Here is a 1,104,618-nt window from a genome sequence, read left to right as displayed (position 1 = left end):
TGAAAGCTGGAATCTAATTAGTTGCTATGGGCGACTGCTCCAGTGTTCCTCCAGCATGCCCGGACAGCCCTTCAGCTGTTGCAAAACTACAACTCTCAGCATGCCCAAGCAGCCATTGGCTGTCTGGTCTTGCTGGGAGTTGTAGTTTTGCAACATCTGGATATCTGGTGTACTAGTTTGCCTCAGTATTAGAGGAAGGCATTTTGTATAGTAAAAGCCCCCCACACACTCCATCCTCAGTCTCCTCATTATCACCGGTCCCCCCCCCTCATCATTACACACACACACACACACACCCTGTCCTCGGTCTCCTACTCCTAATCAACATTATTACACATCCCAACCCCCCCACCCCGTCCTTCTCATCAACATTACACCCCCCACCAATCCCGGCTCGGCTCTACTCACCTTCCTGAAGCTGAGCGTTGCGAGGCTGGAGAGTCTGCTTCTCCTGTTACTGCCGGCTGCCTGGGATAGATCTCGCGGGGTCAGAGGCTGTGACAGGTCATGTGCATGCCTGTGCTGCTCTCCCACCAGCCCTCTGCCTGTCTGTTGACCCTGCTGCAGCAACAGGGCCCGGGCAGTTTTAAAAAAGTGCCAGCGGACCCGGGACCTGTTGCTGCAATATATAGTTTAGTAAAGTGGGCGGGCCCCCCAGGCTATTGGGCCTGGTCGCGATTGTGGCCCTTGCGACTTCCATAGCTACGCCACTGCTATTGGTGTTAAAATAGCAAAAAAAAAAAAAATTTTTAAATTTCATGATTTTTTTCATTGTAAAAAAAAACTACAAATGATATCGGCTTACTTTTACTATGTACATGAAGGACAACTTGTGACAAAAAAACTATGTTTTTTGATAAGTGTCATGTAAAAAAAAGAAACGTATGCCCTATCCAAAGGATAGGGGATCAGTTTTAGATCATGGGGCGTTCAAGTATATGATACTTCTCCTTTAACCCCTTAAGGACACATGACGTTCTCATACGTCTCCATGTCCGAGTCCTTAAGGACACATGACGTATGAGAACGTCATGTGTTTTGCCGGCCCCCCGCAACCATCTGGAGCGGAGCCGGCGCCCGATGCCTGCTGAAATCGATCAGCAGGCATCGGGGCATATCGCCCAGGGGGGTCATGATGACCCCCCATGTCGGCGATCGCGGCGCATCGCTCGTCAATTCAGACGAGCGATGCGCTGCGATTCCGTTCCCCGCCGCTCGCCGGGCGGGGATCGGAGCCGGATGTCTGCTGATTTCTATCAGCAGACATCCCGGCAGTGTGCCGGAGGAGGTCCGGAGGACCTCCTTTACCGGCGATCGCTGCAGGACGCCGGTAACTACTAACCGGCGTTCTGCAGCGGTTCCAGGTCATCAGGGTCACGTGTGACCCTGTGACCTGGATATAGATGGTGACTGGTGGTGTAGTATACACCACCAATCACCATCCATGCTGTACTGGGGGCTGGCATTGTGGCCACCCCCTCAGTACAGTTGTGATTGGGTGGCCAAAGTGGCCACACCAATCACAATGTAATGGGAGGGGATCTGGTGGGCTAGGAGCACGTTGCTCCGTTCTGCCCACCATTCCACAGAGATCTGGTGTGCAGGACGGAGCCCCGTGCTGCCCACCATCCCCTCAGTAAAAAAAAAGTGCCCCTTGCCCCCTTTCTGTGGCCCCTTGGCACAGAAATCCCCAGGGATAGCTTTAGATTAGGTAGGGACAGGTTAGGGTTAAAAAAAAAAAATAGTTTTTAATTTTATTTTTTTCGGCGTACCTCAGTGGGTGTCCGTGGGTCCGTAGCACCTTTAGCTGCGTGACCCCGGCCCTGCTGGGTCGCTGCGGTCTGCCGTCAGCCTTTTTTTTTGGCGCAGATCTTTTTTTTTTTTTTTTTTTCACTAAGCGTGTGTGCGGACCCTCTTAGTTATAAAAGAGCGGTCCGCCACCGTTTGTTAAAGCCCACCCGCCGCTGATCAGTCCCGTAGTACTGATCAGCGTTTTTTTTTTTGTGGTGCCGGCGCTTTTTTTCGGGTTTTCTAGCGTGTTTTTGCCCCCATAGGCGGTCCGTGCCACCAGTAGCAGGCGTGTACTGTGTGGCCGGACCGTACCTGTGTGTGCGGCGTGCCTCACCGCTGTCAGTGATTTATCACTGATCAGCTTTTTTTTTGTGGTAAAGGCACCTTTTTCGGTTAACGCGGATTTTTTTTTGCACCCATAGGCGGTCCGTGCCACCAGTAGCAGGCGTGTACTGTGTGGACGGACCGTACCTGTGTGTGCAGCCTGTCCCACCGCTGTCGGTGATTTATCACTGATCAGCGTTTTTTTTTTTGGTTCAGGCGGGTGCATTTTTTTCGGGGTAAAGCGTTTTTTTATTTATTTTTTCGGGTTTTTTGTGTGGGGGTCTGTGAACAAGCCACCAGCCACTGTCCTGGGCTGAGTGGCTGGACCCCCCACTGACTTCTGCGCCCCCTGCCGCCACAAGCGCTAATCAGTGCGCACACCACTGATTAGATAAACGCTTATTTTTTTGGTGCAGGGTTTTTTTTTGCGCTAGAAGTCCCCCTTTTTTTTAAAAGTCCCCTTTTTATTTTATATTTTTTTCTGTTAGGGCGGGTTAGTTTAGTTAGGTTAGGCTAGGGCGGGTTAGGGCGGGTTAGGGAGGTAGTATCGCACCACACCACACGCAGCACACACACCAATAAAGTTTTCCCCCCCACACACACACATACCCGTATCCCCATTAGAGTAGGGAAATGGCCCGCAGAGTGTTTTCGGCGGAGGAGGCATATGACCTAATTGCCTCCGACTCTGAAAGCATCTCAGAGGACGATGAAGACCCCACCTTCCTTATTTCATCGTCCTCCTCATCATCTAGTTCAGATGATGAGCCACCAAGGCGGCGAACTCGCCGCCATGCGGTGCCGCAAACCTCCTCTGTCCTTGAGCCTGTGCCCCATGCTAGTATGAGTCCCCCTGGCGCTCATACTAGTGAAGCCCCCCTGCCAAGGTCACTGGTACCTCGTACCAGAGAACTTGACTGGGCTGAGCCAGCGGACCACGAGCCCGTGATTCCTGAGTTTGTTGGCGACTCAGGAATCAAAATTAACATCGCCGGGTTCACTGAAAAGGACTTTTTCGGTCATTTTTTCAGTGACGACTTTGTTAATTTGATGGTTACACAGACGAATCTGTACACCCAACAGTTCGTCGCCGCTAACCCGGGCTCACTTTTAGCTAGACCCGGCGGCTGGACTCCAGTCGATGCAGCCGAAATGAGGACCTTTTGGGGCCTTGCGCTGCATATGGGTATAGTTAAAAAACCCTGTGTCAGGCAATATTGGAGTGGGGACGTCTTTTACCAGACACCCCTCTACAGTATGGCCATGACACGTTCCCGGTTCGAGGCCATTCGGAGATGTTTGCATTATGCTGATAATGCGGCATGTCCCCCCCGAACTGATCCCGCGTATGACCGCCTGTATAAAATCAGGCCGGTCATCAATCACTTCGGGGCCAGATTTTGGGAGGCCTATGTCCCGGGGCGGGAGGTCTCTATTGATGAGTCGCTCATCAGCTTCAAGGGGAGACTCAGCTTCCGGCAATACATCCCGACCAAGCGAGCGCGGTATGGCGTGAAGATGTATAAACTTTGCGAGAGTACCTCCGGGTACACTTGCAAGTTTATGGTGTATGAGGGACGAGATTCCCGCATTGAACCCCCAGATTGTTCCCCCACTCTGGGTGTTAGCGGGAAAATCGTTTGGGGCCTTTTGCACCCATTGCTAGATAAAGGTTACGTGGATAACTTTTATACTAGTATCCCTCTCTTTTCATCGCTCGCCGCCAGATCCACGGTCGCTTGTGGGACAGTCCGGAAGAATCAAAGAGGCCTTCCGCCCCATCATTCCCTACATGCTCCTATCCCCCGGGGTGAGTCCCGTGCCTTTTCCCATGAGAACCTGTTGTTGGTCCGGTATAAGGACAAGAGGGATGTCCTTATGCTCACCACAATTCATGGGAATGGCAGCACCCCTGTCCCTGTGCGAGGTACCGCGGGACCGGTCCTCAAGCCCGATTGTATTCTGGACTACAATCGGTATATGGGGGGAGTTGATCTTTCTGATCAAGTCCTCAAGCCATATAATGCCATGCGGAAAACACGCGTATGGTATAAAAAGGTTGCGGTCTACATGGTACAGGTTGCCATGTACAACTCTTTTATACTGTACCAGAACGCTGGCAACACAGGGACATACCTGGAGTACCAAGAGGTAGTTCTAAAGGCCCTCATCTATGGTGATCGCCAAAGAGCGGGTCAGAGCACCTCTGGAACTTTAGGTCCCCGGATCGTCCCCGGCCAACACTTTCCATGTGTGATCCCCAACACTGGAAGGTCGGGACGAACCCAGAAAAGATGCAGAGTGTGTCACAGGAAGGGGAGACGGAGGGACACCACCATTCAGTGTGACACTTGCCCCGATCATCCGGGCCTCTGCATAGGCTGCTTCAGGGAGTATCACACTTCCATGGAGTACTAAATTTTCCATCCTTTGCCCTAAATTTCATTCCCCAGAATTCGGCTCCAATGTACCAGTCCAGGGTACATTATCTTCCAAATTTTATACCAAAATACCCTACCCCCAAAAAATCAAACCCAAAACCTCTTTCCCAATGCCCCTCATAATATCTTTGTCCCCCAAAAATGGGTCATGGGACACAGAGTCAACAGCATTGGAGGTTTGCAGTTGCCTCAAATGCGCAACGCTCTCTCTCTCCACCTGAGCGGGTTGCGCATTTGAGGTAACAGAATAGGGACGGCCCCACATATCCCCTTCCCAGAATGATGATTCAGAGTATAGGGTTTGGGGCGGGCATCATTTTTACTTTTGGCTGTACTCTGGGTCATCATTCTGGGAAAATAATTGGCATATCAGTTCTAAAATTGCAATTTTTTTCCCCCCCATAGTACACTTCATCCATTCCTGGAAAATAAATGAAGGGAACACCCGTCTGTTCCAAATCTCCACTTCACCCTATACACCTTCCTTAGGGGGTGTACTGTTTGTCATAGGCTCACATGTGGGTGTTCCTTTCTTGTATTTTCCTCTGAATGTATGTAACTGTTAGGTCCGTAACAAACATCCGCCTCAAATGCGAAGAGTTCTCGCTGAGCTCTGTCGTATTTCCAGGCGACAATTCGGAGTCACATGTTAGTTGTTCCCAGAAAAATGAAGCAGAGTATAGGTTGAAAATTGCAATATTCAAAAGCTACCCTTCATCCATTCCTGGAAAATAAATTTAGGAAACACCTATGCATTAAAAATGTCCTCTTTACCCCTATACCCATTCCTCAGGGTGGGTACTTTCTGTAATGGTGTCACATGTGGGTGTTTCATTTTTGTATTTTCCTCGGAATGTATGTAACCGTCAGCTACTGATATGCCAAAGGTCACAAATACAAAGTGACCTCTATGACTTCTGAGCCTTGTTGTGCGCCCGTCCAGCACGTTACCCCATATGTGGATGTATTTTTATAGTCAGGGGGAAAAGCCCTCCAAAATGTGTAACCCAATTCCTCATATTACCCCTTGTGAAAATGTTAATAATTGGGTAACCCCAGCATTTTACTGTAAAAAAATCAAATTTTTCAATTTATGGCCCACTTTTCAAAAAACCTGTGAGGTGTAAGTACTCACTGTAACACTGTTACGTTCCCCAAGGGGTCTAGTTTCCAAAATGTATGCCATGTTTTTTTTTTTTTTTTACTGTCCTGGCACCATAGGGGCTTCCGAAATGCGGCATGTCCCCAGAGCAAAATTTGTAACTCCTCTTCTGAGACCTGTAGTGCGCCAGCAGAGCACTTTTCACCCCCATATGGGGCGTTTTCTGAATCAGGAGAAATTGGGCTTCAAATTTTGGGGGGTATTTTCTGCTTTAACCCTTTGTAAAAATGTTAAATTTTTGGGAAACCAAGCATTTTTGGTTAAATTTATTCTTTTTTTTTGCATATGCCAAAGTCGTGAAACCCTTGTGGGGTATTAAGGTTCACTTTACCCCTTGTTACGTTCCCCAAGGGGTCTAGTTTCCAAAATGGTATGCCATGTGTTTTTTTTTTGCTGTCCTGGCACCATAGGGGCTTCCTAAAAGAGGCATGCCCCCAGAGCAAAATTTGCTTCAAAAAAGCCAAATGTGACTCCTTCTCTTCTGGGACCTGTAGTGCGCCAACAGAGCACTTTTCACCCCCATATGGGGTGTTTTCTGAATCGGGAGAAATTGGGCTTCAAATTTTGGGGGGTATTTTCTGCTTTAACCCTTTGTAAAAATGTTAAATTTTTGGGAAACCAAGCATTTTTGGTAAAATTTATTCTTTTTTTTTTGCATATGCCAAAGTCGTGAAACCCTTGTGAGGTATTAAGGTTCACTTTACCCCTTGTTACGTTCCCCAAGGGGTCTAGTTTCCAAAATGGTATGCCATGTGTTTTTTTTTTGCTGTTCTGGCACCATAGGGGCTTCCTAAATGAGGCATGCCCCCAGAGCAAAATTTGCTTCAAAAAAGCCAAATGTGACTCCTTCTCTTCTGGGACCTGTAGTGCGCCAGCAGAGCACTTTTCACCCCCATATGGGGTGTTTTCTGAATCGGGAGAAATTGGGCTTCAAATTTTGGGGGGTATTTTCTGCTTTAACCCTTTGTAAAAATGTAAAATTTTTGGGAAATCAAGCATTTTTGGTAAAATTTATTCTTTTTTTTTTTGCATATGCCAAAGTCGTGAAACCCCTGTGGGGTATTAAGGTTCACTTTACCCCTTGTTACGTTCCCCAAGGGGTCTAGTTTCCAAAATGGTATGCCATGTGTTTTTTTTTTTGCTGTCCTGGCACCATAGGGGCTTCCTAAATGAGGCATGCCCCCAGAGCAAAATTTGCTTCAAAAAAGCCAAATGTGACTCCTTCTCTTCTGGGACCTGTAGTGCGCCAGCAGAGCACTTTTCACCCCCATATGGGGTGTTTTCTGAATCGGGAGAAATTGGGCTTCAAATTTTGGTGGGTATTTTCTGCTTTAACCCTTTGTAAAAATGTAAAATTTTTGGGAAATCAAGCATTTTTGGTAAAATTTATTCTTTTTTTTTTGCATATGCCAAAGTCGTGAAACCCCTGTGGGGTATTAAGGTTCACTTTACCCCTTGTTACGTTCCCCAAGGGGTCTAGTTTCCAAAATGGTATGCCATGTGTTTTTTTTTGCTGTCCTGGCACCATAGGGGCTTCCTAAAAGAGGCATGCCCCCAGAGCAAAATTTGCTTCAAAAAAGTGAAATGTGACTCCTTCTCTTCTGGGACCTGTAGTGCGCCAACAGAGCACTTTTCACCCCCATATGGGGTATTTTCTGAATCGGGAGAAATTGGGCTTCAAATTTTGGGGGGTATTTTCTGCTTTAACCCTTTGTAAAAATGTCCAATTTTTGGGAAATCAAGCATTTTTGGTAAAATTTATTCTTTTTTTTTTGCATATGCCAAAGTCGTGAAACCCCTGTGGGGTATTAAGGTTCACTTTACCCCTTGTTACGTTCCCCAAGGGGTCTAGTTTCCAAAATGGTTTTGCCATGTGGTTTTTTTTTTTGCTGTCCTGGCACCATAGGGGCTTCCTAAATGAGGCATGCCCCCAGAGCAAAATTTGCTTCAAAAAAGCCAAATGTGACTCCTTCTCTTCTGGGACCTGTAGTGCGCCAGCAGAGCACTTTTCACCCCCATATGGGGTGTTTTCTGAATCGGGAGAAATTGGGCTTCAAATTTTGGGGGGTATTTTCGGATTTAACCCTTTGTAAAAAATGTCAAATTTTTGGGAAACCAAGCATTTTAGATATTTTTTTTTTTTTTTTTTTACATTTGCAAAAGTTGTGAAACCCCTGTGGGGTATTAAGGCTCACTTAATTCCTTGTTACGTTCCTCAAGGGGTCTAGTTTCCAAAATGGTATGGCATGTGGGCGGTTTTAGCTGTTCTGGCACCATAGGGGCTTCCTAAATGCAACATGCCCCCCAAAAACCATTTCAGAAAAATATACTCTCCAAAATCCCCTTGTCGCTCCTTCGCTTCTGAGCCTTCTACTGCGCCCGCCGAACAATTAACATAGACATATGAGGTATGTGCTTACTCGAGAGGAATTGGGCTACAAACACAAGTAAAAATTTTCTCCTTTTACCCCTTGCAAACATAAAAAAATTGGGTCTACAAGAACATGCGAGTGTAAAAAATGAAGATTTTGAATTTTCTCCTTCACTTTGCTGCTATTCCTGTGAAACACCTAAAGGGTTAACACACTTACTGAATGTCATTTTGAATACTTTGGGGGGTGCAGTTTTTATAATGGGGTCATTTATGGTGTATTTCTAATATGAAGACCCTTCAAATCCACTTCAAACCTGAACTGGTCCCTGAAAAATATTGAGTTTGAAAATTTTGTGAAAATTTGGAAAATTGCTGCTGAACTTTGAAGCCCTCTGGTGTCTTCCAAAAGTAAAAACTCGTCAATTTTATGATGCAATCATAAAGTAGACATATTGTATATGTGAATAAAAAATAAATTTATTTTGAATATCCATTTTCCTTACAAGCAGAGAGCTTCAAAGTTAGAAAAATGCAAAATTTTCAATTTTTTCGTCAAATTTTGGGATTTTTCACCAAGAAATGATGCAAGTTACCATAAAATTTTACCACTATGTTAAAGTAGAATATGTCACGAAAAAACAATCTCGGAATCAGAATGATAACTAAAAGCATTCCAGAGTTATTAATGTTTAAAGTGACAGTGGTCAGAATTGCAAAAAACGCTCCGGTCCTTAAGGTATAAAATGGCCTAGTCCTTAAGGGGTTAAGACTGTAGGATTCTGGGAACTGAAAATTGTGTATTTAAGGGAACCTGGGTATGGGTGGGATAGCTTTAGTTCAGAGTGCATGAACAGACCATTGAGGTGCCACTTACCACTATTACCACTAGGTTAGCTGCAACTTAACTCCTAATTTCCCAGAATATTGTTTTTGCACAAAATAAATATGACCATGGTTTGCCAAAAGCTCTAATGGTGAATAACCATGCCACAAAAGCTCAGATGCTTTCTCTAGTGGAACCTGTATGTCAGTAGTCTTCTGCACACCTTTATTCTTGGAGTGATGATAACATGCTGTACTGGCACATGGCTGCTGCCGTCAATCAGTTGCCTCAGTGTTCACATGCCGTACTTACTGGTTTCACTGCTTAGTCATACATTAACATACAGAGGTAACACAATTATATGGGACATGAGATATGTTGTTTTTATTAGTATTTCGGCTACTTTATAGTACTATTTCGTTTTTTTTTTATTAATGAATTATTTGCCCATCAGAATTATGTGGCAGCACACTTGCATGCACAGTGCTGCTCCTTTCATTGTACATGGTGGCTGATGAAGAAAGCTGAGCACTATGGGGGAGATTTATCAAAACCTGTGCAAAGGAAAAGTTGCCCAGTTGCCCATAGCAACCAATCAGATTGCTTCTTTCATTTTGCAGAGGCCTTGTTAAAAATTAAAGAAGCGAGCTGATTGGTTGCTATGGGCAACTGCTCAACTTTTCCTCTGGACAGGTTTTGATAAATATCCCCCTATATTCAGCTGTCTTTGTCCAACTCATAGAGTTGAATGAAGTAGCAGTGTGTATGTGTGCCAGCACTCTGTTGCTATGAAAGCTTCCAGCGGTCCAGTAAATCAAGAATACAAAGGTCAGGATAAACATCTTCAAAAGAAAATACATATAGTAATGAAAGGGAGGCGGCTTCTGAATGAACAAATATACTCAGGGTGTTGATAAATGACAATAAAAAATAGACCACCGCTTCCCCATTATGAGAGATCTAACTGCAAGACAATTCCCATAGCAAAAACTGGTAGCATCCAGTCAGTCCAAATTATAAAATGTTTTGATTATTAAATTGACTTATAACTATTATTCATATATGAATCCAGTGAACTTTACTATTAAGCCAAAATGGTTAATTGTAGCCTGACAAAAATGTCTAATTATTTTTTAGCTGCCATGATGTATATTAGGGATGAGCAAATTGAATCTGACAAACCCAAATTCGTAACGAATTTCAGGAAAAATTTGCTTTGCAACGAATGCGAAAATCGCCACAATTCGATCGCACGAATTGCTTCATTAAACTCCATTTAAAGCGGTCCAGGCTCCAGGGCATCTAAGATGGCGGCTCCACATGTCAGGACATGGAGCAAGGAATGCTGGGGAGGCGGGAACAAGGGTAGGCGGGATGACCATGAATCACATGCAGCATGCAGCCTATCAGCAGCCAGTCACCCCTCTGATGTAACAGCCCTATATAATCAGAAGCCATGTTGCGGCCACTCACATCAGCGTTCTATTACAGAGAGAGAGAGAGGGACATAGAGCAGTGTGTGTTGCACAGAAAAGCTTTTTTTACAGCAGCGATTCACCTCAAGCCCAAATCCAGCCTGGAAGCACTGATAGGGAAGGGAAAGAGATTGAGAGAGAGAGTGCAATTTTGGGTGTATTACAGCAGCGTCTGGTGTACAACAACTGAAAAGCTAATAGTAGCCAGCCAGTTAGGGTGAGCAGAACACTAAAAGCCACAATCACCTGTTATTAGTGCCTAATACTGGTTGAGTAGTGGAGCGTATTGTCTGTAACCTCTGCGTACATAGGTGGTGTACAATTTTGTTCCTGTTAAAGTCTTAAGGTCCTAGTTACTATGAAAGGCCAGGCAAAAGTACACACCTTCTGGTGTTGTAGACAAATACTATTTTAAGCGTACTGGAGCACATTGTACTCCCCTCATAAGGGCATACCACGTACGTACATCTAAGTGGTGTACCATTTTGTTCCTGTTAAAGTCTTAAGGTCCTTGTTACTATGAAAGGCGAGGCAAAAGTACACACCTGCTGGTGTTGTAGACAAATACTATTTTAAGCGTAGTGTAGCGCATTGTACTCCCCTCATAAGTGCATACCATGTACGTACATGTAAGTGGTGTACCATTTTGTTCCTGTTAAAGTCCTAAGGGCCTAGTTACTGTGAAAGGCCAAGCAAAAGTACACACCTGGTGTTGTAAACAAATACTTTTTTAAGCGTAGTGGAGCGTATTGTCCTCACCTCATATACGCACTAAGTATGTCAGGCAGAGAAGTGCTAGGACGTGCACAGAGGAGTGGCAGAGGCCTAAATTAATCAAGTGCAGGCAGAGGTCGCAGCAGATTAGGGGCGAGTGGAAGCAGGAGTTGCAGCGAAAGGCTCCCAGTATCAGCTAGCGGTCGTGTCTTGACCAGCAACCCATCTGCCATCATCGATTGGTTAACACGGTCATCCACTTCATCACAAGTGACATCTGACACCTCCAGTCAACAGTCGGTGGGTTCCTCAGACACAACCCTCAGTTGGCATGGCCAGGGAGCAGTCCCTGTCCTCCCATTGCCTCTGTCCTATGCTGTTCCCTCCCCCACAGAAGTATCTTATGCTTTGGGTTCAGCTCCACTATTTAGTGAGGACGATATACTAGAGGACAGTCAGCAGCCACTGCCCAGCCAAGAAATGGAGAAGACATCTGCCACTTCCTCCGCTAGGCGGGCAAGTAGTGATGATGAGAGTGGCGTGGGAGGTGGTGTTGCAAGCTTTGAAGCAGACACTGTTGAGGAACCTGAGGAGGACATGAGTGACGTGCAGACACAACTCGATGATGATGAAGCCGATCGCACTTGAAAGCCGGGTGCAGAAGGGGTTTCATCATCATCAGGAGAAGAGGGTTGCAGGTTGCCCATGAGGAAGCAGCTAAACCAGCAAGGTGGTAGCATGGTTAGCAGTCAGCATGGTTGCAGAAGTGGAAAGTCTGGAGCCAAACATGCCCGGGGTAGACCACCTGCTTCTTGGCAGTCTACCTTCCCCGGAAGGTTGTGAATCAGGGGTTCCTGGAGTCGGTGGCAGTAGCAGTCAATCAGTGCAGACTGTTGGTAGGAAAATCAGCTACTCGGTGGTGTGGCATTTTTTCATCAAGCATCCAGAAGAGGTTAACATGGCCACATGCAAGATGTGCCAGCAGAAGGTGAAGCATGGCCAGGGTCCCAATGTTGGCACCATGGCCCTGTGTCAACATATGCAGTGTCACCATAAAGTGGCCTGGGAGAACCGTGGCTCCGATGTGGTGGTCCAGCCTGCTGCATCACCCAGTGGCACACTGCTCCCTGTTTCAGCCAGCCAAGGCTCCACCACCTCAGCCAAAGGGAGCTGTGTGTCATACCCATCTTATGCCGCTACAGATTAACTCACAACACTTAGGCCAGGTTCAAACTATGGAAATTCAGCCTGCAATTCCACTTTGAAATTTCATACAGAAATTCTGCTTACTAAAAAATACATGCGAGTCAATGGGTTTTCCGTCCACCAATTCACACATAATTTTTGAAGTTGAATTTGTGAGCAGAAAATTTGCTTTCAAGTTTCCACCTGATGAATGGTGGTGCTCAGTCTACTGGGGACGGCAATATCCGTGCGGTCCTAGTGCAAACTGATTCAATCGGTGCTGGCCACACTCGGAATCTCTAGACAGATTTTTTCTGTCTGGAGATTCTGTAGCCTTAAGGTATATTCACACAGCAGAATTTCCAGAAATTCAGAAGTGTAAATGGGAGTGTGGGAGGCTTTAATTTGAGGTGGAATCCCACAAGTAGAGTTTTGCAAGCGGAAATTCTGCTGTGTAAATAGACCCCTAATAGAAGTTTAATCGGTTCCTTGGTACATTCATGGCTGCTCCCGCATCATGAAGTAGCCATGGATGTATTGATTCCTGTTAGCACACACAATAGTGTGTATTATCCAAGAAGGATGCGATTAAGATTATGTAAGAAGTGGAAAATAAAAATGAAAAGGATCCAATGAAATGTCCGCCAAGTATCGTGAGTTAAGCCCAGAAGGGTACTTTTCTTATTTGTTGCTTTAGGCTTTGGACTTCAGCTCATTGTGAACACCATACCTGTGTATTAGCAAAGTGCCTGAGTGTGATAGAGCTCTGAGCTGAGTGTGGAATTGTGAACAGTATTTTATATTTGGAGAGTGGTGATACACTCTATATTAGAAAGGTTTAGACCAGTCAGGGTCTTAATCGTAGAAGGTCTCAGCACTATTCGATATGGCTGGATAAAGCACGCAGCTGTGCACCTCACTTTCTGGCTCACTGCTCAGTCCGACTGATTTTACAATACAGGCTCCATTATAAGTCTTTCAAAAGCACATGTCTCAGCACTGACACCCTGACTGAACTAAACTTTTTACATGCCTGTGCAACATGTTTATTTGAACAACAGTTACACTTTAAAACCCATTTCTAACTTTATTTATTCACTTGACAAGTAATGGACAGTACAATGCAGATGTAACTGAAAATGTGCTCCTGCATTGTGATTGCAAGTTGTTTATAAAAACAGATATGTCTATAAAGCTGAAAGTTTATCTTTTATCCTTCTTTTATCTTTATCTTCCTTGTGATGTACAAAGTAAACACAATGAGGGAGATTTATCAAACTGTTTAGACCGGTTTAGATGGTCTATATTTGTCTCTCAGAGAGTCTCAGTCTATTTAGTTGAGACTTTTATGAGACTTTTGCTTTAGAGCCCTTCTGCGCAGAAATAGTATAGTGGTCTACAATAAAGGATAAAATGCAGTGGTCAGGAATTTATCAACTGAGACTTTTATTGGAAAGTATTCAAAAAGGTCTCATCAACGGAAAATACACCGAAATGACAGACCATGTCAGACCTAATGGAAATCCAGTCTAAATAGTTAGTAGGAAGCCTTTTATCAATTTTTTGGGACGTATAGTGCAGTTTACATTTCAAATGACATTTTAGCTTGAATCTGAAGGGTAATCTAATAATATATAAAATTCTAAAATAATACAGTCTAATCCCAATGATCCCAAATGTTTAGATTTTTTGGTCATTTTTGTTATCCTTGTAGATGTCTAACGCAAAATATTTTTTTTTGTTTTTGTTTTCTATATTTTAGTGCTCCAATTTCCCTTTTGCAACTGATTCAAAGAAAGCATGTGAATTTATGCCATGCGCATGGTGCAATTTAGTCTCTAGAGAATTCTGAAAACGTGTAGTGGAAACGTGGTACAGTTTCCCATGGCAACCAATCCGATTCCTTCTTTAATTTTATTAAATTTTGTTGAGGCCTGCGAAAAATTGGAAAAGCAATCTGATTGGTTGCTCTGTTCACTACACTACACCACTCTTCCTCTACACATGTTTTCATCAATCTCCCCCTTTTGAATTCCAGGACACTATGCTGCTGAATAATGACTGTGCCTAAGGCTATGATCTCATGACAGAATGTCTACATGGAGAATTTCTAAGCACACGTTCCGTACAGTGCGTGCCCTGGCAGAATATTCCAGCACTTGGACTGCACAGGAATGCGCTGTCTCATAGACAGTTATGGAATGGAATCTCTGTCCCAATTTCCTAACCGGAATTTGGAATTGAACCGAGCCTACGATTCTGGCTGATTACCACATGGATGATCTTCCTTTTGAACTTAGAGTAGAAGGCTAACTGAGAATGCTTTAAAAATTATAAACATTAAGGATTAGATAGATAAATACTTTAAGAAAAACATGGTTTGTAGATGTAAAATGTATTGTACAAATATCAGAACCTAAGAATGAAAGCAAGTGTAACCAGCCGGTACCTCACTGAAGACATATAAGATGTTCGCTTTACTGTATACTTTCTGTGTGGTGGGAAGTCTGTGATAATACATAACTGTACTATGTGTCTCAGGCTCTGCGACTTTTATGAGACTTTTCTCGTCTATTTGTCTCAGGCTCTGAGACTTTTATGCAACTTTTCTCATCTAAAATGCTGTGTAGAATAGACAATAATGTCAATAGACAATAGACCTACGCTTAGAGACTTTTCTCGTCGAAAGTACTGCAGAGAATAGACAATGATAGTAAATGTCCCCAAATTAGTCATTAATTAAAAAGTCATTCAGGAACAACCACAAAAAGAACCCCTAGGTTGGTTAGGGATCCCACTAATATATATCACACAAACCCGGGGCCTAAGCCCAGGGCAAAAATCCCTTTAAGGTGAACCCCCCAATGAAATAAAATATAACTTTTATTGTATTATCATATAAAACGATGACAAGTGATTAAAACCACAAATTTCACAGTTCCAGATAAGTAATGAATTCTGGGATCAACCCAGTGGTTTCCTGTCTTATGGGTCTGCAGTACCCAAACAAATGGAATCTGTGAAATTGATTAAAATCTGAAATTTGCCTCCTCTACTAGTTTCGGCGCATCTGCGCCGTCCTCAGAAGGAATATGCGGCAAACACCCGTCCACGTGTCTCACTCTGTCTTTTATATCCTAGGTTTGTTACCTCATCACTTGGGTCTAAATGAAGGGTTTTCCTTTGCCGCTTTTCTAGATCCGCAATAAGTTATTATGGTTTAAGGCATATTTGAGATGACATTTAAACACCCTTTATGTATATTATGTCCACTCTGATAATATGATGGAAGGTCCCATAGGAACAGAGACTTTTAATGAAGTAGGAGTTAGAACTCCTTTCTACAATTGTCTGCCACTGGTCATTTATCTCCCCAGGACTAAAATTTGATTGAACAATATAGATATTACCTTTATGTTTGTATATGGTCATTCCATCATCTCTAGGATTGCATGTTATTGTCAATTAACAGTATTTTATTATGTATTCTCCAGAGCATTTGTTTCAGTCAATGTTAGTATATTTAAATAATACGCTTCTGAAACCGGAAGTGACATGGAGCCACTACCGATGTGTACCCCTACGCCAAAAGGGGCGAACACATCAGTCAGGAATCTAGAACAAGGCTTACATGAATACCATAGAAGGGGAGAAAATGCTGCAGACATGTCCCAGCCAACAGAAGGTGGCACTTCTTGAGATAGGAGCAATGAATCAAACCTGCAAAGTGAAGCCAGTGTCAGCTTCCTGGTGACAGGGTGAATAGTCATGGTGTTGTGTAACTTAATAAGTCGAAGATAAATATATTATGGTTAGTACAAAAATCTATTCTTAGCACAGAATATTGCCATGTTAGAAGGTTTGTCATAAAAGTATACTTTCACTACAATAATATAACTTACAATAATATAACTTTCAATCATACATATGTAAAAGAAATTCCCACACTACAAAAAGGCAAAGATAAATAAATTCACACTTGGGTCAGAGTAGCCAGTTACAAAAAAAAATTATGAAATCGCTGGCAATGTGTGCATGTACTGAAAATGTACATTTAAGGCTCTTAGTGCAATTTGTGATCAAAACGTGTCCACCATCCACCATACGGAGGGGACCTCATTTGGGACCATAACATTCTATTCACTAACCTTTCCTGGGCTTAAGGCCTACAAACTGGGTGCATCTAGGATCCAGCTAATTGATAAAAAATACTATGATGGATGGGGCAGAGCGCTTTTTGGAATGAAGTGGATTTTTTCATTTTAAGATTCATCAAACAACATTTAACAATGTTTTGCATTAAAAATCTTCGCTGATGCGCTAAAGTTATGTGAGCAGGGATTTGCATAAAAAATGTAGTTAAAATAGTTGAATAGAGAGGTTTTTTTTCCCCCATGTGAAATAACAAAATTTATATAGTAGGGCACGTTAAATTATTTTTCCTCCATATGTTGACAACTTTTTGAGAAGGTTACAGACCACCACTCCACTACTAAAGAGGTCTTGGGGCTGCTGTTTGTGTGTACATATATATATATATATATATATATATATATATACCATATAAGTGATACAAGTGAATACATACAGGACCTTATGTATGTATGTAAATATCAGCTGTACACAGGATCTATATACCATATAAGTGATTATACACAGGACCATATAGAGGTAGATACCATCTGGACATAGGATATATGCACCATATAAGTGATTATATACAGGACCATATAGTGGTAGATATCTGTACATAGCATATTTTCACCATATAAGTGATTATACACAGGACCATATAGAGGTATATACCAGCTGTACACATAATCTGTACACATATAAGTGATTATATACAGGACCATATGGCAGTAGATATTAGCTGTACACAGGATCTGTACACTATATAAGTGGTTATATACAGGACCATAGAGAGGCAGATACCATCTTTACACAGGATATGTGTAGTGGCCTAGTACGGGAGGTGTTACCTTGTGCTCCTGCTGTCCTGTCAGGCAGCCTTCTTCAGTGTCCCCAAGGCCCCCTGTTTCCCCATTGTAAATATGCTTTACCATGTAAAGTGTTATAAAATGTAATGCTGCTTTAAGAGCTATACCATGTGATATGTCATGTGGTTGTTACCCAGGAGGTACCAGAGACCAGGTGATACCAAAAGGGACCTATCAAAACCTATCCGAGCATGCTGCAAGTTGTAGTTTTGCAAAAGCTTGCAACAAGATGTTTGGAAAACACTGATACATATATATACAACTCACAGTATACTCGTACAGGCTTTGGCTGTCTGGGTAAACTGGAAGTTGTAGTTTTTCAAAATCTACCTACAAATTGTTTTGTAAACACTTATACAGTACAATATGCAGTACAGTGCGGAGAGGCGAAGACAAACATCCATTCAGACGCCCGCACTGCCACAGATGCCATGATCTGTATTGGTCACAGCATCTGAGAGGTTAATGGTGGACATCAGCGCAATCTCTGATGTCCTCCATTACCGGCGGGTCCCTGGCTCTGATTCTTGCATCATGTACATGTTGTATATGTACGTACCAGAACACCAGGATGTACATTTACGTCTTGTGTTATTAAGGGGTAAAAGTCAATCGTACGTTTGCAAATTGCATAACTTCCCTGCTTCGGCTGTTTTCTCCTTTCCCGATCACCCCTGGCTGCTGCAAACAAGTTCAAAGGAGACGGAAAAAGCCAATAAACGATATGGGAATACCTGGTTAAGTAAGAGTCTGAATACATACTAATTGTTAAAGGGGGTGCAGTGTTAGGCAGCACTAATGTGGGTGTTCCAAATATGCCCCCGTGGTTGTGTTAATATTTAGCCTACAACCTGTGCTAAATTTTAGGTTGTAGACTAGAGATAAGCGAGGCGAATGGGGGCCCACTCTCCACTCCCTGCACCACTTCCTCTAAGCATATCTAAAATTCCCTTTCTCTGATAGACACTACGGGGCAGATTTATCATTGCCTTCCTGACATTTTATTGGCTGAAATTTGGCACAAAATTTTTGTGCAGTTAGTTTTTGCACAAAAAAAATTTGCACAATTTAAAAATAAACAACTTTGGCAATAGTGACTGTAAGATGCAGTGCTTCATTCTTGACTAGGCAGTGGATGAGGTTTATTAACTGTGTCTTTTTTTAAATGGCGCAAAAATAATGCGCAAACATAAAAAAAAACACAAATTCATACCACCTCTGCCTTGTCTTAGAAAAATGACATCCTACAGCAATTTCTGAGGTGATTTTTATTATTTATGCTAAATTTATCAAAGTCTGTGTGCCGTTTTGATAAATTTGGCACTCACAAGCCAAAAACACAGCAAAAAAAAAAAAAAATGAAATGCTGTGAATTGGCTGAACACAGACACATAGGGGGAGATTTATCAAAACCTGTCCAAAGGAAAAGTTGCTGAGTTGCCCATAGAAACCAATCAGATTGCTTCTTTCATTTTTAACAAGGCCACTGAAAAATGAAAGAAGTGATCTGATTGGTTGCTACCGGCAACTGGGCAATTTTTCCTCTGGACAAGTTTTGATAAATCTCCCCCAGATTGATAAATCTTCCCCTATAAACCCAGACTCTATAGACTTCTGGGTCATCAGATTAGACCATTGGCCACAGCTTGCCTCCTTTGCCATGGGTGTTCTATCTTGTCTATTTTCCAGTGTAGCAACAGAAAGAGTGTTCAGCACAGAAGGCAGCGAATCAGGAATGGCTCTGTGAGGAATTTAAACCTCCTGTGCCAGGTGCCACTGATTAGACAGTACTACCACTAGTTACTACTAGTAACACCAGTCTTCCACCTACTGCTGTATGCTGGCTACTACAAGTAACAGACGATGCTCTTTAGCAAAACGGCATTGTGGTAGCAGGGATCACTGAATGTAAGTTGCTGTGTGGGCTTATGTGCAATGGTACTCCGCTGGGAAATTTTTTTTTTAAATGAACTGGTGCCAGAAGGTTAAACAGATTTGTAATTTACTTCTATTTAAAATTTTTAACCCTTCCAGTACTTATCATCTGCTGTATGTTTTCCAGCACCCCTTTATGCCCCCTCCCGTAGGCTTGCATTGAGGGGCGGAGGCGTGACGTCACACGCCGCTGGCCCGGTTGTCACATGTAATCTGACCCGGAGCGAACACGCTTCGGGGACTGATTACAAACGGGGTGCCGTGTGCATGATCCCGGGGGTCCCCAGCGGCGGGACTCCCGCGATCAGGCATCTTATCCCCTATCCTTTGGATAGGGGAAAAGATGTGTAAGCACGGGAGAACCCCTTTAAGTGTAGGTGCAGGGTTTGCTTTGCTTCTGCTTTGATTGTAATCTATGCTGCTATGCACATTGCACTTTTAATGTTGTGACCAACTTAGAATGGTAGTTATTTTTATTCACATTTGCCTTCAGTGCAACCTGCTCTGTTTTGTAGTTCTGCCATATTTTTATGTTTTTTGATGGATTTTATCAATTTTGTATTCTCAATAAAGATTTATATGTAGATAAATATAGATATATTTTCATAACACATGGTGTGCTCATATTTGGTGTTTTATGTATCATAATAAGCACTCTATACTTTAGGTTTATTAGGACCTATGTAGGAAGTTACAGAATCTATGATATTAATTAAGTGGCGAAATTTGTTTTTGCACTCTGTGGGGCCATGGTTTCTCAGTAGCATGTGTTTTTGAGTGATTTAATACATCTCCCTCTTAACCCCTTAACCACACAGAACATAAACTTACGCCCTGGTATCCTGGTACTTAACGCACAAGGACATACTTTTACATCCTGTACATGAAGCGAGCACCGGAGCAGTGCTGACATCATGCACAGCAGGTTCTGGCTGCTATCAGTAGCCAGGGACCCGCCAGTAATGGAGGACACCAGCAATCGCACTGATATCTGCCATTAACCCCTTTAGATGTTGTGATCAATACAGATGACGACAACCTCGGAAATGCAGGCGTTTAAATGGATTATCAGATCAGCCGCGGCGCTGCCCTTGGTCCCCTTACCTGCACTGGCCGTCATCCTGGGGTCTTCTCCTCTGGTCTGACATCGACTCTTCAGTATCTGCAATCTAATGATTGCTATAAACAGTCCCCTATGGGGATATAAAAAGGTGTAAAAATAAATTTAAAAAAGTTTTTAAAACATGTGAAAAAGCCCCTTGCTGCTTTTTCACATTAATAAAACATTTTTTATAAAAAGTTAGCAAATAGTCATATACACAAAAGTAGTACAAAAGATCAAGGTGCAAAAAAAATGAGCCATCATACAGCCCCGTATAAGTAAAAATTTGAAAGTTATAGGTCGTCAAAATAGAGTAATTTTAAACATGCTAATTTTGTTAAAAAAGTTAGAAATTTTTTAAAAGGCGCACAATAATAGAAAAGCATGTAACCATAGTATAATTTTAATCGTATTGACCCACACAGTAAAGAAAACATGTCATTTTTACGGTAAAGTGTATAACATAAAAACAAAACCTTCCAAAATTTGCTAAATTGCGGGGGATTTTTCAGTGTCCCCACACAAATAATATTTTTTGGGTTGTGCAATTCATTTTATGGTAAAATGAGTGATGTAATTACGAAAGACAATTGGTCGCGCTAAAAAACAAGCCCTTATATGGGTCTGTGGAAGGAATTATAAAAGAGTTATGATTATTAGAAGGAAAGGAGAAAAAAACGAAAATGCAAAAAAAATTTGGCAGTGTCCTTAAATAGTACCTGTAAGTAAATAGAATTTTCTAAACTAACTCAGGCTAGGTTCCCTAACTACACCTAACACCCCCTGCCCATAAAAATGTTTTAAAAGCTTTAAAGGGGTCCTCCGGTGCTTAGACATCTTATCCCCTATCCAAAGGATAGGGGATAAGATGCCTGATCGCGGGAGTCCCGCCGCTGGGGACCCCCGTGATCTTGCACGCGGCACCCCGTTCTGATTACCGGACCCCTGTGATCTCGCACACTCCGGGTCTGATTACCGGCGACCACAGGGCAGGCGGCGTGTGACGTCAGCTATCACGCCCCCTCCCGTAGGCTTGCATTGAGGGGCGGAGAGTGACGTCACACTGGGGCGGAGGCGTGACGTCACACGCCGCCGGCCCCGTGATCGACAGTAATCAGACCCCGAGCGAACACGCTCCGGGGACTGATTACAAACGGAGTGCCGCGTGCAAGATCACGGGGGTCCCCAGCGGCGGGACTCCCGCGATCAGGCATCTTATCCCCTATCCTTTGGATAGGGGATAAGATGTCTAAGCACCGGAGAACCCCTTTAAAAAGCTCTATTTCTTACCTATCTTCTTGCTCACCTAGTGTGAGCTGCCAGCAGGAGTATGTGGGCGTGCCCCAGCAGGCGCTACGTCACTGAAGCCTGCTGGGGGGACCGCTTCAGCCCTCACTTCATGCTGGCAAAGTCTTGTAAATGGAGGGGGACTGAGGAGGAGAAGCAGAATTAGAAGCTGCAGGCCGGCCGGGAGAAGGTGAGAACTTCTTCCACAGCTCTGTCACCTGTCTCCAGCTGGCCGGCCATGTCTGTAGCTGCTGCAGGCACAGCGCTTGCTCCCACCTGTCTTATTGACAGGCAGGGAGCAGCGTTTTGCTTGTCACGTGTCCCAGCTGAGTCCAAAATCTATGAGAGACTAGTGGCCGATTCATGTAGGGAGACCCCTAGTGGTTGTATTTTTTTATTTTTATTAAATTACACAAGGGAAATAAACATTTTTTTTTATGACATAAATTTAGAAAGTTGTTAAAAATACCTTACTGTACAATATATAAAAACTTGTTTTCATGACAGGTACTCTTTAAGGGGTTAAAGTGTGCCCCAATGAAAATCATCAGCTATTACACAACTTCCAGCCCGCCTTCACTATACCAGCCTAAGAAGCACAGGGTCATCCTGTAAAGCCCTTGTGTGTGATAGATGCTACAATCACCATGACCGACTGTTGAACCAATGGTCCCAGCCATACCACTGGAGTAGTGCTTCTCCTGGGCCTCCACACAGTCATCTTTTATTGTCACAGAGCTTAGACTTAAGACAGGATGTATATATTGACTTATTATATTGTTTGCCTGATACACCAGCCAGCTATGTTAATAAGGTCTCCTCTGGCAATTTGCATTAATATAAAAGTAAGAAATTCCTCTGTGTCTGTTTTATTAACTTCGTTGAATTTCTTCTGCACCTAGAAATAACTCTGCGTAAGTATTTGATATCAGTTTATTGATCAGTTTTTTTTTCACCTGTGAGTTTAATATTGTAAAATATTTCTTTATATATTCCATTTTCCTGAAACATTCAAATATGTGAAGCTATACATGTATATATAGTGAGCTGTGACAACTATTGATTCATGTAGAAGAACATGAAGCCATCATTCCTTGTGAGACAGACGCAATGAAATGTGACCAGAACTTCGGAAAATGTTCATTTTTTTGCATAGTAAGGCCATGGTAACTTTGCATTTCAGTCATATTTTTAGCTGTAAAAAATATGATTGTTTTTCTAAACAAGCAAAGTTATAGAAATTGCTGCAGGTTTTTTTTCAGTCAGATTTTGTTAATCCAGCAGTTATTTCTTACTTACGGATGCACATAATGCTCATTATATTAACGGCTGTTAGAAATGACAGTTTATTTAAATTTTTTGGGCTGCATTTTTCATGTAATTTTACGATGTATGACGTACCCAGCCTAAGACAGATTTAGAAGTAATGTAAGTTTGTCACCAGTGGCGTAGCTATAGAGGTCGCAAGGGTCGCAATCGCGACCGGGCCCAATAGCCCGGGGGGCCCGCAGGGCCCCCCTGCCACTTTACTAAACTATATATTGCAGCAACAGGTCCCAGGTCCGCCGCTGCTAGCACTTTTTTAAAACTGCCCGGGCCCTGTTGCTGCAGCAGGGTCAACAGACAGGCAGAGGGCTGGTGGGAGAGCAGCGCAGGCATGCACGTGACCTGTCACAGCCTCTGACCCCGCGAGATCTATCCCAGGCAGCCGGCAGTGACAGGAGAAGCAGACTCTCCAGCCTCGCACCGCTCAGCTTCAGGAAGGTGGTGGTGATAGGGATGTTATTTACATGGGACTGTATGTTTGTGGTAGGGGAGTGATGTTATTTACATGGGACTGTATGGGACTACATGGGACAGTATTATATTCAGGGGTACAGTGTGTGGCAGTATTATATTCAGGGATACAGTATATGACAGTATTATATTCAGGGGGTACAGTGGGTGGTAGTATTATATTCAGGTGGTATGGTGTTTGGCAATAATATATTTAGAGAGTACAACGTGTGGCAGGGTTATATTTAGGGGGTACAGTGGCTGGCAGTATTATATTCAGGGGGTACAGTGGTTGGCAGTATTATATTCAGGGGGTACAGTGTGTGGCAGAATTATATTCAGGGGATACGGTGTGTGACAATAATATATTTAGAGGGTGCAGTGCGTGGCAGGGTTATTTTCAGGAGGTAGTGGTTTGTAGTATTATATTCAGGGGGTGCAGTATTTGGCAGTATTATATTCAGGGGTACAGTATTTGGCAGAAATCTAACGATTATTGTCTTCATACAGAGGATAATTTTTAGCATCGGGGCCCTGTGGTTCTAGCTACGCCCCTGTTTGTCACTATGTAAAAATTGCCATTATTCTTAGAGATTGCAGAGAAATATAAATTAAAAAAGGTCTTCCCCTCTGATAAGGTGATGATATATAACTAGGATGTGCCACCAGTCCACTTTATAACTGGTGGTGTTCCATGTGAGCCCCACAAATAGTCAGAATAAAGGACACAAGAAATTTGTGTAGTGTTGCCTCACATTCACTATTTCGCCAGTTCCCCACCAATGATAAAGCGATCGCTTATCCTGGCAATATGCCATTATTACTTTATAAGATGGGGCAGTTGCTAGACTCCCAAAATGCCTAGGGTACCCAGAACACTATGAGATGGGCCATAAAGGGTATTTAGGGTAGAAACAAATATGAATATAACAATAATTCATACATTTGCATGACCTTACTGTAAACATGTTATTGCTATGCTTTACAACTTTTAACAAGGAAGCAGCAATAGGCAGCTATACACTTGATAAAGATTAAAGGGGTTACCCACCATAAAGTGATTTTAGTACGTATCTGGCAGACAGTAATGGACATGCTTAAGAAGGATCTGCGCTTGTCTAGGGGCTAAATGGCTATGTTGTGAGATTACCATAACACTGTGGCTAGCTTTTTGTGAACTGGTATTTCCTGTTTGAGTTAATTCCATTTTCCTCCCTTTCACACATCAGCCACCCCACCCATTGAAACATAAATGAGCTGCATCCATTCAAAAGACCTGTGGTTTTCAATCAGGGTGCCTACAGCTGTTGCATTAGTTTATTTCTCTACCAACAAGTGATCCCTCCACCCATTGAAGCAGACAGGCTCCCTGTTATCAGCTGACTAGTGAGTCAGGTCTCGGCCGCATTGCAACCTGGGAAAAAATCTGAGACAACAGTAATTTTGTATGCTGGTAAAAATAAATATTGGGGTGAAAATCACAGAAGAATTGTGAGAAAACCGTCATACACAGGTACAGACACTATATTATGAACTACACTAACTTTACAGCTCCTGTAGCATAGCCAAAAAAAAAAATCCTGGAATACCCCTATAAAATAATGTAATGTTTAAACATAAAGGCATATATTTTGCACTTCAGCTTTTCTCAAGTCATAGATGCTATAGAGCCTTTGAGAGTTATATTAGTTAAAATATTTTAAAACAAAGTACACTTAACTGGTATTGCCACAACTGTATTGACACAAAATGGTTTAAAGGGTACCTCTCATCAAAAAAACTTTTGAAATATTATAGATTAATGTATGCAGAATAACTTCACAATTGCATGTTATTAAAAAAATATGCTTCTTTCTATTTAATTTTCCACTTTGAAGAAATGACCACTAGGGGTCTCCCTACCAGTCCTGGCAGCAAGCATTTCAGACTCATGCTGGAGTCCTAAACACTACGAGCTGCCAGTCTGCTTTGTTCACAAAGGAGAACACTCAGCGCTGCCAGCCTGCTTTGTTCACAGCGTGTTTGGCTGTGAACAAAGCAGGCTGGCAGCTCTGAGTGTTTAGGACTCCAGCATGAGTCAGAAATGCTTGCTGACAGGACTGATCGGGAAAAATACAATAGAAAGAAGCCTATTTTTCATTAACATGCTATTGGAAAGTTATTCAACATTCATTAATCTAAAATATATCAAAAGTTTCTTTGATGAGAGGTACCCTTTAAAGGGGTCTTCCAGGACTTTGTGACTGATGCCCTATTCTCAGAATTGGCCATCAATAAGATCAGTGAGGATTGATGATTTCCACTAATCACAAAATTAAGGGGGAAAAAAAAACTTTTAAAAAGGGGTTTTCTGATCAATTACTTTTATTGTAATAATTGTTATACAGTTAAAAAATTACATTCATTTCCAGATTTCCATTAGTGGTGCATAGTCTATTGTGCGTTCAGAGATGGTATTCTGCATAACTTGGCTGTTCCGAGTAATTATTAGAGTTACTGATGAATTTCTGTCGTTCTCCTCTGACCTCTGACATCAAAAAGGCATTTTAGTCCACACAAATGCCACTCACTAGATATTTTCTCTTTTTTGGACCATTCTCTGTAAACCTTGTAGATGGCTGAGGATAAAAATCCCAGTAGATCAGCCGTTTCTGAAATACTCAGAACAGTCCATCAGGTACCAACAACCATGCCACGTTCATGTCCCTTAAATACTCCCATCCTGATGTTTGGATTGAACTTCAGCACCTTGCCTTGACCACATCTACATGCCTAAATGCCCTTGGTTGTTACCATGTGATTGACTAATTAGCTACTTGTGTTAAGCAATTGAACAGGTGGCCAGTAAGTGAATGTCATGTAGTAATGTAGTAATTGTGGGTGCAATCTGTTGCTATGGGTTTGGATATTGTGGTATGGTATCTGGTGCTGTGGAGTTATGTCTACTGTGGATCATTATCTGGTGCTGTGGGGTTATATCTGGTGTTTCAGATTAGGGCTGGGCGGTATACCAGTTCATACCGAATACCGAAATTTTTGTGCTGCACGATATGAATTTTAACCCATACCGCAATACCGGTTTGGCCCCTTCCCCCTCGGGAATGAATGACTTATCAGTGCTGTGCTGTCCCCACATCGGGAAACCAATCATATGTGACCCGCAAGCACTGTTTCCCCAATTAATTATAAGCCCCACGCTACTACTCACATATGTCACCCGCAAGCGCTTCCCTCCTGGTCCTCCTGTTTGTTGCGTCCGCCGGCGCTGACACTCTATACCAGTGTTCTTCAACCTCCAGATGTTGCAAAACTACAACTCCCAGCATGCCCGGACAGCCATTGGCTGTCCGGGCATGCTGGGACTTGTAGTTTTGCAACATCTGGAGGTCTGCAGATTGCAAACCACTGCTCTATACTGTATCCCTATGCCCGGGCTGCAAAAGGTAAACAAAATAAACTTTAACCTCATAAGGACCCAGGGCGTATGGATACGCCCTCACACCCTGGGCCTTAAGGACCCAGGGCGTATGGCGTTTTCCGGTCTCTGCCGCGCGCCGGGCAGAGATCGGAACCGGATGCCTGCTGAAATCCTTCAGCAGGCATCCAGGGCAAACGCCGAGGGGGGCCATGTAGGCCCCCCATGTCGGCGATCGCCGCAAATCGCAAGGGAAATCGCCCTTGCGATCTGCGGCGATACCGGTTTGATCGGGTCTCTGGGACCCGACCGCCCGGTAATTTTGCATGATCCCGGCTGTCACAGACAGCCAGGACCATGCTGGAGCCTAGGTGCGAGGTGGCAAGCCGGCCACCTCCTCCTATACCCTGCGATCCGTCGGTTAGTTAACCGACCAATCGCAGGGGGGGGCGGTTACTTCCTCCCGCCCTGCCCGGCCCCTTGAAGTCCGGAGAGGATGGGAGGAAGACCGGAGGACGCGACGGGGGAGTGCTGGGGTCAGGCCCCGGTACTTACCTCGTCCCTGAAGACCCGGATCCAGACGATGAAAATGGCGGCGGCGGCGACAGGTGAGTAGATCTTCAGCCGCGGTCGGGCCCTTTACAGCAATGCACGTCGCCGTAAAGCGACATGCATTGCTGTAATGGGACCCTGTATACTACAACTCCCAGCATGCCCAGACAGCCCTTGGCGTCTGGGCATGCTGGGAGTTGCAGTTTTGCAACATCTGGAGGTCCACAGTTTGGAGACCACTGTGCCCTTCCAGATGTTGCAAAACTACACATCCTCAGCATGCCCTTACTGTCCAGGCATGCTGGGAGTTGTAGTTCTGTAACATCTGGCCCTTCAGATGTTGCAGAACTACAACTCCCAGCATGCCTGGACAGTTTTGGCATACTGGGAGTTGTAGTTTTGCAACATCAGGAAGGGCACAGATTGGGAACCACTGTATTAGTGGTCTGCAAACTGTAGTCCTCCAGGTGTTGCAAAACTACAACTCCAAGCATGCTGGGAGTTGTAGTTCAGCAACATCTGGCTCTAAAGATGTTGCCGAACTACTACTTCCAGCATGCCTGAGAATGTTTGGGAGTAGTGGTTTTGCAACAACTGGAGGCACACTGGTTGGGAAACATTGTCTGTTTCCTAACTCAGTGTTTCCCAACCCGTGTGCCTCCAGCTGTTGCCAAACTATAACTACCAGCATGCACTGATAGACTGTGTACATTCACATGAGCAGAGGCTTACAGTGAGTATCAGGGTGCAAGTTTGCGATGCAGCAAATTTTGCGCGGCAGCTCAAACTCGCAGCGGGAAACTCGCTGTAACCCCCCGCCCATGTGACTGTACCCTAAAAACACTACACTACACTACACTAACACAAAATAAAATAAAAAGTAAAAAACACTACATATACACATACCCCTACACAGCCCCCCTCCCCTCCCCAATAAAAATGAAAAACATCTGGTACGCCACTGTTTCCAAAATGGAGCCTCCAGCTGTTGCAAAACAACAACTCCCAGTATTGCTGGACAGCCATTGACTGTCCAAGCATGCTGGGAGTTTTGCAACAGCTGGAGGCACCCTGTTTGGGAATCACTGGCGTAGAATACCCCTATGTCCACCCCTATGCAAATCCCTAATTCAGGCCTCAAATGCACATGGCGCTCTCACTTTGGAGCCCTGTCGTATTTCAAGGCAACAGTTTAGGGCCACATATGGGGTATCGCCGTACTCGGGAGAAATTGCCTAACAAATTTTGGTGGACTTTTTCTCCTTTCACCCCTTATGAAAAGGTGAAGTTGGGGTCTACACCAGCATGTTAGTGTAAAAAAAAAAAATTGTTTACACTAACATGCTGGTGTTGCCCTATACTTTTCATTTTGAAAAGAGGTAAAAGGATAAAAGACCCCCAAAATTGTAATGCAATTTCTCCCGACTATGGAGATACCCCATATGTTGGCGCAAAGTGCTCTGGGGGCGCACAACAAGGCCCAGAAAGGAGAGTGCACCATGTACATTTGAGGTGATTTGCACAGGGGTGGCTGATTGTTACAGCGGTTTTGACAAACGCAAAAAAAACAAAACCCCACATGTGACCCCATTTCGGAAACTACACCCCTCACTGAATGTAATGAGAGGTGCAGTGAGAATTTACACCCCATTGGTGTCTGACAGATCTTTGGAACAGTGGGCTATGCAAATTAAAAATTTCGTACTTCCCACTGTTCCAAAGATCTGACAGACACCAGTGGGGGTAAATGCTCACTGTACCCCTTGTTATGTTCCTCAAGGGGTCTAGTTTCCAAAATGGTATGCCATGTGGTTTTTTTTGCTGTTCTGGCCCCATAGGGGCTTCCTAAATGCGACATGCCCCCCGAGCAAAATTTGCTCTCAAAAAGCCAAATATGACTCCTTCTCTTCTGAGCATTGTAGTTTGCCCATAGTGCACTTCAGGTCAACTTATGGGGTACCTCCATACTCAGAAGAGATGGGGTTTCAAATTTTGGGGGGTATTTTTTGCTATTAACCCTTGCAAAAATGTGAAATTTGGGGGGAAACACACATTTTAGTGAATTTCTTTTTTTTTTTTGACGTATGCAAAAGTCGTGAAACCACTGTGGGGTATTAAGGCTCACTTTATTCCTTGTTACGTTCCTCAAGGGGTCTAGTTTCCAAAATGGTATGCCATGTAGGGTTTTTTTTGCTCTCCTGGCACCATAGGGGCTTCCTAAATGCGACATGCCCCCGAGCAAAATTTGCTCTCAAAAAGCCAAATATGACTCCTTCTCTTCTGAGCATTGTAGTTCGCCCATAGTGCACTTCTGGTCAACTTATGGGGTACCGCCATACTCAAAAGAGATGGGGTTACACATTTTGGGGGTATTTTCTGCTATTAACCCTTGCAAAAATGTGAAATTTGGGGGGAAACACACATTTTAGTGAAATTTTATTTTATTTTTTTACATATGCAAAACTCGTGAAACACACGTGGGGTATTAAGGCTCCCTTAAATCCTTGTTACGTTCCTCAAGGGGTCTTGTTTCCAAAATGGTATGGCATGTGTTTTTTTTCTGTTCTGGCATCATAGGGGCTTCCTAAATGCAACATGCCCCCCAAAAACCATTTCAGAAAAACGTACTCTCCAAAATCCCCTTGTCGCTCCTTCGGTTCTGAGCCCTCTACTGCGCCCGCCGAACACTTTACATAGACATATGAGGTATCTGCTTATTCGAGAGAAATGGAGCTACAAATACCAGTATAAATTTTCTCCTTTTACCCCTTGTAAAAATTCAAAAATTGGGTCTACAAGAACATGCGAGTGTAAAATATGAAGATTGTGAATTTTCTCCTTCACTTTTCTGCTATTCCTGTGAAACACCTAAAGGGTTAAAAGGCTGACCGAATATCATTTTGAATACTTTGGGGGGGTGCAGTTTTTATAATGGGGTCATTTGTGGGGTATTTCTAAGATGAAATCCACTTCAAATCCACTTCAAACCTGAACTGGTTCCTGAAAAATAGTGAGTTTGGAAATTTTGTGAAAAATTGGAAAATTGCTGCTGAACTTTGAAGCTCTCTGGTGTCTTCCAAAAGTAAAAACATGTCAATTTTATGATGCAAACATAAAGTAGACATATTTTATATGTGAATAAAAAAAAAATATTTTGAATATCCATTTTCCTTACAAGCAGAGAGCTTCAAAGTTAGAAAAATGCAAAATTTTCAAATTTTTCATAACATTTTGGGATTTTTCACCAAGAAAGGATGCAAGTTACCAAAAAATGTTACCACTATGTTAAAGTAGAATATGTCACAAAAAAACTATCTCGGAATCAGAATGATAACTAAAAGCATTCCAGAGTTATTAATGTTTAAAGTGACAGTGGTCAGATGTTCAAAAAATGGCCGGGTCCTAAGGTGTAAAATGGCTGGGTCCTTAAGAGGTTAACTCGCCTTTCCCGTCAGTCTAGACCTGCTTCCCAGGGAATGGAACGTCGGACAGCCGTCAGCCCATCACCGGGCGCAGCGATGTTCCGCCTGAGCTGGTGATAGGTTGAGAGCACTGTCATGTAAGAAGCCGGCTTCTTACATGACAGTGGGCTCAGCCTATCACCGGCCGAGGCGGGACATCGCTGCGGCCGGTGATAGGCTGACGGCTTTCCGCCGTTCCCGTCCCCAGCATAAGGCCGACATCGGAACATGCGTTAGTTTATTTTGTTTACCTTTTGCAGCCCGGGCATAGGGATACTGCACAGTATAGAGAGTATCAGCGCCGGCGGCCGCAACAAACAGGACGAGGAGGCAGCACTTGCGGGTGAAGTGAGTAGTACCCCGATGGGGACAGCGCTGGGCTGATAATTAATATGGGGGAGGGGGGGAAGACCGTTATATACCGTGGAACCGCCATAAGTTACAAAAGTACTGCGATACACATATTTGGACATACTGCCCAGCCCTATTTCAGATTATATCTAGTAATGTGGTACTATGTCTAGTGACATGGATGCCATCAAGTGCTACAGCAAGTGCTGTGGGTTTATACCTACTGCTGTGGCTTTTGAGGGTGCAATCTGGTGCTTTGTGTGATAATAACTATGCCCCTTCTCCTCATGACATTACCCCTGAAAAAAAATGCTTATGGTGATACTTCTGTTCTTGCCTTGGGTGCCATAGGGGCTATCTACGGCTCTGGTCCTTGGTGAACCTAGTCTAAACCTACTCTATAGAAAGCCTCAGTCTTTTTTTAACAAACCTATACAAATGTTTCTCTTTTTAGGTTTCCGAAGGCAGAAATGGACCAAGATGCACTTGATGTGAATAATATAAGCTTTGAACATAAAGGCGCATACTTTGCATCTTGGCTTACATCCAAACAAGTCATAGATGCTATAGAGGATATGGAAGTTAGGGAGGATGATGTATTTCTTGTCACATACCCAAAATCAGGTTAGTTTTACTGATTAATCTAACAGCTATGAATAGAGTGCATTTTTTGAAGCAAAATAATTGTAACTTTTTAACAATGGGAAAATGGATAAATGTTGTTGTTGTAGTCTAGGGCTCTTCGGTGACTTTTGGACATAAAGCAGTCACAATAAAGTCACAGGTAACTAATCAAAAGTCTCCACAGAGCCCTTTCCTTAAAATGAATATAAAGACTAACCATCAATATGCCTCCAGAATAAAGAATTAAAGAAAAATATGTACTCAGTAAACATGAACTTTGTACTTTGTATTTTGGTTTGGATGTTTACTTGTAATATCAATATGGATGACTGTTTAACTCCTTGCATTCATCGTATTATGCCTAAAGCAATAGTGCTATGTAGCTAGAGCAAGCTGTTCCCTTTCCAACTGTAGTGGATATCCAATTCTGGACATTTAACCCCAGATGCTGAGGTCAATAGTGCCTGGGAATCTAAGGGGGTAAACAGAGGAAAGAGGCTCCCTCTGTCACCCCATCCATGCCCTTGCAGTGAGAATGTTGGGTGCTGAAAGGATGCCATGGCAGTCAGGGGCCTTAAATGGGCACTGTCATTAAAACTAGTTTTTGCTATTGCACTCCTTATGGTAAATAAAAAAATCTATCTAATGTACTTTGTTAAAAAAAAAAAAAAATTCTATGTTTTTATTTGTGTTTAAAAAAGCTGCCACTAAGTGTGTCCCTACTTGTTTAGAGCACATTTTCCCCTCTCTCTCTTGCACAGACTTTGGACTCCTGCTGGCCTGGCAGAAGTCCAAAATCAGGAAATGCAGTCTGGAGTGCTGAAGTAGGGGGGGTGCAGCCTTAGCCAATCATAGATCGTTTAACACTGAACTGCTCTGGGCTGGCTGTGTGTATCAAAGTGAGGGAGGAAGTTCTCCCCTGTATGGCCTCAGATGATGTCACACCTGCTGGGTAACGCCCCTTCCCAGTCTGTGAATCTGACTGAGACTGAACAGAAAATACAGAGCAATATCAAGGTAGAAAACTAAAATTATAATAAAAAATAAAGGCAAGGGGTGGTTTATCATGATGGGGCAGTGAAATGGGAGGATTATAAAATTTAACAAGATCATGACAGGTACTCTTTAAGAAGTTCCCAGGTGTGTGAGCCTATTAGGAGCCAGGGTCTGAATGGCTGTCAGTTTTATGCTAACAGTCATAATAGACTTGAATACGGAAGTACTGCAATGTATTGTAAAAGCAATTAAATGATCACAAAGGCTAGAGTTGAAGGCTATTAAAATATTTTCTCTGATCTTTTTAAAAACTGATGGAACTTTTTGATCGCTTTTTATACATGCTAATTAACGTTATATTTTTTATAGTTCGCACATTTACGCACGCGGTGATACCCCATGTTTATTTTTGTTCACATATATTTTTTTTATGGGAAAAGGGGGGTGATTCTAACTTTTTTTTAGGGAAGGGGTTAATTCACGTTTATGAACACTTTTTTTTACACCATTTTATAGTCCCCAAAGGGGACTATTACATGCAATCCTTGGATTGCATACACGGTTCAATACTATGCCATAGCATGGGATTGATCAGTGTTATCGGTGCTTGATTGCTCTAGGCTGCTGAGGCCTCCTGGAGCAACAGAGCACCAATCAGACGGCAAGGAGACAAGGGCCTCCCAACGCCCTTTCAGCTGATTTTACCGTGGTGGTCCCGATCAGCTCCACTGAGCTGCCGGGAATGATTTTTTATATTTTTAGATGCCAAAATCAACTTTGATCATGGCGTCTAGGTGTTTAAAGCCGGGCACCACCGTGATCCTGAGCCCACATCATAGAAGGGGAGTGGGTGCAGGGCGTACAGGTACGCCCTGAATGCTTAAGAGGTTAAAGCCCCCAAAGTTAGCTGTATACGTTCTGCTTTCTCTCCACACTTATTTATGATTCTTCTATGCAGACTGCCTTGAACATATTCTCATCTTTTGCTACCCTCCAAGGTTTCTTTCTCCCCCTGTCCCAATCTGAGAATGTAACCTCTTCCCTGCTGCTTCCTCTAAAACTGAGATAACAGAAAATCTGAAAGGTTCTTAATGTTGCTGCAGATTTTGCTACTTATTGAAGTCAATGGGAAGCAAAATCTGCTGCAGCAAATCTGCAGAAAAAAGGGACATGTTAGCCGACCCTTGAAGGATGAATAAATTCATTCCACAAGAAAAAAAAGTTATGTAAAAAGATAAAGCTTCTGTGTTGGTGGTTTGCAAGATGGTTCTAAAATATTGTATGATGCAAAAGGGAGCTTTATTTGCCAGATGAGTATTGCCTATTGGTTGCCTCATGCAGCACCTTGTGTAAATGTTGTTACTTTTTTGTCATTTTTTATTTTATTTGCACCTAGCCAGAGACTTGTGCTCAGTAACCTTAAAAGGGTGTGTGACTTTGGTATTCTCTACATTTCCAATCTATGATAGGTTTCCCCACAGTTGTGTGTACACTTTCCTGACCAACTTTAAAATTGGTCTTTCATAGAGTTGCATGAAAAACACCACCAACCCCATTTACTTGAGGAGTCAAGCTGTGTCTCAACAACACCAAATACATCTGTGTGTTTTTCCAGCACCAAAGCCTCAACTTTCCCGAATATGAAGCAGCTAAGGGGCTGAGCCTGTTCCATATGCAACACTTGCTGGTTGTATATTACAGCTGACACTTGGCAGCGGTGGATTCTGATGCTGGCAGCTGGACCCCTTAGATGCCGAGGTCAATAACAACCATGGCTTCTAGGTGGTTATTTGACAGGTGCTGGTCCTGTTATGTCTATAAATTATGGAATGCTGATCAGTTGTCATAGGGGCCAGAGGCTCATTTTACCCTACTGTTGCATAAAGTATAATAGGAGATCAGAAATATGTTGGTTCTCTGCAATAAACATGCATTTCAGTGTACTACAGCCTAGGGGGACTGAAAATGTAAGAAAACAAGATTTTCAAAATATTAGGAAATCCTCTATATTAAAATGCAGCCCCACCTTCTATTTTCCAAATAAAAAAGCTAACTTCAAAAATATAGACACAATTGGTATCATTAAATTTTAAAAACTCTAGACTATTAAAATGTATTGTAAATGATGCTTCACAATAAACTGACTGCTGCACTGGAATTCCCTTGTGGAATTTCTAAGTAGAATTGGAAGCTCCGGTAGTGCCATTCTAGCCTTATAGACACTGGACACTTGGAACTAGGCAGGAAAAAGGAGTCAATTCCATTATATAAATATTTTCTTTTACCTATTATCTATTCTATGTAGTGTTTGTTTTAACCATAACAAAAAAACTTGTTGTATACCTTCTCAACAACTATAAATACTATAAATAATGAACCCTATAAACTTTTTTGCAGGCACAGTTTGGACACAGCAAATTCTAAGCCTAATATTTAATGAAGGCCATCGAAATGGAACAGAACAAACTGAGAATATAGATAGAATGCCATGGATTGAATATAACATTAAGAATGTTGACTTTACAAGCCGTCCATCTCCTCGTCTCTTTACCTCTCACCTGCCTCATTACCTGATGCCAAGTGGTCTGAGGTCCGGGATGGGAAAAGTAAATAACATAAATATTGTCTTACACAGTTTCTCATATTAAAGGGGTACTCCGGCGCTAAGACATCTTATCCCCTATCCAAAGGCTAGGGGATAAGATGCCTGATCGCGGGGGTCCCGCCACTAGATCTTCCACGCCGCACCCCGTTAGAATCATCCCCCGGAGTGTGCTCGCTCCGGGTCTGATTACTGGTGATCACGGGGACGGAGCATAGTGACGTCACACTCCGCTCCCTCAATGCAAGCCTATGGAGGGGGCGTGACAGCTGTCACGCCCCCTCCATTGGCTTGCATTGAGGGGGCGGAGCCGTGACATCACTATGCTCCATCCCCGTGATCGCCAGTAATCAGACCTGAAGCGAGCACGCTCCGGGGGCTGATTCTAATGGGGTTTGGCGTGGAAGATCACGGGGGTCCCCAGCGGCAGGTCCTTTGGATAGCGGATAATATGTCTTAGCACCGGAGTACCCCTTTAATGGATGATTTTATAATATATGTATGGCTTTTTATTTCAGTGCATACTGTAGATTTTTGGATAGTTTTTGCAAAAAAGAAAATTAAATATACTTCTATTTTGTAACATTAAATTCCAATAATTTTAACAAGAAAAGTCAGAAAAAATAATCCATCTGTCCTAAAGCAAACCGGAAAATGATAAACCTAGGAGGTATCACAATACTGGATTTTTTTTTTCTAGAGTAGCGTTTATCTTACAAAAAGAGGCACATACAAAATACTTGTACATGGTTGTTCCCACAACCTTTCATGCAGCTACAGTGACACTATGAGAGGCAGCGTGTGTTGCATGCATACTCCTATATCTTGGCATATGAGTCCCTCCTGAAAAAAAATCCACCACTAAAAGTACGCACTTAAAATATTTAAATAGATTTAGCGGCCAATGTTCCAACCTAGATCGGGGATGCACGTGTCCTCAGGTTACTTAATAGTTCTCAGGTTCAGCATGTAAACAATGAAGCACAACAGATAAAAACTTCTAAGAGCTTCTATTGTGCACAGCTTGTTTTGTTTTTCTCTCATATTTCTATTTGCTATTATAAGTGGAGATCACATGTACATGTCCATTCACATGAATATCGTATATTACTGCACTAAACAGAAGTTAGGTAAAAAAAAAAAGACATAAAAGGTGAAACACCTTTATTTCTGAAATTATTAAGAAATGATCACTTATCATTGAATAATTATTATCCAACTGGCAACATTATAATTGCATTAATCAATTTTAATATTAATCAATATTTTAATAAAGACACAATTTCCCACCTTTTTTTCAGATTGTTTATGTGTGTCGAAACCCAAAAGATGTGTTGGTGTCCTGTTACTACTTTGTCAACACTCTTGCACCCCTGAAACATCCAGTAAATTGGGAAACAACTATAGAGCTCTTCATGGCAGGGACAGGTATTCTTGTAATAAATATATTTTCATCTGAATATAAGCAATAAGAATAGTATAAGCATAATAGTTTTTTGAGGTTTTATTTTTTTCAGTCTTCCTTTACTTTAAATGTGTCCTAGAGACATGTTAACATTTTAAGGACACAGCCCATTTTGGCCTAAAGGAGACCGACAATTTCATTTTTGCATTTTCATTTTTTCCTCCCTGCCTTCTAAGAGGCATAACTTTTTTATTTTTCCATCTGTTTTAAAAAAATAAAAAAAAATCTAACTTTTGTAGCAAAATTAGTCTGTTTAAAATTGCCCTAATCTGACCCCCTAAAACGTTCTAATTTTTCTGTACACGGGGCTGTATCAGGCAATATTTTTGCGCCGTGATCTGTAGTTTTTATTGGTACCTTGTTTGTGTATATATGACTTTGTGATCACTGATTATTACATTTTTTTCTGGGATGTGATGTGACAAAACGCAGCAATTTTAGACTTTTTTTTTACATTTACGCCGTTCACCGTACGGGAACATTAATATTTTATTTTAATAGTTCGGACATTTATGTATGCGGTGATACCAAATATGTTGTTGGGATTTTTTTTACATTTTGTTTTGGAAAATGAAAAAAGAGGGGAATTTTATTTTTATTCAATTTTTTTTATTTTTTTTTTACACTTTTTTGTCTGACTATTAATTGCAATCTTTGGATTGCAAATACTGAGCAGTGCTCTGCATAGCACTGATCAGTGTTTTCAGCTATATACTTCTCTTGTCTGTTAGAAAGCAGAACAGAGAAGAAGAATGCAACAGACGGCTGGAGCAGGTGAATAAATCTCCGCTGACCATCTTAACACTTCGGACCGCCACAATTTCACCGATTGCTATTGATTATGGCATCTGAAGGGTTAATGGTGGACATCAGCGGGATCACTGATATCCGCCATTATCCATGAGGCCCCACTGCTGTTAACAGGAGCTGGCTGGTTTCGACTACCGTGTTGGGCGACACGGTGATCGCGGAACCGCGCAGCATACAATGTAATACAATTAGTCAATGTGTGCTAGGTCCCACGGCACAGCAACGTACATGTCTGTTACATGTCCTCTAGGGGTTAAATGTTTTCATCTGTCAGGGTCTGAGTTTTCAGACCCTGACCAAATGTTAGAACGAGCTGGGAGAAAAGCATGGCTGACAGAAGCAATCCCATAGTCTGTCACGCTTAGCACGCTCTTCTCCCAGCCAGTTCTAGCTATCGGTCGTGGTCTGAACACTCAAACCCTAATGGATCGAAACTTTGACATGTCGCTACAACATGTTAAAAGTTTTTTTTACCCGTTTAAAGTTTTTGTAGAGCCCATGGCCATCGTATTTGCAAAAAGAACACACAAACCAAGGTTTTTTTTACTACTGTATTTTTATTTTTTTTATGACCTGACCCTCAAAGGTCAATAACCAACATGCAAAAACAACAAAAGTAAACCTTTACTTTAAAAAAAAATGTCAAACCCTTAAAGGGGTACTCTGCTGCTCAGCATTTGGAACAAACTGTTCCAAACACTGGAGCCGCGAGCTCGTGACATCACAACCCCGCCCCCTCATGACGTCACAACCTGCCACCTCAATGCAAGTCTGTGGGAGGGGGCTTGACGGCCTTCACGACCCCTCCCATAGACATGCATCGAAGGGGCGGGGCTAAGATGTCATGAGCTCCCGGCGCTGGCTCCAGCATTCAGAACAGTTTGTTTCAAATGCTGAGCAGCAGAGTACCCCCCCTTTTAACGCATAGAAACAATAGTGTTTCCCAAAGTTTGAAAGTTTTTAGTAAATTTAATTTTCATCTTATTTTAAAGTTATAGGTGGTTCCTGGTTTGATCATATCAGAGGCTGGTACACGCATAAAAAAGATTTCAACATACTTTTTGTGACCTTTGAAGAAATGAAAAAGGTAATTAAGGTTTTCATTGATAATTAAAAAAAAAGATGTGCATGATATAGTAGTATTTAGAAATGATTTTGCAATTTACGGCTATGTAATGATTTTGTGGCCAAAGGCATAAATCTGTCGACAATTGTGATATCGGATTTACGTTTGTTGACATGTTTAGTCCTACATTGTAGCTCGGCTCCTCTAGTCTATCTCAAAAGCCGTCAGCTGGTTGTTCATTCAGTTATCAGCTATTTCTCCCGTTCAACCTATACACATGAATATTCAGTTTCGACGAATGTTCATGTGTTGTAAATAAGGAAAGGGGAGAAAATCTGCTGCCAGACTCCTCTGGCAGCATCTTATAACCTGGAAAACAAAAGTGTGGGGACTTAAATTCCCAGAATGCCACTCACAAGCACTGTTTGGACACAAAGCATTGTAGGGATACAGACAATTCAGGTGTAGAGGCAGAAGAATTGTTAATGTGGTTCCTGTTTGTTTTATGTTATTCTTTTCAGGTATTTTTATGGTATTTTTGAAGTTATTAAATTATTTATCCATATTGGCCTAGAGGTATCCATTTGCATTGGACAAATAAGATACTATATGAAACCATGGATGCTTTATGGGGCCGATACCGATATTCTGTGGAGGTTAGGGTCGATAGCCGATAACTTATACCGATATTCCGGTATAAGTTAACGGCTATTTATCCCCCCCCTTGCCGTGTCACTATTCCCTTACCTGTGTGTATTGCAGTTATTATAAGCAAGATGTATGTCCAGGTCAATGTCCTAACTCGCTCAGAAGCACGGATGGTGCTGGCCAGGCACCCAAAGCATAAGCAAACAGTTATTGCAGTTATTGTTTTATGCCTATTTAAGGACCTTCGATCTGCTGTGAAGAAAATCTGTACATTTGTGGGCGTAAACCTCGATGAGAAAGAAATAGACACCGTGGTGGAAAAAGCAACCTTTAAGAACATGAAACATGATCCTGTTTCGAATTATAAATTTCTTTCAGAAGATGTTGTAGACAAAAGTAGAGGGGATTTTCTCCGTAAAGGTAAAGTAAAATTAAGAGTTGCCAAAGGGTTAAAAAATATAAAACAGAAAATGTACTAAAGTTTTGAAACAAACAGTACCACACCTTTTGAACCTCTTGCCGATTCAGTGCATATACTCTGATGGTTCCTTATCAGTCATTGCTTTTTAGGCTGCAGTCACTGCTAAGCCTACTAGCTTTGCCTCTGGTTGGGCATACTTGTTAATAAAAGTGCCTATATACCTTATACTAAAGTTGGCTGAACCCACTGCCGCTGGTAGGTTCAGCCAAGTATTTAAAAGAGAAACTGAGAAGGTTAGGTCCACCTTTTTTTCCCCATGAGAAAAGGGAGGACTGGGGACTGTATGTATCTGTACCCAATGTAATGAGTATGGACCATGCAAGGACAGAGGAGGAAGTATACATCTTTGCCTTACCATGGAATATGTGAAGCAGTTTCTCATGAGCAGGGAGTGTTTTTAATGGTGTATGAGTAACACATAAGACACCAGGAGTGTGACACAGTATCTGTCTGAGGTGAAATGAAAATATAGATAGAAAATGTCTTTTAACCTGCTATTCACATCAGTGACTAAGGGCAACCAAGCTGAACATATAGGCTTATTGTGTGGGTGACCTTCTTTCAAACGAGGTATCACTCACCAGAATCTGTGGCCCTATTACAGATTTATGATCATAAGTACAGATATGCTAATTTAGAGGAACTAACTCTGGGGGGCGTTCCCATTGCCCTTTTAATGACAATCATGCTGCTTCATAATGATGTTCCGCCTGTCCATCCCGCCCTTTCATTACTATTCACTCCTTCTTGAATGAGGTCGTTCCATGCAGCCGAGCTGTTCAGCTATGCAGCTGGCTACGTCGGGCAGATAGCGGCACCATTAACACTTAAAGAGCAATGGGAATACCCCCCCTTGCTAGTTTTCTAAATTAGCATATTTCACTCCAAATATTAGTCATACCGTGTTTGAAAGAGGACCTGCCACACTGTGAGTCTATATGGTGGCCTCCTGACTCACAATTTTCGCTGCTAACCCTTTTAGAGGGGTAAGCCGCACTGGAGCTGTCTGCTGCGGCCTACCCTCCTCATAGACAACGCAAACATTCAGCTGGGACAAACATTCTTGTGTATGGGAAGGTCAGAAGTAGAGATGAGCGAACTTACAGTAAATTCAATTCGTCACGAACTTCTCGGCTCGGCAGTTGAAGACTTATCCCATAAATTAGTTCAGCCTTCAGGTGCTCCCGTGGGCTGGAAAAGGTGGATACAGTCCTAGGAGACTCTTTCCTAGGACTGTATCCATCTTTTCCAGCCCTCCAGAGCACCTGAAAGCTGAACTAATTCAAGCAGGATAAGTCATCAACTGCCGAGCCGAGAAGTTCGTGACGAATCAAATTTACTGTAAGTTCGCTCGTTTGGGTGACAGTTATTAAAAATGTATGGGCACCTTCATATACCTTTTGCCCGAACACTCAGAGTGTTTTGCATGTTGGATGATCAATGGAAAGCAGAATATTTTCCAGATTTACATAAAATTCAAATCAGTCGCTTCCTCTTAAAACAAGGAACCATGCTTGCTAGTTTTCATGTAAAAGTGTCCAAATGCTGCATTATGCACTGATTACAAATACATATTTAAAAGGAATATTATTTTTCTCACATTTTTAAGAGAGACCAAGCTAGGCTTGAAAAAAAAAAAAAAAAAACAAGAAAGAAAATCAGTACTCATATGCTGTATACTTCATCCACTGCCATTCCGAGGTTGTCCAATTCCTGCTGCTCACAACTTCCTGGTGACATCCACAAGGCAAGATGAGACCAAGAAGTAATGGGCAGTGGGGTCCAGATATTGTCACAGTTACAGCAGCATGGTATTGTGGTAGATGAGTACTGCTTGTTTTACATTTTTAGCCCAGGTTGGGAACTATTAAAATTAACATTTTTTTTTAATCACTGGACAACTCATTTAACAATTGTCTCTTGGTATTTGTGTTAGGATTCTAGAACTAGAAGCATAAGCTTAAATAATAGAATTTTTGAAAAAACAGATTGGATGTAAATGCACATGTGCCATTGGAAAATATTTCATAAAATATCATCCATCTCTCTCTCCCTCTCCCTCTCTCCCTCCCTCCCTAAACCCTTTTCTAAAAAAGGAAAGCCAGCACTTTTGGGCACAAAGTGTTGCATTTTTGGCATACAATTTTACTTCACAACTGCTAAAAAGAGAATTTTTAAGGGAGAAGTTTACAATAACTGAACAAGAGGGAAAAAAATCTATTCCGCTCACCACTCGATATAGAAAAGTCCACGATCCAAGCCAGCTAGGTGCATAGGGCGTTGATGACATTTGTAGGGATTCAAGGAGCGAACCTCATAAAAAGATACAATATCCCAGCAGTCCGGACACAGGCAATCTATACAACATCCAGCTTTATTTTCTCATATTACAGAGAGAGGTGTATAAAAATATAAACAGTTACCTTTTCTCAGGCTGGAAGTTTTATAGATTGCCTGCATCCGCAGTGCTGGGATATTGTATCTCTTTATGAGGTTCTCTCCTAGCAGTCAGGCTGCTGAGAACTGAAAACACAAGCAGACTTTACAAGACTTAACTTATTTCCCTCCCACTGACTCAACTTTTCTTTATACACGTTACCAGGGATTGTTGGGGACTGGAAAAATATGATGACGGTGTCTCAATGTGAGAGGTTTGATAAGGTGTACAGAGAGAAGATGGAAGATCTGCCAATCAAGTTTGTGTGGGAACTCAATGAAAAACCTGCACCCTAGAGTTCTGTTGTCTACAAAACCTTAAAGAGTAACTGTCATTTCCCCCCAAAAATGTTACTGTATGTTACTCAGTACCTGACCATGCATATTATAATATTTATGTGTCTAGCACCTATATTTCTCTCACAAATACCATCTGTTGCTCACTTGCTTTGTCGTTCTGTGGTTTGGCGGAGCGGTTTATTTTGAAAAGGATGGTTGTAGGCATGGAAAATGTCTGGTAAGGTTTCTTCCATTCTCTCTCTACCAGCTTCATAATGTTCTAATCAATAGGAAAGACCTTCCTTTTCCTAGGAGTAAGTCCCTAAACCATTCTATCCTGAGTGGTCTGTGGCTCTATATCCTCCACCCACCTTTACTAGAGGTTCCACTTCTGATCCCTGACTTTCCAACACAATCTGATAACTTCTCCACTAACCACTCTCTTTCTTGTAAAAAAGTTAACAGTCCCTCTCTATTCAGAGAGGACAGGGACAACTTAAACCTCACTGTAAAACAATCTTATATATTCATAAAAAAAGATGGGGATTCGTCCTCTGAAACCTTTTTCAAGCAGGTATTACACTACAGGTATTACTGGTATTAAAGACTTATGGTAAGAGCTGCAAAACTTTCCTGCTAAGACCACACTCCTTGCTTTTACATTTAGCTTTCTTGGGACCCTTTTTGACCTTAAATTTAACATATCATAAACCTCCATATAAAAACTTCCCACCAACCTTAAGAGTCCAAACCATCCATCCTGGACACACCACCAAATAAATTTCCACCTGACCCTGCAGGGGAAGCAACCAGCAGGCAGCCTATGAGAAACTGGCTGAAACCATCAAAAAAATTGTGCCTTTTTAAGTACCTTCCAGGTCCTCAGGCCGCAGCCTGCCTTTGCCCGGCTTAAAGGGTTACTCCTGTGGAAAACTTTACTTTTTAAATCAACTGGTGCCAGAAAATTAAACAGATTTGTAAGTTACTTGTATTAAAAAATCTTAATCCTTACAATACATTTTATGGGCTGTATACTACAGAGAAAATGCTTTCCTTTTTGGATTTCTCTGATGTCATGACCACAGGGCTCTCTGCTGACCTCTGCTGTCCATTTTAGGAACTGTCCACAGCAGCATATGTTTGCTATGGGGATTTTTGCCTTCTCTGGACAGTTCCAAAAAATGGACAGCAGAGAGCACTGTGGTCGTGACATCAGAGAAATCCAAAAAGAAAAGCATTTCTTCTGTAGTATACAGCCCCTAAAAAGTACTGGAAGGATTAAGATTTTTTTAATAGAAGTAATTTACAAATCGGAATAACTTTCTGACACCAGTTGATTTAAAAAAAAAAAAAAGTTTTCCATGGGAGTACCCCTTTAAACATTGTCTCCAGCTGAATTCCTTCCAGGCCACACCTCCAAGTTGTCTAACCTTTCATGCAAATCTGGTTTTCTGGCCGGTGGTGTAGTAGGCAGTCTCTTCAAGGGTGCTACTAACATGTCACGAAATATATGCGTATTAGTCCGCATAGCTAATTTTGCATTTTGATTTATATTCTCTAACAATACACTCAGTCTATATATGCCATTTATATTTAATACATTAAATACGTATGTATCAATGCTGAACATGTACCATATCCTACCATCCACTAATATGTTAAGAAAGCTCTGTATATTAGTCAGCATAGTCCTTTTGCATCCCCAGGTTTCATATATCGTTTTCATATATCTTTAATATAATCCTACCTTTCAGTGACATCCACATGGCATTATTTACAATGCCGGCAGTCATGCGCGGTGCAGGGTGATGCAGTCATGATCGCAACAACATCACAAGATACTTATCACAGTATATGATTGGTGGAGTAACGGAACAGGGGGCAATTCTGACTGACGTCAGATGCCAGTCTATTTAAGGAGACGCTGAATGCCCACTGGTCATTAGCCACCAGTCCTTCTGATAAAGCTGGGGGACCAATGAAACAGCAAAGAACTGGCTAATTGGAACTTTTAATTAGCAGCTCCTATCGTTGGCTCCATCACTACTATCTCAAACTGCTTGTGAACGGCCTCTCTACCTCACCACATTCCATATACACCAATCAACAGCAATATTCATTAGTTATAACAGGAGCTACACTGCACTGGAGTTGTGTTTTTAAACTAGTGGTGTGGTACTGACACCTAGTGGACAAAGTTTATATTACACAAGTGTGCTTTTTCAATTTTGATTTTTCACAATCCCCGTTTTTAATAAAAGTTATATTTTAGTGGGAGGTGTCCTAGTATAGGGTACCCCTTTAGGGGTTTCCCCTAAAGTTGTTGTTAATATATTACCCTGGCACCTCCTGGGGTTTGATGTTTAATTCAAGGGTCCTGTCACAGTGCAAAGGTTAAAAAATAAAACACAGTTTTTTTCTTTGTTCAACACAGTATCAGTACATTCATAACTTCTTTTTCTTTTATTACTTTGGTACTACAAAAAAAAACCATTTTATTAAATCACAAATTGTGTACCAATTTGTCTTATCTTCATCACTGTGTTAGAACAAATGTATGCCGGGTACTACTTGCTTGAGGCTTTGAAGGGGTACTCGGGTAGAAAACTTTTTATTTATTTTTTAAATCAACTGGTGCCAGAAAGTTAAACAGATTTGTAAATGACTTCTATAAAAAAAATCTTAATCTTTCCAGTACTTATTAGCTGCTGAATACTACAGCGGAAATTCTTTTCTTTTTGGAACACAGTGCTCTCTGCTGACATCACGAGCACAGTGCTCTCTGATGACACCTCTGTCCATTTTACGGACTGTCCAGAACAGCATATGTTTGCTATGGGGATTTTCTCCTACTCTGGACAGTTCTTAAAATGGACAGAGGTGTCAGCAGAGAGCACTGTGCTCATGATGTCACCAGAGAGCTCTGTGTTCCAAAAACTGGAACTGTTACTGGAAGGATTAAGATTTTTTAATAGAAGCAATTTACAAATCTGTTTAACTTTCTGGCAACAGTTGATTTAAAAAAAAAAAAAGTACCCCTTTAACCCCTTCATGACCCAGCCCATTTTCACCTTCATGACCTGGGCATTTTTTTGAAAATCTGACCACTGTCACTTTAAACATTAATAACTCTGGAATGCTTTTAGTTATCATTCTGATTCCGAGATAGTTTTTTCGTGACATATTCTACTTTATGTTATTGGTAAAATTTCACTGATATTTGTATCCTTTCTTGGTAAAAAATCTAAAAATGTCATGAAAATTTTGAAAGTTTAGCATTTTTCTAACTTTGAAAGTCTCTGCTTGAAAGGAAAATGGATATTCCAAATAAATTACATATTGATTCACATATACAATATATCTACTTTGTGTTTGCATAAAAATTTTTACAAGTTTTTACTTTTGGAGGGCACCAGAGGGCTTCAAAGTTCCGCAGCAATTTTCCAATTTTTCTCAAAATTTTCAAAATCGTAATTTTTCAGGGCCCAGTTCAGGTTGGAAGTGGATTTTAAGGGTCTTCATATTAGAAATACCCCATAAATGACCCCATTATAAAAACTGCACCCCCCAAAGTATTCAAAATGACATTCAGTAAGTGTTTTAACCCTTTAGGTGTTTCACAGGAATAGCAGCAAAGTGAAGGAGAAAATTCTAAATTTTCATTTTTTACACTCGCATTTTCTTGTAGACCCAATTTTTGAATTTTTACAAGGGGTAAAAGGAGAGAAATCACCCTAAAATTTGTAACCCAATTTCTCTCGAGTAAGGAAATACCTCATATATGTATGTCAAGTGTTAGGCGGGCACAGTAGAGGGCTCAGAAGGGAAGGAGCGACAATGGGATTTTGGAGAGAGAGTTTTTCTGAAAGGGTTTTTGGGGGGCATGTCCCATTTAGGAAGCCCCTATGGTGCCAGAACAGTGGACCACCCCCACATGTGACCCCATTTTGGAAACTATACCCCTCATGGAATTTAATAAGGGGTGCAGTGAGCATTTACACCCCACTGGCGTTTGACAGATATTTGAAACAGTGGACTGTGCAAATCAAAATTTTATTTTTCATTTTCACAGACCACTGTTCCAAAAATCTGTCATACACCAGTGGGGTGTAAATGCTCACTGCACCCCTTATTACATTCCGTGAGGGGTATAGTTTCCAAAATGGGGTCACATATGGATATTTATTGTTTTGCGTTTGTCAGAACCGCTGTAACAATCAGCCACCCCTGTGCAAATCGCCTCAAATGTACATGGTGCACTCTCCCTTCTGGGCCTTGTTGTGCGCCCCCAGAGCACTTTGCGCCCACATATGGGGTATCTCCGTAGTCGGGAGAAATTGCGTTACAAATTTTGTGGGTCTTTTTTCCCTTTTACCTCTTGTGAAAATGAAAAGTATAGGGCAACACCAGCATGTCAGTGTAAAAAATTTATTTTTTTACACTAACATGCTGGTATAGACCCCAACTTCACCTTTTCATAAGGGGTTAAAGAAGAAAAAGCCCCCCAAAATTTGTAAGGCAATTTCTCCCGAGTACGGCGATACCCCATATGTGACCCAAAACTGTTGCCCTGAAATACGACAGGGCTCCAAAGTGAGAGAGCGCCATGCGCATTTGAGGCCTAAATTAGGGATTTGCATAGGGGTGGACATAGGGGTATTCTATGCCAATGATTCCCAAACAGGGTGCCTCCAGCTGTTGCAAAACTCCCAGCATGCCTGGACAGTCAATGGCTGTCCGGCAATACTGGGAGTTATTATTTTGCAACAGCTGGAGGCTCCGTTTTGGAAACAGTAGCTTACCAGACGTTTTTCATTTTTTGGGGGGAGGGGGGCTGTGTAGGGGAATGTGTATATGTAGTGTTTTTTACTTTTTATTTTAGGTTAGTGTTAGTGTAGTGTTTTTAGGGCACAGTCACATGGGCAGAGGTTCACAGCAAGCGCAAAATTTGCGCCATCTCAAACTTGCAGCACTCACTGTAAACCTCCGCCCATGTGAGTGTACCCTGTACATTCACATTGGGGGGAGGGGGCAAACATCCAGCTGTTGCAAACTCCGAGCATGCCCTTTGGCCGTCCGTGCATGCTGGGAGTTGTAGTTTTGCAACAGCTGGAGGAACGCTGGTTTGGAAACACTAAGTTAAGTAATAAACTTTCAAGTGTTTTGCAACCAAACTTAGTGTTTCCAAACCAGTGTGCCTCCAGCTGTTGCAAAACTACAACTCCCAGCATGCATGGTCTGTCAGTGCATGCTGGGAGTTATAGTTTTGCAACAATTGGACCAGCTAGAGGCACTGAGGTAGGAAACGGACAATGTTTCCCAACTAGTGTGCCTCCAGTTGTTGCAAAACTACAACTCCCAGCATGCCCAGACTGCCCAGGCATGCTGGAAGTTGTAGTTCGGCAATATCTGAAGGATCAGATGTTGCCGAACTACAACTTCCAGCATGCTTGGGCAGTCTGGGCATGCTGGGAGTTGTAGTTTTGCAACATCTGGAGGTCCACAGTTTGGAGACCACTGTATAATGGTCTCCAATCTGTGCTCTTCCAGATGTTAGAGAACTACAACTCCCAGCATGCCTGGACAGACTGAGCATGCTGAGATTTGTAGTTTTGCAACATCTGGAAGAGCACAGATTGGAGACCATTATACAGTGGTCTCCAAACTGTGGGCCTCCAGATGTTGCAAAACTACAACTCCCAGCATGCCCAGAAAGCCAAAGGCTGTCTGGGCATGCTGGGAGTTGCAGTTTTGAAACTCTCAGAGGCAGCAGTGAGATCGCTTTACGGCGATCTCACTGCTGCCAATGAAGATGCCGCACTGCTGCTGCAAACTCACCTCCGGGACGCAGCGCCGCCGGGACCGCATGGAGGACGCCGGGACCGCCGGGACCGCTCGGGACACCGCTCCGATGGGTAAGTGACGCCGGGGGACGGGTCAGGGACACTTAGCAGAGCGGTGTGTGTCCCGATCCCCGTGATCGGAACTCACACACCGCGCTGCTAAGTATTTTCATAGCGAAACGCTGCTATCAGCTAGTCAGATTTGACCAGCTGATAGCAGCGATCGCTGGGGGGGGGTGGGGGATGAAACCCCCCGTGGTCGCACGGTAAGATGGCTGGCTATCAGTGATAGCCACCATCTTTCCGGGCGCTGCGGGATGCCGCGAGTAGCGGTAGTAATGTTCATGACGTACCTGTATGTCATGGGTCGGGAACACCTTGCCACCCATGACGTACAGGTATGTCATAGGTCGGGAAGGGGTTAAAAGTGGTTTATTGGGGACAACAGAATCACAGATAGCTTTATCTGTATTCCTACGTTTATGTTTTAAGCTGTATCTGTGTACCTATGTCTTAAAGAGCCAGGGACTTACTTTTCGTGACAACCATCCATGATCAAGTTCATAAGTTATTGATTATGTGTATTAAAAGGAGATCTCCACTGGATAGGTGATAAGTAGCTGATTGAGGGGGTCCGACTGCTGGGGCCACCTGAGATCACCGGGACGGGACTCTGAGCTCAGTGAGGAGCACTTGCTGCAGCTGGCACATGCTCCATTAATCCTATGGGTACGACGAAAAATCCCAAGTACAGCTCTTGGGCATCATCGGCGCTCCTATAGAAATAAATGGAGTACGGTGCCGTCAACGGTAGACGTCCATCACCGGGATAGGACCACAATGCTCTCAGTGAGAAGTGCGTCTCGCACTTCTCACTGAGAGCGTTGTGGTCCCATCCCGGCGATCGCGAGAGGCCCCAGCGGTCAGACCCCCCGCGATCAGCTACTTATCCCCTATACCAGTGTTTCTCAAGCACGGCCCTCAAGACCCCCCAACAGGTGATGTTTTCAGGATTTCCTTAGTCTTTCACAGGTGACATAACTGTAGTGATGCCTGATTTACTGACCATAATCACAGTATATCACCTGTGAAAGACTAAGGAAATCCTGAAAACATGACCTGTTGGGGGTTCTTGAGAAACACTGCCCTATACTATGGATAGGGGATAAGTTGACTTTCGCTGGAGTACTCCTTTAATAGTCAATGCCTATTTATTATTTACTACCACTAAACTAACTTCATGTATCACTAAGGGTACTAACCCAGGTTACATTACTGATGCTATATGATTGCAATATTGTGCAGGCACACTTTAGTTATTTCACTTGCACATGTTGTTTGTATTACAACACAGACTTATTGAAAAAGGTCTTAAATCCAGGAATAGCAAAATAAAGCTGATTTTTTCTCTAAAAACAGCATGGTATTCCAACTTGGCTCCATTCACTTCAACAAAACTGAGCTGCAATACCATCTACAAAACTGGGGACAAGTGGGGTACTATTTTTGGAAGAAATCCTGGATAACACCTTTAAGGCCGAAACGTCGGACCCATACTGTCAATGATTCTGTTTTCCCCAATAAACCGCTCACAATTTTTGCAAGCCCTCCTGATGTACTTTAGTTCTTAGAACTAAAGAGTGGATGATCTGAAGACAATATTTAAACTTTCCACTAGACCCTACTATATTATATATGGCATTTATCTAAAATATTAAGTTAGGCCAAGTACACATAACCGCTGAGCTCTGTCCCGTTCGGTGCCAAACAAAGGGGCGGAACCTTTGCAAAACTGACATCACCAGGTCCAGACGGATTTCACTGACATTTAATAGGATCCATTAATTTAGGGGAGTTGAGAGAGAAAAAAATACTGCATGTCCAGTATTTTTCTCTACTCCACTCTTGTCTTTTCGCGACAGATATCCCTTAAGTGGAGCTCATTGGTGACGTGAACAAGCCCTTATATGTCAACTATTACAAATTATGTCTCTAAATCACAATGTGCTCTGTCCTCAGTATATAGCAATATATTTTAATTTTCTTTAAGGAAACACAAAAAACAAAACTTTTTGGTCATTTGATTTTAAGTCACTTTATTCAGTGTGATCTTTGAAGTGCTCAGAAGAAGAATCTCCTGATAATTAAAATAATGACTTAAAAAAAATAACAGCAGTGGATGTGTACTTAGTAGTCACAGATACTGTGACTTTTCAGACTCCTATAGAGCGATGACTCCAAGGTGATCAGTCACTTTCTAGATCTATAGGGTTGTAATCTAAATCATCTTCATCATCCAATTCTAAATCATCCAATTCTTGGAATAGAGATTCATCCACTTCAACGCTGTTACCAGCTGCAAAGCAAAGACAGAACAAATAGTTTAACACACACAACTGTTACCGCTACATAGATACACTTGTTCTAATCTAAGCATGCTCCAGGACTGAAAAAGACATTTCTTCACAAATGTATGCCACCTAGTAGGGCTGGGCGGTATGACCTATGTGTATCAAGGTATTTTTGTAACTTATGGCGGTTCCAAGGTATATAACGGTATTTCTTTCACCCCCCCCTCCCCCCAAATCACGTGGCCCGCAAGTGCTGTTCTGCTCCCCCCCCCCCCCCCAATTAATTATCAACCCAGCGGGGTACTACTCACATGTGTCACCTGCAAGCACTGCCCTCCTCCTCTTTGTTGGGGGCCACCGGCGATGGAACTCTATACAGTACGCCAGTGGTCTCCAACAGGCGGACCTCCAGCTGTTGCAAAACTACAACTCCCAGCATGCCCGGACAGCATACAGCTGTTCGGGCATGCTGGGAGTTGTAGTTTTGCAACAGCTGGAGGTCCGCAGGTTGGAGACCACTGCTGTACGCTGTATCCCTATGCCCGGGCTGCAAAAGATAAAGAAAATAAACTAACTTACCTACGTCGGCCACACGCTGTTCCTGGGGACTGGAACGTCGGACAGCAGTCAGCCTATCACCAGCCAGAGCGATGTCCCGCCCCGGCCAGTGATAGGCTGAGCGCACTGGCATGTAAGAAGCCAGCAAGAGCTCCTTACATGACAGTGCGCTCAGCCTATCACTGGCCAGGGCGGGACATCGCTGCGGCCAGCGATAGGCTGACTGCTCTCAGACGTTCCTGTCCCCAGCATAAGGCCGACGTAGGTAAGTTAAAGTTTATTTTCTTTATCTTTTGCAGCCCGGGCATAGGGATACCGCATACAGCAGTGGACTCAAACATGCGGACCTCCAGCCGTTGGCTGTCCGGGCATGCTGGGAGTTGTAGTTTTGCAACAGCTGAAGGTCCGCAGGTTGGAGACCACTGGCGTACAGTATAGAGTTCCATCGCCGGCAGCCCCCAACAAAGAGGAGAAGGGCAGTGCTTGTGGGTGACATATGTGAGTAGTACCCCGCTGGGTCGATAATTATTTAGGGGGGGGGGAGCAGAACAGCGCTGGCGGGTAACATGATTAGTTCCTCGATGTGGGGACAGCGCTGCGCTGGGCTGATAATTCATTCCCAAGGGGGAGGGGCCCAATCGGTATTGCGGTATGGGGAAAAATTCATATCGTGCAGCCCAAAAATTTCGGTATTCGGTATGAACCGGTATACCGCCCAGCCCTACCACCCAGTGGCTCCTTTCACACTATAAGCATTCATCCGTTATTAAATGTCCGTTTTCTGTGTAAAAACGGATGTATAATAACGGATGAAATAAAGGGTGCTAAAGGCTGAATAAATATTTATCCATTAAGACCTGTTGTAACATCCCTCATGTATGGCCGTAACACCTCTGCCTACAGACTCCCACAGCCGTGACTACTACTACTCCCATCATGGAACAGACTTCTATCCATGATGGGAGTAGTAGTTCCTCGGCTGCAGGAGTCATGCGGGTGGCTGGGGAGGCTACATTAGTGTTTGTACTACTACTACTACCCCCATCATGGAACAGACTCTGTAAAATGATGGCGGTTGTAGTACAGGGGCTGAGGGATTGATCACACCGGGTCTCACTTCTGAGACCCTATGCGATTAGAAGTTATTATACAGGGGAGTGGGCGGCATGCTCCACTCCCCTGCGAAGTACGATGTCTTTACTTTCATTTTTAAATTCCCTGCCGGGTGCCCTGAATGGCCGGTACTGAGGAGCCAGGCGGGGTTTTCAAATAGAAGCACTGTGGTGGAAAAAGATATGTAGAATCGCTGGGGGGTATATATTTTGCCCCCACAGCGCTTCTATATATCTTACCCCCCGCAGCGCATTTATATATGCTCCCCCCGCAGCGCTATCATAAGCCCCGGGGCATCGCTATGAATTAAAAGTATTCTACAGCAGAGCATTTGGCTGGCGCGATATGCTGCTGAAAGAATGCACTGCAGCGGCATCTATATATAGATCCGCTGCAGGGGTCAGACATATATCCATATGTCTGGCCCCCACAGTGCTTCTATAATGAAATGCCGCTGCAGCGCTAATATGAATGAAAATATTCTTTCAGCAGCACATCGCGACGGCCCGTTGTCTGCTGTGGAATACTCAGAAGTGAGATCCGATGCGATCAATCCCTCAGCCCCTGTACTACAACCCCCATCATGGAACAGAGTCTGTTCCATGATGGGAGTAGTAGTAGTAGTACAAACAATAATGTAGCCTCTCCAGCCTCCAAAGCCGGGGAACTACTACTCCCATCACGGAAACAAGTCTTTTCCATGACGGGAGTAGTAGTAGTCCCTCAGCACTGCAGGAGTCTGCTGATGTCACATATTCTGAGCATGCTCAGAAGTAATAACGGATAATATAAACCAGGTGCAAACGGATTACATAAAGGATCATCCGTTTGCCATAGACTTCACTGTTAAAAATAACGGCCGTTAATTTACCCGTTTCTTGTGACAGAAGAAAAATTAGTGCATGTGCCTTTAATTCTTCCTTCACACCTAACGTCCGTTATTCATGACGGGCTATAACGGTTCCTAACGGATAATTTAAAAAAATCCCATAGACTTGAATGGGATTGTGTAACGGCCGTTTAAAGGGGTACTACCGTGCTGACAACTTATCCCCTATCTAAAGTATAGGGGATAAGTTGCCTGATCGCGCGGGGTCCCACCGCTGGGGACCCCGTTATCTCATTTCATCAGGCCCCAGAGCAAACATCCGCTCCGGGTCTGATGACAGGGCCGGTGATAGTGACGTCACAGCTCCGCCCCGTGTGACATCATGCTCTGCCCCTCAATGCAAGTCTATGGCAGGGGGTGAGACAGCCGTCTCGCCCCCTGCCATAGACTTACATTGAGGGGCGGAGCGTGACGTCACATGGGGGCGGAGCGTGACGTCACAATACTCCAGCCCCGTGATCGGCAGTCATCAGACCCGGATCAATGTTCGCTCCGGGGCCTGATGAGAGCGGGGTGCTGCGTGTGAGATAGCGGGGGTCCCCAGCAGCGGGACCCCACGCGATCAGGCAACTTATCTTCTATCCTTTACATAGGGGATAAGTTGTCAGCACAGTAGTACCACTTTAACATGGCTTTTCTAACGGACGTTTGTAACAGATCTTTTAACGGAACAACTTTATAGTGTAAAAGGGGCCTAAGTTTGCAGTTCTAGCACTGCCATATAATATTTAAAGCAAATTTGTCAGCTCTAGAAAACACTCAGAGCTCAAGTGTCAAAGAGGCTGTGCTAAGCCACAGGATTCCCCTCCTCCCACCCTGCCATTCAGGATTAATGTACAGGTCTTGTCTTTCAGCACTGAGCTGTGCATAAAAATCAGTATTATTGGCCCCTTAACCCCATAGTGACTTTATTTAATGGACTGCAGGTCCTGGGCCTCAGAGTACTAACTAATAAGCTGTAAGTACACTTGTATGCAGAGTTGTCACTGAGGCCCAGAGGCATGCAGAGAAGATACGTATTGATCCTCCTCTCCACGTGACTGTACAGATCACTGCTACAATTAGATCACTGTTAGGCTGGGTTCACACCACGTTTTGTTAAATACGGTTCCCGTATACGGCTGGGAGGAGAGGGGCCGGGGCTTAATCGCGGCGCCCGCACTCAGCCGTATTCGGGAACCGTATTTAATGTAGGTCTATGAGCCGACCGGAGTGAACCGCAGCCTCCGGTCGGCTTCGTTTTCGGCCGTATGCGGTTTCCCGACCATAGGCAAAAAAGCGGTCGACCACGTTTTTGCCTGCGGTCGGGAAACCGCATACGGCCGAAAACGAAGCCGACCGGAGGCTGCGGTTCACTCCGGTCGGCTCAAAGACATACATTAAATATGGTTCCCGAATACGGATGAGTGCGGGCGCCGCGATTAAGCCCCGACCCCCATCCTCCCAGCCGTATACGGGAACCGTATTTAACAAAACGTGGTGTGAACCCAGCCTTATCAGTGATCCAATCTGTAAATAGGGACAGCAGAGAACACATGTTTCCTGCTAACCTGTGCCCCCATTAGAAGTTGCTGAATGCCTATAGACTAAAACATGAAATGTGCCTGGTAAGGAAGGAGTTAAAGTGCATTGGTCATGTCATATCTACATGTTAAACTGACAATTCGTTGCAGTCAGGGTTAAAAAGCATATATTTGGAAGTTTGTTGGCTTTGCATATATATATATATGGGAATATGCAAAGCAGCTCATTACACAACCTTTTCAGGTAGTGTTCCCTGGTATCAGCTTAGCTCCTGTTACCCAGAATGCCTGCGGAGTGCTAAATGGCCTAACCTGAATCTCCGTTACACCTGAAGAGGTGTCCTCTCCCTGAGGAAAGTACTGACCCATTATATATATATATATATATATATATATATATATATATATATATATATATACATACATACATACATACATACATACATATATACACATATATATATATATATATATACACACATATACATACACACACACAACGCCTCTCTCTGCTGACATCACAGCCCCTCCTCAGGGTGACTGACACACAAGGCTCTTCTGCCTGTGATGGCCCTGTGTTTTACACTACGCACTCACTGTCCCTGTCTATTATAGAGTGTGCAAGTGAGTGTGTTGTAATACACACTGATGGTGCATGCACAGGATAACACAGGGCCACTACTGACAAGCAAGCCCTGTGTGTCAATCACCAGGAGGAGTGCACATTACATTGACATCAGCAGAGAGGAGTGTTACTGCGCCAGGGCATAGTGGATGCCAGGCTACACTTCTCTGACACTCAGGCGCGGTATATATGTAAGGTATGCCTGCTTGTTATCCCCTATTGAAATGTGTTGCTAGTTTACAAGTATAGCTGACGAGACAGATCCGCTTCCAATTAAAAACAAAAAATAGTACAAAAGAAATAAAATTAAATTTAAAGACATCCTGCATGATACCAACTTGCTTTGAATGGGCATAAGGTGCTCAGGTATTAACACATTCCTATCATGCAGGATGTACATTGCGCCAAAATAAAATAATTATCCCAGGCTGCTAGTTTTGGTTTTATTTTTCTCTAGCCCTATCTGCTTTAAAGGGGTACTCCGCCCCTAGACATCTTATCCCCTATCCAAAGGATAGGGATAAGATATCAGATCGCCGCGGTGCCGCTGCTGGGGAGTCCCGGGTTCACCGCTGCGCTATCATTACAGCACAGAGTGAGTTCGCTCTGTATGTAATGACGCGCAATACAGGGGCCGGAGCATCGTTACGTCACGGCTCCGCCCCTCGTGACGTCACGGACCGCCCCTTTCAATACAAGTCTATGGGAGGGGGCGCGGCGGTCATCACACCCCCTGCCATATACTTGCATTAAGGGGACGGGCCGTGAAGTCACGAGGGAGCGGAGCCATGACGTCACGCGGCTCCGTCCCCTGTATCGCCCGTCATTACGCACAGAGTGAACTCGCTCTGTGCTGTAATGATAGCGCAGTGCTGCAGCGGGGATCCAGGGGCTCCCCAGCAGCGGCACCGCGGCAATCTGACATCTTATCCCCTATCCTTTGGATAGGGGATATGATGTCTAGGGGCGTAGTACCCCTTTAAGGGGTTATCCACCATAAGGTGATTTTAGTACGTACCTGCCAGACAGTAATGGACATGCTTAGGAAGGATCTGCGCTTGTCTTGGGGCTAAATGGCTATGTGGTGAGATTACCATAACACTGTGGCTACCTTTTTGTGGACTGGTTATTTCATGTTTGTTCTCTACAAATTCAATAGTTCCTTGTTTGTAAGTGTGAGGTCACTTTCCGATCACAAATCAGCCACCCCACCCATTGAAACACAAATAAGCTGCATTCCATTCAAAAGACCAGTGTTTTCTAATCAAGGTGCCTACAGCTGTAGCAAAAATACAATTATTTGCAGAATTAACTCTCTCCCACCCAACGGTCACGCCACCCATTGAAGCAGGATAGGCTCCCTTTGCACGGCTGTCTATGGAGGTCATGTCTTGGCTGCACTGCAACCTGGAAAAACCTGACACCTGAGTAATTTTGTATGCTGTTAAAAATAAATATTGGGGCGGAAATCCCAGAAGAGACCACAGTCACACACAGGTACAGACACTATATCATGAACTACACTAACTTTACAGCCCATGTAGCATATTTAAATAAATAAAAATTCCTTCACTTTTCTTCACTTGGTGATTATATTTAAAGCTGTGGCATGGTCTTTGTTATTGGTGCTATATGTATACAATGTGCACAGATCTTTAACCTTTTAAGGAAGCAGGGCGTACCCGAGTTGATTGCCACGTCTAAATTTTAAAAAAAGCATTCCAGCAGCTCAGTCGGGCTGACCGGGACCACCGCGGTTTCCTCATCAGCTGTAAGGTCACAAGGAGGGTCCCTTCCTGCCTCCTCGTTGTCCGATAGCTGATTCACTGCCCCGTGCCTGAGATACAGGGAGGAGCAGTGGAGTGCTGATAACACTGATCAATGCTATGCTATTGCATAGAATTGGTCAGTGTATGCAATCAAGGTATTGCATGTTATAGTCCCCTATGTGGGCTATAACGATGAAAAAAAATTAAAAAAAATAAAAAAAGTTAGTAAATGTGATTTAACCCCTTCCCTAATAAAGTTTCCCATAAAACTATGTAAATAAAAATAAAATATAAACACATGTAGTATCACCACGTGCGTAAATGTCCGAACTATAAAAATATACAGTTAATTAAACTGCATGGTCAATGGCGTACATGTAAAATAATTCCAAAGTCCAGAATAGCGTATTTTTGGTCACTCTTCATATCATAAAATAATGAATAAAAAGCGTTCAAAACAAAAATGGTATCGATAAAAACTTCAGATCACAGTGCAAAAAATTAGCTCTCATACCGCCCTGCATGCAGAAAAAGAAAAAAGTTACAGGGGTCAGAAGAGGACATTTTAAACGTATTAATTTTCATTATGTAGTTGTGATTTTTGCCAGAAGTAAAACAAAATCAAACATATATAAGTAGGGTATATTTTTTATCGTATGGACGTACAGAATAAAGATAACATGTCATTTTTCAATTTTGTCCCACAAATTTTTCGCTGTAGATTTTTGGGGTAAAATGACTGATGTCATTACAAAGTAGAATTGGTTGCGCAAAAAAACAAGCTATCATATGGGTCTGTAGGTGCAAAATTGAAGGTTATGATTTTTAAAAGGTAAGGCAGTAAAAACAAAAGTGCAAAAACGGAAAAAAGCTCAGTCCTTAAGGGGTTAATGGATAGGAGAACTCAAGAATAATTGTTTGGAGGTAAATAGCATTTTAAAATAACCTGTAAAAATCTGGGATTTTTAAAAAATGATTAGATTTTTTTTTTTTTTTTTTTTAAAGGAATATACACAATCCATTTCTACTGCTCCAATTTTAACCCCTTGGGGACAGAGTTTTTCCGTTTTTGCACTTTCATTTTTTCCTCCTTACCTTTTAAAAATCATAACCATTTCAATTTTGCACTTAAAAATCCATATGAGGGCTTATTTTTTGCACCACCAATTCTACTTTGTAATGACATCAGTCATTACCCAAAAATCTAAGGCAAAACAGAAAATAAAAATCATTGTGCGACAAAATAGAAGAAAAAACTCCCTTTTGTAAATATTTGGGACTCCCGTTTCTACGTAGTACATTTTTTTTGGTAAAAATGACACCTTATCTTTATTCTGTAGGTCCATACGATTAAAATGATACCCTACTTATATAGGTTTGATTTTGTCGTACTTCTGGAAAAAATCATAACTACATGCAGGAAAATGTATACGTTTAAAATGGTCCTCTTCAGACCCCTATAACTTTTTTTCCGCATATGGGGCTAATTTTTTGCACCGTGATCTGAAGTTTTTAGCAGTACCACTTTTGTATTGATCAGACTTTTTGATCGCTTTTTATTCATTTTTCATGATATAAAAAGTTACCAAAAATACGCTATTCTAGATTTTTTATGCGCGTACGCCATTGAGTGTGAGGTTTAATTAACTATATATTTTTATAATTCAGACATTTCCGCACGCGCAGATATCACATGTTTATTTTTATTTAGTTTTTTTTTTTATGGGAAAAGGCAGGTGATTGAAACTTTTATTAGGGAAGGGGTTAAATGATCTTTATTCACTTTTTTTTTTTGCAGTGTTATAGCTCCCATAGGGGGCTATAACACTGCACACACTGAGCTTTTACATTGATCAATGGTTTCTCATAGGAAACCATTGATCAATGATTCTGCCGCTTGACTGCTCATGCCTGGATCTCAGGCACTGAGCAGTCATTCGGCGATCGGACAGCGAGGAGGAAGGTAGGGGACCCTCCTGCTGTCCTACAGTTGTTTGGGATGCCGCAATTTCGCCACGGCGATCCTGAACAGCCCACTGAGCTAGCCAGGAGAAGTTTACTTTCATTTTAGACACGGCATTCAACTTTAAACTGCTATTAGCCACGAGTCCCAGTCGTTGTTAGAGGCTGGGCCCGACCCGCTATGACGTATTATAGAAAGGGAGTGAGCGGAGGGCGTACTGGTAAGCCCTCCGTCCCCAACAGGTTAAGTAATTTGAAAGCCCTATGTATCCTGCATAAAAATAAAAATAAACTTGGGTATACAAAAACAAACAAAAACCCAGATCAAACTAGGGCAGAACATCTCTAAAAGTTAGCCTTCAGACATGGAAGGTTTACTGGCTATAGATGGAGCAGAAGACATTGGGCCTGATATGTAGCATTCATAACCTACCTTCTTCCAGAAATTTGATGTCAGAGGTGTCCAGGTTATGATCTGTTTCAAACAGCTGCTTTCCTGCAGAAAAACAAAATAACTTGTAAGACATTCAAAGTATTGTTACATATAAGGGCTCATTTATACGAATATGCTATTAGAGAATTTCTGGGCTGACATTCTGTGTGCAGTGGGTGCCTCTGAAACCACGCGGAGTTCCACTGAAAGAATGAACATGAGACTGGAATCCAGAATTTCCTCAAGGAGGCTGCTGCATCGGAATTTCTCAGCTCTGAAATTTTGTAGTGTGAATGGGCGCTAACACTGTCGAGAGATTTTAACTGCCAGACAGATGGACATCTGACTTTTCCATACCATTACAATCATCTCCAGACACATCTGTTTGACCATAGACAACATATTGTCCTTTTTGTCTGTGCCCTACATTAGTTTGCGAGAGTGAACATAATGTGACTACTTTATACTGAGTGCTTCTATGGTACTCACTTAAAATGTGGGAAATAAGTGGCACCATGTTATAAGAAATGAAAGTGAACAGACTTACCGGTTAATTTAATTTTTCCTGATTGCTCCTCTTCTTTTTGCCTTTTTTTCCTAATTTCTGCCATCTCTGTCTCAAATCTTGCTTTCCAATTGAGGAAGCTTTCAATTGTTACAGGAGTTCCATGGAAACGAACCTAAGAAAATTATCATTTGTGGATAATTAACATTGTCTGATCTGATAAGCTAAATATTTGCCATTTTAGCCAAGCACTATCACACGATCTTTAAAGGGGTTATCCAGGGATAGAAAAACAGAGCTACTATCTTTCAAAATCCACTCCCCATCTGTCTCCAGGTAGGGGGTGGTTCTGCAGCTCGGTTCCATTGAAGTGAAGTTGTAAAACCACACCAAACCTGGAGACAGACGTGAAGCAGTTTTTGAAAGAAATTACCTCTGTTTTTCTATTCCTGGACAACCCCTTTAAAGAGGATCTGTCAGCTCTCCTGACATACAAGAACTAAGGGGAAGATTTAACAACACATTGTGCAGAAGAACGCAGGGGCCGTAGCCCATGGCAAAAAAAATCTGTTTGCCATCAACCCCTAGACGGCATCAGGCAAAAATGTCAGCCCTTGCGATCTGGGATTTGTAAAGGTACACCCTGGAGCAGGAGTAGCGCCCGCTTCTTAGGTGATGATTGATGGCTACTATGAGTGGCCAGCCACCCACCGCTAATGTGGGTAGCGGTGATCCTGCAGACTCCCATCACTAACCCTTTAGATGCCGTGATCAATGCCAATCACGGTATCAAAAGTATTCGATTTCACACTCAGGTTAACTCTGGGTGCTTATCTGGCCTCCATGACACAATTGTGGTGGTCAGATGAGCTAAAATGGCAGCGGAAGGTCCTCTTACCTGCCCCTGGATCGATGATCCATTGATGCAGTCTAGCTCAGCCTAGCTGTATAGCATAGGCATAGCATTGTGCGGTGAATGCAATCTAATGATTGCATGTAAAATTATTTTATGGGGACCTAAAAAGTGTAAAATTAATTTTATATTTAAGTTTAATATAAGTTTTCAATTATATAAAAGCACCTCCCCTAATAAATAAAATCATCTTTTTACCATTATACAAAAAATAAAAATAAACATTTTGTCATCGCCGCACATGCAACTGTCCTAATTACTAAAATGTACTGTTTATAATCAGTGTAAATTTTTTTAAAAAGTGGCAAACACCAAAAAATGCAGATTTTTTTTATCAGATCATACATCCGAAAAAAAAATTTTTTGATCAAAAAGTCCCATGACAACAAAAATGGTTCCAAGAAAAAGTACAGATCACATTGCAAAAAAAAAAAAATAAAATGGCCCTCAAACAGCTCCATACATGAAAGAATAAAAAAAGTTAGAGGCCAATTTTTTAAGTATACAGGTAATTTTTTTAAGTATTACAATTAAGGATGCCCTGATACCATTTAGAGACTACAAGTACCGATACAAGTATTCGCCGATATCAATTAGAGATACTTTTTAAAAATGTCATGTGGCAGTTTTTTTATTATGGGAATAAAAGGGGATGTTTTAAGTTTTTATTAGGGGAAGGTTTTTTTTTTTTTTTTTTTTTATATTGAAAAAAAAAATATTTTTTAATTCATTTATTTAGACTTTTTGACTCCCAACAGGACACTGTGTACTGCGGGTCACCCAGCTTACCCAGCCTCCTGATAGAGTCTCTAAAGGAGACTGTGAAAGCTGGGTGTTATTTTAGTATGTGGGGCTTGTGACAGGGGGATTACCTGATCAATGAGAGTCAGAACACACGACCACCACAGATGCAGGAGCAGGGATATAATTCTCCCTGGAATGAAGGGCTCACAGCAATGCGCAGACACCCCTCCTAAGCTCTTAGCTGTTTAGATGCCAGATGCCTGTAAGCGACTGCATTAGAGGTCATTGGTGGTGAAGTGGTTAAATCTGCTCCTTATTAGGCTTTCTATGAAGCCATGAAGATTATATGATTGTCGTTTGCTGCAAGAGCTGCTAACACCCAGATAAGCTCGGCAGTATATGTCAGGAGGCTGTACTATCCCTGTACCCGAAAGTAATACATTAGTCTCAGTAACAGGGAAAGCCAGCAAAATATATATATTATATATATATATATATATATATATATATATATATATATATATATATATATATATATATATATATAATGTAATGTTAAAATGCCTGTTAAACAGAGGACAAGATTTGTAAAATATATAAAATGGAAAACAAAAATAAAGAAAATAATTTTAAAAAGCCTAAAACGTTAGCTTGAAATGACCATAAACAGGGCACTAGGAACTTTGTCCCACAACTAATTACATACTCCTCCTTTCCGTGCTTTATACATCAGTTGTTGGTTCACTGTCAGGGCAACACTGCAGCACTACTGATAGTACAGCTATGCAAGAGACCAGCACAGTGACCTCTTCAGACAGCTGATCAGCAGGATATAGAAGTCAGACCGCGACCCCCTCTCCCCAACCACCCTAATATTCCCGAGTAAAGCATCATTATTATAATACCGAATAATACCTCTGATCATCTTCTTGTGAGAAGTGCTACCAGCCATTTTAGCGGTACTTTTCAATAGTAGAACTTACTTTTTCTGCTTCTTCTGCTTCCTTTTCTTTCTTCAATTTTTCATCTTCTCTTCTAGTTTTTATTTGGTCTACAATTTCATTTAATTTTTCTTGGACAGCAGATACTAAAGTAAATATCATCACCATTCCCAGGTTCTCCTGACCCTACAAAAAAAAATTAAAATCTGGATTATTTCTTTGCATTTTGTTCAGTCCACCACAGAAAAACAAAAAAAACTAAAAAAAAAACTAGTCAATCCTTATATCAGGCTGAGATCCTAACTAATAGACTTGTGCGAGAGGGTTCTGAGAATACAAGACAAGCTATTGATGCACAATAATTATTTTAGTTTACCAAAGGAACAGTATACATGCAGATATGGGTAGAACTATGTTTCTTTGTCAACTAAACCTACTAACATCTTATACAGTCGGGATCAAAAGTTTGGGCACCCCAGGTAAAAATTTGTATTAATGTGAATAAATAAGCCAAGGAAAGATGGAAAAATCTCCAAAAGGCATTAAATTACAGATTAGACAGACATTCTTATATGTCAACAAAAGTTAGATTTTATTTCCATTATTTACACTTTCAAAATAACAGAAAACAAAAAATGGCGTCTGCAAAGGTTTGGGCACCCTGCAGAGTTAATATCTTGTACTGCCCCCTTTGGCAAGTATCACAGCTTGTAAACGCTTTTTGTAGCCAGCCAAGGTATCTTTGCCCATTCTTCCTTGCAGAAGTCTTCCAGTTCTTTGAGATTTCTGGGCTGTCTGTCGCACACTGCTCTTTTAAGGTCTATCCATAGATTTTCAATTATGTTGAGGTCAGGAGATTGTGAAGGCCATGGCAAAACTTTCAGTTTACGCCTCTTGATGTAATCCCCGTGGATTTCGAGCTGTGTTTAGGATCATTATACCTTTGTAGAAGCATCAAGTTAGCATCCAAAATTTACTGAAATTTTATTGAATACATTTTTCCTTCTGCTCGTGAGATGTTCCCTGTGCCACTGGCTGCAATACAACCCCAAAGCATGATTGATCCACCCCCATGCTTAACAGTTGGACAGAGGTTCTTTTCATTAAATTCTGTTCCCCTTCTACTCCAAACGTACCTTTGCTCATTTTGACCAAAAAGTAAAATTTTAACCTCATCGATCCACAGAACTTGTTTCCAAAATGCATCAGGCTTGTCTAGATGTTCATTTGCAAAGTTCAAACGCTGACGTAGAAGGTTTTCTTCTGATGACTCTTCCATGAAGACCATATTTGTACAAGTATCTCTTTATAGTGGAGTAGTGTACCACAACGCCAGTGTCTGCCAGATCTTTCTGGAGGGATTGTGCAGTCAAATGTGGGTTTTGAGTTGTTTTTCTCACAATCCTGCGAGCTGTTCTGTCTGATATTTTTCTTGGTCTTCCAGATCTTGCTTTAACTTCCACTCTTCCTGATACATTTCTTAATTACATTCCGAACAGAGGATATTGACATCTGAAAACGTTATAGCCTTCTCCAGTTTTTTGAGCGTCAACTATTTTCAGTTTCAGATGATTTCTAGACAACTGCTTAGAATAACCCATGGTGCTGATTGTTGGGGCAAGGTCAGATGTTTCTGGGCATTTAAAACCTTTGAGATTGACAACACCTGGTCTTCCCAGATGATGATTGAGAACAATCCATGACACTGGCAGGTCTCAGCTTTGCAAAGGTGGCAGTGCATGCTGTAAATTCTGCAGATGCCATTTTTTTGTTTTCTGTTATTTTGAAAGTGTAAATGATGGAAATAAAATCTAACTTTTGTTGACATATTAAAAGAATGTCTAATCTGTAATTTGATACCTTTTGGAGATTTTTCCATCTTTCCTTGGCTGCTTTATGCACATTAATACAAATTTTTACCTGCGGTGCCCAAACGTTTGATCCCCACTGTACATTTTTTTTTTTTTTACCAGTTATGTAATACACAAACCAGAGTTTCCATAAAGCATTACAGGGTTTATCCTGAAAGCATTTTGTTGTTAGACTTTTGCCCAGGCAGCTGGTAATACATGAAATAAGCTATACTTACCGTATTTATCGGCGTATAACACGCACTTTTTAGGCAAAAACTTTTAGCCTAAAGTCTGTGTGCGTGTTATACGCCGATACACCCCCAGGAAAGGCAGGGGGAGAGAGGCCGTCGCTGCCCGCTTCTCTCCCCCTGCCTTTCCTGGGGTCTAGAGCGCTGCTGTCGGCCCTTTTCACCCCCTGGTTATCGGCGCCTCTGCCCGTTCTGTCCCCCTGACTATCGGTGCCGGCGCCGATAGCCAGGGAGAGAGAAGCGGCGCCGACAGCCAGGGGGAGAGAAGGGGCAGCGGCACCCATTGCCGGCGCCGCTGCCCCGTTGCCTCCCCCCATCCCCGCTGCTCCAGGCCTCCGTCCCCGGCGTCATTGCTATGCGCTGAACGGCGCGGCGCTCTGACGTCATGCGCCGTGCATAGCAATGACGCCGGGGACGCACGACGGAGGCCTGGAGCAGCGGAGCAGCGCGGACCGGACTCAGGTAATTATGCCACCGGGGATGGGGGGAGGCAACGGGGCAGCGGCGCCGGCAATGGGTGCCGCTGCCCCTTCTCTCCCCCTGGCTGTCGGCGCCGCTTCTCTCTCCCTGGCTATCGGCGCCGGCACCGATAGTCAGGGGGACAGAACGGGCAGCGGCGCCGATAACCAGGGGGTGAAAAGGGCCGACAGCAGCGCTCTAGACCCCAGGAAAGGCAGGGGGAGAGAAGCAGGCAGCGACGGCCTCTCTCCCCCTGCCTTTCCTGGGGGTATATCGGGGTATACACGCGCACACACGCACCCTCATTTTTTCATGGATATTTGGGTAAAAAACTTTTTTTACCCAAATATCCGTGGTAAAATGAGGGTGCGTGTTATAGGCCGGTGCGTGGTATACCCCGATAAATACGGTACCTTCCTTGCTCCCCTGCTGCCATTCTGACTGATTGGCAGACAAGGCTTATTCACATGTCATGCCCAACCCTAGAAGAGCTGCACAGCAGGACCATGGCTCAGGGGGAACAGGGAACACAAATACAAGTTATTTTGTTCACACACTAATGGTAACGCCCATAGAATGCGTTTTAGACCTATTAGATGCAGAGACTTGCAAGCAAACCTTTTGGCACATATAGCCTTTTGGATTTTGTACCTTGATACGAGAGCACTTAGAGGTTTAAAACCTAGAACTGATATTTCTTATTAACCCCTTGAGGACTCAGCCCATTTTGGCCTTCAGGACTAAAATTAAATTTTAACGTTTTCGTTTTTTCCTTCTCGCCTTCTAAAAATAATACCTCTTTTATATTTTCATCCACAGACCAGTATGAGGGCTTGTTTTTTTGCGCGACCAGTTGTCCCTTGTAATTACATCACTCATTATATCATAAAATGTATGGCGCAACCAATAAAAAAAATATTTGTGTGAGGAAATTGAAAAAAAAACTGCAATTTAGAAAAATTTGGAAGGTTTTGTTTTCACGCTGTACAATTTATGGCAAAAATTACATGTTTTCTTTATTCTGTGGGTCAATACGATTAAAATGATACACATGATTACATACTTTTATTATTGTACCGCTTTAAAAAAATAAATAAAAAAACGCTAACTTTTTAACCAGATTAGTACGTTTAAAATCCCTATTGCTGACCTATAACGCACCAGTGGCGGTATGAGGGCTAATTTTCTTGCGCCTTGATCTGTACTTTTTTTATTAATACCACATTTGCATATATAACACTTTTGATAAATAATTAAACCTGATATTGATAAATAATTAAACAAATAAACCTGTACGCCCCTGAAAGACCAGGCCTGTTTTTTCAAATCGGGGATGTCTGTCTTTATTAGAGAATAACTATTAGAGGTAACGTTTTGCCAATCACGATAATTCTGACATTGTTTTTTTGTCACAAGTTGTCCATCATGTACATAGTAAAAGTACGCCGATATCATTTGTATTTTTTTTTTACAATGCAAAAAAATCATGAAATTTTTACAAAAACATTTAGATTTTTTGCTATTTTAACACTAATAGGTTGCATATATTTATACTTACTGACCAAATAGTTTATGAAACTTATACTTTCAGATGTCTACTTTATCTGGTCATTTTTTTGTTTTTAATTAACATTTTAAATTAGTTAGAAGCCCAACAATTTAACTTGAAATTTTGAAAATGTAGAAAATTTGAAAAGTACATCTTTTTATGTGCTATGCAAGGTTTGCAGACCTTAAAAGGTAGTAGAACATAGGAACACTCGCCCAAATGACCCCATTTTAAAAACTAGACCCCTCAAGGTATTCGCTAGGGGGTACTAGGGGTGTGAATCGCCAAGAATTTGGCGATTCGATTCGAATCGCGATACCAGTGTGGCGATTCGATATATCGCGATACCGTCTAGGTGACGATACATCGCGATATATCCCGATATATCGCCCACCTGGGAGCATTCATAGATCCCAATAGACGCCGCTGTCAGCTTTGACAGCGGCGATCTAGTACTCCGGTGCTCACTTTTCTCATGTTATCCCGTCCGGGCTGCAAAATAAAATAAAACGCACTTTATCTTACCTGCCAACGAGCCCCCGGAGCTCCGGTACACTCCGGTACAGGTGTTCGGTCCCCGGGCTGTATTCTTCTTACTTCCTGTTAGTCCGGCACGTCACATGGAGCTTCAGCCTATCACCAGCGGAGGCGGGACATCGCTGCGGCTGGTGATAGGCTGAAGCTCCATGTGACGTGCCGGACTAACAGGAAGTAAGAAGAATACAGCCCGGGGACCGAACACCTGTACCGGAGCTCCGGGGGCTTGTTGGCAGGTAAGATAAAGTGCGTTTTATTTTGCAGCCTGGATAGGATAAAATGAGAAAAGTGCGCACCGGATACTCCTTTAATAGCCAGCCGCGGCGATTGCCGCATGCTGGCTATTAGCGGCGGCCCCCGGCTACTGAAATCAGCCGGGGGTCGCATAGTACGGAGTGGGCACGAGTCGGAGCCCGCTCCATAGCCGTGTCAGATCCGGCCTGCCCGGCTCCACAAATGTGGAACTTTTATCTCCTGATGCCCAAGACATGACATGCTGTTCCGGGCGTCCGCAGATAAAAATTCCACATCCCTAAAAGAATCGATTCAAAAATATTTTGAATCGATTCTGTATCGGCAAATGAAAAAAATCGCGATTATCGCGAGAATCGATTTTTTCTTACATCCCTAGGGGGTACAGTGAGTATTTTAACGCCATAGTTTTTTGGCAGGAATTATTACAAAGTCAGTGTTAAAAATTTGAAATTTGAAATTTTTCACAAATGCATCATTTGGGGGGCATATTTTTTGTACATCACTTCTGATATTGAAAGAAATGCACCCTATATTTTATTTAGCTGTTTGTCCCACGCTTAGGCCATATATGGTTCCTTGGCCGCGTGGTAGGACTCAGAAGGAGAGGAGCGCCATTTGGCTTTCAGGGCAGAACAGTACCCCCACCCCCACAAGTGACCCCATTTATATACCGCACCCCTACAAGTTATTGGCTGGACCAGGGACCTCTCTGATTGGTCCTTGGTCGGCTAGCAATATAACACGTCTGTCTGTGACAGTTAAGGCTCCTGATGGATATATCCGCCATGTTGTGGGAATAAGCACACGCTCATGGCGAATATATCCATCACTGCTGCGGCTGGGTAGCTCAGTGTGTCCGCTCATGACTGCTGGCGGGAAATCCGCCGCTATGAGTGGACACACAAAGCTACCCAGCCGCAGCAGGGAGCTCATTACCGTGACTGCTGCATAATGTGTAGGATCACATGGTGGACATCCGCAGCATATTACATGCTGCGGATGTCCGCCAATGCGATCCTACACATTATGCATTTTTTTTTATTAGATTCATTTAATAAATGTATTTTTAATATTGAAATATATATATTTTTTTTACACTTTTATTACATTTTTATTTATTTTTACACTTTTTAATACTTTGGAATACTTAGTATTCCAAAGCATTGTATTTACCGTATTTATCGGGGTATACCACGCACCGGCCTATAACACGCACCCTCATTTTACCAAGGATATTTGGGTAAAAAAAGTTTTTTACCCAAATATCCATGGTAAAATGAGGGTGCGTGTGTGCACGTGTATACCCCGATATACCCCCAGGAAAGGCAGGGGGAGAGAGGCCGTCGCTGCCCGCTTCTCTCCCCCTGCCTTTCCTGGGGTCTAGAGCCCTGCTGCCGGCCCTTCTCTCCCCCTAGCTATCGGCGCCGCTGCCCGTTCTGTCCCCCTGAATATTGGTGCCGGCGCCCCATTGCCGGCGCCGATAGCCAGGGGGACAGAAGGGGCAGCGGCACCGATTGCCGGCGCCGCTGCCCCGTTGCCTCCCCCCATCCCCGGTGGTATAATTACCTGGGTCGGGTCCGCGCTGCTGCAGGCCTCCGGCGTGCGTCCCCAGCGTCGTTGCTATGCGCTGCACGGCGCGGCGCATGACGTCAGTGCGCCGCGCCGTGCATAGCAACGACGCAGGGGACGCACGCCGGAGGCCTGCAGCAGCGCGGATCCGACCCAGGTAATTATGCTACCGGGGATGGGGGGAGGCAACGGGGCAGCGGCGCTGGCAATGGGTGCCGCTGCCCCTTCTCTCCCCCTGGTTGTCGACGCCGCTTCTCTCCCCCTGGCTATCGGTGCCGGTATCGATAGTCAGGGGGACAGAACGGGCAGCGGCGCCAATAGCTAGGGGAAGAGAAGGGCCGGCAGCAGGGCTCTAGACCCCAGGAAAGGCAGGGGGAGAGAAGCAGGCAGCGACGGCCTCTCTCTCTCCCCCTGCCCTTCCTGGGAGTGTATCGGCGTATAACACGCACAGACTTTAGGCTAAAAATTTTAGCCTAAAAAGTGCGTGTTATACGCCGATAAATACGGTATATGCTGCCTGCCAGTTTTCACTAGCAGGCAGCATATTAGGACATGCCTCTGTAGGACCCCCGGCTGCCCAGGTATGCAGCAGCACCCCGCGATGCTCCGGGGTGCTGCAGGAGAGACAGAGGGAGCCCCCTCCCTCTGTCAGAACTCCTTACAGTGCGCGGTCACTTCTGACCGCGGCTGAAAGGGTTAAACTGTCGGGAGTGAAGTGAACTTCACTCCCGGCAGTGCGGCAGGCCCCGGCCAGCCGCGGCCACATACAGCACCCCACGAACGCGATGCGGGGTGCTGCAGAGGAGACAGAGGGAGCCCCCTCCCTCTGTCATAACACTTACAGCCCGCGGTCACTTCCGACCGCGGCTGTAAGGGTTAAAACTGTCAGGCCAGAAGTTTACTTCGGTCCTGGCAGTGCAGCAGGGTCCTGACTGTGTGATACAGCCGAGTCCCTGCCGCGATCTCGTGGGTGCACTGGGCAGCACCCACGAGAATAATGGACGAGTATAGACGTCCAGGTGCCGGAACGCCCGCCAACCTGGACGTCTATACTCGTCCATGGTCGTTATCGGGTTAAATAAAATGTTAAAAAAATAAGTCAAAAATTGCTGCTTTTTTGTAACGCCATTCCCCGTACGGGATCATTAACATTTTATTTTAATAGTTCAGATATTTACTCACATGGGGAGATACCACATATATGGTTATACATTTTATTTTTTAATTAATTTTACACTTTTTGGGAGTAAAATGAGAAAAAGGGACAATTAAATTTTTATTGGGGGAAGGGAATTTTTCACTTTTAATACTTTTTTTTTTTTTTTTTTTTTTTTAACACTTTAATAGTCCCCATACAGGACTTTTAATGCAATCACTTTATTGCTAATACTGTTCAGTGCTATGCATAGGGCATAGCACTGATCAGTGTTATCAGTGATCTTCTGCTCTGGTCTGTCGTCCTCGGACCATAGCAGAAGACCCCTGGAGATGGACGGAGGCAGGTGAGGGGAACTCTCTCCACCATTATGGAAGATCGGATCCCTGTGGCAGTGCTGCGGGTGATCCGATCATCCATTTTAGTGGTCGAACTAATCGCAGTTACCGGCGGGTCCTTGGCTGTTGATAGCAGCCGGGACCTGCCGCGCATGACCTGAGCATCGGCCCGATGCTCACAGTCATGTACAGCACATAAATGTACATCCTTATTCACAGCTGAACATTGTGGGGAGATTTATCAAAACTTGTTGACCAACTGCCCTTAGCATCCAATGAGATTGCGTCGTCAAGGCCTCTGAAAACTAAACTAATACAACGCAAGACAGAATTGAAGGAGAACTGTAGTGCAACACTTTTCATGTCCCCTGTGCCCGGGCTGCAAAAACTAAAAAACAAACTTTAACTCACCTTCTTACGCTCCCCTTTTGCGCTGATATCGGCGTCCCAGCCCTCCAGTGCTGGTCTTCTTGGGCTCAGTGACTCATACTTTGCTCAGCATATTGCCGGCTGCAGTGAGGTCCCGCCTCAGCCGGTGATGGGCTGAGCGCACTGTCATGTAAGGAGCCTGGGCCCCGCCTTCTCCCTACTGCCCGGGCTCTTTACATGACGGTGCGCTCAGCCTATCACCGGGACATCGATGCAGCCGGCAATACGCTGAGCGTAGTATGAGTTACGGAGCCCAAGAAGCAGGAAGTAGACTGGTACCGGAGGTCTGGGACTCCAATATTAGCGCAACGGGGGAACGTAGGAAGGTGAGTTCAAGTTTTTTTTTTTTTTTTTTATTACTGCATCAAACTTGCAGGATAATATCTGCTGTGTATATGCTGTGTGAACACAACCTAAAAAGGGAACCTGCCAGCAGTTTTTACCCCCATCCTGCTCTGGGTCCTTTCTAAACATATGCCTGTGTGTCCCCAGGGGCGCAGAATCCCATACAAAAGGTTTAAGATGTCCCAAGCTGTATGTACATAAGGCCTGAAAGGTCCACTTTATGTATACTAAGCTCAAAAGTATTTCTCTAAATGTACAGATCTGGAGAAGATGGTGGATGATAGAGGAGGCATTATCCATGACAATTATGGAAAGTAGGGTTGGGTTAAATATGACGATGCTGGACACTTGAGAGCCGAGTATATGCATAGCAGACACTTCAGGCCTTACGTATGGTGTGGGACATTGTAACACTCTTTGTAAGGTGTGCTGCAGCATGGTTGACAAATAAGCATACACTTAGAAAGGTCTGTACCTGTGCTGTCCCGCACTACAGTCTTAAAAAAAAAAAAAAAAAAGACTGGAGAGAGTTGAAATTTCCCTGTTCACATTATTTGGAGTGCTGCATTCAACTTTATACAAAAAATAAATAAAATAAAGAATGCTGCTACAGAAAAGTCCAGGGAAAGTGTAGGACTTACCTGCTCCTCTAGTAAGGCCAATACAACAGAAGCGTCACTATCCTCTAGGTTCTCCTGGGAGACTATTTCACAGAGAGGAGCTGCATCTGGATATGTCTCAACATAAGTAAACTTCAGAGTTACCTGGACATCTGTAAAAGCAAAGTGAATTATAATATCATAACCAGCTTGGTATTATCTGTGTGGATACTCTGGAGTAAACATTTATTGGGAGATTAAAATCTGTGCAGAGAAAAAGTTGCCCAATTGCCCATAGCAACCAGATTATTTTTTTAAGGGCCTTTGAAAAATAAGAGAAGCCATCTGATTGGTTGCTATGGGAAGCTGGGAAGCTTTAAATCTGGACAGGGTAAACCTATTCATTAGCCCTTGTTACATATTACTATTTCTCCCAAATAAATATTACCGTATATACTCGAGTATAAGCCGAGTTTTTCAGCACAATTTTTCGTGCTGAAAACACCCCCCTCAACTTATACTCGAGTGAACTCTCCGCCTGTCAATCCCTTCTCAGTGGTCTTCAACCTGCGGACATCCAGAAGTTGCAAAACTACAAATCCCAGCATGCCCGGACAGCCATCGGCTGGGAGTTGTAGTTTTGAAACCTCTGGAGGTCCGCAGGTTGAAGACCACTGCGGCCTTCGTCATCATCCAGACCCCCCCCCCCCTTTAGTTTTCTACTCACCTCCCCTCGGTGGGAAGGAAGGGTGAGCTGGTCCAGGCCATCTGTGCTGCAGGGACCGTCCGGTGGGAAGGGTTAGTGGTTCCGGACTGTCCATTTTCACTGGGGGGTCCTCTTCTCCGGGCCTGCCCTGGACAAGTGACGTTGCCTTGACGCCGCCGCACAGGGACATTCATTCGCAGCCTGCGCATGAACGTCCCTGTGCGTCGTCGTCAAGGCAACGTCACTAGTCCGGGGCAGGCCCGGAGAAGAGGACCCCCCAGTGAAAATGGACAGCCCGGAACCACTAACCCTCCCCACCAGACGGTCCCTGCAGCACAGATGGCCCGGACCAGGCTCACCCTTCCTTCCCACCGATGGGAGGTGAGTAGAAACCTAAAGGAGGGGGGGGTCTGGATGATGACGAAGGCCGCAGTGGTCTTCAACCAGCGGACCTCCAGAGGTTTCAAAACTACAACTCCCAGCATGCTCGGACAGCCGATGGCTGTCCGGGCATGCTGGGAGTTGTAGTTTTGCAACATCTGGAGGTCCGCAGGTTGAAGACCACTGATGAAGGGATTGACAGGCGGTTATGATGAAGGGAGGGGGGGGGGGGAGATGATGATGATGGGGGTCTGGATGATTACAGGGCTCTGGATGATGTATTTCCCACCCTAGGCTTATAGTCGAGTCAATAACTTTTCCTGGGTTTTTGGGGTGAAATTAGGGGCCTCTGCTTATATTCGGGTCGGCTTATACTTGACTATATACGGTACCTCACAAAGGTTCCTATACCAGAGCTCCAGATGGAAACAAAAATGGTTCCAAAAGCAAGCCACAAATATATAATCCGGTTCTATTTTTTTTTTTTATTTTTTTTTTTTACAACTAACCCCTTAAGGGTTTATTCACATCATATTTGATGCGCAGGATTATGGGCTGCAGATTTGAATGTAAAGGAAATGACTGAACACAGCTTCAAATCCTGCACATCAGTTCAGCGAACATAGAAGAGGCTCTTTAGAGGGACCGGGCACCGGACAGAAGATCCGTATATTAGTCAGAGACCCTGCATCGGTCTCCTGTTCCTCCACACTATAACCCGGTGTATTGGGATTAGTGTGGGTGAACAGGATGACCTTTTTCCTTTAAATCATGTCTGCATACATTTTTACACATTTTTACACATCATGTATGTGTGGTATAGATGTGGTCCTACCCTTAAAGGAGTAGTCCAGTGGTGAACAACTTATCCCCTATCCTAAGGATAGGGGATAAGTTTGAGATCGCGGGGGGTCCGACCGCTGGGGCCCCCTGCGATCTCCTGTACGGAGCCCCGACAGCCCGCGGGAAGGGGGCGTGTCGACCTCCGCACGAAGCAGCCGACACGCCCCCTCAATACAACTCTATGGCAGAGCCGAAGCGCTGCCTTCGGCAATCTCCGGCTCTGCCATAGAGATGTATTGAGGGGGCGTGTCGGCCGCCGCTTCCTGCGAAGGTCGACACCCGCTATCTGGACGGAGAGCCTGGCCCCCGTACAGAGAGATCGCAGGGGGCCCCAGCGGTCGGACCCCCCGCGATCTCAAACTTATCCCCTATCCTTAGGATAGGGGATAAGTTTTTCACCACTGGACTACCCCTTTAACCCCTTAAGGACCAGGCCATTTTACACCTTAGGACCAGAGCGTTTTTTGCACATCTGACCACTGTCACTTTAAACATTAATAACTCTGGGATGCTTTTAGTTATCAATCTGATTCCGAGATTGTTTTTTCGTGACATATTCTACTTTAACATAGTGGTAAAATTTTGTGGTAACTTGCATCCTTTCTTGGTGAAAAATCCCAAAATTTGATGAAAAATTTGAAAATTTTGCATTTTTCTAACTTTGAAGCTCTCTGCTTGTAAGGAAAATGGATATTCAAAATAAAAAAAAAAAATTTATTCACATATACAATATGTCTACTTTATGTTTGCATCATAAAATTGACATGTTTTTACTTTTGGAAGACACCAGAGGGCTTCAAAGTTCAGCAGCAATTTTCCAATTTTTCACAAAATTTTGAACCTCGCTTTTTTTCAGAGACCAGTTCAGGTTTGAAGTGGATTTGAAGGGTCTACCCATTAGAAATACCCCACAAATGACCCCATTATAAAAACTACACCCCCCAAAGTATTCAAAATGACAATCAGTAAGTGTTTTAACCCTTTAGGTGTTTCACAGGAATAGCAGAAAAGTGAAGGAGAAAATTCACAATCTTTATTTTTTACACTCGCATGTTCTTGTAAACCCAATTTTTGAATTTTTACAAGGGGTAAAAGGAGAAAATGTATACTTATATTTGTAGCCCAATTTCTCTCGAGTAAGCACATACCTCATATGTCTATGTAAAGTGTTCGGCGGGCGCAGTAGAGGGCTCAGAAGGGAAGGAGCGACAAGGGGATTTTGGAGAGTACGTTTTTCAGAAATGGTTTTTGGGGGGCATGTTGCATTTAGGAAGCCCCTATGGTGCCAGAACAGCAGAAATAACCCACATGGCATACCATTTTGGAAACTAGACCCCTTGGGGAACGTAACAAGGAATAAAGTGAGCCTTAATACCCCACAGATGTTTCACGACTTTTGCATATGTAAAAAAAATATTTTTTTTTCCCACTAAAATGTGTGTTTCCCCCCAAATTTCACATTTTTGCAAGGGTTAATAGCAGAAAATACCCCCCAAAATTTGTAACTCCATCTCTTCTGAGTATGGAGGTACCCCATAAGTTGGCATGAAGTGCATTACGGGCGAACTACAATGCTCCGAAGAGAAGGAGTGATATTTGACTTTTTGAGAGCAAATTTTGCTCGGGGGGCATGTTGCATTTAGGAAGCCCCTATGGTGCCAGAACAGCAAAAAAAAAACACATGGCATACCATTTTGGAAACTAGACCCCTTGAGGAACGTAACAAGGAATAAAGTGAGCCTTAATACCCCACGCGGGTTTCACGACTTTTGCATATGTAAAAAAATATATATATTTTTTTCACTAAAATGTGTGTTTCCCCCCAAATTTCACATTTTTGCAAGGGTTAATAGCAGAAAATACCCCCCAAAATTTGTAACTCCATCTCTTCTGAGTATGGAGGTACCCCATAAGTGGACCTGAAGTGCACTACGTGCGAACTACAATGCTCAGAAGAGGAGGAGCACCATTGAGCTTTTGGAAAGAGAATTCGTTTGGAATGGTAGTCAGGGGCCATGTGCATTTACAAAGCCCCCCGTGGTGCCAGAACAGTGGACCCCCCCCACATGTGACCCCATTTTGGAAACTACACCCCTCACAGAATTTAATAAGTGGTGCAGTGAGCATTTACACCCCACTGGCGTTTGACAAATCTTTGGGACAGTGGGCTGTGCAAATGGAAAATTACATTATTCATTTTCACGGATCACTGTTCCAAAAATCTGTCAGACACCTGTGGGGCGTAAATGCTCACTGTACCCCTTATTACATTACATGAGGGGTGTAGTTTCCAAAATGGGGTCACATATGGGGGGGGTCCATTGTTCTGGTACCATGGGGTCTTTGTAAACACAAGTAGCCTTCAATTCCGGAAAAATTTTCTCTTCAAAATCCCAATGGCGCTCCTCCTCTTCTGAGCATTGTAGTGCACCCATAGAGCACTTTACATCCACATATGGGGTATGCTCTTACTCATAAGAAATTGGGTTACAAATTTTGGGGGGCTTTTTTTTATTTTCCCTTGTGAAAATGAAAAATTTAGGGTGACACCAGCATTTTAGTGAAAAAAATATTTTTTTTTCACTTTCCCATCCAACTTTAATGAAAATTTGTCAAACACCTGTGGGGTGTTCAGGCTCACTATACCCCTTGTTACGTTCCGTGAGGGGTGTCGTTTCCAAAATGGGGTCACATGTCTGTATTTATTGTTTTGTGTTTATGTCAGAACCACTGTAAAATCAGCCACCCCTGTGCAAATCACCAATTTAGGCCTCAAATGTACATGGTGCGCTCTCACTCCTGAGCCTTGTTGTGCGCCCGCAGAGCATTTTACGCCCACATATGGGGTATCTCCGTACTCAGGAGAAATTGCGTTACAAATTTTGGGGGTCTTTTTTTCCTTTTACCTCCCGTGAAAATAAAAAGTAAAGGACAACACCAGCATGTTAGTGTAAAAAAAAATTTTTTTTACACTAACAGGCTGGTGTAGACCCCAACTTTTCTTTTTCATAAGGGGTAAAAGGAAAAAAAGCCCCCAAAATTAGTAACGCAATTTCTCCCGAGTACGGAAATACCACATATGTGGCACTAAACTGTTTCCTTGAAATACGACAGGGCTCCAAAGTGAGAGAGCGCCATGCGCATTTGAGGACTAAATTAGGGATTGCACAGGGGTGGACATAGGGGTATTCTACGCCAGTGATTCCCAAACAGGGTGCCTCCAGCTGTTGCTAAACTCCCAGCATGCCTGGACAGTCAGTGGCTGTCCGGAAATGCTGGGAGTAGTTGTTTTGCAACAGCTGGAGGCTCTGTTTTGGAAACACTGCCGTACAATACGTTTTTTATTTTTTATTAGGGGGACAGTGTAAGGGGGTGTATATGTAGTGTTTTACCCTTTATTATGTGTAAGTGTAGTGTAGTGTTTTTAGGGTACATTCACACTGGCAGGTTTACAGGGAATTTACCGCTAGGAGTTTGCGCTGCGGTGAAAAATTTGCCACAGCCCAAACTTGAAGCAGAAAACTTACTGTAAACCCGCCAGTGTGAATGTACCCTGTACGTTCACATGGGGGGGCAAACCTCCAGCTGTTTCAAAACTACAACTCGTAGCATGTACTGACAGACCGTGCATGCTGGGAGTTGTACTTTTGCAACAGCTGGAGGCACACTGGTTGGAAAACCTTCAGTTAGGTTCTGTTACCTAACTCAGTATTTTCCAACCAGTGTGCCTCCAGCTGTTGCAAAACTTCAACTCCCAGCATGTACTGATCGCCGAAAGGCATGCTGGGAGATGTAGTTATGCAACAGCTGGAGGGATCGCAACTACAACTCCCAGCATGCAGAGACAGCTGTTTGCTGTTCAGGCTTGCTGGGAGTTGCAGTTTTGCAACATCTGTAGAGCTATAGTTTAGAGACCACTGCATAGTGGTCTCCAAACTGTGGACCTCCAGATGTTGCAAAACTACAACTCCCAGCATGCCCAGACAGCAAACTGCTGTCTGGGCATGCTGGGAGTTGTAGTTTTGCAAGATCTGGAGGTGCACAGTATAGAGATCACTTTGCAGTGGTCTCAAACTGTAGACCTCCAGCTGTTGCAAAACTGCAACTCCCAGCAAGCCTAAACAGCTCTCTGGGCATGCTGGGAGTTGTAGTTTTGCAACATCTGGAGGGTTACAGTTTAGAGACCACTATAGTGGTCTCAGACTGTAGCCCTCCAGATGTTGCTAAGTAACTTACCGGCTTCCGTTGGATCCAGGGAGCTGTGTCGCGGTCCTCTTCTTCCGCCGATCGTCGCCCGCTGCCGTCGCTGATCGTCGCCGCTGCCGTCGCCGATGGGTAAGTGGATCTTCGGCGCCGGTCCCTGTCGGTTTCCCCGTTCTGCCCCGCCTATTGTGGGAGGGCAGGACGGGGAAACCGAAAGTAAACCCCTCCGCCCCTGATCTGCTATTGGTGGTCGCGTCTAGACCACCAATAGCAGAGATAGGAGGGGTGGCAACTCTGCCACCTCACTCCTATCGCTACAGGGGGATCGTGGGTGTCTAGGACACCCGCGATCCCCCTTCTATTCCGGGTCACCGGGTCACCATAGACCCGTATGACCCGGAATCGGCGCAAATCGCAAGTGTGAATTCACTTGCGATTTGCGCCGATCGCCGACATGGGGGGGTCTAATGACCCCCCTGGGCATTTGCGCGGGGTGCCTGCTGATAGATATCAGCAGTCACAACGGCGCGATCCCCGCCCGGCGCGCGGCGGGGACCGAAATTCCCACGGGCGTACAGGTACGCCCTTGGTCCTTAAGTACCAGGGAGCAAAGGCGTACCTGTACGCCCTTGGTCCTTAAGGGGTTAAAGTGGACCCAAGTACCACACTGCACAGTAAGTCACCAGAATCTCCTTTCAAAATCTGGGTGTGAACAAAGAGAACTGGAATATGTTCTTCTACAATTTCACAAGAGACTGTATACAAGTGTAAAATCTACAAAAACACCACCATCTCCATAACCATACTTTCTTCCTCCTCTGGAGCTTCTGATGACACCGTGATGGAGAAACTTTCCGGGGATGTTGAGAAGACTGCAAGAAAACAAGAGAAACAACATCACATGTACATAGTATGGTATCTAGATGTGCCTAGTGCTTAGGGTGCATTCACACCACGTTTTTGCAATACAGTTCCTGTATCAGTTTTTTGATAAAAAACGGATTCCTCAAAACCTGACTAAACTGTATCAAAACGTGTGTACAAATTTTTATCTGTATATGGTTTGAAAAAATGATGTCCAGTTGCATCTGTTTTTAAGAAAAAAACTTATAGGTTTTTAACTTTTCACTCCATTATGAATAAAGTTTTACTTGTTTGATTGAAATTCCAAGAAAAAAAACTGAGCAAAGTAAAAAAAAAAAAGTATGGTGAAAACTGTATGGAACCGTACGCACACAGTTCTGTACGGTTCCCATGTTTAAAAAAAAAAAAAAAAGTATACAGCTTAATACAGTTTTTCACCCGGACCGAAAACCGTGGTAGGCCATGGTGCATACGGTTTTGAATGGGAAATCTATGGGCACGGTGTTCTGTACGGTTACATACGTTTTTGAACCGTATGCTTAAACCGTATAGTAAAATCGTGGTGTGGACCCTTACTCATATTGCTATAGTGACGACACTGACAGGTTTCTACTTCGAGAGGCACCAGAATACAATGCCAGATCAGTCGGGTATGGGTATAATACATCTCAGGGGTGGGCACAATGTGTATTGGGGCAGCCAGGCTGCTGTCCACCCTCAGAGGAAACGGCAGCATTATTAATGCCAGATTATGGGTATAACCGGTCAGAACTGTAGGAAAGCTGTGTTGTCACCCAGATGCCTCCATATAACTACATATAGGTCATTGGTTTTCAAACTGTGGACATCAAACATAAAACTACAACTCCCAGCATGCCCGGACAGCCAACTGGAGGTCCACAGTTTAGAGGCCACTGATGTATGTGGATCCATCCAGCTAGAGATGACAGGCGCCCACTGCTCTCTAGAAGAGGGTGACAGCGCACGTTCTCAGGTTGGCACACCTCCCCCAATGGCATCCTGGCACTGCCCCGCACTACATGTCCCAGAGCCGCTCACCTGTGAAGGAGTCAGCATAAATGGACTCCAGAGCCTCCAGCTCATTGCGCTGCTCCTCGGCGTAGTCCGTCATGGTTAACGGGCCATGAAAGCCTCCGGGGGCGAGACGGGCAGTTACGAAGGCTCCGCCAGGGTGCAGCTGCTGATAGGGCTCACCCGGCCACGCGAGAGGAGTCTAGCTGTACACTGGTGTTCCAGTCTACACAGGAAACATGTGACCTGCACTTCAGTGTGTTTTTTTTTTTTTTTTTTTTTATTAAACAAAAACTTTAATGTAACTAACAACGCGTCTTGCTCTCCTGCTCAGCTCCGCCCCCCTCCTGTCACATGGAGTGGAGGTCACATGTTTCCTGTGTAGCCTCTTCCGCCACTCTGCAGCTAGAGCCTCAGAAAATGATCGATAACTCGATCATAGATTGCTCTTGTCTGAGTTGTTGGCACTGCTTTATCCTCCCTTTAGCTGCGGGGGCCGTTTGCGGCGTCACATTAGGACCAAGGAGATAACACACCCGCTAATACGGACAGGTGTATTTGGTGGATATCCGGACTGTACTTGTATACCATAGGTAGTTCGGCGTTGCCGTTAGCTATACAGACTTGGTGGACTGATTTAACTGGTTATCGATTGGTTGAGCCTTAAATGTCGCAGTGTGTGATGTTGGCAAAGTGCGCGGCTTCTGAAGAGGCATGGAGAGCTGTAGTCGTGGTTGTTTGTGTGGTGGTCGGAGCAGTGCTCTCTAACAGGGACTTAGAAAGTGTCCTGCCCTGAGAGAACCAGAAAGGGCATAGACCTCCCAGAGCCCCTGATGCCGCTACATATAGACAGACAATTATCAACCGATTTACCCCAGTTTTTTTGCATAAAATTGTCGCAAAAAGTTTGCAATTACGCCACTGTCTTTTCCTGTGACAATCTGCCACGAGTGTGAGAGAAGCATTTTTTTTTTCAAATCGGCATACATAAGCGTTTATACAATTTTGACCTGCCATAGTCAGAAAGTTATCAACCGCGACATAAACAAAGAAGTCACTAAGGCTTTAACCCCTTAAGGACTCAGCCCATTTTGGCCTTAAGGACTCAGACAATTTAATTTTTACGTTTTCATTTTTTCCTCCTCGCCTTCTAAAAATCATAACTCTTTTATATTTTCATCCACAGACTAGTATGAGGGCTTGTTTTTTGCGCGACCAGTTGTCCTTTGTAATGACATAACTCATTATATCATAAAATGTATGGCGCAACCAAAAAACACTATTTTTGTGGGGAAATTAAAACGAAAAATGCAATTTTGCTAATTTTGGAAGGTTTCGTTTTCACGGTGTACAATTTATGGTAAAAATGACGTGTGTTCTTTATTCTGAGGGTCAATACGATTAAAATGATACCCATTATTACATACTTTTATATTATTGTTGCGCTTAAAAAAAAATCACAAACTTTTTAACCAAATTAGTACGTTTATAATCACTTTATTTTGATGACCCCTAACTTTTTTATTTTTCCGTATAAGCGGCGTTATGGGGGCTCATTTTTTGCGCCATGATCTGTACTTTTTTTTTGATACCACATTTGCATATAAAAAACTTTTAATACATTTTTTATAATTTTTTTTTTAAATAAAATGTATTAAAAAAAGTAGGAATTTTGGACATTTTTTTTTTTTTCGTTCACGCCGTTAACCGTACGGGATCATTAACATTTTATTTTAATAGTTCGGACATTTACGCACGCGGCGATACCAAATATGTCTATAAAAATTTTTTTTACGCTTTTTGGGGGTAAAATAGGAAAAAACGGACGTTTTACTTTTTTATTGGGGGAGGGGATTTTTCACTTTTTTTTTTACTTTTACATTTTTTTTACATTTTTTTTTTTACACTTGAATAGTCCCCATAGGGGACTATTCATAGCAATACCATGATTGCTAATACTGATCTGTTCTATGTATAGAACATAGAACAGATCAGTATTATCGGTCATCTCCTGCTCTGGTCTGCTCGATCTCAGACCAGAGCAGGAGACGCCGGGAGCCGCACGGAGGAAGGAGAGGGGACCTCCGTGCGGCGTTATGAATGATCGGATCCCCGCAGCAGCGCTGCGAGCGATCCGATCATTCATTCAAATCGCGCACTGCCGCAGATGCCGGGATCTGTATTGATCCCGGCACCTGAGGGGTTAATGGCGGACGCCCGCGAGATCGCCTGCGTCGGCCATTGCCGGCGGGTCCCTGGCTGCGATCAGCAGCCGGGATCAGCCGCGCATGACACGGGCATATCGCCGATGCCCGCGGTTATGCTTAGGACGTAAATGTACGTCCTGGTACGTTAAGTACCACCGCACCAGGACGTACATTTACGTCCTGCGTCCTTAAGGGGTTAAAAACCTTTATAAATATACTCCAGCCAAACCTTGGCTTAACTAACAGAAACTGACTATTGTTTTCGCTTAGGTGAGAAAATACTCCCGCTTTTGCTTACCTGCGAAAAATGTATTAACGCCGTTAAATTAAATGCAACAATATAGTAAATTTGTAGCACGGAAACAGAATGGAAGTGAGAAAAAAAAAACTAAAAAATAGCATACCTAAGCAAACTTTCATAAATGCCCCTCATTGAGACTAGAAAGTATCCTGCTCTGAGAGAACCACATGTTGCATAGACCTCTCAGTCCCCCTGATGACATACAGGGACTAAAAAGTGTCCTGCTCTGAAAGAACCACATATGGCTTAGACCTCTCAGAGCCCCTGATGCCAGTATATACAGGGACTAAAAAGTATCCTGCTCCAAGAGAACCACATATGGCTTAGACCTCTCAGAGCCCCTAAAGACTGTACAGAGACTAGAAAGTGTCCTCAGAGAAAACCTCCCAGAGCCCCTGATGCCGTACATAGAGGGACTAGAAAGTGTCCTGCTCCCAGAGAACCACGTATGACTTAAACCTCCCAGAGCCCCTGATGCCGTACATAGAGGGACTAGAAAGTGTCCTGCTCCGAGAGAACCACATATGACTTAAACCTCTCAGAGGCCCTGATGCCGGTACATATAGGGACTAAAACGTATCCTGCTCCAGGAGAACCACATATGGCATAGACCTCCCAGAGCCCCTGATGTTTGTACATACAGGGTCTAGAAAGTGTCCTGCTCCAAGAGAACCACATATGGGATAGACCTCCCAGAGCCCCTGATGCCAGTACATACAGGGACTAGAAAGTGTCCTACTCTGATAGAACCACATATGGCATAGACCTCTCTGTCCCCCTGATGCCAGTACATACAGGGACTAAAAAGTGCCCTGCTCCGGGAGAACCACATATGACATAGACCTCCCAGAGCCCCTGATGCCAGCACATATAGGGACTAGGAAGTGTCCTGCTCTGAGAGAACCACATATGGCCTAGACCTCTCAGTTCCTCTGATGCCAGTACATACAAGGACTAAAAAGTGTCCTGCTCAGAGAGTACCACATATGGCATAGACCTCCCAGAGCCCCTGATGCTGGTACATACAGGGACTAGTAAGTGTCCTTCTCCAAGAGAACCATATATGGGATAGACCTCCCAGAGCCCCTGATGCCAGTACATACAGGGACTAGAAAGTGTCCTACTCTGATAGAACCACATATGGCATAGACCTCTCGGTCCCCCTGATGCCAGTACATACAGGGACTAGAAAGTGTCCTGCCCGAGAGAACCACATATGGCATAGACCTCCCAGAGCCCCTGATGCTGGTACATATAGGGACTAGAAAGTGTCCTGCTCTGAGAGAACCACATATGGCATAGACCTCTCATTTCCTCTGATGCCAGTATATACAAGGACTAAAAAGTGTCCTGCTCAGAGAGTACCACATATGGCATAAACATATCAGTCCCTATGATGCCAGTATATACAAAGACTAAAAAGTATCCTGCTCAGAGATTACCACATATGACATAGACCTCCCATAGCCCTTGATGCCGGTACATACAGGGACTAGTAAGTGTCCTGCCTTAGAGAACCACATATGGCATAGACCTATCAGTCCCCCTTATGCCAGTACATACAGGGACTAGAAAGTGTCCTGCTCTGAGAGGCTCTTAAACCTCTCAGAGCCCCTGATGCCAGTGAAGTAGAATGACTTCTACATACAGAGACTAAAAAGTATCCTGCTCCAGGAGAACCACATATGACATAGACCTCCCAGAGCCCCTGATGCCAGCACATATAGGGACTAGAAAGTGTCCTGCTCAGAGAGTACCACATATGGCATAAACATATCAGTCCCTATGATGCCAGTATATACAAAGACTAAAAAGTATCCTGCTCCGAGATTACCACATATGGCATAGACCTATCAGTCCCCCTTATGCCAGTACATACAGGGACTAAAAAGTGTCCTGCTCAGAGAGTACCACATATGGCATAGACCTCCCAGAGCCCCTGATGCTGGTACATACAGGGACTAGTAAGTGTCCTTCTCTGAGAGAACCACATATGACATAGACCTCCCATAGCCCTTGATGCCGGTACATACAGGGACTAGTAAGTGTCCTGCCTTAGAGAACCACATATGGCATATACCTATCAGACCCCCTTATGCCAGTACATCGAGGGACTAGAAAGTGTCCTGCTCTGAGAGAACCACATATGACATAGACCTCTCAGAGCCCCTGATGCCAGTACATACAGGGACTAAAAAGTATCCTGCTCAGAGTACCACATATGGCATAGACCTCCCAGAGCCCCTGAGGCTGGTACATACAGGGACTATAAAGTGTCCTGCCCGAGAGTACCACATGTGACATAGACCTTTTAGAGCCCCTGATGCCAGTACATACAGGGACTAGAAAGTGTCCTGCCCGAGAGAACCACATATGGCATAGACCTCCCAGAGCCCCTGATGCTGGTACATATAGGGACTAGAAAGTGTCCTGCTCTGAGAGAACCACATATGGCATAGACCTCTCATTTCCTCTGATGCCAGTATATACAAGGACTAAAAAGTGTCCTGCTCAGAGAGTACCACATATGGCATAAACATATCAGTCCCTATGATGCCAGTATATACAAAGACTAAAAAGTATCCTGCTCAGAGATTACCACATATGACATAGACCTCCCATAGCCCTTGATGCCGGTACATACAGGGACTAGTAAGTGTCCTGCCTTAGAGAACCACATATGGCATAGACCTATCAGTCCCCCTTATGCCAGTACATACAGGGACTAGAAAGTGTCCTGCTCTGAGAGGCTCTTAAACCTCTCAGAGCCCCTGATGCCAGTGAAGTAGAATGACTTCTACATACAGAGACTAAAAAGTATCCTGCTCCAGGAGAACCACATATGACATAGACCTCCCAGAGCCCCTGATGCCAGCACATATAGGGACTAGAAAGTGTCCTGCTCAGAGAGTACCACATATGGCATAAACATATCAGTCCCTATGATGCCAGTATATACAAAGACTAAAAAGTATCCTGCTCCGAGATTACCACATATGGCATAGACCTATCAGTCCCCCTTATGCCAGTACATACAGGGACTAAAAAGTGTCCTGCTCAGAGAGTACCACATATGGCATAGACCTCCCAGAGCCCCTGATGCTGGTACATACAGGGACTAGTAAGTGTCCTTCTCTGAAAGAACCACATATGACATAGACCTCCCATAGCCCTTGATGCCGGTACATACAGGGACTAGTAAGTGTCCTGCCTTAGAGAACCACATATGGCATATACCTATCAGACCCCCTTATGCCAGTACATCGAGGGACTAGAAAGTGTCCTGCTCTGAGAGAACCACATATGACATAGACCTCTCAGAGCCCCTGATGCCAGTACATACAGGGACTAAAAAGTATCCTGCTCAGAGTACCACATATGGCATAGACCTCCCAGAGCCCCTGAGGCTGGTACATACAGGGACTAAAAAGTGTCCAGGAGAACCACATATGGCATGGACCTCCTAGAGTCCCTGATGCCAGTACATATAGCAGGGATTCCCTAGCGGGGTTCTGCGGCACCTAGGGATCCTGTCGAGCACTGCCAGGGGTTCTGCAATGCTCCGGTGGAAAAGATGGTGCCAGCAATTTTTTTTCCTTTTAAATCTCCTGCCCCGGCCTGTGCGACTTTGAATCCCAGAGGTGCAGGGGGGAAGGGAAGCTTGCGTGTACATGCGCACACAGCGTCCCCCTCCCCCTGCAGTGCTGTGAGTCACAGGCACACAGGCCAGGAAGGGGATAAATGCAATGGGGATGGTGCGCCAGATTCTTCACGGCCCCCCGCAGAAGGACGTTGAAAAACTGCTCAATTAAGGTGCTGCACTTTCTCCCCTTTGTCACCCCTGTTACCCCCTTTCACTCTTGTCCACATTCGTGTCATCCATATTCACCTTGTCCGCCCCTGTCATGCATGTTCACCCACCCTCTGACCACCCCCCAGTCTACCCCCTATCACCAATATCCAACCTCCACTATTCACCCCTCTTTTACCACCTTGTCACTCCTGTCCACCCCTCTTTCACCACCTACACCCTCTGTTACTCATGTACACACTTCTACAACCATCTATCACCCATGTACTCCCCTCTGTCACACCCAACACCCCTGTTACCCATGTACACTCTTCTACACCCCTCTGTCACCCCCTACGCACCCCTGTCACCCATGTACACCCCACAACACCCCTCTGTTACTCATGTACACTCTACACCCCCAACAACCCTCTGGTACCCATGTACACTCCTCTACACGCCTGTCACCCATGAACACTTTTCTGCACCCCTTTACACCTATACGCTCCTGTATTCCTCTGCACTTGTAAAAGGGGAATCTGGAGGCTGATGCTGGTAAAGTGCAGAGCCTAATAGGTTTGTTTTGCAGGTTTAACGGTGAAGAATTGTGGCTGGAAAAAAATATTATAATGGTCCGGTTAAATGGAGAAGAGAAGGGAACAACAGTGATTTTAGAAGATGTCACTTGTGAGTTGTACATACAGGGACTAAAAAGTGATCTCCGAGAAAACCACATATGGCATAGACCTCTCAGAGCCCCTGATGCCAGTACATACAGGGACTAGAAGAGAAGGGAACAACGGTGATTTTAGAAGATGTCACTTGTGAGTTGTACATACAGGGACTAAAAAGTGATCTCCGAGACAACCACATGTGGCATTGACCTCTCAGAGCCCTAAAGACAGTACATAAAAGGAGGGAGCTACAACCTTACTTTGTAACCACTGTTACAGTGAAAATGCAGTCTAATTTTTGGGCATCATGTCACAGAGCAATGCTTCCCAATCGGGGTACTTCTGGCTCATGTAAAACCCCAACTCAGGCTGGGTTCAGACCACGTTTTTACAATACAGTTCCCGTATCAGGATTTTGATTAAAAAAACGGATTCCTCAAAACCCTCACTAAACTGTATCAAAAACAACCTTTAAGGGGTGACCCCCTATCAGGGAAATCCCTTACTAGAAACCCCTAGACTTACTAGAAACTGTATCAAAATGTGTGTACAAATTTTAATCCGTATACGGTTTGAAAAATTATGTCCAGTTACCGTATATACTCGAGTATAAGCCAACCCGAATATAAGCCGAGGCCCCCAATTTCACCCCAAAAACCCTGGAAAAGTTACTGACTCGACTATAAGCCTAGGGTGGGAAATACATTATCCCCCCCCCATGTCATCATCCCCCACCTGTCATCATCCAGACCCCCGTCATTAACACCCCCGTCATAATCATCCTGTCATTTTCACCCCGTCATCATCACCCTGTCATTTTCACCTCCGTCATCATCATCCCTTCGTCATCCAGACCCCCGTCATTAACACCCCCCGTCTTCATCACCCTGTCATTTCCACCCCCGTCACCATCACCCCGTCATCATCCCCCCCTTCATCATCACCGCCTGTCAATCCCTTCATCAGTTATCTTCAACCTGCGGACCTCCAGATGTTGCAAAACTACAACTCCCAGCATGCCCGGACAGCCATCGGCTGTCCGGGCATGCTGAGAGTTGCAGTTCTGAAACCTCTGGAGGTCCGCAGGTTGAAGATCACTGATGAAGGGATTGACAGGCGGTGATGATGATGGGGTGATGGTCATAATGACGGGGGTGACCGTCCGGTGGGCAAGGTTAATCATTCCGGCCTGTCCATTTTCACCGGGAGGCACTCTTCTCCGCTCCGGGCCTGGCCCCGGCCTAGTGACGCGCACGGACGTCCCTGTGCGTCGTCGTCAAGGCAACATCACTAGGCCGGGCCCGGAGCGGAGAAGAGGGCCTCCCTGTGAAAATGGACAGGCTGGAACGATTAACCCTCCCCACCGGAGGGTCCCTGCAGCATGGATGGCCCGGACCAGCTCACCCTTCCTTCCCACTGAGGGAAGGTGAGTAGAAAACTAAAGGGGATGATGATGAAGGCCGCAGTGGTCTTCAAACTGCGGACCTCCAGAGGTTTCAAAACTGCAACTCCCAGCATGCCCGGACAGCCATTGTTTTGCAACATCTGGAGGTCCGCAGGTTGAAGACCACTGAGAAGGGGTTGACAGGCAGAGAGTTCACTCGAGTATTAAGCCAAGGGGGGGCGTTTTCTGCACGTAAAATCATGCTGAAAAACTCAGCTTATACTTGAGTATATATACGGTACATCTGTTTTTTTAAGAAAAAAAAGTATACGTTTTTAACTCCATTATGAATAAAGTTTCACTTGTTTGATTGAAATTCCAAGAAAAAAGCTGTGCAAAGTCAAAAAACGTATGGTCAAAACCGGATGGAACCGTATGCACATACGGTTCTGTACAGTTTGACTCCCATGTTAAAAAAAAACATATAACTTTCAATACGGTTTTTCACCCGGACCAGAAACCGCGGTAGGCTACGATTTTGGGTACAGGAAAAAAACGGACAAAACCGTACAGGATGCAAAACGGATACAACCGGTCCATATGGTTTTCAATACGGTTCCGTGCGGTTTTCAAATTGAAAAACGTATCCGGGAACTGTATTGCAAAAACGTGGTGTGAACCCAGCCTCAGCTGTTTAGGTATGCAGATTGACAGCTCTCTATATGCACGTGTCGGGAATCAAAACCCACAAAGAAATCTACACTCCACTCTAAGTAAATCACCCCCCACTGTGTATGTGTGTGTGGCCAACTCTCTATTATTTTCTTCAGAGGTGTCAAAAGTATCAAGCCTTAAAGGGTACCTCTCATCAAATAAACTTTTGATATATTTTAGATTAATGAATGTTGAATAACTTTCCAATAGCATGTTAATGAAAAATATGCTTCTTTCTATTGTATTTTTCCCGATCAGTCCTGTCAGCAAGCATTTCTGACTCATGCTGGAGTCCTAAACACTCAGAGCTGCCAGCCTGCTTTGTTCACAGCCAAACAGGCTGTGAACAAAGCAGGCTGGCAGCTCTGAGTGTTCTCCTTTGTGAACAAAGCAGACTGGCAGCTCGTAGTGTTTAGGACTCCAGCATGAGTCTGAAATGCTTGCTGCCAGGACTGGTAGGGAGACCCCTAGTGGTCATTTCTTCAAAGTGGAAAATTAAATAGAAAGAAGAATATTTTTTTAATAACATGCAATTGTGAAGTTATTCTGCATACATTAATCTATAATATATCAAAAGTTTTTTTGATGAGAGGTACCCTTTAAACGCAATGCGCTCCATTTATTCCAGGGACAATTATGTCCCTGTTTTTCAGGATCTGTAGAGGTCCCAGTGGAAGGGCCCCTACCAATCAGCTTGTTAGCTACTATACTGTTGATAACTTCTTCAGATATGAATACCCCTAAACGAAAGCTGTAGATCATACGTGGGACTATTATGTAACTTATAAAGTAAACATGAAGCAAATAATATTTTAGTTTTATGAAAAAGAAATAATTCACATATATTTTAATGTAAAATGATAATGGACTGTTGGTTAAATGTAATTATAATACTAATGATACCAATTACAAAGAAATTGTATTGCTTAGAGCCAATCATTTCCATCCACCATCTTTATTTATGTAGGCAATAATACAGTTCAAATATCCAGTAACCTATACCATAACTCCCTGAGCCAGTATTTGACTAATGTTGTGAAGAAACAAATATTATGAAGTGGCCTGTGGGGACGTTGTATCCGTAGAGACTTGTCCTACATCAATACGAACAACTTTTCCATCTGTTTGCTCCTCATCTGCCCATGCGTCAAGAAGACTGTAATGACAATAGTCCTGGTTGACTGCCCTTAACAGGTCCAGGCCAGAGATTGTCCTCCAATCTGTACTTGATGGGATGCGAATTTCCGAAACATTTTTACTTCCAGGTGAAAACCCAAAAAACTTTTTAATGTTTTCCATGGCATACACTTTAGAGTGCTGATCTGTAGCTTGCTCAAACAGAGTCTGTTCATTGTTGGTATAGCTGGTCCAGTAATTCAGCTGAAGATAGGTAAGAGGAGAACAACACCTAGCCACACAAAAGGCTAGGAAGAAAAAGATCGCCACACATGCTATCAGGAGCCATCCACTGACCTATAGAAATCACAAAAGAGAAAAAGTGAAATGCAATTATTAGCAGGCTGTTAATATTATGAGTTGTAATGCAATTCACATTAAAGGGGTTACCAAGATAATAACACTTATTCCCTATCCACAAGTGTCTAATTCAAAATGGGGCCTGCCACTTACCTTGGAACGCTCTGGCTTCCACCCTACGACAGGAGCTGTAAACCTTTAAAATACTAACTCTTTTTTATGACTATTAGGCTTTTGTCACACATACTTTTTGTATGACTGAGAGGAAAGACGAGGAAAAAAGTATGCAACACCGTTTATGATTGATATTCCACAAAAGCTGCCAGAAGGGGCTGTAAGGTAGGGCCTATTACTACTCTGCATACACACATATGATCAGACCTAGACAGTGTCCATTAGGCATATATAGTAGCAGGTGTGCATAGGGCTGGGCGGTATGACCAAATGTGTGTATCACAGTAATTTTTAAACTTTTGGCAGTTCCACGGTATATACCGGTATTTCCTAGCCCCCCGCCCCCCCCCCCCCCCCCATATTAATTATCAGCCCACATCCCGATTGGGGTAGATATTTGCATATGTCACCCGCATGCGCTGCCCTCCTCGTCCTGTTTGTTGCGGCCACCGGCGATGGCACTCTATATTGTGCGGCTATCCCTATGCCCGGACTGCAAAAGGTAAACAAAAAAACTTTAAATCGCCTACGTCGGCCTTACGCTGGGGACGAGAATGTTGAAGAGCTGTCAGCCTATCACCGGCCGTAGCGATATTCCGCCTCAGCCGGTAATAGGCTGAGCCCACTGTCATGTAAGAAGCCGGCTTCTTACATGACAGTGGGCTCAGCCTATCATTGGCTGAGGTGGAACATTGCTGCGGCTGGTGATAGGCTGATGGCTGTCCGACGTTCCCGTCCCCAGGAAACAAGTGAGGCCGGTGTGAGGTGAGATTTCCGAACCTAAGGGGCGTGGCTTAATTATATCCTGCAGACGTGTGATCTCGGGCTCTGCCTTCGCTGCTCCCCGCTCTAGCTTCAGGAAACTTCGGAGAGCAAAGGGGAGGAGCGGTTCGATTTTTGCATGGGTTCGGAAATCTCACCTCACACGGGTACCGGACCAACGGGAGGTGAGTTAAAGTTTTTTTTGTTTATTTTTTACAGCCCGGGCATAGGGATACCGCACAGTATAGAGCAATGGTCTCCAACCTGCGGGCCTCCAGATGTTGCAAAACTACAACTCCCAGCATGCCTAAGCATGCTGGGAGTTGTAGTTTTGCAACATCTGGAGGTCTGCAGGTTGGAGACCACAGGTATAGAGTGTCAGCGCCGGCGGCGGCAACAAGCAGGACGAGGAGGGCAGCGCATGTGGGTGACATGTGAGTAGTACCCTGATGGGGACAGCGCTGGGCTCATAATTAATTGGGGGGGCAGAACAGCGCTCGCAGGTCACATAGGATTAGTTCCCCGATGTGGGGACATCGCAGCGCTGGGCTGATTCATTAAAGGGTACCTCTCATCAAATAAACTTTTGATATATTTTAGATTAATGAATGTTGAATAACTTTCCAATAGCATGTTAATGAAAAATATGCTTCTTTCTATTGTATTTTTCCCGATCAGTCCTGTCAGCAAGCATTTCTGACTCCTGCTGGAGTCCTAAACACTCAGAGCTGCCAGCCTGCTTTGTTCACAGCCAAACAGGCTGTGAACAAAGCAGGCTGGCAACTCTGAGTGTTCTCCTTTGTGAACAAAGCAGACTGGCAGCTCATAGTGTTTAGGACTCCAGCATGAGTCTGAAATGCTTGCTGCCAGGACTGGTAGGGAGACCCCTAGTGGTCATTTCTTCAAAGTGGAAAATTAAATAGAAAGAGGCATATTTTTTAATAACATGCAATTGTAAAGTTATTCTGCATACATTAATCTATAATATATCAAAAGTTTTTTTGCTGAGAGGTACCCTTTAATTCCCGAGGGGGAGGGGCCAAACCGGTATTGTGGCATGGGTTAAAATTCATATCATGTAGCACAAAAATTGCGGTATTCGGTATGAACCGGTATACCACCCAGCCCTAGGTGTGCAATATCCCTTTGAATCTGAAGTTTGATGTACTGCTTGAGTAACTACTTCTTAATCTTGTGCATGGGTTGGGTTCATACAATACCTGTTTTTCCAGGCTTCTAAATGAAGCAAAAACAGTGACTCATCAATTAGATACTGTACATCACCACAGGTAGAAAAATCGATAGAAAAATAAATACATCGCTGTTAAAATGCAAATGATTGAATAGTCCTCAGGACATGGATACAGGTGAACTCTATGGTAAATCAGGGAGCTGTGGGCTGTCTAGCCATACTCTCTGTTGTAAACCACGGCTGTAGACAGGTTCTAGGCTCTTGTCTATAGGACTGATTGGGAGAGATTTATCAAAACCTGTGCAAAGGAAAAGTTGCCCATAGCAACCAATCAGATCGCTTCTTTCATTTTGCAGAGGCCTTGTTAAAAATGAAAGAAGCAAGCTGATTGGTTGCTATGGGCAACTTTTCCTCTGCACAGGTTTTGATAAATCTCCCCCATAGGGATTGCGCTGGGCAATCTCTGTCAGTCCCATAGCAACGAATAGAACAGTGGGCATGTAAGAATACTACTATTCAGACCTGCAGGTCACATTTATCACTTGTGCTGTGGATAGGTGACAAATCATTTTAGTTAAAAAAAACTCTTTAAAGGGGTACTGCAGTGAAAATGTTGTTTTTTAAATCAACTGGTGCCAGAAAGTTAAACAAATTAGTAAATTACTTCTATATAAAAATCTTAATCCTTCCAGTATTTATCAGCTGCTGTATACTACAGAGGAAATGGAGTTGTTCTTTTCAGTCTGACCACAGTGCTCTTTGCTGCCACCTCTGTCCATGTCAGAAACTGTCCAGAGTAGGAACAAATCCCCATAGCAAACCTCTCCTGCTCTGTACAGTTCCTGACACAGACAGAGGTGTCAGCACTGTGGTCAGACTGGAAAGAACTATACATCTTCCTTTGTAGTATACAGCAGCTGATAAGTACTGGAAGGATTAAGATTTTTAAATAGAAGTAATGTACAAATCTGTACAACTTTTTTCATTTTTGCACTTCTCACCTTCTAAAAATCCTAACACTTTCAATTTTCCTCCTTCCTAAAAATCCATGAGGGCTTGTTCTTTGCGCCAACAATTTTACTTTGTAATACCATTAAGAATTTCACAACAAAATCTACAGCAAAACCAGAAAAAAATGATTTGTGCGGTAAAAAAAACATTTTGTAATTTTTAGCAGCTTCCGTTTCTACGCAGTGCTAAAAATTGCATCTTACATTTATTCTGTAGGTCCACATGGTCGCAAGGATACCCCATATATACAGGATTGATTTTATTTTACTACAAAAAAAATCATAACTACATGCACCAAAATTAATGCGTTGAAAAATGTCATCTTCTGACCCCTATAACTTTTTATTTTTCCACGTACGGGGCGGTATGAGGGCTAATTTTTTGTGCCGTGATCTGAAGTTTTTATTGGTACCATTTTTGTTTTGATCTGACTTTTTGATCAATATTTATAAAAAAAATTTATGGTATAAAAAGTGACCAAAATACGCAATTTTGGACTTTGGAATTTTTTTTACGTGTACGCCATTGACCGTGCAGTGTATATTAATTAACAATATATTTTTTATAGTTCACACATTTACGCACGCAGCGATACCACATTTTTATTTACACAGTTTTTAGGTTTTTTTTTTTATGGGAAAAGGGGGGTGATTCAAACTTTTATTAGGGAAGGGGTGAAATCACATTTATTAGCACTTTATTTTCCCTTTTTTTTTTTTTTGCATTGTTATAGCCCCCATAGGGGATTATAACATTGAACACACTGATTTCCTACACTGATCACTGCCATGCAATAGCCTGGCATTGATCAGTGTTATCGCCGCCAGACTGCTCCTGCCTGGATCTCATGCACGGAGCAGCCATCCGGCGATCGGACAACGAGGAGGCAGGTAGGGAACCTCCTTGCGTCCTGCAAGCTGTTCGGGACACCGCAATTTCACCGCGGCCGTCCCGAACAGCACCACTGAGCTAACCAGCAATGTTTACTTTCGTTTTAGATGCGGAGATCAAACTTGATTAATGCCGGACATCAGCCTGATCGGCGATTTCCGGCATTAACCACGGGTCCTGGTTGCCTATAGCAACCGGGACCCACTGGGTATCATGCGCGTTCACCTGCTGAGCGCCCGTCATTTGTGGCAAGAGGTTAAAGAGGTTTTCAAACTAAAATTAAAAGGCAATTCTTATTTGCAGATGTTGCCACAGCTTTAAATCCGCATTATCAAATATGCGCAGGATTTTGTACATATGACCTACGGGTCAGTTCACACGTCCTTATTTTTGCTGCAGATTTGTTGTAGCAGATATTGCTGGCCATTAACGTCAATGGGCAGCAAAATCTGCTGCAGAAAAAATAAAGGCATGTGAACTGACCCTAACAACAAGGTCACATGTGCCGTATTTTGCTGCGTATTTGCTTCTGCTTATTTTCCTAACCATTAAAGTCAGTGGGTAGAAAAATATGGAGCTGATTTTGCTACCTGTTGACTTCAATAGGTAGGAAAATACGCAGCAGCAAAATATGGCACGTGTGACCTTACCCTAAAGATATATTTACACAGGGCACATATGCTGTAAATTTTCTGTGATGAAAAACTCAGAGCTGAAAATATGCAGCAAATCTGCAACAGCACATTTTTGTACATTAGGGGGGATATATCAAGCTGTCTAAAGGTACATTCACACATGCATATTTTGCTGCAGGTTATCTGCTGCAGATTATATTAACTTACCTTTAGAATCTGCAGCAAAACTCTGCAATATAAAATCTGCTGCAGAAAATCTTCAGCAAAGCATGCATTTGTGAAGGTACACTGATAGTTACATTCTCTTTGTTGGCCATAGACCAGAGCTAAAAATAAAGCTTTGAGTTAAAATGTCTTTTCTACATCAGAAATACCATAAACATTCCTTACACAGACAGCCCTGCCACATGTGTACAAACTGTCTTCCTATTTAAGGAAATGTCCCAACTTATATCTTCTGTGCTATTATGTAATTTTGAGGTGGTTTATTGCTGTACACTGTATGGCATATTACTATTTACCAAAACCTGCCCTCCACTTATACCTGTGATTGGTACTTGAGCTCCAGTAATACTTCTTCTCTGACCCTGGACAAATTGCTTGAAACCAGTTGGGCACAGGGGAACTGTGCCAGGGTGAACTTCCTAACATCAGCACTCAGGTTCTTAAGTATATCATAGCGATCCACATTGACAAAGCTGCTGGCAGCACAAGAATAGTAGGATCCATTTAGCAGGGTGACTGCCAGCCAAGTGACTGGTGCCACCAGAGCTCTGCCAGCAACACTGCCCAGCACAAAGCAGATCAGCTTATACTTCATAAGGAGACTCTGGCTGCTTCTGTCTCGGATGCTGAAGTCATAGGTTGTGCCTGTAAATAATCTCCATGTATTGTCATTGAACACGAAGCCCACAATGAGCAGGATCAAGGCTGGTACTCCCAGGAATGCCAGTCCATACCTCAGGTTTTCTGTAGGGCTGCATGGGCAGCTAAAAGCGAAAAAAGAGAAAAGCTGCTGCCCACCCACTGTCAGTAAAGCCACTAAAGCATTGAAGATGATGGACTCTTTGCTTCTGAGGAATGAGATGAGAGAAGCTAAAGACATGTTAGCAGTATCCTGTGCACTCCTGAGCAGTGTGGCCCAGTGTTATGTGATCTGTCTGGGTGTGCCCCTACACAAGTCCTGCCTCACTAACCACCCCTAATTCCTGTACCTATTGTGGGATTGTACAGCACTGCTATACACCAGTACTAGCAAAGACCTCCTCCCCATTCACTGGACACCCCTCCTATACAATTCACTAAGATAGCACAAATGTGGAAAAGGAGTCTTGCAAGAATGACTAGAGATCAGCTTTCAAGGCAGTGTAGGATATTGGCCATTAAAATAAATGCCCACCGATCTAACAAATATCACTTATCCAGATGATTTAGGCTGGAAAAGTACTTTCAGAAGTGGTGACTCCTTCCTTATGTGTCCTGGGCTACATGGGAGATATTCTTGTAACTGAACACGTCAAATTGGCAGTTGACCGCATGCTATATATATGGCCAGAATGCTCAATACTGATTGGATGAGAGTTTACCCTAAAATGAACTGCTTATTGGGGGGTATTTATCAAAGGATTTATGTGTGTTTTTTCTCGTAACTTTGGCGCAATACTTTGGCGCAGTGTCTTTTTGTGCCAAAGTTTGGCACATCTTCTCCACTGTCATTTTTACAACTTTCTCAAAATCACATGGTCCTGTGTGTGATTTTAACCCCTTAAGGACTCAGGGTTTTTCAGTTTTTGCACTTTCGTTTTTTCCTCCTTACCTTTTAAAAATCATAACCCTTTCAATTTTCCACCTAAAAATCCATATTATGGCTTATTTTTTGTGTCGCCAATTCTACTTTGCAGTGACATTAGTCATTTTACCCAAAAATGCACGGCGAAACGGAAAAAAAATCATTGTGCGACAAAATCGAAGAAAAAACACCATTTTGTAACTTTTGGGGGCTTCCGTTTCTACGCAGTGCATATTTCAGTAAAAATAACACCTTATCTTTATTCTGTAGGTCCATACGGTTAAAATGATACCCTACTTATATAGGTTTGATTTTGTCGCACTTCTGGAAAAAATCATAACTACATGCAGGAAAATTTATACGTTTAAAAATGTCATCTTCTGACCCCTATAACTTTTTTATTTTTCCACATACAGGGCGGTATGAGGACTCATTTTTTGCGCCGTGATCTGAAGTTTTTATCGGTATGATTTTTGTTTTGATCGGACTTTTTGATCACTTTTTATTCATTTTTTATTATAAAAAGTGACCCAAAAAGCGCTTTTTTTTACTTAGAATTTTTTTGCGCATACGCCATTGACCGTGCGGTTTAATTAATGATATATTTTTATAGTTCAGACATTTACGCACGCGGCGCTACCACATATGTTTATTTATTTTTTTTACACTGTTTTATTTTTTTTATGGGAAAAGGGGGTGATTCAAACTTTTATTAGGGAAGGGGTTAAATGACCTTTATTAACACTTTTTTTTTACATTTTTTTTGCAGTGTTATAGGTCCCATAGGGACCTATAACACTGCACACACTGATCTCTCATCCTGATCACAGGCGTGTATTAACACGCCTGTGATCAGCATTATCGGCGCTTGACTGCTCCTGCCTGGATCTCAGGCACGGAGCAGTCATTCGTCGATCGGACACCGAGGAGACAGGTAAGGGCCCTCCCGGTGTCCTGTAAGCTGTTCGGGATGCCGCGATTTCACCGCAGCGGTCCCGAACAGCCCGACTGAGCAGCCGGGTCACTTTCACTTTAGAAGCGGCGGTCAGCTTTGACCGCTGCTTCTAAAGGGTTAATACCGCACATCGCCGCGATCGGCGATGTGTGGTATTAGCCGCGGGTCCCGGCTGTTGATGAGTGCCGGGACCGACGCGATATGATGCGGGATCGCGGCGCGATCCCGCTTCATATCGCAGGAGCCGGCGCAGGACGTAAATATACGTTCTGCGTCGTTAAGGGTTTAAAGGGGTATTCCAGGCAAAACCTTTTTTTTATATATATCAACTGGCTCCGGAAAGTTAAACAGATTTGTAAATTACTTCTATTAAAAAATCTTAATCCTTCCAATAGTTATTAGCTTCTGAAGTTTTCTGTCTAACTGCTCAATGATGATGTCACGTGATGATGGGACGTGAGTCATCAGAGAGCAATTAGACAGAAAACAACTCAACTTCAGAAGCTAATAACTATTGGAAGGATTAAGATTTTTTTAATAGAAGTAATTTACTAATCTGTTTAACTTTCCGGAGCCAGTTGATATATAAAAAAAAGTTTTGGCCTGGAATACCCCTTTAACTTTAGTCAGTAATTCATCATTTGCGCCAATCGATCTTTGGCGCAATTTTGGCGCAAACCCCTTTTTTTTTGGCGCAAATCCCCGCCAAGAAATTTTGCACATGGAAAACACCCTTACCAATGTCAGAAAATGTAAAGGGGTCAAAATACATTAAACATTTTTTTTGTGAAAGCAGCGACGCCTCCAGGGCTGCTCAATACTATCCGGCGACATAGTTGTCTCTGAGGAACCTTCACCCTCCGTTGAGCCAGCATTGTACATGGCCACACAGGTTCAGGAAAGGTAAGCACTAAAGCAGTGGTCTCCAACCTGCGGAACTCCAGATGTTGCAAAACTACAACTCCCAGCATGCCCGGACAGCCAACGGCTGTCCGGACATGCTGGGAATTGTAGTTTTGCAACATCTGGAGGTCCGCAGGTTGAAGACCACTGCACTAAAGTAACAAAAAAAACTACTCAAGTTGAAAATAAAATCCCCCCATTATCGATAAATTATAGATAAATACCCCCCATTATCCATTGAGAAGCATATAAATACTGAAAAGCCTCTAAAATTTGAAGATCTCAGTGTTTCCAAACCAGTGTGCCTCCAGTTGTTGCAAAACTACAACTCCCAGCATGCCCTGGTTGGGACACACCCATGTGCTAGATGGCTGGACATACTAGGATAGGAGTTGCTGCAAGACTGTAAGGCAGGGTTCAAATTGAGGAATTTCCAAGCGCACTTTTACATAGAAATTGCGCTTGGAAATTCTGGCACAGCTGAATCCCATTGCTGTTGATGGGATTTAGCTGCACTTTGAAAGTTCTGGGGCGGAGCTTCTGTCACTGAAATTCCACCTCCAAAAAAATGACTCTGTCCGGGCAGCCCTCAAATTTTCCTGACGGAATTTATCCAATCTTAGAATCGGCAATGGGAACCCAGTCTTAGGGTAGCTTCATACAACGTTATTGGACCGAAAATGGTATACTTACATATACGGGAGCAGCGGACCCTATTGATGTCTATGGCTGGAGATTCCTAGTGACTCAGTTCGGGACCTAAGTGCAATGTTAAAGGAGTACTCCGGGATATGAAGACTTATCGCCTATCCTAAGGATAGGGGATAAGTTTCAGATCTCGGGGGGTCCTGCCGCTGGGGCCCCTCGCAATCTCCCATACTGGGCCCCGGTAGTCAGCAGCAAGGGGGCTTTTTCCAACCACCGCATGACACGGCGACCAACATGCCCCCTCAATACATCTCTATGGGAGAACCGGAGCGCTGCATTTGTCAGTCACCAGCTTTGCCATAAGCGGTGATCGAAACGCGCTATTTCGGCAAAGAGCCGGGGGCCCTCTATGGGAGATCGCGGGGTGTGCGACCGATAGGGAATACATTTTCATATCCCGGAGTACTCCTTTAAGTGGACTCAAAAGTCCGGATCCTCTGTTTTTGAAATAGCGCATAGGCCGAGAATGTATTCATTGGTAACTCCATTCGGCCATAGAAATCAACAGGGTCCCCTACTCCCATTTACAGTATACGTAAGCATACTGTTATTACACTATACATTCCCTTCTCATTATGTTTAAACAGATGATTGAGATATATATATATATATATATATATATATATATATTATAAGGTGTTTGGCCTCGCCTTCTCTCCTGAGGACTCTTTTTTTTTTTTTGTTTTTGGGGGGGGATGCAGAATCGATAAGACAGGGCACCTTATCATAATCTTGAGATATTCTCTCCTTTTTAAAGTCCGTAATTGTAGGGTACTGTATCACAGATAATATATTTGTTATATCCTGTTTCCTGTGACTGTGGTTTGGGTGTTTTTTTTATTTTTTATATTCATAATAAAACAATATACAAAATAAAATATATACTTTTTATTCAATAACAAATTGTTTCATTTATCTATTTTTAATAAAAAGCCATCTCCCTATACACTCAAGTAAGACTACACTTTTCTTTGTCTAGTGTTTTTTTTTTTCTTTCTGTGTTCTCTTTTTCATCACTTTGGCCACAAACATAAACTACTACCAACTTTGCATGTGTGTCATCATGTAACTATGTATACATTGGGGGACATTTATCAAAGGTTAAGACAGTTTTTTCCCGTCTAAAATTGTTGCACAGAAAGTCGCAGTCTATATTTGTGCAATGTTTTTGTGACTTTTGGTATAGTGGACTTTTAGTTCACTGCAGCATAGTAGTCTATTATAGATCCAAAAATGCAGTGGTCCGGAATTCATCAATTGGGCGAAAATACGCCGAAATGTAAGTCCATGAGGAAGCAGTCTTAAACTGTTTGGGACCACGGGCGTATGGGTACGCCCTTGCACTCTGGAACTTAAGGACCAAGGGCGCACCTGTACGCCCGTGGGAATTTCGATGCCCACCGCTAGCCGGACCGGGATGCCTGCTGAAATCATCCAGCAAGCATCCTGTTCAAATGTCTGGGAAGGTCCTGAGACCCCCCCCCCCCATGTCGGCGATCAATTCAGATCGACGTTTTGTGGTGATTCCGGGCTGATCGGGTCTCTGATGACCCGTTAGCCCGGAAAATATGGGTGATCGGAGGTGTGAGAGACAGCCCCAATCATCCTGAAGGATAGGAGTGCCACCTTCTCCTATCCCCTGCGATTGGCCGATCAGGAATGACCAGCGAATCGCAGGGCAGGGACGGAAGATCATTTCCCCCGCTCTGCCCGCCCCTGGATGTCGGGGCAGAGCGGGGGAAAGATGGCGGCGATTGTGCGGCAGGCACCAGCGGCAGTTACCTCACGTGCGGGGACCAGGACCGGCGGTTGGCAGGAGGCGGCAGGCAAGTGGCAGTGGTGTCAGCTGCAGCTGTGATAATCGCCGTAAAGTGATCTTCACTGCTGCATCTAGGAATTTCAAAACTACAACTTGCAACATAGAAATTTTGGGGGACGCCTTGTGAAAATGAAAAATTTGGGGTAACAAGCATTTTAATGAAAAAAAATAAAATTTTTAATTTTCACATCCAACTTTATTGAAAATTTGTCAAACACCTGTGGGGTGTTAAGGCTCACTGTACCCCTTGTTATGTTCTTTGAGGGGTGTAGTTTCCCAAATAGTATACCATGTGGGGTGTTTTTCTGCTGTTCTGGCACCATAGGGGCTTCCTAAATACGACATGCCCCCCAAAAACTTTTTCCGCAGAATTCGCTCTCTCAAATCCCATTGTCACTCCTTCCCTTCTGAGCCCTCTACTGCGCCCACAGATCATTTGACATCCACATGAGGTCTTTCCTTACTCAAGAGAAATTGGGTTACATATTTTTGGGGGGCCTTTTCTCCTTTTACCCCTTGTAAAAAAAAATGATGGGTCTACAAGAACATGCGAGTGTAAAAAATGAAGATTTTGAATTTTACCCCTGTTCTTTACAAGTAATGTACTTTATATGATTGTTTAATTGGCATATTCCTCTATGCTTATGTATTACACTATATTGTAGAGAAACAGCAATGCTTCAGCTCACCCCAGGTGCGCACGGACAGAGCGCGGACCTCGCCCAATTGAACAGCAGAAGAAAGAGGAGTCCAGCGTCCAGAAACTCGGAGGATAATATTTATTCACCAGATGGTCATAACAGGAACACAGGGTACAGTGACGCGTTTCGGCTTTACAACAAAGCCTTAGTCATACACAACTTGTACTACAAAAAGACCGGGTTTTATACATGTGGGTGGGCGGACATGACGCAACGGCACACCTGTACTGACAGGTGGACGTGACGTCAAAGGCCACACCTACACAAGATGGTATAACCACCCACATGTAGAAACCAATGGCAACCGCCACTGCAAGACATGCAAAACATAAATTAGAAATCCATAAAATTGTATAAGATTTATCAAATATGGACGCTTTTACATGAAAACAGTATTAAAATATATTATAATATATTAACATACATAGATATAACAATTTCTTTATTACAAAAATATATTAAATATAAAAGAGAAGAAAGATATCAACATCATTTGTAAGTTACAGAAATCTATCTCTCATAGTAATAAAAGAAAAGAAAACCGCATATCTTAGAAGCATTCACACTCATGGTTTATATATATGAGTGTATCGCGGAATTATGCTATCGCACTACAAAATGTAACAGCTAGAACCATAATAATCGTTGAAGAATAAACAGATAAGAAAAGGGGGGAAGGGGGTGGGAAAAGGGGGGGGGGAAAGAAGGGAAAGAGAGAAGGGGGGGGGGGAAAGGGGAAAGGAAACAGGGGGGGAAGGGGAAGGGAAAAGGAGGGGAAGGTTTATGTGGGAAGGGGCAGTGACCCAGAGAAGAGGAAAAAAGAAGAAAGAAGAAGAGGGAAGAAGAAAAAAACTCAAAAAATACTCAAAAAATAAACTAAAAAAATTCAAAAAATTAATTATCAGTAATGTAGGATCGTATCCATTCTTTTGTTCAAACCTTGAGGATATCTAGTCCCCAGCTTCAGGATCCAAAAGATCTCACGGTCTAGGATCTTATGTCTAAGATTACCTCCTCTAGTTGGAACCGTGACCCTTTCAATCCCCTGAAGCCGGAGGCCAGAGGTATCCCCAGCATGCGCCTCCGCGCAGTGCTTGGATACCATTGAGACGTTCCTAGATAGGAAATGTGGTACATCGGAAATATGTTTCCGAATCCTCATTTTCAGAGAACTTGTGGTGCAGCCCACGTATTGTACCTGACAGCTAATGCATGTAAACAGGTATACGACACCAGTGGTGTTACAGTTTACATACTGTTTAATTGGAAAACTCGTATGGTTAACTGTAGACACAAATGTAGTAGAATTAGAAATATAGCTGCAACAAATGCACCTTTTAGCCCCACACTTGAATGATCCAATGTATGTCAGCCAAGTGGGTTTAGTAGAGGCCTTATCCTGGAACAGGCTAGGAGAGAGACGTTGGCCAATAGTGGGTGCTTTCTTTGACACACATCTATGGCCCCCTATCAAAGCCTGTTTAAAATCTGGATCACTACTTAAGATCGGCATATACTTATTGATGACCTTCTTAATTTTATGAAACTCTATGCTATACTGGGTAGAGAACACTACTGGTGAATTATTTCTGTTATTAAACTTAATGTTTCTAATATGACTATAGCTATGAATAACATTTCTATCATCACCATTATGTGTTTCACCGTGCATGTCAGAAGTAATACCCATCAAAGACTTGCGATCTTTACCATTGGCAACCGCAAGGGCTTTATCAATGGTCCACTGTGGATAATTCCTTGCTCTAAGGCGGTTGCCTATGGAAACTATATTGTACCACAATATATTACACTATATTGTACCACAAATGAATTCACAATGAATTGGATGTCTGAGGGATATTAACACTGTATGTGTTTGTTCACTGTGTACAATATGAATATACTGTACCTTAATTGCACTGCATGCACTTTATTTTTACACTTATTGATTGATTTGTCAAAAATGTTACATGTGTATATATTGCACCTTAGTCCTGTTATTTGCTGCTTGAAAAATATACTGGAGCAGGCGAGCGAGTGCCGCTTTAAGCTATGTGCGCACAGTTAAAGCTTCCTCTCAGTGTGAGCTGCAGGACCTGTGTCCTCTGCCCACACGCAGCGCAGGTGCCTGCACTGTGGTGGGAGAATAACGCAGCTAGCTTGTGCTGCCCAGGAGATCCCTGCCTGCGCTATAGGTGAGTAAATGTTTTTTTTTTTTTTTTTTTAATCTTGGAATCTGCAGAGCAGAGGGGGAAAGCGGGAAGGGGGGGGGGGGAGGGGGTGTGCAAGTGATGATGGGAAGAAGGGGGGTGCAAGTGATGATGGGAGGAAGGCGGGGGTGCAAGTGATGAGGGGGGGAAGGGGAGGTGTAAGTGATGATGGGGGAAGGGGGGTGCAAATGATGGGGTGCAAGTGATGATAGGGGAAGGGGGGTGCAAGTGATGACAGGGTTGCAAGTGATGATGGGGGGATGCAAGTTATAGGGGGTGCAAGTGATGATGGGGTGCAAGTGATAATGGGAAGAAGGGGGGTGCAAGTGATGATGGGGGTTCAAGTGATAATGGGCGGAAGGTGGTGCAAGTGATGGTGGGGGGTGCCAGTGATAATGGGGGGGAAGGGAGTGCAAGTGATGATGGGGAAGGGGGTGCAAGTGATAATGGGGGTAAGGGGGGTGCAAGTGATGATGGGGGAAGGGGGGTGCAAGTCATGATGGGAGGGTGCATGTGATAATGGGGGGGAAGGGGGTGCAAGTGACAGGGTGGAATGGGGGTGCAGGTGACGGGGAGGAGGATGCAGGGGAGGGGGATGCAGATGACAGGGAGGGGGATGATGATTTGGATGTGAAGCACTGGCTACTTCCCTACCTGGCTACCTACACAATTAGCTGCCTGGCTACTTACATTATTAATTTCCTGGCTACATACACACCTACTTAGCCACCTGGCTACCTACCTACATAGCTACCTAACTACATAGCTACTTACCCACATAGCAACCTAATTACCTAACTGCCTACTTGCTACCTAACTAGTTACCTATCTACCCAGGTACCTACCTACATACATAGCTACCTATTCACCTTGCTACCTACCTATGAACTTCCCTCCATATCTACTTACCTACCTGCATATCTACCTACCAACTTATTTATATCCAAGGAAAATTGTAGCTCACCAAAGTATAAAGTGCAGAATTCAGTGCAGTTTATTCCATTTCAAACAGTGTTACAGAGCAGGCTATGTTCCATCGCCTCTCATACTTGACAAAGACGAAGACAGGTCGCTGAAACGTTGCTTGCTCTATAACGCTGTCTGGAATGGAATAAACTTCACTGAATTTTGCACTTCTGGGTGTTGCAGATGCTGCAGTGATGGGTTTTTGCTGGAAGAAGTCATCATGGTAGTCTGAGCCAGAAGGAAAGAGGGGATTCTGGGGTCTGTATTATGGTGGGTGGTGATTCTGAGGTCTGTATTATGGTGGGGACTGATTCTGGGGTCTGTATTATGGTGGGTGGTGATTCTGGGGTCTGTATTATGGTGGGTGGTGATTCTGGGGTCTGTATTATGGTCGGTGGTAATTCTGGGGTCTGAATTATGGTGGGTGGTGATTCTGGGGTCTGTATTATGGTGGGTGGTGATTCTGGGGTGTGTATTATGGTAGGTGGTGATTCTGGGGTCTGTATTATGGTGGTTGGTGATTCTGGGGTGTGTATTATGGTGGGTGGTGATTCTGGGGTCTGTATTATGGTGGGTGGTGATTCTGGGGTCTGTATTATGTTGGGTGGTGATTCTGGGGTCTGTATTATGGTCGGTGGTAATTCTGGGGTCTGAATTATGGTGGGTGGTGATTCTGGGGTCTGAATTATGGTGGGTGGTGATTCTGGGGTGTGTATTATGGTGGGTGATGATTCTGGGGTCTGTATTATGGTGGGTGATGATTCTGGGGTGTGTATTATGGTGGGTGGTGATTCTGGGGTCTGTATTATGGTGGGTGGTGATTCTGGGGTCTGTATTATGGTGGGCGGTGATTCTGGGGTCTGTATTATGGTGGGTTGTGATTCTGAGGTCTGTATTATGGTGGGGTATGATTGTGAGGTATGTATTATGGTGGGTGGGGATTCTGTGGTCTGTATTATGGTGGGTGGTGATTCTGGGGTCTGTATTATGGTGGGTGGTGATTCTGGGGTCTGTATTATGGTGGGTGGTGATTCTGGGGTCTGTATTATGGTGGGTGGTGATTCTGGGGTCTGTATTATGGTGGGTGGTGATTCTGAGGTCTGTATTATGGTGGGTGGTGATTCTGTGGTCTATATTATGGTGGGTGGTGATTCTGGGGTCTGTATTGCGGTGGGGACTTATTCTGGGGGTCTGCATTATACAGTTCTGAGCTAAAATGGTTGTTCTCACTGTAACAGCGAGAACAATATATAAGGACAATTCTATAAAAAAAAAAACACCCTGTGACAAGCCACACCTCCACAAACCCCACCCAATACAAGCCACACCCACAGCAAGCCACACCCATGTTGCAGGCAAACCAAGTGACTTCGAAAAAAATTTGGGCACAGCACTACCAAAAGGTTGCCTACCCCTGGCCAAAATCATAAAATAAAAAAATGGATGGGATAAAACACCAAAGAAATATGTCTATACTAAAGCTCAGTAATTTTGAGAAAACGCCACATAAACTGCATCTACGATGTGCAAAATAAGGGAGCAGTTTTTTTTGTGGTGTTTTTTTCAAGTTAAAAAAAAACGACCTACCGTATATACTCGAGTATAAGCCGACCCGAGTATAAGCCGAGGCCCCTAATTTTAACCCAAAATCCTAGGAAAAGTTATTGACTCGAGTATAAGCCTAGGGTGGGAAATACATCATCCCCCCCCCTGTCATCCTCCAGACCCCCGTCATTAACATCCTCATCATCATCACCGCCTGTCATCATCCAGACCCTCATCATCATCACCTGTCATCATCCCCTTGTCATCATCCCACACCCCCCCTTCATCATCCCCTTGTCATCATCCCCAGCCCCCTTCATCATCCCCTTGTCATCATCCCCACCCCCCTTCATCATCCCCTTGTGATCATCCCACACCCTCCCCCCCTTCATCATCCTCTTGTCATTATCCGCCCTCAGTGGTCTTCAACCTGCGGACCTCCAGAGGTTTCAAAACTACAACTCCCAGCAAGCCCGGGCAGCCATCGGCTGTCCGGGCTTGCTGGGAGTTGTAGTTTTGAAACCTCTGGAGGTCCGCAGGTTGAAGACCACTGCAGCCTTCGACATCATCCAGCCCCCTCTCACCCCCTTTAGTTCTGTACAGTACTCGCCTCCGCTCGGCGCTGGTCCGGTGCTGCAGGACTGTCCGGAGAGGAGGTCGTCCGGTGGGATAGTGGTTCCGGGCTGCTATCTTCACCGGGGGCGCCTCTTCTCCGTGCTTCGGGCCCAGAATAGAGGCGTTGCCTTGACGATGACGCAGAAGTACGTTGGTAATGAACGTACCTCTGCGTCGTCGTCAAGGCAACGTGACTATTCTGGGGCCGGGCCCGAAGCGCTTAGAAGAGGCCTCCCCGGTGAAGATAGCAGCCCGGAACCACTATCCCACCGGACAACCTCCTCTCCGGACAGTCCTGCAGCACCGGACCAGCGCCGATCGGCGATGGCTGCCCGGGCTTGCTGGGAGTTGTAGTTTTGAAACCTCTGGAGGTCCGCAGGTTGAAGACCACTGCGGGTGGAGAGTTCACTCGAGTATAAGCAGAGGGGGGTGTTTTCAGCATGAAAAATCGTGCTGAAAAACTCGGCTTATACTCGAATATATACGGTAATTTCTGTGGCTGGCTTAAAAAAAAAAATAGAATGTATTGCTTAACATATCTTTATTGCAATTGCAGCTTCCCTTTTCTGCTACAGAGCTCTAAATGCTCTTCGTAAAAATGAATGAAGAACATTACAGGCTGACTACATTTAGACAACATAGAGATCGGAGTATTGTTATACAGTACATTGATAACACAGTATGCAATGCTCCCTTTAGTGCTGGCTGTATCTTCTAAACCTATGTCTACAGGAAATTTGTGGTGTATCAGAGGACAGCCAAGTATACACATTTTTTATTGCCAGATTTTTATTAAATAAAATGGGAAAGAAAATATTGGCAGTTTTTCCAATTTTTTCATGAAAAATGGCTGAATTTAATCCCTCCAGGACGAAGTGCGTACAGTTACGCCCTTGCGTCCTGCGACGTAAGGACCAAGGGCATAAATGTATGCCCTCAGCATTTCTGTCCCTGCCGGTAACAGGGTGGTGAACGGAACAGGATGCCTGCTGAAATCATTCAGCAGGCATCCCGTGACAACGTCATATCAGTGATCGCCATGATTCACCAGTCACGGCTTTTTCCAGGCCAATCGTGTCTTCGAGACAGCACCAATCACCCTTTACCAGCAGGAGTGAGGTGGCACTGGTGCCACCTCACGATCGTGTGTTTGGTCGGCCGAGACCGGCCGACCAATCACAGGTTCTGCTGGGCAGGTGATTGGCGGTGGTCACTTTACCAGCAACAGGGTCCGGAGGCTTCATCGGCAAGTCCTAAAGTGGCAGGAGTGGGTCCTGAGGCGGCGGTTGTGGCGGGATCTTGTGGAGAAGATGCAGCAGCAGGAGGTGAGGCCTGTGTGCCTCTTGCTGTGGCATTAGTACAACTCACAGCCAAAGGGCATGCTGGGAGTTATAGTTAAGCAACAGCTGGAGGCAGAATTACAACTCCCAGCATGTCCTTTGGCTGTCTGTGCATGCAGGGAGTTGTAGTTAAGCAACAGCTTGACGCACATTTTTTCAACAAAAGTGTGCCTCCAGCTATTGTATAACTACAACTCCCAGCATGCACGGACAATCAAAGGGCATGCTGGGAGTTGTAGTAGTGTGCCTCCAGCTGTTGCAAAACTACAACTCCCAGCATGCCCTTCGGCTGTCAGTGCATGCTGAGAGTTGTAGTTTTACAACAGCTGAAAGCACACTGGTTGCGAAACAATGAGATAGGGTCTGTCACCTAACTCAGTATTTTGCAACCATTGTGCCTCCAGCTGTAGCAAAACTACAACTCCCAGCATGTGAGGACAGCCAAAGGGCATGCTGGGAGTTGTAGTAGTGTGCCTCCAGCTGTTGCAAAAACGGCAACGACAGCATACCTTTCGGCTGTCAGTGCATGCTGAGATGTAGTTTTGCAACAGCTGAAGGCACACTGGTTGTGAAATACTGAGTTCGGGTCTGTTACATAAGTCAGTGTTTCCCCACCAGTGTGCCTCCAGCTGTTGCAAAACTACAACTCCCAGCATACACTGACAGACCGTGCATGCTGGGAGTTGTAGTTTTGCAACAGATGGAGGCACACTGGTGGGGAAACACTGAGTTAGGTAACAGACCCTAACTAACTGTTTCATCACGTGTGCCTTCAACTGTTGCAAAACTACAACTCCCAGCATGCACGGTCTGTCTGTGCATGTTGGGAGTTGTAGTTTTGCAACAGCTGGAGGTTTGCAGACCCAACCCCCACCTCCCTCTATGTGAATGTACATTCACATGGGCAGGGGTTTACAGTGAGTTTCCTAATGCAAGTTTGAGCTGCCGCAAATTTTCCATCGCAGCTCAAACTCCCAGCGGGAAGCTCGCTGTAAACCCTCGCCCCCTCCCCCCCCCCCCCCCATAAAACTTTAAAGCGTCTCGTACGGCACTGTTTCCTAAAGCGAGCTCCCCTCTGTTGATAAAGCATCTGCTAGGATGTATATGTACTATCATTATTATGTTTCGGATAGCATTATTTTTTTGCGTTATCTCTCTATGACAGTGCTGTGTCTTATGGAGTTTATTGATTATGACATTTTCAACACTGTTTATTTATTTGTTTCTCATTTATAGCCCACTTGTTTGAGTGCCATTTTCTAATGTCAGTTGGCATGATTAAAGGAGAACTGTCATGCAGGATAACTTATCCTTTGGATAGGGGATAAGTGTCTGATCACCGGGGTCCGACCGCTGGGACCCCCGCGATATCCTGCTTGGGCCCCCCAGCTCAGGTGTGCCTGTGCTGTTCAGGTTTCCCTACATAAATAGACGTGTGTTCTGAAACTCTTTGTACGACTAATGACTGAAATGCATTATTTCCATTCTACCTGTGTTCCTGTGTCTATAGGTTTAGGAATAAAGTCCTAAAAACTATATGGATTTATAATACACTGCTCAAAAAAATAAAGGGAACACTTAAACAACACAATGTAACTCCAAGTCAATCACACTTCTGTGAAATCACACTGTATACTCAGGAAACAACACTGATTGACAATCAATATCACATGCTATTGTGCAAATGGAACAGACAACAGGTGGAAATTATAGCCAATTAGCAAGACACCCCCAATAAAGGAGTGGTTCTGCAGGTGGTAACCACAGACCACTTCTCAGTTCCTATACTACCTGGCTGCTGTTTTGGTCACTTTTTAATGCTGGTGATGCTTTCACTCTAGTGGTAGCATGAGACCGAGTCTACAACCCACACAAGTGGCTCAGGTAGTACAGCTCCATCCAGGATGGCACATCAATGCGAGCTGTGGCAAGAAAGTTTGCTGTGTCTGTCAGCGTAGTGTCCAGAGCATGGAGGCGCTATCAGGAGACCAGTACATCAGGAGATGTGGAGGAGGCCGTAGGAAGGCAACAAACCCGCAGCAGGACTGCTACCTCCGCCTTTGTGCAAGGAGGAGCACTGCCAGAGACCTGCAAAATTACCTCCAGCAGGCCACAAATGTGCATGTGTGCACTCAAATGGTCGGAAACAGACTCCATGAGGGTGGTATGTGGGCCCGATGTCCACAGGTGGGGGTTCTGCTTACAGCCCAACACCATGCAGGATGTTTAGCATTTGCCTGAGAACACCAAGATTAGCAAATTCACCACTGGTGCCCTGTGCTCTTCACAGATAAAAGCAGGTTCACACTGAGCACATGTGACAGAGTCTGGAGACACAGTGGAGAACGTTCTGCTGCCTGCAACATCCTCCAGCATGACTGGTTTGGCAGTGGGTCAGTAATGGTGTGAGGTGGCATTTCTTTGGGGGGGCAAACATGTGTTATCTTAGCGTTCCCCTTATTTTTTTTGAGCATTGTATAAAACAGCCCTCTATGTGCTTGCCAGAGATAGCCTGACTGCCATTAGGTACCGAAATGAGATCCTCAGACCCCTTGTGAGACCATATGCTGGTGCGGTTGGCCCCGAGTTCCTCCTAATGCAAGACAATGCTAGACCTCATGTGGCTGGAGTGTGTCAGCAGTTCCTGCAAGAGGAAGGCATTGATGCTATGGACTGGCCCGCCCGTTACCCAGACCTGAAGTCGACTGAGCACATCTGGAACATCATGACCTCCATGGGTGGATAAATTTGATTTCCATTGATCATTTTCGTGTAATTTTGTTGTCAGCACATTCAACTATGTAAAGACGAAAGTATTTCATACGATTAGTTCATTCATTCAGATCTAGGATGTGTTATCTTAGCGTTCCCCTTATTTTTTTTGAGCAGTGTATAAAACTGTATATGGACGCTGTATACATAAACCTTTGTGTGAATGCACCTTTCAAAGTAATGACTCTGGATCTGGCTCAGGTTTGGATGGTTGGATGTTCCACTATAGAGTAAATTTTAACTAGGCCCGTCTAAGCTGTTTATTCCATGTTCTGTACTGTACTGTAAGTACTCAAGGAAGGGAGTACTCAATTGTGTTCTTGGCCATAGGGCCTTCTGTTTTTTTATTTTAGTTTTTTTTACATAGTTTAGGGCTAGTTCAGGGATATTACATAATCAGCTAGCTTAGCTTACTTTTTAGTTTAGGTTAGAGAAAGACAGGAAAAATTGTGGAAGGTCTTTCCAATATTGTCTTTGTCATCTTGTCTATTATCCATTGGAATCATCATTCAATCCTCCAGTTAATGTCATCTACCAGTGAGTTGCTATTTCTTCTCATATTGATATATGGTTTTATTATTTTTCTTGCAACAGCTTACAGAGCATCTGCTTTATTAAAAGTCCTTGGGGTGTCTGAATACTGGGAGCTATGGTTAGGGTCAAGAAAGGTCACTGTTATAAGTAAAAACCAAGTTCTGCAGTCTAGCAACCAGCTAACCTCCTTACACTAATCCACAGGAGAAGGGAGAACGGCAAGATTTCTTCTGCTCGAAACAATATGTAGTACTTTCTGATCTGTTTCCTGAAGTGTATATTAAAGTGAAGTATATTTTAAAGATGCTCTCTTTGTTCATGTTTTGGTAATGTTTTAGCTTCACGATCTTTATTTTTTAAATATTATATGCTGATCAAATATGCATGCTCTATGCTTGTCAAGCAAAATGTGATAAAACCAGGGGGCCATATTTGACTTGACCAAATGCCCAAATACACCTGAAGATGACCCTGGGCAGTTCTTGGGAATGCCTAAATATGCTTTAGGGTGTGTTCCCACCTGGCGTATACGGAGCGTATTTCACGCTGCGCAAAATGTGCGCTCACTATACACACAGGGCTTTCTGGCAGCAGCCCTAAACGTACACAAAGAGGAAAAAAATCTTTGTGACAAATATTTTTTTTTATATTTAATCAGTCCCATGTACCCCTTCACCAGTCCCCTGCCCCCCTTAATCAGATGCAGTATAGTTCCCCACATTAGGTGCAGTATAGCTCTCCACATTAGGTGTAGTATAGTTCCCCCACATTAGGTGCAGTATAGTTCCCCACATTAGGTGCAGTATAGTTCCCCCACATTAGGTGCCGTATAGTTCCCCACATTAGGTGCCGTATAGTTCCCCACATTAGGTGCAGTATAGTTCCCCACTTTAGGTGCAGTATAGTTCTCCACATTAGGTGCAGTATAGTTCTCCACATTAGATGCAGTATAGTTCCCCCATATTAGGTGCAGTATAGTTCTCCACATTAGGTGCAGTATAGTTCCCCACATTAGGTGCAGTATAGTTCTCTCCACATTAGGTGCAGTATAGTTCCCCACATTAGGTGCAGTACAGTTCCCCCCACATTAGGTGCAGTACAGTTCCCCCCACATTAGGTGCAGTACAGTTCCCCCCACATTAGGTGCAGTACAGTTCCCCCCACATTAGGTGCAGTATAGTTCCCCCACATTAGGTGCAGTATAGTTCCCCCACATTAGGTGCAGTATAGTTCCCCCACATTAGGTGCAGTATAGTTCCCCACATTAGGTGCAGTATAGCTCTCCACATTAGGTGCAGTATAGTTCCCCCACATTAGGTGCAGTATAGTTCTCCCACATTAGGTGCAGTATAGTTCCCCCACATTAGGTGCAGTATAGTTCCCCCACATTAGGTGCAGTATAGTTCCCCACATTAGGTGCAGTATAGTTCCCCACATTAGGTGCAGTATAGTTCCCCACATTAGGTGCAGTATAGTTCCCCACATTAGGTGCAGTATAGTTCCCCACATTAGGTGCAGTATAGTTCCCCACATTAGGTGCAGTATAGTTCCCCACATTAGGTGCAGTATAGTTCCCCACATTAGGTGCAGTATAGTTCCCCCCACATTAGGTGCAGTACAGTTCCCCCCACATTAGGTGCAGTACAGTTCCCCCCACATTAGGTGCAGTACAGTTCCCCCCACATTAGGTGCAGTACAGTTCCCCCCACATTAGGTGCAGTATAGTTCCCCCACATTAGGTGCAGTATAGTTCTCCACATTAGGTTGGCAGTATAGTTCCCCACATTAGGTGCAGTATAGTTCCCCACATTAGGTAGTAGCAGGTTCCCCACATTAGGTAGTAGGAGGTTCCCCACATTAGGTAGTAGCAGGTTCCCCACATTAGGTAGAAGCAGGTTCCCCACATTAGGTAGAAGCAGGTTCCCCACATTAGTTAGAAGAGGTTCCCCACATTAGCTTGAAGCAGGTTCCCCACATTAGGTAGTAGCAGGTTCCCCACATTAGGTAGAAGCAGGTCCCCCCCCTAACCCCCCCACCCCCGGACTCACACACACACAGACAGACACCCACACATGCACACACACACACACAGACAGACATCCACACATGCACACACAGACAGACACACACACACAGACACCCACACATGCACACCCACACATAGACACACTTACCTGTCCTGCGCTGCGCTTCTCTCCGACGGCGGCCTGACGAGTGACGTCACTGACGTCCTCCTGTGCGGGTCTGTGGAGGGACGTCACATGCGCTACATCCCTCTTCAGACTCGGGCCAGCCAGCCAACCAGAGACGCGGAGGAGGGCGGAGTAAGTGAAGCATCCCTGTGTAATGAAGAAAACTGTGCCCTGAAGTGGAATGTGACCCTCCGCATAGGGACACAGTTGAGGGAGGGTAGTGGAAATGGAATGAGAGGGAGCGGCCTGCAAAGCAGAAAACTGTGTCCCTGTGCGGAGGGTCACATTCCGCTACAGGGCACAGTTTTCTTCATTACACCAGCATTTAGCGCTGAGCCTGGAACTGCACGTCGGGCAATACAAATTACATATACCTGGTGCGAGCTGTTGCTATGGCGCCCTGTGCGGCCGCACAGCTCGCACACCCCTAAGGCCGGCCCTGACTGCACACATAGGGCTGCCGCCGGAAAGCCCTGTGTGTATAGTGAGCAAGGAATACGCAGCGTATTTCCTGCTGCTGCCGTAAATTTTGTGCAGCGTGAACTACGCTGCGTATACGCCAGGTGGGAACGCACCCTTAGTAGGCAAAATAAGCAGACAGCTATGCAGTCATTCAAATGCCCCTGGGCTGTATTCCCATATAGAATAAGGAAACCACCTGCACAATTTGCATCAAAGGGTTAACAGTTGAGACTTTTGACAGTGCTTGCAGGAAACCTACAAAGATGCAAAAAGTGAAGCCTCATACCTTTCCTCAGAGGTTGCCTAAATATAATAATTAGATAAACCATACAAATACACAGTGAAACCCGTGAAACCACACTAGCATGAGTAAAGGTATAAAAGGTGCTGCCATGGGTTCTGGAAAATCAAATTACATGTGAGTTGTAATTATCATTTTTTCCATCAGCCATGACAGCGCCATGAGAGATTACAGTGAAATTATGCTAGGGAGTGACCGCATCTTGCAAAATTTACACCCAAAGCAATGGTAAGAGTCTGCATATACATCAAGACATTAATGTCTGAATAGGAAGAAGACCAAGTAGCTCCTTATAGGTACTATTAAGGAATCATCTTGTTGTGCCCTTGATGTAGCCAAAGATCTGTAAGGACATGCTGGGAATTGTAGTTGTGCGGCACAAAGGGAGTGTGTTAGATGGGCGGGCAGATGACAAGCTTGCTGTAAGGGTTGTAGTCATGCAGTGGGGGCAGGTGACAAGCCTGTCACCCGCTTGCACATCACCCCCCAGGTGTCAGCAGAGAGCACTGTGGTCAGACAGAAAAGAACAACTCAACTTCCTCTAGTATACAAGGAAGGATTAAGATTATTTAATAGAAGTAATTTACAAATCTGTTTAACTTTCTGGAGCCAGTTCATATGAAAACAATTGTTTTCCGCCAGAGTACCCCTTTAACGAGGGCTTGTGAGGGAGTGTTTTTTTGGAATAAAAGTTTTTTTTAACATTTTTAATTTTTAAAATTTTACATTACAGGGAAATAATTCTGTCACACACTGTACCCCCTGAATATAATACTGCCACACACTAAGCCCCTGGTAAATTACTGCCACACACTATTCTCCTGCAATATTACTGCCACACACTATTCTCCTGCAATATTACTGCCACACTCTATTCTCCTGCAATATTACTGCCACACTCTATTCTCCTGCAATATTACTGCCACACTCTATTCTCCTGCAATATTACTGCCACATGCTATGCCCCCAAATATATTTTCGACAAACACTGTGCCCTGTACCGTCTAATTGTACCTCTGTTCCCCAAATAATTGATGCCACTGTGCCCCCAGAATGAATGATGCCACTGTGCCCCAGTGTTATTTATACCACTGTGCCCCCCGAATGAATTATGCCACTGTGCCCCAGAATTAATTATGCCACTGTGCCCCAGAATGAATTATGCCACCATAAAGGATGTCACTGTGCTCCCAGAACTAATGATGCTGCTGTGCCCCCAGAACTAATGATGCTGCTGTGCCCCCAGAATTAATGATGCTGCTGTGTCCCCAGAATTAATGATGCTGCTGTGCCCCCAGAATTAATGATGCCACTGTGCCCCCAGAATTAATGATGCCACTGTGCCCCCAGAATTAATGATGCCACTGTGCCCCAAAAGGAATGATGCCACTGTGCCCCCAGAATTAATTATGCCACTGTGCCCCAGAATTAATGATGCCACTGTGCCCCCAGAATCAATGATTCCACTGTGCCTCACAAAATTAATAATGCCACTGTGCCCCCAGAATTAGTGATGCCACTGTGCCTCACAAAATTAATGATGCCACTGTGCCCCCAGAATCAATTATGCCACTGTGCCTCACAAAATTAATGATGCCACTGTGCCCCCAGAATTAGTGATGCCACTGTGCCCCCAGAATTAATGAAGCCACTGTGCTGCACAAAATGAATGATGTCACTGTGCCCCCAGAATTAGTGATGCCACTGTGCCCCCAGAAGTAATGATGCCACTGTGCCCCCAGAATTAGTTATGCCGTTGTGACCCCAGAATTAATTATGCCACTGTGCCCCAGAATTAATGATGCCGCTGTGCCCCCAGAATTAACCTGTTGGGGACGAAGGGCGTATGCATACGCCCTTGCGTCCTGGTACTTAAGGACGAAGGGCGTATCCATTCGCCCGTGGGAATTTCGGTCCCCGCCGCTCGCTGGGCGGGGAACGGGTCGGGGTGACTGGTGATATCTATTAGCAGGCACCCCGTGCAAATGCCCCATGTCGGCGATCGGCGCAAATCGCAAGTGAATTCACACTTGCGATTTGCGCCGATTCCGGGTCATTACGGGTCTATGGTGACCCGGTGACCCGGAATAGAAGGGGGATCGTGGGTGTCTAAGACACCCACGATCCCCCTAAAGCGATAGGAGTGAGGTGGCACGGGTGCCACCCCTCCTATCCCTGCTATTGGTGGTCTAGACGCGACCACCAATAGCAGATCTGGGGCGGGGGGGTTTACTTTCGTTTTCCCCGTCCTGCCCACCCACAATAGGCGGGGCAGAAAGGGGAAAACGAAGAGGAGCGGCGCCGGAGTCCACTTACGCGTCCGGAGGCAGCGGAGCGATGGCGATTGGCGGGCGGCGACGGAGATCTGCAGGCGGCGTGCAGCAGAAGAGGACGGCTCCCTGGATGCGACGGAAGCCGATGAGTAGTTGCCTAGCAACATCTAGAGGGCTACAGTCTGAGACCACTATAGTGGTCTCTAGACTGTAGCCCTCCAGATGTTGCAAAACTACAACTCAAAGCATGCCCAGACAGCTGTTTGCTGTGTGGGCATGCTGGAATTTGTAGTTTTGCAACAGCTGGAGGTCTGCAGTTTAGAGACCACTGCACAGTGATCTCTATACTGCCCTCTAGATCTTGCAAAACTACAACTCCTAGCATGCCCACACAGCTGTTTGCTGTCTGGGCATGCTGGGAGTTGTAGTTTTGCAACATCTGGAGGTCCACAGTTTGGAGATCACTGTTCAGTGGTCTCTAAATTGTAGCACTCCAGATGTTGCAAAACTACAAATTCCAGCATGCCCACACAGAAAACAGCTGTCTCGGCATGCTGGCAGTTGTAGTTGCGTACCTCCAGCTGTTGCATAACTACATCTCCCAGCATGCCCTTCTGTGATCAGTACATGCTGGGAATTGTAGTTTTGCAACAGCTGGAGGCACACTGGTTGGAAAATACTGAGTTAGGTAACAGAACCTAACTGAAGGTTTTCCAACCAGTGTGCCTCCAGCTGTTGCAAAACTACAACTCCCAGCATGCACGGTCTGTCAGTACATGTTGGGAGTTGTAGTTTTGAAACAGCTGGAGGTTTGCCCCCCCCCCCATGTGAACGTACAGGGTACATTCACACGGGCGGGTTTACAGCAAGTTTCCTGCTTCAAGTATGAGCTGCGGCAAATTTTTTGCCGCATCGCAAATTCCTAGCGGGAAACTCACCGTAACCCGCCAGTGTGACTGTACCCTAAAAACACTACACTACACTAACACCTAATAAAGAATAAAACACTACATATACACCCCCTTACACTGTCCCCCCCCCCCCATTAAAAATGAAAAACGTATTGTACGGCAGTGTTTCCAAAACGGAGCCTCCAGCTGTTGCAAAACAACAACTCCCAGCATTTCTGGACAGCCACTGACTGTCCAGGCATGCTGGGAGTTTAGCAACAGCTGGAGGCACCCTGTTTGGGAATCACTGGCATAGAATACCCATATGTCCACCCCTATGCAATCCCTAATTTAGTTCTCAAATGCGCATGGCGCTCTCTCACTTCGGAGCCCTGTCGCATTTCAAGGAAACAGTTTAGGGCCACATATGGGGTATCTCCGTACTCGGGAGAAATTACACTACAAATTTTTGGGGGCTTTTTCTCCTTTTACCCCTTATGAAAAGGAAAAGATGGGGTCTACAGCAGCCTGTTAGTGTAAAAAAAAAAATGTTTACACTAACATGCTGGTGTTGCCCTTTACTTTTTATTTTCACAAGAGGTAAAAGGAAAAAAAGACCCCCAAAATTTGTAACGCAATTTCTCCTGAGTACGGAAATACCTCATATGTGGGCGTAAAATGCTCTGCGGGCGCACAACAAGGCTCAGGAGTGAGAGCACACTATGTACATTTGAGGACGAAATTGGTGATTTGCACAGGGGTGGCTGATTTTACAGTGGTTCTGACATAAACCCAAAAAAATAAATACCCACATGTGATCCCATTTTGGAAACTACACCCCTCACGGAATGTAACAAGGGGTACCGTGAGCATTTACGCCCCACAAGTGTCTGACAGATTTTTGGAACAGTGGTCCGTGAAAATGAAAAATGTAATTTTTTTTGTTTGCACAGCCCACTGTTCCAAAGATCTGTCAAACGCCAGTAGGGTGTAAATGCTCACTGTACCCCTTATTACATTCCGTGAGGGGTGTAGTTTCCAAAATGGGGTCACATGTGGGGGGTGGTCCACTGTTCTGGCACCACGGGGGCTTTGTAAATGCACATGGCCCCCGACTTCCATTCCAAACAAATAATCTCTAAAAGCTCAATGGCGCTCCTTCTCTTCTGAGCATTGTAGTTCGCTCGCAGTGCCCTTGACGTCCAAACATGGGGTATTTCCATACTCAGAAGAAATGGGGTTACAAATTTTGGGGGGCATTTTCTCCTATTACCCTTTGTAAACAAGTAAAATCTGGGGAAAAACCAGCATTTTAGTGGAAAATTTTTTTTTTTCATTTACAAATCCGACTTTAACAAAAAGTTGTCAAACACCTGTGGGGTGTTAAGGCTCACCGTACCCCTTGTTATGTTCCTTGAGGGGTGTCGTTTCCATAATAGTGTGCGATGTGGGGGGGGGGTTTGCTGTCCTGGCACCATAGGGGCTTCCTAAATGGGACATGCCCCCCAAAAACCATTTCAGAAAAACTCACTCTCCTAAATTCCATTGTTGCTCCTTCGCTTCTGAGCCCTCTAGTGCACCCGCCGAACACTGGACATACACATATAAGGTATTTCCTTACTCGAGAGAAATTGGGTTACAAATTTTGAGAGGATTTTTTTCCTTTTACCCCTTGTAAAAATTCAAAAACTGGGTCTACAAGAACATGCCAGTGTAAAAAATGAAGATTTTGAATTTTCTCCTTCACTTTGCTGCTATTCCTGTGAAACACCTAAAGGGTTAACACACTTACTGAATGTAATTTTGAATACTTTGAGGGGTGCAGTTTTTATAATGGGGTCATTTATGGGGTATTTCTAACCAGAAGACCCTTCAAATCCACTTCAAACCTGAACTGGTCCCTGAAAAATTCCGATTTTGAAAACTTTGCTAAAAATTGGAAAATTGCTGCTGAACTTTTAAGCCCTCTCATGTTTTCCAAAAGTAAAAACTCATCAATTTTATGATGCAAACATAAAGTAGACATATTGTATATGTGAATCAATATATCATTTATTTGGAATATCCATATTCCTTATAAGCAGAGAGCATCAAAGTTAGAAAAATGCTAAATTTTCTAATTTTTCATGAAATTTTTGAATTTTTCACCAAGAAAGGATGCAAGTATCGACGAAAATTTACCACTAACATAAAGTAGAATATGTCACGAAAAAACAATCTCGGAATCAAATTTATAAGTAAAAGCATCCCAGAGTTATTAATGCTTAAAGTGACAGTGGTCAGATTTGCAAAAAATGCTCCAGTCCTTAGGGTCATAATGGGCTCCGTCCCCAAGGGGTTAATTATGCCACTGTGTCCCCAGAATGAATTATGCTACTGTGCCCCCAGAATGAAGGATGCCACTATGCCCCCAGAATGAAGGATGCCACTGTGCCCGTACATGAACTTTGCCACTGTGACTCTCCAGCTGTTGCAAATTACAACTCCCATCATGCAAAGACAGAAGGTCATGATGGAAGCTGTAGTTTTACAACAACTGAGAGTCACAGGTGGGGAACACAAATTTGTACCTGAGAGCTTGGCTCCTGTCCCAGGTCCCGCTCTGCTTTGCTGCTCTGGCCTCTTCTAGTTAGGCCTGGCCAGAGCAGATGATGCAGGCAGTGGTAATCACGCCTCCTGCATCATAGGAGAAGCGCTGGGCGGCCATGCAGGGAACACAGTGCTCCCTTGCTCTGGGTTGTGGCTATTCATTTGTATTGGTGTCTTAAAGACACCTATACAAATGAATGAGGGGAGATCTGGACGGAGGTCTGGATGACTGGTGGCCACGGTCCGGATATGGACCACGGTCTGCCAGTTGAGTACCCCTAGACCCAATTTTGTCAAGTCATTTTGTAACCTCTTCAGCTGATTTTTATCAGGAAAAGTTGGGTGACCACCAATATGGCCCCTGGCAGCTCTAAAACAGCTTTCCCAGACTCCTGCACAGATGTTTTCTAGTATAATTAGCTTTGTCATGAGTTTGGGAAAGCTGGAGAAAAAAATGATAAAATCTTTATTGGTATCTGCACATCTTTGGCTCTTTTCAAAATGCGTTTCTTGAGGCATTTATGGTGTGCGCCAGGAAAACTTCCACACCAATCACCAGAATGTAGGGAGCGGACCAGCACACCATTCATTCTCTATGGAGAGTAGAGTTGAGTAAACTTACAGTAAATTGGCTCATAGCGAACTTCGCGGCTCGGCCATTAATTACTTTAGTCTGCATAAATGAGTTCATCTTTTCAAGGGCTTTGGTTGCCTGGAAAAGTCTGGGATGACAGTCATAGGTTTTCTAGGACTGTATCCACCTTTTCCAGGTAACCAGAGCACTTGGAAAGCTGAACTAATTTATGCAGACTAAAGTAATTAATGGCCGAGCCAATTTACTGTAAGTTCACTCAACTCTAATGGAGAGGCACTGCTCCATAAACAATAAAAGGAATGTTGACTGCTCATGTGTGGACTACTATGTACAACAATGGGAGAATATTGACTATGTGAAGAAGGAGTGTGGGTGTGCTTGGATGTGCCTGAGGGTGTGGTTAGAAACATGTCTGTGGGTGTGGTTAGAGGCATGTCTGCGGGTGTGGTTAGAGGCATGTCTGCGGGTGTGGTTAGAGGCATGTCTGTGGGTGTGGTTACAGGCATGTCTGCGGGTGTGGTTAGAGGCATGTCTGCGGGTGTGGTTAGAAGCATGTCTGCGGGTGTGGTTAGAAGAATGTCTGTGGGTGTGGTTAGAAGAATGTCTGCGGGTGTGGTTAGAAGCATGTCTGAGGGTGTGGTTAGAAGCATGTCTGCGGGTGTGGTTAGAAGCATGTCTGCGGGTGTGGTTAGAAGCATGTCTGGGTGTGCTTAGAAGCATGTCTGTGGGTGTGCTTAGAAGCATGTCTGCGGGTGTGGTTAGAAGCATGTCTGCAGGTGTGATTAGAAGCATGTCTGCGGGTGTGGTTAGAAGCATGTCTGTGGGTGTGGTCATAAGCATGTCTGTGGGTGTGGTCATAAGCATGTTTGTGGGTGTGATTAGAAGCATGTCTGTGGGTGTGATTAGAAGCATGTCTGCAGGTGTGGTTAGAAGCATGTCTGGGTGTGCTTAGAAGCATGTCTGCGGGTGTGGTTAGAAGCATGTCTGCGGGTGTGATTAGAAGCATGTCTGCGGGTGTGGTTAGAAGCATGTCTGCGGGTGTGATTAGAAGCATGTCTGCAGGTGTGGTTAGAAGCATGTCTGCGGGTGTGATTAGAAGCATGTCTGCGGGTGTGGTTAGAAGCATGTCTGCGGGTGTGATTAGAAGCATGTCTGCGGGTGTGGTTAGAAGCATGTCTGTGGGTGTGGTTAGAAGCATGTCCGCGGGTGTGCGTAGAAGCATGTCTGCGGGTGTGGTTAGAAGCATGTCTGCGGGTGTGGTTAGAAGCATGTCTGCGGGTGTGGTTAGAAGCATGTCTGCGGGTGTGGTTAGAAGCATGTCTGGTGGTGTAGTTAGAAGCATGTCTGCGGGTGTGGTTAGAAGCATGTCTGCGGGTGTGGTTAGAAGCTTGTCTGTGGGTGTGGTTAGAAGCATGTCTGCGGGTGTGGTTAGAAGCATGTCTGCGGGTGTGGTTAGAAGCATGTCTGTGGGTGTGGTTAGAAGCATGTCTGTGGGTGTGGTCATAAGCATGTCTGTGGGTGTGGTTAGAAGCATGTCTGTGGGTGTGGTTAGAAGCATGTCCGCGGGTGTGCGTAGAAGCATGTCTGCGGGTGTGGTTAGAAGCATGTCTGCGGGTGTGGTTAGAAGCATGTCTGCGGGTGTGGTTAGAAGCATGTCTGCGGGTGTGGTTAGAAGCATGTCCGCGGGTGTGCGTAGAAGCATGTCTGCGGGTGTGATTAGAAGCATGTCTGCGGGTGTGGTTAGAAGCATGTCTGCGGGTGTGGTTAGAAGCATGTCTGTGGGTGTGGTTAGAAGCATGTCTGCGGGTGTGGTTAGAAGCATGTCTGCGGGTGTGGTTAGAAGCATGTCTGCGGGTGTGGTTAGAAGCATGTCTGCGGGTGTGGTTAGAAGCATGTCTGGTGGTGTAGTTAGAAGCATGTCTGCGGGTGTGGTTAGAAGCATGTCTGCGGGTGTGGTTAGAAGCTTGTCTGTGGGTGTGGTTAGAAGCATGTCTGCGGGTGTGGTTAGAAGCATGTCTGCGGGTGTGGTTAGAAGCATGTCTGTGGGTGTGGTTAGAAGCATGTCTGTGGGTGTGGTCATAAGCATGTCTGTGGGTGTGGTTAGAAGCATGTCTGCGGGTGTGGTTAGAAGCATGTCTGCGGGTGTGATTAGAAGCATGTCTGCGGGTGTGGTTAGAAGCATGTCTGCGGGTGTGGTTAGAAGCATGTCTGCGGGTGTGATTAGAAGCATGTCTGCGGGTGTGGTTAGAAGCATGTCTGCGGGTGTGGTTAGAAGCATGTCTGCGGGTGTGGTTAGAAGCATGTCTGCGGGTGTGGTTAGGACTTGGCTGGGGCTGTGGTGCACCTTGTATGTACCTCTTTGCTCTCAGAAAATGTTGGGAGGTATGCAGAAGGGTGAGTTGTGTGATGCTTAACACCAGCGCAGGTTGTGCTGTAACAAGTCTGTAGAGACCAGAGAAGGGGTCCCACAAGTATGAGGCAACAGGGGGCTGGTTTCATAGCTGTTTCTCAACCTCCTGGCCTGAGTGACGCATCTCTCCTTATCTGTGCATAGGGGGAGGCAATTCACTCAGTGCTTGCAGGGTGGAAAGTGACCCCATGACTAGTTACTAGGGTCCGAGCTGCATGTTTAAAAATTTTTGATTATTCTGAAGTCTGAGCGTATAAGAGTAATTCATAGTGTCTCGGCCTCGCGCTGCCTGCACCAGTTTTATGCTGCTTGCAGTCTGGGCAGCATAAGACTCATGACAGTTCATCTTTAAGTGCAAGTACCCCTCTAAAGCTCTTTGAATACCTTGGGTCTGTTGCTAAAATGTTAATGCCATCCTTGGTGCAATGGAGGTGGGAGCTGGCAAACAGAGCTTTCCTGCCTCTGTCCTCTCTGCTCCAATATATCTGCCCACCTCATGCATATTAATGGCAGACCCTTCACTTATGTAAGCACACTGTGGGCAGGCATATGGGAGCAGAGCGGAAGGAGGCAGGGAAGCTCTGAATAACAGCTCACGCCTCCATTGTACAAAAGACGATATTAGCATATTAGCAATGGACCCTAATTCTTCTTGTATCTCAGAAAAAGTTATATATTATTTTAATCATGTTCACCCACACTATAACCTTGTGTATCGGGTTTAATGCAGCTGAACCAGCTGTCAATTTTAAAGTGCTTTAGTCTAAGGTCCCTATTCTACAGGTTTTGGATTTTTTATTTTTTTTTGCAAAAGAGTAATATCATTGCTTTGTTATGCTCTAAAGCAAGGTATGTCGCACCATCTTTAGTTATAGCCAGGTAAAGCTTCACTTCCTTTGACAAGCAGTCTGACTACAGAAGAAGGTCTCCATTATAGGCTATTGAGCCTATCTTCTGCAATGAGTAAGAGTGAACGCTGAGCCAACGACTGGAGCATGTTGCCACTAACTTCATCTGGCTATCTATATCTAAGGGTTACGGGGGGTTTCCGCACTTGAAACGTATAACATGTCAAAAGTTTTTAGAACCGAAAGTAGCACTTTAAACTCTATTGTCTGGTGCTATGGCTACGTACAGGACAGAAAAAGCTGATGCTCAGGAAGAAGCTATTTGCAAAGGAGCTACTTGGTCTTCTCCTCCTACATTTTCAGACATTATTGTTATGATACCTCTGCTACCTCTGACCTTTCCTTTCGGTGATAGTCTTTGCAAACAGTGGTCCCTCCCTAGGAGGAGATCTCTGTCATCTCTTATGGTACTTTCATGGGTAAATAATTACAACTCACCTGTAATTTGATTTTTGGGAACCTCTTACAGGACCCTTCTTACCCTTTATTCTTGCTGGTTTTGGTTAATCAGGAGTGCATTAAAAAAAAAGGGCGTATGGGGGTGACTCTGCTTTTTATTTCTGCAGGTTTCCTGTTCTTAGGAGGCAGACCTGGTGCTGTCATGGGTGCTGTCTCTCCTGGTGCTGTAATGGGTTCTGGAAAATCTAATTACTGGTGAGTTGTAATAATTATTTTCCCAGCATAATTTTTTTTATATATTTGTAACTGTATCAAAGCTTTATTTTACTTGTGCCATAGTCACAGACTATGGGGGAGATTTATTAAAACCTGTCCAGAGGATAAATTGCTGAGTTGCCCATAGCAACCAATCAGATTGCGTCTTTCATTTTTTAAAAGGTCTCTGAAAAATGAAAGAAGCGATCTGATTGGCTGCTATTGACAACTGGGCAACTTTTCCTCTGGACAGGTTTTGGCAAGTCTCCCCCTGTGTCTGTAAAATGAAAAAACATGACAAACTTTGTATAAAACTAAGAGAAAAACGCCTAGCACTGTTCACACTGTTATCCCGTAACATACAGTTCTGACCTGCAGAGACAGAAGACCTGCGTTTGGCGGTGCTGCTCACGGTAAGTCCAGCAAATGAATGATGCAATGGAAAGAAGTATGGAGCACTCACCATGCAGGGCTTGATTGTAGCAACTCTGATTCCATATCAGTCGATAAAATATAACAGGACCATAGGGGTGTGAAAGCAGAGAGGCAGGAGCGCTTCACTGGGTGGGCTACAGCAGCCGTTTCACGCACAGTGGTGTATCCCCAGGCCCATCAGTGATAATAATACCTTTGTAAACTGAGCTTACAATCCTTGTTTTCCATAGTGCTCATTCAATTGTGATATTGCTAATACTGTTAATCCATGAAGTATCATAAATTTGGATTTTTATGTTCTTCTCCTGTAAAATAAAATTTTGCAAAAACAGTCATGTTGACATCAAGTTAAAAACACCCTTTCTATATTCCACGTTCCACAAGATTTAAGTCTGTACTGCGTGACATTTTCTTAAATGTCTATTACTTATTTAACTTGGTTCCAACAGGTTGTTTCCTCAGGTAATCTCTACTCTGTTGATGAACCCTATCTATGCTCCTGTCCATGCTTCAAGTTTATAGCCACAGCATACATGCTGTCAATTGGGGACCTGGGACTTTGACTGGGAATATTGGCTTGCTTAGATGCAACATGCACCTCCTGCAAAAAACACAGTTTTTCATGTTTTAGCAGACATGTGGTAATTACTGCTCTAGTGGATGCCATTTCTTTGAATTTTCACTGAATCTCTTCTGAGACTGTACATCCCATTTAAGCCACTGGACCCTTAATTCCACAGGGGCATGGCTCCATTCAAAGAGTTCCAGTTTGGATTCAGGTAGAGATCCCTTAGGTCATTTCTTTCTTAGCTCTTTAACTTTCTACTAGCCAAGTGATAGGAATACCTTGGCTTTTTTGGTCTCAAAATTAGGGAAAAGACCACCTGCTTCTCTAAATCTCCCAGGAACATATCACCGGTGAAGATGGACAGCCCGGAACGACTAACCCTCCCCACCGGACGGTCCCTGCAGCATAGATGGGCGAAGATGGACGGCCCGGCCCAGCTCTCCCTTCCTTCCCACCGAGGGGAGGTGAGTAGGGGGGTCTGGATGATGATGAAGGCTGCAGTGGTCTTCAACCTGGGGACCTTCAGATGTTTCAAAACTACAACTCCGGGCATGCTGGGAGTTGTAGTTTTGCAACATCTGGAGGTCCGCAGATTGAAGACCACTGAGAAGGGATTGACAGGTGGAGATGGATGGCCCGGACCCCCTCACAGCTAAGCCAAAAACGTTTTTTTTGTTCACTCGAGTATAAGCCGAGGGGGGCATTTTCAGCACGAAAAATCGTGCTGAAAAACTCGGCTTATACTCTAGTATATATGGTATACTGAGCTTGGTCAGCAACAGTATGGTGGTAACGTACTTATTTGCTCCTTGTATACCCTTGTTATTTGGTAACTGTATGACTTACTATCCCATGCATAGAAAATCGCCTCGGCTATAACATGACATATACTTAGAAAGTAAGAAATTATGATTTTTTTTAAAACTATATGTGAGATTTTTCATGTACACAATGCCGAAGATTGATAGAAGTGCGGTTGCAGCAATCATACCCTGATCACTCTCAGATCTCAGCATGTACAGGCTACGTGAGTGTGTAGAGATTGTGTGAGGGTGATAGGAGTGTGATTGGAACAATCACACTCCTATCACTCTTAGGCAGTGTGTATATGCTGAGATCTGAGGGTGATAGAAGTGTTATTGTAGTAACCACACTGTACAGTTGCCTGCTAGTATTAGTGAGAATATTGAAGGAGGAGGCTAGGTGTGCTTGGGCATAGCTGAAGGTATGGTTAGAGGGTGTGGTTAGTGATGTGACTGAGGGTGTGGGCTCTAGCCCGGGTATTGAAGACCTAGCAATGCTCCTGTAAGCCAGGTTAAAACATGCATTGTTTAACCATCAGCTGACAGAGGGAGGAGAAAGTGGGGTTGCCCCCATACAAATGAGATAGTTGACTTCAGCAGGACTTGCCAACAATGTTATAATGTTTATGTCCATCTTAATAAAGTATTCCCATCACAAAAATGTATGACACAGGATATGCCATAAATAGCTGATAGATGCTAGTCCCGCCTTTTGGCCTCCCAACCCCATCCATCATAATTGTGGCTGTGAGATTGGCGAAATGACAACTCCCAGCACATCCTTATCACTTCATAGGTCATACTAGGAGGTGTTGTCTCACATGGTAAAAAACCTATTTAGCGCTTTCTCCCTACTTGAAAATAGGTATATTTGATTGTTGAAATAATGTTCCACAATGCTCTATTCTGCAGGCGTCCATCACACCAGATACAGCTTGTTAAAAAATTGGAATCCCACCCCTGTGTGTGTATGAATATATATTGCCCCCCCCCCCCAAACTTTCGTCATGGTTTCCAGAGTGCCCCAATCCCCCCCCCCCCCCTCCCAAAATATGAATGCCAGAGTCCCCACTGACTGGCAGGAATGAGGGGGAGATTTATCAAAACCTGTGCAGAGTCAAAGTTGCTCAGTTGCCCATAGCAACCAATCGGCTTGCTTCTTACATGCCTAACAAGGCCTGTGAAAAATGGAAGAAGCAAGCTGATTGGTTGCTATGGGCAACTGGGCAACTTTCCCTCTGCAGAGGTTTTGATAAATCTCCCCCTCCTGAGTTTTTTGTTTTAAATAGAAGAAATGTAAACATTTGTATAACTTCCTGGCACCAGTTGATTTTAAACCCTTAAGGACCGTTGACGTACGCATACGTCATGACACCCTGGTACTTAACCTGTTAAGGACCAATGACGTAACGTTACATCATGAGTCCGCTCCGCATCATAGCGGGTCGGGCCCGGCCTCTAACAACGGCCGGGACCCGTGGCTAATAGCGCGCGGCACTGATCGCCGCGTCTAAAGTGAAAGTAGAACCATGCCGGTTAGCTCAGGGAGCTGTTCGGGATCGCCGCGGCGTAATCGCGGCATCCCGAACAGATGCAGGACACGAGGAGGGTCTCCTACCTTGCCTCCTGGTGTCCAATCGCCGAATGACTGCTCAATGCCTGAGATCCAGGCATGAGCAGTCAAGCGGAAGAATCATTAATCAATGCTTTCCTATGAGAAACCATTGAACAATGTAAAAGATCAGTGTGTGCAGTGTTATAGGTCCCTATGGGAGCTATAGCACTGCAAAAAAAAGTGAAAAAAAAAAGTGAATAAAGATCATTTAACCCCTTCCCTATTAAAAGTTTGAATCACCCCCCTTTTCCCATTTAAAAAAAACCCAGTGTAAATAAAAATAAACTTATGTGGTATCCCCGCGTGCATAAATGTCCGAACTATAAAAATATATCGTTAATTAAACCGCATGGACAATGTCGTATGCGCAAAAAAATTCCAAAGTCCTAAATATTTTTGGTCACTTTTTATATCATGTAAAAATGAAAAAAAAGCGATCAATAAGTCTGATCAATACAAAAATGATACCGCAAAAAACTTCAGATCACAGAACAAAAAATGAGCCCTCATACCTCCCCATACACGTAAAAATAAAAAAGTTATAGGGGTCAGAAGATGACAATTTTAAGCGTATAAATTTTCCTGCATGTAGTTATGATTTTTTCCAGAAGTACGACAAAATCAAACCTATATAAGTAGGGTATCATTTTAATTGTATGGAGCATAGGAGTGAGGTGAAAGGGGTGCCACCCCTCCTATCCCTGCTATTGGTCGCCAGGAGCGACAACCAATAGCAGATCGGGGGCGGGGGGTTAACTTTCCTTTTCCCCGTCCTTCTCACCCACAATAGGTGGGGCACAACGGGGAACCCAAGGGAACCGGCGCCAGCGACGGAGGCTGAGGACGATGGAGATCAGCGATGTTGTGCGTCTGGATCGTACGGAACCCGGTGAGTTGCCTAGCAACATCTGGAGGGTACAGTTTGAGACGCCTATGCAGTGGTCTCTAACTGTAGCCCTCAAGATGTTGCAAAACTACAACTCCCAGCATGCCCAGACAGCTATTTGGGCATGCTGGAATATGTAGTTTTGCAACAGCTGGAGGGCTACAGTTTGAGACCACTATATAGTGGTCTCTAAACTGTAGCCCTCCAGATCTTGCAAAACTATAACTCCTAGCATGCCCAAACAGCTGTTTGCTGACTTGGCATGCTGGGATTTGTAGTTTTGCAACAGCTGGAGGACCACAGTTTGGAGATCACTTTGCAGTATTCTCTAAAACTGTAGCCCTCCAGATGTTGCAAAACTGCAAATCCCAGCATGCCCAAACAACTCAGCATGCTGGGAGTTGTAGTTGTGTACCTCCAGCTATTGCATAACTACATCTTCCAGCATGCCCTTCGGCGATCAGTACATGCTGGAAGTTGTAGTTTTGCAACTGCTGGAGGCAAACTGGTTAAAAAATACTGAGTTAGGTAACAGAACCTAACTGAAGGTTTTCCAACCAGTGTGCCTCCAGCTGTTGCAAAAGTACAACTCCCAGCATGCACGGTCTGTCAGTACATGCTGGGAGTTGTAGTTTTGAAACAGCTGGAGGTTTGTCCCCCCATGTGAAGGTACAGGGTACATTCACACAGGCAGGTTTACAGTAAGTTTCCTGCTTCAAGTTTGGACTGCAGCTAATTTTTCGCCGCAGCGCAAACTTCTGGCGGGAAACTCACCGTAACACGCCAGAGCGAATGTACCCTTAAAAGACTACACTACACTAACACATAATGAAGGGTAAAACACTACATATACACCCCCTTACACTGTCCCCCCAATAAAAATTAAAAACGGATTGTATGGCAGTGTTTCCAAAACAGAGCCTCCAGCTGTTGCAAAACAACAACTCCCAGCATTTCAGGACAGCCACAGACTGTCCAGACATGTTGGGAATTTAGCAACAGCTGGAGGCATCCTGTTTGGGAATCATTGGCGTAGAATACCCCTATGTCCACCCCTATGCAATTCCTAATTTAGTCCTCAAATGCGCATGGAGTTCTCTCACTTCGGAGCCCTATCGTATTTCAAGGAAACAGTTTAGGGCCACATATGGTGTATTTCCGTACTCGGGAGAAATTGCACTACAAATTTTGGGGGGCTTTTTCTCCTTTTACCCCTTATGAAAAGGAAAAGTTGGGGGCTACACCAGCTTGTTAGTGTCAAAAAATAAAACATTTTACACTAACATGCTGGTGTTGTCCCATACTTTTTATTTTCACAAGCGTTAAAAGGAAAAAAAGACCCCCAAAATTTGTAACGCAATTTCTCCTGAGTATGAAAATACCCCATACGGTTCTGACATAAACGCAAAAAAAGAAATACCCACATATGACCCCATTTTGGATACTACACCCCTCACGGAACGTAACAAGGGGTATAGTGAGCCTTAACACCCCTCAGGTGTTTAATAAAAATTCTTCAAAGTTGGATGGAAAAATGAAAAAAAAAAAATTTACTGAAATGCTGGTGTTACCCTAAATTTTTCATTTTCACAAAGGAAAATAGGAAAAAAGCCCCCCAAAATTTGTAACCCCACTTCTTCTGAGTAAGAACATACCCCATATGTGGATATAAAGTGCTCTGCAGGCGAACTACAATGCTCAGAAGAGAAGGAGCACCATTGGGCTTTTGAAGAGAAAATTTGTCTGGAATTGAAAGCCACAATGGACCCCCCCACATGTGACCCCATTTTGGAAACTACACCCCTCATGTAATGTAATATGGGGTACAGTGAGCATTTACGCCCCACAGGTGTCTGACAGATTTTTGGAACAGTGGTCCGTGAAAATGAAAAATTTTATTTTTCATTTGCACAACCCACTGTTCCAAAGATCTGTCAAACGCCAGTGGGGTGTAAATAGTCACTGCACCCCTTATTAAATTCTGTGAGGGGTGTAGTTTCCAAAATAGGGTCACATGTGGGGGGGGGGGTCCACTGTTCTGGCACTACAGGGGGCTTTGTAAACGCACATGGCCCCTGACTTCCATTCCAAACAATTTATTTTCCCAAAAGCTCAATGGCGCTCCTTCTCTTATAAGCATTGTAGTGCGCCAGCAGAGCACTTGATATCTGCACATGGGGTATTACCATACTCAGAAGAGATGGTGTTTCAAATTTTGGGGGGCATTTTGTCCTATTACCCCTTGTAAAAATGTTACATTTGAAGGAAAACTAGCATTTTTGTGAAAAAAAAATTTGCACATCCAACTTTAACGAAAAGTCGTCAAACACCTGTGGGGTGTTAAGGTTCACTGGACCCCTTTTTACGTGCCTTGAGGGGTGTAGTTTCCAAAATAGTATGCCATGTGTTTTTTTTTTGTTTTTTTTTGCTGTTCTGGCACCATAGGGGCTTCCTAAATGTGACATGCCCCCCAAAAACCATTTCAGAAAAACTCACTCTCCAAAATCCCACTGTCGCTCCTTCCCTTCTGAGCCCTCTACAGCGGGGTGAGGGGTGCAGTTTTTATAATGGGGTCATTTGTGGGGTATTTCTAATATGAAGGCCCTTCAAATCCCCTTCAAAACTGAACTGGTCCCTGAAAAATTTCGATTTGGAAAATTGCTGCTATACTTTGAAGCCCTCTGATGTCTTCCAAAAGTAAAAACATATCAACTTTATGATGGAAACATAAAGTAGACATATTGTATATGTGAATCAATTTATAATTTATTTGGAATGTTCATTTTTCTTATAAGCAGAGAGCTTCAAAGTAAAAAAAAAAAAAAGCTAAATTTTCAATTTTTTTAATCAAATTTTTGCATTTTTCACCAAGAAATGATGCAAATATCGACAAAATTTTACCACTATCATAAAGTAGAATATGTCACGAAAAAAAATCTCGGAATCAGAATGAAAGGTAAAAGCATCCCAGAGTTATTAATGTTTAAAGTGACAGTGGTCAGATGTTCAAAAAATGGCCGGGTCCTACAGTGAAAATATGCTGGGTCCTTAAGGGGTTAAAGCAATTTCTTTTTCTACGGAGTTCTCCTTTATCCAAGTCACATCTATTGTCATAACCATCATTATGGTCCTTTTTAATTTATCTGAACATCCATTAAGGCCCTTCTGTTTGTAATAATATATCATAAAATAACTGCAGTAATCTGAATGATTAGAAGTAATTTGGTTATTTTTTTTTTCCTTCTACCTAAATGGAACAGCCACATTATTTAATCTGAGTCAGGTTATTGTGCTTTTAAACCATCTCTCTGGCAATCAATTTGCTTTCCAGTGCTAAATGCATGCACATTGTAGGAGGAGCAGCAAAGTGTACAACATCACTAGAGACAAGAGGAAACACAAGATCAATGCAATGAACGAAAAACAAGCTAAGGATACAGACAAACAAAGTACCGCTGAGACCAGTTATCACCGTTATCCTTCTATTCCCGGATCCTTGACATGGCAAGGTCATCAAACCGAAAGCAAGAAATCTTCAAAATAGTAAGCCTGTGTATAGCTAGTATTTTATTTCTTGGGATAATATAATTCAGGCTCCATTTGCATCTTTCTTTTGTTGGTTTTGCATTGTACTTGCATGACAGTATGCTTTATCCTATTTTTGGCACAACCCTATTTTTCATTTACTGTAGAATTTATTACAATCCATGTGAATGGATCTTATGTATCTTGACTATATAGCAGTATAATACCCTCCTTTTATATGTGGACATCAGCATAGACCGTATGTTTTAGACATTCTGTAATTTAAGTGATCATAATTGTCATGTACCAGATTGCTCTATTTAGGTTTTGGGTATGTTAGCAAAAATGTGTATGATTTAACCCATTGCCCAACAAAGTATGTATTTGAACGTAAGTAATGTAAAGGCATCCATTGCTTAATATTATATAAGCTAAAACTTAGTAAAAAAAAATAAAAAAGCTGCGAGGGCAGACTATGTCGTTTTTTTTTCCTAACATGTTTTCAAACTGATACTTAACTCAAATTTTTGTACCAACATATTCCTCAGCAAGTTATAGGGAATGTGTGTGAGTGGGACAATCTCTTTTCCATAGAGATTTACAAACCAATTTTGCTATCTTACACACATATACACAAAGTGCAATTTCCATAGAACACCAGCTGATGTGTGAATTTTTTAAATTAAAGTCAATTAAAGAAACATATTAGAGAAAAAAAAATTAGCAAATTTCTTTTCATGTCCAGTTTGCCATTTGTTTGATCTGTGACATACATATGTAACAACATTTCTTATTGATATAGAGTTTTGGCTGTTTTATATGGCTATTAATATCTGGTTGGATTAAACAACCATAAGATACTGTGTTAGCTATGTGTTATAATTGAAAATAAGTCTTAAAATACATGCAGTATTTCTGAGGCCTGTGTGTGAGTCAAGCAACGCACTATTGCCACTCATGGGATAGTTCTAAAACCTGCAAAGTCTGAATAATATAGAGTTAAATATTTCTGTTAATATTGGTTGCGTTACAGAAAAAAAAATATTATTTGTAAAAAAAAAAATAATTTTCACCTCTGACTTGCTTTAATTCCTCTGAACCACATACTGAATTAACAATATTCCTAAATGTAGGTTTCTAGCATACAGGCCCCTTAAATAAATTTTGAGAAAAGAGATTTTGAAATTTGAAAATATGCTACTACACTTCGAAGCCTTCTTATCTAAATATGTCAGGTTAGTTACTAAATTATGCCATTATAAAGGAGACATCGGTTTAATCTGATTTATTTAATCATTTATGTGGTATGACTATTAATAAAATCAGATGATTTCATATCACAAAAAATGCTATTTTTTTACCAAGTGTTTCCACAAAAGTTTGCTTAAAAATAACCAGTAACATACCATTGTCAACTTAAAATAACCAGTAACATACAATACAATGTGTCATGAAAACAATCTCAGAATCTATTCTAATGTTATTATTGGGGCATAAAGTAAGACAGGTCAGGCTTGGAAAATGAGTCTTTGCTCTAAAGGCCAAAATTGGCTGCGTTCTTAATGGGTTAAGGTAAGTAAGTTAAGTAGTGCACATTCTGTCTCAAGGGGACATTGATTTTTAAAGAGTAATACAACAAGAAAATATAATTATTGACTATTATTTTTATGTCTGTGTTGATGGAAAAATTGATACTCAGTGAAAAATCCCAACAGATTGCGTTGCTTATGGTGCACCAGTTCCCATAAACGTCTTGCTTGTATACCAGTAATCCATTTGCTGCAGAACTTGTTAATACTTAAAGTAAGGCTGTTACTCTTTATTCTTTTGCCTGCTATTTTCTCCTGTCGTGCTCTCCTGGTACTGACTCTGGTAGACTATAACTCGGTACCCTCCCAGGGCTTCTGTGATAGTTTGTGAGCTTTTGACTTGCACTAAAAGTCCATATTTATGCTCTACAGAAGCAGCCTGGGTCCCTGACAGCCAAGTTCATCTGATTTTGTAAATGGTGCTGGGGAAGTCACAATGGTAGTCTTAGACACCAAGTTGTGTGGAGCATTGGCAACCCAAATCCCCTCCTCATATTTCAACCTCATATCCCGTCCTCATATCACGACCTCATACTGTATTGGTTAAAAACATTGTATACAGTAATTTTGTACCAGCAGCTATTCCTGTGTGTTTCTGTGAAGAGACAAAATACAGTAAGTGTGGGAGGGACAAGCAAGGCTCTGTGCAGTGAGGACAAGTAGGGCTCTGTGCAGTGAGGACAAGCAGGGCTCTGTGCAGTGAGGACAACCAGGGCTCTGTGCAGTGAGGACAAGCAGGGCTCTGTACACTGAGGACAAGTAGGGCTCTGTACACTGAGGACAAGCAGGGCTCTGTGCACTGAGGACAAGCAGGGCTCTGTACACTGAGGACAAGCAGGGCTCTGTGCACTGAGGACAAACAGGGCTCTGGGCAGTGAGAACAAGCAGGGCTCTGTGCACTGAGGACAAGCAGAGCTCTGTACACTGAGGACAAGCAGGGCTCTGTACACTGAGGACAAGCAGGGCTCTGTGTACTGAGGACAAGCAGGGCTCTGTACATTGAGGACCAGCAGGGCTCTGTGCACTGAGGACCAGCAGGGCTCTGTGCACTGAGGACAAGCAGGGCTCTGTACACTGAGAGCAAGCAGGGCTCTGTACACTAAGGACAAGCAAGGCTCTGTACACTGAGGACAAGCAGGGCTCTGTGAACTGAGGACCAGCAGGGCTCTGTGCACTGAGGACAAACAGGGCTCTGTACACTGAGGACAAGTAGGGCTCTGTGCACTGAGGACAAGCAGGGCTCTGTATACTGAGGACAAGAAGGGCTCTGTGCAGTGAGGACAAGCAGGCCTCTATGCAGTGAGGACAAGCAGGGCTCTGTGCAGTGAGGGCAAGCAGGGCTCTGTGCAGTGAGGACAAGCAGGGCTCTGTGCAGTGAGGACAAGCAGGGCTCTGTGCACTGAGGACAAGCAGGGCTCTGTGCACTGAGGACAAGCAGGGCTCTGTACACTAAGGACAAGCAGGGCTCTGTACACTGAGGCTCTGTGACATGCCCCCGGCTCACACAGCAGGATGATTGACAAGTGAGTAGCCTGCACAGAGCCTTGCTTGTCCCGCCCTCACTGTTTTTAGTCTCCTCACAGAGACTCACAGGCAATAGCTGTAGAGACATTATATTTTCACCAAAAAATATACACATTTTTGTTCTCCTCCTATCCCCTGCAATTGGCCAGTCAGGACTGACCGACAGATCGCTCGGCAGGGGCAAGGGGTGAAAGTTCAGATTCCCCACTGTTACGCCGAGCGCTCCGGGTCCCCGCTCCTCCCCGGAGCGCTCGCTTCTCTCTCGCTACCGCAGCGCTCCGGGCAGCTCCACTGACCCGGTGCGCTGCGATACCGTCTCCAGCCGGGATGCGATTCGCGATGGTCTAAGGTGGCTTTCGTAGTCAGCCTTCTGTCTGGAAAAGCTCTGTCATGGGCCACACCGCTCTGGGACCGCAATGACCCCGTCACTGCCTCTATACACTCCTTCTTCTCAGAAATTCGAAGTGTCTTTGAGGAACCTGCCCGAGCCTCTTCTGCTGAGACTGCCCTGTTGAACCTGGTCCAGGGTAATTCTTCCGTTGGCGAGTACGCCGTACAATTCCGTACTCTTGCTTCAGAATTATCCTGGAATAATGAGGCCCTCTGCGCGACCTTTAAAAAAGGCCTATCCAGCAACATTAAAGATGTTCTGGCCGCACGAGAAATCCCTGCTAACCTACATGAACTCATCCATCTTGCCACTCGCATTGACATGCGTTTTTCCGAAAGGCGTCAGGAGCTCCGCCAGGATATGGACTTTGTTCGCACAAGACGTTTTTTCTCCCCGGCTCCTCTCTCCTCTGGTCCCCTGCAATCCGTTTCTGTGCCTCCCGCCGTGGAGGCTATGCAGGTCGACCGGTCTCGCCTGACACCTCAAGAGAGGACACGACGCCGCATGGAGAATCTCTGGCTGTACTGTGCCAGTACCGAACACTTCCTGAAGGATTGTCCTATCCGTCCTCCCCGCCTGGAAAGACGTACGCTGACTCCGCACAAAGGTGAGACAGTCCTTGATGTCTACTCTGCTTCTCCACGTCTTACTGTGCCTGTGCGGATATCTGCCTCTGCCTTCTCCTTCTCTACTATGGCCTTCTTGGATTCCGGATCTGCAGGAAATTTTATTTTGGCCTCTCTCGTCAACAGGTTCAACATCCCAGTGACCAGTCTCGCCAGACCCCTCTACATCAATTGTGTAAACAATGAAAGATTGGATTGTACCATACGTTTCCGCACGGAGCCCCTTCTAATGTGCATCGGACCTCATCACGAGAAGATTGAATTTTTGGTCCTCCCCAATTGCACTTCCGAAATCCTCCTTGGACTACCCTGGCTTCAACTCCATTCCCCAACCCTGGATTGGTCCACTGGGGAGATCAAGAGTTGGGGGCCCTCTTGTTTCAAGGACTGCCTAAAACCGGTTCCCAGTACCCCTTGCCGTGACTCTGTGGTTCCCCCTGTAACCGGTCTCCCTAAGGCCTATATGGACTTTGCGGATGTTTTTTGCAAAAAACAAGCTGAGACTCTACCTCCTCACAGGCCTTATGATTGTCCTATTGACCTCCTCCCGGGCACTACTCCACCCCGGGGCAGAATCTATCCTCTGTCCGCCCCAGAGACTCTTGCTATGTCGGAGTACATCCAGGAAAATTTAAAAAAAGGCTTTATCCGTAAATCCTCCTCTCCTGCCGGAGCCGGATTTTTCTTTGTGTCCAAAAAAGATGGCTCTCTACGCCCTTGCATTGACTACCGCGGTCTTAATAAAATCACGATAAAGAACCGCTACCCTCTACCCCTCATCTCTGAACTCTTTGATCGCCTCCAAGGTGCCCACATCTTTACCAAACTGGACTTAAGAGGTGCTTATAATCTCATCCGCATCAGAGAGGGGGATGAATGGAAAACGGCATTTAACACTAGAGATGGACACTTTGAGTATCTGGTCATGCCCTTTGGCCTGTGCAACGCCCCTGCCGTCTTCCAAGACTTTGTTAATGAAATTTTTCGTGATCTCTTATACTCCTGTGTTGTTGTATATCTGGACGATATCCTGATTTTTTCTGCCAATCTAGAAGAACACCGCCAGCATGTCCGTATGGTTCTTCAGAGACTTCGTGATAATCAACTTTATGCCAAGATAGAGAAATGTCTGTTTGAATGCCAATCTCTTCCTTTCCTAGGATACTTGGTCTCTGGCCAGGGACTACAAATGGATCCAGACAAACTCTCTGCCGTCTTAGATTGGCCACGCCCCTCCGGACTCCGTGCTATCCAACGTTTTTTGGGGTTCGCCAATTATTACAGGCAATTTATTCCACATTTTTCTACCGTTGTGGCCCCTATCGTGGCTTTAACCCAAAAAAATGCCAATCCCAAGTCTTGGCCTCCTCAAGCGGAAGACGCCTTTAAACGGCTCAAGTCTGCCTTTTCTTCGGCTCCCGTGCTCTCCAGACCTGACCCATCTAAACCCTTCCTATTGGAGGTTGATGCCTCCTCTGTAGGAGCTGGAGCGGTCCTTCTACAAAAAAATTCTTCCAGGCATGCTGTTACTTGTGGTTTTTTTTCTAGGACCTTCTCTCCGGCGGAGAGGAACTACTCCATCGGGGATCGAGAGCTTCTAGCCATTAAATTAGCACTTGAGGAATGGAGGCATCTGCTGGAGGGATCAAGATTTCCTGTTATTATTTACACCGATCACAAGAACCTCTCCTATCTCCAGTCTGCCCAACGGCTGAATCCTCGCCAGGCCAGGTGGTCTCTGTTCTTTGCCCGATTTAATTTTGAAATTCACTTTCGGCCTGCCGATAAGAACATTAGGGCCGATGCTCTCTCTCGTTCCTCGGATGCCTCGGAAGTTGAACTCTCTCCGCAACACATCATTCCTCCTGACTGCCTGATCTCCACTTCTCCAGCCTCCATCAGGCAAACTCCTCCAGGAAAGACCTTCGTCTCTCCACGCCAACGCCTCGGAATCCTCAAATGGGGTCACTCCTCCCATCTCGCAGGTCATACAGGCATCAAGAAATCTGTGCAACTCGTCTCTCGCTTCTATTGGTGGCCGACTCTGGAGACGGATGTCGTGGACTTTGTGCGAGCCTGCACTGTCTGTGCTCGGGATAAGACTCCTCGCCAGAAGCCCGCTGGTTTTCTTCATCCTCTGCCTGTCCCCGAACAGCCTTGGTCTCTGATTGGTATGGATTTTATTACAGACCTACCCCCATCCCGTGGCAACACTGTTGTTTGGGTGGTCGTTGATCGATTCTCCAAGATGGCACATTTCATCCCTCTTCCTTCAGCGCCTCAGTTGGCTAAACAATTTTTTGTACACATTTTTCGTCTTCACGGGTTGCCCACACAAATAGTCTCGGATAGAGGCCTCCAATTCGTGTCAAAATTCTGGAGGGCTCTCTGTAAACAACTCAAGATTAAATTAAACTTTTCTTCTGCATATCATCCTCAATCCAATGGACAAGTAGAAAGAATTAACCAGGTCTTGGGTGATTATTTACGACATTTTGTTTCCTCCCGCCAGGATGATTGGGCAGATCTTCTACCATGGGCCGAATTCTCGTATAACTTTAGAGTCTCTGAATCTTCCTCCAAATCCCCATTTTTCGTGGTGTACGGCCGTCACCCTCTTCCCCCCCTCCCTACTCCCTTGCCCTCTGGTTTGCCCGCGGTAGATGAAGTGACTCGTGATCTTTCCACCATATGGAAAGAGACCCAAGTTTCTCTTTTACAGGCTTCATCTCGCATGAAAAAGTTTGCCGATAAGAAAAGAAGAGCTCCCCCCATTTTTGCTCCCGGAGACAAGGTATGGCTCTCCGCTAAATATGTCCGCTTTCGTGTCCCCAGTTACAAACTGGGTCCACGCTATCTTGGTCCCTTCAAAGTCTTGTGCCAAATTAATCCTGTCTCTTACAAACTTCTTCTTCCTCCTTCTCTCCGTATTCCTAATGCCTTTCATGTCTCTCTTCTTAAACCACTCATCATCAACCGTTTCTCTCCCAAATTAGTTTCTCCCACTCCTGTCTCCGGTTCTTCTGACGTCTTCTCAGTGAAAGAGATACTGGCCTCCAAGACGGTCAGAGGAAAAAAGTTCTTTTTGGTGGATTGGGAGGGCTGTGGACCTGAAGAGAGATCCTGGGAACCTGAGGACAACATCCTAGACAAAAGTCTGCTCCTCAGGTTCTCAGGCTCTAAGAAGAGGAGGAGACCCAAGGGGGGGGGTACTGTTACGCCGAGCGCTCCGGGTCCCCGCTCCTCCCCGGAGCGCTCGCTTCTCTCTCGCTACCGCAGCGCTCCGGGCAGCTCCACTGACCCGGTGCGCTGCGATACCGTCTCCAGCCGGGATGCGATTCGCGATGCGGGTAGCGCCCGCTCGCGATGCGCATCCCGGCTCCCGTACCTGACTCGCTCTCCGTCTGTCCTGTGCCGGCGCGCGCGGCCCCGCTCCCTAGGGCGCGCGCGCACCGGGTCTCTGCGATTTAAAGGGCCACTGCGCCGCTGATTGGCGCAGTGGTTCCAATTAGTGTGTTCACCTGTGTACTCCCTTGTACCGCGCCTATCTTCAGCAGTCAGAGAGGTTGAGCCGTTGCTAGTGGATACGACCTGGTCACTACCGCCGCAGCAAGACCATCCCGCTTTGCGGCGGGCTCTGGTGAAAACCAGTAGTGGCTTAGAACCGATCCACTAGCACGGTCCACGCCAATCCCTCTCTGGCACAGAGGATCCACTACCTGCCAGCCGGCATCGTGACACCCACTCTGCCGGCCCCTGGAAGTCTGGGCAGAGCGGGGGAAGATTAGTGGCGACGGCTGCGGAGGCCGTTGATGGCGGGGGGGGGGGGGATGGGGGGGGGGAGGGGTGGAGTTACCTGAGATCATGTGGGGACTGGAAAGGAGACGGCAGGCAAGTGGAGGCAGCGGCGGCGTCAGAGGCAGCAGTGAAGATCGCTGATCTCTGCTTCTTCAAGGAGTTTCAAAACTGCAACTCCCAGCATGCCCAGATAGCCTTTGGCTGTCTGTGCATGCTGGGAGTTGTAGTTTTGCAACATCTGGAGAGCCACAGTTTGGAGTCCATTGTGTAGTGGCCTCTAAACTGTAGCCCTTCAGATGTTGCAGAACTACAACTCCCAGCATGCCTGGACAGTCTCGGCATGCTGGGAGCTGTAGTTTTGCAACATCTGGAAGGGCACAGTTTGGAGACCACTATACAGTGATGTCCAAACTGAAGAGCTCAAGATGTTGCAAAACTACAATTCAAAGCATGCTGAGACTGTCCGTTCAGATGTTGCCAAACTCCAACTCCCAGCATGCCTGGGCAGTCTGGACATGCTTGGAGTTGAAGTTTTGCAACATCTGGAGGGCTACAGTTTGGACACCACTACACAGTGGTCTTCAAACTGTTCTCCTCCAGTTTTTGCACAACTACAACTCCCAACATGCCCTTCGGTTGTCTGGGCATGCTGGGAGTTGTAGTTTTAAAACAACTTGAGGCACACTGGTTGGGAAACATTGTTTCCTATCTCAGTGTTTCCCAACCCGTGTGCCTCCAGCTGTTGCAAAACTATAACTCCCAGCATGCACTGCCAGACCATGCATGCTGGGAGTTGTAGTTTTGGAAACACTGTGTTAAGTAACAAACTCTCAGTGTTCTGCAACCAGTGTGCCTCCAGCTGTTGCATAACTACAACCCCCAGCATGCACGGACAGCCAAAAGGCATGCTTGCAATAGCTGGAGTTTTGCCCCCCCCCCCCCCCCCCCAGGGTACAGGGTACATTTACACGGACGGGTTTACAGCGAGTTTCTCGCTGCAAGTTTGAGATGCAGAAATGTTTCCGCTGCAGCCCAAACTCTCAGCTGGAAACTCGCTGTGAACCCCCGCCCTTGTGAATGTACCCTAAAGACACTACACTACACAAAATAAAGGGTAAAATACATATACCCCTACACAGTTACCTCCCCCCGCCCCCTAATAAAAAAAGAAACGTCTGATAAAGCACTGTTTCCAAAACGGAACCTCCAGCTGTTGCAAAAAACAACTCCCAGTATTGCCGAACAGCCATTGACTGTCCAGGCATGCTGGGAGTTTTGCAACGGCTGGAGGCACTCTGTTTGGGAAACACTGCATAGGGTAATTTTGGTATTGGAAGCAAGTGTAGTTCTTGCATCCAGGTCTGTCCCATGCAAATCCCTAATTTAGGCCTCAAATGCGCATGGCACTCTCTCACTTCGGAGCCCTGTCGTATTTTAAAGGGAACCCTTCACTAAGTTTTACCCTATACAACGAGTGGTAACACATAATAAAGGTTAATATTATGTGTCCTACCATGCCTGGATGTCTGCTGGTACATCTCTAAATGTGGAGAAAACAACTTTTTTAACTGTCACACGCAGTATGTAAATGAGAGTTAAGTAGTCACCAGACATGCTCAAGTAGTCACCAGGCATGCGGCTCCCCGGGCTGTAAGGACACCCATTCAGGCTCTAATCACGCCTATCTAGACACGCTTGACAGCCTAGCTGTGAACAATGACATCGGACCCTGACTGAGCTGCTCAATCATGCCTAGATAGGCATTATTTGAGTGTGAATGAGCATGCTTACAGCCCGGGGCATCGTGACTACTTCATCAGCCGCATGCCCAACTGACTACTTGAGCCTTCTTTACACACAGCATGTGACATTTATAAAAGTTGTTTTCTCCATATTTTATAGATGTACCAACAGACATCCAGGCATGGTAGAACATGGGATATTAAAATCAATTATGTGTTACCACTCATTATTTAGGGTAAAACTTAGTGATAGGTTCCCTTTAAGGCAACAGTTTAGGGCCACATATGGGGTGTTTCTGTACTCGGGAAAAATTGACTAACAAATCTTGGTGGGCTTTTTCTCCTTTTACCCATTATGAAAAGGTAAAGTTGGGGTCTACTCCAGCATTTTATTGTAAAAAAAAAAAATAATAATTTTTACACTAACATGCCGGTGTTGCCCCACACTTTTTATTTTCAAAAGAGGTAAAAGGAAACAAAGACCACCAAAATTTGTAACGCAGAAATACCCCATATGTGGATGTAAAATGCTCTGCGGGTGCACAACAAGGCTCAGGAGTAAGAGTGCCATGTACATTTGAGGTGATTTGCACAGGGGTGGCTGATTGTTACAGGGGTTCTGACATAAACGCAGAAAAAAAAACACGTGACCCCATTTTGGAAAGTACACCCCTCACGGAATGTAACATGGGGTATAGTGAGCCTTGACACCCCACAGGTGTTTGACGAATTTTCGTTAAAGTTGGACGTAAAAATGAAAACATTTAGTTTTTTCACTAAAATGCTGGTGTTATCCCAAATTTTTTATTTTCACAAGGGGTAATAGGAAAAAAAACTAATTTGCAACACCATTTCTTCTGAGTATATAAATACCCTATATGTGGATGTAAAGTGCTCTGCAGGCGCACTACAGGGCTCAGAAGAGGAGTGCCATTGGGCTTTTGGAGAGAGAATGTGTCTGGGATCGAAAGCCATGTGCATTTACAAAACCCCCATGGTGCCAGAACAGTGGACCCCCCCCCCCCCACATGTAACCCCATTTTGGAAACTACACCCCTCAAGGAATGTAATAAGGGGTGCAGTGAGCATTTACACCCCACAGGTGTCTGACAGATTTTTGGAACAGTGGTCCGTTTAAATTAAAAATTAAATTTTTCATTTGCACAGCCCACTGTTCCAAAGATCTGTCAAATGCCAGTGGGGTGTAAATGATCACTGCACTACTTATTACATTCCATGAGGGGTGTAGTTTCCGGTATAAGGTCACATGTGGAGTGGTCTATTGTTCTGTTACCATGGGGGCTTTGTAAACAGACATGGTCCCCGACTTCCATTCCAAACAAATTCTCTCTTCAAAAGCCTTATGGCGCTCCTTCTCTTCTGAGGGTATTTTCATACTTAGAAAAAATGGGGTTAAAAATTTTGGGAGGCTTTTTCTCCTATTACCCCTTGTGAAAATGAAACATTTGGGGTAACCAGCATTTTGGTGAAAAAAAATCTAATTTTTCATTTTCACGTCCAACTTTAGCAGAAATTTGTCAAACACCTGTAGGGTGTAAAGGCTCACTGTACCCCTTGTTACGTGCCTTGAGGGGTGTAGTTTCCAAAATAGTATGCCATGTGTTTTTTTTTTTTTTTTTAGCTGTTAAGGCACCATAGAGGCTTCCTAAATGTGACATGCCCCCAAAAACAATTTCAGCAAAATTTGCTTTCAAAAAGCCAAATGTGGCTCCTTCTCTTCTGAGCATTGTAGTGCGCCAGCAGAGCACTTTATGTCCACACATGGGGTATTTCCATACTCAGAAGAAATTGGGTTACTACTTTTGTGGGGCGTATTCTCCTATTACCTCTTGTAAAAATGGTAAATTTGGGGGGAAATGCATTTTAGTGAAAAAAAATGTCATTTACACATCCAACTTTACAGAAAAGTCGTCAGACACCAGTGGGGTGTTAAGGTTCACTGTACCCCTTGTTACGTGCATTGAGGGGTGTATTTTCCAAAATAGTATGTTATGTGTTTGTTTGTTTTTTTGCTGTTATGGCATCATAGGGGCTTCCTAAATGTGACATGCCCCCCAAAAACCATTTCAGCAAAATTCACTCTCCAAAATCCCATTGTTGCTCCTTTGCTTCTGAGCCCTCTAGTGCACCCACAGAGCACTTTACATTCGCAAATGAGGTATTTCCTTACTCAAGAGAAATTGTGTTACACATTTTCTCCTTTTACCACTTGTAAAAATTCCAAAACTGGGTCTACAAGAACATGATAGTGAAAAAAATGAAGATTTAGAATTTTCTCCTTAATCTTGCTGCTATTCCTGTGAAACACCTAAAGGGTTAACAAACCTTCGGAATGTCATTTTGTATACTTTGAGGGGTGCAGTTTTTATAATGGGGTCATTTATGGGGTATTTCTAATATGAAGGCCCCTCAAATCCACTTCAAACCTGAACTGGTCTCTGATTTTGAAAATGTTGTGAAAAATTTGAAAATTGCTGCTGAAAATTGCCCTCTGATGCTTCCAAAAGTAAAAGCATGTCAAGTTTATGATGCAAACATAAAGTAGACATATTGTATATGTGAATCAATATATCATTTATTTGGGATGTCCATTTCCCTAATAAGCAGAGAGTTTCAAAGTTAAAAAAATGCAAACATTTAAAATTTTTCATAAAATTGTGGAATTTTTCACCAAAAAATGATGCAAGTATTGATGAAAATTTTCCACTAACATAAAGTAGAATATGTCACGAAAAAAAAATCTCAGAATCAGAATGAAAAGTAAAAGCATCCCAGAGTTATTAATGCTTAAAGTGACAGTGGTCAGATTTGCAAAAAATGTTCGAGTCCTTAAGGTGAAAATGGGCTGGGTCCTTAAGGGGTTAAAATTAACAACATAAATATGTTCAAAATGCAATAGAAAAAACGGCCACTAGGAGGCTCCTTTCTGTTCCCTGCCTCAATTAATACAGTGAGTTTGGTCTACTCCCGGCCTGGCAGGAGACCAAACTCAGGAAGTGTTTCTTTGCACTGAGCTTGATTGACAGCTGCACAGAGCCTCAATGAAAGCTGTACAGAGCCTCACCCCCCTTCTAACTACTTTATTTTATAGTACACTAGGACATCCAAGGTTATATTTCATCCAGTGGAAGGATACCTTTATGTGTCAATTCTAGTGTTGAGCGGCATAGGCCATATTCGAATTCGCGAATATTCGCGAATATATGGACGAATATTCGTCATATATTCGTGGATATTCGCATATTCGTTATATTCTCGTTTTATTTTCGCATATGCGAAAATGCACGTATGCGAAAATTAACATATGTGAATATTGGCATATACAAAATTAGCATATGCGAAAATTCGCATATGCTAATTTTCGCATATGCGAATTTACGCACGCCAGTCTCACACAGTAATATTAGAGCCTTCTTTACACCACACAAGCTGGAAGCAGAGAGGGGTGATCACTGTGATGTGTACTGTGAAGAAAAAATTAAAATAAAAAAAACGCGATATGCGATATGCGATATTCGCGAATAATATTCGAATTGCGAATATTCGCGAGCAACACTAGTCAATTCCAATTAGGATCATCAATATTATATGAGGCAAGCAAGTAATTTTACTTTACCATTTTACTTCTCTTTATAAAAATATTGTGGAGGCCTCTATACTGCCATAATGGGGACTTCTTCTGTGGAAATCTGTCAGCCAGTTCAACCACACTGAACCCAATACTCTGGATTATAGTGTGGGTAAACAGAAGTCCATTGAGTGGTCACTTTCTTAAATATGTCCAGTAGGTCCTAAGATATGTCCCTCAGAAGATCCTCTGCTAAATTGAGTAACTTTTGCACAGGGGGCAAGGCTTCGCCAGCTCAATTTACATAATCATTGTCTGTGACTCCACATCCTTGTGAAGTATATTCACAGACAATGAATATGTAAATTGAGCTGGCAAAGCCCCGCCTCCTGTGCGCAATTCACTGAATTCAGCAGAGGATCTTCTGGGGGACATATCTTCAGTAGTGTTGGGAGCAAACATTTGCATTTCGAATTTTTATCGCGAATATCGTAAATTCGTGAATTTGTGAATATTTCCGCTATTTATTCAAAATTACGAATATACACTTTTTTCCGCATATTCTCATATGTGAATATTCGCATATTCCTTCTTTTCACTTGTGGGCCAACTAAAATTATGTAAATACACTTGTCAGAGGTTATCAACAACATCCCAATAACCATTAGTAAAGTTTCCCACCCCCTCACTGTTTTCTTCCTCGATTAAGCGAATATTCGCATATGTGAATATTCGCATTTACGAATATAACAAATATGCGAATTTCACGAATATAGGACTAATGTTCGTCTATATATTCGTGAAATATCGCGAATTCGAATATGGGCAATGCCGCTCATTACTAATATTCAGACCTACTCCTCATTGGACTCCTGTTCACCCACACTATAACCCAGTGTAGTGCCATCCACACCAGCCATCATAGAGCATAAAAAATAAGACAGAGAACCTAGCTCCAAAGAACATCCTTGTAACGTTGGGCAGTATGGACGTGTAGACTATCCAGTATTTGGACATACCTATGAGGGGACTAATTCATGAGTGGGTAAAAGAAGGATTGTACCAGGGCCAGACTGGCCATCGGGCATACCGGGCATTTTCTCTGTGGGCCAGGCCGTCTGTGGCCTATCTTAAATACTGTGAAGCTGCAGCCCGAGGCTGCCACCTTAAGTGCTGGGGCTGCCGCTTTAAGAGCTCCGCACAGAGAGAGAAGGAGAGAGGCCTAATCTCCTCCCTCCTCAGGGATCACAGAGCTGACAGAGAGGAGAGACAGCCCGCTGAGGAAGCAAGGCCTTCAGTTATGTCAGTCACTTATCTTAACTTATCTTCCACTTGGAGTCTGCTGTAATTCTGGCCGGGGGGAAATCATCATCATTATTATCATCAGGGCCCAGGTCGTATCTCCTCTCTGGCTGCTCATGTGTTATCTGGAAGATTTGTTTATACCAGCAAGTTTAACACTAACACTGCCGGGCAGAACAGCCAGTGAGAGGGGAAGGGAAACTTATAGTGCCATCAATGACACGCAGTATGTCCCTTCTAAATCCTTTTGTTCACCTCCCCAAGCCCCCCTTGTCCTCTCCAGACCACTCTGTCCATCCCCAATCCCTCCATCCATCCATCCCTGATCTCTCTGTCCATCCCTGATCCCTCCATCCAGCCATCTCTGATCTTTCTGTCCATCCCTGATCCCTCTGTCCATCTCTGATCCCTCTGTCCATCCCTGGTCCCTCTGTCCATCCATCCCTGATCCCCCATCCATCCTTGATGCCTCTGTCCATCCCCGGTCCCTCTGTCCATCCCTGGTCCCTCTGTCCATCCATGATCCCTCCGTCCATCCCTGATCTCTCTGTCCATCCATGATCCCTCTGTCCATTCATGATCTCTCCATCCATCCCTGGTCCCTCCATCCATCCCTGATCCCTCCTTCCATCCCTGATCCCTCCGTCCGTCCATTCCTGATTCCCCATCCATCCCTGATCCCTCTGTCCATCCCTGATCCCTCTGTCCATCCCTGATCGCTCCGTCCATCCCTGATCCACTATTCTGCTGGTGAAGTTATTGGGGGGAGTTATCATTGGTTTTACCTGGGTTTTGTGGTACAAAACCAGCAGGCAACACACCGAGGAAAAAAATGTACTCTAGTAATATACTTTAGTGTTGTACAGGTATATCCCCTGTTGTATGTATGGACATCAGTTTGTGAACTCCATATAAATATGCAACAACAAAGAAAACCAATCGGAGTCACTTATGAATAAATAATATGTCTGAGTGACAACAAGTTTATTAAACATATATGAAAAACAATTACATACAATATTGAAAGTGAAATAGCGAGAGAAATACAGCATCAATAAGGTATTATAACCGGCCCTGCCCACAATCTATGACAAGATTGAGTCCGTATTTTTAACATTAATGTGCTCTATGTGCTCTATGTAAGTTTATGGGAAAAAAGAATGTATGATTAACATTTGGCCCATTTCTAGCTCCACCTCCACATAGCCACTCCCACTATCAAAATGGGCTGCTTAATCTAAAATGCCCAGGCCTATTTTTGGTCCCAGTCCGACCCTGGATTGTACCATGAAGATTGGTCCACCATAGTATCAAAGTACCCAGAGCAATCTTTTAGCGGCCAGCCAAACGATGAAGAAACAACTAAGCCCAGCAGAGCTGAATCTATCCTCCAGTACAGACCACAACTGCTGGAGGCTCAGATAATATGTCAGATAGTGTTTTCGATTAGGGAGTATACCAGCCTTTGTCCAGACTGCCAAATAACAAAGCCGCCCCGCTATATAATAGAGGAAAAAATCGGGTAGAGCCATACCACCCTGCAAATCGGATTAGACCGATTACTGCCCCATACAAAAGCAGAAAGTAGAATTTTTAAAATTGTTAACAAAAAATGACATCAGCACATATTGAGAGGCGTGTGCAAGAATATTAGGCACTTTGGCAAAATCACCATCTTAACCAAATTAATGCATCCGAGCACTGTAAAAGGCAAGGGCACCTGAGCTTTGAATGTATCCTTCACAGAAAATAGGAATAGGAGAGCATTTATATAATATTTATTTTGAAAATCAGTACAAATAAGCATCCTCAGATACTTATTGCTTTAACCACTTTTAAACCACACACATCCATCCCCATCCATCCAATATACAGGGTATAAATCTTATAGTCAAGATTAAGGAGAGAAATAGATCGATAGGAACCACAGGCTAACGGGTCTTTATCTGGCTTCAGAAAAGCCACAATAGTGGCCTCATAAAGGGAGTCCAGAAGGAGGCCATTTTGGAATCCTGATACATCACTAAAAGGTGAGGAACCAGTACAACCCATCCAGGCCCAGTGCCTTTCCCTTGGATCCGTTATAGCATCTAAGATTTCCTGTAATATGCCCTTCCATCAACTGTCGGCTCTCAGGAGACAACACAGGAAAACTAATAGAATCTAAATGCTGTTTCATCTTGGCCAGAAGATGCATGACACTCCCTTTCTATAGGTACTTAAAACACAGTAATTGTATTAATGTATGCGACCTCTTTTCTCTCTTTTTTTGAGGCCCTTCATAAATTTTTAGCACTTTTATTAAATTTACCTTAGACACTATGTAGATTTAGTACTGCGACTCATCTGCTTGAAGTTAGGGATCACGGTACGCCGGTGGAATTTTTTTTTTTAAATCAACTGGTGTCAGAAAGTTAAACAGATTTGTAAATTACTTCTATTTAAAAATCTTAATCCTTCCAGTACTTATCAGCTGCTGTATGCTCCACAGGAAGTTCTTTTCTTTTTGAATTTCTTTTCTGTCTGACCACAGTGCTCTCTGCTGACACCTTTGTCCATGTCAGGAACTGTACAGAGCAGGATAGGTGTTCTATGGGGATTTGCTCCTACTCTGGAGCATATAGCAGCTGATAAGTACTGGAAGGATTAGGATTTTTAAAAAGAAGTCATTTACAAATTTCTGGCATCAGTTGATTTGAAAAAAATCATTTTCCACAGGAGTGCCCCTTTAAACAGTGTTTCAGTCATGGCTAAATACACTCCATTTTTATTACTAACCAGCGGTACTGGCTGATCGGCGGCGCTGCGACTGGCAGCCGCTGACGTCAGAGTGCCAGTTACCCCGCCTGTGTCAGTTAGCACCTAATTAACATATATGGAAGAACAAAGATTTTGGCCGGGCGGATCCGGGCACGGTAGGCATCAAACTGATCAGCATCCCCCTGATCAGCCAGTACCGCTGGTTAGTGCGGTGGGAGCAAGCTGACAGTTTTCCTTTAAGTTTTCTCTATAAATTACTTAGCTGAACTAAGTTAAACTAAATATCCTACTGCCCTATGATCAAATAAATCGCCCTTATGATCTTTCATAGGGTAATTTTTTTCCTAAATTGATGGCCAAAATGTCCTTCTCTAGTAACCCCTGTTGTCCAAAATGCTCTCTGTCAGAAGTGAATATTTTTCATTGTCTTTAGTAGGGATGTCCCGATACCGATACTAGTATCGGTATCGGGGCCCATACTCGGCATTTGCATGGTATTGAGGACTCGTTTAATGTCCCCCGATACCATGTCCGATACCTGCTGCTGTGCGGCCGCTGTCCTGATCGCATCATGGCGTTCCATGGAGGAGCATATGACATACACGTCACTCCTCCTTCCCTGTGCCCAGCGTAACGCTACCCAGGAAGCAGAGTGACGTGTATGTCACATGCTCCTCCATAGGACGCAATGATGCGATCGGGAGAACGGGACAGCGGAGCGGCAACACCCGAGGACAGCCGCAGGTGAGCTGTCTATAAGGGGGGGGGGCTGCTGCCTATAAGGCGGGGGGCTGCTGTCTATAAGGGGGGGACTTCAATCTATAAGGGGGGGGGCTGCTGTCTATATGGAGGGGTCTGCTGTCTATAAGGGGGGGCTGCTATATATAAGGGGGGCCTGCTGTCTATAAGTGGGGCTGCTGTCTATAAGGGGGGACAGCTGTCTATAAGGGGGGGGCCTGCTGTCTATAAGGGGGGGCTGCTGTCTATAAGGGGGGCCTGCTTTCTATAAGGGGGGGCCTGCTCCCTACAAGGGGCTGGCCTGCTCCCTACAAGGGGGGACCCTGCTCCCTGTCTACAAGAAGGGTGTCCACTGTCTACAAGGGGGGGGGGGTCTGCTGTCTGTAAGGGGGACAAGAGGGAACACTGTTTACAAGGGGGGCCTGTTGTCTACAACTGGGACACGGGGGCGCGGTCTACAAGGGGGGGCCTGTCTACAAGGGGGGGGGGCTGTGGTCTACAGGGGTGGGGCTGCTACTAATGTCTGCAGCTATCTATACTACCTACAAATGGATACTACCTACTATTAAAGGCAATCTTACAGCAGAGTCACCTACACTAACTTCAATTTATATGTAGATAGTGCAGGTTACCCGGTTTCTACCGCTATTCACCATGTGAACGTCAGCGCAATCGCTCTGGCCAATGCCGCCAATGCAAATTCCCTGTTCTGTCCAATGGAGAAGAGAGGAATCTTGGCTCATACTACAGCAGCCGTCTCCATTGTACACAACAAGGAACCCACATATCAGCACGGTAAGCAGCGCCAGAAACCAGGTCACCCTGGTGTCAGATTCCCTTTAAAATAAAAGTACTCATACTTGGTATCGGCAAGTACTGGAATTAAAGTATCGGTACTCGTACTCAGACTTAAAAAAATGGTATCGGGACATCCCTAGTCTTTAGGATTGCCCCCCATATTCATCACATGTGGACTATGCTTGCATAGCACCTCTTATCTACATATAGGGTTCATTTACCCCAGACTCAAGAGTGTTCCTTGGGTTTTGAGCAACTGTCTATCAAACTTGCTTCTTCATATATGCATGGCAGCACCACTAAAGAATATTCTGCAATTATGCACCTGTTACTTCAATTTCTTTGATCAGTAGTAAAGTGGACTTTTGTTTAAAATGGACTGAATAGAAAAACATAGCTAATTTCTTTCAAAAACAGCTCCATGTCTGTCTCCAGGTTGGGTGTGGTATTACAACTTGGATCCATTCACTTTATTTGAACTGAGCTGCAGAAACACACCTTACCTGGAGACAGACGAGGAGCTGTTTTTGAAAGAAAGTAGCCGTGTTTTTCTATTCCTGGATAACCCCTTTTAAGATCCTTCACCACATTAACCATGTATATTATCATCTCCCTCTGTTAACTCGATTTGCACTTCGTAACTGCTTCCAACGCACCGACTGGTACATGAAGAAGTTGCTAATGGGCAGTTATTAATTATAATTAACATGGATTGTTTGAGCATTAAGATCATTCAATTTACAGAACATACCCACAACTTTGGAGATGTTTTTTTTAATTTTTTTATTGTGAAGCAAACAACAAATAGGACAAAATAACAGAAAAAGTCAATGTGCATAACTATTCTCCCCCCTAAAGTCAATACTTTTTAGAGCCACCTTTTGCTGCAATCACAGCTCCAAGTCGCTTTGGATAAGTCTCTATGAGCTTGCCACATGTTACCACTGGGATTTCTGCCCGTTCCTCCTTGCAAAACTGCTCCAGCTCCTTCAAGTTGGATGGTTTGTAAATGTGAACACAATCTTTAAATCTGACCACAGATTTTCGATTGGATTGAGATCTGGGATTTGACTTGGCCATTCCAGCAAATTTACATGTTTCCCCTTAAACCACTAAAGTGTTTTGCTTTAGTAGTGTGTTTGGGGTCATTGTCCTGCTGGAAGGTGAACCTCCGTACTCGCCTCAAATCATGCACAGAGTGGTACAGGTTTTGCTCAAGAATATCCCTGTATTTAACAACATCCATCTTTCACTCAACTCTGACCAGTTTCCCAGTCCTGGCTGCTGATGTTGCCACCATGTTTCACTGTAGGGATGGTGTTCTTTGGGTGATGTGATGTGTTGGATTTGCGTCAGACATAGCATTTTCTTTGCTGTCCGAAAAGTTAAATTTTAGTTGTCTCATCAGACCAGAGCACCTTCCTCCATACATTTTGGGAGTCTCCCACATGACATTTTGCAAACTCAAAACATGCCTTTTTGTTTTTTAGCTGAAAGTAAAGGCTTACGGCTTATTGTCGTCCTATGTACAGATATTCCAGTCTCTGCTGTGGAACTCTGCAGCTCCTCCAGGGTTATCTTAGGTCTTTGTGCTGCCTCTCTGATTAATGCCCTCCTTGCCCGGTCTGTGAGTTTTGGTGGGCGGCCGTCTCTTGACAGGTTTTGCTGTTGTGCCATTTTCTTTCTATTTGGTTATGATAGATTTGATGGTGCTCCTGGGAATCATCAAAGATTTGGATATTTCTTTATAACCTAACCCTGACTTGTACTTCTCAACAACATTGTCCCTCACTTGTTTGGAGAGTTCCTTGGTCTTCATGGCAGTGTTTGGTTACTGATGCCTCTTGTGTAGGTGTTGCAGGCTCTGGGGGCTTTCAAAAGAGGTGTGTATATGTAATGACAGACCATGTGACACTTAGATTGTACATAGGTTGACATCATTTCACTAATTATGTGACTTCTGAAGGTAATTGGTTGCACCAGAGGAAAAAATCAAGGGGGTGAACACTTTTGCAAGGCACTGTAGTAACTCATTGCAGATGTTGTCCTTGGTGGGATTTGAACCTAGGACCCCAGCACTGAAAGGCAAAAGTGGCAACCACTGAGCCACCTTACTCTCCCTTTATTTTATTTTAAAGGGGAGCCCCTTTGATTTATGTGCGGTTTTGTATATGCTAGGGGTAAAGGTAAGTGGTTAGCACTGTTGCCTTGCACTGTAGAGTTAAGGGGAGGGGGGGGGGCAGTATTGTTCCCATTATGTTTGTTTATTGGAAAAAAAAAAAAAGCACCATTATTTAGCCATGACATTGTGAGTTACCCGAGGATAGTAGTTTTTGTGTATGCTCATTGACTTTGACTGACTTATTATTTCTATTGCTTCAATGATGATTAAAGAGTACCTGTCATCAACAAAAACTTTTAATATGTTGTTCATAATCATTAATGAAGAGATATTGTAATATATCTTCATTAAAAAATATTAATATTTATACCAGTTTTTTCATTTTATACTTTTGGCCACTAGGGGTCACTCTTCTATGCCTGGTCTGCAAGCAGCATCCTATGCTTTTCATAGTAAGTGTACAACTTTTAGGACTAATGCTGAAGGGCTCTGGTCCTTCCACCGGAAGTTCAGTACTGTGAGCTACAAGCCTGCACATGCCTCTCATATAACAGCCAGTCACGTCCCCCTCCCCCCTGCTCTGTGTTCTCCCTGCCCCTCACCACACGTTATCTTATACATTGTATTATCACTTATACATGTATTATTGTATTATCACTGCCTCTGTAATTGCTCCCTCAGCCCCTGGTTCTCAGCATTGACTTTTTAGTGCAGAGAGACACAGGAGAGAGAGAGAGGCTGCCGTCCCTTCCCTGTACTTAGTCTGTATGCACACTGCAGAGCTGCAGAGCAGTGTTTCCCAACCAGGGTGCCTCCAGCTGTTGCAAAACTACAACTCCCAGCATGCCCGGACAGCTGTTGGCTGCCTGGGCATGCTGGGAGTTGTAGTTTTGCAACAGCTGGAGGTGCCCTGGTTGGGAAACACTGCTGCAGAGGGAGAGCAGCATACAGGAAGACTGGCAGAAGCAGAGCCCCAGCCAGGCTTCATGTGACATCATGCCTGCCAGGACCCGCCTCCTTCCACCCCTCAGAAAGACAGTGTTCCTGAGCTAATGAAGAGGGATAAAAAAAAGGTATTTCCACAGCGTTTTAAACCTCAATAAACACAGGGATAGGCATAGTTAGAGAAAGGGACAGATGGGAAGGGGGATCAGGGAAAGTTTAGATGATGACAGGTACCCTTTAAGGGAGAGGTTTCATGTAGGGAAAAGTGTCTGATTGCGGGGGAGGGGGGGAGTTGACCGCTGGGACCCCCTCGATCTTCTCCAGACCAGGTTTAGCAAGATGACTGTAGCTGAGCAGATAATCCTAATACATCATACATACAAGCCCTTTGAAAATGTAACATGTGGATGCCTGACATACATCATTTACACATTATAAGAGCTTTGTTATGGACATTGATGGAGATAGTTTTGTCAGCTGCCCATTGTGTCAAATATAGCTAGCTGAAGACCTTGGGGACACCGTCAGTTCTTTTGCAGTTACGTCTATCTATAAACCATTTTACACATGACAGACTAAGATTATTTTATAGTCTACATTTTTTTTCAAAGACATTTAATTTATAGTCTAGTTTAACAACCCTGTGAATAGAGTTCGTAGTGCATCCGTCTCATCTGGGGTATCACAGGAAGCTATGTCAGATACATCCTCTGTGTCTTCTCGTACCACACATAGAAGACATCTTCAACTTAACTAGACATATACTGACTGATGATCAGATTCATGTACTTAATCGAGGCCTATCTTTCTCTCCTACCACCAGCGTGGATGTTTTTGAAGTCCTAAAAGACATGCAATTATTTGCAAGAAAATTACTTTTAAAAAAAATCTTTCACAATCAATCTTCAGCCTTTTTTTGTTCCACACGAGATGAAACTCTTGCACTAGAAGCATTGGAGGAGCTTGCAGATGAACAGACAACACCTAATATGGAATGGTTTCCCCAAACATTGGCTGCACGCTCACGTAAGTTCCCCCCTCTCTCGTTATCTTGAAATATTGACATTTTTGTTCAGGTTACATCTAGAGAGATTGAACAAGTCTCATCCTTCCGTAATTTTGACAACTGTTCAGAATCTGAGAGATTAGCTATTGAACAGCTTCGTGCCTGTCTGACATTGTAATTAAACCCTCAGACAAAGGGGGCAATGTCGTGTTATGGCCCCTTGAACTCTATGAGAAAGAGGCTTATAGGCAGCTGAAGGACACAACATGTTATAAAAGGTTCACTTTCAACCCTTTAAGCAAATTTCAGGAGGAACTATCTTTCTTGTTATCGCAGGCCACCTCCAAAGGTATTATTACTCCCAAACAACGCACTTATCTGATGGTTGACAATCCGACGATCGCTACTCTCTACCTACTCCCTAAAGTGCATAAACCAATGCAACCCCACCAGGTAGACCAATTGTGTCCGCATGTAAGAATCTATGTGAGCCTGCCTGTAAATTGATTGATTCTGTTCTTAGACCCCTTGTAGAAATGCTGCCGTCTTACATCAAAGAAACAACGGATGCCTTATGTCGACTGGAGAACATCCAACTAGATGACAATATGCTGATTGTTACAAGTGACGTGGAGTCCTTGTACACATCCATTCGCCACCAGGATGGTATCCGGGCTGTTGGTGAATTTCTGATGATGTCCGAAACAGAAAAAGAAATAGGTGAGTTCGTATTGGAACTCCTCAATTTTATCTTGACCCACAATTTCTTCCTTTTTAAGGAAGTGTACTATTTACAGGTACAAGGTACCGCGATGGGCGCGGCCTGTGCGCCTTCTTATGCAAATCTCATCTTAGGGGCATGGGAAAGATCTATATTTTTGACAGACCCTCCCCCTGGCATTGAGAAACTACAGATGTGGGCTCGATATATTGACAATGTCATTTTTGTTTGGAAGGGGTCAGCAGAGGAGTTGCAGACATTTATGACAACGTTGAACGCAAACAATCTGAATATCAAACTCACCTATAGAGCTGGGAGACAAAACGTGGACTTCCTCGACATCTCATTCACGGTGGACAAACAAGGGTACGTACAGTCTGACCTTTTTCGAAAAGCGACTGCAACCAACTCCCTTCTTCATGCACAATCATCTCATCCTCAGAATCTTATTAGAGGCATTCCTGTTGGACAATTTTTGAGATTAAGAAGAATCTGTTCCACGGATGAAGCATTTGAAAACCGTGCAATTGAACTTTGGAGTAGGTTCTCTGAAAGAGGCTATAAAGAAACCTGGATCTGACGTGCCTACCTAAGAGCGAAACATTCCAATAGGAGAAGTTTACAACAACCAAAATTTAATAAATCTAAGGATGGCCAGGTAAGATTTACCTCAGGTTCCCCAAATTAGAGACATCTTGTCAAAAAATTGGAATATTCTTCTGGCAGATGCAATTTTAAAACTGTACCTTCCTAAACAACCTTCTATTACATTTAGAAGGCGTGCTAATCTTAGGGCCATTCTGGTACATAGCCATCATAAAAGCAATAAGTTCATCAACCCATTTGGAGCTGGCAAACCAAAATGAGGTTGTCGCCCATGTGGAAAATGTGTTGCCTGCCCCAACATTTGTAAGGATTCCACCTTTTGTAACTCTGACGACTCACGTTCCTTTGATATCAGACATACTATTTCGTGTAACACAGTGGGGGTTATATACCATGCTACCTGTCCCTGTTCTTTGATCCACATAGGGATGACCTTGTGAACTAAAGAAAAGAAAAAGGGAACATGTCCTAGGAATTATTGCAGCTAAAGATGAAGAAGATCTATCCAGATTGACCACTGTCCCCAGACACTTTAAGACTCATCATGGAAGTGATCCCAGTGGCCTACAGGTGAGGGGCATTGACCGCATTTTCATTGGGATAAGAGGAGGAAATTGGAAGGTCAAACTTGCACAACTTGAAACCAAATGGATTTATAGATGAAAAACTTTGCAGCCATATGGATTAAACGATCATGCCAGCTTTGTGCCTTTTCTATTAGACTATTGATGTACATGTAATACCGCTATCGTTATTTTTCTCTTGATCGAGTGTTTTACTCCCTCTTTTGGGTGGGTGTTTAACTTTGTTTTTATGTTGATGTTTTTAATACTTACCCTCTTTTCTCTTTTTTTCTTTCTTGTTCTTTGTTTTTAGATCCATCAGCCTACATCCATCAAGCACCTTATCTACCCTGTTTCCATTCATCATCTATCTATCTATTCTCTACCCCGCCATGCATGCTGCCAGCTGCTAGCATATATATATTTTTGTCTATGTGTAAATTTTTTATGAGATCTGTCTGTACCATTAATACATATGTATATCTTATGCTAATTTATAATTCTACATATATAAAAAAAATTGTGATTTTTTTATGCACTTTACTGATGCCATGCTACCATGTACTTTTAATGATAATAACACCCCTAAATTTAAATTGTACTCTGGATTTTTCATTAGGATGTACACTTTGCTTAGTAGCCAGTCATCTCCAATTTTTTGCACATTATACTATTACTCCAGATATGCTGGTATTCTTTCATTATTTATTACAATTTTTCTGTGGTCTTATTAATTTCCATCTTTTTATTTTTTTATTGACTTATATCATGGGTGCTCTCTTCCCTTCTTCCTTTCTCTCTTGTTTCTCTTTCGTTTTTCCCGCCTTTTTTCCTTTCTCTCTTCCCCCCCCCCTGTTTCCCTTTTTTTTCTTCCCCCCCTTCTCCTCCCCCCTTCCTTCCCTTTACCCCTATTTTGTTTTCTTTTTATCATGTTTTATTCCCCCCAACATTTTTATTAGCATTTTTTCATTCATTTTATTTCTACTTTTTGCACTAGCATTTTTATTTATACTGCTTAATTTTGGCACTTTTACACTTTAATTGTTATACACTGGATACATTAATAAAATATTTATTTGCACATATGTCCCCTTTGTCTGTATTCATCTATTTTGACTTCACAGCATCTTATTAACTTGGTGATACCTGTTTAATTCACTTATGTCTGCACACATTTATAGTGGACACTTATTTATGCATATACTTTTCACTTGTAGTTTTCACCTCTGGTACATCACCTATTACATCTGCACTTACGTCTCTGTCACTCCTTTACCTTTTCTTCCATTCTTCTTTACATTCATAATGTATCACTCCTCATCTTTTCTTCACTTCGCATTCCCATTTTTTAAACGTTATCTAGCAGCTCCTCTTTTCTCATTCAATGTTATTCTTTCTTAGCAATTGAGATGGAGCAGCTCTGCTCCGCCCTGATCTCTGACAGAGCTGTCAGCGGATCACGCGACCCGCCCCGGTCATGTGACACAGCCGGACAATTTCCGGATTCTCGCCCTGTTTAATGGCAATCTGGTTATGTTGTGGGCGGCGGTGACTGCTTCCGGAGCGATGGGTGCAGCGATACGCATAACACGCTGACCTGGGCACATGTTTTCAGGGTAGGAAGCCCAGCTGTGTTATATTTAACTGTGTAGATTCTGTTACATGGTGTGTGATTGGGTCTTTTGAGTGTGTGTGATATGAAAGGCGCTATGATTGGCTGACTATGGAGATATATACCCACCTGTTTGGGGCTTTAGACAGGCCCCCTGACGAAGCACAACGTAAAACCTACGTTGCGGTTGGATTTGGTAGGTGGTAGCATGCATGGCGGATAGTTCTTTTATGATTGCTGTATTTTATTCTTAATTTACGGCCTTTGTATCTATAGAACAAATTTTTCCTTGCAATAATTCTTTATCTCTGACTTCTTGTTTAGTCTGTGTTTATTCCTTTATATATACATTATAATTTTTTGTTCAGAGAATTAACTATATGCTTTGTACTTGTGATGTCCATGTAATGTAATACCTCCTGTACCATCTCCAGTCATCTGTTCTTGTTGCTGTATGTGCCTAGATTTTAATATTCTCTCTATTTTTAAATGTATGTCTTTTTTGATATATGTTGAATAAAGTTTTATCATTTTACACAATTGGTTCTTCTTTGTTGGTGGACATTATAAGAGCTTTGTTATGGACATTGATGGAGATAGTTTGGTCAGCTGCCCATTGTGTCAAATGTAGTTAGCAGAAGACCTTGTGGACACCGGCAGTTCTTTTGCAGTTACATCTATCTATAAACCATTTTACACAAGACAGACTAAGATTATTTTATAGTCTACATTTTTTTTCAAAGACATTTAATTTATAGACTACATTTTCTTCAGAGACATTTAATTTACCTTGAACTCTGCAGCATTTGTCTTATTTTGGATTATATTCAAGTCATGTAGGTCATAAGAACCATTATATTGCTGTTAAAATTGCTGTGTCACATCCAAATGCTTTTAGTTGTACATAGTTAAATATTGATGCTTCCTTTGCATACCCATACATAGCTTTATTAGAAGTACTAGTGCATATTAAGCAATGTCAAGAAATACTAAGCGTTGACATCATTACGTAGTGTTTTCTTTCAAATTTTTTGATGATATCCAACCATGTATTAAGTAGCTTCTTAAGTGCCCCTTTTGCACCTGGCGAGATGCTGTATTAGTGAAACTCCCTGTCCCCTGCCAAGATGATGCCTTATCTCCCCCTCAAATAAAAAGTCACGTCATGCAATAATTTACATACAGAATGTCTAATGACTCACAATTAACATCTTCTCTAATTACGGCCTTTTTTTTTTTTTTTTTCTCCATCCGTCTCAGGCCATCATAATGACTTCTTTCAGGCAAAACTCATCTCTTCAGCATCTGCAGGACAAACTTGGACACCCCAAATGCCCCCCCCCCCACCTTAGTGTACCATATTGTAAAAGTGGTAGGGTTAGAGCCCCCATTTAGTAGCTATATTTCTCATAGTTGGCAGCAAATTCCCTCATAGGTAGGGATGTCCCAAAGTAGGTTAGATAGATACCTTATTAGAAAGTCCCTTCATAGGCAGGTACGTCCTTAACTAGTTAGACCGTACCAATAGATAAACACTTTAGGTAGGTAGATCAACCCCCCCCCCCCAGTAGGTAAATACATTGTTAGGTAGGTAAGCATGTAGCTATATAGTTAGGTAGCCAGGTAGCTTTTGTAGGCGATCCGTTGGGACTGAACCAACTGATATTAATTTGCACTAAAAAGGGGATGGATTTCTCTTTAATTATTAAAAGATTACAGCTGTTGTCTAGGCTTTTCATGCCTTTTTTCATCTTCTGTGCTGTGTTTAATAAGAAACTGACAACTTGTTCAGCTGCACTAATACTGGTATATAGTGCAGATGAAATGCTTTCAAAAAAGGGGTTACTCGCATGCATCCTCAATATTCACTGCCCTTCCCAAACCCTAACTAACCATGCAAATGTCTTCACTCTTGTGAGAGCCTGTGGGGCGGAGGAAGGTTTGAGTGCTCTGCCCAGCCTGCCCCCTTGCTGACTATGCAAACATCTTCACTCTCGCACCTCTTCAGGACACAGGGCGTATGGATACGCCCTGCATTCCGAGTCCTTAAGGACCAAGGGCGTATCCATACGCCCATGGGAAACCCGGTCCCCACCGCTAGCCGGTTAGGGACCGGAGCCGGATGCCTGCTGAAATCGTTCAGCAGGCATCACGGCATATCACCCAGGGGGGTCATTATGTCCCCCCATGTCAGCGATGGCCGCAGATCGCTGGACAATTCATTCCAGCGATCTGCGGCGACACCGGGTCAATCGGGTCTCCAGTGACCCGGTGACCCGGAATTACTGGCTGATTGGGGCATTCTCTGACGGCCCTGAACAGCCATAGCCAACAGGGGTGAAGTGGCACTGGTGCCACCTCACGATCGCGCTGATTCGTCGGCCGGTTAATCAGGGCACCTGCTGCGGGTGTCACTCCCGCAACCCGCTCCGCCCCTCTTCCGGAGGACGTGAGCGGGTGCGGGAAGAAGACCCCAGGAGCTGGGGACCCCGATCCCCGGCGTCCCTGTTGGGATCGGGGCCCCAGGAGCCGCTTGGAGCTGAGTGACAGCCTCCTGCTGTTGCTTAGCAACAGCTCCCAGCATGTAAAAAGGGCATGTTGGGAGCTGTAGTTATGCAACAGCAGGAGGCAGACAACCACAACTCCCAGCATTCCCTTATGGGCATGCTGGGACTTATAGTTTTGCGGGGCTATTTTCTGCTTTTACCCTTTTTAAAAATGTAAAATTTTTGGGAAACAAGCATATGCAAAACTCGTGAAACACCTGTGGGGTATAAAGGTTCACTTTACCCCTTGTTACGTTCCCCGAGGGGTCTAGTTTCCAAAATAGTATGCCATGTGGTTTTTTTTTTTTTTGCTGTCCTGGCACCATAGGGGCTTCCTAAATGCGGCATGCCCCCAGAGCAAAATTTGCTTCCAAAAAGCCAAATGTGACTACTCCTCTTCTGAGACCTGTAGTGCGCAAGCAGAACACTTTTCACCCCCATATGGGGTGTTTTCTGAATCGGGAGAAATTGGGATTCAAATTTTGGGGGGTATTTTCTGCTATTACCCTTTTTAAAAATTAAAAATTTTTGGGAAAACAAGCATTTTAGGTAAAAAATTTTTTATTTCTTTTTACATTTTCAAAAGTCATGAATCACCTGTGGGGTATTAAGGCTCACTTAATTCCTTGTTACCTTCCCCAAGGGGTCTCGTTTCCAAAATGGTATGCCATGTGTTTTTTTTTTTTTTTTTTTGCTGTTCTGGCACCATAGGAGCTTCCTAAATGCAACATGCCCCCCAAAAACCGTTTCAGAAAAATGTTCTCTCCAAAATCCCCTTGTCGCTCCTTCCCTTCTGAGCCCTCTACTGCGTCCGCTGAACACTTTACACTTTACATATGAGGTATGTGCTTACTCGAGAGAAATTGGGCTACAATGATAAGTATACATTTTCTCCTTTTACCACTTGCAAAAATTGGGTCTACAAGAACAGGTGAGTGTAAAAAATGAAGATTTTGAATTTTCTCCTTCACTTTGCTGCTATTCCTGTGAAACACCTAAAGGGTTAAAACACTGACTGAATGTCATTTTGAATACTTTGGGGCGTGCAATTTTTATAATGGGGTCATTTATGGGGTATTTCTAATATGAAGACCCTTCAAATCCACTTCAAAACTGAACTGGTCCCTGAAAAATATTGAGTTTGAAAATTTTGTGAAAAATTGGAAAATTGCTGCTAAACTTTGAAGCCCTCTGATGTATTCCAAAAGTAAAAACTTGTCAATTTTATGATGCAAACATAAAGTAGACATATTGTATTTTTGAATTTTAAAAAATGTATTCGTAATATCCATTTTCCTTACAAGCAGAAAGCTTGAAAGTTAGAAAAATGCAAAATTTTTAAATTTTTCATAAAATTTACGGATTTTTCACCAAGAAAGGATGCAAGTTACCACAAAAATGTACTACTATGTTAAAGTAGAATATTTCACGAAAGCAGTCTCGGAATCAGAATGATAACTAAAAGCATTCCAGAGTTATTAATGTTTAAAATGACAGTGGTCAGATGTGCAAAAAATGCTCTGGTCCTTAAGGCCAAAATGGGCTTGGTCCTTAAGGGGTTAATCCCCCTCCCCAAGACAGGCTCTCATGAGAGTAAAGAGGGGTTACTCCTCGCCTTCAAAGATACAAACAGTCACTTTTTACCTGTTATTTCACATTATTACACATTGCATAATTTTTTATCTTATTTGTGGTTGTTTTTATTTTGTATGTATGGATTACTTGGGTTGTTACTATCATCTGGTGAAAATGGCTCCTTTGGAAATATATAAAGTGAGTAAAAAGGGGGCATGTTCTATACTTTTTACAAATGTATATGCCTTATTATACCTGTTTATGAAAAAAGGCATGTTAAAAATATATAATTTGAATATATATTGTGAACAGACCCTTTCTGGGAGTGTGGTCCCAAACAGGGAGCCTCCAGCTGATGCCAAACTACAACTCTCATCATTCCCAGGCAGTGCTGGCTTCTTTTTCCTTTTGGAGTGTACATAGAAACTGTTGACTATTTTGAGTGACTTACCCCCTTTCAATAAAGAGATGTCACACCTTGACCAAAAAACATTAACACTTAAAAATAAAAACCAAAGGAGGAGAGAAGGGGGCCTTTATGTTGCTGCTCCCCATTGAACACCTCTTCATCAAAACACCATTGGTCAGACCAGGACCGCAGTGTATTCCCTGCACTTATGGCCCTCCTCACATTTTGGGCCATGATTTGAAGCCCAATACCGGTCTGTTGCAGTGCAAAACTTCTCCCGCTTTTCAGGCAGTAAAAATTGTCGTACCTCCCTCCAAACCTGTAGAGGGCCCGTCATTCTCTACTAGCTCAGTGTTGTACAAGCTAATTTTTCCCTGAGTGAAAAGCCTGTTAACTGAAGTAGTGCATAGCCACCACAAGGACCTGCTTTATATGTCTTCTAAGGAATGGGCTCTAGGTCTTTGGTACAGCTATAGCCTATTGCTGCAGTATTCTGCTCTGGTAAAGATTGGCCCCTCAGAAATGTACGGAGGCCTGTATATTGTGATAGACAAGTGTCTAGTCATGAACAGAGTTGGTGGGGACTCCTGTGGTGACTAATAAGTTTCTAGCTTTATTGAGGCTTTTCACATTGCTAGAGGCAATTCCCTTGACCCAAAAGTTGTATCCCACTGTGATGTCAAGGTCTCTACTCATAAGAAAGTCATGTGGAACTATCATGTGACAGACATGTGATGGCAAGTGATTTTAAGATAAAAATGTAAAGTAAAAGTAAAAAATGCCATGTGACAAAAGTAAACGTAATCTCAACCACATAAAACACAAAATCATTGATAATAGTTAGATACCCTCTCACCCTTTATGTCATTATTAACGTGCCATGGGTTGGAAACATGTAGATTTATACATATTCTAGTTTATTTTACAATTAAATTGCGTAGAAATTAGAAATATGCCTTTTATATATAAACCCATATTTGAGGGTCTTTAAAACTTCAGAATACAGAAAGGTTCACACACACACTTCAAGCCAATTATGGACACTTTGAGATGAATGTGGTGTCTCAAAGCTTACTTTGTGGATGCTGATATGTATATAAGTCCCATGTCAGTCATGTGATCATGTCCAGAGTGCCCATGAGATTAATGGGTTACTAGGGACAAAAGTGTAATTGTTATCTAACTGAAACTGTATTCTTATAATATAGAGGTATTTCTTTATTGTATCATTCCACATTAGTTGAGGTGTCAGAATTGTGTTCCACAGAATTATATAAATGAATTTATTTAAATGTAGATGTACAACAAAAATAGAGAAACACAGCCGCACATCCACCATTTGTAATTTGATCTACTTGCTTCTCAGCATCATTTCAAAAACTAACATTTTGTTAGTATACATTTTGTTAGTATACATTTTGTTGGTATACATTTTGTTGGTATACATTTTGTTGGTATACATTTTGTTAGTATACATTTTGTTGGTATACATTTTGTTGGTATACATTTTGTTGGTATACATTTTGTTGGTATACATTTTGTTGGTATACATTTTGTTGGTATACATTTTGTTAGTATACATTTTGTTGGTATACATTTTGTTGGTATACATTTTGTTGGTATACATTTTGTTGGTATACATTTTGTTGGTATACATTTTGTTAGTATACATTTTGTTGGTATACATTTTGTTGGTATACATTTTGTTAGTATACATTTTGTTAGTATACATTTTGTTGGTATACATTTTGTTAGTATACATTTTGTTGGTATACATTTTGTTGGTATACATTTTGTTAGTATACATTTTGTTGGTATACATTTTGTTGGTATACATTTTGTTGGTATACATTTTGTTGGTATACATTTTGTTAGTATACATTTTGTTGGTATACATTTTGTTGGTATACATTTTGTTGGTATACATTTTGTTAGTATACATTTTGATCAAAAAGTACAAGCCCACTCGCCACATCAAGGCCACCTATTCAGAGCTGGAGGAGGCTGCAGGGCCCTTATTAAAACTTTATTTAAACATGAGATCATTTCATAATGACATGTTTCCTTTAACTGTTTCAGGACTGGCATTTACCTGCTATCTCATCTTCTGCTTCAGCACATAACATTGTAAGTATTTCTCCTGCATAATATGTGATTTTGTTTTTTTATATTGTAGATGAAATAAATTGCATTTTTTTGTCATTCATTTCTAAGTTGCACTTGTTAGGCACCCTCACTGGCACCACCTGTATATTCAGGTTAGTCGAGTTGATCCATCTGTCAGTTTTCCTTTTAAAGGAGCCTTTACATGACTGAATTATTGTCAGTGCAGGGCTGCACAAACTATCATTAGCTATATGTGAAAAAAAATCACATATCATGCCCACATTTCAAGAGTCTTGATCAGTCATGGTTTCTAGTGCTGAGAATCTGACCGATCTCTAGATCCAAACCAAGAGAAGCACACAGCACAACTTTTCACTCTTTAGCTCGGAACACAATTTCACTCTTTAGCTCGGAACACAATTTGTGTTGTTGCAGGATACTGGCTCCATTATAAGCATATGAAGCCTGACTCCTGCAATGAGATGGGTTAAAGGGGTACTCCAGTGGAAAAACATTTTTTCAAATTCTGGTGCCAGAAAGTAAAACAGATTTGTAAATTATTTCTATAAATTTTTTTTTTATCTTAATCCTTCCAGTACTTATCAGCTGCTGTATGTTCCAGAGGATGTTGCATAGTTCATTTCAGTCTGACCACAGAGCTCTCTGCTGACACCTCTGACCGTGTCAGGAACTGTCCAGAGCAGGAGAGGTTTTCTATGGGGATTTTCTCCTATTCTGGACAGTTCCTGACACAGAGGTGTCAGCAGAGAGCACTGTGGTAAGACAGAAAAGAACGACTCAACTTCATCTGTAGTATACAGCAGCTGATAAGTACTAAAAGGATTAGGATGTTTTAATCTGTTTAACTTTCTGTCACCAGTTGATTTGGAAAAAAATAAAATTCCACCGGAGTACCCCTTTAAGTACCGGACTGGGGAGTACAGTGCATGGCCACATGCTTCTTCCGGATATATCTAGAGATCAGTGTTGAGCAGGACTAAGACCCTGACCTATCAAAACTTTTGAATTGTCATTGTGAATGACAGTAACATTTTCACATACATCATTGTTAGCTGCTTATCCCTGTTTACACAAGTGAATATGACGTTGAGTAATGATTGTTTATTGTGCCGCATAATACCAGCAATCAGCCGCCGAATTAGCATTCCCGACTTTTCATTCTACTGAGCTGAATTATGTTGTTTGTGATAAGCTTTCTGTAGCAGTCCACAATGACACATTTTATAGCTGTCAAGTGGCCAATAGGGAGCTTCTGTGGTCAGATGCTTGAATTATGTATCATCTGGAGCAGACAAAAATACTTGGCGGAATAAGGACACAGCGGGGGTCATGTATAAAAAATGGCCATAGTGCACATTCTTTGCCAGTAGGTTAAAAATATAATGAAGGTTTTACATGTTTATAATGAATGTTTTACATGGTAAATCTACAAAAGAAAACATTTTTTTACACAAGAATAACCCAAAAATGTAGGTTATATTTATCACTGAAGCTCTTCACATGGTTGTATTTTTCTATGGCCTTATTACAACTATGCTAAAATAAGAAAAAAGACAAGTGGCACCGATACCTTATCCACGCAGCTCCATGAGATGGAAAGGTACGACTCAGGTAGAAAACCAGGTATGCCAGGTGCGGTGGTGCTAGGACAGATATGTAGCAATCAATATAGTGACAATAGAAGACAAAAACAGGCGTCCTGCACTCACCGCTTCAGATCTAGTGATACGGCTCCCATCTCGGGCTGCTCCTCCGGATCGGTGGACAAAGGTGGCGTGGGGCACTCAGAGGCGACTGACAACAGTTTCACACATAGGTATGCGCTTCTTCCGGCCTTCTTATACTGGAAGAAGCGCATACCTGTGGGAGAAACCGCAGTCAGTCGCCTCTGAGTGCCCCACGCCACCTTTGTGGACTGATCCGGAGGAGCAGCCCGAGATGGGAGCCGTATCACCAGAGCTGAAGCGGTGAGTACAGGATGCCTGTTTTTGTCTTCTATTGTCACTTATTACAACTATGTTTAGTTTATATCACATTTTCTCCTTTGCTTTTAGAGCAGAGATCTCTTTGTTCTTACTTACGGTGCTTTTGTGGCCCAGTTGTGCAAAGATTATGACAGTGATGAAGAAGTTAACAAATATTTGGATACAATGTAAGTATTTACTGCACAACTTATTATTTTTTTTTAAGACACTTTGTATTATTGGACGTGTTTTAATATATTAATGCTTATATTTACAATATCAAATATTATTGTTTATTATGTTTCTACTACAATGTAATTTTTTTTTTTTATAATAATAGCCATTGACATTACAATGTTTTTCAATGAACAGTTAGATAACAGAAAAATGCACCAGGATCCACTAGGCAATGAGGTTGCTAGGAATTATGTACTGTATATATGTTATAAGGCAAAACACAAACTAATGAACACAAATCCAGACTTGATTTTCGTATCTCTGAGATGGCCTAAAGCAGGGGTGTGGTTGTCAGGACATGCTTAGAGAAGTAGTTTCTAGTACAGCGAGAGGGCCAGTGGTTTTGAGGTTGGAGACCAATTGTCTAGAGAAACTGCTTAGCTCCTATGACCCAGATATTGCAAATATACATACATACATTATACCCAGGACTAAAGTCCTGCAGGAACGCATGGGAACTGAGTTCCTGCTTTTTTTCACAGCAGGAACACTGTTCCCATTAGCAGGAGTCCTGCAGGACCAGCCCTTGAGTGGAAATCTTGGGTGAGTTCCTACACTTTTCTTTCCCAGGACTTGACCCCTGATTATACCTGTACATAATTGTTTGTAATATTTAGTCTCTACTTTGGTTGTGCATGTTTTTAGAAAATACAGTTTTATTGGCCTTTTATCTAACCGCACCAATTATTCTCATCTAACATTACTTTTTATTTTTTATTTTCCAGGGGATATAACATTGGAGTTCGACTAGTTGAAGACTTTTTGGCCAACTCTGGCATAAAGAAATGCCGCAGCTATAGTGAAACAGTGGATATAATTGCAAAGGTAATATAAAGCATACTTATGCTTTATATAATGTAAAATGTGTTTTCTCACTGCTTAGTACAACCACATTTAGTGCCTCTATTTAGGGTATATACCAAAGATGCAGTTTTTTTTTTTTTTTTTAAAGAAATGTCTTAAACGAAAAGGTGTTGTTTCTGGAGCAGGTGCATGAATTTCTGCAAGCCTTATTCAGATGGATGAGACCGTTTTAAACATTTCTGCTACAAACTATTGTATTTGAACATATTGCAACACCCGAATCCTCTATTTTTTTTAATACTAATTATACTTAAAGGGGTACACTGCCCCTAGACATCTTATCCACTATCCAAGGATAGGGGATAAGATGTCTGATCGTGGGGGTCCCGCCTCTGGACCGCGATCTCTCCTACATCCCCTAGTCATCTCCAGCACGGAGCCAAAGTTTGCTCTGTGCCTGATGATTCACAATACAGGGGCCGGCAGTTCATGATGTCATGGCCCCACCCCTTTAATGAAAGTCTATGGGCGTGGTCACCATCACAAGCCGTGATGTCACGAACCGCCAGCCCCTGTATCGTCAGGCACGGAGCAAACTTCGGATCTGTGCTACAGATGACTAGGGGCTGCAGGAGAGATTGCGGGGGTCCCCAGTGGTGGGACCCCCACGATCAGAAATCTTATCCCCTATCCTTGGATAGGAGATAAGATGTCTAGGGGTGCAGTACCCCTTTAAGTCCCTTCAGAACCCTATGGTAGTTTAGGTTTAAATCAGTCACACTGCGCATGATGCTCTATTTGTAGCCCTAATATATTCATATTTGCATTACATGGCATTCTAGTCAAGTAATACATTCTAAAAGATGGGGAGGGTAACTAGAATTATTTATTTGTTGTCTATAGCAAAGCATAATTTAAATTCTATTATTTTATAAATGTAGAATAATTAGAACTATGAGACTTTTTTTGGGAGGTATTGATGTATGGTACTGGAATGTGACATACAGTACAGTATATGACTTAGGAATAACTGCAATATTATGAAATAGGAGATTAGCTGAGTTATTCACTTATCTAGTTATGTATGGTCACTAGTGTAACTAATCTACCAAATTTGCTTTTTTTTTTTCCAAGTTTACTACTTTGGCACAATAGAAACTATTTTTCTAAAAAGTAATTGTGTTGCTCTAAAAATTAATTGTATAATTCATTCATTCATTGTATAAGAGAAAAAAATATTTTTATTTTTGAAGCGTGGGACTTTTTTTTTCTTCTCTTTTTTTTTTCCTTTTTATTTTTAGCATTTGTTAGTCTCCCCGGGGAGTAATAAATATGATCTTGTAGCACTATGTATTATGCCTGTCAGCATGATGCTGACTGGCAACTATAAATCTATACCTCCATCATGATGGTATAATAGCATGTACATGGTAGAACTGGGGGCCTTCACAATGCCCCATGGCTGCTATGGAAACCTATCAGCACCTGGCAATCATAATGCTGAGGTGCCAATGGAGTAAAAGATGCTCCTAAACTTCTTAAATAAAACAATCGCTATTTGACCATGTAAACCCTTTACCAGGACCAGGGCTGTCTTTGGCCATGGTAGTTATAGCAGGATCTCAACTGTCATGCAACTAAGCATCCCTAATTTTCATCATGGAAGACCTGTACTGGCTTGTTCCAGCCCTTATATAAAAAGGAGTAAGAATCGGAACAAGGCCCTATAGTGACCACCAGCCTTAAATATATTTATAGAAAAGGTCAAATTTTTTGTGCAGTTTTCATTGTGTTTTTTTCTGTGTTCTATTTGTGTTGATTTGGGGACAATTATGGACATTTATCAACGGGTTTAGTCAGGTTTTCTTTACTATAATTGTCGCAAAATTGTCGCAACTGCGACTACACGATTTTTCTTGACTGGAAAGCGAGAAAAGCAAGTTTTCCTAAAATTTACTATGTAGTAATAATTTTAAAATGGACTATGGGTAGTCAGGTATTTATTAACTGCGACAGTCGCAACTGCGCAAAAAAAAGTCGCAACAGCGTGAAAAATTGACTAAATTTACTCCAGCTCAAACATGGAGCAGAAAAAGCTACTACCAAAGTAAAAAAGGAAAAATTGCTTACGTGAAAGAAAATTATCAACAGGCTGAAACCAGTTGATAAATACGTTGCACATAAGCAAAAAAAAAGTAAGGAAAAAATTACTAAAAAAAAGAATACATAAGCAAACATTGATAAATGGCCCTCAATAAGTATATAGGGAAACAACTTTTTTTTTACTTTTTTTTAACTCATTTGCAAGCTGAAAGGTTTGTTTTTTTCAGAAATTTTAGCTCTAGGCTTCTCTGTAGAACTTGAAATATATATGTATTGTAGTATATTGAAAAAACGTCACTAAAAATGCTCCCTAAAAAAAGCTATAAAAACATTTTAAATTCAGGCCATTGCAAGGAAAATGTGAAAAAAGTTGTGTAAAGAAGCCTTATAAAAGTTTCTCATCTAAGAGTTGCTGCAGCAATTGGATGTGAAAGATCAACTTTGTTTTATTGTAATGACTTTAATAATTCAAAATTGTTACACCCCCACAAAGCTGACCCACACAAGAAGCAAACAAGAACTACCGATTTATACAGTAGATAGCTTTCCTATAATGCATTTTTTTTACTATTCTCTATCCAAATATTCTCTCCCATATGTTAAATACCACTGATTATTAGAAGTATTTTATTTCAGCCACATCCTATTTATTTAGCCCAGTATTTAATGGAATGTTTCAACTCCTGCCCCAGCAACAAGTCATCTTATAGCTCTTTTATTTGTTCTATTAAACATATTTTATATAACGTATTCAAGGATAAGTTACCCACTTGGTAACCTTCACACTTCTTTTAGCCACGGCATATGGTACATGGTTCTAAGCAGCAATTTTAAGCAGCTAATGAATAACCACAAGCATTAATTATAACAATAGAAATGTATTATTTCTTTGATAATCTCTAAATACTTTTTTGTTCAAAAATCCATGTTTACATTACTGTATATATGCATTATTTGATCATTAGGGTTTCCAGCAGTCAGACCACAAGAAATCAACTGGACTCTTAAAGAGTACCTTTCATTAATTTTTTATATTTTATAACTTATTCTATATAGATCAACTTTCTAATAGCATTGTATTAAAAAAATAAATGATTCCTTTTATGTCTATTTTCATTTTGAAACTGTGGCCACTAGGGGTCTCCCTAGGAGTCCCTGGCCGCAAGCTTTTTCATTGATTTCGGACTCACGCCAGCCTGGCGTGTGAGTCCGAAAATGCAGACTCAGCACGGCCCCCCACCTGTCAATCAAACAGGCGGGAGTGAGTGCTGTGCTCATATCCCTGCAGGGCTATGCTATGCACACTCAATATCAGGTATTGAGCCTGTGTGCTATGCACACTCAATATCATGTAATGAGCCAGCATGGTATGCATGCTCAATATCAGGTATTGAGTCTGTATGCCATGCACGCTCATTACATGTATTGAGCCAGCATGCTATGCACGCTCAATATCATGTAATGAGCCAGCATGCTATGCACGCTCAATATCATGTCATGAGCCAGCATGGTATGCACACTCAATATCAGGTATTGAGGAAGCATGCTATGCACGCTCATTTTCATGTATTGAGCCTGCATGGTATGCACGCTCAATATCAGGTATTGAGCCTGCATGGTATTCACGCTCAATATCAGGTATTGAGCCTGCCGGCTATGCACGCTCAATATCAGCAATTGAGCCAGCATGCGATTTACACTCAATGTCAGCTATTGAGCAAGCATGTTATGCACATTCAACATCATGTAATGAGCCAGCATGGTATGCACGCTTAATATTAGCTATTGAACCAGCATGCTATGCAAGCTCAATATCAGCTATTGAGCCAGCATGCTATGCAAGCTCAATATCAGGTATTGAACCAGAATGCTATGCACACTCAATATCAGGTATTGAGCAAGCATGCTATGCACGCTCAATATCAGCTATTGAGCCAGCATGCTATGCATGCTCATTTTCATGATATTGAGTGTGCATAGCATGCTGGCTCAATACATGAAAATGAGCGTGCATAGCATGCTGGCTCAATACATGAAAATGAGCGTGCATAGCATGCTGGCTCAATAGCTGATATTGAGCGTTCATAGCATGCTGGATCATTACATGATATTGTTTGTGCATAACATACTGGCTCATTACATGATATTGAGCATGCATATGATGCAGGCTCAATACATGAAAATGAGCGTGCATAGCATGCTGGCTCAATAACTGATATTAAGCGTGCATAGCATGCAGGTTCAATAACTGATAAGGACAGGGATAGAGATAGTTAGAGTCAAGGACAGATGGGGAGGGGGATTAGGGAAAGTGTAGTTGATGATAGGTATCTCTTTTACCAAATTAGATACACATTAGACACATAGTTATTGGAACCCTTTTGATGGTCTTTCAATGTTTCATAATAGTATGTTTTCTCCTGAATATGAGTATTCCAAGTGTAAGCCTTAATGATGGATCATATAGAATCCCCACTTTATCCTCTTTAAATATTATTCTTTTGTATCCAGGATTAATTGTTTAATAGCATTTTGCACTGTCATATATCTCGGTGACGCCTAACCTATAAAGCTCATTGTCAAGCACAACACAAGCAAAAGACCTGTTTCCTTTAGATATACACAGACTCACATTTTATGTGAAAACCAAGCAATTATCTTGATTCAGCTCTTGTTTATATGGTGTTCATCCAGATTTGAAGTCATTATAGTCTTTCATGTGACAAGGCAGTTCAATAAATCTTTGATGCCACGTTAGATCTTCTTAGAAGATTACTGAGTGAAAATACTAACACTCAAAACACTCAACAGAGTCAACAAATTATGTGTGTGGTGACATGTCAAAGCAGTCTGCCATCAGGCAGAACCCTTTAAATCAAAGCTAACCTATAAGACTAACAGTGGGAAAAAACATACTGTACATTTACACTTTTCTGAAGCTTCCAACTGGGTGGAGACAGGGCACCAAATTGACATACAAGGCAACCTTCGATCCAGGAACCTTTTTGGCATTTCTGTAGCCATGCAGCTGGTGCATGTGTTCAATCACTACTCATAGAGATGTGATGGTTATAAGGGGTCAGTCTGGTAATAGAGTATCTTTAGGCTTCATGCACATAGCAAAATCAGTATAGGGAGGGACATGGAGACATGTACAATACACTGCTCAAAAAAAAAAGGGAACACTAAGATAACACATCCTAGATGTGAATGAATGAACTAATCGTATGAAATACTTTCTTCATTACATAGTTGAATGTGCTGACAACAAAATCACACAAAAATTATCAATGGAAATCAAATTTATCAACCCATGGAGGTCTGGATATGGAGTCACACTCAAAATCAAAATGGAAAACCACACTACAGGCTGATCCAACTTTGATATAATGTCCTTACAACAAGTCAAAAGGAGGCTCAGTAGTGTGTGTGGCCTCCACGTGCCCGTATGACCTCCCTACAATACCTGGGCATTTTCCTGGTGAGATGGCGGATGGTCTCCTGTGCTCCAGACCTGAACTAAAACATCTGCCAACTCCTGGATAGTCTGTGGTGCAATGTGGCATTGGTGGATGGAGCGAGACATGATGTCCCACATGTGCTCAATCAGATTCAGGTCTGGGGAACAGGCGGGCTAGTCCATAGCATCAATGCCTTCCTCTTGCAAGAACTGCTAACACACTCCAGCCACATGAGGTCTAGCATTGTCTTGATTTGGAGGAACCCAGGGCCAACTGCACCAGCATATGTTCTCACAAGGGGTCTGAGGATCTAATCTCGGTACCTAATGGCAGTCAGGCTACCTCTGGCAAACACATGGAGGGCTGTGCCCCCTAAAGAAATGCCATCCCACATAATTACTGACCCACTGCCAAATCGGTCATGCTTGAGGATGTTGCAGGCAGCAGAACGTTCTCCATGGCATCTCCAAACTCAGTCACGTCTGTCACATGTGCTCAGTGTGAGCCTGCTTTCATCTGTGAAGAGCACAGGGAGCCAGTGGCAAATTTTGCCAATCTTGGTGTTCCCTGGCAAATGCCAAACGTCCTGCACGATGGTGGGCTGTAAGCACAACCTCCAACTGTGGACGTCGGGCCCTCATACCACCCTCATGAAGTCTGTTTCTGACCGTTTGAGTGGACACATGCACATTTGTGGCCTGCTGGAGGTCATTTTGCAGGGCTCTGGCAGTGCTTCTCCTGCTCCTCTTTGCACAAAGGCGGAGGTAGCGGTCCTGCTGCTGGGTTGTTGCCCTCCTATGGTCTCCTCCACATCTCCTGATGTACTGGCCTGTCTCCTGGTAGCGCCTCCATGCTCTGGACACTACACTGACAGACACAGCAAACCTTTTTGCCACAGCTCACATTGATGTGCCATCCTGGATGAGCTGCACTATCTGAGCCACTTGTGTGGGTTGTAGACTCTGTCTCATGCTACAACTAGAGTGAAAGCACCGCCAGTATTCAAAAGTGACCAAAACATCAGCCAGGAAGCATAGGAACTGAGAAGTGGTCTGTGTTCACCACCTGCAGAACCACTCCTGTATTGGGGTTGTCTTGCTAATTGCCTATAATTTCCACCTGCTGTCTGTTCCATTTGCACAACAGCATGTGAAATTGATTGTCAATCAGTGTTGCTTCCTGAGTGGACAGTGTGATTTCACAGAAGTGTGATTGACTTGGAGTTACATTGTGTTGTTTAATTGTTCCCTTAATTTTTTTGAGCAGTTGTACATAGGCACTCCTTATGCTGTAGTATGGTGCTCCATTTAGTGCATAGATTAAAGCTCTGCAATACGTTTAGAATGGCTCATACCCTGTCTTTTTCTACTTTCAGATTCCATATTAAACAATCTTTGTATACCTTTATATAATACATTGAAGGCATGTGAGGGTACAGTAGAGCGCCACAGAGGTCTGTACAATGTGGCGGTTTGACAAGGTCTAATATTTTCATGTGATTGAGCCCTTTTGAAGCAATGTTGATAGTATCATGATGTATCAGGTCACATAGATTTCTTCATTTCATCAGGTTATATAAAATTAGGTTTCATTTTGGTAGCTCAAAAGCTCAAATAGCTGCTCATACAGTATCCTAATAAGTGTCAGATCCCAACTGGGAAACGGTCTGTCTACTCTCCACCTAGATGTAGTCAAAGACTACAGCAACCAAGAAGGCTTCAGACAGGAGAACCATCTCTTCATGCAGGATGGATTTGACACAGGCAAGCTCAAATACCATCAGCGAGTATATAAAAGCAATTTCAGCTTTCCTGGGGTGCGATTTGTAAGTAGATTTTGTCATGAATTAAAAGCATTAACCAGTAAGATTAAAGGGGTACTTCGCTGCTCAGCATTTGGAATGAACTGTTCTGAACGCTGGAGCCAGCGCCGGGAGCATGTTATGTCATAGCCCCGCCCCCTCATGACGTCCCACACTGCCCCCTCAATGCAAGTCTATGGGAGGGGGCGTGACGGCTGTCACGCCCCCTCCCATAGACTTGCATTAAGGGGGCGGGGGGTGATATCATGAGGGAGCATGGCAATGACCTCACAAACTCCTGGCAATAAGCAATAAGTTGGAAGCTGCCTTGATTAGCTAATCATCTGAATAGAAAACTTTAATAATTCTGTGTAAAGTTTGGCTACCATGGTCAGGGCCAGTTAGGTAAAAATCATGGGTTCTTTAGTTTTTAAAGGAAGAATTGGAAGCACTGGGTCTGGCTCCTATTCCTCATTGTAATTCTCAGGAACTTCTTTTGGACCTCAGTGTCAGTGAGTACAGATGCATTGCACAGAGTACAGTACATTGAGTTTCCTAGGTCTATGAAGGACACCAATGATCACATCATCTCCATCCGAAAATGTTTTCCTTAACCCCTTAAGGACACAGGCCATTTTGGCCTTGAGGAACAATCCAGTTTCAATTTTACATTTTCATATTTTTTTTCCTTGCCTTCTAAAATCCATAACTTTTTTTTCCGTCCACAGACCCATGTGAGGGCTAATTTTTTTTTACTTTTATTTTACCATAAAATGTACGGCTTAAAGGGGTACTCCGCTGCTCAGCGTTTGGAACAAACTGTTCCGAACGCTGGAGCCGGGAGCTCGTGACGTCATAGCCCTGCCCCCTCATGACATCATGCCCCCTCAATGCAAGTCTATGGCATCATGCCCCTCACATAGACTTGCATTGAGGGGGTAGGGCGTGATGTCATGAGCAGGCGAGGCTATGACGTCACAAGCTCCCGGCATCGGTTCCACCATTCGGAACAGTTTGTTCCAAACTCTGAGCAGCGGAGTACCCCTTTAACAAAATACAATATATATATATATATATATATATATATATATATATTATTTTGTGGGGAAATTGAAAAGAAAAATGCAATTTTGCAACTTTTGGGAGGAGGTTTGCCTCAAACTTTAGGGGTTTTTCCATAGGAAATTTCTACTATATTTCTACTATATTATCTGCTGGATATCTTAGAAGCCTTGAAAAGGCTAAAATTTGAAATGTACTCTTTTCTGATATATTTTCTCTAAGCTTATCCAGGTATATGCTCAATAAGCTACACAGGTGGTCCGTCATGGCACATAAGGTGTTCTTGGAAGTGAAAAGAGCCAACACTGTTACCCTTTGTTCCCTTTCATAACAAATGCCAAATATATACTGTATGTGTAAGACTCTTGTAGATCTTACCTAAGTACACTATCCTGAAAATCATCCTGGAGGCAAGTAAACAAGTATCTAGAGGCTTTGAGGCACATCATGGTGTTATAGACAACCTAGCTGGGGCTGTGCTGGACATGTAAATCCCCTTAAGTGCAAAGTCTAATCCTTTGGCTAGGGGGATAAATATTTCACTGCACTACTCCTTTAAGATAGTTTAGCAACTCTTCTGTTCACCTCAAGGTTAAACCCCACTTCTCCCGTTGTTATTGTTCCCCTGATTTAGAAACACTGCATAATAGTGGATTGTCTTTCTGGATTTTTGTACTCTGAAACCAGACTTGTATGGAACTTTTTAGGCAAATCCATGTCCTGATCGCAGCCGTCTCAGAGTGTCTTGGGCAGGATATCTTGCTACCAGAGTGTGAATGCAGTTATATTTAAAGGGTCACCTCCAAACTCCATTAAATCACATGAATAAGCAAATAGGTGAAAAGACTGTTATTCCGAACCTGTCATTTTTAAATGTCCATTCCCTGCTAGAAACCCTGTAAGCAGAGCATGCGAATGCAGAGACAATATTACTAAACTCAGCAATATCATAAAGAGGACTACTTAGCCTTCTGTATTTTCAGGCTTACAGCAGAGAAAATGTAAGTGAGTGAAATTATTAAAATTCAGTATCAACATATTTGTGCTATTTACTAATAACTGGGGTCTTGGAGGTGACAGTCTCTTTAAAGGGGTACTTTGTGCCAGAACATTAAACAGATGTGTAAATTACTTCTATTAAAAAATCTTAATCCTTCCAGTACTTATTAGCTGCTCTCTGCTGACATCATGACCACAGTGCTCTCTGCTGACATCTCTGTCCATTTTAAGATCTGTCCAGAGCAGGAGAAAATCCCCATAGAAAACATATGCTGCTCTGGACAGTTCCTAAAATGGACAGAGATGTTAGCATAGAGCACTGTTGTCATGTCATCAGCAGAGAGCACTGTGTTTCAAAAAGAAAACCATTTCCTCTGTAGTATACAGACCCTAAAAAGTACTGGAAAGATTAAGAATTTTTAATAGAAGTAATTTACAAATCTGTTTAACTTTCTGGCACCAGTTGATTATAAAAAAAAAAAGTTTTCCACTGGAGTACCCCTTTAAGCTCAAAAGCCTTAGCAACGCTAGCAGAATCTTTTGTCCTCTTCCAGATATTTGTGTGCATACAGCTGGTGGATCTGGGGCAAGTGTCCTGGGTTCCCTATTATCAAGCGTGTGCTTGGGCCAGACAGGCCCCTATGCTGTACCTACACTCTGGCATCTTGTGCCCACCCCCTCCTCTCCAGGCACATAGGTGCGCCACTGCATATAATTTCATTCATCAACTGTCCACATGGTAAGAAAAGATAACACAATGTTCCACAAGCATTTCCTGGTTAAGACAGATAGGACAAAGTCATTATGCTTGTTTTTCCATGCCCTGTTTTAAGAGAATATTATTAAGTTCACATATATATTAATGATTGTGTTTTACTGATTATATAACAAAACATTTGCTTGTATATACAAGTTATAATGCATTCAAAAATAGTCAGATTCTTTCTCCATAGAAACACCAGTGGGTCAGTGGGTTATGATTGATATTGCTGTTTGGGTGTTTCTAGGGAAAACAATCTGTTAATTTATTTTAATCCAAGGCATCACTCATGTATATTTTTTAGGAAACAAAGTAAAAGTATATTGTACCTTTTGTAACATAAGAAGGTTAGAAAAGTATAATGAGCAGTAACGTAATTGCAATATGTGTCACAATGTCACAAACGTATTAATTTGCATATAAATCTTTCAATGTTTATCATATTCTTCTTTAATATCTGGAAGTGCATTATACTGGTGCATCTACAAAATCCATCATTACTTCTCCTCCACTGAAGTCCTTGTCACCATGTTCTACAAACCTGTGCAGAGTACTGTAGTATTGGTGGTCAGGGTTAAAGGTATATAGTGCAGAGATCTTCTCCCAAGCCTTGTTATTGGGCAACTCAAATTCTGTTGGTTCTTTGTTTTCAAAGAAACTTCTAAGATTCCTTTCTGCGAGTTTGGTTGCATATTCCTGAGCCAGTTGATCAAACTTCTCTTTTTCTTTCTCAATATAAATTCTCCAGAATGACAATTGGATAGAACTGACTTTAGAATTACAACTAGACCAACATGTCCATAAAAGAGAAACTGAAGCCAGAACAGCAATGAGACACCAGCCTAAAACCTGGAAAAGTCAAGCGAACAGTATTTACATAAGATTACTATATAATGTTTAATAGCTAATAATTATTTATATGGCACACAGATCTTCCGCCCAGAGCTGTGATTGGCCGGATGGTTGCAGCCAATCACAGCTCTGAGGAAAAGATGAATGAATGAGTGGCCAGCCCGGAGTATAGTGAAGAGCAGGGATGCGACATCTCTGCTATAGACAGGACGATCACAGCGGATATCAGTAGTGATACCCGCTGCAATCTGTTCTTATCTGCAAGTATTACTACTCCCAACATGGAGCACACTCTGCTCAATGCTGGGAGCTGTAGTACCTGCATTAATAGACAGATCACAGCGAGTGTAACTTCTGACACTCGCTGCGATCTGTTTATTAATGCAGATACTACAGCTCCCAGCATAAGTGTGCTCCATGTTGGGAGTAGTAGTATCTGCAGTTATGGAAAGATCACGGCGGATGTCACTCCTCCTGACACCCGCTGTGATCCTCCTGTATAATGTATGGATGCAGCGGCCGCTCTCCTATGGTCCCCTGCACGGCCATATATATACACATGTTCCTATTTCTCACAGAGAGCTGTGATTGTTTGGAACCATCTGGCGAATCACAGCTCTCTGCGGGAAATATGAATATGTGTATATATACGTCAGGGCAGGGGACCATAGAAGAGCGGCCGGCCGCATCTATATATTATACAGGAGAATCACAATGAGCGATCTGTCTATTAGTACAGGTAGTACTACTACTCCCATCATGGAACCATGCTGGGAGTAGTAGTACTAAATAAAAAAATAAATAAATAAATAAAGCAAAAAAGTGAAAAACACACACAATACATTTTTATAATTGTCGGCTACATTTTTATTTCCCCGCACACATAAATTGATCCCTGTTTAAAAAGTAATAAAAAAAATGTTTTTATATAAATTTCGTTAGATACTATTTTTTCCTTCACTACTGTATATATATATATATATATATATATATATATATATATAAATATATATATATATATTTTTTTTTAATGGTACCCTACGAAATGTTATTAAAAACAGGTATCTCCATCACTTTTTTGGATCGCTAAAGTCCAAAAAAAAGATTAAAAACCGCCGGCAAAAACGCCAAAGTTAAAATCCACATATCATTTTTCTTGGTGTTTTCTCACTCCCATAGACTTCTATTGGAGCAAAACTAAACGATTTTGCGAAAAAACGCCGGTTTGAGCGACATACAGCGTTTTTTCAAAACGCCAAGGAGCTGAAAAAAACGCAAAAAAAGTGAAAAAACGCCAAAGTGAAAAAACGCCAAGTGGAATTCCAAAATTGCGATATCTCATTGATTTACAGCTAACATCTGGCCGCAGCGTTTTTTGACAAAAAAAAACGCCATGCGCCAGATTTGGCGTTTTTCTTGGCGTTTTGCAAAAAAAAAAAAAAACAAGTGGAAACTTAGCCTTACAAGAACTAGAAGTTATATAATAGTGTCCTTTGGTGATTTTAAAAACAATATAGCTGTGTTATACTGAAAATAAACTTTATTTTCACTTTTTCACATTTTGTTATGTTGTAGCATTGTGCTAAAAAAACATAATGAAAAAATTTAATGTAACACATTTTTTGCTAACATATTAAAAATGAAAAACTTAAATTTTGCATTAACATAAGTATTCAGACCCTTTGCTGTAACAATTAGAAATATAGCTACACTTGGAGTCATTTGGAAAGACTTAACCCTGTCTATATAAGATATTACAGCTGGCAATGCATATCAGAGCAAAAACCAAGCAATGAGATGGAAAGAACTGCATGTAGAGTTCAGAGACAGGATTATGTGAAGCCACAGATCTGGTGAGGGGTACAAAAACATTTCTGCTGCATTGAAAGTTCCCAAGAGCACAGTGGCCACCATAATTCTTAAATGGAAGAAATTGTCAACAACCAGGACTCTTCTTATGCTGCCACACCAAACTACACAATCTGGGCTGACACAGTGGCCAGTAAGAAGCCTCAGTAAAAGGCACCTAAAAGCCTGCCTGAAGTTTGCAAATAAATAAATAAATAAATAAAAAAAGGCCCTTAAAGGGGTACTCCGGTGGAAAACATTTTTATTTTATTTTATTTTTATTTTATTTTTATTTTATTTTTACTTTTTCAAATCAACTGGTGCCAGAAAGTTAAACAGATTTGTAATTTACTTCTATTAAAACATCTTAATCCTTCCAGTACTTATCAGCTGCCATATGATGCACAGGAAGCTCTTTTATTTTTTAATTTATTTTCAGTATGACCACAGTGCTATTTGCTGACACCTTTGTCCATGTCTGGAACTGCTTGGAGCAGGAGAGGTTTCTATGGGGATTTGTTCCTACTCTGGACAGTTCCTGATATGGATAGAGGTGTCAGCAGAGAGCACTGTGGTCAGACAGAAAAGAACAACTAAACTTCTTCTGGAACATGCAGCAGCTGATAAGTACTGGAAGGATTAAGATTTTCTAATAGAAGTAATTTACAAATCTGTTTAACTTTCTAGAAAAAATTCCACTGGAGTACCCCTTTTAGGGCTCTCAGACAGTAAGAAACAGGATTCTCTTATCTGATGAAGCCAAGAATAAAGTTTTCTGGCCTCAATTCTAAACACCATGTCTGGAAGAAATAAGGCACTGCTAATCATCTGCCCTATATCAACCATCCCTTAAAGCATGTTTGCAGCATCTTGCTGTGGGGGTGTTTTTCAGTGGTTGGGATAGGGAAACTGGTCAGGAAAGTTGAGAGAAGCAAATAGCTTAGGGTTCGTTCACATTAACGTCTGCACCATTAATAAATGCCTGTTATTAATCCGTTGGATAATTTTTCAAACGGCTTGCAAATAGCTGTAAAATAATCCTATTGATGTCAATGGGATTTTTTTTACAATCCTTTATCACCCTTTTGCACCCGTTTCTTCCTGTTCCGTTTTTTTTTTTATGGGGAAAAGATGTTGCATGCAGTATATAGAAACGGTTATTATAAATTTAACATTGAAGTCTATGGCAAACGGATGAGCCTTTAATGTCATTCGTTTGCACCCGGTTTATAATATCCGTTTTTGAACCTTTATTACTTCTGAGAATGCTCAGAAGAGGTGAAATCAGGGGACTCCTGCAGTGCTGCGGAACTACTACTCCCATAATGGAGCAGACTTTTTCCCCTGATGGGAGTAGTAGTTCCCCCAGTTTCAGGAGTCTGGGGGCGGCTGGAGAGGCTACATTAGTGCTTGTACTACTACCCCCATCATGGAACAGAGTCTGCTCCATGTTGGGGGTTGTAGTACAGTGGCTGAGAGATTGACTGCACAGGTTTCACTTCTGAGCTTGAGTGGCCCAGACAGTGTCGCTGGCGAAACGTCGGGCTGTAAAGGGTCATTCCTCACTCCTTCTGTAAACCACTGGGTATTTATATATATACTATTACATTGTCTTTTTTTTATTATATATGTAATTATTATATGCACTTGCACTTATATTATGTAAAATCCTTCCATTCTTGTTATGCTATGAGCCTCTACTAATGGTCCAGTGTCATGCTGGTTTATATCTCTTTTGACTCCTGTTCTCAGGAATTATGTCATGTATTTTTAAGTAGATTTTATTGTCCTCAATAAAGTTTGATAAACCCTTTCTTTTATTATGTCATCATATAAAAAGTGACCAAAAATACACTATTTTAGACTGGAATTTTTTGCGCATACACCATTGACTATGCAGTTTAATTAATGTTATATTTTTATAATTTGGACATTTCTGCATGCGGCGATACCACATATGTTTATTTTTATTTACACTGTTTGTTTTTTTGTTTTTTTTAATGGGAAAAGGGAGGTGATTCAAACTTTTATTAGGGAATGATCTTTATTAACTTTTTTTTCCCCCATTTTTTTTTGCAGTGTTATAGCTCCCATAGGGGACTATAACACTGCACACACTAATCTTTTACATTGATCAATGGTTTCTCATAGGAAACCATTGATCAATGATTCTGCCGCTTGACGGCTCATGCCTGGATCTCAGGCACATTCGGCGATCGGACACTAGGAGGCAAGGTAAGGGACCCTCCTGCTGTCCTACAGCTGTTCGGGATGCCTCGATTCCCGTACAGCCTTCTGAGCTAGCTGGGGGTAGTTTAGTTTCACTTTAGATGCGGTGATCAACTCTGAACGCCCCGTCTAAAGGGTTAATAGCACACAGCACCGCGATCAGTGTCGTGCACTATTAGCGACGGGTCCCATCCATTGCTAGGTGCCAGGCGCGACCCGCTAGGATGCGTTATAGTAAGGAAGAGGACTCAGGACATACCGGTACGTCCTTGGTCCTTAAGGGTTATGCAAGGTCAAGGCATATTGTAGCTAGGCTTTTTTCTGGTAACTTGAAAAATGTAGCTCATTCTTGATCAAGTATAATTGTATAGTACTCCTTGAAACTACCGCACCATTTTTTTCCAGGACAGCCTATATTTCTTCTGAGGTTACCTGTGGGTTATTCTCGGTATCCTGAACAATTCTTCCAGCAGTTGTGGCTGAAATCCTTTTTGGATTACCTGACTGGCTTGGTATCCTGAGTGATATTAAACAGTTCTAACAGGATTTTTCAATGCTGTGGATAGCTTTCTATAATCTTTTTCATCTTTAAAAAGTTCCATTACCTTGGTTACCAGCTTTTTTTGGCAGTTCTTTTATGCTCTCCATGGCTCAGTATCTAGCCTACTAAGTGCATCCACATGCGAGCTAACAAATTCATTGGCCCTGACTTGTCACAACGTGTGAGAAAAAAAAACTAGGGAGGTGTTTCCCACAGCAACCAAGCAAAGTTCAGCTTTCACTTTATTGACTGTGTATACAAAGACTCTTATTACAATAAAAAAAAAAAAAAAAACTTTAATTGCCATTTTAACCTGTGTGTGTCACCTTGTGTGTATGAAAGGCCATACATTCAAGGGTATGTAAACTTTTCATTAGGGCCATTCGGGTGATCTCTGTTATTATTATGATTCAAAGGAAGCCAAACAATTATGTGATAATAAATGGCTTCATAGTATCACCATCCTTAAAAAAAAAAAATTTTTTTTTTTTTGCATGATCAGTCATATTTTCTAAATCAATGGCAAAATTTCACAACTTCTGCCTTCTGTTTGCTACTGTTACTGATTCCACACCATTTTATAGATTTTGATACGCCCTCCCATTTTTTAAATATGTGGGTTTATAGTCTGACAATTCAGAGATCAGTCCGATGGAGGTAATCTTAATTTTAATAGTGGGAGTGAATATCAGATGATGGGTGGGATTATGAGCAAAGCAATTTTCAGCTCACCTTCACCCTGTGGTCTGTGCGTTGATCTTCACTAGTGAAGAAAATAGGTGATCCAGCACTCAGCAAAAAGATTCCAGCTTTATTGAAAATGCAAAAACACACAGGTACAGCACACCTTTAGTAGGTCGCAGGCCAGACACGTCTCTGGCACATGCACACCCTTCATCAGTGATATCTGCCCATTCCCCAAGTGCCAATTTAAAGGCCATCTGTGGCCGAAAACAACAGCTGGGACCCCCACGATCTCCTGCACGGGCCGACACGCCTCCTCCATGTAGTTCTATGGGAGAGGTGGGGAGGAAGCGTTCGTGCCTCTCCCATAGTACTGTATGGGGAGGGGGCGGGAAGGGGGCGTAACTGTTGACCTCTCTAGGTCGACGCTACACGCATTAGCGCTCTCACTGAGCGCTAATGCGGGGGCCTCTTCAGGAGATCGCGGGGGTCCCAGGGGTTGGACCCCTTGCGATCAAACACTTATCCCCTATCTTGTGGATAGGGGATAAGTGTAATAACACTGCAGTTATCCTTTAAATACCTCCAGCCGTAGGGGGAGCTGCATCGCTCTATTTACACATTAAGTTATTAACTCTTAGCACCCATTGATATATTATTATTAAAATTTTTACAGTGTAATTATATCTACCTTGTTAAAAGTCACAGAAGGAACCATGTATCTGTAATTGTTTTAATCATCTATGTTATACTTTTATTGTATTTCATATGTTCTTTCCCCACTCCGGGTGTAAATAGAGTGATGCAGCTCCTCCAGCTGGAGGTATTTAAGTTGGCACCTGGGGAATGGGTGGCTATAACTGGTGAAGGGATTTTGCATGTGCCAGAAACTCATCTGATGGACTGCTACACCCCCATTAATAAAATTAAGTTTGCGCCTATCTGACTGATTCACTATATCGTCAGACAAACTATAAATCCATAAATTTCAGGAACGAGAGGGCATTTAAAAAAATTGTAGAACAGTTTGTGATCAGGGCACTCTTAGTAATTTGTTTATAGTTAAATCTTTTTAGGTTAGCTACAGGTCCTCTTTACTTTAGAAGGTAAAAGTTATTCTCAACGTGAAGTATCTACCATGTCTAAACCTGCAGTGCTACATTCTTAGAAAAGGCCAAAGCAACCAGTATCACATTTCTGTTTTATGAATAAACCTCATACTTAGGAACAATGTAGGCAATAAAAATCTTAAAGGGGTACTCCCGTGGAAAACTTTTTTTTTTCAAATCAACTGGTGCCAGAAAGTAAAACAGATTTGTAAATTGCTTCTATAAAAAAATCTTAATCCTTCCAATACATTTTATGGGCTGTATACTACAGAGGAAATGCTTTTCTTTTTGGATTTCTCTGATGTCATGACCACAGTGCTCTCTGCTGACATATGTTGTCCATTTTAGGAACTTTCCAGAGCAACATATGTTTGCTATGGGGATTTTCTCCTGCTCTGGACAGTTCCAAAAATGGACAGCAGAGGTCAGCAGAGAGCACTGTGGTCATGACATCAGAGAAATCCAAAAAGAAAAGCATTTCTTCTGTAGCATACAGCCCCTAAAAAGTACTGGAAGGATTAAGATTTTTTAATAGAAGTAGTTTACAAATCTGTTTAACTTTCTGGCATCAGTTGATTTAAAAAAAAAAAAAAAGTAGTACCCCTTTAACTAGTGGATGTGCTACAAATATCTATTTTTAAATAAACTTTATAATAATGCTCAGTGCTTGTTCATTTGTAAGTTGTAACTTGTTACCAGTGGAGCAGCAGGAAACAATAGCAGAATGCTTGGATGTATAGGGAGAGGTATAAGCAGTAGAAAGAGAGAAGTGGTCATGCCGCTGTACAGAACACTGGTGAGACCTCACTTGGAGTATTGTGCACAGTACTGTATACCATATCTCCAAAAGGGTATATATATTTTGGAGAGAGTTCAGATAAGATATACTAAACTGGATGGATTGCAGGACAAAACTTACTAGCAAAGGTTAACTCCCTAAGGACAATGGACGTATATTTACGTTCATTGCCCGCTCCCGTTATATGAAGCGTGCTAAGGAGATGAGTGCTTCATACCCCGAGGCTCCCGGTTTCTATGAGCAACTGGAACCCGCGGCTAATGCCGGACATTGCCAATCAGGCTGATGTCCGGTATTAACCCTTTAGACAACGCAATCAAAGTTGATAGTGATGTCTAAAACAGGAGAAAAGTCCTCCCGGCTAGCTCAGCGGGCTGTTTGCGATCGCCGCGGTAAACTGCTGAGAGAGCGGTGGGAGGGCCCTTACCTGCCTCCTTGCCGTCCAATATGTCCCTCGATGCTCCAGTCAGCCTCAGTGGGCTGGGGCAGTCGAGCACAGATAACACTGATCAATGCTATGCTATGGCATAGCATTGTTCAGTGTATGCAATCTAAGGATTGCATGTTATAGTCCCCTATGAGGACAAAAAAATATTGTAAACAAAAGTTTTTTAAATAAGTTAATGAATTTGATTTAACCCCTTCCCTGATAAAAGTTTGAATCACCACCCTTTTCCCATTAAAAAAATGTAAACAAAAATAAACATTAACATATGTGGTATCGCTGCGTGCGTAAATGTCCGAAATATAAAAATAAAATATAACATTAATTAAACCACAAGGTCAATGGCGTACACATAAACAAATTCCAAAGTACAAAGTTGCATATTTTTGGTCTCCTTGCATATCCTAAAAAAAATGTATAAAAAGCTATCAAAAAGTCCCATCAAAACAAAAACCTTTATGGGTTGGGTATCATTTTAATCGTGTGGACCTACAGAATAAATATAAGGTGTAATTTTTTCCGAAAAGTGCACTGTGTATAATCGGAAGCCGCCAAAAGTTACAAAATGGCTTTTTTTTTTTTTCAATTTTGCCCCACAAAGATTTTTTTTTTCTTTCACCATAGATTTTGTGGTGAAATGATTAATGTAATTACAAACTACATTTGGTGGCACAAAAAACAAGCCCTCATATGGGTCTGTAGGTGGAAGATTTAAAGCATTATGATTTTTGGATGTGAGGTGGAAAATACGAAAGTACAGTCCTTAAAGGAAAATGGTCATCCCATTTACCCACACTTAACCCAATGCACTGGATTATAGTTCGGGAGTGTATGAGACTGATGCGGGGTCTCTGGCCAATATAAATACCTTCAGTCCGGTGCCCAGTCCCTCTGAAAATCTGCTTCTTTCTGTGCTGAATTGTGCGCTGGAGGCGGGGCTGCCGGCTGGATTTGGATGTTTGTGGTTGCTGGTCACGTGTGTGCTTATGCCTACTGAGCGCTCACGTGACCAATGACCATGAATATGCAAATCCAGCTGGCGGGCCTGCCTCCAGTGTGCAATTCAGTGCAGATAGAAACAGATCTTCAGAGGGACTGGGCCCCAGACTGAAGTTATATATATTAGCCAGAGAGGTCTCCTGTTCTCCCAGTGTATTGGGTTTAGTGTGGGTAAACGGGATGACCCTTTTCCTCTAAGGGGTTAAAGGATCTTGAAGGGGTACTGCTCCCCTGGACACTGGGGACCCCAGCGATCCTCCTGCCGTACCCGGCATTCGTTTAGAGTGTCAGGTGCAGCGCAGGAGGCTTGTGACGTCACTGTCATGCCTGCTCGTGACGTCACGAGCCTCCGCATCGCCAGTCATATGGCACGGAGCAAAGTTTGCTCCATCCACCAGATGTCTGGGGTGCTGGAGCCTAGATCGCGGGGGTCCCCAGTGGTGGGATCCCCACGATCAGACATCTTATTCCCCATCCATTGGATAGGGGATAACATGTCTAGGGGCAGAATACCCCTTTAAAGAAGAACTACCAACCTGTTCACCTACACTAAACCCAATACACTGGGTAAACTGGGTTTACTAGGTAAACAAGAGTCCAACAAGGGGTCACTTACTAAAATACGTCAAGTAGTTCCTGAGATGGGTTCCCCAGAGGATGCTCTGCTAAATTCAGTGAATTGCATGCTAGAGGTGGGTAAGTAAGTGACCCCTTGTTGGATTCTTGTTCACCTACACTATAACCCAGTTAATTGGGTTTAGTGTAGGTGAAAAGGCTGAGAGTTTTCCTTAAAACATATATAGATTGGAAGAAAGATAATATATACACAAAACTACCAATTTAAACTAAATAAAACTATGACAAGAGGACATCGTTTTATATTAGAGGGACAAAGGTTTCTGCAGTAATATCAGGAAGTATTACTTTACTGAGAGAGTAGTGGATGCATGGAATAGTCTTCCTGCGAAAGTGGTCGCTGCAAATACAGTGAAGGAGTTTAAACATGCATGGGATAGGCATAAGGCTATCCTTCATATAAGATAGGGCCAGGGACTATTGATAGGATTCAGGGCAGACTAGATGGGCCAAATGGTTCTTATCTGCCAACACAGTCTGTTTCTAGGTGTGTATATATATTTTTCATTAAATAGCACTTCATAAGAAATAATGACCATTAGATCTGATTGGCTGTATGCAAGCTTGCATTTACCATGAGCAGGTACAGGGTCTGTTCACCTTCTCATTGAAATATTGACCACTGATTTGTATATGGGGATCAAGCTGTTTTACTATCTGTACTAAAAAAACACAGATGTTCAGACAGTCCAGAGGTAAATGCAGTAAATGAGTATGTGCATTGTCCCTATATTAACTAAATTATATTAATTAAATTACATAATATGTGAACATAATATATCCTCATGTAAGATATAGTGGGTATTAATCACTTGGGGATGCAGGGTGTGCAGGTACGCCCCTGTTCCCAAGTCCTTAAGGACTCAGGGCGTAGGACTCAGAGAGTACCCGGTGTATTGGGTTTAGTGTGGGTGAATGGGATGACCATTTTCCTTTAAGGGGTTAAAGGACCTTAAAGGGGTACTCTGCCCCTGGACATTATATCCCCTATCCAAATCTTTAAACCCGGTGGGTCCCAACTGCTATCAGCAGCCTGGACCCAGGGTTAATGCTGGGCATAACCGTACGGGCCGATGCCCGGAATTTACCCTTTAGATGCCGCAATCAACGTCTAAAATGAAAGTGAAAGAATCCCAGCAGCTCAGCAGAACTGATCGGGACCATTGCGACATAATCACAATGTCCCGATCAGCTGAGAGGACAGTGGGAGGGCACTTACCTGGCTCCTCACCATCCAATCGGCGTTCTATTGCTCCAAGCCTGCCATGCAGACTGGAGCAGCAGAGCACCGATAACACTGGTCGGTGCTATGCTCTGGCATAGCATTGATCAGTATATGCAGTGAAAAGATTGCATGGTATAGCCTCCTAAGGGGGCTAAAAAAATAGTAAAAAGTGTAAAAAAGTTAATAAATGTGAATAAGCCCCTCCCCTAATAAAAGTTTACTATCCCCCATTTCCCATTTTTTAAATAAAATAAGTCCAAAACTGTGCATTATTGGTCACTTCATATACAATAAAAATATTAATAAAAAGCAATCAAAAAGTCCTTTCAAAGCAAAAATTGTACAAATAAAAATTGCAGACCATAGGGGTCAGAAGAGGACATTTTTAAACATACAAATTTTGGTGCATTTAGTTATTTTTTTAAAGTAGTAAAATAAAATAAAACCTACATAAGTAAGGTATTATTGTAACCGTATGGACCTACAGAATAAAGATAAGGTGTCATTTTTACCGAAAAGTTCACTGCGTAGAAACGGAAGCTAAAAATTTGCAAAATGGAGTGTTTTTTTTTATTTCACCCCACAATAAGTAATTTTTTGTTTCACCGCAGATTATGTTATAAAATAAGTGATGTCATTACAAAGTAAAATTGGTGACACAAAAAAACAAGCCCTTATATGAGTCTGTAGGTGCAAAATGGAACGCGTTATTATTTTGAGAAGGGGAGGAGAAAAAAACTAAAGTTTAAAAACAAAAATAGTTTTGAGTCCTTAAGGTGAAAATGGGCTGAGTCCTTAAGAGGTTAAAACGTAATGTGCTGCTAAAACCTCTGAATGTCAACTTCTGGCAGACAGGTCTCTGATGTCAGTGCAAACTGTGCTTGTCAAGAGGAGGGAGAATCTTCTGCAGAATGAAACAACACTGTCTTACATCCTGTAAGAACCTAAGATGGGAGACAATGCCTGAATAGCTATAAAAGATTATTGAAATATGAACGTAATCAGATTGGGTGCTACTTACTGTATGGCTCATGTGAGAGAGGTGCAGATAAGACAGGACTGAGTTTCTCATTTAGAATCATGAGAAGTCTTTGCTTAGATAGTGTAGGAGCTTTGAAAATTTAGAAAATTTTACATAAAACCTTTTGTCGTGTTGCAGTTTTATAAAGTAAGAAACTCGGGTGCCAAATACAACTATGATACATCTTTGTTAAAACATTTCTTTCACACACCTGAGACTGGGCTTGGAGAATCAGTACGACTTCTTGTATATCGTTGGCGGACATTGCTGCTTTGCCACAGGTTACTTTGAAGACTTGTGTCGTACACTGTTCAGACTTGTTTCTACACAGATGCTGCACAAACACTGGGTTCTCCCATCCACTCATTGCACAGGTATAGAAGGATCCATGAAGAAGAGCTATGGAAATCCACATGACCGGAACTATCAGAGACTTCAGTGTCAGCTGTAAAAAGACGTGCATCCCTTGGCAGCGGTAACCCTTTGGGCACATCTTCTTGGGATTAAGACAGCATCCGGTAGAAAATTTCCAAGTTCTGCTGTTCAGGAAATAACTGATGATCATAAGTACTACTGCAGGAGCAAAAAGAAAAACAAATCCATATATAAGGTTACTATCAGTGCATGGGCACTGGAAAACCACCATAGAGAACAACTGCTGCCCACCAGCGGTAAGAAGGGTCAAAAACCCATAACCGATGGCAGATTTCTTATCTGCACAAAGCTTCATAAACTTTTGCAAGATATCCATGATGTATAAAGTGTGAATGCTGTATGAGAAAGTGACGGTCTTAATGTAAGATATGCTTCTCCGGTAGCAAGAATTTCTAAGCATAAAACCAGTTTGTCAAGTTTTCAAAGTATACAGAACTGATGTCACTTTGCAGTAAAGCTATCCCAAAAGCGCCCATGAAGCTTGCTGTATAGCCTATATATTGAATTTTTATTTGTGCAGTGTATTGTCAGCTTTTACTAATATGGATAATGGTGCAGTATATTAAGTTATGGAGCCGGGATGAATGATGACATGTTGCCATGAGGATATTCTTTAAGCTCCTAGGCTTCAGGAAACCCATCATTAATACACTTCACTCCCGTATGTGCGCTGTTCTTTACCTCACCATGTTCTCCTCCAACAGCCGGATGTAATCCAATGACCTGACCTTAAAGGATATCCCATGGGATTAGATCGAGCACATAAAGTTTACACCCACAATAATCCAGTTGATGCATAGGAATAAAGCAATAATGAGGGAGTAGTAATATTAATAATAGGATTAATGATTTTACAATTAATGTTTACTTTGTTATTACACTTATTGGTGCACTGTTTCTTTACTATGAGGTACAATTCTTTGTTCCCCAGACATTTTTTTACAGGGAGAAACCTTTTCTAATATGCACATCATTGGAGCCCACCTATAATCTCTTATGAACTAAAACAGAAAACAACCAAGAGAAAGCATCTCTCCTTCGAAATAGCTTAAAGGGGTACTCCGCTGCTCAGCGCTTGGAACAAATTGTTCCGAACGCTGAAACCGGCGCCCGGAGCTTGTGACATCACACCCCGCCCCCTCAGTGCAAGTCTATGGGAGGGGGCGTGACAGCTGTCACGCCCCCTCCCATAGACTTGCATTGAGGGGGCGGGGCATGATGTCATGAGGGGCGTGGCTATGATGTCACGAGCTCCTGGCGCCGATTCCAGCATTTGGAACAGTTTGGAACAGCGGAGTACCCCTTTAATATAGGGCTACATTTCCCTAGATGTGGCTTCTTTTAATGCATAGCAGCATATGTTACGCCGAGCGCTCCGGGTCCCTGCTCCTCCCCGAAGCGCTCGCGGCGTTTCTCTCCCTGCAGCGCCCCGGTCAGACCCGCTGACCGGGAGCGCTGCACTGACATGGCCGGCGGGGATGCGATTCGCATAGCGGGACGCGCCCGCAGTCAGCGAGGTTGAGCCGTTGCTAGTGGATACGACCTGGTTGCTACCGCCGCAGCAAGACCATCCCGCTTTGCGGCGGGCTCTGGTGAATACCAGTAGCATCTTAGAACCGGTCCACCGGCACGGTCCACGCCAATCCCTCGCTTACACAGAGGATCCACAACCAGCTAGCCGAATCGTGACAGTAGATCCGGCCATGGATCCCGCTGACGTGCCACTGCCAAGTATCGCTGATATATCCACGCTGGTCGCCCAGCAATCCCGACTGATCGCCCAACAAGAAAACCAGTTGTCGTACTTGACCACCATGACACAGCAACTTCAGTCACAGCTTTAGCAACTTCAGCCACAGCTACAGCATCTTCAGTCACAGCTACAGCAGCTGCAACAGCAACAACCTTCTCCTCTGCCGGCTCCTGCACCTCTTCCGCAGCGAGCGGCCGCTCCTAACCCCCGCTTGTACTCTCGCTTCCGAATTATCTTGGAACAACGAGGCTCTCTGCGCGACCTTTAAAAAAGGCCTATCCAGTAACATCAAAGATGTGCTGGCCGCACGAGAGATTCCTGCCAACCTGCATGAACTTATCCATTTGGCCACCCGCATTGACATGCGTTTTTCGGAAAGACACCAGGAACTCTGCCAGGAAAAAGACCTTAATCCCTGGGCACCTCTCTCTCGGTATTCCTTGCAATCTACCCCTGTGCCTCCCGCCGAGGAGCCTATGCAAGTAGATCGGTTTCGCCTGACTATTGAAGAGAGGTCTCGCCGTAGGGATAAAAATCTATGTCTGTACTGCGCTAGTACCGAACATTTCTTGGTGAATTGCCCTATTCATCCCCCACGTCTGGAAAATGCACGCACGCAACCTGCTCATGTGGGCCTGGCGTCTCTGGGTACGGAGTCTGCTTCTCCATCTCTCTCTGTGCCCGTACGGATTTCTCCTTCTGCCAACTCCTCCTTCTCTGCTGTGGCCGTCTTGGACTCTGGTTCTTCTGGAAATTTTATTCTGGCCTCTTTGCTTGATACGTACTGCATCCCGGTGACCCGTCTCATCAAGCCGCTCTATATTTCTTCGGTCAACGGGGTCAAGCTGCATTGCACTGTGCGTTATCGCACAGTGCCCCTGCTTATGAACATTGGACCGCATCTCGAGGAAATAGAATTTTTGGTTTTGCCCGGCTGTACCTCTGAAATCCTCCTCGGTCTGCCATGGCTCCAGCACCATTCTCCCACCCTTGACTGGACCACTGGGGAGATCAAGAATTGGGGTCCTGCTTGCCGCAAGGAGTGACTCACGTCTACTCCCAGCCCCGTCTGTCGGGCCTCAGTGTCCCCTCCTGTGCCTGGTCTCCCCAAGGCCTGTCAGGACTGTGCCGTGCCCCCTCATAGTCCCCGTCCTGGTGACACTCTGCCCCGTGTCAAGCCTCACCCTCTGCCCCCCCTCCCCATTCCCACTCCTTCTGGACTGTCTGCCATGCATGGGCATACCCAGGACTTCGCTGTCCCCCGGAGGGAGACTCTACAGTCGCTCCCGATGTCCTCGTCCTTTGTGGAGCGACATCCCGACAAAAAGAGGGGGAGACCTAAGGGGGGGGGTACTGTTACGCCGAGCGCTCCGGGTCCCTGCTCCTCCCCGAAGCGCTCGCGGCGTTTCTCTCCCTGCAGCGCCCCGGTCAGACCCGCTGACCGGGAGCGCTGCACTGACATGGCCGGCGGGGATGCGATTCGCATCCCAGGTCACTTACCTGTCCCGGTCCCCGGCTGTCATGCTCTGGCGCGCGCGGCTCCGCTCACTAGGGCGCGCGTGCCAGCGCTCTGAGATTTAAAGGGCCAGTGCACCAATGATGGTGCCTGGCCCAATCACCCTGATTAGCTGCACCTGTTCCTTGCCCTACTTATACCTCACTTCCCCTGCACTCCCTTGCCGAATCTTGTTGCCTTAGTGCCTTGAGAAAGCTATTACTGTGTTTGTCCATACTGTGTTCCTGACCTCCTGCTATTGCCATATTGACTACGAACCTTGCCGCCTGCCCCGACCTTCTGCTACGTCTGACCTTGTCTCTGCCTAGTCCTTCTGTCCCACGCCTTCTCAGCAGTCAGCGAGGTTGAGCCGTTGCTAGTGGATACGACCTGGTTGCTACCGCCGCAGCAAGACCATCCCGCTTTGCGGCGGGCTCTGGTGAATACCAGTAGCATCTTAGAACCGGTCCACCGGCACGGTCCACGCCAATCCCTCGCTGACACAGAGGATCCACAACCAGCTAGCCGAATCGTGACAGTAGATCCGGCCATGGATCCCGCTGACGTGCCGCTGCCAAGTATCGCTGATATATCCACGCTGGTCGCCCAGCAATCCCGACTGATCGCCCAACAAGAAAACCAGTTGTCGTACTTGACCACCATGACACAGCAACTGCAGTCACAGCTTCAGCAACTTCAGCCACAGCTACAGCAACTTCAGTCACAGCTACAGCAGCTGCAACAGCAACAACCTTCTCCTCTGCCGGCTCCTGCACCTCCTCCGCAGCGAGCGGCCGCTCCTAACCTCCGCTTGTCCCTGCCGGACAAATTTGATGGGGACTCTAGACTCTGCCGTGGTTTTCTGTCACAATGTTCCCTACATTTGGAGATGTTGTCGGACCAATTTCCTACAGAACGGTCGAAGGTGGCTTTCGTGGTCAGTCTCCTGTCTGGGAAGGCTTTGTCTTGGGCCACACCGCTCTGGGACTGTGATGACCCTGTCACCGCCTCTGTACACTCCTTCTCTGAGGTTCGCAGTGTCTTCGAGGAACCAGCCCGAGCTTCTTCTGCCGAGACTGCCCTGCTGAACCTGGTCCAGGGTAATTCTTCAGTAGGCGAATACGCCATCCGATTTCGTACTCTCGCTTCCGAATTATCTTGGAACAACGAGGCTCTCTGCGCGACCTTTAAAAAAGGCCTATCCAGTAACATCAAAGATGTGCTGGCCGCACGAGAGATTCCTGCCAACCTGCATGAACTTATCCATTTGGCCACCCGCATTGACATGCGTTTTTCGGAAAGACACCAGGAACTCTGCCAGGAAAAAGACCTTAATCCCTGGGCACCTCTCTCTCGGTATTCCTTGCAATCTACCCCTGTGCCTCCCGCCGAGGAGCCTATGCAAGTAGATCGGTTTCGCCTGACTATTGAAGAGAGGTCTCGCCGTAGGGATAAAAATCTTTGTCTGTACTGCGCTAGTACCGAACATTTCTTGGTGAATTGCCCTATTCGTCCCCCACGTCTGGAAAATGCACGCACGCAACCTGCTCATGTGGGCCTGGCGTCTCTGGGTACGGAGTCTGCTTCTCCATCTCTCTCTGTGCCCGTACGGATTTCTCCTTCTGCCAACTCCTCCTTCTCTGCTGTGGCCGTCTTGGACTCTGGTTCTTCTGGAAATTTTATTCTGGCCTCTTTGCTTGATACGTACTGCATCCCGGTGACCCGTCTCATCAAGCCGCTCTATATTTCTTCGGTCAACGGGGTCAAGCTGCATTGCACTGTGCGTTATCGCACAGTGCCCCTGCTTATGAACATTGGACCGCATCTCGAGGAAATAGAATTTTTGGTTTTGCCCGGCTGTACCTCTGAAATCCTCCTCGGTCTGCCATGGCTCCAGCACCATTCTCCCACCCTTGACTGGACCACTGGGGAGATCAAGAATTGGGGTCCTGCTTGCCGCAAGGAGTGCCTCACGTCTACTCCCAGCCCCGTCTGTCAGGCCTCAGTGTCCCCTCCTGTGCCTGGTCTCCCCAAGGCCTGTCAGGACTGTGCCGTGCCCCCTCATAGTCCCCGTCCTGGTGGCACTCTGCCCCGTGTCAAGCCTCACCCTCTGCCCCCCTCCCCATTCCCACTCCTTCTGGACTGTCTGCCATGCATGGGCATACCCAGGACTTCGCTGTCCCCCGGAGGGAGACTCTACAGTCGCTCCCGATGTCCTCGTCCTTTGTGGAGCGACATCCCGACAAAAAGAGGGGGAGACCTAAGGGGGGGGGTACTGTTACGCCGAGCGCTCCGGGTCCCTGCTCCTCCCCGAAGCGCTCGCGGCGTTTCTCTCCCTGCAGCGCCCCGGTCAGACCCGCTGACCGGGAGCGCTGCACTGACATGGCCGGCGGGGATGCGATTCGCATCCCAGGTCACTTACCTGTCCCGGTCCCCGGCTGTCATGCTCTGGCGCGCGCGACTCCGCTCACTAGGGCGCGCGCGCGCCAGCGCTCTGAGATTTAAAGGGCCAGTGCACCAATGATGGTGCCTGGCCCAATCACCCTGATTAGCTGCACCTGTTCCTTGCCCTACTTATACCTCACTTCCCCTGCACTCCCTTGCCGGATCTTGTTGCCTTAGTGCCTTGAGAAAGCTATTACTGTGTTTGTCCATACTGTGTTCCTGACCTCCTGCTATTGCCATATTGACTACGAACCTTGCCGCCTGCCCCGACCTTCTGCTACGTCTGACCTTGTCTCTGCCTAGTCCTTCTGTCCCACGCCTTCTCAGCAGTCAGCGAGGTTGAGCCGTTGCTAGTGGATACGACCTGGTTGCTACCACCGCAGCAAGACCATCCCGCTTTGCGGCGGGCTCTGGTGAATACCAGTAGCATCTTAGAACCGGTCCACCGGCACGGTCCATGCCAATCCCTCGCTGACACAGAGGATCCACAACCAGCTAGCCGAATCGTGACAGCATATTACCACCTCTAGCAGAAATAATCTTTATATGCTTGTGCAGGCTTTTATTCATTTAATCATCAGTCAGATGTAAATGTATATAGACCAAGATGCCAGTGACTGTAGTAGTCAGCATCTGAAATTGTAATAGGTGTTTGAGGGGTTATCAGTGGCAGTGCCAAGTCAGTGATTAGCTGAGAGGGCAGCTCCAGTGGGATTGGCACATCAGAGAAACCAGGAAGAAATGGTGACCAGCAGGAAACCGGGTACATTAGCACGGCAGCTGCAGTTGCTTGGGAGTATAACTTATTTATGTACAATATTTTTCCCTGGACAACACCTTTAAGGAAAATGTATAAGTTTTATTTATTTTTTATGCAGCGGGTGTGGAAAGGCAAATGATGGTAAATAGTAGTCAGAGACAGGGACAAAAAAGTTAAGTTTAAGGACCAAGCACCCTTAAAGGGGTACTCCCGTGGAAAACTTTTTTTTTTTCTTTTAAATCAACTGGTGCCAGAAAGTTAAACAGATTTGTAAATCACTTCTATTAAATCTTAATCCTTCCTGTACTTTTTAGGGGCTGTATACTAAAGAGAAATCCAAAAAAGAAATGCATTTCCTCTGATGTCACGACCACAGTGCTCTCTGCTGACCTCTGCTGTCCATTTTAGGAACTGTCCAGAGCAGCATTAGTTTGCTATGGGGATTTTCTCCTGTTCTGGACAGTTCCTAAAAAGGACAGCAGAGGTCAGCAGAGAGCACTGTGGTCATTACATCAGAGGAAATGCATTTTTTGGGGGATTTCTCTTTAGTATACAGCCCCTAGAAAGTACTGGAAGGATTAAGATTTTTTAATAGAAGTGATTTACAAATCTGTTTAATTTTCTGGTACCAGTTGATTTAAAAAAATAAAGTTTTCCATTGGAATACCCCTTTAAGGACCAGGCCAATTTTATTTATGCGCTTTTGTTTTTTTTTTTCCTCCTTGCCCTCTAAAATCCACAACTCTTTTTATATTTCCATCCCTAAACACATATGAGGTCTTGATTTTTGCGTGACCAATTGTTCTTTGTAATGACGCCTCTCATTTTACCATTAAATGTACGGCGAACCCACTTCTTTTAGTGAAGAAATTTTAATGAAAACCACAATTTAGCTAATTTTGGAGGGTTTTGTCACACTGTACAAGTTACGGTAAAAATGACATGTGTTCTTTATTCTGTGGGTCAATACCATTAAAAGGATACCCATCTGTACTTACTTTTCTATTATTGTACTGCTTTTAAAAAATATTAAACTTTTTGTACAAAATCAGTACGTTTAAAATCGCCTTATTTTGACCACCTATAACTTTTTCATTTTTCCGTATTCACGGCTGTATGAGGGCTAATTTTTTGTGCCGTGTACTTTTTACCACATTTGCATATATGAAACTTTTAAATCACTTTTTATCTTTTTTTTTTTAAATAAAATGTGACAAAAAAGCAGCAATTTTGGCCTTTTTTTTTTTTTTTTTTTTTTTAATGCCGTTCACCGTATGGGATCATTAACATTATATTTTGATAGTTCGGACAATTTACATTTTTATTGAGGGAGGGGATTTTTCCAATTTTTTTTTCTTTTTTTTTTTACTGTCTTTTTTTTTTTTTTTACACTTTTGATGTCCCCATAGGGGACTATCTATAGCAATCATTTGATTGCCAATACTGTTCAGTGCTATGCATAGGGTATAGCACTGATCAGTGTTATGGGCGATCTTCTGCTCTGGTCTGCTCGATCTCAGACCAGAGCAATAGACCCCTGGAGATTGCCAGAGGCAGGTGAAGGGACCTCCGGCCGCCATTCTAGATGATCGGATGCCCGCGGCAATCCGATCATCAATTTATACTTGCGCATTGCCGCAGATGCCGTGATCTGTATTGATCACGGCATCTGAGGGGTAAATGGTGGACATCAGCGCAATCGGTGATGTCTGCCATTACCGGCGGGTCCCCAGCTGCTGATAACAGTCGGGACCTGCAGTGCATGATGCGAGCACCGCTCTGATGCTTGCGGTCATGTACAGGATATAAAAGTACGTCCTGGTGCGGGAAGTACCTCCGCACTAGGACGTACATTTATTTATGTGTTTGATAAGGGGTTAATCAGGGCTTCTCCTGGATATATTTTTTTTTTTTTAGCATAAAACATAAATAAACATTCATATTAAAGCACAAAATATTAAATAAATTCTGCTTGTCCAAGTGCTAACATACAAATTTTTCTTTATCTGGTGGCTTACTACCAGCTACCCAACAAAATAGTCATCAAATGGGTTACTTACACAGGTCAAAATGTTTCTTTTGAGACTGCATACCTTAGGGTTCTAAGGGCGCATGCACACTATAGAATTTCTCAGGAAAAATCTGCTCTGAAATTCCACTGGTAGCTACATATGACACGTACCTTGGAAAAATATTGCATTCCCGACCACCATTCTTGTTATAGTTCTTTGTACTTTGAAGTTTTTTTTTTCTTAATGCACAGTTCACTAAAATCATTCCTCTGTGCGTTCTTTGTCCCGTACATTGGTATTTATTTTATGTTAGTCATCATATGCATTTTTAGAGCCCCTGGGATGTCGCTGTTTTAGTTTTTGTATGTTTTTACTCCTTTTTAGTCCTTTACTTTTATGTATATTTGTGCTTCAATAAAATTTGATATTTTCATATTACTTCTTATTACTCCTTTCTATTTATTGGATTTCTTCTATTGGATAGGACAGAACAGGTGACCCGACAGATCTGATGTAATAGAAAATAGCTTTAAATATGAACTATTTTTTTTACACAGGTGGCTTTCAAAATGTACCTTGGGATTACCCCGTCAACAATTGGTGGTAATAATAATGGAAATGGATTTTCTCTTATATTGGATAAAAACCCACTGGTTGACTTTGTTGAAGAGCTTCCCACTGGCAGATCATCTTTGAGCTTCTGTAACCTTCTTCCTGGAGTCCTAAGAGGAGCACTGGAAATGGTACTTTATCACCCTTAATATTAATGTCCTAAGATATACCGTATGTCTCTGTATCACACAGATTATAAAGTAAACTGGTTAGCATTATTTGCTGGTTTGTTCATGATATCACAACCTAAACTTACATTGGGTTTAACTGGTGGGGAGTACCTTCACAGACCCTGTTTAGATGTTGTAGATCGGGACAGGCCAAGGTCTAGCTTTTGGGTCCTTGTGCAAAATCTACCTGGAGACAAGACCTTATCCACTGACATCCACACTATAGGTGAAGTTATCTTGCTTAATATGATCTAAATGTACCATAAAAGTTAAGAGCTCACCCAGTCTGAAAGCTGCGACCCCCAATAATCAGATTTAATCTATGGAAAAGCCTGACATCAATAGTTCACCACCAAAGGAAAAATGAAGCAATGACGCATTACACAATTTCCCCTTAAAACAACAGGCTGTCCATATAATGTAAAAGGACCTCACTCTATTCAAATGCCCTATGGTATTTGAAATTGGGTTTCCTGCCGTACGTTATATCTTTTACTTTGTAGGTGACTGGCTGGCTGAGTCCGCAAATAAGGACAGTGTTTAGGCGGGGATGGTGGTGACACGCTAAAATTCGATTTATTGATTTGATATTTACACTGGTATGGCTTTATCACATCTTGTTCATCAATATGATATTTCTATATAGGATATCTGGAAGGTTGATTATGATAATCCCTATTATAGTGTGGCTTGCATGATATATTTTAATTAAATCCATACACACTTTCCTTTGATTGTGTCCTGAGGAAGTGCTGGTGACTGAGATTTATCACCTGCATTGAAACACGTTGGGATAGGGACCAACATATTTCTTTGAGGATTTATGCACTTTGAGACCACGGGAGCAATTGTTTATTTTGTGACAAAATTGTTTATTTAGACATTTGGCAGGCATGTATATATACAACATCTTTTTACTATACTATTGATCACTTGGGAATCACTATTTGGTAGATTTTATATATGTATTTATTAAATCTAAGTTTTAACACGGCACCTTAGTCCTTTGGACATTTCTGTATATTGTTTCCTGCTATGACAAGCCTTTTAATATTATTGTGTGGCTTGGTCATGACAGGGTAAGGCTTGGGGAGATGTAGTTGACAGCTGCTATCAAACACCATATCTGATATTGTGAGGTAAAATTCTCTTTAGGATAGAATTATATGCAGTTATCGGCCGCACAGAAGTATGGGTGATGCACAAAACGAAATCCATGTGATTTACCTATACTAACCATACAGCCAAAAACCCTATTTTGAAACTGCAGCAATTCACCAACATGGTTGGAATTGCTGTTGAATTTCCAACCATGTCGCACAAACCACTATACAGGCACCATTAATGTAAGTGCATAATAAAGATGAGCATGAAAGTTCAATGACAGCCTTATCTTTTTACAGATTCATTTACCGGCTGATGTCACTTTTGTTCAAGACAGACTAAAGGGGGATGATGTCACTGAAATAGGAATAACATTCCTGAGAAAAACTGATGAAAGGAAATCAAAGAAGAATAAATGATCATACCTTTTTCAGTTGCCAAAAGACCATTTCCCTTATCTGTAAAGTACTTACCAAAAACTTTAAAACACAAGATTCATTTTTTGTCATTTTTTTTATTATTTGAATTAAATGGTATTTAGTTAAGAATTAAAATGTAATGGGCTTATTACTCATTATACATCTTAGTCTTGAATACATAAAAAAAATCATAACAATGTCATAAAAAAAATCACATTTGCAATTATATTTATATAGATGGTAAAGGATTCTATACTACATGTATCACCCAATTAAAAAGCTGAATAAATACATAGTGAAAATGAGCTTATGACAAGGTTAGATTAACCCTTAATATTTTTGTGCTCACTGCTGTTTTTGAGCCCCTAAAAGCCCCCTTTATAGCGCACAGCTAGTTCTCATTCTCTCCATTTCAGAGGGTAGAATCAGAGCTGAAACAACCTACAAAACCAAGAAGCCCCCTTGAATATATAAAAAATGAATTGGTACACCATAATATGCTAAATTGTAAACTTTATTATCAATACACAATTTTAAGTAGTACAGAACAGCCCATTAGTTCCCATCCCATAAAAACATATATCACATGACAAGACAGGTTAAAAACAGATGGTGGGGGAACATCAATGAGTATCTAAAGACAATAGTCTATCCTTGGTGTCTGAATTGACACATAACTGCACTTGCAGAATATACAAATGTATCCAGACTTGTTAGCTATAAGGACCAATGGCTACAATCATAACTAAATGTACAGAGTAATCTGCTCCCTTCTCAGGGGGTAGCGTCCATCACTCCCGGATGAAGCAGAGCGAAATGCGTTGGAGTGTGAGGTGGGGGAACACTGTATTAATATAGTTGTGGCATATGTGTAGCCATATAACGCTACCCCCTGAGAAGGGAGCAGATTACTCTGTACATTTAGTTATGATTGTAGCCATTGGTCCTTATAGCTAACAAGTCTGGATACATTTGTATATTCTGCAAGTGCAGTTATGTGTCAAATCAGACACTAAGAATAGACTATTGTCTTTAGATACTCATTGGTGTTCCCCCACCATCTGTTTTTAACCTGTCTTGTCATGTGATATGTTTTTTTTGGGATGGGAACTAATGGGCTGTTTTGTACTACTTAAAATTGTGTATTGATAATAAAGTTTACAATTTTGCATATTATGGTGTACCAATGCATTTTTTATATATTCAAGGGGGCTTCTTGGTTTTGTAGGTTGTTTATGAATTGATTTATACCCCCTTATGTTTTAGGTGACATAAGAAACTTATGTGTGGTCATTTATGTAGGTTGTAGAATCAGAGCTGAGCTGTTTGCCAGTAGTACACACACAGGACTTCCTCCCTTAGTTGTCTGTCCATGACAGCACAACACCCAGTCCTTATTGCTATGCCATAGGGTTAGAGAACTGAACAGTCTGACTGCGCACAGGGGGTTGATTTACACAGTACACTACTAGATAGCATAATGAGCAGAGAAGGGGTACTGATGCAATGGGTTTGCATGGGGCTAGAAATGAAAAAACAGCAGCACCAGTGAATGGGTTGCACTGCCTTAACCATGCAGGGGTGTGGCTTAACCATGCAGGTGTGAGGACGCACCTGAGAGAGCTCTAGAGGTAGGCTACCGGCACTGAGAAATTAGCTCCCCGGATACTGTAGATTTCTGAGTGGATTTCACTCACCCTGTGTCCCTGGGCCCTTGTTTTCTTATTGACCCATGGCTGTATAGTCAGAGCCTAGAGATCGCATTGGATGTTATTCCCTAGCACCAAGTCAAATTGGTTGGTGCCCCAATTCCACTGCCGCTCCCTAACGCAATACCCAAATACTATACCATCACTGGTCTGTCCCCCCCAGGAGAATCATAAAGTTGTAGGACCTTAAGACCTTCTGCGGGAAGCGTGGAGTTAAGTTTGTACCCGATAAGGCTAGGATGCCTTTTTGGCGTAAAAGCAACCTGAATGTGGCTAACCACATGAATCAGAGGAGCAAGGCCGTGGAGACATCCCGGCGCAGGGGAATCCTGGGAGAGGCGGAGTTAGCTGACCATCCAAACTCAGGAGACACTGAGAGAGCCGGTCTTGGGTGATCTCGCGATGTACCGACATGGACAGTTTCCTTCGGCCGGTTCGTGGAGGTGGAGAGGCAACGGGACCGACGGCATCAGTGGAACATGGGAATGGAGAACTGGCGACCACTCCAGAGATGCTGAGCCAGAGTCAAGGAAGACAGGGAGTGGATGAACTCCCTGCAGGTGACACAAAGGGGACAGATGAAGCTATGGTGGTGGCACAGGGGGAACAGGAGGAGGAGATGCAGCAAGACTCCAGCTATAATGGTATATCACATATGAAAGCAGAGGCTTTACAGGAGAGGAGAGTTGAGAGGGATCCACAAGTGAGAGCATAAGAAGGTGAACACCCAGATTTTCATTTGCTATTAACTTTGATTCAAGCTCTCCCCTCAAAAAACGACCTAGACTTTGGGGTAAACCGCATCGAGCAAACTCAACGTCAAGCAGTGGCGGAGATTTAGGCAGACATTGAACAGCTGAATGCTCGTATTACTGTAACAGAAAATGCAAACGCCACAAATAATGTAAGATTAGATATAGTAGAAACAAGAGTAAATAAGGTGTCCGAGCAGTTACAGAATCTGTCACTAACACTAGATGATCAAGAAAATTGAGGGAGGAGAAACAATGAAAGAATAAAGGGTCTCCCAGAAACACAACAAGATGATTTATGTAGAAGAGTAACAGAGATCTTCAATAGTATAACTAATCGCCCAACGGATGCTACCTATGTGATCGATAGAGTACAGAGTGTACGTAGAGTGTCACGCTTTGGAAATCGAGACCCAAATCATCACAGAGACGTGTTATGTTGTTTATATTATTTCTCCGATAAAGACTCAATTATGTGAGTTGCAAGGCAGTCCGAAACAATACAATTTGAAGGAGCTCAGATCCGGATTTTTTCGGACTTCTCAGTTTGGACTTTACAGATGAGGCATATCTTATATCCCATTAGAGAAAATCAAAGAAGTTGGAGTGCGTTATAGAAGGGGTCATCCGTTTCATCTTATTGTAAAAAGAGAATCAGAGATGTTCTTCATGCATAGATATGAGGATTAAGTGACTTGTTTGCATTTTTGCAGACCCCCCGATAGAAGTTCAAAATTGGTTGGACTGGGAATTCATGGCCCGAAAATAAAGGGCTGTGAAAGGGGGAAATGTCATTGCTTGGTTTAGTGTCTGAGAAAGGAGTGGGGATTTCAGATTATTGCAATTCATTTAATTATTTATTTTTCCTTCTCTGAGATACGGATATAGTAAAGATAAGATTTAAGAGTATATTGCATATAGGAGTGTACATTTTGAAATAAAGTAGGTGTAAGGTGCCGGATCTAACCTACCTGGAGTCTCTCATAATGACTCTCTACACCCCCCAAAAGTTTTTTTTTTCCCTATTTATTGTCTCCCTGCACCAGTGTTTCTTTCTTTTCTCTCTTCTTTCTCCTCTCTATTCCTCTCCGCCCTTACCTGCCCTCGGGCCCTTCCCCATAACTGAACTGCTTTCTTTAGCTGGTAGAGGACTCTTACAATACAGGAATTTTGGTGCACTACTGTGGTAGATGTATACAATGACATTGGCTATCCCTCAACACTGATGTTAAAATTGAGACATTCGCCAGTATATATCCTTAGATGAAGGACATACCAGAGCCCGCACACCAATGTCAAGGTTTCTCAAGTGGCACGGGGCCTATCACTAACCTACCTGTGCGTGATAAGCAAAAACCAGGGACAAGTGGGCAATTACAGCAGCATTGCTCCCAGTTACCTCCAGTGTGACTGGGCACACATACAATGGGAGGAGGGAGGCAGACTACAAGCCCCACCTAAGTTGGCTGATATGTGTGCCGGCCTCACAGGTGAACCTTAATGCTGCCTTAAAGGGGTACTCCACCCCTAGACATATGATCCACTGTCCAAAGGATAGGGGATAAGATGTCTGATCGTGAGGGTCCCGCCGATGGGGACCCCCACAATATAGTATGCAGCACCTACCGTATCTGCTTCTGGAAGCTCTGAAGGTTCTGGCTCCCGACCACGGGGACGGAAGATCGTGACGTCACGACTCCACCCCCCGTGTGACGTCAGGCCCCACCCCCTCAATGCCAGTCTATGGGAGGGGGCGTGGATAGGGGATAAGATGTCTAGGGGTGGAGTACCCCTTTAATAGTGATCAAGGCACATTAAATGTGGAGTTTATACACCTCCAAGTTTAAGATTTAAACAACAACAAAGACGTGGTCTCAAATGTCAGGAGTTGCTCAACCCCAAATGCAGTTGTGCATATATACTGGGGGAGCAGATCCTGCCCTTGTGGTCTGTTGCTGAGGGTGATCCCCAGCATAAAAATGCATACAATGGGGGATGCCTGCAACAGACTACAAGTGCCACAATAGAATCCTACACCAGATAGACAGTGTGGATGTGTAACAATTAGAACAATACAATACAGGAATTTAGGTGCACTACTGTGGTAGATGTATACAATGACATTGGCTATCCCTCAACACTGATGTTAAAATTGAGACATTTGCCAGTATATCCTTAGATGAAGGACATACCAGAGCCCGCACACCAACGCCAAGGTTTCTCAAGTGGCACGGGACCTAACAGAGGACTCTTTCATAAAACATACAAAAATGCCTTCTAAGAATGAAAGATTGCTGAAAGTGGGGTCATTGAACATTGAGGGATTACATGACATGGGTAAGAGATCCATTCTGGCGACAGTGTTGAAAAGAGAACTGGTTGACGTGGAAATTTTACTAGAGACCCATTACATGCAGCATCATAAATTTAGTTTAACCACTAGACATTTACCCAGGGCATATCATAGTTTTACACCGATTGCAAGAGCCAAGGGTACAAGTATACTGATCGCACAAAGCACACCCTGGGTGTGCAGATAGCTATATAGATGATGCAGGGAGAGTTGTTTTTGTGAAAGGAGGTATTGTATCACAGAAGATAACACTAGCCTCTGTCCATCTACCAAACACAAAACAAAGTGTAGCTCTAAAAGAAATTTTGGATTTATTAGAAAAGTTTACAGAATGAGTTCTAATTTTGGGAGGATATTTAAATGTTATTATGGATCCTCTAGTAGATACGTCAAAAGGGATCTTACATATGAGTACTGCAGCGATTAGGAGATGTAGAAAAGAGCTTCATGATGACCAATTATTGGACGCCAGGCGTATTCCACATCCAGATGATAAAGATTTCTCTTTCTACTCAGCAGCCCATGACTCTTTTTCTAGAATAAATTTTTTCTTTTTAAAACCGTGGGATGTGGAGCTGCTCCAGGCGTCAATGATTGATAATATTTTTTTCTTAGACCATTCTCTCATTAAAATGGAGATTGTTGCCTTTGCTAGCCCCACGGTGATGGAATTGGAGTTTAAACACGTCATTGCTGGAAGACAAGATAATGACCTTAAAAATAGCTGCTAGAATATTTTGCTAAAAATGACACAGAAGAGATAACGCCAGGCAATATATGAGAAGCACATAAATGCTTCGCGAGAAGGATTTTAATAAAGCACGGCTCGTGGATTAAGAGGGAAAGAACACAGAAATTGAACAAACTATTAGAAGAACTAAGGGTGTTAGAAACACAGCATAAAAGACTAGATGACCCCAATTTAAAGTGCAACAGAAAAGGGAAGAACTTATTACTAGACGAAGCAAAACAAATTGAAACTGCAAGAGGCGTACGTACGAGTACAATAATAAAATAGGGAGTGTGCTTGAGTGCAAAGGCACAAAAAATTTGTTCTACCAAAGATACATAAAAAAAACAGATACAACGTATTGTCCCTCTAAGATTGCTGAGACTTTTAGAAAATTTTATGAAGACCTATACAATGTAGATAAACACAATCCTGCAATCCTGTGTAAGAAGTTTAGAGAGAAGGTTAAAACCTACATTGCAGAATCAGGTTTGCTTAAGCTGGACTATGCATAGGCGGAGGCACTGGAGAAGGAAATAACCCTAGAGGAGCTTGAAACCTCAATAAAGACAACTTCAGTTAGAAAGGCTCCAGGTCCTGATGGATTCATACTAGGGTATTATAGATTATTATAGGAGATCTTGGCCTCCTATTTTCTAAAAGCAGTTACTGCAGTTGCCCAAGGGGTACCTCTGCCTAGAGATGCAAGTAGAGCAACAATAGTGGTGATCCCCAAGGAGGGGAAAGACATAGCTCAGTGTGCAAGCTACAGGCCAATCTTGTTACTAAATGTAGATTTTAAATTGTTTGATAAGATTTTGGCCTGTAGATTGTCCTCAGTGGAGAAGGTAATACACATGGACCAAGTAGGCTTTATGGCCTCCAGAGGGGGAAAGGACTACACCTCTAGGGTTATAGACTTGATCCAGTTCACCCGGTCAAGAAAGATTCCATCAATACTGCTGTCAACAGATGCAGAGAAAGCTTTTGACCGGGTGAACTGGATCTATATGGCAGAAACACTAAGACACTTGGGGATACTGAACAAATTTTTAAATTGGATCCTGGAGCTATATAGATACCCCACAGCGAAAATCCAAGTAAATTGCATCTTATCAAGGGTGCCCTCTTTCACCCCTGATTTCATCCTGGTCCTAGAGTCTTTCTTATGTAGAATTAGAGTGAATTAGAGATCTGGGGGGGAATAACAGTACAGGGCTCATTGCATAAGTTAGCCGCGTGTGCGGACGATCTGTTATTTTCTATCAAAAAGCCGTTAATCACATTACCCACATTGATGAAAGAACTGGAAAGATATGCCCGTTTATCAATTTTTTTTTATAAATCATGAAAAATCAATAGCATTAAACATATCTCTGACGAAAGTAACAGTTGCCCACTTGCAGGGTTCTTTTAAATTTAACTGTGCCAAACAAGCGGTGAAACTGTTAGGAACTTGGATTCTGGCAGATTGGAAGGAGCGCTATCCGTTAAATTTTCTTCCTTTGATTAGGGAGAGAGATTTAGAGATGCAGATTTCACCTGAAGGATTGGCTAAGATACTCAAAATTGCACATTGTTCAGCTATCAGTACACTTGTTCAAGAAGCGAACTATAAAATAATTTCCCGTTGGTTTAGAGTCCCGAAAGGGAACTATGAAATACGAGGAAACAGTGAGGAAAGGTGCTGGCATTGTGGCAAATCAGAGGGGTCCTATCTTCATATATTCTGGCTGTGTGAGCCCATTGCGAAATTCTGGGGAAAAGTTCACAAGACCATCTGTGAGGTAACTAGGAAAGAAATAACAATGCCACCAGCATTCTTTTTATTACAACACAATGATTTACCACTGAGAAACTATAGATACTCCCCACTTAGCTCTTTTGTAAGGTCTGCTTAGGGGATGTATCCCCTTTTTCTGGAGACAGGGAAAGACTCCATCATTGTCTTTTTGGTGTGCAAGAGTGAATGATGCCATGTATTTGGAGAATTTGCGGCTGTCGAACAAGGACGCAGAAGTTATTTTCATGAGTACCTGCCGTGAATAGAAAAATTTCCAATCTACACCAGAGTATGAGGCAATGATGATCCTTATATGAAGGACATACCACTTGGGATACCTTGGCATTGGTGTGTGGGCTCAGGTATGTCCTTCATATAAGGATATACTGGCTAATGTCTCAATTTTAACATCAGTGTTGAGGGTTAGCCATATATCACTGTTTACATCTACCACAGTAGTGCACCTAAATGTATGTATTACTCTATATGTTACACATCCACTCCTTTCATCTGGTGTAGGATGCCATTGTTGCACTTGTAGTCTGCTGCAGGCATTCCCAATTGTATGCATTTTATGCTGGGGATTGCCCTTAGCAACAGACCACAAGGGCAGGATCTGCTCCCCCAGTATAAATGCACAACTGCATTTGGGGTTGAGCACCTCCTGCTTTTTGAGATCACTTTCTAGGCATTAAGGTTCACCTGTGAGGTCGGCAACACATTAGGTAACTTAGGTGGGGCTTATAGTCTGCCTCCCTCCTCCCATTGTACGTGCGCCCAGCCACATTGGAGGTAACCTGGGAGAAGGCTGTGAGTCAGACCTAATGCTGCTGTAATTACCCACTGGCCCCTGGTATTGCCTCTACGGCACAGGTAGGTTTAGTGTTAGGTCCCGTGCCACTTGAGATATAAGAATATACTGGTAAATGTCTCAATTTTAACAACAGTTTGAGGGTTAGCCATATGTCATTGTTTACATCTACCACAGTAGTGCACCTAAATTTATGTATTACTCTATATGTCACACATCCACACCTTTCATCTGGTGTATAGCAAAGAGAAAAGAAAAAAAGGCACACGCGCCCCTAGTGCGGTACTGTAAGATATTTGGCAAATGTAAAGACTTACACTTACCAAAGGATGTTGCGCTGAGGGCACAACACCATGTAGCGTATTGATAGACAAAGCTCTGTATGCAGCCCAGATCCTCCGGTCAGGTCCTCGCTCACCAGTTCGTAATAGCAGCAGAAATGGCAGAGATAAAAGTAGATCTTCATTGGGCGCAGTTACAGTTGAAGGAAGATGATGGTATTCGTAGGTTCACTTCATCAGATTTATTTAAAGCACAACAAACAACGCGTTTCTTGGGCACTTCATCAGGCAATGTGCATATACAAATGGCAAGAGACTAGGTTTAAATAGATAAGCCTTACGTTCCTTCTAAAGGTTACGTTCATCATGCTATTCAGAGTAAGTTACTAGACTCCAAACAGCTGTAGTAAAAGTTATAGTGGTGATACTGAAACAAACAAAATAAAAATAAATGTCCACAGTTTATTCATGCATAGGTAAAAACATTCACATGATATTCTTTATAAAAATGTATAAACTGCACACAGTATTCTCTTCATGATCTGTGAAGACAGTGTGTGTGTACAGCCGGGAGATGCGCTGATCAGCGCTGTAGTGGTAGTGAAAGTTATGAATGGGAGTGCTATGTATGCCGTAGCGTAGCTAATGATGGGCGGAGTCAGACGATTTGCAGTGTGAGCCCAGACCGATACAGTAAGTGTCGATGGAACAAAGATTAGATCTTCATGAGTAATAGGTGAGTCTAAGGATTAATTATAATTGTTAGTAACAAAGAATAGCTGAAAAGGATATGCGTTGCAAATCCTGTACTAGGTATCGTGCGCTGTTAGATTAGTAAAGCGCTATGTTAAATATCCTGCGCTACGGTAAGGCACTATATGGCAGTAGCGAAGCTAGTATGGGGCGGAGCTTAAGCAGTAGTATTATCAGGATGTTAGTATTAGGCATAAGACACACAGGATTTTGTTGAGCGCTACGCTGTTGGTAAGACACTATAGATAGATGAAAGCACTACATTTTAAGTGTACAATCAAGCGCTACATTGTAGTTAATAGATGGAGAGCTACAGTAATAAGTAGGTAAAAGGCTACATGGTGGTAGCGTAACCACCATGTAGCCTTTTACCTACTTAGAACATGACAGCCAGTCAGTGTATGCACTTCAGTAATACAGGTGTTTTTTCCAATAAAATGCCCATTCTGATTGGTCAGTTCTTCTAGCCATTGACATGTTTCACAGATCAATACTGTCTGTAGCATTGTATGTTGAGTCTGGTTTCAAGTTACAATGGTCCAGAAAAGACCATTGTATGTTGAAATTATTGTATGTAGGAGGCCATTGTAGGTTGAGGGATCACTGTATATTGGTGTCCTAGGAGGATTTAAAAAAATGGTAGGACCCACCAGTGGCATTGCTAGGCCCTGTCTACAAAGATTTTGCCCCCCCCCCCCTCTTTAAAAAAAAAAAAATAAATAATAATGTTCTATATGTATAATAATTTACCTCTCAGGAAGGTGATGGGTTTCAGGATAACTAGCAGCACTGACTCCTCTGACTCAGTACCACAACAATAGATGCAGTTTTTTTTATATTAAAGGGAACCTCTCATCTGTTTGTGCTGCCCAATTTGTAGGCAGCATAAAACAAGAGCAGGGAGCGTTATCTTGCCACACTATGATTTACTTTGTTACTCTCAGGACCCCAATGACTACCAATCCAGTTTCTAGCAGCATATTTAAACTATGATTTCTCTAAAACAATTTAGCGTTTCATCATAGGATCGTGCTCCCTGCACATGATTTATGCTGCCTGTGGTGTGGACAGCAAATTATAAGTGACAAGTTTCCTTTAAAGGAAATCTGTCATCAGAATCACCCGCACTAAACCTGTTACACAGGCTTGTAGTGCGGGTGATCCTGATTAAAACGCTTCTTACCTGGTTAAAAATGGTTCAGCGCTTCTTAAGATATCTATATTTTTAGTTTTCTGTTATTCCCTGGCTTGGGACTCAGTGGGAGGTGTTATCATCTGGGACTCGGCCACATGTCATTCTAGCTGGGCGGAGCTGAATATTCATGAACTTATCCTCGCGGCCCTCCCCACCAGACCTAGAAAAAGGAGTTAGACTACGAGGATAACTTTATGAATATTCATGAGCCGGGCGGCAGCTCCGCCCAGCTAGAATGACGTGTGGCCGAGTCCCAGATGATAACACCTCCCACTGAGTCCCAAGCCAGGGAATAACAGAAAACTAAAAATATAGATATCTTAAGAAGCGCTGAACCATTTTTAACCAGGTAAGGAGCGTTTTAATCAGGATCACCCGCACTACAAGCCTGTGTAACAGGTTTAGTGCGGGTGATTCTGATGACAGATTTCCTTTAAACTTTGCCCCCCCCCCCCACTGCCCCTCTTGTGCTGCCTTGCTTACACCCTAGGCTGCTGCATACCATGCCTACCCAATGTCCCAGCCCTGCTCTGAACAAATACAGTGCTTTTTCAGTACTTAAATATTCATGGCCTATCCTTAGGCTAAGCCATCAATTTCTGATCAGTGGGGGACCCATTTCACTACTAGTCACAACTCCACACATTTTGCAGGTGTTCTCGGTACTACATGTAGCTTAGTTCCTATTCACTTAAAGGCGTACTCCGTTGAAAACCTTTTTTCTTTTAAATCAACTGGTGGCAGAAAGTTAAACATATTTGTAAATTACTTCTATTAAAAAATCTTAATCCTTCCAGTACTTATTAGCTGCTGAATGCTACAGAGGAAATTATTTTCTTTTTGGAACACTGATGACATCACAAACACAGTGCTCTCTGCTGACATCTCTGTCCATTTTAGCAACCATGCATAGCAGATGCATAGCAGATGTATGCTAAGGGCAGCATGGTGGCTCAGTGGTTAGCACTGCTGCCTTGCAGTGCTGGGTACTTGGGTTTAAATCCCACTAAGGACAACAATAAATAAAGCGTTATTATAATAAGGTCAGAAGAGAGAACTGTGGTCGTGATGTCATCAGAGAGCATTCCAAAAAGAAAAGAATTTCCTCTGTAGTATTCAGCAGCTAATAAGTACAGGAAGAATTAAGATTTTTTAATAGAAGTAATTTACAAATATGTTTAACTTTCTGCCACCAGTTGATTTAAAAGACAAAAGGTTTTAACTGGAGTACCCCTTTAAATAGGACTGAGCTGTGGTAAGAGGCAGAAGAACTCACAAGGCACTGTAAACCCTTTAATTAAAAATCAGTGGTGAAGCTGGGTGTCAGATCTCCACCAATGTGATTTTGATTTATTCTGTAGGTCCATACGATTAAAATGATTCCCTACTTATATAGGTTTGATTTTGTTGTACTTCTGGAAAAAATCATAACTACATGCAGGAAAATGTATACGTTTAAAATGTAAAATTGTCATATTTGACCCCAATAACTTTTTTATTTTTCCGCTTATGGGGCATTGTGAGGGTTAATTTTTTGCACCGTGATCTGAAGTTTTTAGCCGTACCATTTTTGTATTGATCGGACATTTTGATCGCTTTTTATTCATTTTTTCATGATATAAAAAAAATGACCAAAAATATGCTATTTTGGACTTTGGATTTTTTTTTTTGCGCATACGCCATTGGCCGTGTGGTTTAATTAACTATATACTTTTATAGTTCAAACATTTCTGCACGTGGTGATACCACATATGTTTATTTTTATTTACGCTGTTTCTTTTTTTTTATGGAAAAAGGGGGGTGATTCAAACTTTTATTAGGGGAGGGGTTAAATGATCTTTATTAACTTTTTTTTCACTTTTTTTTTGCTGTGTTATAGCTCCCATAGGGGGCTATAACACTGCACACACTGATATTTTACATTGATCATTATTATCCCATAGGATAACATTGATTCTGCCACTTGACTGCTCATGCCTTGATCTCTGGCACTGAACAGTCGTTCGGCGATCGGACACACAGCAGGAAGGTAGGCACCCTCCTTGTGTCCTTCAGCTATTCGAGACAACACGGCGGTCCCGAACAGCCCACTGAACTAGCCAGGGGTAGTTTACTTTCACTTTAGACACTGCGATCAACTTTGAACGCAGCATCTAAAGGGTTAATAGCACCTTGATCAGTGCTGCACTCTTTTAGCAACGGGTCTCGGCCGTGGCCCCGCGTTATAGAAAGGGAGCGAACTCAGGGCATACAGGTAAGCCATGGGTCCTTAAGTGGTCAAACCTCTGGATGATTTGTTCCATGGATGGAAAGATGGTACAGGAGGTATTCAGGGCCTACCTAACAGAAGTGGGAGATGTTTCCTTAGCCCGATTGATGGAGGTCAGCCCTGTCCTAAGGAAAGAGTGCCAATGACTAGCCCTTGAAACGAAACCAGGTTTGTGCCACTATTCAGGGACAGAACCTGTATTTGTGAAGCCTGGTGAGACCTAACCTTACGAGCCATACTGTAGCCTCAATACACCGTGAAATGTTGGGGGTAAACTGGACAATATCTTATCGAGTCTCTGCCTGAACAGGATCAGAAGAAGGGCTGGACTCTCATACCTGAGGTGAAAGATTGGCGCAAAAATGGGTGTCGGAGCTTTCCTGTGATGGTACATAACTTAGCCCCCATAGAAGTCCGGATTGATCATCATCATCAGATTATTGTGTGATACACCTATTTGATCAAGTTTCATCCATCATGTCTGTGAGTGCAGAACAGAAGGATCATGTGAAAGCACTGGAAGGTTTTCATTTGGAAGATTCTCCTCTACCACAACAGTGGAATGACAGTCCAGACATCTGGTGACTACAGTGAGAGGAGACTGCTGCTGGACTTACCTAGTTAATGGTGTAGTGAGGGTAAGCCTAAAGCCTGTTCCACTAAAGGCCATCTGTCTCCTTACTCAAAATAAAGACTCTGAGGTCCAGTGGCGGATATTACACAGTGCAGGCTGCTTCAGTGACACTGTAGAGCATGACTTATAAGGGCCCCAACACTTCTATGTGCACCAACAGCCATTAGGGCAAAGATAAGGGGGTGGGACGCACATGTGCTAGTGGGTGGGTGAGGAAAATCCTCATTGCATTCCTGTGTTACACTATTGTATTATCCTATGCATGTTGTTCATTTGCTACTTACTATATAAAGTTAGTTCACATTAGGCTGTGTCAGTCTCATTGTATCAAGTATGTTCCCAGTGGGACCCCACATCCCTACCCCGGATGCTCCACTGGGTGGAGGCACTGCCGCAGACATGTGCCCCAGCTCCCAGATAGCAGTGGCTCAGGATCCGCCCTGTCAGGCCTAGTGAGGTAACTAGGGTAAGGGACCCCAGAGACACTAGGGGGCGCTCCCAAAAACCCACTAGATATAGAACAAAGATCTCACTGGGGGTGACTTTGGGGAATTGCAAACTAAGGGCTTCACTTTACTGACTCTTGTGGTAATCTGTGCCGCAACACTCGGAGAAGCATATCTAGGTGTAGTCCTCCCAAACTTGTCAGACATGTTGGTACTGGTACGACTGGCGTTCAAGAAGTGATCCAGTTAAATGCAGCAAGGCCCTTTGTTCAGCTTTATCATTGCTGAAGCTTGTGAAGTAGAAATGTTGACTATCCTCTAAGTGGGGCTCAGGAAGGACTTTGTGGCAGACAGGTCTAGTGACTGGTATGTGGTTATATGTAGTAGGTATGCCTGACAATAGCAGTACCTAGGCTCACTAGACTAGTCTCCTCAAGAATGTCAGGGTTGAGGACTCCTAGTGCTTTTGGCTATGGCCAGGGCTAGACTAACTAGAGCAGACAAGAATTTACTCCTGCATTCATTGGCTGGGAGTCCTATGAAATTGCTGCTACCTGTCATTAGCTGTTAGTGTCCTGCCACTGATACTGCTACTGATACGTATCCCTTACCTGCAATGCTCGCTTCATAATAACAGGTGAAGGCGGGTCCAGCACTTGTCTAACCTCATAAACCTTCATTATCCACAATTAAAACCGACTAGTATAACAAATAAAAATATTAAAATTGCATCTAGATGCCCCAAGTATCAATCCTTATTTGTTTCGAGTCATGGCTCTTACTCATGTAATGAAGATACATGTACTAGTAAAAGTGTATAGGGAAATATATCTGTTCCTCCTCCCACACCACATGTTTGTATTTTATTACATTTCTAGATTACAGCACCAGAGCCGTGTACTTGCACAAATGAACAACAAACTTAATGAACTTACAGTACTGACCATATGTACTCTGGCTGGAAAGAAGACATTAGCAACTATAAAATATCAACATATTACTAAATAACTGCAAAAAAAATGTATGATACATCTATTATAAGAATAGAATGCTCCCTCCAGCAGCAATGTACGGTAGGAAACACTGCTTCTTTATTGTTGTAGATAAAATATAATCATGATAATAGTGCATGACCGCCAGATATTTTGAGTTGTTTGGTGGTTTGCAAGTGGTTAATAATTAGGCTAGGTTCACACCTCAGAATTTCCGTGGCAGATTCCGAATTGGAATCCGGCACTGAGATTCCGCTGCAGTATAGTACCATGGAATTCAACAGGATTCTTCTGCTCTGTAAAAACGGCAGAATTTTCATACCAGATGTTTCCGGCACAGAGATTCCAATACGTTTATTCTTTGTGCGAAGTCCGCAAGGAATGTATAACCATCTATGAGACGGTGCATTACTGTGTGGTCCTAGCGCATGCCGATGCCCCATAGTGTCTGGAATGTCCGCACGGAGATTCTCCATGCGGACATTCCGACGTGAACATTGCCTTACTGTTTGTTCATTCTGTTTTAGTGGAGATATAACTAATTTAACCAGTAGGTGGCAGCATTAAACAGTGATATTGACTCCAGCATGTACACTGCTCAAAAAATAAAGGGAACACTTAAATGGTCACTCTCATTAAAACAAATTTTTGCTATTGCACTCCTTATGGTAAATAAAAATATTTATAATATACCTAATATACTTTGTCATAGCAGAAAAAGAGAATGGAGACACTTATAATGTAAAAATTATATAACTTTATTAAATATACATTAAAAATGTATTAATTTAAAATCACAAATAGGGAGAAGCATCCACAAATTGGAAAGACAAAGGCGTTGCTCACAGACAGATCCACATTAATAAGTTATATAAGGAAAAGTAACATGGTGCATAGTCACACATGTGTGCATTAACAGCACATATATAGGCACAACAATGCTCTAACTATCATACAGTACAATGCACACAGTGAAGACAATAGGCATACCAAACTGTAACATCCAGTTCCTAACAGGGTCTGCTGGAGCAACACCACCCCAACGCACGTTTCGGCGAGTCCTTCGTCCTGGGACGAAGGACTCGCCGAAACGTGCGTTGGGGTAGCGTTGCTCCAGCAGACCCTGTTAGGAACTGGATGTTACAGTTTGGTATGCCTATTGTCTTCACTGTGTGCATTGTATTGTATGCGCCCTCCATCCTTAAGGACTCAGGAAGCAGGGCGTATGCATACGCCCTTCGTCCTGAAGAGGTTAAAAAATGAAGTTTTCTATGTTTTATTTGTGCTTAAAAAAGCTCAAGAGCACATTTCCTTCCCATCTCATACACAGACTTTGGACCGAAGCCCAAACACAGGAAGTGCAGCCTGGAGTGCGGAGGGGGGGGGGGGGGGTGTCTAACCAATAGCATATGGCAGTTAAGTGTGAGAGGAGCTATGATTGGATGAAGCTGGACCCCCCCCTCAGCACTCCAGGCTGCACTTTCTGTGTTTGGGCTTCGATCCGAAGTCTGTGTATAAGATGGGGGAAAATGTGCTCTTGAGCTTTTTTAAGCACAAATAAAACATAGAAAACTTCATTTTTTTTTAAACAAAGTACATAAAAAATATGTTTATTTACCATAAGGAGTGCAATAGCAAAAATTTGCTTTAATGAGAGTTACCATTTAAACAACATTATGTAACACCAAGTCAATCTCACTTCTATGAAATCACACTGTCCTCTCAGGAAGCAACACTGATTGACAATCAATTTCAAATGCTGTTGTGCAAATGGAACAGACAACAGGTGGAAATTGTAGGCAATTAGTAAGACAACCCCCTATAAAGGAGTGGTTCTGCAGGTGGTGACCACAGACCACTTCTCAGTTCCCATGCTTCCTGGCTGATGTTTTGGTCACTTTTGAATGCTGGCGGTGCTATCACTCTAGTGGTAGCATGAGACTAAGTCTACAACCCACACAAGTGACTAAGGTAATGCAGCTCATCCAGGATGGAACATCAATGCGAGCTGTGGCAAGGAGGTTTGCTGTGTCTGTCAGCGTAGTGTCCAGAGCATGGAGGCACTACCACGAGACAGGCCAGTACATCAGGAGACATTGAGGAGGGCAACAACCCAGCAGCAGGACCACTACACCTTTGTGCAAAGAGGAGCAGGAGGAGCACTGCCTGAGCCCTGCAAAATGACCTCCAGCAGGCCACAAATGTGCATGTATTCACTCAAACAGTCAGAAACAGACTCGATGAGGGTGGTATGAGGACCAGACATACACAGGTGGGGGTTGTGCTTACATACGAACATCATGCAGGACGTTTGGCATTTGCCAGAGAACACAAAGATTGGCAAATTCGCCACTGGTGCCCTGTGCTCTTCACAGATGAAAGCAGGTTCACACTGAGCACATGTAACAGACATGACAGAGTCTGGAGACGTCGTGGAGAATGTTCTGCTGCCTGAAACATCCTCCAGCATGACCAGTTTGGCGGTGGGTCGGTAATGGTGTGGGGTGGCATTTCTTTGAGGGCCCGCACAGCTCTCCATGTGTTCGCCAGAGGTAGCCTGACTGCCATTAGGTACCGAGATGAGATCCTCAGACCCCTTGTGAGACCATATGCTGGTGCGGTTGGCCCTGGGTTCCTCCTAAAGCAAGACAATGCTAGACCTCATGTGGCTGGAGTGTGTCAGCAGTTCCTGCAGGAGGAAGGCATTGATGCTATGGACTGGCCCGCCCGTTCCCCAGACCTGAATCCGATTGACCACATCTGGGACATCATGTCTCGCTCCTTCCACCAATGCCACGTTGCACCACAGACTGTCCAGGAGTCTCATCAGGAGCATGCCCAGGCATTGTAGGGAGGTCATACGGGCACGTGGAGGCCACACACACTACTGAGCTTCATTTTGACTTGTTTTAAGGACATTTCATCAAAGTTGGATCAGTCTGTAGTGTGGTTTTCCACTTTGATTTTGAGTGTGACTCTATATATACTCATGGGTTGATAAATTTGATTTCCATTAATAATTTTTGTGTGATTTTGTTGTCAGCACATTCCACTATGTAAAGACGAAAGTATTTCATACGATTAGTTTATTCATTTAGATCTAGGATGTGTTATCTTAGTGTTCCCTTGTGTATTAGGCAAACAAGAAGACTAGGGATACAGTATTTTGTATAAGGGTACATTTACATGTACCGTACCTGCTGTGGATATGCTGTTAAATCAATACAAATAAATAGTTGAACACAGCATCAAATCTGCCGCATCATATCTTGCTGCTCAGCAACACATACGATGTTTGTGGATTAGGGCACATTTACTCAAACTTATGCATCCAACAGGTGTCACTTTTTTGTTCTCATTATTGTTTGTGTCACAGTTAAATATATTTAGTAGTTTCAAAGTACTATGCATGTTGTGTTGATCAAATGGTAAAAGTCTATTTTATTCTATTTAAATTCCAGTTTGTAACAGTAGCAAAATGGACAAAAAGTCCAAAGGAGTGAATACTTATGCAAGGTACTGTTTATGTTTCCGTGTGACTGAGAAAATGTCATGCCTCAAAACACAATGGGGAAGATTAGCTAAGTGTATTGTTTTCATAGACCAGTTTTATTTGCTGCAGTGTATGTTTTTAGAGGCCACACACCAGGCGTGAAATGGGAGGTTTTGCACAAATGTATGCGACTTTATTCAGAGAAATGCCCTTCCACTTTCAAACATTACAATATGTGTAAAAGGCCAGAGGAGTGTGGAAGAGATGGGGTCTGTGGGGGCCAGAGGACTGTGGAGGAGGAGAGGACAGAGGGGTCTGGAAGGGGGACAGAGGAAGAGAGGACAAAAGGGTCTTGGGGGGTCATAATTGTGTGGAGGAGGGGGGGGACAGAGGGGTATGGGGTTGACGGAGGGGTCTTGGAGGAAGACGGAGGAGAGGACAGAGCGGTCTGAGAGAACATAGGGGTCTGGGGAGGGCAGAAGAATGTGGAGGAGGAGGGGAAAAAGAGGGCTGGGGGGAACAAAGGGGTTGGGGTGGAGGAGGAGGGGACAGAGGGTTCTGGGGGCAGAGTTGTCGGGGGGCAAAGGAGTGTGGAGGAAGAGGGTGACAAAGTGGTCTGGGGCAGAGGGGTCTAAAGGAGGACTTAGAGGTCTGGAGGAGGACTTAGGGATCTAGGGGAGGTAGAGGGATCTGGAGGAGGACTTATAGGCCTGAAGGAGTAGGGGAAAGAGGGTTCTGCTGATGGAATTCCACTGTAGAAATACTCTTGCAACAGAGTCCCATTGTTTTCAATTGGATTCTACGGCACTGTGCAATGGAATTCCACTGGCAGAATGAATGTCCACCCAAAGAACATGTTCACTCTTTTGGAGGAATTCCACAAGACTGCATTTCAGGCAGCTCCTGCTTTAAGCAGAAATTTGGACGGCTGAATGTCCGAAGTGTGCTCGAGCCCCTAGGAGTCTGAAGGAGGAGGGGAAAGATGGGTGTGGGGGGACTTAGGGGTCTGGGGTAGAAAAAAAAACAGGGGTGATATTCTGCTAAACAGAAGAAACAGTGTTCAGCATTATTGTTTTCAGAGAGCATGATGTCTGGCAGGATTGTAATGAATATTGTCTTCATACAGAGGATGAAGATCTGCTGCCAAAGTGAGGAACCAATGATGTCCAGGCATTAAACTGTGGAGGAAAAATATAGCTGGAAGAAGTCCTGGTGAAGAAGAAGAACAGAAAAGGAAAGAGAACAGAGAAGACGTCACCTGTATTCTGCCTGACTGTCCCATCACTGCTGTAGTCACTTGTAATTTATGCAGTTATGATGGGTGAAACTGTAACCCAACTGTAACAATACTACAACTCCTAGCAGTCGGTGTCACAGCAGTCAGATGCTCTGTGATCAGACACTTATCCCCTATAGATAGGGATAAGAAGTAAAAGGCTAGAGTATCCCTTTAAAAAAACATTTCATGTTACTGAAAAATCCATTATTTTACAATGTACCATCTTTGTTAACCAAACATTCAATTATCAGTAAAAAAAAAATAAACACACTTGGTACCTTGGTATAAACATAACAACAAGCACAAAATTAAGTTATAAAATACAGCATTAAAAAGAAAACATGGGTGCAATTGCTTTTTTATGCATTTAGTTGCTGATGACAGAGAGGCAAAAGGGAAATAAATCATTCGGTCTTCAAAAGCTATGGTTACCTTTGCACTGAATTGTATTTTTTTAAATCATTATTATTATCATTATTTATTTATTTGTTTTGTAAAGGCAAAATTAGGCAACTTTCTCAATACTATTTGTTAAAAATGTCTAATTTTTGCTGCTGCAGAGTGTAAGTGTTCTGCTGCATCTGACATCATAGCTTTGCTCCTGTCAATGCTTAATGTCCCTTCTCCCCAGGTAGAGATAGCAGCAGGGAGTCCAAGGCGGTTGAACACAGCAGGTCAGAGTATGGAGAGGTTGTAAAGCTTACACAGGATGTAGGTAGGGAGGAGAGCATACACAAAGCAGTTTGAAAAAATGTAATTGGGAAAATTGCACACACTGTGATTTATTCCCAGAAAGCTTAGCCCCATGAAACTTTGCACTATTAGTTGCTGTCAGCACATGGGAAAAGGGTTCCCTCATTAGCTGTAGAAGGGCTAAAATAAGAACAGGAATAAAGTTGTGCTAATATGTGAGATTAAGTGATGTTAGCAGCATCTTGGACAAACAGACCTCACATCCAACATGTATTTATGAGAGGCGCATGTTTACATGAGAAAAGTCCGAAACTAGTAGGCTGCAAACTGCATGTCAGAGAGTCTTTAAACTTAACAAAAATAATTTATCTTTACCAAGCCTATGAGCCATGCAAGTGGACCGGTTTCGCCTGACCCCGCAGGAACGGAGCCGTCGCAGAGACGAGAACCTGTGTCTGTACTGTGCCAGTACCGAGCACTTCCTCAGAGACTGTCCTCTTCATCCACCGCGTTCGGGAAACGCTCACACCTAGTAAACGTGGGAGAGGCGTTGCTAGGTGTGGATTCTTCCTCTCCACGTCTCATGGTATCAGTGCAGCTTTCCGTTTCCTCCAAATCTACCTTCACTGCCACTGCCTTCTTGGATTCTGGATCTGCTGGCAATTTCATCCATGCCGCCTTGGTTGACAAGCATCAAATCCCTGTGGTCTGTTTGCCCAAGCCACTTTTCATTTCTACGGTCAACGGGGAGAGACTTTCTGCCACTGTGCAGTACCGCACCTTACCTTTGCAGATGGGCATCGGATTTCTGCATTCTGAAACGCTGGAGTTTTTGGTCCCTTCTGCTCTTCTGGACTCCTCTTGGGTTTGCCATGGCTTCAGCGCCACAGTCCCATCCTGGATTGGTCCTCCGGAGAGGTGAGGTGGGGTCCTTCCTGTTCCGGTCATTGTCTCAAGTCTGTTCTTGTCAAACGGGACCCCATTATTCCTCCGCCTCCTGGTCTCCCGGAGCCTTACCACTGCTTCGCTGACGTTTTTTGTAAGAAGCAGGCCGAGGTTCTTCCGCCTCATACGATTGTCCTATTGACTTGGTACCCGGTACTACTCCCCCCCGGGTAGAATTTACCCACTCTCACCACCAGAGACTCTCGCCATCTTGGAGTACATTCGTGAAAATCTGCAGAGAGGCTTCATAAGGAAATCTTCCTCCTCCGTTTTTTTCTTTCTTACCAAGAAGGACGTCTCCCTCCGTCCATGCATAGATTATAGAGGTCTAAACAAGATTACCATCAAGAATCGTTACCCTCTCCCCTTGATCTCAGAGCTATTTGACCATCTCCGTGGGGCTAGGATATTCACCAAGTTGGATCTGCGAGGAGCTTACAATCTGATCCGAATCCGAGAGGGTGACGAGTGGAAGACCGCTTTCAACACACGGGATTGCCATTTTGAATATCTGGTGATGCCATTCGGGCTCTGCAACGCATCTGCGGTATTTCAGGAATTTGTCAACTACATTTTCAGAGACTTGCTTTACACCTGCGTGGTCGTATACCTTGACGACATCTTCATCTTCTCCTCCAACCTGGACCAACACCGGGTTCATGTCCGTCAAGTTTTTGCACGCCTTAGGAAAAATCGCCTGTATGCTAAGATCGAGAAGTGCCTGTTCGAGCGGTCCAGTCTGCCCTTCCTAGGGTACATCATTTCAGCCCAGGGTCTACAGATGGACCCAACCAAGCTCTCAGCGGTGCTGGACTGGCCACGCCCCTCTGGACTCCGTGCCATTCAAAGATTTTTGGGGTTCGCCAATTACTATAGGCAATTCATTCCCCACTATTCCACTCTGGTCTCACCCATTGTAGCTCTGACCAAAAAGGGGGCTAATCCCAAATCTTGGCCTTCTCAAGCTGAAGAGGCCTTCCAGTCATTGAAAGCCTCTTTTGCCTCCGCACCAGTACTCTCCAGACCTGACCCCACTAAGCCATTTTCCCTGGAAGTGGACGCCTCCTCCGTGGGAGCTGGAGCCATACTTACCCAGAAGTCACCCTGGGGCAAGACACTCTCTTGCGGATTCTACTCCAAGACCTTCACTCCCGCTGAGAGAAATTATTCTATTGGTGATAGGGAACTGTTGGCCATAAAATTGGCACTCGAGGAGTGGAGGCACCTTCGCGAGGGCTCCATCCACCCTGTCAGTATTTTCACGGACCACAAGAACCTTGCCTATCTCCAATTTGAACAAAGGCTGAATCCACGTCAGGCTCACTGGTCCTTGTTCTTTGCTCGCTTTAATTTTGTGATTCATATTCGTCCTGTGAGCAAGAACATCAGGGCCGATGCCCTTTCCCGTTCTTCCGACGTGCTGGGCGATGAGTTAACTCCTCAGCATATAATTCCGCCTCAGCGCCCAATTCCAGTGGAACTGCGCTCTCTTCCCCCAAGCAAGTCCTACATGCCTCCACGTCCATATTGGTTTTCTTTTATTTCTGACCCTTTTATTCCCATAAAGTACATAAATCTTACAGTGAAAATTTAAGATATTTTTAAAAGTCTCCCATTTAGTGTCAGTATTGTTCTTTTTGAGAACATTATTTCCCATTTTATATTGTTATGGGCTGTGCAGTTGCCCATAGCAACCAATCAGATTGCTTCTTTCATTTTTCACAATGCCTCTGCAAAATGAAAGAAGCGATCTGATTGGTTGCTATGGGCAACTCAGTAGATTTTCCTGGAAAAGTTTCTGAGTTGCCCATAGCAACCAATCAGATTGCTTCCTCCATTTTTCAGAGGCCTTTTCAAAAATGAAAGAAGTAATCTGATTGGTTGCTATGGGCAACTGCACAACTCTTCCTCTACACTGGTTTTGATGAATCTCCCCCATAGAGGGAGATCTATCAAAACCTGTCCAGAGGAAAAGTTTCTGAGTTGCCCATAGTAACCAATCAGATTACTTCCTTAATTTTTCAGAGGCTTTTTCAAAAATGAAAGAAGCGATCTGATTGGTTGCTATGGGCAACTCAGCAGCTTTTCCCCATAGACCACAATGGGCCTACTGGTTTCAATGGGCAAAAAATCACAGAGTTAATGCACTAGTCACAGTTCTCTATACCATTAACCCCTTAAGGACGCAGGACGTAAATGTACGTCCTGGTGAGGTGGTACTTAACGCACCAGGACGTACATTTACGTCCTAAGCATAACCGCGGGCATCAGAGCGATGCCCGTGTCATGCGCGGCTGATCCCGGCTGCTGATCGCAGCCAGGGACCCGCCATTAACCCCTCAGGTGCCGGGATCAATACAGATCCCGGCATCTGCGGCAGTTCGCGATTTAAATGAACGATCGGATCGCCCGCAGCGCTGCTGCGGGGATCCGATCATTCATAACGCCGCACGGAGGTCCCCTCTCCTTCCTCCGTGCGGCTCCCGGCGTCTCCTGCTCTGGTCTGTGATCGAGCAGACCAGAGCAGGAGATGACCGATAATACTGATCTGTTCTATGTCCTATACATAGAACAGATCAGTATTAGCAATCATGGTATTGCTATGAATAGTCCCCTATGGGGACTATTCAAGTGTAAAAAAAATGTAAAAAAATGTAAAAGTAAAAGGAAAAAAAAAGGGAAAAATCCCCTCCCCCAATAAAAAAGTAAAACGTCCGTTTTTTCCTATTTTACCCCCAAAAAGCGTCAAAAAATTTTTTATAGACATATTTGGTATCGCCGCGTGCGTAAATATTCGAACTATTAAAATAAAATGTTAATGATCCCGTACGGTGAACGGCGTGAACGAAAAAAAATAAAAAAAAGTCCAAAATTCCTACTTTTTTAATACATTTTATTAAAAAAAAAATTATAAAAAATGTATTAAAAGTTTTTTTATATGCAAATGTGGTATCGAAAAAAAGTACAGATCATGGCGCAAAAAATGAGCCCCCATACCGCCATTTATACGGAAAAATAAAAAAGTTAGAGGTCATCAAAATAAAGGGATTATAAACGTACTAATTTGGTTAAAAAGTTTGTGATTGAAGCGCAACAAGATTGTTGAAGCGCAACAATAATATAAAAGTATATAATAATGGGTATCATTTTAATCGTATTGACCCTCAGAATAAAGAACACATGTCATTTTTACCATAAATTGTACGGCGTGAAAACAAAACCTTCCAAAATTAGCAAAATTGCGTTTTTCGTTTTAATTTCCCCACAAAAATAGTGTTTTTTGGTTGCGCCATACATTTTATGATATAATGAGTGATATCATTACAAAGGACAACTGGTCGCGCAAAAAACAAGCCCTCATACTAGTCTGTGGATGAAAATATAAAAGAGTTATGATTTTTAGAAGGCGAGGAGGAAAAAATGAAAACGTAAAAATGTAATTGTCTGAGTCCTTAAGGCCAAAATGGGCTGAGTCCTTAAGGGGTTAAAGGGGTACTCCAGTGAAAACCTTTTTTCTTTTAAATCAACTGGCTCCGGAAAGTTTAACAGATTTGTAAATTACTTCTATTAAAAAATCTTAATCCTTCCTGTACTTATTAGCTGCTGAATATTAAAGAGGAAATTCTTTTCTTTTTGGAATGCTCTCTGATGACATCACGAGCACAGTGCTCTCTGCTGACGTTATTATAATAATAAGTCTTTATTTATTGTTGTCCTTAGTGGGAATTTAACCCTCTCCAGCTCCACTATATCTTTCTTGTACACTGGTGCCCAGTACTGTACACAGTATTCTATGTGAGGTCTGACTAGTGATTTGTACAGCGGTAGAATTATTTCCTTGTCGTCGGCATGTATGCCCCTATTGATGCACCCCATGATTTTATTAGCCTTGGCATCAGCTGTCCGACACTGGTCACTACAGCTAAATTTACTGTTAACTAAGACTCCTAAGTCCTTTTCCATGTCAGTCGTCCCAAGTGTTCTCCCATTTAATACATAATCCCAGCTCGGATTTTTCTTCCCCATGTGCATTACCTTACATTTATCAGTGTTGAACCTCATCTGCCACATCCCAGCCCAAACCTCCAACCTTTCCAGATCCATTTGTAACAGTGCACTGTCCTCTATAGTGTTTACCGCTTTACAGAGTTTAGTGTCATCTGCAAAAATTGCTACTTTACTATTCAACCCCTCTGCAAGGTCATTAATGAATATATTAAATAGGACAGGATCTAAGACGGACCCCTGTGGTACCCCACTAGTAATAGTCACCCAATCAGAATAAGTACCATTAATAACCACCCTCTGTTTCCTATCATTGAGCCAGTTACTTACCCACTTGCACACATTTTCCCCCAGTCAAATCCTTCTCATTTTATGCACCAACCTTTTATGTGGAACCGTATCAAATGCTTTGGAAAAATCCAGATATACGACATCCAGCGATTGCCCCTGGTCCAGTCTGGTGCTCACCTCCTCATAAAAGCTGATCAGGTTAGTTTGACATGACGATCCCTCATAAAGCCATGCTGATACAGGGTCATACATTTATTTTTATCAAGATATTCCAAAATAGCATCTCTTAGGAAACCCTCAAACAATTTACATACAACCGAGGTTAAACTAATAGGTCTATAATTCCCATGGTCACCTTTTGACCCATTCTTAAATATTGGCACCACATTTGCCATGCGCCAGTCCTGGGGAACAGTACCTGTCACTATAGAATCCCTGAATATTAAAATTAGGGATCTGTCTATTACATTACTTAATTCCTTTAGAACATGGGGGTGAATGCCATCTGAACCTGGTGATTTGTCTATTTTGATTTTTTGTAGGTGGCACTGTACTTCTTCCTGGGTTAGACAGGTGACCTGTACTGGGGAGTTTACCTTATCACACTGTTTTTCACCTGGCATTTCATTTTCCTCGGTGAATACAGTGGAGAAGAATTTGTTAAGTATATTTGCTTTTTCCTGATCCCCGTTTATAATTTCTTCCTCATCATTTTTTAAAGGGCCAACACTTTCATTTTTGACCTTTTTGCTATTTATATAATTAAAGAACATTTTGATGTTAGTTATACTCTCTTTGGCAATGAGTCTTTCTGTCTCTATTTTTGCGGCTTTTATCTGTTTTTTACATATTTCACATTTTTCTCTATAGCTTTTTTAATGCTTCTTCACTGCTGTCCTGTTTTAGTAATTGAAATGCTTTATTTTTGTCATTTATTGCCCCCTTAACATTTTTATTCATCCAGATATCATACGGAAAGAGGACTATATGTGGGCGACACTAGATGTTGCTTCATTATATAGTAACATACCACATGACAGAGGAGTGGAAGCTGTGTGATCTTTTTTAGTGGAAGATCCATTGATGCCCATACATCAGAGGAACTTCATTTTGGAGGCCATTAACCCCTTAACGACGCAGGACGTATATTTACGTCCTGCGCCGGCTCCCACGATATGAAGCGGGATCACGCCGTGATCCCGCATCATATCGCGTCGGTCCCGGCGCTCATCAACGGCCGGGACCCGCGGCTAATACCACACATTGCCGATCGCGGCGATGTGCGGTATTAACCCTTTAGGTATTAACCCTCTAAAGTGAAAGTGAAAGTGACCCGGCTGCTCAGTCGGGCTGTTTGGGACCGCCGCGGTGAAATTGCGGCGTCCCGAACAGCTTGCAGGACACCGGGAGGGCCCTTACCTGCCTCCTTGGTGTCCGATCGGCGAATGACTGCTCCGTGCCTGAGATCCAGGCAGGAGCAGTCAAGCGCCGATAACACTGATCACAGGCGTGTTAATACACGCCAGTGATCAGCATAGGAGATCAGTGTGTGCAGTGTTATAGGTCCCTATGGGAGCTATAACACTGCAAAAAAAAAGTTTAAAAAAGTGTTAATAAAGGTCATTTAACCCCTTCTCTAATAAAAGTTTGAATCACCCCCCTTTTCCCATAAAAAAAAAAAACAGTGTAAAAAATAAATAAATAAACATATGTGGTATCGCCGCGTGCGTAAATGTCCGAACTATAAAAATATATCATTAATTAAACCGCTCGGTCAATGGCGTACGCGCAAAAAAATTCCAGTCTAAAAAAAGCGCATTTTTGGTCACTTTTTATACCATTAAAAAATGAATAAAAAGTGATCAAAAAGTCCGATCAAAACAAAAATCATACCAATAAAAACTTCAGATCACGGTGCAAAAAATGAGTCCTCATAACGCCCTGTACATGGAAAAATAAAAAAGTTATAGGTGTCAGAAGATGACATTTTTAAATGTATAAATTAGATTTTTCCAGAAGTGCGACAAAATCAAACCTATATAAGTAGGGTATCATTTTAACCATATGGACCTACAGAATAATGATAAGGTGTAATTTTTACCAAAATATGCACTGCGTAGAAACGGAAGCCCCCAAAAGTTACAAAATGGCGTTTTTTCTTAGATTTTGTCGCACAATGATTTTTTTTCCGTTTTGCCGTGCATTTTTGGGTAAAATGACTAATGTCAATGCAAAATAGAATTGGCGACGCAAAAAATAAGCCATAATATGGATTTTTAGGTGGAAAATTGAAAGGGTTATGAATTTTAAAAGGTAAGGAGGAAAAAACGAAAGTGCAAAAACTGAAAAATCCTGAGTCCTTAAGGGGTTAAAGGAGTAGTCCAGTTTTGAAAAATATCCCTATTGATTCACAGATACAATATGTCTACTTTATATTTTCATCATAAAGTTGACATGTTTTTACTTTTGGAAGACATCAGAGGGCTTCAAAGTTCAGCAGCAATTTTACAATTGTTCACAACATTTTCCAAATTGGAATTTTTCAGGGACCAGTTCAGTTTTGAAGTGGATTTGAAGGGCCTTCATATTAGAAATACCCCATAAATGACCCCATTATAAAAACTGCACCCCTCAAAGTATCCAAAATGACATTTGGGTAAGTGTGTTAACCCTTTAGGTGTTTCACAGGAATAGCAGCAAAGTTAAGGAGGAAATTCAAAATCTCAATTTTTTACACTCGCATGCTCTTGTAGACCCAGTTTTTGAATTTTTTACAAGGGGTAATAGGAGAAAAAGCCCCCAAAATTTGTAACCCAATTTCTCTAGAGTAAGGAACTACCTCATATGTGTATGTCAAGTGTTCGGCGGGTACAGTAGAGGGCTCAGAAGGGAAGGAGTAACAATGGGATTATGGAGAGTGAATTTTTGCTGAAATGGTTTTTGGGGGGCATGTCACATTTAGGAAGTCCCTCTGGTGCCAGAACAGCAGAAAACCCCCAAATGGCATACCATTTTGGAAACTACACCCCTCAAGGCATGTACCAAGGGTTCCAGTGAGCCTCAACACCCCACGGGTCTTTGACGACTTTTCGTTAAATTCGGATGTGTAAATGAAAAAAAAAAAAAATGTTTCACTAAAGTGAATTCACTTCCAGGCAGTGGAAGAGAGGTGGTTGTGGTTGTGATAGATATAAAGCAAGTACACTATGTTGAGCTAGCGATTGTTTGTCTGTATACAAGAGTGTGAAGCATACAAGTGAGTGAGTATAAAAGTGAGGGGACTTAAAATTAAGGGACTTTAAATTCAGGAAGTTTAAATTGAAATATTTGATTTTTTTTCTTTTCTGTTAATTTTTGCTATCCCCAAATCTAGTATGGCCTCCATGTTGGAAAAGGCAGTCCAGTGTGCATCTTGCACAATGTATGCAATCCTTGAACAACAGTTTGAGGGTGCATATTGTTGCGCGAGATGTGTGCGAGTTGCTCATTTGGAAGCCCAGATCCTGGATCTAGAAGAGCAACTGGCAACACTGAGATGCATTGACAACCCGGAGAGGAGTCTCCTGCTCACTGAGCAGGTACTCTTTGGGGTAGAGGTGGGGGAGGATAGTGGGACGGAGGAGCAGGACAGTCAGGCAGTTAGCTGGGTTACAGTTAGAAAACGGGGTAGAGGGAAAAGTGTCAGGGAGGTTAGTCCTGAACTGGCACACCCCAACAAGTTGCCCAGTTGGCAGATGAGGGGGATGCCATTTCAGAGCTAGCGGTACTGCAGCAGGACTCTGCCTCTGACCGCCAGGGGGGTGTCTGCTCCAGTAAGGAGGGAGGGAGGAGAGCAGGGCAGGCCAGACAGGTACTGGTAGTGGGGGACTCAATATTAGGGGGACAGACAGGGCGATCTGTCACAAAGACCAGGATCGACGAACATTGTGTTGTCTTCCTGGCGCTCAAGTTTCGCACATCTTGGATCGGGGTTGACAGGTTGCTGGGGGGGGGGGGCTGGAGAAGACCCAGCAATCATGGTACATATTGGCACCAATGACAAAGTAAGAGGTAGATGGAGTGTCCTTAAAAATGATTTCAGGGACTTAGGCTGCAAGCTTAAGGCAAGGACCTCCAAGGTAGTATTTTCTGAAATATTACCTGTACCACGAGCCGCACCAGAGAGGCAGCGGGAGATTAGGGAGGTAAACAAGTGGCTCAGAAGCTGGTGTAGGAAGGAGAGGTTTGGGTTCATGGAGAACTGGGCCGACTTCGACTTTAAAGGAAACAGGTTTCTGACTATAGCTAAAAACAATTATCTGTCCCAAATGGTGCAGGGCCCGACCAGAGGGGGCGCCCTACTAGACTTAATATTTACCAACGTACCTGACAGAGTAGTTAATGTGCAAGTAGATGGACAGCTAGGAAATAGTGATCATAATTTAATACATTATAACTTGTTCTTCAATAAGGGAATCTCTCGAGGGGCCACAAAAACAATGAACTTTCGGAAGGCAAAGTTCGATCAACTCAGAGAAGCCCATAACAATATAAAATGGGATAATGTCCTCAAAAAGAACAATACTGACACTAAATGGGAGACTTTTAAAAATATCTTACATTTTCACTGTAAGATGTATATACTTTATGGGAATAAAAGGGTCAGAAATAAAAGAAAACCAATATGGATGAATAAAAATGTTAAGGGGGCAATAAATGACAAAAATAAAGCGTTTCAATTACTAAAACAGGACAGCAGTGAAGAAGCATTAAAAAGCTATAGAGAAAAATGTGAAATATGTAAAAAAAAAAACAGATAAAAGCCGCAAAAATAGAGACAGAAAGGCTCATTGCCAAAGAGAGTATAACTATCCCCAAAATGTTCTTTAATTATATAAATAGCAAAAAGGTCAAAAATGAAAGTGTTGGCCCTTTAAAAAACTGATGAGGAAGAAATTATAAACGGGGATCAGGAAAAAGAAAATATACTAAACAAATTCTTCTCCACTGTATTCACCGAGGAAAATGAAATGCCAGGTGAAATACAGTGTGATAAGGTAAACTCCCCAGTACAGGTCACCTGTCTAACCCAGGAAGAAGTACAGTGCCACCTACAAAAAATCAAAATAGACAAATCACCAGGTCCAGATGGCATTCACCCCCATGTTCTGAAGGAATTAAGTAATGTAATAGACAGACCCCTATTTTTAATATTCATGGACTCTATAGTGACAGGGACTGTTCCCCAGGACTGGCGCATGGCAAATGTGGTGCCAATATTTAAGAAGGGGTCAAAAGGTGACCCCGGGAATTATAGACCTATTAGCTTAATATCGGTTGTATGTAAATTGTCTGAGGGTTTCCTAAGAGATGCTATTTTGGAATATCTTGATAAAAATAAATGTATGACCCTGTATCAGCATGGATTTATGAGGGACTGATCCTGTAAAACTAACCTGATCAACTTTTATGAGGAGGTGAGCACCAGACTGGACCAGGGGCAATCGCTGGATGTCGTATATCTGGATTTTTCCAAAGCATTTGATACGGTTCCACATAAAAAGTTGGTGCATAAAATGAGAAGGTTTGGCCTGGGGGAGAATGTGTGCAAGTGGGTAAGTAACTGGCTCAATGATAGGAAACAGAGGGTGGTTATTAATGGTATTTATTCTGATTGGGTGACTGTTACTAGTGGGGTACCACAGGGGTCCGTCTTGGGTCCTGTCCTATTTAATGTATTCATTAATGACCTTGCAGAGGGGTTGAATAGTAAAGTAGCAATCTTTGCAGATGACACTAAACTCTGTAAAGCGGTAAACACTATAGAGGACAGTGCACTGTTACAAATGGATCTGGAAAGGTTGGAGGTTTGGGCTGGGATGTGGCAGATGAGGTTCAACACTGATAAATGTAAGGTAATGCACATGGGGAAATAAAATCCAAGCTGGGATTATGTATTAAATGGGAGAACACTTGGGATGACTGACATGGGAAAGGATTTAGGAGTCTTAGTTAACAGTAAATTTAGCTGTAGTGACCAGTGTCGGGCAGCTGCTGCCAAGGCTAATAAAATCATGGGGTGCATCAATAGGGGCATAGATGCCAACGACAAGGAAATAATTTTACCGTTGTACAAATCACTAGTCAGACCTCACATAGAATACTGTGTACAGTACTGGGCATCAGTGTACAAGAAAGATATAGTGGAGCTGGAGAGGGTTCAAATCCCACTAAGGACAACAATAAATAAATAAAGACTTATTATTATAATAATAACGTCAGCACAGAGCACTGTGCTCGTGATGTCATCAGAGAGCATTCCAAAAAGAAAAGAATTTCCTCTGTAGTATTCAGCAGCTAATAAGTACAGGAAGGATTAAGATTTTTGAATAGATGTAATTTACAAATCTGTTTAACTTTCCGGAGCCAGTTGATTTAAAAGAAAAAAGGTTTTCACTGGAGTACCCCTTTAATGGTATAGAGAACTGTGACTAGTGCATTAACTCTGTGATTTTTTGCCAATTGAAACCAGTAGGCCCATTGTGGTCTATGGGGAAAAGCTGCTGAGTTGCCCATAGCAACCAATCAGATCGCTGCTTTAATTTTTGAAAAAGCCTCTGAAAAATGAAGGAAGTAATTTGATTGGTTGCTATGGGCAACTCAGAAACTTTTCTTCTGGACAGGTTTTGATAGATCTCCCTCTATGGGGGAGATTCATCAAAACCAGTGTAGAGGAAGAGTTGTGCAGTTGCCCATAGAAACCAATCAGATTGCTTCTTTCATTTTTTAAAAGGCCTCTGAAAAATAAAGGAAGCAATCTGATTGGTTGCTATGGGCAACTCAAAAGCTTTTCCAGGAAAGTAAAGTTTAACCACAACACTGTAACACTCTGTCCACCCTGGGACTCGAACCAGTGACGGTCTCCCATCCCACTGTGCTGCCGAGATGGTCCTGCTTATCTTACATGCAGTGAGATCCCCATAGACCACAATTAGCCTATTGGATTTCACAGAGTTGATGCACTAGTCACAGTTCTCTATACCATTAATGAAGGGAGGGCTCAATATTCGCAAATATGCGCATACATTTGCGCATATGCGCACAAATTTTCACATATGCCCCCAAAAAAAAGCAAATATTCGTAATTATGAATATATAGTGCTATATTCGCAATATTCGCGAATTCGCGAATATGCTATATTCGCGATTAAAATTCGAATTGCGAATATTCGTGAGCAACATTAGTCACTGCAAATGCAGTGAAGGAGTTTAAACATGCATGGGATAGGCATAAGGCTATCCTTCATATAAGATAGGGCCTGGGACTATTGATAGGATTCAGATTATTGGGCAGACTAGATAGGCCAAATGGTTCTTATCTGCTGACACATTCTATGTTTCTATACTGTATGGATATCAGAAAAATGGTTCCAAGCTCTTATTTCTTTATTAAATTCACTACTTTGGGGCAGGAAAGCACGAGAATGAAATATGTTTCTTTAAAGTTAGCTGAGCACGATGGGGGTTGGGCACTTATTTTTTTTTAGGTACTTTTTAGCACTAAAATTGCAGACTATTATGAGGAGGGAAAAAGTAGTCCTAGTTTTTCTCTCTAAGGGTATGTTCACACTATGGAATTCCCGCGGAATTCCACGGGCGGAATTACGCAAGCCGAATTCCGCGCTGTGAACTTAACATTAGTGTGAATGGGTCTCCGCGAGACCCGTTCACACTGCGGAATTTCAGCGGCGGACAATTCCGCCGCTGAAATTGTTCCGCGCACAGAAAGAACATGTTCATTCTTTGCACGGAAGTCCGCGAGCACTGCATAGCTGTCAATGGTGACGGCTCAGTGACGCCCGGTCCTACCGCCGCCGGCGGCTGCCAGTCTGAATCTGAATATCCTTATAACGACCCATTAGGGTATGTTCACACTACAGTGTGTGAACGGAATCTCCGCTCGCTGAATTCAGCGAGCGGAGATTCCGTTCACACACTGTAGTGTGAACATACCCTAATGGGTCGTTATAAGGATATTTTTGAGATTTTGGAAGCTGGGTTACTCACTACACCCATGCATATCTATATAATAAAGTATGGGAGGAACTTAAAAAAGTTAAAGATTCACTCTTTTTGGATGAAAAGGGGCTTATTTATGTAAATTAATTATACGCTTTAGGTCAAATAAAGTCGTTTGAAGAGATAGCCCATAAGTATGGGGTGGCAGACAATCAGAAACATTGTTTTTTACAAATAAGTAACGCAGATCATAAACCAATAAAAGGAGAGATTGGAGATTTCAGGGATTCTATATATAAGAAAAGTTTAATTAGACTATTTCCTTTTGCGAAGTTGCTGTCTGGGCATGCTGGGAGTTGTGGTTCTGCAGCGGTTGGGGGTTCACAGCTTGAAGACCACTGCTATAGAGGGTGCAAATGTATCTGAGCCCTGGAACTCAAATAATGTGAAATATGAGATTATCAAAATGGAGCCCCTGCACTAATTACTTGGGTTCTGGGGTCTGTAAGGTCCATAGTAAAAACATCAGGTTCTGTCTATAGCAGATACTAAATCATGGCAGCTCCAAGAAACAAGCAGTCATTCTGATATGTCACATGTGATGTCATAGACAGCTGGAGGCCTGACATCCCACTGACAGCTGCCCGAGCCTTCAGTCTGTAGATTGTTACAGTGAGTTTAGTGAGATTAGCGTCTTCTTCTTCTACTTGTCTGAAATGGAGCTAAAAGGTTTGGGGTTTGTCCCCCTCCTGTTGGCGTTTTGGTGTGCGGCCTGGCTTGCCACCAGCTACATCAAGACGGTCGTCCTCGGCCATGCAACCTCACCACTGATGAGCATCAGGTAAGATAAACAAGCACATGATTCTTATTTCATGGGTTGGGAGTGAGGAAATATCCATAATAACATTGGTTTCTTTTCCTTCACAGTGACGTGGGAAATTTCTTTCCCGAAAGCATATTATTCAGAATTGGATTCATAGGGATGTCCATTGGCACTTTGGTACTAACCTTTCTTATTTATAAGTATATGGTTATGCATACTGAAGAGTTCAGGGGTCATGAGGTCCTGATCCAGAGGATCCTGCTGGCCATTGTGTGGGCCTCCTGTTTTGGTACAGCTGTCATGCATGTATTTTGCCCCAAAGAATATTCCAGGATACACCTTGTCAGCACGATAATTTCAATTACATTTGAAGCCTTATACTACCTTGGGCAGTCCATCCAGATGTATAAATTACCAGGAGCAAACAAAGTCATCCGCCATAGTAGATGCACCTGCTGTGGCCTGACTTTTGTCTGCACAATTTTCTATTTTGGATATGAAACATTAAAGAAATTATTCTATAATGATGAAGACTGGGACGAGATCCGTGAAATCCCCATCATAATCATTGAGTGGGTGATGCTTCTACTGATCCTGATAAACATCGTGACCTATTATTCCACCATGCAGAGGTTATTGTTGACTGTCTCCAGAAACAGCTGCACACTCTCTCTTAGAGTGAAAATTGATGACTTCGGGGTGTAGACCACCATGTGGGCCATCAAGTGGACTTCTGGGAGAAATACTGCACAATATATGGAAAAATCATCTAAAGAAGAATAACTGGGGGACTACATATGGTGCCAGTAATCATGGCACAATAATATGAGCTGGTGATATTACCTATACAAAAAAATAAAATAAAAATATTGGTGTGTGAAGTGTAATACCTAGTTAGAAAAACATAATCAAATTAATCATTATAAACACCCTCTGCATTACCCTGTTTATTATTTTTCAAGCAAGCACTTTGTTCTAATTCATCCACTCTCTGGCGTGCTCCTTGTTTAAGGGGTTTGGGATACCCTTTTTGTTTAAAACGATCCTCCAGGTTATCTAGTTGTTGCTGGCATTTTTGTGTGGAAGAACAATTCCTTCGGATTCTTTTCATTTAACCGAATAGAATGTTCTTCTTCTATTATTTAAGATGGCAACGGTTAAAGTCGAGGTATCTGTTTGCATCCACCTCCTTAAAATAGGTGGCAGTATGCAAACAGCCATCCTGAATATAGATATTTAAATCCAGGAACTCAAATTTTTGGGGGGACTGATGCAGCGCTACCTTTGGCAATCTCTGGCTCTGCCATAGCGCTTTTTCTGAGGGGGCGTGTCGGCTGCCCCTTCGTCTGGTGGTCAACACGCGCTATCTGGCCAGCGAGCCAGGGCCCCGTACAGGAGATCACGGGGCCCCCCAGCGGTCGGACCCCCCCGCGATCTGAAACTTATCCCCTATCCTTGGAATAGGGGATGTTTTTCAACACTGGACTACTCCTTTAATGGCCTCCAAAATGAAGTTCCTCTGATTTATGGGCATCAAGGGATCTTCCCCTAAAAAAGATCACACAGCTTCCACTCCTCTGTCATGTGGTATGTTACTATATAATGAAGCAACATCTAGTGTTGCCCAGATATAGTCCTCTTCCCGTATGATATCTTTCAATAGGGTTAATAAATGCCCTTTATCTCTGAGGTATGCTGGTAAAGACACCACACATTTCTGTAACTGATGGTCTATATATTTAGATAAACATCTGGCAACTATCGGACGACTAGGTGTTTTTTTTTTTCAGTTTTTATGTACCTTAGGTAGAAAATAAAAATAAAGTACATTTGGGTTGGGGTTAAATATATATCATGTTTTTCCCTCTTAAAGGGGTACTCCGCACCTAGACATCTTATCCCCTCTCCAAAGGACCCCCGTGATCTCGGTTGCCGCACCCTGCTGTCATCACTGCACAGAGCAAACATGCTCTGTGCGTAATGACTGATGATACAGGGGCCAGAGCATCGGCATAGCCATTGACTGTCCTGGCATGCTGGGAGTATTGCTACAGCTGGAGACACCTTATTTGGGAAGCACTGCCGTAGGGTAATTTGGTGGTGGATGCAAATCCCTAATTTAGGCCTCAAATGCACATGATGCTCTTTCACTTTGGAGCCCTCTCATATTTCAAGGCAACAGTTTTGGGTTACAATTTTTTTTTCTCTTCTTTTACCCCTTAAGAAAAGATACATTTGGGGTCTACACCAGCATGTTAGTGTAAACAGAGTGTACCATATACATTTGAGGCTTATATTGGTGATTTGCACAGGGGTAGCTGGTAGTTATAGCAGTTCTGACATAAACATAAAAAACACCCATATGTGACCCCCATTTTGAAAACTACACCCCTCACGTAAAGTAACAAGGGGTAAAGTGAGCCTTAACATCCCACAGGTGTTTGACAAATTTTTGTTAAAGTTGGAGGTGAAAATAAAAAAATGTATATATTTTTTCCCTAAAACGCTGTTGTTACCCCAATTTTATCATTTTCACAAGGGGTAATAGGAGAAAAAGCCCCACAAAATTTGTAACCCCATCTCTTCTGAGTCAGAAAATACCCCACATGTGGATGTAAAGTGCTCTGCGGGTGAACTACAGAAGAGAAGGAGCACCATTGGGCTTTTGGAGAGAGAATCTGACTGAAATTGAAGGCCAATAGGCCTCCATGGTGCCAGAGCAGTGAAACCCCCCCACATGTGACCCCATTTTGGAAACTACACCCCTAATAAGAGGTGCAGTGAGCATTTACATCTCACAGGTGTCTGGTAGATTTTTTTGAGCAGTGGTCTGTCAAAATTAAAAATTAAAATTTTTCATTTGCACAGCCCACTGTTCTAAAGATCTGTCAACTGCCAGTGGGGTTTAACCCCTTAAGGAACCAGCCCATTTTCACCTTAAGGACCCGGCCATTTTCTGCACATTTAACCACTGTCACTTTAAGCATTATTAACTCTGGGATGCTTTTATTTTTCATTCTGATTCTGAGAATGTTTTTTCGTGACATATTCTACTTCATGTTAGTGGTAAATTTTTGTTGAGGCTTGCATCATTTCTTGGTGAAAAATTCAAAAATGTTATGAAAAAATTTAAAATTTAGCATTTTTCTAACTTTGAAGCTCTCTGCTTGTAACAAAAACAGACATTCCAAATAAATTATATATTGATTCACAGATACAATATGTCTACTTTATATTTTCATCATAAAGTTGACAGGTTTTTACTAAAGATGAGCGAACTTATAGTAAATTCGATTCGACACGAACTTCTCGGCTCGGCAGTTGATGACTTTTCCTGCGTAAATTAGTTAAGCCTTCAGGTGCTCCAGTGGGCTGGAAAAGGTGGATACAGTTCTAGGAAAGAGTCTCCTAGGACTGTATCCACCTTTTCCAGCCCACCGGAGCACCGGAAAGCTGAACTAATTTATGCAGGAAAGGTCATCAACTGCCGAGCGGAGAAGTTCGTGATGAATTGAATTTACTGTAAGTTCGCTCATCTCTAGTTTTTACTTTTGGAAGACATCAGAGGGCTTCAAAGTTCAGCAGCAATTTTACAATTTTTCACAAAATTTTCTAAATTGGAATTTTTCAGGGACCAGTTCAGTTTTGAAGTGGATCTAAAGGGCCTTCGTATTAGAAATACCCCATAAATGACCCCATTATAAAAACTGCATCCCTCAAAGTATCCAAAATGACATTTGGGTAAGTGTGTTAACCCTTTAGGTGTTTCACAGGAATAGCAGCAAAGTGAAGGAGGAAATTCGAAATCTCAATTTTTTACACTTGCATGCTCTTGTAGACCCAGTTTTTGAATTTTTATAAGGGGTAATAGGAGAAAAAGCCCCCAAAATTTGTATCCCAATTTCTCTAGAGTAAGGAAATACCTCATATGTGTATGTCAAGTGTTCAGCGGGCGCAGTAGAGGGCTCAGAAGGGAAGGAGCAACAATGGGATTTTGGAGAGTGAATTTTGATGAAATGGTTATTGGGGGGCATGTCGCATTTAGGAAGTCCCTATGGTGCCAGAACAGCAGAAAACCCCCACATGGTATACCATTTTGGAAACTACACCCCTCAAGGCACGTACCAAGGGGTCCAGTGAGCCTCAACACCCCACAGGTCTTTGACGACTTTTCGTTAAATTCGGATGTGTAAATGGAAAAAAAAAAGTTTCACTAAAGTGAATTCACTTCCAGGCAGTGGAAGAGAGGTGGTTGTGGTTGTGATAGATATAAAGCAAGTACACTATGTTGAGCTAGCGATTGTTTGTCTGTATACAAGAGTGTGAAGCATACAGGTGAGTGAGTATAAAAGTGAGGGGACTTAAAATTAAGAGACTTTAAATTCAGGAAGTTTAAATTGAAATATTTGTTTTTTTTTTCTTTTCTGTTAATTTTAGCTATCCCCAAATCTAGTATGACCTCCATGTTGGAAAAGGCAGTCCAGTGTGCATCTTGCACAATGTATGCAATGCTTGAACAACAGTTTGAGGGTGCATATTGTTGTGCTAGATGTGTGCGAGTTGCTCATTTGGAAGCCCAGATCCTGGATCTAGAATAGCAACTGGCAACACTGAGATGCATTGACAACCCGGAGAGGAGTCTCCTGCTTATTGAGCAGGTACTCTTTGGGGTAGAGGTGGGGGAGGATAGTGGGACGGAGGTGCAGGACAGTCAGGCAGTTAGCTGGGTTACAGTTAGAAAACGGGGTAGAGGGAAAAGTGTCAGGGAGGCTTGTCCTGAACTGGCACACCCCAATAAGTTTGTCCAGTTGGCAGATGAGGGGGATGCCATTTCAGAGCTAGCGGTACTGCAGCAGGACTCTGCCTCTGACCGCCAGGTGGGTGTCTGCTCCAGTAAGGAGGGAGGGAGGAGAGCAGGGCAGGCATGACCGGTACTGGTAGTGGGGGACTCAATTATTAGGGGGACAGACAGGGCGATCTGTCACAAAGACCGGGATCGACGAACATTGTGTTGTCTTCCTGGCGCTCGAGTTTCGCACATCGCGGATCGGGTTGACAGGTTGCTGGGTGGGGCTGGAGAAGACCCAGCAGTCATGGTACATATTGGCACCAATGACAAAGTAAGAGGTAGGTGGAGTGTCCTTAAAAATGATTTTAGGGACTTAGGCTGCAAGCTTAAGGCAAGGACCTCCAAGGTAGTATTTTCTGAAATATTACCTGTACCACGAGCCACACCAGAGAGGCAGCGGGAGATTAGGGAGGTAAACAAGTGGCTCAGAAGCTGGTGCAGGAAGGAGGGGTTTGGGTTCATGGAGAACTGGGCCGACTTCAACTTTAAAGGAAACAGGTTTCTGACTATAGCTAAAGACAATTATCTGTCCCAAATGGTGCAGGGCCCGACCAGAGGGGGCGCCCTACTAGACTTAATATTTACCAATGTACCTGACAGAGTAATTAATGTGCAAGTAGATGGACACCTAGGAAATAGTGATCATAATTTAATACATTATAACTTGTTCTTCAATAAGGGAATCTCTCGAGGGGCCACAAAAACAATGAACTTTCGGAAGGCAAAGTTCGATCAACTCAGAGAAGCCCATAACAATATAAAATGGGATAATGTCCTCAAAAAGAACAATACTGACACTAAATGGGAGACTTTTAAAAATATCTTAAATTTTCACTGTAAGATGTATATACTTTGTGGGAATAAAAGGGTAAGAAATAAAAGAAAACCAATATGGATGAATAAAAATATTAAAGGGGTACTCCGCCCCTGGCATTTTATCCCCTATCCAAAGGATAGGGGATAAGATGTTAGATCGCTGCGGTCCCGCTGCTGGGGACCCCGGGGATCGCCGCTGCGGCACCCCGCCATCATTACTGCACAGAGCGAGTTCGCTCTGTGCGTAATGACGGGCGATACAGGGGCCGGAGCAGCGCGACATCATGGCTCCGCCCCTCATGACATCACGGCCCGTCCCCTTAATGCAAGTCTATGGCAGGGGGCGTGACGACCGCCACGCTCTCTCCCATAGACTTGTATTGAAGGTGTGGGCCGTGACGTCACGAGGGGCGGAGTCGTGACATAACGATGCTCCGGCCCCTGTATTGCCCGTCATTACGTGCAGAACGATCTTGCTCTGCGCAGTAATGATAGCGGGGTGCTGCAGCAGCGATCCCTGGGGTCCCCAGCAGCGGGACCGCAGCGATCTAACATCTTATCCCCTATCCTTTGGATAGGGGATAAGATGTCTAGGGGCAGAGTACCCCTTTAAGGGGGCAATAAATGACAAAAATAAAGCATTTCAATTACTAAAACAGGACAGCAGTGAAGAAGCATTAAAAAGCTATAGAGAAAAATGTGAAATATGTGAAAAACAGATAAAAGCCGCAAAAATAGAGACAGAAAGACTCATTGCCAAAGAGAGTATAACTAACATCAAAATGTTCTTTAATTATATAAATAGCAAAAAGGTCAAAAATGAAAGTGTTGGCCCTTTAAAAAACTGATGAGAAAGAAATTATAAACAGGGATCAGGAAAAAGAAAATATACTAAACAAATTCTTCTCCACTGTATTCACCGAGGAAAATGAAATGAAATACAGTGTGATAAGGTAAACTCCCCAGTACAGGTCACCTGTCTAACCCAGGAAGAAGTACAGTGCCACCTACAAAAAAATCAAAATAGACAAATCACCAGGTCCAGATGGCATTCATCCCCATGTTCTAAAGGAATTAAGTAATGTAATAAACAGACCCCTATTTTTAATATTCAGGGACTCTATAGTGACAGGAACTGTTCCCCAGGACTGGCGCATGGCAAATGTGGTGCCAATATTTAAGAAGGGGTCAAAAGGTGACCCCGAGAATTATAGACCTATTAGTTTAACCTCGGTTGTATGTAAATTGTTTGAGGGTTTCCTAAGAGATGCTATTTTGGAATATCTTGATAAAAATAAATGTATGACCCATATCAGCATGGATTTATGAGGGATTGATCCTGTCAAACTAACCTGATCAGCTTTTATGAGGAGGTGAGCACCAGACTGGACCAGGGGCAATCGCTGGATGTCGTATATATCTGGATTTTTCCAAAGCATTTGATACGGTTCCACATAAAAGGTTGGTGCATAAAATGAGAAGGTTTGGCCTGGGGGAGAATGTGTGCAAGTGGGTAAGTAACTGGCTCAATGATAGGAAACTGAAGGTGGTTATTAATGGTACTTATTCTGATTGGGTGACTGTTACTAGTGGGGTACCACAGGGGTCCGTCTTGGGTCCTGTTCTATTTAATATATTCATTAATAACCTTGCAGAGGGGTTGAATAGTAAAGTAGCAATCTTTGCAGATGACACTAAACTCTGTAAAGCGGTAAACACTATAGAGGACAGTGCACTGTTACAAATGGATCTGGAAAGGTTGGAGGTTTGGGCTGGGATGTGGCAGATGAGGTTAAACACTGATAAATGTAAGGTAATGCACATGGGGAAGAAAAATCCGAGCTGGGATTATGTATTAAATGGGAGAACACTTGGGACGACTGACATGGAAAAGGACTTAGGAGTCTTAGTTAACAGTAAATTTAGCTGTAGTGACCAGTGTCGGGCAGCTGCTGCCAAGGCTAACAAAATCATGGGGTGCATCAATAGGGGCATAGATGCCGACAACAAGGAAATAATTTTACCGCTGTACAAATCACTAGTCAGACCTCACATAGAATACTGTGTACAGTACTGGGCACCAGTGTACAAGAAAGATATAGTGGAGCTGGAGAGGGTTCAAATCCCACTAAGGACAACAATAAATAAAGACTTATTATTATTATTATAATAACGTCAGCAGAGAGCACTGTGCTCGTGATGTCATCAGAGAGCATTCCAAAAAGAAAAGAACATCCTCTGTAGTATTCCGCAGCTGATAAGTACAGGAAGGATTAAGATTTTTTAATAGAAGTAATTTACAAATCTGTTTAAGTTTCTGGAGCCAGTTGATTTAAAAGAAAAAAGGTTTTCACCGGAGTACCCCTTTAATGGTATAGAGAACTGTGACTAGTGCATTAACTCTGATTTTTTGCTCATTGACACCAGTAGGCCCATTGTGGTCTATGGGGAAAAGCTGCTGAGTTGCTCATAGCAACCAATCAGATCGCTTCTTTCATTTTTGAAAAAGCCTCTGAAAAATGAAGGAAGTAATCTGATTGGTTGCTATGGGCAACTCAGAAACCTTTCCTCTGGACAGGTTTTGATAGATCTCCCTCTATGGGGGAGATTCATCAAAACCAGTGTAAAGGAAGAGTTGTGCAGTTGCCCATAGCAACCAATCAGATCGCTTCTTTCATTTTGCAGAGGCATGGCTCATAGGAAGGTATGTAAAGTTTATCTTGTTTATTTTTTAGGCCCGGGCACGGGAATATATAAAAGTGTTCCACTACAGTTGTCCTTTAACAAACAGGAGACATGTTGTTTGGCTCTGGCATCATTTTCCTTCACTTTTCTAAACAAAAAATAAGTTCCACAAGTTTCAGCTCTGAAGCCCATGAGTCTCACTCATAAGATAAAGTGACAGGAACTTACTAAATATGCCATTAGGCCAAAACTGGCAAAAACACACAGATAAAAATGTCCTATAATGTCTTCTGGGCCGCACCCGCGCACTTTCACTTTCTCATTAAAGAGCTGCAGTTGCAAAATTGACTTCGGCTGGAGAGAGAACACTCCTGGTGGATGCTTTGATGCTATCATCTTTTCTCTCTATAAATTTATGTAATGGTGAATAACACAGTTTTTTGTTGTTCCATGTGTTTGCTGTTGAGATGCCGTTCCAATCTTTGTTTCCAGGTGTGGGAAATTCCTCTTGAGGTTCCTGGTTGAAGAAAGCTTTCACATTCCTTTCCGCAAGTTGTGCAGCATGTTGTTTAGAATCTTGATCCAAAAACTTCTGTTCATTCTCTATATAGGTTTTCCAAAACATCAATTGAAGATGGCTGACTGGTGAGTGACATCTGCTGAAGCAAGTGGCAACCACAGCAATAAGCAAGATACTGGCTATTAGACACCAGCCAAGAACCTGGAAATAGAAAAATACTAGTTTAAAACAGGTAATTTTTTTTTAACCCCTTAAGGACGCAGCTCTTTTTCACCTTAAGGACTGAGCCCTTTTTCGCAATTATGACCACCGTCACTTTACAAATGAATAACGCGAAAACGCTTTTACCGAATATTCTGATTCTGAGAGTGTTTTTTCGTGACATATTCTACTTTATTTTGGTGGTAAATTTTCGGCGTTAATTGCATCCTTTTTTGGTGAAAAATCCCAAAATTTCATGAAAATGTTGAAAATGTTGCATTTTTCTAACTTTGAAGCTCTCTAATTGTAAGGAAAATGGATATTCCAAATAAATTTTATTTTTCTTCACAAACACAATATGTCCACTTTATGTTGGCATCATAAAATGGACATACTTTTGCTTTTTGAAAAAATTAGAGGGCTTCAAAGTAGAGCAGCAATTTTCAAAAATGTCATGAAAATTGCTAAATCTGAAGGGACAGATGTTACAGAACTACAACTCCCAGCATGCCTGGGCAGTCGAGGCATGCTGAGAGTTGTAGTTTGGCAACATCTGGAGGGCTACTGTTTGGGCTAAACTGTGACCCTCCAGATGTTGCAAAACTACAACTTCCAGCATGCCCAGACAGCCTTTGGCTGTCTGGGCATGCTGGGAGTTGCAGTTTGGCCCCCCTAGTGGTTGCCACAGTAAAGATCGATTTACTTTCACTTTCAATTCCCCCCCCCCCCCTTAAGGACTCGGAATGCAGGGCGTATCCATACGCCCTGCGTCCTTGAGAGGTTAATCAACTGCTGCCAAAAAGTATAACATATTTGTAAATTACTTCTATTTAAAAATCTTAATCCTTTCAGTACTTATCAGCTGCTGTATGCTCCAGAGGAAGCTGTATAATTCTTTTCTGTCTGACTACAGCGCTCTCTGGTGACATCTGTTCATGTCAGGAACTGTCCAGAGTAGGAGCAAATCCCCATAGCAAACCCTTTCCAGCTCTGGACAGTTCCTGACATGAACAGAGGTGTCAGCAGAGAGCACTGTGGTCAGACTGAAAAGAATTACCCAACTACCTCTGTAGTATACAGCAGCTGATAAGTACTGGAAGGAATAAGATTATTATATAGAAGTAATTTACAAATTTGTATCACTTTCTGGCATCCGTTCATTAGAAAAAATAGTTTTCCATCCCTTTAAACCATGAAATAACAGAAGTAATACTTTTCTACTAAGTTTCTCTAGTTTTAGAACTGCTGTTGATATTTATAGTTGGGTTTCTTTGTCAAAGCTTCTTTGAAAAGTTAAAATACTCGACAATACTAACTATTCAAAAGAACATTGGGGAGATTTATCAAATTATTCTTTCATTTTTCACAGGCCTATTTAAAAATGAAAGAAGGAATCTGATTGGTTGCTATGGGCAACTGCACCACTCTTCCTCTAAACAGGTTTTGATAAATCTCCCCCATTGTCTATATTTAGATAAATGCACAACCACAGAGCAGATCAACTTGTAAACAGTACTTGGGAGAAAGGAAACTTTAAATATTTGAAATTATGTGCACCTGTCATTTGGAAAAACTTTTGACATGTCCTAACATGTCAAAAGTTTTGATCGGCAGGGGTTTGAGTGTTCAGAACTCCACCGATTTACTCTCCCTGCTCTGTTTCATATGGTCAAGACACGCTCATAGACTTACATTGCAACTTTGTCTCGATCACGTTACCGGACAGAGCGTGCAAAGGCTAGGTTCACACAGCCGTTGTCCCCAGTCTAGATTTTGTCCATTATTGCCTCCTAAACGGACCATTCTATTAACGGGTGCAAACTGATGCAAAGGGATGCTATTTAGTGGCATCCGTTTGCATCAGTTTTTCATCCGTTAGTATCGGCTGTCTACAGACTCCTGCAGCCAGGACTACTACTATTCCCATCATGGAACAGACTTCTTTTCATGATGGGAGTAGTGGTTCCCTGGCTGCGGGAGTCTGCAGGCGGCTGGGAGGCTAGATTAGTGCTTGTACTACGACCCCCATCATGGAACGAAGTCTGTTCCATGATGGGGGTTGTAGTACAGGGGCTTAGGGATTGATCGCACTGGGTCTCACTTCTGAGACCCAAAGTGATCAGAAGTTATTAACCAGGGGAGCGGGCGGCATGGTCCGCAGCCCTGTGATGTAGATCGTGTGCGTGTTTTACTTTCATTTTCAAATACCCCGCTGGGAGCCCTGAATGGCCGAGGGGCCATTCAGGGCTCTCAGCAGGGTTTTTAAAGTCATTAGCGAGGATTGTAATGTTTCACTACACTGGAAGCCTGGGAAGCATTGCACTGCGTTCCCCGGCTGCCCTTATGGGCTGCAGGAGGGCAAGATCTATAGGTAGCGCAGCAGTGGGCAATATACATATAGCAGCAGTGGGCAAACATATAGCGCTATTTGTATTATGACCCCCCGCTGCGCTAGCTATGTATAATGCCTCCCGCTGCGCTTACATATGTCCCCCCAGCGAGCGCATACATAAATCCCTTGCAGTGCTATCTGTGAATAGTATACTATCATGCTGCTGGCCGGGAAAGGCAGCGCAATGCCGCCCGCTTCCCAGCCAGGAGATGCGCTGCTGATAGCGCTGTGAGGGACATATGTGTATAGAAGCACTGCAGGAGGACAGATATATAGTGATATATAACTGTCCCCCTGCAGCACTTCTATACACATATGTCCCTCACAGCACTATCTGTGAACAGCATGCTATCAGCAGCGCATCTGCTGGCCAGGAAGCAGGCGGCATTGCATTGCCTTTCCCGGCCAGCTGATAGTATACTATTCACAGATAGCGCTGCAATGGATTTATGTATGCGCTCGCTGGGGGGACATATGTAAGCGCACTGGGGGGCATTATACATAGCTAGCACAGGGGGGGGGGGGGCATTATACATAGCTAGCACAGCGGGGGGCATTATACATAGCTAGCGCAGCGGGGGGGCATTATAAATAGCTAGCGCAGCGGGGGGCATTACACATAGCTAGCGCAGTGGGGGGCATTATACATAGCTAGCGCAGCGGGGGGCATTATACATATAGCGCTATATGTCTGGCCCCCCACTGCGCTAGCTATGTATATTGCCCACTGCTGCGCTACCTATAGATCTTGCCCTCCTGCAGTGCATCAGGGCAGCCGGGGAACGCAGCGCAGTGTAGTGCAACATTAAAATCCTCGTAATAATTACCTTAAAAACCCTGCAGGGAGCCCTTAATGGCCCCTCGGTGCCGGCCATTCAGGGCTCCAGGCGGGGTATTTGAAAATGAAAGTAAAACACACACACAATCTACATCGCAGGGTTGCTTACCATGCCGCCCACTCCCCTTCTTAATAACTTTTCATTGCATGGGGTGTCAGACGTGAGACCCAGTGTGATCAATCCCTCAGCCCCTGTACTACTACCCCCAACATGGAACAGACTCTGTTCCATGATGGGGGTAGTAGTACAAGCATTAATCTAGCCTCCCCAGACTCCTGCAACCTGGAAACTACTACTCCCATCAAGGAAACAAGTCTTTTCCATGATGGGAGTAGTAGTAGTCCCACAGCACAGCAAGAGTTTGCTGATTTCACTCCTTCTGAGCATGCTCAGAAATAATAACAGTTGAAAAATGGATATTAAAAACTGGATGCAAACGGATGACATTATTTGCTCATCCGTTTGCCATAAACTTCAATGTTAACTTTTAATATCCGTTTCCATGCCATAATTTTTGACAGGAGAAAAAATACTGCATGCAACGTTTTTTCCCCAGTCAAAACGGGTGCAAACGGGTGATAAAGGATTGTAAAAAAATCGCATTGGCATCAATGGGATTATTTTACAGCCGTTTGCAACCCGTTTAAAAAATATCAAACGGATTTCAGAACGGGCATAAATTTACGGGGGCAGACAGCTGTGTGAACGGGCCCTAAGCTTGAACTCCTTCCCGCACGTTCTCCTGAACACTCAGACCCCAGCCGATTAAAACTTTTGAAATGTTGCAAGTTTTTCCAGATAACAGTGGGCGTTAAAAGTACATGTTTTGTCTATGTTTTGGTGCATTTCATGCACAAGCAGCATATTTAGAGACTTTCATGTGTCTTTTGATATAGACAGTTTTACTCTTTTTGTCTACCCGTAGAACTTTTTCTTTTTGACCATGCAGTGGTCACGTATTTATCATTTGCGACTTTTGTCAAAAGTCGCTATTTTGTGCGCAAAGGTACTTACCAGTAGGCGTGGGAATCACTTCTACCTTCTACAATTCAACCTTTAACCTATCTGCCACCAGGACCCATCTCTAATGCCAGATATCACCGATCACGGTGATGCCTGGCTTTAACCCCTTAGACACCGCAATTAAATTTGATTGTAGCATCTAAATTGCAAGTAATAATGTCCCGGCAGCGCTGTGAAAATAAGTAAAAACACCTAAGCTGCCAAATTCAGGACCCAAGAAAGTGTCTACTCCCCTCCCCCACAAGTGTCTGGAAAAAGTGTATGTGGCAGAGCTTTTCCCACCACAGCAGAGCTGCGCAAAATTAATCATCCTGCTGCACCTTCTTGATAAACAAGATGTGCGCTAGTCAAACCCACCACCCAAATAAACGTGGGAAAATAGCTCTACCGTAGACATTCTTTGATAAATCTGGGCCATAGTGCCCTTTCTGGATCTTGACCTGTGGCCAACAACCAATGTGAAACCATGTATAGATTTCCATCCCACTAAAATCCTTAAAAAATAAAATAAAATCCCAGAGGTTACCATTCATATGACTAATCAATGAGTTGTTAAAAAAATATATATATATATTTCATGTTTTAATTAAAATAAATTCTTAAGTAAACACATACAAAGTAACCTCTGCGTTTACTGCCCTAAACACAGTGGTACACCATGGGTTGAGCGTTGGTATGTGAAAGCGCCAACAAAAACTGGCCATGCACTGGCAAGTACTTGTCAGCGCATAGCTGGGTAAACCTCCAGCTGTTGCAAAACTATAAATTTTAGCATGCAGTGACAGAAGGGCATGCTGGGACTTGTAGTTATGCAACAGCTGGAGGCACACTGCTATAACTTTCAGCATGCCCTTTGGCTGTCCGTGCATGCTGGGGTTTGTAGTTATGCAACAGCTGGAAGCACACTGGTTGCAAAACACAGAGTTTGTTACATAACTCACTGTTTCCCAACCCGTGTGCCTCCAGCTGTTGCAAAACTAAAACTCCCAGGATGCATAGTCTGTCCCAGGATGCATAGTGCATGCTGAGAGTTATAGTTTTGCAACAGCTGGAGGCACATGGGTTGGGAAACACTGAGTTAGAAAACAGATAATGTTTCCCAGACAGTGTGCCTCCAGTTGTTGCAAAACTACAACTCGCAGCATGCCCAGACAGCCAAAGGGCATGCTGGGAGTTGTAGTTTTGCAACAACTGGAGTAGAACAGATTGGGGACCACTGTGTAGTGGTCTCCAAACTGTGACCCTCAAGATGTTGCAAAACTTCAACTCCAAGCATGCCCAGACTGCCTAGGCATGCTGGGAGTTGTAGTTCGGCAACATCTGCAGGGATAGATGTTACAGAACTACAACTCCCAGCATGCCTGGACTGTCTGGGCATGCAGAGAGTTCTATTTTTGCAACATCTGGTAGAAAACCGATTGGAGACCACTGCACAGTGGTATCCAAACTGTGGCCCTCCAGATGTTGCAAAACTACAACTCCCAGCATGTCCTGACAGCCAAAGGATGTCTCGGCATGCTGGGAGTTGTAGTTTTGAAACTCCTAGAAGCAGCAGCGAAGATTAGTGACGATCTTCACTGCTGCCTCTGATGCCAACGCCGACGCTGACCCATTACCTCTCCCATCCCCGGTTTTATAATTACCTGTTCCCGGGGCCCACGCTACTTCTGGCTCCTGCGTCTTCCTGCGTGCTGCGCAGCGCAATGACGAGTGACATCCTCAACGCGACGTCACCGTCAGTGCGCACAGTGACAGCGCAGGACACCCCCGGAGCCAGAAGTAGTGCGGACCCCAGGAACAGGTAATTATAAAACCGGGGAGAGGAAAGGCAATGGGGCAGCGGCGGTGGTGGTGGTTGGACTAGGGAGGAGCTGCTAGGGGGGTTCAGCGGGGGCCTGGGCCCCTTACTTGAGTACTGGCTGTTCCCCCCTGACGGAGGCCCTGGCTGCATACAAGGTCCTGATACTAGTATCAGGCCTTTGTATGCTAGTGTGCATGGGCGGCCCGACCGCGCTCCGATCTATAAGAACGGGTCAGGTTGGTGACTGAGCACCGGCCCTGGATGTGCGAGACGTAGAACTTTTTGTCACGTCTACTGTGAGGTGGTGTAGCATAGCGACAAATAATTGTCATTTGCGTGAGAAATTGCGACTTTTCAGGAAAGTCGCAAACAATAAATACGTGACCACTGCATGGTCATAAATAAAATGGTCTACATTTACGCAGAAAAGGAAAAAGTATCTATATGTAAAGACAAAAGAAAGTCGATAAAAAGCCCGCTAGCGCCTGAATAGTGCAAAAAAATAGACAAAAAAAATGGTCTAAATGCAATTATAAATCTCCCCCATAGTGTTTCTACTACCATGAGGAATTTGCCTGTCCTGTCACTTCAGCTGTGGCTTCTTGTGTGGGCACCATCTCTGTATTACAGTGCCTGCAGCAGGAGCTCAGAGTAAATGAGCCACAGATAGCTAAGTCCCAGCAGCTGTGGGAAACTATAGAGAGGTAAGTGATTGTTTTTCATGGGCCGACTACTATATGAGGGCCTAACTACTATATGGGGTAGAATGGGGCTTAACTATTTTATAAAGCAGTATGGGGGCCTAACTACTATATGGGGCAAAGTGTGGGCCTAATACTATACTGACTACTATCTGGGAACAGTATGAGGGCCTATTACTATATGGGGACATATTACTCTATGGGGGCAATATGGAGCCCAATAGTATTTGGTAGCAGTGTGAGGGCCTATCTACTACAAGAGGGCACCGTGTGGGCCTACTATATATGAGCAGTGTGTGAGGCTTAGTTACTATGTTGGTACACAGAGCTGACATAGCTACTTTATAGGGGCACTGGTGGGGGCTTTTAACTACAGTACTATGTGGGGGAAGTGTGGGGGATCTAATATTTAATGGCGCAGAGGGGCCTAACTACTATATGAGGTGTCAAGGTGTGCCTAATACTATATAGGGACACAGACATTGGCCTAACTACTATATAGGGGCATAAAGTGGGCACTATTACTGTGTGGGGCAACACAGGTACCTGAGAAAGGGGTCAGAGCAGCCGGGAAACATGCTGTACTTTTTTAATACATTTTTTCATCACCTACACTGGATGAAGGCAGCACCCATCATTCCCAAAAGGAGATGGTGTTTGGCAGGCTACTATTATACTGTTATATGTTCTGTGCATTAACAGGGGCAGCAGCTGTTGGCGGATCCATAAAGCTTTGACTTATATGTGTGTTGTACATGCATATGCACAACCTCATCTGAAAAGTGACCCAATACACCTGTTACCCTTTTATTCCATCTGAAGAATAATGGGGTAAGGGAGCCCTATTTGTGTGTTTCTACTGAATTGACTATATATGACAGTGTTGTGGTTTCGGCATTTGTCTTAAAATCGCCCTTGTTGTACTGTACTGCTGTGTACATGATTATATGCTCTTGTTTGCAATGTGTATACTGTACCTGAAATACACTGCTATAAAAAAAATAAAGGGAACACTTAAACAACGCAAGGTAACTCCAAGTCAATCACACTTCTGTAAAATCACACTGTCCACTCAGGAAGCAACACTGATTGACAAACAATTTCACATGCTGTTGTGCAAATGGAACGGACAACAGGTGGAAATTATAGGCAACTAGCAAGACACCCTCAATAAAGGAGTGGTTCTGCAGGTGGTGACCACAGACCACTTCTCAGTTCCTATGCTTCCTGGCTGATGTTTTGGTCACTTTTGAATGCTGGGGGTGGTTTCACTCTAGTGGTAGCATGAGATGGAGTCTACAACCCACACAATTGGCTCAGGTAGTACAGCTCATCCAGGATGGCACATCAAGGTTTGCTGTGTCTGCCAGCGTAGTGTCCAGAGCATGGAGGGGCTACCAGGAGACAGGCCAGTACATCAGGAGAAATGGAGGAGGCCGTAGGAGGGCAACAACCCAGCAGCAGGACCGCTACCTCCGCCTTTGTGCAAGAAGGAGCAGGAGGAGAATTGCCAGAGCCCTGCAAAATGACCTCCATCAGGCCACAAATGTGCATGTGTCCACTCAAACTGTCAGAAACAGACTTCATGAGGGTGGTATGAGGGCCCGACATCCACAGGTGGGGGTTGTGCTTACAGCCTAACACTGTGCAGGATGTTTGGCATTTGCCAGAGAACACCAAGATTGGCAAATTCGCCACCGGCACCCTGTGCTCTTCACAGATAAAAGCAGGTTCACACTGAGCACATGTGACAGACGTGACAGAGTCTGGAGACGCTGTGGAGAACATTCTGCTGCCTGCAACATCTTCCAGCATGACTGGTTTGGCGGTGGGTCAGTAATGTGTGGGTTGGCATCTCTTTGGGGGCCGCACAGCCCTCCATGTGCTTGTCCAGGTAGCCTGACTGCCATTAGGTACCGAGATGAGATCCTCAGACCCCTTGTGAGACCATATGCTGGTGCGGTGGGACCTGGGTTCCTCCTAATGCAAGGCAATGCTAGACCTCATGTGGCTGGAGTGTCAGTTCCTGCAAGAGGAAGGCATTGATGCTATGGACTGGCCCGCCCTTTCATCAAACCTGAATCCAATTGAGCACATCTGGGACATCATGTCTTGCTCCATCCAGCAATGCCACGTTGCACCACAGACTGTCCGGGAGTTGGCGGATGCTTTAGTCCAGGTCTGGGAGGACATCCCTCAGGAGACCATTCGCCACCTCATCAGTAGCATGCCCAGGCGTTGTAGGGAGGTCATATGGGCACATGGAGGCCACACTCACTTCTGAGCCTCATTTTGACTTGTTTTAAGGACATTATATCAAAGTTGGATCAGCCTGTAGTGTGGTTTTCCACTTTGATTTTGAGTGTGACTCCAGATCCAGACCTCCATGGGTTGATAAATTTGATTTCTATTGATAATTTTTGTGTGGTTTTGTTGTCAACAGATTACACTATGTAAAGAAAAAAAATATTTCATACAATTAGTTCATTCATCCAGATTAGAGATGAGCGAACTTACAGTAAATTCGATTTGTCACGAACTTCTTGGCTTGGCGGTTGCTGACTTTTCCTGCAAAAACTAGTTCAGCTTTACGGTGCTCCGGTGGGCTGGAAAAGGTGGACACAGTCCTAGGAAAGAGTCTCCTAGGACTGTATCCACCTTTTCCAGCCCAAGGGAGCACCTGAAAGCTGAACTCATTTATGCAGGAAAAGTCATCAACTGCCGAGCCAAGAAGTTTGTGACGAATCGAATTTACTGTAAGTTCGCTCATCTCTAATCCAGATCTAGGATGTGTTGTCTTAAATGTGTTATTAAAAAATATTAACCAAGAAGAAGTGGTTTGAATGGAATAAAACGTTATAAATGTTATTGTAATGATGTTATATGTAAGGGATTCCAATATTATACATTTATTGGGAAAAACAGTACAATTAAAATAAAAAGTTTTAATATCCAGTTGGGCCTCCTCTAGCCTGGGTACAAGATTAGATGCAGTTGGGTATAGAGGAATACAAGTGTCTTTGGCATCATGTAGTACATTTTTCCATAGATGTTGCAGCTAGGCCTGTAGATCCTGCCCATTTGAAGGATGCTGAAGCTTGTGCACCACATATGCTTAATTGGCAGGACATATGCTTGCTGTGTGTGGGTAAACATTATCCTACTGAATATTGCCAGTTGAAAGCCTTGCCATGAGAGGCAACACACTTGGCCACAAGATGTCCTGCACATATCACTGAGCTGTTAGTGCACCTCGAATCACTAAAAGGGGTGACCCAATGTCATGTCCAATGGCTCACTAGATAATCACACCAGCAGTTAGAACAGTGTATGGCAGGATTGAAGTGCTCACCACTACAATGCACAGAATGGAGTGGCAGGGCCCATGCTTGACTTCCCTTGATCCAAATGGGATCCCATAAATTGTCCCATAAACATGAGTTTTAATGGGTAAGAGAATACGCAGCAGCAAATACGCAGCAAAATAAGACACATGTGACCCTACCGATTTCATTATTGTAACTGGATTCCCACTTTAACCCCTTAACCCCATTTTGGCCTTAAGGACTCAGACAATTTAATTTTGACGTTTAAATTTTTTCCTCCTCGCCTTCTAAAAATCATAACTCTTTTATATTTTCATTCACAGACTAGTATGAGGGCTTGTTTATTGCGCGACCAGTTGTCCTTTGTAATGACATAACTCATTATATCATAAAATGTATGGCGCAACCAAAAAACACTATTTTTGTGGGGAAATTAAAAAGAAAAATGCAATTTTGCTAATTTTGGAAGGTTTCGTTTTCACGCCGTACAATTTATGGTAAAAATTACGTGTGTTCTTTATTCTGAGGGTCAATACAATTAAAATGATACCCTTTATTACATACTTTTCTATTATTGTTGTGCTTAAAAAATCCCAAACTTTTTAACCAAATTAGTACGTTTATAATCCCTTTATTTTGATGACCTCTAACTTTTTAATTTTTCCGTATAAGCGGCGGTATGGGGGCTCATTTTTTGCGCCATGATCTGTACTTTTTTTTATACCACATTTGCATATAAAAAACTTTTAATAAAAATTTTTATAATTTTTTTTTAAAAATGTATTAAAGTAGCAATTTTGGATTTTTTGTTATTTTTTTCGTTCACGCCGTTCACCGTACGGGATCATTAACATTTTATTTTAATAGTTCGGACATTTACGCACGCGGCGATACCAAATATGTCTATAAAAAATTTTTTTTATGCTTTTTGGGGGTAAAATAGGAAAAAACGGACGTTTTACTTTTTTATTGGGGGAGGGGATTTTTCACTTTTTTTAACTTTAACTTTTACATTTTTTTACATTTTTTTTACACTTGAATAGTCCCCATAGGGGACTATTCATAGCAATACCATGATTGCTAATACTGATCTGTTCTATGTATAGGACATAGAACAGATCAGTGTTATCGGCGATCTTCTGCTCTGGTCTGCTCGATCTCAGACCAGAGCAGGAGACGCCGGGAGCCAGAAGGAGGAAGGTGAGGGAACCTCCGTGCGGCGTTCTGAATGATCGGATCCCCGCAGCAGCGCTGCTGGCGATCCGATCATTCATTCAAATCGCGCACTGCCGCAGATGCCGGGATCTGTATTGACACCGGCACCTGAGGGGTTAATGGCAGACACCCGCGAGATCGCGGGCGTCGGCTATTGCCGGCGGGTCCCTGGCTGCGATCAGCAGCCGGGATCAGCCGTGCATGACACGGGCATCGCTCCGATGCCCGCGGTTATGAACAGGACGTAAATGTACGTCCTGGTGCGTTAAGTACCACCGCACCAGGACGTACATTTACGTCCTGCGTCCTTAAGGGGTTAAAGGTAAGTATATATAGCATGTGACCTATAAATCTATTGCTAAACACATTTCTACTTTTGTTGTTATATAAACAAATCATAAAAAGCATTCTATGAGAAGATATATAATAAAACCCACCTGAGACTCAGCCCGTATGTTACCTTGTATTTCTTGCAACTCAGCCTGGGAAAGATTTAGTTTAACAGACGATGCACAGGGTATGAAAAGTAATTCTTTTATACACACATCATTGCTTCCACAAAATCTTTTTTTGTAGTCCAAAGGCAGCCCCGACACAATGCATTCATAAAAATTAACCTTTAGAAGAGCCAGAGCAATCCACGTCAACGGAGGCAATGCTGCCAAAAATGTCACTTGTAAAATAATGTACAAGCAGAGTAACCTTTTTCCACACCAATAACGGAATCCTCTGTCAATTGCATATGTGTTGCAGCAACCAGTGACTTGTTTCCATAGTGAAACATTTAACATAATGCCAAAAAGGAACAATAGCAATGCTGGTACAAGAAGGAAGACCAAACCATATATATGGCTCCAGCCATTGCATGGACATTTGTACACTATGGATGAGAAGAGGTTTTCACCTACAGCAGCCAACAAGGACAGGGCACTGTAGCTAAGAAAAGTTTGGTATTTCACAGCCAAACCAAAAAGTGTTTTGAAATTCTCCATTATTTTCTTCTGTCTGATGCCCTTGTCTAACATGAATTGGTTATCTTTTGGTTTCGACTGTTGTAAAGGGGAAGTAGAACAATGTATTATTATGCAGATCTTGTTCTCTTATCTGTGGTTTCCTGTAGAAACTTAATTTCTTCAAAACAACTCTTTATGCACAAACAATAAGCATCAGGAGCGCTGATAGTAAAAGTTCACTAACCCATTTCTGACAAATCCTGAGTCCTGTTAATACAGAAGAATCACTGCTAACTTACAACAGCCCATAGCATTATAACAATGACATCACAAGTGCTCATTTCTTTAATAGGCGCTGTCACTTTAAACATTTTTTGACATGTTTTGTAGAGACATGTCAAAAGTTTTGATTGGTCGGGGTGACTGCGACCAATAGCTAGATCTAGGTTTACTCTTATTAAGATTTTTTGTTACAGTGACAAACCAAAAGCTAGATCAAGTAAGAGACCCTGGAGAACAGCGTGGAAAAGTCTGAGGGACTGTTTGTCAGTCGTGCTTTTCTTCCCACTCGTCTTTATGACAAGTTGTTTGAAGTGATAGTTACACTTTTACAAGGTAAGAGTCAAATTTTGTAGATACTGAGCTTCAAATGATCTGCTTCCTATAGAAATACAATAAATCATACAATTCTAGCTGTCTGCAACTGCCATTGAGTGGAGCATAACAGCTTAGGCCCCTTTCACACTATAAAGTTGTTCCATAAAAAGATCCGTTACAAACGTCCGTTAGAAAAGCCATGTTAAACGATCATTACACAATTCCATTCAAGTCTATGGGATTTTTTGATTATCCGTTATGACCCGTTATAGCCCGTCATGAATAACGGACGTTCATTGTTGACGGAAGAAATAACGGCACATGCACTATTTTTTCTTCCGTCACAAGAAACAGTTAAATTAACGGCCGTTATTTTTAACTTTGAAGTCTATGGCAAACGGATGAGCCTTTATGTCATCCGTTTGCCCCCGGTTTATAATATCCATTATTACTTCTGAGCATGCTCAGGAGTGGTGACATCAGCAGACTCCTGTAGTGCTGAGGGGCTACTACTACTCCCATCATGGAACAGACTTGTTTGCATGATGGGAGTAGTAATTTCCTGGCTGTGGGAGTTTGCAGAAAGCTACATTAGTGTTTGTACTTCTACCCCCATCATGGAACAGTCTGTTCCATTATGGGGGTTGTAGTACAGGGGCTGAGGGATTGATCGCAACGGGTTTCACTTCTGAGACCCGATGCGATCAAAAGTTATTAAAGGGGTACTCCGCCCCTACCATCTTATCCCCTATCCAAAGGATAGGGGATAAGATGTCAGATCGCGGGGGTCCTTCCGCTGGGGACCCCCAGGATCTCCGCTGCAGCGCCCCGCTATCATTACTGCACAGAGCAAACTCGCTCTGTGCGTAATGACCGGCGATACAGGGGCTGGAGCATCGTGACGTCACGGCCCGCCCCCACAATAAAAGTCTATGGGAGAGGGCATGATGGCCGCCACGCCCCCTCCCATAGACTTGTATTGGGTGGGCGGGCCGTGATGTCACGAGGGGGTGGAGCTGTGATATCACGAGGCTCCAGCACCTGTATCGCCGCTCATTACGCACAGATCGAGTTTGCTCTGTGCAGTAATGATAGTTGGGCGCTGCAGAGGAGATCCTGGGGGTCCCCAGCGGCAGGACCCCCGCGATCTGACATCTTATCCCCTATCCTTCGGATAGAGGATAAGATGCTGGGGGCGGAGTACCCCTTTAAGCAGGGGAGCGGGCGGCATTGTTCGCAACCCTGCGATGTATCGTGTGTTTAAACTTTCATTTTTAAATCCCCCGCGGGGAGCCCTGAATGGCCGCTACCGAGGAGCAATTCAGGGCTCTCCGCGGGGTTTTAAAAATGAACAGTGTGAGTGGCAGCGGGGGACATATGTATATTAAAAGCGCTGTAGGGGGCAAGATATATAGCACTGCAGGGGGGGCAGACATATAGCCTATATATCTAGCCACCCCAGCGCTTTTATAATATGCCCCCCGCAGCACATTAATGCACATATGACCCCTGCCAGCGCATATATATATATATAGATCCCCACAACACATTAATAAACATATGACCCCCGCCAGCGCATTTATATATATCCCCCCACCAAGCGTATTTATATATATCCCCCCTGCAACGCATTGAAAAACAAATGATCCCTGCCAGCGCATTTATATATATATATATATATATATATATACCCCCCACAGCGCATTTGTCATAATATGCCACCGCAGCGTTATGAATGAAAAGTATATCTATTAGCAGCGCATAGTGCCAGCAGCCATCTGCTGGCACTATGCGCTGCAAATTGATATACTTTTCACTATGCGCTGATAATAGAAATACTTTTCATTCATAGCGCTGTGGTGGCATATGTATATAGATGCGCTGGGGGGGCAGACATATAGCGTTATCTGCCCCCCCCCCCCCCCCACAGGGCTTCTATATACATATGCCGCCTTAGCACTACGTATGAAAAGTATTTCGATCAGCATCATCGAATGAAATACTTTTCATTCATAGCGCTGCGGTGGCATATTATGACAAATGCGCTGCGGGGTGTATATATATATATATATATATATATATATATATATATATATATATGCGCGCTGGAGGGATCATATGTTTACTAATGCAATGTGGGGGGTATATATAAATGTGCCAGCGGGGGTTAATATCTTTATTAATGCGCTGTGGGGGGCATATTATAAATGTGCTGGGGGGCTAGATATATAGGCTATATATCTTGCCCCCCCCCACAGCACTTTTAATATACATATGGCCCCCGCTGCCACTCACACTGTTCATTTTAAAAACCCTGCCGGGAGCCCTGAATGGCTTCTCGGTATCTGCCATTCAGGGCTCCCCACGGGGGATTTAAAAATGAAAGTTAAAACACACGATACATCGCAGGGTTACAGACCATGCCGCCCCCTCCCCTGCTTAATAACTTCTGATCGCATTGGGTCTCAGAAGTGAGACATGGTGCAATCAATCCCTCAGCCCCTGTACTACAACCCCATCATGGAACAGACACTGTTCCATGATGGGGGTAGTAGTACAAACACTAATGTAGCCTCCCCAGCTGTCTGCAGACTCCCGCAGCCAGGAAATTACTACTCCCATTATGGAAAGAAGTCTGTTCCATGATGGGAGTAGTAGTAGTCCCGGCTGTGGGAGTCTGTAGGCAGAGGTGTTCAAACGGCCGTACATGAGGGATGTTATAACGGGTCTTAACGGATTAATATTTATTCAGCCATTAGCACCCATTATTTCACCTATTTTTACACAGAAAATGGACGTTTAATATTGCTCATAGTGTGAAAGGAGCCTTATTGTACACAGAATTCACAATTTTAGATGTATGTATAACATAAAAAAATGCATGATTAGTATAATTGTAGCACATCATATGTATATAAATTGTCAATTAGCTTTTCCAAAGGATGCAGTAACTACATAGCATATGTGATTGTTTGTTTTTGTTTTATGTTTTTATTGTGACTGAATAGTCAAGCATAAAAAGGAAGCAGACATGATTATGCACAATTCAGTAAAGCCCCCACAGTGCACTTTAGGCTCCGATTCCACTCAAAAAAAACCTGCCCCTTCATTGTGCAATCCCAAGATTCAGATTTTTGTGTGCTTTATCCACTGCATTTCTCATTTCAAGTCCCGTGATTCATTCATATGAATGTAAGGATCTCCATTAAAGAAATGGGAGAGGGACGCCAGAAAATAAACAAATGTCAGTCTGACAGTTCTGGTGGCCACTATAGGCATCATATTTGATATAGCTTCAACCCAACTACATTCAAATCCATTGTTCTGCCATGAACACTGATGAGTCCCTATGATAAGGGGATGAAACACGTTTAACCATTTCATTTATGAACAACATATTTGTATATGCCATCGGAATGGGTAAGGCTGAGGATGCAATAGGGGACAGTCTGTAAAGTTGCCCTTATAAGGGAGAGTGCTCTGACAGCCTTGGGACACTGACGGAGAGCAGGTGCCTGTATACATTTTGAACCATTTTCCACCTCTGAGTCCAAAACCATTATTTTACAGCCAGTAGCTTTCCCATTGGCCAAATCCAGGAGTCACTATTTGGTTCCCTTGAAGCATGCTCATACCAGGCCTTAAATAGATACATGGAATGTGACTTTTGGGTTAAAAAAGTACTTGGCATCACTAATAGTCATAATTGAGGTAGGAAAGATATCCCTCAAGACCAGTCATTATTATATATTCCTACTCGGGGATTTGTGTTTGGTACATTTTACACCTATCTACATTAATAGGGTCTGGGTGAAATGTCACCCTTCATGTTTGTGTGAATTAAGACCACAGCACTTTTTCACCTTATTTGGAGTGCTGCCTTTTTCTGGAGTACCAGGTTTCAACATCATCTCAGATGGGGATTCTTTTCTATAAAAACAGTGAAACTATGGAAATCTCTGTCTCACACTGTTGTGATGGCTGATTCATTGAACAAGACATTCAAGAAGGGCCTGGATGCCTTTTCTAAAAGTATAACATTACAAGATATTGTCACTAAAGTTTTGGACATGGAACTTTGATTCAGGAAAGACATTTTTTGGTATGGAGCAATTGGCAAACGCAAGCAAGACTTTTTGTTTTTTTTTTGTTTTACTTCTTCTGGATCAATACTGTAGGGATATAGGTTGAATTTTATGAAGTTTTGTCCTTTTTTTTCAACCTTTTCAAAAATGTACTTTTTGAAAGTGAAAGTGGAATTTGTCTGTGAGATATTTAGGAACATTTCATTATTTATTAACATTAACCATTAAACCTGACTTTTTCTCAAATGTATAGTTCCATTCAAACGATACATGTAGCTAGATAATATTTAGGAGAAAAGATCTGGAGTTGAGACTTCACTGGAGATAGTATAACTACAAGTGCAAATATGGGACCGAATAGTTGTTATTAGGGGTACCATATCATGGCAAATAAAGCCAGTGATAATGGCCAACCTCGTCTTGTCTTATGGAGACAGGCAAGCTGTACAAGCAGATCTACCATGGCAGACACAGAAGCCTTCAGAAGACCTCCGTCTGGCATGGTAACTGACTAGCACCCATGATCTCATTGAGGGGGTGCTGGCTGGACACCCAACAGGTGCAGCACCTGTCATTTAGTCTTTTAAATGCGAGCGATTATTACTGATCACATTATTTAAGGGGTTGAATGACCGGCATCAGCAACATTGCTGATCTTGGTCATTACTGTGAGGGGCAGTGAGGGCACTTCAGGCCCTCCATCGAAAAGACTTAATGTAGGCCAGCACATTGCAGTGTCATCATTGTGCCTGCCTGTAGTATGCTGCCACAGTGCAAGCCATAGGCTGGCAGAGGCATATACGACCTGAACTGCTTGGCTCATCTTGGCAGGAGGGGATGGGTACACATTTACTCTATGGGGACACCTCAACTGTGTGGGCATGGTAAGGAAGCAGTAAGGGGCACTTTCAACGTATAGGGGCAATGAGTAGGCACCCTAACTGTAATGAAGGCACAAAAGGACACAAACTGTTAGGGTAGTAAGGAGGCACTATTATTGTGAGAAGGGCATTAAGGTGCACTTTTACTGTATGCAGACACAAAGCAGGCAACTGTTACTGTGTTGATCACTAGTGCTCTCTGGATGACTGTCTATCAGTTATAAAGATAACCATGGATATGAGAGAACTGGAGTAGCAGGAGGGTGAGAGGTTTGTGTAAAGGGTGGGAAATAGGTAGGGAGAGTGCTGAAAAAGCTAGAAGCAAAACTTTGCAGAGACAAGCTGTGACTATGGGTCGGTAAAATAGAAGGCAGGTAAAGGTGAAGAACATGAGATGTTTGGCAAATTTTACTGAGATGAGTTGTGACTGGAAAAAAATCTTTCTGATTGTCTGGGCCAGAAGAAAAGGATATTAAACATTTCCAAGAAGACTTCTTCCATGACTGACTGGATGTAACTGTATTGTAATCACTTTTACAGCCTGCAGGGTACCTGTGTAAGACTAATATCTACCACTTTGCTAGTAATATTGGTCTGCGTAGTGGTCATGAAGTGACAATGGGGGAGATTTATCAAAACCTGTCCAGAAGAAAAGTTGCTCAGTTGCCCATAGCAACCAATCAGATCGCTTCTTTCATTTTTGAAAAGGCCTCTGAAAACTGAAAGAAGCGATCTGATTGGTTGCTATGGGCAACTGAACAACTTTTCCTCTGTACAGGTTTTGATAAATCTCCCCCATTAATGTTATTTGTCCCTTGTATAGTAGAAATATAGTTATATTGTGTTCTGTTGAGTAACAGTATTATGGAATTACTTAGTAACTGTGGCATTAGAGTTTTTATTTATACAAAAAAAAAAAAAAAAAAAGTCAGGTCCAAAATTTACCCTGGGGTCCAGGTTGTTATGTCCCTTGCCAGCATTATCTTTTTCAGCAATTTTTGATACAGTGGAACGGACCAGACAATTGTTGGTTTTGCCATAATTAACAAAAAATTATTTTGATATAAAATACTGTATTGTTACTGTGCTAAATAAAAAATACTGGAGGTAAAAAAGTTTGGAGGTAGTTGGTCATAATGTTATGTCTGATCTGTGATATAGCTGTTAAGCCTGATGTTCTCCTAGCCCACTGCACAAACACCCCTCCCCAATTTCCTTTGTCATCAAAGCATCTTTATACTCTGTCAATAACCACCAGCAGGGGAGCTTAGGAGACTGCACACTTACCATCTAGTGGCATGTAGGTTCCCAGAATGTTGTAATCTACACTTTACTGGAATGCTGTATGTTTAAAGGGTAGCTCCCACCATCCTATATTTTTTTTTCTGTCCCTGCCTATTGCACATCTGTCCCTAACCCCCTCCCTGCTTTTAATATTTTTTTTAACTATATTAAAAATAACTTTTTGTCTGCCTGGTAGTGTGCTCACTACATGTGCGCGAGGAGTGGCCTCCAAGGCAGGGGCCGGGGAGCCAATGTGCTCACTCTCGTCTGTTTGATTGACAGGAAGGGAGCGAGCGCAGTGTAAATGAATTAGGACCAATTGCCCGCCCGCAATCGGTCCGAATTCAGGCGTGACATCACGCCGTGCTGCAGCCGGCCACTAGGAGGGAGACCTCTAGTGGCCGGTTTTCAAACATAAAATTCACCCTGAAAATGAAAAAATAAATAATGAAAATATATTAAAGATATGTTGCAGTACACAAGTACTACAACATATCAAAAAATAAAGTTGGTGACAGTGCCCATTTAAGAAATTTAGGGAAATAGAGCAGAAGAATTGGCACACACACACACATATTAACTTTGCTATAACAATGTATAATATGTATAATATTACTATTCGGAGCTATTATTACAGGACCAATGACTTTTGTGCTTGGTTTATAGAGAAGAGTAAAAAAACTGAATTGCATAGAACACTTTTTTTTTTTTACATTACAGTAATGTCATATACAGTGTCTAACCCCTGGGCCAGTTTCATATTAGGACCACAAATCTCCCCCCTCCATGGATCTGATTAACCAAGGTCATCATAAAGCCACATGGTTTTAAGGGTGTTATGCAGATGTTAAGATGTGGCTGTAGTACAGTCATCTGAAACCAGCATTACAACCATGGAAACAGCTGCTAAATGTTAAAGGATTTCCAGGAAAAAAGCTATATTATATTCAACTGGCTCCAGAAAGTTAAACAGATTTGTAAATTACTTCTATTAAATAATCCTAATCCTTCCAATAATTATCAGCTGCTGAAGTTGAGTTGTTCTATTCTGTCTGGCCACAGTGCCCGCCGCCTCTTGAAAAAACTACTTCGTAGCAAAACATGTTGAGGGGGGCAGAGTAGGGAATTTTTATTAGGGACAGGGCTGTAGCTTAAGGAAGCAATTGGATGTGATCTGCAGACACATCCAGCTACTACTTGGTAACAGGATAGAGCACAGCAGCATAGCTCTTATACTGACTAATCAATGAAAGCACAATAATAAGGATATACAGCACTATCAGTTTTTAACTGTGTGGAAATTAATAAATCTTATGGGAATAATTAAATAGGTATATGGGAAATCAGGTATTTTTTTTTTTGGATTTCCTTAAAGGGAATCTATTGGAAAAAAAAAGGTGTCATCAGAGAGCACTTAAACAGAAAAGAACAACTCAACTTCAGCAGCTCCTAAGTTCTGAAAGAATTAAGATTTTTTTAATAGAAGTAATTTACAAATCTGTTTAACTTTCTGGAGCCAGTTGATATATAAAAAAAGTTTTTTCCTGGATAACCCCTTTAAATCCTGTGATAGTAAGTTTTCCATATGATATGAATGCTGCTCATTTAAAATGTGACAGTTCATAGTGTTTTGATGAAGATTTGATTACAAATTGACTGTAAAGTTCTTGATCTGATCTTCTTTCCTGGGTCAGGGGGTTATTTTAGTTTGTGGAAGTGGACCAGGGTATGAAAAACAAATAAAATAAAACACTGTTAAAACATATTCGTTCCTAAGTGTCTTATTTCTAGCCCAAACATTGCCAACGTACTTATTGATAAATCTTAATGTATCATACCTTTATTTACATGTCTCATTTATTTCTGGCACGAAAAAAAAAATGGAAACAATTTGTCCATGCATCAGCCACTCATGTCAATGTTCAGGCTTCAATCACACATGGCAGTTTTTTTTTTTTTTTCATTTTGGAAAACTGCCACTACATTTGTGAGCTAAAATTAAGAGTGAATTCAAAAGGAATAAGAAATATAAGAGCTAGGACTTCTACCTCCCCTTAAAACATAAACTGCAGTGGCAGTTTAACCGCTTAAGGACAATGGTTGTAAATGTATGCCCGGGTGCACTGGTACATGTCCTGTACATGAAGCACGCACAGGAGTCTATTAGATTAAATAGCAGCGTAGAAAGTGTATTTAACTGAATCTGTGTCAGGAAGACACAAATGCAGTTGAAGGCGTCGTTGGTCAGATCAAAATATTATTTAAGAAAAAAAAAAATCTCCCTTGAGAACACTGGATGGTCAGACTGGAAAGAACTACACAACTTCCTCTGTACTATAAAGCAACTGATAATCCTTCCAGAATTTAAGATTATTTTAATTGAAGTAATTTACAAATCTGTTTAACTTTCTGACACCAGTTGGTTTTAAAACATTTTCCCCACCAAAGTACCCCTTTAACTGCTCCACCAAAATGGCATTACCAAATATAAATATATAATAATAAATATTTATTATTCTTAATATGTCACTGTTTCATTTGTAGACTACAATGAACCTGAGGTTCATGCATTATGCATTAGAAATGGGTTATGTGATGTTGTCTATTTTGGTTACCCATAGTGACTGCTACTACTGTTCAGACTGTTGGTCCCTGCTGCTGAGTGCTTCTTGTTCTCTATCCCAACACATGGTAAGCATTCACATTGCCAATTAGTGGGGGATTGGAGGCAGGTGAGTATACATTTTGTTTTTTAACCCCACCTTGGGAGTCAATAAATATTGGAAAAAAAAAACATCCAGGCAGCCCCTTTATACTGCCCATGTTTGATAAAATTTGCGGCTGTTGAAAAAAAAAAAACTGAGAACAGTTCAAAATCAAATTGTAAAGCTAATAAAAAAATTTAAATAAAAAAAAAAAGAATACCCTGGGGTTTCTCTCTGCATTTTACTAAACAATTCTCTCTCCTTCCTTGTACACCTGTACAACCTGAGGGCCGACTGCTTAAAGAGGTACTCTGATGCCCCAGCGTTCAGAACATTTTGTTTCAAAACGCTTGGAACGGGTGGTGGGGGTCATGACGTCACAGCCACGTCCCTCGTGCCGTCACATCACACCCCTCAATGCAAGTCTATGGGAGGGGACGTAACGGCTGCAATGTCCCCTCCCATAGACTTGCATTGAGGGAGCGTGGAGTCACAAGGGGTGTGGCTGTGACATCAGGACCCCTGCACCCAGCTTTCTAAATGAACACTGGGTGCTGCACAGAGATTGCGGGGGTCCCAGTGGCGCAACCCCTGCAATAAGACATCTTATGCCCTATCTTTTGGATAGGGGGATAAGATGTCTAGGGACTTTTATCAGTTACAAGAGAGGAGATTGGGTTTCCCAGTGCTTTGCCTATTAACTATGCCTTGATGAAAAATACTATTAAAAAACCTCAGAAGATGTGAAGAGAGGCATAAAGCTGGAAAAACTGCAAAAGCATTGCTAAAAGTTCTGTATGTACATCAATAGACAAATGCAGAATATCCAGGACTTTCATGGCTCACTAGGGGTAACCGTCAATAAACAATCCTAAAAGAGATGAGAAAGAGCTAGAGGGAAAAGCAAAATACATGCAGAAGATTCTACAAACTACAAAAACCTTAGTTCATGTGTTCACCTTTAGAAAAACACATACCAAGAATGGTGGTCATAGAAGCCACTGCTGTCCAAAATACATTGCTCAAAAAAAAAAAAAATGAAGGGAACTCTAAGATAACACATCCTAGATCTGAATGAATGAATGAACTAATTGTATGAAATACTTTCGTCTTTACATATTTGGATGTGCTGACAACAAAATCACACAAAAATTATCAATGTAAATCAAATTTATCAACCCATGGAGGTCTGGATATGGAGTAACACTCAAAATCAAAGTGGAAAACACACTGCAGGCTGATCCAACTTTGATGTCCTAAAAACAAGTCAAAATGAGGCTCAGTAGTGTGTGTGGCCTCCATGTGCCCGTATGACCTCCCTACAATGCCTGGGCATGCTCCTGATGAGGTGGACAGTCTGTGGTGCAACATGGTGTTGGTGGATGGAGAGAGACATGATGTCCTAGATGTGCTCAAATTGGATTCAGGTCTGGGGAACGGGCGGGCCAGTTCATAGCATCAATGCTTTCCTCTTGCAGGAACTGCTGACACACTCGAGCCACATGAGGGCTAGCATTGTCTTGCATAAGGAGGAACCCAGGAATAACCGCACCAGCACATGGTCTCACAAGGGGTCTGAGGATCTCATCTCAGTACCTAATGGCAGTCAGGCTACCTCTCGCAAGCACATGGAGGGCTGTGAGGCCCCCCCCAAAGAAATGCTACCTCACACCATTACTGACCCACCGCCAAATCGGTCATGCTGGATGATGTTTCAGGCAAAACGTTCTCCACGGCGTCTACGGCATCACATCAGTGTGAACCTGCTTTCATCTGTGAAGAGCACAGGGTGCCAGTGATGAATTTGCCAATCTTGGTGTTCCCTGGAAAATGCCAAACGTCCTGCACGATGTTGGGCTTACAGCCCCCATCTATGGACGTCAGGCCCTCATGGAGTCTGTTTCTGACCGTTTGAGTGGACACATGCACATTTGTGGCCTGGAGGTAATTTTACAGGGCTCTGGCAATGCTCCTCCTAGCACAAAGGCAGAGGTAGTGGTCCTGCTGCTGGTTTGTTTCCCTCCTCCACGTCTCCTGATGTACTGGCCTGTCTCCTGGTAGCGCCTCCATGCTCTGGCCACTAAGCTGAGAGACACAGCAAACCTTCTAGCCACAGCTCGCATTGATGTGCCATCCTGGATGAGCTGTACTACCTGAGCCACTTGTGTGGGTTGACTCAGTCTCATGCTACCACTAGAGTGAAAGCACCGCCAGCAATCAAAAGTGACCAAAACATCAGCCAGGAAGCATAGGAACTGAGAAGTGGTCTGTGGTCACCACCTGCAGAACCACTCCTTTATTGAGGGTGTCTAGCTAATCTATCTCTATATATATAAGTGTGTGTATGTCTGTTCCACAAAAACTTCCAAACGGCTAAAGATATTAACATGAAACTTGGTACACGTTACTTATATGTCAACAACAAACATAGCATAGGTAATTTTACCCTTACTCACCCCCATTTGCCAGGGGCGGGGTTTATGTTTAAGTCCTATACAAGTCTATGGGAAAGATATGTTACTGCATAACTTCCAAACGGCTGGAGATATTTCGATAATACTTGGTCACATGTTACTTATATGTCCATTTAAAATATAGGATAGTTAATTTAACCCTTAACTACCCCCATTTGTGAGGGTCGGGGTTTTTGTTTAAAGTCCCATGCAAATCAATGGGAAATGTATGTTCACACAACTTCTGTAAGGCTGCAGATATTTCAATACCTGGTACACGAGATAGATAGGAGGTCGAGATAGGAGGACCGGATAGGAGGTGGGGATAGGAGGAAGGGTTAGGAGGTTGAGCTAGGGGTTGGGATCGGAGGTGAAGATAGGAGGAGGGGATAGGAGGTCGGGATATGACAACAATATATGGGGATGGGGTTTGAAGTCAAAAGCTTCCTCCTTTGTTGATTTTCCTCCCCAAGGATGAGGAAGGAAAAACCGGGCAATGCTGGATACTCAGCTAGTATATCTATAAAACTCAATGGGGGAGATTTATCAAAACCTGTGCAGAGGAAAAGTTGACCAGTTGCCCATAGCAACCAATCAGATCACTACTTTCATTTTTCACAGGCCTCTATAAAAATGAAAGAAACGGGGGGCGTGTCCTGCTATGGTACGAGCAAGATGCTGAGGTACAGAGCTCCGTCACCCAGGCCGTCATATTGGGGGATATCGCCACTATAAATGGTCGGCAGGAGATCGGGAAAGAGGGGACACTCCGCCAAGACACCCAAGCACACAGGGACCGCGATCCGGAACTTCTTCGGCCCACTGAGAGACCTGCAGGAGCCGCCGCAGAAGATGCCGGCCCAGTCCAAGATGGCGCGGGACCAGCAGGGCTCTACTACTCCCGCCCACTCCCCTCCAGCCACGCGGCAACGCACAGCGGGGACCGGAGCGGCGCCGCATGGGACCCCGCTCCCGGCACTACTGGACTTACCGACCAGAGCCCCTCGCGGCCCCACACAACCTCCGCTGCCACCGGGGACTGTGGAGACCGGGCTCCGGGTGACACGGCAACTGCCGGAAGAGACGCGTGGAGATGCGCAATGTACTTCACAAACGCACCTCATGGACTACCTCATAGAGGATGCCTGTGGGCAGCCGGGGACCCACGCTGGAGCTGCGCCCCGAACATCTTGGACGGAGGTGAGTGCTGGAGGGGTCCTGAGCACGCCACCACCCCAGGCCCTGTCTCCTATGCTCTCTACTGCCATGGAGGGATGCAGGGCTCCCTCTCCATCCCCTAGCATCCCCTCCATATTCAGAAGCCAAGAGGGACCCCCCTCACCATCCTCCCCTCTCAACCCTCCGGAAGGAGAAGGGGCGCATGATCTGCCTACCCAGGATGACCCCCACTTTATCCAGGGATCTCCCACTGCATCCCCACCCTGGCTGTCGCCCTCCCTGGCCCATAATCTGACTGCCATGACTGGGGACCTGGCCTCTGAAGGGCCTCCACAGAGGGGACAAGGTATGCAGGGCCAGGGGTCTCGTCAAGTGCCTGCTGGCTCCCCGGAGTACATGAATATTGCTTCCACCCTCCCACCACCTGCCCAAGCGGTGGCTCTCCTTAAGGGGCACCCCGAATTACAAGCACTGCTGGCACTGCTACCCACGAAAGCAGATATGTCTGCGTTGGCTTCAGATCTCAAATTTGCCTGGCGCCAGGACTTGCAACCTGTTAAACGCGATGTAGCTGACATGCAGGGTAGGATTAGAGCTCTGGAGGACTTTAAAGATTCTGTTACTGTCTCACTAAAGGACATGCAAACTGCTCTGAATTCTCAAACTTCCACACACCACGCCTTTGCGGATCACTTAGACGACATTGAGAACAGAAACCGGAGAAATAATGTTCGTATACGGGGCCTTCCTGAGGCTACCAGAATGCCTGACCTGCATGCCACGGTTACCGGGATTTTCAACCTGATACTGGGACACCCACCAACTACTCATATTGAAATTGACAGAGTCCATCGGGCTCTTAGGGCTCCCAGCACAGACCCTTCTCGACCGTGAGACGTTATCTGCCGTATCCACAAATACACAATAAAGGAGCAACTCATGCAGAAAGTGCGCCTACAAGGGGACATAGACTTTGATGGAGCTATCCTACAAATTTATCCGGACCTGTCCCGCCGCACACTGAGGCAGAGGGCCCTACTACGCCCGTTGCTGAGACACCTGCAGGAACGTAACATCCCGTATAGATGGGGATTCCCGTTTGCCTTATATGCCACCTCTGAAAACCAGACAGCCTCCTTACGTCACCCGGGAGACCTCTCTTCCTTCCTGACTGCATTGGGACTCCCACCTTTGGCGCTACCTGAATGGATCGCCTACCTGAGGGACCCTTATGCCCCCCCCCCCAACCTTGAGACCTTCACAACGCCCCCAGAACCGGCGCCTGGCTGATGGGGAACCGCTCCCTCAGAGACGCCGGCCCACCAGATCGGAGTCGAGGGGAATGGAACTGTGATTGAATGGAACTGTGATTAAGTTTCGCATCAACGACCAATACTGTCTCCGAGCCTGCTGTTGACCGCTTGTATACCCTCCAGTGGGCCACCTGATTTTCTGCCGGCCCTATCAATGACTATACTCCTGTCATAATCTAGTTCCCACCCACTCTCCCTTCCCCCCCCCCCCCTTCCTCTCAACCACCTCTTCCTACCCCCCTTCTCCCTCTCTACCACCTCTTCCTCCCCCCCCACCCTCTCCATCACCTCTTCCTTCTCCCCCCCCCCTCCCTCTCTACCACCTATTCCTTCCCCCCGCCCTCTCCACCATTCCCTCTCCGCCCCCCACTCCTTCCTCTTCTTGCCCCCCCCTACACCTTTCCCCCTGCCCTCTCCTCCATTTCCCCTCCCCCCCCACTCCCCCACCTCCCCATCAGTAGCATTTCTCCTACGAGCTGCTGCTGCTCCCCCCTTATCTTGAGTTTAGGCGGTGGTATCACAAACTGGCGCCGCCTTTGTTTAGCAGTTGTAGAGGCCTGGGATTGACGGACCCAGCCGATAGTTCTAGTTATTTCCTGATTTCGTTGGGCGTTTATAGAACTTGCTCTGATACTTTCACATCGTACCCTTCCCCCCACTAGGGTAGGTGTAGTTTACATACACCAGATACGCAGACGTCTAGTGCTGCAGGTAGATTTATTTGCAAGTACACTTGCTTTTTCTTTTACAGATCTTGTATTTTTATTTATTTTTCCTTTTCCTAACTTTCTCTATTTCCCTTGTGTGTCTTTTTGCCCCCGATCTAGGACTTGGGACTTGCCGCTGACCCCTGCACTCCGAACCCCCTCCTCCGGACTCAGTGACTACGAGCATCATGTCGGACGTTAAGGTAACCACTTTAAATGTCCAGGGTTTTAATACCCCGGAAAAGAGGTCCCAAATTCTATACCACTTACACAAAAACCACACAAAAATTTTATGTCTCCAGGAGACTCACTTTAAGACAGGCCATATGCCAGATCGCCTGGGTCGATACTTCACCACCTGGTTCCATAGTACAAACTCTGAGTCTCGCTCGAAGGGGGTTTCGATTGGTTTCCATCGTTCCCTACCCTTCTCGGTCCTGGACGTCAGAACCGACCCTGAAGCCAGATTTCTGTTTGTTAAGGGGACGGTTTTGGAGCAGGTGGTGACTGTAGCGACGATTTATGCCCCTAACTCACTGCAAATCTCATTCCTCACACGTACGCTAGAGGAATTGTCCTCATTCACACAGGGCATGTTGATATTGGGGGGCGACTTGAATTTAGCGATACAACCCCTTCTGGACGCCTCCGCGCAGCGCTCTGCTGTCTCCTATAGACAACTTAGTACACTCAGGAAACTTTTGCACTCCATGCAGCTGTGCGATGTGTGGAGGCTCCAGCACGCCACTGATCGAGACTATACATACTACTCTAGCCCCCACAACATTTACAGCCGACTGGACTACATATTCCTCCCCCACTTTTACTTACCCAGAGTGACCGTCTCAAATTGGGAACTTATTCTTATCTGACCACGCACCGGTCCACTGCACAATATTCTTCCCCACCCTCAACAGACCGCAATATAACTGGAGATTAAACGAATCTCTACTTCTTGATACGCTCTGTCTGTCCGATCTCAAAACCACCATAGCACATTTCAGAACTGATCACGTTTCTGATGATACGCCACTCCCCACCCAATGGGAAGCACTTAAATGTGTGTTGCGGGGTGTGCTGATCAGACATGGCTCCCGCCTCAAAAAGGAGAGATCGGAGAGACTGCGGTGTCTTCTCGAAACATTGTCTTCCCTAGAGGCACAACACAAGCGGTCTCTACAGGAATCCTCTTTACGTGCCCTCATCAAAACCCGCCACGACATCTGTACCCTCCTTAACGATGGTTACAAGTACTACCGACAGCACTGCTCGAAGACTTTCTATGGGTGGGGAAACAAACCTGGGAGATTCCTGGCCAGGGCACTGAGAGACAAGAGAGCTGCGCTCTATATCCCGTCAATCACCACGTCCCAGACTGGGAGGTCCTTCCTTACGAAGGATATCCTTGCCGCCTTTGAGTCTTATTATACCAATCTCTATAATCTCCCATCGCCCGCCGACACCCTAACATCGACCTCACCCTACCTCTGCCTGACTGACTATATTACCGATACAGCCCTCCCCAGACTGTCTGAGGAGGACGTTGGGCTCTTGGAGGCCCCGTTTGGGGAGTAGGAGCTGGCCACGGTGATTAAGAACCAGTCATCTGGGAAAAGCCCCGGTCCAGATGGATTCACAGCCAAGTTTTACAAGTCCCTGGGGGATGACCTGCTCCCCCTCCTGCACGGGGCGTTCAATGCTATCTCCCTCAAATCTAATTTCCCGCGAGACGCCCTGAATGCCCATATTGCAGTGATACCTAAGGAGGGCAAGGATCCCAATTTATGTGCCAGTTACCGCCCCATCTCCTTGTTGAACGTTGACACCAAACTATTTGCCAAGCTGTTGGCGAATCGCCTGACCACTGTTCTTGGTCCCCTAGTCCACCCTGACCAATCTGGCTTTGTTAAATCGAGGGAAACCAGGGACAATACTGTCAGAGCATACTCTATCATACACCAGGCCAAGACATCTAGCCAATCATTAATGTTGCTGTCACTTGACGCCGAAAAGGCATTTGACAGGGTGGACTGGGGGTTCATGAATGCTGTCCTCGTGCAGATAGGACTGGGCCCTTCAATGCTGGGACGAATTTTGGCCCTATATGATAGCCCCCAGGCGAGGGTGCGAATTAACGGCTCCCTTTCATCTCCCATTCCAATCCGGAACGGTACGAGACAGGGGTGCCCTCTCTCCCCCTTGCTTTATGTTCTGTGCATGGAACACCTGCTGATTGCCCTAAGATCGAACCCTGCGATTACTGGGTTTCGACAGGGGGTGGAGAGTCACACCTGCTCTGCGTTCGCGGATGATTTGCTCCTTTACGTCGCGGACCCTCTGGTCTCCCTGCCAGCTATATTGCAGACCATAGAGACGTACTCTCACTTTAGTAACCATAAAATCAACCTGACCAAAAGTGTTGCCCTCAATGTGACCCTCCCTGAGGAGTTGGTGACTCGACTTAAGGAAGCCCACCCTTTCAGATGGTCCTCCACATCCATTACCTATCTGGGTGTCCAGGTGCCCGCGAACCTATCGGACTGTTACGCCCTTAACTTTCAGCCTTTGCTGTCTACGATTGAGGGGGACTTGCGGAGATGGACGAGGGATACCTTTTCGTGGTTGGGTAGAGCGAACATCCTTAAAATGAATGTTCTCCCGAGACTCCTCTACCTATTCCAGACTGTGCCTGTCACCCTCCCCCCCGCATTCTTTAAAAAGATAAACAAGCTGTTTAGGGACTTTATCTGGGCAAACAGGCCGTCAAGGATAGCCAGGCAAGTCTTAATGAGAAGTAAGCAGGCGGGGGGCCTGGCGGTCCCGGACAGTCAGGCCTATTATGTTGAAGCCACTCTGGTGAGATTCCTAGACCTCTTTCACGGTCACGCGTCCAAGAGATGGGTGGGATCCGAGTTGGGGACTAGCAAACAACTGGCCGCCTTCCCCTGGTTGCCCCCAGATGCCCTGTCCTGGGAATACATCCGCACTCTGCCCTGGGTGTTGAGGGAGCTGGTCACGACCTATAGGCGCTATATAACGAAGACTGAGCTAATTGTACCAGGTGGACCCCTGACCCCGGTCACTGGCAACCCCCTCTTCACTCCTGGTTTACACCGTACTGACTTTTTAGGGATGACAGGACGAGGGTTCCTCCCGATTAACACCTTCTTGGACGGTACGAGACTGAAACCCTATGAGACACTGGTCTCTGAACGCTCCCGTACACCGCTAGTCCAGATGCAATACCTACAATTAGATCATTTTATCCGGACCATGGGACAGACCCTGTTCCTGGCAAGACCACTCTCGCCTTTGGAACAGATGTGCGTCTCTGACTCTGCGCCCCTCAGGCCTGTATCACAAATTTATCGCTTATTTATGGATAGGGCTGAGCAATCGCCTCCAAGGTATGTGGGGGCGTGGGAGTCGGAGCTACACACGACCTTTGCTCCCTCTGACTGGACGACTGCTTTTACCATGTGTCACCGACTGTCAGTATCATGTAGGGCGCAGGAGACTAACTTTAAATTACTATCCCGGTGGTACAGGGTTCCTTCTACTCTACACCGCATGTACCCCACTGTACCGGACTTATGTTGGCGTTGCGGCGCACCTGGTGGAACAATGACCCATATTTGGTGGTCGTGCCCCTCACTGACCCGTTTCTGGGAGGTGGTGGTTGCCCGCATCGCCTCCATTACTGGTGTGACTTACATGAACCACCCAAAAGCCCTCCTACTTTCCATACTACCCGCCACTAGGAGAACCCCCTCTAGGGCACTGGCACACTTCCTCCTCATGGCTGCGAGAACTGTCATACCCAGACATTGGAAAGACCCTTGCCCCCCGACCATTTCTGAATGGTACAGGGAGATACTCTTCTTATGCCGTATGGAGGAACTGATGGCAGACTCCTCAGGTAGACAGGAGAAATACACTACGATTTGGCTTCCCTGGCTCACTTTTGTTAACTCACCCTTCTACGCGGCGGATGATGGTATCTGAGGGGGGTGAGGTAGCCCTCTCGTGGACCGGGGCCGGAGTGTTGGGGTGGTGGCTGCGCCCTTCAGTAGAGATTCAAGTGAGTACCCGAGTTCTGATGTTTCTCCTTCCTCCTCTTCTAACCCTCCATACTTCTCCCCTTGTCGTCTTTCCCAGCTCTTTTCCTTTACCCCTTTAATTTATTTAATTAAATTTTTTTTTTTTTCTGTTTTCTCGTATCACTGACCTTTATCTCTTCCTAAACACATAAGGATATAGAGACATGTTTATTGAAAGTTTAACTACTTGTTTGATCTAGTGCAACCTGTTACTATCCACGGCATTGTATATTGCCCTCAGATGACATTCCTTTCCTATTTATACTTTGTACCAGATGTTCATTGCCTTATCTTTTTCATGCTGTTTTTCCTATTGATTCGACTGCTGAGGATTCTCATTGAGTACTCTATCAATGCTCTTTGATACTGTTTGTTTATTGCTCACTTAATAAAATTCTTCTGAATGAAAAAAAAAAAAAAATGAAAGAAACAATCTGATTGGTTGCTATGGGCAACTGGTCAACTTTTCCTCAGGACAGGTTTTGATAAATCTCCCCCAATGTGTGTGTCTATGAGTGTATATATGTGTGTGTCCATGAGTGTATATATGTGTGTGTCTATGAGTGTGTGTGTGTCTGTCTCTGTGTGTGTGTGTGTCTCTGTGTGTGTATTCCAGCATCATGTCCAAACGGCTAAAGATATTAACATGAAACATGGCACACATGTTACTTATATGTCAACAACAAACTTAGGATAGGTAATTTAATCCTTACTCACCTCCATTTGCAAGGGGCTGGGTTTTTGTTTAACGTTCCATACAAGTCTATGGGAAATATATGTTGCTGCATAACTTCCAAACGGCCGGAGATATTTCGATAATACTTGGTCACATGTTACTTATAAGTCCACTTAAAATATAGGTTAGTTAATTTAACCCTTAACTACCCCCATTTGTGAGGGTCGGGGTTTTTGTTTAAAGTCCCATGCAAATCAATGGGAAATGTATGTTCCCACATAACTTCCGTACAGCTGGAGATATTTCAATACCTGCTACACATATTACGGGTCAGGATATGACAACAATATATGAGGACGGGATATGAAGTCAAAAGCTTCCTCCTTTGTTTATTTTCCTCCCCAACAAGGATTAGGAAGAAAAAAAACCGGGCACTCAGCTAGTTGCCTATAATTTCCACCTGCTGTCTGTTCCATTTGTACAACAGCATGTGAAATTGATTGTCAATCAGTGTTGCTTCCTGAGTGGACAGTGTAATTGACGTGGAGTTACTTTGTGTTGTTTAAGTGATCCCTTTATTTTTTGGAGCAGTGTATATTGTTGTCCATTTCAAGTTTGCTGTAGATCACAAGTAGGTTCAACAATGCTCCTGGGAAAATATTTTATGGACTGATGTGTGACTTAAGCACAAATTTGCAACATTATGTTTGGGAAGAGAGACACTGCAAACTTAATATAAAAATATCATCCCAACTATGAAGCACGGTTGACATTGCTTAGGTCCCATATACAGTAGGTATTTATGCTATGTTGGAGTTATACATCAAAATGCCTTTTTGAAGGTATTTTGACATACATCATTAAGAGCCCATTTAATTTTTATAAACTGAACCTTTTCTACTGAAGGTATTCTGATGTATACCTTCCCACCTATATATGGACTATGAACTGTTTGAGATCCCTCCACAGGCACCCTATTTATACTGGTGTGAAGGTCCATTTCTACTTGTATATCTCAGATGTAGCAAAAGTCTATCCTAGCATTAGTCGGGAGCACACAGACTATATCTCACAATGCAATGTTTATGCTACATTCACAACACATTTTGCAATAATGTTTTGTATTAATTCGTTTTTCCCCCAAAACAGGAATAAAAAAATCTGACAATATTGTATGCAAAACTGTATTATAAAAACCATATATACGGAAACATGCATTCCACAGCTTCCCGCAGCCGTAACACATTCTGTGCCATGATGGAGTAGTATAGTAGTTTCCTCGGCTGCGAGAGTCTACTTCATGTTGGGGGTAGTAGTACAGGGGCTGAAGGAAAGATTGGATCCGGTCTCTGCGATCCTAACCTTATAAAAGAAGGAGAAGGGACTGCTCCTGCCGGGGATGCAGGGTGCATTGCACGCCATTCCCCGACCAGCCAGCTTCCAGTAAAAGGAATTCAGATTACTGCGACTTCAAATGCCCCGCAGAGAGCCTTGATTGACCAGTCTGTGGCGGCCAATAAGGGCTCCTGGCAGGTAATATAAAGTTACAGCTCAGAGCCCTCTATTGTTAACTAATTGTAAATTCCCTGCTTTATAAGTTAGGATTGCAGCGGAGTAGACTGTTCCATTATGGGAGTAAATAACCACAAAACTGTGGCTGACCAAGACTTTGTGCACGGGGGCGGAAAAAAAAAACTAAAAAAAAAAAAAATTACCTGCACAAAAATGTACACAACCGAACACATCTAGTTGTGTAAGCTTTTGTATGGGTGGTCAAAGAAAACTGTTTGCTATACGGTTGCATGCAGTTTTCAAATAGAACACGTATACGACTACTGCATAGCAAAAACATGATGTGAATGCACCCTTAGACTGGATTCAATTGTTTCCACTTCTCAACTGACAGAAGAAGTAGTTATGTACACAAGTATCAAAGTAGAAGAAGTGGCAGTCCAGGTTCCAGGTTTGTGAAAAAAAAGTGGTGTCTTTATTCTCTACATAGTGAGAAATATGGAGTGAATAAAGACTAACCTGGAGTGCCATTGCTTCTACTTTGATACTTAACTGTAACTCTGATCTCTGACCCAGATCGACAACAGGGAGGCACCCATGCATGACTACAACCAGGAGTGCTGCTTTTCTTCTTGACAATGTACACAAGTAGTTATATTAGACTTGTTAACAATAATATTTTTTGTAATTACAGGAAGTTAGTTAACTGACTTCCCATGAAACAGACCCTATGGTTCATGTTTATACAAGCACTGCATGTCTGAGCTATGTTCGCTTAGACAAAAATTAGCAGAAAACAATATACAATATGTAAAATTTGCATAGGAAATGTATAATATACATCAGACTGTAAAGAAACAAAAATATTAAAAAGGTATACAGTTTCCTATATTTACACTGTAGTGCAAAAAAGAACAGACGAGTCAAAAATAGTGCTTAAGTATAATTTAAAAATCCATGCACTGTTGGCAGAGGCAAGATCTGCCATACATATATTTTGCCTATTGACAAGTTCAACCTGATTCTACATACGATAAACATAGCATATGTTACAAGTGCTTTACAAACATAAGTTAACAGAATTACACACACAATTAAGGACAAAAAAAATGATTTATTTTCCTTTCTGTAGGATTTATTTCCAGTCAGCAAACATTACATTTTTTTTATTTATTTTTTTACACTTTATAGATCATTTCCCTTTATGAAACTTATGTCCATATATAAATTTACTGGTTTTGAAGAGTTCGGAATATTACAACTTCACAAAGGATTGCAAGCAATTTCCATTCAATACTGCTGATGTCCCCAATTTGCATAGATGAACAGGATTCCTGTCCTAACATTGTGTCCGATAACATGAGGAATAGAGCCATGCTAATATACAGCAATCAATGGACAGTATAGCATAAAGGCATCTTTTTCTATGGACATTCTTAGTCCTCAAAAATCGTGACAATTGTAACGCTAAGAGTACTATAAATATGGCAATGTTTAGGATTAGAAAAAGTCTTGTATAGGAGGCAGACATGGACGAAGACTTGTTGTAATGTGTTGTCAACATGTGCTGGGAGCTGTGTCTTTTAAGAGGGCTGTATTTCTCCCTTACTGATGGCTCATCTACAAAATCCAGAAGGTCTTTCATTTCTTCATCCTCATTTATTGGAATTTCACTTTGAGCCAATGCCATGGCTTTTTGTCTTGTCTGCTTTTCATTTACTTCTATTTGTGCAAATATGTCAGGAACAGCATTTATAAACTTGTACTTTCTTGGCCCATTTTTGGTTCTTTTGACCTTTCCCGGTTGCTTCTGCTGTTGCGAAATAGCAAACAACTTCTCAATTGCCTCCTCTGTGTTCCTTTTATCAGAAAATCTAAGAATCCGCTCAGCAGTCTCCCTAAAACTAGCAGTGTTCTTTACATGAGACAAGATTTGTTTCTCCAGTTGCTGAAAGACTGGCTTGAAGTGCTGGAGGTTCCTTTCCACTACTCCTACATAATCCTTTACCTCCACTGGTGAAGTGCTTTTGATGGATGAACTTTTGTCAAACACAATTCTTTGTCTGTCTGCAACTACTTTAGCATAGACTGACTGACTTGGTGTTTCGCCAGTGAAGAGGTAGACAGCATAAGCATGATCACTAGTTGCCAAAAACACATCCACTTGCTGATAGTCTCCATGGACGCTGAAACTCTCAACATCAACAGATGGTCCAATGAACAGGTATATTGCTCTTGTGATTGGCTTCCTGAGATGGGTAGTAACATTCACATAATTTGTTCCATTATAAGGGTAGCCCTGGGGGTAGTTTACAGATGCTATGACACCTTTCTCACTCAAGCCAGTGTCATCCATCCAATACATTTTATAAAGTTCATCTCTGTGTCTTATTATAGCTCCATTAACACCATCAATAGAGGTTTCCTCAAAAGGCAAGTCTACATTGTGGAAAAAAGTTGCTGTTGCCTCCAAAGTACTACTACGGTCTAGGTGTATATGGTCAACAAGTAGCAGCAGTTGTGGATGGAGTAGGACAAGATTTCTCTGAACACTTTTCAACTTCAGTTTTGGGCTGTAGGCTGAAACTCCTTCACCTCTGATGAAAACAACACCACCTTTCTCCATTGCTGCACTCACCCTCCCGTGAGAGTCTGCAGCTTCACCAAGCTTATATTTTAGCCATTTTGAAGTACAATCTTCAGTCACCTGACCTTCCCATGGAGGAAAACAGCAATCTGGGCTAGATGGTGAAAACATCAAAACATTGTTTAAATAACTATATTTTGGTCCATATAAAGCTTCGGTTATAAAAGGAAATCCATTTGGTGCAAATGTGAAGGAATTCTGGTCTGGGTGTTCATGCCCAGCATTAAAGTTTCTCCATCCTTTAATCCATTCACTGTATTTGTTGTTGTGGACAATATCAAAGATCGCACGACCTCCAAGCTTTCCAGATTTGAATGAGATAAAAGGCCTGTTGATTTCAGCAGGTAGAGAACTCCCGAAGGTCACCACACCCCAGTCTTCAAAAAAATGTAACTTAGGAGTGCCATAGTCCGGTGGAGGTGTAGACTGCAATGATGCATCATACCTGTTAAACATTGAAAAATATTATATTTAGCATAAATATTCTTATACAGTAGAACAGAAGGGTGGGTTTCTCAGAAGTCCAATATACATTAGATATAGGTGAATTGAAAAACCATTTCAAATACTACTTTTACATTTTCAAGTTTCCCTTAGATTACGGCATAGTGCTTTTCTTTTAATAGGAGATAAGTATACTGTATAATTTATATTTCTTTATACAGCTTGGGAAGAAAAAAAAAAAAAGAATACTCATTACACCTGTGTTGTCCAAACCCAGAATTTTCTGTGGGACCTGCCAACATGATTAACTGCCCAATCCTTTTGTACTAAGCAGCAGAACCCCTCTTTCATCCATTCCACAGACATGAATGCTCATCCAAGACGAAAGGTTTATGTGCATGGTGGAACAGAGAAATAGTTGTTGGCTAAATGCTCTTTTGTAATTAGAGAAAAATAAGTATTCAGACCCTTTACTATGGCACTTTATATTTGTTCTGGGTCCTCCAATCAGCATCTCACAGATTTTCAAGAGAAATTGGAGTCACCCATGATTTGGATGGAAGGACACACCCCTGTCTATATTAGGTCTCACAGCTGACAATGTGTAATCAGAGGAAAAACCAAGTAAGGAGAAGGAAAGGACTGCCATTTGAGCTCAGAGACAGAATTGTCTGGTGGCACAGATAAGGCTAGGTTCACACGGCAGTTTACTTCCATCCCGTTTTTCCCCCGTCACTGCCTCCTAAACGGACCATACTACAAACGGATGCAAACAAATGAAATTCTGTGGCATCCTTTTGCATCAGTTTTTCATCCATTAACATGAAAAGTCAGCCACCTACAGACTCCTGCAGCCGGGACTACTACTACTCCTATCATGGAAGACACTTGTTTCCATGATGGGGGTCTGTGAGTGACTGGGGAGGCATCATTAGTGCTTGTACTAGAGTCTGTTCCATGTTGGGGGTAGTAGTACAAGGGATAAGGGATTGATCGCACTGGGTCTCACTTCTGAGACCTAACGCGATCAGAAGTTATAAAGCAGGGGAGCGGGCGGCAAGTGTTCTTACTTTCATTTTTAAATCCCCCGCCGGGAGCCCTGAATGCCCGGTACCGAGGTGGCACTCAAGGCTCCCGGCGGGGTTTTTAAAATGAAGATTGTGAGTGGCAGCGGGGGCCACATCTATATAAAAAGCGCTGTGGGGGAGCAAGATATATAGCACTACAGGGGGGGCAGACATAGCGCTATATATCTAGCCCCCCGAGTGCATTTATAATGTGCCCCCTGCAGCGCAGTTTTTAAAGATATGACCCCCACCAGCCCATTTATAAATCAGTACCCCCTGCAGCACATTTATCATATGTCACCGCAGAACTGAGTGAAAAGTATTCTATCAGCAGCACATCGGGCCAGCAGCCGACTTTTCACACATAGCGTTGCGGGTGGGGCATATGTATATAGATGTACTGGGAGGGCCAGACATATAGAGTTATCCGCCCCCCCCCCTCCAGTGTTTCTATATACATATGCCCATGCAGCGCTATGTGTGAAAAGTAATCTATCAGCAGCGCATCTCCCGGCAGGCTGCTGGCCTTATAAGCTGCTGATAAAATACTTTTCACACATGGCGCTGTGGTGGCATATTATGATAAATGCCCTGTGGCTGGGGGGAGGTTACATTATAAATGCGCTGCAAGGGTATATATCTATAAATGCAATGGTGGGGGTCATATCTTTAATAACTGCGCTGCAGGGGCACATTATAAATGTGCTAGGGGGCTAGATATTAGATATATAACACAATATGTCTGCCCCTCTGCAGCACTATATATCTTGCCCCCCCCCCCCACAGTGCTTTTAATATAGATATGGCCCCAGCTGCCACTAGGGGTGTGAATCGCCAAGAATTTGGCGATTCGATTCGAATCACGATACCAGTGTGGCGATTCGATATATCCCGATATATCGCGATACCGTCTAGGTGACGATACATTGCGATATATCCCGATATATCGCCCACCTGGGAGCATTCATAGATCCCAATAGACGCCGCTGTCAGCTTTGACAGCTGCGATCTAGTACTCCGGTGCTCACTTTTCTCATGTTATCCCGTCCGGGCTGCAAAATAAAATAAAACGCACTTTATCTTACCTGCCAACGAGCCCCCGGAGCTCCGGTACACTCCGGTACAGGTGTTCGGTCCCCGGGCTGTATTCTTCTTACTTCCTGTTAGTCCGGCACGTCACATGGAGCTTCAGCCTATCACCAGCGGAGGCGGGACATCGCTGCGGCTGGTGATAGGCTGAAGCTCCATGTGACGTGCCGGACTAACAGGAAGTAAGAAGAATACAGCCCGGGGACCGAACACCTGTACCGGAGCTCCGGGGGCTCGTTGGCAGGTAAGATAAAGTGCGTTTTATTTTGCAGCCTGGATAGGATAAAATGAGAAAAGTGCGCACCGGATACTCCTTTAATAGCCAGCCGCGGCGATTGCCGCATGCTGGCTATTAGCGGCGGCCCCCGGCTACTGAAATCAGCCGGGGGTCGCATAGTACGGAGTGGGCACGAGTCGGAGCCCGCTCCATAGCCGTGTCAGATCCGGCCTGCCCGGCTCCACAAATGTGGAACTTTTATCTCCTGATGCCCAAGACATGACATGCTGTTCCGGGCGTCCGCAGATAAAAATTCCACATCCCTAAAAGAATCGATTCAAAAATATTTTGAATCGATTCTGTATCGGCAAATGAAAAAATCGCGATTATCGCGAGAATCGATTTTTTCTTACATCCCTAGCTGCCACTCAAAATCTTCATTTTAAAAACACCACCGGGAGCCCTGAATGGCTCCTCGGTACTGGCCATTCAGGGCTCCCGGTGAGGGATTTAAAAATTAAAGTAACAGACACACGATACATCGCAAAGGAGCATGCCGCCCGCTCCCCTGCTTAATAACTTCTGATCACACTGTGCCTCAGAAGTGAGACTCAGTGCGATCAATCCTTCAGCACCTGTACTACTACCCACAACATGGAACAGACTGTTACATGATGGGGGTAGTAGTACAAGCACTAATGTAGTCTCCCCAGCCACCCGCAGACCCCAGCAGCTGTGGGAACTACTACTCCCATCACAGAAACAAGTCTGTTCCATGATGGGAGTAGTAGTCCCACAAAACTGCAGGAGTCCGCTTATTTTTTCCTCTTCTGAGCATGCTCAGAAGTAATAATGGATATTATTAACTGGGTGCAAACGAACAACATTAAAAGCTCATCCGTTTGCCGTAGACTTCAATGTTAAATGTATAATATCTGTTTCTAGGCCATTATTTTTGATGGGAGAAAAAATACTGCATATTTCCCTGTCAAAAGAAACTGAACAGGAAGCAAACGGGTGATAAAGGATTGTAAAAAAATCCCATTCACAACCTGTTTGAAAAATTATCAAATGGATTTATAACGGGCATTTATTAGGGGGGGGGGGGGGCAGACGGCCGTATGAACAAGCCCTAAGGAGGTGGCAAAAATAAATAAATACATTCTGCTGCACTGAAAAATGTAAGAGCACAGTGGTCTCCATAATTCTTAAAGCGATACTCCAGTTATAAAAAAATATATATATATATATATATATATATATATATATATATATTTATTTTATGCCCTAGGAGATAAGGATCTGATCATAGGGACCACCCCAATCTACTTAACTAGGCCCGGTTGCTCCCCATTCAAGACCACTGCTTCTCCCCAACCATCAGAGACATGCTAAACAGCAGTGAGGGCCCGCTCAGCCAGTCTCCAGCCAGAGTGGCTAGAACAAAACCTCCCCTCAGTAAGACACATGAAAGCTCACCTAGGGGGGAGATTTATCAAAACCTGTGCAGAGGAAAAGTATCCCAGTTGCCCATAGCAACCAATCAGATCACTTCTATTTTTTTAGCCTTTCCAATCTGATTGGTTGCTATGGGAAACTGGTCAACTCTTCCTCTGCACAGGTTTTAATAATCTCCCCCTTATGACTATAAGCACACATATACACATATAAGATGACAAAGGAATGGTTTAGGGATAACTGTCCTTGAGTGGCCCAGCCAGAGTCCTGACTTTAAGGGGTTGTCCATTGAAAGAAAACTTGTATATGGTGCAAAAAAGTATAATAAAGCAAGTTACAAATATTATGTGATTAGCTATACTGCACAGATCTTCCATTATCAGCAGAGCTGTCTCCCTTGCAGCTGTGAGGTCCCATCACACATTCTGAAAGCAATGAGCTGTATCCCTTCCTAATATGTGTTTCAGCTAAACAAATATTCTGCTTAAGACGACAGTGTGGCGAGTTCCATGTCTTTCATGAGCTTTTTTTTGGATGTATCTGTTTGTTGAACAGTATCTTTTGACATTGAGCACCCTTGTCTAGCTGACAGTATATTCCTATATTACAGGGCTAAGTTCACACCTGCAGTGCCCAGTTAAGTTTTTCCTTTGGCTTTATGCTAATGAGAAGTAATAGGGGGTACACAAAAGCGCTGTCAAATACCGGCCATGCATTGGCCAGTATTTGACAGCGCACATTCCTTTTTAGCCGCGGCAGCTCACTGTACAGTAGCGCGGCCCAAGCTGCGGCCGTGGCTACTGTGAGTGAGCTGCCTGGTTGCCGGGGAGACATGTGACCTCCCCTTACGTTTCGCGGAGTTGCCGCACAACGCAGGAGGACGTCATACGTCAGTGCGGTCCCACCGAACGGGTCGCACTGCCTCAAGCGGCAGCGAACAGTGTCCCGCTGGAGGCCAGGTAAAAAAGAAAGTTAACAACTGTGTGGGCCAGAGGGGGGAAGTGTATTGGACGAGGTGGGGGGGGGGGGGGGGGGGGGGAGTGTGTATTGGACGAGGTGGGGGGGGGGGAGGAGTGTGTATTGGACGAGGTGGGGGGGGGAGGGTGTATTGGACGAGGTGGGGGGGGGAGGGTGTATTGGACGAGGTGGGGGGGGGGGGGAGGGTGTATTGGACGAGGTGGGGGGGGGGGGGGAGGGTGTATTGGACGAGGTGGGGGGGGGGGGGGGGAGGGTGTATTGGACGAGGTGGGGGGGGAGGGTGTATTGGACGAGGTGGGGGGGAGGGTATTGGGCGGAGCACAAGGCATTAAGATGGAGGGGGAGAGGGATAATGGCGGCGGGGGTGGGGGAAGTAATAAAGCACAAGGCATTGCATTTTAATGCCTTGTGCTTTTTCTCCCTCATCCCCCCTCCGCCATTATCCCTCTCCCCCCTCCATCTTAATGCCTGGTGCTTTATCCCTCTCCCCCTCCATCTTAATGCCTTGTGCTTTATTACTCCCCATCCCCCCTCCGCCATTATCCCTCTCCCCTTCCATCTTAATCCCCTTGCACCATTCCCCCTTCCTCTGATCCCCTTTTGCCATATCGGATAATAATGGCACAAGGAGATTAAGATGGAGGGGGGAAAATGGCAAAAGGGGATCAGAGGGAGGGGGGAAAATGGCAAAAGGGGATCAGAGGGAGGGGGGAATAATGACACAAGGGGAATAAGATGGAGGGGGGGATAATCAACCCCCCCCCCCTCCATCTTAATTCCCTTGTACCATTATTATCCGATATGGCAAAAGGGGATCAGAGGAAGGGGGAATAATGGCGCAAGGGGATAAAGATTGAGGAGGAATAACAACACAAGGGGATAAAGATGGAGGGGGGGGGATAATAACACAAGGGGATAAAGATGGAGGAGGGAATAATAACACAAGGGGATTAGTATGGAGGGGAGAGGGTTGATTATCCCCCCCCTCCATCTTTATCCCCATATGTTATTATTCCTCCTCCATCTTTATCCCCTTGTGTTATTATCCCCTTGTGTTATTATTCCCCCTCCATCTTTATCCCCTTGTGCTATTATTCCCCCTCCATCTTTATCCCCTTGTGCCATTATCATCCAATATGGCAAAAGGGGATCAGATGGAGTGGGGAATAATGGGACAAGGGGATAAAGATGGAGGAGGAATAATGGGTCAAGGGGATAAAGATGGAGAAGGAATAATAACACAAGGGGATAAAGATGGAGAAGGAATAATAACACAAGGGGATAAAGATGGAGGAGGAATAATAACACAAGGGGATAAAGATGGAGGAGGAATAATAACACAAGGGGATAAAGATGGAGGAGGGAATAATAACACAAGGGGATAAAGATGGAGGGGGGATAATGACACAAGGGGATAAAGATGGCGGGGGGAATTATAACACAAGGGGATAAAGATGGAGGAGGAATAATAACACAATGGGATAAAGATGGAGGAGGAATAATAACACAATGGGATAAAGATGGAGGAGGAATAATAACATAAGGGGATAAAGATGGAGGGGGGATGCATAAGTATAAAGGTAAGAACACGCCTTTTGTCCGCGGGTACCCCTTGCGCGCAAGTTCCGTGCGAGGGGGTACCCGCGGACATACTTTCAGCCTTTGGGGGTACAGTCGCCAAAAAGGTTGAGAACCACTGCTCAAAACCCAAACATCTCTGGAGAGAACTGAAAAAAGGTCTGTCCACCCAAAGTTGCCGTGCAACCTGAAAAAGCTTGAGAAGATCTGCAGAGAAGAATGGGATAAATTCTCCAAATACAAATGTGCAGACCATTAAAAAAAAATATATATATATATTATATTATATTAATATATATATATATATATATATATATATATATATATATATATATATATATATAAAAAACTGTGTAGGAGTCTGAGAACAAATTTCTCATATGGGAACATTGCTGTTGTAAAGTTTTATTTTTTATTTTTTTACATTTATCCATTATATAACACTGCACAAATATAGGATTATAATGGAGCAAAAGTAGGCATATACAATGCACATCTCTCCCCAATGCTGAATTTACAGTTTAGACTGTACAGTACTGTTATATATTGTCATTATCTGAGAGAGTGTGCTATAGAAATAAATAAAGGATGTCTAGTGTTTTTTTTTCTGTACTTTTTTTTTTTACTGTGGTTTTTCTCACGCCACCTTTTAGATGGTGTAGAGTTGCATCTCGATTTTGCTCTTTGCGACTTTTTACCGCTGCATAGTGAAAAGGATAAATGGTGTACTGCAAGTCAACAAAGAATGTAAAGAATGTCTATATGAAAAGTTTAAAAAAAGTTTAAAAAAAAACCACACTGCGCAAAATATAGACAACAAAACTGCTCTAAATGCAGTGATCTATATCCCCCATAGGGAAGCGGGATTTTCGCACGTGTGTATGTGCAGTGTATGGAAGAAATAGTAGCTATTCCTTTCCTCCTAGATCAGGAACAAAGTTACATAAAAAAAACTTAAATTGGCAAATTATTTCACCATCCACCGGTGAGAAATGTTTAGAGATTTCAGAAAGAAGGATACAAAAAGCTTGCTTACCAGAGAAACTCTGTGTGCAGAGTACACCACCGTTGACCTTTGGCTGGGGTCCCAGGCCCTTCCTGAACTCTGTTTAGTTGAATCTGTTCTGCCAGCCAATTGCCACTGCCATTTCTCATAACAAATTTATCCAGAAATACCAATTGGCTCTCAGGGCCATAAAACCAATTGTAGTTTGAATCTGCTATGGCAACAGATCTCTGAAAACCTAGGACAAAGCAAATTATATAATTATTATACAGCTAATATTCCGTGAAATCAGTATAACATTAACAGATGTGAAACTGAAGCATATTCATTGGAATGGTGAGCGTCCCAATACTAATCTGCATTATAAAAGAAGGGGGGGGAGGGGCAGACCCTTTAAACTTACGAAAGGCTGTTCTGCTTTAATTATTATTATTATTAATAATATTATTATTATTATTATTAAAGCTTCAGTGCATGCATAATAACAAAATGTGAACCTGCAGTCACATGTTAATCCACTTCATGTGCCTAACTAGTCTACAGTCTTTAAATGGGCACATTCAGATAAAAAAAAACTTTTGACATGTTGTAAAGCATGTAATACCAATAGGTTTTGCAATTGCTTTCATTAGAAAATTTTCAGTATTTCATACTGAAAAAGCCAGTCAAACAACTGCCCCCCCTGCCTGCTTGGATACATACTAGTCCTGCTGTGTCCATACATCACCTATGTCATGGACACACTTCCTTGATTGACAGCTGTGAGCGCAGGGCTCATCACTGAAGGAAAAATCCTCCCACTGTCAGCTTGTGTCCCGCTACTGTCAGTGAGGACAAGCTGGGAGTTGTAGTTTTGCTAATGCTAGGGGAGATGTGAGCAGACAGCATACTGAGGCAGGGGGTGGAGACCTGCACAGTGAGGCCACGCCCCCTCCCTTTGGGAGGAATTCAGACTAGTGAGCTAAATTAAATGTGCAATAAAAAAAATAAAAATAAAGGTGCTAGACACATAAAAATTTGATGTAAATGGTCAGGATTAGGTACGGAGTGATATTTAAAAAAACGGGTAAGCTTTAAGTTAAGAACGGCTATACGCTTATGAGATCTAAGTGGAGAAGCTATGTTGCTGGCAGTCAGATCTGGCCTCCCCATGAAGATTCTTTTGAAACATGTGTAGAGGTGGAGGTGGGGAGCGCACAAGATTTCCAGATGTCCCTGACAGGTAAATATGAGGGATCTCATATTTCCAATATATAGTATTGCATTGCTAATGATTATTTATTGATCTTTTTTGTTCATATTGTGGATTACATACTGTGTTATTATCGTGAAGGGTCCCCACTGTTGTTCTTGGAGTAGATGTTTTTTAAGGGTGGGTGATTTTATTGGAGGGCTTTCCTTGTATTGTATATTTTGTAGATAAAGATTTTGCATTCATTGAGAGATTTTGCATTCATTCTTTTGTAGGTTTGGTATCTTCCAGGGAACAAAAGGATTGGGCAGTTAAAAATAGGCATGCCGATCCTTTTCTCCCCAATCATCAATACCCGGAATACTCCTTTAAAGGAGTACTGTAGCCTAATAAATGTAAAATCATTCAAGAATGACAAATAATTCTTAGCATGGGATGAAGGTAAAAAATAAAATGCTCTAAATAAACACTGTTAAAGCCAAACATAGAGCGCGAGGATGAAATTAATATTACAGCCATTCCATTTAAAGAATGGTTTCTCTGAACTAACCTCAATCTTACAAAGCTTACAATTATAGTGTTGTCTGAGGTTGTATCTGGTTGTAGCCGCACATGCAGTTTTGTAAACAAATCAGTGAACAGCTACAACAGCAAAACGTTCCTACTGGACATAATATTAGAATTTATGAAGCAAAGGCTAGACAAGGCCGGGAAAAGAACTTTCAGAGGCATCCTGACAGGCTCCACCATTACTAGCTAGTCTGTTTTATTTTGAAACGCTGCAAAAATACATGGGCAATATAGCATCTATAATCTGTCCATTCCTCAGATTTCCTAGGTAAAAGGAAAGCTGAGCTATTTGTTGTTTTGGACAAAATCAGACAGACAGTTTTTGTGTCAGAATGAGAAATTTTCCCAATTGTTTACATCTGGCCCTGACAAAGCTTATCGAAGATGGTCTCCTTTATTTCTCCCTGCCCTACTCTACTCAGCTTGACAGACAGGCCTATTTGAGTACAGGGAGACAGCAAGAGATTCATGAAGTAAGCCGAACCAGACAGGGAGAATCCAAAGAGACAATCTTCTAGACACTTTGGCACAGAGTTATCATTCTGATTGAGACAAAAACTGGTCCATAGTAACCAATCACAGCTCAGCTTTCATTTTACCAGAGCTCTTTCAGATATGGAAGTTGAGCTATCATTGGTTGCTAAATTAATCCAGTTTTTATCCTGGACTGACTGGAGTTTACCAGTGCCCTGGGTCAGTTTAAAGGGGTACTCCGGTGGAAATGTATACATTTTTTTAATCAACTGGTGACAGAAAGTTAAACAAATTAGTAAATTACTTCTATTAAAAAATCTTAAATCCTTCCAGTACTTATTAGCTGCTGAATAATACAGAGGAAATTATTTTCTATTTGGAACATAGAGCTCTCTGCTGAATCAAGAGCACAGTGCTCTCTGTTGACATCTCTGTCCATTTTAGGAGCTGTAGGAGAATAGGAGAAAATCCCCATAGCAAACATATGCTGCTCTGGACAGTTCCTAAAATGGACAGAGATGTCAGCAGAGAGCACTGTGCTCGTGATGTCAGCAGAGAGCACTGTGTTCCAAAAAGAAAATAATCCTTCCAGTACTTATTAGCTACTGAATACTACAGAGAAAATTAAGATTTTTTTATAGAAGTAATTTACAAATCTGTTTAACTTTCTGGCACCAGTTGATTAAAAAAAAAAAAATAAAAAAAAAAATATTCCACCGGAGTACCCCTTTAAACTTGCTTTTCTCTGCAAAACATCAGCATTCAAGAATAAATTTCATTTGTTAGCGATGAGGAAGCCAGTCAAGATTTCATGCTGCCAGTGGTTCTGCCAGCATAAAGTTACTGAGAAACCAATTCACGCTATAGCAAGTGTAGGATTACAAATTTGAGCCCTAAATGGTCCCACAACAAAAGAGATCACCAATTTGCTGTGCAGCCCTACTTAAAAAAAAATGTATTGCAAAGTTTCTATCTAATGTCCAATGTTAAGGCTAGTGTAGAATATTACATTATATATATATATATATATATATATATATATATATATATATATATATATATATATATATATATATATATATATACACACACACACACACACACACATACATATACACACACACACACATACATATACACACACACACACACACCCTTTTTTTTTTTTTTTTTTTTTATATTATAAATTTGAATAAAGTGACATTTTCAAAAAAAATTCCCCCTGCTAAACCACATACTACATTAAGGGTATCCTGAAACCAAGCTACAGTGAAATGGAAAAAATAACAGACTAATTCTAGTAGGTTCATGAACGCATACCAAATAGTACATTTAGTAATAAAAAAATAAAATTTCTTATTTTCATCTGGAAAAACTGTTCTGTTTAGATAAATTGTTCAAGCTTTCCAGAGACTTACCTGGCAAAACAGTTCTGTACATGAAAGCGAAGTGTTGTTTCAGCCAAGGATGGCCGAAATGATTGATATCAAAATGTCTTTGGACGAGAAACATATACTGGAAGAGTGATCTTGTTGTATAGCTGCCATAAGCCACTCCTTCATACAGTGACCCATCTGTCACATCATTTAACAGGACTATGGACTTCTCCATGATAGTGAGAACCTGCTTTGTCCAGAAGTAAGCTTCTTGCAAATATCCTAATAAACAAAAAAATATATATATATTTAAAGTACAGAAGCAACAGAAGGGCCATTCTTCAGCAGCTACTAACATAAATTACCAACACTCCATACTATATAATTTTAATGTAATCATTTTTGCATTATGCTATGGTTACACCTGCATCAGAGGCTCAGATAAAAATATAGAAATCTTGGTGGAATCAAACAGTCCCTTATGTTAAGCAACAGGGTTTTATGACACCGATGGTGTCCATTGTGTGAAAATACCAACAGTAGTGTAGTCTCCATTTACTATGTAGCTATACAAGAGAGTAAGTAAATAAGGGGCACTTATCAAGTGTATTCAACACACAATACAAGCAAGAAGGGAAAAACTCTAAAGCAATGTAAGTCTTCTGCAGTTATGCTATAAACCAAATGGGACACAGCTTCCGATGCTCCCTCTGTGTCCCATTATCACCGCTCCAGCTTTCCGGTGGGGTCTTCTTCCTGGTTGCCCATGGAAAACACATCACAGTTAATTGCAGGCAGCAGTGATGTCCTGCCTTGGCTGGCGATAGGCTGAATGGCAGGGTGATGCAATGAGCCCTGGTTGCCCATGGTCTCCGGGAAGAAGACAATACGAGAAAACTGGAATGGCGACACTGAAGGAGTGGTGGCAGGTCGTGTTTGCTGTTTTATAGTTTGGCTGCCTGGGCATAATGGAAGATGAAATTTCTGCATGGAATCTCTTCTTTAAGAATAGGGGATAAGATGTCAGATCGTCGGGGTCCCGCTGCTGGGGACCCCCGGGATCTCCGCTGGGGCAACTCGCTATCATTACTGCACAGAGCACGCTCACTCTGTGAGTAATGACCGGCGATACAGGGGCCAGAGCATCATGACGTTGCGGCTCCACCCCCTTGTATTGAGGGGGCGGACCGTGAGGTCACAAGTCTATGGGAGGGGGTGTGGTAGCCATCACACCCCTTCCCATTGGCTTACATTAAGGTGGCGGGCTGTGACGTCACAAGGGGGGTTGAGCCATGACGTCATGATGCTCTGGCCCCTGTATCGCCGGTCATTACGCACAGAGTGAGCGTGCTCTGTGCAGCATCAGCGGGACCTCGGCAATCTGACATCTTATCCCCTATCCTTTGGATAAAGGATCAGATGTCTAGGGGCGGAGTACCCCGGCTAGGTACACACTATGAAATTTCCGAGCGTTATTTTGTTTAGAAATTAGAAATGATGCTCTAAAATTCCAATACAGCAGGATCCAATTGTCAGTGGGACTTCGTTGCACAGCACAGTACGCGGGTGAAACGGCTGTTACCTGCCCGTGTTTGGCGTCCTGCACCCCCCCCGTCTTCCACGCTCTGAAGTTATGTCGGAATAAAGCACTTTTTTTTACCGGCAGCTAAGTGATGAGTACATCCTTCTCTCTTTTGCTACAATATTGTACTGCGACTTGTGCATTACCCGTGGATAGCACCACCACATAGAGGGGAAAGAGAGAGGGGAGGGGGGGGAAAGAGAGAGGGGAGGGGGGAAAAGAGAGAGAGATCTCTATATCTATTTTTTTCCATTTTTTTTATATAAAAAATAAAATATTGGTATATTATATATTTGTATTGCAATAAATCAACTCCAATACCAAACCACAATAGTGGAGAAACAGCAAATATATTGGAAAACACTGATTAAGACCATTCAAACATTGTACTTCAAGCTGTTGCTAAATTACAACTCCCAGCATGCTTAGGCATACTGAGAGTTGTAGTTTTGCAACAGCTGGAGGTGCACTGTTCGGAGAACACTGGTCTACATAGTGTATACTAAATATAGCAGATACCAAAATGAAGGAATAGACAGAAGCAGCCATGGTGTAGAAATTAAGTCGTGTCAAGGACATTTTAGCACCCTTTATAACCACACTTTATCAGGGTGGTTTGCAAAGTTAAAAGGACATCTGCAGCGATAACAACTTGTGCCCTATCCACAGGATAGGGGAGAAGTGTCTGGGATCCCCCCAACACTGGGACCCCCTTCGAGACAGTAGACAGCATGCCCCCTCTCCATACAGCTCTATGGGAGAGGCGGCGAGGCACGAACGTGTCGGCCGCGGCATCATGCTGCGGCCGACACGCCTCCTGCACAGGAGAGCCACGGCCCAGTGCAGCAGATCGGGGGTCCCAGGGTTTGGACCCCCGCGATCAGACACTTATCCCCTATCCTGTGAATAGGTGATAAGTTGTGTTTGCTGCATATTTCCTTTAACAGGATACTCCCCCCCTAAAACATCTATCCAAAGGATACAGGATAAGAAGTCTGATCACAGGGAGGAACCGGCTGCTGGGACTCCCCTGCGATCTCCAGCACAGCACCCGTTATTCATTCATGTCTATGGGATGGAGTGTGATGGCTGTTTACTAGTCTTACCGCCCCCTCCCATAGACATATTCAGTACATCTGCGGTGCCGGCTCCAACATCATTGGGGTCCCTGCGGCCGGACCCCCGTGATTAAACCTCTTATCCCCTATCCTATAGTACAGACAATTCAAATAAATGCTTCATATTCAGCGCCCATTAAACATACCTTGGTTCATCATAACCAGGCTTCCAGTTAGCAGTGCTACACAGTTAGTAGGCTGATGGTTGTGAAGATACTGAAATCCCCACCCTCTCCTATAGGAGGTTTCATACATGTAACCTGAAGCGTTTGCAATTACTTCAAGAAACCTTTCTTTTTGGTGTTTAGAGAAAGAATGGTACAGAAAGTCATAGGCCGTGGCAAAGCCTACAAGAGAGTGTGCCAGAGGGACCTCATCCCACGGAGCATCCTTCACTAACCTGTAAAAGAAACAGATAATGCTCATATGGAATATAGCCGAGACATTAATGTACATTACACAAACTGTAGTTTGCAGCTACATGTCAGGCTGTCTGATGTATACTTTACATTACAGCAAAGCTCCATTTATAGATTTACGGTCATCATTTAAAGGAGAACTGTGGTGTAAAATTTTTCATTTCCCTTGTGCCCGGGCTACAAAAACTAAAAAAAAAAAAAAAAAAAAAAAAAAAAACCACACTTTTTTTTAAACTCACCTTCCAACGTTCCCCCATTGCATAGATATCTGCATCCCAGTCCTTCGGTGCTGGTCTCCTTCCTGCTTCCTGGGGACGGTGAGCCAAACTGTGCTCAGCGTATGGCCAGCCGCAGCAATGGCTCGCCTCAGCCGGTGATAGGCTGAGTGCACTGTCATGTAAGGAGCCCGGGCATCAGGGAGAAGGCGGGGCCCAGGCTCCTTACATGACAGTGCGCTCAGCCTATCACCGGCCAAGGCAGGACATCGCAGTATGGCTCACTGTCCCCAGGAAGCAGACCAGCACCGAAGGGCCGGGATGCAGTTATCGGTGCAGGGGGGGGGGGGGGGGGGGGGGGGGGGACATCAGAAGGAGAGTTAAAATGTTTTTTTTTTTTTGTTTTTGTTTTTGTTTTTGCAGCCAAGGCACAGGGGAAATGAAAAATGTTACACCACAGTTCTCCTTTAAGCTTCCTTCAGACATACTTTTTGGCCTGAAAACTGCACTTTTTTCTTTAATACAGTTTGTTTTTGCAACCCACCCAGGAAAAAAATAAATAAATAATAATAAACCCTTCACAAAAAATACTAATACACACACACACACACACACTGCTTTCCTGTCATCTGATGATTATTTCTAAGATTCTAGGATTTGTATTAAAGAACATTTCAGATTTCACTATTGACTTATTGACTCCCAACTAAAAAAAATAAAAAAATATAAATAAAATACACAAATGGGAGGTAGCAAAAACTAAACAGAAACAGGGTAGTGCAAAATTGGGGTAGTGAAGAAAAGAAAGCTTTTTGATGAGGTGAGGTGGTCAACATAGTCTATTATTGATAGAGATATATTAATATATATATTAACATGGTCGTTCTTTTGTTTCCCCCTCTACTCCAGCAGTGGGAAGGGTGAGGTTCTTTTTACAGTACAAGTGTAGTGATACTGCTGAGATAATGAAAGTAATGAAAGTATATTTAGTTAATTGCAAATTCAATAAATTAATAACTAAAAAAGGAAAACAAATGCCATGTGTCGCAAAACGCTTTGTGCGAAATCCTATTGAGGGTATGTCCACACGTACAGGATCTGCTGCAGATTTGATGTTTGTAGTTACAATAAGTAGCATTATTACTGATAAAAAACAAACAAAAAAAACACAGATGAGTATGCCAACATGTCATCTGTATTTGTCAGAATGGACATCTGACAACAATAAAGCAAAATCACTATGCATACTTGTAATAAATACAGAGTTAAAATTGCTGGTTTAGCATCCCACAAATATCTGATAAACTAAAAGGGCATGCACAATAATCCATCTGCTCCTCTGCAAATAATGCTTTAAGGGCTATCAATATAGAAGGATTTATAGGGGAAACTGTAACAAAAAGAAATTGTAAAACAAGTCATATCTACAAACAGAAGAGTATCACTGAAACAAATCTGAATGGCTACATGTTGTTTATTCAGAGACAGTTTATGTGATTCAGCCAAAAATGATTTCTGTTTTGACTAGGCCTGGTCTAACAAGGACTTCCACATGAAGTGCCCCAGAACATATCCGGCAGCTTATTAGCTAAGGTTCCAACCATGTGAACTCCATACAGAACATCTGTGCCAGGCATGATGATAGAAATGCACACGTTTCATGCTAGCCTGTGCTTAGAGTAGAAAGGATCAAAGAAAGGATCTGCAGTAGTTCAAAATCCAAAAGCAAAACCCTCTGGCAAAACCATGCAGTATACATTTGGATTGGATGACTCTGCATGAAAGGACACAGCAGAATGCAGTATTCCATACAAAAAAAGAAATAGGTCAATGTACAAAGAGACCAAAAGGCTACTCTAATACGCTTCGCATCTGTGGGAATGCAAAACATATGAGCAAGCTTTCCCAGCACATATGGACAACATGCACTGCTAACAGCCTTGTGACTTTGAAGCTTTCAAATATTCACAGGATACTGTACATGTGAATACACCCTTAAAGAATGACAATGCAAACCAATCTGTAGGCATCATGTTATAGAGCATTAGCTGAGAAGATTGATATATAGTTTTGAGGTTAAATCTGTTTACTCTGGACTAAGTAGTCAAGTGGGCGGTCATACTCATTGATTGACAGCTGAGTTTAAGTGTGCACAAAGAGATCAGGACCACCCACTTGACTATTTTTCCCCAGAGGTTTACATGAATAAATGACATAATATATGTCTGCTCAACTCTTTTTTTTTTTGGACTGCATTTTCAATGTGACAGATTCACTTGACCTGTGTTATAGTTAAAACTTGTATTCCTCACAAAACAATTGCATCCTTTTCCATAACTCTGCTGTTTAACTCTTATTTCTACTAAATCTTTAGGAAAAATTTGACATTACAACTTGGCATTACCTTTCCCCTTGTCAGCATTGACTGACCATTTTATGATGTCTGATCGCAGGTGTCCCGGCGCTGCTCTACGGCGCGGCACCCCAGTCATCTATGCACGGAGCGCACTCTGCTCCATGCCGGATGACTGGTGACTACAGCCACCACGCCCCTTCCTTTCTGTCTCCAAGCTTCTGTGTTCTGGACCCCGCTGGCATGGAGATCACAAGGGTCTATAGTGGCGGGATAAGATATTTTTCAGTGGAGTACCCCTTAAACAGTGTATAGAGGCACACCTCAAAAATGGTAACACCAGGGCAGTCTTTAATGCGGGGAAAAAGGGGCAGCTGCCCTGGGCCCTGTCATTCCCTGGGGTCCAAAGCAGCTAGCTCTTTAGCCCCTACGTTAAAATAGGCCCAGCAGCCCACACAGGCTGCCTGCATAGGCCGCCCAGTGCCCGTCAGCTACATTTGCAGAAAAAGAGGGCCGGCCCTGCGATGTCCCAGCCAGCCCTATTTCCTTACTTAGGCCCTGGATGATGACGTGGGCTGCGTAACCACCTGACCTGCGTGCGCACGTCCCTGCTGCGTGCCCCACGTGTCAGGGTAGTGTAGGAGGCTTCTCCCCTAGTGGCTGCCACCTGCCTGAGGTCCTGCCAGTGGTCTCTGCCACTGGAGTCTCCCCAAAAGGAACCACCAGTCATGAACTGATTTACCATTCTGGTACGCAGAAAAGCTAGGTGACAATTTCTCACCTAGCTTTTCCATGCTCCTGAATGGCATGTCTGCTTTTGGGGGCTTCCGTTTCTACGCAAAAAAAAAAAAAATGAATACGTTTAAAAATGTCCTATTCTGACCCCTATAACTTTTTTTTTTTTTTTTTCCGCATAAGGGCTAAATTTTTGTGCCGTAATCTGAAGTTTTTATTGGTACCATTTTTGTTTTGATTGGACTTTTTGATAGCTTTTTATCCATTTTTTTATGGTATAAAAAGTGACCAAAAATACGCTAATTTGGACTTTGGAATTTTTTTTACGTGTACGCCATTGACCGTGCTGTTCAATTAATGATATAATTTTATAGTTTGGACACTTACGCACGCGGCGATACCACATGTTTATATTTTTATTTACATAGTTTTTTGTTTTTTTTTATAGGAAAAGGGGAGTGATCCAGACTTATTAGGGAAGGGGCTAAATCCAATTTATTAACACTATTTTTTTTTTTGCAATGTTCTAGCCCCTATAAGGGACTATAACATTGCACACACCGATTTCCTACACTGATCACTGCCACGCAATAGCATGGCATTGATCAGTGTTATCGCTGCTCGACCGCTCCTGCCTGGATCTCGGCCACGGAGCAGTCATTCGGCGATTGGACAGCGAGGAGGCAAGTAGGGATCCTCCTCGCGTCCTGCAAGCTGTTCGGAACACTGCGATTTCACCGTGGCGGTCCCGAACAGCACCACTGAGCTCCCAGGAAGGTTTCACTTCAGACGCGGGGATCATAGTTTAAGGGTTAATACCGGGCATCACCGTGATCGGTGATGTCCGGTATTAGCTGTGGGTCCCAGCCGTTATATCGCGCGAGCCGGCGCAGGACATAAATATGTCCTGCGTCAATAAGGAGTTCAAAAGGCCTCTGAAAAACGAAAGAAGCGACCTGATTGGTATCTATAGGCAACTGCACCTCTCTTCGACACAGGTTTTGATAAATATCTCCCAATGTGTCACTGGTTGAGAAAAGTGCACTGTGTAGAAAGCCCCTCAAAATTGATTTTTTTCACTTTTGTACCACTAATATTTGTTGTGTGTTTCACTGTAGATTTCATGGTAAAATAAGTGATGTCATTTTAAAGTACAATTGGTGACGCAACCAATGAGCCCTTATACGGGTTATGTCTGTTAGGAGGAGAAGAGGGAAAAAAAACGAAACCCTTAATGGCATATCTGTTTATATCAGCTCAGCTATTATAAACAGATATGCCATTCAGGAGCATGAAAAAGCTAGGTGTGAAGAGCTTTTCCTTGTTTCTGAATAACAAATCTTATAGCTGTACTACTTTGTGTGTAAAAATGTTTCCCTACCAATTCTGCAGAAACTATATACCGTATTTATCGGGGTATACCACGCACCGGCCTATAAACACGCACCCTCATTTAACCAAGGATATTTGGGTAAAAAAAGTTTACCCAAATATCCTTGGTAAAATGAGGGTGCGTGTGTGCGCGCGCATGTGTATACCCCGATACACCCCCAGGAAAGGCAGGGGGAGAGAGGCCGTCGCTGCCCGCTCCTCTCCCCCTGTCTTTCCTGGGGTCTAGAGCCCTGCTGCCCGGCTTATCGGCGTATAACATGCAGATAGACTTTAGGCTAAAAATGTTAGCCTAAAAAGTGCGTGTTATAAGCCGATAAATACGGTATGTCTGGAAGGAATCGTCACAGCGGTCCGAGCTAGATGGAAACTTAAAGGGGTATTCCAGGCAAAACCTTTTTTTATATATATATCAACTGGCTCCGGAAAGTTAAACAGATTTGTAAATTACTTCTATTAAAAAATCTTAATCCTTCCAATAGTTATTAGCTTCTGAAGTTTTCTGTCTAACTGCTCAATGATGTCACGTCCCGGGAGCTGTGCATGATGTGAGAATATCCCCATAGGAACATAGGACTCCCGGGATGTGAGTCATCAGAGAGCAGTTAGACAGAAAACAACAACTCAACTTCAGAAGCTAATAACTATTGGAAGGATTAAGATTTTTTAATAGAAGTAATTTACAAATCTGTTTAACTTTCCGGAGCCAGTTGATAAATAAAAAAAAAAAAAGTTTTGGCTTGGAATACCCCTTTAAAAAAAAAAAAAAAAAAAAAGGAGGATGACTTATGAGAGAAGATCTTCCCTGCGAGTCCCACAAAAGCAATGGCATTACCATTTGGGCAATATAGATAGGCGTGGTTCACACTTGCGAAAAATTTAAGTTGTTTAAAGTGCATCTGTCGTACGTTAGTTTCACACTTATTGTGCCCCTCCCTTAAATGCCCGTAAGGCAAATTTTTTTTTTAAGCCTTTAACAGACATTTTTTGGGACGGGGCACGGCGGCCAATAACGGGTCCCGATGGATCCCATTTACTCTAATGGGCTCTGTCGGGCGCCATTATTTTGCAATGGGACTAGCAGGAGAAACTTACAGGGCAAGCAGTAATTTTTCGCCCGCTATTACCCCAAGCTCCCCCGACAGCTATCACCCTACCGTGTCCTAATGGCAGTGGTACAAAAAGCCTTATGCATATGAAATTGCTAGCATGGCCAAAAATCTTCATATATGTCTGTTCCTTTATTTTGCTAAACAAAAAAAAAAAATTTCCGGGGGTATTAAGTGTCAAAGAGGTATGGCTAGGGTGCGTTGTGCTTAAGGCCCAAAAAATTGCTTGCCCAAGGTCCAATCAAAATTAAAGACGGCCCTGGGTAACACCCAGTTGTCAATTTCCTAATAAAGATTTGTCTGATTTACTATACTTGTCATTGTTATTGTGGGCTAGTATTCATTTTTCTTTGGTGTAAAATCCCACTGTAGTCTATGGGATTTTTCCAATAGCCAATATTAATAACGGACGTTATTTTGTGACGGGAGATAGTAACAGGAGAAATAGTGCATGCACTATTTCTTCCGTTCATTTGCCCCTCACAAAATAACGGCCGTTATTAATAATGGGCGATAACTGGTTAAAACGGCTATTAAAAAAATCCCATAGACTATAACGAGATTTTCTAACAGCCGATTTCTAGAGTTTTTATAAAGGGCATTTATAAAACGGAGGTATTTTTATAGTGTGAAAGCAGCCTAATTCAATGGTCAGTATTGAGTAGAAAACTGTCTCGCTGGCTTGAGGAGGGCGTTCCGTGCATCCAGTTAAGCACCGAGCACCCATGATGCAGGGGACCTACATCTACTACCTCCAGGAGGTGGCGCTAGAAAGATAGTTTTCTAATTTGCATTGCTTATGTCTAAACATGAGTAAAATGAATTCCTTTACAGTAAATTAAGGGCAGTTTACATAGGGCAATATTCAGCCCGAAAATTGCCCCGTGTAAGGCAATAGTCACATGTTAAAGGGGTATTCCCTTTAATTATCCCTTATAAATTACTTCTATTAAAAAATCTTAATCCTTCTAGCACTTATTAGCTTCTGAATACTACAGAGAAAATGGTTTTCTTTTTGGAACACAGCTCTCTGCTGACATCATGACCACAGTGCTCTCTGCTGACATCTCTGTCCATTTTAGGAACTGTCTAGAGCAGCATATGTTTGCTATTGGGATTTTCTTCGACTCTGGACAGTTCTTAAAATGGACAGAGATGTAAACAGAGAGCACTGTGCTTGTGATTCTGCAGAGAGCTCTGTGTTCCAAAAAGAAAAGAATTTCCTCTGTAGTATTCAGCAGCTAATAAGTCCTAGAAGGATTAAGATTTTTTAATAGAAGTAATTTACAAATCTGTTTAACTTTCTGGCACCAGTTGATAAAAAAATAAATAAAAAAATAAAAAAGGTTTTCCACCGGAGAACCCCTTTAACCTCTTAAGGATGTAGGGCATACCTGTACGTCCTACGCCCGGTGTTTAAAACGGGGTCACACCGTGCTATTCATAGCCGGGACCCTGGGCTAACAGCACGCGGCACAGATCGTTGTGCCGCATGCTATTAACCCTTCAGACACGGCGATCAAAGTTGACCGCCGCGTCTGAAAGTGAAAGTAAATGCTTCCCGGCAGCTCAGTCGGGCTGATCAGGCAATTGCGATAAAATTGCAATGTTCCGATCAGCTAGGACGCGGGCGGAGGTCCCCATACCTGTCTCCACCGCATCCGATCGGGGTTTGATGGCTCCAAGCCAGAGCTACAGGCTTGTGCAAGCGAGCCCCTATCTCGCTGATCCATGCAAAGCTATGGCTTTGCAGGGTTCAGCATAAGAGAACAGCGCGTGCAGTAGTGTTATAGCCCCCTATGGGAGCTATAGCACTGCAAAAAGGGGAAAAAATTACAAAGTTAAAGGGGTACTCCGGTGAAAACCTTTTTTTCTTTTATATCAACTGGTGGCAGAAAGTTAAACATATTTGTAAATTACTTCTATTAAAAAAATCTTAATCCTTCCTGTACTTATTAGCTGCTGAATACTACAGAGGAAATTCTTTTCTTTTTGGAATGCTCTCTGATGACATCACAAGCACAGTTCTCTCTGCTGACATTATAATAATAACGCTTTATTTATTGTTGTCCTTAGTGGGATTTGAACCCATGTCCCCAGCACTACAAGGCAGCAGTGCTAACCACTGAGCCACCATGCTGCCCTTAGCATACATCTGCTATGCATGGTTGTTAAAATGGACAGAGATGTCAGCAGAGAGCACTGTGCTCGTGATGTCATCAGTGTTCCAAAAAGAAAGGAATTTCCTCTGTAGCATTCAGAAGCTAATAAGTACTGGAAGGATTAAGATTTTTTAATAGAAGTAATTTACAAATATGTTTAACTTTCTGCCACCAGTTGATTTAAAAGAAAAAAGTTTTTCACCGGAGTACCCCTTTAACAAAGGTAATTTAACCCCTTCCCAAATAAAAGTTTGAATCACCCCCCCCTTTTCCCATGAAAAAATAAAAAATTAAAAAAACTTTAAATAAAAATAAACGTGTGGAAATGCGTGCGGAAATGTCCAAACTATAAAAATATAACGTTAATTAAAACGCACGGTCAACGGCAAAAAAATTCCAAACTCCAAAATAGCGTATTTTTGGTCACTTTTTATATCATGAAAAAATGAATAAAAAAAATCGATCAAAGTCAGATCAATACAAAAATGGTACCGATGAAAACTTCAGAACATGGCGCAAAAAAAATATACACGGAAAAATAAAAAAAGTTATAGGGGTTAGAAGATGAGAATTTTTAACATAATTTTTCCTGCATGTAGTTATGATTTTTTTTTCCAAAGTATGACAATATCCAACCTACATAAGTAGGGTATCATTTTAACCGTATGGACCTACAAAATAAAGATAAGGCGTTATTTTTACCAAAAAATGCACTGCGTAGAAACGGAAGCCCAAAAAATTTACAAAATTACATTTTTTCCTTCAATTTTGTTGGACAATTAATTTTTTTCCCATTTTGCCATGGATTTTTTGGGTAAAATTACTAATGTCACTGCAAAGTAGAATTTGTGGCGCAAAAAGTAAGCCATCATATGGAATTTTATGTTCACAATTTAAACAGTTAAGATTTTTAGATGGTGAAGAGGAAAAAATGAAAAATGCAAAAAACCGAAAAACCCTGCGTCCTTAAGGGGTTAAAGCTGAAAAAAATTGATAGACCAATGGCTTTTGTTCTGTGTGAAAAATCTGTGGGAGCATAGCCTACAACTGCATATTGTTGGATTACATTAGAATAGTGACAGATACACAAATCCTCTTACAATGTACAAATAACATGACAGATGGACAGTCACTAGAACTCAAGAACTCTTATTTCATAATTTAATATTGCACAGTAAAACATGCATCAAAATAAAAGATTTAAAAAAATAAAATAAAATCTACCAACTAGGCTGTGCTGCCATTCTTTCCATGTATTCCCTTGCCATGCCAAGTGCTTCAGTGTTGTCAGGATTCAAGATACAGAACATCGCCAATGCCCCCAGGTTGTTACCATAAATTTCATTCCATCTTGCAGAAAAGTCCTTTGGATCCCAAGGTGGGAGGTATTCAGTGGGGTTAGTGAGCATCGTATGAACGGCTTTCTCAATGCGTGATGCGATGTGTTGATGGGTGCTGGTTGCTTGGGCACGCAGCTTATCCACCTCACCCTTTGAAAAGTACAACATGGGGAAACCATCATATTTTGCATTGAGGAATGGGATTTGAGCATTTGTGCTGTCGTCAGAGCCATGCGCAAAGGCACAACAGAGCACATATATGAAAAACACACTGGGGGCTCCCCGTGTGTGTGTCCTCATTGTAGAATTAAATCTCCAGACCAGACACTCTGCCAGATCATCTTTGATTAAGCCTGATGGGAAAAAAAAATAATTACATAATATAAGTGAAACACATTACATAATATTTGAAAGAATGTATATATTTATATTTACACACACACACACGAGGTGGAACCGCTCACCGCTCCTCCGTCTACTGCACGTCCTTGTGCCACGGACACCTGTACCGCTCCCGGTTCAGTAGAGACCACAAAAGAAAACGTCTGGCACTCAGGGAATAGCAGGTAAAACTTATGTATGGCTTTATTCAGAACGCAGTTGGCAGGACAAGAACTGACGCGTTTCGCACACTCAGGTTGAAACACGTCAGTTCGTGTACTGCCAACTGCGTTCTGAATAAAGCCATACATAAGTTTTACCTGCTATTCCCTGAGTGCCGGACGTTTTCTTTTGTGATAGATAGAGATATATATCTATATATATATAAACTCAACGTGTGTGTGTGTGTGTGTGTGTGTGTGTGTGTGTGTGTGTGTGTGTATGTTCCACAAAAACTTTCAAACGGCTAAAGATATTAACATGAAACTTGGCACAAATGTTACTTATATGTCAACAACAAACATAGGATAGGTAATTTAACCCTTACTCACCCCCATTTGCCAGGGGTGGGGCTTATGTTTAAAGTCCCATGCAAGTCAATGGGAAATATATGTTACTGCATAACTTCCAAACGGCTGGAGATATTTCGATAACACTTGGTCACATGTTACTTATATGTCCACTTAAAATATAGGATAGTTAATTTAACCCTTAACTACCCCCATTTGTGAGGGTCAGGGTTTTTGTTTAAAGTCCCATGCAAATCAATGGGAAATGTATTAGGGATCGACCGATTATCAAGATTTTGGGCATTATTGGTATCGGCAATTACCTTGCCGATAATGCCCGGCCCCCCGCACCACCCCCCCGCACCCCCCACCATGGTGCTGGGCGGTATAATGGTATGAACCGGATACTGGTTTTTTTTTTTCTCCCACGGTATGGATTTTTTGCCCATACCGCTATACCGGTCGGGCCCCTCCCCCACCCTCCGAGTCAATTAAAAAAATTAAACTTACCCGTAATGGGGGTTGGTCCGGGCCATCCATCCTTCCTGTAGTGTCCGGCGGCATTCCGGGTGGAGGGTGAACCGGTCCAGGCTGTCCTTCTCCGTGGGTCATCTTCTCCACTCCTGGCAGGCTCCGGCCTAGTACGCCGCTACGCTGTGATGTCAGGTGCGTCACTGCGCAGCGGCGTCTATGCTGCGTTACTAGGCCGGAGCCTGCCCGGAGTGGAGAAGAGGACCCCCGGAGAAGAAGGACAGCCCGGAACGGTTCACCCTCCACCCGGAATGCCGCTGGACATTACAGGAAGGATGGATGGCCCAGGCCATCCTGACAGGTAGGGGGAGAGAAGCGGGTGGCGGCAGCGGCCTATGGCACCGCAAAAGCCACTGCAGTGCATTGATTTAAAGTGCCCGCTTTAAATCAATGATCTGCAGCGGTGTCGCAGGGGGATAAATAGCCGATAACTTATACCGAAATATCGGTATAAGTTATCGGCTATCGGCCCTAACCTCCACCGATCATCGGCCCTAAAAAAACGATATCGGTTGATCCCTAAAATGTATGTTCCCATCAAATTTCCGTTAGGCTGGAACTATTTCATTACCTGGTACACATATTATGAGTCGGGATAGGAGGTCGGGATATGACAACAATATGAGGACTGCATATGAAGTCAAAAGCTTCCTCCTTTGTTTATTTTCCTCCCCAAAAAGGATTAGGAAGGAAAAACCGGGCAACGCCGGGTACCACACACACACACACACACACACACACACACACACACACACACACACACTATGCAGAAAAATCTAATTGTCTGATCTGAAGTGAAGTAATTATATATATATATATATATATATATATATATATATATATATATATATATATCCTATTTAGAAATTCTCCTGAATTCCCCCTTAATATCAGAAAAGTTACCCCCTGCATTTGTTGTGTATGGCAGTTTTTACATTTAAAAAGTCCACATACTCATCTACCCCGAGGACAGACCACATTAAACCGCCATCTACCCCTGAACTGCATATCATGAATGGGTATATTAACTTTTTTAATCAGCACTCAATAGGTCTTGGAAAACATAAGTGACTGTGGATAGATTTTACCTTCTGCATATGTATGTTTATTTCATACAGAGTCGGCTGCTATTCCCTCAGCTATAACCTTTCCCCTCTAAAGAATGTTAAGAATTCCCTGTCTTTCCTCAAGGGATTTTAGGCCTGTTTTAACCCAGACAAAAAAAGCTGAAAGTAACACTTAATGGTTATAACACACAAAAAAAGATGCCTGGTGATTGTATTTGCATTTATTTACAAAAACATGAACTCCGGGAGTCTCAAATATAAAATATGTCTCAAGTATGTGCTCCTGTTAGATCCATCAGCACGACAGCCGCCAGCACCGACATAATAACCTGCCAAACTGACATCCATCAGCAAGTAAATGTAAACTTTTCTTTGGACAAAAATGTGGAAAACAACTGGGAAAAAAAGAAAAGAAAACCTTCAGAATAGCTGAGTCACAAACATGTTATTGCACTAGTAAATGGAACATAGATCTTTGGAATCACACAGAGTTCATGTCCATTTACAGCTAAACTAGCTGTACCAGAAAGAAGAATCCTTACCCCCTCCATCACCTGTAATAATTCATATATTTTGTAGCAAGTGTAACAGTAACTGAACAGGAAAAACATTGCCATGTCATCTGACTGGGCCTTCATTTCTAGGATGATGGTAGGATAAATGGCGCTAGACATTTCTGTTGGCATTTATCCTGGTAAAACTAGAAAAGGATGTGCAAAATCTCACAATGCCTGTCACTTTAATGCAACGCTTCTCACCCACCAATGACCTTTGTACTGATATTTTGTTACAATTCAGCAACCAAAGCGCAGAACTGTTTGAAAGAAAGATGTGAGGATATAAGGGCTGAAACACTACTGAGATCCACCTTGTCCACTCTGAATTTCATTTGATGCATTTTTCAGGGATGTGTAGATTTTTTTTTTTACTCTGCACCGGATTGGAGCTGAATTGGTAGTAGAAATTCTGCTGTAGAAATGTAGTGCAAAACTCTGGTTTGGGGGGGGGGACAAAAAAATAAATAAAAAAAATGTAAACAACAGTCCCTTCTGGACCATTTGCAGACCAGACAGTACCAGCAAGAAGAAGAAGAAAATAAAAAAATAAAAGAGCCAACAGAGTCCCAGGAAGACAACAGAGATGGCAGGGAAGAGGCTTTACAACAAAATATCCCTAGATGTTGAGACCCTGATATCCAGGGCTGGTGCTAGGATTTTTGCCACCCTACGCAAAAGCTAATTTTGCCGCCTCCTTGACCCAGTCCATTTGTCCGCCCTTTTACCCACCCCACCTTACTTCTGGGGAGACACATTGTAACAAACCTCCTCCACATGTAATCTCCTTACTACTGGGGAGACAAACTGTAACAAACCCCCTCGTTATGCAATTACCTTACTACTGGGGTGACACACATCAAAGGAGGGAGGTTATGGTGGTGATGCTGGCTGAGCTGTTTGAGCAAGTGATTCGGATGCTGGCTGTGTAACTTTCTTGCGGCAGGCAGAGCGGCGCTCCCATGAAGAGGGCGCTCTAGGAGGCTGCCCATTTTGCCTATAGGCAGAGCCGGCCCTGCTGATATCTAAAGTACTTTTTTGGGGTTTGATTCACATAGGCATGCAAAAGCAAAAGGCATGCATAAAACAAGCCTATTTTGAAAGGGCCACTTTTTTTTGCTGTATACTTTGTACAAATTTCATTCCCGGGAAAAAAAAAAAGGAAAATAAAAAAAAGGGGGGGGGCACAAATGGGGGACATATTCAAAACTATTCGCTTAAAAAGAATTTGAGGTTTCGCACCAAAAATTGTCATCATATATTCAAACTGTTTTACATGAGGATGATCCAAGGTTTGTTTACACAAGTCAACCCAGGTTTGCAAAAGTTACGTTTACATAATATTTTCAAAGGGTGAATAGTCTATTTTACATAGACTATTCACCCTTTAGCTCTAGAATTCACAAAAATCGGCAATATTAGCTTAAATTTCTTTTTGAAAAGTGGCACGAAAATGAACTCACATATTTTCAAAGCAGCACAAGTGACCTTTGAAAATGTGAGGAGGGAAAAAAAAAAAAAAAAAAAGGGCGAAGAGTGTTTTTGGGTGAACTAAGGGGGACATTCACTATTGCGTGTATGCCGTTTTTTGCGGCAAAAAGGAGCATCTTTGGGCGCATCGTGTTAATGCGCCTTCTTCATATATGCCCTTTTTTAAACTGACTGAAATCCAACTGAGGGCTTTTTACGAAGTGGCGCACTATATTCATCATTTGCACCTTTTGGTTAAAAAAAAAAAAAGAGACAAAGGCTGGAGACAAAACGGCACGTAAAGCCCGCCAGTAGGTGCAGGGGAGTTATACACCCCCGCACCTACACACCACTCCTTAATGCACCACCTAGAAGTGCAGGGAGAATTCCCCCCCCCCCCATTATATCAATGCTATGTGACATGAAGATGAAATGAAGCTTGCGTATGCATGTACTAAATAGAAGCAGAGTACGTACAGTAATAAATGCGAGTGACCGATGCATAGCATAAAGCTATGTAATGTATACCTAGTGTAATCCTGTAATAACAAATGCATGATATATACTCCATAGCAGCATGCCTGATATGAAATCTAAAATACTCCATCGTACCGTATACATGGTACGAGCTCTACAACTGTATGGCAACGTATGGATGATGCAAGAGTAAAGCAGTATATGCATAGTACAAACTTAATCACAGCTTAAAACTCTGTCAAGGCGTATGCCTAGCCTGAGTGCCCAAACCACAACGCACGCCAACTTTTTTTCCCCTCAAATAGAAATAATCCCAGTCTGTCATGTCACCCCCCCCCCCCCTTATCCCCGGCCCATGCAGTACGTCCCCCTTCACTCATAGAAATCCTCCCCAGTCTGTGATGAACCCCCCCTTATTTCTAGCCCATGCAGTATGTCCCCCCAGGCTGTACACATAGAAATCATCCCCAGTCTGAGGTCCCCACCTTATCCCCAGCCGATGCAGTGTGTCGCCCTTCACACATAGAAGTCATCCCAAGTCTGTAAGGTCCCCCCCCCCCCCCTTATACCCTGCCTGTGCAGTATATCCCCCTTCACCCACAGAAATAATTAGGCAGGGGAGATGAGGAGCCATGTACGTCGTCTCTCCCCTGCTCTGGCTTCTTTTTGCTGTGGAAGCTTTCATCCTCCGAAGGCAGAGCTGGGGGTGGGGAGATCAGAAGCTGTATACGTCCTCTTTCCCCTGCTCCGCTTGCCATGCAGACCTGCATCCTCCGGGAGATGAGGGGACGTGGTTTGGGGCGTGGCTTATTTCTCCCGTGCAGACCTGCGTCCTCTGCACTGCCTTCACTCCCCCAGCTCTAGCTTCGGAAACCTTTGCGTGCCATATGTTTGCCATCACTGGCCTAGTTCATGACATATGAACCGTAGAAAACTGTAGCTGTAACATATCGTGTGCATAATCCAAGTATTTAGAATAATCATGGTAAAGATTTGAAGTAACGTGTGCATGAAGTGAATGCTTGTGGGAACAGATGCCGTGTGGAACCACACTTTATAACACTTTTTTTTTTATAGTACAAATGTGTAGATAGCTATGAAAGTAGGATAAATGTTAAAACCCATATACTCGCAAACAATGTCATGAATGTAAGTGCATATAGTGATTAAATGGTAAACCTTAGATGCATTGGGGTATGCGTGTGAATACATGGGGGCTCAACCCATTCCAAGCAGCATCCAAAATAGAAAACAATTCACACTAGACAAATACGTACGTTTTAAAATTGCTTTAGTGAATTCTTAATTTTTCGTACAAATTCAGAGCGAACTCCACTTTTTTCAAATGCATTCGATACAAACAGTACTTCACCCCAAGTACTCACTAATGACACTCACCTGTTTGCCCCTTCATGAGGGGAAGGAGGATCTGCTCAGCTATGCCCGTGCTAGGGTGAAAAATATATCAGTGGCTGAATCAGGAGATGTCGGACGTTCATTAGTGAGCACTTGGGGTGAAGTACTGTTTGTATGCATTTGAAAAAAGTGGAGTTCCCACCGAATTTGTATGAAAAATTAAGAATTCACTAAAGCAATTTTAAAAACGTACATATTTGTCTAGTGTGAATTGTTTTCTATTTTGGATGAATGTAAGTGCGACAGATTGTTATGAATGCATGAACGATAGTTACCATGAACATATGCACAGACTACACAATATGAACGTATGCGTGAATAACGTTAAGAATATGTGTAACCAAGTTATGAACGGGCTACGTTCATAACGTATGAACGTTACGTGATGAGGTGCTAAGAACGTGTAACACAACTACTATGCACAAACCTATACCACAGCCTAAATGCCAAACACATATGCATTATAAAACCCACTTATAAACACGTGTGCTATGACGTCTATAGTAGTGTAAGTGTGCTATTTGGCGTATAGAAGCTATGAAGCTATCGTATGAATACACAGAGAATTCGATAGTATCAACGTCTGTATATAAACCTATGGCATATGCATGTTATAATCTAATGACCATTAATTGTCATAGATTTACAATGCTCAAAAAAATAAAAGGGAACACGAACAACACAATGTAACTCCAAGTCAATCACACTGTCCACTCAGGAAGCAACACTGATTGACAATCAATTTCACATGTTGTTGTGCAAATGGAACAGACAACAAGACACCCCCAATAAAGGAGTGGTTCTGCAGGTGGTGACCACAGACCACTTCTCAGTTCCTATGCTTCCTGGCTGATGTTTTGGTCACTTTTGAATGCTGGCGGTGCTTTCACTCTAGTGGTAGCATGAGACTGTGGCACACAAGTGGCTCAGGTAGTGCAGCTCATCCAGGATGGCACATCAATGCGAGCTGTGGCAAGAAGGTTTGCTGTGTCTGTCAGCGTAGTGTCCAGAGCATGGAGGTGCTACCAGGAGACAGGCCAGTACATCAGGAGACATGGAGGAGGCAGTAGGAGGGCAACAACCCAGCAGCAGGACCGCTACCTTGGCCTTTGTGCAAGGAGGAGCACTGCCAGAGCCCTGCAAAATGACCTCCAGCAGGCCACAAATGTGCATGTGTCCACTCAAATGGTCAGAAACAGACTCCATGAGGGTGGTATGAGCAGGGCCAGATTAAGGCTGCCTGGAAGACGGAGCACTTAATTATCCCCCTGGGGTCCTGGGTCCTGATGATTTGGCCTCACAGCCAGAGTTCTTCTCCATGAGGATAGATAAGGTGTCATAACTTACAGCTTCCTCAGCGGCGGGCAGTGTCGGCTCCGAGCTCAGACAAGGGAGGAGATTAGTCTGTTTCCCTCACTCTGCTGTGCGCTCCAAAGCTTTTTACAGGCAGCTGCTCAGTATCCAGGGCACAGGCAGGGGGATGGACCGACCTAGAGATGGCCCAGCACATAAGATAAAGTAGTAAATACTACAATGGCATGTAGCATGAGCCGGGCCAGCCAGGGCAAGGTTTGTGTTAATAGTTGTGTTTTTATTTTTACAATCGGCCCTTACTGTTCTCCGGCCGTCTGCTCTACAATATGGAGGGAGGAGTCTGTGCAAAGGCAATGGAGGCTTATCTGCTGAACACACTGTGGAGGACACACTTACCCTAAAAAGTCAGAAAGAATCACATTGTAAAGCTGAAATGCTCCTTTCTCCCCTGCGCTCCAGGGGCCTGGCAGGGACATACTAGATGTGCCTGGCATGGCGCACTCCTAGTCCCAACAGCCTCTTCTCTTAAAGTGGCAGAGGGGCTGATGTTCTTGCAGCATCAGGGCCAGATGATCAAGTCTGCAGACAGGCAACCAGATGAAGTCCGGCAGGGGGCGGGGGCCCCCTGCGGGCACGGAACAGTTGCCCGGAGCAGGTGCTCCATGAGCGCCAATGATGATCCAGCCCTGGGTATGAGGGCCCGACGTCCACAGGTCGAGGTTGTGCTTACAGCCCAACACCGTGCAGGACGTTTGGCATTTGCCATAAAACACCAAGATTGGCAAATTCGCCACTGGTGCCCTGTGCTCTTCACGGATGAAAGCAGGTTCACACTGAGCACATGTGACAGACTTGACAGAGTCTGGAGATGCCGTGGAGAACGTTCTGCTGCCTGCAACATCCTCCAGCATGACCGGTTTGGGGAAGGGTCAGTAATGGTGTGGAGTGGCATTTTTTTGGGGGGGCCGCACAGCCCTCCATGTGCCTGCATGAGGTAGCCTGACTGCCATTAAGTACAGAGATGAGATCCTCAGACCCCTTGTGAGACCATATGCTGGTGCAGTTGGCCCTGGTTTCCTCCTAACGCAAGACAATGCTAGACCTCATGTGGCTGGAGTGTGTCATCAGTTCCTGCAAGAGGAAGGCATTGATGGTATGGACTGACCCGCCCGTTCCACAGACCTGAATCTGATTGAGCACATCTGGGACATCATGTCTCTGACCATCCACCAACGCCACGTTGCACCACAGACTGTCCAGGAGTTGGCGGATGCTTCAGTCCAGGTCTGGGAGGGCATCCCTCAGGAGACCATCTGCTGCCTCATCAGGAGCATGCCCAGGCGTTGTAGGGAGGTCATACGGGCATGTGGAGGCCACACACACTACTGAGCCTCATTTTGACTTGTTTTAAATGGGCACTGTCAGATACAAAAAACTTTTGATATGTTGTAAAGCATGAAAAACCAATAGGTTTTGCAATTGCTTTCATTAGAAAATTTTCAGTATTTCATATTGAAAAAGCCAGTCAAACAACTGCCCCCCCTGCCTAATTGGACACATACTAGTCCTGCTGTGTCTATGGATCATCACCTACATCATGGACCCACTTCCTTGATTGACAGCTGTGAGCACACAGTTCACAGCTGCAGGAAAAATCCTCCCACTGTCAGCTTGTGTCCCGCTACTGTCAGTGATGACAAGCTGGGAGTTATAGTTTTGTTAAAGCTAGGGGAGATGTGAGCAGACAGCATACTGAGGGAGGGGGCGGAGACTGTACAATGAGGCCACGCCCCCTCCCTTTGAGAGGAATACAGACTAGTGAGCTAAATTAAAAGCGTAATTAATTTTTATGTGTCTTGCACCTTTAAATTTTTTTAGATTAGGTACTGAGTGATTATATATATTTAAAAAAAAAATAAATAAATGTTTTTGTTGGATCTGACGGGTACACTTTAACCCCTTGGGGACGGAGCCCATTATAACCCTAAGGATGGGAGAATTTTTTTGCAATTCTGACCACTGTCCATTTAAGCATTAATAACTCTAGGATGCTTTTACTTTTCATTCTGATTCCGAGACTGTTTTTTCGTGACATATTCTACTTTATGTAAGTGGTACATTTTTGTCGATACGTGCATCATTTCTTGGTAAAAAAAATAAAAATAAAAAAATAAAAAAAAATTCTAAAATTTGATGAAAAAATTGAAAATGTTGCATTTATCTAAATTTGAAGCTCTCTGCTTGTAAGGAAAATAGAAATTCCAAATACATTATATACAATACGTCTACTTTATGTTTGCATCATAAAGTTAACGAGGGGTATTTACTAATCTTTTACTATGTAGTCTGGTTTTTACCCTTTTTTTTTCTACTTCATTTTTGACTATGTGCGACAAATTTACTAAATTGTTGCACGGCATTAATAAATTTGGCACACATAGGCAAAAGTGGGAAATTTACTTCATGTAGTAGAAAAAATAGTCTGTTCCTTTTTCCTGCTGTCTGAATAGGTTTGGCTGCTAGGTTTCCTTCTGGATCTTTTGTTTTTGAGTTTTTTTTTTAGCTTTTTCACCACATCTAAATAATTCAATAATTAAATTGTAGTCATGGCTCAGAATAGTGGTAAACGGCGTTTAGTGTGTGTATTACATTTTTTTTTAACACAGTTTTTTCTCCCTAAATGTACTTACTTTTTTTTTTTGGTTACTTCTTCTACAGATCCGTGTATCCTGTGGACTCCTTCGGATTCGGTGGACTACTACGACGACCAGCATTTTTCTTTGCTTGATGTTAATAAAATGGTTAACGAGGGCTTGTGGGGGAGTGTTTTTTTGTAATAAAATTTTTTTTAAACCTGTTGTGTTTTTTTTTTTTTTACTTTACTAGACAGTCTAAGTAGTGGAAGCTGTCTTATAGACGGAGGCCATTACTAAGCTGAGCTTAGCATTAGCCACAAAAACAGCTAGCGCTAACCCGCAATTATTACCCCGGTACCCAACACCACAGGGGTGCCGGGAAGAGCCGATACCAACAGGCCCGGAGCGTCAAAAATGGCGCTCCTGGGCCTAGGCGGTAACAGGCTGGCGTTATTTAGGCTGGGGAGGGCCAGTAACAATGGTCCTCGCCCACCCTGGTAACGTCAGGCTGTTACTGTTTGGTTGGTATTTGGCTGAGAATAAAAATAGGGGGACCCTATGTGTTTTTTAATATATTTATTTAAAAAAAAAAAAAACGCATAGGGTCCCCCCTATTTTCATTCTCAGCCAAATACCAACCAAACAGTAACAGCCTGACGTTTCCAGGGTGGGCGAGGACCATTGTTACTGGCCCTCCCCAGTCTAAATAACGCCAGCCTGTTACCGCCTAGGCCCAGGAGCGCCATTTTTGACGCTCCAGGCCTGTTGGTACCGGCTCTTCCCAGCACCCCTGTGGCGTTGGGTACGGGGGTAATAATAGGGGGTTAGCGCTAGCTGTTTTTGTGGCTAACGCTAAGCCCAGCTTAGTAATGGACTGTCTATAAGACAGCTTCCACTACTAAGCCTGTCTAGTAAAGTAAGGAAAAAACACAACAGGTTTTAAAAAAATTTGATTACAAAAAAAACACTCCCCCACAAGCCCTCGTTAACCATTTTATTAAAATCAAACAAAGAAAAACGCTGGCCATCGAAGTAGTCCACCGAATCCGTAGGAGTCCACTGGATACACGGATCTGAAATGAGAAGAAAAAAAAATGGGTTAGTACATTTATTATCACCTGCTCACAAATCTCCCGCCCCGCACGACTACAACTGCCAGCATGCCCTTACAGTAAGGACATGTTGGGAGTTGTAGTTGTGTGGTGCAGGAGATGTGTGGGCAAGTGACAAGCTTATCCCCTGCCCCCAGCTGCAGGACTACAACTCCCAGCATGCCCTTACAGTAAGGTGGGGCGGAGGCCGGGCACAGCGTTTCCCAACCTGGGACTTGTAGTTTTGCAACATCTGGAGGCACCCTGGTTGGGAAACACTGTTTTAGGCCAGTGTTTCTCAACCAGGTTGCCTCCAGAAGTTGCAAAACTACAACTCCCAGCATGCCTGGACAGCCAAAGGCTGTGGTCTGCAATCTGTGGCCCTCCAGCATGCCCCGACAGCCAAAGCCTTTGGCTCTCAGGGCAGGAGCCCGGGCTGAGATTACAGTGCAGCCACCCGGGCTCCTCATACGGCCTCCCCGCTACCCCCCCCCCCCCTTGTCTCCCGCCCGCACCGCTCAGCTCCCGCTGCTACAAGACTACAACTCCCAGCGTGTCCTTACTGTAAGGGCATGCTGGGACTTGTAGTCTTGCAACAGCAGACAGGTGGAAGTTGTGTGGCGCTGGCAGGTGAGAGGGGGGGGGGGGGGGAATGTAAATCACTGTAGTGTCCCGGTAGCGCAGTGAGGGTAGCGGGGAGAAAGTATGTCGGAGCCCGGGCGGCAGTAGCTTTTCCTGCACCATGTTGGAGCTGGAGTAAATTTAGTCATTTTTTACGGCCGTTGCGACAGTTTATTGCGCAACTGCGACTGTCTCAGTTAATAAATTCCTGACCACTGCAAGTAGAAACTGAAAACTTGCGTAAATTAAGTGGGGAAAAAAAATTTGACTTACTAGCTCTTGCTAGAGAAAGTCGCACATAAAATAGGGTAGGCGCAATTGCGACAATTTTGCGCCAAAAAAAATTACTAAACCCCTTAGTAAATGCCCCTCAACATGTTTTTACTTTTGGAAGACATCAGAGGGCTTCAAAGTTCAGCAGCAATTTTCTAATTTTTCACAAAATTTTCAAAATGAGAATCTTTCAGGGACCAGTTCCGTTTTTAAGTGGATTTGAAGGGCCTTCACATTCCCATTATAAAAACTGCACCCCTCAAAGTAATCAAAATGACATTCAGTAAGTGTGTTAACCCTTTAGGTGTTTCACAGGAATAGCAGCAAAGTGAAGGAGATAATTCAAAATCTCCATTTTTTACACTCGCATGTTTTTGTAGACCCAGTTTATATATATTTTTTTTTTTACAAGGGGTAATAGTAGAAAAAGACCCCCAAAATTTGTAACCCAATTTCTCTCGAGTAAGGAAATACCTCATATGCGTATGTGAAGTGCTCGGCAAGGGGATTTTGGAGAGTACGTTTTTCTGAAACGGTTTTTGGGGGGCATGTTGCATTTAGGAAGCCCTTATGGTGCCAGAACAGCAAACAAAAAAAAAAAAAAAAAAAAATATGGCATACCATTTTGGAAACGTAACAAGGGGTAAGGTGAGCCTTTATACCCCACAGGTGTTTCACGGCTTTTGCAAATGTAAAAAAAATAAATAAAAATTTTACCTAAAATGCTTGTTTTCCCAAAAATTTTACTTTTTTAAAAAGGGTAATTAGCAGAAAATACCCCTAAAAATTTGAAGCCCAATTTCTCCCGGTTCAGAAAACACCCCATATGGGGGTGAAAAGTGCTCTGCTGGCGCACTACAGGTCTCGGAAGAGAAGGAGTCACATTTGGCATTTGGACATCCAGCTGTTGCAAAACTACAACTCCCAGCATGCGCTGACAGACTGTACATGCTGAGAGTTTTAGTTTTGCAACAGCTGTAGGCACACTGGTTATGTATCACTGAGTTTGTGACCTAACTCTGTGTTTCACAACCAGTGTGCCTCCAGCTGTTGCAAAACTACAACTCCCAGCCTGTACGGTGCATGGTGTACATTGACTGCTGAGTGTTGGAGTTTGCAACAGCTGGAGGCACACCGGTCGTGAAACACTGAGTTAGGTCACCGACAGCCAACGGGCATGCTGGGGGTTGTAGTTATGCAACCAGCAGATGCACCACTACAACTCCCAGCATGCACTTTAGCTGTTTGTGCAAGCTGGGAGTTTTAGTTTTGCATAGAAAAAAATGTGCCTCCAGCTGTTGCAAAACCATAAGTCCCAGCATGCCCATAAGGCTGGGAGTTGTGGTGGTCTGCCTCCTGCTGTTGCATAACTACAGCTCCCAGCATGCCCTTTTAGCATGCTGGGAGCTGTTGCTAAGCAACAGCAGGAGGCTGTCACTCACCTCCAACGATCCACGCCGGAAAGTCAGTCCCTCGTCGTCGCCGCTGCTCCTGGGGCCCCGATCCCAACATTCCTGCTCACGTCCTCCGGAAGAGGGGCGGAGCGGGTTGCGGGAGTGACACCCGCAGCAGGCGCCCTGATTGGTCGGCCGGTAATCCGGCCGACGAATCAGGGTGATCGTGAGGTGGCACCAGTGCCACCTCACCCCTGCAGGCTCTGGCTGTTCGGGGCCGTCAGAGACGGCCCCGAACAGCCAGTAATTCCGGGTCACAGGGTCACTGGAGACCCGATTGACCCGGAATCGCACGTGGGGCATAATGACCCCCCTGGGCGATATGCCGGGATGCCTGCTGAACGATTTCAGCAGGCATCCGGCTCCGGTCCCCAACCGGCTAGCGGTGGGGACCGGAATTTCCATGGCGTATGGATACGCCCTCGGTCCTTAAGGACTCGGAATGCAGGGCGTATCCATACGCCATATGTCCTGAAAAGGGTAAGAGCCTGTAGTGTGGTTTTAAACTTTGATTTTGAGTGCAACTCCGTATCCGGACCTCCATGGGTTGATAAATTTGATTTCACTTGATAATTTGTGTGTGATTTTGTTGTCAGCGCATTCAACTATGTAAAGACCAAAGTATTTCATACGATTAGTTCATTCAGATGTGCTATCTAAGTGTTCCCTTTATTGTTTTTGAGCAGTGTATATCTGAGAAGGCCAAGGACATATGTAGAGTATAAATACTATGAATGAATGCACAGTATCATAAGCATCATAAGAATGTAAGCACAAATAAATACAGCCTAATATATATATCGGTATAAATACTATGAATGTATGCCCAGTGTGAATGCTTGGCACTTATGTACCATATGAATACTATGAGAGTATAAAATCTATGAGCATATCGCCATATAAATGATGAGCAAATATACTGTATAAATGCTATGAATGTATGCACAGTATAATTGCCATATCGTATGTACAGTATAATTATAAGTGTATGAGCATGCTATGTATGCACAGTATGTACCGTATCCATGCTATGAATGTATGAACAGCATAACGCTATGTACCATGTACAGCTAACTACAATGAACGTATGAAACAGAATACTACAATCCCATGAACAGTGTAAATGTTATGCACTAATGTGCAGCACAAATACTATGAGTGCAAGAACTGTAAAATGCTACAAGCGCATGTGCAACATAAATGCTTTGTCCTCATGTACAGCACACATGCTATGAAACACTAAAGTATAAATGCTACCGGTGTATGCAGTATAAATGCTGAGACGGTCTGTGTAGGATACTATGGACTTAAGTACAGTATAAATACTATGAGCATGTGAACCGTTAAACGCCACGAGGGTATGAACAGTATAACGCTAAGAGAACATGAACAGTAAAAATGCTATAATCGTATGAACGTAAAAGCAGTACGAACGCCATTAACATATGTACCATATGAAAGCTATAAATAGATGCACCGCATAAACATAATGCACCATTCATAGCATAACATATATAAGAGAACAACAGTATGAATGCCATGCACAGCATAAATACCGAGTATGTGTAGTATAAATGACATAAGCATATATGCAGAATAAGTGCTGTGAGCACACTAACTTATCAGGTACCGCGGGGAAAACAAACATCCTTGTCGAGACATTATTACCCAGACATTAGTAATCAGATAACCAGTGTAGCCATTCGGGTATTGCATATTAGAATTCCCTAAGCAACCTGCCAAATAACAATACTTGAAAAGTGATCTGCCAATGTCAACTACAGAAGTACACAAAAGGCACAGCTGTATCGTGGCGTATGAGTGGCACAATTACCTCCCAGAGTAGTACTACTGCGAGTGACATATGCATGGTGGAGTATGAGTGATATATCAAGGCGTATATGAGAAGCTCCTCACATTATATGCAGAAATTAATATTACGGAAACACCGCTGCAACATGACTATGTTTAACACCTGCTACGGTAAGAAAGCTACAAACTAAGTTACAGTGCAAAAGTTATGGACAGAAAAGCTTAGAATCGTATGAATGCTATGTACCGTATAACGAAAAGAATATATACCGTATCAAGCTAATAACTGTATGTACCGTATGAAAGCTGCGAACAGAATACATGCCCCGAACGTATGCACAGTATACCTCTATGGATGAAAAAACGCTAAATACATGCACGAATAACTGCTATAAATGTATGTCCTGCAACTTTTTTTTTTTTTTTAAAGCTTAACCCCTTAACGATTACAGACATAAATGTACGTCCTGGTTTGGCGGTACTTCGCGCATCAGGGCGTAAAATTTACGTCCTGTGTATGACCATGAACATCGGATGGGGACATAAAAAAATAAAAATAAAAAAAAGTTGAAAAATGTAAAAAAATTCAAAATTTTTAATCCCCTTGCCCTAATAAAAATGAAGATTGCCCGTTTTTCCCATTTTACCCCCAAAAAGCGTAAAAATTGTTCTCTTTATAAAATTATTTGGTAGCTCCGCGTGTGTAAATGTCCAATATATCAAAATATAATGTTAATGATCCCGTACGATGAACGGCATAAACGTAAAAAATAAAATAAAATGTATTCTGTCAGGGAAAACTGCATCCTACAGGCAACATTGATAAAATGTCCCCCTAGATTCTGTCCACACAACGGATTTCGAACAAAAACTATAAGTCTATTAACTATAACTCATTAAAGTAGTACTTCAGTGGAAAACATTTTTTTTTTTTTTTTTTTTTAATCAACTGGTGCCAGAAAGTTAAACAGATTTATAAATGACTTCTGAATGTCTTTTTTGTCTTGTCCACAGTGCTCTCTGCTGACACCTCTGTCCGTGTCAGGAACTGTCCAGAGCAGCACAAGTTTGCAATGGGGATTTTCTCCTTCTCCAGACAGTTCCTGATACGGGCATCAGGTGTCAGCAGAGAGCACTGTGGACAAGACAAAAAAGAAATTTAAAAAGAAAAGAATTTCCTCAGTAGCATACAGCTGCTAAAAAGTACTGGAAGGGTAAAGATATTTTAACAGAAGTCATTTACAAATCTGTAACTCTCTGGCACCAGTTCATTTAAAAAAAAGTTTTCCACCGGAGTACCCCTTTAAGTTGATGCTGAATTCCACCCAAATAATGAACATTCATTCTTTTGTAAGTGTCCATTAGGCCAACAAAATTCTCCTACTAAAATTCAGCAGTGTGCATAGAGCAGCTGCAATGGGACTTGGAATTCGGCCCTAAGGGTATGTTCACACAGCGGAATGTGCGTGCAGAATACTGCAGGTAAAAAAAATAAATAAATCATTTGTGGAGCAAAATTAAAATAAATAAACAAACCATTTTGGAACTTTTGGGGGCTTCCGTTTCTACGCAGTGCACTATACAAAGTGGGTCCATTAAAATGATACCCACTTTGTATAGGTTTTATTTTATTACAAAAAAAAATAAAAATTATATATATATAACTTTTTGTACGAAAAATTTGTGCTCTTCTGGCTCCTATAAAACTTTATTTTTCTGTATACGGTATGTGTAGGCAAATTTTTTGTGCCGTGATCTGTAGTTTTTAAACAGCGATGGGACTTTTTGATCACTTTCTTTCATTTTTTCCATGATATATGACCAAAATACGCAATTCTGGAATTCGGTATTTTTTTCTGTATGCGCCATTGACCGCGCGGTTAAAGAACATGTCCGGTGCTCACTTTCCTTATTGTATCCGTTCTGGGCTGCAAAAAAATAAAATAAAAAATAATAAAAATTAAGCTCTCTCTTACTTGCCTATGCTCCCCCAGTGCTCCGGTACAGGTGTTCGGTCCCCGGGCTGTCTTCTTCTTACTTCCTGTTAGCCCGGCACGTTACACGGAGCTTCAGCCTATCACTGGCCGAGGCGGGACATCACCTGGAGAATTTTCACCAGAGTTCCCCTTAAAGGGGTTATCCACTATAAGGTGATTTTAGCACGTATCTGGCAGACAGTAATGGACATGCTTAGGAAGGATCTGTGCTCGTGAGATTACCATAACACTGTGGCTAGCTTTTTGTGAAGTGGTATTTCCTGTTTGACTTTTCTTCTTTTGCCTACAAATCCCATAATCCCATTGAAACAAATGAGCTGCATCCATTCAAAAGACCTGTGGTTTTCAATCAGGGTGCCTACAGCTGTTGTATTAGTTGCAGATTGATCCCTCCACCAATTGAAGCAGACGGGCTCCCTGTCATCAGCTGACTAGTGAGTCAGGTCTCGGCCGCATTGCAAGCTGGGAAAAATCTGAGACAGTCATTTTGTATGCTGTGAAAATTAAATATTGGGGTGAAAAATCACATAAGAATTGTGAGAAAACCGTCACACACACACACAGGTACAGACACTATATTATGAACTACACTAACTTTACAGCCCCTGTAGCATAGTCAAATACAGCACACACTCCCTGTGCTGCGGCCCTGGCAGTAAGTGATCCTCCTGGGCCTCCGTCCATGTGTGTCTGCAGTCTGCTCTGGCCTTCACTACTATACACATGGGGGAGTATGTGCAGAGCAGAATGCAGACAGAGCATTGCACCATAGTGTCTTCTACAGACCTTAGGATGCAATGCTCTGCAGCCGGCACATGTGCATAGTGTGTGTACATTCCTATTCAGGTGGGGGAATGGGCAGAGCATTGCCCCCTAGTCTGTACTACAGACACAAGGATGCAATGCTCTGCATATACCCCTATTTGTATGGCAGTATATGCAGAGCATTGCACCCTTGTGTCTGTAGTATTACAGATACTGGGGTACAAATGCTCCTTATAATGATCCTGTACAGCAACCGGTGTAAACCTAAAATAAATAAAATTGATGCTGTTTGGTCACATCACATGCTAGAAACCTTTAATATGGCCATTGTACATAATTTTTCAAGTAGATTCAGCTGAACCCCTTTTTTTTGGAATTTTGGCATTTTCCCGATTAATCGATAAAATAATCAACAACTAATCGATTATTAAAATTAATTGTTAGCTGTAGCCCTATAAGTCAAATAAATAAAAAATCCTGGAATACCCCTTTAAAGTGGCTATTTACATTTTAGCTTGTTCTACTGCACCGTTTCATTCCTTTTCTATGGTGGATTGGAAACCTTTGGCACCCCCATAGAGAATGAATGAGGTATTGTGGCCATGCTGAGGACAATTATGTTTCGATTGTCAGGATCAGTCGGGGCCCAGCAGTCAGTCCCCTATGGATCAGCTGGTTATGCCCTCCTATGAATTGGAGTTAAAGGAGTACGCCGATGCACCACAAAAAAAAAAAATGCCACAATTTAGTCCATTAACTTATCTGCCCAACGACCCCTCAATCTTGTTAAACGGCCCAGCCATTCTCCTGTTACGGCCGCCCGAAGTTCCTGGCCCACGCTGGGAAAAACTACATCTCCCAGCATGCCCGCTCCTGACATCCGGCCAGCTCCTGCCCTCCCCCTGATTGGGTGACAGCGCTTAGGTGGGCGTTTGCTGAGCTGAGCCTATGGCAGCTCAGCGCATAAATGAATAAATTAAGTTAGAGGGAGTAGCCGACTCTGGGCTGGGAGGCCGCCACAGCCCGCCCGCAGTGACTCATGGGATCGATGAGTCACTGGGCGAAGATGGCGCAGGATCGTGAAAAAAAGGCAGTCGAGCGTCATCAAAGGCACCAGCTTCCGGCCTGATGGAAAACCGAGGAGAAGTCCGGGAAGAAGCCGATATGGACAAGGTGAGTACATTACAATGTAATATAACTTTTATTCATGCTTCTTTTCACAGGTAAAAGTTTTGCGTCGGAGTACTCCTTTAAAGGGGTACTCCAGTGAAAACCTTTTTTCTTTTAAATCAACTGGTGGTAGAAAGTTAAACATATTTGTAAATTACTTCTATTAAAAAATCTTAATCCTTCCAGTACTTATTAGCTGCTGAATGCTACAGAGGAAATGTCTTTATTTTTGGAACACTGATGACATCACGAGCACAGTGCTCTCGGCTGACATCTCTGTCCATTTTAGCAACCATTCATAGCAGATGTAGGCTAAGGGCAGCATGGTGGCTCAGTGGTTAGCACTGCTGCCTTGCAGTGCTGGGGACTTTGGTTCAAATCCCACTAAGGACAACAATAAATAAAGCGTTATTATAATAACGACAGCAGAGAGAACTGTGCTCGTGATGTCATCAGAGAGCATTCCAAAAAGAAAAGAATTTCCTCTGTAGTATTCAGCAGCTAATAAGTACAGGAAGGATTAATATTTTTTAATAGAAGTCATTTACAAATATGTTTAACTTTCTGCCACCAGTAGATTTAAAAGAAAAAAGGTTTTCACCGGAGTACCCCTTTAATAGGCTGTGACAGGAATAGCCCTTTAAATTGGCTGTTGTCCAAACCTTTAGGTTATATTCAGTTAAAGAGACAAGCGGTGTCCATACTCTTCTAGAGCTGCTTAATTCACAGACACCAACCGAATAGGAATCTGCCAGACTTGCAGCTGTAATATGAATGTAACGGTGCACGATATGAAATAGACCTTAGCCCAAAGTTCACTTTTGCATCAAAGAAACAACAGATTTGTCTGCGACACCTGAAGGAGTCCATTATAAGTCAATAAGGTCCATCGGGTGCTGCAGGTGTCTATTGTGCAATAGATCTTGAACTGCATCATGGTTATCATATAACAAACCATGGTGCACATGTGAACAAAGCCTTATCCATGGGATGGTTGATTGATCCCTTTAAGGGTATGGTTACACCGCGTAGTTCCCATAGAATTACGTGCAGTGAACATTAACATCAGTGTGAATGGGTCTTCTGCGAGACTTGATCACTAGGGGTGTGAATTGGCAAGAAATTGGCGATACGATACACGTATGAAGATACGATATATCCCAATTCTGTCTCAGAGACGATATATTGTGACATAATGTTATATTTTAATAGGTCGTACAATTAAGCATGCAGTGATACCAACTATGTTTACATGTTTTTATATAGGAATAGGGGGTGATTTGAACTTTTAATATGGAAGGGGTTAGTGTGTGTCTTTTAAACTTTTATTTTTATTTTTTTTAACACCACTTTATTAGTCCCCTAGGGGACTTTTAGGAGGAATCATTAGATTCCTCATACAGATCAATAGAGTTCTATTGAACTCCATTGATCTGTGTGCTCTGCAATCCATTGATAGAGCCTAGTCCAGCCAGGATCTATCAATGACAGAGCCACAGACACCAGGGAAGCAGAGGTAAGCACTACCTCTATAGTGGATCGCCCCCTTGCGATCCACCCCACCACGGAGCATTCCCATGTCCCTTTAGACGCCGCTATCAGCTTTGACAGCTCGATCTAAAGGGTCAATAGCCAGCCATGGCGATCGCCACATGATGGCTATTAGCAGCAGCCCCAGCTACTGAGAACAGCCGGGGGCTGCAGAGTACGGAGCTAGCAGGAGTCAGGGACCCGCACCATACAGACTGCTGAGCGCCGCTGCGCTTGTCAGGTCCAGCCCTGCTTGCTCGAAGCCGGGCTAAGAGCTGGAAAAAATTCACCTGCCCGGCGCCCGGAACTGCATGCCCCGAGTGTCGGGAGATAGGAATTCCAAATCCCTAAAAAATATTTTGAATCGATACAGTATCGTCTAATGAAATATTCTTACACCCCTACCGATCACACTGAGGAATTTCTGCAGTGGACAATTCCGCCGTTCAAATTGTTCCACGCAAAGAAAGAACATGTTCATTGTTTGCGCAGAAGTCCGCGAGCACAGCATAGCAGTCAATGGTGACAGCGCACTGCCGTGCGGTCCTACCGCCAAAGTAATTAGGCGGCGGCAGCCTCCAGGTGGAATCCCCGCTCGCAGATTGTGACCATTTACAAATGCATATTTAGCTAAAGTCTTTTAAGAATGATAGAATATGACGTCACATATCTACAATGTATCCCCAATCGTATAAATACTGTAGAAACGTAATGATACAACAGTTTATAACAAACAGATGTGCCATTCAGGAGTACGGAAAAGATGGGAGAACTGCAGCTTTATTATGCAGAAGTAATAACCATATAGATCATAGGTCCCCAAACTGCAGAGCTCCAGCTGTTGCACAACTACAACTCCCAGCCAATGGCTTCGCGAGCATGCAGGGAGTTGTAGTTTTGCAACAGCTGGAGGCACACCAGTTGTTTGCAAAATATAATAAAGAAAAACATTAATTTTCTATTTAGAGACAAATAAAGCAATACATTTCACTGGTTACAAGAAATCCGGATAGTGTGAAATGTGTCCTAACCAAATAGCTTCCTGTAGAGCTGCAGCCATCACTCCCCGAGCTCAGCTTCATCTGATAACACCCAGACTATCTGCCTGCTGGGATTTACACAGCACCGTGTAGTTGAGCTGACTTTGCAGTTTGGCATTTGTAGGTTTTAAGTTTGCAAGTATAACCCCCTCAAGATGGAAGAGAGAAAACGTTACATAGTAAACCCCGCTCCATCTGTATGAGGAGGAGGGGAAGAAGCTTCTCGCCCAGTGCGCAGTAAAGTTCCTCCAAGCTCCCCCTCACTAGAGACTGTACACACAGAGCAATACAACAACCACAACCGCACTCACCCGGGTCCTGTACCTGGGTCACACGAGCAGCTCCGCTAGCCCTGGCACTATGGGCATCTCCCGGAGGCTGAGGGTCATGCTCAGGAGGATGCTGTCGCCGCGCCAAACAGGAGGGCTCTACAAGTTATACCAGCGCTGAAGCCCGTGCAAAACTACAACTCCCGGCGTCCCCATGGAAAGGAGCGCAGACAATGAGGCATGTTTCTGCTGTCTGAGGGAGCCGTGTTGGCAATGAAGCCCCACCCCGTGCAAGAATTTAACCCTAGAGTGTGAGGGTGGGGGTCTGAGAGGAAAGAAGGGAGACTCTATGCTCGGCTGGGAGCTCTGCAACGTCAGCAGTAGTGGGGAAGAAGCAGCAGTCTGAAGATGGGGGACCAAGATGTGGCATCAGGCTAAAGATGAGGGGACCCAGAGGAAGCATTAGGCTGAAGATGAGGGGACCCAGAAGAAGCACTTGGCTGAAGATGGGGGACCAAGAGGTGGCACCAGGCTAAAGATGAGGGGACCCAGAAGAAGCACTTGGCTGAAGATGAGGGGACCCAGAGGAAGCACTAGGCTGAAGATGAGGGGACCCAGAGGAAGCACTAGGCTGAAGATGAGGGGACCCAGAAGAAGCACCAGGCTGAAGATGAGGGGACCCAGAGGAAGCACTAGGCTGAAGATGAGGGGACCCAGAAGAAGCACCAGGCTGAAGATGGGGGGACCCAGAGGAAGCACTAGGCTGAAGATGAGGGGACCCAGAAGAAGCACTTGGCTGAAGATGAGGGGATCCAGAGGAAGCACTAGGCTGAAGATGAGGGGACCCAGAAGAAGCACTAGGCTGAAGATGAGGGGACCCAGAGGAAGCACTAGGCTGAAGATGAGGGGACCCAGAAGAAGCACTTGGCTGAAGATGAGGGGATCCAGAGGAAGCACTAGGCTGAAGATGAGGGGACCCAGAGGAAGCACTAGGCTGAAGATGAGGGGACCCAGAAGAAGCACTTGGCTGAAGATGAGGGGATCCAGAGGAAGCACTAGGCTGAAGATGAGGGGACCCAGAAGAAGCACTAGGCTGAAGATGAGGGGACCCAGAAGAAGCACTTGACTGAAGATGAGGGGACCCAGAAGAAGCACTAGGCTGAAGATGAGGGGACCCAGAGGAAGCACCAGGCTGAAGATGAGGGGACCCAGAAGAAGCACCAGGCTGAAGATGGGGGGACCCAGAGGAAGCACTAGGCTGAAGATGAGGGGACCCAGAAGAAGCACTTGGCTGAAGATGAGGGGACCCAGAGGAAGCACCAGGCTGAAGATGAGGGGACCCAGAGGAAGCACTAGGCTGAAGATGAGGGGACCCAGAAGAAGCACTAGGCTGAAGATGAGGGGACCCAGAGGAAGCACTAGGCTGAAGATGAGGGGACCCAGAAGAAGCACTAGGCTGAAGATGAGGGGACCCAGAGGAAGCACTAGGCTGAAGATGAGGGGACCCAGAAGAAGCACTAGGCTGAAGATGAGGGGACCCAGAAGAAGCACTAGGCTGAAGATGAGGGGACCCAGAGGAAGCACTAGGCTGAAGATGAGGGGACCCAGAGGAAGCACTAGGCTGAAGATGAGGGGACCCAGAGGAAGCACCAGGCTTAAGATGAGGGGACCCAGAGGAAGCACCAGGCTGAAGATGAGGGGACCCAGAGGAAGCACTAGGCTGAAGATGAGGGGACCCAGAAGAAGCACTAGGCTGAAGATGAGGGGACCCAGAGGAAGCACAAGGTTAAAGATGGGAGAGGGGCCTCAGGGATTAAGGGGCTGCTTGCTTACTGGGGGCTGCAGTCTCTTATTCACAGGAAATGTCCTTATACAGGTTCAGTCATGAAAAGGCATTAAAGGGGTACTCCGGTGAAAACCTTTTTTCTTTTAAATCTACTGGTGGCAGAAAGTTAAACATATTTGTAAATTACTTCTATTAAAAAATGTTAATCCTTCCTGTACTTATTAGCTGCTGAATACTACAGAGGAAATTCTTTTCTTTTTGGAATGCTCTCTGATGACATCACGAGCACAGTTCTCTCTGCTGTCATTATTATTATAATAATAATAATAATAATAATGTTTTATTTATTGTTGTCCTTAGTGGGATTTGAACCCAAGTCCCCAGCACTGCAAGGCAGCAGTGCTAACCACTGAGCCACCATGCTGCCCTTAGCCTGCATCTGCTATGCATGGTTGCTAAAATGGACAGAGATGTCAGCAGAGAGCACTGTGCTTGTGATGTCATCAGTGTTCCAAAAATAAAAACATTTCCTCTGTAGCATTCAGCAGCTAATAAGTACTGGCAGGATTAAGATTTTTTAATAGAAATAATTTACAAATATGTTTAACTTTCTGCCACCAGTTGATTTAAAAGAAAAAAGGTTTTCACCGGAGTACCCCTTTAACTGGAGAGTTGACCTCAAGAGAACAGAGCTACTAGAAGACTGGAAACAGAACTAACTGTGTGCTAAGGAGTTAATTGGCTAAGGGACATTGAGGGGACTATATTTAACCTGCTTTTTTTTTTTGTCTAAATTTGTCACATGAAAAGTCGCAGGCTGGCCCCTGCGCCATTTCTTTTTTTTTTTTTTTTGCGATATTTCAATTTGGAACGTTTACATGTCATTACCGTGAAGTGTTCGTATTTAGAGCACTTTGTGCAATGGTCGCTGATCTATCACGTCCGACTTTTTGTGAAATAGTGCACGGGCCGGATTTCGAAGATATCGCAGGGCAAGTCCCCCTGCCCTATAGAACTCTGTGACAACTGTATTAAGGTCCGTGCGACATTTGATACAATTGCACATCTTAGTCTGATTCAGCCACCACAAAATTTATCAATGTCTGTGCGACATAGGATAAACTTGGTGCACGTTCGCCGCAACATTTGTGCTCTAAAGCCCTTGAAAATTGACATCAGTCTTTGGAAAGGCCGTGTCATTGGGTTCCCCACAACCAAAGCCGTAGCTTTGAAAATTGCACCTCTCTCTCCCCCTGTAAATGTAGAGAGGAGGGGAGAATTTTTGCAGCAGCGTGCCTGAAGCGATCGCCTTATGGGAGCTGCCCCTGACCTCCCTCCAGCAGGAGTTCTAGTATAGTCAGTGATGTAACTTGAGGGGTGCAGAGGTAGCAGTCTTACCCGGGCCCAGAAGCCTGAGGGGGGCTACAAAGACCCTTCTGCTGCATAAGAAAACACTAGTGCGTTCACACGGAGTAATTCAAGAGGAATTTACTCGAGTAATTCCTCTTGAATTCTCCTCTCCAAATTAATGCACATCTCCTCTGCCCATTGACTTTAATGTTTTTTCCGCTGTCCTGTTCACACTGCGGAAATTCTGCTAGCGGAATTACGACGCTGAATTCCGTTCCGCTTGGAGAATGAGCATGTTCTTTCTTCAAGCGGAATCCGCTAGCAGAAATCAATAGACGTCAATGGTTAAAAAAAATTCCGCCCGACATTGTTTTCGTGCGGAATTTGCACAGAATTCGTGCACAATTCTCACGGAAATGGCTTTCTCCCCCATTTCCGTGCGCAATTCCGCAAAAAAAAAAAAAAATTTTCAGCCTGTAAATTTTTCGGCGTGAATTACCCTTGATTTACTCCGTATGAACGCACCCTAAAAAAAGCTTTGGGTATGTTGCCCACATGTCAAAATCATTCCTGGGAACAGCCCCCCCACCCCCCCACCCCCCCCCCCACCCCCAACACACACAGACACAATTTCTAGTTATAAGCTAGGGGACTCCCCGGCCAGCAGATCCGTCTTTTTTGCTGCAGATCTGACTTTTATAGTGTAAAAGGCCAGATTTAAATGATAGCTGGGGAGTCAAGCGTGCGCTGCCACAAACTTCCCCAGACTATTAATAGCAATGGCAGCCGGTCTCAGGAGTGATACAATCGAAACCTTTGACGTGTCTGGGAAACACGATAATTATAGTGATCCTTTAAGTTACACCTCTGAGTTTTAGGTATTAGACAGGAGGTCACAGTATAAGCATGTACATGGCAAACATGGGTATTATCACTTCCACTGGGCACAACAGGCCTCACCCTAAAGTGTAAATGCATGTCAACAAACTGTGTACAGACTACTGTGTGCATTACACCATCACTGCTTTACACTGCTACTACTGCATGTATACTAGTGAGAAATATGTTCACATGTATTGCCCATTCTTCATAATTAGTTCCTGTTCTCACGGCAGAATGTCTGCCTGGAAAATTTCTGGGCGGACATTCCGCAAAACATGTCGGCGCTAGGACCACTCGGAAATGCATAAATTCTAATGCATTTCCGAACAGATTCCGCAGGAAGAATAGACAAGTCTATTCTTTATACAAATGCCAGTATCACAATTTCTGTGGCAGAAACTGTTTCTGCCACCGAAATTCCGCTGTGTGCACAACAGTTCAGTATTATCCTATTGAAATCAGCGAAGTGTCCGTGTGGAATAATTTAATGGAATTTTACCCAGACATTCCACTGTGTGAACATGGCCTTACCCTGCACTACTGGGATAATTTGCCTTGGAAGTGTGTACAGATTACTCTATAGGAACCTGTAATCTCCGTACAGGTCAATGATAGGGAATGTAATAGTCTACTACACCTCATAGAGCAGCAGTCTTCAAACTGTCAACTTCCAGCTGTTGCAAAACTACAACTCCCAGCATGTCTCGACAGCCTGGAAGCCATAGTTTTGCAACAGCTGGAGGTCAACAGCTTGGAGACCACTGCCATAGACATATTAAGCGAATGCTACAGCAGATAAAGGCAGCATTCTGAAAGCAAAACATATTAAAGGAAAACTGTCAGCTTTCTTCCCCCGCACTAACCAGCAGTACTGGCTGGTAGTGTGGGGGACGCTGATCAGTTTTATCTTTACTGTGCCCGGATCCGCCGCGCCGTTCGTCCCTAATCTTCTATTTTCAGTATATTCTAATGAGGTGCTAACTGGCACTCTGTCGTCAGTGCCGCCGGCCGCAGCGCCGCCCAGCTCATCAATATTTCTTCCCTCCCTCCGCCTCTCCCTCTTCTCCCTGCTCTGTAATGCAGAGAGAGGGGAGGAATATTGATGAGCTGGGCGGCGCTGAGGCCCGGCACTGACGTCAGAGTGCCAGTTAGCCCCTTATTTGAATATACAGAAAATAGAAGATTAAGGCCGAACGGCGTGGTGAATCTGGGCACGGTAAGGATCAAACTGATGAGCGTCCCCTGCACTACCAGCCAGTACCCCTGGTTAGTGTGGGGGGAAAAAGCTGACAGTTTTCCTTTAAAGAAGTAATACTTCCCAAGGGGACATTAAGAATGATTCCCCTATTCCTATGAACCCTTATCTTGTTGTTTTTTTCTTATCCGATGAACCTTTCATCTGTGAGCAGGCTGGGATAAATTTAACTTTTGCATAGCTGACATGTTTCATGCTACTTGTTGCCTTCGCAGGTTCCATGAGGGTCTGGAGAAAACTTTTTGTGAAAATTCCAAATCATTCTTAACCCCTTAAGGACTCAGCCCATTTTGGCCTTAAGGACTCAGACAATTTAATTTTTACGTTTTCATTTTTTCCTCCTCGCCTTCTAAAAATCATAACTCTTTTATATTTTCATCCACAGACTAGTATGAGGGCTTGTTTTTTGCGCGACCAGTTGTCCTTTGTAATGAGATAACTTATAATATCATAAAATGTATGGCGCAACCAAAAAACACTATTTTTGTGGGGAAATTAAAACGAAAAACGCAATTTTGCTAATTTTGGAAGGTTTAGTTTTCACGCCGTACAATTTATGGTAAAAATGACGTGTGTTCTTTATTCTGAGGGTCAATACGATTAAAATGATACCCATTATTACATACTTTTATATTATTGTTGCGTTTTAAAAAAATCACAAACTTTTTAACCAAATTAGTACGTTTATAATCCCTTTATTTTGATGACCTATAGCTTTTTTATTTTTCTGTATAAGCGGCGGTATGGGGGCTCATTTTTTGCGCCATGATCTGTACTTTTTTTTGACACCAAATTTGCATATAAAAAACTTTTAATACATTTTTTATAATTTTTTTTAATAAAATGTATTAAAAAAAGTAGGAATTTTGGACTTTTTACGCACGCGGCGATACCAAGTATGTCTATAAAAAAAAAATATTACGCTTTTTGGGGGTAAAATAGGAAAAAACGGACGTTTTACTTTTTTATTGAGGGAGGGGATTTTTCACTTTTTTTTTACTTTTACTTTTACATTTTTTTACATTTTTTTTTACACTTGAATAGTCCCCATAGGGGACTATTCATAGCAATACCATGATTGCTAATACTGATCTGTTCTATGTATAGGACATAGAACAGATCAGTGTTTTCGGTCATCTTCTGCTCTGGTCTGCTCGATCACAGACCAGAGCAGGAGACGCCGGGAGCCGCACGGAGGAAGGAGAGGGGACCTCCGTGCGGCGTTATGAATGATCGGATCCCCGCAGCAGCGCTGCGGGCGATCCAATCATTCATTCAAATCGCGCACTGCCGCAGATGCCGGGATCTGTATTGATCCCGGCACCTGAGGGGTTAATGGCGGACGCCCGCGAGATCGCGGGCGTCGGCCATTGCCGGCGGGTCCTTGGCTGCGATCAGCAGCCGGGATCAGCCGCGCATGACACGGGCATCGCTCCGATGCCCGCGGTTATGCCTAGGACGTAAATGTACGTCCTGGTGCGTTAAGTACCACCGCACCAGGACGTACATTTACGTCCTGCGTCCTTAAGGGGTTAAAGTGTATTCCCATCTCATGAAATGATAACATATTACAAAGATATAGCACCAGTTTATGGTCTGTGGGGTCTGACCATTGGACTTCTCCATGGTCCCCAGGGCTCTGGTCTTCAGGACTTCTCCATTGTGTTTCCATGTACTGTGACACTCAACCACCTGATGTGCATTGGGAACTGTTATGTGACCCAAGTGTTTTGAACACCATTGTGCATAGAAAAGTTGTGACGGGGCTGTAGCACTAAAACAATACCAGAATAGCCTTTAATTTCATATACAAAAAAGAATGTCAAGAAATTATGCGACAGCATGGTAGAGTTGGTTATGCATGCAAAGTTTACTCATGTCACCAAAATGCATTACTATGATGCTGACATTTACTTTGGTTTTCACACAGAATGGTGATGGGTCCTTGGACAGAAATGCAAAGGTTTGGATCTGAACCTCTAAACTGCAACACGAGGGAGTGAGCACAGTATATACGGTATCTCACATAAACAAGTCCACGCCTCGCATTTTTGTAAATATGAAAGCGCTAATGCACGTAGCATTGACCTTAGCCCCCTCCCCATACAGTTCTATGTAAAATAATGGTGGCTACACAAAATATTGATACTTTGAGCCCAATTTGGACATTTCCGCTCAGGGGTCTACTCTCTTTTGTTGCCAAGGTTTAGACATTAATGGCTGTGTGTTGGGTTATTTTGAGGGAACACAACATTAAACACAGTTATACAGGCTGTACACCCACTACTTTACATTGGAGCAGAGTGTCATTTCTTCAGTGTTATCACATGAAAAGCTATATTAAAATACTTACAAAACTGTGAGGAGTGTACTCACTTATGTGAGATACTATACATTCATCTATTCCCTGCAATGTAACTAGTGGAAAAATACTGCAGCAGCCAAAAATGCTATACAGTGACCCCCCGACCTACAATGGCCCCGACATACGATCATTTCAACATACGATGGCCTCTCAGAGGCCATCGCATGTTGAAGGCAGCATCAACATAAGATGCTTTTGTACGTCAGGGCCATCGCATAAACGGCTATCAGGCAGCGCAGACTACTTCAGCAGCCACTGGATAGCCGTTTACGGTGCCCCGTGTGGTCCGCTGACGATCACTTACCTGTCCTCGGGGCTCTGGAGCGTCCTCTTCAGGATCCCCTGTATCGTCGGTGCTCTCCATCGTCGTCATCATGTCACTGTGCACGCCGTCCCGTCATCCAATAGCAGCGGCGTGTGTAGCGATGTGATGGCGGCGACGGAGAGCGAGGATGCCGGGGAAGCAGAGGCCTTGCCGGAGCGTTGGGGACACCCCGGGGATGCGGCGACAGCGATGGAGGGCGACATCCAGGGCAGCGGTGACGGTCCGGAGAGGCGGGGGCATTAGCCTTTGGCTGTCCAGGCATGCTGGGTGTTGTAGTTTTGCAACATCTGGAGGTCCGCAGGTTGTAGACCACTGTCCTATACTTTACTTTGCACGGATCCCTCAACATACGATGGTTTCAACAAACGATGGTCCATTTGGAACGGATTGCCATCGTATGTTGAGAGACCACTGTACTATATGTGTGAATGTGTTCTGAATCTTATTAGCATCTCAGTTGAACACACAGTGCCACCTGTCCTATTGCCTTAGGAAGGGATAACCCGAAATGCTTTATCAATAAAAACGCTTGATGGAGTAAAGAATTTTTCCAGGAAGGGTACTTACTCCAGGACTGTTTATTCTTGGATTGCCCACACTCTATTTTTGAGTAGCTGTACTCTCTTCTGCATCTATCTCAATGTGCCCCTCTAATTAATATATACTATAGGTGGTATGGAGAAGTGTATGTTTTATTGGATAAACAAATGATAAACGTATTATACAAATTATGTTGTATGTGGTTTGACTATTGCTGCGATGGTGGAAAACTATGTGTTAGTGTACTTATAAACCCTGTACTTTACTTCAAACCTCTGCCCAGATACCATAATGCATTTTGTCAACAAGGAACAGGCACTACATTTTGGTTTGTGTGGTTTTTCCCTCTCTGGCCTTGACCACATAAGTACAGTCCATGGACTGTATGAAGCTGAAAGTGAGTTAATCCTTTGCAATGGATTGGGACAGTAGTATACCAGGCAGTTTCTAATTGTGGCATTTAGTAGGCAGGGCAAAAAAATACAATTTAATGGAGCTTAATTTATTGCTGATGTGATGACCGTAGGGAAGTAATAGGGAATAAGGTACTTTTTGTGTTATATATTTCTAAAACATTAGAGCATTTTGTTGTCGAACTGTTTTGGATCTAAATATGGAATGGTGTGATGAAAAGTAACAAGCCACCCACTCATGTTGTGAAGAAACAGTTCACAAAAGTGATGTAACGTGTTAACCATTTGCATAGCATTTGCTAAAAGCTCTGAGATTTCCATAGCTGAGCCAGTAACTGTCTATATAAGTTCATAGAATGAGCACATTGCATTAATAAGTGATGTTTTGGCCAAGTAATCCTCTTTACAAATAATGATATAAGGGAACGTAGGTCATGATGTAGTGCGGACACTTGTGTATGCTGCATGGTGCTGTCCACTCTCTGCTCACCAGCACCCACTGACTACACCACTGGTGAGAAGATAGATTTAGGACCTTGCCACTGCAACCTTAGAGCCAGGTTCCTTCAAGTTATATTTTGGATACCCAGAATTCCAACAAGATAAAAATGACCCACATACTTGATATCTAGAGACTTTTTGCAGCCCCGGTTTATCTTAGCCTCCCTCTCCACAACACTTTTCTGCCCAGCACAGCAGAAATTAGATGGAATAAGAGAAGGAGTTAAAATCCATATATATAAAACTCAACGTGTGTGTGTGTATGTGTGTGTGTATATTCCAGCATCACGTCCAAACGGCTAAAGATATTAACATGAAACTTGGCACACATGTTACTTATATGCCAACAATAGTTAATTTAGTTAGGATAGTTAATTTAACCCTTACTCACCCCCATTTGCCAGGGTCGGGGTTTTTGTTTAAAGTCCTATACAAGTCTATGGTAAATGTATGTTCCCACATAACTTCCGTACGCTGGAGATATTTCAATACTTGGTACACATATTACGGGTCGGGATATGAGGACAGGATATGAGGTCGAGATAGGAGGTCGGGATAGGAGGTCGAGATAGGAGGTCGACATGGGAGGACGGGATATGAGGAAGGGTTATGAGGTTGGGATAGGAGGTCAGGAGAGGAGGTCGAGATAGGAGGATGGGAAAGGAGGTCAGGATAGGTGTTCGGATAGGAGGACAGGATAGGAGGTCAGGATAGGAGGTTGAGATAGGAGGTCGAGACAGGAGGTCGAGAAAGGAGGACGGGATAGAAGGACGGCATATGAGGACGACAAAGGAGGTCGGGATAGGAGGACAGGATAGGAGGTCGGGATAGGAGGACAGGATAGGAGGCCGGCATAGGAGGCCAGGATAGGAGGATGGGATAAGAGGTTGGGATAGGAGGCCAGTATAAGAGGTCGAGATAGGAGGACGAGATATGAGGACGGGATAGGAGGACGAGAAAGGAGGTCGGGATAGGAGGATGGGAAAGGAGGTCGGGATAGGAGTTCGGGGTAGGAGGTCGGCATAGAAGGTCGGGATAGGAGGTCGAGATAGGAGGTCGAGACAGGAGGATGGGATAGGAGGATGGGATGTGAGGACGGGATAGGAGGTCAGGATAGGAGGACAGGATAGGAGGATGGTATAGGAGGTCGGGATAGGAGGTTGGGATAAGAGGTTGGGATAGGAGGCCAGTATAAGAGGTCGAGATAGGAGGACGAGATATGAGGACGGGATAGGAGGACGAGATATGAGGACGGGATAGGAGGACGAGAAAGGAGGTCGGGATAGGAGGATGGGAAAGGAGGTAGGGATAGGAGTTCGGGGTAGGAGGTCGGCATAGAAGGTCGGGATAGGAGGTCGAGATAGGAGGTCGAGACAGGAGGTCGAGACAGGAGGATGGGATAGGAGGATGGGATGTGAGGACGGGATAGGAGGTCAGGATAGGAGGACAGGATAGGAGGATGGTATAGGAGGTCGGGATAGGAGGTTGGGACAGGAGGTCAGGATATGAGGACAGGATATGGGGTTGGGATATGACAAGAAAATATGAGGACGGGATATGAAGTCAAAAGCTTCCTCTGTCGATTTTCCTCCACAACAAGGATTAGGAAGGAAAAACCGGGCAACGCCGGGTACTCAGCTAGTAATATATATAAAAGTGCTCTTAACAAAGAAGCACCCACAAGAAGCAAGTGACCTCTCTCAGAGGTAAGAGTAAACCTCTTGGCTATCAGATCCTTGATATGGATAAACTGCAGAAAGCCATTTCAGAAAAGATCATACTGTTGGAACTGCTGAACTTTTTACTATCCACAAAGACACTGAAAACAGATACGGTCAAAATTATATTAGGCTTTGGGGCATACCTGATGTTACCACCCCAGCTTCATATTACTGCTCAGAGACTGTTTGCTTATCTCTTTGGAGAGGTGGGTGGTATTCCATTAGAAATAGACAAAATACACTGCTTCTTAGATGCTAAAGTCTCCAAGGAGAGGTCATCTTCATAGTTCATATTTCTAAAATAAATAGATCATGGTGGCTGCCTAGGAAAATGGTTCACTCCAATTTTGCAGTCCCACATGCTTTCCACAATTCGACTTGGAGAGACGCAGCTAACACCAGGTGGTCGAATTGCTGCAGCAACTGTACAATGCCCATTGGGTTGCATGCACAAGCCCATTGTGTGCTGCATCTCTCCACACTGAACTGTGTGACAACATGAAGTGACACTTTATATCTCCAGGTACCAGCTACTGCTGGGGATTAACTGTCTAACTTAAAGTTACCTGGAGCTCGCTTAATGAACCATATAGACTGACTGGTTATGTTGAACACTCGAGAAAGGGGAAAAAAATGGCAGGCAGCATCCCACAAAGCACAGTGTCCAAAGTCTACTTTTACAAGCAATCTAGATACTTGGAGTCTTCTTACATTTGCCTCCCTCGTCATTTATAGAGTGAATGCCACATGGTTTTTTATGCCACTGTTTTTCACCTATTGTTAATTTGTTCTATCTCACATGGACATTCACTTTCCCCACATAGGGACAAAGGTTTACCATTGTTACAGTAGGTCTGTATTCCATTAAAGGGGTAGGTCTGTATTCCATCAAAGGATAGGGGATATGATGTCTCACCGTGGGGGTCCCGCCGCTGGGGACCCCCGCTATGCAAGTCTATGGGAGGGGGCGTGATGGATGTCAGGCCCCCTCCCATAGACTTGCATAGCGGGGGTGACATCACACGGGGGCGGATTCGTGACGTCACGATACTCCGGCCCCGTTGTCGCCACCCGGCTGTTTGTGAACTGGCACCGCGGCGTGCAGCTCAAACAGGTGGGTGGCGAATACAAGATTGCGGGGGTCCCCAGCGGCGGGACCCCCGTGGTGAGACATCTTATCCCCTATCCTTTGGATAAGGGATAAGATGTCTCAGGGCCAGAGTACCCCTTCAAGAGTCTCTTAGCCACTCGCTTGTTATCTGTTATTGTTCTGTTGATTGTTATCAAGTTTTTGTCCTTCCCCCTTTAAAAATGAGCCAGCCACTTAAAATCTATTTTAAAGAATCTTCCTTTTCGTACTTTTACAAGAGACCCATTTTAAAATGTGTGCTCCTAAATCAGCGATCCATATTATTCCACATGGTTCCATTTGACTAGTTATGGAGCCAAAATGAAAGCCATTTCTGTTGCTATACATTAAATGTTTAAGCCAGACGTGTTGAAACATTTTGCTGATTTTTGAGTCCTGCAAAAAAAAAAAAAAAAAGATACACTTAGAAATAGACCAAACATAGTCACTGTAAGACTCTGCTTGGTCCACTGAACATTATGGATTAGGCGCAGATGCACCATGGTATATGTTAACATGCTCTTTTGCCCATTTGCTGATATATACCACAAATGCACTGTGAACATACTCGTACTATGAATATGTGATGAATCTTGTGCCCTCCAATATATTTTGTCAGATGACTGGTGAGATTTTGAAATAGCTGGTCAGCTGGTGCTTTCCATTGAAAAATGTAAACATTGGGAAAAACATGGCCTTGGATTTCTGCCTAGTCTATGAAATCTTCAAGGAAACTTTATCCCCCTTATTATTAGCATTATACAACTCTACAATGCAAAATGTTCTCTTTTCCCCCCTAATCCCTGACAGCTCATACCACTGTAATTTCAAACCCTAACAAAGACCCAAGTATTTGAGGCAATTACCACCCTATTGCTTTAAATTATATTAAATTAGATCCCAAAATAATAGTTACCAGACTGGGATTCTGATGTATACCAATTATGTTGGTTTTGTGTCTGGGAGGAAGGTAAGAGAGAAAACAATCCATATTAAAGTTGTGTGATAGATTTAGTTTAGGGTAAATGTATGTATGTGGTACTTCAGAGAATGGGTATGGGGTATTACTTGTTCACATGCATCATGGCCTTATATAGCAATATTCTGGACTAGATCAGGATCAATAGCTTGTCCACAAAAGGTTCTATATTACCACACAGTTTTACATGTTTAGGTTATAGAGAAACTTGCAGTCTCCCAAAATCTAAATCCTTTCATTCATAGAGTCATTAGGGGAGATTTATCAAAACCTGTCCAGAGGAAAAATTGCTGAGTTGCCCATAGCCACCAATCAGATCACTTCTTTCATTTTGCAGAGGCCTTGTTAAAAATGAAAGAAGCGATCTGATTGGTTGCTATGGGCAACTCAGCAACTTTTCCTCTGGACAGGTTTCAATAAATCTCCCCCATTGTACGTAAGGATCCCTCTCTTTCCCTTTCTGTATATTAACTTCAAAAAATTGCATAACATTATTTTTGTACAAAGATGTGGCTTGCACAAAACACTTGCATAATTAACCCCCCTCCCCTTATAGGTCTTGCTTCACCTTTTATGCTGTCTTGGTTTGCTGGAATAGTGCACTTAAAATGGCTATGCTCTTTAAGGTACTTTACTTTCTACAAACACTACCCTCCTCTTATTATCTATTTAAATTAGATCTTTGATGTTCAGCATGAATTGAAATCTTATATATAACCAGAGTCTTCTTCACAACTTGGGATTTCTTCTTAGATAAAATGGGACTTTTTTTCATCCCATTATGACAGACCAATCTACAACAGATCTAACATTTTTGCCTTACGTAGGCAACTACAACACTGCATAAATCATTGTCACCCTTTAAATGTTCTCTGCCTGCCAACACACTTTCCTTAATCTATGAATTGTTATGTGTAGGAGAACTCGCAAACACTAACCCAGCCTTCATTAGCAATTGGGAAGCAAACCTAAATAAAACTTTTACAGATGAGGAGCTCCATAACATATTTTAACTAACAGATCCACAATCTCATGTAGTGCTCAGAAGGACAACTTCAACATGATCTGGTGGTACAAGATCCTAAAGCAAATACATAAAAGTATTTTTGCATCCTGTAACACATGCTGTAGATGTAAACAATTGATGTCCTGATCACTGCTGCCTTCCTGCAGGGACCCCTGGGGCTGTTTTTGGGATGTGTGCTTTGTCACTTTTTGACCAGTCCAGCTATCTCAGTGTATAATGTCTTGCTTCTCATTTTTGTGAAAACTAGAGATGAGCTAATCGAAGCAGACGAACCCAAATTCGTTACGAATTTCAGGATTTATTCGATTCGCAATGAATGCGAATATTGCCGCGATTCTATTGCACAAATCGCTTCATTAAACTCCATTTTACAGCGTTCCAGGCTCCAGGACACCTAAAATGGCGGATCCTTATGTCAGTACATGGGGCAGGGGATGCTGGGAAGGTGGGAAGGCAAGGTGGGAAGGGAGGAAGGCGGGATGACCCTGAATCAGCATTCATTGACCCCTGTGATGTCAAAGCCCTATATATTCGGCAGCCATTTTGCGGCTGCTCATTTCATGCCATACACTGCAGAGAGATAGGACAGACTGCGTGTCTCTGTGTGTTACACAGACACGCTGAATTGATCATACCGCAGCGTTCCACTTCCAACTGCTTGTCACATCAGCGTTGTGGACAGAGAGCAGTGCAGTGCTTTGCTTGTTCTCACTGAGGAGGATTTTTATGCCAGCCATTAACCTCCCAGTGTGAGAAAGAAATCCCGGCACTCACTACGTCTTCTGCTAAGTGTGATGTGTTTATTGAAACACAGTGCAAGTACAAGTTGGCGTTTCGGCCAAAGCCTTTATCAGACTGACATACTAACTCTGAGTATAGTCACAGTATACATATATATATATATATATATATATATATACACACATGTGGAAGCCCGTCCCACTTCCGGCAATTAGGAGTCGGCATGGCTACCAAATTATTTACACATGTCACATGAGGTCTATAATGCCAAACAGCATATAAATGAAACATAAATGAATGAATATAAATGAATAAATATACTGATCTCATAAGTCCTGCATGTTTCTGATACAGTTCATCCTCACTGTCGAATCTAAGATGTAACAGGAAAAATACAAAAGGTTAAAAACATATTGTAATTTACAATAAAACTTACCAAATATCACAAAAAGGAGGACAACTCATAATCCCTATTCAAACCTCTAAGTTCTAAGGTAGACAGGCGGTGGATCCAGCATGCCTCTTTGTTCCTCAATAAGGTTTTAATATCACCTCCCCTCCTTGGGCATTGTACATGGTCAATGACCTGATACAGCAGTTGTGACACACTATGGCCCATTTTCTCAAAATGTGATGGGATAGGGTATAACAAATTCTTGCATCTAATAGACGACTTGTGTCTATTAATGCGGTCCCCTACACGCTGGGTGGTTTCCCCCACGTATAGGAGACCGCATGGACACTTGATGGTATAAATGACATTCCTTGAGTCGCAGGTACTGAAGTGTTTAAGTTTAATACACTCTCCAGAGTGGGAATGTAATAGACTATCACTCTTAATTACGTTACTGCACTGTGCACAGTGTAGGCAAGGATATGTGCCCTTACGTTGTGTTTTCAGGACCATTTGTTTTGATTCAGTCTTCTGTGACCCCACATCAGCCCGGACCAACTTGTCCTTTAAATTTGGGTCTCTCTTTTTCAAATAAGTGGGGGACTCACAAATTCCTGAATCTTGGGGTAGGAGCTTTTTAATACCTGCCAATGTTTCTTCACTATGCTGTCTATTTTGTGAACTAACAGATGGAACTGTCTTCCAAAAGGAATTCTGGCCTGTTTACTCATCTCCTTAGTGCCATTAGGGGGTATCTTGGCTTGTTCCAAAACATGTGTTGGGTATCCTCTCTGGCGGAATTTTACCTCCAGTTCCTCTAATCTCTGCTGTCTCACTTGAGGATCTGTAACTATCCATTGAACTCTTTCCCTCTGAGCTCTAGGTATAGATTTCTTCACTGACGAGGGGTGGGAGCTAGTATAGTGTAGTAGGCTATTACGGTCTTTAGACCCCCTTCACCATCCTTCAGTACCATCGTATCCAGGAAACTAACCTGGATTTGATCACTAACCATAGTGAATTTTAGTTCAGATCTAGTTCAGAGAGGTGGTGTGGGTATACATAGATCTCCTCAAAGTAAGCCATATAGGCATTTGCGTATGGGGGGGGCACATTCGCCCCCATTGCCGATCCTTGTCTCTGCATGTAAAAGGTGTCCTCGTACATAAAGTAGTTTTCTTCTAGTATTATTCGTAATAGACCTAAGAAAAATAATTTCTGTGCAACTGTGTAGTCACTAGTATTCAACAGCCAACCTGCTGACTCTAGGCCCTTTTCATGCACTATAGAGGTGTACAAGCTTGATACATCAATAGACACTAACCATGTGTCCTCAGTAATATTGGTAACCCCTGATAATGTTTGCAAAAAAACTGAGGTATCTAACAAAAATGCCTTAGTTGTTTTTGTTAGGGAAGTCATAGCTTTTTCCAACAAAATACTTAAAGGGGAAAGGACAGAGTCAACTGAGGCCACTATGGGCCTCCCAGGGGGGTTGGTCAGATCCTTATGGATTTTAGGTACCGTATAGAATACAGGAGTGGTTGGGGATTCCTTAGTTAGGTAACTATACATTTTCTTATCAATGACACAATTATTTAATGCTTCTGTCAAGAAATCCCCAATCCTCCTCTGTATCCTAAATAAAGGATTACTATCCAACTTTTCATAGGTGACCTGATCTGACAGCTGACGCTTGATTTCATTCCTATATTTAGTAGTGTCCATTACCACCAGCGAGCCTCCCTTATCAGCAGGTTTGATAATAACGGTTTTATCCTGTCCAAGATCTTGCAAGGCTTTCTTCTCGCTGGTGGTAAGGTTATGAAAAACCTCCTGACTGTCCTGTCTCACATCCTTCAATGTTTGTTCCACCTCCTGCCTAACCATTAGAACATAAGTTTCCACTGGGTGTTGATTTCTAGGGGGATTAAATGAACTTTTAGTTCTAAGACTAAACTGTTCCAACTTCAAAGTGTCCAATTGTCCACCTGAGGTATCTTCCTCAGTTCCCAGAAATGGCCTGTCAGAAAAGAAGGTTTTCAAATGAATGTTCCTATAAAACCTTTCTAGGTCCATTTCTAACTCAAAAGAGTTAAAAGTTCCCACCGGACTAAACGATAGGCCTCTTTCTCTTTCTCCATCTCTGTAGCTGACAAGCACTTGGACGAGATATTTACAACTAGCGAAGATCCCCTACCTGGGAGAGTGTCGTTACGTTGCGATCGGGATCTCCTATAATGGTGGCCCGCTCTTCTTGTCTTCCGCGGCGTCCTCTCCTCTGCTGCTGAAAAGGGAAATGCTGTTCTCTTCTCTGACCACCCGACTGCTCGCTTCCGGAACTCGATCGTGAATAACCTCTTCCGGTGTTACGACCTCTACCTAGACGTGCGAAGGAAGTGACATCACGCCAACGATAAACCCGATTACTCAGGCAATCCTCCGTGTCCCGGAGGAATTTCTTCCTTTTTTTCGCCTCAATTTCCTGTCGGTAGGTGGAGAGTTGGTCTTCCAGGCTTTGTTTCAAAGTGGCGAAATCTTCTGATTTTAACGAGTCGCGTAGCTGTTGTACTATGGCCAGGATCTCCTTTTTCATGGACTCTACTGTTTTCTGTAGTTTATCCACCGTTAGGAGAATAATATCCTTTGAGCATTTATTTATTATTCGTTCAAAGTCCCGGCAATATTCCTCAACCTCTGAGAACAATGTAGGACGTAGGTTGACACGGAGTCCTCTCGGTATCTTGTCAGTTCGATAATATTCAGCTAACGTTGTAGCATGCCAATCATATGAGACCAGCTTTCGCGATTCTCTTTCTAGAGTGCGTTTTTTTTAGCTTATCTCCTGGTATTCGCAGGAACTCTGCTCCAGTAGTTGCTTGTGACATGATTCTTGTGGCTTCCTCGTCACTGTACGTTAGATATACACGAAACCAAGGAGCCTCCAAGAGAGTGGCGGATATCAATAGGCGCTGGACATACTTTTGTATTTTTCCTGTTACATCTTAGATTCGACAGTGAGGGGATGAACTGTATCAGAAACATGCAGAACTTATGAGATCAGTATATTTATTCATTTATATTCATTCATTTATGTTTCATTTATATGTTCTGTTTGGCATTATAGACCTCATGTGACATGTGTAAATAATTTGGTAGCCATGCCGACTCCTAATTGCCGGAAGTGGGAGGGGCTTCCACATGTGTGCATATATATATATATATATATATATATATATATACTGTGACTATACTCAGAGTTTGTATGTCAATCTGATAAAGGCTTTGGCCGAAACGCGTCAACTTGTATTTGCACTGTGTTTCAATAAACACATCACACTTAGCAGAAGACGTAGTGAGTGCCGGGATTTCTTTCTCACATTGCTACACTATTCCACGTGCACCATCAAGGGACCCGAGTGCCGCCCCTTTCTGCCTGTTCTTGTACCTGTTACAGGTGCTGGCACCGGGTTTACAATGTCACAGACACTAACATACAGTGACAAGGAAGCCACAAGAATCATGTCACAAGCAACTACTGGAGCAGAGTTCCTGCGAATACCAGGAGATGAGCTAAAAAACAAAGCCTGGAAGTCCAACTCTCCATCTACCGACAGGATATTGAGGTGAAGAAAAGGAAGAAATTCCTTCGGGACACAGAGGATTACCTGAGTAATTGGGTTTATCATTGGCGTGATGTCACTTCCTTCGCACGTCGAGGGGGAGGTCGTAACACCGGAAGAGGTTATTCACCATCGAGTTTCTGAAGCAAACAGTCGGGTGGTCAGAGAAGAGAACTGCATTTTCCTTTTCAGCAGCAGAGGAGAGGACACCGTGGAAGACAAGAAGAGCGGGCCTCCATTATAGGAGATCCCGATCGCAACGTAACGGGTTGGGGATCTTCGCTAGTTGTAAATATCTCGTCCAAGTGCCTGTCAGCTACAGAGATGGACGTACTAGAAAGAGGCCTATCGTTTAGTCTGGTGGGAACTTTTAACTCTTTTGAGTTAGAAATGGACCTAGAAAGGTTTTATAGGAACATTCGTTTGAAAACCTTCTGGGAACTGAGGGAGATACCTCAGGTGGACAATTGGACACTTTGAAGTTGGCACAGTTTAGTCATAGAACTAAAAGTTCATTTAATCCCCCTAGAAATCAACACCCAGTGGAAACTTATGTTCTAATGGTTAGGCAGGAGGTGGAACAAACATTGAAGGATGTGAGACAGGACAGTCAGGAGGTTTTTCATAACCTTACCACCAGCGAGAAGAAAGCCTTGCACGATCTTGGACAGGATAAAACCATTACGATCAAACCTGCTGATAAGGGAGGCTCGCTGGTGGTAATGGACACTACTAAATATAGGGATGAACTCAAGCGTCAGCTGTCAGATCAGGTCAACTATGAAAAGTTGGATAGTAATCCTTTATTTAAGATACAGAGAAGGATTGGGGATTTCTTGACAGAAGCATTAAATAATTGTGTAATTGATAAGAAAATGTATAGTTACCTAACGAAGGAATCCCCAATCACTCCTGTATTCTATACGGTGCCTAAAATCCATTAGAATCTGACCAACCACTCTGGGAGGCCCATAGTGGCCTCAGTTGACTCTGTCCTTTCCCCCTTAAGTATTTTGTTGGAAAAAGCTATGACTCCCCTAACAAAAACAACTAAGGCATTTTTGTTAGATACCTCACATTTTTTGCATTATCAGGGGTTGCATTATCAGGGGTTACCAATATTACTGAGGACACATGGTTAGTGTCTATTGATGTATCAAGCTTGTACACCTCTATAGTGTATGAAAAGGGCATTGAGTCAGCAGGTTGGCTGTTGAATACTAGTGACTACACAGTTGCACAGAAATAATTTTTCTTAGGTCTATTACGAATAGTACTAGAAGAAAACTACTTTATGTACGAGGACACCTTTTACATGCAGAGACAAGGATCGGCAATGGGGGCGAATGTGGCCCCCCCATATGCAAATGCCTATATGGCTTACTTTGAGGAGATCTATGTATACCCACACCACCTTTTTCATACTCATATAAGGACCTGGAAGAGGTTTATTGATGATATTTTTTGCGTATGGGAGGGGCCACATTCTTACCTTGTACAATTTCTGGAATTTTGAACAATGTGAGATCTGAACTAAAATTCACTATGGTTAGTGATCAAATCCAGGTGAGTTTCCTGGATACGATGGTACTGAAGGATGGTGAAGGGGGTCTAAAGACTGATCTGTTTCGTAAAGAGACAGATCGTAATAGCCTACTACACTATACTAGCTCCCACCCCTCGTCAGTGATGAAATCTATACCTAGAGCTCAGAGGGAAAGTGTTCAACGGATAGTTACAGATCCTCAAGTGAGACAGCAGAGATTAGAGGAACTGGAGGTAAAATTCCGCCAGAGAGGCTACCCAACACATGTTTAGAACAAGCCAAGATACCCCCTAATGGCACTAAGGAGACGAGTAAACAGGCCAGAATTCCTTTTGTGAGACAGTTCCATCCGTTATTTCACAAAATAGACAGCACAGTGAAGAAACATTGGCAGGTATTAAAAAGCTCCTACCCCAAGATTCAGGAATTTGTGAGTCCCCCACTTATTTGTAAAAAGAGAGCCCCAAATTTAAAGGACAAGTTGATCCGGGCTGATGTGGGGTCACAGAAGACTGAATCAAAACAAATGGTCCTGAAAACACAACGTAAGGGCACGTATCCGTGCCTACACTGTGCAGTGTAGTAACGTAATTAAGAGTGATAGTCTATTACATCCCCACTCTGGAGAGTGTATTAAACTTAAACACTTCAGTACCTGCAACTCAAGGAATGTCATTTATACCATCAAGTGTACATGCGGTCTCCTACACGTGGGGTAAACCACCCAGCGTGTAGGGGACCGCATTAATAGACACAAGTCGTCTATTAGATGCAAGAATTTGTTATACCCTATCCCATCACATTTTGAGAAAATGGGCCATAGTGTGTCACAACTGCGGTATCAGGTCATTGACCATGTACAATGCCCAAGGAGGGGAGGTGATATTAAAACCTTATTGAGGAACAAAGAGGCATATTGGATCCACCGCCTGTCTACCTTAGAACCTAGAGGTTTGAATAGGGATTATGAGTTGTCCTCCTTTTTGTGATATTTGGTAAATTTTATTGTAAATTACAATATATTTTTAACCTTTTGTATTTTTCCTGTTACATCTTAGATTCGACAGTGAGGATGAACTGTATCAGAAACATGCAGGACTTATGAGATCAGTATATTTATTAATTTATATTCATTCATTTATGTTTCATTTATATGTTCTGTTTGGCATTATAGACCTCATGTGACGTGTAAATAATTTGGTAGCCATGCCGACTCCTAATTGCCGGAAGTGGGAGGGGCTTCCTCATGTGTATGTGTATATATATATATATATATATATATATATATATATATATATACTGTGACTATACTCGGAGTTTGTACATCAGTCTGATAAAGGCTTTGGCCGAAATGCGTCAACTTGTACTTGCACTGTGTTTCAATAAACACATCAAACTTAGCAGAAGACGTAGTGAGTGGCAGGATTTCTTTCTCACACTGCTACACTATTCCACGTGCACCACCGAGGGACCCGAGTGCCGCCCCTTTCTGAATGTTCATTAACCTCCCAGTCACTTTATTCAGCATTTTATCAGAGAGCGGCAGATAGCTTTTCGTTGCCTCATACATATCAACAAGCTGCCTTAACTTCATAAACCATATCATAGGAGGCAGGAATGATTTTTCAGCGCAATTCTGTGTATTTTTTCCACAAGAAATCATCTGCTGCTTATACTAGTCTGTAGACGGTATAATAACCAGCAGTTCACACCATTCTTAATACGCAGAGTGCAATTTTTTTTCTGTGGTGATGCACTGTTGTGTCCTGCTGCTGTGCAAAAATATGTTTTTTCAGCAGACTGTAGTGCATTTTTCTACCCTAATACGTGCATACCACATACCTACATCAAACCAGTCTACTATTTTGTATCTGTAAATCTGTAACAAGTCTAAATACTGGGAAAGTCCAGGCAAAAGTAATCACTGGCTGGTGTTTTTTCCGAAAATACGTTTTCCAAGTGTACTGCAGCGCATTTTTTTGCCCTCATATGTGCAAACCACATACCTACATCTATGTAGTGCACTTTTTTGTACCTGCTAATCTGTAACAAGCCTACATACAGTGAAAGGCCAGGGAAAAGTAATCACTGGCTGTTGTTTTATGAAAATACGTTCTCCAAGTGTACTGTAGCGCATTTTTTTTGCCGTCATACGTGCATACCACATACCTACATCTAAGTAGTGTACCATATTGTACCTGTTAATCTGTCAAGTGCCTACATACTGTGAAAGAACAGCCAAAAGCAATCACCTGCTGCTGTTCTAGACAAATACTGTTTTAAGCGTAGTGAAGCATATTGTACTCCCCTCATATACGCACTAAGTATGTCAGGCAGAGAAGTGCCAGGACATGCACAGAGGGGTGGCAGAGGCCTAAATCCTTCAGGCAGAGGTCTTAGCAGACTAGGGGCAAGTGGCAGCAGGAGTCGCAGCGAGAGGCCTGAGCTCCCGTTATCAGCTAGAGGTCGTGTCTCAACCAGCAACCCATCTGCTGTCGTTGATTGGTTAACACAGTCATCCCCTTCATCACAAGTAACATCTGACACCCCCAGTCAACAGTCGGGGGGTTCCTCAGGCACAACCGTCAGTTGGCATGGCCCGGGAGCAGTCCCTGTCCACCCATTGCCTCTGTCTTTTGCTGTTCCCTCTCTTGCAGAAGTATCTTATGCTGTGGGCTCAGCACCACTATTCACTGAGGACGATCTAATAGAGGACATTCAGCAGCTACTGCCCAGCCAAGAAGGTAAGGAGACATGCGCCGCTTCCTCCGCTAGGCGGGCAAGTAGTGATGAGGAGAGTGACGTGGGAGGAGGTGTTGCCAGGGTACAGGGTCCTGAAGCAGACACTGTTGAGGAACCTGAGGAGGACATCAGTGACGTGCAGACACTTGTTGATGATGATGAAGCCGGGTGCAGAAGGGGCTTCATCATCATCAGGAGAAGAGAGTTGCAGGTTGCCCTTGAGGCAGCAGCTCAGCCAGCAAGGCGGTAGCATGGTTGGCAGTTAGCGTGGTGGCAGAAGTGGAAATTCTGGAGCCAAACGTGCCCGGGGGAGACTACCTTTCTGGGAGGTATTGGAACAGGGGTTCCTGGATACGGTGCCAGTAGCAGTCAATTAGTGCGGACTGTTGGTGGGAAAATCAGCTACTCGGCGGTGTGAAGTAGGTCTTCAGTGGTCTGGACAGCACATGTATTTTGATTACTCTCTTGTCCTTTTGTCCCTCTGCTTACCCCAGGGCTGGTGTTTAGGAAGGGAAGTTCTTTACCACCACAGAAGGTTAAGTAATCTTCGGTAGACCATCTAGCAGCACATGGTGAAGCTTGTGTTGCTTGCATATCCATAGCCAAGGGAAATTCCAACCAAAGGTTATCAGGGCCACTGCTTCATATCCTACAACAAGTGTTGGAAACAATGGCTGGTCAGGGCAATGGAGACATTGCACCAACATCTCCTGGCCACATGAGCCCTGTGGGGGCTGAACTGGAGAAGGAGGGGGATAAGGCACAGAGGAGCACAGTTTAGGTTTGATGAGATGGACGGTGTTTCTAGTCATCTGACAGGAGAGGAGGAGCATGATGAACAAGAGGAGCTAGAGGGTTATGAGGAAGGCGAGACAGAGGACCCAGACACACCATTGCAGTATGCAGTGGAGATGGAGGTAGGGAGTCCCTCCAAGTCACTTGCACAAATGGCACGATGCATGCTCACTTGCTTGCGTAGTGACAGCCGAATTGTCACCATTCGGCAGCGGGATGACTTCTGGGTCTCCACCTTATTGGACCCTCACTACCGGCACAAAATGGGTGCCTTTTTTACACCCACTGAGAGGGAGGACAAACTGACCTACTACAGAGAGATCCTACGTAGTCAGTTGGCTGATGCCTATCGGCGCCATCGTCCTTCCACTAGCAGGTCTTACTCGGGGGGCTCTCTGCGCTCACCTTCCACTGCCATGGCTGATGGGGAGGGGTGGGGTGACAGGAGCAGTACCAGCTCCATCAGCAGCAGCCTGAGTCTACAGTCACTGATGAGTACCTTTCTTCACCCGCATAGTGAAGCAACTCATCAGCAGCAGGTAGACATGGAGCAGGACCTGAGTTTGCCCTGGAAAAGCTGTCCTGCCTGGCCAGTAGTGTGGCATCAAAGCTGGTGTTTAGTGCGGTGGGGGCCATAGTCACTCCAAGGAGAATTTGTCTGTCCACAAAAAATGTGGAGAGACTGACCTTTCCACCCACCAATGCCAGATGCATCGCAGTAGATTGACTATGGTGCTACACCAACACTTCACAAATATGGATAGTGCCAGATTTAGGGCACTGCTCCCCAGTTACAAACATTCCAGCCACCTTCATCAACGGGTACTGGTATTACCACCCACCGCACCACTCTGACAGCGGGTCACTTTCAGGACTCCTGATGCTGCTGCTGCTGCCACCTCCAGGCTGTTTTATTCAGCCACTATTTTGTCTCCTTATGCTTCTGCCAACTCTAGGCTGCGCCATTCAGACACTATATGGTCTCCTCATGCTTCAGCCAACTCCAGGCTTTGTCATTGTGCTGACAGGTGACATGGGTCTCCTTGTTAGATTAGGTTTTTTGTACCCACACCGGGGCCTGGGACACTAAAACTTGGGAGTTAAAAGTTCTATTTCAAAATCCTCAATTTCAATTTCAAAATCTTGGATTTCTATTTAAAATTCTTGTATTTCAATGGTCTCCTCATGTTTCAGCCACCTTCAGGCTGTACAATTTAGACACTACATGGGCTCCTTTCCCCACCTCCAGGCTGTGTCATTCAGCCAATATATCATTTTCTTATGCTACTGGGACTGGGATATTAACTCCAAATATGTTCTGGTAGCACTAGCTATCATAAATGCTTAATTGAGATTTCAAGCTTGATCTTTCAATGTAATGGGTTATAAAACCCTCTTGGGTACTGCTGATGCCTGCTCCTGTGTCTTTCAGGAATTACTTGGATTACTGATGCTTCTGGGCTTGGGCCTTAAATTTTTGGATGTTTAGCACTAGCTAAATACATGCTTAATAGAAATTTCAACATTGATCTTTTAATGTAAGGGGTTATGAAACCCTCTTGTGTACTGCTGATGATTGCTCCTGACTGTATGTTTCAGGAACTACTTGGCTTACTGATGCTGCTGGGCTTGGGCCTTACATTTTGGGATGGTAGCACTAGCTAACATGCATCTTCAATAGATATTTCAACATTCACCTTTTAATGTTAGGGGTTGTGAATCCCTCTTGTGTACTCATGCTGCTGCCTGCTCCTGTACGTGTCATATAGCAACTACATGGTTAAGTGATGTTGCTGAGCTAGGACATTACCTATATATGTTTATGGTAGCACTGGATACAATACATCTTCAATTGAAATTTCAAAATTAATCTTTTATTATTAGAGATTGTGAGGCCCTATTGGCACCTCATCTGCCTCCAACTCCAGGCTGTGCCATTCAGACACTATATGGTCTGCTCATGCTTCAGCCAACTCCAGGCTGTACCATTCAGGCAATATATGGTTCACTGATGCTGCTGGGACTGGGTCTGGAAATAAAAATGTTGTTATGGTAGTACTAGCTACCCAAAATCTTCAGTTTAAATTTCAGAATGAATCTTGTAATCTTAGGGATTGTGAAGGCCTAGTGTCTACTCATGCTGTTGCTAACTCCTGGATGTGCCATTCAGACAGTATATGGTCTCCTCATGCTTCAGCCAACTCCAGGCTGTGCCATTCAGGCAATATATGGTTTACTGATGCTGCTGGGCCTGGGTCTGGGAATAAAATGTTGTTATGGTAGCACTAGCTATCCAAAATCTTTGATTTAAAATTCAGAATTCATCTTCTAATCTTAGGGATTGTGAAGGCCTAGTGTCTACTCATGCTGCTGCCAACTCCTGGCTGTGCCATTCAGACACTATATGGTCTCCTCATGCTGCCAACACCTCCACACTGTGTCACTCAGCCACTATATGGTCTCCTCATGGTGCCACCACCTCCACGCTTTGTCATTCAGCTACTATATGGTCTCCTCATGCTGTCAACACCTCCACGCTGTGTCATTCAGCCTCTATATGTTCACCTCATGCTGCCAACACCTCCACACTGTGTCATTCAGCCACTCTGTGGTCTCCTCATGCTTCAGCCTCATCCAAGCTGTGTCATTCAGCCACTATATGGTCTCCTCATGCTGCCAACATCTCCACGCTGTCATTCAGCCACTATATGGTCTTGTCATGCTGCCAACACCTCCACGCTTTGTCATTCAGCCACTCTATGGTCTCCTCATGCTGCCAACACCTCCACGCTGTGTTATTCAGTCACTATATGGTCTCCTCATGCTGCCAACATCTCCACGCTGTGTCGTTCAGCCACTATATGGTCTCCTAATGCTGCCAACACCTCCACGCTGTGTCATTCAGCCACTATATGGTCTCCTAATACTGATGCCACCTTTAGGCTCTATCATTGTGCCGCTCTGCGGCAGTGATTCTAAAAGCGATGCAGGTAATCTGCATGTTATTCTGAATAACAGTATTATTTCCCTAACCCAGCATACTCCATATGCGTGTTAGAACACAGCAAAGTGTTCTACACCCCTATTGAGGCTCTCTGTAGGCCAGAAATAGCCATTTTTAATATAGATTCACCGCGAATACATTCGGATCAAAAAAAACATTTTCAAAAAATTCGGCAAATCAGCCAAGTCGAATTTTTCAAAAGTTCGCTCATCTCTCGTGAAAACCAATAAAAATTGATTTACTCCTACAAAATTTGCAATAATAAAATATATTTTTTTATATAGTTTCTTAAGAGAGGGAATAATTACAGAGAAAAAAATAGTTAATGAGGTATGAGTCAAGAGAAGGGGATGTATATGTGGAAGGAGGAGGCCAGTTATTATGTTACATTAATACCAAGTGACGCAGCTATGACCACATTTCATGACACAGCAGCTGCAGGGAAGCCGTCGTCCGTTTATTAGGCTAAAAGCATAACTTTTGCATAATAGGACTCTTAAAAATATGGTACCACAATCTGATTTTAAGGGACGAGAGAAAATGAACAGTAAACTTAGATACGGGTGGTCAATATTGTTTTTTTCATGTAGAAGCCAGCTGTGAAACTCTCTAGCTGAAGTCCCCCCTCCTTGCTAAATACACATACTAAGGCGATCGTGTGCGTTTATGGAAACATTTTTAGACAAGAGATCATCTTATGTCTTTATGAAATAGACGTGCATTTACAGTTGTAACACTTTGGCTGACTGACCTCCTAGCTTTACTCTTTCTATTGTGCTGCTTCCCTACACATGGGCCTCTTTAGCTCTCAGGCTACCACCAGCAGTGAACTGCTTGCAGCTCTGACCCCTCCATTAATCTCTTCATGCAAAATGATGTACCTGCACATTTAAGTGCCCTGCCACAACTCACTATACAGTTATATGTCATGTGGATAGCGCAGCCTTCAGAGCTGTGCTTTTGCCATCATCATGTGTGAGTCAGCTGTAAAATACAACCTGGCTTAGGCTGGGTTCACACTACGTTTTTAGCAATTCGGGACCCTATACGGCTGGGGTAGTGAAAACCGGGCGCTCCTGTATCCCAGCTATATCCAGCCCGTATGTAATGCATTTCAATGAGCTGACCGGAGTCAAACACTGACTCTGGTCGGCTCATTTTTGCCCCGTGTACGGTTCTCTAACCAGACCTAAAACCATGGTATTTTGCTGTCAGTTGTCTCCTTGATAAAGCCACATCAGTGGCAAAACATGTCAGGGTGCGACAGATTCGTGTTTTAACTACAATTCCACTGTGTCTAATGATAAATAAAGCCAATTAATAGGGTCATAAAAGGCTATTTAGCCAAAATACAGCCCACGCCTGCGGTGCACAGCAGGTGTCAGGTGCTGGGACTTCCAAAGTGCCCTTTTGGGGTCAAGGATCTGACCGACTACCACATGCATAAGTGGTGACACATATACAGGCCATAGAGGTCCACACCTTTGAGTGCATTCCAGAGTGACTTTAGAGTATGAACTCTTAAGATCTTAGTATCATAATGCTGTTATACTAGTATTCTCCTAGGCCATCTAATTGCCCCTGCTGATTTAGGTGGCATATAATGTCATTCTCTAAAGCTACCATTTGTGAACAGGAATAGTGATACACACATCTGGAATGGGCCTAAATAATATTCAGAGAATCTCCAATAATTACATGGGCTGGTGATCTAGGCTCACTTAACCAAATCGTTCAGATCCATCAGGCTTGGTCGTCCAATTCATGACCCGTAGACATATTCTGTAGATTTATTCACATTAAAAGTTAAGTTTTGTATATTTTTGTGACACATGCAATATAGAGGTTCTTTTTAACCCCTCAGGGTTATTTCGTTGTGGCTTGTATCGCCTCAACATGTGTTATTGGTCCGATAAGTAGTAGTGTCGTAGGAGGGCAACAACCCAGCAGTAGGACCGCTACTTCCGCCTTTGTGCAAGGAGGAGCACTGCCAGAGCCCTGCAAAATGATGCCACAAATGTGCATGTGTCCACTCAAACGGTCAGAAACAGACTCTGTGAGGGTGGTATGAGCCCAACACTTTACAGGACGTTTGGCATTTGCCAGAGAACACCAAGATTGGCAAATTCGCCACTGGCGCCCTGTGCTCTTCACAGATGAAAACAGGTTCACACTGAGCACATGTGACAGATGTGACAGAGTCTGGAGATGCCGTGGAGAATGTTCTGCTGCCTGCAACATCCTTCAGCATGACCAGTTTGGCGGTGGGAGAGTAATTGTGTGGGGTGGCATTCCTTTGGGGGGCCGCACAGCCCTCCATGTGCTTTCCAGAGGTAGCCTGACTGCCATGAGGCACCGAGATGAGATCCTCAGACCCCTTGTGAGAACATATGCTGGTGCGGTTGGGCCTGGGTTCCTCCTAATGCAAGACAATACTAGATCTCATGTGGATGGAGTGTGTCAGTAGTTCCTGCAAGAGGAAGCCATTGATGGACTGGCCCGCCTGTTCCCCAGGCCTGATTCCGGTTGAGCACATCTGGGACATCATGTCTCACTCCATCCACCAACACCATGTTGCACCACAGACTGTCCACGAGTTGGCAGATGCTTTATCCAGGTCTGGGAGGACATGCCTCAGGAGACCATCCGCCACCTCATCAGGAGCATGCCCAGGCATTGTAGGGAGGTCATATGGGCATGTGGAGGCCATACACACTACTGAGCTTCATTTTGACTTGTTTTAAGGACATTACATAAAAGTTGGATCAGTTTGTAGTGTGGTTTTCCACTTAGATTTTGAGTGTAACTTCATATCCAGACCTCCATGGGTTGATACATTTGATTTCCATTGATAATTTGTGTAAAGACGAAAGTATTTCATACGATTAGTTCATTCATTCAGATCTAGGATGCGATATCTTAGTGTTCTGTTTATTTTTTTAAGAAGTGTAGTATCGCTATATTATGTGTATAGTTCTGTGGGTAGAATCAGATTAAGTTTCTGTTGCCTTATTCCTTCATTTTTTTGTATCACTTTATGCATTGCAGTGTGATTCCGGTACTGACCTCTTTGGCCAGGATGCACCTGGCCAAAGAGGTCACCACAACATGGCTTTATTACATCCTAAAGTAGACGGAACTATTGTTTGGAGATACTTCATATATTAGTTAAATTGTTATTGATGGGATAATGTACTCCCATACTGTAATAATGTGGTGAGGATGTGAGGAGGGCAGATGTTATTACCCTAGGGGCAGATGACATTAACCCCTTGTATTCCTGATGCCAGGGCATGGTTAACCTCTGCACCACCGGAGGTATGGCCGCTGGATCCTGGTTGTTACGGAACAACAGCAGCTTTACTGATGCAGACAGATGAAATAGTCTTCACAGCTCAGTTAGGCCCAAGGAGGTGACCAGTGACTTCTGAGACTTGCGGGCTCGCTGGGACTTGTAGTGGACTTGGACAGAATGCTGCAGACCCACGCTGAATTTAGACAGATTTGACTGACTTGACTAGACTTCACCCCTTGTGTAGCTTACCAGGCTTTGACGTTCACCTGTGGGGCACTTGGTGATGGAAGCGTGGCTGCATGACTAGGCCTTGGGTCTCCTCAGGACACAAGCCACTCTCAGGTCTTGACTGTTCCTCAGCATGCTCTAAACTGCTCTGAGCTGGCTGACTCCTCCCTTGGTTTATAAGGAAGTGTTTTACAGGGGTCCGATAGGTCACCACACAAGTCACCTGGTCACTGACACCTTCCCTGTTTACATGACTTGGTAACAACATTTAAAGGTATATGAACATTATAAAGACATACTCATACATAACATAAGGCACTTATTAACCATTTGAGATGAAGTGGCCACTGGAGGCCATACAATAACAACAAAAACAGTTCCTCGGGCATTGCACCAATGTCCTTCACAGGGCTGATAAACTGGGGAAGAGTCCATGTGGCATTTTACAGAACATCCATACATGCTCCGTCTTTAGTATAATGGATAAAACACACAAAACTGTGGATGAGACTAATTGACCTTGTAACCGCTTTGTGGTCAATAATTGGTTCAGGCTGCCGGAGGCTCTCTACCCTGATGCCTGTGTTAATGGGGCCCATCAGCTTAAGCTACTTCTCCCCATAACTTTGGACTAGCAGTTATACATTTTTCTGACAACACATGAAAATATTACATATGTACACAATAGCTCTGCCACCTTACGTGCTACTTACGCCTTTCAGGAGAACTCTGGCCACAAGAGAACCCTGTGCACAGTGGACAGGAAACAATAGACATTAGACATTTGATGACTGGTGTAGACTGAATATGTTGACTATTTAGCTACAGTCCTGACTGAATATGTGACTATTTTAGGTACACAAAATATGCTATATACATTACTGACTATCTGTACATGAAATTATATTAGAATTAGTTATTCTATAATGACTGGACATTAATATGCTATAGAATGGTAACTTTTATATACATAAGAACTTTCTTCTCTATACCTAGAGACCGCTGGGACCTACGCAGCACCACCTCTGGAGAATCAGGAACTGATGAAACTTCTGGGGGTCATTCGAGACAGTACGTCAGCATTGATGTTTGACTTGCCACTTCTGTACTTGATGCTGTAATTAGCTAATCTTGAAGCCCATCACTGTTCAAGGGCACCCAACTTGGCAGTGGTCAGGAGGGCCAATGGGTTATTATCTGTGTAGATGTTACGCCTAGCTCTCCGGAGCGCTTACGGCGTCTCTCTCTCCGCAGCGCCCCGGTCGGTCCCGCTGACCGGGAGCGCTGCACTGTCATGGCCGTCGGGGATGCGATTCGCACAGCGGGACGCGCCCGCTCGCGAATCGCATCCCAGGTCACTTACCCGTTCCCGTCCCCTGCTGTCATGTGCTGGCGCGCGCAGCTCCGCTCTCTAGGGCGCGCGCGCGCCAGCTCCCTGAGACTTAAAGGGCCAGTGCACCAATGATTGGTGCCTGGCCCAATTAGCTTAATTGGCTTCCACCTGCTCCCAGACTATATCTGATCTCTGCCCCTGCACTCCCCTGCCGGATCTTGTTGCCTTAGAGCCTAGTGAAAGCGTTACTGTGTTTGTCCATACTGTGTACTTGACCTCCTGCTATTACCTTATTGACTACGATCCTTGCTGCCTGCCCCGACCTTCTGCTACGTCCGACCTTGCTTCTGTCTACTCCCTTGTACCGTGCCTATCTTCAGCAGTCAGAGAGGTTGAGCCGTTGCTAGTGGATACGACCTGGTCACTACCGCCGCAGCAAGACCATCCCGCTTTGCGGCGGGCTCTGGTGAACACCAGTAGTGACTTAGAACCGGTCCACTAGCACGGTCCTCGCCAATCCCTCTCTGGCACAGAGGATCCACCTCCTGCCAGCCGGCATCGTGACAGTAGATCCGGCCATGGATCCCGCTGAGGTTCCCCTGCCAGCTATCTCTGATCTCACCACGGTGGTCGCCCAGCAATCCCGACAGATCGCCCATCTAACCCACCAGCTGTCAGAAGTGTCCACCATGGTGCAGCAACTTCAGTCGCAACTTCTGCCTCTGCTACAGCAGCAACCATCTCCTCCGCCAGCTCCTGCACCCCTTCCGCAGCGAGTGGCCACTCCTAGCCTCCGCTTGTCCCTGCCGGACAAATTTGATGGGGACTCTAAGTTTTGCCGTGGCTTTCTTTCGCAATGTTCCCTGCACTTGGAGATGATGTCGGACCAGTTTCCTACTGAAAGGTCTAAGGTGGCTTTCGTAGTCAGCCTTCTGTCTGGAAAAGCCCTGTCATGGGCCACACCGCTCTGGGACCGCGATGACCCCGTCACTGCCTCTGTACACTCCTTCTTCTCGGAAATTCGAAGTGTCTTTGAGGAACCTGCCCGAGCCTCTTCTGCTGAGACTGCCCTGCTGAACCTGGTCCAGGGTAATTCTTCCGTTGGCGAGTACGCCATACAATTCCGTACTCTTGCTTCTGAACTATCCTGGAATAATGAGGCCCTCTGCGCGACCTTTAAAAAAGGCCTATCCAGCAACATTAAAGATGTTCTGGCCGCACGAGAAATTCCTGCTAACCTGCATGAACTCATTCATCTAGCCACTCGCATTGACATGCGTTTTTCTGAGAGACATCAAGAGCTCCGCCAGGAAAAAGACTTAGATCTCTGGGCACCTCTCCCACAGTCTCCGTTGCAATCTACGCCTAGGCCTCCCGCCGAGGAGGCCATGCAAGTGGACCGGTCTCGCCTGACCCAGGAGGAGAGGAATCGCCGTAGGGAAGAAAATCTTTGTCTGTACTGTGCCAGTACCGAACATTTCTTGGGGGATTGCCCTATCCGTCCTCCACGTCTGGGAAACGCACGCTCGCACCCAGCTCTCGTGGGTGTGGCGTCTCTTGATTCAAAGTCGGCTTCTCCACGTCTCACGGTGCCCGTGCGGATTTCTCCTTCAGCCAACTCCTCCCTCTCAGCCGTGGCCTGCCTGGACTCTGGTGCCTCTGGGAATTTTATTCGGGAGTCCTTGGTGAATAAATTCCGCATCCCGGTGACCCGTCTCGTCAAGCCACTCTACATTTCCGCGGTCAACGGAGTCAGGTTGGATTGCACCGTGCGTTACCGCACGGAGCCCCTCCTAATGTGCATCGGACCTCATCACGAAAAAATTTAGTTTTTGGTCCTCTCCAATTGCACTTCCGAAATTCTCCTTGGACTACCCTGGCTTCAACACCATTCCCCAACCCTGGATTGGTCCACAGGGGAGATCAAGAGCTGGGGCACCTCTTGTTTCAAGGACTGCCTTAAACCGTTTCCCAGTACTCCCTGCCGTGACCCTGTGGTTCCCCCTGTATCCGGTCTCCCTAAGGTCTTTATGGACTCTGCCTGCCATAAGAAGTGCCTCTCCCCCCCTCCCAGTCCAGTCAGGCAAGCCTCGGTGCCTCCTCATGGCCCCCATCCTGGTGTCACACTGCCCCGTGCCAGGCCTCGCCCTCTGCCCTCCCTCCCCATTCCCACTCCTGCTGTACTGCCTGCCGTTGAGGAATCCCTCCATTCTTTCCCGGTGTCCTCATCCCAGGGGAGGCAGTTACCGGACAAAGAGAAGGGGAGACCTAAGGGGGGGGGGGGTACTGTTACGCCTAGCGCTCCGGGTCCCCGCTCCTCCCCGGAGCGCTTACGGCGTCTCTCTCTCCGCAGCGCCCCGGTCGGTCCCGCTGACCGGGAGCGCTGCACTGTCATGGCCGTCGGGGATGCGATTCGCACAGCGGGACGCGCCCGCTCGCGAATCGCATCCCAGGTCACTTACCCGTTCCCGTCCCCTGCTGTCATGTGCTGGCGCGCGCGGCTCCGCTCTCTAGGGCGCGCGCGCGCCAGCTCCCTGAGACTTAAAGGGCCAGTGCACCAATGATTGGTGCCTGGCCCAATTAGCTTAATTGGCTTCCACCTGCTCCCAGACTATATCTGATCTCTGCCCCTGCACTCCCCTGCCGGATCTTGTTGCCTTAGAGCCTAGTGAAAGCGTTACTGTGTTTGTCCATACTGTGTACTTGACCTCCTGCTATTACCTTATTGACTACGATCCTTGCTGCCTGCCCCGACCTTCTGCTACGTCCGACCTTGCTTCTGTCTACTCCCTTGTACCGTGCCTATCTTCAGCAGTCAGAGAGGTTGAGCCGTTGCTAGTGGATACGACCTGGTCACTACCGCCGCAGCAAGACCATCCCGCTTTGCGGCGGGCTCTGGTGAACACCAGTAGTGACTTAGAACCGGTCCACTAGCACGGTCCACGCCAATCCCTCTCTGGCACAGAGGATCCACCTCCTGCCAGCCGGCATCGTGACAGTAGACAGTAAATGGCGTGGCAGCCAAGTAATCCATGTAATTTGAACGAACTGTAATTAGCATCATTCTTCTCTGCTCCTCGCAGACTACGACTGGCATAGACAATCACTCTCTCTTGTCCTTCTTGAACTTGGGACAGGACGGCTCCCAGACCTTTAGTAGTACGGCTGACTGTAGTCCAGATACGCCTAGATGGGTGGTTCTGTCAGCAGATGCTTGAGAGCTCAGAACGCTGTCTCCTGCTCTTTGGCTCAATCAATAGCTAGCCTCCCATTGTTGTTCTCCTTCGCCGATCCCCGTAGGAGAGCTGGAAGGGGTTCTGCAATCTGAACGAAGTGTAGGATGAAGTGGCAGTAATAGCCGGCAAATCCCAGGAAGCTCCTGACATCTTTCACCATGCGTGGTGTAGGCCAGTTCTGGACAGCATCCACCTTCTCGGGATTTGGCTGAGCTCCTTCTGCACTGACAACATGGCCGAGGTAATGGACTTGAGGTTTGAGCAAGTGACACTTTGAGGGTTTGATCTTCAACCCATGTTAGATCAGGACTTGAAAGACATCTGAAAGATGACTGAGGTGATCCTGGTAAGACTTGGAATACACGATGACAGCATCCAGGTACAATAAGGCACTTTGGAAGTTTAGGTGGCCCAGGCACATTTCCATCAGATGCTGGAATGTAGCAGGGGCATTACATAGCACGAATGGCATACTTTTAAACTCGAACAACCCTATGGGTGTCATGAAGGCGGTCTTCTCCCGATCCTCTGCGGCCATGGGCACTTGCCAGTACCCACTGGTTAAATCCAGGTTGGAGAAGTAAGCAGCAGACCCAAGAGCAGTAAGCGACTCCTTAATCCTTGGCAAAGGATAAGCATCCTTATGTGTGACATTGTTCAGTTTCCTGTAGTCGACACAAAAGCCGATGCATCTTTTTTCTTGACCAAGACGAGTGGTGCCGCCCAGGGACTCTGACTTCTTGTATCACATCCGTCTCCTTCATGTCAGCCAGCATCTTCTTGACAGCCAGATGCATGATCTCCTTGATAGGCGGGCTGTCGCCTGTGAGGATATGGTGCTGGATCATTAAAGTTTTTCCAAAGTCTGTGGGGTGTTTGCTGAAAGCTTCATGATACCTTTTGATGTCTTTGACAACTCCATTGACCTGGTCCCGTGGGGTAGTGTCGTCCTCAACCTGGAGCTGTGCCCACTAGGGCTCTTGAGGATTATTGCTGGATCCACCGATAACTTGAGCTGCATGCTGTCGTGCCACTAGACACTCTGTCACGATGTCCTTCGATTCTAGGAGGTACAACTGAGCCACTGGAGTGTACTTGGGTAAAGCGGTAGCAGAATCAGACAGGTTTACTAAACGTACTGGAAATCTTCCATTGGAGACAGTGACGAGGCTCCTCACAGCTAGGACTAAAGGATGATCTTCTAGCTTCATGGGTTCAAGCAGGGCCTGACAATCCAGATTCTTGACTCCGGGCCGTGAACGGCACCATATGATGGTTTCAGTGTTGGGTTGTAAGGTCACCAACCTGATTTCTTGAACTCATACTCTGCAGATCTCACCTTACTTCTGTTCCGCTTGTAGGACTTTCAGGTGGTGCTGCACAGCCTGCTGGTCTGAAGGGGGCATAAGGGGAAGAGAGGCATACAAGGCATCTAGAATTTCAGTAAAGTAATTTCTCATAATGTTCATCCCCAACATGAATTCAGCAGACCCCTTATCTGTCACATTAGTTACAATCACTCCCTGCCCTGGAAGTACCTGTTCATCCAATTGAATGGTTGGCTCCCAGTATCCATGCCTGGGGACTGTTTGCCCATTACCTGCAACTACTCTGAAGTTAATATCCTCAGGCTCACACAATAGACTAGCATCCCAATGCTCATTAGAAAACACGTTTAGGTATGGTAGACACTTGTGACCCTGTATCTATGAACGCTTCTAAAGCTACACCTTCTACAATAACTGTTACAAGGGGGCAGCAGGGGACATAAAGTGAGAGTCCTGACTTAGGTCGTTCGGGGGTTGGACCTGGTGACTGTTTTCCTGAGGGCCGGTTCTTGACCTCAGGGTGAATCAGTTTAAATCCCAGCACTGCATTTTCCAATGGCCAGGCTTGTTACAATGGGTGCAAAAAGTCCCCGAATATCTATTGTATGATGGATTACGGTAACTGGGATTGTGGGGAGCAGGAGCAGGGGCAGGCTTTCTAGGCAAAGGCGGTTCACGGTCAGGTGGAGCAGGCCGGGTGGCAAGCTCCTTCACAGCCTTAGTCAATTGTTCAATGTGTTGCCTAATACAGATCCGAGACTGTGGTTACTAGCGGAGTAGGTTGTACTGGGGCGGGGACACGGGACGGTGAGGTTATAGTCTTGCCTGTCTCCCCTATTGGTTCCTGAGCAGGTGCAAGGTGAGTACAAATATCTTCAATCTCAGTCCCGGACTCAATTACTTGGATAGCTAGTCTCTTGAAAGCAGGAAATGACATGTTGCGGTTTTGGACTGCTAGCATTCTCACTTGGGCCTTGTCCCACTTATTATGGGCTCCATCAATGAATCTGTCCATTAACACTTTGTTTCCCTGCTCGGCAGTTATACCATCTAATCTTTGGATTGTCTCTAGGGCAGGGGTCTCAGACCCAAATTATCTGGGGGCCACTGGAGGTAGCGGCTGGGTGAGGCTGGGCTGCATGCGCCCCTCACATATAATGCCCCTATCATGCGCCCCTCACATATAATGCCCCCATCATAAATAATGCCACCATCATGCGCCCCTCACATATAATGCCCTGATCATGCTCTGAATTTAACCCTGCCACACACTGCGTCCTATAAATATAATAATACCACACACTGAGTCCTATGAATAGAATACTGTCACACACTGTTCCCTCTGAATTTATACACATACAATGCTTCATGCCTTCCCCTCCCTTACTGTTCCTCATGCCTGCACCCCCTCTTCCTATCCAATACTGTTCCTCATGCCTGCACCCCCTCTTCCTATCCATTACTGTTCCTCATGCCTGCACCCCCTCTTCCTATCCAATACTGTTCCTCATTTCTGCACCCCTTCTTCCTATCCAATACTGTTCCTCATGCCTGCACCCCCTCTTCCTATCATATGCTGTTCCTCATGCCTTCACCCCCCTTCCCCTCCATTACTGTTCCTCATGCCTGCACCCCCTCTTCCTATCCAATACTGTTCCTCATGCCTGCAGCCCCTCTTCCCCTTCATTACTGTGCCTCCTGCCTGCACCTCCTTCATAACTGTGCCTCATGCCTGTATCCCCCCTTCCCCTCCATTACACTGCCCTCACACCCTTTCACTGTGCCTTATTCCTGCACTCCCTCACCCCCTTCTCTATATTACTGTTCCCCATGCCCCATCCACCCTAAAACAACCAGGCTCCTGTGGCTCCACTGCTGCTGTGTTTGCTAACGCTGTCTTCCTTTCGGACGTTGGCGCCGACCTCAGTGTGACGCTGCTAGACTCCGCCCACCGACGTACAAGCATACAAGCTCTACGTCCAATGTGCAGCAGCGATCACACCACTACAAGCCCAATTAACATCACTCGCGACCGCGGTCAGTGTTCTGTGACCGCAGTCACAATGGCAGATGCAGTGCAAGCACCTGGCGGCCTATGCAGCAGGCCACCTATGCGGGCCTATTTTAACATAGGGGCCTATTGCTGAAGCTCCATCCTGCCCTGTGCAGGGGGCCGCAAAATTCTGTTCCGGGCCACAAGTTTGAGACCCCTGCTCTAGGGCATTCTGTAGGGCTACAGCATACTCTCTCAAGGTCTCCCTTGGCTTTTGTCACCTTTCGTACAGCCAGAAACGTACCTCTGATGGAGAATGTGACTCAAATACCTGGTACAGATCTGTTCCACCATTGCCTTCTCAGAAGCTGGCCAGGACTTCCTCTAGTTCCTCTCTGAAGTTGTCCCGTAAGCAGTTGCACCGGTTAGTTAGGAGGGAAAGAGTAAAAGACAAACAAGCTCTGAATTCTCTCTGAAATCCCTCAGAATAGAGGGGTCTCCATTGCAGGTAGGAAGGACAGGGTTCCCCTTGCCGTCGCTGGAACACCAGGGTTGATGATGCTTGCAGGAGCCAGGACATTAGCTGCTGGACCAGGTGGCAGGCTTGCCGCTGGAGATGGAGGGGCGCTGACGCCCGGTTGATCTGTAGTGCTGGGTTCAGACATCTTGTGGAATTATGAGTGTGCTGTCACCTTAAGAAGAATGAGGTGTGTTCCCCTGTAAGAGAGCTGATGAGGTGCTGCAGCAGCCCTGGTTTAGATAATGGGGTAACAACAGCAGACACTCCCCCTCTGTTTTGCAGGTACCCAATAAGAGAAGACTTAACCAGACTTGCGGACAATAGCGGGATACTGATGACAAACTGTGGCACCGGAGACTCTATCCTGATGATCGGTGATGCTTGCAGAATTTTCAGTGCAGCGCTGACTTGGTGAGCAGCAGCTGGGGATAAGCGCAGCAGCTGGAACTTCCAAGATGGCTGCGCCCAGGGAACTTCCTGCTTGGGTCCAGTCAGGAAAGTCTTCCCCTTTGCAACACAGGTCCATTTTCGGTCCTTTTAGTTCCTCCTTCCTGAATTGAAGAGGCGTCACCGCTGGGGACTGACGTGGGCAGAGCTGCGACGCTCGCGCGGGTATCGCTGGGCCAGATTAATCCTTTCAGGTACAGGTTTTACACAGGACTGCACAATTCTTTTACTGTTTACAATGGCAGATAGCAAACATTTCTTCACCTTCCCCTCTATTTCACAAGCGCCTCGCACCAACCAGATTTCACTGGCAAAGTCCCGTACACTTTCTGGTGCAATTTCTTTTCGCACAAGCGTGCACATTTTCAGCAATACTTGACACAGTTCAGACTGGGGGGGGGGGGGGGAGGGTATTTTTCACATAAGGCGCACACCCGTGTCACGATTCGGCTAGCTGGATGTGGATCCTCTGTGTCAGCGAGGGATAGGCGTGGACCGTGTCGGTGGACCGGTTCTAAGATTCTACTGGTATTCACCAGAGCCCGCCGCAAAGCGGGATGGTCTTGCTGCGGCGGTAGCAACCAGGTCGTATCCACCGGCAATGGCTCAACCTCGCTGACTGCTGAGAAGGCGTGGGACAGAAGGACTAGGCAGAGGCAAGGTCAGACGTAGCAGAAGGTCGGGGCAGGCGGCAAGGTTCGTAGTCAATGTGGATAGCAGAAGATCTGGAAACACAAGCTTTGGACAACACTAAACGCTTTCACTGGCACAAGGCAACAAGATCCGGCAAGGGAGTGCAGGGGAAGTGAGGTATTATAGCCAGGGAGCAGGTGGAAGCTAATTAGGGTGATTGGGCCAGGCACCAATCATTGGTGCACTGGCCCTTTAAATCTTAGAGAGCTGGTGCGCGCGCGCCCTAGAGAGCGCCAGCACATGACAGCCGGGGACTGGGACGGGTAAGTGACTTGGGATGCGATTCGCGAGCGGGCGCGTCGCGCTATGCAAATCGCATCCCCGCCGGCAATGTCAGTGCAGCGCTCCCGGTCAGCGGGTCTGACCGGGGCGCTGCAGAGAGAGAGAGACGCCGTGAGCACTCCGGGGAGGAGCAGGGACCCGGAGCGCTCGGCGTAATAAACTGTTTCCTGTTCGTAGGATGCCAAAAGTTGTGGTGAGGGTGTGATGAGGGCAGATGTTATTACCCTAGGGACAGATGACATTAACCCATTGTATTTGTGATGCCAGGGTGTGGTTAACCTCTGCAGACCCATGCGGAATTTAGACAGATTTGACTGACTTGACTAGGGCTGACTAGACTTCACCCCTTGTGTAGCTTACCAGGCTTTGACGTTCACCTGTGGGGCACTTGGTGATAGAAGCGTGGCTGCGTGACTAGGCCTTGGGTCTCCTCAGGACACAAGACACTCTCAGGTCTTGACTATTCCTCAGCATGCTCTAAATTGCTCTAAGCTGGTTTATCCCTTGGTTTATAAGGGAGTGTTTTACAGGGGTCCCATAGGTCACCACACAAGTCACCTGGTCACTGACAACTTCCCTGGTTACATGACTTGGTAACAACATTTAAAGGTATATGAACATTATAAAGACATACTCATACTGTACTGGGCCACTCCTGTACTGGGCCACCACAATAATAAAAGTCACCAAGGAATTCTGGGGTAATACAGTGCAAGTCCACATGCTTTTATACAGTTCATGGGACTCTGAGGTGACTGATAATATTCTTTATATTTTATAGAAGGGGATACCGTATTTCTTTTCATATACAGTTCTGCTGCTGCTAAAATGTGAAAGTATATAATACATACTGTAGCTGCTGAGGAACTTCTTTATTTAAAAAAAAGGGAGAAGTAGAAATTAGTAAGTGGTGGCTCAAGTGATGTGTGACAGACTGATTCTACAAGAAGGATATCTATAACATACCAAATACAATGCATTCAAAAAGTTTTCAGCCCCTTTCATATCATGTTAACGTTTCGGCCTTGAGCTAAAATGAAATGAGATGTAAGTTTTCCCCCATCATTCTGCTCTCAAGACTTCATAATAACAAATTGAAAACAGAATGTTAGACATTTTTGCTTATTTATTGAAAAGGAAAAATTTAAATATTACATTGACGTAAGTATTCAGACACTTTGGCAGTGATAACTGAAAATACTTCTCTGCAGATCCTGTCAAGCTCTGTTAGGTTGAATGGGGACCATAGGTGGACAGCTTTTTTGAGGTCACAGAGTTCTCCCAAAGCCTCACCTTTATTGTCTTGGCTGTGTGCTTAGGGTCACCGTCTTGTTGGAAGGTGAACCTTTTGGTCAAGTGTGAAGTCTAGAGCACTCTGGATCAGGTTTTCATCAAGATTATCTCTATTCTTTGCTGCATTAAGCTTTTCCTCAACCCTGACCAGTGTCCTTGTCCCATCTGCTAAACAACATCCCCACAGCATGATACTGCCACCACCATGCTTCACCTGTTGGGCAGGTGATGAGCAGTGCCTGGTTTCTTTCAGACATGATGCTTAGAATTGAGGCTAAAAAGTTTAATTTTGGTTTAATCATACCAGAGAATCTTGTTATTCAGAGCATGTGAGTCCTTTAGGCGATTTTTTTTTTTTTTTTTTTTTTGCTGATGAGAGGCTTCTTTCTGCCATAAAACACAGATTAGTGGAATGCTGCAGTGATGGTTGACCTTCTGGAAGTTTCTCCCATTTGTACTCAGGATTATTGAAGCTCAGCCAGAGTGACCATTGGGTTCTTGGTCGCCCCACTTCTCCTCCAATTACTTAGTCTGGTGGGATGGCCAGTTCTAGAAAGAGTCACAATTGTTCCAAACTTCTTCCATTTAAGAATTATGAAAGCCATTGTAAACTTTCAGTGCAGCGGAAATGTTTTGGTATTCTTCCCCAGATCTGTCCCTTTATACAACTCTGCCTCTGAGCTCTACAGGGAGTTCTTTCTACCTCATGGCTTGGTTTTTACTCTAATATGAATTGTCAACTGTGTGACCAGATTGTGTCTTTCCAAATCTTGCCCATTCAACAGAATTTGCTGCAGGTGACTACTGTCAAGTTTTAGTAACATCTCAACGAGATATAGGAGGCCCCTGGAGCTAAATTTTATAGTACACGGTTTGAATAGTTATGTACCTTCCAAATATTTGTTTTTTGTTTTAATATATTTGCACAAATTTCTAAAATTCTGTTTTCTATTTGTCATTATGGGGTATTGAGTGCAGAATGATGAAGAAAATAACTGGAGTTTTCTATCACAAGGCCGCAACTTAACAAAATGTTAGAGGGTTTGAAAACTTTCTGAATGTATTGTATGTTATTAAAGGTGTTTATCTGGAGTTTTTTTTTTATTTTATTGCTTGCCTATCCTCATGAGAGGCCATCATTAGCTAACACCTGGGACCTTGTCAGTCAACTATTTGCAATAGCATTGTTGACCGCAACACTTAAAGGAAGATACCAGAAACAGATAGCTCCATACATAGTGTAGTGTTCATGCTGGGTTACTACAGCTCAGTTCCCATTCACTTTATTGGGAGCTGAGCTGCAGTAACCTGCCTCTCCCAGTATAAACTATATGGAGCTATCTGTTTCTGCCTCTGTTAAATGTGTGTTGCATTTTCCACAGCTCTGGCAAACAGCTGATTGGTGGATGTGTTAAGTGTGAAAACCCCTGCTGATCTATGGCCTATACTATGGATAGGCCATTAATAGAAAAAAGTCCCAGAAAAAAAACAATAAACCAGTACCTATGTCAAGAACAAATGCACACAATGAGAATATTGTTTTAATTCTCATTCTTACCTTTTTCTATGCAGACCCAACCAACCGCCCTCCTATCTTTCGTACTGAAATCTCTGTCTCAGTTCAACTATTCTCTTCTTGCAGATGAAGAGTAATGTTTCCAAGCATTTCTGTCATTTTCTATCCAATTTCTTCACTTCAGTCATCCAAATATAACATCTCTTAAATCTCCCTTTTTATTTTTTTTAATTTTATTTTTTTTAAACTAATTTCCTTAACCTCTCCCCGCAGAATGACTTGTTATGCTGGTAGTTCGCACATCATGACGTTTATATAAGTTATTCAGTTAACCCGGAAATGCGTGGCATCACACGGGTTAACAGGCAGAAGTCCCGCTGTTACCAGCCGGAGACAACTTCTGCAAGTCCCCCAGGACCATCTGTGAATGGTCCTGGTCAGCAATCACTGTGATTGGTCCCTGTGGACCAATCACAGTGTCTCAGCTGACTGGGGGGGTTAAAGATGAAAGGGAAAGATGAAAGCTGTGGAGGGGACATACCGCAGGACCGGCATAGGCAGCGGGGACCAGCGGCAGCAAGTGGAGGAGGCAGCGTCGGCATCTGAGGCAGCAGTGAAGATCGCTGTAAAGTGACTAGGAGTTTCAAAGCTACAACTCCCAGCATGCCCAGACAGCCTTTGGCTGTTCGGAGATGCTGGGAGTTGTAGTTATGCAACATCTGGAGGGCCACAGTTTGGAGACCACCGTGCAGTGGTCTCCAATCTGTGCTCTTCCAGATGCTGCAAAACTACAACTCTCAGCATGCCCAGACAATCCAGGAATACTGGGAGTTGTAGTTCTGTAACATCTGGCCATTCAGATGTTGCAGAACTACAACTCCCATCATGCCTGGGCAGTCTGGGCATGCTTGGAGTTAAAGTTTTGCAACATCTGGAGGGCTAAAGTTTGGACACCACTACACAGTGGTCTCCAAGCTGTTCTCCTCCAGTTGTTGCAAAACTACAACTCCCAGCATGCCCTTCGGCTGTCTGGGCATGCTGGGAGTTGTAGTTTTTCAACAACTCGAGGCACACTGGTTGGGAAACATTCTGTTTCCTAACTCAGTGTTTCCCAGCCCATGTGCCTCCAACTTTTGCAAAACTATAACTCCCAGCATGCACTGACAGACCATGCATGCTGGGAGTTGTAGTTTACTGAGTTAAGTAACAAACTTTCAGTGTTTTGCAACCAGTGTGCCTCCAGCTGTTGCATAACTATAACCCCTAGCATGCACGGACAGCCAAAGGGAAGTTGTAGTAGTATGCCTCCAGCTGTTGCATAACTACAAGTCCCAGCATACCCTTCTGCTGTCACTGCATGCTGGGAGGTGTAGTTTTACAACAGCTGGAGGATTGTCCCCCCCCCCCCCCCCCCCCCCATGTGAATGTACAGGGTACAGTCACATGGGCTGGAGGTTTAGAGTGAGTTTCTCGCTGCAAGTTAGAGATGCAGCAAGCTTTCCGCTGCAGCTCAAACTCACTGAGAACCCCTGCCCGTGTGAATGTACCCTAAAAACACTACACTAACACATAATAGAGTATAAAGAGTAAAACACTACATATACACATACCCGTATACAGTTACCCCCCCCAATAAAAATTAAAAACATCTGGTACGCCACTGTTTCTAAATCTGAGCCACCAGCTGTTGCAAAACAACAACTCCCAGTATTGCCGGACAGCCACTGACTGTCCAGGCATGCTGGGAGTTTTGCAACAGCTGGAAGCACCCTGTTTGGGAATCACTGGCGTAGAATACCCCTATGTCCACCTCTATGCAAATCCCTAATGTAGGCCTCAAATGCGCATGGCGCTCTCTCACTTCGAAGCCCTGTCGTATTTCAAGGCAACAGTTTAGGGCCACATATGGGGTATTTCCGTACTCGGAAGAAATTACCTAACACATTTTGGGGGTCTTTTTCTCCTTTAACCTCTTATGAAAAGGTAAAGTTGGGGTCTACTCCAGCATGTTATTGTAAAAAAAATTTTACTTTGTCACTAAAATGCTGGTGTTGCCCCATACTTTTTATTTTCACAAGAGGTAAAAGTAAAAAAATTTGTAACCCCTTTTTTTTTTGAGTATTTAGGAAGCCTATTTGGCTGAATTTGTGCGAGGGGGCGTGAATTCCCACGCCCCCCGGCACCTACAGGCGGGGCCATGCAGGAGGCACCGCTATAAAACGCCCCTGCAACACTACAGGCGGGGCGTACGGGATTTCCAGCTACTCGTGTTGGAACGGCGGTTGGCTAGCGTGCAGAGGTCCCACCACGGTAAACCCGGTCCCCGGCCTCCAGTCCTTTAGGCGTTTTCCCACCCACGCTCCAGGCCCCCCGCGGTCTGCCCTTTCTTCCCCACCACACTCCACCGCACGGGGCTCAGGCAGAGGATCGTAGCTCTCCGTCCCCGGTTCCCCCCCCCCCCGTTCCAGACTCTCCGCCGCTCTCTCCACAGTGGGGAGGGAGGCCTCGGCGGCGTCGGGGCTGCCGGAGCGGCGGTGGAGGTTCTGGCCTCTGTTGGGTGGGCCCGAGCCCTTGCTGGGAGTTCGTTCCCCGTGGCCCGAGCGGCTGGATCAGCTCCTTCCCGCTCATCGGAGCGATGCCGCCGGGCCGCGTGGTGTGCGGGGTGGGGTGGGGCCCACTGCAGTCAGTGCCCGGCCGGTCCCTCACCTGGGTTCCCGCACCGGGTCTCCTCCTCCTCGCTCCCAGTGGCCCCGGGCGGCTTGACCGGCGTCGCCCTCGGTTGCCCGGCTGCGTGGTGCGGGGCGGAGCCCACGTCCGGCGCGGTGCCCGGCCTGGTTCTGCGCCGGGCTCTCTTCCTCCTTGCTCCCCGTGGCTCTGGGCGGCAGCTTCGGCGTCCTTCCCGGGTGCGGCGCTGCCGAGCCACGTGGTGTGACTGTACTGTGGGTAGAATATGGATCACACCAGCGTAAGACACACAACTAACCGAGCTCAGAACTATCAGCTCTGACATCTGCAAATATTCGGGAAGGATAAATTGTCATTGGCGAGTGCTTCTTATCGCTCTGCAACAGATGCAAGCCTTGGTACGTGATCAGAGGTCCCCAGACTTTTCTCGAGCAAATTCCTAGTAGGTATTTCTGACAGCATTACTATACATAGCCACAATATGCTGAGATACAGAGGTACACAAATATATTGCTTAGGACATGTGCACGTCTGCTGCGTGTTTTCCTGCAGCTGATTTTGCTGCCCTTTTGAAGCCAATGAGCAGCGGGACCGGTTGCGGAAAATATGCAGCAGATACTGTACGTGTAAGTAGGCCCCAGGTTTTCCTGCCGGACTCCGGGTCACCACGGACCTCGCTGAGTGGTGGCTGATGGGTCACGGGGCGGCCATGCCACGCAGCGTGGTGCCGTACAGTCACTCACAACATTCATACCGCCCAGTTGCCAAGGAATTTCATTCCGTACAGTCAAGCAGCATTCATACCTGGCAGTCACCCAGCATTATACCGTCCATGCACTCATAGCTTTCATACCATGCAGTCACTCACAGCATCCATACCGTACAGTCACTCACAGCATCCATACCGTACAGTCACTCACAGCATCCATACCGTACAGTCACTCACAGCATCCATACTGTACAGTCACTCATAATGTTTCATACTGTGCAACCACTCCTAGCTTCATACTGTATAGTCAAACTCAGAATTTACACCGTCTCAGTCCTCCCACAGCATTCATACCTTGCAGTTTTTCGTTGCTTTCACCGTACAGTCACACATAGCAGTCATACCATGCAGGCGCTTATAGCATCATACAGTCCGCTCACTCGTAGCGTCACACTGGGCAGTCACTCATATCATTTACATGTTGGCAGTTGCTCTGCACTCATGCCGTGCAGTCACCCATACCAATCATACTGTGCAGTCTCCTAGTGATATACCGTGCAGCTACCGTCAGCACGCATACCATGCAAGTCACTCATATAATGTGTTCCACATGTAAGCTTCACACGGTACACAAGCGCTTGGCTTTCACACCGCACGCAACATGTATACGGTATATACACTCATAACATTCACTACTCGTACGTTAGGTCAGTACCACACCGCTCACCGCTTCATGCAGCACATACGCTCAAGCGCGTACACTGCGTACAAACAATCATGATATTCATCCTGTTTAACAGGCGCTCTTAGTGGCACATGCAGGGTACAGTTACTGTGTGGTATAGAGTACACACGTCATAGTGTGTCATGCAGTGGGTACAGCACGTCGTCTTTCATCACAGACATGTTCAGGGTCACAGGCAGCAAGTACAGTTGCGTCATTATATAGGATACACGCTCACAGTGTCACATACAGTGGGTAAAGTTGTGGTATGGTGTATAGCACGATCGCTCTTGATGTCATTTACAGTGTGTACAGTTGCTGTCGCATCCACACTCGCGCTCAGTTGCACACAGTGGGTACAGTTATAGTATCACACACAGTACACACGCTCATACTGTCACATACAGGGAGTACAGTCACATTGTCGTATACAGCACACACGCCAATAATGTTATATGCAGTGTGCTCAGCTATAGCACGGGTACAGTTCATGACAATAGTTCCCATGCAGTGGGTACAGTTCCGTCATTGCACACAGCACATACGCACATCACCCCACACGCGGTGAGTACAGTCATAGTGCCAATCGCTCATACCATTAGCACTACACCGTGCCCGTCATGGTCATATCGCACTCACGTATGCCGCTGCATCCACATGTGCGCATACGGGTTGCACTGAACGTACGCGCACAACTGTCGTCGTATCTAGCTCCTCACTGTGTTACCGCACTCATGCTCTTAGCTAGTACTGTCCACACGCATAACCTTACTCGGCATACCAGGCACACGCGCGTAGCTTCTCACCGTACATACATTCTCAGGTTGGACAGTTCACTCACAAATAGTTACCCTGCACACATATCGGTACCGGCTTTGGTCCCGGTAGCTGACATACCACACTCGCGTTACCATAGTAACAGCTCAGTCACAGATTAAGCATCTGTATCTTGTCATACACCCACCAGTCACCTTCCAACTTGTCCTACAGCATGCACAAATTGTTGTCACTGATACGGCATTCTGCACATCCATATCACGAATCAAGTGGTGTACACCCACCCCGCCTGCCACGTCCTACAGGGAAACGTGCTACGTATTAGTTGTTACTGACATGTCTTCTGAATAACATCTTCACGACACATAGGGGGTTTTCACTATCACCTGCCACGTCTGCAGGGGGCAGCACTGCGTAGTTGCTGTTACTGACACTTCTTCAGAGCTACGACATCACGGATGGTTGGCGTAACCCTTATGTGATATGCCCACGGGGGGTTACACCGAGTAACGGTGGTTATAGACTCCATCAGATCTTTCAACAACAAAAAAAAAGGGATTATGTGCACTCTGATGTATGTACTTCACAACATGTACCCACTGATCCGTGTCACGTTCACAACTCTTATTTGCTTACCACAGTTACTCGTTTCACACACTGTCACTGCTACTGACACGTCTTCAGAGCCTCACGCGTCTTCACCCACCAAGTTCCTCAGGTCTGTCTCGCTTCAGTCGGGGTCCAGGTATAGTCGGTTTTTCCTGACTCTGCTTCAGTGCAACATAACTCGATACACTTAGGCAGTGGGTCAACCGTCTTGCTGACACGTCTTCAGTGGAGGCCCCTGCGTGTGCTGTTCTGACTCTTCTTCAGCGCAACTGCATACACTTAGTCTCATCGCATTTCTACATGCATACATCGTGCCAGGCACTCAATTCACAATTCACTCCCGTATTACCATAAAAAAAAAAAAAAAAAGGAATATATGTACACTCTTATGTATCTACTTTACAACACGTACCCACTGATCCATGTTACTTTCACAACTCTTGTTGCTTACCACAGTTACTCGCTTCACACCCTGACGCTGCTACTGACACGTCTTCAGAGCCTCGCCCGTCCTCTCACCCACCAAGTTCCTCAGGTCTGTCTCACGCCAGTCGGGGTCCTGGTGAAGTCTGTTGTTCCTGACTCTGCTTCAGTGCAATATGACTCGACACACACATGACTCGATACTCCATGCATACATCAGGTCAGGCACTCGGCTGCCATTCACTCCCGCGTTTAAAAAAAAGGGAAATATATGTTTTTTTTTTCTTTTCGGGGGTTGCATGCCATCTCCTCCTGCCACGACGGCAGGGAGATTCGCGGCTTAGTCGGTGTTTCCCTGACACAGGTCATAGAGTTACAATCTCACGACTCATAGGTGGTCATTTAACGCATTAATCTGTCTTGTTCACTCATGTCAACGTCACGCTAACAGCTATCATTTCCACAGACACGAGGGTTACTCAGGACTTGTCACGCCTACAGGTATGAGGTTCGAGCCAGTCTGCCAGTCCAGGCACAGCGGTACGCAAAGACCTGTCACATCCACAGACACGAGGGTGTGCGAGGCCTGTCAGTCCACAGGTACGACAGTCACATAGAGGCCTTCCATTATACACAGGCACGAGGGCATGCAAGACCTGTATACATTTACAGGTACGATAGTCACGGAGGGGTCGGTCATGTCTGCGGACACAGTGATTCTGCGGATGCATGTCCGCAGGCATGATAGGCCTCAGGCTTAATTGTTACTGAGATCTGTTGAGTCCGCATGCATGATCAGGAGGAGGAGGCCCGTCGTTCGCTGCAGGTCATTGCTCCTGAGATCACATTCGGGTCGGTATGTTGGCAGGTCAGGATATGGCTCACCGTACAGTCCAGTCAACTCTTCATATCACCTAACTAATAATGAAGTTTTTGCCACTTATCAACAGGGAGAGGAGGACATGTTATGCCCGACAAGCTCTATCGGTTCCCCTTTCTGCAATTACCACAGTGAGCATGTAATTATGAACGAATCAGCTAGCACGTAGTCAGGTACCATTCCAGGGCCGGGTCGGACGCAATAGGCATCACTACCGTATCTTCTCAAATATCAGGTACTGCCTTATGCTGTCGCCAGCCGGCAGGTACAACACTCTTGGTTTCTTGAGTCTAGCAAGTACAGTTTAGGGGAAGATAGATATGACTAGTTGTGGCGTTAGTTATTACGGTCAGGAATCTTGTTTATTAATTCTACTTCTTGATTTTTTGCCCTCTATAGGCGTACCCTCATACGCGGTTATGGGCACAACTCAACCGCTTCGTCAGTCATTCTTATTTATATACGTACAGAGGTTGGTATGTAGGTGCAGTCTCAAGTACGGAACAACTCAGTCCGCTTGGTAAGTCATTGTATGGTTTGCTTAGTGGTGTATTCAACGCATGCTACCACAAGCTCAAATGGAAGCCCTGAGCACAAGTAGGAAGCCTATTTGGCTGAATTTGTGCGAGGGGGCGTGAATTCCCACGCCCCCCGGCACCTACAGGCGGGACCATGCAGGAGGCACCGCTATAAAACGCCCCCGCAACACTACAGACGGGCCGTACGTGATTTCCAGCTACCCTCCCAACCCTCCCCTTTTTTCTATCAATTCACCATAGGGTATGCCCTCTATAGGCGGGCCCTCATACGCGGTTATGGGCACAACTCAACCGCTTCGTCAGTCATTCTTATTTATATACGTACACAGGTTGGTATGTAGGTACAGTCTCAAGTACGGAACAACTCAGTCCGCTTGGTAAGTCAATGTATGGTTTGCTTAGTGGTGTATTCAACGCATGCTACCACAAGCTCAAATGGAAGCCCTGAGCACAAATAAATACCCCATGTGTGGATGTAAAGTGCTTTGCTGGCGCACTACAGGGCTCAGAAGAGAAGGAGAGCAATTGGGCTTTTGGAGAGAGAATTTGGCTGGAATTGAAGGCCATGTGCGTTTACAAAGCCTCCGTGGTTCATTTAGGGTATGTTTACACGTACGCAAATTTAATCCACAGAATTTGATGCACAGGATTTTCTGCTGCAGATTTCAATGTAAACTAAATGACTGAGCACAGCTTCTAATCGGCAATTACAAATCCTGCGCATCAAATCTGCACAGGATCCTGTGTGTGTGAACGTACCTTTAGGGTACATTAACTTGTACTGTATCCGCTGCAAATCTGTGGCAGCAAATCCACAGCTGATTCAGTACTTGTAAAGGTACCCTCATGTTCAAAAGGTTTGATTAGTTTACCTGTAAACAAGAGTGGGGAGAGAAGGATAGAGAATCTGTACAGCAAATGTGTCATCAGAACATTTCAATTGTTTAAATCAAGTTTTTTTTTATGTAAAACATATTTTTTTTTACAATTCATAATAAAGGTATTTTTAGTTTTTTTTTTTTTATTTACTCTCTATATTTGAAAATAGTCCAGAAATCTTCGGACCACTAAGTCCCATCATAAACTGACACTTCCCAATTCTGTAGAGATCACATTCCAGCAGTCTCCTCTCCATCATCACAGGACAGGATTATAGTAAGAAGTGAAACCAGTAGATTGATAAGACAATAGGTGATATTCACAGCTCAGCCTCCTGCCCCTATAGAAATATCTGCACAGATCTCAGAGCATGCCCAGAAAACACTCCAATTCTACTTTAAGACTGTTCAGTAGCTGCAAAAATGTTCAGTACAATGGAGGCAAATTAACCTAAGGTGGGATCCATATAGGGTGTGTACTGAGCCTCTTTTTGTTGCCTCTTCTTGCAATCTGGTTCTCTGTTTGGTCAATCTCAGGCTCTCCAGTCACTTCCAGCTGGCGTCTTAACAATTCACCTTCTTGCCTCACTATACCATTTTGTTTTATTCTTCAATAGGCACTACCCTTCCTTTTTTCTGTGGGCTTCCTTGGACCCTCTTATTGAGCTCCACCCCTGACCACTAATAGACTGACAACTATCTGGGGATTCGCCATTGGATCTTCCTCTCCTTTCTTGACTCAGCAGCTGGGGATAAGTGAGCCTTCCATAACAGGCCCAGAGGCTCTGGTGTCTCACTCCTGCACAAATGGTCAGAACGTTCTTCTGGAGCTCCACAGAGACACAGCTAATCGCACAGTTGTGTTTCTGTCTGTTGTGTGTCAGACACTGGGACACACAAATCTTTTCCATCAGGGATGGGGTTGTAATTGGCATGGATCCCAGCAATAATGCTGTCAGCTTGTATAACTCAGTAAATCATTTCATGGACAACAGCTACTGCTGAGCATAGACTCATTGAACCATATTTATTGATAAAGTTACATACCATTTGCTCAATAAATCCTTATTTCTCAAGACTGGCAGTTTAGAAAAGTTCTGAGATTTGTGGGTATGGTTTAGAGGTTGGGCATGGTCTAAAACTTTTATACAGATTTCTTAATGGTAAATCCAGAAAATACTGCAAATTTTGCAATAATTTTCTAACTGTAGGAAAGACCAAATGAGCCAAATTTATGCAGTTTTTATTTATTTTTTATTATAAATTTGATTGAATTCAGTCTAACAAATTTTCTTTAAGCCCGGCATATGAAAAGCTGGATTTAACAAATGTGGGCCACTGTTTCCTTATTCTCAGATTTGATAGAAATGAGGGTTAAACAAGCTGTAGCACATGGCAGTAAATTGTGGTTATCCCTGCACTAAAATATATAAGCAGTGTACAAATTCACAGCAAACTACTGCATATTTCCATTTTGTTTTCATAAGTTTCTATGGTAAATTGTTTTAAAGCTATGCCAAATATTCTGCATTCACAAATGGAATTTGCCACCTATATCTCATTGATTTTGTTTTGCTTGATTGAGTTAGAAATCCATCCATAGTGTTTAGGTCCACTAGAAGTATTTGTCTTGCAAAGTTGTGAGATTCCACATTCTTGTAGGTTCTTCTTGTACCTTCCGTTCATTACCAAGTGATCTTCGTATCATTTTTGTCTTCACTAACATTATCCAGTAAATATTTATATTTTATCAAATGTTTTTTTACATAAGGATCACACACTAAGAAGATCCACATAGCAGTCAATGAAGCCCATGCACAAAATGTGTTTCCATATAAAGCTCAATAGAATCTGGGCGCTAATGTTAGAGAAAGATATCATACATTAATGTTAGAGAAAGATCATACAGGTATATTTAACTTTCCATACCAGATTAACAAAAGCAGTATTGTAAAACTAGAACATCACATTCCATATTCTAGTAGTAGTAGTATTCATAGGAGCAATGCTTCACTTCACTGATCATATTTGCTGTACAGTTTTACCAGGATTAGTTCAATATTCAGAGATACATCGCGCTTAAATCCTAATCTCATCTTTTCTTTGATGTATCTCTGTTATTCTTTTGTTTAATTATTTTCTAAACTAATCCTCTTTCTAATGGCTGAAGGATATTATATTTTCATTTCATCCAGGCTTGTTGGTTTTTATTTAGAAGCAACCCAGTAATCCTTAATGTCGGGAATATAATGTGATGTCTGATGTGATTGTGAAACATCTATATTCATTCAGTTAGATAAACAACAATAATGCAATGAAGCTATCCAATTAACCACCGGTGGCAGAAACATGACCCAGAAATATTGATTTATTTAATATAAATATAAAAAAAATCTGATCATTCAGAAATTTAAAATATTAATGACTAGAAGAAGCAGGTAATATTTACAATGTCTAAGTGGTGTCAATCTATTAAAGCACTAAACCCAGTATACTTGAATATAGTATAAGTAAACAACTTTAAAAACATTGTTCTCCTACATTATTCTGTGGTGCAGTATCAAAGTTATGGCCATTTATTCATCCATGGCTATTGTGCTCCTCTGTGTAAAGGAGGCGGGGAGCCAGCTCGCCGAGCTCCCCTGCCTCCTCAATATTCATTGCCTGGCCTGCCCTGCAATGAATATACAAATTTTTTAACTCACATCACTAGGACATGAACAGGGTAGCGACATCTGCACTCACACTGGGAGGAGTGAACAAATTTAAACATTCATTACTCTGGGCAAAACTCTGGGCCAGGCAATAAATATAGAAGAGCATCCCCACCTCCATTGCACAAAAGAGTGCAATAGCCATGGATAGATAAACGGGAATAACTCTGATACTACAAAACGGATTAATGTATTAAAGTAACCAATTTTATTTATTTAATTTTTGAACAGCCTGTCAGTTTCCCTTTAAGGCAAGTTTAATGTAATCATAATACTAGCGCATTTCTGCACCCATAAAATGTAAAAAGAAATCCTAGCCCAATCATGGGTCTCTTGATCCTATAATGCGGTTAGTTCAGGTCATTAGATGGTAACTTGATCATTTGGACACTTGATCTTAATATGTTGGGCCGAAATTTTTGTGTAAAAGTGGACACTTTTTTAAATGTTCAGCAATTAGGCTCTTAGGATCTCAAGAAGATGCTGGCCACCCAAGCTTTAATACAACCACCCAAGTTTTAATACAGACTACAAAGGCTACAGTCCAGTAGAGCTGTGCACACAGGTAATGGCTACTTTAAATAGAGTATTGAGTCACTGGGGCTAATATTTTTGGCAAATTATGGCTTTTCCAATACATGTGCCATTTTAAAATGGCACTCACATAAGACTGATACCACTGCTAGCAACCATTTAAGCATTGTTGTTTTTATTTGTACATTACTGTTACAATTTCAGAAAACAACAAAGTAAAAATGGACCTTTAAAGTAGGGAACCACAGTACAGTTTCAGCTAGCATGTCCATGCATGGAGGATCCACTGTATGGAAGGAGGTGAGAATGGCAGGTCTGTGTACATTGACAGGTTACATCTATTAAACATGTAAGTAATCGAACATGTGATGTATCAAATACTTGAAAATGAATATGCTACCAGCATGTAAATAATCCTAAAGAGCATATTCACATGTCCAGTATCCTGTGCATATTTGATGTACAGGATTTGAAGCTGCAAACTTTATGCTGCAGAGATGTACAGTAAATGACTGAACACAGCTGCTAATCTGCAGCTTCAAATCCTGCACATCAAATATGCACAGGATACTGTACGTGTGAATAGACTCCTTAATGTATAAATAATAACATTATAATAGCTATTGTTATTTAACCCCTGAAGGACCAAGGACGTACCGGTACAATAAATAAAAATAAGCCATCATATGGATTTTTAGGTGCAAATTTGAAAGAGTTATGATTTTTTAAAGGCAAGGAGCAAAAAACGAAAATGCAAAAACGGAAAACCCCCCGGTCCTTAAGGGGTTAAACTCATTCTGACCAAAAAGCTATTTATCTAAAAGTTAATCTATGGGTTATTTTTTACATTGACATTTATTACCAACCAAACATCATTATTAGAGGAAGTAATAAATTGTATGCCCACCACAGCAGCCCAATACCGGTAACTGCTCTATCCTGACCTGATTATATACAACTATATAAGTCTCCCACGGGGGGGGGGGGGGGGGGGGGGTGGGTGTTAGATTTATCAAAACTTGTGCAGAGGAAAAGCTGACTAGTTGCCCTATAGAAACCAATCAGATTGCTTCTTTCATTTTTAACAAGGCCTCTGAAAAATGAAAGAAGCAATCTACACAGGTTTTGATAAATCTCCCCCAGCATTTTGCAGAATTTGCTGTGGCATTTATTGGCATTTTTAACTGCAATTTTAATACTGTATGTTACTTTAAAGTCTATAATATATTATTATAAAATGTAGATTTTTCTTGTTCTTTTTTTTCAAACAACATGGGCTTCTCTATAGGACTTTAAAAATACTAAGAAAAAAATATATTTAAATGCTATAAAAATTACCACTGTGAGGGCGTGTAAAGAAAATACTACCAACATGTTGTGTAGTGTTCTTTTCCACATATATAACCATACAACCTCCACTGTAGCTATGCAACCACTAATTTTTATATGTATTGTCTGTCTGTGTGGGCGTGTAAAGAAAATACTACCAACATGTAGTGTAGTGTTCTTTTCCACATATATAACCATACAACCTCCACTGTAGCTATGCAACCACTAATTTTTATATGTATTGTCTGTCCATATTTGTGGTGAGGGTGTTGGAAGGGCAGATGTTGTTAACACTTAAGGGCAGATGGTTCTGAGTTTCTTACACTCTTGAAAGAGTTGCGCCTCAAAGGCCGTTCCATGATCATTTAAGACAGACTTGGGGCATCCAAGGGTTTACACCCACTTAGTGTAGAGCACTTGGGTCGCCATCTTGGCTGTGAGTTCTTTGATGGGGACAACAACAACCCACTTGGAAAAGTGGCCCACCATGGTGAGAGCATAGGTATACCCGGACCGGGTAGAAGACATCCTTACACACATTCTTGGTGACATTACAGACAGAATATTCACTGCACCATTTCTCTATGTTGCTTTCCAATCTAGTAGAACCTTCGCCGGACAGTGGCTTCGGTCTTGTGGACTCCAAAGTGTCCCAAATGGTCATGATATGCATTGAGGATCATCGCCGCATCTCTTCGAGGAACCAGAATCTCATGAAGTTGTTCCCCGGAGACCGGATCCAAAGAATTGCGGTACAACAGTCCTTTGTGCACAAACAGTCGCTTCCTCTGTCTCCACAGATGCTTCAGCTCGTAGTCACAATGGGCCCGACATACACGGGTTGGTACCTTTTTTGCCAGAAGGTAGTACAACAGATCTCCCATAACTCGACTTTCGTCTTGTAGAGTCTTCCAGGTATACAAGTCTTCCTTAACCTTTTCTGACCTGGGCTCTCCATCCATGAAGGAGGTAACAACATTCTAGTTTACAAACCGTTGGTAAAATGGGGGCATCTCCACATCTTCCCACTCGTCTTCTACAGGCGACTCTTCACCGGGGTTCATTCGAGACAACACATCGGCATTGACGTTTGACTTGCCGCTTCTGTACTTGATGGTTTAACAGTAATTAGCTAATCTTGAAGCCCATCGCTGTTCAAAGGTGTTCAGGTGGGCCAAAGGAATGTTATCCTTGTAGACAGTAAATGGCGTAGCAGCCAAATAGTCTTTGAATTATTCTGTCAAGGCCCATACCAGGGTGAGAAGTTCCAACTTGAACGAACTGTAATTGGCATTGTTCTTCTCCGCCCCTCGCAGGTTTTGACTGGCGTAGGCAATCACTCTCTCTTGACCATCTTGGACTTGGGACAGGACAGCTCCTAGGCCTTCAAAACTGGCATCAGTATATAGCCAGAATGGCTGACTGTAATCCGGATATGCCAAGATGGGTGACTGTGTCAGTAGACGCTTGAGAGCTTGGAACGCTGTTCTCTTGCTCTTTGGCCCAATCGATAGGTAGTCTTTTGTTGTAATTCTCCTTTGCCGTTCCCCGCAGGAGAGCTGTAAAAAAGGGGTTCTGCAATTTGGGCGAAGTGTGGGATAAAACGGCGGTGGTAGCCGGCGAATCCCAGGAAGCTCCTGACATCTTTCACTGTGCGAGGTGTAGGCCAGTTCTTGACAGCATTCACCTTTTCAGGGTTTTGCTGAACCCCCTCTCCACTGACAACGTGGCCCAGGTAATGGACTTGTGGTTTGAGCAAGTGACACTTTGATGGCTCGATCTTCAGCCCATGTTTGATTGGGACTTGAAAGACGTCTGACAGATGACCGAGGTGTTCCTGTTAACCCCTTAAGGACTCAGGGTTTTTGAGTTTTTGCACTTTCGTTTTTTCCTCCTTACCTTTTAAAAATCATAACCCTTTCAATTTTCCACCTAAAAATCCATATCATAGCTTATTTTTTGCATCACCAATTCTACTTTGCAGTGACATTAGTCATTTTACCCAAAAATTCATGGCGAAACGGAAAAAAAAATCATTGTGCAACAAAATTGAAGGAAAAACCCCATTTTGTAACTTTTGGGGGCTTCCGTTTCTACGCAGTGCATATTTCGGTAAAAATGACACCTTATCATTATTCTGTAGGTCCATACGGTTAAAATTATATCCTACTTATATAGGTTTGGTTTTTATCGGTACAATTTTTGTTTTGATCAGACTTTTTGATCACTTTATTAATTTTTAATGGTATAAAAAGTGACTTTGGAATTTTTTTGCGCGTACGCCATTGACCGTGCGGTTTAATTAATGATATATTTTTATAGCTCGGACATTTACGCACGCGGCGATACCACATATGTTTATTTTTTTTATTTACACTGTTATTTTTTTTATGGAAAAAAGGGGGGTGATTCAAACTTTTATTAGGGAAGGGGTTAAATGACCTTTACTAACACTTTTTTTTTACTTTTTTTTTGCAGTGTTATAGGTCCCATAGGGACCTATAACACTGCACACACTGATCTCTCATCCTGATCACAGGCGTGTATTAACACGCCTGTGATCAGTGTTATCGGCGCTTGACTGCTCCTGCCTGGATCTCAGGCACGGAGCAGTCATTCATCGATCGGACACCGAGGAGGCTGGTAAGGGCCCTCCCGGTGTCCTGTAAGCTGTTCGGGATGCCGCGATTTCACTGCGGCGGTCCCGAACAACCCGACTGACTAGCCGGGATAGTTTCACTTTCACTTTAGAAGCGGCGGTCAGCTTTGACCGCCGCTTCTAAAGGGTTAATACCGCACATTGCCGTGATCGGCGATGTGTGGTATTAGCCATGGGTCCCGGCTGTTGATGAGCGCCGGGACCGAAGCGATGTGATGCGGGGTCGCAGCCGACCCCGCTTCATATCACAGGAGCCGGCACAGGACGTAAATATACGTCCTGCATTGTTAAGGGGTTAAGGTGGTCCTGACTATCACTACCACTTCCTTCATGTCCGCCAGCATTTTCTTGACAGTTTGATACATGCCTGGCACAACAGGTCAGTGTCTCTCTTTGATAGGTGGGCTGTCGCCTGTAAGGATGCGATGTTGGATCATTGACGTCTTCCCAAAGTCTGTTGGGTGCTTACTGAAGGCTTCATGGTACCTTTTTGCCACGTTTACGACTTAATTAATTTGGTACCAAGGGGTGGAGGCATCCCCAACCTGAAGCTGCGTCCACCATGGTTCTGGGGGCCCAGGATCTACCAGTGACTTGAGCCACTTGCTGTCGAGCCACCAGATGTTCAGTCATGATATTTCTTGATTCGAGGAGGTAGAATTGGGCCACTGGAGTATACTTGGGCAAGACAGTAGCCGTATCAGACAAGTTTACTAACTGTACTGGTAGTCTTCTATTTGAAACAGTGACAAGTCTTCTCGTAGCTCGGATTAATGGATGGTCTTCCAGCTGCATGAGTTCAAGCAGGGCTGATAATCACTGTTCTTGACTCTGGGGCGTGCACAGCACAATATAATGGTTTCAGTGTTGGGTTGCAAGGTCACCGACCTGATGTCTTGGACTCGTACTCTGCATATCTTTCCTTGTTTGTTGGCAAACTTCTGCTCCACCTGTAGGACTTTCAGGTGGTGCTGCATAGCCTGCTGGTCTGAAGGGGGAATATTGGGAAGAGAGGCATCCAAGGTATCTAAAATCTCAGTAAAACAATTTCTCATAATTTTCATCCCCAATATGAATTCAGCAAACCCCTTATCTGTCACATTGGTTACCCAATTGAATGGTTGGCTCCCAGTATCCACGTCTGGGGACTGGTGGCCCATTACCTGCAATTACTCAACATCTTCAGGCTCACACAATTAACTAGCATCCCAATATTGATAGAAAACACGTTTACATATAGTAGACACTTGGAACCCTGTATCTATCAGCATCTATAAAGGTACACCTTCTACAACAACCGTTACAAGGGGGCAGGAGTGACATGAAGTGAGAGTACTCACTTAGGTCGTTCAGGGGTTGGACCAAATTATTGTTTTCCTAGGGGTCGATCCTCGACCTCAGGGTGAATCCGTTTAAATCCCAGCACTGCATTTTCCATTGGCCGGGCTTGTGAAAGTAAGTGCAAAAGGGTCTCTAAGTCCTTGAATACCTGTTGGGTGGAGGATTACGGTAACTGGGATTGCGGGAATCAGGAGCAGGGGAAGGTTTCCTAGGTAAGGGCGGTTCCTGGGCAGGTAGAGCAGACCAGATGGCAAGCTCCTTAACAGCTTTAGTCAGTTGCTCAATGTCCTGCCTAACACTCTGTAGATCTGAGACTGTGGTGACTGACAGAGTAGGTTGCACTGGGGCGGGGGGGGGGGGGGCAGGGGATGGTGATGGAATGGGCTTGGCCGTCACCCCTAGTGGTTCCTGAGCAGATGCAAGGGGGGTACAAACATCTTCAAACTCAGTCCCGAACTCAATTACTTGGATAGATGGTCTCTTAAAAGCAGGAAATTACATGTTGGGGTTTTGGACTCCTAACATTCTCAGTTGGGCTTTGTCCCACTTATTATGAGCCCCATCAATAAATCTGTCCATTAACACTTTGTTGCCCTGCTCGGGAGTTATACCATCTAACTTCTGGACAGTCTCTAGGGCATTCTGCATAGCTACAGCATACGCTCTCAGGGTCTCACCTGGCTTCTGTTGCCTTCCATACAGCCGGAGACGTACCTCTGAGGGAGAATCTGACTCAAATACACAGTCCTTCAAAAATTTGCGGATACTGACAAGGTGCGAACTTCCTCTAACGCTGGCCCTTGGAGTTATTATCCCATTAGCAGTTGCACCTGTTGGTTAGGAGGGAAAGAGTAAAAGACAAACAAGCTCTGGATCCTCTCTTTGAAATCCCTCAGGGTAAAGGGGTCTCCATTGTAGGTAGGAAGGACAGGATTCCCCATGAATACTGGTGCAGTTGCTGGAACACCAGGGTTGTTGATGCTTGCAGGAGACAGGACACTAGCTTCTGGACCAGGTGGCGGGCTCGCTGCAGGAGATGGCAGGGCGTTGGCACCTGGTTGATCTGTGGTGCTTGGTTCAGACACCTTGTAGATTTTTGAGTGGACTGTCGCTTTAATGAAGATGAGGTGCATTCCCCTTTAAGAGAGCTGGTGAGGTGCTGCAGCGGCTTCGATTAGAGTGATAGGGGTAACAACAGCAGACACTCACCCTCTATTTTGCAGATACCGGTCACAGGAGACTTGATAACCACACATGCGAGCAATACCAGGATGATAGTGGCAGAGCATGGTGCTTGAGACTCTTTATACACTGCACTGGATGATCTTACCGCCTTATAGGAGTTGCTTTGCAGCGCAGACTATGTTTTCACCAACCCGAAACTCTCGGAGCCGCGGCACCCAGGGCACTTCCTGTTCGGGTCCAGTCAGAAAAATCCTACCCTGTGCAACACAGGGTGATCCTTTTGGTTCCTCCTCGCTGGGTTGAAGAGGAGTCACCACTGGGGACTGATGTAGGCACAGCTGCCACCACTCGCGTGGGGATCACTGGACCAGATTAACCCCTTCAGGTCCGGCAAACACTTTGCAGCTCAGCATAGCTTCTGTACAGATTTTACACATAGTGGGCACAACTTCAATACTTTTTACGATGGCAGACAATAAACTTTTATTCCCCTCCCCCTCTATTTCACAATAGCCTTCCAGCATAAGAGCTTTTACTGACAAAGTCCCGTACAAAACTGGTGCAGTTTCTTTTGCACAGACGTGCGTGTTTTGCAGTACTGGACACAGTTCAGACTGGGGAGTATTTTTGTATAAGGCAAACACGCGTATCCTGTTCGTGATGCCAAAAGTTGTGGTGAGGGTTATGGAAGGGCAGATGTTGTTAACCCTTAACAGAGGGTATTAACCCTTTGTGTTCGTGATGCCAGGGCGTGGTTATCGTCTATACCACCCGATGTATGGCTTCTGGTTCCTGGGCCAAGCACAGGGCAAATAATCACTCCGTTGCAAGGTTACGAAACAGCGGCACTTTACTGAGGCAGACACATGTTAACGTCTTTACAGCTCAGTTTAGGCCCAAGGAGATGCTCAGTGAATTTTAGGAAGCTTGTTGGCTCACTGGGACTTGTACTGGACTTGGACTGACTTGTGCAACCCATGCTGACTTTATTACTTTGACAGACTTGACTATCTTGACTAGACTTGTCCCCTGTATTTTTGCTTACCACCAGGCTTTGACTTTCACTCGCAGGGAGGGGTTAACTAGTAGTAGCTGCGTGGCTGCGTGACTAGGCCTTGGCCTCCCTCAGGAACACCAGACAACTGCTCAGGTCTTCACATGACTGTACCTCAGCTAGAAACTGACAAGGCTAGCTCCTCCCAGCTATATATAGGAGCAATTTGGAGGAATCCCATAGGTCACCAACAAGTCACCTGTTCATTGCACCTTCCTTGGTACCATAGGCCTTGTCAACACAGATTTAAAGAGACAAATGTCTATAAAGGATTAACCAGCATATAACATGAGAACTTTTAACAGTTTAGAGTCCATAGGAGGGATGTTGTTACGCCGAGCGCTCCGGGTCCCTGCTCCTCCCCGGAGCGCTCGCGGCGTTCCTCTCTCTGCAGCGCCCCGGTCAGACCCGCTGACCGGGAGCGCTGCACTGACATTGCCGGCGGGGATGCGATTCGCATAGCGGGACGCGCCCGCTCGCGAATCGCATCCCAAGTCACTTACCTGTCCCGGCCCCAGGCTGTCATGTCCTGGCGCGCACGGCTCCGCTCCTTAGGGCGCGCGTGCACGCCAGCTCTCTAAGATTTAAAGGGCCAGTGCACCAATGATTGGTGCCTGGCCCAATTAGCCCAATTAGCCTAATTAGCTTCCACCTGCTCCCTGGCTATAATACCTCACTTCCCCTGTACTCCCTTGCCGGATCTTGTTGCCTTGTGCCAGTGAAAGCGTTTAGTGTTGTCCAAAGCCTGTGTTTCCAGATCTTCTGCTATCCACATTGACTACGAACCTTGCCGCCTGCCCCGACCTTCTGCTACGTCTGACCTTGCCTCTGCCTAGTCCTTCTGTCCCACGCCTTCTCAGCAGTCAGCGAGGTTGAGCCATTGCCAGTGGATACGACCTGGTTGCTACCGCTGCAGCAAGACCATCCCGCTTTGCGGCGGGCTCTGGTGAATACCAGTAGCATCTTAGAACCGGTCCACTGACACGGTCCACGCCAATCCCTCGCTGATACAGAGGATCCACATCCAGCTAGCCGAATCGTGACAGTAGATCCGGCCATGGATCCCGCTGAGGTGCCGCTGCCAAGTCTCGCTGACCTACCCACGGTGGTCGCCCAGCAATCGCAGCAAATTGCCCAACAAGGACAGCAGCTGTCGCAGCTGACCGCCACGTTACAGCAACTTCTGCCACTGCTACAGCAGCAACCATCTCCTCCGCCAGCTCCTGCATTCTCCTCCTGCCGGACAAGTTTGATGGGGACTCCCGACTCTGCCGTGGCTTCTTGTCTCAATGTTCCCTGCATATGGAGATGTTGTCGGACCAATTTCCTTCAGAACGGTCTAAGGTGGCGTTCGTAGTGAGTCTTCTATCTGGAAAGGCCTTGTCTTGGGCCACACCGCTCTGGGACCGCAATGATCCTGCCACAGCCACAGTCCAGTCCTTCTTCGCTGAAGTCCGTAGTGTCTTCGAGGAACCAGCCCGAGCTTCTTCTGCCGAGACTGCCCTGCTGAACCTGGTCCAGGGTAATTCTTCAGTAGGCGAGTACGCCATCCAATTTCGTACTCTCGCTTCCGAATTATCTTGGAATAACGAGGCTCTCTGCGCGACCTTTTAAAAAGGCCTATCCAGTAACATCAAGGATGTGCTGGCCGCACGAGAGATTCCTGCCAACCTGCAAGAACTTATCCATTTGGCCACCCGCATTGACATGCGTTTTTCTGAGAGACACCAGGAGCTCCGCCAGGAAAAAGACCTAGATCTCTGGGTACCTCTCCCACGGTATCCTTTGCAATCTACGCCTGTGCCTCCCGCCGAGGAGGCTATGCAAGTGGATCGGTCTCGTCTGACCCAGGAAGAGAGGACTCGCCGTAGGGAAGAAAATCTTTGTCTGTACTGCGCCAGTACTGAACATTTCTTGGTGGATTGCCCTATTCGTCCTCCACGTCTGGGAAACGCACGCACCCAGCTCACGTGGGTGTGGCGTCTATTGGTACGAAGTCTGCTTCTCCACGTCTCACGGTGCCCGTGCGGATTTCTCCTTCTGCCAACTCCTCCCTCTCAGCCATGGCCTGCTTGGACTCTGGTGCCTCTGGAAATTTTATTCTGGACTCTTTGGTGAATAAGTTCTGCATCCCGGTGACCCGTCTCGTCAAGCCACTCTACATTTCCTCGGTCAACGGAGTTAAATTGAATTGCACCGTGCGTTACCGCACAAAACCCCTCTTAATGTGCATTGGACCCCATCACGAAAAGATTGAATTGTTCGTCCTTCCCAACTGCACCTCTGAAGTCCTCCTCGGTCTGCCATGGCTCCAGCATCATTCTCCCACCCTTGACTGGACCACCGGGGAGATCAAGAATTGGGGTTCTGCTTGCCTTAAGAAATGCCTCACCTCTGCTCCCAGTCCCGTCTGTCGGACCTCAGTGTCTCCTCCTGTGCCTGGTCTCCCCAAGGCCTATCGGGACTGTGCCGTGCCTCCTCATAGCCCCCGTCCTGGTGACACCCTGTCCTGTGCCAAGCTTCACCCTCTGCCCTCCCTCCCCATTCCCACTCCTGCTGTACTGCCTGCCTTTGAGGAAACCCTACAATCGCTCCCAGTGTCCTCGTCCCATGTGAAGCAATTGCCGGACAAAAAAAGGGGGAGACCTAAGGGGGGGGGGGTACTGTTACGCCGAGCGCTCCGGGTCCCTGCTCCTCCCCGGAGCGCTCGCGGCGTTCCTCTCTCTGCAGCGCCCCGGTCAGACCGGGAGCGCTGCACTGACATTGCCGGCGGGGATGCGATTCGCATAGCGGGACGCGCCCGCTCGCGAATCGCATCCCAAGTCACTTACCTGTCCTGGCCCCCGGCTGTCATGTCCTGGCACGCGCGGCTCCGCTCCTTAGGGCGCGCGCGCCAGCTCTCTAAGATTTAAAGGGCCAGTGCACCAATGATTGGTGCCTGGCCCAATTAGCCCAATTAGCCTAATTAACTTCCACCTGCTCCCTGGCTATAATACCTCACTTCCCCTGCACTCCCTTGCCGGATCTTGTTGCCTTGTGCCAGTGAAAGCGTTTAGTGTTGTCCAAAGCCTGTGTTTCCAGATCTTCTGCTATCCACATTGACTACGAACCTTGCCGCCTGCCCCGACCTTCTGCTACGTCTGACCTTGCCTCTGCCTAGTCCTTCTGTCCCACGCCTTCTCAGCAGTCAGCAAGGTTGAGCCGTTGCCAGTGGATACGACCTGGTTGCTACCGCCGCAGCAAGACCATCCTGCTTTGCGGCGGGCTCTGGTGAATACCAGTAGCATCTTAGAACCGGTCCACCGACACGGTCCACGCCAATCCCTCGCTGACACAGAGGATCCACATCCAGCTAGCCGAATCATGACAGATGTGGACCAAGGGGAACACTGAAAGGGAAGCCGCCATACAGGACAGACAGGTGTACAGGATGACAACTCCTGTACTGGGCCACCACAGATTCGACAGCATAAATTGCATTACTTTTTTTGCACGAGTCATGAGTTACAATCTGCATTATAGTCCAGAGCTTCATTCATCATTCCTCTGGTTGCTCTTAGACACTGTTGTGGTGAGGGTGCGATAAAAGGGAAGATGTTATTATCCTAGGGGCAGATGGCATTAACCCCTTGTGTTCGTGACGCCAGGGCGTGGTTATCCTCTATACCACCCAAGGTATGGCCGCTGGTTCCTGGGCCAGGCGCGGGGCAAATAATCACTCCGATGCAAGGTTATGGAACAAGGCAGCTTTACGGAGGCAGACAGGTGTTATAGTCTTTACAGCTCAGTTAGGCTCAAGGAGATGACCAGTGACTTAAGGAGACTTGAGACTTGCTGGGACTTGTAGTGGACTTGGACTTAATTATGCAATCCCACGCTGACTTTAGCAGGTTTGACTATGACTGACTAGACTTCTCCCCTGTGGATACTTACCAGGTTTTGACTTTTACCTGAAGGGGTACACGGTTGATGGAAGCGTGGCTGCATGGTTAGACCTAGGTCTCCCTCAGGACACCAGACACTCTCAGGTCTTGACTGTTCTGTATTCAGCACTAAACTAAACTGACTAGCTCCTCCCTTGGTTTATAAGGGAGCGATTTGGAGGAGTCCTATTGGTCACCCACAAGTCACCTCGTCACTGACACCTTCCCTGGTTACATGACTTAACAACAGGACCTAAATACATATTCACTTAACCCGATAACGACCACGGACGAGTATAGACGTCCAGGTTGGCGGCCGTTCCCGCACCTGGACGTCTATACTCGTCCATTATTCTCGTGGGTGCTGCCCAGTGCACCCACGAGATCGCGGCAGGGACTCGGCTGTAACACACAGCCGGGACCCTGCTGCACTGCCAGGACTGAAGTAAACTTCGGTCCCGGCAGTTTTAACCCTTACAGCCGCGGTCGGAAGTGACCGCGGGCTGTAAGTGTTATGACAGAGGGAGGGAGCTCCCTCTGTCACTCCTGCAGCACCCCACATCGCGATCGCGGGGTGCTGTGTGTGTCCGCGGCTGGCCGGGACCTGCCGCACTGCCGGGAGTGAAGTTCACTTCACTCCCGGCAGTTTAACCCTTACAGCCGCGGTCAGAAGTGACCGCGCGCTGTAAGGAGTTCTGACAGAGGGAGGGGGCTCCCTCTGTCTCCTCTGCAGCACCCCGCAGCGCGATCGCGGGGTGCTGCTTCATACCTGGGCAGCCGGGGGTCCTACAAAGACCCCCAGGTCTGCCCTGGGTATTGCCTGAAAGGACGTGCCAGAGGCACGTCCTAATATGCTGCCTGCTAGTGGAAACTGGCAGGCAGCATATAACTATAATGCTTTGGAATACTAAGTATTCCAAAGCATTAAAAAGTGTAAAAATAAATAAATAAAATAAAAGTGTAAAAAAAAAAAAAATGTAATAAAAGTGTAAAAAAATAAAATAAAAAATTTAATATATATATATATATATATATATATTATATATATATATATATATATATTATATATATATATATATATATATATATATATTAAAAATACATTTATTAAATGAATCTAATTTAAAAAAATGCATAATGTGTAGGATCGCATTGGCAGACATCCACAGCATGTAATATGCTGCGGATGTCCACCATGTGATCCTACACATTATGCAGCAGTCACGGTAATGAGCTCCCTGCTGCGGCTGGGTAGCTTTGTGTGTCCACTCATAGCGGGGATTTCCCGCCAGCAGTCATGAGCGGACACACTGAGCTACCCAGCCGCAGCAGTGATGGATATTTTCGCCATGAGCGGGTGCTTATTCCCACAACATGGCGGATATATCCATCAGGAGCCTTAACTGTCACAGACAGACGCGTTATACCCTCTGCCGACCAAGGACTAATCAGAGAGATCCCTGGTGCAGTCAATAACTTGTAGGAGTGCGGTATATAAATGGGGTCACTTGTGGGGGTGGGGGTACTGTTCTGCCCTGAAAGCCAAATGGCGCTCCTCTCCTTCTGAGTCCTACCACGCGGCCAAGGAACCATATATGGCCAAATCGGGGGTATTTCCAAACATGGGACAAGCAGCTAAATAAAATATAGGGTGCATTTCTTTCAATATCAGAAGTGATGTACAAAAAATATGCCCCCCAAATGATGCATTTGTGAAAAATTGCAAATTTCGAATTTTTAACACTGACTTTGTAATAATTCCTGCCAAAAAACTATGGTGTTAAAATACTCACTGTACCCCCTAGCGAATACCTTAAGGGGTCTAGTTTTTAAAATGGGGTCATTTGGGGGGTGTTCCTATGTTCTACTACGTTTTAATTTCTGCAAACCTTGCATAGCACACAAAAAAAGATGTACTTTTCAAATTTTCTAAATTTTCAAAATTTCAAGTTAAATTGTTAGGCTTCTAACTAATTTAAAATGTTAATTAAAAACAAAAAAAATGACGTCAAAATAAAGTAGACATCTGAAAGTATAAGTTTCATAAACTATTTGGTCAGTATGTATAAATATATGCACCCTATTAGTGTTAAAATAGTAATCGTAATTTTTTTTTTTTAAATTTCATGATTTTTTGCATTATAAAAAAAAACTACAAATGATATCGACGTACTTTTACTATGTACATGAAGGACAACTTGTGACAAAAAAACAATGTCAGAATTATCATGATTGGCAAAACGTTACCAGAGTTATTCTCTAATAAAGACAGACATTCCCGATTTGAAAAAACAGGCCTGGTCTTTCAGGGGCGTACAAGTTTATTTGTATTGGTCCTTAAGGGGTTAAATACAACACTCTAACCCTGTATATAAATCATAGTGTGACGAGAGTCCTGAGGAGTGTGGGGCCAGGGGACTGGGACTGAGCCCACCTGAAAGGACCAAACAGTGTACAGAAGGGCCACTTCTGTACTGGGCCACCACACAGTCAACAAAGTTGTTAACAGACAAATCTCTAATAGTTAACTGAGTTTCAGAAATGCAGCAGAACACTTTTAGCAGATGACTGTAAAGAACCTGTTGTAAAAATCACCAGGGAACGCTAAGTACTGAAATAGAGCCTGGCATGCTTGGAGATTCGATGCCTGACACCTGCATGAGTATGTGCACAGATCTAGTATATAACAGAAGCTTGGAATAAACTTTCCTGAAGAGCCAGCATGGACTATGAATAGTAATGGTATCTTGTATAAATCCCATTTACACTGTAGCATCCTTTTGCAGCGCACCTTTACCTGCAGCCTAGACTGCCCCCAGTTCATATAACGTTACACAAAAAATGTATGACACTGTAATAAAATAATAAACTCTATTAAATACAACACTCTAACCCTGTATATAAACCATAGTGTGATGAGAGAAATGCAAAAATATTACACTGATTAAAGACTGTAAAAAAATAAAAAAGAGAAGGAATTTCCCAGTCATCTAACAATGTTATGACACTTTTTTCACTTCATTTTCACTAAGTCTTCCTTTTCCAGAGAACACTTGAGAAGCAAAACATCTGGAATCAGTTCTCCTAGGCATCATATTTCTTGAAAGCGGATGTTTCATTTTACAAACACTATTCTAGTAATCCCCCCCCCCCCTACCCCTTCACTAATACAAGTTAGGGGTTATCCAGTGAAGTTCCTCATTTACCTTCTAGCTTTGGAACAGTATCGTGACCACGGACAAATAGGGAAGTTGAGAAAATATTCTTTAAATGGTCACTGTCAGATCCAACAACTTTTTATATGTTGTTACTGATGAAAATGAAAAGACCTTTTGTAATATGGTTGTTTACATTTTTTTGTACATTTAAATGGACACTGTCATGAACTTTTTTTTCTAATATACTTAAATTAATTATTTTGGGGGTAAAATATTCTATTTTGCTTTTGAAATGCGGCCACTAGGGGTCTCCCTCCTAGTAGCCGGCAGCAGCCTGCTGTGACTTCACAGCTGAATTCGGACCGGTCCCGACTGGGCATCGGTCCGGATTCAGTCAGCCTGCGCTCGCTCCCTGCCTGTAAGTCAGACAGGCGGGAGCGAGCGCTGTGAACGCCAGGGCTGCACGTATTGGCTCCATGGCCTCGCATGCCGGCCCCGCCTCCTGGCATATACATGCGGTAGTGCGCACTGAATCTCAGTGCTGCGCTGCTGCTGCCTCAGGACACATGTGTCCTGTACTTGGGTATGTCTGATCTGAGGTCTTACAGGGAATTATTTTGGGGGGGGGAGCGGCATGCGCGGCGGCCGTGGCCGTGACTGTAACAAAGATAGATTGTTTTTAACACAGTGTGCCTCCAGTTATTTCACCGCTACAACTCCCAGGATGCCCTGATAGCCATTAGATGAAACAGCTGGAGGTACACTGTTTAGGAAAACAATCATGGCCTGTATAGATAAAATAAGGGTGTATGGATGAGCTAAGAGTGGAAGTTACCCCCAGCAGGCATCAGAGACGTTGCGCCTGCTGGGGAAGTCTGCCTGGTAAGTGAGCACACTACCAGGTAGACAAAAAGCCATTTCTAAGATAGTAAAAAAAAAAAATTAAAGGCAGGGAGGGAGTTAAGGATAGATGGGCAATAGGCAGTGACAGAAAAAAAACAGGATGGGGGGAGCTACTCTTTAATAAAGAAAGCGGCTCCTGAAAATCCCACCACTAGGGGTCTCCATACTTACTGGGACACTGTGACATTTTATATTGGGCTTAACCTTGCAGATTTCAGTGGAATTGGCTCTTAATATAATGTTTATGGGAACTGCCCAATTGTTGAATCTTGGAAAAAAGAATTGTGCATATTAGATTTTAACATGTCGAACCTTTGTTCACCACTATTGGGATAAAATCACATGGTAACCCAATCTCAGATTTGTTTAATGGACTGTTTCCTAAAGCCACAAAATTAGGGAGGGGGTGTGTGTGTTTAATGTGAGGTCACCTTCCAGTTCTAAATACTGTCTTTATAAGTTTAGGAGCACAAATTAGCTTTCTAATATATTAGTGTATGTCTGTCATCACAAAGCTCTAAGCCCCCTTTGCTACAGCTGAGTTTTTTGAGGGTTTATGAAAAGATGAGCCAACATCACACAGTTTGAATTCATATTTTGAGAATCCCTAGTAAGACAATCACTTTGGCCACAACTAGAGATGAGCAAATTTTTTGGAAAATTCGATTCAGCCGATTTGATGAATTTTCCAGAAAAAAAATATTGGTTAGATCCAAATTTATTCATGGCGAATCACTATTAAAAACAGCTATTTCTGGGCTATAGAGAGCTTCAATAGGGGTGTAGAACACTTTACCTTGTCGTAACACGCATAGGGAGTGTGCTGCTGGGTTAGTGAAATAATACTGTTATTCAGTATGACATGCAGATCACAGGAGTCACTATCAGAATCACTGCCACACAGCAGCACAATGACAGAGCCTGGTAATTGGAATGAACAAACTTGAACTCCTTTTTTGAAGACCCATTGGAAGGCAAGTCTGGTGCCAGCAGCCTCGGTAATTCCAGCTCCAATAGTGTATAATTGCTGCAGTATAAACTATGGAAAAGCACCTAATTGTATCTTTAAATCGAGCTGGCTGTCCGCCGCGAGGCCAGCTACTGCCTGTCCCAGCCTCTGCCTCTCAGAGCACCCCCATGCTCATAACTGAGTGTCCACTTGAAAAGGGACGGACTGCAGTACCAGCAACTTGGAGAGGAGCACATTCATCTTCTGCGCCATTGGATGAGTGGGCGCACACTGCTATAAGTTGGAGCAGGGAAAAAGCTTGTAGTTGTATCTTAAAATCGAGCTGGCGGTCCGTTGCAAGGCCAGGTACCGCCTGTCCCAGCCCCTGCCTCTCAGTGCCCCCCCCCCCCCCATGCTCATGATGTGCCCGAATTGTTTACTTTGAAAAAATACTGTCAAACTAGAAAATCAATATAACAGATCACAGGGTGGCACAATGACAGAGCCTAAAGGTGGGAGCAGTATGATGAGACCATAGAGCGGCACTATGATAGAGCCTGTATGGGGCAGCAGTATGAGGAGACCATATGGCAGCACAATGACACAATCTGAAGGTAGCAACAGCCTCTGTAGGCCATAGAGCGGCACAATTTTCGAGTAGGGTGTCAGTTTTTACTCCCTCTCAGTGGTGCAGTCCTGACCCAGGAGGGCTACTGGGTAGATCCTGCCGGTATCAAATGCTTGTCGAAAATATCAAGCCATACACATGTAAGTAAGCACGGTTGGCACTGCGAAACTGCGTATCAAACTTTGAATGTTTATTTAATCAGTTATGGTTTAATTTTCTCGCTTCAGCCTGTTTCTTTTGATTCTTTTGGTAATTCCAGAGATAACATATGAGGACTAGCAATGATCGAATTTAATGAAAATTTTTATTTGTCTGATTAGCTAATTTTCTTCTTTTTTTTTTTGTTAGATCCGAATTTATTTGGGTCGAATAGCTATAGAAAAACTGTCATGAACCAGTGGAGACCAAATGGTGGCAGAATGACACAGCCTGGAGGTAAAAGCAACATGAGGAGACTATAGGGCACACTATGATAGAGCCTGGATGTGGCATCAGTATGAGGAGACCATATGGTGGCAGAATGACACAGCCTGGCAGCAGCCACTGTAATTCAAGCTTCAATAGTGTATAATTACTACTACAAGATCACATGGTAGCACAATGACAGAGCCTAGAGGTGGCAGCAGCAGTAGCGGTAATTTCAGCTTCAATAGTGTATAATTACTATGACAAGATCAATATAACAAGATCACATGGCGGCACAATGACAGAGCCTAGAGGTGGCAGCAGCCTGACGAGACCATAGGGCCTCACAATTGAAAAGATTAAAGATATTTTTTAATGTGCCAGCAGCATGAAGAGACCACATGGCGGCAGAATGACACAGCGTGGAGGTGGCGGCAGCTTGAGGAGAACATATAGTGGCAGAATGACACAGCCTGGAGGAGGTGGATGCATGCGGAGACCATATAGTGGCAGAATGACACATCCTGGAGGTGGCATCAGCATGAGGAGAACATATGGTGGCAGAATGACACAGCCTGGAGGTGGCATAAGCATGAGGAGAACATTTGGTGGCAGAAAGACACAGAATGGAGGTGGCATCAGTATGAGGAGAACATATGGTGGCAGAATGACACAGCCTGGAGGTGGCATCAGCATGAGGAGAACATATGGTGGCAGAATCACACAGCATGGAGGTGGCATCAGCAGCATCAGGAGTCCTTAAAGTAACCCAGTGACAGAGTGGGGTGTTGGGTGGCAATACCAGTACCAGGTGACGAAGGTGGGTGAAAGAAGGAGCACTTGGCCTTATATGTGGGGCATCAGGCGGGTGGTAGGATCAGAATAGTAGCTGAGGCAGGTAGGCAGAAAAAAAACGGTCTCTTTTGTCAAAGTGTTGGTGTGCACAAGTAAGTATTGAGGATAATAAAATAAGGAAACACAAGCGCTCTAACAGGTCTGTAAGTAAAGTAGTGCCTATAATGCAGCCTGGTATGGTATGGTAACCTGCTAACCATACAAATATCACAAAGGTATAAATATAGTATACTGGCGCATATAGATAGGACTTATGCTTAGATGAACAAAGAATAACTATTTTTCTGGTTGTAGTATCTCTGTAAACAATCATGGAACAGTAGTTAAAACAACGATATGATGTAGGTGTACTGCGGAATGACTGTAATACAATTGAAGGGCAAAAAATGTAAATATGTAGATATGTGCAAGACACAAATAACTTGATATGCGATACCTACCTAAAGTGCTGGAGTGCCAATACTACTGTTGTATTTGGGGTTCACCCTGAGGTAGTTTCTTGTAGATAAAGTGCACAAATGTAAATCTAAAAAGAAAATGGTATATTGTATAAATATTGATACGAAAAAAGCACATCTAATTATTCTGTAAATAATTCAATGCTTATCCCATTAGGGACTCAGCCCATTTTCACCTTAAAGGGGTATTCCGCCCCTAGACATCTTATCCCCTATCCAAAGCATAGGGGATAAGATGTCAGATCGCCGCGGGGCCGCTGCTGGGGAGCCCCGGGATCCCCGCTGCGGCACTGCGCTATCATTACAGCACAGAGCGAGTTCGCTCTGCACGTAATGACACGCAATACAGGGGCCGGAGCATAGTTACGTCACGGCTCCGCCCCTCGTGACATCACGGCCCGCCCCTTTCAATACAAGTCTATGGGAGGGGGCGCGGCGGTCGTCACGCCCCCTGCCATAGACTTGCATTAAGAGGACGGGCCATGATGTCACGAGGTGCGGAGCCATGACGTCACGCGGCTCCGTCCCCTGTATCGCCCGTCATTACGCACAGAGCGAACTCGCTCTGTGCTGTAATGATAGCGGGGTGCCGCAGCGGGGATGCCGGGGGTCCCCAGCAGCGGCACCGCGGCGATCTGACATCTTATCCCCTATCCTTTGGATAGGGGATAAGATGTCTAGGGGCGGAGTACCCCTTTAAGGACTCAGCCCTTTTTTGCAATTCTGACCACTCTCATTTTATGCATTAACAACTCTGAGATGCTTTTACCTTTTATTCTGATTCCGAGATAGTTTTTTCGTGATATATTCTACTTTTACATACTGGTAAATTTTTGCATCCGTTCTTGGTGAAATTTCATGAAAATTTAGCATTTTTCTAACTTTGAAACTTTCTGCTTGTAAGGAACATGGACATTCCAAATAAATTATATATTGATTCACAAATACAATATGTCTTCTTTATGTTGGCATCATAAAGTTGACATGTTTTTACTATTTGAAGACATCAGAGGGCTTCAATGTACTATAGCATCAATTTTCGAAATGTTCACAAAAAATTTAAAACCAGAATTTTTCAGGGACCAGCTAAGTTTGAAGTGGATTTGAGGGGCTTTTCTGTGAGAAATACCCCATAAATGACCCTTTTATAGAAACTGCACCCCTCAAATTGTTCAAAATGACATTCAGAAAGTGTCTTAACCCTTTAGGTGTTTCACAGGAATAGCAGCAAAGTGAAGGAGAAAATTATAAATCTTCGTTTTTTTACACTTGCATGTTCTTGTAGAGCCATTTTTTGAATTCTTACAATGGGTAAAAGGAGAGAAATCCCCCCAAAAATTTGTAACCCAATTTCTCTCGAGTAAGGAAATACCTCATATGTAGATGTAAAGTGTTCTGTGGGTGCACTAGAGGGCTCAGAAGGGAAGGAGCGACAATGGGATTTTGGAGAGTGAATTTTGCTGAAATGGTTTTTGGGGGGCATGTCACATTTAGGAAGCCCGTATGGTGCCAGAACAGCTAAAGTGGACCCCCTCACATGTAACCCCATTTTGGAAACTACACTTCATACAAAATTTTATAATGGGTACAGTGAGCATTTACACCCCACTGGCGTTTGACAGATCTTTGGAACAGTAGGCTGTGCACATGAAAAGTTACATTTTTCATTTTCACGGACCACTGTTCCAAAAATCTGCCAGACACTGTAAATGCTCACTGTACCCCTTATTATATTATATGAGAGGTGAAGTTTCAAAAATGGGGTCACATGTGGGGGGGTCCATTGTTCTGGCACTATGGGGGCTTTGTAAACACACGTGGCCTTCAATTCTGGACAAATTTTGTCCACAAAAGCCCAATGGCGCTCCTTCTCTTCTGAGCATTGTAGTTCGCCCGCAGAGCACTTTACATCCACATATAGGGTAGGCTCTTCCTCAGAAGAAATGGAGTTACACATTTTGTGGGGCTTTTTTCCTATTTTCCCTTGTGAAAATGAAAAATTTAGGGTAACACCAGCATTTTAGTGAAATTTTGTATTCTTTATTTTCCCATCCAACTTGAACAAAAATGTCAAACACCTTTGGGGTGTTAAGGCTCACTATACCCCTTTCTTACATTCCATGAGGGGTGTAGTTTCCAAGATGTGGTCACATGTGGGTATTTGATTTTTTGCGTTTATGTCAGAACCGCTGTAAAATCAGTCACCCCTGTGCAAATGACCAATTTAGACCTCCAATGTACATAGTGCACTCTCACTCCTGAGCCTTGTTGTGCATCCGCAGAGCATTTTATGCCCACATAATGCATATTTTTGTACTCAGGAGAAATTGTGTTACAAATTTTGGGGGTCTTTTATTCCTTTTACCTCTTGTGAAAATGAAAAGTATGAGGCAACACCAGCATGTTAGTGTAAAACATTTTTTTTTCTTACAATAACATGCAAGTGTAGACCCCAACTTTACCTTTTCATAAGGGGTAAAAGGAGAAAAAGACCATCAAAATTTGTTACGCGATTTCTCCCGAGTACGGAAATATCCCATATGTGGCACTAAATTGTTGCCTTGAAATAAGACCGGGCTCCGAAGTTAGAGAGCTCCATGCGCATTTGAGGACTAAATTAGGGATTTGCATAGGGACGGACCAGGATGCAAGAATTACACTTGCCTCCAATACCAAAATTACCCTACAGCAGTGTTTCCCAAACAGGGTGCCTCCAGCTGTTGCAAAACTCCCAGCATGCCTGGACAGTCAATGGTTGTCAGGCAATACTGAGAGTTGAAGTTTTGCAACAGCTGAAGGCTTCGTTTTAGAAACCAGAAATTTTTCATTTTTATTGGGAGGGGGGGGGGGAGGGGGATTGTTTAGGGGTATGTGTGTATGTAGTGTTTTACTTTTTATTTTGTACAGTGTAGTGTAGTGTTTTTAGGGTACATTCACACGGGCGGGGCTTTTACAACGAGTTTCCCGCTGGGTGTTTGAGCTGCAGCGGAAAATTTGCCACAGTTCAAACTTGCCGCGAGAAACTCACTGTAAACCCGCCTGTGTGAATTTACCCTGTACATTCACATGGGGGCAAACCTCCAGCTGTTGCATAACTACAACTCCCAGCATGCACTTTGGCTGTCGTGCATGCTGGGGGTTGTAGTTATGCAACAGCAGGAGGCACATTGGTTGCAAAAGACAGTTTGTTACTTAACTCAGTGTTTCACAACCAGTGTGCCTCCATCTGTTACAAAACTACAACTCCCAGCCTGTACGGTCTATCAGTGCATGCTGGGAGTTGTAGTTTGCAACAACTGGAGGCCCACTGGTTGCAAAACACTGACTTAGGTAACAAACTGTGTTTTGCAACCAGTGTGCCTTCAGCTGCTGCAAAACTACAACTCTCAGCATGCACAGCCGAAGAGCATGCTGGGACTTGTAGTTTTTACAACAGCTGGAGGCGCACTACTGCAACTCCCAGCATGCCCTTTGGCTGTCTGTGCATGCTTGGGGTTGTAGTTATGAAACAGCTGGGAGTTGTAGTTGTGCCTTCTGTTGTTGCATAACAACAACTCCCAGCATGCCCTTGTGTGCATGCTGGGAGTTGTTGCTAAGCAACAGCAGGAGGTCAGCCTTTCCTCCTGCTGCTGCACTCTGATGATCCGCCTGCTGCCAATGCCAGGGATCAGGGGGCCACAGCCTCAGGTACATACTCGCTCATGCCCTCCGGGACAGGGGAGGAGCGGCTGCCATTAGGGACACTCTCACCTCAGGAGTCCTGATTCGTCGTCCGGTAACGGCCGACGAATCAGGACGATCGTGAGGTGGAACCAGTGCCACCTCCCTCCTGCTGCTAGAGCAGTGGTTCTTAACCTGGGTTCGATCAAACCCCAGGGGTTCGGTGAGTCAGTCCCGGGGGTTCGGCGGGGGAGGTCGCAACAGGACAGGCAAACCAAGCAATTGCTTGGGGCCCCAAGCAGAGCCGTTGTTTGCTCGTCCTGTAGCGACGGGGCAATTCCCCCCATCACTATACACTCCCTGTGGCCCCGCGTTAAGTTTAAAAACGCAGGAGCCACCGGAACATAGCGTCACTGACGTCCCGTGCGTGCGCCAATGGAAACGAAGGCGCCGAGGACCAGAGGATCGAGAAGGAGGAAGACGCGCACTGGCCAGCTTGGTAAGTGACCAGCGGCACGTCATCTTCAGTTTCCCGACCACCGGTCCCGAGACCTACTCTTATAGCCGGACCGGTGGTCGGAGCACTGAAGTGGGCAGTACACAGGCATACAGCCTCCAGCCATACACTGTATATGGCTGGAGGCTGTATGTCTGTGGGGGAACACTGCCTACATCAGTGCTCTTCAGCCTGTGGGCCTCCAGATGTTGCAAAACTACAACTCCCATGGCTGTCTGGGCATGCTGGGAGTTGTAGTTTTGCAACATCTGGAGGTTCGCAGGTTGAAGACCACTGGCCTACATAATGTGGGGGAACACTGCCTGCCTAATGTGGGGGAACACTGCCTGCCTAATGTGGGGGGAACACTGCCTGCCTAATGTGGGGAACACTGCCTGCCCAATGTGGGGGAACACTGCCTGCCTAATGTGGGGGAACACTGCCTGCCTAATGTGGGGGAACACTGCCTGGGCCTAATGTGGGGAAACACTGCCTGGGCCTAATGTGGGGAAACACTGCCTGGGCCTAATGTGGGGGAACACTGCCTGCGCCTAATGTGGGGGAACACTGCCTGCGCCTAATATGTGGGGGAACACTGCCTGCGCCTAATGTGTGGGAACACTGCCTGCGCCTAATGTGTGGGGGAACACTGCCTGTTTAATGTGTGGGAACACTGCCTGCCTAATGTGGGGGAACACTGCCTGCCTAATGTGGGGGAACACTGCCATTGTTGCGAACATGACATGAGTGGCACTTGCCAAGGTAAAGCCGCGTATTTCTGAACTGGTCTCTAAAAGACAACAGCAGAAGTCACACTGATTTGCAGTAAATATTCATTATATTTTTATTTTTGTGTGAAAATCATGTTTTCATGGTTTTGTGTTTTGTTCTTAATGGTTTTGTTCATTTTGTGCACCTATGTATAAATATATACTTAAATATATACCTCCTATGTTTTTGAATTTGAAAAAATAATATTTTATTTTTTTCAATTAAGAAGAGCTCGGTGAATGTGCATATGAAACTGGTGGGGTTCAGTACCTCCAACAAGGTTAAGAACCACTGTGCTAGAGGATGATAGGTGCCTATCACCTATCATCCTTTTTTTCAGGGTCACCGGGTACCCGATTGAACCGGAATTGCCGCAAATCGCTGATCTGGACCCCCCCCCAGGCATTGTCACAGAATGCCTGCTGAATGATTTCAGCAGGCATCCCGGTTTTGTCTCTGCCTGGTGAGCAGCAGGGCCCAGAAACACTCAGGGCGTATAGGCATGCCCTGATTCCTTAAGGATCGGGGGTGCAGGGCGTATGCATATGCCTTGCGTCCCCAAGAGGTTAAATTCCTACTCTATTAGTACCAGATCCATATTATTCATTGATGATAGTTGGTATAGGGAGGGTCTTATCCTATAAGTTAATATGAGTTTCCCTGAAGTTTCTGTGCAAAAGATATATATGTGTACACACAATTCCACGTAGTTTTCAAAGTTCTAAGTGCGAATAAATCCTTGAAACAACCTAGTAGTGGTACCTGTAGGCTTCCTTGGTGATTTTCGTTCTGCGATCCTTCGTCCAATTTGCCGTGCAGGATACTGATCCTTGCAGGCTTAAATCCTGTTGCTGGAATACTTGTTGCAGAATCCGGTGGTGATATTTTCTTGGTAGAGGGATGGGAGACTGCCCTGGCCGGTGGCATCTCTAACGCACCTGTTCCCGCTGATAAGAGAGCTGGTCAGCTGACTGCCGCTAGTGACGTCACTACGGAATCACGGATAATCCAAAAAGCCTACGACGCATTTCAAAGACACACTGTCTCCTTCGTCTGGGATGGCTGTCTGCTGGAAAGCTCCACTATTTCAAGTGCGATTCTCTTAACGCTTTAGTTGCCGGTAAGTGTATAGTTGTTTCTTTTATTATTCCTCCAGGAAATCGAAGATCTCAAACTCCGTATTAAGTCCATATGGAAGTTCCCTAGTTACAGAAATTCCTCCGCATCAGACCACAAGTATTGAGGATATGCATTAGCTAAAACTTAACTTTTCTTGGGATAAAATATATGGACCCAAAATTTTTTCTAAATCTAACAAAAGGAAAGATGTGCAGAAAACACCATGTGCCACCTACACCATTAAGTATTGATTGTTGCAATGACCTCTAAAAGGTGGAAGGGAACAATGTATGGTCCATTGAAATGGGTGGGGGTAAAAACTTCCCCTGTAAGGCCCTACTGTCGCAGTATTAATTCCCTTCTTGGCAAGTGTTACTTGCCCTTAAAAGGGCGGCCCCACACAGGAACCTCTCCCTATTCCCACCTAAAAACACTGTCATTTCAGGGTTTTTAGGTAGGAATAGGTTCCTGTGTGGGGCTGCCCTTTTTAGGACGAGTAACACTTTTCTCCAAAAGGTGGAAGGGAACAACATATTGTCCATTGTAGCAGGTGGGGGTAAAAACTTCCCCTGTAAGGCCCTACTCTCGCCCTATTAATTCCCTTTTTGGCAAGTGTTACTCGCCCTAAAAAGGGTATTGTTAGTTTAAAAGGAAAAAAAAACATACACTACGTAGGTGTACGTACAGTTTATACTTATGAGAGGAGGACAATACGCTCCTCTTAAAACTGTATTAGGCTACAAAAACAAGTGTGTAGCTTTGGCTGGCCTTAAACAGTAACTATGCCTTCTCTTTAGTATTACATTTTCATGATACAAATATCGATCAGCAGATCATCAACTTCATAATTTTTAAATAGATACAAAAGGCTTTTCACCCAAAGTACTCACTAGATACGCCCGCCAGTCCTTGTTCAGGTAAGCCAGATAGACTTCACCCTTTCATGGGCATCCCGGGGCTGACTTTCCTTCCTTCATCTCTCGAAGGGGTAGACAGGTGAGTAGTTACCGGACACTTCTGACATTTCGGAGGACACGCCCCTTTCTCCCCCTTTTTCACTACTCACCTGTCTACCCCTTTGTGAGAGGAAGGAAGGAAAGTCAGCCCCAGGATTCCCGTGAAAGGGTGAAGTCTATCCGGCTTGGCTGAACAAGGACTGTCGGGTGTATCTAGTAAGCACTTTGGGTGAAAAGCCTTTTGTATCTTTTTAAAAATTATGAAGTTGACGATCTGCTGATCGATATTTGTATCATGAAAATTGAATACTAAAGAGAAAGCATTGAGAAAATCTATCTGATTGTTAAGTGGAATTTTCACTAACTATTTGTTGCTATGGAGATGGAGTGGAGGCTCCGTGTTTGACACACTTACCCTAGGGCGCTTCAAGGTTTTACTCTTTGTTTGCTTAATGGACAGTAACTAGGCTCAAATGAGTTTAACAGTAAAAAAAAAAAAAAACTTACACCACGTAAGTATATGTACAGTTTACATTTATGAGAGGTGGACAATACGCTCTGTTACAAACTGTATTAGGCTACAAAAACAAGTGTGTAGTTTTGGCTGGCCTTTCACTATAACTGACTAAAATTAGTTTGACAGGAAAAAAAAATGTACACCACCTATGTACACACAGGTTACACTTATGAGAGGACAATATGCTACGCAACCTGTATTAGGCGCTAAAAGCAGGGGACTATGGCTTTTAGTGCTCACCCTAACTGGCCCCTATTAGCTTTAGAGTTGTAATACACACCAGTGCTGCAGCACTGAGTTGCTGTGTAGTACAGCCCAGTACAGTATTATTAGGCACTAAAAGCAGGAGAATATGGCTATTAGTGCTATTAGCTTTAGAGTTGTTGTACACCGCAGTGCAGCAATACAGAGTCGCTGTGTAGTACAACCAAAAGTGTACTTCCTCTCTCTTTCTTTCTCGCTTGTGGTGAATCTCTGCTGTAAAGCAGTTTTTCTGTGCAACACACACACTGCTCTCTCTCTCTCTGTAATAAAACACTCTCTCTGCAATAAAACGCTGAAATGGCTGGCTGCAGCGATGGCTGCCGATTATATAGGACTGTGACATCATGGGGCTGGCTGGCTGCTGATAGGCTGCATGCTGCCTCTGATTCAGCATCCTTTCCAATCACGCCCCCCTTTTGATTCCCCGGGGCTAATATATGAGATACATAAAATAACACCCTCCCATACTGCGCTGTTACACTTAGTTTAACATGCTTACCAGGCCTGTGTCTATCCTGTTCGGCGGGAGTTAGAGGGCCGGACTGACGGGTGACGTCCTTCTACGCTGTGTCAGCACCTCCGCGCAACGTCAGGGACATCACGCATCAGGCCCAGCAGCCACTGCAGCTCACGTCAGCATCCAATCCCCGCTCTGACAAATGGTAGCCAATGCATAGCCGGTATTTGTCAGCGAATTGCCGTCCCCCCCCCCCCCCCCCCCGCATAACCCTTGGAATACCCCTAGGGGTACACGTACCCCTGGTTGAGAACCCCTGGCATAGACCTATATATTGAGTACAAACTTCCAGGGCTTATAAATAGCGATTGGAGCTGGTCTCCGAAGAGAAACCCAGTGCTATCAAAATTTTTCACATCACAGTAATGCTTTAGACTGAAATATAACCCAGATAAGCCATGATGACCTTAGTACATGTATACATCATTTTAAGAGGAAAGAGGAAATGAATGATTAAGTGTTTGCTGACTTTACATCTAACTAAAGCTTATAGCAATGTACTGTTATCCAGTTTTTATTTTTTTTATTTTTTTCTTTTAAACTTGCTAAAATTAATGAATTCTATAACTGAGAATGTTGTGGAGATCTGCAGCATATTTTTTTTTTATTGTACTCAACATTTTAAAGTTATATACCAGAGAGCGAAGACCATAAAGTTATAGGCATCACAATTCACAACTGTGCAGATGAACATAACACTAGATATGAATTGTTATATTTAAATACAAATCATTCGTATAGACTGGAATCAGTTCCTCTGTTGAGGGAAATTTGGCAATTTCTAGCACAAAACTGTCATTTACATGATCTATTAGGTACTAACACTGTGTAAGTAAGTGTAAATTATCATAAAAGATTTATTTTCAGCAACTTGTACTTTTTGATATTTTTAGATTTCCCATTTTAGGAGTGGAAGGAAAACTTAGAACACTTCCCGTAATGAATCTGTACAAAACACATTTTCTTAAACATACAAAAATGATTTCAACACGTTTATTGGGGAAATGCTACAGTACTGCAAACAAATGTTAACCAACCAGGAATTAAACCAGAAAGAAAAGGAAGGCAAGTGTGGAGAGACTATGGGGGATATTTATCATAGCTGTCTATGTCCCGCATCAATATAGACCAAACCACAGAGGGTTAGGCCGGTCTATTGTGCGCCTAATTTATCAAATGGTGCACGGCTCTTGATAAATTCTGCGCATGGACTTCGGGATCTATGCTTTAGACTGTATTTAAACCTGCTCCAGCATGGTCTGACATTTCGGCGTACTTTCAGCCGATGCGACTTGTCGCTGAAAAATCGCTTTTGATAAATTCAGCACCAATGCATTTTCCAATGCATTTCCGTCTAAAATAGACTAGAAAGCACCATGTTCTAAAAATCCTCTAGAGCAAAAGTCGCACGTATTTAGACTGCGACTTTCTTTGCGACAAATTAAGACAGAAAAAAACTTTGATAAATATCCCCCTATGTTCCCAAATAAAAAACAGTTCACTTTCTTCTGAAGGTCAGAGCTGTAAATCCTTTTCTGCACTATGGATAGAAAAACAATACTTCGGCCCAGATTTATCAATCTGCCTGAAACCAAAGAAACCAAAACTGCCTGGTTTGCCAATAACAACCAATCACAGCTCAGCTTTCATGTCACCAGAGCTTGGTAAGATAAGAAAGCTGACCTGCAATTGGTTCTTATGGGCTTGATAAATCTGGGTTTATGTATTCATAGTAATATTTGTCTCATTAATTAGTTGCTGTTCTTGGTTTTAAATATTATCCACCTGAATACAGCCTGATAGTGGTTACATTTATAAAAAAAAATAATAAAATATATATATATATATATATATATATATATATATATATAGTATTTTGTTCTGATTACTGATCCTAATATTTCACTCACTATTAGACCAGGTTCACATGAAGGTTTTCAGCATGCATTTTGGTGCGCAAAATATGCACCAAAAATTATACAATGGGAATACATGCTGCACCTAACACTGTAAATTGCAGAACATTTTTTTTAGCACTTATTTCAAATACAACGGAATAAGTAACATGTCACTTATTCTGAACATATTGCTTAAAGGGCTACTCCGGTGGAGGAAATTATTTTCTTTTTGGAACAAAGTGCTCTCTGCTGACATCACGAGAACAATGCTCTCTGCTGACATCTCTGTCCATTTTAGGAACTGTCCAGAGCAGCATATGTTTGCTATGGGGATTTTCTTAAAATGGACAGAGATGTCAGCAGAGAGCACTGCGTTTCAAAAATAAAAAATTTCCTCTGTAGTATTCAGCAGCTAATAAGTACTGGAAGGATTAAGATTTTTTAATAGAAGTAATTTACAAATCTGTTTAGCTTTCTGGCACCAGTTGATTTAAAAAAAAAAAAGTTTTCCACCGAAGTACCCCTTTAAAGGACAGAAGCGGACACTAGTTAGGCCAAATGAATAAGTCTAATCTGTGTCTATGACCTTAAGAAGAGTATATAACCGAAATCAGAGGCTACCTTAGGGTTTCTGCAACACATTACATGGTATATGTATATATGTTATGTGAACATACCCTTACTAGTCAATTTACAGTTGCGTTTAAAAAAAAACTATATAGACACATAATGGCCAAACGGTAATGATAGATATGTTAGATGTATGCTTCGTGTATTCAGGAACACAAGCGTAGTGTAAACAATCTAAATGGTGGCAATTGTAATGTGATGCTTTGTGCTTCGTTTTTGCCATATATTATAACATTGTTGGTATTTAGGGGCAATATGGCACACAGATTACATTTTTTTGTATTGCACAACGTTTGATACATGAATTTATGACCAAAATTACTTTCACCCCCATTACTATCTATCGGTAGGACTAATGTAATGGAATAAGTGAAAACATGGTTGATAACCAACACTAAAACTATGTATGTTAACTTTAAAACTTAGATTTTTACAAACTTTGGGTCACAAATTTTCCTTCAAAATGAATACAAAATACTGTTACAAAACATTTGGTTTATCCTACTTATTTACCTATCAACTAACAGACGTGGAATCATTTAATAAAGAAACACTTGTCTTGAAAAGGCATATTCAACCAGAGTTGTTGATTTACATAAAAGTTTACAACAGTTACAGCCATTTCAGAGGTCATGTTACGTCTATTAGGACTGGTAGCTCCAATTATGTAGCAGCACCTTCTATGCTCTGAGATAAGAGGATTGCAGGAGGCTGGGGGTAGTAGCCATCGATGTCTGCATTACTGCCTGCAAATCTGGTAAATTTATAATCCAGAGGCAAATCTGAAAGAAAAAAATAATAATACTACATAACTTCCTTACATGTATATATTATACTGTTCACCTTTATTCCATTGATCAGTTCAACAAACTTTGCATGAATCAACATTATAAGCAAATATAAAATGTTACATTTAGGGTAGGATCACATGTAGTGTATCCCTTTCGTATTTAAAGCTGCAGGAAATACGTTGAGCACACAAAATTAGGCTACACATTATGATATGAGCAGAAGGTACAGTAAGGTTTAATCCCTTAAGTACCAGGGGTTTTTCCGTTTTTGCACTTTCATTTTTTCCTCCTTACCTTTAAAAAATCATAACTATTTTATTTTATTTAAATTAAATTTTTTGCGCCACCAATTTCGGTAAAAATGACACCTTATCTTTATTCTATAGGTCCATAAGATTAAAATGATACCCTACTTATGTAGGTTTGATTTTATCGTACTTCTGGAAAAAATCATAGCTACATGCAGGAAAATGTATACGTTTAAAATTGTCATTTTCTGACCCCTATAACTTTTAAATTTTTTCGCGTATGGGACGGTATGAGGGCTCATTTTTTGTGCTGTGATCTGAAGTTTTTAGCGGTACCATTTTTGTATTGATTGGACTTTTTGATCGCTTTTTATTCATTTTTTCATTATATAAAAAGTGATCAAAAATACACAATTTTGGACTCTGGAATTGTTTTTGCACGTACGCCATTGACTGTGTGATTTAGTTAATGATATATTTTTATAATTCGGACATTTCCACGCGCGGCGATACCACATATGTTTATTTTTATTTTCACTTTATTTATTTTTTAATGGGAAAAGGGGGGGGTGATTCAAACTTTAATTAAGGAAGGGGTTAAATGTATTCACTTTTTTTTTTGCAATGTTATAGCTCCCATATGGGGCTATAACACTACACACACTGATCTTTTACATTGATCAATGGTTTCTCATAGGAAACCATTGATCAATGATTCTGCCGCTTGACTGCTCATGCCTGGATCTCAGGCACTGAGCAGTCATTCAGCGATCGGACAGCGAGGAGGAAAGTAGGGACCCTCCTGCTGTCCTGTAAGCTGTTCGGGATGCCGCGGCAATCCCAAACAGCTCCCTGAGCTAACCGGCATTGGTTTACTTTCACTTTAGACACAGCGTTCAACTTTGAACGTCGCGTCTAAAGGGTTAATATCGCGCGGCACCGCGATCAATGCCACGTGCTATTAGCCACGGGTCCCGGCCGTGGACCCTGTGTTATAGTAAGGGAGAGGATTCAGGACATACTGGTTTGTCCTTGGTCCTTAAGGGGTTAAAGACAGGCCCACGCATCATAGTTACGTCAGTGCACTAGGCTCGCCTCCCAACCTTACTGCACACATAGGGCTGTAGCAGAAACTGCAGCATATTTCCTGTAGTGTGAAATATGCTGCAGATGCACTGCGTGTGAACCTACACTTAAAAAATCTTTTGACATGTAGATAGAATGTGCCGGCAGATAAGAGCCATTTGGCCCATCTAGTCTGCCCAATATTCTGAATACTTATGAATCGTACTTGTCCCTACCTTATCTAATGGTTAGCCTTATACCTAGCTCTATCTTATATTTATGACAAGATCTGTAGTTCTTCCGTGCCATTTTAAGTTTGATAGGACTTTTTGATCGCATTTTATTTATTTTTTGCTGACCAAGGCCTCTGGCTGCTATATTAGCTGGTCAGGACTGCCGCACTGCACTTCAGAGGTCCTGCTCTGACCTCTGAACCCTCAGGCACCTGGCACTGTGTCTTTTAAATCGGTAATGATCATGGCATTTAAAGGGTTAATTGACATCATTAACAATGGGGGCCAGCAGCTTACACTCACTGGCAATGAAGCATGCTCAGCTCCTGAGCTTGCTTCATAATAACTGTACACACACAACATAAATATGCCTTATGTATCATAAAGCAGTTAGAATACGTTACAAAGTTGTCCCGCCTGGACACAGCCAAATTCGTTAAATCTAACTTGTGTCACTTTCTGCATTTATAACTCTGCGATGCTTTTATATATTGCACTGATTCTGAAATTTACATGACATATTCTACTTTATCATAGTGGTATTTTTTTCTCGATACTTGCAGCGTTTCTTTGTGAAAATGCAAAAATTTTATAAAATTTACATTTTTCTAAATTTAAAATTCTCTGCTTGTAAGAAAATGGTCATGCCAAATACATTACATATTGATTCACATATGCAGTATGTCTTATTTATGTTGGCATCATTAAGTTGACATGTTTTCACTTTTTAAAGACATTAGAGGGCTTCAAAGTTTAGCAGCAATTTTTCAAATTTTCACACAAATATCAAAATCTGAAATGATCAGGGACCAGTTCAGTTTTAAAGTAGATTTGAGGGGCCTTCATGTTAGAAATCCCCCATAAGTGACCCCATTATAAAAACTGCACCCTTAAGGGTTTGTTAACCCTCTAGGTGTTTCACAGGAATAGCAGCAAAATGTCGGAGAAAAGTTGAAATCTTAACAAAAAAATAATACTCAATATTTATTGCCCTAATTCTGTCCTTTGTAGAGATATCACATATAAGGCTGTAGTGTGTTACTTGAGTTAACCATCGGTCTCAGACATGAAGGAGCACCTAGTGGATTTTGTGGCATCCTTTTGATTTGGGCATTTTTTGAGTACCATTTCATGATTGCAGAGGCTTTGGTGTGTTAAAACATGAGAAATCCCCCAAAAGTTACTCCATTATGGAAACTACACCCCTCAAGAAATGTAACAAGGAGTGCAGTGAACATTTACACACCACAAACACAATTTTGGAACAAAGGGCCATAAAAATAAAAAATCTTAACACTAAAATGCTGGTATAATCCCTATTTTTTTACTTTCAAAAGGAGAAAAAGCCCCATAAAATTTGTAACCCAATTTTTCCTGAGTAAGGAAATATCCCATATGTGCACATAAAGTGTTCTGCGGACACATGGCAGGGCATAGAAAAGAAGGAGCACTATTTGATTTTTGATGAGAGAATTTGAATTTGAATTGTTTTCGAAAGCCATGTCGCATTTACAAAGCCCTAATGGTACCCAGACAGTGGAAACCCCCAACATGCAACTCCATTTTGGAAACTAAACCCCTCAAGGAAAGTGTTTAACACAATTTTGGAACAGTGGGTTATGAAAAAAAAAAATTTGCGCTCTAAAGTGCTGGTGAAAAAAGTTCTCCCAAGTATGAAAATACCCCATAAGTGGATATAATGTGCTGTGTGGGTGGCACAGCAGGGCTCAGAAGAGAAGATGCATAATTGGGCTTTTGAATATAGGATTTGACTAGAATTGAAGTTGGAGGCCATGTCACGTTTTCATTGTTCCAAAACAGTGGACCCCCTCACATGTGACACCATTTTGGAAACTACACCCTCAAAAAATGTAAGAAGGGGTACAATGAGCATTTACACCATAAAATGAAAAATGTGATTTTTTACATAAAAATGCTGGTATAACCCCTATCTTTTCTATTTTCACAGGGGATAAACTGAGAAAAATCACCCAAAATTTGTAACCCAAGTTCTCCTGAGCATGAAAATATCCCATATGCGCGCACAACAGGGCTCAAAAAAGAAGGAGTGACATGTGACCCAGTTACAAAAAGTACACCCACTGAGGAATGTGTGTAGGGATAAGGTGAACATTATGACCGCAGGGTGTTTCATCCTTTATTTTCAAGGAATGCATGTAAAGCAGTGTGTGAAAAATAAGAATTGCCATTTTCCTACTGATAAGTCAACTCTGTATCCAGTATGATGAACCCAAAGCATGACAAGAGTAAACATGTGCCCACCCCAAGCCCTATGCTCTGCTTCATCATTCTGGGAACATTTTATATGTGGCCCTAAACTGTTGACTGAAAATATGAAAGGAGAAATAAAAGGAAAATAACATTTGAAACTCCCCTCAAAGATTGTGGCTATGTGTGCAGTGAATATTTCTACCCACAGGTGTTTTGTAAATTTATTTTGCTGGATTGGGTGCACAGCAATGAGGGAAAAAGAAGAAATTTGCAATTTTCCTACCAAAATACTGTGTACCCACCCACTCAAAAAAAAAATAATAATAATAATAATTTTCCCATCAACTGCTCTGTACCCAGTACGTGCTGCTTCAACATCCTAAACTTTTTTTTTTACTTGAGGCAAATATGACAGGGCTCAGGGGTGAGAGCACTGTGCCCATTTGAGGCCTAACTTGGAAACCCCCATGCAAGTGACCTGGTGGCCCATTTTTTAAAAATATACCCCAAGAAGTTTTATGAGGAATATTATGTCAAGGAGTGATTTGGGTTTTTGCGGTTTAAAATTTTGGAGAAAATGTACGGTGGACAAGTACATTGGGGTAAAGTAGGGAAAAATAAAAACAAGGTAAAAAGATTATAAATGTAAAACTTCATAATTGTAATGAATGCTTTGAAGCAATCTTTGATGCAAAGGCTAAGATGATCAGGGCAGGTATCTCACTGAAAGATGGTGTCCTTCCTTATCTCCCTCTTACGAGATTCACTGGCCCTGATTTACTAAAATCCGAGTGTTCTTTCTAGAGTGTTTTAGATTTCATTACTCTTTTTCTGGGAGCTGATTTACTAATGTGTCGCACGTATCGGTTCATTTTCTGTCGCATGGGTTATTTTTTGTGTCGCACGGGAAAATATGTCGCACATACTGCGGATTAAAAGAAAAAAAACGAAAAAACATGGATATAGAATACAAATTATTAAGAGCATGTGCCAAACCAAACAAGCAAAACAGGATTTAATGGCAATTAAACAACAAGATAGAACTAAAAAAAAATTAATGGACTTAGACCATCTAATATAGGAGTTTAAACTCCCCCCAAAAAATATATTTGTACAATTAAAGGCATATTTTAAAGTTTAAAATGCATTGCATGTTCTAAAAATCCTTGTGTAGAACTGTAAAATAATGGGGAAAAAAATAAAAAATAGTTTAAGCACTCCCCACCACGTTAAGCTGTGCCTTTGCCAAAATCACTCGCTTTTGGTAGTTTTTACACATCCTCTTGGCTGTCGGTTATTCTGTGAGCCAAACTCACACTTTTTCAGGAGTGATTTTGGAAGTACTCTGAGTAATTTCTGCTTTTTGTTGGGAACACGCCCATTTTTTTGTAATAAAAAAACACTCCGAGTATCTTCAAAAGTGTAGGTTGTGCGGTGTAAAATCGGGGCGCAGAATTAGTCGCACGGATGGTGCGACAAAAATTTAGGCGCATAGAACGAGAAAAAAAGTCAGTTGGACTTTAGAAAATCAGGGCCACTGTGTTTTTACTGGGATTGGGATATCCCTTCTTTCCAGGTCAACATGATCCAATCAGGAACAAGGAACAAGCATTTACTCAAACCCGACTCTGAATCCATCTATAACTGCACACAGGACTTTGCCATGTGTTGGTTTTACATAAATAATGACAATTATCATTCATAAATCCATGTTTCATCCTTATCACTTTTCTAGAAATTTTTGTAAAACAAAGAATGTAGTCTTGTAAACCTATGTCAATGTGATGTTGTTTTTATTGGTGTCAATATCATTGTTGTAGTTTGCAGTGCTTACAAGACTCAGTGTTAAAGTGGAATATTATATGCTACATCAATTATAAAATAATGCATATCTTACCAGTCATTAACCAGGGACTGCCTATTACAATAAGATATAATGCATTTAGAAAGTTTTCAGGCTTTTTCCCTTAGTGCACCCTTGTGCTGTTCTGTTGCAGCAGTGTGCAGAAATAAAAAGTTTCCCCGCATCATTCTGCACTCAATACCCCAAAATGACAAAGTGGAGACAGAATTTTATTTAATTTTTTTTGCAAATGTATTAACCCCTAGAGGATGCAGGAGCCTCATTCGGACTCTAAAGCAAGTGCAGGATCTGCACTCGCTTAATAGCCTGAGGGTCTTGCTGTTAATGGCTGACATCAGCAAGCATACTGAGGCCAGCCATTAACCTTTCATATGCCATGATCAATACTGATAATGCTATCTGAAGCATAAGGGGGCTTAATGAAACTCATCAAGTTATAAGGGGTCAGAATAGGTAAATTTTAAACTTATTTTGGTCAAAAACTTAGACTTTTTAAAAAAGTAGTACAATAATAGAAAAGCATGTATAAACATGAGTATAATTTTATTAGTTTTGACCCACAGAATAAAGGGAACATGACTGTTTTACTGTAAAATACATTGTTTAAAAACTTAACTCCTTAAAATTGCAAACTTGCGGTTTTCTTTCCAATTTCCCGCCACAAATAATGTTTATTTAGTTTCCCCATACTTTTTATGGTCGAATGAAAGTTGTCATTACAAAGTACAATTGGTCTCGCAGAAAAACAAGCCCTCATATGGATTTGTGGATAAAACGAGAAGGAAAAGATGAAAAAACAAAAAAAGACCATATTGTCCTTAAAGGAGTACTCCACTGGAAAACATTTTTTTTAACCCCTTAAAGGGGCACTGTCATTGTTAAAAACTTTTCATATATTGCAGGACTCATTATAATATGACATTTCACAATATACACCTGTTAAAAAAAAATTTACATTTTCACCTGAAATTCAAGCTCAAAATATCTGCTACTAGGGGTCGCCTGTCTTTTAGCCAGACAGACTAGTCTAGATTTTACAGCATACTGGATACCAGCCGTAAAGCATACAGATATCCAGTATAGGAGATTTCTATTGAGTGTATGCAAAACTACAGATAAAGGATGTGTGGACATGCTGGGAGCTGTAGTTTTACAACAGCTGGAGGCAACACTGCTCTAACACAGTTATTTACAAACATTGCAGCTTCAGTTGTTACTAAACTACAACTCCCAGCATGCTGAAATAGTCAAAGCTTTCTCGGACTCCTGAATGACAAAGAAGTTGATCAGACATTCAGGAGTCTGTGAAAGATGAATGACACACATAGTGACAGCTATGCTGATTAGCATCCAGCTTTACAAGGAGAAGATAAAACAGATACAACATGTATTCATAAAAATGCTGTACTTTTATCTAAAAAATCCTAGCACTAATTTTATAAAGATCTATTCTTATATTTATACATTTTATCCTGTTATGAATTCACCATGATGTCTTCTGATTACTGCAGGCAAGCTCCAAGTATCTTCCTTTGACACATGACACAGCATAAAACCAGAGAGGAAAGGGTTACAGAGTAGAGAGTACTGATTGGTTGACTGCACAGGCTTGCTCCTGTGAGGGAGACAGACTGACATGCACCCTCCAGCCTGCACAATGAATAAGTAACTCACCAGCAGATAAATGCTTATATGCTTTTTTTTTGCACTATGACAGGTACGCTTTAAGGACGCAGCTCATTTTCACCTTAAGGGCGGAGCCATTTTTTGCAATTCTGACCACTATCACTTCAAGTATTATTAACTCTGGGATGCTTTTACCGATTATTCTGATATAGTTTTTCGTGATATATTCTACTTTATTTTAGTGGTAAATTTTTGTCGTTACTTGCATCCTTTGTTGGTGAAAAATCCCATAATTTCATGAAAATTTAGAAAATTTTGCAACATCTGGAGGGCTACCATTTGGGCACCACTGTAATAGTGGTCTCCATACTGTAATCCTCCAGTTGTTGGAAAACTAAAACTCCCAGCATGCTGGGAGTTGCAGTTTGGCTTCCACTAGGAAGGCAGCAGTAAAGATCGCTTTACTGCCACCTCCCTTCATGCTCCACACCGTCGCCTCCCTACCTGCGCCGCTGATCTCCGCTGATGTCACCGACGATCGGCGGTCCCCACGGCATCTTCTCCACAGGTACCGGCCGCCATCTTCTCCAACCGTTCTGCCCGACATCAAGGGGTGGGCAGAGCGGGGGGGTTTCCATGGCAACCCCTCATCTTCAACTGCCATTGGTCAGCACTCAGTGCTGACTAATGGCAGGGGATAGGAGGAGGTTGCAGCATTTCAACCTCGCTCCTATCCCTCAGGATGATCGGCGCTGACAGCTCCGATCATCTCTATTTTCCGGGCGATCGGGTCACCAGAGACCGATCAGCCTGGAATAGTAGAAAATCGCATGTCTGAATTGACATGCGATTTTCTCCGATCGCCGACATGGGGGGGGGGGGGGGGGGGGGAGTCTCTCGTCGTTGTGCCGGGATGCCTGCTGAATGATTTCAGCAGGCATTCCGGTCCGGTCCCCAACCGGCTAGCGGCGGGGACCGGAATTCCCACGGGCGAATCTATACGCCCTACGTCCTTAAAAACTCAGGATGCAGGGCATATGCATACGCCCTGCGCCCTGAACAGGTTAATCAACTGGTGCCATAAAGTTAAACAGATTTGTACTATGGAGATTTGCTCCTACTCTGGACAGTTCCTAAAATGGACAGAGGTGTCAGCAGAGAGCACTGTGGTCAGACAGAAAGGAAATTCAAAAAGAAAACTTCCTCTGGTACCTACAGCAGATGATAAGTACTGAAAGATTAAGATTTTTTTTTATAAATCTTTACTTTACAAATCTGTTTAACTTTCTGGCACCAGTTGATTTAAAAAAATGTTTTCCAGTGGAGTACACCTTTAAGGAGTTAAAAAAATCACCTGTAATTCAGATCCTTCGCTCTGGCACTTAATATTTAGCTCTGGGACTCCCATTTCTCTTGATCATCTCTGAGATGTTTCTACACCTTGATTGGAGTCACCTGTGGTAAATTCAGGTGATTGGACAGGATTTGGAAAGACTCGCCCCCTTTATTTATAAGGTCTCACAGCTGACACTTATAGGGTTTTAAGTGTAGATAATGGGGGGGAACTACTTAAATGTTGTTGATTTTAGCTCAAGGTGAGAACATTACAGGATGTGAAAAACGTTAAAGAGTCGAAAGACTTTTGGCATGCATTGTACATCTAGATACCGGAAACGTGCAGCATAGTGAAAAAGCTCTAATTCCACATGTCTGTATATTCCATTCTTACTAAATTGGTTTAAAATATCAATATCAATAAATGATTTATCAAAAACAAAAGTGAATTTTGTGTTTTATCCAATAGTTGTCATTAAGAAATTATTGAAATTAATACTGGTAGGTGAATATAATTTTTGTCCTGGTTGCCGCTGCACGGCATACTCACCACTTCCTCATTCCACTTTCTAAGTAGTGACGGGCTCCCTGACATTGCCATTCTCCAGCCAGTTCCTAGTGTTTATGCATTCAAGCTAACATTTTAGATTAAAAGGGCCAGTGAGTGTCGCATTTTGCAATTCTCACCAATCCTGGCTCAGCTGCATCAATTTAAAGGACTCCTTTTTAGATAGAAATATAGATGTATGTATATGTTGCTGCTCCTTGTGAATTGATCCAGCTGGTCATTCCACCATTCTTCTGTCTGCTGCCTACCCTGTGCCCCGATTCTGAAAGAACTCTACCTGCCCTGACCTGATTTAATCACCCATATCTGCACAAACTCTGCCAGTCTGACTGGCTATGGAGGGATTTATTATTGAAAGTGTGTTCTAAAGTCAATTATTTTTGCTCTGGTTTTGCTTATGTGCGACATATTTATCATGCTATCAAGGGAGGGGGGGTTGATAAATTTGGTGAACTTAAGCAAATGACAATAAATAACTTCAGAACACCACTTTGTATGATTCCACCTCTTCTGTGTGACTTTTCTGTGACTTCTGTGTGACTTTTTAAAAGCGCTCTCCAAATACAGTTTCGTAAGCCAAGTCTGGAATGGTGTAAATTTGCGGTGTTTGGAGGGGTTGGAGACTTAGTGCGTCATTCGCACTTGATAAATGCATTACCACTGCAAAATTAAAAACTGAAATTAACTTTTGTAAGATCGTTTTCTAGCTTTTTGCTTACAGCCAAAACTCACAAAAAAGTTCTTTGGCACTTGTGCGACATTTCATGCACCCAATATAAGGTAAAAAAGGCTCTAGAGACAATGATAAATGTCCCTCTATGTCTTTTTTACACCTTCCAGTGTTATGTTATGTTAACATCAGCAGCTGTCAACGGTGATCATAAAAATTATTGTGGATAACCTCTTGCTATAAATTGCTGATAGGCACCATATTGTCACGATTCGGCAGGCTGGAGGTGGATCCTTCATGCCAGAGAGGGATTGGCGTGGACCGTGTCGGCGGACCGGTTCTAAGTTGCTACTGGTATTCACCAGAGCCCGCCGCAAAGCGGGATGGTCTTGCAGCGGCGGTAGCAACCAGGTCGTATCCACTGGCAACGGCTCAACCTCTCTGACTGCTGAGATAAGCGCGGTACAAGGGAGTAGACAAGAGCAAGGTCAGACGTAGCAGAAGGTCGGGGCAGGCGGCTAGGTTCGTAGTCAATGGTGAAATAGCAGGAGGTCAGGAACACAGTATGGGTAACACAGTAAAAGCTTTCTCAAGGCACAAGGCAACAAGATCCGGCAAGGAAGTGCAGAGGAAGTGAGGTTATATGGGCAAGGAACAGGTGCAAGCTAATCAGGGTGATTGGGCCAGGCACCATCATTGGTGCACTGGCCCTTTAAATCTCAGAGAGCTGGCGCGTGCGCCCTAGAGAGCGGAGCGGCGCGTGCCAGAGCATGACAGCCGGGGACCGGGACAGGTAAGTGACTTGGGATGCGATTCGCGGGCGGGCGCGTCCCGCTATGCGAATCGCATCCCCGCCGGCAATGTCAGTGCAGCGCTCCCGGTCAGCGGGTCTGACCGGGGCGTGCAGGGAGAGAAACGCCGCGAGCGCTTCGGGGAGGAGCAGGGACCCGGAACGCTCGGCGTAACACATATTATATATACACACAGAAAAATACACACAACCAGTGAGATTGTGTTTTCTTTTTGTACTTTATCCAAAGAATATTTAAAATAGTTCCATACAATATGATATATAAGTAAAAAAAAAAATATTCATCCAGGTGTAGTATTTAGAAACATCTCATGGATCCGGCATCCTGAAATGTTGCTGCTGGGGCTCACAGGAGTGTGAGTCCCCATATTCAGTCCATAAGAGAAGCTGCATAATCGGCTGGGAATGAAAGGGTCCTCACTCTCATATTTTAACTAGGCAGATATCATTAACCTGAAACGTTATATGGGCAATGCACAAGCAGCAGATGTTTGATTTGTTTCTAATAAGAATGATAGGAAAATATTCTCTATTTTTCCTTTTATCTTGTAATTTTCTGTAAAACTAACCCAATCACAGGAATTTGGATGTCTTGTGCTTTTCAATAGTTTTTCATGAAGTATTTGTTAAGTGAATGCCATTATATTATATAATTGACAGATGCACTTAACATATGATGGGAGATTTTTCTAGTGAGCATGATAAAGCCAGGGCAAGAAAAATACTCAGTATACTGTAATTGTGTACAACCCTTTAACCCCTTAAGCACCCGGGGTTTTTCCGTTTTTGCATTTTCGTTTTTTCCTCCTTACCTTTAAAAAATCATAACTCTTTCAATCTTTCACCTAAAAATTGTCACGATTCGGCTGGCTGGATCCTCTGTGCCAGAGAGGGATTGGCGTGGACCGTGTTGGTGGACCGGTTCAAAGTTGCTACTGGTATTCACCAGAGCCCAGCCGCAAAGCGGGATGGTCTTGCAGCGGCGGTAGCAACCAGGTCGTATCCACCAGCAACGGCTCAACCTCTCTGACTGCTGAAGATAAGCGCGGTACAAGGGAGTAGACAAGAGCAAGGTCGGACATAGCAGAAGGTCAGGGCAGGCAGCAAGGATCGTAGTCAGGGGCAACGGCAGGAGGTCTGGAACACAGGCTAGGAACACACAAGGAAACGCTTTCACTGGCACAATTGCAACAAGATCCGGCGAGGGAGTGCAGGGGAAGTGAGGTATAAGTAGGGAGTGCACAGGTGAACATACTGATTAAGCCTGCTGCGCCAATCAGTGGCGCAGTAGCCCTTTAAATTGCAGAGACCCGGCGCGCGCGCGCCCTAAGGAGCGGGGCAGCGCGCGCCGGGACAAGACAGACGGGGAACGGGTCAGGTACGGGAGCCGGGATGCGCATCGCGAGCGGGCACCTCCCGCATCGCGAATCGCATCCCGGCTGAGAGTGATATTGCAGCGCACCCGGTCAGCAGGTCTGACTGGGGCGCTGCGACTGAGAAGATGCTGCGAGCGCTCCGGGGAGGAGCGGGGACCCGGAGCGCTCGGTGTAACAGTACTCTTCTTGGAGCCTGAGAACCTGAGGATAAGACTTTTGTCTAGGATGTTGTCCTCAGGTTCCCGGGATCTCTCCTCTGGGCCACAGCCTTCCCAATCCACCCAAAAATTTTTTTTTCCTCTGACAGTCTTGGAGGCCAGAATCTCCTTCACGGAGAAGACGTCAGAAGAACCGGAAACAGGAGTGGGAGAAACAAGTTTGGGAGAGAAGCGGTTAATGATGAGTGGTTTAAGGAGAGAGACATGGAAGGCATTGGGAATACGAAGAGAAGGAGGAAGAAGGAGTTTGTAAGAGACAGGGTTAATCTGGCACAAGACTTTGAAAGGGCCAAGATAGCGTGGTCCCAGTTTGTAACTGAGGACACGAAAGCGGACATATTTAGCGGAGAGCCATACCTTGTCTCCGGGAGCAAAAATGGGGGGAGTTCTTCTTTTCTTATCGCCAAATCTTTTCATCCGGGATGAAGCCTGTAAAGGAGAATTTTGGGTCTCTTTCCATATGGTGGAAAGATCACGAGTCACTTCATCCACAGCGGGCAAACCAGAGGGCAAGGGAGTAGGGAGGGGGGGAAGAGGGTGACGGCCGTACACCACGAAAAATGGGGATTTAGCAGAAGATTTGGAGACTTTGAAGTTGTATGAGAATTCGGCCCATGGTAGAAGATCTGCCCAGTCATCCTGGCGGGAGGAAACAAAATGCCGTAAATAGTCACCCAGGACCTGATTAATTCTTTCTACTTGCCCATTGGATTGGGGATGATAAGAAGAAGAGAAGTTTAATTTGATCTAGAGCTGTTTACAGAGGGCCCTCCAGAATTTATACACGAATTGGATGCCTCTATCCGAGACGATATGCATGGGCAAACCGTGAAGGCGAAAAATGTGTACAAAAAATTGCTTTGCCAACTGAGGCGCTGAAGGAAGACCAGGAAGAGGAATAAAATGTGCCATCTTGGAAAATCGATCAACGACCACCCAAACAACTGTGTTGCCACGGGATGAGGGCAAGTCCGTAATAAAATCCATACCAATCTGTGACCAAGGCTGTTCAGGAACAGGCAGAGGATGAAGGAGACCAGCAGGCTTCTGGCGAGGAGTCGGCCACCAATAAAAATGAGAGATGAGTTGCAAGGATTTTTTGATGCCCGCATGGCCTGCGAGGTGGGAGGAGTGTCCCCATTTGAGAATCCCGAGATGCTGGCGTGGAGAAACGAAGGTCTTCCCTGGAGGAGTTTGCCTGATGGAGGCTGGAGAAGTGGAGATCAGACAGTCAGGAGGAATGATGTGTTGCGGAGAGACCTCTACTTCAGAGGCATCAGAGGAACGAGAGAGGGCATCGGCCCTAATGTCCTTGTCAGCAGGGCAAAAATGGATTTCAAAGTTAAAACGGGCAAAGAACAACGACCACCTAGCCTGGCGAGGGTTCAGTCGTTGGGCGGACTGGAGATAGGAGAGATTCTTGTGATCAGTGTATATGATAACTGGAAATTTTGATCCCTCCAGCAGGTGCCTCCATTCCTCAAGCGCCAATTTAATGGCCAGTAGTTCTCGATCACCAATGGAGTAGTTTCTCTCCGCCGGAGAGAAGGTCCTAGAAAAAAACCCACAAGTAACAGCATGCCCGGAAGAATTCTTTTGTAGAAGGACAGCTCCAGCTCCCACAGAGGAGGCATCTACCTCCAATAGAAAGGGTTTAGATGGGTCAGGTCTGGAGAGCACGGGAGCAGAAGAAAAGGCAGACTTGAAATGTTTAAATGCGTCTTCCGCTTGGGGAGACCTGGATTGGCATTTTTCTTGGTTAAAGCCACGATAGGGGCCACAATAGTGGAAAAGTGTGGAATAAATTGTCTGTAATAATTGGCGAACCCCAAAAAACGTTGGATGGCACGGAGTCCGGAGGGGCGTGGCCAATCTAAGACGGCAGATAGTTTATCTGGGTCCATTTGTAGTCCCTGGCCAGAGACCAAGTATAAGGAAGAGATTGACATGCAAAGAGACATTTCTCCATTTTGGCATAAAGTTGATTGTCCCGAAGTCTCTGAAGAACCATGCAGACATGCCGGCGGTGTTCTTCTAAGTTGGCAGAAAAAATCAGAATATCGTCCAGATAAACCACAACACAGGAATATAGGAGATCACGAAAAATTTCATTAACAAAGTCTTGGAAGACGGCAGGGGCGTTGCACAGGCCAAAGGGCATGACCAGATACTCAAAGTGTCCCTCTCTGGTGTTAAATGCGGTCTTCCATTCGTCCCCCTCCCTGATGCGGATGAGATTATAAGCACCTCTTAAGTCCAGTTTGGTAAAGATGTGGGCGCCTTGTAGGCGATCAAAGAGTTCCGAGATAAGAGGTAAGGGGTAGCAGTTTTTTACCGTGATTTTATTAAGTCCGCGGTAATCAATGCAAGGGCGTAGGGAGTCATCTTTTTTGGACACAAAAAAAAATCCAGCTCCGGCAGGAGAGGAGGACTTGCGGATAAACCCCTTTTTTAAATTCTCCTGGATGTACTCCGACATGGCTAGAGTCTCTGGAGCAGACAGAGGATAGATTCTGCCCCGGGGGGGAGTAGTACCCGGGAGGAGGTCAATAGGACAGTCATAAGGCCTGTGAGGAGGTAAAGTCTCTGCTTGCTTTTTGCAAAAAACATCAGCATAGTCCATATAAGCCTTAGGAAGACCGGATACAGGGGGAACCACAGGGTCACCACAGGGAGTACTGGGAACCGGTTTAAGACAGTCCCAGAGACAAGAAGTACCCCAGTTCTTGATTTCTCCTGTGGACCAATCAAGGGTTGGGGAATGGCGTTGAAGCCACGGTAATCCAAGAAGAATTTCAGAAGTGCAGTTGGAGAGGACCAAAAATTCAATTTTTTCGTGATGGGGTCCGATGCACATTAGGAGAGGTTCCGTGCGGTAACGCATGGTACAGTCCAATCTTTCATTGTTAACAGAATTGATGTAGAGGGGTCTGGCGAGACTGGTCACCGGGATGTTGAAGCTGTTGATGAGAGAGGCCAAAATAAAATTTCCTGCAGATCCGGAATCCAAGAAGGCCATAGCAGAGAAGGAGAAGGTAGAAGAAGATATCCGCACAGGCACAGTAAGGCGTGGAGAAGCCGAGTTCACATCAAGAACTGTCTCACCTTTGTGCGGAGTCAGCGTACGTCTTTCCAGGCGGGGAGGATGGATAGGACAATCCTTCAAGAAGTGTTCGGTACCGGCACAGTACAGGCAAAGATTCTCCATGCGGCGTCGTGTCCTCTCTTGAGGTGTCAAGCGAGACCGGTCAACTTGCATAGCCTCCACGGCGGGAGGCACAGGAACGGATTGCAGAGGACCAGAGGAGAGAGGAGCCGGGGAGAGAAACCGCCTTGTGCGAACAAAGTCCATATCCTGGCGGAGCTCCTGACGCCTTTCGGAAAAACGCATGTCAATGCGGGTGGCAAGATGAATAAGTTCATGCAGGTTAGCAGGAATTTCAACATCTTTGATGTTGCTGGATAGGCCTTTTTTAAAGGTCGCGCAGAGGGCCTCATTATTCCAGGATAATTCGGAGGCAAGAGTACGGAATTGGATGGCGTACTCGCCAACAGAAGAATTACCCTGGACCAGGTTCAGCAGGGCAGTCTCAGCAGAAGAGGCTCGAGCAGGTTCCTCAAAGACACTTCGAATCTCCGTGAAGAAGGAGTGTACAGAGGCAGTGACAGGGTCATTGCGGTCCCAGAGCGGTGTGGCCCATGACAGAGCTTTCCCAGACAGAAGGCTGACTACGAAAGCCACCTTAGACCTTTCAGTAGGAAACTGGTCCGACATAATCTCCAAATGCAGGGAACATTGCGAAAGAAAGCCACGGCAAAACTTAGAGTCCCCATCAAATTTATCCGGCAAGGATAATCGTAGGCCGGAAGCGGCCACTCGCTGCGGAGGAGGTGCAGGAGCTGGCGGAGGAGATTGTTGCTGGAGCTGTGGTAATAGCTGCTGTAGCATCACGGTCAGTTGAGACAGCTGGTGGCCTTGTTGTGCTATCTGTTGCGACTGCTGGGCGACCACCGTGGTGAGGTCGGCGACAACTGGCAGTGGGACTTCAGCGGGATCCATGTCCGGATCTACTGTCACGATTCGGCTGGCTGGAGGTGGATCCTCTGTGCCAGAGAGGGATTGGCGTGGACCGTGTTGGTGGACCGGTTCTAAGTTGCTACTGGTATTCACCAGAGCCCGCCGCAAAGCGGGATGGTCTTGCAGCGGCGGTAGTAACCAGGTCGTATCCACCAGCAACGGCTCAACCTCTCTGACTGCTGAAGATAAGCACGGTACAAGGGAGTAGACAAGAGCAAGGTCGGACATAGCAGAAGGTCAGGGCAGGCAGCAAGGATCGTAGTCAGGGGCAACGGCAGGAGGTCTGGAACACAGGCTAGGAACACACAAGTAAACGCTTTCACTGGCACAATGGCAACAAGATCCGGCGAGGGAGTGCAGGGGAAGTGAGGTATAAGTAGGGAGTGCACAGGTGAACATACTGATTAAGCCTGCTGCGCCAATCAGTGGCGCAGTGGCCCTTTAAATTGCAGGGACAAGACAGACGGGGAACGGGTCAGGTACGGGAGCCGGGATGCGCATTGCGAGCGGGCGCCTCCCGCATCGCGAATCCCATCCCGGCTGAGAGTGATATTGCAGCGCACCCAGTCAGCAGGTCTGACCGGGGCGCTGCGACTGAGAAGATGCTGCGAGCGCTCCGGGGAGGAGCGGGGACCCGGAGCGCTCGGCGTAACAAAAATCCATATGATGGCTTATTTTTTGCGCCACCAATTCTACTTTGTAATGACGTCAGTCATTTTACCCAAAAATCTACGGCGAAACGGAAAAAAAATCAATGCGAGACAAAATATTTAAAAAAAAACGCCTTTTGGGGGCTTCCGTTTCTGCACAGTACATTTTTCGGTAAAAATGACACCTTCTCTTTATTCTGTAGGTCCATACGGTTAAAATGATACCCTACTTATGTAGGTTTGATTTTGTCGTACTTCTGGAAAAAATCTAAACTACATGCAGGAAAATTTATACGTTTAAAATTGTCCTCTTCTGACCCCTATAACTTTTTTATTTTTCCGCGTATGGGGCGGTATGAGGGCTCATTTTTTGCGCCGTGATATGAACTTTTTAGCGGTACCATTTTTGCATTGATATGACTTATTGATATGACTTATTCATTTTTTCATGATATAAAAAGTGACCAAAAATGCACTATTTTGAACTTTGGAATTTTTCGCCATTGACCGTGCGGTTTAATTAATTATATATTTTTATAATTCGGACATTTCCGCACGCGGCAATACCACATATGTTTATTTTTATTTTTATTTACACAGTTTTTTTTATGGGAAAAGGGGGGTGATTCAAACTTTTAATAGAGGAGGGGTTAAATGATCTTTATTCACTTTTTGTTTTCACTTTTTTTTGCAGTGTTATAGCTCCCATAGGGACCTATAACACTGCACACACTGATCTTATGAGAAACCAGTGATCGATGATTCTGCCGCTTGACTGCTCATGCCTGGATCTCAGGCACTGAGCAGTCATTCGGCAATCGGACAGTGAGGAGGCAGGTAGGGACCCTCCAGCTGTCCTGTAAGCTTTTCAGGATGCCGCGATTTCACCGCGGCTATCCCGAACAGCTCCCTGAGCTAACTGGCATGGTTTCACTTTCATTTTTGAAAATTCAAATTTGAACGCCGCGTCTAAAGGGTTAATAGCGCGCGGCAGCGCAATCAATGCCGCAAGCTATTAGCCACGGGTCCCGGGCCCGACCCGTGGCCCCGAGTTATAGATCGGGAGCGGACTCAGGGTGTAAAGGTACACCCTGGGTCCTTAACAGGTTAAAAATACAAAACATATAGTTAAGATCGAAGTTCTTACCTACAATCGCTGTAATGCTTGGGATAGTTATTGTGCTGTAATTTCTAATACTGGAACAGCACCATGTCACACTCAGTGTATCCTGTGAGGTCTTAGCTCCAGAAATAGAGTCTGCAAAGTAAGATCCCCATTTCTTCGATATAGAATAATTTTCTTGTAATGGAATGCTCTAGATTAAAAGAAGAAAAGAATTTAATGCTGTAAGCATAATAATAAGTAAATACAGTAAATAGTTAAAAATTTCCTTAGTAAACACTGGAACTTTTTTCCTGATCTATAGCATCACATTTTTAACATAAATATATGGCTAAAACTAGAGATGAGTGAATCGAATCTGACGAATCCGAATTCCTCCCGAGTTTCAGGAAAAATTTGATTCGCAACAAATGCGAATATCGCTGCGATTCTATTGCGCAAATCGCTTCATTAAATTACTACATTTAGTGCAGTCCAGGCTTCAGGGCATCTAAAATGCCGGATCCACATGTGAGGACATGGGGCAAGGAATCCTGGGAAGGCGGGAGCAAGGGTAGGCGGGATGACCCTGAATCACATGCAGCATGCAGCCTATCAGCAGCCAGCCATCCCTGTGATGTCACAGCCCTATATAATCGGCAGCCATATTGAGGCCAGTCACTTCATCCTTTCACTGCAGAAAGATGTATAGGGACAGACAGCGTTGTGTTACACATAAAAGCTTTTTCCAGCATCGATTCACCTCCTAGTCAAGTCAGCGTTCTGTTGCACAGAGAGAGGGACAGAGAGCAATGTGTGTTTCACAGAAAAACAATCTTACTGCAGTGATTCATTTCCCAGTCACTGTCTACAGCAGTGTGTTGCACAGAGGAACAGCAGCGTTTCAGCTTAAACACATATCCTGATTAGAAGTACTGACAGGGAAGGGAGTGAGATTGAGAGAGAAAGTGCAATTTTGGGTGTAGTACACAGCGACTGTGTGCTGCAGCACTGGTGTTTACTGCTGGTGTTGTGCACAATTACCTTTTTAAGTGTAGCGCATTCTACTGCCCTCATAAGTGCATACCACATACGTACATCTAAGAGTTGTACCATTTTGTTCCTGATAAAGTCTTAAGGGCCTAGTTACTGTAAAAGGGCCGCCAAAAATACATACCTGCTGCTGTTCTAGACAAATACTGTTTTAAGCATAGTGAAGCGTATTGTACTCTCCTCATATACGCACACTAAGTATGTCAGGCAGAAAAGTGCCAGGACTTGCACAGAGGAGCGGCAGAGGCCTAAATTCATCAGGCGCAGGCTGAGGTCACAGCAGTCTAGAGGTGAGTGGCAGCAGGAGTTGCAGCTAGAGGCCTGATCTCCTGGTATCAGCTAGCGGTCGTGTCTCGACCAGCAACCCATCTGCCATCATTTATTTGCTAACACTGTCATCCAGTGTGACATCTGATACCCCCAGTCAACAGTCAGTGGTTTCCTCAGGCACAACCCTCAGTTTGCATGGCCCAGGAGCATTCCCTGTCCTCCCATTGCCTCTGTCCTATGCTGTTCCCTCCCCTACAGAAGTACCTTATGCTGTGGGTTCAGCTCCACATTTCAGTGAGGACGATCTAATAGAGGACAGTCAGCAGCTACTGCCCAGCCAAGAAGTGGAGGAGACATCTGCCGCTTCCTATGCTAGGCGGGCAAGTAGTGATGAGGAGAGTGACGTGGGAGGTGGTGTTGCCAGAGTTCAGAGTCCTGAAGCAGACACTGTTGAGGAACCTGAGGAGGACATCAGTGACGTGCAGACACTTGTTAATGATGATGATGAAGCCGATTGCAATTAGGAGCTGGGTGATCCCATCATCAGTAGAAGAGGGTTGCAGGTTGCCCGTGAGGCAGCAGCTGAGCCAGCAAGGTGGGAGCATGGTTGGCAGTCAGCATGGTGGCAGAAGTGGAAAGTCTGGAGCCAAACATGCCCGGGGGACACCACCTGCTTTACAGCAGCCTACCTTCCAGGGAGGTAGTGGAACAGGGGTTCCTGGAGATGGCGGCAGTAGCAGTCAATTAGTGCGGACTGTTGGTGGGAAAATCAGCTCAGCGGTGTGGCAGATTTTCATCAAGCATTTGGAGGAGGTTTACATGGCCACATGCAAGATGTGTCGGCAGAAGGTGTAGTGCGGCCAGGGTCCCAATGTTGGCACCACGGCCCTGCGTCAACATATGTTGCGCCACCATAAATCGGCCTGGGTGAACTGTGGCTAAGATGTGATGGTCCAGCCTGCTGCATCACCCAGTGGCACGCCACTCCCTGTTTCAGCCAGCCAAGGCTCCACCACCTCAGCCGAAGGGAGCTGTGTGTCATACCCTCCTTCTGTCACTCCAGATGCTCCTGCTTCTCCTACTTTGAGTCAGTCATTCCGCCAGCAATCCATCGGCGAAGCCATGTCCAAGAGACAACAGTATGCACCCACTCATCCAACGGCGCAGAAGCTGAATGTGCTCCTGTCCAAGTTGCTGGTGCTGCAGTCCCTCCCTTTTCAAGTGGTGGACTCTGCACCTTTCAGAGAACTGATGACTTGTGCTGAGCAGAGGTGGAGAGTCATTTCTTTGTGAAGAAGGCAGTACCAGCCCTGCATAATGTTGTGGAAGAAAAGGTGGGCCAGTCCTTGAGCCTGTCGGTGTGTACCAAAGTGCACGGCAGCGCCTATGTCTGGAGCTGTAACTATGGTCAGGGACAATACAGTCAGGGTGAATGTGGTTCCTTCACAGCCACAACACCAACTTGGACAGGTCACGCTGCTTCCTCCTCCACGCTCTCAGGCCGTTGGTCCTGTGACAGTGTGCGACTCCGCCTCCTCATCCTCCACTGTTTCCACTGCAAGGACAAGTCTCAGTGCCCCTCCAGCATACCATGTGTGCAGGGCATGGCGGTGTCACGCTGTTCTTCACATGGTTTGCCTTGGCGAACGGAGTCACACAGGGGAGGAACTGCTAAAAGTAATTAATAAAGAAATCGGAGCATGGCTTACTCCACGAAAACTTGTACATGGGAACCATGGTGACTAATAACGGGAAGAGCATCTTGTCTGTGCTGCGACAAGGAAGGCTGAACCATGGGCCCTGCATGGCACACGTGTTCAATCTGGTTGTCAAGCGGTTCCTGAAGTGTTCCCCCCATTTGCAAGACATCTTAACAATGGGAAGGAAACCCTGGATGCACTTCAGCCACTCGTACACCCTCCTTGAGCTTCAGCGTCAGAATGGTATCCCCCAACATAGTCTGATCTGCGACGTTGCCACACGTTGGAATTACACCCTCCATATGTTGGATCGACTGTACGAACAGAGAAAAGCCATCATCGATTTCTTGGTGATCCAAGCGGATAGGGGGACTCCCCGGTGTAACTTCAATGTCAACCAGTGGCAGCTCATACATGACACATGCCGTTTGCTCAGGCCCTTTAAGGAAGCCACGTTATTAGTCAGTCGCCAGGATTATGGGATGAGCTACATCATTACACTGCTTCATTTCCTACAACACGTGTTGGAAACAATGGCTGGACGGGCACTGGAGACTTGGCGCCTACATCTCACGGCCACATGAGCCCTGTGGGGGCTGAACTGGAGGAGGGGGAGGGGCACAGTGCAGCACAGTTTAGGTTTTGCAAAATGGGTGGATTTTCTAGTCATCTGGCAGGAGAGGAGGAGCAGGAGCAGCCAGAGGAGCTAGAGGGTTATTATGAGGAAGGTGAGACAGAAGACCATGACACACCGTGGCAGTATGCAGTGGAGATGGAGGCAGGGAGTCCCTCCGAGTCACTTGCACAAATGGCACAATGCATGCTCAGTTGCTTGCGTATTGACCGCTGAATTGTCACCATTTGGCAGCGAGATCAGTTCTGTCTCTCCACCTTATTGGACCCTCGCTTCCAGCACAAAATGGGGGCCTTTTTTACACCTGTGAGGGAGGACAAACTGACCTACTACAGAGACATCCTACGTAGTCAGTTGGCCGATGCCTATCAGCACCATCGTCCATCCTCTCGCAGTTCTGACTCAGGGAGACCTCTGTGCTCACCTCCACTGCCATGGCTGCTGGGGAGGGGTGGCAGGAGCAGTATCAGCTCCATCAGCAGCAGCCTGAGTCTACAGTCGCTGGTGAGTACCTTTCTTCACCCGCATAGTGAAGTAACTCATCAGCAGCAGGTAGACCTGAAGCAGGACCTGAACCAGCAGGTGGTGGCATACCTTGACATTCCCATGCCAACACACCTTGAAGATCCGCTGGACTTCTGAGTAGCCAAACTTGATTTGTGGCCGCAACAGGCAGAGTTTGCCCTGGGAAGGCTGTCCTGCCCAGCCAGTAGTGTGCCATGAGAGTGGTTATTTAGTGCGGCGGGGGCCATAGTCACCCCAAGGAGAACTTGTCTGTCCACAAAAAATGTGGAGAGACTGACCTTTGTGAAGATGGATCAGGCATGGATCAGCCAGGATTTCCACCCACCAATGCCTGATGCATCAGAGTAGATTGACCATGGTGCCACACCAACACTTCACAAATATGGATAGTGCAAAACAGATTTAAGGCGCTTCTCCCTAGTTACAAACATTCCTCCGCATCAGACATTTTTTCACCCACCTTCGTCACCGGGTACTTGTATTGCCACCCACCGCAGCACTGTCACCAGGTCACTTTCAGGACTCCTGATGCTGCTGCTGCCACCTCCAGGCTGTCTCATTCTGCCACCATATGTTCTCCTCATGCTACCGCCACCTCCAGGCTGTGTCATTCAGCCACTATGTGGTCTCCTCACGCTGCCGCCAACTCCAGGCTGTGCCATTCAGCCACTATATGTTCTCCTCATGCTGCCACCAACTCCAGGATGTGCCATTCAGCCACTATATGTTCTCCTCATGCTCCCGCCAACGACAGGCTGTGCCATTCAGCCACTATATGGTCTCCTCATGCTTTCGCCATCTCCAGGCTGTGTCAATCAGACACTTTATGTTCCCCTCATGCTGCCGCCAACAGCAGGCTTTGCTATTCAACCATTATATGGTCTCCTCATGCTGCCGCAAACTCCAGGCTGTGTCATTAAGCCACTATATGGTCTCCTCATGCTGCCACAAACTCCAGGCTGTGTCATTCAGCCACTATATGGTCTCCTCATGCTGCCGCCATCTCCATGCTGTGTCATTCAGCCACTATGTGGTCTCCTCATGCTGCCGCCAGCTCAAGGCTGTGTGTCATTCAGCCACTATATGGTCTCCTCTTGCTGCAGCCAACTCCAGGCTGTGCCATTCAGCCACTATATGGTCTCCTCATGCTGCTGGGACATTACCTAAATATTTATGGTAGCCCTAGCTACCATAAATCTTCAATTTAAATTTGAAAATTCATATTTTTATTTTAGAGATTGTGAGACCCTATGGTCTACTCATGCTGCTGGGACATTACCTAAATATTTTTATGGTAGCACTAGCTGCCATAAATCTTCAATTTTTATTTGAAAATTCATCTTTTAGGGTACATTCATACGTACGCAGATTTGATGTGCAGGATTTGATGCAAAGGATTTTCTGCTGCAGATTTCAATGTAAACTGAATGACTGAGCGCAGCTTCTAATCGGCAGTTACAAATCCTGCGCATCAAATCTGCGCAGGATCCTGTATGTGTGAACGTACCCATAAGCTTAGGGATTGTGAGGCCCTATGGTCTCCTCATGCTGCTGGGACATTACCTAAATATTTTTATGGTAGCACTGGCTACCATAAATCTTCCATTTAAATTAGAAAATTTATCTTTTAATCTTAGGGATTGTGAGGCCCTATGGTCTACTCATGTTGCCACCAACTCCAGGCTATGTCATTCAGCCACTATATGGTCTCCTCTTGCTGCTGCCAATTCCAGACTGTGTCATTCTGCCAGATTATGGTCTCCTCATGCTGCTGCCACCTCTAGGCTCTGTCATTGTGCCGCCATGTGACTCCTTGTTAGATTGGGTTTTGTGGTCATTCAGTATTAGTTCAAAGTAAACACCGGGACATTATACTTGGGAATCTAATATAAATCTTAAATTAAAAAAATTCGATGTAATCTTTTGAAGACTGAGGCCCTATGGTCGTCGACATCATTCGCACTTTCACAGTCAAGGGGGCGCTGAGTGGCAGGGGCTGGAATAGGTGGTATCTCGCCTGGTGGAGGACTGCTAGCTCTATGCTCACCAGAATGGGTACTCATAAAATTAAAATAAATTAAAATTAAATAAAAATTATATAAAAAATCTGCCACATCCAGATGCTCTGCGGCAGTAATTCTAATAGCCTCTAATCTGCATGTCATACTGAATAACAGTATTATTTCACTAACGCAGCACACTCCCTATGTGTGTTAGGACAAGGCAAAGTGTTTTACACCCCTATTGAGCCTCTCTGTAGGCCATAAATAGCAGTTTTTAATAGCGATTTGCCATGAATAAATTCAGATCGAAAAAAAAAATTCGGAGAATTCGGCGAATCTGCCGAATCAAATTTTTCAAAAATTCGCTCATCTCTAGCTAAAACATTCTAGTGTCACACACACAAGCAGCCGATGGCCACTGTTCAGCAGCTGTCATCTACCGTTAATGGCAGGCAACGATGATCACGCTGAGGTTTGTCATTTAACTGTTTCAATAGCAATCGTAGCATTTAAACAGTAAATGTTGTGAATTCCTAATGAATAGTGGCCCCATTGACCCCAATGTGATTGCCACAGGGTGTAGTGTGATGATTAATAGCATTACACTGATCTTTTACAAGCAATTGACTGACAAAATAGGGCTCGGGGGTTAATAAAGTATAAAGTTAAGTGAAATTTTTTTTTTCAAAATATAAAAAATTCAAATCACACCCCTTTTCACAGTTTCTGGGGAAAAAATAGGCATTGTAACAAAATTATAACACATGTAATTGATAAAGCTTTCTCAATATTACTACGAGTCTCACTCTGAGCATCTCATAGAGAAACATTGAAAAAGTGTCTATTCCGATCTTAGCAGCAAGTGCTGGAGGATTAGCTAATCTATTTGTGAACAGTGTGGACTGGATCCAGTAATATATTGGAAAGATAAGGTCAGAATATAGCTAAAATGGCAAGCATGCAGTGGTTAGTACCATTCAAAAGAGGTCCAAGAAAGTTCCAAGCAAATTGGCATCAGGGTCTTGAGCACTTTACATTCCACACAGATTTTTTTTCTGGTATTTTTTGAAAAACTACCACTGTAGTAAGAAGTGGATCTGTCAGGAAGTCCTTGCTTATTTCCCCTTGCTTTTGAAAATGCTGTGGCAGTTATAAAAAAAAAAAATTAAAAAAAAATGCAATAAAAAAAAAACTGTGTGGATTTCCCATCTGGTCCAGTCCTACAAAAGAGCTACTGTAGTCCAAATTGTTGAAAACGTTAATACTGGCTATGATAGAAAGGTATTTCTATTTTTTTTATTTGTTTTTATTTGTTTTCTACACATTGTACACTGCAGCTTGCCATTTATGAAGCTGTGTAGCTGTAAACTTGTCAAAAAGCTCATACTGACCATTGTCCGTTACCAAATGCCTACTATGTGAGCATCAGAACTGGACAATAGATCAGTGGCAGAATGGTGGCTGGTCCAATAAATCATGTACACATGTGGATGGTAGGGTGCATGTGCATTGCTATTCTGAAACAGACAGCACAGGATGCACTATGGGGAAAAGGCACGCTGATGGAGGCAGTGTAATGCTATGGGCAATAGTGTGCTTAGAAACCCCGGTTCTGGGATTTCTGTATAATTTTGGCACATAGCTTCTACCTGCACATTATAACAGACCAAGTACAACCCCTTAACTGATACATTTTCAAAAGCATTTCTGAAAGTCTACTGTTTGAGAGATATGCTTACTAATATTCCAGGTGCCTGCTTGTTACATATATGTATGTGGTACACATCCAATTCTATCAACATTGCTTCACAGGAAAAAACCCTTTAGGGTAGGATCACACACAGCGCATACCCAACCTATTTCACTCTTCAAGAAATCTGCTGCTCACCGGGAAATACACTGCGTATGCGGTATGAGCAGACAAACAGAGCTTTCCCCGCCTCACTCCTGTGTGTGCAATAAGGTTTGGAGGCGGCCCGCAAGTCACTGTTAGATCCATGTGCTCGGAAAGCCCTGTGTGTCTGCTCATGGTGCATAAGCAGCATATTTCCCACTGCCCAGCAGATTTCTCGCAGTGTGAAAGTGTGTCATAGCTTACGAAAAATGTCCCTGTTCCATATCAGGCACAAATTGTTCATGTCATTAATTTTGGCACAAATCACCTAGTTTTCAGGGCCTTCTTAAGCCAGTCTTTCATTTAGTAATATAACACATAGATAAATCTACTCCAAGTGTTTAGTAATTTCCTCCGAGTAATTTAGTTGTCTATGCAAAATGTTATTATTTAGGTATCTGAATCTGCCATTTATATAAATTAGTTTTTCTTCCGTTATAAATCATTGGTTCTACACAGAGATGACCTATTTTTCTGTAATAGTTGTTTTTGTTAACTTTGGCAAGGACACTTCTCACATCTGCAAGAAATCAGTTTCTGTCCTGCGTCTTGCAGGCGTAGTAGTGTACATGAAATAACTTGGATTACACTACTTTGTGTCATATTTGACTTTATATCTTTATTGGAATGCATTAGCTTAATAATCTTAAAAATGATGACACAGAAGAGCTCATCATTGGGGTCCTTTCCAGGGAGTTTTCTAACCTAAGGAATAGTCTTTAAGATCTACTATTTAACATTTAGGACATTGTTATACTCCAGCTGCACTCTGTGTATTTCACATTTAACTACGATTGTGCATTACTCCAAATTCTTTGGTCAGCACAAATATAGTATGATATTAATGATGCATGCAATAAAAACAACCGTGATGGGACACTGGAAAGCCAGGATTGTTTGATATGAAAACTTTAAGCCTTATACATATAAAATAGCAACCAATGAGATCAATGCTGTACTCCCCAGCCGGTCTATACAATCCGACTGCTTAAAGTCTTTGGAGCGCATCAATTGGATCGTACCAGTTCAGTTAAAGGGGTTATCCAGGAAAATACTTAATATATATATATATATATATATATATATATATATCAACTGGCTCCAGAAAGTTAAACAGATTTGTAAATTACTTCTATTAATTTTTTTTAATCCTTTCAGTACTTATGAGCTGATGAAGTTGAGTTGTTCTTTTCTGTCTAAGTGCTCTCTGATGACACGTGTCTCGGGAACCGCCCAGTTTAGAAGCAAATCCTCATAGCAAACCTCCCAAGACAAGCAGAGATGTCAGCAGAGAGCACTGTTGCCAGACAGAAAACAACAACTCAACTTCAGCAGCTGATAATTATTGAAAGGATTAAGATTTTTTAATAGAAGTAATTTACAAATCTGTTTAACTTTCTGGAGCCAGTTGATATAAAAATTTTTTTTCCTGGAATACCCCTTTAACTATAAAACTGGCTAGCAAATCAGTAAATTTCCATGCAGTTACGTAATCTACATTATAGTAATGCAAAGGGTTAAACAGGATATTGCAACAGTTATGTATCAGGCAACAGTGAGCAAACTTTATGAGATGTAGGTTTCAGATATGTAGTGAGGATGTATATAATAATTTGCTGATGTTCAGTGTTTTACATCCTGCATATTTTTCACAAGAAATGTGAGAACTTTGTGGGTGGCAATGAGATATAAACTTAAATCTTACTTTCAAAGATACACAAAACAGGACTAAGAAAAGAAAAATCTGTTTTCAACTCTATACGGTTATTAATTTGCTTCTAAGGTTAGACTCTAAGGGGAAGATCCCATGGTTTGTTATGAAAGACTACTATGCTACAGCTTGTACTTTATTCTAATTCATCACGTAAAGTTTAATATTTACATAATCTGCACTAAATGAACCCAAATAACTGTCGCCAGGAGGACATCCGATTCTGCCACAAGCTCTTACATTTTTTAAGAAACTGCTTGCTACTAAATATATCATCCAAAATTTGAACTCCTATGAAATATATGCATTATACATATTATACAAAGCCATATTCAGGTAACACAAATTCCTTTATATCTAGTATAGACAACTCTCTGTACCGTATGTACAGCTCGCATCCTGTTTTCATATTTACTTTCATTAATACTTTAACCAAACAGTAAAACAACTTGTCAGCCATTGAGGTATGTTTGCTGTGCTGTAGCCTGTTTATTGACTTGTACACATGAAAGTGTTATATTAGACCTCAAAATAGCAATATTTCCACCGTTTGACCAGATCAAAAAACAAACAAACTGGGAATTTCCGGAGTATATTGCAGTTATGCAGCTATTAAAAGCATTAATTGTTGGCTTTGATGTTACTCATTAGTCAAAACAGAAAATAACATATTCGGAGATGTTTATATACATTCCTAGAGGGTTTCCTGTGATGCACATTCTAGAAGAGAACGCCAGTAAAGATCACTTACATCATACTTTCCTTTCTTTTTTAAGGAGGATCCAAAATCAGTCACGTCTGGCTCTTGGACTTCACCACCTTCTAACTCCTCGAGGATGAGGACAGTCTCCCAGTTGCTATAATGACAGGCTGAGAAAATATCTGAACGTATGCTGTCACCAAAATAAACCACCTGCAAGCCAGGAAATATTTCAATTATGAGAATCCATTAGTCTTCAAGTATGCTTAGTTTATGCTAGCCTATGGAATAAATAAGTCAGAATCTGTCAGTCATATAAGGACATCTTTTTTTTAGTTAATTATATGACTATGTTTATTAAAAACAAATCTTCACACGATTCCACTGAAATGTAGTCTATATATACAAACAGATACTGATATGAACTACAGATTGCCTTCGCCTTATTTATATCAATATTTACATCCCATTGATTCTATTCGCTAAGATGTACTGTCCCCCCTAACCAGCAACAGTAAAAGGGTATTCCACTGTTTTATAAAAACAGCAGAGGAATAAACGGAAAAAAAGGTCTCAGAATCAGGAAGATTATAGAAGATGTAGGGATTGGACGAAGCCAAAAAGAATCTGTGGTGGACCGGGACCAGGTTAGTATGGCTTTTTTTCTATTTTTTACCTGCCCAAGCAGCATATTATTTTTCATTAAAACAGTGGAATACACATTTAAGATATGTTCACATGCTGTTATGGGGACTCATACTTAAATGTACTGTAAAATGCCCAATTCCCCACTTAATTACATTGAATTAAATGGGAAAATGGCTGTGAGTTTTACATAATTATTAATGTGAAATTCAGTGCAACCGATTAAAAAAAAAAGTTCAAGGAATGTTCCAAAATTACATTACTGCAGCTGCCATAAAGCATATGCTCCCTGATGTACTGTCTATACAGACTTCAACATGGTTGAGAACTACAAAGAAAAGAAGTGAATTAATGTGAATAGCCATGATTTTTGCAGCAAGTACAGGTGAAGAACATGGTTTATATGTTCTTAAAAGGACTATTTAAGACACTCCAAATTTTTCATATTTGATTCCATCCGTAAAAGAAAAATTGAAAACCATACTCATTTGCCCTGAACCCCCACAGTTGCCATTCTGATGCAGAGTCCCTACTGCTCACCATTAATTCCTGCTTCCACTGACATTTTCATTCTATCCTTTGCCAAGACAGGTCACAAGTCAGCCAGTCAGGTCTAGCGCTTACATAAGCCACTTAGGCAGTTGCCCTAGAGTGTGGGTTATCTGAATCCCCAGCCACTGGCCAGGGATTTAGATGTTTTAATCTGGCCTCCTTGCGTCACTGACTAAAAATGCCCTCATGCAGTGTAACGGTGTCCATAGGTCCCTTACCAGTGACGAGGGCTGACATGTCCAAATTCCCACCCAGCATCACTGTCCAAGAACCCAAAAACAGGAAAGCAGGGAGGTTATCCAGGGAGAGTTTAGTGAGGGGTGTTGCCGGCTGGGGGACAGAGCAGAAGAAATGGAGGCAAGGCTGGAGGGATGGCAACAGAGCAGGGGACATGGTGAGATTGGAAAAAAGCACAAGAGACAGTAGCAGTTTGAGCAGTTAAGGGTTATGATTTTTAAATGGTAAGGAGGAAAAAATGAAAGTGCAAAAACGGGAAAAAAGGTGTTAATGTGTGTTTTTATTCAACATTTTTTTTACACTTTTAGTCCCCTTAGGGGACTTTTGGGAGGAAGCATTAGATTCCTCATACAGATCAATGTGGTTTCATAGAATCTGGAGCCCACGCCATACAACGGTTGCCATCACAGGACGAACCGGCTCGTCCTTAGACAGCAACCGGTTAAATGGAGTTGTCAAGCTGCATGTATTTGGCAACTAATCCTTACTTTTAATAGATTTGTAATCCATATATCTATTTCATCTGCATTTTTTATGATTTATTTTGTCATATTGTTTTTCTCCTGAGTTACAGTTTCTATGATAAACACTACAGAAACAGTTACTTAATAATCCACAATACTTCAGAGAGTATATACTTGAATTATCTTTTTCTCCTATCTGCCATATTTAGTGTTTTATTTTGTTAATAAAAAAAATAAAATATAACAAACTTGGCATTACATATTTCTTAAAGGAAAGGTATCAACTTTATTCTTTTTTACCAAATAAGGCTACATTCACACTTACATAATCTGCGGCGGATTCATGCCATCCAGCAGATTTTGTTTGTTAAATCAATTATAAAATCTGCAGCAGATTGTGTATGTGTAAACATACCCTAGAACCATGTACTGATATTATGTCCCCTGAGGACCCTGCTACCACAGTCGGATGAAGTGTGTAGGGAGGTTAGGGATATCTAGAGTGAGGAAGGGACACTCCCCCTCCTACTGTCAGTTGAAACACTGAAGTCTGATTGCCCATATTCCACATGGTAACTAGTACTGTGTGAGCATTCAGAGAGACTGTTTTCTGTTTTCAAATTCAAGAAAGTTTATTGAAAAACCAAGTGAATACAAAACAGATGTAGGCAAACAGTATATCGAACAATAGCCTGGTAGGCCAAAATAGCAATCAAAGAAGTAATACTGAGTGTCTATGTAGAGCAGTATGAACAACATATTGAAACTGCAATAGAACCAAAAAATGTGGTTATCAGAAAGCCTTCTATTTACCAGGGCAATTGAGTATGAAGGAAAAATAGGGAGCAAGGTAAGGGATAGGAACTAGCAAGGAGGATGAAAACCCCCCAGGCACTCAAACTGAGGAGTGGAATGTGAAAGAAACCACAGTAGAGGAGAAAGGAAAGTATTCAGGTCAGTACAGGACATGAGTGAGTAGCAAAAGAACACCAGACAGGGACAAGAATAGAGCGACAAGAAAAAGACACACTACTGAACAAACAGTCGCACAAACCGGAAACAAAGAAATCCCGCTGGGGCGGACACCGAGCGGCCCACAGCTCTGGATGGGGATAGCAGGGTCAGCGGAACATAACCAGAAACGGACTTCATCTCAGAAGCTGGAATTCAGGGGAGGAGCAGAAGGTGGCCCATGGGAGCCAGGTTGCAGCTACTTTGGTCACATCCTCAGGATGAACAACCAGGAGTTCTTCCATGTGTTGAATGTGCGTCACCTCGGCAAACCATTCCTCGAGAGAGGGAGGCACAGGGCTCTTCCAGTGTGTAGGGATAACAGTTTTAGCGCCCTGAGGAAGATGTCGTGCAAGGGACTTTTTGGACTTCGCTTGCGCCATTGAAAACATGTAAAGCAGGGCAGCTTCCGGGCAGGAGGGGACCTGGACTCCAGTCACATCCCTGACCACTTGAAGAACCGAGCACCAGAAGGAAAGAAGCTGGGGGCAACTCCACCAAATATGCATCATAGTACCCTCGTCACCACCACAACGCCAACAAGAGCTCGGAACAGTCGGATACAAATGATGAATCATTGCAGGGACCCGGTACCAAAGGGATAACATTTTATAGCTCATCTCCTGAGCCTTTGTGGCAATGACAGCTTTATGAGTGAGGAAAAAGCACCTTTGCCATTGATCGGGGGGAAATGTTTTGCCCAACTCGGATTCCCAAGCTCGACAAAAACTCGGAGGGGGCTTCTGTTCGGGGGGGACAATAGCAAGCTGTAGATGACAGACATGGAGTGACGAGGGTACAAGGAAGCCAAGCACAACCGTTCGAATGGGGTTGGGCTACAATGTAAGTTAAAGTGTCCTGGAAGACTGGAGTAAAAATGTCGTAGCTGGAGCTAGGCAAACGGGGCGCGTCTAGACAGAGGGCGATCAAGAAGAAGGACTTCTAAAGGTTTGAGCGCACCACCAGCTAGGACATGGTGAAACCGAAGGGGGTGAGATAGAGTAGCCTCGAAGAAAGCGCCATTCTCGGAGGACCCGGGTTGAAAGTGTGGATTGTCAGTGAGTGGGAGGAGAGGTCTATGAGGCTAGTTCCTTGAGCTGTGTGATGTAAGATTGCCATAGTGTGCCTGGGAGAGAAGGAGGTGGGAAAGGTATTGTTTTCTGTTTTGAATGTTCTGACATCTTTTCACGGGGGATTCATTTAACTGGTGTGTGAGATGCTGGTCTTGATTAATCCCCTTCCCCCCATTATATGCCGCACTGCATGTTTGGCAGTTTTTTTGGTGCAAATTGAGCCAGTATTCTGGTAAATTATCAATTGTAAATACCCTGATTCAGCGCTATATGGGTCTGTAAGCAGAAACTTTTTCGCAATATTAACACAATATTTGAGAAGAAACAGACCTGTACTCTATGGTATACTATTTTTGGGTGTTAAAGGAAAATGGGTCATCCTGTTAACCCACACTAAACCCAAGACACCATGTTATAGTGTGGGTAAACAGGAGACCGATGCGGGGTCACTGACTAATATACGTACCTTCAGTCCGGCGCCAGGTCCCTCTGAAGATCAGCTTCTATCTTCACTAAACGGCACGCTGGAGGCGGGCCCACCAACTGAATTGAAATATATTCATGGTCACTGGTCACATGAGCGCTCAGTAGGCATATGCGCTCCTGTGATCATGATTCAGCTGTCGGGCCCACTTCCTGTGCGCAATTCAGCGGAGACAGAAGCTGATCTTCGGAGGGACCAGACGCCGGACTGAAGGTATATATAGGAGTCAGAGACCCTGCATCGGTCTCCTGTTCACCCACACTATAAACCGGTGTATTGGGTTTAGTGTGGATAAACAGGATGACCATTTTGACAGTTTTTTTTAGGTTGACAGTATTCCTTTAATGACTCTTTTTATAAGTAAGAAAAAAAAAATGGTTACGCCAGTAAAGAACATATGAAATTGAATCAAGGGTTTCCATTGCAGCTTAAAAAAACAACAACTATAAATCGTTCAGTCCCTGAACTCATCTTTATTGCTTCTAATAGGTATTTTAGCTAACTGGAAGTTGAACAGAATCTAGTGGTCATGCAACTACTTAATATATCATATTTTACAAGTAGAGATCTTTATTTCTATGAACAAAAATACATTTAACATGAACATGATACTTTATCAAGGGTTTGATTGAGTTAACAAAAACATCTTCAAAGAGAATTGTTCTTTCATCTCACAAAGCATTGGTAGGTTTATATTTCCCATATAGCTGACTTTATTAGATTCATATGGGTCACTGCCTAACTTTCAGTGCTCTAGAGCATAAAACATCTGCCTGCCATCAGCACGTCTTTATTCATTAGAAATCAGGTGAGTTTTAGGAATCCTACCCATTATACTTGGAACCCCTGGCTGACAAAGCTGATACACCAAGTCTCACATTAGGCCTGTGGAATGAACACTGCTGGTGTCTATTTGAATGTACATCTTTATACGCCATTTAGATGTAATATTAAAGGAGTATTTGGGGTTTTATTTGTTTTTAAAATAACTCTAAGGCTGCTGTAAAATATCATACTTACTCACCCTGGTCAATCATAGGTTTCAATATGGCTATTTTTGGTCCCATGCTGCTGAGACAATGTGTCAAAACAGGACCTACCTGCTTGTCCAATCACTGGCCAAGATGCGACGCCACTACAGCCAGTAATTAGCTGAGCCTGCAGGTCCTGCTCTGACATGTATTGGAAGCAGGAAGAAGAGATATCAGCAGGGGACCAGAACGAGCCATAGTGGGACCTAGGTACGATTGGACCAGATGGCCTAGTTATCTCTTCCACTGAGAACCCATGACCCTGCCACCAATTCACTAGTTGTCTGTAACCATTGCATATTGCAAATATTGCACCAAATCTGCCATTTGGAAGATACTCTTCTGCTTTTAGCCTTAACTTTTGCTTTTTGTCTTAAGATAATCAATGTTATTCACTTCACCTATTTTAATATTATGGCAGCTTGGTGTATATAATCTATAGATTAACTATAAACTTGTTGGATAATCAGAATTGGATAAACTATAGCATTTAGTCTGGTTATAGATTTGCAGGGTGACTAATCTGCTTATTTACTGGATTCTACTGAAGGCTGCAAGATCATTCAACATCTTTACAAACGATTTATCTTTACAAAAGATTTTTCTGGGGGGGGAAACCTGAAATTGTTCTCTCATTAAATTAAAAAGCCTAAATCATCTTAGTTTTCTATAAAAAAATAAAGATGCCAAACATCTGGTCTATTAATAAAAATATGCCAAAAATTTTATTTTTATTGGCTTATTGTACAGTTTATATAACAAAATGTAAATACATAAAATCTGCATGGAGCTTGGGTTAAAAGGTATTAAAAGACAGAAGTTTACCTTTCTTATGGAAGTAGTGGTAATGAAAGGATTAAAGGGGTATTCCAGGCCAAAACTTTTTTTTATACATCAACTTGCTCCAGAAAGTTAAACAGATTTATAAATTACTTCTATTAAAAAATCTTAATCCTTCCAATAGTTATTAGCTTCTGAAGTTGAGTTGTTGTTTTCTGTCTAACTGCTCTCTGATGACTCACGTCCCGGGAGCTGTGCAGTTCCTATGGGGATATCATCATGCACAGCTCCCGGGACGTGACATCATCATTGAGCAGTTAGACAGAAAACTTCAGAAGCTAATAACTATTGGAAAGATAAAGATTTTTTAATAGAAATAATTTACAAATCTGTTTAACTTTCAGGAGCCAGTTGATATATATAAAAAAAGGTTTTGCCTGGAATACCCCTTTAAGTGATGATTAAAATACCAAAAAATGAGATCAATGTAAACATTTATATACCATAATGTGAGCTACATAAGAAGTATGGGGGATTATATGGTCCCAAATTACAAACCTAGTATCAAAGTATTCCTACTAGCATGAGATTTCTTTGCACATTATATTTAAATTATACAATATAAAAACTCAACTTGGAAAAATGAATGCAAGCTATTTTTATTATTATTTTACCTTAGGGTCAGGCTTTCCAGTCATTTTCTTTAACAGGTCATATAAATGAACCCAGTTACCTTGAGAGTACCAGCCTGCCTTCTCCAGTGCAGGCAACATGTCAATTTCCACATCATTGTCTACAAAAATAAAAATAAGAAATAAAAAAAAATTACCCATTAATGAAGGGTGTTATTACAAATTACAATTGGTTCCACAAAAAACAAGTCTTCATTTACAGCCGTATTTACAGCTTGTGCTGCCCTAGGCATTAAGACTGAATGCACTCGGTTAGGGTGATTTTGTTGCAGATACAAAGAACTTCAACAATCAACTTCTCTGACCAATGTGAATACACACAAAGGGGAGCAGATCAAAAGTATTTATTTATTTCGTTTTTTTTACTCATTAAATTGCTGCCACCTCAACAATGGTGCCCTAGGCAGAGGCCACTGTTGCCTAATGTAAATCTAGCCATGACCCTGTAGCCAGGAAAAATGCTCCTTGTAGCCAATAATAAGGCCCCCTTAAAATAAATAATAAATGCCTTATTAATTGTATTAATGACCTCTGTAGCTACTAACAATACCCTCCTTGTAGCCAGTAATAAGGCTCCCTGCAGATAGTCACAACAACCCCTTTGCTTAAAAAAATAAAACACTCCCCACCACTGCACTGACATTGCAACAGCTACCTCTGCTGATGTCTCCAGCAGTGGTGAGGATCACTTGCAAGCTGTGGGCATATAGCAGCCTGCAGCCAACAAAAGTGACAGGGCACCACAGCTTTCAGATGACTCTCTGTCTTGATGACTGCAGGGCATACCACCTTGGGGATGGGGTTGAAGCCGATTTCTATGATTGTTTAGCGTATTACATTAAAGGAGTAACATTACTGATATCAATGTAAAATAGACAAAGCAAAATAAGAAATAAAAATTTTTCTGAGGTTCTTTTTTAAATATAAAAACATATGGTATTCAAATATTAAGATGTATAAGGTTAACTCTTCTTCCTTAATGGTCAGTGGTAGTTTCCCTGTTCATCTATGGCAGATAAAGTGGTTCTTACAGCAGAAAAATACTGATTTTTATAAGCAACATTTATTAAATCTTTTTCGGAAAGAACTTTTTTGTTTTTGTTATTTTAAAACCTAATTAAGATTAATATGACACTGGAAGAAATTACCCCAAAAAGACTTCACTGGAAAAGGAAGAACAAAAAACATAACATCGTTAATCGCTGTGACCTTTTGGGAACGAATGTAGTTCATTCATTGCAAGAACTAAGACATTGCCAATGATTTACAAAGATCCACGGTCATCCCAAAATGGGTGGCCTTATTAGCAGACAGCTTTCCTGCCAAGTATACTGGCAGCGGTTTTGGATTTGAATCAAAAAGGAGGCCAAAGTAAACCATGTAGTGAGCACATATGGAAGTATCAGTAAGCAAACAAAATTGTGCCAAGGGGTAATGTGTTCAAATATTGAATGCCCAAACAGCCATAAATTGTTTCCAAAGTTTAGAAATTATGAATCTATCCTTTAACATTCTGTATTGCTTATTTCTTTGTACATTTGTAGTATTTTCCCAAAACCAAGGTCAGTAAGTTAATGATATGTAAACCTACTGAATAGTGGGTGTCAAGCATCAAAAGCTTAGCAGAAAAATGAATGCAATTCACAACAATTGTAAATTCTAATGGATACAACATGTTTTACTGACTATCTAAAACATATAAATCACTAGGCAAAAGTCCCAGAAACATCTTTAACTCTGTTCCACCCATCCTGATTTCTTAAAAAAAAAAAAAAACTTGAGTCATCTTTGAAGAATCACTATTTCCTTTTAAACTGTCTTGAAAAAAAAAATATTTTTAATATGACTCATTACTATGAGCAGTCCAACTGTGGCGACTCCCACGATCTCTAACATGAAGTGACAGCAAGACTTGAGTAAGGTACTCACCTGCCCAGGCTCCTGCAACTCTGCTCTGCCTTGAGGACTTCCGCATTGCTAAGCATGGAGGTGCTGATTATTCCTGGCCGGTGAAGTTCTACTAGCATCTATTCCCATCTACTATTCATGCTTATTCAGCCAATGAATGCTAGCATCAGTGACCCACTTAAGCCAGTGGAATGGTAGAAGTTGGGGATTGGGGCAAGTGATTATTGCTTCTTTTTTATTTTTACAGCACCCTTAGTCATTAACCACTTAGGGACCCAGGGTACTTGGGCCTTCGCTCCCTTGTACTTAAGGACCCAGGGCGTACCTGTACGCCGTGGGAATTCCGGTCCCTGCCGCGTGCCAGGCGGGGACTGAACCAGGATGACTTCTGATATCCATCAGCAGGCATCCCGTGCAAATGCCCAGGGGGGTCTTGAGACCCCCCATGTCAGTGATCGCCACAAATTGCTGGGAAATTCACACCGGCAATTTGCGGCGATTCCGATCATAGGGGTCACTGTGACCCGATGACCCGGAGATACATGGTGATTGGTGGTGTAGGACCAATAGCAGACGGCAGAGGAGGGGTTAATGTCCCATTCTCGCAGCTCTGCTCGCCCACTGCGTTCAGTCAGCGGGTATAGCTCTGAGAAGGAGACAGGGACCCCCCTCTGTGAAGATCTGAGCCCCTCAGGGCTGAAGAAGTGCCTCTAGTGCAGGGTGAGTTTTTTTCTGCAGGGACAGGTAGGGGTTAAAAGTTAAAAAAAAGTAAAAGTACTCAAGGGTCTGCCACAGTTTTTTCAGCGTGACCCGGGCCCCATTAGGGGTTCAGGGCACTGCATTTGCCCCCCCCTTTTTTGGGGGGCCGCAGCATTTTTTCCCCCATATAACAGTGTGTGAGTTATAATCACACACCGTTAACACCAAACACACACTACATACTTCTCTGTACGCCCAACAGTTCATTGCCCACAACCCTGATTAGTATTTGGCTAGGTCCAAGAATGGTACGCCGTCAGTGCAGCCGAAAGGAGGACATTTTGGGGCCTCGTGGTCCATATGGGCCTGGTCAAAAAACCCAGTGGCAGGCAGTACTGAAGCGGGGACATCCTCTACCAGACCACGCTCTACAGTATAGTCATGACACGCTAGCGGTTCGAGGCCATTCGGAAATGCCAAATGCCTGCGTTACACTGATAATGCGGCATGTCCTCCCCGAAGTGAACCCGTCTATGACCGGCTTTACAAAGTGAGGCAGGTGATAGATCACTTTGGGGCCAAATTTTTGGAAGCCTACGTACTGCTCAGGGAGCTCTCGGTAGATGAGTCTCTTATAAGTTTTAAGGCAGACTCATCTTCCGCAAGTATATTCCCTTGAAGCGCCGGCGATATGGCGTGAAACTCTACAAACTTTGTGAGAGTACCTCCGGGTACACTAACAAGTTTGGAGTATATGAGGGATGACATTTCCGTACTGAACCCCCAGAATGTCCCCCAACTCTGGGTGTTAGCGGGAAAATAGTTTGGGACCTTGTACACCCATTGTGGATAAGGGTTACCACCTTTACGTGGACAACTTTTATATCAGCATCCCTCTGTTCACATCCCTTGCCGCCAGATCCAGGTCCCCTTGTGGGACGGTGCGGAAGAACCAGAGAGGCCTCCCTCTAAATGTCTACATGGTACAGGTTGCCATGTACAACTCTTTTGTACTGTCCCAGCATGCTGGCAACACAGGGACATACCTTCAGTTCCAAGAAGAAATCCTAAAGGTCCTGATCTTTGGCAACCGGGAAAGAGCAGGCTGGAATTCCCAAGAAACTGACGTTATAGATTCCAGGACGTCCCAGGCCAACACTTTCCAGGTGAAGTCCCCCACACTAGAAAGAAGGGACAATCCCAGAAAAAATGCAGATTGTGTCAAAAGAGGGAGATACTGAAGGACACCACCACTCAATGTGACACTTGCCCTGATTCTCCGGGTCTCTGCATTAACCTCTTAAGGATGCAGGGCGTACCTGTACCTGTATCGACAAAATTTTACTATTAACATAAAGTAGAATATGTCCCGAAAAAACTATTTCGGAATCAGAATGAAAGGTAAAAGCATCCCAGAGTTATTAGTGCTTAAAGTGACAGTGGTCAGATGTGCAAAAAATGCCGGGTCCTCAAGGTGAAAATGGGCTGGATCCTTAAGGGGTTAAATAAATAACTTTCAAGGACCAAAAAACCCTTTAAAGGGGTTCTCCGGTGCTTAAACATCTTATCCCCTATCCAAAGGATAGGGGATAAGATGCCTGATCGCGGGAGTCCCGCCGCTGGGGACCCCCGGGATCATACACGCGGCACCCCGTTTGTAATCAGTCCCCGGAGCGTGTTTGCTCCGGGACTGATTACCGGCGACTACAGGGCGGGCGGCGTGTGACGTCACGCCTGCGCCGGCGTGTGACATCACGCTCCGCCCCTCAATGCAACCCTACGGGAGGGGGCGTGATAGCAGAGAAATGAGGAGAACACCATTCTCCTAACCTGTGTGAGGCCCCAGGGACCTGCCAGGTTCCCTTTAACAAAGTAGTAATATTCATTTTCACTCATTCCAAACCTTATGTAAAAGTTTTCCTGTTCCCTAGTGCATATTAATAAAGTCACATGTGTATCTCTAAAAGGTCAATGAAATCCTCATTCAGATACTTAATTCATGTCTATTAAATGTGTGTTCAATTCAGAACATTTCTGCAAGATACTGAATCTGGCTGTCAAAAACCATAAAGCCTGGATGTAGCAATCTCATGAATTGAAAAAACTATAGAACAAAATGGTGCTAAATAAGTAAAGTTAAAACAATAAGCTATAACATAGCAAAAACATAGATGCCTCTGCTTGTCTTTCAAACTGATCAGTAAATGGATCCCTTTTCATATACAGTATATATTTTAATACATAATTCCTTCCCCCTAACCATCACATTCAACATTTTAATTCTGAGCCTGTAACTATCAATTTCTTAAAGGGGTACACCGGTGCTTGGACAACTTATCCCCTATCCAAAGGATAGGGGATAAGATGACTGATTGCGGGAGTCCCGCTGCTGAGGACCCCCATTATCTTGCACGCATCACCCCGTTTGTAATCAGTCCCCAGAGCGTCACGCCCCTCCCACAGACTTGCATTGAGGGGCAGAGCGTGAGGTCACACGGGGGTGGAGGCGTGACGTCACACGCCGCCGGCCCCGTGATCGACAGTAATCAGAACTGGAGCGAACACGCTCCGGGAACTGATTACAAATGGGGTGCCGCGTGCAAGATCACAGGGGTCCCCAGCAGCGGGACTCCCACGATCAGGCATCTTATCCCCTATCCTTTGGATAGGGGGTAAGATGTCTAAGCACCGGAGAACCCCTTTAAAGAAACAAAAGGGCTAAATACAGATCTATGAACCAAGATTTACATTAATTCAAAGAACTCAGAACACACTTACCAAGAGTGCAAAATGGTCTTTGTTGAGGAGTAAGAGAGAAAAACCCTGGCTTTAAGGCATTAGTAATTATTATATCAAAGAGCTCCTCAAAATCCTTCCTACAGAAAAAAAGAAAACAAATTATAAAAAAAATTATTCCTGCAATAGGACATTACATTTTTCTGGAGACAAATATACGTTTTCACCTACATAGTTACATGGTTACATAGTTAGTACGGTCGAAAAAAGACATATGTCCATCAAGTTCAACCAGGGAATTAAGGGGTAGGGGTGTGGCGCGATATTGGGGAAGGGATGGGATTTTATATTTCTTCATAAGCATTAATGTTATTTTGTTCCAGGAATGTATCTAATCCTGTTTTAAAGCTGTTAATTTTTCCTGCTGTGACCAGTTCCTGAGGTAGACTGTTCCATAAGTTCCATAAGACCTACATTATACTAATAAATACTAATTTGATATGTACAGTGGGGCAAAAAACGTATTTAGTCAGCCACCAATTGTGCACTTAACTATGAGAGACATAATGAGAAAAAAAAAATCTATAAAATCACAGTCTTATTTTTAAAGAATGTATTTGCAAATTATGGTGGAAAATAAGTATTTGGTCAATAACAAAAGTTAATCTTAATACTTTGTTATATTCCCTTTGTTGGCAATGACAGAGGTCAAACCTTTTCTGTAAGTCTTCACAAGATTTTCACACACTGTTGCTGGTATTTTGGCCCATTCCTCCATGCAGATTTCCTCTAGAGCAGTGATGTTTTGGTGCTTTCACAGGGCAACATGGATTTTTAACTTCTTCCAAAGGTTTTCAATGGGGTTGAGATCTGGAGACTGGCTAGTCCAGGACCTTGAAATGCTTCTTACAAAGCCACTCCTTCATTGCCTTGGTGGTGTGTTTGGGATCATTGTCACGCTGAAAGACCCAGCCACATTTCATCTTCAATGCCCTTGCTGATGGAAGGAGGTTTTCACTCAAAATTTCACGATACATGGCCCCATTCATTCTTTCCTTTACACGGATCAGTTGTCCTGGTCCCTTAGCAGAAAAACAGCCCCAAAGAATGATGTTTTCACTCCCATGCTTCACAGTAGGTATGGTGTGCTTTGGATGCAACGCAGCATTCTTTCTCCTCCAAACACGACGAGTTGAGTTTTTACCAAAAAGTTCTACTCTGGTTTCATCTGACCATACTACAGTCTCCCAATACTCTTCTGGATCATCCAAATGCTCTCTAGCAAGCTTCAGACGGGCCCGGACATGTACGGGCTTAAGCAGGGGGACATGTCTGGCACAGCATGATTTGAGTCCCTGGCGGCGTAGTGTGTTACTGATGATAACCTTCGTTACTTTGGTCCCAGCTCTCTGCAGGTCATTCACTAGGTCCCCCGTGTGGTTCTGGGATTTTTACTCACCGTTCTTGTGATCATTTTGACACCATGGGGTGAGATCTTGCGTGGAGCCCCAGATTGAGGGAGATTATCAGTGGTCTTGTATGTTTTCCATTTTCTAATAATTGCTCCCACAGTTGATTTCTTTACACCAAGCTGCTTGCCTATCGCAGATTCAGTCTTCCCAGCCTGGTGCAGGTCTTCAATTTTGTTTCTGGTGTCCTTTGACAGCTCTTTGGTCTTGGCCATAGTGGAGTTTGGAGTGTGACTGTTTGAGGTTGTGAACAGGTGTCTTTTATACTGATAACAAGTTCAAACAAGTGCCATTAATACAGGTAATGATTGGAGGACAGAGGAGACTCTTAAAGAAGTTACAGGTCTGTGAGAGACAGCAATCTTGCTTGTCTGTAGGTAACCAAATACTTATTTTCCACCATAATTTGCAAATAAATTCTTTAAAAATCAGACAATGTGATTTTATGCATTTTTTTTTTCTCATTATGTCTCTCATAGTTGAGGTATACAATACCTATGATGAAAATTACAGGCCTCTCTCATATCTTTTTAAGTGGAGGAACTTGCACAATTGGTGGCTGACTAAATACTTTTTTGCCCCACTGTATGATTGTATTTCATGCAATAAAATACACTGGATCTTATTTATTAAGGCTTTTCATGTAGATTTTGTAAGATTTTTGAGGACATTTATCAAGGTATTTAGAGTATTATTTTTTTTTTTTTTTGCTTATCCCAGTGTGCCTAAGCACTTTTTTGTGTAACTTTTGTGGGTAAGCAAAAAGTTACAAACAGCCTTTCCTATGCAAATTTTAGTTTTCACTTTGCATTGGGCACGTATTTGTGATGTGTGAAAGTTGCATGTAGGCAAAAAAAAGGGGTGTGCCCCAACACTGGAAAAACCAACAGTTCAGAGCATGTGTAAAATAAACAAGAAAAATTTTGGGCAAAACAACAAAGAAAACTGCACTCCACTCTCAGTAAATGAGGCCCGTTGTGTTTTTCATATATAAAGCCTTTAGTACTGTTATTTGTCTGTAGTTCAGCAGATAAATAATATTAGTTTAGATAGAATAGAGGACCACGGTGCAGAGGGGAGGATTGGGCTTTATAAACATGTAATGCAGGTTAGTAATGCATTTTTCCATAACATTTGACAAGAAAAATGTTGTTAAATTCACCACAATAGAAAGTAAGTCATAGTAAAGTAAAACATGCAATACTCCACATAGTAAATTATCACCCTATAGAACCCATGTAACAATACCATATAATAGCCAATACTCACAGTGAAATATACTGTAGTACATTGTACTAATTGAGCAATCAAACTATGTACAGCAGCCAACAAATGATCTTGACTATGGATGACACTAAGCCCTTACTTGGTAAGGGTGAGCAAATGGTATTTCTAGAAACCTTCATTTCTGTCACCTATGGGCAGGGAAGGTGTGCACACTATTCTTGCCCACTCCTCTGTCCCTGCCTACTACGTACCTGCCCTAAACGACAGGTCCGTGAGCAAGGTGACAGTCCCTTCCTAGACAAGTGAGGGACGTAAAATGTCAAAATAATAAAATACAATAATTCAGACTCAGGTCAAGGGACAGTAGGGAACAGACAGACTAACAAACCAAAACTAACACACTCACACAATGAGTCAATGTCCATGATCCACGTCAAAAGCCAGGAGATGTAAAAGTACAAAATCGCTAATATCAGAGAGAAGTCGATAAGATAAGCCAAAAGTCAAAGTTGCCGGGTTAACAAGAATAAACAGGGATAAATCGCTAGCTACTGGAGTGGAGACACTTTCACAGGCTCTGCATGAGAGCAAACTGCCAGGTTAACTAGGCAACCACACAGGTGCTCTCTTCAAAAGGCCAGCTGACCAGCCAGACAGCTAAGCGTAACCGGCAACAAAAACAAAGAACTTGTCAGAACCTTTTAACCCTATAGGTTCTGACAGTATCCCCCCCCCCCCTCTCTTTTAAGAGGGGCCACTGGACCCTTAAATTTGGGTTTAGGTTTGTCCGGATGATAATTGTGGAACCATTTTACAAAAGTGGAAGCAGGAAAAGAAGAGGCTGGAACCCGACCATAACCTTTCCAGTGAACCAAATACTGGACAGAATTTTGTACCCTTCGACTGTCCAGTATTTTGGGGACCTCATACTCCTGTTCTCTGCCAATCTCAACTTGAAGAGGTGGCATCGGGACTGGAGACTGGGTAGGAACATACCGTTTTAACAAAGAGCAGTGGAACACCTTATGAACCTTAAATGAAGAAGGTAATTTTAATCTGCAACAAACAGGATTAATAACTTCAATTACCTCATAAGGTCCAATGAACCTAGAAGCCAACTTTTTAGATGGAACCTTAAAGGGGTATTGCAGGAAAAAAACTTTTTTTTTTATATATCAACTAGCTCCAGAAAGTTAAACAGATTTGTAAATTACTTCCATTAAAAAATCTTCACCCTTTCAGTACTTATGAGCATCTGAAGTTATGGTTGTTCTTTTCTGTCTAAGTGCTCTCTGATGACACGTGTCTCGGGAACTGCCCAGTTTAGAAGCAAATCTCCATAGCAAACTTCTTCTCAACTGGGCGGTTCCCGAGACACGTGTCATCAGAGAGCATTTAGACAGAAAAGAACAACCTTAACTTCAGAAGCTCATAAGTACTGAAAGGATGAAGATTTTTTTAATAGAAGTAATTTACAAATCTGTTTAACTTTCTGGAGCCAGTTGATATATAAAAAAAAAAGTTTTTTCCTGGATAATCCCTTTAAGACGAAGATTTTATGTAGATAACCACACTTGATCACCAACTTTAAATTTAATGCCACAAGTACGTCTCTTGTTGGCAGATCTTTTTTTGTAGTTCTTGGGCATTTCTCAGGTTCTTCTGAACCTGGGCCCAAACCGTGCACAGTTTACTCATGGTAGTCTCGACTTCAGGGTTATCATTATCAGTTTTGGTACAGGAAGAAAACCGTGGATTAAATCCATAAAGACAAAAGAAAGGTGACATACCAGTAGAAGAATTTTCTGGATTATTCTAGGCAAACTCAGCAAGAGACAGAAAAGATACCCATTCATCCTGTCTATCTGCTACATAACATCTAAGGTATTGTTCAACATTTTGATTCATTCTTTCAGTTTGATCATTAGATTGGGGATAAAAAGTGGATGAAAAAGACAACTCAACTCCCAACTGTTTACAAAAAGCTTGCCAAAATTTTGAAACAAATTGTACCCCTCGATCAGATACAATATTTTCCAGAACCCCATTATACCTAACAACATGTCTTAACAATAAATCAGCAAGAATTTTGGCCGAAGGGAGATTTTTCCAAGGAATGAGATGACACTGTTTACTGAACCTGTCCACCACCCATAAAACAGTTTTCCCCTCAGATGGAGGTAGATTGGTCACAAAATCCATAGAAATTTGAGTCCAGGGCCTCTTAGGAATGGACAATGGACACAGCTCTCCTGCAGGACGTGTCCGAGGAGTTTTTGCTCAAGCACAAAAGCAACACAAGCAACAAAAGCTTCCACATCCCTGTTGAGAGTTGGCCACCAGAACTTCCTTTGAAGTAATTTCCTTGTATCCCGAATATCGGGATGACCTGCTAACGGGGAACAATGAGACTCTTCAATAATACGGAGGTGAAATTGACTAGGTACAAAGATCTTGCCTCTAGGAGTCTCTGGAGGGACCAAGCCTTGATTACTCAATATTAATAAATCAGCAGACACTGCAGAAATAACCACGCCTTCTGGAAGAATAGTCTCTGGATTAGAATCTATAGGCTGAGAAGCACTGAAACTCAGAGATAAGGCGTCAGCCTTGGCATTCTTAGTACCCAGTCGGTAAGTAATAACAAAATTAAACCGAGTAAAGAACAAGGCTCACCGGGCTTGACGAGGATTGAGACATTTGGCTGATTCAAGGAAGGTAAAATTTTTATGGTCAGTGATTACTGTAACCTGATGAACTGCCACTTCAAGAAAATGTCTCAATTCCTCAAAAGCCCACTTGATTGGCAAACGTTCTGGATTTCCTACCTAATAGTTTTGTTCCACTGCGGGTCAAATCTGTCAATGGTTTTGCGACAATAGAAACCTTTTTCAAATATTTTCTGTAGTAGTTCGTAAAGCCCAAAAACCTTTGTAGTGCCTTTAAAGAAGTAAGACGAACCCAGTCAGAAACAGCCTTAACCTTCTCAGGATCCATTTTAAAATGTCCTGGAGTTACGATGTACCACAATAATTGTACCTCTTTAACACCAAATACACACTTCTCCTGTATAACAAACAATTTGTTTTGACGCAGTACCTGAAGAACAGAACGTACATTGTCAACATGCGATGACTAATCTCGAGAGAAAATCAGAATATCATCTAGATAAACTACTAGGAATCTACCCAAAAATTCACCAAAAATATCGTTGACCAAATTCTGAAAAACTGCTGGTGCATTATTGAGACCAAAAGGCATTACCAGATACTCAAAATGACCCTCAGGGGTATTAAAAGCAGTTCTCCATTCATCACCCTCTTTTATTCTGATCAAGTTATAAGCCCCTCGAAGGTCCAATTTAGAGAACAAACATGCCCCCAGTATTTGATTAAACAAGTCTGAAATTAAAGGCAATGGATATTGATTTTTACTGTAATCTTGATCAGACCCGATAATCAATACGGGGCCTTAACCCTCTGTCCTTCTTTGCCACAAAGAAGAACCCTGCTCCCATAGGAGAAACAGATGGACGAATATGACCCTTAAGCAAACTTGACTGAATATAATCCTTCATAGCTTCTCTTTCAAGACCAGACAAATTATAAAGTCATCCCTTAGGATACTTGGCATCAGGTACAAGTTCAATAGCACAGTCATAATCTCAGTGTGGGGGCAAAGCAGAGGAGGCCTCGTCAGAAAAAAAAATCACAAATATCCTAAATAAATTCAAGTAGATTACTTCTGCTGAGCACAGTCTGGGCCTGTAGTCTCTGGAGCACCCAAGACGGGGAGCTGCTGCTGAGTTTAAAAAGTTCAAAACTGCAACATGTGGAGGCACAATCAGGATATAATCTATACAGGGGAGGGGGGGCACTGGCAGTATCTAATCCATATGAGGGGACACAGTAGCTATTCCTTATGGATCCATGTATGGATTAGATACTGTGCCCCTCCTGTTTGGAATAGATATGGATTAGATATTGTGCACTTTCCATATTAATTAAATACTATGCCCCCATATGGATAGAATTAGATACTGCACCCACTATATGTATTAGAATTAGATACTATGCTACCCCTAGGTGGATGAGATACTATATAGGGGGCACAGTATTTAATCCATATAGGGGGGCACAGTATAAAATCCATACATGGGGGGCAGAGTATTTAATTCATATGGGGGGGGCAGTCTCATACAATGACATTATTTAATCCATTTAGGGGGGCATAGTAACATAGTATTTAATCCACGGGGGTAGCATTATACCATTACAGTATCTAATCCATTTAGGGGGGCACAGTATCAAACCCATACAGTGGAGCACGGTATCATACCGTGACAGTATATAATCCATATAGTGGGGCAAATAATGTAATCCATATGGGGGGGCACAGTATCTAATCCATATAAGGTTTAGAAGCGTCTAATCCATATAGGGGATCACATTATCTTATCCATATATGTGGGTTACAATGTCTAATCCAAACAGGGAAGCACAGTATCTAATCCATAAAGTGGGGCAGAGTGTTTAATCCATATGTATTTCGGGAGGGGGGAGGCGCTGATACAGCCCCTCGCCAGGGGTGCAGGGGGCACTAGGTACACCTCTGTAAACAGAATACAAATAGAAGGGGGATGCAACTGTAGACAGTGTTGAACATAGCATGTGGTATATAACTTTTTTTTTTTTTACTGTATTTATGTTTAATCTATATCCATGTCATTTACCTACACAAGACAAAACTTGGTATAATTGAGTCCGGTACAACCAGGTTACAAAGGTTGTCTTTTTTTATCAGTTGTGAGTTACACACACAAGTGGTATTTTTATTGAGACATTAATAAAAGTTAAGTATTAGGCATCCCCCCTGTATGTCTATAGATTTTTTTTTTTTTAAATCTTTGATATTTTTTTTAAACTCTTTATTTTAGTGTTCAAATGTTCAAAATATAAAACAATACAAGCTCAGTAAGAAAGGAGCAAAACACAGTAAACACAAATCATACAGAACTAAACAATCCATCACGAAAATTTAAACAGAGTCAAATCAAGTGTATACACTAATACATTGCATACATATATTCACCTTTCTTTAGGATTAGGAATGTATCTGCACATTTGGGTAATACTGTACAATATACAAATCTCTCAAGGCTGAGAGCATTACAATTCAGCAGCCACTTAGCCCATCTAGCAATATTAGTTGCAGAGGCCGCAGCCCTTCTCACTATCAGCTCTTCCATTGAAAAATTGTGGTGAACAAAAGCTTTGATGGCAGCAAGATCAGGGATATCTACGGATTTCCAGAATTTAGCAATGAGGTTCTAGTCACTGTGAGCATATGGTAAAGTACAATTAATTTAGTTTGCGGGATAAAGCCTAGTGTAAGTCTAGTGTAAGTGCCACCTCAGGACCCCAGGGAATACTAATATGCAACAAGTCCTCAAACAACCTCTTTAACTTGTCCCAGACAGGGCAAGTAATATCACATGACCACTATACATGTAAGAGAGTACAAGTGGCACGGTTGCATCTCCAACATAATGTTGAGGAGGCAGGATATATTTTTGCAAGGCGGACAGAGGTATAGTACCATCGATATAACAATTTCCGTGAGGCTTCCATGTGATTAGCACATTTAGAGAGCCCTTTGTGAATATAAAAAAAAAAACAATCTGGGAATGTTTGTCCCAAGTCTCCCTCCCATTTAATTTGGAATGTATAACGTGACAGTTTATAGGCAGCGAGTAATTCATTGTATCAAGTAGAGATACACTTAGTGAACTTAGATTTTATAGAAAAGAATTGCTCATAGGTTGTTTTGGGCAGTGGAAAAGGTGTCTAAGTCTGAGATATTTATAGAACTCTCTATGTGAGATTGAGAAGGTCGAAACAATTGCAGAAAAGGGTAGAAGACCAGAGATGTGCTGAACAGTGAGGACAGTGATCCTTTGTCAGATCTACCTTACTCCAGAATCTAATAGCAGCAGCAATGGAGGAATAAGGAGCGCTAGGAGAGGACTTAAAGAGGTTATCCATGAAAAACCTTTTTTTTACATATCAACTGGCTCCAGTAAGTTAAACAGATTTGTAAATTACTTCTATTAAAAAATCTTAACCCTTTCAGTACTTATGAGCTGCTGAAGTTGAGTTGTTCTTTTCTGTCCAAGTGCTCTCTGATGACACGTGTCTCGGGAACTGCCCAGTTTAGAAGCAAATCCCCATAGCAAACCTATTCTTCTCTGTGCAGTTCCTGAGACAAGCAGAGATGTCAGCAGAGAGCACTAATGCCAGACAGAAAACAACAACTCAACTTCAGCAGCTGATAATTATTGAAAGGATTAACATTTTTTAATAGAAGTAATTTACAAATCTGTTTAACTTTCTGTAGCCAGTTGATAAAAAAAAAAAGTTTTTTCCTGGAATTCCCTTTAAAGTCCATATAAAGTTACATACAGAGGGAGAATGGAGAAAAGCAGATTCCATATCAACCCAATGAGGGGATTCACCTTGCCACCACCATCTTTTTAATTGGTCCAGCACTACAGCATTATAATAAGTGCGCAGACAGGGGAACTCATACCCCCTTCCTTTACTGATTAGTATAATATTTGGACACTTTCCCGCCCAAATAAATTGCATCAATACCTTTTGAAGATTTGCTATAAGCGGGGCAGGCAGGGTATGCGCCATGTCAGCAGGAACATTGAGAAGCAAGATAGTAGAATTAGTAGGATTTATTTTATAATAGCTGGAATTACCGAATTCAGGAATAATATGTTTCAGTGTGGGCAATGAGGTTAAGGCATTAGTGAGAGATATAATGACATTATCGGCCAACAGGACAATGCGATGGTCAGTAGAGCCGATCTTGATTCCGTTGATGTCTGATGATGTCCTTATATGCTGGGCAAATGCCATGACTAATGTAAATATAAGCGGAGACAAGTGACACCCCTGCTGGGTGCCATTACTTAATGTAAACAGCGGTAAACATCCTTGGCGATGGAATAACATAGAAGGCATAAGGGATTGCTCCAATTTAGGGGGAAAATGGAAGGCACATAACACTTGTCTCAAATAATCCCAATCAACCCAATCAAACGCCTTCTCCGCGTCCAGAGAGAGGAGCAGAGAAGGCACCCGATCAGCACAGGTCTTAGAAATAATATTGAGAAACCTACTGGTGCCATCCAGCATTTGCCAGTCTTAAATAAAGCTAACTTGATCTTTGTTAAAGCGCTTTGCTAACACCATGGCATAAAACTTAATATCACTATTGAGAAGGATATAGGTCTATAGGTCGCAGTGTTGTCTGTCGATTTACCTGGCTTAGGAATAGTGACCACTAGGGCTTCAATCATCTCGGCAGGGGTGAGCCCCGGTTAGCAATGTCATTAAAGGTTTTGGTAAGGTAAGGCACAATGAGAGCACTGTATTTCTTATAGAAGTCATTAGAAATGTCATCAGGGCTGGGAGATTTAGATGACTTAAGAGCAAGAATATATGAAAGAACCTCTTCAGAGGAAAAGTCAGAAAGAAGATTATTCATACAAGAGGAGGGAACATGGGGCAAATAAATAAAAGACAGGAAGGAAGAAACAGAAGTTGGGTTGTATTGGTGTCAAGCTTCAAATTATACAGCCATTCATAATCCCTTGTGGATCCATCATTTTAGAGCCTTCCACCTCAGGTATGCGATTTTTAGAATTATGTTTTTCCCCCTGCTTAGCTAGAAAAGAGCTAGATTTATTGCCTTGCCAATAACATGTCAGTTTTAGACACTAAAGCACCAGTTCATAACTATGTAGGGCCATAAAATGTAAATGGACTTGTACACGCAAGATTTCAAGAGCTGTTGTGTGCGACTAACAAGCCTTGTTGCGCCTATGCAAATCAGCTAGTTATTGTTGAAGTTCAAGTGTTGTACAATGTCTACACTTTTTATCATGGCTAATAAAATGTCCTCTGATCAAGGCCTTAAAGGCACACCATAATGTAGAATCAGAGGTATCTCCGGTATCATTGACATCAAAATACCCAGTATTCGCCTCAGAGTAATTAGGGCTATGTAGGATCATAGAATTAAGGCATCTTTGATAGTAAGACTAACTGGAGAATGATCTGACCATTCTATAGGGAGGATACTAGTATCCCATATTGAAGTCACCTAGCATCACAATGTGACCCTCTGCAAAGGTACACTGTCGTTGATTAGGTGCATATATCAAAACAAGGGTATAGGTGACATTATTAATTTGGCACACAATAATGATAAACCGACCATTAGCATTTACCTCTAGAAGCTGCACTGAGAATGCGACAGTATTATGGATAGCAGTAACTACACCTACCTTTTTGTGAAAGGCATGAGCATTAAAAGTATGATGATATTTTTTATGGTTTAAATGTTTAGAGTCCTCGCCTCAAAGATGAGTCTCCTGAATACTTAGTACATCAGCATTTAATCACTCAGCCTCCTTCCATACCAGAGATATTTTGTAAGGCAAATTAAGGCCTTTAGCATTAATAGAGACAAACTTAATCACCATAATAAACAGTCAAAGATGGATGCTAGGTCATCAATAGGGCACTTCAAAGAGTAGGCCGGAGAGTGAAGACATAGGAGAGAGACAAGATAGTTGCGTGATGGACAAGAACATTACAAAGGGAACATAAACAAGATAAGAAAAAACCTAAACAGAGGACTTAGGTTTCTTGGAAGACCATGTGGTAAGCCTTTCTGAGGAGCGTGTTGGGAAAATTTTAGAGTCATCAATGGGGACCAAGGTCCGTGAAACCCTCGCTAAGAATCATAATACTCAGCAACATAGACTTCAGCAAGAAAAGTCAACGGTATAGAGGTAAACAAAATGACAACTGTCAATCAGCACAAGAGAACTAAGAGCGGAGTCACTTCACAGTTTTGTGCTAGCGAATGAACACCAGAGACCACTCTTCTGCTACTTTTGCAGTGGACGACTCAGACTCAGAACGATCAGGAGTTGAAGGCACAGGTAAGTTCCACTCAGAACAGAGCCATTCCAGGGCCTCCGAGGAATCTGCTCTATGCTTAGATCCATTGTAGGTTACAATTATCTTCATGGAGAATCCCCACTTTTAAGAGATACCGTTATCACGTAGGACCTTTGCAACAGCGCTGAATTCTCTTCATTTGGCCAATGTGGCCACTGAAAGATCCGTATAAAATTGAAGATTTGCAAATCTTTCAGGCAAGGTAGGAGAATCTCTTAATGTGTAAGAAATGTATGTGCAAAATAACATCTCTTGGAGTGGTGGATGGAAGAGACTTTGGCTTGGGCAGCCGGTGGGCTCTGTCCAACAACAGATCCAAGGAGGAAGCTTGTGGAAGCAGAAGAGCAAAGAAAGCAGTAAGATAGCCATGAACATCTTCTGTTTTCACCAATTCTGGAATGGCACGGATGCATTAATTGTTGTGCCATAACTTATCTTTCATATCAGCTTTCTTAGCTTTAAGGGTGGCTACATCATCCTCAAGGGAATTGGTGATATGTGCAACAGCAATATGCTCCGAGGTGAGCTCAGCCTTCTTGTTCTCTATGTGAGAAGTACAGTGACCAAGTGATGAGATCTGCCATTGAATGCTAGAGACCGCAGACTGCAAGTCCACCTGTAGGAAGGTTTTGAGTTCAGCAAGTAAATTTCACATGATCCTCTGAGGAAGAGGAGGGTTAGGTGAGCCCACAGACATTTGCAAGGTATGGCTGGCAGCAGAGGGTGCAGGTGACTTCGGAGAGAAGTGCACTTGTTGCAGGCTCTGAAGCAACTGAGACCAACTTTTCAACACAGCAGAAGCCACCTCTGGGGACACCAAGGTGGCACTCGCCGCTTTGGAAGAAGAGAAAGCCGGCAATGAGCTGCCAGTAGCTGGTGAGGCAGACCTGCAGTCCCTCTAGAGCTTGTGATCTGCGCTTCGTTGAAGAAGTAGGTAAGCTTGATCGGACTCTTTTTACCTCGTTTTCTGACCATGGTTAGGTTGTAGGGAGACTCAGTGAATGATAGAAGTAGTTTCAGTAGAAATTGTGAGGGTAAAACTGGCTTTTAGCCGCTGTATGGCCCATAGTGCTGCGGAGCCCTATGAATATGAGTCCGTCGACATGCCCTGCCAAACACGCCACCCCATCTTTGACACTTTTGATTAAGTACAAATTAATAGTACTTACCCGAAAATGTGTTCGCACAGAAGTCGGCAGTAGTCACTGTGTGAACTGGTGATAAGCAAAATGATTTTTCCAGCATTTTTCAGACTCCTTATCCAGTTCTTCACAGACTCAGGACAAGGCTTTAAATATTTGCTTGGGTCCTTCTTCACAGTTGGAAAATATGTTCCACAATTTTCTATAACAACAAAAACAGCATATGCTTGATTCATGTTAAGGAAGTTGCTATTGTTTGCTTTAAAGGCATACAAAAGAATCATTAATTTGACAAAAGGTTTAGTGCAAGGTGCAATGGTAAATACAATGTGGATTTTTAGCTGTATTTTATTGTAGCACAAATATGGATGGGATTTTAAAGAATGACATCCCTGTGAGGCAGAAAATGTCTTTACAATATTGCAAATTTTTTTGTAGATTTTTCTTTGTGACTTTAATGCCATTGTTGTGGACTAGCTACAGAAACACCAGACACAGCTAATGATTTTTGAATACATTGGCCTTGATTCACTATTGCTTTTTTTGTCAATGGGCAACACTAAAGTACCAAAATACGAATTACAACTCAACCACCTGTTTTCCACTGTGCACGACCAATTTACTAACATATTGGCGCCCAAAAAATGTGAGCCATTACTGTGAAGAAAAGCCTGGTCAGAAAATTTTCCACCACTTTCACTTTCTCAGTTAAGTATTGTAATATTTGAGAAGATCTCTATTATTGATATTTTTATTTTTATTTGAATTTACTTAGAAACTCTAATTTTACACTCAAATATCTTTCATTTTTGTATCCATAATTATAGAATGTTTGGTAATTAGCAACTTTTTCCAGATACAAACCTTAATGTGAGGCTATTATTTATCTTATATATTTGTGAAAAAATAATCAATGTCCCTTTTGAAATGTCAATTTGAAATTTAACTTGTAAAGTAGTGACATGGTTATACAGGTCAGTAGGGTATGTTGGCTTGGATCTGTACAACATTTTCATATTCATAAGGCACTGGTGGCACAGGTTTCCTTTCAAATTATTAGTTTTTTGCCCATTTGCTCAAGGCTTCTCATGGATCTCTCATAGTCGAGAGACAAAAAATTTACTTGGTTGGGTTTTTCTGTCACACTGAGCTAAAATTGAGCGCGCACCACAATTTGCACCAGCATAGTAAATACAAGGATAAACAGCCTTTCTGGGAGGGAATTTAACTAAACAAAAAGTCCAACTCTTAGGGCCCCTTCAAATAGAAGAATATCCACCCCGAAAAGTTCCCATGGACATTCTGTAAGCAGTAGGCACTGACTTAATCAGTCATGCTAGGACTGCTAGGACACGTGCCGTCTCCATAGATGACAATGCATCACCAAACTAAATCAGCTGAAATAATGAACATATTCATTCTTTCAGTGGAGTACAGAATTAGAATTTCCGCTGCAAATTTTTTTGCCATGTGAACAGTGCAGCAGAATCCTATTGAAAACAATGGAAGGGTGCTGCACCGAAATTTCCAAGTGGAGTTCCAAGTGGTCCCTCATAGTAAATCAGGGTCATTGGCTTTTTTAAAAATATGTTGTGAATTCTCCACTTTGGATCTTTATACAGAAAAGATATTTGTTCTAGTGATCGGTCGGGGTACTACTACAGGACATGTCAAAAGTTTTTTTTTTTTTTATTACAAATACATTTTCAATAGATACCACTAGTTTTAGGATGATTTTCTTTTTCTTTATGTCACTTATTGTGATCTTTTGTATTTTAGCATACATTTTTTGTGCGTCACAAACAACAATTTTATACCTTTTCCAGCATAAGACAGCTAAAACATATATAACAGACTTAACTTAAAGGAGTACTCCCCTGCCCCAGCATTCGGAACATTTTGTTCCCAACGCTGGGTGGGTGCTGCAGGGGTCGTAACATTATGAGCACGCCCCTCGTGATGTCACGCCACGCCCCCTCAATTTAAGTCTATCGGAGGGGGCATGGTGGCTGCCACTCCCCCTCTTATAGACTTGCAACGAGGGGACGTGGCTTGACGCCACGAGAGGCATGGCCGTGATGTCACAACCCTAGCAGTCCGCACCCAGCATTTGGAACAAAATGTTTTGAACGCTGGGGCAGTGGAGCACCCCTTTAATATATTCATTGCATCTGTTCTTTAAGGTGGGCAGACTGCTGATCCAGTAGATCGGCCATGTTCAAATGGAGATTTTACATTGATACATTTTTGTCAATGCTTATTGTCACTTACATCATTGTCGACTGCACATCCTTTTACTCTGAAGATGTGTAACCAACTATCAATGATTTTTGGTGCTGCACAATCCCAGTGAGCAGCCGACGTACATTTACTTGTTTTTTAGTTGATCAATGGGTCTTTTACATGGGGAAATAATCGACCTGTTTGGCTGATTCACAATTGACAATGAATAATTTGCATGATTGGTCTAAACCAACACATAATAAAAAAATAAAAAAACGCTGATCACAAACGTTTCACGTAAAAATAAATAATCAATACTGATAAAAAAGCCGATAACAATCTATAGTTTAAACTAGGCCTGAGCAGACATAACAACCAATAGGCAATTCTAATTCCCTTTATCATATATCCTATAGTAGCTGTTTCTGTTTTCGTGTTCAAAAAAATTTGAGCTGGGAGGTCAATGGGAGGTCTCCATCACATTTTATATTAGTATTTACTTCAATGTAATCTCCAATCCACATGCAGAAATCGGTGGCAAAACATTTAATATACTAGCTGTTGTTGCCACCTAGTGGCTGTGAGGCTATAATGACTGGATTTGCTGTCATTTTATTTAGTTTTGGTGAATATATGTTTGTGTATTAGCACATTACTGGTACTGCAACTTCTTAAGTGTTCCTTCCTTTACGAAAGAGCAATCTGATAACCGCATATAAGTCACTGCAAAATCAAGTTAGTATTATTAAAAATGCAGTTCTAGGAAGAGCTGCCTCTATGGAAAGCTGAGATCCTAGGATATGGTTTTGGTCAACTTAGTGTGAAAGTTTGACATGAACAGAATGCATAACACATGCTTATCTAAATCACAACATTATGATCCTAAAAAAACATGCATTTCTAACCATGATACTTTAAAGGGGCACTGTAAGATCCAAAAACTTTTTATATTTTGTTACTGATGAAAATTAAACACCGTTTGTAATATGGATGTTTACATTTCTTTGAATATTTAATAAAGAACATGGCCCCTGGACATCCCACCTGGGGGGTCCCATACCTACTGAGACACTATTTGGTCCTGCAGCGGAAATCAGGCTTGTCCATGAATGATGGACAAGAGAAGACTCTTGGACAAGGCTGCATGAGCAGACACACCAATCCCCTCCCACCATAAGGGGATTTCTAACAGTGCGAGCTAATAAAAAGAGTTTTTTTTTTTTTTTTTATAATAAATATAGTAACAGGGGCAACACTTGGTCAGGATTAGGTACTGAGTAACAAATATTTATTTTTATTTTTTTGTGGGATCTGACATGTATGTTTTAATTGGATTTCTTTTAATCCTCATTTAATGATTTGTCTTGTGTTTAAGGCCCTTCATTGTGAAACTTAAGATGCCATGATTTTTTGCACTTTTTTCATCCTTGCCCACAACATAAAAAAAAATAAATAAATATATATATATATATATATATATATATATATATGGGGTACATTTTAATCACAAATGCTTATCTACAAATATTTGCAGTTTAGGGAATAAGATCAACAAACTTGTGTCTATAATGGCATCTGAGAATGTAGATTTAGTGTCTGTTACAGGGACCTGTTTTATTGAGAGTAATGACTGGGACATATCAATACCAGAGTACCCTTTATATAAGATAGACAGAGAAGACAAGAAAGGGGGAGAGGTGGCCCTGCATGTGAAAGATAGCATAAAATCTAACCTAATAAAAGTTATTGAGGCCAACATAGAGTCAGTTTGGGTTATTGTTACGCCGAGCGCTCCGGGTCCCTGCTCCTCCCCGGAGCGCTCGCGGCGTTTTCCTCTCTGCAGCGCCCCGGTCAGACCCGCTGACCGGGAGCGCTGCACTGACACTGCCGGCTGGGATGCGATTCGCATAGCGGGACGCGCCCGCTCGCGAATCGCATCCCAAGCTACTCACCTGTCCCGGTCCCCGGCTGTCACGTCCTGGCGCGCGCGGCTCCGCTCCCTAGGGCGCGCGCCAGCTCTCTAAGATTTAAAGGGCCAGTGCACCACTGATTGGTGCCTAGCCCAATCACTGTAATTAGCTTCCACCTGCTCCTTGCTCTATATACCTCACTTCCCCTTCCCAGCATTGCCGGATCTTGTTGCCCTTGTGCCTAGTGAAAGCGTTTCTTGTGATTGCCATACCTGTGTTTCCAGACATTCTGCTATTACCATTGACTACGAACCTTGCCGCCTGCCCTGACCTTCTGCTACATCTGACCTCGCCTCTGTCTAGTCCTCCTGTCCCGTGCCTTCTCAGCAGTCAGCGAGGTTGAGCCGTTACTGGTGGATACGATTTGATGGGGACTCTAAACTATGCCGTGGTTTTCTCTCGCAATGTTCCCTGCATTTGGAGATGATGTCAGACCAATTTCCCACTGAACGGTCAAAGGTGGCTTTCGTGGTTAGTCTCCTGTCTGGGAAGGCCTTGTCATGGGCCACACCGCTCTGGAACCGCAATGATCCTGTCACTGCCACTGTTCAGTCCTTCTTCGCTGAGGTTCGTAGTGTCTTCGAGGAACCAGCCCGAGCCTCTTCTGCCGAAACAGCCTTGCTGAACCTGGTCCAAGGAAATTCTTCTGTAGGCGAATACGCCATCCAGTTTCGTACCCTCGCCTCTGAATTATCTTGGAACAATGAGGCCCTCTGCGCGACCTTTAAAAAAGGCCTATCCAGTAACATCAAAGATGTGTTGGCCGCACGAGAAATCCCTGCCAACCTGCATGAGCTTATCCATTTGGCCACCCGCATTGACATGCGTTTTTCCGAAAGATGCCAGGAGCTCCGTCAGGATATGGACTTTGTTCGCACCAGGCGATTTCTCTCCCCGGCTCCTCTCTTCTCTGGTCCACTGCAATCTGTTCTTGTGCCTTCTGCCGTGGAGGCTATGCAAGTAGACCGGTCTCGCCTGACCCTACAAGAGAGGACACGCCGCTGCAATGAGAACCTATGCTTGTACTGTGCCAGTACCGAACACTTCCTGAAGGATTGTCCTATCCGTCCTCCGCGTCAGGAAAGACGCACTCCGATTCCGCACAAAAGTGAGACAGCTCTAGGTGTGAACTCTGCTTCTCCACGTCTTACTGTGCCTGTGCGGATTTCTTCTTCTGCTAACTCCTTCTTCTCAGCTGTGGCCTTCTTGGATTCAGGCTCTGCAGGAAATTTTATTTTGGCCTCTTTTGTTAACAGGTTCAACATCCCAGTGACCAGTCTCGCCAGACCTCTCTATATCACTTCAGTTAATGGAGAAAAATTGGACTGTACTGTGCGTTACCGCACAGAACCCCTGTTAATGTGCATTGGATCTCATCACGAAAAGATTGAATTTCTGGTCCTCTCTAACTGCACTTCTGAAATTCTCCTTGGCTTGCCTTGGCTCCAACGCCATTCTCCTACCCTTGACTGGACCACCGGGGAGATCAAGAGCTGGGGTGCTTCTTGCCACAAAAAATGCCTCACATCTGCTCCCAGTCCCGTCAGTCAAACCTCAGTGACTCCTCCCATACCAGGTCTCCCCAAGGCCTATCAGGACTATGCCGATGTTTTTTGCAAAAAACAAGCAGAGACTTTGCCTCCTCACAGGCCTTATGACTGCCCTATTGATCTCCTTCCTGGTACTACTCCACCCCGGGGCAGGATCTACCCTCTTTCTGCTCCTGAGACTCAAGCCATGACGGACTACATCCAAGAAAATTTAAAGAGGGGATTCATCCGCAAGTCTTCATCCCCTGCCGGAGTGGGGTTCTTCTTTGTCTCCAAAAAAGACGGTTCCTTTACGCCCGTGCATCGATTACCGCGGTTTAAATATGATCACTATAAAGAACCGCTATCCCCCGCCTCTTATCTCGGAACTCTTTGACCGCCTACGTGGCGCTAACATCTTCACCAAATTGGACTTAAGAGGCGCATATAATCTCATCCGCATCAGGAAAGGGGATGAGTGGAAGACTGCATTTAATACCAGAGACGGACATTTTGAATATCTGGTTATGCCCTTTGGGCTCTGCAACGCCCCTGCTGTCTTCCAGGACTTCGTGAATGAAATATTTCGGGATCTGTTATATACCTGTGTTGTGGTTTACCTGGACGACATTTTGATTTTTTCTTCTTGTCTCGAGGAACACCGCCGCCATGTCCGTCTAGTGCTCCAGAGACTCCGTGACAATCAATTATTTGCCAAGATAGAGAAATGTCTCTTTGAATGCCAATCTCTTCCCTTTCTAGGTTATTTAGTCTCTGGCCAGGGACTTCAAATGCACCCAGACAAACTGTCAGCCGTGTTAGATTGGCCACGCCCCTCCGGACCCCGAGCTATCCAACGCTTCTTGGGGTTTGCCAATTACTACCGACAGTTTATTCCGCATTTTTCCACCATTGTGGCTCCAATTGTGGCCCTAACCAAGAAGAACGCCAACCCTAAATCCTGGCCTCCCCAAGCGGATGAGGCATTCAATCGTCTCAAAACTGCCTTTTCTTCTGCTCCTGTACTCTCCAGACCTGATCCATCTAAACCCTTCTTGCTGGAGGTAGACGCCTCCTCGGTGGGAGGAGCTGTACTCCTACATAAAAACTCTACTGGACATAACACTACTTGTGGTTTCTTTTCTAAGACCTTCTCTCCGGCGGAGAAAAATTACTCCATTGGTGATCGAGAACTTCTGGCCATTAAACTAGCCCTCAAAGAATGGAGGCACCTGCTGGAGGGTTCCAAATACCCAATTGTCATCTACACGGATCACAAGAATCTCTCGTATCTTCAGTCTGCCCAACGGCTGAACCCACGCCAGGCTAGGTGGTCGTTGTTTTTTGCCCGTTTTAACTTCGAGATTCATTTTCGCCCTGCTGACAAAAACATCAGGGCTGACGCCCTTTCTCGTTCCTCTGATGCTTCCGAAACGATAGCCCCCCCTGCAACACATTGTTCCTCCTGAGTGTCTGATCTCCTCTTCTCCAGCTCAGACAAACACCTCCTGGAAAGACTTTCGTCCCCCCACGCCAGCGCCTCAAGATCCTCAGGTGGGGACATTCCTCACACCTCGCCGGCCATGCTGGCGTCAAGAAGTCCATCCAACTCATCTCTCGTTTATATTGGTGGCCTACCCTGGAAGCAGATGTCGCTGATTTCGTTCGGGCCTGTACAGTTTGTGCCCGGGACAAGACTCCTCGGCAGAAGCCTGCCGGTCTCCTTTATCCTCTGCCTGTCCCTGAGCTACCATGGTCTCAGATTGCCATGGATTTTATAACGGACCTGCCTTTATCCCATGGCAACACAGTCATTTGGGTGGTCGTTGATTGTTTCTCCAAGATGGCACATTTTATTCCACTTCCAGGCCTTCCTTCTGCGCCACAGTTGGCGAAATAATTTTTTGTGCACATTTTTCGCCTTCACGGGCTTCCCGCGCATATCGTCTCGGATAGAGGCGTTCAATTTGTAGCGAAATTTTGGAGAGCTCTCTGTAATCAACTAAAAATCTAATTAAATTTCTCGTCTTCCTATCATCCCCAATCCAATGGGCAAGTAGAGAGAGTTAATCAGATCCTTGGTGACTATTTGCGACATTTTGTTTCCTCCCGCCAGAATGATTGGGCCGATCTTCTACCCTGGGCTGAATTCTCGTACAATTTCAAAGACTCTGAATCCTCCGCCAAATCCCCGTTCTTTGTGGTGTACGGCCGTCACCCTCTTCCCCCCTCCCCACTCCCACCCCTTCTGGTTTGCCTGCTGTTGACGAAGTTACCCGGGACTTCTCCACCATCTGGAAGGAGACTCAAAAATCCCTCCTACAGGCCTCATCCAGGATGAAGAAGCATGCCGACAAAAAGAGAAGAACGTCTTTGCTCCTGGAGACAAAGTGTGGCTCTCCGCCAAGTATATCCGCTTCCGTGTCCCCAGTTATAAACTGGGACCACGTTATCTTGGACCCTTTAAAATCAAGTGCCAAATCAATCCTGTCTCCTACAAACTCCTTCTTCCCCCTTCTCTCCGTATTCCTAACGCTTTTCATGTTTCTCTCCTTAAACCGCTTATCCTTAACCGCTTCTCTCCCAAGGTTGTCGCTCCAGCTCCTGTCTCCGGTTCCTCTGATGTCTTCTCTGTTAAAGAAATTCTTGGGTCTAAGATGGTCAGAGATAAAAAAAAAATTCTCGTAGATTGGGAGAATTGCGGCCCTGAGGAGAGGTCGTGGGAACCTGAGGATAACATCCTCGACAAAGACCTCATTCACAAATTTTCGGGTTCCAAAAAGAGGGGGAGATCCAAGGGGGGGGGTACTGTTACACCGAGCGCTCCGGGTCCCCGTTCCTCCCCGGAGCGCTCGCAGCGTTTACCTGCTCGCAGCGCCCCGGTCAGACCCACTGACCGGGAGCACTGCGATAGTGTCCCTAGCAGGGATGCGATCCGCGATGCGGGACATGCCCGCTCGCGGTTCGCAGCCCAGCCCGCTTACCAGACCCGTCCTCCGTCTGTTCAGTCCCGGCGCGCAGCCCCGCTCCCTAGGGCGCGCGTGCGCCGGCTCTCTGCGATTTAAAGGGCCAGTGCGCCGCTGATTGGCGCCTGGCCCAAATTAGTGAATACACCTGTGCACTGGTCTATATTACCTCACTTCCCCTTCCCTGTATTGCCGGATCTTGTTGCCATTGTGCCAAGCCAGTGTTCCTTGTATGTCCCAAGCCAGTGTTCCAGACCTCCTGCCGTTGCCCCTGACTACGATCCTAGCTGCCTGCCCTGACCTTCTGCTACGTCCGACCTTGCTCTTGCCTAATCCCTTGTACCACGCCTATCTCAGCAGTCAGTCGAGGTTGAGTTGCTATCGGGTGGAATGACCTGGGGGTTACCTGCCGCAGCAAGTCCATCCCGCTTTGCGGCGGGCTCTGGTGAATACCAGTAACCCCTTAGACTCCGTTGCCCTGGTACGGTCCACGTCATCACCCCACTGACACAGAGGATCCACCACCAGTATCCTCTCAGTACCCGGATCCTGACAGTTGTGTTGTGTCTCTTCTTACAATCACTAAAGGCTGCTTTGTAACAACCTTCTCTCTGTTTTCAGACAAGAGTCTGATAGACAGGACAGAAGTGAGCACAGAGGAGTTCTAGTCCTACTCTCACGGGACATTGTTCCTGTCTGTATTTTAGCCACCATTCTTATTTCTAGTTAAGGAAAGATTTGCCAAGGAGCACCAGGAGCAGCAGCTCTTTCCGGGTTTCAACAATGCTATGTCATAAATGTCTCAAATGATAAAAATTACTCTTTTTGGCCCACCTATAACTTTCTCATTTTTCTGTATACGGGGCTGTATGAGAACTCAATTGTTGCTCCGTGATCTGTACTTTTTATCAGTACCACTTATATGTGTATATGTAACTTTTTGATTGCATTTTATTATTTTTTTGGAATGTGATGTCACAAAAATGCAGCAATTTTGGACTTTTATTTATTTACATTTATGCGGTTCTCCTATGGGACCATCAGTGAATGGTCCCTTTTTGGTCACTTTTTATGTCTCCATATAGGACTATTTACAGCAATCCTTAGTTTGCAGATACTGAATAGTGCTGTGCATATGCATAGCACTGATCAGCATTATCAGTGATCTTCTTCTCTGGTCTGCTTGAACTCAGACAAGAGGAGAAGACCCCGGGATGATGGCCGGAGCAGGTAGGGGGACCTCCGTCTGCCATGTTGGATGATTGGAATCCCGCAGAAACGCAGCGTGCGATCCGATATCATATCATATCATTTTAATCGATCTCATTGCAGCAGATGCTGTGATCAGTTTTGATAATGGCATCTGAGGGGTTAATGGCATACATCAGCACGATCGCTGATGTCCTCGATTACCGGCGGGTCCATGGCTGCTGATAGCAGCTGGGACCCGCCGCGCATGGTGCAGTGCTCGCGTCATGTATAGGACGTAAATATACGTTCTGGTGTTGTTAAGTGGTTAAACAAGCTACCAAAATTTTATACAAACTGTAAGGCTGGAATTCCACCAGATGTTAGCTGTAAATCAATGAGAAATTGCAAAATTCCTATTCCACTTGGCGTTTTTCACTTTGGCATTTTTTAAATCCTTTTGGCATTTTTTCACTCTTTTTTGGCATTTTTCAGATCGTTTGTAATCGCAGCATGTTGAGCCACTGGCGATTTTTTAGTCAAAATTGTGGCATTTTTCTCCCATAGAAGTCTATAGGAGTGAAAAAAGGCCAAGAAAAACAATACGTGGGTTTTAACTTTGCCATTTTTGAACGCGGTTTTTATTCTTTTTTGGACTTTAGCGATCCAAAAAAGTGATGGAGATACCTTTTTTTTAATAAAATTTCGTAGGGTACCATAAAATTTTTTTTTTTTTAAGATACAGTAGTGAAGGAAAAAATTGTATCTAACGAAATGTATCTTTTTTATAACAACATTTTTATTACTTTTTAAACAGGGATCAATTTGTGCGGGCGGGCGGGGAACTAAAAATGTAGCCGACAATAAAAATGTAGTGTGTGTGTGTGTGTGTTTTTCACTTTTTTTCTTTATTTTTTAAATTTTTTTAGGTAGTACTACTACTCCCAGCATGGAACACACTGCTCCATGATGGGAGTAGTCGTACATGCACTAATTGACAGATCGCCGTTGCGATCCTCCTGTATAATGTATAGATGCGGCGGCCGCTCTTCTACGGTCCCCTGCAATGCTGTATATATACACATATTCATATTTCCCGCAGAGAGCTGTGATTGGCCAGATGGTTCCAGCCAATCACAGCTCTCTGTGGGATATATGAAAATGTGTATATATATATATATATATATATATATATATATAGCCGTGCAGCGGACCATACAGGCCACATCTATACATTATACAGGAGGATCACAGCGGGTGTCAGTAGTGACATCCGCTGTGATCTTTCCTTAACTGCAGGTACTACTACTCCCAACATGGAGTACACTCTGCTCCATGCTGGGAGCTGTAGTACCTGCATTAATAGACAGATCACACCATGTGTGGTCAGTCACGCTGGAGGATATCTGGGAAGAAGTTGTGAGTCGACCGAATGCTGCCGTAATTGCCCACTGGCCCCTGTTTTGCTTATCACGCACAGGTAGGATTAGCGTAGGTCCCGTGCCATTTGAGAAACCTTGGCGTTGGTGTGCGGGCTCTGGTGTGTCCTTCATATAAGGATACACTGGCGAATGTCTCAATTTTAACATCAGTGTTGAGGGATAGCCAATGTCACTATACATCTACCACAGTAGTGCACCCATATTCCTGTATTGTATTATTCTAATTGTTACACATCCACACCGTTTATCTGGTGTAGGATTCTATTATGGCACTTGTAGTCCGCTGCAGGCATCCTCCATTGTATGCATTTTTATGCTGGGGATCGCCCCTTGCAACGGACTACAAGGGCAGGATCTGCTCCCCCAGTATAAATGCACAACTGCATTTGGGGTTGAGCACCTCCAGCTATTTGAGACCACGTTTTTTGTTGTTTGTTTAAATTTTAGACTTGGAGGTGTGTAAACTCCAAAATTAATGTGCCTTGAATATCTTCAAGGCAGCATTAGGTAGCACCTGTGAGGTCAGGCACCCATATTAGCCAACTCAGGTGGGGCTTGCAACTTGCCTCCCTCCTTCCATTGCATGTGTGCTCAGTCACACTGGAGGGTATCTGGGAGTAAGTTGTGAGTCGACCGAATGCTGCCGTAATTGCCCACTGGCCCCTGTTTTGCTTATCACGCACAGGTAGGATTAGCGTAGGTCCCGTGCCATTTGAGAAACCTTGGCGTTGGTGTGCAGGCTCTGGTGTGTCCTTCATATAAGGATACACTGGCAAATGTCTAAATTTTAACATCAGTGTTGAGGGATAGCCAATGTCACTATACATCTACCACAGTAGTGCACCCATATTCCTGTATTGTATTATTCTAATTGTTACACATCCACACCGTTTATTTGGTGTAGCATTCTATTATGGCACTTGTAGTCCGCTGCAGGCATCCTCCATTGTATGCATTTTTATGCTGGGGATCGCCCCTAGCAACGGACTACAAGGATAGGATCTGCTCCCCCAGTATAAATGCACAACTGCATTTGGGGTTGAGCACCTCCTGCCATTTGAGACCACGTTTTTTTGTTGTTTGTTTAAATTTTAGACTTGGAGGTGTGTAAACTCCAAAATTAATGCGCCTTGAATATCTTCAAGGCAGCATTAAGGTAGCACCTGTGAGGCCAGGCACCCATATTAGCCAACTCAGATGGGGCTTGCAACTTGCCTCCCTCCTCCCATTGCATGTGTGCTCAGTCACGCTGGAGGGTATCTGGGAGGAAGTTGTGAGTCGACCGAATGCTGCCGTAATTGCCCACTGGCCCCTGTTATGCTTATCACGCACAGGTAGGATTAGCGTAGGTCCCGTGCCATTTGAGAAACCTTGGCGTTGGTGTGCGGGCTCTGGTGTGTCCTTCATATAAGGATACACTGGTGAATATCTCAATTTTAACATCAGTGTTGAGGGATAGCCAATGTCACTATACATCTACCACAGTAGTGCACCCATATTCCTGTATTGTATTATTCTAATTGTTACACATCCACACCGTTTATCTGGTGTAGGATTCTATTGTGGCACTTGTAGTCCGCTGCAGGCATCCTCCATTGTATGCATTTTTATGCTGGGGATCGCCCCTAGCAACGGACTACGAGGGCAGGATATGCTCCCCCAGTATAAATGCACAACTGCATTTGGGGTTGAGCACCTCCAGCCATTTGAGACCACGTTTTTTGTTGTTTGCTTAGATCACACCAGGTGTCAGAAGTTACACTAGCTGCGATCTGTCTATTAATGCCAGTACTACAGCTCCCAGCATGGAGCAGAGTGTGCTTCATGTTGGGAGTAGTAGTACTTGCAGGTAAGAACAGGTCACAGGGGGTATCACTACTGACATCCGCTGCAATCGTCCTATCTATTGCAGAGATTCGGAGTGGCTCTATACAGTGCTCGCATCCCTGCTCTGTACTCCGGCCACTCACTCATTCATATTTCCCTCAGAGCTGTGATTGGCTGCAACCATCCGGCCAATCACAGCTCTGGGTGGAAAATATGAATGAGTGATGTTCTATTCACATCACTGGCCGGAGTATAGTGCAGAGATGTGAGCGCTGTATAGAGCCGCATCTCTGCTATATTATGGACGCTCGCATCAGGTGTCAGGACTGACACCCGGGGCGATATGTCTATAGTACAGGTACTACTACTCCCATCATAGAATAGTGTGTTCCATGCTGGGAGTAGTAGTACTACCTAAAAAATGTAAAAAAATAGAGAAAAAAGTGAAACACACACTTTATTAAAAAATAATAAAAATCTTGTTATAAAATATATACATTTCGTTTAATAAATTTTTTTCCATCACTGCTGCATCCTTTTTTTTATTTTGTACCCAACAAATTTTGGGTACCAAAAAAAAAACTGCCAAAGGTGCAATTTTCACACAAATGAAAAAACGCCAGAAAAAAACGCCAGATGCAGGAAATTGCACTGGCGTTTTTTTCAGGCGTTTTTTTTTCTACCCAAAAAATGCAGCACAAAAGAACAAGTGGAATCCTAGCCTCAGACGCATACAAAAAATGTGCCCACCTATAAGTGTTTCAACATAATTTAGTGAACAGACTCAACTTTTGGTGCCCCACCCTCATTCACAAGGATCAAGTTGGCTTTGTTCTCTGTTGTCATGGAAGATAGGCTGTCGATCTTCCTGAGGTGCTCAACAGCCATCCCACAGTGGCCTTGTTGCTTAGTCTTTATGCTGAAAAAGCTTTTGACCATATAGGCTGGCCTTTCATGTTTGAAACCCTGTGCTCCTATGGCCTGTCAAATCCTTTTCATACTGCCATCATTAATCTTAAAGAGGTTATCCAGGGATAGAAAAACAGAGCTAATTTATTTTAAAAACCGTTCCCTGTGTATCTCCAGGTTGGTTGAGGTTCTGCAGCTCAGTTCCATTGAAGTGAATGGAGCCAGGTTGTAATACCACACACAACCTGTGGACAGATGTGGAGCTGTTTTTGAAATAAATTAGCTCTATTTTTCTATTCCTGGATAACTCCTTTAACTGGTTCTTTTCTATTACTATTCTTCTACCTTATTCTATCTCATGCCCTTTCCTTATTTTTAATGGCACAGGACAGGGCTGTACCATTTCCTTCCTCTTTTTCCTATTATATATTGCTAAAACCCTGATCTAAAAGGTAGAGAACTCATAATTTCTCTCTATGTGAACTATATCCTCTTGACTCTCTCATCATACTATCCTTCTCTCCTTACATGTTATTTTGTGAAAGTATGGCATATTCAGTTATATGGTAAAAACTGCAATAACTGAAGCCTCTCCTATAAATATCACATCTTCCTCTCAATCTTCTAAAACAAAAATAAAAATATCAGTGGAAAGTGGAAAAAAACTTTAAAGAGTACCTGTCATCAAAAAAACATTTATATGTTGTAAAAGAATTTTTTTTTTATATTTCTATCTTTATTTTCAATTAAAAAAAATGACCACTAGGGGTCTCCCTACATGTCTCATAGAGTTTGGACTCATGCTGGCCCGGCATGAGTCCGAACTCTCATAGAGCAACCGGGACACTGACAAGCACAGCGTAGCTCCCTGCCTGTCAATCAGACAGGTGGCAGCGAGCGCTGTGCCCACAGGCTGGCCTGACATTGCCGGCTGGTTACTCCTCTCTGTATGGCACGTGCAGTGCTAAACAGAGAGGAGGAGACTCAGCAGATGCCGGCCGTGCTGTGTGCTGAGCCTCTATGCGGCACTCCCGAGAGGGATCGCAGCATAGAGGAAAAAGGGCGGAAGTGAGCCCAGGCAGGTTTCAGATGACGTTGTGCCTGCCAGGCCACGCCCCCTTTCTCCCTCACACACGGACCCAAGACTGAGCAGCCATACAGGGACAAAATCAGGTACAAAGAGGGGGTAAAAAAAAAGGCAGGATTAGTCTCAGGAAGAGTCAGGGACAGATTAGTTCATTATAGGTATAGGTACTCTTTAAGCCCTACCAACTCCCTTGCCAGTGAGGTTTTGTGGTCCTAAACTTGCTTCACCATTATTGGTAAAATTTCCCATTTATAGAAAATTGTGGAAATAGAAAAGATGTAGGCGGCCTAGATGCACTTTAGTTGTCTTTTATGGGTCTGTAACCCACCTACCCCTTTTACTAAACCCATGTACCATGGCTTTGATGATGGAGCTTTGATCATGTAATTGTAATTGCCAATCTTTCCTTGCTTCCCCTAAATCCCCTATGATTTTTGTAATATACAACCCTAATCTCCCAGAAAGCTTTTCATCCTCTACGGTAACTGGTCAGCAGAAGAGGTTTCCTGCTAAGCGAACATTACCCTGTTGGAACTATGTCCTTTCCACATAATATACACAATATTTAGATGTCTTCTTTGGCCTACTGCAAACATATAGATCTCCCCAATGAGTCCGCTCAACATTCGCTTCCCTCTAGGTATCTGTCCTGACCCCCTTTGAGCAACTATGCAGACTGAGACATTCTTTACAGAGTCTCATATCAACCATTTAATAACTCCCACCCTGTAGATGACTCTGTTCTGCTTCATTGCTACATTGACAATTAGGAAACTGATGTAAGTGTCAGGATTCGGCAGGCTGATGGTTGATCCTCTGTGTCAGTGAGGGATTGGCGTGGACCGTAACGGAGGATCGGTTAAAAGTTTTCACCAGAGCCCGCCGCAAAGTGGGATGGTCTTGCTGCGGCGGTAGCAACCAGGTCGTGTCCCCCGGTTGTGGCTCAACCTCACTGACTGCTGAGACAGGCGAAGTACAAAGGAGAAGGCAGGAGCGTGGTCGGACGTAGCAGAGGTAAGGGCAGGCGGCAAGGGTTCAAAGGCGAGAGGACAATAGCAACGGGTACGGCAACGGGCAAGGCAATACATAACAGTAAGGAACGCTTTCAAAATGGCACTAGGCACAAAGATCCGGCAAGGGCAGAAAGGGGAAGAGCTCTTAAATAGGCAGGGACACAGTGGGGGAATCAGGAACCAGCACATCAATTATTGGTGCGCTGGCCCTTTAAATTTGCCATAGACGGCGCGCGCGCGCCCTGGGGAGCGGGGCCGCGCAAGCCGGGATGACGAGAACGGAGCAGCAGCTCGCCGGAGCGCAGGTAAGAAGGAGGGGGACGCGGCGCATGAGCGGTGGCCAGCCGCCACGCGAGCCGCGTCCCAGGGACAATAGGACCCGCTCCCGGTCAGTGTCTCTGACCAGGAGATGCCGGGGACCGTGGGCAACAGAAGCAGGCAGCGGGCGCTCCGATCTGGAGGCGGGGATCGGAGCGCTCGCTGTAACAGTACCCCCCCCCCTTAGGTCTTCCCCTCTTCTTGGTACCAAGAAAGTTGAAAACGAGGGTGCGGTCCAAGATGTTACTCTGAGGCTCCCACCACCTTTCCTCAGGACCGCAGCCCTCCCAATCAACCAAAAAAAATATTTTCCCCTGGGAGATCTTAGAAGCTAGAATTTCTTTGACCGTGAAGATGTCAGAGGTACCAGCGACAGGGGTGGGAGAAAGAAGTTTGGGAGAGAAGCGGTTAAAGACAGCAGGTTTAATGAGGGAGACATGGAAAGAGCTATGGATTCGAAGGGAGAGAGGAAGATGGAGCTGGTAGGAAACCTGATTAATGCAGCTTTTGACCTTGAAGGGACCCAAGAAACGAGGGCCCAGCTTGTAACTTGGTACCTTGAATCTGACGTACTTAGAAGAAAGCCACACCTTGTCCCCAGGACGGAATTCTGGAGGAGGTCTGCGACTCTTATCGGCCTGGATCTTTATACGGGTCGAAGCCTTGAGGAGAGCTGAGTGGGTTTCTTGCCAAATGGAAGAGAAGTCTTGAAGAAGATCTTCGACAGCAGGTACAGAAGAGGAAGCGGTGGTTAGAGGCAGAGGTGGCAGGGGATGACGACCATACACCACAAAAAACTGAGATTTGTTGGAGGCGGAGGATGGCTTGAAATTATAAGAGAACGCTGCCCACGGGAGTAGATTCGACTAGTCGTCATGACGGGAAGACACAAAATGACGGAGATAGTCTCCCAGAATTTGGTTGATTCGCTCCACTTGACCATTGGACTGTGGATGGTACGAGGAGGAAAAGTAGATCTTGCCAGGAGGTAGTAGGCGCAAGTCCGTGGGAGCCACAGAGATGAGATGTTCAGGTGGGATAATGTGTTGGGGAGAAGGTAAGTCGCCCACAACTTCGGAAGAGCGAGAAAGGGCATCAGCCCTAATGTTCTTGGCAGCAGGACGGAAATGAATCTCAAAGTTGAAGCGGGCGAAAAACAGGGACCAACTGGCTTGACGGGGGTTCAGTCTCTGGGCAGACTGGAGGTAGGCTAAGTTCTTATGGTCCGTGAAAATGTTCACTGGATGAGGAGCACCCTCAAGAAGATGTCTCCATTACTCTAGGGCCAATTTAATAGCCAACAGTTCTCTGTCCCCTATAGAGTAGTTCCTTTCAGCTGAGGAAAAAGTTTTAGAAAAGAAGCCACAGGTTATGGTCTTACCCCTGGACGACTTCTGGGTCAGCACAGCTCCGGCTCCCACCGAGGAGGCGTCCACCTCAAGAAAGAATGGTTTGGAGGGGTCAGGCCTGGACAGAACCGGAGCAGAAGCAAAGGCGGATTTCAGGGACTGGAAGGCCTCTTCAGCCTCAGGAGGCCAGGACTTGGGATTAGCTCCTTTTCTGGTTAATGCCACTATGGGAGCCACCAGGGTAGAATAATGTGGAATAAATTGCCTGTAGTAGTTGGCAAAACCTAACAATCTTTGTATGGCCCGGAGTCCAGTGGGGCGTGGCCAATCCAGAACTGAGGAAAGCTTGGCAGCATCCATTTGCAGTCCCTGAGCAGAGATGATGTACCCGAGAAATGGCAAGGAGAAACGTTCAAAGAGACATTTTTCGATCTTGGCATACAGGCGGTTTCTTCTAAGACGAGTGAGGACTTGACGAACATGAGCCCGGTGCTGGTCCAGGTTAGAGGAGAATATAAGGATATCATCCAAATATACTACCACACAGGTATAAAGCAAGTCCCGGAAGATATCATTAACAAATTCCTGGACGACAGCAGGGGCATTACAGAGGCCGAAGGGCATAACCAGATACTCGAAGTGTCCATCTCTACTGTTAGAGGCGGTCTTCCATTCATCTCCTTCTCGGATGCGGATCAGGTTATAAGCCCCACGAAGATCCAATTTGGTAAAGATCTTAGCCCCTCTGAGATCTTAGCCCTTCTGAGATCAGGGGCAGAGGATAGTGGTTCTTGATGGTGATCTTGTTAAATCCTCTGTAGTCTATGCAGGGGCGGAGAGAACCGTCTTTTTTAGAGACAAAGAAAAAACCGGCTCCGGCAGGGGAGGAAGACTTCCTAATAAACCCTCTTGGAAGGTTTTCTCGTACATAGTCAGACATGGCTTGAGTCTCAGGAGGAGAGAGAGGGTAGATTCTGCCCCGAGGTGGGGAAGAACCAGGTAGCAGGTCAATAGGACAATCATAAGGCCTGTGAGGTGGAAAAGTCTCTGCTTGCTTCTTACAGAAGACATCCGCAAAACCGTGGTAAGACTTGGGAAGACCCGGTGGCGGAAGTACTGGCGGGACCCGTTTAATAGGAGCAGGCTTGAGACATTGGTCAGAGCAGGAGGGACCCCAACGTAGAATCTCCCCGGTGGTCCAATTAAGGACTGGACAATGGCGTTGCAACCACGGAAGACCCAGCAGAAGCTCTGAGGAACAAAAAGGAAGGACAAAAAACTCCAAAGCCTCTGTATGAAATATCCCAATGTCCATCCGAAGAGGCTGGGTACGGTATTGAACCATGGCAGAAAGTCTCTCACCATTTACCGTAGAGATGAGGAAGGGTTTAGGCAGATGGACTATGGGAATTCGGTACTTCTCGACCAAGGAGGCGTGGATAAAATTGCCAGCAGAACCGGAGTCCAAGAAGGCGGCAGCCATAAAGGAGGACTTGGACGGTAGGAACAACTGCACAGATAAGATGAGTCGTGGAGAGGAAGAATCCACACCCAGCAACGCCTCTCCCACTTTTACTAGGTGCGGGCGTTTCCCGAACGTGGAGGAGGAAGAGGACAGTCTCTCAGGAAGTGCTCAGTACTGGCGCAGTACAGACATAGATTCTCGTCTCTACGACGGCTTCGTTCTTGTGGGGTCAGGCGAGACCGGTCCACCTGCATGGCTTCCACGGCGGGAGGCCCAGGAACAGGTTGAGGTGGACGTAAAAAAAACGGGAGCAAGACGAGGAAAACGTCTTGGACGAGTCTTTTCTTTCTCCTGGAGGAGTTCCTCTTGTCTTTCGGAAAAACGTTTATCAATCCTGGTGGCCAGCAAGATGAGGTCACAGAGGGTAGAGGGCAGCTCTCGAGCTGCAAGGACATCCTTAATATCACAATTAAGTCCTTTCTTGAAAGTAGCGCAGAGGGCTTCGTTGTTCCAATTAAGTTCCGCGGCGAGTGTGCGGAACTGTATAGCATAGTCCCCCACTGAGGAACCTCCTTGGGTCAAGTTCAGTATGGCAGTTTCAGTGGAGGTAACCCGGGCGGGTTCCTCAAAAACGTTACGGAATTCCCAGCAGAAGTTCTGTACAGAGGTGGTGGCAGGATCAGCACGGTCCCAAAGTGGTGTAGCCCAGGCCAGGCCCCTCCCGGTAAGCAGACTAAGGATGAAGGCAACCTTGGCTCACTGTGTTGGAAACTGATCTGAGAGTAGCTCGAGATGAAGGGAGAACTGAGACAGGAACCCTCGGCACTGCTTGGGGTCTCTGTCGTATTTGTCCGGCAAGGACAAACGGATTCTGGATCAGGAAGCAACTGAAGGAGGAGAAGAAGCGGCAGATGCAGACGGAGGTGCTGGCTGTTGCTGAGACGGCAGGAGCTGCTGAATCATAGTGGTTAGCTGAGCCAGCTGTTGACCTTGCTGGGTGACAATGGTGGTGAGGTCCACCAGGCTAGGCAATGGAACATCAGCGGGATCCATGGCCGGATCTTACTGTCAAGATTCGGCAGGCTGGTGGTGGATCCTCTGTGTCAGTGAGGGATTGGCGTGGACCGTACTGGAGGATCGGTTCTAAGTTGCTACTGGTTTTCACCAGAGCCCGCCGCAAAGCGGGATGGTCTTGCTGCGGCGGTAGCAACCAGGTCGTGTCCCCCGGTAGCGGCTCAACCTCACTGACTGCTGAGACAGGCGAAGTACAAAGGAAAGGCAGGAGCGTGGTCGGACGTAGCAGAGGTCAGGGCAGGCGGCAAGGGTTCAAAGGCAAGAGGACAATAGCAACGGGTACGGCAACGGGCAAGGCAATACACAACAGTAAGGAACACTTTCAAAAAGGCACTAGGCATAAAGATCCGGCAAGGTCAGGAAGGGGAAGAGCTCTTAAATAGGCAGGGACACAGTGGGGGAGTCAGGAACCAGCGCATCAATTATTGGTGCGCTGGCCCTTTAAATTTGCCATAGACGGCGCGCGTGCGCCCTGGGGGGCGGGGCCGCGTGAGCCGGGATGACGAGGACGGAGCAGCAGCACGCCGGAGCGCAGGTAAGAAGGAGGGGGACACGGCGCGTGAGTGGTGGCCAGCCGCCACGCGAGCTGCGTCCCTGGGACAATAGGACCCGCGCTCCCGGTCAGTGTCTCTGACCGGGAGACGCCGGGGACCGGGGGGCAACAGAAGCAGGCAGCGGGCGCTCCGATCCGGAGGCGGGGGTCGGAGCGCTCGCTGTAACAGTAAGCCATTCTGTACCAACGTCCATATGACAAATGATTCCCTTAATTCTCCATCTGTACCATTTATAAGAAGACAGTACAAATTCATGACCCCTTCGTACTATATCCCTGCTCTGTTGCATTCCCTCAATCCCTCTATACCACCCCACTGATGGAGACACCACACCTCTATAGGCACCATTTTACACATTATTTTGCACCTGTCCCAACATCTCCATCTCTCTCGACCTTGTGATTTAGTTATTCATCCTCCCAAATTACTTTAATCTATACTCTCGGTTGCCTAAGGCATGGAATCATTCTTCTCCTCCCACCCAGTTAGATCTCTATACCAGGAATAAATAGATTCTTATTTGATTGAATTTTATTGCCTTCTCTTCTCCATTTGATGGTGTTTCACTTTGACCTCAATATTTGTTTTGCTATTGCTTATAGATAATATGCATCATTGAGATGAAACAATTGTTTATTGTTTTGATTTGTCTGTGATGATAATTTGTGTATACTTTTTCTTTTTTGTCTGTACTACAAATGTTTAACCTCTTAAGGACGCAGGGCGTATGGATACGCCCTGCATTCCGAGTCCTTAAGGACGCAGGGCGTATCCATACGCCCGTGGGAAATCCGGTCCCCACCGCTAGCCGGTTTGGGACCGGAGCCGGATGCCTGCTGAAATCATTCAGCAGGCACCCTGGCACATCGCCCAGGGGGGTCCTGAGACCCCCCCATGTCGGCGATCGGAGAAAATCGCATGTCAATTCAGACATGCGATTTTCTCCAATTCCGGGCTGATCGGGTCTCTGGTGACCCGATCACCCGGAAAATAGGGCTGATCGGAGTTGTCAGCAACAACCCCGATCAACCCAAAGGATTGGAGTGAGATCGCAAAGCTGCGATCTACTCCTATCCCCTGCCATTACTCAGAACGGAGTTCTGACCAATGGCAGCGCAGGACAGGGGGTTGCCATGGCAACCCCCCGTTCTGCCCGCCCCTGGATGTCAAGGGGCTCTGGAAAGAAGATGGAGGCCGTACCTGCAGGAGAAGATGCCTGGGGACCTGGGATCTTCGCTGGAGCCTGCAGGATCCTGATCAGGTAGGGAATCCACAGTGGGGGGGGGGGGATTGAAAGTGAAAGTAAATCGATCTTTACTGTGGCAACCACTAGGGGGGCCAAACTGCAACTCCCAGCATGCCCAGAGAGCCAAAGGCTGTCTGGGCATGCTGGGAGTTGTAGTTTTGCAACATCTGGAGGGTCACAGTTTGGAGACCACTGTTACAGGGGTGCCCAAACAGTAGCCCTCCAGATGTTGCCAAACTACAACTCTCAGCATGCCTAGACTGCCCAGGCATGCTGGGAGTTGTAGTTCTGTAACATCTGTCCCTTCAGATTTAGCAATTTTCATGACATTTTTGAAAATTGCTGCTCTACTTTGAAGCTCTCTAATTTTTTCAAAAAGCAAAAATATGTCCATTTTATGATTTCAACATAAAGGAGACATATTGTATTTGTGAATAAAAATAACATTTATTTGGAATATCCATTTTCCTTACAATTAGAGAGCTTCAAAGTTAGAAAAATGCAACATTTTCAAAATTTTCATGAAATTTTGGGATTTTTCACCAAAAAAGGATGCAAGTAACGCCGAAAATTTACCACCAAAATAAAGTAGAATATGTCACGAAAAAACAATCTCAGAATCAGAATATTCGGTAAAAGCGTTTTCGCGTTATTAATTTGTAAAGTGACGGTGGTCAGAATTGCGAAAAAGGGCTCAGTCCTTAAGGTGAAAAAGGGCTGCGTCCTTAAGGGGTTAATACAAATTAAAATTGTAAAGAAAATAACAAACCAGACATATAAAATACATCAGCAGCTTGGAACCACAAAAAATACTTTTGATCTGATGATACCATACCACAATAAGTCAGAGAAGGAGGTAAATATGGTAAGTATTATGAATATAAAAATACTTTTTTAGTATGTGTGTTTTCGTTTGTTTAAAAAATAATAATAATAATCATGTCTAGAGCATCCTGTCTTTAGAACAGAAATACAGAGGACCCTATAAAATCCACTATAAGTGAAAAAAAATCCACAAACAAAAATCATTGTATGTAGTTCGTCTTGTATTGCACTACTTGCTTTTAGCAAACATCAGGCCACAGAATTTCTTGCAAAATGTAAAAACAAAGCACACAAGAAAGAAAACATTCTAACATAAACATGCTGTGTGTCATACTACTTTCAATGTGTATTTACTTATTTAATTTAATATCTTATTATTTAATTATATTTATATTAATTATTAGAGATGAGCGAACTTTTGAAAAATTCGATTTGTCCGATTAGCCGAATTTTTCGAAAAAATTTGTTTCGATCTGAATTTATTCGCGGTGAATCTATATTAAAAACGGCTATTTCTGGCCTACAGAGAGCCTCAATAGGGGTGTAGAAAACTTTTCTTTGTTTTAACTTGTATATGGAGTGTGCTGGGGTAGTGAAATAATACTGTTATTCAGAATAACATGCAGATTACAGGCATCGATTTTAGAATCACTGCCATACAGTGACTAAATGACACAGCATGGAGGTGTTGGCAGCATGAGGAGACCATACAATGGCTAAATTATACAGCATGGAGTTGTTGGCAGCATGAGGAGACCATATAGTGGCTTAATGACACAGCTTGAATATGGCTGAAGCATAAGGAGACCATATAGTGGCTGAATGACACAGAGTGGAGGTGTTGGCAGCATGAGGAGACCATACAGTGGCTAAATGACCCAGCGTGGAGGTGTTGGCAGCATGAGGAGACCATATAGTGGCTGAATGACACAGGTTGGATGTGGCGGAAGCATGAGGAGACCATATAGTGGCTGAATAACACAGCGTGGAGTTGTTGGCAGCATGAGGAGACCATACAGTGCCTGAAAGGCACAGCCTGGAGTTGGCAGCAGCATGAGGAGACACTAGGGCTTCACAATACCTAAGATTAAAAGATGAATTTTGAAATTTTAATGGAAGATTTAGGGTAGCTAGTGCTACCATAAAAAATGTTTAGGCCCAGACCCAGGCCCAGCAGCATCAGTAAACCATATATTGGCTGAATGACAGCCTGGAGTTGGCTGAAGCATCAGGAGACCATATAGTGTCTGAATGGCACAGCCTGGAGTTGGCAGAAGCATGAGGAGACCACTGAAATTTAAGGTTTTGAAATTGAAATTTAAGATTTTGAAATAGAAATTTCACTACTCTGCCTGACATACTTATTGCGTATATGAGGGGAGTACAATATACTTCACTACGCTTAAAACAGTATTTGTCTAGAACAGCCGCAGGTGTATACTTTTGCCTATACTTTCACAGTATCTAGGCCCTTGACAAATTAACAGGTACAAAAAGTAGAGATAACAGGTAGAAAAACACCAGCCGGTGATAATTTTTTGGCTGTCCTTTCACAGTACGTAGGCCCTTGACAGATTAACAGGTACAAAATAGTACAGGGTGGGCCATTTATATGGATACACCTTAATAAAATGGGAATGGTTGGTGATATTAACTTCCTGTTTGTGGAACATTAGTATATGTAAGGGGGGAAACTTTTCAAGATGGGTGGTTACCATGGCGGACATTTTGAAGTAGGCCATTTTGAATCCAACTTTTGTTTTTTCAATAGGAAGAGGGTCATATGACACATCAAACTTATTGGGAATTTCACAAGAAAAACAATGATGTGCTTGGTTTTAATGTAACTTTTTTCTTTCAAGAGTTATTTACAAGTTTCTGACCACTTATAAAATGTGTTCAATGTGCTGCCCATTGTGTTGGATTGTCAATGCAACCCTCTTCTCCCACTCTTCACACACTGAGAGCAACCCTGCAGGAGAAATGCTAGCACAGGCTTCCAGTATCCGTAGTTTCAGGTGCTGCAACTCTTGACTGGCCCACGACGACCAATCCACTTTCCAGGAAACTGTTCACCTAGGAATGCTCGGACCTGACACCCATAATGTGGTGGTGCACCATATTGCTGGAAAAACTCAGGGAACGTGCCAGCTTCAGTGCATAAAGAGGGAAACACATCATCATGTAGCAATTTTGCATATCCAGTGGCCTACATGATGATGATGTGTTCCCCTCTTTATGCACTGAAGCTGGCACGTTCCCTGAGTTTTTCCAGCAAGATGGTGCACCACATTATGGGTGTCAGGTCCGAGCATTCCTAGATGAACAGTTTCCTGGAAAGTGGATTGGTCGTCGTGGGCCAGTTGAATGGCCCCCAAGGTCTCCCGATCTGACCCCCTTAGACTTTTATCTTTGGGGTCATCTGAAGGCAATTGTCTATGCTGTGAAGATACGAGATGTGCAGCACCTGAAACTATGGATACTGGAAGCTTGTGCTAGCATTTCTCCTGCGGTGTTGCTATCAGTGTATGAAGAGTGGGAGAAGAGGGTTGCATTGACAATCCAACACAATGGGCAGCACATTGAACACATTTTATAAGTAGTCAGAAATTTGTAAATAAGTCATGAAAGAATAAAGTTACGTTAAAACCAAGCACATCATTGTTTTTCTTGTAAAATTCCCAATACGTTTGATGTGTCACATGACCCTCTTCCTATTGAAAAAACAAAATTTGGATTCAAAATGGCTGACTTCAAAATGTCCGCCATGGTAACCACCCATCTTGAAAAGTTTCCCCCCTCACATATACTAATGTGCCACAAACAGGAAGTTAATATCCCCAACCATTCACATTTTATTAAGGTGTATCCATATAAATGGCCCACCCTGTACACTACTTAGATGTAGGTATGTGGTATGCACTTATGAGGGCAGAAAAATGCACTACAGTACACTTAAAAAAGTATATGAGTAAAAACACAAGCCGGTGAGTAGTTTTGCCTTGACTTTCATAGTATCTAGGCTCTTGAGAGATTACCAGGTTTAAAATAGTACACTACTCAATAAGTTGGAGATCCAGAAATCATCCCGCTGCCGAATGGTGACAATTCGGCTGTCACTACGCAAAGAAGTGAGCATGCATCGTGTTATTTGTGCAAGTGACTCAGAGGAACTCCCTGCCTCCATTTCCACTGCATACTGCCACGGTGTGTCCGGGTCCTCTGTCTCGCCTTCCTCATAACCCTCTAGCTCCTCTGGCTGCTCCTGCACCTCCTCTCCTGTTAGATTGCTAGAAAAACAGCCCATTTGGTGAAACCTAAACTGTGCTCCACTGTGCCCCTTCCCCTCCTCCTCCAATTCAGCCCCCACAGGGCTCATGTGGCCATGAGATGTAGGCACCACGTCTCCAGTGCCCTGACCAGCCATCGTTTCCAACACATGTTGTGAGAAGCAGTGGAATGACGTCGTTCCTACCGTAATCCTGGCGACTAATAATATGGCTTCCTCAAAGGGCCTGAGCAAACGGCAGGTGTCACATATGAGCTGCCACTGGTTCACATTAATGTTACACAGGGGAGTACCCCTATCCGCTTGGATCAGCAAGAAATCGGTGATGGCTTTTCTCTGTTCATATAGTCGGTCCAACATATGGAGGGTGGAATTCCAACGTGTGGCAGCATCAAAAATCCGACTACGTTGGGGGATAGCGTTCTGACGCTGGAGCTCAAGGAGTGTGTGCTTTGCGGTGTACGAGTGGCTGAAGTGCATGCAAAGGTTCCTTCCAATTGATAGGATGCCTTGCAAATGGGGGGAACACTTCAGGAACTGCTTCACAACCAGATTGAACACGTGTACCATGCAGGGCTCATGGCTCAGCCTTCCCAGTGGTAGGGCATGCAAGATGTTCTTCCCGTTGTCAGTCACCATGGTTCCCATTTCCAGTTTTCGTGGAGTAAGCCATGCTCCGATTTCTTTACTAATTACTTTTAGCAGTTCCTCCCCTGTGTGACTTTGTTCGCCAAGGCAAACCATGTGAAGAACAGTGTGACACCGCCATGCCCTGCACACATGGTATGCTGAAGGGCCACTGAGACTTGTCTGGGCAGTGGAGGCTGAGGACACGGTGGAGGATGAGGAGGCAGAGTTGCACATTGTCACAGGACCAATGGCCTCAGTGCGTGGAGGAGGAAGCGGCGTGACCTGTCCAAGTTGGTGTTGTGGCTGTGCAGGAACCACATTCACCCAGTGAGCCATAAAGGGCATGTATTGTCCCTGACCGTCGTTACAGCTCCAGACGCTGGCGCTGCCGTGCACTTTGGTACACACAGACAAGCTCAAGGACTGGCCCACCTTCTCTTCCACAAAATTGTGCAGGGCTGATGCTTCGGGCCTGTTGGTATCGACTATCTCCGGTACCCCTGTGCCAGTGGGTACTGGGGTAATATTTGTGAGTTAGCACTAGCTGTTTTAGGGGCTAGCACTGCTTAGTAATGGATTCTGTCTAAAACAACACCCATAATGCAATGTCTTGCCAAACAGGGAACCTTCAATTGTTGCAAAAGTACAACCCCCATATATAGATAGCTGGATATACTGTATAACTCCAAAGGGTTCACCAGCACTGCTCTGTGATGCTGGTTAACTCTTTCCTTGCTTTGCCGACACATAGCTTTCAGCTATTTCAGATAGTGCTTATAGTAAAAGCAACAATCTCTACAGATAACTGCTTTTACTGTATATTGTTGCTAAGCAGGAGGTATAAAATATATATCTCTTGCCCAGCATCAGCTGTACCATACAGCTCAGCCCCGGTAGGAGCAGTCAGTATACTGAGTCCCTTCAGTATAGTGATGGGATCCCCGGCTCCTGCTCTGCATTAGACCCACGGAGCGGTCTCCTGAAGGAAGTGAAAAACTGCTGCTGGGTACAAAAAAGGTCCTTACCGGGTCAATAAACATTTTTAGGTACAAAAAATACTTAAGTCTCTTTTGTATTAATAAATACCATATTGCAATAACTGTTCTTCCAGGTAGAACAAATATTACAAAGTTGAGTGAAACAATAATAGTTTAATGTGGATGATTTGACTGTAAAATAGGTAACAGGTAGAGTACCTGTATAGGTATATAGGTGTATATCGAGAGATTAATCAAAACTTTTGCTGCTTTTTTTTTCTCTTCAGGTGCATTTAAAAAAAATGAAAGAAGCAATCTGATTGGTTGATATGAGCAACTGGTCAACTTTTTTTCTGCCCAAGTTTTGATGAATCTCCCCCATTACGTGGTAACAGAACATCTTTATCCATTTGTGAACAGCCAAATGACGTGCTAGTAACTCGGCAAGGATGTCTTTAGTGGCAAAGAAATCATGCTGCTGCAGGATAGAAAAGATGACTGTTAGCATCAGTTAGACTCTCTGAAGAGAAGATAGAAATGGTTTATTATTAAAGGGGTACTCCTGTGGAAAACTTTTTTTTTAAATCAACTGGTGCCATAAAGTTAAACAGATTTGTAAATCACTTCTATTAAAAAATCTTAATCCTTACAGTACTTTTTAGGGGCTTTATACTAAAGAGAAATAAAAAAAATGCATTTCCTCTGATGTCATGACCACAGTGCTCTCTGCTGACCTCTGCTGTCCATTTTAGGAACTGTCCAGAGCAGCATATGTTTGCTATGGGGATTTTCTCCTACTCTGGACAGTTCCTAAAATGGACAGCAGAGGTCAGCAGAGAGCACTGTGGTCATGACATCAGAGGAAATGCATTTCTTTTTTGAATTTCTCTTTAGTATACAGCCCCTAAAAAGTACTGGAAGGATTAAGATTTTTTAATAGAAATGATTTACAAATCTGTTTAACTTTCTGGCATCAGTTGATTTAAAAAAAAAAACAAGTTTTCCACGGGAGTACTCCTTTAACCTCTTCAGGACCCATGACGTATGCATACGTCATCACACCCTGGGTCTTAAGGACCCATGACGTATGCATACGTCATGTCTTTTCCTGGTCTCCGCCGCTCACCCGGCGGAGATTGGAAGCGGATCCCTGCTGAAATCCTTCAGCAGGGATCCAGGGCAAATGCCGAGGGGGGCCATGTTGGCCCCCCATGTCGGCGATTGCCGCAAATCTCTGGGACCCGACCGCCCGGTAATTTCGCATGGTCACAGACAGCCAGGACCATGCTGAAGCATAGGAGCAAGGTGGCAACCCTGCCACCTCCTCCGATCCCCTGCGATTCTTCGGTTAGTTAACCGACCAATCGCAGGGGAGGGGGCGGTTACTTCCTCCCGTCCTGCCCGGCCCCTGGAAGTCCGGAGAGGACGGAAGGAAGACCGGAGGACGCGGCGGGGGACGGGGGAGTGCTGGGGCCCGGCCCCGGTACTTACCTCGTCCCTGAAGACCCGGATCCCGGCGAAGAAGATGGCGGCGGTGGCGACAGGTGAGTAGATCTTCAGCCGCGGTCGGGCCCTTTACAGCAATGCACGTCGCCGTAAAGCGACATGCATTGCTGTATTGGGACCCTATATACTAAAACTCCCAGCATGCCCAGACAGCCCTTGGCATCTGGGCATGCTGGGAGTTGCAGTTTTGCAACATCTGGAGGTCCACAGTTTGGAGACCACTGTGCCCTTCCAGATGTTGCAAAACTACACATCCTCAGCATGCCCTTACTGTCCAGGCATGCTGGGAGTTGTAGTTCTGTAACATCTGGCCCTTCAGATGTTGCAGAACTACAACTCCCAGCATGTCTGGACAGTTTTGGCATACTGGGAGTTGTAGTTTTGCAACATCTGGAAGGGCACAGATTGGGAACCACTGTATTAGTGGTCTGCAAACTGTAGTCCTCCAGAGGTTGCAAACTACAACTCCAAGCATGCTGGGAGTTGTAGTTCGGCAACATCTGGCTCTAAAGATGTTGCCGAACTACTACTCCCAGCATGCCTGAGAATGTTTGGGAGTTGTGGTTTTGCAGCAACAGGAGGCACACTGGTTGGGAAACATTGTCTGTTTCCTAACTCAGTGTTTCCCAACCCGTGTGCCTCCAGCTGTTGCAAAATTATAACTACCAGCATGCACTGATAGACTGTGCATGCTGGGAATTGTAGTTTTGCAACAGCTGGAGGGTCCCCCCCTTGTGAATGTACAGGGTACATTCACATGGGCAGGGGGCTTACAGTGAGTATCAGGCTGCAAGTTTGCAATGCAGCAAATTTTGCGCGGCAGCTCAAACTCGCAGCGGGAAAATCGCTGTAACCCCCCCCTGCCCGTGTGACTGTACCCTAAAAACACTACACTAACACAAAATAAAATAAAAAGTAAAAAACACTACATATACACATACCCCTACACAGCCCCCCTCCCCTCCCCAATAAAAATGAAAAACGTCTGGTACGCCACTGTTTCCAAAATGGAGCCTCCAGCTGTTGCAAAACAACAACTCCCAGTATTGCCGGACAGCTGTTGACTGTCCAAGCATGCCGGGAGTTTTACAACAGCTGGAGGCACCCTGTTTGGGAATCACTGGCGTAGAATACCCCTATGTCCACCCCTATGCAAATCCCTAATTCAGGCCTCAAATGCGCATGGCGCTCTCACTTCGGAGCCCTGTCGTATTTCAAGGCAACAGTTTAGGGTCACATATGGGGTATCGCCGTACTCGGGAGAAATTGCCTTACAAATTTTGGGGGGCTTTTTCTCCTTTCACCCCTTATGAAAAGGGGAAGTTGGGGTCTACACCAGCATGTTAGTGTAAAAAAATAAATTTTTTACACTAACATGCTGGTGTTGCCCAATACTTTTCATTTTGACAAGAGATAAAAGGGAAAAAAGCCCCCCAAAATTTGTAATGCAACTTCTCACGACTACAGAGATACCGCATATGTGGGCGCAAAGTGCTCTGGGGGCGCACAACAAGGCTCAGAAGGGAGAGTGCACCATGTACATTTGAGGTGATTTGCACAGGGGTGGCTGATTGTTACAGCGGTTTTGACAAACGCAAAAAAAAAAAAAACACGTGTGACCCCATTTCGGAAACTACACCCCTCACGGAATGTAATGAGGGGTGCAGTGAGAATTTACACCCCACAGGTGTCTGACAGATCTTTGGAACAGTGGGCTGCGCAAATTAAAAATTTTGTACAGCCCACTGTTCCAAAGATATGACAGACACCAGTGGGGGAATAAATGCTCACTGTACCCCTTGTTACGTTCCTCAAGGGGTCTAGTTTCCAAAATGGTATGCCATGTGGGGTTATTTTGCTGTTCTGGCACCATTGGGGCTTCCTAAATGCGACAAGCCTCCCGAGCAAAATTTGCTCTCAAAAAGCCAAATATGACTCCTTCTCTTCTGAGCATTGTAGTTCACCCATAGTGCACTTCATGTCAACTTATGGGGTACCTCCATACTCAGAAGAGATGGGGTTACAAATTTTGGGGGGTATTTTCTGCTATTGACCCTTGCAAAAATGTGAAATTTGGGGGGAAACACACATTTTATTGAAATTTTTTTAAAATTTTTTTACATATGCAAAAGTCGTGAAACACCTGTGGGGTATTAAGGCTCACTTTATTCCTTGTTACGTTCCTCAAGGGGTATAGTTTCCAAAATGGTATGCCATGTGTTTTTTTTCCTGTTCTGGCAGCACAGGGGCTTCCTAAATGCAACATGCCCCCCCAAAAACCATTTCAGAAAAACGTACGCTCCAAAATCCCCTTGTCGCTCCTTCCCTTCTGAGCCCTCTACTGCGCCCGCGGACACTTTACATAGACATATGAGGTATGTGCTTACTCGAGAGAAATTAGGCTACAAATATAAGTATACATTTTCTCCTTTTACCCCTTGTAAAAATTCAAAAATTGGGTCTACAAGAACATGCGAGTGTAAAAAATGAAGATTGTGAATTTTCTCCTTCACTTTGCTGCTATTCCTGTGAAACACCTAAAGGGTTAAAATGCTGACTGAATGTCATTTTGAATACTTTGGGGGGTGCAGTTTTTATAATGGGGTCATTTGTGGGGTATTTCTAATATGAAGACCCTTCAAATCCACTTCAAACCTGAACTGGTCCCTGAAAAATTGTGATTTTGGAAATTTTGTGAAAAATTGGAAAATTGCTGCTGAATAGTGTTGAGCGGCATAGGCCATATTCGAATTCGCGAATATATGGACGAATAGTCGGCATATATTCGCGAATATTCGCATATTCGTTATATTCTCGTTTTATTTTCGCATATGCGAAATGTCGCGTATGCGAAAATTAACATATGTAAAAATTAGCATATAGGAAATTCGCATACTCGAAAATTCGCATATGCGAAAATTAGCATACACTAATCTTCGCATATGCGAATGTTTGCGCGCCAGTCTCACACAGTAGTATTAGAGCCTTCTTTACACCACACAAGCTGGAAGCAGAGAGGGGTGATCACTGTGATGTGTACTGTGAAGAAAAAAAAAAAAAATGAAAAAAAAAAAAATGAAAAAAAAAAAAATGAAAATTCGTAATTACGAATATATAGCGCTATATTCGCGAAATTCGCGAATTCGCGAATATGCGATATTCGCGAATAATATTCGAATTGCGAATATTCGCGAGCAACACTACTGCTGAACTTTGAAGCCCTCTGGTGTCTTCCAAAAGTAAAAACATGTCAATTTTATGATGCAAATATAAAGTAGACATATTGTATATGTGAATAAAATAAAATAATATTTGGAATATCCATTTTCCTTACAAGCAGAGAGCTTCAAAGTTAGAAAAATGCAAAATTTTCTAATTTTTCATCAAATTTTGGGATTTTTCACCAAGAAAGGATGCAAGTTACAAAAAAATTTTACCACTAAGTTAAAGTAGAATATGTCACGAAAAAACAATCTCGGAATCAGAATGATAACTAAAAGCATTCCAGAGTTATTAATGTTTAAAGTGACAGTGGTCAGATGTGCAAAAAAATGGCCGGGTCCTAAGGTGTAAAATGGCTGGGTCCTTAAGGGATTAAAGGGTGTTCCCAGTTTAGCTGGCAGCTATAAGGTGTGATACCATAATTGCTAGGGCCAGATCTACTAAGTAATAAGAGACCCAGATCAGGTGTGAAAACAGTGTCGAGGGGCTTTATTATTCACTGTAACATGGGCTAATACGTCAGTTCCTGTTACAAGGGGAATCAGTAATATCTAGCTATCTAGCCATTGTAATGTTAAATGTTCTTTTACAATTCTATGAGGGGCACAATATAATATAATATAATATATATATATATATATATATATATATATAGTAAAATCATAGCTCATATATATATATTAAAATCATAGCTCATTTTACACACTGAACTACTCTGGGCTGTGTGTAGCAGAGTGAGGGAGGAAGTTCTTTCCTTGTTGGCTTTAGATGATGTCATGCCTGAGATTGAGCAGAAAATACTGAGCAATATCATGGTAGAAAACTAAAAAATAATAAAAATAAAGGCAGGGGGTGAAATAGGAGGATTATAAAATGTAACAAGATCATGAGAGGTACTCTTTAACGTAACAATTTTCCATGACCACTAATTCCAGTATACAAGGAGGAAATATATACCACCAGACAATAACTGGATAATACCACCATACCCTACTGAATAAAACCACTGTACACAGACCAGTATTCCTCCATAAAGGGACTATATAGATGTAGAGACCAGCTGTACACAGGATCTGTATACCATAGAAGTGATTACATACAGGACCATATAGAGGCAGATACCATCTGTACACAGGATATATATACACACTATATAAGTGATTACAGTTACATCTAGGGAACTTAGAGATGTCTTTTCTGATTGTCCTCTCTCCTTTTCTTCTCTGCCTGGCTCAGACCACTATGACGACTTCTTCCATCCAAAACTCATCTCTTAACATTTGCGGACAAACATGTTAAACTCTGCATTTTTCCAGTACATCCCCTTCTCTACACAATCTCCCCTTCGATAGGCCCCGAACTGTTATAATGCCCTCTTTGGTGTCCTGCACAGAAAAGGGCAGGTAGGTAGCTAACTATGTAGTTAGGTAGCCAGATATGTAGGTATTGTAGCTAGCTGGGTAATTTGGTAGCCAGGTATGTAATAAGGTATGTAGGTATCCAGGTAGCTAGCTAGGTAGTTAGGTAGCCATGTATGTAGTTAGGTAGCCAGGTACATAGCTAGGTATTTAGGTAGTTACATAGCTAGATATGTGGGCAAGATAATTAGGCAGTCAGGTATGTGGACCAGGAAGTTAGGCAGCCAGATATATGGACCAGGTAGTTAAGCAGCCAGATATGTGGGGCCCCCTCCCCTTCCCTATGTACCAAATTGAAATTAGGAAAAAAAGTAAAAAACTAAACAAAAACAGATACTCACCTGTCCCATGCAGCAATCTGCTCAGCTCTACCGCCGGCTGTGTTCTTAAATCTCCACAGTGCAGGCTCCGATGAGTGACATCGGTGCCTGCATTGCGCAGTGAGGCGGAGGTCACGTCTCCTCTCAGTGTAGGCTGCAGATGCGGCTCACACTGAGAAGAGGTTTTCAGCTGTATGCATGTGAGCCGCGCATACAGCTGAAAGCAGCATTAGCCTGCCTGTCTGGGGATCTGGGACAAGTGTCCTAGATTCCCAGTAGCAGTGGTCACTGCGGGCCCTTTACAGAGGCTAGGCTTTTCCTCTGCACAAGTATTGATAAATCTCAATATTGTTGAAAAGTGAACTTTGGCCCAGTCTGAGGTCGATTGTACTTTGAATCAGTTTTACTTTTAAATTAAGAATATCTCTGCACTTTGCTCCATTCAGCTTTTCCTCAACCCTGACCAGTCTCCATTTCCCAGCCACTGACCCCAACGCATGATGCTGCTATCACCATTCTTCATTATAGGGATGATGTTGGCCAGGTGATAAATGGTACTTGGTTTCCTCTAGATATAATGCTAAGGGTATGTTGCAAGACTACAAATCGCAGCATGCCTTTACAGTGAGGACATGCTGGGAGATGTAGTTTTGCAACATCTAGTGGGCAGGTGGTAGATGTGCAGCACGTGGTTGGGGGTGTGGTAGAAAGGCTGTGAAACGCACTTCTGGCTGTGCTCCACAATCTATCTGAGCGGCAGGGAGATGTGGGGAGAAACTAGGTCCCCGTACTGCAGTGAGAGAGCCAGTGGGCAGCGGGGATGGGGTGAGAGGGAGCTGGGATGGAGAAAACTGTGCAACCGTAGCCAGGGATGTGCAGGCGCCTCAGCTAACCACTGCAGGAGTCACACTTAGCTACAGGAACACAGTTTTTTTCATTACAGTGGAATGTCCGTCAGAATATTCCGCACTCGGACCTTCCGCTGCAGCAGTCCCATTGCTTTCAGTGGGATTTTGCTGCATTGCTCACACGGTAGAATTTCACGGCTCCGAAGAATAGACTTGTTGCTCGGAAATGTATTGCCATCTATAAGATTCCACATTTCCAAGCAGTCCTAGCCCCTGCCGGATTCTTCAAATGTGCAGAATGTCCACACATTTTTTCCATGTGGACCTTCCGCTGTGTGAACATGGCCTAAGGGTACATTCAAACTATGCAATTTCTGAACAGCATTGCTGTACCATGCTGAAATGTAAATTCCGGGCAGTACTTTCTGAATCAGTAGGTGGTTGCTGTGCACGGAATTTCTCTGTGCGGACATTCTATAGTGTGACTGCGCCCTTAGAACTGAGGACAGTAAGTTAAATTACAAATTAGCAATTACAAAATGAGAAGTTTAATACTTTATTTATAACACACTGTACAAACTAAGGGAAACAGTTAGGTATTTAAAGACTTGCAAGAACCTTACTAAATAAACTAAGTGTCCACAAGAGTGTGCTATATATTTAAGAATTGTGATTTGTTGTATTTTTCTAGACAAGCTACATTTTTATATAATGCTAGAAGTTACATACAAAGCTTGTAGAAAGGTTACACATTTAATGATCTCTTATCTATGTCACTCTATAGGCATACAGTGTCCAACTTCAGTGGCTCTTATTACTTGACTCCCAATGTAATAACAAACATATACTGTATAGTATGCGTAGTGCTGCAGCCACACAGGAGCCACCATACAAGCCAAAAATAGCATCACCCCGGTAGCATAAAAGGGGTCACTACCCTCATCAAGACCATAGCAGGGTGACCAAACTGCGGCTCCTGAGCTGCATTTGGCTATTTGGTAGGTGCCATGCGGCTCACTAAGCTCTAGATCCCTGTCATTCTCCTCAGGCTAAATCACAGTGGAAAAAGAAGAGGTGCAGTTGTGACCCCACCAGAGAGGAACGAGAAGAACCCACCCCCGCCTCTCTCTACACTGAGCCAACCAACTGGCAGCATATGTGACTGTGGCTGCCTGCCATGCACAATGCTTCACTGCTGGAAGCAGTGGGTACATAAGGGCACACACTGCAAACTTAAAACCACACACCTACCTACTCACCTAACTACCTATCTACTATTGGGGTGGGGACTACCTACCTGAGGACATACCTGCCTATGGGGGAGGTGCTACCTAATCTGATAAATGGCTACTGTGGGATATACAGTATCTACTTAATGGGGTTATCCAGTAAACTAAATGAATAAATAAAATATAAGCAATGTGCCCTGATTGTATAAAATTTTTTTTGAAAAAAGCTTCTACTTACTTACCTTACTCCCTCATAGCTTCCAGTATTGGCACCCTGGTCTCGGCTGACACTTTGCTTTCCAAAGCTGCAGATGTGATGTTGCATTGTCGCTCCACCAATCACTGACTAAGGCAGGATATCACTGCAGCCAGTAATTGGTGAGTGGCGATGCAACATCACATCTACAGCTCTGGGAAGGGAGGTGTCAGTAGGGACCAGGGCGCTAACAGTAGGATATGAGGGAGTAAGAAAAGTAAGAAGAATTTATTTTTTATTTTTTTTGTTTTTAAATATACAGCCAAGGCTCATTGATAAAAATGTATTTTGCAGGATAACCCCATTAATGGGGGGACTGTCTACTATCTATCTATCCGGTTGCCTCTGTAAAGGGGGCACAGACGTGCTCCCTTTTCTCCCCCCAGGATCCAGGTGGACGCTGCAGTGTGCGGGCCGGGTCGCCTCAGGGCAACTGTACCTCTGTAAATGAGCGGAGGCGCAAACTTGCTTACCTCCCAGGCGGCGTGCGGCCCTTTAAGAGCACCGCAGTTGCCGCCTGGGAGTAGAGTGGGACATCACGTTGCATCAGTAATGATGTGCAACGTGTTCCCGGCAGCCAACCATATAGGTAATCCCCCCCACAGGCCTGCCCCCACCTGCCTGCAGTGCCACCATATATAGTTAACCCCCCACCTACCTACTTCCCTCCCCCCCACCTGCCTACCCCAATAATCCCCCCCACCTGCCTACCCCAATGACCCCCCTTCCCACCTGCCTACCCCAATAACACCCCCCCCTGTCCTCACATACCTAACCACCCCTCCCTACCTAATTACTGCATCCTTAGGCTACGTTCAGATGAGCGGCTCCACAGCATATTCTACGCTGCGGATCCACAGCCGAATGACCCCTACAGGGTGCCTTTAGATGTGCCTGCTCAGAGCAGCACTATGCCGCTAAGAGCAGACACACTGCTGCGATGTGCGGGTTGCTACGCATGTGCAGTGTACTCGCACACATCGCAGCCACTCCCTCTGCTCCATGAGCTAGGCCAAGAGCAGCCGCGATGTGTGAGTATACTGCGCATGCGTGTGGTGACTCACACATCCCAGTGTGTCTGCCCATAGCGGTGCATTGCACTCCAAGCAGGCACATCTAAAGGCACCATGTAGCGGTCCTTCGGTGGCTGATCCGCAGTGTAAAATACGCTGTGGATCTGCTCGTCTGAACATACCATTAAGTGGTATTTTGGGTTAGGAAAATGTATCCCTTATCCATAGAATAGGGAATAAAAGTTTAATTGGGGGGGGGGGGGGGGGGTTATGGGATACATTTTCCTTTTTCTGTCATCCAGATCTTTTTTCAGCCATTATGACCTGGCTGATATAATATAAAAGAAACTGGACTTACCTGGCATCGCTCTTTTGATGTCTCGGCATCGCCACTCCAGTCCTCCGCTGCTGTCTTCTTCCTGGTTGCCCATGATCAATGCATTAAACTGCAGCTCAGCTAATCACTGGCCTTGGCCGGCGATAGGCTGAGCGCAGTGTGATGCATTGAGCCCTGGCACTGGTCTTCATCCTGGTGCCGAGGCTCAATGCATCACATTGTGGCTCACATTGTCGTTCACCGGACATGGTGGGACATCGCTGTGGCCAATGACTAGCTGTGACATGTTGACCAGGGGCAACCAGGAAGAGGACAGCAGTGGAGGACCCGAGCGGTGATACCGGGGCACCATGAAAGCTGCGGCAGGTGAGTGCTATTTGTTGTTTTAGATGCTGGCAGCTGGTACTTTTGTAATGAAATCACTCATTATACCACAAAATCTACAGTGTAAAGTAAAATTACTTGAAGGGGGAACTAAAAGAAAAAAAAAAGCCATTTTGTAAGTTTGGGGGCTTCCTTTTCTACGCAGTGCACTTTTCAGTAAAAAAAAATATAACACCTTGGGGGAGAGTTATCAAAACCTGTGCAAAGCAAAAGTTGCCCATAGCAACCAATCAGATTGCTTCTTTCATTTTGCAGAGGCCTTGTTAAAAATGAAAGAAGCAATCTGATTGGTTGCTATGGGCAACTCAGCAACTTTTCCTTTGGACAGGTTTTGATAAATCTCCCCGCTTATCTTTATTCTGTAGGTCCATTTGATTCCAACGATACACAATTTATATAGGTTTTGTTATATTTTACTACATTTGTATATTATAACTTTTTGTATGAAAATCAGTATGCTTAATATTGTCCTCTTCTGACCCCTATAACTATTCTATTTTTCCATATACAGGGATGTATGAGGGCTCACCTCCAGTGCTCCCGCTGTGCCCTTTTCCGGTCCCCGGGTGCAATCCTCTTCCTGAGCTGCAGTGTGACGCTTAGGCCCGGAGTGACTTCGGGACCCAGTGTGTCATGCTGCTGCTTAGCTGGCCGAAGTGGGACATCACTACGGTCAGTGGTTGGTCAGCAGCAGTATGACACACTGGGCCAAGATGTCACTCCGGGCCAAAAACATGCTGCAGCTCAGAAAGAGTATTGCACCCCGGGACCAGAACAGGGCACAGTGGGAGCACTGGAGGGGAGTAGAGTTTTTTTTTTTTTCTATAATGTAGTATGGGCATTCTTCTAATGCCTCCCTGTTACATCCTCATCCTGTATTATACTCCCAGGGCTGTACTCACTATTCAGTTGGTGAAGTCACTGTGTACATACATTACTTATCCTGTACTGATCCTGAGTTATATCCTGTATTATACTCCAGAGCTGTAATCAGTATTCTGCTGGTGGGGTCACTGTGTACATACATTACATTACTTATCCTATACTGATACTGAGTTATATCCTGTATTATACTCCAGAGCTGTACTCAGTATTCTGGTGGTGGGGTCACTGTGTACATAAATTGCATTACTTATCATGTACTGATCCTGAGTTATATCCTGTATTATACTCCAGAGCTGTACTCAGTATTCTGCTGGTGGGGTCACTGTGTACATAAATTGCATTACTTATCCTGTACTGATCCTGAGTTATATCCTGTATTATACTCCAGAGCTGTACTCACTTTTCTGCTGGTTGGGTCACTGTGTACATACATTACATTACTTATCCTTTACTGATCCTGAGTTATAGCCTGAATTATACTTAGTAAAATCCAGAACCCCTTTTTAAACCTTTAATTTATTTATTTATTTATTTATAAATAACTAGCTGAGTACCCGGCGTTGCCCGGTTTTTCCTTCCTAATACTTGTTGGGGAGGAAAATCAACAAAGGAGGAAGCTTTTGACTTCATATCCCATCCCCATATATTGTTGTCATATCCCGACCTCTTATCCCATCCTCCTATCCCATCCTCCTATCTCGACCTCCTATCTCGACCTCCTATCCCGACCTCCTATCCTAACCTCCTATCTCGTTCTCCTATCTCGACCTCCTATCCCGACCTCCTATCCCGTCCTCCTATCTCCAGATCCTATCCCGTCCTCCTATCTCAACCACCTATCCCGTCCTCCTATCCCGTCCTTCTATCTCGACCTCCTATTCCAACCTCCTATCCCGTCCTCCTATCCCGTCCGCCTATCTCGACCTCCTATCCTGTCCTCCTATCCCATCCTCCTATCCTGATCTCCTAACTCGACCTCCTATCTCGACTTCCTCTCCCGCCCTCCTATCCCGACCCGTATTATGTGCACCAGGTATTGAAATATCTCCAGCTGTACAGAAGTTATGTGGGAACCTCTACAGCTGTTTCGTCTCCTTCCTCAGGGTGCTTATTTAATAATAAGCCCCCTGAGGAAAGAGACGAAACAGCTGTAGGGGTTGTGGAGGCAAAGTGGTGCAGTCCAGTACGGGTAAGATACTTTTTTCCTTGATATTTATATGGCAGGATGTTGTTACTGTTATTTAGTGAACTGTAGGTTAGTAATAGAGGGGACACTCTGGTAATCTTTGCTGAGGCTAGGCCCATGAGTAGTTCACTATTATAGCACTTTCCAGCAGCACAAGCACTTTACATTTATTGGCCATATATATGATTGCATTATAATACTGCACCCTTGTTCCCCACATTTTTGTGTAGGGTGCCTTTTTTTTGCCTTTTTAACATTAGTACATTGTGTGTATTATGTAATTTTCAATAAACTTATTATATTTTTGGCAATCCTAGTCTAGTTTTGTGTTTTATTCGCAGTATATTATAAAAAGAGTAAAGTAAAAAAAAAAAAATATGTAAATTATCTGCTCCAACAATAAAAATTAGCTCCCCCTTTTCCTACTGCTATACAAAAAAAAGTTACATTATTATAATTTTTTTGTACATATTTGATACTGCCACATGGCTAACTGTCTGAACTATAAAAATATTAGTGAATCATTAACATTTTATTTTAATAGTTCAATTACCCATGCGGCAGTATCAAATTGACATAGATTTCTGTACAGGATCATTAATAATGATCCTGTACAGCAACAGGCGTAAAGGTAAGAAAATTATCCAAAATTGTTTCTGTTTGGTCACATCACATGCTAGAAACCTTTAATATGACCATTGTAAATCATTTTTCAAGTAGAATCAGCTGAACCCCCTTTTTTGGCATTTTGATATTTTTTTTCGATTAATTGATGAAATAATCGACAACTAATCTATTATTAAAATTATCGTTAGCTGCAGCCCTAACCTAAATCCACCTGCCCTACCTACAGATGTATTTACCTATTGGAGGCACTCCCTGACTGAGGTGCTACCTAATAAGAGAGCACACTACCGTGGGAAATACTTATATGATGGGGGACTACCTGTCTACTGTGGGGATACACCTTTTATTGGGGGACCTACTAAACTTCCCACTTTCACTGAGTGGGATTTTTTTTAACTAGTAATAATAGTTATATTATTTTTTAATATGTAGTTGCGTACTAAGAGAAAGTCTGCTATATGCTTGCGAGCCAGCTGCTCCTAAGGGTAAACCATAAGTGGCATGGTGGGAGGAAAAGGTCATCCTCAAAGAGTTATTATAATTATTTCTTTCTCTTTAGCTCAATTATTGTATCCAGTAGGTGTCAGTATCTCACAGTGATGCCAGCTCCAACTAGTACTAAACAACTAAGGAGATTCAGAATTTCTCCATTCCTCACTAAAACCAGGACAAGAGAATGCTCTAGAAGGGACTCTTCCACAGTGCAGAGCAGCAGAATAGTGACTGCCCTGCAGGGCTGCCAACAGGGGGGTACAGCCCATACTCTTGTAAGGGGCCCGGAGCTTAAGGAGGCCTGGCCCGCCACTACTCGCTGGCTGCTTGACTGACTACGTACAGTCAGTCAATAAGTCACACACACATGCTGTCACTGTCAGAAAGAATCCCTGCTGCAGGGCGCCTACTGCTGCACATACCCGATTGTCATGTAATTCATTAGTTCACCCAGGCACCCACTGTGGCCCTTTAAGAGTAGCACAGAGGCTGCCTGGGAGAATAGAGGTAATTCCCAGTGACGTGTGACTTCACTTCATACTGACAGAGAGGAGCGGAGCAGAGTAGAGCAGAGGGGAATCTGCCGCTTCCTGTGTTGGTGTGTGTAAAGCCTGCAGGCAGCGCCCAGCCTGTTATCATTTTACCTGTATGATTTAGTATATTATATTATCTTCTCCTCTTCCGACAGCATTTATCTCTCCTATCCCATCATCAGTCATCATAGTATGTATAATCTGAGAATCCCCTCCTCACATGTATAATCTGATAATCCCCTCCTCACATGTATAATCTCATAATCCCCTCCTCACATGTATAATCTGATAATCCCCTCCTCACATGTATAATCTGAGAATCCCCTCCTCACATGTATAATCTGATAATCCCCTCCTCACATGTATAATTTGATAATCCCCTCCTCACATGTATAATCTGATAATCCCCTCCTCACATGTATAATCTGATAATCCCCTCCTCACATGTATAATCTCATAATCCCCTCCTCACATGCATAATCTGATAATCCCCTCCTCACATGCATAATCTGATAATCCCCTCCTCACATGCATAATCTGATAATCCCCATCTCACATGTATCATCTGATAATCCCCTCCTCACATGTATAATCTGATAATCCCCTTCTCACATGTATCAGCTGATAATCCCCTCCTCACATGTATAATCTGATAATCCCCTCCTCACATGTATAATCTGACCCCCTCCTCACATGTATAATCTGATCCCCTCCTCACATGTATAATCTGATCCCCTCCTCACATGTATAATCTGATAATCCCTTCCTCACATGTATAATCTGATAATCCCCTCCTTACATTAATAATCTGATAATCCCCTCCTCACATGTATAATCTGATCCCCTCCTCACATCATCATCATGTCATCAGGTTTCCGAGATGTTGCAAAACTACAACTCCCAGCATGCGGCATGCTGGGAGTTGTAGCTTTGCAACAGCTGCAGGCACCCTGGTTGAGAATCCCTGCTGTTGACAGAACAACATGTTAAATATCATATGGCCATTTAAATCAGCCACTTCCCGAAGCATAGCAGCGAGCTGGCCAGGAAGGTATTTATCCAGCATGCCGCCTTCAATGTTGAGACCACTGCTCTTCTGGTCCAGTGACCTACTGGAGGAGCAGTGGTCGGAGCACCGAAGCATGGCAGTGCACAGACATACTGTCTCCAGCTGGAGGCAGTTATGTCTGTGGGGGCACAAATGGGCGTACAACAATATATGGGGACACAGGAGGCCTAATACAACATATAGGCGCACAGGGGGCCTACAATTATATATGGGGGGACAGAGGGGCTTACAACTATATATGGGGCACAGAGGGACCTACAACTATATATGGAAGCACAGGGGGCCTACAGCTACATATGGGGGCAAGGGGGGCCTACAACTATATATGGGGGCACATAGGGACCTACGACTATATATGGAGGCGCAGGGGGCCTACAAATATATATGGGGGCCTTAAATGATATATAAGAGCCTTGGTAAGAGATGTGACCAAGAACCCAATGGTCCAGTGGTCACTCTGGCTGAGCTCTAAAGATCCTGTGTACAGATGGGAGAAACTTCCAGAAGGTCAATCATCATCAGAGATGGACTGACAACACTCAGGGCCCCAGACCAAATAAAGCAAGGGCCACTTGCGATAACCCACCCCTGGCCACACCTGTGCTCCACCTCTAATCCAACCATATTCCTCCCCATGCACGTCCCTCTACACAAAATAAAAAGGAAAAAAATATATAAATATCACATGTACCATGTTGTTACGGAATATTTATTATGCTTTATTTGGTAGCCTGGGGGAGTTGGGTATGGGGAGTGTAGCTGTGCGGTGACTAAAGGGTGCTTGTTAACCCTTGCTATTTGTGACGCCAGGGAGAGGGCTTCTCAGTAATGCTTGTCCTACTGCCACCCTTCCAAAGAGCGATAGGGAGGTAGATAATAATGGAATTTCCACAACCGGAGAGTTTTCTGAAACAGTTGTAAGTTTTACTGAAGATTTTATGCAAGCTTCATAACCGGAACAGTTGCTATACATGCAAGCTTTCTTTGGAGATTGACAAAGGTTGGGACTTTAGCAATTTAGTGGGGATAGTTTAGAACTCACGGTTTAAGTTCAGCTGAGCCTGGTATGTTTTCAGGCCTTGCATGTCTTTGCAAGTTGAGCAGATCCGTCCTGCTAGTCCGGCATCAACGAGAGCAGCAACCCAAGCAATAATTGGCTACACCTCCCTTATATGGGCAGGGGCTGGACTAATGCTAATTTGCCCATACTTGTGTCAATCACCATTACAAAGGATTGTGGGTAACACGTGACCCAAGGACCTCCAAAGGTCCTCCAACATACCATAGAGGATATTAACATGGTCACATGATCGAAGGTAAGTACTATACATTATATAAAATATACATTATTACCAAATATATACATGTAGTAACAGTATAGAATTAGAGTTGAGAAGAGGCGACTAGGGGCTGTCCCACCTGGTGGACCCTACCTGAGCGTAGTTACTCTGACTTTGGGGACCACTACACTAGGTACAGTATGCAATACGGTACCAGGACACCACATTTATATGATTGGCAATTGATTTTTGATTTATATGCAATGTTTGATGTATACATTTATAATATCACTATTTTGTATGAGTCTATATTTGATATTTGATTGTTCACCCTATATAATGTATGAGTTGTGATCACTTGAACATGCTTGAGAAAGATGGCATGATGCTATCGAAACGTTGCATTTACATGCACATGGACTAAATTGGTGTGCTGCTGGACCCTTTCTGTGGCTGTGGCTTTATCGTCTAGTCTGCAACTGGGACTAGCTTATAGTTTGCTTGCACCCGACTACTTACAAATACAGCTTTATAACCAAGGTTGTGCTGTTTCTATCGTGTTTTGCTATCCTGTACAGTCTATTTTGGAGCTTGCCCCCACCTGGCTGGTTTTCTAACCCAGCATGATGGAATCATCTATGGATCAGAATTTGAAAACCCATGTCTCCACATACTCTGAAGAGGACATCGACCGTATACTGGGTGCAGTGGATGGGGGATTCTGAGTTCCGGGCTTGGTATGAGTTGTTATCAAACAGGTACTCTCTTGATTTAATTTTACTTAACATGGACTTCCTTCAGAGAGACATTTTGGCTACTAACAGTAGGGTTTTGTTACGCCGAGCGCTCCGGGTCCCCGCTCCTCCCCGGAGCGCTCGCAACATCCTCGCATTTGCAGCGCCCCGGTCAGACCTGCTGACCGGGTGCGCTGCAATACCTCTCTCAGCCGGGATGCAATTCGCGATGCGGGAGGCGCCCGCTCGCGATGCGCATCCCGGCTCCCGTACCTGACTGGCTCTCCGTAGGTCTTGTCCCGGCGCGTGCGTCCCCGCTCCTTAGGGCGCGCGCGCGCCGGGTCTCTGCAATTTAAAGGGCCACTGCGCCACTGATTGGCGCAGCTGGCTTAATTAGTGTGTTCACCTGTGCACTCCCTATTTATACCTCACTTCCCCTTCACTCCCTCGCCGGATCTTGTTGCCATTGTGCCAGTGAAAGCGTTCCCTTGTGTGTTCCTAGCCTGTGTTCCAGACCTCCTGCCGTTGCCCCTGACTACGATCCTTGCTGCCTGCCCTGACCTTCTGCTACGTCCGACCTTGCTCTTGTCTACTCCCTTGTACCGCGCCTATCTTCAGCAGTCAGAGAGGTTGAGCCGTTGCTGGTGGATACGACCTGGTTGCTACCGCCGCTGCAAGACCATCCCGCTTTGCGGCGGGCTCTGGTGAATACCAGTAGCAACTTAGAACCGGTCCACCAGCACGGTCCACGCCAATCCCTCTCTGGCACAGAGGATCCACCTCCAGTCAGCCGAATCGTGACAGTAGATCCGGCCATGGATCCCGCTGAAGTCCCACTGCCAGTTGTCGCCGACCTCACCACGGTGGTCGCCCAGCAGTCGCAACAGATAGCGCAACAAGGCCACCAGCTGTCTCAACTGACCGTGATGCTACAGCAACTATTACCACAACCCCAGCAACAATCTCCTCCGCCAGCTCCTGCACCTCCTCCGCAGCGAGTGGCCGCTTCCGGCCTACGATTATCCTTGACGGATAAATTTGATGGGGACTCTAAGTTTTGCCGTGGCTTTCTTTCACAATGTTCCCTGCACTTGGAGATGATGTCGGACCAGTTTCCTACTGAAAGGTCTAAGGTGGCTTTCGTAGTCAGCCTTCTGTCTGGGAAAGCTCTGTCATGGGCCACACCGCTCTGGGACCGCAATGACCCTGTCACTGCCTCTGTACACTCCTTCTTCACGGAGATTCGAAGTGTCTTTGAGGAACCTGCCCGAGCCTCTTCTGCTGAGACTGCCCTGCTGAACCTGGTCCAGGGTAATTCTTCTGTTGGCGAGTACGCCATCCAATTCCGTACTCTTGCCTCCCAATTATCCTGGAATAATGAGGCCCTCTGCGCGACCTTTAAAAAAGGCCTATCCAGCAACATTAAAGATGTGCTGGCCGCACGAGAAATTCCTGCTAACCTGCATGAACTTATTCATCTGGCCACCCGCATTGACATGCGTTTTTCCGAAAGGCGTCAGGAGCTCCGCCAGGATATGGACTTTGTTCGCACGAGGCGGTTTCTCTCCCCGGCTCCTCTCTCCTCTGCAATCCGTTCCTGTGCCTCCCGCCGTGGAGGCTATGCAAGTTGACCGGTCTCGCTTGACACCTCAAGAGAGGACACGACGCCGCATGGAGAATCTGTGCCTGTACTGTGCCAGTACCGAACACTTCTTGAAGGATTGTCCTATCCGTCCTCCCCGCCTGGAAAGACGTCCGCTGAGTCCGCACAAAGGTGAGACAGTTTTTGATGTCAACTCTGCTTCTCCACGCCTTACTGTGCCTGTGCGGATATCTTCCTCTACCTTCTCCTTCTCTGCCGTGGCCTTCCTGGATTCCGGATCTGCAGGGAATTTTATTTTGGCCTCCCTCATCAACAGGTTCAACATCCCGGTGACCAGTCTCGCCAGACCCCTCTACATCAATTCTGTTAACAATGAAAGATTGGACTGTACCGTGCGTTACCGCACGGAACCTCTCCTAATGTGCATCGGACCTCATCACGAAAAAATTGAATTTTTGGTCCTCTCCAACTGCACTTCTGAAATTCTTCTTGGATTACCGTGGCTTCAACGCCATTCCCCAACCCTTGATTGGTCCACAGGAGAAATCAAGAACTGGGGTACTTCTTGTCTCAAGGACTGTCTTAAACCGGTTCCCAGTACTCCCTGCCGTGACCCTGTGGTTCCCCCTGTATCCGGTCTTCCTAAGGCTTATATGGACTATGCTGACGTCTTTTGCAAGAAGCAAGCTGAGACTTTACCCCCTCACAGGCCTTATGACTGTCCTATTGACCTCCTCCCGGGTACTACTCCACCCCGGGGCAGAATCTATCCTCTGTCTGCTCCAGAGACTCTTGCCATGTCAGAGTACATCCAGGAGAATTTAAAAAAGGGCTTTATCCGCAAATCCTCCTCTCCTGCCGGAGCTGGATTTTTTTTTTGTGTCCAAAAAAGATGGCTCCCTACACCCTTGCATTGACTACCGCGGACTTAATAAAATCACTGTAAAAAAACGCTACCCCTTACCTCTTATCTCGGAACTCTTTGATCGCCTTCAAGGTGCCCACATCTTTACCAAACTGGACTTAAGGGGGGCTTATAATCTCATCCGCATCAGGGAGGGGGACGAATGGAAGACTGCATTTAACACTAGAGATGGACACTTTGAGTATCTGGTCATGCCCTTTGGCCTGTGCAACGCCCCTGCCGTCTTCCAAGACTTTGTTAATGAAATTTTTCGTGATCTCTTATATTCCTGTGTTGTGGTTTATCTGGACGATATTCAGATTTTTTCTGCCAACTTAGAAGAACACCGCCAGCATGTCCGCATGGTTCTTCAGAGACTTCGGGACAATCAACTTTATGCCAAAATGGAGAAATTGTTACGCCTAGCGCTCCGGGTCCCCGCTCCTCCCCGGAGCGCTCACGGCGTCTTTCTCCCTGCAGCTCCCCGGTCAGTCCCGCTGACCGGGAGCGCTGCACTGTCATGGCCGTCGGGGATGCGATTCGCACAGCGGGACGCGCCCGCTCGCGAATCGCATCCCAGGTCACTTACCCGTCCCGGTCCCCTGCTGTCATGTGCTGGCGCGCGCGGCTCCGCTCTCTAGGGCGCGCGCGCGCCAGCTCTCTGAGACTTAAAGGGCCAGTGCACCAATGATTGGTGCCTGGCCCAATTAGCTTAATTGGCTTCCACCTGCTCCCTGGCTATATCTGATCTCCTCCCTTGCACTCCCTTGCCGGATCTTGTTGCCTTGTGCCAGTGAAAGCGTTTAGTGTGTCCAAAGCCTGTGTACCTGAACTTCTGCTATCCATCCTGACTACGAACCTTGCCGCCTGCCCCCGACCTTCTGCTACGTCTGACCTTGCCTCTGCCTAGTCCTTCTGTCCCACGCCTTCTCAGCAGTCAGTGAGGTTGAGCCGTTGCTAGTGGATACGACCTGGTTGCTACTGCCGCAGCAAGACCATCCCGCTTTGCGGCAGGCTCTGGTGAAAACCAGTAGCCTCTTAGAACCGGTCCACTAGCACGGTCCACGCCAATCCCTCGCTGACACAGCGGATCCACAACCCGTAAGCCGAATCGTGACAGTAGATCCGGCCATGGATCCCGCTGAGGTGCCGCTGCCAAGTCTCGCTGATCTTCCCACGGTGGTCGCTCAGCAATCGCAGCAGATTGCCCAACAAGGACAGCAGCTGTCGCAGTTGACCGCCATGTTACAGCAACTTCTGCCTCTGCTACAGCAGCAACCATCTCCTCCGCCAGCTCCTGCACCTCCTCCGCAGCGAGTGGCCGCTCCTAACCTACGCTTGTCCCTGCCGGACAAATTTGATGGGAACTCTAAACTCTGCCGTGGATTTTTGTCTCAGTGTTCCCTGCATATGGAGATGTTGTCGGACTTGTTTCCTACAGAACGGTCTAAGGTGGCGTTCGTAGTGAGCCTTCTTTCAGGAAAGGCCTTGTCTTGGGCCACACCGCTCTGGGACCGCAATGATCCTGCCACAGCCACAGTCCAGTCCTTCTTCGCTGAAGTCCGGAGTGTCTTCGAGGAGCCAGCCCGAGCTTCTTCTGCCGAGACTGCCCTGTTGAACCTGGTCCAGGGTAATTCTTCAGTGGGCGAGTACGCCATCCAATTTCGTACTCTTGCTTCCGAGTTATCATGGAATAACGAGGCTCTCTGCGCGACCTTTAAAAAAGGCCTATCCAGTCGCATCAAGGATGTGCTGGCCGCACGAGAGATTCCTGCCAACCTCCAAGAACTCATCCATTTGGCTACCCGCATTGACATGCGTTTTTCTGAGCGACACCAAGAGCTCCGCCAGGAAAAAGACTTAGATCTCTGGGCACCTCTCCCACAGCATCCTTTGCAGTCTACGCCTGGGCCTCCCGCCGAGGAGGCCATGCAAGTGGATCGGTCTCGCCTGACCCAGGAAGAGAGGAATCGCCGTAGAGAAGAAAATCTCTGTCTGTACTGTGCCAGTACCGAGCATTTCTTGGTGGATTGCCCTATCCGTCCTCCACGCCTGGGAAACGCACGCACGCACCCAGCTCACGTGGGTGTGGCGTCTCTTGGTTCTAAGTCTGCTTCTTCACGTCTCACGGTGCCCGTGCGGATTTCTCCTTCAGCCAACTCCTCCCTTTCAGCCGTGGCCTGCTTGGACTCTGGTGCCTCTGGGAATTTTATTTTGGAGTCCTTTGTGTATAAATTCAGCATCCCGGTGACCCGTCTCGTCAAGCCGCTCTACATCTCCGCGGTCAACGGAGTCAGATTGGATTGCACCGTGCGTTACTGCACAGAACCCCTCCTGATGTCTATTGGACCCCACCACGAAAGGATTGAGCTCTTTGTTCTCCCCAATTGTACCTCTGAGGTCCTCCTCGGTCTGCCATGGCTCCGGCTTCATTCTCCCACCCTTAATTGGACTACCGGGGAGATCAGGAACTGGGACTCTGCCTGCCACAGGAAGTGCCTCTCCCCCCCTCCCAGTCCCGTCAGGCAAGCCTCTGTGCCTCCTCATGGCTCCCGTCCTTGTGTCTCCCTGCCCCGTGCCAAGCTTCACCCTCTGCCCTCCCTCCCCATTCCAACTCCTGCTGTACTGCCTGCCGTTGAGGAAACCCTCCATTCTTTCCCGGTGTCCTCATCCCAGGGGAGGCAGTCACCGGACAAAAAAAAGGGGAGACCTAAGGGGGGGGGTACTGTTACGCCTAGCGCTCCGGGTCCCCGCTCCTCCCCGGAGCGCTCACGGCGTCTTTCTCCCTGCAGCTCCCCGGTCAGTCCCGCTGACCGGGAGCGCTGCACTGTCATGGCCGTCGGGGATGCGATTCGCACAGCGGGACGCGCCCGCTCGCGAATCGCATCCCAGGTCACTTACCCGTCCCGGTCCCCTGCTGTCATGTGCTGGCGCGCGCGGCTCCGCTCTCTAGGGCGCGCGCGCGCCAGCTCTCTGAGACTTAAAGGGCCAGTGCACCAATGATTGGTGCCTGGCCCAATTAGCTTAATTGGCTTCCACCTGCTCCCTGGCTATATCTGATCTCCTCCCTTGCACTCCCTTGCCGGATCTTGTTGCCTTGTGCCAGTGAAAGCGTTTAGTGTGTCCAAAGCCTGTGTACCTGAACTTCTGCTATCCATCCTGACTACGAACCTTGCCGCCTGCCCCCGACCTTCTGCTACGTCTGACCTTGCCTCTGCCTAGTCCTTCTGTCCCACGCCTTCTCAGCAGTCAGTGAGGTTGAGCGGTTGCTAGTGGATACGACCTGGTTGCTACTGCCGCAGCAAGACCATCCCGCTTTGCGGCGGGCTCTGGTGAAAACCAGTAGCCTCTTAGAACCGGTCCACTAGCACGGTCCACGCCAATCCCTCGCTGACACAGCGGATCCACAACCCGTAAGCCGAGTCGTGACAGAAATGTCTCTTTGAATGTCAATCTCTTCCTTTCCTAGGATACTTGGTCTCTGGCCAGGGACTACAAATGGACCCAGATAAACTCTCTGCCGTCTTAGATTGGCCACGCCCCTCCGGACTCCGTGCTATCCAACGTTTTTTGGGGTTTGCCAATTATTACAGACAATTTATTCCACACTTTTCCACTATTGTGGCTCCTATCGTGGCTTTAACCAAGAAAAATGCCAATCCCAAGTCCTGGTCTCCTCAAGCGGAAGACGCATTTAAACATCTCAAGTCTGCCTTTTCTTCTGCCCCCGTGCTCTCCAGACCTGACCCATCTAAACCCTTCCTTTTGGAGGTAGATGCCTCCTCAGTGGGAGCTGGAGCTGTCCTTCTACAAAAAAATTCTTCCGGGCATGCTGTTACTTGTGGTTTTTTTTCTAGGACCTTCTCTCCAGCGGAGAGGAATTACTCCATCGGGGATCGAGAACTACTGGCCATTAAATTGGCGCTTGAGGAATGGAGGCATCTGCTGGAGGGATCAAAATTTCCAGTTATCATATACACTGATCACAAGAATCTCTCCTATCTCCAGTCTGCCCAACGACTGAACCCTCGCCAGGCCAGGTGGTCGTTGTTCTTTGCCCGTTTTAACTTTGAAATTCATTTTCGCCCTGCTGACAAGAACATTAGGGCCGATGCCCTCTCTCGTTCTTCTGATGCCTCTGAAGTAGAAGTCTCTCCGCAACACATCATCCCTCCGGACTGTCTGATCTCCACTTCTCCAGCCTCCATCAGGCAAACTCCTCCAGGGAAGACCTTCGTTTCTCCACGCCAGCGTCTCGGGATTCTCAAATGGGGACACTCCTCCCATCTCGCAGGCCATGCGGGCATCAAAAAATCCTTGCAACTCATCTCTCGTTTTTATTGGTGGCCGACTCTGGAGACGGATGTTGTTGATTTTGTGCGGGCCTGTACTGTCTGTGCCCGAGATAAGACTCCTCGCCAGAAGCCTGCTGGTCTCCTTCATCCTCTGCCCGTTCCCGAACAGCCTTGGTCACAGATTGGTATGGACTTTATTACAGACTTGCCCTCATCCCGTGGCAACACAGTTGTTTGGGTGGTCGTTGATCGATTTTCCAAGATGGCACATTTTATTCCTCTTCCTGGTCTTCCTTCAGCGCCTCAGTTGGCAAAGCAATTTTTTGTACACATTTTTCGCCTTCATGGATTGCCCACGCATATCGTCTCGGATAGAGGCGTCCAATTCGTGTCTAAATTCTGGAGGGCCCTCTGTAAACAGCTCAAGATTAAATTAAACTTCTCTTGTTCTTATCATCCCCAATCCAATGGGCAAGTAGAAAGAATTAACCAGGTCCTGGGTGACTATTTACGGCATTTTGTTTCCTCCCGCCAGGATGACTGGGCAGATCTTCTACCATGGGCCGAATTCTCATACAACTTCAGAGTCTCCGAATCTTCTGCTAAGTCCCCATTTTTCGTGGTGTACGGCCGTCACCCTCTTCCCCCCCTCCCTACTCCCTTGCCCTCTGGTTTGCCCGCTGTGGATGAAGTGACTCGTGATCTTTCCACCATATGGAAAGAGACCCAAAATTCTCTTTTACAGGCTTCATCCCGCATGAAAAAGTTTGCCGATAAGAAAAGAAGAACTCCCCCCATTTTTGCTCCCGGAGACAAGGTATGGCTCTCCGCTAAATATGTCCGCTTTCGTGTCCCCAGTTACAAACTGGGACCACGCTATATTGGTCCTTTCAAAGTCTTGTGCCAGATTAACCCTGTCTCTTACAAACTCCTTCTTCCTCCTTCTCTTCGTATTCCCAATGCCTTCCATGTCTCTCTCCTTAAACCACTCATCATTAACCGCTTCTCTCCCAAACTTGTTTCTCCCACTCCTGTCTCCGGTTCTTCTGACGTCTTCTCCGTGAAGGAGATTCTGGCCTCCAAGACGGTCAGAGGGAAAAAAAATTTTTGGGTGGATTGGGAAGGCTGTGGTCCAGAAGAGAGATCCTGGGAACCTGAGGACAACATCCTAGACAAAAGTCTTATCCTCAGGTTCTCAGGCTCCAAGAAGAGGGGGAGACCCAAGGGGGGGGTACTGTTACGCCGAGCGCTCCGGGTCCCCGCTCCTCCCCGGAGCGCTCGCAACATCCTCGCATTTGCAGCGCCCCGGTCAGACCTGCTGACCGGGTGTGCTGCAATACCTCTCTCAGCCGGGATGCGATTCGCGATGCGGGAGGCGCCCGCTCGCGATGCGCATCCCGGCTCCCGTACCTGACTCGCTCTCCGTCGGTCTTGTCCCGGCGCGTGCGGCCCCGCTCCTTAGGGCGCGCGCGCGCCGGGTCTCTGCAATTTAAAGGGCCACTGCGCCACTGATTGGCGCAGCTGGCTTAATTAGTGTGTTCACCTGTGCACTCCCTATTTATACCTCACTTCCCCTGCACTCCCTCGCCGGATCTTGTTGCCATTGTGCCAGTGAAAGCGTTCCCTTGTGTGTTCCTAGCCTGTGTTCCAGACCTCCTGCCGTTGCCCCTGACTACGATCCTTGCTGCCTGCCCTGATCTTCTGCTACGTCCGACCTTGCTCTTGTCTACTCCCTTGTACCGCACCTATCTTCAGCAGTCAGAGAGGTTGAGCCGTTGCTGGTGGATACGACCTGGTTGCTACCGCCGCTGCAAGACCATCCCGCTTTGCGGCGGGCTCTGGTGAATACCAGTAGCAACTTAGAACCGGTCCACCAGCACGGTCCACGCCAATCCCTCTCTGGCACAGAGGATTCACCTCCAGTCAGCCGAATCGTGACAGGTTTCCTCGACGGAGGTAACCCTCAAGTCTCTGTTATCAGAAAAGGATTTTGGGAAGTTGAATACTAAACATTCTACATACCTCCAGAAATTGAGGAACAAATAGACACAAATGGTTCCGTGATACAGTGGACTATACAAATAATTGGGTTTATACCTGGGGAAAACAGTCTTCTATGCTGAGAAAATACCCCCCAAAAAGGCAGGACAACAAGAATGATGCTGGTGAAAAATCTAAAACTGTGTCTAATCCATCTGTTTCTTCAAATGTTGTTACCCATAATTTTTTAGACTCGAGCTGTCACTCCAACAACGCCCAACCAGACGAGGAGGTTGGCGTCACAGACAGAGTTCAAGGAACCAGAGGACAGAAGAATCCGAGAGCACCCCAGATAAAAACAAGGAAGTGGTCAATATTTCCTCTGTTAATCTGACTAATACACAGATGCAATTACTGGCGAAAGGCTTGAGCTTTTGCCCTACATATTCACCCAATTGGTTCCAGCTTGAGTTGGAGTGCACACAATTTTTAGGGAATTGAGACTAAAAGTGTGGTTTGCAAACAAACCAGATGTTGACACAAATGTTTCTACCTTTAATGACCCTCCTACTTGTTTTTTAGCCTCTGAATCCTCAGGTTAACTGCTATAGACACCTAACGTAAGTTGGTAAAACAGGACTTGGAAAAGATTTGCACCGCAGGTGTTACATCACATCACTTCAATCTGCCGAAAGCACAATATCTGGCGATTGATGAGTTGGTCCACGATCATAACTTAATCATCAAACCCGCCGATAAAGGAGGGGCAGTTGTGATCATGGACCGCTTAAAATATCAAGCTGAGGTCAACCACCAATTGGGTGATAAAGTCACCTATTTGGAGCTGGACTCAGATCCAAAGAATAGCATTGCAAGAAAAATCAGTGCATGTCTGGGATCAGCCTTAAGTGATGGAATTATTGATAAAGCTTTATTTGATTTCTTAACACATTAAACTACCCCTTTTCTTAACATTTTGCAAAAGATTCAGAAATCAATGGTTGACCCTCCCGGTAGACCAATTGTCTCCGAGAGGGAATTAATGAGTCACATTTACATTTTTTTTGGATCAAGTTTTAAGAACATATGCTTTTAGATCAAGGTCATTTGTTAGAGACACGGCTGACTTTTTCAGTAAAATTGAATCAATTATTGTTCCCCCTAAGACCATCATTGCTTCTTTACATATGGCCTCGCTGTACACTTCCATCCCACATCATGCGGGGATGGAGGTGGTGCAACAGGCCATAACACCTGACCACACACCAGAAAAATGTTCATTTATTATGTCTTTGTTGGAAATTGTATTGAAAAATAATTTTTACTCATTCAATTATAAATTTTATTTACAGTTATCAGGGACCGGCATGGGCACAAATGTGACGCCTACTTACGTCAATGTGTTCATGGCGCCTATCCGTGCCACCACTTCAGCCATGTGCTGGGGTAGTGGCGCCATATAGACAGCGTCTTCCTCACTTGGACAGGCAACCACACTCAATTATCTGATTTTCTGAAATTTTTAAAAAACATGAAAGGCCATATTTCTTTTACTCTTACATCATCATTCGAAGCAGTACAGTTCCTTGACACATTGGTTATGGTTTAAGTTAATCGATTGATTAGGGACTTGTTTATTGAACCCACGGATAGCAATTCAGTACTGAGATATGAGAGCCATCACCCACGGCCTATGGTAAGATCTCTCCCGACCAGTCAGATGATACAAGCTCGTCGCATCATCAGACTGGAAGGGAGGGTTGAACCAGCTCTAGAAAACATGTCACATAATTTTGCATGGAGAGGCTATCCTTTGAGTCTATTAAAACTAAGTAAAGATAAGGTTTTAGCAATGGACCGTGAGACTCTGATCCAATACGCAGGCAGAAAAAACAAACCTCCTATCTCGACCTCCTATCTTTACCTCCTATCCTGACCTCCTATACCGTCCTCCTATCTCGACCTCCTATCCTGACCTCCTATCCCGTCCTCCTATATCGACCTCCAATCCCGACCTCCTATCCTGTCCTCCTATCTCAACCTTATATCCCATCCTCCTAAATCGACCTCCTATCTCGACCTCCTATCTTGACCTGCTATCTCGACCTCCTATCCCCGACCTCTCATGCCGTCCTCATATCCCGACCTGTAATATGTGTACCAGGTATTGAAATATCTCCAGCCAAACAGAAGTTATGTGGGAACATACATTTCCCATTGATATGCATGGAACTTTAAACAAAAACCCTGACCCTCACAAATGGGGGTAGTTAAGGGTTAAATTAACTATCCTATTTTTTAAGTGGACATATAAGTAACATGTGACCAAGTATTATGGAAATATCTCCAGCCGTACGGAAGTTATGTGGGAACATACATTTCCCATTGATTTGCATGGGACTTTAAACAAAAACCCCGACCCTCACAAATGCGGGTAGTTAAGGGTTAAATTAAATATCCTATATTTTAAGAGGACATATAAGTAACATGTGACCAAGTATTATCGAAATATCTCCAGCCGTTTGGAAGTTATTAAGTAACATATATTTCCCATATATTTGTATGGGACTTTAAAAAAAAATAAAAAATAAATCCAACCCCTTTTTCACATCCTTAAGGGTGGAATTTCGAAAATCCTTTCTTATTCCTTGTCTATGTCTTAAAAACAACACCTCTGCAAAAATTCAGGTTTCTAGGGCTGAGCATTGATGAGTCAGGTCTTCTCTTTTTATATATAAGATATATACATAGGTGAGATAATTTTCCATGACCAATGGTACCAGTATGGGAAATAAATATCACCACACAATAACTGGATAATACCACCATACTGTACTGAATAAAATCACTATACATAGACCAGTATTCCCCCATACAGTGCCCGTATAGGAGGTAGATACCAGCTGTACATAGATCTGTATACCATATAAGCGATTATATACAGGACCATATGGCGGTAGATATCAGATGTACACAGGATCTGTATACCATATAAGTGATTATATACAGGACCATATAGAGGTAGATACCAGTGTTCACAGGATCCGTATACCGTATAAGTGATTATATACAGGGCCACATAGAGGTAGATACCAGCTAGGTATGAAGGTAGTTACGTAACCAGGTAGATAGCCTGGTAGTATATAGTTAGTCAGTTTAACTTTATAGCACCAGTTGATTTAAAAAAAAAAATCCCAGTGGAGTACCCCTTTAACCCCTTAAGGACCAAGCCCATTTTAACCTTAAGGTCCAGGCCAATTTTATTTTTGCGTTTTTTCCTCCTCGCCTTCTAAAATCCATAACTTCTTTATATTTACATATACAGACCCATATAAGGGCTTGTTTTTTGTGTGACCAATTGTACTTTGCAATGAAACCTCTCATTTTACCATCAAATGTACGGCGAACCCCCCAAAAAAATTTTAGGGAGGAAATTTAAATGAAAACCCCAATTTTTAACATTTTGGAGGGTTTTGTTTTCACACTATACACTTTACGGTAAAAATTACATGTGTTCTTTATTCTGTGGGTCAATAAGATTAAAATTATACCCATGGATAGATACTTTTTCTATTTTTCGTACCTCTTAAAAAAAAATCTAAAACTTTTTGTACAAAATCAGTAATCTAAAATCGCCCTACTTTGACCACCTATAACTTTTTCATTTTTCCATATATAGGGCGGTATGAGGGCTCATTTTTTGCGCCATCATCTGTACTTTTTACCGATACCACATTTGCATATCTAAAACTTTTATATCATTTTTATTAAAAAAAAAATTATGAAATGTGACAAAAAAGCTGCATTTTTTAACTTTTAAAAATTTTTTTACATTTACGCCATTCACCGTACGGCAAAATTAACATTATATTTTGATAGTACGGACATTTACGCACGCAGCGATACCAAATATGTTCATAACATTTTTTTTACGTTTTTTTGGGGTAAAATGGGAAAAACTGACAATTTTAATTATTATTGGGGGAGGGGATTTTTCACTTTTTTATTTTACATTTTTCAACTTTTATTTGACACTTTTTATGTCCCCATAGGGGACTATCTATAGCATTCCTTTGATTGCTAATACTGTTCAGTGCTGTGCATACGACATAGCACTGATCAGTATTATCGGAGATCTTCTGCTTTGGTCTGCTCGATCTCAGACCAGAGCAGAAGACCCCGGGAGACGGCCAGAGCAAGGTGAGGGGACCTCCGGCTGCCATGCTGGATGATCATCCATTCAAAGTACCGCATTGCCGCAGATGCCATGATCTGTATTGATCATGGCATCTGAGGGATTAATGGCGGACATTCGCGTGATCGCGGATGTCAGCCATTACTGGCGGATCCCCGCTGCTACTAGCAGCCGGAACCTGCCGTGTATGACACGAGCACCGTTCCGATGCTCGCGGTCATACACAGGACGTAAATGTACGTCCTGGTGCGGGAAGTCCCACCAAACCAGGACGTACATTTATGTCCGTGGTCGTTAAGGGGTTAAGGGAATAAGCTAGTTAGGAACCTTAATGTGTATGCTGATTTGGTTCCACTAACATAAACAGGCAGAAAATGTCAAGGCTTTAGACTTCGGACCTCTGCTCTGTACACATCTATTTTTAATTTCATTAAGTATTTTAATTCAATTACCACGTCTATCAGATGACACACAATCCACTGCTCTTTCCCTGATATTTAAGAGCCATACCAGACTAAGCAACAGCAAGTCTGCATCCTGCATGGCTGGTCGCCATCATAAACTAAACAAAATAATAAGCTTTCTTCCCAAACACAGATCTTTCCTTGGTAATTTGCAGTGCACATAATGATATTTTATAAACTAAGCCTGAAATGTACACTGTCTAGGAGCTGCATGTTCACATTTTTATTATTGGCCACATTTATCTTGGATACATGAGTCAAGGGTGTAGTTTCACTGATGTATTTTCCTAATTAAATTAGGGCAATGACCAGAGCAGGATCATCACTGAAGCTGGTTCTCTGCTGTACCCAGGGCACTTTAACTGCTTACTCTAAACTCTTTATTCATTTCAACTAAACAACACACAAAACAGCCAAGGATTCTCCCATATTGTGCTCTGCATGCAGAGACTATCAAGCAGTATACAAGAATAAAGCCTGTTTTCTTTGTTTTTCTCCCATACCGTTGAATGTTGTGTCCCTTCAAAATAAACTTGACAACAAAAGTGAGTAAACCCCTAAGCGGAAATGTCCAAATGTTGTGTCCCTGGTGTCATGTGACTCCTTAGTGTTAAAGAGGTACTTCGCTGGCCTACTCGCTTTTTAGCCATATTTCTGCATTGTTGTGTACTTTACCGTTACTTTGTGGTGTGCACCGCATTGTCTCCATGCTCCCGTTAGAACCTGGTTTTGTCTGCTTTGTTTGTAGCTCTCCGTTTCGACTTCTTTCATCTGCTATTATGGGAACTACATTTCCCAGCACTAGTTGCGTGCTTGTTGATTGCGCATGCAACTCCCCTTTGTGTGTTTTTTTCTGCCCCTCTTAACTTGTCAATCATCTTAGTCCATGCCCCTTTACATTTGCGTATCCTTACTTTTTTTTTTTTTTTTTGTAGGGTTCTGACTCAGTTCTGCCCTTCGGCGGATCAAGCACTGTACAGACATCGCAAGCCGATGTACTGCACATGCGCAAACTAGCCCGATGATGTAAAAAATGACGCAGAGCAACAGCACGGGCCAACCACACTACCCAGCCAAGAAACTCTGACAGCAGAGTAAGTGCCCCTGCGTCTGCCGCACCACATGATTTGAAGAAGCACAGCTAATGAAGAGCAAGGTCAAAAAAGACCAAACCCTACAGGGAGGAGCGCAAAGAGATGTGAATGAAGAACTGAGAGTTCAAGTCCGTGCAGTCCTGAATTATTTATTTAACTTTATTATTTATAATTTTTTTTCTTTATTATTTCATTATAAGTTCTATTTCTGCATATTTATTTACATTATTTTTATTTTGTTTTACATTTTGTATGCATTATTGAAAATAGGAACGGGTTGTCATGGAGACTAACACACTGCTGATGCGAGGGCAGGTTAGCCACGGCCGGGCCCGTTGTGCGCGTGCGCAGCGTGACGACCAATGGTGGAACACAGCGTTAGATGTCTCCATGACAACGTGTACTCCCAAGCCTCACTTTGGATACCGCACATTTCCGGCACACATGCGCCGTTGATTTTCTCCCACGCTAGGTATCTACAGCATAGCGGTGAGTGGTGATTCCCGTATAGCCCGCATGTTTTTGTTTTTAATTGTTTTTATTTTCACGTGCACATCTGTTCTGAAGATAGAATCAGGACCTTATTAGGGTTTTGGGTAAATAATATGTGGTGACTGTAACTTTGTGATGAATAATTCATAAATATAGAATGGGCACGTGTTTTTTGTATATCATGTAATTTGTTCTGTATATCTTATTGTGTGGAATTTTTGATATCACTACTTAAGTTGTAATTGAATTGATAATTGAATTGTAATGGTTGCCATGACATAATGGGTGATTTGTAACACTTGTATGAGCTTGAGAAAGGCTGGGTGAGCAAGCTGAAACGTCGCTGTATGACATTCACATGATGGAATACATTTTTCCTTTTTTTTTCACTATATTGGATTTGTGTGCTGCGGATTTATCTGGATTTTTTCTGCTGAATATATGGACCCTTGTCCAAGGTCTGGTTCTGCGTGCACCCATTATACTTTTGCTCAAGGCCTGAGTGCTGCTTTTCTCTGGATTACCATTTCACTGCAGCTACCCCACAGAACACTCTGCGTCTTAATGGGGTGCTCAGTAGAGTAAAAACAAATCCACAATCCAAGAAAATAGAATAGAAATACGAATGGCACTAATCCCCTTTCAGAAGCGAAAAGCAGTTTCTCTATTCCAGGTGCAACGTGAGCAAACATTAAAAGCAGGGGAGTACAAGACGTCATTAGTCATACCGTGGTACCACGGTCTGACTAACGGTATCCTGTTCTCCCCTGCTTTTAATGTTTGCTCCTTTAACTCTGGTATTATCCTTGAGGTTTATGGTTACTTTCATTTTCCATTGTATTCTGCTTCTGCATGTGGTGAGTGCCATTCATATTCTATTCTATTGTCTTTAACAGGCAAACGAAGAAGCTTTTATTGAAGCACAAAGAATCGAAGTACAAAACAGCTCCAAAAATATAAACAAATTTGGTCCAAAAAAACTGAACATTTTGGTACACATATAAGGCATAATAGCTAAAACATACTTCATGAGAACATTGTAAAGAATAGGCAAATGAGAATACAAAGTATAATGATGCATGATAACATATGATAAACAGCCTGGCAGACCCCTACACAAAAAGTATAGGCTTCCCCATCAATATAGGGCCAAACAATGACTCATATCGGGGCAGTGGTGAGATGAGAGCCATGGTTCCCAGACTACGTTAAGCCCTTAAGGACTCAGCCCATTTGGGCCTTAAGGACTCAGACAATTTTATTTAACATTTTCGTTTTTTGCTCCTCACCTTCTAAAAATTATAACTCTTTTATATTTTCATCCACAGACTAGTATGAGGGCTTGTTTTTTGCGCAACCAGTTGTCTGTTGTAATGCCATCACTCACTTTACCATAAAATGTATTGCGCAACTGAAAAAATACTATTTGTGTGGGAAAATTAAAAAGAAAACCGCAATTTTGCAAATTTTGGAAGGTTTCGTTTTCACGCTGTACAATTTATGGTAAAAATGACATGTGTTCTTTATTCTTTAAGTTAATATGATTAAAATGATACCCATGATAACATACTTTTCTATTACTGTTGCACTTTAAAAAAATTGCAAACTTGTTAACCAAATTAGTACGTATAAAATCCCCCTATTTTGAAGACCTATAACTTTTTCATTTTTCCTTATAAGTGGCGGTATGAGGGCTAATTTTTTGCGCCGTGATCTTTACTTTTTATTGATTCCATATTTACTTATATAAAACTTTTAATACATTTTTTATAAAAATTTTTGGGAATAAAATGTTATAAAAAAAAGCAGCAATTTTGGCCTTTTTTTTTTTTTTTAACACGTTCACGCCGTTCACCATACGGTATCACCAGGGGATTTTTCAAATTTTTTTTAACCTTTTTTACTTACATTTTTACACTTTAATAGTCCTTATAGGGGACTATTTATAGCAAATATTTGATTGCTAATACTGTTCAGTGCTATGCATAGGACATAGCACTGATCAGTATTATCGGTCATCTTCTGCTCTGGTCTGCTCGATCACAGACCAGAGCAGAAGACCCGTGGAAGGCAGCAGAGGCAGGTGAGGGGACCTCCGTCTGCCGTTCTAGATGACCGGACCGCCGCGGCAGCGATACGGGCGATCCAATCATCCATTTTAGTGACCGTGATGCTGCAGATGCCGAGATCTGCATTGATCACGGCATCTGAGGGGTTAATGGCGGACATCTGCGCAATTGCGGATGTCTGCCATAACCGGTGGGTCCCTGGCTGCTATCAGCAGCTGGGCCCAGCCGCGAATGACCCGAGCATCGTTCCGATGCTCGCGGTTATGCATACGACATAAATGTACGTCCTGGTGCGTTAAGTACCAGCTCACCAGGATGTACATTTACGTTCGGGATCATTAAGGGGTTAAAGCGGTCCACCAGATCCTCCCTAATTGCTGACAACTTCTCATACAACACAATAAGGTTGATCCTAGTGATAACATCCCCAAATTATAAGGCAGCTTGTTTCCATTGTGAAGCTATACGAATTCTGGCGGCCAGGAGAACATATTAAGAAAGGCGAAACACTTTATGTTGCATACTACTAGGTTTATAGCCAAGTAGACAGTAGGCAGGCATCCTCGTAACATGGCTTGATAAAATAGAGGTAAGGAGGTTCAGGACCTGGGCACAGAAAGCTGCAACCACTGGACAGGACCACCAAACATGGAACATCGTTCCATGCATTCCACAACCACAGAAACAAAGGGGAGAGACCGTAGGATAAGATGTAATCTAACAGGCACCAGATAAGTTCCTTGGAGTACCTTCAGTGCGGTTTCAATTAAGGACACCTGCCAGCTGCACAACCATCCCTCCATTGAGAGAGCGACAAAGTGGTGTGGAGGTCGCACTCCCAATCAGACATAAACTTTAATTTCACATCTTTCAGTGGTGCGGTAAGGTGCGAATACAAGATAGACAGCAACCCCGGGAGATGGGGGTGTAGAGGGAAAAAGCTTAAAGGGGTACACCGCCCCTAGCATCTTATCCCCTATCCAAAGGATAGGGGATAAGATGTCAGATCGCTGGGGTCCCGCAGCTGGGGACCCCCGGGATCTCGGCTGTAGCAACCCGCTATCATTACGGCACAGAGCAAACTCGCTCTGTGTGTAATGACCAGCGATACAGAGGCCTGAGCATCGTGACATCACGGCTTCGCCCCCTCGTGACGTCACGGCCGGCCCCCACAATACAAGTCTATGGGAGGGGGAGTGGCGGCTATCTAGACTTGTAACAAGGGGGCGGGCCGTGACGTCACGAGGGGGCAGAGCCATGATGTCACGATGCTCTGGCCCCTGTATTGAGTTTGCTCTGTGCAGTAATGATAGCGGGGTGCTGCAGCCGAGATCCCGGGGGTCCCCAGTGGCGGGACCCCTGTGATCTGACATCTTATCCCCTATCCTTTGGATAGGGGATAAGATGCTAGGGGTGGAGTACCCCTTTAAAAAAAGGTGGGCCTAAAATCCTGTATGCGGGGAACAAGAGACTGAAAATAAGAAAAAATCTGTCAGGCTCTAAACATTTCAGTCAATGGAACAGAGTGTGCCAACCTGAATGATTCAAAAGTAGACAGGCACCGCTCATGCAAAAAGTCATGAAGTCTGGTGAGTTTGGCATCTCGCCACCAAGTAAATCTCGATGGAGACAGACCAGGAGTGAAAAGGGGATTAGAAAGGAAAAGAGCAAAAGAGAAATAGACTTAAAACGTACCTGACACCAGAGAGATAGGGAATGAAAGGCCACTTGAGCTGAAGAGTATAACAGTGACATTAGTCATTTTAACAAAAAATCCACAGCGAAATGGAAAAAAAATAATTGTGCGACAAAATTGAAGAAAAAATGTAATTTTGTCAATTTTGGGGGCTTCCGTTTCTACACAGTACTTTTTTTTGTAAAAATGACACCTTTTCTTTATTATGTAGGTCCATACGGCTAAAATGATACCTTACTTATATAGGTTTGATTTTGTCGTACTTCTGAAAAAAATCATAACTACATGCAGGAAAATTTATACGTTAAAAATTCTCATCTTCTGACCCCTATAACTTTTTAATTTTTCCACGTACAGGCCGATATGAGGGCTAATTTTTTGCGCCGTGTTCTGAAGTTTTTATCGGTACCATTTTTGTATTGATCAGACTTTTTGTTCGCTTTTTATTCATTTTTTCATTATATAAAAAGTGACGAAAAATACGGTATTTTGGACTTTGGAATTTTTTTGCGCGTACGCAATTGACTGTGACGTTTAATTAATGACATATTTTTATAGTTTGGACATTTACGCATGCGGTGATATCACATATGTTTACTTTTATTTACACAGGTTTTTTTTAATGGAAAAGGGGGGTGATTCAAACTTTTATTAGGGAAGGGGTTAAATGACCTTTATTAACTTTTTTTTTTCCACTTTTTTTTGCAGTGTTATAGCTCCCATAGGGGGCTATAACACTGGACACACTGATCTTTTACCCTGATCCCTGCAAAGCAATAGCTTTGCATGGATCAGCGTAATAGGGGGTTGATTGCTCAAGCCTGGAGCTCAGGCTTGGAGCAATCAAACACTGATTGGACACGACGGAGCAAGATAAGGGGGCCTCCGCTCGCGTCCTAGCAGATCGAGACATCGCAATTTTATCGCGATATTCCCGATCAGCCCGACTGAGCTGCTGGGAAGCTTTTACTTTCGTTTTAGACACGGCAATCAAAGTTGAAGGGTTAATAGCGTTGAAGCGTTGAAGGGTTGAATCGAAGTCAGAAGGGTTAATAGCGTGCGGCACAACAATCTGTGCCGCGCGCTATTCGCCCAGGGTCCTGGGTATGACGCGGGGTCACAGCGTGAACCCATTTTAAATACTGGGACAGGGCGCAGGGCGTACAGGTACACCCTGCGTCCTTAAGAGGTTAAAGAATTCTCCAAAGTCACCCATTTTGGAGCTCTCTTAGTGACATTAATAAGAGCTAGCTGGACCAGACGGGTTGCATAATAATATTTTTGAAAATTGGGAACAGACAAGCCCCCTAATTTTCTGCTTTAATACATCACAGATTTAGCAATGCAAGGTTTCTTATAAGCCCATGTAAAGGCGAAAACTTCTTTTTAGAGTTGCACAAGATCAGATTTTACAATAGGGAATAGGGAAGAGAATGAAAAAGGTATAAAAGGCAGGGAAGAATGAGCATTTTAGTAACATTAACCCTACCTAACCAGGACAGGTAAGGGAAATTCCACTTCATTAAGTAAGCCTGTATAGAGCTGTAAAGAGGCAGATAATTGCTTCTATATGAGGAGTGTAGGGAGGGAGTTTCACACTGAGATAGGGTAGCCCAGAGGAGGAATCCCGAAAGCCAAAATTAAGGGATATAAGCTGCTGCATCGGGACAGGGAGATTACAAAAAAGAATTTCAAATTTGTTAACTCCATCACTGAGGCGTGAGCAGGCAGAAAAGTCAGCAAGCAATTTAAAGTGATTCGGGTATGACATTAAAGGTTCGGTCAACGTCAGAAGAAGGTCATCTGCAAAAAGAATAACCTTGTACTACGAGGGAGCTAGTGACACACCCTTAATATCTGGGTGACCTCTTATCAACGCCGCCAAGGGCTACATCGCCTGTGAGAGTCGACTCACCTGTCGGGTGCCACACCAAATGGTCAAGGGCTGTGAGGGAGGTCGAAGGCAGTTTCAAGAAGGCAGTCAGGGAAGAATAAATATGTCTCAAAACCTTAACAAACTAAACTGAAAACCCAAATTTTGTAAGCATCGCAAACAGGTACTGCCAGGACACACCATCAAATGCTTTTTATATGTCCAGAGATAATACAGACATTGGAGTAGACGTCGAGTTGGACCAGTGGGTAAGATTAAGCAACTTCCTGATGTTATCAGGAGCCTGTCGACTTGGCACAAAACCCACTTGATCTAGGTGAATCAAGGCAGGCAAGTACCTGTTTAAGCGGGCAGACAAAATAGAGGTCAGGAGTTTGGAACCCATATTCAAAAGAGAGATAGGGTGATAATTTGCTGTATGGAGGTGGTCCCTATTTGGCTTGGGCAGAAGGGTATTAAAGGCGTCTAGGAACTCCGAAGGGAGAGCAGCAGGAGACATAAGGGAGTTAAAAAGGGCAACAAGGTGGGGAATAAGGAGAGGGACAAACTTCATATAATAAGCAGCAGTGAGCCCATCTGGCCCAGGGGACTTACCAAGTTTAAGATGGGACAAGGCCACAGACACCTCCTCAGGTGATATAGGAGCATTCAATAACTCTCCAGCATCAGGGGGAAGACAAGGGAGATCAACAGAGGAGAGGAAGTGGGAAGGAGTAAAAGGAAAAGAGGTGGATGAGAGGGTTCAGTGTACAAATGGGTATAGTAAGAATGGAAGGCAGCATAAATCCGATCAGGATGAGACTAGGAAGCAGCTGGAGGCTATGTACTTGGTTAAAAGAGGTTGTCTTTTTAAGCATTGTAGCCAAAAAGCTGTCAGGCTTGTTGGCAAACTTATAGTATGCAGGGCTTTCTCGACCACAGTAGTTTGAAGAGCGTCCAGCTGAACCCTGGTGTCCTGAAGAGCCACAAAAGAAGTAAGGGGAAGGATCCTGCTGATGAGCAAATGACAACCTCTTCTAGCGCTTGCTGAGCCTTGGCTCGATCACGCTTGATCCCAGTTGCTAAAGATATAATACTACTGCACACAAATGACTTATGCGCTAACCATACCCATTTGGGGTCAGAATCAACCTCAGCATTTGTCCTAAAATAAGAGGCAAGATCATGCTCAAGTTGTTGTTTCGCTTGGGGAATCACCAGGAGCGACTCCAGCGGAAAGGAAAAGAGAGGGGTCTCTCTTAAACGCCCCTAGGACCAAGTCATGATCGGACCAGGCTGACGGCACATGACGGGCAAAAAGCATCTATGGCAGCATACGAGTGTCAGATAGAATCCAGTCAATTCTAGTATAATGATGTTGGACATGAGAATAATATGAATAGCCACGGGCACTCCCATTGTGCTCACACCACACATCTACAAAGGAACCCTCAACAAAAAGAGAGGACAAAAGACGCTGTTGCGTCCCTGACCTGCGAAATGGGGCTGTATTAGAGCGATCCAGCTTACCAATAAACACTAGATTCAGGAAGTCACCTGCCCAAATCAAAGCGTCGTAGGTCAGGGAGGCTAGAGTTCCACAAAGGCCCTGAAAAAAGGAGAGAATAGAATCTGTGGGTACATAAGATTTGAGAAGGCATAAGGTTTTATCATACAGTGACCCAGTAGTATCAAATATCTGCCATCTAGATCAGCAAGGATAAACCTGAAAAGGAGTTATGCAAAAGAGTCATGACACCCCAACATTTGGAAACATAGGAGGACATATAAAAGAGAAAATATGACTTATGGAAAAACTTAGCTTTAGAATCATTAGTAAAATGTGTCCCTGGAGACAGATGACATCTAGGTGCAAGCGGGCATAGTCTCGGAAAGCTTTCTCCTTTTTATGTGGAGAATTAAATCCCCTCACATTATGGAATATCACCTTACTCATAAGAAGCCCAGTAAATACAATAAAACACTAGGGGGTCAGCCAGTACAAATAAGGCATGGAACCATATGCCTGAGATATAACATAGGTACCAAAACATATAAACAGAAAAAAGAACAAAAACAAAACATCCAGCAAATCAGGAAAGACAGACTACATAATACCATGGACCATCCTACTTCCACTATTAAAATGGAGGGCAGAGGGGCCTGAACCTGAGTTAGCCCAGCGGACCACAAAAGAGGCAGACATAGAAAAAAACTAAGAAGACAAGGAAGTGGAGGGGAAGCAGAACACTAAGGGACAATGTGGAGGGCCTGAGAAATAAAAAACGAGGGTAAGATGGAAGGATAGAGGGGAAACAAGTAGAAGTGGGGAGAGAAGAAGGAAGTAAAAGAAAAATAGGGCAATGGGAAGGGGACAAGGAGAGGAGAAAGAGGGAAAGGAGAAAATAGAAGGTAGAATAAGATAAGTAAGAAGAGAAAGAAAAAGGGGGGAAAGAAAAAAGAGAAAAAGGGAAAAAAAGAAAGGAGGAGAGAGCGTAAAGGGAGAGAAGAAAAGAGGGGAAAAAGAGGAGGAGAAAGAAAGAGCAAGGTGAAGGAAAGAGATTTAGAAGCGGCCATAGAAAATGGCAGAGAAAGTGGATGAGAAGGAAAGAGGGGGAGGAAGGAAGGGGGGGGGGGGGTAACAAGAAAAAATGGGAAAGAAACATAATAGCCAAGCATATATGGGCAAGAATCGATGAAACCCAGAAAAAAGCAACATAAATCACAGATAAGGGGGAAGACCATCAGCAGTAGAGAGAAAAGCAATGTAATGTCCTGCTACAGGCTCTCCAACCAGGGAGCCGCAGCCAGAATAGGCAGCCAAAGTGCAAAAGTCCATAGGAACACGGGATAGTGTCCTATCCAGGGCAAGTAATAACAAAAGATGCCATCACAAAAGAAAAGGCCTCACATATGAGAGAGAGGCGCCTTCATGAAGGGTCAGCGTCCATCCTCTGCGGGCAGTGAGTGCGCCGGTCCCTGGCCACCCGGGTCCAGGTTCTTGTTGGGTGCCCTGCTCTCTGAGGTAAGGGAGGTGGATCTACGAGCGCAATACGCTCCCTGGTTAGGGCATCCCGTGCTTCAGAAAGGGACTTGACCACATGCTTTCAGCCATTCAGTTGAAAGGTAAGAGGAAAAGGGGTAACAGGGCGAAGGTCTCTACACCGGGCCAGAGTAGTGGGTTCCAGGTCAGAGTACAAATGTACAGAGGGAGACATGCCTTTAAGGACAGGGGGTTTCCTAGCAGCTTGCAGGAGCACATCTCTCACCTCTGGATAATGCAGCTTAAGGATGACATTCCTCTGGTGCCATTTCATAGAATAAAGCAGAGATAGTCTTACTCAAGTTCACAATCTCCTCCAGAAGGCTCCTGATCCGCAAACTTGCCGTCTAAACCGGTTCTTGAGGTCTTCCAATTTCAATTCCAGGGCTTGGAGCTGGGCTGCGTGGTCATCCAAGTCATGGCGGTCAGCTTCCATTGCATTGGTAAGCTCATCCAGTTTGGCCTCTGAGTCGGCAACAGGCTGGCCTAAATTTTGTAGTTGCGTGGTGATGTTTGAAACAGCCTTGGCTAAGGAAGTCTGGAATAGCTTTGTTTCACATATCTGTCGTCCTCTTATATACCCAGTTGCTGCCATACAAGTTATGGCTACATTTAGACCTTGCGGTTTTCTTATTTACCTGCCGTTCCCCTTATTACTTACATTTATATCGCTGATTTTCTTGTATAAATTTCTTCTTTTTTCTGACACAGGTGTACGTGCCGCAGGTCATATGCACACATATCATGACGGGTGTTTCATTATATGATAGGGACGAGATGGTTGCTATATGATATTTTACTGTGTAGCACTGAGCTGGTTAATCCTTTCCAGTCTTTCCACAGGTGCATCTATTAAGTCACGTCACGATCTCACTCCCGGAACCTCCGACACGAATAGGCGTTCCTTAACCAACTGTTTAATTCAGTAGATACTTACCCATGGTATATATAGGATGCATGTAGCCCACTGTAATATGCCATGATTAAGGACTATATTGTCCGAAACGCGTTGGCGTTTCTGCTATGATCTTATTTCCCCCCTTTTTTTGTTCCCTCAATTTTTAATGGCTTGAATTAAAATTTTGGATTTTATTCGCTTTTCCTGGGAGCTGGATCTTGCTCTTTTTCTTCATCCCAAGTCTTCACTCCAAGCATGCGGTTGGATGTTGTCTATGCTTCCTACCTACACTTGAAGTCCTCCTCTTCCTAAGAACTTATATGGTGAGCTGGTTTTCCTCTTTCATTGACTTTTTGTTATGTTCTTAATGTGGCGGTACATAGCCGTGAGGTCAGATCCTCAGCCACATAAGCGTCTTCCCCTTCCAAGTGCAGCACTGGGAGCAGGAACGGGAGGCCGCCATCTTTGCGCTAGTGCCCGTTCTGAAGATGTCCGGAATGGACTGGGACAAGTGCTGGTTAAGCTTCTGGGTTTTCTTCTTTTGGGAGCGGGACATGTTCCCCTCCACGTTGGTACAAGAATCCGCCAAATATTAGTCAAATTCGGCACTTATACAGGCATAAGAGCTCCGGTCAGCATGGAGCTCACATCAGGTGTCACCTGACTCGTAAGCCACGTGCATGCGCCATCATATATTTTTTTTATTCTATTGTCTTTATTTCAAAGCTGCGTATGTTATTGCTGCCTTTATTTTCATCAGTGGCATGCATCCAAAGGAGGTACACTACGCCGACACTACTGGGCCTGTGGCCTATGGGGGCTTTCTGCTCGGCCTTCAGAGCCAGTATCTCTGATTTCCAAAAAGTGTTTATTGGTAGATCAGCTTGTCAGTCTGCTGACTGTTTTTCTGTACAGTATATACTTATAAGTACCGTATATACAAGAATTTGTATCTGTGTTAATATATCTGCATGTATGTGTGTATATATCTATATATGTGTGTGTATGTATATTGCTTAGACATGTATGTTTATGCATGGCAGTATTTCTATCTCATTACATACATTGCAGTATACCTATTCACTTGTGTTATTTGTGTAAATGTGTGTGTGGGGTGCTATGAGGCCCCATAATCATTAGTTATGCACTTGATCTCAATTAAAGGGTACCTCTCATCAAATAAACTTTTGATATATTTTAGATTAATGAATGTTGAATAACTTTCCAATAGCATGTTAATGAAAAATATGCTTCTTTCTATTGTATTTTTCCCGATCAGTCCTGTCAGCAAGCATTTCTGACTCATGCTGGAGTCCTAAACACTCAGTGCTGCAAGCCTGCTTTGTTCACAACCAAACAGGCTGTGAACAAAGCAGGCTGGCAGCTCTGAGTGTTCTCCTTTGTGAACAAAGCAGACTGGCAGCTCGTAGTGTTTAGGACTCCAGCATGAGTCTGAAATGCTTGCTGCCAGGACTGACTAGTAGGGAGACCCCTAGTGGTCATTTCTTCAAAGTGGAAGATTAAATAGAAAGAAGCATATTTTTTTAATAACATGCAATTGTAAAGTTATTCTGCATACATTAATCTATAATATATCAAAAGTTTTTTTTGATGAGAGGTACCCTTTAATGTGTTTTGCCATGTATATGCTAATAAATACTACTCATGCCAAAAACCTCAAGAAATCCACATAAATATATACAATAATGTAAACCAAGATAACACGTAGACATTGTTTATTGTGTCCCAATATAATAACTACATGGGGGATGATTTTAGTAAATATGTAACCATTTTTATTTCAGGTTGATTTAAATAGTTGCTTAGTTTGCAGAAGAAAGGTTATTTAATGAATTAGTCAAATGAGCATTTTCTCTTCTAAGGCCAATAAAGGTTGTTACAAAAACAGATGTCTTTGTTTGAATATTTGACTGTTTATCTGCAGCATATTATGCATTTCTAAACCACAATCTTCCTTTCCCAGACCATAATCACCAAACTCCATTCTTAAAGTAATGGAAACATTCTGTGCAAGTATATTTTTGTCTATTGTATTAATAAAAAAGGTTATTTTGTCCTGTTTAGATGGCAGTGCTAAACTGTGCAAGCATCAAATATCAAATTTGTATCTATTACAGCAAAGAGATTTTGTTATTATGAAAGGAAGACAGTTGCCTGTGCCTGCCAATTTTAAGATTCTCCAATAGCAGTAAATAGTTTGGTAAGCCGTTTTATTTGTGAAAAGCAACTTCTGATGTCTCGTCTGCTTGGAAAAGGGTCTAGATCTTGTTAGTAAATATAGCAGAGGCCCTATTAGTCCATAAGGCTTCCTTCAGACATACTTATTCCAATGTGTTTTTGACCTGAACAATGTCATGTAAAAATGCACCTTTCTTCAATCTATAGAGTTCAATTAGAGGGGAAAAAAAAGCCACAAAGTAGATGAAGAAATGCCATAGCTATAACTGCCAATGACCCATAGAACGATATTAAACAAAGAAAAAAAATTGTAAACAAAAAAGCATCAGCACCCAACTAACATCTGGATGCACCATTTAAAAAAAAAAGAAATGCCATGTAGCCACGGTGTTTTCTCTGGCATTTTCTTACCCCAGAAAATGCCTTGTGTGAAACCACCCTGTTTTGGACTACATAGGTAGAAGAATGAAATAGCGAAAGAATAAGGCCAGGGCTACGCTGCAACCTTTAGTAATGCTACAATATTGATTTTAAAGTGTACCTGTCGTTAGCAAAAACTTTTTATATAATGTAGAAAATACCATTATAAGTATATTTGTAATATACATTGGTTACAATTTTTTTTATATTTTTGAGTAAAACTATATGGTCCCTTCAGCTATTGCCTGTGTGTCTCTGTGCGGAGACTAAATACTGGAAGTGTGGGCAGGACAAGCAGGGCTCTGTGCAGGCTCCTGACTTGTCAATAATCTTGCTGTGTGAGTTGGGAACATGTCACAGAGCCTCACTGCACAAAACCCTGCTTGTCCTCAGTGCACAGAGCCCTGCTTGTCCTCAGTGTACAGAGTCCTGCTTGTCCTCACTGCATAAAGCCCTGCTTGTCCTCAGTGCACAGAGCCCTGCTTGTCCTCAGTGTACAGAGCCCTGCTTGTCCTCAGTGTACAGAGCCCTGCTTGTCCTCAGTGTACAGAGACCTGCTTGTCCTCAGTTTACAGAGACCTGCTTGTCCTCAGTGTACAGAGCTCTGCTTGTCCTTGGTGCACAGAGCCCTGCTTGTCCTCAGTGTACAGAGCCCCACTTGTCCTCAGTGTACAGAGCCCTGCTTGTCCTCAGTGCACAGAGCCCTGCTTGTCCTCAGTGCAGAGCCCTGCTTGTCCTTAGTGCAATGAGCCCTGCTTGTCCTCAGTGCAGAGCCCTGCTTGTCTTTAGTGCAATGAGCCCTGTTTGTCCTCAGTGCACAGAGCCCTGCTTGTCCTCAATGCACAGAGCGCTGCTGTAAGGATCCGAACTGGTAGCAGGAAGTGGTACTGGTAGTGGATCCTCTGTGTCAGTGAGGGATTGGCGTGGACCGTACCGGAGGATCGGTTCTAAGTAGTTACTGGTATTTACCAGAGCCCGCCGCAAAGCGGGATGGTCTTGCTGCGGCGGTAACTAACAGTTTGTGTCCTCCGGTAGCAGCTCAACCTCACTGACTGCTGAGACAGGCGAAACACAAAATGGACAGGCAGAGGCGTAGTCAGACGTACCAAAAGGTCAGGACAGGCAGCACAGGTTCGGAGGCGGTAGTCGTTAGCAACGGGTTCATCAACTGGCAAGGAATACACAAAGAACGCTTTCTCTTGGGCACTAAGGCAACACAAAGATCCGGCAAGGGCAGGAAGGGGCAGGGTACATTTATAGGAGCAGAGGACATTGGATTGGGCCAGGCACCAATCAATGGTGCACTGGCCCATTAAATTTTACACAGCCGGCGCGCGCGCTCTATAGTGCAGGGACGCGCGCGCCGGGAACCACATGACAGTGGAGCCGAGGAGAGAGCCGGAGCGGGTGCCGGTAAGTAAGGATGGGACGCGGGACGCGCGCGGGGACAGCCTGCAGCGCGGACCTCGTCCCTGCCGGTGACAGAAGCGGAGTGTCCCCGGTCAGAGAGACTGACCAGGGCACTCCGCGGGGACAAACGCAGTGAGCGCTCCGGTCCAGGAGCAGAGGACAGAGTGCTCAGCGTTACAGCTGCTTGTCCTCAGTGTACAGGGCCCTGCTTGTCCTCAGTGTACAGAGCCCTGCTTGTCCTCAGTGTACAGAGCCCTGCTTGTCCTCAGTGCACAGAGCCCTGCTTGTCCTCAGTGCACAGAGCCCTGCTTGTCCTCAGTGTACAGAGCCCTATTTGTCCTCAGTGCACAGAGCCCTGCTTGTCCTCAGTACACAGAGCTTTGCTTGTCCTCAGTGCACAGAGTCCTGCTTGTCCTCCCACACTTCCTGTATTTGATCTCTTTATAAAGACTCACAGACAATGGCTGCAGGGACAAAAATATACAAATATGCATATTGGCCAGCATTTATCATTGTAGGTGTAAGTCAAGCATTTTTCTACACCTTTTTTTTGTGTCCCGGTAATGTGTAGGAGCACCCGATTTATTAAAGGAAAACTGTCAGCTTGCTCTGCCTGCACTAACCAGCAGTACTGGCTGGTAGTGCGGGGGACACTGATCAGTTTGATGCTTACCCTGCATGAATCCGCCCCGCTGTTCGGCCGTAATCTTCTATTTTCGGTATGTGCTAATTAGGTGCTAACTTGCACCAGCCGGGCTGACTGGCACTCTGACATCAGTGTTTTTGGCCGCAGCGCCACCCAGCTCATCAATATTCCTCCCCTCCCTCCGCCTCTCCCTCTTCATTACAGAGTGAGGAGAAGAGGGAGAGACGAAGGGAGGGGAGAAATATTGATGAGCTGGGCGGCGCTGCGGCTAAAAATGCTGAAGTCAGAGTGCCAGTTAGCCCGGCTGGTGCAAGTTAGCACCTAATTAGCATATACCGAAAATAGAAGATTACGGCCGAACGGCGGGCGGATTCAGGCACGGTAAGCATCAAACTGAACATCAAACAGTACTGCTGGTTAGTGCGGGGAGGGGGGGGGGGGAGCAAGCTGACAGTTTTCCTTTAAATGGTAACAGAGCATTTGATAAATTTTGCGCAGGTACACATTTTCTGAAATTTTTCTCTTCACACACCATTAACCCCTTAAGGACTGAGCCCTTTTTCACCTTAAGGACTCGGCCATTTTTTGCAAATCTGACCACTGTCACTTTAAACATTAATAACTCTGGAATGCTTTTAGTTATCATTCTGATTCCGAGATTGTTTTTTCGTGACATATTGTACTTTAACGTAGTGGTAAAATTTTTTGGTAACTTGCATCCTTTCTTGGTGAAAAATCCCAAAATTTGATGAAAAATTTGAAAATTTTGCATTTTTCTAACTTTGAAGCTCTCTGCTTGTAAGGAAAATTAATATTCCAAATATTTTTTTTTTTATTCACATATACAATATGTCTACTTTATATTTGCATCATAAAATTGATGAGTTTTTACTTTTGGAAGACACCAGAGGGCTTCAAAGTTCCGCAGCAATTTTCCAATTTTTCACAAAATTTTGAAACTTGCTTTTTTTCAGGGACCAGTTCAGGTTTGAAGTGGATTTGAAGGGTCTTCATATTAGAAATACACCATAAATTACCCCATTATAAAAACTGCACCCCCGAAAGTATTCAAAATGACATTCAGTAAGCGTTTTAACCCTTTACGGGTTTCACAGGAATAGCAGCAAAGTGAAGGAGAAAATTCACAATCTTCATTTTTTACACTCGCATGTTCTTGTAGACCCAATTTTTGAATTTTTGCAAGGGGTAAAAAGGAGAAAATTTTTACTTGTATTTGAAACCCAATTTCTCTCGAGTAAGCACATACCTCATATGTCTATGTTAATTGTTCGGCGGGCGCAGTAGAGGGCTCAGAAGGGAAGGAGCGTCAAATGGTTTTTGGGGGGCATGTCACCTTTAGGAAGCCCCTATGGTGCCAGAACAGCAAAAAAAAAACACATGGCATACCATTTTGGAAACTAGACCCCTCGGGGAACGTAACAAGGGGTAATGTGAACCTTAATACCCCACAGGTGATTCACGACTTTTGCATATGTAAAAAAAATATATATTTTTTTTACCTAAAATGCTTGGTTTCTCTAAAGTTTTACATTTTTAAAAAGGGTAATAGCAGAAAATACCCCCCAAAATTTGAAGCCCAATTTCTCCCGATTCAGAAAACACCCCATATGGGGGTGAAAAGTGCTCTGCTGGCGCACTACAGGTCTCAGAAGAGAAGGAGTCACATTTGGCTTTTTTGAAGGAAATTTTGCCCTGGGGGCATGCCGCATTTAGGAAGCCCCTATGGTGCCAGGACAGCAAAAAAAAACCACATGGCATACCATTTTGGAAACTAGACCCCTCGGGGAACGTAACAAGGGGTAAAGTGAACCTTAATACCCTACAGGTGTTTCACGACTTTTGCATATGTAAAAAAAAATAAAAAAATGTACCTAAAATGCTTGGTTTCCCAAAAAATTTACATTTATACAAAGGGTTAAAGCAGAAAATACCCCCCAAAATTTGAAGCCCAATTTCTCCCGATTCAGAAAACACCCCATATGGGGGTGAAAAGTGCTCTGCTGGCGCACTACAGGTCTCAGAAGAGAAGGAGTCACATTTGGCTTTTTGAAAGCAAATTTTGCTCTGGGGGCATGCCGCATTTAGGAAGCCCCTATGGTGCCAGGACCGCAAAAAACCCCCACATGGCATACCATTTTGGAAACTAGAGCCCTCGGGGAATGTAACAAGGGGTTAAGTGAACCTTAATACCCTACAGGTGTTTCACGACTTTTGCATATGTAAAAAAAAAAAAAAATTTACCTAAAATGCTTGGTTTCCCAAAAAATTTACATTTCTGCAAAGGGTTAAAGCAGAAAATACCCCCCAAAATTTGAAGCCCAATTTCTCCCGAGTACGGCGATACCCCATATGTGACCCTTAACTGTTGCCTTGAAATACGACAGGGCTCCAAAGTGAGAGCGCCATGCGCATTTGAGGCCTAAATTAGGGATTGCATAGGGGTGGACATAGGAGTATTCTACGCCAGTGATTCCCAAACAGGGTGCCTCCAGCTGTTGCAAAACTCCCAGCATTCCTGGACAGTCAACGGCTGTCCGACAATACTGGGAGTTGTTGTTTTGCAACAGCTGGAGGCTCCGTTTTGGAAACCGTGGCGTACCAGACGTTTTTCATTTTTATTGGGGAGGGGAGGGGGGCTGTATAGAGGTATGTGTATATGTAGTGTTTTTTACTTTTTATTTTATTTTTTGTGTTAGTGTAGTGTAGTGTTTTTAGGGTACAGTCACACGGGCGGGGGTTCACAGTAGTTTCTCGCTGGCAGTTTGAGCTGTTGCAGAAAATTTGCTGCAGCTCAAACTTGCAGCCCGATACCTACTGTAATCCTCCGCCCATGTGAGTGTACCCTGTACATTCACATTGGGGGGGACATCCGGCTGTTGCATAACTACAACTCCCAGCATGCGCTGAGAGACTGTACATGCTGAGAGTTTTAGTTTTGCAACAGCTGTAGGCACACTGGTTATGTATCACGGAGTTTGTGACCTTACTCAGTGTTTCAAAACCAGTGTGCCTCCAGCTGTTGCAAAACTACAACTCCCAGCATGTACGGTGCATCGTGTAAGGTGACTGCTGGGAGTTGTAGTTTGCAACAGCTGGAGGCACACCGGTCGTGAAACAATGAGTTAGGTAAAAAAAAAAAACTAAGTTTCACAACCAGTGTGCCTTCAGCTGTTGCAAAACTACAACTCTCAGCAGTAACCGACAGCCAACGGGCATGCTGGGAGTTGTAGTTATGCAACCAGCAGATGCACCACTACAACTCCCAGCATGCACTTTAGCTGTTTGTGCAAGCTGGGAGTTGTAGTTATACAACAGCTGAAGGTACACTTTTCCATAGAAAAAATGTGCCTCCAGCTGTTGCAAAACCATAAGTCCCAGCATGCCCATAAGGGAATGCTGGGAGTTGTGGTGGTCTGCCTCCTGCTGTTGCATAACTACAGCTCCCAGCATGCCCTTTTTGCATGCTGGGAGCTGTTGCTAAGCAACAGGAGGAGGCTGTAACTCACCTCCTGCTGCTGCTCCATCGCAGGCTGTCCCACGCCGCCGCCGTCGCTCCTGGGGCCCCGATCCCAACATTAACGCCGGGGATCGGGGTCCCCAGCACCCGGGGTCGTCTTCCCGCACCCGCTCACGTCCTCCGGAAGAGGGGCGGAGCGGGTGCGGGAGTGACACCCGCAGCAGGCGCCCTGATTGGTCGGCCGGTAATCCGGCCGACGAATCAGGGCGATCGTGAGGTGGCACCAGTGCCACCTCACCCCTGCAGGCTCTGGCTGTTCGGGGCCGTCAGAGACGGCCCCGAACAGCCAGTAATTCCGGGTCACCGGGTCACTGGAGACCCGATTGACCCGGAATCGCCGCAGATCGCTGGACTGAATTGTCCAGCGATCTGCGGCGATCGCCGACATGGGGGGGCATAATGACCCCCCTGGGCGATATGCCGGGATGCCTGCTGAAAGATTTCAGCAGGCATCCGGCTCCGGTCCCCAACCGGCTAGCGGTGGGGACCGGAATTCCCACGGGCGTATGGATACGCCCTGCGTCCTTAAGGACTCGGGATGCAGGGCGTATCCATACGCCCTGCGTCCTTAAGAGGTTAAGCTAAGCTAAGTCTGGGCTGGTGTAGTTTTAGAGACTTTTCAGTGGCTTTGTGCCTTTTTTGTGCCTTTTCAAAAAAAAGGCGCAGTTCATAAAACCCTTTCATATCATGTGTATTGCCAAAATCAGTGGATTGCAACTCAAAATCAGCAGAAATGTGTAAACCAAAAGGCGCAAAAAAGGCACAAATAAACCCTTCTTGTGCCTTTTTTGCGCCTTTTCTAGACACAAAAAACTGTCTAAAAGACAATGATAAATGTCGGCCATAATGTTCTTTTCTACATTATATAAAAAGTTTTTGCTAATGACAGGTACACTTTAACTATCGAGCTACAGCTGCAGCCCAAAGCATTAAACTGAATTGAACAATAGCTGTAACTCAATAGATACATTTAATCTTGTATCACTACAAAAAGTTGCTATGTAGCCCTGGCCTAAAGCTAGAGGTACCTAAACTGCAGTGGCTGGCTGGTTACACAAAGGCTTATTATGGACAGCCAGCAGTTTGGATCATTTTTTTGGGTCTATAGAGAGCTATTAAATGATTTAAACTTTTAGGTGACAGCTGTGATCCACAAGATTGCATGCAACTCAATGTTTTCCTTTGGACTGCAACTGCAGACCAATAAAATCTATTACAGTAGCGATACCAAGAGTCTCATAGTTGTCCTAAGCCTAGGTTTCCACACAGGTTTTTTTCGGGTGTTTTTTTGGAAAACTGCCACTGCAGTTTTCGAGCCAAAGTCAGAAGTGGATCCAATAAGAAAGTCCTTTGTTATATATTTCCTGTTACATTTGAAAATTCAGTGGCAGTTTTACAAAAAACACCAGAAAAAAAACCTGTGTTGAAACCTGGTCTAAGCTACATGAGCAAAACATTACAAAAATTTACAGATTTTGATGTGGTTTTTCATATGGCTTTTCAGGCATTTTTTCAAGCTCCTATTGATTTCAATGTAAGCTTCCAAGCAGAAGCGCTCTGAATAGTAACATGTCACTTCTTTTTTCGGTGCTGTTTTTGAAAACCACTTATTTCTGTTGAACATCCCCCATCAAAGTCAATGGTATATGCCATTTTTGGGGGATTTTTTTGCATGATGTTTGCATATATGAACTTATGCTAAATGTAAGCAATCAAATTAGCTTTAGCTTTGTTGAAACTCCAAAACCACATATTAGGCCTTCTTTACACACTTTATTAATAATGTTTTTGGGCTTCAAATAATATAACCCAAAGCAAGAACTTGAGGGAGGCTGAATGACAAGTTTTAATATTGAGCATAGCCTCCTGGGAACTGTAAAGATAGAACCATTTTGCCCATCTACTCTGCCCAATAATCTAAATCCTATGATTAGTCCCTGGCCCTATCTTATATGAGGGATAGCCATATTCTTATCCCATGCATGCTTAAATTCCTTTATTTGCAGCGACCACTTCTGCAGGAAGGCTATTCCATGCATCCACTACTCTCTCAGTAAAGTAATACTTCCTGATTTTACTGCATAAACCTTTGCCCCTCTAATATCAAACTATGCCCTCTTGTGGTAGTTTTTCTTCTTATAAATATGCTCTCCTGCTTTACCATGTTGATTCCCTTTATGTATTTAAAAGTCTCTATCATGTCCCCTCTGTCTCTTCTTTCTTCCAAGCTATACATGTTAAGGTCCTTTAACCTTTCCTGGTAAGTTTTATCCTGCAATCCATGAACCAGTTTAGTAGATATTCTCTGAACTCTCTCTAGAGTAACTCTTCATTGCTCTGGGTTGTTTTATAATTACTAAATGCTAGCTTTTTGTTTTTTATGATTTTGGCCACTTCTGCTGAGTACCACAGTGGTCGCTTCCTTTTTCTGCTAATGCAATTTTCTCTTACCTTCAATAAAGCGTCTTTTAAGAAGTCCCATTTCTCCTGAACTTCATGTAATCCAATCCAGTCTGATAGGGACTCATTTATGACTAATCTCATTTTTGAAAAATCAGTTTTTTGAAAATCTAAAACTTTTGTTTTCGTGTGGTGTGAATCCTTCACTGTTCTTATATTAAACCACACTGACTGGTGATCACTAGATCCCAAGCTTTCCCCTATAATAACATCATATACCAAATCCCCATTTGTGAATACCAAATTCAAAATGGCCTCCCTCCAGGCTGGCTCCTCAAACACTTGTTGTAGAGATAATCCCAGTAGGGAATTAAGAATTGTACTGCAGACACATACAGTGAGTAATACTTTTGTATGGCTGGCTGTTATAGATTTATACAGGTGAAACCCGAAAATTAGAATATCGTGCAAAAGTTCATTTATTTTAGTAATGCAACTTAAAAAGTTAAACTAATATATGAGACTCATTACATGCAAGGCAAGAGAGCTCAAGCCGTGATTTGTCATAATTTTGATGATTATGGCTTAGAGCTCATGAAAACCTCAAAGCCCCCCAAATTACTATGATTTGGGGAGCCCTGTCATCTGCTGGTGTTGGTCCACTCGGTCAACGCATATGTAGTCCAGGAGATTTTGGAGCACTTCATGCTTCCTTCCACAGATCAGTTGCATTACTGAAATAAATGAACTTTTGCATGATATTCAAATTTTTTCTAGTTTTACCTGTATTTTTTTTAAGCTTTATCCGTTTTTGATGCAGTTTTTGTAGCATTTTTCTAAAATAGTCTATTTTAATACTTGCCTTTTTTGTGTGAAGTCATGTGACTTTGTCATGTGACTCAAGAATTTCTCTTGAATGATGTGAAGACAAGTTATAGAGGATGCAAAAAAAAAAAAAAAAACCTGCTACACAATTTTTCACATGCGTTTTTTAAAGAAGGCTTTGTGGAGACCTATGGAGGTCTATGGCAGAAAAACAACACAAACTTGGTAAAAAAAAAATACCACACCTAAAGCATTCTGTGTTTTTGAATAAAAAATGCACCACAAGTGAGGAAAATGTCACAAAGAAAAAAATCATTGTATAATGCTTTTTAGTTACTTTTTATCTTCCAGCTCCCATTTGGCCTAAGCACCTCTTCACCCCAAAAACTCTTAAGGGGTACTCTGGCGCTAAACATCTTATCCCTTAGCAAAAGGATAGGGGATAAGATGTTAGATTGAGGGGATCCTGCTGCTGGGGACCCCTGCAATCTCTCCTGCAGCACCCCCGTTTTTCAGCTGCATGACCAGCGGTGCAGGGGACGGAGTATCGTGATGTGACACCACGCCCCCTCAATGCAAGTCTATGGGAGGGGGCGTGACGGCTGCCATGCCCCCTCCCATAGACTTGCATTGAGGGGGTGTGTCATCACGAGGGGCGGAGCTGTGACGTCACGATACTCCGTCCCCTGCACCACCCATCATCAGCCACAGAGCGATCCTCGCTCTGTGCAGCTGAAAAATGGGGGTGCTGCAGGAGAGATTGCAGGGGTCCCCAGCAGCGGGATTCCTGCGATCTAACATCTTATCACCTATCCTTTTGATAGGGGATAAGATGTTTAGCGACGGAGTACCCCTTTAATGCATCTTTCTTGCTGTTATTTTAGAAAACTGCTAAAACCACTCATATGAGCATCAACATCAAACTTACTGTATATATTTTGCCTTTGTTTTTATGTTGTAACTCTGATGCCCTACTATATATTTTTTTCCATGGTCACTGCACCTGCACTCACATTTAACCCCTGGGCATGTTTTTTTTCTCATACAGTTATCGCTTGTATGGGCACTGGTAATCATGGAATATTATGTGAAAAGCTTCCGCCAGTATTTTCCGGGATTTACAATTTGGCGCAGAAATCTGCAATTTTGATGCCAAACTCAGCAATTTTGGTGCAAAAAAAAAAATCGATATGGGGCCAACAAAAATTATGACGCCATATTGATTTTTTTGCAGCCAAAATTGCCGATGCGTACACGCCCAATAGTGGACACGGACACACCCAATATTGACAAAACACTGCCAATAGGGGACAACCAGGATTATGTGCCAGCCCTACCTTGTACACAGGGCCGCTGTCAGAGGGGTACAGCCAATACCCCAGTAAGGGGCCCAGACTTTCAGGGGGAACTAGCCCCCGCTGCATCCCCCTGCAGCAGCCCCAGCACAGAAACAGAAGACCGCTGTTTAATCAGTGGTCGCCTTATGTATGTCTGTCGACCACATCATTCGCTCCCCCCCAATCCCTCCCATGCCACTTAATTCCCCCTGTGCCAAATTACCCACCCCTTTATTATCCCCTGTGTCACATCATTTCTCCTTTATCCCACCTGTGCCATTTCATTTCCCCTTCATTATCCTCTGTGCACATTCATCGCCCCCTCTTTACCACTTCCTGTGCCATTTCTTTCCCCCTTTTATCCCACCTGTGCCATTTCATTCCCCCATGTGTCCTGTGCCAAATCATCCCCCCTCACTGTTGTGCCACATAACTTTTACCCTTCCCTCTTCTCTCTGTTGTTCTTCTTACCTGGCCAGCAGGTTCTGGTGCAGGGGCCCTCAGTGGGTATGACGTTCTTCTGACGTCTTCTGCAATGCACTTACGGCGAGCAGCAGCGGGCACTGATGAGTGACGTGAGGAGTGTTATTCGTCAGAGCCCACAGCCGCCGCTGCTCACAGCCTCTCAGTGAGTGCAGCGCAGAGAATGTTAGGAGATTGTCAAACCTGATGAGAGCCCCTGTACCTGCTGGCCAAGTAAGAAGAACAACAGGGGGAGAAGGGAAGGGGAAAGGTGCTGTGGCACAAGTGGTGAGGGGGAATGATTTGGCAGAGGGGGAATAAGGTGGCACAGGGGAATTAAGGGGGAATTAAATGGCATGGGGGATGTTACGCCTAGCGCTCCGGGTCCCCGCTCCTCCCCGGAGCGCGTACGGCGTCTCTCTCTCCGCAGCGCCCCGGTCGGTCCCGCTGACCGGGAGCGCTGCACTTTCATGGCCGTCGGGGATGCGATTCGCACAGCGGGACGCGCCCGCTCGCGAATCGCATCCCAGGTCACTTACCCGTTCCCGTCCCCTGCTGTCATGTGCTGGCGCGCGCGGCTCCGCTCTCTAGGGCGCGCGCGCGCCAGCTCCCTGAGACTTAAAGGGCCAGTGCACCAATGATTGGTGCCTGGCCCAATTAGCTTAATTGGCTTCCACCTGGTCCCTGACTATATCTGACCTCCTCCCATGCACTCCCTTGCCGGATCTTGTTGCCCTTGTGCCTAGTGAAAGCGTTTTGTGTGTCCAAAGCCTGTGTACCAGAACTTCTGCTATTCACCCTGACTACGAACCTTGCTGCCTGCCCCGACCTTCTGCTACGTCCGACCTTGCTTCTGTCTACTCCCTTGTACCGCGCCTATCTTCAGCAGCCAGAGAGGTTGAGCCGTTGCTAGTGGATACGACCTGGTCACTACCGCCGCAGCAAGACCATCCCGCTTTGCGGCGGGCTCTGGTGAATACCTGTAGTGACTTAGAACCGGTCCACTAGCACGGTCCACGCCAATCCCTCTCTGGCACAGAGGATCCACCTCCTGCCAGCCGGCATCGTGACAGTAGATCCGGCCATGGATCCCGCTGAAGTTCCTCTGCCTTATATCTCTGATATCACCACGGTGGTCGCCCAGCAATCCCGACAGATCGCCCATCTAACCCACCAGCTGTCGGAAGTGTCCACCATTGTGCAGCAACTTCAGTCGCAACTTCTGCAGCAATCATCTCCTCCGCCAGCTCCTGCACCCCTTCCGCAGCGAGTGGCCACTCCTAGCCTCCGCCTGTCCTTGCCGGACAAATTTAATGGGGACTCTAAGTTTTGCTGTGGCTTTCTTTCGCAATGTTCCCTGCACTTGGAGATGATGTCGGACCAGTTTCCTACTGAAAGGTCTAAGGTGGCTTTCGTAGTCAGCCTTCTGTCTGGAAAAGCCCTGTCATGGGCCACACCGCTCTGGGACCGCAATGACCCCGTCACTGCCTCTGTACACTCCTTCTTCTCGGAAATTCGAAGTGTCTTTGAGGAACCTGCCCGAGCCTCTTCTGCTGAGACTGCCCTGCTGAACCTGGTCCAGGGTAATTCTTCCGTTGGCGAGTACGCCATACAATTCCGTACTCTTGCTTCTGAACTTTCCTGGAATAATGAGGCCCTCTGCGCGACCTTTAAAAAAGGCCTATCCAGCAACATTAAAGATGTTCTGGCCGCACGAGATACTCCTGCTAATCTGCATGAACTCATTCATCTAGCCACTCGCATTGACATGCGTTTTTCTGAGAGGCATCAAGAGCTCCGCCAGGAAAAAGACTTAGATCTCTGGACGCCTCTCCCACAGTCTCCATTGCAATCTGCGCCTAGGCCTCCCGCCGAGGAGGCCATGCAAGTGGATCGGTCTCGCCTGACCCTGGAAGAGAGGAATCGCCGTAAGGAAGAGAATCTTTGTCTGTACTGTGCCAGTACCGAACATTTTTTGGTGGATTGCCCTATCCGTCCTCCACGTCTGGGAAACGCACGCTCGCACCCAGCTCTCGTGGGTGTGGCGTCTCTTGATGCTAAGTCGGCTTCTCCACGTCTCACGGTGCCTGTACGGATTTCTTCTTCAGCCAGCTCTTCCCTGTCAGCCGTGGCCTGCCTGGACTCTGGTGCCTCTGGGAATTTTATTCGGGAGTCCTTGGTGAATAAATTCCGCATCCCGGTGACCCGTCTTGTCAAGCCACTCCACATTTCCGCGGTCAACGGAGCCAGGTTGGATTGCACCGTGCGTTTCCGCACGGAGCCCCTCCTAATGTGCATCGAACCTCATCATGAGAAAATTGAGTTTTTGGTCCTCTCCAATTGCACTTCTGAAATTCTCCTTGGACTACCCTGGCTTCAACACCATTCCCCAACCCTGGATTGGTCCTCAGGGGAGATCAAGAGCTGGGGTACCTCTTGCTTCAAGGACTGCCTTAAACCGGTTCCCAGTACTCCCTGCCGTGACCCTGTGGTTCCTCCTGTATCCGGTCTCCCTAAGGTCGTTATGGACTCTGCCCGCCTTAAGAAGTGCCTCTCCCCCCCTCCCAGTCCACTCAGGCAAGCCTCGGTGCCTCCTCATGGCCCTCGTCCTGGTGTCACACTGCCCCGTGCCAGGCCTCGCCCTCTGCCCTCCCTCCCCATTCCCACTCCTGCTGTACTGCCTGCCGTTGAGGAATCCCTCCATCCTTTCCCGGTGTCCTCATCCCAGGGGGGGCAGTTACCGGACAAAGAGAAGGGGAGACCTAAGGGGGGGGGTACTGTTACGCCTAGCGCTCCGGGTCCCCGCTCCTCCCCGGAGCGCGTACGGCGTCTCTCTCTCCGCAGCGCCCCGGTCGGTCCCGCTGACCGGGAGCGCTGCACTGTCATGGCCGTCGGGGATGCGATTCGCACAGCGGGACGCGCCCGCTCGCGAATCGCATCCCAGGTCACTTACCCGTTCCCGTCCCCTGCTGTCATGTGCTGGCGCGCGCGGCTCCGCTCTCTAGGGCGCGCGCGCGCCAGCTCCCTGAGACTTAAAGGGCCAGTGCACCAATGATTGGTGCCTGGCCCAATTAGCTTAATTGGCTTCCACCTGGTCCCTGACTATATCTGACCTCCTCCCATGCACTCCCTTGCCGGATCTTGTTGCCCTTGTGCCTAGTGAAAGCGTTTTGTGTGTCCAAAGCCTGTGTACCAGAACTTCTGCTATTCACCCTGACTACGAACCTTGCTGCCTGCCCCGACCTTCTGCTACGTCCGACCTTGCTTCTGTCTACTCCCTTGTACCGCGCCTATCTTCAGCAGCCAGAGAGGTTGAGCCGTTGCTAGTGGATACGACCTGGTCACTACCGCCGCAGCAAGACCATCCCGCTTTGCGGCGGGCTCTGGTGAATACCTGTAGTGACTTAGAACCGGTCCACTAGCACGGTCCACGCCAATCCCTCTCTGGCACAGAGGATCCACCTCCTGCCAGCCGGCATCGTGACAGGGGAATGGCACGTGGGATAAAAGGGGAATTAAATGGCACAAGGGGTGGTAAAGCGGGGGTGATGAATGGCACAGGGGAGATTTAATGGTACAGGGGTGACAAGAGGAGATTAAACGGCACTGGGAGATTCTACTGTAATATGGCTTTTTATCATGTTTTATAGATAATTACACTCTGGGGTGAGTACAGTACAGTATTAGGTAATTTAGAAAGATTTTTGAGCCTTTTTTTTCCCAATAAGGGACATCTCTCAATAGTGGACCCTTTTTTTTCCCCCATGAGTGTCCACTATTGGGAGACTCTACACTATATAAAACTCAATGTGTGTGTATGTATGTATGTATGTGTGTTTGATCCAGCAGTACTTTCAAACAGCTAAAGATATTTTCATGAAACTTGGCACACATTTTACTAATATAGGATAGGTAAAGTAACCCCAACCCACCCCCATTTGCAAGAATTAGGGTATTTATTTAAAGTACCACACAAGTCTATGAGAAATATATGTTACTGCATAACTTCCAAATGGCTGGAGATATTTCAATAATACTTGGTCACATGTTACTTATATGTCAACTAAAAATATAGGATAATTAATGTAGCCCTAATCTACCTCTATTTGTGAGGGTTGGGGTTTATGTTTAAAGTCCTATGCAAGTGTATAGGAAATGTTTGTTCCAGAGGATGAGATATAAGGTTAGGATTTAAGGGTGGCATATGAGGTCAGGATGTGAAGTTGGGATATAAGGTCGGGATATGAGTATGAGATATGAGGACTGAATATAAGGTTGGGATATAAGGTCAGAATAAGAGGACAGGATATGATGTCAGGATATGAGGTCGGAATATGAGGACGATATATGAGGAAGGGATATGAGGTCGGGATATGAGGACAAGATATGAGGATGGAATATGAGGACAGGATATAAGGACAATATATGAGGGTGGGATATAAGGTTCAGAAAGGAGGAGGGGATATAGGGTTGGGATATGAGGACAGGATATGGGGTCAGGATATTATGATGGGATATGAGGACAAAAGCTTCCTCTTTGTTGCTTTTATTCCCCAACAAGGATTAGGTAGGAAAAACCAGCAACACCGGGTACACAACTAGTGGTAGATATATAGCTGACTTCTGTTTTACTGTAATAACTTACAATTAATGTAAGATGTATGTTTATAATCTTCTCTTCTGCTCTTTGGATCCCTTTATGTCTTTTGCATTGCATATTGTTTCATTGGGAGTCTGTGGTTTCCTTTTGTCTGCTTAATCCAAATAAAGTTGAAGTATCGCCCGGTAAAAATCATACGACATGTTCTTGGTTCCATAAAAAATGATTTTTTTTACAAGACTTTTTCAAATAGCAGAATCTAGCTGTTTAGAAGAAAAAGTTGCAAGACGATGCACAATGTGTGAGACCTGATGAAGGATCCAGTCCAAATTGGAAACAGATAGTGACACAGATATAAAGTGCCATTAAAGGGAGCCTATCATCACTTTTTACCCCCTGTAATGATTAGCAACATGTTCTATAGCTGTATATGGGTGTTCCTACCATGTTTGAATGTCCTCGAAAGATGGCTGTAATCTTGAGAAAATGACCTTTATAAACATATACTGTATGTAAATTCTCATTAAGTAGTCCCATGGATGATGCAGAGTAGTCACCGCATGCAGGGCTGTAATCTCTACTCTTCGTTCTACATAATTGACAGCCTAGGCATGGCAGAATTCGCCCCAGCTTTCTTCCATGTCTTGCGAAGGCCCAGAAGCATAGGGATCTCTGGGCATGCATACAGCTCCTTACTGAACACTGCACTGGTGCTGCGCTGCTGAGACATCAGTGCAGCCTCCAGACTTTGCAGAGGAGAGCAGGGGAGAATTTCGCCATGCCCGGGCTGTCAAGCATGCCTATATAGGTGTGATTAGGAATGAAGAGGCGTGATTACAGCCATGGGCGCGAGACTACTTGCAAAGACTCTACCCCCCAGGAGACTACTCGATGAGAACATACAACGCTGGACGTTTAAAATGGTCATTTTCTTAAGATTACAGCCATCATTCTAGGACAGAAATATGATAGGAACACTTATACAGCTATAGAACATTTTGCTATTTGTTGCAGGTGGTAAAAAGAGGTGACAGGTTCCTTTTAAAAATGTGCAACACAGGAATCCTCTTGTTTATAAGAAAGAGATCAATGAAGAGCAGTGCCCACATTGTCCATGTATGACAAAATCTTGAATGTACTAGAGCAACAGTGCCATTGCTCGATCAAGGAAGCTGCACTTCATGTGTAACAAGCACCCGTTTAGACACTTATTTGAAGCATTAAACTAATGATACCCAATAAAGTGACTGTGTTTTTACAGTTATTGATGTTTGCTTGCCTTTTTTGTTCAATAACACAGTTCTATGTGTAGTCCAAGCCTAAAGGTATGTTAACATGAAGACAGAGATTTCTGAGCATATCTATTCCATACACGTGAATGGGATAGTTTCGACCACTTTTCCATGGATTTCACAAATTCCATTCATGTGTATGGAAAATTCACTGAATTTTCTAAAAGAAATCTGCAACAGGTGACATACCGTATATCATCGTTTCCCAACCAGGATGCCTCTGGCTGTTACAAAACTACAACTTTCAGAATGTCCGGACAGCCTTTTGCTGTCTGGGCATGCTGGAAATTGTAGGTTTGCAACAGCTGGAGGCAACCTGGTATGTAAACACTGACGTAAGTGATTAAAACATAGAATGTGCTGGCAGGTATCAGCCATTTGGCCCATCTAATCTGCCCAACATTCTGAATAATATGAATAGTCCCTGCTGTATCTTATATGAAGGATAGCCTTATGTCTATCTGATGCATGCTTAAACTCCTTCACTGTATTGGCAGATACCACTTCTATAGGAAGGCTATTCCATGTTTTCAGTCAGGGGCATTGCTAGGTCTCCAAAAGACCAGGCTAGAGCCCATACCCCTGCCACGCGCCCCCCCCCCCCCCTTACCACACCATCAAACACATCCATAACCACACCCTCATGCATGCCCTAGCCACACCCTCAAACATGTCCATAACCACACCCTCAGGCAGGCCCCTAAGAGAATGCATGAAGCATTATCAGGGACATTACTCCTCCATTCCGCTGATTGGTGATGTCCCAGCAGACGGACCTCAAAGATCACCTAGCTATCCCCTATCCTGTGGCTTGGGGATCATTTTAAATTTTGGAAATACCTCTATGAGCAATAATGTTGACAGCCGGTCACCTGAGTTTACTGACAGACTGACAACCACCATCATTACTACCACAGACCATATACTGTACCGTATACAGTATATAGCTGTATACTCACATATCTAGCCAAGATTTCTTTTGATTGTCACACATCACACAAGTGGTATTATGTGAGGTCATAGGCAGTGAGGAGACTGGACAGGCATTGGGGTAGACTATTACAAGGATAATGGGAACCAGGTGAATCATAGACTGCGGCGCTCAGTTCATATGAAATATAGAATCCAATACAAGTCCAAAACACAAGAAAGCTGAACTATATAGCACTCACCAGTCGTAAATAAACAACTGTACTTTATTCAAGCTTCAGAAGTAAGTCACAAAGCAACGATACACCCGGTGCAGGTAGGGAGAGAAAGCGGCCAAAGCCGCAAGCAGGAGTGCAGCAAAGGCACGTTAGACTGTTTCACGTCAGTGATGCTTCATTTATACCTTTATGACTGAGCCCCAGTTTACAAATCTGACCTGTCTCTTTAAATGGTAATAACTTTGAAATGCTTTTTCTGAGGGAAGCGATTGTTCTTATTTTTTTTGTGACATTTTGAACTTTTATAAAGTGATGTTCCGATTGCATTGTGAAAGGACTTATTTTTTGTGGGACAAGTTTTACTTTTAATTTACGCACTTTATTTTATTATGTAATGTATTATGTAGCCAGAAAAAACTATATATAGGGCACAATTGGAAAAGAAATATGAAACTGTGCAATTTTGTGGGGCAATAATTTTTTCCGACTGTACAACACAGTAAAACTAATATGCTAATTTTATTCTATGGGTCAGTACGAATCCCATGAAACCAAAGTAAGATAACTTTTGTGACGAGTTGTGTTAGGGTTTGTTCTTTGCACCATGAGCTGTAGTTTTCAATAGTACCACTCTTGTGCAGTTCTTGCTTTTTTTTCACTTTTTATAATTTTTTTCTGGGATGGGATGTGATCATAAATCATCAATTTTGGCCTTAGGAATTTTTACACAGTTCACCTTCTTATTATATTTTTACTTTTTTTTTTTATGGGAAAAGGTGACGATTTTTATTTTTATGGGTGGGAGGGTTATATATTTTTAAAATTTTATTTTTTTTATACCTGGCTTCTGTGTGAGTGGTGGACTGGCCAGGAGATGTGGGAGCAGCTCTGTGGAATGCTCCTTCTGTCTGCGCTTTGCAGTCTGTTTGCGGCAAGGAGATGCTGTTCTTCCGCTCTTCGTGCCTTGCCTGAAAGGTTCCAATCTTCTGAGACTGTGGCTATGTGCGGAGGGCGGAAGAACAGCGTGGCTGACAGGTGCCAGGAGCGTCCAGTCACTTCCCAGAAGCCACCACTGCCCTAAAGCAGCAGTAGTAATAAAAAAAAAAAAAAAAATAGCAGTAGCCTGAGAGCAGGGGCTATAGGCCTGAGACTTGGGGCTACAGCCCCGTTAGCCCCCCCCCCCCCCCCCCAGCAACGCTCCTGCTCTCAGTAAAGTAACCATCCTTCATAAATCCCCCCATTATGTACATATTTCCACACAGGTATCAATGAAGGGTGAGAATGCCAGCAATAGAATGTATGTGCCCACCACTAAATGCTGCAGAAGGTGGACACAGTAATCAACAGAACAAGAAACAGGGGGCGCTACCATTGATATCAAGGTAAAATATATAAAAATAAAAAATATTTTTGTTAGTCAAATGCTATGGACAAAATGCACATTTTCATACATGCAACATTTCTTGTGGGATAACCCGTGGGAAAATAGCTAAAATGCTGCAAAACAATATATTGTAAATGTATTTAAATCATGTTTAGCCAAAGTTTCAACTAAAAATTAGCAGCAGAAAAGGTCAGACTCCAAGAGTTAATGCAGATTACTGAGATTATCAATGACTTGTGTTTGAGTAAACAATTGCCTGTAGTGTATATGTTACCCCACAAGTAGCGGCAAAGTGTCTTTGAATGGCTCCGGTAATAAAAAAAATAAATTTCAATGAACTGCATAATCCTAAAGACTGACCACTAGCTCACTTGCTTTGAGAATCTCTTTTGTACAGACACATTGGCAAGTTCTCATATACTGAGATCCAGCCGTGCCGTCACTGGCTCCTGAGTAAAGCAATTCTTTCCAGCAGTTTCACATACCACAAAGGTCTACTAGTTCAACTGTCACGCTCCCAGAGACCACTGAATTTTTGGCAGTCTCATTGGTCTCAGATCTTTCCTGTTTGAATTTATTCAAAACTCACTTAACCAAAGAGATTTTGTAAAGAACCATGAGTAAGACGGAGACTGAAAATTGGTGAAACATTCTTTTACCTAGAACATGCCCCTGTAGAAACAAAGCCAGAGTACTGCACTTAATCCATTTCTTTTCCTAGTGCACCTCCCTTCATTTTAATTTTCTGAGAACATGTACAGATGTGTGTCTTTATAGCTGGGAATGTGCAAAATAGGCATATTTATTAGGCATCAATGTCAATTGTTAATTAAAATAGACTTGTAAGGGAATAAACCTCTATATGAGTCTGAAAAAACAGTAATGCAGAGTAGATGGGGGTTTTCCAGAAATAGAAAAACAGAGACCATTTCTTCCAAAAACAGCACCACCACATCTGTCCTTAGTGGACCTGAGCTGCAATACCTCACACAAGAGAAGTGGTTCTATTTTAAAGAAATTAGCTCTGTTTTTCTAAACCTGGACAACCCCTTTAAAGGGTAGGGTCACACAACACGGATCCACAGCGTATTTTACGCTGCGGATCTGCCTGTCATCCGACTCTTAGTGTGCCTTTAGCTGTTTCTCCTGCTCGCAGTGGCGATCTGCCGCTCCAAGCAGTCACACAGGGCAAATCGCTGTGCGACTCGCAGGCCCCTGTGTGACTGGAGATCCATGACATGTGACCCTACCCTATAGAGGTTAGGTTATGTGGGACTTTTTAGGCCATCAATATTAGACCAGTAAAGGTCATAATCTTGGCCCCTAGTCATTCAGCTGTCTGAAGGGTACATGGTGCTCCCCTTTTTTTTATTTACTAGGTGCAGCTCTGTTTATGAGACTGAGCTGTAATACCAGATGTAGCTACTAAAAGTTCTGACTTATAAAGAAAACAAGGAAGAAGACAGCACTCACTCGTGCAGGGGAGATATTGAGAGTCGGATCACCATCAGTTCAATTTTAAAGTCCCAGACAATCCCTTTAACCCACTGATAAGTCTTATCTTAGAGCACTGCCTTTTAAAGATTCAAAGCTTGCCCAACACTGACTGAATTGCAGTCCCCATGGACTGCTTAAATTACGCCAAAAGATTGAGCAAGATTATTCTTTTGGTGGCAAAAATTTCAGCAGCGGAACACCTGCCACTAGAATTCCATAGTCTGCACAGTGCCTAGGAACCGCATTGACAACAATGGGATTCTGTTGCACCGGAATTTCCAAGCTTAAAGGGTTACTCCAGTGGAAAACTTTCTGGTGCCAGAAAGTTAAACAGATTTGTAAATTATTGTAATGTGTTAGCAGTCACATCATGTGATCTGGAAGGATGCAGCTAGACGAGGGAGGTCTGTCATGCTTATGGACGTAGGTGAGCAACGCCGAGAGAATGCTTCAGCCCGGCAATTGATTATGAAAACAAGTGAGTTAAGGGGGAGGGTATTTAAGGAGAGGTAGGGCAGAAGGTGGATAGAGCCAGACGATGCGCAACTAGCGTGAAACACGTGTGGCTCCACTGCTGTACCCGCTTGCACATACTTTATGGAATAAAGCACAATAAGAAGCATGGTGAGTGCGACCTTTTTTCTTCTTTCTCTCGGATACTTTGCATACAAGATGGGTTTTTATGGTCAGCACCTCCGCTACGAGTTAAAAGACTCCTTGCATACACTACTGCTCCATAAACGTTTCAGAAGTAGTGCCAATTCACTCTCACTAATTTGTACAGATTTGTAAATTACTTCTATTTAAAAATCTTAATCCTTCCAGTACTTATCAGCTACTGTACGCTCCAGAGGATGTTCTTTTCTTTTTGAATATTATTTTTTGTCTGACCACAGTGCTCTCTGCTGACACCTCTATCCGCGTCAGGAACTATCCAGAGTAGGATGAGTTTGCTTATGGGGATTTGCTCCTGCTCTGGACAGTTTCTGACATGGACAAAGGTGTCAGCAGAGAGCACTGTGGTCAGACAGAAAACAAAAGAACTTCCTCTGTAGCATACATCAGCTGATAAGTACTGGAAGGATTAAGATATTTAAATAGAAGTCATTTACAAATCTGTTTAACTTTGTGGTACCAGTTGATTTAAAGACATTTTTTTTTACACCGGAGTACCCCTTTAACCCGATAACGACCATGGACGAGTATAGACGTCCAGGTTGGCGGGCGTTCCCGCACCTGGACGTCTATACTCGTCCATTCTTCTCGTGGGTGCTGCCCAGTGCACCCACGAGATCGCGGCAGGGACTCGGCTGTATCACACAGCCGGGACCCTGCTGCACTGCCAGGACCGAAGTAAACTTCGGTCCCGGCAGTTTTAACCCTTACAGCCGCGGTCGGAAGTGACCGCGGGCTGTAAGTGTTAAGACAGAGGGAGGGAGCTCCCTCTGTCACTCCTGCAGCACCCCGCATCGCGATCGCGGGGTGCTGCGTGTAATACGCGGCTGGCCGGGACCTGCCGCACTGCCGGGAGTGAAGTTCACTTCACTCCCGGCAGTTTAACCCTTACAGCCGCGGTCAGAAGTGACCGCGCGATGTAAGGAGTTCTGACAGAGGGAGGGGGCTCCCTCTGTCTCCTCTGCAGCACCCCGCAGTGCGATCGCGGGGTGCTGTGTGTGGCCGCACTGCCGGGAATGAAGTTCACTTCACTCCCGACAGTTTAACCCCTACAGCCGCGGTCAGAAGTGACCGCTCGCTGTAAGGAGTTCTGACAGAGGGAGGGGGCACCCTCTGTCTCTCCTGCAGCACCCCGCATCGCGATCGCGGGGTGCTGCTGCATACCTGGGCTGCCGGGGGTCCTACAAAGACCCCCAGGTCTGCCCTGGGTATTGCCTGCCAGTGAAATATGCTGCCTGCTAGTGAAAACTGGCAGGCAGCATATAACGGCAATGCTTTGGAATACTAAGTATTCCAAAGCATTAAAAAGTGTAAAATTAAATAAAATAAAAGTGTAAAAATAAATAAAAATGTAATAAAAGTGTAAAAAAAAATATATATATTAAATATACATTTATTAAATGAATCTAATAAAAAAAAAAAGCATAATGTGTAGGATCGCATTGGCGGACATCCGCAGCATGTAATATGCTGCGAATGTCCGCCACGTGATCCTACACATTATGCAGCAGTCACGGTAATGAGCTCGCTGCTGCGGCTGGGTAGCTTTGTGCGTCTACTCATAGCGGCGGATTTTCCACCAGCAGTCATGAGCGGACACACTGAGCTACCCAGCCGCAGCAGTGATGGATATATTCGCCATGAGCGGGTGCTTATTCCCACAACATGGCGGATATATCCATCAGGAGCCTTAACTGTCACAGACAGACGCGTTATACTGCCAGCCGACCAGCCAATAACTTGTAGGGGTGCGGTATATAAATGGGGTCACTTGTGGGGGTGGGGGTACTGTTCTGCCCTGAAAGCCAAATGGCGCTCCTCTCCTTCTGAGTCCTACCACGCGGCCAAGGAACCATATATGGCCAAAGCGGGGGTATTTCCGAACATGGGACAAGCAGCTAAATAAAATATAGGGTGCATTTCTTTCAATATCAGAAGTGATGTACAAATAATATGCCCCCCAAATGATGCATTTGTGAAAAATAGCAATTTTCGAATTTTTAACACTGACTTTGTAATAATTCCTGCCAAAAAACTATGGTGTTAAAATACTCACTGTACCCCCTAGCGAATACCTTGAGGGGTCTAGTTTTTAAAATGGGGTCATTTGGGGGTGTTCCTATGTTCTACTACCTTTTAATTTCTGCAAACCTTGCATAGCACATAAAAAAAAATTTACTTTTCAAATTTTCTAAATTTTCAAAATTTCAAGTTAAATTGTTAGGGTTCTAACTAATTTAAAATGTTAATTAAAAACTAAAAAATGACGTCAAAATAAAGTAGACATCTGAAAGTATAAGTTTCATGAACTATTTGGTCAGTATGTATAAATATATGCAACCAATTAGTGTTAAAATAGCAAAAAATAGTAATTTTTTAAAAAAATTTCATGATTTTTTGCATTGTAAAAAAAAACTACAAATGATATCGGCTTACTTTTACTATGTACATGAAGGACAACTTGTGACAAAAAAACAATGTCAGAATTATCGTGATTGGCAAAACGTTACCAGAGTTATTCTCTAATAAAGACAGACATCCCCGATTTGAAAAAACAGGCCTGGTCTTTCAGGGGCGTACAGGTTTATTTGCATTGGTCCTTAAGGGGTTAAAGGAGAACTCCGGTAGAAGGATTTTTATTTATTTATTTATAATTATTGCCATTGTGTAGCATATAAATATAAACCTCTACTTAACTCCAGTGCTACCACGGTGTCTTTGGAGTCCTGCTTCGTTTCCCCACAATTATTGTCTTACTGAAGCTGGACTGTTGTCTATGAAAGCACCCGGGCCCAGTGTGTCATACTGCAGTTAAGCAAATCGCTGGTCGCAATGATGTCCCGTCTCAGCCTGCGATTCGATGAGCTGCAGTATGACCCACTGGGCCCGGGTACTTCCATAGATGACAGTCACACTGTAGCTTCAAGAAGACGATTGCTGTGGGGGCCAGAGCAAGAGACCTTAAGCACTGGGGGAGCACTGGAGTTAAGTAGATTTTTTTTTTATAACCCATACAATGGCCATAATTAGAAGAAAAAACTTTTCTGCTGGAGTTTCAGTTTAATTTCTAAACAGAATTCCGCTCAGAAATTCTGTAGTGTAAACTTAGTCATACAGCTTTATTGAAAAGAGCACTTAAGTGGGCAAGGAGCTTGGCATCAGAGACCTCTAGACTCCTATGATTCCTAAGACTCCTCCTTTTTCTGCCTTCCCAATCACCAAATACATAATCCTCCTGCAGGAGTGATGGTCACCTGGGACATGTGGGGAGACTGTTAGCTCATTCTAGACACTTTTGTAAATAAGGCTACAATGCCAGCTCTATGGGGGAGATTTATCAAAACCTGTGCAGAGGAAGAGTGGTGCAGTTGTCCATAGCAACCAATCAGATTGCTTCTTTCATTTTCCACAGGCCTCTAAAGAGGCCTGTGGAAAATGAAAGAAGCAATCTGATTGGTTGCTATGGGCAACTACACCACTCTTCCTCTGCACAGGTTTTGATAAATCTCCCCATATGTGTAGAAGAAGAGTTTATTCTTAAATTAGAATCAACTATATTTTAAATGCCTTTGTTTATGACCCTTTGATTGGGAGGCACAGTATAATAAAGTAATAAAAAAAATAATGTATGCATATAGTATATCATGTAGACATATAGAATCACAACCCCTCCCCTTTATCCACCCATACTCCTTCCCTCATCTTCTCTCCTTCTTGGTTGAACTATCAATACAGTATATTTTATATGATATAAAAAACAAGCCCCTCCCCCAACCATTTTGATAAACCTAGGCCAAGATTTATCAAACTTTGTGAGCAAAAAAAAAAATTGAGTGATTTTCCCACAGCAACCAATGACAGCTCGGCTAACGAGTTCTGTTAAAGTAAAAGCTGAGCTGTGATTGGTTGTTGTGGAAAAATTGTAATTTTTTTTCTCTCATACAGTTTGATAAATCTGGGCCCATCCCTTACAGTCTCCCTAACTCAAGAATGTCAACTATAAAAGTAAACAACAGAAGGTGTATTCTATTTTAGTACTGTAGGTTTTTTACAGGGTGGCTCGGGCCATCTAATATGTTACTAAGTTATATCTGGAACTTTCTGCTTTAAAGGGGTACTCCCACCCTAGAAATCTTATCCCCAATCCAAAGGATTGGGGATAAGATGTCTGATCGCGGGGGTCCCGCCGCTGGGGACCCCCACATTATTGCATGCGGCACCCAACTCTTTTTACACCGCAACCGCTGGAGGCTCTGAGTCGCGAGTCCGGGACGGAAGTCTTTGACGTCAGGACTCCGCCCCTGTGTGACGTCACACCCGTCCCCTCAATGCAAGTCTATGGGAGGGGGCGTGACGGCCGCGACGGCCGCGATCAGACATCTTATCCCCTATCCTTTGGATAGGGGATAAGATGTCTAGGGTGGGAGTACCCCTTTAAAACACCTTGATTTGTAAATTACTTCTATTAAAAAATCTTAATCCTTCCAGTACTTATTAGCTGTTGAATACTACAGTGGAAATTATTTTCCGTTTGAAACACAGAGCTGTCTGCTGACATTATGAGCACAGTGCTCTCTGCTGACATCTCTGTCCATTTTAGGAACTGTAGGAGAATAGGAGAAAATCCCCATAGCAAACATATGCTGCTCTGGACAGTTCCTTAACCTCTTAAGGACCCAGCCATTTTACACCTTAGGACCCGGCCATTTTTTGAACATCTGACCACTGTCACTTTAAACATTAATAACTCTGGAATGCTTTTAGTTATCATTCTGATTCCGAGATAGTTTTTTCGTGACATATTCTACTTTAACCCCTTAAGGACCAAGGACGTACCGGTACGTCCTTGGTCCTGCTCTTCTGATATAACGCGGGGTTACACAGTAACCCCGCGTCATATCACGGCGGGCCCGGCGCCATAGTGAAGCCGGGACCCACCTCTAATAGCGTGCAGCGCCGATCGTGGCGCCGCGCGCTATTAACCCTTTAGCCGCGCGCTCAGAGCTGAGCCGCACGGCTAAAAGTGAAAGTGGCCGGCTAGCTCAGTCGGGCTGTTCGGGATAGCCGCGGCTAATCGCGGCATCCCGGACAGCTGACAGGACAGCGGGAGGGCCCCTTCCTGCCTCCTCGCTGTCCGATCGCCGAATGACTGCTCAGTGCCTGAGATCCAGGCATGAGCAGTCATGCGGCAGAATCGTTGATCACTGGTTTCTTATGAGAAACCAGTGATCAATGATGAAGATCAGTATGTGCAGTGTTATAGGTCCCTATGGGACCTATAACACTGCAAAAAAAAAGTGAAAAAAAAGTGAATAAAGATCATTTAACTCCTCCCCTATTAAAAGTTTGAATCACCCCCCTTTTCCAATAAAAAAAAAAACACAGTGTAAATAAAAAATAAAAATAAACATATATGGTATCACCGCGTGCGGAAATGTCTGAATTATAAAAATATATCATTAATTAAACCGCTCGGTCAATGGCGTGCGTGCAAAAAAATTCCAAAGTCCAAAATAGCATTTTTGGTCAATAAGTCCTATCAATGCAAAAATGGTACCGTTAAAAACTTCAGATCACGGAGCAAAAAATGAAGAAGATGACAATTTTAAACGTATTTGTCAGGATCCGGGTTGGCGGAAGGTGAGGACACTGGAAGTGGATCCTCTGAACCAGAGAGGTGATGGCGTGGGCCGTACCAGGGGAACGGAGTCTAAGGGTTTACTGGTATTCACCAGAGCCCGCCGCAAAGCGGGATGGACTTGCTGCGGCAGGTAACCCCCAGGTCGTTCCTCCCAGTAGCGACTCAACCTCTCTGGCGGCTGAGATGGCGCGGTACAAAAGGACAAGGCAAGGCAAGGTCAGACGTAGCAGAAAGGTCAGGGCAGGCGGCAAGGTTCGTAGTCAGGGGCAACAGCAGAGATTCTGGAAACACAGGCAAGGACACACTGGAACGCTTTCACTAGGCACTAGGCAACAAGATCCGGCAGGGACAGGAAGGGGAAGTGATGTTTTATAGGGGAAACAGTAATTAGACTAGATTGAGCCAGGCACCAATTAGTGGTGCACTGGCCCTTTAAATTTCAGAGAGCCGGCGCGCGCGCGCCCTAGAGAGCGGGGCCGCGCGCGCCGGGCAGGGACAGAGGAAGGACGGAGCGGGTGAGAAGGGACATGGGATGCGATCCGTGAACGGGCACGTCCTGTCCCACGGATCGCATCCCCTCCGGTGACAGGGTAGCAGCGCTCTCGGTCAGCAGCGCGCTGCAAGCAGAGTAACGCCGCGAGCGCTCCGGGGAAGCAGCGGGACCCGGAGCGCTTGGCGTTACAGTATTAATTTTCCTGCATGTAGTTATGATTTTTTCCAGAAGTCCGACAAAATCAAACCTATATAAATAGGGTATCATTTTAATCGTATGGACCTACAGAATAAATATCAGGTGTTATTTTTACCGAAAAATGTACTACATAGAAACGGAAGCCCCCAAAACTTACAAAACAGCATTTTTTTTTTCAATTTTGTCGCACAATGATTTTTTTTCCGTTTCACTGTAGATTTTTGGGCAAAATGACTGACGTCATTACAAAGTAGAATTGGTGGCGCAAAAAATAAGCCATCATATGGATTTTTAGGTGCAAAATTGAAAGAGTTATGATTTTTTAAAGGCAAGGAGCAAAAAACGAAAATGCAAAAACGGAAAAAACCCCGATCCTTAAGGGGTTAACATAGTGGTAAAAAAAATGTTGTAACTTGCATCCTTTCTTGGTGAAAAATTTGAAGCTCTCTGTTTGTAAGGAAAATGGATATTCAAAATATTTAAAAAAAATTTTCACATATACAATATGCCTACTTTATATTTGCATCATAAAATTGACGAGTTTTTACTTTTGGAAGACACCAGAGGGCTTCAAAGTTCAGCAGCAATTTTCCAATTTTTCACAAAATTTCCAAACTCACTATTTTTCAGGGACCAGTTCAGGTTTGAAGTGGATTTGAAGGGTCTTCATCTTAGAAATACCCCACAAATGACCCCATTATAAAAACTGCACCCCCCAAAGTATACAAAATGATATTCGGCCAGCCTTTTAACCCTTTAGGTGTTTCACAGGAATAGCAGGAAAGTGAAGGAGAAAATTCACAATCTTCATTTTTTACACTCGCATGTTCTTGTAGACCCAATTTTTGAATTTTTACGAGGGGTAAAAGGAGAAAATGTATAATTATATTTGTAGCCCAATTTCTCTCGAGTAAGCACATACCTCATATGTCTATGTAAAGTGTTCGGTGGGCGCAGTAGAGGGGTCAGAACTGAAGGAGTGACAAGCGGATTTTGGAGAGTACGTTTTTCTGAAATGGTTTTTGGGGGTTCATGTTGCATTTAGGAAGCCCCTATGGTGCCAGAACAGCAAAAAAAAAAAAACACATGCCATACCATTTTGGAAACAAGACCCCTTGAGGAACGTAACAAGGAATTAAGTGAGCCTTAATACCCCACATGTGTTTCACGACTTTTGCATATGTAAAAAAATAAAATAAAATTTCACCAAAATGTGTTTCCCCCCAAATTTCACATTTTTGCAAGGGTTAATAGCAAAAAATACCCCCCAAAATTTGTAACCCCATCTCTTCTGAGTATGGAGGTACCCCATAAGTTGACCTGAAGTGCACTACGAGCGAACTACAATGCTCAGAAGAGAAGGAGTTATATTTGGCTTTTTGAGTGCAAATTTTGCTCGGGGGCATGTCGCATTTAGGAAGCCCCTATGGTGCCAGGACAGCAAAATAACCCCCACATGGCATACCATTTTGGAAACTAGACCCCTTGAGGAACGTAACAAGGGGTACAGTGAGCATTTACCCCCACTGGTGTCTGTCAGATATTTGGAACAGTGGTCTGTACAACATTTTTTATTTGCACAGCCCACTGTTCCAAAGATATGTCAGACACCTGTGGGGTGTAAATTCTCACTGCACCCCTCATTACATTCCGTGAGGGGTGTAGTTTCCGAAATGGGGTCACATGTGGTTTTTTTTTTTGCGTTTGTCAAAACCGCTGTAACAATCAGCCACCCCTGTGCAAATCACCTCAAATGTACATGGTGCACTCTCCCTTCTGGGCCTTGCTGTGCGCCCCCAGAGCACTTTGCGCCCACATATGGGGTATCTCCGTAGTCGGGAGAAATTGCATTACAAATTTTGGGGGGCTTTTTTCCCTTTTACCTCTTGTCAAAATGAAAAGTATAGGGCAACACCAGCATGTTAGCGTAAAAAATTTACTTTTTTACACTAACATGCTGGTGTAGACCCCAACTTCACATTTTCATTAGGGGTGAAAGGAGAAAAAAAAATTTAAATTTGTTAGGCAATTTCTCCCGAGTACTGCGATACCCCATATGTGACCCTAAACTGTTGCCTTGAAATACGAAAGGGCTCCAAAGTGAGAGCGCCATGCGCATTTGAGGCCTAAATTAGGGATTTGCATAGGGGTGGACATAGGGGTATTCTACGTCAGTGATTCCCAATCAGGGTGCCTCCAGCTTTTGCAAAACTCCCAGCATGCTTGGACAGTCAACGGCTGTCCAGCAATACTGGGAGTTGTTGTTTTGCAACAGCTGGAGGCTCCATTTTGGAAACAGTGGCGTACCAGACGTTTTTCATTTTTATTGGGGAGGGGGGCTGTGTAGGGGTATGTGTATATGTAGTGTTTTTAACTTTTTATTTTATTTTGTGTTAGTGTAGTGTAGTGTAGTGTTTTTAGGGTACAGTCACATGGGCGGGGGGTTACAGCGAGTTTCCCGCTGCGAGTTTGAGCTGCCGCGCAAAATTTGCTGCATCGCAAACTTGCAGCCTGATACTCACTGTAAGCCCCCTGCCCATGTGAATGTATCCTGTACATTCACAGGGGGGGACCTCCAGCTGTTGCAAAACTACAACTCCCAGCATGCACAGTCTATCAGTGCATGCTGGTAGTTATAGTTTTGCAACAGCTGGAGGCACACGGGTTGGGAAACACTGAGTTAGGAAACAGACAATGTTTCCCAACCAGTGTGCCTCCAGCTGTTGCAAAACCCCAGCATGCTTGGAGTTGTAGTTTTGCAACATCTGGAGGACTACAGTTTGCAGACCACTAATACAGTGGTTCTCAATCTGTGCCCTTCCAGATGTTGCAAAACTACAACTCCCAGTATGCCAAAACTGTCCAGGCATGCTGGGAGTTGTAGTTCTGCAACATCTGAAGGGCCCGATGTTACAGAACTACAACTCCCAGCATGCCTGGACAGTAAGGGCATGCTGAGGATGTGTAATTTTGCAACATCTGGAGGGGCACAGTGGTCTCCAAACTGTGGACCTCCAGATGTTGCAAAACTGCAACTCCCAGCATGCCCAGATGCCAAGGGCTGTCTGGGCATGCTGGGAGTTGTAGTTTACAGGGTCCCATTACAACAATGCATGTTGCTTTACGGCGACGTGCATAGCTGTAAAGGGCCCGACTGCGGCTGAAGATCAACTCACCTGTCGCCGCCGCCACCGCCGTCTTCATCGCAGGGATCCGGGTCTTCAGGGACGAGGTAAGTACTGGGGCCGATCCCCAGCACTCCCCCGTCCCCCGCCGCGTCCTCCGGTCTTCCTCCCGTCCTCTCCGGACTTTCAGGGGCAGGACGGGAGGAAGTAACCGCCCCCCCCCCCCTGCGATTGGTCGGTTAACTAACCGACAGATCGCAGGGTATAGGAGGAGGTGGCCGGCTTGCCACCTCGCTCCTATACTTTAGCATGGTCCTGGCTGTCTGTGACAGCCGGGATCATGCGAAATTACTGGGCGGTCGGGTCCCAGAGACCCGATCAGCCCGGTATCGCCGCAGATCGCAAGGGCGATTTCCCTACATGGCCCCCCTCTGCGTTTGCCCTGGATGCCTGCTGAAGGATTTCAGCAGGCATCCAGTTCCGATCTCTGCCCGGCGCGCGGCAGAGACCGGAAAACGCCAGGGCGTATGGATACGCCCTGGGTCCTTAAGGTCCAGGGTGTGAGGGTGTATCCATACGCCCTGGGTCCTTAAGAGGTTAAATGGACAGAGATGTCAGCAGACAGCTCTGTGTTTCAAAAAGAAAATAATTTCCGCTGTAGTATTCAAAGTACTGGAAGGATTAAGATTTTTTTAATAGAAGTAATTTACAAATCTGTTTAACTTTCTGGCACCAGTTAATTAAAAAAAAAAGTTTTCCACCGGAGTACCCCTTTAATATTTATTGGATCTCTACTCCCACATGCTTACTATCTCTTCCTTTCAGAAAAATCAACTGCACAATGAAGTGCTAATGTATGAGCAAGTGAAATAGATCCGTATTGTGAAATAGCTGGACTGAATTAGAGGAATGCTTTACTGCAACATCATTATTTTTGTTTCTTTTTGTTCAGCTATGTTATTTTTTGGTAGAATGATATGGCCAGGTCAGGGAATGTTTAAAGTGTCACAGATCTATTTCACTTGCTCATACATTAGCACTTCATTGTGCAGTTGATTTTTCTGAAAGGAAGAGATAGTAAACATGTGGGAGTAGAGATCCAATAAATATTAAAGGGGTACTCCGGTGGAAAACTTTCTTTTTTTAATTAACTGGTGCCAGAAAGTTAAACAGATTTGTAAATTACTTCTATTAAAAAATCTTAATCCTTCCAGTACTTTGAATACTACAGCGGTAATTCTTTTCTTTTTGAAACACAGAGCTGTCTGCTGACATCTCTGTCCATTTTAGGAACTGTCCAGAGCAGCATATGTTTGCTATGGGGATTTTCTCCATAAAGCACAGAAGTTTTAAGCAATTGTCTCTTCTGTTGTAAAAAACTGAATGCCATTTATAAGGCAGTAAGGTGTACAAGGTTGTAGGTGAAGGGTTGTGTGGTGACCACCTTACTCAGTATGAATGTTCACAAACTTAACAGTTCTCACAAGGAGGTACAGTTATTGGTTACAGGATTTGAACAAGATGGCAGTTTTGGTTGCAGAAATCAAGACCACTCAGTCTTTTTTTACGTTAGGCCCCTTTCACACTGCCTTTTGTGCCCGGCAGTGTGACGGCCGATAGGAGATAGCGGGAGAAAAATTTGTGTTTGCAACATCTTTTTCTCCCACTATCTTCCGGCGGAATAACGTCAGAAATAAAGGACATCAGAGAATCCCATTCAAGTGAATGGGATCCTCTGTGCCTAGTTAACGGCCATTTGTGGCGGAGCCCAGCGGCAGTGTGAAAGTAGCCTTAGCTGCAGTCTTTTCATGTCTAGTTTTATCACACAAGGAGGTTCTCCCTAACCTGTTCTGGTCACTATCTATCCACCTCTTCTCTCTCTCTTTTACAAAGGCAGCCCCTTACTCAGTGTCAACCCCTGCCCTGGGAAACGTGGTAACCTGTATGTTGTTGTAGTGCTAGATATCTCAGCAGCTTGATCATCAACCAGCTCAGCAACCATACTGGTGGGAAATGTACTTTCTGGAGCTGGAGCAACATAGACAATGGCAAGCAGTGTGTGTTGCTGGGCCATATTACAGGGTGCTTCGGATTTCTGTGTGGGTGTTGTACTGCAGAGAAGCGATGCGATTCCTACTGAGAAAGAACTTGGTCGGAGACTTTTTGAACAGGGGTGGTGTGCTTTGGACAGTAATCTGTGGGTAGAGGCCTATGCCTACCCTGGCAAGATTTCAAGCTCCCAGATGTATTTTATAAAGATAACTAAGATTAGGGGTATTAAAGGGTATTAAAGGGGTATTCCGGCTTTATACATCTTATCCCCTATCCAAAGGATAGGGGATAAGCCCCCAGTCCCCTATGGATAGGGGATAATATGTTTAAACCCGGAATACCCCTTTAAAGGGATTGCTCCAAATCACTTCTTATGACCTGTGTAAAAGACACCTGTTCACATAAGCAATCAATCAGATTTCAAACTCAGACCAAAGAGTTGTCCTTGGATGTCAGGGACAAGATTGTAGACCTACACAAGGCCTGGAATGGGCTACAAGCCGATCGCCAAGCAGCTTGGTGTGATTATTCACAAATGCAGGAAACACAATATATCTGTCACTCTCCCTGAGTCGGAGCTCCATACAAGATTTCACCTCATGGAGTTTCAATGATCATAAGGACAGAGAGGAATCAGCCCAGAACTACATGGGCCAGGGGCCTATCTATAGGGGTGCAGAGATAGCAGTCACTAGCAGGTGCCTAAGGAGGCCCCAAAGCACATGTGCCCCATAAGAAACCAGTATTACAATTGGCACATGGGCCCTGTTGAAGATTTTACATCAGGGTCCAGAAGCTATAAGTAACGCCTCTGACATGTGAGGATCCTGTCAATCTCAAGGCACCCGAGAGGCACCAAGAAAACAATTCGGATCACACTATGTTGCAAAGGACTGAAATTCTGCAAATTTATTGGTGACCAGCTTTGTCAAGATCATTGGCAAGATTATCCTGTGTAGTTCTAGGCTGATTCTTCACCATACACATGATCACATGGTTTTTAACCGCATTGTGGATGCTTCTTGTCCGCCTGGCTTCTGCACCCTACCCTTAAAGAGTTTGTCTGTAATGTTTAATGATAAGGTTAAACATGTCTTTACTGATAAAGCATTTTTACATATAAAGGGTTTTCTTTCACCAGTTTCTGCTCACTAAAAGTTTTTTTTTTTTACATAAAAGACTTTACACCTGTTTGAAATTTAATAAAGTTTCCAAAACCTCACAGGCTAGAAATTCTAAGTATCCCGATCAGCTAAAATATTGCCTTTTTCCTTTCTAGCATAACAAAAAAACCACAAACTGCAGCAATCTGCCATGACTAGCATTCTTTCTAGGACCTGATAATGTTGCGTTTAAAAAAATATAATGAAACATATTAAAGTAATATAAAATAAAAAGGTGTGAAACAAATAAGGATTTTTTTGACCATTCTTCAAAGGGTGTAAGATATATATTACAGAAATGAAAACCATACAAGTCATGTTCAGTAAAAGCTTGATAATCCTTCATACTTCAGCTGTTGGATATTTATGTAATACTAATCCAAATAATGACAGGCCATCTTTATCAGATCTTCAGGCCATGCAAAAGCGGATTCTGAATCTTACTTTAAGTCCAATGAAACCACTGTTTATTTAACAGCATTTGGCTATAGAAATGCTGGGCTACTGGGTTATTTTGTGTTAATCCAGTGCTGGAATTTTGTTTAAGTATGAATAAGAAGACTATCAAGTTTGAAATTCATTAAATCTAGGTGTACACTGGGTAACGCGAATGCATTAAAATGCATCTGTCACGTCCAAAACACATGTGAAGCTGCCCACATATTGCAGTATAGCACAAGTGTAATCCGTTAATACCTTTAGAGTAATGTTAGGAGGATTTTAAGATATAAAAAAGCATTTGTAAGGTTTTCAGGGCAGCCGAAGTGGTGGGGTCCAGAGTTCTGGGCTGCAACACCTATCTCTGCTTATTAGAAAAAAATAAATGTTTTTTGAATTTCCTTTCTGTCTGACCACAGTGCTTTCTGCTGACACCTCTGTCCATTTTAGGAACTGTCCAGAGCAGGATAGGTTTGCTATGGAGATTTGCTCCTGTTCTGGACAGTTCCTAAAATGGACAGAGGTGTCAGCAGAGAGCACTGTGATCAGACAGAAAGGGAATTCAAAAAAAGAGGAACTTCCTGTGGAGCATACAGCAGCTAATAAGTACTGGAAGGATTAAGATTTTTTTTATAGAAATAATTTACAAATCTGTTTAACTTTCTGGCACCAGTTGATTTAAAGAAAAACGTTTTCCAGTGGAGTACCCCTATAAATTACACACAGCGCTCCCCTGCCCACAGCGTCCCTGTGTAGTTTTACCACATATGCGCAGTCAAAGTGTACTACAGTGCGTGCAAACAAGCAACTGTGATGTAAGCAGACCCAGGGCCTGCCTCTCCAACTGTCCTGGACGTCTTACAAAAACTTTTTGATGGATATAAATCAAACCTATAAGTCCTAATAAAGGTATGACTGGATTATAATTGTGAAGCCATACTGCAATGTGTGGGCATCTTCACATGTGTTTTGTACGTAACAGATCCATTCCATTCTACCTAAGTAAGCAAACTGATAATTGGTCCAAACTTAGACTAGACAGTCAAGTAGACATTTTCTTCTATATTTGGCAAAATAAGGGCCATGTTTTGCAGATGTTTTTTTGCCAATTCCAGTCAAAAATGTTCATTTAACTAAAACACATAAGGACATTTTATGCAGTGCGAACTTAGCCTAAAGATGCACCACATTTAGCCAACAGCTTGAGTCAGTCAGACTGCCCAGACTACAGTTGCATTGTCTAAGAATTATATATTATTAGGCACTTTTCATACCATGCTTATGTGGTGACCAGCAAGGTTTTAGTTAGAGAACTGGGAAAATGATGAATGCCATTTTTTTATTTTTTTTTTACTTGATCCTTCTCTTTGGAATAGTGTAGTAGGAAGGCTGGAAATGTGCTGGGGAAAAAAGACATGTAAACCAAGCGCCACAATGCTGAGCACCAAAGGGTTTTCTCCCACTAAATTATAATAATGACAATATGCTATCAATTACTGATTGGTTAAAATGTTAGGATCCCTATCAAACTTTAGAATGAATGTAGAGCGTGGGGCTCTGTGCTAGTTATGTGTTGTGGCCCCTTTTAATAAAACACGAATTTACATCACTTGAATATTTCTATCCCTTGAATAATGAATGGTTGGAAGAAACCAAGACAAATTTCAAAGAAATCTTAGTTTTTTAGTACTTGTATCTGTGAGGTTAGACCACTGTCAATCAAAGTGTCATGGCATATCTTAGTGATTTGCCACGACATTCAAAGGTGGGAATACCTCATTAACATCATTGTCTCAAAATTGGAAAGTTATACATTGGCCCAGATTTATGAAAACGGTCTTATTTCCCTATAGCAGTCAATTAGAGATCAGCTTTCATGTTTCCAAAAAGTTTGAGAAATGAAAAATAAGCTGTGATTGGTTGCTATAGGCAAACAAGACAGTTTTTGCTAATAAGACAAAAACTGTCAGACAGTTTTAGCAAATCTGGTCCAATATCTCCAAAGAAAGTATGTTGGCTTTTTAGTAGGGTCAATCAATTAAGAATGTTAGCTTTGGAAATAACAGAGAACTGATACGGTATGTATTACTGACGATATATGGCAGTCATTAACATTCTAAATAAATGAAAGTAAGCCATGAACTTGTATAGGCATATGCTGTACATGTCTGGACCAAATTTTTAAGCAGATTGAAAAGTAATATTCACTAATGAATATATGATCTGCAAACTACTGGCCAGTGAGTTGTCCTACAAATGCTTCCAAACACGGTTGTTTTTGTTACAGCATGATTCTTTTTTAAATGATATTTTATATCATGTCTTTAGGTAATAAGAAACATTTACAAGATTGCTTTCAGGTCATAGGATGTTTTTGAAGAGTGGAAGGGTGTATGTCAAATTTAAGCTGAATGAAAATAAACTTCAAGACTTTGAACTGTGTTCCAACATATCCTATTTCTTTAGGAACTTCTTGACATCAACCAAGCAAATCTCTTGACTTTAAACTGTTTTTCCTTTTGGCATTAACATTGTTGAACATTTTTCATATCTTGCGCCTGGGACATTCAATCATTATCCTAAAGCCAGTGAAGAATGTAGAACTCACATTTGTTTTAGTTCACTGTACACAATTTCCATGAAATAATCCACAGAATACTTCTTATCTTATTCTCATTATATTAATACTCAAAATCACCATTCACTAATGATTTACATACAGTATTTTCCAAATTACATAAATATAGAAAATTTCCTCTACTTATCGTATCAGCAAACTTGGGTAAAGGATTGTATATTTCCGCCAAGAGCCTAATTTATAAACTTTACATAACCTTAAATGATAATTCAGTTCATCTTGAATAACTTGCAGGTTAAACTGATGCAATTTGACATGTATAATAACTTTAAATGAAATCTGCTTTTCACATTTTTACAAATAAATTCAAAACAGTTTTATCCTTCCTAACCTAAACTACATAGTTACTGTAATATTAATAATTTGTCTTCTTTGATAAAGCGGATTTGACACACTCAATAGTTTGCACCTTGAAAATGAATTCCTGGCCATCCATTTTAACAAAGATTATCTCTGTGAATTCCAGTGTTTCTCAAAATCATAAATTATCTAAAGTGGTTACATTATTGTTGCATGATGTATTTGAACCTTTAAACTTATTTTTATAAGAATTTTTGGTAATATTTTTTCTAGTTTTCCATGTTACTTTACATACAGTGACCCCCCGACCTACGATGGCCCCGACATATGATGAAATCAACATACGATGGCCTCTCAGAGGCCATCGCATGTCGATGTCAGCATCGACATACGATGCTTTTTTATGTCGGGGCCATCGCATTAAGTGCTATCCGGCAGCGCCAAATGCTTAAGCTGCTGACGGATAGCAGCTTAATGTTCCCCGTGTGGTGCGGTAAGTATTACTTACCCCTCCACGATGATCCGGGGTGCCCTCCGGGTCCAGCGCTGGTCTTCCGGTGTCTTCTCGGCCCTCTCCGATTACGTCAATACGCTGCTGCGCATGTCATCCAATAGGAATGGCGTACGCAGCGGCGTAATGGCGTCGCTACGCAGGCCCAGTAAGGCCTTGCGCAAAAAAGCAGAGGACCGGAGAAGACAGCAGAGGACCGGAGAAGACAGCGGAGGACCGAAGAAGACAGCGGAAAGCCCAGTGGAGGCCCGGAGACACCATCTCGAGCGGTGGGGACAGGTAAGTACAGCTTCCTTTACTTTACATTGCATGAATCCCTCAACATACGATGGATTCGACAAACGATGGCTCGTTTGGAACGAATTACCATCGTATGTTGAGGGACCACTGTACAGTACATGTTACATACATCTATATAATAACCCTGAAACCTATTTCAGTTTTTAGTCTGGCAGCTAGGCCTAATAAAAGGCTGAGACTTCCTGTTCTGTACAGATCCTTTTCTAGTAGTATCTTGCATATCATCACTGACAGTATTACAGTGAAAGGTGAAACCTAGTGTAACACCAGTGTTACATCATGCGCTCCGGCCGCACACGCTGGCCGTGAGCGCATGGTCCCGTTACCTGCTGCTGCTGTCGGGCCTGGGACTCGCATCGCGGGACACGCCCGCATGCGAGCCCTGGTCCGTCACTCACCTGGTGCTTCTCCTGCCCCAGCCTCTGCCTCTCTGCTCTGGCACGCATGTCCCCATCCCCTAGGGAGCTTGAAGATTTAAAGGGCCAGTGCACTCATTAGAGTAATTCACCTGTGGCTCATTGATAAATTCCTTCACCCTCCTCACTTCCCTGATGGATCTTTGTTGCCTTGTGCCTGAGAGAAAGCATTCCTGAGAGTTGCCTTACCGTGTATATGATCCTTTGCTCTGTGACTTGACTTGGATCCTTTGCCGTCTGCCTAATGACCTCCTGCTACGTCCTGACTATGCTACCTTGCTGCCTGCCTTGACCTTCTGCTATCCTGACTACAAGCTGCCTTATCATTCCTGTGCCTCACATCTCCTAAGCCGCCTGGGTGGTCGAGCCGTGCCAGGGGTAGCGACCTGGGCACTGCCTGCTGCAGCAAGTCTTTCCCACTTTGCGGTGGGCTCTGGTGAAAACCAGCGGCACCTTAGACTCCGATCCCTGGGGTCCTAGTCATCTGCCAAACAGGCCCAGCAGATCCACTTCCTGTCTTCTGAAATGTGAGCGTTACAACCAGCTTTCGTGCATGTGCCTGTTTTCACATACCGAAGGTGTCTGTCTGCTGTTCCTGTGGTCCTATGTTTGACTAGTGCCTGTTTCCTGACTCCTGTTGTACCTCATTGACCTCCTCTACCTGACCTGGACTGTCGCCCATGCCTATGCTGTCATAAAGCCTGCACCCCTGGCTGTATCTGAGCACTTCAGCTATGCTACAACACAAACTCAGCTCTCGTACATTGAACTGCCTAGCTGCACTACTACCACCTACAATGTCCACTCTCGCCCCTCCTACCTGTATGCCTTGTGCTAATCACCAGGGCATTCTGGCCTACCTGGCCAGTTATCACTTAATTTGGACCACTCTTGCTGGAAGAGATCGGGTATGCCCCTTGCAGCTTAAGTCCAGCTTCTGCTTCATGGAGTGGGATATAGGGTGAAAACTAGGAGAATATTTTACTTCACTCCCAAGTCTATTCCAAAGCCAAACTGTTCAGCTGCCAAGATGTCCTGCAACAGTGCATAACACAATTTCTTGATGCACTATCTACACCAGCCACACCACATATCCCAACAACTCCTGCGATTTCTGTTGCACCATGTTCACTTCATGGCACTTTTGGTGTTCAGTTGTCTTGGCCTCCACTCTACAGTGATGATCCAAAAGTCTTTTAGAGGATTCCTGTATCAGTGCCTAATCTGTGGTGTCCAAGCACCAAAGGCTGTCCTGTGGGCAAAAGGTTGCCTTGGGCATCCCTGCAGTCTATATGTTGGGCCCACTGCTCCATTGTCTGACCTGCAATAAGTTGATATATTATGTTATGTATCAATTTATGCACTATACCTTTAAGAGATTGTGGCAGGTGACCCTGACGCCCCAATGGGGGATACCCAAACCTAGCCCCTATGTAGTGTAGGAGGGGGAGTGTTCAGTGTGAGTTTAGTGTGAGTGGAGAGTATAAGAGGATTAAGGAGTGGAGTGCTGATGCCATGAGGAGAAGCCTAGGAAGAAGAAAACTCTTCTACAGCCATGCCAATCTCAAGAAAAACCCAGGTGCACAGGTGAATGTCAAAGCCTGGCGGTAAGCAAAGCTCTTGGGAAAATATCTTCTTCAGTCAGTCAAGTTGTCTTTCAAGTCAGTGTGTGCTACTAATAATCTTAAAGCTGCGTTAGAGCAACTACAACTCCCAGCTAGGCAACAGGCTCGCCTGGGTTCCACTCTGCCCATCCCTCTGCACAAAAGACTGTACTGTTTAAGATCTGCGACTTCCAGCAACAGTAAAGATAGTTATCCGTAACCTTACATGGGTGTATTCATTATCCCCGCCTGGCCCAGGAGAAGCCATCTCAACCTCAGACCGTGTAGGTTAACGGTGTCCTGGAGTCATAAACCGATCCATACACCCTGCACACAGTTAGTAGGCACCACAAATCCACTTTGAGCTACATGGTGAAAAAAGTAATCTTTGTCATCTCCCTACTCTCGGAGGAAGCTCTTGCCAAAGCCTACCCTCTATGGGAATTAAACGGTCCTGAGACTTCAAACATTCCTGTCTATCTTTCACACTGTGTTTGAAGAACCAGTTTGTGTTTCATCTGCGGCATCCGCCCTTTTTCACCTGCATCAGGGCACTATGACTGTGGGACAATAGGCTATTTAGTTATTCACCCTAGCAGTCGAGCTGTCCTGGAATGATAAAGCCCAGCGAGATGTTTTTCTGGTAAGGTCTTAGTGACTGAACACCTAAACTTGCACCTATCTTCCAGAGACCTGTTCAGACTTCTGTTGCGTTACCACCTGAAAAGCCTATGCAGGTGGAATGCCTGAAGGTCTCTGATTTGGAACATCAGCATTGTCAAGCATAGAACCTGTGTCTTTAATGTAGCAGAAAAGGCCATATTGTTTGTAATTGCCAGGAAAAGGCAGAAAACTTTAGGCTCAATGGGAATAGTGACCCTAGGCCAAGAAAACAATTCTCATAAACTCCAAGACTTTACAATTCTCCTAAACTACTGACTGGAGAACCAGCATTTCTGTACCTGCCTTCCTGAATTCCAGCATTGCTGTGCATTTTGTTAACAAGGCTCTGGTAAACTACTACTAGATACCTACTACCTGGTCTGGAGACATTCAAACATGCCATATCAAACTGCCTTCTAAAGTGCCTTCTTAAGTGTGAAATCAACAATTATACCAGAATTGAACCAGAAGGGAACAATAAAAAAAACAGCAAAGTAAATAGACTAAAAAAACCATGCTTACATTCCTTATCTCCATCATTGCTCTTTGTCTTCACAATTACCCCCCACCTATTCCCCCAGTGGATTCCATCTACATCAGTCCATCTCTCCTTCCCTCACCCATGTATTGCTCACCATCATGAACTAACCTAGATCATCTCATTCCCTTGTACAGCACTGAAGTCACACCTTCAAGTCACTTAACCATCTGCTCTCCCTCTTTATTCTTCTACTTTTAGCTGCTGGGGACATCGCTCCTAGCCCTGGCCCACCTTCTACTAATATTTGTTCAACTCTACCTGCCTCTTACAGAACCCCTGCTAACTTGGTTAAGATTTGATGCCTCCCTTCTCCTGTCCCTCTTGTTCCCTTTAACTGCGCTCTCCTAAACTCTCAATCTGTGTACAACAAACTGACCAAGATTCATGACTTATTTATCATTAATTCTCTTAACCTGCTGGCTCTTATAGAAACATGGCTACAACCTTCCGACACAGCTTTCACCGCTGCTCTAACTTATGTGACCTTCACTTTTCCCATACCCACAGATCTGACACCAGTCATGGTGGAGGAGTCGGGGGGGGCTTCTCTCTTCACAATGCATTTTTCGGGTCATCTCTCCATTACCCTCACTCATATTTCCCTCGAGGTCCACACCCTCAGACTCTTCCGCCCATTTTCTCTCAAATAGGTGGTCATCTATCAACCTCCTGGTTCACCTCAAATGTTTCTTGATCATTTTGCTGCCTGGCTCCCTCACTTCCCTTCCTCAGAAACACCTACACTCATCATGGGTGATTTTAACATCCCCATTGACACCCCAATCGCCTCATCTGCCTCTCGGCTTCTATCTTTAACCTCCTTCTTTGGCCTTTCACAGCTTACTGACTCTCCCACACACAAGGATGGGAATACACTGGACTTGAACTTCTCCAGACCTTCCTTTGTATCTAAATGGACTAATTCTCCTTTTGAGCTCTCTGACCACAACCTCCTCTTCTTCTCTATCAAAAACTCTTATCCTCTTCCGGACACTCCAACTCCATCCACTTACAGAAACCATGCCATAAACACCAATCAACTTTACAACCTTCACTGTCCCCAACTTACTTCCTCTCCTGCCCCAATCTAGCAGCCAAAAACTACCCTCAAGTCTACCCTGGATGAAACAGCACCCACCAAATTACGAACCTCCCGACACAGACGGCAGCAATCCTTGCACACGCTAAGAACTTGATTTCTCCGGTGGTGCTCTAGGTGTGCTGAACGTCTGTGGAGGAAAACTAAGACTTCATCAGACTGTCTGCACTATAAATTCATACTAAAATCCTATTACTCTGCTCTTCATCTCGCCAAACAAACATATTTCATCTCCTCTCTGTCTAACAACCCAAAACAAAGTTTCAACACATTCAACTCTCTCCTTAGGCCAAAAGTACAGACACCATTCACTGATCTCTGTGCTGAAGACCTGGCCACATACTTTAAAACTAAAATTGATGGCATTCATAAAGAAATCCTATTCCAGTCCCCCAAAAGTTCTGAACAAATTCCCAGCCACATTTCCTCCTCATCACTCTCAGTTTTCAAGCCCGTAACTGAGGATGAAGTTCCCAGGCTCCTCTTTTCCTCCTGCCCCACTACCTGCTCTAGTGACCCCATCCCCTCAAATCTCCTCTAGTCTCTCTCCCCTGCTATCACCTAAATAAAAATGTTAATATCTCCCTCTGGTATCTTTCCCTCCTCCTTCAAACATAACCCCGTTACTAAAAAAAAAAAAAAACATCTCTGGACCCATCCTGTGCAGCCAAGAATTGACCCATCTTTAATCTCCCTTTTATCTCTAAACTCCTGGAATGCTTGGTCCATTCCTGCCTAGTTTGTTTTCTCTCTGAGAAGTCACTCCTTGACCCCTTACAGTCTGGTTTCCACTCCTACACTCCATAGAAACAGCCTTAACCAAAGTCACTTATGATCTTCTGAGTGCCAAATCTAATGGCAATTTCTCTCTATTCATTCTAGACCTCTTTGTGGATTTTGACACTGTAGATCACCAACTCCTCCTCGGTAGTCTCCGCTCCATTGGTCTTAAGGGCTCTGCTCTTGCCTGGTTTTCCTCCTATCTCTCTGGCCACTCTTTCAATGTCTCTTTTTCTGTCTCTACTTCTTCTCCTCTTCCCTTGCTGTTGGGGTTCCCCAGGGATCAGTCCAAGCTCTTCTACTCTTTTCTCTCTACACATACCCCATTGGAATAACAATCAGTAGATTTGGTTTTCAGTGCCTCTTCTATGCTGATGACATCCAAATCTATACCTCTTCCTCTGACATCACCCCAGCACTCCTACAAAATTACTGTCTCTCTGCTGTCTCAAACATCATGTCCTCCTTATATCTGAAATTAAATCTTTCTAAAACAGAACTTCATGTATTTTCTCCATAAACTGATGTCCCTAAACCCGACATTTCCATCTCTGTATGTGGTACTACCATAACTCCCAAGCAGCAAGCTCGCTGTCTTGGAGTTATACTAGACTCTGATCTGTCTTTCACTCCCTATATTCAGTCCCTTTCACATTCTTGTCACCTGCACTTCAAAAACATTTCTAGAATTTGCTCTTTTCTCACTATTGAAACTGCTATAACTCTTATTATTGCTTTGATTCACTCCCGCCTTGACTATTGTAACTCTTTACTAACAGGCCTTCCCTTCTCTAAATTCTCCCCTCTCCAGTCCATCCTCAATGGCGGAGCCAGACTCATCTTCCTCTCCAGCAATAACACCGATGCCTCCCCCCTGTGCCAGTAACTAAACGGTGAGAATACAGTACAAAATCCTCAGTCTCACACACAAAGCTCTCTACAGTGCTGCACCTCCCTACATCTCCTCTCTTATCTCTGTCTACAATCCTACACGTTCTCTCCACTTTGCTAATGATCTTACACTAACATCTTCTATAATCTGAACCACTCACTTCCGTCTCCATGACTTTGTTTGTGCTGCACCAGTTCTCTGGAATGCGATTCCTCGATTCCTCAGACTCAACCACAACATCCACAGTTTTAAGCATGCCCTAAAGACACATCTCTTCAAGCAGGCCTATAATATTCCCTAATTTACTTCCACTACTACCACTTTGCCCCGTTTGAGACCTCTAGGTCTTGGAGATATCAAAGGCTTTATATTTGGCAGTCTCTCCCCTACTCTCTATGTATTTTAGACATTCGAAGACTAGCTAGTGACTGGTTCACTCTCCTGTATGTAACCTATTTATGAAATATTGCTGGACTATTGTATCAATAAAAGCGCTTTATGCCTTCTGTCTTAACCCCATTCCTCGTAGTCGGTAAGCTTTCGAGAGCAGGGCCCTCACTCCTCCTGTTTGAAAAGTAAGTGTGTAATATTGTTATGTCTGATACTTATCTTTATATGCACCCCAATATTGTAAAGAGCTGCTGAATCTGTTGCGCTCTATAAATACATTATTATAAAATTATTATTACTACCTAGCTGGCTGCTGGTGACGACTATCATGCATGAACAATGTCTACCCAAGCCTATCCAGTTTGTCATGCTCCTGTTTTGCTCCAGGTCGGCATTCTACAGGAGATTGCCTTCTATGTTCTGCTTGACTCCTACTATCCAATACTTCTGGGGTTGCCCTGGTTGCGATACCACTCGGTAGTCGTAGAATAGCATATGGGGCATATTCTCTGCAAGGTATCTTAGTGCTATATCACATGCCTGTGTGAGGTTTGCCCTGTTGTCTCTTGCTCTGATGCCTCCAAATCTGTCTGGCCTGCCTCCGCAATACACGGCATTCAGAAACATTTTCTTCAAGAAGAAAGCAGAGACCTTGCCAGAACATCGTTTCTGTGATTGTCCGATTATTCTCTCTCCTAAGGCTTCGCCTACTCCACCAAAAGCACATATGCCTTGTTCTGCAGCATTTAGGGGAGAATTGACTGTATGACAAGCATGAAACATATGTATTTAAAAGTCACTCTGCCTTTCCTGGTGGTACATTGTGTCCAACACAGCCCTGCAAATGACAAAGTATCTGCAGTTCTAAACTGGTTATGCTACACAGACTCTTAGCCATCCAAATATTCCTCGGGTTCACCATCTTCTACCAACAGTTAATCCCTAAATGCTCCTCATATTAAATTCTGCTTTGAACAGGGTCGTTTATAAAGGGTCGTTTATAAAGTACCCTGAAACGTGTCTAGAGAAAGAGACCATTGCCGCACGACTACCGCAATCCATCAACCGCATCTCCCTATCTCCGATACCACTCCTCCAAAGCTCTGCCAAATCCTGCATTTACACCTGACTGTATCTACCTGCTCTGCTGACGTCAGACGCCGAGAGGCCCTCCCCGAGGCTTTGCTTTGTCCCCGGAGCAGATCCATCCACCTCCGAGTTTGCCTCCATCACCGGAGTAATCCATCTATCTCCGTGACCGGCGACTTCTCCTAGCGCTGGACACAGCCTCCACAGCATTTGTCATCTGCCTCTCGGACGTCCAGCCATACTATTATATCAAGAACTTTTTTCCATCTATGGGAGCTGGTAACTATACAACTATATGAGTTGTCTGTAAAATCTTAAAAATTCTACAACATATATGAATATGGAGTGCACTTTATAAAAAGTGAACTATGCCGGTTTATACAATGTCGGATTAGCGGAAGATCTAACCTTATAAGCGGATTTTAATGTTTTATTGCTTTATATTATTCCACATTACCTCCCCACAAGGGCCCTGTGTAAGGAGGTATTAATTTATGTTCTTTATTTATGTTTTATATTAATGTTTCATCTTTACATGATTATTTTTCATCATTTAAAGTGAAGCACAGCCCGATTTTATTTTATTTCTATAATTAACCATCATGGTTAATTATGGTATTAATCTAGAGGCTTTTGGTGCCCCTTTCTTTTTCAAAGATTTGTAGATATAACTGGGTGCTGTCAGCACTATTCACTCCTTGACTTGGCACTCGCTCTGTCTAATTGCCGGAGTCAGGGTCCATAGACGTATAATGGTGTCCATCTCCGGCATACAGATGGAAGTGAGCACCAAGGTGGAAAATGAAGCTGGAGAGATTTTCCCACAGAAACCAATCTCAGCTCAGCTTTCACTTTATCAGAGTTCATTAAAAAAGGAAAGCTGAGCTGTCGTTGGTAATATCAGACAGTTTTCTCACACAATCTGACAATTCAGGGCCCTCTGTAATGAATATATCCATCACATAGCGTTAATTACCTTATGTTCTGTTATACTTGAAAACACCTCAACAGATTTGTCTTAAACTTAACGTAATAACATATTAGGGGTGGATAATGTGACATGGCATCAGGAGAGCATGTGCCATGGTTGTGTGTCATGACTGTGCAGACTCCCATCATATCTTCCCCCTTTGCAGGGGATAAGGGCCTTGTTACAGATCTTGTTACAGATACACCACCCTATTAAATTTTGCTAAAATTGGTCAAGCAGAAGGGGATGGCTATCCATTTACTATGTTTACTATGTGTGCTGTATCAGATCTATCCACTATTGTAAGTAGTGAGTCTACATTGGTTTGGTCCACAACTGACACATTGGCCCAGATTTATCAAACTGTGTGAGAGCAGAAGTGGAGTGATTTTCCCATAGCAACCAATCACAGCTCAGGTTTCACTTTACCAGAGCTCGTTAGCTGAGCTGTGATTGGTTGCTGTGGAAAAATCACTCCACTTATTCTCTAGCACAGTTTGATAAATCAGGACTATTAGAACAGTTCATTGGATCGGTCCATTATTGTAGGTAGTGAGTGTGCATTGGTTCAGTCCACAGTTAAGTTAGAAGTTGGGAGTTAGAGAGAGATACAATGCTTCAAACTTAAAATCAATTCCATAACCCAATAAATAAAATAGATGTGAGGATAGATGAGTTGAAGAATCTGAAGAAGAAAGGGCCCATAGACTCAAACACATCAGAAAATAAAGCCCGTACATGGGCTAGGTTATCATTCATAGGTTAAGATCATAACTGAGCTCATTACTTCATACATTACATATTTGAATGGAGTGAGGTCTACTGTTCACCAAACTACTATATTTTAAAGGGGTACTCCAGTGGAAAAAAAAATGTTATACAATCAAAGGGGGCCTATTTAAAAACCTTAATCCTTACAGTACTTATCAGCTGCTGTATTCTACAGAGGTCTTGAGAAGGCGCTGTGGTTAGCGAGAAACTGCCCATTGGCCAAACCTGTGATCGACCTGACTACAATAAAACACTAAGAACTGCAACTTCGTGAGTGCCATCTATTTCTTTGCAAATTGTATTCTATAAAGGTAGTTGTGAAGTTATTTTCTGTCTGAACACAGTGCTCTCTTCTGATACCTCTGTCTGTGTCAGGAACTGTCCAGAGTAAAAGCAAATCCCAATAGCAAACCTCTCCTGCTCTGGACAGTTCCTGACAGGGACAGAGGTGTCAGCAGAGAACACTGTGGTCAGACAGAAAAGAAATTCAAAAAGAAAATAACTTCCTCTGAAGGATACAGCAGCTGATAAGTACTGGAAGGATTAAGATTTTTAAATAGAAGTAATTTACAAATATGTTTAACTTTCTGTCACCAGTTGATTAGGAAAAAAAATTGAGTACCCCTTTAAATGATACATTTTGTATTCTAACAATACAAATTATGTGATTTTATATGATAAGTATAAATGGGGGGATGTTTTCAGTTTTAATGCTTTGGGTTTTTTAGGATTTTAGTCCCTTTAGGCAACATGAACAAGGGATGGCTTCATTACTTGTACAAAGCAATGCAATATTATTGTATTGCTGTGTATTGAGATCTGACCACTCGATTAATACACCCTGCCCCAACAACATGGTCGACTAGGAGTACTTTCATGTAAGGTCTTGGCGGGCCCACAATCACGTTGCTATGAAGGGAGAATCAGATTACAAAGGGGGCTACTATCCACTGTCTAACTGCTTAGATATTGTGGTCACTATTGACCATGGCATATGAGTGGGTTAAATGAAAGGAATCATTTTTATCAGACTGTAGGTGTCAGCTGTAATACACAACTTCTGAGCCCACTACATTCAACATTCTCAACATTATGGGGAGATCTATCAAAACCTGTGTAGGGAAAAAGTGGTGCAATTGCACATCTAAACCAATAAGATTGCTTCTTTATTTTTTCTAATGCCCTTTTTAAAAATGAAGCTATCTGATTGGTTGCTATAGGTATCTGGTCAACTTTTCCTCTGTACAGGTTTTGATAAATATCCCCCTATGACATTAATGTTTGTTTAATGTCTAGAAGAGTTTATTTGCTATGGGAACAAAAGTGTCCATATAATGTGAAAATCTATTTATCTATCCAGCTTTTAGCACTAAGTAACTAGTTAGGTTGTACATTATCAGAAACTCCATATTTGAACAGACTTAAATGGTAACTCTAGCGTTTGTCTCCCACATGTTCTGCAGAGATTGGTACAGAAAGAGGCAGCTAACACTCGGCGGTACAGTTGCCAAGGCAACTGCACAATTCCCAACAAGTTCCGTGCATGAGTCCCCTTCATCAGAAAGGTACTTGACTAGTGTATGGAACTCACTGGGTGTCATGTGGTTGCCTTGTCAACTGTACTGCCCAGCATGGGCTGTATCTCTCTGCACCAATCTTTGCAGAACGGGCAGGAGGCAAATGCTGGACCTATGCTTTACCATTTAAAGGCCTGCTGGAAGTTAATGTCAGAGTCTGATTATCAGAAATCACTTTTTATGGAGAAATGTACAGTACATTAAATGTCTGGCTAGGGAGAACTATTGCATGCCAGCAACATTTCTTAAGTTTATTTTTCAAAAAATCGTGTGAGAACGCCTTTGCCAGGAATGCTTTGTGGTTAAAGTGTCTAATATCATGTCTACAAATGTATCCAGAATAAACTTTTACATTCTATTAGTTGGTGTGAATCTTCATTTGAAAATACATGAAATGCTACATACTTACTGGCTGATGGTAACAGTATACACAGTGTGAGACCAGCTGAATCAGCACAAGGTGTTAGAGGTACTTCCTTAGAGCTTTTTACCATCCAAATGGCCCGATGAATTCATGATCAAATAAAGAGGCCTTATTGTGCTGCCCACATGTTCAAAGCTGCCTTGAACCTTAATTTGCATTTTTACACATCTTTTGTCACACATTACTAAAAAAAAAGGCTGGATCTAATGCATGGGCATCACTATTTGTATGCAACTTTAGCTATTGATATTTTAAAAGCCACCTTGTATTTACTACCAGTAACTCAGTATTGTTGTGGTTAGCATTGCTGTTTGGTATTACTTCATACAGTATAAAAATGGAAAGCGGCACTCACCAGGAGGGATATGATAAAATCTTCAAAACTTTATTGTAGCATTCTTAAAAGCAATCCACTCCAGCAGAAAATCAGATGCAGGAAGAGCACAGACAGGACAGCTGTTCTGCCCCTGCTCTTCCTGCATCTGGTTTTCTGCTGGAGTGGATCACTTTTAAGAATTCTACAATCAAATTATGAAGATTTTATCATATTTCTCCTGGTGAGTGTCACTTTCTATTTTTATAATGTACAAAGCAGGGATGTGCATTGACATTTTAGGGGGCAGGGGCTCAAGTAGAAAAAAAGGCCCTTCTCATTATAAATAAAAAAATTTGTAAAAACCTTAACACAACACAATTTCTGAGGTAAGGGACCTCCGGCAGTGTTGTCAGCTGACTGGGACATGCATTACCCCAAAGAGGTCCCAATCAGTTAAAGCATCATAGGGCATGTGCTTTTAAAGGGCAGGGGCTCAAGCCTTTTAAATCTATGTGTGCTTGTCCCTGATTCGAAGTGATTTTCAAGTATTGGATACAGTTTGCTGCTCTATACAATGTTGTAAATATCAAGCAAAGCACCGCCATACAAATCAGCTTCCCTAAAATCCTGTTTACATGTATTTGTCACTTTAGTCAAGTAAGGTAAGGGAAATGTAGTTGCCGGCTCACAAATCTTGTTTTGTGTTGCTGTTTGGTAGTACAATGTATGTGTACTACTGGCACTTCTAAAGTGTTACTGTCAATTTGAAAAAACTTTCAACATGTCACACACATGTTAAAAGTTTTGATCGGTCGGGGTCTCAGGACTGATTTGTAGAGCAGTATGGCTTGTTTCACAACTGCCAGTAGCAGAGCTGCGTTCTGTTCCTGGCAGTTACCCCTGTAGGTGCCTCGTTTAATAGTGACTGCTGCATCTACAAGATTAACAGGGTGAGAAGGCTCCACCATTAGCCCATCGGAAACCCCACAATGTGTTTGTGGCAACGACAGCCATAGGCCAAATCATTTCCTCTGGATGCCAGATATGGAAGCCTGTAAGACCCAGCCACAGGATTGGTCTCAATAGCTAACAGTCAGCAAGTACTTTAAAAAGAAGTTTTAATAATTTAAAAAAGAAAAAAAACACCCCAAGAGGCCCTTTATTAATAAAAGAGAGTAAAAAGAATTCAAACCATGACCCCAGTCGCAATGACGCATACTATAAAATGCATATTTTATTCATCCCGCATGGTAACACAATAGGAAATAAAAAATTTAAATATTATAACAAAAAAATTAAAACCAATGACAGAATTACAATTTTTAGTCTTGTCTCCAGAAAAAAATTAAAACATAAAATAATAATAATAAAAAAAAATTCTTATGTACTCCAAAATGGTACCAATTAAAGTAAAGCTTGCACAGAAACAAGCTCTAATTTAAGTTAATTCTGTCAACTGAAAAGTAAAAAAGCTATGGCTTTCAGAATATGGCATTAAAAAGGGTTTTTACAGGGATATGCCAAGATTACAATTTTGAACATTTCCAGAGCATAGGTGACAAGTAATTGGCGGGTATTTGGCACTGTGCAACCTAAAATGAAAAAGGCCCAAAAATCCGGATGGTGATACTTTATTTCTGAAGGACTAGGGCCACACCTAGGATATTTCTAAAAACTGGAGAATTGGGGTACAACATACTGGCCCTGTTTTACCATTGAAAACCTGACCTGTTTTCTCAGGTTGTGCACCAAAATGTGCTGCATTGCGTCACAAATTGTGTCTGTGCCAGAATTTCCATTTTACTTAGAAAACCAGAAACAGGGGCATGGCCACTAGAAAAGGGGGTGAGTTCCCAACATTTTTGAAAAATCTCAACATATTTACTAATGTTTCTGCAGAAAATGTGGTGGATTTGACCTCTGGAAAACCCCCACAGCTCAGAACAGTTGTAAATGCAAAATGTAGGGAAACATTAGTAAATACTGTGGAAAAATAATTGCGAGGAAACAAATTCCATAAAGAAAACAACACTCCACTCCAAGTAAATCAGGGCCACTGAATTGAATATTTTTTGTTACAGATAAAATTGATTAAACATTTTTAAATTTCACCTCCACTTTGCTTTACTTCCTGTGAACCACCAAAATAGTTAACAATGTTTCTAAATTCTATTTTGAATTCTTTGAGGGGTATAGTTTTTTAAATGGGGTTGTCTCTAGCATACAGGCCATTTAGATCCACTTCATAAATCAATCAATTTTGAAAATATTCATACAAATTTGCTGTTAGACTTCTAAGGCCTCTAATGTCACAAAAAGTAAATTCACCGAATAAAGTAAATATTTTGTAAATGTAATTCATGAATTCATGTGGCATAAATATATTTCTTAAAAGCAGGTAATTTAAAATTCTCAAAAATGCAATTGTTTCCCATATTTCCCCCCAAAAAATGCCATTAAAAAAAAAATCACTGCAAATTTTTGTTATAACTGACATAAAATACAATGTGTCAAGAAAAAAACTACCTACTTGAATAAGTTAAACCATGTCAAAGTTATTATGACAAAAAGTGAGAAATGTCAGATTTGAAAAATGTAAAGATAAAAAGACTACAGGATGCGCTCCGTAGTGTGATAAAAACGAAAATTGGCCTGTTCCTTAACCCCTTGAGGACTCAGCCCATTTTGGCCTTAAGGACTCAGACAATTAAATTTTTACGTTTTCATTTTTTCCTCCTCGCCTTCTAAAAATCATAACTCTTTTATATTTTCATCCACAGACTACTATGAGGGCTTGTTTTTTGCGCGACCAGTTGTCCTTTGTAATGACATCACTCATTATATCATAAAATGTATGGCGCAACCAAAAAACACTATTTTTGTGGGGAAATTAAAACGAAAAACGCAATTTTGCTAATTTTGAAAGGTTTCGTTTTCACGCCGTACAATTTATGGTAAAAATGACATGTGTTCTTTATTCTGATACGATTAAAATGATACCCATTATTACATACTTTTATATTATTGTTGCGCTTAAAAAAAATCACGAACTTTTTAACCAAATTAGTACGTTTATAATCCCTTTATTTTGATGACCTCTAACTTTTTTATTTTTCCGTATAAGCGGCGGTATGGGGGCTAATTTTTTGTGCCATGATCTGTACTTTTTTTTGATACCACATTTGAATATAAAAAACTTTTAATTAATTCTTTATAAAATTTTTTTTAATAAAATGTTTTAAAAAAGTAGGAATTTTGGGAAAAAAATTTTTTTCGTTCACGCCGTTCACCGTACGGGATCATTAACATTTTATTTTAATAGTTCGGACATTTACACACGCGGCGATACCAAATATGTCTATAAAAAAATTTTTTTACGGTTTTTGGGGGTAAAATAGAAAAAAAACGGACGTTTTACTTTTTTATTGGGGGAGGGGATTTTTCACTTTTTTTTTACTTTTACTTTTACATTTTTTTTTTTACACTTGAATAGTCCCCATAGGGGACTATTCATAGCAATACCATGATTGCTAATACTGATCTGTTCTATGTATAGGACATAGAACAGATCAGTGTTATTGGCTATCTTCTGCTCTGGTCTGCTCGATCACAGACCAGAGCAGGAGACGCCGGGAGCCGGACGGAGGAAGGAGAGGGGACCTCCGTGCGGCGTTATGAATGATCGGATCCTCGCAGCAGCGCTGCGGGCGATCTGATCATTCATTCAAATCGCGCACTGCCGCAGATGCCGGGATCTGTATTGATCCCGGCACCTGAGGGGTTAATGGCGGACGCCCGCGAGATCGCGGGCGTCGGCCATTGCCGGCGGGTCCCTGGCTGCGATCAGCAGCCGGGATCAGCCGCGCATGACACGGGCATCGCTCCGATGCCCGCGGTTATGCACAGGACGTAAATGTATGTCCTGGTGCGTTAAGTACCACCTCACCAGGACGTACATTTACGTCCTGCGTCCTTAAGGGGTTAAAGGGGAACTCTGGTGAAAACCTTTTTCTTTTAAATCAACTGGTGGCAGAAAGTTAAACATATTTGTAAATTAATTCTATTAAAAAAATCTTAATCCTTCCAGTACTTATTAGCTGCTGAATGCTACAGATGAAATTCCTTTCTTTTTGAAACACTGATGACATCACGAGCACAGTGCTCTCTGCTGAAATCTCTGTCCATTTTAGCAACCATGCATAGCAGATGTATGCTAAGGACAGCATGGTGGCTCAGTGGTTAGCACTGCTGCCTTGCAGTGCTGGGGACTTGGGTTCAAATCCCACTAAGGACAACAAAAATAATTTCCTCTGTAGTATTCAACAGCTAATAAGTACAGGAAGGATTAAGATTTTTTAATAGAAGTAATTTACAAATATGTTTAACTTTCTGCCACCAGTTGATTTAAAAGAAAAAAGGTTTTCCCCGGAGTACCCCTTTAAGGTGAAAATCGGCTTAATTCTTTAGGGGTTAAATGGGTACTTCGCCCCTAATTCTTTAGGGGTTAAATGGGTACTTCGCCCCTAGACATGTTATCCCCTATCCAAAGGATCTCAGCTGCGGCACCCCAGACATCCGGTGCACGCTGTGAACTTTGCTCTGTGCCGGATGACTGGCGATACGGGGCGGAGGCTCGTGATGTCCCTGTCACGCCCCCTTGTCTATAGGAGGGGGGCATGACGGCCAATGAGGGGGCGTGGCCGTGATGTCATGAGCGGGGTGCTGCCATGAGGTCATGAGCCTTCGGCGCTGCACCCGGCGCATTTAACAGACGCCGGGTGCAGCAGGGAGATAGCGGGGGTCCCGCGTGATCAGACATCTTATCTCCTATCCTTTGGATAAGGGATAAGATGTCTAGGGGCGGAGTACCTCTTTAAGGAATAATGATGGTAGTTTTTATATCCAACACAGTGAACAACTAACCTTAGAATCAAGCTTTTATATATATATACATATATATATATATATATATATATATAAATAATTTTATCAAAACAAAATTGGAATGATTATAATTGAACTGGATGACAAGTATGGTCTAGTCAGCCAACAACATCCATTAGCCAATGTAAGTAGGTCTTTTATAACAGCAGGACCAGATTGCAGGAAGCCTGTAAGACTCTTATGGTCAGCCCAAAAAGCTAATTAGCTTGTCTGTGTCTCATAAAGAAAGCAGTCGATGTGTAAGACAAACTGGCTTAAGGATCAAGACTTTTCCTTGTTATTCTATGCGCACACGAATGTTTCTCCTTCAGAACCAGCACCTATGACAGCAGTGGAGAAAAACAGTGCGCATGGAGTATTACAACAGTACTGGCACTGTAGGACTGACCGACAGAAAATGAAAGGTTTTACCTCCAAATAAAAACCAGAAACGTTTTCTGAAGACACAAGTGTGATTTCCAACAGATGTTGAGCCTTTTATTAGTGAAGTTTTAGACATTCATGTCTCAGCGGGTTTAGAATTTGTTTTCACCTTTAATCCATCAAGTGAACTGAATCATGGACTGGCACAGTAAAAGGCAGTCTTCGGAAACATCACATGCTATTAGAACTGTTGCAAAAGTTGGAAAACAGTCTGAACAAACATGTGTGTATGCACTAAAATGTGTTATGGAGATATATACAAAATTTTGTCTGAATAAAGCATCTTCTTTTAATCTTGCTGTGCATTCCATTGTAGAAAATGTGCACAGCTTACAACCAGACAGGTTAGGCAGGCTACATTGTAAATGTTACACATCACTTTAGGCAAATATAGTAATTCTCTCCACACTTTTTCCATGCTCTTGTCACATTCCTAGGATTAGAAAATTCTTTGCTTTTTAGAACATGACACAAATATTCTAGGGCACTGCAGGCATGATAAAAGCTTTGTTAATACATAAATCCATTACTTTTGTTTTACTAATGCAATGCATGACTATAAAGTAACTGTGATGTCTGTTTTTCCATCTGTTGTTTTATTAGTCACAGTAACCCTTTTGTTCCCTGGGGTTTCTGGACATTGTGCACCTTTGGTAGCCAGGTCCAATTTTCACACACAAAACTTTAAACAAATTATTCTAAACCCTTCTTACCCAATATATTCTGAAAGCATATATTGCCAAAATGCAACTTAGCATTGTACAGTATACACACAGACACCTTCGTGTAATTTAGCATTACACTGATTAAAAAAATGCACATGGCTAAAAGACTGACCCAATTGACAATAAGATGCATATCATCTCCGAAAAATATACATTCAAGACAGTTCAGTGCAGTTCACACAACTCAAAGTAACAACTTAGAGGGAACCTAAGATCAGTTTAAAGCAGCCCATGTGACAGGCAGCAAGAAACAGTTATATAAGTGCCTTATTTGTTAGCAGCTGTGTAGTCAAACTGGTGGTGCTGAGCCGCAGCAGCATCACTCCTTCCTCTCCCACCCCAACCTGCTTTCACTGATTGACATACAGGACTGGAGGCCAAGCCCTGTACATCAACCATGCAAGGCAGTGCTGGGTAGGGAGGAGGCGTGCTGGTGAAGCACAGTACCACCAACTTGACTCTTCAGCGGCTAACAAAAATGATGCTTATGTAATTTTACAAACATCAGTCAAGCCTAAAAGGTATTGCTAATTTTATTCCCCTAGCACGTATTTGCTGGGCTCTGAAGTTCTGTACCTGTTATGGATCTGACAGACTCCCTTTAACACTATAATTTCTCTCAAATGCCACAGTGTTTCAGAGTAAATCAGACTGTTGGTTCCCCTTAATAAATACTGCCTACGGTTGGTTCCCCTTAAATAAAAATAGAGGGATTACATCCCTTTTAAAGGAAATTTATACCTGTATATTTCCTGAATGAAGATACCCTGGCAATTGCCGTTGGCTTGCAATGCTGTTGACAGATGTTCACTGTCAGGATCCGGACTGGTATGCGGAGAGGACACTGGTGGTGGATCCTCTGTGTCAGTGAAGGGATGGCGTGGGCCGTACCAGGGGAACGGAGTATAAGAGGTTACTGGTTTTCACCAGAGCCCGCCGCAAAGCGGGATGGACTTGCAGCGGCAGGTAACCCCCAGGTCGTTCCACCCGATAGCGACTCAACCTCACTGACAGCTGAGACAGACGCGGTACACAAGGACTAGACGGAGGCGAGGTCAGACGTAGCAGAAGGTCAGGGCAGGCAGCGAGGTTCGTAGTCAAGGGCAACGGCAAGGGTCTGGGTACACAGGCTTGGGAACACACTATAACACTTTCACAGGGCACAAGGCAACAAGATCCGGCAAGGACAGGAAGGGGAAGTGGGTTTATATATGTTTGGGAGTGATTACCACTGATTGGGCCAGGCACCAATTAGTGGTGCACTGGCCCTTTAAATTTCAGAGAGCCGGAGCGCGCTAGCCCTAGAGAGCGGGGCCGCACGCGCCTGGACATGACAGCAGGGGAACGGGACAGGTGAGATGGTTGGGATGCGACCCGTGGGCGGGCGCATCCCGCTACGCGGATCGCATCCCCGCCGGCGATAACAGTGCAGCGCTCCCGGGGCGCTGCACACAGAAGAACGCCGCGAGCGCTCCAGGGAGGAGAAAGGACCCGGAGCGCTCGGCGTAACAGTACCCCCCCCTTAGGTCTCCCCCTCTTTTTGGAGCCCAGGAATCTGCAGACAAGCTCCTTGTCAAAAATGTTGGCCTCAGGTTCCCAGGACCTCTCTTCAGGGCCACAATTCTCCCAATCAATTAAAAAAAATCTTTTAGCTCGGACGATCTTGGAGGCAAGGATCTCTTTGACAGCGAAGACATCAGAGGAGAAAAGCGGTTAAGCACAAGAGGTTTGAGAAGAGACACATGGAAAGAGTTAGGAATGCGAAGAAAAGAAGGAAGATGAAGTTTGTAAGAGACAGAATTAATTTGATTCTTGATTTTAAAAGGACCGAGGTAGCGAGTACCTTGTAGCTAAGGACACAAAAGCGTATGTATTTGGCAGAGAGCCACACTTTGTCCCAAGGAAGAAAGACAGGAGGAGTTCTTCTCTTTTTATCTGCATGTCTCTTCATTCGAGACAAGGCCAGTAGGAGCTTTTGAGTCTCCTTCCAGATAGCGGAGAAGTCCCGGGTTACTTCATCCACGGCAGGAACTCCAGAAGAAGTGGGAATGGAGAGGGGGGGCAGAGGGTGACAGCCGTATACCACAAAGAATGGGGATTTGGTGGAGGATTCAGAATTTTTGAAATTGTACGAGAATTCAGCCCAGGGCAGAAGGTCAACCCAATCATCTTGGCGGGAGGAGACAAAATGTCGCAAGTAGTCACCAAGAATCTGGTTTACTCTTTCCACTTGTCCATTGGATTGGGGGTGATAGGAGGATGAGAAATTTTATTTGATCTTTAATTGATTACAGAGAGCTCTCCAAAATTTTTACACAAATTGAACGCCTCTATCCGAGACGATATGCATGGGAAGCCCGTGAAAACGAAAAATCTGCTGAAAAAATTGCTTAGCCAACTGTGGAGCAGAAGGAAGGCCTGGAAGTGGAATAAAGTGAGCCATTTTGGAAAAACGATCAAGGACCACCCAGATGACGGTGTTGCCATGGGATACGGGAAGATCTGTAATGAAATCCATGGCAATTTGGGACCATGGTTGCTCAGGGACAGGCAAAGGATGGAGGAGTCCAGCAGGCTTCTGGCGAGGAGTTTTATCCCGGGCACAAACAGTACAAGCCCGAACAAAATCAGTAAAGTCACCCTCCAGTGTAGGCCACCAATACAGACGGGAGATTAGCTGAATGGAATTTTTAATGCCAGCATGATCAGCCAGGTGAGAAGAATGCCCCCATTTGAGGATCCTGAGGCGAAGGCATGGAAGAACAAAAATCTTTCCAGGGGGGGGTTTGCCCCAGTGAGGCTGGAGCAGAGGAGACCAGGCACTCAGGTGGTATAATATGCTGCAGAGGGGCTTCAGACTCGGAGGCATCAGAGGAACTAGAAAGGGCATAAGCTCTGACATTCTTGTCAGCAGGACGGAAGTGTATCTCGAAGTTGAAGCGGGCAAAAAACAACGACCATCTAGCCTGGCGAGGATTCAGACGCTGAGCGGACTGAAGGTAAGACAAATTCTTGTGGTCAGTGTAAATGACAATGGGGTGTTTGGAACCCTCCAAAAGATCTCTCCACTCCTCGAGTGCTAACTTGATGGCCAGGAGTTCACGATCTCCAATAGAGTAGTTCTTTTCTGCCGGGTATAAAGTTTTTGAGAAAAAAAACACAAGTAATGTTACGTCCGATAGCCTTTTTTTTGCAGAAGTATGGCTCCGGCTCTGACTGAGGAAGCATCTACTTCCAGGAAGAATGGTTTCAACGGATCTGGTCTGGACAAAACTGGTGCAGAGGCGAAGGCAGCTTTGAGACGTTTGAAGGCCTCATCCGCTTGTGGAGGCCACGACTTTGGATTAGCATCCTTCTTAGTCAGAGCCACAATGGTGGAAAAGTGGGGAATAAACTGTCAATAGTTGGCGAATCCCAGGAAGCGTTGGATAGCACGGAGTCCAGAAGGGCGTGGCCAATCCAAAACCACCGACAGTTTATCTGGATCCATTTGAAGCCCTTGGCCAGAGACTAGATAACCTAGGAAAGCAAGACTGTGGCATTCAAAGAGACATTTTTCAAATTTAGCGTACAGGTGGTTTTCACTGAGTCTTTGGAGCACTTGACGGACATGACGATGGTGTTCCTCTAAGTTAGAAGAAAAAATCAAGATGTCATCCAAGTAGACCACAACACAGGTATACAATAAGTCCTGAAAGATCTCATTAACAAAGTCCTGGAAGACTGCAGGGGCGTTGCAGAGCCCAAAGGGCATAACTAGATATTCAAAATGTCCATCTCTGGTATTGAATGCAGTTTTCCACTCATCACCTTTACGGATGCGAATAAGATTATACGCGCCCCTTAAGTCCAGTTTGGTGAAGATACTTGCTCCGCGTAGACGGTCAAAGAGTTCGGAGATCAAAGGCAGGGGATAGTGGTTTTTGATGGTAATCTTGTTTAAACCGCGGTAGTCAATACATGGGCGTAAGGATCCATCCTTTTTAGAAACAAATAAGAACCCTGCTCCAGCAGGGGATGAGGATTTCCGAATAAAACCCCTTTTTAAGTTCTCCTGGATATACTCCGTCATGGCTTGAGTCTCTGGGGCTGACAGAGGGTAAATCCTGCCATGGGGCGGAGTGGTACCAGGAAGAAGGTCAATGGGACAATCATAAGGTCTATGTGGAAGTAAGACCTCTGCTTGCTTTTGGAAGAATATATTTGAATAGTCCTGGTAAGCCTTGGGAAGGCCCGGTAAAGAAGAAGCCTCAGGGGTTTGACTAGTGAAAGCAGATGTGAGACATTGCTTGTGACAAGAAGGGCCCCTAACTTTTGATCTCCCCGGTGGTCCAGTCGAGGGTAGGAGCATGACGCTGGAGCGACGGCAAGCCGAAAAGAACTTCAGAGGTGCAGTTAGGCAGAACGAAAAATTAAATTTTTTCATGGTGAAGTCCAATGCTCATGGGCAGGGGTTCAGTGCGGTAGCGCACAGTGCAATCCAATCTCTCTCCGTTTACAGAAGAGATGAAGAGCGGCTTGACGAGACGGGTTACTGGAATACTGAACCCATTAACGAAAGAGGCCAAGATAAAGTTTCCTGCAGAACCAGAGTCCAAGAAGGCCACTGCTGAGAAGGAGGAATTGGCGGAAGGAGAAATCCGCACAGGTACAGTCAGACGTGGAGAGGCAGAATTCACACCAAGTGTCGTTTCACCCTCGTGAACTAGATGCGTGCGTTTCTCCTGATGCGGAGGGCGGATAGGACAGTCTTTTAGGAAATGTTCGGTACTAGCACAGTACAGGCACAAATTCTCGTTTCGGCGGCGAGTCCTCTCTTGTAGGGTCAGGCGAGACCGATCCACTTTCATAGCCTCCTCGGCGGAAGGCACAGGAACAGAGTGCAAAGGACGTTGGAAGAGAGGAGCCTGGGAAAAAAACCGCCTGGTGCGAACAAGATCCTTTTCCTGACGAAGTTCCTGGCGTCTTTCCGAGAAACGCATGTCGATGCGGGTGGCCAAATGGATGAGTTCAGACAGATTAGCAGGAATTTCTCCTGCGGCCAGGACATCTTTGATGTTACTGGATAAGCCTTTCTTCAAGGTCGCACAGAGGGCCTCATTATTCCAGGATAGCTCTGAGGCGGGGGGTGCAGAACTGGATGGCGTATTCACCCACAGAAGAACTCCCTTGGACAAGGTTCAGCAAAGCAGTCTCGGCTGCGGAAGCCCGGGCTGGCTCCTCAAATACACTACGTACTTCAGAGAAGAAGGACTGGATTGTAGCAGTGGCAGGATCATTGCGGTCCCAAAGCAGTGTGGCCCATGACAAGGCCTTTCCAGACAGGAGGCTGACCACGAACGCCACCTTAGACCGTTCTGTAGGGAATTGATCTGACATCATCTCCAGGTTTAGGGAACACTGGGACAGGAATCCACGGCACTGTTTAGAGTCCCCATTAAACTTGTCCAGTAGAGACAGGCAGAAGCTGGGAGCCGCCACTCGCTGTGGAGGAGATGCAGGAGCTGGCGGGGGAGATGTTTGCTGATGTTGCGGCAGAAGCTGTTGCAGCATAGCGGTCAACTGAGTCAACTGCTGTCCTTGTAGCACGATCTGCTGTGATTGCTGGGCGACCATGGAGGTTAGGTCAGCGACACTGGGCAGCGGAACCTCAGCGGGATCCATGGCCGGATCTACTGTCAGGATCCGGACTGGTATGCGGAGAGGACACTGGTGGTGGATCCTCTGTGTCAGTGAGGTGATGGCGTGGGCCGTACCAGGGGAACGGAGTCTAAGAGGTTACTGGTTTTCACCAGAGCCCGCCGCAAAGCGGGATGGACTTGCAGCGGCAGGTAACCCCCAGGTCGTTCCACCCGATAGCGACTCAACCTCACTGACAGCTGAGACAGGCGCGGTACACAAGGACTAGACGGAGGCGAGGTCAGACGTAGCAGAAGGTCAGGGCAAGCAGCGAGGTTCGTAGTCAGGGGCAACAGCAGACGGTCTGGGTACTCAGGCTTGGGAACACACTATAACGCTTTCACAGGGCACAAGGCAATAAGATCTGGCAAGGACAAGAAGGGGAAGTGGGTTTATATATGTTTGGGAGTGATTACCACTGATTGGGCCAGGCACCAATTAGTGGTGCACTGGCCCTTTAAATCTCAGAGAGCCGGCGCGCGCGCCCCCTAGAGAGCGGGGCCGCGCGAGCCGGGACATGACAGCAGGGGAACGGGACAGGTGAGATGATTGGGATGCGACCCGCGGGCGGGCGCATCCCGCTACGCGGATCGCATCCCCGCCAGCGATAACTGTGCAGCGCTCTCGGTCAGCGGGTCCGACCGGGGCGCTGCACACAGAAGAACGCTGCGAGCGCTCCGGGGAGGAGCAGGGACCCGGAGCGCTCGGCGTAACATTCACCTTCATGTAACATTCCAACAAACAGGATTCTCATTTAAAATTGATAAAATCTTACATTTGTGCCTTATAGGGGTATTCCAGGAAAATACTTTTTTTTTATATCAACTGGCTCCAGAAAGTTAAACAGATTTGTAAATTACCGTATTTATCGGCGTATAACACGCACTTTTTAGGCTAAAATTTTTAGCCTAAAGTCTGTGTGCGTGTTATACGCCGATACACCCCCAGGAAAGGCAGGGGGAGAGAGGCCGTCGCTGCCCGCTTCTCTCCCCCTGCCTTTCCTGGGGTCTAGAGCCCTGCTGTCGGCCCTTTTCACCCCCTGGTTATCGGCGCCGCTGCCCGTTCTGTCCCCCTGACTATCGGTGCCGGCGCCGATAGCCAGGGGGAGAGAAGCGGCGCCGACAGCCAGGGGGAGAGAAGGGGCAGCGGCACCCATTGCCGGCGCCGCTGCCCCGTTGCCTCCCCCCATCCCCGGTGGCATAATTACCTGAGTCCGGTCCGCGCTGCTCCAGGCCTCCGTCGTGCGTCCCCGGCGTCATTGCTATGCGCTGAACGGCGCGGCGCATGACGTCAGAGCGCCGCGCCGTGCATAGCAACGACGCTGGGGACGCACGACGGAGGCCTGGAGCAGTGGAGCAGCGCGGACCGGACTCAGGTAATTATGCCACCGGGGATGGGGGGAGGCAACGGGGCAGCGGCGCCGGCAATGGGTGCCGCTGCCCCTTCTCTCCCCCTGGCTATCGGCGCCGGCACCGATAGTCAGGGGGACAGAACGGGCAGCGGCGCCGATAACCAGGGGGTGAAAAGGGCCGACAGCAGCGCTCTAGACCCCAGGAAAGGCAGGGGGAGAGAAGCGGGCAGCGACGGCATCTCTCCCCCTGCCTTTCCTGGGGGTATATCGGGGTATACACGCGCACACACGCACCCTCATTTTTTCATGGATATTTGGGTAAAAAACTTTTTTTACCCAAATATCCTTGGTAAAATGAGGGTGCGTGTTATAGGCCGGAGCGTGGTATACCCCGATAAATACGGTACTTCTATTAAATAATCTTAATCCTTTCAATAATTATCAGCTGCTGAAGTTGAGTTGTTCTTTTCTGTCTGGCAACAGTGCTCTCTGCTGACATCTCTGCTTGTCTCGGGAACTGCACAGAGTAGAAGAGGTTTGCTATGGAGATTTGCTTCTAAACTGGGCGGTTCCCGAGACACATGTCATCAGAGAGCACTTAGACAGAAAAGAACAGCTCAACTTCAGCAGCTCATAAGTACTGAAAGGATTAAGATTTTTTAATAGAATAATTTACAAATCTGTTTAACTTTCTGGAGCCAGTTGATATATAAAAAAGTTTTTTCCTGGATAACCCCTTTAAACTCACATCCAAGTGGATCTATTAAAAGTAATACATTCCGATGTTCAAAGTTCATATATAAGAGTCCACTTCAACAAGGTTTAAAAGGGTTGTCCCTGATTCCTAGAAACAGCACCCCGCCTATCCATGTCTTGTCTATGATATTCCAGTTCACCCTCATGCAGATGTCTTTTTCACAATCTTGGACAAAGATTTCAATGTAAAATAGTGCAAACTGAACACAAACAAACAAAAAAAAAATAGCAGGATATTAAAATAGACAGTTGCTTTGCTTAGATAGCCGTGATTAGTCTTTCTGTAGCCTTACCACTCAGCTTTTCTTATATTGAGATCTTTTGTCATTTCCCTGACCATGCTTTTTTTGCCTTTTGATTTGGACCTGATGTACTTTCCTGTTTTTTACCTGTATACTGTCCTGTTTCTGAGTTTAATTCTGTATTGGGTTGCCTTAGGCCTCGTTCACATTGCCATTGGACTCCACCATTTGGAGTTCTGCCGGCAATCCGGCCAGAAGGACGGGAGTTTAGCGGAGAAATAAAGAGGGCAAGCACCTTGCAATCGCTGCACGTGGGCTATTAATGGTGCCTCTAATCGACTGAAGTCAACTGGGGTCTATCAGGTTTGGTGCAGGCTTAAGTCCCGAGTCCACGCCATACACAACTACAGACAAAACAGCGTGTGAAAATATCCTAATAAACAAGCAAAATAATATTTTTTGTGTTCTGGGTGTTGCATCAGCCTTAATAGGGACTGATCACCTGAGAAATTACTCAGATTCTAGTTTTACCTATCTAGTTAAATCCACTTTCTCACAATTGTAATATAAATGTGTGTCTGCATTTATATTACAAACACATGTCCAGACCGGACCAGAGGTCTAGAAACCCGAACTGAAACCATGAAAATTCTCTTTGATGTTGTCAGTTCAGTGAATAGGTCCATGTTATCCGTGTTATGCTCACTTGAAAGTGGCCAAAATGTGAACTTTGGTGGGTCCTCAACAAGAAATTTCCAGATAAACATATAAACTTAAAGTAACTTTTTAGCTCTACTTGCTGCTAAAAGCAGCAGACACCATTAGTGTCACGATGCCGGCTGGCAGGTAGTGGATCCTCTGTGCCGGAGAGGGATTGGCGTGGACCGTGCTAGTGGATCGGTTCTAAGTCACTACTGGTTTTCACCAGAGCCCGCCGCAAAGCGGGATGGTCTTGCTGCGGCGGTAGTGACCAGGTCGTATCCACTAGCAACGGCTCACCTCTCTGGCTGCTGAAGATAGGCGCGGTACAAGGGAGTAGACAGAAGCAAGGTCGGACGTAGCAGAAGGTCGGGGCAGGCAGCAAGGATCGTAGTCAGGGGCAACGGCAGGAGGTCTGGAACACAGGCTAGGAACACACAAGGAAACGCTTTCACTGGCACAATGGCAACAAGATCCGGCAAGGGAGTGCAGGGGAAGTGAGGTGATATAGGGAAGTGCACAGGTGAACACACTAATTGGAATCACTGCGCCAATCAGCGGCGCAGTGGCCCTTTAAATCGCAAAGACCCGGCGCGCGCGCGCCCTAGGGAGCGGGGCCGCGCGCGCCGGGACAGGACCGAGGGAGAGCGAGTCAGGTACGGGAGCCGGGGCGCGCATCGCGAGCGGGCGCTACCCGCATCGCGAATCGCACCCCGGCTGGAAGCGGAATCGCAGCGCCCCGGGTCAGTGGAACTGACCGGAGCGCTGCAGTGGGGAGAGTGTAGCGAGCGCTCCGGGGAGGAGCGGGGACCCGGAGCGCTCGGCGTAACAGTACCCCCCCCCTTGGGTCTCCCCCTCTTCTTAGAGCCTGAGAACCTGAGGAGCAGACTTTTGTCTAGGATGTTGTCCTCAGGTTCCCAGGATCTCTCTTCTGGACCACAACCCTCCCAATCCACTAAAAAAAAGGTTTTCCCTCTGACCTTTTTAGAAGCTAGGATCTCTTTGACGGAGAAGATGTCCGAGGAGCCGGAAACAGGAGTGGGAGGAACAGATTTGGGAGAGAAACGGTTAATGATGAGTGGTTTAAGAAGAGAAACGTGAAAGGCATTAGGGATACGAAGAGAAGGAGGAAGAAGAAGTTTGTAAGAGACAGGATTAATCTGACACAAAATTTTGAAAGGACCAAGATAGCGTGGTCCCAACTTGTAGCTAGGGACACGGAAGCGGACATATTTAGCGGAGAGCCATACCTTGTCTCCAGGGGAAAAAATGGGAGGAGCTCTTCTTTTCTTATCCGCGAACTTCTTCATGCGTGATGAAGCCTGTAAGAGAGAATTTTGGGTCTCTCTCCATATGATGGAAAGGTCACGAGAAATTTCATCCACAGCGGGCAGACCAGAGGGCAAGGGGGTAGGGAGGGGGGGAAGAGGGTGACGGCCGTACACCACGAAAAATGGGGATTTGGAGGAAGATTCAGAGACTCTGAAGTTATACGAGAATTCGGCCCATGGCAGGAGATCTGCCCAGTCATCCTGGCGGGAGGAAACAAAATGTCGTAAATAATCACCCAAGACCTGGTTAATTCTTTCTACTTGTCCATTGGATTGGGGATGATATGCAGAAGAAAAATTTAATTTAATCTTGAGTTGTTTACAAAGAGCCCTCCAGAATTTAGACACGAATTGGACGCCTCTATCCGAGACGATCTGCGTAGGCAACCCGTGAAGACGAAAAATGTGTACAAAAAATTGTTTAGCCAACTGAGGCGCTGAAGGAAGACCAGGAAGAGGGATGAAATGTGCCATTTTGGAGAATCGATCAACGACCACCCAAATAACAGTGTTGCCACGGGAAGGGGGTAAATCAGTAATAAAATCCATACCAATCAGAGACCAAGGCTGTTCGGGGACAGGCAGGGGATGAAGAAAACCAGCGGGCTTCTGGCGAGGAGTCTTATCCCGGGCACAGATAGTGCAGGCTCGCACAAAGTCCACAACATCCGTCTCCAGAGTCGGCCACCAATAGAAGCGGGAGATGAGTTGCACAGATTTCTTGATGCCCACATGACCTGCGAGATGGGAGGAGTGACCCCATTTGAGGATTCCGAGGCGTTGGCGTGGAGAAACAAAGGTCTTTCCTGGAGGAGTTTGCCTGATGGAGGCTGGAGAAGTGGAGATCAGGCAGTCAGGAGGAATGATGTGTTGCGGAGAGAGTTCAACTTCTGAGGCATCCGAGGAACGAGAGAGAGCATCGGCCCTAATGTTCTTATCGGCAGGCCGAAAGTGAATTTCAAAATTAAATCGAGCAAAGAACAGAGACCACCGGGCCTGGCGACGATTCAGCCGTTGGGCAGACTGGAGGTAGGAGAGGTTCTTGTGATCGGTGTAAATAATAACTGGAAATCTTGATCCCTCCAGCAGATGCCTCCATTCCTCAAGTGCTAATTTGATGGCTAGAAGCTCTCGATCCCCGATGGAGTAGTTCCTCTCCGCCGGAGAGAAGGTCCTAGAAAAAAAACCACAAGTGACAGCATGCCCGGAAGAATTTTTTTGTAGAAGAACAGCTCCAGCTCCCACTGAGGAGGCATCAACCTCCAATAGGAAGGGTTTGGAAGGGTCAGGTCTGGAGAGCACGGGAGCCGAAGAAAAGGCAGACTTGAGTCGTTTAAAGGCGTCTTCCGCTTGAGGAGGCCAAGACTTGGGATCGGCATTTTTTTTTGTTAAAGCCACGATAGGAGCCACAACGGTAGAAAAATGTGGAATAAATTGCCTGTAATAATTGGCGAACCCCAAAAAGCGTTGGATAGCACGGAGTCCGGAGGGGCGTGGCCAATCTAAGACGGCAGAGAGTTTGTCTGGATCCATTTGTAGTCCCTGGCCAGAAACCAAGTATCCTAGAAAAGGAAGAGATTGGCATTCAAACAGACATTTCTCAATTTTGGCATAGAGTTGATTGTCACGAAGTCTCTGAAGAACCATACGGACATGCTGGCGGTGTTCTTCTAGATTGGCAGAAAAAATTAGGATATCGTCCAGATATACAACAACACAGGAGTATAAAAGATCACGAAAAATTTCATTAACAAAGTCTTGGAAGACAGCAGGGGCGTTGCACAGGCCAAAGGGCATGACCAGATACTCAAAGTGTCCATCTCTGGTGTTAAATGCCGTTTTCCACTCATCCCCCTCTCTGATGCGGATGAGGTTATAGGCACCTCTTAAGTCCAGTTTAGTAAAGATGTGGGCACCTTGGAGGCGATCAAAGAGTTCAGAGATGAGGGGTAGGGGGTAGCGGTTCTTAACCGTGATTTTATTAAGACCGCGGTAGTCAATGCAAGGACGTAGGGAGCCATCTTTTTTGGACACAAAGAAAAATCCGGCTCCGGCAGGAGAGGAGGATTTACGGATAAAGCCCTTTTTTAAATTTTCCTGGACGTATTCAGACATGGCAAGAGTCTCTGGGGCAGAGAGAGGATAAATTCTGCCCCGGGGTGGAGTAGTGCCCGGGAGGAGGTCGATAGGACAATCATAAGGCCTGTGAGGAGGTAGAGTCTCAGCTTGTTTTTTGCAGAAAACATCCGCAAAGTCCATATAGGCCTTAGGGAGACCGGTTACTGGAGGAACCACAGAGTCACGGCAAGGGTTACTGGGAACCGGTTTTAAACAGTCCTTGGAACAAGAGGGCCCCCAACTCTTGATCTCCCCAGTGGACCAATCCAGGGTTGGGGAATGAAGTTGAAGCCAGGGAAGTCCAAGGAGAATTTCAGAAGTGCAATTGGGGAGGACCAAAAGTTCAATCCTCTCGTGATGAGATCCGATGCTCATTAGAAGGGGCTCCGTGCGGAAACGTATGGTACAGTCCAATCTTTCATTGTTTACACAATTGATGTAAAGGGGTCTGGCGAGACTGGTCACTGGGATGTTGAACCTGTTGACGAGAGAGGCCAAAATAAAATTTCCTGCAGATCCAGAGTCCAAGAAGGCCATAGTAGAGAAGGAGAAGGCAGAGGCAGACATCCGCACAGGCACAGTAAGACGTGGAGAAGCAGAGTAGACATCAAGGACTGTCTCACCTTTGTGCGGAGTCAGCGTACGTCTTTCCAGGCGGGGAGGACGGATAGGACAATCCCTCAGGAAGTGTTCGGTACTAGCACAGTACAGGCAGAGGTTCTCCATGCGGCGTCGTGTCCTCTCTTGAGGTGTCAGGCGAGACCGGTCGACCTGCATAGCCTCCACGGCGGGAGGCATAGAAACGGATTGCAGAGGACCAGAGGAGAGAGGAGCCGAGGAGAAGAAACGCCTCGTGCGAACAGAGTCCATATCCTGGCGGAGCTCCTGACGCCTTTCGGAAAAACGCATGTCAATGCGAGTAGCAAGGTGAATGAGTTCATGTAGATTAGCAGGGATTTCTCGTGCGGCCAGAACATCTTTAATGTTGCTGGATAGGCCTTTTTTAAAGGTCGCGCAGAGGGCCTCATTATTCCAGGATAATTCTGAAGCAAGAGTACGGAATTGTACGGCATACTCGCCAACGGAAGAATTACCCTGGACCAGGTTCAACAGGGCAGTCTCAGCAGAAGAGGCTCGGGCAGGTTCCTCAAAGACACTTCGGATTTCCGAGAAGAAGGAGTGTACAGAGGCAGTGACGGGGTCATTGCGGTCCCAGAGCGGTGTGGCCCAAGACAGGGCTTTTCCAGACAGAAGGCTGACTACGAAAGCCACCTTAGACCTTTCAGTGGGAAACTGGTCCGACATCATCTCCAGATGCAGGGAACATTGGGAAAGAAAGCCACGGCAAAACTTAGAGTCCCCATCAAATTTATCCGGCAAGGATAGGCGTAGACCAGGAGCGGCCACTCGCTGCGGAGGAGGTGCAGGAGCTGGCGGAGGAGATGACTGCTGAAGCTGTGGTAGTAACTGCTGTAGCATAACGGTCAGTTGAGACAGCTGTTGGCCTTGTTGCGCTATCTGTTGTGACTGCTGGGCGACCACCGTGGTGAGGTCAGCGACAACTGGCAGAGGAACTTCAGCGGGATCCATGGCCGGATCTACTGTCACGATGCCGGCTGGCAGGTAGTGGATCCTCTGTGCCGGAGAGGGATTGGCGTGGACCGTGCTAGTGGATCGGTTCTAAGTCACTACTGGTTTTCACCAGAGCCCGCCGCAAAGCGGGATGGTCTTGCTGCGGCGGTAGTGACCAGGTCGTATCCACTAGCAACGGCTCACCTCTCTGGCTGCTGAAGATAGGCGCGGTACAAGGGAGTAGACAGAAGCAAGGTCGGACGTAGCAGAAGGTCGGGGCAGGCAGCAAGGATCGTAGTCAGGGGCAACGGCAGGAGGTCTGGAACACAGGCTAGGAACACACAAGGAAATGCTTTCACTGGCACAATGGCAACAAGATCCGGCAAGGGAGTGCAGGGGAAGTGAGGTGATATAGGGAAGTGCACAGGTGAACACACTAATTGGAATCACTGCGCCAATCAGCGGCGCAGTGGCCCTTTAAATCGCAAAGACCCGGCGCGCGCGCGCCCTAGGGAGCGGGGCCGCGCGCGCCGGGACAGGACCGAGGGAGAGCGAGTCAGGTACGGGAGCCGGGGCGCGCATCGCGAGCGGGCGCTACCCGCATCGCGAATCGCACCCCGGCTGGAAGCGGAATCGCAGCGCCCCGGGTCAGTGGAACTGACCGGAGCGCTGCAGTGGGGAGAGTGTAGCGAGCGCTCCGGGGAGGAGCGGGGACCCGGAGCGCTCGGCGTAACAATTAGATAGTTGTTAGGGTAAAAAACCAAACTGTACTCTCACCTGATGTGATGGCCGTTGGCAAACTTATAAAATGACCTTTTTATTTCTCAGCCAAGAGTCAAGACAGCAGGGCTGAGCTGCCTGGCACGTTTCTTGGTTGCCCTTATGTACTAGCCTCTCCTTAATCAATGCCCTGGAAATTTTATAAATTTGGCACTCAACAAAGAAGGGTACAATTTGCTTGTATACCCTAACAGCTATCCAACAGTATTTGCAGCTATTAGCAGCAAGTATAGCTGACTCCCTTTAAAAGCATTTTTAAGATCTGATATAAAGGTCATAAATATCAGATCAGTGGGGGTCGAAATCCTGGAACCCTTCTAAATCAGATGAGCTGCAATACCAGGTACAGTCACTGTTGATTGTATAGAATTGTCTGGTAGGAAATAAAGAGGCCATAGCATTTATATGAGTACAGCTTCCCCGTTCAGTTTGGCAGGAGTGTTGAGAGTTGGCCCCTAACTGATCTACTGTTGATGACCTATGTTAAGGACAGGCCATTACTATAAAAGTCATGGAAAACCCCTTTAAATATTAAAATATAGTAGTCTTACTACTAATGGCTGACTTTCTATTTATGTGTCAGAAAATACAAAGACGGGTGAAAAAGAGATGTTGGAAAGAATTGTGACTGTCTAAGTAACATAGGGCCAGCAACCATACTATTTAAAACCACATGTATAATGTAACATTGCTGGCCAACGAAGTTCACAGATCCTTGACAGAAAACTGTTTTGGTTTGTAATTTGAATTAAACATTTTAAAGACTTTAACTGAGCATGAACAAAAAAGCTGCATTTAACCTAGATGTTTACATTTCCGATGATTTCCACTAAATCAGTTACACAGTTTATGAAATCTGTACAATGTATCCAGATGTATTGTATATTATGCACAGCTTGTACCATAAAACACTAAGATGATCAATACATTTCTATAAAGACTTTAAACAATAGAGAAATAAGTATACAGTGCAATGATAACCCTGATATTGATTACCTGGTGCTCAATCAGGGGACAACAACCAAATATATAGAAATATGAAAACCAAACAAAGCAAATACAAAACAAAAACTGTAATGTCTCATTTAGATAATACGTACTTAAGAGATTTAAATTGGCACAGTCATTTGCAATATGCAGATAATAACATTATATGTATAGTTGTAATATACATTGATTAAAAAATTGAAAAAATGTTGTCCCTGCAGCTGCTGTCTGTTTCTCTCGGCTGGCAAAAAATACAGAAAGTGTGGGCGGGAAAAACAGGGCTCTGTGTAAGCTCCTTACATGACAGGTAGCCTGCATGGTGAGCTGGGAGCATGTCACAGTGCCTCACTGCACAGAGCCCTGCTTGTCCTCAGTTTACAGAGCCCTGCTTGTCCTCAGTGTACAGAGCCCTGCTTGTCCTCAGTGCACAGAACCCTGCTTGTCCTCAGTGCACAGAACCCTGCTTGTCCTCAGTGTACAGAGCCCTGCTTGTGCTCAGTGTACAGAACCATGCTTGTCCTCAGTGCACAGAGCCCAGCTTGTCCTCAGTCCAAAGAGCCCTGCTTGTCCTCAGTGCACAGAGCCCTGCTTGTCCTCAGTGCACAGAGCCCTGCTTGCCCTCAGTGCAAAGAGCCCTGTTTGTCCTCAGTGCACAGAGCCCTGCTTGTCCTCAGTGCAGAGAGCCCCGCTTGTCCTCACTGCACAGAGCCCTACTTGTCCTCAGTGTACAGAGCCCTGCTTGTCCTCAGTGTACAGAACCCTGCTTGTCCTCAGTGTACAGAACCCTGCTTTTCCTCAGTACACAGAGCTCTGCTTGTCCTCAGTGAACATAGCCCTGCTTGTCCTCAGTGTACAGAGCCCTGCTTGTCCTCAGTGTACAGAGCCCTGCTTGTCCTCAGTGCACAGAGCCCAGCTTGTCCTCAGTCCAAAGAGCCCTGCTTGTCCTCAGTGTACAGAGCCCCGCTTGTCCTCACTGCACAGAGCCCTACTTGTCCTCAGTGTACAGAGCCCTGCTTGTCCTCAGTGTACAGAACCCTGCTTGTCCTCAGTGTACAGAACCCTGCTTTTCCTCAGTACACAGAGCTCTGCTTGTCCTCAGTGAACATAGCCCTGCTTGTCCTCAGTGTACAGAGCCCTGCTTGTCCTCAGTGCACAGAGCCATGCTTGTCCTCAGTGCACAGAGCCCTGCTTGTCCTCAGTGTACAGAGCACAGCTTGTTCTCAGTGCAGAGAGTCCCGGTTGTGCCCATTGAACATAGTCCTGCTTGTCCTCAGTGTACAGAGCTCTGCTTGTCCTCAGTGTACAGAGCCCTGCTTGTCCTCAGTGTACAGAGCCCTGCTTGTCCTCAGTGCACAGAGCCCTGCTTTTCCTCAGTGTACAGAACCCTGCTTGTCCTCAGTGCACAGAGCTCTGCTTGTCCTCAGTGTGCAGAGCCCTTCTTGTCCTCAGTGTACAGAGCCCTGCTTGTCCTCAGTGTACAGAGCCCTGCTTGTCCTCAGTGTACAGAGCACTGCTTGTTCTCAGTGCAGAGAGCACCGCTTGTTCCCAGTGCACATAGTCCTGCTTGTCCTCAGTGCACAGAGCCCTGCTTGTCCTCAGTGCACAGAGCCCTGCTTGTTCTCAGTGCACAGAGCCCTGCTTGTCCTCAGTGCACATAACCCTGCTTGTCCTCAGTGTACAGAACCCTGATTGTCCTCAGTGTACAGAACCCTGCTTGTCCTCAGTACACAGAGCTCTGCTTGTCCTCAGTGTACAGAGCCCTGCTTGTCCTCAGTGCACAGAGCCCTGCTTGTTCTCAGTGCACAGAGCCCTGCTTGTCCTCAGTGCACAGAACCCTGCTTGTCCTCAGTGTACAGAACCCTGATTGTCCTCAGTGTACAGAACCCTGATTGTCCTCAGTGTACAGAACCCTGATTGTCCTCAGTGTACAGAACCCTGCTTGTCCTCAGTACACAGAGCTCTGCTTGTCCTCAGTGTACAGAGCCCTGCTTGTCCTCAGTACACAGAGCTCTGCTTGTCCTCAGTGTACAGAGCCCTGCTTGTCCTCAGTGTACAGAGCCCTGCTTGTCCTCAGTGTACAGAGCACTACTTGTTCTCAGTGCAGAGAGCACCGCTTGTTCCCAGTGCACATAGTCCTGTTTGTCCTCAGTGCACAGAGCCCTGCTTGTAGTCAGTGCACAGAGCCCTGCTTGTCCTCAGTGCACAGAACCCTGCTTGTCCTCAGTGCACAGAGCCCTGCTTTTCCTCAGTGTACAGAGCCCTGCTTGTCCTCAGTGTACAGAGCCCTGCTTGTTTTCAGTGCAGAGAGCCCCGCTTGTTCACAGTGCACATAGTCCTGCTTGTCCTCAGTGTACAGATCCCTACTTGTCCACCCACACTTACTGTATTTTTTTCCCAGATGGATTTTTTTAATCCAAAAAGATACTTTTTATAACTAATGTATACTAAAAATTAACAAATAATGTTAATATCTACATTATATAAAAAGTTTATAAAAAGTTGCAAATAACAGTGCCCATTTAACTGTAACATATTTGTTGTTTTCCAGTTTAAAAAATGGGCACGTCTGCTATATGGATGAAAGTATCTATATGAATTTTCGTTCAGCTGATCACTGCCTTGTGAAACATGCACTGACCAGCCAACAAACAAGTATACTGTAAAATGGTTTGGTGTAGTGTACAACAGCCTGTGTGAAAATTGTCTCTGTCCCAAGGAATGGTGATAAGTATCTGATTGTGGAGGTCCATCTGCCAATCACCCCAAAAAGCACATGATTTGGATATGCATTGTGTCCCTTTGTTAAAGGGGTACTCCGGCCCTATTACATCTTATCCCCTATCCAAAGGATAGGGGATAAGATGTATGATCGTGGGGGTCCCGCCACTGGGGACCCCTGCAATCTGTCATTGCGCACCCCACCTTGCAGCGCTGGAGGCTCCGAGTGTATAGTGTGACAACCACGGGGCCAAAGTATTGTGACGTCACGACTCTGCCCCCCGTGTGACGGCACGCCTCGCCCCCTCAATGCAAGTCTATGGGAGGGGATAAGATGTATTAGGGCAAGAGTACCCCTTTAATGGAGTGGTGGTCAAGCATTTGTGCTGTCTGCTTCATTTACTCTCTTTAGAACTAACTGAGATAGTGGAGTACAGTGCTCAACTATCTTTAAGAGTAGCATTATGAATGAATGAGATGCTTATCCGTTCCACCATTTACATCAGGGTGACAAGAGATCCCTGTTGTTCTGGTTGTTGGACGTCCCAAGTGATCACCAGGAGCAATGGAGTCTGTGTCAGCCAAATTAAGGTTTATATAACATTTTTAATCCAATGCTACCTGAGCTTTAGTTTGTGATTTTTTTCACTACACATAAGAAACGTTTTAATTGATATCATTTTTTATGTTGGAAAAGCAGAATATGCAGCAGTTACATCTATTTATATGATGGTTATGGGCATGGCAAATATATCCACATTATATGTGGTTTGAATGTTTATTGGACCAAGTGTATTAGGGTGAAGAGTCACTCTAGTGACTGGATGCATATGGCCAAAACCCCACCTCATGTGGTAAAGAATGGGCTACCAATAAATCATGCAGCCATTGGCCAGTGCAAGAGGACACTGTTTCAGCCACATGCATCTGGTCACTTGTGTAGCTTCACCCTAACAAATTGGTAGGTAATTGCTTTAATAAGCAATTAAATAAGCACTCAAAGAACTGAGTATAGTTTGTGTGCTCTGAACAGGATTGGTAGGTAATTTCTCAAAATAAGCAGACTATCCTAATGATAAATAAAATTTTACAAGCCTATTAAGATTTTGGGCAACGAAAACAAGCATGAATTTTCTCAAAACCGTAAGAAACGCAATTAAACTGCAATATAAAAACACAGCCTTAGGCCACATGAGTGGTTGGCTGCATGCAGCTAAGCAGCTAATGGCTTTCAAGTTTTGCAGGCAAATTCATGCAGCCAATGGCTTCAGTATCTATGCTGTATGCAGCCGACTGCATGTGTAGCATCGCGCTTAGGGTCTATTCACACTATAGGTTTTAGAGTGAAATTCTGCTTAGAAAATACGGTGCAGCAGCCTCCCATTGTTCTCAATCCTGCTACATAATTCACATTACCGAATTTCGTGAAAGTTCCAGAACCCACACTCCACTGAAAGAATGAACATGTTAATTCTTTCAGCAGAATCCACTCTGAAATGCATTGCCGTCTATTGAAAAAGCAATCTTTGCACAGAATATCTCCAAGTTGAGATTCCATAGTGTTAGATTGATATTTGATTAAAAGGGGTTGTCCAGTGAAAATTATCTTATCCCCTATTCACAGGATGAGTTAAGTATCAGATTTCTGACCCCCTCAATCTCCAAAAGGACTTTCATAGAGGGTGTGTGCCATCTAGATCAGCGGTTCTCAACCTTTTTGGCGACTGTACCCCCAAAGGCTGAAAGTATGTCCCCGGGTACCCCTCTTGCAGAATTTAGGCGCGAGGGGTACCTACGGACAAAAGGCGTGTGCTTACCTTTATACTAATGCGATACTTAATCCCCTTATGTTATTATTCCCCCTCCATCTTCATCCCCTTGTGCCCATATTCACCCTTCCCTTTGATCCCTTTTTGCCATTATTCTCCCCTCCATCTTAATCCCCTTGTGCCATTATTATCTGATATGGCAAAAGGGAATCAGAGGGAGGGGGAATGATAACACAAGGGGATTAAGATGGAGGGGGGAATAATGGCACAAGGGGATTAAGATGGAGGGCGAATAATAGCACATGGGGATTAAGATGGAGGAGGAATAATAGCACAAGGGGATTGAGATGGAGGGGGGGGGATAATAACCCCCCCCCTCCATATGATTCCCCTTTTGCCATTATTCCCCCCCTCCCTCTGATCCCCTTGTGCCATTCCCACCCATCTTAATCCCCATGTGCCATTATTATCCAATATGGCAAAAGGGGATGAGAGGAAGGGGGGAATGATAGCACAAGGCGATTAAGATGGAGCAGGGGAAATGGCACAAGAGGATCAGAGGGAGGGAGGAATATTGGCACCAGAGATTAAGATGGTAGGGGGGGAGGGTTAATCATCCCCCCCCCCCCACACATATTATTCCCCTTGTGCCAATATTCCCCCTCTCCATCTTAATCCCCTTGTGCTATAATTATCGGGTATGGCAAATAGGGATCAGAGGGAGGGGGAAATAATGGCACAAGGTGACTAAGATGGAGGGGGGAGGGGAGGGATAATCATCACCCTCCACTCCATATTATTCCCCTTGTGCCATTATCCCCCCTCCCTCAGATCCCCTTTTGCCATTATCCCTCCCCCTCCATCTTAATGCCTTGTGCTATTGTTTCTCCTCATCCCCTCATCCTGATCCCCTTTTGCCATTATCCCTCCCCCCCATCCATCTTAATGCCTTGTGCTATTATCCCCCCCCCCTTCCCTCCGATCCCCTGGGCTAATATATATTTTTACACATTCAAAAACCCTCCCTCCGTCCCATACACTTTTTTTTTACTTTACGTGGCCTGTTTGTCCTGTGTGGCCTGTGTATGCAGCGCGTCCCGTTCAGTGGGGCCGCACTGACGTGTGACATCCTCCTGCGATGTGCGGCACCTCCGCGCAACATCAGGGTAGGTCACACGTCTCTGCAGCAACCACACAGCTTCCTTACAGTAGCCGTGGCCGCAGCTCCAGCCGCGCTACTGCACAGAGAGCTGTCGTGGCCATTCTCCGCTATGCGCTGACAAATACTGGCCAATGCATGGCTGGTATTTGTCAGTGCATTGGCGTACCCCAGCTCAACCCATGGCGTACCCCTAGTTGAGACCCCAGGATTCTCGAGCACTCTGGCGCTCCCATATAAATGAATGTAGTGTGTGCCGTCTAGAACATGTGCTCTTTTTGAGAGCTGGAGCCTTGTTATGAAGATCGCAGGAGTTCCCAGCAGTCAGATCCTCAGAAATCAGATACTTATACACTATCTTGTGGGAATAAGATATAAGATAATTTTTGCTGGACAACCCCTGTAAGGGTTAAGTCAACACCTTTGTCATGTTTCCCAAACCATTTCTGAACAATTTTTTGTTGCATGGCAAGCCACATTATCCAGCAGAAAGATGCCAATGCCATTACAACATTTTTTTTTTGTCATGAAGGAAAACACTTAGTTTACAGTTATGTTTAGGCAAATGGTATGTGTCAACTTAACCTACACATGAATGCCAGGACACACTGTTACTTAGCAGAACAATTCCAGATTATCACAATGCCTCTGCTGACTTACCTTGTTCCTTGTTCTATCTATGTTGCTATCTCTCCTAAGTAAGCTATACACTCACATTCAGCCATCCATATCATATAAAAGAAAACATTACTCATCAGACTATGCCATCCATCTTCTCCAATAGCTCAATGGTTCAGTTCTGATGCACATGGTCCAACATTAGGAGCTTTCAACAGTGAACAGTGGTCAAAATAGACACACCGACTGGTCTGTGGTTACAGCATCCCATATGACACCTTTCTATGATTGTCAGTATTAACTTAGTCAGCTCTTTTGTAGTATCAGACCAGACAGGCTAGACTTCCTTCCCCAAGCAATTATTGGGTGCCAAAAACACTGTCACTGCTTGAAGTAGAGTACCTGTCTTGAGCTTATTAATTTTTTTAATCCTTCCAGTTCTCTCTCCCATCATGATAAACCACCCATGCCTTTATTTTTAAGTTTTCTACCTTGATATTATTCTGAATCTTCTGCTCAGTCTCATTGACTCCACAGATTGGGAAGGGGTGTTTCCCAGCAGGCATGAAATCATCTGTAGCCCTGCTGGGGGAGAACTACCATTCTCTCTCCGCTACCAGAGCAGTTCAGTGTGAGATGAGCCGTGCCCAGCAGCTTTCAAAGGCAGCAGAAATATTCAGGCATCATAACTCTACAATTTAGCTCAGCTCAAAGAAAAAGGGAGCTGAAATGTTCAGCTCTATACACTGTATATACTGTTCTGAGCTGAGGTCCCACCTGCATTTCCTGACTTTTGTCTCTGCCAGGCTGCTGCAGAGGACAATCTGCAAACAGGAATGCAGGTTGGACAAAAAGGAAGACCCCTGGTAGCCAAACGTATAGGAGTTAATCTAACACATTAAGTTGCAAAATTTTATTATTAAGTATATTAGAAAAATAATTAATATAGGCTAAGCTATAACATATACATTTTTATTACTAATGACAGGTACCATTTAACATTTTGATTTCATTGGACCCCATTTGGGTACTAACCACTGCAAACTGGGAATACTCCAAGGAACTGCTTTTTTGGAGATGCTATGACCGAGTCACCTAGTCATAACAATTTTGTCCTATCCAAAGTCCCTCAGATACTGACAGTTGCCCATTTCTCCTGCTTTCAGCAAATCAACTTTAAGAACTGACTGTTTTCTTGCTGCCTGATATATTGCACCCCTTGACATGTGTCATTGTACCAATATAAGAATATTTAAATCTTCTCTCAGTGGTTTTCATCTTAAGGCTAATAGGTAAATCTAAATGTGCAGACACTAATACAAAACTTATAAATGTCTATTGAAATAGGCATACATTTATCTATATGTTTTCTTTCACACACACGCTCTCCACGAACCTAGCACGCTTCTGAACTACTGAAAAAGTAGTTTTACAGTATACATCTGTTGATACTGGACAGTACAAACCATTAAAATATAAAGATGTACAAGTTAAAAATGAAAATGGAGAAATAAAACAAAAGGAACAGACTAATAAACATAGGAAGATAAAATAACCTCCCTGTCATATTTCTGAAAGATATATAAATAATTTTGATTTATTAATTAGAAACACTTAGGAATGTATTTTCCAAGCCACACTGATCCAACCTCAGTATAAAAAGACTGCCAAGATAAATGTCATAGCCCTCCTTTTCAGATGAATGAAAATCCAATTCCCCTTCCACTTCTCAAAAAAAGAGTGTCTTACTGCTGGGAAACAAAGAAATAATTTTCCTCTGGAAATGAATCAGAAGACACACCACCATTCGGTAGCCAGAATATAATTCAACTCGGTATAAAAAGTGAAAAAAAAAAAGTTCAAATTCTATCATATAAACATTGTTTAAGGAAAAACGGCATTCCTTAGCAAAGCTTGCAGATCAGAGTGACCAGGCTGTGTTGATGTTCACATCTGAGGAATAGACAGACCCAATGAGAGTGGACTTGGTGATGACCTGTGCAAGCAAGTGCTAACAGGAACTGGACAATTAGAACCCTCACCCTTCTGCAAAAGGTAGGACCATGTCTGCTTTTAACTGATACATACAGGTGATTCTGTAAGCTGGAGGAATACTGACACTTTTTTCTTCAGCATACTTTACATTTTTCTTTCACTTGAAGAGAGGCAGAGAGCAGCTTCATACGTGTGAGGTGGCAAGATGCATAGAAAGCTGAAAGGTTCCTTTAAACTTTTTAAAAAGAGACCTAATAATAAACACATACATCTAAAGGAAACCTGTGTATACGATAAAAACTAATTTATTTACAGAAAATATCATTGGCTTCTCTTTATGTTCTGCGGAATAGAAATTTTGAGAAATGGACTTGGCAAGCTTAGTATGTCAGCTGAAAGTAAAATAATCCAGCAAAAAAGAGCTTGCATACTTACTGAAGTTCCCTGTGTCTAGAGGCCTGAGGAATGTTTAAATTACTTTAACATGGGTTGTATGCAAGCTCTTAGCACAAGAAGACAAAATAAGGATGTTGAGAAACTACTGATAAGAAACAAGTCACGCAACTGGTATTTCAAATTATGGATTTTTTTCCCAATAGTGTAATAAGGTTTGAGCTGGTTTGCTACTAAGATTGCATATATTTAAAGGTTGTACTAGCAAATTAAAATGACGATCTTGATATATGTAAAATCATAATTTGGTGAGTATTCTGCGTTGTGGCACTGCTGGCAAAACAGGTATATCTAGTAGCATTACTGGTAATACAGAAAAGTCTAATATGTTTTGCAACGGCATAGGTAAAATGCTGTTAAAAAATGAAAACCTGGCACAAAGACAATGTTCTTTTGAGAGTCATAATACAATTACAGGCAATGAAGCTTATCCATTCACTAATCATAAGTTCTACTTTTTCCCCAAAGTACTATATGTATCAATTTCTCAGGATTCAAAAGTTTAGTTTCAGTAAATAAACATAAGATGATCTGACAGGTGAACAGCTTCTTACAGTACAGTTATCAAAGCCCCATAAGTAGCAGAGTATTTGTGTGCCCATCACATGACCAGGTCATATTTGTATTCAGTAAAAGTCAACAAAGGAGATTAGAAATGAGTGAAGATTCGATTCGTCACAAACTTCTCGGCAGTTTCTTAGTATAGCCTGCATAAATGAGTTCAGCTTTCAGGTGCTCCGGTGGGCTGGAGACTCTCTCCTAGGGCTGTATCCACCTTTTCCAGCCCACCGGAGCACCTGAAAGCTAAACTCATTTATGAAGGCTAAAGTCAGCAACCGCCGAGCCGAGAAGTTTGTGACAAATCGAACTACTGTAACTTCGTTCATATCTAAAGGAGATCTTGAGGACATTGAAAAGCTGAGTATATACTGAACCTATATAGCATAACTATACAACTGCCATTTTAGTCACCTCGTCACTTTAGTTATCAAAGTAAGTAACTTTCACTCCTATAACAAAAATCTGTTATCACATCTATGATAAGAATTGAGAAGCAAATTGAATCAACCTAAAAAAGTAGCATTTTCAGTGTATGACTAAGTTTGTTTGTCATCACACGGTCACAACCAAAGTTTCATTCAAATACTTAGAATGTTCCGAGACCCAACAACATCTAAAAAAATGTTCTAGTAATATCATGGGTATAGACATATTTATGTGATCAATGGCAACTTCAATGTTACCAGCGACACACAAAGTAGACAACAAACTGGTATTACATTGTAACCTACCTCACAAGCAAACACCAATAAAACAGGCTTGAGTAGTCTATTTCCAGGTGCCAAAAAAGAAAACAGATGTAAAGGAGCTATCTTAGATGTATTTTCCAAATTTCACTATAGTAGCTTAACTATTTTGGGAATGTCCTTGATATTCTGTAGAGGAAAAATGTTAAAGGGAGAAGTATGTTCTTTGTTTTTGTAAAGTTTATACAAAGACTGTACTTTACAAGAACAAAATGTATTTTTCTAAAATAAATAAATAGATAAATAAAAAATAATAATGTCCCAGAAATACAATTCTAACATATACAAAGAATTTGTATTATTATAGTCACTCTGTTGTATGGAAATTAGTATTATAGTACAAGGTCATTTAAGGTAAGAGATTATTTTGGGCAGAGAAAATAGCTATAATATTCCATTTCCCTTGTTTCACTCACAGTGTTTGACAACGCTGCGATATTGGGAGTAGTTTGGTGGGATCCTTACACAAGATTCCTATATCTGTGCCTGTCTAATGTGGGCTAGTAGTGGTTGCTACCCAATAGTTCTTATTTTAAAAAGGAGAATTTCAACTACTTGTTTCTCTGTGTAAGATGTACATCAGAAACTTTGTGCGGCTTTTGGAAATTGCATGTGGGTGTGGTTCTGCCCACACTCAGTGATCGGGACAAGCACCCACACCCTTCTGTCATAACCTTTTCTGCTCCCTAGACAACCCCTTAAAGACTATTGCTTGTTTTTTCATTTGTACAGTGCATGCAATGATACTATCCATTTGTTTGAGATGTGACAGGTTCAAGTGTGCCTAGGGACAATACAGCCCTGCTTCTCATGTGCCTAGGGACAATACAGCCCTGCTTCTCATGTGCCTAGGGACAATACAGCCCTGCTTCTCATGTGCCTAGGGATAATACAGCCCTGCTTCTCATGTGCCTAGGGACAATACAGCCCTGCTTCTCATGTGCCTAGGGAAAACACAGCCCTGCTTCTCATGTGCCTAGGGACAATACAGCCCTGCTTCTCATGTGCCTAGGGACAATGCAGCCCTGCTTCTCATGTGCCTAGGGACAATACAGCCCTGCTTCTCATGTGCCTAGGGACAATACAGCCCTGCTTCTCATGTGCCTAGGGACAATACAGCCCTGCTTCTCATGTGCCTAGGGACAATACAGCCCTGCTTCTCATGTGCCTAAGGACAATACAGCCCTGCTTCTCATGTGCCTAGGGACAATACAGCCCTGCTTCTCATGTGCCTAGGGACAATACAGCCCTGCTTCTCATGTGCCTAGGGACAATACAGCCCTGCTTCTCATGAACCTAGGGACAATACAGACCTGCTTCTCATGTGCCTAGGGACAACACAGATCTGATTCTAATGTGCCTAGGGACAATACAGACCTTCTTCTCATGTGCCTAGGGACAATTTCAGCCCTTCTGTTACTGCAGATACTTTGACTATTTTCCTCTTTTAGAAAAAAGGAATGGCTATGTGTCTTGTTTAATAAGTCAGGTGTCTACAGTTATGTTGGAAGTGTGTGTATATTCAGCTTGCATCCTTGTATATAATTACTGTATGTTAAGTGTGTACATGTGTGTCTGATCTGTAATGTATTCATTGTCCATCTTCAAGTATGGTCTGTAGACCACCTGTGTGGTAATATTGGTCTGTGTATACAGTTTATTATATGGTAGAATTAATTAATTACTGTATGGGAATGTGGTGTTTATATTTAGGGATAATGGCTTTAACCCCTTAAAGATGGAGCATTTTTCTGTTTTTGCACTTTCCTTTTTTCCTCCTAACCTTTTAAAAAGCTTTTTTTGCACCCCTAATTCTACTTTATGATGACATCAGTCATTTTACCAAAAAAATAAATAAATTAATCATTGTGCGACAAAATTGAAAAAATAAATAAATATATATATATATATATATAAAACACAATTTTATATGCAGTGCATTTTTCAGTAAAAATGACACCTTCTCTTTATTCTGTAGGTCCATACGTTTAAAATGATACCCTACTTATATAGGTTTTATTTTGTCCTACTTCTGGAAAAAATCATAACTACATGCACGAAAATTAAAATGTTTAAAAATATCCAATTCTGACCCCTGTAACTTTTTTATTTTTCTGCATACGGGGAAGAATGGGCCTAATTTTTTGCGCCGTGATCTGATGTTTTTATCGCCACCATTTATGTTTTCATTTATGGGGTATTTCTAATATGAAGACCCTTAACCCCTTAAGGACGGAGCCCATTTTCACCTCTAGGACGAAGCCCTTTTTTGCAAATCTGACCACTGTCACTTTAAACATTAATAACTCTGGAATGCTTTCTGTTATCAATCTGATTCTGAGATTGTTTTTTCGTGACATATTCTACTTTAACTTAGTGGTAAAATATTGTGGTAACTTGCATCCTTTCTTGGTGAAAAATTCCAAAATATGATGAAAAAATTAAAAAATTTTCATTTTTCTAACTTTGAAGCTCTCTGCTTGTAAGGAAAATGGATATTCCAAATAATTTTTTTTTGGATTCACATATACAATATGTCTACTTTATATTTCCATCATAAAATTGACGAGTTTTTACTTTTGGAAGACACCAGAGGGCTTCAAAGTTCAGAAGCAATTTTCCAATTTTTCACAAAATTTTCAAACTCGCAATTTTTCAGGGACCAGTTCAGGTTTGAAGTGGATTTGAAGGGTCTTCATATTAGAAATACCCCACAAATTACCCCATTATAAAAACTACACCCCCCAAAGTATTCAAAATGACATTCAGTAAATGTTTTAACCCTTTAGGTGTTTCACAGGAAAAGCAGCAAAGTGAAGGAGAAAATTCAAAATCTTCATTTTTTACACTCGCATGTTCTTGTAGACCCAACTTTTGAATTTTTTACAAGGGGTAAAAGGAGAAAATGTATACTTATATTTGTAGCCCAATTTCTCTTGAGTAAGCACATACCTCATATGTCTATGTAAAGTGTTCGGCGGGCGCAGTAGAGGGCTCAGAAGCGAAGGAGCGACAAGGGGATTTTAGAGAGTACGTTTTTCTGAAATGGTTTTTGGGGGGCATGTCACCTTTAGGAAGCCCCTATGGTGCCAGAACAGCAAAAAAAAAAAACACATGGCATACCATTTTGGAAACTAGACCCCTTGAGAAACGTAACAAGGGATAAAGTGAGCCTTAATACCCCACAGGTGTTTCACGACTTTGGCATATGTAAAACAAAAAACATTTCACTAAAATGTGGGTTTCCCCCCAAATTTCACATTTTTGCAAGGGTTAATAGCAGAAAAGACCCCCCAAAATTTGTAACCCCATCTCTTCTGAGTATGGAGGTACCCCATAAGTGGACCTGAAGTGCACTACGGGCGAACTACAATGCTCAGAAGGGAAGGCGTCATATTTGGCTTTTTGAGAGCAAATTTTGCTCGGGGGGGCATGTCGCATTTAGGAAGCCCCTATGGTGCCAGAACAGCAAAATAACCCCCACATGGCATACCATTTTGGAAACTAGACCCCTCACAGAATGTAATGAGGGGTACAGTGAGCATTTACCCCCCACTGGTGTCTGACAGATCTTTGGAACAGTGGGCTGTGCAAAATTTTTCATTTTCACGGACCACTGTTCCAAAGATCCGTCAGACACCTGTGGGGTGTAAATTCTCACTGCACTCCTCATTACATTCCGTGAGGGGTATAGTTTCCGAAACGGGGTCACATGTGGGTGTGTTTTTTTTTTTTGCGTTTGTCAGAACCGCTGTAACAATCAGCCACCTCTGTGCAAATCACCTCAAATGTACATGGCGCACTCTCCCTTCTGGGCCTTGTTGTGCGCCCCCCGGAGCACTTTGCGCCCACATATGGGGTATCTCCGTACTCGGGAGAAATTGTGTTACAAATTTTGGGGGGCATTTTTCCCTTTTACCTCTTGTGAAAATGAAAAGTATAGGGCAACACCAGCATGTTAGTGTAAAAATGTTTATTTTTTTACACTAACATGCTGGTGTAGACCCCAACTGTTCCTTTTCATAAGGGGTAAAAGGAGAAAAAGCCCCCCAAAATTTGTTAGGCAATTTCTCCCGAGTACGGCGATACCCCATATGTGACCCTATTCTGTTGCCTTGAAATACGACAGGGCTCCAAAGTGAGAGCGCCATGTGCATTTGAGGCCTGAATTAGGGACTTGCATAGGGGTGGACATAGGGGTATTCTATGCCAGTGATTCCCAAACAGGGTGCCTCCAGCTGTTGCTAAACTCCCAGCATGCTTGGACAGTCAATTGCTGTCCAGAAATGCTGGGAGTTTTTGTTTTGCAACAGCTGGAGGCTCCATCTTAGAAACACTGCCGTACAATACGTTTTTAATTTTTATTGGAGAAGGGGGGTGGGGAGTGGGGGGGCAGTGTACATGTGTATATGTAGTGTTTTACTCTTTATTTTATGTTAGTGTAGTGTAGTGTAGTGTTTTTAGGTTACATTCACACTGGCGGCAGATTACACTGAGTCTCCCGCTAGGAGTTTGAGCTGCGGCGGAAAATTTGCCGCATCTCAAATTTGCAGCGGGGAACTCACTGTAATCTGCCGCCAGTGTGAATGTAGCCTGTACATTCAGACGGGAGGGGGGTCAAAACTACAACTCCCAGCATGCACTGACAGACCATGCATGCTGGGAGTTGTAGTTTTGCAACAGCTGGAGGCACACTGGCTGGAAAACCTTGAGTTAGGTTCTATGACCTAACTCAGTATTTTCCAACCAGTGTGCCTCCAGCTGTTGCAAAACTGCAACTCCCAGCATGTACTGATTGCGGAAGGGCATGCTGGGAGATGTAGTTATGCAATGGCTGGAGGCACGCAAGTACAACTCCCAGCATGCCAAGACAGCCTTATGCAGTTCCTGAATGCTGGGAGTTGTAGTTTTGCAAGATTTAGAGGGGTTCAAGTTGTAATTCACTGTCCAGTGGTCTCAAAACTGTGGCCCTCCAGATGTTGCAAAACTACAACTCTCAGCATGCCCAGCCAGCAAACTGCTGTCTGGGCATGCTGAGAGTTGTAGTTTTGCAACATCTGGAGGGCTACAGTTTGAGACCACTTAGTAATCTACAACCTGAACCCCTCTAAATATTGCAAAACTACAAGTCCCAGCATGCCCACACAGCAAACAGCTGTCTGGGCATGCTGGGAGTTGTAGTTTTGCAACATCTGGAGGGCCACGGTTTAGAGACCACTGTAAACTGTGGCCCTCCGGATGTTGCTAGGCAACAACTCACCTAGCAGGACCCGGAAGCCGCCGCCGCCGCACGTGGGGGATCCCCGCATGGAGGATCGCGATCCGGGATCCAGGTAGGGACCTTCGGCGCCGACCCTCCCTGGACGGTTCCCCCGTTTTGCCCGGACACCGATAGGTGGGCAAAGCGGGGGAACCGAACTTTAACCCCCCCTCCCCCGGTCTGCTATCGGTCGGTCGCTCGGCCGACCAATAGCAGGGATAGGAGGGGTGGCAACCCTGCCACCAAACTCCTATCCCTTTAGGGGGATCTAGGGTGTCTCGGACACCTACGATCCCTCTTATTTTCCGGGTCACCGGGTCACCAGTGACCCGTATGACCCGGAATCGCGCAGATCGCAGGTCTGAATTGACCTGCGATTTGCGCGCATCGCGGTCATGGGGGGGTCTCAGGACCCCCCTCGGCGATGTGCCGGGATGCCTGCTGTTAGATAACAGCAGTCATCCCGGTCCGATCACCGCTACCGGTGACGCGCCGCTCCCGGAACCCTGCGACGTACGTGTACGTCGCCGCGCGCCAAGTGACACTTCGCGGCGCCGTACATGTACGTCGCTCGTCGTGAAGGGGTTAAAATCCACTTCCAACCTTAACTGGTCCCTGAAAAAGTACGATTTTGAAAATGTTGAGAAAAATTGGAAAATTGCTGCGGAACTTTGAAGCCCTCTGATGTCTTCCGAAAGTAAAAACTCATCAATTTTATGATGCAATCATAAAGTAGACATATTGTATATGTGAATCAATATGTAATTTATTTGGAATATCCATTTTCCTTACAAGCAGGGAGTTTCAAAGTTAAAAAAAAATGCAAAATTTTCAAAGTTTTCATGAAATTTTTTGATTTTTTACCAAGAAAGGATGCAAATATCAGTGAAATTTTACCATTAACATAAAGTAGAATATGTCACGAAAAAAAAATCTCGGAATCAGAATGATAAGTAAAAGCATTCCAGAGTTATTAATGTTTAAAGTAACAGTGGTCAGATGTTCAAAAAATGCCCAGGTCCTGAAGGTTAAAATGGGCTGGGTCATGAAGGGGTTAAAGGGGTATTCCAGGCAAAAACTTATATATATATATATATATATATCAACTGGCTCCAGAAAGTTAAATAGATTTGTAAATTACTTCTATAAAAAAATCGTAATCCTTTCAGTACTTATGAGCTTCTGAAGTTAAGGTTGTTCTTTTCTGTCTAAGTGTTCTCTGATGACACCTGTCTCGGGAAATGCCCAGCTTAGAAGAGGTTTGCTATGGGGCTTTGCTTCTAAACTGGGCATTTCCCGAGACAGGTGTAATCAGAGAGGACTTAGACAGAAAAGAACAAACTTAACTTCAGAAGTACTGAAAGGATTAAGATTTTTTAATAGAAGTAATTTACAAATCTGTTTAACTTTCTGGAGCCAGTTGATATATAAAAAAAAGTTTTTTTTCCTGGATAACCCCTTTAACCTCTTAAGGACCCATGATGTAAATGTACGTCGAGTCCGCTCCCGTTCTATAACACAGGGCCATGGCGCGTCATGTAAGAGGCCGGGACCCGTGGCTAATAGCGTGCGGCACTGATCGCGGTGCTGCACACTATTAACCCTTTAGACGCGGCGTTCAAAGTTGAACGCCGCATCTAAAGTGAAAGTAAATCGTTGCCGGTTAGCTCAGGGGGCTGTTCGGGATGTCCGCTGCGAAATCACGGCATCCCGAACAGCTGTAAGACACAAGGAGGGTCCCTTACCTTGCCTCCTGGTGTCCGATCACCAAATGACTGCTCAGTCAAGCGGTAGAATCATTGATCAATGGTTTCCTATGAGAAACCATTGATCAATGTAAAAGATCAGTGTGTGCAGTGCTATAGGTCCCTATGGGAGCTATAACATTGCAAAAAAAAGTGCAAAAAAAGTGAATAAAGATCATTTAACCCCTTCCCTAATAAAAGTTTGAATCACCCCAATTTTCCCATTTAAAAAAAGAAACTGTGTAAATAAAAATAAACATATGTTGTATCGCCGCCTGTGGAAATGTCCGAGTTATAAAAATATATTGTTAATTAAACTGAACGGTCAATGGCGTACGCACAAAAAAATGTCAAAGTTCAAAACAGTGTATTTTTGGTCACTTTTTATATCATGAAAAAATTTTCAATAAGTCCTATCAATACAAAAATGGTACCGCTAAAAACTTCAGATCACGGTGCAAAAAATGAGTCCTCATACTGCCCCATACGCGGAAAAATAAAAAAGCAATAGGGGTCAGAAGATGACAATTTTAAAAGTATACATTTTCCTGCATGTAGATTTTTTCCAGAAGTACGACAAAATCAAACCTATATAAGTAGGGTATCATTTTAATCATATGGACCTACAGAATAAAGAAAAGGTGTAATTTTTACCGAAAAATTTACTGTGTAGAAACGGAAGCCCCCAAAAGTTACAAAATGGCGTTTTTTTTTTTCAATTTTGTCTCACAATGATTTTTTTCCCGTTTCGCCATATATTTTTGGGTAAAATGACTGATGTCTTTACAAAGTAGAATTGGTGGCGCAAAAAATAAGCCATCATATGGATTTTTAGGTACAAAATTTAAAGAGTTACGATTTCTTAAAGGTAAGGAGGAAAAAACGAAAATGGAAAAACCCCGGATCCTTAATTGCCCACACTGATCAATGCTATAGCATTGCATTGATCAGTGTTATCAGCGGTCGATTGCTCAAGCCTGCATCTCAGGCTTGGAGCAATCAATCGCTGATAGGACACCAAGGAGGAAGGCAGGGACCCTCCTCGTGTGTCCTCAGCTGATCAGGACACCGCAGTTTAACCTTTGTGGTCCCGATCAGCCTGACTGAGCTGCCGGAATGTGTTTTTTTTACATTATAGACGTGGCGATCAACTTTGATTGCCTCGTCTAAAGGGTTAATACAGGACATCAACGCGATTGGTGATGTCTGGTATTAGCCACAGGTCCTGGCTTTGGTTTCCCGCCGGGACCAACCTCATATGGAGCTGGGACACCGGGTGACCCTACATTATATCGCAGGAGCGGGCGCAGGGCGTACAGGTACGCCCTTCGTCCTTAAGAGGTTAATAGCTATTTGTTTTATAGTGGCACAATTGTTGAAGACTTGCATTTTTTTTTATTGATGTTCTCTTTCTTAGACAGTGCACAATCATTTTCATGGCCACCCAAAAAGAACAAATGATGACAATAAGTGGACAGGGTAATCAAACCTTTATTGGGGGCCTATGCAAGTGCTTTGGTCAGCAAGAGTAGCAAATAAAGCCTTGGCTTTCTTTCTACAAAATACCAGTCAATTAACTAATCCAAGAGAACATGAATATTTATGAGCACACTTTCGTATTTGTTAACACATTTAAAAGCCCAATGAAAAGCATTATGATCGTATAAAAAGCAAGCATGTAATAAAACTGGACCGAGTATGACCCATTTTTGGTATACAGTACACAAGCCTAGACAAGCTTTCGCTGAGTGTCGGAGCCAGCAATGACTTGCTCTGGGGCTGTGTATATAAAATCAAAACGCGAACTTGCAGCACATTCGGAAAATATTCAGCAAACACAATGCAGCCAGTGATGTGCAAGCTTTGCCACACACATTTAAGGGTTCCAGACTCTATTCAAAATACATCTGCTCTTAATTGTACTCATAGCAATGTTTCTGTAGTCAAAGCAGCTTTAAGCCATAACTTACCCAGTCATCACAGCAGCCATTACCAAGCTATTCAAATCAGGTCCCCTCGCTTAATGACCCCGTACACATCAGTGAATACTTGTTCAAACCCACTTTTTGGCAGGACAAACCAACAGTCTAATTTTCATGCTGGGCAGAGATGACCAAGTGTAGCAAGTGTGGCCCTGAACTGGCTTACAACCTTTGTCCCTGAATTTTGGGGTTCCCATCTCTTTAATAAATCTTATGGAATAAAAGGAAGGTTAACTGGAAAAGGCGCTGGTGCAGCTAAGGTCCCAGGATGACACACAGGAAATGTAGACAAAAAGAAAGAAACTTTGTTCAGCTCACCACTCACTGTGGACATCAGTAGATAGGATTGCGGCTTTCATGCGGCTTTGCAGTAGAGCTTGAAGCTCGGACAGAGCGGGCCGTATCCAGGAAGATATAGTACAATCAAAGCAGGTTGGGGGTCCAGCTCACAAAAATAGATAAAATTTAACTTTTACTTCACATGGGTAAAAAATATGGACAACAAACAAAGAAAATAAAAACCTATAGGTGCATTAAAAACAAACGCCGACACGTTTCGAACTCACTAAGAGTTCTTAGTCATGGCAAATGATAAATAAAAGAGAAGAGGTTTTTACACATACATGTGTGCCTGAGTACATGGGAGTAACTCCTGATGAAGTTGGCGTGTGATTTCTGTTCCGGTGGAGCCGACTGAAGGAGATTAACTAGCGTCAGGAGTAACCTTCTATTCCTGCGGTAGTCAATAGTAACCAATATCAAGCTAGAATGCAGAAAAGCAGCCAGCAATCATGGTAGTTAGTTAGAATATATGTATAAATCATGCTATATTAGCCCAAGTGCACTAGCAAACCAGTATCCATAATATTTATAAAGTATCCATAGTACTTGTAAAGCAAAAGGTAGCAAAAAACTCATAACACATATGGTATATATAAGCTCTGAATAGTCATAGGCATGGCGCCAAGTTAAGACAGAAAAATATATTAAAAATATATCAAAAACGTGGCACGCATAATGTTGTAGTCAAAAATGAATAAATTATAACGAATGCATTAGGCCAACCAAATAGTAGAAGAAAAGATGAAAACTATATAGTTTTCCTCTTTTCTTCTACTATTTGGTTGGCCTAATGCATTCATTATTATTTATTTATTTTTTACTACAACATTATATGTGCCACGTTTTTGATATATTTTTCTGTCTTAACCTAGCGACATGCCTATGACTATTCAGAGCTTATATATACCATATGTGTTATGAGTTTTTTCCTACCTTTTGCTTTACAAGTACTATGGATACTTTATAAATATTATGGATACTGGTTTGCTAGTGCACTTGGGCTAATCTAGCATGATTTATACATATATTCTAACTAATTACCATGATTGCTGGCTGCTTTTCTGCATTCTAGCTTGATATTGGTTACTATTGACTACCGCAGGAATAGAAGGTTACTGATTAGTTAATGTCAGGACACACCTGACCCTAGTTAATCTCCTTCAGTCGGCTCCACCGGAACTGACATCACACGCCAACTCCATCAGGAGTTACTCCCATGTACTCAGGCACACATGTGTAAAAACCTCTTCTCTTTTATTTATCATTTGCCATGACCAAGAACTCGTAGTAAGTTCGAAGCGCGTCAGTGTTTGTTTTTAATGCACCTATAGGTTTTAGTTTTCTTTGTTCGTTGTCCATATTTTTTACCCATGTGAAGTAAAAGTTAAGTTTTATCTATTTTTGTGAGCTGGACCCCCAACCTGCTTTGATTGTACCACAGGAAATGTAGATATTGCAAAAAGTATCAATAGGCTTATTGATTAATTCTTTTTGCAATACCTACGTTTCCTGTGAGTCTTCTTGGGACCTTGGCTGCACCAGTGCCAATTCCAGTGCCCCTTTCTTTTATTCCATCAGATTTGTCTTTACAGGTTCCCGCCGTGGATACCACTTTAAAGCACTGTTGGGCAGCAAGCTAGCAATCGAGTTACCCTATTACAGGGCTAATATGCATGAATCCAAGTGTTGAATAAGGTCAGAGTTTGCTTGTTATGGTTACAGCTCCGGACTCCCACCCACAGTGTTACACGAGGCACTGTCCTCTTTGTTTTTTCTTTTGTCTCTCTTTCCATACCTTTAATAGGGTGGCACAACCATGGTGTTGGTCCCTATGCTACTAAGGTGCAGGGCGTAGCGAAGTCAAAGTAACAAACAACACATTATGGAAGTCATGGAAAAGCACAGGGCACAAAATTATTAATCCACAACACAATGCACTAACAGGGAATGCATAAAGAAACGTATAATCAGGGTAAAAAAAGGCAAGTCATTAACAAAGAGAGTGGCGCAGTACAGAATTAGAATGGGATAGAATAGTCAGGTAACAGGAAATAGACCAGCTCAGGAGGATGGAAATGCTTTGGCTGGACACGATTGGTCAGTTGTCCACGTCTCCTGATTGGCCTGGGTACGATCACGTGAGGGGAGATGCCAAAGCTGAACAGGAGGGGCTGGAATGGAATCAGAGCAATAAACAGAAACACTAGTTGCGTTAATATATGGAGGCTACCTGACTCTCCCTGCACAGATGTCATGAGAAAGGAGGATTGAGCATAATGCACTTCAACAACCTGATCATTTTGTTTTAGAGAGATAAGCCACTGCTAGAGCTGTTTGACAGCAGCTTATCATCCTCCCCACTCCACCTAGTCAAACTTAACTTTATGTTCATACAGGAATTGAGTGAAGAAGTCATTCACGGTGTGCATCATTCACTACAGGGACAATTTTTCCTCATTCTGGGACTCCCACTAATCAGCTTGTTATATCCTATCCTGGATACAGGGAATAACATCTAATGGTCTATTCACACGTTCAGTATTCTGCACAGATTTGATGCGCAGGATTTGATGCACAGGATTTTCTGCTGCAGATTTCAATGTAAACTTAATGACTGAACACAGCTTGAAATCCTGCGCATCAAATCTGCACAGAATACTGTACATGTGAAAAGACCATTAAGATGGAAATACCCTAGTGTTTTACTATGCATGTTTTCACTGTGTACTGTAGGTCCGATTGTCATCTGTTGCCACAATGTTGCCTTGCAGCACACCAGAGAATACATTAGTTGCTTCTTTTTTATTACAAATTATTTGTTTATAAATAAAATTCATATCACAGACAAATCTCTCTGTGCGCCTTGACCTTCTTACATTGCATTTTTAAAGGGTCTACTCTATAGCATTTAATGCTTACCTGTACTTTTAAGAAAATTTTAAAAAACATACATGGTTTTGTGAGATTAAACCTTTACAGCAGGTTGACACAATGGAATCTCCGTCCGGAACTTTCACAGGAGATCCAGAGGGAGGTGCTAGGATCGCACGGACTGCATAGTCATTCCCATAGATGGCAATACATAGTCATGAACACACAGTACATGTTCATGTACACACAGTCTTTTGGCGGATCCACTGAGAAATGCATTGCAATCTATGGGGAGTGCAATGCAGTTTGTGCAATTCTAGCGCTGCCCTCAGGATCTCTGGCGAAAATTTAGGCAGAGATTTCATGGTGTGAACCTGGCTTTGTAAAATGTACTCATACCTGGATTTCCTACTCCTAACTTATTTGACCAATCACAGGACAGAAACTACTCCTCTCTGGTTTGACATAAAATAGTGCTGAAGAAAGTGCATTGCTTAGACTGAACAGGCTGGCACTGTGCTTGGGGAGGGTGAGTGGATAAGTTCCAGTATAGTATTATAGACGGATTTTTTTGGAGTGAAGGAGGTCAGTGATGCACTGGCTTTGTAAGGTGTAACCTACTGCTGATGATGATAAACTAATGTTTTGGAGTGATTACAGCAAAAAGAGGTTAAATCACAAAATGGTTGGGAGGGATTACAAGAAGAAGAGGTTAAAGCAAACCTGTCAGCCTGTTCACCCACACTAAACCCAATACACTGGGGTATAGTGTGGGTGAACAAGCAGCGCTTCCTCGGCAGAGTATATGCGCCAGAATGTTTTCCCCTGCTCTCACATGATTAAATCTTCCAACGCATGCGCTCTGCTGAGAGAGTGCTGTGCTCACGTGACTGGTGAGTCTATGGGAGAGGAGGGGGGGTGGCGGCCGTCACGCCCCCTCCCATAGGCATTCCCCATGACCGTGAGTCATCAGACAAGGAGCGATCTTCGCTCTGTGAGGCTGATGATAGGGGTGCTGCATGAGAGATTGCGGGAGTCCCGAGCGGCGGCACCCCCGCAATCAGACATCTTATCCCCTATCCTTTGGATAGGGGATAAGATGTCTAGGGCCAGAGTACCCCTTTAAAAATGATATAGGCTATTAAATGGATGGAAATAGTTTCAAATTATAGTGACTATTAAACTATTTAGTGTATTTGTGAAAGGGTTAAAGGGGTACTCTGGTGGAAAACTATATTTTTTTAAATCAACTGTTGCTAGAAAGTTAAACTGATTTGTAAATTACTTCTATTTAAAAATCTTAATCCTTCCAGTACTTCCAGTAAATCCCCATAGCAAACCTATCCTGCTTTGGACAGTTCCTGACATGGAAAGAGGTGTCAGCAGAGAGCGCTGTGCAAGATAGAAAAGAACTTCAAAAAGAAAAGAACTTCATCTGGAGCATACAGCAGCTGATAATGACTGGAAGGATTAAGATTTTTAAATAGAAGTCATGTACAAATCTGTATAACTTTCTGGCACCAGGGCCCTGCTCAGAAGAGCTTGTGATAAATAAGAAGATGTAATACAACGCTTTATACAATGGTCCAGCCATCTTTTATAAATAAGGTAATGCAGTTAAATGCTAATAAACCAGTCATTTGTTATTAAAGGGGTACTCAGTTGCTAGACATCTTATCCCCTACCCATATGGATAAGATGTCTAGCAACGGAGTACCCCTTTAAAATTATGAATACTGAAAAATTTCCAAAGGAAAAAATTTGCACCATTTCCAACAACTGCAACGCCCTACTAAATCCTCTGGATGAAATCCACAATACGTGACAATACAATAAGTGATATGCTGCAGAGTTAAAAATGTCCCATATTGTTGCGATTTACTAAATCTAATCCACTTTGCTGGTAGAGTGTCCCAGAGCTGGTGTGGTGTCCCAGCACCAAAGGCTGTCCTGAGGATCTCCTCGGGCTGACCTGCAGCACAGGTGTTGGGCCTACTAAGAGACTGGTTGTCATATTTAATATGTTTGAGCACTTTATCAAAGGTTTATTATATTTTTCATATAAACTGTATTATATGTTATTTATCTGTGTTGTACTTATAAGAGCCATGGAGCAGTGTCTTGCCCAATGGGAACCCCTACATTGTTAGCTATATAGTGTAGTGTGGGAGGAGTAGCCCCAGTTCAGCTTAGAGCTGTGTTCTGAGCATATGTGTGGTAAAGAAGTGAAGTGGTATGTGGAGAAGCTATGAGAGAAGTCCAGAACAAATCTCTTAAAGGGGTTATCCACCATAAGGTGATTTTAGTATGTACCTGGCAGGCAGTAATGACATGCTTAGGAAGGATTTGCGCTGGTCTTGGGGCTAAATGGCTATGTGATGAAATTACCAAAACACTGTGGCTAGCTTTTTGTGAACTTGTATTTCCTGTTTGACTTTTCTTTTTTTGACTACAAATCCCACAATTCCATTTTCTTCCCTCCCATATATCAGCCACCCCACCGATTGAAACAAAAGACCAGGGTGTCTTCAGCTGTTGCATTAGTTGCAGATTGATCTCTCTCCCACCAAGCGATCGCTCCACCCATTAAAGCAGACAGGCTCCCTGTCATCAGCTGACAAGAGAGTCAGGTCTCGGCCACATTGCAACCTGTGAAAAATCTGAGACAACAGTCATTTTGTATGCTGTTAAAAATAAATATTGGGGTGAAGATCACATAAGAATTGTGAGAAAACCGTCACACACAGGTATAGACACTATATTATGAACTACACTAACTTTACAGCCCCTGTTGCATAGTCAAATAAAAAAAAAAATCCTGGAATACCCCTTTAAGTCTTATCCAGCCATTCTGCAAAGAATCCTCAGTACATTGGAAATTCAAGCCCAGGCCGAGAAAGTCACAGGACCTTGTCAGAACCCTAGCGGCCTGGAAAATCTTCAGTCTCACATCAAGTCAGTATTAATTAACTGGGCGAAAAGCACCATAAGTCCCAATAAGGAAACAGGGCTCCCAAGGGGTTATACTGCATACTCTCCATTCTGCACCATACTATTGGTGTGTAATAATGTCTGCACCCTGCTCAATAAAACGCAGTTATCTGTAACCCGAAGTCAGTGTGTTTCTTTACTCCCCGGTGTCTGGCCCAGGAGAAGCTGTCTCCAACCGCGGACCATGTAAAGGCTAACGGTGCCCTGCCGTCACAAAGTGATCAGGTATTACTGGCATCACATCTCTGTCAGATTTTCAGTTTTGAGTGCACTTCAAGTTCCTTAACCCCCCCTTCTCAATCTATGACATACATCTACGTCATGGGCCGGGTGAAAGATTATGGTGCTGGTCAAAAGCTGCTATTTGCAGTTGACACCTGCTGTTAATGACTGTCATGAGAGATATCTCTGATGTCCATCTTATAATTGTTTAGATGCTGTGATCAATAGCAGCATCTAATCTAGTTTTTGCATGCATCATTGGTGGTGAAGTGGTCTTATCGCCTCTCCACGATGTAACTGCTGAGTGATGATGGGTTGTCTAGGCAGTCCGAAGCCTTAGCTAGGCCTCGGTGCCTGCTTTCGCTTGCTTATGGCAGGTTGTTTCATTCATTATAAAATGAAACAAAATTATCTAAATTTGGTATAATTGGAATTGTACTGACCTGTAGCATAAACGTAGCATGTCAGTTTTACTGCACAGTAAACTCTGAAAACATGATTGCCCCACATAACTGCAGAATGTAGCAATACAAAGTCATACACAGTACAAAGAAAAAAGAAGAAATGACCAAACAAGGCTAAAGCATAATCTGGAAAAAGTCTAACTGAAAAACACACACAGCGGGGCAAAAATGTATTTAGTCATCCACCAATTGTGCAAGTTCTCCCACTTAAAAAGATGAAAGAGGCATGCAATTTTCATCATAGGTACATATGAGAGACATATTGAGAAAAAAAACCATAAAATCACATTGTCTGCTAATTATGGTGGAAAAATAAGAATTTGGTCAATAACAAAAGTTCATCTCAGTACTATGTTATATTCCCTTTGTTGGCAATGACAGAGGTCAAACGTTTTCTGTAAGTCTTCACAAGGTTTTCATACACTGTTGCTGGTACTTTGGTCAATTCCTCCATGCAGATCTCCTCTAGAGCAGTGATGTTTTGGGGCTGTCGCTGGGCAACACAGACTTTCAACTCCCTCCAAGGGTTTTCTATGGGGTTGAGATCTGGAGACTCCAGGACCTTGAAATGCTTCTTGCAAAGCCACTCCTTTGTTGCCTGGGCAGTGTGTTTGGGATCATTGTCATGCTGAAAGACCCAGCCACGTTTCATCTTCAATGCCCTTGCTGATGGAAGCAGGTTTTCACTCAAAATCTTTTGATACATGGCCCATTAATTTTTTCCTTTACACTGATTAGTTGTCCTGGTCCATTAGCAGAAAAAACAGCCCCAAAGCATGATGTTTCCACCCCTATGCATCACAGTAAGTATGGTGTTCTTTGGATGCAACTCATTATTCTTTCTCCTCCAAACACGACAAGTTGAGTTTTACTAGTTCTACTTTGGTTTCATCTGACCATATGACATTCTCCCAATACTCTTCTGGATCATCCAAATGTTCTCTAGCAAACTTCAGACAGGCCCGGACATGTATTGGCTTAAGCAGGGACAAACATCTGGCACTGCATGATTTGAGTCCCTGGCGGCGTAGTGTGTTACTGATGGTAGCCTTTGTCACTTTGGTTCCAGGTCTCTGCAGGCCATTAACTGGGTTCCCCCATGTGGTTCTTGGATTTTTGCTCATCGTTTTCGTGATCATTTTGACACGATGGGGTGAGATCTTGCGTGGAGCCCCAGATCGAGGGAGATTATCAGTGGTCTTGTATGTCTTCCATTGCAGATTAAGTCTTCCCAGCCTGGCGCAGGTCTACAATTCTGTTTCTGGTGTCCTTTGACAACTCTTTGGTCTTGGCCATAGTGGAGTTTGGAGTGTGACAATTTTAGGTTGTGGACAGGTGTCTTTTATACTGATAACGCATTCAAACAGGTGCCATTAATACAGGTAATGAGTGGAGGACAGAGAAGACTCTTAAAGAAGTTAATGGTCTGTGAGAGCCAGAAATCTTGCTTGTTTGTAGTTGACCAAATAATTATTTTCAACCATAATTTGCAAATAAATTCTTAAAAAATTAGACAATGTGATTTTATGTTTTTTTTTCCTTATCATGTCTCTCATAATTGAGGTTAGAGATGAGCGAATTGAATCCAACGAAGTTGAATTCATTCTGAATTTCATGAAAAATTGGGTTCGGACGGAATCCGAAATATGACTCGGTTCGAAATAACGAATTTCTTCATTAGCGACACCCGCTGCGTTTGTCCTGCATAATGTATATATGTGAGCGGCTTTCTCCTGTGCTTGCATTTCTGCAATAGATAGGACGATCGCAGCAGATGTCAGGAGTGACACTCGCTGTTATCTGTCCTTTACTGCAGGTACTAATGCTTCCAACATGGAGCACACTCTACATTAATAGACAGATCACAGCAGGTGTCACTTCTGACACCTGTTATAAATTGTCTATTAATGCAGGCACTACAGCTCCCAGAATGGAGCAGAGTGTGCTCCATGTTGGGAGCAGTAGTACCTGCAGGTAAGGAAAGATCACAGCGAGTGTCACTCCTGACACCTGCTGCGATCATCCTGTAGAATGTATAGATGCGGGTGGCTGGCCACTCTTCTCTGGTCCCAATGTAGTATGAGTATATGCTGTATATATACCTATTAATTATATTTCCCACAGAGAGCTGTGATTGGCTGGAACCAACTGGCCAGGAAATCTGCAGGAAATATGAATAAGAGAATCATTTGCCGGCCAGAGTATAGTGCAGAGATATGAGCGCAGGAGAAAGCCGCTCCATCTCTGCAATAGATAGGATGATTGCATCAGGTGTCAGGAGTGAAACCCAGAGCAATCTGTCTATTAGTACAGGTACTACAGCCTTTTCCATGCTGGGAGTAGTAGTAGTACCTAAAAAAAAAAAAAAAAAAGAGTGAAACACACACTTTATTAAACACAGTATTAAATATTAAATCCCCTCCTCACATTCTGACCTCATACTTTGTTCTCATATATCCACACCATATCCCATCTCCATAGCCCGTCCTCATAGCCTGTACCCATATCCCATCCCCATATCCCGACCCCATATTCCGTCCTCATATCCAATCCTCATTTCTAATCCTCATATCCCATCCTCAGGTGGGGCTGCGTTGTGGTAAAGGTATTGTAGGATGAAAATAAAAGGGGTGTGGCTTAAAAGGTAGACATGTCTTTGTGAAATGGGACATGGCATTCAGGGAGGGTGTGGCTTACCAGCCAAACTGACGCATTCACCAGGAGAAGCAGAGTGAAGCTTATGAAGTAAGGTACAGAAGTCCTATATACTTGCATGGGACTTGAAACAAAAACCCCATCCTTCACATATGGGGGCAGGTTAGGGGTTAATTTAACTATTATATATTTCTATTTGACATATAAGTAACATGTGACCAAGTATTATCGAACTATCTCCAGCTGTATGGAAGTTATGCTGTAACATATATTTCCCATAGACTTGCATGGGACTTTAAATAAAACCCAGACTCTCGCAAATGGGGGTGGGTAAGGGTTAAATTACCTATCCTATGTTTGTTGTTGACATATAAGTAACATGTGTGCTAAGTTTCATGTTAATATCTTTAGCCGTGTGGAAGTGATGCTGGAAAATACACACACATACACACACACACACACACACACACATACATACACACACATTGAGTTATATATATATATATATATATATACACAAGAAAAAAGAAAGATAGCCGACACAACAGCCTAATACACGGGTGCACACTGCGAGCAGTGTGCACCCGTGTATTAGGCTGTTGTGCCGGCTATCTTTCTTTTTTCTTGTGTGTACAATTCAGGGGGTAATGGCACCCTGTTTAGCTGTGCACCCCTCCCCCTTTCTCACAGGTGGAGTTTTAAATGGATCCAGCATGTCACCCAGTCAGAGGCTATATGCCCAGCAGAGGTGAGTGGATAGTTGAGTGTTAGGCTCAGAATTTGTGCTAGGTTCCCATCCTAAATGAGGCCACCTCCCCGTGGTGGATGGGGGACACGTTTTGATCAAAAAGTGCGCTAAGAGCCTCAATTTTTTTGACCAATGTGTGCTGCTGCAATCCTCTTTTTTTGTATATATATATACTAGCTGAGTACCCAGCGTTGCCCGGTTTTTCCATCCTAATCCTTGTTAGGGAGGAAAATCAACAAAAGGAGGAAGCTTTTGACTTCATATCTTGTCCTCATATATTGTTGTCATATCCCAACCCCATATCCGTTCTCATATCTCAACCTTGTCACGATGCCGGCTGGCAGAAGGTGGATCCTCTGTGCCAGAGAGGGATTGGCGTGGACCGTGCTAGTGGACCGGTTCTAAGTCACTACTGGTGTTCACCAGAGCCCGCCGCAAAGCGGGATGGTCTTGCTGCGGCGGTAGTGACCAGGTCGTATCCACTAGCAACGGCTCAACCTCTCTGACTGCTGAAGATAGGCGCGGTACAAGGGAGTAGACAGAAGCAAGGTCGGACGTAGCAGAAGGTCGGGGCAGGCAGCAAGGATCGTAGTCAGGGGCAACGGCAGGAGGTCTGGAACACAGGCTAGGAACACACAAGGAAACGCTTTCACTGGCACAATGGCAACAAGATCCGGCGAGGGAGTGCAGGGGAAGTGAGGTATACATAGGGAGTGCACAGGTGAACACACTAATTAGAACCACTGCGCCAATCAGCGGCGCAGTGGCCCTTTAAATCGCAGAGACCCGGCGCGCGCGCGCCCTAGGGAGCGGGACCGCGCGCGCCGGGACAGGACCGACGGAGAGCGAGTCAGGTACGGGAGCCGGGGTGCGCATCGCGAGCGGGCGCCACCCGCATCGCGAATCGCATCCCGGCTGGAGGCAGGATCGCAGCGCACCGGGTCAGTGGATCTGACCGGAGCGCTGCAATAGCGAGAGTGTAGCGAGCGCTCCGGGGAGGAGCGGGGACCCGGAGCGCTCGGCGTAACAGTACCCCCCCCTTGGGTCTCCCCCTCTTCTTAGAGCCTGAGAACCTGAGGACCAGACTTTTGTCTAGGATATTGTCCTCAGGTTCCCAGGATCTCTCTTCAGGACCACAGCCCTCCCAATCGACCAAAAAAAAGGTTTTCCCTCTGACCCTCTTGGTGGCCAGTATCTCCTTCACGGAGAAGATGTCCGAGGAGCCGGAAACAGGAGTGGGAGAAACAAGTTTGGGAGAGAAACGGTTGATGATGAGTGGTTTAAGAAGAGAAACGTGAAAGGCATTAGGAATACGAAGAGAAGGAGGAAGAAGAAGTTTGTAAGAGACAGGATTAATCTGGCACAAAATTTTGAAAGGACCAAGATAGCGTGGTCCCAATTTGTAGCTGGGAACACGGAAGCGGACATATTTAGCGGAGAGCCATACCTTGTCTCCGGGAGAAAAAATGGGGGGAGCTCTTCTTTTCTTATCAGCAAACTTCTTCATGCGTGATGAAGCCTGTAAGAGAGAATTTTGGGTCTCTTTCCATATGGTGGAAAGATCACGAGTTATTTCATCCACAGCGGGCAAACCAGAGGGCAAGGGAGTAGGGAGGGGGGGAAGAGGGTGACGGCCGTACACCACGAAAAATGGGTATTTGGAAGAAGACTCAGAGACTCTGAAGTTATACGAGAATTCGGCCCATGGTAGAAGATCTGCCCAGTCATCCTGGCGGGAGGAAACAAAATGCCGTAAATAATCACCCAGGACCTGGTTAACTCTTTCTACTTGCCCATTGGACTGAGGATGATAAGCAGAAGAAAAGTTTAATTTAATCTTGAGTTGTTTACAGAGAGCCCTCCAGAATTTAGACACGATTTGGACGCCTCTATCCGAGACGATCTGCGTGGGCAACCCGTGAAGACGAAAAATGTGTACAAAAAATTGTTTTGCCAACTGAGGCGCTGAAGGAAGACCAGGAAGAGGAATAAAATGTGCCATCTTGGAAAATCGATCAACGACCACCCAAACAACAGTGTTGCCACGGGATGGGGGTAAGTCTGTAATAAAGTCCACACCAATCAGAGACCAAGGCTGTTCGGGGACAGGCAGAGGATGAAGAAGACCAGCGGGCTTCTGGCGAGGAGTCTTATCCCGGGCACAGACAGTGCAGGCCCGCACAAAATCAACAACATCCGTCTCCAGAGTCGGCCACCAATAGAAACGAGAGATGAGTTGCACGGATTTCTTGATGCCCGCATGGCCTGCGAGATGGGAGGAGTGACCCCATTTGAGGATTCCGAGGCGTTGGCGTGGAGAGACGAAGGTCTTCCCTGGAGGAGTTTGCCTGATGGAGGCTGGAGAAGTGGAGATCAGGCAGTCAGGAGGAATGATGTGTTGCGGAGAGAGCTCTACTTCCGAGGCGTCCGAGGAACGAGAGAGAGCATCGGCCCTAATGTTCTTATCGGCAGGGCGAAAGTGAATTTCAAAATTAAACCGGGCAAAGAACAGAGACCACCTGGCCTGGCGAGGATTCAGCCGTTGGGCAGACTGGAGATAGGAGAGATTCCGTGATCGGTGTAAATAATAACTGGAAATTTTGATCCCTCCAGCAGATGCCTCCATTCCTCAAGTGCTAATTTAATGGCCAGTAGCTCTCGATCCCCAATGGAGTAGTTCCTCTCCGCCAGAGAAAAGGTCCTAGAAAAAAAACCACAAGTAACAGCATGCCCGGAAGAATTTTTTTGTAGAAGAACCGCTCCAGCTCCTACTGAGGAGGCATCAACCTCCAATAGGAAGGGTTTAGATGGGTCGGGTCTGGAGAGCACGGGAGCAGAAGAAAAGGCAGCCTTGAGCCGTTTAAAGGCGTCTTCCGCTTGAGGAGGCCATGACTTAGGATTGGCATTCTTTTTGGTTAAGGCCACGATAGGGGCCACAATGGTGGAAAAATGAGGAATAAATTGTCTGTAATAATTGGCGAACCCCAAAAAACGTTGGATAGCACGGAGTCCGGAGGGGCGTGGCCAATCTAAGACGGCAGAGAGTTTGTCTGGATCCATTTGTAGTCCCCGGCCAGAGACCAAGTATCCTAGGAAAGGAAGAGATTGACATTCAAACAGACATTTCTCCATTTTGGCATAAAGTTGATTGTCACGAAGTCTCTGAAGAACCATGCGGACATGTTGGCGGTGTTCTTCTAGGTTGGCAGAAAAAATCAGAATATCGTCCAGATACACAACAACACAGGAATATAAGAGATCACGAAAAATTTCATTAACAAAGTCTTGGAAGACGGCAGGGGCGTTGCACAGGCCAAAGGGCATGACCAGATACTCAAAGTGTCCATCTCTAGTGTTAAATGCCGTTTTCCATTCATCCCAATCCCTGATGCGGATGAGATTATAAGCACCTCTTAAGTCCAGTTTGGTAAAGATGTGGGCACCTTGGAGGCGATCAAAGAGTTCAGAGATAAGAGGTAGAGGATAGCGGTTCTTTACCGTGATTTTATTAAGACCGCGGTAGTCAATGCAAGGACGTAGGGAGCCATCTTTTTTGGACACAAAGAAAAATCCAGCTCCGGCAGGAGAGGAGGATTTGCGGATAAAGCCCTTTTTTAAATTTTCCTGGATGTACTCAGACATAGCAAGAGTCTCTGGGGCGGACAGAGGATAAATTCTGCCCCGGGGTGGAGTAGTGCCCGGGAGGAGGTCAATAGGACAGTCATAAGGCCTGTGAGGAGGTAGAGTCTCAGCTTGTTTTTTGCAAAATACATCAGCAAAGTCCATATAGGCCTTAGGGAGACCGGTTACAGGGGGAACCACAGGGTCACGGCAGGGAGTACTGGGAACCGGTTTAAGGCAGTCCTTGAAACAAGAGGTACCCCAACTCTTGATCTCCCCTGTGGACCAATCCAGGGTTGGGGAATGGTGTTGAAGCCAGGGTAGTCCAAGGAGAATTTCAGAAGTGCAATTGGGGAGGACCAAAAACTCAATTTTTTCGTGATGAGGTCCGATGCACATTAGGAGTGGCTCCGTGCGAAAACGTATGGTACAGTCCAATCTTTCATTGTTAACACAATTGATGTAGAGGGGTCTGGCGAGACTGGTCACCGGGATGTTGAACCTGTTGATGAGAGAGGCCAAGATAAAATTTCCTGCAGATCCGGAATCCAAGAAGGCCATAGTAGAGAAGGAGAAGGTAGAGGCAGATATCCGCACAGGCACAGTAAGACGTGGAGAAGCAGAGTTGACATCAAGGACTGTCTCTCCTTTGTGCGGAGTCAGCGTACGTCTTTCCAGGCGGGGAGGACGGATAGGACAATCCTTCAGGAAGTGTTCGGTACCGGCACAGTACAGGCAGAGATTCTCCATGCGGCGTCGTGTCCTCTCTTGAGGTGTCAGGCGAGACCGGTCAACTTGCATAGCCTCCACGGCGGGAGGCACAGGAACGGATTGCAGAGGACCAGAGGAGAGAGGAGCCGGGGAGAAAAAACGCCTCGTGCGAACAAAGTCCATATCCTGGCGGAGCTCCTGACGCCTTTCGGAAAAACGCATGTCAATGCGAGTGGCTAGATGAATGAGTTCATGTAGGTTAGCAGGGATTTCTCGTGCGGCCAGAACATCTTTAATGTTGCTGGATAGGCCTTTTTTAAAGGTCGCGCAGAGGGCCTCATTATTCCAGGATAGTTCTGAAGCAAGAGTACGGAATTGTACGGCGTACTCGCCAACGGAAGAATTACCCTGGACCAGGTTCAACAGGGCAGTCTCAGCAGAAGAGGCTCGGGCAGGTTCCTCAAAGACACTTCGAATTTCCGAGAAGAAGGAGTGTACGGAGGCAGTGACGGGGTCATTGCGGTCCCAGAGCGGTGTGGCCCATGACAGAGCTTTTCCAGACAGAAGGCTGACTACGAAAGCCACCTTAGACCTTTCAGTAGGAAACTGGTCCGACATCATCTCCAAGTGCAGGGAACATTGAGAAAGAAAGCCACGGCAAAATTTAGAGTCCCCATCAAATTTATCCGGCAAGGATAGTCGTAGGCCTGAAGCGGCCACTCGCTGCGGAGGAGGTGCAGGAGCTGGCGGAGGAGATGATTGCTGAAGCTGAGGTAGTAGCTGCTGTAGCATCACGGTCAGTTGAGACAGCTGGTGGCCTTGTTGCGCTATCTGTTGTGACTGCTGGGCGACCACCGTGGTGAGGTCGGCGACAACTGGCAGAGGAACTTCAGCGGGATCCATGGTCGGATCTACTGTCACGATGCCGGCTGGCAGGAGGTGGATCCTCTGTGCCAGAGAGGGATTGGCGTGGACCGTGCTAGTGGACCGGTTCTAAGTCACTACTGGTGTTCACCAGAGCCCGCCGCAAAGCGGGATGGTCTTGCTGCGGCGGTAGTGACCAGGTCGTATCCACTAGCAACGGCTCAACCTCTCTGACTGCTGAAGATAGGCGCGGTACAAGGGAGTAGACAGAAGCAAGGTCGGACGTAGCAGAAGGTCGGGGCAGGCAGCAAGGATCGTAGTCAGGGGCAACGGCAGGAGGTCTGGAACACAGGCTAGGAACACACAAGGAAACGCTTTCACTGGCACAATGGCAACAAGATCCGGCGAGGGAGTGCAGGGGAAGTGAGGTATACATAGGGAGTGCACAGATGAACACACTAATTGGAACCACTGCGCCAATCAGCGGCGCAGTGGCCCTTTAAATCGCAGAGACCCGGCGCGCGCGCGCCCTAGGGAGCGGGGCCGCGCGCGCCGGGACAGGACCGACGGAGAGCGAGTCAGGTACGGGAGCCGGGGTGCGCATCGCGAGCGGGCGCCACCCGCATCGCGAATCGCATCCCGGCTGGAGGCAGGATCGCAGCGCACCGGGTCAGTGGATCTGACCGGAGCGCTGCAATAGCGAGAGTGTAGCGAGCGCTCCGGGGAGGAGCGGGGACCCGGAGCGCTCGGCGTAACAAACCTCATATCCCGTCCTCATATCTCAACCTCATATCCTGACCTCATATCCAGTCCTCCTATCCCGACCTCCTATCCCGACCTCTTATGCTGTCCTCATGTCCCGTCCTCATATTCCGACCTCATATCCGGATGTCATATCCCAACCTCATATGCAGTCTTCATATCCCGTCCTCATATCCCGACCTCATATCCAAACCTCATATGCTGTCCTCATATCCCGTCCTTATGTCCTATCCTTATATCCTGTTCCCAGGTGGGACTGATTTGTGATGAAAATATTGTAAGCTGAAAATAGAAGGGGACGTGGCTTTGTGGGACTAGGCTTGATTTGAAAGCCATACCAATGCACAAAAAGGGAAGATAATAAAAGAGGTGGGCCTTAAACAGTGGGCGTGTCTTTGTGAGATGGGTTGTGGCTTGCAAGCCGGACTGACACATTCACCAGGAGATACAGAACGGAGCTTGTGAAGTAAGGTAACGGAAGTCCCATATAGTAGCATGGGACTTGAAACAAAAAACCATTTTTTATTTAAGGGTGTAGGTAAGGGGTTAATTTAACTATCATATATTTTTATTTGACATATAAGTAATGCGTGTACAAGGTATTATTGAAATATCTCCAGCTGTACGGAAGTTATCTGGGAACAAACCTTTCCCATTGATTTGCACAGGACTTTAAACAAAAAGTATATTTTAAGTGGACATATAAGTAACATGTGATCAAGTATTATCAAAAAATCTCCAGCCGTTTGTAAGTTATGTAGTAACATATATTTCCCATAGACTTGTAGGGGACTTCAAAACCTCAACCCTGGCAAAGAGCGGTTAGTATGGGTTAAATTACCTATCCTATGTTTGTTGTTGACATATAAGTAACATGTGTGCCAAGTTTCATGTAAATATCTTTAGCCATTTGGAAGTGATGCTGGAACTTACACACACATACACACATTGAGTTTTATATCTAGCTGAGTACCCGGCGTTGCCCAGTTTTTCCTTCCTAATCCTTGTTGAGGAGGAAAATAAACAAAGGAGGAAGCTTTTGACTTCATATCCTGTCCTCATATATTGTTGTCATATCCCAACCCCATATCCCGTCCTCCTATCCCGACCTCCTATCCTGTCCTTCTATCCCGTCCTCCTATCCCATCCTCCTATCTCGACCTCCTATCTCGACCTCCTATCTCGACCTCCTATCCCTTCCTCATATCCCGTCCTCCTATCTTGACTTCCTATCCCGACCTCCTATCTCGTCCTTCTATCTCGACCTCCTATCCCGTCCTCCTATCTCGACTTCCTATCCCGTCCTCTTATCTCGACCTCCTATCTCAATCTCCTATCCTGACCCTGGCAAATGGGGTGAGTAAGGGTTAAATTACCTATTCTATGTTTGTTGTTGACATATAAGTAAAATGTGTGCCAAGTTTCATGTTAATATCTTTAGCCGTTTGGACATGATGCTGGAACATACACACACACACACACACACACACACACACATACATGCACACACACATTGGCCCTCATTTACTAAGAGTGGAGTGTAGGTTTCTTTGTGGGTTTTAATTCCCTACAATTTATTTTCCACGGTATTTACTAAGGTTTCCCTACATTTTCCACTTTCCCTACACTTTGCTTGTTTTTACACATGTTCTGATCTGTAGGGTTTTCCTCAGCTCAAATCCACCACATTTTATGTGGAAACCTTAGTAAATATGTTGGGTTTCTGTGAAAATGTCGGAAACACGCTCCTTTTGGAGACCACGCCCCATTTCCCGGCGGACACGCCCCTTTTTCAGGTTTTCTTAGCAAAATGGAAAGTTAGTCTGGGTTTTTTCAATTCTGGCGCAAATTCGGGCGCAGACAGAATTTCTGGCGCAATGAGACAGAATCTGGCGCACAGCCCAACAAAACATGTCGGGTTTGCAATAGTAAATGAGGGCCATTGAGTTTTATATATACATATATATATATATATATTTAATATATAGATTTATATATTAAAGATATATATATTTACATATTTAATGAAGGGTTCAGCACAGGATGGCTCTAGTGCAGTGCACAATATCCAAAAATTTGCCATACTATCCAAATACTACTCTCCCCTCAAGGAAACAGCACAAGTCACGAGGTACGGCTGAATGCAGGCTAAAAGTCTTCTATTGCATCAGAGCATACAAATGCAACATTTTGGCTAACAAGCCTTTTTCAAGCATGAAAAAGGCTTGTTAGCCAAATCGTCGAATTTGTATGCTCTGATGCAATAAAAGACTTTTAGCCTGCATTTAACCAAACCTCGTGACTGGTGCTGTTTCCTTGAGGGGAGAGTTATATATATGGCTATCCATATATCTATATGTCTCTCTCTCGCTATATATATATATATATATATATATATATATATATATATATATATATATGGAGAGAGAGATAAATTATATATCTGTATATATATATATTATTTATTTTTTGGTTCACACAGCAGACAGATGAATAAAGAACAGGAAATAGGAAGGAAAGACCTTAGTTCAATAATGAAACCACAGCCAATTAAGGTCAAACCACTTGACTTACATTCCTTTGATGTTATATTACCTATTTGACCTTAATTGGCTGTGGTCTCATTATTCAATTAACCTTAATTTGCTCCAATTAGAGCACCTTCTGTATATTTCAAAACTTTCTTTCTTCCATTCATACGGTCCCAGTGACTCCCTGCTGGTCCCTGCTTCAACCACTGTGATTGCAAGCAGGGACAACTGGAATTCAAGAATTACAACTCCCATCATCCACTACATAAAAATTAAGATTTTTCACATATATAAAAAGGTAATTCCACATCCCGCATCCATCGTTACATATTCCATTCTACAGCTTACAGCAACGAAAAAGTCCTTTCCATCCTACTGAAATTATAGCTCCCATCCATGTCCTGTATATGCAGACATTGGTATTACAAGAAGAGTTTTCCAGTAATTTGTCATTTAAAACCAGCTCATACTATATAATTACAATGACATTGTCATTCACAATTACATTAAATACATACATACATTATTGTGCCGGTTATCTTCCTACGCAAATTACAATTTGAAGTATCTTTAATTTCTGATAGAAGACCTCTGTAAATTTATGGATTTTTGGTAAACTAGGGAAACTCAGCCTTTTTTTGCCTACTGTATTATACATATTACTGATGTCCCTGCCCTCAGCTTATTTCTGACCCCGCAATTATTCATGGTAGCCCATCTAAATGCCTGAAAAAATAAAATAAAATAAATGGGGCTAAAAAAGTAAAGGGAAAATTAAAAAAAATATGATTTAGGTAGTACTACTACTCCCAGCATGGAACAGACTGTTCAATGATGGGAGCTGTAGTACCTGTACTAATAGACAGATTGCCCTGGGTGTCACTCCTGTCACCTGATGCGATTGTCCTTTCTATTGCAGAGATGGAGCGGCTTTATCCTGCGCTTGCATCTCTGCACTATCCTCCGGCCGGCCAGTGATGTGAATAGAATTCACATCACTCATTAATATTTCCCACAGAGAGCTGTGATTGGCCAGATGGTTCCAGCCAATCATAGCTTTCTGTGGGAAATATGAATAATAGGTATACACATACAGCATATATTCATAATATAGTGGGACCAGAGAAGAGCGGACGGCCACCTGCATCTATACATTATACAGGACGATCACAGCGGGTGTCAGGAATGACAACCGCTGTGGTCTTTCCTTACCTGCAGGTACTACTGCTCCCAACATAGAGCACACACTCACTGCAATCTGTCTAGTAATGCAGGTACTACAGCTCCCAGTATGGAACAGATTCTGCTCCATGTTGGGAGCAGTAGTACCGGCAGTTGAGGACAGATCACAGCGTCCTTTCTATTGCAGAGATTCGAGAAAGCCACCCGCATCTATACATTATACAGGGCTATCGCAGTGGGTGTCAGGAGTGACACCCAGGACGATCTGTCTATTTACACAGGTACTTCTACTCCCATCATGGAACAGTCTGTTCCATGCTGGGAGTAGTAGTAGTACTACCTAAAAAAATGTAAAAAATAGAGAAAAACAAGTGAAACAAACACACTTTATTAAACACATTATTAAATACATTACTAATAAAAATTTGGCGCAAATTTAATTGGATCAAATCCAAATAATTTTTTTAAATTTTGCGAATCGGCCGAATCAAATTTTTCAAAAATTCGCTCATCTCTAGTTGAGGTATACCTATGATGAAAATTACAGGCCTCTCTCATCTTTTTAAGTTGGAGAACTTGCACAGTTGGTGGCAGACTAAACACTTTTTTGCCCCACTGAATATGAAAATTATGCACACATTTATTTAAGAAACTGTGGTTTAGAATTACGTGTAATTCCAAGACTTTCATGCATTGATGACAACTTAAGGACATTATTTGGTGTAGAAGTAGTTAAGATTGACTTGTAATTTCATCCTAGTCTTATTGTTTTAACCCCTTAAGGACTCAGCCCATTTTGGCCTTAAGGACTCAGACAATTTAATTTTTACATTTTCATTTTTTCCTCCTCGCCTTCTAAAAATCATAACTCTTTTAAATTTTCATCCACAGACTAGTATGAGGGCTTGTTTTTTGCGCGACCAGTTGTCCTTTGTAATGACATAACTCATTATATCATAAAATGTATGGCGCAACCAAAAAACACTATTTTTGTGGGGAAATTAAAAAGAAAAACGCAATTTTGCTAATTTTGGAAGGTTTCGTTTTCACGCCGTACAATTTATGGTAAAAATGACATGTGTTCTTTATTCTGAGGGTCAATACGATTAAAATGATACCCATTATTACATACTTTTATATTATTGTTTTGCTTAAAAAAAATCCAAAACTTTTTAACCAAATTAGTACGTGTTACGCCGAGCGCTCCGGGTCCCCGCTCCTCCCCGGAGCGCTCGCTACACTTCCCTCACTGCAGCGCCCCGGTCGGTTCCACGGACCCGGGGCGCTGCGTTACCACCTCCGGCCGGGATGCGATTCGCGATGCGGGTAGCGCCCGCTCGCGATGCGCACCCCGGCTCCCGTACCTGACTCGCTCCCCGTCAGTTCTGTCCCGGCGCGCGCGGCCCCGCTCCCTAGGGCGCGCGCGCGCCGGGTCTTTGCGATTTAAAGGGCCACTGCACCGCTGATTGGTGCAGTGGTTCCAATTAGTGTTTACACCTGTGCACTTCCCTATATCACCTCACTTCCCCTTCACTCCCTCGCCGGATCTTGTTGCCCTAGTGCCAGTGAAAGCGTTCCTTGTGTGTTCCTTGCCTGTGATTCCAGACCTTCTGCCGTTGCCCCTGACTACGATCCTTGCTGCCTGCCCCGACCTTCTGCTACGTCCGACCTTGCTTCTGTCTACTCCCTTGTACCGCGCCTTTCTTCAGCAGCCAGAGAGGTTGAGCCGTTGCTAGGGGATACGACCTGGTCACTACCGCCGCAGCAAGACCATCCCGCTTTGCGGCGGGCTCTGGTGAAAACCAGTAGTGACTTAGAACCGATCCTCTAGCACGGTCCACGCCAATCCCTCTCTGGCACAGAGGATCCACCACCTGCCAGCCGGCATCGTGACAGTACGTTTATAATCCCTTTATTTTTATGACCTCTAACTTTTTAATTTTTCCGTATAAGCGGCGGTATGGGGGCTCATTTTTTGCGCCATGAACTGTACTTTTTTTGATACCACATTTGCATATAAAAAACTTTTAATAATTTTTTTATAATTTTTTTTTTAATAAAATGTATAAAAAAAGTAGCAATTTTGGACTTTTATTTTTTTTTCGTTCACGTCGTTCACCGTACGGGATCATTAACATTTTATTTTAATAGTTCGGACATTTACGCACGCGGCGATACCAAATATGTCTATAAAAAAAAATTTTTACGCTTTTTGGGGGTAAAAAAGGAAAAAACGGACGTTTAACTTTTTTATTGGGGGAGGGGATTTTTCACTTTTTTTTTACTTTTATTTTTACATTTTTTTACATTTTTTTTTACACTTGAATAGTCCCCATAGGGGACTATTCATAGCAATACCATGATTGCTAATACTGATCTGTTCTATGTATAGGACATAGAACAGATCAGTGTTATCGGTCATCTTCTGCTCTGGTCTGCTCGATCTCAGACCAGAGCAGGAGACGCTGGGAGCCGGACGCAGGAAGGAGAGGGGACCTCCGTGCGGCATTCTGAATGATCGGATCCCCGCAGCAGCGCTGCGGGCGATCCGATCATTCATTCAAATCGCGCACTGCCGCAGATGCCGGGATCTGTATTGATCCCGGCACCTGAGGGGTTAATGGCGGACGCCCGCGATATCGCGGGCGTCGGCCATTGCCGGCGGGTCCCTGGCTGCGATCAGCAGCCGGGATCAGCCGCGCATGACACGGGCATCGCTCCAATGCCCGCGGTTATGCACAGGACTTTTTATTGATACCATATTTGCTTATATAAAACTTTTAATACTTTTTTTATACATTTTTTGGGGAATAAAATGTTATAAAAAAAGCTGCTATTTTGGACTTTTTTTTTACGTTCACGCCGTTCACCGTACGGTATCATTAACATTTTATTTTGATGATTGGGATTTTTACGCATGCGGCGATACCAAATATGTATAAAAAATATTTTTTTTAACACTTTTTGGGGTGAAATAGGGAAAATGGGACAATTTACATTTTTATTGGGGGAGGGATTTTTCAATTTTTTTTTACTTTTTTTAAAAAAAATTTTACTTTCATTTTTACACTTTAATAGCCCCATAGGAGACTATTTATAGCATTCATTCGATTGCTAATACTGTTCAGTGCCATGCATAGGACATAGTACTGATCAGTATTATCGGTCATCTTCTGCCCTGGTCTGCTCGATTGCAGACCAGAGCAAAAGGCCCGTGGAAGGCAGTGGAGGCAGGTGAGGGGGCCTCCGGCTGCCATGCTGGATGATTGGATCGCCGCGGCAGCGCTGCAGCCTATCCAATCATCCATTTTAGTGTCCGCAATGCTGCAGATGCCGTGATCTGTATTGATCACGGCATCTGAGGGGTTATTGGTGGACATCTGCAGCCTGCGCATCTGTGAGTCACAGGCGTGCAGCCAGGCGGGGGGGAGTCTGTCTGCAGTCCCGGGACGGGTGATGCTGCAGCTCCAATCCTCGTGTATCCTCCCTCTCCTGTGGAGCAGCTCTGGACTCTGGATTCTCCCTTGTCCCTCAGCAGAATGATGTGGATGGAGAGAAGGAGCAGGGGCAGCACTGACAGAGGCCTACTCAGCTTCAGGTAGTGCACCCCCACCCTTCTTTCACTCCTCTACACTTCTCTGTCATCCCTTATAACCTCTCCGTAACCCCCGGACACTCCTCTGTTATCCCGTACACCCTTCTGTCACCCCTCTAAACCTCTCTGTCACCCCTGTACACCCCTGTATGCCCCTCTCCCATGTACACCCCTCAGTCACTCTGTGGGGTAAGGCTGTTTATAAGAGCCTTTTCATTTGCAGACTTTGTTTAAAGATGTTTCATAATTTATAAAAAGTGAATTGTAAATGTAATAATTAATCATAATTTATTTTGCATTGTGGGAAGGCTGGTGGCATTGTGTTTGGAGGAGTCTGGAGTCATTAGTAGGAAAAAGGGGATGATAATGCTGGAAAAGTGCAGAGCCTAATACTAATATGTTTGTGTTGCAGGTTCTGCCCAAGAGTTTTGGCTGGAACAGATTATCATGATGTCCTGTGCCAAATGGGGAAGAAGAAAAGAAGAGAATCACTCTGATCAGTGAATATGTCATTTGTGAGTCGCTGCATAAAACCGTACTGTAATCTAAATAAGAAACATATTTAAAAAATTATTCGGTAAAGGCGTCCCACAATTTTTTTTTCCAGGAGCAGAAAGAGCTAACTACAGCTCTGTCTGTAATGCACATCATGTAACTATGTTTCGCACTTATCTGATTGTCTTGTAGTTTGCAGACTTTGTTTAAAGACTTTTTATAAATTATGAAAAGTGACTTGTAAATTTTGAAATAAAATTTTATAGTATTTAAAGGGGTTATCCAGCATAAGGTGATTTTAGTACATACCTGGCAGACAGTAATGGACATGCTTAGGAAGGATCTGCACTTGTCTTGGAGCTAAATGTTGTGAGATTACCACAACACTGTGGCTAGCTGTTTGTGAACTAGTATTTCCTGTTTGACTTTTCTTTTTTTTTTTACTACAAATCCCACAATGCCATCTTCCTCCCTCCCATACATCAGCCACCCCACCCACTCAAACATAAATGAGCTGCATCCATTCAAATCAGTGTGGTTTTCAATCAGGGTGCCTCCAGCTGTTGCATTAGTTGCAGATTGATCCCTCCACCCATTGAAGTAGACAGTAGTTCCCTGTCATCAGCTGACTAGTAAGTCAGGTCTCAGCCGCATTGCAAGCTGGGAAAAATCTGAGACAACAGTCATTTTGTATGCTGGTAAAAATAAATATTGGAGTGAAAATCACAGAAAAATTGTGAGAAAACCGTCACACACAGGTACAGACACTATATTATTAACTACACTAACTTTACAGCCCCTGTAGCAGAGTCAAATAAAAAAAAATCCTGGAATATCCCTTTAAATAAATAATTTTAATCCATAAAAGCCATGTAAGAAGTCCAGAATGGAAGGTAACTCTTGTCACTACATTCTTATGGCATGAAGGACATTTCCAAAAGATTCTGCATGTCTTACTGAATAACAGTATTATTTCACTAACCCAGCACACATACTATGCTTGTTGCAGCAAGGCAAAGTGTTCGACGCCCCTATTGAGGCTCTCTGTAGGCCAGAAATAGCCATTTTTATTATCGATTTGCCGCTAATAAATTCGGACCGAACCAAATTTTTTGGGAAAATTTGATGAATCGGCCAAATTGAATTTTTGAAAAAAATCGCTCATCTCTACTAAGAACCATTGGCTTGGATAAATCTATGAGAACTGTTTAGGCCAGATTCACACATTTCAGTATAATGCAGCTATAATGGTTAAATAAAAGAAGCAGTCCGGTGAAAAACATTCTTCCATCACCTGACTTGTCTATCACATTCTAGACTTCTTTCATGTCTATTACAGTCACTTCCTTGCAGTTCACCTACCCTCCATTAGGAACTTTTGAGATCACATGTTGCATGTTATATATAAACGTGGCCAACACATCATTCATGCATGGTATCATCTCCCCAGTGACATTGATGGGACTGAGTATATTAGAATTACCGGTAATACATAAAGCACCATTGTTGTTATTATTAATCCCTAAACCACCAGCGATAAATTTATCTGCTATATTATTAGGCATACTTTTGATGCTGTGTAAATAAACGCCTGTGCGCCCTGTACAGGATTCTATTTACACAGCATCAAAAGCATCCTTGTCTCACAAACAATAGAGCAATGCACAATAAGTGCCCTACTCATTGTGCCTTGCTCTAATGTTTGTGGGACACGGAGGTATGATTATTTATGCTTGGCTTTTGGTTTAGTAAGTACGCCAGTATGCAGCCACCTTGCCCTGGGGTGTGTACACGCCAAGTGGCAACTTTTGCTGCATAGCATGTGAAAATATTATAATGTCTTGCATTGTTGGAGTATATTTATTTACTTATAGTGTTTATAATGTTTAGTTTAAAACACAACTGTTATCCACTGCTTGCAGACGACCATCAAGTTATTGTGCCATTGATGTTGCTACTATTAAAGTGGTATTTTAGGGGTAGCGTTTTTAATCTTATCTCCTATCCAAAGGATATGGGACGTATCTCCAGAATGTCAACTCACTCTCCCTGTGCACAGTTAATACTGTAGTGAGGGTGTGATGAGGGCAGATGTTATCACCCTAGGGGCAGATGGCATTAACCCCTTGTATTCGTGATGCCAGGGCATGGTTTAACCTCTGCACCACCCGAAGGTATGCCGCTGGATCCTGGGCTAGGCACAGGGCAAATAATGACTCCGACACCAAGTTACGGAACAACAGCAGCTTTACTGAGGCAGACAAGTGTAATATTCTTGACAGCTCAGTTAGGCCCAAGGAGGTGACCAGTGATTTCAGAGACTCTTGGGATCGCTAGGACTAATAGTGGATTTGGACAATTTGCTGCAGGCCCACACTGACTTGGTACAGACTGATCTTGACTGACTTGACTAGGACTGACTTCACCCCGTATGTAGCTTACCAGGTTTTGACGTTCACCTGTGGAGCACTGGATTAGTGGAAACGTGGCTGCGTGGTAGGCCTTGGGTCTCCTCAGAACACCAGACACTCTCTCAGGACTTGACTGTTCCTCAGCATGCATAGAACTAACTAGCTAGCTACTCCCAGGGTTTATATGGGGGAAACTCTGGAGTGGTCCCATAGGTCACCCTATTTGTCACGTGATCACTGGTACCTTCCTTGGTCATAACACTTGGTAACAGTATTTAAAGGCGCATAAAATTATAAAGACATTATAAAAGATAACACAAGGTATAATTAACCATTTACATTACATGGATTAAAGAGGGACTCAGGGGACACCGTAATAGAGTCCGCCTGACAAGACAGCAAGGGTACAGGGGTGCAACTCCTGTACTTGGCCACCACAATATGCCTACTCAATACATAATTTATGGGAGTGCTGGAGATACACGAGTACAGTGCTTGTGTATCCCTGGCACTCCCATAGAGAATTCATGCCTGGAGCATGGGGTCAACATTTTTTATGAGTTGAATCACAGACTTTGGTTTTTCACTTTTACTCCTGTGATACTTGCAGTGAGTTGTGGTCATGTTGACGATTCCATTACATGGGTGCAGTAAACAGAGACACTATGGGGGTTGTTTATCATTGTGTTCTATTGCTTTTTTTTTTTGGTCTACATTTGCAAATTTATTTTATTTTTGTGCTAATTGAGGGTTTTTTTCACGTTTTTTTTTGCAAAGTTCAAAAATTCGCCATTTTGACCTTTTGGTGTTGCTAGACCATTTTTTTTAAGTGACAGATGCAGTGGTAATTTTATTATCTGCATATTTTTGATTTTTGCGCAAATTTGCAGCAATTGGCGCAAAAAAAACCCAAAACACAAATCTAGACCACCTCCCAACTAGGTCTTAAAAAGATTACTACTAGAGAGAGAGAGAGAGAGAGAGAGAGAGAGAGAGAGAGAGAGAGAGAGAGAGAGAACATAAGGTAGAGAATAAGAACGTTAAAAGACATAAAAAGTTAAAAATAAAAAATAAACTGCAAAGGAAAAGTAAAGTAAAGCAGTTGTCCATGTCAAACAATCAGATATATTTTTTAAGGTACAAAAAAGGAATGGTAAAGATGTCAGAAACAATAAGATTGTTAGCAATGGCCAGCATCTCACAATTTCATGTGCCCAAGTTAAAAAAGTGATGATAACAGAATAAAAAGGTGAAAGGTGAAAAAATTTAAATAAAATACCTGTTCAACTAAAACGTCTGTCTCTTGAACAATAACGTTTTTTTTAAATTTATTTCCTGGCCTGCGGCAAGGTAAACCACTATTCAAATGTGAGGGAGACTCTCATTGAAGACCTTCTTTTAGACATTAATTTGCCATAAAATTAAAACTAAAACAAATAAAGCCAAACACACAAACAAGCTAATCAGAAGCAGGGTAGACATGAACTGAATTCGGAGTGGAAAATGATCTGGGTGCAGATCTGCGCAAAATTTATCATGGTCACTGCGACAATATGATAAATTTGGAGCAGCACCGAAAAAAAAAAAAAAACGCATCTAGACAAACAACAAAAATGATCTAGCCAAGACCATTATTGATAAATAACCCCCTATGTTTTTCTGTTTCTTTTTTTGTATCTATCAGAGTTTTAATGCACCTATTACTATGTAATTTTCCCTCAACTCCAACAACCAGGCTCTTTTGTTGTTTTAATCTGAAATAGAAAAATGTTCATTTCTTCATTGGTTTCTAGACATACATAGAGGCAGACCGATATATAGTTATGTGGGAAAAATTGTAGGATAATGACAATTATTTATGTAAACCTCTGCTCTTTTTGGGGTACTCAAGAAGGCGATCCTACTCAGTGATCTGTGTTTAAATGTACATAAAGAGAGCTACCAATCCCACTTGACTACTTGGAAAGATCAGAGATTAACAAAAAGAAATAGCAAGTTACTAAAACTTTTCACACACAATTATATATCAGTCTGCTCAGCCCTCTATGCTTTATATCATGCTGAACACATATATGACTATAATTTCAATGTAACCTTTAAAGTTTCCTTTAAATTACTGTATTTTACAAACTATTATACAAAATATACATTTTGGTATATATATAGCCTAACATGTATATTAGCATAAAGCCATAAGATAAAAAAAAAAAAAAAAATATCCGATTTTTTTTATGTAGTGAAGTGCTGGCAACAGAAATATTATTCCTAACATTTGGAAAATACAATTCCATTTGGGAGGAGGTCTGGTACAGTGGTTAGGGAGTTGGTCTTGTGGGTTTAATTCATGCTTGGCTATTTAATCTATGTACTTTTCGCCTATGGTTATATTTTATGTTATTATTCTAATTTAGTTAAAAAAGAAACACGGTTAACAATTATGCCTTTTAAAGAAAAAAAAAGAAAACATAGTTTACTGCTCTTGAATGGACTGGATAAACGAGAGAGAGAGAGAGAGAGATATTGAGAGAGGGAGGGAGAGAGAGAGAGAGAGAGAGAGAGAGAGGGGGAGAGAGAGAGAGGGAGAGAGAGAGAGAGAGAGAAAAAAAAGAAAGATAAATAGGAGAGTATGTAGATTTGCACAGCAACTCGGCATACCAACACTAAAACCTCAACTGTAAAGCATAGTAGAAAAAGCTAATTTTTTGAAACTGCTTTGTTGTCTATGGCCTTGACACCTTTTAGTCATCGAGAGAATATTAAATTGAGAGGAATCAAAACATTTTACAGGAGAATGTATGCGCAGAAGTCTGTTAATGTAAGGGAGAGATGTACGGCTCCTTTCACACTATAACGTTGCTCCGTTAAAAAACCCGTTATAAACTTCTGTTAGAAAAGCCTTAAATGGGCACTGTCAGATACAAAACTTTGGATATGTTGTAAAGCATGCAATACCAATAGGTTTTGCATTTGCTTTCATTACAAAATTTTCAGTATTTCATACTGAAAAAGCCAGTCAAACAACTGCCCCCCCTGCGTGCATGGACACATACTAGTCCTGCTGTGTCCATGCATCATCACCTACGTCATGGACCCACTTCCTTGATTGACAGCTATGAGCGCACAGCTCACAGCTGCAGGAAAAATCCTCCCACTGTCAGCTTGTGTCCCGCTACTGTCAGTGAGGACAAGCTGGGAATTGTAGTTTTGCTAATGCTAGGGGAGATGTGAGCAGACAGTATACTGAGGGAGGGTGCAGAGACCTGCAGAGTGAGGCCCCGCCCCCTCCCTTTGAGAGGAATTCAGACTAGTGAGCTAAATTAAAAGTGTAATAAGAAAATAAATAAAGGTGATAGACACATAAAAATTAGGAATATGTACTGAGTGATATATTAAAAAAAAATTTAGTTGGATCTGACAGGTTCGCTTTAAAAACGGATGTTAAACGGCCGCTACAAAATCCCATTAAAGTCTATGGGATTTTTTGATTATCCATTATGACCCATTTTAACCCGTCATGAATAAGGGACGCTATTTGTGAAGGAAGAAAAAAACAGCACATGCACTAATTTTTCTTCTGTCACAAGAAACGGGTAAATTAATGGCCATTATTTTTAACATTGAAGTCTATGGCAAAGGAATGAGCATTTATGTCATCCGTTTGCACCTGGTTTATAATAACCGTTATTACTTCTGAGCATGTTCAGAAGAGGTGAGATCAGCAGACTCCTGCAGTGCTGAGGGACTACTACTACTCCCATCATGGAACAGACTTGTTTCCATGATGGGAGTAGTATTTCTCCGGCTGTGGGAGTTTGCCGGTGGCTGGGGAGGCTACATTAGTGGTTGTACTACAACCCCCATCATGGAACAGACTCTGTTCCATGATGGAGGTTGTAGTACAGGGGCTGAGGGATTGATTGCATTGGGTCTCACTTCTGAGACCCAATGCGATTAGAAGTTATTAAACAGCGCTGCAGTGAATTTATTAAAAAGCGCCGTATTGCGCTATATAAATCTTGCCCCCCAAGCGCATATATATATATTGTCCCCCGCAGCGCATATATATTGCCCCATACAGCGCATGTGTATATATATATATATATATATATATATATATACACACTGCTCAAAAAAATAAAGGGAACACTTAAACAACACAATGTAACTCAAAGTCAATCACACTTCTGTGAAATCACACTATCCACTCAGGAAGCAACACTGATTGACAATCAATCATGCTGTTGTGCAAGTGGAACAGACAACAGGTGGACTTTATAGGCAATTAGCAAGACACCCCAATAAAACAATGGTTCTGCAGGTGGTGACCGCAGACCACTTCTCAGTTCCTATGCTTCCTGGCTGATGTTTTGGTCACTTTTTGAATGCTGGCGGTGCTTTCACTGGAGTGGTAGCATGAGACGGTGTCTACAACCCACAGAAGTGGCTCAGGTAGTGAAGCTCATCCAGGATGGCACATCAATGCGAGCTGTGGCAAGAAGGTTTGCTGTGTCTGTCAGCGTAGTGTCATGAGAATGAAGGCGCTACCAGGAGACAGGCCAGTACATCAGGAGACGTGGAGGAGGCTGTAGGAGGGCAACAACGCAGCAGCAGGACTGCTACCTCCACCTTTGTGCAAGGAGGAGCAGGAGGACCACTGCCTGAGCCCTGAAAAATAACCTCCAGCAGGCCACAAATGTGCAAGTGTCCACTGAAACGGTTAGAAACAGATTTCAGGCGGGTGTATGAGGGCCCAACGTCCACACGTGGGATTAGTGCTTACAGCCCAACACCGTGCAGGATGTTTGGCATTTACCAGAGAACACCAATATTGGCAAATTTTCCACTGTTGCCCTGTGCTCTTCACAGATGAAAGCAGGTTCACACTGAGCACATGTGACAGATGTGATAGTCAGGAGACACCATGGAGAACATTCTGCTGTCTGCAACATCCTCCAGCATGACCGGTTTGGCGGTAAGTCTGGTTGGCAGATGCTTTAGTCCAAGTCTGGGAGGACAACCCTCAGGAGACCACCGCTACCTCCTCAGGAGCATGCCCAGGCATTGTAGGGAGGTCATACAGGCACGTGGAGGCCACACACATTACTGAGCCTCATTTTGACTTGTTTTAAGGACATTACATCAAAGGTGAATCAACCTGTAGTGTGGTTTTCCACTTTGATTTTAAGTGTGACTCCATTTCCAGACCTCCATGGGTTGATACATTTGATTTCCATTAATCATTTTTATGTAATTTTGTTGTCAGAACATTCAACTATGTAAATACTTAAATATATCATACAATTAGTTCATTCCTTCAGATCTAGGATGTGTTATCTTAGTGTTCCCTTTATTTTTTTTAGCTGTGTATATATTCCCCCCGCAGCGCTATCATAAGCTGCCGGCAGCACTATGCATGAAAAGTATTCTATTAGCAGCGCATTGGGCCAGGAAGCCGTCCGGCATGATGCGCTTCTGATAAAATACTTGTCATTCATAGCGCTGCGGAGGCATATGATTATAGAAGCGCTGTGGTGGCTAGACATATAGCGTTATCTGGCCTTCACAGTGCTTCAATGTTAATATGCCTCTGCAGCACTATGAAAGACAAGTATTCTTTCAGCAGTGCATTGGGCTGGCCGCTGCGGGGGGCAATATATTTATGAGCTGCTGGGGGCAAGACTTATACAGTGCAGCAGGGGGAAAGATATATAGAAGCGCTGCGGGGGGGGGCAAGATATTTAGAAGTGCTGCGGGGGCAAGACATATATAAATGCACTGTGAGAGGCATGACATATAGCACAGCAGGGGGCAAGATATATGGAAGTGCTGCGGGGGCCAGACAAATACCCCTACCCGAGCGATTTTATATATCTTTCCCCACCGCAGCGCTTCTATTTGAAGACCACGCTGGGAGCCCTGAATAGCTCCTCAGCACCGACTGTTCAGGGCTCCCAGCGGGGAATTTAAAAATGAAAGTAAAATACACCTACATCATAGGGGAGTATAGCATGCCGCCTGCTCCCCTGTTTAATAACTTCTAATCACTTCGGGTCTCAGAAGTGAGAACCAGTGCGATCATTCCCTCAGCCCCTGTACTACAACTCCCATTATGGAACAGATCTGTTCTATGATGGGGGTAGTAGTACACACACTAATGTAGCCTCCCCAGCCACCAGCAGACTCCTGCAGCCGGGGAATTACTACTCCCATCATGGAAACAAGTCTGTTCCATGATAGGAGTAGTAGTAGTCCCGGCTGTGGGAGTCTGTAGGCAGAGGTGTTAAAACAGCCGACCATGACGGATGTTATAACAGGTCTTAACGGATGAATATGCCCATTATATTGAAGGACGTTATTCACTTGTTAGCACCAGTTATTTCATCCGTTATTATACATCCGTTTTTATTCAGAAAACAGATGTTTAATAACGGATGAATACTCATAGTGTAAAAGGAGCCTTATGCAATTCAACAAGGCCATAACCAAAACATTTAAAAAATCTACTAAAAGACCATAGAAAACAAAAATGGTGTTTTGGATAGGCTAGATTTTAAACCTTTAAGGACACAGTGGGATTTAACCTTAAGGACACAGCCAGTATGCATTTTTGCATACCCTTTCTGCCTCCTCTCCTTTTAGGAGCCATAGTTTTTTTTAATTTTTTCATCCATAATCCCCTGTGATGACTTTTTTGAGGGGTCCAATTATATTTTAAATGACACCTTTAATTTTACCATAAAATGTACAGTGCAACAAAAATGATATATATTTACAAAGCGTCTTTATTATTGTACTGCTACTATTACTTTACTACTATTTTATCTAAATAAATATGCTTAAAATTGCCCTATTATGATCCCTATAACTTTTTTATTTTTCCATATTTGGAGTAGTGATGAGCGGCAGAGGCCATATTCGAATTCGCCACATTTCGCAAATATATATATATATATATATATATATATATATATATATAAATATTTATATATATATGTCTGCAAAATTCACATATACGCTATGTTCATTCACTTTTTTTCCGATGCGTAAATCGTAATGAAATTCGTATAGTGTGCATGCGCGATTTTATAGTGAAGGGGTGGGCAACTTTCCTATTGGTTGCTAGGGATGTTGCTAACCTCTTACAACTGTATTTGCATCCTTCTCATTTGCCCACAAGTTAGAAGAAGGGAGGGATCAATGTCCTCTGGAAGTACCGATATTTGCAAATATTTGCATACACTCCACACAGTAAATAATATTGGAGCCTTCTCTGGACCACAAGCTGGAAGCAGGGAAGGATGATTTTTTTTTACACAGTACACATAATTGTTGTGATGTGTACTGTGAAGAAAAAAAACAAAAAAGGAGTATTCGTCATTACAAATATATAGCGCTATATTCTAAATATTCAAGAAATTGCGCAGTGCTGATATTCGCGGTAAAAATTAACATGTTGAATATTCGCGCTCAACACTAATTTGGGTCTGTATGGAGACACATTTTTTGCACCATGAGCTGTAGTTTTTATTAGTAACGTTTTTATTTTGATGGGACTTTTTAATCCCGTTTTTATAAAAAAAAAAAATTCTGATATATGATGTGACCAAAAACAATTCTAGCACTTGATATGTTTTTACCTTTACATTGTTCAACGTGCCGGATAATAAAAATTATATTCTCTAGAGTTTAACCCCTTAAGGACCAGAATGTTTTTTGCACATCTGACCATTGTCACTTTAAGCATTAATAACTCTGGGATGCTTTAACCTTTCATTCTGAGTCCAAGATAGTTTTTTTGTGACATATTCTACTTTAAGTTAATGGTAAAATTTTGTCGATACTGGCATCATTTCTTGGTGAAAAATTCAAAAATTTGATGAAAAAATTATTATTTTTTGCATTTTTATAACTTTGAAGCTCTCTGCTTGTTGGGAAAATAGACATTCCAAATAAATTATATTTTGAGTCACAAATACAATATGTCTACTTTACGTTGGCCTCATAAAGTTGCCATGTTTTTACTTTTGGAAGACATCAGAGGGGGTTCAAAGTTCAGCATCAATTTTCCAATTTTTCACAAAATTTTCAAAATCTGAATTTTTCAGGGACCAATTCAGGTTTGAAGTGGATTTGAAGGGCTTTCTTATTAGAAATACCCCATAAATGACCCCATTATAAAAACTGCACACCTCAAAGTATTCAAAATGATATTCAGTAAGTGTGTTAACTTTTTAGGTGTTTCACAGGAATAGCAGCAAAGGGAAGGAGAAAATTCAAAATCTTCATTTTTTACACTTGCATGTTCTTGTAGACCCAGTTTTTGAATTTTTACAAGGGGTAAAAGGAAAAAAATCCTCTCAAAATTTGTAACCTAATTTCTCTCGAGTAAGGAAATACCTCATATGTGCATGTCAAGTGTTCAGTAGAGGGCTCAGAACGGAAGGAGCGACAATGAGAGTGGAGAGTTTTTCAGAAATGGTTTTTGGGGGCATGTCACATTTAGGAAGCCCCTATGGTGCCAGGACAGCAAAAAAAAAAAAAAAAAAACACATGGCATACTATTTTGGAAACTACATCCATCAAGGAACGTAACAAGGGGTACAGTGAGCCTTAACACCCCACAGGTGTTTCACGACTCTTCGTTAAAGTTGGATGTGCAAATGAAATTTTATTTTTCACAAAAATGCTGGTTTTCCCCCAAATGTAACTTTTTTTTTTACAAGGGGTAATAGGAGAAAATGCCCCCCCCCCCAAATTTGTAACCCGATCTCTTCTGAGTATGGAAATACCCCATGTGTGGACATCAAGTGCTCGGCTGGTGCACTACAATGCTCAAAAAAAAAGGAGTCACATTTGGCTTTTGGAAAGCATATTTTGATGAATTGGTTTTTGGGGGGGCATGTCACATTTAGGAAGCCCCTATGGTGCCAGGACAGCAAAAAGAAACCCACATGGCATACTTTTTTGGAAACTACACCCCTCAAGGAATGTAACAAGGTGTACAGTGAGCCTTAAAACCCCACAGGTGTTTGACGACTTTTCGTTAAAGTTGGATGTGTAAATGAATTTTTTTTTCTTTCACCAAAATGCTGGTTTTCCCCCGAATTTTACTTTTTTACAAGGGGTAATAGGAGAAAATCCCCCCCAAAATGTGTAACCCCATCTCCTCTGAGTATGGAAATACCCCATGTGTGGATGTCAAGTGCACTGCGGGCGTACTACAATGCTCAGAAGAGAAGGAGTCACATTTGCAAATTTTGCTGAAATGGGGGGTGGCATGTCACATTTAGGAAGCCCCTATGGTGCCAGAACAGCAAAAAAAAAAAAAAAATACAACATGGCATACTATTTTGGAAACTAAGCCCCTCAAGGAACGTAACAAGGGGTACAGTGAGAACATACCTCATATCTGGATGTTAGCAGCTCTGAGGGTGGACACCAGGTCTCAGAGGAGCAGGAGCGCAGGCAGGGGCCTTGAGCTTCTGCATAGCTGCCTATGGAGCCAGAACAGTGGGACCCCCCTCAAGGAGCGTTACATGGGGTAAATAACTAACAAGGGTTACAGTGAGACATAAAATTATAAAATAGGTTATGTTCCCAGAATGATGAGCCAGAGCATAGCCAAAACGAAAAAATATGTCAACCCCAAACCCTATGCTCTGAATTATCATTTTGGGAATGTCATGTGTGTGGCCGTCCCTAACCTGTTTCCTCAAATGCGCACTCCTCTCAGGTGGAAAGAGAGCGCTGCACATTTGAGGCAACGTAAAAAGTCCCCGATGATAGGGACTCAGTGACCCATGGCCCATTTTTGGAAAAAATACCCCCAGAGGTCTTCTCAGGTTTTTTTTTTATAAAAGAGTTTTTGGGGCAATTTAGTGGTTTTATGGGGTTAAAACTTGGAATGTACTCTGGACTTGGTACATTGGGGTCAAGTTATGGAAAATTAAAATGAAGAGGGAAAATTTAGTACTCCATGGAAGTGTTATTCTCCCTGAAGCAATCTTTAATGCAGAGGCCCGGATGATCGGGGAAAGTGTCGCATTGAGTGGTGGTATCCTTCCGTATACCCCTCTTGTAACACACTGCTTTTTTTCTGGGACCCATAACTTCAGTTCCATGGGAAATCCGGCCTGCTCTTTCCTGGTTGTCAAAGATCAAGACCTTTAGAAGGTATGTCCCTGTGTTGCCAGCGTTCTGGTACAGTACAAAAGAGTTATACATGGCAACCTGTACCAAGTAAACTTTTTTTGTACCATATCCGTGTTCTCTGCATGACCATGTATGGCTTTAGAAAGATCAACTCCCCCATATACCGATTGTAGTCCAGTATACAATCGGGCTTGAGGACCATTGTTGTGGTACCGGGTCGGACATGCCGCATTATCTACATAATGCAGGAATTTCCGAATGGCCTCGAAGCGCCTCTGTGTCATGACCATACTGTAAAGCGGGGTCTGGTATAAGACGTCCCCGCTCCAGTACTGCCTGACACTTGGCTTTTTGACCAGGCCCATATGCAGCACGAGGCCCCAAAATGTCCAAATTTCTGCTGCATCAATGGTGTACCATTCATTGGGCCTGGCCAAAAGTTAATCTAGGTGGTGGCGATGAACTGCTGGGCATACAGATTCGTCTGATCCACCATTAGATTGACAAAGCTGTCACTGAAAAAATAACTGAAATAGTAAATTTCCTTAAATCCAGCATTGTCAATCCGGATTCCTGAGTCGCCAACAAACTCAAGAATCCGTGGCTGATAACCCTCTAGGGGTCTCCAGACAGGTTGACCTAAAGGGGGCTCCGGTGTACTTATCTGGGGGGTCGGACTCCTAGTACGGACGGCATGGACACTCATACTAGTGTCAGCCAATAGGGTCCGGGTCATGCTAAAAAAAAACTGTGGCGGACCTATTAGGGGGGGGGGGACTTTTTTTTCACTTTAACTTTTCTTCAACCCCATCTTTCCCTTTTCTGTATTCTCTCCCTGCTCTAAGGTGGCTTCTTCTTCTGTGGGGGGTCCCTGCCTCCTTCTTGCAGCTCTGCCCTCTGACTGAACTCAGTTAGCTGGCAGAGCGGCAAAAGGAGGTAATTAACCCCTCCCCTGCCGGCTGCTATTGGCCTATTGGCCGGATGATCGTCTGGCCAATAGCAGCGATCCTGGGGGGTGACAAAGTCGCCACCTCCCCATAGATACAGCAGGTAATTGGGGGTGTATCCTACACCCCCGATCACCATGTATTTCCGGGTCAGCGGGTCACATGTGAACCGCATCACCAGAATTGCGGCAAATTGCCGGTGTGAATTCACCGGTGATTTGCGGTGATCGCCGACATGGGGAGGTCTGTTGACCACCCTGGGCATTTGCACGGCGTGACTGCTGATTGATATCACGAAAAAGGTTATTGGCATATAAAAATTTCTCTCCATAACCCCAGAATGGTGCAACAGGTTTGAAAAAGGTAAACTGCGTCTAATCAGCATCACCCACACTATTACCCTGTATAAGCAGGTTAGTATGGGTGATGGTGATGTCAGTTTCCCTTTAAAGAGTACCTGCCAACATCTCCATTGCTTTATATTATGCTGCTGGTATGTTGCCCTGCAGGCAGTGTTCAAATGCAGCTGAGGTGCGCCATGCAGCGTGCACAGAACTGGCTCCCATCTGTCTGATTGACAGGCAGGGAGCTGCGCTGTGCTCATCAGTGTCCAGGCTGCACTATGAGAGTGAGGACTCATGCATGAGTCTGAAATCTATGAGAGACTTGCGGCCAGGACATGTAGGGAGACCTCAAGTCAGTTTTTACAAGTCAAAATAAATATATATGTTTTTTTTTATTACATATGGTATCAGAAAGTTGTTTCTAATACATTAATTAACAACATCTAAAAAGGTTTTTTTGATTACATCCTCTCTGCTACAGTTGTTTACATTTAGCTAACACAGCACATCAAAAATCACCTTCTTCATCCCTCATGCCATTTATTCTAGTATTGTAAATCCTCCGCCAGCATACAGCCAGCCCGTTCAGTCTAAGTAGTGCATTTTCTCCAGAATTATGTCATTACACGGTAGAGAGGAAAAGGGCTTGCCAGAGAAGTAAGGAAAAGGAAGTACAGTACTACTGGCAAAAAGCCAAACTATGGTCCTGCTCCATGAAATTCAAAGAATAAGAAATTGATATGTACCAAGAAGGACTCCCAGGAGCTCAATTACAGCAGTAAGAGGCCACAATTATCATAATCCCCACTCTAGGTTAATGTAACAAAACCAAGAGCATTTTTACAATTCTTTTGAAATTGAAGGTACACTTTAACCTCTTAAGGAAGGCAGGTGTATCCATACGAACCCGTTTTCAAGTCCTTAAGGACTGAGGGCGTATGGATTCGCCTGTGGGAATTCCGGTCCCCGCCGCTAGCCGGTTGGGGACCAGACCAGGATGCCTGCTGAAATCATTCAGCGGGCATCCCGGCACATCGCCGAGGGGGGTCCTGAGACCCCACCATGTCAGCAATTGCAGGAAATCGTATGTCAATTCAGACATGCGTCTCTGGTGGCCCGATCGCCCGGAAAATAGGGATAGGCCAAAGGCTGTCTGGGCATGCTGGGAGTTGTAGTTTTGCAACATCTGGAGGGTCACAGTTTGGAGACCACTATTACAGTGGTGCCCAAACGGTAGCCCTCCAGATGTTGCAAAACTACAAATCTCAGCATGCCTAGACTGCCCATGCATGCTGGGAGTTGTAGTTCTGTAACATCTGTCCCTTCAGATTTTACAATTTGAAAATTGCTGCTATACTTTGAAGCCCTCAAATTTTTTCAAAAAGTAAAAATATGTCCATTTTATAATGCCAACATAAAGTAGACATATAGTATTTGTGAATCAATATAACATTTATTTGGAACATCCATTTTCCTTACAAGCAGAGAGTTTCAAAGTTAAAAAAATGCCAAATTTTAAAAATTTTCATGAAATTTGGGGATTTTTAACCAAGAAACGATGGAAGAAGCAACAAAAATTTACCACCAAAATAAAGTAGAATATGTCACGAAAAAACAATCTCAGAGTCAGAATAATCGGTAAAAGCATCTTAGAGTTATTAATGCAGTGGTCAGAATTGCAAAAAAGGGCTCAGTCTTTTTTCCATTTTTGCATTTTCATTTTTTACTCCTCTCCTTTTAAAATGCATAACTCTTATTTTTTCACCTACAGACGCATATGAGTGCTTATTTTTTGTGCGAACAGTTGTGCTTTGTAATGAAATATTTCATTTTACCATAAAATGTACGGCGTAACTGAAAAAATATTATTTGCAGCAGAAAACTGCAATTTTGCTACTTTTGAGGGGTTTGGTTTTTACGCAGTGCCCTTTATGGTAAAAATGATACATTTTCAATATTCTGTAGGTCAATGCGATTAAAACAATACCACATTTATATAGTTTTTCTATTATTGTACTATTTAAAAAAAAATAACTTTTTTTTTTTCAACAAAATTGGTTTGCATAAAATTGTCATTTTCTGACCCCTATAACTTGTTTACTTTTCTGTATACAGGGCTGTATGAGGACCCGTTTTTTGCACCGTGATCTGTATTGTTTATCGGTACCATTTTTGTTTTGAAAGGGCTTTTTGATTGCTGTTAATGAATTTTTTACAATATATGACGTGTTAAGGACTCCGTTTTTCCGTTTTTGCATTTTCATTTTTTCCTCATCCCCGTCTAAAAATCATAACGCTTTCAATTCTGCACATAAAATTCCAAATGATGGCTTATTTTTTGTGCCACCAATTCTACTTTGCAGTGACATTAGTCATTTTACCCAAAAATCCACGGCGAAATGGAAAAATAATCATTGTGCGACAAAATTGAAGAAAAAATTTCATTTTGTAACTTTTGGGGGCTTCCGTTTCTACGCAGTGCATTTTTTGGTAAAAATGACACCTTATCTTTATTCTGTAGGTCCATACGATTAAAATGATACCCTACTTATATAGGTTTGATTTTGTCACATCATAACTACATGCATGAAAATGTATACGTTTAAAATTGTCATCTTCTGACCCCTATAACTTTTTTATTTTTCCACATACAGGCTCATTTTTGCGTCATGTTCTGAAATTTTTATCGTTACCATTTTTGTATTGATCAGACTTTTTGATCGCTTTTTATAAATTTTTTTATGATATAAAAAGTGACCAAAAATACGCTATTTTGGACTTTGGAATTTTTTCGAGCGTACGCCATTGATCGTGCGCTTTAATTAATAATATATTTTTATAGATCGGACATTTACGCATGCAGCGATACCACATATGTTTTTTATTTACACAGGTTTTTTTTTATGGGAAAAGGGGGGATTCAAACTTTTATTAGGGAAGGGGTTAAACGACCTTTGGTAACTTTTTTTTCACTTTTTTTTGCAGTGCTATAGCTCCCATAGGGGGCTATAGCACTGCACACACTGCTCTCCTATGCTGATCCCTGCAGAGCCATAGCTCTGCATGGATCAGCGAGATAGCCTGTAGCTCAGGCTTGGAGCAATCAATCCCCGATCGGACGCCGCAGACACAGGTAAGGAGACCTCCGCCTGCGTCCCAGCTGATCGGAACATCACGATTTTATTGCGATGTCCTGATCAGCCCGACTGAGCTGCCGGGAAGCGTTTTGTTTCACTTTCAGACGCGGCGGTCAACTTTGATCGCCGCGTCTGAAAGGTTAACAGTGCGCGACACAACGATCGGTGCCGAGTGCTGTTAGCCCAGGGTCCCAGGCTATGATTAGCAGCCGGGACCGAACCGGTGTGATGCGGGGTCACGGCGTGACCCCGTTTTAAACACCGGGAGCTGGGCTCAGGACATACCGGTACATCCTGAATCCTTAAGGAGTTAAAAATCACTACTTTTTGTGTTTGGTATTTTCTTACGTTTACCATGCAGGATCAAAAACATTATATTTTAATAGTTTGGACATTTACGCATGCGGCGATATTAAATGTAAAGTTTTTCTTGTTTTCTTTTTTTGTAAAATGGGAAAATAAGGAAATTATAAGGAAATGTTTACTATAATTTTAGAACCTTTATTTTTAATTTGACACTTTTTAAGTCCCCATAGGGGACTTTTATATGCAATCATTTGATTGCATTTACTGTATAATGCTAAGCCGGGCTACATCATTGAATCGGTGATCGGGTGGTAGAAGGCAGGTAATGGGACCATTCTCCGCCATTTTGGCTCCACTGAGCTGCCGGCATCTTCAACTTTCACTTTAGACGCAGTGATCAGCATTGATCATGTTGTCTTGAGGGTTAAATGCCAGGCAGCGGCGGGATCGCCACTGCCCTGCATAAGCAGTGAGCATGAGGCTACTGATAGTAGCCGACACTCACTGCTCTGAAGTGAGCACAGATCCTGCACTCACTTCAAAACCACTTAAGGATTCAGGGCATAGAGTTATGCCCTTGGTCCTTATGTACCAGATATGCCCTTCGTCCTTAACAGGTTTAAACAGTTTACCTTTACCTTAAAAACAGTTCAGAAGTACATACAATCCTACTGTCAGGGACTGACCGGGGGACAGGGAGAGTGAGCCCTAAACTGACCCTAAAACATCTTTCCCTGCCTACTTGCCCTTCCACCCTAAATGGTGGATCGACAACTGGGCGCCGGTCCCTCCCTGAACTAAAGTGCAGGGGTATAACAAAAACACAAACTAAAAATAGTCGGTCACAAACCAGAAACATAAAAGGAACAGAACTCCACAGTATAAGTTCAGAGGACACAGATCAGTGAGCAGCACAGGGGACACTATGGATCAGCGGTCATGAACAGAGGACTCAGTGGTCATGAACAGAGGACATGATAGATCAGTATTCATGTACAGAACTCCAAAGATCTGAAATCAAGAACTAATAAAAATAGAGTTCAAAACACCAGACAGGAAAACAGATAAGTCAACAGACTTTAGGAACAGACAGGAATATAGCATAATCTCCCAGAACATCCAGTAGACACAAAGTCCCCATGGACCAGAAACAGGGATCTATCGCTGATAAGGAATATTCGCATTCCCTATGCAAGCCTTCAGTAGACACGAAGTCCCCATGGACAGGTAATAGGGATGGGTAGATACACAGGATATATTTATAGAACACTGTTCACACTGAACACAAGACAGGAATAATCGCAATCCCTTCAGAACACCTCCAGTAGACAAGGATTCCCATGGAGCGGTAACAGGGATGCCTAGATACACAGGATATATTTATAGAACACTGTTCACACTGAGCACACAAGCTGGACACTCCACTCCACTATAGGAGTAGCCATTAAAAATAAATCCAAATAGACTACTGGCCAGCGGCACACTCCACAATGTAAGAAAACAGAAATATAAAACACAGAACTTCATAAAAACTGATACAAGAGAAAACACAGTGTGAACAGACACATAGCAGAAAGGATAAACAAATCCTAAAGACAACTAAACAAACACAGCATAAAATCCACTAAGAGCATGTCACCTAACATGGCTAAAACCAGAAAATACAAAGTGCATGCTAAAACAGAGATAGTAGATTGAAAGCTCAAACAAAGAGTATTTTACCAAGCCTGCATTAGCAGCATAGCCAGCACGTTAGCAGCTAGACATCAGGTAGTCCATTAGTTAATTAAGTCAATCACCAGCCCTAAAGGCTATTGGCTAACAGAAGTTGATGCTGAAAAAGCCAGGGACATTATCTATTCCTTGACCATAGAACATAAAACTGTTCAAATCCAATAGCTGTGTGTGAACACAGACCAGGACAGACATGACACCTACGTGACCTAACAGTGTTATACAGGGCTTTTAGGGCTCTGTGTTATACTGCTCTAATGGCAGTTAAAGGGTTCCAAATATATATATATATATATAAATATATATATATATATATATATATATGTATATATATATACTCAAATAGAAGCAGCACATCCAAAGTAAAGATTCAATGAACTGGGTGCAGGTACAATGGAACCTCGGTGTTCCGGATCACAACTTGTATAGAATAGAAGGATGCAGCAGTCCCAATTAGTGTTGAAAAAAAACTTGTAGTTTATTCCACATTTTCAAGTGGCGGTGAGAGATCGAAAATGGCGGTGAGAGATCGCCGAAACGTTGTATGCATCATGGAATAAACTGCAAGTTTTTTTTTCAACACTAATTGGGAGTGCTGCATCCTTCTATTCTATTATATATATATATATATATATATATATATATATATACCGTATTTATCGGGGTATACCACGCACCGGCCTATAACACGCACCCTCATTTTACCAAGGATATTTGGGTAAAAAAAGTTTTTTACCCAAATATCCATGGTAAAATGAGGGTGCGTGTGTGCGCGTGTATACCCCGATATACCCCCAGGAAAGGCCGGGGGAGAGAGGCCGCCGCTGCCCGCTTCTCTCCCCCTGCCTTTCCTGGGGTCTAGAGCGCTGCTGTCGGCCCTTCTCACCCCCTGGTTATTATTACCTGAGTCGGGTCCGCGCTGCTGCCACTGACGTCATGCGCCGCGCCGTTCAGCGCATAGCAACGACGCCGGGGACGCACGACGGAGGCCTGGAGCAGCGCGGACCCGACCAAGGTAATTATGCCACCGGGGATGGGGGGAGGCAACGGGGCAGCGGCGCCGGCAATGGGTGCCGCTGCCCCTTCTCTCCCCCTGGCTATCGGCGCCGGCACCGATAGTCAGGGGGACAGAACGGGCAGCGGCGCCGATAACCAGGGGGTGAGAAGGGCCGACAGCAGCGCTCTAGACCCCAGGAAAGGCAGGGGGAGAGAAGCGGGCAGCGACGGCCTCTCTCCCCCTGCCTTTCCTGGGGGTGTATAGGCGTATAACACGCACACAGACTTTAGGCTAAAAATTTTAGCCTAAAAAGTGCGTGTTATACGCTGATAAATACGGTATATATATATTATGCTAATCTACAATTCTAGATTATGTCAAATATTTGACTTGCTCTTCCTGATCCAATCCTTTATGCATTTGTATTTGTAGGCCAAAACAGAGAAAAGGGTATATTGGGAATGTTTGCTTCTCTTCTGTGTTTTAGACACATTATTTGTTTTAGATTACAAATAATAATAAAATATGCAACTGTGAAAGTAGCCTTAGGAGTTTCGCAGATTGTTCTACTCTGGGCAGTACCCTATGCATGGGTACTCTGGCAGTTTCCATGAGATCAAATATATCTGTAATAGAGGGTTAAAGTGTTATAGTCATATAAAAGAAACTTCTGACATGTCACAGAGACATCAAAAATTTTAATTGGATCTATTAATACAGCCAGGAGAAAAGCGTGGCTGTGCACTTATCTCCCAGCTTGCACCCGGTTCGACTCATTGCAGTAGATGGCCTTCACTGTAAGTCTATGAACCCTGTCTTCGGCAAAGAGTTGGATAAGGCAACAAGTCTCACAGTGAAGAAAGCAGCCACATGCTTCTCCTGGCTTTAACTAGATTGGTTGGGATCTTAGCACTGAGACATGTCATAAGGCATGTCAATAGTTTTTTTTTCTATATGACAGAGTTTTAAAGATAACCTGTCAAAAAAGATCATTGTTTGGTTCCCACAGCCAACTATCTTGTTTTTAGCCGAATTCCAGCAGAGGGACAAATAAGTACCTCACTTGTGCAATTCAAAGCATTTTCACAGATCCGAAGCCTGCAACACCAGCTGAAGACGGGAACTCAGTGGCATAGCTAGAGTTGATGTCACCTGGTGCAGTAGAAAGATGCATCACCCCCCGCCCTGCAAGGCACAGTATACAAGAAGCTCAAGGGTAGCACGGTGGCAGTAGCATTGAAGGTTTACACGACTATCCTACACATGTTGCATGGAATACTAAGGGACGTGCGTAAGATCTTGTTGTGGGTTTCACTGCTGTGTCTCTGCATGAGCCCCAAGTCATGTCCCAACAAAAATAAAATCCAATGTGTCCTGTGCTATATAAGTTCGATATATAACAGCATATCCCTACACAATACAGTCCTATACTTACTAACAGCACTATACAAGGGCCAATTAGCCTCTTCACACCCTGAAAACATATACTGTATCTCAGTGGCATTGTTAGGTATCCAAAAGACCCAGGGCTAGAGCCCATGACCCAGCCATGACCCTAATCACACCCTCATACACACTCCTAACCATACCCAGCCTCCTTCTTTAATATTCTCCCACTACTGTACACATCACACTGCACATTCACGACCAACACTCCATTCATGCTTTATGGAGCAGTTCCTTTCCATAGAGAATGCATGAAGTGCTGGTCCACTCTCTTCCTTTATGGGGACATTACTCCTCTGTTCTGGTGATTGGTGGGTGTGCCACCCACCATAGCAGTGGGCATCTCTCAGTCATGACGCGGACCCGACCCGTGGGCCCTCGTCATGTCCGCCCACCAGACCCATGACGTACATGTATGTCATGGGTCGGGAAGAGGTTAAACTTTAGCTATTGTGAAGATCATGTAATATCTCTGCTCTGGTGTCACTTTTTCACTGCACTGCTACAGCAGTCTCATCATCACAGACTGAATAGAAAGTCTCAGCTTAGTGTTAGGTCTAGTAGCCAAAATTAAAACTGTAAGGTTTCAGGATAATTTCTTTAAAAATGTTTAACATAAAAACTTGATTTAAACAACGGATCATTTACTGATGACACATTCCCTTTAAGGATGTTTTCTTGCATTCTATGGTTTTAACATGAATGGAAACATTTTACTTCATGAAGAAGGATGTGTTTTCTTTACACAGCTGCAGAGGTAACATAATTTACTCTTGATTTTTTTTTTATTTGTTTTGGATGAAGATTTACAATAAAGTAAATTAAAGTATGACTGAAGCTTAAATCAATCTTCACTGCTATGTTATACTCATAAGGTTCCAAGAAGCTCAGTCTACTTTTTGTGAGTCCTTGCACTAAAGCACAAAGGCAGCTTAGGGCTGAGTTCACACCTGCATTTGTGTGCCTTGGTAACGGTTTCTGGAAAGATAACTGAATAAAATACCTAATACTAAAGCAAAGCATACTTGAATGATGTACAGCAGCAGAATACCATACATGGGAGCTGTTGGCACTCAAACACAGCCGTATTTGGATGCAGTTTTAAAGAAAATCTGTCCTCAGTATCACCACATTAACCTGTCATACAGACCTGTAGTGCGGGTGATACTGATCAAAATGATACTTACTGCATCCGGAACTGTCGCTCTGTTCTGTTGTAATTAATCTTTTTCGGTATATTCAAATTAGTTGCTTAGGGCATAGGCGGTGCTATGAACCCTGCACCGGGAACTGTGACTTCATCTTCTCCGGCTGGGCTGCGTCTGGCTTCTCCATATTCATAATCCCCCCTGCTCTCTCGGCCTGTTACTGTACTGCACATGCGCCACTTCCTGGGTATACCTTCCACCTTGGACCTTCATTCCTGCGGCCACCTTGGACCTGTAAAGAGCCTCCATGCGTCCTCCTCCTGTGATCTCCCGGCAAAGATGACGGTTGTAGCTCTGCCCTTGCCTCAAGCAACTAATTTGCATACATCGAAAAGCAGCGGTGTTCGGGGTGTAGTAAGTATCAGTTGAATCAGCATCACCCACACTACAAGCCTGTATGACAGGTTAGTGCTGATGATACTGATGGCAGATTTCCTTTAAGCCAAAACCAAGAGTTGGTCCAAAATTTGAAATGAAAAGTTGCTAATATTTATGTTTTTTTTGTTTTTTATACTATAAAAAGGATTGAAAAAAACACAGCACACCAATGTGTACAACAAGATAGAGAGAAAGCCCTTGCAGGGGTATGGACAAGAAATCTGCTTACCTATTCAGGGTCTGTTCCCCATGCACAAAATAGGTGTATGTTGAAACAGATAGTTTCCCAATGGGCCAGATGGCAGCTTACACAGTGGAAACAAAGCTAAAAATGTAATAATCCTTATTTCCCCTTCAACCTAACATGCCTCAATTTCACTTCTTCCTGGGACCAGCTCCCACCCTCCTGCAAGACAAACACCAAGTGATTTCTGCCTTCACTGGTACACCATCCCTCCCCCTAACCTCCCTGTGTGCCAGGAGCCCAGTGAAGATTCTCAGTCACAACTCAGCACATAATACTGCTCTCTTCTGGCTGTAGATGTTATCATTGACTGCTGCCATTCAGAGCATAGCATGATTTATTGCTTGGAGAAAAAAAAAAAAAAAAGACCTGCACAGTGTAACTACAACAACACAGCATGCACACAGACCGTGAAAGCAATTGGCTGGCAGTCATTACACAGAGCTGTACTGACTTATGGGAGTTGTAGTCTGGGATGCAAGCAAGGAAAAAGAATATTAAGTAGACTACAGGGGCCACAGGAGCTGCCAAAACCACATGGATAACTACAGGGGAACAGAACAGGTATTGTGGTGGCTTTGAAGCATTTTTATTTTTCTTAAATTCCCCGGAGCACCCCATTTCACCTTTCTAATATACTTCATAAGATAATTTCATTTCTTTTTTTATAGAAATCATGGCTTATAAAAAAAAAAACACAGAGGTACCCATACCATCCAGAACACAAACCTGTCTAGCTGCAGCAACATCTGTGTCCAAGCTGAAGCACAGGCTGGGACAAAGTCGAGTAACTGAGGGTGGGACTAGCACTTCTCTGTGTTTACTCCTGTCCTATCAGGCTGTAGCAAGAAAATGCAAAGGAGGGAGTTACAGAGCAGCCTGCAGTGATTGGGTGAAGAGACTCAGCACAGAACAATAGACTTAGGGAGGAAGAGGAGCAGGGCTCAAGTCCTGCAGGAACTCATGGGAACTGAGTTCCTGCACTTTTTCTACAGCAGAAACACTGTTCCCATTAGCAGAACAAGCCCTTGAGTGGAAATCTTGGGTGAGTTCCCACACTTTTTTTTTTACAGGACTTGACCCCTGAAGAGGAGTCATGCAGAGTGAGGACACACCCCCTGCAAAGCACAGAATGACAAACCAAGCGAGTAACAGAAGGTATTTGTGAGAGAAATGTAGGTGCTAGACACATAAGTATATGTACATGATCAGGATTATGTACTGAGTAATATGTAATTTTTTTGTGGGATATGACAGGTACGCTTTAAGGTAATGCATTATTCCATGCCGTCTTCTATTTTAGTCTTCAATAGAAAGGTATCCAGTGTGTAGAGTAATTTGTCTATCAGCAGTTTACAACAAGGTCCCTTCTTTCTCAAAATGTCATATTTTCTAAAATGTGAAGAGGGCAAAGAGGGAAATCTCTGGTTTCCTGCACCTATCATTATGATTACCTGGCTGCTATGTTTAAGAAACATTGGACACAAACTGGACTAATAGGAAAAGTGCTGCCAATGCATTTTAGTCATAAAAAGGGAAAGATTATAGCCAATTGAAACAAGCAGACATCAGTTTAAGCCAAGTCTGGAGCGACAGGCAGATTTGGCAGCTGACAAAGTTTAGCCAAGCCAGTATGGCTATAGGAAAGAATTCCAGAAAACCATTTGAGGTTAAGTGGTATAAAACAGATTGACTATGTCTAACAAGCATGTATGAGGAAGTAGTACAGAAAGTAACTTAAACAGGAAAGGTGAGACACCTCAGTAAAATGTATATTAATTTAGTACATAAGGCTGGTTAAACAAACTGTATTTTGTAGAAACATGCCCCTTTTTAGGGAATTTTTTGTGGCCAGCTGTTGATTTAACATCAACAGTGAACTGCAAGCACACTGCATACAAATTGCAAACAGATCAAAACTGTATAAAAGAAAAAAAAAAACACAGTGTAGTATTCATTTTACTAAAACAGTTAAAAAAATGAAAGATAGGCTGTGGTTAATCACTCTGACCAGCTAAAACAAATTTTTATAAATGACGACTAAAGTGCTTTGGTTTGTGGCATGGTTTTGGGGTAGAATGCAGCATGGTCTATGTATGGTATTTTTTCTGGTAATTTTCCCATAGGATTTTCTATCTGACATAAAACACAATAGGGAAACAACTCTAAGCTGTGCAGAGGTCATTCTACAGGGGAGTATGATGAGCTCTAAGCATCACCAATGGTGAATAGTGTCTTATCTATACACTAGTGTTACTTTTTACTGCAATTCTTCTGGAAAATCATTGTATAGAACCAGAAGTGTCAGTTAATTACTAGGCCTAGTGGCCTAATAATAAGTTTCTATCATATCTCCTCTGCCTCATCTTTCTTCCAAGCTATACATTTTAAGGTTCTTTAGCCTATCCTGGTAAGTTTTATCCTGCAGTCCATGGACTAGTTTAGTAGCTCTTCTCTGAACTTTCTTCAAAGTATCTATTTTCTTCTGGAGATATGGTCTCCAGTACTGCGCACAGTACTCCATGTGAGGTCTTACCAGTGCTCTGTATAGCAGCATGAGCACTTCCTTTTTTCTACTGCTAATATCTCTTCCTGTACACCAAAGCTTTCTGCTAGCATTTCCAGCAGCTCTATGACATTGTCTGCCTACCTTTGAGTCTTCTTAAATAATGACTCACAAATCCCTTTCCTTAGGTACTAAGGTTAGGACTGTATGACATACTCAATACTCTGCCCTTGGGATTTTACAATGTCACACTTACTGGCCTATAGTTGCCATATTTTTTGGAACAGGGAGGGCCCTAACTTACCACATGGGAACACAGAAGGCCTTACTTACTACATAGGGGTACACAGGGAGCATAAACTCCATATGGGGGAACCCAAGGGCTAAACTGCTATATGGGGACACATAGGCTTCCTAACTACTGTATGGGAGCACAGAGAGGGCCTAACTATAATATAGGGGCACAAAGTAAAATGGCAGATTTTTCGAAGATTAGTTGTGGCTGGGAGAAGTCTTCATAATGGCCTGAGGTGAATGGAGATGACAAAGGGAAAAAAGAACATTGCCAATCAGAGGTGATGGCCTCTATGAGTCACTGGATGTATCTATACTTTTGATACTTATCAGTCTTTAGTGTCTGTGAACAACTATCTATACCTGTATGGGTCAGAGTATATGGTGGGTGGGGCATATTGGTCTTTGTATAGTGGATTTTATTCATTAACAGTGAAGTGGTATTATTCTGCGATTATGTGGTTGTAATGGAATGGTCTTGGTGGTAATGTGGAGGTAATATGTAGTCATGACGAAGCAGTGTCCCTTGTATTGATAATATTTGTTCCTTGCATATTGGTATTAGGTAACTGTATGACTATTAAGGGGTATAGCAGTATGCATTTAAACTGTCTTACACCTATGTTAACTATACCCTAGCTGTTCCCCTGGGGCCTAAAGGACACTAGCACTAGTAACGCCACTGCTAAAGGTAGTGTTCATCTGTTCAAACAATAGTACACAAGTAAGAAACACATGGCAATGATATTATTTAGGAAGGAGATGAATTCTGTTTCCCAGACATGAAAGTACTTTGGTGTAAAAAATAGAAATCATTCCAAAAACAACAGTAAAACGATCTTGTGAAGATCCTGGAGAAAACAGGTACTGAAATATCTATATCAACAAAACCCAAAGAAAGGAGCACAATCGAATCGAAATATATAACTATAAAAAAAAAACGTGATTAGATATGATAATAATAATGATAACAATATGATTGAAATGTGTCCTGTGTCAAAATTACCTGAAATGCAACAAGAGGGACCTATGAGTGGAGGGTAAATCCAATATTATTAACATTTGACCGCTAAGCGGTCACTGAGACCCTAAATTTCCCACCCAATATAAAACTTAACGTTTAATGAGCCAAGAATTAAAATAACCTCACACATATTGATCCATAGTGCATTGATTGGCATGACACTGCATGCTATAGTAAGTGAATTGAAAAGATAGATTGTGGCTGCAGTCCACAATCTATAGTGTGAGACAATTAAAAATCTAACACATTGCCCGCCCGCCCGACGTTTCGCCACAGGCTGTGGCTTTATCAAGGGCTAAGAGGCAAAATTTTTTTTTTGCCTCTTAGCCCTTGATAAAGCCACAGCCTGTGGCGAAACGTCGGGCGGGCGGGCAATGTGTTAGATTTTTAATTGTCTCACACTATAGATTGTGGACTGCAGCCACAATCTATCTTTTCAATTCACTTACTATAGCATGCAGTGTCATGCCAATCAATGCACTATGGATCAATATGTGTGAGGTTATTTTAATCTTGGCTCATTAAACGTTAAGTTTTATATTGGGTGGGAAATTTAGGGTCTCAGTGACCGCTTAGCGGTCAAATGTTAATAAAATTACCTGAAAGGCCACTCTGCAAGAAAGAAGCCGCTGCTCTAAAAGATGAAATTCCGAATAGAATTCAGAATCCCAGATAGAATTCAGAACCCCATTGACTTTACTGAGACTCTGACACAAAATTCTGCAAAAATGTTAACTTCATGTAGCAAAATGTCTGAACTGAATTTTTCTGCCGGTTTCTGCATGGAAATTCTGCCATCTGAACATACCCTAAGTGTTTAATATAGTAATGTTAAATGACTGCAGAGAACTTTAATCAAATTCTGTGTATTTTCTCTGCTGATAAGAATAGCCTTTTGGTTTAATTAAGTATGTGAGTGTTTAGTACAGTTTGATAGCATTGCCAGCTGCACTAGGGCCTTTGTCTCCTACCTAAATAAATAAATAGTAATAAATAAATAAAGATGAGTAATAAACGCCTATGCTGTGCAAAACTAATATGTGCTAAGACAATACAAAAGGCTTTTTAGGGATGCTGTTGTGGGTGGCCTTTCTTGTAGATATTCTAATAGAAAAATGAAAAAGGCCCACACACAAGGAAAAAGAGAGCTTTTACTTTCCCATAAAACAAGACCACCCACTGTTGTATCCAAGTGGCATATTCCAAAATTTGCATACAATGTTAAAGGATTCCTATTTTAAATATATTATCAGCTTTATTTTATAGTTTATTGTGGTCACAATATCTATAAAATAATTTTAAAAACTTCAAAACAGGTAATGTTATATCAGGTTATTGTGAACATATGCATGTGATACAGTGTTGTTACAGAGTAAGATTATTGTACAAGCAATATATACATACACATTAAGCCGACTATACATATGAGATGAAATGCAAATAACTGACCAACTGACAACTGGCAGAAATACTAGCTTTGTCTATAGTATATCCTAACCGGAAATGTATTTTACAATAATTATTTGTTAAACATTTATTTTATATGCTGACCAGACATGATATAAATGTGAATTTTTTCTTTAAATAATCCTGGCTGTATCTGGAAAGGTTTAGCTGTTTATGGCATTAAAGGGGTACTCTGCCAAAAAAACATCTTATCCCCTATAGAAGATAAGATTGTCTGATCCCGCCGCTGAGGACCCTGGCATCTCCCAGCCGGCTGCGGCAACGTCCGGAACACGGAAGCTTGGAGCTTCTGCGTTCGTAACCCCCCGGCCCCTCTATTCATGTCTATGGGAGGGGGCATGACTTCTAGTACGTAGTAGTCATGCCTCCTTCCATAGACATGAATGGAGGGGGCGTGGTGGCTGTAGTCACCAGTCATCTGGCACAGAGTGGAGTTCACTGCGTGCACGGATGACTAGGGTGCCGCACTGGAGATTGCGGGGTAAGATGTTTTTCGGCAGAGTACCCCTTTAAAGGGGTTGCCTAAGCATGACAACCCCTTTTTTTAAAGTGTGGAGGTCTAAGTGTACGTTCTAGATATAATTTTGGTTTCTCCAGATTATAGCTGTTCAACACTTTGAGGGAATTTGCCAATGCTTTCTCCAGAAAACTAAAGTAAAAAAGTTTTTTTGTGTAGCACACAGCAAAAGTTGAAAATGTTTGTGCAAGTAAGCGATTGATCAAAAATTTGTGCCAGTTTTTTCCACTAAAACCCACACAAAAATAGAAGCTTGGCATATTGGACAAAGATATCACTATCGGGTACAATTAAAGGGGTACTCCGGTGCTTACACATCTTATCCCCTATCCAAAGGATAGGGGATAAGATGCCTGATCGCGGGAGTCCTGCCGCTGGGGACCCCCGTGATCTTGCACGCAGCACCCCGTTTGTAATCAGCCCCCGGAGCGTGTTCGCTCCGGGTCTGATTCCGATCGACCGCAGGGCCGGCGGCGTGTGACGTCACGCCTCCGCCCCGTGTTACGTCATGCTCCGCCCCTCAATGCAAGCCTACGGGAGGCGGCGTGATAGCTGTCACGCCCCCTCCCGTAGGCTTGCATTGAGGGGCAGAGTGTCACACGGGGGCGGAGGCGTGACGTCACACGCTCCGGGGGCTGATTACAAATGGGGTGCCACGTGCATGATCACGGGTGTCCCCAGCGGCGGGACTCCCGCGATCAGGCATCTTATCCCATATCCTTTGGATAGGGGATAAGATGTGTAAGCACCGGAGTGCCCCTTTAATGTTCTAATTAGTGTTTTATATATAAACACTAAACATAACAAAAGGAAGAAATCAATGACAATATGAACACGATAACAAGTGCTATGACCGTGTGGAAGGCTGTTCCTCTCTACTGTTTAATTTTTTTTATTATTTGATGTCATCCCCTCCCTACTTTACGTGAAGATAATGTGGCCTCATTGGCATTAGTTACAAGGTCAAGTCTACTATTACTTGTAATGACTCTTATTTTCTTACTACTATATTTTTATGAAAAAGTCAAGATATAGTATATATATTATATGAAATATTATCCTCTTATGAACACCAACTTAAAATCTTTTCCACAAGAGAATAACCAATAGATATCGGACTCATCCTTACCTTTTCTGTCAAGTAACAGAAAGGATATATTAACTCATTGGCGAATATTGTTGTACTGTATTCTATATTCCTGATTATCCTTTTTTTGGCCTATGTTAATATATGTTTATTGTTAAATAAATCAATAAAAACTATTTATAACAAAAAACATCTATAAATGTCCGCTATTGTGATGTGCTAATTGAAATATTTATCATTCCTTGTGCCAGTGCAGATGAGCAGAAGTGTGCAAATTTTTAGTGCAAGCTCCCTTTTGACACTTTTGCAATGTTTTTTGCACAAAGATGGGCTTGTGAGAAAAAAAATCTAATTTACCACTCTATGCCAGTAAAGGGAAAAATAAAGTCCTCCTTTATTTTTTCTGTGCATAGAGGGCACTAATTTATCAAATATTTGGTACTAATTCTATTTTATTCTGTAACCTTTACACTGCTTTTAAAATGAATTATGCTGTGTACATTTTCCATATGTGCCAATGAAGCATATAGTAGTTAGGCATCTTTGTGCCCCATTTAGTAGTTAGGCATTCTTTGTGACTTTATATAGTAGTTAGTTACCTCAATGCCCCCATATAATATAGTTAGGCCACCCCTGTGTTGCATATAGTGTAATGGCCTCTGTATGCCCCAATATAGTAGTTAGGCCCCCTCTGTGCTCCTATATAATAGTTTGGCCTGCTTTGTGGCCCCATATAGTAGTTAGGCCCCCTATTTGCCCCTTTATAAGGCCAACCTATGTGCCTCCATATAGTAGTTAGGCCCTCTGGCCCCTATGTACTATTAGGCCCCCATGTAGAAAAAAATAAGACTTAAACATCACTGCAGTGCCAATTCCAATACCCTTAGCCAATAGCTGAGGAGAACGATAACACAATGGAAGGTTGATCCTCCTTTCTAATCAATTCACTTTCTGTTTTCAAAGTTTTTATACATTTTCTAACCACATTATAATAAGAATTATGCAAGAAGTTCAAAACATTTTATAACAAAAGGCACGCTATGAGTGATACAAAGCAATGTATTCAAAACATCATAGTCAAAAGATTGTCTGAAGCATTAATGGCATATGCCTCCTTGGAAATAATCACTCTGAGGTCCATGTGTTTTTTGACTGTGTCTGTGAATTAGAGGCTTTAACACCTATAGCATTAAAGAGAATGCACTACAATAAATGTTTTAGGGTAGGGTCACAGGTAACAGATCTACAGCGTATTTTATGCTGCGGATCCACCAGTGACCCGACCCATTTTGTGCCTCCTGCTGTTGCCACCCCCCTTTCCCCCGCCTCTGGTCTGCTCGCAGTGGTAATCTGCTGATACGAGTAGCCACACAGGGGGCCTGCGAGTCGCCGAGTGCACTCTGACATCGCTGAGCAGCCGCAAAAGTCAGAGTGCACTCAGCAACTCGCGGGCCCCCTGTGTGGCTGCTCGTAGCGGCGGATTACTGCTGCAAGCAGGCTAGGAGCGGGCTGAGGTGGGGAAGGAAGGAGCTGGAGGCACAAAATGGGTCAGGTTAAAATCTTAAAAAAGCTTAAAATACGCTGCGGATCCATTACATCTGACCCTACCCTTAAAAAGAAAGGTTCTCATAATTGAGGCATACCATTAAGCCATTAAGGTACTTAAACATTGTGGTGTACCAATTAGGCATTAAAAAATGTTGCATACAAAAACAGTCCTATTAACTAAACTAACTGATAGTTTTTTCTTTATTTCTTTTTTTTTTTTTTACTTTTTAATAGTTAAGGACTCAGCGTTTTTTCGTTTTTGCATTTTAATTTTTTTCCTCATCACCTTCTAAAAATCATAACGCTTTAAATTTTGCACATAAAATTCCATATGATGGCTTAATTTTTGCGCCACCAATTCTACTTTGCAGTGACATTAGTCATTTTACCAATAAATCCACAGCAAAATGGAAAAAAATTTCATTGTGTGACCAAATGGAAGAAAAAATTTCATTTTGTAACTTTTGGGGGCTTCCGTTTCTACGCAGTGCAATTTTCGGTAAAAATTACACCTTATTTTTATTCTGTAGGTCCATACAGTTAAAATGATACCCTACTTATATAGGTTTGATTATGTCATACTTCTGAAAATTCTTTAAAAAATCATAACTACATGCAGGAAAATAACTTTTTAATTTTTCCGCGTACGGGCCGGTATGAGGGCTAATTTTTTGTGCCGTGTTCTAAAGTTTTTATTTTTGCATTGATCAGACTTTTGATAGCTTTTTATTCATTTTTGGAATTTTTTTGCGCGTACGCCATTGACAGTGTGGTTTAATTAATGATATATTTTTATAGTTCGGACATTTACGCACGCAGCAATACCACATATGTTTATTTTTATTTACACAGTTTTTTTATGGGAAAAGGGGGGTGATTCAAACTTTTATTAGGGAAGGGGTTAAATGACCTTTATTAACTTTTTATTTCACTTTTTTTTTGCAGTGTTCTAGCTCCCATAGGGGGCTATAACACTGCACACTCTGATCTTTTACCATGATCCCTGCAAAGCCATAGCTTTGCATGGATCAGCGTAATAGGGGGTTGATAGTCTCCATCAGCCCGACTGAGCTGCCGGGAAGCTTTTACTTTTGTTTTCAATGCGGCAATCAACTTTGATCGCTGTGTCTGAAGGGTTAATAGTGCGCAGCACAATGATCTGTGCCGCGCGCTATTAGCCCAGGGTCCCGGCAATCAATAGCAGCCGGGACCAACCCGGTGTGATGTGGGGTCACAGCATGACCCCATTTTAAACTCCGGGACCGGGTGCAGGGTGTACAGGTACGCCCTGCATCCTTAAGAGGTTAATTAACAACACATATAAATGCTGCTCAAAAAGCAGGAAAAATACATAAAGCCAAGATACATGAAGTCAGGAAATGTGTTTAAATTTGATGATCTCATCTGGAATATATACTTTATTTACTATCCTCTGGAGTAATATGTCCTCCACAGGATAGAAGTTAAGAAGGGGATTGGTGAGGATTTTACCACTGGCATCCTCAACAATTTAGACAACAATGAAATATTGTCTCCAGAATGAATGGTGTGCACCATGCATATCTGACTAGCTCTCCATTCATTATAAAAATCTAATTCTGGGGACAATTTTTCCCCATTGTCGAAATTTCAGAAAATAGACCCCCATCAATTGAGAGAGCAAGAAAAACCACAATGTATGGTGCACATTGAGGCCAGTGCTACATTCTTTCTCTAAAATAAAATGGAGCACTGGCCACACATGCACGGTGCATATCATTAACTCTGGGGAAATTTTTCCTGGACACATTGCTTGCTATCTGCTATACTGTGGATGGGGATAACATCTTGAGATGGGACTAACTCTTTAATAGTGAACCCAATCTGGAGACGGACTGGGAGCGGTTTTTGATAGAAAGTAGCTCTGTTTTTCTATTCCTGGATAACCCTTTTAATTTCAATGATTGGTGAGAGCCTCACCTCTAGACATGTGACCTAACTAGAATGAGTCAAAAATGTTCTGAAATAATATACGGTATACATTTTAACATATAATTTAAATCTTATAAAACACAATACTAAAAAGCAAAAAATGAAAAACAATAGGGGTGATTTACTAAGAGTAGAGTGTTGTTTTTATTGTGTATATCTTTTCACAAAAGGTTGTTTTTCATGGTATTTACTAATTTGGCAATTTTTCCAAAGGTTTTGTTGTTTTTTACTACTGCTTTAAGCTGATGGGTTCTACAGAGCTTAAATCCACCACATTTTATGTGGGAACATTAGTAAATTTGTTGGAATTTTATTAAACCGTTGGGAAAATGCCCTTTATTATGTGAACTCTCCTTTTTCAAGTGGCCATGCCTCTTTTCTCAGTTTTTTTTTTTTTTTAGTAAAAAGGATAATTGTTTATTTTATTTTATTTTATTTTTTTAAATCTAGTGCATAATTTGGGCGCAAAACCTGAGAAAAAAAAGAGTCAAGATCACATTAGTAAATTACCCCCAATATGTTCCTATAAGCTATAAGAATTGTTATCCCTAGGTTTTGAAAGTCAATGCCCCCACTACGAGGTCATTGGCAGAAAGTGCATAACACACGTGGACTAAAGATATGATAGCATTGGTTGGTGTTTCTCTTAGTCAACCTTCAGAGCTTTCCCCAGTACCGCTCTTGGTCGCCCACCACAGTCAACATGACTCTAGGATACTCATCTAACAGAAGCTTATGGCTTCTAAAAGATATATGAGGTTTTGTTATACCTTATGGAAAGGTAGTAAGAGGGAATGCACAATTCCCTTATCTCCTCCATGTTATTACCATTAATGTGTATGTGGTCCTTACGGTTTTATCCTTCAATCTGGTCTGGAGTTAATTCACTGGTTTTATTTGTTCATTTCTGATAACAGATTTGTAACCAATGCTCTTTTTTCTTAATCATACTTACCTACTCGGATCGGAAGCCTTATGTTATGTGACACTTTTTCATGACTACATTTCTGTTTTATCTATATAATTGTGCTAAACACTTTAAAGGGGTATTCCAGGCAAAAACTTTTTTTTATATATCAACTGGCTCCGGAAAGTTAAACAGATTTGTAAATTATTTATATTAATAAATTTTAATCCTTCCAATAGTTATTAGCTTCTGAAGTTGAGTTGCTGTTTTCTGTCTAACTGCTTTCTGATGACTCACGTCACAGGAGCTGTGCAGCTCCGATGGGGATATTTTCCCATCATGCACAGCTCCCGTGACGTGACATCATCATTGAGCAGTTAGACAGAAAACTTCAGAAGCTAATAACTATTGGAAGGATTAAGATTTTTCAATAGAAGTAATTTACAAATCTGTTTAACTTTCTGGAGCCAGTTGATATATATAAAAAAAAGTTTTTGCCTGGAATACCCCTTTAAAGACACAACCCATTTTGGCCTTGAGGACACAGCCAATTTTCATTTTTTCATTATCGTATTCCCCCCCTCGCCTTTTAAGAGGCATTACTTTATTTTTCCATCCACAGACCCATAGTCTTTCATCAGTATAACACATGTAGGACTTTTTGCTCACTTTTTATTAATTTTTTTTTTTGGGGGGGGGGGGGGGGGGAATGTGATGTGATTTGCGTTTACACCATATACTGGACGGGATCATGATCATTATGTTTTATAAGTTTGGACATTTCCTTATACGGCATTTTCTTACCTGTTTTTTTTATTTTATTCCTTTTATTTGTAAATTGGAAAAAGGTTTAATTTTAATATTTATATGTGTTTCAAAATAATTTTTTTAATTATTTTATTTACATTTTTTACATCTCCATAGAGGACTTTTACATGCAATATTCAGATTGCTGTTTTCCGTCATTGACTTCCAGTGTACTGCTGATGATAGTAGCTGTCACTAACAGTTTATGAAGCCAGTGTAGCTTTATAAATTTACATCCTGGTGTGTTAATCGTCATTAAGGGGTTAATAAAATTAGCATTAAATGAGAAACTGCGCAGCAGAAAAAAGGTCCCAGCAATGCATATATTATATGTATTATTGTTGTTCTGATTGAAAATATTATAAATTAAATCAAACCCAGCATTTGACTTGTTGTTACGTGTATAAATATTTGCAACAATGAGAGCAATGTATGAAAACTAGAACATTTGTATCAAATTAAGCTCACTTTCAAAACCATGATTGAGAAGGTTGTTAGTGTGTTTTGCAAACATGATTCTTTTATTAAGTGCAATATAGTTTAATTTTTTGGCCTAAACACCTTTAATACCAGTTAAGAAGTAATTTCACATTAATCATTACTAATACTTCAACAGCTGAAATTGGCAGGACCACACATTTCTGCATTTACTATTTGTCTACATAGTAACTGCTCCGTATTATATGGGAGTCTGGCTCAAGAATGTTGTGATATTTGCATAGAAATATAAATAAATGAATTTAGCAATGGGCGCTGAAGGGCACTACTTTTTTCACCAAAATAGGAATATAACTGAATGAGTAATCATAACAATATTGATATTGATCATTTTACATACCGTATATACTCGAGTATAAGCACACCCGAATATAAGCCGAGGCCCTTAATTTTACCCCAAAAACCCCAAAAAAGTTATTGACTCGACTATAAGCTTAGGGTGGGAAATACATCATCCCCCCTGTCATCATCCAGACCCCCGTCATTATCACCCCCGTCATCATCACCGCCTGTCATAATCACCCTGTCATCATCCCCCTCATCATCATCCCCCCCTTTATCATCACCGCCTGTCAATCCCTTCTCAGTGGTCTTCAACCTGTGGACCTCCAGATGTTGCAAAACTACAACTCCCAGCATGCCCAGACAGCCATCGGCTGTCCGGGCATGCTGGGAGTTGTAGTTTTGAAACATCTGGAGGTCCGCAGGTTGAATACCACTGCGGCCTTCGTCATCATCCAGACCCCCCTTTAGTTTTCTACTCACCTCCCCTCGGTGGGAAGGAAGGGTGAGCTGGTCCGGTGGGGAGGGTTAGTTGTTCCGGGCTGTCCATCTTCACCGGGAGGCCCTCTTCTCCGCTCCGGGCCGGCCCCGGACTAGTGACATTGCCTTGATGACGACGCACAGGTACGTTCATGCACAGGTGCTTCGTCGTCAAGGCAACGTCACTAGTCTGGGGCAGGCCCGGAGAAGAGGACCTCCCGGTGAAGATGGACAGCCCGGAACGACTAACCCTCCCCACCGGATGGTCCCTGCAGCATAGATTGCCCAGACCAGCTCGCCCTTCCTTCCCACCGAGGGGAGGTGAGTAGAAAACTAAAGGGGGGGGGGGGGGGGTCTGGATGATGACAAAGGCCTCAGTGGTCTTCAACCTGCGAACCTCCAGAGGTTTCAAAACTACAACTCCCAGCATGCCCGGACAGCCTATGGCTGTCCGGGCATGCTGGGTGTTGTAGTTTTGCAACATTTGGAGGTCCGCAGGTTGAAGACCACTGAGAAAGGATTGACAGGCGGAGAGTTCACTTGAGTATAAGCCGAGGGGGGCGTTTTCAGTACGAAAAATTGTGCTGAAAAACTCGGCTTATGCACGAGTATATACGGTAAGTGACATTTTAGGAAATAGGATGAGACATGCATGTCTAAATATAGTCTTTACAAACTAATAGCAGACAGCAGCAAAATACATTCAGAACCCAGGTAAAGTATTTAGGCTTGCTACATTTTATATGTTTTCTTTTCTACATCTATTTTTTTTGAGTCAGAACATATAAAACAGGCTTCAAAGAACTGTCAGTTATTGGCCTGCACTTTGCAGGAACTCCAGACTAACTCCAGAAATATACTCTTTTTTTGTAAGCTTTATTTAGTTACACTTTTTCATTTGCAAAACCCAACACATGAGCTATGTTTGCAATGAAATATTCATGTCACACTTTCTGACTACATATAGAGTTTTTGTTAATATGACTGATACACTTATGTTATATTAGTGAAGTGAATAACTTTCTTTCTCCTGTACAGAACAAGTCTGGTAACATGAACTTACAAAGCAGCATCTTCTTGCTCTTGTTGTTTCCAAATTTTGTCTACACATCTGGCTTTTTTCCTGAAAGACATCCGAAGCAATCAAGCGTAAAAGGACCACCACCTTTCTTACCATTCAATGCGAAAAGTCAAGGTAAGCCATAACAGATTTCATTTAGATTCAAATAAAAATGTGGAGCTATTACTTATCTCAGGTCCTGATCTTATGTAGATATTGTGGTGTTTTTCAAAGTATTTCTTAAAGTGAATTTTATGTGATGCATAAGAAGTTTACAGAGGTATTCTGATGCTTTGGCTACTAGCTGTTTCGGCTACATTATTTAGATCTGGAAGTTTTAGGGGTCAATGTATTAAATTAATATGTAGTAAAATGCTTTTAAAATGCAGTAGTTAAGTGCATTAAATGGGTATATTATATCACTATTTATATAAATAATATAATCACATTTTTGATCATGAGTTTTTGTATTACTACAGCTTATCATTACCTATCTTGCTGATATATTTGTTTCAATTTTCATTATTAATAGAAAAAATGTATTCTTTTGAGAGATCATATAGGAATCTTTACATGTAACAGACATTTCTGCTCATCCGTTCCAGCTTTTAGGAACCAATTTACATAACCCTTCATATTAATAATTTATGACTACTAGTACTTGTAGTTCCTGCCTGATTCTGACTTTGTTTAGTTTCTTGCTAGTCTACAATTGCCTTTACATTAAAACTAAATAAATGTTCTTATAGCTGCAGCTGCAACAAGCATAATTCAACTAACTATTGTTATAATTTTTATCTATTTGTTTGTTTTCATAAAAGTATGCTTAAACTATGCAGCTGCACTGTGTTGTAATGAAAACAGAAGAAATATTTCCCCCTTAGACATACCAAAGGAACTTCGCACACTTTCTTTTTGTTACATTAAAGAGAACATATAAAAAAAAAAAGCATTGGGTTCAATCTAAATAAACTCAAAAATTTTACAAAAATTTTCTTAGGTTGTGTTTTGCATTTTCTTGTAGTTTTAACCCCTTAAGATACAAGCCATTTATGACCTTAACCCTTTAAGGACCCAGCCAATTTTCACTGTAGGACACGGCCATTTTTTGCTCATCTGACCACTGTCACTTTAAACATTAATAACTCTGGGATGCTTTTACCTTTCATTCTGATTCCAAGATTGTTTTTTCGTGACATATTCTACTTTATGTTAGTGGTAAAATTTTGTCGATACTTGCATCATTTCTTGGTGAAAAATTCCAAAATTTGATGAAAAAATTGAAAATGTAGCATTATTTTTAACTTTGAAGCTCTCTGCTTATAAGGAAAATGAATATTCCAAATAAATTATATATTGATTCACATATACAATATGTCTACTTTATGTTTCCATCATAAAGTTGACATGTTTTTACTTTTGGAAGACATCAGAGGGCTTCAAAGTTCAGCAGCAATTTTCCAATCTTTCACAAAATGTTCAAAATCAAAATTTTTCAGGGACCAGTTCAGTTTTGAAGTGGATTTGAAGGGCCTTCTTATTAGAAATACCCCACAAATGACCCCATTATAAAAACTGCACACCTCAACGTAGTCAAAATGATATTCAAAAGGTTTGTTAACCCTTTAGGTGTTTCACAGGAATAGCAGCAAATTGAAGGAGAAAATTCAAAATCTTCATTTTTTACACTTGCATGTTCTTGTAGACCATGTTATTGAATTTTTACAAGGGATAAAAGGAGAGAAATCTTCCTAAAACGTGTAACCCAATTTCTTTCGAGTAAGAAAATACCTCATATGTGTATGTCAAGTGTTCGGCGGGCGCAGTAGAGGGCTCAAAAGGGAAGGGGCGACAGTGGGATTTTGAAGAGTATTTCTGAAATGGTTTTTAGGGGGCATGTCACATTTCGGAAGCCCCTATGGTGCCAGAACAGCAAAAAAAAACACATGGCATACTATTTTGGAAACTAAACCCCTCAAGGCACGTAACAAGGGGTCCAGTGAGCCTTAACACCCCACAGATGTTTGACGACTTTTCGTTAAAGTTGGATGTGAAAATGATTTTTTTTTCACTAAAATGCTAGTTTTCCCTCAAATTTTAAATTTTTACAAGGGGTAATAGGACAAAATGCCCCCCAAAATGTGAAACCCCATCTCTTCTGAGTATGGAAATACCCCATGTGTGGATGTCAAGTGCTCTGCTGGCGCACTACAATGCTCAGAAGAGAAGGAGTGCCATTGAGCTTTTGGGAAAAAATGTTTTGGAATGGAAGTCAGGGACCCTGTGCGTTTACAAAGCCCCCCGTGGTGCCAGAACAGTGGACCCCCCCACATTTGACCCTATTTTGGAAACTACACCCCTCACAGAATTTAATAAGGGGTGCAGTGAGTATTTACACCCCACTGGCGTTTGACAGATCTTTGGAACAGTGGGCTGTGCAAATGAAAAATTACATTTTTCATTATCACGGACCACTGTTCCAAAAATCTGCCAGACCCCTGTGGGGCGTAAATGCTTACTGTACCCCTTATTACATTACGTGAGGGCTGTAGTTTCCAAAATGGGGTCACATGTGAGTATTTATTTTTTTGCGTTTATGTCAGAACCGCTGTAAAATCGTCCACCCCTGTGCAAATCACCAATTTAGGCCTCAAATGTACATGGTGCGCTCTCACTCCTGAGCCTTGTTGTGCGCCCACAGAGCATTTTAAGCCCACATATGGGGTATTTTTGTACTCAGGAGAAAATGCGTTACAAATTTTGGGGGTCTTTTTTTCCTTTTAACGCTTTTGAAAATAAAAAGTATGGGGCAACACCAGCATGTTAGTGTACTTTTTTTTTTTTATACTAACAAGCTGGTGTAGACCCCAAATTTTCCTTTTCATAAGAGGTAAAAGGAGAAAAAGCCCCCCAAAATTTGTAGTGCAATTTCTCCCGAGTACGGAAATACCCCATATGTGGCCCTAAACTGTTTCCTCCGAAGTGAGAGAGCTCCATGCGCATTTGAGGACTAAATTAGGGATTGCATAGGGGTGGACATAGGGGTATTCTACGCCAGTGATTCCAAAACAGGGTGACTCCAGCTGTTGCTAAATTCCCAGCATGCCTGGACAGTCAGTGGCTGTCCGGAAATGCTGGGAGTTGTTGTTTTGCAACAGCTGGAGGCTCCGTTTTGGAAACACTGCCATACAATACGTTTTTCATTTTTATTGGGGGGGGGGGGGGACAGTGTAAGGGGGTGTATTGTTTTACTCTTTATTATGTGTTAGTGTAGTTTAGTGTAGTGTTTTTAGGGTACATTCGCACTGGCGTGTTACGGTGAGTTTCCTGCTAGGAGTTTGGGCTGCGGTGAAAAATTTGCCGCAGCCCAAACTTGAAGCAGGAAACTTACTGTAAGCCTGCCCGTGTGAATGTACCCTGTACGTTCACATGGGGGAGCAAACCTCCAGCTGTTTCAAAACTACAGCTCCCAGCATGTAGTGACAGACCGTGCATGCTGGGAGTTGTACTTTTGCAACAGCTGGAGACACACTGGTTGGAAAACCTTCAGTTAGGTTCTGTTACCTAACTCAATATTTACCAGTGTGCCTCCAGCTGTTGCAAAACTACAACTTCCAGCATGTACTGATCGCCGAAGGGCATGCTGGGAGATGTAGTTATGCAACATCTGGAGGGCTACAGTTTTAGAGAACACTGCAAGGTGATCTGCAAACTGTGGTCCTCCAGCTGTTGCAAAACTACAAATTCCAGCATGCCCTGACAGCAAACAGTTGTTTGGGCATTCTGGGAGTTGTAGTTTTGCAACATCTGGAGGGCTACAGTTAGAGACCACTGTATAATGGTCTCAAACTGTACCCTCCAGATGTTGCTAGGCAACTCACCGGCTTCCGTCGGATCCAGCCGCACGTCATCGCCGCCCGCCGATCTCCGTTGCCCGCAGCCTCCGTCGCCCGCCCGGATCGGTAAGTGGATCTTTGGCGCCGGTCCCAGTCATTTCCCCGCCCTGCCCCGCCTATTGTGGGTGGTCAGGGAAAACGAAAGTTAACCCCCCCTGCCCCCTATCTGCTATTGGTGGTCGCGTCTAGACCACCAATAGCAGGGATAGGAGGGGTGGCACCCCTGCCACCTCACTCCTATGCCTTCAGGGGGATCGTGGGTGTCTTAGACAACTGTGATCCCCCTTATATTCCGGGTCACCGGATCACTATAGACCCAGAATCGCAAGTGTGAATTCACTTGCGATTTGCCGCGATCACCGACATGGGGGGGGGGGGGTCTGATGACCCCCCCCCTCGGCGTTTGCACGGGATGCCTGCTGAATGATTTCAGCGGGCATCCCGGTCCGATTCCCGCCCGGTACCAGGGTGTCATGACGTACGCGTACGTCAAGGGTCCTTAAGGGGTTAAGGACCAGAGCATTTTTTTTGCACATCTGACCATGCTTTTTCTTATGAATTTGATTCCAAGATTGTTTGTATGTGATTTATTCTACTTTAACATAGTGGTAAACTTTTGACGATACTTCCATAATTTCTTGGTGAAAAATTCCAAAATTTAATGAAAAATTTGAACATTTTGCATTTTTCTAACTTTGAAGCTCTCTGCTTATAAGGAAAATAGACATTCCAAATAAATTATATTTTGATTCAAAAATACAATATGTCTACTTTATGTTTGCATCATAAAGTTGCCATGTTTTTACTTTTGGAAGACATCAGAGGGCTTCAAAGTTCAGCATCAATTTTTAAAAAATTTCTAAATCTGAATTTTTCAGGGACCAGTTCAGTTTGAAGTGGATTTGAAGAGCCTTCTTACTAGAAATACCCCATAAATGACCCCAGTATAAAAACTGAACCCCTCAAAGTATTCAAAATGACATTCAGAAAGTGTGTTAACCCTTTAGGTGTTTCACAGGAATAGCAGCAAATTGAAGGACAAAATTCTAAATCTTAATTTTTTACACTCGCATGTTCCTGTAGACCCATTTTTGGTATTTTTACAAGGGGTAAAAGGAGAAAAAGACCCCCAAAATTTGAAACTCTCAAGTAAGGAAATACCTCATATGCCGATGTAAAGTACTCTGCGGGCACAGTAGAGGACTCAGAAGGGAAGGAGCGATAATGTGATTTTGGAGAGTGAATTTTCGTTAAAGTCGGATGTGTAAATGAAATATTTTTTTTCACCAAAATGCTGTTTCCCCCCCAATTTACTATTTTTACAAGAGGTAATAGAAGAATATTCCCCCAAAATATGTAACCCCGTCTCTTCTGAGTATGTAAATACCCCATGTTTGGACGTAAAGTTCTCTGCGGACGCATTATAATGGTCAAAGGAGAAGGAGACACATTTGGCTTTTGGAAAGCAAATTTAGCTGAAATGGTTTTTGGGGGGCATCTTGCATTTAGGAGGCACCTATGGTGCCAGAACAGCAAAAAAAAAACAAAACAAAAAAACACAGGGCACACTATTTGGGAAACAACACCCCTCAAGGAACTTAACAAGGGGTATAGTGAGCCTTTACACCCCACAGGTGTTTGACAAATTTTTTGCTAAAGTTGGACAAGAAAATAAGAAATGAATTTTTTTTCACTAAAATGCTGGTGTTACCCCAATTTTATTTTTATTTTCACAAGAGGTAATAGGAGAAACAGCCCCCAAAATTTGTAACACCATTTTAAATGGTATGGAAATACCCCAAATGTGGATGTAAAGTACTCTGCGGGTGCACTACAGGGCTTAGAAGAGAAAGAGCGCCATTGGGCTTTTGGAGAGAGAATTTGGTTGGAATGGAACTCGGGGGCCATGAGTGTTAACAAAGCCCCATGCTACCAGAACAGTGACCTTGTCCCCACATGTGACCCTATTTCAAAAACTACACCCCTCATAGCATGTAATAAGGGGTGCATGAGCGTTTACACCCCATTGGCATTTGACAGGCCTTTGGAACAATGGGCTGTGCTAATGAAAAATTAAATAAAACATTTCCATGGACCACTGTTGAAAAAAAAAAATCACACCTGTGGGATGTAAATGCTCACCGCACCCCTTGTTACATTTGAGGGGTGTAGTTTTCAAAATGGGGTCACGTGTGGGGGGTTCTCTGCTCTGGCACCATGGGGACTTTGTAAACGCACATGGCGTTCAAATCCAGCCAAATTCTCTATCCAAAAGCCAAATGGTGCTCCTTCTCTTCTGAGCCTTGTAGTGCACCAGCAGAGCACTTTACATACACATATGGAGTATTCCCTTACTCAGAAGAAATGGTGTTAGAAATTTTGAGGAACAAAGCAAAAAGGGTCGGCACTCGGGTGTTGGCGGTGCTCGTGGAAAGCAGGATACTAGAAGGGTAAAGAAATCCCGGTACTCGCTGGATGCTTTTGCAAATATGAACGTGTTTTATTCACATGGTGCAAATCACAAGTATTAACGCATTTCGTCCACTGCCTTTCTCAAACTGATATACAAAACTGTGGTTACATCACATTATATACATAGAAGCCCATCCCACTTCTTGTTCTGGTGGTTATCATGGATACCAGTTTGTTTACCAAACATGACATATTTTCTCAATTTCATTTTAGATATGGCTGTTACACCAAACAAATAAACAGATATATTGTATGACAGAAATGAATTAATATACTAATCTCATATGTCTTGCATGCTGATCTTTTGTTTCCTCCCTTCAATGAAGTATCTATGGGCGATTAAAACCAAAGATTAAAAGTTAAAACTTTACAAAAATGCAGAGAACTCATAATCTCCATTTATACCTCTTTGTTCTAAGGTAGACAGGCGGTGGATCCAATAAGCCTCTTTCTTCCGTGAGAACATTTTTACATCAGCCCCTTTCCTGGGTTTTTGTACCTGATCTATTACCTGATATTTCAACTGTGAGATGTTATGTCCCGCTTTATCAAAATATAATGGGGTACAACAAGTTCTTACATCTTATAGATGACTTGTGTCTGTTTATGCGGTCTCCCACACGCTGGGTGGTCTCCCCAACGTAGGATCTTTTGACAGACATGGGATGTGAGCTTGTGTAATGCAGTAAGCTATTGCGATCTGTTTCCTTTCGGTACAGATCAGTTTTCAGTCCCCCTCTTGTATCTTTTTGTACCATTATATCTAAGAAACTTATTTCATTCTGGTCACTTACCAGGGTGAATTTTAGTTCTACTCTTACATTGTTTAGGTGTTCCATAAATTGTAAGAGGTGGGAATGTGGCCCCTCCCATACACAAAATATATCATCCGTAAACCTCATCACAGAGGAGACTTGGCTCGTGTCTATTGATGTGTCCAGTTTGTACACATCGATAGTACACGAGAGGGGCATTGAATCTACCAGGTGGTTGTTGAACTCTAGTGAATACACAGAAGAACAGAAAGAATTCCTGCTAGGTTTGTTACACATAGTATTGGAAGAAAACTTTTTCTGTATGAGGACACTTTTTATCAACAGCGACAAGGATCGGCAATGGGGGCAAATGTGGCCCCCCCATACGCAAATGCCTATATGGCACACTTTGAGGAGGTATATGTATACCCCAATCCCATCTTCCAGGCTCACATCAGAACCTGGAAGAGGTTTATGGATGATATATTTTGTGTATGGGAGTGGCCACATTCCCACCTCAATTTATGGAACACCTAAACAATGTAAGAGTAGAACTTAAATTCACCCTGGTAAGTGACCTGATAAGTTTCTTAGATACAATGGTACAAAAGGATACAAGAGGGGGACTGAAAACTGATCTGTACCGAAAGGAAACAGATCACAATAGCTTACTGCATTACACAAGCTCACATCCCATGTCCGTCAAAATATCCATCCCCAGGGCCCAAAGACAGAGGGTAGAACATATAGTGTCAGACCCAGAGACTAGGGAATTAAGACTGAGGGAACTAGATGAAAAATTCCGAGAAAGAGGTTATCCGGAACGGATTTTAGAGGATGCCAGAACCCCATCAAATAGAAATAGAGATTCAAAAGAACCTAGAATCCCCTTTGTGCAACAGTTCCATCCCTTAGTCCACAAGGTAGATGCTATTGTTCAGAAACATTGGCAGGTGCTGAGAGGTGCATACCCCAAAATTCTGGAATTTTGCTATCCCCCCACTGATATGTAATAGGCAAGCCCCAAATTTAAGGGATAAAATAGTGAGAGCGGAGGTGGGATCGCAAAAATCTGAATTAAAACAAACAGTTCTGAGAAGCCAGAGAAAGGCCACCTATCCTTGTCTACATTGCGCTCAATGTAGCAATGTACCGTATTTATCGGGGTATACCACGCACCGGCCTATAACACGCACCCTCATTTTACAAAGGATATTTGGGTAAAAAAAGTTTTTTACCCAAATATCCATGGTAAAATGAGGGTGCGTGTGTGTGCATGCGTATACCCCGATACACCCCCAGGAAAGGCAGGGGGAGAGAGGCCGTCGCTGCCCACTTCTCTCCCCTTGCCTTTCCTGGGGTCTAGAGCCATGCTGCCGCCGCTTCTCTCCCGCTGGCTATCGCCGCCGCTGCCCGTTCTCTCCCCCTGACTATCGGTGCCGGCAATGGGGCAGTGGCGCCGATAGCCAGGGGGAGAGAAGGGGCAGCGGCTCCCATTGCCAGCGCCGCTGCCCCCCCCCATCCCCGGTTGCATAATTACCTGTTGCCGGGGTGGGGTCCGCGCTGCTTCAGACCTCCGGTGTGCGTCCCCTGCGTCGTTGCTATGCGCTGCACGGAGCGGCGCAATGACGACGTCATTGCACCGTGCCGTGCAGCGCATAGCAACGATGCAGGGGACGCACACCGGAGGCCTAAAGCAGCGCGGACCCGACCCCGGCAACAGGTAATTATGCAACCGGGGGGGAGGCAACGGGGCAGCGGCGCCGGCAATGGGTGCCGCTGCCCCTTCTCTCCCCCTGTCTGTCGGCGCCGCTGCCCTATTGCCGATAGTCAGGGGGAGAGAACGGGCAGCGGCGCCGATAGCCAGGGGGAGAGAAGGGGCGGCAGCAGGGCTCTAGACCCCAGGGCAGGCAGGGGCAGAGAAGTCGGCAGCGCTGGATGTCTCTGCACCTGCAAAGCCGCTGAAGTTCATTGATTTAAAGCGCCCGCTTTAAATCATTGAACTGCAGCGGTTTATCGGCGTATAACACGCAGGTAGACTTTAGGCTAAAAATTTTTGCCTAAAAAGTGCGTGTTATACGCCGATAAATACGGTAATTAAAAGTGACAGTTTACTGCATCCACATATGGGAGAAGTTATCAAATTGAAACATTTTAATACCTATGACTCAAAAAATTTCATTTATACAATCAAATGTCCGTGCGGTCTCCTATACGTTGGGGAGACCACCCAGCGTGTGGGAGACCACATAAACAGACACAAGTCATCTATAAGATGTAAGAACTTGTTATATCCCATCCCATTTCATTTTGATAAAGCGGGACATAACATCTCACAGTTGAAATATCAGGTAATAGATCAGGTACAAAAACCCAGGAGAGGGAATGATGTAAAAATTATCTTACGGGAGAAAGAAGCTTATTGGATCCACCGCCTGTCTACCTTAGAACCATGAGGTTTAAATAGAGATTATGAGTTCTCTGCATTTTTATAAAGTTTTTGTAAAGTTTTAACTTTTAATCTTTGGTTTTTAACACCCATAGACACTTCATTGAAGGGAGGAACCATAAGATCAGCATGCAAGACATATGAGATTAGTATATTCATTCATTTCTGTCGTACAATATATCTGTTTATTTGTTTGGTGTAAAAGCCATATCTAAAATGAAATTGAGAAGATATGTCATGTTTGATAAACAAACTGGTGTCCATGGTAACCAACAGAAAAGGAAGTGGGATGGGCTTCTATGTATATAATGTGATGTAACCACAGTTTTGTATGTCAGTCTGAGAAAGGCAGTGGCCAAAACGCATTAATACTTGTGATTTGCACCGTGTGAATAAAACACGTTCATATTTGCAAAAGCATCCAGCGAGTGCCGGGATTTCTTTACCCTTACAAATTTTGGGGGGCTTTTTTACTATTACCCCTTGTGAAAATGAAAAATTTTGGGGATCACCAGCATTTTAGTGAAAAAAAACACGTCATTTTCACATCCAACTTTAATGAAAATTTGTCAAACACCTGTGGGGTGTTAAGGCTCACTATAACCCTTAAACTCACCGATGTGGTCTAAATTGGCAGATGATCCTCAACCCTAAGTGCAGTTTTGCACTTTGAGCTGGGGTGGAGGTCTTGCATTTGTGGACCACAATATAGGTTCACTACTGTGGTAGATGTAAACAATGACATTAACTAACCCTCAAAACTGATGTTAAAATTGAGACATTAGCCAGTATATCCTTATATGAAGGACATACCTGAGCCCCCACACCAACGCCAAGGTTTCTCAAATGGTACGGGACCTAACAACTAGCCTACCTGTGCATGATTAGCAAAACCAGGAACCAAATTACAGCAGCATCCGGTCCGACTTGTAGACTGCTCCCAGGTTAGGTTAACTCCAGTGTGACTATGCACACATACAATGGGAGGGGGAGAGAAAGGCTACAAGCCCCACCCTGGTTGGCTAATATAGTGCCAGCCTCACAGGTGAAGCCTTAATGCTACCCAGTATGATGAAAAGGGTGCATTAATATAAACATTAGACCTCAAAAACAGCTTACAGCATGGTCTGCAATGGCAAGAGATACTCAACTCCAAGTGCAGTTGTGCACCTATGCTGGGGTGGAGCTCCTGCACTTGTGGTCCATTGCTATGGGCGATCCCCAGCATAATATGCATACAATGGAGGATGCCTGCAGACAGTCACAAGTACCAAACTGGCATCCTACACCTGATAAACGTGTGGATGCATGAACTTTAAACATTAAACAAACTCACCAATGTGGTCTAAAATGGCAGATGATCCTCAACCCCAAGCGCAGTTCTGCACTTTGAGCTGGGGTGGAGGTCCTGCATTTGTGGACCACAATATAGGTTCACTACTGTGGTAGATGTAAACAATGATATTAACTAACCCTCAAAACTGATGTTAAAATTGAGACATTAGCCAGTATATCCTTATATGAAGAACATACCTGAGCCCGCACACCAACGCCAAGGTTTCTCAAATGGTACGGGTGGGAGAAGTCTACAAGTCGGACCTGATGCTGCTGTAATTTGGTTCCTGGCACAGGTAGGCTAGTTGTTAGGTCCCATTTGAGAAACCTTGGCGTTGGTGTGTGGGCTCAGGTATGTCCTTCATATAAGGATATACTGTCTAATGTCTCAATTTTAACATCAGTTTTGAGGGTTAGTTAATGTCATTGTTTATATCTACCACAGTAGTGAACCTATTTTGTGGTCCACAAATGCAGGATCTCCACCCCAGCTCAAAGTGCACAACTGCACTAGGGGTTGAGGATCATCTGCCATTTTAGACCACATCGGTGAATTTGTTTAATGTTTAAATTTCATGCATCCACACGTTTATCAGGTGTAGGATGCCATTGTGGTACTTGTGACCGTCTGCAGGCATTGTTTATTGTATGAATATTATGCTGGGGATCGCCCATAGCAACGGACCACAAGTCCAGGAGCTCCATCCCAGCATAGGTGCACAACTGCACTTGGGGCTTGAGTATCTCTTGCCATTGCAGACCACGCTAATTTAAGCTGTTTTTGATCACTATAACCCTTGTTATGTTCCGTGAGGGGTGCAGTTTCCAAAATGAGGTCACATGAGGGTATTTTTTTGTGTGTTTATGTCAGAGCCGCTGTAACTTAACCACCCCTGTGCAAATCACCTCAAATGTATATGGCGCTCTCTCACTCCTGAGCCTTGGTGTGTGCCCGCAGAGCATTTTATGTCCACATAATTGGTATTTCCGTTCTCAGGAGAAATTGTGTTACAAATTTTGGTGGTCTTTTTTTCCTTTTACCTCTTATGAAAATGAAAAGTAGGGGGCCACGTAAAAAAATTATTATTTTTTTTTTTACACTAACATGCTGGTGTAGACCCCAACTTTACCTTTTCATAAGAGGTGAAAGGAGAAAAAGCCCCCCAAAATTTGTAGCCTTGAAATACGACAGGGCTCCAAAGTGAGAGAGCGCCATGTGCATTTGAGGCCTAAATTAGGGATCTGCATAGGGACGGACCCGGATGCAAAACAACAACTCCCAGTATTGCCAGACAGCCATTGACTGTTCAGGCATGCTGGGAGTTTTGCAACAGCTGGAGGCACCCTGTATGGGAAACATTATCATAGGGTATTTTTGGTATCGGAGGCAAGTGTAATGTAAGTGCGTACCTGTCGTCTTGACCGACTGATCATGTGATCGTGAGGTGGTACCTGTGCAACCTCACTCCTGCTGGTAAAGGGTGATAGGTGCTGTCTCGGACAGCACTTATCACCCTTTTTCTCTGGGTCACCCGGTTGACCCAGAATTGACTGGCGATTTGGGTCTCAGGACCCCCCGCAGGGGCTGCACGGGATGCCTGCTGAATTACCCAGAAATGACCGGCGATTTGGGTCTCAGGACCCCCTCAGGGGATGCATGGGATGCCTGCTGCGGTGAATGGAAGCGTCCAGGGTATACAGGTACGCCTTGGGTCCTTAAAGGGGTTGTGCGCTGCCCTGCAGTTCGGAGCTCCGCTCACGGCGTCCGGAAGTTCATTACTCCGAAGGCTGTGTGCAGGCTTCCGTGTTCGCAGCCGCCGGGCGTGACGTCACGCCCGGCCCCTTTGTAACGTCTCGCCCGCCCCCTCGTGACGTCTCGCCCGCCCCCTCAACGAAATTCTTTGGTACAGGGGGCAGGCGTGACATCACGAGGGGGCGGGCGAGACGTCATGCTGTGAACACGGAAGCCCGCACACAGCGTTCGGAGTAATGAACTTCAGGACGCTGTGAGCGGAGCTCCGCACTGCAGGGCAGTGCACAACCCCTTTAAGTCCCAGGACGCCAGGGCGTACCTGTACGCCCTGGGTGCAGGACAAGTTAAACACCTTTAAAAAAAACAATGCACACTTTATAGCCATATGTCACTGTTTATTGATGCAGCTATTTGCAGTGTGGTTTCGACAGATGAAACCAAGGGTGTACACACCCTATAGATAGATCATGCAGCTGCTATGTAGTCCTTAGAGAGAGAGTGCACTGTCCTGATTGGTTTATATTCTTTTGCATCTGTAGGCATCTGTGCAGCACTGGGATTATCGGCCAAAGGGTCATTGAAAGCAAGGTTACAGAAGCAACTGACTTTTCTGTTCTAAGGGCAAAATCAGATACCATAGTTGAAGGCCCATTTTTAGCCTTTGTTATGGGGCGCCCTTGTTTTCTTTGCATGCCTGTCAGGACCGACTGTGGGGACAGGGAGAGTGAGCCATAAACTGACCCTAAAAACACTCTCCCTGCCTATTTGCCCATCCATCCTAAGCAATTGATTGACAACTTGGAGCTGGTCCCTCCCTGCGCTACAGTGCAGTGGCGTAAAAACAAATATATATATGGTCGGTCATAAGCCAGAATAAGAAAACTACCAGACAGGATACAAATATTAACAGGGCACAATATAAACAGGCAAACTGATCAGGAACATAACATCTGTTCACAAACAGATATAAGTACAAAGGACAAAGATCAGATCAACCAAACAGGATATAAATATAGAACACTGTTCACACTGAACAAAGATAACTAAAAAACAGATTAGGTCCAGAACACAAGACTGGGAAACGGATGAGTCAGCATAGTCTCAAGGAACAAACAGGAATAAAAACTCAATCCCCCAGAAAACACGGAATGTCTTGATACTAGAACTCAATCTCCCAGAGTCCACCATGGAGCATGGTGATATAGAACGGAAATACAATCCTAAAAACCCGACTAATGTAACACAGACTAAAATCTTCAATAAAATACTATTTAACCATGGCTAAAAACTCAGATCATATCACAAGATAAATACAAGGTAAATGCTCAAGCAGACATAGAAGTATAATTCACAGACATCATAGCAGCATTATTGCACAAGCAGATAAAGTGTATTGCGCTAAATAACCAGCAACTAGAAAACAGACTGAGCTGGAGTTATACAGACACACCCTCCTTGCAATTGGATGAAAAGCTTAAGTCTTCCACTCCTGGAAAGGAAAGCACAGAAACAGATAATGAATGAAAAACAAGGTCTGAACAGGGCCTAAAACGGAAAAATGCAAAAACAAATAAACGGATATTACAATGCCACTGGGAGAAACATGTCTGAAAAATGTGTTTTACCTTCAAAAACTGTGGTACCAATGACCACAATGTAAAACCGTTACAATTTGTAAACCGACCTGGCCAAGTAGTGATGTTCCTACCCGCTCGGCTTGCATGTAGACTATAGAGCTTTTAAAGCCCCTCCTGTATGCGGCGCCTCACATCAATGACATTCCATGCACATTTTAATAGTTTGGACATTTACGCATGCGGCAATACCACATATGTTTATATTTATTTTTATTTACAGGTTTTGTTTTTTTTAAATGGGAAAAGGGGGGGGGGGTGATTTGAACTTTTATTAGGGAAGGGGTTAAATCACATTTATTAACACTTTTTTTTTTACACTTTTCTTTGCAATGTTATAGCCCCCATAGGGCACTGTTCAATGCAAAGCCATAGCATTGCATTGATCAGTGTTATCACCGGTCGATTGCTCAAGCCTGGATCTCAGCCTTGGAGCAATCAATCGGCGATCGTATGCACTGGAGGCCGGTAACAAACCCTCCACTCGCGTCCTAGCTGATCAGGACGCGCGGCGGAACCCGTGACCGCGGCGGGTCATGTGAGTATGGCGGATCACATGACCGGCCGTGTACATACAAACGGATGCACGTCAATAGAGTGGGTCGGCATTTATCAAGCTGGGGTTGCTGATTCATGACATCATTGATGTCCGGACAGCCGCAGCTTGGCGTGTGACATGATATATACATATATAATTGGGATTGGTTAATAAACTTGAGCTGCAGTATAATGAATGACTATTGGCTATCTCATTTGGACAATTCGGTTTGTGGATTGGCCCACAGTCTGAGGCACTGTGATATGTCAAGGGGAGCTTGAACACACTGGCACCATATAAAAAGGCTCACTTTACCCTGACATCCAATGCTTTCAGTTGTCTCCTTGATAAAGCCACATAAGTGGTGAAACATGTCGGGGTGTGACAGAGTAGTATTTTAATATGCAACTCCACTGTACTCTAATGCAGAACTATAGCGAATAAATAAAGTCTAGGTCTTAATAGCACACGTCTGCAGTGCACAGCAGGCGGTAGGAGCCTAATATTGGGACACAAAAAACACTCCCTGGGTGTCAAGCATTGGCAAAGTGCCACATATATAAGTAGCCCAATAAGAGAGATTATAGTTATCCCCATTGGGGTACATCTCCATGTAACATCAGAACCTCCAGGCTCAGGATTGCACATATAAATCCGAGCCTTGAGACCAAATTGTGTAGTCCCATCCATGACCTGGAGGCACGATTACAGATACCTATGACTACAGTGGAGCTGTATTTTTAAATACTTTTTGTTCCTCACTTTATACTAGATTGTTCACATTAAAATTCAAGTTTTACAAAGTGTGTGACACATGCAATATAGAGGTCTCTTTTAACCCTTCAGGGTTATTCTGTTGTATAAGTTATAACCTCTGCATGTGTCATTGGACCGAAAGTAGTAGTTCTAGCTGATCAGGACATTGCAGTTTCACTGCGATGGTCCCGAATAGCCCGACTGAGCTGCCGGGAATGCTTTTTTTTTTTTTACAGTTTAGATGCAATCAACTTTGAACGCCGCGTCTAAAGGGTTAATAGCTCGTCACCACGATTGGTGACGCAAGCTATTAGCCCCGGGTCCTGGCTACTGTTAAGACACCGGGAGCGACCAGATATGTCGTTATATCTCTGGAGCGGGATTTAGGACGTACAAATATGCCCTGAGTCCTCAAGAGGTTAATATAGGGTTTAGAGATGAGCGAATCGAGTCTGACAAAGTAGAATTCGTTCCGAATTTCATGAAAAAATTGATTCGGACCAAATCCGAACTTCGACTTAATTCTAAATAACAAATTTCTTCATTAGCGACACCCCTGTGATCGTCCTGTATCATGTATAGATGCAAGTGGCTTTCTCCTACGCTCGCATCTCTGCAATAGATAGGATGATCGCAGCGGGTGTCAGGAATGACACTTGCTGTGATCTGTCCTCAACTGCAGGTACTACTGCTCCCAACATGGAGCACACTTTACTCCATTTGGGAGCTGTAGTAGCTGTATTAATAGTGTCACTTCTGACACCAGATGTGATCGTCCTGTATAATGTATAGATGCGGGCGGCCGGCCGCTCTTCTTTGGTCCCACTGTAGTAGGAGCATATGGCGTATATAAACCTATTATTCATATTTCCCGCAGAGAGTTGTGAGTGGTTGGGAACATCTGGCCAATCACAGCTCTCTGCGGGAAATATGAATAGGTGTATATATACGGCAATGCAGGGGACCATAGAAAAGCGGACGGCCGCATCTATACATTATACAGGAGGATCACAACGGGTGTCAGAACACTACGAAATTTTATTCAAAAAGGTAACTCCATCGGGTAGAAATGAGCTGAGAGGAATAGATTGACATTTCCGCTGTGCGCTCTGATTGCGCTTGGAGCAGGGCAGCAGCGGGGACATGTCGGGAACCGGCGGCGGTGAATGAATGAAGCAGCGCACAGGGGGGACAGGTCTAGTACCGGCATCGGCAGGGAATAGAGCACTATAACAGCGCACTGGGGAGACAGGTCCCTGCATTCTCCGCTGCTCATCTCTGTCAAGTATGGAGATGAGCAGAAGGGAATGGAATGGCATGTCCCTGCTGTGTGCTGTGACAGCGCTAGAAGATGACCGGGCAGGAGGCGGGTGTAATCATACATATGCACATGAGGTGAATAAAATGAATAAACTTAAGTCAGGGGGAATGTGATTATACAGTAATTTGGCACACTGTAAGTTTAAAAACCCAGACGGGAGCCCTGAATGGCTCCTCTGTATCGGCCATTCAGGGCAGACAGCGGGGAATTTAAAAATGAAAGTAAAAATACATTGTACATCGCAGGGGAGCAGAGCATGCCACTTGCTCCCCTGTTTAATAACTTCTGATCGCATCGGGTCTCAGAAGTGAGACCCGGTGCGATCAGTCCCTCAGCCCCTGTACTACAGCCCCCAGCATGGAACAGAGTCTGTTCCATGATGGAGGTAGTAGTACAAACACTAATGTAGCCTCCCCAGCCGCCGGCAGACTCCCGCAACCAGGGAACAACTACTCCCATCATGGAAAGAAGTCTGTTCCATGATGGGAGTAGTATTAGTCCAGGCTGCGGGAGTATGCTGATGGCTGATGCCAACGGATGAAAAACTGATGCAAATGGATACCACTAAATGGCATCCCTTTGCATCAGTTTGCATCCATTATTAGAATGGTCCGTTTAGGAGGTTTATAATGGAGAAAATTTCGTAGGGTACCATTAAAAAGAACTATATTAAAAAAGATACAATAGTGATGGAAAAAATAGTATTTAACAAAATGTATCTTTATTATAATGAAATTTTAATAAATTTTTCAACAGGGATCAATTTATGTGGGCAGGCGGGGCACTAAAAATGGAGCAGACAATAATAAAAATGTAGTGTGTGTGTTTTTCACATTTTTATTTTCACATTTTTTAGGTAGTACTACTACTCCCAGCATGGAACACACTGCTCCATGATGGGAGTAGTAGTACCTGTACTAATTGACAGATCGCCCGTGTCACTTCTGACACTCGTTGCGATCCTCCTGTATAATGTATAGAAAATTTGAATAGGTGTATATATACGGCAGTGCAGGGGACCATAGAAGAGCGGCTGCCCGCATCTATACATTATACAGGAGGATCACAGCGGGTTTCAGGAGTGACACTCACTGCGATTTGTCTATTAATGCAGGTACTACAGCTCCCAGCATAGAGCTGAGTATGCTCCATGTTGGGAGCAGTAGTACCTGCAGTTGAGGACAGATCACAGCAGGTGTCACTCCTGACACCCGCTGCGATCATCCTTAATCCCAGAGATGCAGAGCGGCTTTCTCCTGCGCTCGCATCTCTGCTCTGTACTCCGGCTGGCTACTCACCATTCATATTTCCCGCTGATAGCGTGGATTGGCTGCCACCATTCAGCCAATCCACACTCTAGGCGGAAAATATGAGTGATGTGAATTTCTAATCACATCAATGGCCGGCCCAGAGTACAGTGCAGAAATGCGAGCGCTGTATAGAGCTGCATCGGTTGTCAGAAGTGACACCCAGGGCAATATGTTTATTAGTAAAGCAACTACTACTCCCATCATGGAACAGTGTGTTCCATGCTGGGAGTAGTAGTACTACCTAAAAAATATTTTAAAAGAAAGGGAAAAAAAGTGGAAAAACACACATACACACTACATTTTTATTATTGTCGGCTACATTTTAGGGTCCCTGGCCACCCACATATTCCTGTTTTTTTTTGTCTTTCAATTTTCAGGAGCAGTCAGGGACCAGAAAAGTCAGCGCTCCATATTAAAAATGAATGAGGAGTGCATTTTATCATTTTTTTTCTAGTTTTCATTCTAAATCATATATTTTTTTTATTTTCACTTTACTTTTCTAGCCCCATCTTTAATATTGAGCGCTGAATTTTCTGGTCCCTGCTCGCTCCCGAAAATTGAAAGACAAAAAAATAAATAATTTTTATGTTGATTTTTAAACAGGGATCAATTTATGTGGGCGGGCAGGGACCTAAAAATGTAGCCAACAATAAAAAAAAAATGTAGAAAGGGGCCATTTAAATGTAAAAATAATTTATTTTTATAATTATTTTTTTATTAGTAATGTATTTTAACATTGTGTTTAATAAAGTATGTGTGTATATGTGTGTTTCACTTTTTTTCTCTCTATTTTTTTCATTTTTTAGGTAGTACTACTACTCCCAGCAGGGAACAGACTGTTCATGATGGAAGCTGTAGTACCTGTACTAATAGACAGATCGCCCCGGGTGTCAGGAGTGATGCGATCGCCCTATCTATTGCAGAGATGGAGTGGCTTTCTCCTGCACACACATCACTGCACTATACTCCGGCTGGCCAGTGATGTGAATAGAATTCACATCACTTATTCATATTTCCCGCAGAGAGCTGTGATATGCCAGATGGTTCCAGCAACTCACAGCTCTCTGCGGGAAATATGAATAATAGGTATATATACGGCATATACTCATACTACAGTGGGACCAGAGAAGAGCGGCCGGCCGCATCTATACATTATACAGGATGATCACATCCTTGCTGCGATCTGTCTATTAATGCAGGTACTACAGCTCCCAGCATGGAGCAGTGTGCTCCATGTTGGGAGCAGTAGTATCTGCAGTTAAAAACAGATCACAGTAGGTATAACTCCTGACACCCGATGCGATCGTCCTATCTAGATTCAAGAAAGCCGCTCACTCACTTACCTTATTTTGTACCTACAGTTGGCAAAATCAAATACAGTATACAGTGAGCACAGAGGTAAAGCTGCTGCTTACCTGCACTTCCCCAGTTATCTTGCCTGTGAAGGTACAGATTCCATGCCAGGTGCTGCAGGTCGCTATCATGCTCACACAACTGTGCTGTGCACTACTCTTCAAGAGATGCCTATGCACCAGCCTGATAGTGGCAGCTGAACGTTTGGGACCCCCGACATCTCCTTTATGGGGCCTGGCTCTCCTCCTGCACTGAGCTGCCACCGCCGGAAGCTGTGGTCAACATGCCTCTTCCATACATCTTTATGGGCTTGTGCTGACACCCACTCCGTCCAGGAGGAGAGCTGGGGCACCGGGCAGGAGATCGCGCTGGATAGGAGATACATTTTTCTAAGCTGGATAACCCCTTTAAGAGTAAACAGTACCCATGTTATATTCATTGAGTTCAGCAAATGAAGTGTAATAGTCTATTTGTAAGTGTGGTCTATGTGTAAGTGTATGTATTTTTATGTCAAAGGAAGCAGCGTGGCTACACTATGGTATATGTCAGTATAACAGTATAAAGTTTTGCCAGTATGCTGCCATGGAAAATATGTACAGGATAAGTGGCTGTCAAAAGCAGATGAACTCATTTTGGAGGATTCATGTATGCTTGTTGTTTTTTTTAAATTTCAAATCATAACTCATAAATCATATATTTCATTTTTACCCACAGGGCCATATGAGGACTCGTTTTATATGGGATCACTTGTGCTTTGTAATGACATGAATCATGGTTTACAGCCCCTGGTTCTCTCCCCTTTCCCCTACTTGCCACCATCTCCTGGATAGCTTGGTCCACTTCCTCCCCAGGGTGGGTTTTTGCAACCAATCAGCGCTGTGTGGATGGGTTTCACGAACCATTCCACTCCCTCCCCTTGTACCTTTAAAAGTTTGCTTCACTGAACCCGTTCTGGCTCCATTTGCTGACTACTGCTGAATCAGTAGGTGTAGAACTCAGGGACTTTATTGCCCTTGACGATGGTTCGGCTCCTGTTTCCATGGTCTGGGACTCTCTAAAGGCGTTCACAAGTGGTCTGTTTATTCGAGACATAAGTATTCACAAGTCCTTCACTAGGGAGAGGGGTGTAAAGTTGTCATTGTCTGTCACTGAAGCGGAAGCTAGCTATGTCTTGCATCCTACCCCTGGGGCGGAGGAAGTGTGGCTGAGGGCACAGGATGCATATACTAAATACTTGGAGGAGACGGCTGAACATAAGAGGTTTTTTAATAAGCAGCATTACTTTGAGTGTGGTGAGGGAACGGGTAAATTGTTGGCATCCATTGCTCGGGCCCAGCAGGGGGTTGCGTATATTGGCTGTTTGAGGGACGGTCGAGGGAGAGAGGTCAAGGCGGATGAGGAGATCTTGGGTGTGATGGTAGACTTTTATAAGGAGGCGTACTCTTCTAAGGCCTCTTGTACTGAGGAGGCCTTGGTGGATTTTGTGGGCAGGGCTTCGCTTCCTTCCCTTTCTCTGGAGCAGAGGGACGAGCTGGACTCGCCCATCTCTCTGGAGGAATTGGAACAAGCACTGAAGGAAGCTGCTAATGAAAAGGCCCCGGGGCCGGATGGCCTTCCGAGTGAGGTATATAAAAAATTCTCAGGGATACTCCTCCCCCAACTGTTGCGATCGGGTCAGCGGCTTTGGAGGGAGCTCTGCCTCGCTCAATGATGGAGGCCATTATAGTACTTATCCCAAAACCGGGAAAGGACCCTCTATGTGCAGGTTCTTACAGACCGATCTCATTGTTGTGTGCTGATGTGAAGTTGCTGGCCCGGGTACTCGCTAACAGATTAGTTAAGGTTGTAATGTCCCTTGTTCATGGGGATCAGACTGGCTTTATGCCGGGTAAATCTACGGTAGATAATATTAGAAGGGTGTATCTTAACTTGCAGATGACTCAGGAGGGTGCGGGGGCTAGATCGATTTTTTCATTGGACGCTGCCAAGGCATTTGATAGTGTCGAATGGACTTACCGGTGGAAGGTGCTGGGGGCTATGGGGTTCGGGCCCAGGTTTATTTCCTATGTTAAACTCCTTTACAAGTGCCCAACTGCCCGTATTCGAGTTAATGGACGACTTTCCCCATCATTTGAGTTAAGGAGAGGTACGAGGCAGGGGTGCCCCCTGTCACCCCTACTCTTTGCACTAGCTATAGAGCCGCTGGCTTGCCTCCTGCGCTCCTCACCTGATCTAATTGGATTTCGTTATGGCTCCATGGACGAGAGAGTAGCGCTTTATGCAGATGATATGTTACTGTTTTTGGGTGATACTGCTCAGTCCCTGACCCCTGCTATGTCTATTATTTCTGAGTTTGGTACCTACTCTGGCCTGCTCATTAATTGGGATAAGTCGGTACTGATGCCCCTGGATCCCTTGCCTAGTATTCCTCAGATTGCCCTCTCTAATATCCAGGTAGTTAAGGAATTTAAATATTTGGGTATTACCATCACGCCACTTGTACATAATTTCATACCCCGGAATCTGACGCCCCTACTGGACAGGAGTTCTCAGAAGGTAGCCGTCTGGTGTAAATTGCCGAACTCAGTGGTTGGCAGGACTAATCTAATAAAAATGGTGCTCATGCCGCAGTTGTTGTATGTGCTGCAGAACTCCCCTGTGTGAATAGCAATGTTTTACTTTCAAAGGATACAGCGAGTTTTCAGGCAGTTGGTGTGGGGGGTGCGATTGCTCGGATCAAACTTGAGACATTGCAAAGGGGAAAATCGGGTGGATTGGCGCTACCTAATCCCTGGTTGTATTTTCTTGCCTCGCAACTGCATCAGGTTAGGGGGTGGGCAAAGACGTCTCTCCTGGGTCCTACGGGTAGATTGTTTATGGCCAAACATGGAGGGAGGGTGCCATTGTATATTCTGGAAATTGGAGCCCTGACCAGACCTCCGGATTCCTCTCCCACTGCCCAGCTTCTCTGCAAGCTTTGGGGCCACACGCGTAAGCTACTAGGTATTACAAGTTTCATGTCGTGTACACCGCTGTGGCGTAACCCGGGCTTGCCAGTATTCTGCACTTTTGTGGATGCCGGTTATTGGGAGAGAAAGGGACTGTGCGAAGTGGGGCAGCTGGCTGTACAGGGGGTAGTCCGAACTTTTGAGGATTTGCAGGAGGAGTTCGCTTTACCGCGTTCCTCATTTTATCGATACCTGCAACTCCATCATGTGTACGAAACTCAGAATCGGCTGCGATTGCTGGAGGTACAGACTAACAGGGTCCTTGAATCTGTAGTTATGAAGAGGGACTCTGCAGGAGTTATTTCTTGGCTGTACGGTGAGCTCTTGGGTTTTTATCATGAACGTTTCCCCTTAACAGTCAAAACAAAGTGGGAGAGAGACCTTGGCAGGCTGAGTGACGAAGAATGGTCTACTGCTTTGTCGCTTACCCCGTCATTGTCCCTGTCGGAGTCTAATAGACTGTCGCAGCTGTTCTTTTTGCACAGGGTGTATAAGACCCCACTATTCTTACATACTATTGGGGTGCGGTCTGACTCTGCCTGTCCTCGGTGTGGTGCGTTGGAGGCTCATCTGCTTCACATGATGTGGGCATGTCCTGTCTTAGATATATATTGGGCTGATGTGTTACATCTTATCAGGGATATTTATGGGGTTACACTGCCTAGAGAACCTAAGGTATGCTTACTTGGCCTTATTGGCTGTGATGAAGAACCCTCATTGAGAGAAGTGGGGATCTTACGGGTGTTGTATCAAGCCAGGAAACTGATCGCGCAGTTCTGGATCAGACCGTCTCCTCCGGGAGTGGCTGATCTTGTTAAAAGATTACGGCAGATAGTGCGCTTGGAGAAAGGGATATATATTAAACGTAATGTTGAACGGATGTTTGATGGTGTTTGGGGGCCCTGGGTTCACTAATATGACCCCCCGACAACTGACTCGTAAATGACTGTGAGTCCTTGGGCTGTACTTGCCGTGGTATGTTTGGCTCGAATTCTGGGGATTTCTGTATGTGGCACCCTTCCTTCCTTACTCACTATCTTTGCGTTTCCTTGGTAGCTCTGTTGGAATGCCTGTAGGTGCTGCTTGTTGTGGTATGTGTGTAAGATGTGAGGGAGCGAGTTCATTGGGATATGGGTATATTTGAACCTCTAGTTCAATACTAGTGTGTATTATTGATGCTGCGGTGGGGAGAGACGGACGTTTTGTTTGTAAGGTGGGTGGGGTGGGTGGAGGGGGGGTTTATTGATGGTGTATTGTTTTTGTTGTAAAACTGTTTAAAATCTTAAAAAAATATCTGATTTAAAAAAAAAAAAAAAAGTTTGCTTCGCTTTTGCCTGCCATTCCCCACTGTGGGTCCCAGATGTTATCCCCCCCCCTCCCTTTTGTTGAAGCCTTTTTTCTTTACATTATACAAGCTGAATACCCGGCACTTCCCGGTTTTTCCTACCTTATCCTTGTATGGGAGGAAAAGAAACAAAGGAGGAAGCTTTTGCCTCATATCCCGTTCTTAAATCCTGAACCCATATCCCCTCCTCATATCCCAACCCCAAATCCCCTCCTCATATTCCAACCTCATATCTTGACCTCATATCCCATCCCCATATCCTGACTTCACATCCCCTCCTCATATCCCCTCCCCATATCTAATCCTGCTTGCCAGCAGGACTGACACATTCACCAGGAGATGCAGAGCGGAGCTTGTGGAGTAAGGCACCAGAAGTCCTATATAATTGCATAGGACGTGAAACAAAAAACCCATCCTTCACATATGGAGGTTGGTTAGGTGTTAATTTAACTATTATATATTTGTATTTGACATATAAGTAACATGTGACCAGGTATTATCAAATTATCTCCAGCCGTACGGACGTTATACTGGAACATACATTTCCCATAGATTTGCATTGGACTTTAAACAAAAACTCTGACCCTTGCAAAATGAGGGTAGGTTAGGGTTAAATTAACTATCCTATATTTTTAGTGGCCATATAAGTAACATATGTCCGAGTATTGTCGAAATATCTCCAGCTGTTGGAAGTTATGCAGTAACATATTTCCGATGATGCTGGAACATACACACGAGTTTTTATTTGTATAGCTTGTTGTTACTCATGTTGCGTTTTCAGTGTTCACATTTTTTTTTTATCCAAGTCAGAGCAGGCAGACATTTTAAGTATTTTGCACATGCTCACTGAAGTCGGTGGGACATACCACTCAGAAAATGACGTATTGTTTTATAAAGGTTTTATTTAAAAAAAAATTGTGATGCTTTTTCTAAATTTTATTTTACTACCTATATTTTATAATATTTCTGAAATATTGCAATTTTCAGTCTCTTCACTAAGTCTGAAATTAAGCTGAGAATTATTATTCTTTCTATGATAAGGCTGCTGGATAGTGATCTGTACAGCATTACAGTGAGAAGTGACACCTGTATATAGATGAGACAAGGTAGCTCAGCCTCCCCTCCCAGTAAAATGACATAAAGCATGCTTACAAACCCATCCCATACAAAGAAAAGGGTCTCAAGATGTTCATTGTGTCAATGTCCATGAGGCATATTAGTAAAAAATGTTGTTAAAAAACAGACCAGGCAATATGAGCAACTGGTAATACAATAAAATTGTTTATACACTAGCTGAGTACCCGGCGTTGCCCGGTTTTTCCTTCCTAATCCTTGTTGGGGAGGAAAACAAACAAAGGAGGAAGCTTTTGACTTTATATCCAGTCCTCATATATTGTTGTCATATCCCAACCCCATATCCCGTCCTCCTATCCTGTCCTCCTATCCAGTCCTCCTATCTTGACCTCCTATTCTGTCCTCCTATCTCAACCTCCTATCCCGACCTCCAATCTCGAGCTCCTATGCCGAGCTCGTATCTTGACCTCCTTTACCGTCCTCCTTTCCCGTCCTCCTTTCTCAACCTCCTATTCCATCTTCCTATCCCATCCTCCTATCCTGACCTCCTATCCCGTCCTCCTGGGCCGACCTCCTAGCCCGTCCTCATATCCCATCCTCCTATCTCGACCTCCTATCCCGTCCTCATATCCCGACCCGTAATATGTGTACCAGGTATCGAAATATCTCCAGTCATTTGGAAGTTATGTGGGAACATACATTTCCCATTGACTTGTATGGGACTTTAAACATAAACCCTGCCCCTGGCAAATGGGGGTGAGTAAGGGTTAAATCACCTATCCTATGTTTGTTGTGTTACATATAAGCAACATGTGTGCCAAGTTTCATGTTAATATCTTTAGTCGTTTGGAAGTTTTTGTGGAACAAACATACACACACACACACACACACACACACACGTTGAGTTTTATATATATAGATGTACTCGCTGAGTACCAGGCATTGCCCAGTTTTTCCTTCCTAATCCTTGTTGGGGAGGAAAATCAACAAAGGAGGAAGCTTTTGACTTCTTATCCCCATATATTGTTGTCATATCCCAACCCCATATCCCGTCCTCATATCCCGTCCTCATACCACGACCTCCTATCCCGTCCTCCTATCCCGTCCTCCTATCTCGACCTTTCATCTCGACCTCCTATCCCATCCTCCTATCCTGACCTCCCATCCCGTCCTCGTATCTCGACCTCCTATCCCAACCTCCTTTCCTGACCTCCCATCCCGTCCTCCTATCCCGACCTCCTATCCTGTCCTCCTATGCCGTCCTATCTCGACCTCCTATCCCATCCTCCTGTCTCGACCTCCTATCTTGACCTCCTATCTCGACCTATCCTGTCCTCCTATCTCGACCTCCTATTTCGACCTTCTATCTGGACCGCCTATCTGGACCTCCTATCCCGACCTCCTATCCTATCCTCCTATCCCGACCTCCTATCCCATCCTCATATCTCAACCTCCTATCTCGAACTTCTATCCCGACCTCCTATCCCGTCCTCATATCTCGACCTCCTATCCCGACCTCCTATCTTGACCTCCTATCTCGACCCCCTATCCAGACCTGTAATATGTGTACCAGGTATTGAAATATCTCCAGCCGTACTGAAGTTATGTGGGAACATACATTTCCCATTGATTTGCATGGGACTTTAAACAAAAACCCTGACCCTCTCAAATGGGGGTAGCTAAGGGTTAAATGAACTATCCTATATTTTAAGTGGACATATAAGTAACATGTGACCAAGTATTATCGAAATATCTCCAGCCGTTTGGAAGTTATGCAGTAACAAATATTTCCCATAGACTTGTATGGGACTTTAAACATAAACCCCGCCCCTGGCAGATGGGGGTGAGTAAGGGTTAAATTACCTATCCCATGTTTGTTGTTGACATATAAGTAACATGTGTGCCAAGTTGCATGTTAATATCTTTAGCCGTTTGGACGCGATGCTGGAACATACATACATACATACACACGTTGAGTTTTATATATATATATATATATATATATATATATATATATATATATATATACACACATACATATAAAACTCAATGGCCCTTAGTTACTAAGAGTGGAGTGTAGATTTCTTTGTGGGTTTTAATTCCCTACAATTTATTTTCCATGGTATTTACTAAGGTTTCCCTAGATTTTCCACTTTCCCTACATTTTGCTTTTTTTTTTTTACACATTCTCTGATCTGTCTGGTTTTCCTCAGTTCAAATCCACCACATTTTCTGTGGAAACCGTAGTAAATATGTTGTTTTTTTGTGAAAATGTCGGGAACACACCACACAACATATTTACTACGGTTTCCACAGAAAATGTGGTGGATTTCAGCTGAGAAAAACCCTACAGATCAGAGCATGTGTAAAAAAAAAAGCAAAATGTAGGGAATGTGGAAAATCTAGGGAAACCTTAGTAAATACCGAAGAAAATAAATTGTAGGGAATTAAAACCCACCAAGAAATCTTTTTGGTGACCACGCCCCCTTTACCGGTGGCCACGCCCATTTTTCGGGTTTTCTTAGCAAAATGGAGAGTTAGTCGGGTTTTTTCAATTCTGGCGCAAAATCTGGCCCAGACAGAATTTCTGGCGCAATGCGCCAGAGTCTGGCACACAACCCAACAAAACATGTCGGGTTTGCAATAGTAAATGAGGGCCAATGTGTGTATGTGTGTGTATATATGTGTGTATGTTCCAGCATCACTTCCAAATGGCTAAAGATATTAACATGAAACTTGGCACACATGTTACTTATATGTCAACAACAAACATAAAATAGGTAATTTAACCCTTACCCACCCCCATATGCCAGGGTTGGGGTTTCTATTTAAAGTCCCATACTATAAGTCTATGGGAAATATATGTTACTGCATAATTTCCAAACAGCTGGAGATATTTCGATGATACTTGGTCACATGTCACTTATATGTCAAATAAAAATATATAATAGTTCAATTAACCCCTAACCTGCCCCCATACGTGAAAGATGTTTTTTTTTTTTTTTTTCAAGTCCCATGTAAGTATATTGGACTTCTGGTGTGTTACTCTACATGCTCCGCTCTGCGTCTCCTGGTGAATGTGTCAGTCCGGCTGATAAGCCACACCCCATCTCACAAAGGCACGCCCACCTTTTAAGCCAAACCCCTTTTATTTTCAGCTTACAATATCTTTACCACAATGCAGTCCCACCTGAGGACTGGATATGAGGATTAGAAATGAAGATTAGCTATGAGGATGGGATTTGAGGATGGGATATGAGGTCGGGATATGAGGAAGGGATATGGGGGTGGGATATGAGGTCGGGATATGAGAACAAAATATGAGGACAGGATATGAGGTCGGAATATGAGGAGAGGATTTGGGGTTGGGATATGAGGAGGGGATATGGGTTCAGGATTTAGGGACGGGATATGAGGACAAATGCTTCCTCCTTTGTTGCTTTTCCTCCCCCACAAGGATAAGGTAGGAAAACCCAGGCAGCGCCGGGTACTCAGCTAGTTACAAATGAACAACAGAAACAGATTAGAGAAACAGAACATGTTTCAGAAGCTAGCTCTAATGAGTACAACAAATCTAGATGAAATTCACTACAGGGACTGCTTTTCTTACTGTCTTTCTGACCATTTGTTTCTACTCTTTTCCTTGCCATTGAGTTTCATTAGGGATCAGTCCGAGGCCCTTTCCTCTTTTCTCTACAGAGCTCCCATTGGTCAAACTGTTAAACAAATTTCTCTTTCAGTACCACCTCTGCCTGTGATATCACCCCTCTACCACCACAAAACACCAGTGATTTCTTCTTCCTATCTGAAACTAATTCTTTCAAAAACTGAACTTACTTTTCCACCATCTACTATCATACATAAACTTCATAATTCCATTTAATTATGTGCTAGTACCACAACTCTGAGGCAGCATGCCCACTTTCTTGCAGTCATGTAATATCTGTATCTGTCATTCACCCTCTATATTCAGTTACTTGCACACAAGCCCTCTACACTTGAAAAACATCTCCAGAATCCCCCTTCTTGTTACTCTGAAAATGACACAAATGCTCATTGCTCAGTCATTCTTCCCTCCTTTAAACAGGTACTCTGGAGGATAAAAAAAATATGTTTTCAAATCTACTGGTGCTAAAAAGTTATATAGATTTGTATTCTATTTAAACATCTTAATCTTTCCAGTGCTTATCACCTGCTGTATGCACCAGAAAAAGTTGTGTAGTTCTTCCTAGTCTGACCACAGTGCTTTCTGCCGCCACCTTTGTCTGCGTCAGGAACTTTTTAGAACATGAGCAAATTGACATATCAAACCTCTCCTGCTCCAGACAGTTCCCGACATGGACAGCAAGTATCAGCAAAGAGCACTGTGGTCAGATTAGTAAGAACTAGAGGCCACCCATAGTTGTGGAGTGGTGTTTAGTGTTGGCTGGGTAGAAGGTGTGGGGGGGGGGGGGTCTAAGGGGTGAGGAAGGCAAGTATAGGTCTGAGTTTAGAAAAGAAAGACCTGCAGCAATCAGTTGATCGCTGGGGCAGCCTATTTTTTTTTAAAAAAAGGGTGTCTGCTTTTATTAAACAAAACCATTAAGTTAAGATTTTTACATTGAATACCCTGTTATAACAACATTTTAATGTTTTTCTATTCTCTTCTAGTTATTCCAAGCGGGCCAGAACAAGGGCAACCTGGTCCCCCTGGACCAATTGGTCCAAGAGGTTTGCCTGGACCACCAGGACCACCAGGAAAACCAGGTTATGGGACACCTGGTCCACAAGGAGCTCAAGGAGTGCCAGGACCACCAGGATTCTCTTCCATTGGAAAACCAGGCCAACCAGGTATACCTGGAAAGCATGGAGAACGTGGAGAACAAGGAGAAAAGGGGGACATTGGACCTATTGGACTACCTGGACCAAGAGGTCTTCACGGACCACCTGGATTTCCTGGTCCAGCTGGAATTTCTGCTTCTGGAAATCCAGGTCCTCAAGGAGCGGTAGGAAGCCCTGGGCCAAGAGGAGCTCCTGGATTTAAAGGTGAACCTGGTATGCCTGGCCTTAATGGACATAAGGGGCAAAATGGTTATGGAATTCCAGGTCAACCAGGTGAGAGAGGACCTCCTGGTATGCCAGGCCCACCTGGGCCTGAAGGTCCTATTGGAATAGGCAAACCAGGCATAAATGGTTTTCCTGGACAACATGGAAAAGTAGGTGAAAGAGGTCTACCTGGTGTACCAGGGATTCAAGGTCTACAAGGGCCCCAAGGACTACCTGGACAGCCTGGACAAACAGGAATTGGGAAGCCTGGAATAAATGGTGCACCTGGTCTCCCAGGGCCTTCTGGACCTAAAGGACATCCAGGTCTCCCAGGCATGCCAGGCCCTCAAGGAATGCAAGGCTATGGAAAGCCAGGCTTACCAGGAGTGAAGGGGTTAAGAGGACCTGAAGGGCTCCCTGGTAATCCTGGGATTAAAGGAGACCAGGGAGAAATAGGGCATCCTGGACAACCTGGCACAACAGGTTTGCAAGGAATTGCAGGTATGCATGGACCTAGAGGGGTTCCAGGAGAGGTTGGCTTTCCAGGACCTAAAGGTGACATTGGTCCTAAAGGTTTTTCAGGAGCACCTGGACCTAAAGGTGAAAGAGGTTTACCTGGTTTAGACGGTAAACCAGGCTATCCAGGTGAGCCAGGACATGCTGGCACCAGAGGAATTCCAGGTACTGCAGGACAAAAAGGAGAGAAGGGCATTACAGGACCCCCTGGGGTGCCTGGAATAACTGGTCCAGTAGGCCCTAGAGGAGAATCTGGTTACAGTGGAGAACAGGGTCCCAGAGGAACTACAGGTATACCAGGTATGCGGGGGCCAACAGGACCACCGGGCATTCCAGGTATGCCAGGTCAAAAGGGTGAACAAGGTTTCCCTGGTTTACCAGGTCCTGCCGCTATTGCAACAAATGGCATTCAAGGGCCAATGGGACCACCTGGGATTCCTGGATCAAGAGGGATAAACGGTGAACCAGGATTACCAGGACCACCAGGACCACCAGGCCAGCCTGGTCAGATAATAATGCCACATCAAATACCAGATGGATATGCAAAATCAGGCCAAGTTCAAGGTCTAAGAGAGCTTCGAGTGTCAGCATTTACTGCTATCCTTTCCAAAGCATTTCCAGCAGTCGGAGTACCCATAAAATTTGACAAGATCTTATATAACAGGCAAAATCACTATGATGCCCGAAGTGGAATTTTTACATGCAGGATACCAGGGCTATATTATTTTTCTTATCATGTACATGTAAAAGGTTCAAATATTTGGGTGGCATTATATAAAAATGGTACACCATTAATGTATACCTATGATGAATACAAAAAAGGATACCTTGACCAAGCATCTGGTAGTGCTGTCATCGATCTTACTGAAAATGATCAAGTTTGGCTGCAGTTGCCTAGTGCAGAATCTAATGGTCTATATTCTTCTGACTACATGCATTCCTCTTTCTCAGGTTTCCTATTTGGCCTCACATGATATGTTATTATTGCTCAACTTCAAATCTGATGCTTGAAAAATTGTTATTTTAAAAAATTATTGTTTTGTGTTGTTTTGAATATAATACAGTGCAAGGTATTTGTTTGTTTTAGTTGCATGGAAAATTAAGTGTTTTAAGTGATTTTTAATTTTAATTTTTTTTTTATTATACCAAGAATCCAGACCTGGCACTTTACTTCATTGATATGTAAGCCATAAACTTTGTCAGTGAAGCAATGCTTTCTATGTTAAACATAAAGCAACACATAAAAAACTACATTGTAACAAGGATATACCTATAATCTGATTCTGCCCCCTTGCACTATTTATAATTATAATCAGCAGAGTAGCTATATAAAACATGTTGACAGAAAAAAAGTGACCTCTGGGGATTGTTTTTTAGCGTGCCTTATTACACAGATCACATTAATTCATAAACTGCTTAAAAGGAATTGTTTGCCCCATGAAATTCCTATCCACAGACACAGGCTGGCATAAAAATGAAAAAAATAAAAATGAATATACTCCCCTTGCCCTGGTCCCCCCGCTGCATCTTCTCCAGTTGTGCCTGGTTTGGCTTAGCAATCCTTGTTTTGTCTTGACACACAGGAATCAGCCACTTAGGCAATTACTGGCTGAGGCAGAATAGTGCTACAACCTACGATAGGCTGAGCAGGTGCTTTCTGAGTGTCAAGATGGAAGCACTGTTTAAAAAGGACCAGGCACTGTTGGCGAATTTTTGTGGGGCCAGACATTGCCAATACGTAAAAATACTATGTCACATTTTTTATGTACTCAGATATTTCTTTGGCAAGCCTTTTTTAAAGTGAATGCTCACCTTTTATTTGTATATTTTTAGTTTCAGCATTCTGTGCTGATCAGTTTTATAATACAGTAGAACGTCTCCAAAAGACCACTTCTTTGGGAAGACCATTCCCTTATCCAGACCAGATTTCTGTGACAGACTTTTAACTCCACCATATGTTAATACTTACTTGCCTTATTCTTTGAGAAGACTGCCTCCCTCTAGAGAAACACCTACTTTTTAATGACATTTTGATATCTCAAAGAGGTATCATAGTATATATTTCTAGCAGGGGGTAAACAGTAACATGATGAAAATCAGGCTTCATGCAATTATCTTGGGGGATGACTTAAGAGTTTATTGCATACAATTTTATTTTTGACTTTAATACTCTTAATTTTATCACACTTCTTGCATTCAATAGCCCATAATGAGAAAGTGGAAACAGAATATTAGATGTCTTTGCTAATTTACTGAAAAAAGAACTAAAACATTGCATTTATATATATATATATATTTAGACCCTTTACTGAGTACTTACCTGAAGCACCTATGGCAGTGATTACAGCCTCGTCTTCTTAGGGATAAGATCAAAAAGTTTACACACCTGGATTTGGGAATTTTCTGCCATTCTTCTCTACAGATCCTCTTAAGCTCTGTGTTGGATGAGGACTGTCAATGGACAGACATTTTAGGAGTTTTACTGGGGCTCTGGCTGGGCCGATCAATAACATTCACAGAAGTGTCCTTAAGCCACTTCTGTGTTGTCTGTTTGCTTAGAATCATTGGCCGACATTTATCATTGTAGGTGTAAGTGAAGCATTTTTCTACACCTTTTATTTTGTGTGCTGTTAATGTGTAGGAGAACCAAATTTAAATTGGTCACAGAGCATTTGATAAATTTTGTGCAGGTCACATTTTCTGAAATTTCTCTCTTCACATACACCAAAAAGCTAAGCTAAGTCTGGGCTAGTATAGTTTTAGAGACTTTTCGGTGGCTTTGCGCCTTTTCACAAAAAGGCGCAGTTCATAAAACCGTTCCATACCATGTGTATTGCCAAAATCAGTGGATTGCAACTCAAAATTAGCAGAAATGTGTAAATCAAAAGGCGCAAAAAAGGCGTAAATAAGCCCTGCTTGCTCCTTTTTCGCCCTCTTTTCTAGACACAAAAAACTGTCTAAAGATAATGATAAATGTCAGCCATTGTCTTGTTGGAAGGTTAACGTTTGGTCTAGTCTGAGGTCCAGAGCACTTAGGTTCAGGTTTTCATTAAAGAATAACTATTTCAATGGTCAATTTTTCTGAAGAATTATTAGCATGCAGCACTATTATGCAGGAGGAGATTAAGCTCCCGCTCTGTCTGGGTCTCGTGCTGGAGACGGGTGCTGTGGAGATGAAGCGAGTAGGTCTTTTTATTAATACATATAAATATGTGGTGGGGAGAACAGCATCATGTATTTAGGAATTAAGGAACAGATTTAAAAAAGTACTGCGCAATTCTCATTTGTTTACAACAGCATTATAAGTACATTTTAAGAATATCCTGTAATTTGCTCCATTCAGCTCTTTCTCAACCCTGATCAGTCTCCCTATCCCAAATGCTAAAAAAAACACCCATATAGAATGAAACTGAGACCGCCATGCTTCAATGGGCTGGATATTGGGCTGGTAATGAGCAGTGAGTCCACAAACAAACCACGGACAGCCTTATATGTGTATTTTACTTTCAGGCACTCTGTCCAGAATGGAGTGCTGCAGTGATGGTTGACCTTCTGAAAGTTTCTCCCATCTTTGAAGCTCAGCCAGAGTGAATTTTGGGTTCTTGGTCATCTCTCTTACCAAGGCCCTTTCCCCCCGATTGCTTAGTTTGGTGAGACAGACAGTTCTAATAAAAGAGTTATAGTTGTTCCAAACTTCTTCCAGTTAAGGATTATGGAGGCCACTGTTCTTTTGGGAACTTTAAGTGGAGCAGAAATTTTTTTGCACCCTTCTCCAGATCTGTGCCTCTGCAAAATCTGGTCTCTGAGCTCTACAGAGAGTTACTTTATAGCTTGGTTTTTGCTATATTGTGCTTCATCAGCTGTGAGACCTTATATAGATAGATGTCTTTCCAAATCATGTCCAATCAATGGAACTTACCACAGGTGGGTTTTAATAAAAGGTTAGGAAATATCTCAGATGATCAACAGATAAGACTACATTTCAAGTTCCATAGCAAAATTGCATCTGAATAATTATGTCCATGTGAAATTTTAGTTTTTCATTTTAAATAAAATGTAAAAAATTCTAAAATTCTATTTTCCCATTCTCATCATTATGGGGGTACTGAGAGCAGAATTTTATTTTTCATTCAGCAAAAGGCCACAAAAGAGTAAAATCTCAAAAAGGGAGCTCTGTATCTCTGTAGAGATTTACAGTATTAAAAATTACTTAGCACTCAACTTTGGCCCAAATAACAATAAAACAAATGTTGTTAACAATAGAACATTAACTTTAAAGAGAATCTGTTAGCTCTATATCATGCTCAGAGCTGCAGACATGGGAAGATAGCTGATAGGGAGATGGCCGTTGGCTGTTTGCAAAGTTATAAAATTATATTTTTCTTATAAACTCAAGAGTTGTAGAGGTTGTGCTGAGCTGCAGCATGCATATGTAGGCATGTATGTAAACAGGGTGCTAAATATCATTTGTGTAATATATGTTGTTTACTGATAAATTCAGCTCAATATGAGTAAAAATCATTTTAAGTAGTGAGGCAATGTAGGATGATATATAATTACAAAAATGGAGGTAGTGGAGAAAAGCCATACAAAAACAAACATGACAAAAGGATAACGCCAATCCAGCAAAGTATAATTTACAAATCTAACACTGGTTTCTATTACAAACCTTCTACACATTGTAACGGTCAAAATATCAATTCAATATCAATATCAGATACAGATATTGCGGACTAGAGCTCCATTTATGCACCATAATTTAAATGTAAAAATGGCAACTCATTGGTAAATCAAATGTTATTCTAGTAGCAAAGATTCATTTCTTATGTTCTCTTTACATTGGTTGTCACTTTTATTTAGCTTCTTGGAAAGTAATAAACATTCACTCTCTGAGCAGATAAATATGATTTCTACAGAAAGGAAAAGCAAAACACCATCTGCATGTAAGGCTATGGCTATGCTGTGACTTTTTGTAGTGCTACTTGATTTTAAATATTGAGTTGTAGCGGTAGTCCACAAAATTGTGCAGCATTAAATGTATTACTTTCGACTGCCGCTGTAGCTTGGTAGTTAAAATCAATAAGTACGGTAGTACTACAAAAAGTTACAGGTTATCTGACTAAGAAAAATAAAATAAAAGCTGTATGTACTGCATACTGTATTATGTCCGAACTTTCCTCCTATAGGTATTTACTGTACTTTATTTTAGTTTAATGTAGTTTCACTCCCTGGTCCCACTGTACAGCTTCAGAATGTGTTAGCCTGGTTGGCTAATATAGTGGTGAACCTACATCTGCCATGACTTTCCTCTTTGCTGCTGACTCTGTGTAAGCTCTAGTACCTCCACCTGTGACATTTAAACCATGGGGAGTTGATTCCTACTTTTTGGATTTGGAGAGAGACCATGTGGACATCACAGATAAAGGTAGAGTTCCCAGAGCGGCAAATCAAGGATATGACTAAGTTGCTAAGTGAGTTATATGAAGTGACATATACTGGATAGCCCTTTAGGCTTTTATAGCCTCTAGAGGAATTGTACCTGATTTATAATATACCCCTGAATCACAAGTATACAGAATTACACAGGCCAGCTTAATATCAGCTAATAGCCAAACAACCAAACATATGTATATTTTCTAGTCTGGTAAAATAGATGCAAACTCTGACAGAGCTCTAAGAGCTGCTACTGCAGGTGAAAAAATTACATGCTAAAAATTTAAATTAATGTGCGACCCTGAAATAGCATGAGGTCTGCCAGAGAAGAGCTGCTATTTGTTAAAAAATGGATCTGTCAGCAAAAGAACATGGGTGTTAGTAGGCTCATGGCTAGATAGGGACAGATTATAGGCATACCTTTTTAAATTCATAGCCTTTTCCAGTACCAAAATATAAGCTTTTTATGTTATTATGCAAATAAGGTTTAAAAGCCATGGGGGCATTCCTCAGCACGGAAAGACCCTAGATAAATCCCACCCATATCCTCTTTAACACAGCCCATTGGCTTACGTGCATTTGCCTACCCAGTTAGCCACTAGATAAAGTGGTCAGAGACTGCTCTAGCTCTATCTTGCCATGTGCTTATTTACACCTGTTGTCCTACTGACAGATTCACCTTAAAATCCTTTTACACCACCAGCCAATGGGGTGCACGACAAAGAGCACCGATCTGGATTGCCCTTACATTGCAGGTCTGGCAGAACAAATGATTTCTGGACTGTTCATGTGATCCTTCAATTTAATCATCGTTGGCACATGGTGATAATAATTATTTAAATGGCTGTACAAAGATTTGATCAGCTGACGAGCAAGTGTTTTCTAGCTCATTGACTCATCAGGAACAAACATTCCCACAACACTCAAATGTAATAGGCCTTTAGTGGATCTTCATTCTGACTACTAGAGAGAAATTCCAAGCAAGAGAAAACACCCCCCTCCAGTGATAATTATCTAATAGGGCATATGGAAAGGGGTTGCCCTGTTTACACACCCATTTAGAGTTGTTCTCTTACATTCATAGTTAATGGGTTTTCTAACTTTTAACTTAAAGGGGTTATCCACCATAAGGTGATTTTAGTACATACCTGCCAGACAGTAATGAACATGCTTAGGAAGGGTGCGCTTGTATTTGGGCTAAATAGCTATGTTCTAAGATTACCATAATGCTCTGGCTATCTTTTTGTGAACTAGCTATTTCCTTTAGGAGTTTGTTCCCTTAAACTACAAATCCCATAATTCCTTGTTAATGTGAGGTCACTTTTCTCCCTCCCACACATCATCCACCCCACCCATTGAAACACACCTATGATCTCTTCAATGCAATAGACTAGTGTTTTCTGACCAGGGTGCCTCCAGCTGCTGCAATGACAAAATGATCTTCCTCACAACCAGCGGTTGCTCCATCCATTACAGCAAAGACAGGATCCCTCTGATCACCTGACTATTGATTTAATCTCTCAAGCCACACTGCAACCTGAGAAAACCTAAGACAACAGTCATTTAGTATGTGGTTAAAAATAAACCTGGGGACACAAATCACAGAAGAATTGCGATACCACCATGAAACATAGGTTTAGACACTAGAATATGAACTACACTAACTTTATAGCCCCTGTAGCATAGTCAAATAATAAAAAAAATCCCAGAATACCCCTTGAAATGATTCATTGCAGTGGGCATACAACAATATACTGAACACTAATACATAAAATTCTAAAATTATAGCAAACAGATTACTTAAACTATGTGCCTGTAGAGTCTTAAGTGGATGATAAATCCCAGGATGCGCAGACATTTTCCAAGTGTTAGATGTTGTTAAGCACTTTCAGCTCTATTATAGACACATCTATCAATATGAACAGCAATTGCTTCCCAACTAATCTTGTATCCAAGGTCTTTAAAAAAAATAAAACATGCATCTGGTAGTAAGTATTGCAAAAATAGTTTCTGCCTTACTGCTACATTCCATAGTTTAGATTGTTTAACAGTTACAATGTGGGAAACCTGAACTGCAGTTTGAAGTCTCTTCTGGACAGAATCCATGCAAAACATACAAGCTGGATTTTTGACTTTTGGCATGTATGTCTGGTATTATTTATTGGCATTCTTTGTTTGAATGGCATTTTCAAACATAAGATGTAACAATCTGAAGCTGGTAGCAATGATCTTACGGCACTTTGTGTCTGCTACTCAAAAAGGTTCTGTTTCAATAAGTTTTTATTTCCAAACAAATATAACAAATATATTCGGAGGAAGCAATACAGATAATGTAAATAACACCCAAACTATACTGGCAGCACTATTTTACAGGAATTAAATTCTCACCTGCCCCTAGCTTTTACACTTTTTTTTTTACCCAAATCTAAAACAAAAGTTGTATATTAGATGTGACAAACTTTGGGATTATTCATTACTGGAATCCTGCACGAAGATTCCACAGCAGCAGAGTCACACTGATTTTAATAGGATTCTGCTGTGCTATTTGCACAGCAGAATTGCACCTATGCCACTCCAGCAGCCATACTGCCACATTAGTACCGTATTTATCGGGGTATACCACGCACCGGCCTATAACACGCACCCTCATTTTACCAAGGATATTTGGGTAAAAAAAGTTTTTTACCCAAATATCCATGGTAAAATGAGGGCGCGTGTGTGCGCGTGTATACCCCGATATACCCCCAGGAAAGGCAGGGGGAGAGAGGCCGTCGCTGCCCGCTTCTCTCCCCCTGCCTTTCCTGGGGTCTAGAGCGCTGCTGTCGGCCCTTCTCACCCCCTGGCTATCGGCGCCGCTGCCCGTTCTGTCCCCCTGACTATCGGTGCCGGCGCCCCATTGCCGGCACCGATAGCCAGGGGGAGAGAAGCGGCGCCGACAGCCAGGGGAGAGAAGGGGCAGGGGCACCCATTGCCCCGTTGCCTCCCCCCATCCCCGGTGGCATAATTACCTGAGTCGGGTCCGCGCTGCTGCAGGCCTCCGGCGTGCGTCCCCTGCGTCGTTGCTATGCACGGCGCGGCGCACTGACGTCATGCGCCGCACCGTTCAGCGAAGGTGCCGCTTCTCTCCCCCTGGCTATTGGCGCCGGCACCGATAGTCAGGGGGACAGAACGGGCAGCGGCGCCGATAGCCAGGGGGTGAGAAGGGCCGGCAGCAGCGCTCTAGACCCCAGGAAAGGCAGGGGGAGAGAAGCGGGCAGCGACGGCCTCTCTCCCCCTGCCTTTCCTGGGGGTGTATCGGCGTATAACACGCACACAGACTTTAGGCTAAAAATTTTAGCCTAAAAAGTGCGTGTTATACGCCGATAAATACGGTAATTAGTGTTTTAAGGCTTCCATCACATGAATCTCATTCAGCTTTTTTATTTGCATGTAAGCTGTTTTTTTCTAAGAACATGCTGCAATATCAAAACAGCTAAGGGACAAAATAGTACACCTAAAGTGCAGACAAAAAATCCAAGCAAGAAACACTGTTTGCAGCGTGCAGAATTTTTTTTAGCTTAACAAAAGACAAAAACAAAACAAAAGCCACACACACACAGAAAAAAAATGCAGGAAAACCCAGCTTTGGTATGGTAATGTATAAATTCACACAGAGATATTGCCATATTTTGTGTTTGTTCATTATGGCAACCATTTTTTTTTTTACAAGTAGTAACAGCAGGACGTATGTTATAGTGACAAGGTGGTATCAGTTTCTGATTCTAATTCAAAGATGACAACCATTATGGCTGTTCTTCTTGTTGTAAAAATGGCAGCTACAACAGAACACAAAAACATCAATATCACTGTAAGTATAATACAAAAACGGTTTGGCTACTATGTTACAAAGATTTGGCTACTGTTCTGACATCCGATTTACCACGTATAGTCAATTTTACAATTTAGGTGAAGTTCCCTTTAATAAAAATTACCGTTCATATATATATTTGCCTTTCAGTTACCACAGAGGAAATATATAGAGACTGTGCTAGAATATTCCTATCTGTCTAGTTTTGGGAGTCCCAGTAACCTAAAATTAACGTACAACTGCAGGGACCAACTAAACATCTAAATGCATCTTAAATTACAGAAAATGTAATCTTCAAAAAGGCAGTATTATAAACAATGGGGCAGAGATTGTGCATACACTCCCATGTCTAAGCATAAATTGATGTCAAACATTGATGGAAAAATGTGTTTGTTGCCCTGCAGTGTGACCTATTTGTAATATTTTTTGTTGTTTTAACTGTATATGATCAATTCATAATAGAATTAAGGATGTCAGTGGCACAAACATCTCTGTAACTAGACAGACTAATTTAAATGAAAGTATCTGTAATAAGATGTGCATGTTACAAAGGAACTGAATAGCTTGTCATGTTCATTGTACAGAAAATCAGAAAGTCAGTAGATTGCTAGATACTGTTATTTTGTATCAATATGGTAGGCAAACTTCTTAAAGGGTACCTCTCATCAAAAAAACTTTTGATATATTATAGATTAATGTATGCAGAATAAATTTACAATTGCATGTTATTAAAAAATATGCTTCTTTCTATTTAATTTTCCACTTTGAAGAAATGACCACTAGGGGTCTCCCTACCAGTCCTGGCAGCAAGCATTTCAGACTCATGCTGGAGTCCTAAACACTACGAGCTGCCAGTCTGCTTTGTTCACAAAGGAGAACACTCAGAGCTGCCAGCCTGCTTTGTTCACAGCCTGTTTGGCTGTGAACAAAGTAGGCTGGCAGCTCTGAGTGTTTAGGACTCCAGCATGAGTCAGAAATGCTTGCTGACAGGACTGATCGGGAAAAATACAATAGAAAGAAGCATATTTTTCATTAACATGCTATTGGAAAGTTATTCAGCATTCATTAATCTAAAATATATCAAAAGTTTATTTGATGAGAGGTACCCTTTAACAGCATTTTCCCCTCAACACACTATTTATACATTGACAAGATGAGTAAATGAATGAACATGCACTGTATATACTTTGATAACAACTGTCAATTAAATAAATTAAACTTAAATCATTCCATCGATCATGTTTCAATGTGAACTAGCCAATGTTAATGTATATTCTAGAAAATGTCTTACTTGTAACAAACAATATTCATGTGTATGATTAAAAATTGTATGTTTCACAATGGTTTATTTCTGGAATATCTTAAGATATATGCAATACTGCTTTATCTTTATTACCCTTGTATATTATTTATATCGGTCTGCAATTATGGTGCATTAAAAAACATAATGAAATCTTACTGTGCAGTACAGTAACCTGTTGAAATAAATCTGTACCCTATAAAAACATTGTTATAAAAGAAATCCTCCATTAAAAAGCAACGTCTGTTACATATTTCTACTGGTCATAAATAATTGACAAAATAAAAATGTTGCACTTTCACAACTTGTGGATATAATGTTTTATTTATCATACCAAGACACTGGATTTATCGAAAGTAGCATTGCTTTAGCCAAAATCCAAGTTAACACCTTAAAGGGGTACTCCTGTGGGAAACTTTTTTTTTTTAATCAACAAGCAAGAAAGTTAAACAGATTTGTAAATTACTTCTATTTAAAAAAAAATCTTAATCCTTCCAGTACTTATTAACTGCTGAATACTACAGAGGAAATGGTTTTCTTTTTGGAACACAGAGCTCTCTGCTGACATCATGACAACAGTGCTCTCTGCTGACATATCTGTCCATTTTAAGAACTGTCCAGAGTAGGAGAAAATCCCCATAGCAAACATATGCTGCTCTGGACAGTTCCTAAAATGGACAGAGATGTCAGCAGAGAGCACTGTGGTCATGATGTCAGCAGAGAGCTCTGTGTTCCAAAAAGAAAACCATTTTCTCTGTAGTATACAGACCCTAAAAAGTACTGGAAAGATTCATATTTTTTAATAGAAGTAATTTACAAATCTGTTTAACTTTCTGGCACCAGTTGAATTTTTTTTCCACGGGAGTACCCCTTTAAGGACCAATATAAGTAAACCTGTACACTCTGAAAGACCAGGCCTGTTTTTTAAAATCAGGGATGTCTGACTTTATTAGAGAATAACTCTGGTAACATTTTGCCAATCAGGATAATTCTGACATTGTTTTTTTGTCACAAGTTGTCCCTTATTTACATAGTAAAAGTAAGCCGATATCATTTGTAGTTTTTTTTTTTTACAATGCAAAAAATCATGAAATAAAAAAAAAAAAATGTTTTGCTATTTTAACACTAATTGCTTAAAATGTGGAAAATTTGAAAAGTAAATTTTTTTGTGTGCTATGCAAGGTTTGCAGAAATTTGAAGGTGGTAGAACATAGGACCCCCCCCCCCAAGTGACCCCATTTTAAAAACTAGACCCCTCAAAGCATTTGCTAGGGGGTACAGTGAGTATTTTAACACCATAGTTTTTTGGCAGGACTTATTACGAAGTTAGTGTTAAAAATTGGACATTTGCTTTTTTTCACAAATGCATCATTTGTGGGACATATTTTTTGTACATCGCTTCTGATATTGCAAGAAATGCACCCTATATTTTTTTGAGCTGCTCGGCCCGTGTTTGGAAATACCCCCGCTTAGGCCATATTTGGTTCCTTGGTCGCGTGGTAGGACGCAGAAGGAGAGAAGCGCCATTTGGCTTTCAGGGCATCAATTTAGGCTGAATGGATTATAGGCTGCACTTCATGCCTGCAAAGGCGTTTAGCTGCCAGAACCATACAGAACCCCCACAAGTGACCCATTTTGGAAACTACACCCCCTAAAGTATTCACCTAGACCAAAAGTGAGTACTTTATTTGTGGGACATATTATTTGTACATTGCATCTGAAAAGTAGAAAATGCGCTCCATATTTTATTACGCTGTTCGTCCCGTGTTCGGTAATAACCCTGCTTAGGCCATATTTGGTTGCATGGACACATGGTGGGACCCAAAAGTAGAGGAGCACAATTTGGCTTTCAGGATATCATTATACAAATTATATTATATAGCTGTCAGAACAATACTGCACCCCAGAAGTGACCCCATTTTCGAAACTACACCCCCTAAAGTATTCCCCTAGGGCAAAAGTAAGTTGAGCCCCTATTGTGTGGCTAGAATTATTTAAAAGTCAGTAGAAAAGAATAGCAATTAGCTTTTTTTTTCTCACAAATTCTTTATTTGTGAGACATCATTTTGGTAAGTCACTTTTGAAATGGGGGAAATGCGCCCCATATTTTATCATGCTTTTCGTACCGGGCTGGGCAGGACCCCCACTTAGACCATACCTGGTTGACTGACCGCCAGGTAGGACCAAGAAGGAGAGGAGCCCCCCGGATGCTCCCGGCAGTCACAAGGGCAAGATAACTTAACTGCTGCGGCTGGGTGTCCGCTCATGACTGCCGGTGGGAAATCCGCCGCTTTAAGTGGACACACAAAGCTACCCAGCCGCAGCAGGGAGCTCAATATTGTGACTGCTGGCAGGCCTCTGCAGTATGTAATATACTGAGGATGTGCGCCGTGTGATTCTACACATTATGTATTTTTATTTTTCATTATATTTATAAAATAAATTGTTTTTACACTTATTAGTGGAGATTTATCAAAACCTGTCATGAAGAAAAGTTGCAGAGTTGCCCATAGCAACCAATCAGATCGCTTCTTTCATTTTTGACAAGGCCTCTGAAAAATGAAAGAAGTGATCTGATTGGTTGCTATGGGCAACTCAGCAACTTTTCCTCTGGACAGGTTTTGATAAATCTCCCCCATTGTTTTTACCCTTTTTTAACTTATTGTTTTTACACTTTTATTTATTTTATACTATTTTTTTTACATTTTTTTAATGCTTTGGAATACTTAGTATTCCAAATCATTGCAGTTATAAGCTGCCTGCTAGTTTTACACTGGCAGGCAGCATATCAGCACGTCCTGACAGGCAATAACCGGGGCAGACCTGGGGATCCTTGTAAAGACCCCAGGCAACATATAGCACCCCAAGATCATTGCGGGGTGCTACCGGAGAAAGACAGAGGGAGCACCCTACCTCTGTCAAAACTCCTTACAATCGCTTCCGACCGCAGCTGTAAGGGTTTAACTGCCGGGACCCAAAGTTTTCTTCGGTCCTGGAAGTGCGGCATATGAGGTCGGGATATGGGGATGGAATATGGGGTTGGGATATGACAACAATATATGAGGACTGAATATGAAGTCAAAAGCTTCCTCCTTTGTTTATTTTCCTCCCCTACAAGGATTAGGAAGGAAAAACCGGGCAACACCGGGTACTCAGCTAGTATATGTATATAAAACTCAATGTGTGTGTGTGTGTATGTATGTATGTGTGTGTATGTTCCACAATCAAGTCCAAACGGGTAAAGATATTAACATGAAACTTGGCACACATGTTACTTATATGTCAACATAGGACAGGTAATTTAACCCTTACTCCCCCCCATTTGCCAGGGTCGGGGTTCTTATTTAAAGTCCAATACAAATCTATGGGAAATATTTGTTACTGCATAACTTCCAAACGGCTGGAGATATTTCGATAATACTTGGTCACATATTACTTATATGTCCACTGAAAATATAGAATAGTTAATTTAACCCTTAACTACCCCCATTTGTGAGGGTCAGGTTTTTGTTTAAAGAGTAGTCCGGCACGCACTTTTCTCATTTTATCCTGTCCGGGCTGCAAAATAAAAGAAAACAAACTTTCTCTTACCTGCCAACGAGCCCCCGGAGCTCCGATACACTCCGGTACAGGTGTTCGGTCCCCGGGCTGTATTCTTCTTACTTCCTGTTAGCCCGGCACGTCACACGGAGCTTCAGCCTATCACCGGCCGCAGCGATGTCCCGCCTTGGCTAGTGATAGGCTGAAGCTCCGTGTGACGTGTCGGGCTAACAGGAAGTAAGAAGAATACAGCCCGGGGACCGAATACCTGTACCGGAGTGTACCGAAACTCTGGGGGCTCATTGGCAGGTAAGAGAAAGTTTGTTTTCTTTTATTTTGCAGCCCGGACGGGATAAAATGAGAAAAGTGCGCGCCAGAATACTCCTTTAAAGTCCCATGCAAATCAATGGGAAATGTATGTTCCCACATAACTTCCGTACGGCTGGAGAGATTTCAATACCTGTTACACATATTACAGGTCGGGATATGAGGTGTGTGTATGTACTGTATGTGTGTGTATGAGTGCATGTGTGTATGTTCCAGCATCATGTCCAAATGGCTTAAGATATTAGCACGAAACTTGGCACATATGCTACTTATATATCAACAACAAACATTGGATAGGTAATTTAACCCTTACTCACCCCCATTTGCCAGGGTCGGGGTTTTTGTTTGAAGCCCCATGCAAGTCTATGGGAAATATATGTTACTGCATTACTTCCAAACGGCTGGAGATATTTCGATAATACTTGGTCACATCTTACTTATAAGTCCACATAAAATATAGGTTAGTTAATTTAACCCTTAACTACCCCCATTTGTGAGGGTCAGGGTTTTTGTTTAAAGTCCCATGCAAATCTATGGGAAATTTATGTTCCCACATAACTTTCATATGGCTGGAGATATTTCAATAATGCCTTATACATATTACTTATAGGTCAAATAAAAATATATGATAGTTAAATTAACCCTTATCTACACCCTTATGTAAAAGATGTTTTTTTGTTTCAAGTCCCATGCAAGTATATGGGCCTTACAGTACCTTACTCCATAAGCTCCGCTCTGCATCTCCTGGTGAATGTGTCAGTCCGGCTGGCAAGCCACACCCATCTCACAAAGACATGCCCACTGTTTAATCCCCACCCCGTTTATTATCTACCCTTTTTGTGCATCGGTCTGGCTTGCAAATCACGCCCAGTCCCACAAAGCCACGTCCCCTTCTATTTTTAGCTTACAATATCTTCATCACAAATCAGTCCCACCTGAGGACATGAGGTTGAGATATGAGGATGGGACATGAGGTCAGGACATGGGGACGGGACATGAGGATGGGATATGAGGTTGAGATATGAGGACGGGATATAAGTACGGGATATGAGGTTGGGACGGGATATCAGGTTGAGATAGTCATGGCCGTAAATGTTGGCACCCCTGAAATTTTTCTAGAAGATGAATTATTTGTCACAGAAAAGGATTGCAGTAACACATGTTTTGCTATACACGTTTATTCCCTTTGTGTGAATTGGAACTTAACCGAAAAAGGGAGGAAAAAAGCTAATTGGACATAATGTCGCACCAAACTCCAAAAATGGGCTGGCCAAAATTATTGGCACCCTTAACTTAATATTTGGTTGCACACCCTTTGGAGAAAAAAACTGAATTCAGTCACTTCCTATAACCATCAATAAGCTACTTACACCTCTCTGCCGGAATCTTGGACCACTCTTCCTTTGCAAACTGCTCCAGATCTCTCTTATTGTAAGGGCACCTTTTCCCAACAGCAATTTTAAGATCTCTCCACAGGTTTTCAATGAGATTTAGATCTGGACTAATTTCTGAACATTTCAGAACTCTCAAGCGCTTTGTTGCCATCCGTTTCTGGGTGCTTTTTGACATGTTTGGGGTCATTGTCCTGCTGGAAGATCCAAGATCTCGGATGCAAACCCAGCTTTTTGACACTGGGCTGTACAGTGCAACCCAAAATCGGTTGGTAATCCTCAGATTTCATGATGCCTTGCACACATTCAAGACACCCAGTGCCAGAGGCAGCAAAACAACCCCAAAACATCATTGAGCCTCCACGATATTTCACTGTAGGTACTGTGTTCTTTTCTTTGTAGGCCTCATTCCGTTTTCGGTAAACAGTAGAATGATGTGTTTAACCAAAAAGCTCTATCTTGGTCTCATCTGTCCACAAGACGTTTTCCCAGAAGGATTTTGGCTTACTCAGTTCATTTTGGCAAAATTTTGTCTTGCTTTTTTATGTCTCTGTGTCAGCAGTGCGGTCCTCCTGGGTCTCCTACCATAGCATTTCATTTCATTTAAATGTTGACAGATATTCAAGCTGTCCTGAAGGCTCAGAGAGCATCAGTGTCAGCGCAAACTATCTTTGGAACTTGTTTGGGGCTGCTTATCCACCATCCTGACTATCCTGCGTTGACACCTTTCAACAATTTTTCTCTTCCGTCCACGCCAGGGAGATTAGCTACAGTGCCATGGGTTGCAAACTTCTTGATAATGTTGCGCACTGTGGACAAAGGCGAATGTAGATCTCTGGGGATGGACTTGTAACCTTGAGATTGTTGATATTTTTCCACAATTTTGGTTCTCAAGTCCTCAGACAGTCCTCTTCTCTCTCTTTCTGTTGTCCATGCTTAGTGTGGCACACACAGACACACAATGCAAAGACTAAGTGAACTTCTCTCCTTTTCATCTGCTTTCAGATGTGATTTTTATATTGCCCACACCTGTTACTTGCCCCAGGTGAGTTTCAAGGAGCATCACATGCTTGAAACAATCTTATTTTTCCACAATTTTGAAAGGGTGTCAATAATTTTGTCCAGCCCATTTTTGGAGTTTGGTGTGACATTATGTCCAATTTACTTTTTTACCTCCCATTTTTGGTTTAGTTCCAATAAACACAAAGGGAATAAACATGTGTATAGCAAAACATGTGTTACTTCAATCCTTTTCGGTGAGAAATATGAAAAATGTCAGGGGTGCCAACAATTACAGCCATGACTGTATATATCGATAGATAGATGCAGCACACTACAATGGTAGAATTAACGTGGGTAGTTTATTCCATGATGTATCACAGACCTTTAACGTTTCACCAGCCTCACTGTTACGCCTAGCGCTGCGGGTCCCCGCTCCTCCCCGGAGCGCTCACGGCGTCTCTCTCCCCGCAGCGCCCCGGTCTGTCCCGCTGACCGGGAGCGCTGCACTGTCAATGCCGTCGGGGATGCGATTCGCACAGCGGGACGCGCCCGCTCGCAAATCGCATCCCAGGTCACTTACCCGTCCCAGTCCCCTGCTGTCATGTGCTGGCGCGCGTGGCTCCGCTCTCTAGGGCGCGCGCGCGCCAGCTCTCTGAGACTTAAAGGGCCAGTGCACCAATGATTGGTGCCTGGCCCAATTAGCTTAATTGGCTCCCACCTGCTCCCAGACTATATCTGCTCACTGCCCCTGCACTCCCTTGCCGGATCTTGTTGCCTTGTGCCAGTGAAAGCGTTTAGTGTGTCCAAAGCCTGTGTTACCTGAACCCTTGCTATCCATCTTGACTACGAACCTTGCCGCCTGCCCCCGACCTTCTGCTACGTCTGACCTTGCCTCTGCCTAGTCCTTCTGTCCCACGCCTTCTCAGCAGTCAGCGAGGTAGAGCCGTTGCTAGTGGATACGACCTGGTTGCTACTGCCGCAGCAAGACCATCCCGCTTTGCGGCGGGCTCTGGTGAACACCAGTAGCCTCTTAGAACCGGTCCACTAGCACGGTCCACGCCAATCCCTCGCTGACACAGAGGATCCACTACCTGGAAGCCGAACCGTGACAGTAGATCCGGCCATGGATCCCGCTGAGGTGCCGCTGCCAAGTCTCGCTGACCTTACCACGGTGGTCACTCAGCAATCGCAGCAAATTGCCCAACAAGGACAGCAGCTGTCGCAGTTGACCGCCACGTTACAGCAACTTCTGCCCCTGCTACAGCAGCAACCATCTCCTCCGCCAGCTCCTGCACCTCCTCCGCAGCGAGTGGCCGCTCCTAGCCTCCGCTTGTCCCTGCCAGACAAATTTGATGGGGACTCTAAACTCTGCCGTGGATTTTTGTCTCAGTGTTCCCTGCATATGGAGATGTTGTCGGACTTGTTTCCTACAGAACGGTCTAAGGTGGCGTTCGTAGTAAGCCTTCTTTCAGGAAAGGCCTTGTCTTGGGCCACACCGCTCTGGGACCGCAATGATCCTGCCACAGCCACAGTCCAGTCCTTCTTCGCTGAAGTCCGGAGTGTCTTCGAGGAGCCAGCCCGAGCTTCTTCTGCCGAGACTGCCCTGTTGAACCCGGTCCAGGGTAATTCTTCAGTGGGCGAGTACGCCATCCAATTTCGTACTCTTGCTTCCGAGTTATCATGGAATAACGAGGCTCTCTGCGCGACCTTTAAAAAAGGCCTATCCAGTCGCATCAAGGATGTGCTGGCCGCACGAGAGATTCCTGCCAACCTGCAAGAACTCATCCATTTGGCTACCCGCATTGACATGCGTTTTTCTGAGCGACACCAAGAGCTCCGCCAGGAAAAAGACTTAGATCTCTGGGCACCTCTCCCACAGTATCCGTTGCAATCTACGCCTGGGCCTCCCGCCGAGGAGGCCATGCAAGTGGATCGGTCTCGCCTGACCCAGGAAGAGAGGAATCGCCGTAGGGAAGAAAATCTCTGTCTTTACTGTGCCAGTACCGAGCATTTCTTGGTGGATTGCCCTATCCGTCCTCCACGTCTGGGAAACGCACGCACGCACCCAGCTCACGTGGGTGTGGCGTCTCTTGGTTCTAAGTCTACTTCTCCACGTCTCACGGTGCCCGTGCGGATTTCTCCTTCAGCCAACTCCTCCCTCTCAGCCGTGGCCTGCTTGGACTCTGGTGCCTCTGGGAATTTTATTTTGGAGTCGTTTGTGAATAAATTCAGCATCCCGGTGACCCGTCTCGTCAAGCCGCTCTACATTTCCGCGGTCAACGGAGTCAGATTGGATTGCACCGTGCGTTACCGCACAGAACCCCTCCTGATGTCTATTGGACCCCACCACGAAAGGATTGAGTTATTCGTCCTTCCCAACTGTACCTCTGAGGTCCTCCTCGGTCTGCCATGGCTCCGGCTTCATTCTCCCACCCTTGATTGGACCACCGGGGAGATCAAGAACTGGGACTCTGCCTGCCATAGGAAGTGCCTCTCCCCCCCTCCCAGTCCCGTCAGGCAAGCCTCAGTGCCTCCTCATGGCCCCCGTCCTGGTGTCACACTGCCCCGTGCCAGGCTTCGCCCTCTGCCCTCCCTCCTCATTCCCACTCCTGCTGTACTGCCTGCCGTTGAGGAGACCCTCCATTCTTTCCCGGTGTCCTCATCCCAGGGGAGGCAGTTACCGGACAAAGAAAAGGGGAGACCTAAGGGGGGGGTACTGTTATGCCTAGCGCTCCGGGTCCCCGCTCCTCCCCGGAGCGCTCACGGCGTCTCTCTCCCCGCAGCGCCCCGGTCTGTCCCGCTGACCGGGAGCGCTGCACTGTCATGGCCGTCGGGGATGCGATTCGCACAGCGGGACGCGCCCGCTCGCGAATCGCATCCCAGGTCACTTACCCGTCCCGGTCCCCTGCTGTCATGTGCTGGCGCGCGCGGCTCCGCTCTCTAGGGCGCGCGCGCGCCAGCTCTCTGAGACTTAAAGGGCCAGTGCACCAATGATTGGTGCCTGGCCCAATTAGCTTAATTGGCTCCCACCTGCTCCCAGACTATATCTGCTCACTGCCCCTGCACTCCCTTGCCGGATCTTGTTGCCTTGTGCCAGTGAAAGCGTTTAGTGTGTCCAAAGCCTGTGTTACCTGAACCCTTGCTATCCATCTTGACTACGAACCTTGCCGCCTGCCCCCGACCTTCTGCTACGTCTGACCTTGCCTCTGCCTAGTCCTTCTGTCCCACGCCTTCTCAGCAGTCAGCGAGGTAGAGCCGTTGCTAGTGGATACGACCTGGTTGCTACTGCCGCAGCAAGACCATCCCGCTTTGCGGCGGGCTCTGGTGAACACCAGTAGCCTCTTAGAACCGGTCCACTAGCACGGTCCACGCCAATCCCTCGCTGACACAGAGGATCCACTACCTGGAAGCCGAATCGTGACACTCACGCTGGCTTTCTCAAGTGACAATGAATGATAAGTGCTGGGCTTTTACACAGCCCACAATCATTGTATGACATCCTCTATAGATTTTCATATATAAACAAAACAAATATAGTGTAGAAACATATATAAAAATAGTGCCAAAACATTCATTTGCAGCATATAAATCTTCATATACATACATACATTATATATATTACACATGTTTAATCACCATTGAGTTTATCACAGACACAATACAATATAACTATACCCAAATGTCCAAGTCCCACCTTAGTGGTGTTGTGCAGGTGAAGTTCATTACCTCCAGTGGATCCAGTCACGATGTTCTGAACGCCGCACATTGCATAACACGCCGGGATCAGCGCGGTATACAAGAACTTCCGGGTCAGTGGGGATCACATCCGGCAGTATTTGCATCCTCAGTAACACGCTCCGGCCTGTCACATAGATTCGCGCATGGTCTGAATGCAGGAGCGAGCTCTCAGCGCCATCAAAGTGTAGGGCACAGCAGTTCCTTGCGCCATTGTTACAGGCAACAGTAGATTCAAGTAATTGATTGTCCATATTATCAGAGCAAGTATTATAGGCTGTATAGTATGGTATGAATACATAGGAAAAAATAGAAACGCAGAACGTGCGCCGTTATGCACAAAAGGAGTAATATTTATTACAATAGGAGTCCCAGACACAGCAAGTCATTCAACGGGGGATATGAGCACAGCAGTCTTCCAAGTTATGGAACCAACATGAGCAGCTCGGAATAGGATCTGTAGACCCCTCCAGCCATGACTTTATGACCACCCCTAACAGGAACTGTCTGGGGAACAGTCAATCAAGTCATTAGTCCATGTGTCCCTGTAGACTGGAAGAAGTGTTCAAATTTCCCCACAATCAGCAACTCACATCACACTGGACTCACTAAAGTGTTTAACCAATATATAATAAAAATTGGAAAAAAATAATAAGATCACCCTCACGGAAGAAAAAAAAATCAGGTAGTAGGTTTGTTTGTAGTTAGCATCGTGACTGGTCCCCAACCTGGAGGTAATCTAAAAGTGAAGAGAAAAAGAAAATGTAAGTTACATACCACATCAATACATTACACAAGTGAGTACCTGTATTCATGTATGGGGCTATACCTGCCAGCTTTTCATCATTTTTGGTGAGACAATGAACTCTACTTGAGTCCCCTGGGCTTCAAACTATTCAAATCATATAACCACTTGAGTTCATGTTTTTGAAAAAGGGTGATTCTATCCCCTTTTATTAGGTAGTGGGATGTGATCCACTATCATGCATCTGAGGTCTGACTCTGTATGACCTGCTTCTATAAAGTGATGGGAGACTGGTAGATCTGTAAGTTTTTTTCCTAATGGGAGTAGCGATGCTGGTTTAAACGTGTCTTAAAATCGCACTTGGTTTCACCGACATAAAGAAGGTTACACGGGCACCACAGGATATCACATGATTGCTCTCACAGGTTAAATAGAATTTAATAGAATATTCTTTGCCTGATATTGGCTGTATAAAGGAACTACCCTTTTGGTTGTATCTACAATTGACACATCTCCTACAGGGAAGCATCCTTTAGCCTCGACTGATTTCACTGAATGGTCATTGAGGTTACGGGCCCTTCTGTATGACATAAGGGGAGGTCCATTGAATTCTGAGATGTGTGGATAATTGTTCCTTATTATGTGCCAGTGTCTCCTAATGGCCTTGGCAATAGCTCCAGATGTCTCATTATATGTAGTTATAAACAGTATACAATTACCACTTTTGTTCTCCTTCCTCTGGTGATTCCCTGATTTGCATCTGTCCTGTACCTTGTGCATTTGATGTAGTATAACATTGGCGGGATACCCTCTGTTGAGAAATTGTCTAACCATCTTATTCACTGCTCTGTCAAATTTCTCATCCGTGTCCGTGATACGACTGGCACGTATGAATTGAGTGAAGGCCAGTGATCAAACCTGAGTAGTGTATTACAGTCTGTTGGCTTACTGTAGATATCAGTAGACAGTTTATTCCCCACTATTGCACTGAAAATATGAATCAATACTGTTAAGGAAAACCTGAAAATTAAGTAGTTCCTCCCCGCTACCACACAAGATAAAAAAATGTTTGTTCATATACCTCCACTACTGCAGGATATTCCTGGAGTGGTGGAATATATAGACATTGGTGGTGGCGGTGGGATATATAGACATCTGTGATACATCATGGAATAAAATACCCGGTCTGAAGAAGCATCATTTGATGTGAAACTAGCTGGTCGTCTTGGGACCTCCCTGCACCGTCCACACGTTCCTCTCTCCCCCCAGCACAGCCCCGATGTCTGCTTACCGGTTGTAAAGATGCTCTCACGGTAATAAAGACAAGCAACAAGGTGGTGAGTCGCAGCGTTTTCCTTCTTCATTGTTTCATATATATATATATATATATATATATATATATATATATATATACACATACATACATACACACACTACAATTGTCAGATCCTCCTCTATCGGTGGCATATGCCATTTCTTTAACATGTTGATGTAGGAGTGGCCAGTCACAGTATCTTCAGCATAAAAGAAGGGTCCATAGACTTTGTGCTTGTTCATTGTACAGGACATGTTGTTGCAAATTCAAACAGGCAAAAAGCTTTTTTCTTGCTTCAATGTCATCATCTTATGTATGACTATGTAAGCCTGTTTCAAATTTGGCCATTGAAAGTAGAAGCTGTTGCTGTGGGCATACAAGCCTGTTTTTCTTAGCTTTTCAGTCATTTACCACTGATGTTACTTTAACTACAGGTCTTTACTTTTGCACTATCCTTTCTGAATCAGTCTATATTTCTCACTAGCTGACATAGCGACACATCCTGGGACTTTACTCTCTCTCTCTATTTATTTAAAGTCTTACTAACATTTACTTCTACCTTTCTAACATTCATGGTGCAAATGTTTCTAAAAGGTTATCAATTTTGTCACATAGCAGATGAGACACAATGATAAATGAGGAAAAAGTACTAGAGTAAATACTAGAAATAATGGCCCTGATTTACTATTTTAAACCCAACGGGGTTGTGCGGCAGATTCTGTCTGCACCAGAATCTGCGCCAGAATGGAAAAAAATCCAAACAACTCTCTTTACTTATAAAACCTGAAAAATGGGCATGGCCACAAAAAAGGGGCGTGTCCCCAACGTTTTCACAAAAATCCAACATATTTACTAAGGTTTCCACAGAAAATGTGGTGGATTTGAGCTGAGGAAAACCCGACAGTTCAGAGCATGTGTAAAAAAAGCTAAATGTAGGGAAAAGTGCAGAATGTAGGGAAATCTTCGTAAATACCGTAGATAAATTACACTCCACTCTTAGTAAATCAGGGCCAATGTCTCTTACTCCAGACGGGTCTGCAATAAATGAATGACCTATTTACTTTAAATGGGCACTGTCAGATATAAAAACTTTTTATATGTTGTACAACTTGGCAAAACAATAGTTTTTCTAATATACGTCTTTAATTTTTTTTTACATTTTACTAAAGAAAACTTCTTTTACAGTCCCACCACTAGGGGTCCACATACCTCCTGGGACACTGATGAGTCCAACAACAGCATCAGCATTTCCAAGGGTCATGGACATGAGATGGCTGATTGACAAGGCTGCAGGAGGAACACAGCCTGCAGCAACACTGCTGTAAACCAGAGTTTTACCTGTGCCTCCAGCTGTTGCAAAACTACAAGTCCAAGCATTCCTGGACAGTCAAAGGATGTCTGGGCATGCTGGGAGTTGTAGTTTTGCAAAAGCTGTAGGCACACAGCTGCAAACACTGTACCTCCGACTATTCCAAAACTACATGTCCCAGCATTACAGGACTGCCTAAGGATGACACACATAAATGACAGGAAGATGTAAATTATACACTCACCATATTGTCTTTGGTGGTAGAGTACAGGCTATCTCCAATAATCATTGTGTGTGTGTGTGTGTGTACAGCATAAAACCAGAGAGGAAAGGGTTACAGAGCAGGGCTGCAAGGCTCCCGAGAGCAGTAAGTCAGCAAAGTGAGGGAGGGGAAGGAGTCCCCACAGTGCAGACAAGAGAGGGACATGAGCAGCTGCAATATACTATTTTTCTTTGTGAAATATGGGTGATAGATACATAAAAATGACATGTACATGATCAGGATGAGGTACTGAGTAACATATAACAGTTTTGTTTTTTTGTGGGATCTGACAGGTACAATTTAAAGAGATATATGCAATGCTTGATAAAGATGTGCAGTATTGCTAGGATATGCCATAACTTCATTATCAGTGAGGGTCTGATGTCTGGGACCCTCATCAATACCTCCCCTTTATTCTCAGTATCAGTAAAGGTACCAGAGATAAAAGTGACTATTCATTTATCAGATGGGAATAAACCTTAAATGCTTTGCGTCCCCCACCCGAGTAAGAACAGCTGAATGAAAGGTGGCCTAGCAGCTTATTAACAGGGCAAGGAATTATTGAATATTAACTACCTCTACTATAAAAATAAAATTATGGTACATTAATATGGAACTTGTGCTCAAAAGAATTTGCTAAAAACATTCATTACCTATCCGCAGTTAATAAATGTATAATCTCTGGAGGTTTGACAAATGGCACCTCCCCATGAGACAAGTGGTCTCAGACTTCCCTCTATAAATGGAACAGTAGTGCATCTGCGTGACCATTGCTCTATTTACTATTGACTTTTAGGGAGCATGTAACAGCATGTATGGCCATGCAGATATATATCCCTCTCTATATATACAAAGGCCCAGATTTATTAACTTGAGCAAAAAAATAGAGAGATTTTTCCTCAGCAACCAATCACAATTCAGATAACGAGCTCTGGTAAAGTGAAACCTGAGCTGTGATTGGTTGCTGGGGGAAAATCTCACAATTTTTTTTTTCTTACACAGTTTGATAAATCTGGGCCTAAGGGTCTATTCACATGGCAGAATTTCTGCTTGGGGAATTCCGCCTCAAATTAAAGCCCATAGACTTATATGGGATTTTGCACTCCCATTTATCACACTTCCGAATTTTCGCTAGTAGAATTCCGCAAGCTGAAATTAAGAATTGTGAATAAAAGTACGGAATCCCATAGACGTCTATGGGCTTTAATCTGAGGCGGAATTCCGCAAGCGGAAATTCTGCCATGTGAATAGACCCTTACACTACAACTGATTTGATTAATTTAAATGGGATAATTTATTCTGTTCTGCAAAGCTTCTGATGCTCTAAACAGCATGATCAATTCAGTTCTTTTCAATGGGATCATCAGAATTGCTCAACATTCTGGAGGAAAATGGAATATTTGTACAGCCCCCCCCCAATTGTCTTTTGTCAAAAACAATCAAGTTAACCTATAGAAACCCTTCCCTCCAAAACTCAGGATATGTCTAATGAGGTTTTAGGCTAAGTCTCCACTTGTTTTTTTTCCTGCAAAACAAGAAATTCTGCCGCATGGCGTTTTTTTGGACAAAAAACACTGCGGCCAGATGTTAGCTGTAAATCAATGAGAAATCGCAAATTTCGCATTCCACTTGACGTTTTTTCACTTTGGCGTTTTTTTTAATCCTTTTGGCGTTTATTCACGTTTTCTGCGTTTTTTTCAGCTCCTTGGCGTTTTGAAAAAAACGCTGTATGTCGCTCAAACCGGCGTTTTTTTTCGCAAAATCGTTGCGTATTGCTCCAATAGAAGTCTATGGGAGTGAGAAAACGCCAAGAAAAACGATATGTGGGGTTTAACTTTGACATTTTTGCAGACGGTCTTTAATCTTTTTTGGACTTAAGTGATCCAAAAAAGTGATGGATACCTGTTTTGAATAAAATGTTGTAGGGTACCAGGGGACCATAGGAGAGAGGCCGCTGCATCTATACATTATACAGGAGGATCACAGCGGGTGTCAGGAGGAGTGACATCCGCCGTGATCTTTCCATAACTGCAGCTACTACTACTCCCAACATGGAGCACACTCTGGCTCATGCTGGGAGCTGTAGTACCTGCATTAATAGACAGATCGCAGCGGGTGTCAGAAGTTACACTCGCTGTGATCTGTCTATTAATCCCTTAAGGACGAGCGCTGTAAATGTACGGCGCCGTACATTTACGGCGCAGCTTTCCTGGATCACCACGTCTCCGGACACTGTGATCGGAACAGGAAGACTGCTGATATCTACGGGACGTGATGACTGCTGTCCTGAGATCCCCCCCATGTCGGCGATCGTGGCAAATCGTCAGTAAATTCAGACTGGCGATTTGCGCTATTCTGGGCCAAATTGGGTCTCTGGTGACCCGGTAAAAAAGGGTGAATGGGGCTGTCCGAGACAGCCCCATTCACCCATACCCAGCAGGAGTGAGGTGGCACAGGTGCCGCCTTACGATCACGTGATTGATCGGTCGGAATGACCGATCAATCACGGACCTGCTCGGCGTTGATCGGGACCGCGATCGGCGCCGGCGGGGGTCTCCTACCTTGCCCTGCTCCGGCGGGGTCACCTCAGGATCGGTGGCGGCGACAGGAGCAGCAGGATCGGTCCCTCGGCAGGATACAGCGCGGCGGTCCTGGGCGGCAGGATACACAGCAGGTGGTGAGTCCTGTTCACTTCCTGCTGTTGCTTAGCATTAACTCGCAGAATGCACAGCCAAAGGGCATGCTGGGAGTTGTAGTTTTGCAACAGCTGGAGTTCCAACTACAACTCCTAGCATGCCCTTTGGTAGTCTGTGCATGCTGGGGGTTGTAGTTTTGCAACAGCTGGAGGCACATTTTTTTCTATGAAAAAGTATGCATTCAGCTGTTGCATAACTACAACTCCCAGCATGCACAGACTACCAAAGGGCAAGCTGGGAGTTTTAGCAGTGTGCCTCCAGCTGTTGCAAAACTACAACTCTCAGCATGCCCTTAGACTGTCAATGCATGCTGATTGTTGCAGTTTTGCAACAGCTGGAGACACATTGGTTGTGAAACCTAGTTTGTTACCTAACTCAGTGTTTCACAACCAGTGTGCCTCCAGCTGTTGCAAAAAATAGAACTCCAAGCAACACTGAGTTAAGTAACAAACACTCAGTGTTTCACAAACAATGTGCCTCCAGCTGTTGCATAACTACAACTCCCAGCATGTATGGTCTGTCAGTGCATGCTGGGAGCTGTAGTTTTGCAACAGCTGGAGGTTTGCCCCCCCCCCTCCCCCATGTGAATGTACAGGGTACATTCACACGGGCGGATTTACAGCTTTTCTGCTGCAAGTTTGAGAAGCGGCAAATTTTCCGCCGCGGCTCAAACTCCCAGCTCAAACTCACTGTAAACCCAACCGTGTGAATGCACCCTAAAAATACTACACTACACAAAATAAAAAGTAAAACACTACATATACACATACCCCTACACAGTCCCCCCCCCCCAAATAAAAAGAAAACGTCTTGTACGGCACTGTTTCCAAAACAGAGGCTCCAGCTGTTGAAGAACAACAACTCCCAGTATTGCCGGACAGCCACTGACTGTTTGGGAAACACTGCCGTGCCGTAGGGTATTTTTGTGGTGGATTCAAATCCTCAATTTTGGCCTCAAATGCACATGGCGCTCTCTCACTTTGGAGCCCTATCGTATTTCAAGGAAACAGTTTAGGGCCACATATGGGGTATCTCCGTCCTCGGGAGAAATTGTGTTACAAATTTTGGGGGGCTTTTTCTCCTTTTACCCCTTATGAAAAGGTAAAGTTGGGGTCTACACCAGCATGTTAGTGTAAAAAAAATTTTTTTTTACACTAGCATGCTGTTGTTGCCCCATACTTTTAATTTTCACAAGCGGTAAAAGGAAAAAAAAAGACCCCCAAAATTGGTAACGCAATTTCTCCTGAATACAGAAATACCCCATATGTGGGCGTAAAGTGATCTGCGGGCGCACAACAAGGCTCAGGAGTGAGTGTGCACTATGTACATTTGAGGTCTAAATTGGTGATTTGCACAGTGGTGGCTGATTTGACAGCGGTTCTGACGTAAATGTAAAACAATAAATACCTAGATGTGACCCTATTTTGGAAACTACACCCCTCACGGAATGTAACAAGGGGTATAGTGAGCCTCAACACCACACAGGCGTTTGACAAATTTTCCTTAAAGTTAGATGTGAAAATGAAAAAAAAAATGTTTTTCACTAAAATGCTGGTGTTACCCTACATTTTTCATTTTCCCAAGGTAGAATAGGGTTAAAAAGCCCCCCAAAATTCGTAGCCCCATTTCTTCTGAGTAAGAACATACCCCATATGTGAATGTAAAGTGCACTGCTCAGAAGAGAAGGAGCGCGATTGGGATTTTGGAGAGAGAATGTGTCCGAAATTGAAGGCCATGTGTTTACAAAGCCCCCATAGTGCCAGAACAGTGGACCCTTTCACATGTGACCCCATTTTGGAAACTACACCGCTCACGTAATGTAATTAGGGGTACAGTGAGAATTTACGCCCCACAGGTGTCCGACAGATTTTTGGAACAGTGGTCCGTGAAAATGAAAAATTAAATTTTTCATTTGCACAGCCCACTGTTCCAAAGATCTGTCAAATGCCAGTGAGGTGAAAATGTTCACTGCACCCCTTATTAAATTCTGTGAGGGGTGTAGTTTCCAAAATGCGGTCACATGTTCGGGGGTCCACTGTTCTGGCACCAAGGGGGGGCTTTATAAACGCACATGGCCCCCGAATTCTATTCCAACCAAATTCTCTCACCAAACGCTCAATGGCGCTCCTTCTCTTCTGAGCATTGTAGTTCGCCCGCAGAGCACTTTACATCCACATATGGGGTATTTCCATACTCAGAAGAAATGGGGTTACACATTTTGGGAGGTTTTTCTCCAATTCCCCCTTGTGAATATGAAAAATTTGGGGTAACATCAGCATTTTAGCGAAAAAAAATAAAATTTTTCATTTTCCTGTCCAACTTTAGGGGAAATTTGTCAAACACCTGTGGGGTGTTAAGGCTCACTGTACCACTTGTTACGTTCCTTGAGGGGTGCAGTTTCCAAAATAGTATGCCATGGGGGTTTTTTTGCTGTTCTGGCACCATAGGGGCTTCCTAAATGCGACATGCCCCCCAAAAACTATTTCAGCAAAATTTGCTTTCCAGAAGTCAAATGTGACTCCTTCTCTTCTGAGCATTGTAGTGTGCCCGCAGTGCACTTGACGTCCACACATGGGGTATTTCCATACTCAGAAGAGATGGGGTTACAAATTTTGGGTGGCATTTTCTCCTATAACCCCTTGCAAAAATGTAAAATTTGGGGGAAAACCATCATTTTAGTGAAAAAAAAAATTCATTTACACATCCGACTTTAACGAAAAGTCGTCAAACACCTGTGGGGTGTTAAGGCTCACTGGACTCCTTGTTATGCTCCTTGAGGGGTGAAGTTTCCAAAATAGTATGCTATGTTGGAGTTTTTTTGCTGTTCTGGCACCATATGGGTTTCCTAAATGTGACTTGCTCCCCAAAAACCATTTCAGAAAAACTTACTCTCCAAAATCCCAGTCGCTCCTTCCCTTCTGAGCCTTGTAGTGCACCCACAGAGCAATTGACATCCACTTATGAGGTATTTCCTTATTCGAGAGAAATTGGGTTACAAATTTTGGGGGGCTTTTTTTCCCTTTTACCCCTTGTAAAATTTCAAAACCTGGGTCTACAAGAACATGCAAGTGTAAAAAATGAAGATTTTGAATTTTCTCCTTCATTTTGCTGCTATTCCTATGAAACACCTAAAGGGTTAACAAACTTACTGAATGTAATTTTGAAAACTTTGGGGGGGTGCAGTTTTTATAATGGGGTCATTTATGGGGTATTTCTATTATGAAGACCCCTCAAATCCACTTCAAAAGTGAACTGGTCCCTGAATAATTCCGATTTTGAAAATTTTGTGAAAAAGTGGAAAATTGCTGCTGAACTTTGAAGCCCTCTGATGTCTTTCAAAAGTTAAAACATGTCAACTTTATGATGCACGTATCAACTTCTCAACATAATCAGACCACAGGTGTGCACGTAGTGGGTGGCTTCCCTATGTCTATCTCAGGGCTCCGTCTCATGAGGGCAGTAAACCATATATATGTAGAAACAGATATAGACTGGGAATTGCACTTAAAAAGTTCTTTATCTCCAAATTTATCCATGTACAAAATAGCAGAGAGATATACAGAACATAATCACCCGGTGCTCCATAGACTGCTCAGAAGTTATTCCACTCGGTGTCTTCAGAACCTTCCATCCCAGACTCCCAGACACCATCCAGCAAGCAGCAAGTCTGGGATGGAAGGTTCTGAAGACACCGAGTGGAATAACCTCTGAGCAGTCTATTGAGCACCGGGTGATTATGTTCTGTATATCTCTCTGCCATTTTGTACATGGATAAATTTGGAGATAAAGAACTTTTTAAGTGCAATTCCCAGTCTATGTCCGTTTCTACATATATATGATAAACTTTATGATGCAAACATAAAGTAGGCATATTGTATTTGTGAATCAATATAACATTTATTTGGAATATTAATTTTCCTTACAAGCAGGGAGTTTCAAAGTTAGAAAAATGCAACATTTTCAAAATTTGGGATTTTTAACCATGAAAGGATGCAAGACGAAAATTTACCACTGTGTTAAAGTAGAATATGCCACGAAAAAACAATCTCGGAATCAGAATAATCGGTAAAAACATCCCAATGTTATTAATGCATAAAGTGATAGTGGTCAGAATTGCAAAAAAGGGCTGTGTCCTTAAGGTGAAAAAGGGCTCAGTCCTTAAGGGGTTAATGCAGGTACTACAGCTCCCAGCATGGAGCAGAGTGTGCTCCATGTTGGGAGTAGTAGTACTTGCAGATAAGAATAGATCGCAGCGGGTATCATTACTGACACCTGATGTTATCGTCCTTTCTATATCGTCCTTTCTGTATACATCGCTCGCATCCCTGCTCTGCACTATACTCCGGCCACTCATTCATACATCTTTTCCACAGAGCTGTCATTGGCTGCAACCATCCGGCCAATCACAGCTCTGGGCGGAAAATATGAATGAGTGATATGAATTTCTATTGACATCACTGGCCGGAGTAAGGTGTGGAGAGGAGAGCGCTGTATAGACCTGCTCACTTCTCTGCTATATTATGGACGATCGCAGCGGGTGTCAGGACTGACACCTGGGGCGATATGTCTATAGTACAGGTACTACCACTCCCATCATGGAACAGTCTGTTCCATGCTGGGAGTAGTAGTACTACATAAAAAATGTTAAAAATTTAGAAAAAAAAGTGAAACACACACACTTTATTAAAAAATAATAAAAATTGGGTTATAAAATATATATATTGCGTTTAATAAAAAAAAATTCCTTCACTGCTGCATCCTTTTTTTTTTTTTTTTTTTTTTTTTGGTATCCAACAAATTTTGGGTACCAAAAAAAGTGCCAAGGTGCAATTTCCACACAAATGAAAAAAAAGCCGGAAAAAATGCCAGAAAAAAATGCATGATGATGTAGATTGCACTGGCGATTTTTCAGGCGTTTTTTTAATCACTAAAAACGCAGGAAAAAAAAACAAGTGGAGACTTAGCCTGACAAACACTAACATTACACCTTCAGTTGTGCCAACGCACAGAAAAAAGCCTCCAAACAAGTTAAAATATAGAAATACTAGTAAATCTTTATTGGTATACAAATAAACATTAAAAAGCACATATACAGGATCACACAAAAATTGAAAAGGTAAATACACAGGGATACTGGGATGAAAGTCCTGATTATGTGATCAACTGTATGTCTGTTTAAATATTATGCTACAAGGTGAACAACAGAAAGATATAATATAATGTAAGTTGCCCCAAAAGTGCTTAAGTGCCACCATAAAAAAGTCTGCTAGTCAAACATAGGCAACCTAGGAAGCATGATAGAGGAATAAAAATGTAGCAACAGAAAGAGTTACCAGGACTCACCCCAGTTCCACACCAGACCTCAGACGCGTTGCGCCGGGAGAGGCTTTATCCAGGAGTGGTGTGGAACTGAGAGAGCATGGTATTTATGTTAAAGGGGTACTCCGGTGAAAAACTTTTTTTTTTTAAATCAACTGGTGCCAGAAAGCTAAACAGATTTGTAAATTACTTCTATTAAAAAATCTTAATCCTTCCTCTACTTATTAGCTGCTGAATACTACAGTGGAAATTATTTTCTGTTTGAAACACAGAGCTGTCTGCTGACATCATGAGCACAGTGCTCTCTACTGACATCTCTGTCAATTTTAGGAACTGTCCAGAGTAAAAGGAAATCCCCATAGCAAACATATGCTGTTCTGGACAGTTACTAAAATGGACAGAGATGTCAGCAGAGAGCACTGTGCTCATGATGTCAGCAGACAGCTCTGTGTTTCAAAAAGAAAATAATTTCCGTTGTAGTATTCAGCAGCTAATAAGTACTGAAAGGATTAAGTTTTTTTAATAGAAGTAATTTACAAATCTGTTTAACTTTCTGGCACTAGTTGATTTAAAAGAAAAAAGTTTTTCACCGGAGTACCCCTTTAAAGGTAGCCAACGAGAAAGCTGGAATACAAAAGGTACGCACCTGATACATACTAAACATGTAAATGGCCCCATGAGTAAGATCGCCGCGTCCGGAACTGATGGAGCGGGTGAGCGGTCATGTGACACCAACATCACGTGAACTGGGGGCGGGATAGTCTATGCGCTGCAGCTAGATGGCTGGATCGTGATAATGACCCTATGGTATATAGACAACATTCTCCTAATTTGGCAGGGCCCTAAGAATGAATTAAAGGACCTATTGTTGAGGCTGAACAACAATGGGAAAAACATTAAACTTACATCTAAATTAGAGGAACCCGTTACTGAGTTCTTGGATGTCAAAATTTCATGGTCTCCTCTCAACAATGGTCTCCTCTCAACAGATTTATACAGGAAAAGCACATCTGCCAACACAACCGCTGGCATCTTCTGAATACCAGTGCTCACCTTTCTAACATGAATTATTTTGGTTGGATTTTCATTTATTTTACATACATACATTTATTCATTTCAATATTATATCTATACACACACGCATATAAATATATATTTTTTTTTTCACTTTCTGCTCTTTTTTGTATCTTTATTTTAATTTCTATAGTTATCATTATTTATGTATGATTTATTCGCTTTAGCACACCAGGGGGCCCCCTGATTATTGCACTTATCACTTTGCCATGCACTTTACAAGTTATTCACCATAGTTATTGGTGCTATGTCTTATATTGATTTTATATTGAGTTCATGGCCACATTCATTTATTGTACATAAGTGTATATCCTTATGGCTTTTCCACACATTCACATCTAATCATTTTTATATCCTAGTATGAATTGGTATATATGATTATATAATGAAATGACACTATATATTTACCAATAATTATTAAAAAAAAAATGTTACTTCTTTATATTATATACTTATTGACTAAACACAATTCTTTAGTTTTATTTTTGTATACAATATATAAATCCATCTGTTATAAACTTACTATAGTAGCTTATTATATATGGACTATTTCTTCCCTTGTTTCTGAGCACTGTCACTTTAATTATTCCCCATGAGTGGATCGTCTGAGTCCAGAACACACAGATCTTTTTGAAGCCCTCTTACCCCTCTATATTGATTTCTATAGCGCATGGAGATGCGCATTGACTATCCTGGCTGCTGTTCGGCCATCTTTGCGGAGACAGATGTGCGCACATATGGTTATTAACACGATCCAGCCATCTAGCTGCAGCGCATAGACTATCCTGCCCCCAGTTCACGTGAAGTTGGTGTCACATGACCGCTCATCCGCTCCATCAGTTACTCATGGGTCCATTTACATGTTTAGTATGTACAGTGGGGATCAAAAGATTGGTCACCCAAGGTAAAAATTTGTATTAATGTGCATAAAGAAGCCAAGGAAAGATGGAAAAATCTCCAAAAGGCATCAAATTACAGATTAGACATTCTTAGAATATGTCAACAAAAGTTAGATTTTATTTCCATCATTTACACTTTCAAAATAACAGAAAACAAAAAAATGGCATCTGCAAAAGTTTGGGCACCCTGCAGAATTTCTAGCATGCACTGCCCCCTTTGCAAAGCTAAAACCTGCCAGTGTCACGGATTGTTCTCAATCATCATCTGGGAAGATCAGGTGATGTCAATCTCAAAGGTTTTAAATGCCCAGACTCATCTGACCTTGCCCCAACAATCGGCACCATGGGTTCTTCTAAGCAGTTGTCTAGAAATCTGAAACTGAAAATAGTTGACGCTCACAAAGCTGGAGAAGGCTATAAGAAGATAGCAAAATGTTTTCAGATGTCAAAATCCTCTGTTTGGAATGTAATTAAGAAATGGCAGTCATCAGGAACAGTGGAAGTTAAAGCAATCTGGAAGACCAAGAAAAATATCAGACAGAACAGCTTGCAGAATTGGGAGAAAAACTATTAAAAACCAATGTTTGACTGCACAATCCCTCCAGAAAGATCTGGCAGACACTATAGTTGTGGTACACTATTCCACTATAAAGAGATACTTGTACAAATATGGTCTTCATGGAAGAGTCATCAGAAGAAAACACAAAAATCAGCGTTTGTACTTTGCAAATGAAGATATAGACAAGCCTGATGCATTTTGGAAACAAGTTCTGTGGACCGATGAGGTTAAAATTGAACTTTTTGTCCGGAATAAGCAAAGGTACGTTTGGTGAAGAAGGGGAACAGAATTTAATGAAAAGAACCTCAGTCCAACTGTCAAGCATGGGGGTGGATCAATCATGCTTTGGGGTTGTATTGCAGCCAGTGGCACAGGGAACATCTCGCGAGTAGAAGGAAAAATGGATTCGATAAAATTTCAGCAAATTTTGGATGCTAACTTGATGCCATCTGTGAAAAAGCTGAAGTTAAAGAGAGGATGGCTTCTACAAACGGATAATGATCCTAAACACACCTCGAAATCCACAGAGGATTACATCAAGAGGTGTAAACTGAAGGTTTTGCCATGCCCTTCACAATCTCCTGACATCAACATAATTGAAAATCTATGGATAGACCTTAAAAGAGCAGTGCGTGACAGACAGCCCAGAAATCTCAAAGAACTGGAAGACTTTTGTAAGGAAGAATGGGCAAAGATACCTCAAACAAGAATTGAAAGACTCTTGACTGGCTATAAAAAGTGTTTACAAGCTGTGATACTTGCATAAACGGGGCAGTTCAAGATATTAACTCTGCAGGGTGCCCAAACTTTTGCAGACACCCTTTTCTTTGTTTTCTGTTATTCTGAAAGTGTAAATGATGGAAATAAAATCTAACTTTTTTTTGACATATTATAAGAATGTCTAATCTGTAATTTGATGCCTTTTGGAGATTTTTCCATCTTTCCTTGGCTTCTTTATGCACATTAATACAAATTTTTACCTGGGGTGCCCAAACTTTTGATCCCCACTGTATCAGGTGCAGCTCTTAGTATTCCAGATTTCTCATTAGCTACCTTTAATATAAATACCATGCTCTCCCAGTTCCAGACCACTCCTGGATAAAGCCTCTCCCGATGCAATGTGTCTGAGGTCTGGTGTGGAACTTGGGTGAGTCCTGGTAATTTTATGTGTCTGTTGCTAAATTTTTTATTTCTCTATCATGCTTCCTAGGTTGCCTCTGTTTGACTAGCAGACTTATTTATGGTTGCACTTATACACTTTGAGGGAGATTTATCAAAACCTGTCCAGAGAAACGTTGCTGAGTTAGCCGTAGCAACCAATCAGATCGCTTCTTTCAGTTTATGCAGTCAAGATGAATTCTAAAGGTAAACAAAAAACTAGAGATAAAACCAGAACAAACCGTGTTCAACAGTTTCCACAATTCACAGTGCCCAACATATTGGCCTTGATTTCCTATTGTAAACCCGACAAGTTTTGTCGGGTTGTGCGCCAGATTCTGGCGCATTGTGACATATTGTGTCTCATTGCGCCAGAAATGAAAAAAAAAAAAAAAAAAAACACCCAGCTCTCCATTGTACTGGGAAAACCCAAAAAAGGGTGTGGCTGTCGGGAAAAGGGGGCGTACCTCCAACATTTTCACAAAAACCCAACATATTTACTAAGGTTTCCACAGAAAATGTGGTGGGTGGATTTCAGCTGAGGAAAACCCGACACATCAGAGCATGTGGGAAAAAAAGCAAAATGAAGGGAAATGGGCAAAATGTAGGGAAACATTAGTAAATACTGTGGAAAAAAATTGTAGGGAATTAAAACCCACAAAGAAAACTACACAACACTCTTAGTAAATCAGGGCCATTGTGTGAATGTACCTCTTTCTAAAGCCATGTGCTGAGTTAAAATGTGCATTGTCAGCTACATTTACCATCATCATCATCCAATGTTTATGTAGGCAGAAACAATGCTGCCTTCTACTATGTAAGATGAAATAACGGTATAACTGTTATGAGTCTTTTGAACAAAAATTACATTTCTTTCAGTAGAAAAATTCTAGATCCCCGCCTAGGTGTAATTTTTCAGTCCAAACGAAGAAAGACAGCAAAGGCATTGTAAAACAACAGTTTTCGATATGCCATTTGAACTATTAACCTGAAATTTTACTGATTTAGAATGGCAGGATAATAAAGTTTAACTTGCGGTGCACCACAGACTGCATCAACTATTTACAACTCTCATTTACAAAGTAAAAAGCAAATAAATACAGTTTCAACATTGATTAATAAATAATTATAAACAGAACTGCCAACAGTAGTTGATGAAATGTTCTACAATTTCCTGGCAATATTAATAAGGCATTTTTACAGAAACCTCTGACCAGTGCTGTATGCATTTAAGCTTATCTAGTTAAAATAAGGCCATATTCCTAAACTTCTTTTGTTTGGTATTATTTGATACTGTCATTATGCAAAACCTTTGATATGTCTTTGCAGCAAGTTAAAAGTTTTGATCGGCAGGAGTGTGCAGACCTCCACCGATCAGAAGAGCAAGCCGGGAGAAGTTTACGCTTGGAGCGTTCTCTCCCAGCTCATGTAAGTCTATGAGAGTGTCTTGATCACATGACACAGGCAGGAGGGGAGGAAGGGAGAGGAGTATTCAGCAGCATGGGCTTCTCCTGGATCGTTCTCCTGATCAGCGGAGATTTCCCAAATCCATTAGAAAGCATCTTGGGAAAATTATTGAACAGTGGGCTGACCTCAGTGACCTGTCACCTGCATTGCTGTGTCCAGTTGGTGCACTACAAATCCCAATAGTCTGACTGCAGAACGAACCTATAACAACTATCATAATACAAAACAAAGTAAGCTGAGCAAAGCATTGAGCTGTGGGCTGACCTCAGACAGTAACTTTCTGTGACCTTCTTGCATTACTGTGTCCAGTTTGTGCACTATAGATCCCAGCAGTGTCACTGCAGAACAAGCCCATAAAATAAATCACATTACAATACAAAGCAAGCTGAGCAAAGCAGTTGGTTTACCTGTATTTTAACATAAATAATTATTAAAAAAAGTGTTTATAGTAAACATGGAATATACATTTTAGGCCAAGTTACGTATATTTTCTGAGTTTAATCAAACATATAGCATTACAACCTGGGTTTAACGTAAGTAAGCATTAAAAGCCTGTATAGTGAACATGGAATATGTATTTTAGGCCAAGTTGCATTTATTTTGTGGGTTTAACCAAACAAATAGAATTTCTACCAGGGTTTAACATAAACACACATTAAAAGCATGTATAAGAACATGGAATATGCATTTAGGCCAAGTTTTGTGTATTTTTTTGGTTTAATCGGATATATATCTTTTTCTATATGTGTGTTTAACATAAAAACACGTTGTAAGCATTGAGTGTAGAAATTGACTGGCAGTTTCTCCACCACTTGACTACTTGGTGAGTACCAATCACCCAAAAACATAACTACAACCTCTAAAACTTTTAAAATATAAAACAAAAGCAAAAAATGTCTCTTAGGGTCACACAACACATCCGTAGCGTATTTCATGCCGCAGAAAAAATGCTGTAGTTTCTGCTATAAGCTGACACAAAGGGCTTCCTGGCCGCATCCCTGTGTGTGCAGTAAGGTTTGCAGGTGGGCTTGCAGGTCACTGTAACGTCGGCGTGCTGGGATCAGGCTACCGCAGTGTGAAATAAGCGGTGGTACTTTTAATATGTAATAACTTTTAAAGGGGTACTCCGCCCCTAGACATCTTATCCCCTATCCAAAGGATAGGGGATAAAATGTCAGATCGCCGGGGTCCCGCTGCTGGGGACCACCGGGATCTAGGCTGCGGCACCCTATTATCATTACTGCACAGAGCAGACTCGCTCCGTGCGCAATTACGGGCAATACAGGGGCCGGAGAATGGTTACGTCACGTCTCCAGTCCCGAAAACTTCTGTTTTCCGAGCCTGGAGACGCAGCTCCACACATAATGCGGGTGCTGCAGGAAGATTGCGAGGGGTCCCAGCGGCGGGCCCCCCCGCGATCAGACATCTTATCCCCTATAGGGGATAAAATGTCTAAATCCGGAATACCCCTTTTAGTTCTTGAAACCTCACCTAAAAAAAGATGTATAGAAATTAATAAGTCCAAATTTAGGCTAGAGAAATAGTGGACTAAAGAAAGACTGGGCAACTGCTCAACTGTTCCTCTGCAAATGTTTTGGGGAGAAAACATTTGCAGAGGAACAGTGGAGCAGTTGCCCAGTCTTTCTGTAGTCCATTATTTCTGTAGCCTAAAAATCTGGACCTATTTTTATCTATACATCTTTTTTTAGGTGAGGTTTCAGGAGCTTAACAAAATGGGGGAATTTACTAAAACTGTCTAATACTATGACAGTGCAAACAGACAGACTTCATATGCCCCAAATTTATCACCGCAGCTTAGACTGATTTATCAATGTTACCCATATGTAGACCGTCTCATCTAAATTTGCACTGTCAAGTTTTGGTTGACATCAAGTATTAGTTTGATTAAACAGCAAGAAATCCAGAGCTTTAGACATTCCATAAAAAAAATTAAAAAAAAGAACTTTGTTTTATTGAGGCATTTGAAAAAAAAAAAAAAAACAGGCTGTACATCATCTCAGCAGGACAGGTAAAAGCTTGAAGCACCTGTGAACTTTCTGAGAAGCTCTGATACACGTATCTTGGGTGAGATGACAGGACAGGACACTTGTGTGCATTAGGATGGCACATAGCGAAGAATTTTAGACCTAGCCCTTCCTGCCCATGACATGCCCCTTTCCTGTTAGGCCACACACACCCCTTGTCAAGCAACATGCATTATATGGTCCTTTTTGGCACACAGCATAGGAAATGTATCTAAATTGCTATATACTGGCGCACAAGGCTTAGTATATGTGGGCCAATCAGTATTCGAGATGTTGTTTCATTAGAGCGCTATACGGCATCTAAACAATTTCTCTCTTCCTACTGGTTACCTATAGCTATGTAGCCAAGCATCTAACTTGCCATCCCTACCATCTGGTCTGTCTCTAAATCCTTCTCATCTGAAGTCTTCACTTACACAATACAGAGTCACATTATTTCACATTTAGAAACTTTGAACTTCAGTTTATACCGTTTTAGGCACTTATCTTGTAAAGCTTAATAATTTTTCATATTACAGACACCAGGAATATCAACCCTACTGTACACTTGTATGTCATATCCATGTACCCTATCCTATGTCACTTACAAACATAGATTTTAAAAAGAAACAGACAAAACCCTTGTGGTCACTATTAACCATGTGATCTGTGTACAGCATTACAGTGAAAGGTAACACCAGTAGAGAGAGTCAACAAATGAACCTCAGAGCTCATGCTCCCTCTCTCTATAGAATGGGCTTTTCAAAGGTCCAGTTACCTATCCCATTTATGTCATTACGTCAACTCCTGTTAACTGTTGCTTATGTCCATGGGTCTTGCTGCAAAGTATATCTCTAAATGCTGTTAAAAACATCTCAGACAAGATGGCTCCTCCCATAATAATGAAAAAAAAAATATTTAAAAATGTAAACAGATTAAAGAAATAAAATACCTGCCTCTTATCTGTAAAAGAAAATAAAGGCTATACATTTCTGCCAGTCTAATTTTTAGTAAGTTATCTACCGTTGATCGAATTTTGCATATGCCCTGGAGACAATTCTGTCAGTCAGATTCAAGGCTGTAATTGCTGCCAAATGTGCTTTGATGAATATAGATCACACTGTATTAGCTTTTTTATTGGCACTGAATATTATTGGCTGTAACTGTGATCCAGTCTGAATATATTTTCCTTTTTATGCCAATATTGCCATGATTCTATCGCGCAAATCACTTAATTAAACTCCATTTACTGCAGTCCAGGCTCCAGGGCATCTAAAATGGCGGATCCACATGTCAGTACATGCGCAAGGAACACTGGGAAGGCGGGAAGGGAAGTAGGCAGGATGACCCTGAATCACATGCAGGATGCAGCCTATCAGCAGCCAGTCACCCCTGTGATGTCACAGCCCTATATATTCGGCAGCCATTTTGCTAATTGTAATTGGCATTCATTACACTGCAGAGAGATAGGACAGACATCGCTGTGTGTGTGTTACACAGAAAAGCTTGTTGCAGCAGCGTTTCTTAGTCACCTCAGCCTTCTGTAGGACACAGAGCACAGCGTTTTTGCACAGAAATTAAATTCTTACTGCAGCGATTAACCCCTCAGTCACAGTGAACAGCATTGTACTACAGAGAGGGGCAGAGAGCTGTGTGTTTCCTCAGCTGCAGAAATGTTTTCACAGGAGGGAGAAATAATTTTTTAGAGCAAATCTGTGTCTTTGTTCCACAACAACTGGTCTGCTGGTTATACTAGTCTGTAGACAGTTTAATCCATACCCAGAAGTCCATTCTTAATAGTATTTGAGAGAGTAATTTTGCAATTTTGGGTTTAAAACACAGTGACTGTGTCTGCAGCACTGTTGTGTACTGCTGGTGTTGAAGGCAATTTTTTTTTTTTTTTTTGCGTACTGTAGCACATTTTTCTGCCCTCATAAGTGTATACCACATACGTACATCTAAGTAATGTACTATTTTGTACCTGTTAATCAGTTAAGGTCCTACATACTGTGAAAGTACAGCCAAAAGTAATCACTAGCTGGTGTTTTACTAAAATACACTTTTTTAAGTGAACTGTACCGCATTTCTTTGCCCTCATTAGTGCATATCACATACCTACATCTAAGTAGTGTACTATTTTGTACCTGTTAATCTGTTAAGGGCCTAGATAATGTGAAAGGACAGTCAAAAGTACACGCCTGCTGCTGTTCTAGACAAATACTGTTTTAAGCATAGTGAATCATATTGTACTCACCTCATACACGCACTAAGTATGTCAGGCAGAGAAGTGCCAGGATGTGCACAGAGAAGTGGCAGAGGCCTAAATTCATCAGGCAGAGGTCGCAGCAGACTAGGGGTGAGTGGCAGCAGGAGTCGTAGTGAGAGGCCTGAGCTCCTGGTATCAGCTAGCGGTCGTGTCTCGACCAGCAACCCATCTGCCATCATCGATTGGTTAACACGGTAACCTACTTCATCACAAGTGACATCTGATAACCCCAGTCAACAGTCAGTGGGTTCCTCCGACACAATCCTCCCATTGTCTCTGTCCCATGCTGTTCCCTCCCCTAAAGAAGTATCTTATGCTGTGGGTTCAGTTCCACTATTCAGTGAGGACGATCTAATAGAGGACAGTCAGCAACTACTGCCCAGCCAAGAAGTGGAGGAGACATCTGCCGCTTTACCCGCAAGGCGGGCAAGTAGTGATGAGGAGAGTGAGATGGGAGGCGGTGTTGGTGGGAAAATCAGCTACTCGGTGGTGTGGCAGTTTTGTTGCTCCAGATGCTCCTGCTTCTCCTACTTTTAGTCAGCCATTCCGCCAACAATGCATCAGGGAAGTCATGTCCAAGAGACAACAGTATGCGCCCACTCATCCAATGATGCAGAAGCTGAATGTGCTCCTGTCCAAGTTGCTGGTGTTGCAGTCCCTCCCTTTTCAAGTGGTGGAATCTGCACCTTTCAGAGAACAGATGGCTTGTGCCGAGGCGAGGTGGAGAGTGCCAAGCCGTCTTTTATTTGCGAAGAAGGCATTACCAGTCCTGCACCATTTTGTGGAAGAGAAGGTGGGCCAGTCCTTGAGCCTGTTGGTGTTTACCAAAGTGCACGGCAGCACCGACATCTGGAGCTGTAACTATGGTCAGGGACAATACATGTCCTTTATGGCTCACTGGGTGAATGTGGTTTCTGCACAGCCACAACACCAACTTGGACAGCTCACGCCACTTCCTCCTCCACGCTCTCAAGCCGTTGGTCCTGTGACAGTGTGTGACTCCGCCTGCTTATCCTCCACTGTGTTCTCAGCCTCCACTGCCCAGAAAAGTCTCAGTGGCCCTTCAGCATACCATGTGTGCAGAGCATGGGTCATGCTGTTCTTCACATGGTTTGCCTTGGTGAACGGAGTCACACAGGGGAGGAACTGCTAAAAGTCATTTGTAAAGATATCGGAGCATGGCTTGCTCCACGAAAACTGGAAATGGGAACCATGGCGACTGACAACGGGAAGAACATCTTGCATGTGCTGCGACTGGGAAGGCTGAGCCATGCGCCCTGCATGGCACAAGTGTTCAATTTGGTTGTGAAGCAGTTCCTGAAGTGTTCTCCCCATTTGCAAGACATCCTAACAATGGGAAGGAAATTTGCATGCACTTTAACCACTTGTGCACCGCAAACCACACCCTCCTTGAGCTGCAGCGTTAGAACGGTATCCCCCAACGTAGTCTGATTTGTCATGTTACCACGCATTGGAATTTCACCCTCCATATGTTGGAACGACTGTACGAACAGAGAAAAACCATCACCGATTTCTTGATGATCCAAGCGGATAGGGGTACTCCCCTGTGTAACTTCAATGTGAACCAGCAACGCGTTTCGAGGGGCGGGGACCCCCTCTTCATCAGGCTATCTGATTGGGCAGTGTGGATGTCCTTTATTTATACCTCATTTGCCCGCGAAAATCACATGTGTGTGTTACATAACATGAAAATAAAACAATAAAGAAAAAAAAAAAAAAACATAAAGGGTATGATAGCCCCAAGCAATCTCAAATGCCACAACAAATCCTCCCAGAAAAACGACAAAACTGGAAACGTGGGAACATACAAATGCAGAAAACCTAGATGCCTATGTTGCTTTACCATACGCCATAACCAAAAATGTTTTTCCAGTACCCATTCGGGTGAAACCTTCCCCATCAAACATCTGATGACATGCCAAACGGAATAGGTCATCTACCTCATAGAGTGCCAATGTGGTAAACAATATGTTGGAAGAACAACACAATCATTACATTTGAGATTGAATCAGCATCGATCCAACATAAAGAAGAGATTCATGCACCATAGCCTATCTAGACATCTGAGCCTGATGCATGAGGGAAACATGACAGCCATATCCATAACCCCAATTGAGCACATTCCACCGGGAAAGAAAAATAGGTTTGAAATCCTGTCACGCAAAGAAATGTTCTGGATTTACAGCCTCCAGACATTACAACCACATGGCCTGAATGAAGCGGTGGAATTAATATCTTAAAAAGATGAGATAGTTAACAACTGACACAACAACCACAACAAACATACTGAATTAAAACAAAACAAACAGCTGATAAGTACACATCCATCCACCATGCGTATGGATGTGTGTGTATGTACATACACATACACATATGCATTAAATAAATGTAATCATCCCTGTGTGGGGAAATGGGTCGGTGCCTCAGACCTCTCACCCAGCCACTGTAGATCTCCGAAGGGAGAGCGTTTGAAATGGCCCGACGTCTGCAGAATTATTACATATCACATATGCAATACAAGATAAGGTGCACAATATAATGGTTAGTCAAACTGACCATCTGTGGGTTATTTTACAGAATGCTCACTTCCATTTTTAATGTAAATGTCTTCTTTTCTATGGATTTTATTGATTTTTTTTTTCTTTTTTTTTTTTCTTTATTGTTTTATTTTCATGTTATGTAACACACATGTGATTTTCACGGGCAAATGAGGTATAAATAAAGGACATCCACACTGCCCAATCAGATAGCCTGATGAAGAGGGGACCCTCGAAACGCGTTGCTGTATTGCATGCTGAAGGAATAAACCTTCTTTTTATTTTCCAAAATACATCCGTGTCCAAGCGGTTTTATTTTACCAAGTTCTCGGAAACTTCCACATACCTGTGACGGACTACATCTGTGACGGAGGTGAGCGCCCACAGAAGCACTTCTCTTTTTTCTCGGGACCACGGGACCGATATTCTTCCATTCCAGTGACCGTCCTCCGCCGGTGAGAACGGATCTAGTGCCGGCTGCACTCCTCCAATCTGTGTCCCCCAAAATAGTGGGAAACAAGCGTCTACTGGTGTTGTGCCCACGGTACAACACAGAAAGGTGAGCAAACCTAACACAACAACTGAAAACACGAACCTGGAAACGGCTGCTCCCCCCCTTCCTTGGAGCCGACATCCATTTTTAATTTAATTTAATTATTTTCTTTTACACTCAGATTATCTATATATATATATTTTTTTTACTACGCTTAGATGCGCATTGTGTCTCCTCTGTCTTTTTCTATATATTTCTGTTCAATGTGAACCAGTGGCAGCTCATACGTGACACCTGTCGTTTTATCAGGCCCTTTGAGAAGCCACATTATTAGTCAGTCGCCAGGATTAAGGGATGAACGACGTCATTTCACTGCTTCATTTCTTACAACACGTCCCATGGGGGCTGAACTGAAGGAGGAAGAGGAAGGGGAAGGGAACAGTGGAGCACAGTTTAGGTTTTACCAAATTGGCAGTTTTTCTAGTAATCTGACAGGAGAGGAGGAGCAGGAGCAAACAGAGGAGCTAGAGGGTTATGAGGTAGGCGAGACAGAGGACCCAGAAACACCGTGGCAGTATGCAGTGGAGATGGAGGCAGGAAGTCCCTCCGAGTCACTTGCACAAATGGCACGATGCATGCTCACTTGCTTGGATAGTGACCGCCGAATTGTCACCATTCGGCAGCGGGATGACTTCTGGATCTCCACCTTATTGGACCCTCATTACCGCCACAAAATAGGGGCCTTTTTTACACCCACTGAGAGGAGGACAAACTTACCTACTACAGAGGCATCCTATGTAGTCAGTACACCGACGCCTATCGGCGCCATTGTCCATCCTCTCGCATGTCTACATTGGGGGGGCCCCCTGTGCTCACCTTCCACTGCCATGGCTGCTGGGGAGGAGTGGGGTGGCAGGAGAAGTACCAGCTCCATCAGCAGCAGCCTGAGTCTACAGTCGCTGTTGAGTAGCTAGCTACCATAAATCTTCAATTTAAATTTCAAAATTCTTCTTTTAATCTTAGGGATTGTGAAGCCCTAGTGTCTAATCATGCTGCTGCCAGCTCCAGGCTGTGTCATTTAGCCACTATATGGTCTCTTCATGCTGCCAACACCTCCACACTGTGTCATTCAGCCACTATATGGTCTCCTCATGCTTCAGCCACATCCAAGCAGTGTCGTTCAGCTACTATATGGTTTCCTCATGCTTCAGCCACCTCCAGGTTGTGTCATTCAGCCACTATATGGTCTCCTCATGCTTCAGCCACATCCAAGCTGTGTCATTCAGCCACTATATGGTCTCCTCATGCTTCAGCCACCTCCAAGCTGTGTCATTCAGCCACTATATGGTCTCCTCATGCTTCAGCCACATCCAAGCTGTGTCATTCAGCCACTATATGGTCTCCTCATGCTTCAGCCACCTCCAAGCTGTGTCATTCAGCCACTATATGGTCTCTTCATGCTTCATCCACCTCCAGGCTGTGTCATTCAGCCACTATATGGTCTCCTCATGCTGCCAACACTTCCACGCTGTGTCATTCAGCCACTATATGGTCTCCTCATACTGATGCCACCTGCAGGCTCTGTCATTGTGTCATTCTGTGGCAGTGATTCCAATAGCTATGCCTGTAATCTGCATGTCATACTGAATAACAGTATTATTTCACTACCCCAGCACACTCCATATACATGTTAGAACAAAGCAAAGTGTTCTACACACTTATTGAAGCTCTCCGTTGGCCAAAAATAGCAGTTTTTAACCTCGATTCCGTCTGGAAATTTGTACCAAAAGCGGTACAATTTTTTGCATTGAAATTCCACATCTCCCCCCGTCACATTCCCCCTCCCTTGTCACATTTCCCCCCCCCATATCACATTCCCCCCCTGTCACATTCCCCCCCCTTGTTGCATTCTCCCCCCCCCCTGTCACATTCATCCCCCCTGTCACATTCTCCCCCCTTGTTACACTCTCCCCCCGTCACATTCATCCCCCCTGTCACATTCCCCCCTTGTTACATTCTCCCCCCCCCCCTTGTTACCTTCTCCCCTCTCCATGTTACATTCCACTCCCCCCCTGTCACATCCCCCCTTTGTCACATTCCTCCCCCCTGTCACATCCCCCCCCCCTTGTCACATTCTCCCCTCTGTCACATTCCCCCCTATGTCACATTCCCCCCTATGTCACATTCCCCCCCCTTGTCACATTCCCCCCCCCCTTGTTACATTCCCCCCTATGTCACATTCCCCCCCCCCCTTGTCACATTCCCCCCCCCCCCCCCCTTGTTACATTCTCCCCTGTGTCACATTCCCCCCTTGTTACATTCTCCCCTGTGTCACATTCCCCCCTTGTCACCTTGTCATCTTCTTGTCCTGCAGCAAATACACTAGGTTTGCCGGCAGATTTCAAACCTAGTGTATTTGCTGCAGAACAAGTCCTTTCACCTTCAGCCAATCACAGGCTTTACACCACTGCGGCCTGTGATTGGCTGAAAAGGGAAAGGTCCTGTAAGATGAATAGTGAAGAGAGGACACCCCGGACCGCACGGAGGGGAACGACATCTGCAGGGACCGGGACTAGGTGAGCAAAAGGTTTTTTTATTTTCTTCCTTCTTACTTTTACACTTAGTTCAGGGTTTTCTACCAGGGGGCCTCCAGCTGTTGTGAAACTACTGCTCCCAGCATGCCCGGACAGCCTTTGGCTGTCCAGGCATGCTGAGAGTTGTAGTTTTGCAACATCTGGAGGCCCCCTGGTAGGGAAACACTGACTTTTAGTATATGTCTTTACCTGCTCTGGCCGGCCCCTGCAACGGGAGCCGACCCGAGCAGATAATCACATATTTTCCCGGGGGCTGCATCACTACATCGCAAAAAGCAAAAATCGCGATTTGATTGCTTTTGCGATATACTGTGCAGCCCGCACAGCAACTCTGCAATTCTACCCCGAGCGTGACTCGGGGTTACCGATTCTAGCAGCGAAAATTAACCCCGAGTCACGCTCGGGAATACCGCTAGGCTGGTTAATATAGATTCGCCGCAAATAAATTAGACCTGAACCAACATTTTTAGGAAAATTCGGCGAATCAGCCCAATCGCATTTTTCAAAAGTTCGCTCATCTCTAATCACAATAACAGTCTTACTGAGTTACAGTTCAATTTCATGAAAAACATAATGTGCCTGTTCTGTGAGATTAGTCGGTAAGGGTATATTCACATGCACATCACAGATTTGTTCCTAGACTTTGTGACTAAAAATTAACTTCCTAAATTTGAATAGAATTGTTTTGTGCAGCAAACATTTGGTCTTCTGCAAATCTGATTCAAATGAATGTGTTAGTTACAGAAATGTCTGTAACAAATCTGCCACATGGATATATACTCTTAGAATAGGGTCACCCGCAGCATATTTCCCGCTGCTGTGAGCAGACACACATGGATACTGCGCCGCACCTACAATATTCTGCGGATATTTGATGATGCAGATTTCAATGTAAACTATGACTGAACACAGCTTCAAATCTGAAGCATCAAATATGTACAGGATACTGTATGAGTTTATTTTATGAAACAATCTAGAATTAGGGTGCATTTTTGGGCATATGGCGTCCGGATAGCAGGGGAATTTAAAAACCAGCCGCTGCCTTATCCCCGCTGGACCCATCCTGCATCCCATTCATTTAAATGAGCTGAACGGAGTCAGATAGTAAGTCCAGTCGGCTCATTTTTGAACAGACCATGGGGGGGGGGTATTTATCAATTTTACCTGTTGACAGTTTCTTTTTACCCTTTTTTTTTCCCTTTGGTTTTTGTGGACATGCACCAAATTTATCATTTGGTGCAAGTTGTTAGTAATTTTGGCTCAAATGTTGAAATCAGCTGTTCACAGCGCCTTTTACACAGAACTTACCACCACAGAGGACGGAGTATTTTACCCTGTAGAGCAGCCATTTCGGAGTCCCTCCTGCAGTATATCAGCAAGCAACATGAGTTATTTTCTTTTGTGGGGTTTATAGCCACCAGGTGAAATGGATTTTTTGGGAATTTTTTATTTTTTTTGTTACTTTAGTGCAGTGGTCTTCAACCGTCGGACCTCCAGATGTTGCAAAACTACAATTCCCAGCATGCTGGGAGTTGTAGTTTTGCAACATCTGGAGGTCCGCAGGTTGGAGACCATTGCTTTAGTGCTTAACTTTCCTGAACCTGTGTGGCCATGTCCACTGCTGGCTCAACGGAGGGTGAAGGTCCCTCAGAGACAACTATGTCACAGGATAGTATTGCGCAGCCCTGGAGGCGTCGCTGCTTTCACAAAAAAATTTTTTTATGTATTTTGACACCTTTACATTTTCTGACATTGCTAAGTGTGTTTTCCATGTGCAAAATTTCTTGGCGGGAATTTGCGCCAAAAAAACGGGATGCCAAATGATGAATTACTGACTTAAGTTAAAATCACACACAGGACCGTGTGATTTTGAGAAAGTTGTAAAAATGACAGTGGAGAAGATGCGCCAAACTTTGGCACAAAAAGACACTGCGCCAAAGTATTGCGCCAAAGTTACGTGAAAAAAACATAAATCCTTTGATAAATAACCCCTATAATTTTCAGCCCGGCATCAAAACAGTTTACGGTTCAAAAATGAGTCGACTCGGGTCACTATTTTCAGCTCATTCAAATGAATACAATGCGGCACGGGTTCGGGGGGAGACGACATCAGCAGTTTTTTAAATTTCCCTGCTGGATCCGGCAACCATACGCCCAAATCGGAGTGGGAATGCAGCTTAACTGATTTTAGAAAATCTTTTCAAATATTTTAACCATAATGGAGGGTAAACTTAAAGGTATATACATTTCTGGCTCTCTTTAAAAAAAAGAATACATTTACATTAAGACAAAAGATAAAGTGGCAGAATGGTTGAAGACATTTCTATCAGTACCATCAATCTGAATGGAGCTTGCATATTTGTATATGGTGTAGAAATAACCCAATTCAGATGTACAGTATATAATACAGTTTTATTCACAGAAATATAAAAATGGTTGTGTGTGAATACAACCTAATAAACGTTTCTCATGGCTGATATTAAAAACACATTTTCCCAGTATAAAGATGAACATTAAACATAATGTCTTACCTTTGAAAGCAGTAGTCTTGTAGTTGTGTTCTATTGCAGAAATTATATCTTTCCAGAAATCAAACTTCTTTTGTCCATCAGTCTGTTAAAAACACATACACTGTGAATTAATATAGTTTTGTATCTTAAAGGGATCCTGAAACATCCTTAAAACGTAGTCCAATCTGCAGGCAGGATGTTATAGAGCAGGAGAAGCTGAGCGAGTTCTAGCATAGTAGTAATTCATTATGGGAATCTCTGCTCATTCTGGGCTAAGATGCCATTATATTGGACTACATTTTTGATTTAATATTTCCCTTTAATAATTAAATATATGACACAAAGTTAAAAACAATAATTCAAATTTAGATTTGGTGAGGGTGATAACACAAGCAAAGGTCAAGCTAATTTCCACCCTAGGGACACCAGTGTTATACAGAGACAATGTATGTTTGATAGCTAAACATTTTGATTCCATGAAACACCCAAAAAATGTAAAGGAATAATTTTTTTTAAATTAATGGCATATTTTTTCAACATCAAGTACAAGGAAAAAATTGCACAGTTCTATATTTATTAACAAACAAAAAACATTATTAATGCAAGTGTTTGATATATGCAAGTGATTACAATATTAGGGTGCATTCACACCACATTTGTGAGAGAAGGTTGGCTTATTTTTACCCCGTATTCAGTTTTGTGGCCAGACTGAAAACCGTAGCATACCACGGTTTTCAGTCTGGCCACAAAAGCGGATATGGGGCAAAAATGGGCCGACCGGAGTAACTCTCTGACACCGGTCCGGCTGGAATACAGGTTTTTAAATTTCCCAGCCGGATCTCGCAAACGTGGAATGAATGCTCCCTTACAGCGAGAGGATACATTTATTGCAGATAACTGTACAAGTGAATGGAAGCTCTAGTACCCTGTTAAGCCTCCTCTAGCCTGGATACAAGATGAGATACAGTTGATATAGACGAATGCAGGTTCTGTATGGCATCCTGAGGAACATTTTTCCACAGATGTTGCAGCTGGGACTGTAGATCCTGCACACTTACAGGTTTCTGGATTTGGCGTCCCAGCTGGTCCCATAAATGCTCAATTGGTGATAAATCTGATGATCGGACAGACTAAGGAAGTGCTGCGATCTGGCAGAGACATTGCAATAAAAATCTGTGTAATAAATGTGGCTGCAGGATGTCTTGCACATATTGTTAAGCTTCAACTAGAAACTCCAAATTGTATGAGGCTGTGCGCCTTAACATACTTTTGTACCACATAGTGTAGTGATCAAGAACTATTATATATAGGGTGACATCCACATAACATTTTATACTAGATACAAAGTCATCTACCAAAAACAAGTATACTTATAAAATTATAAATGCTTTATTAATTGCTCATTAAAAATATATACATAAAATAAATGGTATTCACATACAGAGAACTTCAACAGGCAGATAGTGTCTTCAATACTTGTTAGTATTACTGCATAATAGCCACAGTAACCTTCAGCAACACACGGAAATGTGACTCAAATTCAGAACACATGGCTAATGCAAATAGCAATTACAAACATGTAAAAATACGGATATGCAGTGCCTAATATGTATATCCGTTGTGGAAATAGCAACCACAACCCATATATAAGTGACCAAAACACACTCAATAATATAGCCTGTGACTATATGAGGGTCCCTCAAGACCCAGAGTCACGCTTAAGAATGGCTGTAAAGTGGAGACACTGGCTGCTTGGCCCCAAACGCATGCTTTCGTGTCTTCCTCAGGGGGTAATCATGTCTGTATTCTGGCTGTTTTTATGTGCCTCATGAGGCCACCTGACTTCCGGAATGCCGGCATCGTTTCCGGTTTAATCCTGTTAGACTGTTAGTGTCCCTTATATCACTACTAGGGGTGACTGACTGTCCTATTCAATGGCCCATGGCAATTATACCAGCTGTTGGGGCAGAGTGCGCCTCCGCAGCAAAGGCAGGATTTAAGTGCTCACCTTAAAAAAAAAACTGGATTCATCTCTAAAGATGTTACAATGTCAGTCTGTACCAGTCCAGGTTTCTTGTCCATGACATTACTACAAATGAAGGCAACAGTGTCAAGACACAGAATGGACACCATGACACCAAATTTTCTTCTGACAAGTGCCTGGAAATTATCTGGGCAGAGCCAGAGATGTGTAATGATGGTGTTCACCTGTGTCTGGATGCTGGACTCTGTGGAAGCTGCTCATGCTCTCTATTGGTGGTCTGTATGGGCTGAAGCATTTTTGCTGTGTGTGCATTTCCTCTCAACAGGCCCTAAAAGCTTGGTCAAAACGGTCAAGAAAATGGGCAAAATTCGTTAAATTTTCTCAGCCCAATGATACGCCCCTCTAAAAGTATGTCACCTGAAGGATGTGGAAGAAGCACTCTTACACCCTCTTGTGACAAGACCCCATGTTTAATCAGACCACACTTATAATAATTTATATATCTGACATCAGGGGTGTAGCTATAGAGGTAGCAGTTGCCCCGGGGCCCTGGTGCCTAATGGCGTTCCAAAGCACATCTGCCCCATAAGAGACCAGTATTATTGTCATTTGGGGCCCTGTTGCAGATCTTACATCATGGCCCAAAAGCTACACCTCTGTCTGACATAACTGCATGGTGAGTTTTGCAGCAATCAGACATTTTTGTATTGGTGGATTATTATTTATTTATTTTTGTCAAGAATTGTGTATAGAAATTTAATTTTTATACATTTTGGCACAAAGTGGTGAAACTTTTTCTGGAAAGGCATATCACATCAATGACATATCCAGCAAACACTCTGGATCTTAATCAAAAATGTATGGTGATAATTAAACAACTCGTCCATGACAAGACTCCACCCTGCAAAGCTGATCTGTTGAAAAAGTTGGAACCAGTTCGATGTAGCATATTGTTTATTAGTGAAATCCAGACCTCAAAGAATTTAGGCTGTCCAAGGAGCCCAAGGAGATGCAATAAAGAACTAACTGCATTTTTTGTTTTTGTTATTGACGGAATAATTTTGTCCCCAACAATGTGTAATTCTATATTGTTTTGTCTACTTGTTCTGGAAGAAATACATGCCAAAAATTATAAAAATCTACTTTCATTTGCTTTTTATGAAGCCAGGATGTCCAGTTATTGCAGGGCTATTACAATGACCGTAGCAGTATACAGCCTCAGCCTGGCTGACTGGGCAGCTCCGTGAGAACCACAAAGGAGTAAATTAGTAGTTTTTTTTCCTACTCACTTGCCTGTACATAATAATAAAAATAAATAAATAAAATAAAAATAAAAAATAAAAAAAAAATATATATATATATATATATATATATATACTCCCTAGAATACCCCTTTTTGTCCTGTGATTTGTGTATTTGCTACAAAATAGAAAAGGAATGAGAACATCCTTTAGGCATTGTGTTTCTGTAAATTTTCTACATTATAGTTCTCTATAAAAAAAAAAAAAACACAAGAGCTACAATCAGACGTATGCAATAACTACTCATGGACTGTTAAATGGTTAAAATAAATCTGGTATCCCAACCAGTCGGGAGAATAAAGGGGCTGTGCCCTGGCCACCTCCTGTGCAAGGGAGCTGCTGAATGTCTTTACTTCATTTTCTGAATGAGTTGATTTTTTTCCCCAGTTTTATTGTATTAAATTGTGCCTGTAATAAAAAAAAAACTATTTAACCCCACCGGGGTTAACAAAACCTCTTTATAATATGTGTCCTAAATAAAACATAACTTTTATTAATTATGCGTTAATAATATAACTGGTGAGAAACACACATTTAAAAACACAACCCCCTATGTGTCTCTTTCTATATTCCAAGAATTTTTATAAAAAAAGAACACTGGTGGCCTAAATGAAGTCCGAGAGCACCTGTTGTATTAAGGTGTTTATGTTTACACCATTGTTATTTTAGGTACATATGACATTGATTGTAATTAATTCGCAATTGTACTCTCATATTGGCTATAACTTGGTATACCGGTAGCCTGCTGTGCACCGCAGGTTGCGAAGCACGAGTGTATAAATCACACTTCCTTTTGTTCATTGATTACATAGAGGACGCTAAAGGGTTGCAAGTTAGAAGGTGATACTGTCACACCCAGACATGTTTCGCCACTATGTGGCTTTATCAAGGAGGACAACTGACAGCATTGAGTGTTAGTCAATTATGGTCCCTTTTTATATGGTGTTCCTGTGACATCATTGCTTCGGGTTTTCAATCAGGCATTGCCTAGCTGGTGTCCAATAGCTACACTCCTATTCATACTCTTTGTCCCAATCAGAAGCACTGGTACAACCAGTGCCACCACTCCACCTATCTGCATCGCTATTCTTTGCTGACATCACATGCCAACCTATGCATGTGACTCAATGTCCAATTGTAATTTGCTACATTACTATCCAATCCGTACCTGTGGAGTTGTAAACATCTGTGCGTGTTCGTGTGTACTTGTATGACGCTCGCCACCTTCCACTCCCGTGCCGAGTCATCCCACGTGACCATAACAAATGCACGTGGCTAAGCCTACTGATGGAAATCAATCATGCACAGGCTGATTCTGCACATTAGGACCACGTTGTCTGGTACGCTCGTATTGTAGCCACGGCCTCTTTTTCCCTAATGCCAATAATTGTAGACACATTCACGCTAGATGCATTTATGACAAAGGTGGAGAGGGATACATTTTCTAATTTATTATAAGCCCAGGTATTACCCGGTGCAACGTCCCTCATTTATATGCCAATCATAGGTACTCATGTACAGGGATATATGATATCTTAGTGTTTTTCCCATACTGGAAAAATGCTTATTATTAAATATAGGACAGTTCTGCATTGGATAATTATTGATTACTAAATATGGGACAGTGTTCCATTCAGGGAGCTAGTGACTAACACATCAAGATAGTCCCCACCCAATTTTACTCTACTGTGATTAGTCATATCCAGGTAGGTATGTTGAGTAGTGTATCCAACACAAAGATCCAATAGATTGCGTTAGATGAAAGCGGTAAAATTGAACCCTTTATTTAGGCCCTTCGGGCTCAAGGTTCCCAACCGGAAAATCCACTTAGACTCTTCTTTAAGAAGGATATTATGCAGATTTCCCTGGACAGTCCTCCATACCTACCCGAATGTAACATATCGAAGAGGCTCCAACCTGAGGGACCTAGTGGTCCACAGCCACTTCAGTACGGAAAAAAGAGAAATGTGGCTTAAGAATCCCAATTTGGGAACCTGTCTGTGTGGGCAGTGTTCCTTCTGCACCTTTGTAACTCGGCGGAAAGAATTTACTGATCCTGTAGATGGGAGAGTGTACAAATTGTATGACTATATTAATTGCAAAAGCTCGAGAATAATCTATGTATGTGATTGCACACGCCATTAACTATACATAGGGAAAACCCTTCAGGAATTCAGAAGACGGATCTCTAAACACTTGAGTGGCATAGGGACGGGTGCGGATACACCCATAGCCCGCCATATCAGGGAAACGCATGGGAATGACTAACAATTTAATACTCTGGGGCCTGAGACAGATTAGACTCGGCCCAAGGGGGGGAAATCTGGATAATATCCTTCTTAAAGAAGAGTCTAAGTGGATCTTCTGGTTGGGAACCTTGAGCCTGAAGGGCCTAAATGAAGGGTTCATTTATACAATTATTGGCATTAGGGAAAGAAAGACCGTGGCTACAATATGAGCGTACCAGACATTGTGGTCCTAATGTGCAGAATCAGCAAGAGCACATGAAGGCGCACACCACCAATTAAATAATAAGTACTTTTATTAGATCACATGAAAAGACAAAAAATTTGTATGTAACAAGATTAAAAACAATAAAAATGTGGGAGCCAGTAAATACATGGCCTCCCAACGCCACAGAAGGAGGACTTTTTTTTTTTTTTTAAATCAACTGGTGCCAGAAAGTTAAACAGATTTGTAAATTACGTCCATTAAAAATCTTAATCCTTCCTGTACTTATTAGCTGCTGACTAATACAGTGGAAATTCTTTTCCGTTTGAAACTCAGAGCTGTCTGCTGACATCATGAGCACAATGCTCTCTGCTGACATCTCTGTCCATTTTTAGGAACTGTCCAGGGTAAAAGGAAATCCCCATAGCAAACATATGCTGTTCTGTACAGTTCATAAAATGGACAGAGATGTCAGCAGAGAGCACTGTGCTTGTGATGTCAGAAGCCAGTTCTGTGTTTCAAAAAGAAAAGAATTTCCGCTGTATTATTCAGCAGCTAATAAGTACAGGAAGGATTAAGATTTTTTAATAGAAGTAATTTACAAATCTGTTTAACTTTCTGGCACCAGTTGATTTAAAAAAAAAAGTTTTTCACCGGAGTACCCCTTTAAATGCAAATAACACAAAGATGAATTACGCTTGTAGTCCACGCCGGTCTACAACAAAATGGCGCTCGCGTTAGGAGCGCCAGCACACAGATCCCACATATCCATAGATTAGACAGTCTTGATGCACTTGCGCAGATCGTTTGAAGTTCACAGGTAGTGTAAAGACAGTCCAGTAACACTATGGCATGGTACCGGAAGTAAATGAATATTATTGTGAATGATTGATGGTCCACAGGATGCACTATACAGCTGCTGACACAAGTAATTAGAAATAATAAAAGGAGGCATTAGATCATTTACAAGCCATGTTCCCCTGAGGAAGTCCTCAGAGCTTAGTGACGTCACCGCTGCTGCTCTCTGCTGGGTCCCGCTGCTAGAGAACAGCAGCGGTTACATCACTAAGCTCTTCCCATGCCCCAAGCCGGGTGCCCGGAGCTGGACTAACGGATAAGATTACCGGAGATCCCCGCCACAGAACAGGACAAGGCGAGTACTATTGTGCAGGCGACACTGGTGACAGATTTCCTTTAAAAGGCTAAACAACCTCACACACTGATACTAAATATATGTATGTTTTTATTAAAGGCACAATTTAATACAATAAAACAAAAAAAAAAATAATTCAACTCATTCAGAAAATGAAGTAAAGACATTTAGCAAATCCCTTGCACAGGAGGTGGCCAGTCCCTTTATTCTCACAACTGGTTGGGATACCAGCAGCCGGACCTGACATATCACAGGTTATGTTAAAATTTGCTATCAATGCATTGTTTTTCTGTTCATCTGCTCAGCCTTGGAGCAGATGAATTTACTTTCAACAGCAATATATCTATATCCATATGTACTTACACCATTTTAAGTGTTTTGTATTGCTTGACGGTTTGTGCCTATGGTAAGTTCTGGGAAATATAATTTGCAGATCTAATTAGTCTCTGCTTGGTATTTTATGTCTTTTATAAAAATTATTTCTCCTCACAAATAAAATTATGTTATGTATAAAGAGGAGTAGGCTTCATGGTCCTGGGTCACCATCATGGCCTACCTCATGACTTAAGCTGCAGCCTGGGGTAGCTGCCTACCCCAGAAATGCAGCCGGCTGGCCTAGCACAACAGATACAGTTTGGAGGACTTCTTGCACATGATTAACTTTATGATTCAGTCTTATTAATTCTCTGCAGCCACCAGATGCACACTTTAAGCACTAGCTTACTAGGCCTCAAAGTCATGATCTTATATAGCTGACAGCATAGCAGATATGCCCAGTAAAGAACTGCAGTCATTCAAAGAAAAGCCAGCACTGCTCACCAGCTCTGACTGGTTGCTGTAGAGTGGCATCTGTTGGGGAGAGCATGAAACGACATCAGGGAAAAGTACTCCACGAGTATTGTATAAAAATATGCAGATTTTGTCTCCTTAAAAAATCAACAACAGATATTTAATTCATTTTTTGAAGTCATAAATTCCACCAACATGTGAGTATATAACATACTGTAAATCATGTCTGCCATGCTTGTTATGTGCTGTAAAGGGATTACAAATAAAGTTGTAGGATTTTTGAGAATTTTTATGTCATAACTCTTGAAAAGCGCCATTTCTGCTCTCCGCCAATACCTGCATTAGATCTCCTGCAATGTATACTGCATTGTAGCTCACTAGGTTTCCAATTTAGTATAGGTTCACCTTGCCCTTGGGCTTCGCTAAAGGGAGCTTGGCTCCAGTAAACTACTGGGTCCCCAACAGATCCCAATAAGCTTAATGGGACCTGGTGGAATCCGTTATCCTTGAACCCGTTTTAGGGCTGCAGTTCGGCACCCAAAAAAAAAAAAAAAAAAAGCAAAACTGACCCAGAACGGGGCAAAGCACAACAACAATGTGAACCTAGCCTAAAAGGTGTCAGCTCCTAGGTACGATGAAAAGTAATATTCCAGCACTGATCCTAAAAATAAAAGTTTTTTGATAAGTGCACTTTGAAGAAAAATTTGCAGTGCCGAATATCAATTATGGTCATAAAAATATGAATTATGAAAAAAAAAATATATTTTTTTAAATATCAAAATTATGACCTGGTGAATTGTAGACAAAGCCAATCAATACAATTCACATCTGAGTCTGACTATTTCCTCAGATATCAACAATTTTTTTTAATATATATATATATATATATATATATATATATATATATATATGACGGGATGACATTAATGCTAAGGATGTAGGTTTTGCAATATACAATAATACACAGGTATTATAAAAGTATGCAGATTTATTGGTTTCAAGGTTATAAACATAAATGAGTAACAAACAATGATATATGCAAATGAATAGCAAATAGATATGTTAGTAAACATTACAAGCCTATTAATTGACTACATATAGTAGAACAATACATGTGAGTAGTGAGGAACTTGTTACAATATAACATGAGCTACTAGATTAGGAGATCATACAAGAAAAGGTTTATAAATAACTCTGTCCAGGGGAAACCTCATGATATCAAGATGGGCAATATCTAATCAGATACACTCCCCGCCCCCTTCTAACCAACAACACATCACATGACTCCAAGAATGGGCGATTCCATCTAAGGATATAGACATGGAAGAACTTTATTTCCACCCCATTCTGGACTTTTCTATACATGACTTTGGTAAGATTATTAAGACTGATAGCACAGAGATATATGATTTGCTAGACTATATTTTAAAGGAAGAACTTGAATCGCCAATCTAAATGGTATAATTCCATCCAAATTATTCAGATTAGTCTTAATTAAAGGGGTACTTCGCTGCTCAGTGTTTTGAACAAACTGTTCCGAACGCTGGTGTTGGGAGCTCGTGATGTCATAGCCCCGCCCCCTCATGATGTCACACCCCACCCCCTCATTGCAAGTCTATGGGAGGGGGCGTGTCGATGTCACGCCCCCTCCCATAGACTTGCATTGAGGGGGCAGGGCGTGATGTCATGAGGGGGCAGGGCTATGACATCACGAGCTCCCGCCGCCGACTCCAGCGTTCGGAACGCTGAGCAGCGGAGTACCCTTTAAATGGAATACCATTTGTGTGTCTCTTACCAAGTCTATGTAACATTTTCGCTTCTGTTCTTAGTAAAGGTGAATGGTCCATCATCGCATAGTCATGGATAACCATTGGTCGGTACCGTGTGATCCGTCCTGCTTGCTGGGATCTCAAATGACTCATGGCTTCCATCTTGTGGATCTCTTTCAGTGGCAGACTTCTTTGTCTGTCTAAACTCTTTTCTCTAAGTGTGTTCTTTGGTCTCCTCCTTTCCTAAATTTCCTTTGTCTCTTGAACATGGTTTATTACCATGTTCTAATCTGTTAGACACACCCTCCGAAATTGGAATTCCTTAATGAATGTAGGTTACATATGGTAATGACTATGACATCACTATAATACCCAGAATGCATTTCTGGTTGGAGTAATGTCAACTACCCATATGCTAGGGGGTTAACTGTCCAAAGCTGATTTAACATACGCCATTAAGAGTTAACTGTTGAAAGCTGATTTTAAATGGGTAATCTTGTCCTAAGACATATTATCCCCTATCCAAAGGATATCTTGCATGACTATCTTGCATTCAGCATAGACTTGAATAGCGGGGGAGGGGCATGACGTCACACGGGGGCAGAGTCGTGACATCACGATACTCCGGCCCCATGGTCGTCACATGGCAGATTCTGAGCTGGCAGCACAGCGTGCAGCTCCCCAAGGTGGGTGCTGATTGCAAGATTGCGGGGGTCCCCAGTGGCGGGACCCCCGCGGTCAGACATATTATCCAAAGGATATGGGATAAGATGTCTTAGGGCCGGAGTACCCCTTTAAACCCACATTCCACACATGATGTATGGAGCCCTAAATTAGAAGTATAGGGATTAGTTCTGACACATATACCAATTAAAACATGGTTTCTCAGACAACACGGGGCCTAGTAGGACATTTTCCCAAACTATGAAATTTATGGGAAAGAGCTATAGATCTAGACTGCAATGGAGGATTCTCCAACACAGATGTGTGAATGTCTATCTGTCCAGTCAAATGGGTAATTAATTGTTAGAATAACATTCACAAGACTAGCACAGCTTTGCACAAAGACTCATTATAAAAGTCTATACTTGAGAAGCTATCACCTTCCCACCATGTCTTAGGAATGTAAGCACTGAGCAGTACTCCTAATGAGAATATATAAGATAATAGATATGTATTGATGTCCTTTACAATACTAACAGTATATGCAATATCATATGTCCTACTGACTATATATATATATATATATATATATATATATATATATATATATCTCTCTATATCTAATGTTCATTCGAATAAGACGTAATTATAAGTTTCACAGTTTCTACATCAACAGATAGATAGTTGTATCAACAGTAAGTTGTAGGGGTGATATCAGACATGGCTCTATTCTTCATTGGGAACTTAAACGCCTCTATCTTATTACAGTCATAAATTTGGAGTGGCTAGAGAAGTACTCCCCTCAGAATAGCGCATTTGTAATGAATAAACTTGGAATACACTGTGGCCTATTTAGAACATACACAAAATGGTGGACAGATACAGTTATCATTAGTCATTCATTTTTGGGGCATACAATAAGTACGACACGGATGACTGACAAACAGCTGCCATGCCCCTCCATTCATGTCTATGGAAGGAGGCGTGTCACGCCCCCTCCCATAGACCTGAACGGAGAGGGCGTGGTGTGACGTCATGCCACACGGCCGGCCTGGAGATCGCGCAGGGGGGAGGCGGCCCTGTGGCCGGACCTCTTGCGATCAGACATGTTATCCGCTATCCTTTGGATAGGGGATAACATGTATAGGGGCAAAGTACCCCTTTAATGGCAGAAAAAGACTACATGGTCTATCTGGTCTGTCATAATATTTACCAATTTATTTTTGTCTTAGGATAGATATATCTTTATTGCAAGAAGAAAAGTCCACAGCACTCCAATACGGATGAGTTAGATTATTATTATTTTTTTTTACAAGTCAGCATAAAACAAACATTTAAAAAAGGCACACAGAATAAAGGAACATGTAGCAACACAATTGATTGTGCTATTGCATTTCATTTTCCAACTGGATATAAGATAGACTTTTAGAAGTAGTAACAGATAGATAGTGAGGGCAATGTTCCGGTCCACCTTGGACCTTTATCAAACTATATCTGCGGTAAGCACATGAGGAGATCGTAGCTTACACCAGCATCTCTTTGCTCACTATGCCACCCACCTAGATCAGGGCCACTCTCAGATCTATTGACCTGGAACCCCAGATCCTCATAGGAGAGTGGTAAACGTTGAAAACCAGGTGGCTACGTGAAATAGAAAAAAATACTTAAAAATCTGAAGCTGAACTTTTACAACTTGACATACTGTTGTGTTATGAAAGCTAGCTTCTGAAAATACTGAGCACAAAGTAGCTACTTAAATAGTCAGTGACTGCCTTATCCTAATCAATATAGGTATTCCCTTCCTTGCTCTCAGCAGCAATGATTTTTCTTCTTCCTTATAGTTTTGCTACAGCTAAGTTCACATCTGTGTGGAAGTCTGTTTTAGTGACAAACAACCAACCGACCTGGTTGGTCTGTTGGTCAACAGACATCAGTGGGCCCCATCGACTTTGAATGGGGTTTGTCGGGTTTTCATCTGGTTGATGTTTTTCAGGAGTTGGAAAAAGAAAAAAAAGCTGATGTGAACTAATTTGTTTTACATAAAAGTCCAATTGCCTTAAAAATTCCTGTGTGGTAGATGGTGTGATGCAGGGCAAATAGAATTACCCTAGGGGCATATGGTATTAACCCCTTGTGTTCGTGATGCCAGGGCGTGGTTTATCCTCTATACCACCTGAAGGAATATCGCTGGATCCTGGGCTAGGCACGGGGGCAATAATGACTCTGACCCCAAGTTACGGAACAACGGTAGCTTTACTGAGTCAGACAGATGTAGCAGTCTATACAGCTTGGCTAGGCCCACGGAGGTGACTAGTGACTTCAGAGACCTTAGGGCTTGCTGGGACTTAGTGGACTGGGCGATTTGCATGCAGACCACGCTGACTTGAGACAAGATGACTTGACTGACTTGACTATGACAGACTTTGACTGACTTCACCCCTTCTGTAGCTTACCAGGCTTTGACTGGACCTGTGGAGCAATGGACTTGAGAATCCGTGGCTGCTGGACTGACTTTAGGCCTCCTCTGGACTCCAGACACACACCTAGGCATGGACTCACTGCAACTCAGCCCAGACTAAGAGACTGAAGAGACTCCTCCCAGGGTTTATATAGGGGAGACTCTGGTGGGGTCCCATACGTCACCCTATGATCACTAGTACCTCACTGGGTAGCAAACACATGACAACTGGTTAATCACGTCACTTGTTCTTAAAGCTATAACACATTACAAGTATAATAAACTGGATAACATATTTACAAATGAATATGCAAGGGGAACAGATGCCGAGGGTCCAGGGGACACTGTATGGAGGCTGTCTGAGAGGGCAGCAAGGATACAGGGGTACAACTCCTGTACTGGGCAACCACAAGTGTACACTGAGCACTTACACTAGCTAATTTATTTCAACATTTTAATTCACTATTTATAAGTGTTACTCTCATTATAAAATGAGATGTCATGCAACAATGTCAAATGTTTTCTTCGGTTGGGGTCACTGTGCTTAGACTCCCACCTAACTTGAGATACAGCCAGGTTTAAGGCGCTACCCTTGCTCGGTTGTCAACCCATCAAGTGCAAGACTATACCTCCTTAGGGTGGTCTCTCTTTGTCCTAAAATGCACGGAAAAACAATAGTAGCAGGAAGATCTTTCCCATCCGTGAGTGATATTTTATCTCGGCTATAAAAAGAGATTACATTGTAGTGGTAGCTACTACTTTTTGCCTAATATTTGTCTATTTATACAGTTTTTTGACTCTCTTTACCACCAAAGGTTACATTGTTTAGTTCTGTGGAGGCCACATATTAGTCCGGCTTGGTGATCTGGTGACCAACAGTAAATTTTGTTTGTTAGAAAAATATCAGATGTATAAGGGGCCTCTAGCTATAGAAAGGTTTCTCGGAATATTGAAACTATAAATGAAAATAAATATCATTCTCTGGTTGTTAGTCACAAAAATGCGCTTATAAAAAGGTATTGATCTTGTACTCACCATTTCTAAAGAATCGACTATTTTAGCGCACAGAAGAGCTCCTGGCAAATCAAAATAGTTGTCATAGAAGTAGTATTTAGCTGTAACAGGAAAAGACAACAAATGTAAGTTTTGCAAATGTATGTTTTATTATTAATAAATTACACAACAATGCAACTTTGTTACACAGCTATATTTGTGGAAGCACAGAACAAAAGGCATATAAAAAATCCCTTTCAGGGATGAATATGCAATACATCCATGTTAGATATTTAGGACATTGAAAACACATCCATCCTCTTATAAAAACATTTTGCCCCCAAAAGTGATGAATAAACAAAAGCTCTCTCTGTTCTGTATAATCAAGCAGAGCGTTTATTTCAGATTATTATCCTGGGGAAGGTACAAGTACCAAAGGAATTTATCTTCCTATGGGGCTGCATCCTATGAGAAACAAATGTTGATCATTCATCTCCTAAAAAAACAGAAGGTCTAATCCATCTTCCTACTTCTTGTTTAAACCTCTTGTAGTGGTGCACCCTTTTAAGTAAGTTCCATCTTACTGAATGCCATTTTTACATAAACCAAATTTAATAAGAATAGTAAATTCTTCATATACAGCAGGAACTGACACTGCAAACAGATTGCAATAGCCTTAAAGGGGTATAACAATCTCTTGTACAGGGCCCAGCTCTCACGCTGTACTTGCTATACTCATGAGGGCTCCTGGTACCAGCCTTCGGAGACGAGCAGAATTGATGGCCTGTTCATGAAATCACCGGCTTAGGGTGCATTCACACCACGTTTTTGCAATACAGTTCCTGTATCAGGTTTTTGATGAAAAACTGATTCCTCAAAACCTGACTAAACTGTATCAAAAAGTGTGTACAAATTTTAACCCATATACGGTTGAAAACCGTATACTGTTTGAAAAATGAAGTCCGGTTGCATCAGTTTTTTAAGGAAAAAACGTATATGTTTTTAACTTTTCACTCCATTTTGAATAAAGTTTCACCTGTTTGATTGAAATTCAAAGAAAAAAAACTGTGCAAAGTCAAAAACCGTATGGTGAAAACCTGATGGAACCGTACGCACATACAGTTCTGTACGGTTCCCATTGACTCCCATGTTAAAAAAAAAAAACATACGGTTTAATAGTTTTTCACCCGGACCAAGAAACGTGGTAGACTACAGTTTTGGATACGGGTAAAAAAACTGGACAAAACCGTATGAGATGCAAAACGGACTAAACCGGATGATGGGTTTGACATACAGTTTACAATATTCAATGCATACAGTTTTCTATACAGTTCCATATGGTTTTTAACTTGAAACCGTATACGGGAACTGTATGACAAAAACGTGCTATGCATGCACCCTTATAGGGACCCCATCTAGCAAAAGCATCTCCAAGGGTGATGACCAGAGCACTCAGGAGAGAATCTGCTGAATGGTAAGTTCTGCGTGAGAGCTGGGCCCTATACAAGAGATGTTGAGGGGTCTCAGCAGTCGGACCTCCTGAAATGAGACACTTATCGCTATCATGCGGATAGGGGATAAGTTTCCCGGGGTACCCCCTTAATTGGATACAAGCATTACAAAATATATATTTTCATTTTATGAATCTGTTCAATGGAACCATCAAAAGAGCACAATGGCAAGCATCTTTTCTTAGTATATGCAAGTGACTCTGCATATAGAAAAGGGGTTGCTATGCTGAAAGGAAACAAAAATTAATCTCTGGCAGCCAAATATGGTATTATAGAGGTTTGGGACAAAGGCCAAAACACAGGCTTAGAATTCCAGGTTTCCACTTACAGTAAATCAATATTTTTACTGATCGAGTCGCCTTAGATTCAGTATAAAACATCTGTATTCACTTTACAAGCAAAAAAAAAAAAAAAAACACCAGGATTTTCTTTTAAGAATAGCTTATGATATTTTGCTAGTTATATTGTTAGATAAGTGGATTATATCATTTGTTATCCTTCACAGTAGTTTCTCATCTCCATAGGGATATGCATATAGGTGTAGCCATACTAGCGGTGTGATTGGAATTGGTTGTTTGGAAATGTATCCTTGTAGTGTGTACCACTTGTGGTCATCCTGGTGCTTTAAACAAAAAATAATAATTATATTCATATATATTCATTGCCTGAGGAAAAATATAAATTAAGTAACTTATCTCCCTCGCTCCGCTGCAGCGCAGCAGATACAGCAAGGCGAGATGCCAGATTGATACATATACAGTGGTCCCTCAACATACGATTGTAATTCGTTCCAAACGACCCATCGTTTGTCGAATCCATCGTATGTTCAGGGATTCGTGCAATGTAAAAAGTGCATTTAATACTCACCTGTCCCTGCCACTCCGGACAGTTTCCTCACGCTCCAGATGCTGTCGCAGGGGCTCCCGATGCTGTCCCGCTGCTCTGGCGTCTTCTTCAGGATCCTCAGGCTTCTTCCGCATCTTCTCCGGGGTCCGGGCCTCGCTTTCTGGTGACGTTATTACGCACAGCGTGCGCAGCGACGTAATAACGATGCCAGAAAGCGAGGCCCAGACCCCGGAGAAGATGCAGAAGACACCGGAGGATCGCAAAGTGGACCCGGAGCAGCGGGGATAGGTAAGTGAACCTGTCCGGGATGCTTAAACTGCTATCCAACAGCAGCTTAAGCATTTTGCGCTGTCGGATAGCAGTTAATGCGATGGCCCCGACATATAAAAGCATCGTATGTCGATGCTGACATTGACATGCGATGGCCTCTGAGAGGCCATCGTATGTCGATTTGATCATATGTCGGGGCCATCACATGTCGGGGGGTTACTGTAGTTTGTTAGAAAAGTTTCAGTATAATTCTGCTTATTATAGCTTACATAATGAAGTGGACAGCCCTACCCAGTGATCGACTGTAAAGTGTGCATACAGGGATAGCTATCAGCTACTGAGTAGGACCCACAAGACTACTTAGCCCAGAAAGAGAGACATTTGCCTCAGGTGCACCATGAAGAATGAATCATTTTCCCTGTATGTTCAAGAGCATATAGAAGTTTGGGAAAGATCATAGTTTATCCTCCCACCTCAGCGGGGTAGTGATTTCCAAATTTTAGATTTATATTTGATAAACAGTAATAGGGGTACAGGTAAAAATCTATTCAGAATGAATAACCTTGATATCAAAACAATGAGATACTTTAAAGTGTTATTGTCATTAGAAACAACTTTTTTTCATTTAATACTTCCTTAAAAACTGAATATTTCCTAATATACTACATTAAACAATTTGATTGCTAAATATCCGAAAAATGTTCACTAGAGGTCTCTGTCTGTTTAATTTTGCAAACGAACCCTGGAAATCAAGCCTTTTTGTTTGATCAACATTTTCGGCCATTCTTTTTGAGGGGAGGGGGAAAGGGGTGTGGTTATCTCCCTGCGGCATTAGAGTTATAAAAAGCATACACTTTAGACAAAGCTTTGCAAATGTGAAAATGTTTGTGCAGACGTCATGATAAGGGAGAGGGAGTGCAGAGGAAAGGAGCAAGTTTGTCATGGTTCTGAAAAAACACCCCCAGCCTCCAAGTCTGCAAGCAGACCAAGTAATACATAGGTCAAAAGTTATTTTACATATAAAAAAACATATTCTGCATACAGGTCTTAGGGCACATTACTACACTGACTTGAGCATTTTTATTAATTTTCTTTCTAATGACAGTAACACTAAGGGTAACTGTCATTTGCAAATACTCAATACTATAATATAGCCAACATCAACATTATATGTATATTTGTAATATACATTGGTTAAGAAATTTGTATATTTTTGGGTGAAAAAATACAGTCCCTGCAGCTATTGCCTGTGTCTCTCTCTGTGTAGGCAAAATATAGGAAGTGTGGGTAGTACACACAGGGCTCTGTGCAGGCCCCTGGCTTTTCAATCAGCCTGCTGTGTGAGTCGGGTGCATGTCACAGAGCTTCACTGCATTGAGCCCTCCTTGTCTGCTCACACTTTTTGTATTTGGACTCTGTACAGAGACAGCTGAAGGGACAAGCCAGGAATTTTTTTTAACCCAAAAATAAACACATGTTTTACCCAATGTTTATTACAAATATTCATATGTTATTAAATGGATTTTTTTTTTTGCAAATGACAGGTACACTTTAAAGATGTAGACTGTATATGCCACTATTTAAGTAGTTACATACACCTTTAAATTAAAATGTACGTAAAAAGGCCTACAGCCTCTCTGGAGTTTACGGACATGTCCAATTTTTAAAAGTGCTTGCCACAGTACCCCTTTAAAGGGGTACTCCGGTGAAAACCTTTTTTCTTTTAAATCAACTGGTGGCAGAAAGTTAAACATATTTGTAAATTACTTCTATTAAAAAATCTTAATCATTCCTGTACTTATTAGCTGCTGAATACTACAGAGGTAATTCTTTTCTTTTTGGAATGCTCTCTGATGACATCACGAGCACAGTTCTCTCTGCTGACATTATAATAATGCTTTATTTATTGTTGTCCTTAGTGGGATTTGAACCCAAGTCCCCAGCACTGCAAGGCAGCAGTGCTAACCACTGAGCCACCATGCTGCCCTTAGCATACATCTGCTATGCACGGTTGCTAAAATGGACAGAGATGTCAGCAGAGAGCACTGTGTTCGTGATGTCATCAGTGTTTCAAAAAGAAAGGAATTTCCTCTGTAGCATTCAGCAGCTAATAAGTACTGGAAGGATTAAGATTTTTTAATAGAAGTAATTTACAAATATGTTTAACTTTCTGCCTCCAGTTGATTTAAAAGAAAAAAAGGTTTTCACCGGAGTACCCCTTTAATACGCACTATGGAATTTCTGGCGGAGATTCCGATGGCAACTGTCACCAAGCAGGCTTGAAGAAGCAGCAGTGATGTCAGAATGCTCCTGGAGCTCCACCCGAACGAGGAGAATAACGGATCAAGCATATGCAAGGAGACCATGGATCAAGCATATGCAAGGATCATCAGTGTTACCACACTACCAGTCTGTACAAACAGGTTAGTGCGGGTGACATTGAGGAGAGATTCTTGTTAATGAGAAAAGTATCACTCAGAGATGTGTTACCGGCACCACACTGGGGTAATTAATGGATAGAGCTGGAGAGTAGAGATGAGCAAATTTTTGAAAAATTTGATTCGGCCGATTCGCCGAATTTCCCCCCCAAAATTTGTTTCGTTCCAAAATTATTCGCTGGCGAACTGCTATTAAAAGCGGCTATTTCTGGCCTACAGGGAGCCTCAATAGGGGTGTTTGCCTTGTCCTAACACATATAGGGAGTCTGCTATGTTAGTTAAATAATACTGTTATTCAGTATGCCATGCAGATTACAGCATTGCTATTAGAATCACTGCGGCAGGGTGTCTAGATGTGGCAGCAGGGAGACCATATGGCGTCAAAATTGAAGAGAAAAAATTGATTTTTAATGTAATTTTTATATAACTTAAACTTATTTACATTTTTTGAGTACCCATTCTGGTGAGCATCGAGCTGGCAGTCCTCCGCGGGGAGAGCTACCTGTTACAGCCCCCCCATTGTCTTACTCTTTGTGGAACTGCAAATGTTTCATTTAATCAGTTATGGTTCATTGTTATTGCTCCAACCTGTTTCACTGGATTCTTGTGGTAATTCCACAGCTAATATATGAAGTCAACAGCCATAGGGCCTCAGTCTTGAAAAGATTTTTGAAATATTAATTTAATATTACACTCCCAAGTTTAATGTCCAGAACCCCAGCGTTTACTTTGAATAAATAGTGTGGTTATAAAATAAGAAATCTAACAAGGAGTCAAATGTCACATGGCGGCACAATGACAGAGCCTGGAGGTGGCATCAGTGTGAGGAGAACACACAGTGGCTGAATGACACAGCTTGGAGTTTGGGGCAGCATGAGGAGAACATATAGTGGCTGAATGACAAAGCGTGGAGGTGGCGGCAACATGATGAGACCATATATTGGCTGAACGACACAGCGTGGAGGTGGCGGCAGCATCACAAGAACATATAGAGGCTGAATGACACAGCCTGGAGTTTGGGGCAGCATGAGGAGAACATACATTACCAGTACCCGGTGATGAAGGTGGGTGAAAAAAGGAGAACTTGGCATCAAATGTTTGGCATCAGGCAGGTGGCAGGATCAGAATAGTAGCTGAGGCAGGTAGGCAGAAGAAAACAGTCTCTTTTGTAAAACTGTTAGTGTGCACAAGTATTGAGGATATGCATTAAGTAAAACTTAACTTTTAACCCCTTCATGACCCAGCTAGTTTTGGCCTTCATGACCCAGTATGTTTTTTTCAAATCTGACATGTGTCTCTTTAAGTGGTAATAACTAGGAACTGCTTTTGCCAGGCAAAGTGATTTAGATATATATATATATATATATATATATATATATATACACACACATATATGTATACATCTTTGATTTTTTTTTTTTTTTTTTACTTCTCTACAATAGCTCCCCATAGTTTCTAGTGCCCAAAACATGCAGTACCAAGTTTTGGACACTAGGGGGAGCTGTTGTACAACTTAAAAAAAAAAAAAAAAAAGAGAGAGAGAGAGAGAGAGAGAAAACGAAAGTGAAAGTAAAGCATGCCGTCGGGCACAGCGCCGGCAGCTCTGGACAGGTAAGGGACTCCTATCAGAGCAGTGTGTGTCCCGATTCCCGTGATCGGGACACACACCACGCTGCTTCGTATTTTTATGTGCGAAACGCTGCCATCAGCTAGTCAGATTTGACTAGCTGATAGGAGCGATCGCTGTGACGGGTGGGGGGGGGGAGGGTTGGGGCGAAACCCCCCTAGGTCCAGAGGCAAGATGGCTGGCTATCAGTGATAGCCACCAACTTACCGGGCGCAGCACTGCACTTTTAGTGGTGGCCAATATAATACATGACGTACGTCATGGGTCGGGAAAACCTTCCTTTCCATGACGTACATGTATGTCATAGGTCGGGAAGGGGTTAATATGCTTAGGATAAAATATATGGCCCCCAATTTTTTTTTTTTTTTTTTTTTAAATCAAACCAAAGGAAAGGTGTGCAAAAAACACCATGTGCCACCTACACCACCAAGTATTTTTGTGATGCAAAGACCTTTAAAAGGTGGAAAGGAACAAAGTATAATCCAATGTAACTGGTGGGGGTAAACACTTCCCCTGTAAGGCCCTACTCTCACCCTATTGGCAAGTGTTACTCACCCTAAAAAGGGCGGCCCCACACAGGAAACTCTCTCTATTTCCACCTAAAAACCCTGGGAAATGGCAGTGTTTGTAGGGGGAAATAGGAAGAGGTTCCTGTGTGGGGCCGCCCTTTTTAGGGCGAGTAACACTTGCCAAGAGGGGAATTAATAGGGCAAGATTATAATAAATGTATAATCTCTGGAGGTTTGACAAATGGCACCTCCCCATGAGACAAGTGGTCTCAGACTTCCCTCTATAAATGGAACAGTAGTGCATCTGCGTGACCATTGCTCTATTTACTATTGACTTTTAGGGAGCATATAACAGCGTGCATTGCCATGCAGATATATATCCCTCTCTATATCTACAAAGGCCCAGATTTATTAACGTGAGCAAAAAAATAGAGAGATTTTCCCCCAGCAACCAATCACAATTCAGCTATCGAACTCTGGTAAAGTGAAACCTGAGCTGTGATTGGTTGCTGGGGGAAAATCTCACAATTTTTTTTTTCTTACACAGTTTCTTAAGTCTGGGCCTAAGGGTCTATTCACATGGCAGAATTTCTGCTTGGGGAATTCCGCCTCAAATTAAAGCCCATAGACTTATATGGGATTTTGCACTCCCATTCATCACACTACAGAATTTTCGCTAGTAGAATTCCGCAAGCTGAAATTCAGAATTGTGAATGAAAGTACGGAATCCCATAGACGTCTATGGGCTTTAATTTGAGGCGGAATTCCGCAAGCGGAAATTCTGCCATGTGAATAGACCCTTACACTATGTTGTTACCTTCCACCTTTTAGAGGTCCTTTTGTTTGATTTCCCCAAAATTTTTAGTACATATATTTTATCATGAGAAAAGTTAAGTTTTAGCTAATGCATTACTTGTGGTCTGATGGCGAGGAATGTCTGTAACTGGGCAGCAGCACCTCAAACATGTTTTGCACTATCAATATTCGTGAAGCGTTGGTATGGCACCATGGTCAATCTACTCTGGCATTGGAGGGTGGAAATACTGGCTGATCCATGCCTGATTAATCTTCACAAAGGTCAGTCTCTCCACATTTTTCATGGACAGACGAGTTTTCCTTGGGTTTACTATGGCCCCTGTCACACTAAACACCCGCTCTGATGGCACACTACTAGCCAGGCAGGAAAGCTTTTCTAGGGCAAACTCTGCTAGTTACGGCCACAAATCAAGTTTGGCTGCCCAGAAGTCCAGCAGATCTTCAAGGTGTGTTGGCATGGGCATGTCAAGGTATTCCATCACCTGCTGGTTCAGGTCTTGCTACAGGTCTACCTGCAGCTAATGAGTTGCTTCACTATGCGGGTGAAGAAAGCTACTCATCAGCGACTGTAGACTCAGGCTTCTGCTGATGGAGCTGGTACTACCCCACCCCTCCCCAGCAGCCATGGCAGTGAAAGGTGAGCACAGAGGGCCCCCCTGAGTCAGACCTGCGAGAGGATTGATGATGGCGCAGATAGGAATTGGCCAACTGACTACGTAGGATGTCTCTGTAGTAGGTAAGTTTGTCCTCCCTCTCAGTGTAGAGAGGGTGCAACAAGGTTGAGAGCCAGAAGTCATCCTACTGCCGAATGGTGACAATTCGGCGGTCACTACGCAAGCGAACATACATCATGTCATTTGTGCAAGTGACTCGGAGGGACTCCCTGCCTCCATCTCCACTGCATACTGCCACGGTGTGTCTGGGTCCTCTGTCTCTTCTTCCTCATAACCCTCTAGCTGCTCCTCCTCCCCTGTCAGATGACTAGAAAAAAATGCCCATCTCACGAAACCTAAACTGTGCTCCACTGTGCCCCTCCCCCTCCTGTTCAGCCCTCACAGGGCTCATGTAGCCATGAGATGTAGGTGCCATGTTTCCAGTGCCCTGACCAGCCATTGTTTCCAACACGTGTTGTAGTACATTAAGCAGTGGAATTATGTTGTTCATTCCGTAATCCTGGCGACTGACTAATAATGTGGCTTCCTCAAAGGGCCTAAGCAAACAGCAGGTGTCACGTATGAGCTGCCACCGGTTCACATTGAAGTTTCACAGGGGAGTCCCTCTATCCGCTTAGATCATAAAGAAATTGGTGATGGCTTTTCTCTGTTTGTATAGTCAGTCCAAAATAAGGAGGGTGGAATTCCAACGTGTGGAAACGTTGCAAATCAGACTATGTTGTGGGATGCTGTTCTGACACAGCAGCTCAAGGACAGTGTGTGCTTTGCGGTGTACGAGTGGCTGAAGTGCATGCAAGGTTCCCTTCCCATTGTTAGGATGTCTTGCAGATGGGGAGGGGGGGGGGGGGGGGGGGAGAGACTTCAGGAACCGCTTGACAACCACATTGAACACGTGTGCCATGCAGGGTGCATGTCTCAGGCTTCCATGTCGCAGCACAGACAAGATGTTCTTCCCGTTGTCAGTCCACATGGTTCCCATTTCCAGTTTTCGCGGAGTAAGCCATGATCAGATTTGTTGGTGAATGACTTTTAGCAGTTCCTGCCCTGTGTGTCGCCAAGGCAAACCATGTGAAGAACAGCGTGACACTGCTGTGCCTTGAACACATGGTATGCTGGAGGGGCACTAAAACTTGTCAGTGCAGTGGAGGCTGAAGGATACAGTGGAGGATGAAGAGGCGGAGTCACACACTGTCACAGGACCAACGGCCTGAGAGCATGGAGGCAGAAGTGGCGTGACCTGTCCAAGTTGCTGTTGTTGTGGCTGTGCAGGAACCACATTAAACCAGTGAGCTGTAAAAGGCATGTATTGTCCTTGACCTTAGTTATAGCTCCACACGTCGGCGCTGCCTTGCACTTTGGTACACACCGACAGGCTCAAGGACTGACCCACCTTCCGTTACACAAAATTGTGCAGAGCTGGTACTGCCTTCTTCACAAAGAAATGACGGCTTGGTACTCTCCCCCTCGACTCGGCACAAACCATCAGTTCTCTGAAAGGTGCAGAGTCCACCACTTGAAAAGGGAGGGACTGCAGCACCAGCAACTTGGACAGGAGCACATTCAGCTTCTGCACCATTGGATGAGTGGGCGCATACTGTTGTTTCTTGGACATGGCTTCGTTGATGGATTGCTGGCTAAATGACTGACTCAAAGTAGGAGGAGCAGGAGCATCTGGAGCGACAGAAGATGGGTATGACACACAGCTCCCTTTAGCTGAGGTGGTGGAGCCTTGGCTGGCTGAAACAAGGAGTGGCGCACCACTGGGTGATGCAGCAGGCTGGACCACCAGATCAGAGCAACGGTTCTCCCAGGCTGCTTTATGGTGACGCTGCATATGTTGACAACATTGGGAACCAGGCCACGCTTTACCTTCTGCCGACAGATCTTGCATGTGGCCATGTTAACCTCCTCCAGATGCTTGATGAAAAACTGCAACACCACTGAGTAACTGATTTTCCCACCAAGAGTACGCACTGATTGACTGCTGCAGCTGACTCCAGGGACCCCTGTTCCACTACCTCCCAGGAAGGTAGGCTGCTGTGAAGCAAGTGGTCTACCCTGGGCACATTTGGCTCCAGACTTTCCACTTCTGCCACCATGCTGACTGCCAACCATGCTACCACCTTGCTGGCTGAGTTGCTGCCTCACGGGCAACCTGCAACCCTCTTCTCTTGATGATGATGATGATGATGATGATGAAGCCCCTTCTGCACCTGGCTCCATCATCGAGTTGTATCTGCATGTCACTGGTGTTCTTCTCAGGTTCCTCAACAGTGTCTTCTTCAGGAGCCTGATTGCTCGCAACACCACCTCCCATGCCACTCTCCTCATCACTACTTGTCCGCCTAGCGTAGGAAGCTGCAGATGTCTCCTCTAATTATTGGATGGGCAGTAGCTGCTTACTGTCCTCTAGATTGTCCTCACTAAATAGTGGAGCTGAACCCACAGCATAAGATACTTCTGTGGAGGAGGGAACAGCATAGGACAGAGGCAATGGCCGGACAGGGACTGCTCGCAGGCCATGCCAACTGATGGTTGTGTCTGAGGAACCCACCAACTGTTGACTGGGGGTATCAGATTTCACTTTTGATGAAGTGGATGACCGTGTTAACCAATCGATGACGGCAGATGGGTTGCTGGTCATGACACGACCGCTAGCTGATACCGGGAGCTCAGGCCTTTCGCTGCCACTCCTGCTGCCACTCGCCCCTAGTTTGCTGCGACCTCTGCCTGATGAATTTAGGCCTCTGCCACTCCTCTGTGCACGACCTGGCACTTCTCTGCCTGACATACTTCGTGCGTATATGAGGGGAGAACACTATACTCCACTACGCTTAAAAAATTACCAGCCGGTAAGTACTTTTGCCTGGCCTTTAACAGTATCTGGGCCCTTGAGACTTTAACAGGAACAAACTAGTACACCATTTAGATGTACGTATGAGGTATGCACTTATGAGGGCAGAAAAATGCGCTACAGTACGCTTAAGGGTACATTCCCACATGGCGTATTTGCTGCTACGTATTTTATTTTCTCTGTTGAAGCCAATGGGTAGGAAAATATGCAGCACCAAATACGCAGCAAATACGCAGCAAAATACGCCGTGTGGGAACGTACCCTAAAAAAGTATTTGTGCACACCAGCAGTGCTGCAGCACACAGTCACTGTGTACTACACCCCAAATTGCACTCTCAATCTCACTCCCTTCCCTATCAGTGCTTCTAGGCAGGATTTGTGCTTGAGCTGAATCGCTGCTGTTCGTCTGTGCAACACACTGCTCTCTGTAATAGAACCCTGTAGACATTGACTGGGAGATGAATCACTGCAGTAAGAATGCTTTTCTGTGCCACACACACTGCTCTCTGTCCCTCTCTCTGTGCAAATGAACGCTGACTTGACTAGGAGGTGAATCGCTGCTGGAAAAAAGCTTTTCTGTGCAACACACAGCGCTGTCTCTCTCTATCTCTCTGCAGTGAAAGGCTGATGCTACTGGCTGCAATATGTCTACCGATTATATAGGGCTGTGACATCACAGGGGTGACTGGTTGCTGATAGGCTGCATGTGATTCAGGGTCATCCCGCCTACCCTTGTTCCCACCTTCCCAGGATTCCTTGCCCCATGTCCTCACATGTGGATCCACCCTTTTAGATGCCCTGGAGCCTGGACCTCACTAAATGGAGTTTAATTAAGCGATTTGCAAGATCAAATCGCAGCAATATTCGCATTTGTTGCTAATCGAATTTTTCCTGAAATTCACAACAAATCCGAGTTTGTCAGATTCGAGTCGCTCATCCCTACTGGAGAGGAATTCGCATTGAATGGAGATTCAGACTTCAGCCACAATGAATAGCTAGGGTGCAGTTGTCAGAAATATGGATGCATGGAACACTATAATCTTGATAGAAGGAAATAAACACAGCCCTCACCAGGTGGATATTCATAGGTGCATCTAATTTATTGAATAAAATCCAGCGACATGCACAGGCCGGGAGTAGGTGAACTGGCATGCAGGGGGGAGGGAGAGAGGCGACGGACCGTTGCGCGCATGTAGCTTTTAGTCAGGCCATGACCCTTCCTTTGCATGCAGCTGGATTTTATTCAATAAAGAAGAAGCACATTTGAATATCTACCTGGTGAGTCCTATGATTATTTCCTTCTATCAAGATTATCTTGTTAATATGAGCACTGCACTGGTGAGATTTTGGCGACAGAATCAGGCTATTATTGTGACATATCATTGTCAAGATCCCATCAGCATGCGTACAGAACATAAGTATTGCACTCTCCTACTACGGCTTGAAAGCTGCCTCCGAAAGCCATCATTGATCCATCTATATTACCTGCTTCTAGGTTCCAGGGTGATGGCATTGGCAACCTCTACCATCCCTAGGATCACATTAATTTGCACATGCCAAAATATCTACTCCAGTCCAGGGAGGTTAAGATAAAAGGCAGGTACTTTCTTTTATATTTCAAGTTGCATATAGGATACACACAGACACGCAGCAACAGCGTTCTTTCACACTTGCTGTTGCTGCATGTCTTTGTCTATCCTTTATGAATCTTGAGATATTCTAAAATACCTGCCTTTAAGGTTAGCTCACTGGACTGGGTCTTTTGGTTGTTGCTGAGACTTTGGCTGGGGCTGGTGGTTTGTGCTTAAAGGAATAAGGCTGTACACTTGGTAATGTGAGTGGTCCCGGACTCTGACATATGAAAATGTGTATAAATGGGTCATTCTAAAGTGTTCACTGAATTCTAGTGGGGTATTGTAGTAGTATGCTCCTGCTGTAGCAAGTTAGTTCATGAAATTTCCTTATCCCATAGATCTAAAGTACTACTAAAAAGTGAAAGCATTTAGGAACCCCAACTCACCAACTGCAAACCATGTAATGTAACATAGCAGAGTTATCACTGAGGTGCATTGTCCATAAAAGTTGCCGATGCTCTGCTAATCTAATGGCAGAGTTCTACACCTTATTTGGCATTAAAATCAGCATAAATACTATGCTACAGTTTTTATGGCGAAGCAGCTGAATGAACACTTTACATTACCAAACACAGAGCACCTGGCTTGGTGAATCTGGGTTTGGTTAATGCCAGAAAAAAAAATTACCTAAAGTCTCTGTGCTAGCTGTAAAGTTTGCTGGAAAAGGGATTAAGCTAGTTCACACAGGTGGAAAATGTGCAGATGTCTGTTCGAAAAAAAAGGTGCAGACATTTGCACATTTGACAAACAGCGGCTGCTAGGACCGCTTGGAAATGCGCTGTCTCATAGACATGAACATGCTCAATGTTTTTGCAGACACCAGAATCAGGATTTTGGTGCCAGTAACATCTGGTGCAATAATTCTACCGTGTGCACAGAGAAGCAGAATCCCATTGAAATCAATGGGACTCTGCTTCTGGGGAATTCCGCATGGAAATAAAGTAAACATAGCCTAAGTGGTCGGTGTAGAAGAACTTGGCTGGCCCGCAACGGAGCCCCTCAGCACCCCCTCAACCCCATTTAGCACTTTTCAGATGAACTACAACGGTTATTGAGAGCCAAGCCCTCTGGTCCAACAACAGTCTGCCCCCACAAATGCTTTTCTAGACAAATAGAAAAAAAAAACATACTTCAAACTCATATAGAAAATCTGGGTATTAATGATCCATATAGGGTGAGGTAAGGCAGACTCTGTGTACGGTAGTCAGGGGGTAAGCAGAGGGTAAGTAAGGGGATTAAAACACTTATGACCAACATGCAGTGATTTCAGGCAGGAAAAAGGGGTAAGGGGACAGAGCTGATTGGTAAGAATTCTTAGATGGTTTGCGCCTGCAAGGTGGGGTAAATTCCCACACTTACCAGCTCTGGAGGAGGACTGTTGAATGTCTACCCGCCCCGTCATTGGGTTGGGTTTGTTTTTGTAGGTGTTGTGTATATAAATATCAAGCAAGAATAATTCTGCACTTTGAGCGTTTCTATTTAATTGGGGGTTTGGCATTTTTTTAGCAATTTTTGGCTCAGTGGGCGATTTTCAGAAACGACCTCATGTTGAAACAATGGCGCAAAAAATAAGTCATGTGGGTTTTAACATTGGTGTTTTTGTGGGCATTTATTTATTTATTTTTTTTACTTTAGCCATCTAAAAAAAGGGATGGAGTTAGCTTTTTTGATTCTATTTTGTTATCTTTAAAAAAAATGAATAAAATAATGATGCAGTAGGAATGTTAAAAATTGTAGGAAACAAAACTTTAATTTTTTTAATTATTTTTCAATTTAGGTGAGTGGGCAGGGACATAATGTAGCCAGCAATATTAAAAATGGATAAAAGGGGCAATGTAATTGTAAAAATATGTTTTTTAATTAATTTTGTAACACATAAGGTGTTTTATATTATTTACAGTGTTACTTTATTAACTATATGTCCAATATTATTTCAGTACTACCACTACTGTGCTTTAGTACCTGCACTAAAGGAGAGATCAAGAAGCGGGTAGCACTCTACAGCGCTCCGCAATCCCTGCTATTTGGCCAATCACAACTCTCAGCGGCAAATATAAATCAGTGATGGAAATATCTATTCACATCACTGGCCGGCCTGGAGTTCATAGCAGGGATTGGTGAGCGCTGCAGTGCGCTGCTTGCTTCCCTGGGATTATAAATCCGGATCGCAAAGGGTCTCAAGAGTGAGACCTGATGCAATCTGTCCTTTAGTGCAGGTATTACAGCTCCCAGCACGGAATAGACTCTGTTTCATGCTGGGAATAGTGGTAGTACCAAAATAATATTGGACACATAGCTTATGAGCTTCTGAAGTTGAGTTGTTCTTTTCTGTCTAAATTCTCTCTGATGACACCTGTCTCGGGAAACACCCAGTTTAGAAGAGGTTTGCTATGGGGATTTGCTTCTAAACTGGGCATTTCCCGAGACAGGTGTCATCAGAGAGGATTTAGACAGAAAAGAACAACCTTAACTTCCGAAGCTCATAAGTACTGAAAGGATTAAGATTTTTTTAATAGAAGTAATCTACAAATCTGTTTAACTTTCTGGAGCCAGTTGATATATATAAAAAAAAGTTTTTCCTGGAATACCCCTTTAATATTGCCAGCTACATTTGTATGTCCCTGCCCGCTCACTTAAATTGTTTACGGATTGAAAAATAAAAATTTTGTTATAATTTTTTTTTTACTTTCGTTCCCTACAATTTTTCACAACCCTACTGCATAATTTTTTTTTACTGTAGAATAATCTGTAGCCAACCTAATCTCTCCCTGATGGCAGACATCTTATTTAGCAGCATTCCACATCTGCTTAAAACATTTGTACAGTAGAGTAGATGTTTTGTTACCATGTGTGTGCATTAATAAACCACTATGAAGGGTAAGAAATTACATAGTTGTTTGGCTGACCAAACAAAACCTTGTCAAGAATGCTGAATACTAATGTGTAAGTAAATGGGATCTGGAAGTTTTAAACGTTTTATGAGTAAGGGTTAAAGGAGTTGTCAAATTTTCTCTTGTGCTGGGGTTTTGTAACCCCCTTACAAGGAAAAAAGTCATCTTGTCCACCCACACTAAACCAAATAAACTGGGTTATAGTGCGGGGGAACAGGAGACCGATGCAGGGTCTCTGACTAACATACATACCTGCAACCTGGAGCAATGTCCCTCTGAAGATCCGCTTCTTTCGCAAATTGCGCACTGGAGGCGTGCCCGCTGGGTGAATTGGAATATTCATGGGAGCTGATCACGTGAGCGCTCATGTGAGCAGCGCCACATGAACATTCAAATTCGCCAGGTGGGCCCGCCGCCAGTGCACAATTCGCGGTAGAAATAAGTGGACAGAGGGGCACCGCTCAGGGCTGCAGGTTTGTATGTTAGTAAGAGACCCTGCATCGGTCTCCTGTTCACCCGCACTATAACCCAGTGTATTTGGTTTAGTGTGGGTGCACGGGATGACTGTTTTCCTTTAAGGACTGGGTCAATTTTCATTTCTCCTCCCCTTCAAAAAAAATCATTACACTTTGAATTTTCCACCGACAGACTCAAATGAGGGCTTGATTTTTTGCACCATCAATTGTACTTTCTAACAAAATCAATCAATCCATAGCAAAACCTATGGTGAAACAAAAAAATTATTTGTGTGGCGAAATTGAACAAAAAAAAAAAAACACCATCCATTTTGTAGGCCTCTGTTTCTACTCAAACATGACACCTTGTCTTTATTTTGTAGGTCCATACAATAACAACAATATCCAATTTAAATAGATTTTATGTTACTACTATAAAAAAAAAAAAGACTTTGTATGAAAATTTGTATGCTTAAAATTGTTCTACTCTGACCCCTATAACTTTTTTAATTTTCATTATACGGGGCGGTATGATGGTTCATTTTTTTGCACTGTGATCTGTAGTTTTTATCAGTACTATTTTTTGATGGGACTTTTTTAATCCCGTTTTATTATTTTTTTCATGGTACGTGAAGTCCCCAAAACAACACAATTTTAGAGTTTGGTATTTTTTTATGCATACGCCACTGACAATGTGATTTAATAAACATTATATTTTAATGGTTTGGCCATTTATGTATGCGGTCATACCACATGTTTTTGTTTATTTTATTTAAAAAAACAATGTGGAAAGGGAGGTGATTTTTATTAGGGAAGGGGTTAAGTCACATTTATTAACTTTTTTCCATAGAGTAGCATTGATCAGTGTTATGGGTGCTCCATTGCTTCAACCTGCCATGGCTGACTGGAGCATAGGAGCACCAATCAGAGGCAGATGCTCTCGTGCTCTCGGCTGATTGGGACAACAAGATTTCACCGAAATGGTCCTGGTCAGCTCCGCTGAGCAGCTAGGAGTAGGTTTTTTTTTTTTTTGCATTTTAGATGCCGCGATCAACTGATTTCGGCGTCTAAACGGTTATTGTCGGCAATCTGCCCAATCAGCAATGTCCAAAATTAGCCATGGATTCCTGCTGAGCGGGCTTCATAATTTGGGAGCAGGACAATGGTGTACAGGTATGCCCTTGGTCCTTAAGAGGTTAACCTACTATATACACATCCTCCATTGACCCACAGTTACTGGTCCTCAGCTTTTCTCCATTTCTTTTGGGTTGTGTGCTGTCCCGTTTTCACCAGACCTGTCAGCTTAGCCAATCACTGACTGAGTGGGTAGGTCCTTTGAGGACAAGACAACATACAACCCAGAAAAAGAGACCAGTTGTGGACTAGGAGTGTTGGCGCAGGAGCTGCGGTGGGACATAAGGAGGGTATAGTATGTTAATTTTTTTTGGCCACCCACAGCCTTTAAAAAAAAATTTAAATTTTGCCCAGAGAACAACTTTAAATTTTAAAATGACTATCTGTGATTTCAAATGTAGTTAAAATGGTTGTGCACTGCTGCGTTATACAAAGCAAAACTCTGGCTAATACAAGAGTGTTCTAACTGGGGGAAACTCCTGTAATTCCATTTGTTTTACTAATGCAGACAAGCTACTTAGAGCTACAATAACTCATGATAATATCATACCTGACCGTGCATATGTTCCATTAATCGTTTTAAAATGTTTCCACTGCCTTTTTTCCCCATACACCTCTTCAATCATTTCAGCAGTCATTGTCTTGGTACCATGACAAGCCCTGTTAAGAAATAAAGAAAAACAATTATTATATATATATATATATATATATATATATATATATATATATATATATATACTGTATATCTATGTCTAGCCATCTATAAAATTAGGTTTAATATAATTACTGTATATACTCGAGTATAAGCCGAGTTTTTCAGCACCATTTTTTGTGCCGAAAACATCCCCCTCGGCTTATACTCGAGTGATGGGAAAAATAAAAATAAAAATCGCAGGCAAACCGGTGGGGTGGCGAGGGGATGGGCCGGGCCCATCTATGCTGCAGGGACCGTCCGACTTCTAGTGGGGAGGGTGAGCCGGCCATGGACTAGTGACGCTGCATTGACGCCACCGTGCAGGGACGTCCGAGCGCAGCAGACGTCCGTGACGTCAGGGGCATCCCTATGCGGCGGCGTCAATGCAGCGTCACTAGTCTGGGGCCAACCCGCAGAGGAGAAGAGGGCATCTCGGTCAAGATGGATGGCCCGGACCGGCTCACCCTCCCCACTGGAAGTCGGACCGTCCCTGCAGCGATGTTGGGCGGCTGCTAGGGAAGGGCCGACAGAGCTGCAACTGAGGAGGTGAGTAGAGAACAAGAGAGGGGGATCTGGATGATGACAGAGTGGTATGAGGGGGGGTTTGGATAATGTACAACCTACAGAGCTCACTATAAATGGGTGAATAAATATCTCACAAGCATAAATTGTTGAATCACAATGATATACTTTATTCAGAGATACATAATGTAAACAGACAAAAACCCCTGAAAACAATCCCTCCCTCCCACTAAAAACATATACACAAAGAAAGACTATTTAAAATATGGTGAGGGAACATCCAGAGTGCATACTAATAATATACATATGATAATGTAACATGTGGATCAAGGACCATACAGGGATCTTAACTTAAAACCTGTGTCATACCCATAATCAGTTTATACAATAACTATTGCACATATGAAATTGCACACTGCCCTTATTAAATATCAGGATATATGGATCTAAACTGTCACCAAAAATAAGGTGCATAAAGTGCTAAATTGACATTAGCTTGCACCCTAAAATAAGGTGCAAGCAGTGCATAAGGCAAACAGAGGATGACACTAAATATAGGTGTCTGCTTGTGGGGATAATAGATCGGTCCTCAGATATTACATATATATATATATATATATATATATATATATATATATACACATACAAACAATAACTAACAGAAGTGTGATCACACTTACACCTGGATGTTCCCCCACCTCACACGCCGAGGTGGGGGAAGTCCGGGGTCTTTTATATACGGTGGGAAATTGATCAGGCCAATAGCTAACCTTTTCAGATGGCGCCATAAGTATATGGCGCTCGTGAATGCGTACCGCCATCCGCCGCGCTACCGGAAGCCGTCCGTCCCCCCACGTGATCAGCCGCCGGAAGCGGCGTCACACAAGAAGGGAGAGAACAACTCCCTGCGGCCCGGCACGAGCGCACAGCGTCCATCGGCCATGTTAAGTGTGGGAAAACTTTACCCACACTTCTTTTTTTTTTTCAACTGTAATTTTTATTAAAGATTTTCACATAAAAATAGAAAGTTAGTATAACACATTCAAAGCATAATCTGGGGCAGAGCCCAGGGCAATCACATCAGGGCAAATGACAAGCTAAGATATAGACCAGAGCATTCAGAACAATTGTAGTCTAATACAACTAGCCCCAATCCCAGATAACCCATAAAGACTGCAGTGAATGAACATATGTTTATAGCCAAGTACTCGAAGAGAGAAAGAAGACTCCACAACACGAAGACAAAGAGAGAGGACAGAAACAAAGACAAAAAGGAGACAAGGACAACAGAACCTCGGACAAACAACAATAAACAAACAAACAGAAAAAAGGGGGGGGGGGGAGGGGGAACAAGGGGAGGGGAAAGAGGGGGGGGAGAGGGAAGGAGGATGTCAGTACCGCCTCAGGGAGGTTGCCTGTCAGAGAAACGGTCCCACGGTTCCCAAATTGAAAGGAAGGCAGGGATAGTATTATTCAAAGAGGCAGTAAGGTATTCTAAAGAGCGTATATCACATATTCGGGAGAGTAGGTCCGATTCAGAGGGAGGAAGAGTCCTCTTCCAGCATTTGGCAACAAGTGTCTTAGCTGCCAAGAACATATGCATAGCCAGTTTAAACAGTTTCTTGGGCAGCTCAGAGTGTGAAAGGTGCAAGAGGTAGACCTGAGGGTCAGGAGGGACCGAGACTCCAAGAACATCTGATACCAAACGACTCACTAACTCCCAGTACCCCGTGATAAGAGGGCATGACCAGAAAACATGAAACAGAGAACCCAAACCCACCCCACAACGCCAGCACTGGGGGGGGATATCGGGATTCAACTTATTCAATAACTCTGGAGTATGGTACCAACCCATAAGTAATTTGTATTGAGTCTCCTTATAAGCCGTACATATAGATGCCCTAGAGGCCCGCTCCCATATTATCTTCCATTGAGGGAGAGTGATAGTAGTATTAAGTGCCTCCTCCCAGCGAGACATATAGCGATGAGATATCAGGGCTCCCTCCTGAGGTTGGATTAGCAAAGAATAAATATCGGAGAGAAGCCCCCTCGCCTGAGGTCCACCACGACACAGCCGTTCAAACCCCGTAGGGGAAGACACCACTAGCGCACCCAGCATGGAGGACATAAAATGTCGTAGCTGGGAATAATGAAAACGCTCAGACGAGGGGAGATCCCAACGAGACTGTAACTGAGAGAAGGGCAAGAGGGTACGCATCAAAGGATCAACTACATCCGCCCAGCAAAAAAGGCCTCTAGACCCCCATTCCCTTACCATAAGAGAGGTCCGGCCAGGGGGAAAGCTAGGATGATAAAGGAAAGATTGAAGAGGGGAAGAGGGAGACAGTAATTTAAATTTGACTGAACAGTAATTCCACACATATTTAGAAAATGCCATAGGACCCAAGAGAGGGGAAAGAGTAGGAGCAGAGGCAGGAAGAGTCCAAAGGAGAGCATTAGGGTGGACAGGCGCCAACCACAGCTTCTCTATTTCCATCCAGCGGCTGTAGGCATGATAGGTGGACCACGCCGCAAGATGGCGCAAATGGGCAGCCCAGTAATACTTCACTACGTCCGGGACCGCCAGACCCCCAAACGCCCGCCCAGCCAACATCACGGACATCGGTAGCCGATGCCTTTTACCATCCCAAATGAACCGAAAAATAGCTACCTGTAGGGAGCGCAGGGCCGACAGCGGGACCCGAACTGGCAGGGTTTCAAAGAAGTAAAGGAGTTTCGGAAGGACAGTCATTTTTACCGCAGCAATGCGGCCAAAAAAAGAAATATATTGCGAGCGCCATTTTTCCATAAGGGCACGGAGATCCCTGAATAGGGGGAGATAGTTGGTAGAGTATAGTGAGGAATAGTGAGAGGAGATCCAGACCCCAAGGTATTTAATAGCAGAGGGAGACCACCGAAAAGAAAAGTTAGAGCGTAAAAGAGTAGAAAGATGAGGGGGAAGGTTAAGAGGAAGAGCCTCCGACTTAGAAAGATTAACCTTGTAGCCAGAAACCACCCCATAGTCATGCAGGACCCTATAGAGAGAAGGAAGAGACAGTAGAGGTCGAGAAAGCGTAAGAAGGACATCATCAGCAAATAAACAAACCTTGAACTCCCTATCATGTAAGGAAATACCAGTTATGTCCGGATCACCCCCGATCATGGCAGCCAAAGGCTCAATACAGAGTGCAAAGATCAGCGGGGATAACGGGCAACCCTGACGAGTCCCATTAAACAAAGAAAAAGTAGGAGATGGCGAGTGAGGAAGTTTAAGTGAAGCTGTAGGGGAGGAGTAGAGACCCCGCAGTGCAGTCAAAAACTTCCCCGAAATCCCAAATTTCTGTAAGGTAGCAAAAAGGAACGGCCACCCAAGCCTATCAAAAGCTTTCTCAGCATCGAGACTAAGAATCAATGCCTGTTCAGATCTCCGATTGATCAAATCAATCAGGTCCACTACCCTCCTAGTGTTGTCTCCTCCCTGGCGACAAGGGATAAATCCAACCTGGTCCTTATGGACAAGGGCCGGGAGGAAGGAACATAGTCTAACTGCCAAAACCTTGGAAAAAAGCTTAAGGTCAGAGTTAAGGAGGGCAATGGGCCGGTAACTCGAACAATCGTGAGGATCCTTACCAGGCTTGGGTATGAGGGTGATAAGGGAGTGCAAGAAAGACTGCGGGATCGTTTCTCCGTCCAGAAAGGAATTGAAAAGGGGGACAAGTTTAGGCACTAACAAAGATGAAAATGTTTTATAGTACAGGTAAGGGAAGCCATCCGGCCCAGGGGAGCGACCAGAGGGGAGAGATTTAAGGACCTCAGAGATCTCCTCCCCAGTAATAGGAGCATTAAGAGCATCCCGGTCTGTCCCTGAAAGAGAGGGCAAACCACATTGAGAAAGATAGGCATCTAAGGCCGCCGCTCTCTCCCCCTGGTCGGATGGCAGCTGGGAAGGAAGTGAGTAAAGATTAGTGTAATAATCAACAAATAGACGAGAGATATCAGCAGGGTGGTAATGAAGCACCCCAGCAGGGTCCTTCAAAGCTGAGGGAGATTGAGCAGCAGCCCGGTCACGCAACCGTCTCGCCAGCATAGTGTGGGCCTTGTTGCCCTTCTCATAGAAACGCTGCCTAGCATAAAGCAATTGCCTCTCAACTTTATGGAGAGCCAAGTCGCTCAAGCGTGCCCGAGCCGCCACCAAGCTCCTCAGGGTCGAAACAGAAGGAGAACACAACAAGAGAGCCTCCAATCGAGCAATTTCCATACGAAGTTCCCGAGATCGATTCAGAGCGCTCCGCTTGAGACCGGCGCCCAGAGCAATGCAATGGCCCCGGATCACCGATTTGTGAGCTTCCCAAAGGATAGCCTGAGAGGATACAGAGCCATCATTGGTGATAAAGTAGTCGGAAATACACTGCTGAATCGATTCACGGGAAGGTAAGGATTTAAGAAGAGAGTCGTTCATCCTCCAATGACAGGATCTCAGAGAGGAAGGGGTAGAAGAAAAAGAGAGAAGAACTGGACAGTGGTCAGACCAGGAGATAGGGTCTAGAGAAGTATCAGAGAGCATGCGCACCATAGGGAGATTCCCAAAAAAATAATCGATACGAGTATGCAATTTGTGGGGATGTGAGTAAAAACTAAAAGAGCGCTCTGTCGGATGGCCAATCCGCCACAAATCGTAGAGCGAGGAGTTACGTATGAGACGTCGAAAAAACGAAGCCAGGCGCAGCTGTGCAGGCGCAGGGGGAGCACCAGTAACAGAGTGGCGGTCCAAGGATGGGGAAAAAACGAGGTTGAAGTCACCGCCCACTAACCTTGCAGAAGGGGGATACCTCTGAAGTTTAGCAAAAACCCTACGCAGGAAAGGGATTTGCGAAGTGTTAGGCGCATAGACATTACAGAGCAAAAGGGGGACCCCTCCCAGTGTACCCTCCAAGATTACGTATCGTCCCATAGGGTCAGAGAGAGAGGAAGAAACTTGAAGCGAGCAGGACCGAGAGACCAGAATAGCCACCCCCGCTGTTTTCCTATTTGTGGTAGCTGAGTAAGACTGGGGAAATAGGTGTTGAAGAAATTGGAAAGACCCAGAATGGTCGAAGTGCGTCTCCTGAAGGAAAACTATATCAGCATGTAAACCAACCAACTCCCTTTGGAGTAGGCGTCGCTTAGTGGGGGAATTAAGCCCCTTAACATTCAGGGAGACACACCTGACCATGGCGGGTGAGTGAAGAAAAGGAAGCAGCTATAAAGAAGCATACTCACAAGGACAACCTGGCAGGATACACCGGGCAGCATCAAAACCTCAATGGGAACCGGAAAAGAGCAGGGACCAGCAACTGTACGGACAGGAGAAGGGAATCTAAGGCGGGAGAAAAAAAGGGGAAAGGGACAAACAAGACAACAGAAGACCAACAGAAAACAATACCAAATCAAGAGAAAACACAAAGACAAACAAAACGACGAAAGACCAAACAGATACCAGAGAACCAAACAAACAAATAAAGTACAACAGATAATAATAAAATAAACCATTGACCAGGAAGCCAATGCGGAGGCCAGGACCATCAAGGTGGACCATGAACCAAAGCATGAGCGATCCATAACTATGGCCTCAGGAGGGGAAATGGAAGGAGTCAACTGGAGAACCACCACCAAAAAGGCAGGAGCCCAACTCTGAGACCATTGCAAAAAAAAACACATATGAATAAGAACCACAGGTGACCAAAAAATGCAACTGTACTATAAAGATGGGGATAATATAATTCTAAAACAAATGCAGCCGCTCGGAGGGGATAATCTCCGTCAATCAGGGGACTGACAGAGTCCAGCAGGAACCTCCAAGCAAGATATATTGAGGAAAAAATACAACGTCCCAGTCAGAAACTCAGGGGGGAGCCCGAGCCGGGGCCCTCAGGGCGGGTGGTGAAGACTTCCGCTGGGAACCAGACCGGCGAGCTCGGACTGGTTGCCACACAGGAGGCAAAGGTGGAGGGGGAGACATCAGGTCCCAATCTTCCAACTGAGGTACAGGCAATTCCAAGGTAGAGCAGAAGGCTTGAAGGTCAGAAAAGGAGCGTAAAACAGCGGAGCGTCCATCTCTGCGGGCATGGAGCCCAAATGGAAAATTCCACCTATACGGCACCTGATGAGAGCGTAGGACCTCCAGGAGGGGTTGGAGCAGTCGTCGCTTCCTGAGGGTTAACCAGGACAAGTCCTGAAAAAGTTGAAGAGGAGCCCCATTGAAGTCAAAATGTCTCAGGGACCTAGCCTTAGCCATTATAGCTTCTTTAACCTGGAAATCATGTACACAGCAAATAACATCTCGTGGAGCGCCCGAGGCAGATTTAGGACGAAGCGCCCTGTGAGCTCTGTCCAGTTTGATCCTATGGGAGGGGGGTTCTCCAAGTATCAGGTTAAAAATGGTTTCCAGGGTAGCAAAAAGGTCCTCATCACGTGCAGCCTCCGGCAGCCCTCGCACCCTAATGTTGTTACGCCTCCCTCTATTGTCCAGATCCTCAACATGGGCATGGAGATCCCCAAGGAAGTCCTTCTGAGAAGCAATGGTAGAGTGGAGCTGGGTAATATACTCTCTGGTGTGATCATGAGCATCTTCCAATCCATCCACTCGGTCAGAGACATGCTGGAGGTCTTGTCGCATAGAGGAGATCTCCGCTCGGCAGGCTTCCTTAACCTCAGCAATAAGAGAGCGGAAGTCCTCCTTAGTAGGAATTTGGGAAAGGAGCTGGCTCAAATCAGGGGGAGCAGAGGAATGCACAGACAGGCCCGAGCAGGGTAAATCAGAGTCAGATGCCAAGTCCCAGGACTGGAGGGCTGGGGTCGGCCCCGGTGATGCTACCGGCCCAGGTTGAGAGCAGGGGGTCCCCTTAGGAGACAGATGGAGTGCCCCAGAAGCCAGCATGGAGGTCTGCATGGCAGCTTGCTTGGTCCTCTGTGGTTTAGGGGAACGTGAGGGGGTATAGCAAGCTGCTAGAGGGTCCAGAGGGGCAATAGGAGAATGGGCTGGGGGAACTAAGGCAGGTCCCACTTGTGTAGGGGAGTGGGAGGCTGAGCAGTAGTGAGTAGCTGAGCTCGGCAGAGAACTTGCAGGAGAAGGCCGGCCCCCCACCAAGGAGGCCCAAGATGGAGTCCCAGCAGGTCGACCCAGCGACAAGGGAGAGGAGCCCACCAGGGACAGCTGTAGAGCGGGGATAGGGGGGAAGTCCGCCTTTAACACAGGTCCCCCAGCAGCACTCACCGCCACAGGCAACAGTTCCAGCGTAGGAGAGGAGCCCACAATAGGGGCCGCAGCAGCAAGCAGGAGATCCGGAGCAGGGTCAGTAGCGCTGCTCCCCGACGGCTGAAGCGGGGTCACAGGCTCAGTCACAGCAGCTGCAGTCACCGGCAGTAGAAGCGCAGGCGTCTCTGGTGTCTTCGGCAGATGGTAAGCAGAGAGATCCCTCGTGGGTAGCACTGAGTGAGCGCCGGAACGGGAGCGCAGGCCCAGCGCAGGTCCCGTAATGGCGGCGAGGGAAGAAGAAGCTGAGGCCGGGGACGGCTGAAAGTAGCGTGGTATGCCTCCGGAGGTAGATAAAGTCAGTCGGGCGGGTGCTGAGGGGTTTCGGGCATGTCGGGAGTTCTTCCCCATCTGAAAGCAGGGTCACCTTAGGGGATTCAAAGCTCCTTTATGGCCAACAGAGCGGGAGCCCTCTCAATGTGCGGCCATCTCCGTCGGCGCCAAGCCACGCCCCCCTTACCCACACTTCTATCGGTAGATACATAACATGGGTATGACACAGGTGTTAAGTTAAGATCCCAGTATGGTCCTTGATCCACATGTTACATTATCATATGTGTATTATTAGTATGCACTCCGGATGTTGCCTCACCATATTTTAAATGGTCTTCTTTGTGTATATGTTTTTAGTGGGAGGGAGGGATTGTTTTCAGGGGTTGTTGTCTGTTTACATTATGTATCTCTCAATAAAGTATATCATTGTGATTAAACACTTATGCTTGTGAGATATTTATTCACCCATTTATAGTGAGCTCTGTAGGTTGTATATATTTTTTTGCTCTGCTGTGTTTAGGGCAGATTTGTGCTAATAAATTGGTTCTACAAGTGTGTGTAGGTTGTGTTCAGATTTTTTCGCTTAATGTAGGATTCTATATAAGATGGATTTCAAGAGCAGAGACAACAACTGGCTATCTCAAATTCCCAATATTTTTACCCAAACTGAAGGTGGTGGTACACAGAATCCCCAGGACGATGTGGTCAAAGAACAAAAGCAGATGAAGGACCTGTTATTTAAACGTACTAAGAGTTGGTGGAATAAGATATCTTTACAACAATACATTCAACAGAAAATGATCCCGCGTTGATTACGGGTGAGAGTGCTTCCATCGTTTCCCGTGGATGATGCTGAGGTGAGGCGTAAATGGGAGGAGGCGTCCCACTTGTGCTCAAGTACATTCTTACAGATTTTGATTGATATGGACAACAAGAATATTGAATCATTGGAGGCACAAATTAATACTATACAGGAGAAATTGAAACAAGAATTGGATGAGGGGGCGATGGTGACTTTCCAAACAGAAGTTAGTGAAGCTCTTGTCAAATGGGAAAAGGAGATACAAAAAAAGAAGGTTTCCAAGTTCCAAAGGGATATGGCAGACTATATTGATCAGAGGGTATATAGATGGAATTCCTCTAAGATCCTCACAAGAAGTGAATCATAATCTTCCATCAACAGTGAAGTATCAAGAAATTCGAAACAGGGGGGCGTGGCCTGGCTGCTGAGGCGGATGGTCGTGTGTTGAGAGAGCTCCGTGCTTCAGCCCGAACTAGCGACTAATTACGAGCAATACACAGCCCAATTACCTGCCAGCCAGTATCGGAACCTCCCTGGACCATGCCGGTCACAAGGAGGAAGACGAACCGCCGAGGTGCGCTGACTAAATTCAGCTTTATACCGCGCACGGCCTACCTTCAAGATGGCGCCGCCACAGCCTGCGCAGATACACTTGCAGCGCGGCGGTCCTCGCCGCAGACGGGACTCGGGACGCCGTCACTGAACCCGCGGCACCGAAGATCATCATCTGATCCAGCGTTAGGCAGCTGTCACCCTCCGGACGAAACAGCAGCAGATGCGGGGGAGCTGCGGCCACTACCCGGATCCCCAGCACAGCGCACATCGATATACAGCGCCAGCTCCTCACCGGGGAGAAGATACGACGAACCTGAGAGATCTTCCTCATCTGGGTCTAACCCACCTACCCTTTCCCCATCAAATCCTGCTTCCACTAAGGAGGTGAGTCTGCAGAGTCCTTTCTTTGGGGAAAAGAAGCAAGACTATGACCCACTAGCTGAGATACCAGTTACTGACAAGGCTCTCACTGACTCAGCAATGAAGGACATGTTAATTCTACTGCGTACTACATTCATACAAGATATGCAGCAGATGGTGCGGCCTTTACAAAATACAGTACATGAACTGGGACAGAGAATAGACCACGTGGAAACTAAGTTTGGAGAATTTGCTTCCTCACACAATGAACTTATTGATAAACACTATGAAGCAGAAGAAGACATAGTGGCTCTAAAGGCAAAAGTAGCGGATTTGGAGGATCGCAGTCGACGCAATAATGTCAAGATAAGGGGGGTCCCAGAAACGGTAGCTCCAGCTGACATACAGGACTATGTTAAAGCACTAATTCAAGCAACCCTGCCGGAATGTACTGCACAAGAACTGATTGTGGATAGAGCACACAGAATCCCCCGCCCAAAACACCTGGACGACTCTGTCCCTAGAGATATATTAGCGCGTATCCACTTCTTTCATATCAAGGAACGCCTGATGAAAAAATAACGGACTGCCAGCACCGTACCATAAAATATCTCTCTATATGGACTTATCTGCTGCAACTTTACAGGCGCGCCGGGACTTACATCCAATCACTTCAGCGCTGAGAGCAGAAAAAATCCTATATAGATGGGGATTCCCGATACGCCTTTTGATCAAGAGAGACAACAAAATCCACGTGATTAAAACAGTCTCAGATGGGGAGGATCTGCTACGCTCCTGGAAGGTTCCACTTCAAAACCCCAAAGAACGTGCTAAAACATCAAAGCCACCTACTATCGTGTCGGACTGGTCGACTGCCTGATGGGGCTGTGAATTATTTCTTGGACTGGACCGCGGGCTCTGGCACCACGGCCTGAACGCCCAGCTTCAGAGAGGACTCTGACCCCAACTTAATGTGGAGTGATACACGATTATGTGTAATACTCCTTTTCTGTCTGTTTGTTCTGTTCTGTCACGTGTTAGTTTGGTTCTGTTTTATGTTTGGCGATAACATAACAAATGTCTCTCATGATGCTGACCACTATCCAAGGGCAGTCGCACGCTGGCTGGGAGGTGCGGTCTGCCAAACCTTTGTTTATAAATTGCTACTGAAAATTATAAGGTATATTATTATATCAATATGGTAATTACAATTGCTAGCTTAAATGCAAACGGGTTAAATGCACCTCAAAAAAGATCATATCTGTGGAAAGAAGCTCAAACAATGAACTGTGATGTGTTGTGTGTCCAAGAGACACACTTATTAGCTACTGATGCCTTCCGTTTAAAGCATTCTGCCTTCTCACAATTTTTTCATTCCCACCATAGCACAAAAGCCAGAGGAGTCCTCATCGCGATTAGAAACACGGTTGCATTCACCCTGAAAAATACAGTGCTGGACCCCAATGGGAGGTACGTGATTCTCCGTTGCACCATCAATGCCACCCCGCTGACTATAGTGTCCCTATATGCCCCAAATAAGGGTCAAGCCTGTTTCTTAAGGAAACTGTTGAAACTCCTACAAGATTCACAATGGGGATCTACGGTTCTATGTGGTGACTTTAATTCCCTCTCTGACCCATCTCTAGATTCCTCTGCTTCTACCCGCTTTCCTTCTTTTACTCTATCCTCTCTTCTTTGTGAGGCTGATTTATATGATGTGTGGCGCATTCAGCATGAGAACGAAAGGAGTTACACTTTTTTGTCAAGGGTACACAACACATACTCCCGGATAGATATGTTTTTGATTGATAGATCCCTTTTACATGCGCTTAAGAGCTCTACTATAGAGACTATTAAGTGGTCTGATCACGCAGCAGTGACAATGCAGATAGAGGATGGAGCTTCCTCCCCTCCAACATACATATGGCGTAGCAATCCTTTTTTGTGGTCCCTCCCGCAATATGCGGAAAAGTTACAACAAAACATTACAGATTATTTTACATATAACCACGGTACTGTTACGGATCCCATAACTTTATGGAACTGCCACAAAGCAGTTATCAGGGGATACTGCATTAAATATGGATCTCAATTGAAAAAACAGAGGGAGGAACGATTAGAAGCAGTGCTTACTAAGTTGCGCACGGCTGAAAGAGCGAACCAAGTTAACCCTTCCCGGCTGTTGGCCGAGGAGGTAGCAGCCTGTAGGAGGGATCTCCGTAGCCTCTTACTATATAAATATGAAAAATCCCACCGTAAATTACAAGCTACTTACTACGCACAAAACAATAAAGAAGGCAAACTACTCGCTCACAGGCTGAAAGCAAGACACATAAAGGCGCGCATACCTTTTCTATTACACCCAATCACAAATTCTAAACTATACACCCCTACTGATATCGCTAATGGTTTTCGGACCTTTTATGCCCAACTGTATAATTTACGAGACTCTGTAGCCTCCCCTCAAGATCTATCCTCCCTCACTAATGCTTTCTTGTCAGGGCTGAAACTCCCCTCCCTCACAGCGACACAACTTTCAGGGTTGAATGAGAGGATCAGTCCGGGAGAAGTACAGAAAATCATTAATATGTTACCACTTGACAAGGCCCCCGGCCCGGATGGGTTTATAAACTCCTACTACAAAAAGTTCCAAAAGGAACTAGCCCCACACCTGGCAGCTTTTTGTCAAGAGGCTATGGAGTCGGGCACTTTTCCTGTAGAAAACTTACAAGCTACAATCACTGCGCTGCCGAAACCGGGCAAAACGCCTGATCGTCCACAAAATTTTCGTCCGATTTCACTATTAAATCAAGATGTTAAAATATATGCTAAGGTGATCGCCTCTCGTATATCTGTAGTTCTCCCTTCCCTAGTGAATTCAGATCAATCAGGCTTTGTGGCTAACCGCCAAGCATCTGATAATACCCGGCGACTGCTTAATATTTTGGCGCATTTAGAGCGCTCTAAAGAACAAGCACTGATACTAGCGCTGGATGCCGAGAAGGCGTTTGACCGCCTACGGTGGTCGTACGCCTTCTCGGTACTAAAGCGGATGGGATTCGCTGGTCAGGTATACTCAGCGATCTCCTCTCTATACTCATGCCCATCCGCTAGGGTGTTAGCCAACGGGTCCTTATCGAACCCATTTTTAATCACAAATGGATCCCGTCAGGGATGCCCACTATCGCCGTTGATTTATGTATTGTCAATGGAACCGCTGGCCCAGGCACTCAGATTTCATGAGGAGATAAAAGGGGTGCGGGTGGGAGGCAAATCACATGTCATCTCGCTTTACGCGGATGATGTTATGTTGTCTTTAACAAACCCGGAGAAGTCCCTTTCAGCGGTCATGGACACTATAAAATCATATGGTACCCTTTCCTATTATCATTTGAACAAAGCGAAAACCCAAGCACTGCCAATTAACATGCCTATCTCCATGATAAACTCTTTGAAAATGGTTCACACATTTGATTGGTGCTCCTCATCAATACAATACCTAGGGATACATCTCACATATCCACATAACTCACTCTATGCTTTAAACTACCTCCCACTCTTGACAATAATAAAACAAGAAGCTGAGAGGATGACACGCTTAGAAACGTCATGGGTGGGTAGAATCGCCTCTTTTAAAATGTTTCTTCTTCCCCGCTTTCTTTACCTTTTTAGAACCTTACCCATCTCTCTCCCCCCCTCTTTTTTCACACAATCACAAAAAATATTGTCCGCCTATATATGGGCGGGGAAGCGTCCACGTCTTTCCCCAAAATTGCTCACTAAAACAAAGAATATGGGCGGATTGGGTTCACCAGACATAAAGAGTTATTACATAGCCACTTTGGTTTCGATGTTGCGGCATTGGTGGTGTGGCGGAGAGAGTACGCCATGGGTGGATATCGAAAATGAGTCAGTAGCTCCTTTTGAGATCGGTGATCTCCTTCACTTGCCTTACTGGAATGTCCCCACCCCGACCTTCCATAACCCGCTAGTTAAGGCATCCTTTCATGCTTGGATGACATACGTTTCCAGCTCTCAGCTTAATGTGCAGGTTACCAAAAGAGATCTCCCTCTTACATTAGTACAAGCATCAATACCAGGCCTAGACCTTAAGGGATGGCAACAGCAGGGCATAACGCATGTTCATCAGTTGTATGACCACGCGGAACTACTGACTTTCCAGCATCTTCAAATGTCTTATGATCTATCAAAAAAGGATTTTTACAAATACTTGCAAGTTCGCCATTTTTTGCAACAGCTACATCCTAGTCGGGCGATAACGGATGGAACAGCCATCCGTCACTTATCTAAACCTCCAAAAGGGATAAAATTATATTATAATCATTTCTCTGCAGCCACAACATTTGCAAAATCCTACCCTCTGCGGCTTTGGGAAAAAGATCTGGGATGCACATTTTCTCCTGGAGAATGGCAGAATGCATTTAAACATACTCATAAAGCGCTCCAATGCTCTTCACATGTAGAGTCGGTTTTTAAAACCGTACTAAGGTGGTATTTCACCCCGGACCGCTTAGCCGGGATGTACCCAGGGGTAACACATCTTTGCTGGAGAGGCTGCGGGGCTAAAGGCACGCTTATTCACATATTATGGGCATGCCCGAGGATACAATCTTACTGGGAAATGTGTAAAGCGCTTCTGAGGAACTTACTGGGGATGAATGTCCCTTGGAGCCCCCACGCGGTTTTATTGTTTATAAATATAAATGAGATACCGAGTGATAGAAGAGATTTATACTGCATAATATGTATACTGGCTAAAATACTCTTAGTGAGCAATTGGAAGACGGATAAAGTTCCAAACAGGGAGGCGTTAGTTAATAAGATAAACCTGACTCATTCCTATGAAAAAATAATAGCCACGGGATCAGGGAGATTTTTAAGCTACACTAGGAGATGGAGTAATTGGACTGCATCTCAATACTGTATCGATTACTAAACTCCACAGAGAAACCTAGGACCCTAACTATATAAGCATGGGTAACATAGTAAGGATGCCTAGAAAGTTCCCGTTTGTCCTGATTGTATACATGCTTAACATGAGACACTCACAACTAATCTCACTTAATAGAAGAAATGGTCAGCACAGAGCGTACAAGTGGCAAGGGTAAAACAACAGGAGACTAGCATAAAAGACAAGACAAATTATTTTTTTAGCATGCTCGTCGCCATGGTTTTGTTACAGTTTGGATGTTAGGGCACTTCTGTAAAAGTGTGATGTAACAAGGAAAAGCTGTGATATCTTTTATTGAAAGTACCCAGATGTTTTACTTATGTGGTTCTATTGTACTCTGGAAAAAACTTTGAATAAAAATTATTTAAAAAAAAAAAAAAAAGAAATTCGAAACAATCAAATGTGAGCAGTGCCAGTGGGTATTGGAATAGATGTGATACCAGACGGGCCACAAAGAGAAAACAGACCATGGAGGGTGATCAACAGCAGGATAAGGCCCTCAAGGTAATCAACCTGTCTTCATATAAACTAACTACTGATCAAGAAAAAGTATTATCGTTAAGTTTAACATTCTGCCCAGCAATGAGCCCAGATTATTTCACCATGGTTAAGGATCTGTTTTTGTTTGCTAGGAAAATCCTGCTGAAATTTTTTTCTATAAATCATCTTTTCCACATGTATTTACAGCAGAGGAGGAACTGGAGGCACTCCGCATGTTAGAAGCCCTACTGTTGGAACAGAAAGATGAGATAGAGGGTTAGTTTCCAACTAACATTTGCAAGAAATCCACTGCTTTCCCCCCCTTAGCCCTCAGTCCCGCGGTAGAAATTTTTGTAAGCTCTATGATGGAGGAGTTGGATAAGATTTCACAGCAAAAACGGCGTGATAATCTGACCCCAGGACAAAGGAGGGCACTAGGAGAATTGAAGAAAATGAAAGGGGTAATCTTTAAGCCTGACGACAAAGGGGGCAATGTGGTCTTATGGCCCACAGAAAAATATGAAGCGGAAGCTTTCCACCAACTGAATGATTCTAACTGTTATGTGAAACTTAGTGGTAACCCCCTACCTTCATTCCAAGTACAATTATTTGAGATCTTGGATCGGGCATTTGAACAAAATATTATTAAAAAAAAAAGTCTATGATGGGTTGAGAATACAGAATCCGGTGGTACCTACATTATACCTCCTCCCCAAGGTCCATAAGAGTCTCCAGGATCCTCCGGGGAGACCAATTGTGTCGGGGAAAGGGGGGCTGTGTGAGCCAGTGTGTCAATTTTTGAATTATTATTTGCAACCATGTGTCCAGGACCTGCCGTCTTATATTCGTGACTCCGGTGAGGTGTTGCAAAGATTGGATGACATTGTCCTTGAAAAGGATATGTTTTTAGTATCTTGTGATGTAGAGTCATTGTACACGTGCATAGATCATGGACATGGAATGATTGCCAGTCGATACTTCTTGCAGATGAGGGGTTTGGACCCCTAACTTTTAGAGTTGCTGTTGACCTTACTGGAGTTTGTACTTCAACATAATTGTTTTACATTTAAGGATCGATTCTTCCTGCAGAAGAGAGGAGTGGCAATGGGCGCGAAATGCGCCCCATCATATGCTAATTTATTCCTTGGTCACTGGGAACAAGAGAACATACTTACTTATGACATACATGAAGATGGACAACTGATTATGTGGATGCGCTTTATTGATGATGTGTTGTTCATCTGGCAATCATCCTTACAATCATTCTTGGAGAAATTGAATAATAATAATCTGAACATTAACTTAACACACACGCTCAGTCAACAACACATTGATTTTCTTGATCTTAGGATCTCATGTAATTATGATGGCAGACTGGACACAACTATTCATAGGAAAACTACCAGTGTAAACTCTGTATTACATGCTAAGTCATCACATCCCCCCCATACCATTTGTGGGATTCCGTATGGACAATTCATTAGAGCTCGAAGAATTTGCAATCAAGAAGCAGAATTTGAGAAACAGGAGTTTGACTTGTAACAAAGATTTTTACAAAGAGGGTATACACCTAAAGTAGTATCTCTCAATAAAGTATATCATTGTGATTCAACACTTATGCTTGTGAGATATTTATTTACCCATTTATAGTGAGCTCTGTAGGCTGTATATTATTATTTTTTGCTCTGCTGTGTTTAGGGCAGATTTGTGCTAATAAATTGGTTCTACAAGTGTGGGTAGGTTGGGGTTTGGATAATGATAGGGGATAAGGGGGGGTCTGGATGATGACAGTGGGAGTCGGGATGCTGACAGACGAGGGCGGGATGATGACTGGGGGGATGATGTATGTCCCACCCTAGGGGTCTCGGCTTATATTCGAGTATATATGGTATATTCCAAGTTATCTATTTCCAGTGACTTCTCAATTGCTGTGACACTACATCTACCTAAATATGTCATCATAACCAGTATCCGTAACAGTATCCGTAATCGGGAAGCCACATCATGCGGACGGTAACTCAAACTCAACTTCTTTGGAGTATATTACTGTGGCATTGTACTTGTTTATCATCACCGCTAGACATTTGGGGGCTGCATTTTGTTTTTAACCCCTTAAGGACCACAGGTTTTTCCACTTTTGTTTTTGCCTCACCTTTTGCACCTACAGACTCATATGAGGGCTTATTTTTTGCGCCATCAATTGTACTTTTTTAATGACATCAATCATTTCACCACAAACTTCACAGCGAACCTAGAAAAAAAAATATTAGAGGGGCAAAATTGGAAATTCGAATTCTACGCAGTGCACTTTTCGGTAAAAATGACACCAAATATTTATTCTGTAGGTCCATATGGTTACATACAATTACAAGGATACCCAATTCATATAGGTTTTTCTCTAAAATTAGTATGTTCTGACTCCTATAACTTTTTTATTTTTCTGTATACGGGGTGGAATGAGGACTAATTTTTTTGCACCGTGATCTGAAGTTTAATCGGTACCAAGATTGTTTTGATCAGACTTTTTGATCACTTTTGATAAATTTTTTTAGGGTATACAAAGTAACCAAAAATACGCAATTTTGGATTTTTTTTTTACGTGTATACCATTGACCGTGCGGTTTAATTAACATAATATTTTTATATTATAAACGCACGCGGTGATACCACATATGTTTTAGTTTATTTTTAATTACATTTTTTTTTTTTATGGGAAAAGGGGGGTGATTCAACCTTTTATTAGGGAAGGGTTTGAAGGACATTAAAGGGGTATTCCAGGAATTTTTTGTTATTTGACTATGCTACATGGGCTGTAAAGTTAGCGTAGTTCATAATATAATGTCTGTACCTGTGTGTGACGGTTTTCTCAATTCTTCTGTGATTTTCACCCCAATATTTATTTTTACCAGCATACAAAATGACTTGTCTCAGATTTTTCCCAGGTTGCAATGCGGCCGAGACCTGACTCACTAGTCAGCTGATGACAGGGAGCCTGTCTGCTTCAATGGGTGGAGGAATCGCTTGGTGGGAGAGAGATCAATCTTCAACTAATGCAACAGCTGTAGGCACCCTGATTGAAAACCACAGGTCTTTTGAATGGATACAGCTCATTTATATTTCAATGGCTGGGGTGGCTGATGTGTGGGAGGGAGGAAAATGGAATTATGGGATTTGTAGGCAAAAGAAGAAAACAAACAGGAAATACCAGTCCACAAAAAGCTAGCCACAGTGTTATGGTAATCTCACAATATAGCCATTTAGCCCCAAGACAAGTGCAGATCCTTCCTAAGCATGTCCATTACTGTCTGCCAGGTAAGTACAAAAAAAAAAATCACCTTATGGTGGATAACCCCTAACTATTTTTTTACATTTTTTTTTTTGCAATGTTATAGCCCCCATAGGGGACTATAACACGCAATACCTTGATTGCAGACACTGATCAATGCTATGCTATAGCACAGCATTGATCAGCGTTATCGGTGCTCTGTTGCTCCAGCCTGGATCTCAGGCAAGGAGCAGCAGAGCAACAATCGGGCAGCGGGATGCAAGGTAAGAAGCCTCCCGCTGTCCTATCAGCTGTTCAGGGCACTGCAATTTCCCTGCAGCGGTCCAGAACAGCCCACTGAGCTAACCAGCAACAGTTTTCTTCCATTTTAGACACCACAATCAACTTTGATCGCTGCATCTAAAGGGTAAATACCAGACATCAGCCCGATCGGCCATGTCCAGTATTATCAGTAGTATCACATATTGGCAGCCGGCGAAGGACGTAATTATATGTCATTAAGGGGTTAAAACACTGATGGCTACTAAGAGTAGGTGTTATTTGCAGGGTCTAAAAGAGTACCTATCATCAACTACACTTTCCCTAATCCCCCTCCCCATCTGTACCATCTGTATCAATACCTTTTTTTATTCCATCTTCGGTAGCTCAATATGGTGCTGTGTACGAGCGGAGGAAGCGGGCGGGGCCCAGCAGGTGCAAAGTCATCTGATGCCTGGCCGGGGCTTGCTTCCACCCTTCTTTCTGTATGCAGCTTCAGTGTCTCCTCCTCTCTTTTTGGCATTACACGTGCCATACAGAGAGGAGGAATGTCTGAGGACAGAGCTGCCATGCCCTGCAGAGATACGCGCACAGCGCTCACTCCCGCCTGTCTGTTTGACAGGTGGGGAGCTGTACTGAGTCTGCAATATCGGACTCAACAGCCTGGCCGGTATGAGTCCGACATCATTGAAACAGGGACTCCTAGGGAGACCCCTAGTGGCCAGAGTTTCAAAATGAAATTAGACATGAAAGGAATCTTTTTTTTTTTTTTTTTTTATAAAATCCAATTGCATATGAAATCTATATAGATTAAGGTATACAATATTAAAAACTATTTTTGATGAGGGGTACTCTTTAAATGGCCATTGTCAGATCCAATAACTTTTTATATGCTGTTACTGATGACAATTACACACATTTTGTAATATGGTTGTTTAAAATTTTCTGAATAGTTAATAAAGAAAGCGGCAACTGAAAATCCCACCACTAGGGGTCCCCATACCTACTGGGACACTAACCAGTCCTATAGCAGCATCAGCCTTGTTTATGAGTCATGGACAAAAGATGACTCATGGACAAGGCTGCATGAGCAGACAAACCAATCATCGCCCACTACTACAAGGGAGGACACGCCTCCTCCTGAGAGGATTTCTATTCCTGTGAGCTAATGAAAAGAGGTATTTTTATACTACATATAGGTGTTTGGGGCATAATGAGATGTACGTGGCCAAGATTAGGTACTGAGTAACATTTTTTATAGGGTCTGACAGGTACACTTTAACTGGTTAATGACCATGGACGTGTATACTCGTAGTTTAAAAAACACCCCCTTTCCAAAATTCCATATATAAAATATAAACATAATAAAAATAAACATATGTGGTATAGCCACATGCGTAAATGTCCGAACTATAAAAATATATTGTATATTAAACTGCAAGGTCAATGGCGTACGCGCAAAAAATTTAAAAACTCCAAAATAGGGTATTTTGGTCACTTGTTATATCATTAAAAAAAAAAGTGATCAAAAGTGCGATCAAAACAAAAATGGTACTGATTAAAACTTCAGATCACGGCGCAAAAAATAAATAAAAAAGTTACAGGGGTTAGAAGAGGACAATTTTAAATTTTCGTGCATGTAGTTATGATTTTTTCAAAAAGTATGACAAAATCTAACCTATATAAGTAGGGTATCATTTTAATCATATGGACCTACAGAACAAAGATAAGGTGTCATTTTTACTAAAAAAGGTACTGCGTAGAAACGGAAGCCCCTAAAAGTTAAGAAATTAAATTTTTTTCTTCAATTTTGTCACACAATGATTTTTTTCCCCTTCTCGACTTAGATTTTTGGGTAAAAAATAAGCCATCATATAAATTTTTAGGTGCAAAATTGAAAGGGTTATGATTTTTAAAATGTTAGGAGGAAAAAACAAAAGTGCAAAAACAGAAGAACGCTTGGTCCTTAAGGGGTTAACAATATAACAGGCTGAATTATTTATATTTGTTCATCCAGCACAAATGACAGTGTATAATTTATGTAGGCGATGGCTCACTATCCATGCAAGTGCTCCAAATAGCAATAAATTCACGGCTCACTATCACTTATGTGAAATTGGAAAAATAAGAATTTCTTGTGTAGGTTACCTGAGAATAGTTCCATCTGCAGCAAGTTTAAGAAAGTTTCCTTCTTCTAAATCCAGCACCAAGCCTTTGTTGCTAAAAACAATCAGCACAAAAACAAGTTATAAAACTAAGAACAAAGTATACCTTCAGTTCTTGTAGCCTCCCCAGTGTTAAACCACTGTGAAATCTCATTAAAAAACAAAAATCATTGAAAGTGAAGCATCTAGCTGTGTTTCCATTGACAGTAATTTTTAAAAGAAGCTTTACCTGTATTTGCTGCAAAGCTGTATGAATTCACAATACTTGCAGCAGCCACTACATGTGAACCCAGCATTAGCCTAGTTTCACACAAGGGAAATTTGGATGCCCTTTTGCACTTGTTATGGCTGCAGGGATTGGTCCAACCATAGGCCTAATGACCTTAACTGACAGCTTCATAGTTATCTATGTCAGTTTTGGTCAGGACGTATATATAATATGGACACAAATGTGTGTCGGTATTAGGCTCGTGTTAGACTGGCCTTAAAAGTAGTTATCCAGCGCAAGACTAGGGCAGTTAACTTTATTTTTAAAAAGTGACTTTTACTTACCTCCTGTGCTCCAGCATTGGCTCCACGGGCCTGCTCCCCGACTGTGCCCCTTTTCTGCTCAGAAATTTTTAAGCCTAGGCCCGGAGTGTCCCACAGCCCCTCATTCAATCATTGGCTGCTGCAATGTCCCACTTTTTTTTTTTTTTTTTTTTTTTTAATGCTGTGAACTGTATAAGTCTTCAAAAAAAAAAAAACTCTCCTGCTGTATAACCCTCTTAAACCTGACAGGAGAGACAGGCTACTTGATAGCCTTCCTTATACATAAGCTGATAGAGGGAAATCTGTCAAGTATGTTGTGGGTAATCCAGACTCTTAATGCCGCTTCTTGGAGTCCTGTCAAGATTACAATTGCTTTTTATTCTGAGACTACCTTGAAAGCAAACCTATCACTTGCAAATTCCCTATTAAATCGTATGTACTGTCACCAATGATACCTTTGAAAGGTGTGTCTGTGTTTATTCCGTTAGAATCTGCAATATTATGGGCTGCCCAAGAGTCAAATAGACAAGGCCTAGTGTCTGCTGTGGCCCTATGGACACAAAGCCTCTGTGCAGGCATCCCCTCTGTTTTACTCCTTGATTGCCAGACAGGGTTAGGCGCTGCAAGCATAGCATAAGCATTGCAGGTGCAATATGTGTCAGTCGAGGAGTGAGACAGAGAGGATTTTGTGCACAGAGGCTGTGGCCATAGGAACAGCACACCCTAGGTCACACTTCTGACTTAAATGACCTATAAAACTGCAGACAACAATGGACAAATCCTTTGGAGATGTCATCTTTATGATTTTACTGCATTTTATGGAACTTATTTGCAGTTTAATTGCAAATTAGCAGGTGACAGATTTGCTTATTCAAGCTTTTAATACTGATGTCCTGACTGTCGGGATCCAAACCCAGGCACTGCAAACAATCAGCTGTTAGAACCTCACTTGGAAGTCCTGAGAAAAGGACATAGATTTTTTAAATACTCAAATCACAATATATTTCAAACTGGATATATTTACCAGAAATCCCACTCTTCAGATGTCACTGTTAGCAAGTCTTCCTTATAACCTTTTTCAGCCACCAGGTACTGAGCAAAACTGTCATATATTAGCTGTTAAAGACATGAGACACATTTTAAAGACAGTGAGAAAAAATCTAAACATGCAATGTTGCAGCTCACAGGTTCCCATTCTCGAGAACATGGTTCCCCTGCATTCAGATTGTTATCCTCTATTCTGTGGATACAGGACAACTTTGTATGGAAAAAAAAAGCCTTAAAGGGGGGAGGGGGATATTTTTTATGTAAAGGTGCTTAGGGTGAAAGGACAAAGAACACATACTCAGCTGTCACCGATCCCCTGCCAATGTGGTCCCCATTGCTTGGAGTTGTCTGTTCTCCATTCTGACACATATAAAAGTCATACTGGCTGAGGAGGGTCACTGCTGTGCAGGGCTGGTGCAAGAATTTTTGCCCCCCCAGACAAAAGCTAATTTTGCCGCCCCCTTGTTTACGCCCATTGGTCCGCCCTTTGACACGCCCACCTTACTACTGGGGTGACACACTGTAAAAAACCTCCTCCTCATGCTGCTGGCTGAGCGAGTGGTTCGGATGCTGGTTGTCAAACTTTCTTGCGGCAGGCAGAGCGGAGCCCCCCGAGCCGGCCCTGCTGCTGTGGCCAATGATTGGCTAAGTAGGTATCACAACCACAATCAAGCGGGCTCAGCAGATATCTAAACTCAAGGGGTGCTGCTAAGTATATCCATATACAACATTAAACCACACAAGAAAAGTTGATATACCAAAAAAGCGCACATCCACTATAGAAGTAAAATTCAAGACATAAATTTTTAATGTTAAATTTAACATACATGATTAAAGCAAACAAGAACATTAAAACCCTTAAAAGGCACAAAAGCCACTACACAACAGGGGGGACCCCCTAAAAAAAAGGGTGAAACCACTCCCAGGACACCTGCACAATGAAATAATAGTCAATGCAGTCACATAGCCCTAAACACAGTCCCAGAATAAAGTGCACCATCATATGTATACTCTCTCCCAGTTCACATATACTACTTGTACTATAAACCTATAATAACACCAAAGGTAAGGCATACAACCTGGTTAGAACTGAGAGAGGAGGGCTAGAGACAGCAGATGGAGAATGGACATGCGGGTGCCCCCCTAGAGCCCCACACATTCCATTGTTCGTTGATAACTTCCTCACAACATCCCTGAGGTAGTTGTCGACGGACAACGGAAGCTTGTTTTTTTTGCGTGACTAATTTTACTTTGTAATGACACCTTTAATAATACTATAAAACATATCGCACAACCAAAAAATTTTGTGGGGAAATTTGAAAAGACTTTTGTAGGATTTAGCTTTTACAGTGCAATTTAGTGTCAAACTGACATGTTTTCTTTATTCTGTGGGTAAAAACGATTAAAATGACACCCATATTTACATGCTTCAATGGGGTTTAATGGGGTCCAGCACCCCTGCAGATAGTAGATAAGGGTATGATTGCTAAGGATGGCGACCACTGAGAAGCCCTATGATCTCAAGAATGGGGCCCAGTCTCGCCCTGTGAATGGAGTGGTGTGTCAGCACACACTCCATGCATTCTCTATGGGAGAGCCGGAGATACATGAGCTCTGAAATCGGGTATCTCCTGCACTCCCATAGTGCACAAAATACATAAATATGAGACAGACAAATAGGGGATAGATATATAGACAAACATTCTCCTGTCACAGCTGAATGGAAGCAGACAACTTATCTTTCCTGTACTGAGCACAGGAGGGGAGGTGCAGCACCTAAAACATTCCCCCAGGGAACTGGTAGCAGTCATCTCTGCCCCCAGCAGGACAATGTGGGAAGAAGCCATTCCTGCTTCCTGTCACGAGACTACACGGGGAGCAGCAGGAGCCATCACAACTGTTTTCTAAGAGCTGCTGACAGCTCCTTGTTTACTGTCTATGCCATCAATAGTTTAACAGCATTTTTCCAGGGGGACTGGCCATGACAGGCAGGTGGGTTTCCATTGCACTGAATATTTCTGAAGCCACTGTCCAGTTTCATCCACTCACCTTGCTGGATTCCTGCAGATGATACCGGCACAGAGTGTGGTCCAGGTCGAAGCCTATGACATCGCAGTCAGACAGCGAGAAGTGGTCGCTCATTTTTTTGGGTGGGAAGAAAGGGTGTGGAGTGAGGTGTGAACAGCGCGGTGTGTAGCACCCTGATCCAGGGCTGACCTGCACTTGATAAGTTCCGTCTCCACTGTTTCCCACTACTTTTTAGGACAGCAAAGGGTTAACCATTAAACACAAATAAAACAACCTTTATTCGATGTCTTAAACAATAACACAAATCTCACTCCACTAAGTGCATATGACAAAGTGATGTACAAAGTACCCTAGGGAGGGGTATATTGCAAGTATATGTAATGCCATGCTTCGATCCACACAGAGGCAAAAATGAACTGTCTTACATTATCCTTGCACCTACTCCATATTAAACAAGTGTGCTACAAAAATATGTGTGCTTGTTGGAGAAGCCAGGTCCAACCTTTAGATTCTATGATCGGATATCCCTACTGCCAGCTCTACCCATCCTCAGGGAACTGACAGAGCACCCACCATAATAAAGGTGACCCCTGCACCATACTCATCCTCGCAGATGTCAAGTACCAGCGCTGCTTGCTCAGGGGACCATTGCAACTCACACTCTAAAAAGGGCAACCCCAGCCCTGCAGTAACCTACATTCTACCTGTGCTCATACATGCCCCCAATGGTTTTCTAGCACCCTGGAATAGTCAGGGGAGTTGATACATATAATATTCAAAATAATGAAAAGGGGAAATTATGAATAAACTGGGCAACCTATATCAAATAACATACAAAGAGCAAATGCATGGAGTAATATACAGTTGTCCTAGCACTAATGGCACAATGGTAGCCCTCACTAAGTCAATGTGTGGCTACAAAACTAATCCCAAACCATTTACAGGAATTAAAGAAACTTACTAAAAGAGCCTCAGACAACATGCTATGTGAAGCCCCACCCCACTTCCTGTAAATGGAATGCATGGACATAATACTTCCTGTCAATGGAACGCATAGTCTTTCTACTTCCTGTAAATGAAACACATGGCCATATTACTTCCCGTATAATACTTCCTATTCATGAAACACACAGCCATACTGCTTCCTGTAAATTGAACACACAGCCGTACGGCTTCCTGTAAATGGAACGCACAGCCATACTGCTTCCTGTAAATGGAACACACAGCCATACTTCTTCCTGTAAATGGAACACACAGCCATACTGTTTCCTGTAAATGGAACACATGGCCATACTGCTTCCTGTTAAGCCCAGTGCTTCAGAAAGTGAGTTCGTCATATGAAAGCTTTGTCTGTTTGTTGCTAGGTAACCAGCTATGCCAAACACACCGTCACCTGGCAATTCCTAGCGGAGAGCTGGGTCAGGCTAAAAAGCCCATCTAAAGTTAGTCTCAACAGGGAGATGAGGTGTTAAAAAATAAAGAGTGCAATGTCAAATGGGAAGGGAGGGGACAAGGGGAGGTTAGGTATCCATGTCCCCAATTTATGCTCAAACATAGAAACATAGAAGGGTGTGTGTATATATATATATGTGTGTGTGTGTATATATATATATATATATATATATATATATATATATATATATATATATACATAATTACAACATAGGAAATACAGGACAGACCAAGAGCGAGGTAACATGACATAAACATGTTACAGGAGACATGAAATACATCTGCTCATATAAACCCTAGAGGTAACTGTATGCAAGCGGAAGATCCATTCTGTTTCTTTCTGGAATATTATCCTATCTCGTATTAGTATTTTATTCAGCTCCATCCCTGCAAACTTGAGACAAGCTGGATCACCGTTTTATTCACAATTTACATCCTTTGCCTATGGTTTGTCAGCATTATTAGCAACGTGACATGTGTTCCCTAATTCTGCATCTAAATTCCTAAATATTGTACCCAATATATTCCTTACCACATGTGCAAGATGTCTTATATACCATAGCCTTGGACATACAATGAATGTATTGCCTTATCTGTATTCTACTGTGGAAAATCTTACAGATATCCGTGTATTTACAGGTAATACAACCCCTGCACTTGTAGCGACTTGTAATGGGTTTGTTCAGCCATGTACTCTTAGTTTGTGGGGCCATAAAGTAGCTCCTAACCGATCCATCCTGTGAACCGTGTCCATGTTTGAACATAAACTGTGGTGTCATCATCATTGTTTCCCAAATATCAAGGTTCATTTTTAGTATCCAAGCTCAAACTCCCACCAGGAAACTAAACTCGCTGTGAACGCCCGCCGTGTGAATGTACCCTAAAAACACTACACTACACTACACTCATATGAAATAAACTACATATTCACACCCTAACAAACCCCTCCTCAGCCCCCTCATAAAATGACAAATGCCTTGTTTGCCCCTGTTTCCTAAACAGAGCCTTCAGCTGTTGCAAAACAACTGGAGAGCCACTGACTGTCCAGGCATGCTGGGAGTTTTGCAACAGCTGGAGGCACCCTGTTTGGGAAACACTGCCGTAGGGTATTTTTGGTGCAGGAGGCAAGCTCCATACTTGCATCCTGGTCCGCCCCATGCAAATCCCTAATTCAGGCCTTAAATGCTCATGGCGGTCTCTATTTCTGATGCCCTGTCGTATTTCAAGGCAGTTTAGTGCCACATATGGGGTATGTCCGTACGCTGGAGAAATTGCGTTACAAATTTTGGGGGGCTTTTTCTCCTTTTACCCGTTATGAAAAGGAAAAGTTAGGGGCTACACCAGCATGTTATTGTAAAAAAAAAATAAAAATTACACTAACATGCTGGTGTTGCCCCATTTCACAAGATGTAAAAGGAGAAAAAGACCACAAAACTCTGCTAAGTTAGTGATTTGCACAGGGGTGGCTATTAGTGACAGCAAAAAGGAAAACACCCACATGTGACCCCATTTTGGAAACTACACCCCTAAAGGAATGTAACAAGGGGTATAGTGAGCTTTAACCTGTGTTTGACGAATTTTCGTTAAAGTTGGACGTGAGAATGAAAAATTTAATTTTTTTCACTGAAATGCTGGCATTACCCCAAATTTTTCATTTTCACATGGGGTAATAGATGAAAAAGTCCCCCAAAATTTGTACCACCATTTCTTCTGAGTATGGAAATAACCCATATGTGGATGTAAAGTGCTCTGCAGGCGCACTACAGGGCTCAGAAGAGAAGGAGCACCGTTGGGCTTTTGGAGATAGAATTATGCTGGAATTGAAGGCCAGGTGCATTTACAAAGCCCTCATGCTGCCCTACATGTGACCCCATTTTGGAAACTAAACCCCTCACGGAATGTAACAAGGGGTGCAGTGAGCATTTACACCCCACAGGTGTCCAACAGGGGTGTAAATGCTTACTGCATCCATTATTACATTCCGTGAGGGGTGTAGTTTCTGAAATGGGGTCACATGTGGGGGCACCATTGGGGCTTTGTAAACGCACATGGCCCCCGACTTCCATTCCAACCAAATTTGGGGTAAAGCCACCATTTTAGTGTTAAAAATCAAATTTTTCATTTTTACGGCCCACTGTTCAAAAAACCTGTGAGGTGTAAGTACTTACTATAGCCCTTGTTATGTTCCTTGAGGGGTGTACTTTCCAAAATGGTGTCACATGTGGAAGGTTTCTGCTGTTCTTGCACAATGGGGGCTTTGTAACCCCACATGGCCCCTACTTCAATTCGAGCCAAATTCTCACTCAAAAAGCCCAATGGGGCTCCTTCTGTTATGAGACCTGTAGTGCGTCCGCAGAGCACTTTACGACCACATATGGGGTATTTCCTAATTTTTTCCTATTACCCCATGGGAAAATTAAAAATTTGGGGTAACACCAGTATTATAGTGTTAAAAATAAAAATTTTCATTTTCACGTCCAACTTTAACGAAACAAGCATGTTTCAGCGTTCCTGTTTTTATGGACTGCCGTTTGAGTGCTTTTACTGAAGTTCTTTTACCGCTGGCTATTGCTGTTTTCTACATAGACATATAGTATATTTGAATCAATATATAATTTATATGGAATGTCCATTTTCCTTACAAGCAGAGAGTTTCAAAGTTAGAAAAATGCAAAATTTTCTAATTTTTCATGAAATTTGGGAATTTTTCACTAAGAAATTATGCAAATATCGACAAATATTTACCACTAACATAAAGTACAATATGTCATGAAGAAACTATCTCAGAATCAAATGTATACTGTAAGTAAAACCATCCCAGAGCTATTAATGCACAAAGTGACAGAGGTCAGATTTGCAAAAAATACTCCCGTCCTTAGGGTCAAAATGGGCTCCGTCCCCAAGGGGTTAAGTAGTGGTAGCAGCCCATTTTAGGAAGAAGTAGTAGCAGCAGTAACCTTATTTAGGTAGCAATGACAGACCCTTTTAGGTAGCAGCAGCAGCAGCCCCCTCCAGGCATCAGCAGCAGCCCCTCTAAGTAGCAGCTGCACCCTCTAGGCAGCAGCCATCCCCTTTAGGTAGTAGAAGCAGCAGACAATGGTTAAAAAAAAAAAGACAAAGATACTCACCTGGCTCCCGTTGTCAGTGGCGTGTCCTCTCTTCTTTCTTCTCCTCCGCTCTGTGCTTTGGCGCATGATGACATCACTCATGCTCCAGAGCACAGCGGAAGGACGCTGTTCCTCTTGTGATTGCCCACGTAATGGGGTGGCCACAAGAGTGATTGACAGAGCGAGGAGCTAATGGCTCTTTGCTCTGTCAATACAGCAGAGCAACTCGATGGAGAGGGAGCAGGCTGTAAAACAGAAAACTGTGTCCCTGTGCGGAGGGTCACATTCCGCTACAGGGACACAGTATTCTACAGGATTCCCGTGGGCTCTGCAGAGTGGCGATGCAATGTTGTATGCATCACCACTCACATAGGGGGCGAGTTAAGTGGCTGTGAGGCCCCCTCCAGTGAGTACCCCTTTAACCCCTTAAGGACACAGCCCATTTTGGCCTTAACCCCATAAAGGGGTTCTCCGGTGCTTACACATCTTATCCCCTATCCAAAGGATAGGGGATAAGATGCCTGATCGCGGGAGTCCTGCCGCTGGGGACTCCCGTGGTCATGCATGCGGCACCCCGTTTGTAATCTGTCCCCGGAGCGTGTTCGCTCCGGGTCTTATTACGGGCAACCACCGGGCCGGCGGCGTGACGTCACGCTCCGCCCCTCAATACAAGCCTACGGGAGGGGGCATGATAGCTATCACGCCCCCTCCCGTAGGCTTGCATTGAGGGGCACGGAATGTTATAAGAGTACAGTGAGCATTTACGCCCCTAAGGTGTCTGGCAGATTTTTGGAGCAGTGGTCCGTGAAAATGAAAAAAAACCTGTCAAACGCCAGTGGCGTGTAAATGCTCACTGCACCCCTTATTAAATTCTGTGAGGGGTGTAATTTCCAAAATGGGGTCACATGTGGGGGGGTCCACTATTTTGGATCCGTATTGTAAACGCACAAGGCCCCCAACTTCTATTACAACCATATTCTCTCTCCAAAAGATCAATGGCGCTTCTTCCCCTCTGAGCATTGTAGTGCACCAGCAGAGCACTTGATGTCCACACATGGTGTATTTCCATATTCATAAGAAATGGGGTTACAAATTTTAGGGGGCATTTTCTCCTTTTACCCCTTGTAAAAATGTAAGATTTGGGGAAAATCCAGCCTTTTAGTGAAACTTTAACAAAAAGTCGTCAAACACCTGTGGGGTGTTAAGGATCGCTGTACCCCTTGTTACGTTCCTTGAGGGGTGTAGTTTCCGAAATAGTATGCCATGTGTTTTATTTATTTATCTTTTTATATGTTTGCTGTTCTGGCACCATAGGGGCTTCCTAAATGTGACATGCCCCCCAAAAAAACATTTCAGCAAAATTTGCTTTCCAAAAGCCAAATGTGACTCCTCTTCTGAGCATTGTAGTACGCCTGTAGTGCACTTGAGGTCCACACATGGGGTATTTCCATACTCAGAAGAGATGGGGTTATACATTTTGGGGGGGACATTTTCTCCTATTACCCCTTGTAAAAATTTAACATTTGGGGAAGAACCAGCATTTTAGTGAAAAAAAAATTTAATTTACACATCCAAATTTAGCGAAAAGTCGTCAAACACTTGTAGTGTGTTAAGGCTCACTGGACCCCTTGTTACGTTCCTTGAGGGGTGTAGTTTCCAAAATAGTATGCCATGTGTTTTTTTTTTTTCTTTTTTGCTGTTCTGGTACCATAGGGGCTTCCTAAATGTGACATGCTTTTAAAAAATCAAAAACTATTTAACCAAATTAGTGTGTTTAAAATCCCTCTATTTAACAAACCTATAACTTTTTAATTTTTTCGTATAAGCGTCCGCCTTATGAGGACTCATTTTTTACGCCATGATCTGTAGTTTGTATTGATACCACATTTGCTATATGAAACTTTAAATACATTTTTGTAAAAATTTTGGGTGGGAATATTGTGACAAAAAAGCAGCAATTTTGGACTTTTTTTTTAACGTTTACGCCGTTCACCATACGGGATCAATAACATTATATTTTGATAGTCCGGACATTTACGCACACGGAGATACCAAATATGTTTAATTTCTTTTTACACTTTCTGGGGGCAAAATGGGAAAAAGGGACAATTTATATTTTTATTAAGAGATGGGATTTTTCCACATTTTGTAACTTTTTTTTTTTTAACACTTTAACCCCTTAACCCCTTAAATGTACGTCCTGGTGAGGTGGTACTTAACGCACCAGGACGTACATTTACATGCCCGTGTCATGCGCGGCTGATCCCGGCTGCTGATCGCAGCCAGGGACCCGCCGGCAATGGCGTCCGCCATTAACCCCTCAGGTGCCGGGATCAATACAGATCCCGGCATCTGCGGCAGTGCGCGATTTGAATGAATGATCGGATCGCCCGCAGCGCTGCTGCGGGGACCCGATCATTCGTAACGCCGCACGGAGGTCCCCTCTCCTTCCTCCGTCCGGCTCCCGGCGTCTCCTGCTCTGGTCTGTGATCGAGCAGACCAGAGCAGAAGATCACCGAAAACACTGATCTGTTCTATGTCCTATACATAGAACAGATCCGTTTTAGCAATCATGTTATTGCTATGAATAGTCCCCTATGGGGACTATTCAAGTGTAAAAAAAATGTAAAAAAATGTAAAAGTTAAAGTAAAAAAAAAGTTACAAATCCCCTCCCCCAATAAAAAGTAAAACGTCCGTTTTTTCCTATTTTACCCCCAAAAAGCGTAATTTTTTTTATAGACATATTTGTTATCGTCGCAACAATAATATAAAAGTATGTAATAATGGGTATCATTTTAATCGTATTGACCCTCAGAATAAAGAACACACGTCATTTTTACCATAAATTGTACGGCGTGAAAACGAAACCATCCAAAATTAGCAAAATTGCGTTTTTCGTTTTAATTTCCCCACAAAAATAGTGTTTTTTGGTTGCGCCATACATTTTATGATATAATGAGTGATGTCATTACAAAGGACAACTGGTCGCGCAAAAAACAAGCCCTCATACTAGTCTGTGGATGAAAATATAAAAGAGTTATGATTTTTAGAGGAGGAAAAAATGAAAACGTAAAAATTAAATTGTCTGAGTCCTTAAGGCCAAAATGGGCTGAGTCCTTAAGGGGTTAAGGACCAGGCCATTTTACACCTTAGGACCAGAGCGTTTTTTGCACATCTGACCACTGTCACTTTAAACATTAATAACGCTGGAATGCTTTTAGTTATCATTCTGATTCCGAGATTGTTTTTTCGTGACATATTCTGCTTTAACATAGTGGTAAAATTTTGTGGGAACTTGCATCCTTTCATGGTGAAAAATCCCCAAATTTGATGAAAAAAATGAAAATTTTGAATTTTTCTAACTTTGAAGCTCTCTGCTTGTAAAGAAAATGGATATTGAAAATAACTTTTTTTTGGATCACATATACAATATGTCTACTTTATGTTTGCATCATAAAATTGATGAGCTTTTGCTTTTGGAAGACACCAAAGTGCTTCAAAGTTCAGCAGCAATTTTCTAATTTTTCACAAAATTTTAAAACTCACTATTTTTCAGTGACCAGTTCAGTTTTGAAGTGGATTTGAAGGGTCTTCATATTAGAGATACCCCATAAAAGACCCCATTATAAAAACTACACCCCCCAAAGTATTCAAAATGACATTCAGTAAGTGTTTTAACCCTTTAGGTGTTTCACAGGAATAGCAGCAAAGTGAAGGAGAAAATTCACAATCTTCATTTTTTACACTCGCATGTTCTTGTAGACCCAATTTTTGAATTTTTGCAAGGGGTAAAAGGAGAAAATATTTACTTGTATTTGTAGTCCAATTTCTCTTGAGTAAGCACATACCTCATATGTCTATGTAAAGTGTTCGGCGGGCGCAGTAGAGGGCTCAGAAGGGAAGGAGCGACAAGGGGATTTTGGAGAGAACATTTTTCTGAAATGGTTTTGGGGGGGCATGTCACCTTTAGGAAGCCCCTAGGGTGCCAAAACAGCAAAAAAAAAAACACATGGCATACCATTTTGGAAACTAGACCCCTCGGGGAACATAACAAGGAATTAAGTGAGCCTTAATACCCCACAGGTGTTTCATGACTTTTGCAAATGTAAAAAAAAAAAATAATAATTTTTACCTAAAATGCTTGTTTTCCCAAAAATTTTAAATTTTTACAAAGGGTTAAAGCAGAAAATACCCCACAAAATTTGAAGCCCAATTTCTCCCGATTCAGAAAACACCCCATGTGGGGGTGAAAAGACACTACAGGTCTCGGAAGAGGAGTAGTCACATTTGGCTTTTTGGAAGCAAATTTTGCTCTGGGGGCATGCCGCATTTAGGAAGCCCCTATGGTGCCAGGACAGCAAAAAAAAAAAAAAACACATGGCATTATATTTTGGAAACAAGACCCCTTGGGGAATGTAACAAGGGGTAAAGTGAACCTTAATACCCCACAGGGGTTTCACGACTTTTGCATATGTAAAAAAAATATATAATTTTACCGAAAATGGTTGGTTTCCCAAAAATTTTACATTTTTACAAAGGGTTAAAGCAGAAAATACCCCCCAAAGTTTGAAGCCCAATTTCTCCCGATTCAGAAAACACTCCATATGGGGTCGAAAAATGCTCTGCTGGCGCACTACAGGTGCCAGGACAGCAAAACAAAAAACCACATGGCATTATATTTTGGAAACTAGACCCCTTGGGGAACGTAACAAGGGGTAAAGTGAGCCTTAATACCCCACAGGGGTTTCACGACTTTTGCATATGTAAAAAGATATATATATTTTTTCACTAAAATGTGGGTTTCCCCACAAATTTCACATTTTTGCAAGGGTTAATAGTAGAAAAAAAAAAAATTTGTAACCCCATCTCTTCTGAGTATGTAGGTACCCCATAAGTGGACATCAAGTGCACTGCAGGAGCGCCACAATGCTCAGAAGAGAAGGAGTCACATTTGCAAACTTTGCTGAAATGGGGGGAACATGTCGCATTTAGGAAGCCCCTATGGTGCCAGGACAGAAAAATACCCCCCACATGGCATACCATTTTGGAAACTAGACCCCTTGAGGAATATAACAAGGGGTAAAATAAGCCTAAATACCCCACAGGGGTTTCAAAACTTTTGCATATGTAAAAAAAATATATATTTTTTTCACTAAAATGTGTGTTTCCCCCCAAATTTTACATTTTTACAAGGGTTAATAGCAGAAAAGACACCCCATAATTTGTAAATACATTTCTTTGGAGTAAGGACATACCTTATTTTTTGATGATTTAGGCTTGGCGGGTGCACAGCAGGTCTTGCTTGAGTGGGAGCGCAGTCAGGGACCTTGAGCTTGATGTGGAGCCAGGATGTGGGACCCCCCCTCAAGGAGCATTAATGGGGGGAGCACTGAGCCCTAAAATAGGGGAACACTATGGGAGACAACGGGCCGTAACTGGGGTAGACAGGTGGGGTACAGAGGCCCGTAATATGGGGTACAGTGGGCCAGAAAATTATAAAACATAATAAAACAGGATATGTTCCCAGAATGATGACCCAGAGCATAGCCAAAACTAAAAAAAATATGCCCGCCCCAAACCCTATGCTTTGAATCATCATTCTGGGAATATGATGTGTGTGGCCGTCCCTAACCTGTTTCCTCAAATGCGCACCCACTCAGGTGGAGAGAGAGCGCTGCGCATTTGAGGCAACATAAAAAAGTCCCGGATGATAGTGACTCAGTGACCTTTGACCCATTTTTGACAAAACACCCCAAGATGTCTTATCGGTTTTTGTTTTGTTTTTTAAAGGTTTTTTTGGGCAATTTAGTGATTTATGGGGGTTATATTTTGGAATGTACTCTGGACTTGGTACATTGGTTAAATTATGGAAAATAAAAAAAAAAGGGAAAATTTAGGGCTCCATGGAAGTGTGATACTCCCTGAAGCAGTCTATGCAGAGGCCCGGATTATCTGGGCAAGTGTCACATTGATACCTGGTGTCCCTCCGCATCCCTTTCCTGTAACACACTCTGCATTTTTTCTGGGTTCGTCCCTTCTTTCCACTGTGGGGGATCACACCTGCAAAGTGCTGGCCTGGGACGATCCTGGCGCCTACAACTCCAGACCCTTGGGAAGTCCGGCCTGATCTTTCCCGGTCAGCAAAGATCAGGAACCTTAGGACTTCTTCTTGGTACGGGAGGAATGTCCCTGTGTTGCCAGCGTACTGGGATAGTACAAAAGCGTTGTACATGGCAACCTGTACCAAGTAGACCGCAACTTTTTTGTACCATGCCCGTGTTTTCCGCATGGTGTTGTATGGCTTGAGGACTTGATCTGAGAGATCAACTCCCCCCATATACCGATTGTAGTCCAGAATACAATCGGGCTTGAGGACCGGTCCCACGGTACCTCGCACAGGGACAGGGGTGCTGCCATTCCCATGAATAGTGGTGAGTATAAGGACATCCCTCTTATCCTTATACTTCACCAACAACAGGTTATCATGGGTCATGGCACGGGACTCACCCTTGGGGATAGGCGTCTGGACCTCTCTGGTTCTTCCGCACGGTCCCACAAGCGGACGTGGATCTGGCGGAAAGGGATTTGAACAGAGGGATGCTTTTATAAAAGTTATCCTCGTACACGTGGAAACCCTTATCCAGCAATGGGTGCACAAGGTCCCAAATGAGTTTCCCGCTAACACCCAGAGTGGGGGGACATTCTGGGGGTTCAATACAGGAATCTCGTCCCTCATATACTCTAAACTTGTAAGTGTACCCGGAGGTACTCTCACAAAGTTTGTAGAGTTTCACGCCATATCGCGCCCGCTTCGAGGGAATATACTGGCGGAAGATGAGTCTCCCCTTAAAACTGATGAGAGACTCATCTACCGAGAGGTCCCTGAGGGGTACGTATGCGGGGGGGGGGGGGGGGGGGGGGCAGGGAAGTATGTACTGTGTGGTGCTTGGTGTAAATAGTGTATTACAGTAATAGGAAAAAAAAAAAAAAAGCTGCGGCCAAGCCAACAAAAAAGAAAGGGGTGGCAAACGCAGCTCCCTTAACCCCTAATAGGACCCGGGGTAAGGGATCAGGGACCTATTAGGGGGTCAGGGGGGGATTTTTTTTATGAAAAAAAAAAAAGCTGCGGCCAAAAAAAAAGGGGGGATGGCGCATGCAGCTCCCTGAACCCCTAATAGGACCCGGGGTCAGGGATCAGACCCTAATAGGACCCTGGGGACCTATTAGGGGGTCAGAGGGGGGGAGGTACTTTTTTTTAACTTCTTTTTTACTTTTATGTCACTTTTTAACTTATTGAACTCCTACCTGTCCCTGTAATAAGCTTACCCTATTCTAAGGCTCCTGAGGGGGCTCCGGAGCTCCGAGGGGGGATCAACGGCTTCTTCTCCCTGCTGCACCCGCTGACTGAACGAAAACAGCGGGTCCAGCAGCGGGAAGGAACCTCGGCATTTGCACAGCATGCCTGCTGAATGATTTCAGCAGGCATGCTTTTCCGATCTCTGCCCGGCGCGCAGGGATCGGAAAACGCCAGGACGTACGGGGACGTCCTTGGTCCTTAAAGCCCAGAGTGCAAGGACGTCCCCGTACGTCCTTGGTCCTTAAGGGGTTAAAGGAGTACTTAGGTGGAAAACCTTTTTCATTTATTTATTTATTTTTAATCAACTGGGGCCAAAAAGTTAAACAGATTTATAAATAACTTTGGACAAAAATTCCTTCCAGTCCTTCCAGTTCTTATTAGCAGCTGTATGCTACAGAGGAAATTATTTTCTTTTTGAATTTCCACAGTGCTCTCTGCTGACACCTGATGCCCGTATCAGGTGTCAGCAGGAGCAGGAGAAAATCCCCATAGCAAACTATGCGGCTCTGGACAGTTCCTGACACGGACAGAGGTGTCAGCAGAGAGCAGTCAAGCATCGGGAGGGAGCGCATGGTCCCTGAATCCCTGACTGCCGGCAGGGCTGGGATTCGCATCGCGGGACGCGCCCGCATGCGAATCCCAGCTTGTAACTCACCATACTCCTCTGCAGCCTCCTCCTCTGTGTCTCAGCCCCAGCACGTCCCCGTCGCTCTGAAATTTATTAGTTGTTGCACCTGACACTACATAATTAGTTGTTGCACCTGACACTACATTATAAAGTCCCTGCACCTCCCACACTTCCCTGCCGGACCTTCAGTGCCCCTAGCCTGACATTAAGCGACCCATATAGCCTTTTAGCCTTACCCGTGTATCCAGACCTTCCGCTACGTTATTAGACTCCGCACCTTTGCCTTCTGCTACGTTTGACTACGCTACTGACTTATCCTTCGGTACCTCGCCTAGCCCAGCTACCTGTGTGGTCGAGCCGTGTCAGGGATAGCGACCTGGGTGTCGCCTGCCGCAGTAAGCCCATTCTGCCTTGCGGCGGGCTCTGGTGAATACCAGCGGCACCTTAGACTCCCCTCCCCGATACGGTCCGAGTCATACGCCACACAGGTTAGAGGATCCACATCCAACGCTGTTACAGCAAGATCTGGCCATGGATTCCGCTGGGGTTCCTCTGCCTGATAGTCCGGATCTTGCTTCCATCGTGGCGCTCCAGTCACAGCAGTTGGCCCCGCAGGCACAGTAGTTGAGCCAGTTACCCGCCATGATGCAGCAGTTGCTAACTGCTCAGCAACAACCGCCACAGCCCCTTCCTGCTCCGGTGTTGCCTCCCGCTCCTGCAGTCCTCTCTGGATCAAAACTCTGCCTGTCTCTTCCCGAGAAATATGAGGGGGATCCCAAGTCCTGTCATGGTTTCGTGACTCAGTGCTCCATTGAACTCATGGCGGATCAGTTCCCTACGGAACGAGCAAAGGTGGCCTTCATCCTCAGTCTTTTAACTGGAAGGGCTTTGTCCTGGGCAACTCCGCTTTGGGATCGCAGTGATGCTCTCCCAACCAATCTCCAGGTGTTTCTGATGGAATTTTGGGGTGTCTTCAAAGAACCTGTTTGAGCTTCCTCCGCTGAGGCGGCATTGCTGAGTCTTTCTCAGGGTAACCCCTCTGTGGGCGAGTATGCTATTTGTTTCCGTACCCTGGCATCTGAGTTATTATGGAATGATGAAGTTCTTTGCACCACCTTCAAGAGAGGATTATCAAGTCAAATCAAGGATGTCCTCGCTGCCCGGGAATTGCCATCTAATCTGATTGAGCTTATACAGTTGGCATCCCAGATTGATATCTATTTCTCAGAGCGATGTGAGGAACTACACCAAGAAAGGGAGTCTGCACGACCTCGGTGCTTTCGTTGTCTGGCACCTGTCTTCTAGCAACCACCGCAACCTTGTCCCTTGCCTCCTGCAATGGAGACTATGCAGGTGGATCGGTCTCGCTTGACCTGCATGGAAAGAACTCGCCGACAAACAGAGAATCTATGCCTATACTGTGCCGGTGCAGATCACTTCCTCCAAGATTGTCTTCTGTGTCCTCTGGTTTGTGGGAGAGGCCTCCCTAGGTGTGAATACCACCTCTTCATTCTTAAATTTGACGGTCCAGCTTTTCCTACCCTCCAAAGAAATCATCTCCGTTCTTGCCTTTCTGGACTCAGGCTCCGCCAGAAATTTTATTGATGCTTCCCTAGTATATAGGCATCGTCTGCCAGTGTCTCACCTGTTAAAGCCTTTGTACAGCTCTACGGTCAATGGTGAAAGACTGGACTGTACTGTGTTATATCACACAGAATCGTTGTCTATGCAGGTCGGAGTTCTGCAGGTTGTCCTTCTATGTTCTCCCTCATTGTACCTTGGTTGCAACTCCATGCTCCACAGCTGAATTGGAAGACTGGAGAAGTTCTCTGCTGGGGTCCGCATTGCAACAACCACTGTATTCACATACGTATGCTTAAATTGGAACCATCATCTTGTCCTCTGCCTGGTTTGCCTTAGTTTCTTCAGGACTATGCTGATGTCCTCAGTGAAAAGCAAGCTGAAGTTTTACCACCGCATCGTCCCTACGATTGTCCCATTGACTTGCTACCCGACACCACACCTCCCAGGGGCAGAATCTACCCTTTGTCTGTTCCTGAAACAACTCTGGCCATGTCTAATTACATCCAGGAGAACCTTCAGAAGGGATTTATCAGGAAGTCCTCTTCCCCTGCCGGCCCCGTCTTCTTCGTGGAAAAAAAAAGGCGGGTCTTTGCAACCTTGCATCGACTACCAAGGCCTGAATAAAATTGCAGTAAAGAACCGCTACCCACTTTCTTTAATCTCGGAGTTGTTTGATCATCTGCGAGGTGCCAAAATCTTCTCTAAATTGGATCATTGGACATTTTGAGTATCTAGTGATGCCATTCAGACTCTGAAATGCTCCAGCAGTCTTCCAGGATTTTGTCAATTATATTTTTCATGACCTCCTATACTCCTGTACTGTTGTTTATTTGGATGACATACTCATCTACTCGCCCAATATCCAGTCTCATCGCTCTCACCCCCGACAAGTGTTACAGCATCTCTGTGAAAATCATATCTACACTAAACTAGAGAAATGTAGTTTTGAAAAAAACAGCCTTCCATTTCTGGGGTATATTATTACCAGTCAAGGTCTACAAATGGATCCCAACAAGCTGTCCGCAGTACTGGACTGGCCTCAACCTTTGGTCTTGAAAGCAATTCAGCGCTTCCTCGGCTATGCCAATTACTATCAGCAATTTATTCCTCATTACTCCACTCTGATAGCCCCCCATCATCTCGCTTACCAAGAAGACTGCTAACCCAAGAGTTTGGACTCCTGAGGCTGAAGAAGCTTTCAAACAGTTAAATTCCGCCTTCACTTCGGCTCCTGTTCTATCTAGACCCGATCCTAGCGAGCCATTCATCCTGGAAGTGGATGCTTCATCATTTAAAGCAGGTGCAGTGTTAACGCAAAAGTCTTCTAAGGGGAGAACTTTAACCTGTGGATTTTTCTCTAAAACCTTCTCCACTGTATAGAGAAATTATACCATCGGAGATCGCAAGCTCTTGGCCATTAAGTTGGCTTTAGAAGAATGACGTCACCTCTTGGAAGGCTCTGTACACCCGCTTACTATCTATTCCGACCACAAGAACTTGCTCTATCTCCAATCTGCCCATCGTCTCAACCCCCGACAGCCTTGTTGGTCTCTGTTCTTCTCAAGATTTAACTTCTTGATCCACTTCTGTCCTGCAGAGAAGAATCTTCGTGCTGACGCTCTGTCCAGATCTTCCAATGTTCAAGGCCTGGAATCCCATTCTCAACATATTATTTCCCCTTATCATCTCATCTCAGCAGTGCCAGCGTGTCTTCAGCACTTGCAACCAGGGAAGACTTATGTACCTCCCCGTTTAAGACTCTGAGTCCTGAAATGGGGTTATTCCTCTCTACTGACCGGTCATGCTTGTCACGCCGAGCGCTCCGGGTCCCTCTCCTCCCCCGGAGCGCTCGCGGCGTTCGGCTCCTGTCCGCAGCACCCCGGTCAGACTCGCTGACTGGGAGCGCTGCACTGTTTCCCCTGGCGGGGATGCGATCCGCGCGGCGGGACGTGCCTGCCCGCGGGTCGCATCCCGTTCTGTTTGCCTGCCCCGTCCTCCTTCTGTTCAGTCCCAGTACGCGTGGTCCCGCTCTCTAGGGCGCGCGTTCGTCGGGTCTCTCAAATTTAAAGGGCAAGGGCCAGTGCACCATTAATTGGTGCCTGGCCCAATCTGTTCCCTATCACTCCCTAACATATATAAACCCACTTCTCCTTCCTGTCCTCGCCAGATCTTGTTGCCTTGTGCCAGTGAAAGCGTTTTGTGAACCCATTGCCTGTGTATTCAGATCCTTGCTGTTGCCCCTGACTATGAACCTTTGCTACCTGCCCTGACCTTCTGCTATGTTTGACCTTGCCTTTGCCTTGTCCTTGTCAGCCATCAGAGGGGTTGAGTCGCTACTGGGTGGAACGACCTGGGGGTTACCTGCCGCAGTAAGTCCATCCCGCTTTGCGGCGGGCTCTGGTGAAAACCAGTAATCCCTTAGATTCCATTCCCCTGGTACGGCCCACGCCATCGCCCCTCTGGCACAGAGGATCCACTACCCGTGTCCTCCCCGCATACCAGTCTGGATCCTGACAATGCTGGAATTCGTAAGTCCATACAGCTTATTTCCCGACAGTATTGGTGGTCCACTCTAAAACAGGATGTTGTTGATTTTTTCCGATCTTATTCAGTTTGTGCCCAGGACAAGACGATTTCTTGTTCCAAGTTCCAAGCCTGCTGGTCTACTACATCCTTTACCAGTTCCAGAGCAGCCCTGGACCGATATTGCAATGGACTTTATTACTGACCTTCCCTCTTCTGGCGGAAATACGGTCCTTTGGGTTGTTGGGAACCGATTCTCTTAAATGTCTCATTTTGTGCCTCTACCGGGATTACTCTCTGCACCACAGCTTGCCAAGTTGTTTCTCTGCCATATCTTCCACCTGCATGGATTGCCCTTCCGACCGAGGAGCCCAGTTTGTCTCTAAGTTTTGAAGGGCTCTCTGTTCACACCTTCAAATTAAATTAGATTTTTCTTCGGGTTACCACCCTCAATCCGATGGACAGGTCGAAAGGGTGAACCAGGTCTTTGGAGACTATCTTCGCCATTTTCTTTCCGCTCGCCAAGACGACTAGGCCAATCTGCTACCCTGGGCCGAATTTTCGTACAACCATAAGGATTCTGAATCCTCTGGAACTTCACCCTTCTTTATGGTCTATGGGCTTCATCCTCGTCCACCTTTACCCTTATCCACTTCCTCCAGAGTTCCCATCGCTGATGAACAAGTGTGGAATTTTGTCTCCATCTTTCAAAAGACTCGTTACTCTCTTCTGCATGCCGCCACTCGTATGAAATCACAAGCAGAAAAGAAAAGACACCCTCCTCCCGAATTCTCTCCAGGGGACAAAGTGTGGTTGTCTTCCAAGTTCATCTGCTTTAAGGTACCATGTTATAATCTGGGCCCTCGCTATCTGAGTCCTTACAAGAACAAAAAATGTTTAAACCCTGTGGCTTATTCTTGCCATCTGCCTTCCTCTCTCCGGTTCCAGAATTCTTTTCATGTATCTCTTTTAAAACCTGCTATCCATAACCATTTTTTTTAAAAAGACTTCACTCCTACTCCCATCTCTGGTATCTCCGATGTCTATGTCGTCAAAGAAATTCTGGATTCCAAGTTTGTCAGAGGAAAACGTTTTTCCTTGTTGATTGGAAAGGATTTGGTCCACAGGAAAGGTCTTGGGAGCTGCAGGACAACATTCTAGACCGTGACCTTATCCACAAGTTCTTGTCCTCAAAAGAATCCCAGCCCGTCACTCACCATACCTTGCTGCCGCCTCCTCCTCTCTGTCTCAGCTTCGTTGCGCGCGTCCCCATCTCCTATGGTGCGCGTGTGCCAGAGCTCTGAAATTTAAAGGACCAGTACGTCCTAATTAGTTGTTGCACCTGACACTACATTATAAAGTCCCTACACCTCCCACACTACCCTGCCGGATCTTCAGTGCCTCGAGCCTGAGATTAAGCGACCCTTATAGCCTGTTAGCCTTACCCGTGTATCCAGACCTTCTGTTACATTATTAGACTCCGCGCCTTTTCTGCCTGCCTTGACCTTCTGCTACGTTTGACTACAGTACTGCCTTATCCTTCGGTACCTTGTCTAGCCCAGCTACCTGTGTGGTCGAGCCGTGTTGGGGGTAGTGACCTGAGTGTCGCCTGCCGCAGCAAGCCCATCCTGCCTTGCAGCGGGCTCTGGTGAAGACCAGAGGCACCTTAGACTCCGCTCCCTGATACGATCCCAGTCATCAGCCACACAGGTTAGAGGATCCACATCCAGCTCCATTACATTCCCCTTCTATGACTTCTGATATACTCCTTATTTTTCTTCTCCCCCTTTTTTGGGTACTTTCTATCGCCATTTTTTACATTCATGGCCATGATCCCCTTGTTAATTTTCTCCTGCGTCATTACCCGTTATTTACCTTGCAGAGTCACGTGCCTCGTTCTTCTGAGCTCGCGCTCCATACTGTGCAGCTCAATTCATATCTCCTGCTTTCCCGCCGTTACCTCACATTACTGCTGTCAGCTCTGCCTGTCACACTGCTCCGTTCTGCTCGTCTGACGACATCTCCTCTCAGACCTCGAGACTCCCGCGGCTCTGCATTCATCTGCCTATACAACTCCTCCTCCACCTTTATTAATTCCTTGTATTCAAAGAGGATTTAGGTATATATAGATATATATTGATTGTTTAGTTCACATTTATGGCTTAGTTCACATTAGAATTGTGTTCTGTGTCTGGATATAAGAAGACAGGTATGCTGAATGTATTGAGAAAATGCGCTGTGGATCCGTCCATGTGAACGAGCCCTAACCCCTTAAAGGGGTACTCTACTGGAAAACCTTTTTTTTTTCTAAATAAACTAATGCCAGAAATTAAAACAGATTTGTAAATTACTTAAAAATATTAACCCTTCCAGTACTTATCAGCTGCTGTAAATTCTTTTCTTTTTTAATTTATTTTCTGTCTGACCACAGTGCTCCCTGCTGACATCTATGTCCATTTTAAGAACTGTCCAGAGTAGGAGCAAATCCCCATAGAAAACTTCTCCTGCTCTGGACAGTTCCTGACATGGACAGAGGTTTCAGCAGATAGCACTGTGGTCAGACAGGAAGGAAATTCAAAAATAAATGAACTTCCTCTGGAACATACAGCAGCTGATACATACTGGAAGGATTAAGATTATTAAATAGAAGTAATTTACACATCTGTTTAACTTACTGGCACCAGTTGATTTAGAAAAAAATATTTTTCAGTGGAGTACCCCTTTAATGACGAAGCAAATATTAATTTCAGTTTTTTTTCCCTTCGTTGCCTTTCAAAATCCATAGCTGTTTTAATTTTGCATCTACAGGGGCATATGATTATTTTATGCAGGGCCAATTGACCTTTGAAATATTTCTCTCATTTTATAATAAAATCTACAGCGAAACAAAAAAAATAACTATTTGTGTGGTGAAATTGAAAAAGAAAAGCTACTTTTGGGTTCATTTCTATGCAGTGCACGTATGGTTAAAATGACATTTTATCTTTATTTTGTTGGTCAATACAATTACAAATATTACCCAATTCATATATATGGTGTCCATATTAGGACATCATCAGGCATCAGCCTAATAGCCATCATTCCTCCTCCCTCATCCTCAAAATCCATCCTCCATCAGAGTAATCTCGCCTACTCCTCAGCCAAATCTCTCTCCTCCATCAGACATAAACAAAATCCTCCCACATTCTTACACCCTCAGCTTAACCTCCCTCATCCCTCAGACAAACCTCGGTCACACCTCAGACAAACCTCCATCACACCTCAGACAAACCTCCCTCAGCTCTCAGCCAAACCTCCGTCATGCCTCAGAAGTCAGCCGAACAGCCGTTGATGTAAAGTTTTCCTTGATTCGTAGAAAACTGAGAGTGCATGCGCAGCAGTCTAAAGTAGGCAGCGTTAGGAGTGTAGCTCACAGTTGTCCGTTCCGCTCAGAGCACATGCTTTGCTGTTTGGTTGATGTCTGAGGCATGATATATGTTTGGCTAAGAGCTGAGGGCTGAGGGAGGGAGGTTTGTTTGAGGTGTGACAGAGGTTTGTCTGAGGTATGACAGAGTTTTAGCTGAATGCTGAGGGCTGAGGGAGGTTTGTCTGAGGCATGATGGAGGTTTGTCTGAGGCATGATGGAGGTTTGGCTGAGGCATGATGGAGGTTTGGCTGAGGGCTGAGGGTGGTTTGTCTGAGGTGTGACGGAGGTTTGTCTAAGGTATGACCGAGGTTTGGCTGAGATTTGAGGGATGAGGGAGGTTAAAGGGGTACTTCGGTGAAAACCTTTTTTCTTTTAAATCAACTGGTGGCAGAAAGTTAAACATATTTGTAAATTACTTCTATTAAAAAATCTTAATCCTTCCTGTACTTATTAGCTGCTGAATACTACAGAGGAAATTCTTTTCTTTTTGGAATGCTCTCTGATGACATCACAACCACAGTTCTCTCTGCTGATGTTATTATAATAATAATAACACTTTATTTATTGTTGTCCTTAGTGGGATTTGAACCCAAGTCCCCAGCACTGCAAGGTAGCAGTGCTAACCACTGAGCCACCATGCTGTCCTTAGCATACATCTGCTATGCATCTGCTATGCATCTGCTATGCATGGTTGCTAAAATGGACAGAGATGTCAGCAGAGAGCACTGTGTTCGTGATATCATCAGTGTTCCAAAAAGAAAGGAATTTCCTCTGTAGCATTCAGCAGCTAATAAGTACTGGAAAGATTAAGATTTTTTAATAGAAGTAATTTACAAATATGTTTAAATTTCTGCCACCAGTTGATTTAAAAGAAAAAAGGTTTTCACCAGAGTACCCCTTTAAGCTGAGGGTGTAATGTGGGAGGATTTTGTTTATGTCTGAAGGAGGAGAGAGAGAGAGAGGGATGACAGAACTTAACATGATGTACGATGGAGGAGGCGAGATTACTCTGATGGAGAACGAATTTTGAGGAAGAAGGAGGAGGAATGATGGCTATTTGGCTGACGCCTGATGATGTCCTAATATGGACACCGTACATAAAGGTTTTGTTTTACCACTTTAAAAAAAATTATAACTTATTGTAAGAAAATAAGCATGCGTAAAATTGTCTTATTCCAACCCCTATAGCAAATAAAATAGATAGCTAAATCTGAGGATATACCATTGATGTTTGAATTCTGGAACCCCAATAAACATATACTGCATTGTTTCAAGAAAAATGCAACTGCATATGCAGGATCAAGACACAAGGTGGAGACCTAGAGCTTTGCATCTTTGAAGCTTTTCATCATGTTCTGGGCTCTTTCTTTGCACTATTACATTTATAATAAAGAATATTGAAATATATATCAAATAATATACAAAATAAATACAAGGAAACATTGTGGACAACAAATTTTTTTAATACTCATGCTTATAAACTGTGGATTTTATTTTAACCCTTTGAATTCACACTCAGCATGAATTAAAAAGCATTTCTAGATAAATTTGTGATGTCCAGTGACTACATTCTACTGATTTGTTTAGGAAGTGTATGTCAAAACACATCCTATACTGTATATACTACATATATACTACACCAATATGGAAACAGATATGAAATCGCTGCTCCCACCTCCGTTCTTGTTAGGAACTGTCTATCCCCATAACAAACCTTTTCTTCTCTGCACAGTTCCTGAAACAGATAGGAGTGACCGCAGAGAGCATTGTTACTCAGGGGCATCATTAGGGGGGGGGGGGGGGCTAATGGGACTATAGCCTCGGGTCTTTGGCTCATAGCCCTGGGTCCCAGGATGCCTTTTATTTATTTTTATTCTTGTCACCGCTGCTTTAATATGGCAGTGGCTCATTGAAGTGCCAGATGCCACGCTGACTACCCACCTATACACAGACAGCTCTAGGAGCGGTGGTTCCCCAAGCTCCTAGGCCCTGCCTAGAGCTGGCGGCGCCAGGTGGGGGGAAGGCAGACATGGTGTACTGTCCGCCGAGTGCTGCCGATGGCAGACTGAGCTTCTCATGCAAGTGAGTGAATGAACACAAGCGGACAAGTGGGGGTGGTACTGAGTCGGTTGTTGGTGATGATAGGTCATTGGGTTGAGATGGGGGGGTTTGGATGTCGTATATGTGTGCATGCATGCATGTGGGATGTATGCATGCATGTATTTATGTATGAATGATGTGTGCATGCATGTATGATGTGTGCATGTATGTATGTATGTATGATATGTGCATGTATGTATTATGTGCGCATGTATGATGTGTGCATGCATGTATGTATTATGTGTGCATGTATTTTTGTATGATGTGTTCATGCATGCATATATGTATTATGCGTGCATGCATGTATGTATGTATGTATGTATGTATGCATGTATGTATGATGTGTGCATGTATTTATGTATAATGTGTGCATGTATGTATATAAGTTTATATGATGTATGCATGTATGATGTTTGTGTGTAAATGATGTACAACTTGTAAAACTTGCATTTAAATTTTGGCGGCAGCCCACACCATGCGTGCATGTGTGCATGATATGGTGAGGCCCACCACTAATATTTAAAAGCTAAATCAGTGTTTCCAAGCCAGGGTGCCTCCAGCCTTTGTAAAAATAGCCTTTGGCTGTCTGGGCTGGGAATTGTAGTTTTACAACAACTGGAGGCACCCTGGTTAGGAAACACTGGCCTAAGTAATAATAGGAAGATAAAAAGTTGAAGTCGATAGTGGCGCTGGACTTAGACAGGACCGGACTGTACTCTGCTTTGTAAATTAGTACAGTAATCTTTATTGTAGCACAACACAGTGCATTTCTGGCCAGTAACTTGCCCTGCGTCAGGAACAATACAGGTAACTTCAACTTTTTATCTTCCTATCTGATTGATGTACCGGCCTTTCTTAAGAGGGGTCTGGATGAAGTAGGGCTGGAGGATCTGAATATACTACCTAACTCTCATATAGACGTTGTGTTCTGAACGCAACTTGAATTAGTGAGTTTGTTTTTCCTCCACTTAATATTAACTATTATTCAAATGGACTTCACTAGGGGCATGTGCCTTTTTCTTCTCTTTTTTCCTAAGCAATAATAGGGGCACAGGAAAAATTTTAAAAACCTATGCTCACCTATCCCCGTTCCCCGTATGTCTGCCGTAGCTCCTGTTCTCCTCTGTGGGGTCCCGGTATCTTCTCTGCCCCCCGACAAGTGCTGATCTCAGGACCTTTCCCGCCCAGCCAATCAGTGGACGCAGCGGTCTCACGTGTCAGGCCAGAGATTGGCTGAGCAAGAAAGGTCCTGAAACCAGCATTTGTCGGGGGGCAGAGAGAAGATACCAGGACTGCAGAAAGGTATCTGCTGGGGATCGGAGCTAGGTAAGCACCAGTTTCCCCCCCCCCCCCCACATTAATGGGGGGGGGGGGGAATGTAATAGGGAGATGGAGAAATGTGACATGGAGGGGAGAGGCCTGGGGACATTTTGGTGGGTGGTGTCGGTGGTGGGGGGTTGGGATGAAGAGCCTGAAGCAAGACTTAGGGGTCTGGAGGGGGGGACAAAGGAGTCTGGAGGATGGGAACAGAGTGGTCTGGAGAAGGGGGGAAGAAGGGTCTGGAGGAGGAGGACAGAGGAATCTGGAGGAGGAAGACTGAGGGGTCTGAAGAAGGACAGTGCAATGGTGGGATTCAGTCCAACTGATAAGAAACAGTGTGTGGAAGTATTATTACAGGTACAGTGTTTGGCATGGGGCACAGTTTCTGGTAGGGTTATATTCAAAGGGCATGATGTCTGACAGGGTTATATTCAGATGGCATAGTTTCCAGCAGGATTTTTATGCTTATTGTCTTTATACAGAGGATGAGGATCTGCTAACAAATTAAGGAACCAATGATGTCCAGGTGTCAGACTCTGCAGAGAAGATGGAGCTGGAAAAAGTCCTGGTGTCTGGACCAGATGAAAAAGAAAAGACAACAGAGAAGATGTCATTCAGGTTACTGATATCATTGTGTACTCTATAGACTGTCCCATCAGAGCTGTAGTCACTTATATGTTCTGCAGTTATGATGGGTAACAATGTTCCCCAATCTGTGGCTCTCCAGCTGTTACAAAACTTCAACTCCCATAATGCCTGAGGCTCTTCAGGCATGATGGGAGTTGTAGCTTTACAACATTTGGAGAACAACTTGAACTGATGAGATTGGTTGGGGTCCCAGCAGTCAGACCCCCACCCAAAAAATTTGCTACTTATGGCAAAATGCCCATGCCTGGTTATGGTCCCAATCCGGCTCTGCCGCAGGCTAGGGTGATTGAGAGTGTGTTTAGGGGTGTGGCTGTGGGTGTGGTTAGGGGCAGGGTTGGGCTGTGGGCTCTAGCCCCCAATCTTTTGGAGACCTAGCAACGCCCCTGCCGTGACTAACTGGATTTAAATTATTTAAAAGGAACCAAGCTTGGCAATGCGTTATATATGGTAAAATCTTGTTCCTTATCTTCCCCGGGGGAAGTTTCTGCCCATAGAGATAGTAAGGATACGAAGTAAGTATCCTCCACCGCAACGTAAGCAGTCCCATGCTTACCTAGTCCAGCCATCTGGCTGTAGGTAAGCATAGCTCCCCGCCCATGGGGCTACTTACAGGGTGGTGAAGGAGACTTGCTAGCTTTATATTCTCACATCCCTGCAGGCAGACTCATTCCCCGGGGATGATGAGGAACAAGATTTTACCACATATGATGCTTTGCCAAGTGTCGTATGGTAAAATCTCCACTCCGGGGAAGTAATTATTGAAAGGCACTGATTGACTGAGATGTATTTATATTGTTTGACAACTCCCAGCATGCCCAGACGTCCATTTTCACATCCAACTTTTCGTCAAACACCTGTGGGGTGTTAAAGCTCACTATACTCCTTGTTACTTTCCGTGAGGAATGTAGTTTCCAAAATGGGGTCACCTGTGGGTATTTATTTTTTTGCGTTTATGTCATAACCGCTGTAAAATCAGCCACCACTGTGCAAACCACCAATTTAGGCCTCAAATGTACATAGTGCGCTCTCACTCCTGAGCCTTGTTGTGCATCCGCAGAGCATTTTACGTCCACATATGGGGTATTTCCGTACTCAGGAGAAATTGCGTTGCAAATTTTGGGGGCTTTTTTTCCTTTTTCTTCTTGTGAAAATGAAAAGTATGGGCCAACACCAGCATGTAAGTGTAATTTTTTTTTTTTTTTTTACACTAACAGGCTGGTGTAGACCCCAACTTTACTTTTTCATAAGGGGTAAAAGGAGAAAAAGCCCCCCAAATTTGCTGGGCAATTTTTCCCGAGTACAGAAATCCCCCATATGTGGCCCTATACTGTTGCCTTGAAATACGACAGGGCTCCGAAATGAGAGAGCGCTAGGGCTGCACGATATATCGCCAAAGCAGACGAATCGCGATTTTTGCTTTTTGCGATATGGCCCCCCGGGAAAACATGCGATTATCTACTCGGGCTGGCTCCCGTGGCGGGGGCCGGTCGGAGCAGTTAAAAACTAATTTAATTACTAAAAGTCAGTTTCCCAACCAGGGGGCCTCCAGTTGTTGCAAAACTACAACTCTTAGCATGCCCGGACCGGCTAAGGCTGTCCGGGCATGCTGGGAGTAGTAGTTTCACCCTGCTAGAAAAACACTCTCTTAGTACAGTAGGACCTTTCCCTTTTCAGCCAATCTCTGGCCGCAGTGTTGTCACGTGTCAAGACAGTGATTGACTGATGGGGAAAGGTCTTGCACTGGAGCAATATACTAGGTTTCCAGGGTCCCGCGGAAGAATTGAAATCCGCCCGGGAAGCCCATGCTGCAGTACAAGAATGTGACAGGAGGGGAGGAGGGGGGAATGTGACAGAAGGGGGGGGGGGATGTGACAGAAGGGGGGGGATGTGACAGAAGGGGGGGGGAATGTGACAAGGGGGGGAATGTGTCAAGGGGGGGAATGTTACAAAGGAGGGAATGTGACAAGGGGGGAATGTGACAGGGGGGAATGTGACAAGGGGGGGATGTGACAAGGTGGGGAATGTGACAAGGGGAGGGGAGAATGTGACAAGAGGGGAGGGGGGAATGTGACAAGGGAGAATGTGACAAGGGGAGGGGGGAATGTGTCAAGGGGGGGGGAAATGTGACAAGGTGGGGGGAATGTGACAAGGTGGGGGGAATGTGACAAGGGGGGGAGAATGTGACAAGGGGAGGGGGGAATGTGACAAGGGGAGGGGGGAATGTGACAAGGGGAGGGGGGAATGTGACAAGGTGGGGGGAATGTGACAAGGTGGGGGGAATGTGACAAGGGGGGGAGAATGTGAGAAGGGAGGGGGGAATGTGACAAGGGGAGGGGGGAATGTGACAGAAGGGGGGGAATGTGACAGAAGGGGGGAATGTGACAGGGGGGATGTGACAAGGGGGGGAATGTGACGGGGGGAATGTGACAAGGGGGGGAATGTGACAAGGTGGGGAATGTGACAAGGTGAGGGGGGGAATGTGACAAGGGAGGGCGAATGTGACAGGAGGGGAGGGGGGAATGTGACAAGGGAGGAATGTGACAAGGGGGGGGAATGTGACAAGGGGAGGGGGGATTGTGACAAGGGGGGATGTGACAAGGGGAGGGGGGATGTGAAAGGGGGGAATGTGACAAGGTGGGGGGAAATGTGACAAGGTGGGGGGGAATGTGACAAGGGGGGGGATGTGACAAGGTGGGGGGGAATGTGACAAGGGGGGGAGAATGTGACAAGGGGAGGGGGGAATGTGACAAGGGGAGGAGAGGAATGTGACAAGGGGAGGGGGGAATGTGACAAGGTGGGGGAATGTGACAAGGGGGGGGGAGAATGTGAGAAGGGGGGTGAATGTGAGAAGGGGGGGGAATGTGACAAGGGGAGGGGGAGAATGTGAAAAGGGGAGGGGGTGAATGTGACAAGGGGGGGGGGGTGACAAGGGGGGGAATGTGAAAAGGGGGTGTGACTGGGGGGGATGTGATGGGAGGTGAACGAGGGGGAAATGTGACAAGATGGGGGGAAATGTGACAAGGTGGGGGGATGTGACAAGGTGGGGAATGTGATAAGGGGAGGGGAGAATGTGACAAGGGGGGCGAATGTGACAGGAGGGGAGGGGGGGAATGTGAAAAGGGAGAATGTGACAAGGGGGGAATGTGACAAGGTGGGGGAAATGTGACAAGGTGGGGGGAATGTGACAAGGGTGGGAGAATGTGACAAGGGGAGGGGGGGAATGTGACAAGGGGAGGGGGGAATGTGACAAGGTGGGGGGAATGTGACAAGGTGGGAGGAATGTGACAAGGTGGGGGGAGAATGTGAGAAGGGAAGGGGGAATGTGAGAAGGGAAGGGGGAATGTGAGAAGGGGGGGTGTGACAAGGGGTTGGGGGGGGGAATGTGACAGAAGGGAGAAGGGGGGAAAGTGACAGAAGGGGGGGGAATGTGACAGCGTGGGATGTGTCAAGGGGGGAAATGTGACAGGGGGGAATGTGACAAGGGGGGGGGTGTGACAAGGTGGGGAATCTGCCCATAGAGATAGTAAGGATACGAAGTAAGTATCCTCCACCGCAACGTAAGCAGTCCCATGCTTACCTAGTCCAGCCATCTGGCTGTAGGTAAGCATAGCTCCCCGCCCATGGGGCTACTTACAGGGTGGTGAAGGAGACTTGCTAGCTTTATATTCTCACATCCCTGCAGGCAGACTCATTCCCCGGGGATGATGAGGAACAAGATTTTACCACATATGATGCTTTGCCAAGTGTCGTATGGTAAAATCTCCACTCCGGGGAAGTAATTATTGAAAGGCACTGATTGACTGAGATGTATTTATATTGTTTGACAACTCCCAGCATGCCCAGACGTCCATTTTCACATCCAACTTTTCGTCAAACACCTGTGGGGTGTTAAAGCTCACTATACTCCTTGTTACTTTCCGTGAGGAATGTAGTTTCCAAAATGGGGTCACCTGTGGGTATTTATTTTTTTGCGTTTATGTCATAACCGCTGTAAAATCAGCCACCACTGTGCAAACCACCAATTTAGGCCTCAAATGTACATAGTGCGCTCTCACTCCTGAGCCTTGTTGTGCATCCGCAGAGCATTTTACGTCCACATATGGGGTATTTCCGTACTCAGGAGAAATTGCGTTGCAAATTTTGGGGGCTTTTTTTCCTTTTTCTTCTTGTGAAAATGAAAAGTATGGGCCAACACCAGCATGTAAGTGTAATTTTTTTTTTTTTTTTTACACTAACAGGCTGGTGTAGACCCCAACTTTACTTTTTCATAAGGGGTAAAAGGAGAAAAAGCCCCCCAAATTTGTTGGGCAATTTTTCCCGAGTACAGAAATCCCCCATATGTGGCCCTATACTGTTGCCTTGAAATACGACAGGGCTCCGAAATGAGAGAGCGCTAGGGCTGCACGATATATCGCCAAAGCAGACGAATCGCGATTTTTGCTTTTTGCGATATGGCCCCCCGGGAAAACATGCGATTATCTACTCGGGCTGGCTCCCGTGGCGGGGGCCGGTCGGAGCAGTTAAAAACTAATTTAATTACTAAAAGTCAGTTTCCCAACCAGGGGGCCTCCAGTTGTTGCAAAACTACAACTCTTAGCATGCCCGGACCGGCTAAGGCTGTCCGGGCATGCTGGGAGTAGTAGTTTCACCCTGCTAGAAAAACACTCTCTTAGTACAGTAGGACCTTTCCCTTTTCAGCCAATCTCTGGCCGCAGTGTTGTCACGTGTCAAGACAGTGATTGACTGATGGGGAAAGGTCTTGCACTGGAGCAATATACTAGGTTTCCAGGGTCCCGCGGAAGAATTGAAATCCGCCCGGGAAGCCCATGCTGCAGTACAAGAATGTGACAGGAGGGGAGGAGGGGGGAATGTGACAGAAGGGGGGGGGGGGATGTGACAGAAGGGGGGGGATGTGACAGAAGGGGGGGGGAATGTGACAAGGGGGGGAATGTGTCAAGGGGGGGAATGTTACAAAGGAGGGAATGTGACAAGGGGGGAATGTGACAGGGGGGAATGTGACAAGGGGGGGATGTGACAAGGTGGGGAATGTGACAAGGGGAGGGGAGAATGTGACAAGAGGGGAGGGGGGAATGTGACAAGGGAGAATGTGACAAGGGGAGGGGGGAATGTGTCAAGGGGGGGGGAAATGTGACAAGGTGGGGGGAATGTGACAAGGTGGGGGGAATGTGACAAGGGGGGGAGAATGTGACAAGGGGAGGGGGGAATGTGACAAGGGGAGGGGGGAATGTGACAAGGGGAGGGGGGAATGTGACAAGGTGGGGGGAATGTGACAAGGTGGGGGGAATGTGACAAGGGGGGGGAGAATGTGAGAAGGGAGGGGGGAATGTGACAAGGGGAGGGGGGAATGTGACAGAAGGGGGGGAATGTGACAGAAGGGGGGAATGTGACAGGGGGGATGTGACAAGGGGGGGAATGTGACGGGGGGAATGTGACAAGGGGGGGAATGTGACAAGGTGGGGAATGTGACAAGGTGAGGGGGGGAATGTGACAAGGGAGGGCGAATGTGACAGGAGGGGAGGGGGGAATGTGACAAGGGAGGAATGTGACAAGGGGGGGGAATGTGACAAGGGGAGGGGGGGATTGTGACAAGGGGGGATGTGACAAGGGGAGGGGGGATGTGAAAGGGGGGAATGTGACAAGGTGGGGGGAAATGTGACAAGGTGGGGGGAATGTGACAAGGGGGGGGATGTGACAAGGTGGGGGGGAATGTGACAAGGGGGGGAGAATGTGACAAGGGGAGGGGGGAATGTGACAAGGGGAGGAGAGGAATGTGACAAGGGGAGGGGGGAATGTGACAAGGTGGGGGAATGTGACAAGGGGGGGGGAGAATGTGAGAAGGGGGTGAATGTGAGAAGGGGGGGAATGTGACAAGGGGAGGGGGAGAATGTGAAAAGGGGAGGGGGGTGAATGTGACAAGGGGGGGGGGGGTGACAAGGGGGGGAATGTGAAAAGGGGGTGTGACTGGGGGGGATGTGATGGGAGGTGAACGAGGGGGAAATGTGACAAGATGGGGGGAAATGTGACAAGGTGGGGGGATGTGACAAGGTGGGGAATGTGATAAGGGGAGGGGAGAATGTGACAAGGGGGGGCGAATGTGACAGGAGGGGAGGGGGGAATGTGAAAAGGGAGAATGTGACAAGGGGGGAATGTGACAAGGTGGGGGAAATGTGACAAGGTGGGGGGAATGTGACAAGGGTGGGAGAATGTGACAAGGGGAGGGGGGGAATGTGACAAGGGGAGGGGGGAATGTGACAAGGTGGGGGGAATGTGACAAGGTGGGAGGAATGTGACAAGGTGGGGGGAGAATGTGAGAAGGGAAGGGGGAATGTGAGAAGGGAAGGGGGAATGTGAGAAGGGGGGGTGTGACAAGGGGTGGGGGGGGGAATGTGACAGAAGGGAGAAGGGGGGAAAGTGACAGAAGGGGGGGGAATGTGACAGCGTGGGATGTGTCAAGGGGGGAAATGTGACAGGGGGGAATGTGACAAGGGGGGGGGTGTGACAAGGTGGGGAATGTGACAAGGGGAGGGAGGTAATGTGACAAGGGGGGGGCGAATGTGACAGGAGGGGAGGGGGGAATGTGACAAGGGGGGAATGTGACAAGGGGGGGGATGTGGCAAGGGGAGGAGGGGAATGTGACAAGGGGAGGGGGGGAATGTGACAAGGGGGGAATGTGACAAGGTGGGGGGAATGTGACAAGGTGGGGGGAATGTGACAAGGTGGGGGAATGTGACAAGGTGGGGGGAATGTGACAAGGGGGGGGAGAATGTGACAGGGGAGGGGGGAAATGTGACAAGGGAAGGAGAGGAGTTTGACAAGGGGAGGGGGGAATGTGACAAGGTGGGGGGAATGTGAGAAGGGGGGGAGAATGTGAGAAGGGGGGAATGTGACAAGGGGGGGAATGTGACAAGAGGGAGAAGAATGTGACTGGGGTGTGACAAGGGGGAGGAGAATGTGACAGGGGGGGTAATGTGAAAAGGGGGTGTGACAAGGGGGGGTATGTGACAGGAGGTGAACAAGGGGGAAATGTGACAAGATGGGGGGAAATGTGACAAGGTGGGGGAAATGTGACAAGGTAGGGGGAATGTGACAAGGGGGGGGGAATGTGACAAGGGGAGGGGAATTTGACAAGGGGGGAATGTGACAAGTGGGAGGAGAATGTGACAAGGGGGGCATGTGACAAGGGGGGGGGTGACAAGGGGGGGATTGTGACGGGAGGAGAATGTGACGGGGGACAAGAATGTGACAAGGGGGAGATGTGAAATAGGCAGTGGGCATAAAATGGGTGGATAGATGTGAAATGGAGGCGATTGGACATTATATAATTTTTATTATATCGCATCGCATATCGCAATCGCAATATTTAGGCCCAAAATCGTGCAGCCCTAGAGAGCGCATTTGAGGCCCAAATTAGATATTTGAATAGGGACGGACCAGGATGCAAGAGTTAGACTTGCCTCGGGTACCAAAATTACCCTACGGCAGTATTTCCCAAACAGGGTGCCTCCAGCTGTTACAAAACTCGCAGCATGCCTGGAAAGTCAATGGCTGACCGGCAATACTGGAAGTTGTTGTTATTGCAACAGCTGTAGGCTGCGTTTTAGAAACCGTGCTGTACCAGAGGTTTCTCATTTTTATTGGGGGGGGGGGGGGGGATAACTGTGTAGGGGTATGTGTACATGTAGTATTTTACCCTTTATTTAGTGTAGTGTAGTATTTTTAATGTACACTCAGACTGCCGGGGCATTACAGCAAGTTTCCCGCTGGGAGTTTGAGCTGCAGCGGAAAATTTCTTGCATCTCTAACTGCAGCGAGAGACTTACTGTAAACCCCCGCCCGTGTGAAATTACCCTGTACCCCGCCAGCTGTTGAAAAACTACAGCTCCCAGCATGCCCTTTGGCTGTCCATGCATGCTGAGGGTTGTAGTTATGCAACAGCTGGAGGCACACTGGTTGCAAAATGCTGAGTTAGGTTGGGAAACAGTGTTTCTAACTCAGTGTTTCCCAACCAGTGTTCTTCCAGCTGTTGCAAAACTACAACTCCCAGCATGCATGGTCTGTCAGTGCATGCTGGGAGTTATAGTTTTGCAACAGCTGGAGGCACACTGGTTGGGAAACACTGAGTTAGGAAACAGACAATGTTTCCCAACCAGTGTGCCTCCAGTTGTTCAAAACTACAGTTCCCAGCATGCCCAGACTGCTGACGGGCATGCTGGGAGTTGTAGTTTTGCAACATCTGGAACAGCACAGTTTGGAGACCACTATACAGTGGTGCCCAAACGGTAGGGCTCCAGATGTTGCAAAACTACAACTCCAATCATGCCCAGACTGCCCAGGCATGCTGGGAGTTGTAGTTCTGTAACATCTGTCCCTTCAGATGTTGCAGTACTACAACTTCCAGCATGCCTGGACAGTCTCAGCATGCTGGGAGTTGTAGTTTTGCAACATCTGGAGGTCTATAGCTTAGAGACTACTGTATAGTGGTCTTCAAACTGTGCTCTTCCTGTGCAGATATTACAGAACTACAACTCCCAGCATGCTTGGGCAGTCTGGACATGCTGACAGTTGTAGTTTTGCAACATCAGGAGGGCTACCTTTTGGGCACCACTGTATAGTGGTCTCCAAACTGTGACCCTACAGATGTTGCAAAACTACAACGCCCAGCATGCCCAGACAGCCTTTGGCTTTGTGGGCATGCTGGGAGTTGCAGTTTGGCAACCCCTAGAAGGCAGCAGTAAAGATCACTTTACTGCTACCTTCAATGCTGCTCCTCGCCGTCTCCTCCCTACCTCCCTCGCTGATCTCTGCTGATGCCACCGATGATCGGCGGGGACCGCCACAAGTCCCCAGGTACCGGCCGCCATCTCTCGCACCCCCCCCCCCCCCCCCGCCCGGTCTGCCCGACATCCAGGGGCGGGCAGAGCGGGGGATTTCCATTGTAACCCCCTGCCTTCAACTGCCATTGGTCAGTAGTCATTACGGACTAATGGCAGGGGATAGGAGGGGATGGCATCACTGCCACCTCACTCCTATCCCTTAGGATGATCGGGGCTGTCACTGACAGCTCCGATCATCCCTATTTTCCGGGCGATCGGGTCATCAGAGACCCAATCAGCCCGGAATTGCCGCAAATGGCCGATCTGAATTGAGCGTCGATGTGCGACGATCGCCGTCATGGGGGGGGGGGGGTTTCAGGCCCCCCCTGGCATTTGCACGGGATGCCTGCTGAATGATTTCAACAGGCATACCCACAGGCGTATCCATATGCCCTAAGTCCTTAAGGACTTTGAAACGGGGGCATATGGATATGCCCGCCATCCTTAAGTGGTTAAATAAGCTTTTAGTTAACAATGGTTACCGCATGTCACCGTATTTGTGACATTATCATAGCTTTAGAACCGCTTTAAAAATACTTGAATACATTCCTAGGGGACCCTTGCAGTGTTACACAGGTCTTTAGAGCTCTTAGATAGTGTTATACACATGTTTGGAGGGCTGTTACATTGTGCAGAACTTATTTGCTGCAAACCAAACTTAAAAAAAAGTTCTGCAAGCCTGGGGAACCGAACGTTTGAAAAGCTCGCTCAACTCTAACCTTTAAAGGGGTACTTGGAAACCATTTTTTTTTTATATCAACTGGCTCCAGAAAGTTAATTACTTTTATAAAAAAAAATCTTAATCCTTCCAGTATTAATCAGCTGTTGTATGCTACAGAGGAAGTTGTGTTGTTCTTTTCTGTCTGACCACAGTGCTCTCTGCTGACACCTCTGTCCACGTCAGGAACTGTCCAGAGCAGGAGCAAATCCCCATAGCAAACCTCTCCTGCTTTGAACAGTTCCTGACTAGTGATGAGCGGCATAGGCCATATTCGAATTAGCGATATTTTGCGAATATATGGACGAATATTTGTCCAATATTTGTTTTTTTAAAATGTGAAAATCCATAGTTAAATTCTCATAGTGCGCATGCACAATTATATCTCACCAAAAGAAGGGAGGGATCAGTGTCCTCAGACTGAAAGTGCCGATATTTGCGAATATTTGCATATTCGCATATTTCAAAAAAAAAAAAAAAGAACATTCGTCATTGCAAATATATATCACTATATTCTAAATATTAGCAAAATCGCGAAGTGACTATATTCACGGTAAAAATATTCACATTTTTCGCGCTCAACACTATTCCTGACACAGACAGGAATGTGGTCAGACAGAAAACAACTCCAGAAAGAAATATGACTTCCTCTGTAGTATACAGCAGCTGATAAGTACTGGAAGGATTAAGATTTTTTTTTATAGAAGTAATTTACAAACCTGTTTAACTTTATGGAGCCAGTCGATATGAAATTTTTTTTTTCCAATGGAGTACCCCTTTTAAGTTGGCAAGTGTACTAAGGATTATACAGCTATTATATTCTAAATGAGAAAAAAAGCAGATGATTTCAAGACATCATATGTAACTTTAAATACAGTTTATTCAATATGGATTTAGAAAATCAGCAAAATCTGAAAATCTGCAATAAATTACAGTACAATGCAAGTGAAAATTACAGGGGTTACAATCCATGGCAAGTCTGCAAAAAAAAAAAAAATCGACACCAAAATCCACATTGATATACTGTATATTTCCATACTGGAACATCATTATAAAAATCTAATAAAAAGTATTATCTCTGCTCTTTGAACTAAAAGGTAACTACAAATTATAACTAAATAAAAGAGGAAGGGTTTCCAAGAGATTGTGTAAAGGGTTCATGCTAAAAAAAAGAAACCTGTAATCTTTAAAACAACAAATAAAATAATAAATTCCACCTTCATTAAAAAAGGAAAGCTTGCCAAGTGTCTGCTCTTTGCACTGCTGCCCTATGCATACAGACCTAGTTGTGTTGTAATATAATGACGTTACATTTCAGGGATGGGACTTTTTTCTCAGATTTCACACCCTCAGAGCCTCCTTTGTGATAAGGTAAGGTAAACACAGTTACTACAGTGAAAACTGGTGCTCATTTACATAAACTGTTTGGCGAGGAACACAAATACTGGTGTTACTGGAAAAGCGCCTATAGCAAAATCCTTTCTGCCTCACTCATCAGGTGTCAGGAAGGTTAGTTTTCTGGCTGTACACTACCTGGGGATTCTACAAGAAGCAGAGAATTGACTGGGCACTGGGACAGTGGGCGGCTCTAGCAAAAAGAAACAAACATACCTTAACCAGGAAGTAAAGAGATATTCCAGTAAACCAGTTTACCTGGATGCCGTGTTCAGCAAGGTGTCCTCTTCATTCAATGTGAAATGCAGACAGACTCAGGAACCTCAATAGCTGTAAACTACTAGCGATGGAGATGTCATTGTTATTTGTGGCCTTTTTTTCTTTTCTGTAAAGGCCGATGCTGGTATTTTTTTTTATATATTATTGGACTTTTATAGAGGACTGATATATTTTTTTTCAGAGTCAAGACTATTAGCTTACAGTTATCATCCATACACACCAATATGAGGAGGAAGAACCTGTACAAAATATTTATCTGAGAAGACGAGGAATAAACCTGGTCATTTCAATTGTGAATATGGGGAACCTCTGCGGGAAGTGTTGTTGCTGTTGTTCACCGCCTTGCATGTCCTCAGAAAAAGAGCAAAAAAGTAAAAAAGAAAATTACAAAGTAAGTGACATTGTTTTTGTGAATCCTCATGTGGGGAGTCCTGCTTCACAACCTGCGCCTTCCCCAGAGACACCCCATAATATCATTATACACACAAGAAAAGAAAGCAATGTAAAGGAAACCTATGTGGCCTTATTTGATTATGAGGCTCGTACAAGTGAGGAACTAAGTTTTTTTGCCGGGGACCACATGTGCATCATAAATTTTACTCATGACAGTTGGTGGAAAGCTAGAGCCTTGGTACCTCGAGGAAAGGCAGAAGGATATATCCCAGCAAACTATGTTGCTCCAGTCTCCAGCATTGAATCTAAACCGTAAGTCAAAATGCTTTCATGCTATATGTTTAGTAAGGAATCTTTTTATTTATGTATTCAATATTAGACATTTACGTCTTGAATGGATGGTTACATGTGACATATGACATGATTGAGATGTGTGAGTCCTGCTTTGCATATCCTTCTTTTTCCATAATTCCCGGAGGTATCTAAATGGCCTAAAAGTCTCCATATGTCTTTATGACACTCTTTTTATTGAAAAACATTACTACTTTTGTCCCAGGATGACTGACCTCTCACTAGTCAGCCAACACCCTGCTTTGTACTGACAGGAAGCAAAACCCCTAACCTCAGTATCTGAGGAAAGGGATTTAGGGGTCATTATTTCAGAAGACTTAAAGGTAGGAAGACAATGTAATAGAGCAGCAGGAAATGCTAGCAGAATGCTTTGGTGTATAGGGAGATGTATTAGCAGTAGAAAGATGGAAGTGCTCATGCCGCGGTAGAGAGCTCTGGTAAAACCTCAGTTATTGTTATATAGTATTGTGCACAGTACTAGAGACCGTGGCCCACATTTATGATTGTAGGTGTAAGTGAAGCTTTTTTTTACACCTTTTTTGTGTGTGCTGAAGATGTGTAGGATCACCAAATGTATTAAATGTTCACAGAGCATTTGATAAATTTTGTGCAGGTAAACATTTTCGAAAATTTCTCTCTTCACATACACTAAAAAGTTACGCCAGGTCTGGGATGGTGTAGTTTTAGAGACTTTTCAGTGGCTTTGTGCCTTTTTTGTGCCTTTTTACAAAAGGCGCAGTTCATAAATCCCTTCTATATCATGTGTATTGCCAAAATCAGTGGATCGCAACTCCAAATAGGTGGATTGCAACTCAAAATCAGCAGAAATGTGTAAACAAAAAGGCGCAAAAAGGCGCAAATAAACCCTAAAAAGGCGCAAAAAGGCGCAAAAAACAGTCTAAAGACAATGATAAATGTCGGCCCGTATCTCTTAAAGGATATAGGTATTTTGGAGATAGTTCAGAGAAGAGCTACTAAACTGGTTAATGGATTGCAGGATAAAATTTACCAGGAAAGGTTAAAGGACCTTAACATGTATAGATTGGAAGAAAGAAGAGACAGAGGGGATATGATAGAGACTTTTAAATACATAAAGGGAATCAACACGGTAAAGGAGGAGAGCATATTTAAAAGAAGAAAAACTACCACAAGAGGACATAGTTTAAAATTTGAGGGACAAAGGTTTATGCAGTAATATGAAGAAGTATTACTTTACTGAGAGAGTAGTGGATACATGGAATAGCCTTCCTGCAGAAGTGGTTGCTGCAAATATAGTGAAGGAGTTTAAGCATGCATGGGCCAAAAGATTCTTATCTCAGGTTTACAGTATCAGGATCACCTTCATGTACACAGGTATATCCATGTGAATTACTATTTGAACATGCATGATCAAACTGAATTTTAGAGTTATTTATATCCTTAATTATAGGGTACAGAGTACAGACCCCATTTTATCATTAAATCAAAAACTTTATACATAGAAACTTCAAGACATTTGTGTATATACTACATGACTAGTAGTTGGAGCACAGCTAAACATTATGACCAAATGTGCACTTTTGAGGATATCAATGGGGAACCATGATAATTATTATAGTTACATGGTTGCATAGTTCATAAGGTTGAAAAAGGACAAAAGTCCGTCAAGTTTATCCTATAACCCTATTGTTTCCCTAATGTGTTGATCCAGAGGAAGGCAAAAAAAAAAAAACCTTATGAGGCTGATGCCAATGTCTCCATATTAATTCCTTCCCGACTCCATATATATTTATCAGAAGAAATCCCTGGATCTGCATTCTGTCCCTATAAACTTAGTATTTAGTATAAATTTAGTAACCCATAGTCTTATTACTCGCCAGAAATATATCTAGTTTATTGAGTTCACCATGACCACCTCCTCTGGCCTATTGTATTGAATTGTTATTGCTCTTCATTTCACATTACTTCACAGAAATATAACTTAAATGGGCACTGTCATGAACTTTTTTTTTTATATGTTGTAGTACTGATGTACTACAACATATTTCTAATATACTTAAAAAAAAAATTATTTTTATTAACTCCTTGGGACTGAAGGGCGTATGCATACACCCTCGCGTCCCGTCACTTAAGGACAGAGGGCGTATCCATACGCCCTCGTCATTTCCGATCACTGCCGCTCACCGGGCGGTGATCGGACCGGGATGCCTGCTGATATCTATCAGCAGGCATCCCGTGGCAATGCCTAGGGGGGTCCTGAGACCCCCCCAATTCAGACCTGCGATTTGCCGCGATCCGGGCAAATCGGGTCACTGGTGCCCCGATCTCCCGGAAAATAAGACTGATCGGAGTTGTCAGAGACAGCTCCGACCAGCCTAAAGCATAGGAGCGAGGTGGCAGTGTTGCCACCCCCTCCTAATCCCTGCCATTGGTCGGTCAGGCTGACCACCAATGGCAGGAGGGGGGTTAGAGTTCATTTCCCCCCGCTCTGCGCACCGATCGAAGTCGGTACAGAGCGGGGGGAACACGGGGGGAACACGGGCGGCGAGGGGGGGTACATGGCCCGGCGTACCCGGACCTGCGGCGGCATCCCGGAGCAGCGGCAGCAGGAGGAAGAGCGGCTGCCGGAAAGTGGCTGAGAAGGCTGCAGTGAAGATCGCGATAAGTGATCTTCACTGTGGCCTACTAAAAGCTGCAAAACTACAACTCCCAGCATGCCCACACAGCCAAAGGCTGTCTGGGCATGCTGGGAGTTGTAGTTTTGCAACATCTGGAGGGTCACAGTTTGGAGGCCACTGTGTAGTGGTCTCTAAACTGTGGTCCTCCAGATGTTGCAAAACTACAACTCCCAGCATGTACTGACTGTCTGGGCATGCTGGGAGTTGTAGTTTTGCAACATCTGAAGTGGCACGGTTTGGAGACCTCTATATGGTGGTCTCCAAACTGTAGCCATCCAGATGTTGCAAAACTACAACTCCCAGCATGCCCAGACAGTCAGGGATGCTGGGCGTGTAGTTCTGCAATATCTGGCCCTTCAGATGTTGCAGAACTACAACTCCCAGCATGCCTGGACAGTCTGGGCATGCTTGGAGTTGTAGTTTTGCAACATCTGGAGGGCTACAGTTTGGAGGCCACTGTTCTTCCCCAGTTGTTGCATAACTACAACTCCTAGCATGCCCAGACTGTCCAGGCATGCTTGGAGTTGTAGTTCTGCAACATCTGAAGGGCCAGATATTGCAGAACTACTCGCCCAGCATCCCTGACTGTACGGGCATGCTGGGAGTTGTAGTTTTGCAACATCTGGAGGGCTACAGTTTGGAGACCACCATATAGAGGTCTCCAAACTGTGCCACTTCAGATGTTGCAAAACTACAACTCCCAGCATGCCCAGACAGTCAGTGCATGCTGGGAGTTGTAGTTTTGCAACATCTGGAGGACCACAGTTTAGAGACCACTACACAGTGGTCTCCAAACTGTGACCCTCCAGATGTTGCAAAACTACAACTCCCAGCATGCACAGACAGCCTTTGGCTGGGAATTGTAGTTTTGCAACAGCTTTAGGCACACTGGTTGGGAAACACTGAGCCTGAGTCTGTTTCCTAACTCAGTGATTCCAACCCGTGTGCCTCCAGCTGTTGCAAAACTACAACTCCCAGAGTGCACTGACAGACCGTACATGCTGGGAGTTGTAGTCTTGCAACAGCTGGAGGCACATGGGTTGGAATCACTGAGCTAGAGTCTGTTTTCTAACTCAGTGGTTCCCCACCAATGTGCCTACAGCTGTTGCAAGACTACAACTCCCAGCATGTACGGTCTGTCAGTGCATTCTGGGAGTTGTCATTTTGCCACAGCTGAAGGTTTGGGGTGCCCCTCCCCCCCCCCCCCCATGTGAATGTACAGGGTACATTCACACAGGCAGGTTTACAGTGGGTTTCCTTCAAGGAAACTTACTGTGAACCCCTGCCTGTGTGAATGTACCCTAAAAACACTACACTACACTAACAAATAATAAAAAGTAAAACACTACATATACACCCCCTTACACGTCGCCCCCCCCCCCAATAAAAATGAAAAACGTCTCATACGGCAGTGTTTCCTAAACGGCGCCTCCAGCTGTGGCAAAACCACAACTCCCAGTGTTGCCGGACAGCCATAGACTGTTCTGGCAGGCTGGGAGTCTTGCAACAGCTGGAGGCACCCTGTGGGAGACACTGCTGTAGGGTTTTGGTGGAGACAAGCCCCATCCTTGTAACCGGGTCCACCCCTACTGCAAATTCCTTATTCAGGCCTCAAATGCGCATGGCGCTCTCTCACTTCAGACCCCTGTCATATTTCAAGGCAACAGTTTAGGGCCACATATGGGGTATCTCCGTACTCGGGAGAAATTGCGTTACAAATTTTGGGGGGATTTTTCTCCCATTACCCTTTGTAGAAATGGTAAATTTGGGGAAAAAACCTGCACTTTAGTGACATTTTTTTTTTCATTTACACATCCGAATTTAACGAAAAGTCGTCAAACACCTGTGGTGTGTTAAGGCTCACCGGACCCCTTGTTACATGCCTTGAGGGGGGTAGTTTCCAAAATAGTATGCCATGTGTTTTTTTTTTTTTTTTGCTGTTCTGGCACCATAGGGGCTTCCTAAATGCGACATGCCCCCAAAAACCATTTCCGCAAAACTCACTCTCCAAAATCCCATTGTCGCTCCTTCCCTTCTGAGCCCTCTACAGCGCCCGCCGAACACTTGACATACACATATGAGGTATTTCCATACTCGAGAGAAATTGGGTTACAAATTTTGGGGGGCTTTTTCTCCTTTTACCCCTTGTAAAATTTCAAAAACTGGGTCTACAAGAACATACGAGTGTAAAAAATTAAGATTTAGAATTTTCTCCTTCACCTTGCTTCTATTTCTGTGAAACACCTAAAGGGTTAACAAACTTACTGAATGTCATTTTGAATACTTTGAGGGGTGCAGTTTTTATAATGGGGTAATTTATGGGGTATTTCTAATATGAAGGCCTTTCAAATCCACTTCAAAACTGAACTGGCCCCTAAAAAATTCCGATTTTGAAAATTTTGTGAAAAATTGGAAAATTGCTTCTGAACTTTTAAGCCCTCTGATGTTTTCCAAAAGTAAAAACATGTCAACTTTATGATGCAAACATAAAGTAGACATATTGTATATGTGAATCAAAATATTATTTATTTATAATGTTTATTTTCCTTACAAGCAGAGAGCTTCAAAGTTAGAAAAATGCTAAATTTTCAATTTTTTCATCAAATTTTGGAATTTTTCACCAAGAAATGATGCAAGTATCGACAAAAATTTACCACTAACATAAATTAGAATATGTCACGAAAAAACAATCTCGGAATCAGAATGAAAAGTAAAAGCATCCCAGAGTTATTAATGCTTAAAGTGACAGTGGTCAGAATTGCAAAAAATGCTCCCGTCCTTAGGGTTATAATGGGCTCCGTCCCCAAGGAGTTAAAACACTTTATTTTTATTTTGAAATCTGGCCAGTAGGGGTCTCCCTCCTAGTGGCCGGCTGCAGCCTGGCGTGACGTCACGCCTGAATTCGGACCGATGGCGGCCGGGCAATTGGTCCAAATTCATTCAGCCTGCGCTCGCTGCGAGCACTGAGAGCACATTGGCTCCATGGCCTCACACGCCGGCCCTGCCTCCCGCTGCATCATCAGGACGGACTGGACTTCGGTATGTCTGTTTGGGGTGAGGGGACTTTAGCGCCACGGCCATGAAATGTATTACTTTCAGCGGTGGTGGTGGGGTTGCGGGGGTAGCACTGCGGCCATGAAATGTATTGCTTTGAACAGGGAGGGGGTGGCCATTAACATTTATTGTTTTCACCTGTACAGTATGCTTCCAGTTGTTTCACCACTACAACTCCCAGCATGCCCTGACAGCCAAAAGATGTCAGGGCAAGTTGGGAGTTGTAGTGGGGAAACAGCTGGAGGCACCCTGTATAGGTGAACTAAGGGCGGAAGTGTCGGCCCCAGCAGGCATCAGTGGCGTTGTGCCTGCTAGGGAAGTCTGCCTGGTAGTGAGCACACTACCAGGCAGACAAAAAGGCATTTCTACCATAGTAAAAAAAAATTAAAATAAAATTAAAGGCAGTGAGGGAGTTAGGGATAGATGGGCAATGGGCAGGGACAGAAAAAAAAAGTATGGTGGGAGCTACTCTTTAAAAATGAGTACAACAGTTGCAGAAATGTTGATCTTTAGAATAGGGTTATCATTTAAAGCATCACATTAAATGATGGAAGGTAAAAGGGGCCAAAGTGCTTATATATATATATATATATATATATATATATATATATAAAATGAAATATGTGTGTATGTAACTAATTCCAGTATTACCAACAATAAACTAGTGTGAAAATGTGTAAATCAGTCATAGCACTATTAAGATGATGACTACAAGCAAATTTAATATACATACTACACGTATAGAGGGTTGACTTAAACCTATAACACTGTAAGGAGTTTATTGCAACACTTTGTAAAAACAAAGAAAGTATAAACTACTGTTGATATGAAGATATGAGACCATTTATTAAAGGGGTACTCCAATGGAAAACAAATATTTTCAAATCAACTGGTGGTAGAAAGTTAAAGGTGTATTCCCCCCCCCCCTTAAACATCTTATCCCCAATTCTACAGATAGGGGATAAGATGTCTGATCGCGGGGGGTCTGGCCGCTGGGATCCCTCGCGATCTCTAGTCTAGCACCTTGGTTCAGAACGCCGGCTTCAGGTGACCTTGGTCATGATATCACGCCATGCCCCCTCCATTCATGTGTATGGGAGGGGCGTGATGGCTGTGGTCACTCGCCCACAGCTGTCACACCCCTTCAATTAAGCCAATCATATTCAGTAAGTAAGCAAAAATGAACAGCTATAGCAATGATGACAAGTGGAATTTAAGAAATGTTTCCTTAATTGTCTCATAGGTGTAGGTGTCTGATATCTGTAGAACTAGGTACTTCTTGACTCCTGTTGTACAAGTCAATGAAGTATATGCAGATGGTGCCTACTTCTCTACCGAAGTCTATGACAGTTATGGAAATGGCCGAGCGGGATTCCCACTCTTCAAATAGGTGCAACCCCCATAGTCTGTGGATCTGCCCTAATTGTCTGATGGGTCCAACTTCTGTGGCCAGTATTTGTAATGAGAAAAAGGTACCCTTGACTGCTGTTTTATAAGTCAATGCAGAAAGTAACTACTTCTTTACTAAAGTCTATAGCAGTTATGGAAACAGCCATGCAGTGTTCTCACTCTCTAAATAGGTGCAACTTCCTTTGTCTGTTTATATGCTTTCATTGTCTGACCGCAGGTGGGACAATTCTTCTAAAATCAAAGCAGGGGTATATCTTTGTATTTATAGATTTGCCATCATTATGCAGTTCTGGTACAGTTACACTGTAGTTATCACCCAGAAATTATCACCCAAATGGAAATACTTGCATACATCCAAGCCATACAAAACAAGCTATCATGGTGGGGGAATTTACTCAGATCAAACACAATTGTTCAGACAATGTGCAGTAAGACAATGGATTGCTGTCAGAGGTTGAATGCTAGATGCATCATTGACAATAAATCCAGAGCTGACCTATTGGAATAGAAGCAACAAAAAATGTGCAGATGTAATATCTCTAATATTGGTGTTACAGTACAGTCGTCAGCTCTATCATAAACAAGTATTTACCAGTTTTATATGGATATAAAAAATTACCTAGGATGCATGAATCTCGTAGAATTGTCTCTAACCACCCACTTTGGGCAATCTTGTATCTCCAAGTGCCTCTTCTAGACCCAAAAGTACGGTATAATGCATTGTTATTGGTTAAATTATCCTGAATTTTTCAAATGTGGTCAAACCATATGTGGTATATCTGAAAATCACCACTAATTTTCTATTAATTGATCTATTATTTGTAATACATCAAATGTGATTTATAACATTCAGTGTACTAGCTGTAATCCTATGTATGGGGGTTGCACAAGCCGGCGTCTCAAAGTCACAATATCAAAGCATTTGCATGATATTTGTTCATAATATATCCATGGCTTGTAAATATTTTCTTGATACCTATCAAGGCTCTTTATTTTTAGCGTTTTTTCATTGAACAGGTTAAAAAGCCTACACGTGGGCAGACAGGAGGTGTCTATTCTTTGATGTAGTAGGTGACACCTACTGGACTTATTATTTTGGACCTAGGTCAACTTCAAATTTAAATCTGAGAAGGAAGCTGGTGAAATAAGTATAGGGCATGTCACCATTTTCCTCACTAAATAAATTTCCAAAGGTGCTAGTGACGTAAAATCAGATGTTGGTAACAACCGATGTAATCCATACATACAAAGAAGTCAAAGCAAATAAGCTAAGAAATTAAGTTATGTGTAATAATGTGAGACAACACAGGAAAAAAATATTGAACAAGCTTACTGATATTTCTTGAATACATTGTACAAAAGCCTTTGTTGGTTATGACAGCTTCAAGACGATTACTGTATAAAGTAATTGGTGGCATGCATTGTTCTGGTGGGATTCTGGCCCATTCTTCCACACAAACAGTCTTCAAATCTTAAAGGTTCTGTAGGCTTCTTCTTTGAAATATGATCTTCAGTTCTTTCTTAGATTTCCAGTGGAAGTGAAGTCAGGCGATTGGCAGAGCCATTCTTGCTTCTTTATTTTCTTTCTTTGAAACCATTTGAGGGTTTCCTTAGCTGTGTGTTTGGGATCATTGTATTGTGAAATGTCCACCCTTGTTTCATTTTCATCATCCTGGTAGATGGCAGGAGATTTTTTTGTCAAGAATGTGTCGGTAGATTTACCCATTCATCCTTCCTTCATTATGTGAAGTTTGCCAGTACCATTTGTGAAAAGCCATCTCACCCCATGGTGTTCCCACCTCCAAACTTAACTGTTGGTATGGTGTTTTAGGGTGATGGGCAGTGCCATTTCTACTTCAGACGTGGTGTATATTATGACATCCAAACACTTAGATTTTGCTCTGATCTGACCTCACTATGACAGACATTTATCAAGCGATTTAGTTAATTTTTTTAACTAAAAATGTCGCACAAATGTCGCACCTGCGACTACGCGATTTTTCGTGCGACATTTTGACTGGAAAGCGAGAAAAGCAAGTTTTCCAAAACTTAACTACGGAGTAAAAATTTTTAAATGGACTATGGATAGTGTTGTATTTATTAACTGCGACAGTCGCAACTGCGCAAGAAAAGTCGCAAGCCCTCAAAAAACGTGTAAATGTAAGCCAGCCCAGAGCTGGCGTACAAAAAGGTATTTGAGAGCAAATTTTATATTTCCCGCTGGCAGCCGACATCACGGCTCCAGTGGGAAATATATTACAACTGTACATCACTCTGCAGCCGCCCGGGTTCTGTCTGAATATAACCCTGCTACCCTAACATAATGACATCCCCCCTTGTCTCCTGCGCCACACATCTCCCATCTGTCTGCTACCTGTTGCAAGACTACAACTCCCAGCATGCCCATACAGTGAGGGCATGCTGGGAGTTGTAGTATTGTAGCGGGTGGACAATGTGCGGTGCGGGCGGGTGGAAGACAAGGGAGGGTGGGGGTTGAGTAAAGCAGTGTCCCCATCCCCATCATTATATTAGGGTAGCGGGTATAGAATCGGAGGAACCCGGGCGGCTGCAGAGTGATTCCAGCCCGGGCTCCTTTTAACATACCTCGGCGCTGTGATTGGCCAGGACCGAGCAGCCAACCACGGGAAATTTGATAATACATTAGGGATTACAAGCTCCGCACGGGCTTCTCATATATCCTGCGGCGCCTTGGTAAGGAGCCCGGGCTAGCCTCACTTCAGCCGCCCGGGCTGACGTAACTCTGCAGCCGCCCGGGACTCCCACAGCCGGGCAGGGAGATGTGTAGGTGCCGTCCCTGTCAACCCTCAGCACTGCGATACACGCCGAGAGATGGTAGGGACAGCTTCTGCACATCTCCCTGCCCGGCTGCGGGAGTCCCGGACGGCTGCAGTATTATGTCAGCCCGGGCTCCTTACTACAGCGCCGCAGAGTTTAGTGTAATTTAAAATTTCCCGCTTGGTCCCATGTCACGTGACTCGGCAGGAAATATGAAATTACAGTGATTCTCTGATCACTGCAGCCAAGGAGTGGAGCGCATTACCACCCGCTTCCCTCCCTCGCTGGCACGACTACAACTCCCAGCATGCCCTTACAGTAAGGGCATGCTGGGAGAGTTGTAGGGGGGGGGGGACAGGTGACAAGCTGGTCACCTGCCCCCGGCCGCACAACTACAACTCCCAGCATGCCCTTACAGTAAGGATATGCTGGGAGTTGTAGGGGGGGGGGGGGTAACAATCTCCCGATCCTCATGACTACAACTCCCAGCATATCCTTACTGTAAAAGCATGCTGGGAGTTGTAGGGGGGCGGGTGACAAGCCTGTCACCTGCCCCCTGCCGCACAACTACAACTCCCAGCATGTCCTTACTGTAAGGGCATGCTGGGAGTTGTAGTCATGCGCGGACGGGTGATAATAAATGTATTAACCTATTTTACTTTTTTTTCTCATTTCAGATCCGTGTATCCTGTGGACTACTTCGGATTCGGTGGATTGCTTCGATAACCAGCGTTTAAAAAAAAATCTGTTTAATGTTAATAAAATGGTTAACGAGGGCTTGTGGGGGAGTGTTTTTTGGAATAAATTTTTTTGAAACGTGTTGTGTTTTTTTTATTTACTTGACAGGCATAGTAGTGGAAGCTGTCTAATAGACGGAATCCATTACTAAGCCTGGGCTTAGTGTTAGTCCCCAACACAGCTAGCACTAACCCCCAATTATTACCCTGGTACCCACCGCCACAGGGGTTCTGGGAAGAGCCGGTACCAACAAGCCCGGAGCGTCAAATATGGCGCTCCTGGGCCTAGGCGGTAACAGGCTGGCATTATTTTGGCTGGGGAGAGCCAGTAACAATGGTCCTTGCCCACCCTGGTAACATTAGGCTGTTGCTGCTTGGATGGTATTTGGCTGAGAATAAAAATACGGGGAACCCTATGCGTTTTTTTAAAATAATTAATTATTTATGCAAAACAAAGATAAGATTCCCCCTATTTTTATTTTTAGCCAAATACCAACCAAGCAGCAACAGCCTGATGTTATCAGGGTGGGCGAGGACCATTGCTACTGGCCCTCCCCAGCCTAAATAATGCCAGCCGGTTACCGCCTATTCCCAGGAGCGCCATATTTGACATTCCAGGCCTGTTGGTACCGGCTCCTCCCGGCCCCCCTGTGGTGGTGGGTACCGGGGTAATAATTGGGGGTTAGCGCTAAGCCTCAGCTTAGTAATGGACTCTGTCTATAATACAGCTTCCACTACTAAGCCTGTCAAGTAAATAAAATAAAAAAACACATTTAAAAAAAAAATTATTCCAAAAAAACACTCTCCCAAAAGTCCTCATCAACCATTTTATTAACATTAAACCAAAAAAATGCTGATCACTGTACTCCTCTGAATCTAAAGTAATCCACAAGATACACGGATCTGAAAATGAGAAGAAAAAAATTAGCCAGTACATTTAGGGGAAAAAAGTGGTAAAAAAACATATACATATATATATATATATATATATATATATATATATATATATATCCAGAATAGGTATTAGGCAGCTCACCAAGTAGTGTTCAAATCAAAGTGCGATTTAATATCCCATATCAAGATACTACGTTTTGGCAGTATCACACTGCCTTTCTCAAGCATAGCATGGTGGGTATCAGAGTGACAATATATCAGGTGAACAATCAAGTGCTTTTTAATTACAATCATTACATGATTACAAAAAGATTATCAAAATTCATATACAACATAATAACAAAAATAAAAACCAGTCATATAAAGTGTTAAAGATAAAGTGCAAATATTCCTTACAGTACAAATGGTGAAAAATCAGTGCATATATATATATATATATATATATATATATATATATATATTATATTCCATTATAAAACCATAAATAGTTAATTGCAGTACAGGTGTAATAATTAAAAACATTAGTGAGGGGGTGGGCTGTCATGACTCACCATAATTAAGTTTACATCATAAGTATTCGGTATGTGTCTTGGTTACTGCCGCCATGGCAGCTTCTGGATGCCGAAATCACATGACCCCCGGGCTCACATGGCACCGGTGTCATGTGATCGATGTATCTCCGTCATTTAGCCATATGACGTGTGTGCGTCCTGGACCGGCGCATGCGCAGACACAGCGTGAGTCCCGGTACTGAATCCGGGACACACGCGTGCGCAGTAGCAGCACATGTCCATAACCAACATCTTTATTAAGGCCGTGGGGTTGGCAAAGATGTTACTAGAAATGTGTATATGTATATATACATAAATCAATACAGTGAAAGTGAAATGGAAAAAGAGTAGATATATAAGATGTAAAAAAAAAACTATAGAAAAAATGTAGTGGGAAGTAAAAGTGAAATAGAATAGAAAATTAGATGTGTTCCAACTGTGCTCGTGAGAAAAAGTAGTAAATAGTATTTAAATATGTGATGTATTTGTGTCCATGCGTGCGCCACAAAAATGTGGCGCACACATGTGCACATCCACAGATTTGCAAATAATTATTGGAATGGGGAAAATATATCAAATGTGGACCACACAATATGGTGCATATATAAATGTGATATGCGATTACCTCATAGCGATAAGTAATTCCAAATAGAGCTACTGTGTGAGCCAGCACGTGTTCACGTACCGGGACACACATAGCTCAATGTAAAATCCCCAACAGGTGTCAGTAAGGACAAAAATTATGTTAATACAGTAGTGATTCAGATGTCATAAAACAAATATTGATATTGATACAGTAAAATATCAACATTGATACGGTCTGGTGAGTAATCACAGCCATTCTCAAAGAGTTAAAAGCGATCTAAAAGGCAAGAGAAACAAAAGTTACTGTTACAGATAGTATATATTTAACATTTTAAACAATAATAGCTGATATCCACTATCCGAGATGGCAGTCATGCGCTATAGATGGCTGGGGTAACAGAGAAATCAACATTAAGACCCAATGGTCGCAGGCGATTTTCCCTGTCGCCACCTTTCTTAGTATTGGGAACATGATCAATTAAGGTGTATCTTAAATCCGATTCCGAATGACCCACCTCAATGAAATGCTTCGACACCGGTAAATCCACACGTCCTTTACGTATGGAATACCGGTGTTGATTGAGGCGGGTCCGGAAGTCCAATGTCGTTTCTCCGACATAAAGTAATTTGCAAGGGCAAGTCAAGACATATATTACATAACTCGATTTACATGTTAGATAACATTTTAGTTTATATTCTTTCTTAGTTCTTGGGTGACAGAAATACTTAGAATACTAAGAATACTAAGAAAGGTGGCGACAGGGAAAATCGCCTTAAAAGGCGAGAACTCTATTGGATTTATGAGCTAGGCTCCCTGCGACCATTGGGTCTTAATGTTGATTTCTCTGTTACCCCAGCCATCTATAGCGCATGACTGCCATCTCGGATAGTGGATATCAGCTATTATTGTTTAAAATGTTAAATATATACTATCTGTAACAGTAACTTTTGTTTCTCTTGCCTTTTAGATCGCTTTTAACTCTTTGAGAATGGCTGTGATTACTCACCAGACCGTATCAATGTTGATATTTTACTGTATCAATATCAATATTTGTTTTATGACATCTGAATCACTACTGTATTAACATAATTTTTGTCCTTACTGACACCTGTTGGGGATTTTACATTGAGCTATGTGTGTCCCGGTACGTGAACACGTGCTGGCTCACACAGTAGCTCTATTTGGAATTACTTATCGCTATGAGGTAATCGCATATCACATTTATATATGCACCATATTGTGTGGTCCACATTTGATATATTTTCCCCATTCCAATAATTCTTTGCAAATCTGTGGATGTGCACATGTGTGCGCCACATTTTTGTGGCGCACGCATGGACACAAATACATCACATATTTAAATACTATTTACTATTTTTTCTCACGAGCACAGTTGGAACACATCTAATTTTCTATTCTATTTCACTTTTACTTCCCACTACATTTTTTCTATAGTTTTTTCTTACATCTTATATATCTACTCTTTTCCCATTTTACTTTCACAGTATTGATTTATGTATATATACATATACACATTTCTAGTAACATCCCCACGCCCTTAATAAAGATGTCGGTTCGGGACCTGTGCTGCTACTGCGCACGAGGGTGTCCCAGATTCAGTACCGGGACTCACGCTGTGTCTGCGCATGCGCCGGTCCAGGACGCACACACGTCATATGACTAAATGACGGAGATACGTCGATCACTTGACATCGGTGCCATGTGAGCCCGGGGGTCATGTGATTTCAGCGTCCGGAAGCTGCCATGGCGGTGTGAGGTGGTTTTTTGCGCCCCGTAGATCCTTGCGTCCGCTCCTCCCCCAGCTCTCCGAACATTTCCGAAGCTAGAACCCGGGGAGGGCAGAGCAAGGGGAGGGAGGAGGTTCACGCCCCCTCCCTCATCTCCCTGAGCTCGGCTGGACGCAGATCTCTACGGCACGGCCCCTCCCTGAGGACATAGATCTCCACGGCAGGTCCCCTCCCTCATCTCCCCTCCCTGAGGATGTAAATCTCCACGGCAGGTCCCCTCCCTCATCTCCCCTCCCATAGGACGTAAATCTCCACAGCAGGTCCCCTCCCTCATCTCCCCGAGCTGAGGACGTAGAGCAGTGCTCCCAATGAGCTCTATGTGTAAAGGGGGACATACTGTACAGGCTAAATGTCCCCCTTTAGCCCGTGCAGTATGTCCCCCTTTACACATAGAGCTCATTGGGAGCACTGCTCTACGTCCTCAGGGAGGGGAGATGAGGGAGGGGACCTCCCGTGGAGATCTATGTCCTCAGGGAGGGGGCGTGCCGTAGAGATCTGCGTCCAGCCGAGCTCAGGGAGATGAGGGAGGGGGCGTGAACCTCCTCCCTCCCCTTGCTCGGCTGGACGCAGATCTCTACGAGTTCTAGCTTCGGAAATGTTCGGAGAGCTGTGGGAGGAGCGGACGCATGGATCTACGGGGGCGCAAAAAAACACCTCACAGGGGCAGTAACCAAGACACATACCGCATACTTATGATGTAAACTTAATTATGGTGAGTCATGACAGCCCACCCCCTCACTCATGTTTTTAATTATTACACCTGCACTGCAATTAACTATTTATGGTTTTATAATGGAATATAATATATATATGCACTGATTTTTCACCATTTGTACTGTAATGAATATTTGCACTTTATCTTTAACACTTTATATGACTGGTTTTTATTTTTGTTATTATGTTGTATATGAATTTTGATAATCTTTTTGTAATCATGTAATGATTGTAATTGAAAAGCACTTGATTGTTCACCTGATATATTGTCACTCTGATACCTACCATGTTATGCTTGAGAAAGGCAGTGTGATACTGCCGAAACGTTGTATCTTGATATGGGATATTAAATCGCACTTTGATTTGAACACTACTTGGTGTGCTGCCTAATACCTATTCTGGATATTGGCTATACAGTCTGCGACTGGGACTGTTGATTTTGGCTTGCACCCACCTGCTGTGGAATTACTCTGGTGTGCTGTCCTCGCATCTCTTTCTGTATATATATACATATATATATATATATATATATATATATATATATATATATCACACATTTTTTTCAAAGCTCCAAATTTGTGTTCTGAAGTCATTTATTGGTTTTTGCTTATGTGTGAAAAAAAAAATGGTATTCAAAAGTGATATATTGGTTTTTGCTTATGTAAGCCATATTTATCAACCCACCATGATAGTATAACAAATATGTCACACATAAGCAAAACCAAAAGCAAGAAAAAAATGCCTACAGAACTCGCTTACCAAAGCAACGATGATAAATGTCCCCGTATATTCTCCCAGTGTTTAACTGTCTTTTCTAAACGTTGTCCAGTAAAATTTAAACCAGCTTTAACATGATTTTATTCAGCAATGGAGTCTTGCGTAGTGAGTGTGCATACAGGCCATAGCAGCGAAGTGCATTACTCACTATTTTTTTTTATGAGACAACAGTACCTGCTAACTCCAGGTCTTTTTGAAGTTCGCTACAAGTTGTCCTTGGTTCTTGGACAGCTCTTCTTTTCACACCTTTGCCCAGGCAAATTCCTCACTTCTATGTGTTTATTCCATATATATAAAAAAAAAAAAAATATATATATATATATATATATATATCATTTATGTTATTAGATATGTTTCAAAATGTATTGGTGTATACACAGAGTGAAATTGTCATGACTGTAACCTTTTGTTGAAAGTTCAAAAGTATTGAGTACTTTTCTCGCTGAATCCAAATTTGCCTTTTTGTCTACATACTGTGATCTGTGCTGGAGTGAAAGGTACTTTTTATACTTATATTAATTTCATACTGGGTTTGGTTTTACATTGCACCTAGAAATTACCTAGTTTATTACCCATAAAAACTCTGTAGTATTCTTACTGTTTAAGTAAACTGTTTTACCCATATGTTTTAATTACTGGTGCAAAATGTATCTGTTTATTGCAGTTATATAAAAGTAAAGATAATAAAAAGGTTTAATGAGTTTTGTAATGTATATTATGAGGTTTTATAATTACATAAAACATTTACATAGAGCTGTAAACTAAGATATTGTTTCTCATATACATTACTATACATTTAATGATGGAATTATTAAATAGAGTACTACCCTTCCATTGCTACAAAATTCTTATATCAGTGACACAATGGGCCTCATTTACTAAGAGTGTCGGGTTTTTACTAGTGGGAAATGTTGTTTCAGACTTGCAAGATTCCTCTCTATTTACTATTAGGAAAAGTTGGGAACATTTTCTGACCAGTTTTTTCTAGGTGGATATTTCCAGCCATTTATTGACAGGATTTTCTGTGAATTCATTAGTAAATCGGTCGGGTTGTGAAACCACGCCTCTTTCGGGGCTGGTCACGCCCCCTTGCAACAGAGCACTCCCCTTTTTCAGCTTCTCACAGTGCAATGTCGGGTTTGTCGGATTTTACAGGTGCACACTGTTGCACACTGGCGCACACTGGCGCAGACATGTCTCAGACATGTCTCAGATACAAAAACTGGTCGGTTTAAGCTTAGTAAATGAGGGCCAATTTCTTGTGAAAACATTCACCACTTCTTGGTATTTTGGGGGTTTTGCACCATTTGATTTACTCAACATTCATACCTCTTTGAAGTTGTACATTTTTTTATTTTTTAAACTTTTGCTGTATGACAAACAGAGAACTTTAAAGGGGTACTCCTGTGGAAAACTTTTTTTTTTCTTCTATTAAAAAATCTTAATCCTTCCAGTACTTTTTAGGGGCTGTATACTAAAGAGAAATCCAAAAAAGAAATGCATTTCCTCTGATGTCATGACCACAGTGCTCTCTGCTGACCTCTGCTGTCCATTTCATGAAGTGTCCAGAGCAGCATATGTTTGCTATGGGGATTTTCTCCTGCTCTGGACAGTTCCTAAAATGGACAGAGATGTCAGCAGAGAGCACTGTGGTCATGACATCAGAGGAAATGCATTTCTTTTTTGGCTTTCTCTGTAGTATACAGCCCCTAAAAAGTACTGGAAGGATTAAGATTTTTTTAATAGAAGTGATTTACAAATCTTATTAACTTTTTGGCACCAGTTGATTAAAAAAATAAAAGGTTTCCACAGGAGTACCCCTTTAAAACTATTATCTGGTAAAAACTTTTTTAAGCTATGTGCCCAGGCTTAGTAATAAAATAAAGAAGCTCATGCATACCTCCCTCGCTTCCCACTAGGCTCTGCTATCAGGTGGTCCAGTCTGTGGCCGCTGACAGCTTCTTAGAGCTGCATTTTGTATCTTCTGCAGTTGACATAGCTCACAGTTCCGCTCTACCAATCACTGACTAAGGTGGGACACCACTGTGTCCAGTGATTGGTGTGAAATTATGTCAGCTGCAGTTAATATTAACTACAGCTCAGAGAAGTGACCTATCATTACCGGCAAACGGGATGCCTTGATACTGGAGCCTGACGTGGAGCAAGTACATATCCAAACAGCAGCAGACTGTCATTACCAGGCTGGCAAGGTCCATTTATTTTGCATTTATTTTGGCCATTGCCTGTCTTATAATACACACCTGTCACTGGCTAGTCCTGAATCGACATTTTTTTAAGCTCCAGACCTGCTGGTAACGGCTCTTCCCAGTACCCTTAGTGCTCTGGCTGGAAGACCTTCATTACAGTAGGCAGTTGACAACAAGCAAACGCTGTGTACAGAAGTGTTGGTTTGCAATGAAGCGGGGAAAGTTTCCTGGGTCGTGTACAATGCACCCTGCCTGGAAATCTATTACAGTAAGCATGGGATGCATAGAGCAATCCTCTCTTTCTGTGTGTAAGCATGCTAGGCTAAAGTGAACCACTGGGGGTAGTGTTCCTTACTAAACATAATTTTTGCATAGTTTGTGTCAAATCTGGGTTTGCCAGGTTAAGTTTAGGGTCTGACTCCTGAGACCCCCACTGGTCACTAGAAGAAAGGAATAAAAGTGCTGGGATAAGCATCTTTGTTTCTGCTTGGCTTTTATACTGTCTATGATAGTGTCTTAATGATGAGAATGTTGTGGTGTCCGTACGCCATGTGCTCAGCTATCAAAAAGAAAGCTGAGCCAAAAAAAAAAGTAGAGAACACTTAACCAAGTGCTTCTAGCCTTTTTTTGACTGTACCCCCACTGATCACTGCGTCAGATGTTAAATAAAAGGTGACATACACTTTATTTATTTATTTAACTCAGCTTGACTCATTAAAAAAATTATACATAAACACTGGACAACCCTTCAAGAGTTACAGTATCACACATGTACAAAAGTATATCTGCATACAGCTATATATACACAAAATTTAACCTCTTAAGGACGCAGGATTTTTCTGTTTTTTCACTTTAGTTTTTCCCTCATCACCTTCTAAAAATCATTACGCTTTCAATTTTGCACCTACAGATTCCTATGCTAGCAATCTAATAGCCATAATGCTTTCATTTGTCTGCAACAGGCTTGTTTTTTGTGCCACCAATTCTACTTTGTAATTACATCAATAATTTCACCACAAAATTTACTGCAAAACCAGAAAAAAAATATTAGTGGGGCAAAATTGGAAAAAAAAAACACCATTATGTAATTTTGGGGGCTTCTGATTCTACGCAGTGCACTTTTCTGTAAAAATGACGCCATCTATGTATTCTTTAGGTCCATATGGTTACAAAGATACCTAATTTATATAGGTTTGATTTAGTGTTACTATTTAAAAAAAAATGTTTTAACTACATGCATCAAAATTAGTTTGTGTAAAATTGTCATCTTCTGACCCCCATAACTTTTTTATTTTTTCATATATAGGGATGTGTGAGGGCTCGTTGTTTGCGCCGCCATCTGACGTTTTTATCTGGACGATTTTTGTTTTGATGGGACTTTTTGATCGCTTTTTATAAATTTTTTAAGGTACACAAAGTGACCAAAAATACGCAATTTTGGACTTGGAATTTTTTCATGTGTACGCCATCGACCGTGCGGTTTATTTAACATGATGTTTGTATAGTTCAGAAATTTACGCATGCGGCGATAACCCATATGTTTAATTTTATTTTTGTTTACATATTTTTTTTTGTGGAAAAGGGGGGTGATTAAAACTTTTATTACTGAAGAGGTTAAATCACATTTATTAATTTTTTTGTACTTTTTTTTTTTTGTACACTTTTCTTTATTCCTTTTCTTTTTCCTTGGATTGCATACACTGTTAGCATAGCATAGCACTGATCAGGGTTATCTGTGCTCTTCTGCTCCAGCCTGGATCTCAGGCTTGGAGCAACAGAGAGATGAACGGACAGCGGAAAGCAAGGAAAGAAGCCTCGCACTGTCCTCTCAGCTGTGTGAGATGCAGCGATTTTACCGTGGCGGTGCCGAACAGCCCACTGGGCTAACTGGCAACTGTTTTCTCCCGTTGATCGTGGCGTCTAAAGGGTTAAAACTGGACATCAGCCTGATTGGCGATGTCTGGTATTAGCCACGGATCCTGTTTGCTGATAGCAACCAGGACCTGCTGGGTATGAAGCGCGCTCAGCTGCTGTGCGAGATTTACATAACGGGAGCCGGCCATGAGCATAAATATACACTCGTAGTCGTTAAGGGGTTAAATACATGCACGCAAATATTCACAAACGCAATCACAGAGTCTGCACACCTACGCACACAATATATATATACGAGCACAGAGTATATGCATGAGCACAGCGATCAATAAGTCCTATCAATGCAAAATGGTACCGCTAAAAACTTCAGATCACGGCGCAAAAAATTAGCCCTCATACTGCCCCATACGCGCAAAAATAAAAAAGTTATAGGGGTCAGAAGATGACAATTTTAAATGTATACATTTTCCTGCATGTAGTTTTGATTTTTTCCAGAAGTACCACAAAATCAAACCTATATAATTAGGGTATCATTTTAACCGTATGGACCTACAAAATAAAAAGAAGGTGTCATTTTTACCGAAAAATGTACTGTGCAGAAACGGAAGCCCCCAAAATTTACAAATTGGCATTTTTTTTTCTATTTTGTCTCACATTGATTTTTTTTTTTCTGTTTCGCTGTAGATTTTTTGGGTAAAATGACTGATGTCATTACAAAGTAGAATTGGTGGTGCAAAAAATAAGCCATCATATGGATTTTTAGGTGAAAGATGGAAAGAGTTATGATTTTTTAAAGGTAAGGAGGAAAAAACGAAAATGCAAAAACGGAAAAAAAAACGGTCCTTAAGGGGTTAATAATTACTTACAAGGAAACAAAAGGTCTGTAGAAAAAGGGTTATTGTAAAAGAAAGAAAAAATAGTTTTGTACAGGCTAAACATAAGAACATGTTATCCTGACAGATGCCAAAAAATGGTGTCCACTGGCTAGAATACAGCATATAACAATAAAGAGTATATGGAATAGCATAGTAGAGTAAAAACATACACCCCACAGTATAATAAGAAAGCCTATGAGGTGACCAATGCCACTGAATGGCACTTGTCATTGGTCTATTTTAAATGTTTATATCATTAACCTCTAGTGATTTAATTAACAATATATGGACAGTTATCTTAGTTGCATTGTTGAAGGCGACTAATAATTGTATTAGGCAAAAAAATATTGCTTATATGGATTTTAGTAAGGCTGTCCCACATAGAAGGCGTGTATTAGGATCTATTTCTCCTGTGATCAGTCAACTCCAGCCATGCTGATTAGCAGGCAGATTTAATGCACATGTAACGATACAGGTGGATTCCTCTTACATGCAGCAGAACAAGTCAGCGAAAGAAATCCCACCCAAAGTTAGGTTATGGCTTCTTATATAGAAACACTCTGAATGAGAGTTGATTGGCTAAGGCACACTGGTGGCTCATAGTGGATAAGTTGCTTTATTGCCAATGACAGTGTTTCTTGTACAGGTCTTTCCTAATGTACCAAAAACTCATAATTCAACAAAGGCTCATTACAGTGGCGTTGCTAGGGTTGGTGTCACCCGGTGCGGTAGAAAATGGTGTCACCCCCATACCTACCCCCCCCCCTTCAGTAAGTTTTTAGCCTGTTGTGACAGACACCACTGTTGTAGCGCATTATGAGAAATTCCAGTATAATAATCAGATATACCAGTTGCCACAGAATGGGAAAGTGTTAAAGAAGTTTTCACCATTGAAATATACAGCTCCCAGAATTACTTAAAGGGGTACTCCACTGGAAAACATTTACTTTTATATCAACTGGTGCCAGAAAGTTAAACAGATTTTTAAATTACTTCTATTTAAAATCTTAATACTTACAGTACTTATAAGCTGGTGTATGCTCCACAGGAAGTTGTGTAGTTCTTTCCAGTCTGACCACAGTGCTATTTGCTGACACCTCTGTCCATGTCAGGAACTGTCCAGAGCAGGATAGGTTTGCTATGGGGATTTGCTCCTACTATGGACAGTTCTTGACATGGACAGAGGTGTCAGCATAGAGCACTGTGGTCAGACAGAAAATAAATTAAAAAGGAAAATAACTTCCTGTGAATCGCTTATACAGCAGCTAATAAGTACTGGAAGGATTAAGATTTTTAAATAGAAGTAATTTACAAATCTGTTTAACTTTGTAGCACCAGCTGATTAAAAAAAATGTTTTCCAGTAGAGTACCCCTTTGAGCAGTGGTGAGGTTATGCTGGGAGTTGTAGTTTCACTGACCTAACTGTAGAACTGACAAGTGACTACAGCTCTGATGTAGAGAGGAGAATGTACAATGGTATCAGTGACTACAGGTGACGTCTTCTCTATAGTGAGGAGAACACACGATGATATCAGTGACTACAGGTGACATCTTCTCTATAGTGAGGAGAATGTACAATGGTATCAGTGACTACAGGTGACATCTTCTCTATAGTGAGGAGAATACACAATGATATCAGTCACTACAGGTGACGTCTTCTCTATAGTGAGGAGAATACACAATGATATCAGTCACTACAGGTGACGTCTTCTCTATAGTGAGGAGAATACACAATGATATCAGTGATTACAGGTGACGTCTTCTCTATAATGAGGAGAATACACAATGATATCAGTGACTACAGGTGACGTCTTCTCTATAGTCTTCCCTTATCTAATTCAGATGGTACATACCGCCAGGACTTGTTCCAGCTAAAACTTCTGTCTGTAGAATGTGATGCCCACACGTCTCCTCACTATGTCAGCGCATTCTCATCCTCTATATGAAAACAATTATTATAAACCTGAGAGACACTGTATCTTCTAAATATAATACTACTATACACTATACTCTTTGATTATAAACCTTCCATACACTGTACCCTCTGAATATAATACTACCACACACTGTACATTCTGAATATAATACCAACACATACTGTACCCTCTGAATATAAATCTGCCACATACTGTGCCCCTGAATATAATACCGCCACACACTGTAGCCACTGAATATAATACTACCACATACTGTACCCTCTGAATATAATACTACCACAAACTGCGCCCTCTGAATATAAATCTGCCACATACTGTGCCCCTGAATATAATACCGCCACACACTGTACCCACTGAATATACTACTACCACATACTGCGCCCTCTGAATATAAATCTGCCACATACTGTACCCTCTGAATATAAATCTGCCACATACTGTACCCTCTGAGTATAAATCTGCCACATACTGTACCCCTGAATATAAATCTGCCACATACTGTACCCCCGGAATATAAATCTGCCACATACTGTACCCCCGGAATATAAATCTGCCACATACTGTACCCTCTGAATATAAATCTGCCACATACTGTACCTCTGAATATAAATCTGCCACATACTGTACCTCTGAATATAAATCTGCCACATACTGTACCTCTGAATATAAATCTGTCACATACTGTACCTCTGAATATAAATTTGCCACATACTGTACCCCTGAATATAATACCGCCACATACTGTACCCTCTGAATATAATACTACCACCCACTGCGCCTTCTGAATATAATAATTAGAGATGAGCAAACTACAGTAAATTCAACTCGTCACAAACTTCTCTGCTCGGCAGTTGATAACTTTTCCTGCATAAATTAGTTCAGCTTTCAGGTGCTCCCGTGGGCTGGAAAAGGTGGATACAGTCCTAAGAGACTCTTTCCTATGAATGTATCCACCTTTTCCAGCCCACCGGAGCACCTGAAAGCTGAACTAATTTACGCAGGATAAGTCATCAACTGCCGAGCCGAGAAGTTTGTGACGAATCGAATTTACTGTAAGTTCGCTCATCTCTAATAATACTACCACAAACTGCGCCCTCTGAATATAATACTACCACAAACTGCGCCCTCTGAATATAATACTACCACAAACTGCGCCCTCTGAATATAACGTTGCCATACAGTGCACCCTCTGAATATAATACCACAACCGCAGTAACACCCCTCAACATCCGTTAGCTGATGCGATGCTATTACAACGGGAGGGGGGTATTGGTGGTGTTGCTAGTGGATGATGGGGGTGCTACTACTCGGGGGGTGTTGCTGGAGGATGATGAGGGGGCTACTAGCCATCCCCCCTGGCAGTATCATCCATCGGCAGGATCATCCTCCTGGCAGGAGCACCGCCATCATCCACCATCAGGATCTGCTGATGGAGGTGCTGCTGGGGGGGGGGGGGGGGGTGTTGCTAGTGGATGATGAGGGTGCTACTGCCAGGGGGGGAGCATTAGGTAGGCAGCAGTTCCCCCACATTAGGTAGGTCGCAGTTTCCCCACATTAGGTAGCATCTATTCCCCACATTAGGCAGCATAGATTCCCCACATTAGGTAGGTCGCAGTTTCCCCACATTAGGTAGCATCTACTCCCCGCATTAGGTAGCATAGATTCCCCACATTTGGTACCAGTTCCCCCACATTAGGTAGGTACCAGTTACCCCACATTAGGTAGCAATTTCCCCACATTAGGTAGCACAGATTCCCCACATAAGGTAGCACAGACTCCCCACATAAGGTAGCATAGACTCCCCACACTTGGTAGTAGTTTCCCCACATTAGGCCGCAGGTTCCCCACAATGGGTCAAAGTCTCCCCACAATAGATCGCTGGTTATACCCCCCCCCCCCCCCCCACACACACACACAACACAGAGAGACACACACACAAACACACACACACAGTCAGAGAGACACACACTCACAGACACACAGTCACACACACATGCACACACACATGCACACAGTCACACACACACAGAGTCTCACACACACAAACATAGATAGAGACAGACACACACACTCACCCATCCAGCGCAGCGCTCCTTCTCACCGGGCGCCGTGCGAGTGACGTAACTGACGTCCTCCTGCGCGGCCATACAGTGTGACGTCAAGCCGGCGCAGACGTGGGAGCGGAGGCCGGGCACAATGCTGGAGAAGGTGAGGGGGGTGTGATGAGATGATGGACGGGCGCACAGTGCAGGAGAAAGAGGGGGGTTGCTGATGGACGGGCACACACAGCCCGGGGTGGGGGGGTTGTGCTGACGGAGGCCGGTCGGGTACAGATGGGGGAGGTGGTGTCTCTGTGTAGCTGGGGGAGGGGGGGGGGGGGGGGGGGAGGTGCGGCTACGGAGCGTCTTGGTGTCACCCCATTAGGTTGGTGTCACCCGGTGCGGGCCGCACCCCCCGCACCCGGGTCGCAACGCCACTGGCTCATTATTCTACTACCTAAGGTCAGTTGCATAGTTTCAAGCATCACTGAGCCCTGTCTGGAACTAAGAGATAAAAGTTAACTGAAACTAGGAAAAACCAGCCAACGTCATCTTTAGTTAGACTAAATATATATTATATATATATATATATATTCCAGGGAACATAGATATCAAAACATAATTTTCCCAACAGCGTGTAAATAAACTGCAGTTTTTTGAGCTTAGAGACCTATATTGTTGAATGGATTGGACATTGCCAAAGTGACAGATAACACAGAGAGTTATAGTCAATGGGATATATTTGGAACAAGGTCTTGTTACCAGTGGGGTACCTCAGGGATCTGTACTGGGACCCATACTGTTTAACTCCTTAACAACCACGGACGTATATTTACCTCCGTGGCCGGCTCCCTTAATGTAAAGTACGCTCAGAAGCTGAGCGTGCTTCATATCTGCTGGGTGCCGGTTGCTATCAGCAACCAGGACCCGCAGCTAATACTGGACATCGCCGATCAGGCTGATGTCCGGTATTAACCCTTTAGATGCTGCGATCAAAGCTGACCGCGGCATCTAAAACAGGAGAAAACACTGCCGGTTAGCTCGGCGGAGCTGTTCGGAACCCCCACAGTGAATAGCGATCGAGGCATCCCGAACAGCTGAAAGGACAGTGGGAGTCTTCTTACCTTTCTCCTGGCTGTCTGATCGGCACTTGATTGCTCCAACCCTGAAATCTAGGCTTCAGCAATCAACAGCCGATAACAATGATCAATGAAATGCTATGGCATAGCATTGGTCAGTTTATTCAATCAGTGTAATGCATGTTATAGTCCCCTATGGGGGCTATAACATTGAAAGAAAAAAAAGAATTAATAAATGTGATTTAACCCCTTCCCTAATAAAAGTTTGAATCACCCTCCTTTTCTCATAAAAAAAAAATATAATTAATTATACCACACTGTAAATGGCATGCCCATAAAAAAGTCCAAAATAGCGTATTTTTGGTCACTTTTTATACCATAAAAAAAGGAATAAAAAGCGATCAAAAAGTCAGATCAAAACAAAAATTGTACCGATAAAAACATCAAATCACGGAAAAATAAAAATGTTATAGGGGTCAGAAGAGGACAATTTTAACCCCTTAAGGACCAGGCCATTTTATACCTTAAGGACCGGAGCGTTTTTTGCAATTCTGACCACTGTCACTTTAAACATTAATAACTCTGGAATACTTTTAGTTATCATTCTGATTCCGAGATTGTTTTTTCGTGACATATTCTACTTTAACTTAGTGGTAAAATTTTATGGTAACGTGCATCCTTTCTTGGTGAAAAATCCCAAAATTTTATGAAAAAAATGAAAATTTTGCATTTTTCTAACTTTGAAGCTCTCTGCTTGTAAGGAAAATGGATATTCAAAATATATTTTTTTTGGGTTCACATATACAATATGTCTACTTTATGTTTGCATCATAAAATTTATGAGTTTTTACTTTTGGAAGACACCATAGGGCTTCAAAGTTCAGTAGCAATTTTGAAATTTTTCACAAAATTTTCAAACTCACTATTTTTCATGGACCAGTTCAGTTTTGAAGTGGATTTGAAGGGTCTTCATATTAGAAATACCCCATAAAAGACCCCATTATAAAAACTACACCCCCTAAAGTATTCAATAAAACATTCAGTAAGTGTATTAACCCTTTAGGTGTTTCACAGGAATAGCAGCAAAGTGAAGGAGAAAATTCAAAATCTTCATTTTTTACACTCGCATGTTCTTGTAGACCCAATTTTTGAATTTTTGCAAGGGATAAAAAGGAGAAAATTTTTACTTGTATTTGAAACCCAATTTCTCTCGAGTAAGCACATACCTCATATGTCTATGTTAATTGTTCGGCGGGCGCAGTAGAGGGCTCAGAAGGGAAGGAGCGACAAATGGTTTTTGGGGGGCATGCCGCATTTAGGAAGCCCCTATGGTGCCAGAACAGCAAAAAAAAACACATGGCATACCATTTTGGAAACTAGACCCCTCAGGGAACGTAACAAGGGGTAAAGTGAAGCTTAATACCCTACAGGTGATTCACGACTTTTGCATATGTAAAAAAAAATATATATATTTTTTTTACCTAAAATGCTTGGTTTCCCAAAAATTTTACATTTTTAAAAAGGGTAATAGCAGAAAATACCCCCCAAAATTTGAAGCCCAATTTCTCCCGATACAGAAAACACCTCGCATGGGGGTGAAAAGTGCTCTGCTGGTGCACTACAGGTCTCAGAAGAGAAGGAGTCACATTTGGCTTTTTGAAAGCAAATTTTGCTCTGGGGGCATGCCGCATTTAGGAAGCCCCTATGGTGCCAGAACAGCAAAAAAAAAACACATGGCATACCATTTTGGAAACTAGACCCCTCGGGGAACGTAACAAGGGGTAACGTGAACCTTAATGCCCTACAGGTGTTTCACGACTTTTGCATATGTAAAAAAAAAAATTTTTTTTTACCTAAAATGCTTGTTTTCCCAGAATGTTTACATTTTTAAAAAGGGTAATAGCGGAAAATACCCCCCAAAATTTGAAGCCCAATTTCTCCCGATTCAGAAAACACCCCATATGGGTGTGAAAAGTGCTCTGCTGGCGCACTACAGGTCTCAGAAGAGAAGGAGTCACATTTGGCTTTTTGAAAGCGAATTTTGCTCTGGGGGCATGCCGCATTTAGGAAGCCCCTATGGTGCCAGGACAGCAAAAAAAAAAACACATGGCATACCATTTTGGAAACTAGACCCCTCGTGGGTAATTTGAACCTTAATACCCTACAGGTGTTTCACGACTTTTGCATATGTAAAAAAATATATATTTTTTTTACCTAAAATGCTTGTTTTCCCAAAAATTTTAAATTTTTTAAAAGGGTAATAGCAGAAAATACCCCCCAAAATTTGAAGCCCAATTTCTCCCGAGTACGGCGATACCCCATATGTGGCCCTAAACTGTTGCCTTGAAATACGACAGGGCTCCAAAGTGAGAGCGCCATGCGCATTTGAGGCCTAAATTAGGGACTTGCATAGGGGTGGACATAGGGGTATTCTACGCCAGTGATTCCCAAACAGGGTGCCTCCAGCTGTTGTAAAACTCCCAGCATGCCTGGACAGTCAACGGCTATCTGGTAATACTGGGAGTAGTTGTTTTGCAACAGCTGGAGGCTCCGTTTTGGAAACAGTGGCGTACCAGACGTTTTTCATTTTTATTGGGGAGGGGGGTTGTATAGGGGTATGTGTATATGTAGTGTTTTTTACTTTTTATTTTATTTTGTGTTAGTGTAGTGTAGTGTTTTTAGTGTACAGTCGCACTGGCGGGGGTTCACAGTAGTTTCTCGCTGGCAGTTTGAGCTACGGCAGAAAATTTGACGCAGCTCAAACTTGCAGCCGGATACTTACTGTAATCCTCCGCCCATGTGAGTGTACCCTGTATGTTCACATTGGGGGGGGGAACATCCAGCTGTTGCAAAACTACAACTCCCAGCATGTACGGTCTATCAGTGCATGCTGGGAGTTGTAGTTTTGCAACCGCTGGAGGCTCCGTTTTGGAAACAGTGGCGTACCAGACGTTTTTCATTTTTATTGGGGAGGGGAGGGGGGCTGTGTAGGGGTATGTGTATATGTAGTGTTTTTTACTTTTTATTTTATTGTGTTAGTGTAGTGTAGTGTTTTTAGGGTACAGTCACACGGGCGAGGGGTTCACAGTAGTTTCTCGCTGGCAGTTTGAGCTGCGGCAGAAATTTTGCCGCACCTCAAACTTGCAGCCGGATACTAACTGTAATCCTCCGCCCATGTGAGTGTACCCTGTACGTTCACATTGGGGGGGGGGAACATCCAGCTGTTGCAAAACTACAACTCCCAGCATGTACGGTCTATCAGTGCATGCTGGGAGTTGTAGTTTTGCAACAGCTGGAGGCACACTGGTTGTGAAACACCGAGTTTGTTTTGCAACCAGTGTGCCTTCAGCTGTTGCAAAAGCTACAACCCCCAGCATGTACGGACAGCGGAAGGGCATGCTGGGTGTTGTAGTTATGCAACAGCTGGAGGCATACTACTTTGGCTGGGGATGCTGGGGATTGTAGTTATGCAACAGCTGGAGACACACTGGTTTGCTACTTAACTTAGTGTGCCTTCAACTGTTACAAAACTACAACTCTCAGCAGTCACCGACAGCCAACGGGCATGCTGGAAGTTGTAGTTATGCAACCACCAGATGCACCACTACAACTCCCAGCATGCACTTTAGCTGATTGTGCAAGCTGGGAGTTGTAGTTACACAACAGCTGAAGGTCTACTTTTCCATAGAAAGAATGTGCCTCCAGCTGTTGCAAAACTACAAGTCCCAGCATGCCCATAAGGGCATGCTGGGAGTTGTGGTGGTCTGCCTCCTGCTGTTGCATAACTACAGCTCCCAGAATGCCCTTTTTGCATGCTGGGAGCTGTTGCTAAGCAACAGCAGGAGGCTGTCACTCACCTCCAACGATCCTCGCCGCACAGGTCAGTCCCTCGTCGTCTCCGCCGCCGCCGCTGCTCCTGGGGCCCCGATCCCAACAGGGGCGCCGGGGATCGGGGTCCCCAGCACCCGGGGTGCACGTCCCGCACCCGCTCACGTCCTCCGGAAGAGGGGCGGAGCGGGTTGCGGGAGTGACACCCGCAGCAGGCGCCCTGATTGGTCGGCCGGTAATCCGGCCGACGAATCAGGGCGATCGTGAGGTGGCACCAGTGCCACCTCACCCCTGCTGTCTCTGGCTGATCGGGGCCGTCTCTGACGGCCCCGATCAGCCAATAATTCCGGGTCACCGGGTCACTGGAGACCCGATTGACCCGGAATCCGCCGCAGATCGCTGGACTGAATTGTCCAGCGATCTGCGGCCATCGCCGACATGGGGGGTCATAATGACCCCCCTGGGCGATATGCCCCGATGCCTGCTGAACGATTTCAGCAGGCATCGGGGACCGGCTCCGCTCCAGATGGTTGCGGGGGGCCGGTAAAACACATGACGTTCTCATACGTCATGTGTCCTTAAGGACTCGGAAATGGAGACGTATGAGAACGTCATGTGTCCTTAAGGGGTTAAACATACTAATATTGGTTCATGTAGTTAAAAAAATATTTAAGTAGTAAAATAAGGAAAAACCTATATAAATCAGGTATTTTTGTAACTGTATGGACCCACAGAATAAATATATGGTATTATTTTAAAAGAAAAGTGCATTGAGTAGAATCGGTAGCCCCAAAAAATTACAAAATGGTGCTTCTTTTTCCAACTTTGCCCCATAAATATTTTTTTTTCTGGGTTCGCCATAAATTTTGTGGTAAAATGATTGATGTCATTACGAAGTACAATTGGTAGCACAAAAATAAGCCCTCATATGAGTCTGTAGGTGCAAAATTGAAAGTGTTATGATTTTTAGAAAGTGATGAGGGAAAACGAAAGTGCAAAAATGGAAAAACCTGTGGTCCTTAAGGGGTTAATGTCTGTATCAGTGACATTGCAGAAGATGTCGATGGTAAGGCCTTGTTCTTTTTGCTGATAACACAAAGATTTTTAACAGGGTTGATGAAAAATGGTCATAACTCTGGCAACTGAAATTTAATGGGATAACTTTCTTTTTATGTAAATAGTGTTGCACAATTGCCATTTTGCTAAGAACTATTAATACCAAAAAGTGGCACATACTGATCATGTCGCTCCTCAGTGCTCTACCACATGTCACGATGTCACATGTCATGATTGTTCCCAGGGCAGAGCTACACAGATGGCGTAACAAACAGCCGTAAGTAAGAATACTATATAAGCACTGATTGGTATTTATATAGGATTTATGGTAACAGGGTATTTGAGGATACCAGGTTTCAGAGCTGGTAAATCATACAGATGACTATGAAAGCTATGGTTTCCAGGAGACAGGAATGAGGCTTCCATGTGGAAATAGGGGGGAAATAAAAGATGACGAGCCTTGATAAGGCAAGTAGCATGAAGAACAGAGGTGAGACAACTATGCAATGACAGGCAGAGCAGACAACAATGGACTGAGGGCACTGCTGCTGATTTGTCTACCCATTGAAGTCAGTAGATAGGCAAGTGATAAATGACTGGGTTAGAGCACCTCCAAAACAAGTAGTGTTTTGGGTTGTTCCTAATCCTGTTCCAGATATAAGCTAAGCAGCAACAGCCTGATGTTACCAGGGTGGACAAGGATCATTGTTATTTGCCCTCCCCAGCCTAAATAACATCAGCCTGCTACCGCCAAGGCGAACTATTTTTGATGCTCAAGGTCTGTTAGTATTGGCTCCTCCCAGCACCCCTGTGGCGGTGGGTACTGGGGTAATAATTGGGGGTTATCGCTAGCTGTTTTTGGGGTAACGCTAGGTCCTGGCTTAGTAATTGATTCCATCTATAAGACAGCTTCCATTACTAAGCCTGTTGTCACCTTCTTATGTTTTGTTGCTTGAAGAGGCCATAATATTTGAAGTGGCAGTACAAATTATTTTAGTGATGTCCTATTCAATGAAGCAATGTTGTAGTACCTTGTACCACCTCCACTTTATGTATACTCTTGTACTACAATTGCAAGTATAAGCACTTGTAAATACTGACAAGGCTACAGTTGTCACATGACTGACAGCCCCTTCAAATAGCTGATCATTAGTGGTGTGTAAGGATGAGGAATCAATTTTATGGTGCTTTCACACATTGTGCTTTCAAGGCTAGCACTTGAGGTTCATTGTTGGTGTTACCCGGTCCTGCCACTGTTTCAAGCATCAAGTCCAGGTGCTGCCTGGCAATTATTGGGATCAAAATTGCTAGACATAGCTATTAGCGCTACTAGCTGTAGAACTCTCTCAAAACCCGCATAACCTCCTTGGCTTATCTTATTTACCAGCACTAATAGATATTTATATGTTATTTATGATCAGGGCTACATTGTCACTGTTATGTTTTATGTGTATGCAATATTGTTGACTGTAGCTGTCTTAATAGTTAAAATCAATCAGTAGTGCTGCAAAAAGTATTAGTGTAGCCCCAGCTCCAAACTGTTTAACAGCATGTGATTCTTTTTCAGGTGGTTATTCGTTTTCATGTAACAAGAATGTCTGGAATTATAATGGATAGTTTAATAATCCTAGTCTAGTAACAGTTTCAATTATTAGAGTGAGTAAACATTACAGAATAAGCCTACTTGGTCACACACCCTGAGAATTCTGACTTACACCCATACTTGCTACACTAGTAAAGTCTATATTCATCATAAATTAGTATAGGATATATGTATCATATAGATTACTGTGAATGAATGTTCTATTTTTCAAGTTGTTCATCTATTTACTTATTTCCATTTATGAAAACTATGAAATCTACATTTTATGCTGCTTTGTACTCAGGGCTGCCATCAGAAATTTTGGGGCCCTTTACACAGCTCAAGGCCTGCCCCCCTGTGGCCCACCCCATCTCCTAGGGTCATTCCAACTCTGCCCAACTCCCTAGGACCCACCCCCAAATATATTTTTTCTTTTTAGAACTACAAAGACAGTAAAACGTGAGTCAGACCCTCATCAGTGATTTCAGTAAGGAATTCAGTAATTAATTATTTTTATTGTGCTCCTTTCTTCAGCACAATAATGCCCACCTCTTTAAAATCTCCCCATACATATTGCCCCATACAATAATAGTGCCTGATTTAGGGCCCATTTGTGCCCCCACATGGTTATTGTAGGCTCGCTCCTTTGTTAACAGTTGCCCCCAAAAAGTTTTAGTAGGCCTCTCTGTCATTAGTAGTCCCCATATAGTTTTAGTAGCCAACTACAACAGGTATTTGCCCAACAGTAAAGGAAGGGTGCCCCAAAAATCAAACACATATGCCCATTGGGCATTAATACCCCTTTTATGGCATAATTACCAATAAAAAGTGAATATGTAAGAAAAAAAAATCAAAATGACATCTCTAGTAGGTCACTACTCTACCACTGAAATTCACCAGAGCAGTTTTTTGACCAACAGAATAATATAGTGGTGCCATGTGTAGGAACACTATTCCAGTAATATAATCCAAGATCCACTAGCCCCCTAAGGAATGAGGACTATCATGGACCCTAGAATAACCAGGTTAATAGGAATAAAATTATGGGTGTTTCCACTTGGGTACCAAGAGCGATTTTATGATGGTACTGCACCTTGATCAATGCCAGTGTGGCAGTGCACCTCCACCATAAACGTATTTAGTGAACTAAAACTGGAGCTGCTAACTAAAACCTAACACTGCAACCTCCTACATGTTTCACCACTATACTGGGGCTTTCTCAAGTAAGACGCAAGCAGGCCTTATTGAATTTTTCTTGTTTTGTATTATGAGAAGCGACCTACTCGAGCTATTATTTTTTTCTTATCTTATATATTCAAATTTTATTAGTAATTTACTCTTTGAGGATGCAGGAATTTATAATTTTTGCACTTTCGTTTTTTTCTTCTCACAATCTAATAGCCATAATGCTTTCAATTGTCTACAACAGGCTTGTTTTTTGTGCCACCAATTCTACTTTGTAATGACATCAATCATTTCACCACAAAATCTACGGCAAAACCAACAGAAAATTATTTGTGGGGCGAAAAAAAATCTATTTTGTAACTTTTGGGGGCTTCCGTTTCTATGTAGTACACTTTTCAGTAAAAATGACATCTTGGCCCTCATTTGCTATTGCAAACCCGACATGTTTTGTCGGGTAGTGCGCCAGATTCTGTCACATTGCGACAGAAATTTTGTCTGTGCTAGCATTTGCGCCAGAATTTGCACCAGAATTGGAAAAAACCCGACTAACTCTCCATTTTGCTAAGAAAACCCAAAAGGGGTGTGGCAACTGGGAAAGGGGCGTGGTCTCCGAAAAGGGGTGTGTTCCCAACATTTTCACAAAAACCCAACATATTTACTAAGGTTTCCACATAAAATGTGGTGGATTTGAGCTGAGGAAAACCCTACAGATCTGAGCATGTGTAAAAAAAAAAAAGTGTAGGGAAAGTGGAAAATGTAGGGAGTGTAGTATTAGTAAATACTGTGGAAAATAAATTGTAGGGAATTAAAACCCACAAAGAAACCTACACTCCACTCTTAGTAAATGAGGGCCCTTATCTTTATTCTGTAGTCCCATACAATTAAAATGATACCCAGCTTATATAGGTTTTATTTTATTTTACTACTTTAAAAAACTATGTGGGAGATTTATCAGATTTATCACCCTGTGTAGAGGAAGAGTGGTGAATTTGCCCATAGCAACCCATGCTATGGGCAACTGGTCAACTTTTTTTTTTCTCTGCACAGGTTTTGATAAATCTCCCCCTATGATTTTTAGTATGAAAATTAGTATGCTTAAAATTGTCATCTTCTGACCCCTATAACTTTATTTCTGTATACTGGGATGTTTGAGAGCTAATTTTTTGCTCCGTGATCTGTAATTTTTATCGGTACCATTTTTATTTTAATGGGACTTTTTATCACGGAATTACGCAATACGCAATTCTAGACTTAGGACATTTACGTACGCTGCGATATCAACTAATGTTTATGTTTGTTTTTATTTATATAATTTTATTAAAATAAGAGGAAAGGAGGGTGATTCAAACTTTTATTAGGGAAGGGGCTTATCACATGTAATACCTTTTTAACAAAAAACTAGATTTTTTTCTCATTTTTTTTAGTATGATATCATTGCATATACTGAACAGTGCTGTGCCAAAGGAGCCTGCTAGAGCACAGCATTAATCAGTGTTATTGGCACTCCATAATTTACTGCATGCAGATGCCGTGATCAACTTTGATCGCGGCGTCTAAAAAGTTAATGCCGGACATCTGCCCAATCAGCAATTTCCGGCACTAGCCATAGGTCCTAGCGGTTAATAGCAGCCAGGACCCACCCGGTATGAAGCAAGCTCAGCTCCTTAGTGTGCTTCAAACTGCAGAAGCGGTTGCAGGGTGTACATTTACACCCGGCATCCTTAAGGGGTTATGCAATATAAGCTATATTTTAGTTGGTTGTGTTGTTTCATATTGTTTAGGTAAGCCCCTCTGTTTATAGTTGCCCTCATTATGGAGGAAACTATTAGCAGAGGGGCCTACCCAAACTATATGGGGGCAACTATTAACATAGGGACCTACCCAAACTATATTGGGGGTAACTATTAAAAGAGGGGCCTAACCAAACTTTATTGGGGCTCCATAGAGTTTCGGTAAGCCCATCTGTTCAAGTTGCCCCCCCCCCCCCATAAAGTTGTTATAGGTCCCACAAAGAGAGGCCTACAAGAACTAGCAACTTGCCCCCATATACTTGTAGGCCCTCTCTGCTGCTAATTGTTGCCCCCATATATTTGTAGGCCTCAGCTCTTGCCTCCCCGGACTATAGGCCCCAGCATATTATAGTTCTGCCCCGGCCCCAGTATGTTTATTTATTTTTTTACATGTACACCTTATGCTCTCTCCCTCAGGGCAGGCTTTTCTGTTGCGCTGCTTCCCTCTCCTGCAGCCGGCAGACCGCTGCTCCGAGTCCCTGCGCGCTGATCACCTTTGCCGGAGCCAGCATACAAAGCGCAGTGGACATACCTCCCGGTGGCCATTGCTGTGGCCATGGCGGTGTGTGACAGTTTGTTACTGACTGACTATACAGAGTACAGTCAGACAGTGCATGTGTTGGCCCCTGTGGTCAGTGAGCGAAAGTCACTCACTAACACTGAAGAAAAAGAAAATAGCTTGAACCGGACAGGCCCCCTATTGGGGTAGCGGTTGTACCCCCCTGATGGCGGCCCTGTTTGTACTGTTTAATTGAAAGTTAAAGAAGCACTCCATGCCCCCTCCCCCAACCCTTTTTCTTGTTATTTCCTTGATGTTTCCTTACTGCTTTTCTAATAATGACTATACAGAGTTATTATTAATTAATACAAAATTTTCATTAAAACCTATTTTGTCTGTTTTGTTCAGCTATTTTCTTATTTCTAGTTATACTAGCTATGAAATCCATATATTATGCTTCTGTGTACTGTTTAAGATAGGAGGGTGCTAGGGAGCAGTACAAAGGGGGCAACATAGTGGCATTATATAGGGGGGCATAGGGAGAAATATGTGAGAAAGGGGACCATGGGGATCAGTGTGTGGATATGGGGAGGCTTTTGGTCTGCTCTAGAGTCTGTATGCCAAAATTTAAAGCCATCGCCTATCTATGAAATAGATGATAAATATCTTTATCAGTGGGATCCAGCCACTGGTATCCCCCCCCCAATCTTGAGAACTATTGTCCTTTGTCCCCCAAGTATATCTTGGGGTGATTGTTTAATTAAAAAAAAATATGACACCGGAAACCCCTTTAAAGTCTATGTACATTTTTAGTACCTGTCATTATGTCCAGCAGCAGGCAATTTCGTAGCCCCAATCTTGCTACGAGATTACGAGATCAGGAGACTTCAATTCCACACACATGCGTCCTCATTGCGTCATCTTTGGGGAAGCCTTGGCCCACAACATTGCCCAGGAGTTTTAAATATACCCTGCCACCATACATCATGACAGATACTCATTAACCAATGTCTTCATCAAAATGCACCTAAAATGAGGAATTAAGTAACATCCAACAACAGTTTCTGTAATAGATGTACAGACCTATGTGTTTCTATGGTAAAAGGCAACAAATCAACCCCCTTCTAGTCATATTCACTTCTATCTGTCCATTACTTCATGCTAACCAGCAAAAGTACATTAGCATTAAAGGGGTACTCCGGTGAAAACCTTTTTTCTTTTAAATCAACTGGTGCCAGAAAGTTAAACATATTTGTAAATTACTTCTATTAAAAAATCTTAATCCTTCCAGTACTTATTAGCTGCTGAATGCTACAGAGGAAATTCCTTTCTTTTTGGAACACTGATGACATCACAAGCACAGAGCTCTCTTCTGACATCTCTCTCCATTTTAGCATTTTCCATGGTGGCTCAGTGGTTAGCGCTGGGGACTTGGGTTCAAATCCCACTAAGGACAACAATAATTAAAGTGTTATTATTATTATAATAACGTCAGCAGAGAGAACTGTGCTCATGATGTCATCAGAGAGCATTCCAAAAAGAAAATAATTTCCTCTGTAGTATTCAGCAGCTAATAAGTACAGGAAGGGTTAAGATTTTTTAATAGAAGTAATGTAAAAATCTGTTTAACTTTCCAGAGCCAGTTGATTTAAAAGAAAAAAGGTTTTCACCGGAGTACCCCTTTAAGTACGGAACTAAAGGAAGGAAATAGGAAGGCAGCTTTTAAAGTAATATAAGATATTTTAATGTATTGTCTAGTCCAGAGAATTACATATATATACATGACATAAAATACAATTAAAAATACAGAAAATATTTCCTTGCTGGGGCAGTTGCCCAGGCAGGCTACACAAACTATTTTTTTTGATCATGTCTACAGCTACTTGCATGTGACTGATACTTATTTTGCTTATTCATGGAACAGTACCATAGTGATTTTTGCCCTACTTCCTCCTTTATGTGACTGCCATTTACTTATTATGTAATCCTTTTCTTTGCTTTAGAATGAGGAAGCACAATTGCTTGCATTCCTGAGAGTTATGGCATCAAGTACATTAGCTAAATGGAAAGTAAAGGTTGTTTTCCAGTTTAGAAAAACCCTTTTCATATACCCTTTAGGACATTTTAAGTCAAATATAAAAGGTAAGGTGGTGTTGCAATTCCAGGATTTTCATCTCTTGGCAGTCTTTGAATCACATAAAGTATTTTGGGTAGAATTTGATCCTTATTTTGGAAGTTATTTGGTCAGTATTTACAGCCAAAAGCAGAAGTGGGCCCAAAACACAGAAAAAGGTGAAAGTCTTTCCTTTGTAGTAAGTTTCACTCCTGATAATGGCTATAAATGGTGACCTATTATACTGACCAATATACTAAGTGTGAACCCATCCTCTCTCTCTGGAGGACCTTTCCTGTAATGTATTACACAGACAACCTACTGACTTCCCTGTGATTGAACATTTACTTCCTGATTGCCCCTCAGATAACAGCTGATGCCCTTTAACCCCTTAAGGACACAGGGCATAAATGCTATCTCTGTGTCTGCTCCCCTTCTATAACAGGTCATAGCAGGATGCTATCAGAAGCTGGGACCAGTGGCTAATGGCAAACATTACAGTGCATGGTGATATCCTGCATTAACTCCTTAGATGCTGCAATCAAAGTCGATTGCGGAGTCTAAAATGTAAAAAGAAATAACCTCAGCTGATCAGTTGGGTTAATGGGAACCCCGATGGTGAAATTATGGGGGGTCCGATCAGCTGAGAGGACGGTTGGAGGGCCCTTACCTGTCTCCTCACTGCCCGATCGGCGTTTCAGTGCTACAAGTAGCCATGGAAGCCTGGAGCAATGGAGTGCTGATAACACTGATCAAAACTGTGCTATGGCACAGAATTGAACAATATATGCAGTCTAAGGATTACATGTAATATTCTCCTATAGGGACAAAAAAATATTGTAAAAAATATAAAAACAAAATGTTTATAAATGTGAATTTACCCATTCCCTAATAAAACTTTGAAACACCCCCCTTTCCCATAAAATAATATAAACAAAAATAAACATAAACATATGTGCTATCGCCACGTGCGTAAATGTACACAGTATTAAAATATAATGTTAACTAAAATGCACCATCAATGACGTAAATGTAAAAAAATACCTAAACATTCAAAATTGCATATTTTATTCACTTCATACCATCACTTCATATCAAAAAGTCCTATCAAAACAAAAAATGGTACCAATAAAAACTACACATCACGGTGCAAAAAATGAGCCCTCGCACATCCCTGTATACTGAAAAATGAGAGAGTTATAGGGGTCAAAAAGGACAGTTTTAAGCATGCAAAATTTTGTACAAAAAGTAGTAAATAGTATTAAAAAAAATGGTATTAAAAAAAACCTATATACAGTGGGTATCGTTGTAATAATATGAATCTACAGAATAAATATAGTCTGTCATTTTTACCGAAAAGTTTACTGTGTAGAAACGGAAGCCCCCGAAATTTATACATTAGTGTTTTTTGTTTCAATCTCACCCCACAAATACATTTTTGGGGTTTGCCCGTAGATTTTGTGGTGAACTAATTGATGTCAATACAAAGTACAATTGGTGGCGCAAAATTTTTAATGGGAGGGGTCTTGGGTGGGGACATTAGGATTCAAATGCGCATGTGCAAAGTAAAAACGTATACGTTTTTCCCGTATGGAACCGTATACATGTGCTTTTCCTATTGACGTCCATGTTAAAAAAAACGTATGCAGTTGCAGTATGGTTTTTAAACCGGAGACAAAATTGTGGTCAACCACGGTTTTGACTCCTGTTTAAAAACCGTACTGCAACCGCATACATTTTTTTTAACATGGACGTCAATGGGAAAAGCACATGTATACGGTTCCATACGGGAAAAACGTATACGTTTTTACTTTGCACATGCGCATTTGAATCCTAAAGTCCCCACACAAGACCCCTCCCATTAAAAATGGACAAAATTTTCAAAAACTTATGGGTTTTTTTCTATAAAAACTGACGGAACTGTATGCACTTTTAAAAACAGTATGTTGTTTAAAAACGCATACGGTTTACTTTTTTCCATACTGTTCCATCCGTTTTTTTGCCATACGATTTTCTTTAGAAAAACGGATTAAAAACAGTATGGCAAAAACGTAGTGTGAACCCAGCCTTACAGTAATCAGAGATATTGAAAATATTGAGGAGTTAACACACAGTGACCCAGATTTAGAAATCTGTCTAAAACCAATATTGTTTGATTTTTGCCCAAAGTGACCAATCACAGCTCAGCTTTCATATCTTAAGGAGCTCTGTAAAATTAAAGCTAAGTTATGATTGCTTGCTGTGGGCAAATCAGTTTTGGTTTTAAACAGATTGATAAATCTGGACCATTGTATATCGGAGAGGAACCCCCTTTGTGTGCCATTGCTGATCAAGTATGATTATTCTTAAAAGAATTAGTTATTGCGCTGACAAATCTAAAAATCTAAAATAATGAATACATTTTTCAGACAGTTCTACTGTTGTGCATACATTGCATGTGAAGACATATTTGTCTCGATGGTTAGGAAATACAAACAAACCTGGTATAATCTACTTTTGCCTTCTGCTCTTTAGTTAACTTTAGACACTAGAAGGGAGGGACAAATAGATATTGAAAGGGTAATGCCATTATATAAGTGCATTATATAAACAATATTGACTTACTGGTTTGCGTATTTCTATATATTTACTGAAAATCTTCAAAAACTAAATTTGCATACAGTATTTATTTTTACTAACTTCCTCTACTGTGTTTTAGTGTATGTCTGGAATTTATGAGAAAATTGTGGATTTCCTCTTTTCTTTTATGTAACACCTATGTTTTTTTTTTTTTTTTTTTGCCTCTACCGAAATCTGACTTGAGGTCCTTTTAGACAGGCATATGCCTAATACAAGCATTGACCTTAAAGTGTACCTTTCATTTGCAAAATATGTTTACATAATGTAGATGTTAACATTATATGTATGTTTGTAATATGCACTGTTTAACAAAATAAGTATATTTTGGGTTGAAAGCAGCTGTTGTCTGCATGTCTCTATGCAAAAACAAAATACAGAAAGTGTGGACGGGACAAGCAGGGCTCTGTACAGGCTCCTGGCTTTTCAATCAGCCTGCTGTGTGAGTCAGGGGTGCATCAAAGAGCCACAGTTATGCTTGTCCCATCCAATTTCTCTCAATTGCATTTCAAAACGTGAACAATCTGCAAGTGAAATTTCAGGAAACCCACTGAGAATGTTCTACATGTGGCACTACCCTTAAGTGGTAATTTGTACTCATATGTGAGTGAGCATGGAAAACTGAATCAACTGATTAATTAATGGGAAACACATATGTGGAAACATAAATCACAGTAAGTACTTGTATCATTCCATGTGGAGTCTTCTTGGAGTAATCTTTCAATTCACCCTCTGTAGAAAATAAAGGTGAGATACTGTTAACCCAAAAGCAAATCATATTTAAGTCAATAACTGTGACAGCTCTTATTCGCAGTTAAGGCTGTGCGGTTCCAGGGTCCCCAGGTTGGAAATCCACAGTGCCTCTTTACGTATAAGCAGTTTCTTAATATCCCCTTTGTAGTGGTGCTATTTCACCTATAACCTGATATTGTAACTGCGCTATGGAGTGATCCTTGTCCTTAACGTGTGCTGGAATGGGAAGTAATAGGTTTCGGCATTGTATGCTTGACTTATGTTGGTTAATGCGCTCTCCTACATGCTGGGTGGACTCCCCAACATATAGGAGACCATACGGACATTTGATAAGATACACTAAGTTCCGTGATTGACAAGTAAAATATTTTTATTAAAAGGAAATTTCTTGCCGGTATGGGGATGTGTGATCTGATCACCTCTGATGACATTGCTGCATTGGGCACAGTTCAGACATGAAAATGTGCCCATGCATTTTGTACCAAGTAAACTTTGTTTGCTTTTTTGTTTGCCTCCTATATCTGCTCTTATTAGTGAGTCCTTGATGTAACTCGGACGTTTATTGCATGTGAGTGGGGGTGATTTAAACTCATCTATCCGTGGGTATGATTTTTCGAGATTGTGCAAATAGCTTCTAATTATTCCGTCTATTTTAGGTACCAAGGGATGATAGGTCCTAATGAAGGGGATTATTTTGGCTTCTTTATTACGAGTCTTTCTCTCACGAGGTGGGGGATTTAAAGGGGTGCTACGGTGGAAAACTTTTTTTTTTTTTTTTTTAAATCAACTGGTGCCAGTAAGTTAAACAGATTTGTAAATTACTTCTATCAAAAAATCTTAATCCTTCCAGTACTTATTAGCTGCTGAATACTACAGAGGAAATTCTTTTCTTTTTGGAACACAGTGCTCTCTGCTGACATCACGAGCACAGTGCTCTCTGCTGACATCTCTGTCCATTTTAAGAACTGTCCAGAGTAGGAGAAAATCCCCATAGCAAACATATGCTGCTCTGGACAGTTCCTAAAATGGACAGAAATGTCAGCAGAGAGCACTGTGCTCGTGATGTCAGCAGTGAGCTCTGTGTTCCAAAAAGAAAATAATTTCCTCTACAGTATTCAGCAGCTAATAAGTACTGGAAGGATTAAGGTTTTTTAATAGAAGTAATTTACAAATCTGTTTAACTTTCTGGCACCAGTTGATTAAAAAAAGTTTTCCACCAGAGTACCCCTTTAATACTCGCTTAGGATAACCTCTTTCTAAAAACTTTTCCTCAAGTTCTTTTAGTCTCACTTCTCTCTGTGTTGAATCTGTCACTATTCTTTCTATCCTCTTTTTTTTGGGATATGGGAATTGATCTTTTAATTGCTGGTGGGTGAGCACTGGTGTAGTGAAGCAAGCTATTTTTATCCATCGGTTTTCTATATAAATCCGTATATAGGCCACCTCTCCCATCTTTATGGATCATAGTATCCAAAAAACTGACCTGTGATTGGTCTCCTTTGAATTTTAATTCAGGTCTGACTCCATTAATGAAGTTAAAGAATTCATCTAATGATGAGCGTGGCCCCTCCCAAATGCATACGATGTCGTCTATAAATCTACGCCACATTTTGGCATGTTTTTTAAAATTTTCATGTGAATAGACATACCGGTCCTCAAAGTGCGACATGTATGCATTTGCATAAGGAGGGGCCATGTTCGCCCCCATCGCTGATCCCCTGCATTGTAAGTAGTACACATCCTCAAATAAAAAAATTATTCTCTTTCAAAACAATTTCTAGCATGTCCAGAAAAAAGGTTTTTTGTAGATCATTATAATCACTTTTATCTAAAATCCATTTTGTAGCATCATACCCCCTATCATGTTCTATCGCAGTATATAAACTTACTACGTCGATAGTCACTAACCAAGTTTCCTCCGTTACATTTTCAACTTTTGACCGAATTTCCAGAAAATCCCCTGTGTCTAATAAAAAAGCTGGTGTGGATTTTATCAAAGGTATTAGGGCTTTTTCTAAAACAATGGATAGGGAGGACAGTTCTGAATTCATTGAGGAGACAATGGGGTGACCCGTGGGATCGGTGAGACTCTCATGTATCTTAGGCAAGATATAGAATACAGGTGTTATTGGGTGAAGGTAGCTCCATGATTATTATGGACACAACTCCATACAAGAAAGAAGTGATGCAGCAGCTGTCAGATACAGATACGTACCTAAGATTGGGCGGAAATTTGCTTAATAGTATTCAAAGCCAGTAACACCTGTATTCTATGTCTTGCCTAACATACATAAGAGTCTCACCAATCCCCCGGGTTGCCCCATTGTCTCCTCAATGGATTCAGTACTGTCCCCCTATCAATTGTTTTAGAAAAAGCCCTAACACTTTTGATAAAATCCACACGTACTTTTTTATTAGACACAGGGAATTTTCTGGAAACTCTGTAAAAAATTGAGAATGTAACGGCGGAAACTTGGTTAGTGACTATCAACGTAGTAAGTTTATATACTGCGATAGAACATGATAGGGGGTATGATGCTACAAAATGGTTTTTAGATAAAAGTGATTAAAATGATCTACAAAAAAAGTTTATTCTGGACATGCTAGAAATTATTTTCTTTATTTGAGGATGTGTACTACTTACAATGCAGGGGATTGGCGATGGGGGCTAATGTGGCCCCTCCTTATGCAAATGCATACATGTTGCACTTTGAAGATCGGTATGTCTATTCACATGAAACTTTGGAGTCAGACCTGAATTAAAATTCACGATGACAGCAGACCAATCACAGGTCAGTTCATTCATATTTATTCATGCAGGTAATTACAAGGGATAACGCGTTTCGAGGGGCGGAGACCACCTCTTCGTCAGATCCAACCCCCCCCCCCCCCCCCCCAAAAAAAACAAAAAACACAAAGAATAATATAGTAAAAATACTGTATATAAATCACATTAAAAATCAAGTATATACAGGGCACAGAACTAGACTCATAGATGAAGATGTGGCTGTATACCAAATAAACTGTAGGCATACAGGTATATTAAATGAAAAAAGAGTCATATGTCTCAAATGATTCTGAAGATTACACAAATACTGCAACTAAAATGAAGAGATGGACACAACACTAAATAAGGATAGTGGTAATGCAAAATGCCTACATGAGTAGAAAGAATAAACTCAAGGGAGTAAAAAAAAGGAAAGTGAAACAAATATACCTGCCATGTACAATGCATGAGACCTACCTCATATGTACCCCAACTTACCTTTTGTGCTCAGAAGGCTTCGTCAGGAGGTATGAGCCTTTAATACTAGAATATGTTTAGGGAACTTGCTTTTTATACAAATTCCTAGTGTTGCTCGCGAATATTCGCTATGCAAATTTTATTTGCGAATATCGCATATTCGCGAATTTGCGAATATTCACGAATATAGCACTATATATTCATAATTACGAATATTGTTTTTTTTTTTCACAGTACATATCACAGTGATCATCCCTCTCTGCTTCCAGCTTGTGTGGTCTAAAGAAGGCTCTAATACTACTGTGTGAGACTGGCGTGCGAATTTTCACATATGGAAAAATTAGCATATGCTAATTTTCGCATATGCAAATTTTTGCATATGCGAAAATATAACGCGAATATTACGAATATGCGAATTTAGCGAATATATGACGAATATTCGTCCATATATTCGCGAAATATCGTGAAGTCGAATTTGGCCTATGCTGCTCAACACTACAAATTGCTAATAAATGGTTCCCCAAAAGATGGCATAGCAGGCCTATAGGGGTTGGAAAGAGCAACTATAAGTTGTCTATAACAATAAATGTCTAACATAGTAAATATATAAGTAAATTAAGAGCGAGCATGTATTGCTTTACTAAACTCTTTTTATGATCAAATAGATCAGCTGAGTAAATAGCATACAATTTAGAGTAAAATAACACACAAAGCTTTACCTGTTATACACAGACACGGCATTGTTTTACTCCTTTAAAATATTAGTGCATGAATGCTTCTTTAAAACCTGCTTGTCTGCTTCTAAAAATGGCTCTTCCTTTGGTATGTAGTACAAAAAAGGGACAAGAAAAATATTCATTCTGCTTTACTTCACTATAATACAGCGAGGAACAATACATCAGTCTTTGATCAATAAGGGATTTTGTCTTCCCATGGCTTATTTAGAATGAATAATCTGATGAATACACCAAATAATATATTGTCTCAAATAATAAAACCTGATGAATCGTCTCCATGTTTTGAAAATATTTAGCTTGTTAGCTCAATTATTCATGAATGACTCAAGTAATTCATTCATTTGTTTAAACATAATAGTACCTACATTAACTTTACCTGTGTATTCAAGCCAGAACAAGCTTAAAAGATGCAAGGCCATGGATGTAGGGGGGTATTTAGGAAAAGTGGGGTAGGTGAACGTCTTTTTACTCCATTCATTTATGTAGTGGAAACTGTGTACCAGCACCAAATTTATTACATGGTGTAGGACATGTGATAAATCTGGTGCTGATCACATTTCTTACATCAGTATTCCATGCTGTTTCTATGCGACTTTTTAATAACGCTGTCAACAGTTAGTTTGTAAGCTCTTGTTTATTTGGTGGTGATTAGCTCTCTTTTGGGTGCTTTTTGCCAAAGTATGCAACCTTTTTTTTAAAGTTGCAGTTTCATAAATCCCTGACCACTGCAAAAAGTCAACTTAAAGCATGTCTACCACAGCAAAAAAAAAAAAAAAAAAAAAGGCACGTAAATGAAAAGTTGCAAAATTGCATTGAGCCAAAATAAAATGACAAATTTACCCAGGATAACCTGAGTAAAAGGCTTCATAAATCCCCCCCCCTGTAGTCTATATAAATATATGTGTGCAGCAAATGTTCACCAGTTAATAATTGATCATGTTATACTGATTCCAACTATTTAGAAGTTATCTCAACTAGTTTTAGGCAATTATCCATTTTCTACAGGTCTGGCTCAGAGAACCCCTTCCCCCAAAGTACAGCAAATGGTTCTGGGAAAGTTGTGACCAGCCAGAAACTTCCCCTATAGAAAATCTGCAGGAAAATATAGTATGACATTTTGGCCATTTAGTGAGTAATCTGGCTCATAGAGAAGGATTTAAGGTGCTTGTAAAGCTGAAGCACATGTACATTTTTGCTTAAAAAATATATTAAAATACAATAATATATATTTAAATCACAAGTGTCTAGTTTCTTTTAAAGGTGCCCCTTTCATGCAGTGAATATTTAGGGAGACATTTATCATTAAAAGTGTACCCTACTCTTTTTTTACCGGTCTTTTTTCCTTCTAACTTTTTGCTTAGCAGTGTGTAATTTATCATCTGTGTCTACCTTAGATAATGATTTCCGAGCGGCTGTGCACGTTTGTTTTGCGCAGGGTAGAGAGGTTAAGTACGTGTGTTTTCGGTATGCGTACTTTTGCACCTAGAAATCTGGGTTAGCGCAATATAGCGGGAAAAACATCTATATTGAATGATAAATTTCCCCCTTAGTTCTACACTGGAGTGACAGAATAATACTTCCATAGAGTGATCACACAACACCACCATGCAATAACTGAATAATGCCTTCACACACTGACCAAATAATACTGCCTTGGAGACCTAGTGGAAATGCTACAGGTGATCCACAACTTAAAATTCTACAGCATTTATTTTTCACACCAAAATCCACAGCAGAAAATCTACACTGTCTGGATTATGGTGCAGATTTGTTGTGGATTTTCTGCTTTAAATGGGCACTGTCAGATACAAAAACTTTTCATATGTTGTAAAGCATGCAAAACCATTAGGTTATTTAATTGCTTTCATTAGAAAATTTTCAGAATTTCATACTGAAGAAGCCAGTCAAACAACTGCCCCCCCCCTGCCTGCTTGGAACACATACTAGTCCTGCTGTGTCCAAGCATCATCACCTATATCATGGACACACTTCCTTGATTGACAGCTGTGAGTGCAGGGCTCACAGCTGGAGGAAAAATCCTCCCACTGTCAGCTTGTGTCCCGCTACTGTCAGTGAAGACATGCTGGGAGTTGTAGTTTTGCTAATGCCAGGGTAGATGTGAGCAGACAGCATACTGAGGGAGGAGGTGGAGACCTGCACAGTGAGGCCACGCCCCCTCCCTTTGGGAGGAATTCAGACTAGTGAGCTAAATGAAAAGTGTAATACAAAAATAAATAAAGGTGCAAGACACATAAATATTAGATGCACATGGTCAGGATTAGGTACTGAGTGATATATTAAAAAAAAATATATAAAAAAAAATTTGTTGGATCTGACAGGTACGCTTTAAATATGCAGATTATGACTCCCCCATTGAAGTCAGTGAGGAAAATCCACTATACACACACACCGTTTTACTGTAACTGTTGCAAATTTTCCACACATAATTAAGATGGTAAAAAAAATCAACAGTAAATATGCTATGTGTCGGCCACAACAGTGGTCAGATAATACATTATACCTTAGCTAAAGAACCTTACCATTTTACCATCCATCATCTCAGTTTTATCGATAAGGTTGTTATGGGAACAGGCAAAGTCTGACATTTTTTTTTATTTCGAACAAAAGAACTTTCAGCACTCACCAGTCTTGTTCAACAAAGAAACAAGTTTAAATTTCCTTCATATCAATGACATCAAACTTCACCGGGTGCTGTGAAGGAGTCGGCACAAGCCAAAGGCAGGGGCGTATTGAAGAACAACAGAGTTTTTCACGTCAGTGACATTTTGTCCAGTTCAGTTTAGCTGGGGCACTGGCTTTTCTGGTTTGCCATTCTCAGTTTTCTTCTCTGGCTGTTTCATCGATTTAGCCTTAGTTTTTTTTTTAGAAAGACATATGGCCTGAACTCTTCTGATGTGCCCAAAAAATGTTTATGGTCTGTGGAGGCCTTCCCCCGGGAAAGCATATCAGTAATTTTCTGAGTGGGTTAGATGTCCGCTTACAGATGATGTTAAAGGGTTACTCCGGTGGGAAAAATTTTTTAAAAATCAACTGGTGCCGGAAAGTTAAACAGATTTGTGAATTACTTTTATTTAAAAATCTTAATCCTTCCAGTACTTATCAGTTGCTGTTTAATACAGAGGAAGTTCATTTATTTTTGAATTTCTTTTCTGCCTGTCCACGGTGATCTCTGTTGACACTTCTGTTCATGTCAGGAACTGCCCAGAGCAGTAACAATTTCCCATAGCAAACCTCTCCTGTTCTGGGCAGTTCCTGAAATGAACAGAGGTGTCAGCAGAGAGCACTGTGGACAGACAGAAAATAAATTAAAAAATAAATGAACTTCCTCTGTATTAAACAGCAGCTAATAAGTACTTAAAGGATTAAGGTTTACAAATCTGTTTAACTTTCTGGCACTAATTGATTTAAAAATAATAATAATTCCACCGGAGTACCCCTTTAACTCTTTTTAATTGTACACATCCTATATGATTTTCCCAAGCAAACCTCCTTTTTATGTGCTTTCCTCTCTTTCTGAGCCTGAATGGTCTGTACTCTAAGGGTTCTCTCCTCCTGGTACACCATTTAGGTTAAGTTTCCACTTGGTTTATTTTCTGGCAGTTTTTGGATATCTGCCACTGCAGTTTTTGAGCCAAAGTCAGAAGTGGATCCATAAGGGATGAGAAGTGTAAGTCCTTCCTTTATATTTCCTGTTCCTTTTGAATACACTTCTGGCTTTGGATCAAAAGCTGCAGTGGCAGTTTTCCAAAAACTGCCAGGAAAAAAACAAGTGGAAACTTTGCTTTAGGCTGGTGGTTAACCCTTACCCTCAAACACAGTAAGGATTTATGGTACAGCATCCTTCATCATCCAAGTGGCATCTACTCTTATATCTTATACCATTTAGCTTTTTATTTGTTTAGCATACTGAACTTTAGGTAAATAACATTGTTATGTCCTGAAAGGAACATTATAGCACTCTCCACATAATTAAAATAAAAATAGAAAGTAGGCAAAGTATTGATTTACAGACATATTGAACAAGTTGTTCCTCAAAATAGAGTCATGGTGATTAGTTGTCTATTTAAAGGGGTACTCCAATGTTTAAAAATGTATACCCCATCCACAGGAAAGGGCATAGGCGTCTAAATGCAGGAGGTCCAACTTTTGGGAAACCCACAATCTCCAGAACAGGGCCCCAAATCTCACAGCTGCATGGAGAGAGGGGCCAGGATGCATGAGAGCTAAAGAATGCATGGGGTACATACCTAACCTGCGCTCCATGCAGCAGGTAGATTCAGCCACAATCCGGTGGATTGCGGGGGGTCCCAGAGGTCAGCCTCCCCACGATCAGGCACTATCCCCTTACCTGTGGATTTTTGTTTTTAAACGCTGGAGTACCCCTTTAAGAAGAGTTATGAAAGTTTTTATAAAACAGTCTCTCACTAAGTTTAAAAAAAAATACATATAAAACCTCCTTTTGTTACAATAAGCGTGAGAGTAGCAGAAAAATATTTCTAAATGATGAATGATCTTAATTATTTTTCTGTTGCTTTACAGACTTTTTCCTGGTACAGGTTTTAAGGAAGCACATTCACCCCCCCCCCCCCATGTTCAGTTAGCACAAGAAATAATGCTACAAAGCTAGTTCATCTGAGAGTCTACAGTAGACATATACAAGGACAAGTGCAAAAGCACCAAAGAAAAATATCTGCTAAAATCATAGTCTGCAAACTTCACACCATCTCAAAGGGATGGTGTCTAGAATTCTGCTTTCCTGAAACTAAGGCTTCCTTCACACTGCTGTTTGTACACGGTAGTGCAATGCGCATCAAGGAAACGGGAGAATAGCGGGAGAAAAAATAAGTCATGCAACGTCTTTTTCTCCTGCTACTCCCATTAAAAAACAACAGCGCCCGACAGATCTCATAATAGTAAATGGTATCTGTTAGGCCCTGTTGTTGCCAGTGGTGCCCCATCCGGAGAATGGACGTTAAAGGCATAGAAAAAAAAAAGAGCCTAACGGCCGTTAGACGCTCTGCGGCAGTGTGAAAGGGGTGTCTGTACTGTTTTGTACAGCATCAGGAGTTGAGTAAAGTTTACAGTCCTTTATCGAAACCTTATCTATCAAAAGTCTTGTTCCTGAGGTAACAGTGTAAGAGGGACAGCTTTCTTTATAAACGTTCACAGAGGGACTATGGTTTGCACCACTCCCTCAAGGGACCTATCAGGGACTACTACCCTCAACATTGTTTTAAAGTATAGGGATGCATTTAGATAATAAGGATAAAAACTATAAACCTATACAATATAAAACAATAAAACACATCAGTGGAAATTTTTCACTGACACGTCTTTAAATAATATAAACATTCTGATGTCAAAACCTGACTTTTAAACTGAGACGAGTGGCTCTATGTAGAAACGAATAACTACTCTTGACTGGAATGTAGTGCTCTTTCTTCAAAATAAGAACAACTACATTGTGCAACTCACAGTTCCATCTTAAATGCTTAGTGGCAGCAAGGTAGAAATCACCAGTCTTTTTTTAAATAACTGTTTATTTTTCAAAAAAATTCCAAAACAAAGAACAACAAATACATATACAGAAAATAAAAATAAAATAAGTCTTATTCTTCAGTTCTGCAGCAGGTGATGTACAGTATGTATTACAAGGAATTCCATGACCGTTATAAATGCTCTGTGCTTGCAGTCTTATGAATTTATATGGTCACGGGACTCCTCGGTGCTAATATTTTTATAATTTACAGAAGAAGGTACAATATGTCAATTGTAAGAAATCTAGAGTAAGATACAAAAGATGTTTCAGAGGTTTAAGCCTTTTTACTCAGTATTTTTGCTTTTTGCAGGTGGTTCTTCTGTGACATCAAGCGTTCAGAGGCAGAAAAGCAGCTGATCCTGCCAGACAATCGTGCTGGGGCTTTTCTTATTCGGGAAAGTGAGAGCCAAAAAGGGGATTATTCTCTTTCTGGTATGTACATCACTTTAATATTTTAGGCAGAGCTGTGTAGATAACATACCTGCATCAAATAGAAGGGTGTTCAGTTTAGAGTGCTATGAGATAAAATAAAGCTTTGTGCAGTAATAATATTGACTATGTACATTATAACCTGTTGGGGGCTCCTTGCACCCCCAACAATATCCAACACTTCTGTAGGTAGCCACATATCTGCCCTAAATGCACTATACCAGGACACCACCATTCCTTATGTTCCTTTTTATGTTCTGATGCTATGCCATGTGGCATGCAAATGCATCTAGGCAGGGTTGCAGGCTATATGATCTAATAGATTGTTTAGCTCCTATATAATGTGGGTATCACATGCGGTTACCACATGTGGTAGCCTTGCACTTTATACCAAATGTACTTATCTGTATTTATCATGAGTCATTGTCAAGTAGGGGAACCAGTTTCCCGGCAACTAAAGGCTACTACATGTGGTTACCAGATGCCGTAACCACATTGTTTACTTCCACCCAAAATGCACATAGCTCTGTTTTTCTAGTTCACCGGTCAAATTCTTATGACCTAGAAATTGCCTAAAGTATGGACTAGTTCATTAATAGCATTTAATATTTTGTTCCAAGTAATTTTCTTTGTCAATCATACAAAGAAGAAGAAAAGTTGCACTCACCAACTGATCTGTTCATTCAGTTCCGAATATTTATTTCTGAATCATGTAGATCAGGGGGCTCAAACTCCCAGCCTGCGGAACAAAATTTTCTTCAGGCATTTAGCCCCGCTTCGGGCAAGCATTGTTAAATTCCGGAAGACTTCACACACGTTGGCACACACTGCTACTATACCTATATCTCCCTGCGGCAGCCTATAACGAGCCTTCATGGAGGGATGCATGCGATTGGTGACATCATCCACTGCGCAGGGTGCCGAGATGCTGACGTCCTGCGCAGCACATGGGATGACGTCACCTAATGCGTGCATCCTCGCAAAGAAGGCTCGTTTTAGGCTGCAGCAGGGAGATGTAAGTACTGTAGCTGTGAAACTTGACTTACCTAATTACGTGCCTAATAAGGGAGGACCTGCTTATCACCAGGGGCTAACCTATCTTCTTAGGGGGCATAATTGTTCAAATAGAAGCCCTACCTGCCAAGGGTAATATCTATCTGGGGCCTTTACACCTATTAGGAACCCCTACCTGATCATCAGGTAGGGCTCCCTAGTAGGTAGACAGGTCCCCAGATAGATATTACCCCCATCAGTGATGGGGATCATATCTATCTGGGGGCCTGTGTACCTACTGGGGAGCTCCACCTGATGGAGGTTATATCTATCTGGGGGCCTGTCTGGGGGCATGATGGGGTATAATATGTTGTTACGCCGAGCGCTCTGGGTCCCCGCTCCTCCCCGGAGCGCTCACAGTGTTCTCTAATTCACAGCGCCCCGGTCAGACCTGCCGACCGGGTGCGCTGCGTTAATGTTCCCAGCCGGGATGCGCATCTTGATTCCCTTACCAGACTCGTTCCCCGTCTGTGCTGTCCCGGTGCGCGCAGCCCTCTCCTGAGGGCGCGCGCGCCGGGTCTTTGCGATTTAAAGGGTCGGTGCACCACTGATTGGCGCATCAGGTTTTCATCAGTACCTTCACCTGTGCACTTCCCTACTTATACCTCACTTCCCCTGCACTCCCTCGCCGGATCTTGTTGCCATTGTGCCAGTGAAAGCGTTTCCTTGTGTGTTCCTAGCCTGTGTTCCAGACCTCCTGCCGTTGCCCCTGACTACGATCCTTGCTGCCTGCCCTGACCTTCTGCTACGTCCGACCTTGCTCTTGTCTACTCCCTTGTACCGCGCTTATCTCAGCAGTCAGAGAGGTTGAGCCGTTGCCGGTGGATACGACCTGGTTGCTACCGCCGCTGCAAGACCATCCCGCTTTGCGGCGGGCTCTGGTGAATACCAGTAGCAACTTAGAACCGGTCCACCGACACGGTCCACGCCAATCCCTCTCTGGCACAGAGGATCCACCTCCAGCCAGCCGAATCGTGACATATGTGAGGGGTGCATGATGGGGGCATTAAATTTGAGGGGCACATGATGGGACATTATATGTGAGGGGCACATGATAGGGGCATTATATGTGAGGGGCACATGATGGGGGCATTATATGTGACAGGTGCGTGATGGGGGCATTATATGTGAGGGGCGCATGATGGAGGCATTATATGTGAGGGGCGCATGATGAGGGCATTATACGTGAGGGGTGCATGATGGGGGCATTATATGTGCGGCCCAGCTTCACCCAGCCTCTACCTCCAGTGGCCCCTAAATAATTTGAGTTTGAGACACCTGATGTAGGTACAATTGTACACAAACTCTGCTGAGATGGCAGGAAAGGTAAGGGAGGTGCAGGAGCGTGATGGAGGTTACAGGCTGTTTCACATGCTATGACGCTTCTTTTGGCCCTATGATTCAGAAATAAATATGTGCAACATTTCTTCTTCTAAGTATGATTGACTGTTAAGGTTTTATCCTAATCTATGTATATGCACCCCATACTGAAATATGGCTGGATAAGGCTTTGTGTGGAACAATTTGGTATAAACACCTACTGTGTCAAAGTTTAACCCTTGGGATTCACAATTTTTTTTATGAATGTAGGATAAAAAAATTAAATAAATAGAATGGTCATTTGTGTTTTTCTCTTGACCTGAAATGTCATAAATCTTCTGTTGTTTGGTAAAAGCAGTTTAAAAAGCGATTAAACAAATCTATTCTGGAGCTGCACTAAGTCGCCAGTTTACCTTACTAATTAACAGCCGTAAATTGCAAACTGGCAAAATCAATGAAGATATACTACCGACTGTCTCAACAGTCTGCTACTAATAACAATATGCATCTGTAGACTAAAACTGAAAATATGAGGAATAATTTATTAGATAGAAGCTTCATTTGAGTAATTCAATTTTTCTCAGATTGTGTGCAGCTGGAATGGAATGTTAAGCTTTCGCAAGAATTAATTTATTAATGTAATAAATTGCCAGAACATGTGTAGAGAAACTGATACAGCAACATAATTTGCATACTCTGTCCTTATGTTGTTTTCTTTACTTAGTGTTTTGTTTATCCGTAGTTCCAGTCTTTTAACTGGATCTGCAACCCTTTCTCATAGAGCGCAAGCTGATACAGAGATTGCCGGCACTTAAAGAGTACCTGTCATCAAACCATATTTTCTAAACTAACTCAGATTATATTCTCTAGCTACTCCGAACACCCTTCCTGCCCCTAAAAAATGTTCTGAGCTTTAAAAAGCTCTGTTTCACACCTTTACCCTTGCTTACATTGTGTGAGCTTCCGGCAGCAGAAAGTGCGTGTTCCCCAGCAGGCGTGGCAGCACTGATTCCAGGAAGAGCTGTGCCTCACCATGCCTCGCATGCACTTCCAGGCCAGGAGGAGACCAAACTAACTGTTTGACTTGCGCAGGGAACAGAATAAAGCCACTTAGTGGCCATTTTTTAATCACATTAAAAACATATAAAGGAAAAGAATTTTAACAGCAAGTAAATAGCAAAGTGTCTTATAATTACATAAGGAACACTTTATTAAAAGTTTAATTCGGTGACAGGTACTCTTTAATCATAGGAGTGCAGTGGGCATTGAGGCTATGTTCTCACTAGCACCATGACTTCCATTCAATAATAATGAAAGCCTTTACATACTTACCTGCCCAATCCCCCACCTCAGCAGTTTTAATGGTGCCTGACCCCTAGTGGTTTCCATTTTTTTCTGCTTCTTATGACATTTAATTAGTGCAGGAAATACCTGCTCAGCCAATCACTATCCCCAGTGATGACCCAAATCAGTGACTAATTGGCTGAGCGGGTGTCTCCTACACAAAATAAGATGTTTTTGGAAGCTCCTAAAATTGAAGAGCACCGGGGACTGAGTGTCACGAAAAAGATCAGTAAGGGAGGATCAGGGCAGGTGAGTATGGCTTATTTTTAAGTTTTACAGCACTCTGAGGCATTTAGAAGAATATACCAGGAAAAACCCTTTTAGGCTGGGTCTCCACTGAGTTTTTTGCAGTGTTTTTTTTGTCCAAAAAAATGCCAGAAAAAACTCCAGAAAAACTGCCCGGCGTTCTTGGCTTTTTTTCTGGCGTTTTTTCTTGCGCTTTTTTTGCACTTTGGCATTTTTTGGGTACCCCTTATTGGGTACCAAAAAAAAAAAAAAAAAAGGATGCTGTAGGGATGTAAAAAAAAAGTATGTTTTTAATAATGTGTTTAATAAAGTGTATTTGTGTTTTTGTGACTTTTTAACCTTTACACGATGATCGCAGCTGATGTCTAGAGTGACATCAGCTGTGATCATTTCTACTACTACTCCCAACATGGAGCACACTGTGCTCCATGATGGGAGCTGTAGTACTTTTACAGATCGCAACAGGTGTCAGAGGTGACACTTGTTACGATCTATTAATGCAGGTACTACAGCTCCCATCATGGAGCAGTGTGTGCTCCATGTTGGGGGTAGTAATAGAAATTATCACAGCTGATGTCACTCTAGACATCAGCTGCGATCATTCTGTTTAACCCCTTAAGGACCAGGCCATTTTATACCTTAAGGACCGGAGCGTTTTTTGCAATTCTGACCACTGTCACTTTAAACATTAATAACTCTGGAATGCTTTTAGTTATCATTCTGATTCCGAGATTGTTTTTTCGTGACATATTCTACTTTAACTTAGTGGTAAAATTTAATGGTAACTTGCATCCTTTCTTGGTGAAAAATCCCAAAATTTGATGAAAAAAATGAAAATTTTGCATTTTTCTAACTTTGAAGCTCTCTGCTTGTAAGGAAAATGGATATTCAAAATATATTTTTTTGGGGTTCACATATACAATATGTCTACTTTATGTTTGCATCATAAAATTTATGAGTTTTTACTTTTGGAAGACACCAGAGGGCTTCAAAGTTCAGTAGCAATTTTGAAATTTTTCACAAAATTTTCAAACTCACTATTTTTCAGGGACCAGTTCAGTTTTGAAGTGGATTTGAAGGGTCTTCATATTAGAAATACCCCATAAAAGACCCCATTATAAAAACTACACCCCCTAAAGTATTCAAAAAAACATTCAGTAAGTGTATTAACCCTTTAGGTGTTTCACAGGAATAGCAGCAAAGTGAAGGAGAAAATTCAAAATCTTCATTTTTTACACTCGCATGTTCTAGTAGACCCAATTTTTGAATTTTTGCAAGGGATAAAAAGGAGAAAATTTTTACTTGTATTTGAAACCCAATTTCTCTCGAGTAAGCACATACCTCATATGTCTATGTTAATTGTTCGGCGGGCGCAGTAGAGGGCTCAGAAGGGAAGGAGCGACAAATGGTTTTTGGGGGGCATGCCGCATTTAGGAAGCCCCTATGGTGCCAGGACAGCAAAAAAAAACACATGGCATACCATTTTGGAAACTAGACCCCTCAGGGAACGTAACAAGGGGTAAAGTGAACCTTAATACCCCACAGGTGATTCACGACTTTTGCATATGTAAAAAAAATATATATTTTTTTTACCTAAAATGCTTGGTTTCCCAAAAATTTTACATTTTTAAAAAGGGTAATAGCAGAAAATACCCCCCAAAATTTGAAGCCCAATTTCTCTCGATACAGAAAACACCTCGCATGGGGGTGAAAAGTGCTCTGCTGGTGCACTACAGGTCTCAGAAGAGAAGGAGTCACATTTGGCTTTTTGAAAGCAAATTTTGCTCTGGGGGCATGCCGCATTTAGGAAGCCCCTATGGTGCCAGAACAGCAAAAAAAAAACACATGGCATACCATTTTGGAAACTAGACCCCTCGGGGAACGTAACAAGGTGTAACGTGAACCTTAATGCCCTACAGGTGTTTCACGACTTTTGCATATGTAAAAAAAAAATTTTTTTTTTACCTAAAATGCTTGTTTTCCCAAAATGTTTACATTTTTAAAAAGGGTAATAGCGGAAAATACCCCCCAAAATTTGAAGCCCAATTTCTCTCGATTCAGAAAACACCCCATATGGGGGTGAAAAGTGCTCTGCTGGCGCACTACAGGTCTCAGAAGAGAAGGAGTAACATTTGGCTTTTTGAACGCAAATTTTGCTCTGGGGGCATGCCTCATTTAGGAAGCCCCTATGGTGCCAGAACAGCAAAAAAAAACACATGGCATACCATTTTGGAAACTAGACCCCTCGGGGAACGTAACAAGGGGTAATGTGAACCTTAATACCCTACAGGTGTTTCACGACTTTTGCATATGTAAAAAAATATATATTTTTTTTACCTAAAATGCTTGGTTTCCCAAAATTTTTACAATTTTAAAAAGGGTAATAGCAGAAAATACCCCCCAAAATTTGAAGCCCAATTTCTCCCGATTCAGAAAACACCCCATATGGGTGTGAAAAGTGCTCTGCTGGCGCACTACAGGTCTCAGAAGAGAAGGAGTCACATTTGGCTTTTTGAAAGCGAATTTTGCTCTGGGGGCATGCCGCATTTAGGAACCCCCTATGGTGCCAGGACAGCAAAAAAAAAACACATGGCATACCATTTTGGAAACTAGACCCCTTGGGGAACGTAACAAGGGGTAATTTGAACCTTAATACCCTACAGGTGTTTCACGACTTTTGCATATGTAAAAAAATATATATTTTTTTTACCTAAAATGCTTGTTTTCCCAAAAATTTTACATTTTTTAAAAGGGTAATAGAAATTAGAAAATACCCCCCAAAATTTGAAACACAATTTCTCCCGAGTATGGCGATACCCCATATGTGGCCCTAAACTGTTGCCTTGAAATACGACAGGGCTCCAAAGTGAGAGCGCCATGCGCATTTGAGGCCTAAATTAGGGACTTGCATAGGGGTGGACATAGGGGTATTCTACGCCAGTGATTCCCAAACAGGGTGCCTCCAGCTGTTGTAAAACTCCCAGCATGCCTGGACAGTCAACGGCTATCTGGCAATACTGGGAGTAGTTGTTTTGCAACAGCTGGAGGCTCCGTTTTGGAAACATTGGCGTACCAGACGTTTTTCATTTTTATTGGGGAGGGGGGTTGTATAGGGGTATGTGTATATGTAGTGTTTTTTACTTTTTATTTTATTTTGTGTTAGTGTAGTGTAGTGTTTATAGGGTACAGTCGCACGGGCGGGGGTTCACAGTAGTTTCTCGCTGGCAGTTTGAGCTACGGCAGAAAATTTGACGCAGCTCAAACTTGCAGCCGGATACTTACTGTAATCCTCCGCCCATGTGAGTGTACCCTGTACGTTCACATGGGGGGGGGGGAAACATCCAGCTGTTGCAAGACTGCAACTCCCAGCATGTACGGTCTATCAGTGCATGCTGGGAGTTGTAGTTTTGCAACCGCTGGAGGCTCCGTTTTGGAAACAGTGGCGTACCAGACATTTTCATTTTTATTGGGGAGGGGAGGGGGGCTGTGTAGGGGTATGTGTATATGTAGTGTTTTTTACTTTTTATTTTATTGTGTGTTAGTGTAGTGTAGTGTTTTTAGGGTACAGTCACACGGGCGGGGGGTTCACAGTAGTTTCTCGCTGGCAGTTTGAGCTGCTGCAGAAATTTTGCCGCACCTCAAACTTGCAGCCGGATACTAACCGTAATCCTCCGCCCATGTGAGTGTACCCTGTACGTTCACATTGGGGGGGGAACATCCAGCTGTTGCAAAACTACAACTCCCAGCATGTACGGTCTATCAGTGCATGCTGGGAGTTGTAGTTTTGCAACAGCTGGAGGCACACTGGTTGTGAAACACCGAGTTTGGTAACAAACTCAGTGTTTTGCAACCAGTGTGCCTTCAGCTGTTGCAAAAGCTACAACCCCCAGCATGTACGGACAGCGGAAGGGCATGCTGGGTGTTGTAGTTATGCAACAGCTGGAGGCATACTACTTTGGCTGGGGATGCTGGGGATTGTAGTTATGCAATAGCTGGAGACACACTGGTTTACTACTTAACTCAGTGTGCCTTCAGATGTTGCAAAACTACAACTCTCAGCAGTCACCGACAGCCAACGGGCATGCTGGGAGTTGTAGTTATGCAACCACCAGATGCACTACTACAACTCCCAGCATGCACTTTAGCTGATTGTGCAAGCTGGGAGTTGTAGTTACACAACAGCTGAAGGTACACTTTTCCATAGAATGTGCCTCCAGCTGTTGCATGCTGGGAGTTGTGGTGGTCTGCCTCCTGCTGTTGCATAACTACAGCTCCCAGCATGCCCTTGTTGCATGCTGGGAGCTGTTGCTAAGCAACAGCAGGAGGCTGTCACTCACCTCCAACGATCCTCGCCGCACCAGGTCAGTCCCTCGTCGTCTCCGCCGCCGCCGCTGCTCCTGGGGCCCCGATCCCAACAGGGGCGCCGGGGATCGGGGTCCCCAGCACCCGGGGTGCACGTCCCGCACCCGCTCACGTCCTCCGGAAGAGGGGCGGAGCGGGTTGCGGGAGTGACACCCGCAGCAGGCGCCCTGATTGGTCGGCCGGTAATCCGGCCGACGAATCAGGGCGATCGTGAGGTGGCACCAGTGCCACCTCACCCCTGCTGGCTATGGCTGTTCGGGGCCGTCTCTGACGGCCCCGATCAGCCAGTAATTCCGGGTCATCGGGTCACTGGAGACCCGATTGACCCGGAATCCGCCGCAGATCGCTGGACTGAATTGTCCAGCGATCTGCGGCCATCGCCGACATGGGGGGTCATAATGACCCCCCTGGGCGATATGCCCCGATGCCTGCTGAACGATTTCAGCAGGCATCGGGGACCGGCTCCGCTCCAGATGGTTGCGGGGGGCCGGTAAAACACATGACGTTCTCATACGTCATGTGTCCTTAAGGACTCGGAAATGGAGACGTATGAGAACGTCATGTGTCCTTAAGGGGTTAAAGTATAGATCCGGCCGGCCGCTCTTCTAAGGTCCCTGCCATATATGTCCCAATATTCATATTTCCCAGACATTTGTGATTGGCTAGAACCCTCTGGCCAATCACATCTCAGCGGGAAATATGAATATTTGTAAATATACGGCAGTACAGGGGACCAGAGGAGAGCGGCCAGCCTATACAGTATACTGGAGGATCGCCGCGGCTGACAAATGTGACAGCCGGGGCAATCTGACATGGAACAGTGTGGTCCATGCTGGGAGTAGTAGTACTACCTAAAAATTAATAAAAAAAGTTAAAGACACTCACATACACTATATTTTTATAATTGTCGGATACATTTTAGTGCCCTGCCCGCCCACATAAATTGCTTACTGTTTCAAAATTAAATAAAATTTCTTTATAAAAAAATATACATTTCGTTAGATACAATTTTTTCTAACACTAATGTATATTTTTTATAATTGTATTTATGTTACCCTATGAAATTTAAATAAAAAAGGTATCTCCCTCACTTTTTTGGATCGCTGAAGTCCAAAAAAGATTAAAAACCGCCTGCAAAAATGCCAAAGTTAAAATCCACATAGCGTTTTTCTTTGCGTTTTTTCACTCCCATAGACTTCTATGGGGGAAAAACGCAACATTTTTGCGAAAAAAAAAAACGCCAGACCCTCAGCAAGCAGACGTTTTTGAAATCCAGCATTTTTGACCAAAATCACTAAAAAACTACAAAAGGATTAATGTGGTGTAATATATGAGTACATTGCAGACTGCTCAGGACCTATTAGACAAACATAAAAAAAAGATTATTAAAAAAACAATGAATCACTTAATTTCTTAAAAAAACAAAACAGGCCTCAATAAAGTAAGTCTTTGGAACAATTTGGAAAATGTATGTTTATTTCTATGAAAAATGCTCTTATTATGCAACAGTGGTAAAATATTTTAAAAAAAAATACTTGTAAATATCAGGCATGGGTGTAAAAGTAACAACCTGTAAAAAATATAGGTTGTTTATGCTTTATAATTAGTGTCATTAATGATCTAATATGAATGGTAGGATGTCACTATTTGCCCTTACTATATATGAAATTATGATATACAATTCCTCTTTAACACCACCCACACATTTACACTTAAAGGATATCTGTCACCAGTGTCACCTGCACTTACGTGTCAGTACAGACAGGTAGTGCAGGTGACACTGATGACAACGGTACTTACAGTGCAGATCTTCTCTAGAGCAGTGATGTTTTGGGGCTGTTGCAGGGCAACACAGACTTTCAACTCCCTAAAAAGTTTTTTTTCCTGTGTTGAGATCTGGAGACTGGCTAGGCCACTCCAGGACCTTGAAATGCTTCTTACGAAGCCACTCCTTCGTTGCCTGGACAGTGTGTTTGGGATCATTGTCATGCTGAAAGACCCATCCACGTTTCATAGTAACATAGTTCATAAAGTTGAAAAAAGACCAGAGTCCATCAAGTTCAACCTATAACCCTAATGCGTCCCTACTCAGTTGATCCAGAGGAAGGCAAAAAACCCTCATACTATAGGTAAAAATTCCTTCCCGACTCCAAATATGGCAGTCAGAATATATCCCTGGATCAACGTTCTGTCCCTATAAATCTAATATACATAACCAGCAATACTATTATTCTCCAAAAATGCATTCAGACCCCTTTTAAATTCTCTTACAGAGTTACCCATGACCACCTCCTCCGGGAGAGAATTCCACAGTCTCACTGCTCTTACATTAACCCCTTAAGGACTCAGCCCATTTTGGCCTTAAGGACTCAGACAATTTAATTTTTACGTTTTCATTTTTTCCTCCTCGCCTTCTAAAAATCATAACTCTTTTATATTTTCATCCACAGACTAGTATGAGGGCTTGTTTTTTGCGCGACCAGTTGTCCTTTGTAATGACATCTCTCATTATATCATAAAATGTATGGCGCAACCAAAAAACACTATTTTTGTGGGTAAATTAAAACGAAAAACGCAATTTTGCTAATTTTGGAAGGTTTTGTTTTCACGCCGTACAATTTATGGTAAAAATTACATGTGTTCTTTATTCTGAGGGTCAATACGATTAAAATGATACCCATTATTATATACTTTTATATTATTGTTGCGCTTAAAAAAAATCACAAACTTTTTAACCAAATTAGTACGTTTATAATCCCTTTATTTTGATGACCTCTAACTTTTTTATTTTTCCGTATAAGCGGCGGTATGGGGGCTCATTTTTTGCGCCATGATCTGTACTTTTTTTTATACCACATTTGCATATAAAAAACTTTTAATATATTTTTTATAATTTTTTTTTAATAAAATGTATTAAAAAAGTAGGAATTTGGGACTTTTTTTTATTTTTTTTCGTTCACGCCGTTCACCGTACGGGATCATTAACATTTTATTTTAATAGTTCGGATATTTACGCACGCGGCAATACCAAATATGTCTATAAAAAATGTTTTTTACGCTTTTTGGGGGTAAAATAGGAAAAAACGGACGTTTTACTTTTTTATTGGGGGAGATGATTTTTCACTTTTTTTTTAACTTTAACTTTTACATTTTTTTACATTTTTTTTTACACTTGAATAGTCCCCATAGGGGACTATTCATAGCAATACCATGATTGCTAATACTGATCTGTTCTATGTATAAGACATAGAACAGATCAGTATTATCGGTCATCTCCTGCTCTGGTCTGCTCGATCACAGACCAGAGCAGGAGACGCCGGGAGCCGCACGGAGGAAGGTGAGGGGACCTCCGTGCGGCGTTATGAATGATCGGATCCCCGCAGCAGCGCTGCGGGCGATCCGATCGTTCATTTAAATCGCGAACTGCCGCAGATGCCGGGATCTGTATTGATCCCGGCACCTGAGGGGTTGATCGCGGGCGTCGGCCATTGCCGGCGGGTCCCTGGCTGCGATCAGCAGCCGGGATCAGCCGCGCATGACACGGGCATCGCTCCGATGCCCGCGGTTATGCTTAGGACGTAAATGTACGTCCTGGTGCGTTAAGTACCACCTCACCAGGACGTACATTTACGTCCTGCGTCCTTAAGGGGTTAAAGAACCCCCGTCTGTGCAGGTGTAGAAACCTTCTTTCCTCTAAACGTAGAGGATGCCCCTTTGTTACAGATACAGTCCTGGGCATAAATAGATCATGGGAAAGATCTCTGTACTGTCCCCTGATATATTTATATATAGTTATTAAGCCTTCTTTTTTCTAAACTAAATAACCCCAATTCTGATAATCTTTCTGGGTACTGTAGTCCTCCCATTCCCCGTATTACCCTGGTTGCCCGTCTTTGAACCCTCTCCAGCTCCACTATATCTTTCTTGTACACTGGTGCCCAGTACTGAACACAGTATTCTATGTGTGGTCTGACTAGTGATTTGTACAGTGGTAGAATTATTTCCTTATTGTGGGCATCTATGCCCCTATTGATGCACGCCATGATTTTATTTGCCTTGGCAACAGCTGCCCAACACTGGTCACTACAGCTAAATTTACTGTTAACTAAGACACCAAAGTCCTTTTCCCCGTCAGTTGTCCCAAGTGTGCTCCCATTTAATACATAATCCCAGCCCGGATTTTTCCTCTCCATGTGCATCACCTTACATTTATCAGTGTTGAACCTCATCTGCCACTTCCCAGCCCAAACCTCCAACCTATCCAGATCCATTTGTAACAGTGCACTGTCCTCTATTGTGTTTACTGCTTTACAGAGTTTAGTATCATCTGCAAAGATTGCTACTTTACTATTCAACCCCTCTACAAGGTCATTAATGAATATATTAAATAGGACAGGACCCAAGACTGACCCCTGTGGTACCCCACTAGTAACAGTCACTCAATCAGAATAAGTACCATTAATAACCACCCTCTGTTTCCTATCACTGAGCCAGTTACTTACCCACTTACACACGTTCTCCCCAGCCCAATCCTTCTCATTTTATGTACCAACCGTTTATGTGGCACCTTATCAAATGCTTTTGAAAAATCCAGATACACAACATCCAGCGACTCCCCCTGGTCCAGTCTGGAGCCCACCTCCTCATAAAAGCTGATCAGATTGGTCTGACAGGACCGATCCCTCATAAATCCATGCAGATATGGAGTCATACATTTAATTTTATCAAGATATTTCAAAATTGCATCTCTTAGAAAACCCTCAATTTACATACAACAGAGGTAAAACTAACATGTCTATAATTCCCTGGGTCACCTTTTGTCCCCTTTTTAAATATTGGCACCACATTTGCCATGTGCTAGTCCTGGAGAACAGGCCCTGTTACTATCGAGACCCTGAATATTAAAAATAGGGGTCTGTCTATTACATTACTTAATTCGTTTAGAACACGGGGGGGGGGGGGGGTGAATGCCATCTGGACCTGTCGATTTGTCTATTTTGATTTCTTTAGGCGGCACTGTACTTCTTCCTGGGTTTGACAGGTGACCTGTACTGGGGAGTTTACCTTATCTCGCTGTATTTCACCTGGCATTTCATTTTCCTCGGTGAATACAGTGGAGAAAAATTTGTTTAATATATTTGCTTTTTCCTGATCCCCATTTATAATTTCTTCTTTATCGTTTTTTAAAGGGCCTACACTTTCATTTTGTGACCTTTTTGCTATTTATAGAGTTAAAGAACATTTTGGGGTTAGTTTTACTCTCTTTGGCAATGAGTCTTTCTGTCTCAATTTTTGCGGCTTTTATCTGTTTTTTCTTAAAGGGGTTATCCAGGAAAAAACTTTTTTTTATATATCAACTGGCTCCAGAAAGTTAAACAGATTTGTAAATTACTTCTATTAAAAAATCTTAATCCTTTCATTACTTATGAGCTTCTGAAATTTAGGTTGTTCTTTTCTGTCTAAGTAATCTCTGATGACACGTGTCTCGGGAACCGCCCAGTTAAGAAGAGGTTTGCTATGGGAATTTGCTTCTAAACTGGGCGGTTCCCGAGACACGTGTCATCAGAGATTACTTAGACAGAAAAGAACAGCCTTAACTTCAGAAGATCATAAGTACTGAAAGGATTAAGATTTTTTAATAGAAGTAATTAACAAATCTGTTTAACTTTCTGGAGCCAGTTGATATATATAAAAAAGTTTTTTCCTGGAATACCCCTTTAAATATACTTTACATTTTTCTCTATAGCTTTTTAATGCTTCCTCACTGCCGTCCTCTTTTAGTAGTTTAAATGCTTTATTTTTGTCATTTATTGCCCCCTTAACGGTTCTATTCATCCATATTGGTTTTCTTTTATTTCTGACCCTTTTATTCCCATAAGGTATATACATCTTACAGTGAGAGTTTAAGATATTTTTAAAAGTCTCCCATTTAGGCTAAGTTTCCACTGCAGTTTTTGAGCCAAAGTCAGAAGTGGATCCATAAGGGAGGAGACGTGTAAATCCTTCCTTTATATGTCCTATTTCTTTTGAATGCACTTCTGGCTTTGGCTTAAAAACTGCAGTGGCAGATCTCCAAAAGCAAGAAAAAAACAAGTGTAAACTTAGCCATAGTGTCAGTATTCTTGTTTTTGAGGATATTATCCCATTTTATATTGTTAAGGGCTTCTCTGAGTTGATCGAACTTTGCCTTTCTAAAGTTCATTGTTTTTGTGGCCCCTTGAGAGATTCCCTTATTGAAGAACAAGTTATAATGTATTATATTATGATCACTATTTCCTAGGTGTCCTTCTACTTGCACATTAGTTACTCTGTCAGGTCTGTTGGTTAATATTAAGTCTAGTGGGGCGCCGCCTCTGGTTGGGCCCTGCACCATTTGGGACAGATAATTGTCTTTAGCTATAGTCAGAAACCTGTTTCCTTTATGAGATTCACAGGACTTAGTCTCCCAGTTTATATCAGGATAGTTCAACGACATCTGCAGTGTGATTAACACTTATCCCCTATCCACAGGATAGGGGATAAGTGTTTGATCGCGGGGGTCCGACCACTGGGACCCCCTGTGATCTCCTGTACGGGGCCGCGGCTGTCCCGTGCAGGGGGCGTGCCGGCCGCAGCATGACGTTGCAGCCGGCACGCCTACTCCATACATCTCTATGGGAGAGGCGGGGAGGCAGCGTTCGTGCCTCCCCGCCTCCCCCATAGAACTGTATGGGGACGGGGAGATGACGGGGCGTCACCGTTGACCTCTAGGTCGACGCTACGCGCCTTAGCGCTCACCATTATCGCTAATGGAGGCGCCCCATTAGGGAGATCTCCGGGGGTCCCAGTGGTCGGACCCCCGCAATCAAACACTTATCCCCTATCCTGTGGATAGGGGATAAGTGTCATACCGCTGCAGTTGTCCTTTAAAGTCCCCCATTATTATCACCTCATTCTGATTTGCTGCCATGTTTATTTGCCTCATTAATTGATCTTCTGTCTCTTCCATTATGTTTGGTGGCTTATAGCAAACCCCTATCAGAATTTTTTTTATTTTTATCTCCATATATTTCTACCCATATTGACTCCACATTATCGTTTCCCTCCCATATATCCTGCTGCAGTGCGGCCTTCAGACTGGACTTTACATAAAGACAGACTCCTCCCCCCTTTCCGTTTTGTCTGATCCTTCCTGAATAGACTATAACTCTGTATGTTGACTGCCCAGTCACAGCTATCGTCCAACTAAGTCTCTGTTATACCCACTATGTCATAATTCTGCTCAGACATCAACCACTCCAGTTCATCTGTTTTATTGGTCAGACTTCTGGCATTAGTCAACATGCAATTCAATGGTGTATGTTTTTTTTCTTTCTTCAATGCCCTTGCTGATGGAAGGTGGTTTTCACTAAAAATCTCACAATGCATGGCCCCATTCATTCTTTCCTTTACATGGATTAGTTTACCTGGTCCCTTTACTGAAAAAAATCCCCAAAGCATGATGTCCCCCCCCCCCCAATGTTTCACAGTAGGTATGGCATTCATTGGATGCAACTCAGCATTCTTTGAGTTTTTACCAAAAAGTTCTACTTTGGTTTCATCTCACCATATGACATTCTCCCAATCCTCTTCAGGGTCATCCAAATGCTCTCTAGCAAACTTCAGACGGCCCAGACATGTCCTGGCTTAAGCAGGAGGACATGTCTGGCACTGCATGATTTGAGTCCTTGGCAGCGTTGTGTGTTACTGATGGTAGCCTTTCTTACTTTAGTCCCAACTCTCTGCAGGTCATTCACTAGGTCCCCCCGTGTGGTTCTGGGAATTTTGCTCACCGTTCTTGTGATCATTTTGACACCACGGGGTGACATCTTGCGTGGAGCCCCAGATCAAGGGAGATTATCAGTGGTCTTGGATGTCTTCCATTTTCTAATAATTGCTCCCACAGTTGACTTCTTCACACCAAGCTGCTTGCCTATTGCAGATTTAGTCTTCCCAGCCTGGTGCAGGTCTACAATTTTGTTTCTGATGTCCTTTGACAGCTCTTTGGTCTTGGCCATAGTGGAGTTTGGAGTGTGACTGATTGAGGTTGTGGACAGGTGTCTTTTATACTGATAACAAGTTCAAACAGGTGCCATTAATACAGGTAATGAGTGGAGGACAGAGGAGACTCTTAAAGAAGAAGTTACAGGTCTGTGAGAGACAGAAATTTTGCTTGTTTGTAGGTGATCAAATGCTTATTTTCCACCATAATTTCCCAAAAAATTCTTTAAAAATCAGACAATGTGATTTTATGGATTTTTTTTTCTCATTATGTTTCATAGTTGAGGTATACCTATGATGAGAATTACAGGCCTCTCCCTTTTTAAGTGGGAGAACTTACACAATTGGTGGCTAACTAAATACTTTTTTCCCCACTGTACCTTGTTCTGTTGCGTGCAGTCGTTCTTCGTTAATCTTCTCCGGTATCTTTAGCTCCGGGCCTGGCTTGGAGCATGGGCAGAGCTTAGTGACGTCACCGCTGCTACTTGCTAGCAGTGGGACCCAGCAGAGAACAGCACTGGTGATATCACTAAGCTCCGCCCATTCTCCAAGCCAGGCCCAGAGCTGACAATACCGTAGAAGATTACCTAAGAACGACTGCACGGAACGGGACAAGGTAAGTTCCGTTGTCATCAGTGTCACCAGCATTACCTGTCTGTATCAACAGGTTAGTGCAGGTGACACTGATGACAGATTTCCTTTAAAGGAAATCTCCAGTGAAATAAAATGCTTTTATATAGCTGCAAATGTTAACGTAATATAACTGTGTAATGTACAACTGTGATAGTTGCTGAGCACAGACCCTGTTTCTCTCAGCTTTTCCTCCACGTAGGAAGTCCAGTAGTTCGTAGTGACATGATGACTGTCGCACACCAGTTTGCTGGGTTCGGCAGCCATTTGGGGCCCAACACGCCACTTTGCAACATTACACTCCCTTCTTCTCAGTTCAGAGAGCCAAAAGCTATTCAGTGTGCAGTGTGTGATTATCCCTGATTAGCTCAAGCAAACACACCTCCCTCATCATTTACTGCTTCTCTAAACATGTGACATTCTCAGCTCTCTCAAGGCAGCTCCTTCCTGCAGCTCATACAGGAAACAAACACAGGGGCTGATGGTTTGTATAGTTTTTTTTTTGCAGCTCTAAGGCTGTTTTGGGGGGCTATGGAAGTTTTGAATCAAATCAGATCAAATCAAAGCAGATGCCATGTGTCAGGATCTGGACTGGTATGCAGGGAGGACACAGGTGGTGGATCCTCTGTGTCAGTGAGATGATGGTGTGGGCCGTACCAGGGGAACGGAATCTAAGAGGTTACTGGTTTTCACCAGAGCCCGCTGCAAAGCGGGATGGACTTGCTGCGGCAGGTAACCCCCAGGTCGTTCCACCCGATAGCGACTCAACCTCACTGACTGCTGAATCAGGCGCGGTACACAAGGATTAGGCAAAGGCAAGGTCAGTCGTAGCAGAAGGTCGGGACAGGTGGCAACGGTTCGTAGTCAAGGGCAACGGCAAGGGTCTGGATACACAGGCAATGGACACACGGGAACGCTTTCACTGGCACAAGGCAACAAGATCCGGCAGGGACAGGAAGGGGAAGTGGACTTTTATAATGTAGGGAGTGCTTGGAACTAATTGGGCCAGGCACCAATCAATGGTGCACTGGCCCTTTAAATCTGAGAGACCCGGTGCGCGCGCACCCCAGAGAGCGGGGCCGCGCACCGGGACTGAGCAGGAGGACGGGTCAGGTGAGAAACATGGGGCGCGATCCGAGAGCGAGCACGTCCCATGTCTCGGATCGCGTCCCCTCCGGTGACATGGGAGCAGGGCTCGCAGTCAGCTGTGCTGACCAGAGCGCTGCATGCAGAGGAACGCCTTGAGCACTCCGGGGAGGCAGCGGGACCCGGAGCGCTCGGCGTGACAGTACCCCCCCCCCCTTGGGTCTCCCCCTCTTTTTAGAACCGAGGAATCTGTGGATGAGATCTTTGTCTAGAATATTGGCCTCAGGTTCCCATGATCTCTCCTCAAGGCCACAATTCTCCCAATCTACCAATTTTTTTTTTTACCTCTGACGACTTTGGAGGCGAGGATTTCTTTAACGAAGAAGACATCAGTGGAGCCAGAGATAGGAGCAGGAACAGTGACCTTAGGAGAAAAGCGGTTAAGTTCGAGAGGTTTGAAAAGAGACACATGAAAAGAGTTGGGAATACGAAGAGAAGAAGGAAGATGTAGTTTGTAAGAGACAGAATTGATTTGATTCTTGATTTTGAAAGGTCCGAGGTACCGAGGACCAAGCTTGTAGCTAGGGACACGGAAATGGATGTACTTGGCGGAGAGCCATACTTTGTCACCTGGAGCAAAGACAGGAGGAATTCTTCTCTTCTTATCAGCATGTCTCTTCATGCGAGATGAGGCCAGTAGGAGCGATTTTTTAGTTTCTTTCCAGATGGAGGAGAAGTCTTTTGTTAACTCGTCTACAGCAGGAACTCCAGAAGAAGTGTGAATGGGGAGGGGGGGGGGGGAGTGGGTGACGGCCGTACACCACAAATCTGGAGGAAGATTCAGAATTCTTGAAATTGTACGAGAATTCACCCCAGGGCAGAAGGTCGACCCAATCATCTTGACGGGAGGAGACAAAATGACGAAGGTAGTCACCAAGGATCTGGTTTACTCTTTCCACTTGTCCATTGGATTGTGGATGATAGGAGGAAGAAAAATTTTATTTGATCTTCAATTGACTACAAAGTGCTCTCCAAAATTTAGAAATAAATTGAACGCCTCTATCAGACACAATATGCGTGGGAAGTCCATGGAGATAAAAAAATATGGAGAAAAAATTGCTTAGCCAACTGAGGCGCAGAAAGAAGACTTGGAAGCGGGACAAAGTGAGCCATTTTGGAAAAACGATCCACAACCACCCACAGTGTTGCCATGAGATACGGGAAGGTGAGTGATAAAGTGCATATCTATATGAGACCATGGCTGTTCAGGCAGAGGAAGGAGAAGACCAGCCGGCTTCTGGCGTGGAATCTTGTCTCGTGCACACACAGTACAGGCCCGTACAAAATCGGTCACATCTTTCTCCAAGGAAGACCACCAATAGTGTCTGTAGATTAGCTGTATGGATTTTTTGATTCCAGCATGACCTGCCAGGTGGGAGGAATGACCCCATTTGAGAGTCTGGAGGCGAAGACGTGGAGGAACATAAGTCTTTCCGGGAGGAATTGGCACCAAAGAAGCTGGGGCAGAAACGACCAGACACTCCGGAGGTAAGATGTGTTGAGGAAGAATTTCAGATTCCGAGGCATCGGTGGCACGTGATAGAGCATCAGCCCTGACATTCTTGTCCGCAGGACGAAAATAAATTTGAAAATTGAAGCGGGCAAAGAACAATGACCATCTAGCCTGGTGAGGATTTAACCGCTGGGCGGACTGAAGATAAGACTAATTTTTATGATCAGTATAAATGGGGATGGGATGCAAGGATCCTTCTAGAAGATGTCTCCATTCCTCAAGTGCCAACTTAATGGCCAATAATTCATGGTCTCCAATGCAATAGTTCTTTTCAGGGGGAGAGAAGGTCTTGGAGAAAAATCCGCAAGTGATATTTTTTCCTTTAGTGTTTTTTTTTAAGAAGGACGGTTCCGGCACCAACGGAGGAGGCGTCAACCTCAAGGTAGAAGGGCTTCAAAGGATCTGGCTTGGACAGGACTGGAGCAGAAGAGAAGGCGGCTTTGAGGTGTTTAAAGGCTTCCTCCGCCTGCGGTGGCCAGGATTTTGGATTGGCATTTTTCTTGGTCAAGGCCACAATAGGTGCAACAATGGTGTAGAAGTGGGGAATGAACTGAAGATGATAGTTTGCAAATCCGAGGAAACGTTGGATGCATCGCAAACCAGTGGGACGTGGCCAATCTATTATTACAGACAGTTTATCAGGGTCCATTTGAAGACCTTGACCTGAGACTATGTATCCCAAGAAGGGAAGGCTGCTGCGTTCGAAAAGGCATTTCTCCATCTTGGCATAGAGGAGATTCTTGCGCAGGCGCTGAAGCACTTGACGGACATGGAGGCGATGTTCTTCCAGGTTGGAAGAAAAAATAAGAATATCATCAAGGTAGACCACCACACAGGAATACAGCAAGTCCCGGAAGATCTCATTGACAAAGTCCTGGAAGACTGCTGGGGCGTTGCACAGACCAAATGGCATGACTAGATATTCAAAGTGTCCATCTCTGGTATTGAAGGCGGTTTTCCACTCGTCGCCCTCACGAATGCGGATGAGATTATAGGCGCCTCTTAGGTCAAGTTTGGTGAAGACCTTAGCTCCACGCAATCGATCGAATAGTTCAGAGATGAGTGGAAGAGGGTGGTAATTTTTCACAGTGATCTTATTAAGGCCTCGGTAGTTGATACAAGGGCGTAGCGACCCGTCTTTCTTGGCCACGAAGAAGAATCCGGTTCCGGCTGGAGAAGAAGATTTTCGGATAAAACCTCTTTTGAGGTTTTCCTGGATGTACTCCGTCATGGCTTGTGTTTCCGGGGCAGAAAGTGGGTAGATCCTACCACGGGGTGGTGTGGTACCAGGGAGCAAATCGATAGGACAGTCATAAGGTCTGTGTGGAGGTAAGATCTCTGCTTGCTTTTTGCAGAAGACATCAACATAGTCCTGATAGGGCTTTGGAAGACCTGGCAATGGAGTTGTAATGGAGACTTGGCAAGAAGGAACTGAGTGAAGACAACGCTTGTGGCAAGAAGATTCAGAACTTTTAATGTCCCCAGTGGCCCAGTCGAGACTAGACGAGTGACGTTGGAGCCAAGGCAAGCCCAGAAGAATTTCAGAAGTACAGTTGGGCAGCACAAAAAATTCAATGTGTTCGTGATGGTGAATTCCCACACTCATGAGCAGAGGTTGAGTGCGGTAACGCACAGTGCAGACCAGGCTTTCTCCATTGACGGATGAAATGAAGAGAGGTTTGACAAGACGGGTAACTGGAATATTGAACTTGTTGATGAGGGAGGCTTCAATTAAACTTCCTGCTGAACCAGAGTCCAAGATGGCCACAGCGGAGAAGGAAGTATTAGCGGACGTAGCAATCCGCACAGGTATAGTCAGTCTTGGAGAGGAAGAATTCACACCAAGCAACGCCTCTCCTACGTTAACTAGGTGCGCGCGTTTCCCTGACATGGAGGACGAATAGGACAGTCCTTTAGGAAATGTTCGGTGCTTGCACAGTATAGGCACAGGTTTTCATTCCTACGGCGAGTCCTCTCTTGTAGGGTCAGACGAGACCGATCCACTTGCATGGCCTCCTCGGCGGGAGGCACAGGAACAGATTGCAAAGGACACTGGAAGAGAGGTGCCAGGGGAGGAAGCCGCCTGGTGCGAACAAGATCCTTTTCCTGACGAAGCTCCTGGCGTCTTTCAGTGAAACGCATGACAATGCGGGTGGCCAAATGGATGAGTTCAGACAGGGTAGCAGGAATTTCTCATGCGGCCAGCACATCTTTGATGTGACTGGATAAGCCTTTCTTGAAGGTCGCGCAGAGGGCCTCATTATTCCAGGATAGCTCAGAGGCGAGGGTGCGGAACTGGATGGCATACTCGCCCACAGAAGAACTCCCTTGGACAAGGTTCAATAGGGCTGTCTCGGCTGAAGAAGCCCGGGCTGGCTCCTCGAAGACACTGCGTACTTCTGAGAAGAAGGACTGGATAGTAGCAGTGGTAGGATCGTTGCAGTCCCAAAGCGGTGTGGCCCAGGACAAGGCCTTTCCAGATAGCAGGCTGACCACGAACGCCACCTTAGACCGTTCTGTAGGGAATTGGTCTGACATCATCTCCAGGTGCAGGGAACACTGAGACAGGAACCCACGGCACAATTTAGAGTCCCCATCAAACTTGTCAGGTAGGGACAAGCGGAGTCTGGAAGCGGTCACTTGCTGTGGAGGTGATACAGGAGCTGGCGGAGGAGATGGTTGCTGATGTTGAGGAAGAAGCTGTTGTATCATAGCAGTCAACTGAGTCAGCTGTTGTCCTTGTAGCGCGATCCGCTGAGATTGCTGAGCGACCACGGAGGTTAGGTCAGTGACACTGGGCAGCGGGACCTCAGCGGGATCCATGGCCGGATCTACTGTCAGGATCCGGACTGGTATGCAGGGAGGACACAGGTGGTGGATCCTCTGTGTCAGTGAGGTGATGGCGTGGGCCGTACCAGGGGAACGGAATCTAAGAGGTTACTGGTTTTCACCAGAGCCCGCCACAAAGCGGGATGGACTTGCTGCGGCAGGTAACTCCCAGGTCGTTCCACCCGATAGCGACTCAACCTCACTGACTGCTGAATCAGGCGCGGTACACAAGGATTAGGCAAAGGCAAGGTCAGACGTAGCAGAAGGTTGGGACAGGTGGCAACAGTTCGTAGTCAAGGGCAACGGCAAGGGTCTGGATGCACAGGCAAAGGACACACGGGAACACATTCACTGGCACAAGGCAACAAGATCCAGCAGGGACAGGAAGGGGAAGTGGACTTTTATAATGTAGGGAGTGCTTGGAACTAATTAGGCCAGGCAGCAATCAATGGTGCACTGGCCTTTTAAATCTGAGAGACCCGGTGCGCGCGCGCCCAAGAGAGCGGGGCCGTGCGCGCCGGGACTGAGCAGGAGGATGGGGCAGGTGAGAAACATGGGGCGCGATCCGAGAGCGGGCACGTCCCATGCCTCGGATTGCGTCCCCTCCGGTGACATGGGAGCAGCGCTCGCGGTCAGCTGTGCTGACCGGAGCGCTGCATGCAGAGGAACGCCGTGAACGCTCCGGGGAGGCAGCGGGACCCGGAGCGCTCGGTGTGACAGTAAGCATATACTGTATGTATATATATATATATATATATATATATATATATATATATATAAAAAACTTTAAGTTTTTATTTTTACCACTTTTGGCTGGATATCTCCTTTGCTATATCCATGCCCCCACCTATTACTATGGCCAAAAAGGATGCCACCAATCCATTCTGGATACAGTACAATTTCCAAAGATAATCTACTATCCCCAGTAGCTGAACAAAACAGTAAAAAGATTACAATTCCAATGATACCAAACTTGGATAATTTATGTTTAGTTTTATAATAAAATAATGTAAAAAAATAAAAACTTGAAAAAAAAATCTGTTCTTAGCTGTGTTCTGATTCCTACAATTGATTGTGTATTTGGGGCTCTACAAGGTTTTGCAACAGTTCTTGCATGGCTGCTAGATGTGGCCTAGGCCTTAGCTTCCAGCTCGGACCTTCATTAGATGGCTGACCTGGATAAGCGGACACGTTTTAAGTAATTAAGTACCCCTGGTCTGCAAAATTGAGTACCCCAACGTCTGCAACTTAAAAAAAATGCTTAGAATAGAGTATTATCTGACGCAATTGCCTACCAATCCAATTTAACCCTTTCCCGAGCCATGACATATATGTATGTACATGGGCCCCTGAGTAAAATCCTGCCACACACTGGGCTCCTGAATATAAAACTGCCACACACTGTGCCCATAAATATAATACTGACATTCACTGCACCCTTAAATATAATATTACCAAACTCTGTGCCCTGAACCAAAATATGCCATTGTGCCCCTCAAACATTATGCCATTGTGCCCCTCAAACTTTCCCCTAATGAACTGTGCCACTGCTTTCCTAATAAACAGTGCCACTGCCCATAATGAACTGTGTCTCTGAGCTCTTACATAATTATTTCCCAACCTGTGGTTCTCCAGCTGTTGCAAACTATAGTTCCCATTTTGCATTCACAGAAGGGCATATTGGGTGTTGTTGTTTTGCAACAAGAATAGAGCTACAGGTTCAGGAAAACCACTCTATATAATCTGTCCCCTCATAATACTCTCCTGTCCCAACTCCCGTGTTGCATCGCTTTACTGGCCTCTTCAAGTCAGGCCTGGCAAGAGCAGAATGATGCAGAGAGCAGTAATCATGCCATCTGAATCATAGGAAATGAGATACTGCGCAGAGAGCAGAGCGTTCCCTTCCTCCAGCCAGCGCTTGACTATTCTTATGTTTTGGCATGTTAAATACAATGGAATGCAGTGAGAGCAGACGCCTCCTCTCGTCGGGTCCTTGAACAGGCTGGAGGCAGTGGAGGTCTGGACAATTGGCGGCCTACAGTTTACCAGTTAAGTACCACTGTTTTAGACAAGCCAAAATCACATTTAAATGCAACAGGAGAACGCAGCCTAACCCAAAATAGTCGTCTTTCAGACTCACAAAAACAAACAAAACACTAAAGACAGCTGACAGAGATATGTAGATAGATTTATGTGAGGAGAATTGGGGATTTCTCCAACTATTTCCAGTTCCACTTTTCTGCATTGAAGAATATCAGCTCATGCCGTGAGGAGAATATGAGAGGCAATTCCAGGGAGTAAATACAGCATAAATGCACCAAACTACGGTCATTTGTTGTTAAAGGGGTATTCCAGGATTTTTTTTATTTGACTATGCTACAGGGGCTGTAAAGTTAGTGTGGTTCATAATATAATGTCTGTACCTGTGTGTGACGGTTTTCTCACAATTCTTATGTGATTTTCACCCCAATATTTATTTTTAACAGCATACAAAATTACTGTTGTCTCAGATTTTCCCAGGTTGCAATGCGGCCGAGACCTGACTCACTAGTCAGCTGATGACAGGGAGCCTGTCTGCTTCAATGGGTGGAGGGATCGCTTAGTGGGAGAGAGATCAATCTGCAACTAATGCAACAGCTGTAGGCACCCTGATTGAAAACCACAGGTCTTTTGATGGATGCAGCTTATTTATGTTTCAATGGGTGGGGTGACTGATGTGTGGGAGGGAGGAAAATGGAATTGTGGGATTTGTAGTCAAAAAAAGAAAAGTCAAACAGGAAATACAAGTTCACAAAAAGCTAGCCACAGTGTTATGGTAATCTCATGACATAGCCATTTAGCCCCAAGACAAGCGCAGATCTGTCCTAAGCATGTCCATTACTGTCTGCCAGGTACTTACTAAAATCCCCTTATGGTGCATAACCCCTTTAAGGACGTAGCTAATTTTCACCTTAAGGACGGAGCCCTTTTTTTGCAAATCTGACCACTGTCACTTTAAGCATTAATAACTCTGGGATGCTTTTACTTTTCATTCTAATTCCGAGATTGTTTTTTAGTAACATATTTTACTTTATGTTAGTGGTAAATCTTCGTCGATACTTGCATCATTTCTTGGTGAAAAATTCCAAAATTTGATGAAAATCTTGCTTTTTTTTTACTTTGAAACTCTCTGTTTATAAGGAAAATGGACATCCCAAATAAATTATATATTGATTCACCTATAGAATATGTCTACTTTATGTTTGCATCATAAAGTTGACATGTTTTTACTTTTGGAAGACATCAGAGGGCTTCAAAGTTCAGAAGCAATTTTCCAATTTTTCACAAAATGTTCAAAATCTGAATTTTTCAGGGATCAGTTCAGTTTTGAAGTGGATTTGAGGGGCCTTCATATTAGAAATACCCCATAAATGACCCCATTATAAAAACTGCACTCCTCAAGGTATCCAAAATTACATTCAATAAGTGTGTTAACTCTTTAGGTGTTTCACAGGAATAATAGCAAAGTGGAGGAGAAAATTCTAAATCTTTTTTATACTTGCATGTTCTTGAAGACCAAGTTTTTGAATTTTTACAAGGGGTGAAAGGAGAGAAATCACCCTAAAACTTGTAACCTAATTTCTCTCGAGTAAGGAAATATCTCATATGTGTATGTCAAGTTCTCTGTGGGTGCACTAGAGGGCTCAGAAGGGAAGGAGAAACAAAGGGATTTTGGAGAGTGAGTTTTTCTGAAAGGGTTTTTGGGGGGCATGTCACATTTAGGAAACCCCTATGGTGCCAGAGCGGCCAAAAATATCCCCCATATGGCCCCCACACTATTTTGGAAACTACACCCCTCAGGGAACGTAACAAGGGGTCCAGTGAGCCTTAACATCCCACAGGTGTTTGACGACTTTTCGTTTAAGTTGGATGTGTAAATGAAAAAAATTATTTTTCCCTAAAATTCTGGTTTTTCCCTAAATTTTACATTTTTACAATGGGTAATAGGAGAAAATGCCCCCAAAATTTGGAACCCCATTCCTTCTTAGTATGGAAATACACCATGTGTGGACATCAAGTGCTCTGCTGGCGCACTACAATGCTCAGAGTGCCATTGATATTTTAGAGAGAATTTGGTTGGAATAGAAATTGGGGGCCTTGTGCATTTACAAAGCCCCCCCCCATGGTAAAAGGGGTAAAAGGAGAGAAATCACCCTAAAATCTGTAACCCAATTTCTCTCGAGTAAGGAAATACATCATATGTGGATGTAAAGTGCTCTGTGGGTGCACCAGAGGGCTCAGAAGGGAAGAAGTGACAATTGGATTTGGAAAACAGATTTTGCTGAAATGTTTTAGTTTTTTTTTTTTTTTTGGGGGGGGGGGGGGGGCATGTCACATTTAGGAAGCCCCTATGGTGTCAGAACAGCAAAATAAAAAAAAAGCCACATGGCATACTACTTTGGAAACTACACCCCTCAAGGAACGTAACAAGGGGTACAGTGAGCCTTAACACCCTACAGGTGTTTGACAAGTTTTTGTTAAATCTGATGTGTAACTGAAAACTTTTTTTTTTCACTAAAATGCTGGTTTTCCCCAAATGTACCATTTATACAAGGGGTAATAGGAGAAAATGCCCCCAAAATTTGTAACCCCAGTATGGATGTCAAGTGTTCTGCTGGTGCACTACAGGGCTCAGAAGAGAAGGAATGCCATTGAGCTTTTGGAGAGAGAATTTGGTTGGAATAGAAGTCTGGGGCCTTGTGCATTTACAAAGCCCCCCGTGGTGCAAGAACTGTGGACTCACTGCACCCCTTATTAAATTCTGTGAGGGGTATAGTTTCCAAAATGGGGTCACATGTGGGGGGGGGGGGGGGCATTGTTCTGGCAGTATGGGGGCTTTGTAAAAACACGTGGCCTTCAATTCTGGACAAATTTTCTCTCCAAAAGCCCAATGGCGCTACTTCTCTTCTGAGCATTGTAATTTCGTCCACAGAGCACTTTACATCCACATATAGGGTATGTTCTTACTCAGAAGAAATGGGGTTACAAATTTTGGGGGCTTTTTTTTAGGATAACACCAGCATTTTAGTTAAAAAAAAATATATTTTTTCATTTTCACATCCAACTTTAACGAAAATTCGTCAAACACCTGTGGGGTCTTAAGGCTTACTATACCGCGTGTTATGTTCTGTGAGGGGTGTAGTTTCCAAAATGGGGTCACACGTGGGTATTTATTTTTTTGCGTTTACATCAGAACCACTGTAAAATCAGCCACCCCTGTGCAAATCACCAATTTAGGCCTCAAATGTACATAGTGCGCTCTCACTCCTGAGCCTTGTTGTGCGCCCGCAGAGCATTTTCTGTCCACATATGGGGTATTTCCGTACAAGTGAAACTTTATTCATAATAGAGTGAAATGTTAAAAATGTATACATTTTAAAAATCGGATGCAACCGGGCATCATTTTTTAAGCATATACGGATTTTAACCGTATACTAATTAAAATTTGTACACACATTTTGATACAGTTTAGTCAGGTTTTGAGGAATCCGATTTTTTAAAACCTGATACGGAACTGTATTGCAAAAACATAGTGTGAACCCAGCCTAACCTACCTTCTGATTTTAGTGCTAATTTATGGTGCCCTCAGAAAGGGCAGCACAAAGGAGTTGACAGGTCCCTTTAACATAAAGCGAATAAAATACAAAAGGATCATACATACAGTAATGCAGGAGTAGAGAGGCTGAATAACAAGCACTTATTATGCCAAATCTAGGAGTAAATCCCATTACAACTGTTTAATAAAGCTATGAAAAGATAAGACGTTGAAACACTATAAGGAACAAAAGAAAAAAGTAGAGGCAGGAGTAAAGTCTAAATGTGGGAAATAAGGTGCAGCCATGATCTGCTTCCTATCAATCTCATAAGGAACCAGGGACATTACAAATGCTATTATTAGGGCTGAGGTTATCTTGGCAATCATCCATTATATGTTTTACTAAAGGTCGGAATTAAATAAAACTATTTTCCATGACCTTGCAATAGTAATCTTTGCTGGAAGGAAATTAGAAGATAAGAGTTTTGATGTCTTTCAGAGTTGATATTAATATACAGAATGACTTACCTGACAAAGAATTCTATTTTAGGACCGTGTAAGCTTCTTAATGTTTCTGTACAGTAGTGAGGCCAATTTAAAATGTTTAGAATACTGTTGCGACAACATCCAAATTACACCCAACCTGAGACCTGAACCCCCTGTGATACCACTGTGTTTAGAGCACAATAGAACCCTATTGTGATGTACCATATATCCCAGCGTATAAGACGACTTTTTAACCCCGAATTGTCTTCTGAAAAGTCGGGGGTCATCTTATATGCCGGGTATTGAGGTCCGTGATAGGAAAACTTCTGATTATCTGCCCTGGCTGGCTCCCGTGTGTGGCTGCAGGCGGGGGCCGGCCAGAGCAAGTAAAAAATAATACTGAATACTAAAAACCAGGGGGCCTCCAGCTGTTGTGAAACTACAACTCCCAGAATGGCAAAGGCTGTCCGGGCATGCTGGGAGTTGTAGTTTTACAACAGCTGGAGGCCCCCTGGTTTTTAGTATACAGTATTAGTTTTTACCTGCTCTGGCCAGCCTCCGCCTGCAGCCACACACGGGAGCCGGCCCGGGCAGATAATCATAGGTATTCCCATGCCGGACATCCCTGTGTCCCGAAAAATCTTTTCGGGACATAAGGATGTCCGCCAGTCAGTTATCATTCCCCGGCGTTCCCCTGCGATCCTCCTTTGGTCCTCCTGCGGTCCGGTCCTCCGTCTCTATGGTTGTACGCACGGGACGTCAGTGACGTCACGTGCGTACAACCATAGAGGCAGAGGAGCGCAGGACCAGGAGGACCGCAGGAGGACGCGCCGACCGGGGCCTGGTGAGTGACCGGCCGTGCTATCCATACACTGTATTTGGCTGGAAGCTGTATGTCTGTTGGGGGGAGCTGCCAATCTAATGTGGGGGGAGCTGCCTACTATTATGGGGGAACTGCTGACCTAATGTGGGAGGAGCTGCCTACAAATGTGGGGGGAGCTGCCTACAAATGTGGGGGGAGCTGCCTACTATTGTGGGGGGGGGGGGGAAGCTGCCTACAAATGTGGGGGGAGCTGCCTACTATTGTGGGGGAACTGCCTACTATTGTGGGGGAAATGCTGACCTAATGTGGGGGAAATTGCCTACAAATGTGGGGGGAGCTGCCTACTATTGTGGGGAAACTGCTGACCTAATGTGGGCCGAGCTGCCTACAAATGTGGGGGGAGCTGCCTACTATTGTGGGGGAACTGCTACTAATGTGGGGGAGCTGCCTACTAATGTGGGGTAACTGCTGACCTAATGTGGGGGAACTGCCGACCTAATGTGGGGGAGCTGCCTACTATTGTGGGGGAACTGCCGACCTAATGTGGGGGAACTGCCGACCTAATGTGGGGGAACTGCCGACCTAATGTGGGGGAACTGCCAACTTAATGTGGGGGGAACTATACTGCCTACCTAATGTGGGGGGAACTATACTGCCTACCTAATGTGGGGGGAACTATACTGCTAATCTAATGTGGGGGAACATGATGCCTACCTAATGTTGGGGGAACTACAAGGTACCGTACATCACGGTAGGAGGGGTAGTCTTATATGGCGAGTATATCCCAAACTCTATATTTTAACTGTAAAAGTTGGGGGTCGTCTTATACGCCAAGTCGTCTTATACGCCAAGTCGTCTTATACGCCGGCATATACGGTAAGTTTGGTTCAGTAGATCTATAGAGCGTCAAGTTCTCGTGACCATAATTCAGATTTTAAGTTAAAATAACATGACAGATATATATGAAAGAGACAATAGAGTGATTCCTTTGTTAACTCCATCCTGCCTCATAACATAGTGTGCAGATTCCAATGAATTGTTATAATAGTACATGATAATGATTTAACAGAACAGAAGCTGTACCTGTACCATCTCTTGCAGGTGCTGGCTGTATTATATAGTCACTCTTAGCTCTTATCAGGACCTGTGCTGACTGCGACACATAAGTAGTCATAGGGAGTTTTAGCAGTCACCCCACAAATCCTCAACATCATTTGTCACCACCTTTTTTTTTTGTACTATATGGTTTTTGACCCTGATGACTTGCCCCCTAAATGGCCCAAAAGAGGCATATGGCATATAGAGCCATATCTTTGATTGGATAGTGTCAGACAGAGTAGGGAAATGCCCCCAGCTGGTAACTCCCAATTGGCTATTTGGTCATACATCTATATATATAAAACTCAATGTGTGTATGTGTGTATGTTCCTGTATATCCAAACGGCTGGACGTTACTAGTGTTGAGCGGCATTGGCCATATTCGAATTCGCGAATATTCGCGAATATATGGACGAATATTCGTCATATTCGCGAATATTCGCATATTCGTAATGTTCTCGTTTTATTTTCGCATATGCGAATATTCGCGAGTGCGAAAATTAACATATTCGAACATTTTGTACATACAAAAATTAACATAAGCTAAAATTCGCATATGCGAAAACTATCATATGCAAATATTCGCATATGCGAAAATTCGCGCACCAGTCTCACACAGTAGTGTTACAGCCTTCTTACACCACATAAGCTGGAAGCAGAGAGGGGTGATCACTGTGATGTGTACTGTGAAAAAAAAAAAAAAAAAAACGAATATTCGTAATTACGAATATATAGCGCTATATTCGCGAATATTCGCGAATTCGCGAATATGCGATATTCGCGGATAAAATTCGAATTGCGAATATTCGCGAGCAACACTAGACGTTACTCACCCTCATTTGCCAGGGTCTGGGTTTTTGTTTAAAAGTCCATACAAGTCTATGGAAAATATATGTTACTGCATAACTTCCAAACGTCTGGAGATATTTCGATAATACTTGGTCACATGTTACTTATATGTCCACTTAAAATATAGTATAGTTAATTTAAACCTTAACTACCCCCATTTGTGAAGGTCGGGGTTTTTGTTTAAAGTCCCATGCAAATGAATGGGAAATGTATGTTCCCACATAACTTCCGTACGGCTGGAGATATTTCAATAATACCTGGTACACATATTACTTATATGTCAAGTAAAAAGATATGATAGTTAAATTGACCCTTACCTACACCCTTATATAAAAGATGAGTTTTTGTTTCAAGTCCCATGCAAGTACATGGGACTTCTAGTACCTTACTCCACAAGCTCCGCTCGGCATCTCCTGGTGAATGTGTCAATCCGGCTTGCAAGCCACACCCAATCCCACAAAGACACACCCACATTTTAAGCTCCACCCCTTATATTATCTACCCTTCTTGTGCATCACACCCAGTCCCACAAAGCCACGTCCCCTTGTATTTTCAGCTTACAATATCTTTATCACAAATCAGTCGCACCTGAGGACAGGATATGAGGATGGGACATAAGGATGGAATATGAGGACGGGATGTGAGGACGGTATATGAGGATGGGATATGAGGTTGAGATATGAGGACGGGTTAGGAGGTCAAGATAGGAGGATGGGAAATGAGGTTGAGATAGGAGGTCAGGATATGAGGATGGGATATGAGGATGGGATATGAGGTTGAAATATGAGGACGGGTTAGGAGGTCCGGATAGGAGGTTGAGATATGTGAATGGGATATGAGGTCGGGATATGAGGACAGGATATGAGGATGGGCTATGAGGTCAAGATAGGAGGACGGGATAGGAGGTCAGGATATGAGGATGGGATATGATGTCGGGATAGGAGGATGGGATAGGAGGTAGGGATAGGAGGTCTAGATATGAGGTCGGGATATGAGGACAGGATATGAGGTGGAGATAGGATGATGGAATTGAAGGTCGGGATATAAGGACAGGATATGAGGTCGAGATAGGAGGTCGGGATATGAGGATGGGATGTGGGTTGGGATATGACAACAGTATATGAGGACGGGATATGAAGTCAAAAGCTTCCTCCTTTGTTGATTTTCCTCCCCAAAAAGGATTAGGAAGGAAAAACCGGGCAACGCCGGGTACTCAGCTATTAAATAGCTCAGATAGTAAATAACAGATGAATAGAACAACAAAGAGTTTTCTTCTAGGACTAAAATACATTTGTAAAAGAAGTAACATAAAAAAGTGTTAAAGTGATATTCCGGCTTTACACATCTTATCCCCTATTATGTGCTTTCATGCCCCCTCCCATAGACTGGATGAATGGAGGGGATGTGTTGTGACGTCACTAGGGGGCGTGGCCATGATGTCACGTCCCCGTCTTGGAGGCAGCGCCCGTCACAGAATGCCGGGGGCTGCACCGAGATCGTGGGGGTCCCCAGCGGTGGGACCCCTGTGATCATACATCTTATCCTCTATCTTTTGGATAGGGTATAAGATATATACCCGGAATACCTCTTTAAAGATATATATATATATATATATATATATATATATAAAAAAAAATTTGCTTTATTATGTAAAAAAAAATGAACAAACACATAATCAGTATTCTCACATCTGCAATAATGTGAGCTATAAAATCATTTAACCCACACAGTAAATAATATAACAAAAAAAGCATAATTCCTTTTTTTAGTGATCCCAAAAAAACAAAACAAAACAACTTTTTTAAATTTAGTTTTTCTGCAGTCAAACTTACCTACAAAAGTAATGTTGAACTCATATTTTCTGGTGGTAAACACTGTAAAAGTGAAACTGAAAAAATAAACTCCCCAAAATTGCAGGAATAAATACATTATACAATGCATATTCAAAACAGTATGATGAAGAAATATTCAAGGCCTTAAAAAAGCCCTTAAAAATTCCTATTTAATAAAATAGGCCACGCTCATGAGAGGTTAATATTTAAAGAGGTCCTGTCATTATGAAAAACTTTTTATACTTTGTAGTACTACTGATAAGATGACTTTTTTAAATATACATATGCAGCACTACAGCCTTCAGCTGTTCCTAAACTACAATTCTCATGATGGGATTTGTAGTTTTGCAACAACTGGGGGTACAATTTTTGTAAAACTCTGTTTTAGAGCTGTGTATTCTCCAGCTGTGTGCCTCCAAAGCTAGCAAAACTACAAAGAATGTGTGGGCATGCTGGGAGTTGTAGTTTTGCAACAGCTAAAGGCAACACTGCTCTAACACAGTGTTTACAAACACTGCAGCTCCAGCTGTTGCAATGCAAAACTACAACTCCCAGGATGCTTGAACAGCCAAAGCTTTTTCTGACTCCTGAATGACTTAGAAGCTGATCAGACATTCAGGAGTCTGTGAAAGCTGAATGACACACATAGTGACAGCTATGTTGATTAGCATCCAGTTTTTCTTGGAACAGATAGAAAATGTATGCATAAAAACTACTGTGCAGTGATTTGCAGACTGCCAGGCTGCTCCCAGACTCAGAGCAGATGAGTCATCCACAGTGAGGGAGATGGACATGCCCCCTCCAAAAGGCAAGAACACAAAGCAAGTGAACACCATATAAATGCTATTTGTTAGGGATATATAGGTCCTAGACACATACAAATTATATCTACATGATCAGGATTAGGCACTGAGTAACATATACCTTTTTTTTCTTCACTATGACAGGTACGCTTTAAAGATGATTTGTCATTCCATCTTCACAACCTCCCAATTGTGACTTCATGTAAAGTATGGTTATGTGCAAAAACATTCTAACAAAGTATATTTTGCATTTTAGTCTATGATGGCATCACTGTGAAACACTATAGAATCAGGAAGCTAGACAATGGTGGATTTTATATAACACCAAGAAGAAAATTTCAAGATTTGGAGGAACTTGTGGAAAATTATATGAAGGTAGACGATGGACTTTGCTGTAAACTCAGGAAACCATGCATAAAGGTAAAGTATACTATGTTAAACATATTTCAACCCCTTCAGGGCTGGGCCTCGTGATGTCATGCCACATCCCCTCCATTCATGTCTACAGGAGGGGCCGTGATGGCTGTCACGCCCCCTTCCGTAGACATGAATGGAGGGGGCATGATGCGATGTTACAAGGGGGTGTGGTGTGAGATCACATCTCCGTCTCTGGAGCAGCGCCCGGCACAGAATGCTGGGTGCTGCATGGAGATCGGGGGGGGGGGGGGGGGGGTCCCAGCAGCGGGATCCCCACGATCAGACATTTTATCCCCTATCCTTTAGATAGGGGATAAGATGTCTAAGGCCGGAATACCCCTTCAAGGACCAAGGCTAATTTTTCGAATCTGATCTGTCTCACTTTTATGTTATAACACCTTTGGAATGCTTTAACATATCCAGGGGATTTTAAAAATTGGTTGTGGCATATTCAATTTTATTTTAATGGTAAATTTTAGTACATACCTTTAATGTATGTAAGAGACAGTTATTCCTCATAAATATTTAGCATTGATGCTGATGTTTTTTTTTTTGTTTTTTTTTGTACCATTCTAGGGTATATGTGACAGTTTGATCTCTTTTTATAAAATTTTTGATCAGGTAGAATAAATAAAACAATCAATTATGCCATTGTTTTTAACATAAATGATGTATTAATTTTAATCTGCAGGTCAGTATGATAATGATGATACCTAATTCATATATTTTTTTATGGTTTGATACATTTATCTAATAAAAAGGGCTTGTTTTTGCAGAATAAATTCAAATTTTTTTCTGGTAGCTTGTTTAGGTTCATATTGATATTTTGATCACTTTTATTTCATTTTCAAGCAGGTAGGATTAACAAAAATATTAATTTTGGAGCGTTTTTATTTACATATAAATTATATATAATTTATTTTTTAGATTTTAATCACTTTATTTACTTTATAATTATTTTGCCCCACTAGGGAATAAGACTTTAGCTATAATGAGGTATAATGCACTTCAGAACACATCTGTACTGCAGTGTATTATGCCTGTTAGGTTGGGTTCATAATGAGGAATCTCCAGCTAGAACTGCGGGACATTGCAATTCCCCATAGACTGTAATGTATTCCTCATGAATTGTGATGAAAGAATGAACAAGAACATTCTTTCTGTGGTAGAATTTTAGCTGTGAAAGCTCCACCGCTGAAATTCCATAGTGAGCACTGTGCAGTGTAATCCCATTGACAGCAATAGGATTCTGCTGCATTGGAATTTCCGAACTTAATTTCTATCACGCTTCTTCATACTTTTGGAATTTTTTCATGCAAATATATGCATTCTGACCTTCAGCTGGCTTGTGTGTATACTAGACCAAGTCTTATGTTCACATGATATAACTTGTTTATTAGACAAACTTCCTTGTTTTGAAATTTTTACAAGACACATTTTATGCATAACACAGGGGCCATCTAGTGGACATTTGTAGAAATGTACATTGCTCAAAAAAAATAAAGGGAACAGTAAGATATCACTTCCTAAATCTGAATGAATGAACTAATCTTATGAAATACTTTCGTCTTTACATAGTTGAATGTGCTGACAACAAAATCACAAAAAAATTATCAATGCAAATTTATCAACCCATGGAGGTCTGGATATGGAGTCACACTCAAAATCATAGTGGAAAACCACACTACAGGCTTATCCAACTTTGATGTAATGTCCTTAAAACAAGTCAAAATGAGGCTCAGTAGTGTGTATGGCCTCCATGTGCCCGTATGACCTCCCTACAACGCCTGGGCATGCTCCTGATGAGGTGGCGAATGGTCTCCTGCGGGTAGGGTGAACACATTTCCTAACTGCCATTCAGGGACACTTACTTTCACTAGTGCATTTCGTCAAACTTATACATGAGACTAGCAAAAACATATCTGCATGTGCATTTTTCAGTATTTCTGCACACTTTATCTGGCTACTTAGATATCTCTGAAGAAATAGAAAACAAAACAAGTTGCATTTATTTTTTTAAATTTTATCTTACATTCCATTTCCTGCCTCTAATTCCATGTAGTAAATAACTTACTACACGTTTTACAAGTCCAACTTTCTAGGCAATACATATTTGCTGCCCTGAACATAAAGGAAAGAATAGGCAGACATCCATTAAAAAGTTAAACTTACATTTTGTCCTCTTTAATGCTGATAACGGCCACTGGATTAGTACAGACAGTTACAGTAGGCGCCGCACAGTAGAGATCCCAGCTCCGGCTGACGTCACCATCGCCACGTGACTCGGCCGCGCACTGCGTGCAGCAAGGCAGGGGAGGAGCCACACACACTGGACAGTACCAGGGGCATACCTAGAGCATTTGGCACCCGGGGCGGACCCTTTGTTTGGCACCCCCCCACACACACACGCAACCCCCCCTTAATTACACTCCCTCTCTCCCCTCCCCCCAGGGGCGGACTGACAACACTCGGGGCCCCCAGACCAAAAAAAAGGCAAGGGCCCCTACTAGGCTCTGCAGCTCATCAATCTTCTGCCATGCTCCTATTCCACCCAAATCCCACCAACAATAAATTAAAATTTTTATATGTAAGAAACACTTTAACGTAGGTAAATTTCCATAACCAATAATGCTGGTATACAAGGAGCAAATATATACCACCACACAATAACTGGATAATACCGCCATACTGTACTGAATAAAACCACTATATACAGACCAGTATATTATAAAGAATCTGTATACAATAAAAGTGATTATATACAGGACCATATGGCGGTAGATATCAGCTGTACACAGGATGTGTATACCATATAAGTGATTACAGTTACATTTTGGGACTCACAATAGCGTCTTTTCTGATCAGCGGCGTCCTCTTTCCTTTTCTTCTCCGTCCAGATAAGACCGCCATGTGGATCTCTTAACATCTGCAGGAAAAACATGTCAGACTCTGCATTTTTTCAGTGCCCTCCCATCCTCTACAATATTTCCATCTATAGACCCACAAACTGTAATAATGCCCTCCTCGGTGTCCTGCACAGTAAAAGGGCAGGTAGGTAGGTAGCCAGGTAACGCCCTCTTTCCCATAGGTATATGCAGAGTTACACCCCCCTCTTTCCCATAGGTATATGCAGAGTTACACCCCCCCTCTTTCCCATAGGTATATGCAGAGCTAAACCCCCACCCCCTCTTTCCCATAGGTATATGCAGAGCTACCCCCCTCTTTCCCATAGGTATATGCAGAGCTACAACCCCCATCTTTCCCATAGATATATGCAGGGTAACCCCCCCTCTTTCCCATAGGTATATGCAGAGCTACCACTCTCTTTCCCATAGGTATATGCAGAGCTACACCGCCCCCTCTTTCCCATATGTATATGCGGAGCTACACCCCCCCTTCCCCAAAGGTATACGCAGAGCTACACCCCCCTTCCCCATAGGTATATGCAGAGCTACACCCCACCCCCTCTTCCCCATAGGTATATGCAGAGCTACACCCCACCCTCTTTCCCATAGGTATATGCAGAGCTACACCCCCCTCTTCCACATAGGTAGATGCAGGGCTACACCCCCCTCTCCCTCCCTTTCCCATAGGTATATGCAGAGCACCCCCCTCTCCCTCCCTTTCCCATAGGTATATGCAGAGTTACACCCCCCTCTTTCCCATAGGTACATGCAGAGCTAAACCCCCACCCCCTCTTTCCCATAGGTATATGTAGAGCTACCCCCCTCTTTCCCATAGGTATATGCAGAGCTACACCGCCCCCTCTTTCCCATATGTATATGCGGAGCTACACCCCCCCTTCGCCAAAGGTATATGCAGAGCTACACCCCCCTTCCCCATAGGTATATGCAGAGCTACACCCCACCCCCTCTTCCCCATAGGTATATGCAGAGCTACACCCCACCCTCTTTCCCATAGGTATATGCAGAGCTACACCCCCACCTCTTCCCCATAGGTATATGCAGGGATACACCACCCCTCTCCCTCCCTTTCCCATAGGTATATGCAGAGCACCCCCCTCCCTTCCCCATAGGTATATGCAGAGCACCCCCCTCTCCCTCCCTTTCCCATAGGTATATGCAGAGCACCCCCTCCCTTTCCCATAGGTATATGCAGAGCACCCCCCTCCCTCCCTTTCCCATAGGTATATGCAGGGCACCCCCCCTCACTCCCTTTCCAATAGGTATATGCAGAGCACCCCCCTATCCCTCCCTTTCCCATAGGTATATGCAGAGCACCCCCTCTCCCTCCTTTTCCAATAGGTATATGCAGAGCACCCCCTCCCTTTCCCATAGGTATATGCAGAGCACCCCACCTCCCTTTCCCATAGGTATATGCAGAGCACCCCCCTTCCCTATAGGTATAGTCAGGGTTAACAAAAAAAGGATGCTCACCTGATAAACCACGCAGCGATCTCCTCAGCTGAAGGGCCTGCATCTTCTCCCCTCCACAGTACAGGTGTCGGATGAGTGACGTCATCGGCGGCTGTACTGCGTGCTGTGTGGGGGCGGAGGTCACGTCTCCCCTGTGTAGCTGCAGATGCGGCTCACATTGAGGGGACGCCTTCTCCTGTATGTGTGTGTATCACGCATACAGGAGAAGGCACCGCTGTCTGCTGGGGATCTGGGACGAGTGTCCCAGATCCTCAGTAGTTGCGGCGGTGAGTCAGTCTGCCCCTGGCACCTCCCTTGAGAGTGGCACCCAGGGCAGGGGCGCCCCCCCCCCCTGCCCCCCCCTGCCCCCCCCCCTTGGTACGCCACTGGACAGTACTATGCGATGCCGATCTGATTCGGCGATCGCATAGTATAAGGAAGTGACTGTCACATCTGTCACAGCACAGCAGCGGTCGACGGACAGCGGCTCACGGGCTCAGATTATTCCGGGACACTGCATTGTTCCGGAATGAGGGTGACCGGGACCCGGGACAGACTCTCCAAATGCGGGACTATCCCGGGCGATCCGGGACACGTGGTCACCCTACCTGCGGGATGTCCTCCCAGACCTGGACTAAAGCATCTGCCAACTCCTGGACAGTCTGTGGTGCAATGTGGCATTGGTGGAATGAGCTATACATGATGTCCCAGATGTACTCAATCGGATTCAGGTCTAGGGAACGGGTGGGCCAGTCCATAGCATCAATACCTTCCTCTTGCAGGAACTGCTGACACACTCCAGCCACATGAGGTCTAGCGTTGTCTTGCATTAGGAGGAACCCAGGGCCAACCGCACCAGCATATGGTCTCACAAGGGTCTGAGGATCTCATCTTGGTACCTATTGGCAGTCAAGCTACCTCTGGCAAGCACATGGAGGGCTGTGCGGTCCCCCAAAGTAATGCCACCCCATACCATTACTGACTACCGCCAAACCAGTCATGCTGGAGGATGTTGCAGGCAGCAGAACATTCTCCACGGCGTCTCCACAGTCAAGTCTGTCACAGGTGCTCAGTGTGAACCTGCTTTCATCTGTGAAGAGCACAAGGCATCAGTGGCAAATTTGCCAATCTGGGTGTTCTCTGGCAAATGCCAAATGTCCTGCTGTAAGCAGAACCCCCACCTGTGGACGTCGGGCCCTCATACCACCCTCATGGAGTCTGTTTCTGACAGTTTGAGTGGACACATGCACATTGCTGGCCTGCTAGAGGTTATTTTGCAGGGCTCTGGTAGTGCTCCTCCTTGCACAAAGGAGGAGGTAGCGGTCCTGCTGCTGGGTTGTTGTCCTCCTACGGCCTCCTCCACTTCTCCTGATGTACTGGCCTGTCTCCTGGTAGCTCCTCCATGCTCTGCACACTACCCTAACAGACACATCTCGCATTGATGTGCCATCCTGGATGAGCTGCACTACCCGACTTGTGGGTTGTAGACTCCATCTCATGCTACCACTAAAGTGAAAGCATCACCAGCATTCAAAAGTGACCAAAACATCAGCCAGGAAGCATAGGAACTGGGAAGTGGTCTGTGGTCACCACCTGCAGAACCACTCCTTTATTGGGGGTGTCTTGCTAATTGCCTATAATTTCCACCTGTTGTCTGTTCCATTTGCACAACAGCATGTGAAATTGATTGTCAATCAGTCTTGTTTCCTGAGTGGACAGTGTGATTTCACAGAATTGTGATTGACTTGGAGTTACATTTTGCTGTTTGCGTGTTCCCTTTATTTTTTTGAGCAGTGTATATCTTTTCTAGGAGTAGGTTCCATTTTTACTGCAGTGGAAAGATCAATTTTCCCAATATTTTTCTTGCTGCAGATAAAAACAGATCAGTAATGGCTCGGTCAGATACGGTTTTATTTACATATGAATCAGTATAATATGCAGTGGTTTAACACGTTAACGACCATGAACGTTTATACACGTCCAGGCAGGATGTACATTGCTGCACCAGGACGAGTATACTCGTTCATGGTTCTCGTGGGTGCTGCCCAGTGTACCGATGAAATCGCGGCAGGGACTCGGTCCCAGCAGTTTAACCCTAACAGCTGCGGTCTGAAGCGACTGCGAGCTGTAAGGAGTTTTGACAGAGGGAGGGGGCTCCCTCTGTCTCTCTCCTGTTGCACCCCGCAACAATCGCAGGGTGCTGCTAATTACCTGGGCAGCCAGGGTCTTTACAAGGACCCCCCATGTCTGCCCAGGTTATTTCCTGTCAGGACGCTAGCAGTCACAATAATGAGCTCCCTGCTTTGGCTGGGTAGCTTTGTGTGTCCACTCATAGTGGTGGATTTCCTGCCGGCAGTCATGAGCGGACATATTGAGTGACCCTACACTGTATCCCGTTCATACTGCCTTTCAGCAGTATGTTAGAGGTATCCGTCATCATCACATCAAAAAAGTGATGCTGACGTATACTGTAGCAGCTCCATTCATTTCTGAATGAGACTGCTACAGTATACATCGGCATCTCTTTTTTGACATGACAACGGACACCTATACTGCAGAAAAGCAGTATGAATGGGGACTATCACCCAACCCCCCCCCTCCAACAAAATAAACCAGTTTTTTCAAGATTTTTTTTTTCTTTTAACGCCCAGTGATGGATATGTTTGCCATGAGTGGGTGCTTATTCCCACAACGTGACGGATATATCCATCAGGAACTCTCCCTCTTGATCCTACTAAGCGGTCAGGCAACCAGATATGGCCTAAGTAGGGGTACTCCACAGCCCGGGACAAACAGTGTGATAAAATATGGGGCGCATTTCCTCCATTTTAAAAGTGACTTACCAAAATGATGTCAAATTCACAGAAAAACACTAAAATTTAACTTTTAATAAATATGTCACATAAAAAGGATCCACAAAGTGGATCCTTTTTATATGACATAGTTATTAAAAGTTACATTTTTGTGTTTTTCGGTGATTTTGTTTTGAGCACACACAAAATTCTATGGTACACGGTGACGCGTCCAAAATGATGTCCCACAAATTAAAAATTAGTGGGAAAAAAAGCTAATTGCTATTTTTTTCCACTGACTTTGAAATACTCACTTTTGCCCTAGGTAAATACTTTAGGGGGCGTAGTTTCGAAAATGGGGTCACTTCTGGGGGTGCAGTATTGTTCTGACAACTAGAATGCTTTGCAAGATAAAGTGCGGCCTATAATTTGTATAATGATATCCTGACTGCCAAATGGTGCTCCTCTCCTTTTGGGTCCCACCATGTGGCCATGCAACCAAATATGGCCTAAGCGGGGGTATTACCGAATACGGGACGAACAGCACAATAAAATATGGGGCGCATTTTTTACTTTTCAGATGCAATGCACAAAAAATATGTCCCACAAATTATGCATTTGTGAAAAAAGAGAGAGAATTAAAATGTTTCCACTGACTTTGTAACCATTCCAGCCACACAGAAAGGACTCAAAGTACTGACTTTTGGTCTAAGTAGATACTTTAGGGGGTGTAGTTTCCAAAATGAGGTCACTTGTGGGGTTTCTATATTTTTATAGTTCTGGCAGCTAAAACACTTTGCAGGCACGAAGTGTGGCCTACAATCCATTCGGCATAAAATGATGCCCTGAAAGCCAAATGTCGCTCCTCTCCTTCTGGGTCATACCTCACGGACCAAGGAACCAAATATGGCCTAAGTGGGGGTATTTCCAACACTGTCCAAGCAGCTCAATAAAATATAGAGTACATTTCTTTCAATATCAAAAGCGATGTACAAAAAATATGTCCCTCAACTGATGCATTTGTGAAAAAAAGCTAATTTTGAATTTTTAACACTGACTTGTAATAATTCCTGCCCAAAAAACGATGGTGTTAAAATACTCCCTGTACCCCCTAACGAATACCTTGAGGGGCCTAGCTTTTAAAATGGGGTCATTTGGGGGGGGGGGGGGTCCTATGTTCTACCACCTTCAAATTTCTGCAAACCTTGCATGGCACATAAAAAAAAAAATTACTTTTCAAATTTTAAAAATTTCAAGTTAAATTGTTAGGCTTCTAATTCATTTAAAATGTTAATTAAAAAATTAAAGAAATGCTTTCAAAATATAGTAGACATCTGAAAGTATAAGTTTCATAAACTATTTGGTCAGAAAGTATAAATATATGCAACCTATTAGTGTTAAAATGGCAAAAAATCTTTCTTTTTTTAAATGTCATGATTTTTTGCATTGTAAAAAAAAATAATACAAATGATGTTGGCCTACTTTTACTATGTACATGAAGGACAACTTGTGACAAAAAAACAATGTCAGAATTATTGTGATTGGCAAAACATTACCAGAGTTATTCTCTAATAAAGTCAGACATCCCTGATTTGAAAAAAAAAACCAGCCCTGGTCTTTCAGGGGCATACAGGTTTATTTGTATTGCTCCTTAAGGTGTTATAGGAGGATTGTGATAATACAGTATGCTTGGCTAATGGAGAGTTCAGATTCACTGTTGAATTTACTGAACACAAGCCAACACATGTAGACTTTTTAAAGGGGTTATCTGGTATTAGAAACACAGAGCTGATTTCTTTGGGTGGATTTTGCAGCTCAGTTGAAGTGAATAGAAGTTACTGTTTTTGGAAATTTGCTCTACTATTCGATTACTGGATAACATAGCCTTAACATTTACGTGAACAGCTGTAATGGCACTTTACTATCTCTATGTTGTACAGAGTCATAATATGACACCCACAGATAACATACTGAGGGACATATGTACACAGGCACAATGGTGAGTCTTAGGTTGCATTCACGTGGCACAATGGTGAGTCTTAGGTTGCATTCACGTGGCACAATGGTGAGTCTTAACATTTTCAGTGCATAGTCTGGGATAATCGGCACAGATTTTGCCTGTGTGAACCCAGCCTCAGGGACTCTTTGCAGGGAATTTATTATTCACAACTTTTTCACACCTTTTTTTTTCAAAATTATGCTTTCTTCTTTATGCCTATTTATGCCTATGCATATTGTACAAAATGTATCAAATTGTCTCACAATGTTTGATAAACTTGCAGTTTTCAATGCACTTTTGTGACTTGTATGCCATCTATTGAGTGAAATGGAGTTGCACAAAAAAATCTTGCTTTAAAAAAAATTGTATATAATAAACATGGCCACTAACACACTGCAGTCATACCATGGCCCTTTTATACTAAAGCCAGGCCCCTTTATGGGGGGAGGTGCAATAGTGATAAAGCACAGAAAAGCTGCAATGTCTTTTAACATCAGAAAAAAGGCATAGAAGCTGTAACAATTACTCTTTGCCACTCAGGAGCTACAGGAAATGGGCCAGTCAGTTGTGGTGTTGGCCCTCACAACTCCAAAGGTGGTTTAGTTAATTCCCTACTCAGCCTCTAGCCTTCTCTTATCATTGCAGCTCACACCTGTCACTAGCGTTTGTTCCTGACTTCACATAGCCCTTATCTATTCTTTTTCCTACTGTTCTGTATCTTGTAAACTGTCTGGTCTGACCCTTGCCTGCCTCTGTCTACTCTATTGCAGTCATATTTAGTGCTGCTCTGCTCTCTGTGTTACTGGCTTGACTTGTCTGACCCTGATTATATGTTTGTTTGTGCATTTCCTGTTTGTGTTTCTACTGCTGCTCTGTTTTTTGTTAATCTTTTGTGCTTTTTCTTTTTGCCTGATGTCCTTTTTTTTGTGTCAAATTTTTAAAGTTATATCCGGAACAGTGCACTCATCTATAAAATTGCTGTAGGTAGAAGGGCAAGTAACTTACCCTTTTTCATAGTAACATTCCGTGAACAAGAAACTAGCACAGATGCAGTGGAGAAAATCAGCTTTGACTGCGGCATCTAACGACATCCATGGTGTCAAAAATACTCATAGGTGCCCATTTACTTTTATCAAGCTAAATTAATGTATTTTTTCACTCCATCAGCCCCATGTTTGTTGGGAATACTGTGGCATTGATCAGGTATATGTCAGAGATTTCTGTAGGGAAACCTCAGTCAAGAAAAGCCTGAAAAGAGCCCATGAGCTTAAACAGCCAGATTTATCTCTGATCCTAGGCATTAGTGTAGGTTGTCGGCCGTGATGTACTATTATGTCAGCTAAGAGGCACTGCATAGTTTTCACAACAAAATAGTGATTTACAGGGCAGCAAGGGGTTAAATCAGCTCCAGATCTATGGAGCTGTTACTTCAGTAGCACTTTTTCAACTAGCTCCAATAACAAAAAAAAGTTTATATTTCAATCCAAGATTATATATCTTATTACAGTATATTGATTTATTATTTATTTATTTTGAAATCAGAAAGAAGTCCCTCTGCCTCCAGACTTATGTTATCAAACTGCAGATCATTGGGAGATTGACCGAAACTCTTTGAAGTTTTTGAAGAAGCTTGGGCAGGGTCAGTTTGGAGAAGTTTGGGAAGGATTGTGGAACAACACTATATCAGTGGCTATTAAAACATTGAAAACAGGTATGCAGAAATATAGCATGGAAATAAACAGGTTAATTTATGTTGTGTCCCATATTTTGCTTGGCATGCTGGCTATCAGTATTCCTGGGAACTGTTTCATTCGATTTCATAAACATTGTTGGTTCTATAATGAAAATCCACTACCAGCTGTAATTGTCCATGTCCCACTATTACGATTAAAAACAACTAAATTTTAAGATGCTCGAATCCTTATCGTATCTTCATCAATTGTTATAATCATAGTCAGTCAACTTAAATGTAAGGAGAACCTGCAAATCCATGGAGCCTCACATACTGGCTCCAGGACCTGACAAGTCAGAACAGCATTTCAATTCTGTCCTCCTTAGCTTTCTGCAAGAGCTGGAAAGTAACTCTAATCAGAACCAATTTTTTAGTTACAGGAATGGGGACATGTGGCTTCCAGTCACATGCGCTACGCCCTCCTGCCAGTCACCCTTGATTAACACTAATGCCTGGAAATCATGCCTGTCAGTGCTGGAGGGGCACAGTGAGTGGGACTGAAATGCTGTTCTTCTGACCTGTTAGGATCCAAGGCCCGATATGTGAGGCCCTGAGGGCCTAACATTTTTTCTATAAAGAGAAACTTTTACGAAAAGAGATTCCTTCATTATGTGCCATCTGCTAGGTACTAGCTACGGCAGCCTAAATATTACCATTTTAGTTAAATAACTGGATTTCTATGATATAAGGCCAAGTGATTCCCAATATGGTCTCATGGTTACTATACACAAAACTTATGATTAAAAAAGGGTGGAGGCTGGGTGCTCCAATCCATTGTTAGGGCTTTTTATAGATTAAAAGGGTACTCCAGAGGAAATTTTTTTTTTTTTTAAATCAACTGGTGCCAGAAAGTTAAACAGATTTGTAAATGACTTCTATTTAAAAAAATCTTAATCCTTCCAGTACTTATCAGCTGCTGTATGCTCCACAGGAAGTTATGTAGTTCTTTCTAGTCTGACCACAGTGCTCTCTGCTGACACCTTTATGCGTATCCCAATAGCACACCTCTCCTGCTCTGGACAGTTCCTGACATGGACAGAGGTGTCAGCAGGGAGCACTGTGGTCAGACAGAAAAGAAATTCAAAAAGAAAATAATTCTTTGCTTCAAAGACCTGACATACATAAGAAGATCCTTTGTCTATCCAATCTGGCATCCTTTAGTCATGCATATTGTTCAGATGGACTGATATTCTTAGAGAGCTTAGAATGTGTGCCACTCTCCTTAAAGGATAAAGAAAACTAAGGCAATATTCTTTATTCTGATATGCTTGTTTTATTAAAACAAAGTTAATAACAAATGTTTTATTTTTGATGTACCTTAGGATCTATGAATCCACAAGACTTTCTAAGGGAGGCACAACTTATGAAAAACCTCCGACATCCAAAGCTTATTCAGTTATATGCAGTGTGCAGTTTGGAAGAACCAGTATATATTATAACAGAGCTCATGCGGCATGGCAGTTTGCTTTCATATCTTCAAAGTAAGTAACAATTGAAATGGTATGGCTTAGATAAGTATGAATCTGAATGTATGCACTTAGTGTGCTGAGGTATGGTTAATATACCTCTTTATACTTGTAAACACACCATGTAAAGTAGAAATTGGGTACAAGTAATCATTGTACATCCTCAGGAGTAGAGATGAGTGAGCCGAGCCTGGTGAACCTGGTCTCGCTCAGAATTTTGGGGTAAAACTGGCTCGCCGAACATTTGAACTTTGCCGGCTTCTAGTAGCGCGAGTCTGGCAACGGCGGATGAGGAATACATGGCGGTTTGGCACCTGTATAGAATGAGAAAGTAATACTGAGATGGCGTCAGGGTAGCCCAGCATACCTTGCAGCTAGCAGCACGATCACATGATACCAGGTTATACAATCATTGCTTCCATTGTGTGACATACAGGTCCCAGGCCAATCAGAAGACAGTATAGGGGTTGGTTTAAGAGACTGATAAAATCCTTTGCACTGTATTGCGGCCACCATCTTGAGAAAAAAACTGAGCAGAGAGCACAAAGGAACTCACTGTGGAACTACTGATCCTAAAAAACCTTCAAGAATACAATACAATACGAAAGCAAGCTGAACGAAGCATAAAGCAGTAGACTGACCTCAGACAGTGACCTGTCACCTGCATTGATGTGTCCAGTTGCTGCACTACAAATGTGCAGACAGTTAGCCTATGGAGTGTGTTAGACTAGTTTACCACTGCCTGCTGTCCGCTGGCTACAGCTTGCACTAGTTTACCACTGCTTGCTTTCCACTGGCTACAGCTTACACTAGTTACCACTGCCTGCTGTCCACTGGCTACAGCTTACACTAGTTTAACAATGCCTGCTGTCCGCTGGCTACAGTTTAAACTAGTTTACCACTGCCTGCTGTCCGCTGGCTACAGTTTACACTAGTTTACCACTGCCTGCTGTCCACTGGCTACAGCTTACTATAGTTTACCACTGCCTTCTATCTGCTGGCTACAGCTTACACTAGTTTACCACTGCCTGCTGTCCGCTTGCTACAGCTTACACTAGTTTACCACTGCCTGCTGTCCGCTGGCTACAGCTTACACTAGTTTACCACTGCCTGCTGTCCGCTTGCTACAGTTTACAATAGTTTACCACTGCCTGCTGTCCGCTGGCTACGGCTTGCACTAGTTTACCACTGCCTTCTGTCCGCTGGCTACAGCTTACACTAGTTTACCACTGCCTGCTGTTCATTGACTAGACTACCACAGGTCCACAAATGTCTTCTCTCCGCTGGCAACTTGCAGAAAGTTTTCTGATACCAGCAGACATCCTAGCCTCCGCTTGTCCCTGCCGGACAAATTTGATGTGGACTCTAGACTCTGCCGTGGCTTCCTGTCTCAATGTTCCCTACATATGGAGATGTTGTCGGACCAATTTCCTACAGAACGGTCTAAGGTGGCGTTCGTAGTGAGTCTTCTGTCTGGAAAGGCCTTGTCTTGGGCCACACCGCTCTGGGACCGCAATGATCCTGCCACAGCCACAGTCCAGTCCTTCTTTGCTGAAGTCCGTAGTGTCTCCGAGGAACCAGCCCAAGCTTCTTCTGCCGAGACTGCCCTGCTGAACCTGGTCCAGGGTAATTCTTCAGTAGGTGAGTACGCCATCCAATTTCGTACTCTCGCCTCCGAATTATCTTGGAATAACGAGGCCCTCTGCGCGACCTTTAAAAAAGGCCTATCCAGTAACATCAAGGATGAGCTGGCCGCACGAGAGATTCCTGCCAACCTGCAAGAACTTATCCATTTGGCCACCCGCATTGACATGCGTTTTTCTGAAAGACATCAGGAGCTCCGCCAGGAAAAAGACGTTGATCTCTGGGCACCTCTCTCACAGTATCCTTTGCAATCTACCCCTGTGCCTCCCGCCGAGGAGGCTATGCAAGTGGATCGGTCTCGCCTGACCCATGAAGAGAGGACTCGCCGTAGGGATAAAAATTTATGTCTGTACTGCGCTAGTACCGAACATTTCTTGGTGGATTGCCCTATTCGTCCTCCACGTCTGGGAAATGCACCCACCCAGCTCACGTGGGTTTGGCGTCTCTTGGTACGAAGTCTGCTTCTCCACGTCTCACTGTGCCCATGCGGATTTCTCCTTCTGCCAACTCCTCCTTTTCAGCCGTGGCCTTCTTGGACTCTGGTTCTTCTGGAAATTTTATTCTGGCCTCTTTGGTGAATAGCTTCTGCATCCCGGTGACCCGTCTCGTCAAGCCGCTCTACATTTCTTCGGTCAACGGAGTGAAGTTGGACTGCACTGTGCGTTACCGCACAGAGCCCTTGCTTATGAGCATTGGACTGCATCACGAGAAAATTGAATTTTTCGTCCTGCCCAATTGCACCTCTGAAGTCCTCCTCGGTCTGCCATGGCTCCAGCATCATTCTCCCACCCTTGACTGGACCACCGGGGAGATCAAGAATTGGGGTCCTGCTTGCCGCAAGAAATGCCTCACGTCTGCTCCCAGTCCCGTCGGGCCTCAGTGTCTCCTCCTGTGCCTGGTCTCCCCAAGGCCTATCAGGACTGTGCAGTGCCTCCTCATAGCCCCCGTCCTGGTGACACTCTGCCCCGTGACAAGCTTCACCCTCTGCCCCCCCTCCCCATTCCCACTTCTTCTGGATTACCGGCCACTGATGTAGAGCTCATGGCGTTCTTCTTTCTGCAGCGCCCCGGTCAGACCCGCTGACCGGGAGCGCTGCACTGTCATTCACGATGGGGATGCGATTCGCATAGCGGGACGTGCCCGCTCGCGAATCGCATCCCAAGCCACTTACCCGTCCCGGTCCCCGGCTGTCATGTTCTGGCGCGCGCGGCTCCGCTCTCTAGGGCGCGCGCGCCAGCTCTCTAAGATTTAAAGGGCCAGTGCACCAGTGATTGGTGCCTGGCCCAATCAGTCTAATTAGCTTCCACCTGCTCCCTGTGTATATAACCTCACTTCCCCTTTCCTTCCTTGCCGGATCTTGTTGCCTTGTGCCAGAGAAAGCGTTTAGTGTTGTCCAAAGCTTGTGTTTCCAGACCTTCTGCTATTGCTATTGACTACGAACCTTGCCGCCTGCCCCGACCTTCTGCTACGTCTGACCTTGCATCTGCCTAGTCCTTCTGTCCCACGCCTTCTCAGCAGTCAGCGAGGTTGAGCCGTTGCCGGTGGATACGACCTGGTTGCTACCGCCGCAGCAAGCCCATCCTACTTTGCGGCGGGCTCTGGTGAAAACCAGTATCAACCTAGAACCGGTCCATCGGTACGGTCCACGCCAATCCCTCGCTGACACAGAGGATCCACATCCAGCTAGCCGAATCCTAACAAATATAGTCTTAAAACCACTTTAAAACTACTTGAATACAGTGTTGAATACTAGCAGTGTTATGCAGGTCTTTTAAGTTCTTAGGCAGTGTTAGTGTTATACATGTGTTTTGAAGCTTATTGCATAGCCAGTTTAGGTAGAACTTCTTCGTCGTTTACCCAAGCCAAACTTTTAAAAAGCATTATTAACTGTACTGTAAGCTGTCAATCAAGCCCTTGGGTGAGATCATAACCTGACTTTCCAGCCACTCTCCCCTTATTTGCCTCTTTCCTCACTTCCCTTTCCATGGACGCATGTTAACTGCTCCCACAGTAGGAATCAATGAAGATAACCTGTTTTTCAGAGTGCATGGTGCATTGACAGAAGGGTCAGAAAAAAAAAAGGTCAAAGGCCAAAACTAGGCTGCATCAGAGGTTTATCAAAAAATGACCTGCATGATTACTGTGGGTTTCATTTAGCTAAATTAATCTAAATGGGGGAGATTTAGATTTACAAAACCTGTGTAGGGGAAAAGTGGTGCAGTTGCTCGTGGCAACCAATCAGATTACTTCTTTAATTTTTCACAGGTCTCTTTAAAAATGAAAGAAGCAATCTGATTGGTTGCTATGGGCAACTGCACCACTCTTCCCCTACACATGTTTTGATAAATCTTCCCCAATGTATCTAGGTAGACATTTCAGGGGATATGTAGTATTAAATGGGTCCCATTTATATAATGGACTGTTAATAAAACCCTGACAGGAGGATATGCTATAAGCGTGCCCAAAGTGGACACTTAAAAAAAACTCTCAGTTTTACATCTGTGTTTCTTTAAAATTCCACAATTTTGTGATCTTTGTGGTATGGTGTCTTAACCCCTTAAGGACCCAGCCAATTTTTGCACATCTGACCACTGTCACTTTAAGCATTATTAACTCTGGGATGCTTTTACCTTTCATTCTGATTCCGAGATTGTTTTTTTCGTGACATATTCTACTTTTTGTTAGTGGTAAAATGTTGTCGATACTTGCATAATTTCTTGGTGAAAAATTCAAAAATTTTATGAAAAATGGATATTCCAAATAAATTATAAATTGATTCACATATACAATATGTCTACTTTATGTTGGCATCATAAAGTTGACATGTTTTTACTTTTGGAAGACATCAGAGGGCTTCAAAGTATAGCAGCAATTTTTCACAACATTTTCTAAATCGAAATTTTTCAGGGACCAGTTCAGTTTTGAAGTGGATTTGAAGGGCCTTCTTATTAGAAATACCCCATAAATGACCCGATTATAAAAAATGGCACCCCTCAAAGTATTAAAAATAACATTCAAAAGGTTTGTTAACCCTTTAGGTGTTTCACAGGAATAGCAGCAAATTGGAGAAAATTCTAAATCTAAATTTAGTCTTGTAGACCCAGTTTTTGAATTTTTACAAGGGGTTAAAAGAAGAGAAATCTTCCTAAAATGTGTAACCCAATTTCTCTTGAGTAAGGAAATACCTCATATGTGTATGTCAAGTGCTCTGTGTGTGCACTAGAGGGCTCAGAAGGGAAGGAGCGACAATGGGATTTTGGAGAGTGAGTTTTTCTGAAATGGTTTTTGGGGGGCATGTCGTATTTAGGAAGCCCCTATGGTGCCTGAACAGCAAACAAAAAAAAAAAAACACATGGCATACTATTTTGGAAACTACACCCCTCAAGGAATGTAACATGGGATACAGTCAGCCTTAACACTCCACAGGAGAAAATGACCCCCAAAATTTGTAAACCGATCTCTTCTGAGTATGGTAATACCCCATGTGTGGACGTCAAGTGCTCTACTGGCGCACTACAATGCTCAGAACAGAAGGAGTCACATTTAGCTTATGGAAAGCAAATTTTGCTGAAATTTTTTTTTTTTTGTTGGGGGGGGGCATGTCGCATTTAGGAAACCCCTATGGTGCCAGAACAGCAAACACAAAACCACATGGCATACTATTTTGGAAACTACACCCCTCAAAGAACGTAACAAGGGGTACAGTGAGCCTTAACACCCCACAGGAGAAAATGCCCCCCAAAATGTGTAAACCCATCTCTTCTGAGTATGGTAATACCCCATGTGTGGACGTCAAGTGCTCTGCTGGCACACTACAATGCTCAGAACAGAAGGAGTCACATTTAGCTTTTGGAAAGCAAATTTTGCGGAAATGGTTTTTCGGGGGGCATGTCGCATTTAAGAAGCCCCTCTGGTGCCAGAACAGCAAAAAAAAAAAAAAAACTGACATACTGTTTTGGAAACTACACCCCTCAAGGAACGTAACAATGGGTACAGTGATCCTTAACACCTCACAACTTTTTGTTAAAGTTGGATGTGTAAATGAAAAAAAAAAAATTTCCACTAAAATGCTTTCCCCCCCCCCATATTTTACATTTTTACAAGGGGTAATAGGAGAAAATTACCCCCAAAATTTGCAACCCCATTTCTTCTGAGTGTGGAAATACCCCATATGTGGATGTAAAGTGCTCTGCGGGCGAACTACAATGCTCAGGAGAAAAGGAGTGCCATTGAACTTTTGGAGAGAGAATTTTATTGGACTAGAAGTCGGGGCCATGTGCGTTTACAAAATTTACAAAATTTGCCGCATCTCAAACTTGCAGCAGAAAACTCACTGTAAACCGGCCCGTGTGAATGTACCCTGTACATTCACATGGTGGGGGGGCAAACCTTCAGCTGTTGCAAAACTACAACTCCCAGCATGCACTAGCAGACCAAACATGCTGGGAGTTGTAGTTATGCAACAGCTGGAGGCACATTGGTTGCGCAACACTGAGAGTTTGTTACTTAACTCAGTGTTTTGCAACTTGTGTGCCTCCAGCTGTTGCAAAACTAGAACTCCCAGCATGTACAGTCTCTCTGTGCATGTTGGGAGTTGTATTTTTGACACAGCTGGAGGCACATTGGTTGCGAAACACTGAGTTAGCACACAAACTCTGTTTCACAACCAATGTATCTCCAGCTGTTGCAAAACTGCAACACTCAGCATGCATTGACAGTCGAAGGGCATGTTGAGAGTTGTAGTTTTGCAACAGCTGGAGGCACACTGCAACAACTCTCAGCATGCCCTTTGGTAGTCTGTGCATGCTGGGAGTTGTAGTTATGCAACAGCTGGATGCACACTTTTTCATAGTAAAAATGTGCCTCCAGCTGTTGTATAACTACAAACCCCAGCATGCACAAACTACAAAAGGGCATTCTGGGAGTTGTAGTTGGAACTCCAGCTGTTTCAAAACTACAACTCCCAGCATTTCCTTTGGCTGTGCATGCTGAGAGTTGTTGCTAAGCAACAGTAGGAGGTGAACAGGCCTCACCTCCTTCTATATCCTGCTGCCTGCATCGCTGGGACCATCGCCGCTGCTGCCACCGCTCCTGCCACTGGGACCGCCACCGCTGCACTTGAGGGGACCCCCGCCGGACCAGGGAAAGGTAGGAGACCCCTGCCTGCGCCGATCTCCACCCTGATCTCCGCCCAGCAGGATACTGATTGATCTGTTGTTCCGATCGATCAATCACGTTATCGTGAGGTGATACCCTGTCTCGGACAGCCCCATTCACCCTTTTTTCCGGGTCACCAGAGACCCGATTGACCCGGGAATCGCAGCAAATCACCGCTCTGAATTGGCCGGCGATTTGCGGCGACATGGAGGGGTCTCAGGACCCCCCTGGGCATTTTCACGAGATGCCTGCTGATATCAGCAGTCATCCCGGTCCGGTCCCCGCCCGGCGCGTGGTGGGGACTGGAATTCCCATGGGTGTACAGGTACACCCTGGGTCCTTAACCCCTTGAGGAGTCAGCCCATTTGGACCTTAAGGACTTTATTTTTACGTTTTCGTTTTTTCCTCCTCACCTTCAAAAAATCATAACTCTTTTATATTTTCATCCACAGACTAGTTTGAGGGCTTGTTTTTTGCGTGACCAGTTGTGCGTTGTAATGCCATCACTCACTTTACCATAAAATGTATGGCGCAACCAAAAAAATATGTATGGGGAAATTAAAAAGAAAACCGCAATTTTGCAAATTTTGCAAGGTTTCGTTTTCACGCCGTACAATTTGCAGTAAAAATGACATGTGTTCTTTATTCTTTTGTCAATATGATTAAAATGATAGCCATGATAATATACTTTTCTATTACTGTTGCGCTTAAAAAAAAATTTGCAAACTTTTTAATCAAATTAGTACGTTTAAAATCCCCCTATTTTGAAGACCTATAACTTTTTTATTTTTCCGTATAAGCGGCGGTATGAGGGCTAATTTTTTTTGCGCCATGATCTGTACTTTTTATTGATACCATATTTGCTTATATAAAACGTTTAATACTTTTTTAAATAAATTTTTTGGGGAATAAAATGTAATAAAAAAGCAGCTATTTTGTACTTTTTTCTTTTACGTTCATGCCGTTCACCGTACGGTATCATTAACATTTTATTTTAATAGTTGGGATATTTACGCACACGGCAATACCAAATATGTGTATAAAATATTTTTTTTACACTTTTTGGGGGAAATAGGGAAAATGGGACAATTTACGTTTTTATTGGGGGAGGGGTTTTTTCACATTCTTTTTACTTTTTTACTTTTATTTTTTCACTTTAATAGTCCCCATAGAGGTCTAGTTATAGCAATCATTCGATTGCTAATACTGTTCAGTGCTATGCATAGGACATAGCACTGATCAGTATTGTTGGTCATCTTCTGCTCTGGTCTGCTCGATCGCAGACCAGAGCAGAAGACCCGTGGAAGGCAGCGGAGGCAGGTGAGGGGACCTCCGGCTGCCATGCTGGATGATCGGATCGCTGCAGCAGCGCTATGGGCGATCCGATCATCCATTCAAAGTACCGCGATGCTGCAGATGCCGTGATCTGTATTGATCACGGCATCTGAGGGGTTAATGGCAGACATCCGCGCGATCGCGGATCAGCAGCCGGGACCTGCCGCGCATGACGCGTGCATAGCTCCGATGTTCGCGGTTATGCATAGGATGTAAAAATACGTCCTGTTGCATTAAGTACCAGCTCACCAGGACGTGCATTTATGTCCTGCGTCGTTAAGGGGTTAACTACCAGGAAGCCAGGGCGTACCCACCAGGTACTCCGGTGGAAAACTTTTTTTTTTTTATTCAACTGGTACAAGGTAAGGTAAAGATTTCCGGCACTGCTAGCTGGTAGCTAGTAAGAACGATTAATCGGTATACACAGCACTGGCGTCCCACGAGGCTATAGTGTCTGCAATGTACGGGGGTGCTGGTGAAGGTGCACAAATCGCTGTTTCCAATGTAGGTATGTGAGAAAAAACCGCACCCACCCGTACTTCTTGGTGCAGGATACAGATTTATTTTTAAGAGGTGACAAAGATGTCCAAGGAACACAGCTACTACAGGTCAGCTAGGACTCTCAGGAGCGTTCCGTACGTGCGTTTTTTTCTCACATACCTAGATTTGTAAATTACTTCTATTAAAAAATCTTAATCCTTTCAGTACTTATTAGCTGCTGAATACTACAGAGGAAATTATTTTTGTTTTTGGAACACAGTGCCCTCTGCTGACATCACGAGCACAGCGCTGTCTGCTGAGATCTCTGTTTGTTTGCTATGGGGATTTTCTCCAGATCTTGACAGTTATTAAAATGGACAGAGATATCAGCAGAGAGCACTGTGCTCATGATGTCAGCAGAGAGCTCTGTGTTCTAAAAAGAAAATAGTTTCCTTTGTAGTATTCAGCAGCTAATAAGTACGGGAAGGATTAAGAATTTTTATTAGAAGTAATTTACAAATCTGTTTAACTTTCTGGCAGTTGATTAAAAAAAAAAAAAAGTTTTCCACCGGAGTACCACTTTAACAACAGTAGATGTCAGTCTATAGTCAAATATAAAAGACGGTAAAGGAGGCCATACACTCCATACAGAATTTTGGTTTGTAGCATTTTTTGGATTGGTGTTTTTTTTTTTTTCAAAATGTAACATTGTCTGTGTATGCCATTTTTTCTAATGTTTTCCCATAGTCTTCTCTTTAGAATTTGAAATGTACTGAAAATGCTTAGCTGCACATCCTTGTGTTCTAAATAGGAAGAGTGAAATAAACCTAACTTGTTTACCCCATCATTTTTTCCCCAACATCTGCCGTCACGAGCCTCCTCAAACACTTTTGAAATTGGCAGCTAACAATCATCAAGTGTGTACGGCCACCTTAACAATTCTTTTCTGCAATGTATATTGGTTTATTTGATCACTGACACACTGAGAAAACCGAGCTCTATTAAATTAAAAGGTCAAACCAATAAAGAATAATAGTTGCCAAAAAGCCCTATTAATTATATGACAATTACGAGATGACTGCAGTTCAGCAAGTTCATGGTAACAGTAAAGTCTCTTTTCCTTGAAAAATGTGGATGCATTTGTACCTGGTTGAAATTGTATTGCTCTGCACTAGACAGGGATGTGAAATATTGCAGTTTCAGGAAAGAAAAGTTAGAGAAATTTAATGAATTACTTTGGCAATAACAAAACTTTGGCTATTAGCAGAATACCAATTACTTCCAACTGGAATGAAAGGTGCAATCCCAATAAGAAAAACACCCGATTGCTTGTCATGCGTTACTTATTGTCGATTTTACGGTTAGGTCTGATCTCTTGAAAGTAAACCAATCTGTGCACTGTAAAGAGCAATGTTCCATGGAACAGGTATTTTATCTGTCTATATATTCATCTATCTGTAAATTACTGTGTTGGAATATATATGTTTTTCTTTACTAAAGTCATCAGTTTATTTGTCATTATGTCCCTATTACTATGCAGAGTTCTGTATTTTCAATCTTTTTGAGTTTTTTTTTATTACTATGTTGAAATAAACATGAATTGTCCTGTGGCAATAAATAAAATATCAGAACAGTCAGAGTCATAACTTAGATCATTCTAAACCAGAATTAAGGGAAGAAAAGTAAGAATTCTTAAACTGTACCTAAATGTGTAAAAACAGTAAAAAAAAAAAATTAATTAATAAAAACAACCAAAAATCTTGGCTCTAGATATTTTTTATTTTGTTAATTGTGTAAAGTGACCCCCAACAGCTCATTTAGAGCTGTAAATGGTAAAAAAAAAAAAAAAGGACTTATGGCAAAAACCGACTGAGAAAACTGAAAAGACAAATTTGTATAACTTTCTGGTACATGTTGATATGAAAATATATATATTTTTTCTGGAATAACTTCTTAGCAGACTTTGCATAAACTAAAAGTGAATATAAGAACTTTGCAATATATCTTTTTAGAGCAAAATTCCTCCTTCTCAACTTATCAGACACTTTTTTTCTTCATCCTAAAATTAGAAAAGAGGACTGTAACCTTTTAGCCACCACCATACATTACTAGTTTACTGCCAGTATATTTGCTGGGCTGGGTAGTCTGAGCCAGGCAGGTTAGAAAAACAGTAAGCCTGGGGTGCTTTATGCATTGCTGGCTTACTGTTTGGCAACTGCTTCATCTCTTAATGCCATAAACTGGTGAAAATGTTATAGACTGGCCAGAAGTAGTGGTACTTCTCATAGACATTTACATTTAATTTTATCCTAAAAAGATTTTTGTAATGCTTTAAACATTTAAGGGTGAATTTACGCATGCCAGTTGCAAAAGAGTGAATTCACACTTGTCTGTATCAGAGCTGTTTTGAATGTAGCTAGACTAAACATACATAATGCGAGCAACACATATATCATATGATTAATCACATTGTTACCATTATTATATGAAATAATACATAGAAAATAATTACAACTTCTATGCTATGTAGCTTATGCTCATTTTAAAGGGGTACTTTTTTTTTTTTAAATCAACTGGTGCCAGAAAGTTAAACAGATTTGTATATCACTTCTATTAAAAAATCTTAATCATTCCAGTACTTTTTAGGGGCTGTATACTAAAGAGAAATCCAAAAAAGAAATGCATTTCCTCTGATGTCATGACCACAGTGCTCTCTGCTGACCTCTGCTGTCCATTTCAGGAACTGTCCAGAGCAGGAGAAAATCCCCATAGCAAACATATGCTGCTCTGGACAGTTCCTAAAATGGACAGCAGAGAGCACTGTGGTCATGACATCAGAGGAAATGCATTTCTTTTTTGGATTTCTCTTTAGTATACAGCCCCTAAAAAGTACTGGAAGGATTAAGATTTTTTTAATAGAAGTGATTTACAAATCTGTTTAACTTTCTGGCACCAGTTTTCCACGGGAGTATCCCTTTGAAACACATGTGCCTTCTCTGTAGAGTGTTCATCTTTAATATATACAGCTCCGTTACACCAGGAGTGGTGGCCTCGCCCTCAGGTAAATACTCAACCCTTTTAGCGGCTCTCAGGCCTCTTGCCCCAGCCAAGCCAGATCACCCTGCTCTGTACTGACGAGTAGTAAAAACCACGAAACAGCTGTCTGCAGATGAGTAGAAACTTCCCTTTTGGGAAGTAGTCTGGCTTGGCATAAGATCCCGATCAGCTTTTTATATTCCTTAACAGGAGCTAAGCTGATACCAGGGAACATTACCTGAAAAGGTGATGTAATGAGCTGCTTTGCATATTCCCCTACCAAGAATGCCCGCGGAGTGCTTAATGGCCTTCTGAAGCTCCGTTACACCAGGAGTGGTGGCCTCGCCCTGAGGTAAATACTCAACCCCTTTAGATAGATAGATAGATAGATAGAGAAAAACATAGATATATGGATAGCTATATATAATCTAATGGGAAAGTTTACATCTTCATATTATCCATATGGTACATATACTTGATATGCTGGGTCCTACAACAGTATTGAGATATGCTACGGGACCTCCGATAGTCAATTTGCAAACAGTGCAAAATATAGGTTTGCATCCATGGGTACCGCCGATCCCGTGGCATATCTGACCTGAGTTGAAGGAACAAGGCCCGCATCCTATTTGAGTACCCACGGACAGTTTGCAAACATATATTTTGCACTGTTTGCAAACTGACTTTCGGTGGGTGCCGCAGCATATCTCAATACTGTTGCAGGTCCCAACATATCGAGTATATGTACCATATGGATAATATGTAATAATAATATATACTATATATATATATATATATATATATATAGCTATCCATATATCTATATGTCTCTATCTCTCTTTATATATGTTTATATATATATATAAATAAAAAGAGAAGGCCATACTCACTGACTCATCAACGCCCAGCCTAAACCCTTGGACCTGGAAAGCTGAATTTTTTCACAAGCGTCGTTTTTAAAACGTAGACAAGGAATAATAAAGGATTTTTAGAAATTCAACCCTTAAGGGGGTGAAAAAGGGGTTGAAAGTTTGTATGGAAGTCTGTCAGTTTTGAAGCTAAAAGCACTTTGTTTTTAGGCTAACAATTAGAGATAAAGAAACCCGTGTTTTAACATTTTCTTAAATTCCACCACTGAGGGGTGAAACGGGGGTTCAAAGTTTGTAAGAATTAACCCCTTGCCGCAGAACGCCGGTTATACCTGGCGCTACGGCACGGGGGGGTTATAAGGCGAGCTCAGGAGCTGAGCTTGCATCATACCCGCATGGTCCCGGCTGCTATCAGCCTGTGGTTAATGCCAGACATTGCCGTTCCGGCAGATGTCCAGCGTTAACTCTTTAGATGCGACAATCAAAGTTGAAAGAATTCAGTTTGTTTGGATGACCATGGACTTTACCCAGAGCAGCCTCATTATTATAGGATCATAAAAAGTTGATCTATGTTACCCCAAATTTAACGCGAGCGAAGCCACAGGCAAAAGCTAGTATATATATGTATATATATATATATATATATATATATATATATATATATATATGGATAGATAAATCACATACTGTATCTATATATATATAGTTTTTTTTCACTCATGTAAATGTAGATGTAAACTTTCACATTAGATCATATATATATGTGTGTGTGTTTTTCATATATATATATATATATATATATATATATATATATATATATATATATATATAGCTTTCCATATATCTATACGTCTTTCTCTCCCTCTCTCTTTCTCTCTCTAAATCATATATCTGTATGCATGTTATTTGTAGATGTAAACTTTCACATTAGATCATATATATACATATCCATCTCTCTCTCTCTCTCTCTCTCTCTCTCTCTCTATATATATATATATATATACATATATATATATATATGTACATAGATAGAGATATAGCTATGTACATCATATATCTGTATATATATATATTATTAGTTTTTCCGCTCACACAGCAGACAGATGAATGAAGAACAAGAAATAGGAGGGAAAGACCTTAATTGAATAATGAATCCACAGCCAATTAAAGTCAAACCACTTGACCTGCATTCCTTTGATGTTCTTTTACCTATTTGACCTTAATTGGCTGTGGTCTCAATATTCAATTAACCTTAATTTTCTCCAATTAGAGCAGCTACTGTATATTTCAAAACTTTCTTTCTTCCTTTCATATGGTTCCAGTGACCCACTGCCGGTCCCCGCTGCAACCACTGTGATTGCAAGCGGGGAAAACTGGAATTCAAGAATTACAACTACCATCATCCCCTACATAAAAATTAAAAGATGTTTCACATATATAAAATGATAATCCCACATCCCACATTCATGGTTACATATTCCCTTCTACAGCTTACAGCAACAAAAAAGTCCTTTCCATCCTACTGAAATTATAGCTTCCATCCATATCTGTATATGCAGAGACACTGGAATTACAAGAAGAGTTTTGCAATAATTTGTCATTTAAAACTAGCTCATATTGTATAATCACAATGACATCGTTCTTCACAATTACGTTAAACACATACATACATTATTTTCCCGGCCATCTGCCTCTGCAAATTACAATTTGAAGTATCTTTAAATTCTGACAGAAGACCTCTGTAAATTTCTGGATTTTTGGTAAATTAGGGAAACTCATCCTTTTTTTTTGCCTACTCTATTATACATATGACTGTTGTCCCTGTCCTCGTCTCTGACCCCGCAATTATTCATGGCAGCACATCTAAATGGCCAAAATAATTCAATAAATAAATGGGGCTAAAGAAGTTAAGTGAAAATAAAAAAAAATTATGATTTAGAATGAAAACTAGAAAAAAAACTATTATGAAATGCATTCATATTTAATATTGAGCGCTGGATTTTATGGCCCCTGCCAGCTTCCGAAAATTGAAATACAAAAAAAAAAAAGAAAAATGTTAATATTAATTTTTAAACAGGAATCAATTTATGTGGGCAGACAGGAGCCTAAATATGTAGCCGACAATAATAAAAAATGTAGAAAGGGGCCATTTAAATGTAAAAATAATGTATTTTTTCTAAAAAAATATATTTTTTTATTTATTAGTAATGTATTTTAATATTGTGTTTAATAAAGTGTGTGTGCATGCGTGTTTCCCTTTTTTTTCTCTATTTTTTTTTTAATTTTTTTAGGTAGTACTATTACTCCCAGCATGGAACAGACTGTACTAATAGACAGATCACCCCGGGTGTCACTCCTGACACCCGATGCAATCATCCTACCTATTGCCGAGATGGTGGAGTGGCTTTCTCCTGTGCTTGCATCTCTGCACTATACTCCAGCCGGCCAGTGATGTGAATAGAATTCACATCACTTATTCATATTTCCCGCAGAGAGCTGTGATTGGCCAGATGGTTCCAGCCACTCACAGCTCTCTGCGGGAAATATAAATAATAGGTATATATAGACGGCATATACTCATACTATAGTGGGACCAGAAAAGAGCAGCCGGCTGCCCGCATCTATTCATTATACAGGACGATGTGATCTTTCCTTACCTGCAGGTACTACTGCTCCCAACATGAAGCACACTCTGCTCCATGCTAGGAGCTGTAGTACCTGCATTAATAGACAGATCGCAACAGGTGTCAGAAGTGACACCCGCTGCAATCTGTCTATTAATGCAGGTACTACAGCTCCCAGCATGGAGCAGAGTGTGCTCCATGTTGGGAGTAGTAGTACCTGCAGTTGAGGACAGATCACAGCGGGTGTTACTCCTGACACCTGATGCGATCGTCCTATCTATTGCAGAGATGCTAGAAAGCTGCCCGCATCTATACATTATACAGGACGATCACAGTGGGTGTCAGGTGTGACACCTGGGGTGATCTGTATATTAGCACAGGTACTACTACTCCCATCATGGAACAGTCTGTTCCATGCTGGGAGTAGTAGTACTACCTAAAAAAAATTAAAAATAGAGAAAAAAAAGTGAAACACACACACACTTTATTAAACACATCATTAAAATACATTACTAATAATAATTTGCCGCAAATGTATTCAGATCAAATAGAATTTTTTAGAAAAATTTGGTGAATCAGCCGAACCAATTTTTCAAAAATTTGCTCATCTCTAATTATAAAGATTTTGTGGGGGATTTAGTAAATGCAGCATCTGGTACAGATCAGTAAAATGTTACAAACATTTGCTAAAACTATTTTGCAACTTTTTACTGAAGTTGCCAAATGGGCCAGGCTAACCACGCAAGGTGTGTAGTTTCATGTGAGGGGGGTGGAACATGCTAAACTTTGTACAATTTAGGCTTGCCGATATTTGCTTTCATGTGCCACTGATTCATAATATGGTTGTGTACAAGAGGCCAAAGAGATGGTTCATTCATAACATAACAGATAATGGATGTTATTAATAACTTATAAGTCCTAGTCGCAAATATCAACTCTGTTGTACATGATCAAATAAAATGCTTGACTTATTAATCCTCTCTATAGTTCTAATACATTTCTTTTATATTTAATGCTTTATTTCAGATGATAATGGAGCAATGATAAAGGTGCCCCAACAGATAGACATAGGTGCTCAAGTGGCATCAGGAATGGCATATCTAGAAACACAAAACTTTATCCACAGAGATTTAGCAGCAAGAAATGTACTTGTTGGGGAAAACAGTGTTTATAAAGTGGCTGATTTTGGACTTGCCAGAGTTTTTGAGGTAAATTTGTAAATCATGACACATTTGATTTTTTAATAGATAGTTTGCTCCATAATACATGTGTATTGCTACAATGCATATTTCCCACATAAACTCTGTTACATGTAGTATATTAATATATACAGCCTTTGCCTGACATACCTTCTTCTTTTTTGACTCATACTTACTGGGAACACCTGACTTCATAACATACTTGCCTTATTCTTGATTTCCATTTAAGGATGATAATGTTTACCAGGCCACAAATGATACAAAGCTTCCTTTGAAATGGACGGCACCAGAAGCAATTCGAAGCAACAAATTCACTGTTAAATCTGATGTTTGGGCATTTGGTATACTTCTTTTTGAAATATCAACATATGGAAAAATGCCATATCCTGGTAAGTTTCAGTGTAATTCTGACACAGATTTCTAAATCTAACATGTTTTTTTCAACTGTGTATAAAGTTAATAAAGCAAATATTTTGGTACAAGTAATATACCTACAATGCCAATAACATTTATAGTGAGAAGCTTGAGGACATCAAAGCAAATCTAGTGATCATGGAAATGTACGTACAGTAGTCCTTCAAGGTACAGTATTAAAGGGGTAGAGGTAGTGCAAGTGATGGCCTGCTCAGCCTCAGCGATGTCCGACGGTGATTGGCTGAGCAGACTGTCATTTGCCCACGTGCAGGAAGGCGGGAGCTGGAGCACGGTCCCATACAGGAGATAGGCAGGGCCCTGTACAGGAGATTGCAGGAAATCTATCCACTGTGGCTAGGTGATAAGTGTCTGATAAGTTATGTTCTCTGGACTTACCCTTTAATTGATTTTAGAGTTACCAATTTTGAAAAGTTGAAAATATTGTATCTTGATACCAAATCTCTATGGGAAACTCTATGGGAGACAACTAATATAGATGAAGCAAGTCCTTACACCAGTCATAAAGAGCTGCTGTAAGCTGTAAACGAAAGTCCATGTAGATGGCAGAAGCTTTTCCTGGACAATTCACACAGGTTCCCAGAAAAATAAAATAGATCTGTCCTCACCTGGTGTCCAAAGTAGCAGCTCATCTTGACACAGGTTAGGAGCAATACAGAAAATATTTGGCACTGCACTGTACTGTAGAGAATCTGACAGCTAGTTCGCCCGCACTAAACTCAGTATACTGGGTTATAGTGCTGATGAAGAGTTGTAAAATGAGTGGTTAATCACTGAAATACGTTCACTAGGTGCTTCGTTGTTCTTGTAAATAGTTTCATTTCTAATGCTCCCCAGCGTGCATTAGAGGTTGGGTGCCGGCTGGTTGAGTCCCTCCTACATAATTCCCCATCGGCCCCTCCTCCCATCATTATTTTGCTAATGAAGGTTGCAGGTGAGTGCAAAGAAAGCAAAGAGTTCTCACCCACTGCCATCATTAGCATAAAAATGAAGGGGCGCGGATGACCAGGGTTTATGTAGAAGATAGAGGAACTCAGACAGCGGCTCCCCGCCTCTAATGCGCACCAGTGCGCAATAGGAATAAAACTATTTACAAGCATAACGCAGCACCTAGTGAGCAGATTTCAGTAACCCCTCATTTTACAGCTCTTCACCTGCACTATAACCCAGTATACTTGGTTTAGTGTGGGTCAACTAGCTGTGAGATTCTCTTTAAAGATGAGTTACTAGACAGGTGTTTTATCAGGGAAATGCCCATTCTTTTTGGTCAGTTCTTCCAGCCATTCACATGTATGACAGGTCTGGACTGTCTGTAGCATTGTATTTTAAAAAATAGTCTCAAGTTACAATGGTCCAGGAAAGAGTATTATATGGACTATATGGACCATTTGGTTTCCATAAACAATAGTCTCAAGTTACAATGGTCCAGGAAAGAGTATTATATGGACTATATGGACCATTTGGTTTCCATAAACACTTTTTATATAGAAAAAGCCAATCTACAATGATACACAGTTAACTATTAAGTGACTAGCAAACTGCATTTTGTCCTAGGTTTATAAAATAAAGTTGTAACATAAAGTCCTGTTTTTAGAAAAATGTAATCTAATATTACAGCTTTTAGTGATATGCTTCACAGCAATCCTCATGGACATAGACACAATGAACTCCAGACCCTATTTTTTGTATGGGAGAGGTTTGTAAGCATCCTGAGTGACCTGCGTGGAGGTCATTTTTTAGGGAGGGGAGGCTTAGCTGCTATTGTTTAATCTATATACTGGTAGCATCATTTACTGTTACAGTAGGGTCAAATATAGCGTATACGCAGCACATTTCACACTGCACAAAATCCACTGTGCAGCGAAAAATATGCATATTCTCATATGAGCAGATACACTGGGCAATCTGCCACAGCCCTGTATGCCCAATGAGGTTTGGAGGCGGGTGCGTGCATCACAGTCACGTTGGAGCACTAGCCCTTCCTCCAAATCTCAATGCACACACAGGTCTACTGCGGGTAGCCCTGTGTGTCTCCTCATAAAAGAATATGCATTGTGTGTAGCATGAAATACTGTGTGTACATGCTAAAAGTGACCCTACCCTAATTCTGTACATGTAAATTTTCAGCAGCCTTCTTCTTATCATCACAAACAGAACAGGAAGTCTCAGCTTAGTTTTATTCCTAGTGGCCATGCTGAAAACTGCAAGATATTAGGATTATTTTATAATATATTATTATAAAAAATACTTGATCTTGCAAACAATGATCTTTTCTGATTACACATTCCCTTTAAAGGGGTACTCCACCCCTGGACATCTTATCCCCTATCCCCTGTATTGCCCATAATTACGCACAGAGCGAGTTTGCTCTGTGAAGTGATGACAGCGCGGTGCCGCAGCAGAGATCGCAGGAGTCCCCAGCAGCGGGACCCCTGCGATCAAACATCTTATCCCCTATCCTTTGGATAGTAGATAAGATGTCTAGGGGCGGAGTACCCCTTAAAGCCACACATGATATAAGTGTGTAAATGAAAAGAATAAATCAAAAATATCATAGGGATGATTGCCTATGAGGGAGTGTTTAACATTGTTGCCCTTCCGAGTGAATTTTATTAACTGGTGGCTCATAAAACATCCTAAGCAAAACAAAAAGAGCAGACAATGATGAGATCACATTTTCATTTAATTGAAATGATCCATCTATTATTAAAATAAAGCGAAGCATTCCTAACAGTGTGCCATAAATTTCCCTTTCATTTGAATTCCTTTAATAAGAAACCCAGCGTGCAGCGAGCAATTACAAATATGGTTTACCTGCAGCTCCACCAACCAAGCAATTTCATGTTTTTTAATTGCTGATCAAGGTCTCTTTACTTTAAGTACATGATGACCTTGTCTTTTCAGTTAAAGGAATCCCACTGCGCACATCCATAGAAATGATTCCCCTATGTAAATTTTAAAATTACATGGATTATTTTAACCTTCTTCATTCTTTTATGCAGGCATGAATGGAAGGCAGGCATTAGAGAAACTTGAACAAGGTTACAGGATTCCTAAACCCTTTAACTGTCCCCAGGACCTTTATAACATCATGTTGGAATGTTGGAATGCAAATCCAGAGAATCGGCCAACCTTTGAAACCTTACAGTGGCGGCTGGAGGACTATTTTGATACGGAAGCTTCATCTTATCTTGATGCAAATGCATTTGAAATTAGATAGAATCTACAGTTAGAAGGAAAATCCATAACACTTGATTTATATATTTCTAATACAGACTAATGCTTAAAAAGAATAGAAACTATTTTACTTTGAAGGACAATCAAAATCGACATCATTTCAACAAGTCATTGAACTTCCTCACTACCTGAAAATATTCATGGAACATTAAAAGGTTTATGTGGAAAAAAAAAAAGCACTTTTATATGGCGTAAGCACTCAATACTGTAGGCATTTATATAGAGTTTCGAAAGTCTAAGAAAATGTGTATTCACCTTTTTTATGTGTATTCACCATCATGGTGTTAGCATCCTAATATCTGGTACATAAATATGTTTTATGTGCTTGGATATATATATGGCAATGCCTTAAGTAATCTAAAGAAAGGTAGTTAGTCTTAAAATATAGGACTTAAAGAGGTACTCCACCTGAAAACATCTTATCCCCTAGCCAAAGGATAGGGGATAAGATGACTAATCGCGGGGGCTCTACCGCTGGGGACCCCCGAGATCTCTGCGGCACTCCAGTCATTTGGTGCACAAAGCGAACTCAGCTCAGTGCCGGATGACTGACGACTACAGCCGTCACGCCCCCTCCATTCATGTCTATGAGAGGAGGTGTGAAGGCTACGTACTTGCACACCCCCTCCCATAGACATGAATGGAGGGGACGTGGCATGACGTCACAAACACAGAAGTTCCAAGCTTCTGTGTTCCTAATGCCGCTGCTGCCAACCCGGAGATTGCAGGAGTCCCCTGTGATCAGACATCTTATCCCCTATCTTTTGGATAGGGGATAAGATGTTTTCCAGTGGAGTACCCCTGTAAGTTTAACACTCCTATTCCATCTAAAAAAAAAATGGTTTATCTTTTAAATTTTTACAAATTATTTTTAGCTTAAATGGGCACTGTTAGATTAAAAAACTTTTTATATGTTGTACATCATGGCAAAACATTAACCTTTCTAATATACTTCATAAGATTGATAATCCATTGATTATACACATATTGTATGAGCCTGAAATGTCTAATAGTGGCTACAACTTAGAGCTGGCCTCACACAAAGTTGGGTATTTGGATAAACATCCTGACTCTCTTCTGCCTTTTTGGGGACAAGAAGGAATCTTTTATCTTGTACGAGACAAGGAATTGCTGAAGGTGTCTGGCATTGACTTACACCCCATATTCCCCTTATGCTACCTTAAAGTGGTTTACCAGCGAAAGAAACAACCTGTGAATAGTGTCAAAAAGTGTAATAAAGCAACTTACAAATATAATGTTATTAGGCATAATTAGCTGTGCTTGCTCCCTTGTAGCTGTGACATCCTGTCACAGGCTATAAAAGCAGTCTGCTTGGTCCCTGCCCTCCCATCCCCTCTTGTCGCTTGAGGAGAGACCAGTAATATAATGGGAGGAGCTAGTATTACTGTTCCTCAGATTTATGACTTAATTAGATAAGGCCGCAGTGAGCCTACTCTGATGAAAACTACTGTGACAGAGAAAGACTGACATTATACATATATTTAAAGGGGTATTCCAGGCAAAACCTTTTTTTATATATATCAACTGGCTCCAGAAAGTTAAACAGATTTGTAAACGTGAGTCATCAGAGAGCAGTTATACAGAAAACAACAACTCAACTTCAGAAGCTAATAACTATTGGAAGGATTTAGATTTTTTAATAGAAGTAATTTACAAATCTGTTTAACTTTCCGGAGCCAGTTGATATATATATATATATATATATATATATATATATAAAAAGTTTTGGCCTGGAATACCCCTTTAATCCATGAACAGAACACTCACAGAAGTGGTGACAACATGACCCAAATAGTATGTATAGTAGTATGTATAGCTAATATAACTAAATCTTTAGTTAATCTGTTCTGCTATGTCATCTAACCATTTCCGAGCTGTTTTGGTGTCATATGCATTTTGTCAATACTGGATATAGAACAACCACAACAGTGCTTATAGGGAATAATAAATCAGCCTGAGTCTCATTTTTCATGCCAAGCTTGAAATTTTTTTACTGTGTGTTCTCCCCCTTATTGCTTTTGATGTATTCATATACAGTAGGCATTAACAATGTGGCAAGTCTAGGATCTGTTACCATTGTGCATTATTAAAGGAGATATCTCATCCTAGAAAATTCTGAAAAATCGAGATTGCAAACTACTGTACGGAGCCCCCGAAGTGGGGGCCTCCACGCCCTCTCCATATACCACTATGGGATAGCCAAAACCTCTGCAGCCAGATGTTAACTAGAATTCAATAGGAAAATCTGAAACACCATACCCACATGGCTTTTTTTGTCCATTTAAGTCCACCCATTATTGGTATTTTTAGGTTCAGTTGCAGTCTTTCAAAACTCTATCACCCACTGAGTATGGCTTTTTTTTAAAGTGATTGTGAATGTTTTTCTCCCATTCACAAGTGGAACAAAAAAATTCCTGTAAAAACAACATGTGCACGTATGTTGCTGTTTTTCTGGCATTTAGCTCCCCAAATGTTCAATAGAAATTCTTTAATCACATGATAAATCATATGACTTGTAATGAGAAAAATGCAGGGGATAAAATGTCAAATAAAAAACACTTATACTAATGCTACTCACAAAAACTTTATCATGGAGGAGAACGGTAAGGGACACAGCATTTGGGTGGTTTGTGCAATGGCAGAGATCCAAAGAAATAGCTCTGTTTATTATGGGCCCAACATAAGTGTAGCAAGTAAGGATTAGTGAGGCACTTTCCCTGGGAAAGTTTTAAAGTAGCACAAAGGTAGTGCATATATTGCATATATATGGTTTTTAAGTGTACTTGGGGAGGTTAAAATGTTAAATAGTTGCCAATAGCAACCAATCAGAGGATTCTTGTATTTTTCAGACGCCTTTCAAAAATAAAATAAGCAATCTGATAGGTTGCTGTGGTCAACTGGTCAGTTTTTCCTAGTGTCCCTAATTGTGTATGTGTGTGTGTGTGTGTGTGTGTAATATGGCTATGTGTGTGTAAATACAGTATGCATGTTTAATGTATGCGATTGTGTGTAAGCAGTATTATGTTTGTGTGTCATGTATGTGTACTATATTTAGTTGTTGTTTTCAGTGATGTTAGCACCACTATTTTTGCGTTCTTGTCAACTCAACATTTTAAGAGTTCTGCCTTAGTAAGGGAACCAATTTTAACAGTTTTTGTTTAACTTTGCATTACCACCATATTACATAGATAGGTAGATAGATAGATAGATAGATAGATAGATACAAGAAACACATTTCTGCAGCACTCCAATGATGGTGATAAACAAACTGTGGTTTATTGTCCCATAGCAAAGTATAACGTTTCACCGACCTCACGTCGGCTTTTTCAAGCATGCTTGAAAAAGCCGATGTGAGGTCGGTGAAATGTTGTATCACTTTGCTATGGGACAATAAACCACAGTTTGTTTATCACCATCATTGGAGTGCTGCAGAAATGTGTTTCTTGTATCTATCAAGACAGACCCTGACCAGGACTGTACTGATGTCACCCACCATACTTGCTTGATATCTTCGGGTTGTGCTGCTCACTACCATCTTAGATAGATAGACCAAAATTTTCAAAGTTGGACTTGTGCTTAAATATTTCAAAAATTAGCAAATTTGCTAATAAAGCAATGTTTATGCTTTATGTTATTGTGGTTATAAATATATTGCAGCGTGATACTTAATAAAATGTTGTTAATGAAGGAGCTTTATATCTGCACAGCAGGTCTATATTTGTGTTTTATGCATTTGCTCTACATTTACAATGAAGGTAAACTCATTGGGGTTTATTTACTAACGTGATCCCGACTCTTTTTTCTTGGGTTTTGCTCCCAAATTGTGTCACACGTTTCATGCGACACAATTTGCGACCAAAAAAACCCCCAAAACCCTCCATTTTACAAGGAAAACTCTAAAAAGGGGCATGACCACGAAAGAAAGGAGCATGTCCCCAATAAAAGGGGCATATCCCCGACAGTTTTGAAAAATCCCAACATATTTACGAAGGTTTCCACAGAAAATATGGTGGATTTAAGCTGGAAAAAAACAGACAGATCAGAACAGTTGTAAAAAAAAAAAGCAATACATAGGGAAAAGTGCAAAATATAGGTAAACATTAGTAGATACCTTGGAAAAATACCTGTTGGGAATCAAAATCCACAAAGAAAACTACACTCCACTCCACTAGTAAATAAACCCCATTATGTGCACAAAGGAAATGCCTGTGATTACTTATCTTTGTTTTTACTTCAATTCTAGGAATCAATTTTATGTTTTTAAATCAAAGAACAGTTGTATAAATTGGTTTTCTATTACATTTGCACCATATTTGTTAGACTATTATTATTTGCTCTATTATATACTAAATGTAGACTAGCTTGACAGATCAAACAGAGTAATAAAAGTACTTAACCCCTAAGAAAGCAGCTATTTTGTGCCTTGAGGACATTGCAATTTTTTGGTCTTTTATATTCTTGTACAACTTATCTGTTTTTAAGAAAACCCTCCAGGGCTAATAAGACGGTATCTTTGCAGTAAAAATTGATCTTGAATTAGAAATAGCAACTCTTTAGTAGATGACTTGTGGCCTGAAAGTAGAAAGTATGCTTCTCTAAATTTTGTCTTCTCAAGATTAGCAGGACTGAGGGACAAGACATGTTGCTCTGGCTTGGCCCAACATTTCTGCTGCACTTAAAGACTTACATTTTTTTTGATGGATGGGCTTATTTTTTGTGGGATGAGCTGTAATTTTGTTTTATCTTTTATATAATGTACCATAGGAGTTGTTATATTTGTTTTTACATAATAAGAAAAAAAAGGTTTATCTGTGTGTTATTATTGGATTTTCAATATTTAAAAAAAACACAGCTCTTGGAAGGTGGGAATTAAAAAGGAAAAAAAAAGTTGTTGCCAAAATATGCTGTAACCCCAAGGAGTTAAACATTTAACCACTTGTATTGTCCCTTACCAGCTGAGGAAGTGGAGAAGAGATCCTTCCTCTGCCTCATTCTATGTTAACAGTTGTTAATTGCACCAGGTATGTAGTATACATACTTCTTTTTAAACAAATATGGGGGACATTTATCATTCATGTGCCTGGTGAAAAAGGCAAACTTCAGCTATGTGAAAAAACGATGCAATTTTTTGCCAGTTTATGCCACGTTCACTGAACGGGTGGAGCTTACGTGGAAGGGGAATGGTTTTATGCAAATGGGGCATGAGACTGCCTCCCATGTGCCTGGATTTATTAAGAGACCTGCACTCTTGATCAATTTAATGAACTCCTGCACTGGCAGTGGATTGATTAAGACTGGCATGTGCGATCGATCTGGAAAATTCACCTCTTTGTGTTTACTATCATTAAACCACTCGTATAAAAGTCCATGTAACAGCTCACTGCTGCCTACCTAGTACCAATGCTGTTAATGTACAACGAGGATTCTACTTTTTGCTTATTGCTTTCTTATTGCCTTCTATTGGGAATAAGTTGTTTTTGTTTAGTTTTGTTTTTAACCTAAGAACTTTCTATTTAGTACTCCATTGGGTTATTGTATTTTATTAACAAGGGATGAGAGAAAGTTTAAGAAAAATACCAACATTTCAATGCTACCCTGCGGCAACAGCTACTTAGTTAGATCATTTTTTGAAACTCATGTTGATCAAATTTTTTATTGCATGACATAGAGATCCCTCTCTATTAGGTGCAGCAGAGCATGCCTATTGCTGCAACCTAGTAATGTACAGGGAGAGTCACTTAGCAGCCCAACAGCCCCCCTACTGCCAGGATATACCCCACTGGCTCTAAACTGTATCACCTCTTAGGCACAGCACAGATTAAATTGTATCACATTTACATGCAACATGTAATTTCAGACAAAAACTCTGGCAGGAAACACCTAACATCACCAATTGCTAACAAATGTGACTCTTACTATAGAATTATAATGTAAGAGTATTTGAATGCAATATTGAATGTAATAACCGTTTCCTGAATTATTACAATACTGTAGACATTTTAAAATAAATGTGAATAAACGATCAATAAATATTTTTTTGTCAATTGTATGGCCTATTTCATGGCACACAATTCAATTTCCAGCATAAACTGTATTTATTTGTGGAAATACAGAACGTTGAAAAGACTCATGCAAGCAAATTCTGTGAATAGGCTTTAAACAGTAGCCAAAATATGGATTTGGGTTTGTCCGGATGAGAGTCGTGGCATTTTTTGACCAAGGTGGAAGCATGAATGGATGATGCTGGAACCCACGACCTCTCCTCCGGACCGTAACCTTTCCAGTGAACCAAATATTGGACAGTTTTGCACCCGTCGACTATCCAATATTTTGGAGGCATCATACTCCAGTTCACCATCAATTTCAACTCGAGGAGGAGGATAAGAAACAGGAGATTGTGTAGGCACATACAATTTAAGTAAAGAGCAGTGGAAAACATTATGGACCTTAAATGAAGTAGGCAATTTTAATGACTTATGTTATATCATAAGGTCCAATAAAACGTGAAGCCAACTTTTTAGATGGCACCTTGAGATGTAAATTTCTATATGACCTACTTTAAATTTAATGCCACAAGTATGTCTCTTGTTGGCAAATTTACTTTGTACCTCTTGGGCTTTCCTCGGGTTCTCCTGAACCTGGGCCCAAACTATGAACAGTTTACTCATATTTGTTTCTAACTCAGGGTTATCACTAATGGTATTAGCACAGGAATAAAACCGTGGAAGAAAACCCATATACACAGAAAAATGGTGACATGCCGATAGAGGAATTCTCACGATTATTCAAGGCAAACTCAGCAAGAGACAAGAAAGAAACCCATTCATTTTGTCTATCTGCTACATAGCATCTAAGGTACTGTTCAACATTCTGATTCATTTTTCTGTCTGACCATTAGATTGTGGATGAAAAGCAAAAGAAAAGGACAATTCAACTCCCAACTGTTTACAAAAAACGTGCCAAAATTTAGAAACAGATTGTACTCCTCGATTAGATACAATATTCTCTGGAACCCCATGATACCTAACGACATGACGTAAAAACAAATTAGCAAGAATTTTGGCTGAAGGGAGATTCTTCAAAAGAACAAGATAACACCACAAGAAAGACGATATACCAAAAAAGCAAACACCCACTATTCATGTACTATTAGAAAAATATACTTTATTACAATTTACACGTGAATGATAAAGCAAAGACACTTATAACCATCTAAAAGACCCAAAGGCCACTACACAACAGGGGGGACCCCCCGAAAAAAAAAAAAAAAAACGGGAGACCACTCCTGGGGTACCTGTTAAATCAAGACATAGATATTACAATAGTCCCAATAGCCCAGAACATCAATGAATAAAGTACACAAACACATTTATAAACTTTCCTCAGTTTGAAGATACTAATGATGATATTAAGCCTGTGAGCAATAATATAATAAATACAACCTCATCCAATATGTATACCCCGCAGGTGCCCCCCTGGACCCCACACGTCCCGTTGACCGTCGGCAAGTTCCTCAGGGTAAAATAAGGTGGATCGGGGTTGTCCAAGACACCCACAATCCCCTTGAAGGGATAGGAGAGAGGTGGCAGGGGTGCCACCCCTCCTATGCCTGCTATTGGTTGGTCAGAAGCGACCGACCAATAGCAGATCGGGGGGGTTAAAGTTCTATTCCCAAGTTCTGCACACCCACAGTAGTCCGGTTAGAAAGGTGGAACTGACGGTGACCGGCGCCGGAGGTCCACTTACCATCGGCGATCGGCGGCGGGTGGCAGAGGATGGCGATGGGGCTCCCTGGTACGGCTCCCTGGTGCGACGATCCTACAGAAGCCGGTGAGTAGTTGCCTAGCAACATCTGGAGGGCTACAGTTTGAGACCACTACAGTGGTCTCTAAACTGTAGCCCTCCAGATGTTGCAAAACTACAATTCCCAGCATGCCAAGACAGCTGTTTGCTGTTTGGGCATGCTGAGATTTGCAGTTTTGCAATAGCTGGAGGGCTACAGTTTGGAGATCACTGTGCAGTGGTCTCTAAACTGTGGCCCTCTAGATCTTGCAAAACTACAACTCCCAGCATGCCCACACAGCAGTTTGCTCTCTGGGCATGCTGGGATTTGTAGTTTTGCAACATCTGGAGGGCCACAGTTTGGAGATCACTGTGCATTGGTCTCTAAACTGTGGCCCTTCAGATCTTGCAAAACTACAACTCCCAGCATGCCCAAACAGCAAACAGCTGTCTCGGCATGCTGGGAGTTATAGTTGCGTACCTCCAGCTTTTGCATAACTACATCTCCCAGCATGCTCTTTGGCGATCAGTACATGCTGGGAGTTGTAGTTTTGCAACAGCTGGAGGCACACTGGTTGGAAAATACTGAGTTAGTTAACAGAACCTAACTGAAGGTTTTCCAACCAGTGTGCCTCCAGCTGTTGCAAAAGTACAACTCCCAGCATGCACGGTCTGTCAGTACATGCTGGGAGTTGTGGTTTTGCAACAGCTGGAGGTTTGCCCCCCCCAAGTGAATGTACAGAGTACATTCACAGGGGCGGGTTTACAGTGAGTTTCCTGCTTCAAGTTTGAGCTGCTGCAAATTTTCCGCCGCAGCGCAAACTCCTAGCGGGAAACTCACCGTAAACCCTGCCCTTGTGAATGTACCCTAAAAACACTACACTACACTAACACATAATAAAGGGTAAAAACACAACATATACACCCCATTACACTGTCCCCCCAATAAAAATGAAAAACATATCGTACGGCAGTGTTTCCAAAACGGAGCCTCCAGCTGTTGCAAAACAACAACTCCCACTATTTCCGGACAGCCACTGACTGTCCAGGCATTTTGGGAGTTTAGCAACAGCTGGAGACACCCTGTTGGGAATCGCTGGCATAGAATACCCCTATGTCCAATCCCTAATTTAGTCCTCAAATGCGCATGGCGCTCTCTCACTTTGGAGCCCTGTCGTATTTCAAGGAAAAAGTTTAGGGCCACATATGGGATATTTCCATACTCGGGTGCAATTGCGCTACAAATTTTGAAAAGGAAAAGTTTGGGTCTACACCAGCCTGTTAGAGTAAAAAAGAAAAATGTTTACACTAACATGCTGGTGTTGCCCCATACTTTTTATTTTCACAAGAGGTAAAAAGAAAAATAGACCCCCAAAATTTGTAACACAATTTCTCCTGAGTACAGAAATACCCCATATGTGGGCATAAAATGCTCTGCGGGCGTACAATAAGGCTCAGGAGTGAGAGCGCACTATGTACATTTGAGGCCTAAATTGGTGATTTGCACAGGAGTGGCTGATTTTACAGCGGTTCTGACATAAATGCAAAAATATAAATACCCACATGTGACCCCATTTTGGAAACTACGCCCCTACGGAATGTAACAAGGGGTATAGTGAGCCTTAACACCCCACAGGTTTGACAAATTTTCGTTAAAGTTGGATGGGAAAATGAAAAAAAAAATGCTTTCACTAAAATGCTAGTGTTAGCCTAAATTTTTCATTTTCACAAGGGAAAATAGGAAAAAGCCCCCAAAATTTGTAACCCCATTTCTTCTAAATAAGAACATACCCTATATAGCGCCATTGGGCTTTTGGAGAGAAAATTTGTCCAGAATTGAAGTCCTTCCATCGTGCCAGAACAATGGGCACCCCCCCACATGTGTCCCCATTTTGGAAACTACAGCCCTCACGTAATGTAATAGGTGTTAATAAAAGGTGTCTGACAGATTTTTGGCACACTGGTCCGTGAAAATGAAAAATGAAATTTTTCATTTGCACAGCCCACTGTTCCAAAGAGATGTGAAACACCAGTGGGGTATAAATGCTCACTGCACACCTTATTCTGTGAGGGGTGTAGTTTCCAAAGTGGGGGTCACATGTGGGGGGAATCCACTGTTCTGGCACCACGGGGGGCTCTGTAAATGCACATGGCCCCTGATTTCCATTCCAAACAAATTCTGTCTCCAAAAGCTCAATGGTGCTCCTCCTCTTCTGAGCATTGTAGTATGCCAGCAGAGCCCTTGATTTTATCACATGGGGTATTTCCATACTCAGAAGAATGGGGTTACAAATTCTGGGGGGCATTTTCTCCTATTACCCCTTGTAAAAATGTAATATTTGGGGGAAAAACAGCATTTTAGTGGAAAAATGTTCTTTTTTATTTGCACATCCGACTAACAAAAAGTCGTCAAACACCTGTTGAGTGTAAAAGCTCACTGTACCCCTTGTAACGTTCCTTAAGGGGTGTAGTTTCCAAAATAGTAGGCCATGTGTTTTTTTTTTTTTGCTGTTCTGGCACCATAGGGACTTCCTAAATGCGACATGCCCTCCAAAAGCCATTTCCACAAAATTTGCTTTCCAAAATCCAAATGTGACTCCTTCTCTTCTGAGCATTGTAGTTCGCCCGTAGAGCATTTTACGTCCCAACATGGGGTTTTTCCATACTCAGAAGAAATGCGGTTACAAATTTTGGGGAGCATTTTCTCCCATTACCCTTTGTAAAAATGGTAAATTTGGGGGGAAAATTTACTTTTTTTCTCATTTACACTTTAACGAAAAGTCATCAAACATCTGTGGGGTGTTGAGGTTCACTGGACCCCTTGTTACGTGCCTTGAGGGGTGTCATTTCCAAAATAGTATGCCATGTGGTTAATTTTTTGTTCTTCTGGCACAATAGGGACTTTCTAAATGCGACATGCCCCCAAAACCATTTCAGCAAAATTCACTCTCCAAAATTCCATTGTCGCTCCTTCCCTTCTGAGCCCTCTACTGTGCCCGCCAAACACTTCACATACCATACACATATGAGGTATTTCTTTACTAGAGAGAAATTGGGTTACAAATTTTGCGGGGCTTTTTCTCCTATTACCCCTTGTAAAAATTCAAAAACTGGGTCTACCAGAACATGCGAATGTAAAAAATGAATATTTTGAATTTTCTCCTTCACTTTGCTTCTATTCCTGTGAAACACTTAAAGGGTTAACAAACTTTCTGAATGTCATTTTGAATACTTTGAGGGGTGAAGTTTCTATAATGGGGTAATTGATGGGGTATTTCTGATATGAAGGCCCTTCAAATCTACTTCAAAACTGAAGTGGCCCCTGAAAAATTCAGATTTTGAAAATTTTGAGAAATATTAGAAAAATGCTGCTGAATTTGAAGCCTTGTAATGTCTTCCAAAAGTAAAAACATGTCAACTTTATCATGCAAACATAAAGTAGACATATTGTATATGTGAATCAATATATAATTTTATTGGAATGTCTATTTTCTTTACAAGCAGAGAGCTTCAAAGTTATAAAAATGCAACATTTTCTATTTTTTCATAAAATTTTGGAATTTTTCACCAAGAAATGATACATGTATTGACAAAAATTTACCACTAACATAAAGTAGAATATGTCATGAAAAAACATTCTCGGAATCAGAGTGAAAAGTAAAATCTTCCCTGAGTTATTAATGCTTAAAGTGACAGTGGTCAGATGTACAAAAAACGCTCTGGTCCTTAAGGTGAAAATGGATTTGGTCCTTAAGGGGTTAAGCATATTAATTTTCGTGCATGTAGTTATGATTTATACCAGATGTGAAACAAAATCAAACCTATATAAGTAGGGTATCAATTTAATCGTATAGACCTACAGAATAAAGACAAGGTGTCATTTTTACAAAAAAATGCACTGTGTACAAACGGAAGCCTCCAAAAGGTACAAAATGGCATAATTACAAAGTACAATTGGTGGTGCAAAAAACAAGCCATCATATGGGTCTGTAGGTGTAAAATTGAAAGGGTTATGCTTTTTAAAAGGTAAGAAGGAAAAAACTAAAGTGCAAAAATGGAAAATGCTGAGTCCTTAAGGGATTTAATACAGTAGTGCCTTATTGACTTGCAGTGATTGGCTAGCAGCGGCTATATTGATTATGCAAATTAACGAGCTTTAACAACCTTTATACAGGAGGTTACCATGAACATGTATGCCAAATTATAAGTTATTCTATCAAATGGTTTCAGAGAAGAATATGTTTGCAGAATATTGCGCAATCCAATGTGGTGGCTAAACCATGTCATCAATACACTTAATGAGCAAGTCATAATTGTGATCACAGTGTAACCCAATATAACAATTTTTAACTCTTTATCTTTAGCGATTGCAGAAATGCAGATGTTTCTATATTGTGCAAAAACGTGCCACACAAATGAATATGGCTGCCTGACCATGACCTATGACCTTTATGTTGCAACAGATTATTCATAGTACTGGGCTCTTCCTTTGGGTAAAACTTCATGAGTTTTGAAGTAACTGTGAGGCAATTACAGGTATATTACAAAAAGCCCCCATAGAAATAATAGGAATAAGTGTTGATATTTACATTATTCAATATGGCCGCCGAACCATATGGTTGAATGACGTCAAATTAACATGTATGAGTCTAGGTTAAAGTGTAACCATACAAGGCTATTTGTACATCTGTATCTTCACCGGTTTCAGAAAGACAAGTCTGCCTATAGCACTGAATATTGTTACCTAAAACAAGATGGCTGCCAGCTCATTTGACCCATGACCTTTATGTTAAAAAAATCTCAATAAAAATAGAGTACTCTAACATTGTGCAAAGAAACATATGTTTTAAAATGAATAGTGTGCATATTACACACATTTAAAAATAATTCCCGCTACATGACGTATGCATTCGCGCGCGTCATATCGCGTCGGTCCCGGCGACCATCAACAACCGGGACCCGCGGCTAACACCGAACATCACCGATCGCGGTGATGCCCAGTATTAACCCTTCAGACGCAGCGATCAAAGTTGATCGGCGCACCTAAAGTGAAAGTAAAAGTTGCCAGTTAACTCAGTGGAGCTGTTCGGGACTGCCGCGATGAAATCGCGGTGTCCCAGACAGCTTGCTGGACAGCTGAAGGGTCCCTACTTGCCTCCTCGCTGTCCGATCGCCGAATGACTGCTCCGTGCCTGAGATCCAGGCAGGAGCAGTCGAGCGTCGATAACAGGCAGTGATCAGTGTAGAAGATCAGTGTGTGCAGTGTTATAGCCCCCTATTGGAGCTATAACACTGCAAAAAAAAGTGAAAATAAAGTGTTAATAAAGATCATTTAACCCCTTCCATAATAAAAGTCAGAATCACCCCCTTTTTCCCAATAAAAAAAAAACTGTGTAAATAAAAATAAATATAAACATATGTGGTATAGCCGCATGCGTAAATTTCAGAACTATAAAAATATATCATTAATTAAACCGCACGGTCTATGGCGTACACGTAAAAAAAATTCCAAAGTCCAAAATAGCGTATTTTTGGTCACTTTTTACACCATAAAAAAGGGAATAAAAAGTGATCAAAAAGTCCAATCAAAACAACAATTATAATGATAAAAATGTTAGATCCCGGTGCAAAAAATGAGCCCCATACATTCCCATATGCGGAAAAATAAAAAAGTTATAGGGGTCAGAAGAATACATTTTTAAATGTATACATTTTCCTATATGTAGTTATGATTTTTTCCAGAAGTACGACAAAATCAAACCTATATAACAAGGGTATCATTTTAACCGTACGGATCTACAAAATAAAGAGAAGGTGTAATTTTTATCATAAAATGTACTGCGTAGAAACGGAAGCCCACAAAAGTTTAAAAAAATTGAATTTTTTTCTTCAGTTTTGTCGCACAATGATTTTTTCCCCCCGTTTCGCCGTGGATTTTTGGGTAAAATGACGAATGTCACAGCAAAGTAGAATTGGTGGCGCAAAAAATAAGCCATAATATGGATTTTTAGGTCCAAAATTGAAAGCGTTAGGATTTTCAGAAGGTGATGAGGAAAAAATGCAAAAACAGAAAACACCCTGCGTCATTAAGGGGTTAATATTAATGCTATCTAAATGTGATTGGCAATTGGTGGCCATATTGATTATGCAAATGAACTAGCTTTAACAACCTTGGTACAGGAGGTAACCATAAACATGTCTGCCAAACTATACATTATTGTAACATACGGTTTCAGAGAAGAAGACGTTTGTAGAATATTGTGCAATTCAATATGGCGGTCACACCATGTGACCACAAGTCTTATAATGAACAAATCTGACTGCTCAGCAATTTATTAATCTGTAGCCTTAGTGGTTGTAGAGAAGAAGGTTTTTTAATATTGTGCAAAATTGCCACAAAACACAAAAACCAAGATGGCGGCCTTACCATGTGACCTATAACCTTTATATTACATAATATTATGCACAGCGCATGGGTCTAACACTGTGCAAAGTCACATTTGTTTTGTAGTAACAGTGCAGCAGACATAAGCCTTTTAAATCTGTGGCGGAAAAATTATAAAAATAATATTAATCTGAGCAATAACAATAGGTGTCCTATGCAACTTCAGCAACAAGCTTGACCACCTAATAATCTGAGCAGAAACAATAGGTGTCCAGTGCAACTTCATCGCTTGGCCACCTAATAATCTGAGCAGAAACAATAGGTGTCCAGTGCAACTTCATCGCTTGGCCACCTAATAATCTGAGCAGAAACAATAGGTGTCCAGTGCAACTTCATCGCTTGGCCACCTAATAATCTGAGCAGAAACAATAGGTGTTTTATGAAACTTCATTGCTTGGCCACCTTATAATAATAATAATTATAATAATCTGAACAAAAACAATAGGTGTCCTGTGAAACTTCGTTGCTTGGCCACCTAATATTAATCTGGGCAATAACAATAGGTGTCCTATGGAACTTTGCTGCTTGGCCACCTAAACATGGCTGTAATATATTTTTTTTTAACTAATAATTGCACGAAATTCTATGAAAATTGGCAAAAGTGAATACACTATTTGAAAAAAATGGCAGTAATTTTGTTGAATTTACTTCTGTTATTTATTTATTTACAACGTGTGTAATGATGATTGCTTATCAATGGACTTTAGTAGTAAACATTATTAGATTTAAAAAATAAAACCTGTCATTCTCTGTACAATATTTATTTTACTTCAGTATTTTGGTTTTAAATTTACGCTGTGTGAATTTATCCTAGGAAGAACATTAGCTTGCATATAGCCTAAAACATCTTGACTAACTTATCCATGACCACCTTCAGCCTATAGTTCAGAACATGAAAAGTTTCTAGTTATTTTGAATTCCCTCAAGCACATAGCTAATGCACATGATGATGTCATAGCACAGGCATAATCTACAAAGTGATGTTAGAGCAAAGGAATTATACTGGCAGGGATTTCACACCATGATGCCTTGACCAGATCACTTTATAGCACAGGCATATTGCATACAAAAAGGTTGCCATGTATACTGTGACATCACAGCAAAGGATAGAAAAACATAATATTATCACTTTATAGGTATAACGAACATATGATATCACATGGATAATTCAGTCATGTGATAACAAAGAAATAACACTATTGTCTATAGTCATTACTAACTGCAATTTATGCCCAGGCGTACCCAAAATGTGGAGATCTGAACAACAAGTAGATTGGCTCTAGATGGACTATGACAAATAGTGGCAAAGACAGTATATAAAGCAGCAATGACTCTTGTCATAGACAGGGATCCCTACTTCTGTACACTAAGTGGCAATGCAAATGCTTAGCTGGGCAACCTGGATAGGAGATAAGATGCCTGACCCCGTGATCTTGGCTGCGGCACACTAGACATCTGGTGCCCGGAGCGAACTTCGTTCTGTGCCAGATGACTGGCAATGTGGGGTGGAGGAATCGTGATGTCACGGCCATGCCCCCTCATTGCAAGTCTATGAGAGGTGGTGTGATAGCCATCACACCCCCTCCCATAGACTTGTATTGAGGGGGCGTGGCCGTGACATCACGAGCCTCCGGAGCTGCACCAGACGCTCTAAACGAACGCTGGGTGCAGTAGGGAGATCGCGGGGGTCCCCAGCGGCAGGACCCCCGTGATCAGACATCTTATCCCCTAGATAAGATGTCTAGGGGTGGAGCACCCCTTTAACTAAGTAGAGCAGAATCCATGACACCAAAAGTATAGAGAACAATAGAGAAGAAAGACAAATGGCACTATCTGGATCTTAGGCCAAATCCATTAAAATCCATTGCATATAAAACCAGTAGAAACGTTTCTGAAAAAAACTTATTTCCAGAGGCCTATAACTACTGAGAAGTAATTCGTGCTATGAAGAGAAAATACACATATTCTAGCACTGCCTGGTGACACCAAATGCTTTGAATCTAACCTGATGTTCCCCACAAAAACAGCACTCACATTTGATTATGACCTCTATAAGTGGCAAAGATTACAAACCGATCTTTCGGAATGGTGGCATCCTGTAACACCAACATGATGGACACTTACTGCCTGGTTTCCCTAGAGATAACAACTGATCATTCAAGGGACACGTTGTGATTTGGTTGTTGTCAGGGAACACTTCTAAGACTTGTCCAAAATGGTTTCCAATGGTTTCTGTGAATTGGAAATTCCTGTTGAAAGTTCTATTTGGGAGAAACCATGTTGATGTCTCAAATAATAGTGCCAGCATACCACACAGTATTTGTGATAAAATATAGGGGCGTAGTACCCCTTTAAGCAGCAAGAAGAGAGATAGGAAATAAGCATGAAACAGTGTTAAACTTAAACTCCTAGTTCAACAAGAAAGCTTGAAATCTACTGAACCCAAATCCATGATCAACTAGTATATTGTGATCAATTGATACTGATGTGTAGTAATATACAAAATTAGTTGTCACAAAAAAAGTTTGCAATATATACATTCAAGTGGCACATCTTTAATTATACTGGAAATTTCCCTATTTATTGAAATGCCATTGCTCTAAAGAAATATACTTTTACATATTCTCGGCAATTAACTGATGTTGGTTGGAAAACATTGAATATCACGAATAAGCAAATAGTTTTAATAATGGGCTCAATTTGTGGTGCTCAGCATAAAGACAATACGTTATGTTGCATCATATTTCACTTTCCAATTAAAGAAGTATTCAATGGAGCAGAACAACTTACAAATTCATTACACAGATAGACTGCTCTTATTTGAGGCAGCAGCGTGGCCCAAAAATATTAGATGCAAATTAACATATGAATCATGGAGTGGGCTTAATGATGTTACTGGGATTATTTATCACCTGTGCAACTGAAGGGTATTAGAATTCCATTTATTAAACAAACTGCTTATGGCTGTAACAAATATCCTTTCAAATTCTAAGTATAACTACTGTATGGGAAAACTTGTGTTGTGAATACGAATCAGCCTCGCTGTTATCTAAGCATGGCCGTGTACAGATATCATAGTAATTAGATACATTGTACATCATGTCAATACAGGGAATCATCACTTTTGTGGAGCTTCTCAATGTAATATTGTACATAAAGGCTATAGGCCAGGAAAAGAAACTCTCAGGAACATTCAGTTTAAAATGCCATTGTTATCAGTTCTCTGGTTCAGCAGTAGCGACATTGAACCAAGGCCATATAAAAGCTAGGCAATTGCCCGGGGTCCTCATTTCTTGAGGCCCTCAACAGGAACTTTAGGATCGAAGTAAGACTTCAAAGTACTATGTTGCAGTGTATAATGTAGTCCCACACCAGTGACTAGATATAGCATTTTATTCTACTAAAAGTAGCCATTTGTTTGTACAACCTATTTATTTAAATATATGGTAATGGTATTGTTTGTATTGACCTTTCACTTGAGTGTCAAGAGGTACTGCTATTGGGCAGTGATGCAGATATATATCATTGAGTTAGCTATACATGACATTTGTGGACCCCATCACCACATATCTGCAGCTCAATACTGCTTAGCTATGCTACAATGTAGCAGTAATGCAGAGGTGGCTTGGTTTAGTTGGTAATGGGAAGTATAATACAGGGTAGTTTTAGAGACATAGATGCCTATGGGCAAGGGGGACCTGCTGATGAAAGATACCAATACGCACATTTTTAATAGAGATGTGCTCATTGGTCTGGTATTGCAGATCCTAAAAAACTAAAGAAATGGACTGTGCACAAGGAGGCGGAGAAGTACTTGACACTAAGGCTCTTTTCACACTAGTGATTTTTCCGTTATTGAAGTTCCGTCGCATGTTTTGTCACGATTTTCGGCAAAAACCTGCCGTTACAAAACCCTGACGGCCTAGACTAAATCACATTGCAGCCTATGGGGTTTTGTAACTGCCCGTTTGCACCTGTAATTCATTATGGACGTTATACAGTGACGGGACATCGTGGCGGAAAAATCACTGCATCTGGAAATACTTGATCTGTGGTCCTCTTAAACTCACTGTGCTCTGAAATACCCCCCCCCCCACCCCCATTGTGTAGCGGCAAGTTCTGGACTCCCTTAGATTCCCTGTGGTTCTCCTGACCTTGCCCCCCACCCACCTTTTCAATACGCAGATAGAAATAAATAGGGTAATGTCCCTTGGCTTCTTTCACCACTTATGCACTTTCTCTGTGATTCAGATTAGAGATGAGTAGTGTTGCTCGCGAATATTCACAATTCGAATTTTATTTGCGAATATAGCATATTCGCGAATATAGCGCTATATATTCGTAATTCCGAATATTCTTTTTTTTTTTCACATCCCTCTCTGCTTCCAGCTTATGTGGTGTAAGAAGGCTCTAATACTACTGTGTGAGACTGGTGTGTGAATTTTCGCATATGCGAATTTCTGTTTATGCTAATTTTCGTATATGGAAATTTTCGCATATGCTAATTTTCGCATACGCGAATATTCGCATATGCGAAAATAAAACGAGAATATTACAAATATGCGAATATTCGCGAATATGACGAATATTCGTCCATATATTCGCGAATATTCGCGAATTCGAATATGACCTATGCCGCTCAACACTAGAGATGAGCGAACTTTTTAAAAATTTGATTTGGCGATTCGCCGAATTTTTTCAAAAAAATTCAGTTCGGGTCGAATATTTTTGCAGCGAATCACTATTAAAAATGGCTATTTCTGGCCTACTGAGAGCCTCAATAGGGATTTAGAGCACTTTGCCTTATCCTAACACGCATAGGGAGTGTGCTGTGTTAGTGAAATAATACTGTTATTTAGTATGACATGCAGATTACAGGCATTGCTATTAGAATCACTGCCGTAGAGCGCCCATGTGGCAGCAGGGAGACCATATGGTGTCAAAATTGAAGAGAATAAAGAGATTTTTCATGCAATTTTTATTTTATTTTATTTGAATTTTTTGAGTACCCATTCTCCACCACCAAGGATACCACATGTTCCAGCCCCTGCCTCTCAGTGCCCCCTGTCTATGAAAGTGTGAATGTTTCAGTTATGGTTCATTGTTATTCCTCCAAGCTGTTTCATTGGGATAATTCCACAGGTAATATGACGTCGACTACCATAGGGCCTCAGTCTTGAAAAGATTACATTGATTTCTTTAAATTTAAATTTAAGATTTATATTAGATTCCCAAGTTTAATGTCCCAGTGTTTACTTTGAACTAATACTGTATGACCACAAAACCCCATCTAACAAGGAGTCACATGGCGGCACAATGACAGAGCCTAGAGGTGGCAGCAGCATGAGGAGACCATAATCTGTCAGAATGACACAGCATGAAGAGACCATATAGTCGCAGAACAACCCAGTCTGGAGGTGGCAACAGCCTGACAAGACCATAGGACCTCACAAAAGAGAAGATTAAAGACATTTTTGAACATTTTAATTGAAGATTTATAGTAGGTGGTGCTGCTTGTTGCAGCCACAAATCAAGTTTGGCTGCCCAGAAGTCCAGCGGATCTTCAAGGTGTGTTGACATGGTCATGTCAAGGTATGCCGCCACCTGCTGGTTCAGGACCTGCTCCAGGTCTACTTGCTGCTGCTGATGAGTTGCTTCACCATGCGGGTGAAGAAATGTACTCATCAGCGACTGTATACTCAGGAAGCAGAGTCGCACACTGTTACAGGACCAATGGCCTGAGAGCGTGGAGGAGCAAGTGGCGTGACCTGTCCAAGTTGGTGTTGTGGCTGTGCAGGAACCACATTCACCCAGTAAGCCATAAAGGACATGAATTGTCTGTGACCCTTGTTACAGCTCCAGACGTCGGCACTGCCGTGCACTTTGGCACACCTTCTCTTCCACAAAATTGCGCAGGGCTGGTACTGCCTTCTTTGCAAAGAAATGACTGCTTTTCACTCTCCACCTCGGCTCGGCACAAGCCATCAGTTCTCTGAAAGGTGCAGAGTCTACCATTTGAAAATTAAGGGACTGCTGCACCAGCAACTTGGACAGGAGCACATTCAGCTTCTGCGCCATTGGATGAGTGGTCGCAAACTGTTGTCTCTTGGACATGGCTTCGCTGATGGATTGTTGCCGGAATGACTGACTAAAAGTAGGAGGAACGGGAGCACCTGGAGCGACAGAAGGAGGGTATGACACACAGCTCCCTTCGGCTGAGGTGGCGGAACCTTGGCTGGCGGAAAGAGGGAGCGGCGTGCCAATGAAGCCCCTTCTGCATCCGGCTCCCAATTGAGATCAGCTTCATCATCAACAAGTGTCTGCACGTCACTGATGTCCTCATCAGGTTCCTCAACATTGTCTTCTTCAGGACCCTAAACGCTGGCAACACTGCCTTCCACTTCACTCTTCTCATCACTACTTGCCCGCCTAGCGGAGGAAGCAACAGATGTCTTCTCCACTTGTTGGCTGGGCAGTAGCTGCTGACTGTCCTCTATTAGGTCCTCCTCACTGAATAGTGGAGCTGAACCCACAGCATACGATACTTCTTTAGGGGAGGGAACAGCATAGGACAGAGTCAATGGGAGGACAGGGACTGCTCCCATGCCATGCCAACTGAGGGTTGTGTCTGAGGAACCCACAGACACAGATGTCACTTGTGATGAAGTGGATGACCGTGTTAACCAATCTAAGATGGCAGATGGGTTGCTGGTCAAGACACGAGAGCCAATACCGGGAGCTCAGGCCTCTCGCTGTGACTCCTGCTGCCACTCACCCCTAGTCTGCTACGACACCTGCCTGTGCCTGATGAAGTTAGGCCTCTGACACTCCTCTGAGCACATCCTGGAACTTCTCTGCCTGACATACTTAGTGCGTATATGAGGGGAGTACAATACGCTTCTGTAACACTCATGTTTCAGAAGACAGGAACCCCGGTGGATGTGAATCCGCTGGACCTGTGTGGCAGATGACTTGGACCATACCAGGCAGCGGAGTCTAAGGTGCCGCTGGTTTTCACCAGAGCCTGCCGTAATGCGGGATGGACTTGCTGCAGCAGGCAGCACCCAGGTCGCTACCCCTGGCACGGCTTGACCACACAGGCGGCTGGTGAGATGCAAAGCACAAGAGGGATAAGACGGCTCATAGTAAGGATAGCAGGAGGTCAGGGCTGGCAGCACAGTAGTGTAGTCAGGTCATGGAGCAAAGGATCAGATACACGGCAAGGCAATAACAGGGATGCTTTCTCTCAGGCTCAAGGCAACAAATATCTGGCAGGAAAGTGAGGAGGGTGGAGGAATTTATCAATGAGCCACAGGTGAATTACACTAATAAGCGTACTGGAACTTTAAATCTTAAAGCTTCAGAGCACGCCCGCCCTAGGGGACGCCAGAGCAGAGAGGAAGAGGCGGGGGCAGGAGAAGCACCAGGTGAGAGATGGATTGGGGCTCACATGCGGGCGCGTCCTTCGATGGGAGTCCCAGGAGGTAATGGGACCATGCGCTCAAGGCCAGCGTGTGCGGCCGGAGCTCATAACGTAACAGCTTCACTACTCTTAAAACAGTATTTGTCTAGAACAGCAGCAGGTGAGTACTTTTGCATGGACTTTTACAGTATGTTGGCCCTTGACAGATTAACAGGTACAAAATAGTACACTACTTAGATGTAGGTATGTGGTAGGCACTTATGAGGGCAGAAAAATGTGCTACAATACGCTTAAAAAAACGTATTGGAGTAAAACACCAGCCAGTGTTTACTTCTGCCTGGACTTTCACAGTATGTAGGCCCTTGACAAATTAACAGGTACAAAATAGTACCCTACTTAGATGTAGGTATGTGATATGCACTTATGAGGGCAGAAAAATGCCCCCAATATAACAGCATAAAGCATACCACCCAGCATATAACAGCATTTGCTATATTGGACCAAAAGGAGCTGAAAGCCAAGAAAAGAGGTGTTTTGATTAAACATGTGCAGTTCATTTTCTACAAAGTCTGATAATCCTATTTTGACTCCACTACAGAAGTTTAATCCTGTATAATGTGAAATTTTACAAGGATATAAGCAGAAGACTTAGCAGAAATATCATGTTCTCATAAAACACACCGACAAATGGTAAATAATGTTTAGCCATTAAGATGCCTGAACATTGTGTTATTTGTAAGAGCAAAGCTAAGAAGTAGAAAAAGTTAACTCCACAATAATGAAAACTTACAGCATATCAATCTGATATGCCACAATTGTCTTATTAGTGAAGGTCCAGCTGCTTGACCTTCGCTTATCTAGATAACCAGTTTATCTGGGAATTTTAGCTAGGAATGCACAGTCACCTTCCATTGAAGTTTATGGATGATACAGCAACAACTATCAGGTCATATATAGAAAGTAATGGAAGATCGGGTACCATAAACTCCATAGTGAGAGCCCTATCAAGACATTTATGTCATATCCTACAATAAGTTTTAAGAAATCTACATCAGCACCTAGGTGGTATAGTTTGTGGTGCATAGTCACACCAAATTTACACCAAATTTATTAAAAGATCTCTTGATTAATTGGGTGTGTCTCACGTTGACATATTTTAACTTAAAGGGGTACTCCACTAGAAAACATATTTTTTTTATTAACTGGTGCCAGAAAGTTAAACAGATTTGTAAATTACTTCTGTTTAAAAATCTTAATCATTCCAGTACTTATCAGCTTCTGTATGCTCCACAGGAAGTTCTTTTCTTTTTGAATTTCTTTTCTGACTGACCACAGTGCTCTCTGGTGACACCTCTGTACATGTCAGGAACTGTCCAGAGCAGGAGCAAATCCCCATAGAAAAGCTATCCTGCTCCGGACAGTTACTGACATGGTGTCAGCAGAGAGTACGTGTGGTCTAACAGAAAGGAAACTCAAAAAGAAATGAACTTCCTGTGGAGCATACAGCAGCAGATTAATCTGGAAATATTAAGATTTTTAAATAAAAGTAATATACAAATCTGTTTAACTTTCTGGCACCAATTCATTTAATTTTTTTTTGCATACATTGATAGTACAAGCAAACAGATGAAACTCAAGTCTATGGAGGGCGAGCAGATGAGAGGGAGAGTGCCTAGAAACACACAAGTTGCAGATTGACAGCAAAAGACATCAAAGAGACAACAACTCTGCAAATAAGAGATCTCACCCTGACCTTTATACAAAGTTTAGACTACACACTGCTGCTTTATCATGCCTTTAATGATGCTGCTTATGTTGTTTAGAATGTTTAAATGGTTTTTAACCCCTTAAGGACTCAGGGTTTTTCCGTTTTTGCACTTTAGTTTTTTCCTCCTTACCTTTTAAAAATCATAACCCTTTCAATTTTCCACCTAAAAATCCATTTTATGGCGTATTTTTTGCATCACCAATTCTACTTTGCAGTGACATTAGTCATTTTACCCAAAAATGCACGGCAAAACGGAAAAAAAAATCATTGTGCGACAAAATCGAAGAAAAAACGCCATTTTGTAACTTTTGGGGGCTTCCGTTTCTACGCAGTGCATATATTGGTAAAAATTACACCTTATCATTATTCTGTAGGTCCATACGGTTAAAATGATACCCTACTTATATAGGTTTGATTTTGTCGCACTTCTGGAAAAAATCATAACTACATGCAGGAATATTTATACGTTTAAAATGTCATCTTCTGACCCCTATAACTTTTTTATTTTACCACGTATAGGGCGGTATGAGGACTAATTTTTTGCGCCGTGATCTGAAGTTTTTATCTGTATGATTTTTGTTTTGATCTGACTTTTTGATCACTTTTTATTCATTTTTTAATGGTATAAAAAGTGACCAAAATACGCTTTTTTGACCTATTTGGGACCTATAACACGGCACACACTGATCTTCTACACAGATCACAGGCGTGTATTAACACGCCTGTGATCAGTGTTATCGGCGCTTGACTGCTCCTGCCTGGATCTCAGGCACGGAGCAGTCATTCGCCGATCGGACAACGAGGAGGCAGGTAGGGGCCCTCCCGGTGTCCTGTCAGCTGTTCGGGACGCCGCGATTTCACCGCGGCGGTCCCGAACAGCCCGACTGAGCAGCCGGGTCACTTTCACTTTCACTTTAGAAGCGGCGGTCAGTTTTGACCGCCGCTACTGAAGGGTTAATACCGCACATCGCCGCGATCGGCGATGTGTGGTATTAGCCGCAGGTCCCGGCCATTGATGAGCGCCGGGACCGACGCGATATGATGCGGGATCGCGGCGCGATCCCGCTTCATGTCGCGGGAGCCGGCGCAGGGTGTAAATATACGTCCTGCGTCGTTAAGGGGTTAAAGATATTGCGTAGAAGTGAAATATCTCCTCCTCTGTGTGTGCAGTGTATGGCAGATATCATAGATTTAAGGCTCTGCCCACTAGATCTGGGAGAACTGAAAATGATAGCTAAAGGCTGCTAAGCAGAAATTTGCTAGAAAATGCTATACACAAGTTATACACTGCTCAAAAAAAAATAAAGGGAACACTTAAAGGGGTATTCCAGGAAAAAAACTTATATATATATATATATATATATATATATATATATATATATATATCAACTGGCTCCAGAGAGTTAAACAGATTTGTAAATTACTTCTATATTAAAATCTTAATCCTTTCAGTACTTATGAGCTTCTGAAGTTATGGTTGTTCTTTTCTGTGTAAATCCTCTCTGATGACACCTGTCTCGGGAAACGCCCAGTTTAGAAGAGGTTTGCTATCGGAATTTGCTTCTAAACTGGGCGTTTCCCGAGACAGGTGTCATCAGAGAGGATTTACACAGAAAAGAACAACCATAACTTCAGAAGCTCATAAGTACTGAAAGGATTAAGATTTTTTAATAGAAGTAATATACAAATCTGTTTAACTTTCTGGAGCCAGTTGATATATAAAAAAAAAAGTTTTTTCCTGGAATACCCCTTTAAACAACACAATGTAACTCCAAGTCAATCACTCTTCTGTGAAATCACACTGTCCACTCAGGAAGCAACACTGATTGACAATCAATTTCACATGCTGTTGTGCAAATGGAACAGAAAACATGTGGAAATTAATGGCAATTAGGAAGACACCCCTCAATAAAGGAGTGGTTCTACAGGTGGTGACCACAGACCACTTCTCAGTTCCCATGCTTTCTGGCTGATGTTTTGGTCACTTTTGAATGCTGGCGGTGCTTTAACTCTAGTGGTGGAATGAGACGGAGTATACAACCCACACAAGGGGCTCAGGTAGTACAGCTCATCCAGGATGGCACATCAATGCGAGCTGTGGCAAGAAGGTTTGCTGTGTCTGTCAGCGTAGTGTCCGGAGCATGGAGGCGCTATCAGGAGACAGGCCAGTACATCAGGAGATGTGAAGGAGGCCGTAGGAGGGCAACAACCCTGCAGCAGGACCGCTACCTCCGCCTTTGTGCAAGGAGGAGCAGGAGGAGCACTGCCAGAGCCCTGCAAAATGACCTCCAGCAGGCCACAAATATGCATGTGTCAACTCAAACGGTCAGAAACAGACTTCATGAGGGTGGTATGAGGGCCAGAAATCCACAGGAGGGGGGTCTACTTACAGCCCAACACCGTGCAGGACATTTGGCATTTGTCCGAGAACACCGAGATTGGCAAATTCGCCACTGGTGCCCTGTGCTCTTCACAGATGAAAGCAAGTTTACACAGAACACATGTGACAAACCTGACAGAGTCTGGAGACGCTTTGGAGAACATTCTGCTGCCTGCAACATCCTCCAGCATGACTGGTTTGGCGGTGGGTCAGTAAAGGTGTGGGGTAGCATTTCTTTGGGTGGCCGCCCAGCCCTCCATGTGCTTGCCAGAGGTAGCCTGACCAAGATGAGATCCTCAGACCCCTTGTGAGACCACATGCTGGTGCTGTTGGCCCTAGGTTCCTTCAAATGCAATACAAAGCCAGGCCTCATGTGGCTGGAGTGTGTCAGCAGTTCCTGCAAGAGGAAGGCATTGATGCTATGGACTGGCCCGCCTGTTCCCCAGACCTGAATCCGATTGAGCCCATCTGGGACATCATGTCTTGCTCCATCCACCAGCGCCGCATTGCACCACAGACTGTTCAGGAGTTGGCGGATGCTTTAGTCCAGGTCTGGGAGGACATCCCTCAAGACCATCTATCACCTCATCAGGAGCATGCCCAGGCATTCTAGAGAGGACATATTGACACGTGGAGGCCACACACACACTACTGAGCCTCATTTTGACTTGTTGTAAGGACATTACATCAAAGTTGGATCAGCCTGTAGTGTGGTTTTCCACTTTGATTTTGAGTGTGACTCCATATCCAGACCTCCATGGGTTGATAAATTTGATTTCCATTGATCATTTTTGTGTGATTTTGTTGTCAGCACATTCAACTATGTAAAGACGAAAGTATTTCATACGATTAGTTCATTCATTCAGATCTAGGATGTGTTATCTTAGTGTTACCTTTAGTTTTTTGAGCAGTGTATAATGTCTGGAAATAGTGCTCCTTATCCTGAAAGGTCACCTCAAATTACAGATGATCTTTGATACACTCTGATTTCCTCCTAATTATTACCTGTTAAAACCCCCTTAAAATAAGTATGGCAGCGGTTCTCTTCTACAGAAATGGGTGATTTATTTTTCGATTTGCTTATAAGTTTTTGTTTATGAACAACTGTTGAATAGACGATTCATCGGGAATGTCAGATTAACAGCCCTTGTAACAGCTGCACATGTAGACCAAGAAAGAACTCACAGAGCAACAGGAGAATTGTGTATTGGAAGTTTTAATCATAAATTGAAATATCATCCTTCATATGCCTTGCAGACATTATTCAGAACTGTTATGGATGATGGGAGTACACAGGCTAATCATTATTAGATCAGTCAGGCATAGAAAATCCATTTAGACTCATGCAGGAATTTCTCTACGTCGCAATACTCACTGCTTGATGTTTCATTTCCATTTCTCTACCAGTCATCAATGCTACTACTATGATACCGGCTGCTGTCACCTTTTATAGTTAGTATATTTATTTCTTAGAAAGTGGTGCTGTTTGTTAGTAGATAGACAAATAAGTTTGTTATATTGGTTTACAAATGGTTATTATAAAATTATGTCCTAAAGGCTTTCTGGGCATGCTAGGAATGGAAAACACTTGTTTAACCCCTTCAGGACACTTAAAGGGGTACTCTGGTGAAAAATTTTTTTTTTTTAATCAACTGGTGCCAGAAAGTGAAACAGATTTGTAAATGACTTCTATTTAAAAATCTTAATCCTTCCAGTACTTATCAGCTGCTGTATGCTCCAGAGGAAGTTGTATAGTTCTTTTCAGTGCTCTCTGCTGTCACCTCTCTCCATCTCAGGAGCTGTGCAGAGCAGGAGAGGTTTGGTATGGGGATTTGCTTGTACTCTGCACAGTTCCTGACAGACGGGTAGGGTTGCTGAGAAGACAGACTGGTGTTACAACTGCTCTACCACTAATGATACATTCCCCCAAAGTATTGCCTAAAGGGCCTAAGCCTGGTCTGTGCAACAAACAATGAATAAATAAATACACATCTTTCATATCCAGACTGTGGAGGTACAGTGAAATGAACTCAAATATTCATTGGTGTGTAAAAAGGCAGAGTTGCTTAGATGCAGGGGGAAGGGGAAGTTGTTTTGAATTGGGTACTGAGTGGTACTGTTAGGATTCGGCAGGCTGGAGGTGGATCCTCTGTGTCAGAGAGGGATTGGCGTGGACCGTACCGGTGGACCGGTTCTAAGTTGCTACTGGTATTCACCAGAGCCGGCCGCAAAGCGGGATGGTCTTGCTGCGGCGGTAGCAACCAGGTCGTATCCACCGGTAACGGCTCAATCTCTCTGACTGCTGAGACTGGCGTGGTACAGAAGGACAAGGCAAGAGCAAGGTCGGACGTAGCAGAAGGTCAGGGCAGGCAGCAAGGGTCGTAGTCAGGGGCAACAGCAGAAGGTCTGGAACACAGGCTTGGGACATACACAAAACGCTTTCACTGGCACAAGACAACAAGATCCGGCAATGCAGGGAAGGGGAAGTGAGGTAATATAGGCCTGGAGCAGGTGAGCTAATTACACTGATTGGGCCAGGTACCAATTAGTGGTGCACTGGCCCTTTAAATCTTAGAGAGCGGAGCCGCGCGCACCAGGATGTGACAGCCGGGGACCGGGACAGGTAAGAAGATTGGGATGCGACCCGCGAGCGGGCGCGTCCCGCTATGCGGATCGCATCCCCGCCGGCAGTATCAGTGCAGTGCTCCCGGTCAGCGGGTCTGACCGGGGCGCTGCAGAGAGGAGAATGCCGCGAGCGCTCCGGGGAGGAGCAGGGACCCGGAGCGCTCGGCGTAACAGGTACCATACAGTCAGAGTAGAGTTGATGGCAATAAAAAGGAGAGAAGGCATCTCCGTGTAGTTGACTTCTGCAAGTTGATTATGCACAGAATGAGGATGTGCTGAAGTAGGTGAGATATCTCCCAAGTGCCACTATTAGCATGGATATGAGACATATATATATATAGCAAATATTGTCAAGGCTGCAGGAAAAAAATTATTTGTTGGCTCATCTTGGCACAATTATTTGTCCCAAAAATATGTAAATTAGTAAGTAAATAAGTAAAAAAAGAATTCCAAAGACTCAGCTTAATGCTGGGGAAAATAACAAGTTCAGTTACATTTTTTTATAGGATTTGCTAGTCAGTTACCAGAATGACAAGGCATGGTGTATCCAAGAGTGTAATCAGTGGTTAAGGCAATGGTGTACAAATGAAAGATTTAAGGTATATTAGTCATAATGTTAGTAGGTTTTCTAAAGAGGAGTTGTGCAAGAGGGATGGTTTGCATCTATCATACAAAGGCACACACAAGTACTTGGAGGAGTTCAGGTTTTTTTGGACAGACATTCGTACTAAGTGAAGGGGATAGAAATTGAGGAGGATGATTTCTGTTCCCTACCAGTTAAGATGAATCAGTGTTTTAGGATTACTGAAAATGCTTTTATTGATGAGGTAAATGTACCATAGACCACTACACATCTAGAAGAATCACAGAATTGTAAACTAAAACTTAAATGGGCACTGTCAGATACAAAAACTTTTGATATGTTGTAAAGCATGCAATACAAATAGGTTTGTTATTTTCCCCAGCAATTGCTTTCATTAGAACACTTTCAGTATTTCATACTGAAAAAGCCAGTCATACAACTGCCCCCCCCTGCCTGCTTGGACACATACTAGTCCTGCTGTGTCCATGCATCATCACCTATGTCATAGACACACTTCCTTGATTGACAGCTGTGAGCGCAGGGCTCACAGCTAGAGGAAAAATACTCCTACTGTCAGCTTGTGTCCCGCTACTGTCAGTGAGGACAAGCTGGGAGGTGTAGTTTTGCTAATGCTAGGGGAGATGTGAGCAGACAGCATACTGAGGGAGGGGGGTGGAGACCTGCACAGTTAGACTACGCCCCCTCCCTTTGAGAGGAATTCAGATTAGTGAGCTAAACTAAAAGTGTAATAAAAATAAATAAATAAAGGTGCTAGACACATAAAAATTAGATGTACATCGTCAGGATTAGGTACTGGGTGATATATTAAAAAAAGTTTTTTTGTTGGATCTGACGGGTAAGCTTTAACCTCTTAAGGACGCAGGGCGTGCCCTGCGCCCGGTCCCAGTATATAACGCGGGGTCATGCCATGACCCTGCATCATACCGGGTCGGTCCCGGTGGCTAATGAAAGCCAGGACCCTGGGCTAATAGTGTGTGGCACCGATCGTGCCGCCCGCTATTAACCCTCTAGACACAGCATTCAAAGTTGATCGCCGCATCTAAAATGAAAGTAAAAGCTTCCTGGCAGCTCAGTTGGGCTGATCCGGACCATCGCGGAGAAATCGCGATGTCCCGATCAGCTAGAACGCCAGCGGAGGTCCCCTTACCTGCCTTTGTAGCGTCCAATCAGCGATTGATTGCTCCAAGCCTGAAATCCAGGCTTGAGCAATCGACCGCCGATAATTATCTGTGTACGAGATCAGTAGGTGCATTGTAATGGCCACTAGGGGGGGCTATAACACTGCAAAAAAAAAGTGTGAAAAAAAAGTTAATAAAGATCATTTAACACCTTCCCTAATAAAAGTTTGAATCACCCCCCCCTTTCCCCCCCAAAAAAAACCCCAAAACTGTGTACATAAAAATAAACATCTGTGGTATCGCCACTTGCGTAAATGTTAGAACTATAAAAATATATAATCAATTAAACCGCACGGTCAACCGGCCTGCACGCCTAAAAATAAAAAAGTTATAGGGGTCTGAAGATGACAATTTTAAACATATAAATTTTCCTGCATGAAAATAGGATTATTTTTAGAAGTAATACATAGTCAAACCTATATAAGTAGGGTTTCATTTTAACCGTATGGATGTACAGAATAAAGATAAAATGTCATTTTTTACTGAAAAATGTACTGTGTAGTAACGGAAGCCCCCAAAAGCTACAAAATTAAATTTTTTCTTCAATGTTGTCGCACAATTAATTTTTTTTCTGCTTCGCCGTATATATTTTGGTAAAATGACTAACTTCATTGCAAAATAGAATTGGTGGTGCAAAAAAAAAAGCCATAATATGGAATTTTAGGTGCAAAATTGAAAGTGTTATGATTTTTAGAAGGTGATGAGGAAAAAATGAAAATGCAAAAATGGAAAAACCCTGCATCCTTAAGGGGTTAAAGACTACTTGTTAAAATAAATAATGGCAAATTGTATACTATAATCACACAGAACAAAATTCACATAAAGCTACTGTAGATATTTCCAATAGAGATACCACCACCACTAGTGGATCAAAAACATCAAACACACGCACATATACATATAAATACACACACACAGCATGCATATATATATATATATATATATATATATATATATATATATATATATACATATTTAAATTAGCTCATCCTACCACCTTCACAGGTAGCGTGTCCTGCAAAACAGCTCAGGCTTCATTTAAGAAGTCTCAGAACTGATTGGGATTTATGCCAAGCCAGGACTCTCTCCAGAAGGAAAGAGGACCCATCTGCAGACAGCTGTTTCGGGGGGTTTGCCCCTCGTCAGTACAGAGCAGGGTGATCTGGCTTGGCTGTGGTGAGAGGCCTGTGGCTTTAAACGGGGTCGGTACTTTCCTCAGGGAGAGGACACCTCTTCAGGTGTAACGGAGATTCAAGTTAGGCCATTTAGCACTCCGCGGGCTTCTGGGTAAAAAAATATTTAAATTAGCTCACCACACCACCTTCACAGGTAGTGTATCCTGCAAAACAGCTCAGGCTCCATTTAAGAAGTCTCAGAACTGATTGGGATTTATGCCAAGCCAGAGCTCTCTCCAGAACCCCGCGGAGTGCTAAATGGCCTAAGTTGAATCTCCGTTACACCTGAAGAGGTGTCCTCTCCCTGAGGAAAGTACTGACCCTATATATATATATATATATATATATATATAGATATAGATATAGATATAGATATAGATATAGATATAGATATAGATATAGATATATCTATATCTATATATATATATATATGACACCTGATTTCCAGTCCATAGACAAGTTAGGTCTCCCAGTGAAAAATACAAAAATACTGACCAATCGGGAACCTCTAAAATTACCTTTTATTATCAAAAAATAGGAAAAATAGAAAAAAAAAATTAAGAAAAATAATGTGAAAAAAATTCTAAATTCCTTAAAAGCGCCAACAGTTCACACCGATGTGTTGAAGCCTTGTTACAAAGTCCACTACACCACAGTTCCTTAACTTAGCATACATTGATATTCGTGGTTCATATTTCTATTGCAGTCATGTGCCAATTTACCAATGTTAGTTCTATACACACTTGAATGTTTATCCAACTGCGTTAATATCCACTCCAGTCAATGTAGTGAAACTGATCAGTAGTTAAACACAAAGTAGTCCATAAGTTACACGCACTAGTAAATGATTATTGGATAATATCTTCAGTGACCACAACATTCGTCATACTGATATTCCAACAGATCATTAATTTTATAGTATTAGTGAATATTGATGGGATTCCAACAGATCAACAGTATAGTCCCGTATCCACCATAGCAACTAGGGATAAATAGTCATAGGAAAACAATATCCAATGTAAATTGTAGGACTATTGCAGAATCCAATATGCATCTTCAGAGGTATGCTATTGATAATCTTGACAGTGGCAATTCTTATTTGCAGTCTTGGTTGTCAAAATATAACAATCTAAGTTGTCACTATATTTCTTGCTTCAATCTATTGCATTGCTAGTCTACTGCCATTTGTACGTATATACTGCCATTTGTACGTATATACCGCATATCCTTATTCAAATAGGTGCATTATTGGATTTAACTTCCTTTTCCAATGAGTCTTGCCTAGGACTTACAGACTACTTAGTAGCATCAGCCGCTCCATATAAATGCACATTAGGTTTTCTATATCATAGCCATAGTAGACATATTAAATATTGTAAGTAAACTAAGTATTAATGGAGAGATATAAATCGCATAGATCCTCCCATCTCCGCAGTACCAGTACTAGTATCCAATCACCTGTGCGGTAGTCACACACGTGACTTGGATTCCGCACAAGTATTCAGGTACCAAGACCAGAGTGAGGCTGAACAGGTGTACGATAATGAATCAGGAGGTAACGTTCCAAGCCTCGTTCTGATTTATATGGCAAAGCAAGATTTGCGTTCCATAGTATGCAGTCAAATGCTGACTGCTACTGTAGGGAATCCACCAATAGCGCAAGAATAGCATACCTGGGGTCCACATAAGGATATCTATTCTACTATAATTCTATAATGGATTTATTTGATTCCCAAGTTAAATTTCATAGTGAGTTTTAATATTTTATTTTTTAATTTTTTAATTTTTAATTCAAGATTAGTTTAATTTGAAATTAAAATAAATACAAGTCTAGACGGGTATCAAAGGTATTTAAATGAAGCAGGTATAGGATATGAAATCATTTAACCCCTTAGGTTTAACACTCTGTAGCCTGAATGTCCATTCGGCTTCTCGCTGCAACAATATTTTGTCCCAATTCCCCCCTCTTTTAGGGGGTTGTATCACTTGGGCTCTCAGTCCCTTAGGACAACTCTGATGATATTCAGCAAAGTGTTTTCCTATAGGTGTCTCTCTTGCATGTTTAATATCCCCTATATATTCTTGTAGACGTAACTTCCATGTCCTAAAAGTCTTACCCACATAGTTTAGAGGACATCCACATGTAAGTAGGTACACTACCCCCCTAGTCTCACAATTGGCAAAATGTCTGTTGTCAAATTTTTCATGTGTGTAACTACTTTCAAATACCTTACTTTTCAATATGAAGGGGCATATACTACATTTTCCGCATGGGAATGTACCCTTAGGTTTACTGGATATTAGCAATACTTCTTTAGGAGCCACAGGTTCAAAACAACTATGTGTTAATCGATCTTTCAAATTTTTTCCTCGTCTATATGTTATTTGTGGAGTTTTGGAGATTAATTCTGTTAGGTTCTTATCTGCCATTAGAATACCCCAATACATCTCTATTATCCGTCTGATCTCTGGTGCCTTTTCATCAAATGTCCCCACAATTCTTGGGACTTCCTTCTCACTATTTCTAGTTTTAGGTGTCAAAAGTTGTGTTCTCTGCGATGCCAATGCTCTCTTATAAGCTCTTTTGAGAATTTTATTGGGGTATCCCCTTGATTTCAATCTCATTCGCAGCTCAATAGCTTTGACCTGGAATTCCTCAATTGTGGAGCAATTCCTGCGCATTCGCAGATATTGCCCAGTTGGAATACCCTGCCACAGTGGGAGCGGTTGACAACTGTCCCACCGAAGCAGGGTATTAGTGGCAGTCTCCTTCCTATGTACTGTAGTACAGATATTTCCATCGATCTGTACTATAATTTTTAAATCAAGAAACTCCAGTTCATCTTTTCTAATGCAGCTTGTGAATACAAGGCCCATTTCGTTAGAATAAATAGTCTTCACAAATTTTTAAAATTCCTCCTCTGAGGAATTCCAAATCAAAAAGACGTCGTCTATGAACCGAAGCCATAATAAAATATGGTGGTCCACATCGTCATCTCTTCACAAAACAAAAATTGGTCCTCCCACCAGCCGAGATACAGATTTGTGTAACTGGGGGCACAAGGGCTCCCCATCGCTGTACCTCGCTGCTGGTGGAAGGACTGTCCCTCAAATACAAAATAATTCCTTGTTAACACAAACTTCAAAAGCTGCACCACAAAGTGATTGTGATCCGAGAACTGCATGACCCTACTCCTCAAAAAATACTCCACTGCTCTCAGACCCTTATCGTGTGGGATGGAGGAGTAGAGTGCCTCAACATCCAGAGATGAAAGGAACGTCCCCTCCTCCATCCGTAGGTCCTCAATACATTTAAGCACATCGGTGGTATCACGCACGTATGATGGTAAAGAATAAACAAAGGGCCTCAGGATCGTATCCACATACTGGCTCGATGCTTGGGTCAAATTGTCAATACCCGATACTATTGGTCTTCCTCTCAAGGGCGGGTACCCCTTATGAATCTTTGGGGTGGAGTAGAAGCATGCAGTTCTCGGGGAATCTGGTTTCAAAAATTCATATTCAACCTTGTCTATCAGTCTATTATGTAATGCTCCATTTAGAATTGATAATAGTTCATCTCCAAACTGTTTTGTGGGGTCTTGTTTAAGGGGAGTATAGCATTGCCTTTCATTTAGAATTTTTTGGCACATAGACCTATATTCCTCCCTGGTCATAACAACAATATTCCCCCCTTTATCAGAGGGTTTTATGACCAGGGAGGAATCTTTTTCTAAGTCCTGGAGTGCCTTTCTTTCATCATAATTGAGATTTTGATTTTCCACTCTTTTAGATTGTAATGACCTAAATGCCTGGGTGACTATATCTACAAATATGTCAATATTGGAGTAGTCACCCAGAGGAGGTGTTTTTGTACTCTTTCTTCGTAACCCCGTAAAGGGACCTATGCCTACATTATTTATATTCCCCCTATCCAGAGTTTCAAGATCCCCGAGCAGGGGTATGTCCTCTGATTAAAGGCCCAAAGCTAGTCCCTGTCTCTGGTCACGAAGAAAAAAGTACTTCCTCCATTTGAGCTTTCTCGCAAATAGATTTATATTCTTGGTCCAAAGAAATGGATTAAACTTAACCGTAGGGATAAATGACAGTCCCTTGGCTAATAAATTCATCTCTACTTCACTAAGTTGCCTCTCCGTGAGATTAATGATCTGTAGTTGATCTGTATTGGTTGTCTGCCCCTCTTCTAAGTTGGTGTTGTACTCCTCAGTAAATAATTGGATATGTTGGGAGTTTGTTCTAAAAAAAACCTTGAACCTCTACGTGGACCCCTAGGCCTGCCTCTGCTATATCCTCTTCCTCTACCTCTACCTCCTCTATATTGTTGTTGGAAATTTTGACTTCTCTCTGTGTCAGATTCCTCACACTCAGATGAAGAGGGTTCGGTAGCCAGGACTAGCGTGTTGGTACTTTTTAAGATCTCATATTCTTGTTTAGTCTTGAAATCTTGTAAGTCACGTCTGAATTGATTGTGCTTTCTTTCTTTAAGATATGCTACGAATCTCTAGACCCCTTCTTCTAAACTTTTTTCTTTCTTATCAAATGATGGATCGCTCTTATAGCTATTTATCTGCTCAATTGCTATATTCAGTTTAGATGTAATCGTCTCCAACTGCACTTTTTCTTCTTCTAGCAGTATTCTCATTAATCTTAGAGAGCTCTCTGTTGCCTCCTTCTCCAACCTTTCTTTAATATGTGGTGTTTGTATACGAGCTGCAGGGGTAACTCTGATTCGTAGTCCACGTGGCACTATCCTGTTACTGATATAATTCTCTAGGCTATAAATTTCCCAGCTAGATCTTGCATGATCTTTATACAGTTTGGTGATGTTCTTAAATGCTGATTTTACAGAGGTTGCTTGATTATTAAATGTGATTTCTTTTTCAGAGACCACTTCTTTGACATCATCTAACCATCGGTTACTGTCTATCTTGCCTGCCAATAATTTAGCCATACCCTTTGGTCAAACAAGGGGAGGATTTAAATAACAACTGATTTCCAGTCCATAGACAAGTTTTTTCTTCGTGACCAGAGACAGGGACTAGCTTTGGGCCTTGAATCAGAGGACATACCCCAGGGATCTTGAAACTCTGGATAGGGGGAATATAAATAATATAGGCATAGGTCCCTTTACGGGGTTATGAAGAAAGAGTACAAAAACACCTCCTCTGGGTGACTACTCCAATATTGATATATTTGTAGATATAGTCACCCAGGCATTTAGGTCATTACAATCTAAAAGAGTGGAAACTCAAAATCTCAATTATGATGAAAGAAAGGCACTCCAGGACTTAGAAAAAGATTCCTCCCTGGTCATAAAACCCTCTGATAAAGGGTGGAATATTGTTGTTATGACCAGGGAGGAATATAGGTCTATGTGCCAAAAAATTCTAAATGACAGGCAATGCTATACTCCCCTTAAACAAGACCCCACAAAACAGTTTGGTGATGAACTATTATCAATTCTAAATGGAGCATTACATAATAGACTGATAGACAAGGTTGAATATGAATTTTTGAAACCAGATTCCCCGAGAACTGCATGCTTCTACTCCACCCCAAAGATTCATAAGGGGTACCCGCCCTTGAGAGGAAGACCAATAGTATCGGGTATTGACAATTTGACCCAAGCATCGAGCCAGTATGTGGTTACGATCCTGAGGCCCTTTGTTTATTCTTTACCATCATACGTGCGTGACACCACCGATGTGCTTAAACGTATTGAGGACCTACGGATGGAGGAGGGGACGTTCCTTTCATCTCTGGATGTTGAGGCACTCTACTCCTCCATCCCATACGATAAGGGTCTGAGAGCAGTGGAGTATTTTTTGAGGAGTAGGGGCATGCAGTTCTGGTGCGAGGACCAATTTTTGTTTTGTGAAGAGATGACGATGTGGACCGACCATATTTTATTATGGCTTCGGTTCATAGACGACGTCTTTTTGATTTGGAATTCCTCAGAGGAGGAATTTTAAAAATTTGTGAAGACTATTAATTCTAACGAAATGGGCCTTGTATTCACAAGCTGCATCAGAAAAGATGAACTGGAGTTTCTTGATTTAAAAATTAGAGTACAGATCGATGGAAATATCTGTACTACAGTACATAGGAAGAAGACTGCCACTAATACCCTGCTTCGGTGGAACAGTTGTCATCCGCTTCCACTGAGGCAGGGTATTCCAACTGGGCAATATCTGCGAATGTGCAGGAATTGCTCCACAATTGAGGAATTCCAGGTCAAAGCTAATGAGCTGCGAATGAGATTGAAATCAAGGGGATACCCCAATAAAATTCTCAAAAGAGCTTATAAGAGAGCATTGGCATCGCAGAGAACACAACTTTTGACACCTAAAACTAGAAATAGTGAGAAGGAAGTCCCAAGAATTGTGGGGACATTTGATGAAAAGGCACCAGAGATCAGACGGATAATAGAGATGTATTGGGGTATTCTAATGGCAGATAAGAACCTAACAGAATTAATCTCCAAAACTCCACAAATAACATATAGACGAGGAAAAAATTTGAAAGATCGATTAACACATAGTTGTTTTGAACCTGAGGCTCCTAAAGAAGTATTGCTAATATCCAGTAAACCTAAGGGTACATTCCCATGCGGAAAATGTAGTATATGCCCCTTCATATTGAAAAGTAAGGTATTTGAGAGTAGTTACACACATGAAAAATTTGACAACAGACATTTTGCCAATTGTGAGACTAGGGGGGTAGTGTACCTACTTACATGTGGATTTCCTCTAAACTATGTGGGTAAGACTTTTAGGACATGGAAGTTACGTCTACAAGAATATATAGGGGATATTAAACATGCAAGAGAGACACCTATAGGAAAACACTTTGCTGAATATCATCAGAGTTGTCCTAAGGGACTGAGAGCCCAAGTGATACAACCCCCTAAAAGAGGGGGGAATTGGGACAAAATATTGTTGCAGCGAGAAGCCGAATGGACATTCAGGCTACAGAGTGTTAAACCTAAGGGGTTAAATGATTCCATATCCTATACCTGCTTCATTTAAATACCTTTGATACCCGTCTAGACTTATATTTATTTTAATTTCAAATTAAACTAATCTTGAATTAAAAATTAAAAAATTCACTATGAAATTTAACTTGGGAATCAAATAAATCCATTAAAGAATGATAGTAGAATAGATATCCTTATGTGGACCCCAGGTATGCTATTCTTGCGCTATTAGTGGATTCCCTACAGTAGCAGTCAGCATTTGACTGCATACTATGGAACGCAAATCTTGCTTTGCCATATAAATCAGAACGAGGCTTGGAACGTTACCTCCTGATTCATTATCGTACACCTGTTCAGCCTCACTCTGGTCTTGGTACCTGAATACTTGTGCGGAATCCAAGTTACGTGTGTGACTACCGCACAGGTGATTGGATACTAGAGTGAGGCGGAAGGGATAGAATAGGTATAAATGACCACAGGTACGCATTTGGAGTACGGCCGTCATCAGTGCTGCACTGCTGTATATTTATGGAGACCAAGCTACAATAGGTCCCTGACGATTTGAGGCTGAAAGAAACGCGTTGGACCTTATGAATCTTTGAAGCATCGATGTGCTGGAGCCGCGAACAGAACATAGCACAGCCGAAGACTACCGCATTGAGGAACTACAAAAGCTAAGTGTGACCACAGCATAACTAGTACTGCGGAGATGGGAGGATCTATGCAATTTATATCTCTCCATTAATACTTAGTTTACTTACAATATTTAATATGTCTACTATGGCTATGATATAGAAAACCTAATGTGCATTTATATGGAGCGGCTGATGCTACTAAGTAGTCTGTAAGTCCTAGGCAAGACTCATTGGAAAAGGAAGTTAAATCCAATAATGCACCTATTTGAATAAGGATATGCGGTATATACGTACAAATGGCAGTATATACGTACAAATGGCAGTAGACTAGCAATGCAATAGATTGAAGCAAGAAATATAGTGACAACTTAGATTGTTATATTTTGACAACCAAGACTGCAAATAAGAATTGCCACTGTCAAGATTATCAATAGCATACCTCTGAAGATGCATATTGGATTCTGCAATAGTCCTACAATTTACATTGGATATTGTTTTCCTATGACTATTTATCCCTAGTTGCTATGGTGGATACGGGACTATACTGTTGATCTGTTGGAATCCCATCAATATTCACTAATACTATAAAATTAATGATCTGTTGGAATATCAGTATGACGAATGTTGTGGTCACTGAAGATATTATCCAATAATCATTTACTAGTGCGTGTAACTTATGGACTACTTTGTGTTTAACTACTGATCAGTTTCACTACATTGACTGGAGTGGATATTAACGCAGTTGGATAAACATTCAAGTGTGTATAGAACTAACATTGGTAAATTGGCACATGACTGCAATAGAAATATGAACCACGAATATCAATGTATGCTAAGTTAAGGAACTGTGGTGTAGTGGACTTTGTAACAAGGCTTCAACACATCGGTGTGAACTGTTGGCGCTCTCTGATGACACGTGTCTCGGGAAACGCCCAGTTTAGAAGCAAATCCCCATAGCAAACCTCTTCTAAACCGAGCGGTTCCCGAGACACGTGTCATCAGAGAGCACTTAGACAGAAAAGAACAACCTTAACTTCAGAAGCTCATAAGTACTGAAAGGATTAAGATTTTTTAATAGAAGTAATTTACATATCTTTTAACTTTCTGGAGCCAGTTGATATATATATAAAAAAAAGTTTTTTCCTGGATAACCCCTTTAAAGGGGTACTCCACTGGAAAAAAAAATGTAATCAACTGGTGCCAGAAAACTAAAAAGAATTGTAAATTACTTCTATTTAAAAATCTTAATTCTTCCAGTACTTATCAGCTGCTGTTTGCTCCACAGGAAGTTCTTTTCTTTTTGAATTTCCTTTCTGTCTGACCACAGTGCTCTCTGCAGACACCTCCGTACATGTCAGGAACTGTCCAGAGCAGGAGAGGTTTTCTATGGGTTCCTAAAATGGACAGAGGTGTCAGCAGAGAGCACTATGGTCAGACAGAAAAGAACAACTCAACGTCCTATGGAGCATACAGCAGCTGATAAGTACTGGAAGGATTAAGGTTTTTAAATAAAAGTAATTTACAAATCATTTTAACCTTCCTTGCACCAGTTGATTAAAAAAAATGTTTTCCAGTGGAGTAGCCCTTTAATTCCCAGATGTGTACAACACACCTAAACTATATAAACATTGTATATATGGTCAATTATATGTAATTGCATCAATTGTCACAATTCTATCCAAAATGTACATGCCCAGTAGAATACTGAGGAGGTCTCACCCATGAAATGGGGAGCTTGATGTCATGTTTTTATTGGTAAGTATAATGAAACAAAAGATTGCCATAAATATGAATGAGTATGGACAAAGAATCAAGTATTATCCACCACAAATCAACATAGCTATCAGCATGAGTACCTAGGCCCTCAACTGTTCAATTGGGCAGATGTTTTGGAGGTGTAATATACCACAGTTTACAGAGGTTAAAGGGGTACTCCGCCCCTAGACATCTTATCCCCTATCCAAAGGATAAGATGTCTGATCGCGGGGGTCCCACTGCTGTGGACGCCCCCTGTCACGCGACTTGCATTGAGGGGGCGGACTGTGATGTCACGATCTTTAGTCCCCGTGGTCGGAATGGTATTAGCCTGAGGGCCTCCAGCGGTTCCGGAAGCCGTTACAGGTAGGTGCTGCATGGTAGAATGCAGGGGGTCCCCAGCGGCGGGACCCCCGCCATCAGACATCTTATACCCTATCCTTTGAAAAACAATGTTTAAAGCAAACAACTAGAAATAATTTTCTACTTTTTACTTTTTTACTTTTTTACTAAAGTAGAAATGTTATTTTGTTGTTGAGGACATAAAAAGCTAGTACACTTTGTTCACTTCAGGATTTATTTCAAAACAAGAGAACAATTCATCAGCACTCTGAGCCCTATATCTCCATACATGATTTATTCTGCAGACCTAACTTGTTTCTTACATTCAACTTACATTATGCAGCATTGTTTTCTCACAATTATTAATCATTCTGCATGTTACAGCAAAACAACATTTTTCTACTAAATGACTTAAAAGAAAATAAATGTTTTTCTGTTTGTTCTTTACAGGTAAGAATGAAAGTTAATGTATAAAGAATGTGTGAGTAATCTTTATCATTTCTTTAGTCTGTAAAAGCTACTTTAATTTGAGCACTATATTGGTTAAAGCATATCTGTGTCCGAAAGTCAAAAACCTGTTGTGAACTTCTCCTTTTTTTTAGTTGATTCATAGTGCTTTGATGGGTCCAGACACTGCCACTGTCCGAAGTTTAAAGGGGTACTCCAGTGGAAAACTTTTTTTTTTTTTTTAATCAATTGATGCCAGAAAGTTAAACAGATGTGTAAATTACTTCTATTAAAAATTCTTGCTCCTTCTTGTACTTATTAGCTGCTCAATAATACAGAAGAAAATATTTTCTTTTTGGAACACAGAGCTCTCTGCTGACATCATGACCACTGTGCTCTCTGCTGACACATCTGTCCATTTTGGGAACTGTCCAGAGTAGGAGAATATCCCCATAGCAAACCTATGCTTCTCTGGACAGTTCCTAAAATGGACAGAGATGTCAGCAGAGAGCACTGTGGTCATGATGTCAGCAGAGAGCTCTGTGCTCCAAAAAGAAAAGAATTTCCTCTGTAGTATTCAGCAGCTAATAAGTACTGGAAGGATTACGATTTTTTAATAGAAGTAATTTACTAATCTGTTTAACTTTCTGGGACCAGTTGATTTAAAAAAACAGTTTTCCACCGGAGTACCCCTTTAACAATATGCAGCCTTATCTGGAACTTACTTTAGAGTCAACTACACTTAGACTGGGTTCATGCACGGTATACTTTTCGGTGCATATTGTTATTTTTTTAGCGTGGATATCCATTAAAATGCACATTTCATTTTGCAGCTGCATCTTTGCAGCAAATCTACACATTAAATAAAATATTAGCAATTTTTTTTTTTACACCTTGTGAAATCAGCCTTAGGCTATGTTCACACAGTGTATTTTCAGGCATATTTTGCCTGAAAATAAAATATGCCTAAAGTACACTGTGTTAATATAGCTCTAACTAGAAGGTTTTCTTTATGTGTTGGCTATTAGTCCTAATATGTAAAATAATCCCAAACAATGAGGACACAGATATATTCTGTATAGGTGAAAGATGTTTTTTTTTTTTTCCAGAATAATTTTTTCTACTAGGCTCTAGATATCCCTGTCTGATACTGTCTACCACTGTGTTTTTCCTATATAAAAGTCAGTTATGCTTTTCTTGTAGCCAAGAAGTCAGGGAAGTGGCCATCCAGTTCTTAATTGTCACACAGGCTACATAGAAACACACAATCCCTGTTCTCTTCATCATCTACGCTTCCCCTTCTCTCTTAATCCAAGGCAAGACATTAATAAACCACATTATTTGGTAATGGTATGAATTTTAAAGCAATGACAATTTGAAAGCAATGACTGTGTACTTTACATGGTGTTGCTGAAGTGCATATGTTGCCACTTGATGGAGCTAGTGAGCCTTATCTCTCTATAGTAAAATCAAAATGCGAATTACATTTAGCATAGAAGACATTTAAGAAGGATATTGCTTGTCAATTTCAATAATGGTTTGCAAAGTAGCAATTTAATTTTTCTAGATCACACAACGTACCATTATTATACTTATTGCTCGTTCACGGCAGAAAACATTGAGGTAAGGGGTGAGGTATGAGCAAGTGATTACAGAAACAATAGTCACAAATGTAATCTATTTTATCTCATTACTCTGTAGCAGGAAGAAAACATGCCATTCCAATAATGTGTGTGCAGAGGAATTGATTCATCTCTCTCTCTCTCTCTCTCTCTCTCTCTCTCTCTCTCTCTCTCTCTCGAGTTTAAGTATTTAAGAAAAAAACTCACAAAGAACAAGGAAAATAAATTATTAAGTACTAAGTATACTGCTATAGTTGCTCTCAATCTTTTATTATAATTTTTTTAAGGGTAGGGTCACACGTAACGGATCCGCAATGTATTTTGCGCTGCAGATTTGCCAGTGACCCGACCCATAGTGTGCCTCCAGCTGTTGCAACCCCCATCCCCCCGCTGCCCCACCTCGGCCATCCCCCTTGCAATCCACCACTCCAAGCAACCACACAGGGGTCTGTGAGTCGTTGGGTGCACTCACAGTGTACTCAGACATCGTGGATCAACAGCTGGAGGCAACCTATGGGTCGGGTCACTAGCGGATCCGCAGCATAGAATACGCCACAGATCCGTTATGTGTGACCCTACCCTTAGGTTCAAATTTTTGTGCTGATTAAATTCTCAATATATTTTTTACAGCAGTCGCATATCCATTTGTCTAATACAAAGTGTCAGAAACTATAGGGTTAAAAGGTTCTGACAGGTTCTTTGTTTTTTACAAGATATATAAGTAAACAAGTGCTGGAGGGTGCGGGAGTCTATCCACTCTGCTGCAGTACTCTCCTACATTTCCCCATATATCGTACAGACAAATGAATGGAACTAAAAATATTTATGAGAGTGCACGCTGAGTCACAAAATATGCAGAAGAGTAAATGACAATGAATGCGAAAAATAAGAAATGTGAACCCACCTGGTAAGTATGGTATATATAGTGAGTGAGCACTTAGATGGATTGCTGATGTGTTGAGCGCGAGCTGGAGAGATGGGGAAAAATCATATAATGAATAAAAAATCGTGCTAAGTTGCCCAAATGATCTGAATGTTAATACACTGTTAAAACATGTGAAATACCTAACGATGATGAATATATATGATACTGAACCGCTAGGTGTATATGCACCAAGAGAAGTTAGGTATTTCGGCTATCAGTGCAGTGGGCCGTTTCTGGGGTACTCCAGTGCTGCAAGTAACAGCGATGTTTAGTCTATTACATGTATATGACTAAAGTTGGAAAAAGCTGGACACTGGCCCTATTGACAGGGGGTACCTTCTAATCCCTCAGTCATATTCAACTGCTCCGATGGGCTCTCTGGTGATTTCGTAGTCCTCTGGGTATGGACGGGCGCTCCGGACGGTAGCGCCTCGACCAAGCTGCGTCCACTCTGTAAGTCGCCTGATGTGATGGGCAATGGATAGTGACGTCACTATGGATGCTCCCTGGTCCACAAAGCTGATCATCGACGTGTTTCGGAAATGCTGTGGATTTCCTTCGTCTGGATGCGCCTAGAGGATACATAGCAGATACTTATAGATGGATGCTGCCTGGGATTAACCCAATATCTTCCCCTTCAAATAAGTGTTGAATGGAGATCGGTGGGATATGTAGCGCTGGTGTTTCACTATGTATTCATCATTCCAAAAAGCCGAAAAATTCTATTTCTGCATTTAATCCATATGGGGCCAATGAGTTCAGATAAAAAATCAACTTGGTTTCTGATCTTGCTAACTGTTACTTGCAGTGCTGGAGTACCCCAGAAATGGCCCACTGCCAAAATACCTAACTTCTCTTTGCGCATATTCACCCAGCGGTTCAGTATCATATATATTCATCATCGTCAGTTATTTCACATGTTTTAACAGTGTATTAACATTCAGATCATTTGGGCAACTTAGCAAGTTTTTTTTTATTCATTATATGATTTTTCCCCATCTCTCCAGCTTGCGCTCAACACATCAGCAATCTATCTAAGTGCTCACTCACTACATATGCCATACTTACCAGGTGGGTTCACATTTCTTATTTTTCGCATTCATTGTCATTTACTCTTCTGCATATTTTTCCACTCAGCGTGCACTCTCATATATATTTTTAGTTCCATTTATTTGTCTGTACGATATATGGGGAAACATACGAGAGTACTGCAGCAGAGTGGATATACTCCCGCACCCTCCAGCGCTTGTGTACATATATATCTTGTATATTATATTGCATTCCCTGTACTACATAAAGCGGCAGGATGGAGTTGTGGAACGATTGCAGAGAACGCATCTCCAATATCCAAAACTATTTTAAACTTACCACATGACACAATGTAGAGGCATCCAGCCCAACCACAATGGAGGAAATCCTTCAGGCTAAATTTGACCTAAAAAAAGTAGAACGGCTACTCATCACAAAAATGCGTGACATATGGGAGGTTGCCACTATAGAACAATATCTAGAAAAATACATTATACCAAAGGGTTTGGTGGTACAAAAAGCCCTCTTTGGGCATCTGGGAGATCCAGACACCGTGGATGAGTGGGATTGCCTTTTTCACAAATTCTCGAGACAAGCAGTAACATTTGTTATAAACAAAAGAAAAAACAGCCTCATTAAAAATAAACCTGTGATAGCACAAATTTTTGACAATATAAAACCATATAAAAATCATGAGGAAATTAAAAAATTATCAAGCAGCATTCAAAAAAGAATAAGACAAAAAGAGAAGGACATAAATAACAAAAAGACTCAACAAAAAATAATTCCGAAACTACATTAGAAAAATCATGTGATTATGATGAATTAATCACAGTCGATGTAGCAGAGGAGGAATATGAGAATTATGAAGACATCAATTTAACAATCCTAACTCTACATGAAACTGCCCCAACTTCCAATCAAGGTGATTCACACCCCTCTCCAAAAAATTTGGAAAATGAAAGGAACAATAACACACAAACCGAGATAAGAGAAAATAGAAATTCTACACAAAAAATAGCCACATATTCACAAATAGCAGAGAGATACATTAACTCAGTGGCACCCACCCCCTTAGAACCCACGCATCAAGGTCTTCCCCATACAAAATAGATTTTCCCCACTACAAAGAGGGGAATCACACACTAATTCCAGATCACCAGGAATGACATCCCAATTTACTGATAAAACAGGGGATACCAGACCCAAACAGAAAACAAATTCACACTCCAACAATACGAATTCTAAAAAAGCAACTAAATATGAATTTTTTTTCAAAAAAGAAGACAAAACAAAGAAAAAGAGGCAAAAGAGGTAGGCAACACACCAAGAAAAAGACAATAAAATCACTGGTACAACAGCAACAAAAAATTTACAATCTCAGTCACCATAACCTCACGGCAGGAGAGGAGGCACTCATCCAAAAACGTCTAAAATTTGCCCCCACCTGCTCCATAAATAAATTTGAAACATATATCGGTCTAAAAAAATTAATGAGGAACCTTACTCAAAATTTTTTTTTTTTAATAAAACATCCCCTCAATACTCCACATACTCCAGCAACACCTGAAGGTCCCACGTATATTCATACTAATTTGAGTAAAATATCTACATTTTTCCCACAACAAGAGTACTCATAAGCCATGTTTTCCTTTGAAAACATGGTAACTAGAGAGTTGAGAAAACTTAAAATTTACGATAAATATCAAAAAACAAAACTTGAGCATTAGCGAACAGGAGGCTATTATATCATTTCACACAAACAACTATTTAATTATATGCCCGGCTGATAAGGGGCCAGTATAATCATTCTCGACTCTGATAAGTACCACGAAGAATGTACACGGCTTCTCACCGATATGAAAACATATGAAAAACTAAAAAATGATCCAACATCAGCATACAAAAAGGAACTAAACAAATTACTAGAGGTGGGCACCAGCATAGGGATCCTCCTCACCAAAGAAAAATAATTCATCATGACACATAATCTACCCCGTTATTTTATCAAATTCCAAAAATACACAAGAGCATTGTGAACCCACCAGGGAGACCCATTATTTCTGGAATAGGATGCCTCACCTCTATCTTGTCTAAATACATAGACACCCATTTGCAACCATGTGTGGAAAAATTCCCAGCCTATGTTAAGGATACAATAGTGTAGATCTTTGACAGCACTTCGTCTACGGGTGGTGAGCGTGGATAAGGTAACCAGGTGTAGAAGAAGAAGGTCCCAGCACTCACCAAATGATGCAATAAATCAAGTTTTATTTGTTGTAGTTCATCTTAACAGGACGCGTTTTGGCAATGTATGACTTCCTCTGCTGTCTAACAGCAGAGGAAGGCATACATTGCCGAAACGCATCCTGTTAAGATGAACTACAACAAATAAAACTTGATTTATTGCATCATTTGGTGAGTGCTGGGACCTTCTTCTTCTACACCTATGTTAAGGATATGGCACAAATATTACAACTTTTACATGGCAAAAGGAATACAGTGGCGTTGCTAGGGTTGGTGTCACCCGGTGCAGTAGAAAATGGTGTCACCCCCATGCCTACCCCCTCCTCCCAGTAAGTTTTTAGCCTGTTGTGACAGACACCACTGTTGTAGCGCATCGTGAGAAATTCCAGTATAATAATCAGATATACCAGTTGCCACAGAATAGGAAAGTGTTAAAGAAGTTTTCACCATTAAAATATACAGCTCCCAGAATTACTTAAAGGGGTACTCCACTGGAAAACGTTTTCTTTTATATCAACTGGTGCCAGAAAGTTAAACAGATTTTTAAATGACTTCTATTTAAAATTGTAATCCTTACAGTACTCATAAGCTGGTGTTTGCTCCACAGGAAGTTGTGTAGTTCTTTCCAGTCTGACCACAGTGCTATTTGCTGACACCTCTGTCCATGTCAGGAACTGTCCAGAGCAGGATAGGTTTGCTATGGGGATTTGCTCCTACTATGAACAGTTCTTAACCTCCTGAGCGGTTATCTCGAGTGTGACTCGGGGTTAATTTTCCCTGCCAGGATCGGTAACCCCGAGTAACGCTGGGGGTAGAATTGCAGAGTTGCCGGCCGGGCTGCACGATATATCGCAAAAGCAATGCGATATAGCGATACGGCCCCCGGGAAGACATGCGATTATCTGCTCGGGTCGGCTCCCGTTGCAGGGGCCGGCCAGAGCAGGTAAAGAAAAATACTAAAAGTCAGTGTTTCCCTACCAGGGGGCCTCCAGCTGTTGCAAAACTACAACTCTCAGCATGCCCGAACAGCCAAAGGCTGTCCGGGCATGCTGGGAGTAGTAGTTTCACAACAGCTGGAGGCACCCTGTTAGAAAAACACTGAGCTAAGTCTAAAAGGAAAAAGGAGTAAAATAAAAAAAAACTTTTGCTCACCTAATCCCGGTCCCTGCATATGCCGTTCCCCTCCGTGCGCTCTGTTCCCTGCTCTCTTCACTATTCATCTTCTAGGACCTTTCCCTTTTCAACCAATCACAGGCCGCAGTGGTGTAAAGCCAGTGATTGGCTGAAGGGGAAAGGGCTTGTTCTGCAGCAAATGCACATGGTTTGAAATCTGCCCGGCAAATCTAGTGTATGTTGCTGCAGGACAAGACAAGGTGACAAAGGTGAGAAGGGTGAATGTGACGGGGGGGGGGGGGGAAGAATGTGACAGAGGGGGGAATGTGATAAGAGGGAAGGGAAGAATGTGACAAGGGGGGGGATGTGACAGGGGGAGGGGAATATGACATGAAGGGGGGGATGTGACAGGGAGGGAAGAATGTGACAAGGGCGGATATGACAGGGAGGGAGGGGAATGTAACATGGAGGGGGGAGAATGTAACAAGGGGGGGAATGTGACAAGGGGGGGATGTGACAAGGGGGGGAATGTGACAAGGGAGGAATGTGACAAGGGGGGAAGAATGTGACAAGGAGCGGGGAGAATGTGACAAGGGGGGGGATGTGACAAGGGAGGGGGAATGTGATGGGAGAGATGTGAAATGGGTGGGGGAAGATGTGAAATTCAATGCAAAAAATTGTGCCGCTTTTGGTACAAATTTCCAGACAGAATCATATCGCCAGGGAGGTTAACATGGACAGAGGTGTCAGCACAGAGCACTGTAGTCAGACAGAAAAGAAATTAAAAAATAAAAGAACTTCCTGTGAATTGCTTTTACAGCAGCTAATAAGTACTGTAAGGATTAAGATTTTTAAATAGAATAAATTTACAAATCTGTTTAACTTTGTAGCACCATACACCATACCCACTGAATATAATACTACCACACACTGTACATTCTGAATATAATACCAACACATACTGTACACTCTGAATATAAATCTGCCACATACTGTACCCCTGAATATAATACCGCCACACACTGTACCCTCTGAATATAATACTACCACCCACTGTGCCCTCTGAATATAATACTACCACAAACTGCGCCCTCTGAATATAACATTGCCATACAGTGCACCCTCTGAATATAATACCACAACCGCAGTAACACCCCTCAACATCCGTTAGCTGATGCTATTACCACGGGAGGGGGGTATTGGTGGTGTTGCTTGTGGATGATGGGGGTGCTACTACTGGGGGGGTGTTGCTGGAGGATGATGAGGGTGCTACTGGCCATCCCCCCTGGCAGTATCACCCCCATCATCCATCGGCAGGATCTGCTGATGGAGCTGCTACTGCTGGGGGGGGGGGGGGGTGTTGCTGGTGGATGATGAGGGTGCTACTGCCAGGGGGGGAAGCATTAGGTAGGCAGCAGTTCCCCCACTTTAGGAAGGCAGCAGTTCCCCCACTTTAGGTAGGCAGCAGTTTCCCCACATTAGGCAGCATAGATTCCCCACATTTGGTACCAGTTCCCCCATATTAGGTCGGTACCAGTTACCCCACATTAGGTAGCAATTTCCCCACATTAGGTAGCACAGATTCCCCATATTAGGTAGCAATTTCCCCACATTAGGTAGCACAGATTCCCCACATTAGGTAGCAGTTTCCCCACATTAGGTAGCATAGATTCCCCACATTCGGTAGCACAGATTCCCCACATTAGGTAGCAGTTTCCCCACATTAGGTAGCATAAACTCCCCACATTAGGTAGTAGTTTTCCCACATTAGGCCGCAGGTTCCAGTCACACACACACACAGAGTCACACAGTCACACACACACACAGAGTCACACAGTCACACACACACACACAGAGTCACACAAACACACACACACAGTCGCGCACACACATAGTCACACACACAGAGTCACACAGTCACACACACACACACAGTCACATACACACACACAAACACACAGAGTCACACACAGACAATCACACACAGACAGAGACACACAGACAGAGATAGAGACAGACAGAGAGACAGACACACACACTCACCCATCCAGCGCAGTGTTCCTTCTCTCCAGGCGCCCTGCGAGTGACGTCACTGACGTCCTCCTGCGCGCGGCCATGCGGTGGGACGTCAGGCCGGCGCAACCAAAGACGTGGGAGCGGAGGCTGGGCACATTGCTGTGAAGGCGAGTGGGGGTGATGACGGACGGGCGCACAGTGCAGGTGAAGGCCGGGGGGGGGGGGGTGGTGGTGCTGGGAGAGGGGGGTGCTTACGGACGGGCGCTCCGCACAGCGCAGGTGAAGGCGGGGGGGGGGGGCGGTTGCTGACGGACGGGAAGCCGGACGGGCACAGATGGGGGGGGGTGTCGGTGTAGCTGGCGAGGGTGGGTGGATGCTGCGGAGCATCTTGGTGTCACCCCATTAGGTTGGTGTCACCTGGTGCGGGCCGCTACCCCCACACCCGGGTCGCAACGCCACTGAAGGAATATATTATACGCACCCTTGATATCACATCACTTTATACAGTGATAGAACATGAAAAGGGTCGCCTAGCATCTGAGCACTTTCTGAAAAAATATGGAAATACTCCTGACGAGCAAATGCACTTTATTGGGGATAGTATAACATTTATTTTAAATCATAATTATTTTAAATATGAGGCTGACTTTTATAAGCAGAAATGAGGGACCGCGATGGGGACGAAGTTCGCACCAAGCTATTCTAACCTCTACGTGAGCCTATGGGGGGAATCCGCTATCTTCCTGGAGGATCAGCTTGGTGCAAGCCTCGTCCTCTGGCGGTGATTTATCGATGATGTCATTTTTATCTGGAGGGGAGATGGACAGTCTGGCTTCTTTTTTAATAGACATCAATAAAAATCTGTATTTTTTTAAAATTTCACAGCAACATACAGCCAGACCTCAGTCCACTTTCTGGACCTCACTATTTCCATTTTAAATAATCAGATCTATACATCTACATATAATAACAACAGACAGCAATAGCTTTATTAGAATGGACAGCTGTCACCTACCAATATGGTTGAAAAATATACCCAGAAGCCAGTTTCTAAGACTGCACAGAAATTGTACAAACTTGAACCAATATGACAAGGAAGCCAATACTTTGAGAGACAAGTTCATTAATAAAGGTTATGATGAAACACAACTTGAAACAGTGCAAGTACAGGTACGAGATACAGACAGGGCCCAACTAATATTCAAAACAACACCACAAAACACACAATCAAAAGAAGACACCAATCCGTGTACATTAAAAATACCCATCATCATTCAGTAGAACAAACAAAGTTTCGCCTTCCAGAAAATAGTAAAGCGATATTGGAATATCCTGCAGAGTGACAAAACATTAGGAGATATCCTCCCAAAAGCACCTTCATTTGTATATAAAAAAGCACCTACTGTTGGCAATAAAGTAGCTCCAACCATTCAATCCCGGAAAAATAGAGACCAAAAAAATCCAGTCATCCCCACTACTAATTTCTTACCAACTTTTTCCTCTGCAAAACATGCAGTTCCTGCACAGCCACAAAAAATATTCAACCCAAATTAATGGTAGAAAATATGGGAGAAAAAATTCAATATAAATTCAGGAGCCACATACACTGCAAAATAGTAGGTGTCATTTATGCAATGATCTGCCCTTGTGAAAAGATATATTTAGGCAGAAGGAAAAGGCAGTTGAGGGTGAGAATAAAGGAACACATGTATAATATACATCATGGATTTGAAGGACATCCTTTATCAGCCCATTATAAGGATTACCACAATGAATCTCTTATAGGATCTTCCTTTCTTGGTCTAGAAAAAATCACCCCCCACTGGAGAGGGGGTAATTATATATCACAATTATCAAGACCAGAAACCAAATGGATTTTTAATCTGAACTCATTGGCCCCATATGGATTAAATGCAGAAATAGAATTTTTCGGCTTTTTGGAATTAGAAATACACCAGCGCTACATATCCCCCGATCTCAATTCAACACTTACTTGAAAGGGTGGATATAGGGTTAATCCCGGGCAGCGTCCATCTATAAGTATTTGATACATATCAGCTAGGAGCAGCCAGACGAAGTAAATCTGCAGCATTTCCGTAACGCGTCGATAATCAGCTTTGTTGACCAGGGAGCATCCATAGTGACGTCACTATCCATTGCCCATCACATCAGGCGACTAACAGAGTGGAAGCAGCTTGGTCGAGGCGCTACCGACCAGAGCGCTCTCCCACTGCCCGTCCATACCCAGAGGACTACGAAATCACCCGGAGAGCCCATTGGAGCAGTTGAATACCACCAAGGGATTAGAAGGTACCACCAGTCAAATGGACCAATGTCCAGCTTTTTCCAACTTTAGTCATATACATGTAGTAGACTAAACATCCATGTTACTTGCAGTGCTGAAGTACCCCAGAAACGGCCCACTGCACTGATAGCCGAAATACCTAGCTTCTCTTTGTGCATATTCACCCAGCGGTTCAGTATCATATATATTCATCATCATCAGGTATTTCATGTGTTTTAACAGTGTATTAACATTCAGATCATTTGGGCAACTTGGCACGATTTTTTATTCATTATATGATTTTTCCCCATCTCTCCAGCTTGCACTCAACACATCAGCCATCCATCTAAGAGCTGACTCACTTCATATACCATATTTACCAGGTGGGGTCACATTTCTTATTTTTCGCATTCATTGTCATTTACTCTTCTGCAAATTTTTTTACACTCAGCGCGCACTCTCATATATATTTTTAGGTTCTTTTTTTGTTGTTGCCGGGTTAGGCTGGGTTCACACTACGTTTTGTCCCATACGGGAGCGCATACGGCAGGGGGGAGCTAAAAGCTCGCGCTCCCGTATGTCACCGTATGCGCTCCCGTATGTCATTCATTTCAATGAGCCGACCGGAGTGAAACGTTCGGTCCGGTTGGCTCATTTTTGCGCCGTATGCGCTTTTACAACCGGACCTAAAACTGTGGTCAACCACGGTTTTAGGTCCGGTTGTAAAAGCGCATACGGCGCAAAAATGAGCCGACCGGACCGAACGTTTCACTCCGGTCGGCTCATTGAAATGAATGACATACGGGAGCGCATACGGTGACATACGGGAGCGCGAGCTTTTAGCTCCCCCCTGCCGTATGCGCTCCCGTATGGGACAAAACGTAGTGTGAACCCAGCCTTACACTTAGCTGTCTGCGAAAGAGTGCCTGCATTTTGCTGTGTCCATTTTCCATATGCCTCACATACATCAAACATATATATTCATCCTTGTAGTGTATAGAATAGCTATACAGTCTGCTACGCTATTGTGTACTGAGATATCCAGTAAAAAAAAAAGTATACAATAAGAAATACAAGAGGGGGAGGTGCAAGAACTTATAGACAAGTGTCAGGTGTGTGACATAATTATGGGCGCACTGGCCCTTTAAATTTGAGAGCTCCAGAGCGCTCCCTATGGGACGGGCACACGCGTGCCAGAGCTAAGAAGCAGAAGCGGAGGAGTCAAAGGAGCATGGTAAGTGAAGGTCTGGGGCTCGCATGTGGGAGAGCTGTTTGAAAGGTGATCCTTCCCCCTTCTCCTTTCTGCCATGTGACTGATGTTAATTTACCAGGTTCTGTCAAACTGAACCACCAAAAGTTTGAGTTCTATCTAAATCGAACCAAATAACAAATGAGACCACAAACCAGAAATTAACAATATAGATGCCATGGTCACTGTTGACTGTATCATATAGAATGATAAATGGTCTGCCCCTCACTTAAAAGCCAGTACCCACTGTGTATGGGCATCATACATTCATGGCCGTAAATATTGGCCATAACTGTATGATGAGTATTTCTCGCAGAAAAGGATTGCAGTAACACATGTTTTGCTATGCACATATTTATTCCTAGAGATGAGTGAACTTTTGAAAAATTCGATTTGGCCGTTTCACCGAATTTTTCAAAAAAATGTGTTTCAATCAGAATTTATTTGCGGCGAATCTATGTTAAAAACGGCTATTTCTGGAGTACAGAGAGTCTCAATAGGGGTGTAGAACACTTTGCTTTGTTCTAACACGCATATGGAGGGTAGTGAAATAAAACTGTTATTCAGAATGACATGCAGATTACAGGCATCGCTTTTAGAATGACTGCTGCAGAGTGACACAATGACAGAGCCTGGAGGTGGCATCAGTATAAGGAGACCATATAGTGGCTGAATGACACAGTGTGGAGGTGTTGGCAGCATGAGGAGACGATATAGTGGCTAAATGACACAGCGTGGAGGTGTTGGTAGCATGAGGAGACCATATGGTGGCTGAATGACACAGCTTGGATGTGGCTGAAGCATGAGGAGACCATATAGTGGCTGAATGACACAGCGTGGAGGTGTTGGCAGAATGAGGAGATCAGATAGTGGCTGAATAACACAGCGTGGAGGTGTTGGCAGCATGAGGAGACCATATAGTGTCTGAATGGCACAGCCTGGAGTTGGCAGCAGCATGAGTAGACACTAGGGCTTCATAATCCCTAAGATTAAAAGATGAATTTTGAAATTTAAACGGAAGATTTTGGGTAGCTAGTGCCACCATAACAACATTTTTATTCCCAGACCCAAGCCCAGCAGCATCAGTAAACCATATATTGCCTGAATGACACAGCCTGGAGTTGGCTGAAGCATGAGGAGCCAGCCCGGAGTTGGCAGAAGCATGAGGAGACCATTGAAATGTAAGAAATTTAAATAGAAATTTAAGATTATTAAATTGAAATTGAAGATTTTGAAATTTAACTTTTAACTCCCAAGTTTTATTGTCCCGGGCCCTGGCGTGTGGGTACATAGGACCAAATCTAACAAGGAGTCACATGTCCCATGGCAGCACAATGACAGAGCCTGGAGGTGGCATCAGTAGGAGAAGTTCATATAGTGGCTAAATGGCACAGCCTGGAGTTGGCTGAACCATAACAAGAGATCTTATAGTGGCTGAATGAGACAGCCTGGAGGTGGCATCAGTATGAGGAGACAATATAGTAGTGGAATGACTGCCTGGAGTTTGTGGCAGCATGGGGAGACCATATAGTGTCTGAATGGCACAGCCTAGATTTGGCTGAAGCATGAGGAGACAATATAGTGGCTGAATGGCACAGCCTGGAGGTGGCTGAAGCATGAGGAGACCATATAGTGGCCGAATGGCACAGCCTGGAGTTTGTGGCAGCATGAAGAGACCATATAGTGGCTGAAAGGCACAGACTGGAGGTGGCTAAAGCATGAGGAGACCATATAGTGGCTGAATGAGACAGTCTGGAGGTGGTATCAGTATGAGGAGACAATATAGTGGCTGAATGACTGCCTGGATTTTGTGGCCGCACGGGGAGACCATATAGTGTCTGAATGAGACAACCTGGATTTGGCTGATGCATGAGGAGACCATATAGTGGCTGAATGGCACAGCCTGAAGATGGCTGAAGCATGAAGAGAACATATAGTGGTTGAATGGCACATCCTGGAGTTTGTGGCAGCATGAAGAGACCATATAGTGGCTGAATGGCACAGCCTGGAGTTTGTGGCAGCATGAAGAGACCATATAGTGGCTGAATGGCACAGCCTGGGGTTGGCTGAAGCATGAGAAGAGAACCTACAGTATCGTGGCTGAACGTGACAGTCTGGAGGTGGCAGCAGCATCAGGAGTGGTGTGGTGAGTGGCAATACCAGTACCCCGTGATGAAGGTGGGTGAAAAAAGGTCTGATGTGGAGAAATGTTTGTAACTGGCGTGCAGCGCCTTAAATCCGTTTGGCACTATCCATTTTTGTGAAGTGTTGGTGTGGCACCATGGTCAATCTACTCTGATGCATCAGACATTGGTGGTTGGAAATCCTGGCTGATCCATGCCTGAGTCATCTTCACAAAGGTCAGTCTCTCCACATTTTTCATGGACAGACAAGTTCTCCTTGGGGTGACTATGGCCCCCACCGCACTAAACACCAACTCTGATTTGACACAACTGGCCCAGCCAAGAAAGCTTTCCCAGGGTAAACTTTGCTAGTTGAGGCCACAAATCAAGTTTGGCTGCCCTGAAGTGCAGCGGATCTTCAATGGTTGTTGGCATGGCCATGTCAAGTTATGCCACCACCTGCTGGTTGAGGTCCTGCTTCAGGTGTCCCTGCTGCTGATGAGTTGCTTCAATATGCGAGTGAAGAAAGCTACTCATCAGTGACTGTAGACTCAGGCTGCTGCTGATGGAGCTGGTAATGCTCCTGCCACCCCACCCCTCCCAAGCAACCATGGCAGTGGAAGGTGAGTGCAGGGGCCCCCCCGATTCAGACCTGCGAGAGCATGGACGATGGCGCCGTTTTGATGCTGAAGCTCAAGAAGGGTGTGCTTTGCGGTGTACAAGTGGCTGAAGTGCATGCAAATTTTCCTTCCCATTGTTAGGATGTCTTGCAAATGGGGGGAACACTTCAGGAACTGCTTCACAACCAGATTGAACATGTGTGCCATGCAGGGCGCATGGCTCAGCCTTCCCAGTCGTAGCGCATGCAAGATGTTCTTCCTGTTGTCAGTCACCATGGTCGAGTAAGCCATGCTCCGATTTCTTTACGAATGACGTTGGTGTTAAGGCTCTGCAGGAACCATATTCACCCAGTGAGCCGTAAAGGACATGTATTGTCCTTGACCGTCGTTACAGTTCTAGACGCCGGTGCTGCCGTGCACTTTGGTACACACCGACAGGCTCATGGACTGGACTACCTTCTCTTCCACAAAATTGTGCAGGGCTGGTACTGCCTTCTTCGCAAAGAAATGACGGCTTCGCACTCTGCACCTTTCAGAGAACTGATGGCTTATGCCAAGCCAAGGTGGAGAGTCCACCACTTGAAAAGGGAGGGACTGCAGTACCAGCAACTTGGACAGGAGCACATTCAGCTTCTGCGCCGTTGGATGAGTGGGCGAATACTGTTGTCTCTTAGACATGGCTTCGCCGATGAATTGTTGGCAGAATGGCTGACTAAAAGTAGGAGGAGCAGGAGCATCTGGAGTGACAGAAGGAGGGTATGACACACAGCTCCCTTCGGCTGAGCTGGTGGAGCAATGGATGGCTGAAAGAGGGAGCGGCATGCAATTGGGTGATGCAGCAGGCTGGACCACTACATCAGAGCCACGGTTCTCCCAGGCCACTTTATGGTTGCTAAGCATATGTTGACGCAGGGCCGTGGTGCCAACATTGGGACCCTGGCCACGCTTCACCTTCTGTCGACATATCTTACATGTGGCTATGAGAACCTCCTCCGGATGCTTGATGAAAGACTGCCACACGGCTGAGTAGCTAATTTTCCCACCAACAGTCCACACTTATTGACTGCTACTGCCGCCGTCTCCAGTAGTGTTGAGCGGCATAGGCCATATTCGAATTCGCGAATATTTGCGAATATATGGACGAATATTCGTCATATATTCGCGAATATTCGCATATTCGTTATATCCTCATTTTATTTTCGCATGCGCGAAATTCGCATATGCGAATATTAGCATATGCTAATTTTCGCATATGCGAATTTTCGCGTGCCAGTCTCACACAGTAGTATTACAGCCTTCTTTACACCACACAAGCTGGAAGCAGAGAGGGATGATCACTGTGATGTGTACTGTGAAGAAAAAAAAAAACAAAAAAAAAACGAATATTCGTAATTACGAATATATAGCGCTATATTCGCGAAATTCGCGAATTCGCGAATATGCGATATTCGCGAATAATATTCGAATTGCGAATATTCGCGAGCAACACTAGTCTCCAGGAACCCCTGTTCCACTACCTCCTGGGAAGGTAGGCTGCTGCAAAGCAGGTGGTCTCCCTCGGGCACATTTGGCTCCAGAATTTCCCCTTCTGCCACCATGCTGACTGCCAACCATGCTACCACCTTGCTGGCGCAGCTGCTGCCTCACGGGCACCCTGCAACTCTCTTCTCCTGATGATGATGAAGCCCCTTCTACACCCGGCTCCCAATTGCGATCAGCTTCATCATCATCAACAAGTGTCTGCACATCACTGATGTCCTCCTCAGGTTTCTCAACAGTGTCTGCTTCAGGACCCTGAATGCTGACAACACTGCCTCCCACTCTCCTCATCACTACTTGCCCGCCTAACGGAGGAAGTGGCGGATGTCTCCTCCACAGTAGCTGCTGACTGTCCTCTATTAGATCGTCCTCAGTGTATAGTGGAACTGAACCCACAGGAAAATATACTTCCTTAGGGGAGGGAACAGCATAGGACAGAGGCAATGGGAGGACAGGGACTGCTCTCGGGCCATGTTAACTGAGGGTTGTGTCTGAGGAACCCACCACCTGTTGACTGGGGGTATCAGATGTCACTTGTGATGAAGTGGATGACCGTGTTAACCAATCGATGACAGCAGATGGGTTGCTGGTCGAGAAACTACCGCTAGCTGATAACGGGAGCTCAGGCCTCTCGCTGCGACTCCTGCTGCCACTCGCCCCTAGTCTGCTGTGAATTTAGGCCTCTGCCACTCCTTTGTGCACATCCTGGCAAGTCTCTGCGTGACATACTTAGTGCGTATATGAGGGGAGTACAATATGCTTCACTACGCTTAAAACAGTATTTGTCTAGAACAGCAGCAGGTGCGTACTTTTGCCTGGAATTTCACAATATCAAGGCCCTTGACAGATTAACAGGTACAAAATAGTACACTACTTAGAAGTGCGTATGTGGTATGCACTTATGAGGGCAGAAAAAGGCGCTACTGTATGCTTAATAAACGTATTGGATTAAAACACTAGCCGGTGATTACTTTTGGCTGTCCTTTCACAGTATATAGGCCCTTGACAGATTAACAGGCATAAAATAGTACACCACTTAGATGCAGGTACGTGGTATGCACTTATGAGGGCAGAAAAATGCGCTACTGTACGCTTAATAAATGTATTGGAGTAAAACACCAGCCGGTGATTACTTTTGGCTGTCCTTTCACAGTATATAGGCCCTTGACAGATTAACAGGCATAAAATAGTACACCACTTAGATATAGGTATGTGGTGTGCACTTATGAGGGCAGAAAAATGCACTACTGTACGCTTAATAAATGTATTGGAGTAAAACACTAGCCGGTGATTACTTTTGACTGTCCTTTCACAGTATCTAGGCCCTTGACAGATTAACAGGCATACAATAGTACACCACTTAGATGTAGGCATATGGTATGCACTTATGAGGTCAGAAAAATGCGGTACAGTACGCTTAAAAAAAGTATTGGAGTTAAACACCAGCTAGTGATTACTTTTGGCTGTCCTTTCACAGTATGTAGGCCCTTGACAGATTAACAGGCACAAAATAGTACACTACTTAGATGTACGTATGTGGTATACACTTATGAGGGCAGTAAAATGCGGTACAGTATGCTTAAAAAAAACATATTTTTGCACAACACCAGCAAAACACAACAGTGCTGCAGCATAAAAAGCTGTGTACTAAACACAAAATTTTACTCTGTCAAAGACTATTAAGAATGGGTCGCACTGTACAGCCCAGTGTCAGAAAGCTGGAATTGTGTCCGAGATCTTGGGTCTTCCATCAGGACAGTGACCCCAAAGATACGTTAAAAAGCACCCAGAAATGGATTGCAACAAAGCGCTGGAGAGTTCTGAAGTGGCCAGCATTGAGTTCGGATCCAAATCCCATTGAACACCTGTGAACACCCCTCTATAATGCTGAGTGCCGGCACAAGGAATATACACCAGACAGAATGTTGGTATCATATCTCATTTTCAGCATACTGCCTAAAGAGCTGCCCAAGGAGTTCTGTTTAATTACACGGAAGTACATTGTTTTTACATTTGACAAAAAAAGGGAGGTTTAGTTATGACGTCAAAATCATCATGTTACATTTTGATTGGTTATTTGAGCTTTATCTCTGTATATATTAGCATATTTAGCATCCATTTCTTTCTTGCCCTAAGTTCACTTATGCGGCCCTCTCGCTCTCATACTGGAAAATCCCAGATTCTTGTCCTTCTATACAATCTGTATTCTCTTCAAATATTTTGTCTTCTGACGTCTCATCTTGGTCCTTCTGGCATCATTCCAATGTCTTTTTCTTAGTCACAAGCAGATTGCAAGCTTATTTTTGGGTTAAGGGTAGTTTAACAAATATCTTTCTCCAGCATCAGCAATGACATATTAGTATTGATATATTGATCAGTCATCAGAAACATAAGGGTCATTCTTATCACAGGTTCAGACACTATATTATGAACTACACTAACTTTACAGCCCCTGTAGCATAGTCAAATAAAAAAAAATCCCGGAATACCCCTTTAAGGGCGCCAATAATTTTGTCCAGCCCATTTTTGGAGTATTGGTTTAATTCCAATACACACAAAGGGAATAAACATGTGTATAGAAAAACATGTGTTACTGCAATCCATTTCTGTGAGAAATATTACATTTTCTTGAAAAATTTCAGGGGTGCCAACATTTACAGCCATGACTTTACATGTATTTGAAGTATTGGTAAGGGGTTCATAGCCAGATTAATGTAGAGGCAAAAGGAGCTGTTGTCTCAGGCCCTTACCTGACATTAGGCCCAGCTGCATGGCTGATCCAGGGAGAGGTTCAAAGTAGGAGGGCACTGAGCTTAGGGATCTGGTACACATATTCTTGATCTCTGGCCCGGTGTAGCTTTTTCATCTCTGTTTGCGCCTTTAAAATACACACAGAGTCAAACTATGCTGCAGAACAGGGCTTCCGGGACTTTTGGCATAAGCAACTTTTGTATCCCATGCTGCCTACACCGGAGAGAAGACCAGAATACCAGTGCAGGATTGGAGTAACAGGACACAGAGGAGCTACATTGGGGGAGGGGCTTACAGTGTATAGGAACACAGTGGAGGCCGTATACTATATAGGAGCAAAGGGGAGGCCTTATACTATATGGGAAAACAGGGAGCCATAATACTGTATGGGAGCACAGGTGGCCTAATTACTATATCGGGGTATATTGGGGTCTTATACTATATGGAAGCACAGATGGGCCATTATACTATAAGGGGGCCTAGGGGAACGAATTACTAAAAGGAGGTGCCACATGGGTGCCTGATACTATATAGGAGGACAAAGGGGGCCAATATGCTAAATAGAAGCAAGAGGGGGCCTTATACTACAAAGGAAGATGGAGGGGGCCTTGTTCTATATAAGAAAACAAAGGGTAACCTTATACTATGTAGGAGCATAGAAATGGCCTTATATAGGTCTTATATAGGAGAACAGAGGGGACTGACTACTGTCTGGGGCAGTATAATACAAATGAGGAGTTTGTATAGAAGGGAGGATTGTGCTGGAATAAGGGGCCTAAATTATGTGTTCTGCAGAGAACAGTCATGGGTAGGAGATGGTCCAGGACAGATGGAAGAAAAAAAGTTAACCATCGATGAACTGTATGACTACTATATTTAGGTTTACAGAATTCTCATGCATAGAAAATTGTCTTAACAATAATTTTTTTAGTTATATATCCTATTGGTGCTGTCAGGAGGTGGGGGTGAATTTAGAGAATAAATAAAATGATGAAAAATGATCTTGTGTTAGCAGAACTGCATTTGTAAAGGGGCGGAGATAATTAGGTAATCATAGTATAGAGGATAACAAGCTGATCTGTGACACAGTGGTCAGACCAGTGTACACAGTTTCAAATGTATACACTGTAAATAAAGCAGGTTGTGCCATCGGTGGAGCAGAGGAGTCAGGTAGTGCCAGTGTACCATGCTGGTTGTGCAGGAAACGCGCCCCGCAAAAATCTTCATTACCAGGCCCATGATTCTCCTAATCCAGCCCTGAAGGGGTTAACATAATTTCATTATCATAGCTCTAGTTCTCCTTTGGGTGTAGGATATAGATTATCAGTCTCCTACAATTGTGAAATCTGCTGCACTGTAATAGAAAAGATGGTGATGCCTTTACATCCCCATAGCTGTTGATTGCAGAGGGAAAACAAATGGTGATCTCCTGTAGAGACGAAATGACATTTGTTTATACAGACAACAGGAAAACATTTCCTAATAACATTATCTGACAAGCTCATTAATAAATGAGATCATCTAATTTTGCACTTACTATTGATAATCATTACACATTTCTTCTCATATCTATAACCCTCCACACTGAGGCATAGAATGTCTCTAGGGTGTCAATTTGCAGTAATCTGCAATAGGGACATTTCAGCAATAGCAGCATATTGTCCATTATAATTGCCCTTCAGCTTGATATCACACAGGTTAATGACTTAATAAAATATTAAAATTATTTCCATTTCAGAGCCTCTTTAATGTTGCGTCATCTGATTTTACAGCAATCTTTTCAACGCATTGAAAAACGTAGCATTTTTCATTGTTTTTAAATATAGCCTTTTACAACAGAAAATATTTTGTATCTGTTTGTCTGTCTATCCTATAAAAAAAAAAATATATATATATATATATATATCTTATATACTATCTATCTATCTCATATCTATCTATCTCCTATTTATCTATCTCCTATCTATCTATCTATCTCATATATATCTATCTATCTCATATCTATGTATCTATCTATCTCATATCTATGTATCTATCTCATATCTATCTATCTCATATCTATCTATCTCATATCTATCTATCTATCTATCTATCTATCTATCTATCTCATATGTATGTATGTATATATCTATTAGTATTTGTCAACAAATGTTATATAACATCTTATTTTAATATGATATTTACAATCTATACTATAAACTTTATATTATTTATAACCTGCTTTTCCATAATTATTATTCTTAGAAATGAACGGTCCGCTTTACCAATCTGTCTAAGAATTGGTTGAATGTCTATAAAGTCTGACACTGACAGCACTGATCTGACAGTGATAGTCATCGCAGAGAAATGCCATTGACATGGGGAGTGGTAAGGCCCATTGCCTAGTTGTCATTTTATTCATATATTTCCAGAACGAATGACAGACAAATGGCACAATGCAGATTTCTAAGAAAAGATGCACCACAATTGTTACTTCATGGGGGAATACAAGTATTTTAATGACTGCTGTATTTTTGAGACTTTGCAATAAAAGTCTCAGTTGATAAATTCCTGACCACTGCATTTTATCCTTTATTGTAGACCACTATACTATTTCTGCGGAGAAGGGCTCCAAAGCAAAAGTCTCATAAAAAACTCGCCAAAAAAGACTGAGACTTTCTGAGAGACAAATATAGACCATCTAAGGCACTTTCACACTGCCGGTATGCCCCGTCACCCTTTTTTTCTTCAGTTTGACAGCCGTAATTTTGACGGGTCATAACGGCCAATAACGGATCCCGATGGACCCTCATTATAGTCAATGGGGTCTGTCAGGTGCCGTTATTTTCGGAGAGAAAAGCCGGAGAAAAAGAAGGGGCAAGCACTATTTTTTTCTCTGGCTTTTCTCGATCCTAAAATAACAGGCTTCACACTGCCAGAGACAACCGGCAATGGGAATGTAGCCTAAACTGGTCTAAACAGTTTGAAAAATCTCCCCCTGTGTGTCTATATGTGCATACTGTATATAGTGTGTGTATATGTGTCAGTGTGTACACAATCTAACAAAAATTATCAATGGAAATCAAATTTATCAACCCATATTTATCAACCCATAAGCCCGTATGACCTCCCTACAATGCCTGGGCATGCTCCTGAACAGTGTGTGGTGAAACGTGGCGCTAGTGGATGAAGCGAGTCATGATGTCCCAGATGTGCTCAATCGGATTCAGGTCTGGGCAACGGGCAAGAATTGTCTTGCATTAGGAGTAATCCAGGGCCAACCGCACCAGAGTATGGTCTCACAAGGGGTCTGAGGATCTCATCTCGGTACCTAATGGCAGTCAGGCTACCTCTGGCAAGCACATGGAGGGCTGTGCGGCCCCCCCAAAGATATGTCACCCCACACCATTACTGACACACCACCAAACCGGTAATGCTGGAGGATATTGAAGGCAGCAGAACGTTCTCCATGGCATCTCCAGACTCTGTCACATGTGCTCAGTGTGAACCTGTTTTCATCTGTGAAGAGCACAGGGCACCAGTGGCGAATTTGCCAATCTTGGTGTTCTCTGGCAAATGCCAAACATCCTGCATGGTGTTGTGCTGTAAGCACAACCCCCACCTGTGAACATTGGGCCCTCATACCACCCTCATGGAGTCTGTTTGAGTGGACACATACACATTTGTGGGCTGCTGGAAGTCATTTTGCAGGGCTCTGGCAGTGCTCCTCCTGCTCCTCCTTGCACAAAGGTGGAGGTATCGGTCCTGCTGCTGGGTTGTTTCCCTCCTACGGCCTCCTCCACATCTCCTGATCTATTGGCCTGTCTCCTGGGAGCACCTTCATGCTCTTGACACTACGCTGACAGACACAGCAAACCTTCTTACCACAGCTCGCATTGATGTGCCATCCTGGATGAGCTGCACTACCTGAGCCACTTGAGTGGATTGTAGACTCCGTCTCATGCTACCACTAGGGTTAAAGCACTGCCAGCATTCAAAAGTGACCAAAACATCAGCCAGGGAGCATAGGAGCTGAGAAGTGGTCTGTGGTCACCACCTGCAGAACCACTCATTTATTGGGGGGGGGGGGGGGGTGTCTTGCTAATTGCCTATAATTTCCACCTGTTGTCTGTTCCATTTGCACAACAGCATGGGAAATTCATTGTCAATCAGTGTTACTTCCTGAGTGGACAGTGTGATTTCACAGAAGTGTGATTGCCTTGGTGTAACATTGTGTTGCTTAAGTGTTCCCTTAATTGTTTTGAGCAGTGTATATGTGCCAGTGTGTTAAAGTTTGTATACATGTGTTAATTTTGGACATCATATACATTGTAAATCTGAATCTTCCGGTTACAAAAGCCCTGGAAAACCTTTACTCCTTTGACCCTTTATAGAAAAGTGAAATATCAGAAGAGCTAACTTGTCCACCTTAAAGGGGTATTCCGCCCCTAGACATCTTATACCCTATCCAAAGGATAGGGGAAAAGATGTCAGATCGCCGCGGTCCCACTGCTGGGGACCCCTGGGATCCCTGCTGCGGCACCGCGCTATCATTACAGCACAGAGCCAGTTCGCTCTGCACGTAATGATTGGCGGTACAGGGGCCGGAGCATCGTTACGTCACGGCTCCGCCCCTCGTGATGTCACGGCCCGCCCTTTCAATACAAGTCTATGGGAGGGGGCGTGGCGGTCTTCACGCCCCCTCCCATAGACTTGCATTAAGGGGACGGGCCGTGATGTCACGAGGGGCAGCGCCATGACGTTACGCTGCTCCGTCCCCCGTATCGCCTGTCATTATGCACAGAGCGAACTCGCTCTGTGCTGTAATGATAGCGTGGTGCCGCAGCGGGGATCCCGGGGGTCCTCAGCAGCGGGACCGCGGCAATCTGACATCTTATCCCCTATCCTTTGGATAGGGGATAAGATGTCTAGGGGCGGAATACCCCTTTAATAAATAACTAGCAAACAGTTTAGTATTATACTCTATGTTTATAAGCGTATCTGTCATGTTTTCCTACTGAAGTCTTTCTCCTGATCATAGGTTCAAAAAAGTAAACATAGTAACAGTCTTGTGTCGTCTGCCCATTCTTTACGTGGTCTAACCACTATGAGGGAGGTGTCTAGAATACAAAAGCAGACTGCTCTGCAACAATATTTTTCTTTTATTTCAGTTACTTGATGAGGAGACTGTATAAGACAAATAAACCTTCAAATTGCAACATACTGTACTTTAATGAGGTTTACCAACAATTTATTAAAAGCCATCAAGCTGAACATTCTTTTAAATAAGCTGGGAAATGAATTACTTTTAATAGGAAGTTAATACTAATTAATTACAGCAGATTATATTTAATAATTTTGCTAACTAGAATTATTAATAGCAGCAAATGTTTTTCCAGCTAAATATAACTTAAATGAAGCTAGGGCACTCATTTTATAATATTGAGGGTAAAGAAATTGTATTGAGCTTTAAAGGGGTACTCCGTGGAAAACTTTTTTTTTTTTAAATCAACTGGTGCCAGAAAGATAAACAGATTTGTAAATTACTTCTATTAAAAAATCTTAATCCTTCCAGTACTTTTTAAGGGCTGTATACTACAGAGGAAATGCTTTTCTTTTTGGATTTCTCTTATGTCACTACCACAGTGCTCTCTGCTGACCTCTGCTGTCCATTTTAGGAACTGTCCAGAGCAGCATATGTTTGCTATGGGGATTTTCTCCTACTCTGGACAGTTCCTAAAATGGACAGCAGAGGACAGCAGAGAGCACCGTGGTCATGACAGAAGAGAAATCCAAAAAGAAAAGCATTTCTTCTGTACTATACAGCCCCTAAAAAGTACTGGAAGGATTAAGATTTTTTAATAGAAGCAATTTACAAATCTGTTTAACTTTTTGGCACCAGTTGATTTAAAGAAAAAAGTTTTCCATGGGAGTACCCCTTTAAGGAGAATAAAAAATATTTTCAAATCAACTGGTGCCAGAAAGTTAAACAGATTTGTAAATTAGAAAAAAAATTAAGTATCAGCTCACCTGGATCCACAGTGTGCGGCAATCATCAATACGAATACCATACAAGTGGAGCTTGCTCTTCTGAGTGTTGCTGTGTAAGAGGGGGCGTGAAAGAGGAGTTTCAAAAACTGTGATTATCTGTTGTGCGGAGTGAATCTGTGGAGTGGGTGCGACTGCCTATAGCCCACATTCATATTTTGGGTAAGTTTTTCTCTTTTGCACATAGTGGGATAACTGTTAGAGTTTAAACACCCTTTTTCATTTTTATTTTTTTTTCTTTGTTCCACCTATAGGGGGAGGAGGAGTAGATTGGGCACAGGTGTATAAATCCTAGCTTGGGACTCTTATTGAGAGCTTGCTCTTTTGAGTGTTGCTGTATAAGAGGGGGCGTGAAAGAGGAGTTTCAAAAACAGGAGTTTGAAAGCAGGAGGTTGAGATCGCTGTGAGTGTTAATTTCTGAACCCACAAGGTCTAAAAAAAATTTTAAGTGTAATTTTGACTGTCTGTTTTTTCCTATACATTTGCGAAATCCCCATAACTAGATGGCCTCCATGTTGGAAAATGCAGTCCGATGTACATCCTGTTCAATGTATGCAATCCTTGAACTACAGTTTGAGGGTGCATATTGTTGTGCGAGATGTGTGCTAGTTGTCCGTTTGGAAGCCCAGATCCTGCATCTAGAGGGGCGACTGGCAACAATCAGAAGCATTAACAACATGGAGAGGAGTCTCCTGCTCACTGAGCAGGCACTCTCGGGAATAGAGGTGGGGGAGGACAGTGGGACGGAGTTGCAGGACAGTCAGGCAGTTAGCTGGGTTACAGTTAGAAAGAGGGGTAGGGGAAAAAGTGTCAGGGAGGCTAGTCCTGAACTGGCACACCCCAACAAGTTTGCCCGCTTGGCAGATGAGGGGGATGCCATTACAGAGCTAGCAGAACTGCAGCAGGATACCGCTTCTCAGACCGCCAGGGGGGTGTCTGCTCCAGTAAGGAGGGAGGGAGGAGTACAGGGCAGGCCAGACAGGTACTAGTGGTGGGGGCTCAATTATAGGGGGACAGACAGGGCAATCTGTCACAAAGACCGGGATCGCCCAACAGTGTGTTGTCTGCCTGGCGCACGAGTTTGGCACATCGCGGATCGGGTTGACAGGTTGCTGGGCGGGGCTGGAGAGGACCCAGCAGTCATGGTACATATTGGCACCAATGACAAAGTAAGAGGTAGGTGGAGTGTCCTTAAAAATGATTTCAGGGACTTAGGCCGCAAGCTTAAGGCAAGGACCTCCAAGGTAGTATTTTCTGAAATACTACCAGTACCACGAGCCACACCAGAGAGGCAGCGGGAGATCAGGGAGGTAAACAAGTGGCTCAGAAGCTGGTGTAGGAAGGAAGGGTTTGAGTTCATGGAGAACTGGGCTGACTTCGCTGTCGGTTACCGGCTCTACCGTAGGGACGGGCTGCACCTTAATGGGGAGGGTGCAGCTTTGCTTGGGGAGAAGATGGCTAGAAGGGTGGAGGAGTGTTTAAACTAGGGACTTGGGGGGAGGGAACCTACAGCAAAGAGGGGGAAGATAGTGTAGATAGAGAGGTGGTAATTATAAATGTATCTGGGGGTGGAGCGGAGGGAGGGGTTAGAACAGTTAATAGGAATAGGCTTCACAGGAAAATAAAACTTACACCCTTGAATCCCATTAACCCCAATAACATAAAGGATGGAAATGTAAAGTGTATGTTCACAAATGCCAGAAGCCTAGCAAATAAAATGGGGAAGCTTGAGGCCTTGATACTGGAGGAACATATTGATATAGTTAGGGTCACTGAGACATGGCTGGACTCCTCGCATGACTGGGCTGTCAATCTGCAGGGGTTTACATTGTTTCGCAAGGATAGAATGAACAGAAAAGGTGGTGGAGTCTGTCTGCATGTAAGAAGTGGTATGAAAGTCAATGTGAACGATGCCATAGTGTGTGATGATTTTGAGGAGGTGGAATCACTGTGGGTAGAATTACAAAAGGAGGGAAATACTGAAAAAATAATATTTGGGGTAATCTACAGACCCCCTAATATCACTGAAGAGATAGAAGTTCGGCTTCATAAACAAATAGAGAGGGCCGCCCGGGCAGGTACAGTGGTAATAATGGGAGATTTTAACTATCCAGATATAGATTGGGGTCCGGGGTTGGCTAAAGGTACAAAGGGGAGAAAATTCCTAAATTTATTGCAGGATAATTTTATGGGCCAGTTTGTGGAGGACCCAACAAGAAGTGATGCCTTGTTGGATCTGATCATTTCCAACAACGCAGAGCTGGTTGGTAATGTAACTGTGCGGGAAGACCTTGGTAATAGCGACCACAATATAGTTACTTTTGACTTTAAATGTAGAAAACAAAGACAGGCGGGGAAGGCAAAAACATATAACTTTAAAAAGGCAAACTTCCCTGGGCTGAGAGCTGCACTACAGGACATAGACTGGGGGGAGGTGTTGTCAAATACTGATACAGAAGGTAAATGGGACATCTTTAAATCAACTCTAAATAACTATACATCTAAATATATACCAAAGGGGAACAAATATAAATGATTAAAACTAAATCCTACATGGCTGACACATGATGTTAAAAGAGCAATAAACAACAAAAAAAATAGCCTTCAAAAAATACAAATCTGATGGGTCAGCTATAACATTTAAACAGTACAAGGAGCTTAATAAAATCTGTAAAAATTTAATAAAAACAGCAAAAATTCTAAATGACACACAGGTGGCCAAAGAAAGCAAAACTAATCCTAAATATTTTTTTAGATATATAAATTCAAAAAAACCAAGGACAGAGCATGTAGGACCCCTTAATAATGATAATGGGGAGGTTGTCACAGGCGATCAAGAGAAAGCGGAGCTACTGAATGGGTTCTTTAGTTCTGTATACACTATGGAAAAAGGAGCTGACATTGGCCAGGTCAGTGCTGGTAACACATCATGTAATGTACTGAACTGGCTTAATGTAGAGATGGTACAAGGTAAGTTAAGTGATATAAATGTAAGCAAATCCCCAGGGCCGGATGGACTACACCCAAGAGTTCTTAGAGAGGTAAGTTCAGTAATATCTGTACCCCTGTTCATGATATTTAGAGATTCTCTGGTGTCTGGTATTGTGCCAAGGGACTGGCGCAAGGCGAATGTGGTGCCAATCTTCAAAAAGGGCTCTAGGTCTTCCCCAGGAAACTATAGACCGGTAAGTTTAACATGCATTGTGGGTAAATTGTTTGAAGGACTTATAAGGGATTACATACAGGAATACATAGGGGATAATTGTATTATAAGTGATAGCCAGCATGCGTTTACTAAGGATAGAAGTTGTCAAACTGTTACGCCGAGCGCTCCGGGTCCCCGCTCCTCCCCGGAGCGCTCACTACACTCTCGCTCCCGCAGCGCCCCGGTCAGATCCACTGACCGGGTGCGCTGCGATACTGCCTCCAGCCGGGATGCGATTCGCGATGCGGGTTGCGCCCGCTCGCGATGCGCACCCCGGCTCCCGTACCTGACTCGCTCTCCGTCGGTCCTGTCCCGGCGCGCGCGGCCCCGCTCCCTAGGGCGCGCGCGCTCCGGGTCTCTGCGATTTAAAGGGCCAGTGCACCAATGATGGTGCCTGGCCCAATCTTCCCAATTACCTTGATTAGTTTCCACCTGTGCACTCCCTACTTATACCTCACTTCCCTTGCACTCCCTTGCCCGATCTTGTTGCCATTGTGCCAGTGAAAGCGTTTCCTTGTATGTTCCTAGCCTGTGTTCCAGACCTCCTGCCGTTGCCCCTGACTACGATCCTTGCTGCCTGCCCCGACCTTCTGCTACGTCCGACCTTGCTTCTGTCTACTCCCTTGTACCGCGCCTATCTTCAGCAGTCAGAGAGGTTGAGCCGTTGCTAGTGGATACGACCTGGTCACTACCGCCGCAGCAAGACCATCCCGCTTTGCGGCGGGCTCTGGTGAAAACCAGTAGTGACTTAGAACCGATCCACTAGCACGGTCCACGCCAATCCCTCTCTGGCACAGAGGATCCACTACCTGCCAGCCGGCATCGTGACAGTAGATCCGGCCATGGATCCCGCTGAAGTTCCTCTGCCAGTTGTCGCCGACCTCACCACGGTGGTCGCCCAGCAGTCACAACAGATAGCGCAACAAGGCCAACAGCTGTCTCAACTGACCGTGATGCTACAGCAGCTACTACCACAGCTTCAGCAATCATCTCCTCCGCCAGCTCCTGCACCTCCTCCGCAGCGAGTGGCCGCTTCTGGTCTACGACTATCCTTGCCGGATAAATTTGATGGGGACTCTAAATTCTGCCGTGGCTTTCTTTCCCAATGTTCCCTGCACTTGGAGATGATGTCGGACCAGTTTCCTACTGAAAGGTCTAAGGTGGCTTTCGTAGTCAGCCTTCTGTCTGGAAAAGCTCTGTCATGGGCCACACCGCTCTGGGACCGCAATGACCCCGTCACTGCCTCTATACACTCCTTCTTCTCGGAAATTCGAAGTGTCTTTGAGGAACCTGCCCGAGCCTCTTCTGCTGAGACTGCCCTGTTGAACTTGGTCCAGGGTAATTCTTCCGTTGGCGAGTACGCCGTACAATTCCGTACTCTTACTTCAGAACTATCCTGGAATAATGAGGCCCTCTGCGCGACCTTTAAAAAAGGCCTATCCAGCAACATTAAAGATGTTCTGGCCGCACGAGAAATCCCTGCTAACCTACATGAACTCATTCATCTAGCCACTCGCATTGACTTGCGTTTTTCCGAAAGGCGTCAGGAGCTCCGCCAGGATATGGACTTTGTTCGCACGAGGCGTTTTTTCTCCCCGGCTCCTCTCTCCTCTGGTCCCCTGCAATCCGTTCCTGTGCCTCCCGCCGTGGAGGCTATGCAGGTCGACCGGTCTCGCCTGACACCTCAAGAGAGGACACGACGCCGCATGGAGAATCTCTGCCTGTACTGTGCCAGTACCGAACACTTCCTGAAGGATTGTCCTATCCGTCCTCCCCGCCTGGAAAGACGTACGCTGACTCCGCACAAAGGTGAGACAGGCCTTGATGTCAACTCTGCTTCTCCACGTCTTACTGTGCCTGTGCGGATATCTGCCTCTGCCTTCTCCTTCTCTACTATGGCCTTCTTGGATTCCGGATCTGCAGGAAATTTTATTTTGGCCTCTCTCGTCAACAGGTTCAACATCCCGGTGACCAGTCTCGCCAGACCCCTCTACATCAATTGTGTAAACAATGAAAGATTGGACTGTACCATACGTTTCCGCACGGAGCCCCTTCTAATGTGCATCGGACCTCATCACGAGAAAATTGAATTTTTGGTCCTCCCCAATTGCACTTCCGAAATTCTCCTTGGACTACCCTGGCTTCAACTCCATTCCCCAACCCTGGATTGGTCCACTGGGGAGATCAAGAGTTGGGGGCCCTCTTGTTTCAAGGACTGCCTAAAACCGGTTCCCAGTACCCCTTGCCGTGACTCTGTGGTTCCCCCTGTAACCGGTCTCCCCAAGGCCTATATGGACTTTGCGGATGTTTTTTGCAAAAAACAAGCTGAGACTCTACCTCCTCACAGGCCTTATGATTGTCCTATTGACCTCCTCCCGGGCACTACTCCACCCCGGGGCAGAATTTATCCTCTGTCCGCCCCAGAGACTCTTGCTATGTCTGAGTACATCCAGGAAAATTTAAAAAAGGGCTTTATCCGTAAATCCTCCTCTCCTGCCGGAGCCGGATTTTTCTTTGTGTCCAAAAAAGATGGCTCTCTACGTCCTTGCATCGACTACCGCGGTCTTAATAAAATCACGGTAAAGAACCGCTACCCCCTACCTCTCATCTCTGAACTCTTTGATCGCCTCCAAGGTGCTCACATCTTTACCAAACTGGACTTAAGAGGTGCTTATAATCTCATCCGCATCAGAGAGGGGGATGAATGGAAAACAGCATTTAACACTAGAGATGGACACTTTGAGTATCTGGTCATGCCCTTTGGCCTGTGCAACGCCCCTGCCGTCTTCCAAGACTTTGTTAATGAAATTTTTCGTGATCTCTTATACTCCTGTGTTGTTGTATATCTGGACGATATCCTGATTTTTTCTGCCAATCTAGAAGAACACCGCCAGCATGTCCGTATGGTTCTTCAGAGACTTTGTGACAATCAACTTTATGCCAAGATAGAGAAATGTCTGTTTGAATGCCAATCTCTTCCTTTCCTAGGATACTTGGTCTCTGGCCAGGGACTACAAATGGATCCAGACAAACTCTCTGCCGTCTTAGATTGGCCACGCCCCTCCGGACTCCGTGCTATCCAACGTTTTTTGGGGTTCGCCAATTATTACAGGCAATTTATTCCACATTTTTCTACCGTTGTGGCTCCTATCGTGGCTTTAACCCAAAAAAATGCCAATCCCAAGTCATGGCCTCCTCAAGCGGAAGACGCCTTTAAACGGCTCAAGTCTGCCTTTTCTTCGGCTCCCGTGCTCTCCAGACCTGACCCATCTAAACCCTTCCTATTGGAGGTTGATGCCTCCTCAGTAGGAGCTGGAGCGGTCCTTCTACAAAAAAATTCTTCCGGGCATGCTGTTACTTGTGGTTTTTTTTCTAGGACCTTCTCTCCGGCGGAGAGGAACTACTCCATCGGGGATCGAGAGCTTCTAGCCATTAAATTAGCACTTGAGGAATGGAGGCATCTGCTGGAGGGATCAAGATTTCCAGTTATTATTTACACCGATCACAAGAACCTCTCCTATCTCCAGTCTGCCCAACGGCTGAATCCTCGCCAGGCCAGGTGGTCTCTGTTCTTTGCCCGATTTAATTTTGAAATTCACTTTCGGCCTGCCGATAAGAACATTAGGGCCGATGCTCTTTCCCGTTCCTCGGATGCCTCGGAAGTTGAACTCTCTCCGCAACACATCATTCCTCCTGACTGCCTGATTTCCACTTCTCCAGCCTCCATCAGGCAAACTCCTCCAGGAAAGACCTTCGTCTCTCCACGCCAACGCCTCGGAATCCTCAAATGGGGTCACTCCTCCCATCTCGCAGGTCATGCGGGCATCAAGAAATCTGTGCAACTCATCTCTCGCTTCTATTGGTGGCCGACTCTGGAGACGGATGTCGTGGACTTTGTGCGAGCCTGCACTGTCTGTGCCCGGGATAAGACTCCTCGCCAGAAGCCCGCTGGTTTTCTTCATCCCCTGCCTGTCCCCGAACAGCCTTGGTCTCTGATTGGTATGGATTTTATTACTGACTTACCCCCATCCCGTGGCAACACTGTTGTTTGGGTGGTCGTTGATCGATTCTCCAAAATGGCACATTTCATCCCTCTTCCTGGTCTTCCTTCAGCGCCTCAGTTGGCTAAACAATTTTTTGTACACATTTTTCGTCTTCACGGGTTGCCCACGCAGATCGTCTCGGATAGAGGCGTCCAATTCGTGTCAAAATTCTGGAGGGCTCTCTGTAAACAACTTAAGATTAAATTAAACTTTTCTTCTGCATATCATCCTCAATCCAATGGACAAGTAGAAAGAATTAACCAGGTCTTGGGTGATTATTTACGACATTTTGTTTCCTCCCGCCAGGATGATTGGGCAGATCTTCTACCATGGGCCGAATTCTCGTATAACTTCAGAGTCTCTGAATCTTCCTCCAAATCCCCATTTTTCGTGGTGTACGGCCGCCACCCTCTTCCTCCCCTCCCTACCCCCTTGCCCTCTGGTCTGCCCGCTGTGGATGAAATTTCTCGTGATCTTTCCACCATATGGAAAGAGACCCAAAATTCTCTCTTACAGGCTTCATCACGCATGAAGAAGTTTGCTGATAAGAAAAGAAGAGCTCCCCCCATTTTTTCTCCTGGAGACAAGGTATGGCTCTCCGCTAAATATGTCCGCTTCCGTGTTCCCAGCTACAAATTGGGACCACGCTATCTTGGTCCTTTCAAAATTTTGCGCCAGATCAATCCTGTCTCTTATAAACTTCTTCTCCCTCCTTCTCTTCGTATTCCTAATGCCTTTCACGTTTCTCTTCTTAAACCACTCATCATCAACCGTTTCTCTCCTAAACTTATCTCTCCCACTCCTGTCTCCGGTTCTTCTGACATCTTTCCTGTAAAGGAGATACTGGCCTCCAAAAAGGTCAGAGGAAAAACCTTCTTTTTGGTTGACTGGGAGGGCTGTGGTCCTGAAGAGAGATCCTGGGAACCTGAGGACAATATCCTGGATAAAAGTCTGGTCCTCAGGTTCTCAGGCTCCAAGAAGAGGGGGAGACCCAAGGGGGGGGGGTACTGTTACGCCGAGCGCTCCGGGTCCCCGCTCCTCCCCGGAGCGCTCACTACACTCTCGCTCCCGCAGCGCCCCGGTCAGATCCACTGACCGGGTGCGCTGCGATACTGCCTCCAGCCGGGATGCGATTCGCGATGCGGGTTGCGCCCGCTCGCGATGCGCACCCCGGCTCCCGTACCTGACTCGCTCTCCGTCGGTCCTGTCCCGGCGCGCGCGGCCCCGCTCCCTAGGGCGCGCGCGCGCCGGGTCTCTGCGATTTAAAGGGCCAGTGCACCAATGATGGTGCCTGGCCCAATCTTCCCAATTACCTTGATTAGTTTCCACCTGTGCACTCCCTACTTATACCTCACTTCCCTTGCACTCCCTTGCCGGATCTTGTTGCCATTGTGCCAGTGAAAGCGTTTCCTTGTATGTTCCTAGCCTGTGTTCCAGACCTCCTGCCGTTGCCCCTGACTACGATCCTTGCTGCCTGCCCCGACCTTCTGCTACGTCCGACCTTGCTTCTGTCTACTCCCTTGTACCGCGCCTATCTTCAGCAGTCAGAGAGGTTGAGCCTTTGCTAGTGGATACGACCTGGTCACTACCGCCGCAGCAAGACCATCCCGCTTTGCGGCGGGCTCTGGTGAAAACCAGTAGTGACTTAGAACCGATCCACTAGCACGGTCCACGCCAATCCCTCTCTGGCACAGAGGATCCACTACCTGCCAGCCGGCATCGTGACACAAACCAATCTAATTTGCTTTTATGAAGAGGTGAGTAGAAGCCTTGACAGAGGAATGGCTGTGGATATAGTGTTTCTGGATTTTGCTAAAGCGTTTGATACTGTCCCTCATAGACTGACAGGTAAGTTAAGGTCTTTGGGTTTGGAAATTTTAGTTTGTAACTGGATTGAACACTGGCTCATGGATCGTACCCAGAGAGTGGTGGTCAACGATTTATACTCTGATTGGTCCCCGGTTATTAGTGGTGTACCCCAAGGTTCAGTACTGGGCCCGCTGTTGTTTAATTTATTTATCAATGATATAGAGGATAGTATTAACAGCTCTGTTTCTATCTTTGCAGATGACACCAAGCTATGTAGCACGGTACAGTCTATAGAGGATGTGCATAAGTTACAAGATGACTTGGATAGACTAAGTGTCTGGGCATCCACTTGGCAAATGAGGTTCAATGTGGATAAATGTAAAGTTATGCATCTGGGTACTAATAACCTGCATGCATTGTATGTCTTAGGGGGGATTAAACTGTCAGAGTCACTGGTAGAGAAGGATCTGGGTGTACTTGTAGATCACAGACTACAGAATAGCATGCAATGTCAGGCTGCTGCTTCCAAAGCCGGCAGGATATTGTCATGTATCAAAAGAGGCATGGACTCAAGGGACAGGGACATAATACTCCCCCTTTATAAAGCATTGGTACGGCCTCACTTGGAATATGCTGTTCAGTTTTGGGCACCTGTCCATAAAAGGGACACTGCGGAGTTGGAAAGGGTGCAGAGACGCGCGACTAAACTAATATGGGGCATGGAACATCTTAGCTATGAGGAGCGATTAAAGGAGTTACAATTGTTTAGTCTTGAGAAGAGACGTTTAAGGGGGAATATGATAAACGTATATAAGTATATTAATGGCCCATACAAAAAATATGGAGAAAAACTGTTCCAGGTTAAACCCCCCCAAAGGATGAGGGGGCACTCCCTCCGTCTGGAGAAGAAAAAGTTTAGTCTCAAGGGGCGACACGCCTTCTTTACCGTGAGGACTGTGAATTTATGGAACGGTCTACCTCAGGAACTGGTCACAGCAGGAACAATTAACAGCTTTAAAACAGGATTAGATACATTCATGGAACAAAATAACATTAATGCTTATGAAGAAATATAAAATCCCATCCCTTCCCCAATATCGCGCCACATCCCTACCCCTTAATTCCCTGGTTGAACTTGATGGACATATGTCTTTTTTCGACCGTACTAACTATGTAACTATGTAACTATGTAACAGCCAGCACCTGTTAAAACTTGAGTTTTATTATATCCTTAAAAGTCCATATAGACAGAAGTGAGGGAAAACATAGGAACAATAATGTCCAGAAAGTAGCTTGGAGAATACTTCATAGCCGACATGTTTCAGGCTCAGTGGCATTTAGTCATGGCATGGACGTTTAAGGATTATAATAAATCTCAAGATTTAACAGGTGCTGGCTGTTGTTCCACTTGTATGAGATTTGTAAATTACTTCTATATAAAAATCTTAATCCTTCCAGTATTTATCAGCCGCTGTATACTACAGAGAAAATGGAGTTGTTCTTTTCTGTCTGACTACAGTGCTCTCTGCTAACACCTCTGTCCATGTCAGGAACTGTCCAGAGTAGGAGCAAATCCCCATAGGAAACCTCTCCTGCTCTGGACAGTTGCTGACATGGATAGAGGTGTATGGTCAGACTGAAAATAACTATACAACTTCCTCTTTTGTATACAGCAGCTAAAAAGTACTGGAATGATTACATTTTTTTAATAGAAGTAATTTAAAAATCTGAATTCGGGTAGAAAAACAGACATGGTGCACATCTACAATCTTGTATAATGATGTGATTGCTTCTCAGCATAATATCAAAGACTAACAGGTTGTTAGTATACATTTTTGATCAAAAAGTACAAGCCCACTATTTAGAGTGGGTACCTAACGTCCCTAGCATAAAATGGCGCAGCACCGGGCGGCGACCACCACCGCCGCGACACCAGTGCCCACAGGGGGGGGGGAACAACCCACTGGCAGAGCGGCCCCAATGCCACTCAAACCAGTCTATGGGCCGCACCTCCCCGCAGACATGGCACCACGGCAGCAGCGGACGCCGCACAGCACCACACCAGTGTGAACAAGGTGTAATAGCTCACTTACCATGCTCTCCCAGTCAGACTGGGAGGCTGCTAGGAAAGAAATGGCCCATGTGTAGCTAACTACTACTTATATAGGGTTGGGCTGAGGGGGTGGGGAAGAGTGCAGCACATGTTCAAACAAAAAAAAGGAGGGGATAGAAAACAGTGTGAATTCGGGTTGAAAAACAGACATGGTGCACATCTACAATCTTGTATAATGATCTGATTGCTTCTCAGCATAATATCAAAGACTAACAGGTTGTTAGTATACATTTTTGATCAAAGTATTTATCAGCCGCTGTATACTACAGAGAAAATGGAGTTGTTCTTTTCTGTCTGACTACAGTGCTCTCTGCTAACACCTCTGTCCATGTCAGGAACTGTCCAGAGTAGGAGCAAATCCCCATAGGAAACCTCTCCTGCTCTGGACAGTTGCTGACATGGATAGAGGTGTCAGCAGAAAGCAATGTGGTCAGACTGAAAATAACTATACAACTTCCTCTTTAGTATACAGCAGCTAAAAAGTACTGGAAGGATTAAGTTTTTTTAATAGAAGTAATTTAAAAATCTGTTAAACTTTCTGGCACCAGTTGATTTAAAAAGTTGTTTTCCACCAGAGTACCCCTTTAACAACTTAAGGACCCAGGGCGTACCTGTATGTCCTGAGTCCTCTCCCTTTCTATAATGTGGTGCCAAAGTGGGCCGGGACTGGCCTCTAATGATGGCCGGGACCCGTGGCCAAAAGCGCATGGCACTGATTGCCACGTCTAAAGTGAAAATAAACTAGCTCAGCTAGCTCAGTGGGCTGTAAAGTGGCAGCAAAATTGCTGCGTCCCGAAATGCTGGAGGACACAAGAAGGGTCCCTACCTTCCTCCTGTGTGTACATCGCCAAATGACTGCTCCGTGCCTGAGATCCAGGCATGAGCAGTCAAGCGCCAGAATCATTGATCAATGTCATCCTATGGGATAACAATGATCAATGTAAAAGACCCTAAGGGAGCTATAACACTGCAAAAAAAAAAGTAAAAAAAAAAAAGTTAATAAAGATCATTTAACCCCTTCCCTAATAAAAGTTTGAATCACCCCCTTTTCCCATTTAAACCAATAACGACCGTGGATGTCTATGCTCATCCAATGGCCGTTACCGGGGTATGACGCGGGCTCCCGACTCAAGCCCGCGTCATACCGGCCGGCCCCCAGCTGATTCCTGTAGCCAGGGGCCGGCATTAATAGCCAACATGCGGCAATCGCCGAGGCCGGCTATTAACCCTTTAGATCGCCGCTGTCAAAGTTGACAGCGGCATCTAAAGGTGCCTGAATCCAGTCCCTGGTGGTCCAGTGGGGTGGATCGCCCCCCCCCCCCCGCAGCACGATCGCGGGTGGGGGGGGGGGGGGGTTGATCCACTTCTGAGGTAGCCTGATGGCTTACCTCTCCTTCCATGCTGGCTCTGTTGCTCTGAATGATAGAGTCTGGCAGAGCCAGGCTTTATCAATCGAGCACAGAGCACACAGATCAATGGGATTGTATGTAATCCCATTGATCTGTATGAGGAATCAAATGATTCCTCCTAAAAGTCGCCTAAGGGGACAAAAAGTGTAAAAAAAAGTTTAAAAACACACACATTAACCCCTTTCTTCTTAAAAGTTTAAATCACCCCCCTTTTCCCATATTCCATATAAAAATATATAAACATAATAAAAATAAACATATATGGTATCGCCGCATGTGTAAACGTCCGAACTATAAAAATATATCACAAATTAAGCCACACGGTCAATGGCGTACGTGCAAAAAAATTCCAAAGTCCAAAATAGCGTATTTTTGGTCACTTTTTATACCATAAAAGAAGGAATAAAAAGCAATCAAAAAATCTGATTAAAACAAAAATGGTACCGGTTAAAACTTCAGATCACAGTGCAAAAATATAGCCCTAATACCGGCCCATACGCGGAAAAATAAAAAGTTATAGGGGTCAGAAAATTACAATTTTAAATGTATAAATTTTCGTGCATGTAGTTGTGATTTTTTCCAAAAGTACGACAAAATCAAAGCTATATAAGTATCATTTTAATCGTATGGACCTACAGAATAAAGATAAAGTGTCATTTTTACTGAAAAATCGACGGCTTAGAAAAAGAAGACCCCAAAATTTACAAAATGAAATTAGAAAGAAAACAAAGGTGCGCTCCCAGTGTAGAAGTTTAGGTAAGCGGGTGCCCCAAGAAGGTATAAATCTGCTTACCAGAAGATGTTGCGCTGCGGGCACAACACCGTGACGTGCCCGTAGTATCCCAATGAAGACTGAGGTCAGCTAGCCGAGGCGTCCTTCTCAAGTGGCTCTAGGTCACTTCAGTGGAGATCAACATCGATTGGATAGGTATCCGTAAAAAATAGGACTCTGCCAGGCGCTTCTCAAGGTAATGAAAGTCCAGACCACGCAGGCTGGATGCAGGGACAGTCACTTTAATGGTTCAAAAAGTCCGATCAATACAAAATTATACCACTAAAAATTTTAGACCACGGTGCAAAAAATGAGCCCTCATACTGCCCCGTGCGCAGAAAAATAAAAAAGTAATAGGGGTCAGAAGAAGACAATTTTAAATGCATACATTTTTCTGCATGTAGTTATAATGTTTTCCAGAAGTATGACAAAATCAAACTTCTATAAGTAGGGTATCATTTTAATCATATGAACCTACAGAATAAAGAGAAGATGTAATTTTTACCCAAAAATTTACTGCGTAGAAACGGAAGCCCCAAAAATTTACAAAATGGTGTTTTTTCTTCAGCTTTGTCGCACAAAGATTTTTTTTCCATTTCGCCATAAATTTTTGGGTAAAATAACTGATGCCATTACAAAGTAGAATTGGTGGCACAAAAAATAAGCCATCATATGGATTTTTAGATGCAAAATGTAAAGAATTATGATTTTTTAAATGTAAGGAGGAAAAAAGGAAAGTGCAAAAATGGAAAAAACCCCGGGTCCTTAAGGGGTTAAGCTCTTTACCCCTTCTGCAGCTGTTTGGAAACCACACTTCTCCTTCAATTTACATATTGAAGGTGATCTATATTAAAGAGTGGTCTATAATGCCAGTAAGTTACGGTATGGTTAGACATTTCCTGACATGGACAGAGGTGTCAGCAGAGAGCACTGTGGTCAGACAGAGAAGAACTCAACTCAAATTCCTCTGTAGTATACAGCAGCTGATAAGTACTGGAAGGATTAAGATTATTTAATAGAAGTAATTTAAAAATATGTTTAACTTTCTGGCCCTAGTTGATTTAAAAAATAGTTTTCCACCAGAGTACCCCTTTAATGTTCATACTTTTCATATAATTTTATGATATGTGAACATCCTAATATTTTTATTACTAAGACTTTGAGCAAATCCCAAAGCAAGATAAACCTTCCCACAGGGGAAATATTGGACTCCAGCAGTACAATGAACTTTATTTAAAGTGTAACTGTCAGATTCAACAAACATTTTTTTTTTAAATATATCACTCTATATAGGTTAGTACCTAATCCTGACCATGTACATCTAATTTTTATGTGTCTAGCACCTTTATTTTTTTATTACTCTTTTAATTTAGCTCACAAGTCTGAATTCCTCTCAAAGGATGCTGTCTGCTCACATCTCCCCTAGCATTAGCAAAACTACAACTCCCAGCTTGTCCTCACTGACAGTAGCGGGACACAAGCTGACAGTGGGAGGATTTTTCCTCCAGCTGTGAGCCCTGCACTCACAGCTGTCAATCAAGGAAGTGTGTCCATGACATAGGTGATGATGCATGGACACAGCAGGACTAGTATGTGTCCAAGCAGGCAGGGGGGGCAGTTGTTTGACTTGCTTTTTCGGTATGAAATACTGAAAATGTTCTAATGAAAGCAATAGCAAAACCTATTGGTATTACATGCTTTACAACATATCAAAAGATTTTGTATCTGACAGTGCCCATTTAAGTTTTGGACTGTAAACTATATTGTACAATGAGAGTCAAAAAGGATGGTGCAAAATTATAGATATTCAAAACACAGAACATAACACAAATTTATTATGAAGACGTGTCTATACACTACAAATATTTAAAGTGATTTTCATTTGTGACATGCAGACGTCTAGGTGGTAGCCTAGTTCTGTCCATACACGTCAGCATATAGACTCCACTGTTTTAGTTATGCTTTGTCTCCGGCCATTTAGATCCTGTGGCTGGGTGGGAGGCCAATACCCCCCCCCCCCCCCAAAAAAAAAAAAAAAAAAATTGACTTACAGAAAGAGGTCACAGGTTGTTGGATCTTTTGAATTTGAAGACCAGAAGAACACTCAACATTGGTTGAATCATTTTCAGCATTGGCGAACATCCACTCCTTTAGTAGGAGTGACCAGTGAGAGTATCTTCAGCATAAGGTACAGTAGACTTTGCGCTTGCTTATTGAACAGTATTTACATTTGGTCACTACCGTGACCACTGAAATCCTAAATTTACCATCCACAATATTGTATTAAAACGGAACTGTTAATGCCTCAAAAACAATTAAAATTTTTGTACCATTCAGTTCTCATTGTGGTTATCTGTATGAAACTACAGCTTTGCTGCAAATAGTGGATATCCTTATTGGGTAGTTTTGGCTGCAGTCCATACTTTAACTCCCTTTTGAGAACTGTGGCAGAGTATTAAAATCTTTGGAAACATGCACCCGTCCGACGTTTCGCCACAGCAGTGGCTTTGTCAAAGACTATAGGATTTGCTCTAAAGGGGTACTCCGCTAGAAAGCAATTTTTTTAAATCAACTAGTGCCAGAAAGTTAAACAGATTTGCAAATTAATTTCATTTAAAAATCTTAATCCTTCCAGTACTTATCAGCTGCTGTATGCTCCGCAGGAAGTTCTTTTCTTTTTGAATTTCTTTTCTGTCTGACCACAGTGCTCTTTGCTGACACCTCTGTCCATTTTAGGAACTGTCCGGAGTAGAAGCAAATCTTCTTAGCAAACATATTCTGCTCTGGACAGTTCCTGACATGGACAGAGGTGTAAGCAGAGAGCACTGTGGTCTGACAGAAAGGACATTCAAAAAGAAAAGAACTTCCTCTGAAGTATAGAGCAGCTGATAAGTACTGGAAGGATTAAGATTTTTAAATAGAAGTAATTTTCAAATCTGTTTAACTTTCTTGCATCAGTTGATTTAAAAATGTTTTCCATCGGAGTATCCCTTTAGAAGCTGTCCTGTGACATGCTGTAATATAAATAATAATCAAATTATATATACTGTGTCATTCTGCAGTTACCCCCCCTTACTATTAATAATACACAAATGTGTAATCTACATAAAAAATGTGCTAGATTAAGTGGACCGTAGAAGATATATAGGATATAGGCTGTTTACCTAAATTAAAAAAACAATATTTTATTGAAGCTGCGGTAACTGCTATTTCATCACAGAATGGATCCTCTTGCTAAATATTCTGTAAGGCTTACCAAGTTGAATAAAAAGTTAAGTTAATCAAAAATACCCCTAATAACTGCAATCAGATAGGCGCTGTGCCTCGGGCATCTTTAATGCGTGAGCTGATGTGAAATATCTCCATGGCTAAACCTATGCAGCTGAATATAATTCCCATTTGTGATAAAATGATCAGTGATGTTTTCCTTGCCTATAGCCTCCAATGTATGTTGTCAGCGTTTTCAATTAAGCAACAGGAGCTGGTAACGTTTACAACCTGTCTGCTTGGTTTAAAGTCCATCAAAGTGTGATAAAGGATGACAGAGTGATATTATTTCTCTAGAATAGAACAGCAGTCGGCCATTGATCACCGCAGCATGCAATGACTAATTTCATCTAGTCTTTTTAAATCCTTTGTGAAAATTAGTTATTTTTTTAGATTACATTACCAGCTGGAATAAATAGGCAATTTGCATGTCCTTAGGTAATAAGATACCTGTAGTGAACTGTATTAAGATGAATTATCCACACTAACGTCACCTTATTTAGGCCATATGCCTCTATTTCTGGAAAATTACACATTTTCTTTTTGTTGTTTCAAAACAGAGAAGCCGATCAGGAGAATAAACTTAGACTTTCACTTCTTAGGAGTTGTGTAGGTGAATATAGCAGGGCGTGCAGCTACAAAATCAATTCACAATTCTGTACATCTCAATTTCTAGTTTGAAGTACTTTTTGCAATTGTCCTTCAAGATGCAAGATAAATAGGCCTTGGTGTACATATATTTAGTGTGTCTCCGACAGGTCAATGTCTAAGTTTCATCCTTCGGTAGTTGCTTCTCAGTGACAGATATCAAAACTGCCACCGGGTCTTATATCTTTATCACACCATTTGACCAGTCTACAGTCATGATTTGGACTGCAAATCATGACTACTTGTTTGTTTTTTAAAGGGTTTCTTTAGCATTTTTTTTTAAAGAACAATTAGGCTGGGTGTTTTTTCACAATTTGTGTCCACATTTTAAACATTAATATGCTCAATGTCAGGGACATTTATCATCGTTGCTTTGGTAAGAGAGTTCTGTAGGCATTTCTTTTTCTTTTGGTTTTGCTTATGTGTGACACATTGATCATACTATCACAGGGGGTTGATAAATTTGGCTCATATAAGCAAAAAACAATAAATCACTTTTGAATACCATTTTCTTAGCACACATAAGCAAATGCAAATAAATGACTTCAGAACACTACTTTGTAACCCCAGTTAAATGTGCTAGATATATGTGTTTATTGCATTTCTTTAACCACTTTTTACCCCTAAATGTACTAACCCATTTTTTTTTCATTTTATTAATCCTGTGGATTACTTCAGATATGGTTGACTACGATGACCCGCATTTTTTGGTTTAATATTAATAAAATGGTTAACAAGGGCTTGTAGGGAAGTGTTATTTGGAATAAAAGTTTTTTAAACGTGTCATGTTTTATAATTTATTTACAGGCTTAGTAGTGTAAGCTGTGTTATTGACGGAATCCATTACTAAGCCAGGACTTATCGTTAGCCCCAAAAACAGCTAGCGCTAACCCTTGTTACCTAGGTACCCACCACCACAGGGGTGATGGGAAGAACCGGTAACAACAGGCCTGGAGCGTCAAAAATGGCGCACCTGGGCCTAGGCGGTAACAGGTCGGCGTTATTTAGGCTGGGGAGGGCCAGTAATAATGGTCCTCGACCACCTTAGTAATGTCAGGCTGTTGCTGCTTGGTTGGTATCTGGCTCATACTAAATATACAGGGAACCCTATGTGTTTTTTTATTATTTTATTTAAAAAAAAAACGTATAGGCTTCCCTGTATTTTCAGTATCAGCCGGATACCAACCAAGCAGCAACAGCCTGATTTTACCATGGTGGGTAGGACCATTGTTACTGGCTCTCCCCAGCCTAAATAACATCACCACCTAGGCCCAGGAGCGCCATTTTTGACGATCCAGGACTGTTGGTACCACCTCTTCTCAGCACCCCTGTGGCGGTGGGTACTGGGGTAATTATTGGGGGTTAGCGCTAGCTGGTTTTGGGGCAAACTCTAAGCCCCAGCTTAATAATGGATTCCATCTTTAAGACAGCTTCCACTATTAAGCCTGTAAAGTAAATAAAAAAAAAAAAACAAGCAACACTTTTTAAAAACTGTTATAAAAAAAACACTCCCCCACAAGCCCTCGTTAGTCATTCTATTAATATTAAACAAAAAAACCGATGGTCATCAAATTTGAAGAAGTCCTCTGCATACACGGAGCTGAAATGATAAGAAAAAAAAACACAGAAATTGGTTTGTATGGCGCCCTCCCTTGGTGAAAATTACCATAAACCAGCATTTCCAAACAAGGAGCCTCTAGCTGTTGCTAAACTACAACCCCCATCATTTGTAATTTAACAACAATAAGCCTCCAGTTTAGCAACAACTGGAGTATCGCTGTTTCTAAACCACAACTTCCAGCTGGCTGGAAGCAGCCTTCCCCGTCATCTCTTGCCCGGCACCGACCAGGAAATATGAAATTACAGTGTAGTTTCATATTTCTGGGAGCCGGCTGGCTCCACTGCCCCGGCCCCTCATCTCCCCCCACCGCCGCCTCCGCTCATCTTCCCCCGCTGCCGTCGCTCATCTCTCCCTGCTGCTACTCATCTCCCCCCCGCCACCGCTCATCTCCCCCCCTGCCGCCGCTCATCTGTCCCTGCTGCCGCTCATCTCCCCCCCGCGGTGGCGACTTTTAAAATTTGCTCACATACGGGAGTTTTGTACTCCAGGTCAGACCTGGAGCAGACTTGCAACTTTTAGAAGGGGGTTTGTGACATTGCGGTTTTCGCACATCATAAATACCTGACCACTGCAAAGGACCTAAGCAAAACTGAAATTTGTTTAAGTAAGGCTGTTTGTAACTTTTTGCTTACCCACAAAAGTCGCACCAAAAAATCCTTAGGCGCATGTGGCACTTTTTGTGCGACTTTTGTAAAATACAGTATGAACCTAGCCTAACAACAACAAGCAAGCCATTATAAAAGGGCATTGCAGAAATACAGGCTGTTAACATCAGGAAACCCCCGCAGATATGGAAACCAAAGGGTATGTCACAGCAAGTATATGAACCACCAATTGGCAGTATTAACTAGTGATTCTAGCAAAGCTGCCATTAGCAAACTGTCCAACACAAGTTCCCACATTACACACATTCATTTAATCACATCAACAATACCCCCCCCCCCCTTCCCCAAGAAAGGATATAGAAGGGCTCAAATAAACAAGATGGCCTAATGAGTGTCGCATTTAGCACTATTATACATAAGCCACAAAAGCTACATTCTTTTGATAAAGAGCATTTTGTACATCAGAGACACATGGAGCCAACTTGTATTGGGATTGGTGTCAGGCCATAACAACAATTTTCCGTGTACAGAAAAGAAAAAATCTAAAAAAAATTTCCTGTAATAACTGAAAACCACTTTGTCAACCCAACAGACAAACCTGGAAAGCCATAGCACAGTATTGATCAGTTTTATCGGCAATCCATTAACGCAGGCTGCTGAGGCTAGCTGCACTATTGAAGCACCGATAACCAGCAATGCTTTTTTTTTTTTTTTACACATTTAGATGCCATAATCAACTTTGATCCCGGTGTCCAAAGGGTTAATGCTAATAGCAGCCAGAACCAATCGTGGATGAAGCGCACTTAGCTCATGAGTGTACTTTATGCTTCTGGAGCAGGTGCAAGTTGTACATTTATGCTCAGCATCCTTCAGGTGTTTAGGGCAAACACTCTTTGCCCCATAATGTGAGTTTCTTGTGAACAAATTCAATGTGGGAAATGCGTCTTTATACAATTCAGCTACAAGGATTGTTTAAATATAAAGTACCAACTCAGTATAACAAAGCAACTCCTGCTTTGTTATACAGGCTAGGCTGTATAAACTGCAGTGCAGTATATATAAAAATAAACAAACAAAAAAATAATGGGGGAGATTTATCAAAACCTGTGCAAAGGAAGAATTGCCCAGTTGCTCATAGCAACCAATTAGATCACTTATTTCATTTTTAACAAGGCCTCTGCAAAATGAAAGAAGCTATCTGATTGGTTGCTATGGGTAACTGGGCAACTTTTCCTCTGGACAGGTTTTGATAAATCTCCCCCAATATCTTGAAGAAACACAGATCCTGCATGGAATCCACTGGGGAGGTGAAGAACGGTGGCCCCATCTACCACCCTAAATTTTGCCAGATGCGTTCCGTCACTCCATGTGACTTCCTCCAGGGTGTGACATGGAGTGACAGAACATGTGGGGCATTCAGAGAACATATTCTCATACAGTATTTACCTCCTACTTATCCATCCCAGATGGGTTTGATCTTTACTATCTTATTGTCATTGTACTTGCCACTGTTTTGCTTCTTTTTGTTAAGCCTTGATTTGGACATTGGGGGGAATTTATCATTGGTTTTACCCTGGTTTTGTGGTGTACATTTGTCTCACAGTTTGTCTCCGATGCTGTTTTGAGACTTTTCATTGCGACTTTTGCTTTAGAAGGTTTTTCTATAGGAACATACCAAGTCCTGATTTCAGTTGATATCATGCAGTGCTCAGGAATTTATGATGTGCAACTTTGTCGCATCTTTTGTTGCAACTGTGCTAAGTGAGGCGCAAATCTACACAAACCCTGACTTGGCTTACAGAACTGACAGTGGACAGCATTTTTAAAAAGTCACAAATTTTTTTGCACAGAAAGTCGCAGAGGAATCACCGTACAAGGTGGAGTACTGAAGTATGTGATCAGCCCCAGATTTATCCCTTGCTCTACACCATGTAATAAATCTGGTGCAGGTACACAGTTTCCACCACATGAATTAATGGGGTAAAAAGATGTTCACTTATACCACTCTTGATGAAATCCCCCCCCCCATTGTTCATTTCATTTTGACTTTGCAGTTTTACACTTTTCTAATATTTTTGATTTTACTTAATTAACCCCTTAACGACCACTGACGTAAATGTACGTCCTGGTTTGGCGGGATTTCCCGCACCAGGACGACCATTTACGTCCTGTGTATGACCGCGAGCATCGGAAGGGTGCTCGCGTCATACACGGCAGGTTCCGGCTGCTAGCAGCAGCCGGGGACCCGCCGGTAATGGTCGACATCCGCGATCGCATGGATGTCCGCCATTAACCCCTTTGATGTCGTGATCAATACAGATCACGGCATCTGCGGCATTGTGGCACTTTGATTGGATAATCGGATCGCCCACAGCGCTGCCGCGGGGATCCGATCATCCAGCATGACAGCCGGAGGTCCCCTTACCTAGCTCCAGCCGTCTCCCGGGGTCCTCTGCTCTGGTCTGCGATCGAGCAGATGAGAGCAGAAGATCACCGATAATACTGAGCAGTGCTGTGTTCTCTGCATAGCACTGCACAGTATTAGCAATCAAACGATTGCTATATATAGTCCCCTATGGGGACATGAAAAGTGTAAACAAAAAGTAGAAAAATTTCAAAATCAAAAGTAAAAAAAAAGTGAAAAATCCCCTCCCCAATAAAAATGAAAATAGTCAGTTTTTCCCATTTTACCCCCAAAAAGCGTAAAAATATATTTTTTTTTCATAAACATATTTGGTATTGCTGCATGCATAAATGTCCGAACTATCAAAATATAATGTTAATGATCCCGTATGGTGAATGGCGTAAACGTAAAAAATAAAAAAAATTCCACAAATGCTGCTTTTTTGTCACATTTTATTCAAAAAAAATTATAAAAAATGATCTAAAAGTTTTATATATGCAAATGTGGTATCTAAAAAAAGTAAAGATGACGCACAAAAAATGAGCCCTCATACTGCCCTATATATGGAAAAATGAAAAAGTTATAGGTGGTCAAAATAGAGCGATTTTAGATTACTGATTTTGTACAAAAAGTTTTAGATTTTTTTTAAGCGATACAAAAATATAAAAGTATCTATCCACGGGTATCATTTTAATCGTATTGACCCACAGAATAAACAACACATGTCATTTTTACCATTAAGTGTGCAGTGTGAAAACAAAACCCTCCAAAATGTGCAAAATTTTGATTTTCATTTAAATGTCCTCCCTAAATAAAAATTTTTGGGGGTTCGCCGTACATATGGTAAAATGAGAGGTTTAATTACAAAGTAAAATTGGTCACGCAAAAAACAAGCCCTTATATGGGTCTGTTCATGGACATATAAAGGAGTTATGGATTATAGAAGGCGAGGAGGAAAAAACGAAAATGCAAAAATAAAATTGGCCTGGTCCTTGAGGTGAAAATGGGCTTGGTCATTAAGGGGTTAAAAGTGGTCATAGGGCAATCCAGTGACAGGGTCATTAGTGCCAAAGTTGTGTATGTCGGGGGGAGGAGCAAAGACTAGTCCTTCTGATCTAAGACTAGTCCTTCATAGCTACTGAAGCACAAATTGTTAATTCTGGCCATGGTTGTAATATATAAGAACACACAGTACATAGCAATTTGCTGTATGTGGGGCTTCATAGAGGCAGACCAGTCTGAGTGCTCATACTGACCCCATAAAGCAATGGAAGCAAGTATATATGTGTCTCTTACCTGGGGAAAAGATGGCACCAGGATGCTGAATGGGCAGAAGGCAACTGACAGAAGCAGTATGGTACACTGAGAAATGTTCTGCTGGAAAATCTTGGGTTCTGTTATTCATGTGAATATTTCTTTGCCATGTCTTGGGTCAAGATGATTGTCTCATAAAAAGATTCCAGTCCAACACAGCTGATACAGGTTTAAAGGGGTATTCCAGGCAAAAAATTTTTTTATATATATCAACTGGCTCTCGAAAGTTAAACAGATTTGTAAATTACTTCTATTAAAAAATCTTAATCCTTCCAATAGTTATTAGCTTCTGAAGTTTTCTGTCTAACTGCTCAATGATGATGTCACGTCCCGGGAGCTGTGCATGATGGGAGAATATCCCCATAGGAACTGCACAGCTCCCGGTACGTGAGTCATCAGTAAGCAGTTAGACAGAAAACAGCAACTCAACTTCAGAAGCTAATAACTATTGGAAGGATTAAGATTTTTTAATAGAAGTAATTTACAAATCTGTTTAACTTTCCGGAGCCAGTTGATATATATATAAAAAAAGTTTTGGCCTGGAATACCCCTTTAAAATTGTACATGGCCAGATTTATTCTTTATACAAGTCAAAACAAGTAAGAAAAACTACAGTTGATAACAGACCCTTGGCTATCTACCATCTAAACATTTAAAGAGATGGCAGATAAGAAACATTCGACCAATCTAGTCCCAGTATTCGGAATACTATCAATAGTCCCTGACCCGGTCTTGCATAAAGGATAGTCTTTTGCCTATCTCATGCATGCTTAAATTCCTTCACTATGTGCAGCTACCATTTCTACAGGAAGGCTATTCCATACATCCACTACTTTCTTCGTAAAGTAAATTTTATGTATCATCTTTCTTCCAAGCTGTCCGGCTTATTGGCCTATTATTGCCCAATTCCTCCCCACTACCTTTGTTCATTTCCAATCTTCTGGGATGACTCTTGTTAGCAGTTATTGGCTAAATAAATCTATTTATGGTTTTGCTAGTACTATGCTAAGATCTTTTAATAACTCTGGGTGCAACTTATTTGTCTTTACTTTAGACAGCTGATGTAGAACCTCTTCCTCTGTTAATACACATGCTTCAAATGATTCAATAGTCTTCCTCCCTAACTGAGGTCCTTTTCCTTTATTTTCTTTTTGTAAAAACCAAACAAAAGTCTTTATTGAGGCAGTCATTTAGTCCTTTATTCTGCTCTACATACCTTCCATCCTTTGCTTTCAATCTAAATATTTCTTGTTTTAATTACCTTTTCTTATTTACACATTTCATTTACACGTCTTATTCCCATTTATCCCCCATCTGGAGATGGACTTGTAACCTTGAGATTATTGATATTTTTCCACAATTTTGGTTCTCAAATCCTCAGACAGTTCTCTTCTCCTCTTTCTGTGTTTCATGCTTAGTCTGGCACACATTGCAAAGACTAAGTGAACTTCTCTCCTTTATATCTGCTTTCAGGTGTGATTTTTATATTGCCCACACCTGTTACTTGCTCCAGGTGAGTTTAAAAGAGCATCACATGCTTGAAATTATCTTATTTATCCACAATTTTGAAAGGGTGCCAATCATTTTGTCCAGACCATTTTTGGAGTTTGGTGTGACATTATGTCCAATATCCTTTTTCACTTACCTTTTTTGGTTTAGTTCCAATACACACAAAGGGAATAAACATGTGTATAGCAAAACATGTGTTACTGCAATCCTTTTCTGTGAGAAATACTTCATTTTCAAAAAATATTTCAGGGGTGCCAACATTTACGGCCATGACTGTGTATATATATATATATATATATATATATATATATATATATATATAGATAGATAGATAGATAGATAGATAGATATAGATATATTGCTGTTGCACTACTACTATTTATAGAAATGCCACTGGTTACTGGATCAGTGAGTGCGAGCAGATTGAGTGCTGTGTCTCATTCTAAAGGTCCCCAAACTGGCAGACTGTCTCAGGTGTATGGGGGCCTGCCTAATCTCCCTGGACATATGATATCAGGGGGGAGAAGGGTTGTGCATGCTGAATTTCATATGACCAGTAGCAGGCAGTGGCTTACTCCTCCTCTTTCCACTATGAGCACATAAACATTCAGCTGTGTCAAATGTCCAAGTATATGGGGAGATCGGGAGCAATAGCTGTAGGCCCAATGAACAGTACAGTACTAATACCGAGGCTCTCTGATGTCAATTTTTATTACTGGTTTGTCAGAGAAATATAATGAAATGGCAACATTTCACAATGTGGCACAAAATCATTCTTTCTATTTCTTTCAGAATAAAGTGATATCTTTATTATTACTAGGCCTATTTCTTATTACTCTGGCTGAGTTACAAATGGTCTTATCAGAGTATTGATTTACCAGTATGGGTTCCTTTTTAATGTGTCTCTCTCTAGTAAAAGAATAACAGTTCCATATTGTGTGATAATCTCTCCATGAAATTGATCTTTTATGATAAAGGTTTAGATATTTCTCATTACATGTGATAACTTTTATGTGGGTCAGACTTTGTCAAAGTTTGAGCTGCAGTGTATGTGCTATGACAATAAAAATGTCCTCTTTTGTGATGATGGAAAATGGTTTGTTTCCAAAAGAAACGTACATTACTTCTGAACATTTAAGGTCTTCTATGCTTTTACATTATTAGAGCTTTAATTACAATTAATTTTAGGAGAGTGATTGTTTATTTCATGTCACTTGTTTACAAGGCCGAGCTTATGGTCTTAAATGTCTGGGTGCAGATTTGTTTTGACACCCCTGGTGGGCGTAATTATATAATTGACCCCACCCCCTTCACAAATGGCCATTCTAGACATGACAAAAATGGGGGACAGAAGTAGTTTTAAATACGGTGTGGGAGCACTGGGTAATACCTAATTTATTCAGAGGTTAAGGATGGGGGCAAAATATACTTAATTTAGGTTAAGAGTTTTATTACTAGTTATAAAAGAAGTTGAGAATAAACAATACCAGATACTGAGTGCAGCCTGTAACACTCTACTACTTGGCTACTTTGCTGGGCACTGGTCAATGACTGCCAGCCTCTTGGACTCCTGCTGCCACACTGGTTGGCTCCTGTGCTCCTCTCTGCACAAGCCTCGGCTCTCCATGTCTCTGGTGGGAAGGCAGAACTCTGATGTCACCAGCCAAATGCAAAAGCCTACCTCAATAATCCAATTAGGTTTCAGCATGAGATTCTGTCTCCTGATTGATAAAGCAAAGTGCTGAATGAACTCTAATTGTATGGCAAAAGTGTTCTGTACTGTAAAAGTGAGTTTAGCATTAATGGTTTCAGTGGCACCTGCACCTCCATACCAGGAGACTAAGTTCAGGGAGAAAAAAAATGTTCTCCTTAAAGGGGTACTCCAATGGAAAACTATTTTTTTGTTTAAATCAACTCGTACAAGAAAGTTAAACAGATTTGTAAATGACTTCTATTAAAAAAATCTTTACCCTTCCAGTACTTTTTAGCAGCTGTATGCTACAGAGAAAATTCTATACTTTTTGAATTTCTTTTTTGTCTTTTCCACAGTGCTCTCTGCTGACACCTGCTGCTCAAATCAGGAACTGTCCCTAGGGCTGCAACATGCTGGGACCGTTGCTGGCACTGTCCCTGCATGTGCATAACCAGACCCTTCACCTGTGGGCCCCGTCGTACCCCCTGCAACTGGGCCTGCAGGTGAAGGGGGGATCCTGGACACCTGCCCCTCCAGCCCGGGCTTCCTGTGCGGCAAGGGCTCTGCAGAGGCTATCAGCATAGGAAGCAGAGAGAGAAGAGGAGTGACAGCCGCTGTGGGGGAACGAGGCAGAGGTGAGTGGTGTTTTTTTCCCATGGAGCTGTGTTAGGTACATTACTGTATATGGGGGCAATGTGAGGGGGCATTACTATATATGGAGGCCATGTGAGGGGCATTACTATATATGGGGGCCATGTAAGGGGGCATTACTTATATGTGGGCAATGTGAGTGGACATTACTATATATGGGGGCAATGTTAGGGGACATTATTATGTATGGGGGCCATGTGAAGGGGCATTACTGTATGGGGGAAATGTGAGGGGGCATTACTATATATGGGGGAACGGTGAGGGGGCAATGTGAGGGGGCATTTCTATATATGAGGGCAATGTGAGGGGGCATTACTATATATGGGGGCAATATGAGAGGGCATTATTATGTATGGGGGCCATGTGAGGGGGCATTATTATGTATGGGGGCCATGTGAGGGGGCATTTTTATATACTGGGCAATGTGAGGGTGTGTGATTATATATGAGGGCCATGTGAGGGGACACTATAATGTATGGGGCAATGTAAGGAGGCATTATTATTTATATGGGTTCAATGTGAGGGGGCATAATAATGTATTGGAGCAATGTGAGTGGGCATTATTATGTATGGGGGATGTGTACGAGGACATTATTATATATGGGGGCAATGTGAGGGGGCATTACTATATATGGGGCAATGTGAGGGGGTATTATAATGTATAGGGTCATTGTGAGGGGGCATTATAAGGTATCAGAGCAATGTACGGGGGTATTAAAATGTGCAGGGGCATTATAATGTATGAGAACAATGTTGCGGCCTAATACTATACAGGGGCACAGAAGGGACTACTATATGGGGCAGTGTAATAAATATAGGGGGTTTTATAGAGATGAGGACTTTGCTTTATGAGAAGCCTAAAATGTTTTTAAGGTAGATTATGTGAAGACGAGTTGAGATCGGGAGCAATCTTCATGATCCTGGACTGATGGAGAAGAAAGAGAAAAGTGAATGACTCCGATCAGAGAAGGCACCCCTGTGAGTATGTAACTATAATGACTTCTATGGTTTGCAGCACCTGTGTACAGCTCAAATCTACTCCTATATAGGGGTTATTGATCTTTTGTATAGTGGTTTTTATTCAATAACAATATAGCAGTGTTAGTCAGTGGTAAAAGTAGTGGTCTTGGTATGGCGGAATTATATGTCCCTTGTATTGTGGTGTTATTAGTGATACTGGGCTGTATATAGTGGCTTTTATTTCCTTACTGTATGGTGGTACTGTAAGGGGTTCCAAAATTTCTGATGGCAGCCCTGTGTACATGTAAATCGTCTGTTTGCAATTTAAATTGTTTTCCTACAACATTCATTATGGCAGTATTTAGTCAGCCACCGATTGTGCAAGTTCTCCGACATTAAAAAAATGAGAGAGGCCTGTCATTTTCCTCATAGGTTTACCTCATTTATGAAAGACATAATGAGAAAACAAATCCATATAATCAAATTGTCTGATTTTTAAAGAATTTATTTGCAAATTATGGTTAAAAATAAGTATTTGGTCACCTTTAAACAAACAAGATTTCTGTCTCTCACAGACTTTTAACTTCTTCTTTAAGAGTCTTTTCTGTCCTCCACTCGTTACCTGTATTAATGGCACCTGTTTGAACTTGTCATCAGTATAAAAGACACCTGTCCACAACCTCAAACAGTCACACTCCAAACTTCACTATGTCCAAGACCAAAGAGCTGTCGAAGGACACCAGAAACATGACAATGATCCCAAACACACCGCCAGGGCAACGAAGAAGTGGCTTTGTAAGAAGCATTTTTAAGGTCCTGGAGTGGCCTAGCCAGTCTCCGGATCTTAAAGGGGTATTCCAGGAAAAACTTTTTTTTTTTTTATATCAACAGGCTCTAGAAAGTTGTTTAAAGGGGTTGTGCGCTGCCCTGCCTTTCGGAGCTCTGCACGCAGCGTCCGGAAGTTCATTACTCCGAACGCTGTGTGCGTGCTTCCGTGTTCGCGGCCGCCGGGCTTGACATCACGCCAGCCCCCTCTACCAAAGTCTATGGGAAGGGGGCGTGACAGCGGTCGCGCCCCCTTCCCATAGACTTTCATTGAGGGGGTGGGCGTAACGTCACAAGGGGGCCGAGCGTCACTCCTGGCGGCCGCAAACACGGAAGCCCACACACAGCGTTCGGAGTAATGAACTTCCGGATGCTGCGTGCGGAGCTCCAAAAGGCAGGGCAGCACACGACCCCTTTAACTTGCAGTTCCGGAGACAAGCAGAGATGTCAGCAGAGAGCCCTGTTGCCAGACAGAAAAGAACAACTCAACTTCAGCAGCTGATAATTATTGGAAGGATTAAGATTTTTTAATAGAAGTAATTTACAAATCTGTTTAACTTTCTGGAGCCAGTTGATATATAAAAAAACATTTTTTTCCTGGATAACCCCTTTAACCTCATAGAAAACCTTTGGAGTGAGTTGAACGTCCGTTTTGCCCAGCGACAGCCCCAAAACATCACTGCTCTAGAAGAGATCTGCATGGAGGAATGAGCCAAAATACCAGCAACAGTGTGTAAAAAACCTTGTAAAGACTTACAGAAAACATTTGACCACAAAGGGTATATAACAAAATATTGAGATGAACTTTTGTTATTGACCAAATACTTATTTTCCACCATAATTTGCAAATAAATTCTTAAAAAATCAGACAATGTGATTTTGTGGATTTTTTTTCTCATTATGTCTCTCATAGTTGAGGTATACCCATGATGAACATTACAGGCCTCTGTCATCTTTTTAAGTGGGAGAACTTGCACAATTGGTTGCTGACTAAATACTTTTTTGCCCCACTGTATGTAGCTCTCTTCATTTATATGTATAGTCATTATAGAGCTTTAATATAGTATCCAGAAGAAAAGGTCATGTCACTAACAATAAGAACCACTCTATTTCTCATCTAAAGGGTACTAGTTTTCACCCTACTCAGCCTTAATCGATCTATGGCTGTAGCCTATTCACAAAGCTTTTCTTTTCAGGGACCCTTGTTTTATGTAGTAAAGTAACTGACCTATAGGCATTAGATGGTCATTCACAGTCTTTGAAAGTCTATTGTCTGGGACCAACTTTAGAGGTTTTACATATTTCCTGTCATATTTTAGTATTGTTTACTTTGGCAAAATGTTGAATTGGAGTGCAGTAATTGTTTTACATGGGCACTGTAATTTGGAAAAACTTTTTACATGTCCTAGGAGAATGAGCCTATGTAAGTGTCATGATAGCTATTTAATGCCGATCCTTGCGCTTCTTCAGATCACACCCGTGATCGAGGGGTGATCTGAAGGAGCGCCGGGATCAGCTCGAAATAGCTATCATCGCACATACCTAGTCCGGCACCATGCTGGAAGCTGATATATTTGCACCTGAAACAATTAAGAAACCAGAAGCCTGACCACATAAATGTGAGTGCACCCATTATTTCTTTACTGTATGCTTGATAGACTGTGCTGTTATTGTAGGTCAGAGTACCGCAGGGTTAAGGCGTAGTCTCCCGTGCAAGTCCATGTGCTGTAACGTAAGACAGCTGTATGCCGAGTGGAGTTTTGGAAGTGTCAGTGCCAACGTCTTTGGCTTCTGCCCAGTTGAATTTAATAAGTATATCTTTGACACCCCAATATAAGGTTAAATCTAAATGAGATTGTGCTATTAGGTATAGTTAATCTGAACTTCAGGGGGAATGGTGCTCATCAAACTTTTAAGCATTGCCAGGTTTTGCTTGTGCTAACCTGGCAATGTCGGGGCTGAGCTGTGCCCACAGCTATACAGCCAAGTACAGCTCATTCTTTACTCCCCTTTGCTGGGCTGAACGCTATGGGTCAACCAAGCAAGGAAAAAGTTAACAGTGGTGGTTAACTCTTCCATTACTGTGATTAGAAACAACTTTTGACATGTCAATCAAACATGTCAAAAGTTGTTAATTGCAGAAGTGAGTCTCACTCCTGATGCCCACTGTGATTGTAAATTATAACACGTATTGTTTTTAATGACAGTTACATGTCAGAATAAACCAGGGATCTGTATGGATTTCTGGTTTGCTGTAAAATCTTGCTGGGCTGAGCACTATGTGCTGACCAGCAAGGAAAGAATTAACTAGCGCTGCTGAGCAGCACTAGTTTACACTTCGGAGGGGATGTTGTATATAGTATACAGCCTTGGTCTTGGAGCTGTTTACATTAGGGTCTGTTAACCCCTTAAGGACTCAGGGTTTTTTCATTTTTGCATTTTTGTTTTTTCCTCCTCACCATAACTCTTTAAGTTTTTCACCTACAAACCCATATGAGGGCTTGTTTTATGCACTACCAATTTTACTTTGTAATGACATCAGTTATTTTACTAAAGAAATCTACGGCAAAACAAAAATAATATTTGTGGGACAAAATTTTTAAAAAAACACGCCATTTTGTAAATTTTGGGGGCTTCCGTTTCTACACAGTGCATTTTTTTGGTAAAAATGACACCTTATATTTATTCTGTAGGTCCATAACATTAAAATGATACCCAACTTATATAGGTTTGATTTTGTTTTACTACTGTTAAAAAATCACAACTTTTTGCATGAAAATTTGTACTTTTAAAATTTTCATCTTCTGACACCTATAACTTTTTTATTTTTCCACATACGGGGCAGTATGAGGGCTCATTTTTTTATGTCGTGATCTGAGGTTTTTATTGGTACCATTTTTGTTTTGATGGGACTTTTTGATCTCTTTTTACAAATTTTTTTTAGGGCACGCAAAGTGACCAAAAATACGCAATTTTGGACTTTTGATTTTTTTATGTATACGCCATTGACTGGGCAGTTTAATTAAGATTATATATTTATAGTTCGGACATTTACGCACACGGCGATACAACATTTGTTTATATTTATTTTTTGTTTACATTTTTTTAAATGGGCAAAAGGATGTGATTCAAACTTTTTTTAGGGAAAAGATTAAATCATGCAATCTTCTATAAAATGCAATCTTCTGATTGCAAACACTGATTAATGCTATGCAATAGCATAGCATTGATCAGTGTTATCGGCGCTCTGCTACTCCTGCCTGGATCTCAGGCATGGAGCAATAGATCACCGATCAGATGCAGAGGAGGAAAGAAGGGACCCTCCTCATGTCCTCTCAGCTGATCGGGACACCGTGGTGTTACCACAGTGATCCTGATCAGCCTGACTGAGCTGCCGGGAAGCATTTCTTTCATTTTAGTTGCTGCGATCAACTTTTATTGCCGCGTCTAAAGGGTTAATACTGGACGTCACCGCGATCGTGACCCCGCAACATAGCAGGGGAGCAGGAGATGGGCGTTCAGGTACGCCCTGTGTCCCTAAGAGGTTAGAACAAAAGGCATAATAAAAATACACAAACCCATGTGAACATACCCATACTTACCAACCTCTTTCCTGTCTGTGATGTTTATCTTCTGAAGGTCCGTCCCTAGTAAAGTCACCATTAGAGGTGCCCCGTCTGGACCAGTCAGGTCTGGTTGGTAAGAAGAGGCCTGTACCAGTCAGGAGGTTGGTAAGTAAGAACTTTGGTATACAGTATAGAGCCAAGGCTGTACCACCAAAGGCTTAACTAGTGCTGTTAACACTTTCCTTTCAGGGCTGTTGCAGAATGCTTAGCCCAGCAAGATTTTATAGTAAACCAGAGATCTACACAAATCACTGTTTTACACCTTACTGTCATTAGAAACAACTTTTGATATGTCAATCAGAAATGTCAAAAGTTGATTGCACCGGGTCTCACTCCTGATACCCGCTGTGATCATAATTTATCTGCCGGGGAAGCTCCCAGGCTGGTCGAGAGATTAGTATATTTCTCTGCACAGACTTCTATGCAGAGAAATTACAAATCTCTCTGCTGGCCAAAAAGATGAGCACAATGCTGCCTACTTCTCTGGCTTTTAACTTACCCGATGCGATCAACAACTTTTGGCATAGCTTATTGACATGTCAAAAGTTGTTTCTAATAATAGTAATATTTTTTAAAATTATGCTGCTGCGAATCGAACACTTTCCAAATGTTCGGCAAGCCTGGCAAGGGATGGAGTTTCTTCACAGATCTGGGGCATATGTGCATCATCTCTTAGTGCTTAGCCCTACCTTATGTTTGTTATTTCCTGAGGAGGAGCGTCTTGCCCACTCTATTTGCAGTATGTTCTACTTTAAGTCTTTTTGTGTTTTTAATTCTGAGTCGTATGTATCATGTATAATGTGTTCAAGATTTACTTTTATTGGCCAGGTGTGTTTCCACTATAACACACCTGGCCAATAACAACAGAATCCAGCCTTTCAACTATTACTTACTTACTTCTCATAATGTAGAAGGATTCAGTCATAATAAGAGACAGTAATATCACATTTACAGCAAAGTTTAAATAAGGATGAGAAAGTTAAAATGATCCATAGCGCCTTGCTATTAGCTTCCTAAGAATAGATGTATTGCAAATGAAAAGTCTTTGCTAAGATTCATTATTTAATGTAGGACACGAACTTACAGCTACATTGTTAGGTTTTATTGTAAGAGTCCATTTAACTAATGCTGACCTACAAGAGCTCTTTCATTGGACGTCTTCATTAAGATTTACAAGAATACCAAAGAAATCTATCAAGTCTGGGCTTCCACCCTGTATCTTTAGGCATAATTTGGAAAGAGATGCAACCTTTCCTGTCTAAATGATGTTCATAATAGTCATTTTCTCTTGTGGCAACATGTCCTTCAATATCATACTATTGGATTGTACCATAATCTTAGTATAAATGACGTGATCATTTTCTCCTGAGGTGGCTAAAAATAAAAGAAGTGAATTATGTGACTTGTGTTACATTGTGCATAGCTAAAAGTTTTAAATCTATAAGCATGATAAAATCAATATCTACCATATGATATATTTATTCTCAAATTAGGCATTGATTTCTCTAACATTTTACTCATTTAGCCTTGGCATGGACATGTCATGTACCATATATTAGTGTAGGCTGTGGAATTAAAAAGACCCTAATGAAATTATCATAGTGGTATAAAAATTCTACTATCAGAAAATCACATATTTTTGGTGACCTTTAAAGGGGTCATTGCAGCTTTTTCAAGATGGCAGATGGAAGCAGAGGCACAGTGGAAGTCTACCCTGAAATCCTTTCCAAATCAATCTCTGGGGGAAGGGGCCCAGAGTTCCACAGCTATATATTTTATATACAGTATACCAGACCCCAGCATTTCTTTTTAAAATTGGTTTAAAAAAGGTGCCCATGCTGCTCCAATTCCGATGTAGATCTTATTCATATGCTCCGGGGGTGTCCACATATACAAAGATATTGGAATTTAATTTTAAATTACATTGGGCAAAGAATCTTGGTTAAAATTCAGATGGAATTGAAGATATGCATATTGGGTTATATCGAAGACATTGACATAGAGGAGAGCTCTAAAACTGCCCTGGGTAGGATGTTATATATTGCCAGGAAATTGATTGCACAATGCTGGAAAGATTCGAATCCTTCAACACTAGATCAATTTATCAGGAAGATGGAAACTGTGGTGGCATGGGAGAGGGCTATTCATTATAAAAGGGGGCTCAGAATAAATTTATGCAGATTTGGGCCTGCTGGAGGAGTAGAGAATAACCTCCTTTTTTTTTTTTTTTTTTCCTTTAATTTCCAAAGCACATTGGGTTTGGTAATGGAATAGGGAAGGGCGGGATAGGATTGTGGGGGCAGTAGGGAAAGGGGGGGGGGGGGAGGGAAGAGAAAAAGGGAAAAACTTGCACTTTATTTTTGGGTAGAGTCTTTGTGTAGAGTCTTTTGTACAAACTAAAAAAATATTTTTTCTGTTTGTATGCTCTGGTAATATTGAACTATCAAACTAATATGTGAATAAAGAAATAAGAAAGAAAAAAAGGGGGTCATTTGCCCCAACACCCCTCCCCCCAAAAAAAATTTGAAAGAAAGGCAAAGGGGGCGTGGCCTGGCAGCCGAGGTGAATGGCCGCACTGTAAGAGAGCTCCTGCCTTTTGCCTAACCTAGCGACTAAATACAGCTTTGATAGCCGTTATCTCTGACCCTACACTGGCCCTACAGGAGGCTGAACAGCTGAACATCATGCCGGCACGCAGAAGGAAGCCTGCCCGACAGGAAACACTCGCCAAATTCAGCTTTACCCGCGGCGGGAGCAGGGCTCAAGATGGCGCCGACCGTGCACGCAAGCCTTCTCCTCCACTGTCTGGACCCGATGAGGGAACTGAGCGGCGCTCATCTCCCACACTCACCCGACGGTCACTGTCTGTTCCAGCGCTGAATCAGACCTCTCCTGATGGCTCTCCTCCTGCAGCTGAGACCGTAGCTGCAGAAGCTTCTTCTCACAGCAACGAGGACCTGCGCTCGCACAGAGAACTTTCATCTCCACATGGCGCAGATAACATCTCCCCTGCAGCGTCTCCTTCTCAGAGCCCACTCAAGCAGAGACCCAGGTATGCTGTTAACGCTATATCTGACACAAGTGACTGGACAGTCTCTGATAATAAGCTAGATAACAGTGATAATGCTTTGGGAGCGCTATCAGTCTCTAGAGACTACTTGACTGACACAGCTATGAAGATTATGTTGCTGGTGCTACATAAAACTTTCTTAAAAGACATGCATGCTATAGTATCTCCTATCCAAGTGACTATAGATGATCTCGGAGAAAGAGTTGATCATATTGAAACAAAATTTGGTGAATTCTCTGATTCACATAATCTACTTATAGACTCTCACCATGATTTAGAGGATGAGGTCATAGCCTTAAGAGAAAAGGTCGCTGACCTCGAAGACAGGAGCAGGCGCAATAATGTAAAGTTCCGCGGAGTTCCTGAAACCATCCCTCCTGCAGACATTCCACAATATGTGCGCTCCATGATAAAATCAGCCTTGCCAGACTGCTCACCAACTGAAATTGAAGTTGACAGAGCTCACCGTCTCCCACTACCTAAGCATCTATCTGACACTGTGCCAAGAGATGTGTTAGCCAGAGTGCATTTCTTTACCACGAAAGAGCGTCTTATGGAATTTGGCCGCAAAAATAATGGTCTCCCAGCACCCTTCCATGGGATCTCTGTTTATGCAGACTTATCAGTGGCCACGATGCAAGCTCGCAGGGCACTACAGCCAGTGACACAAGCTCTGCGTACTGCAAAAACTGCATATCGCTGGGGTTTCCCGACGCGTCTGCTTATTCGCAAAGGAGATAAAATGCATGTTGTTCGCTCCCTGAAAGATGGTCAATCGCTTCTAGAAGCCTGAAACATCGCAATGCCCTCACCTAGTGTCTCAAAGAATACTCACCCCCCTCAGCATCTCCGAAAGGACTGGTCCACTGCATGAAGGACTATTCCGGCTATCTTTCTCATACCCAGTTTCCTTTTTAAGGTTATGGGCCCGGACTGTGTGGTCGGATCCTCGGCTTCAGGATGGACAGTTATCCCCCCCTCCATCCAACCGGCTCTAAACTGATGAGTCTACTGCCTTTTCCATTATTCTGTTTTACGGCAATTTTATGCTTTGTTTCTGTTTTAATGCTATCTCTGCTTTATCTCTTTTACTCCATCCTACCTTCAAGTCTTACCCAATCCAATAGACTATGTGTCTGCTGGCTGGGAGGCACACATGGTCGCCCCTACTTCTTTATTCTATCTACTATTCCTATCTCATGTAATTATAACTTATGGTTAAGTTAGCAAGTGTTAATGTTAACGGTCTCAATGCCCCACATAGACGCTCCTATCTATGGAAGGAGGCTAAAACCTTGAATTGTGATATTTTGTGCATACAGGAAACACACCTCCTTACTGGTGATACACATCGGATTAAACACCCAGCATACCCTCACATATTTCATTCCACTCATTCATCTAAATCTAGAGGGGTTTCCATTGCCATACGTAATTCTGTAGCCTTTTCCCTACACAGCTGCACTTCTGACTCTGCTGGCCGGTATATCCTACTCAAATGCACCATAAACAATATCCCATTGATTATAGCCGCCTTGTATGCCCCGAACAATGGTCAATTAAAGTTTATGAAATCTATAATGCGCTTACTACGCAAGTCCCCCTGGGGGTCCCTCATTATGTGGGGTGACTTCAATGTTGTCGCTAATAGTGAAATGGATACTACCTCTAGCACCCGTCTTTCTACCAATACCTTGGAAAAATGGCTCAATATTGAGGATATGTATGATATTTGGCGGGTACATCACCCCTCTGAGAGAGACTTCACATTTTTATCTGGAGTCCATAACTCATACTCACGACTTGACATGTTTCTGGTGGACAGAACCCTGCTGACCCGCATTAATAGCTCTTCCATAGAGGAGATAAAATGGTCGGATCATGCAGCTATAACTATATCTCTTATAGATGATTTGTCCTCACCTTCCCCACATATGTGGAGATGTAGTCCATTTCTTCTGTCACACCGGGAATATTCTCAACGCCTAAGAGAGGATATTAAGGAATATTTAGCGCTAAATGCACCCTCGGTATCTGACCCAATTGTACTTTGGAATTGTCACAAAGCGGTCATACGTGGCCTATGTATAAAATATAGTTCTATCATTAAGAAAAATAGGGATAAGCAGTTGCAGGAGGTTCTGTCCTCACTGCGTAAAGCGGAAGATAGCAACAAACAAACCCCTACCACACAGACAGCACAAACAGTCGCTGCATTGAGAAATGACCTTAGATGTCTCCTACTGTCTTCCTATGAGAAATCGCATAGGAAGCTTGGTGCCACTTATTATTCGCAAGACAATAAAACAGGGAAACTACTTGCCCATAGGTTAAAAGCGCAACAACAAAAGTCCCGCATACCCCTACTGATTCATCCACTAACTGGGGATAAACTATATACCCCTATGGACATAGCTAATGGCTTCCAGGCATTTTACTCCCAACTATATAATTTGGAAAACTCCGTCCATACACCACCAGACCATGCCACCAAAATCCAAACTTACCTGTCCTCCCTCACCCTTCCTCATATCTCCCCTCCCCAACTGGAAATTTTAAACAAAACAATCACCCTGGAAGAGGTCCAAAAAGTTATACAATCTCTTCCCAGCAATAAAGCCCCTGGTCCTGATGGCTTTATTTCTGCATATTTTAAAAGGTACTTGCCCGTTATCTCACCTCATATACAGGCGTTTTGTAATTCCGCAGTAACTCAAGGATCACTGCCCAAAGAAAACTTAGAGGCATTGATAACTACTATCCCAAAACCTGGTAAACCTTCTGATGCCCCACAACACTTCCGCCCCATATCACTCCTTAACCAGGATCTCAAGATATATGCCAAAGTGCTGGCTAATAGGTTGGCCCCCCTGCTTCCAGCTCTCATTAAAGCAGACCAATCCGGTTTTGTCCCCGGCAGACAAACTTCAGATAATACAAGACGATTATTACATATTTTACATCATATAGACACTCACTCTATTCCTGCTTTGTTTATGGCGTTGGATGCCGAGAAGGCGTTCGACCGGCTACGCTGGTCCTACGCCTTCTCGGCGCTACGGGCTATGGGATTCACGGGCAACATAATCCAGGCTATCTCAGCCCTATATTCCCTACCCTCGGCCCGTGTGCTGACCAATGGATGCTTGTCTGACTCATTTGGGATCACAAATGGCACCCGTCAAGGCTGTCCATTATCCCCACTGATCTACATTTTATCAATTGAGCCCCTGGCACAGTCGATACGTCAAGATCCCAGGACATCGGGCATAATCATTGGTGACCACTCCCATATTATCTCCCTATACGCAGATGATGTCATCTTGACTTTGTCTGACCCGGCTACCTCTTTACCGACAGTGATGGACATTATAGACCATTTTGGCACATTGTCTTATTACTCCCTCAATAAGACTAAGACCCAAGCCCTCCCATTGAATCTCCCACATCCCTTACTCACTACTTTTAAATCAACCTATGCTTTTGATTGGAGGGCATCCACCATAGAATATCTGGGCATTACACTATCCTATCCCCTGAATTCTTTATACTCCAACAATTATATACCATTACTAAAATCCCTATCTCAAGAGGCTTCAAACTATTTAAAATATGAAATATCCTGGGTTGGACGAGTTGCTACATTCAAAATGTTTTTACTTCCCAAGCTATTATACCACTTCCGAACACTCCCGATCAATCTCCCAGAATCGTTTTTCACCAACGCCCAACGTATTCTCACGCACTTCATATGGGCAGGGAGGAAACCCCGACTTTCCCCCTCTATTTTATCTAAATCTAAACATGCTGGAGGCTTGGGTTCCCCTGATATAAAAGCCTATTATATTGCTACAATGTTATCCTCTCTCCAACATTGGTGGCATACAGATTCGGAAGCTCCCTGGGCGATTATTGAAAATTGTCTCTCTTCTCCCGACACTACTAGAGACCTTTCATATCTTCCATTCTGGAACATCCCCACACCTAAAATAGATAACCCACTCATAATGAACTCATTACATATCTGGAAAACATATTTAGTCAAAATAGCATCTACAAATGTAGCGACTGTAACTGACCTCCCTATGTCCTTTGTTCAGGCCTCGATACCTGATTTAAATATATATTCATGGCTGTCTGCAGGGCTGACTGAGGTTAAACAATTATTTATTGATCATTCCTTTGTCACATTCCAACATCTACGCTCAACATTTCATATCCCAAGGGAGGATTTTTATAAATATCTCCAGGTACGCCATTTGGTTCAAACACTTACCGCCTCGAAACTTAAGCCGGATTTACCAACCATTAGATACCTAAAGAATAAAACCCCTGGTCTTAAACTCCCTTACAACTTATATACCCAATCAAATATCTGCTCCCGCTCATATCCTATGAGAAAATGGGAACGGGAATTAGCCATATCCAATAATGCACCTGACTGGCAAATGGCCTTTAAATGTATTAATAAATCGTTATTATGCACTTCCCATGTAGAGTCAGCCTTCAAAACTATTCTTGGCTGGTATTTTACCCCAGACAAAATTGCCAAAGCTTATCCACACTCTTCAGACAAATGCTGGCGAGACTGTGGACAGAGAGGTACCTTATACCATGTCCTCTGGACATGCCCCATTATACAATCTTTCTGGAGGGAATGCCATACATTACTAAAAGATGTTTTCCATATCACCCTACTATGGTCCGCACAACTGGTACTATTGTTCCTAGATATACATCTTATTCCTCCTTCTATGCGTGCTTTATTCTGCATTATGTGTATCATAGCCAAAACCTCACTTACTAGTCACTGGAAAACTACTAATGTGCCGTCCATCTCTCAAGTAATACAAAAAGTAAATACCACTTATGCATTTGAAAAAATAATAGCTTCTGGAGCAGGCAAATACTCCTCATTTATACATAAATGGCAATATTGGATGACCTCCCCACACTGTTCTAATGTTTAGTCCATAATATTACCCCTCTGATCTCACCCTCACCCCACCCCCCCTCTCCCTGGAAATGACCCTTACAAACATGTGGTGCAGAGACCTTTTCACTTGGTATTCCTTATGGATGCAGCTAACTGTGATGAAATATCAGTATAGGGTAAGACTATGTACTAGATTAGATCTCTTTTTCTTTATTTTGGAATCTAAGCTATATTAGGATGGACTAATGCTTTCTAAATTCATATTTGTTGTCCCTAGGACACTGTTTTCTTGTTAATAATTTTTGGACACATTTGGTCCAATGTTTGTATGTTTTTGTTTTGACAAAAAAACTTCAATAAAAAACTATTGAAAGGAAAGAAAGGCAAAGCAAATGAAAAAAACGAGCACAAATACATGTAAACAAAATGGGCCTCATTTACCAAAAGTGGAGTGTAGTTTTCTTTGTGGGTTTTTATTCCTGACAGGTATTTACTACTGTATCTTGTATTTGGCGATTTTCCCTATAATTGGCTTTTATTTTATTTATTTTATTTTTTTTACACATACTCTGAGCTGTCAGGTTTTCCAGAGCTCAAAACCACCACATTTTACATGGAAACATTAGTAAATTTGTAGTTTTTTTTCTCAACAATAAGGTTTTTTTGGAGACATTCCCCTTTTCCCTGATTGCTATGCCTCTTTGTATGGTTTTCTGAGTGAAGTGGAGAGGTAGTAGGGTTTTTTGGATCTTCTGTTGGAAATTCTGGTGCATGACACATGCGACACAAAAACCCTACAAAATCTACTTGGAAAAGCCTTAGTTAATGAGGCCCATTGTGTTATTGCTGCACCCAATGCTATAGCTGCTTACAAATTTCTGGGTGAGAGGCAGGACTTGCAGTTTCAGAGTGCATTGGAAACTACAAGTTCTGTTTTTGGTTCCTTTCCTCCTCTGTTTCTGTATCCATTGTTCATCTCCATTGTCACAGTACCAGCACCTTCAAGTCATGTAATATACTGCACTTAGCACATAATTCTCTATTACTACATAACCTCTCTAAAATTTGGAGTCTGTGAGCTCTCGTCGGTGAGCCCTCTGCTTTCTGTGACCTGACCTGACCCGACCCCTGATTTGCACCTGATTATCCCTTGCCTGCTGACTTTGAATCCTTGCTTGTCCTGACACTGCATTTAAAGGGGTTCTCCACTGGAAACAAGATGTTAGATTGCGGGGGTCCCTTCGCTGGGGACCCCCGCAATCTCCAGCACGGCATCTCTGTCATTTGGTGCACGGAGTGAACTCCACTCCGTACCCGATGACTGGCGATGCGGGCTGCCACGTCCTTCCCTTCACATCTATGGGAGGAGGCGTGATGGCTATGTACCAGCCATCACGCCCCCTCCCATAGACATGAATGGAAGGGGCTTGGTGTGACATCAGGAATGTGGAAGCTGCAATCCTTTGGATAGAGTACCCCTTTAAATCTGATTTTGTACTGTGATGCCCTCTTGGTTTCTAACTTTTTGGCTTGTTTCTGGTTGGCCCCTTGTGTGCTGATTTTGAAGTTAAAGGGGTACTCCACTGGAAAAAAAAATTTTTTTAAATCAACGGGTGCCAGAAAGTTAAGCAGATTTGTAAATTACTTTTATTTAAAAATCTTAATTCTTCTATTACTTATCAGCTGCTGTATGCTCCACAGGAAGTTCTTTTATTTTTGAATTTCCTTTCTGTCTGAGCACAGTGCTCTCAGCTGACACCTCTGTCCATTTAAGGAACTGTCCATAGCAGGATAGGTTTGCTATGGGGATTTTCTCCTACTCTGGACAGTTCCTAAAATGGACAGAGGTTTCAGCAGAGACCACTGTGGTCAGGAAATAAAAAATAAAAAGAACTTCCTCTGTAGTATACAGCAGCTGATAAGTAGTGGAAGGATTAATATTTTTAAATAGAAGTGATTTACAAATCTGTTTAACTTTCTGGCACCAGTTGATAAAAAAAAAGTTTTTCAAGTGGAGTACCCCTTTAATCTGCCCTTGTGTTGCTGACATGGCATGACTGACTTCCCTGATGCCCTGTGCACTTATTCCAATGTGGGGACCTTCATCCAATTAGGGGCTGCTGTTAAGGGCAGATCATCTAAGTAGGTGGGGCAAGTACTAGTCTGCACTGATCCCTACCCCACACGTTTGGTAAAAAAATGAAGTTTTCTATGTTTTATTTGTGCTTAAAAAAGCTCAGGAGCACATTTTCCCCCATCTTATACACATACTTAGGACCAAAGCCCAAACACAGGAAGTGCAGCCTGGAGCAACCAACAGCATATGGAAGTTAGGTGTGAGAGGAGCTATGATTGGATGAGGCTGGACACCCCCCCCCCCCTCAGCACTCCAGGCTGCACTTCCTGTGTTTGGGCTTCGGTCCTAAGTCTGTGTATAAGATGGGGGGGAAATGTGCTTGAGCTTTTTTAAGCACAAATAAAACATAGAAAACTTCATTTTTTTTTACAAAGTATATTAGAAATATGTTTTATTTACCACAAGGAGTGCAAAAGCAAAAATGTATTTTAATGAGAGTTACCTTTTAAGAGAACATGTGAAAATATTTTTTTTATTCTGTTCAATTTTATTGTAGACACTGAACATGAATTGCATATTCATGCCTAAGCAAGAGTATTGGGAGAGTATTACACTGTTATTACTGTCACCAAACAATACTGACCATTTTTAGTGACAAACATAACAAAAAAACATGGACAGCTTTAAATAGGCAACTTGTGAGCTAGTGGACCAATTACGAAGAGAAGGGTCATCTATTGTGAACTACCCCTTTAAGCTATATGTGCAAATACCCAGGATTGCATTTATTTTACATATTATACAGTTAATCAATATGTTTTGTTTAGGGGAATAAAAGATTGCTTCACATTTGGGATAACTATTTCCCATAATATTTCATTTTCAAATACAGTACAGTCAGTAACAATGGCTTACCATCCGTTTTAAGGAAGGTGAATATATAAGTCTAAGCACAGTCATTGCTGTGTAATAAAGACCATGCCGTTAATCAGAGGCTCTTTCTTTCTTTTGCGCTCCAGCAAGCACTGATCCGTCATGCCCTCTATTAAAGCTTGTGCATCTTGGCATTAGGGAGACATTTTGGCTCTATCTCACCCCACTGTTAATAATACCATTTGTGGTTTTACTTGCATGAATTATTTGGTACAATGGTTGTTATAACATACTCTAATGTATTCTACAAATGTGCTAAATTGTGGATCATATGCAAATATAATATTCCAGATGAATGCCCTAATTCGTACTTGCAGAAAAGCTAATGCAAATTGGTCATAAAAAGGGAATGAAAATGTATTGCAATCCTACACAAGTTTTTTTTAATGAAATGTTTCTGACAAATACTTTAATTAAAATATCTCATTTAAATAGTAAAACAGAAACATCACAGCTAATTTTCTGTTTAAGCCATATGATCCATCCTATCCAGTTCCCTTCCTTTTCAGTACTGTTATTCATTGAAGTTTTGCCCTTCCTTCAGAGGGTATATAGGTTGTAATTGCACTCAGGTCCTAATGTCTTGCAGGAATTTTTAATTTCACATTAGACACTGACCTTTATAATGCTATAAATACTTCTGAAAAGCATTTTCTATCTTTGCTTTGTACTTATGTTGCACAAAAACAATTGTTTATAAGTCTTGGTCATTTTTGTTGTTCTTACTTTCTATTCTATAACCACTGCAGCTTGTTGTGTGAGCTTCATTTTCTTTTTATACTTTTACATGGCTTATATGATTCTCTACTGCAAACTACATTTTGCTTGCTCTCATCTTTATATTCCACTATATATATATATATATATATATATATATATATATATATATATATATATAATGAGAAAGGGCACTTCCTGTTATAACAGTCCAAGTGTAGAAGAGAAAGCGGCAAAACACAAACGGATAAAACAAAGGCTATCCTCTGCACACCATGGGTTGGGAGGCTTCAATGCTGTATGCAGTGTGTACACATGACAGCTGTTTCATGCCTTGATTGTGCTATTACAGACCTCCTTGTTATAAGTATTCACCACAGTATAGATTGTGCTCACTTTATGAATTTGTGCAGTTATAGCATTTTGCTTTGTCACCAATCACTATGCAGTAAAATCGCCATATAATGACTTTTTTTTATTTTTATTGTTTTACATCTTTGGAGCGGTGTTGGGCCCAATTTTTTTGCACCATGATCTGTAGTTTTTATCTAAACCATTTTGATATAGATGGAACTTTATGAACATTGTACACTCCATTTATGTGATGACCAAAAAAAAACCCCAACAATTCTTGGATTTGGTAGTTTTTATTTATTTATGCGATTCACCATGTGGGATCATTGAAGGAGATATCTCATGAAAAATTCCCTATCTGCAGGTTTTAGACCTGTGCAGGCCCTCTTCTCTCCCTTGGAGCTGCACATCACAACCCCCACCCAAAGCGGTGGGCCACCCCACACCTCCTCCATATCTCTCTATGGGAGAGCCGTATGGCTATATTCAGAGATATATGAAGGGGGCGTGGTTCCCCTGCTTTCGGCCTTTCCAGGGGAACGCAGAGCGCCCATACAGGAAATTGCGGGGAGCCAAGTGCTCAGAACCCCTGTGATCTAAAAGTTTTCCCCTATCCATAGGGGATACATTTGTGTCCATGAGACTACTCTTTTACCATTAAAGTTTATACCAAATGTTTAGTATGAGACCCAATCTGTTTATTTTATTTTTTTATTATTATTATTTATTTATTAGAGAGATTTGAATTGTTATTATGGGAGGAATTTTTACAATTTTAAATCAACCTAGGTGACTTGTATGAGCAATCATTCAATTGCTCAAACAGATAAATTCAACATGTATCTATTTCATTGATCAATTAGACCATATCTGGCCGTAGGCAGGCTCTGTCTGTAGCAGAGTCCCAGCAGCAGCGGCTGCCTGAAAGAATGGCAGGGATGGCAAAGTCCATCCCGGAATGGTATTTTTGCATTGTGCCAAGAGGAGCAGAGTACATAGGCAGCAGCAACCAGCCCTACAGCAAGTCATACTCAACAGGAAGCAACAACTTCTGGAGGGCAAATAACATCTGAAGCTGTTGCAGCCACAATAATGGCTTCCCCTTCCTGCAGCACTTTTATCAGACAGCAAAAGAGAAGGGAAGCCAAACCTTCGTTTACTGCCTCTGTCTCCCCTCCAGCCAAACTGCAGGGTCTTATTCTGTTAACCCAAATCATTCCTAATCCCCCAGGACTTTTGCCCCTATGGGACTAAATCCCCAAACCAGGGACCCCCCCATAAAAGCAACTCTTTATTATTCTCTTTTCAAATAATAATAATAAAAAAAAATATAAAAAAAAAAAATATATATATATATATATATATATCTTATGTGTGTAATGATATAACAGTGTATTAAAAACACAGCCTCAGGATACAGTATAACAAATGGAGATTATGCTCCTATTTGTTTCAACTTTAGGTGCATTGAGTTATTATTTCTTCCAGCCGGGATATTACTTTTTTTTTATATTATCCAGATCCCTGACTTCATGATTATGTGAACCCACCCACTCACCATCCCAGCAGTGGGTCCACCCTTTTGACTCTCCCTATTAAGTCCTCCCCACTAGTGATGAGCAGCATTGCCCATATTCGAATTCGCTACATTTTGCGAATATATAGACAAATATTTGTCCTCTATTTGAAAAATTTGCGTATTCGTTACATTTGCATATTTGCATATGCGAATATTCGCATATTTGCATATGCGAGGAAGAAAACAGTGAGGGGGTGGGCAACTTTACTATTGGTTGCTAGGGATGTTGTTGATAACCTCTGACAAGTGTATTTGCATCATTCTATTTGGCCCACAAGTGAAAAGAAGGAATATGCAAATATTCGCACATGCAAATATGCACATATGCGAGTATGCGCATATGTGCATATGCGGAAAAAATGAATATTTGCAATTTCGAATATATAGCAAATATATTCGCAATATTTGCGAATATGTGAATTTGCAATATTCGCGATAAAAAATGTGAATATTCGCGCCCAACACTACTCCCCACTGATTATGATTTCACCCCCCTCATTATACTACTATGTAAAGATTTACATTTTCATTTATTTTCAACTGACCTGAGTGTGTTTTATTTATTTAAAGGGGCTATCTAGCATTAGAAAAACAACTACTTTCTTTAAAAAAATTAAATAAAAATGCACCTCATTTGTCTGCATGTTGAGTAAAGTTTTGCATATGGTTTTGTTCAGTTCTACTAAAGTTTATGGCATATGGTTTTCCTCAATTCTACTAAGGAGAATGGAGCCATGCTGTTCTACCTAGCACAGCCTGTGGACAGGTGTGGGGCTGTTTTTTTTAAAGAAATTTAAGGAGAGGGGTGTTAATATAAGGTAAGAGGGTAAAAGATTTGGGTAAAAGGGACAATGTATGATTGTATGGAATGATTATTTGTAGAGGTGCACCGAAATGGAAATTTCAGAACCGAAACGAAACCGAAATAAAAAAAAATGTCCGGCCGAAACCGAAAATGACTTCTCCCCGTCTTCTGGTAAAATGCAGCGCTCCGCTCATTAGATTCCCCCACATTAGATTGCCAGCTCCCCCACATTAGGTCGGGAGTTCCCCCACATTAATAGGCAGCTCCCCCACAATAGTAGGCAGCTCCCCCACAATAGTAGGCAGCTCCCCCACAATAGGTCAGCATTTCCCCCCACAATAGTAGGCAGCTCCCCCAACAATATTAGGCAGCTCCCCCCACATTTGTAGCCAGCTCCCCCCCACATTAGGTCAGCAGTTCCCCCACAATAGTAGGCAGGTTCCCCACAATAGTAGGCAGTTCCCCCACAATATTAGGCAGCTCCCCACAACAATATTAGGCAGCTCCCCCAACATTTGTAGGCAGCTCCCCCCACATTTGTAGGCAGCTCCCCCCCCCCCACAATATTAGGCAGCTCCCCCCCCCAACAATATTAGGCAGCTCCCCCCAACAATATTAGGCAGCTCCCCCCAACAATATTAGGCAGCTCCCCCCAATAATATTAGGCAGCTCCCCCCCACAATATTAGGCAGCTCCCCCCCACAATATTAGGCAGCTCCCCCCCACAATATTAGGCAGCTCCCCCCCACACATTTGTAGGCAGCTCCCCCCCCCCACATTTGTAGGCAGCTGCCCCCCAACAATATTGGCAGCTCCCCCACAATTTTAGGCAGCTCCCCCCAACAATATTAGACAGCTCCACCACAATATTAGGCAGGTCCCCCCCCCACAATATTAGGCAGCTCCCCCCCCCCACAATATTAGGCAGCTCCCCCCCACAATATTAGGCAGCTCCCCCCACAATATTAGGCAGCTCCCCCCCACAATATTAGGCAGCTCCCCCCCCACAATATTAGGCAACTCCCCCCCCACAATATTAGGCAGCTCCCCCCCACAATATTAGGCAGCTCCCCCCACATTTGTAGGCAGCTGCCCCCCAACAATATTAGGCAGCTCCCCCACAATAGTAAGCAGCTCCCCCCAACGATATTAGGCAGCTCCCCCCCACATTAGGTCAGCAGTTCCCCCACAATAGTAGGCAGCTTCCCCCCACCCCACAGACATACAGCTTCCAGCCATATACAGTGTATGGCTGGAGGCTGTATGTCTGTACTGCTGCCCCCACAGTGATCCGGCCTATGGACCATAGCAGTAGGTGCCGGGACCGGGGGAGCGGTGACCAGAACACTGAACAAGATGACGTGGTCACTTACCAGGCCCTGGCCGGCGTGCATTCTCCTGCGAGGATCCTGCGGTCCTCCTGCGTCTCTATGGTTGTACGCACGGGACGTCAGTGACGTCCCGTGCGTACGACCATAGAGGCGGAGAAGCGAGGGACCGAAGGAGGATCGCAGGAGGACGCCGGGGAATGGTGAGTGACCGGCGGACATCCTTATGTCCCGAAAAAAAATTTCGGGACACAGGGATGTCCGGGATAGGAATATTTCTTTTTATCTGCCCGGGCCGGCTCCCGTGTGTGGCTGCAGGCAGGGGCAGACCAGAGCATATAAAAACTAATACTGTATACTATAAACCAGGGGGCCTCCAGCTGTTGTGAAACTACAACTCCCAGTATGCCCGGAAAGACTTTGCCGGTCCGGGCATGCTGGGAGTTGTAGTTTCACAACAGCTGGAGGCCCCCTGGATTTTAGTATACAGTATTAGGTTTTATATGCTCTGGTCGGCCCCCGTCTGCAGCCACACACAGGAGCCGGCCCGGGCACATAAAAAGAAGTATTCCTATCCCGGAGAGCGCGCCCCCCCCAGATGTTGCGCCCGGCCCCCCCTGCACCCCCCACGAGTGCCTCTGCCACTGGCAGTGTTTGCAACTTGTGCTGTGGGCGGGCAGGGGAGGTGGGTCATTATCGGCACATTTTTTGTTGTTTCGGCATTTCCCCGAAACAGCTATTTTCGGCCGATATGTATCGGCCGCCGATATATCGGTGCATCCCTAATTATTTGTACAAAATTTTATTTAATCCAAAGAATTGTTTTATGTAATAAACATATTTTTTTTTTTCAAAGCATGAAGGATTTTTTTTTACAAACCTGTGTTTTTAACCCCTTAAGGACCGAGGGTTTTTCCGTTTTTGCATTTTCGTTTTTTCCTCCTTGCCTTTAAAAAATCATAATTCTTTCAATTTTTCACCTAAAATTCCATATGATGGCTAATTTTTTGCGCCACCAATTCTACTTTGTAATGTCATCAGTCATTTTGCCCAAAAATCGACGGCAAAACAGAAAAAAAAATCATTGTGAGACAAAATTGGAAAAAATAACACTGTTTTGTAATTTTTGGGGGCTTCCGTTTCTACGTAGTACATTTTTCGGTAAAAATGACACCTTATCTTTATTTTGTAGGTCCATACGATTAAAATTATATCCTACTTATATAGGTTTGATTTTGTTGTACTTCTGGAAAAAATCATAACTACATGCAGGAAAATTAATACGTTTAAAATTGTCATCTTCTGACCCCTATAACTTTTTTATTTTTCTGCGTATGGGGCGGTATTAGGGCTCATTTTTTGCGGCGTGATCTGAAGTTTTTATCGGTATGATTTTTGCATTGATAGGACTTATTGATCGCTTTTTATTCATTTTTTCATGATATAAAAATTTACCAAAAATGCACTATTTTGGACTTTGGAATTTTTATGCGCGTACGTCATTGACCATGTGGTTTAAATAACAAAATATTTTCATAATTCGGACATTTCCGCATGCGGCGGTACCAAATATGTTTATTTTTATTTTTATTTACGCTGTGTTTTTTTTATGGGAAAAGGGGGGTGATTCAAACTTTTAATAGGGGAGGGGTTAAATGATCTTTATTCACTTTTTTTTTCCACTTTTTTTTGCAGTGTTATAGCTCCCATAGGGACCTATAACACTGCACACACTGATCTTTTACATCGTTCAATGGTTTCTCATAGGAAACCAGTGATCGATGATTCTGCCGCTTGACTGCTCATGCCTGGATCTCAGGCACTGACCAGTCATTCGGCGATCGGACAGCGAGGAAGCAGGTAGGGATCCCCCAGCTGTCCTGTAAGCTGTTCGGGATGCCGCGATTTCGTCGCGGCTGTCCCTAACAGCTCCCTGAGCTAACCGGCATGCTTTCACTTCAGATGCGGCATTCAACTTGGAACACCGCGTCTAAAGGGTTAATAGCGCACGGCACTGCGATCAATTAACCACGGGTCCCGGCCATTGTTAGAGGCCGGGCCCGACCCGCTATGACGCTATATCACGTTATAGATCGGGAGCGGACTCATGATGTACCGGTACGTCATGGGTCCTTAAGGAGTTAAACAGCAGTGCTCCAAATACTTGCGATGCAGGTAAATAGCATATGTAAAAGCAGGCAGTTCTATCTCCTTCTGATCTAATAATAATGATGGGTCTATTATAGCCCAGGGAGTCAGTGTGCTTGCCAACAAAGAGCAAGACCAGGTAGCAGTCCATTATAGCCCAGGGAGTTTGCATTTAGGCCAACAAGTAGCAAGACCAAGTAGCAGTCCATTACAGCCCAGGGATTAAGTGTATAGGCTAACAGGTAGCAAGGCAAGGCAATGGTCCATTGAGACTCAGAAAGACAGCATGCTGTTGGTAATTTTAACAACATCATATTACTCAATTATGAAATATGGTCATAAAAATGATGGAAAATTATCAAAATTATGACCTGGTGAATTGAAGACAAATATAATGGATAAAATTCACATCTGAGCGGACTAATTCTCAGATACGTTAAGTTGTTTTTGACAATATGAGATGACATTAACACTAAGGAGGTAGTTTTACAATCTACATATATAAAACTCAATTTGTGTGTGTATGTGTGTATGTATGTACGTGTGTATGTTCCAGCATCACGTCCAAATGACTAAAAATATTAACATGAAACTTGCCACACATGTTACATATATGTCAACAACAAACATAGGATAGGTCATTTAACCCTTACTCACCCCCATTTGCTAGGGTCGGGGTCTTTGTTTAAAGTCCCATACAAGTCTATGGGAAATGTATTGTTACTGCATAACTTCCAAACGTCTGAAGATATTTCGATAATACTTGGTCACATGTTACCTATATGTCCACTTAAAATATAGGATAGTTAATTTAACCCTTAACTACCCCCATTTGTGAGGGTCAGGGTTTTTGTTTAAAGTCCCAGGCAAATCAATGGGAAATTTATGTTCCCACATAACTTCTGTATGGCTGGAGATATTTCAATACCTGGTACACATATTACGGGTCGGGATAGGAGGTCGAGATAGGAAGTTGAGATAGGAGGTCGAGATATGAGGACGGGATATGAGGACAGGATAGGAGGTCGGGATAGGAGGACGGGATAGGAGGTTGAGATAGGAGGTTGAGATAGGAGGTCGAGATAGGAGGACGTGATATGAGGTAGGGATAGGAGGTCGAGATAGGAGGTCGAGATAGGAGGTCGAGATAGGAGGAAGGGACATGAGGAAGGGACATGAGGTCGGGAAAGGAGTTTGGGATAGGAGGTCGAGATAGGAGGTCGAGATAGGAGGTCTAGATAGGAGGTCGAGATAGCAGGACGGGATAGAAGGACGGAATAGGAGGTCGGGATAGGAGGCCGGGATAGGAGGTCGGGATAGGAGGACGGAATAGGAGGACGGGATAGGAGGACGGGCAGGATGGGATAGGAATTCGGGATAGGAGGTCGAAGTAGGAGGACAGGATAGGAGTACGGGATAGGAGGTTGGGATAGAAGGTCGGGAAAGGAGGTCGGGATAGGAGGTCTGGATAGGAGTTCGGGATAGGAGGTCTAGATAGAAGGTTGAGATAGGAGGACAGGATAGGAAGACGGGATAGGAGGTCGGGATAGGAGGTCGGGATACGAGGTTGAGATAGGAGGTTGAGATAGGAGGACGGGATATGAGGACGGCATAGGAGAACGGGATAGGAGGTCGAGATAGGAGGTCGAGATAGGAGGACGTGATATGAGGTAGGGATAGGAGGACGGAATAGGAGGCAGGATAGGAGGTCGGGATAGGATGTTGAGATAGGAGGTCGATATAGGAGGTCGAGATAGGAGGACGGGATAGGAGGTCGAGATATGAGGTAGGGATAGGAGGACAGAATAGGAGGCAGGATAGGAGGTCAAGATAGGAGGTCAAGATAGGAGGACGTGATATGAGGTCTGGATAGGAGGTCGGGATAGGAGGTCGGGATATGAGGACGGAATATGGGGTTGGCATATGACAACAATATATGGGGACGGGATATGAAGTCAAAAGCTTCCTCTTTTGTTTATTTTCCTCCCCAACAAGGATTAGGGAGGAAAAACCGGGCAACGCCGGGTACTCAGCTAGTATAAAATAATACCCAGATCTCCAGCCCGACATCCTGGTGTTTCGATCATTAATGTTCAGAAAGCAGGCAGTGCTAGGCTTTGGACAGCCATGGTTTTCAGCCCCCCCCCTCCCCATTAATGACTATGGGAGGGGTGGTGATGGCTGTAGTTATTCGTAATCAAGTGGATTATTCACAAATGAAGTGGAGTTTGCTCAGTGCAGTGGATTACTTGGGTGCTGGGCAGAAGATCATGTGGGGTCCCAGTGGCCGGATCCTCTGTGATCAGAAATCTTTTGGATATGGGATAATATGTCTGGGGGCTGAGTACCCCTTTAAGGTCAAAATGGGCTAGGTCCTTAAAGGGGTTAAAGACTATGTATAAGCGATTTCATTTACACAGTATTGTATGGAATTCCCAATGTTTTGATAATACTATGAAAATACAGTCAAAATCTAGCCTTATTCACAGAAATAAATAACAGTACAGAACATGGACATAACAGGTGAATTGCTACTTGCCAGTTGGATAGATGTGTGCCGTGGACCTTCAGCAATAGACTTGTCAGGGAAGTGCTTATCATGCAATCGCTTCCATTAGTTCTTTTCAGTCCAGGCTGACCTGCTATTAGTGAATTTAATTTAATTTCACTATCACCGGTGTCACGGGTTATTTCTTTTATCACTTAGAAGATTTCATTTGCTTGGTAAACTCTATCACTCAGCGGCAGAATATTTGTCATTGAATGCTGCTTGTGCCTTTTCAGGAATCTAATATTGCACATTATTTATCATAGTCATCTCCAAGGCTAAGAGTTCAGGCTAACCATGGAATGATAATATGCTACTAAAGTGCATGTAATTTGGCAATAACTAAGTGGGTGTTTTTTTCTCCATCTTCCTAAGTATATGAATAAACTATCAATGAAAAATTCCCCTGAGAAGGCATAAAGAATGTGCACAGAGCACTCCATGTGACTGTTTTTTTTTTTTACTTATCTATACATTTTAGTGAACCTTAAAAATGTTCACAATGCTTGAATTCTGTTTTAGTATCTCAGCTACTGATGTCAGCATTGTTCAGTAACATGTCACCTCACTTTCCAGTCACTTTCCTTAATCCAATACCCTAACCACCTGTCCCTGGGCCTGGCGTTGGTGCACAACCTGAACTTCTAGAAATAATTTTGAGTCACAGAAATGTCTACAATTAATTTGCCACCTGTCACTATTAGACTAAAAAGACTTATATTTGGGTGAACTGAAGACATCTGGCTTTTCTACAGTGGGGATCAAAAGTGTGGGCACCCTAGGTAAAAATTTGTATTAATGTGCATAAAGAAGCCAAGGAAAGATGGGAAAATCTCCAAAAGGTATCAAATTACAGATTAGACATTC

At 43.3% G+C, this 1,104,618-nt stretch overlaps 10 protein-coding genes and 1 long non-coding RNA gene across 29 annotated transcripts; 5 read left to right on the top strand and 6 right to left on the bottom strand.

Moving 5' to 3' along the window:
- Positions 1-9,576: 9,576 nt before the first annotated feature.
- On the top strand, positions 9,577-43,032 carry LOC130360722 (amine sulfotransferase-like). The gene is made up of 7 exons (XM_056563283.1): positions 9,577-9,743; positions 31,623-31,792; positions 35,186-35,394; positions 36,692-36,818; positions 38,658-38,752; positions 39,619-39,799; positions 42,463-43,032. The coding sequence occupies exons 2-7, from the start codon at positions 31,639-31,641 to the stop codon at positions 42,591-42,593; spliced, it is 897 nt and encodes a 298-aa protein (XP_056419258.1). The 5' UTR covers positions 9,577-9,743; positions 31,623-31,638; the 3' UTR covers positions 42,594-43,032.
- Positions 43,033-50,478: 7,446 nt separating this feature from the next.
- On the bottom strand, positions 50,479-80,358 carry RWDD1 (RWD domain containing 1). Its single transcript, XM_056566375.1, has 7 exons — positions 80,138-80,358; positions 79,021-79,086; positions 72,124-72,254; positions 62,787-62,930; positions 60,189-60,321; positions 59,642-59,704; positions 50,479-50,774 (listed from the first exon to the last, which is right to left on the bottom strand). The coding sequence occupies exons 1-7, from the start codon at positions 80,208-80,210 to the stop codon at positions 50,665-50,667; spliced, it is 720 nt and encodes a 239-aa protein (XP_056422350.1). The 5' UTR covers positions 80,211-80,358; the 3' UTR covers positions 50,479-50,664.
- Positions 80,359-80,509: 151 nt separating this feature from the next.
- Positions 80,510-203,264, top strand: TRAPPC3L (trafficking protein particle complex subunit 3L). 14 transcript variants are annotated; one of them, XM_056566378.1, is made up of 9 exons: positions 80,510-80,703; positions 125,365-125,452; positions 125,831-125,865; positions 133,020-133,302; positions 166,326-166,373; positions 168,428-168,525; positions 169,300-169,399; positions 201,410-201,595; positions 203,038-203,264. In XM_056566378.1, the coding sequence occupies exons 4-9, from the start codon at positions 133,261-133,263 to the stop codon at positions 203,155-203,157; spliced, it is 594 nt and encodes a 197-aa protein (XP_056422353.1). In that variant the 5' UTR covers positions 80,510-80,703; positions 125,365-125,452; positions 125,831-125,865; positions 133,020-133,260; the 3' UTR covers positions 203,158-203,264. The 14 variants fall into 14 exon arrangements, with proteins under 14 accessions (XP_056422353.1, XP_056422351.1, XP_056422355.1 ...); XM_056566376.1 differs by having other exon boundaries at positions 125,818-125,865; XM_056566377.1 differs by lacking the exon at positions 80,510-80,703 and adding an exon at positions 93,225-93,284 and having other exon boundaries at positions 125,818-125,865.
- Positions 90,097-96,852, bottom strand: CALHM4 (calcium homeostasis modulator family member 4). The gene is made up of 2 exons (XM_056566374.1): positions 95,866-96,852; positions 90,097-90,653 (listed from the first exon to the last, which is right to left on the bottom strand). The coding sequence occupies exons 1-2, from the start codon at positions 96,424-96,426 to the stop codon at positions 90,231-90,233; spliced, it is 984 nt and encodes a 327-aa protein (XP_056422349.1). The 5' UTR covers positions 96,427-96,852; the 3' UTR covers positions 90,097-90,230.
- On the bottom strand, positions 180,033-192,703 carry CALHM5 (calcium homeostasis modulator family member 5). The gene is made up of 2 exons (XM_056563665.1): positions 192,164-192,703; positions 180,033-180,413 (listed from the first exon to the last, which is right to left on the bottom strand). Exons 1-2 carry the CDS (start codon positions 192,701-192,703, stop codon positions 180,033-180,035), a joined length of 921 nt encoding a protein of 306 aa, XP_056419640.1.
- A 42,420-nt stretch (positions 203,265-245,684) lies between the features above and the next one.
- Positions 245,685-282,740, top strand: LOC130362234 (uncharacterized). Of its 2 annotated transcripts, none has more exons than XR_008891328.1 (4): positions 245,685-245,761; positions 246,354-246,494; positions 253,068-253,222; positions 282,603-282,740. It is a non-coding gene; the product is annotated as an uncharacterized LOC130362234 (long non-coding RNA). The 2 variants fall into 2 exon arrangements; XR_008891327.1 differs by lacking the exon at positions 282,603-282,740 and adding an exon at positions 253,922-254,038.
- LOC130362233 (calcium homeostasis modulator protein 6-like) lies at positions 245,772-258,942 on the bottom strand. The gene is made up of 2 exons (XM_056566373.1): positions 258,198-258,942; positions 245,772-246,463 (listed from the first exon to the last, which is right to left on the bottom strand). Exons 1-2 carry the CDS (start codon positions 258,783-258,785, stop codon positions 246,065-246,067), a joined length of 987 nt encoding a protein of 328 aa, XP_056422348.1. The 5' UTR covers positions 258,786-258,942; the 3' UTR covers positions 245,772-246,064.
- DSE (dermatan sulfate epimerase) lies at positions 281,194-329,343 on the bottom strand. 4 transcript variants are annotated; one of them, XM_056566369.1, is made up of 6 exons: positions 329,156-329,343; positions 306,608-307,076; positions 297,148-297,401; positions 294,344-294,583; positions 290,720-290,927; positions 281,195-283,297 (listed from the first exon to the last, which is right to left on the bottom strand). In XM_056566369.1, exons 2-6 carry the CDS (start codon positions 307,021-307,023, stop codon positions 281,545-281,547), a joined length of 2,871 nt encoding a protein of 956 aa, XP_056422344.1. In that variant the 5' UTR covers positions 307,024-307,076; positions 329,156-329,343; the 3' UTR covers positions 281,195-281,544. The 4 variants fall into 4 exon arrangements, with proteins under 4 accessions (XP_056422345.1, XP_056422347.1, XP_056422344.1 ...); XM_056566368.1 differs by having other exon boundaries at positions 281,196-283,297; positions 329,143-329,343; XM_056566370.1 differs by lacking the exon at positions 329,156-329,343 and having other exon boundaries at positions 281,194-283,297; positions 306,612-306,745.
- An 84,045-nt stretch (positions 329,344-413,388) lies between these two features.
- On the bottom strand, positions 413,389-830,564 carry NT5DC1 (5'-nucleotidase domain containing 1). Of its 2 annotated transcripts, none has more exons than XM_056566365.1 (13): positions 830,525-830,564; positions 829,415-829,620; positions 827,343-827,434; positions 825,771-825,842; positions 804,680-804,789; positions 786,513-786,592; positions 772,931-773,012; positions 468,105-468,279; positions 455,241-455,338; positions 449,838-449,956; positions 442,938-443,099; positions 432,442-432,610; positions 413,389-414,311 (listed from the first exon to the last, which is right to left on the bottom strand). In XM_056566365.1, exons 2-13 carry the CDS (start codon positions 829,505-829,507, stop codon positions 414,193-414,195), a joined length of 1,371 nt encoding a protein of 456 aa, XP_056422340.1. In that variant the 5' UTR covers positions 829,508-829,620; positions 830,525-830,564; the 3' UTR covers positions 413,389-414,192. The 2 variants fall into 2 exon arrangements, with proteins under 2 accessions (XP_056422340.1, XP_056422341.1); XM_056566366.1 differs by lacking the exon at positions 830,525-830,564 and adding an exon at positions 830,355-830,452.
- COL10A1 (collagen type X alpha 1 chain) lies at positions 619,851-724,160 on the top strand. Its single transcript, XM_056566364.1, has 3 exons — positions 619,851-620,053; positions 692,525-692,681; positions 722,196-724,160. Exons 2-3 carry the CDS (start codon positions 692,540-692,542, stop codon positions 724,058-724,060), a joined length of 2,007 nt encoding a protein of 668 aa, XP_056422339.1. The 5' UTR covers positions 619,851-620,053; positions 692,525-692,539; the 3' UTR covers positions 724,061-724,160.
- Positions 830,565-830,798: 234 nt separating the features above from the next.
- FRK (fyn related Src family tyrosine kinase) lies at positions 830,799-985,347 on the top strand. The gene is made up of 9 exons (XM_056566367.1): positions 830,799-830,835; positions 864,987-865,510; positions 916,819-916,940; positions 951,122-951,285; positions 961,992-962,160; positions 963,504-963,662; positions 979,819-980,000; positions 980,221-980,380; positions 983,426-985,347. Exons 2-9 carry the CDS (start codon positions 865,104-865,106, stop codon positions 983,641-983,643), a joined length of 1,581 nt encoding a protein of 526 aa, XP_056422342.1. The 5' UTR covers positions 830,799-830,835; positions 864,987-865,103; the 3' UTR covers positions 983,644-985,347.
- The last annotated feature ends 119,271 nt before the right edge of the window (positions 985,348-1,104,618 follow it).

Source organism: Hyla sarda, chromosome 3, assembly GCF_029499605.1.
Source record: "Hyla sarda isolate aHylSar1 chromosome 3, aHylSar1.hap1, whole genome shotgun sequence".
NCBI lineage: Eukaryota > Metazoa > Chordata > Amphibia > Anura > Hylidae > Hyla > Hyla sarda.
This window is presented reverse-complemented; position numbering and strand designations above follow the sequence as displayed.

Coding starts and splice junctions, on each gene's coding strand:
- COL10A1 (XM_056566364.1), top strand. CDS start 692,540: ATGAACTTACAAAGCAGCATCTTCTTGCTCTTGTTGTTTCCAAATTTT. Junction 692,682..722,195: donor ATTCAATGCGAAAAGTCAAG/GTAAGCCATAAC, acceptor ATTCTCTTCTAG/TTATTCCAAGCGGGCCAGAA.
- FRK (XM_056566367.1), top strand. CDS start 865,104: ATGGGGAACCTCTGCGGGAAGTGTTGTTGCTGTTGTTCACCGCCTTGC. Junction 963,663..979,818: donor TTTGCTTTCATATCTTCAAA/GTAAGTAACAAT, acceptor GCTTTATTTCAG/ATGATAATGGAGCAATGATA. Junction 980,001..980,220: donor GACTTGCCAGAGTTTTTGAG/GTAAATTTGTAA, acceptor TTTCCATTTAAG/GATGATAATGTTTACCAGGC.
- NT5DC1 (XM_056566365.1), bottom strand. CDS start 829,507: ATGAGCGACCACTTCTCGCTGTCTGACTGCGATGTCATAGGCTTCGAC. Junction 443,100..449,837: donor CTGGAAAGCCTGACCCTAAG/GTAAAATAATAA, acceptor CCTGGCTTGCAG/GTGGTTTATTTTGGTGACAG. Junction 414,312..432,441: donor AAGCATTACAGCGATTGTAG/GTAAGAACTTCG, acceptor TTTTTCTTTCAG/ATTTGCCTCTGGATTATAAA.
- TRAPPC3L (XM_056566380.1), top strand. CDS start 133,261: ATGGCAAGGTCATCAAACCGAAAGCAAGAAATCTTCAAAATA. Junction 166,374..168,427: donor CTGCTTCAGCACATAACATT/GTAAGTATTTCT, acceptor CTTTGCTTTTAG/AGCAGAGATCTCTTTGTTCT. Junction 201,596..203,037: donor TAAGAGGAGCACTGGAAATG/GTACTTTATCAC, acceptor ATCTTTTTACAG/ATTCATTTACCGGCTGATGT.
- LOC130360722 (XM_056563283.1), top strand. CDS start 31,639: ATGGACCAAGATGCACTTGATGTGAATAATATAAGCTTTGAACATAAA. Junction 31,793..35,185: donor TGTCACATACCCAAAATCAG/GTTAGTTTTACT, acceptor ACTTTTTTGCAG/GCACAGTTTGGACACAGCAA. Junction 39,800..42,462: donor AGGGGATTTTCTCCGTAAAG/GTAAAGTAAAAT, acceptor ACACGTTACCAG/GGATTGTTGGGGACTGGAAA.
- LOC130362233 (XM_056566373.1), bottom strand. CDS start 258,785: ATGTTAGACAAGGGCATCAGACAGAAGAAAATAATGGAGAATTTCAAA. Junction 246,464..258,197: donor ACATACGGGCTGAGTCTCAG/GTGGGTTTTATT, acceptor TTCTATTTCCAG/GTTCTTGGCTGGTGTCTAAT.
- DSE (XM_056566369.1), bottom strand. CDS start 307,023: ATGAGGACACACACACGGGGAGCCCCCAGTGTGTTTTTCATATATGTG. Junction 294,584..297,147: donor CCTGGTTATGATGAACCAAG/GTATGTTTAATG, acceptor TTTGTTTATTAG/GATATTTGCAAGAAGCTTAC. Junction 283,298..290,719: donor CTGCACACAGAGTTTCTCTG/GTAAGCAAGCTT, acceptor AATGTTTAACAG/GTATGATGCATCATTGCAGT.
- RWDD1 (XM_056566375.1), bottom strand. CDS start 80,210: ATGACGGACTACGCCGAGGAGCAGCGCAATGAGCTGGAGGCTCTGGAG. Junction 60,322..62,786: donor AAGCAGAAGAAGCAGAAAAA/GTAAGTTCTACT, acceptor TAATTTTCTTAG/GTTCGTTTCCATGGAACTCC. Junction 50,775..59,641: donor CATCAAATTTCTGGAAGAAG/GTAGGTTATGAA, acceptor TTTGCTTTGCAG/CTGGTAACAGCGTTGAAGTG.
- CALHM4 (XM_056566374.1), bottom strand. CDS start 96,426: ATGTCTTTAGCTTCTCTCATCTCATTCCTCAGAAGCAAAGAGTCCATC. Junction 90,654..95,865: donor AGCTCAAGTACCAATCACAG/GTATAAGTGGAG, acceptor TGATTTCTATAG/GTCAGTGGATGGCTCCTGAT.
- CALHM5 (XM_056563665.1), bottom strand. CDS start 192,703: ATGGATATCTTGCAAAAGTTTATGAAGCTTTGTGCAGATAAGAAATCT. Junction 180,414..192,163: donor TTCTCCAAGCCCAGTCTCAG/GTGTGTGAAAGA, acceptor TGACTTTTCCAG/GTTTTAGGCTGGTGTCTCAT.